We start from the raw sequence: 1,097,964 nt of genomic DNA, 5'->3' as shown, positions 1-1,097,964 counted from the left end.
TTCAGAATGTTCCATGCAGGTACTTCCTTCAATTCATTTTCCAGGTTGCAGAAGTGATCTTCGATGATTTCATGAGATAATTCTTATCGTGATCTCTTGATATTATGAAATATCTTCAGCAACAGCTCAGCTTCATATCGTTCTGAAAATGAATTAACAAAGTATGCGACTAAGAACTCATTCTTGAATTTCTCAACAGTCTTTCCCTTGCGATTGAGAAAAACTTTCACCAACAGTCTTATACGGTATCAATTAGGTTACCCCATTCAGTGCAAATTTAGAAGAATTGCATTATAAATATCTTTTTTTTTTTTTCTCGTTTCATTTATTGAATCATTGTATTGTTTGCATTGCATTTTAATTTCAGCACCTTGCAGCATTGGGTACACTGAAACACTTTTTTCTAAAGCTGGCAGGAAAATGCAAACTTGGTTGATAAAATTCGCGTCCAGAACAATATTACATTTCTGATGTTTGGGAAAAGTGCTCGTTTTGTATTTAATTTACGCCAAATGTTCCAGTTTTACCGTTTATCAAATGTTCTGATTACAGATATAACTGTTACATGGTTTCGCAACCTGAATATATTCGTTGAATACAATTTCCAACTATAGTACAATTTCATAATAGTAGGCACTGAATTCTCAGGAATACTATTGCATAGAAACGAAACATTGTTGTCAAAGTTGTGATTCTATATATTTCATCATAATTTTTTCTCATATGTTTAGTATAATTTCCGTACGCCTTTGCAAGAGACTGATTGAGAATAGAAATTTATTTATACTGAACAACAAACAGAATGGTCTCCAATTACATGATGCACGGTTTTTTTTAAAGTTTTTTACATATAGTATTCATTGAGTACCATTGATACAGTTAAAATCGATATAAAATATAACAATATAAAACAATAAATAATAAAAGTATCGTAAAAAAAATTCAGACACATTTGATCATTCGAAGGAGTTGTCCCTTTAAAATACTGAAACTGGATATTTCAGTATAACAGAGGGACAACTCCTTCGAAAGCTCAAATGTGTCTGATTTTTTTTTACAATACTTTTGTTATTCCACCATTCCTCACCATTTTGTTAACGGTTTCGAGACATTGTTGAAGAGGTGACAAATTGTTGAGGCAGTCTTACGTCAGGTACAATGAAATAAATAGTATAGAGAATTTCAGGTACTTCCAGTTTCCTAAGAATGTAAGAAACAAAAATTACTTCCGAGGACTCACGGCGGCCTTTCGAAGGTTCCTCATTAAATGCTTGTAATTGGCGATATATAATACGATATAAATAAAAGCCAGACATTGTTTTCTGAAAAAGAGTGTTCCTAATAATCGTTTCTGGACTTTTTCTATAGAATCACAATATATAAAGTTCTTTGGATCCCAAATGACACAACCATATTCCAGCTCATAACAAACAATGGAGTTGAAGAGTAACAAACAAGTATCGTGATTGAATTCACGACTAGATCTTAAGAAAAAGCTCATTTTTCTATAATATTCAGATACTAAGTATTCAATGTGCCTAGAGAAACTAAACACACCAGTAAAAATGATCCCGAGATCTTTCATCTCATTGATTCTCTTTGAATTGGTGTGATTGATAAAATAGTCCTTGATAGTGGGTAACTTATTATTTTGCATTATTTTGCATTTAGCTTCGTTGAGAGAAAGGTCAGATACTGAAAGTCAGATACATCATTGAGATCATCTTGAAGCATATCAGAATCTTTTTCGTTTTCGATTCTTCTAAAAAGCTTGAGAACATCAGCATATAGTAGAAATTGAGAATGCCCGATATACCGAGAAACGTCATAACACAAACAATAACACGAAAAGGAGAGGTCCCAAAATCGAGCCCTGCGGAACTCCCGAAGTAGCGGTGAATTCGAACGAAGATACGTTGTTGAACTGTACGAACTGTATACTGTTGGATAGATAGCACTGGGAGAAATCAAGTGTTTAAGGCATAAACGTCATTCATTTATGAGAATTCAGTGCCTACTATTTTGGGACCATAGTATAACTGTTTCGCGTATATCGAATGGAAAAATATTTCGTTATCCAGTACGAAATTTATTATATTTCTACTGATGCACTTTTATGAATCTAGATTTGCTTTCCCGGTGGGGAGTCCCCCCCCTGGAAGCGACAACAAATTTCCCATTCAACTCAACAAAGAATATGTATTTCAAATGAAATGAAATACGGTAGGATATAACTGGTACCCCAGAGAAGTGGTCATTATTTTTATTGAAGTGCTGGATTCTAAAAACTCCTCCTCAAATTTCAAATTAGAGAAAAGTCCTCGCGACAAACGCGCGTATACGCCATCTGCTGCTTATATTTCTTGAGGAGTGATTATGGTCCCGGCTTTCTGCGAGTAGGAATACGTGTGGAAAGGACATCAATAACAGGGTCTTTCTGAATTGACCCGGGTTGATAAAATGATATCACGGCATTGCTGCTCTGATGGATTTCCGATGACAAATAATATTTCTCGAGAGATGAAAAATGAACGGAAGCTCTATGTTGTCTGTAAGGCCCTTTGAAATAATTGAAAATCGAAATCTCTCGAACGATAATGGAGAAAATATGGAGAACTGTGATGCACCTTATATTTTTTATGGGTGGTGACAGTTCATTAGATGTATTAGGAGTGTCTCCCAATAGGAAGATTTTCCTTTGTAATAAGTTCTGTTCCTGTGTGATATTGAATATGTAAGGAAAAAAAATTCTGGAACTAAAAATCTTTTATTTGTACCTATGTCACAAAAATAAATAAAAAACAATCATAAAATCTTTCAAATGAACAATGCGGAAGATTATTTTTTTTGGGAAAGAAAGTTTTTGGCTTTCTACTACTCCATCTGATACAAAAAAATGGATGAGAGAATCTTCCAAAGAAAGGAAGGAAGTAATCATTTTACTTATTGTGGAACCATCTTGTACTTACTAAACCAAAATGAAATTGGAAGACTTCAGAAACTTCAAAATAGAGGAATGAGAGTAATATTATCTTGTGATAGAAGAACACATATAACATTAATGTTGAATACATTAAAATGGTTATCAGTAAAAAATTACTTTCGTTATTTAGCATTAATATTTATTTTTAAAATTAAAACTGGTGATGTTCCTGTATATCTACGTGACAAATTAAAGTATAACTTTGAATATCATGAATACAATACAAGAAGTCGCAATAACTTTCATATACGTCAGACTAGTAATGTCAATTCAAATAATACAGTTTTCATTAAAGGAGTTCAAGCATTCAACGAACTACCGGAGGATATTAAGAATGCTACCTCTCTAAATATATTTAGAAGAAAATTAAAAGTGCACCTTTTAGACCTACAAAGTGTTTAGTATAGGAACCTGCTAATACAGTTTTTTTTCCTTTTTATTTTATTTATTGTGCTGTTTTTATTTATTTATTTCAATGTACATGATTTTAAATTTTAAATTTCAATTGTGACATTTAAATTTTTAACCTAGATTAACTAATATTGTAACTGCATTAGCTTGTGCTAAATAAACGATACATATATCAATTTAAAAATAAGTAACTCTATACATGGATGTGTAGATCATGCAAAGAAGTAACTTTCAGACACAAACTGAAAGAAAGTCCTACTGAAACAGCTACTTTCATATAAACATTGAATTACACGAAAAAAAAAAAAAATTCTTTCGAAACAAATACTTCTATATGAACACTGAATTATACAGAAGATACTTTTCTCTATTCAGTTTGTATATCGAACATTTGTTGAGGAATAAGAATCAGATATCATTTACATGAGTTCTACTTTGAATGAATGGTAATAAATTGTACTCACATGGAACACTGTCACCCTAACTGGTATACACCTTTCTTTGAAAGATTCTCTCATCCATTTTTTTGTATCAGATGTGGTAGTAGAAAGCCAAAAACTATCTTTCCCAAAAAATTAATCACTCCTAAAAATTTAACCCTTTCAAATCAGCGGAAGATTATGTTCTGACAAAAACATACCTACATAACTTCAGTTCACTTTCTTGCACAGATGTAGCCAGCTTTGTTGAAGGTTTTCCATTACAACTTGAATATTCTGGGATCTTTTCAAAAAACTCATCTTGGCTATATGCTTTCCAGTCTTGCTGTGATGAACAATGTGACTCTTACTCACATCATCCCATTTAAAATTATACTTATACGTTCTTTCATACTCCTTTTTATGGATTGAATCATCACCTCTATCCCCAGAACTATTTTTCAGATCTGGGTCTGATCTTTGATTTCCAAACTCAAGAATTGGAATATTTCTATTTTCGTCTTTCGAATTTGGATACATATTTTAAGTTCATTTTTAGTCAATTTTATTTTTACCTGTCCATATTCCTATTTATTTTGACAAAACAATAAAACCAATTTCTCAAAGGTGAGGTTGAAAGTTAAAACTGTTCTTCTGCTGACAGACTGACAGATGACAGAATCACAGTTCACAGACACAATACAGAACATAGGATTAAATAATGCAGAGTTGTGATGACAGCTCGCAATTTTGACACAAGTACGGCATTTGCTGATCTGGAACTTGAAACACGGAATTGCATTGTTGCCACACATATTGTTGTTATTTTTCATTGTACTCGATGGGAGTCAACGTGAAAATGTAAAAAATTAAGATTATAGTAAATAGTACCGAATAGTCTACATTTTGATCCGGGTATTACCTTCGTATCAAAATCATGGAATAGTACCGAATGCGGTACAATAGTACCTTAATGGCAGCACTGTTTGTGAACAAGATAACTTGTTATTTTCATATGAAGTTATTCGTATGAGACGAAAAGTTCCTCCTGTTTCAATCAGAACAAAATAAACCCCTTTTCAGGAAAAGAAAAAGGTTTTTGGTATGTCACAAAGGAAGCGAAACCGGTTTTGTCCCCGACGCCTTTTCAGAATCGGTTTGGGAACATAGTTCCAAAACTAGAGAAGGATTGTGTATTTGTTTCAAATAACGCTTCATATCAATCCAGAAAATATGAAAAAAATTCTAGTACAGACAAAAAAAGGTATAATTCAAGACAGGATGCGTATGAATAGTATATCATTTGAGAATAACATAGTGAATGCAGAACATCCAGAGATTATGAATGAACATAAAACTCAATATAATAAATACATTGTTGACGAAATTGCTAAAGCTACAAAATGAAGTATTGAGTCTTTTTCCTTACCACTGCGAGCTCAACCCAAAAGAGCTTATTTGAGCGGTCATAAAAAACTATGTTGCCAACAAAAAACTACTTTTAAATTTTGTGATTTTAGAAATATGAAGGATATATATTTGGGAGTGATATTCGACTCCATACTTACCTTCAGGTAAAATTTAGAAACTATGAACAGAAAGGCACAACAACAAAGGAATTATACTTGTTTTTGACTGAGGTGTTTTCATAATTGATGGTTTTTGGGGTTTTGATTGAATAGAATAGAATAGTAATTTATTAATACCGAACAACAAACATAATGGTTTCCACTTACATGATGCACAGTTTTTTTAAAAGTTCCTTACATATAGTATTCATTGAGTACCATTAATACAGTTGAAACCGATATGAAATATAACAATATAAAACAATAAATAATAAAATGACCGCAAAAAAATTCACACACATCAGAGCATTCAACGGAGTTGTTCCTCTGTAATACTGAATATATCCAGTCCACAGTTCCTCACCATTTTGTTAACGGTTTCGAATTATTGTTGAAGAGAAGATAAATTGTTTGAGTCACGAAATAGACTGTCTCTTCTTCTCAGTCTTAAGTCAGGTACAATAAAATCAATAGTATAGAGATTTTCAGGTACTTTCAGTTTTCTAAGAATGTTGAAAACAAAAAACACTTACGAGGACTCACGGCGGTCTTTCAATGGTTGCATGTAAAATTCTCGTATTTGGCTAGAATACGATATAAATAAAGGCCAGACATTGTGTTTTCTAGACTTTTATATAGTGTCAGAATATAAAAAAGTCTTTGGATTCCAAATGACACAACCATATTCCAGCTTAGAATGAACAATGGACTTGAAGAGTAACAAACACGTAACAAACTAGATCTTAAAACAAAGCTCATTCTTCTAAAACATTCAAATACTAAGTATTCAATGTGCCGAGAGAAACTGAACACACCAAGTAAAATGATCTCGAGATCTGTCATCTCTGTACATTGATGTGACTAATGAAATAGTCCTTGATAGTGGGTGACTACCTTCGTGTCACACTCATTGTTTTGCATTTAGCTTCGTTGAGAGACAGGTCAGATACTGAAAGGTAAGTAGATAGATTATTGAGATCATCATAGGAGAAATTGAAAATGCCCGATATACCGAGAAACGTCATCAACAAATAACAGGAAAAAGAGAGGTCCCAAAATCGAGCACTGTGGAACTCCCGAGGTAGCGGTAAATTCGAACGAAGATACGTTGTTGAATTGTACGAACCATATTCTGTTGGATGGATAGCAGTGAAAGAAATCAAGAGTGTTGTTTGTGAAACCGAATGCTTTCAATTTCAGAAACGAAACCCCGTGGTTAACTCTGTCGAATGCTTTGGCCAAGTCAGTGTATTTAACGTCTATTTGATAACCATTTTCATTCCATACGTAACACAGTTACTGAATGCGCATAAATTGGTAATGGTAGATTAATTACAAATGAAGGCATGCTGTTGGTCTCGATACAGCATAAGACACCTCCACCGCGATTCACACTGGAGATACTGTAGTTTTTTGTCATTCCGAAATACCAATATAAAAAAGTATCATTCAGCCATATTTCTGATATACATATCACGTCCCAATTGTTAGAAAGTGTGCTGTGAAAAAATTCCATATGCTTCGTGCGGAGACCTCTCACGATCTGGTAGTAAACTGAAATATTTTCAGTTTTCAGTTCTCGACATCTAAAAAATCACTCTCTTCGTTGCTGGTGGCAGGTTTCACGTTCCCTTCTTTGGTCGATTTTCTCCTTGGCCGAAAATTGAACCGTCTGATTTCAACTCTAGGTGGCCAATATAATTATCATTCATTTTTTCCAGTAAATGGAAGGGGGCACTAATTCTGAACGCTGCGTAACGCCCTAGTGTGTTCAATTTTTCTACTTGAAAATTGATCATAGGTTCTGCTTTCTTTAAATTGTCTAGCATATTGTGAACCGTGGCATCTTCATTCTTTATTTTGCCTATAAAGTACCTGACCTGTTTTGGCTTGGCATCTCCCAGTAGCAGTCCATTGGATAGATCTTCTTTCGCTGTACTGACCTTAACCTCTCTTTTCTTATTTACTTCCCGTTCAACAAGAACAGAAAGTAAATACTTTGTGGAACCTTATCCTTCCAAAGAAAGCTCACTATATGAATTTCATTTCTTCCATAGATTATTGGATTAGTAAAATATAATTTGTGGATACGATGTGTCATTGACTTTATTATTTATTTGAATTGTGGAGGGTTGAAAACTCAAAAAGACAGTTCCAACAATGATGTATATAAGCTTATTAGACGATATTTTATACACTCAAGTATTATTTCTAACTTTTCTCAGCTGCAAATTACCATCACCTGAGTATTTATCACACACATATTCACAAAGCTTAATCTCACCAGTGACTGGTGAAAAGCATTATGACAATGATCCAATTCTGAGATATCAATACCGAAAAATTATTCAATAATTCTCTGTCATTTTCCTGTCTGGAAATCAAACCCTCGGTTCATTTTTCTACCAAAGCTCCCCACAAATCATATCGAGAGTCTTTCATTCGAACAAAGAGAAAGGACTGGATCACATATCTGCAATTGAAACATTCTGCATCTTGGAAATGAATCGCCTGTCACAGTCAGCGGTGTTACCGGCGTTTCAGATTGTTTTTGGGAGCAACTTCTATTCGAATGGAGAGTAATAAGAATATGAAATTGAGGGTAGAAAACGCGATCTCTCTGGTTCCAATTGTTTCTGTTCGATGGGAAATTTCAAGGAATACTTTTCGTGTTGGATTTCGATCAATGTATACGTTTGGTATGATGAACAAGACACCATTGTTGTTATGAAAGAATAAGTAGTGTTTCATTTTATTGTGAAAGCGGAATTGTGGGTTGAAACACTATAATCAACAGAATAAAATTCTTCAACAAGAAATTATTAATTATATCAAGACGTACTCTAGCTACTGGCTTATTTTATTGAAAATATAGTAGTGGAACCAAGTGACTGGGGCTCGACAAGGGGATCCGAGGTATGAGGCGGAGTCCTACGCTCTTTGAATATCTACGATACTCATTCCATCCTGCATCGTTTACGTCACACGTTTTTCTCTCCCACTCTTCGAAACACACTCTCCTCGAGTTGGGTGTTCCACAAGGTTCCGCTCAGATGTCATGAAAATGACAAAAAGTTCAGCTCCATTCGAATATACATGGGATTTTGCGCTCGTTGTCTCTATGTTCATCTACTGGTGGTTTGAAGTTCTCGCTATACGCGCGGTAGTTGATTGGTTGACTAATCGACGGAAAAGTGAAGGAGTGGGCTCTCGATGTCAAAGGCCCAATTCACACAGAATGGACGTCTGGCAGAGACAAGGCGCCAAACTTTCTCCCTTCCCTGTGTACTGGGCCTGAGGTCCAGTACACACTGTCTAATATAATATAAATTGATTTGAGATACCTGAAAAAATTACAAAGATTATTCGAAAATAACAATTGTATTGAACAAAAAAATAGAAATACAAAAAAAAAACATACAAGCAACAACCAAAAAAAAAAAAATTTGAATATTAAAAAAACTGAAAATAAAAAATGAAAGATTCCAATCCAAGTTACCTCACGACGTTTCGATTGTTACTATCCACAATCATCTTCGGGTGATAACTGGACTTATTTCTCCGAGATCTGACTATTTATAGATCATTCGAGTGCTTTCGCATATCCCCTCTTCCCTCTCACCGCTTCATTGGTTTTAGCAGGAGATGACCGTTTGGCGGGAGTTGATCGTATTTCGCTTGATTAGAGGTTTCCATATGTTACGTATCTCTACACTAGCTTGACTATATACGTTATTGGACAACATATACGCAGCTTCTTTGAATTTTCTCCTAATCCAGTGTTCCTGTTTGTGGATGTTTCAACTTGAGCCCACTTCATGTTAAATTGATGGGACCAAACATGCTCTGCTATCTCAGATCTGCTGGTTTTCTCCTCACTGTGTGTGTTTCTTTTGCTATCCGCAAATGGAGACCTGAAAGATAGAACAAACTCACCGATACAAGTAATCATGGAATTACTGGGATGCTGTGTACGAAACTGCTACTTCCAACTGAAGGACGAATTCTTTACGCAAGATGAGGGACTGCCAATGGGATCGCCACTTTCACCGGTAATAGCTTATACATATATGAAATAGTTTGAAACTCTGGCCATTGAAGAAGCACACAAAAAGCCCCGAGGTTGGTTGAGATACGTAGACGACACCTTCATAATATGGAACCATGGGAATGCAAAACTAGACACATTTCTGAAGCACATCAACAACGTAAGTCTTTCCATCACTTTCACAATGGAGAAGGAAGTCCACAACGAATTGCCTTTCTTAGACGTATTAGTGAAGAGGACCGACACTAAATGGGAAACATCTGTATACTGGAAACCCACTCATACAGGACAGTATCTGAATCAGAAATTCAACCACCATTAATAGACTGAGAGAGGATTCATCAAGACTCTACTACACCGTGATTTCGGGCTCTGTAATACAAAGGAAGGTCTCGAAAAGGAACTAGGCATCATCAAAAATGACCTTCAACAGAATGGTTATTCCAGAGTGATAGTGGAACAGACTTCAGCTAGAAAACAGCAAGAGCTCCACAAGGAAGAGAAGCCGCCACAACCAGTACTTGTACTTCCCTACATCAGAGGATTATCGGAAAGGATAAGAAGGATTGGGTCCAAGTATAACATCAGGACTTGCTTCAGATCTGGGAACACTATCCGTAGCAGCCTCACAAAAACCAGGCCACCAAACGCGGACTACGATTCCAAGAATTGCATTTACCGGATACCCTGCGAGTGCGGAGTATCATACATCGGTGAAACTAAGAAGTCATTGAAAGTTCGCATTGTTGAGCACAAGAAACACACACAGCGAGGAGAAACCAGCAAATCCGGATTAGCAGAGCATGTTTGGACCCATTAACATAATATCAAGTGGGCTCAAGCTGAAATAATCCACAAAGAGGAACACTGGTTTGGGGGAAAATTCAAAGAAGCCGCGTATGTTGTCCAACAATGGATTTAGTCAAGCTAGCGTAGAGATACGTAACATATGGAAACCTCCAATCAAGTAAAAAACGACCAATTCCCGCCAAACGGTCATCACTCGCTAAAAACAATGAAGCGGTGAGAGGGAAGAGGTGAAAGCACTCGAATGACCTATAAATAGTCAGATCTCGAAGTAATAAATCCAGTTATCACCCGAAGACGATTGTGGATACTAACAATCGAAACGTCTTGACGTAACTTGGTTTGGAATCTTCCAGTTTTTATTTTTAAATTTTTTGTTAATAATATTTTCAAATTTTCAGCTCTTTCAATATTTAAAATTTTTATTTCTTTTTGGTTGTTGCTTGTATGTTACTTCTTTGTAATTTCAGTATTTGTTCAATAAAATTGTTATTTTCGGATAATTTCTTTAATTTTTTTCAGTTATTTCAAATCAATTTATATTATATTAGACAGTGGAAATCCAAGCTGATGAAATTCTCCTGGCTGTATTACTGTCATTCACATTTTCTCGACCTTTTGTGAAAACATTCTTCTGACTCAGAGTACAATCAATATATGCCACTGTGAACATTCCGAAGTTTTTTAGACACTCAATTCCATTTTTCATTCAAAATTTGATGAAAATTCTTTGATAATTTATTTTCGATAGCAGAAAATCGTCGAACACGCAAAACACTTCTAATTTTAATGCCTCTCACTCTATTGTGGTACATTTCAGTTCTACGCTTTTGTTCGTTAGATATAGACCATTTTCAGTTTTGGCATTTTTGTTATAGAATTTGTGTGCGATTCAAGTAAAGGTAAGTATTACATTTCTATTTCAAAGTTGGTCTTTTTTTTTCATGAATGAACTGGCCCCTACTGCAATATCGTCTAATAATTTGTTCAAATAACTCATAAGGCAAATAGCGTGAATCAAGTAATGATTCGCTGTTGCGTGTGATTATCCTCATTGGCGTACCATTACCCTCATAATACCGAAACCATCAGTACATGTGTTTCAGCTGTCCATATTGTTGTTTCAGATGCTTAACAAGTACGTAAGAAAAACAAATATCGCTGGTTGGACCGAGGAGACCTTACAGACTCTTGTGGCAATAGATTCTAGTAGAATAATTCGAGCGGTTTCCAGATCATTCAACATTCACGAGGCAACACTGAGAGCGTGCAGAAAGAACAACAACAGATCTGGTCCAAGACTAGGAAAACTCTTTATCTTCTCAGCTGGGAATGAAACCCAAATGGCAAGTCACGTTCTTGAACTAGCTAAATTGTTTCATGGATTGACTCCGGTAGAGTTACGAAAACTGGCGTTTCAATATGCAGAAGCCAATGGCATACGACACGATTTTACTAAAACCCGCCAAGATGCAGGCAAGGATTGGCTGCGAATATTTCTTGAGAGAAACCCCCAAATTAGCATAAAAAAACCTGAAGGAACACGTGTCAATAGAATTACTGCTTTCAATAAAGAATTCGGTAAAACTTTTTTTTCCAATTTGGCATCTTTGATAGGAAAATTCAAATTTGGTTCAAGCAGAATCTTCAATGTTGACGAGACTAGGATTTCAACTGTTCAAAAGCCAACTAAGCAACTGGGACCAAAAGGTGTAAAACAATTTGGATCAAAAATATCTTGGGAACGTGGAGAAAATGTAACTGCCATATGCGCAATGAGTGCTTCTGGGAACTTCATTCCACCCCTCCTTCGGAAACGAATGTCTCCTACATTGACGAAAAATGGACCACTAGAGCGAATTAATGCAGTTACCGATAATGGCTGCAGCGACGAAAAATGTTTTCTTCAGTGGTTCCCTATTCTCCTGGTGTTCGACAACCATTATAGCCATATATCCATTCCGATTTATAACTATTGCAAAGATAATGGAATTGACATGATGTCAATACCGCCACATACCTCTCACCGCTTACAACCTCTCGATTGCTCCAGATTTAGCAGAAATATTCAAAAAGGCCTACGTTGAAATTGTGACAATGGAAAAAGCTACATCAGGTTCCAACTCATCTGGAATCCACCCATTCAATCCAGATAAATTTACCAAAGAGGATGTTGAAGCTGATTGTCAATATTTGCCTACTGTATCTGATGATTTGGACTCCACAAATCAGCGTGATCCCGGCCCGTCAACTTCCAACGTTCCAATTATACCCCAATCCTGTCCTAAACGAAATGCAAAAGTGATAAGTGCTTTAGCAAAAGTCAGCATTGTAGAACTTACACCATTGCCGTCATATTCTGAAAAAAAAAACTGGAAAATGTACCAAGGGAAAGTCAGATATATTAACAGCTACACCAATGGAATCAATTCTCGAGGAGAAGCAACAAAGAAGGAATAAAAAATATTTCGCTCTGGAAGGAAAGGGTAAAAATATCAAAGCAAAAGTGCCATTACGCAAAAAAACAAGAAATATGGAACTAGATTTTGATACTTCCAAGGACAACGAAATTGACGACAAAAATCTTGTTGATGATGATGCAAACAATAAAGAAATATCATGGGAAATAGACAAAAGTGTGTTTTTGTAGTGTAGCCTTAATGAACATGGATTTCCAAAAAATAAACAAGTCGTCAATCAAAAAAGTGATGATGATGAAGTGGATGACATGTAGGTGGATTCAGACGAGAAGGATCAATGCTTGTTATGTGAAGATTTTAGAAAAGATGGGGAAATTTGGTATAGATGTGTTACCTGCAGGACGTGGGTACATGCTGAATGTAGTGGGCAGGACTCTGCTACTGACTATGAATGCGAATTTTGCAGTAAAAAATCCTTCACAAAAAGGGACCTTGTTGTTGAATTTTAATTTAGTTTCTGAATTGAGTTTAATGTTTTTGTTTAATATCTAAAATGTGTTTTAAGTTTTCGTTTTTATCAAGTTTTAATTACGAATAAGTTTACTTTTTTTAAATTTATTATATTTTCTAACAATTTTCAATAAACACGATTTTTTCAAACAGTTTTTATTTGTGTATAATTGCCCGACAAAATGCGTATCATTAACGAAGGGTAATGGTACGCAAACCACAAAACTCGGGTTTATCTGTTTTATACCTACCCCTTTTATTTTGTATAAAATTTAATATGGCTCTGTTGAAGGAAACATGAACGACTATAGTAAATCTACATTTGATTTACAACAGATATTGCTTAGATGCATACAATTACCCTCTTCTCCCCTACCAACATACGAAAATGACAAATTGATGGTCGGAAGTATGTAGCTCGTAGCCTTATTTATTGAACAGGCCTTGTAATAGATTCCTTGCGAGAATGACTTCATTGCTTTAACTGCCCCAATTCCTCTTCCGCTTACTTCCTGCATTTTCATCATCCTGACATACGAGTAGACAGTCGCTAATGTGTCCTAATTCGGAGATACCCGCATCTGTCTCGTGAAAGTCATACCGTTCAAAGCCAACTACCGAAATGTTTCATGCACGGTGTGGATTGGAGGAGACCGATGCCAGACGCCGCATAAAACATGAGCCGTCATAAGTATACGAAAGCAGAGCTAGTTTCAGGGAGAAATCGTCTTCAATTTGGCAGCAAAATCGGGAATATACTAGAGAATAACACCGCTTCGTCGACATCGAGGCATAAATCTTCCCTGCCCCAGCTTATTACCGGAGCCGTCCCTAAATCATGACTGCTTCGAAAATATACGCCGGAAAAAGTTGCGGCGGGAGAGAATGCAGCCGTAATGGACCATTGCACTTATTATAGCACCCCATTGGCTCCGGGTGGCTCCGTTACAAATTATCCGGTTAATAAGAACGTTTGCAGTTCGGATGGGGCTTTAACTTCTTCGGAAAGGAAACTGTTGCTGATTCTTGATTTACGGATACGACCTTTTCCGTTGATGATTTACGGTCCTGATGATCCGAGTGGGGAAAATCCGGTTTGGGGTGTATCGGGAGCAGACTCGAGGAAGGAAGTTCTGGATTCTCTTTATTCGATGATATGAATTTAGGAGTTTGTTTCTGAAAGTTCGATAAGTTCGTCAGAATTTTCAACAAACTCAAATACACATGAGCTGTGGACGGAAAACTATATGATCGAAAATATTTGAAATACAAATATCAACAGAGAGGCGATCTATCAAAAACAACACTGATTTATTGAATCATGCAAAAACACATGAATCAAGCAATCTTTTTTCTCTGGAACATTCTGGAGTCAAGCTGAAACCTCAACAGTGAAATCTATATTCGAAGGTATATCGATCTATGTGAAAATATAGTTTGAAAAACTAAAAAACACGCTTTTAAAAAACATCAAACTAAAAACTCAAATTTTTTTTTTCAATAAGCTTAAAACAATAACGAACGAAAAATACTAGTATTATTGTGAAAAAATCGACGAGCGCTTGATATACAAAAGATATGGCACAGAGCGCCCACGCTTTTTTCACAATAATAATAGTATTTTTCGTTCGTTATTGTTTTAAGCTTATTTAAAAAAAACAACTTTTTAGTTCGATGTTCTTTCAAAGCGTGTTTTTTAGTTTCTCGAACTATTTTTTTTCATCTTTCAAATTTTGAATGTGTAAAGTGAGTTTGAATTATATCAAGGAGGTTACGTACAACGCCATCTGCCCGTGAATAGATCAAGCAATAATGTCGATAATTCTGTCAAATACAGAACTCGAGCATTCAAACGGGAAAAATATGAAATGGAAAGGAAAGGTACAAACAAACAAACAAACATACAAACATACAGGTGAAGCTAATAAAAGCGTGTTGAAAATGAATATCAATAATGATAATAATAATGTTCATTCACCAACAAAAAATATATTTCAATTAGTTGCCTTATCATTTATTATTCGACTTTCAATCCACTTTTAAATATTTATTTAGGCATATACAATATTTTCAGTTTGGCATAAGAGTTTACATGTGTAGTGACTTTGAATTTCAATGAGATGATGTTCCATCTTGCTAAAATGTCACATCAGTTGAAAGCTGATATGAATTTGCCTGGAAAATTTCATCATAGATCTGATATCCAGATACGGAGGTTCGCTAAAATTTTCTTCCGAAGTTATTGGTCCCACTATGTGATTGACAGCGCGGTCCAACAATACGTTAAATTTTTCTCAGGAATTATCCTATTTATTCCTTGACCATTACAATTACTGACCATTGATCCAAAAACACTACTCGTGATTTGATCCAAATAACAATCAACTTAAATCGAACAAGTTACTCTAGAAACATTCCAGAATATATGAAATGAATTGTTGAATAGATTCCATTATCGTCGGGATTTGGACATTTTGAACATTTATTTGGATGAACTTAGATTCTCAAGAAGACTGAAAAACTGCTTATTACTCATTATTGCCTGGTTCAATTTTCAAAACTATTTGTAAAAAACTTTTTACTTAAAATTATGCTTCTGTATTCTGTTGAAACTTCTATGTAGGTATTTATTTTTGACAAAGTATTCATTCACCGATATTTTATAGACCCATATTTTATCTTCAACAAATCTCGGGGCTAATTTTCATTGTAATATCTTCATCTTCAAAAACGCTTATATATTATCTGGTATCGAAGAAGATGAAGTTGTTTTCAACTTGGATTCAATAAATCGATAGATATTGGTGTAGGACTAATAACAGAGATGAAAATATCAGAAGCTAAAAAAAAAACTAGAAGGCAAGATGGACTCAGGTCCAGATTAAATTGCTTCGTTTCTAGTGGAAAAATGTTTATCGCCTACAAATTCTTTTTAACCTCATTTTCAGAACGTCTGTCTTTCCTGAAGTTTGGAAGACTACAAAAGTTTCATCATCGATCTTCACCTTCGGGTAAAGGTGAAGATCGAAATGAAATGACTATTCACAGACCTTTCTCAATCCTCAACAACTTTGCCAAACGGAAAACAATCTTGTACAGCGGTATCTATCGGTCCTCTCGACATATTTATAATATCTGATCATCAAAACGGTTTAATGAATTCTAGATCCACAATTACGAATCTAGCTGTTTTTGATCGACATTTTTGTGGATCTTCAGACCGTAGAGGGCAAGTCGATGTGGTGTACACAGACTTCATAAGTTACTCATTCGTAAACTTTCTTGCATGGGTTTTAATAAAATTTACTATCAACTTTTGGAATCTCATCTCTCCGGAAGCCATCAATATGTATACTATCATGACTTTTCATCAAATATGTACTTAGCAACTAACGGAGTCCCGCAAAGATCTAATCTTGGTTCCTTAGTTTTTTTATTATGTATTAATGATCTGTGTAACTCGTTAACCTGCAATACAATTATGTTTGCCGATGATTCGAAACTTCACACATCTACACAGTAAAAATAAAAATCTCAAAGTGAAGAACATTAGCTCGATTTGAAGAAATCTTGCTCTCATGAAGGAATATTTTCTTCAACTGAGAAACATATTCTCTCAAGTTGAATTTGAATAAACGCTTCTTTTAAATAAAAAAAAAATATTTCACCAAGATTGTCCATACAATCACAATCACATCACATTAGCTCTAGAGAAGAAAGTATGCATTCTTTAGTCTGAGCTAAATTGATCTAGAAGCAGAACTGTTTTGGGTTCTGAAAGAATGATATGTTTACTTGGAACATTATTTAAATGTCTCCGTATGAGAAATTAATTGTTTTCTTTTGAAGAGGAGCATTTTTCATTGAAACCCTTCTATTTATATAAATCAAATAAATTCATCTATTTCATCAAAGATAAACTTATGCTCCTGTTCATAAACTGTCCCTCTCATTTGGATGTATTTAGTTACTCAAATCCAAAGTATATCATCTGTAATATGAACAGCTATAAGTGGTAAGGAAAGAAACTAAATAATACATTACATATTATGATTGGTTTATTTGCAGCAATTGCAAATCATAAATATTAACCTGAAAAAGCATGTGATTGAAAACAAAACGTAATAGAGAACTGAATTTTCTGTGCTAATCTTTGCATAAATATCATATTCCAACCACACAGTTTTGAGAGATCATACAGTTATACAAATGACAAAAATAAATATTCAATAAGAAAACATATATAAAAAGGGACATTTTCTTGACAAATTGCAAATTAACAAATGAAATGAAATCGAAGCCTATAAAGAACATTACAACTCAGACAAGAAAATGAATTGATTTATTAGTAATTTTACACAAATGAAGTTTTTGAAACTAGATGCCATTCTGGTAAATAACATTAAAAAAATCACTATCGTCGATCAAGTACTGCATTCTGCTTTTGTTTATCCACAATTGCCGGAACATCACTTGGATTCTGAAACGAAAGAAGAAATCAGCACATCATCCTAAGCCACTATTTCAAATATATAGAAAGTTAAAAATATGATAACAGCAGCCACTTGATGAAAAAAAAATGTTTTTCAATAAAACACTGTTCAAGTGGATTCATTCCACTTGCAAGTTGAAAGGTGCTTAAACATTATTTGATCAGAAATGAATAATCAATTCAAAAGACGTACCTCAAATCCCTTTGAAGTGGACAGAAGTCAATACAGAAAAATTGCCTTTCAGAATAATAATTTTGGAACCGTTATAGGAATTCAAAGTGTCTTGTGAGTATTATTAGAGAATCAATGGAAAATATAAAATGTTTTATTGAAAAAATGTAACGCATGATCATACAAACTTAAAGGAATATGATTAGCTATTTAAATAACGGCATTCACTGTTTTCACGTTTTTGGAAATCCATATTTCATCTCTAGTGAGTTTGGTAATATTTCTACCTATTTCTTACATTCCTAAAGAAAATCTACCAATAAATTTCAAGCTGAGTAAGGTATATTCAATTTGTTCCCAATGAATAACATAAAATCATTTCTGAAGTGATTACAGAAAGCAAAGACGTTTCGGAATTCAACAAATATTCACCTGTTGAAATCAGAAAGTCGCTGTCACATATAGAAGCTTTTCATACCTACTGGTGCCGATTTTGGTATTTTTTGTATTATAATTTATTGCCGAAACTATGAGTACCTCTATCTTTCAATATAAAATGAATTCGGTCTAAGAGAAAATCAAATTATATTTAGAGAAAATGCTCTTATTTGAAACAAGATAAAATGTATGTTCAAAACAAGAGATTGGCGAATATGAATCAACGTGGAGGATTTTTCAGTTTGAATTGATATACACTTGCAGAGCTCGGCAAATGTAATAATTCATGTGTGAAAAATTACGAAGCATTGGTATAATTTTAGCAAAATGAAGGCAAAATCAAGTGTTGCCGTCAAAGTTTACCACTTTCTCTTCGGTACTACGTATACAACGCGGTACTTACTGATATAGCGGAGTTTTATCCAATTATAATACTTACCCATGAAAATATCTTCCAACTGTGCAAGACCCCAATCTTGTAAAATCTGTTCCATTATGGTAGATACAAAATAATCGGAAAGAAATTGCATTGCCTACAGACACATAAAACACCTCCTCCTCAAAATCGCAACACACCCACATCACTTCCCAACACATACTGGCGCGTACGCGATGCTTACCACGGTATTTCCTGCTCTCCTCTCCCTTAAGAGGGCCATAGAAAAACCAAAGCACCACAGGTTTTTTCAAACTGAAATGAATGAAACACATCTTTGAAAGAAACCCTGTTCATTCCATACAAAATTCATGTTATTTTCAGTCGATCATAATATAGTTTTGCATGTTGATTCAAAAAACTCTTATTAAAAACGAATTGAGTTATTTGAAGGGATACACTATCAAATTCAAACAAACACTATGTGTTCAGATCAAGTTGATATTGCTCTCCATTTGAAACAGTTTATTTTTCCCTTCAAATAGGTGGTGGATTTTGAGATGGTATTATATTTTCTTGATTCAAAATAGTTCATCTTCGCAAAGATATATTCAAACGAATGATGTCGTTGAAAGGCCAAGAAATTTGATTTCTTCGTTAAGAAAAGTGTGATTCTCTTGTGGAACGTGGCGATGTTGGCATGAAGTAATAGTTTTTCCAATAGAGATAAATATTTCAAAGTAACCTATGATCTTCTTCCAAAGAAATACTTTTTACTGTGTACAAACATTTCAGATGACTGCACCATTTACCGCACCTACCGTTTTATTATGAAGAAGTGTGAGAATTTCCATAATATATCAACGGTAACAACCCTGTATTTCAGTATGGTGGAGTCAAAACTAGAATATGGATTCATAATATGGAATATCATATCAGTTCCAGAATTATTGGCACGTATCTGCCCCTTGCTGAAAATATGTGCTTAATCAATAATACATCTAAGTCAAAAATATTGATATTTGGTCCAAAAAATCACAGAGATATTGTAAAACAACAACTCAATATTAGTTTAGGCTCTAATGGATTGGAAATTGTGAAGGAGTGACTATAGACAGTGATCTCCGGTTTGATTATTATGTGAATAAACTAATCCAGAAAGCTTACCTCTTACCCAAACTGATTTATGGGAATCGAAAATTCCTCCCTAAAACACAATAATTACTCTATGTGACAGTTTCTTTTTTTAATTTTTGAAATCTGCAGATGTACTCTGTGGACCAAGCCTCACAATAAATTAAGAACGAGAAAAGACTCCAAAAGATTCAAAACTCCTGCCTTCGCCTTATTCATGGGGTACGTAGAAGGAGCAGAGTCTCATCAAAGCTGTCAGAAACTTGTTGGCTAAATATGGAAAACCGAAGGTCGCTACACTCAGCGTGTACCTATCATAAGGTTATCTACAATAAAATTCCGACTTACCTGTGTGATAAAATGTACGGCAAAAAGGGTTATACACTCCTCCGATACACACTCATGAATTTTTAAGCGATCTTTTACGTATCAGATATGCAACGTTTACAACAAACTTCCCATTCAAAACATTTTGAAATAGATACTTTTAGGCAAAAATTGAAAATTGAACTACTAGGTAAACAAACTTGACTACTCAATAATTTATTCATATGTATATTTCTCTTTTGTCATTCGAATTCTGATCGATATCAGGTTTATAATGTATTTCTTTTTCTATTTTTTTGTTTCTTCGTTTAATTTTTGTTGCCAGTTCTCGTAGCTGGCTGTGAATGTTAAGTGATAGAACAAACCTGTAGTGTTCTACACTGCAGTTTTCAATTTCGCCTCCTAGTTTTTATATTCTATTCCACCCAATAAAGACCATTATTATTATTATTTTTTTTCACCGTAGTATGCGCTAGTCAGGCCCTATCCCCCGAAGCCCCGATAGATTCTGGAGGGCGCGCCAGCATTATCCCCCGGAGCGTAGGGCAACACCTGTGTCTCGTCAAATCCGTAAGAGTGCCGTAGATGGTAATATAGCACTCTTAGTGCCGTGTTATGTCGATGGATAAAGGCTGAGATCGCAACCTGGCAAGCCATGATGAACCCCTTAGTTTCCGACTTCAGCTCACTCGACCTGAGGAAACACAAAATGTCAGGTGCTTTGATAAGCCAAGGTGGTCTTCAATAGTATTGAAGAATATCTCATGCATTGGCTTATCCTTGACTTATCCTTTTCGCAGAAGTGAGGTGATCTCTGCGCCTTTTATATGAGCTCTTTGCTGAACCGGTTCCAACTGGATGAGAGAGTTGTGATCACCTCGTTCAGTATCGAAATCTAAACCGAGTTCATCAGCTGCTCGGGCAGCTGTCCTTATAGAGAAATGCTCCAATTCCTGATCTCTCATGGTCGCAACAATGCAGAGAAGGGGATTCGAACTCCTGACGACTTCACAGGCTACATCCAGTACCACTTTGTCATGTAGACACTCCAAACTCGAAAGTCCACGGCCACCCAATTATTATTATCATTAATTACTCTGATCTGCTTTATGAATTTGAATTTTTATCATTAAAGAAACAAAGAAATCAGACATCTATTTTATTGTTATTGAATGGCAAAATAGACTGTTCTGCTTTACTATCAGAAATTGAAATATTTGTTACGAGACTAGTATCCAGGCACAATAATAGTTTTTTATGCAAAAGCGCACAAACAACCTTGATGTTGAAGTCACCAATTAACTATATGTGTCGTAATGCAAACAAGGTCTCTGATACCCACATTTTTTATTGCAGTTTATGTAATATTTATATTATGCCCAACTCATTGACTCCATAGTCAATGAGTTGAGCAATAAACACTAATATATTATTATCATTAACTATAGAAACATTGTTCTTTCAATAATGGAGTGTATTTTGATTGATTCTGTGAGTAATAGTGGTTACTGTTTGAGTATCAAAAATAAAATCATCACTATTTATCACAAAATTTCCACAAGCTGATTCACTCTGAGTTTCTGAGACCACCTTGTTTTGAACAGTGCGCTCTGCGAAATTGGTTGTTTCTTCTGCAATCCAATTCAGCCGACGCCTTTGCAAACTCGTGTACCTACACATGCAAGCAACCTCCGTGAACACAGAAATCTCAGGAGATATAAAAGGTAAATCCTGATTTTACGACAGAGGCACAGCAGATTAATGTTCTAAAAGTGCTAACCGCCGCAAAGTTGGAAATGGCGTAAGGAAGTTTGGAATTAGGGCTTGAAAACCAATAGAAGTGCCCCAACGCCGCATGTTTAATGAGTGGACTCGTCTTCGCTTACGGAATGGATGTTCCTCCCAACTTTGTTCGATGGAAATACAGTTTTGGATGACAACCATGAAAGCTTCAGTCGTGTTTTTTTGACGATTTGGGAATTTTCATATTCCACAATTTGAAAAACTTTGATGGAGAACTTCATGCGGGTATAGAAAAAAGGTAAGTATATTCAGAGTGTTTTCCACAAAAAAAAATCAGCTACTTAGGAGTAACTTGTCATATTTCATAATTTTGTTCAACATAAAAAGAGCTGGGAAATTGTACATATACTCATCTTGCTAAAATTTCCCATTGCCTTCAGAATTGAAAAAAATATAATGTATCTTATTTTGATTGGTTTCCGGGTTTTGCCATGGTCTTGTTTGTTTATGATATTCAAACGTTTCAACTGCAACTGCGGCAATCATCTTCAGTGGCGTGGTTGAAGTACTATTATTGTCGTGTCAACTAAAACTGGAGCTGTCGTATCATTTATATTGCTGATTTTTCACGAACTAACACTTATGGCGGGTTCGTCGCATACTTTACGTGAGATTTGGATGACTTGGCTTCGTTTTGGCGCATTTTAATGCTATGTGCCAGATCTTTGGTCGATATATTCTCTCTTCCTTTCTGTTGGAGTTCTCTTGGTGTTTCTCTATTTCTATGGCTTATAAATACATTCTTGTTGGATAAAAATAATCAGTATCAATCAATGATGATTCGAGGGTGCTAGCCTTTCGGAATTTTCGAACAGGATTTATTGTTCCCCGTCGGACAGTGAATCTCAAGCGACTGCAGACTTCTCGGTCTGTCCCAATCGGTAACTCTGCTTATGCTCGATTAGGCGGGTACATGCAAGTAGCTTCATCGGAGCAGAACCTATCATTAGCATTGCTTCAGGTTTTGCCAAACAAACGTTGAATACCTGGATGGCAAGAAGATTTGAAGAAAGACAGTTTATGCTTGAAGAAGCTATTGTATAGCGAAACACGTGTCGCGGTTTTTGTAAAACCCTTATAGTGAAAATCATATAATGAACTGTATTGATTAGTTTTTTTTTAAAGACTTCTGGCAGAATCTTCCAGGATTGGCTCACTCCAAAGCGTTTATTCACCCTTCGAAGCTTGAAACCAAACAGTTGTTGGACTACAGTAGGGATGACAGTGTGTGTCGCCTCTGTTTGGAAAATGATGGAACAGCAGAACACATACTTTGTGCCTGCCCCGCTGCGGACTGAATCAGGTTTTCAGTGTTGGGAGAATCACACTTCTACCATCTGACCTGAAAGATCACTCACTATATAAACTAATTGGCTATGTTGAAAAGCTGAGTATATTTGGTCGAGATTGAATAAGTGTGAGTCACAATAAACCCTTGCGGGTTGCGGTGCGGGGACGAATAGGCCCATCCACTCTCGACCTAACCTAACCTAACTTAGGCAAGTACCAATGCTTCTTTTCGTCTGATCAATATTGACTTTACCACAGTTAGGTACATGAAATCTTGTAAACTTCCGCTTCCGATAGAAATGACTGATTTTTGGTATAGTTGTTCCCTGGAAACTTTGAGCCATAGTTAAGGAAATTATTTTGTAACCTTACAAACTTTCTCTCGTTCATTGGTGTTAATTCAGGATACATTTGGTTGAATTTTTCACACGTTCTGACAATGAATTGATCACTTTGTTCATGTGTATAATAAATAATTCCATAAGAACTTCGTTTGAATATTCGATATTTGCATTCATTTTGGAAGATGATTCAAAACACCGTCGATATCTCTTTGTAAATTACTTATAAAAGTAACCGAACTGCTATAAGCTTGATAATTCCACTGCTACCTAAATCCAAATTCTAAAAAAAAATAATGTTTCTAGAAGAAGCGACTTTATTGAGAAAACTTGACGATTTAGGTATAGGGACATGATATATCATCTCGAAGCATTTTGCACCATCTTTCAATTTACCGGTAATATACAGGGGGTTTTATTTGAAAAAATGAACTTTTGACCACTTTTATGCACAATAGAAATAATAGTAATTTTAGCACGCCCTATATGATATGGGGTCGATTTCTTGGTGTTATTTGAATATTCTGAGATTGTCCAAACTATCATCAAACTATCAACTTTTCATGAACTGGGAGTACTGATGTACTTAATTACAATTAAGGCTATGTTTTGGACCATATTTAGCACAATTTATTTTTTATCTCGAAAACAGATAGAGATAGGCATAGGACATTTCCAACAAAAAAGTATCAAAATACCAGAGCGATTCCAAAAATGTATTAATATATGGGGTGTTCCATTTAAAAAAATAAAGTTGCTAGGACTTTTTGATGGAAGTGGCAACGCCGCAATGCTGAAAATATTTTAGATCTATAGAAAAGGTAAGGAAATGTAAGAGGAGAAATTTTCAGAAAAATCATGCTTTGCGTTTTCCAAAAACGTTTAACCTACCATCGACCGTGAGTCACGCTGTATAAGTGAGTATTTGGGACACACAGATTTTGTCTGTATAACTGAGTATTTGGGAAACACCGATTTTATATTTTATGTATGCATGCATATTTTCATATTTTATATTTTATCAAACTATTTGTTTTTTATTGATTTTAGACGTTCCTATATATGACCTGTAATCCGTAATCTGTTTATAATTTGAGTCACTTACTTGTATTATCGAAAACTCGCGTTGGCAAACTATTCCTGACACCTGACTTGTTCTGTATGAGAAAAAGTAAGTAAGGAATCGTAATAAAAACCAATAACAAATAACTAACCACCATTACAATTATATTGAGTTCTTTTACATGCTTTCATGCACTTAGATATGTCAATTACTATATTAATTATATAATTTCTGGGAAATATTTATTTGATATTAATTCATTTTATAAATATTATTTTTTATGATAGTTACTATACTATATTGACTTGTTCTATATTATGCTAGACATAAACTAAAGAATTAATGAACTATTATCATCATTATTATTATTACGGATATTTCAGGTATTTATTTTGATTTTATTTATTCAATCTTTCCTAGATTTTAAAGCATATTATAATATAATAATATTAGACAATGGAAGACCGAACCAGTGAAATTCACCAGGAAGCATTGTCAACCATTTTCAAACAAATATTTGTTAATCAAAAGTTCATATTGTAGTGATTTTCTCTATCCCTTACCTTTCAACTTTCTGACATATTTTGTTCCATGATGGATACGTCGATAACAAATTTATTACAAAAAACTAATTTCTTCCTTTCCAGTTTGAATCAATTCGTGAATGTTCATACTTTTTTTTTAAATTGAACTCAAAAATAGTCGCTATGAATATCAACATATTATCAAGAAACTAACTTCGTCTCTTGACAAAATAGTAACTCCCCCAATTCCTACACAGACTAATAAATAATCAGCCTAATAAGATGACCTAACGCTACGCACGATGCAATCGATCCATCAACAAGTATTCGCATGTCGTAGCAGGATAAATCCTGCAAAAACTATAACTCGGACTAGTCCGCTCGTTGTTCTTTCTCCGGCCTATATTTATTTCTTTCAGGCGATAAATCTTCCAGAAACAAAAGTTTCGTCGCATTAAAATGAGATCGAATGAAAAAGGGATGAGACGGAATCCATATCATTCCAAAGACGAGCCGCTCCAATCCTTTTTAAGTAGGACTAGGAAATGATATTCTTATTCCGAGTTAGTGCCCCGGATCTGGGATTTTCGCAGATCCTCTAGTTAACATTTGATCGCATATTTATCTTTTCTCCTTTGAGCACGACAAAAACTTGAATAATGACTTCAGCAGACGTGATTTATGGCATTGCCTAGAATATTCCGAAATATCGTCATAGTTCATATGAGGCGCCCAGATGCAGCTGTTTAAAGGTGAGGATATTGAATTGATCGATAATTTTTTTTGTCGGTTGATGTTCTAGTTTCAGGAAATGTCTCTAACGTTCATGTGCCTCTGCAGAAATGAGCAATTGACACTTTCGTGAAGTAGAAAAAGGAACATAAATTGTTATTGCCCTAGTTTCAAGCTCATGTGTCGGAAAAACTTAAAGAGGACCAATGTAACTCATCGCTTTCCATCTGAAAGGTTTGTTTGAATGATTTTTAGAGCTTTAGATTGAAAGTTGAGGAAGTTGTAGATTCATTTCCAAAAGAGATACAACATCCTTCAGATTGGCATTTTCAACACTCATTAGAGCACAGGGTATTGATTTATTTGTTGACATCTCTCCTATTTAGTGAGAGTGTAACTGAATGTTTGTCTGTTTATTTATTTTTTTGTCTGTGCATATGTGATGTGATGCATACAAAGGCTGGCGTACCTAAGTGTCGCGGGAGCCATGAGAACGATCTCAACTACAGCACTTGAGGTCCTACTCGGACTTTCACCATTGCACATCCTCATACAAAAAGAAGATCGACTGGTGACACACAGGCTAATGCAGGGGCAAACCTCAATCAGCCAGTCTCACGGTGCAGAATACTTCAGAGTGTACAATGAACTGAAGGCAGATCCAATACTAGGAATACCCTTGGATAACACAGTTCCACAGTACAACTTTCAAAAAGATTTCAAAATCAACATACCTAGTAGAGAGGACTGGCAAAACGGCCCACCGGTGAAAGCAGAAGAAACTTGGTATACAGATGGCTTAAAGACCCAAGAAGGAGTGGAAACCGGTATATACACAGTAAGAAGTATTTCTTTAAGAGAAGATCATAGGTTGCTTTGAAATTTTCATCTCTATTGTAAGAACTATTACTTCATGCCAACACCGCCATGTTCCCCCAGAAAATCACCCTTTTTTTAACAAAGAAATTAAATTTCTTGGCCTTTCAACGACATCATTCATTTCAGTTTGAAAAAACCTGTGGTGCTCTGGTCTTTCTATGACCCTCTTAAGTGAGAGGGGAGCGGGGAATTCCGTTGTAAGCATAGCGTACGCGCCTGTATGTGTTGGAAAGTGATGTTGGTGTGTTGCGATTTTGAGGAGGAAGTGTTTTATGTGTCTGTAGGCAGTGAAATTTCTTTCCGATTATTTTGTATCTACCATAATGAAACAGATTTTACAAGACTGGGGTCTTGCACAGTTGAAAGATATTTTCATGGGTAAATATTATAATTGGATAAAACTCCGCTATATCAGTAAGTACCGCGTTGTGTACGTAGTACGGAAGAGAAAGTGGTAAACTTTGACGGCAACTCTTAATTATGCCTTCATTTCGCGAAAATTATATCAATGCTCCGTAATTTTTCACACATGCATTATTACATTTGCCGAGCTCTGCAAGTGTGTATTAAATTAAACTGAAAAATCCTAGACGTTGATTCAAATTTGCCAATCTCTTGTTCTGAACATACAATTTATCTTGTTTCAAATAAGAGCATTTTCTCTAAATGAATTTTGATTTTCTCTTAGACCGAATTCATTTTTTATTAAAAGATAGAGGAACTTATAGCTTCGACAATGAATTATAATACAAAAATTACCAAAATAGGCACTAGTAGATATAAAAAGCTTTTATACGTGACAGCCACTTTTTGATTTCAACAAGTAAATATATGTTGAATTCCGAAATTCTTTGCTTTCTGTAATCACTTCAGAAATGATTTTATGTTATTCATTGGGAACAAATTGAATATACCCTACTCAGCTTGAAATTTATTGATAGATTTTCTTTAGGAATGTAAGAAATAGGTAGAAATAGTACCAAACTCACTAGAGATGAAATATGAATTTCCAAAAACGTGAAAACAGTGAATGCTGTTATTTAAATAGCGATTCATATTGCTTTAAGTATGTTTATATGATCATGAGTTACATTTTTTAATGAAATATTTTATATTTTTCATTGATCCTCTGATAATACTTACACGACACTTTGAATTCCTATATAACGGTTTCAAAATTATTATTTTGAAAGGCAATTTTTCTATATAGACTTCTGTCCACTTCAAAGGGATTTGAGGTTCGTCTTTTGAATTGATTATTCATTTCTGATCAAATAATGTTCAACAACCTTTCAAGTACCTCAGACATGTTTGAAATTTTGAGGGTTGTCATTCGCATGCGAACAACAATTGGGTTGGTAAACGGAATAAACCCACTTGAACAGTGTTTTATTGAAAACATAATTTTTTTTTATCAAGTGGCTGCTGTTTTCATATTTTTACCTTCCTATATATTTGAAATAGTGGCTAAAAATGATGTGCTGATTTCTTCTTTCGGATAGTGATTTTTTCAATGTTATTTACCAGAATGGCATCTAGTTTTAAAAACTTCATTTGTGTAAAATTATCAATGAATTAATTAACGTTGTTTATAGGCTTCAATTGTATTCTATTTGTTAATTAGCAATTTGTCAAGAATATGTCCCGTTTTTATAAATGTTTCCTTATTGAATATTTATTTCTGTTATTTTCAAACTCATACAATATATACGGACATTCAAATGTATACAATAAAAAAGTTTGAAAATGTCCGTATAGGACGAAACTGCAGTGATGTTAGTTACAAATAGAAGTGGTAACAAACATAGAAAGTTTTATTTTTTCTTCATTGATTATTCAATTGATTATAAAAAATTAAATTTTTGTATCATTTAAAAAAAAGTTTTTTCCTATAAATACAAGTATTGTACTTAAAAAACATACACTTATTTATTTGCATGCTATTTCCTGACCTTTTCAATTAATTAAGTTCAATGAATTAAAAAAAAATAGAAAAAAATATTGTTTTTGTCAGATTAAGCGAATCCCTCTAGATAATCGTCAGATTATGAGACGGCACGTCTAAAACATAAAGATGAACCATATAAATCTTGATCTGACGCGCTTGAGTATTTCAAAATGACGAATTTTTTTGCACATTATAATAATGGCCGCGAGTTTGCCTTAGATCGAAATTGTCAGATTATTGAATGAGAGCTTTCTTTATGTTGCACTTAACACCCCCTTAGAAAATCTGACGCGCTCGATTACTTTTTTTTATTTTCACTTTAAACACTTACGTACAACCACCCACATCATGCAAACGATCAGATTGACATACAATCATTATCAAAATTACGTAGGACATTGATGCTATCAATATCTGACGCGCTCGAGTATGTCCATGCAACAGTATATTTTTACATATTTGAAAATCTATAGCCGCTTCCCCCATCGATGAAAAGGTATATATTATGAATACATTTTTTTATTCTTATCATCTAAGCTTTGCAACCTAATATGTCTCAACGACGCTCGAGTGAATCCCCATTTTGCATCGTGGGCTCCCCTGCGACAATTATATATATTAGAGTGTTTCAACTATTTATTGTGGCTATCGACAGTTTTTACTGTGAATTATGAATTTAAAATGATCAGAAGACAATGTGAATTCATATAATTTTTCACATATCATCCTCAATAAGTCTCATCTCTGTCACGGAGTTTATAAGAGACAAATTTCCATTTCAGAGTACCACTTCCATCTTCCGTAACATTTTCAAAAGCACAGAACCGTAATTTCCAATTGGCCAATGAAAATATTTTTTACTTTCATCACTTCGTCGAAAAATTTGTTTTCACCTTATCAGATTTTTCTGAATAGAAGGAGACATACTGTTGACAGATAACAACGCAAGGAGATGTATGAAACACACCTGGGAGAACCACAGTTGTCTTGATACTCTTAATAATTGAAAATGAGCCCAATTTTTGATGTATCGCCCTGTTCATCAGCAGACAGACAGAAACCAAGAGATGGAACCAAGTGATTGAACTGTTCCTTAATTGATGAAAATCCATACCGAATTCAAGTAACATGTCTGAGGAAGCTATTGTATAGTAAAACAGGGGTTGCGGTAGTGTTTCGTTTTACGTGAAGAAATCTTTCTCAACAGAACTTCGTTCTGAGTTGCAGATCTTCGTCGTCAAATAGTTCATCTGGATGATCTGAAGAGGAAATCCGGTGTATGGACTTTTAACGATGAAACAGATAAGTTGATCTTTTTCTGTTACTTCTTAGACTAACGCCACGAAATGTTTCGAGTTTTTCCCGAAGGAGAAGGTTTTTCCTTGCAGCAGCTGGGTTATTGAATGAAGGAATCTATACAAGTTGTGGATGTCTCTATCTTTGGAACTGATGAAAGTTTCAAAAGAAGCATTTCTCTTGTCAATCTTGTTGAAGCAGGGGAGCTTGAACAGGTGAGATATCAGTCATAATCTCACTAAATATGAAGATATGTTGACGTTTCTCCAAGGTACGGTATACCTGCCTGTGTATATTGATCTATGTATATCGCTCCTCTTGCCCATTTCCTACCACTGCTCATAGATTTATTTAGCGTATCGATTATTCACATCACAAAAGTAAGCATAACAAACATAATTGTATAAAAGCATGAAAAGGCACACAAAATTAAGTTCACAAACAAACATCCAAGTCACATATTCAATTGCATTCTTAGTCGCTGTCCGGAAGTCAGAAGGGTCACCAGTGTAGCCTCTCACTGGCAGTCTTAAACGATGTGTCTGATTGTTTGCATATCATCTCCATAGTCGCACCTGAGGGAGAGGTTTTTAGCCCATTTGGGGGTAAAAACCTTTCTATTCTATTTAGGGTTGACAATGTTTTGCGGGGTAGGTCGAATCCATGTTGTTTGCTGGATATGCAAGGCATGTTGTGGTAGGCTAGTGGAGCATTGACCCTCCATTCTTCTCGCCAGCGGACATTTATGTCAAAACCCTCTCTAGTTCTGAGAGGGATATGCCTGGAGCGAAGTCGGTTTCCAGGGTATCGGAGGGTATCGGAGTTTATCGGTAGTTGAGGATTGTGAATGATCTTCTTGAATTCCCTGACAAGAGCGTGCTCTCTACGGAGGTGAGGAGGGACTATGTGGCTATTCGTGGGGAGCCAGAAAGAAGATTTTGGTTAGATCGTACTTATAATAAGTCGTTGGACATCATCCAGGCCAACGTGAGCGTTAATGAGCCACACCGGGCGCAGTATTCAGCTGCTGAATATATCAAGCCCATGGCTGAAGATCTCAGTGTGGAGGCTATGCCCTAAGTGGTGCCGCATAGTGTCTGTAGGATGTTATTACGCATTTTGAACTCAGCTGCTGTTTTCGACAGATGTTCTGTAAAACTCAACGTTCTGTCTAGTGTAACCCCTAGGAGTTTAAGATGTTTATTATGTTTGAGTAGCATGCTTTCAGAGTAGATTTGCAGTTCTTAGGTTTCAGTCTCCACTTGCGAACTCCACTTGCGAAAGTATTGCCCGATAGAATGTACAAACACGGTAAGGGAATTATTTTGTGTTTAATAAAGAGAGGTTGGCAGTGTTCCAGATAGCTGACACAGGACAAGATCCTGACAGCTTTTTTCTGTAAACGAGAAATTGAGGGAGAATCCGATGAACCACCAGAAAAAATAGTAGCATAACTAGTGTGTGAATGAAAAAATGAAAAATATGTTGTTCTGAGTGCATTCAAATTGGTTATACTTTGAACAGAGCACTGCATAGTTCACTTCTCAATTTGGTAATATGAGGTTTCCACGATAGATCACTATCCAGAGTTACTCCTAGTAAATTTACAGAATGAGTTTCTATGGCATTCATAGACGGAAGATAAAGATACTCTGATTTATCGTTATTAAGTTCGAGTTTATTGGCTGCAAACTAGTTGTCGGATTTATTATCTAAGTCTTCTTGAATTCTGTGCAGATCTGATCTCAGTTTGCCAGAATATATGAACGTCGTATCATCATCAAACGAATAGCCAGCAGGTCGTTTGTTAGGATATCCTTGGTGTCTTCAATATCTTCGTCTCTAGCAGCTAGTGTCCGAACTATCCGTATCCGAACTTTCTCGAACTCGTTTCATGCATGTCAGCAATATATAAACTGAACAGTAGAAAGCAAGTACTGATCCCTGTGGTTAAGTCATTCTTAAGCTTCTTCTGAACACTGATGTTATTATCCAAGGGTACTCGGAATTTTCTATTGGAGAGCATATCATCCATCAGGTCTACTGTATTCTTACATGGTATTACATGCATGAGCTTGAAAATGATGTCTGATCTCTATACAGTACGTATCCGTCAGATCTATAAAGACGTCTGTTATCTTTAGCTGATTCTGAAAGCCTGCTTCTATGAATGAGATTAGAGATAGGACTTGATTTGTGCATTTTCTGTGGGCTGTGAAGCTAGTTCGCGTCCGTAGTAGAATACTACACGTGCACCCTGGGTAAATCTAAATGAACTAGCGAAATTGGCAGCTACACAATACGCTGGATCTCCTGGCATCACAATCACTATGACTTTTCATAGAGATCGATACCTACCAAACAACGGTAGAATTCTCATAGTCTGAACAGAAATGTATCGCTGGGATTTTGAACAAGTTATATTCCACTTTCAACGTACACCGAGACATTTCTGGAATCTATTACTGCACCATTTCCGATTATTATTCCCAGTTCTGCAATCCCAAACTTTGCTGATGGATGAGTTCAGAAATCGAGTCAACTTCTTGTGTCGTATTGCCACAAACAACTCGCTACACAATATCATCAGAAACATGCCAGGTACAGCATCCATCTCCGGAATGTTCTCCAGAATATCCAAGCTGCCGTTTTCGCGGAAAAATAGTCCGCGTTGCCATGGCGAATCCCTTTTTATTGCCGAAGTTATGCCAAAGAGCAAGTCGGCATCCTTTCGCGTAACAAAGTGATATGATGATTAGGTTAAATGGTGGAGAATAATACTCGTTAGACATTCATTGAAAAGTTTCGACTCATTCCGTTTTGTTGGGTGAAACGATTCGAGCTTTTCTAATTTAATGTTCTTCTTGGAAGTTGGGAGCCCTCGCGTGGTTCAAGGCACTTTTCTGTAATTAACTTTTGTGTTTGTAACTTCATTCTTCTTGGGTCGAACACGGGGTGGTCGCTTTGAACTTTTTTCGAGAACGAGGTACGAATTTTATTGGTAACCTTTTGATAAATGTTGAAAGGAATAGTGACATGATATATCTCATACTCGTTCATAGCTCCAGTGGAGAGTTCATATGAAGTGACTGAAGTATCTATTGTATAGGTTAGTCATCCAGGGATATCACTTGCAACGATCCACACTCTGTCCAAAATAAGTAGGGCACTACAAATATTGTGCTCTCATTCTGATCTGACTGAAATTGGAAATTTCCAAAACAAGTAGACTGATGATTTCATTTTGATGTTTTTTGGAATGGTAATTGGTAATATTCAATAGCATGAATAGTGAAACATCACGTAAGGTGTTATTGAACTATTCATGTATATTGATTTATGAATTCGAAAACACATAAAAAAAGGAGGAGGAAACAACAAAGTATAATATTCAATTATGAAGAGAATTCATTACGAATATTGTATTTCTCAACATTTACTTCCCACAGAATGAATTTGTTTGATGCGATTGGGAATGTGTAAATGAAAAAAATGCTACTTCTGATTTTTTCGCAGTACTCCAATGAAGGTAGATATTTCATCATTTGATGTATTTAAAGTATATTATTCGATCGGTATGTTCAATCTGCTCATCCTTATTATGGGATCTAATGTAATATTTCGCTTATTCCTCTGATGGAAAATAACAAATCCTCTTTCTTTTGAATAAACAGAAAGAAAATTGGATCGAAAGCATCATTTGCGAATGAAAGCACTCTATCGTTCGCATATATCGTATACATACGATATGAAATTGGACCCAAACATGATCCTTGAGGAACCCCCTCAATCATCAAACAACTGTCAGACATCATTCCATTCATTTGTTCATTCATCATTGCCGGAGCAGGTGACATGATCGACTCTGGAGTAAATGACACTCAGCATGTCTTCGGATTTTGTCAAAAAACCTATATTTTTCAATATCCAGGAATACTTCGCTGATTTGATTTAAAAAATATATCACACTGGATTGAATTGTCCTCAATTTTTCTTCTATGTTCCAGGTTGTTGAAGTTTCTGTATGAAAACTAGTAGCCTACTATCTCAGAGTATGTTCGAAAGCAGAACTTCGTGAATTTGAAAAATATTTTTAAGAGGCTCTAATATGAGCCGAAAAGAGCACTTGAAGTTGCGAAGATGAATACAATTTTCTATTCAGAAATAACTTTCAGAGATTGTGAATAACCTGTTTTTGCTATTTTTACACCATTCACACCAATATATCCAATTCAGAACCTATCCAATAGATCATTCAACGTAGCAGCAAAATTGTATACCATAACATTACATAGTACTAATAGTGCTTCGATTATCCTTACCTCGTAAATTTCCTAACGAAATTTGTTTGTAGGTGGTTGACAATGCTTCGTGATGTATTTTATCAGTTTGGACATATACGCGGCTTCTTTGATTTCTCTCCTAAACCAGTGTTCTTCCTTGTGAATGATTTCAGCTTGAGCCCACTTGATGTTATGTTGATAAGTTCTAACATACTCTGCTATTCCGGATTTGCTGGTTTCTCCTCGCTATGTGTGTTTCTTGTGCTCAGCAATGCGAACTTTCAAGGGCCTCTTAGTTTCACCGATGTATGATTCTCCGCACTCGCAGGGTATCCGGTAAATGCAATTCTTGAAATCGCAGTCCGCGTTTGGTGGCCTGGTTTTCGTGAGGCTGCTACGGATAGTGTTTCCAGATCTGAAGCAGGTCCTGATGTTATACTTGGACCCAATCCTTTTTATCCTTTCCAATGATCCTCTGATGTAGGGAAGTACAAGTAGATGCTGGTTGTGGCGGCTCCTCTTCCTTGTGGAGCTCTTGCTGTCTTCTAGCTGAAGCCTGTTCTACCATCACTCTGGAGTAACCATTCCGATGAAGGTCATTTTTGATGATACCTAGTTCTTTTTCGAGACCTTCCTTGGTATTACAGAGCCCAAAAGTACGGTCCAGTTGAATCTTGATGATTCTCCTTTCAGTCGATTCATGGTGGTTGGATTTCTGGTTCAGATAATGTCTCGTGTGAGTGGGTTTTCGATATACAGATGTTTCCCATTCAGTGTCGGTCCTCTTCACCAATACGTCTAAGAAAGGCAATTTGTTGTGGACTTCCTCCTCCATTGTAAAAGTGATGGAAGGACTTACGTTGTCGATGTGCTTCAGGAAAGTGTCTAGCTCTGCATTCCCATGGTTCCATATTATGAAGGTGTCGTCTACGTATATCAACCAGACTCAGGGCATCTTGTGGGCTTCTTCAATGGCCGGAGTTTCAAACCAGTGCATATATATATTGGCTTTAATCGGTGGAAGTGGCGATACCATTGGCAGTCCCTCATCTTGCGTAAAGAATTTGTCTTTCAGTTGGAATTCAAAGAAGCCGCGTATATGTTGTCCAACAATGCATTTAGCCAAGCCAGCGTAGAGATACGTAACATATGGAAACCTCTAATCAAGCGGAAAAAGACCAACTCCCGCCAAACGATCGTCTCCTGCTGAAACCAATGAAGCGGGGAGAGGGAGGAGAGGATAGGTGAAAGCACTCGAATGACCTATAAATATTCGGATCGAAGGAATAAGTCCAGTTATCACCCGAAGACGATTGTGGATACTAACAATCAAAACGTCGTGACGTAACTTTGTTTGGAATCCTTTAATTTTAAATTTTCATTTCTTTTTAATAAATTTTTTTTTAATTTTCAGCTCGTATTGATATTTAAATTTTTACATTTTTTGATTATTGCTTGTATGTTATTTCTTTGTAATTTCAGTTTTTTGTTCAATAAAATTGTTATTTTTTCCGTTATTTTTGAGTTTTGAAATATTCTTTCTGGGTTTTCAAATCATTTCATATTATATCAGACAATGGAAATTCGAACTGATGAAATATTTCCTAACGAAGGTTATCACCCATAAAAATAATAAAAATGTTTCTTAAATCCTTCAGTATCACAAAATCATATAGGATACAAACACATATTCACATATATATGATATTCAAACATATAGATAGAACATTTCACAAATCAAATTTCATTAGCAACAGTCCCCTTATCGATTCAAATATTCTGTTACAGCTACCACAGAAGCAACCGTTAATGAAAAACTATGAAAATATTTTTTTTTTTATTTCTTATATTTATAGGAAGAATATTGAAACATTTTGCACCTGCAAGAGATAAATAGTGTTAGAAAAACAATTTATAATGTTTTTGAAGCCTTATCAAACTATCATGTCTCGTTGGATACGAATGAATTTCGGATTTTCGATGGTGATCGTGTGAATATTTTTTGAATACTGGAATGCACTTGTAAATATATATAAATGGTACACACATAATTCCATTTTCAATAAAATGTTTTGTGCAAGAATCCCTAATTTGAATCAATCGCATGTCCCTTTTCTGGGACATGAAAATTCTATAGAGATGTGACAGTATATAATAGGTAAGAAACAGTTGGTTCATAAAAAAAATACAACTCCAATTCGATCCAACACACACCCTGTTTTATTTTGAGCCAATAAAGCCAGATTCAAACCTGTTAGATATATGATAGAGATGGTGACCATAAGTATATGATAATATTAAGGGAATTGGTGATGAATCGAACAAATTGGAATTCAGGTGACAATCATCCCCTTAGCAGATAGAAGGACACAGATATCCGCTGATATCTGTGCGTTGTAGATTCTGTTTGGCAGACACATGCCCTTAGATATCATTAGGTACCTAGTAAGTTATTTCATGGCCATCACATTTTCTAGATTTTATTGTAAGGTTTCACAAAACACACGAAACCTGTTCATAAGACTGAAGTGGAATTCTGAAAATCAATCCAGGATGTCATTAAAAACATCAATTGTTGATTCTTCAGCAAGAATTCACTAGTCACCCCTACATGAAATCCTATCTGAGAGAGTTCATTTTGAAGACATGTCTCCTTCTTGAATAGATTTTCAGAAAACCGTTTTCTGTATTCATTGTAATCTATAGTGATTTTGATTGAATGGTCATTATTACTATGCAACACAACCACGAGCAAAATGGATCAATGATTTTCTGAAGTATTATGTGGTTATGTACCATGAAAAATAAAACAGTATTCTATTCAAAATATGCTAGTTGACACCTTCTTTCAGTATGTGTAAATCTTATTGTCTTTTAAGTATTTTGGTACATAGTCACATCCTCAGAATTTATAGTATATGTGTATGTATAAATTGTATGGTTTTCAGTGCAATCATCGATTGAACCAAAACTACAGACAAAAAAAAGAAATATACGAAAGGAGTATTCGGTCAGAATAATAAGTAAACAACTTCAAAATTATATGAAATGGGAAAGTTACTCCGACAATTTCAGCAAGGGTGCCTCAAAAAACTGATGAATAGCATATTCACAATGTGGCTTATTTTGGTGTAGAGAAAAATTAATTCCAGCAATCATTCACTCTATTCCATATCTGGCTCAATCAAATACTATTGTGCTCCGAGGGATATATTTTACTACATTATTACACAAAATATATTATTCTTCTTGTGACGACCTGGCTTTTCTGCGTATGGTGCATATCTGACAAGTAAATTGTAATTCTTCCTTCAGAACATCCGTGAAATACATCTGAAATGAAAGAAAATATTGTTCCCACTTTGTTCATGAGTATACTCAACTGAAAATCAAATAACATCTGAAAGTTTGAAAATGGGGTGCATTTCTCCTCAATGAGAACTGTTGAGAAACTCATAAACAACTCACATCTTTGTTGTTGGCTATTTTTCTCACGTTCCAGAGGAATTCTATCAAAGCTAGGAGCAGCGAAACGATGACACCAATTCCAAGTAACATAAACAGACCCTTGGTATCTTCGAAGGTCAATTTATTTACGTTCGAACTATCTCCGTTCTCGAACTGAAATAATAAAAAATTATGAAATGTGCATAAAAAGACCTAATATATGATCTATCAATAATTGAAAACATTGGAATTTTGGAAAAAAAAAACAATTTTTTCAACCAATATGATTGTGGAAATTGGTGCAGAACTCAATGGGTGTACATTTGATGAAACGTTTTCGAAAACAACATGACGGAAATCAATTGTTTCTATGAAATTATAACATCCTGGTAAAAAAGGACAGAAAAATTGTTTCGAAAAATCAGCTGGCAAATATTATACTGTATCAGAAAAAACGTATTCATGTGAGGTGAGGAAGACTGTCAAATTAAAGAAGAATGACGTCAGATGAAATGACAGAAAATATGGAAAAATGAATTCAGGAGGAACGGAGGTGAAATATCTTGGCATTATCCTTGATGAAAAACTCACTTGGAACGTTGACTTGAAAGAAGTTTTATACAAAACCAGACTGTCCCTATGGACATGTCGAAAGATTTGTGGTAAAACTTGAGGTTTAGGTTCCAAACAAATCCATTGCATTTATGCGATGATTGCTAGACCAATGATCACTTATGGTGCTATTGCCTGGTGGCCGAAGGCTTTACAGAAAACGACCCAGGCGAAGCTCTCTGTCTTACAGAGACAGGCTTGTCTGGTCATCAGTACCACACCATCAGCGGTCATAGAGAAATGCTAGATGGAATGCATATAGACTTATGCATATTGCGAACTGCACAAATCAATTCAATGCAGAGTGCAACAGACTGTTGGTTGACACTGAAAGTCACAGCATTTTGGAAATCACCTCTGACTTCACGCCTCCAACTGTCAACTACGAATTGAATCCTCCGGGAGAAGGAAATATTAAGAGCAGATAGTTGTTGGTTCACAGATGGATCAAAAACAACTTTCGGTTCTGGTGCGAGTGTTTTCAGTCGCAGACCTAGGACAGAGATATCTACCTGCCTAGGAACCTATGCGGAAATTTACGCTTTTGAATTATGTGCGGAGAGATCAAAAGAATCCAACCTCATACACAAGTCAATCAAAATATTCCCGGATAGTCAAGCGGCGTTGAAAGCTCTTGGATTCTACCAAGCAACGTGGAAATTGGTAGCAAATTGTCAAAAACGACTTTTCTCGATAAGAGGACTTAACAGATTATCTCTGGTCTGAATTTCTGTTCTGGAAGGCAATGAGGCTGCTGACTTCCTTGTGAAGGAGGATGCTACAAGCAGCTTCATCAGACCACAACCTATCATTGGCATCGCTCCAGGCTTTGCCAAACAAAAACTGAACACCTGAATGGCAAGAAGATTTATGGACTTCTGGCAGACTCTTCCAGGATTGGCTTTCCCCCAGGCGTTTATTCACCCTTCAAAGCTTGATACCAAACAGTTGTTGGACTACAGTAGGGATGAACTACTATGTCTTACAGGCGTTCTCACATGTCACTGTCATTTGAATCATCATATGCAGAGACTCGAACTGTCGGTAGACAGTGTGTGTCGCCTTTGTTTGGAAAATGATGAAACAGCAGAGCACATACTTTGTGCCTGCCCCGCTGGGGACCGAATCAGGTTTTGAGAGTTGGACAGAGCCGTACTCTTACCACCCACCATACAAACTTATCGGCTTCGTTAAGAAGCTGGATTCATTTGGTCGAGTGTGAATAGGTGTGAGCCACAATAAACCCCTGCGGGTTGTACCTTACCTAACCTAATTGAATGTACGCAACCCGCGAAATTTGAATATTCAGCTTATTTTTTGAACAGCTCACTACATTGAAACAATGTTGAAATACATTTTTTCTCACAGAATCAATATTATTTTATGATATCCCTAGGTTCATCACAGATTTGTTTGAATTTTTTCCGCACTTTCTCGAAGGATATTTTTCCTTCAATTACAATTATTATAATTTTTTCAAACAATCATTATATTTTCTTGGACAACTGATCAACATACTCACTTCACATAATGGTTCATCACTATCAACTTTCCACCACTTCTTTTTCAGCTCAGTTAGTTGTCCCGATTCTTGCATTTTCAAAATAGCCTTATTGATAGCACTCTTATAAGGTGAATCTGCAAAAAGTCAAGAAATAAATCTGTCATATTAGTTCCTCAGTCGTATTATTGAATATGCCTTTTTGCCTTATATAAAGACAGAAACAGTATACTTTGAAATTTTTGGGAAAGAAAGTTTTTGGCTTTCTACTACGTCATCTTGATACAAAAAAAGATGAGGGAATCTTCCAAAGAAAAGAAGGAAGTAATCAATTTGAAAATAATAACTCTATACATGAATGTGTAGAGCATGCAAAGAAGTAACATTCAGACACAAACTGAAAGAGAGTCCTTCTGAAACAGCTACTTTCATTTAAACATTGAATTACACGAAAGAAAAAACCTTTCGAAACAAATACTTCTACATGAACACTGAATTATACAAAAGATACTTTTCTCTACTCAGTTTGTATTTCAAACATTCGTTGTGGAATAAAAATCAGATATCATTTACAAGTTCTACTTTAAATGAATGGTAACAAATTGCACTTACATGGAACACTGTCATTTTCACTATACATCGATACGGCGAAACATCGATACATCGATGTTTCGCCGTAAGACACTTGCCCTAATGCTCTTCAGTGTCAAATTGGATAACATTATAGAAAAGACACACAATTAAATCATGAATTACGATTTTTTTTTTATCAATATGGAGTAGTAGGAAGCCAAAAACTATCTTTCCCAAAAATTAATCACTCCTTAAAATATAACCCCTTCAATTCAAATAAGATTTCTCATGGCTGAGATTAAATCAAATAGGTGAATGAATGTCATTACGATGTCATCGATGACATAAGCAGATCAAGCTTATTACGACATTAAAAAATCGTAATTCATGAATTAATTGTGTGTATTTTCTATAATGTTATCCAATTTGGTACTGAAGAGCCTTAGGGCAAATGTCTTACGGCGAAACATCGATGTATACCAGTGAGGATGACAGTGTTCCATGTGAGTGCAATTTGTTACCATTTATTTAGAGTAGAACTCATGTGAATGATACCTGATTTTTTTTCCACAACGAATGTTTGAAATATAAACTGAGTAGAGAGAAGTTTCTCCTGTATAATTCAGTGTTCATATAGAAGTATTTGTTTCGAAAGATTTTTTTCTTTTCTGATATTCACTGTTTATATGAAAGTAGCTGTTTCAAGAGGACGTTCTTTCAGTTTGTGTCTGAAAGTTACTTCTTTGCATGATCTACATATACATGTATAGAGTTACTTATTTTCAAATTGATTACTTCCTTCCTTTCTTTGGAAGATTCCTTATCTTTTTTTGTATCAAGATGGAGTAGTAGAAAGCCAAAAACTTTCTTTTCCAAAAATTATTCATTCCTAAAAATATAACCCCTTCAATTCAAACTTTGAAATTGATTTTCTCATTGATTCAATTTACAACTCAGTTCTTTCCGAGACGACATATATGTGACTGCATCTTTCGAAATTCAATTTGAAATAAAATCAGATCAATGAATTGGAAAGTAACGGAATTTTTACCTCAAAAACTGAAAAAACAATGGAAAGAACAGTTTTTGATTGCGATTCTGTGTAAATAAGTACTAACATAATAGACCAAATTCATATCAACTTACATATTTGTGAAAACAAACATAGATGAAAATATCACTATCTCATGTTACCTTCGATATTCCTCAAGGTTTTCATTGGGGACCACTACAGATATAATAGATATAGTGAAAATATACAATATGATTCAAAAAGTTTGAAGCTTTATGCCAAACAGTACATAAAATATTTGTCAATTCTGAAAACCAAACATATTCTCATGTTCAAAATGGATCATTACATCGAGCATGAAAATACTATTCATTTAAAATTCCGTTGAGATCTGATAGTGAGCTAATGGGGAATATAGTATTGTAGACAGAATTATGGTCCAATGATCATGTCACCAAACTACAGTATCGAGTAATATCGTTACTGAATCATATTCTCAAACAATGAAAATCAATCGAACAGAAAATTTCAATTATTAATGCTGTTTTCGTGAAAATAAACATAGAAGGAAACAAACTGTATATGAACTTTTCATGTATAGTTATTTGAATATATTATTTGTTACAGGTCTTAAATGGAGATTCTCACCACTACCTCGGTCCTAAATTACCACAAGGTGATTTGGTACTGTAACATTTGGAAATCAATCACATAAGCGGTTTTTCAGGCACAGAAATGACCTATATATACCCTAGGACCGACATATGGATCGTTAAGGAAATAATGATATTACTGTAACAACATCTGTAGAAGATCTGGGAGTAATATTGGCAATTATTTTGGCGGAAAATTAAGTGAGAGATAATTCAAATCACTATGTTCTTATTTGTAGTAGACTGAATCAAAATTCAGTAATTCAATAAGAGGTGAAATAGAAATCCCTTGGCGTAAAATCCAAGCAATTTTTTCATAAACACCGGAACTGCTTTACACTTCTGAAAAGAAAGAGAGAGAGAGAGAGAGAGGAGACTATTAGGCCAGGCGTACTATGTTGAAAAATACTGATTTTTCAGAAAAATTCCTTACAGGGTAAACTCAACGGGAATGGGTTGGGAAGGTAGTCAGTTATGTTGGGGCAAAAATTCAACAGCTGAATGTTTGCAGGGGCGGAGGAGTGGATGTGAAAATGGGTGAAAAACGGTTTTTCGTGGTTTGCGGACAAAATAATTGATTTAAAGAAAAAAGTTAAATGAAAAAGTTGTAGAAAATGTCTATAAAAGACATTATTCAGAAACTAAAGCAAATTTAGTGAATCTCTTCGAGTTCAACACCATTCCAATATTTTTTCATTCAAAAATGAACATAGAAATGATTTCCTGCTCTTCAAACATAAATTATCAGTATTTGAGAAGGCCCTAAAATATGTTCACCATGTTTACAGTACTAGTAGTGATCTGTAATTTTGGACAATACCAGATTTGCTACTTGATATGTAATATCAGTTGCCAATAAGGGTATATTCTATCCTACTTTTCCAGATCTAGAAGGTTTCCTCTTACGAAATTAGATTGCCATTCAGCCTCAGATCTTGAATTCATGTTTCACCACTGCATATCTTTTAAAAAATGAAACTCACTGGGTATCACGACCATCGAATCAAAATAATATCGATCAAATATTTTCTGTAACATATTTTGCGATATCCCCTATATTTTACCTCTTCTACGAACTCTAAATAGAAAAATGTGGTAACATTGTATACTCACTCATAGGCATAGTTATACCATAGCTTTTGGAGTCCAGTAAATCCCCAACTTGCTTTAGATCACAATTTCTCTCCAACTCGTACTCTATTTGCGTTGACTCCATGAGGAACGCATACTTAGCGTTCTTGGAACTAGCAACTCTCGAAACACCTTCCGAATTAGTCAGTCCAAACACCGAAGGGTCCTGTTCCATTACAGACCACATTCTCTGGTATGTAGTGAAGTTGGAGTTTCGGAAAAAATATTCAGTAGAACCTCCTTTCACAAGGCCGTATTTGACTTTGTTTTGTTTTGCAAGATCTTCTACATTATTGATAGAGGAAAAGTCGCTGTTAGCTTGGGAAATGAATACTGATAAGTTGGAGATGTAAATGCTTGAAACCGTCAGACAGAAAAACCACCAGGTAACAGTTGCTATCCTCGCTGAGAAACCTCTGAAAATGATCAGAATTTGATTCAGAAAAAAAATTCACTGAGTAGATTGAGTAGATGAAGGAATTCAGAAGACATCTTGGGCTATATCATCTCCATGTTTTATGATGCAAATTCGAGTAATCTTCTGTATCAATGAAGACACATTTATTGATAGGAGAGATAGCAGAGTTGATATCAGGTAGCATATTGGAGAATTCCTCTTGGCATGAAATTTCCTCAGTTAAGCTTCATTTCTCAGAAGAAGTAGCTATGTTCGATCGAAATCGATAGAAAATGCCATATTATTATTTCCATGCAGAATTATACAAATTGTATCCACCATGAGTGAATATAGCATTCAATAACACCTGCAAATGATGGAATTGATTTATCAAAATGGATGTTCTGCTAACGAAGTGTTGGAAGTGACAGTTCTACCAACCCTTGGCATGGCTGGAGAGGAGCCTCGCATCATACCACCAAAGGAGACGACAATCAGAACACGCAGGGTGCTCCACATGATTAAGCCCCCTGAAGCCACAAGAACTGGCTCGTTTGGATGCGGAGGTTCACAGTGTTCTAAGAGAAGAGGCTGACATCTGGCAAATCAACACCGCCGTGTATAACGTCGTCCAATCGCAAGGCCGGGATTTCGGCCTTCCGATTCGGAAGATTGAACGGCGTGTACACAAGATGGAGGCTAAGATCACGTCGGCGAGACAACACGCGTCTCGTATCCAATGTGTGATGGATTACAGGGCGACCAGTAGGCCTTTCACGCCCGCAGTGCGGCGAATAGCCGCCAATCTACGACGTATCCATCACACTTTAAGCCAAGGCGTGCTGCTGATCACCAAACAGCACTGCCTTGATAGGATACGAATGCTAGTGGCTGCTAAGAAGTCACTAGTGAGGCAAGCGAGAAGTATCACGGAAAACCTTAGGTTCCGCGAGAAACCTTCTCGCTCATTCCAAGAGCTTCCACGTGCTGTGGAAAATCCGTCGACCGCTGATCAGGTGGAATCCTTCTGGAAGGATATCTATGAACACCCGCAGCCACTCAACTTAGACACTCCAGCCCTAGCGCAGTTCGAAGCTTTCAACAGAGAGCTTCGACAGCCTGAGCTCAATGAACTGCGCAACCCGATAACCCCAGATGACGTTCGAAGGGCCCTTGTTGGTTCCAAGAACTTTGCTGCTCCAGGCCCAGATGGGCTGAACACTTATTGGTGGAAAAAACTAACAACTACCCACCGCCATCTGGCCAGAGTTTTCAACTCATGGCTGGATGGAGAGCAGCCGATTCCGGATTGGTTTGTCGAGGGGTGGACCGTTATTATCCCTAAAAGCGGAGATTTGTCGATTCTAAAAAATTACAGACCGATAACATGCTTGAATTCGTGTTATGAGTTGTTTACAAGCATCTTATACACACACATACTCACCGCAGTTGACCGAGTGTTCGAACGGATATATGAGCAGAGAGGGTCGAAAAGAGGAATCGCTGGATGTAAAGAGAATCTGCTCATCGATAGATGTGTAACGCAGGACTCGATACGATATAAGCGTAACCTCTCTATGGCCTGGATCAATTACCATAAGGCATTTAATACAGTTTCGCATGAGCTCATCTTGCATTTGCTCAGATGCCTTGCGGTACCCGACAACATAGTGAGATGCATTGAACAACTGATACCACTTTCGCGAACTCGCTTCACCTTAACATCTGGTCAAGCAAGAGTCCAAACAGGGTGGGTCACTTCCAGAAGGGGTGTATTTCAAGGTGATTCCCTCAGTCCCCTTCTATTCTGCATTGCCATTATCCGTTGCGCTCAGAAATACTCGAGGGTGTTACTGTGGCACCCCCGGAAACCGGAGGCACAAGGTCACCCATCTGTTTTATATGGATGATCTTAAACTTCATGCCTCTGGAGAGAAGGATCTCCGTCAGTCCTTGAGGGTGGTGGAAGAGTACACGCATGCTATTGGTATGAAATTCGGGATAGATAAATGTGCAATGGTTCATCTCAAAAGAGGACGATGTGGGGACTACGGAGAGGATGTGCAGCTCGTAGATGGAAGCATCCTACACCATCTGGATGCCGGAGAGACGTATACTTACCTCGGGGTGGAACAACGCCACTCACGACAGAAACTGAAACAAAACTCTCAACTGAACAGAAATTGAGTTTAATGCAGAATATATTTCAAATTGAAATTTTCAATCATTATTATTTTCCTTCTCAAACTCATTTTCGAAGTCCAAGATCTGGAATTTGATTGCGTTTTTTTCAAATACTTGAAATTAACTGTTTCTGAAGTTTGATGATTGCTGAGAATTGTTTTCATCATTAAAACTTTTGCGATTCTGTCTTTCGCAACTATCTGACCACATCATCAGCGTTTTTGAGTTTGGACTGAGATGATTTTCAATGAACTTCTTCAGTACAGATCCAACTTTCAGGGCCCCTTGCCTATCTGTCCCCTCTTTCCATATGATGCAGTATCAATTTTTTCCACAATAGACACCTTCATTGTACAGCCATAGTTGCCTTTTATAGAAAACCAAGTTTGTGAACGATGAACGATTATGTACGAAACTAACCAACAGTGTAACTAGAAAGTAAACAATGATTAGAAGAGAACCAAGTCACAAAGAGGAGTCCAAGCGACATTGCTAAACGTTTTGTTGAATATCTAATCGGAACCAGGCGTAGGTCCTTTCTGATTTATTCTGTATCTGTAATGATCACCTAGTTCCCAGTGTAGGGTCATTTTTCAATCGTTAATACCCGAGAGTACTTATGTGTCGTATAGTGCCATAAACTTATTTCCACAAAAATGTCGCTTGGTTCCTTTCTGATGAGCAGTACCCATTTGATATTCTGCACGAGCGATTTGAGAGCATAATCATAATGAGCATAATGTAAACTGGCTACCGAGATCGTGAGATTTGACCCTGTTGACTTTTTTGTGTGGTTTTCTTGAGTCGCAAGTGAATACGCCACAAACCACAGAGGTCCTCAAAGCTAACACATCCCGAGCCATCGGTAAAATTCAGCCTTATTCATGCGCCAGAGTCATAGAAAATTGGACGTTTCGGATGCGCTCCACCCAAAGAAGTCGTGGCGGACATTTGAACGATGTTTTATCCCACATGTGAAATTGGCCGCGGTGGTAGTGCGCCAGACTCACGATTGGAAGATCGTAGGTTCGATTCCTGCTTCGACCAGATATTTTTCTCGAGAGAATTTATCTGGTTGAAGCTGAGACGATTCTGCAATCGTGTTAGGAATCACACGTTAAAAGGTAAGAACTCGTTGGTCCTTAACTCGCACAAGTTTCTCAACTTCTGAGAGTTGTCGTTCGTATGGGGGCGACAGCTGATTAACGAAAAAACTGATTTTTTTTCACACATAATGGCATCAATAGGTATTTCAAATCAATTAAATTTTTATTATTTCAAAACACTTCGTTCTGTTCAAATTTATCGATAAAAAGCGCTTAATGAAATACTTTAAGGACTAGATGATGGGAATCAAGATAGTTATCGAAACGTTATTCAAAAGAAGTAGTGATGAGTTGAATGAATCAGTATCTGATTTTTTCATTCAAGCGAAGTTACATTTCAGGATCAATTTACTATTCATTTTCTTCTCCTTTGCATAATTCTTTCATTCCAGAAAAATGGGAACACAGGAATGTTCTAGCTGTTTCATCAAAATCAATAATAAAATCTTTTTGATAGTTAGTTTCATACTCCACTTGAAACCCAGTAGTTTTTTCAATGGTTCGACTTTTTGGATATAAATTGATGTAACTGTTTTAATTAAGTCCTCCCTGTATCCTATAAAGTAGAATACTGAGAAGTTCTGAACCATGTCCTCAACCATTCTAGAGGCCATACGCTCATTTGAAATAACTCACAATGGGTTTTTCTCTGATGAACTTGACCTCCATCGATCAAACATGCACTTTCCTTGAAAAGCCACCGGAACGCAATATTTCACTTTCGTGAAAACATTTCTCTGTTGATGAGGTAACGAAGGCACTCAGATCAATTTCAACGTCAAGATAAAAACGTATTGATGACGGTACAATCCATTTCGGCCAGTTATTATTTCATCCACGTTCCGAACACATCTGTAATGCTGTATTCAGTGAGATCTTTCTCGAGAGCAATATCTTCTCGTACACGAGTTTTTAACGTTGTTGATTCTAATTCAAGATACTTTTCGTGAATCTCATTTTGAGAAGGCTTTCTTGCGGAAAGAACCATTTCTTTCGTAATTAGGTTGGAAAACATCTTGTCTCATCTACACAGAGGTAATTTGAAATTACCTTTTCCTCTCCAGTACAGCAAGCTGAGTTACTTACCGTGACTCAAGAAAACTCGTCCGGTTTGTCGTCAAATTATACGCTTGGTCTTAGAGACGTTTGTTTCATAAAATAATAGACGAATTATATTATGAACAAGAGGCGAGGTTTTGAAATTGGTGTACAAGGTGTAACATAAGTACATTAAAACATTCAAGTGACGTATTCCTGAGACAATTTTAAGAAAAAAGTCTATGTGAACTTGTGTCCGAAAATGCTGCGTTTCGGAGATAGGGGGTGTTGAAATTGATTTTTTTTTTCATTTTGAAAATTCGGTACCCGGGATTTTTCTTGACGTGGGAAATCATAATTTCATGTTAATTTTCATGTAACATCCAGAGGGCGCTGCGTACGCTGTCATTATTTTTTTCAAATTGCCCTAACTTTTTTGACAGTAAACAATTGGTACTTTTCATGAAAGAACCTAATTTCCACACTGTTTCCAAGTAAAAAAGGTACATTTTCTCAACAACGCTAGAGGTGATCGTTTTCAAGATATTTACAATTTTCTATATCGATGCATATTACTTAGCTCCTAGGGCGCTAAGTGAAGTTGTTGACAACATTACAAAAGCTAAGTATGTGGTGAATGTCGTCAAAATAAACAACCTTTTCTTATAAAATGTTAGGTTTTTCTCATAAGTTTTTTGCAATTTTGGTTATTCTCATCAAACTTTATACGCAGTATACCCCTACAGACTTCTTAATAACTGCTCATTCAATCCAAATTGAAAAAAATTGTCAGGTTTAATTATTAAATTAGAAAGTGCTATGTTACGGAGTTTGTAAAAAAACAATTCAAAGAAGTACTACTATGTTATTTATTAAGAAAACAAACATATAAAAATTGAACGAAACAACTATTACAACTGTTCAAAGTGACGACCCCCAACAGTAATACAACCTTCTGTTCTCCTCATCAAAGAATTCCGCACCCGTTGAAAAATGCCCGGAGTGTTTCTTATCGTTTCGCAACAAGCTATGATGCGATCCCTCAACAGTTTCTCGTTTTCATTGGGGCTAGCATAAACAAGAGGTTTAAGGTGTACCCAGAAGAAAAAATCGACGAAAATAAGGTCCGGTGACTTCGGGGGCCAAAGCTCAGTGCATTATCTTCCTCTCCATCGTTGGGGATAAGCTACGTCTGAAAAATGTCTAGCTTTCTGGCAGGAGCTCCATCGTGCATGCACCAAGAGTGATTATGGAGATCAATGGGAGCATCTTCCATAAGTTGGGGAAGCTCGTGTTCCAAAAAATGTAGGTAAGCATCTCCATTCAAATGTAAGGGGAGAAATAGGTCCAATTAAATAATCCCCAATTTTGCCTACCCATACATTGAAAGAGAATCTGTCTTGGAAATGAGTTTGCGTTTTTGCATGTGGGTTATCTTCCGCCCAAATGTGGTTGTTATAGAAGTTCATGATACCATTTCTTGAAAAATTAGCCTGTGAAGAGGATTTTCGATAAAATTTGCGGATGTTGTTCGACTTTTCTTTGAAACCTTCTAGCAAATTCGATAAGTGGTTGGAAATTACGTAGCGTAAGTGCCTGGACACGCTGAATATGATAGGGATTCAATTGCTGTTCCTTTAAAATTCTGTACACTGTCATGTGACCCACACTTGAAGTTTAACTAATTTTTCTTTTACTTGTCTCTGGATGTTCACTGATTTCTTCGAGAACCGCCTCCTTCAATTCTACAGTTCTTGTAGTCCGTGGCCGTCCTACTGCAGAATTTGTTTCAAAGCTTCCAGATTCGGAAAGTCGCCGGAAAAGATTCGCAAATGTCGCTGCACAAGGAGTCACGCGTTGGGGATACCTTTCCTGATAGATACATCTGGCCTCGCTTGAATTTCCGTGAGCCAAGCCGTATGCAAAAACCATATCAGCCATTTCAGCATCCGTAAAGTCAGGCATGGTACCAAAAAATCACTTTATACATTCCGAACTGTGAATTTGTCAATTAATAGTTAACAATGTAACAGCGAACTTCTATTTTCATGAACAAACTTTCATAGCCTACTCGATTCAATCAACTCAATTTGTAAGCGGAGAGTGACGAAAATTATTGAAATCAAATTTGGCTATAAAGTAATATGCATCGATATAGAAAATTGTAAATATCTCAAAAACGATCACCTCCAGCGTTGTTGAGGAGATGTACCTTCTTTACTTGGAAAAGGTGTGGAAATAAGGTTTCTTCATGAAAAGTACCAAAAGTTTACTGTCAAAAAAATTAGGGCAATTTGAAATAAATAATGACAGCGTACGCAGCACCCTCTAGATGATACATGAAAATTGATACGAAATTATGATTTCCCACGTCAAAAAAACACCGGGTACCGGATTTCGTGCAAATAACTTAATTTTTGCAAGAGTTATTTTCAGAAAGCGAAAACAAAAATTCAATTCCAACACCCCGTATCTCCGAAACGAAGCTATTTCGGACACTAGTTTATATAGACTTTCTTTCTCAAAATTGTCTCATGAATACGTCACTTGAATATTTAATCGTACTTATGTTACACCCTGTATAGTCATTGAAACACAACAAATCCAAAAAGAACGTATTCTAGTATGACAAAGTTATTAAACATGAAAAAACAGAAATTATGAAAGTTACAAAGTCGGTAGAATTGGGAGAAATTTGCCCATTATAAAGGTTATCCCCAAGAATTTTCAAAATTCAGAAAATTTTCATCAATCCTGAGAATATTTGAAAAAAACAGAGTTTGGCAACTTTGTTTTAATTCTTTCTGTCGTTATTTGAAATGATATGGAAAACTAAGAAGTACTTTCTAATTGGCACACTCCAAGCTATACAAGATGAAGTTAACCTACATATTTTTATTCCAACGTTTCGTCTCATTAGCAGTTAAAATTTTTTATATGTATAAAAAAAAATTAACCCGATATGACTTAGGCTTCTTGCCGACAACGTTTCTGGTGTATGGAGACATTAATTTTCTTAAATTTTGGGATTTCTTCGAAATATGCTCTTGAATGAGCAATATTCCTTATTTATTCGACTTTGTATTTTTACGATTTTAAATTTTCCCAAGCTGATCCTCTTATAACATTGCAATGAAATTATTAATCAATGAAATTATCATATTTTGAAAATACTGAAGCAGATATTATAACGGATGAATTTTGGTGGCTTTGATAATACTTTTGCTTATAGCAATTTGGGCCGACCGTTTTCGAATTACTAATTCAGTAAAATTTACGAAAAGCATGGAAAAGATTATATAAACAAAGTAAATCTATACAAATAAATTCACAATTTCAATTTACAATATAAAAAATCAAGAATAATATACCCAGGGTGTGAGATATATTTCGGTCTTTGCAAAGAACTGGCAACACTGATGTCAATGTGTAAAATGTGGCAACATCATAATGAAGTTTTACATTTTTCAGCATAAACGTACTGACAATGTTTTGATGTACAAGTGCTATTTGTTTTGTTAACAGTGAGTTGAGAAAATCAATTTGACCACTACATGAAAATTTCAAGAGAAGGTTTTCATTGGATTTTTCTCACAACTCCTGACGTGGATTATCGCAACAAAAATGAGTCGATGGACTCTGTTCTTTATATTACGATAGAGCACCATCAAAAACCACAGTATATCGCTAAAATAGTGAATTCCATGGTGGTCGTAGTTTGATCGCAGACAAATTTCGTGAAGGTCGTCCAAAATCGATGCAGTTCTTGAACTGATAATTCAGATCGTAATGTGATATATCATGAGATAGAGACGAGCTGAATCCAACAAAAGTTGTTCGTGGAAGAAACACAGCGAAGCAAATGATTGCCTGTTTTTTCTTCTGAATGGATCATGGGTCACTGTTTTGCATGAGCAACGTTGAACGTTCAATTCTGAGTGATACACGATCATTCGTTGGCTGGAAGTCTTCGGAAAAATTCGTAAAACTGACCACCGACGACGAATCATCATGAAAATGCGATCTCTCACTCATCTCTTCAAACAGGTGAATTCTTGAGCAGTCAAAAATTTGAATGGATGACTTATCCTCCGTACTGTCCTCATTTGGCACCCAGTGACTTCCTCGTATGGGACTTAATAATTGTACGATTGAGAAATTTTGAAACGAACCTCGACATGATTTTTTGAAATATTCTATTATCAATGGTTAATCACGAGAATTGAATGACATATTATACTCGCATAGTGGTGTTGTTTGTTACAGAACATCCATGCAGTATTTGACATCACGCATATAATTACGCATAATTATTACTCAGAAATAATTTCATATTCATTAACATTAACTATTGAAAGTTTTCATTATACAAACTGTCCCAATTCATCTTTCGATATTGTCCATTTCCAAAAAAATTGTTGGTGAAAAATCACAAAAAATATTTTTTATACTACTTACTTTGGAGCCTTGTCACAGCTTTGGGTTGCCATCGATCTGAATACATTCCAAACTGTATTTTTGAAACTCCATATACTGTCTTGTACATCATTACATTCTTCATCAAGATAGGCATCGTCCCAATCCTCTGCAGATATTCTTTCAGAAAAACAATCTATGTGAGACTTGCAAAGTATAGTAGAAAGTCAAAAAAAAATTGAGGGTGGTTTATGAGAATACCCCTCATACCTATATTGGAAGTCGGAAAAACTGAAATCGATGGTGTGTATGTTGTTGCTCAGGAGAAAGTTGAAGTAATCAAGTGGCTCACTATTGTACCTATGATACAGTTGTTGTTCATGAAGTGATATGGTAAAATGATTCCATACCTCGTGCATATAGTTCTAATTCATCAATTGAGAATGAAATAACAGCTGTAGTTTTGAATATTGAAATCATAACTTTATTTGTAACGATAAATTTGTTTCGCCAAATGAATATGAGATACTCATAGTCTACAACTATCATTGACGTTCTATTCTATTTATGTAAGTGATTCTAAGATTCACGAAGGAATAGCATAGAAGTAGTTAGACGAAAATTTTAAGTTTCTAAAACTTTAGACGTGTCCAAAATCTTCATTACCTATATCAGAGGGTCAAGTTATCTAAGAATATTGGGACAACTGGAAGTGAAAAATCAAAGTCTTCAGATGAAAATTTGAAGCCAATTCTTATTAGAAACAGAATTGAGATTCTCAACTTCTGTTGAGAAGTTTCTCAACTTCTGAGAGTTGTCGTTCGTATGGGAGCGACAGCTGATTAACGAAAAAAACATATTTCAAACAGATTTTAAACAGTATGATATTTGAATTTACTCCTACAAGTATAATTAAATTTATCACTAGAAAGTTCTGTCTTCAATGAGGCACCACACGATGTCGATTATCTGAAGAAACAGCTTTCAGAAGGATGCTGACCTATTGCTTTGCAAGATTGGATAATTTTGCTTTCGTGGTTATTTACATATTTCACAATCACGAAATAGTGTCGCGAACTCCAATAACGCTGCAGGAGTTCTGTTGTAGTGCAATAACGAATTCTTAGGATATTTTGGATGGAATTTGGAAAAGTGATTGTGGTTCAGTGATCAGTCATCACAACAGTCATCAAAATAGACTGTAGAAAGTTAGAAAAACATCAATTTTGGAAAAAGAAGAAGAGTATTACAGACAAATTGAAATTATTGAGTTAACAGGTTCACTAATGCCTTTAGGGTGGATATAAAATTGTGCAAGTCTGCAACAAAAAACTGTCTGGTCTGATTTCTTTGTATTTAGGTGTTCTGAAAACTTAGATACTTAAAACATTCTAAAATGTGGTGGAAAAAACGTCCTGCATGAAACTTTGCTGCCTCCTTATAAATTTCTTTCACCACCGCCTCACAGAGAGCTTGGATTCATGAAGCAATTCGTGAAGTCACTTCTAAGATATGGGATGTGCTCCAAATATTTATTATTAAAATTTCCAGGTTGCCTCAGAGGCAAAGTTGGAGAAAGGTGTTTTCGTTAGACCAGATATCAGACGGCTCATGGCTGATTGACAAATCAGAACATGATGGCAGACTACTATCGCAGACTTCAGATAGATCTTGCAGATGCTTCCTACAAACAAGAATGTTCCAAAAGGAGTCTCACTTGAAAACAATTGTTTAATGCTTCCTAGTACTGAATTTATTTTAAGTGAAATAATAAGTTTTGTTACGCAATTATAAATATTTATTTTGTTGTCTTTTGATGTCAGCTTGTTCAGTATAGATTTCTTCAAGTCATTTTCGAATGCAGCACATCAGAAACATAAAAATTACGCAGAAAATATAAAACAACTCTCAATATTTTATTGTAGACTAGTGTTACTTGTAGAAATGGAAAAAGTGTTTCACGTTATTCGTTTTGGACGTTTCATTCAGACACTCACTCACCTGAGGATAACATAATGTATAACCGAAACCAGTAAAAACATGTAGCCCAAATAATACCATACTTCTTCCGAAAACGGTTTAAGAAAGGCAAACCTATTTGGATCCGCTATATTCTGCTTTTTGTGCAAAATACTGATTCCTGAAAAGCATGCTTCAGTCATTGTATTTTCATTCTATAACCATTGATGAGTTACCCAAATTCATGAATGGAAGGCTGAAATCAACTACTTCTTGACGTTCAGGGGTTATTGTGAGATCTCCGACACCCAAGTGGGCTCTCTGGAATAAAACATTTAGATGGCTACATTATCATATTGGCGATAAACTGGGCTCACCTTCTCTAGAATATCTCCAATCAATCCAGTCCATCTTTCGTTGACCTCATCCCAATGTCCATATTGGTTCGACTCAGTCAGTTGTATCTCGAATTCGAATCCTATGATTTTGGCGATATTAGCAATGAGATCCAAGGAGTAGCCTTCATATCTTGCGTTTCCTTCCAGTTCTTCCTCATCAGCGTTAGCTTTCAGTATCAAATAGGGATTTCCAAGCCTGAAGTCATTCAGTTATTTGAATGGTGACGAGAAATGAAATAGTTGATGAGAATTTTTGTAGTTAAATTTTGACAAAGAGTGAGAAACAAAATGACTGAATCTATCTCCTTCAGAGTCTTTTAGATTCACCAGCATTTTTGTCAAAATTCAAATAATTTTCATGAACACATGATGTTCAATAATACATTCGGATTTTTTGAAAAAAAATTATGAAAAAGGCAAGTTGCCTCCACTCAACTTCGAGGATGGACTACTTTCTCAATGGAAATGTCCACTCTATTTCTGTAAACAAAGCATTGACTTCTTACTGATATAAATAGATGGGGTTGTTTCTGAGACTATCGTACATGACAGCATTTAGAAAGATTATAGTCTTCTCTTGGTATTCTTTCTTGTTTATGGCTATGACCGTTTTGCCTTCATCAACTCGCGTGAAACCAATGTTATTTGCTGCCGATTTCTCTTTTATGGATTTAACTAGTTTTAATTCCAGATTGAACCAACCTTCATGCATATTTTAAATTTTGATATTTTTCTGCAGCAATTTGTTTATTAGAGCAACATGATTCCATCAACGAGAAATCTGTATCATTTCCCAAAACTTCTAAATTTGTCGAATTATTTTTGGGTATTTAACTATACAGAACTGTTTCGACCTGCCAAATTCTCACAAATGCAGACAACGTGTTACCTCAGGGCTAGTACTAGAGTGCCACCAAGATTCAGACAAAACCTCAGTAGGTAGGTAATAACATTATCCAGATGTGGGTTAAAGGGCACGACAGGAGTAAAGGTAATCGCATTGCCGACTCTTTAGCCAAAGAAGCGGCTGGACTAAGAATTTTAGGACCCAGTGGCACCTACGGTCTGACGACTTTGACAATTGCGGAACTAGCCAAATGTTACACCCATGCAGTTGTGAATAAGTAGTATTTGATTTGATTTATGTATTGATACCACTTTATAATGAATATATGAGTTCTCTTTATGATCTTTTTAATTGACATCTATTTGACAACTTAATAATAATTTACACTAATGATATCACGGGTGTCCCAATATATAAATATATGTAATACACAACAATCTCCCACGCTTATTGAATTTTTTTTTTCAACTATGTAATCGCCTTTTTATTTGATGGTGCTGATTTTTCATGATGAACGGGTTTCAAAGCATCCAGCCATAGCAGCAAGTCTGTGTTTAAGGGTTTGATCGTTACGTAGCTAGGTGTCCTGGTGCGATAAATTTTTGAAAAATACCTGCTGATTGGCAAAACTTTTTGAAATTTTCACTGGTGAATATAGTTGCATTATCGGAAACCATAACATCGGGAAATCCATTACGAGCAAATATATCTTGGAGTATCTCTATTGAAGATGAAGAAGTTGGAGCTGACGTACACGGAACAATCTCAGCCCATTTTGATTTTGCGTCGATAACGACAAGAAAATGATGATTCTGAAACGGTCCTGAATAGTCGATATGAATTTGCTGCCAATTATTTTCCAAGGGTGCAATGGTGCTCTTGAAGGGTTTGGCTGAACACCTTCACGTAACTTGAGAACAACATTGAAACCTGGAACACATCCAATTTTCTCTTCGAAATCATTTGGATATTTTGCGCTTAGTTCGTCTACACTCCACAGGTTAAATCTTTCAGAGGGTACTGAAGTGTTTTGTTGATTTAGTTGATTCAAACGTATCTTGAGGCGTCGGATCCAAACTCTACCAAGAATAGCAGCGTAATTATCTGGCACAATATAAACATCTTCTTTTATTTTGATGTTACCATAAGAAACGTTAACTACAATCTTCCCATCGGGTATGAAAACATCTTATGAGCGGAATCCGATGGTTGCTGGTTCAAGTGGAATATTCAGATTCAAATCTTGTAATTGTTGACGTTGAAGAAACGTATGAGCTGATCCCGAATCTACTTTTTTGATTGGTTTTTCTTCTATCTTGACGTGGGCGTAATAACGACTCACATCAGTGTCAGAACTATTATGATTTTGATGAATATCGACAATATGTTGCACACCAAATTGTAGTGCGATTTCATATGAATCGTCACTTTGAATTTGATTAGTCGATTCAGATTTTGTCTTTTTTGCAACTAATGAAGTAATGCAGACCTTAGAAACGTGACCAGTCTTGTTGCATAAGGTACATTTGAGTGAGATTTGTTCAGTGTGACAATCTTTTGTGATATGATTGGATTTCCCACACCTAAGACAAATATTCTGCAGTCCTAGTGATTCGAGGTTATATTTACGACTGAGTGGCCTATTGTACCTCGATTTTCTATTTCTTGAAGGGATATATGAACGTGAATGATTTCTGTGCATTTTATGAACATGTTGGTGTGAAAAGTTGACTTTATTGATATCAACTGTTTAAAATAACGTTGAAATTGTTTTCTGCGCATTTGCTCTCGTAGAAATGTCTTTGAAAGTTTTACTATCAGATTGAAGTAATTGTTCACGAATGCTATTATCGTATAAGCCACGAATGAATTGAGCTGTCAGGAAGATTTCTGCTACTGATTTCTTGCACTCGCATGTGATTTCACAGTCACTTATATTACTCTTAAGTGTACCTACAAATTCTGGAATTGATTGTTGTTCATTTTGATAGATTGACAAAAAGTGATGTTGAGCAACTAAAACGTTCTTCTTTGGTGCAAGATGTTCTTCCAATAACTTTATCAATTCATCATATGTCAACTGATCAGGAGTTTTAGGAGCAGCCAAAGCTGTAATCATGTTGAAATTTTGAGCTCCAATAGAATTTAGTAGTAATTGAGCACAATAAGGCTTATTGGTATTGATCTGCTTCATTTGAAGGTAATTGTAGAACCTGCTTTTGTAATTTGAAAACGATTCTTTCTTGCTGTCAAAATTTTCGAAGTTAGCTAAAAGTGCTGTATTCATCACAATTTCTCCCTTGCTTTGTAATTGAGAAAAGAGAGTAGATATCATTGCAGTTAGAAATTCCATAAATTTTCTGAATTGTTGGGCGTCCATTTTGGAATGTTTTTTTTCGGTCATTTTTGATTTTTATAATATTTCTAATTCACCTCGTCGCCAAAACTGTTGTGAATAAGTAGTATTTGATTTGATTTATGTATTAATACCACTTTATAATGAATATGTGAGTTCTCTTTATGATCTTTTTAATTGACATCTATTTGACAACTAATAATAATTTACACTAATGATATCACGGGTGTCCCAATATACAGTACGATGCAAATGTATGGAATAAATTCGATATTCACAAAATGAGCGTCTTTCGGAAGAAATCCAAAAACAGGTCAACTTTAATTTTTGACGGCCCATCTCATGATATTCATATGAAACATGTTTCGTCACTGGTGTTGGCGTGATGACGTAATCGACAATTTTTTTAAATGCAAACAGGGGTCATGTGGCACCTCATTCAGAAGGTCTACTAATCATCTATTCAACGGTATAACCATGCCAATATTCATTTATACAAGATGAACCAAAACATGTTATTTATTGAAGTACAATAAAATTATAATGAATGTTCAAATTGATGACCTTCAGCTATGATGCAATGTGAAAGCCAGGCACTGAATTCATTTCTAACGTTTCCGAGAACTTCGGGGTCTATTTGTGCAATCTCCGCTCTGATGCGTTCCTTCACCTCTTCTAAATCATTTGGTCGATTTTGGTAAACTTTACTCTTCAAGTATCCCCATAAAAAAAGTCTAACGGGGTCAAATCCGGAGACCTTGGTGGCCATTCGATCGGCCCTCTTCTTCCCATCCACTTTCCTCGGAAAATAGTATCCAGGTAGGTTCGTACATCAACGGCGTAGTGTGGGGGCGCCCCATCCTGCTGGAACCACAAATCATTTCTATTTGGAAATAGCTGATTCAGTTGTGGCATCAGATAATCTTGAAGAAAGTGTAGATACCGAGCAGCAGTTACGCTTTCCTCAAAAAAGTATGGTCCTATTATCTGGTTGTTCAAAATTCCGGCCCAAACATTCACTTTTTGTGGATTTTGTGTGCTGTGCTCCTCCATCCAATGTGGATTTTCTCTTGCCCAGTATCGATAAGTCTGACGGTTTACGTGACCGTTGAGCATAAAAGTAGCTTCATCTGAAAATATTATATTTTGTATGAAACTCCTATCTCTGTGCGAGCGCTCCATCATGATTTCGCAAAATTCGACTCTTCTGTCAAAGTCATCTTCTAACAGTTCTTGGACCAGCTGAATTTTTCTTTTTTCAACACTCTAACAACAGTCGATTGGTGTAAATTATTATCCAGTGCGACTTGCCTCGTGCTGGTATGGGGGTTTTCTTGGAACGCAAGTACCACATCAAGTTTTTGGACTTCTGAAATTGATTTTCTACCACTTTTAGGGAGATCTTCAACATGGCCCGTTTCTCGAAACTTTTTCTCAATTTTACTTATTGTTGATTGAGAAACGGGTTCTCGGTTGGGGTATTTCGCATTGAATAAATCACGAACTTCTGCCTGAGTCCTTGCTTTATCTCCACAGCCAATCATAATTAAAATTTCGATTCTTTGGGTTTGTGTTACTTTCATTGCCAGATTATAAGTGATTTAAATATTTTTCTAGTAATAATGTCAACCGCTTCAATGATACTTCACTTCAATGACATTGACTAATCTCAAGTAGAGTGTAGGACTTTTATTACCATTTCTTTTTTCTAATCAACAAAAACAATAGAAGACAGTACGATACTTTATCCTCAGTGGCGGTGCATAGCATTATTTGGTTCAACGAATTACTATTATTTGTAATTCCAGTCTTCTGAATACATAATTTCGGTTGACCCTGTATTAATACATATTGAAACCATTATACCGTTGAATAGACGACTAGTAGACCTTTTGAATGGGGTGCCACATGACCCCTGTTTGCATTTAAAAAAATTGTCGATTACGTCATCACGCCAACACTGGTGACGAAACGTCTTTCATATGAATATCATGAGATGGGCCGTCAAAAATTAAAGTTGACCTGTTTTTGGATTTCTTCCGAAAGACGCTCCTTTTGTGAATATCAAATTTATTCCATACATTTGCATCGTACTGTATAAATATATGTAATACACAACACATGCTCAATCCCAAAAAAGATGGGATGAAATCAAAGAAAGCAATCTTGCCAGGATCACCCTGGGCGATCCTGTTAAGCTGGCGCGAAAGAAATATCTGGCGATGACCAGGAAAAATCTACGCTCAACAGTAGGATTTCTGACTGGCCACTGTCAACTAAGGAAACAACTTCATAATATGGGGCTAGTAGACACACCTCTATGCAGGATGTGTGAACAGGATGATGAGACTGTCATGCATGTCCTGTGCGAGTGCCCGGAGTTATAGTCAATAAGAGAGTGTGTGTTCGGCGAGTCTTGGCCTACACTTGCCGATATAAAGGACATGTCTCCCAGTGACCTGTCCACCTTCCTGGTAAGGACAGGATGGACGATGACCTAAGAGGACAACTCCTCGGGAGTTTACGAGATAACAAAGGATGGAGTCGAAAGTATATATAGTTGATAACGTCAGAGAATAACCAGTCAAATTTCTAAGGACACTGGTTGTATAAAAACGGTTCTCAAAACATTAATGAGTTGGCAGTTCTATGCAAGAGAAAATAATCAACAGCACACTCGCATTCAGTCCTCCGGTTTTAACACATGAAACAAAACCCACGTCGTTCACTCACTTGGAAACAACAATAACTTTTGTTCCCTGCAAATTGGAAACCGCCGTCAAAGTTTCGTCGAAGTCCCGGTTGACGTTCAAACTTTGGTTGAAGGCGTACCACGTGGCTATTTTCTTATCGTGCAGGATATCCACCACGTGAATGTTGAAGAGGTTGCGATTTCCGAAAACGTCAAATGTCAGTGGGCCCGTCAGAGTTGGAGTGGTTGGAGGTCGCTGGAAACAAAAAAATTATATAAAATGATGAAATTTCATAGGTACAATTGGAAACGCTGGCGAATAAATAACTTTTTTCACACCGGAATAGAAATACTTTCCGACGTGGAATACTGAAAAAGTTAGCATAATCAGGAAATGATGGATACATTGAAAAGGTTATATTTTGAAGAATATTTTAATGAAAACCATATATTGGCTTTCCACTAGCCCAAAAATATTTCCTAAACTACATATCCATATGGAAGGAACTGTTTCTAAAAAAATATTACATTGTTCATGTGAGAGTAATTGTTCCGAATGGTTTTTTTTCACAGTTTTCATCTGAAAGAAACTTCTGTGTTTTTACTTCGTTCTGAATTTGACTCACAATTACATTATTTTACTGGAGATGAAAATAATATGTTTTGCAATCTGAACCGTTTACCAATCTCGACTTTTCTGAGCAGTAAACGTTCGCTTAGTCGACAAACCTTTTATAAATTGCAACTTATCAATTTGCGGACGTATAGGTCTGAAAGTAGCGATTCACATTTGGAAAAACATTCTTAGGAAGTTTATTGAACATGCAGTTCTTCAAATGAAATAATTCCTAAACAGTGAAGTTCAAGGTGTACTGAGTTGAACCTCAAAATGTTGAGCTGCCACAGTCCGTCGCGTATTTCTGATAAATACAGCTCTTGGAGGAATCAAATGTGCCAAGTGACTTGAACACTTCTAGTGAAAATATCTGTAGATTGCGAATGATGTATCCAATCAGGCAGATGGCTCTTTTCTGGATAGAATCTAGCAGCATCACGGTATGCTTAGGGGCGAAGCTCCATACATGAGAACATCATTCCAAAGAAGATTTGATATGAGCTTTATAAAGCATCAAAAGTTGCTGAGGTGTGTACAGTTTTCTGGTTCGGAACAGTGTACCAAACTTTTTGAGAAACAGCCTTCGCAATTCCAGCGACATGATAGTGCCATGACATAGTCGTGTTCATTTCAACCCCCAACGAATTATCGAAGCAGAAAGCGGAATTGTCTGTCCTGACATTATTATATTCGGTTTGGAAACATTCGTGTCTGGGCATTTGTTGAATTGAATTGTACCTGATTACTTTCACCCCAAGTCGAAATCACTTCTAGATAGCTATTGAGATATGCAAGGTATTGAAGTCCTGAAGGTGCTGGATTCTATCCAGAAAAGAGTCAGCCACCTGATTGGAGACGCGAACATCACGTGCAACTTCGATAGCCTGGTGGGACATCGAAGAAAGCTTGGAGATTTGTTTCTCATCTATAGATACTTTCACGGAAGGTGATCCAGTGACTTGGCACATTCGAGTCCACCAAGAGCGGTACACATATTAGAAATACGCGACGGACAGTGGCTGCTCATCGTTTTGAGTCAGCAGCAGCAACACCCCAGTCACCAGAAATTAAAATGAATTATTTTGTTGTGGTCAAAGACGATAATGCAGCATTCATTTGCCATGCATGTATAATGAAAGTACAATACATACAAATCAGATACAAAATTCTACATGATCCAGCCCAATAAACTGGAATGTTCTCCATAATAACTTATATCGTGACTGAAAATCTACTTATTGAAGGGAGTATAAAAATTCCCTTCAATCGTACTTTGAGGACGGATTCAATATCATTCACACTTTTAGTGATATGGATGCAGTAGCGACGCAATTTCACGAAGCAGTGATCTCATCCTATCATGAGAACTGTCCACTGAGGGTCAGAAGAGATAACCGCAACTCTTTTTGGTGGAAAAAAAGTCTTGGAAATAAAAGAAAAGAAGTTCGACGACTATTCAATCGAGCTGAAGAATCAGGTAACTGGGAGCTTTATAAAACCACTCTAACGACATACAACAAGGAAATTAGAAAGGCAAAACGGGAGTCTTGGAGGAAGTTCTGTGACAGTATCACTAATTTACCTCGCAGCACAAGAAATTACAACATTCTCTCTAGAGAGCCGACAGCTGAAATTGGGTCGCTTAAATGACCCGATGGAACATTTACGATCTCTAGTGAAGAAACGTTAGAGCTTTCGACAGAAAACCACTTTCCTGGAAATCTGACTCTTGATAACAACAGACCGCCTATCTTCGAGGGTGCTAAACGCCCAAAAAAGAACGAATGGGACGTCGCAAAAAAGGTTATCACAGAACCGGTAGTTGAATGAGCTATCATGTCTTTTCAGCCCTTCAAATCTCCCGGTGAGAAGCTTTTCTTCAAAAGGGGCTGGAAATAATTTTACTCATTCTCACAAAATTGTATAGAACTAGTCTGGCGTAACTATATACCACCCACTTGGTTGGCAGCAAGGGTGGTATATATACCTAAAGTGGGCCAGAGAGACCCACACCCCCAATTGGTACAACCAATCAGCCTTACATCCTTCCTGTTGAAAGGGCTTGAGAGGATACTGGACGGTCATATCAGGAGGGTAGCATTATATGCATCCCCCCTGAATAACGACCAGTATGCTTATCAAACCGGCAAATCGACAGATGCAGCATTGAAAAACCTCGTTGAGAAAATCTCAATAACAAGAAGATTGCGGTTGCTGTTTTTCTTGATAATGAAGGAGCATTTAACAATACACTACCTAAATCTATAGGATTGTCTCTGGCTAGGGAGGGTATAGAATCGACCATAACTGGCTGGATATATGCCATGCTAGTAAACAGAACTGCAACTACGACTCTTCAAGGTGAGGTTATCAGGTTCAAGGTCACCAGGAGCTACCCCCAAGGTAGGGTACTATCTTTCCTTTTTTGGTCGCTCCTGGTATATATTCTGCTTGATGCCCCCGAAAGAAAGATATGCAAACTTATGCAGATAACCTTGTCATCCTGGCAAGGTTCACGTCGGGAAGAGTAGCTTGTAATATCCTCCAAAGTACGATGGACGTTGTTCACACTTGGTGCCTGAGGGAGCAGATGTCTGTCAACTCCAGCAAAACTGTGTCAATCCCCTTCACCAAGAGAAGAACATTGGACGATTCAACAACACCTTCCTCAATTATGTGGTCATTCCATTTGGAACGGAGGTGAAATATCTTGACATTTTCCTTGATAAAAGACTCACCTAGACTGCCTCTATGAAGGATTTGTGATAAAATTGGGGTACAGGTCCCAAACAAATACATTGGATTTATGTGATGATTTTCAGACCAATGATCACTTATGATGCAATAGCTCCAAGCGAAGCTCTCTGGCTTACAGAGACAGGCTTGCCTGGCTACCAGTGCTGCCATCAGTACCACACCGTCAGTGGCCTAGGAGCTCCTCCTAGATCTACGTCCTCTCCACATTTTTCTAGAAAGAGAGGCTGGATGGACTGCATCACGGACTTGTGTACATTGCCAATTGCACAAATCAATTCAATGCAGACTGCAACAGACTATTGGCTCACAGTGGAAGTCGCAGCATTCTGGAAATGACCTCTGACTTTATCCCTCCAACTGTCAACCACGAACTGCCTCATAAAGTACTATTCCCGAGTAGAGAGGACTGAATCCTCCAAGAGAAGGAAATATTAAGAGCAGATAGTTGTTGGTTCACAGATGGATCAAAAACACCCTCCGGTCCTGATGCAGGTGTTTTCAGTCGCAGACCCAGGACAGAGTTTCCTACCTGCCTAGGAACTTAGGCGGCGGTTACATTGGATACGAATTCGTACGGAAATGTAGTCGTACGAATTCGTAAGAAAACGTCGGAAGTAAACAAATGCGTTCATTGACATGGTTGTGGTTATATTATATACGACCATTTGTCACGAATTCGTACGTGATTTCCATACGACCAAAATATTTTGTTTCTTTCATAGGTGTTCGTACGACTAGCTTGCATTTTTCAGTGTTTTCAGAGAGACAATATGGATTGCGAATTATTGATAACGTTAGTGCACGAAAGAAGATCCCAGTGGAAACAAAAAAGCAAACACTATCACAACAGAGAGTTAAGTAGGTATGTATTTCCGTTATCTATTTATATTTATTCAAGAATAATTTTTGTTTCAACACTACATAACTGTCTTATTTTCCAAATTGTGTTCAAGGAGTATTGAAATATTTTAAAAATTTGTTCCTAATGTCATAGGCAGTACGAGTAGCTCTGTAAAAATGTGTGTTCCAACGGTTCGATCACGTGTTTGTTGAGGGGCATTATTTTGAATGACATCTGAGCTTCCCTCCAAATCAATAATTATATTATGCAAAGATTTTCCTCTTTTTTTTTCAGTAACAAATATTTCACTAATGGTGATGATTCAAACTGATAAAACTTTGACAGCGAATCCATAATCACTACTGTTGAACTGATATCATCCAATGTAACCACACACGCCTATTAAATTCGTAATAATTGATTCGTACGAATTCGTAAGACAAAATTTTCGTACGAATTCGTATCCAATGTAACCGTCGCCTTATGCTTTTAGCTCTTACAGAGCAACGTCTAAATTGGTAGTAAACTGCCAAAAACGTCTCTCCTCGATAGGGAGACTTAACAGATTGTCTCTGGTCTGGATTCCTGGCCATACTGGCCTGGAAGGCAATGAAGCTGCTGACTCTCTTGCAAAGGAGGGTGCTGCAAGCGGCTTCATTGGACCAGAACCTGTCATTGGCATCGCTTTGGGCTTTGCCAAACAAACACTGAACACATGGATGGCAGGAAGATTTATGGACTTCTGGCAGAATTTTCCAAGATTGTTGGACTACAGTAGGGATGAACTACGATGTCTAACACGCCTTCTTACAGGTCACTGTCATTAGAATCATCATATGCAGAGACTTGGACTGTTGGAAGACAGTGTGTGTTGCATCTGTCTGGAAAATGATGAAACAGCAGAGCATATACTTTGTACCTGCCCCGCTGGGGACCGAATCAGGTTCTTTGAGTTCGGCAGATCCGTACTCTCATCATCTGACCTGAAAGACCACTCACCATACAAACTAATCGACTTCGTTGAGAAACTGGGTTCATTTGGCCGAGTGTGAATAGGTGTGAGCCACAATAAACCCTTGTGGGTTGCTGAGGAGGGTCGAATGGACTCACTCACTTTTGACCTACCTACCTAACATACTAACTTAATACAACAAATATTATTTAGAATTCGAAAGATTATAAAACACAGACTGATAGATGAACAGCCAGCGATCAGCTATAATATATAACACTCTTCTATACAGAAGCTACGTGAAATGTTGACAAAAATTTGCACATATTACGAACGGAAAAAAGGGTACATTACCTAAAAAAAAGGTTTTTGCTTCATCGTGCAAAACGACTTGTTTCTCAAAAACTAGAAATATTCTAAAATATTTTCAGTTCATCATTCATTTCTCGCTAAAAAGAAGTCAATTCAAAAATATTAGAACGGAATGAAACATTTTCAGAACATCGCACTCCTTGTCACATCAGTTTTGGGACAATTGACTAAAAATAATCTAATTTGATGTGTTCAATGTGTATTTTTTACCATCCAGAAAAGAAATACATTTCCGTATGAAGTGTTGTTCGAAAGATGGGATGATTATTATAAATCGATCACTTCTCGAAGAAGAACGAGGTTTTGGCCTTAGGTATACAATCACTGTTAATGTTTCATTATATTCAGACATACCTACCGTTTTCATGAAGTTGATCAAATTTCGTCCCTCAACAGATTTCTCTTCGCCACTACAGTCAATACGGTTCGTCATCATTGAAGGTCCCAGCTCTGATAAAGTATCATTCATGAACCAGAAAGCGTCATAGAAAAGAGCCAATTCTGTCTGAAAAAACATTGATCTCCTTTGTCAAAATTTATAACAGCAGACTTCAGTGACATTTTCAGATTATAATTCATTATTGAAAATTGATTTTCATTCGATACTGTAAAGAAATATGATTGATTTACCGTTAATTTCTTATGATGTACAAGTTCTCCTATTCCCATTGTACGAACATAGTTCTTGAGGAATTCATTATTTTCATCAAAAATTTTAATGGTCGTTATGTTTGCTGTTGTGTCCAAATTTGAATAATCCAAAGTATGTGCATCCTAAAAATGAAATAAAATTACGGTTTGATCTGATCTTCAAGAGGAAGATCAAAAAGTTTGATCATCCTCTTGAACTGTTTGGAACCTTTGGTGTAGTAATGAATATTACTGGAGTTTTTTCCCAACACCAAATCGTTATTTTTCAACACCTCGACACGTGTTTCGATCACTAAGTGATCATCTTCAAAGAGGAAGATTAAAACTAGAAACTAATGCGAGCTAACCTATTTATGCTATTTACGTATTCCATACAGGTAAACCATCCAGGCGTACCACCCATACGGGTATACCAACCTAAATTAATTTTTCAATTTTACCTTATCTATTATTTTACAATATATGTTCATATAAAACAATTTTCAGCTATAAAAATTAATTTCACGATATTGCCTATCCAAATTTATTTTTGCAATGTGTCCTTATGTAGTAATCAGTAAACCCAACAACATTATTTTATTTTAACAAGCTATTTAGTATGCTCTTTGGTATAGGTCCATCATCGTTATTCATAATATTATTGTGTTTACTTATTTCTACATTCTCATAGGCATCTAGTTGCCTGTTGTTGTTAACTTGTCTAATTAATCTTAATGAACTGAAGTCTATGGAATGGTTTTGTTGCAAAATATGATGGGCGACTGCTGATTTTTCAGGTCTTTCATATTTTAAGTGTGCTATGTGTTCCTTATATCTTACTTAAATAGATCTCTTTGTCTGTCCATAATATTTTGCATCACAGTCCTTACATTTAATTTCGGAAATTCCAAACTTTTCCGAATTCTCGACTTCGTCTTTTGGACTTCCCAAAAAGCTCTGTAGTGTATGACTTGTTTTAAAAACCACCTTCATACCTAGTTCCTTGAAAATCTTCCCAAAGTTCCTTCTATATTGGTGGTATGGAACTCAGATGTATTTATCTTGTTTTTTGTCCTTTCTGAAGGTCGAGATTTCGTTCATTTTCAATCTAAACATTTCCTTCCTTATTATGTCATCTACAATACCCCTTGAGAGGTGTTGGGAAAAAACTCCAGTAATATTCTTCCTCTCGAAGATTTACGGTTTGTGCATCACAAAGTTCAATTCATTGTTGTATCTGTTTCTCTATTATAATAATGAAGTTGATAACAATGTATGATCAAGATATGTCTATGAATTTGAGATTCATATAATTATGTGCGAGTTAAGTCAAAACCATTCAGTATGTTTTCTTGATCATTCAAGACATTCCTAACTTTCGAAGACCAATGCATTATTTTTTCGAAATATTCAACACTGTCAATTTGAATCTGAGAAACTGAATCAAAATGTGTTCGTCAGTAAGAAATTCGGAAATTCCCGAAGATTTCAACTATGAAACCTACAGGAGACTGAAACCACTAATATCAAAGATAAACGAGACTTCCAAAAGTACCGCCTTTGGGAGTCTCGTTTGAAATTGACATTTACGGTTCGTAGTCTTTGTCGACTCCACAGATAATATTTTCATTATATGTTGAGTTCAACAATGCATTTCTGATTCGGCTTTGGACCACATATGCGACTCATGCTTACGTATATTTTGGATTCTTTAAAACAATAATGATACTTTTACATGGGTCTCTTCAGATAACCTTATTGTTACTTTTGATTCAATTTTTTTTTATCTATCGTATGTATGAATCCATTTGCCTCCTAATTTTTTTGTTCTTCTTCAGACCATTTACTGCTTCCACTCGTTCGTTTGTATTCAGGTTCACCGTTGGTGTAATATTTTTTTAAACATTCTTCATTATTCTCATATGTTTTATGCTTGAAATGAGTTGGAATATCGTATTTTTGCAGGTATATCCTTCATATAAAACACAAAAAACACAATCTGTTTTATTGTACAAAGTTAACAGGTTAGAAATAACGTTTCAAAACAATAAAAGAAAAATAATGTCGGGTATCTGAAAGGTGCGAACTAGTTTACTGCTTTTCATAAAAGAAGAAGTATGCTTCTCACTTCAGGCGATTTTGGTGGAATTGATACGTGTGAATCATTGTTTTCATGCCACGTGTAGGAATATAGGGATACACTATGATGTGTAATGTCAGTTGTAAGTAGACCCATTGTGTGAAAAAGTTTATATAGATTATAACTACAAAGAGTCATATTGTCTGCTGCATAACTGTTTATATCTCATTGATCTAGAGGGAGTTCGATGGCAACATACATGCCTCTAAATTTTTTCCTCAGAGAAAATCTTTCTTCCACATTATACGTCTTTCTAATCGGGAACATGAAGCAAAACTACTCTTGTGAAAAGCACCTTTGATGAAAACTTTCATATTTTCCTTGAAAGACGTCTAAAAAATAAAAAATGAAATTTTTGGGTTCCAAAAACTGAAAGCGATCATTTTCGGAAACGTTAGCCGTTTTCAAATTGTATTTTTTCAATCAATGGAAATTCGTCACTACGACAAGTGTCAAATTGATTGGACTTTTCAGAGGTTTATGATAAGTAGTGAATTTCCGTGGTGAACTTTAGTTCATCCTTCATCACCCTTGAATAGATTCTCTATCGATTTAGCTTCATAAATGTCAGTACTACATTTTTTATACTTCTTTTCAATATTCTGCAAACAAGAATTGGGGCAGTTCCTTAGAAAAAAAAATAGTGAATATTCCACAAGTAGGTATCGTTAATTCGTAGCATCATACTCGATTGCTATAATTGATAGCATAATATAATCGGTAGTGTAGTATATAGTTCAAGGAAGGTGAAAAAACTCACCAGATTTGTAAGGAAATAGTTGTTGTAAACATTGAGCATGTTCATACTCTTCGCTTGATACAGTATTGACATAATATGTTGGGTTCCACAATCGAGTATAACATTAGTGAGAGTTGATCTTTCAATTTTTGCTAAGGTTGATCTGAAAAATTCACAGTATGTATTCAAGAAATTCAAAGTCGTGCAATAAAGACACTCACCTGAAGTCTGGCCCATGTCCGAGTTTTTCCAAGACAATTCTATTAGTTTTATCATTTTCCTTGAACTTCTGCATATTGAAGATCTCTTGCAATTTCAGCAGAGCATCATCATGTTCATAAATTATTACAAAACTCTTCCAACCAAAGCTCTTCACTATTTCTGCCAAGCCATGTCCAAAACGATTCGCTTCTGGAAAGAAATTCAGGAAAGATCTGGATGGCTTGAGATTGGGAGATCTCCACGATGTTACTATGTAGGGTACTTGAAATTTTGTGGAAATCGATTCCAGAATTGTGGTAGATGTGGATGATTCTGGACCAAATATTGCAGCTACTCCACTTTCGTTATTCATCATATTACACACTGAAATGTCAGAGCAACATTATCCAGTTTTATCCAATGAATTGGATGGAATCGTGTTTCAATATAAACTAATTCCAATATCGTAAAAAGTTTCATTTGAAAAATACTTCACCTAATAGTATTCTGCTATCACTCATTGAACTGACTTTGAATTGAAAATCACAAAATTTCTTTCCCGATGAACAAATGAAAAACTGCAGCTTGGAAGAAGGATCTATCCATAATAATTGTTCGTAGAAGATACGACCAGTTTTATTGTGAAAACAGAGTTTGATAGAATTCAGGGTTTCATGTTATGAAAAAGAAATTGAAAAATAATATATCTCAATTTCTTCCAAGCTCGACGAGCTCAGTAGAAAATTGAATCGAGAATCAACTGGCGAATAAGAGACTGTCTGGTTCACAGCAAGAGAAAAAACGTCTTGAAGGATTTTATTTTCTCACTCGTTGACTCCGAATTATTGTCATGGCCTGAAATCCAATTATTTGTGGAAATTGACTAGCATACTGATTACGAGGGAAACTTTGTAGAACAAAATGATAAGGGAAAAAATTTTGTGATAATTTTTATTTCCACTCTCAAGAATGCATTCATAATTGATGTGAAAACTAACACACATCTCATCATTAGCCAAACCTCAGCCTCCAAAGTTATCATTAATCACATAACTAACTCAGTGGAAAAAGGACAAAACAGTCTAGTTCCAATTTCAATAACAACTTCGAAAACATAGTGGATAAACTAACTCTATTTCATCAGTTCGGATTCCATTGTCTAATATAATGTAAATTGATTTGAAAACCCTGAAAAAACAATTGAAAAATTAATGAGATTAACCAAAAATAACAATTTTATTAAACGAAAAACTGAAATTACAAAGAAATAACATACCAGCAACAACCGAACAAATAAAAATTGAAATATTAATGAGAGCTGAAAGAATAAAAATTGAAAATTATTATTAACAAAAATGAAAAATAAAAATTAAAAAATTTCAAACCAAGTTATGTCACGACGTTTCGATTGTTAGTATCCATAATCGTCTTCGGGTGATAACTGGACTTATTCCTCCGAGATCTGACTATTCACAGGTCGCTCGAGTGCTTTCACCTATCCCCTCTTCACTTTTTTCGCTTCATTGGTTTTTAGCAGGAGATGACCGTTTGGTGGGAATTGGTCGTTTTTCGCTTGATTAGAGGTTTCCATATGTTAGGTATCTCTACGCTAGCTTGACTAAATGCGTTGTTGGACAAAATATACTCGGCTTCTTTGAATTTTCTCCTGAACCAGTGTTCCTCTTTGTGGATGATTTCAGCTTGAGCCCACTTGATGTTGTGTTGATGAGTCCAAACATGCTCTGCTATTCCGGATTTGCTGGTTTCTCCTCGCTGTGTGTGTTTCTTGTACTCAGCAATGCGAACTTTCAATGGCCTCTTAGTTTCACCGATGTATGATTCTCCGCACTCGCAATGTACTCGGTAAATGCAATTCTTGGAATCACAGTCCGCGTTTGGTGGCCTGGTTTTTGTAAGACTGCTATGGATAGTATTCCCAGATCTGAAGCAGGTCCTGATGTTGTACTTGGACCCAATCCTTCTTATCCTTTCCGATAATCCTATGATGTAGGGAAGTACAAGTACTGGTTGTGGCGGCTTCTCTTCCTTGTGGAGTTCTTGTTGTCTTCTAGCTAAGGCCTGTTCTACCATCACTCTGGAGTAATCATTCCGTTTTATGATGCATATTTATTTTTCTAGACCTTCCTTTGTATTACGGTCTAGTAGAGTCTTGATGATTCCTCTCTTAGTTGATCGATGGTGGTTGGATTTCTGGTTCTGATACTGTCCTGTGTGAGTTGGTTTTCGGTATACAGATGTTTCCCATTTAATATCGGTCCTCTTCACCAATACGTCTCAGAAAGGCAATTCATTGTGGACTTCCTTCTCCATTGTGAAAGTGATGGAAGAACTTACGTTGTTGATGTGCTTCAGGTTCCATATAATGAATCGATTTAATCCAGTCACTAATTATTCTGTTATATATTACATATATATATATATATATATATACATATATATATATATATATATATATATATATATATATATATATATATATATATATACATATATATATATATATATATATATATATATATATATATATATATATATATATATATATATATATATATATATATATATATTGGCTATAACAGGTGAAAGTGACGATCCCATTGGTAGTCCCTCATCTTGCGTAAAGAATTCGTCCTCCAGTGGAAAGTAGCATCCTGGTAATTCCATGATTACTTGTATCGGTAAGTTTGTTCTATCTTTCAGGTCCCCATCTTCGGATAGCTTCTTCCGTATGATTTGAAGTGCTTTTTCGACAGGAATATTGGTGTAGAGGCTTTCCACGTCGAGACTGATCAGTTGATCTTTCTCTTTGACTTTCACTTTCCTGAAGCACATCAACAACGTGAGTCCTTCCATCACGTTCACAATGGAGAAGAAAATCCACAACGAATTGTCTTTCTTAGACGTATTGGTGAAGAGGACCGACACTAAATGGGAAACATCTGTATATCGAAAACAGATGGGAAACATCAGGAAACAGATGTTTCCCATCTGTTTCAGATGGGAACCCATCTGAACCCATTCTGGTTCAGATACTGTCCTGGGTGGGACAATATCTGAACCAGAAATCCAACCACCATCGATCGATTGAGTGAGGAATCATCAAGACTCTACTAGACCGTGCTTTTGGGCTCTGTAATACAAAAGAAGGTCTCGAAAAGGAACTAGGCATCATTAAAAATGACCTACAATGGAATGGTTACTCCAGGGTGATGGTAGAACAGGCCTCAGCTAGGAGACAAAAAGAACTCCACAAGGAAGAGAAGCCGCCACAACTAGTACTTGTACTTTCCTACATCAGAGGATTATCGAAGAGAATAAGAAGGATTGGGTCCAAGTACAACATCAGGACCTGCTTCAGATCCGGGAACACTATCCGTAGCAGTCTTACAAAAACCAGGCCACCAAACGTGGACTGCGATTCCAAGAATTGCATTTACCGAGTACCCTGCGAGTGCGGAGAATCACACATCGGTGAAACTAAGAGGTCATTGAAAGTTCGCATTGCTGAGCACAAGAAACACACACAGCGAAGAGAAACCAGCAAATCCGGAATAGCATTGCATGTTTGGACTCATCAACATAACATCAAGTGAGCACAAAGGAACACTGGTTTAGGAGAAAATTCAAAGGAGCCGCGTATATTTGGTCCAACAACGCATTCAGTCAAGCTAGCGTAGAGATACGTAACATATGGAAACCTCTTATCAAGCGAATAACGACCAATTCCCACCAAACGGTCATCTCCCGCTAAAAACCAATGAAGCGGAAAAAGTGAAGAGGGGATAGGTGAAAGCACTCGAGCGACCTATAAATAGTCAGATCTTGGAGGAGTCCAGTTATCACCCGAAGACGAAGACTAACAATCGAAACTTCGTGGCATAACTTGGTTTGAAATCTTTTAATTTTCATTTTTCATTTTTGTTAATAATAATTTTTAATTTTTATTTTTCTCAGCTTCCATTAATATTTCAATTTCCATTTGTTCTGTTGTTGCTTGTATGTTATTTTTTTGTAATTTCAGTTTTTTGTTTAATAAAATTGTTATTTTCGGTTAATCTTATTAATTTTTCAATTGTTTTTTCAGGGTATTCAAATCATTTCGTATTATATTAGACAATGGAAGTTCGAACTAATGAAATACACCACGAAACATTGTCAACCACCTTGAAATAAACTAACTCTATTGAAAAGTATCATTAGTTCGGACTTCCATTGTCTGATATTATATAAAATGATTTGAAATACCTAAAGAATCTGATAAATGAAGAATTGAAAAAGAATAGCTGAAAATAATAGCTATATCGAGCAAAAATGAAATGAAATAACAGCTTCAACAGGTATTTCTTTGAAGATTATTGAAAAGTGGACTGGATCAGAAATCCTTTTTCGGGAACTTCGCCAAATGAATTGAAACTAAAAGAAAGTTTCATCAACCTTACAGAAGATAGTTCCATGAAAGATTATTTTAAAGAGAAATCTTCAACTAATTTCTGGATCGGATGTAAAACCGAGTACCCTTTGCTTTTCCAGCAAGCTCTGCTATTTTTGATGCCATTTGTTACGAGTTACTTGTGTGAGAGTGGATTTTTTGAACTCTTTATCACTTGAAAAAGCTACTGTGATTCATCACTTGGAAAAGCTACTGTGCTAGCAAAACATGTTGTGATATATTTTTCAAATAAAGTTTGTGAAGATCATATCGTGAGGTGTAGTTTTCAAAATTACTATGGATCTTCAACAAGTAACGGCCGAATCAATCAGAAAATCAAACAAATAAATTGTACAAATCCTAACTACGGTCAGTCGTAGAAAAAGTATAGTATGCACCTTGAGGACGAGGCCAATTATGTCTACTTCTCTCGTGGGTAGTTGGCTTCTCTTCCTACTTGGTACTTAATATACTATCACTGAAGATATCGATAACAGTTACTTACTTGTAACACTGGTTTCATAGCTGTCGTAATTGGAAGCTAACTGGATATTTGTCGTGAATATGATTTCTCTACTATCCGATTTTTTATCAATTGTCACGTTTATCAAGGCTTGTTCTTGGGTCGGATTTCCACCAAAAAGAATTCCTAGAAAATGTACATATTTAATTTTTTGGAGTAAAATGTGTTCATTTTTTCCATTCGAAGTGCTCTCCGAAAAGTTTGCACTTCAAGAAAAACAATTTTATTATTAATTTCTGAAAAAGGCATACCTCATGAAAGTTGGTGCATTTTGATAACTTATATTTCAATAATCAAATTTTACATTTTTGTTATCGCAAGCGAAGTAGTCTGTTTTCTAGACGATCAAAAATTTCCACTGCTGCTTAGTTCTATCGAAATTATTTGCATTTTTTTTAGTTGCCTCTGCTTTTTCGAAATCAAAGGTTTGTTTGAGAAAATAGCCAAGTGATTGAAACTTTGCACCAGTCATGTTGAAATTTTTATAGCACATTTTTAATTTATCTCTAAAAATGTCCGTATGAGTAAAAATTTATCAGAAATGTTAAACTCCATGATGAGTTTGTTATGTATACATGAATTGATGATAATTAACCGTTTTGTTGTTCTTTAAAATAAAGGGGATATCTGTCAAAAATAAGCAAAACATTAACTTCATCCTAGTTGCATAACATTTGGTATATGGATATAAAATTGCCGTAGACAAAACTTTTTCAAGTAACTTTTTGTTAAATTCGATCTATAAATGCACTTTTTAAATTTTTTTCAAAAAAAAAGTTCAATTTGACAAACACTGAACATCAGTGGGTCACAGTTGGCCGCATCATTTTGAGTTAAATTCAAAGCACAAACAACTGCCGGAGTTGAACTTCATTGAAACTTTTCGAAAAAAAAAGTTTCCCATATGGTGCGCACTTTAATGGTGACACTGTAGGTGTATTTCTACAATATCGGGAGATTTCTTCGTATTACTTTGCGCGAGCGATGCATAACTTCAAGATTTGACTCCTCGTTGGCCGTACGATCATGAAGCAGAAACTCCTGATGCACTACGCTACGGTAATCGAAAAAAAGAGTGAGCGAACCTTGATATTTGATCGAACTTGGCGTGCTATCTTTGGTCTTGGATCTTTTGGGCTCTTCCATTGGGACGATTGGACTTTGGTTTTGATGTCATAATCAAATACTCATGATTCGTCATCAGTTATGAGACTTTCGAGCAAATCTGGGCACCGTTGACGTCATCCAAAAATTCTTGAGCAAAGCTCATGCGACGGTTTTTTTATCGAAATTCAATAATTCTGGAACAAACATAGCTGCAACACGCTTCTTGCGATATTCAACCGATATATTGACCCCCCAGCAACTTCTAATAGAGATTCTATGTGTCTCCACAACATTATTTTTGTCTCAACATTTTCAGTAGCTGTTGATATGCTGGGTCGTCCACGGCTAGCGTCGTCATCCACATTTTCTCGACCTTCTGTGAAATACTTGTATCACTTGAATATACTTTTTCCACTCAGAATACAATCGTCGTATCATAATGTCAACATCTGAAGTATTTCTGACCACTAAATTTCATTTTTTACACAACAAATGTTCTAGACGTCTAGAACAAATGTTCTAGACATCTAGAACAAATGTTCCAGACGAGTATACCAACATAAAAAATGAAAAAATCGCGAAATTTGAATATTTACCTGACTTTACTGATTTTTTTCGGAAAGGGAAACCTTCCAAGTCACTGTATCTTTGATTATAACTGTGTATACAGAAAATGGTTACAGAGTGGAATTATCCACGAGTATATGCGAAAAGTTGTTTTTCCTTAAACGAGAAATTGGGCAAATTTCGAAAATGTGGTTGGTTACCTCGTTCACAGGCAGATGGGGCGATGGCAAATCTGTTGTTTGTTGTCAGCTTCAGCCTAGTTCGAGAAATGATACTCTGATGAAATTCGATTTTCACTTATCGGAAATCATCGACTTTATGTTGATGATAGACACTACCTGCACTGACGAGTGGCCAAACAGCCCGAAATCGGTCTGCAAGTGTGTTTACATAATTGAAAATCTATTGAGGCAGCTGTATCGTCAGCAGCATATGCAGGCATAACTTCAGTGAAGAATGCTGCACGGACACCTTTCGGATAAATCCAACGCCCTTCGTGGTATTAGCCATGGGAGTAGTGGTTTTCTGATAGATGTCAGTTCATTAACCTACAGTGAAGGTAGTTCAGACTGGCTTGAACGAATTGTTATTTCAGATGATTTGAGAAAAGTACTATCATAATATTATCACACACAATTTACATATATTAGTTTTGATTTTTGAGTTTTTTTTAGGTTATGTGCATTTTTCCCTGAGAAAATGATAATGGATTCGGATGAGCTATTCAATTTGTATAGAAATGAGAAGAAAATGAAGGAAGTTCAGATTTGAAATTAAAAAAGACGAAATAATTTTTTCAGTGTAGACGGCACTTACAGATATAATTTGTGATCACGAACACTTTTAAATTTCTGATATTTTAAAAATAATCGCCCCTACTCTTGGCTGAAATCTGAATTTCAGCATTTTGGGTAAAAGGAAATGAGAAATCATCATTCAATGATGACAATGAATTCAAACAGTTTTTTTTCTGAATGAAAATCTCATTCATTTATATAGGTATCAAAGAAATTAATAGAAGTGAAATATCAACCCCTACCTACTGTTAACCCTTCAGTGACGGGACACACATTTATAAATAGCCATACAAGGCACCACAACACTTTTTTCAAACCAACAGAGACCATTTTCAATGTTATAATGAACTGAAAAAAGTTCTCTATACGTTGATAATGGAAGCCGAAGACTAATTCTTCCAAATTCGAGTGGTTGATAATTCCCAATTTGCGTAACGAGGATGTTGAATATATTAATTATTTCAACAACCAGCACTCGAAACTCGATGCATAAATTGAGTGCGATTCTCATGTTAGTCATTAGGTTATTATTAAATTCAGTGTTGATACTGCATATGTTATTCCAGTTCCAATTCCGAATAAATGTTAACAAGGTTATCATAAATGTGCCTCAGAATTCAAAAACAGTAATACAGTAGTTATTTTTTCATTGACAAAATATTATTATACATGTTCGATGGCTGTGGCATTGTTATTTCCGAGATGGATGACGAGACAAATGTCAGTGTTGTATTTTCAACAACTGTGCTTGATATGTATATAATAATAATAATAATAATAATAATAATCAGTCCTTGAGGGTGGTGGAAGAGTACACGCATACTATCGGTATGAAATTCGGGATAGACAAATGTGCAATAGTCCATCTCAAAAGAGGACGATGCGGCGACTACGGAGAGGATGTGTAGCTCGTAGATGGAAGCATCTTACACCATCTGGATGCCGAAGAGACGTATACTTACCTCGGGTTGGAACAACGCCACTCACAAGAGATAACAGCAGTGAAAAACTCTCTCCGCGGCAAGTATCAGTACAAACTTCGACAGATCTGGTCATCGGAACTGTCGAGGAAGAACAAAGTTGCTGCAACAAATATGCTTGCCGTTCCAATCTTACTCTACTCGTTTGGAGTAGTGAAGTGGACTCAGGAGGAGCTGTATCAACTCGACGTAAAGACCGAAAAATGATGCATCTCTATAGAAGTTTGCATCCCAAATCGTCCGTTCCACGGTTGTACTTCCCTCGACAACAAGGAGGCCGTGGACTTTCGAGTTTAGAGTGTCTGCATGACAGAATGGTGCTGGATACAGCCTGTAAAGTCGTCAGGAGTTCGGATCCCCTTCTCTGCATGGTCTGTGACCATGAGAGAGCAGGAATTGGAGCATTTCTCTTTAGGGCAGCTGCCCGAGCAGCTGATGAACTCGGTATAGTTTTCGAGACTGAACGAGGTGACCACAACTATGTCACCGAGTTGGAACCTGTTCAGCAAAAAGCTCAGATAAAATCCACAGAGATCACCCTACTTCTGCGAAAACACAAGGATAAGCCAATGCATGGGGTCTACTCAAATAACATTGGAGACTTTGGTTTATCAAAGTGCCTGACCTTCGCTTTTCTCAGGTCGAGTGGGCTGAAGTCGAAAACTGAGGGGTTCATCATGGCTTGCCAGGATGGTGTCTTCAATACCTTAGTCTACCGCAGTCGCGTGATGGGTATAGATGTTCCTGTGGGAATATATAGCTCGTAGATGGAAGCATCCTACACCATCTGGATGCCGGACAGACGTATACTTTCCTTTGGGTGGAACAACGCCACTCACAAGAGGAAACAGCAGTGAAGAACTCTCTCCGCGGCAAGTATCAGCACAAACTTTGACAGATCTGGTCATCGGAGCTGTCGGAGCTGCAACATATTTGCTTGTCGTTCCAATCTGACTCTACTCGTTTGGAGTAGTGAAGTGGACTATGGTGGAGCTGTATCTCCATAGGAGTTTGCATTCCAAATCGTCCGTTTCACAGTTGAACTTATCCCGATAACAGGAAGGCCGTGGACTTTTGAGTTTGGAGTCTACATGACAGACTGGATGGAGCATGCGAAGTCGTCAGGATTTCGAATCCCCTTCTCTACATGGTCTGCGACCATGAGAGAGCGGGAATTGGAGCATTCCTCTTCAGGGCAGATGCCCGAGCAGCTGATGAAATCGGTTTAGTTTTCCATACTGAACGAGGTGATCACAACTGTGTCACCGAGTTGAAACCCGTACTTTGAAAGGCCCAGAGATCGCCTCACTTCTGTGGCAACACATGGATGAGCCAATGCATGAGGTCTGTTAAAAAAACCTGTTCAAAATCTGTTTTTTCGTTAACCCTACGAACGACAACCCTCAGAAGTAGAAACTTGTGCGAGCTGAGGATTAACGAGGTCTTACCTTTTAACGTGTGATTTCTAGCACGCGTTGGACGATAGCAAGTGAAAATCGATCGTTCAGACTAGGGCTTGAACCACCGACCAACAAGGCAGTCAATTCGAGTGAGTGAACAAAGCACTCACGCCGAACCGCTTGGCTACCGACCGACCAAACATTGAACACCTTGGCTGAACAAAGTGCCCGATTTTGACTTTCCTCAGGTCGAGTAGGCTGATGTGGGAAACTGGGGGGTTCATCATGGCCTGCCAGGATGATGTCTTCAATATCTTAGTCTATCGCAGTCGCGTAATGGGTATAGAGGTTCCTGACACAAGGTGTAGGGCCTGTTGCAAGGCATTTGCTGTCAGCATGTCCACAATATGCGGTGTCGGGGGTATCTATCGACATAAAGAGTGCTTTATCAGTGTCTACAAAACTGTCACAGTATTGACGAGACACCGGTGTTGCCCTACACTCTGAAGGATATTGAATCCGTTATGCAGTCCTTCCTCACCACCAGAGCAAGACGATATTTGTTGTGGAATCCCTGAAATAATTTTCCAGGAATTTGAAATCATTTTATATAATATCAGACAGTGCAAATCCGAACTGATGAAATTCGCCATGAAACATTGTCAACCACCTCCAAACAAATGGATATACACCTGTTTGTGATAAAGTGCTATACAGGGTGTAACCAAATGAGTGTAAAACATTCAAGGAGGTGATTCCTTATCGAAAAAAAGATAGGATCTTTGGTATAAAGAAATTTCATTGGAGCATCCCTTGTTGAGATACATCCCCTTAAAGGGGTACATACAATTTGTATAACAATTTTTTCACAAGCACCAAAAAAGTTACAATATTGAAATTGACCTGACGTTTTGTACTACCAAGAAGACACTTAGCCAGAAATTTATTTGGTTCACCCCATTGTTGTAAAGGGTGGAAAACGCAACCCCTTAAATTTATTTTCTATGTAAATTTTTGTCTTATTATTTATTTACCATTTGAAAATGTATTTCTGATAGCCTGTGTCATTCTGAACAAAATTATCTCCAGGGTTTTTTGCCCAAAATGAACCAGCTAGCAGCAAAAAAATATTTTAGGAACAATACACAGATACATCGTCATAAATGCGAAAATACGAAACTAATCTATCTAGTAGGTCGCTATTAGCGATAGTGACAAATAAATTGCTATGACACTGTCAGTTTGTGAATTTTCGAAATTTTATTGATACTAATTGTGTGTTGTTGTTCTGTTCTCAATGTGTTACTTTAATAATTCACTTGCTATTAAAATGGCATACACAAATGAGGAAATGGCTGATATGCATTACGTTTACGGTCTGTCGCAGGGAAATGGGTTAGAGGCTTCTAGATATGCTGCAATGTATCCTCAACGGCGGCATCCTTCACATAGAATATTTGCTCGACATTACATTGGGATTGAACTTTAGGGGTTGTGTTTTCCACCCCTTACAACCATGGGGTAAACCAAATAAATTACTGACTGAGTGTCTTTTTGATAGTACAAAACGACAGGTTGATTTCAATATTGTAACTTTTTCAGTGCTCGTGAAAAAAATTATTATACACATTTTATGTACCCCCTTCAAGGGGCTGTATCTTAACAAGGGATGCTCCAATGAAATTTCTTTATATGAAAGATCCTATCTTTTTTTCGATGAGGAATCACCTCCTCAAATGTTTTACACTTATTCAGTTACACCCTGTATATATATATCTATCATTATAATAGCGATCATGTATACATGATTTATAATCATTTCTATAATCATCTCATTATAAACATTGTTCGGAAGCATCATGATATTCCAATAGACGTCTAATGAAACCCATCATATGATCAATATTCTGCAAATGATTACCGGAACACAACCATCACTAACGCTATTCTGCGTCACATATCAAAGTAACAGCTAATTATAAACTGTCCCCGCGCTCGTCTTTCTGCAACATGAAACCTTCAACCGTCATTAACGCTGCTGCGACTGCCACAAAATGGTTCCAATCCAATTAACGTAATAGAGTGTTAATGGCAACACAGTTCCATCAATGGTCCAGATCCCGATGTTTATGACAGCCCCGTCGGAAAAGTTGGTCAAGCGGGACCCTCAGACCGCTGCAGTTTGCGATAAAAATCCTAGCAAGCAACATTGCCAACTGATTTGTGAAACAATACGCAGCCAGTTGCCATTAGCAACAGAAGAGATCAGCTTTCCGGAGAACTTGATGATCCTGATAATTCTCTCGGTGGCACTGGGGGAGTCAATGAGCCGGAGTTGATTATGAGTTTGTCAAAGAATTTAGGACGCTTCTGTAAACCGGAAAACTAGTGGTGGCACACAGGGTCGACCTAGCCCCATACAATGATGTAAAGGGAGCCCCATATTAGTTTTTGCTTTTCAAATGTAATTTTATTGAGTTTCATTCCGATTTTTTTTTGTGGATTTTTCTTTTACCAAACTCCCAATCATTAATAAGTTATTCTAGGGGTCATATTCATTTATTCATTCACTTATTTATTCATTTATTTACACACTGTTCTACAGGTTACTTTCAACTACGGAACAGGGATATAAGCCATATCACAATACAATAATAATAATAATAATAATAATAATAATAATAATAATAATAATAATAATAATTCTTTATTGGTGTGATGACGAGACACCGGTGTTGCCCTACGCTCCGGGGGATATTGAATCCGCTGTGGGGAACGAGAAGTGCCGAATTTATTGGAACTATTCGTTCCCCACCCTCAGGCTCATACAAGCTAATAAGCCTGATGTAGTCCTTCTCGACCACCAGACCAAAACGATATTTGTCGTGGAGTTTTCAGCTCCTGGCGAGACGAATATCGTCAGAAAAGAGGAGGAAAAACGGATGAAATATCGAGATTTTCTCTTCGAACTCCGCAGACTCTATCCAGATCACTCTGTCAAGATGGTCGTTCTGATTATTGGAGTCCTTGGTGGAATGATGTCTTCTCTACTCTCGAATCTCAAAATCATACCGGCTTGCCGCACTAAGGCAGAAATCTTAGCCGCACAGATGCAGAAGGCTGTCATTCTTGGCTCACTGCGTTTGCTCAGGGCACATGATTCTCGGACCCAATGATCACTTACCCTACGGTGTGGGGAGTGGTCATTGGTTGATTATGCTGGCGCGCCCTCCCGAATGTATCGGGGCTTCGGGGGATAGGGCCTGACCAGCGCACACTACGGTGAAAAAAAAAAAAAAATTCTTTATTGGTGTGATGACATTAAAAATGTTTACACAAGTCAGGAAAGGATAAAGACATAAAAATGGTAATATATATATAGTAATAAAAAGTACAAAAAAAAACTTATTGTAAATACTACAGTTCACAAATCTTTGTAAAATCAGCATTTAAAAATTCGTTAAAATCGTAAAAGGCACCCCTGAGTAACAGTTGCTTAATTTGGACCTTAAATGTGTTCAAATGTGCATTCTTAATCGATTCGGGTAGAGCATTGAAAAATTTTGGAGCATAGTAGTTGATTCCACTGCGACTTTTTGAAACTCTCTGATAGTCTAGGTATATGTTTTTGGAACTTCTGGTGTGGTGATTATGTATGTCAGAGTGACTTGTGTATTTATGTAAGTTGGTTTTAATATATATGAGGCACTGGAAAATGTAAGAGCTGGGAACTGTAAGTATTTGTAGAACTTTGAAGGAGTCCTTGCAGTCATCTCTGTACTTCAAGCCTGACAGTACCCTTATAGCTTTTCTTTGCATACCGAAGACTTCTGCAGCGTGTGGGGAGTGTCCCCATGAAATGATTGCGTATGATAAAGAGGAATGTATAAATGCATGATAAGCGGAGAGAAGTGTGGCGTTGTTCACTGTTTGAGATAGGGTGCGTATTAGATGGATGTGAGAAGATAGTTTTTTGCAGATGTTTTCTGTGTGATGCTGCCATGACAATTGTGTATCTATATAGACTCCTAGGAATTTCACCCACTCTGAGCAAGAGAAATTTTCGGTGTTTCGTAAAGAGAGTATGATATTTTCAGTTTTGCTGTCGTTTACCTTTAGTTTGTTTGCTAGAAACCACTCATGTATGATAGAATTAGACTCATCAACTGTTTGCTTAGGTCTGTTTGGATTTCTGTCAGAATGGATCACAGTCGTGTCATCTGCGTAGAGTACACATACAATACAATACAATACAATAACAATAAGTTATAAAATGAAAACAGTACCTATAGAATCAGCGGAAGTAAAAAGACTTAATCTCAGAGATGGAACAGTAAAAAATGTTGAGCTGACAACTTGCAGAATTGCATTTGACAAACAGGTGAACGTTTCAGAATATCTGTACGTGGTGTTGGCAGATAAAAAGGATCAACCACTCTGGAGGTTGGTCTACGTACATTGAAACTAAGTTTTTGCAGAATATGTGGGTCAATTATTAAATTATTCATCAGTCCAAAAAGAAAAATTGTGGAGTGACAATCACGACGGCAACTCAAGCTATTCAAAGCATGTCTAGCTAACAATGCCTCATGAGGAAATCCAATTGGTTCATAGATATTGTCTGATCTATAGGAGAAAAGTTTTAGGAAACGACGTTGTACTGAATCAACTTTCTCTGTACACAACTGATGAGATAGACTCCAGATTATGGATGAATATTCTAATTTTGATCATAGGAAAGCATAGTATAAGGTTTTCGATGTAGATGGATTCGCGAAATATCTGGAGATTCGTGCCATAAATCTATACATTCTGTTGCAGCAGACAAAATGGCTTCAATGTGTGGTACGAAGGAAAGTTTTGTGTCGAAGGTAACACCTAGATCGGTGAATGGCCGTTGAAGTGGAATACCGTTTATTAAATATTGATATGAAAATGAAAGATTTTTTAGTGTGTACGTCATTACATTACATTTACTCGCGTTTGAAGGAAGATTATTGCGAAAACACCATTGCTCAACACGTTTCAGATTGAGGGAGAGTTGAAGACAGTCCTCAATGCCATTGATCACACAATATAATTTCAGGTCATCCGCGTATATCGAATAGTTGATGTCAATGATCTCAACTATGTCGTTTATGAAGGCGTTAAAGAGGAGTGGATCTACGTTGTTTCCTTGTGGAACACCCGAAGTAGCTGCATATTCCACGGAATTGAAGCCATTGAATATAACATACTGACGCCTGTCAGTGGAGTATGATATAAAAAGTTGGATCAGGGTCAGAGAAAAGCCGTGCCTGTACAATTTCAGTAGCAGTAATCCGTGATCAAGTCTGTCAACCGCCTTAGAGAAGTCCGTATATAGGACAACAGCTTGGGATCGCCTTTCAATGGTTTCAGAGATATATTGGGTAACATTGAAAAGGTTGGTGATTGTCGAGCGATTTTTTATAAAACCATGTTGCAGCGGTGTAATTTGATTGCTCAAATGAGGATATAACCTGCTATAGATGAGGATTCCAAACACTTTGGCGAAGTTGCTAAGTATTGATATGAGTCTATAATTACTGACATTAAACTTGTCCCCTTTTTATAAGTTGGCCGAACTTTAGATAATTTCCATAGATCTGGATATTTATTAATATTGTCGAAGGACGAGCCAAAACATATGCACAATCTCTGAGAATCAGTGCAGGGATGCTGTCGGGACTCGTTGTCATTTTCGGTTTCATCTGTTTCAAAGCAGCCAACACTTCATTTTCTTCGAACTAATGAATGTTCAAGACTTGTGAATATGAATGGTCATCACTCAATTCAATATGTTGGTCATAATTCGTGTTAGGAATCACACGTTAAAAGGTAAGACCTCGTTAGTCCTTAGCTCGCACAAGTTTCTCAACTTCTGAGAGTTGTCGTTCGTATGGGGGCGACAGCTGATTAACGGAAAAACAGATTTTGAGCAGATTGTTTTTAATCGGAATTTTCCATATTTTTGCAAAGAACTCTTTTCTGAATGAATAATAAAGGAATTCTATCTCATTGACAAACATCTACATGCTCCCTACATCTTTTCTGTTACAGATGAAAATTTTGATAACTATTAGATTTTTTGGTCTCAGTAGGTATTGCAGTGAACTGGAGTGGGACATCTTATTTGTTTTCCCGAAAAAAACCGAGTTTTCCCAATTCGGGTAACATAGGAGGCTAGTGATTTCACTGCGTCGTTCTATTTATTGACCCCGACACCAGTAATTTAAATAATTGGGCTCATTTTATGAGATGTAAAGAAATACTCTTTCGTTGGAATGATGAATCATTCTCTAATAATGAAATCAGGATTGTAAGTTTTTAGTGGAGACAATGAATCCAGGTACATATCATCTGCCGAATTGCCAGGAAAAAAAGGAGGATTCAGAAGATAATCTTCAGAAATATCAGCTCATACTTTCAATATCTGAGGGTTTCAGGTGTATACTGTTCGTGAATATTTTGAAATTTCTTTTGGTACACCACAGTACAATAATGTCAAAGTCGGGGTCAATCTACGAACTCTTACTGATTTTTTTCAGGTTTGACTGAAAAGTAGAGATGAAAAAAATTGCTGTTGTATATTGTTGATTGATGATGGTTGGATTCTATGATGGTTGGAAAATTGGGACCCTCAACATAAAAAATTGACAAATTGATGAAATTTTCGAAAATTCCATATAATCTGCAATCTAGGTAACGTAATGACCTGATTCTGTATATAATGTGCCATTAGGCCTTAAAGTTATTAAACGCACCCCGTATACTTGGTTGTATTCTCACCAGTCGGTATTAACGTCCGAGTTTTTCTTGAAGATAACACGACATATAACTTGACATAAAATCCAGTTTTAACTTGACACATCTCTGTATGAATTCGTGAATGATTTTATATTGTTTTTGCCGTTTCTCCATTCGAATCTTTTGCCAAATCACTACTTTGAAACTCTCTTCTAGGTGACCATTTCCCCCGTACATAAATTTAATGGAAGGAAATATACCAAATAGTTCGATTCCGCTACAGCGAACAAAGTTAAATGGTATAAACATGTAACACCCTACAAAACACACTTTTACCATTAAATCGGAGTGGTTCTTCCGGTTTCTCTCGGTCGGAAATTACGCCGTTATCAAAATCCACTGTTAAACGTTTTGAATGTCGACTGCCAAATGCTAGGCTGTTGATACAATATTTAGAATACGAGGACATTACTTTCTATCTCCCCCTAATTTCCTGGACCTAATCTGAAATAACATCTCGGACTATTAATGTTCCGATGTTGAATGAAAGCTTACATGGAGGTCACGTTCACAAAGTGGAACATATTTTCTCACTGTTTCGTTTTCCGTTCACATGGTGAATCATGAGAATTAGTGGTTTTGGATAGGCGATTTTGAAAAAAACTGAAGAAACTTTCATATTTTGATTTTTGGATTACGAATCCAAGAGAAAAAATCAGCCCTCTTTCTTATTTCTGACCCTCCAAAATCTCGAAAATGTTATTTCTCCAGCCTTTTTTGTGTAATACAACCTATGAAGGAACACATTTACCATTTAACCTTTTTTGGCACTTTTCTGTTTAATAATTTCAGTTTTAGAAAACTTTATTCAACATAGGATTAGTTGTGATGCACTGTTTGGAACCTTTGTTGTAGTAATGCATATTACTGTAGTTTTTTTTTCCCAACACCAAATCGTTATTTTCAACACCTCGACACGTGTTTCGATCACCCAGTGATCATCTTCAAAGAGGATGATTAAACTAGTAAATAACGCGAAGCTAACGCTATTTATGCTATATAGATATCCCATCCAGGGTAAACCATCCAGGTGTACCACCCATACAGGAATACCAACCCAAATGAATTTTGCCTTATCTATTATTTTACAATATACGTTCGACTGTTATAGCTGTATATAAAACAATTTCCAGCTATATAAAAATTAATTTCACAATATTGCCTATCTAAATTTATTTTTGCAATGTGTCCTTATGTAGTAATCAGTAAACCCAACAACATTATTTCAGCAGGCTAATTCTCTTTGGTATAGGTCCGTCATCGTTATTCATAATATTATTGTGTTTACTCATTTCTACACTCTCATAGGCATCTAGTTGCCTGTGGTTGTTAACTTGTCTAACTAATCTCAATGAACTGAAGTCTATGGAATGGTTTTGTTGCAAAATATGATGGGCGACTGCTGATTTTTCAAGTCTTCCATATTTTAAGTGTGCTATGATGTATTCTTTATATCTCACTTTGATAGATCTTTTTGTCTGTCCATAATATTTTGCATCGCAGTCCTTACATTCAATTTCGTAAATTCCTGACTTTTCCGAATTCTCGACTTTATCTTTTGGACTTCCAAAAAGGCTCTGTAGTGTATAACTTGTTTCAAAAACCACCTTTATACCTAGTTCCTTGAAAATCTTTCCAAAGTTCTTCGTATATTGGTGGTATGGAATTGAGATGTATTTATCATGGTGTTTGTCATTTCTGAAATTTGTTCTTAACCTGAACTTCTTCTTCCTTTTTATCTACAATACCCCTCGAGAAACCGTTAGTGGCTGCTATTTCCTGTATTGTACGTCTTTCTTTTGTGAACCTATCATGTGTTAGAGAGAAAGTCAAAAGACGATGCACTTAAAAATTTAACACAGCACGTTTGTGCTGTCCACAGTGATGTGAACTGTCAGGAATATACCTGTACGTGCTTGTTTCTTTTCTAAATATATCGTATTCTAACCCTCCATATTGACTCCTCATTACCAAAACGTCAAGAAATGGTAGTTGTCCCTTATTTTCTAACTCATACGTGAATTTTATTGGTGGACATCTATTATTTAAAATGAAAACAAAGTCCTCAATATTCGATTTTTGGTATCAAATATCGCGAAAATATCATCCACATACCTTAGTCAAATCCTAGGAAAATACTTCGACTTTTCTTTGGTTTCCAGTTCGAATCTGCTCATGAACAGGTCTGCCAGGTAAGGGGAGCATGGCTACTACTGATTACTACATGAGGACATGTTGCAAAAATAAATTTATATAGGTAATATTGTGAAATTAATGTTTATATAGCTGAAAATTGTTTTATATACAGCTATAAACATATATTGTAAAATAATAGTCAAGTCAAAATTGTAAAATCAATTCAGGTTGGTATACCTGTATGGGTAGTACACCCGGATGGTTTACCTGTATGGGAAAGCATAAATAGCGTTAGCTTCGCGTTAGTTACTAGTTTAATCTTCCTCTTTGAAGATGGAAAAAACTCCATTAATATTCATAGGATTAGTTTTCATGTGGAATAAAGTTTAATTCAAACGTGAAAAATACTCGACACTCACCCTCCCTACTCGACAGATACAGATCATATTCATCTGCTCGAATCAGTTAAACGAAAATACTTAAAGTAGGTATATTGAATACAGAATTGATGGAATTCGTCCCGAATGAAGTTTAGATAATAGCTCATTATGTACTACACAAGTTTTCCTTATTATCGTAGATCGTAGAACCTACCACATCTGAATTTTCATACAGTGAGGACTTGAGAAGTCCTCTCCACTTAATTTTTGAACGGAACAAGCTATCGAGGTCGAACTGAACCAATTATTATTGAAAGTATTTCGTGAAGAGAAAAATGAAAAGCATAACACAACCATATTTCTTCGAACGGCTCAAATGACCCAACTATTGAAAATGTATCTTCTTTTTGAACCGAAATATACTGAAACTGAAGGATGCAGTTCAAAACTACGATGGAAGATAGTTACACTGAAAAATGTTAATTTCAAAAGAAACAAATTGTTGATGAGTTGTATTTTTTGAACGTATTCACAGTCTGGTAATTTCTATGAGGAACCTATCGCTCCTATGATTTTTTTAAATTATTGATTCTCATGTTGGAGAAAAAAATCAACAAATCTTCCAAAACCTCAGGTTACAATTCACATAATTCCCTTTTTCTCTCTCAATGACTCACATTGAGATTGTCGTGTCAATGAAATACAAGTTTATTAATAGTATCGATTTTTGAAGTATTTTTTTTTAAAGGTTTCTTCACTGTAATATCCTGGATCCTAACCCTAGAAAGTATTGATGACTTTTGACGACATTTTTGACTTTCTTAAACCTTGAGATTTTGTTACGGTACTATGTGATTATCAATCAATATATTGGGTTGAGCTCTTTTGAAGAAAAGGTGTTATTTTTTCTAGATATTCATTTTAGTACAAGAAAATCTATTGCAGGAAGTTATTTCGGAAAATCAGTTCTACGATTCAAAAACATACGCATAAAAACACATGCTTCTTTAAACGTTTTAAATGTTGGCAATAGTTCGATATAATCTCAATTTCTTCAAGGATATATACTGATTATAAATGGAATTTCGTATCAAGGACTCATATTCTAACTTTGACCTCACTTTGATGAAATAAAGGAAATTAAGGAATGAAATATTATTGAAATTTCCACATGTTCGGACAATAAACCCGTAGAAGCCATAGGCAGAGTTAACAATGAAATTATTATGATTATCAAAAGTGAGTTGATAGTCAAGAAAGATACTCAGATCTTTGATAGTTTTAGTTCTATCTAAGATAGTTTCATGATACTGTATGCAAAATGAATTGTGTTGAGTTTTATGGTGAATGATACAATTTTGTATTTGGGAATATTCAAATCACTCACCAGTTTCCACATATTCAGAAAAAGAAAAGAATATGAGCATTCCAAAAGATTGAGTTACAATCATTTTCTTTCCAAATGTATCACTTCATAGTCTCCGTTGAACTTATGCTCATCTATCAGAAGATGGTTTGCAAATGTGGGACTGATCTTCACCTCCAGAAACAAAGCACAAGCCCTACAGAAAAATCCTTGAGGCGCTCTCAGAGCGGTGCCTGTGCGTAAGTAGCGATTCACATCGGATTTCACCGCTCTTGGCGGAATCAAATGTGCTAAGTCACTTAAAAGTATCTATAGAAGAGGGACACATCTCCAATCTCTTCGAGGTTCCAGGCTATCAAGGTTGCAAGTGATGTTAGCGTCTCCAATTAGGCGGATGGCTCTTTTCTGGATGGAATGCAGCAACTTCAGGTTATGTTTGGGGGCAGAGCTCCATACTTGAGAATAATACTCCAAAGAAGGTGTGCTCTGAGCTTTATAAAGCATCAAAAGTTGAGGTGTGTACAGTTTGCTGGTTCGAAACAGTGTTCCAAGCTTTCGAGAAGCAGCCTTTACGATTCCAGCGATATGATTGTGCCAAGACATACTGGTGTCCATTTTAATCCCCAATGAACTTTTTGAAGAAGAGAAGCGAGAGAAGGTTCTTCCCGTCTGACCAATATTAGGTTTTGGCGGAAAAACCGCGAGTCAACTTGATCTTCCCGATACTGAAGCTTTGTCGTTACTTTATTCTGAAAATTCACTCAAATTATAATTTGTCCGGTAAGACACGTCGTTTTCGAAAAACCAGCGATGTTATTTGTGCGTTCACCAAAGTGAGCCAATATCCTAAGTCGCTTATTATTGTTTCTAGAAATATGGTATAGACCTGGTCAATGGCTAGTTATGGTCACGCTCAGAACATTCATTAAATCATCCACCTTCATTTCAATGGTGAATTTGATCTATGTTGAAATTAGCCCAGCTGTCTACCTGTACCATGAAGTAGACTTAGATATCATCTACGTATCTGTACCAGTATAAGAAACTATTTCTCTTTGTTTTCTATATAGCTGCTTGTGATTTATTATAAATTGAATGGGCAATTGATCTCCTGGGAGTGAGTATTTTTTCAGATTAGGATGTCTGCTAATTTTGGATCTGTCGTAAATTACTCCACAAAATGGGCCACTCTCGTCTGCAGTAAATGACCGAGAAAATGGAAACTGATATAATAAATCTAACATCCCTCTCACTTTCTCCGAGACAATCAAATGTTTCTATTGCAAAACATGGTAGCTAACCTCAATTCAGCAGCGGTTCGCCATTATTCCGGCAATCGCCAGTCACACTGGCAACTTGGAACATTTATTGTTCCAGTAAAACAGGCTGAACCCTTGAAAACTTTATAATAAGCAATCTAGCAAGCCACGAAAACTACGGTAGTTATTTACCAAGTCTCTTGTGCCTCCGGAGCCATGTTTTTAATCTCTTTTATATCTGACACTGCACAGTTTGCTAATTTAAATTCATTCAGATTTATGGCTTTCAGTTTTTATATCTCTCACTGATATTAGAGTTTTTTATGACAGTGTATACGCTTCCAATAAACAAGTTGGAATGCTCGAAAACATTATCAATTTCGAGAGTAACTCCTATATAGATTTCCCTGGATTTGTACTATAAAACGAATTTCCACTAAATTTCATTATAGTTGCAAGTTACATTTCAGAATATTTTCTTTCTATCGTTTGGGGTACAACAAAATTTCCTCAATGATTAATTACTGTGTATAAAGTGTGGACGTACACATAGCCTCCCCCCCTCCATTTTGACATTCGAACTGGACGGAAAATGATAGTCGAACAACAAAATTTATGAGAAAAGAAATCATTTTTGATAAGAAGCCTAAGGTGCATGAATGGTGCTATCAATTTTTTTTTTATAAGATAGTGATTATTATAGCTTTTTGCTTGAAATGTATTCCAATTTTCTGTACAATAATCTTTACTATTTCGAATTTTGATCAACGTTTGCGGAGTCATTTCATCTATGATTTGGTCACCAGGAAAAATGATGAATCGTCACTTTGAGACTGAAAGAAAATTGAGATTTGTTAAAACTGCATACACGTGACTGATGAATCAGGTAAGGAATCGTATTTCGTATAAAAAATTTTATTTGTGAATTGCAAAGCGCTTTCGGCTGTTACGCCATCATCAGTGCGATACCTGCAAGTAAGTACTATTCAATTATATTCATTTCAATTTTAGATTGAACTTTAAATTCTTTTAATATTGTAGAATTACTTACTCGTCTAGTATATACAAGTAGATCCTGCTGTCTTGAGGTACAACGACTTTAGTAAAAACCACTTCGAGTGTACATGAACATGAACATCACAATAAGCAAACATTTGCACAAAATGTGAATATTTTTGTTTGAATATTTTTCGAAAGCATCTTTAAAGAAAACCATCTCCAACGTGCCGAGTACGAGAAAGAAAAGGAAGTGAGAATTTGACATTGACACAAAGTCTTCAACTATTACAGAACATATTTGGTTTGACAAATAATATATTTAGTGACCACAGTACGTGAAGTTTTCCAAAGTGAGCGAAGAAACATTCAATTGGGATTTTGAGAAATGTTGATTTTTGGAATGATTAATTTAATCATTTATGTAAAGAAATATATGATCTATTTAATTGTACTTGCTTATTCAGGCAAAGGAGGTTGATGTGTAATTCTTTGTCTATTTGCAAATCTTCTAGAAAATACTACCTATTGAAATTTTTTTGAATTGACTTTTTTTAGAATTTGTGAATTACAATTGGGGCTGAAATTGTGTTTATTGAATTTGACATATTGACCAAAAGCTGATTTGTCCAGTTTTTTCAGGTGTTCATTTATTAGAACTTCCAAAGGTCTACAAGTCCTTCCAATGTATGAGGCCTCACAATTATTGCAATTGAGTTTGTAGATTGCACATTTTGACAACTTATTGATTTTATCTTTTGAGTTAACTAAATATTCACTGAAATTATTTGAACTTTTGAAGGAAATTTTAGCAACTTTCAATTTATTGCTAATTAGACTAGAGACTTTCTGGGAAATGTTTTAATTTTAAAAAGGTAATGAAATATATGTAGAAGGTTCTTCAATAATGGGATATTTTGTTCTCTTTTGTTCTTGACCTCATGAATCAAATTTGTGATTATATTAGGGTTATAGCCATTGTTGTAAACAATCTGTTTGAGGATATTTAGCTCAATATTATAATTTCTATGTGTACGCACATAGACTTTGAGCAGTCTATGAATGTAGCAATAGAAGGCTGCCATTTTATGTTGGTGAAGGTGATTAGAAAAATAAGGTATGACATGGTCAGTTTTTGTGGGCTTCCTGTAGATACTATATTCCAATCTATCTGAGGTTATGGTTTTCAATTTTGACTTTAATTTCGTGTAATACTGAGTAGAAATGTTTTTCTTTATCATTGGACTTCATTGATTTGTCTTTTTTAACTCTATAAAGGAAATTTTGAACATCATAACGAATTATCTTTTTGACATTGTTTGGCATTGACACAGGAGTAAGGAACTCAAACAACAAAAAATTGTTGATGGAAATGAATAAATGTAGAATGAAACTGAACAGTTGAATATCCGAAATTTCTGTTTTTATTCAGATTCAAGATTTGGACTAGATAATTCAGGAAACACTTGCTACATGACAGCATTATACAAGTGTTGCTCTTGACGAAAAATTTCAAGAACGAAGTTTTAACGATGAACGAGAACAAGAATGTTTCCTACTTATTCGTAAGAATGTATCATTTTTCCCACCAAGCGATTTCCTGGAGTCTTTGAAGTTCACTAGATACTCGTTAGGAAAACAAGAGGATTACTTCGAATTCTTAGGTTGCTTGTTGAATACTCTTCGTGAACATGAAAATAGCAGAATCAATACTCGTGACCGCTCTGGATTGAATTATTCCATACAGTCTATCTCTTTTTGTGTACTTTGTAGTGGATGTTCAAGAAGTAGAAAATACGTATGTTATTTTCTGGAACTTCAACTATCGTTTCCTAATATCACTGATAACCAGTCCGTGCAAAGCTCATTGTTAAATCATATGAAAATGGAACTTTCAACGGATGATGATCAATTGTATTGGCAAACATGCACCAAACTGACTGACTATTATAATAAAACAAGTATATCTGAGGCACCAGTCAACCTGATAATAATGATAATAATAATAGTATTGATTATTGGAGTCCTTGGTGGAATGATGTCTTCTCTACTCTCGAATCTCAAAATCATACCGGCTTGCCGCACTAAGGCAGAAATCTTAGCCGCACAGATGCAGAAGGCTGTCATTCTTGGCTCACTGCGTTTGCTCAGGGCACATGATTCTCGGACCCAATGATCTCTTACCCCACGGTGTAGGGAGTGGTCATTGGTTGATTATGCTGGCGCGCCCTCCCGAATGTATCGGGGCTTCGGGGGATAGGGCCTGACCAGCGCACACTACGGTGAAAAAATAATAATAATAATAATACAAGGAGTCCTTGGTGGAATGATGTTCTCTCTACTCTCGAATCTTAAAATCATACTGGCGTGCAGCACTAAGGCAGACATCTTAGCCCCACAAATGCAGAAGGCTGTCATTCTTGGCTCACTGCGCTTGCTCAGGGCACATGATTCTCGGAACCAATGATCACTTACCCCACGGTGTGGGGAGTGGTCATTGGTTGATAATGCTGGCGCGCCCTTCCGAATGTATCGGAGCTAGTAACTAGTAACAGATCTAGTAGAATCGTGTATTATATGGTACAGAATGAAGTTGTAGCAATATTTCACTATCAGAAAGTAATTTTTAGGAATTATTGCATTTTGACAGCAACAAATTGCTGTCAACAATGGTTATAAAGTTGATATCATCGATTCCATCTTTTGGAAAAACAACGAATAACGGACCTTACTTATATCAGGTCTATACCACTTAAAAAATGAAACGATAGTGAGCTTCATAAGATATTGACATACTTTGATGAACGCACTAATGACATCGCTCGTTGTTTGAAAAAAATGACTCAGAGGTGGCGACGAATCATCAGTTAAACTGATTCAATAAAATCAATGAAGACGAAACTCCAGTTTTGGATAGAACAGGAGTATATAAGTTGACGTGTGCTTTCTGATCAAAAGTTTCATATTGGCCAAACCGAAAAAAACTTGTCACTCAGAATGAAAGAGCATATGGATATATTTTTTTGTGAAGGCTTTTATCTCATTTGTGAATTGCGAACCATCTTCTAACGAAGGGACATGAGTGAAACCACGACTATGATATTCAGGGATCCAGAATGACCGAATAGAAGAGAATATTTTCCTTTCATCCAATATTTTTTCCAATGTGAAAGTTGCAATTTATCGCATATCAGCTCGTTACCAATTTTAATATAATAGAAAGCACTACTTAGGCATGATTCAGCTACTAAATCACGCCTATCATATAATGAAACACGTGTTGCAGTTCCGGAAACTATTCAGCGGATATCTCACAACAAAAAAATCACTTGAATTGATTGAGATCTCTGCAAAATGACGTCAACATTACTGAAATCGCCAAATAGAGCGTGATTGCTGCATCAACCAATTGGACTAACACTAGCAGTTTTTCTACCGCAATCCTGCGCTAATATAGGCGACGAACCGTTCTGGATTAGATTGCTGCTCGTCGGACAGGGTTCGTTAAGCAGAACCGAATGGACAAAGGCGCAGCCACATCAGAGAGCTCTGGCCGCTTTCAAATCCCGAAAACGATTGCCATAAATCCAGCGGTCGACTGCGAGCTCAATATTTCACGGCTTTGGAATATTCCTGTTGCTGAAAGTTGAGTCTCCAAGTTTTGCCCACAATGACGAAGGAAACAATTAGCTGGTGGTTGGAGCTTTCCATCCAGCAGCCCTTGAAAGGCGTAGGGGTGATCTGTATGTATTTATGACGGAGGGACAAGTTTTGGGTAGAGCTCTTTTGTGAGGAATTGCTTTCATGTATAATGCAACTGAATGGAGTATTATTTTCGCCGAGTCTCTTCAAAATGTGCAATGCAGTTACTTGCAGGCCAGAATGGTTAACGAGGGATATAAAAAATGATTTTATTTTTCAATTTTCCAAGTTATTGAAACAATAGAAAGCAACATAGTTTGATATCCCAAAGAGTGCCCTGAACTGATTATTTCACGGTTCTGAAAAAATTCTGGAATGAATCGAGAGGGGTTTTCAACTATGTGTTAACTATTTGTTGGTCTAACACTTGTCAGAAAACCTATAGCTGATTGAGGATAACCTAACTTTGTACGATACAAGTATTAGTGAATTAGTAGAGATTTTGAGCAATAAATAGAATAAAAATGCAACTGGTTATGATGGAATCTCTATAAAAATCATTCAAAATCGTTTAATTGAGGCACTGCAAATATTGGTATCACTAGTAGTAGTATTTTCTGAAAACATCCGTTATCCTTACATTATATGAAGCTGGAAATTCAGATGATCCTGCAAATCTTCGCCCGATCTCTCTCATTCCAACTATAGCTAACGTTATCAAAAACTTGTGAAAATACGATTTTTCTACAACACCACAATATCTTAAGTGAAAGCCAGTTTGGTTTTCAAAGCAATAAAAATACACCCGATGCGTATTTTCAAACGCAATACGCAATAAAAATACGCATTTCTTTATGATATTTATTCAAAGTTTAATTCTGGTAATGTAGCAGTTGCGGTCTTTTGTTATCTTCCTAAGGCGTTTGCTTACGTTGATCATAAGATCTTGCTAAGAAAAATTCACCAACACAGCTGCAGAGAAATGATGCTCAAATGGTTTGAAACTTACTTTCCAGGAAGGAATCAAATGGTGAGAACAACAGGACTTTAAAAAAAAATTGTCTGGTGTTCCACAAGGATCAGTTTTAGGACCCATCTTATTCGTAGTATATGTCAATGACATTGCAAATTTGAGCATTTCTGGAAATTTCACTCTTTTCGCTGATGACACGACGATATTGTGGAAAAACAAAAACTCAAATGACTTACACAATGCAATATCTACTGATATGAAAAAAATCAAGGAGTGGTATGATGCTAATTTGAACACTGAAACAGACATTTCATCTTTCAGATGTGCTTTTGATGACCTGTCATTTGGTGATAACTTAGTGATCAAGAACGAGACCCAATCTAAATTTCTAGGTATTCACATTGACAATGAGCTCAAATTCATTGAACATATCAATGTTATACAGTGAGAGTAACTTCAATAGATTTGGGAATCAAAACTGCCAGAACGCTGTATTACGCTTTCGTTGAATCCCACCTACGTTATGGAATATCATTTTGGGGAGTATGCAAGACATCAGCACTTCTGTCTGTATTAGTACTGCAGAAACGGGCTATCATATATATGTGTAAGATTAAACCTCGTGATTCGTGCAGACACAAATTGGTTGAGCAAAAGATTCCAACAGTGATTGCTTTGTTCATTTTGAAGTCGGTTTGTCTCATTTACAAAAATATCTCTCTAGTTGAGGCTTCATGTCATTCTCATAGCACCCGTTCCACTGCGTTGAAATTGCCAATTCCTTCAACAAAGTTGGGAATTCTACTTATTACAATGAGATCAAGATGTTGAATCACTTGCCCTCAGAAATTTGACAGGCGAATTTGACCAACAAAATGTTTAGAATAACAGTAAAAACATTTTTGGCTGATAGACTCTATTATAATTTGCAATAGTTCAGGAATGTTGAATTAACGTGACAAAATGCGCATATTTGAATTTAGTTTATATAAGTCTTTTGTTTATATTCTTGTTTGGATATAAATGTTAATTTATGTAATATTATATATAAGTATATATGTTTATATGTCTATCATATAAGTGTTGATAATATGTTTAAACAAGTCTGTACACAACCATGTTGATACAAAATTTCAGCGTTGAATTATAGTGTATGTTCTAACTTTACTTTTTTTGTAGGTGTTTTTATATTCACATTTTGTATTTCTATATTTACATAAGTATTTATTTTTCACAAGCTTTGTCCACAAGATTTATTCTTATTGAAAATAAAGTATATTATTGTACAACTCGTTGCAACAACTTGCTTGGCTTGATCATTTTTAGCAGACCGTATATCTTCGGTACTCGCCAATTTGTGTCCAATGTCAAGGTCATTAATTTTTCACATATCTTGATTGAAGTTTCAATTTGGAAACCATCTTAGGCAGTGTGTTTTTCGGTATTTCATTATAAGAACAGTTTTCAATCAGATTACATGATCATCCCGCAGGCGAGACAAAGATTGTAGCAGTCATATTATATTTCGATACCATTTTTATAGTACGATTTTTCTTTTTCCAAAATAGTGATAACATAACCTTGCCAGTTGACTGTTGTGTCTGTTCACGCTTTGGAATCGGTTCAGCATATTCAGTCCACTCAGATGACGATAGTTTTCACTCTGGTTTTTACTCGGCGCATAAATACAGATTTTTAGTGTGGAACAGCTGCAAACACTGCTCAGAATCATCAATTCGTTGTTGATTTTGGTCGATTTTGTGGCACTCACTTCGAACAAAGCTTTCACATACCCAAATATTCAAACACGATATGTTCAACACGTTCCTTTGATATATTGAGAACCTCAGCTATCTTGATCAACTTCACTTTACAAACAACCAGAAAAAATAATGGATTTTTATGATATTCTTATCGGTAACAGCCGTGCAATGTTCTTGGTGTTCATTTCATCTCATTTCAACTAATCAAACCACTACTTAAAATTTTGTTCTTCTGGTGCTAAGTCCGAATAATGTTTATCAAGTCAAACCTTGGCTTCTACACGATTTTTTTTCGTAAAAAGCAATGCTTTGTCAACAACAAAATTACTTTTCATCAAGTATCTTCAAACTAACAAAAGTTGTTTCGCTCAAAATGTTCTATCCCGCAAAATAATAATCCGTCAGCTGTGAAATTTATACATGAAGGCTAGGGTCAAGTAATAATCATATAAATTTGATACTACTAGCGTTATCTGTGTGTTAGCCTACGAACTTTTTTAACATATCTAGTTGTCACGTTCGGTCGAACGCTGCCGATGGACCTGTCTCTTGGTTAGCCACACTAAGTAGATGTAAGGAAGCAATTCCGGGTTCGGTGAGCGGGAGGAAGCCCTGCGGTATCCTGTTGGTGTGGGGTGAGGGGCGTTACCCGCAAGGATTTCTCGAAAATCCACCCCTCCACACCCGATCGCATCCAACACCAGGGTGCGTCTGGGGGGCCTAACCGGCCCCTCAGGCCCCCGGTGCGGTCGTAACTATGACTCTCTTAATGGTATTTTTATAATTATTTTCTTACACTCACTGTATACTTTTTGGAACTAGTGGAAGATAGCCTTTGGCTTACCCTTTCCCTTTTATGTATAAATGTATTTTTTATGCATAATAAACGATATTATTATTATTTTTTTATACCGAAGTATAGGCTGGTCATGCCCTATCTCCCGAAGCCCCGTTACATTCGGAAGGGCGCGCCAGCATTATCAACCAACGACCATTCCCCACGCCGTGGGGTAAGTGATCACTGGACAGTTACTACTTTTAAGGTAAAAAATTATTCATTTTGTAACGATGGCTGACAAAGTGGTAAATGATTCAACGATAGTAGGTTAATTTTTTTATCATGATGAATGCTTCAGTTACCTACATATGAATTGAGAAAGTGAGTAAGAAAAATGTATTCAAAACTAGAAAAGAAACCGACACTGAATTTGCCAGCAACGTTTTTGCATAAAAAAGGATAATAATTGCCAGAGTTAGTAAACGAATTTTGTTTCATTATCATTGAATCATTCATCTTCTATTACACTGACTAAATCAGAGGCGGCATTATCAATGGGCTAATCGGCTTCTTATTCAGCGGGATTCTTACTTCGTTCTTAATACTGCTGTTTTGCAAGAAATTCAAGGTAGTAGTCTAATCAACTAGTTCAAAAATATGAAAAAAAGAGATAAAGGTTCTGAAAATATGAGCGACAGCTCATTCGATTTGGAATCACCTCTAGAAGGATTTTGATGCAAGTAAAAAATTGCAATTATTATTATCTAAATGAGATTTGAAAAAATGGTATTTAGTTTTCCGTTAAGAACTCCTCAGAAAATATTATTATTTAAGCAATTTTGAAAAAAACTCGTTAAAGAGGAGGAAATTTCCGCGAAACTCTATCTTCATTATTTATAATTTTGATTTGACGTTGAAAATAGGGTTCCGCGCGGCTGTTACGGCTTGCCCGTTGGGATAAATAATGGAATAAAAGGTATAAATAATTGGCCTATGAATTTTAAACTCCATGGAGCCCTTTTGATATATGTACTCCATACGATCCTGCGATAAAAGTTCATAAACATTTATTAATTTGTTAATTATGATTTTTTATAACTATTGCAAAATGAAATATTTAAAAATTGTTAATAATTTTTTTTCAATCGATATTCAGCTATGTTTGTTTTTACATTAAACAATGGCAAAACATAGGACATGAATTATGGACATAATTATGATTTGAAAAAAAATTCTGAATTTTTATTTTCAATTGTTCAAAATCGTTTTTTTTATATTTTCATTGTTTAAATAATCAGATGAGGAATAATTTCGCTTTCAATAATCATAATTTACACATTTAAATAGTTTGGCAGAAAAAAAATTAATTCATATATTATTTAATATCCTAATTAAAATTAGGAAAAATTTTTTTTCAATGTTACGGCTTGCCCGTTGGCATAAATAATGGGATAAAAGGTATAAATAATTGGCCTATGAATTTTAAACTCCATGGAGCCCTTTTGATATATGTACTCCATACGATCCTGCGATAAAAGTTCATAAACATTTATTAATTTGTTGATTATGATTTTTTATAACTATTGCAAAATGAAATATTTAAAAATTGTTAATAATTTTTTTTTCAATCGATATTCAGCTATGTTTGTTTTTACATTAAACAATGGCAAAACATAGGACATGAATTATGGACATAATTATGATTTGAAAAAAAAATCTGAATTTTCATTTTCAATTGTTCAAAATCGGTTTTTTTTATATTTTGATTGTTTAAATAATCAGATGAGGAATAATTTCGCTTTTAATGATCATAATTTACACATTTAAATAGTTTGGCAGAAAAAAAAATCAATTGAAAAAAAATGTTTATCAACAATTCTTAGATGTTTCATTTTGCAATAGTTAAAAAAAATTATAATTAACAAATTAATGAATTTTTATGAACTTCTATCGCAGGATCGTATGGAGTATATATATATATCAAAAGGACTCCACGAAGTTTGAAATCTATAGGCCAATTATTTATATCTTCTATCCCATTATTCATTCCAACGGAGACTGGGAAAAAATTTGTTAGTTAACAATTGAATAACTTTTTGAAAAATGGTGATAAAACGTTTTTTCTTCGGGACTCGATTCATTCAAATGTTAAGGAGATACTAGATTCTCTTCAAATTTTCAAAATGACATTTTATGCTATAAAAAAATTATTTCTTTTGATAAACTCTCTTTAGCGGCAGCGCGCGCATGCCATAACAGTCGCGCGGAACCCTATTTTCAACGTCAAATTAACGGGACTCGAGACTTTTTTATCGAAAATTTCCTCCTCTTTAACGAGCCTTTTTCAAAATTGCGAAAATATGAATATTTTTTGAGTTATTAATTAAAAACTAAATAGGTACCATTTTTTTTAATCTAAAGAAATAATGACGCGTTAAAACGTTAACTTTTTTGTTATTTGCTTTTCCTACTGCATTTTCGAAGTCTTCGAAATCATATACTTTTGAGTATCGTTGCATATAATGTGTTAACTTGATGAGAGAAGTTGCCCTGATGCGAAATCTTTCAAACAAATTCCTTTTGTAATGGTCTCTGATAAATTTATCACTTGAAGTAAGAAGGAAAAAAGTCTAAAGTTTTTATTTTGGAAAGAACAATTGTCCTCCCATAATTATTGTCATAGCAATGGCTTAGTCGTCATAATCGTGGAAAAAACAGTTTTATACCACAATGTTATCTTGTCAAAGCTACTGAATGTAGTATTTGATATATTTTCCAAAACATTTTCATTCATGATTCTAAAATGACTATGGGATAAAGTGAAATGAAGAAAATGTTCAATAACATCATTAATTCTACCGTGATTCATCATCCTCTACTCCATTTATTCAGTTCACTTTCGACTAATAAGCGGACCCTGTTTAGTCTTTCTGAATGGTGATCTCCCAATTGGAATTTGACAAGCCGAGAAGAGGATTAATAACGAATATCCAACAATATGCCTGCCAGTAACTTCGCATTTACCTGTCACACAATGAACATTTCTGCTAATTAAAATCGTGGATATTCCAATGGTGTATACGGAAAGCATTTTATTAACTCCGTCTCTTGTCTCCAATCAAAAGATGAACGAATTATGATATCTAATTAGCTTGGCAAGAATTTCTCGAGTTCAGTCATCGGGAAAACAGTAGGCGTGAAGTAGGAACTCAATTTCCGAATGATGTCATATTCTCAATTTGAATTAGATCCATTCGATGAGCAATTCACGGCAGTCTGTGAAGATGTTGAGAGGTTTTGAATATCAAGTTCACGTTTCATGCCTTCGAATCAGAGTTAAACGTATTGTTACCAACTTGGAATCTTAATGTTAACCCGGTATACATTGTATTTGCAAAATATCACTCATATGAGGGTTGTCGTGACTTTCTAGCATATACATAAAAATAGTTCTGAATAATTGCATTCGTAATAAGATGATCAAAAAACGTTTTTTTAATGAAGTATATTTAATCGTCATCTCATGAAGTTTGTTTTCTGATAACATAAAATAATTTATTTCACGTTTGATATATTTGGTAAATAATTGAATATATTACAACTAGGTGAATTTTTCAACCTGATGGACATACGAATTTTTTTCAACCATGAAAATCCGTATTTCTGTTGTTAAATTGAAATATTCGATGAAATATTCGATTTCCGTATTATGATACTGATAATAATGAAGTTCATTTGTCATTCAATAAATGTTCCAAATCCTAGAGTCTTGATATTCAACATTCCGGAGTATTCTAAAGGATCTCAGAACATTCCAGAAATATTTCGGGAGAAGTTGTGGTATGTTCTTTGCTATATTTTCATAAAAAAAGTTCCGGCTTTTGCCTGAAGGAGGTGATACCGTTCCAGAATAGTCTAGAATATTCAAGAAACAACAACATTTCGGAACATTTCGGAATATTCTGTGATGCAGTGAAATGTTTGAGAATAATCGGAAACATTCAGGAACATACTGAAGCATTCCGGATCTTTGTAGACAATTGAAGAAGATAGAAGTTGTGATAGCCCTCAATCCTCCATTCATGGAGGAGTTTTCGGGTTTTATCTGAAAGGCATACCTATTGTACATTCCACAAACAGTTGAGATCATTGAAGAGTACTCTGGAGCATTCCACAGAATTCCGGAATATTCCCCGAAGTATTTGGCAATAGTCTGATACGTTCTGGAACATTTCTGATAGAATAGTGCAGAACATCCAGAGTATTCTTTAACATCTCTCAACAAACTGGAAATATTCTGGACTGTCCGAAAATAGTCTAGAACGGCTGGAAACATCTCAACTCATTTTGGAATATTCCAGAACAAATCATCTGAAGGAACAATTCGTTCAGGCCAGTCTCAAATCCCTGCACTCTAGGTTAATGGACTGAAACCTATCAGAAAACAACTACACCCCTGGCTAATACCACGGAGGGCGTTGGATTATATCCGACAGCTGTCAGTGCAGGATTCTTCACTGAAGAATTTCCTGCATATGTTGTTGGCGATACAACTGCCGCAATAGATTTCAATTTATTGAGACACACTTGAAGACCAGTTTTGGCTTGTTTGGCCACTCGTCGGTGCAAGGTGGTGTCAATCATCAACATGAAGTTGATAATCTACGATAATTGATGATGGAATTTTTTCCAGAGTGTCATTTCTCGAACTAGGCTGAAACGGACATCAAACGGCAGATTTGTCATCACCCTATCTGCCTGTGGAGGAGCTAACCAACTGCATATCCAAAATTTGCTCAATTCCACATGTAAGGAAGGGAAGTTCTTCACATATAGTCAGTGGGCATACTTGAAGACTGGCTATAAATCAAATCATCTGAAGGAACAAGTATGCTCACTGACTATATGTAAAAAGCTTTCTTTCTTCATACGAGAAATTGGGCATATTTCGGATACGTGGTTGGTTACCTCCTTCACAGACAGATGGGGCGATGATGAATCTGTGGTTTGTGGACAGCTTCAGCCTAGTTCAGAGAATGATACTGTGAAGAAATTCAGTTATCGGAAATCAGTATATCAAGGCCGCAAAGGCCAAGAAAGCTCTGGGGGCCGATTCAATAACCAATATGTTATTGAAGAGGCTTCCAGACAACTGCGTCGATAACCTTCTGAACGTAATAAACAGTTCGTTGGCTCTCTAATACTTCCCCAGAAGGTGAAAGCAGGCGGTCGTCATTATGCTCCCGAAACAGGGTCAGAACCGGCTGTTCGCACATAATTACCGCCCAATTAGTCTCCTTTCGTCGGCGGCGGCTAAGTTGGCTGAAAGAGTCGTTCTGCAAAGGCTCAACGAGAAGTTGAAGACCGAAATGTTCTGCCTAACAAACAATTTGGATTCACGAGAGACCACTTCACCGAGTTACAGGCTCTGAGACTGGTTGAAAATACCATCCAAGCATAATAGAAAAGTTCACGTAGTCCTTTTGAACATTTCGAAGGCCTTTGACTGTGTTTGGCTTGAAGACGTTCTACACAAATTTGACACATTCGACCTGCTTCGGTTACTGATCCGGTGGATCGGGTCCTTCCTGAAAGACAGAACTTTTCAGGTCAGAATAGAGGGCTCCCTGTCTGACAACAGTGTCTGACAACTCCCTTTGTGGTGCCACAAGAAGCTGTGCTCTCTCCCACGTTATACTCACCCTACACCAGCGAACTCTCGAGTTCCGATCGTGTGAAGGTGTCTCTCTACGCCGATGATACGGCTCTCCTTTCATTTTCCATGGGTCGAGAGCTGGGATCATTTACATGCAACGTGCATTGGACGACCTCAAGCGCTGGTACCTTGAGTGGTAGATCCGAGTGAAATCAGCAAAAATTCAGGCGATAAACAAGGGGAAAACAATATCTTCTCCGGCTAGGAAAGTGAGGGTCTCTGGAAGGGAGATCAACTGGCAAGCGTGTGTAAAGTACCTTGGCCTTCTAATGACCGCAAGCTCACTTTGAACCCACACATTATATCAGCTAAAACAAGGATCGCGGGCCGGATAGCCCGTCTGTACTCTCTGATCGAAAGAAGATCCAAAATGAGTCTCAAGAATAAAATAACCATCAATAACACGATGTTCCAGCTTGTCATCATGTATGCTTCAGGCGTCTGGTGACAAGCGTCTCAGTTCAATATCTCCATTCTGGAGAGATTGCAAAATGAGTTAATGAGAATGCTCCTTGATTCGTGCGGAATAAAGCCATCTGCAGAGATTTGCAGCTACCTTCCATTCGGCAGTCCACTCAGTTGAGGAATCAGCGAGTTTTTGATTGCGCAGAAACTCATAATATTCCGTTAGTTAGGGAAGCTATGGATTATGCTGTAGGCGACCCCTCCCGATATAGAAGGCCACGACACTCTGTCGAATGGGGACCTTATGTCCTCCGTTGAAAAATGAACAATTTTTTCATCTATTCCACCCAAGCCATGTAGGGGTACACCGTGAAGGTCGGCACTGATGTTCTGAGAGCATTCATGTTGCCATCTTACCATCAGTCATGACCCATTTGTTTCTCTGACAAACATCAGTTGAAAGGATAAGGGACCCAGGCTCCAACCTGAAGGAAACGAGCACGACTTATCAGAAAACAACGATTATATGTTGATGATAGACACAACCTTGCATTGACGAGTGGCCAAACAGCCTGAAACCGGTCTGCAAGTGTGTTCCAATAATCGAAAATCTATTACATCAATTGTATCGCCAAAAACATATGCGGGAATAACTTTAGTGGAGGATTCTGCACTGATTTCTGTCGGCTATAATCCAGCACCGTTCGTGGTAATAGCCAGGGGAGTAGTTGTTTTCTGATATTTGTCAGTCCATTAACCTACAGTGTAGGAACTTGAGACTGGCCTGAACCAATTGTTCCTTGAGATGATTTGATTCATAACCAGTCTTCAAGTATACTCACTGACTATATGTAAAAAAAATACAGGACAGTCTCGAATGTTTTGGAATATGATAGAACATTGAGAATCATCATAGGTGGAGCTTCTTACTTATTGGTAGTAGTATATGATGGTAGTGGTATCCACACAATCTCACATCCACTCCTCGGGCGAAACTGTTATTCCGGCTGGTAACTATCAATAATGACCTTCGATTTAATTCACACAAACAAAAGTTTGTTTCTAGATATACGTTTCAATTTTGAACATGAATGAATGAACATGAATACTACAAAAACCATAAATATGATCTTCGTCTTCAAAATCATTCACCTATGGAACACAACTAACACAATTGCATACTTTGTTCGTCAGGCATGTCGCATCAGTTCATCAGGCCGCCCAATATCATTTTGTCGCATTACAGTTTTGAACTTGGGATGAGTCCTAAGATACCTTTTCAAAACGCTTTTATCAGCTTCATGTTTATGTATGTATGTTTGTTTGTTTGTAACTCTCAAGCACGGTATCTGTGTTTGACAGAATTATCGACATTATTGCTTGATCTATTCACGAGCAGATGGCGTGAACCTCCATGATATAATTCCAGATCACTTTACATGTATTTCTTCATTTGAAAAAAGTGTTTTTTTATTAACACGCGCGCCTGCTGCCTTATTTTTAACCCTCCTTTGCGCGCCTGCTGCCTTCCTTTAGCTTGGTAGCTGATTTTCAGGTTCCCTCTCCGGAATCGGAAAATTCAATGGTCATTTATCTAAACAATATATGGTTGATTGATCCAAAAGTTCAGATGAAATAAGTATCGTTCAAAAAGACTAAAAAACAAGCTTTTATAGCATACGAAACTAAAAAATGAAAAATAAATGTAGTTTGAAAAACTAAAAAACACGCTTTTGAAGAACATCGTGGCGTGCCTCATATTATTATATCTGGATCAAATATATATAAAAATATGAATTAATGTTTTCATTGTAAAAAAGATGTGGAGGAAGATAAAACTTCATTTACATGTGACGGATGTAAAAGGCTTTTACATCTATCCTGTGCCAATGTCACCTCCACGTAATTAAGATGTCTTCAACTGGCTACTGAAACCAGAAAATTGAAATTCTTTTGTAATGAATGTGAAAAAGATTTCTCACTTATCCCCATATTGAAGAATATGGTAGAGGACCTACGAGTAGAAGTTGATAAACTGAAGGAGACAAACAAGCAAAATTTAAAAGAAAGAGATAAACAAATTGAAATTTTGAATGAAGAGATAGAACAGTTGAAACAAGCGAAAGATCCAAATTATTCGTGGAAGAAAATGCTGGATGAAATGAATGAGAGGATGAATAAGGTGAAAAATGTAATGGTTTACAATGTTCCTGAGTCTACATCAGCGAGTTTAACTGGATTGAAAATGATAAAACTGAAATCCAAAAGGTTTTCACCATCGTAGTTCGTACACTTCGACTTATTAATTAAAGAAAATTGGAAGTAACTGGTATATCTCTCAGCAAATTCAAAAACTATCTCTTAACTGCATGGTAGTATTATGATATGTATTTTATGATAACTTAAGTTAATGTAATGTAGTATATTACTTTATTATATAATTGTTAATTTTATTCTCAAATGGGGGTGATCCCGTAAAATAAATAAATGAATAAACATCGAATTGAAAAGTTGAAAATATATTTTGGAATAAGCTTAAAATAATAACGAACGAAAAATACTAGTATTATAGTAAAAAAATGTGTATTATATTTTTTGTATCAAGTATTTTTCATTCGTTATTGTTTTGAGCTTATTTAAAAAAAATATTTTCAACTTTGCAGATATTTGTTATTTTTTCAGTTTTTTAAACTATATTCATTGAATTGAAGAATATGAGGTCAATTATAATGTAAAATGAAGTATTTTTTTTATAATGCTTATTGTATCCAGGTAAATAACGTTTCAGTTACCGCATTATACGTACGCAACCATTATTTTGAACCTTGTAATGGGCGAAGTGAGTTATCCTTGAAAAATAGATATATGCCTTTGCAGATGTGGTTGGTCATATCCAAAAAAGATCGACGAAGATTGGGGAAAATCGTGAAAAAACCCGTTCGGTAGATTTTGAGCTCATCGAGTTCAAACAGACAGCGGAGGACTTCAATTCATGATATGTATTGATAACACTTCACTTTTTGAAAAACGGAATTCGAAATAAAAAATCCCTTTCTACAACTCACAATTTGTTGAAGCGTACAGATTGAGTCCTCGAAGATATGATGAATAAATGATGAAAGTTTGTTTAGAGAGTTGGCGAAATATAAATCAGGGAGTTTGAGATGAGGACACAGATAAAACTTGGTTGAGTTACGCACTTGATGAAAGTTTCGTTAAATTTCATCTTTCACGCATATCTTGATCTGAAAATATTACCAGGGTTTCACAAACAGTCACAATGAATGAGCTAGGGTGAAATTACTGAGGAGTGGCATCTTGAATATATTGGTGTTCACAAATCAGACTCATTAGGAACTGAAAATGTTTCTCATAATACAACAAATATTTTTTTGTGTCGATGTGTGTACAGTTTTGATAAAAACTCAAAATATGGCAAATGGAACACAGTAGAAAAGTAAAATCCATGGAACTTTCACAATGTATATCAAAATTGTAGATTATACCTACAGGGTGTGTTTCTCCAACACGATGAGAGTGCGAATATAATACTTTGGAACACTTTGTATATTTTGGCATTCCAACATTCATTATTATGTAATATGAACGATATATTTGTATATATTCATATATTGTTTTATCTATTATTATTGAATATACCGACCGTTTTCAGTGTGGTGAATGCTCATTTCCAATTCATTTATTTTCTGAAATCAACTTGGCAGCCGCTGTTTGCACATGCAGATTTCTCCACATCAAAATTTGAATATCAAGGCAGGTCCGAAAAAGCTGTAAGGTTTGTGCCGATCGCACCGCACGAAGACCGGTCTTTTTGAAACCTAACTACACCGTGTACCTTCCTGAGATGGTTTTCCTTCTAAGTTCCGCTCAGGAACGAGGCAAGAGACTAATACTTACGGCTAATGGCCTTTCAATTATCCTGAAATGATGCGGGACTCACTCGAGTAATGAGCCATTGAAAACAACAAGAAGCTTCAGATAAGGCTTATATTCCAAAACAAATGAAAAAGAATAAACAGGTATGCTTATAGACCATAACAAATCACTGTGTAAAAATATAACATGAGCGTAAAACAAAAGCAATAAGCAAAAATGTTCGAAAGGTAAGATCAAAGTTTAACAAGAAAGCACGTCTAAAATAGCTGATTCTCAAACAAAAATTATCTCTTTTTCAACTTGTGAAATGTTATATATTCTCCCTCTCATGAGGTAGAATTCCAACTCACACGAAAAACTAAATCACCTTATTCGAACTTGGCGGACATTTTAAAGTGAGTTTTTGAACCTGCCTAGCCGCCATACTATTTTTTCTTCAAACCCCTGCGTAATAATTGCTATGATATTTATACATATGAAAAGGGGTGTGGTGTAATTTATTGCCTTTCTTATATCGTCCCCAAGATGCATCAACAATAAGACAATTAGTAGAAAATTAAAATGACATCCTCTCTCTCTAAACCGACATGGGGGTTAGTGAAAATCGAAATTGACTCACGATGAAATGCTGGGTTCTGGTCTCCCTCTCTGGTATGGTACCCTTGTGAAATACTGATCCCTTTTAAGTGTAACCAAACAAAACAACAAATAACTCACTAACCACAATTTACCTTGATAACACTATCGCAATATCCCTTTTCGGAAAGTCCCTTGTCGCAACTCTCCTAATTAACTCTCGATCGTAATGGAATCTTTTCGCAACTGACTTTTCAACGTACTTTCGCAACTTCTCCATCGCAATTGACTTCCGCGACCCACTTTCCCCAATTAAGTGCCTGATCAGTATTCCCAAGTCCCGAATTTTTCAGTTCTGGTCAGTTTTTATTTTAAATAAATCTTCGGGCCCACCTGTCCACGAACCTGAAATGCAAACCCGTAGCTCGCATTTTCGCGTTCCCAGTATTATAAGTTATCAACAGGATACGTTTGTTTAGTCTAGCCTTAAACATAATCTTTATGATGCCGCAAAGGTTCAACCATCATTGAATAAATTCAACTCTTTTGGAAAATTATTGATATCGAAGGACCGATTGACCGACCCCGATCTTTATGAATGAAATGATATTTTTCGCAATGGCAGTTATTACAATTCCATTCGAAATTTTCGAAACATCCCTATACAACCACAGTTTTCAAGATTCATCGAATTTTTTTTGTTTTCCATTTTGATGAATCTTCGTTTTTCATTCGTATAATTCTGTAAAATATGTTTTAGTAATAAGAGGACACACAAATTTGAATTTTTGCCTATTTTCAGCTCATAACTATACTTATGATGTCCTTAAGCGATTTTTGGCCAATTTTTTTCTACGAAATTGAATTGAACCAAAGCGCTGCCAAAAGAATCTCGAAAAATTAACCAGAAATTTGGCAATGATAGTGTTAACGAACGCCACTGAAAAGTTGAAAAGTTCAAAAAGTTGGTGTCCCATAATTTGAACGATCAACAGAAATTATCACATTTCGAGGTCTGTTCCCCTTTGCTTTTGCACAACTGAAACGGATTTTTTTTCTGTTGGATCGTCCCGTGTGATATAAAGTGAATCCTCTACAACTGAAGAATACGTTCAGGACAGTGATCTGACAGAGATGAGCCACCCAGGCACTTCCCAAAGGCAAAAACCCACCAAAAACACCGAGGTTACCATCGACGAAATTTACCAGAAATTGTGACAGTAGCAACAGACGAGGTCCGAGTCTGCTCATTTTCACCGATAGAACCTCCGCCAATCAGGAACAGTCAGAAAGGATCTCCGTCGACTTCATCGAATCCCGAGTACACAATGTCTGAAGTAGATTCATAGGAATGAACAAAACTTCTGAAACAACCTCATAGATCACCAAGCTGACATTATGAGGATTACTTCATGGATACTTATTGTCATCAGTCACTGTCTCTCTATTTCCTCTTGGTATATTTTGATCCTCCTCATCATTTCGTGACAATGTACATTGATTTTTTTTAAGAATTGTCTGTGTTCAGAGCGAAATCACCAAGAGAAACAGATCGACCTTAACTCGGTCCGAACGCACTTCAATGTCGAAACGAATGAATAAAATTATTTTTCAGCCGCATCTCCAGAGATACTTCAATAGCAGTCCGGGAATTGGAACGGAGATCAAAGAGATTTATACAAGAATGACAAACATTGGAGAGAAACACATAAACAAGCCAAATACCAAGATAATTACGTGTTCCAGGACTTCGTTCGATTGTTAAATTCCATCCAATTAGGGCGTGCTTCGGAGTCATTTCACCGTGAACTAATTAAATGTACGTCATGTGCCAATTATTATTTTCTGCATGACGGAATTGATTGTAACTTCTCTATGTTTATTCCATTGGCATTATGAACTGCAGTTTTCCACGCGAATAGCTTTCTGGAAAACATGTAGCTGCTTTGTTCGTGGTTCGATCACTTTCGGGGTTTTTGGATAGAGAGACTCCTGAAATGTAAATCATCCAATATCATATGAATGAAAAAATGATCATGGGTAGTTGAAAATTCAATTCCAAACGGTTGTAATGAATTATCGAGGAACCTAGATAGACCCTAGATACTCGCGATGCACTATTTGGAACCTTTAGTGAGTAATCAATATTACTGGAGGTTTTTCTCGAAACCAAATCCGTATTTTAACAACTCGACACGTGTTCCGATCACCAAGTGATAATTTTTTTGATTGTTTTGGTGTAGGGAAAACACTCCAGTAATATTCAGATCCTAGATAGTTTCGAAAGTGGAAAACAGACTCAGGACACACGAACAGGCATCTGAATTGAAACTCTAACCACCAGACAAGTACGAATGGAACCTCAGAACCTCCCCTACGAATCCATTCATCTGAAAATATTTTCCGGAGGAATGGGTATAGCGAAGTCAAATTCTGGAAAAAGACCAGGAAAGAGAACGACAAAGCATGAAATCGGAATTCTATCAAATAAAAATCATCAGAGATTACCAGCTGAGGATCCAGGAGGTCCAACATTGAGGTATATCGAATCCCTTGAATTGTGTATCTATGTACATTGAAACCACGAAGAGAGTTGTGACAAATGAGTAGTAAGAACATGCACTTGGAGAAGGCACCCGAAAATGACCCAAGTGTGATAGAAACCATTACTATTATCCAAGGGTTATATGGTATAATAACTCCGTCACAGCGATTTAGTTAGCAGGTCTATAATACTGACTCATGTCTATGCGACTCATGACCTCCTTAATACGTTTTTTCACTTATTGATGGTCAATTAGTTGACAAAGTAGTTCGAAACTACTTGTATTCCACAAAAAGTATGAAAGTAGTCAATTTAGAGAAATTCGTAGAAAAAAATTGACGATATCAGGATGCAAGATGTAAATAATTTAATATGAAATTGATAAAACAGAACAGCAACTTCATCAAAACCTGTTTTACGAAGTCAGAATTATAAGAAAGAGAAGTAAAATTAGAGGTTGATCCCAGAAGTATCAGGTCCAACAAATAAAACACAAAAATTTTCGAAAAAAAAAATATTTATTTCCCAACATATTCTCTCTGTAGCCCTATACACTCTATAAGTTGCTTGAGAAAGCTATTGTATATCGAAACACGTGTCGCGGTTTTTTCAAAACCCTTCAAACTGAAAATCATAAAATAAACTGTATTGATTAGTTTTTCAATATAGATTTTCATCAAGTATCGGTCAGTACTATTCAACTCTCATTTAACCACATTTACTTTTTACTTGTGATGTGAATATAGGTAGTAGTTTGTTTTTAGTGAATTCAGATATATTCCGCCGAAATTTGTGGGAATATTAGAAAAATGTTGGATCAAATATGATAGTTCACGTTATAACAATTTTATCAAAAAATACAAGTCTGTAGGTATTTGACACTATAAAGTTTGAAATACCTGAAGTTTGTCAGCCTGCAGAAAAGTTTTATTACCATATTCTGATAGTCTATGAAAGAGAAAGACATTGATGGGGAATTATGAACAAAATTCCCAATTATTAGCTCATGCAGAATATGCAACTTTTTTTTTAATTTCTGAGTTTTGCCATATATATTTCTAGTTACAAAAAGGTATGGTCAATTTGTTGCTTTCACTCATTATACTCTAAAGTGAGCAATCTTGACTCTGATTTATTCGACTATCAATATTTTTTTCATAAGTCTCCAGGGCAGATACTTTGATTTGAATAGTTCTCTGTATATTTCAAATACGTTTTAAAAAATTCAGGTCACATTTTAATGAAAACTGGAATCAATGAAAGTGAAATCACTCAGTCACATTTTTTTTGAAATAGTGTATTCTCTAGAATTCACATAACATTCAGAATTCGACCCTTGATTTTGTTCGATTGTCCTGAATATTGATGGAAAATAAATTTCATCCAACCATATATCTATAACGCTCACTCCTCTCTATCTGATCGTAGCTACATACCGAAATCGTATGTGATGAATCCGAAAACTGATAACTATTCAAACATTATTCAGCTGCACATCCTTTTTGATATATCGTCCCTTCACATGAGTCAGACATCCTTCTTTTGTCTCGTTATCCCCAGGATTTGGCCATTTCTTTACGGTTGACCTCTGGCTCCTCTATTCTTTCAAATCTCCTTCATTTATTTCCCTTTTAGACTATTATCGCCTATTTTCTTTCGCACTAGAAAGATGTTACTAATATCTTAGTTTTATTGAGGCTTGAACTGTCGTTTATCCAGGAACCCTTTCTCCGGGAATATATTGGAAAGAGACGTAAGCATATGTCATCCATTTTATGGAACTATTTCTGGTGTGAATGATATGTTCTGCGTTACTTTCATTACCATATTTTGATTACTTGGCAGAAATTTTGAACGGCAAATAACACATATAGAATCAGAATCGGAACGAGTTCGTATGGAATAGCATCCATATAGTTTGTTGACTAGAAGAAAGATAGAAACAGATGAATATACAGGAGGTCAATTCAAAAAATTCATATATTTTTCCAAGAAAAGAATATGTAGGAAAAATTTATGAATACGAACAATTGAACTCTTCACTAATTTATATCATGAGGTGAATTATTCAGTTTTCTATCACACCTCTATTGATTCAGTTTCTTTCATTTTCTGAATTGTAGAAGGTTGAAAATGGAAAAATGAGAAACCTCCATTTTGTTTCCAAATTTGTAACGTGCCTTTTTAGTTACGGGCTTATGCAGTCACGATTTTTATGACAAGCATCTATCGGTTCACCACAGTGGAGACGGGGTGGGTTCAAAGTATGTTGATAGCAATATTTGGGCGCCAGGTAAATTTAATTGCCGATATAGAATGCCTGAGTATTAAACTATTCCTCCAATTTACCAAGTGGAATAAAAAAATAAATTACAACGTACCAGTACCAAACTTGTATTACAAGATCTCTTATTATGGCTTTGTACAACGGTGTGACCGATTGGTAACAGTTGGAAACAAAATGAATACATTCACCGGAAAATTATTTATATAAAAAAAAATAACAAATGAACAAACAAAAAAAATATCGCGATTTTTGCACATCAACTCTCGAAAGAGTTCTCTCAAAATAAATAAACTCCCGTTGACAAAAGAACTAACTCAATATATCTATATACATACATATATACACAAGGACATGAAAATATAGGATTCAATACCGTACAACCTATATAGGTTTACACGATAATATTGTGCATTAATTCGTCAGAAGCTTTGGGCCCAGAGCGCAGACGCCGCGAAAATATTTATACACATATGTATATATACAACTATTTATATAGGTTGAACGCAAAAGGTTAAATTCGATATTCCTCTTAAAATGAATAAGTAACAATAATCTATAGGTGTCTAGCTTTCCTCACTACTTGCGTGTCTTGATGCCTCCCTGGTCGTTGAATGAACTATCGTGAAGGCTGGTACGTTCCCAGATTCCCTTTCTGTCTTCTAAGAATCAGGTGTCTAGCTTTCCTCACTACTTGCGTGTCTTGATGCCTCCCTGGTCGTTGAATGAACTATCGTGAAGGCTGGTACGTTCCCAGATTCCCTTTCTGTCTTCCAAGAATCAGTGTCATCCAAAATCTAGCCGTACCAAACAACCCTTATGAAGAACCAAAAACAATGTATCAGATAAGTATCGAACGTTTGCAAAACAAACTGAAAACTACTGGAGGTCAAATCTCTCCAGAATTATTAATTACCAATTTTGAACCATTAAGATTTATTGAGATGGTCTGATCTTCCTGAATTTATTAAATTTTAACGTTAACGGAATATAATAAGAACAGCCAAAAGTGATTGAATGTTTATACTGCCCCCCGTATATAAAAATGAGACATTGTGATCTATACAGGCTGATTCACGGTGGATGGCACATTAGACGTTTTTGGTGAACCAGACAACGGATCACTTTGAAAATTTAATGGAGGGCATATTCGGACATTCTCTAACTGTATTTTTTTACCACCCTGTATTGAAGTAACGGAGATTAGGCTGACGTGTGGGAAGTGTCCAAGTATCACCTAACTACAAACCAAATTTCGATATCATAGTACTTCTGAACTAAAAGATATCGGCATTTTTAGAAGTCATGATTTTCGAAGAAAAAAATTGAAATTAATTTTTATTTCGAAAACGGTAACAGATAGGTATAGGGAAATATCAAGAAAAGTTGTCGGGCAATTATTGGAAATTCCAAAAATAATATTATATACAGAGTGTTCCATTTGAAAAATCAAAGTTGCTACTGCTTTCTAATAGAAGCGGCAACACCGCATTGTCGAAAATATTTTAGTTGGCTAGAAAATGTCCGAATATGCCCTCCATTGAATTTTCAAAGTGATCCGTTGTCTGGTTCACCAGAAACGTCTAATGTGCCATCCACCGTGAATCAGCCTGTAGGTTATAGTCTCAATTATAGATTAGAGTTACAGATAGGACACTTATGTACGAACAAAATATTTACCACCTGTTGGTGGTGGATACAATTCGGCTCCTACTAGCTATCTGAAGACCGGTGAACGATTTTAATTTGCCTATTTCGGAATTTTCAGCATTTCTGTTACTTTTGCGACTGTTTCACCTCTATAATTAGTTTTGTTCAGTACTGGTTGATCCGCTGCTTCTGTATCTGTGTTACTTTCAAAACATTCTCCGCACGACTGACTTTCAAAGCCAGAAAAAAATCCCCAGATTTTTGGCCTGTGGCCCCAACTTAGTGAGATGGTCGCCAATTTTTATGCCGTACTCATCAAAATTGGACAACGTGTGACGCTGATTCAACAGAAAAGCCCTAGTTTGCTTGGCTTGCAATCTATAGATTCCAAGGTTCGGAAACTGATGTTTGGTTACTCGTTTGTTTGGATTCCAATAAGTAAGTATTTTCCATGACAACGAGTCTGGCCGAGCGGATGATTTTTTTATAAACACTCTCACGGTCTGGCTGAAATGTTACAGTGTATGAGGCACAGGACCGTCGTTTCATTTCTGAATTGAGAATGAATGTCTATTCCCGAAGCTAGAAAATACTATCATTCCCAGTTTTTTCTTGCTAGGTATTGCAATAGTTGGGTTTTAGGTTCTACCCTGATTTTCTGATATTTGTATTGACTTTTCATGTCTAGAATCATAAAAATAAATATTAGATTCATGTATTCCCTTGAACCACTTTCTGCGTTTTTGAAATTCATCACCTGACAATAATCATTTCTCCTGATGGATGTCTCAACACCCATAAAGCTTCTGAACTGAGTTACCTTCCAGAATGACACGTAGAAAATAACTAGACTGATCCCACAATCATTTAGTCTCCCTTCAACAATTCATCCAGACCAACATATTATTCCGCAACCACCGCAACACAAGGACCATCCAATTGCTAACTGAATACCTTTTCCATTAAGGGTAAATTAAGGATATGAAAGATTAATTTAATAATCTTTGTTCATGCTAGTCCCGAATGGCATTTAATTTATCTAAAACTAGTCGGTATCTCCAGGCTATCTGTTCGGACAGGTACAAAGGAACCCGAACAAACTTATCTTGTTTCCCATCTATTTGCCAGAGGAAGTCGGAAATTAATAATTTGCGGAGCTGAATACAGTCAAGGAAATATTATTCTGTGTGCAGAGTACATTCTGATTTACATTCTAATATCGTAAATGTTCCGTGGAGCTACGTGGCTCCGGACTACCTGATATTGAACTTACGATGGTCATTATGGATGGAGGTGCTTGTCTACGGGTGTGTACGCTCGGAATAGGATATTCGCAGCCTCGATATGAATCGGGTGTTGTCAGCCATTGTTATAATGATTATAATCCATTTCCTTGAGTAGCGGAGTCATGAATTATTTTCAAGTCTGTTCCAAAAGTGAAAAACGTAGTATTTATTGCAAACATTCAATTTTGCTGTAAATTTGATATAACAAATCCTAGAAAATGTTACATAGTTGTATGCATACGATAATCATCAGTTTTTTCCTGAATAACACCCAAAATTGTTCTTGTACGAAACAGTTCATGGTAAGATATATAGCTGAAATGAGTTATATATTGCCAAAACGATATTATTTCTTGATCCGAAAACTTTTGTCCCCCTGCTGAACCTTTCCTGATGTTTATTTTGAATTCTGAAGGTTTAAATTCGTTCGAACTTTGGTATCCGCCAAAATACACACGGAGAAGATTTCTGATAATCTCATTTCTTTCTGTTTTTATGTAATTCCAGGTATTTGTAGCCAATAGTCATTTCAAACCTGGGTATGACATCGAATAATTTAATAATAATAATTTATGATGCACTGTTTGGAACCTTTGGTGTAGTAATGAATATTACTGGAGTTTATTCCCAACACCAAATAGTTATTTCTAACACCTCGACACGTGTTTCGATCACCAAGTGATCATCTTCAAAGAGGAAAATTAAAACTAGAAACTAGTGCGAGCTAACCCTATTTATGCTATATAGGTAACCCATACAGGTAAACCATACAGGCGTACCAACCATACAGGTATACTAACCTAAATTAATTTTACAATTTTGTATTATCTATTATTTTACAATATATGTTTACATAAAACAATTTTCAGCTATATAAAAATTAATTTCACAATATTGCCTATCCAAATCTATTTTTGCAATGTGTTCTTATGTAGTAAATAGTAAACCCAACAACATTATTTTATTTTATTTTAACAAGCTATATAGTATGCTCTTTGGTATAGGTCCGTCATCGTTATTCATAATATTATTGTGTTTACTTATTTCTACACTCTCACAGGCCTCTTGTTGCCTGTTGTTGTTAACTTGTCTAACTAATCTTAATGAACTGAAGTCTATGGAATGGTTTTGTTGCAAAATATGATGGGCGACTGCTGATTTTTCAGGTCTTCCATATTTTAAGTGTGCTTTGTGTTCCTTATATCTTACTTTGATAGATCTTTTTGTCTGTCCATAATATTTTGCATCGCAGTTCTTACATTCAATTTCGTAAATTCCAGAGTTTTCCGAATTCTCGACTCTGTCTTTTGGACTTCCCAAAAGGCTCTGTAGTGTATGACTTGTTTTAAAAACCACTTTCATACCTAGTTCCTTGAAAATCTTAACCTAAACTTCTTCTTCCTTATTATGTCATCTACAATACCCCTCGAGAAACCGTTAGTGGCTGCTGTTTCCTGTATTGTACGTCTGTACAAAAAAAAGTCGAAGTATATATATAAATAAATTAATTTTTATATAGCTAAAAATTGTTTTATATAAACATATATTGGTAATCGAAACACATGTCGAGGTATTGAAAAGAAAATGACGATTTGGTGTTGGTAAAAAAGTACAGTAATATAATAATAATAATAATAATAATAATGAATTGTTTATTGTTTGCCGGTAAAAACCATTATTGAAAATCTACCTAGTTATAATAAAGTGTATATACCACTGGTTAAACAAATATAAACTAAATTAATTGATGCTTATAATATACCACTGATTAAAAAAATATATACTAAAAAGATACATTTTATTCACTAGGTTATATCATTGGTGAGTCAACAAAATATTATTTTGTTTTTTTTAAGGAATTCAGAGACATAGCAATATGATAAGAAAAGGAGGATTTAAATATTTTTTTATTATGCATTGGTATATCAATAAGATTCTTTCTCCTCAAGTTGATATTATGAACATCTGTATTGTATGTGATATTCAGGTGTATCAGTTATGAGGATTTTATAAAAAAACAACGTGTGTGTAGCCAGCCCATTTCCTTAAGCTTATGTGAAGTCCTATTTCTTCTTTTGAGATTATAAATTGAACGTAGACATACATTTTGTACCTTTAGGATACGAAAGGCATCAGATTTCCGAAGACAAGGACCATAAACTGTGTCACAATGGTTGAAATGTGATAAAACCATCGAGTCAGAGAACATTTTTTTGTTTTTAAATTAATTTCATTTCGATGAGGATATAACAATTTCAGAGCTGCGTATGTCGTTTGTAGTTTGGAAGTAACATGTTTGTCGAATCGCAATTTTGAATCCAGATGTGAACCAAGATTTTTTATATGATCGCTGAAATTGATAACATCATCATTGATACAGATTCATAATCTATTCGTAACTTCAATTTTTTGAATTTCATTTCCGAATAAAATGACGAAAGATTTCGATGAGTTGATTTTTAAAAATTGTTTTTCCGATAATGTTACGAGTCGCGATTAATTATAACATTAACTTTCTCAATTTCTTCCATATTGAAAAAAAAATACACTTGAGTATCATCAGAATTTAGAAAAATGACGATGAAAGTTTGAAGTATATAATGTATATGAAGGAGAACCAAGAATACTACCTTGTGGTACACACCGTTGAATGGTTAGACAATCTGAAATGTCATAATCAATCGTCACATGTTGTTGACGATCTGCTAAATACGATTTGAAGAGTTCCACGTCCTGCTGAATCCAAGGTGATGTATAATTGATAATAGTATCCCATGGTTGATCGTATCAAAGGCACGGGAATAATCTATCATAATGAGTACACACATTTTGTTGTCGTTTATTGACTTTACTATATCATCAGTAACAGCACTCAAGACCGAAGAACAAGGGTATCGGCTCCTAAAGCCAGACTGATGTTCAGGAAGTAGTTTTCCATTTGAAACATATGTACGGATTTGTTTTTCTAAAATTTTTTCTGAAATTTTAGAGTTGGAAGAATACTTATACTTCTCAACTGGCCAAAATCGATTGCATTAGGACATGGATCAAAACTGAGTTTATCATAGTCATGGATTCAAAATCAATATATATATTTGTTCAAAGTTCGCCATCATCTCTCAAACTACAGCCAAATGATCTAGCGATAAACTTTCAGTTCGTAGAGCAAATTTCCAACCCTACAAATCTCTTCGGCAAAGTGAAAAATATATTTAATTTTCCGGCAGAGCATGCCCGCTGAGGTCTCCGGTAATAGTTTCGCTGCGGTTGCCCTAACACATATTTATGTGAACCGTTCTCAAATTCAAACTCCTGCTGTTTGTATAAAGTTTAGTATCACCTGCAGGGCTCAGCCCCTAGTCAGGTATTCGCTAATTACGCTCAGTTAATGCCGGGAGTTTCAAACATGGCGGTTATTGCGAAATGATGCCTGACGGTTGATTTATACGGCCGACAGAATTGATTTTTCATGTGAATAGATACCAGAGTTACGCCTGCTTCAAATCGGGCGTAAATCTGCCTGGCTGGATGAGTTTGAGCTGCTTTGATAAGTCTGCAAAAATTTTTTTCATTTCGTCATCGAACGTCCCGTTTTCTATGTTGAAGGAATTATTATCTTGGAATAAAAGATGAAAGAATAATTATTTTTTCAAATTTATAATTGCGTAACAACTTATTTCTCATCCAAAATACATTCAGAAGTGAACACTAAACACATTTTTTCCCAGTGAGACTCCCTTTGGTACATTTTTGTTTATATAGGAAGTATCTGGAAGGTTCATCATTCAACACTAGTCGGCCGTAATTGAAATGCTGCATTTTCCCTGGTATCCACATCTCTCAAATTTTCTGGAAATAAGTCTAGGTGGGAATGAAAAAAATGTACTTCCAAACTTATTAGGCAATCTCAAGTTTGAAATGCTTTCAACATTCTTTTGACGATTTGTTTCTAGATAGAGTCTTTGTAATTGCTTATAAATTTCTCTATGACCTCTTTAAAGGCAATCCAATCTTTTCTTCGAGGATCCGTCATGGTTATGATAGATTGTGGATCAGTCATAAGCCAACTAATATCTGGTCCAACGAGAACAACTTCCTCCAACTATACCTCTAAGAGGCCTGGAGAATTCGATATAGGGCATTTGAAGCAATTTTTTTGTCTTGGATATGGCTTCATGAATTGCTTCATCAATCCCAGCTTCATGTCAGGTGGTGGTAGAAGGAGTTTATGAGAAAGCACCAAAGATTCATGCCTGAGGAAAGTAATGATACCCTGAAAATACACAAACCACATGTAACTGTTCGTCAAGAGATGAAGAATCTTCGATTAAGTAAGTAAGAGAGTCATTATCGACCAAGACATCAGATGGGATGACCACGTTGCAAATGTCATGAAAAGACTGAGGCTTCTCATGTTTCTCAAGGTTCATGTGCTAAGAGATATTCTGTCATAGAAAAACCTGTTCCTGGTATACCTCACTAGCAGAAAGTATATGAAGATAGTCAATAACTGTTTGGGAGGAAATTTGGAATACTTCGATTAACTCTTTACAAGTCATACAGAATTCATAATTGAAAAAATATTGGAAAAAGATAGACCATTAACGATTCAGAAACTATATCAAGTGGCCGTCGATGGATATCTCTCGAATACTTTCATCATCAACGTTGGTGCTCCCCAGGAATCCATATTGTCTCCAACCTTTTTTTTATTGTATATCAACGACCTATTGTAAAATCCAAAGATTCAATATATTGCTTTGCTGACGACAGCACACTTACCTTGCCATCCCATTTTGATTCCAGGATATCGGCTGAGGGGACGCATCTTCACCGGCAGCTTGCATATCTTAATGAAGAATTAGAAGCGAATTCGAATTGGGGTGAAAGTACCCAGATTCAATTTAATGCCACAAAAACCCAAGCATCGGTTTTCTTCAAGAAGATGAATGTCTCTGAACCGGATATAATAATGCCAGGTTAGACAGATCCGCTTTCTGCTTCGATAAGTTTGTTAGCGGTTAAAATGGACACCGATATGTCTTGGCAGGATCATGTCGCTGGAATTGCAAAGGCTGCTCTTCAAAAATTCGAAAAACTGTTGCGAACCAGAAAACTGTACACACCTCAGCAACTTTTGGTGCTTTATGAAGCTCAGATCAGACCTCCTTTGGAGTATTGTTCTCATGTACGGAGCTCTGCTCCCAAACATAACCTGAATTTACTGGATTCTATCCAGAAAAGATTGGAGACGTGAGCATTACTTGCAACCTTGATAGTCTGAAACATAAAAGAAAGGTTAGAGATTTGTCTCTCTTTTCTTCTCTTCGCTATCCAAGAACTGTCTCATTGGAAAAACTGCGTTTATCTTGAATGAACTTTCTGAGAAAGTTTTTCCAAATGAATTGTATCTCCAGCGATTAAAATCCAATGTGGACATGTCGAAAGATTCGTGGTGAAACTTGGGGTTTAGGTCCCAAACAAATCCATTGGACTGTCAGACCAATGATTACTTATGGAGCAATTGCTTGGTGGCCGAACGCTTTACAGAAAACGGCTCAGGCAAAGCTCTCTCGATTACAGAGACAGACTTATCTGGCTATCTGTGACGCATCAGTTCTATACCGTCAGCAGCCATGGAGATCCTCCTAAAACTAATTTTCGTCTATATTTTTTCTGGGGAGAGAGAGACTAGATGGACTGCATCTGTATCTGTAGGGTAGGGAGGGTGACCATGAGCCCACAGCACTTAGGCCACATGTGACTCATTGTACATTCTCCCGAAGAGTTGTCCTCCTAGGTCATCGTCCATCCTGTCCTTTCTAGGAAGGTAGACAGGTCACTGGGAGACATCTACTTTATATCGGCGGGTGTAGGCCAAGACTCGCCGAACACACACTCTCTTGACGCTAACTCCGGGCACTCGCATAGGACATGCCTGACAGTCTCATCTTCCTGTTCACACATCCTGCATAGAGGTGTGTCCACTAGCCCCATATTATGGAGGTGTTTCCTCAGTTGACAGTGGCCAGTTAGAAATACTCAGGTTGAGCGTAGATTTTTCCTGGTCATCGATATTTCTTTGGCACCAGCTTCCCCTTCAGGGATTGAGCATGGGTGTGAAATTTGGTTAGTTCCGTGATTGTCGTAGTCATCAGGCCGTAGGTGCCACTGGGTCCTAAAATTCTTAGTCCAGCCGCTTCCTCAGCTAAAGTGTCGGCAATGCGATCACCTTTACTCATGTCGTGGCCTTTAACTCACCTCAGGATAACCTCATTATCTACTTGGTGGCACTTTAGTACTAGCCTTGAGGTAACACGTTGTCTGTTCAAGGCTAATAAGGCTTGTCTGCTATCAGTGCAAATTGTTATGTTTTTGCCAGGAATTACTTTCCTGGTTATTTCTTTAATGGCGATTGAGATACCAGCCAGTTCTCTTTGGACAACGATATTATTTTTTCCCATTCCCCACTGAAGCCTTAGGTTTAGTGATCTAGAGTACACTCCACATCCCTAGCCTTCTTTGGTTTTTGAGCCGTCTGTATCTATGCGTATTGCATTTGTAGAATCTAACTCTGTGTTCTCTTTTGTTTGTATTCTGTAGGGTTTATTAAATACATACCTGGGTTGAATTGCATCACTGGCTGCCTGCAGCAGAGGTTGCGCAATGAGCGCTTCTCGCCATAGGACCATACTCAATTGGCCCATTTCTACTTCGAGGTTTACACCAGCCGTGCGCAATCGTATCATGGCCATTAACACAACCTCCTTAACGTACAGGTCAGGAGGGGTCAGACCGTAGATGGACTGCATATAGACTTGTGCACATTCCCAATTGCAAAAAGCAATCTAATGCAGAGTACACTAGACTGCTGGCTAACACTGGAAATCACAGCATTCTGAGAATAACCTCTAACTGTCAAATATAAACTGCCTTTTACAGTACTTTACCAGAATAAAGAGGACTTGGTCCTCCGGAGAAGGAAATATTAGGAGCAGATAGTTGTTGGTTCGCATATGGATCAAAAACACCTCCAGACTCTGGTGCAGGTGTTTTCAGTTGCAGACCCAGAACAGAGACATCAACCTGCTTGAGAATCCATGCAACAATATTTCAAGCGGAAATATATGCTATTGAATTGTGTGCGGAGAGATTGGTAAAATCCAACATCACACACAAGTCAATTAAAATTCTCATTGACAGTCAAGCGACGTTGAAAGCTCTTGGCTCCTATCAAACAGCGTCTAAATTGGTAACATTTCGCCGAAAATGACTCTCCTCAATAGGAAGACTCAACAAATTGTCTCTGTTCTGGATTCCTGGCCATATTGGCCTGAAAGGCAATGAGGCTGCTGACTCCCTTGCAAAGGAGGGTGCTGCAAACAGCTTCATCGGACCAGAACCTGTCATAGGCATGCCGTCAAGTTTTGCCAAACAAACATTGAATATCTGAATGCAAGAAGATTTGAAGACTTCTGGCGAAATCTTCCACGATTGGTTCACTTCAAGGCATTCATTCGCCCTTCAAAGCTTGAAACCAAACAGCTGTTGAACTACAGTAGGAATGAACCATGATGTCTAACAGGCCTCCTTACAAGTCACTAACGCCTGAATCATCATATGCAGAGACTCGGACTGTCGGACGACGGTATGTATCGCTTCTGTTTGGAAAATGATGAAACAGCAGAGCATATATTCTGTACCTGCCCCACTGCCGATTGAATCAGATTTTCAGACTTTGGTAGAACCAAACTCTTACCTGAAATATAACTCACCATGTGATCTAATCGGCTCCATCATGAAGCTGGGTCTATTTGGTCGAGTTTGAATAGGTGTGAGCCACAATAAATCCTTGCGAGTTGTGGTGGATGATCGAATAGAACCACTCACTTTGACCCAACTCAACCTAACTTAGTAAAGACACCCATGAAGACGCTATTTCAAAGCAAAACACGATTTGCGTTTTTGTGTGAAAATCTCACAATAAAGTGTTCCTTGAATCAGTCATCCAAATTATACGAACTATGTTTATTTTTCAAATAGTTTCCAAATGAGGGCTATTCGAAAATACAGTTCAACAACAGTATATCACACTACAAAAACTTGCAATCTAGCAGTCAGTTTAAAGACAAAACGAAATAATTACAAATTAATTTCATCAATTATTCCTCTCCTACTGAAACTGTATATCATCCATCATTAGGTACATCGACTCCATTAGTTACATTACAGTTCCTAGAGGCGATACAGCTCTTCATGTAACGCGATATTTTTTCTTAAAAGCTCTATTGTCTAGATATTAGTTACAAACACTTTTATGGAAGGACGTGTGTCAGTTTGAAAACAAGTGGCACTCGGTAGGGTTGACGTGAAAGTCAAACGGTTTATCCAACGATCTGAAACTATGCCCCTTCTTCATTTTGTTTGCGTAGAGGTTATAATGGAAATGAAGTGGAAAGATATGATCTGAATTGCCGTCGTCAGACTGCGTAATCTTTTATAATGTACAGGTCACACACCCAGTTCAAATCGTTTATATTCAACGGTGTCACATCAATAAACCCTCAAAAACTCAGGGAGGTGAATACACAGGTTGTAACAAAAAGGAAGGTTATGAATTGAACCACATATTCTGGAGTGAAATAACTCGATTGGATTTAACTTACCTCAATGCAAATGTGCACACAAAAAAGTCACAGTCTTTGGGAAGTACGGAATGAAATTTGATTTTTTCCAATATTTCATGAACTGTTCAATATTTCTTTCTTGTTGTAGGAGCATTTTTATCGTATAAAATCACGAAATCTGTTTAGCCAATAACAAATTTTAGGGAGGAATTGAACCGCTACAAATCCCAAATCATCTTTATTATGCTTGACAATTGAATTAGTATTATGACACCAGCAGCTGCTGCATTTCGTTAGGCACGTTTGTAGGTAAACTCACTATCACTGCTGCTGATAATTACGAACCAAAACCATGCAGTTTTTCAAAAATCGAAATGTTAACTATTTTCACATCGAACAGATGTCAGTTGTCATTTCGCTGATTTGGTTATGCATTTATCAAGACAATACCCTATAAGATGTTCATTTTTACAACAAGGATGTGATTCTTCCCTTCCTGGTTCGAGAAGTACGTGATACCCGGACTAGACCGGAAAAATACTTTCTCCATGAAAGAGCGTCCGGAAAGTGAGTTTTTCTCATACACAAGTCAACAAAAACATTTTCCGATAGTCAAACGGCGTTGAAAGCTCTTGGCTTTTACCGAGCAATGTATAAGTTGGTATCAAATTGCCTAAGACTATTCCCGATAGAAAAACTGGTCTGGACTCCTGGCCTTACTGGCTTGGAAGTCAATGAGGCTGCCTACTCCCTTGCAAGGGAGCTACAAGCAGCTTCATCGGACCAGAACTCGTCATTGACGTCGCTGTGGGAACAATACATTTTGCTAATTACAACTTTCCTTTAGAGAAATTGTTGTCTCAGCTTGAAACTTCAGTTAGCCGAAATGATATTGATAAACTGAAATTGAAAACTAAGGATCCTATATTTACAATATGTACAATAAACGATTTCATAGAAAAGAGTATGAATACGTTTAAATATAACACAATATGATGAACCCACAATCTTCAAAAATCGAAGCAAAGAAGAAAGAATTATAACTTAGTACCACGATCATGCACTTTTTGGTGGTCACTATGGACAGAAGCGGCTCCTAAAAAAAATCAGGACCAAGTTCCGTTGGAGAAATTTGTCTAAGGACGTAGCCAACTATGTAAAATCTTATCGAAAATGTCAAATAAATAAAGGTAAAATTGGTCATAGGGAACCATTGGTGATTACACCAACGCCTCAACGGCCATTTGATATTATGTGTATGTATATACATCATAGGTCCATTTCCTAAAACACCAGACGGTAATTGTTATGCGGTTACAGCTCAGTGCAAATTGACAAAATACGTTGTTATAGAGCATACATCCAATAAAGACGCTTTAACTGTCGCAAGGGCCATAGTTGATAACTTCATTTTGATTTACGGTCCTACGCGCGAAATACTTACTGATATGGGAACTGAATATAAAAACAAAGTATTAGAACAACTGTGTGAACTACTAGATATCCAACAAACATTCTCCACTGCCTACCATCACCAGAGTATAGGTGGCTGTGAGAGAAATCATCGGGTACGTATCTAGTATACGTTACCGATACACATACAGACTGGGACAAATGGATACAATTTTATAGTTTTTGTTACAATACGACCCTCAGTATATATCATAACTATACACCCTTCGAACTAGTTTTTTGGAAAAAGACCCGAACTGACAAACGCACTGACTGACAAAATAGAGCCAGTATATAACCCTGACGCATATTATCTAGAGCTCAAACATTGTTTACAAATTTACCACCAAAGAGTTAGAGATTTTTCAATTGAGGAAAAGGAGAAACGTAAAATTGAATATGATCATAATTCAAAATCCCTTAATTTAAATATTGGAGATCTGGTTATGATAACAAACGAAAATAGATCAAAGTTTGATAATTGGCATAAAGGTCATATGATCAACATTTAGCTGGAAAGCAATATTTCTAGTAGAGTAGAGAGAAGAGAAGTAGAAGTACCGCTTCCTTAAGCTGTGGTGTTCGTACTTCTCGATGGCGACCACAGTCCTGTGTTCTTTTGTCGAATGAACCATATTCTCATAATCGTTGATGAAATCGAGCAATTATTCTATTGGAAGGATGCTGCCGTTGAGAATACATTTCAGCATATCTTCTAGAAGCTTCTAACCCATTCCCCTGCGACAGACCGTAAACGTAATGCATATCAGCCATTTCCTCATTTGTGTATGCCATTTTAATATCAAGTGAATTATTAAAGTAACAAATCAAGAACAGAACAACAACAACACAATTAGTATTAATTCAATTTCGAAAATTTACAAACTGACAGCGTCATACCAATTTAATTGTCACTATCGCTAAAAGCGACCTACTAGATCGATTAGTGCCGTATTTTCGCATTTATGACGATGTATCTCTGTAATTGTTCGTAAAATAATTTTTTGCTGCGAACTGGTTTATTTTGGACATTTCCACCCCTTACAATCATGGGTTAAACCAAATAAATTTCTGGCTAAGTATCTTTTTGGTAGTACAAAACGTCAGGTCAAGTTCAATATTGTAACTTCTTTAGTGCTTGTGAAAAAAATTATTATACAAATTTTATGTACCCCATTTAAGGGGCTGTATCTTAACAAGGGATGCTCCAATTAAATTTCTTTATATGAAAGATCCTATTTTTTTTCGATGAGGAATCAATGAATGTTTCCTTGAATGTTTTACACTCATCTAGTTACACCCTGTATTTATGAATGATTTGTAAACTATATCATCATTCGACGAGTTGTGAATTGATAATCTGAATTAGAACAGAAAGGTCAATTGACTAAAGTGAACACTCCATCAGTCTTTAATTTCAACCATTCCATTATGAAAGAACCTTTACAAGGCTTTGCCAAACAAACATTGGACACATGGTCGGCTAGAAGATTTATGGACTCCTTGCAGAACCTTCCAGGATTGGCTCACTCCAAAGCTTTCATTCACCCTTCGGAGCTTGATACCAAACATTTGTTGGACCACAATAGAGATGAACTACGATGTCTAACAGGCCTTCTCATAGGTCACTGTCCCGCTGGTGACCGAGTTAGGTTTTCAGAGTTAGGCAGAGCTGTACTCTTACCATTTGACCTGAAAGACCACGCACCATACAAACTAATCGGCGTCGTAAGAAACTGGGTTTATTTGGTCGAGTGAGAATAGTAGTGAGCCACAATGCCCATTCAAATTTGACCTAACCTAACCTTACCTGAACTAGGCCGGAAAAATGCTTTCTCAAAGAAAGAGCATCCGGGAAGTGAGTATTATTTCTTGGGTCGTTATCGAAAAAAGTTCTTTCATACTTTGTAATGAGCTGAAAATTTCCGGGCCTGAGAAAGGAAACGCCTTTTATTTCGTTCAAAATTGGCTTTATCCATCAACTCAATCCCCACCAAGAGCCACACAATCATTCTAGCGCCGCTTCAATATTTCAATACACTTTTGTAGAATGATTTATTCTTTGTCCTAAAATAGGCAACAGTTTCAGCAATAACCTCTCCATTCGGGAAAATTTCTTACTTGTGAGCATTTTTTGAGGTCTGCTAACAGCCATTAGTCACTGGGAGCCAAATCTGGTGAATACGGTGGACGTGGGAAAGAATTCTGAGTCCAACTCATGTAGTTTTGCTATTGTTTCGATTGACTTGTGACTTTGTGTGTTGTCTTGATGTCATAGTTGAATTTTCATTCAATATATAGTCAACACGTTTTTCAATATCCTCACAATATCAGCTAACTCACACAACTTTACATTTCGATCATTCAAGACGATTTTGGGGATTCTGTTGATATTTTCTGTATTACTGCCTCATCTGGACGTCCATTGCGTTCTGCACCATCGGTATCTCTACGACTACGTTTGCAATCAGTAAACCAACGTTTAATTGTTGTTTCTGATGGAACAGAGTTTTTATACCACTTTTCAAACCTTTGCTTTGCTTGAACGGTGTTTTTCTCCATCAAGAAGCATTGTAAAATCAAAACACGAAATTGATTGTGATCCATTGTTTCGAAAATAATAAAAGTAGTGTTACTCTCAGCATAATATCTCACAAACTTATGAGTTGAATATCAAGGAATTGCTACAGACTTCTTTCAAAGGTTAGTGATAACTGAAAAAGCGGCTAATGCAACAAAACTAGCGACATCTATGTGTTAGACCCGAAACTTTCCAGCCCAAGTAGAAATATAGACCGCCGCAACCTTGACTCGAGTTTTTGACCGATCTCTATGGATTGATTATATCTTGATGATTTTTCTATGAGGTGATACAAGTTTTGTTCCATAATAAAGAGGTTGGGACTAGACTTTCAGATATGTTTTTTTTTATCAAATTCCATTTGTTTGTTGATAAGTGCGCCTCACAATTCTGGTATTGTTTGACAGATCTGAAACTCTTGAAATATAATGAAATTGAGTTATTGAACAAATCAACCGGCTCATTTTCAGAAATAATGCAATTCCCCCTGCCAATTACCCGGAAACTCGGAAACTGCAGCCGTTTTCCCATAAACAATAGGTAACGGCTCAATTCAAGTTCATCATCATATTTGTGTGTATTTTGGGGTCGGATTAATCTCCTTCCATAGGCGCATTCGTAATCCTTTATTACCGCAGGTGATTGAAATGCGGTACGGTCGCATATTGATTATAATCAAAATGTTGAATAGCGGCCACGGCAAGAACGCAAATAGCTTGTTATGTTGCATTCTCTCTCGCCTATTCCGGCCTATACGCTACGATCATTTCGAAGTTGGTACTGTTCGGCTTTTCGAAGTTTGAAGTCAACTTATATATTGTCAACATTGTATTTTGAAAATATCGGTCATATGATGATTCTCATGAGATGACAATGATAATAATAATGGTTTTTATCGGGTGAAATAGAATATGACAACCAAGAGGCGAAGTTCAAAACTGCAGTGTAGAACACTACAGGTTTGTTTCACCACTTAAGCTCCATAGCTGGAGAAATGGCAACAAAAATATAATAAATTGAAAAAAAAATAGATCAAGAAATACATTATAAACCTGATATCAATCAGCATTCGAATAACAACAGAAAAGAAATTTTACATATGGATAAAATCAAAAAAATCTAAATGAAAACAATTTATTCGCACCCGCTACATAGCAGCCATCCTAAGGATATATGTGTACACGTCAATTACTGTTACATTGAACAAAATATAATAAAATATCACAAACACCAATAGTACTGAAGAACAGACAAACATGCGTAACTCTCAGACAACAAGTAAATCAAAAATCATCATTCAGTGATTCACTGATGGAGTAATAAGCTTTTGCATACAGAAATGTTTTTAATTCTTCTTTGAATTTTTTATAGTCCAGTTTTTTGAGATGTCGTAAAAGTTTATTAAATATCCTTATACCTGCGTAGTCTGGAGATCTTTGTAACAGAAAGTGCATTCGCGGGTATGGATGGTAACCCAAGTTTTTTGTGAATTTATCAACATGTTGCTTCACATATATCGATAATTTATATAGATAAATACAGGGAAATGTTAGAATATTGTACTTTGAAAAAGCGGCTTTACAGCTGTTTCTATTTATATATTAAATATTATATTAAATTATATTAAAAATGAGACGGAAAATTTGCTTTTGACATATGAACGCTTTTCCAGAATCTACACAATCCCCCATGAAATAACATTATATGCCAAATGGGATCAAATCAATACATAGTAAGTATCAAGGAGAGCCATCTGATTCATCGTAGACTTCAGTTTAAAAATTGCATAGAATCCTGAGCTTAATTCCTTGCAAACATGCTGCAGTTGGTCAATCCATATTGAACACTGATCTAGATAGGCTCCTAGAAATTTTGTATTGGTACTAGTGGAAACAACATCAATAGTTATGCAATTGTGAATTTCTTGGCATTTGAAATTGATACATACGGTTTTATTCGAGTTTGAGAGAAGATTATTTCTATCACACTAATTTTCAAATGAATATATAATATGTGTAATATCATTTTGAAGTGCCTCTGGTGTCTGCGCTGCAACCACTACTGAGGAGTCGTCTGCAAACATCGTGACAGATCCTGTTGATAAGAACTCAGGCATATCATTTATAAATATGATGAACATTAGTGGCCCCAGTACGGACCCCTGATGTACCCCAATATCATTCGTCACATACTCAGAACAACATTTTTCAACTTTAACATAGGATTCGCTACCAACTAGGTATGACTGCATAAGTTCAAGCATATTTCCTGTAATTCCATTTGTGCACAGTTTTTGTAAAATAAAATCTAATTGTAGACTAGCGAAGGTGCATGAAAGATCGAAGAAGATACCGGATACATGTTGTTTACTTAGTAGTTCAATTTTCAATTTGTGCCTAAAAATACCTGTCTTAGGATGTTTTGAATGAGACGGAAGTTTATTATAAACGTTGCATATCTGAAACGTAAATGATTGCTTGAAAAATTCATGAGTGTGTATCGGAGGAGTTCATAACCCTTAGTGCCGTACATTCAAGTTGTGTACGTCAGTCTGAAATGTAATTTTATTGTATAGATAAGTCAGAATTTCATCACAGATAACCTTATGATAGATACACGCTGAGTGTAGCGACCTTCGGTTTTTCATATTGAGCCAACAAGTTTCTCACAGGCGGATGGGACGATGACATGCATGTTGTTCGTTTTTTGCTTCTGTCTAGTTCAAGGAATGATGGTCTGAAAGGAATTCGATTTTCAATTATGAAAAATAATTGACTTCATGTTGATGATAGACACTGCCTTGCACTGACGAGTGGTCAAACAGCCTAAAACCGGTCTGCAAGTGTGTTCCAATAATCGAAAATCGATATCTTCAGTGAAGAATCCTGCACTAACAACTGTAGGATATAATATAATGCCTTTGTTGGTATTAGCCAGGAGGTAGTTGGTTGTTTTCTTATACATGTCAGTTCATTAGCCTATAGTGTAGGTAATTAATTAGAGACTGGTCTAATAGATAATTCAAGCAATAGATTATGTCATCTTATTTGTTGTTGAATGTCATATGTTATGGAAATATTCAATGGAGTATTGAAAGTTGATGGAAATACGTATGTTCTCACTCGATGTCTTTTATTTCCGACTATGTACTGAAAAGCTTAGGAATATAACATTTCATTTCCTCATGATAACAAACTGAAAATCAACAGCTATTCGAAACTGTCAGTTACTTTCAAGTATGACGTTTTTTCAAATTTACTTCAAAGACATAATTCCAGAAAAATATTATTTTGATCTCTCATGATCTATGACATCTTATAAATTATATAGTCAGGGCGATGTTTGTTTTATGGTATTACATATACCTACATTTTTTTCAGGACCAGAACAATTAGTGATCTCCTATGATCTGTTTTGAGCTGATAAAAATGCGTATTTTTGTAGTCAATGGGAAATTGTGTTTGTCTATTTCAGGAAGACCCAATATCTTAGCGAATATCTTCAAAAATTCATTTTGAAATGTCATACAAACATCATTTCCATGCTTCAAATATATTCTAATACATACTCGTATTGTACAGTGTCATCCCCAAAGTATGCACCATATGGGAAACTTTTTAATAAGGCTTTTTCGACAAAATGTTACTAGAGATAAAAGTTTGTGCATCCCCTAAAACTAAACATGCACTAATAAAATACAGTGAAACACACGTAATAAACGAGGGGCCTTCAAATATTTGATTTTGAGACAGGAGTAAAGTACCCTTATTATGAAAAGTTTAAAAAAATGTTATTCAAAAAAGTTATTCAGCGGTAAAAAATACATATATATTTGAAGTCATGGACATCCAAGCCGAGTTTAATTTTTTACCCATTTTTTTCAAATATGAAATTTTTTTTTGCTAAAACGATGAATAGACAGTATCCTGTATACGATGGTTTATTTCAAAAGCCCGTAATATTACGAATTATAAAACTATGATGTTAACCACGGTCAATTCTTTTAAGAGTAAAATAATTTTCTAACACCGAAAATAACTCAAAATTATACTGTATTGTAACAATAATTTATTATTCAATAATATCAAATCACGAAACTTCAAAATAAAATGAATATTTCGGAACAAATTCGTTGATTTTCTGGAGATTTTCTTGTCCAAAATAATTCTCCAAAATAATCTCCAGAAAATCAATGATTTTGATCCAAAATACCTATTTTATTTTGATGTCCTGTGATTTCATATTATTGAATATCGAGTTCTTGTTACAATATTGTATGATTTTTGGTGTTAAAAAACAATTAAAATAACTGCACCAAAAATTTTGAAAAATGTTTTACTCTTCAAAAAAATTGACCGTGGTTAACACCATAGTTGTGTAATTTGTTATATTGCACGCTCTTAACCCATTAGTGCATATGGTCCTTTTAAAAGGATGTCGATATTTTAATTGTCAATGCTATACCTCCAGCTTTGCTCGACCGCAAAACATGGCCAATGCCTTCCAGTTGCTCACTGTTATTGCACAAGTTCCGTCCATAGAGCGCTCTATTATGGATCCAAGTTTATATTCGAATAAAAATGGAGGGTGAGTACTCAATATTTTCATCTAATAATCAATTCCATTATCATGAAAACCAGGATATTCTATAAAATAACCTCTTTTCTAACACCCAATGACGTTTCTTTCGCATTCGCATGTTATACCTAATGAATATAGTAGTATTTTTGACAGATCCCATAAAAAGGACTCCATGCATGATGTACAATTTTTCCTGTTATTTTCAGATTATCACTTCACGAGTTACTTCAATATTTAGAAGAGAATGATGAACAAGAAACAAAAGTTTCTAATAGCGCTAGCATATATATCCAACCATCTGAAAATACTAGGGCAGAAACAGATGAAGATAGTGACTTATCTGACCAAGAAGAAGGTAATATAAATCACTTACCTCGTGGTATCCTCAATCAACCATGTGAAATAGGTCATGGAAATAATGACATCGAAAGTGATGATGATGATGAATCAAATATTCCATTATCCCTTCTAAAAGAACAATTATTATCACAAATGCCCTCTACATCTCAACGACCAACCTCTATACTACAAAGTCAATCGAGCAAGAAAAGGAACAAGTCACATAATTGGTCCACGAATACCCCAGATTACGATATGAATATCCACTGCGAACCTAAGCTACCATCAAATAAGGCCTGAATGGCAGAGACACCAGAAGATTTTTTCAAACTATTTTCTGATGACAATATTCTGGAGAATATTGTGGATCAAACTGAAATATATGGACAGCATAAGAATACAACTCTCAACTTTTCCAAAAAGGAGTTATATGTTCTTCTAGGGGCTATTTTACTTTCTAGGTATGCTAAGTATCCCAAGAAGAGAATGTTCTGGAATAGTGGAGAAGATACTCCTAAAATACTTCTGAATTCCATGAGATTGAATCGTTTTGAACAACTCATTAAACACATGCATTTCAATGATAATCTCCGAAATGACTCCACTGACAAACTCTATAAACTGCGTCCCCTTATTGATGATTTGAAGAAAAATTTCAGAGAACATGGAGGTCTAGATGAATACCTTTCTATTGACGAAAGCATGATACCTTACTATGGGAAGCATCATGCGAAGCAGTATATAAAGGGAAAACCAATCATATTCGGCTATAAAAACTAGGCCCTCTGTAGTAATACGGGCTATATGGTTAGTTTCGATATTTATACCACCAATGAGAAACAATTTGGCTTAGGAGGAGATGTTGTGATATCGCTGGTGAACTCAGCAGGAATACCTTCGAATAAGGGTTTCAAATCATACTTTGATAATTACTTCACCAGCATTACTTTATTGACTCATTTAGCAGGAAATAATATATGTGCAACAGGTACCATTAGAGCTAATAGGATGGAGGGTTGTCCATTTCCTGATAAGGGATTCTGGAACAAATCAGAGAGAGGTAGGTACCTATAAATTTTTATCAAACGGTAAACTTTCACTAACACAATGGAAAGATAACAAAGTGGTTACCATGGCTACCAATTTCGAAGACACAAGTGTTACATCTGCGAAAAGATGGTGCAGGGAAACAAAATCTAAAAAGAATATTTCCCAACCGAAAGTTATTCACAACTATAATCAGAGGATGGGTGGTGTCGATAAAATGGATGGGCTCGTGGCGGCATATCGATCTAGAATTAGACAAAGGAAGTGGTATTGGCCAATTTTTCAATACTTGTTAGATGTGAGCATAGTGAATGCCTGGTTGCTTATGAAAAAATTGAAACCGCATGATCCCAATTGTGTCAATCTGCTCACTTTTCGGCGGTACATTGCAAACAGTTTTTTGCAAACTCATGGTGAAAAACCTTCAAAATACAAGGCATCTGTTCCTATTCAGAATGTAAGGTTCGATGGCATGAATCATCTTATTCAGTATCATGAGAATGACAAAAAATGTAAGATATGTGGAAAAAATACAAAATTCATCTGTGTGAAATGTAATGTAGTGCTTCACCCAAAACACTGTTTCATAACATATCATAGGAAACAATAAATACCTAAGAAATTGATGTTGTTTTCAGTCTTCAACATTTTATGGTAAACATGAAATTATGCATGAGGTCCTTTTAAAAGGATGTGCTATAATTTCTCATCTGACGATAAAATTGAAGAAGTAATTATCAAAACATGTTGAACACAACACATTTGAAGTATTTCTATGGGGAAATTTGATAAATTCTAATAAAAAATTTTCTATGCACTAATGGGTTAAAATAAACCATCATATACAGGATGCTGTCTATTTAACGTTTTATAAATTTTGTTTTTCGTAGTCGCCACTTAAAAAAAATGGGTAAAAAAATAAAACACGACTTAGATGGACATGACATCAAATCTAGATGTAATTTTTGATGCTGAACAACTTTTCTAAATGACATATCTCGAAATTTTTCAAAATGAGAGTACTTTTCTCGTATCTCAAAATCAAATATTTGATTTCAAGATACGTATATCACGTGTGTTTCACTGTATTTCGTTGGTGTATGTTCACTTATAGGGGATGCACAAACTTTTATCAGAAATAACTTTTTGTCGAAAAACCCTCAATGAATAAGTTTCCCATATGATGCATACTTTGGGGATGACACTGTATACGTGCACCAAGAATTTTGATGCAATTTTGGTTTTTGGGAGCTATGCTTTTTTCAGATGCATTTTTCACAGTTGTTATTTCAATCCGTCTTTTTTCATTATTGACTGAACCAGTGAATTTCTATATCATATGAAATTATTATTTTCTCATTTATTGATTCATGACAGTTATGTAAAAAAAAACAATGATGGAATATTGTGTGATATTATACATACCAAACTCTTTCGATGTATCACAGTCATTTAAGTTTATCGTACAATTTTCACATATTTCACAAATATATTCCCCAACAATGAAGTGCATAATCAACAACGAACAGCATCCGTTGCTCTGCCACCATTTATGGTCTTGTGTACTTTGAAAACAACGCAAATATGTGTACCCAAATCCGAACCCTTTCCGGGAATGTCACGTACAGATTATCACGAGGATGCAGCTCCAGCAAATATCACGCGTTGGGTCATACAGTTGATTCAGTTAGCGTAATCGATAGAGAATCTGTGCTGCTGCGGGCGTGAAATCATTTTCAAGGCCCACTGCATCGAGTGTGGGTCCTTGGAGGGTGATTGAAGGCCCCTCATTAGTGATCCAATTGAAGTCCTTGGAATAGAAAAGGATATAGTTGATCGGTGTTTTCGAAATTTGATTCAAGGTTAGAAATTGGCAAATGGCACTGATATTTTTAGATACACAATTAATTCGATTGGGCAGAAATTACTGGACCATTATGAGTATTATGGTTTTTCAGAAAGAAAATTACATTCACGGCGCGTTTCATCACCAGTTGAACTGGTACATCAAGCTATTCTACATTGACTTCTAAATAACAGTAGATATGAAAAATGAAATTTTTCACGTTTTCAACACTTTTATTTATGACTAATGATGTTACTGCTGTTTCGTCCTGTGAGGACATTTTCAAGCAATTACAATAAACTGAAAATTATTCATAATGCTAGCTCTTATACAGTGTGTTCGCAAAGTATGAAATAAATTCTAAATTTCCACCACCAAAAGTTGTTTTACAAAAACCTGAAACACGTCCATTTTCAATTTTAATATTCTACATTTTACAACAAAATTTTATCCTACAGGGTGATCTATATTAATGTGATGACGTTATCGGTAATTTTTTTAAATGCAACACCCTGAATTCGATATCAGTTTTAGATAACCTGTAACGAGCTGATTCCAAAAATGTATAATACTTGGGGTCTAACGGACAGAATTTGAAAGATGTGCGCTTAGAAAATAAATTTTATTGATATCTAATAAAAGTAGAAATTAATTAATTATTTTATATTTTTTCTAATGCTCAATTTGACAATGAGAAAGTAATCCAGTAATAAATACATGACTTCATTTTAAATGTTCGAACTGTAGTCCTCGCTGTATTTGGCAGTAACCTAAACGTTGAATAAATTCTTGTTGAACCTTGTTTATGGTTTTTCGAGAAATATTGTTTATTTCTGTTCGAATTCTCTCTTTCAATTCTTGAATATTTGCTGGTTTCGTTTTATAAACAACATTCTTCAGATGGCCCCACATAAAGTAATCCAACGGATTTAGGTCTTGTGACCTCGCTGACCCTTCAATATGTCCACGTCTACCAATCAATCGGTTCGTGAACATTTGGTCGAGATACCTTCGAACATCTGCAGCATAATGTGGAGGCGCAACATCCTGTTGAAACCATAAACTTTCATCAAAACTTCCAGGATCAATTCTACTGGGAAATAAATTGATTAAAGTAGGTACAAGATATATCCTCAAAAACTGTAGGTATGTTGGCCCGTCTAAAGTACCATGGAAAAAGTAGGGTCCAATGATCCTGTTTCTTACAATGCCATCCCATACATTTACCTTTTGCGGGTATTGTGTATGATGCCCACGCATCCAGTAGGGTTTTTTTTGGCCCAGTACCTACAATTCTGACGGTTGACCCCACCATTTAATGCAAAAGTGGCTCCATCAGAAAAAATTATATTCCTTACGAGGAGACGATCTCGGTGACAGTTTTCCATCATGGCTTCACAAAATTATATTCTTCTCTCTGGATCATCCTAGTTTAATTCCTGTAGAAGTTCGATTTTGAATGGATGTCATTTTTCCAATTTTAATACTTTGTGTAAAGTTGTTTCACTGACATCGAAATCATGACTGATCTTACAACAGAAGTGCGCACATCTTCTTCAAAAGCGAGTAGAACATCCAGTTTTGTATCATTATCTACAGAAGGACGGGACGACCTGATTTTTGTGCATCTCACTTACTGCTGCATTCAATCTCACTTACTGCTGGCTGCGTTATGCGTCTTTCTGGATATTTTTCATTAAATAAGTTACACACTTCCATGTGAGTTCGCGATCTGTCTCCATAGCCAATCTTCACAATTCATTACTACTTTAAATTAATTCGAAGCAACACTACAGAAAATTCACGAATTGATACAACAACTATTGTCCTATTTAACAGTTACTACAGTTCTAAAATATAAAATGAAGTCATGTATTCATTACTGGATTACTTTTCCCATTGGTAAATTAATCATTAGAACGAAATCTAAAATAATTAATTACTTTCTACTTTTATTAGATATCAACAAAACTCATTTTCCAAGTGCAAATCTTTTGAATTCTGCCCGTTAGACCCCAATCGGAATCAGCTCGTTAAGGACTATCTTAAACTGACACCAAATACGGGATCACCCTGTATAATGGAATTTTGTTGCGAAATGTAGAATATTAAAATTAAAAATCGACGTGTTTCAGGTTTTATTAAAACGACCTTTGCTTCGGATTTATTCCATACTTTGCAGACATACGGTATATCTCATGTAGGATATCATAGAGGTCCTTAACTCAATTAAATACTTCATCCATCTTTGACAATGTGGATACGCTAATCTGAAAATTGGTGAGTGAAGTACATCGATTTGATCGTTCAGCACATGACATAGGCACTGAGGATACACTGTAAAAACATATTTTCATCTATTTTCCACAATAGTTTTATATTTGTTGAATAGTTTCGGTCATTACATCATTTTCAAAAAAGACCAAATGACCAAAACTAGTCAACAAATATAAAACTATCACGGAAATTAGACAAAAGTGTATTTTACAGTGTATCCTCAGTGATCACGAATATTCACAAAATAAACAAGTCGTTAGTTAGGGAACTAACAATACATAGGCAATGCTTATGCTAAGGAATTTCTGAAGATTCCAAATGATTGAGTTTACGACCTTTGCATGCATATCGCAAAATTTCCGTATCGTTTAGATTCGGAAACTTGTGGCTCCATTTTGAGGAATGGTTTGAAAACGTCAAATCGTTTTTACCTAGTCTGAAGGACCTTTCATGTTCAGCATAACGTTTTGAGAAATTTTGACCACATTGTCCCACATACTCCATAAACTTCACTTCACGAGTTAATACATTTAAAGATTTAGGAGATACTTTTGACTCCAAACTTATTTTCGATAAACATATAGATTATGTAATAAATAAGAGCAGTAGAGCTCTGGGATATGTCAAGAGAAAATGTAAATTCTTCAATCAAACAAAATCAATACAAAATCTCTATAATGCTTTTGTATTGAGTAAGTTAATGTTTGCATCAACCATCCGGAGTCCACAGTATAATATATACATCGATCGATTAGAACGTATTCAAAATCGATTTTTAAAACAAACTCGTTGCTTACAAACAAGGTATTCGAATTACTGAAAACAATGATACTTTGCGAATTAGACGAGACCTCCAGTTAGTATCGTTGGAACATAGGCGTAACATATCAGATATTTTATTTTTACAAAAAATAATAACAAACAAAATAAATTGTCCATCGTTATTATTAATCATTTACTTAAATGTTCCAAATAGAACAATGAGAGCACATGAATTATTTAATTTACCTTTCAAGAGAACAAACTGTTCGCAGAACTCTCCTTTATGTCGATGCGTTAAATGAGATAATTCTCTCGCAAACTACTTCGATATTTTCAATACTTCTTTGCTTACTGCCAAAAAAATATTGAAAGATTATTTTCATAAATTATAATTAACACATTTCGTCAATAACCATTAATCAGTTTTTATTGTTATTGTATTTGATTTTGATTCATCCCTTACTTTAGACACTGTGTACATGTGTAGTATAGATATTACTCTAATTTAATATTAATTTAATTATGTGGATACTGTAGTGGATTTTTTCTGTTTGTATCCCGAATATATAAATGAATAAATTAGATACTTCTTCAGCATTGGACAGGAAATTAGATAACCTGGCATGTGATCTGAATGCCACTCCCACAATTGTCTCTGTTCTACCCAAATATATTAGAGTTAAAAATGTCTTGATATATGGTTGTTCTATCTGGGAATATCTGGTAATAAATTGAAGGCTTTGTTTTCAGACTAACTTCTGGATTGTGTTTGCGTTAAAACCATCATGTCCTATCTGTATATTTATTTTAATTGTAATTGAATTGTAGGCTGCTCATTTATGACTATGTGGATGAAAAGAATCACTTGGAAACGTATTCAAAAACCACCTCATTGTGAGATTTTACTGAACAATTTCACAAAAAAGCAACACGTGTTTCGCCATACAATGGCTTCTTCGGGCGTGTCTTTACTGACTATATTCTACATATTCAATGCTTGATATACCTAATATTACAATTTGGAGTTCCTGAGTTTTACCTAAGTGTGTGATGAATTAAATTACCTGAGCTTCTGTCCAAGTTTCCACATTTGAAAAATTATTTAGTAACAGGGAGTTATTCAATTCTAATTGATCATTCAGTGAATTACCCACATTCCTGAATCTATTGATTCCTCAATATTCCAAATGTAACACGTCGTATTCATGATTTTTTTTATTAATATCAACGTGTCTCGGCATCTAATGGTTACTGACACAAGATCTGTGATATATTTACATAATAATATAGAACATAAAAATCAGATTAAACTAAACAGTCGACGGTCCTTGATGAACTATAACACGACACTGAGCTGGTTAGGTAGGCCGAGAATGTCATTGAGAGTTCCACTGAGTTTGTGTTTGCTGCGAGTTGGCCTGTAGTGCATGCAATTTAAAAGTATCAGGTAACCATGGGTGAGTCGGGAGTGGCCTATTGTGAGTTTTCTTATAACACTTTTGTCCTTTCTCGTCGTTGGGGGTAGGTCCAGCGCAGAAACTCTGGTTTGAATTGTAAGTAGTTTGGTGGTACATGCGTTCCAATGTGTTTTTCACATTTGTAGCATCATTTGTTGAGCTGCTGATTTCAAGTCTTGTTGGAGTTGAATTTGCTCCTCTGGAAAGTCGGAGGAACAAGGTTGTTTCGCTGCTTGGTCTGCCCATATTCATGATTGAAGGCATGTACTTCTTCTAAAAGGTGGTTTGCAAATATGGAATTGGCCCTTTCATTTACAAAACTACTTTTACGCTCTTCAATTCTTTGGGAAAATGTTCTCGCTGTTTCGCCAATATACAGTTTTGGGCAAGAGCCTTAAGTCATATTCATCACGAATCAATCATCATCACTTGGTATTGAAATGTTTGTATAGCTTGGTTTTCTATATACATTGAACTCTGATTATAGATAAGTATATAGAAAACCGAGTTATACAGACATTACAATCCCAAGTGATTCTTTCCATCCCGACAGTCATGAATCAGCAGACTACAATTCAATTTTGCACAGAGCATTATCGTTATCTTTGTCTGCTAATAATATGGATAGGGAAGTTGAAATAATTATACAGATGGGACATAATAATGGTTTCAAAGCAGATACAGTCCAGAAGTAGGTGAACCTCAAATTGACTAACAAATTATTTTACTACCAGATTCAACAACCAGAAATCAATGAATTTGTAACTCTAACATATTTTGGTAAAAGAACAGAGACAATGATTTGTTTTTTCAGAAAACAATGTGTAAGTGGCATTCAGACAACATGCCAGGTCATCTAATTTCCTTTTCAATGCCAAAGATGAAGTGGACAAGATAGAAAAACCTGGAGTTCATAAGCTTATGTGTCCGGAGTGTAAAAATGTTTATGTGGGACAATGTGGTCGAAATTTCACGAAACGGTATGCTGAACATGAAAGGTCCTTCAGACTTAGTAAAAATTATTCGACGTTTTCAAACCATTACTTAAAATGCAACCATAAGTTCCCGAGTCTAAATGAAAGGGAAATTTTGCACTACACAAACAAAGGTTGGAAACTCAGTTATTTGAAATCCTCAAAAATTCGTTAGCATGAGCATTTCGGATGTAACCTGCTAAATGATTAAATTGATCTAGTTTATCCACATTGTAACAGGTAAACAAATCACAGGTACTCAATTGAATTAAGAATTATTATCATTACCTATAGTAAATATTTAAGGGCTGATATGATTTTTTCACTACTTAGTTTTCATGATGTACCACATAGTAACGGCTTCATCCATCAATTTATTCAATAGTAGATTGTCAAGAAACTCAAATGAATACATTATCAAGTCTTGTTAAGCAGTTAGATTTCGAAGAAAAAACAATTATAATGCAATAATATCCCTAGGAAAACAGGTAATTTATGAATGAGTTGATTCTTGGTGTTTGATGTAAAGAAGTTTAACAATGGTCCATTCCACACCTCAGAAACACTATTATAGATGATATCAAACTCTAATTGCCAGCTACTCGTATTTGGATAGCAATCTTTTCTGATGGCTGATTGCTATCATTCGAAAGTTTTCTGATTGAACCTAACCTCATTGTCTGCCCTTTCCACTAGTAGAAGAAGAAGAAACAATAAAACAGTATGTGTTTAATCTAGTATTTTACTGATGATGAATGTGTAATGACGTCTGAACATCGACTGCAATATATGCTTATCTCAGTTGAACTTCTCGATATCCATTTTTTGTTCACACCAAATATTTGTTATTTCTGAATTTTAATCTCACGGTGAAGTTAGCATGAGGTTATTTCAAGAGTTTTGTCCGTTTTTGAAGCTCCACATTCCAATGAATATTTATTCTACTGAGTCGTGATATACAAATACTGATCGATAAAGAATTTTATCGTGCTGTTGATTTTTTCCACATTTTTATTTCTCATTTCTCATTTCAACTCAATACTGTGTGATTTAGTTGTGCGATTTTTGGCCAATTTTTATCTATTTTTTTTAATTGAACCAAGGTGCTGCCAACACAGCTCAAAAAATCGACCAGGCATTTGGCAATGAGAGCGTTAATGAACGTACTTTTCGATGTCAGTTTGCGAAATTTCATTTCGGAGATTTCACTGTCGTAGTTGAGCCCCGAAGTAGTTGTCCTACAGTATACCAGGACAAGAATTTGTAGACTGTGAGGAGATTGACCAATCAAAAACGATGCCTGGGATATGAAAAATTTGGGCGCCAGTTTCATACAGTTTTTGATGGTTGAAAACGTAATGAAAAGTCACGAAACTCAAGAAGTGGATGTCCCTCGATTTGAACGATCGACAAAAAAATCTACGTTTCAAGGTCTGTTCTTCTTTGCTTTTGCGCAACCGAAACAACGATGGTTGGACACTATTGAACCACCCACGCACATCTCAAAGGCGGTGTCATACCAAAAAACCATGGTTGATGTATGGCTGGTGTGGTGTGGTTCACTATAACTTTCTGCAACCGGGTAAAACCATAACAGCAGAGTCCTATCGTGTGGAAATCGACGAAATGTACAGTTGTGTCAGCATCAGCCAGCACTGGTCAACAGTGCATCACAAAAATGTTCGTCCGAAGTTCTGTCTCACTCACTATACTCTCATCTTCTTAAGTAGTGTGATAACCTTCTCAGAGGTGAAACTTTTGCCATACAGGACCATGCAAAAACGGCCTTCAACGGAACACCCAACTTTCATGATGACGAAAATAATCGACTAATTTTATGTTGGCAGAAGTGCATTGATTCGAATGCGGCTTATTTCAGTTGAATTGTATGAGTATTCATTCAGATATTACAGTTCAAAGTAGACTAAAAGAAAACAGGCGAAATTTTCGAAACAACCTAATAATTCGGATTTCATTACTAGAACGACATCGAATCCCGTTTCCACAGTGTTCTGCCAGATCTTTGATTTGTTGCTCTCACAATTCATTTCGGTAGGGATCGTATTTCTGTAGCATTTTCAATTTCCTTGTGTCTTTCGATGCCATCTGTCGCGACTATTTGTTAGCATCATTCGCGCATTAAAAGTTTCGGACAAGAAAGAAACAAGCTCTTTAATGTCGCACATCTGCTGCGTAGTAGCCAACGGTAACTTCGGCAATAACTTTTCCTCTTGATGTTCTAGAAATGATAAATGGCTTTAATTTCGAACATGTTTCTGTGGATCTGTTTTTTCTCCCAATTAAAGCATAGACATATGTGTATTCCGCTGTCTTTGACATATCTAGTGAACTAAAGATTGACGTATAATGACAGAATGGATACGGAGTTTCCTCATATGGGGAATGTTCCTCAATTTGGGTTATTACAGCAAATCCAAGTTTGAACAAAATAAAGTTGAGTTCTATTCATGAGTTTTTAAAATTCACTTCGACAAGTATTCAAATTGATGTTTCCAATGTTGGGTTTTAATTTTCGAAGGGATTTGTTTCTTATTCACATATTGGCAACGGCGCCTATATCAAGTTGAAATAATATATACGTACCTAGGTATTCTACTTCAAAAAAGGAAAATTATCTTTATAAGTCAACAATTGAAAAAAAATATAAATTATAGTTCAATACCACCTCCACAAGCCACATAAACAACAGTTGTTTTGTTATTTATTTATATAGAGGAAGATAGGTTAGGTGCACAAAATGTCATATGTCACAGAATGTCTCGGAACTTGGAACATGAGTTAACAGAACAGAACGCCTCTGAAATATGTCATCTTTGTTTGCCTCATACAGGTAACAGATTCATTGTCCTTTATCAGCTATAACCGATGTTGCCAAATGGTGAAATAGAAACGAATTCCTTCAAATGTTGAATGCTTCATTTCATTCCTCTTTTTTAAGTATTTAAATAATTTTTTTAAGAAAAAATTTGGAATGATAAGTTTAAAATGCGTTGTTTTAGAGATATTTTATCAAAACTACTTGATTTTCGTCAGGAGGAACATTCCCCATCTTTGCTTTTGTATGAGTTCGAGCGTAAATCACTCTTTATATTATTGCTGTCATACCAGACTTGTTTGAGTTGATCACAACTATATTTCTTTTGAATATTTGTAGGACTGCATTTCAATCAACTACTTATTGAAAACAATAATGCAATATATTGCTTTGCTAACGACAGCACTCAAGTCTCGTCATTTAATTTGGATTCCAGGACATCGGCTGCGGATGCACATCTTCTCCGGCAGCAGGAGGCTGCATATGATGAGGATCTAGATGTGATTTTGAATTGGGATGAAAGTAGCTACGTTCAATTTAATGCCACGAAAACTCAGGCAACAGTTTCTCGAAAATGAAAAATGTCTCCTAATTGGATATGATAATATCAGCACAGACAATTCCGCTTCTTGCTTCTATAGGTTTGTTGGAGGTTCAAATGGACACCAAAATGTCTTGGCACAATCATGTTGCTGGGAATGCAGAGGAAACTCCTCAAAAGCTTTGAACAATGTTCCGAACTAGTATACTGTACACACCTCAGCAACTTTTCATGCTTAATTAAGCTCAGATCAGACCTTTGGATTATTGTTCTCATGTATGGAGCTCCACCCCTGAGCATACTCTAAAACTGCCGGATTCCATCCAGAAAAAACCATACGCCTGATTGGAGTCACAAACATGATTTGCAATCTTAATGGTCTGAAACGTCTGGAACAGTGAATCGATATGAAAAACAAGCTTTGTAAATAATTCTATGATGAATATTACTGTCTTGGCTTCTGTCATGATATAAGAATTATTCATGCCATAACCTCAATTGTGTTTACGCGCATGATAAAAAGTGTCATAACCTAACGAACCTAATGTTGTTAATGAGTTTAGTTCATGAAAAGTGATCAGCAATTTTTGAGATTAAAATAGATCAACACGATTTGGAGACTTTTTTAACTTAATGTTATAGAATATAACAAAAAAATGATTCATCACGTACCCTTTTGACAATAAAATTATACTAATCTGTTGAAATTTTCATAGAGATGTCCTTTGGTGCTCAATTTTATTGTAATAAACATAGAGACGTCAGTTTTTTGAGTGTTTTGGAATATTCTCAAAAACTATATTGGAAATAAATATAGTTTTGAAAACTGAAAAAGAGCAGAAAACTCGAGATACACCGGTCATAATAACCACACTACCATATATTTCAGGAACAAGAGACAAAATCAGCAGAAATCTCGGCCAATCAAACATATACATCTGAATAGATTTCTATTATTCTGTCAACTTCATGGAAAGCAAGTGCCTTGCAATTATCCTAAATTATTTGTTCACTCCATGTATTTGCATTTCACTGTATTTTTTTGTACTGTTGATGAAGTAGTAGGATAAAAACCCAAACAAATTCACAACCAGGTAGGTCCACTGTATTCAATCATCTTGAAATAATTCCAGCCTCTCCAGTTACTATTTTCCGGTAACATTATTCGCATTCAACCCTGGTATTTTTATAAAATGGAAATATATTTAATGTTCAGCATTCAGGTTCTGAGCTAAATAGCATTTTAAGCACATCTCATTAATAGTCTATGGAATTACGAACTCCGTAGAAACAATGCAATAATAGAACGAAATAATATTGCTGTAGAACAAATTATTAAATTCCATCAGCATAATGGGTATTTATTTTCATTAAATATTTCTCAAAGCATTCATTTATCTCAGCGGTAGTGGATAGAGACGCAAATGGCCATTGTGTTCAATAGATTCAAGACAAGTAGAAATTTTTTCTCCTGTTTCTTTTCTTCTGGGAAATATATCCGTGAATCGTAATTGATATTTGTTTCAATCGTTCTGTAATGATTAGTTTTGGTTCTCATAATGTAAACATAATGAACCAGTTGATATCATAGCCAATTCCAATGATTGCAATTACATATTCCATGTAGAAAAAATTGTAGGTGATAAAAAGATCTACAACTTTTGTATTCACAATTTCCTCACAGAACCTCAAAATGTATATGGAAAATTCAAATAATCATGTTTTTGATTTTTTATTTTTATCTTCTTAAAAAAAATTATTTTTTTACGATAATTGGCGGAAATTCACCTTCCTATGTCCCAAATACACTGTAAATTATTTGATTCCAAATATTTATTTTTTCACCTTATTTTGACCTAATATCAAAAAGCACCCTATTTTTCAATCAAAAAGTTTTGCGTCAAAATTTCAGCTTTTTCGTAAAAGTTGGTAAGCTCTTTGTTCATTGAAATCTTTACTTTTTGACGGTTTTGAAAAATTGTACCTCACTATGGTAAATGTTTTCAGAAAATGCCAATCGAATTCTAATTGAATTCCTGTCATGAAAAATCTCATAAAATATAAATATACATGTAAATCGTACTATTGAATTCAGATATTGAATTCATATTGAATAGATACGTTATTGATTATAATATTTTTGAAAACGTTAATCTTGTTATTTATAAATACCTCATCTTGAATTTTATCAGTTATCCATCAGTTGTGTCTCCTTGATGGCATCTCTTCATCGTTAGATTCGACAAATCTTTCCAATTCTAGTTGATCTTCGAAATCTTCAAGACCATCACCTTCTTCGACTCCAATATTATTTCTGCATTGGTACTTCATCCACAATTCCATCTGAATCATTAACTTCTTCCTAGGTTTCTCCTTTCATATTGGAGCAATTCTCAGAACCTTGACAATTAAAAACTGTTACATCTAGTTTCACAGCTGCAGCAAATAGTTTTGAGCAATACTTCCGGAATTGGACCTTTTCTAAAAATTTGGGCATAATGCAACGTTGATGTTGCTTCCAGCCCCAATATGTTGCTGTCAGTTCGTTATCCAACCAAGTTTGAAGCTGATAATATTCCCTGTAATAATCTTGTTCTGCTGCTCCCTCTGTGTGTGGTAGGTTTGCCAAAATGATGGATGATTTAATATTTGCCATATGATATTTCTGAAATTTCAATTGATTCAGTGTTATTTTTTCATTTTTACATTTATAAATAGATTTGATTATTTTCAATAAAATTTTTTCATATATCCTTTACTTGCAGACCCTCCTAGCTCCTTCCCCACTTCCCTATGGAATACCTTTCAATTGGCTAAAATTTTCCGTAAATCACTCAAGTATAAAAATTATATTTCAAAACAGTCATAAATGGGCATCTACAAATATAATTTTGAGAAGATTCTACAACCTTCTCAAAATATTGTTGATGTCGTATTATAATATATTGTATATATATGTAATATATTTCGATTTGCAATTTTTTCGTTTATCAATGTACCATGGAATCTTATGTTTTTTGAGTAATTGAAGTGTGAATTCCAATGAATAACTCTAAATTGTACATACTGATTTTTTTATCACCTACAACTTTGCCATTCAAATTTTTCAATTTTTTTCAACCCTAAAAACACACCCACTCACTTCCCGAATTCAGATCACCTTTAATTCACTTTTTCCTTCCATTTCCATCATATTCTTCTCATTTTCTAAAGGGTTTCATGCTACTATTATTATTTTTTCACCTTTTACCATTTTTGAATGCTTCAGCTCTGGTTTAACATGCGCAGACCCATGTAGGTATTTTCGTTCATCACTTTTGTTCACTGGATGAAAACAATAAATTATTATTATTATTATTATTTCCACCGTAGTGTGCGCTGGTCAGGCCCTATCTTCGAAGCCCCGATACATTCGGGAGGGCGCGCCAGCATTATCAACCATTGACCACTCCCCACACCGAGGGGTGAGTGAACATTGGGTCCAAGAATCATGTGTCCTGAGCAAGCTCAGTAAACCAAGAATGACAGCCTTCTGCGGCAAGCCGGTATGATTTTAAGATTCGAGAGTAGAGAGGATATCATTCCACCAAGGACTTCAGTAATCAGAACAACCATCTTGACAGAGTGATATGGATAGAGTCTGCGGAGTTCGAAGAGAAAATCTCGATATTTTATCCGTCTTCCCCCCTCTTTTCTGACGATATTCGTCTCGCCAGGAGCTGAAAACTCTACGACAAATATCGTTTAGCTCTTGTGGTCGAGAAGGATTACATCGGACTTAATAACTTGTATGAGCCTGAGGGTGGGGAACGTATAGTTCCAATTAATTCGGCACCTCTCGATCCCCACAACGGATTCAATGTCCCCCGGAGCGTAGGGCAACATCGGTGTCTCGTCAATACTGTAAGAGTGCCGTAGATGGTAATATAGCACTCTCAGGGTCGCATTATGTCGATGGATATAGGCCGAGACCGCATATGCTTGGACATGATGATATCAAGTGCATTAGGGTCTCGGGCGCCTCGCGGCAGGCCCTGCACCTTGTATCAGGAAGCTCTATACCCATTACGCGAGGTGTTGAAGACTCCATCCTGGCAAGCCATGATGAACCCCTCAATTATCGACTGCAGCCCACTCGACCTGAGAAAAGCGAACGTCAGGCGCCAGGGTCTATGATGTTATTGAAGAAGACCCCATGCATTGGCTTGTCTTTGTGTCTCCGCAGAAGTAAGGTGATATCTGCGGCTTTTATCTGAGCTTTTTGCTGAACGGGTTCCAACTCAGTGACAGAGTTGTGGTCACCTCGTTAAGAGTCGAAAATTATACCGAGTTTATCAGCTGCTCGGGCAGCTGCCCTGAAGAGAAATGCTCCAATTGCTGCTCTCTCATGGTCACGGACCATGCAGAGAAGGGAATCCGAACTCCTGATGACTTTACAGGATGTATCCAGTATCATTCTGTCATGTATATACTCCAAACTCAAAAGACCACGGCCTCCCTGTTGTCGGAGGAAGTACAACCGTGAAACTGACGATTTGGGATGCAAACTCCTTTAGAGATGCATCATTTTTCGGGTCTTTACGTCGAGTTGATACAGCTCCTCCCGAGTCCACTTCACTACTCCAAACGAGTAGAGTAAGATTGGAACTGCAAGCATATTTGTTGCAGCAACTTTGTTCTTCCCCGACAGTTCCGATAACAGATCTGTCGAAGTTTGTGCTGATACTTGCCGCGGAGAGAGTATTCTCTTGTGAGTGGCGTTGTTCCACCCCGAGATGAATATACGGCATCCAGATAGTGTAGAATGCTTCCATCAACGAGCTGCACATCCTCTCCGTAGTCCTCCCCGCATGGTCCATTGAGATGGACCATTGCACATTCGTCTATCCCGAATTTCATACCAATAGCATGCGCGTACTCTTCCACCACCCTCAAGGACTGATGTAGATCCTTCTCTCCAGAGGCATAAAGTTCAAGATCATACATATAAAACAAATGGGTGACCTTGTGCCTCCGGTTTCCGGGGGTGCCACAGTTATACCCTCGAGTATTTCTGAGCACAACGGATAATGGCAATAGAGAGATTATTATTAAAATCAGCATTATTATTATCATTATTAATAATATTATCCTGAAAGCTAATTTAGGAAATCAGTCAACTTGCTGAATCAATCTGAAACATCAACTCGTATCGGACGAGAAATCATGGTTCCACTTCACATACCGCCATTGGAATTATTTTTACATCACGATTCCTTCCAGCACCCGCTTATCCTAACCAAATCAAGTATACGGCCGCAGAACGTGATATTTGGCAGAGGCAAATTCTCCTGGCATTCGCTACGTGACGTTTGGCGAAGGTGCCGGGAATCAGGTACATGTGTACTTTTCGAAATCGACGGGAAACCACCAGCGACAAGATAACTAAGAATCGTGAAATGAATCAAAATGGGAACTATTTTTGTCGCGATATCCACGGATCCGTTCCATGGCTAGAACGTGTTGAATGCGATGAGGGTGTCGGATATTACGGATATCGGTTGGGGTGAAATGCCAAGGGTTGTAAGTTGAACAGGTGTACGTTCATTGACAGAACAAAACGAGAAAGTCAGAAGTGTAATGAAATTTTCATTTCACAGGGTTGTCGGTGGTTCGAATATATCGAAGATACTATCAGTCAATCATGGGGGTTTGAGAACGGACTTTTCAACTTCTTAAGCTGTTTTATTGTGCAGAAATTTTTGTTACAGACTTTTCTACCCAATCAAATTCAATTTTCGGGAAGGTAAGGTTAGTTTAGACTCAAAGTAAGTGGGTTTATCCAAACCTTCGCTTTATCCCGCGATAATCTATTGGGGCTCACACCAATTCAATATCGCCTGCTTGTTAATGAAGGTGAATATAATTAATTTGGAGGATGCTTTTGCGGAGCAGGTAGTGAGAGTGAATTTACTTCAATCAAACACCGAGAACTCAATAATAATAAAAAATGAATTTATTGACAGCAGAAATAACATGATACACTATAGACAAAAAAAAATTGTTAATAGAATGCGAGATTGAACAGAGTTCATTCTTCGTCTAGCACCCTACAAAAAAAAGTTGGAAAGGATAAAGAATGAAGAAACAGAGGGCCTGAATGTTAATTGTGATTTTGATAGCCGGTACAACATTTCATTCAAATGAAGAGGGGAGATGAGGCGGTTATCGATACAAACATAAGAATACTACAATTATTTCAGCTATAGCCTACAAGAGCCAATGTGACGTAGAAGATCTTCGGGTATTATTGTTTTTTCAGAAGGTATTCTTTCAGGCAGTGCCTGAAACTGGAAACAGATCTCGATCGAAATGAAGGTGGTATGTTATTATAGAATTCAGCTGTTGAATATGTAAATAACCTTTTGAAGAGTTTAATGGAGTGTTTAACAGCATGGATCATTTTACGCCACATTATGTTAAGATAAGTTATTTTTTCACAGAGGTAGAGAGGTGTTCTATTGACAATAACTTCATAAAATAATCTCGAAGAATGAAGATTCTGCTCGTCGTACATTTTCAATCACCTGGCTTTTTTAAGTGTATGAGAAATTGGTTCTCTTTTCTTGATACCTACCGTACGAAAATTTCAAACAAGAGTTTTGAACTCTCTGAATTTGGTGTTGCTCATTTTCATTCAAAAAATATAGATACAGTACGTTAAAATGGTTGAAAATAGATAGTATTAACAAATGACAAGATAGTAATTTGGTTTTTAGGCTCAAGACTTGCCTGTTAGGGTATGATACTTTTATTTTTCCAAATTCTTTTTAAATCAATGTTGAAGTATGTTTTTAACATTTAGATTCATCATAAAAACTCCCAGATTTTTAAACTGATTCAAAACCGATGAAACAGTGTCATCAGTTTTTATGATCAGATCGCCAAGTTTCAACCTTGTGACTTCCTTTCCAAATACAATTACAGAGCATTTTGAATTAATAACTTCCAGGGTATGTGTCTTCGCAAGATTAACGGATTGATTCAAATCCGCATAATGTTCGATACTTGGCAGTACAGACATAAAGGAACAAACAGGTCAAACAGAAACGGTACAAGTGAAAACCAAGTGTTTTCATATGATGAATCAGACGACAGTAAGTCAACCCTATCGTGACCTTACATGCTTTGAGAGATGTATAAATGCCTTGAAATGGGACAATTTCGGTAGATTATGTGCCAGAAGTTTGAAAATCTCCTTACAGTTCATTATTCAGAGTTTGTTCAGCAAAATAGTACAGAATTTTCTGGTCCAATGCAGTAGAGCTTCCACAATTTCCAGGATTCTAAACAAATATAAGAGGCTACTTGACAAATATAAAAATGAATCTTTTTTGGCAGGTCGCTAACCACCTGGATCGGTGAGAGTGAAACTCTTGTACAGTGGTCGCCAACCTGTCGATCGCGAGCTACCGGTAGCTCACGGAGGCAATTCTGGTAGCTCTCACAACGATTTTAATTTAAAAAATACAAACTGCAAAAATCAGAGAAGCTTCCGAAAATTCCACAAAAAAATGTAATTGTCATAATATTGAACATAAACAGCGGCAACGTTGCGATGAGCGATCTGCCGCTGACGCCATCAAGCTAGAATCGGCTAGAACCGACCAGCCGGACCAGCTCGTTAGTGTTCGAGAACGATCTGGATTGCTTTGAACGGGATAAATACGCACGGCGCGGCGACATTGCGCTTAGTTTAAAACTGAATGCGTAATCAACGTCCAGCGGTTGGGTTAGTAGAGAACAACAAAAATAATATTATGGCAAGCAGTTGTAAGAAGGTGAAGACATACAACTTTCATTCGGAATGGGAAGAACAATACTTTTTCACAGAAGTTAAAGATAAAAATGTGTGTTTGTTATGTAATACTTCGGTCTCCGTTGCTAAAAAAGGAAATATTGAGAGACATCATAAAACTGTACATTCTAATTTTGAAAAATCATTCTCACTACATTCTGCCGCCAAAAACGAGAAACTGGAACAGTCAAAAAAGCAGTTAATTGGACAACAATCAACTGTTTAAGAACTGTTTAAGAACAGTCGACAAAAATAAGGCTCCAACTGAAGCATGGTACCGTGTGTCCCAGATAATTGCACAAAAAAAGAAACCTTATGAAGACGGGGAAATGATGAAACAGGCGTTTTTAGAAGCTGCTGATTCGTTATTTGCCAACTTTAAAAATGAAGACGAGATAGTTTCAGCTATAAAATCTATGCAACTTTCTGCTAATACAGTGATGAGACGTGTAGAAGTAATGAGCAATGATATTTTTTTACAATTGAGAACTGACTTAGATAAAACTGTGTTTATTTTTCACTTCAACTGGATGAATCAACAGATGTCGTTGACACTGCCCAGATGGCCGTGTTCGTCAGGATGGTTTTTAGTGATTTTACGATTAAAGAAGATCTTTTGAAGTTCATTCCACTGAAAGGACACACTACTGGACATGAGTTGTTTTCTCATTTAAAAAATATTATTCCTTTCGAGAAAATTCCAATATCGAAAATGGTAGGCTTGACAACCAATGGGGCTCCAGCTATGGTGGGTTGTGATAAGGGTCTGGTGGCATTATGTCGTAAAGATGAAACTCTTCCGCAATTTCTCTGTTACCACTGCATTATCCATCAGCAAGCATTATGTGGAAATCTCCTGAAACTAAACAACGTTATGAAACGGGTGGTGAAAATTGTGAACAAGATTAGAGCTCAAACGTTACAAAGAAGATTATTCAGAACCTTGGCCGATAAAGTTGACTGTCAATACGGGGACCTACTCCTTCACTCTGAAGTCCGATGGTTAAGTAGAGGACTGGTGCTGAAACGTGTTAATGATGTCCTATCTGGCATAGTTCAATTTTTCAAACAACGCGATGAACCGACTCCGGAACTACAAAATTCAATCTGGCTTAGAGATTTTGGTTTTCTCGTGGACATTACAGAGAAATTAAACGAACTTAATTTGCAGCTTCAGGGGAGAGACAAAAAACTAGCGGAAATGATTTCTGATATGAAAGCATTTATCAAAAAGCTGGAGTTTTGGGAACAAAACCAAATTAACAGCGATGCCAAGCATTTTCCTATTCTTTCAGAAAAAATATCTCAAAATCCATTAGAACCCTATGACAACAAATATCATGTAGAAATAATTTCTACCCTGAAGAATAACTTCAAAAATCGTTTCAAGGATTTCAATGAAATGGCTTTAGTAGCGCAGTTTGTTGTTTCACCCTTTATGAAAATTGATATCCAACTTGTGTTATGCAGAACTTTGGCGAAGACATCGCTGCAACAGAAATGGAAGTCATTGAGTTTCAAAATGATTAAGCCTTAAAATCGTTAGTCTCAAGTACAGAATGTATCTGGCCTATTGTAAGTAAAGACAAATATTCAGTTCTATGTCGTGTTGCCTTGAAAGTGAAAGCATCATTCAGTTCAACCTATTTGTGTGAATTTCCTTTTTCCAATATGAAGTTTATTAAGAACAAATATCGCAATCGACTTACAGATGAACATTTAGATAATTGTATTCGAATGGCTGCATCAAATTATACTGCAAACATTAAAAAAATTATCGATGAATCTGAGTGTCAGCCTTCACGTTGGTAGTGCTTTTTCATTTTTCAATGTATATGTTCATGATAGTGCGTTGCTATTTTGTTGTTATTATTTACTATTTTTGAATCATACGTGACATGCTGTGGCTGGATAAAAGTTTGTGTTTATTTTTCAAACACCTTCGTTTGATAGGTAGGAATGTAGCTATGAACAATTACGTATTAGTAATATCAGTTATTTTGTTATTTGTTTATTATTAGTACCTATGTATTATGTATTACCAGTTAAATAGTGAAATAAATACATATAGTGATAAATTAACTGTGAATTATTTCATTTACGTTGCGTTACGTGGCTTCCGTGTGGGTAACTCGCTGTTTATTCCAAAATTAACAAAGTACTCAACACATTGAAGAGGTTGGCGACCACTGCTCTTGTAGAACCATTCAGCTTTCTGAAATAAGCTGTATCAATTTGTGTGTAAGAACTGTTTCCACTAGTCTTTCTACACAAAAATCAAAAGCGTGAATTTATGGGTTATGTCCTGGAAATTCCCCTCTTCACACTCGCACCAGAACCCGAAAGTGTGTTTGAAGTATCAATAAGTCTTCATTTCCTCCACTTGGAGAATCTAATCTTTTCTAGTGGGGCAGATCGTAGTTGGTTGTTGAAGGTAATCAATAGGTTAGGTTAGGTCCAAAGTGAGTGGGTCTATTGGATCCTCCACCGCAACTCGTAAGAATTTATTGTGGTTCACACCTATTCACACTCGGCCAAATAAATCCAGCTTCTTAACGAAGCCGATTGGTTTGTTTGGTGAGTGGTCTTTCACCTCAGATGGTGAGAGTTTGGCTCTGCCGAACCTGACCTGATTCGGTCCCCAGCGGGGCAGGCACAAAGTAATGTTAATGAGGTAGTCGGATAGTCAAGTTGCAAGAATCCCATCTTGATACCCACGACAGCCTTCCCATATGAAGGTTTTTGCACATCAATAAGAGGTCATATCCGGAATGTTATGATTTTCAATGTTGACCAGAAGTCTGCTACGTTCCGCACAAGCATGTTTTGTGTGATTGGTAATATGCACAATTCGTTATGTTGTCTCAATCTAACCCTATCTTCAGGAAGAGAAATAAGGCTAGAAGAATATGCATAGCCAGACAAGTCTGTCTCTGACTTTAAAAAGCTTCACCAGGGAAGTTTTCAGTATAAAAAAAAAATGTTATGTACGTGATCGAGATTTTCTTCAGATTTTTGAACACGTCTCCAGGGATAGTCTGGCTTTGTACGAAACTTCTCACAAATTATCGTTTCTGGTAAGTTTTCAACCATAATAATACCCAGATATTCATAGATGAATATAAAAATCAATATAGGTCTATGAAACCGAATCATTAAATATGTGCAAAATGCTTTGGAAGGTTTCTCGTTCAACTAGTAGCGGAAGAAGTGCTTGTATCTGCTACATCAGTCAACGAAAATGCTCCTTTGAAAACCATTTCCCTGAAATGTCCTATTGCATGATATCAAATGTGTTTGTTGCCTGTTAGAGTCCTCGGGACCTTTCTTGGAGATGAGCTTTTTATGAATGTGATAGTTCCACGTTCGAGATCCAGTGTTTTCATTCCTCATTAATATAAATTTGATCTAAAATCCACCATAGGATTGCTGTTGCAGATTTAGTGAACGCCTTCTTTCCTTATCGAACAAACTTTGAATTCTGAAATTGTACAACTTATCTGATCTTTCACAAAGTTGAAATACCTATTGTTCAAGCTTTTTTTCTCAATCACACTGCTATTTCTTATGCCCTATTTTGTTTCAATGTCTGTTTGATAAAAATTTCGAATGTCTGAATAGTCTCTGCGGAAAATGTATAGTGTCCTCGAATCTTCGTATTCAATTTGTTAGTTTTCTTCACCAAAATCTGCAGGTAATTTTGGGAATTTCTAAGTTCTGCTTCAACACAAATTCACGCTGGAAATTTGCAGTCATTGAATCAAAAATGTACCTTTCAAACAGCTCCAACAAGTACATCCTTTTGGTGGCTGATTTTTTCAGAAAAATTCTCCTTATCAATTATATTCCAAGTAACAATGAATCACTGACTCGAACATGTCCAGAAAACTGACAATTCTGTTCCGAGATCGCAACAAACAAAATCGTTCAATTTTATTATCTAAACTCTTCGGGTTGCCAACAGTTCATTTTATTCAGCTCATTTAGTTTTTGTCACCAGATCTGAATTTCAGAAAAACATGAAGATACAGAAACAAAAATGATATAAAAAGAATAGCGGCTTGTATTGGCAGAGTTGGACTTTTTTTTTCTGGGGTACCATAATTATGGAAAATCATGTCTCTGCATCAACTATGAGCTCATGATGAGTTGATAATAACCAGTAACAATTGCATGTTGTAAAGTGTGCCTGCCTAAGGAGTGTTTTCAATGAAAATACCAAATTGATATGCTCTCCGAAATATAGTTTATTTATTCAAAGAATCCAAATCAATTATGAATGAAATTATATTCAAACAAGCTTTCTATTCTGGTTCAGTAAACTTAGCATGACATTTTAGAAAAATTATTTGACTCAAACTCAATTCTATAACGCAATGGGTTTATTTTGATTTCACTCGAATTCCATTCGGTCATTATGATTTCAGAAAAGTTGTGATGCAGTTGATTCAGCTGGAGGTAAATGGCAACGATGACCATAGAAAAAAAGCTGAAATCGATTGCTTACTCGACAACTTTCGATCAAAAATGGAAATCAGTGTTGGGAATACAATTTGAACAACAAAATAGTACAAATGTGATGGAAAACTGCAATTTGTAGGGTTACTTCGATTACTGATACGTAAGTTGATTTTTGTTGATCATGCAGCTTCCAGGTTTGGAAGTGCATATGGTGCATATGGTATTTCCTCAAAAATACAAAATCCATCAAGATCTATTCGAACCATTGTAGTCTATATGGTGAGTATGAAGGTAGAAAGTCGCATGCATTTTTGGCACAGTCGGGGGTTCTCTAAGGATCTAATTTGAGGCCGCTGTTATTTTTACTTTTCATAGATGACATGTGTGTCTTTGATACAATCAACGAAGAGACGTACCTCAAATCCCTTTGAAGTGGACAGAAGTCTTTACAGAAAAATTGCCTTTCAAAATAATCATTTTGGAACCGTTATAGAAATTCAATGTGGTGTGTGAGTATTATTAGAGGATCAATGAAAAATATTAAATGTTTCATTTAAAAAATGCAACTCATGATAATACAAACACACTTAAACGTATGTGATTCGCTATATGAATAAAAACATTAACTGTTTTCACGTGTTTGGAAATGTTGATTTCTCCTCTAGTGAATTTGGTAATATTTCTACCTATTTCTTACATTCCTGAAGTAAATATATCAAATAATTTCAAACTGAGTAGGGTATATTTAATTCGTTCCCAATGAATTAAAATTTTTCTGGAGTAATTACAGAAAGTAAAGACATTTCGGAATTCATCAAACATTTACATGTTGAAATCAGAGAGTGGTTGTCATATTTGAGTGCTTTTTATACCTACTGGTGCCTATTTTGGTATTTTTTATATAAAAAATCAATTTGATCTAAGAGAAAATCAAATTTCATTCAGAGAAAATGCACTTATTCAAAACAAGATAAAAGATATGTTCAAAACAAGAGATTGGCGAATATGAATCAACGTGGATGATTTTTCAGTTCAAATTAATAAACACTTGCAGAGCTCGGCAAATGTAATTATACATGTGTGAAGCATTGATATAATTTTCGCAAAATGAGGGCAAAATCAAGAGTTGCAGTCAAAGTTTACAACTTTCTCTTCGGTATTAGGTATACAACGTAGTACTACTTACTGACATAGCGGAGTTTCTTTCTTAGGTAATCCAAACACCTCAATTTTATCCAATTATGATACTTACCCATGAAAATATCCAACTGTGTAAGACCCTAGTCGTGTAACATCTGTTCCATTATGGTAGATACAAAATAATCGGAAAAGAATTGCACTATCTAGAGACACATAAAATACTTCCTCCTTAAAATCACAACACACCAACGTCACTTTCCAAACCATACTGGCGCGTACGCAAACACTGTTCTACATTGTTAGTTTCTCATAATACTAAATTTAAATTCTTTTCAATAATATCTATGTTCAAATAAAACTGAAATGGATGAAATACTTCTTTGAAAGAAATCCTGTTTATGTTCATTCTATACAAAATTCTATACAAAATGTTCATTCGATCATTATATAGTTTTGTATCTAGATAAACAAAACTCTTGTTATAAACGAATTGACGAATTATTTGAAGGGATACAGTTTTGAATTCAAACAAACAATATGTTTTCAGATCAAATTGATATTGCCCTCCATTTGAAACAGTTCATTTTTCTCTTTAAATACGCGGTAGATTTTGAGATGATATTATATTTTCTTGATTTGAAATAGTTCATCTTCGCAATAATATTATAATCAAAAATCAAGCGAATGATGTTGAAATTCGATTTCCCGTTAAAAAAATTTTGTTACTCTTGTGGAACATGGCGCTGTTGCCATGAAGTAATAATTTCTCCAATAGAGATAAAAATTTCAAAGCAACCTATGTTCTACTTTGAAAGAAATACTCTACACTGTGTACTTGATGGAGATCCATAGTAATTTCAAAGACTACACCTCACGAATTGATCTCCACAAAGTTTTCCATATTTCCCAATTGAAAATCAAATTCTTTCAGAGTATCATACCCCGATCTATAGGCCAGGACAGGTAAGTCTTCTCTTACCTACACAGTAGGCTTCAACCACGAAGGGCATCGAATTATATCCGATAGGTGTCAATGCAGGATTCTTCACAGTGAAGACCAGCCTGAACGAGTTGTTCCTTCAGATGATTTGCTCTTAGTATTTCCTTTTCAAGGAAGACGTAGTTCTTCATATGTGGGAGCTTTTTCTATTAAGGTGTCAAAATGACACAATTCTGTTTTTATTCATCATCAAAATCATTTATTTCAATGTGAAATTCACAACATTATGGGATCACAAGCATTTTGAGAGATTGGGCTTCCTTAGTGTATGACAACTATGTAGATTATTTCTAGGAAAAAAAAGCATAATACAGTTTTGAAAAACTCAGATTCAAAATGTTAAATTTAAGATAATATGAAATAGAGAAATTGGTTAATGTTCATTTCGATTGGTTGAACATGTTCAGTAGATACATGTATTTGCTATAAAACTATAAACGCTTTCTGGCCTTCAACACTTTCATCGTTTTCATGTATTGGAAAAAATAGTCAGGGATAATATCTATATAATCATTTTCTTCAATTCATCAAGTTTACAATTCAGTGATATTAAAGAACTCACACATAAACGTTGACATTTGTCATTAATGAAAGCTTTCGATTGTTTTCTTTTGTATTGCCAAGTGGAAGTCTTCAAAGTAATAAGATAAGAAACAATATTTAATAAAAAAACAACCGCAGAGTTCTAATGCAGAAGACTGGGTCCATCAAAACGACTTTGTCAGAACAATCCTTCAAATAGAGTCTCAGAAGGATACTCCAGATGAATATCATTCTTTCTTCACAGTACTTGAAATGATTCACAAACAAAACATAATGCGGAAGTCTATTCCCCCTTCAATCTGATTTTCAGATATATATTGCTTTGGCAGATTTTTACTATTTCGTTCGAGGAAAACGCTGTACCAAGGTGAACGCCGGAGTTGGGTTATTTGACATGATGAAAATAGTCCCGCAAATGTTTGATGACAGTAACAAAACTTGAGTACTGAAATAAATTCAATATTTTCGTACCTATCGAAATTCAACGTCAATACTTCCCAGTGTAATATTTCGATACGGTCCTGCTCCAATCCCGCGTGTCCACTCGCGATAAGACCAATAAACGGCCAAGTTCGGCAATTCGCAGAGATATTCCGAGGACATTTCCAGATAAAACAAAAAGCTTGACAAGTGCACCACTCATTCGGTCGGTCGGAGCGCCGGCAAGTCACCGATTACAGACCAGAAAACTTGTTAAAGACTGATAAGGAAACATATTGTTTGGATGTCGGTCCATCTCGTATATCGTAGAGATTTTCATTTGAGATTTGGCGGAGCCTCGTCCGCGGAAAGGGCATTTAATGCTGATTCGGAACTATGAATTTGATGAGTTTTATTTATCTGATCTTTTTAATACGCGGGGCAAGGTCGCTTCCAGGCTGGCGAGGATATTACGAGGAGCGGAGGAATCCCACAGGGGGAGTGAAAGAAGGGGGGAAAGTGCTGGAGAGCCAAACATCGGAATATGGTAGGGGGAATGATGTTCAATCATAGTAAAGAAAATGAGCAATAAATAAAGACGATTTGTAGCAAACATCAGTTCTGTTCCACTAAAAATTTACAAACAAAATAGTGAAAACGTGAATAATTGAATTCAGCATGAATGCAGAGTAGCATTCATGCTGAATACAATTATTTATAAGAGACGTTTTCTGTCATGAATACAAAAGATGCACCTGAAGTTATAAATTGCACGTGAAAAAGACAAAAATGGGGTTCAGGACGCGACAACTTGCTACCTCTGATCTGAAAGAATATTAGAGAATTTTTTTTTTCAAGTCATGGAAATGATTTCCAACATCTTCATCAAAGAACAGAAAATGTGGAAAACTGCCAAAGAAAGGAAATAATTACCAATATTTGTAAAAAAATGCACGGAAAATGCTAACAAATACAAACTGGAAGGAAGAAACACACATAAACTTTCATTTATACAAAAACACTCTATATTCCAAACATTTATCACGGAATTGAAACATATATCATTCATGAAAACGCTACACAACGTAATAAATAGAAGAGTACTTCAAAGTTTTGGGACCTTGTAATTCAATGTTCAATGTTCATTGGAAAGTAGTTGTTTTTAACGGGCTTATCATATTATATCTGAAATTAATTTCTGTGCATAATTTTCACAGATATTTTCCACTCTATCTTTTATTTTTTGAGTAGTTTTAGTTCATTACTGATTAAATAGAAAGTCATAAAGCTTTCCTTGCTTTCTCTATTCCCGTTGGGCTGATTCTCAAATGGAGTTATTGTGTATAATTGAAGCAGATGAATACTGTGCTGAATAACTTTTCAATGAATGTTTCAACTGTGAAAACTCTGACAATTTTGTGTGAAAAATTTTCTTGATGAATTATAACGGCTTTTGGAATATATTCGTTTTTAACTGTAAAAACTCTGTCAATTTTGTGTGAAAAATGTTCTTGGTGAATTATAACGGTGTTTGGAATATAATTGTTATTAGGTTCCTTCAGATGTATCTGATATCGTCAGAGTTATAGAGCACACATCTAGAAAATCCTTATCAACATTGTTATCAAAGCACATTGGAATACATCAGTGGAGTACTTGTTTAATCTATCAACTTTTTCAACTGAATGAGTGAGGGGTAATGGATTAATTCTCAGCTATTATTCCGATTGATATCAAGTTATTTTTTCCATGGGACAAACAGGTACTTTTCCAGATAAAGCACAGTAATTCAGACAATTTTCACGTAACCGGTTTAGAAAAAAATTGTTAGGAACTAGTGAATGCATACAAATCAAAGTCAGATACGTTTTCTTCCTCGATTCTAGAAGTGCAATTGATTTTTCTTAAAAATTCGGAAAATACACCCGAAAAAAGGACCTATATCTGGTTAGGTAACTAGCAAATATTCTTCGTGGCATCTAGTGAACTCATATTAAACTCATAACTGTATGGTAATGAACAGTTCAGACATTGTGTTTATTTTTATGAAAAATCGAATAATCATTTGTGAGCATTGGACAATAATTCGTATCACACCTGCTGCAATGTAGCATAGCTAATATTCAGCTGAAACCATAAAAAATTTTCAGCTTGCCATAAATTACTATTTTCTCACTCAACTCTGGCATATTTCTGCACTCAATTCTTCCAATAGCATATCTACTTAGGTTAGATTGGGTCCAAAGTGTGTGGGTCTATTCGACCCTCCACCGCAACCCGCAAGGGTTTATTGTGGCTCACACATATTCACACACGACCAAATGAACCCAGCTTCTCAAGGAAGCCGATTAGTTTGTATGGTGAGTGATCTTTCAAGTCAAATGGTAGAAGTACAGCTCTGCCGAACTTTAAAAACCTGATTAAGTCCCCAGCAGGGCAGGCACAAAGTATGTGCTCTGTTGTTTCAACATTTTCCAAACAGAGACGACGAACACTGTCTTCCGATAGTCCGAGCCTCTGCATACGATGATTCAAATGACATTGACCTGTGAGAAGGCCTGTTAGACATCTTAGTTCATCCCTAATGTAGTTCAACAACTGTTTGCTATCAAGCTTCGGGGTCCATAAATTTTTTTGCCATCCAGGTGTTCAATGTTGTTTTGATTCTGGTCCGATGAAGCTGCTGACAACACTGTCCTTTGCTGCTGACTCCCTCAGTCAGCAGCCTCATTGCCTTCCAGGCCAGTATGGCCAGGAATCCAGACCAGAGACAATCTGTTGAGTCTTCCTATCGAGGAGAGTCGTTTTTGGCAATTTGCCACCAATTTAGAAGTTGCTCGGTAGAAGCCAAGAGCTTCTAACGCCGCTTTACTTTCCGACAATATTTTCATTGACTTGTGTATGAGGTTGAATTCATCCAATCTCTCCGCACACAATTCAATAGCGTGAATTTCCGCTTGTGATACAGTCGCATAGGTTCCTAGGCAGGTTGATATCCCTCTACTGGGTCTGCGACTGAAAACATCTGCACCTGAACCGGTTTTTGATCCATCTCGGAACCAACAACTATCTGCTCTCAATATTTCCTTCTCCCGCAGCCCTCCCTACTCGGGAACAATAATTTATACGACAGTTCGTTGGAGACACAAAGAGCATATCTACTCAATGTTTCATTCTCTAATCACCTGTGAACATTCAAGATCCATAATTTATTTTTCTTGTGAATACTTTTTCTGACCAATTTTTATCAGGTCTTTCTGAAGTGAAGTCAATTTTCATAGTGAGTTGTACATTTTGGTCCAAATATATGTTCATGTATTAAACAGTTTATAATCTATTTAGTTATCGATTGTAACGAAAATGCTGCATGTTCCCACTTCGGTTCAACTTCTTATATATATATATATATATATATATATATATATATATATATATATATATATATATATATATATATATATATATATATATAAATCATCGATCGTGAAAGAAAAACGATACCGATACCGATACCGAGACAATTATCTGCCTTCATTTGAAGTAGGTGGAATGATACTGAATCAGAAAACCTGAATCTCCTGATTCGTGAACCAACCAGGTGGCCAAGTAATCCTATCAACCATATTTCCGATATCGCACTATAATCCAGATTGGAACAAATCCACGAGTGAGAGTGGTCGAACTCAACTCACTTGTTAAGGAGAAGCGTGAGTAGACATCAATTCATCCATAATCAATAGACCATCAGGAAACAAAGAACGTATCGTGAAACTTAGATCATGACAATAACGATCTCCATGAATGAGGTGATCTGTGTGAATAATTTTGTTTGATGAGGCAGTTGGTACATTCCTAATTTCAATACCTTCCGTGGCCAGGAGATATTTTTCAGTGACAATAGTTTTGGTGTTTTCGAAGCTTATTGTATGACCTGTTTCATGATGATGTTTGAAGAGGATTGAGGATGTACGGGTGGTTCGCCTGTTCATTAGTCTGTTTGAGACGTGGTGTGCGGGTTTACTGAGGTTGGATTTGGGATACGCGAAAGACAGATGTGAGTTCGTCTAGACCCTTGATTCAATTGTGGCTGTCAATGAGTCTTCACAAATAGAACCTCATATGAATTATCCAGTGATCAGACAATTTGATGAAATAGATATCTCTCATATAGAATTACTTTCTTTAAGTCGATGGAAATACATATTTCTTCAACCAATGGAAGTCTGTATTTCTGCTGATGAACTCAAATCCTTCGAGAGAGTATATTTGTGAATGAAAGTTATATTCAATTCAAATTGGCATTATTGTTAGCATATATTGCACAGATCGGGCAGTTCATTTCAAATTCTGGAAAGCTTCACCAAAAAACTTCAATGAACCAAAATATACATGTTTCTATAACAAACATCATTGATACCCGATAAAGACCACAGAGTCTTCTCTTATGGAACTGATATCAAATACCGCACCACCACGTGCTTCAATAACTTGATATACGCCATTAGGGTAAACAAAACGGAGAATACATCAGAAACGTTATATTGTTTGAACCATATTCGTTTCGGTGAGAGTGAATATGGATATCAAATTCTACCCAAGAGATACAATCGTTCAATAGATTTCATTTCACAACGAAATATACCTGCGTTTACGATAATGGTCGGAAAACCCAATGGATTTCAGATCATAAACAGGTTTCATTGATGTTAACAAAGTGTAAAAAACTAGATTCAGTGAAGTATTCATGACCATCATGAAAACGGGGATTTGTAGTTTGACGCTGTTGGAAATATATGCAGGTGATATTGTGAGTTGCTATCAGTGTATAAAAAAACTTGTTGATTGAAAATCGATTTCAGTGAGAGTGGGAAAACGAGTTGATTGAAACGAATACAAAAATTGAATAGAGGAGGTGGCAAATGAAAACTGAGCTGAAAGTTGAAGATGAAAGAAATATCAATATGTCACATTTCAAGAGACGATTTCGATTATTTCAGAATGGATTTTCTTCTTCTTTAATCTTCTCAATTCTGATAGTGAATATATTATACAGATTCATGGACTAAATCCCATGCTTTTCCTTATGGTGCTTCATTTCAGTTGTTACGGTTTTATTTTACTTTTCTAGATATTAAGAATTTTAGACTTAAAAGGAAGGAAAGAAGGAGAAAATAAATAGAGGAATCGGATTGTCAACAAATCCATATTATATGTGGCCATGCCCTTACAGATAATCATTATTATTAAATATCATTTTTTTATTTCAATTCTTCTTAAACTTTCCTACTCTCACTATCTCTGGCAGTATACTTGGTCTCTTCAGTCACTTAGATCATTAGAAATGTAGCAGTTATTACAAAATAAATAAAATTTCAAAACATAACCTATACTGGTCATCCATTCATATTGATTTATGTCTGTATTGAAATTCTTCTCTGTGATTGAAATTTCGTCCACATTTGGTACCATTGATTTGGGAAAAAGGTAACTAGAACTTGTACAGATGTGAAGGAAAAAAAAACTGGACAAAAATTGAAGTCCTCCATTTTGATGGTGATATTCAATTTACGCATTTTGCGGATTTATTCTGGAAATCTCGTTCAAAAACACCAGATTATTGATAAGTTGGGTAATCTTAACCACCTTCACTCAATTGTGGATATATTTTCTGGAGTACTGAACATTCCAACCTTCTTCGACTTAAGTTCTACGTAATCACGTTCGAGGCCAAACAACATCTAGGGTATGTTACTTTCCTCATTTGAACATTCACTATAATGGAATATCATCAGTACTGAATGTATTTATTGTTTTCAGGCCTGTTTCCTTCTTTTATTATCCTTGATTTGTTCTGCTTTATATATCAAGAAGTAGAGTAGTGGAGTATAGTGCTAAACCTGGCTTCTCATTTCTTCCTGCCTAATAATAGGGATTTGGAAGCTGTCATAAGGCTTCACTGGTTGAGGGATTTGCTTCTGCTTTAATTGATCCAATGCATGAGTGATATTTAAACACCCCAACTCTTAGGATACTCTCATGAAGTGGATCAGGACTTGAAGGAGACACCGACGAAACAGATAAGCTTTTTTTTAACTGTGCTTTATTTCTATCATTTTATTGCTCAGCATGGTCGCTTTTACTGATTGTGCATGAATTACTACACAAATTGTTTTGTTTTCTTTCTTTATAGTTGTATTATAGTATTATTATTATTATTACAGTTATCAAGTTGTGCTAGACCATTAGTTCAGTCACATCCTCATTTTGTGTAAAAAAAAACATATAAATAACAACTTTTAAAGAACCTAATAGTGGGTCAAAATTAAACAACTTACCTCTAGCGTTAACAGTGTACACTTTCAGTATATATACTAAAAAGTTAAGGAATTTAGCGCATGTAACTAGTACATTTATGACGAATAATTGCCTCAAGAACATAATATTACCATACAATTTACAAGATTGCATTTTTGCATCTATTGCAATATTTACATGAAGATCGACCTTTGACTCCTGTTTACACCGTAGCCCCTCTTTTTCTTTCTTTTCCTGTCACTCCTCTCACTCTTTTCCCTACTGAAATCAGGCTAGCCATCCTTTATAACTGCGATTTCCCCAACTGTCAAACGTCTTTCATCGACGGACTCTTGTTTTGAGATATTTATCCAGCTCCGGTTCCACTACATTGTCACCCTGTCAATTGTCAAAGACAAGCAATTAAGATTTATTTGGTTTTATTGAGGATTATCAAACTTAATAGGTTGTTTAATTTAATATTATAGTTGGTATAACGATTCGAGTTTTATTTATTTATTTATTTTTCTGTTCGATGAAGAACCCCACCCGTCTTCACTGAGCAAGGGTATGTTCAGAAAGGATTAAATATTTTGCTGCTAACGGCCAACCAAGCATCACAAAGCGTTGTATTCCTTTGTTCCGTAGGTCGGCAGTAGCACAGTTGATTTTGAATTATTTCAAGGTCATTCGAACTGGTCAATGAGAAAAGTCCGCGACCATTGAAGTAAGTAAATATCGTTGAGGTGATGGTACTAGATGAAATTGAATTCTGAGATGAGAGTTGAATAATAATAATTCTGAAACATTACAAAAAAGTTAACAGTTAGACATGAAACGATATTTACTCAGTTCATCCTGATGGTCGAAGACCTTTCTCACCGACCAGTTCCAATGACCACTAAATAATTCAAAATGACTTAAATGAAGCACCAAGCATGAGACTTGGTCCCAAAATCTGTATAGTACCTTTCCTTCTGATTCGAAACCATCTCCTCAAAAGTGACAAATCAATGTTCTTCTTCATTTATATTCAACCTGTGGTTTCTTTTTTCATTCTCCTCCTTTTCCTAAACAATCATTTTCAGAATATACAGTGTTTCGCCAACTGAAAGGAGGTGGTGCTCCGAGTGATACGTTTCTGGATCTCAGGCTTTGTATTTAAAATATCACATAACCTATGCCAATTTTTAATATTGTATTTGGAAGCTGTTTTTTGGACATTGATTGGTTTTTGTAACTTTCTATATATTGATACATGTCACGTTAGAGTAAGAGTAAGAGTATATATTTGTACTGATATACTGTTTATGAAGTCATCATTTATGGGATAATTGGAGTACTCAAACCTATTTTATACTTTAGGGTGTTTCAAAAGTTTTATCTGTTTTTTGAGTCTACTTCAAACTCTAATATCGAAGTGGATACTCATTGAATTACATCAAGGTGAGGAGAAATGGCGCTTACTTTGTGCTGATGTAATTTATGTTCCTTCATGTGGGTTCTGAACGTTCTTCCAGTTCGACCTATATAGCCAAAAATAGGCCCAAATACTTCCCAGAATGGAAAAATTAACTTCACACCCGCCATTCATTTGATCACAGAGGGTCATGAGTTCAACCATGGATTCAAGCACCTCCATTTACAGAAGAAAGGATTAAAACTTACCTCTCAATATTTTATGAACTGAGTTATTCGCCATTATTGAATCTGTTCATTTCCAGGAAAAAAATTCAATTTATTCATATAGTAAATGAATTCATACCTGACGTTTTCAGGTCGATTCATTCATAAGAAAGTAGGAATTCAAGTAAGTAATATTTTAGAATGTAAAATAGTTGTAATTTGGAAGTAACTTTCATTTCACGCTGGAGCTATTGTATATCGAAACACTTTATAGTGAAAATTATACAATATACTGTAATAAGTTGTGATATGGATTCCGTTCGAGTATCGGCCAGTTCGATTTGAATATTGAGGAATCAAATATGCCAAGTCACTTGAACACCATACCATACCATACCATGAGATTATCTATAGAAGATAGACATCTCCAACCTTTCTTATTCGATGTTCTAGAGTATCAAGGTTGCAAGTGATCATTCAAATCGTGTAGCACTCATATTTCGATCTTATTGACTTCTCCAATTTGTTAAAAACCACCAAAAAACATACATCCTAGGCATCGTTCGATTTCCATCAGGGTCTTCGTATCCTTATGCTGAATTACTGTCACTTCGGGAATCATCTTCGAAGCTGAAATCTCCGTAACGAAAGTTTGCAAACCAACGTCAAATAGTGCGTTCAATGATACCACCATTGCCAAATGCCTGCCTGATTTTTTGGGATGTTTCAGCAGCGCTTCGGTTCGATGCGAATTCGAAGAGAAAAATTGGCCGAAAATCGCTCAACTACATCATTTAGCAAGAAGCTAAAAAAAGCGGAACATTAACATCAAGATAAAAATGAACAGCATCAACGTATAGAGTATAAAATTCTGTCGAACAGTATACACCATGATAAAGTAGAATCAATATTTTTTGAGATATGGAGCTACAAAAACACATGACAATGAAACGAACAAAACTTTCGAAACCATCCAATTCCATAACCTAGATTCACCACTGCAGTCTGTTGCAAACAAGGGTTTTTCAGGTTTCGTTTCATCTAATTGCCTTGCAGTGGAAGCTACACAAAACAGCATAAAACAATTTCTCATTCTGCTATCGCAATCGACTATGGTGGTGGCGACTCTTGTTCATTTTAGATGAACAAAGTAGGAGTTCATAGATGGTATACACATGATACTCATCAAGGACTGCGATTCAGTCTAGTAATGATTACAAGATCTATGACAAATTGAAACAGCGAGATTCGGTGTAAGAGCACGAATGCTTTGTTTTTCTGGTTCGAATTGTATCTTGATATAGATACCTCCTGAACAACACAAAATAAGGAATTTTTTTGGCCAGTCAATTCATAAAACAATTTTTAGTCAAGAGAGCAAAACAAGTGAAGCTTTGACATCGACCCCCGGCGTTATTCGTTCTTGGTCTTTCACCGCAGTTTTCACTGCAAGACAACTTGTTGAAAACCAGATTCCAAACACAATGCATTTATGATCTATCATAAGACAGCGCTGTTAAGACCCACCGCAACTGCTCGCCTTGGGGAGACTCGTTTACCTTTGATATTCAAAGATTGAGTTCTGTGTCGATTCTATAGATGGCGTCTCCATAAGAAGAGATGTCATCGCCTTGATCATGCTTGTTCCTCAAGAACAGTTGAGTCCGGCTCTGAGATGAGACCTACGGCGGGTCGAAACATTGCTAACTGGTATTGGATCATAAATGCGTCATGTTTGAGCTCTGGTTTCCGCTTGGTTGCCTTGCCATCAAAAACAGAGGATGAAACTCGTTGGCTATCGATGTTGAAGCTTGGTTACGCAACAGGCCGCCTTGGGGAGCCTCGTTCATCTTTATTATTCGAGGATTGAGTCCTCTGTAGATCCTTCTAGATCTACCTCCTCTTCACATTTTTCTGAAGAGAGAGCCTAGATGGACTGCATGTAGACTTGTGCACATTGCCAATTGCACAAATCAATTCAATGCAGAGTGCAACAGACTGTTGGTTGATACTGAAAGTCACAGAATTCTGGAGATGACCTCTAACTTCATGCATCCAACTGTCAACTACGAACTGCCGTATAAATTACTGTTCCCGAGGAGAGAGGATTGGATCTCCAGAAGAAGGAATTATCGAGAGCATATAGTTGTTGGTACACAGATGTATCAAAAACACCTTCCGGTTGGTGGAGGTGTTTTTAGTCGCAGACTCCGGACAGTGCTATCATCCTGCCTAGGAACCTATGCGATTGCATTTCAAGCAAAAATTTACGCTATTAAATTGTGTGCGGGGAGATTGAAAGAATCCAACCTCATACACGGATCAATAAAAATATTCTTGAACAGTCAAGCGGCATTGGAAGCTATTGGCTCTTACCGAGCAACATTTAAATTGGTATCAAACTGCCAAAAACAACCCTCCCTCCCCTCTGATTTGGATTCCTGGCCATACTGGCCTAATAGGCAATGAGGCTGCTGATTCCCTTGCAAAGGAGGGTGCTGCAAGCAGCTGCATCGGACCAGAACCTGTTGGCTCACTCCAAGGCGTTTATTCACCCTTGGAAGCTTGATACCAATCAGTTATTGGACTACAGTAGGGATGAACTACGATGTCTAACAGGACTTCTCACATGTCAATGTCATTTGAATCATCATATGCAGGGACTCGGATTGTCGAAAGACAGTGAGTGTCGCTTATGTTTGGAAAATGATGAAACAGCAGAGCATATACTTTGTGCCTGCCCCGCTGGGGACCGAATTAGGTTTTTAGAGTTCGGCAGAGCCGTACTCTTACCATATGACCTGAAAGACCACTCACCATACAAACTAATCGGCTTCGTTAAGAAGCTGGGTTTATTTGAACGAGTGTAGGTGTGAGCCACAATGAACCCTTGCGGGTTGCGGTGGAGGATCGAATAGACCCACTCACTTTGGACCAAACCTAACCTAACCTCTGTAGGTCTTTTGGATGGCGTTCTCGTCAAAGGAAATGTCATCGCCTCTACTCAGGTTGAGTCAAGCATTGCATTTGTGGTTTGGTCTAGCACCACTGATGTAACCTATGGCGGGTCGAAACAGTGCTATCCGGTGTTTGTTCATGAATGCGTTGTGTTCGGCTCTAGTTTTCAATTATCATATATTCTGTTTGAACAAAATGAATATTTCTGTTTTCTGATTCGAAATGATACGAACAAAATGAAATTTGGAAAAATCATCAAAATCGGAGTAGTCTCTGAAAACTTCCGAGAAAAACCTTCCTTGATTCGACTATGGAGTAGTTTCTTTCTCCTGAATATCTGTCAATATTATAGAGTTTCAGTGTGATTTATTCCAGCGAAAATTCAACTATATAGTTAGATAACGAAAACAAATTTCGAAACACGACACCTATTTGATTTTTATCGTCGTAAGCGGATTTTCACAAACAACGCGAATAAATCGGTGGACGAGGAATAAATGGTCTGTGAAATCCAGAAATTATTTTTGAAAGATTTATTGCTAATGTAGATGGAACTGTTGTTCCGGCAAACTCGTGAACGAGAAAAAGAATGAGGGACTTGATTACTTTTTGTTCTGATAGTTATTTGGTATATGTGATGGAAAATATGAAATATCGTGTGACCTGTAACGGTGGGGCTTTTGGCTGTCGAGTGAGGAGAATTTTTATCGTCTGGTGATTAAAATCTGGTGGAGTTGTTGAATGATAGATTAAAAATGAGATGATTGTTCAGTTATATAGGGGATCAATTATACAAATGATCAAAAATAGGAAAACGATGGAAATATCAGTTTGAAGCCTCAACAAAATGAATGGATGAATATTTTGGCAGACAGCAATACTACATTCGAGACATCGAAAAACTCTAAAGTGACATGGACACTGGCCTGAAACTGTCATGAAAAACTGAAGAAAGTGCAGACTGAAAAAGATTGAGTGTGTGCTTCATGAACTGCATGAACCTAAGTCAATTTTGGGGTTATAAAAATTCATGATACGGAACCACTCATTGGAAATTAAAAATGAGAAGGTGGAGTAATAAAAAAAAGTTGCATGTGAAAAATTTTGGAGTATTGGGATTTTTTAAATATTTTTTAAAATTCGTGTTATCTAGTGAGAACACGTCATATTGAAATTAGGTTTTCAATGAGATGCATAATCTTTATGGATTTATGAAAAGCCGCTCAGAAATTTCAAATTATTTCATTCGCCTGAATGGAATATCATACAATAAATGCCCGTTGAGAGTTACTATATTCAGTACATATATCATTCATTTGCGAATACATATACCTAACTATCATTGTATTCTTTCTATCAGTAAGAATACAAAGTAAGAATTGAATGCTTGTGTTTTGCATTTCTTAACGATCAACCATTAAATATGCTTAGAGTTCATGCAGTTTGATAATAATAATAAAAATAATAATATACTTTATTGTCATTAAGAATAAATCTTGTGGACAAAGCTTGTGAAAAATAAATGCAAATCTTGTCTGATCCTGTTGGATCACAGCAAGGCATTTGATACCATGGATCATGAGGTTTTCATTAGTAAATTGAAATTATTTGGATTCCACCCTGATTCAGTGAAACTATTGGAATGTTACCTGAAGGGAAGAACACAGAGAGTGGTTCATGACCTTGAATCCTCAGAGACCCTTGCTTTGAGCCATGGCGTTCCGCAAGGATTAATATTGGGCTCACTGTTATTTTCTTTGTACATCTCAGATTTTCATTCATTCGTCAAATTCTGCCGCTTACACCATGACGCGGACGATACCCAGCTGTACTTATCTTTCAATGAAGTGAAACCCGATGTTACCGCTGCTTTAAATTCGGATCTGGATTCTTTGATGAATGTATCTGCAGCACATAATCTGAAGTTGAACGCAAGTAAGTCCAGTCCATTGTTTTTCGGACCGAAGCTCAAACGTAATCTAGCCAGTACCTCAATCGACATCATTTTGGGTTGGGAAAAAATTCCCATAAAAAGTGAAACAAAAAATCTCGAACTCTGGTTAGACAATGAATTGAGGTTCACAAAACATGTCAATCAACTTTGCCGAGGTTCATATAATACACTTAAAAACTTTATCCAAGTAGACAATTCATGAGTTCCACTCTGAAAATTCGTGTATGTGAATTCCTCATATTATCGAAACTGGCTTACTGTGACTACATTTATGGACCCGCTCTTCTGAGTGTTGATAGTAGTCGACTTCAAAAAATACAGAACTCTTGTATTAGACTTTCCTTCGGAATACGTAAATATGAGCACATATGTCATAAATATCAGGAAATAATAATAATAATAATAATAATAATAATAATAATAATAAATGTTTTTATTGCTACACAAAAAGCAGTTACAAAGAACAAGGTTGATTGATGTTATGTAGCAAATGGCATCGTTCGCTCTTCTATCTTCTGAGAAAGATAGAATAGCGCTCTTCCACGCAACCACGTGGAAGAGCGCTATTCTGGAACGGTTAGATATGAGAAAATTACATTTTTTGAATATGACTCATGAAGTACTGAAATATAGAACACCAACATATCTATATGACAAACTAATTAAAATAGGGAATCTGAGTGATTATAACACTCGTAACTCGGGGTAACTGGCAATGTACAAACATAAAACTTCCATTTTTCAGTGATCTTCCACGAATAACGCCTGTGAGTTCTATAATCAACTTCCCCATGATTACAGTACATATACTCTGATGAACTTCAAAAAAAAGTTGAAATCCCCATTATCAGCTCAATATGATTAACAAATGTCGAACGCTGTATCTACAGAATGTATAATGACCAATCACTTTATGAATTTAAGATACTAATTAATTTGATAGATCTCAGACAGCAAAATTATTCTACAATGTAATATAATTATACTCATCGTAGATATTATAGCTAAGATAATTAAGAAAATTGTAAATTAATATTGTATTTCCATGGTTAAGTTGAAAAACACCCACGGATGACACTTCGTCACTTTATCTTTGTCGAAAACCTATTATTGTTATCTCAAAGAAAGGAAGAAAGTAATCAATTCGAAAATGAGTAACTCTATACATGGATGTGTAGATCATGCAAAGAAGTAACTTTCAGACACAAACTGAAAGAAAGTCCTCCTGAAACAGCTACTTTCATATAAACATTGAATTACACGACTAACAAGAACCAATCTGTACCCTTGCCCACACAAATCATGATCTACTCATTCCAACTGGGCTTTGGTACCGCTTTTCCACTCTAGATCAAGAAACGAGTAATGAAACGGTACATAATCGATTGATCTCTCCATAGCCAAACATAAGTTGAAGTTTTTTGAATAGTAGACAATTCATGAGAATGTTGTCATAGCCATTGTTGATTGCAAACGTTTTGACACACAAGCTTTCATCAATTTTCTGCCGCTATATTCAATTCTCAAAAGTTTGCTTTCAAGCTAGAAGTTCTATTGGAAAATATAGGTATAATATCATCCAAAGGAACAATTCGTTCAGGCCAGTCTCAACTCCCTACACTGTAGATTGATGGACTGACACCTATCAGAAAACAACTACTCCCCTGGCTAATACCACAAAAGGCGTTGGATTATATCCGACAGGTGTCAGTGCAGGATTCTTCACTGAAGTTATTCCTGCATATACTTTTGGCGATACAACTGCCGCAATAGATTTTCAATTATTGGAACACACTTGCAGACCGGTTTCGGGCTGTTTGCCCACTCGTCAGTACAAGGTAGTGTCTGGTATCAACATGAAGTCGATGGTTTCCGATAATGTAAAAAATATATGTATGTATATTACATGTGTACAAATTACTTTATGTGATATGATATATAAATATCGTTTTCCGACTTCACTAACTATTAGTATATTGTACGGACCTCAATTATTTTGAGTACGCTGCAGGAATCATGAAATCCATCCACTGGAAATTCCCTCAAGAACTTTCCCGAAGGAGAGCCTTTTTTTCCAAAATCAACAGAAAAGCAATTAACGGGATTTGTTTGGTCGTAGAATTATTAGTTAACCCTCATGAACAAGAATTGACCTCGAGTGGCAATAAATTATGCTAACAAATGGCTCGCAGTGCTTGCAGGAGCTTCCACCTTATCGTAGGAATCGCCCTGCTTGGCACTCAAGAGCTCATTCTGGAATTTTTCGAGGAAAAGCTCCTGTCTTTCTTAGGATTTTATTTTATCGAGGTAATTTCGTTCGTAGTAATGATTCTCACATTCGAAAGGTCGGTTGAGGATGGCGAAATTTCAATTTTCTTTCGTTTCGAAGATTTCGTTGACGGAGAAAGTTCAAGTAGCTGCTTATTATTGTATGTTTGCCAATAATTCATTTTCTCCAAATATCACTTGAAGATTTTCACTGGACAGATTACAGAACCGCAATCGATATACAATAGCTTTATCAAGCGTGTTTATACTCGTGAGTATGCATACGCTTGATAAAGCTATTATACAGTGCAATTTTTTAATGTGTCCCCTCAACGGGTGAACTCAAAAAATTGAAATTTGGGATAATGAAATTGATGTATGAATACTTCATTTCAAAGTAAAATTGACAGATGAAACTCTCAAGATAGCGGCTGGGCGTCATCCGGGAAAAAATTACATGTGAAGGGTGGTCTTTTCACTCATCATTTTGAAGCTCCTGATGAATACTTCACAAATCTAGAATATAAAGTCAATATATTTACCTTCTACAAAATGGCGGAACATTCAATAATCTCCTGAAGACAAACACAGTAATATCGATATTTTTGAAAATATTCTTTTAATCTGTCATATGGCGATTCCAACAACTTTATAAGGTTTGTTAAGTTTTTTTTTGTTTCCCGTTATTGGAGTGACACTAACCCTCACGTTTTCTGGGAAACACATACTCAATATCCAGGAAAAATTAACGTTTGGGCAGGAATATCGGGACACCATATTGTAGGAACTTTATTCATTGATCAAAATTTAACAGTGCATTTGCATTTGAATATGCTGTGAACTACCTTTTGCGCCTCTCTATTACCTCTATGGAATTTTTGAAATTGGTTTGTCCGTTGTCGAAGAATTCGGTGATACTGTTGTCCCTCTCATCACTGAAATCGTCGAAGCGGATCCTAACGAATTCGATATGGATATTCTATTTCAACAAGATGGAGCACCACCACATTACTTCAAACAAGTGAAAAACTATTTGGATACTGTTTTTCCCGGTCGTTAGCCGTCGAGGCCCTACAGAATGGCCAGCCCGCTCGCCTGATTTGACACATTTGGATTTTTTATGGGGCTATTTGGAGCAAAAGGTGTACGAAACTGAACCGGCTCCAATATTGGATATATGGCAGAGAATAATAAATATTGAAGTTACTGTGTTCGAAAATGTTCGGCGTGAAATATCGGATAAACTGTTCGTATGTCAAGAGGTTCAAGGCAACCATTTCGACCATCTTCTGAGGTGACCTCAAGCTCATTACCTCATATCAGGTAATTAAATATCAATGTATTCAGGCAATTATTAAAAGTTCCGCTATTTTGTAGTAGTTGACGATATTGACATGTTATAGGGTTGTGAAGCATGTGTCAGGTGCTTCAAAAAGATGTGTCACAAGACCTCCCTTTCTATTTATTTTTTTCCCAGATGGCGCCTAGTCGCCATCTTGAAAATTTCATCTGTCAATTTAACTTCAAAATAAAGTATTCATGCAATAATTTCATTATTCCAAGTTTAAATTTTTTGCCTCATTTGTGTCATCTATATATTATTAGGTCATTCAACGAAAGTCATTTTTTGTGGAGGAAAAAAAAGGTTCGGCGTGAAATATCGGATAGACTGTTCGTATGTCAAGAGGTTCGTATGCATAGATCAGGTCAAACAGGGAGAACTCTTTTAAAAAGAATGAAAGGCCACTATTCTGTTAATTCGTTCGTTTTCCCCATAAAATATTAATTTACTCATCAATTTCGATTTTGTCCCCTCCAAAGTAGTCCTCCTCAGATATGAAACACTTATGCCAGCGTTTTTCCAATCCCCGAAGCAATTCTGATATAAACTTTTCGGTATGACCCTGAGCTCTCTCAGATATTCGGTTTTTACCTCCTCAATCGTCTTAGAATTAAGTTTTTTTTTAAAGTCTTTTCAATCTTGAGTGAAGGAAGGAGTCGCAGAAGGCCGAATCTGGTTAATACGATGGCTGAGGCATGATTACGGTGTTGTTTTTGGTCAAAAAATCATGAACAAGCAATGATGAGTGAGCAGGAAACAAGTCAAGAGGTTTATAAATGAGGCGCTAGATAAAAAATATTTGATGATGAAAGTTGCTATTTTCGGAATATATGGAGCCTGCCGGCGTGAAGAGCTGTGCCATTTATTAATAAAGGACATTAAATTGATGGATAAAAGATTGATTGTTCAAACTACAAATACAAAAACGAAAATACGATAATAGTTCATTATTTTTGCATTGTTGGAAAAAACATTGACTACACCCTTCTGTTAACAATCATCAAAGTTTTTCTCAAAATTCTCAAATTATAAATGCAGTGCCAACACAGTTGTATCAAACACGTTTGGGGAAATGCTCTATAACTGAGTTTCTGAACCTCCCGGAACCAAAGGAATATACAGGTCATTGTCACAGAAAGTCTTCTGCTTCTTTGCTAGCAGAATCAGGAGCAAATATTAAGAAGCACGGAGGATGGAAGTATACAATAGTAGCTGAGGGTTACATCGATCAATCGTTTTCTTATAAAAAAGCTATTACTGAAAGAATAATGCCAACAGCTAGCTCCAGCGTTATAGCATCATCCTCTTCACTTCAAGAATTGAATGTTAATGCCCATGAAATTGTCAACTCAGCTAGTTTAAATACATTACTTGTACTTTTCATATTAATGTCCATAAATAACAATAATAATGTGTTTAATGTATATAATACATTTGTAACAGAATTCAATTGTATCTATATCTATTGTTCATGATAAAATTTTCTTGAAAATCGAAAAATTATTTTTTCAGAAAGAAAGTTTTTGGCTTTCTACTACTCCATCTCGATACAAAAAAGATGGGGGAATCTTTCAAAGAAAGGAAGGAAGTAATCAATTTGAAAATGAGTCACTCTATACATGGATGTGAAGATCATGCAAAGAAGTAACTTTCAGACACAAACTGAAAGAAAGTCCTCCCTAAATAGCTACTTCCATATAAACATTGAATTACACGAAAGAAAAATAATTCTTTCGAAACAAATACTTCTATATGAACACTGAATTATACAGAAGATACTTTTCTATACTCATTTTGTATTTCAAACATTCGTTGTGGAATAAAATCAGATATCATTCACATGAGTTCTACTTTAAATGAATGGTAACAAATTGCACTTACATGGAACACTGTCACCCTCACTGGTATACATCGATGTTTCGCCTCAAGACACTTGCTCTAGGGCTCTTCAGTACCAAATTGGATAACATTATAGAAAATACACACAATGTATTCATGAATTACGATTTTTAATGTCACGGAATAAGCTTGATCTGCTTATGTCATTCAGGGGGACTTTCTTTCAGTTCGTGTCTGAAAGTTACGTCTTTGCATGATCTACACATCCATGTACAGAGATACTTATTTTCTAATTGATTACTTACTTTCTTTCTTTGGAAGATTCCCTCATCTTTTCTTGTATCGAGATGGAGTAGTAGAAAGCCGAAAACTTTGTTTCCCAAAAATTATTCACTCCTAAAACTATAACACCTTCAATTCGAATAATTATGTTTTGTTTATTGCTATTTGGTCGAAAAAAATCACTACCATATTTTCAACACTGGTGTTGAAAATATTTTCATCACGCTACTTTGTAAACACCATCTTTTAATATTCTTCTCAATCAAGAACGCAACAAATTGAATTATGAACGTGATCTGTACAAAAATAGGACAAGTTACTGATTTGGAGATGAGATATAACAGCGAAATTTCGTATCTAGTGAAAAACTTGAAGCCGCTACAAGAAGAGGCAAATGATTGGTATACAGTTTATTTTAGTACCTCACAAAAAGCAATTCCAAATTGAATGAATATAAAAGAAATGTAAACGGATTGAGCTGAGACATATTTTTTTTACTATGATTTTTCTACGGTGTGGTCGCCCTGTACAATGTCGGAAACTGACCCATTTTCAACGGGCCCTCTAGCAATTAACTTGAAAAAATTACTCTAAATGCTGGAATTTCATATTATAATGAACTCCTGTTGAATGTTGAGGTAAAAAAATTATTACAATGGTTGAAGTCTCTACTGCAGAAAATAAATAATCATCCACATATATGAAAAACCTTCTGGACGTATAATTTCTTCGCTAAGGCTTGTTCAATACTCAAAAACATATAAAATAAAATTGATTTAAAATATCATACAATGAAAAAATACCAAAGAAGTTTAAAGTATTCAAATGCAGTATACCATACTTTGTTTATTAAAAAATACAGTTGACAAAATAAATTAGAGAAGCTGTCCTCAAAGAACTGTTCTAAACTATAGAACGGTGTACTACATAATAAGTCTTTTAATAATTTTCGAAATACACAGTTATCCTCTGAAATTTTAATATGGTCAGGTAAATGATTACATCTTGAGACCATTATAATATATAGAGTCTTTGACTAGAGTAGAGGCTGGTATGGGTAATCTTATGTCGTTACGTTGACGAAGATAATAATTGGAGTAACCGCTAAATATCAATTCATGTTTGTTAATTGAACATACTGTTCCCAAAATGAAGATTCCAAAAACTGTCAAGATTTTATGTAATTCAAATAGGAGTTTGCAGGAGTCTCGACTTTTGGCATTTCTCATGAAACGAATAGCCCTTTTCTGAATAATGGAATTTCATATCTTAAATGCGACTCAACAAGTGAGTAATAAGCCGATTTAGCGGCAGACAAACCAAGATCCTTATAAGTTATTCTCACTGCAAAACACCCTGAAGCTATCTTTTTATTGAGGGTTACAATGTGATCGGCAAATTTGAGTTTATTGTCAATTATTACCCCCAAAAATTTAGTACTAGGTCTGTTTCCAATTATCCTGTCTGCGTCCTGTGTTGGTGAAAAAATGCTGTCATTTTAGCAGCGGAATGATATTGAATTTGTTTCGAAAACATTGAAAGACAGCAGATTAGAGTCGCACCACTTTTTTATTTTTTTTATATCTGCACTTATAATCTCGTGGAGATTACATAAAGTTTTATCACGCCATAATATTGTGGTGTCATCAGCGCATAGAGTAAATTTTCCTTCTATATCGATAGATGCTAAATCGTTTATATATAGCAGGAAAAGTGTCGGTCCCAGTATCGAACCTTGTGGTACGCCATTTTTTATTTCGCCTTCTGATGAGGATGATGAGGTTTTCACAATCTGACTTCTTCCTGTGATAATTCTGAACTACTTAAATTTCACGGCTGCCATAGTGATATAGTTTTTTTAGCAGAATTCCATGATCTACACACTCAAAGGCTTTAGCAAAGTCACAAAACACTGCTGCTGATGACTCTGTTTCATTAATATTTCCATAAACGTCATATAAAAAAAAAAAGATAGCATCATGGGTGTTCTGTTTTGATTAGAAGCCGAACTGGTTATTGCTTATGACATTATTATTTCAAACCCAATTCAACCAGTTTATCTATTAGCTTGCCTAGAGTGGGAATGAGACATATAGGACGAAAGTTTGAGGGATCACTGAGATCACCACCTTTGTGCAATGGGATAACTATTGATTTTTTCAGGCAAGAAGGGAATGTTCCGGTCTTGAAGGATGAGTTTATTACGAACGCTAGAATATTTAATGTGGTATCAGGAAGGTTAGCAAAAATGATAGTTAAAATTTCGTCTATTCCCGCGGCCTTTTTATTTCTAAAACATTGAATTATTTCTTCAAGCTCATTTGCATCAGTAGGTTGTAAAATGATCAGTCCATATGTTCTCCAAATGAGTCGGTGTATTAGGAGAAGTTGGTATGGTTTTTGTTGATTTTTCTACTATAGAGCAATAGTAATTGTTCAGTATCTTTGCGTTTATAGGTATATCAACTTGCTCTTTCCTCTATTTTCCTAAAATCATTCACTAAAATCATCAATCATGGACCACATCTCTATTGATTTATTGCTTGCTTGCAAAATTCCCGCTTTGATAATAGATCTTTTTCGAGCATTCTTTTCTTGTAATTGTTAATTATATGTGTGTGTATGTGAGTAGACCTATAGGTAGGTAGATAGGTCTGAAGTGAGTGGGTCTATTCGACCCTCTACCGTAACCCATAAGGGTTTATTGTGGCTTACACCTATTCACACCAGGCCAAATAAACCCAGCTTGACGGAGCCAATTAGTTTGTATGGTGAGTGGTCTTTCAGGTCAGATGGTGAGAGTACGGATCTGCCGAACTCAAAGAACCTGATTCGGTCTCCATTTCCATTTCTCATCATTTTCCAGACAGAGGCGACACACACTGTCTTCCGACAGTCCAAGTCTCTGCATGTGATGATTCAAATGACAGTGACCTGTAAGAAGGCCTGTTAGACATCGTATTTCATTCCTACTGTAGTCCAACAACTGTTTGGAATCAAGCTTTGAAGGGGGGATGAACGCCTTGGAGTAAGCCAATCCTGGAAGATTCTGCCAGAAGTCCATAACTCTTCTTCCCATCCAGGTGTTAAGTGTTAGTTTGGCAAAGCCCAAAGCGATGCTAATGACAGGTTCTGGTCCAATGAAGCCGCTTGCAGCACCCTCCTTTGCAAGAGAGTCAGCAACTTCATTGCCTTCCACACCAGTATGGCCAGGAATCTAGACCAGAGAAAATCTGTTTAGTCTTCCTATCGAGGAGAGTCTTTTTTGGCAGTTTGCTACCAATTTAGACGTTGCTTGGTGGGAGCCAAGAGCTTCAAACGCCGCATGACTGTCCGATAATATTTTCATTGACTTGTGAGTGAGGTTGGATTTATCCAATATCTCCGCACACAATTCAATAGCGTAAATTTCCGCTTGAAAGTTCTTAGGCAGGTAGATAACTCTGTCCTGGGTCTGCGACTGAACAGAACTGCAACAGAACTGGAAGGTGTTTTTGATCCATCTGTGAACCAACAACTATCTGCTTTCAATATATCCTTCTCCCGCAGGATCCAGTCTTCTCTACTCGGAAATAGTACTTTATAAGGCAGTTCGTAGTTGACAGTTGGAGGCATAAAGTCAGAGGTCATTTCCAGAATGCTGTGACTTCCAATGTCAACCAACAGTCTGTTGCACTCTGCATTGAATTGATTTGTGCAATTGACAATGTACACAAGTCTGTATGCAGTCCATCTAGCCTCTCTTTTCAGAAAAATTTGGATAGGAGGTAGATCCAGAAGGATCTCCATGGCCGCTGATGGTGTAGTACTGATGGCACTACTGATAGCCAGCAAGCCTATCTCTGTAAGCCAGAGAGCTTCGCTTGTGCCGTTTTCTGTAAAGCCTTCGGCCACCAAGCAATTGCACCATACGTGATCATTGGTCTGACAATCATCACATAAATCAAATGGACTTGTTTGGGACCTTAACCCCAAGTTTTATCACAAATCCATCGACATGTCCATAGAGACAGTCTGGCTTTGTGTAAAACTTTTTCCAAGTGAGCGTTCCAGGTGAGTCTTTTATCAAGGACAATGCCAAAATATTCCACCTCCGTTCCAAATTGAATGACCACACCATTGAGGGAAAGTGGCGTTAGATCATCCAATTTTCTTCTCTTGGTGAAGGGGATTAACACAGTTTTGCTGGGGTTGACAGACATCTGCTCCCTCAGGCACCAACTGTGAACAACGTCCAACGCGCTTTGGAGGATATTACAAGATACCCTTTCCGACGTGGACCTTGCCAGGATGACAAGGTCATCTGCAGAGTAGACCTATGCGCATATTACCAAATCAGATATTTATATTTGGAGTTATTTTATCTATTGGGAAAGGAAGTTTTTGACTTTCTACGACTTCATCTTGATACAAAAAAAAGGATGAGGGAAATAAGTAACTCTATACATGGATGTGTAGATCATGCAAAGAAGTAACTTTCATGCACAAACTGAAAGAAAGTCCTCCTGAAACAGCTACTTCCATATAAATATTGAATTATACGGAAAGAAAAGAAAAAAAAAACAATTTGAAACTTTTTTTTCAGACATTTCAATATATTATAAATTTTATTTACAAAAATGAGAAGTTGAAAAAAAAAATACAAAATTGAAGAAACTAAAAGTTAAACTTTCCCTAGGTTATCTTAAGGGCGCGATTTTATTCCATCCTTTACATAAAAGAGGACGTATGCTTCTCCACTCACAAGCGACTTTGGTGAAATTGGTGACACGTGTGAATCGTTGTATTTGTGCCACGCGCTAGTATACGGGTGTCTGCAGTATGCTGTATAATGTCCTCTGTTAGTAGTCCCACTGTGATTTAAAAGTGAATATAGATTATAACAAGTAGCCACATTTTCTCCTGCAAAATTGTCCATATCCAATCCTTCTAGAGGAAATTCGATGACATCATTCAATTTGCCTCTACTTTCCGTTGGAGAGAATCTTTTTAAATGTATTACTAAAATATAGGGAAACTTGTGGATTGATAGGGACTTTATGCATTTTCTCCTTTCCTTGCATTTCGAACACGTCGGTTTATCAATTCCATCCAAAGTTTCTTCTCTTGTAAAATAATCTAACCATTGCCACAAACTCAATTGGTCGGTTCTTTGTGGTATGGAGAGAGACAAATCCCAGAAAGGATCAAATGTTACTGAAGAGTATCCACAGTGTGTGCATTTCATCGTGGATTTCAATTGGCCAACGAAATTATCTACAATCTTAGAGTTATGCATCCTCAAATATGTGAGCCATGACTCTTGTGCATTTCCGCTGTCGCTCAATTTTTCGTCAATCTCCGTTAAGATTGGTTTAGGTTTCTCATTAATTATATTAACTTCTTCATTAATCCTTCTAAAAGATAACGGAGAAACTCCTGGGCGTCTTGATGGGAATTACCCATGAATCAAGGAGCAAAACTTTGAATCTGAGTTTTTAAGGAGGCTGTATTTACTACTTTATCAAATGAATCTTCTGACCACAACTCCTTGATGACTTCTGCAAACGATTTTATTAAAGCACCCTTCATACTAGAAATACTAGTATGAAGGGTTGAAACTATTATTTTATCTACTTATATCACCTTAATCACTATTGATTGATACACTATTTTGAACTTTTTTCTTAGTGAATAAACATGATTATTATTATATTGTAGGTTCAGAATGAATTGGTTCAAAACAAATTGCAGAAAAATCTATGGAAGTCCTCAGATGAGAAAAAAGGTGAAAAGCATAGGAAATAAATTCGCGTTTTTTACACGCTGAACCGCGATATGCCCCCAAAAACTGCCGCAGAGAAGCTCCCACGGCACAGGTTCATGTAGCCACCGCAACGTAATTCAACGTTGGGACCCTGATGAGTGCCTCCCCAGCGAACCCTACGATTGCATCATGTAGTAAATTACGAGGGTGATTACAGTGTGCTCGATGATCCCCAGGTGCATATAAGGAAAAATTTATATTATTGCACCTTACTGACGATCGGTTGTTTGGGCGGAGTTAAGAGAAAATAATGTGGGCAGCAGAGACACAAGGAAAAGAAGAAAGATATTTAGTGTCACTCATTCGTTCGTTCATTTGAATATAGTCATTTGTGAGTGAAAAAACTATGTGAAAGACAATGAATCTCGCATATAGAAAGACAAAGAGATATATTTTGCAAGATACTGAATAGGATTTTGAATAAATGCCAACCAATATTTACTCCACATAGGATGGAAACCTGAATGGGTTACTCGATCCAAACCAAGCACTTTAACAAACACGAGAAGTGCAATTCTCTTTCGAAGTCCTAGATACAGAGATAGTCGAAAAGTCTTGAAACACGTCAACTTGTTCGTAAACAGCTATATTCCATTTGAAACACGTCAAAAAATGAATTTTCCAGGTATCATATTGATAGTTTACATGAATACACATACAGTATGTTTTCTGGAAAATTTATTATAGGTTTCTATCATCGTTTCAACAATGGAAACCAGGTAGGATCCATTTCCACAATGCTACCTTCTGGAAGGACATATGCGGATTCTTTGAGTTTTCTCTCTTCGTTTTGAGTTAGTTGGTGATAAACAGCTATATTCCATTTGACATACGTCAAAAAATGAATTTTCCAGATATTATATTGATAGTCTACATGAATAGACATACAGGATGTTTTCAGGTGAATTTATTATAGAATTTCACTAGTTCGGACTTCCATTGTCAACTATATAAAATGATTTGAAATCCCTGAAACAACTAAAAAAGAAGAATTGAAATAGCTGAGAATAACAATTATATTAACCAAAATAAACCTGAAATGAAATAATAGTGAAATAAAATACAGGTAAAAATAGAACAATTGAATGAATAAAAATAAAGAAATGAAAAAGAAAATAAAAAGGAAAAGTGGAGAGATTCCAAGTCACGTTAGTTCACGACGTTTCGATTGTTAGTATCTGCAATCGTCTTCGGGTGATGACTGGACTGATTCCTCCGAAAGATGACTATTTATAGGTCGTTCGAGTACATTCACTTATCTTCGCTTTCCATTTTCCGCTTCACTGGTTCCGTGGGAAATGACCGTTTTGGCGGGAGTTGGCCATTTTTCGCTTGATGATGGGTTTCCATATGTTGCGTATTTCTACACTGACTTGGCTGAATACGTTGTTGGACAACATGTATGCGGCTTCCTTGAATTTTCTCCTAAACCAATGTTTCTCTCTGTGCAAGATCTCAGCTTGGGACCACTCGATGTTGTGTTGATGGCTCCAAACATGGTCTGATATTCCTGATTTGCTGGTTTCCCCTCGCTATGTGTGTTTCTTGTGCTCGGCAATGCGAACATTCAATGGCCTCTTAGTTTCACCAATATAGGATTTTCCACACTCACAGGGTATTCGATAAATGCAATTCTTGGAATCGCAGTCCGCGTTTGGTGGCCTGGTTTTCGTGAGGCTGCTACGGATAATGTTACCGGATCTGAAGCAGGTTCTGAAACCAATTCTTCTTATCCTCTCCGATAATCCTCTGATGTAGGGAAGTGCAAGCACTGGTTGTGACGGCTTCTCTTCCTTGCGAGGCTCCTGCTGTCTTATAGCCAAAGTCTTTTCTACCATCGCTTTGGAGTAGCCATTCCGTTGAAGATCATTTTTGATGATGTCTAGTTCCTTCTCGAGACCTTCCTTCGTATTACAAAGCCCAAAAGCACGGTCTATGAAGAAAAGAGTGTAGCCAGTCATACCCAGCTACACCTTTTTCTTTATTAAATGGGTGTTTTATTTTCATGAAATCAGCTAATCTGAAAGCCATCTCTCTAACAGTCTGCCTTGTTCTGCTTTTTGCAATTTCAAAATGTGGAATTTAATTTTTACTTCGTTTTCATACCCAAGTAAACAAGAAGGTCCTAAACCATGTTTATTAAAATCTCCTCGTCGAATTCTTCTTCGTAAAGTTGGTTGCAGGATACCAAAGTGCCTGGCAGCTTCTTTAACTGCCATTTCATTATTTAAAACTGCATTTCCTGCTGCTATCAGCTGATCTTCGGTCCACTGACTCCTATTGCACTTTAGCTGTCTGTTATACTTTGTAGGCATGTCTAAAAATAAATAAATTTGGTTAGAAAATTGTATTCATATCACCCCTAATTTTTGAGTCATCATTCCCAAAATTCAGGGTTAGATGACTCATTTATTTTTACAATCATAGGAAAATTAAATATCAACGTTAACGCTGTACAGATGATGCATAACCTATACGCAAAGTGGTTAGTATCTAAAACTCCATGAAAGACGTTTTATTTTAACTAAATTTTTAAGAAACTTTTTTCTCCTTGCAAATTTTCATAAGCAATTAAAAATAATTTTTGATCTTACTCACCTATTTATTTGTAAAACTCACAAAAAATACATAAGAAATAACTACGTGACCTATGTATAACGATTCGTTGTACTGAACTAGCCGCTGTTGCCACATTTCTGAAATTATTAAAGTGAGTCATCTGTACCGACGAGCCATCTCACCCCGAATTACCCTATTTATTTATTCCATGAACCTGAATAAAATAACTTCAGATGAGGTCTATGCTTTTTTGGATGAACTTCCTTCAGATATTGACTCGTTTAGTTCAGAAGCTCCATCCGTAGATGATCTGGAAGAAATCGATATTGACGACCTGGAGGACCAAGGCACCAATGATTTTATTGAAAATATTGAGCCCACAGAAAATATTATCGATAATGAACCTATCCAGCATACAGTTATTGCAAGCAGTAAAATAAATTATGAATTTGATAGCGAAGATGAACTTCCTCTAATAAACTTTGCTACAAGACCTTTCGAATGGACTGAAGATGGAAATTGTGCTAATGAAGCACATCCGTTCAGGCAAGATGTGGGCCCAAGTGCTTCTGTTGATGCTGAGAGTCCCACCGATATTTTCCTTCAATTGTTCACCCCGGACCTCACTGATATTCTGATATTTCAAACAAAATTGTATGGAACTCAGCGGTACGGCGAACGGTTTCTTCCAACAGACGCAGAAGAAATGAGATGTTTCCTGGGTATAAATCTTATGATGGGTCTTACGAAGAAATCGAGTTATAGAGATTATTGATCCTCTTCAATACAGATGAGGGATCCATATATTTCTTCGAGCATGTCTCGTGATCTATTTGACTGGCTCTTGAGCAATATACACTTGAACGACAACACAGTTCAACCTGAAAAGGGTGAGGCTGGTTTTGATAAATTATATAAACTCAGACCGTTGATTGATATCCTTTCAAAAACTTATTTGGAGATTTATAAACCCAACGAATACCAAAGTATAGATGAGTCAATGGTGAAATTCAAAGGCCGAATTGGGTTCCGGCAGTATATGCCTATGAAACCGGTCAAAAGAGGATATAAAATCTGCATACTGGCAGATCAGTCGGGATTCGTATCGCAATTTCAAGTCTATACAGGGAAATATGATGGAGTTCAAGAGAGCTTAAGCTCAAGAGTGGTGAAAGATTTGACCCGTCCGCTTATGGGCAAGTACCATAAGGTATATTTTGACAACTTCTTCACAACTATCCCTTTGTTAGGTAACTTGTTGAAGGAAAATATTTATGATTGTGGTACAATCAGGAAAAATCGAAAAGAAGAACCCAAAGACATAATAAAAATAAAATGCTCAGAGGTACTAGTGTCTGGAAGATAAGTAAGGAAGAAATATTTTATCTGGAGGGATAATAAACCTGTATTATTTTCAAGTTATTTTCATGCTCCTGATGATGTCCAAACTGTTTCTAGAAAACAAAAAGTTGGTTCGTCTCAAAATATTGCATGTCTTCAGCTCGTGCACGATTATAATGCTCATATGGGGCACGTGGATCAATCTGATATGTTCTTATCTTTATATAAAGTGAATAGGAAACCGAGAAAATGGTGGCACCGATTGTTTTGGCACTTTTTAGACTTGAGCATCGTCAATAGCTTCATTATATTCAGAGACCGGACACCCACAAAAAGTCTAAATTTGAAAGATTTCAGGCTAGCTGTAGCCGCAGGACTTATTGGCGCTGATCCAGCAATACCTGAAAAAGGCAGAAAAAGTTTGGAGGATGTTCCAAACCACTATAAGAGATCAGTTCCACCTGAAATAAAGTATGACAAATGTGCACATATGACTATTCATGGTACAAAAGTCAGATGCGCACATTGTAGTTCACGTTCGGAGCCCCACCGAACAAGATGGCACTGCTCCAGTTGTAATGTCGGACTTTGTTTGACAGAAAAGTCTAACTGTTTTTTCAAATTCCACAAAAAATTTTGATTTTTTCAAGTTTTGTGTTCGATTTTCCTTGTGGTCCTGATTTGGAACCACATTTTTTGTTAAATTTTGCAAAAACAAAACAATAATTTTTTTTTTAACATTTCTTGTTTGTTTTTCATAACACAAACAACAATTCAATTGGTACAATAATGTGTATTTTAGAAAAAAAATGTCGGCTTGAAAGGGTTAAGTGCTTCGTTTCTTTAAATTTAAATGAAACTAAGTGTATGTGAGATGTATTTGAAATTTTTATTAATTTGAAAGATCTTTTGATGCCATTATGAGGAATATAATATCGCTCAAATGTCCGACACGACTTCTCTGGGAGCAGCGCATCCGAAACGTCCATTTTTCCATGACTGTGTCGCATGAATCCAAGCCGAGTTTGACATGGGTTTTGTTGGCTTTGGTGACCTCTGTTGTTTGTGTGGCTGATCAGCATACACCTGCGACTCAAAAAACTCCACAAGTCTAACGGGGTCAAATGCACGATTTCGGTGGCCAGTACACATCACCACCACGTGAGATGACCATGCCCTCAAATCATAGAATAGAATATTCAATGTGGCATGAGCTGTGTGGCACGTAGCGAAGTTCTATTGGAAACACATGACATCTAATTCAGGCCGAAAGAAGTTGGTAATCCTCAACCAATAGTGCTCACCAGTAATATAGCTGTGAGAGTTCTGGCTCACTCCTGATGGAAAAACACGTGCAAATTTGAGCAGGTCCATTCTGGCGTTTTTTGGATCTCAGGCCCAGTTCACACGGAAGGAACAAAGGTTCGCGCCTCGTCTCTGTCTGACGTGCATTTTGTGTGAATTGGGCCTTAGACTTTCATAGCTCACTCCTTCACTGTTGCCGTCATCCAGTCAACCTCTCAGCTACCGCGCGTACAGCGGAAAATTCAAACCACCAGTAGATGAACAAGGCGGAGTCCCACGCTCTTTGAATCTCTACTATACTTATTCCATCCCACTCTCCGAAACACACCTACCTTAAGTTGGGTGTTTCACAAGGTTCCGCTTGGATGTCATGAAAATTGCAGAAAGTTTTGCTCCATAAGAAAATACATGGAATTTTGCGCTTGAACCCGCCTTCAGGCCAAATTTCAGACCAAACACTGACTTTTTCTGGATGCATTGGTCGCTTATCGATCTCGTGTGAATTGGTATCATCCCAAATTCGGCAATTCTGTCTGTTCACCTAACCATTCATCCGAAGCTGGGCCTCATCGCTGAAGATGATTTTTCTATGAAAGTTAAACCCATTCGGCGAACAAACGTCGCTGTCTATGTTCGTTAACTTTCAGTTCCTGAGTCACTTGAATTGTGTTTGGGTGCAGGCCTGTATACAAGGCCAAGTTCTTGTTGGCGACGCGAAGTATACTGTCTTGGATTCTCCTGCACACAGATAGCGGCGATGTTTTAGGCAGATCTGGCGTTTTGTCAACTTACGGGCGTTGGTCGATCATTAACTGCACCAGTGGACTCAGATTCATCCAACATATTGCGATTAGTCCGTGAAATGGACTGTGTTCGGTACGTTGCCCGAACAACCAAACAAAACACCTTTAGTGATTTGCTAAAAGGTAAAAGAGGCTGTATGAATGACAACTAACTTCACAGATGTAGCTTCAACAATATAGCCGTCATCAATTGTCAAAGTCCGGAAGTTCCTATTGGAAGACCCTATATATTGAAGTCAGTGTCTGTGGAAATTCCATACGGAGTTCATGAAGGAATTTGACCAATAACCAAGAGCAAAAAACGAGTTTCAAACAACTTTTTCCAGTACAGTTATTGTTATTCTGAGAATGGCGAGCTTACTTGTTTATTTATGTCACAATATTCAATACGATCCACAGAACTCAACGTTTCCTATTCCAACTTCCTTATCTTCCCTCCCTAGAGAGCTTTGAAGTGCAAGACGCAAAGAGATGAAGCGTCGCAATATTTAACTCTGCCACCCAAGTTGGAGACACGACAACCCTCTATGTGTCTGCTACCTTTCAGTGACCACAATACAGTATGAATTTCAGTTGTGCTCGCCAACAAAGCCCTCAAAGGGAATCTAACTTTGTACCGCAAGACGTTTGTATTGCATAGCAGGAACTCGGATGAATAATATCTTTCTTGTCATTAATATTTACATGCCGGAATTTGTGAAGTGGTTGTGCGGGAGAATGTTTTGTCTGTCAGTAGCATCAATATGCAATTATTCGCTCGAGAAAGGCTCCCGGCCCTTGTGTTGCTATGAACTGAGCGATTGCAGTTCTGCGTTGGTGTTGTGTTACATTGTTCATGTAACAGAGACTAGGTGTTTCGGTTTTGCTCCTCAATGCAAAGTAAACGTTGACTTTCGTGTTTACTGTATGGAATTAACTCCAATTATTATAATGAGTGGATTCTTTTCAATTCTCTTGAGAGAAATGACATGACTGGTTTTTTTCAAACTATTCCTCCACAACCGTATTTTTTTTCCATTGACAAGGAGGTTCAAAACCATATTCTGGACCCCAACGAGAATAGCTATTTGTATAACAAGGGAGGAAAGTGTTACTTTTCCCCCCGAGAATGAAGTTTACTTCATCATTCAAGGGAGGGAAATTCACTTTACCCCCATGTTATACATATGATTTTTCCGCCTCCCTCAAATTTTTAAATAATTAATTTATGAAATTACCAAAAAATAATTTATTTATGAAACTTACAAAAAAAATTTACTAAAGAACTAAAACTGAGAAGTAGGTACAGTATAACTCATAGGGACGGTATTTTCATACTTGCATCCTACATATTTTTAATTTCTGCTAGAGTAATTATTTATAGTGATGTTGAACGTGCAGTTTTGAGCAGTGGTTATTTGAATACCACTAGAACTGAGAGCTGGATCCAACGCAGTTTTCGTGATATTTTCACTAACTATATTATTATACAGCTGGTATCCCTCGGAAATACTCGTACTTGGCTGATTACAATCAGTTTCATTAACTTTAGTGACTCCCATAATTAGGTTCGAAATTTTTTGCTTTTTTGCAAGAGATTGATGCACATATCCTTCAGCGATATTTGTAGACTTCCAACCTCCGTGTTGCTTTAAAGTAAGAATGTCTCCTCCAGAATTTGCAAGTAAAAGTTATGGTTCCAACATGATGGATGTCCTGCCCATCCTACTAGAAATGTTTCTCAGTGGCTGAATAGGACATTTCGTAATAAATGGTTAGGACGGAATACCGATCCTCGTTCTCCAGACCTTACACCTCTAGATTATTTCTTATGGGGATACTTGAAACAAAATGTCTACAGAAATTGCCCCTTTAATAATGTTGATGAGAATTTCACTATTCCATTGTCTACTATATAAAATGATTTGAAATCCCTGAAATAAGCAAAAAAGAATAAATAAAAAAGAATAGCTGAAGATAACAATTATATTAAGCAACAATAAACCTGAAATGAAATGATAGTGAAATAACCTACAAGTAAAAATATAATAATTGAATAAATAAAAATTAAAGGAATGAAAAAAGAAAATAATAAAAAAGTGTAGAGATTTCAAGTCACGTTAGTTCACGACGTTTCGATTGTTGGTATCTACAATCGTCTTCGGGTGATGACTGGACTATTTATAGGTCGTTGAAATACTTTCACTTTCTCTGCTTTCCATTTTCCGCTTCACTGATTCCGTGAGAGATGACCGTTTTGGCGGGAGTTGGCCATTTTTCGTTTGATGATGGGTTTCCATATGTTTCGTATTTCTACGCTGGCCTGGCTGAATACGTTGTTGGACAACATGTATGCGGCTTCCTTAAATTTTCTCCTGAACCAATGTTCCTCTCTGTGCAAGATCTCAACTTGGGACCACTCGATGTTATGTTGATGGGTCCAAACATGGTCTGCTATTCCTGATTTGCTGGTTTCTCCTCGCTGTGTGTGCTTCTTGTGCTCGGCAATGCGAACATTCAATGGCCTCTTAGTTTCACCAATATAGGATTTTCCGCACTCACAGGGTATCCGGTAAATGCAATTCTTGGAATCGCAGTCCACGTTTGGGGGCCTGGTTTTCGTGAGGCTGCTACGGATAGTGTTACCAAGAAGCACACACAGCGAGGAGAAACCAGCAAATCAGGAATAGCAGACCATGTTTGGACCCATCAACACAACATCGAGTGGTCCCAAGTTGAGATCTTGCACTGAGAGGAACATTGGTTTAGGAGAAAATTTAAGGAAGCCGCATACATGTTGTCCAACAACGTATTCAGCCAGGCCAGCGTAGAAATACGAAACATATGGAAACCCATCATCAAACGAAAAATGGCCAACTCCCGCCAAAACGGTCATCTCTCACGGAATCAGTGAAGCGGAAAATGGAAAGCAGAGAAAGTGAAAGTATTTCAACGACCTATAAATAGTCATCTCTCGGAGGAATCAGTCCAGTCATCACCCGAAGACGATTGTAGATACCAACAATAGAAACGTCGTGAACTAACGTGACTTGGAATCTCTACACTTTTTTATTATTTTCTTTTTTCATTCCTTTAATTTTTATTTATTCAATTATTATAATTTTACTTGTAGGTTATTCCACTATCATTTCATTTCAGGTTTATTGTTGCTTAATATAATTGTTATCTTCAGCTATTCTTTTTTAATTATTCTTTTTTTCTTGTTTCAGGGATTTCAAATCATTTTATATAGTAAACAATGGAAGTCCGAACTAGTGACATTCATCACGAAACATTGTCAATCACCTTCAAACAAATGTTGATGAGCTTGAAACTTCAACACGAGATCATTACAGAATTTCCCGCTAATGTGTTGCGATCTACATTAAACGAATTCCATGAGCGAACAATTAGATGCTTCGAGAGAGAAGGTGGACATACAGAGACGCTTCGATATTTTTATTGCTAGCACCTGTTAAGTTGTTAAGTTACCTACTGTATTTTTCTGTACTATCGCTTATTGCTTCTTTTTTGTTCATGGCTCTCCGCGATAGATTTTGACAGTTTATTCGTATGAACATTATACTTAGTAAAATATTTGCCTCGTTGAAAAGAGTATTTGTTTTATTCTAGAGTTCTGTTGAATATTGTTGCAACAAACATGAAGTTGACGGTCACCTAAAAAAATACAAATCCAAGTAAATTTTACAAATATACTTCAATTTGATAATTCTACGAACTGATTTGATTGTGGCTACTTCAAATACATATTAAATCAAAATAGTAAAAATTTGTATCATACGGAGGTAATTCAAAATTTTCCAAAAGAAAAAAAAAATTGAATAGCAGGCCATGACTTCGTATCTGAACATAACTTTCAATTCTAAGCAACTCTTCTCTTCAACATATTTCTTTATTTTTTGAAATAAGGGTACTTTACTCTCTACTGATTTGAACATACTTTATATTTTTTGGCCTATCCTGGTACACTTGGTATAGTTTTGGAGAATGCACCAACTTTTGTCAAGAATAGAATTTTCTGAGAAATCAATAATAAAAAAGTTTCCCATTTGTTGCACACTTAGTGGACCACACTGTATAGCTTTGCTGACGACAGCACATTTGTCTCGTCATTCCATTTGGATTTCAGGAAATCGGCTGCGGATCTAGAGGTGATTTCAAACTAAGGTGAAAGTTATCAGGTTCAATTCAAAAACCGAGGTATCGGTTTTCTCCAAGGAGATCAATGTCTCCGAACTGGATATAATAATTTCAGATTAAACAATATCGCTTTCTGCTTCGACAAGTTTGTTGGGGGTTAAAATGGATACCAATATGTTTTGGCACAATCATGTAGCTGGAATTGCAGAAGCTGCTCCCAGAAACTTGGAACACTGGAACACTATACACACCTCAGCAACTTTTGATGCTTCATAAAGCTTCATTAACCTTTTTTGGAGTATTGTTCTCATGTATGAAGCTCTGCCCTCAAACATACACTAAAGTTGCTGGATTCCATCCAGAAGAGAGGCATCCGCCTGATTGGAGGCGCGAACATCGCATGCAACCTTGATAGGTGGATGTAGAAATGATTCAAAATTGGGGTCAAAGTAACCAGGTTCAATTCAGTGCCACGAAAACCCTTGCATCGATTTCCTCCAAAAAAAGCAATCGAACACAATGAACAACTTTCTTTGCATGACCTTACAAAAATTTCATAAATGTGAATCACAGCAGGAATACAGAGCTGTCAGAAAAATATATGTGAAATTACTAATATTCAAATTATTCGAATCAATGTTTTTGTGTTCATGGAATTTGTTAATTGAAAAAAAAACAGATATTTTGATAATCTTCCGAGAAAAATACTTTTCTGGATTTTCAATCCACTGTCGATATATAAAAAGTAGAGGAATACAAAACAATTTAGTTTATTTTGTGTTAGGTTGTTTCAGAAGTTTTGTTTTCCACTTCAAATTTTAATATCTCAGTGCTTATTCAGTTTGATCGAAATGAGAGTCATTTGAATCAGGGCACTTTATATAACGTATCACAAGTTGATTAATTTCATCAGCATACAAATTGCGTACTCGAGATTCGATGAAGTCGACGAAGGCCGTTTTTATCTGGTCTAGATTGGCGAAGGTTCTACCGGGTAAAGAAGTTATCAAAGTGCTTAAAAATATGGTAGTCTGTTGGGGTGAGTTCTATGGAGTATGGTGAGTGAATCAGAGCTTCGATGCTCAATTCGTTTAATTTTCAGACAGTGATTTGTGAAACGTAAGTAGGGACGTTGTCGTGGAGCATGATCGGACCTCTTCTGTTGACCATTGTCGGCTGCTGCTGACGCAATTTTCGATATATTTCGTCGATTTCCTCACGATACGACTCTGCTGTGTTGGTTTAGCACGGTTGCGACCAACATATAGTAACCATAGTTTTTTGTTAGTGGGTTTTCGCCTTCAGAAAGTGCCTGGATGGCTCATAGCTGTCCACTGTACTGAATGCCTTCTGTTGTCGCAGATGATGCACTTTCCATCACACGTGACGATCCGATCCAAAAAATGATTGTTTTGATTGGGCAAAAAAAAAGAAGAAACGTGACTTTTTCTGTCAAACTTTCAAATTGTGGGGGGAAATCACTTGACCTTTCTAATGTGTTTCAAATCATCAAAGATCGCATGGGTCAGTCTCCATCAGGGTCTTCAAATCCTTGTCTTGGATTACAGTATGTCGACCACTTCGCGGCTCATCTTCGGAGCTAAAATCTCCGGACTGAAATTTTGCAAACAAACTTCGTATTCGTTCATTACCACTATTAATGTCAAATGTCTGTTTGAGTTTTCGGATTGTTCCGACAGCGCTTCAGTTCGCTTTGAATTCGTAGAAGAATTGGTCAGCATAGCAATGAGATGTAATGAGACAAATAATCAAATTTTGGAAAAAAATCAAGACATCAATGTATAGACTACAAAATCAATCAGTATACACCACGACACAGGGAAATGAATATTTAAAGAGATATGGATCTACATAAATACATGGCATAAAACGGATAAATCTTCTGAAACAACTCAATGTCATATCCAGTCTGCTCTACTCGTTTCCATGACGAAAATTTGAACTCGACCGATGAATGTTGGGGAACAATCTAAGCCGCGCAAAGTTTGGCATCACTGATCAGCTGAATGGGAGGATCTTCAAGACTATTTCCGAAATTTCCCCTGGCTAGATGTTTGTTTCAGCTCTAAAATTCCATCCACTTATGCTTCTGAAGTCACAGAAGATATTCTATCATCCATGGATGCATATATTCCTTTTTCAATGAAACGACCTTGTAACGGCAAACCTTGGTTCAACAAAAATTGTTAGCTAGCTGTCGCCTCCAAAAATCTCGCCTACCGACAGGGGCGCAAAAATTCCATTGCCAAAAACCAAACTAGGTTTTTAAACGCTCGCAACAGCTGCATGTTACCCATTGTATGTTTCCTGCAAGTGACTGTCGATATATATCTCTTGAATACTTTCAGCATCAACGCTAGTGTTCCCCAGGAATCCATATTGTTTTTAACCCTCTTTTTATTGTAAGTCAACGACTTATTGAAAAAAGCCAAGAATCCATTATATTGTTTTGCTTATGACGACAGCACATTCGTCTCATTATTCCATTTTGATTACAGGACATCGGCTACGGCGGCACATCTTCACCGGCAGCAGGAGGTTGCATACCATCTTTTAGGATCTAGAAGTGATTTAGAATTGGGGTAAAAGTAACCAGGTTCAATTCAATGCCACAAAAACCCAGGCATCGGTTTTCTCCAAGAAGATAAATGTCCCCGAACCGGATATAATAATGTCAGTTCAGTGGAACACTGTTCCGAACCTTACACACTGAAACCTTACACACCTCAGCAAGTTTTGATGCTGAGGTGCGCTACTGTTTACACAGGCACCGCTCTGAGAGCGAACGCCTTGAAGATTTTTCTGTAGGGCTTGTGTTTTGGCTTTTAAAAAAAGCATTTGCAAATTCCTAAACTTCTTATTTGTTTTGATGAATGTGATTGCTGAGGAACAGAGTGAGTATTTCCAAAATAAGGTCGATAAGTGAACCCGAGGTTCAAAGAATTTGTTTGGAAAATGAGCTATTAAGTATCTGCCCAGGAAAACAACCAACTCATACAAAATGAAAATGTCATTTCACATTCCATGAAAAATGAATGAAAATTAGTTCAATCAACTGTTTGTGAAAAAAAAAATAACATTAACCTTCGCCCTTCTTTACTTTGACTGCAAATTCTGATACTTCCTATCTTCCGCGAAAACGAATATTTGAAACTGATAGTGACAATTGAAATAAAACTACTTTTCTGAAAAATTGTTTCAAGCCTAAGCTATGCTGTGGGTTTTGAAGTTCACTTTAGGCACATGTAGAAAATTATGGTTCAAGGTACATTGCCGTGATCAATTCTCAATTATATCAATGTAACATTTCCACTCTGTACATCTGCAATCCAAGTCAACAGCATCACAAGAAGCAATAACTCCGGAAGATCCGATTGCCAACAAATCAAACCGAATGCGAACAGCACTATGAAACAGAAAGCCCACCTTTGTCTGTGATTTTCAATACGTCGGCCGAGTCGATTTGTGCGGCCGTTTTCGTTTGACGATCTATTGTGCTCCTCTTGAGAGTCCAATCCAATATTTTACACGCTCCCATTCTATTTTCCGGAAGAAATTCTATCAACCCCAATCCCATCTCGTCAGGGAGCGGGGACCGCATTATTTGAAATGAATTATTTTTTATGTTCTTGTCTGAAGGTGGCATTCTTACGAGATTGTTCCCGAGGATGGATCTCCCATTGCCGAGAAATTGGATTCGGTCGATCACACGGAAACTGGGAGACAAGAAATTTAGGATTTCATCAGAAAACTTTTCGAGATACGAATTGTTCAATACATGAATTATCATTACCAAAGTGAAAATTCTATTTGATTATCCTGAGATGTGAAGATTCAACAGATTTAAAAATTTGATAAAGAAAATTCAGGAATGAATTGCTATAGAACATTACTGGAACACCATTTGAAAAAATTGAATTCGAAGTTGAAGAATACTTATAGAGATCATATGATTTATATTGATATAGAGCACTAATCAAGTACAATCTAATCAGTATAAATATGCCCAAGGAATCTATTCCATAGTGAAACATGTGTTGATTTCGTGAACTGTTCAGGGAAAATCCTACAATGGAGTGTTATTTGAATATGTCATAGATTTTCATCAAGTAGCAGCCAATTTCATCACATACGATCAATATCATCAGTGAGAAACATTGTCACTTTTTTATTAGTTTGAAATTGAAGTTACATTGGGTTAGGTTAGGTTAGGTCCGAAGTGAGTGGGTCTATTCGACTGTCCACTACACCCAGTTTCCTAACGAAACCGATTAGTTTGTATGGTTCTTCCAGGTCACATGGTGAAAATACGGCTCTGCCGAACTCTAAAACCCTGATTCGGTTCCCAGCGGGATAGGCACAAAGTATGTGCTCTGCTGTTTCATAATTTTTCAAACAGAGACGAAACACCCTATCTTCCGATAGTCCGAGTCTCTGCATATGATGATTCAAATGACAGTGACCTGTAACAAGGCCTATTAGATATCGTAGCTCATCCCTACTGTATTTCAACAACTGTTTGGTATCAAGCTTCGAAGGATGAATAAACGCCTTGCAGTGAGTCAATCCTAGAAGATTCTGCCTGAAGTTCAATAATCTTTTTGGCATCTAGGTGTTCAATCTTTGTTTGGCAAAGCCCAAGGTGGTCCCAATGACAGGTTCTGGTCCGATATAACCGCTTGCAGTGTTGTAAATGTGATGGATTCTTATAATTTTATCGGTTTCAAAATAGACTTTGACTTTTCTCGTAATGACTTTTATTAATATTTTAACAACTTAACTCTACTCTATACAATAGTTACCAAAAACATAAAACAAAATAATTCCTATAGGGAGATATAGTTATTTATGTATAGTTATTTATGAGGCCCGAGGGCCTCTGGCCCGAGGGACAGCAATTGCCTGAGGTTATTAAGGCTCATTAATTCCCGTGGTACATAGATAATTTTATTTCTGACCGATTTCAATAAAATTTTGTTCATTTTTGAAACGGAAAAATGTACCAATTCATTACCTTCCCGGTATATTTGAATCAGGTACCGTTGATTATAGTAGAGTTTTCTTGTTGCTAGGTTGTTGCTATGTTACTTGTTTATAAACAGAACTTTGTTATCAAGCTGTGTTTGCGGTGAAAACGTGTTTTCTACCCCAAATATAATGGAGGATATTTTGAAAAAAGCTGAACAAGCAAGAGAATCATTAATTCCATCGAAAAGTGAAGCCGTATACCAAAAAGAATACAAGATATATCTGGACTGGCTGACACGGAAAAATGTTATGCCAAAAGATGTCACTGAAACTGTATTTCTGGCATATTTTCAAGAACTGGTAAGGAATTTTCTATGGTACCTCGACTGTAGTGAACAGAAGCTCCAGCCATACAAAAGAAGAAATTGTTTCCAGTGGCGGAAGTAATTTTCAGGGAACATTCCAAAATTGTACATTTATTATTTGTAATGACGTGAATAAATAAAATATGGTTCAGTTTTCATTTCTATTTATTTTTACTTGTGAAAGGTAGAGGAAATTATAAAATCTATAATGTCCCAAGGGAGTTATGACCCTCTTTATTGATAGCGTAACTATGACGATATAAGCTTATAATATCCCGGTCAGAAATAAAAATATTAACATCGATATATTATAATAAACAATTCCAACATTCTCCCCCCATTTTGCAATAAAATTGCAAAATCATTCCAACCCAAAACGCTTCGGTATCTTCACTCTTCTTCCAGATCTTGTTATTACTTGTGATGAAGCCGTCGCATCTTGGTGTCTTCTTTCGTATCTATTTCTCCCTCTTCATCTTCTCCTTGCTGTGTTACCTTTCCATTGAAAATGCTATTGTTTTCTACGTTTCGATTTTCTGGTATCTCGTTAGTATCCCCTTCTCTAGTCTCTTTTAATTGGTTCGCCGTGTCTGCCTCAATTTCTAATGGAAACAATCGCTGCAGAGGACGAATTAATTCCCCTCGTTCTGTTTTAACACGTGCTACCCTTTCTATTCCATCTCTTCCTGGAAATAGTTGTAAAATTTTCCCCAATGGCCAGTTTACTCGTTTTTTGTTGTCACTTCCAATGAGTACAATATCTCCAATTTTGAGTGAAGTTACCCTTTTTTGACCAGTATGGACTAATTCTGACAGATATTCCTTCCTAAATCGACTACGAAGGGCCTCTCGAAGTTTTTGCAGATATTTGTACCTTTTCAGTAGATGACCTCTATCAACCATATCCAACTCTGGAGTATCGGTGCTTGAGTTTGAACTGATAAACATCAAAGGCGTAAATGGAATCAGATCCTCTTCGCTACAAGTCAGCAGTATCATTGCTGCTGACTACATAAGGACACATTGCAAAAATAAATTTGTACAGGCAATATTGGATTCTTCCAATCTTTCCGCACACGATTCAATAGCTTAAATTTCAGCTCGAAATACAGTCGCATAGGTTTCTATGCAGGTTTATATCTCTGTCCTGGGTCTGCGACTGAAAACAACTGCACCAGAATCGGAAGGTGTTTTTGATCCATCTGTAAACCAACAATTATATGCTCTCTATATTTTACTTTATAAGGCAGTTCGTAGTTGACAGTTGGAGGCATATAGTCAGAGGTCATTGCCAGTGTCAACCAACAGTCTGTTGCACTCTGCATTAAATTGATTAGTGCAATTGGCAATGTGCACGAGTCTAACTGTAGTATCTCCCCAGAAAAATGTGAAGAGGAGGTAAACCTAGTAGAATCTCCATGGCCGCTGATAGTATGGTACTGATGACACCACTGATGGCCAGATAAGCCTGTCTCTGTCAGCCAGAGAGCTTCGTCTGATTTGGAGGATATTACAAATACTCAAAGTCAATTTTCAGAGTACTTTACCTCCAAAAATCCTCCAATTTTTTGCTGTATCCATTATAACAAAATCACACAATTCCTACAAAACTTGTAATTTCTATATGTATTTTGCTAACACCATAGCTTTTGTGAAAATTGTGTGACTATTATTATGGATAGTGTTATTAATTTTCATCAATTTTTTTTTCATAATAATTTTTAATAAATCTTATAAATAAATACAACAATAAAAATTAATTGGCGCTCCGGGGCGACTTCATTGATTCCAGTGGCGCATTTGCTTTTTCAGCTGCAGGAAAACCCGGAAAAACCTGCAGCACCACATCATCTGAAGATCTTGATCCAACAATGTCCTCTCTCTCATAAAACAAAATGTAGGGTGTCTCCAGAGGCTCCAATAAATTCAATGCATCGCCAGAACACTTCGTGACACGACTATCGTCAAACTTAAACCAGTCCGTTTCTTCTTTGACCAAGGCGGAATAATGACCACATTCAACGCCAGAACCACAGTGAACAATGACTGCATGAATATTATAACAGTGGTCTGCTAGGTTGAAATGTTCATCTATTTCGAACCTTCCAAAGAGTTTCTTGCTTCCGTTAGAGGTTGAGTCTTGTTTGAAAATCATCAGTGTTATTATTAGATTGACTGGTGCCTCAGCTATACTTGTTTCCTTATAACAACAGTCAGTTAGTTTGGCGCATGTTTGACAATACAGTCGATCATCACCTGTTAAAAATTCCATTTTCAGATGATTTAACAATAAGCTTTGCACGGACTGGTAATTAGTCGTATTAGGAAAAGCTAGATGAAGTTCCAGAAATTCACATAAGTTTTCAGTACTTCTTGAACATTTACCACAAAGTAAACAAGTGAGGATTTTTCCAGCAAAAGATTTACAAACACAAGACGAGATGGGTTGTACGGAATCATTCAGTCCAGAGCGGCTGGGAGTATTGATTTTGCTATTGTTTTGCTCACGAAGATTATTCAACAAGAACCCCAATAATTCGGAACAATCCTCTTGTTGCCCTAACGAGTATTTAGTGGACTTCAAAGACTCCAGGAAATCGGTTGGAGGGAAAGATGATACCTTCTTACGAAACTGCAGCTGCATGAACAGTTGTTTGAGTTTGATGAATAAGCAGGAAACATTCCCGTTCTCGTTCATCATTAAAACTTCGTTCTTGAAATTCTTCGTCATGAACAACACTTGTGAAATGCTATTCATGTAACAAGTGTTTCCTAAATTATCCAATCCAATTTTCTTCTCTAGATTTTTAGGACAACTCTCTACTGATTCGTTTCACAGAATCTCCATAAGAACCATTTCTCAAGCTGCGATCGATCCTTCCAAGTGAAAAAGGGTTTCGTAGAGGGATCGATTCATCTCTTGCTTCAAGAAGCGCTTCCACTGAAATGGTACCAGTTCTACGAGGAATGCAACTCATTTTTTGGGGCCAAGAATGACCTGAGTCCACTGACCGCACTGAAAAAGAAGAAGGTGGATCAATCACTTGTGAATTAACCTTAATAGGAGACTGATAAATATCCACATAATATCATCAATTAATGAGTTAGTCAATTCATGATTTTTGCTGTGTAGTTCAATTCCCAGTTGAGTTAGTTCTCAAAAAGAACTGAGAAAAAAACTGAAACTGATTTAAAGTCTATTTCAATTCCCAGTTCTATCACCTCTTTGGAGAACCAGTTTCTTTCATCAACTCTTCCTGAATAATCAATGCTCCACTTCTTGAATCTAACGCGCTCTACTACCCCACATACAGAAGAGACATACCAGCAAGTTACTTCATCGTCTCAATCTCCTCTTCACACCATCGAAGTGTCATTTGCCAATGTTCAACAAAAGAATCACGGCGAAACACAGTCAATATTATCGCCACTCGTTATTTTCGATACCTCAGAAGCATCCTAGAGCGCTGTGAAAGAGCGTGGGGTTGGAAACGAGCCTGAGGCAGCAGGAATCTTTGTTTTACGACGCGTCCACTCATAGCCCTCTTCGAATGCACTCTAGTTGAGTCATAACTATCTGGGGAATGATTACCGAGATTTTACTGCCGGAGGCCGTTCGAATGAACTACAGATGAAATAAATTGGGAATGGTTTCTGTGGGATATTTATGGAATTGTGATTAATGAGAGCGAGGAAGAAGTAATTTTATGATTGTTTCATCAACCTACCATAAAATGTTTGAGATGATTTTTTTATTGTAGAGAACATGAGATGAAAATAACATCAATTCGATAATAACTTGAAGAAAAAACGTGAATTGTTTGCCTGAAATGACTGTTTTCTCTCTTCTGGTCGTCACGACACAAGACATTCTCGGAAGTTTACATAAAAAAATCATTTGATTAAATATGACGCAAAATATTTGAAAGTAACTGCGATCGTACATGGAAATAACAATAGATTGAAATCAATGGTGATGACTAGTTATTTGTTCAACTAAATAAAAACGTAACATATTTACTGCCACGACTAGCATTTCATCGACGAGGAAATGAAATCAGCTAAGGCAGTGAATTCGTTTCTCTGACGCGTGAAATGGAAATTTGATGAAAAAATAAAGTTGAGGATTTCAACTCCTCCATCTTTATAAAAGAATGTTGAGATCTTCCAAGTTGAACAAGATTCCTGAGGCTGGTATTAAGTCAAATGGGCGAATTAATGTCATGACATACTGTCATCGATAGAATGAACAGATTTAACTCATTCGTGACACAAAGTCGTGGATTCATGAATAAATTATGTTGCTTAATTTTAGAATATTCTACAAATTGGTGCTGGAGTGGCGATTAGGCAGGTGTCCGTCATTGAGAATGATAGTGTTCCATGTGAGTCTCAGCCTCAAAGGCTGAAGAATGACCCCTTCAAACTCGTCTCGACGGGCTCGCGTGACCGATTCCCCGTGGCTCTCGCAACAGCTGCCCACACCACTCGTTTAACGGAAACCCCATATTTTGCAATATACATATTTCAAGGTTTGGACTGTTTGTCTGTCCGTTTATTCGAATTTCGATAAGTAGGTACTCCTCATGACATGATGACTGAACATTGAAAAAAGGTTTGGTGGTGCAGCCAGGAAACAACTGAGTCCTCACCTCAAGAGCGGGGTACCTTATAAAACCGCCTTGCTCCAAATTCTTGAGCGGCGTACGCAGAATCTGGTGGGGGAACAAACCCTCCAGGAGCAGGTTAGCAAACGTTTGCGCTCAAGTGATTATTCACCAAAACCAAGGCGGAAAAGCCCTGCACGGCTGAATCTAAGGCATCAGGTGTAGCTGAGGTGTGAAAACCCTTATATTGGAAGGTTGCTGTGGGTATCAAGGTGGAAATCTTGCAATTTGACCATCCGTCTACCTCATTAACAAAGAGCCTGCCCCGCTGGGGACCGAATCAGGTCTTTAGAGTTCGGCAAAGCCGTACTCTTACCATCTGACCTGAAAGACCACTACCATACAAACTAATCGGCTTCGTTAAGGAGCTGGGTTTATTTGGCCAAGTGTGAATAGGTGTAAGCCACAATGAACCCTTTCGGGTTGCAGTGGAGGGTCAAATAGACCCTCTCACTTTGGACCTAACCTAACTTCTCATGACGATGCGTCTTGTCAAGAACACCCAGATCATTTTTTTTATAAACACGCACACGGTCTGGCCGAAATGTTACATTGTATGAGGCACAGAACCGTCGTTGAGATTTCGATTTCGAAAGAAATCTATCTATTCCTGAAGATAGAATATATATTTACATACATAGCTGTCACCAGGTATTACGCATGATGTCAGATTTTTGCAGTGGCAAAAATGAAAACAGTATATTATTTGCAGCTATGTGCTTGTATTTAATGGTTTTTTACATTATAAAAATCCTGCACCCATTTTTTGAGCCTGGGCATATAGAAATGGGATGCGATTCTATACACTCCTAGATCGAAAAAACAATCAAAATACATGCTGGTTTACGTGCCAGAAGGATGGCCTCAAATCATCAAGATGGCTGGAAACAACTCATTTCCGTTTGTTGTGAAGAAAATGACTCACGTAGAGTTTCTCCATTTTCAATTATTTCCTTCCTAGCTAAAAATAATATCATGGAGAACAAGTTTGTCTTGATTACAGAAAAACTAACCCGTATTCGGTGTTTTTGTAAAAAGAATTTGACCAGAAATTCACCGAGGCTACTCTCAAAACTAAAAAAAGAACACGTGAACCTGTGATGCCTAAAGACAATAGTAAGCCAATATCCATTGCCCCAGCAAAGTTTGTGTTAAAATTATACCATTCCCAAGGAAAACCACAGTTTCTCCAATGATCTAAAATCATATTTGAATAAAAAGAATAAATTACTCGAACCAGATTATGACGAATTTAGTGATTATGAATCATCATAATCATGAAAATGGGCAAAAACTGTTTCACTTTTTTTTTCAATATGAAAATTGTTAGCAACATTCAACATATCGCTAATATTCTTGTGGGTTGAGCTACCTATCGGGCGCGTCCGCAGGTGGCGGATAGAGGAACGGCCAGGGGACTCCCCAGAAGCCTTTGCCAAACATGCCACCGTGGACCAGCCTACCCAAGCTAAGGTGTAAGGAATCGTGCCGATAGTTGAATGGCCGCAGGGTGATATGCGGTCACGAACGATCCTCTTGGGGACTTGGACGAAGCCTCATTGTAATCAGCCTACTTCTGATAATGCGGGGCTCTGACAGGTGTGACCAACAGCACAAAAACAGAAACAACAAAAACCAATCCTGAGGCTGGACAGAAGTGCTCACCTCAATCTGAGGCGGTGGCTGGGGATGAACAGAAATGTCCACCCCAATCTACCGCTTGGAAAGAAGGGCACTTCCTGCGGCGGGTGCCAAGAGCTCCGCCTTGAATAAAGGCAAGAAACCGGCTGCCCCTGCAGGAAAGCTCCCTCACTTGTGCACCTCCACGGAGGGAACCCCAAGAAGGTTGAAAAAGCCGTGCAACGACAGTAATATCGCTGCACCTTCCCAAAACCTTTGAGGAGGCGACCGTGAGGCACCTTAACATTCTCTAAGAAAGTGTGTGTTCGGCGAGTGTTGGCGTATACCTGCCAATATAAAGGAGATGTCTTCTAGTGAAGTGTTCACCTTCCTGGAAAGGATGTGAAATGGGTCACATGAGGACTAAGTGCTGTGAGTCTACACTCACCCTCCTACTCTACAGATACCAGAGATCCCTAATATTAGGGAAGAGGATGGAGGGAAGAGTTCAAATGCATCAATGTCATTGATGAGCGAAGATAGTCATGACTTTGAAAAGGTAAGTATGCAAACTGATTTTTGAAAGCCAATAGAAATTTCTGACCTCGTTTAGTCGAAATGAGGAATCTACACATTCGTGGTTTTGCTTTAGGACCGATGATATACTATATGAAGCAATCCTGTAAATGATATCTGATTCAATTCTATAACGAATGTTTGAGGTACAACCTGAATAGGGAGAAGACTTTTCGTATATTTCCTTTCATGTAAGTCAATGTATATATTGAAGTTGTTGTTCAAAAAAGATTCTTCTTCCAGTTTCTGTCTGAAAGTTATTTCTTTGCATGATCTTCACAACTTTTTGGGGTTATCATTTTAAAATTGATTGCTTTCTTCCTATCTTTGAAAGTTTCCCACATTTTTCTATGAATATGCAGAAGTAGGTAGCTCAAATCTTTTTTTTTTACCAAAAAATGTCTCTCCCTTTCTTCTCAAATAAGATTCTTATGGCTGGCATCAAATAAAATAAGCGAATGGATGTCACTACGTATTGTCATCGATGACATGAGTATATTCAACTCATTCGTGACATATAGTTTCATGAATTAATTGTCGTAATGGTCGTAATTTATACCCGTTTCAATTTAAATAAGATTCCTATGGCAAGGATCAAATCAAATAAGCTAATGAATGTCATTACGTACTGTCATCGATAACAAGAGCAGATTTAACTCATTCGTGACATAAGGTCGTAATTTTATGAATTAATTGAGCGCTTTATTTTGGAATGTTGTACACCATCGTGCTGAAGTAGCAATGAGACAAGTGTCTTATTTTGAAATATCGTATGTTCGCCATTGAGGATGGCAGTGTTCCATGTGGATGAAATGTTATCTCATTCTTATACTATATTGTGTAGCAATCCTGTGAATGACATCTGAATGGATTCCATTATGGATGTTTGGAGTACAAACTGTATAGTAGAAGGTATTTTTCGTATAATTGAATGTTCGTATGAAAGTAGTTGTTTCGAAAGTATTTTTTCTTTCGTGTCATTCGATGTCAGTATGGAAGTAGTTGTTTTCAAAGGGGTCGGTTGGTAGCCAGGCGGTTCGACGTGGGTGCTTTGTTCACTCACTCGAATTGACTGTCGTGTTGGTTGGTAGTTCAAGCCCCAGTATGAACGATCGATTTTCACTTGCTATCTTCCAACCCGTATTAAGAATACATATTAAAAGGTAAGACCTCGTTAATCCTTAGCTCGTACAAGTTTCGAATTTTGAGGGTTGTCGTTCGTAGAGGTGCGACAGCTGGTTACCGGAAAAACAAGTTTTTTTTTCTTTTCTTTCTTTCTTTCTTTTTCTGTGTCTGAAAGTCACTTCTTTGCATGATCTTCATATTTATGTTTATGAAGATTCCATTTTGGAATTGCTGTCTTCCTTCCTTTGGAAAACTTTTAAAATATTTTTGTACATAGACAAAAAAGTAACAAGCTAAAATCAATCTTCTTCTTTGATTCAAAAAATTGATCATATGAATATTTCATTTCAGAAAAAAGATCCCAAGATACTTTACAGATGTTGTGAGTTCAATATCGTGACTTTCGAACAAATCAAACATATGATTCGTAAGATGCGAATGATAATATAGGTTTTCTGACAACTTCTGGATTATGTCTGCGTTAAAATCATTATGATGTCTCATCTGTATAATTATTGTTACGTTTTCCCGGTGAGTTGACTACACTGAATAATCAAACTTAACTTTATTTCACTTTGAATACAACAAACTCCAACTGAACCTTCAAAACGCGGCTAGCGTTTTTATATCGTAATCGAATACGCTAGAAATCTTCGCCAAAATTCCGTCTAATCGGTAGCATTATTCTCGCTGCTTCTAGAGCGGCAGGAAACATTGTGCATTCGCGCTCTCTTAGCTACGTCACGTTTAGTTTATGGTTACCAGTGGCGGCCGGAGTTATTTTCTTTCGGGCATGATTTATAACATTATTTTGATTTTCCTATCTAGATTGTCAGCAGATAAAGATAACGAGAATGCTCTATGTAACATTAAATTTGGGGCTGCTAATTTATGACTGTCGGGATGGAGAGAATCCCTTGGGATTGTAATGTCTGTTTAGCTCAGTTTTCTATATACATTGAACTCGTATTCATTCTAATCATGTGTAACGGTCAGGTCTAAGAAACTGATCTGTATCTCTATCTCCGTTTCGATAGTGAACTGTATGTTTCTATTGAGACTATGCATAAATGTCATGAACTGGTTCAGCCGTCATGTAATACCTCTGAAACAGGCGAGAATATCGTCTACATATCTGTACCAGATATAAATATGTTTTTTACTCAGGTCGGAATTTGCTATTGTGGTCTCCAAGCTGCTCATAAATATGTCTGCTAGAAGTGAGCCCATTGGTAAACCCGAATCCTGTTTATGAAATTTGTTGTTGAACTGTGAGTAACTCTGATTCAGACATACATCAAAAGCTGCCGAAATTTCAAAATAAATGATATGGTCTCTTTTGGCTTGATCTCATACATCTCAAATGAGAGGCTTACATTCGTTGTATGGTATGTTGGAGAATATACTCTTCAAATTGAATGAAACTTGAATTGAATTATGTGGCATGGTTTGGTTAGTAATTGTTTCCACTGAAGTTAGCGAATTTTCAATGCTGTGACCTGGGACGAAATTGATGATATTTTTTACCGCTCAAGCTATTGTACATTCAACAATGTGTTAATCATTAGAAAATCGAGACAATGGAAATTCGTACTCCTAACATTCAACAAGAATATTGAAAATGAATCGATCAAAATATTCCCTATCTACTTCCACTTGTGAATTTCATGAAAGCAGCTTTGACTTCATAGTAGAATTATGACTTCGACCCTGCCTCAGGCACCCCCGAATGTTTCAATATTGTATTAAACCATTAAAAGTCGCTAACGACGCAGGAATAATTCACTATCGAGTAAATTGCCTCTCACGATATCTCTCCATTGTATAGTTTGGAACAAACCCATGCTGACATGGTCCCGCTAACGCGCTGCGAAATTGTTAATTTCAACGTCCTGATTTAAGATGCTTAATAGGAATTTGCCCGATACCCTCCAAGACTACACACAAAACTAATTATCCTTATCGCCCCCTAAGTACATAATAACGTCGACAGGCGCGCATAATAGGACAGGCCGTGTGTCTTTGTCTTTCTAATATCCTGTCGCTGTGTCGCAGCCATTCCAGACCCTGTTCCTACCAGGTTGGGTTATCGTATTACTTAATTCCAGGTGATTAGAGATTAGAGACATGCCTGAAATCTCACAAGTGTCTCAGGCAGCCTTCGAGATCGATGGGATGATTATTCGGTGTTGACGCATACAGAGTATTTTATTTGGGCTTGAGTTAGAACGGTGGGAGTGAACTTCATTCACAGCAGCGTATACCGGGTGGCAGCGATATCATTATACAATCGTTTCTATAAAGAACACACAAATGAAACAAATCATTCAAATGAAGTACCCCTTGGTGTTTATATTGACAATGAATTGAAATGGGATAAACATATTTACAAATTTATTGAAAAGCTTCTGCAATTGTTGGAGCATTACGCAGATGTCCTAAATTGAAACCAAAAATAGCAAAAAAGCGGCTTCCAAGACCACACGGAAACAGCAGAAAAATCGAGATACACCGGTCATAACAACCATACTACCATATGTTGCAGGAAACACAGACAAAATCAGCAGAATTCGTTGCCAACACAACATATCAACTTCATCCGTACCAGAACGGACAATAAGGTCCAACTTTCGTAATCCTAAGGATTAGATACCACTGGAGTCCCAAATAGTGTATGAAGTACCATGCCACGATTGTGACAAGACTTACATCGGCAGACCAACAGGTGAATCAACATAATCGTACGCAAAGATAAACACAAACTAGCAGTGAAGGGAAAAGTCACCACGTCTTCTCTCTTCCAACACGTATTGCAGACAGGACACAACATCCATTTCGATAACACAAAAATACTAGCAAGCAATGAAAACTTCTACTCTCGAACAATCAGAGAGGCTATCGAAATTGAAAAACGACCTAGTAATATGAACAAGAGGGATGATGTGCAAAGATTACAACAACATGGGGATCCGTTTTATCGCTTCACAAAAGCAAATAGACCGCTCAACCCCAAAAGCAAAACTCAGCACATGACAATCAAGGTAGAATAACAGGAGAGGCAGCTCAGGTGATAGGGCCAAAATAAGTAGTCGAGCGAACACAGGTAGTTGCAGCAACGCAGGTGAATGGGAACATCCATCCCTAAAAATTGGGACACAGAGTTCGAACTAATCAGTCTAGTTGAAAAACTCCAGACATCACCAGAAGACGGCAAATGAGACTGTTCAGTATAGTTGTTTCGTGGTTCTTGGGTTTTGGATTCTCTTGGAAAATGGAAAAGTTTCCTTGTATTTATGTATCAAGATGTTTCGCCCCTGGTTAAGGGCGAAACATCTTGATTAAGGTTAAGGGAAAGTGGTCAACACATTAGATATTTGACATGGTTTTCTGAAATAGAATACAATTTTATTTCTATTGAGTTTCCTTCAAAATATTACATTTGTTGAATGCTTATAATATTTTGTTTTGTACGTACCTTGCTTAAAATTATTGATAACTTCAGAATGTAAATAGTGTTGATGTGTTATTGTTCTGGTTATTTGAATCTGCACTTATAATGATTGATAGTAAAAGTTCTGGTCACACAGAAAATCCCTCCACCTGCGATTTTCAAGAAAACAACGCTCATTTCATTTTCTCAAAAAAAAGAAAACATATAAAAACATGTTTTTATCATTATTTATTTTTATTATTTTCCATTATTATATTTTAGTAGTTGTAATTATGTGATAAAGTTGAATTCATTGAATTCACATTCAATGTGAACGAAAACAAATTAAGAAATTATGGAAATGATGGTTTTTCAACACCCTCTCTCATCGAATGATTCGTTCAATCCCATTGTTTGTCGTAAAATATTCAATCTTGGCTTGAACAGCGGTTTGGTAAGTGCATCTGCCACTTGATGTTCTAATGCTATTTTTTGAATTGAAATAGCACCATTTGAGCCCAGTTCCCTTACAAAGAAATGTCTTTTATGAATATGTTTGGTACGCTGGATTTTGGGACCATCAATACTGGATTACATTCCATGTCCAAAAATTCTTCTACGAAAACAGCGAAACACTTCATTGTTTTCAAAGATAAAATAACACGCAAAAGGAACATCTGAAGAGAATAACCCAATTGCTTATGGGTTGAAAAATAACCAGGAAATTCACAAGAACGAACGTTGTCAGAGCTCAATTCTCTACTAAGATCTAACCTTCTGAAATCAGATATGAACACCATTTGAGACGAAACCTTCTTACTTCACGTTCTATTCGACCACCATCTACAATTATAAATTTTATTCTCTTTGATAATACACTATAATTTCGCTTTAATCACTTCAGTTGGGAAAATGTTGGTTGAAAGTTAGAGAAACCTAATATTTCATTCCAAAAGTAGAAAATGCCCAAAACTTCTATAAACTCAGTTCCGAAGACTCCAAAAAGTTCTGAAGGAAATGACTTCGTGCATTTTATCATGGAGTTTGAAAAATTGAACAACTCACTTGGATTATTTCCTCAACTGGTAAGCATGGTCCTAGTAGAAAACAGCCAAAAACGACTCTCCTCGATAGGAAGACTTAAAAGATTGTCTCTGGTCTGGATTCCTGGCCATACTGGCCTGGAAGGCCAGTATGGCCAGAAGGTGCTGCAAACAGCTTCATCGGACCAGAACCTGTCATTGGCATTGCTTTAGGCTTTGTCAAACAAAGATTGAATACCTGGATGGTAAGAAGATTTATGGACTTCTGGCAGCTCACTCCAAGGCGCTCATTCACCCTTCGGAGATTGATACCAAACAATTGTTAGATTACTGTAGGGATGAACTACGATATCTAACAGGCCTTCTTACAGGTCACTGTCATTTGAATCATCATTCGCAGATGCTGGAACTAGCGAACGACATACAAATCGGCTTCGTTGAGGAGCTGGGTTTATTTGGTCGAGTGTGAATGGGTGTGAGCCACGGTAAACCCTTGCGGGTTGCAGTGGAGGGTTGAATAGATATAATCACTCTGGACCTAACCTAACCCAACCTATTCACGTTATTAGTACCCAATTATAGTTGAGAGAAGCAAAAGTAGGATTCATTGAGACTACTATTTCTGGCCTGGGTTTGATTCGGGAAAGAATTAGTTGCTACTGCCGACCTTCGGAACTAAGGAATACAACGCTTTGTGATGCTTGGTTGGCCGTTAGCAGCAAAATATTTAATCCTTTCTGAACATACCCTTGCTCAGTGGAGACGGGTGGGGTTCTTTATCGAACAGAAAAATAAATAAATGAATAAAACTCGAATAGTTATACCAACTATATTATTAAATTAAACAACCTATCAAGTTCGATAATCCTCAACAAAATCAAATGAATCTTAATTGCTTGTCGTTGACAATTGACAGGGTGACAATGTTGTGGAACCGGAGCTGGATAAATATCTCAAAACAAGAGTCCGTCGATGAAAAACGTTTGACAGTTGGGGAAATCGCAATAATGAATGATGGCTAGCCTGATTTCAGTAAGGAAAAGAGTGAGAGGAGTGACAGGAAAAGAAAGAAAAAGAGGGGATATGGCGTAAACAGGGGTCAAAGGTCGATCTTCATGTAAATATTGCAAAAGATGCAAAAATACAATCTTGTAAATTGTATGGTAATATTATGTTCTTGAGGCAATTATTCGTCATAAATGTACTAGTTACATGCGCTAAATTCCTTAACCTTTTAGTATATATACTGAAAGTGTACACTGTTAACGCTAGAGGTAAGTTGTTTAATTTTGACCCACTATAGGTTCTTTTAAAGTTGTTATTTATATGCTTTTTCTTTACAGGAAATGAGGATGTGACTGAACTAATGGTCTAGCACCACTTGATAACTGTACAACTATGAAGAAAGAAAACAAAACAATTTGTGTAGTAATTCATGCACAATCAGTGAAAGCGACCATGCTGAGCAATAAAATGATAGAATTAAAGCACAGTTATGAAAAAAGCTTATCTGTTTCGTCGGTGTCTCCTTCAAGTCCTTATCCACTTCATGAGAGTATCCTAAGAGTTGGGGTGTTTGAATATCACTCGTGCATTGGATCAATTGAAGCAGAAGCAAATCCCTCAACCAGTGAAGCCTTGTGACAGATTCCAAATCCCTATTATTGAGCAGGAAGGAATGAGAAGCCAGGTTTAGCACTATACTCCACTACTCTACTTCTTGATATATAAAGCAGAACAAATCAAGGATAATAAAAGAAGGAAACAGGCCTGAAAAATCTGTTTTGAAAAAAATCTGTTTAAAATCTGTTTTTCCGTTAACCAGCTGTCGCACCCCTACGGACAACAACCCTCAGAAGTCGAAACGTGTGCGAGCTAAGGATTAACGAGGTCTTACCTTTCAACGTGTGATTCCTAACACGGGTGGGACGATAGCAAGTGAAGATCGATCGTTCAGACTAGGGCTTGAACCACCGACCAACACGGCAGTCAATTCGAGTGAGTGAACAAATCACCCACGCCGAACCGCTTGGCTACCGACCAATACATTCAGTATTAATGACATTCTATTGTAGTGAACGTTCAAATGAAGAAGGTAACATACCCTAGATGTTGTGTGGCCTCGAAAGTGATTACGTAGAACTTACGTCGAAGAAGGTTGGAATGTTCAGTACTTCAGAAAATATATCCACAAATGAGTGAAGGTGGTTAAGATTACCCAACTTATCAATAATCTGGTGTTTTTGAACGAGATTTCCAGAATAAATCCGCAAAATGCGTAAATTGAATATCACCATCAAAAATGGAGGACTTCAATTTTTTTTCCAGTTTTTTTCTTTCCTTCACATCTGTGCCAGTTCTAGTTACCTTTTTCCCAAATCAATGGTACCAAATGTGGACGAAATTTCAATAATAGAGAAGAATTTCAATACAGACATAAATCAATCTGAATGGATGATGTTGACAAGTATAGGTTATGTTTTGAAATTTTATTCATTTTGTAATAACTGCTATATTTCTAATGATCTAAGTGACTGAAGAGACCAAGTTTACTGCCAGAGATAGTGAGAGTAGGAAAATTTGAGAAGAATTGAAATAAAAAAAAAATATTTGATAATAATGATTATCTGTAAGGGCATGACCACATATAATATGGATTTGTTGACGATCCGATTCCTCTATTTATCTTCTCCTTCTTCCCTTCCTTTTTAGTCTAAAATTCTTAATATCTAGAAAGGGAAAATAAAACCGTTACATAGTCTTAAACCTTGGTTTAAGCCCAAGGTTCAAGACTTCTAAAACTTTTAAGAAAAAGTTCATAGTACATCAATTCTTTGAAAACTCAGTATCTCGCGAAAATATTTGATTATGAGTTTCTCAACACTCCAGGGCATCGCATCCTAATTTTCTTATATTCACCAGACGCAAATAATTACTCAACTTCGAAGTAAGCAACAGCTTACACACAGAATTTCAAACAGGTCAGACATGACGAAAATTCTTACTTGATTAAATTGGAAGGCAACAACGGCACGTACTGAAAGTTAATATTTTCCCTCAAAGCGTTCGCGAAAGAAAATAAATTAGATATTGATTGACAGCAATCAAATTAGATCATGATCATGAAATTTCACGGGAGTATTTGGTAGGGGTTAGGCTGGAAAATATAATGTGTGAAGCAATAGAAGCAAAACAAATTCTGAAAGTAATTGGAAACTCGCGTCAGGGTATTATGTGTTGTTTGTGAATTAAAATCTGCCACAGTATAGGAAAAATTATTCAATTATCAAGCTTCAAAAAATATGGTATGTCGAATGATAGATTTGAGCGTTTTATAGAATTCAACCAATAATCAGGAATCAAGCATGAACCTCTCATCTTCGATGATTCGAGGGTATATTCGACGGAATCTATTGGAAACACTTCCATCTCATAAGAACAAAAATGGTCTCCTGTAACAATTATGATAAAATAAATTAAAATCATGTGGTTACCGAAATTCGATAAAATACACTCGGAACTCATTTCAATATACTCGAAACTTATTTCATGTTGAGGTATTGATGAGAAAGTAAGCAAAAATCATAGCAATGTCCTATTTAGATGGTATTCTTTGAGAAACTCTAAATAATTTCCGTGGCAATGTTAGTTTAAAACGCCTTGTCAACTTCTTTGTATGTTACAACATCAGTTGTCAGTATTTTAATTTGAGTTTAAAGTTCGTTAACTTCCAGTCTGACAAATTGTTATATTAACGGAAATGCATAAAATGACAGGTTTACAAATGATGGGTTACGGAAATGAACTCGAACACAACAGGAAGTAGCTCGCCTATTCCATGGGAAATTTCCTAATTTACGGCCCATATCTCAAGGAACAATAAGCAAAATAAAGAAGCAGTTTCGCGAGCTTGGTCCTGTGGGGCAGGTAAAAAAGCAGCTGTCAATGCAACGAGTGATGAACTTGAATTAGTTGTGATGCTTGAGTTTGAGGAAAATCCACATACATCGAGTAGACAGGCATCTACTATAGCAGGGGAGCCCACGATGCAAAATGATGATTTACTCGAGCGTCATTGAGACATATTAGGTTGCAAAGCATAGATGATGAGAAGAAAAAAGTGTCATATAATATATACCTTTTCATCGGTGGGGGAAGCGGCTATAGATTTTTGAATATGTAAAAAAATACTGTAGCATGGACATACTCGAGCGCGTCAGATATTGATAGCATCAATGTCCTACGTATTTTTAATAATGTTGGTATGTTAATCTGATCGTTTGCATGATGTGGGTGGTTGTACGTAAGGGTTAGAAGTGAAAAGAAAAAAAATTTAATCGAGCGCGTCACATTTTCTAAGGGGGTGTTAAGTGCAACAAAAAAAAGCTCTCATTCAATAATCTGACGATCTCGATCTGACGCAAACTCGCGGCCATTATTATAATGTGCAGAAAAAGTTCGCCAGTTTGAAATACTCAAGCGCGTCAGATTGAATATATATGGTTCATCTTAATGTTTTAAACGTGCTGTCTCATAATCTGACGATTATCTAGAGGGATTCGCTTAATCTGACAAAAAACAATTTTTTTAAATTTTTTTCCAATTCTTTGAACTCAATTAATTGAAAAGCTCAGGAAATAGTATGCAAATAAATAAGTGTATGTTTTTTATGTAGAATACTTGTATTTATAAGAAAATAATTTTTTTTAAATGCTCAAAAAAATTTAATTTTTTATAATCAATTGATTAATTGATGAAGAAAAGAGAAATGAAACTTTCTATGTTTTCACCACTTTCATTTGTAACTAACGTTACAATATATAAGGATATTTTCAAACTTATACAATATATGAGTTTGAAAATGTCCTTATAGGACGAAACTGCAGTAACGTTAGTTACAAATAAAAGTGGTGAAAAGTTTAATTTCTCGTTTCTTCATTATGATTTCTTACCACGTAGTAACGGCTACATCAATCGATTAATTAATTAATTAATCATCATCGTCATCTTCATCACAAACAAGTCTCTGTGATCAGCTGTGATGGCGTCATGGCAACAGAATTCAGAGTGGGGACGGAGTGAAAGAGTGATAGATAGAGCAAAAGTGAATAGAAAATAGAGGAATAGAAACTCGTAGAGGGAAATATAGGTATCGCACAGCTGCATGCATTAAACTTCATCGACGAATTTTTGTTATTTCGGCTTGCGGAAATTGTCAAATTATATAATTTTCGTTATCCTTGAATTATTTCCTTCAAAATAAAAAAAATTAGCTAAAAATTTATCTGAAAACCAACTTTTGTTTTCATTATTTTCGATATTCATGCTCGGGTTATTATTTTTTTCATACGATTAAGCCGTGTCAACGTATGCATATTGAAACAGATAGACCAGAAGTTTATGGAATCTCATTTCGATCATATTCGACAATTTTATAGGTCATTTTGATAGAACACCCGAAAAACGGAGAATGAAGAAATCATTTCACTCATGCTACTAATCTTTTTACGGAGCGACTTGAGTCCAGTCATGAATTCAAAACTGCATTTCCAAAATGAAACTTCAAAATCTATATTTCTGAAGATACAGACATCAAATGATACAAAATTTACTAATATTTTATAAACGATCAAATTGATTTGGATAATACGCCTCAGATAAATCTGCTCTTACCAGGAAATTATACCTGGGATAAATTACTTTGCAATAATTAATTGTTCTCACCAGATTATTTCTAATTATTCTCAATCTGATGAAAAACATGACTAATTCATGACCATTTGAAGTGAAAATTTCAAAATCAGTTTTATTACTGTTTCTGTTGAACAGGATTTTCATCTAGTCTCTATCGAATCAGTAATATTTCATGTAGAGAACTGCCACTAACCAGAATCCTATTCTCCAGTTCATAGCACATATTTTCACAACCAAGTTTAGATATGGATCTTGAGAGTTTTTCCGCCTTTTGTTTCGAGTAGAATATTGAATTAATGGCAGCAGATTTGATTTTAAAGTTAGAAATTATTCATGATTTTTGGTTCTGACACTCATTCGTAGTTCTATGTTGTCCATTTATTTTATATCTTTTCCAACTCCACTACTCACATTATTTGCAGTATTATATGAATACATATGAATACTAACAGGATCCGCAGTACGAAAATGAGATCGAAAATGAGGACTTATATCATATATGAGGGCATATAGTATGTAATCATTATATAAACAACAAAAATATTCATTGTGAGTATGTGAGATGTACAGTACAAGCTTTGAATGAACTAGCTTTCTACCTGACAGAACTATCCACTTCACTGACAGCTACTGTTCCTACATATATAGGGTTTTCAATAGGGACTTCCGAATTTTGACAAATGATAACGGTCATCTTGTTGGACTACATCTGTTAAATTAGTTGTCATTTATTAGCCTATTTTGACAAATCACCATGGACGGTTATATCATTCAACAACACGTGCAAATAATGAAAATGTTTCATCAAAATGGGTGGTCTGTTCCGGCAACGTACCGCGCGCTGCGCCTATTTTACTCGCCATAATCGTCCTACCGAGAGGACTATTCGCAATGTGGTGGATGAATTTGAGTCCACTAGTTCAGTAAATGATTGACCTACACCCGTACATCGATAAAACGCAAGATCTGCCGAAAATATCACCGCTGTCTGTGAAAGTGGGCAGAAGAATCCGAGGCAGTCGATTTCACGTCGCTCACAAGAACTCGACATTTCGTAGACCACAACTTGGTGAATTTTGCGTTGTGACTTGGGTCTGCACACGTCCAAAATTTAACTGACCAAAAAAATGAAGGAAAACGACCATATACAACGACGTGATGAGGGCCATTACTGATTGGTAAGGATTTTGGGCTGGCGACCTCATCGGTCGTTGGCCAGGCCTTTACTGAAAACGGTGAGTACGATGATCATCCACTTTTTTAGCCTGAATTGGATGATCTGCTACGTGCCACACAGCACATGCCACATGAGATATTCTACAAGAACGATGTGAGAACATGGTTATCTCACGCGGAAGTGATGTAAACTGGCCACCGAGATCGTGCAATTTCACCACATCAGCCTCTTCTTTGTGGGGTTTTCCCATCTTAAAAAAAATAAAAAATAAAATGAAAAAATTTAAAAAAGTGTTCAATGTCTAAACAGGAATAAATACCAATAACACGACATTAATATTATTAACAAGCATGTTACAGTTTTATATCTGCCTATATAGACACAATACACATACATATATACATACATACATACACATATACATGAATACAATACTAATTTATCAACTAGAAACACCTGAAGCGAGTAAACAAAAAACAAAATAAAGTAAACATTCAGGAGAGTTAAGCAAAAAATTAGGTGGAAAACTTGTGTGCAGTCAGATATAGAGCTAACAAGTAAAAACATTGTTCAAGTGTATTACAAAAAAAACATAATTCAGCAGTAATACAGTAGTAGTAATAAGCTCTCATGATAGAATAACTCTCAATTTGGGCTCATGTATTTTGACTAGAGTGTAAAAGTTTCTCAACGTGGTTCTTAACTTGACTAATAGGTTCATAATAAATGTCGAGATTTTCACAGAGTAGACTGTAAAGTTTGCTCATTGCAACAACTGGTGACTTGAGTAATATGTTTGTTCTAGAATTTGGTAGATAGAAAGTCAATTCATTTCTAGAATTGATTCGTGGAACATGAAAGTTGAAGTGGGAGAGTAGTTCGGGACAGTCAATCAGATTATTCACTAGTTTATAAATGAAAATTATAGAGTGGTAGGTTCTTTGATTTTGAAGGGATGATAGATTGAATTTATTCAGTGGTATTCTGTTGTCGATGCCTTGTTCAGGGTAAACTCCTTCTAGCTTGTAAGTAATATATTTCATGAAGCCTCTTTGTATAGACTCGATTTTGTTTATGTTGACATCGTTTATGGGTGACCATATAAGGGAGGCATATTCCAGCCGAGATTAGACGTATGCATTGAAAAGAGTAAAAAAACTGTATCTGCTACGAAAGTTCTTACAGTTACGATAAATGAGTCACAGCATCCGTTTGGCTGAGCGTGTTATTGTGTCATAGTGTATGGAGAAACTCGGTTTGAGGTCAAATGTGACACCAAGATCCCTTTGATGAGTGCTTATTTGAAGAGGTATGTTATTTATGCAGTAATCATGAGAAATAACATTATGTTTAAGGGTGTATTTTGAATATTTACATTTGTTTGTAATGAGGGGAAGATTATTTTCGGTACACCAAATATACAAAAAGTCAAGGTCTTTTTGTAAGACTAAGCAGTCCTCCTGTGATGTAATGGGCCGAAAGATTTTCAAATCATCTGCAAAGAGTAAGAAATTGCTAGAGAGATTATTTCCTATGTCGTTAATGAAGAGTGAGAATAAAAGAGGTGCTAAATTGCTTCCTTGAGGAGCACCACTGTTTGCAATGAATTGGAATGACTTGTGACCCCTATAATCCACGAATAGGATACGTTCAGTTAAGTATGAGCGGAAAAGGTTGAAGAGTTGGGAGTCGAATCCATATTGGTGAAGTTTATTGATAGGAATGTTATGATCCAACATGTCAAACGCCTTCGAGAAATCTGTGTAGACAGTACTTGTAGTTATTATTAAGTGCATTACTTACTGATTGTGTGAAGCACATTAAGTCAGTTTTAGTTGATCTTCTGATAAAGAAACCGTGTTGATTGTTTGGAATTAAATTATCAACACCAGGAAAGATTCTGTTGTTCAAGCACATCTCAAAAGCCTTTGCAAAGTTTGATAAAAAGGTTATAGGTCGGTAGTTTTGGATATTGTTCATGGCACCAGCTTCGAAAATTGACCAAATTTTCTATATTTTCTATTACCACCACAATCTAACACTGAGTACAGGAAAGCATCCTGTACTCAGTGCTAGATTGAAGATTGAGTGTAATGGTATGGCTAGGAAGTGTGCACAATCTTCAACGAAAAATCTAGGTATGTTATCATCCCCGCTTGTGAGTTTTGGTTTTAGTTTGTTGAGAGAATTGCAGATTTCACAGGTCACGGTTCACAGGTGTATGCGAATGAGCCACAAACCACAGCGGTCCTCAAATCCAACATCGCCAGAGTCGGAAGTTTCGGATACGCTCCACCTAGAGAAGACATGGCGCTCACTGAGAGATCCTATGTAATGTATGAAACGAGATGCATTCACGTTCCTCCACCTCAACAAAATCGATTCGTCATTTCGCCAATTGGTCTGGATAACCCAAGTATCCAGACCGATTGGTGGATTCATACTGAATCATAATTTTCACATACTATGTAATTGTAGCTGAATGGCCAGAGATGGCCGGAAGTTGTGTACAAGAATATTGTATTTAGAAAATTCTAGTTGAAGTCACAATGTAGCCTGCTATATCTGCCTATAGAAAATATGTTGACAGCAATAAAACCTCGATGAAATTTTTGGCTTTCTTCTCCAATAGATGTATCACCTCCACTGTCAGGCTTGTTCTACTCAGGACAGTTGAGTGATTCAGCCTGGCACTACTGGTGAGTTATTGGCGTGTTGACACGGCGCTTTCTGCATCACGAGTTCATCAAAATGCCTTGCAGTGAATGATAGGGAAATAGTCTCATTCTGCAGTCGATGTTGAAGCTTTTATTTACAACTGAGCCTCTTTAATCTTTGATATTCAGGAATTGAATTTTCTGTCGATCACAGTGGATCTAGTCTGAAACACAAACCATACAGATCAAATTCGGATTGGTTTGATCTCCTTTATTTGATCTAACTGACTGTACGTTAATGCTAGCCTCAACTCAATATTGCTTCATTTGCACTCTCATCACGCCTGAACGGTTGAAATTTGAACAGATGGATGATGATGGCTTCAACAACACTACTTTCAGCTTTGCCACCATTTCTGATGACTTCAGTGCAAAAAATGATGAAATAGTAAAGGTGGATGATCAGGCATCTTCACCGATTGAATTTATTAGATCTGTTCAACTGGCTGACTGAAACAGAAATTGTTGCTCACGATGAGCGTTGTGTAGAACAATACTTTTGACGGGCAACTATGATATTCCTTTTTCTTGATTTTCAGGACAACTGACACCTCATTCAATTTTGAGTATTCCAAGTACTCATCATTGAACAGAATAATTTTGGCCTGGTTCCATTGTGAAAGCTATAATTTTTCACCGAAGGTGATAATCACAACAACAATACAAGCATAAGAGTTTGTTCGTTTGGAAGTATCATTGATCTGTTATAAAATCTGAACAGGTTGATATCATTACATTGAAGTTCGTGCACAACTGCGAATGCTGGAAATTATTTCAGAAACGAGATGGCCGATCTTAAGATTCATATGTAGAAATGAGAGAAAGAGAGCTCATTATGGTATCCATGATGTGTAAAAGACTTTTCCAGGGTGATTTACTTGCTTCTGAGTCCCTCCAAAATGTTTTAAAGATATTCAATATACTTGGCCCATTTCCAAATTGTCCACAGGTAATCTATATGTTACCGATATATAAGGGTAACAAAGCAGCATTGTGAGCAGGTATCAGCCTGCAAGACTGATAGTATTCACGAACAATGAGGTGTTATATTACTTCATCCTATTATCGTACATCAACATTTATCTTTACCTCACCTCTACAGTTCAGATTTTATCTACAAGAGCCCACGAAAAAATTTCCAGTTCGAGAATATGAATGGCTTGCAAAAGTATCGCAGTATAGCGAATTATAGCTAGATCCAAACGACTTCATAGGGGGTAGAAATGGGTTGGGAGTAAATGAATTGCAGGATTATCATATTCAGATTTTGAAATTATTTTCAAATTTGATTCATTTATAACATTATTTTACATTCAGTAGGTCAGCTGAAATACAGGATGCATCGTTTTTCCTGATTAGAAATCATGCAAAGTTATTTGTTTCTAGTTCGAAAGAGCAATCCAATTTTTTGAGATGCTGCCTGTGCACAAATTGTAATTGAGCCTTCATTGCCATTCTGAGAAACTTGAGTTTTACGGAATACGCGGAACAGCTTACGAATTTTTCTCCTTCTACCTTACCAACAGATTCCAGACAGTGCAATACCAGGATTCTCAATCAGAGTTCCGAATCATCAAACATGGGGTACCCCAAGGGTCTGTATTAGGTCCTCTCCTATTCATTTTATATATTAATGACCTACCGCAAAACTTGTCACCGTCATCATACACGCTGTTTGCAGATGATGTAACTATATACGAATCACATGTTGATGAGCAAATATTGTCAAATTCAATGAAATTGGAGGATAGAAAAGAAGAATGGTTTCTAACAAACAAATTGAAACAAAACCACAATAAATGCCAGAGAATTTCCATTTCAATTAACTGTCGTGAGAACTCAGCAAACAAAGTTAAACTTTTGGGTATAACCTTGGATCACTCGTTGAAATGAAACTCTCATTGAGAATATCTTACTTTGCCCTATTCCATTCATACATTACTTATGGTATCTTATGGTTTTTCCTTTAACCAGCTGTCGCACCCCTACGAACGACAACCCTCAAAAGTCGATACTTGTGCGAGCTGAGGATTAACGAGGTCTTACCTCCTCAAGTGTGATTCCTTACACGGAATACGACTATGGGGAAACTCTAGCCTCTCATTTAAAGTTCTCCAGATACAGAAAAAGACCATAAGGATATTAGCTAGTGTGAGATATGAGGAATCTCACTCCGATACGAATTATTATAATACAAGAAATAATAATCAGTTGATTGAAGTTGTTGCGGATAACTGATAATGACAATACTGTTGAAGTTGCAATTGTGTAACTATATTGATGCCAGTAATATTATTTTCCAAAGACCATTGTTCCAAATGGAGCGAAAATGACAGACAGTCTGTATTGTCTCACAGTTTTCACAGTCTCACAGTATGAATTGAATCATTATTTGAATCAACAAGACCATATTCTGGTACACTACTATTAGAGTCACCACCACAAGATACATCTTCGTTCCTGATTAGAAATCATGCGATGTTACCTGTTTCCAGTTCGAAAGAGTAATCCAATTTTTTGAGATGTATTGTCATTCTCAGAAACTTGAATATTACGGAATACGCGGAACAGCTTACGAATTTTTCTCCTCCTACTTCACCAACAGATTTCAGACAGTGCAATACCAGGATTCTCAATCAGAGTTTCTAATCATCAAACATGGGGTTCCCAAGGGTCTCTATTAGGTCCTCTTCTATTCATTTTATATACTAATGACCTACCGCAAAACTTGTCACCGTCATCATGCATGCTATTTGCAGATGACGTAAGCATATACGAATCACGTGTTGATAAGCAAATATTGTCAAATTCAATGAAATTGGAGGATAGAAAAGAAGAATGGTTTCTAACAAACAAATTGAAACAAAACCTCAATAAATGCCAGAGGATTTCCATTTCAATTAACTGTCGTGAGAAATCAGCAAGTTAAACTTTTGGGTATAACCTTGGATCACTCTTTGAAATATAACTCTCATGTTGACTTACTGTGAAACTTTCTAATAAACTATATCTCTCAAGACAACTGAAAATCGTAAGCAGTTTCGAAGCATTGAAAATATCTTACTTTGCCCTATTCCATTCATACATGACTTATAATATCTGTTTGAAATCTGTTTTTCCGTTAACCAGCTAAGGATTAACGAGGTCTTACCTTTTGACGTGTGATTCCTAACACGGAATACGACTATGGGGGAACTCTAGCCTCTTACTCAAAGTCCTCTAAGGATATTGGCTAGTGTGAAACATGAGGAATCTCACTCTGATACGAATTATTATAATACAACAAACAATAATCAGTTGATTGAAGTTGTTGCGAATAACTGATAATGACAATACTGTTGAAGTTGCAATTGTGTAACTATATGGTAATATTATTTTCCAAAGACCATTGTTCCAAATGGAGCGAAAATGACAGTCATTCTGTATTGTCTCACAGTTTTCTTGGTATGAACTGAATCATTATTTGAATCATCACGACCATATTTTGGTACACTAATATTAGAGTAACCACCTCTAGAATCCCTTGCTTTACCATAAGGCGTTTTGAGGATTCCAATTTTTAGATTATAATTTTTCTATATTGAATACGAAACCTCAACTAGTCCTGAACAAACATCGACCATACCATACAATTCTGACCATACCAGTAACGTCAGTTGAAGCATTTCAAAATGTTCTGCTTCAAACAACACCAAAAAACATGCAGCACTCAGCAAATAAAGTACCAATCACATAAGATGAGAAACGACAAATGTTGAAATGAACAGTTGTTCCAATAGTCGATATGATGACGATACTAATGGATTGTACCAATATAATGAAAACAAATTTATGAAGCAAGTGGATAACTATTATACCTAATGGGCAATCTGGTATAATGGAGTTCTTTTTTTTATAAATATCGAATAACATAGAGCCGTTCTATTGATTTAAGTCATCAAAACGAGCAAAGGCATATTCGATTTCCCTTTCTCGTATTTTTTGTTTGAAAAATTTAATTTTGAGTGGAATTTTCATTCAAATGATATTGCATATACTCCTCGAATATTCTATGGATATTCATGAGATATAATTTGAAGAATATTCATAGAATTTCCCTATTAATGCTGGAATATCCTTGACTTGATATAGACATAAAACGGATATCCAAAGGATATCCTTTGGGAAGTGGATTGTGACCCACTCAAATATAACACTCTATAGAAAGATTTTGAATCACTAGATCAGAAAACCGTGACATATGTTTCAATAAATAATGTCTTCTTCAGACTGTTCAGTACTGAACACTCCTGGAGTAGAGATTTCGAGAAATCTCATAATGAAATGTCATTCGAAAACATTCAAAGATATGTCGATCCGAAGCTTTCTTTATGATTTCCGATATCGCTGATATCAACTAGACTATAGTTCGATGAAAGACTCATCTTACATCGATAGGTTGAATTCCAGTGACCTTCTGACAAAAAGACGGTTGAAAATCATAGAAAAAGATGCTACAAGTTGATTGACGCAGGGTTGAGTACAACGTATTTTGTCAAAACCAGAAGCTTTGTTGGCGTTGAGCTATTTCGAAGTATGAGATTGTGAATTGTGCACTAGAAATAGTTGGTGGTGATTTATCTTGATAATCAACTATGGGGCAACATATTCAGCAAGTGAATTTGTTTTTTTCTTGTTGCTTCCACTTTGTGAAATTTTGAATAACGACTCTAATTGTGATCTGCAGAACTGGTATTTTCCGATAAGAGTTCTAGGCTAGTGCCATTTTGGGATAGCACTAATCAAATAGCAGGTTCAGACTGCTATCATTGTGATGTCACCCTCAACCTGCTCACCTCCATCTAAAATCGGCCATGTTCAAAACAGAATTGTTATTACTAATTTTCTCATAATTTTTGTTATTGATTGATCCATTTTTGTTTAGGATTCACTTTTATATCAGAATGTTTCCTTAGACCGCTTTTCTTAGACCGATCATCAGCTCCAGAGATTCGGCTACTCAAAACTTGTCTAGATTTTTACTTTCCATAATACAACCATTACAAGGAAAAACATCGCCTTTTGTGAAGAATTCAAGGCAATTTGTCGAACTACTAGGGTCAATTGAAGTCACACAGGAAGATCAACTAATTAGTTTCCACGTGGAAAGCCTTTTCATCAACGTTCCGGTCGAAGAAGCACTCCAAATCATACAGAGAAAGCTATCCGAAGACGGGAACCTGAAAGAGAGAATCTACCTATAGAAGTAATTATGGAATTACTAGGATGCTGAGTTAGAAACTGTTATTTCCAACTGAAGGACGAATTTTTCACACAAGATGAGGGACTGCCAATGGGATCGCCACTTCCACCAGTCATAGCCAACATATATATGGAGTGGTTTGGAACTCTGGCCATTAGAGAAGCCCACAAGAAACCTCGAGTCTGGTTGAGATATGTTGACGACACCTTCATAATATGGAACCATGGGAATACTGAACTGGACGCCTTCCTGAAACATATAAACAGCGTGAGACCTTCCATCACTTCTACAATGGAGAAGAAAATCCACAACGAATTGCCATTCTTAGACGTTTTGTTGAAGAGGACCGACACTAAGTGGGAAACATCTGTATACCGAAAACCCACTCACACGGGACAGTATCTGAACCACGAATTCAACCACATTCAATCAACTGAAAGAGGAATCATCAAGACTCTATAAGACCGTGCTTTCGGGCTCTGTAACATGAAGGAAGGTGTCAAGAAGGAACTAGACTTCATCAAAAAATTATTTTCAACGGTATGGCTACTCCAAATGATGATAGAAAAGATTTTGGCTAAAAGACAGCAGGAGCCTAGCAAGAAAAAGAAGCCGTGCTTGCACTTCCCTACATCAGAGGATTATCGGAGAGGATAAGAAGAATTGGTTCCGAGTACAACATCGGAACCTGCTTCAGATCCGGTAACACTATCCGTAGCAGCCTCACGAAAACCAGGCCACCAAACGCAGATTGCGATTCCTAGAATCGCATTTACTGGATACCCTGTGAGTGCGGAAGATCCTATATTGGTGAAACCAAGACACCTCTGAATGTTCGCATTGCCCAGCACAAGAAACACACACAGCGAGGAGAAACCAGCAAATCAGGAATAGCAGACCATGTTTGGATCCATCAACACAACTTCGAGTGGTCCCAAGCTGAGATCTTACACAGAGAAGAACATTGGTTCAGGAGAAAATTCAAGGAAGCCGCATACATGTTGTCCAACAACGTATTCAGCCAAGCCGTAGAAATACGCAACATATGGAAACCCATCATCAAGTGAAAAATGGCCAACTCCCGCCAAACGGTCATCTCCCACTAAACCAGTGAAGCGGAAAAAATGGAAAGCGGGGACAAGTGAAAGTACTCAAACGACCCATAAATAGTCATCTGTCGGAGGAATCAGTCCAGTCATCACCCGAAGACGATTGTGGATACTAACAATTGAAACGTCGTGAACTAACTTGGCTTGAAATCTCTTACCTTTTTTTATTTTCATTTTGTACTTCTTTATTTTTATATTTTGTTCAATTGTTTTATTTTTACTTGTATTTTATTTCACTTTCATTTCATTTCAGGTATTTTTGCGTAATATAATTGTTATTTACAGCTATTTATTTTTAATTCTTCTTTTTTAGTTGTTTCAGGGATTTCAAATCATTTTATATATTGGACAATGGAAATCCGAACTAGTGGAATTCATCATGAAACATTGTCAATCGCCTCCAAACAGAATGTTTCCTACTGATTTTGCTTTATGTATAACATTAGTCAAATGACATATAATCTCCATTATGCAAAAATGAATTGAAATTTTGTGAACTTTTCGAAGGTCATAGTTGACTATATCAAAATTTATTCTTGACGTTTCACTACTACGAATGGCTAGACTTTCCTGATGTGCTTCCATTATGTCAATGTTGAAAACGGACATCACCAAGCCAAGTTCGCCTCTCTATTATATTCACATGTATACTCTTTTCAATTACTCTTTTCAACACTACAACATTGTTTTTCAAGCTGTCGAGAAACTTGCCAAATCCTGGAAACTGGACTCATGCTCGTTCTAGATATCCACCCGCCCTTCACCCAAATCAAATGGCCTAGAGACAAATAATGATTATCGATTCCAGTGTATCCGAATGAGGACGTCACCGACCATTAGCCGCGTCTGTAGAGTATTAAGTTCTCGTCTGGAACGGGAATGTTTTGAGTTCGAACGTTTAATTTCAGTTGTGCGGGTTGATGGTTGCAGGAGACAGCATAGCATCTCGAAAGTCTGGCTATTCCAGACGAACGAACCTTATGCCACAATTTTCAAAACACATCGAACACATAGCGCTTGAAATAGCCCGGAGAAACTTTCTGAATCCCCATTCAGCAGGGTTAGTACCGTGGTAGAGTATTTGAACAAGTCCAACTTCAGAGTTGATTGACGAGGAGCAGTTTGAGAGGAGATTGCCCGAATACAGAATGGGTGAAGTCGGCTGGAATAAGAAACAAGGGGTGAAATACTCATCTCGCATTCAATATTTCTCAAAAGGTATTTGAATACATATGTATTGTTTCTCGATGTGTAGCAAAGAAGACGTACTTAGAATGCGGATGCACATCTTCACCGGTGGCAGGAGGTTGCGTATCTGTAGAGTAGTGAGGGTGAGTGTGAGCCCACAGCACTCAGGCCACATATTATCCATTGTACTTCCTCCCGAGGAATTGTCCTCCTAGGTCATCGTCCATCCTGTCCTTTCCAGGAAGATGGACAGGTCACTAGGAGACATCTCCTTTATATCGGCAGGTGTAGGCCAACATTCGCCGGGCACTCGCATAGGACATGCCTGACAGTCTTATCTTTCTGTTCACACACCCTGCATAGAGGTGTATGCACCAGCCCCATATTATGGAGGTGTTTCCTTAGTTAACAATGGCCAGTCAGAAATCCTACTGTTAAGCGTATCCATTGGAAATCAACACATCATTGATAAAAACTATGTTCAGGAAATTTTACCTGGATGTACATGGCAAAATCATCTGGAACATAATTGATAGAAAATAAAACACGCACATTTCCTTCCTCTGCACATTAAAATATTACCTGAATGCTGTTTCTTCTCTCGTTGTCATTAGTATTTTTTCAGGAGCACAGTTCTGTATATACATACACTGAATCATTGGATTTCCTTGAAGTTTGAATTTGTTTTTATGTTTTGTATCCATATGCAGAATATAATCGTACCTTCTGTGGTGAATTGGAGGGGTCAAAGCAGTCGTGAGAGAAAAAAGTTTCAAACGTTATCAATGTTATCCTCAGGGTTCTACTAAAATTATTTCTGATATCGTAACAGTTGATACTAACTTGTGTATATGTAAGGATGAATGAATATTTCGAAATAAAGGTGACTAAGATATTCTTATTTCGAAAAAGACGAAAACCAGTACTCACGAAGACACTACAAGTGGAGAGTCTGTAAAGATATAAGTGGCATCCCATTCACTTCATTGGGATGAAGTAGGCAGTTTTCGATTCTTCCATATCCTTTATTGTATCAATTTTCGAATTCGGAAATATTAACTTAGTCACTTAGTCAACGCAATAGATTGGACAAGAGCTGGATGGGAGCATTGAACTTTTCAGCTGTATTGCAAATTTTGTTATCTCTGATGTAAACATAATCTATTATATGGTTTTGAACAAGCACATGTTTTCATGGGAGGTGATAGTGCCCCAAAAAAAGTTTATAAAAACAGTATTTTTGCTCTGTTCTAGAAAGTGGAAAAAATTGTAACAAATTCAATCTACGATTCTGTGATTCACACAGTCCAATGCTCTAGAAAAATCAATGAGCAAACCAAAAATTTGTAGTTTATTATCCAAGGCTGTTACTACGTGTTCTATCAAATCATATAAAGCTGTTTCCGTGCTTTTATTTTGCATGAAACCATGCTGGTTTGTCGAAAGTAATTCATTTTTGAGGAGAAACGATATTAACTGATTTTTAATATTAATTTCGTATACCTTGGATATACTATAGAGAAGACTTACCCCTCTATAGTTCTCATAGCTATTTGAGTCTCCTTTTTTAAAGATCGGAGTACCGATTGCAACTTTTAATTTCTCAGGCAACATTCCCCGTTCCGTGGAAAGATTGATCAGATAGGTCAAGGGGTAGACTATTTCTTCCATGCATTTTTTCAGAAGATTGTTTGAGACCTAATTATATCCACTAGCATTAAAATTCTTTATTTCATTTATCAAATCGAAAATCCCATATTCCTTGATTGGGTGGAGAAATATGGAGTTTGGACAGAGTGCGACTGTATTTTCCATAAAATTGAGATCATATTCTCTTTGTTCTTCTGCTTTCGTGAAATGAGCATTAAAATTGTTAGCCATGTCAACACATGTACCTTATGTTCTTCACTAAAAATGAAAATATCTTTGGGCTTATAGTTTTTTTTCTGGATATTATTAATAGTTTGCCACATGGTTTTTGATTTATTGTGAGAACTATTTATCTTATGCTCAATGCATCTTGGATTATTCTGCTTTAGTTCATCCCTGTATGTTATAGTTACTTTGCGACATATATCCTTGAAATTTTCATTCACTCTCGCGCATTCTGAATATAGAGAAACCATGTTCTTGAGGTTTCAGAGTTCGGGGGTAAGGGGGTTAGAGTTGACTTTCTTTGTTTTTTTGTCTGTTTCAGTGGAAAAGATACCTCAATGTAATATGGAAGGATTTCAAGAAATCTATTATATGCTTCGTTAGGACATGTTTCCTTGTAAACATTCTGCCAGTTCTCGTTTCCCAGTAGTATTTTAAAATCTGAGATATTTTTCTCTGAGAAACTCAAATAATAAGAACTTGGAACATTGGAGTTATTGGTGGTATTTTTTGTTGGGAATTCAATTATTTGTCCATAGTGATCTGATAAATGGAGATCCTTGATCTTTACCTCGTAATCTACCATTTTGGTTATGAGAAAATTATCAATGTACGTACTCGAGGAGGCTGTCACTCTGGTTAGTTCATATATTGTTCATTATGTTGTACGCGGCTATTACATTTCCTAGCTGGTTCCTATTTGTGCCACTTGTCAAAAAATTAATATCAAAATCCCCTTCTATAATAACTTTCTCATTATCCCTACAAATTAGTGTCAATAATCCTTCAAGTAAGTCTAAGAACAACTGGAAATCTCCCATTGGTGGTCTATACATACAGATGAAGGTAGTTTTATTTTGTTGTGATCTGATGCCGCAGCATTCAAGAACACCCTCGAGACATACGTTTTTCAGGTTTAGGACAGCAAATTTCAAGCCAGTTGCATCATTTTTGAAAATTGCTACACCGCTATTTCTGGTCAAAATGGTTTTGTCTCTTCAAAACAAAATAGCACAAGATATTCTTAAAGTGAGAAAGTGGTGCAACTCCAATCTGCTATCCTTCAATATAGAAAAAACCAATCTTATATCATTCAATTGCAACTTGTCAGGCATTCCGATAGCTAATGATATTATATCAAACAAAAAACTAAATAAATTTCTTGGAATCAATCTGGACAGCAACCTCAATTTCAATAACCATATTAATTTGCTGAGCAAAAAAATAACTTCGGGATGTTATGCTTTACGAACGCTATCGTTTTCCCTTCTAGATAAACTAATACATGAACTGAAATATTTCAGCTAACTATACAACCAGTTGGTCATTATTTTGCCAATGTTCAGAAAAGAATAACAAGTCACAAAGTAATTCTCGTTCTGTTATCACATCTAGCTGGACAATCTTATTACCCAGACACTGAATATTCTGATGGTAGACTACAAATCTATTATTTCTATCGGATACATGTTATTCACTACTTTTTGAGTTGATACAGAACTCGTCACACTTAGGTTTATTTAGTTCCTCAGAGATAACTGGGAAAGTCGCGGGTATAAAAAATTGCTATTTTTCCTACTAACTTCTTTCAACACATCAGGAAATTTACAAGTGAAAAACGAAAAAAGAAAGGTATGATATATTGGTTTCACCAATAATCCATTCCATTCAATCCAGGAGATAAAAATGAAATATTCAAGAAATATGTTCTTGTTTTATATGTTCAGGAATATCATAAATATTTTCAGATTGATATTCTGCTCATTATATATCATTGCTTTCATTTCTGTTTGGATCAAGTGCATGCTATTCAGTCCATTACAATACGTAGTTTTATTTGATGAGAAATTGTGGGGTTTTTTAATAGAAAGAGTACGTTATAGAGAACGTTTATGTCGGATTATGTTCAATTCGATTACATCATTCACACTAGTTTGACAATGACTAGTAATTAAAAGTTTGTGGTGTCGTTAAAATAATTAAAATGAATTTTCACAATTTTGACGCTACAACCGACCTCCAAAAAAACTTTTCCGCTATATTACCTTTTTCTTCACTGAATCTCGTCACGCCTCTGGCGGTCGCCGAACTATCGGAAAGTGAGGCACCAATAAATCCGCGGAGGAAGTTGAGGAAGCGGAGCTCACCACGATTGATAGCACATGACACCGTGGGTGTTAAGTGGTCCAGAAAACCCGAAGTAGGCCTTTGGGCTAGCGGACTTCAATCTGGGACCCGATGAACCGTTAGTTCCCAATCACCAATCTTTTTTCGAAGTGTTGCTGTTGCTTTGCCGCACTATTTTGCTTTCGGGAAATAATTTTACAGGAGATATAACGTCATTTTGCTCGGGGCTCATTCTGTTACTTGGCGGATTATTGTAGGACCCTTTCACGATTGACGTGGTTGTTGAGATGATAGATTGAAAATTGAGTGGAAGCGAATGCTCTAATGCCAGTCAATCTCTGATGTGAATTTCTTCTTCGGAAAAGTTTTATCTAGAATCGTAGTGAATGAATATTTTGTATACCTACCAAAATTATCAGTTGATGCTGAATGTGACAAATTTGTCACGTGATATGTATAAAAAAGTATTATTTTGCCTGAATCATAGTCTCAGAATAGATATTACAATCTCTGATACTACAGTTTCTCTAATGTAACGAATTCTGGTTCTTGAAGCAGATCGAAGTAATTACAATTTCTTGGGGAATACGTTCAATGATTCTGAAACTGAGAAGTTTCAGAAATTTCATTTGTACTCAATGTACTCTGTCGTGTATTTCTAATATGTTTCGCGTCTCTATACAGGTGAATGGCTCTTTTCTGAATGGAATCCAGAAGGTTCATGGTATGCTTATGGGCGGAGCTCCATACATGAGAACAATACTCTAAAGAAGGACTGAATTGAGCTTAATAAAGCATCAAAAGTTGCAAAGTTGCTGAGGTAGGTACAGTTATCTGTTTCGGCTTATGAGAAGCGGCTTTTGCAATTCCAGCGATATGAGTGTGCCAAGACATATTGGTGTCCATCTTAACCCCCAAGAAACTCATCGAAGCAGAAAGTGGAATTGTCTGACCTGACATTATTATATCCGGTTCGGAGACATTCATTTTTTTGAAGAAAACTGTGCCTGGTTTTGCAAAATTGTGCAGTCATCTGAACTGTTTATAGATGTGAAAAGTTTCAAATCATCAGTTAACATTAAACTATTGCAGTTGAACCGGTTGCACAGATAACAAATAATAAGGAGCCAATATTAGATCCTTGCAGGACTCCGCTAATGGATAAGTACATATCTGAGAAAGAGACATGATGATCAACATATTAATAACATTCCAAAAGTTGACAGTAAATTTTATTGAAACCCATGCAAAACGAGTAGCTTATGGCTGATCCTGTCGAATGCTTTTAGAGAAGTCCGTGAACACCTCATCGACTAGCCCTTTGCGGTCTGACGATTCGCCCAGATATTGATCAAAAACAGCAAGATTCGTGCTGGTGGATGTAGAATTCATCAAACCATGTTGATGATCAGATATTATATGTCGAGAGGACCGATAGATACGAATATACAAGATTGTTTCTAGAGGTTTGGCAAAATTATTGAGGATTGAGATAGGTATGTGATTAGGGAAGTAGAAAGCCAAAAAATTTCTTTCCCAAAAAATACTCCTTTTGATTTAAACCATTGTTGTTCAGTAGTTTTCAACAATTTTTTTTCACACGAATTTTTTTCTTTATCTCGATTTTGTATACCGAGAAGGGTATAAAAAAATATACAGAAGTTGATGTTTATATATTTCCAAGTGATTATTGCAGTGAAGTTCATTTTTAATTTTTTCAGAAATGATAAATTTTTATACACCTGAAGGATGGCGGTTGGTGGATTTTTTGTTGGTATTGATCATAGATTATGACACGCTCAGTCTACAAGAAATTCTACCAATCTGCAATGTCTATTTGATATTTCACAAAATTGTGATATTTTCTTGTGGGCAAAAGTATTGAGTTGAGTTTCATCAGAAATTTGAAATTTCCCTGAATCCAAAAGGGTGAAGTCAGTGACACGTGGATTTTGTTTTCCATTTTATGTAAATAAATTTAAAATTTATCTTGTACGTATGTATGTGTATATGCATGTATGTACATACGAAGCTACGTATATATGTAGGTTTATTCGGGGCCATTCTGAAATTTACCGCATTTATCCTCAACCAAATGGGCTGAAATTTTGCATGAATATTAGGAACTTTGTAACAGTACTAAATGAATATTAGATCGGTCATCTCATGATCAGTTATTATTCTTGTGAATCCGTAATTTGAATATCTGTGAGGAGTGTTATACTCACCCAAGGAACATCTGGAATAGAGATAATAAAAAATAAATATAGTTTAAAGAAGTAAAAAACACGCTTTCAATGAACATCGAACTGAAAAGTTGAAAATAATTTTAAAAAAATGAGCTTAAAACAATGACGAACGGAAAATACTGGTATTATTATGAAAGAAGCGACTTGATATACAGAAAAAATGGCACAAAGCGTCCACGCTTTTTTCACAATAATACTATTTTCGATCTTTATTGTTTTAAGCTTATTTGAAAAAATATTTTTAACTTTTTAGTTCGATGTTCTTTGAAAGCGTGTTTTTTAGTTTCAAAAAATATATTTATTTTTCATTTTTCAGTTTCGTGTGCTATAAAAGCTAAAAGCGTATTTTTTATTCTTTTTGAACTATTTTTATTTTGTCTAAACTTTGGAATCAATCAGCCGTATATTGTTTAGAAAAATGACCATTGATATTTTCCGATTCGGAGAGGGAGCCTCAAAAACAGCTACCAAGCTCAACAAAGGAAGATTACAAATAAGGCAGCAGACGCGCGTGTTATTAAAAAAAATACTTTTTTCAAATGAAGAAATACGTGTAAAGTAAGTTACAAATATATGAAGGACGTTCCGTACAGCGCCATCTGCCCGCGAATGTCGATAATTCTGTCAAATACAGATCTCCAGCTTGAGTGTTACAAGCAAACAAACAAACAAACATACATACATACAGGTGAAACTAGTAAAAGCGTGTTAATAAAATACTGAAATATCAAAAATGACAATAAAATTGAAATAGCACAACTTTTGTGAGAAAGGTCGAAATGGGTTCACATTTTGAAAGAATTTCTCTCAGATAATTTTCCAAATCTCTTCATTCATTCGCAACCACAACTACACAATATCGATGGCCATCCACATCGATCATCCTCCACTCGACCATAAAATTCTGGTGATAGAAACGTGTTTGAAGATCCCAACAGAGTCTAATTTGCATTTGAATTGGCCACTTCGAATCTCTGTACACCGGCATCCCGTGTTTGAAATGAAATCGTTGCGTATGGAATTATCGCGTCCTGATGAACATGAACAGCGTTTGAATGAGTTGCGGACCAAACACCGGCTGCATAATATGGATAAGCATGCATGTGATAGATTCGGTTGACCGCAGTCGCGTATTTCATGCCTCTCCGACTGTGCTCTGATAAGTTTGGCGTGAAGCTGCATGATTTCCGGTTTTCGAGTACGATCCAAGTACAGGGAGGATCCAGAGCCAGAATGGCTGCTGATATTGAATTTATTTGCTTCTATACTCAGTTTCCTGATAGTAGAAAGTGATGAATGCTCATTTTGAAGGCGAAACGCTAACAGTGTTACGTTTCAATTTAGCACTAGATCAATACTGCTCCTATGTGACCTTTCAAAACACTACCTTACCTTTTAAGATTTTTATTCAAAGGATATTAACAATGTAATTCAGTTACAAGTTGATTTTATTCATTTAACATCATAGTAATGGGAATCTTCCGTTCCATAGAAAACCATACCTGAAATGTACAAGAATAAATGTATGCTCCCTGACTAACTGCTTTGACCAGTACTTACGCATTCTCCTATTGCCAATCGATGTTGGAGATCCGAAATTCCTCGCTAGGTTGAAATAGTTGTTATTGTTTGTTTCTCAGCCGTTGCCTGCCTTATTCTCTATACCTTTCCAAGAATATTTCTTGCATAGATTGTTATTCATCACTTCCAGAAGGTTTACTGACATATTAGAGCCATATCGCCTGAAAAACAATATTAGTTAGCTCTGGTTTCTGAATACTGTTTGATATTTTCGGTAAATATTCTGCATAATATGAATGCTCTAATATTTGTACTGAAAGGGAAGGATGTGGCGACTTACCTTATATGTTTCTATTCCATCGCATGAATAAGGATTGGTAAATAGTTGAAAATAGGTTCGAACAATATTTTGTGAACATTCTAATATAAGGTTAAGAGACAGCTGTTGGTTGACATCCGCCGAACTTTCGTAGTGTCGTTCCGACGAACTACACCGAACTAGTTCTACAGTTGTTCACGGGTGGAGGATTGATCGGTTACTCAAGTTGTCAAGGGTTGTTTTAGGGTTGCATTGCTTTGAGAAGGAGTTTTGATGGGTCATGGACTTGTTGATATTGTCTCAAGTGGCTGTGGAGGAATTGATAGATATATGATGTTGTGCACAGCGCCCCCATGGTGCTTGTAGGGTAGGTTGGACGCACTGTGGCCATAACTGGTTAGCTGTCAGATGTGGCAGTCTCTTAGTATTCGGAAGTTGGCCTTCGATTGAGCTTGGTTCGGAGTTCAAAGGTACCATCAGACTGATTGTAGGATATATATGGTTGTATTTGTGCCATCCTTCACGGGGATTATTTTTACAAGTCAGGATTGTATAGTGGAAGACTGATTGATCATTTTGGTGTGGATATTTGCAGTCTGAAACTTAAGCTCTTTTGAGGATTTGTGATGGTTACCGAACTCGTGCTAGGTGGAAGGATTTCCGAAATTAGGTATGTCTGAATCACTGTCGCATCTCTCATGTGGTCTTAGCTATGATATCACCTCTTCAATTCTACAACCTTCGTTTCTCGTCTCTAGATTCATAAGAAACAGAAGGCCCTTAGTCACTCATCAAGTCCCAGTAGGACTTCCGTGCAGAGCACCGCACACGAAGAAACGTATAGAAAACCCCTTGGCCAGGGTAAGAATTTTACCATTAAATGTGTTTTAAATGATTTTAGTAATATTTGCTCCCAGCGTTGTCATTCAAGTGAATATTAGTTTTGAAGAGAGGTTTCAACACTCATTCAATTGTCTTGATTTTTACGGGTCATATGGTTATACAGGGCACCCAAAAATATACTCTTGTTATCTTGCTACTTTGCTTAATGAAAATATACCAGGGGTATTGATTAGTCAAATAGTCCCTATTGAATGGGGGTTGAATCTCACCTTGTTTTCATCTGATTCTGATTGAGAATTTTCTTCCGTAGAGTTTTTTTTCTTCTTCTTTCCTTTTTTTTTCCTGTTTTCCGGTTTTCTTTTTTTTCCTTTTTTCCTGTTTCCCTTTATTTTTCTTCTTTCCTTTTTTTATTTATCTTTCTGGATCTTATTTGGTGATCCATTACTGGTCCAGCTTGTCGTGCCCTACAGGGTGATCTATCTTGGTGGTGCTACAGGGTGATCCATCTCCGCCGTACTACAGGGTGATCCACTTCCGTCGAATCGCGGAGTAGCCTAACACCATATACCGGGTGGCCCAAAAGGAGCACGCAAGTTATAATTGATTTAATTGAATATTTGTGATATTCTGAGATATTTGAATAATTGTTGCCCTTCTGTTTATTGATACCTGTTTGATATAGTGTTTGTTTATTTATACCTGATTGATATAGTGATGTATTTGTGAAACGGAAATTGAGGTATTTTCTTCCTTTCACGATGACTGATTGACACCGATGCGCCTACGCCTGAGCTCACGCGACGCAACGAGTTTGTCTTACCATCCGATACTAGTATTTACGATTTCACCTACTCAATTTTCGTGGTAGTTTTACTCGACGTATTGTAGTTTTTTTTTTTTGAGCGTCGTTACTACCGTAATTTATGGCTGATTGAATTCGTGGTTATATACACCGCGCTCTTGTATTAACATTTGAACATCGCGTAGTAGTGTGAGTATCGCATTGTTGTCTTAGAAGCGTTGTTGGTTAATCCATGTAAGTTAGGATTACTGAATAAATCATATTGGGGATCTTTATCTTTCATTTCCAATATTAATTGGTAAGTTATTGATATTGTGAGTTACTTAGGGTATCTGGAGGATTAAATTTACCTGGCGCCCATTAAGATCTATTTGAAATTTGCTAAGTTGTTTAACCCACTCCCGTCTCCACTGTTTAGCTTAGCCGCGGATACCCATCTGTCTTATTTGTTACCGACAGATGATTTAGTCTCCTCTTGTGGTTTGTGAGGTCACAAATCAGTCTTCCACTATACAATCCTGACTTGTAGAAATAATACCCGTGAAGGATGGCACAAATACAACCATATATATCCTACAATCAGTCTGATGGTACCTTTGAACTCCGAACCAAGCTCAATCGAAGGCCAACTTCCGAATACTAAGAGACTGCCACATCTGACAGCTAACCAGTTGTTGCCACAGTGCGTCCAACCTACCCTACAAGCACCATGGGGGCGCTGTGCACAACATCATATATCTATCAATTCCTCCACAGCCACTTGAGACAATATCAATAAGTTCATGACCCATCAAAACTCCTTCTCAAAGCAATGCAACCCTAAAACAACCCTTGACAACTTGAGTAACCGATCAATCCTCCACCCGTGAACAACTGTAGAACTAGTTCGGTGTAGTTCGTCGGAACGACACTACGAAAGTTCGGCGGTTGTCAACCAACAGCTGTCTCTTAACCTCATATTAGAATGTTCACAAAATATTGTTCCAACCCATTTTCTCAACTATTTACCAATCCTTATTCATGCGATGGAATAGAAACATATAAGGTAAGTCGCCACATCCTTCCCTTTCAGTACAAATATTAGAGCATTCATATTATGCAGAATATTTACCGAAAATATCAAACAGTATTCAGAAACCAGAGCTAACTAATATTGTTTTTCAGGCGATATGGCTCTAATATGTCAGTAAACCTTCTGGAAGTGATGAATAACAATCTATGCAAGAAATATTCTTGGAAAGGTATAGAGAATAAGGCAGGCAACGGCTGAGAAACAAACAATAACAACTATTTCAACCTAGCGAGGAATTTCGGATCTCCAACGTCGATTGGCAATAGGAGAATGCGTAAGTACTGGTCAAAGCAGTTAGTCAGAGAGCATACATATATTCTTGTACATTTCAGGTATAGTTTTCTATGGAACGGAAGATTCCCATTACTATGATGTTAAATGAATAAAATCAACTTGTAACTGAATTACATTGTTAATATCCTTTGAATAAAAATCTTAAAAGGTAAGGTAGTGTTTTGAAAGGTCACACAGGAGCAGTATTGATCTAGTGCTAAATTGAAAAGTAACAACAGAGTGTTCCAACAAAATTTTGTGATTTATGTATGATTTGCTCTATAGTCCGGTTAAATCAGACTGAAAAATAAGAATAAAGCTACCTAAATTCCCACCAAGCTTAAAATCAACTAGATTGTTTGAAATATGATTAAAAATAAAATTTGAAAGTTTCCCATCTTTCCCTCGTATGGAAAAACAATTATTGAAAGTCAAAGGTCAAAAAAATGAGTTTTTGACAAAATTGTCAATGAATCCCAGGGTATCTATAAAATTCCATGCTTCCATTACAATGGTTTTCTTATTCGAAGTTCATTGTAGAAAACGCTCACAGCAATGGAAAAAAATATGAATAGGTATCTAAAAATGAAAAAAACTCGCGAAAAACTCTACGATACATAGGGAGACGTGAAAGTTGCTATTATGTTTTTATTCAACTCAGTCAACCAATTTCCAGTGCCGTAATTTAAAAGGGAATAATTCACACAATCATAATCGAATATTACCGAAACATCCCGAAATATATAATTGAATTGAACTTCTCAGTATGAAGTGAATGTCTAGGGTCCAAAAACTACAACAAAAAATACAGATCCGTATTTAAAAATTCAAAGATAGGGATGGCCCAAGTCAGATGACACCCTGTATAAAAGATTCATGGATATATTCTGAGAGCCCACATCAAGTGCCAATAGCAAAATGTGGACTGATTTTCAATACGTCTGCGAATAACGAAGATATAGGCAAAAAAATAATTTGGGATTTTTTGGTTTTTCCTGTATATCTTCAGAACCAAAAGACCTATATTCGATTTCTTCACATCATTGAATAGGTCTCTGAAATACACAACTTTGCTATAATTCAACCGACACTCTATCTCTTATCGTTTACGAGATCCCCATGTACAGAAACAAATTTGAATAGCCCTTTATATGTGAGTATGTATGTGGTATGCATGCGTATACCACTGAATTAGATTTTCATATTTGAAGTTATTTTATCTACTTACGTCACCTCAATTATATACACTATTTTGTATTTTTTTTCTTAGTGAATGAATATTATTATTATTATTATTATCATACCAATTTCTAAACGCTAAACGCTCAACGGCTGAATGTTAATTTTTTGCCTTTCTTCTCATGTCAGAAGATTTCACAATTCCACAAATTCCTGCAGGAAGATATATGAAAGAAAGAAAGTTCAGTTTCATCTCTGGACCGTTCCCGGATCATTTCTTTGCTAAATAAAGAACCAAACCACATTTCGTCTACTGCCTGCGGAACTCTCAAGAGATATTAACAGTGTAATTAGTGAACGCCCACAGCATCGCCGGACCAGAATGAGTAATGTTAAGCTTCTGCGAAAAGTGGATGATGAAAGTTTCCGGAAAAATTAAAATTTCTTGTCGGGAACTTGGTAGGCGGTAAAAAGTGCAATCTTGTAGAGTTGGTCGCTGGGAATTTGGTGGTGTACGTTGTTGCCGGCTCTCGGTTGTGAAATAGCTGAATGAAAAATATTTCAATTGACAATATTTGATGGAGTAGTATAGAGAACCAGTATGCCCTCATCAATTATCGGAAATTTTCTCAGCTCCACAAGAAATATATATCTATACTATAGATTCAAAATAGAAATTAAAAAATTATTTCTAGAAAACTTGACAAAGTTTACAATCTTTAACACATAACATCCACTTTACTCCATCTCTAGTACTTTCATTATTGTTGCTATTGCTAGAAATTCCTATAATTATATTCTTTTTTCTGTTATTATTTCTGTATTTACTTTTTTTCTCTCCTTTCTCACCACTGTAATTGCTAAAATTGCTATAAGTATTATTTCAATTATTATTTCTTATTTTCTATTTATTCTTTATTTTTTTATGTATTAATGCATTTTTGGTTTATTAGAAGGGGGTGGTCGACAAAACAGGCACTAGTACCTAGGTCACCCGCCCCATGAAGCCTATAGTTATTTGAATGATTGACATTTTACCTAATTTTACATTTAAAATTTTTAGATTCATGTTTAATAATGCATGCTGTCGTTCCAATTACTTGTTTACTCGTGAACTTGTACCAATTATTGTATTATTATTTTATTGAATTTTAAAAATCAATATTTTGTAATTTATTCCCTTTGAATACTCATAACTTGCTTATTTTTTCTGATGTGTTATAATTAATTTCATCAACTCAACATTACGATTTGATCTCCAAAAACTTTATTTGAGCAATGCAGTAGCTTCTTCAACAGTGATTTGAATACTACAAATTGCTTCTTACACTAATATTTATATGCCACAGGTAACTAAAATTGAGACTACCTCCATCAAATAACCTAAACCTCTACAATTTTTATATACCTGGGGTACCTTTTCAATTATGATTACCTGAAGCATATTACCTCAGTTCAACATCAATAATAATACTTTCTCGGTTTTTTAAAGAAAAAAAGTGCAATAATGGTGATCTATTCAAATCCAGTTGGTCATTCATTAGAATGTTTGAACTTTTGAGTTCATTAATTTCAATTGCTTTCAAATTATTCAGTTTCAAACCTTTATTTCCTATGTGTAAAATTTCAAACTCTTCGTCAAAGATATGATTTTCTTCTAAAAGATGATTTGGAAATGTTGAACTTATTAACTCATTTACATAGCTCATATGATGTTCCTGGATTCGATTCCTAAATGTTCTCACCCCCACCCCACGAAAGGTCCTGTCAACTGTTGACAGGAGAAACTCGGCCAAATGTGCCCGGGTGGGAAGCAACTGAGAAACACGTATGAAAAGATTAGATCATGATAAAATGACAGACAATATATAAACAAAGATGCATAAAAAAAGAGACTTCAGAATAAACTGAACAACATTGAAGAATGCTAGTGTAAAGTAGGAATATTCACGAGAAAATTTACTGCAACGATCTAAAAATGGTGTAATCTCTCAAAATAAGCGAACGAAAATGATTAAATTTTCTACAAACGATCACTTATATTCTTGATGAAATAACAAGAATCAATCGTCATTATCCACTCATTGTTAAAAATTCACCTGTTAACCTAAAATTGATATTGTACTTTCTTCTATCTGTTACTATCCTGGTACCTCTTATTTTTCTGAAGCAACTTCTTTATAAAATGCACTGCAAATTAGTTTGAAGCACCAGTTCAACAGAGAAAAAGCTACTGAATAGGACAACGCAATGCATCTTCAGTGAAGACGCATTTAACATTTCTGAACATTTTTGTATTATTACGTCAAGGGATGATAATTATCAAGTACCGCGTCAGTTCATTCATATTCATCAGAGTATAATAAGCATCAATTTTTTCATAAAAACAGTTGTTTTTTTGCCGACGTTTTGAATTGAATTATATTATTTTCGAATAACTCAATTGAATTCGAAACGTCGGCAAGAAACAATTGTTTTTTTTAAGACAAAATTGATTCTGTTGCCCAACCGTCTTTTCTTCAGTATAACAAAATGTTCATTTCCCTCTTATGGGTATGTATGTTCAAGTATCTGAGTTAACTGTTTGAGATATCGAACAACTTCCAATACTCGGTCCCTCGGTTCTGAGTCAAAAACTGTTTATGGCCATTTTTGATTCGTAACAATGCACTGACCGATTTTCATGCGAAGTATGATTGTGGTATGGGATGATATGACGAACAAACTGAATAACATTTCGAAAATTTATTGAGGTTTAGGGAAAATACTGACGACTTGGCACCTCCGCACTGGTGTAACCCTTCCTCGGGCGCAGTAATATAGAAGCGTCGAGCGATAGGCGGCGGCGAAACGTCGAGTAATGAGAATGAATACGTCACGTCAGGATGCGAACCCGAAGCAGTAAATAGCGGGCTCCAACTTACCAACTGAGTTGCCAGCTCGCAGGTCTACAAAATGGGGAAATATATTACTACAGATTGCTGCCGACTAAATTACGTTGCACCTTATAGAGGAAAATCGTCAATTGACTCGGTTGGCTTTCATTTCGTGGGCGAGGGTTGAAAATAATATCGCGCGAGATGTAAATCCCGGTTATGTTGATGATGAAAAGTAGTCAGGTTAGGGTGACGAAATGAGGAATGTCAAACATTGTGTAAATCAAAATTAGCTTCTTAATATTCGCGAAACGAACATAATACAAGGAAGAAATAGTGCATTTCAGTGATATAATTCATTTTTATTTCATGTCATGGAGTAATGTAACTCATCAATTGAGTAAAATACTCATAACTTAGCGTGAAAACAATTATTGCTTCTGTTTTCATAGTATGCCAGGCCTCCGCTGTTTATATTTTTCAAGTAACATAAACATACCAATATGTACCAGCAAACGTGTAATGTATCTGAAATTTTTTAAAAGAGTTCGTATGAAAAGTTATATTTTGCGTCAACTGATATTCTAACACATTTTTGGGGACAAATACAAATGAAAACACCTAATCCTTGCTATTCATGTGAAACTACAATTTTGCAGGTACGTGTGGCAGATATTCGACGGAAAAACAACAAGGCAAGGGTGAGACATATTTATGCTCAATATATTTGAAAGATATGCTCAACAGAAGTGGGGAATCGAGATAAATATCAAGCAGTTTGATCCGTGAAATATTAACCTTCATTTTCTCACGATGCCATTTTAGAAGATATTCTTATCCGCAGAAAACACAACGTTCGAATTTTTATCGAAAAATAAATCATTCACATATATGACAAATGACATGGGCTCCAAAACGTAACCTTGTGGAACCCCTAATTTATTTTTTTTTTCTTCTGGCACGACTCTATTCAACACATTTTCTCCATGGAAATTATTTCAATTTCATGATAGTGTATATCTTTTCCAAGACTCACAGCGTCGAAAACATTCGACAAATCATGGGATTTCGCAAAACAACACTATTTACAGTCAAATGCATAGCAAATATTTCAAACTTTTTGAAATTTCCGAGAAAGATTGGATAAAGGACTATTTATGCAAAGATTAGTAGGTTAGCCAATTAGTTTGTATGATGAGTGGTCTTTCAGGTCAGATGATACGGCTCTGCCGAACTCTAAAAACCTGATTCGGTGTTCAGCGGGGCAGGCACAAAGTATATGCTCTGCTGATTCATCGTTAATGAGGTAGTCGGATAGTCAAGGTGTAAGATTCCCACCATGATACCCGCGACAACCTTCTCATATGAGAGTTTTTGCAGGTCAGCTACGCCTAACGATGTCTTAGATTCAACCGTGTAGGGCTTTTCGCCTCTGGCTGCACCACCAAACCTTATTTTTAGGTTTAGTTATTGGATCAGGAGTTGGAGAGTTGAGAAGCTCTCGCTTTTGTTCTAAATTTACAGGTAGGTTAGTTGGAGTCGTGAACTCGACATCCATCTCCTCTGTAGACTCACTCCTGATCGACTACTACAGTTTATAGGAAAAGTCAGGACATGAATAACGCCTTTGCCTTTGATGCCCTAGCCCTTAGGCCTTACATCAGGCATCTTCCCATTATCTATCGCCAGCACTGTCAAGGGAACCCCTACTCCTCCGAACTCACCCCCTCCCCGTACTACCGTTGCAAGTCAACGGTCATACGGAGAGACGAATCAGCGGGGTAGAAGACCCTTCTTTTTTTATTATTTCCCAACAAACTGATACATATACCATCAATCATAAACTCAAAACATTATAGCTCCTTAAACAATAATCATACTTCAATAGCAAAAACATAAATAAAAGTCAGAACAGTGAAAATCGTCCAACATCGTAGACGACGAAATTTTTTCCGAAAACGCAAAGACGAAGTGGGTTGGAGCATTTAGAACGATATACTTCATTGTGAAAATGACAAATCAGCTATTGATTAGTATAAAATATTTTCATTGAGATGTATTTTTCTTCAGGTAAAAAAGCTTCCTGGGTTCTGGTCCCAAATGTGTGGGATATCGAATATGTTGGACCGTAATAACTGACAGTAGCTAAGAATGGTTGTTTATTTTCAACATGAAACCCAACATTTTCATTGTGTCAAATAATTTTCGGGTGAATCGCAAATTTTTTTTCAAACAGCCTACCATTCACTTCGATTTGTTGATACAATTATAACCGACAAACACTTGTTTTAGATAGTCCTGTTGTGGAATGTCGAGTGGGGCTGAATTAGGAAATCGAAGAGGCAAGAATCCAATTCTGAATGTACAAAGGAAAATAATGTCAACTGTTTTTCTAGTAACATTGAATTGTGAGGAAGTGCTTAATCTTGATCCTGTTGACGAATCTAGGAGGCTAGGAGATGCTACTAGAAAGTTACCCACTACCTTCCATCAGATTGTTGTGGAATTGGCCGCGGTGGTAGTGCGCCCGACTCACGATCGGAAGGCCGTGGGTTCGATTCCCGTCTCGACCAGATATTTTTCTCAAGATAATTCATCTGGTTGAAGCTGGTGTGATTCTGCGGCCGTGTTAGGAATCACAAGTTAAAAGATAAGACCTCGTTAGTCTTTAGCTCGCACAAGTTTCTCAATTTCTGAGAGTTGTTCATATGGGGGCGACAGCTGATTAACGAAAACACAGTTTTTAAATAGACAGATTTAAACAGTAGGATAATATGCATCACCTGAAAACACAAATTTCCGCTGCGGAGGTAACCAAATACTTTCGCAAGAATGATGATTAACCAAGCAAATGAGAGCTGCATAGCTGGATCTGATGTTTTGTCATTCAGAGCAGATTTAAGATGTCCTCACAAAAAATATTGACGCGGTCATAGGAATTTTGTATCTTGAACACCCTTATATCTCAATATAAACCAATCACCTAGACCCTACTCAGTAAACCATTGTTACTGTCGGGAAAAATCAATCAGAATATGGTTCTCAGGTATGATTGCATGACTGTACAATCCGGTGTCAATAGCTACAGGTCACTTGAAAGATCAGAAGAGCGTCACCTGGCTGGTGCACACCACAATTTGTATTTTTTTTGTGTTTTATTCGATGATCTGAGTGAACTTAGTTCATGTCGATAGGTCTTAGCAATAAGTAATTATCCACGGAGTTGCTTCATATAGACTTTTCACCTACCAAAAGAATATATGTGTTCGTTAGGACTTTCCGTTAGGATGTTTGGTTGATTTGGTCTTCATTGATGATTGGAATGAATAGGATAAGTTACTGACTGAAGTGGTTTTTCATTGTTGTATATCACATTATTTCAGGGTGGATTTCTCAGTTTGTTTCTCATTGCACTGAAATAAATACATTATTGTTTTATTTACATTTATTTTCAGGATTTTGGTAATTGAATAGAATATAATAGAAATTCATTCACCATTGAGAATTTTATACATGTGTTTTTTATTTATTTTCAAAATAGGAAATCCTTATATAAATACAAGTCCAAAAAAGTAAAAATGGTATATAAAAAATAATAAAATAGTATAAAAATTCTTCTAACAATAAAATACGTTCAAATAATATATAAATACAAGAAGCTCAAAAGCTAAAAATAGAAATGTGTTCCTGAGAATATTGTCCCATAACACAGAACAAATCAGGAGTATTCAGAATAGATAGTTCCATATTACAATTATACTAAGGCATAAAAACAATTATTTGAGTGGGTATGAATTATTTAACATATCAAAATGTGGCAACGACGTAACATCATGTATACAGAACACATAAAAGCTCGAACCAATAAAACAATTCGATGATGTGAAACATAAGAAAAAAAAAATCAGGAAATTCATAGAGTACGTGATGTACTATATATTTTCAACTGAACCTTGAATGAATATAAAGTAACAGAATCTTTAATGCAGTATGGTAATTGGTTGAAATCATTCAATCCTCTGAAAAACATAGATTTCATAGATTGCTTTGTACTTGTCCTGGAAATGTGGAATTGATTGGTGGTTCTTGTGTTGTAGTCTTGAATTTGATTATTGTACGTACTGAAGGAATCAAAATATTTTGGTAATAAATTTCTGGTTATTTTATAAATAAATATCATACTTGAGTAATACAGTCTATCTGCCACATCATACCACTTTAAGGCACTCATGCATTGAATAGGATTGTATCTATTACATTTTAAGATAATTCCTAAACCTCGATTTTGCAATTTCTGTAACTTCTGTATATTGTTTTTATCTAAAAGATGAAGCAGAGTGGAAATAATCAAAATGGGGCTGTATAATGGTTCTGTATATTGTTATTTTTGAAAACATGGAAACTTCCGATGAAATCCTGCAGAAAAAAAAAATTTTTTTGATATTTTTTTACAAATATAGTCACACTGTGCATTGAGAGTTAGTGATTCATTCAACACGAAGCCTAAATACTTGAATTCTGACACATATTCGATTTTGTCTCCCTCCACTTCGAGTTGAAGCTTTTCATAGTCAATTGATTTCAGTTTATGTTTCTTACTGATTATCATTGATTTGGTTTGATTCGTATCAATTTTTAGTTTGTTTTCGTTTAAATATATTTCAATTTTTTCAAGAGTCGATTCATGCGCTCAACTGTTTCTACAGCGTCATTTCCATAGCATGCAAGTAACGTGTCATCTGCAAATAAATTCAAAAAATCATAACCTTGTATATAATTCACATCATTTGGGTAAATTATAAACAGCAGTGGTCCCAGGACACTCCCTTGCGGTACGCCTATATTGTTCGAAATTTTAATTGAGAAACATTTCCCCACTCTTTATCAGACTAGTCAGAACTTGAACATAAAGCAACTGAGCTTATCGATAGTTACAGTATCTATATACATGTAAGCAGTTGAGTAGACATCTTCAAAAGATGCAAGAACGGTGATCAGCTCAAATTAGTTAAAATTGTAAAATCTATATTTATTCATACATGTAAAATAAATTAATTATTGAATGATACCTAGAGCTGTAGAAATTCTTCAGTAGAATAAAGTGCATTTTTTGTGAGGTAGTCAAGTAAACCACTTTGGAATTCGGTGAAACTACATATGTTTCCGAATAGCTGAAGTACTCTATTATAGCAGATGATACCCTGATAACTTTAGGATCCCTGACCGAAAGCCAGTAGGGAGAAGGGTGATCGCAGTTCATTACCATTCCGAGTGTGATGTTTATGTATCATGTTATTTGTAATATAACTTGATTCATTTTTCTTGATATTCACTGCTATGATGAAGATACACAGTGAAGGCAATGAGTGCTAATCAACTACTCATTCAAAACTGGGATAGTTCCCCCATTTATTAAAAATGCAGTTATCATTCCTATACATAAGGGCGGAAATATAAACGACCCTTCAAACTATAGACCAATATCGCTCATAAACAGTTTAGCGAAGTTAATAGAAAAACTAGTGAAATATCGACTTCAAAACTTTTTACTATCAAAAAATATAATAACAGAAGAACAATTCGGATTCCAACCAAATAAGGGAACCAACGATGCCCTCTTCTCATTCTTATCGAACATGTATGATAACATAAATAAAGGTGAGTGCGCCGCTGCAGTATTTTGAGATTTCTCGAAGGCGTTTGATTGTGTGAACCACGGTACTCTGCTGCAAAAACTGGAATTCTATGGAGTCAGAAATGGGAGTTTGCAATGGATAAAAGCTTATTTAGAACAGCGCAAACAAATTGTTCGACATGGTACGGAGTCTGAAGTAGGACACATACAATACGGCGTCCCTCAGGGCTCGGTTATTGGCCCATTACTTTTCTTACTGTATATTAACGACACCACTAAATTGAACATCTCAGCAAAAATTACCCTCTTTGCGGATGACACCACTGTACTGTGGCACAGTAGAACACCGCAGCAACTGTTTAATAAAATAGAAAAGGATATGTGCAAAATGAAACAATGGTGTGACTCAAACTTCCTAGCTCTGAACTTAAATAAAACTAGCATAGTCAATTTCCGCTGCAGTGTTCCTGATATACCAATGTCAAATGAACTAATAACTAATAAATCACAAACAAAATTTCTTGGGTTCGAAATTGACAATAAATTGAAATTTGAATGTCACATAAAATCTTTGTGTGAAAAACTCGCATCAGGTTGTTACGCAGTTCGTATAATCTCCAATGACTTGGGTAGTTCCACGGCCAGAACTGCTTATTTCGCTCTGATTGAATCCCACATGAGATATGGAATCGCCTTCTGGGGTGTTTGTAGTACCTACTTATTTGATAGTGTGTTTATTCTGCAAAAAAGAGCATTTTGATATATATATATATATACATATATATATATATATATATATATATATATATATATATATATATATATATATATATATATATATATATATATATAAAGTGGATAACAGTAACATCACTTTATATACTTGAGACGGTGACGGTGACGTAGACCTGCCATACATCTTATTATCCTTTTTTGCACAGTGACTGATTTACAAACAATATCCATGGATGTTCATCAAATCTGGACCACGTCCATTGAGAATCTAAGGTATGACTTCCGAAGAAGAAGCACATGAATTATTGCCTCTGAAATCCTGTTTATCCAGTTTTCCATTGAAAGGACAATTTACCCCCGATCCGTCTTCTGTTCCTTCATCAGTTCAGGGTATTATTCATATTGTCACACTAATGCATACAATCCATTACTGCGGATCGCCCCCGGTGACAAAGCGAAACTATTGAAATCATGACAAATCGTCCACAACGTCTCGCAAAGGTAAACGCTCAAATACCACTTTATCTTAACGAATATATGGTCTGGAGCGAGGCTAGGAAATCAACTGACAGTTTCTCTGGTCCATCACCTGCTCACGTCCCAAGAGAGTTCTGCTATTCGAATTAGAGTTGACAAAAATTAATCAAGTTTTGGTGACGCAGACAAATCGGAAGTTTTCCATCTTCTGCAACAAGTCAACATGTCTGCTTGTCCATTACTCTTGTTGATGAAGGCTGGAAATTGTTCTGGAGGGCGGAGAGTTAGACGCAATTCGTATGTTTTGTTGTATGAAGATTCAGAGGTGGAGCCTCTTTCAAAAACTCTGAAATATAACAGTGTGTAACCATATGGTGGTTCTTAATATAGGGTCTTTCATTAGGTGCTTCCTATTTTCAACCTATTGTTTGTTCAAAAATGAAAGAGACTACAGCAGTATATCTATAAATGTATTTCAGTGCCATAGGCGTACTGCATTCAAATTATTCACTCTCAACGGATTGAATGAGTGAATTTATAAACGAAAATACAATATTTATTCTTAAAAAATATTCATAACAAACAAAATAACAAATCTACTATGATAAATGTTAAAATATGTCCAGTAGTAACCGAGACATTCTCCAACAAATAGGTATTTATAATCCAGTCATTTAGGTAAGCTTAAATTAGGTAAGAATCTCGGAATTCGAGATCCCAGCTGTAAGTCTGTAAATATTTGTATATTGACACCCTAAAAGTTGTCTCAAAACCTACATATGGTAGGGTGTAAGCAACTATTAAATTTGAAGGTCAAAGGTCACAAAAATCGGTTTTTGCGCTTTTTTTTGGAAATATCTCATTTCCTATGGGTTTTTTGCTATTTGTATTTATTATCAATATTGTAGAATACAAAATTCTCTACAAATTTTGTTTCAAAAATTTTTTATACGGTGAACCGTTTTCGAGATAGAGGGCGGAGAGCGCGCGGTCACAGCATGACTTCAGGTCAACCGGTGCCTCCGGTCGAAAACGCGCCATATGTAGTTGATGAACTATCGATAAATCAATGATTATAAATATTTGTCAATTTTTATTAACTATTATATTATATTTTATCATTTTCTTCATGCATTAAATCTATATCTATTCAATAATACTGATAACCGTTTACTAAAATTAAAAAATAATCAAGAGAAAAACTTAAATCATAATATAATTACATTCCCATTTACACTAATGACATTTTAAATAGAAAATAATTTAGTGCCTCTTTAAAATCTGTAAATTTTAAACTCCATGATCCTTTTCCAAATACTACGCAGCTAATATCGATAGCTTCTGGAATTGTTGGAAATGAGCAAATTAACTGCCACAGAGCTTACGAAATTGGATTGGAGTCTATGAAGAAGATCACCGACTTATCATTTGATGAAATAAAGTTTGAACGCTCCGAAAAAGTAATGCCGCTTTCCAGTGTTAACAAATCTGTAAAAATAAATGATTGTAAAGTTGCAGTGGTTCCATTATTACTCTTCCAAAGAATTACTGTCAGCAAACAATTTGAAAGTAATCTTGAAGAATATTTTCAATATGAATTGAGTCCGTATCCAACAGCTCTATTTGATAATGATGGCATGAGAAAAACAACAAAATCGTCATTGTATGACAACATCAGCCCAATTGATTTTGTTCTCAATGAAAATAATGTGACGTTCATTATTGATGGCGGATTTCTTCTTCATCATGTTGTATGGAGCAGAGAAGATACTTTTTCTATTATTTTTGATAAATACATGAATTATTTACAAAGGCATTACAGTTCCAAAATAATTGTTGTATTTGACGGATATTCAGACTACAGTAAGAACGTAAAAGCTATGGAGCAGCAGTGAAGACCTGCTGCACTTTCAAAAACGTATGAAGTTTGTTTCGATGAGACAATGGTTGTACCAGTTACTCAAGAAAAAATCTTATCAAATCGAAATAACAAAGATGAGTTCATTAATATGTTAATTGAAAAATTACAAGCTGCAAATATTACTACTAAACAAGCCAGAGATGATGCGGATGTTCTTATTGTTGAAACTGCAATTGAAGAATAAAAATCTAAAAAAACTGCAGTTATAATAGGACAAGATACTGATTTACTTGTCATTTTAATTGGGCGTACACTGTCTTACGAACAAGAAATTTTCTTTAAAAAAGTTGGGAAAGGTAATGTAAAAACGGAGATATACTCGACTGAAAGTTTTGATAATTATCCTCATTCTAAAAAACATATTTTATTTCTGCACGCATTAAGTGGCTGTGACACAACTTCTGCGCTTTTTAAAAAGGGAAAAAAATCATTTTTAAAAGTTGTTGAGAAACTGACAAATTTGGAAGAACTAGCTGCAGCATTTGAGGAAGAATATTGTTCGGCTCAGAGATTATTAGAGAGTGGAACTCAAACCTTATTGGCAGTCTATAATGCTTCGGAATCTGTGAAAAGTCTCGATCATCTTCGTTATATGCATTACGTCAAGTGCAGCTTTCAAATATTCAAATGACATTCACCTGTAAGAAGGCCTGTTAGACATCGTAGCTTATCCCTACTATAGTACAACTGTTTGGTATCAAGCTCCGAAGAGGGAATGAGCACTTTGGTGTGACCCAATCCTGAAAGATTCTGCCAGAAGTCCATGAATCTTCTTGCCATCCGGGTCTTCAATATTTGTTTGGCAAAGCCTAAAGCGATTCCAATGACAGGTTCTGGTCCGATCAAGCTGCTTGCAGCACCCTAGCACCCACGAATCCAGACCAGAGATAATCTGTTAGGTCTTCCTATGAAGGAGGGTCGTTTTTGGCAATTTGCTACCAATTTAGACGTTGCTTCGTAGGAGCCAAGAGCTTCCAATGCCGCTTGACTGTACGAAAATATTTTTATTGATTGGATTCTCCCAATCTGTCCGCACATCATTCAATGGCGTAAATTTCCGCTTGAAATATAGTCGCATAGGTTCCTAGGAAGGTTGATATCTCTGTCCTGGGTCTGCGACTGAAAACATCTCCATGGTCGCTGTCGGTGTGGTACTGATGACTCCACTGATGGCCAGACAAGCCTGTCCCTGTAAGTCAGAGAGCTGTGCTCGGGCAATTTTCAGTAAAGCCTTCGGCCACCAGGCCAGGCCGATCACCATAAGTGATCATTGGTCTGACAATCATCACATGAAACCAATGGATTCGTTTCACCACAAATCTTTCGACATGTCGATAGGGACAGTCTGGCTTTGTGTTAAACTTTTCCTAAGTGTGCGTTCCAGGTGAGTTTTTTATCAAAGACAATGTTATAATAGTTCACCTCCGTTCCAAATGGAATGACTTCACCATTACGGGAAAGTGTCGTTAGATCATTCAACCTTCCCCTTCTGAATAAGGGGATTATCACAGTTCTGCTGGGGTTGACAGAAATCTGCTCCCTCAGGCACCAACTGTGAATAACGTTCATGTTGTTTTGAAAGATACTACAAGCTTCATGACTTGGACCTTATCAAGATGACAAGGTCATCTGCATAAGCATGCAAATCTACTTTTCTCTTGTCAAGGGCATCGATCAGACTATCCATCACGAGCGACCACAGACGGAGAAATAGTATCTCACCCTGAGGGCAGCCTCTGGTGACTGAACCTAAAGGTCTCACCTCGAAGAGTCGTAGTCGCAGTTTGTTCACCAGCATGGCATATATCCAGCCAGTTATGGTCGATTCTATATCTTTCCTAGCCATAGATGATCCTATAGATTCAGGAAGTGTATTGTCAAATGCTCCTTCAATATCGAGAAATACAGCAACCGCAATCTCCTTGTTGTCAAGGGATTGGGAAATTTTCTCTAAAAGGTTATTCAATGCTAAATGTGTCGATTTGCCGGTTTGGTAAGCATACTGGTGGTTATTCAGAGGATGCATGTTAAAATGTCACCCGCTCAAGTTCTTTCAACAGAAAGGATTTAAGGCTAATTTGTCGTACCAATTTAGGGAGTTGATCTTTCTGACCCACTTTTGTTATATATACCACCTTGGCTGCAAACCAACTGGGTGGTGTATAGTTATAGAGCTGGAAATGTACCATCTTCTCCAGGAGATTTGAAGGGCTGAAACCACTTTATAGCCCATTCAACTGCCGGTGCTCTAATTACCTGCTTGCCGACCTCTCAATCGTTTTTCTTTTGGGCGTATACCGCTCTCGAAGATGGGACATAGGTTGTTATCAAGAGTCAGATTTACAGGATTGTGGTATTCTATCAAAGGCTCTAACGTTTCTTTACTAGAGGTCGTGAATTTTACATCGGGTCGTTTAGGCAACCCAATTTCAGCAGTCGGCTCTCTAGAGAGAATCTTGTGAATTCTTGTGCTGCGAGGTACATCAAAGATACTCCCACAGAACTTTCTCCAAGACCCCCGTTTTGCCTTTTCATTGGGGGGACTGGACTTTGATTTTGATGTCATAACCACATACCCATGATTTGTCACCCTTTTGAGCAAATCTGGATCTCTGCTGAGAGTTGCTCATGCGACAGGTTTTTTGCTGAGAATTCAGCAATTAGGATTCATATTTGCTACCACACGCTTCATGCCGAAAATTTTCGAAGAAATTGCATGACATGAGCCAACCGATATACCGACATCCTCAGCAATGTCTCTGATAGTGACTCGAAGATTCTCCATAACAACATTCTTCATTTCTTCAACATTTTCATCGATTGCTGATGTGCTGGGGCGTCTAGGGCGAGCGTCGTCATTCACATCTTCTCGAGCTTCTGTGAAAAGCTCATACCACGGTAGTGGCACGGTAGCCTGGTGAGTTGACGTGGGTCGTTTGCTCCACTCACTCAATCAACCTCTCTGTGAACCGGTGAATCGAACCGCAAGGCCGGACGATCGATTTTCAATTTCTATCATCCAGCCCGTGTTAGGAATTACACGTTGATAGGTGAGATTTCGTTAGTCCCAAGCTCGCACAAGTTCCGACTTTTGAGTGTTATCGTTCGTATGGGAGCGACACCTGATTGACGAAAAAACAGATTTTTTCAATTTGTAAACATTTTTTCGACTCGGTACAATCAGCGTATGCCACTGTCAACATTTCAAGTGTGTTTGGTCTCTCGAATCCCTTTTTTTCTAAAAATTTGACTCAAATTCTCTGATCTATTTTTCTCGATAGTAGAAAATCGGCGAGCACGCAAAATATTGTTTCTCCTCTCAGCAATGAAATAAACATGCTACACAGTTGAAACTGTAAACATATGTTCGAGACGATTGTAGCAACTTGAAAAAACCGCTAATCGAATGTACGTAGTCAAAGAAATTTGAACATTCATCACATTTTTTAACAAACTTCGTATTCTTTTTTCAGAAATGGATATTTGGAATATAATCACTGCGTCCGTACACCTATCTATATTTTATGTGATTTGCTGTGGATGATATATAGCACAATTACTGGAATATTCTGAAAACCGACCCAAGTCGTTATTGATATGTAATACCCACTCATTGAATACAATATGCCAATGGAGTTCCGTTTCCATCCATATTCAGTCGCCAATGAAAACGAGCGGCCAGCGTTTCAAATTTCAAGCAACCAGACATACAAACAGGCTATTTACCAACTTCATATAGCACAATTTTGCCTCGCGCATACGTATATAATATTACCAAAGCGTAATATAACCATTTGGTTCTAAAAAGCCCTGGGCTTCGCTGGAAACCCCTGCCAGTATTACTCTCGAACACGATGAAGCTAATTAACTCAGCCTGTCTCTCTTCAAACAAAAACGTATCCAGCTATGAAATTATTATTTTCAAACGGTCGAATACTTGGGAAGTTTCCCTAGGGATTGGAATAATAATACGTCTAGCTCCGATACTAACTGCAATAGTTGCATGTTTTTGCAACCTAGGAAAATGTGTACATTGCAGTTGGGAAGTCAATAACTGGCACGTTTCGAAAGAATTTGGGAGTGCAACAAGGTATATGAATAAATAATATTCATAAGTACAAAAACCATTCAAAACAACGTATTCAAAAATCATTATATAACCTGGAGTCGAATGCACAGGGATCAGATAGAATTGATTTGAAAGGCATGCTTATTTGTTGTGCATATATACTTTATGTATTTCATCAGTTCGGACTTTCATTGTCTGATATAATATAAATTGATTTGATAACCCTGAAAAAACCAAAAAGATTAACCGAACACAACCAGTACTTGTACTTCCCTACATCAGTGGATTATCGGAAAGGATAAGACGGATTGGGTCCAAGTATAACATCAGGACCTGCTTCAGATCTGGGAATGCTATCCGTAGTAGCCTCATGAAAACCAGGCCACCAAACGCGGACTGCGATTCCAAGAATTGAATTTACCGGATACCCTGTGAGTGCGGAGAATCATATATCGGTGAAACTAAGAGGCCATTGGAAGTTCGCATTGCTGAGCACAAGAAATACACACAGCGAGGAGGAACCAGCAAATCCGGAATAGCAGAGCATGTTTGGACTCATCAACACTACATCAAGTGGGCTCAAGCTGAAATCATCCACAAATAGGAAGACTGGTTTAGGAGAAAATTCAAAGAAGCCGCGTATATGTTGTCTAACAACGCATTCAGTCAAGCTAGCGTAGAGATACGTAACATATAGAAACCTCTAATCAAGCGAAAAACGACCCAACTCCCGCCAAACGGTCATTTCCCGCCAAAACCAATGAAGTGGAAAGAGGAAAGAGGTGAAAGCACTCAAATGACCTATAAATAGTCAGATCTTGAAGGAATAAGTCCAGTTATCAGCCGAAGACGATTGTGGATACTAACAATCCAAACGTTGTGACATTACTTAGTTTGAAATCTTCCAATTTTCATTTTTTCATTTTTTGTTGATAATATTTTCAATTTTTTATTTTTTTCAGCTTTTATTAATATTTCAATTTTCATTTGTTTGGTTGTTGTATGTTATTTCTTTGTAATCTCAGATTTTTTTTATAAAATTGTTATTTTCGGTTAATCTTTATTGATTTTCTCAGGGTCATCAAATCAATTCATATTATATTAGACAATGGAAGTCCGAACTGATGATAGATATAATTTTGTAGTTAACAAACTGACAGTATTGAAAGGTAATAATGATAATGGTTTATTTGTAGAGAATCAGAGTAGTGGAGAAAGAATAATGAAACCTAACTCAACCCCATGATATATTGAAAAATGTAAATATAGAAAGGTATGTATGTATATATGTATACAGTAGGGAGGGTGAGTGTATACCCGCATCACTTACGACACATGTGACCCATTGTACAACATCCCAAGAAGGTATCCTCACAGGTCATTTTCCATCCTATCCTTTCCAGGAAGGTGGACAGGCCACTAGAAAACATCTCCTTTATATCGGCAGGTGTAGTCCAAGAACACACACTCTCTTTGGCAACCTTGAAGTATCTCACGGCGGCCTCCACGAAGGTTTTGAAAGGTGTAGCGACATTATTGTCAGTGCGCGGCTTCTCCAACTTTCCTGGGGTTCCCCTACTGGAGGTGTTCAAGTGAGGGCGCTTTCCTGCAGAAGATGTCGATTCAAGGCGGAGATCTTGGTGCCCGCCGCAGGAAGTGCCCTTGCTGTTGGAGGTGGAGTGGGAGAGGAAGAGGGTGCACTTATTGTTGCTGCCTCTCCTACCTCTTCCGCTCTCTTTTTCCTTTTGGCCTCGGCACCTCGTGATGTAATACAAAGGCTGCTATGTCCAGCCTCATTCCGAGCGATAGATTGGGGTGGACATTTCTGATCATCTCCAGCCACCGTCTTAGATTGAGGTGGGCATTTCTGTCCAGCCTCAGGATTGGTTTTTGTTGTGTCTGTTCGTTTGTTTTATATATGTGTGTTTCCACGAGTAGCAAGGGAAGAGTTGGTCTACTCTGGCAGAGCCAGAGGAAGAGCATTACCAGGGGAAGGCTGATTACAATGAAGTTTCGTCCAGCTCCCCAAGGGGATCGTTCGTAACCGCATATCATCCTGCGGCCATTCAGCTGTCGGCACGATTCCTTACAGCTTAGCTTGGGTATGCTGGTCCACGGTGGCATGTTTCGCAAAGAATTTTGGGAAGTTTTAATTTTCCTCACCCTACTTATTTCTGCCACTGACCAGGAATCCGGCGATCCCGATCGTAAGGCCACATATTGGCTTCCCGGACAGGCCCTATCCATCACCTGGGGACGCGCCCGATAGGTAGCCCAACCCACGGGATAAAGAAGAGAGGTATTTCAGTATTTTGTGTTAGGCAAAACAAAAATTATTTTAGTTTAGTTTCAGTTTCACAATAGTATATGTTAATTTGTTGTAAATTAATAATGGTGTATAATTCTAAAAAATGGGAAGATGTATCAACTTCAATTGTCCTAGAGAGAATAGAGAACCTGTTGAAGTGTAGTAGAGGACAAATTGTTAAGTTTGCCTCAAAGAAACACTACGAAATATAAACTACTAAAAAGTCCAATTTTCCATTGTTGAATTTAATTTTTTTCTGATTGTGGAAGGTTATAAACCCCCAAAAACATGAAATATCAAGTCATTCACAAACAATGTCGATTGATGAATATTGACAGAAATAATTCGAATTATATTACGATCAAACAATCTTTCAGGTACTCAATAAAGCACTGGCTTTGCTTCTCTATTTGATTATTTCAAAAAGCGAACTTTCATATCATGTGATGGTCGAAACCATCCATATAATGCCCTACTGAATATACCTCCGCGTTTTTGTCACGGAACTCTGAAACACACCCTCCCAATAAAATTTCGAAACTTTCTTCCACAACCTTCCATTCTATTCCTCGTTCGTATTCGTTATTCCGCGGAATAATGATCGATTCTCCAACAAAGAGCATGACATACAATATGAAAGTAACACAACCTGTTTCGAAGGTATCAAAGGAGCTGACACCGTCATTTGTATAACAAGCGACCCCAACAATGGATGAATATTTTTCGCTTCACCTTAGCCCTATTATTTCCTCCCCGAACATAATTCTGTCGACTCACTAGACATACATAAATTAAACTTTGTTATAAGATTCCCCGATGGATTCCCCGTCCCATCGATGAGGAATGTATTAAGTTTGCCAAAGCCCTATGTGCAGTAGCAATTCATCACGAAGTTCTGTGAGTGGTGTATAAACACCGAAATGAACCGAAAGGCATTATCTAGTGTCCGCAGGCAGAGCAATAGCGAATGGAACGTATATCAAGGGATGTCAATTGTATCGTTTCGATTTGACATGGCCACATTGATATTTGTCCCGGTGGATTTCGAAACACATCTGATTGAGTCTGGTCCGGGTAATGCAGTGTATTATTGGCTACTACCATTTCATGTTCTGGGACAAACGTCAGTGCCATGTTAGTTCTGATGTGAACAATTTTTCTCATATTACTTGCTCCTTTGGAATATACTATACCCAGTCAATTTGCGAAAACTATGAGAGACTGAATAGTTTGAATGTTTTTGAAGGTCCTGGTCCGCATGGTATTCCTTCATTATTGTTGAAGCAAGACATTTACACATATATAATGATTCTATTGAACAGGACATTTTGCCAGACTTCTGGAAATACACCTCTGTAACCCCTTTCTACAAATCTGGTAATCAGTCTGATTGTACAAACAACAGAGCAATCTGTATCCTAAACTGCATTCCCAAAGTTTTCGATTTCCACAATACTAACAATCTAACACTATTGTTTGACCCATTACTTCATTACTAAATGGTGCTCAGCAGGAAAGTCTGCTGAGCACCATATTTATATCTATGTAGGTTATCTGTCCAAAGTCCTAGACGAAGGTGGCCAAGTTCATTCCATTTACACAGATCCAAGGCATTTGATGAAGTCAACCACCCTCTTCTATATATTCAGGAAATAACTTACAAGAAATAATAATGGATATTTTAGATACAAAAGGTCAGAACCGAGAATTTTAAATGGAACATGGATACAAACGAGAAATTCAAGATTTTGAACCTGCTGAAAGAAGTAGAAAATGTTCCCCATACTGTAAGGCCCTTATATCAGAGAATGAATAGTTGTAAAGCTCTAATCAACGAGAATGATAATGGTCTAGAAATCATCTGCTACCTTCCTGAAACATATTTTCGAGGATTACGAAGTAGAACAGTATTAAGGTATAAAAAACTTGTAGCAAATGTTCTTGTTTCACAAAACATCACCCACCTGCAGAAGAGTCGAGATAATCTGGCCTTCCAATGCTCTTCATATACAAAAAATGGGAGAATTAGAATAACGTTACAACAAATGCAAGAAATACCAAAAGAATAGACGATTGTACTGTTGACACCTCAAAACAATTCGAAAGACTTTTAAAATGAAGATAACAAGACACAAACCCCGTTCATATATTTTTTTTCTTATGTGGGACTGAAATGGAACTGAAACGTTTTTAATAAATGTTGGCACACAAAAGATTCAGTAACTGAAAATGATATACAGCTTGCTCAGGAAAGGAACTCAATAGTCAAAGGAAATATTGAAGTACTGACAAGTAATCAGAAAAAAATGTTGAGAAATCAATAGAAGAGAATAGCGTATATAGAAATAAGATAAGTAATTGAGAACAATTTGAGAAATCTTGTCAAAGAAATGCAGGATATGTGACTGAAAGAGTGTAGAGGTTCATTGACGGAAAAATATGGTCAAATTATCTGAAAGAACAATTCCTTCAGACCAGTCTCAACTTCCTATACTGTGGGGTGATGGAGTAATACCTATCAGAAAACAACTACTCTCCTGGCTAATACCAAGAAGGGCGTTGGATTATATCCGACCGGTGTCTTCATTGAAGTTGTACCTGCATATGCTGTTGGGGATACAACTGCCACGATAGATTTTCAGTTATTCGAACACACTTGCAGACCGGCCACTGACGAATGGCCAAACATCCCGAAACCGGCCTGCAAGTGTGTTCCAGTAATTGAAAATCTATTGCGGCAGTTTTATCGCCAACATCATATGCAGGAATAACTTAAGTGAATGATCCTGCACTGACACCTGTCGAATATAATCCAACGCCCTTCGTGGTATAAGCCAGGGGAGAAGTTATTTTCTGATAGGTGTCAGCCCATCAACGTACAGTGTAGGGAGTTGAGACTGGCTTGAACGAATTGTTCTTTTAGATGGTTTGATTTATAGCCAGTCTTCAGGTATGCCCACTGAGTATATGTGAAAAGTTTTCTTTCCTTATACGAGGAATTGGGCAAATTTTAGATATGCCGTTGGTTACCTCGTTCACAGGCAGATGGGGTGATGATGAACCTGTTGTTTGTTGTCCGCTTCAGTCAAGTTCGAGGAATGATACTCTGAATGAATTCGATTTTCAATTTTCGGAAATCATCGACTTTAAATTGATGATAGTCACTGCAAGTGTGTTTCAATAATTGAAAATTTATTGCGGCAGCTGTATCGTCAACAGCATATGCAGGAATAACTTCAGTGAAGAATCCTGTGCTGACACCTGTCAGATATAATCCAACACCCTTCGTGATATTAGCCATGGAAGTATTTGTCAGTCCATTAACCTACAGTGCAGTAGAAGATTTATATCTAGAGGAAATTTTGACCAACGCCAACGGTGACAGTAATTAAAGAGTGTTAAGCCAGAAAAATAAACCAGGTATTTGGCAATGATAGTGTTAATGAAAGCACTGTTTGAATTTGGTTTGAGAAATTTCGTTCCGAAAATGTTAACCGCGAAAATGAGCCCCAAATTGGTTGTTCTAAAGGGATCCAGGATGAGAATTTGAGGACCTTGGTGGAGACTGACCCATCACAAACGGTGCGTGGGATGGCGAAAGAAATGGGCATCAGCGGTTCTTGATGGTTCAATACCTACTGGAAAGGTCAAGTTCGAAAAGTGGGTACCTCACGATTTGAGCGATTGAAAGTAATTGTCGCTTTCTGAAGTCTGTTTATTGCTTTCTCACAACCAAAACGATCTTTTTTGGATCGTATCGTCCCATGTGATGGAATGTGCATTCTCTACGACAACAGGAGACGTTCAGGTCAATCAATAATAGTTTAATTCCAAAATGATCATATTCAAGTATTCTGGTTTGAATTTTTCAGACTCCAGATAAATTTCACATGCATATCATGGTGCCTCATCAGAATATGAATTACCGCTCAACGAAGAAAATGTTCAGATATTGTTTTCAACGTTTATTCATATACAGAAAGACTGTGCCGAATTTTCCGGTTTGAGTAGTTCATGAACATTCACTGATGATACACTCAAAACAAAAATGAGGTTTCTGTCCCACATATTCAGTTATCGAATTCACTGAACTTATTTTTTTTTGTCATTTTTCTCTTCAACTTCATAATTTCTTTAGAAAGTTTTTATAGCGATTTTCACTTCACAAACAAAGTGGCACGGAAATGACCACAGTTAATTGTCTCAATCCAAGAAAAAATTACCTGTTCTTGGGAAAATTAAACATTCATTAGCTGTTTGAACACGATACATAAAACACTGTATTCAGTGACGTTTTACGTGCGTGTCAGACCGTTAATTATCATAAAGTGAAATAAAGTGCGCAAGCATATCGAAAGAATGAGTAGTTCATACTTTTTACTTCTGTAATATATTCCTCACCGATATGAATTCATTCGTATGTTTTTCATTATTACGCTGAGAAAAGTTTTTTTCAAAGCTATTCTAATGACAATCTGCTGTTGTAACACTACTCATTAACATTTTATACAATTCTCATAAACGAATGTTTCTGTCAAGGTATATTTCATACTGCTGTTACATTATCTAAAGTGGTGCCTATTTTTAAAAAAGGTGATAATACAAACTCTCAAAATTACAGACCCATCCCTATAATCTGTACTCATGGCAAAGTTATCGAAGTAATTTTAAAAACCGTTTAAGTGCCTATTTTGAAAAATTTTATATCTCCACCAATACCAATTTGGTTTTCGTGCAGATAGATCAACAGTGAATGTGCCTGTCAAGTTGTCGCCCTGATCATAAAAGGGTTTGAAGAAGATAAACAAACTGTTTCAATTTTGTGTGACCTCATGAAAGCTTTCGATTGTGTCTCTCATGATCTCTTCCTCAAAAAACTGGAATTTTATGGGATGAGAGGTCTTGCACTTTTTTTTATTCGTTCATATTTGACCGATAGAAAACAATATGTATATATATATATATATATATATATATATATATATATATATATATATATATATATATATATATATATATATATATATTATTGTATATTGGAAATACATAAAAATAACCAAAATTATGAAACACTCTCTCACAACCATGAATATAACACCAGATCTGGCGAATTATTGAAAATGCCCAAATTTCGTTGGACAATATCCAGAATGAATTCTTTTAACTTGAATTTATATAATAAAATTCCGTCAAAATTGAGAAGTCTTAATTTCAATCAGTTCAAAATCAGAATGGAACAATATTTGAAATCTGAATGTTTTTACAGTGCGGCAGAATATTTACAAAATGATTTTTGACATCATTATAGTTGTATATAATAATAATATATAAGAAAGGAAAGTTTGTTGTTGATCCTGGTATAGAATTCTTGTTGTATATTTTCGATATTGTTAGCCTTTTTTGAAATTGTATGTGTATGCTTAATTTATTATTGATTTATATTTTTATATTTTTGTTTTTTCAATATCTAAGAATGTGTGACTATGTGTTCACAACCTAGTGTGAGAATTGGACTGTGATGATGAAACAATTAGTGGACACAACACTCCAAAAGTGGGGCAAACCACGGACACGTGTTTCTGGCTATTGGCCTCATCAGCGCGGTGTAGCCAAGTGTAAAGATGGGCAACACTTGTTTGCCGAAAGCAGGAAACAACACATATGCATGGAGTCAACAACAGGTGCCAACCGCACATTTGTGGTCCCAGTAAGAAGACCTAGAATTCCCAGGCTTTGGTCATATTAGATGTAGCCTGTGAATTCTAGGTCTTCTAACTGGAAACACAAATGTGCGGTTGGCTCCTGTTGTTGACTCCGTGCATATGTCTTGTTTCCTGCTTTTGGCAAGCAAGTGTTGCCCATCTTTACACTTGGCTGCACCGCGCTGATGAGGCCAATAGCCAGAAACACGTGTCCGCGGTTTGTCCCACTTTTGGAGTGTTGTGTCCACTAATTGTTTCATATATATATATATATATATATATATATATATATATATATATATATATATATATATATATATATATATATATATATATATATATATATATATGAATGAATGAATCTATCTATCTAACTATCTATTTTATCATACTTTGTAATCGACCTTTAAAGATTTTCAGCTTCCACAATCTGAAGAAAGTGAGAATTTCTGGGAAAGGAAGGTTTTGGCATTCTATTTCTCAATCTTCATACATAAAAATGTCAGAATCTTTCAAAAGAAGGAAGAAAACAATTGATTACATAATTAACTCTTTTCAAAGATGTTACTTTCAGATACAAACTTTTGAAACTACTACTTACTTCCATAATTATTGAATTACACGAAAAAAAAAATTCTCACAAATCAACTAGTTTTACATAAACATTGAATTATACAAGAAACACTTTTTTCTATTCAGTTTATAGAATCATTTGTAATAGAATCAAACACCACTCAATGATTTTATGGAAGTCTCTCGGCTTTCTAAGAAAGTAGTTGTCATTGTTGTCAAGGTTGTGATTCTACTTAGATGAAACACAACCTTGACAATAACGTTTACGTTTCAATGCAATCATATTTATAATATAGGGATAAATGAAGGTTTTTAGATTACAACGGCCTATCACAATCTGTAAAGTGAATGCAGTAAAACAACTTTTATTCGTGCCAGCAACGATTTAACAAGCAAATAATGCGCGATACATGTATGCTGTTATCAGATCCATATAAATTCGATACGATTATACGTAACGTTATTCCAAATTGTGAAGTTGTTGCTTTTCACGTGACTTTCTATTGTGTTATGAAAATGAACTTGCAGCAATAATAGAGTAGTTTTCAGGTTTTTATCTATTTTATCGTTTTCCTGTTGTTACTTTTCACATATCAAACAATTCAGTGCGAGAATATATAACGCCACAGAAGCAGTCCCCTTGATAGTTAACTAAAAAGAGAGATAATATGTGTGTATTTCACAAAATCCTGATACGATAAATTTCTACAAGTATCATTACATTAACTTGATGATTACTCATGGTCATCCCTAAAAGATACAGTCTCAGGTGTACCACAGGGAAGTATTTTAGGACCCTTAATGTTTTCAGTGTTCATTTTTGATTACCCCACTTTCTTATCACATTGTCAAGTATATCTATACGCAGATGATATACAGCTATATTTGTTCTCTCATAACACCGATACAGAAAGTTGCGTGGCCAATATTAACACAGATTTGCACAAAACATTCCTATACTCGGAGAATCATGGACTGAAAATCAATCCAAATAAAACTTTGTCCTTATGCATAGGGTCTCAAAGACAAAAAGTAGAAACTCAGTGTAACTTAAGGCTCACTCTCGATAACGCAGATATTGACTGGGTAGACAGTACTAAAGATCTTGGCGTAACCATAGCTCTTTGTCTTTCCACGAACATGTGACAAACATTTTCAAAGTATCATTCTTCAAACTCAAATCGTTATATAAATTCAAGTATCAGTTATCAGAAGAAATGAAACTCAGGTTAATTGAAACTCTTATTTACCCCCATATCGAGTATTTTTGTTCGGTGTATTACAATTTTTTGCCGCAATATAACAAACAGAAGTTACAACGTATACAAAATGCTTGCATGCGACTCGTATGCTCTATACCATATGATGAACATGTCACCCCATTTTTGTTAAAAATGAAGGAGCTAAATATGAGGTACAGAGTCCAATATTTGATAAAAATGTTTTTGTTTAAGTTGCTTCAAACTAAAACACCTAGTTATTTATATAGTTCACTAAGCAGGCATTCTGACATACATATGGTCAGTTTGAGAATCAACTCATTCAATATACCTAGACATCGTACTTCTAAATTTCAAGGATGTTTTTCTTATATAGCCCCTTTCTATCTGAATGAAATTTTATCCCTTTTGAATCATAATATTCATCAATTAAAGAAAGATATAAAATCACAGATGCTTACTGCTCAGTGCTAATTTAAAAGATTCAAAATTCAATGTACGGTAGTTCAATGAAATTGTTAAATTGACCAAAATAATGTTGAGAAAATTAAGAGTTTTTAGCAACTAGATGATGAATTATTTTTCATCTTCTCTATCATTGTTATGATACTGAATAAGTATGTTTATAATTATTTTCTAATACTTACTGTGTAATTTTTGGGAAGGGTGGAAGATAGCATTTGGCTAATCCTCTTCCTTTTATGTATAAATGTATTTTTATGCATAATAAACGATATTATTATCATTATTATTCGAGAAATACATTTGCTCACCGTATATTGTACAAGCATTAATTATTTATAGAATCTTTGTTTGGGAATGGGTGATGAATAATTACCTAACCAACCTAGAAATAATTCAAAAATGGATAATGAAAATTAGTTTTGATAAAAAACGTACCTTCCCAAGTAATAACCTTCATGAGATATCTTGACATCAGAGAGCTCTATCGTTGAAACAAATGGATTCAATTTTGGAAAGGATATAACCATCTGTAACCTCACCAGGAACCAACGCAATAATATCTTCACAATTATCTGACAAAAGTTATTTACTCCATCCTATATTCAATATGAATTTCCACAATAAATCCCCAAAGAATCCCCACGAAAAAGTTATCCACACAATTACATTTGGATTCAGGTGATTTTCCACCAATACTATTTGAATTTTGCACAGAGGTAAGGAATATTTTACTATCACAATTCTTATCATGGAAAAAAAAAGTTCTATGAAGAAACTTTAAAAATGAAACGGTTAAGATATTGGGTTATGGATTCTGAATAAATCTGATTGAAATTAACCGATATAGAAGTTTTTTCAATTCCATCTCTATGCGTAGTAAAGTTCTTGGAAGAATTCATCACAGCAACGAAATAGATGAATGTAAAATTCACAAATTTAACCAAATCAAATGCAATTGAATGAATATCATCATCATTCAGCTTCACTTTCGAGCCATAGATCCTAGAAAAGGTTCCTAGCCTGAGAACGGGGAAAACAGTGTTTCATACCCAAACAAGTCCTTTACCCAAACACCAGAACTGCAGTACTCTTCTCGACGCCTGTTTCACCAATCAACGTGGTTTGGGAAACAATGTTCCAGTTCTGATAACTGGAAACAGTATTTGTTTTGATATTTTTAAACGCCAAAGGTTCGAGTTATTTATTTTATTCTATCTATTTCATACACTATTCTTCAGGATGATCCAATCATAGAATAGAGAGAATCAGTGGCATTTACAAATATGTACTTACATAATGGCGTTGAATTTGGTCATTATTACGCCTTGGTCAAAGACGAAACGGACTGGTTTAAGTTTGACGATAGTCGTGTCACAAAGTGTTCTGGCGATGCATTGAATTTATTGGAGCCTCTGGAGACACCCTACATTTTCTTTCATAAGAGAGAGGACATTGTTAGATCAAGATCTAGATGATGTGGTGCTGCAGGTTTTTCCGGGTTTTCCTGCAGCTGAAAAAGCAAATGCGCCACTGGAATCAATGAAGTCGCCCCGGAGCGCCAATTAATTTTTATTGTTGTTCTTATTTTATTTTTATCGTTGTTCATGATGTAGTTGTGTGCTGTCAGATTCGTTTTCAGTAAGTAAGACATTACATTACATTTGGATATGTTGATACATAGATTATTCTTCTGACATCATATAGCAACACGATTCAAATTCAGGGTGAGACATTCGCAATCATTAGAACATGTTATATTGTTATTGAGTTTCAAGTCATCTGCGTATACAAGTGAATTGACATCAATCTCAGCTCCGACATCATTGAAGAACATAGTGTACAGTAGGGGTCGTAGGTTTGCCTTTGTGGTACACCAGATGTGGCTACATATTCGACACACTTGAGGCCATCGAGTTGGACATACTGTTTACGGTTGTAAAAATACGATTCGAAGAGGATATTTGTCATTGGATAACAAAAAATTCGAAAGCTTGTTGAGCAGGATACTATGGTCAAGTCTGTCGAACTATTTAGAAAAATCAGTGTGGTGATGGTTGAACGTTCTTTCATGAAACCGTGTTGATTTGGACTGATAATGTTGCTGACACTACAGTAGATTTTCTTCTCAAGAAGCATGTCAAACACTTTACAAAAGTTGTATATGATAGAAATTGGTCTGTAATTTTTTATCTCTCCATTCTCTCGTTTTTTGAAAATTGATCAGACTTTCGACATTTTCTTTTACACTTTCGAATATCCGAAGGAACGGCACTTCCACTTGGAATTTTTGTATATTATATATTGTGATCCAAAACACTTCTCAATGAAGCTTGTGGAGTTTCAATGCATACATTAAAAGCCGTATATTCATTTCCATTATATTTGGTGACAACTGCGAACACAAGAATATCATTCTGGTTTTAATGAGACTGACAAGAAGGAATGGCAAATCCAGACTTAATAGAGAAGGAGAGCATTGTTCCGAGATTAAGGAACAGAACAGGCAACTAATAATCCCTGCCAATGTCGGATTTGAGTCCAAGGCAACCGTTCAGTGCATTTCTCTGCCGCTCCGGAGATAAGCGGCTTACTGTTTTCCAGCAAAGCCGAGAAGAACACAAAATTATTGGGATGTCGAAGAATCGCTGTTAGTTTCTATATCGTTCGCTGAATACGCAAATCCGAATTTTCAATTATTCGAGTTCCAGTACAATAAAGATCTGAAGTGAATGATATGAAAAAAAAAATGACAAAACGCAAGCACAACAGGAAAATCCTCGAGGCGCTCTTAAAGCGGTGTCTATGCAAAAGAAGTGATTCACATTGGATTTGAATCGCTGGAGGTGTGCTTCCGCAGCAGATGTCCTGGGATCCAAATATGACGAGATGAGTGTGCTGTCGTCAGCAAAGCAATCTATCGAATTCTTGTTTTTTTTTTCTATAAGATAAGTCGTTGATATACAATGGAAAGAGGGTTGGAGACGATATGGATCCATGGGGAACACCAGCGTTGATGTGGAAAGTATTCGAGAGATATCCATCGACCGCCACTTGCAGGGAACGTTCTTTAAGGAAGCTGAAGAGACTTACCCAGAAATGATTCGACAAGCCATAGCATCGAAGTTTGGCCAGCAAACCCTCATGCCACAAACGGTCAATAGCCTTAGAAATATAAAGCACAACAGCTCTTGATTCTCCATGTTCCTTGATTGCTTTATTCCAAATATTGGTGATATACGATAGAAGGTTGCCTGTTGATCTTTGTTTCCGAAAACCATATTGATGATCGCTCAAAATATTAAAGCCTTCCAAGTATTGGACGATATTCTGGTTGACGGTTTCTACATGATTTATGAATCATTCATAGCAAAGCGAAAGTTAACTCAGTCATCAGTAGATTCAATGGCAGGAGATTTACTGCAGAAACAGTGAACCTGGCAGCACTGGACATGAGCTCCACTGAAGGACATTTTTCGCACTCGTAAGTTCCAGATAGTCTAGAGATAGAAAAGAGTTGCACGAAGAATCTACTTGACTGCACCATTACAGATTGGAATCTATTTTGGTATCTGATCCGTTATTCAAATAACTCTTCTGTCTGAGTTGTTGAGGTATACATTATTTGGGGCTTTGCTTCTGTTGTGGTTTTCAGAGTCACTATTTTTTGGATTTGAAGGCCGGTCGATTTTTAGAATGTTTTCCTGACGTTTCGCTGGCGCTAGTTGCTCGTTTCTCCAGAGGCTAAGACATCCTGAGCTATCTTCGATGACTGAATATTACGGCTGTGTAACGCTTATTTATATTGACTCAGGTAGTTTGGCGTGCTAATACCAGAATCTGGATTAAGTAAATTGTCAACAACATTCTTAGACCCTTTTCTACCTGCCGTCATGCTGTTTGCTATTCCTGAACTCCTTAAAATGGGATTCCATATTAGGTTGAAGTTCACAGCTTCTTCTTTTCTGTTGAAATTATCCGTGTGTGAATCTCTATTGCTTCCCGTACCTGTCAGCTATGGTATCCCTGGTTGGGGACAAGTCAAGTCAAAAATGTTTATTCAAAATTTTGGTTGAATTACATAATGTTTGTGGTAGTGTGTTTTGAGAGGGGCCCTGCTATAGGCTTATGCTTCTTCAGGGTTAGAGTTGGAGAAAATGAGTTTCGTGTTTTCAAAACAGAAATCTGTAGTTTCCTTCATTGAATAAGGGTTTCACCAAATCCGACTTCCAGGTTTGGCCTAGTCAATAGTTTCTTTCATGCTTTTTTGGCCTTTTCCGTGGATCCTCTGGTGGTCCGTTTGGCCTAGTCTGCAGTTTTTCTCATGTTTCTTCAACCTTGTTCCCATTGATCTTCTGGTGGTTCCGATGTATACCTTTCCACAAGTGCACGGTATGAGATATACTCCCACTGCTGATAGTGAGTCTTTTTTGTCTTTAGCCTACCTGATACTTTGTTGTATCTTCTTGGTGGATTTGTAAACCGTTTCAATGTTTTCCATAGAGTTGTTGAAATATCCCTAGCCTCCTTTCTGTTACGCCAGCAAAATATCAGGAAGAAATTCTAAAAACCAAAAGTCTTCAAACCCGAAAATAGTGACACTGAAAACCTCGGTCACGAAAGCCTCAACCATTTCATTGTGTTTCCATTTTGAAGCCAGTGAATTAGATTTCATTTCTTTTCAAAATCAATTCAATACTTCTGAATCATTTTTGCGAAGCCCTCTCTTGCCAGAGCACTTATATTTTGTCGTTTGAAAAAATATTCATATCACAGGCATAGTTTTGAATATTATTCATTATCTTCAGACAAATCACTGATTAACATTTGCGACCGGGTCAAGAACTCTACCTTGAGGAGTAACTAACTTCAATTCAGCAGCTTCCTATATAAAAAGAGACTTTACTCATAACAACTTAACAATTAGACGACATCTTTTTTCCAGATATGACTCCACCCCCAAATGAGAATTTCAAGTAACTTCACGTTTAGTTGAGTTTTCATACAGCAGAGAGTGTTTGAAGCAGTGAAATTCATTGAATGTTTCGTAATGAGATAGATAATTGCATGATCAATTGTTGAATGTTCCCTATAAAATTAGTGGAATAAAGATAATGAAACTAATGTTCTATAATTGAAAGGATATTCAGATACCTCTTTTTGCGGAGACAAAGAAGTAAATGGGTTTGATTCTCAATGCTCAATGATTCATAACTAACACTTTCTATGAGAAAGAAACATTTCAATTGATTGTTTCTGAATATATTTGTTATTACATTACATGTCAAGTACTTGAGAAAGAGTATTTTCCTTGAATACCAAGTACTCTAGAAAGTGTATTTTCCTTGAATACCATCACCGCAATAAATCATCCTTCAACTCCAAAGAAAATCGTTGAACACACGTCATAACTTTCCAAAAAAGAGAGGCAGAGACACGGTATAGTTCTTAACTGAATTACCCACATTATAGCACTCTGCCACTTCGACTGGTAACATCTAACTGAATTAACTCTTTGAAGATTGTTGACATGCAGAGATGAGAGGTTACTTTCTGTAATTAAGTAGGAAAATTCCCCGGGAAGTAATTCAATTCAAATCTGTATCACTTGACTTTCATTTTGTTATCGTTCAACAAGTCGAAAGTTTGTGTAGAGGTTATTAAAAGTTTTTGACGTTACCATGAATATAAATGTGAATACGAAGAGAACTCTTTCTGTTCTGATTAGAGCCAAAAAGAGGGTTGCTAGAATGCTGATGGATGTTTTACAGGTTGTTGGAGTTATTTTGTTATGAAAGTTTTGAACGTGGGAGGAGGTTCTGGCATCGTTAATTTTCAAATCTAGGTCATTTGATACTAACAACAAAGACAGATATAACAGAACTATACATACCAGATACGTACACAATCTCAGCATATACGTTAATAATAGTTTGAACAATAGTTGGTTATACAAATCAATGATGGAAGCAGATCTAGAATACACACTTCTAAACCCAAATGGAATACAAAGGAATTAAAATATCCAAACGGCTCAAATGATACAAAGGGTAAGAAACCACTTTATGAATGCCACTAAAAAAATGTACTCATCAACAAACAACTCAAGGACAACTTCACTACAAGACAGAAGGTTTTGTACTAGCCATACAAGACCAAGTCATTGCCACTGTAAACTACAAAAACACGATAAATGACTCAACCATTACATGAGATAACTGGAAATTGAAAAAGTTAAAGCAGAAAGTTTCATTTCTCATTTTTCATGAATGACTGAAAAACTGTTAGAGTTAGAGTCAATAGTATATTAACGACTGTTGGATTATTTCAGTAAAAAAACATACTATTCAGAAACCATTCTTATTTTAGATCCAGATATTCATGCGAATCCGCACTTCATCTCACTTTTACTGAATGGAAAGATAAAATGAGTAAAGGCATGTACACTGAAGCAGTATTTTTAAATCTTATACGTGCGTTTGGAATGGTTTATCATAAAATAGTAATTAAAAAATAAAAGAAATATAGCAATGAAGAGAAAGTACTCAATTGTATCAGTGATTACCTTAGGAAGGAAGCAGGTGACAAAAATTATTGAGTTTGTCTCAAGAGCGATAAGCGTAGACCACGGGAAAATATTTTAGGGGGGCCATTGCTATTCTAAACTTACATTAATGATATCAGCAAATGTAATGATTGTGATTATGAACATTATTTTGCTCATTACTGAATTCAAATATCTAGGATTCATGTTGGACAAGCATCTATCAATGAATAACCATTTCACTCACATACAGAAACATTTTTTGAAGAAATTATATTTTTCATTAGAGTGTCCCAACACTTAACTATGTAATCACGGATAACTGTATATAAAACCATTATACAACAACATTTCGAATATTGTCCCACTCTTATATACACAAGTGATTTAAATAAAATGAGAACACTACAAAAACTACAGAATCGCGCAATGAGGATTATTTTGAGATGTGACAGGAGTACCCGTATATCTTCAATGTTGAATACTCCTAACATGGTTATCTATAGAAAGTAGGCTTACTTATTTAATGATGATTCATATATACAGAATGTTGCATAACCTTCTACCTTCATATTTTGACTAATTTGTGATTTTTAATAATCAACTCCATCGGTATAATACTAGAATAAGAAATAATTTGTATGTAAATAATCAAACTAAATCGTTCAACACTGAAACAATAATTTTTAAGGGATTTATTGAGTACCTATAACAGTCTACCTGAAAATGTGAAATCTTCCAACCGTCTGTATTATTTTTTATTTTGTATTTTCAATTATCGAATCGTACTTGTTAACAAATATCAGTAGATCTTTTTGTCTATTATTGTGTTTATATGTATACTAATGTTAACATTATTATCATTGTTGTATATTAGGATGTATTCTAGTTGAATGAAGCATTTCATTTCATTTCGAATCTAACGTTGGTCAATCTAGATTACTTTTGATTTGATTTCATTAAAAACGAAGTCAGATTTTGCAATTTGCCACAAAAATGACAACAAAACTCCAGTGGATTGACAATATTCGCTTTCAGTTGAACTGGAAGTTTTTATTTTCGCAGCAGCGAATATGAAAAAAGTGTCTTTTTTCAAAGTTCCACTACCGTGCTTTTTTCGAAGTTTCACTACCAAAATTCAATGCCAAAAATAGTTAAGTTTCGACTTTTTACTGGTCGTATCTGTGAGTATAGTATAGAGCTTTACTTTCCTTTTTTGATTCATGGTTAGCTGACAAATATACGTCAGACTCAAAGTTTCCAAAAATTAGCGGGACTTCAAGAACCAAGATTCACCCTCCAGTCATTTTTCACATCAGTTAGATTATTTTCCTAATTATGAAATGAGGAACACACTTTTAACTTTCATAACCTCAAACTATCCCCATCTACACTGGATGCCTAAATTGGAACTGTTGCTATGGACAGACACAAGTTAGTCTACGATAATTGAAATCATTAAGCAAGTTTTCCCACTAGTGATTTTAATGGGAATATTCGATGTATAATCGGAATCGATTTCATCTGGTTATTGTTTACCAAGTTGAATCTTGTGCTCCTCATTAAAAGTTTGAAAGCGAATATTTTAACTGAGAATGTACATGCATCTGAAAGTGGGTTAAATACCTGAGTTAGAACTTGGGTATCATAATATATTTTGTAGCTGATAGTAAAGAAAATAATTGAGGTTGGAGACAAAATTCGATGTGAGCTCATCAATATGTTTCAGGTATTTGCATATGTAATATTTAGGAAAGAAACTGAAACATTCGGAGGTATTTGAGTATTTATAGAGAATGTTCGGTGATTTCAAATTGTATTTTGCTAATCATGGTCATTCATAATTGCAGAGATTTAAATTTTCGACGATGTTCATTTATTCATTTCCATTGACTTTTCTGTTATTTCTCTGCATCATTTACAATGCAGAAAATGTACCTAACAGTTAGTAAGGAGCATTACAATTCTGGATGAACATGGTATTTTCTTTGGACACGTTTCAAAATTTGAGAGAAGCTCCTAAATGATAATTTGAAAAATGAATAATAGGATTATTCATGACAATAAATATGTAATTTTCGCAATGAATTTTATTTAAAACCCATTTCGCTACATGTAGCTCCGTTGGTAACTAATACTTCGAACTATTTTTCAATATCTTTCATATTGCTTCAATTGCTAATAATATATTTCATCAGTACACAGTATTGAAGATTTTCATGTATGTTCTTGATGTAAATTATGTTAAGCTTTTAGTCTTATTTCAATGTATAATAACTATATCATCAACTGATGATATCATGAGTAGTTTATTTATAGTTATTTAAAAAAAGAACAAAAAATATTTAAATATATTTTCGTTAAAAGAGGTCTGACTTAATACAAGCCTACATAGAACCACTAAAATATTTGATAAAAAAATAACAACAGGTACTATACCTACCTAATGCATTCTGTTTATTCAATAATCTCGATTTCGCAGTAGCTAAAAACAAGGAGACAGATTTTTTTATTGATTTGTCAGTCTCATTATTATGCCTTCTTCTAACTGCAGCTTAAAAAGAAAAAAAAAACAATTATTTTCATATCAAATATTTATTCTTTTTGTTAAAACTGAACAAATCATACTACAGACAACAGCTTCATAAATATTCATAGAGCAAAAAGGGGTTTTCTTCTTTTTGCCTTGTCCACTGTAGAATATAGCTGAATTTTTGGCAAATATCTTTTGAATTGCCAAATATACACTTTTGTGTGAGTTGCCAGCAAGATATAGAAAAATCATCTGCAAATAAAACCATAATATTTTACCATATGAAGAGGTCAGGAGAAGAATGTACTTTGTCTAGTCTTACCACATTACAAATAAGAGACGTTTGTTTGAAGGTGATTGACAATGTTTCGTGATGAATTTCACTAGTTCGGACTTCCATTGTCTATTAGATAAAATGATTTGAAATCCCTGAAACAAGTAAAAAAGAATAATTAAAAAAAGAGAATAGTTGAAAATAACAATTATATTAAGCAACAATAAACCTGAAATGAAATGATAGTAAAATAACCTACAAGTAAAAATATAATAATTGAATAAATAAAAATTAAAGGAATGCAAAAAGAAAATAATAAAAATAAAGAAGTGTACAGATTCCAAGTCACGTTAGTTCACGACGTTTCGATTGTTGGTATCTACAATCGTCTTCGGGTGATGACTGGGTCATCACCCGAAGCGTAAGGCCGACAAAGCAGATCTTCTTTCAGCAAGTTCACCGCAGAACAAATCGACCGCGATTCTAGAATCCTTAGACTCACTGAGAAACGCCCGACATTAATAACGATAGCCGCCGGTTAGTTTTTGGGGGCCCCCATGCAAAAATTCAGTTAGGAATAGTCATGACAAAACAATTTTCACCGATCGCGAAAGAATAGCACCTAAAGGCTGACCAAAAGAGGTCAGATGTCAATCTTGCTGAAGTGCCCATCAGTAAGTTGAGGACCGCTCGGAGAGAGGGGATGGATGGAGTGGGGTAGTAGGTTCTCCTCGCTAAATAAATAGGGGGGGAAGCTCCTACTTCAGGGCACTCAACCCGGGAGGGGGCATGGGGGGACACAGACCTTTTGGAATAACACATAGGGTAGTTTTCCACAGAAACGCATGTAAAACAGCGGGAAATAGCTAGTATTGTATAAGTATTTATTGATTGACTGTCAGTCTTACATTAACGTACAGCCGAAGCTACCGAACCTAGAATCTTGAAATATCCAGGTAGGTTCTTTGTATAGCGTAAATGAGCATCAAGAAAAGGAATCAGAAATTTCCACCCCCAATTTATGCAATAAAATCAGTAATAATGTTTCCATGAATTCTAACTCGAAAGTATCGATTCAATTCAACCTCGAAATAACTACTACAATTCTGAAATTTCAACTTTGAAATCAGAATTTTGTTTTCAATCTTGGAAGTAGGAGTTTGAAGTCGGACTTTATAGTAAATAGTCAAAACTTCTAAATCGAAGTCAACATTTTGACATACATACATTTCCATACTGAACGAAATGGAAAATTTAAAATCCTCCACCCTGTATGACATTAGCAAAGAATAATTCCCACACTAATAATTTTCTTCAGAACATTAAGCCCGCCCTTATCCCCATTACCACCCCATAAAAGTTAATATACCGCCAGCGCTGATACTCAAAATGTATTTGGACTACCAATTAAATAGGAAACTAACCCGCACGGCCATTACACACACACATGTCATTCTCCATGTCGCCATCTGTATCATATTGAATTCTATCCCGGCCCCAACAATATCGCCTTGTTCCAGATGAAAAGTAATTATTTGTCACGAGATACCGGGAAACTAGGGGGCGTTGATTATAATTAAGGTGGAATGAGAACATTGGCGGTACTGAAGAGGCTAGGAACTCTTGAAGGGTTAGAAATCTGAATTGTGTCTGTCAATGATCGATTTTATCTAATCAGAGCAAACGAAAAATCCATGAAACCAATAATCAGTACAAGAGAAGATATTTTTATCGAGTAATACTTTGAGAAATGAATACAAAATATTAATAATAGCTTAAAAAGCTAAAAAAAAACATGCTTTGATATCAAGACAAACTGAAAAATAAAAAATAATTCGAAACTAATTTAAGACTGTGTTCAACATCGATAATAAGTCTTATGGCTCAATGTAACTAATGACTTTCAATAAGTCTGAAATCATAATAAATCAGAAACAATCTCAGGTGTACCGCAGGAAAATATTTTAGGACTCTTGATGTTTTCAGTGTTAATTTTCAAATACCCCACTTTTTTATCACATTGTGAAGTACATGTATACGCAGATGATATACGGTTATATTTGTCTTCTCATAATACTGATACAGAAAGTTGCGTGGCCAATATATATACAGATTCGCACAAAACATTCCTATACTCGGAGAATCATGGACTGAAAATCAATCCAAATAAAACTTTGGCCTCATGCATAGGGTTTCAAAGACAAATAGTAGAAAATCAGTGTAACTTTAGGCTCACTCTCGATAATGCAGACATTGACTGGGTAGACAGTGCTAAAAATTTTTGCGTAACCATAGATAACTCTTTGTCTTTTCATGAACATGTGTAAAACAGTTTCAAAGTATCATTTTTCAAACTCAAATCGCCGTACAAATCCAAGTATCAGTTATCAGAAGAAATAAAACTCAGGTTAGGTTAGGTTAGTTGAAACTCTTATTTACCCCCATATCGAGTATTGTTGTTCGGTGTATTACAATAACAAACAGAAGTTACACCGTATACAAAATGCTTGCATGCGATTTGTATGCTGTATACCATATGGTGAACATGTCACGCAATTTTGGTTAAAAATGAAAGAGCTGAATGTGAGGTACAGAGTCCAATATTTGATAAACATTTCTTTGTTTGAATTGCTTCAAACTGAAACACCTAGTTATTTATATAGTTGATTAAACAGGCATTCTGACATACATATGGTCAATTTGAGAATTAACTCATTCAACATACCTAGGCACCGTACTTCCAAATTTCAAGGATGTTTTTCTCATATGGCTTGTTATTATTTGAATGAAATTTCACCTCTTTCAAATCATAATATTCATCAATTTAAGACAGAAATAAAATGCTTACTGCTCAGTGCTGAATTAAAAAATTCAAAATTCAATGTACGGTAGTGCAATGAAATTGTTAAATTGACCAAAATAATGTTAAGAATATTAAGAGTTATCAGCAACTATATGATTTATTATTTTTTTCTCTTCTCTATCATTGTTATGATAGTACATGAAAGTACTTTTTTAATTACTTTTCAACACCCACAATATAAAAAATATCACTGGAGTTTTTCCCCAACACCAAATCGTTATTTTTACACCTCTACACGTGTTTCGATCACCAAGTGATCATCTTCAAGAGGAAGATAAAACCGTTTTATCTTCCTCTTGAAGATGATCACTTGGTGATCGAAACACGTGTCGAGGTGTAAAAATAACGATTTGGTGTTGGGGAAAAAACTCCAGTAATATTCATTACTACACCAAAGGTTCCAAACCGTATATCACAAACCTACAATATAATTTTTGGGAGGGGTGGAAGATAGCCTTTGACTAACTCTTTTCCTTAGAGAAAGCTATTGATAAAATGAATGACGCATTAAAGAATGTAATTGAGTACCTCATGGCAAATAAATTGAAACTGAATAAAATGAAAACTAAAGAATTGATTACTACAACAAAATATCAATGGAACAACCTTGATTTTAATGAAATGAATCTACAAATCAATAATGAAAACATTGAAATTGTGTCATGTATCAAATATGTTGGATTCCAGTTAGATAATCTATTACTTTTTGGCAATCATCTCGATTATATAAAATATGTAAAGAAATATCTAAATAACTATATTTCTTTGCAAGAATTTCTGGTAATTTATCCACTCAGTCTAAAATTACTGTGTACAATGCGATTATCCAACCACATTTTGATTACTGTGCTTCTATTATTTTCTTGTTTAATCTAAATCAAACATGTCAATTACAAAAACTTCAAAATCGCGGTATGCGAATTGTTCTAGAAGTGAATAGATTCACTGAAATCGGTATTATGTTGAATATTTTGCGGTGGCTACCAGTTTCTTTACGGATGAATTACTTAAACTATGACATTTATATATAAAATTCTAAATAACTTATCACCTTCATATTTTTCTGAATTTGTTAGTTTAAATTCAGAAGTGCACAAATATGCCACAAAAAATCATACTAATTTGCATTTATGCAATACAAATAGGAGAAGTGCCATGAATTTTCTATTTTTCAAAGGGTTTGATACATACAATTAATTACCAAATGAAATTAAATCTAGTCCATCATTAAGTATTTTTAAAAAACAGTTATTGAAATCCATCCATAATACTAGATACAATAATACATGGTAAGATAATATTAATAAATATAGTATTTGTATATTGTCTGCTTTTTATCATTGTATTGGAGCTGCACCTATATTGCAATGTATTTTTAATATTATATGTCATTATTTTTCAAACTAAAAATTGTTATTTTCAATATCTACATTTTAAGTTTTTTTCATATAATTATTCCCAATTTCTATGTTAGTAATATGTTTTATATAATATTGTGTATTAAGATTACCTATTTCAATAAATATATTCTTCTTCTTATGTATTAATGTATTTTTACTCATAATAAACGATATTATTATCATTACTGAAGTTTTTCGCAACACCAAACCGTTCTTTTCAACACCTCGACACGTGTTTCCATCTTGAAGAGGAAGATCAAACTGACTGTCCTATGGAAGATGACTCTTCATAAACGTACAAAGTTTAAAATAGATCTGTCCGTTTAATGTTAGTCAAAATCAAATCCAAAGGAGTCGGTTACAAACAAACATACAAGTGATGCTGATAAAAGTGTATCAATAAAAATTGTACGAAACTTGACGGAAAGTACTCAAATTTCAACTGAGAGAAAACGTAGAGCAATGTTCCGATAAATCTCCACATAAGTACGAAACGGAAAGCCAATGTTTATATGAACTACTGAAAAGAATTCATTCTGTTTTGAAAATTTTTTTATGTTTTCAACACGCTTTTATTAGCCGACACATTCGGACTCGATTTTGACTAATTTCAAACGGACAGATTTATTTTCAACTATGTACACTTATCAAGAGTCGGTGAAACTACAATGATTTCATGAGTTCATCCCATTATCCTGATTAGGATAACCAGAATTAAATAATTTCCTTACACAATCTTTGTGTTTCGACCATCAAGTGATCATCTTCAAGAGGAAGATTAATCTTCCTTTTGAAGATGATCACTGAGTGATTGAAACACGTGTCGAGGCAATAAAAAAACGATTTGGTGTTGGGATAAATCTCCAGTAATATTCATTACTACACCAAAGGTTCCAAACGGTCCATCACAAGTGAATTGAAAAATAGTTATTTAATCAACTAGACAGCGAAGTAAATCTGTTTCTCTGCCGTGTGAAACATATAATTTTTCTCCGATGGTTTGTCACAAAGAGGAAAACGGATTATCAAGCCAGTGAAGAAATATAGGAAAATATTTTGCATATCACCATAAATATCCATAGCTATCGTTAATATTACAAAATTTCTACTTACATTTTTGTTATGTTCCGTGTTTGGAGTAAATTTTCAATTTTATAGTTGAAATTATGATAAAATTAAAAAAGTTGTCTTTCTTTCCATAAGTATCTGTTACAGTAAATTTGTTTTGTAGTTATGCAAAGCAAGATTTTTAAAAAAAGTCATTTTTTACTACCTACGCATCAATTAATAATTTTAAATGTCTAGACATCAAAAATGTCACTTCGATGATCAACAAATGTACTGAAATTAGCATTAAATGCAAATCAGAGAAAAAATACTTCATGAAATAATGATTGATATTTTCATTGACCTACTCAACAACCCCGATACTCTATATTTCACGGACCGCTTGTGCTCCATTTTACCTGGATCGCCGATAAGAATTTCAGTACCCTTTCGCAACATGGAACGAGAAAAAGCGATAATGTTGGGGTCGGAAAACAGGTGAAAGACTGATTGTCACAAAGCTAGAAGGCTACTTTGAATCACGTATTTTATGATTGGCATTTGCATTTTTACGACTTCCACGAATAATTTCTAATTAGTTTGTTTCTCTTATCGTGTCAACGCCTTGACACTTCACCCTTCTTTATGTTACGATAAAAAAACTACTCAGTTCACACGCCTAGGATTCGTGTGATTTGAGTGAATTAGTCGATTTTATGTTTTTGTTTGAAAGCTTTCTCATCAACGATTCACCGAAGAATACTCTCCGAAACTCAACAAAAATGGTTCCAGATGTCACACTTTTTTTAGTAGATGGAAACAATATAATGAATCAATAGATAAAATGAACCATACACTAGTGGCTTAAAATAAATATTATCAGTAGATCTTGTGTAATTGATGACTTGTTCATTTTGTGGAAATTAATGACCACTTAAATGGAATTAATGAAAACACTTTTGTGTAATTTTTTGCTTGCCAAACTTTGATGCTAGGGCTTGTCAGATCATTTCTGTGTATGGCTCTCCAGCTTCCTGAAAGATCGTTTCCTGCAAGTGGCCGTCAATGGATGTCTTTTGAATACTTTCATCATCAACGCTGGTGTTCCCCATGGATCCATATTGCCTCCAACACTTCTTTTATTGTATATCAACGACTTGTTGGAAAAAACAAGAATCCAATATACTGATTTGCCTAAAGTTGCTTGATTCCATCCAGAAAAGAGCCATCCGCCTGATTGGAGACGCGAACATCACCTGCAACCTTGATAGCCTGAAACATCGAAAAAAGGTTGGAGATAGATACTTTCTATAGAAAGTACAGAAGGTATTCAAGAAGGTATACAGAATACAGAAGGTATTCAAGTGACTTGACACATTTGATTCCACCAAGAGCGGTAGGTACATATCAGATATACGCGACGGACTGTGGCTCCCAACCAGCAGAGTTGTTCTATAATTCCATGGTGTTGCAACAGTTTTATTTTATTAGTATTTTATAATTACTTCCAAAATGCTAATTGATTGTATTAGATGATCGGTGAACACAATACAGTTGTAGGCAATAAAAGTGTTTTATAAATTTGTCATAGAAACGTTTATGAAATAAAATTTAAAAACCATTATAAAATAGTCAGGACATTATTACAGAAACGTTTCCACAACTAACTTATAAAACTTATTTTCCTATAAAAGTGAATTGTTATGTAGCAGTTTTATAACACTTTTCTGCGAGATTTTTATGATAGTTATAAAACTATTTCAAGCTTATTTCATTTATTTTCATTACCATATTGTCACTTCAATGATAATTTCCCAACTATTTTATAGTATGGTATATTTACTACAATTCCAAAACACTAACATAACTGTTATAAAATCGAATTGCTTTTGCTAATATATATTTGTTGCCACCAAGAATAAAATGCAGCATTTGAAAACAACCAGCTGACATCGATTCCTAATCACAGCTTTGGAAAATTCTTCAAAATTTCAGTTGTATTTAGTAAGAATATTTTTGTTAGTTCTTCAGCGACTTCTAAATATTTGATTTTTATTGAATATAGGTACCCCATAAGTAAATTCAATATTTTCAATGCATTGGGTTTAGTAACTCAAACTCATTATTCACAATTTGGAAGACTGTAAAATACAAAGGGTTTGCACTTTCAAGTTTCAGTGATTAGTTATCTATTTAGGAAACCTGGATATTTTGTTATGAGTGAAGCAGTTTCGTGTTACAACTCTTTAAATGATGACAAATTCATCTACAGCAAGGTATGCTTCACAGACAGTATTCAGAAGTAACTCCTCGAACTAGTAATAACTACTGTCAGCTTTTTCACACTTTTTGTGAATGAAAATAACCCTGCTTGCTTTTTGGGTTGCATAGAATTGATAATTTTTTCTTGTTCTGTATCGTCATTCTTCAGCATTCGTTCTAATAATTCTTCTTCAGCAATTTGGTAGTTCATCAAATGACTTTGTTTTAGTTTATACATCATTGTAAACCAACTGGCTTCGGGCATAGAATTGTGGTTTCGTATTAGCTTATCAGCATCAATTTTTGGCCATGAGGGTTGGTTAGTATTGTACCCATGACGACGGAACTATGGTGAACATATATACCTAAAACTTAGATAAAATGAGTCAAATCAAGCTTCAAAAAGACAAAACTATCCACTGAAAATATAGGCCTGAATTATCAAATATCTGATCAATTAGTGAAGCTAATTAAAAGATATATTCTGACATCAAAAACTTACCCGTTATTTCCACTAAACGCACGACAAATTAAATATCAACAATATTTAATCCGCGTTCATATAGGTTATGTCTAATATAACATGTATTTAGCATTAGACAACGAATATTTATCATAAAAAAGGTAATATGTGATGAATATAAGTAATTTATATTATAAGAGTCACCAAAGTGTCATTTATTAGCAAAAATGTTGCCAACTAATTCATAAACAATCACAATAGTTATGTACCGACAGCAGAGCCACAGCGGAGCAGAAAGGCAAACAAATATTAATAGGGCCGTATTCTTAGTATTCTGTGTAAAAAAACCATGCGGGATGCTTAGTTGTGTTTCGAAAAGATATTTCATATAGAAATGAGTTGTTAGGGTTGAATGAGAGTTCAGTTTTAGCAGCTAAACCATACAAGGTGATTCACGGAATTCAATTCATTTGGGAGTATCTAGGTTTCCGATAATTTTGTGATTTGAGCGTATGCGTTCGCGTTCAAATTCAATTGTAGAGGTTCGCTACCCGCTTTCTATAATTAATTCGTGACAGTGTTCGTATTCATAGGTATTCGTTAGTGTAAATGACTTTGATGTTGGGATGTTGACCAATTGACGTATGATTAATTTTTGTGGTGGGTTCGAATACTCTATTTGTAAGAAAAATTTTTTAATAATTTTTTGTTTAGTGAAAGAAGGGATAATGGTTGGTTTGGGTTAGTTTGGTTTTGTTTCAGTTATTTCAGAAAATCCATCTATTAAAAAATATACGGTCGGAAATCTTAATAGTGGGTCTAAAACGGTTTGGTGTTGGGAAAAAACTCCAGTAATATGAGGTAATACTCTTGCAAAATACATTGATACATTTTGTCAATAAATAAAAATCAGTTTCTATTGTTACTGTATTCCACTCAAATTCATCCTTAATTTCAGACACTATGATATGCATATATTAGTGTATTAATTTATACTTTCAATTTGATAAGAATTCCATTGTGTGGATACTGTAGTGGATTTTTCTGTTTGTATCCCGAAAATATAATTTAAAATAAATAATAACTCAATGGCGGCCATTTCGAACATTTAGTAGGGGGTATATAATAGTTTTAGATTCAGTTCAAGGTGCTTCAAACAGACGAAGAAATGACTTGGTGTTCCATAAAAAAACTTTCTGGAAGTTTTTGAGTCACCCTGTATATTAGAATTACTAAAAAAACACTTTAAATTATCCCACCTAACCTAGTGCTTCAATTTTTTCTTGCGAACATCAGGAAAAGGTTATGATAATGGTTAAAACCCGTCGTTTAGCCTTTATAATCGATGAAAGAAACTTTTCTAGTGTCCAATACAAAATTACTTCTTGCGTATTCAAGAAAATATCTTTAACACTTTTTTATTTTATTGTTATCGTTTTCGGCTGTATTATATTTTATAACGCCTACTTGGAACTACTAAAAAACTCTTATAAAATTGTCTTCTGATTATTTTATAAGTATTGCCTAAATATGTTGCAAAAGTGCAGTAAGTGAAGTCTTCACAAAACTACTTTTTAAGAGCGTTAGACAAATTTTATAGTAACTGCCAAAATGTTTATAAAACTGTTTTGTAGTGTTTATAAAAAGGCCTTACAAAATATTGATAACGACTATAATGTTTTATAAAACGGTGCCAATTTCCTATTTATAGCAGTTTTATACACATTGAAAACATTTCTGGGAGAAATGCAGTTTTATAATTTGTTTCTCCGAAACGTTTCCGCAACTATTATGAAATACGAAATTGCTAGTTGGGCTGTTCGTCGTTTTGAGTTTCAACTCAGTACACCTCGAATTTCACTGTTTAAGAAGTCTTTCATCTGAAGAACTGTGTTTATGTGGAATAAACTTCTTGATAACGTTTTTCCAAATGGATTTAAATTCATTGTGAATCGCTACTTTCGCACAGGCACCGCTCTGAGAGCGCCTTATGGATTTTCCTGTAGTGTTTGTGTTTTGTCTTCAAATGAAAAAATACAAATTCCACTAGCTTTTTTATTTTAATGACAGGTTTCGAGTTTTATCCCATCAAGAATAAAAACTAAATAATACATTTGAAATCAAGAAACGTGGGTATATAGAGATTATAATTATCATGTATACCAATGTGTCTCTCAGCATGCTTGTCCTGTTGGCTCCTTTTTTTCCTTGACGTTCAGATTACTGATTTCACTGACTTACTTCGAAGTGTTATCGAGAATGGGCCTGTTTAATGATTTTTGGTTCATAGTTCACTTGATAGAAATTTTAAATTGAAAAACAGTTTCATCTCTATAAATACCGTAGTTTCCCCGTAATTTATTGTTAACAATCGAATGTGGTGGGGTGGTGACGTCACGACCCTATTCCCGCTGCTTGTTCGATTGACCAATAGAAACAATAGAAATAATCAACATTGCTAAATCGTAAAATTTACGGAGCCCATAATTGTCAATTCAATTATGGAAGTGTATATGAACCCGTTAACGTTTCAATTAATGAAAAATTCTCCACATGGAATAAAATATACACGATAAATCATGTTTGGAAATAAAATCTACATCTAAAAACAGTACTCAAAGTCGATGATTTTATGCATTATTTAATAATATACAGTTATGAAAATCTAAAAATGAAGCAAACTGGATGAAAGAATAATTTCAAATATTCAATTTATTCTACAATCCTCAATCTGTACAGCTGCAATTTATTACAAAAAAAACGATTCCTAAATACATACCTCTTTTAAATATAGCTACCAAATTCAGGCGTTATAGGCTCGCTTGGGTAATCTGTTGAATCTTTCAAAACTTAAGAGGAAGCAACCTTCCTCTTAAGTTTTGAAAGATATAGACAGACTTGATTGTACTCGAACTGATCCAACAAAAGCTTCTGCCATTGATCATATGATAAAATTTATTGAAGTAAAGTGTATCATACTTTCAGCAATTGTATTAACTCCAGATAATACTTTCTGTGGAGAATACTTGAAGTCGAAATAGAAAACTGTGTCATTAAATTCAGTATTTTCGTCTCCTTTTCATTTGTAGTCACTTTTTTAATGATTTGTATGAAATCTTGGAAGAGTAGACGGATTGTTGTTCTTTCTTTTCAATACTTTCTTCCATTTTTTTCCCATCATTTCATTCTTTGGGAATCTAAACTCATTATATGAAATAACTCATCTATAAACCAATGTTCTTCCTGTTTTATTGTGCCTTTCCGCACAATTAAGCGCAGCACAAGAATGCACCATATCAATATTCAAATATTCCTCTGAAACACTTTTAAAACACACAAACTGAACTCGATGAAAAAACGAATTGTTCCTACGCGAGCTGTCAGCTAAGATAAAGTTGAAACTCAATGTTGCAAAAATAAGCAGAATGGATCCGATGTGACATATATTTTCAATGTCGAATAAACCAATAAATTGTGATATGGGTACTCCATTTTCCTGAGAAAATGAACGATCAATTGGAATTTTCTGTAATTATCCATTCTTTTCTTTCCAAGAATGAAGCCAGCAAACAAATAAATACACAGTAATAAGATCGCTCGATTCCACGAATTAAGCATAAAAATAGACAATAATATTTACCTTGTACAAGTTATATTTAAATATGATTCTAAATAGAATTAAAAGAGCTGTATTTTCAAATGGTGTTCGAATGCTCATGAACTCTAATAAAATAAATCAACTATGCAATCATGCTACCCACCAAAAATACAAATTCAACGTTACTGGTATATTAGCCATATTGTCATCCAGTCAGCCAGCGCCTTCTGAAGTGAATGCGACAATGTGCTCTTTCTAATGTCAACGGTTTCCACAAACTTCGTATTTTTGTTGAAATAATTTCAAAATGAATGTTGAGACTAGTTTTGTTAAAGCTAACTCCCGACAACTAACCAAGAGTCGATTTTGAAATGATCCATGAATTTTATTTGAAAAATTGGTATTTAGTACCGAAATGAAGAATGAAAAATTGAAACGGTAGGTGGTATTTAGTAGGTTCCTTTTATTTATATGACATTAATTTCAGACTTTGTCTTTTATCGAAGGATAGAGTGTTTTGATTTAAATTTTATTTAATCTCGGCCAAGGAGCGGTATGGTGACTGAAAAGAGAAGCAAAAATATATACAGTGAAATGCAGCAGAATAGTCACCCGCCGAGACCTACCTTTCACAAAAAAACGTTCTTTAATCAGATAATTGTAACAGTTGTTTTCAATAAAAATGGCGTCTGTCAAATTGGATAATCAGATCTGTGATTGGATATTAAAAACCAATACACTTGGCAACTCCGCTCTAGACACGATCAATTATATTGGTCAACAGACACGCGGCCAGTTCAAATTCTTGCTTTTCGAATTATTCTTTTTTCTGCAAATATGAAGAGTCTATAAGCAAACCAGTATCATTTTCCATAGCATGAAACAAGCCCATTGTTCAAGAAGTCCAACTATCTGGTTTTCCAGTGAAGTTCGGAAAATTTTCACCGATAAATTAATTTTGTTTTCATGATTTCAAACGTTAACTTCTTCAATTTTCAGTCAAAGTATTCAAGTCTACCATTGTTTGTAAGGGTATTTCCATTTTCTATTAATTAAAATTAACAAATGTTTCAGCAACACAAATCATAAGTTATGAAATGGTTGAGGCTTATACACAAATTTATTATATTAAAGCTCATTTTTCATTACCGCTGGGGCCATAAAGGGTCGAATGAATTCGTATCGATCACTGCCCGTACTTTTATAGTCGATTTATGGGCGATAATTATATAAAAACGAATGCTAGACATGATATTGCCGCCTGGCTGTCGATCTACGTGTCATTGCATGTTTTATAATTAATTAATTTTATATCTGCATGAAAATATCTTTGGCATATCAATTAACAGTTTTCAAAGGCGTTACAGTGGCGTTGAGGGGTGGTTATTCCATTTAATTTCATTTATTTTGCTCATGACTGTTATAGTTTATGCACACATCAGAATTTTGCTATTTCAACTTATTCGAAATATTGAGGTAGATACCCATTTCGAAAGTGCAGAACTATACCGTGATAATATGAATTATTAAAAGCCCTCTCCACTGAAGAAAAAGACAATAAAGTTGCTTTACTAGTATCTTAGAGGTTGCTAGGAATTTTTTTTGTGGATGAAGGATGGGTCTCGTGCAACCTCGTTTAAACCTATATATAATAGTCATTCAAATTTGGAAATCGAATCAGCCGTTTCTGAATGATTGGCAGGCCGCTTGCTTTGAAGGTCTGTGAACAAAAAATACAAATGATGAAAAGAGAATTGAATCTTTCTATGCTTTTCACCACTTATTTTTAACTAACGTTACTGCAGTTTCGTCCTATAAGGACATTATCAGACTAATACATTGAACTAAAAGTGAATGATTACATTAGCCCTTACATAACACTTAGCTTAGTACTTAGCTTAATTAAGTATCTGAATTTTGTTAACCTGTGTCAATGTGGATACGCTAATTTGAAAACCAGTGAGTAAACTAGATCTATTTGATCTAGTGTCCGACCGAAACTGGTTTTTACGACCAAAACCGAAACCGAAAACGAATTTCGGCAACGGTTTCAGTTTCGGCCGAAACCGAAACTTCCTTACAAGGATTTTGTTTTGAGGGAAAAATGAAGAAAACGTAATTGTAATCAGTCAGTCTTCATTTTTCTATATTCAAATCACAAAGTTATACAATCTTACAATACATTTTTAGTGATTGATAATCAACATAAAAAGCCCTTATTTGAGAAAAAATATTAATTGCCCCTTAAAAATACTCAAATTGAATATATTGATGGGTTTTCAAAAATATTAAACATAAAATCAGTTTTTTGAGTTGTTACCTAATATCACTTGTATGAAATTTAACTAGCCGAACAAGACCGATCACAGCACGGGAACCCCCGAATGCAGTTTCGGTTTCGGTCGTAGTTTCGGCAGGTTTGCCGCCGAAACCGAAACTAAACCGAAACCCGTTTTTTTGCCGAAACTCGACCGAAACCGAAACCAAAACCAAATTTTCGGTCGGACACTAATTTGATCATTTAACAGGTTGCACCCGAAATGTTTATGCTCATAAATTTTACAAGGAAATGGGTCTACAACTGTCTTCAGAATTTTTTTTATATACATATCATGAAAAAGATATATAGATAGCTCTTTATTTCCAACAGGTGTACACCCAATCACAGAAAATGTTGATAATATACTGAAAAAAATAACATTCAATTCAATTAAATTCACATATCACATATTCAATTGACAAATTACAAATAAAATAAATAATATAAATGAAATAATATAATTAGATTCAATTGACATATTATAAATGAATTAGCCTTCACAAGGTTGACAAAAAAAAATAGAAAACAATAAATGAAAGACTCTATGTAAGATACAATCCTTGATGAAGTTCAAAGAGATTCCATTGGTATCACACATATCATACTATAAATACTAAATTACATAAATACTAAATTGAAATTATGACACATTATATTTACTGGTGCTCTGAGATTCACATTTGTTCTACTACTCTGACAATGAAATATTTTCTCGTATCTTGAGTTGAGGCGTGGTACATAAAAATTAATTTTTTGTTGAAACGGAGCACATGTTATTATTTATTAAATATATGAAAATGTGACCGTAATGGGGAGTCTACGTGTATTCAGTGATATAATATTGAATTGGTTCAAAAGGATGGAATAGTCAATTCCCCTTCGTTGATAAATAATACCTGTAGTGCCAAAGGACAATAATTTTCAGAACTTTCTTTGGAAAATTTCAATGTGCTGAATGTGAGAATTATGAATGTGATACCAGATCATCTCCCAATATTCCAGTTTGGACCTCACATAAGCATAGAATAGCGTGATTATCACCTTTATATCTCTGAATTCTCTGGTGTTCCTCTTTATGAAGCCCAACATTCGACTAGCGGACGAAACAGCTTGGTCTGTATGTGAAACGAAAGTGAACTTCTTATCAAAATAGATGCCAAGGTCTTTCATTTCATTAACTCGACTCATGGTATTGTTTTCAATTCTATAAGTGATTTGTGTTGGACTTTCCTTTTTGAAAAAATGCAATACATGACATTTACCAATATTAAGATTCAAACGATCATTGAAATACCAATCATATATCAGATCTAGTTCATACTGTACGTCTAAGCAGTATCCATTATTTTCTATCACTTTGAATATTCCAAGATCATCGGCGTAGGTCAGTTTTGAATTGTTTATTATTTCAGCTAAATCATTAATGAAAATCAAGAACGAAATAGGTCCTAAATTCGAGCCTTGGGGCACTCCAGATCTGGAAGTGTATAAAGCAGATTTAAAACCTCTATACTTCACACACTGTTTTCTATCGAGTAGGTAATTCAACATGAGTTTCACCCAATTTGCTCTAAAATCAAATTGTGATAGAAGCTTGAGAAGAATGAAGGAATCTATTTGATCAAAAGCTTTTTGCATGTCTGTATAAATGACGTCAACCTGCAGTTTCCTATCCAAGGCTTCAGAAACACATTGTGAAAGACATGCAAGATTGGTTATGCACGACTTGTTTTCTACAAACCCATGCTGATCATCTGATATGGAAAAATGTTGTGAATAGTTTTGGAAAGGATTTTCACATATTAGGACTTCACATGTTGGTAATGAATTGAAAAGTGCGAAATATATTGTATATTGATCTGATTGATCCTGAAAGTTGGAGAAAATTTTCGAATCACTCGTAATATAAAGTTTGGCACATACTGAGTTCATGTAATCGTCCATTGCATTTGATGATATTAGTAAATTTTATCTCTTTAATAGAATTTACAGGTTCACATCAGATGATGGTATTAGTAGTACCTGTTTCTACAGTAGGTACATACATAGCTATAATTTTGAAGACCATAATTGTGAACCTTGTAAATGTTTGGGTATGAAATCATACTTACTCACTAAACATTAATTTGAATTCTCGTAACTAACACAATTTTCACAAGTATAAAATCCATAATCAATAAGTCCGTGGAAATCTGAGTTTTTGTTAACTTGCTATCGCCCCCCAATGAATTGAAACCCTCAAAAGTCGAAACTTGTAGGAGTTAAGAAATAACGAGCTATTTCCTTTCGAAGTGTGATGCCTAACAGGGTGAAAATTGAAAAAAAATATATTCGTTTAAGTAAAATGAGTCTGATAATTCAATAATTTTTTACGATGTTCCATCTCCGTTCAGACTACTGATGGAAACAGAATAATAGTCTCTCAAGATGAGTAGGTCGATAGTTTCATTTCTATACACAATCGGGCGACACAACATATCACAGTTCAACATCTCATTCAAATACACGCTTCCATAGTTGATTTGTAGTAGATGTTTGCATGCAGATAGAGCCGAAATTAATTATGAATATCATCACGGGAAGCGGAGTTTCCATGCGACGGAGAGACAGTTACAGAGTTCGTCAGACAGACTCGTCGGCAATTCCTTTTAAGACATTGTCTGACACAATATACCAATTGAGCACAATTGGAGGATAACTAGTTTCATTAGAGTTATTAGCTTACAGATCCACAGCGGAGCCGAATGATGAGATGAGGTCCCCCACGTATGATGCCGCAATCAAGCTCTGGAAACATCTGTCGCCGGAATTGGGAATACCGCGGGAGAAGAGACTTTGAAAAACCCAATTAGGTTTTCTAATGAAGCGCTCAATCAACCCGACACGTGTGGCAGTACTCTTCTCATCCCTCAAATTATTTTCTGAGGGTATTTCTATAAATTAAAAGTTGCTCTTCCAAGGAGCTCCCAGATATTGTTTTTCTAGGATCGGTATGAAAACGCTAGTTACACATTTTTAATAATATTTTGTCAAATAAAAATTAGTGTATTTTCAAAGATCATTATGTATAAAAAAGAACGGTAATCTGGAGTACACTTCTTCATAAATTAATGAAAAAACCAAAAATTTGTCGCCAAAATCATCCATATGGATGTAAGGCAATATACGAGAAGTTTTAGCAGTGACGAAATTGAAATGGCACTGAAAAATCCCCCTGAATTATGGTATTGAATTTCTTAAGGAAATTATCCAACAAATAAAAGGCATCTACCTTCTGGTCATTATTTTCGATGCCTGAATCTATTCTAAATATCAAACACAACATTAAAATTGTCAAGTAAGTGGAACTCAAATCTTCCTTGAAACAAAAATCAGAAAATTAAAGGCCAAATACATCAAAGTTTCAACCGACTAAGATTTTTCAAATCCGATACTGGCCAAGAAATTCCGAAACGTAGTGTCGATGGGGAAAAAACCATTATCAGTTACAAAATAATACTCAACTATTTTCAGAACTTTACTTCGGGAAATATTTTTTTAATTCATCAATAATCCTTTCCCTTATTTATTATAAGATATATGCTTGGTTGATAGTCTACTTAATCTCCTAAAGACGCCAACTCGATCAATGAAACGCACGTTGATCAGTGTGTTTTACCTTGCATATCAAAAACTTTTGAAACAAGCCTTTTTTTAAGTGCCCTAAAAAGATCAAAATAAAATTTTAAATCACATTAACCACATTCATTTATGACTTTACAGAATTGACATTATAATAGAAGCATGTCGCGATGAAATTTGAATTAAGAAACATTCTGACAGATCAACTAGGTACTGCAATAAATTTCAAACGCGATAAATCATATGTGTGCAAAAAAGCTATTCAAGGTTGAAGTTTCACATTTTAAGCATTCACGGCACTTTTATTCAATCACAAACATTATGAATTGCTCACAAGTTCAGTAGGTGCCTACCTAATTACAAAATTTCAATTACAAATTGAAATTATCGCGACAAGCTTTTATTATAATTTCAATTCTGTAAAGTCATTAATGAATGTGGTTAATGTGATTTGAAATTTTATTTTGATCTTTCAAGGGCACTTTAATATAAGCTTGTTTTGAAAGTTTTTTTATCGTTATTTCATTTTATATTTTTTGTTTCAATCGATAGTTATCGATCGATACGAAAATCCATCTATTAAACGGAGAGTCCTTCTACAGGAAAACTTGAGGAACGGGGAAAACTGTTGTAAGGATAAAGTATTTTCTATAGAAATAGATAGGTACCTACTCCTCCGGCATACTTAATAGAAGAATTAGCTTGTTATATTTCTTAGTCGATTCATTTCATTGATGGCGTCATCATTACATGGCCAAGTCTCAGTTAATTTCGAATAGTCTAATTCTTCTATCAGGAGGCCTTTGGCGTTTCGAATTAACGCTTTCATTGACAAGTTTTTCATTTCGTTTCAATTTCTCTTTCTATAACCTTCTTCTCTTTTGTGTTAATGTTTCTTTATTTCCCATAGTCTCCCCACGAGTACCGAAGAAATATTTGTCAAAAAGTTGTTCAAAGAAAGAAAGGAAGCAATAGATTTCAAAAAAAGTAACTCTGTACATGTGTAGATCTTGCAAAGAAGTAACTTTCAGATACAATCTAGAAGGAAAGCTCTCGAAACAACTACTTTGATATAAACATTAAAAGACTTTCTAAACAAATACTGAACACTGAATCATACGAAAAGTATTTTTCTTGTATTCGAAACATTCGTTATGGAATTGAATCAGATATCATTCATGGGACTGCTACACAACTTAGTTAATGAAAGAGGTGAAATTTCACCTACATGAAACAATGTCATCTTCACTGAAAGACATCCGATATTCCGCCGTGAAATATTTGCCTTATCGACTCTTCAGCACCAAATCTGAATAACATGTTATCCAAATTTGGTGTTGAAGCGAATTGTCAATGGCAAAGACGTATATTGTAATTGATTCTAAATTTATCGAGAAGATAGTGTTGTAAATCGCCTCTGAAAAAAATAACGCCGGCCGCCGCTGGTGTTCATGAATCAATTGTGACGTAACTAAGACCGCGACCGCGACCAACTCGCGACCAACTCGATGAGCGCTCGCGACCGTTCTACCGGCTTCGATGGGCTTCTGAGGAATTCTTTACCGCTGTTTGAGCGCGATCCACACCTAAATCGTGGAAGTCAAGTTCAACGAACAGTGTGGTACAGAACAATCTAATAAGGTGATAGATATTTGAATAATAGTTGAAGTTTCACTCAGTGTGTTTGGTTGTATCAAAAGTGAAATAAAGTTGAGGTTGATTATTGTACAGGATAGTCAATTATGGGTAAACCCAAGGGGGAATGTAACGTATATAAAAAACTTCAAGTCATAGGAGCAAAAAAAGAGTCGAAAGACATGATTGAAGTTGTTGAAATCTAGTTTGAGTTTTTCGAAGTCTTTGTGGATGTTGTCACTATGTAAAGTTCTATTTAGCACTCACTAAAGACATACTGTCGCAACTCAGTAGTTGCTTGGCTCATTAACGAGAGGATTTTATTCGCTGTTTCACCCATTCATCATTCATCCAAATAATGAAAGAACTCATTTGAAAACTTAATTGAATATTTATTGTAACGAAACGGGGAAAATACTTCAGGAATAAACTCACATCAAAATGTTGATCAAAAATACAATAAATAACCAAAAACATACATTATACTGGCACCCAGCAGGATCGAAAAAAAGGAGATGTGCTGCATTGCTGGAAACTTTTCTGAAGATCAATAAATACTGAATGAGTTTCTCAATACTGTCTGTTCATGATCTTGACCTCCCTCAATATCAATGAAGATTTATACGTTGACATTGCAACTTTGATCTGGTCACTGTACCAAGGTAAAATGTCCAGTATGCAATTTGTGCAGAGATTGCGTATTTGGAAATAGTTTTATATTTCTATATCCTGTGATCGTATCAATTTCGATGAATCGTATCAATGAACTTGGAATTAAAAAAAAAAATCTGAATACGGAGTGTTTTTGTTTTAGAATATTGAAGTTAAGGTTGAAACATCTTTCAATTCATGTATTCACTTAAACGACTTTGAATTAATTCATGATTATTTTCCATATTTGACAGATTCAAGAAATTTCTGAGAAATGTTAGTTGATTATCAGTCAAGGAACGCTAAAAATACTTCTCAAAGAAAAAAATAATCAGAACGAAGACAAAGACAATAATATACATCACTCAAGGAGACTTTTTGAGTAACAGATTCACAGAAAATTCACAAGTCTGGCAAGTCGATGTGACTACCAAGTGTTTGAGCATCAAGTTTCTTTGGTTGGATTCGATTTTCATCAAGCATCTGCCAAGTACGTCACATGTCTGTTGTTGCCTGATCATTTAGTTGAGTAGCGAAAAATATTCTGTCGGTTTTGAAGAAAATTCTCGTAAAGAATTTTCGTGGCGAAACAATTTAGAAACCAACCAACATATCATTCATCTCCTTCAAAATTTTATAATATTTCTTTTAATCACTGCTGGAATCCAACTGAATTTTGTTCAGTGCTTATTGAAAGTGATGCATCTCGCATCTGAACCATTTCAGTAGTAAACGTCTTTCCGTTTCGAGTCGAATCCGAAGTAGATTGCACCACATTCTGGCTGGAAGCTGAAACTTTTAATAGACTTGTGAAGTAGAATGAATCGAAACTGCCTGCACGGAAAGTCACTTTTTAAGCTGGAAGAAGACGCATGTTTCAGTCCCGCGATAAATTTTCCGCTCCTAGTCAATATATCAACATATCAGCGTCAGTTTCAGTAGTATCACATACAACAAAACATCTGCTGCCTCTGGAAGGCACGGCCGACTCGAATTGCATGCTGAAAGACAACTTCGATCAGACATGTTTGATCACAGTTCAGACAAAATGAGCAAAAAAAAACAGTGTTAGGATCAAAATATTGACATAGAGCTAGAAATTAGAATAAGTCTCCGATGAAATTATTTAATGGAATATCAAAAGTTGTCACCGATTCCATGTATGATAAAAAAAATATTGAAGGTCAAAAATATCGATTTTTACATTTTTATCGGTAATTGTGTGTGTGTTATCGAAAAATAGTTTGGAAATGAGTTGTAGATCATACAATTGTCCAAAAAAATATTTCTATACTTTTACGAATTTTCATGCCTGTGTAAGGAGTGATTTTCTTTATGGTATCTTTTTGGCAATACTGTTTTTGACGCGTGAATCGTGTCTTGTGTCATTGTCAAACTTGTTTAGTTCGGTCTATAATTTAATCATGAATCGATTTAGGAATGAACAACGCTTGCACATTATTGAATTTTATTATCAAAATTATGCTCGGTGAAGAAGGTGCATTGTGCACTTCTTCCAATTTATGGGCAGTTTCGTCGGCCTACTGAGGAAGCTATTAGGAAGCTTGTGAGTAAATTTCGAACCCAGTTCACATTATTGGTCATTGAATCACCAACACGCATACCTAGAGTGAGGACCAAAGAAAATATTGCGGCTGTATCCGCCAGTGTTCGTGATGACCGTGAAATGTCGATTCGCCGCCGTTCGCAGCAATTGGGCCTCTGTTACTCCACTACCTGGAAAATTTTGCGGAAGGATTTGGATGTAAAACCTTATAAGATACAGCTGATGCAAGAATTGAAGCCACACTGCCTCCCACAACGTCTAACATTTGGTGAATTGGCTCTGGCAAAGTTGGTGGAAGATCCACATTTTCAACGGAAAAACAGATTTTAAAACAGAATTGTGTTCAGCGACGAGACTCATTTCTGGTTGAATGGATACGTTAACAGCAAAATTGCCGCATCTGGAATGGAGACCAGCCACAAGCATTACAAGAGCTACCGATACATCCCGAAAAAGTCACTGTTTGGTGTACATTATGGGTCGATGGCATCATCGGCCGTACTTCTTCAAAGACGACAATGACCGGAACGTTACTGTGAATGACAAGCGCTACTGTGTGATGACTGACGACTTTTTGTTGCCCAAAATGAAAGAATTGAACATGCCTGTAATGTGGTTTCAACAAGACAATATGGCACTCGAAACAATGGCCCAATTAAGAGCCGCCTTCGGTGAACAGTTTATCTCATGTTTGAACGCCTGTAATGCCTTTGATTTAACGCCTTTGTATTATTTCTTGTAAGGTCATGTTAAAGCTCATGTTTACAGGGATAAACCAGCAACGACTAACGCTCTAGAAGCCAATATTGAACCATTTATACGTGAAATACCGGTCGATATGTTAGAGAGAGTGTGCCAAAATTGAACCAGTGCAAAGGCCCTGAGGCCTTTGACCGTGTGTGGCATGAGAGTTTGCTGGCCAAAATCGTTACCATGGAGAGAATTGCCAGAATCGAAGAAGAAATCAATCTACAGCGTGTTCAACAACCCGCAATGGAGCCATCTGTCTGAAGAAGAACTATGCAAGGCCACCCGCTTCGTAGAGGAAGAGAACGATATATTTTTGGAGGGCAAAATCATTGGTCGAATAGATTTATTTCAACATCGGATCGATACTGGTGATGCTAAGCCCATACTCAACCACGGAGACGACTTCTCTTCGCAAAGCAAAACGAAGCTGCATCCATTGTTGAAGATTTGTTGAAGGAGGGAGTAATCGAGGAATCGAAGAGCTCCTGGTCGTCACATGTTGTTTTGGTTACTGAGAAAGATGGATCGACGAGATTTTGCGTAGACTCTCCCCAGAATAGATGACACTCTAAACATCTTGGCTGAATGCAGCGGTTATTGGCAAGTAGACGTTCACCTCGAAGATAAAGAGGAAACTGCCTTTTCCACCAGCAATGAACTATACCAGTTTGAGTTTATGCTGTTCGGATTGTGCAATGCACCCACAACATTAGAACGCTTGATGGAGTAAGTGTTGAGAGGACTCACCTGGAACACTTGCTTAGTCCATCTTGATGACATTATAGTCACCGGAAATAGTTTAACCAAACATCTGTCAAACTTGTGCAGTGTTTCCACGAGGCTGCGGAATGCTAATTCACAAGAATGCTGCCCCAAGTGTTGCTTGTTCCAGAAAAAGGTGATTTTTTTTGGGACACGTTGTGTCTTCACAAGAACATGAAACAAATCCAGAGAAAATCAAGGCAGTGCAAGAGTGACCAACACTTAAGAGCAAGCACGATGTAGAAAGTTTTCTTGGACTCTGTAGCTGTTACCGGCGTTTTGTGAAAGACTTTGGGAAAGTTGCCAGACCACTGAATAGCTTAACTGGAAAGAGATCATCCTTAATTTGGTGCCAAGACTGCCAGCAAGAATTTGCTACTCTGAAGCGATATTTGAACAGCGCACCGATCCTGGCAAACCTAAAGGAGGTGGGCTTGTTAATGCTGGACACGGATGCATCTCAACATGGAGAAATATACAGGAAGAAGAAGTCGTCATTAGTTATTCTCTGGGAACATCAGAAAGAAATCATTCCGTCACTGGAAAAGAATTACTCGCAGTAGTCAACGTAGTGGATCACTACCACTCCAACATATATGACCGTAAATGTTTGATCAGGTCAGACCACTCAGCATTTTCGTGGCTTTTCAACTTCAAAACTCCAGAAGAATAAATATCCAGGCAGATAGAAGAACAAGAAGACCATGCCTGATATCCGGATGTAAATTTTGCCAACGTCAGGAGGACAAGGATACCCAGCTACCAGAAGAAGTACTTTACAACAGATGTGATGAAGTAGCGGGCAGAAACTCCTTTATGGACAGCTCTGATAGGGAAATAAGCTCCCCTGCCTCCCGCCGCTTCGGAATCCCTCCGACTCGAAGGGTAGCAACAGTAAAGGTCCCTTGTCCATGGATGCGGACGAACAATTTGAGAAATCAACTAATGGTGACGAGGCGAGACACCATGGTAGCGTAGAAGAAGGATCCGGTCTTGAAAACTGGACAAGAATGGATTGACAAAGGAGTGAGGCTGGAATAGCAAGATATCTCAAAGTACGGCCAGCAGAAGAATGGTAACTGGCTCCAATGAGACTTCATGTGCATTCTAGATGTCCTACTCACTCGGAAATGGAAAAGCCCGTATGGAAAAACCAGCAAATTCCAGATAATTCTTCCAAAGACCTGTATTTCGAATATGCTTGAACAGCTCCACGATGGTGGCACTGGAGGGCATTTTGGAGTAAATAGAACTCTAGCGAGAGTGTGTGAGAGGTATTATTGGGTCAATTACTGTCGGGACGTGAAAGCGTGGTGTAAGCGCCGTTACCTGTGCTTTTCGAGAATCCTAAGACAAGGCAAAAAGGGAGGTTGAAGCAATACGGGATAAAAAGTAACAGTATACATATCCTACCTGTCCACTGCTCAAGAAAGCATTGCAAACCTGGTAGAATGTTTCCATTACCAAAATTTGGCGAATTTTGAAACATTTCTTGATTTTTTCGTCAGTTTTATTCTGCGGGCGTATGGGGTTTCTTGAATGACTGATGGTTGACAAAATGGTTGAGGCTTTCGCGGTCAAGGTTTTTAACGTCACTATTTTTCGGGTTTGAAAGCCGTGGATATTTTGGATTTATTCCTGTCGCTGTCAAGAGCGGCTAGCTCTCTCAGGGGTTTATTCGTCCTGAGTTAATATCTCGGATGTCATCAACTTTTGATATCATAATTATAAAAGCATATTTGAGACGTACACCAATTTTCAGCTCCATATTGATTTTTGTCACCAGAAATTTCTATCGTAACTGGACTATGACTCACTCTACATGCGAGCAAAACAGGAAGTGCAATGAAAGTTTTTAAACTCCGAACAGTTTTGTTGCAAAAAACAAGATGGCTTTCCGTGTTTTTGCAGTCTGTTGCTATTTTTCACAATTTGTGACGGTTTTCTCGATTATACTATGGAAATGTACCTATCGACGGAACGTGTTTCGTATTGGTCAATTTTATTATTATGCAAAATAGAAGGGAAACAAAAACAAACGACGTATTATTGCGATGGGAATTCCGTTGGAATATTCATTGCTTATTAGATTCCGAATTTCTCCAGGGTTGGATTTTTCCTTTTCAACCGATTCTGAGATCAAAATGAAATCTTCGTTAGTGAGGAAATTGATCTTGATTATATTCGCAGTCTTATGAACAATTCAGAAAATTCCTTTCGTATATCACAGAGATATCTAAAACAGAAATACGTTTCAAGACGTAACCTGTGATAAGGGTTTCCTTTATTTCCTGAAAGATATCCTGAAGTCGTTTCGAAGACATTATTCAAGACGCATTATTCCTTGTGGAATCAATGTTCCATGATGTTTTTTATACAATCTGAAAACTCAAAGAATACAGATCAACAGATCAAATCTGATGAAGGCAAACTGAAGGGTCTGATTAGTCAGTATATTGTCGTATTTATGCATTTCATCTATGCATAAAATGGATGATTAGAAAAATAGAATTTCAATACTTGTCTCTTTACAAAATATGTTATTGTTTTGAGAGATAGTGTTCTTTCGTTCTCAAATCCTGAAAAAATTGTTATTGAAAACTTTTTCTCAGTAAATATGTTTATTCCTTTCAACAAAAGTCGAAAGAAAAAAATATTGAGAGTTTTCAAACATTGTCACATAACCACTTTAATTTTTTGGGTTATCTCCAATTTTCATTTGGGAACCGTTCCTTTGTGAATATATATATTTAATAATTTTGCAGACTACGAAAAGTTATAAACCTGAAAAACATCGAAGATAACCTTGAGAAAATCTTTCGTCAGAAATAATATTTCTAGGATATCTTTGAAAGATATTTGTATGATATTTTCCAAATATATCTTGGAGATATCGTTATGAATAATCTTTCGAAAATTTCAGTAACTAACCTATTTAAAATGTCTCTTCTACAGGAAAAACTATTTGTAAAATTGTAAATTCATTTTGGTACCATTCAGAAGATTCTTCCGCATTATGCTTTTGTAAGTGAAAAGCTCTCCATATCCACGTTGATTCGTAAATGAGTTCTCTTTATAGAACTTAGAAAAGATCAGAAATCTCAGAGAGGTTTTTATTATTTTTCAAAACATGATTATTTTTCAAAACAAAATAGGTTGATAGCCAAATTGGGCCGGAAAATCGTGTGCCTTGAGTTTTTTGCATTTGTTTTTCATTATATTTCTGCCATTTCAAGAATAATATGTTCTTCAGATTCGTGGGTATCATTCCATCAAGTAATCTTGCCACCTTTCGAGAAACTCACGAGTGCTTTGGACGCATTTATAGATGGATGCCGGGTACTGTATCTCTGGAATGTACTTACCAACATGCAAAGTTGATCGCAAACGGACTTCAAGATCGTGAAAATAGTAAATATTATTGGAGTTTTATCCCAACACCAAACGGTTATTTTCAACACCTCCTCGACACGTGTTTCAATTACACAAGTCTGCAAAAAAAAAAATTCAAATGGTTTTGATTTCGTTAACTGATCTTTATGTAGTTTTTTGCACTGATTTCAAAAATAACATTTGTTTTTATCCATCACGTGAGGTTTGCCTACAAAATGAGGATGAAATAATTGAAAAAGTACAAAAAAACGAGGAATTGTGTATTTATTTTTATTATTTTTACATGAAGTAAAAGCAAAAAAACAATGCTACATAGCTAAACTAAACATAATAGTGATACAAAAGTGTTTGCACTTTTTTTATAAGTCTTATTAAAAACGTTTTATTTTTCAGTGAAAGCTTTTTTTGTACTTTTTTGGCTGTGTTCTTGTGAGTTTTCTTTTTTAACATCCAACAGTAATCTGCCATCAGGTTAACATTCCACCGACCTTGGTATCTGCGTTCCATTTCTTTCATGACTTGATGGAACGGTTCTCCTTGTTCCTCACTTACAGCCCCTAGATTTTCGGGAAAGCAGTCCAGATGTGAGTGAAGGGAATGGACTTTGACACTCATATTGCAGCCCAACATTTTGTAGTTTTGTATCAATTCAGCAAAAAAATATTTGTAGTTTGGGTCTGTTTTGTTTCCAAGGAAGCCTGTTTAAATGAATTCCAGGCAATTTTTCCCTCATTTTCATTTTAAGCATTACAAAGCTTTCATCTTTTAAAAGTTTTCTCATGTCAGGCCCAACGAAGACTCTTTTAGTTTAGCATCGGATAGACCAGAAAACTTTTCAGAAAGATACTTGAAACAATCTCCTTCTTTGTCTAATGCTTTCACAAACTGTTTCATTAGCCTCAAGTTGATATGGAGTGGTGGAAGTAAGATTTTTTCAGGATTCGCCAAACTTTGTTTTTCAACATTTTTAACTCCAGGAATTAGACCCTTTTTTATTAGCTAAACCTGCTTGACATAGTGTTGTTTCGTGTCACGGCTATCCCATTCACTTAGGAAAAATGAAAACTCCATAAATGGTCCACTTATGATCAGAGTAGTTGAGCTTATTGAGAACAAACTCACGATTTTCGTAGCATTCTTTCAAATGGACTGAGTGTCCAACAGACACAGAAGCATATTGGTTCCCATTGTGAAGAAGTACAGCTCTCAAACTTCTTTTTGATGAATCGATGAGGTCCTCATTTCTCTGGTTAATACGTTATGTTGAACATTTCCATGATGCCGTGTACATTGTTGCAGAAAACTAGATCACCCTCTTGTGTAAAAAAAGGACAAATTCCCTTTCTCTAAATCGGTACCATAAAAATGAAGGCTAACATATGTCTCTCTTTAAGTCTAGACCCTAAAACGTTTGGTAAGTCCTTTAGGAGGCCCAGATCTCGTGATAAATTATTCAAGTCTGATTGAGAGAAAAGTTCAAGGTCATTGGTACCTGGATCATAGCTGTCATCACTGTCGCTACTGCTACTATGTGTTTTCGCGTCTAAATCGTTCAAAATGTTGTCCAAGGTATCCGGAGGTGAAAGAATAGGCAAGTTAGATCCCATGACGAATAGGGCGAACAGCTGAACGTATGTTGGTGGAGTATGAAATATCCTTTCTGTTTTTTAATTCGAAACCTTGCACTGAACAAGAACAAATATAACAGTACCATTGGTACTCCAAAACGAAATGATTTTTTATTACCTTGAAACCATTGTCTAAGTTCTTCAACACACACAAAACACACTATATGGGGAGCCCAAGATTTATCTTGGTTCCCTAATTCAATACCAAAGTATGCAAAGTACACCTTCAAAACATGATAGGCGACTGCTGATTTTTCTGGTCTTCCATATTTTGCTAAGTGTGCCTCATACCTTATTTTGATAGATCTTTCAGTCTATCCATAATATTTCGCATCCCAGTCCCCACAAAGGACTTTGTCCTTTAGATTTATGGTCGAAATAAGTTGGGCTGAAAAATTTGTGGACTAACATAAAAAAAAATCGTTTGACTGTCATTACGTTAACATCAATGACATGAATAAATCACGTTAATTCCGTGACATAATGTCGTATTTTATTGATGAATTTTGTGTTTTTTCCATGATGTTCTCCAGATTGGTAATGAAGCAAGTGTCTTTCGGCGATGTCTACCAGTGGGGATGACAGTAAATGAATTTTTTTACATTTAATCCAGTATATTGTGTAAGAATCATGTGAATAATATTCGATTCATTTCCATAAATAATGTTTGGAATACGAACTGAGTGGAAAAAAGTGTGTTTTTGTATAATTCAGTGTTTACATAAAATTATTTGTTTCGAAAAGATTTTTTCCTGTAATTCAATGCTTCAGGAAGTCAATTTCTTCCAGTTTGTATCTGAAAGTTACTTCTTTGTATGGTCTACATATCTTTGTATAGAGTTAATTCTTTCTTTCTTTGAAACATTTTGGTATCAAGATGGAATGGTAGAAAGCCAAAAACTTTCTTTTCCAAAAATTAATCACTCCTAAAAATAAAACCTTATCAATTTTTCCGCTCGGTTCGAATTCTATGTTCATATTATGGCAGAGCTCTTCTTCAAATCGGCATCAATTATTCAGGGCACCTCACTAAGGTTGACCAAGGACATCATTGTTATGATCATTTGTCTGTTTGAGATTCAAATTTTACTCAGGCAGCTACGGATAATATCTTCAAAATGAATAAAACTTACGTGAAATTGATGAAAATTGAGAGGGGGATCTTAAAAATGTGATAAAAAAGAGATAGGCACACTTTAATAAAGTGCAATGGAGAAAAATAAATATCCGAACAGAAAATGAAAGCAGAAACTTTAAATTATGAATCAGAATTGATTCGTGAGCTTGTAGACAAAATGGGGAGTGGACATAAGCATTCATTATTTAACTATATAATCAGTATGATTTATACATTCTTCGTTTCATTATCCATCCAACCCCTTTTTTTCGACTTGATCGATAACATTTCATGCTTACTACGATATCCCTGACATTTTCTAACTAGTGATACGTTCACATCAGACTCAAATACGCAAACAATCTCAGGTGTTCTTCGATGCGCTTTGCCAGTTCAATCATAGTTTGCAGAGCTGAATGATCGTCGAATAGTTCCTTTGGCGGACGATTTTATTATGGGAAATTGGACTCGGTCTGGAATCTGATGTTGGCAGGAAATTGATGACTACACTCAGATATTCAGTAGTGATTTAGCTCAATAGAACGAGTTCGTTGGTTTCATGGGTTTCGAAATGCTTACTGGTTACAGGGAGTTATTTTAGAGTGGAATGTTTTGGAAGTTGATTCTGAAAGTGATGAAATTATCAATAGAATTTCGACTGAGTCTCATGGCTATATTGCAAAAAGATACAAGCTTACAAGTAACAGGAATATTTTCAGCCCCTTCAATGTGTCCGTACTGTAGATCATCATGGGAATTTATCATTGTGGTAACCCTACATACTCTTTCTTGGTTTGTTATTCTGAGTGCCATATCTCCTGAACTTTGATTCAATTTGAAAGTGGCATACAATTTTTCGAATCATTTCAAAAAAAACCTTACTCGTTTCTTAAAAGCTTTACATGTGCCCGATTGAAATGACAAGCTCTCAAATTGTGGAGGTGAGAGCACAGGTCGGTTCTTGAATTTTTTATAGAAACTCAATTATAAGTGTCTGAAAAGGGTTACAATATCAAAAGCTTCCATTTGTACGCCATCTATATAAGTTTCTAGAAATTCTGTACCTCTATTTCCAGAAACCATCAAGGAAACTCAAAGCTCTCTTATCCTTGAGATCTGGGATTCCGGCAGCATACATGTCCAAACCCCACAAAATCAAAGGCTATCTTATATGGACCCAATAATAAGCGAGTTGATGTTCTAAACTCAGTAGATATCAAAATTAATAGAGAAAATATCGAAATTGTAGACGAAACCAAGGTTCTAGGAGTATTATTGGATTTCAACCTGAGGTTTCAATAACACAACACAACAAAAAAATATTTTTTGAATGTTTCCTACACTAAATTAGTCAATTTCTACTGATTTTGGGGTGATAAAAACGAAAATAACAATGAAAAATTTTTATTAGCTCTGGTTTTTGAGATACACAGTACTTAATCTTAAAGAGTAGTTATACTATACGTGAAAAGTGAAAGTACATAAAACAATAGTGTTATGTTTCTTTTAGAATATTTTAAGTACAAAATTAATAAAAAAAAATTATTCTTAGTGTTTTGACAAATAAAAGAAGTTTGTACCACCAAATTTCAATTAAGTCCATCCGATTCATTGTAAGATCGCTGTCGTTTAGCTTGTCTTTTATAAAACACTTCTGGAGCATCCCTACACACAGACCAGCAGTAGTCTGCAAGCATTGCTTCATTCCAACGGCCCTGATATCTCTGTTCCATTAAGGCAATGTCTTGATGGAAGCTTTCTCCATGTTCGTCACTCACAGCTCCACAGTTTTGTGGGAAGAAATTAAGATGAGAGTGAAGAAAATGAATTTTTAAGGACATGTTGCATCCAAGTTGGTGGTAAGCTTGAAGAAGCTCTTTAACCAATGCTGTGAAGTTATCATCTCTTTTGTTACCTAAAAACCCATGTACAACCCCCTTAAAGGCTTCCCAGGCTCTTTTTTCATTTCCTGTTAATTTCATGTCAAAAGTAGGGTCATTTACGATTTCACGGATTTGAGGCCCAATAAAGATGCCTTCCTTGACTTCAGCATCACTCAACCTGGGAAACTTTGCTCTCAAGTACTTAAAAGCTTGTCCTTCCTGGTCCATGGCCTTCACAAAGTTTTTCATTAGTCCCAACTTAATATGTAATGAGGGAAGGAGAACATCCTTAGGATCTACAAGAGGCTCGTAAACTACATTTTTCTCATTAGGGTTTAGGTCTCGTGTAGGCCAGTTCATTTTTTTAAAGTGAGATTTTCTATCCCGACTGTCCCACAGACACAAAAAACAACAGTACTTCGTGAACCCTAATTGCATTCCTAGGAGTATAGCAATGACTTTCAGATCACCACAGATGTGCCACTTGTGTTGTTCATATTTGATTGATTGGAGAAGTGTTTTCATATTTATATACGTTTCCTTCATGTGAACTGCATGACCTATAGGAATAGAGGGTAGCTGATTTCCATTATGCAGAAGTACAGCTTTCAAGCTTAGTTTTGAAGAGTCTATAAACAGTCTCCATTCAGATGGAGTGTGATCCAAATTCAAGCAGCCCATCAAACCATTAACATCAGAACAAACTACGAGGTTTTCTTTTTTCTCAAAAAAAGGAAGCAAATCTTTTTGACGCTGTCTGTACTGAGATATTTTCACATCATGTTTTAGAAGATTCCACTGTTGTAGTTTTGACCCTAACAGCTCAGCCTTTTCCTTAGACAAGCGAAGATCTCTTATAAGGTCACTCAACTCTGCTTGACTAATTCTGTGCGGATCACTAGACCTATCGCTTACCTCAAAATCAGGGTCATAGGATGTAGAAGGATGGGTTGCTCCTTCTAAACAGTCTTCATCACCTTCCTCTAAAATTTCATAGTTTTGGGGTGGAGAAGGGACTGGCAAATTGTCTGAGTGTGGTACAGGCCGAAGAGCAGATGGGAGATTACGGTATTTAACCGTTCCTCTTCTCTTCATAGATAAACCTTGCTCAATGGGAGGAGTTAAGCAGAAATAACAGTCGTCTGTATGATTGGTAGGCTCACGCCAAACCATAGGTACTGCAAAAGCCATTGCCCGGTTTTTATTTTTCAGCCACTCTCGCAATATGACGGAATAAGAATTACAACATATATGAGGAGCCCATGATTTATCTTGGTCCCCAACTTTCACACCAAAAAAATGTTCATAGACTGTCTTAACGATAGGTGTCATTTTACGTTTCTGAGCCTTAAATGTTATTTCACCACATATATAGCAAAAGCTATCGACAGAATTCACACACTTTCGAGGCATTTCAGATCAGCACTTAAATTAATTTAAAAATCAACTTCACACGATAATTTCAATAGCAACCACGTGCGTACAATTGACAAACTCACATAGGTTATGTTTACTACTTAAGAACAGCTGATGAGAGGGGTGTTATGTAAACAAACATGTGTACCAACTGTTGGTGATGAAATATTTCATTTGTTGAAAACTCAATATACATATATATAATATAATGATACTATATCTTGAAAACAAGAGCTAATATATAATTTTCATGGTCACTTTCGGTTTTAACACGTGGAAATACATTAAAATCATCTAATTTCAACCCCGAAACAAAAACTTTGTTGTGTTGTTTAACATGTAAATGCGTTAGCGCAAAGAACCCTCGAATGGTTCAGCTCTTTTCCCTCTGACAGAAATCAAATTGTCAAGGTAGGAAATAAAACATCCAGTCTCTCCAAAATATGCCGTGGAGTTCCTCAAGGATCTGTTCTAGGTCCTATCTTATTTCTCCTATATGTGAATGATCTTCCTAACATCAATATTGATGGTAAAATTACACTATTTGCAGATGACACCACTTTATTGTGGCGTGGAAAGGATTTGGTTTCCTTGAAGAGTACCATTAAAGCTGATTTAGAAAAAATTAAGTCATCCAGTCTCTCCAAAATATGCCATGGAGTTCCTCAAGGATCTGTTCTAGGTCCTATCTTATTTCTCCTATATGTGAATGATCTTCCTAACATCAATATTGATGGTAAAATTAAACTATTTGCAGATGACACCACTTTATTGTGGCGTGGAAAGGATTTGGTTTCCTTGAAGAGTACCATTAAATCTGATTTAGAAAAAATTAAGTCATCTAGTCTCTCCAAAATATGCCGTGGAGTTCCTCAAGGATCTGTTCTAGGTCCTATCTTATTTCTCCTATATGTGAATGATCTTCCTAACATCAATATTGATGGTAAAATTACACTATTTGCAGATGACATCACTTTATTGTGACGTGGAAAGGATTTGGTTTCCTTGAAGAGTACCATTAAAGCTGATTTAGAAAAAATTAAGTATTGGTGTGACTCAAACTCACTATGTTTTAACTTCAGCAAAACTAACATTCTATCATTTGAATTTGTGCATGGAAATTTCTGCCTTCAAACTCATATGATAGAAAATAAACAATCTGCTAAATTCTTGAGAATTTGGATTGATAACTTTCTGAAATTTGAAGATCATATAAAATATCTGAACAATAAACCTTCATCTAGCTGTTATGCAATTAGAGTTATCACTAAAGAACTGGGAGCAACTGCTGGTAAAACTGCGTACTACGCTTTAATCGAATCTCACTTGAGATATGATGTCGCCTTCTGGGGGTTTTGTAGCAAACAGTTACTACAGTCTGTTTTCATTTTGCAAAAAAGAGCAGTGAAATTCATCTACAAAGCCAATATTAGGGACCATTGCAAACCCCTATTTATCAATAATAAATTACTGACTGTACACTGCATTTTTAACTTGGAAACAGTAAGTCTCATATTTAAAAGAAGAGAATGCTATAGATCAGAAAATACCTACTTTACCCGTCAAATTCAGGACATACCTCTGCCTATTCCAATAACAACGTTAACAAAATATTCTGTTTTGTTTGAGAGTCGGAAGATTTTCAACCATTTACCTACCGAAATGAAAAGTATAGTGAACTACAAGGTATTCCGTAACCGTGTAAAATAACTTTTGCTCTTGAAAGCGTATTACAGCTTTGTCGAATATTTCGAAGACAGGCTTTGAGACCAGCTTCTGATTTAGGTTTTATTTTTTGAACTTTTTAAAGTTCTGGGAATTTTACATAATTTCGACTATTATATTTTATTATATTTTAATTTTGTCTGCACCTGTTATTTTTATTTTTCTTTATAATTACTTGATAACTTGTATTTCATATATATATATATGTGTGTGTGTATATATGTGCATATATGTGTTATATATGTGTATGTATATATATATATATATATATATATATATATATGTGTGTATGTTATTTTGTGTAATAGTATTGTTTTCATATGCTTTGTCAATAAGATTTTTTTCGTAGACAATAAAGTACAGTAATTGATTGATTGATTGATTGAGCATACTCATCTTTACGAGTTATATATGGTGTACGTCAATGTCTTCCTATTAGGTTGAAATCCTTACTCTGCGAGATCTTGGTTTTATCTAATTTCAATCATGCGAACTCCGTATATGGACCAAATTTAACCAGCCAATATAAACAAAAAATTCAGAAGGTACAGAATTCTTGCCTTCGGTTAATATATGGAATAAGGAAGCGAGAAAGAATTTCCAACAAGATATGTGAAACGGGTTGGTTGAATATGGAAAACAGAAGATTTCTACATTCTGGAAATCTCTTTCATAAAATCATCCTTACCGGAAGACCTTCCTATCTTCATCAGAAAATAACATTTCGCACTGATGTTCATAATGTCAATATTAGACATCGAGGAATTTTGTCCCCTCCCCCATTCAGAACTGAACTGTTCAGGAGATCGTTTAGTTACCAGATTTGCAAGATATATAATCTCATCCCACCAAATTTCAAAACAGGAAGTATCCAAACTTTCAAAACCCAACTTAAAAATCTTTTGTTCAGGACTTATCAGTAGGTTTTATTTATTATTTTCACATAACAAGGTTGAAAACTGCCGCTTTCACCAAAAACTGTATAGACATTTTTTAATATTTTTTATATATTGTTCTTTTGTATCATTCAATAAGTACGCATAGGTATTTTTCAGGGTTAAGTGGAAGAACAACACAGTAGCACTCTCCGCTGCCGAGTTGAACTTCGCCCTTTATTTTCTTAAATATATTATGAAGGATTTTTTTTTATGTATTGAAAGAGGAAATAATAAAGACGTTATTATTATTATTATCATCATTATATCCTATTTATACGCTATTAGTTGTTCTTATGCTCTTTATGATCGTATGCTTTTTTATTTTAATTATTTCATCATGTTATGTACCAAATACAAATATGAGAAGTCCAATGGTTTATAGTTCTTAGTAAAATACAAAATAATAATGGAATGTCAGCTCTAGATGTGTGTGTAAGAAGATGTATTTATAAAATATGTAAAGATTAAAAGATAATATATAGATGCAATGTATAATGATAAAAGCTTAAAAGTGGTAACAATGTATTATATGAAATATCTAGAAGAAACTTCATGAAGTTAATTGGGAAGAATATCGAACGCTCGTCGGAGAGTGAAGATATAAATAATTTTAATTTATTTTTGGTAAGAAACTACGTACTTATCAATTTGAAATTGCATAGCCTAAGTACTCTTCTACTGAATAAAAATTGAAATTTACCAATAATTGTTCCATCTTCGTTTCAAAAGGGATGAGATCGAGATTTCTCCATTCACGTGGTAGCTTATTGTACAGATGCAAGTTCAGGGAATTGCGTCATCACCTGAAGACGATTGTGGATACTTACAATAGAAACGTCGGGAGTTAACTTGGCTTGGAATCTCTTAACTTTTTTATTTTATATTTGTTCAATTTGTTTAATTTTAGTTGTATTTTATTTCACTATCATTTCATTTCAGGTTTTTTGCTTCATATAATTGTTTTTTTTTACTATTCATTTTTAATCTTCTCCTTCAATTTTTATTTCTCCTTTTTTTTTGTTATTTAAGGGATTTCAAATCATTTTATATAATATCAGACAATGGAAGTCCGAACAAGTGAAATTCATCATAGAACATTGTCAATCACCTTCAAATAGAATCCTAAGCTTCTTGAAAAGTTCTCGTTATGAGGCATTATAAGGGGGCATCAGTCATCATGATCCTATGATTATTTATGATCACATCATCTTTATAATTTCGATAATTTTACGATTATGCCTGGCAGAACTATAATATAAAATAACCTGATGACCCTACGATTAGTTATAATTAACAAATTTAAAAGATTCAAATTCAAATTCAAATTATTCATTTCCTTAAAATGACAAAAAATGTATAGGATATAATCATTATACATGAAAGGACAAAACAAAATATTAACAGAAGAATGATAAAAAAAATATACCCAGTGGCAAATCACATTTTTGTATTTTAAGCAAGAGTTGCTGAGTGTTTTTAACATGAATATCACTATTGAGAATAAAGTAATTTCTATTAGTTGTAATGAACTGACAACTCATAAATGTATAATCCAACCAGAGTTAAAATTTCGTGTGTAATGAGAATAACGATTCAGAATATCTAATAGCTTGGAATGATTAACACAGTCGAAAGCCCGGTTCAAGTCACATAGAATTACAGCAGGACACTCGCCTGAGTGGTTGCGGGTGTGCTATCCATTTTTGAAGTGATATCTAGAAATACCTCAAAAGTTGAAAATTACTCTGATGGATGCTTCTCAAAATTGTATCAAGTCACCACTATTTGTTATCTGAAAGAAAACAGGCACAGAAAAAAGCCTTTCAAAACTTACTTCATCTTCAACACATGGAATCGGTATTGGTTCAAAGTTCAAGCAATCCTCTCACCTGTTACAATAGATATATGTATTCACGAAGCCCACAGATTGTAAGTATAACTGTTACGGGCAACGTGATTAACTGGGCATTATCAATAAGGGCCGACCATTATTAATAATGCCCAAGAGCGATGGGCAAAGTCATTAATTTATCACTTTGACCGGCCATTATCAATAATACCCGTCGACCCGTGGTCCATGTAATAAGTCAGTGTTTGAGATACCTTGGATTTATCACTTGGACCGGGCAGTTGATTGATTTTCTACTTACCACTCCGGCATCGATGGCAGTCCTTACGAAGCTACGTTTGGCAAATCCAAAGTAGGTTTGAAATCAGTTTTGCCATCATTTGACGGGTTAACGGAGATAGCAAGTGAAGATGAACTTGAGGCAATGTTAAAATTGTGGACAGAGCGGATGATGCCGTAAACGAAGACAGCAATAACATAGATCAACAGCCTTCTGAACTGGAACAACATTTTGCCAATAGTCTACCAGAAAATCAGCAACCCACTGTGAGTGAGGACATAATGAATAAAAACCTGCGAGCAGCCGATCAACAGCTTTCTGCCAATATGCGAGCAATGAAAAGGAAAATTCTGATAATGAAAACGTTGCATCTTTAGTTAACGCAAAATCAAACGAAATTCGGAAGGCTCGTAACGCAATTAAAGATTAACTTGATAAGCAAGCCGAAAAAATGTTGGCGCGTTCAAATGCAGAAATAGGACAAAGCGTTCGAGTAAGGATACCAGATTTATATCGAGTCAAGACGGACAGTCGTAATATAATTGCTATTATTATATCTGTTAAAAAAGAAAAACTTTACAAACTTGGAACTGAACACGGTATTTCAAACCAACTGTACTCCAGAAATGAGTTTACTGTGTATGAAGACAAGTTCATTTCGATCGATGATGTTCCAAAATTTGATTTTACTCTTCGAGAATGTCCTCGAAGAGACTCTCATTTTGATTGACAAGGTTTCCAGCATTGTAACTGTAGTGGGGACTGCAATTCATAACATTGTGAATACAAGAAATCAAACATTCTTTGCAATTCCAAATGTCACAAAAGTTCATCTTGCAAGAATAGGTAAATAATTATAAACTTGATAACTTTCTTGCGCAGTCCTTAATTATTAGATATTTCTGTTGATTTTTCTCAGTTTACTTATTTCAAAACTATTGTTCTTAAGTAATATTACTGATGATATTACATTTTTAACTATTTATTTTCCAACTACTATGTTCAACAGTTAATTTTTTGTTAATTTTTCATGATTTTTTTTCATGTAATAAACAAAAACACTACAGTTCACTTATTTTATTACTTTGCCCAAGATAGGGTAGGCATTATTCATAATGGCCGGTAAAAGTGATTAATCATTGCCCAATTGAATCGGGCATTATGAATACAGACCGGCCATTATTAATAGTGCCCGAACTTATCAAAATACCCGTAACATAACTTTACTAGAAGTAGATATATCTCTCTCTCTCTCGGTACCTTACTTCTCACTCTACGTTACAGTACAGTACACACTAGAAGGAGAGAACTAGTTGACGTCTATTTGTATGCCTCATCGTAATAAGAATGAAAACAATCAAAATGAACAGTATGGACTTTGAATAGGTATCGGCATTCTGATTATGATTTATTTGGAGTACTACTGTAGATTGCTCAGAAGAATTCAAGATCTATGAAAATATAAAATTTTTAACAAATGATATGTTTACAATCTACAAGTTGAAAGTGCCAAATACGGTTTATATGTGTTCAGATTGTGTCGCAGACAATATAAAATGAAAAGGGTAGTATGGAATGTTACAATAATATTTAATAATAATAAGGTTTGCAGGTTAGACCCACGAAGTGGAGAATTCCACTTGTCCCAGAGAGAAATAATACAAAACTACAAATAACAATGAAATACTAGTAACAATACAAATAAAAGTACACATATCAACAATGAAATTGTGTTTGCAGGTGGTTGACAATGTTTCAGTTCGGACTTCCATTGTCTAATATAATATAAACTGATTTGAAATTCCTGAAAAAAGAATTAAAAGATTAACCAAAAATAACAATTTTATTTGAACAAGAAAACTTGGTTTGAAATCTTTCAATTTTTATTTTTATATTCCATTTTTTTGCTAAAAATACTTTTTAATTTCCAGCTTTTATCAATATTTCAATTTTTTATTTTTTGTTTGTTGTTTAGTTTTATGTTATTTCTTTGTAATTTCAGTTTTTTGTACAAATAAAATTGTTATTTTCGGTTATTTTTTTTAATATTTTTTTAGGAATTTCAAATCAGTTTATATTATGGCCAGTTATCACCCGAAGACGATTGTGGATACTAACAATCGAAACGTCGTGACATGACTTGATTTGAAATCTTTTAATTTTTATTTTTCATTTCTTTCAATGATAATTTTTAATTTTCAGCTTTTATTATTATTTCAATTTTTATGTTTTGTTTGTTGTTTGGTTTTATGTTATTTCTTTGTTATTTCAGTTTTTTGTTCAAATAAAATTGTTATTTTTGATTAATCATTTTAATATTTTTTCAGGAATTTCAAATCATTTTATATTATATTAGACAATGGAAGTCCGAACTGATGAAATGAAATTGTGTATGAACAAGTCATACAAAGTGATATAAATACATTGATTAGTATATGTGAACATACTTTTGAATCTATCAGATGCTTTACTGGATAAAATCATTAGATGAACTCATAGAATAAAATTATTAAAGTGAATATGAAAGTTACAAAAAATACTCCAACACTTTGAAAAGTTTCGACAGCTGAAAATTAAAATGATGAGCAATTGTGACCTATATGTTTCAATTATGTTTATGATTTCTTCCCTTGGTGTTTTTTTCAAAAAGATTTTTAGTTGTTTTCTGAAATTATGAAAATTTGTTTCATTTTGCATTCTTCTGGCAGAGATTTTAATAATTTGAGTTCTAAGTAACAAGAGTTCTTCCGTCTTATTGACTTTTTTGCACAAGGCAATAAAATCGCCTGTTTGTTTCGTGTGAAATAGTTATGACAGGAGTATTTCAGACTAGATTTGTTCTTATATTCATAAAGTACAACTCTCTAGGATCAGATATTTCTGACTCGGCATATAAAAGGTCACTAGGGTAGTCAAAGATTTGATCATAACACACATCTGAATTTCTCTCTCAAACACATGTGTGGAAGCGTTCTTGAGATACTTCTAGAGCATTGAGGTAAGTTTTGAAAACTCCACCTTAACCAATTATTCAATAATTTATAGTGGATTCTACCAAACTCTCATAGAGTGTGATCCTTTGCTGTGTGTCGGAGATGTTGGTAACTTTTTTGAATTCACAAAGACAAAAACGAAGTTTTTAATTTTTTATTATTATGTATTGAAGTGTTAATTTAAAGCAACCAGTTATTTTTGGGAAAACTTCTACCTTCTTTCGGCTCGAAAGAAGGTAGAAGAAAATATCTTATAGATAGGTAGTTTTTGTGATTCACGGAACAGTTGTGTAGCCCAAAATTAGATGGAAATATAAGTTGATAACCAAATCAGTATAGTTGCTATTTATTTATTTCCTCAATATTCTAAGAATATTTTTGGCAGTTGGAGTTTTTTTCTTAGTTACACATTCCATTTTCAGTTGAAACTTTCTGAAGAGCTCATATCCGCCATCTGAGTCTATGAAATTCTTCAGAACGTTCAACAGAATCCCATGTTCTATTATTTCGATAAAGACTGTTCTAGTTCACCATAAAATCAAATGGTGAAGGGTTAATAGAAATAATAGAGAAGAATCTATTTGAGAAATCGAATTATTATCTGAATGGCCTACTGACGTGTTTCGCAGACTATTTCCAACGATTGGAAACATTCGGTCGAGCACCACCTGTGGTAAAACGTAGGAATTGAAATGAACGAAACTGCGTGGGTATGTGTGAAAATGCGAACATCAGAGAGATTTCAATTTGGATAAATACTATATTACCGTCTCTTTTCCAAATCGCGCTATAAAATCGGATACTGGTTTCGATCTAAACTCAGAGTTTGGCCGTAAACTTCGCGATCAAGGCTGTGAAGATATAATTTCGTATCAGGTTATACATGCCAAACATGTTGAGAGAATGTTCAGAATTTTGGAATATTTTCAGAAGAAAGTTCAATGGTAGGTAATGAAATGTTTTTATGGAGATTGTCATTTTTTGTTGATTCCAACATGAGCCAGAAGACGGATAAGAAAGGGTTGATTATTATAAAACTGAGTGTGTGTTCAGTTGAAAAAAAGCATATAATAATAATAATAGCTTTATTGTGCATGAATTACACACAAAAGGTAGGGGTTAGCCAATGGTTATCTTCCACCCCTCCTGCTAATTAATACAAATAACATTTATGAGCAATAAGGTAATTACCTAATATAATTCATATTTCTTCAGCGGCAAAATTAAAAGAAAGAATATGATAAATACATCTCAGTTTGCAGAAAAGTAAAGGAAAACACTACACTACAATATATTACTCCATGCTGGCCAACAAAGTTGATTTCAAATGATGTTTCACTTCATATAAAGATGAATTCAGGAGAGGAATTATCCTGTTCAAAAATAACGGTGCCAGATAGGAAATGCATCCTTCGTATTTAGATGTAACATGGCTTGGAATGTTGTAATTATTGAACCTGGTATTGATGCTACGGATATTAGAACGACGTACCATAAGCTCTAATAAATATTGGGGTATTTTGTTTTTGATGAGTTTAAAAAGAAATATTGTGATCAGATATTCCATTCTACACTTTATGTTTAATTCTCTAAATCCTATCAGAAAAGGAGTAATGTGCTATCTATAAGGTACACAGCAAACAAAACGCATACAAGAATTTTGAATGCGTTGCAACTTTTGTCGATTATATTTCGGTAGAAAATGTGGATAGATGTGGGATTTGACTAGTTTAAGTTTCATTTGGGTTGATAGTTGATATTTAAATTTTTGAAGTAATTTCAGTTTGAAGAACGCTATTTTAAATATATTTTGGACATGGTCATTGAAGTTCAAGTTTTGATCGATAATCAATCCGAGATTTTTCGTTGAGTCAACCCATTCAACGTCCGTTTGATTCATTCTGAGACTATGTTGTTTGATCTGATAAGTCTATCTCTGAGGGCCTAAGCAGATTGCAACAGTTTTGTCTGGGTTGATACGCAAGCCATGTTTTTCAGAATAAACTTGAGTGTTTTGAAGATCTTCGTTGATAATGCTCACATGGTTTTCTATATCAGTCAAATCGCAAGGTGAATATAATTGAAAATCGTCGGCATATAGGTGAACTTGACAAAAGTTTGAACATGATGAAAAATCAAGAATGAAAATTACAAATAATAAGGGCCCAAGAATACTACCTTGGGGTACTCCAGAAATAGTCTCTTTGCGGGTATATTCGGGGATCGGTATATTCGGGGATATTAAAAAATATTATTTACCTTTTATGTTAAATACGCTTAATATATTTCGCATTTCAAAGCATTGAAATTGCATTAGACTCTGCTTGTATTAATCTGTATCTGTAGAGTAGGGAGGGTGAGTGTAGACCCAAAGCACTTAGGCCACATGTGACCCATTGTACATCCTACCGAGGAGTTGTCCTCCTAGGTCATTGTCCATCCTGTCTTTTCCAAGGAGATGGACGGGTCACTAGGAGACATCTCCTTTATATTAGCAGGTGTAGGTCAAGACTCGCTGAACTCACACTCTCTTTGGAATGTGCAGTGACATTACTGTCGTTGTGCGGCTTCTTCAACCTTCTTTTGGTACCCTCCGTGGAGGTGCACAAGTGAAGGAGCTTTCCTGCAGGGGCAGCCGGTTTCTTGCCTTTATTCAAGGCGGAGCTCTTGGCACACCACGCAGGAAGTGCTCTTGCTTTTGGAGGTGGAGTGGGGGAGGAGAAGGTGCACCTATAGTTGCTCTTTCGCTCTGTTTCTCCATTTGGCCTCGGCGCCGCAAATGCGATCACGCCTTGGCCTTTGTTTTGTGTTTTTTTTGCGGCATCAACTGCAAGGTTATTAGCTGCGGACTTGTTGTTTGTTTTTCAAATTTTATCTATTACATTTGCGGCTTTCAAAAATGCCATCAAGTTGCTCAACGTTGGTCTATCATCACATAGAATCTCTTCCACTGCCCCTGTTATATTATGTTGTCTCCTGCTTTCTTCATATTCTGGACATTTTACAAGTATATGATGTACCGTTAGTACTGTTTGGCATGTAGCATATAGAGGTTGTTGTTCTCCTAGGAGCAAGTAAAGGTGTGTTATTTTTGTATGGCCGATTCGCAGACGCGTGAGAACCACTTGTTCTTTCCTGGTCAATTTCAGTGGTGAGATTAGCTTATTCACACTTGGTTTCGAGTAATTCAGTTTTGCATCAGTTTCATTCCAAAGAGTCTGCCAGTCAGATAGATCTTTGGTTTTAATAAAATTCTTCAGATCTTCTGAGTGGAGTGGTACATCTTCATACTCGTTAGAGTTAGCAATCATTCTAGCTGCCTTATCCACATCCTCGTTGTTATTTATGCCACAATAACTAGGCCCCCACATGAGGCTGACAGTTCTACCGCTTTCCTTCATATTGGCCTTTGTATTACATCACGGGGTGATCTGCTATGTCCAGCCTCATTCCAAGCGCTAGATTGGGGTGGACATTCATCTTCATGCCACCGCTTCAGATTGAGTTGAGTACCTATGTCCAGCCTCGGGATTAGTTTTGGTTTTTGTTGTTCCTGTTTAGTATTTGTTTCAGTCATGTGTGTTCTCACGAGTAGCAAGTGTTGGTCACCTCTGGCAGAGCCCCGCATCACCAGAGGTAGGCTGATTACAATGAGGTTTCGCCCAGTTTCCTCGGGGGTTTGTTCGTAACCGCATATCACACTGCGGCCATTCAGCTGTCAGTACGATTCTTTATACCTTAGCTTGGGTAGGCTAGTCCACGGTGGCATGTTTTGCAAAGACTTTTGGGGAGTTTTAGTTCCCCTCACCCTACTTATTTCTGCCACTGTTCAGGAGCCACATTGGCTTTCTGGACAGGGCCTCCAGTCCCCTGGCCGTTCCCCTATCCGCCACCTGGAGACGCGCCCAATAGGTAGGCCAACCCACTGGGACTCTACTTGTATTGAAAATTTCATAAACTTGGAACTACCAACCTGCTTTGAATTTTTTCCTATGGAAATTTCTGTAGTTCAAAATTCTTGGTCAAGTTTTGACCAATATGTTGGCTATTTGAGGACCCTGTTCCTCATTTAGACTTTCATGAGTACGAGTGTTTTATCTCCAAATGGATGAATAGTGATAAAATATGGGTTGTTTAAAATGAACAACTTTTTCACTAACTGCAGATAATGTAGTTGCTTTCTGAGGTATTGCTGGAAGATATTCAGTTCTATACTTTTTTGAAGTTTCCATCGAGAATTCTAGTTGGACTGGTATCTACAGGAATGAAGCCATGGATAGTTTATAATCCAATTATCAATAATTCACTATTTGGTTAGAACATACGGTGAGTCTATAATACAAAACCAAGAATTCAAGAGGCTATTGACCCTAGCACAAAGTCCAACACATAAAATACAAAATCAACTCGAACCTATCTATTTCACCCTCACGATGAAACGGATAAGACAACAGGTATTTGATCTGAGTTAAGATAAGGTCAATACCAGCATCACAAAAACCACAGAGAGCTAAAAATATTCCTAGGATCAGTGTTGATATATCATGTGAATTCGGCAGATCGTACATGCTGAATCAGAATGATTGTTGAAGAGGAACAATCATCTAGGAGGAACCTGAAAGTCAGAATAGGTGAAGCATATCTAGATTTACCAATACAACATCCGGTGGCCAGGAATTGAAGTCATACCTAGGAGAGGTACTGGTTGAAACTGACGTTCTAAGAATTTTCTGGTGCGTTGGATAATCTCATACTCAATCAAGTCAATGTGGAGAATTGATAAGTATGGAATCTTCGAGGTTTCATTGATGAATTTGTCGGACCGTCATAGTATGGATACTTAAAGAATTAGAACTATACCCCTTACTGAAAACCTTGAACATCATGATACATTACATAAAATTCACGCTTTTTGAGCAACTAAGTTCCATTCCACGTTTCAAGACTTGAAGTGAATCAACAACTACTGGAAAACATATGTTTTCAGAAAATGAGGTCACAGAGAACAGTTATCAAAAATTCCACTATCATCAATACAACAATAGGTATTGCAACACCAAATGATTCTGTAGCAACCAGAATAGCCCACAACGAATAGAATAATTGAAGAAACAGAAGCAACAAGAGCCCTGAGATAACTGATATAATAGTTAACCAGAATAAAACAAGAGCCCAGATGCTACCTAACAGAGAGAATATCAAAACCTCACTGTCAATGTACCAATCCAACTGTTGGAAAGTGTATGATAACTTCAGTACAGAATCAAATTCTGTATCATATTCGCACATATAGTTTGTACCAACCTCAAGAAAATTCAGCTAATGAAAGTTAACACCACTCTGAGAGCTGCATTCATGGAGTTTTATTTGGGTGCAGCAAGTCGTAGGTGGATGAAGTTAACAGGATGTTGTAACTCTAGATTGTCTAGCACTAGAACAATCATCTATTAGTCAGCAGAAATTCAAGAATAGTTGAGCAACACATCAGGTTGTCCGAAGTTGAAATTACTCTGATAGAAAAACTGGTTTGCGAGAGAAGTCCACAGAAACTTCTTGGATATAGAATAAGCATATATTCGATCGGCATAGAAATCCAAGATAAATGGACACCCGTATTTGAACAAAGAAAGACTTTTGAGTCTGTGTATAATCAGCTGAACACGATTGTGGATCATAGAAAAATCAAGTCAAATTTTTCAACAATACATAATAATCAAAAGTCATCACATGTTATAAACCTGAAAGCTTCAATACAAGCTCATATCCTCTTATTTACTATTGAACAAGGGAACAAGAGAACAAGGAAACCTGTTAACCCCCGTATCACCCTATCGAGCCGTATCCCCGGAAGTCAGCAGATAGCGTTGACGGATCGCTTCTTGACATGTTGTGTCCAGAAAATACTAAATGGTGTGTATGAAAGACTTTCCTCAATGGTCGCTCGGAAGCATTGTGACTTGCACCACCTGTAGTAAGGGTAGAAACGCGAAACCCTGCGCGCGCTGATGCGGGGCGTGTGGAAAGCCGAAGGGTCGATCGGAGAGTCAGTTTAGTTGTCGCGCAATGCTTCTATCGAGTATATAACCGCGAAGATGCGGTCCGCGATCGCATAGTATCGCTTATCGTACTCTATATCGGGTGATAGAGGCTCTACAGGTATCGCTCACGCTATTCGTTCGTCGAGTAACGCGGGACTGGGACCATCAATCACGACAGGAATTAATAAAGTTGAATTAATGGATCGACTGAGGAGTGCGAACATTCGTCGCGTAAAATCGTTAAAAACAATAAAGGAAATTACGGTTTTAATTGACTTACGTCAGCGCTCGCGGTATCTACCTTGTCATTAAGTAAATCCGGAGGAAACGCTTTGATAGCAAAAACGATTCTTTTTTTTTCTCTCCGGCGTAATGTAGCACACAATCGTACGGGTAGCATCACACACTCTGACACTTTTTTGAGGCGCAACAAGTCAGTGCAGTGCGTCTTTTATTTTGAGAGAACATGTATTAGAAGGCAGTAACGATGGATTATGCTAGCTCTGTCTGCTGCAGCTTGGCCTTTCTGCTCTATTATAACACGCTGGACGCCGGATTCGTCTATGATGACCGGTGAGTGGGTTGGATTGCGATAAACTGTTCAAACTTTTACAGAGATCTTTAATGAAAAAAAATTATACATACTTCTTCAACTCCATCATGGGTTGAATTATTCAACAACATAATAATGCTAAACTATTCAAATTGAAAAAGGGACCTATGTTGGTTTGCTTCACCATCAGATGAACTGCAAATCATCTGCAGAATGTTTTTCTATGAAAAACCCATCAATGAACTGATTTTGAAAAATGATAAATTTCAAATTATGGTATTCGACGAGCTCTATCAGAATATGTTGACAGATATGAATTATTATCATTTTCGAAGCTTACTATGACCTGAAAAATGGGTCGAAATTTCGAGAAGGACCATAAGGCCCTTTTATCGGAAAAGCGGATACCCCATTCAATTTGGGCATATTTCGAACATCTGGATTCCAAGTTCCAGCCCAATATCTCAGACAGGATGTTGGTTATATGATGACAAATTTCCAAATCCATGATTTTTTACTGACCCTGTATGAGAATCTATGAACTTTCCAGAAAAGATGAAGTGATCATTCAATGAAATAATACTTTGCATTGTCATCTACGAAGTTACATAGGTTGAAATCATTTCATGAAGTTGTCTTTAGTTTAATTAAAATCAACAAATCAAAAGTTGAAACGTGTTTTTAATTTTTGAACAACAAATTACCGACAACAGACATAAATTAAATGATGAATGGAAGAGTTTTCTCATATATTCAAGTTTTCAATATAGTCTCCTTCAAGCTCTATACATTTTTCATAACGTCTTCTCAAATTCTGACGGGTCTGCCTTAATTGGTCTGGTGTTATTTCACCACACTTTTGCCTTATCCTTACCTTCAATTCGTTCAAGTTTCGTAGTCTATTTCTATAAACACTTTTTTTCAAATATCCCCACAGGAAAAAATCTAATGGAGTCTGGTCTGGTGATCGAGGGGGCCAACAAATAAAACGGTTGTGTCTTCCAACCCATCTTCCTTGAATTTTTTCATCAAGATATTGCCGCACATTCGGTGCCTCCATTCCACATTGTGGAATGGAGGCACCGTCAGCTGAAATATAAAATTTTCTGCTTTTTTCAATGCTTAGTTTTTTCATAAAATACACGAATTTTGTTGTCAAAAATTATAAAATCCTCCACCGTTTAGTGGGTTTTCCTACCCATACATTGATTTTTTATGAATATCGTCTCTTTCAGTGTGGATTCTCCCTTGCTCAGTATCTGGAATTTTGAGTGTACACTATACCGTTGGTGGTAAATGTCGCCTCATCGATGAAGAGAATATTGACCAGAAAGTTATTATTATTCAACTATTCACCTTGGCAGAATAAACAGAATTCCAACCTTCGTTCCTCATCGCATCTTTCAGTGTGCATGATTTTCGATTTGAAGCAAATAACTTTATTTTTTGTCGAACATATACGTTGTTATATATAATAACGTGTAAATCTCGTAAAATCTGCCGCAAGCTATTTTTTGGGTTTTATTGAACATACTCTGAAAATTGTTCGTCTATCTCTTTATTCCATCTTTTCTCGGTGCATGTGTTTTATTTACTCTCCCAGCTCTATTGAATAACGTATTGATTCTGGAGACGCACAATCTCAATTCTTTCGACTAAGTTGAAATTTACCATTTTGAAAACTCGCGAAACCCTAATATAACTCTATTCACCAAATACTCGTGGAAAGCTTTTGAGGATACCTGACTCAAAATTATAAAGCCTGCTGTGAAAACAGTGCCTGACTTATTGATCTAATCATATATTCATATGAAACGAAATGAAATCATGAGAAATTTGCCAAAATCTGTCACCGGGTCGAGACAAATGTTTGAAAAAAGCATATAGAGGGGTATTGTCACAATCGTTGACATGTTCAAGTTTGTTATGTTTGAAAAAAGCATATAGGGGGGTATTGTCACAATTGTTGATATGTTCCGTTTGTTATACAGGGTCAGTCAAAAAATCATGAATTTGGAATTTGTTATCATAACTAACACACTGTTGCGGTTTGAAAATTGTTTTAAATAAATACCCTGAAAAAATTAAGGCCAGTAAGACTTGCGCTATGATTATTCAGAAAAACCACTCTGCCTCTGGCAGTGTACTGAGTATCTTGATTTACAAACCGTTGAATAGTCTAGTGACTCATTTCTAGAATCGTTTGTTGACTAACAAATTGTCTTGGCAAAACATTTGTTTCTTGCCATAGTTCCTGATGAAATGAAATTCTTCTTCAAGGCTTTAAATGGAGTTTTTCCGTTGTAAAAATATAAATGAATGTTTATTAAAACAACGATAAAAATAAAATAAAAACAGCAATAAAAATCAATTGGCGCTCCGGGGCGACTTCATGGATTCCAATGGCGCATTTGCTTTTTTAGCTGCAGGAAAACCCGGAAAACCCTGCTGCACCACATCGTCTGAATATCTTGATCTAACAGTGTCCTGTCTCTTATAAAACAAAATGTAGGGTGTCTCCAGAGGCTCCAATAAATTCAAGACATCGCCAGAACAGTTAGTGACACGACTATCGTCAAACTTAAACCAGTCCGTTTCGTCTTTGACCAAGGCGTAATACTGACCAAATTCAACGCCAGAACCACAGTCAACAATGACTGCATGAATATTATGATAGTGGTCTGCTAGGTTGAAATGTTCATCTATTTCGAACCTTCCAAAGAGTTTCTTGCTTCCGTTAGAGGTTGAGTCTTGTTTGAAAATCATCAGTGTTATTATTAGATTGACTGGTGCCTCAGCTATACTTGTTTCCTCATAACAGTCAGTTAGTTTGGCGCATGTTTGACAATACAGTCGATCATCACCTGTTAAAAATTCCATTTTCAGATGATTTAACAAAATTATAACAACAAAAATGGAGACAACTCAATTTTGAAGCCTGCTGTGAAAAACAGTGCCTGACTTATTGATCTAATCATATGAATATGCCGTATGAAATGAAATCATTAGAATTTTGCCAAAATCTGTCACCGGGTTGAGACAAATGTTTGAAAAAAGCATATAGAGGGGTATTGTCACAATTGTTGATATGTTCAGTTTGTTATGAATTCAAAAATCATCAGACGTGATGGATAAGAAAACAATATTGCAAACAAAATATTCAAGCCTCACGCAACATAATCACATAAAACACACGAATGTTTCGCTTGTGTTGTGTTGGTCTTGAATATTTTGTTTGCTACAGTTTTTTCATGTATCTTACCCGTATGATGATTTTCAAATTTGGTTATTATTTTCACATGAAAAAACTCATTTTTAAGCCCTGACGAAGATTTTCATTAAATTCTAAACTTTGACGTGAAGCAATTGTTTTTTTAAGATAATTTGATCCTGTTAGCTCACAAACCATTCTAGAAATTCATTTATGTTGTTCATACCCCAAAATAAATCAGATGAATTTGATTTGCAAAAACTTATGGAAGATACAAATGAGCGCATAAATGTTCTTTAGTTCGTTGTTGTTGTCACAAATATCTTGTCTAGTAATTTCAACAATACCATCAGCGGGTTTTTTGGTGGTCTGCTTCAAGAGCAGTTATAGTTCTAGTCGTGCTCAATGTATATATATGACATAGAAACGAATACAATGTGGTACGAATGATTGTTTCTCGATAAAAATTGAGTTGCTTTGAATTTCTGAAGATAAATGTAAATTAACGCATCAGAGTGTGTAAATTCTCCACGAACAATTACAAGAAAGACAAATTTTTTCCCAATGGATGGTGGAATTTTAAAATATTTCGAGCAAATACGATGATTATCTGCTAAAAACTGTGTGAATGGAATGTAGCCTATTTGAGGCAAAATTTATTTGCACTTTTCGAAAAACAAACTCTCACGTTGGATTATACTAGCTCGGTCCACTGCAGTTTGACATTCCTCCTCTATTATAAAAGTATGGATGCCGGTTTTGTTCATGTTAACAGACTGCGGAGTTTTACGTGAGACAATTGGTCTGAAACAAAATGATTCAGATAACTCACTGACAAACCTCACGTTACCAAAGAGATCTTGAATGGAAAATCTCATCATTATGTTTGAATGATGACACAAGAAGTTCGGTTTTGGGAGCAATTCAAACACGATACAAGCGATATTAGTTTCAATTGTAACATATATCTGTGACTTGGATATATCGAAAACTTTTCTGCAACTATAATTAGTTTAATATGTGTGATTGATAACTTGTTGACTTTATGGTAATTCATGATCACTTGAATGAATTGATCACTTCAAGAATCAAACCACAAGATAAATGAACAGTTGAGGTTCTGTTCATTTATCTTGTGGTTTGATTCTTGAAGTGATCAATTCATTCAAGTGATCATGAATTATCATGAAGTAAACAAGTTATCAATCACACATATTAAACTAATTATAGTCCTACACATATGTAATGAAGGAAGAAAAATGAATTTGTTGGAGGCCATCAAAATTGATAAATCAAATAAAAACCAGAAACATATACCCCTAAATGAACTACTCGATTTATGTAGGTCTCCTCTCTTGAATTTATGAGTTTAACAACTCCTAGAATTTTCAGCGTGGAATTTTAAAAGTTTGCATCTTGGTTCGCCCAACTACGTGTCTCTCAAATACCTGTTCTTGCAGCATACCTGAAAAGTCTAATATAACCGGTATCTCAAACTTCAGATTTCAGTTTTATACTTGATAATGGGGTCAAACCCGAAAGCGATCGTATAAATAAAATCTACCAGTGGTATTTAGACAAAAGTGTTTCTTATTAATTTCATTTAAGTGATTAGGAATCACACGTTGATAGGTAGGACGTCGTTAATTCTTAGCTCGTTTCGAATTGTGAGGTTTGTAGTTCGTAGGGATGCGACAGCTGGTTAACGGAAACACAGATTTTTTTAAACAGATTTGGCAAATAGGCAAATTGTTGGAATTAATAGGTGCCAATTCCACATATGGAGGATAAAATTGAAATCTTGTCAACATTGTTTTTGCATACGTTGATAGCATAGCAGTAATGATTTCATATTATGAACACGCCTGGACAAGAGTTTTGTAAACTGTTCAGTGGAAATATTATAATATAAAGTGATAACACTTTGGAATCGTCTTCAATCTAACTCAAAAATACATTTACTTCTTCTGCAAATTTGGCTGAATTGCTTTCTTTCTATTTCAAATATCAACATACATATAACACTTTAACAGTACGGATGTATGGAAGTATATAAACCAGTGTATCTGTCTTGTGATGGACAAAGAAAAAAATTGAGACATTCGATTCACAGATTTTATAGTATCAGATATATTCAAAAAAATAGTCACCATTTCAAATAATTATTCGGCTGAAATAGTGACTGAATTGAATTTCACTGCATGCAATCTGTGAAAAAATCAAATGCTATTCCACCAATCAGCTTTACGAAAAAATTGAAATATTGAATATAAGAAGTCTTCAGATCTATCAGTGATTGACCTTGAATATTATACAACAAAGTTGACCACATCACTACCAGTTATCTCAAAAACTATCTAAAATTTGACATTATTTTGTTCACTGTTTGTACATATATCTAGATTACCAAAATTCTTGAGGTGTAGAAAGTCACTTAGTATTTCCATCAAGAGAAGTCGTTTCATCTTGGTTTCTTGACGTGTTTTGACAAGACGAAACATTGGGTCACGTTGGTCGAGATTGACAAGACAATACAATCCTCTTGCGGCAAATGAGGACAAGAGAAGTTGAGAGACAATATCATGAAAAAGCACATTCATTATGCCCAGCTCGTAAAAAGCAATTTTTCTCGATATCGAATAAAAAATAATGATTATATTTTGACTGGTTACTACGAATTATGAAAATCATGGTCGTTCTCTCGTCAAGAGTAGTCGAAACAAGAGAATGCCTTCTCTCATTGGAAGAGATACTATTCTTGCCAAGTCAAGAGACACATTTTGTCTTAGGTATCCTTGCCAACTCAAGAGAGAAAGTTCCCTTCAGTCAGTAAAGACGAGTCGGAATGAGGTATTTTCTTGTCTCATTTGTGACAAAATGCCAGTTGCACAGTTTTTCTTGAGGAAAACATACATTTCTCGATGGCTCTCTCGATGAATTATGCTTGATAACTTGGCCCACTGCAGCTTGGCCTTCCTGCTCTATTATAACACGTTGGATGCCGGATTTGTCCATGATGACCGCTGAGTGGGTTGGATTGCGACAAATTGGCTTGATTTGAATAATTTCCGTCCTGCTGTCGAGCGAACGATGATCTGTAGTCTAGGCTGACAAACAGGTCAGTATCCTTATGAATATATAGCGGAGATGATCGCATCAGAGAGGGATTGATTTGTAACAAGTGAGTAAACGGTCTGGATTCTACTTATTCCCGTAAAACTCTGATGATTGCCTATAATATACAACCCATGAAGCAAATGCATTTTATCCTCTTCAGAGTTGGAACTTCAGACAGGTCAGAAACTCATTCAGGTTTGATAATAATATAAGATGCATTGACAATGGCTTTAAGTCAAACAGCAAACAAATATTATGAAAGAGAAATGAACGTATCTTGAATGAAGTACCTTCATTTCGAAAAATAAAAAATTGTACCCAGAAAATCTGTTCATGATTGAAAGTTATATTCAAATACATAAATAACACCCTGAGAAAAGTCTTAGAATATTTTGGAAACTTAAGCTTCTCACGTACGACCGTATTAAATATATTTTCAGTGAAAGTTTAGATTTTTCTCGTCCCAAAAGGCCGTCAGTAGTTTCGTTAACTGTTGTTCTGTTTCACAGAACTGTGAAGGAAGAGATAAGGAAGCAATTATTGAAAATAAAGAGTGGGAAGAATATAGAAGAGAGAAAAAAGAATATTGGAGATGAAGAAGGTGTGTAAAATATGGAAGGGCGGAAATGATAGGAAAGAGAAAGGGGACGAGAGATGCGGATGTGAAAGGTGGGAGAAGAAAGAGCAGAAGAATGGAGAATCAGTAGAGGATCCTTCAGAAGGTCCAATATTGGAGACCAATTGAAAGTCAAACTGATGCACCGAATACATATTCATAATGATATTTTTTTCAAGTACACAACACAAGCACTACAAAAAAATCTTTGAAGTGATCTAAGAATGATTACTGAGCGAAAGTAGCAATTCACGTTGGATTTGAATCGTTGGAGATTGAATTCATTTGGAAAAACGTTTCCATTTAGTTTTCTCCACATGAACGCAGTTCCCCAAATGGAGAAGTTCTTGAACAATGGAGTTCGAGGTGTACTTAGTTGAACCTGGAAACGGCGAGCAGCCACAGTCTGTCGCGTATTTCTGATTTGTACCGCTCTTGGTGGAATCAAATATGCCAAGTCACTTGAACACCTCCTGTGGAAGCATCTCTAAAACAGAGACAAATCTCTAAGCTTCCTACGATGTTTCAGACCATCAAGGTCACGAGTGATGTTCGTGTCTCCAATCAGACGTGTCTTTTCTGGATGGAATCCAGCAGCTTCCATACCATACTATTCCACAATATCCAGGTGTTCAATCTTTATTTGGCAAAGCCTAAAGCTACGCCAATGACAGGTTCTGATCCGATGAAGCTGCTTGCAGCACCGTTTTTTTGCTGGTGACTCCCTTAGTCAGCAGCACACTCCTTTACAAGGGTCAGCAGTCACATTGCCTTCCAGGCCTGTATGGCCAGGAATCCAGGCCAGAGAAAATCTGTTAAGTGTTGCTATTGAGGAGAATCGTTTTTTGGCAATTTACTACCAATTTATACGTGGCTCGGTAGGAGCCAAGAGCTTCCAACGCCGCTTTTGCCTGTCCAAGAATATTTTTATTGACTTGTGTGTGAGGTTATAAATACTGAATTCGCAATGAAATATCAAATATTGTACCAGTTATCCAAAATCCTTCTCAACTTGATTTTGAATTGATACCAATTCAATAAACGAAAATCATATTTTAGTTCAACATAAACTTCCGGTATTATCATTACTAAAATTGGTTGACCACGTCGATAATCATCAACAACAGCCCGTAAATAATTCGAATCATTAAAACTGAAGTAACATAAACTCTCCAACAGGTAGTTACGTAAATCACTCATGGCAACAACTACATGATGTGCATTGTAGAAAATATCGAATTTACCAACAATATTTCCAATGAAATTCCAATTATCCAGATTATTATTCCACAGTTCAATTTTATGTGACGAGATTTTGATGACGCCTATATGCATTATATATTTATTTGTTTGCAATTGCAGGAATGAGGCCAACTCTTCATTTAGCTCATAATCTATATTATTATGAGTTATATAATCATCTGGTCAATATAGTTTTCACGGAGAATTTCTCCTCTGTTATAGATTTATGCTGAGGAATTTCAAAAATATTCGAAATATTTTGAAAAATTAGAGAGAGAAAGAAAAAGAACTCAAAATTCTTGGAATAGTTTTGTCTCTCATACTTGAAAAATGTTTTCAAAACATTATATTCGCTATTGTCGTATGCCTGAGATAGTCAAGGAGTTATTCAAATTGGACAAGGAGCAAAGAACTATTCAATAAGGTGATAAGGACCCTAAAATCACAGTAAGTGCACAATTTTCAAAATCAGATCCGATTTGGTTTTGGTGGTCAGGTAAAACTCTTTCAACATGTGTATCTAAAGAAGTCATCCAAATATGATGATTTTCTCTATAAGGGTTTTACGAAAACCGCGACACGTGTTTCGCTATACAATAGCTTCTTCACCTTACACCTTATATACTATAACCTAGTAACTATTCGTCTACCTAAGTGATAAATCTACCTGAAAAAATATAGCTGAAAAAGTCAGGTATCAATACATTTTTCGAAAGTCTACCTGTAAATATACCTTACTATTATTACTTGCGTGTGAACAAATTCAATAAAGGCGAATTATTCAATTCAGTTTGATCGTTCATAAGATGGTGATAGTTTTTGAATTTGTTTATTTCCAAACTCTCCAACAGGTTAAGTTTCAAACCTTTCTTCTGGAAATGGAGGGGTTTGTATTCATGGTCGAACTCATGTCCCTCTGAGATTAGATGACTGGCATATGTGGAATTTATTTTTCCGTTCTGAAAACTATGTGGATGATATTCTGGTATGTTTCACGGAAACGAACAGACAGTTGACAAACTTCATAAATTCTCTTCACCCATCTATCACATTCACAGTGGAGATGGAATAGGACGAATCTATACATTTTTTGGATTTGACAATAGCGAAAGTTAACAACAAACATGATTTTTCAATTTATCGTAAACCGGCACATACAGATATTATCATTCATAATTCCTCCACACACCCATATCAGCATAAGGTAGCAGCTTTCAACAGTATGATCCACAGACTGATAAATGTACCCTTGTCAGAAGCGAATTTCAATGAAGAACTGAATATAAAAAACAAATAGCCGTCAACAATGATTATGATAGTGGCCTGATACATTCTTTATTATCAAAGAAGTTATACAGTCCAGCTTTGAAAGAAGTTTACCCAATTCGAAGAGAGGATGATAAGAGTTATGGAACCTTAACCTACTTAGGCCAACCCACTACAAATATTTCAGATTTTCTGCACAGCAAAGGTGTAAATACTGCTTTCAAATCCAACAACAACTTGGGTATGTATATTAAAAATAACAAAGATAAAAGTTCAGTTTCAGAAAAATCAGGAGTGTATAAATTATCGTGTGGGTCATGTCCGATGTTTTATATAGGTCAAACTCGAAGAACGTTTAAAACCCGCATAAAGGAAGACAAATATAGTTTTCAGAACGGAAAAATAAATTCCACATATGCCAGTCATCTAATCTCAGAGTTCGAGTTCGACCATGAATACAAACCCCTCCATTTCCAGAAGAAAGGTTAGAAACTTAACCTGTTGGAGAGTATGAAAATAAACAAATTCAAAAACTCTCATCTTATGAACGATCAAACTGAATTGAATAATTCTTTATTACTTAGGTAGACGAATAGTTACTAGGTTATAGTATATAAGGTGTAATTTAGAAGTAACTTCAGTTATGCTTGAAGAAGCTATTGTATAGCGAAACACGTGTCGCGGTTTTTGTAAAACCCGTATAGTGAAAATCATAGAATAAACTCTATTTATTAGTTTTTTTTTCAATCTAGAGGTTTTTGAAAAGCAACACGCCTACGCAAATCAAAGATGAGTTGGGGACTCTGCACCATAATTCAGCACGGTGAAATTTTGGGCAAATGAATTCAAATGTAGCCATAAGAGCTTGGGAGGTGATGAACGTTCAGGTCGTTCAAAAACTGCAACTACCGACAAAAACATAGCGAAAGTTCACCAAATGGTGCTAGACGACCGCCAAAATGAAGTGATAGAGACAGCAGAGCTTATAAATATGTCAAAAGGATATGTTTGTAACATATCAAATCAATATTTAGGCATGAGAAAGCTGCCCGTGGGTTGGGTGCCGCGTTTGCTCACGTTAAACCAAAAACGTGTTCGGATGAACATTTCTAACACTCTGTTAGCACAATTTAGGTGCAATGGAACTGAGTTTTGGCACCGATTAATTACTGTAGATGTAGATGAAACTTGGATTCACCATTATATGCCAGAAACAAAAGTAAAATCCTAACAGTGGACTGCAGAAATTGTTTTTTTTTGCCAACTGAGATATTCTCAGAGTTATTTCGATCGATTTTTTTCAAAAAGGAAAAACCAGTACATCAGCACACTACGCACCATTGTTTGACAAGATAAAGGCACAAATGTGAAAAAAAGGCCATATTTGCAGAACAAAAAAGATGTTTCACCAAGACAATGTAGCGTCTCACACTTCAATGGTTGTCATGAAGAAAATCTACGAATTACTGTTTGAACTGCTTGACCATCTACCTTACTCACCAGATCTAGTCCCATGCGACTTATTTTTGTTCCCTAATTTGAAAATTGTGCGCGGAGGTTAGAGATTTTCGTCAAATGAAGAGACAATCACCTTCGTGAACAATTATTTTGCAGAGAAAAACGCCGAGTTATATTTGGACAGGTTACAGAGATGACAGCATCGCTGGGAGGAGTGTGTCGAGTTGAAACATGGAAAAAATCTGAAAATATGTGTTGTTTCTATTGTCAGGTCGGAAACTTTTCAAATCACATTTGTATACTCCTGATTTATCCGACAGTGAAGTTTGAATCTTCATCAAGTATCGGCCATTCCCATCACATTACTTGAAAACCATGCACCAAGAAATGACAACAATACACTTCCAATTGCCACCAGTAACAACATTGTAATCCCATTCTTCAGAGAAATCACTGAAATAAATCATTTCCTCTAGTCTGACCCAGTTTCCGTCTTACCATACGAAAGAGATCATATACTTTCCATGAAAACTCATTTCAATATCGATGTATACATTCCTCCACGTCAGTCGCATGCTTCCATCTCACGAAAATCACTCATCTGTTGGAAGGAGAGTACAGCAATAAATATTGGCGACCCTCGTCAATATAATATGCTTCTCAGAATTTTTATCGATACTTCCGAAGTGAAAACGGTTCCCTGAAACAGATAAGGGCGTCTCCAATTGGACGTAACATATTTTATTGCCCTCAACATTTTTATTATTGAATTAGCAACTTCTCATTTCGAAGAATTACGACCTCGTAAAGTTTTATATGATGGTATTAAAAAGTATAGAAATATCTTTATGGTTGAGATTCATAGTGGCGAATCAGTGAATGATACAGTTGAGTTCTTCAGTCGATAATTGGAACATGAAATGCAGGATTTGAGTGGTCTGTATATGATTTGCTTTCGAGCATCTAACGCGATTGATGAGTTTTTGAAATTACGCTGATTGATAAATTAATCATATTCAATGATACAGGTATTTCTTTGGGGGTATCTTTAATCCGTTGTTTATAGAACACAACCTTCTGATATTGAAGAACTGAAAAGACGACATACAGCAGCATGCCAGTCAATTCCAAGTGAAGTTTTCAGTAATGTCAGACGGGAGTTCGAAAACAGAGTCTTTAGAGCAAAATGAACGATATTTTGAACAGTTCATAAGATAAATATGAGTAGATTTTGTTCGAAATATTTTTCTCGAAAATAAAATTTTATTTTGTGAATGGCCAATAACCAACGAATTAAAAGTCCCCAGCCTAATACATTTATTTCTGTCATTGATGAGTTGGAACGGTGCCACCTACTCTTCTAACCATTTTTTTAATACAATATTGTCGATACATTATTGCATCTCAGAACAGGTAAATTCTAATTACTCATGTAAGTTTAGAATGCCATTTTTCGGAAACTGCTCATCAAAAAATACAACATTGAATACCAATCAAAATGATGTGCCACTTGACACCCCTTCCCATTCAAGATTCTAAGGGTAACATCTACCCCTTCTTGGGGAATAAACCGCGAGGGCTATAAATATTTCTTGAAAGTGTCCCTCTTGATCATTAAATGTACTTGTTTTCCCAATTCCTCATATTATTTACTGAAAGGAAGATATTAAGGGTGAGAAGTTTTCAAATTGACACCGTGTATGAAAGAGGTGAAATTTCACTTCTTGGAACACTCAATATTACTGGAGTTTTTTCCCAACAACAATCCGTTATTTTAACACCTCGATACGTGTTTCGATCACAAGTGATCATCTTCAAGAGGACGATCTTACTCTTGACGATGATCACTGAGTGTTTTTGGAAAAATATTCGGTAATTTTGATATGTTATAGAAGTTGAATAATTATTGTTCTGGTATGTCAGATAAGGTTATGATCATTCAGTCACATAAGACAGTTATTACGAAAATAATTAATTGATTCCTGTCGGAAACTACTACGGAAACGATTCGATTTTTATAAACATCATTTTCGAAAATATTACTTGTTTTGCTATCACACCAGCAGTAGTGATGTACATACCGAAAACTAATTCTTCACTCTAACTTTCACATACCCGACGTAATCGCTAATGTGATGATTACTTCCATTGACGTCCTTTTGTACATTATATGACAAAAAAACTAAATGTGCAGAATAATATTTCATTCAAATATATCGGCAACATATTTTACAGTGCTTCCACAGATAGAGAAATCCCCGGCCAAACTGAAATATTTTCCTCCGCATGCCGAACACTTCAAAATAAACAATGATAGCAAACCCAAGCGTAGGTTTTCTGTAACCCTTTGCCTATATTTGCCTCGCCCTCCGTATCTTCATAATATTTCAGCCGTATTTCACGTAGCTAATAGATAGTCGAATGAAATGTGTTTATCTTGGGCAATATATCATTGTTGACGCTCCTGGAAAATTTGAATGGAATAACCAGAATCGCGTTTCAAAAGTTTGTCAATTTTATTGGGTATCTGTCAAGTCGTACAAATGATTGATTTTTGCAAGTGAGCGCTTGTGTTGTCTGATTTGAGGTTGTTTTGCCTGAGGAGATCAATTGAAGTAATCAATATGCCCGGCGAGTGCTGAGGAAGGACGTAGAAAACGATTATTGATAATGACCAGTTCGTTAGAGGAATTGAACACTTCCATAGGTGGTGAGAATGTTTGCTGAGGATTGCAGACATCGAAAATACAGGCTAGACTATCGACGATGATGTTTTGTCCAGAGAAATTACACAGTTTGTGGCTGCTGTCACTTTCATAACTCTTCAAAACTAGTTTTTAGGATTGTTTCAAAAACATAATTTTTTCAAAACTATTAGAACCTTCTTTTCAATTCCTCATTAGCTTATTGTTAGTGTTGTGTTCACCTGGGAAGTGCTTTTTTTGAAAAATCTCGAAAATCAAATTACTGTGTGACACCAAACACAAATACCACATCTCTCCCTCACATCCAATCTTTTCTTGAAATAACAGTTTTCTATTCCATTTCTAAATGATTGGCTTATTAACAAGAGGATTTTATTCGCTGTTTCACCCATTCATCATTCATCCAAATAATGAAAGAACTTATTTAGAAACTTACACTAAAATGTTAAATGTTAATCAAAAATACAATGAATCACGAAAAATCTACATTATAATGCCACCCAGTAATGTTGCAGCATTGCTGGAACCTCGTCTGAAAATCAGTAGAAAATGAATGAATTTCTCAATACTGTCTATTGATGATCTTGACCTCCCTCAATATTTACGCTGACATTGAAACTTTGATCCGGTCACTATACTAAGGTAAAAGTTTGGGTGAAAGTTTGCGTATTTGGAGATTGTTTCATATTTCTATATCCTGTGATCGTATCAATTTTGATGTCTATAAACGTGGAATATCAAAAGAAGGAATTCTGAATGCTGAGTGTTTTTGATTTAGAATAATGAAGTTGAGGTTGGAACATCTTTCAATTTGTGTATTCGCTTCAATGAATTTGAAGGGAGGGAGGCCGTGGACTCAAAAGTCCACGGCCTCCTTGTTGTCGGGAAACAACCGTGGAACGGACGATTTGGGATCCAAACTCCTATAGAGATGCATCATTTTTCGGGTCTTTACGTCGAGTTGATACAGCTCCTCCCGAGTCCACTTCACTACTCCAAACGAGTAGAGTAAGATTGGAACGGCAAGCATATTTGTTGCAGCAACTTTGTTCTTCCAACCAGAACTGTCTAAGTTCGTGCTGATACTAGAAGCCATAGAAAAAATTTTACACCATTTGAACAAAGATGATTGTACTGTAAATTTGTGTATTGACCTGTCAAAAGCATTTGACAGTGTCAGCCATGAAATTTTATGCAACAAACTTGATAAATATGGAATCAAAGGCACATCTTTGGACTTAATCAAATCCTATTTGACAAACAGAATCCAACATTTGATTGAAAATGACATCTTGGGGATAATTAAATCAGAATCAAATGTGATAAAAAAAAGTGTGCCACAGGGATCCATCCTAGGTCCATTAATATATATATATATATATATATATATATATTGTACACAAATGAAATACCAAATGTAGTTAATGAAGATATTGTATTATATGCTGATGATATATCGGTCATCGTAAAAGTTGGTCATGACAGTTGGTCATGACAAAGATAACAAATGTGCTAGATGTATTGAACAATTTCCTCACAGCAAATGACTTACTACTCAATATTGACAGAACTCAAATAATTCATTTCGCAAATAGATCCTCGCCAGAGTTGAATACCTTTGAATATAATAATCAAAATATAAACATATGCAATCAGGTAAAATTTTTGGGACTCTTGATAGATAGGAGACTGGACTGGAAAAATCACATAGACTACTTATCAAAAAATATTGCAAAATATTGCTATGCATTGAGAATACTGTCGGAACATGTCTCAACTGAAGCTGCCCTCATTTACAATAAATTTCCACTCACTCTAAGAAATCTTCCAATTTCAACAATGAAATGTCGTTTGAAGAGCTATCTCGTAGAGAAACCTTATTATAGCTAGCAGGAATTCTTAAATGATAGTATGCTAACTATATGAATGTTATTAACGTATGCCTGATTTTTGTATATATATATTTTTTGTGTCTTAAAACTACTCGTGAGATAATATTGATTATGAATGTAAAACTTTGATTTTGTTATTTAGTTGTTATTTACTACTGACATGTTTATATATGTACATTATATGTAACTGGAGCAAATTGAGATCTATGACTATGACTATGACTACTTGCCGCGGAGAGAGTTTTTCACTGCTGTTACCTCTTTTGAGTGGCGTTGTTTCACCTCGAGGTAAGTATACGTCTCTTCGGCATCCATATGGTGAAGTATGCTTCCATTTACGAGCTGCACATCCTCTCCGTAGTCCCCGCATTGTCCTCTATTGAGATGGACCATTGCACATTTGCCTATCCAGAATTTCATACCGATAGCATGCGTGTACTCTTACACCACCCTCAAGGACTGATGTAGATCCTTCTCTCCAGAGACATATAGTTTAAGATCATCCATATAAAACAAATGGGTGACCTTGTGCCTTCGGTTTCCGGGGGTGCCACAGTTATACCCTCTAGTATTTCTGAAGTCAACGGATAATGGCAATAGTGAGATGCAGAAGAGAAGGGGACTGAGGGAATCATCCTGAAATAAACCCTTTCTGAAAGTTACCCAACCCTGTTTGGACTCTTGCTTGACCAGATGTTATAGTGAAGCGAGTTCGCCAAAGTGGTATCAGTTGTTCAATGCATCTCACTATTTTGTCTGGTACCGCAAGGCATCAGAGCAAATGCAAGATGAGCTCATGCGAAATTGTATCAAATGCCTTACGGTAATTGATCCAGGCCATAGAGAGGTTACGCTTATATTGTATCGAGTCCTGCGTTATACATCTATCGATGAGCAGGTTCTCTTCACATCCAGCGACTTCTCTCTTCGACCCTCTCTGCTCATATATCCGTTCGAACACTCGGTCAACTACGGTGAGTATTCGTGTGTATAAGATTCCTGTAAACAACTTATAACAGGAATTCAAGTATGTTATCGGTCTGTAATTCTTAGGGATCGACAAATTATTATTATTTTCTCCGAAAATTGATGAAAGTGAACAATCAATTTCCCTATCGAACGACCATCGAGAAGTTGACTTGTCACCAATGTTGAATTTATTTTCATGGAAAATGTCCTAGAGTTAGTCGAATCATTAGTAACAATGAGTTTTCACCTATTTTCAAAATAACTTTTTTGCAGATTAGTTATCTCGATGAATTGAGGTCGGTCATTTGTATGAGTTGATTTCTTGATTGAAAAATTTTACGGAATATGACATTTTCTGTTTTGATCGTGGGAAAACAAATTTTTCGGGTAATATCGTATATCAAATAAAAATTATTCATTCGATTATATTATTTTTCATCAAAAGTACACCCTTTCAATGTTGACTGAGATTATTTTCCGAAGGGAACATTGTTTGATTTTAACTGAAACTGCTAACACTTCCGTATGTTATTGTTTACCTCGATTCGTTTACATTCTCACTGAACAAACCATCGTATATCTCATTTGCTTATTTATCGTTCTCCATACGAATGAAATCGTACGTTTATAGGGCCATCGCTCATTTAGAATCCATCAGAAAATAATAAACATTCAAAATGTATCTTGTGTATAACGATACATAAACGTTTTCGCCGTCATATATCTGAGAAATCTTCAATAGCAAATATGCGAAATTGTAACCTAATCATGCACTTAGCAACCCAGCCTGGATTCACTGAATATATATGCCTACATTTATTTTCAGCCGTAGTTTCATATCAGCTTGTAACTGATAATAGTAACCTTCAATGAAATGCAATCAAATTATTAATGAAAAATTAAAGTATTTTGTAATCTTACAAACTTCCTCTTCTTCATTGGTGTTTAGGATACATTTGGTTGAATTTTTTACACGTTCCGACAATGACTTGATCACTTTGTTCATGTGTATAATAAATAATTTCATAAGAACTTCGTTTGAATAATCGATATTTGCATTCATTTTGGAAGATGATTCGAAACACCGTCGATAACTCTTTGTAAATTACTTATAAAAGTAACCGAACTGCTATAGGTATAGGGACATGATATATCATCTTGAAGCATTTTTCATTATCTTTCCATTTACCGAGTAATATACAGGGGGTTTTATTTGAAAAAATGAACTTTCGACTACTTTTATGCACAATGGAAATAATAGTAATTTTTGCACGACCTGTATGATATGAAGTCGATTTCTTGATGTTATTTGAATGTTTCGAGTTTATCCAAACTATCATCAAAATATCAACTCTTCATGAATTGGGAGTACTGATGTACTTAATTTCAATTAAGGCTATGTTTTGGACCATATTTAGCACAATAGTATAATTACACCATGTTGTAATGGCTACATCAATCAATTTATTGAAAGTTCAGCAAATAGTCTGTATCTAAATATGAATGAAACTTTATCAATCAGATTTCATTATCACCAACGAAGCTGTTATCTAATCAGTTGTAGAACAAACGATAACTCTGATTTTGTACTAGCAGAATCGAAAGAAACATACTGATGAATGTCTGAGTTGGCAGAATCACTGCAGAATTCTGGTGAAAAAATCAGTTATATTTAATACCAACTTCGGAACACTGAACGAGGATTGAATGTTGATCAGTTGTTGACATTGTACGAGTGCTATGCTCAGATTCGAGACTGAGTTACGGAATTGGATTGTTCATTTCACAGAAAAAAGTAAGACGCCTAATTGGCGTATTGAGTATAAAATCCGTATTGAATGAAACAAAATATAATCTCGATACTCGACAAAAAAAAGGTTCACATGCCATTTGTAGAACGATTTATTTTTTTGCCACATAAAGGTGTCAATTTCAGCAATAACCTCTTCATACGTACGGAATTTCTTACCGATGAGTATTTTTAAAGGTCTGCGGACAGTCAGTAGTCGCTCGCTGGTCGCTAGGAGCCAAATCTGGCGGATACGGTGAATGTAGTAGCAATTCAAAGTTCAATTCATGAAGTTTTGCTATTGTTTTAATTGACTTGTGACACGGTGTATGGATAGAACAAATTTTTTCTTTGTCATATTTTGTCATTTCTTTGATTTTTTGGTCTTCAAATGCTCCAATAACGCTATATCTATATCTAAACTATCAAGGCTAAAACCTTCACAGTCGATTGTGGTGCTTTTGGGCGCTTGGGATGAGGTTCACCAGTTGCTCTCCACTTCTCACACTGACCCAAAATTACGATTTGTTATGTTTGAACATGGCCATCCATTGCTCAAAACCACCAAGACGTTTTTGGTCAACAATGAACTCACCCACTTTGACCTCTCATAGTCGAATGCACATGCAATATAAAGCCAACAAGTTCTTTTGATACCTTTACATCATCAGCTAATTCACGCAATTTTACTTTTCGATCATTCAAACCAATTTTTTCAAGTTTTCTGGTGCTACTGCCTTATTTAAACGTTCATTGCGTTCTGCATCATCGGCGTCTCTACAACCACGTTTGAAGTCAGCAAAACAACATTTGACTGTTTTTTCTGATGAAATGGAGACCTTATAACACACTTTTAAGGCCATTGCTTCGCTTGAACGGTATTTTCTTCCATAAAGAAGCAGTGTTGAATTAACACATTTTTTTTTGTTTCATTGTATTGAAAATAACTCACAAACTTATGAGTAGTATATCATGAAATTTCAACAGCTTTCTTTTGGAGGTTAGTTTCAACGGAAAAAGCGGTGAATGCAATCTATAGACCAGGACAAAATCTCTTCGGATCCTTCACCGTAATTGTTTTATTATACAATTGATACGGTTTCTGAAAAATCTGCTCATATATATGAAAAACATAACCTAAAATTCATTCATTCGATGATATACTTTTTCATCAAACAATAAACATTCACTGCGTATCTTGCATAGCGAAATTTCGGCACGCAAGAGTGCCTTTTATGAAATACTTCGAACATCTTTCGTCGTCAAATATCTGAGAAATCTGCAAGAGCAAACATGCGAAATTGCAACCGAACCACACTTTCTTATTTATTTAGTATAATTTCGCTCTTTACATAATGAAATTCGGCTGGTCGTTTTATTTGTCAAGAAAGCGAGCGAGCAGAGACGCCAGAAACAGTATGGTGCGATGAGGAAGGGCGTTATATTGGAAATTTGGAAAGCGTCGTTAGACGGGGTGGATTGGAAATGGGCCGACATGGTGTGTAATGAAAAGTTAGAATTGTTTCTGACTTAGACTTGATGGCATGTGGGGAGTCATCTACTTTTTCGGAAGTGTATGGTCGTTAGGTTAGGTCCAAAGCGAGTGGTTCTATTCGACCCTCCACCGCAACTCGCAAGGATTTATTGGGGCTCACATCTATTTACACTCGGCCAAATAAACCCAGCTTCTTAACGAAGACGACTGGTTTGTATGGTGAGTGGTCTGTTAGGTCAGATGGTAAGGGTACGGCTCTGCCGAACTCTAAAAATCTAATTAGGTCCCCAGCGGTACAGGCACAAAGTATTTGCTCTGCTGTTCCATCATTTTCCAAACAGAGGCGACACACACAGTCTATGCATGTGATGATTCAAATGACAGTGACCTGTAAGAAGGCCTGTTAGACAACGTAGTTCATCCTTACTGTAGTCCAACAACTGTTTGGTATCAATCATCGAAGGGAGAATAAACACCTTGGAGTGAGCCAGAATTAGAAGATTCTGCCAGAAGTCCATAAATCTTCTTGCCATCCAGGTGTTCAATGTTTGTTTGGCAAAGCCTAAAGCGATGCCAATGACAGGTTCTGGACCAATGAAGCTGCTTGCAGCAAGGGAGTCAGCAGCCTTTTTGTGTATAGCCGCAGTTCAGTGTCTGCATTTTCAGGTTATGATGTCAGTTGAGGACTCATTGAATATACTATATTTCATATTTGTAGCTATATTTTGAATTTCATTATTATCTGAAGGAACAAGAGTTCATCTCATTGATGACTATTATAATACTGCATGAATATATATATATATATATATATATATATATATATATATATATATATATATAACAAGGTCTCTCAGTCGAAAAATCAAAACTCTGCTTTACTTTGCCAAGCTTCCGCTTCTAGTGGAAAGCTTCTTCAGGGCCTATAATTTATTTAATTGTGGGTTTTTTGCCAATAAATACAATTACAAATCGTACTTACAGTAAAAATTAGTAGAAAACCATGAATTGAACATATGAATCGACGAAAGAAAGTTAAACATTTATGAATTTTTTTGGTTTGACAAATGTCATACCTTCGAATGACAAAATAGAAAATAATCAGATCCTTTCTCTTCTTGATATCACTGATTGATATGTGAAACCTACTGATTCAGGAAGATATATAATTACTATTGTTTTCATGAGAAATCAGTTAAAATCAATTTTATACTCTGTTTAAAAAAGAGAATAGAAAAATTTGTACACCCTTCTCTCAAGCAAAAAAATCTCAAACTTCTCAGAGATATATTGATCGAAAATTTCTATCCCAAAAAACTTCTTTATGAAATAATTTTCAATACTGAAAGTAATACAAATTCCGATGTAATCAATATGTGATAATAATAGTTCACCAATCAATTTTTCTTATAAATCTTTACCCAATGTGGGAAATTCATCTTCAAATATGATAAAACTTTTTCAACATGAACAAAATATCAAAATATGCTAAAAAAATATTTAAACTATAAAGAATAATTTGACTACCAAATTGAAAGATAAAACGGATGCTACCAAAAAGTCAAATGTGATTCATAACATTCCCTGTAACAATTGTAATTTGGATTATATTTGAACAACATCTAGAATTCTTAAAGGAAGAATAACTTCACATAAAAGTGATATAAAGCTTAATAAGAAATTATGTGCATTAGCACAACATTCTATAGAAACAGGACATAAACCAAATTACTCTAATATCAAAGTTTTACATACAGAAAAAAATATTCTCGAACGCATTTTTCTTGAAATGTTTTAAATTAATGAGTCTTCTGTTTGTATGAATAAGAAAACTGACATTGATAATCTCAGCAGCATATACAGTAACTTACTGGAACTACACCAAAAACAATAATGATAATAATGAAAATTCTATCAATAAACTTTCCCTTTAGAGTCAAAGATTATCAAATCATCATGCCTATTGAAAAATTACATTTATGTGAAGATATGACATTCCTCAAACCAAAAAAATGTAATAATGTTTAACTTTCTTTCGTCGATTTATAAGTTCAATTCATTTTTTTTACTCATTTTTACTGTAAGTATGATTTGTAATTTTATTCATTGGCAAAATAACCCACAATTCAATAAATCATAGGCCCTGAGCTCCGACCTCTTCAGTTGGTCAAAATTGCTAAATTTCGACCAGAAAATAACCGTCGCATGAGCATCGTTCAGGAATTGTTGAATGACGTCAATGCGATCCAGATATTATTATGATATTGTCATATCTCATACAATGTATTGCTTTGCGGAAATGCAGTCGATGCTACTAGAGTATTTATATTGTAAAAAAATATACGACTCATATACAATCTTCCACATAATGAAACATGTAAAAATCACTTCAGAAAGAGTAGAATTCTCACACTTCCATCGATTTATATATATAAAATACTATTTTCTACACCCGTACTCTAAAGATACACTTATATGACCATAATCCGTTTCATAATGATATCCATTATGATACAGATTTTTCATAACGATACAGATTATCAACCAATAGAAACCCATAATTTTTTAATTGAGAATCCTGTTCCTTTGTTTGTCCTAGATTCTAACCTAAGTAACTAATTGCTTTATTTGTCAAAATCAGTTTTCATATTACCTGCCTATATTATCAAAATGTCTGAAAACAGCGATATAGAAGGAATACCATCGACTCCAATATTTTTAAAAGATCAGATGAATTATAGTTGTTATATTCAATATAAATTTAATTAGAGTCGTTATAGTTTTCATATATCCATGATAATACCATTAAGTTTGTGTTTTTTTAAAAAAATATGAGTTAATTACTGTAAATGTGTTCAATACAAATATAATATTTATAGTTTTTCATTATTTATCAGGTTTAGAAAAAATAGCGTATGCAACTCTCATGTAATGGTTATTAATACACTCGCATATACCATACAAAACTCGCCTTCGGCTCGTTTCGTATCCCGGTTAATGCTCGTGTCTTAATAACCATCATTACATGATCTTTGAATAATATATTATTATATGTTAAACAAAATATTGACATATTCAAATTGAATTCAGACATGCACCAGTACCATACTAGAAACGGTAACCTACTCAGGATTCCAAAACATACCAGCTCGTTGTACGAGAAATCTTCAAATTTTACTGGCAATAAATTTTATAATTGTCTTATAATTGTCTATCAGCATTGAGGGTGAACAAAATTTCAGGAAATTAAAGGCCAAATTGAAATCACACTTAGTAGAGTCATGTTTTTACAATGTATCAGATTATTGCCCTACAATGAAATGAATAAAGTACTTATTTATTGTTTTCACTGTTTCCTGTGTTGTATTTTATGACATGTATTTTATATCATGTGAATGATCTTTTAAGGATGAATAAATTTATTATTATCATTATTATTAGTATCAAAGTCCAATCATCCCAATGGAAGAGCTAAGGGGAGTCATGAGCGAAAAAATCACGCCAAGTTCGATCAAATATCAAAGTTTTGCTCTCTGCTTTCTTCGATTACTGTGGCATAGTCTATCAGGAAATTTTGCCACATGTTGATACCATCAAATTATTCGCGGCTTGCGAGAAGCATTAATCATGCATCAGCCACCGTATTCATCAGATTTGCCCTCTTATGACTCTTTACTGTTCCCAAAATTGAAGAGATCCAGCGTTTTGCGAAGATTGAGGAAATAAAAACCGAATCTCAGTTTTCAGTACTATGAAAATCATTCACTTCATCCAAACAAAAACAGATCATTCAATATTTAATAAATCTTTTGAATGATAATATGTTCCTATTTGGGAACGTTTAATTCAAAGGAACAAGTTTATGAAATCTTTCCTCAAGATGAGGGATAAAAGAAAAAGGGTACAAATTTTTGTTTTTTTCTCATTGGTAGATAATATGCTCATCATAGATCGCATACCAAATTTTGTATTTTTGTGACTTAAAGAAGTACCACGAGTAAGTATAATATCGATACATGAGAAGTTTGACTCTCTAACATTATCTAGACTGGAATTAATAATGAGGGTTGAAGAATTAATGATAGTGAATGGATTTCAGCGATGAATTGTCGAACAATCGACTAGAAATTTTCTCGAGATAATGTATCTTTCTTGAGTTGTTATGATTCGAATAGTCATGAATAGCCATGATACTTCCAAGGTGGCTCGGAGGGTTATTGACGTTGCTTACCCCAAAACACGAAGGCTATGACCAGGGAAGTCGATCCCATTGACCAAAAAAAAATATATTTTTTATCTTCGGGGAATTTAGCTTACGTTTTCCTTCCACTCAAACTTCACAAAAGCATAACAGCAGAATATCCATTACAAGTACTTCAGTTGGCTCTCCATTCGAGATACATAATAAGCACCCGCCTTCCGCTGTCGTCATTTATCACCGAAATGATTTGCTTATGCCTGAGAGCTTCCTATATTCAACGCAATATTCATAACGCTTTCAAATCGCCTGCATTTTCCGACACGAATTCATATCGTGGAAGATATTGCACAAATTCCAATACAAATATTTGTGCAGTTGCGATGAACACCATCGCTCCTCGCAAAAAGATCATCCGGGCGAAACACATCCCTCCAAAGGATAAATCTTCCGAAAAGGATATTCTCATTCTCTGCATTTCAGACGGTCTCTAATCTATTCCGCTCACGAAGCGTCCTTGAGAAAACGCAAAAAGTTAGATTACATTCACTGACGAAATGAGGTACAGCAAACTCGGGAGGTTGAGATTATCATTATACAAAGGATTTGAGTCTTGGGACCGCTCGTCTCCTTTGGCTTATCAAAGACGAATACTCGGTATGAAGGGATATTATGAAAGGATGTTCTGGATCTAATAAGGTTTGCATGAACGATTATCGTTCAGAAGAATTGGAAAAGGAACTCTCAGCCAATTCTGTAGAGATGTTTGTTTTTTCTTTTCTAAAAATGTCATCTTTATATGGAGTTTTCCATACCATTTGGATTATTGAATTATTATGTGTATTGCCTGAAAGTTACTACGAAAATAGATTTTTCATCGTGGAAAACAATGGAAATATCTCTGGAAAGTTTCATACGAATTCCGGAGTTCTGCAGTCATATGCTGAAAATATTTTAGCATATACAGATTGTACCAGAATGTCTGGTGCTACAAAAGCCTATCAGTATAGAATATATTAGGTAACATTGAAAAGGTCGACAATCACCAACCTTTTCAATGCTACACAATATATTTCTGAAAGCATTGATAAGAGATCCCAAATTGATGTCATATATACGGACTTTGCTAAAGCGTTCGATTGACACTTGATTACGGATTACTGCTATCGAAATTGTACAGGTACGGCTTTTTTCTGACCCTGATTCAACTTTTTGTATCATACTTCACGTCAGTATGTTCTATTCAATGACTTTAAGTCTGTGGAATATGCAGCTACCTTGGGTGTTCCACAAGGAAGCAACCTAGGTCCACGTCTCTTTAATGCCTTCATGAACGACATAATTGAGGTTATTGACATCAAAAGTTTGATATACGCCGATGACCTGAAATTATATTGTGAGATCAATCAAGACCTGTCTTCAACTCTCCCTAAATCTGAAACGTGTTCAGCAATGGTGTTTTCGCAACAATCTTCCTTTAGACGTGAGTGAATGTAATGTAGTGAGGTACATACTAAGAAATCGTCCATTTCCATATCAATATTATTGAATGATATTCCACTTCAACGGTCTCTCACATTCACCGATCTAGGTGTTACCTTCGACACAAAACTTTACTTCGTACCACATATTGAAACCACTCTGTCTGCTGTAAACAGAATGTATTGTACGAATCTCCAGAGATCTACATCGAAAACCTTATACTATGCTTTTATCAGATAAAAATTAGAATATGCATTCATAATCTGGAATCTATCTCATCAGTTGTATACAGAGAAAGTTGAATCAGTACAACGTTGTTTCCTAAAACTTCTCTCCTATTGATCAGACAACACTATCCAGCAATTGGATCTCCCCATGACGCATTGTTAGCTAGACCTGCTACGAATAGCTTGAGTTGCCGTCGTGATTGTCACTTCACAATTTTTCTTTTTAAACTGATTAATAGTTTGATTATTGACCAACATATTCCTCAAAAACTTAATTTCAATATACCTAGACCAACCTCTGAAGTGGTTAATCCTTTCTATCTGCCAACACCACGTACAAATATTCGGAAACATTCACCTCTGCATAACACGTGTGTCAAATGCAATTCTGCAAGTTGTCAGCTCGACATTTTTTACTGTTCCATCTCTGAGATTAACTCTCTTTACTTCAGCTGATTCCATATGTATTTTTTTACATTATAACTTATTGTAATTTTATTGTAATGTGATTTGACTTATATCCCTGTTCTGTAGTTGGGTGTAACCTATAGAACAGTCTATAAATAAACAAATAAATGAATAACTCAATAAATAAATACAATCAATTCGACTTCAATATAACCTTAACTCGTTCCGTGTCTGAATACTGTATCGAGGAGAGATCCATTCGTACTAGAAAATTAATATTTCGAAATTTTCATCGCGCCTAACTTTCTACGCCGTAGGTTCTGGAAAATGCCTGCCAGAAAGCAATTACTTTCTGATACAACGCTGGATATCAAATTATATTCGACAGACATTCATGTAAGATATTTGAAAGATGTTATTTTCGCAGATGTTTCTCGTTCATCCATCAGCAAGACCATGCTGAAATTATTTGCTTCCCTGCATCAGTGCAGGGAAGCTCCGACCCAAACAGCAAAATGCCTAGGGTATAGGGTATAGTGTATAGTGTATAGGGTATAGAGTATAGGGTATAGGGTATGTGGTATATGGTATAGGGTATATGGTATAGGGTGAAGGGTATAGGGTATGGTGTATATGGTATGGGGCATGGTGTATGGTATATGGTATAGGGTATAGGGGATAGGGTATAGGGTATAGGGTATAGGGTATATGGTATATGGTATATGGTATATGGTATATGGTATATGGTATATGGTATGAGGTATATGCCATAGGGTATATGGTATAGGGTATAGGGTATAGGTTATAAGGTATAGGGTATAGGGTATAGGGTATAGGGTATAGGGTATAGGGTATAGGGTATAGGGTATAGGGTATAGGGTATATGGTATATGGTATAGGGTCTAGGGTATAGGGTATAGTGTATAGGGTATAGGGTATAGGGTATAGGGTATAGGGTATAGGGTATAGGGTATAGGGTATGGGTTACAGGGTGCATAGTGTTAAAGGGTCTCCCAACAGGAACTTCCAATCTTTGACAATTGTTTGACAATTGATAACGCGTATCTTGTTGTAGCTAATTCCGTCAAATGAGTGTTCATTCATTCAGTCTGTTTTGCTAAATCAACATAGACGGATATAGCATTCAACAACACCAGCAAATAATGAAATTTTTTCATCAAAATGAGTTTCATCCTATTCGGGCAATGCACCGCGCGCTCCGTCCATTTTTCGGTCGCTATAATCGTTCTACTGAGACGACTATTCGCAATGTGACGGATAAATTTGAGTCCACGGATTCAGTAAATGACAGACCAATACCCGTTTGTAGACGAAACGCAAAATCTGTCTTGCATGAGAATCCGTGGCAGTAGGGTTTGCGTCGCTTACAAGAACTTGTTCTTCCACAGACCACAAATTGGCGAATTTTGCGAAGTGAATGGGTCTTACATCCGTAAAAAATTCAACTGACCTAGGATCTGAAAGTAAACGACCATAAACAACGACGTGTGTTCCATGAAAGGGCTCTGAGCACTTGGAAACTCTCCCTAATTTTCATCTAAAAAATGAGGCCCGTTTCTTGATTAATGGGTACCTAAGCGAACAAAAAAATGTCAAATTTGGAGCGATACCATTCCACATGAGATCTAAAAGCGTCTAATGCACACCGATATGCATTGCATCATCGCTTCATAATTTTTCGAGGAAAACGTTTGCCAGGCCATTACTGTCAACGGCGAGCACTGAAGGTTGATGATTACCAACTTTTTTTTGGCCTGAATTAGATGATCCGGTCACCAACAACATGTGATTTCGACAGGACGGCGCTGTGTGCCACACAGCTCATGTCATATTGGATATTCTGCACGATCGATTTGAGGACATGTTTCTCATTCGTAGAGGTGATGTAGACTGGTGATCAAGATCATGCGTTTTGCTCCCGTTAGACTATTTATTGTAGAGTTTTCTTGAGTCGCAGGTGTATGCAAATAAACCACAATCCGCAGCGGTTCTCGAAGCCAACATAACCCGTGCCATTGGTCAAATTCAGCCTAATTTATGCGTCAGAGTAATGGAAAATTGGACGTTTTGGATGCAGTCCACCTAGAGAAGTTGAAGTGAACATTTCCACACATAATGGCATTGATAGGTTTTTCAAACGAATGAAAATTTTTGAATATATCTCACTAACACTTTGTTTTATTGATGAAATACACGATATAGAACCTTCATCGGGTAACAGCTCTATCTCGTGAACAATGCCCCATGCGGAAAAGAAACAACTTATGTATCAATACTTTAAAAGAGATCAACTCGTGTCAAAGAAAATAACTTCATCAAGGAGAAATACATACGTAGGTATATTAAAAAAAATGGAAATAAAATTTCGAAATAATAATCTGCCCCAAGTACCTACAGTAATACAGTTGGAAATGCATATCTTAGATTAGAATTTTCGAACAGGCAAAAGCTTATAGTTTCAATAATGGTTCATCTCGTTGAACTCCCTGTACCCTATATTATCGTTTGAATGTTAGGTTGCAGAGCTGTACTAGCATATATTTTTCGACTAGCCAAAAATTTTGAGGAAGTGTTGAACTTGGATTGGACAATGACTCAATCTACTTTTTATAGGTTGATCCTCAACTCAAATAATAATATCTCAAAATGAGTGCTGATGCTTTCGTATGTGGCTAGGTTGCTAGGTTGTCGAACTGTTCGCGATTGGCTCCCGTCGAGTGTGAGTGTTCCCGCTTCAGTACTTGGGTAGTAAGGCTTTCTTTCCTCTTCCACTTCCACTCGTTTCCGATGAAAAAATGATACAGATCAAAATGTTCAACTCAGCATTCAGCTTTTCTCAATTTTCATTTCCACTGATAATATGAATTGGAAAGTGAGTTTGTTTGAAGGTAGTTGACAATGTTTCGTGGTTTATTTGATCATTTCGGACTTCCATTGTCTAACATAATATAAAATGATTTGAAATTCCTGAAAAATATCAATAACATCAACAAACTTACCGATATAAGTAATCTAGAATTACTAGGATGATGTGTACGAAACTACTACTTGCAATTGAAGGAAGAATTCTTTACGCAAGATGAGGGACTGCCAAAGGGATCGCCACTTTCACCGGTTATAGCTAATTTATATATATGAAGTAGTTTGAAACTCTGGCCATTGAAGAAGCCCACAAGAAGCCCCGAGTCTGGTTGAGATACGTAGACGACACCTGCATAATATGGAACCATAGGAATGCAGAACTAGACACTTTCCTGAAGCACATCAACAACGAACTGCCTTCCTTAGACGTATCGGTGAAAAGGATCGACACTGAATGGGAAACATCTGTATATCAAAAACCCACTCACACAGGACAGTATCTGAATCAGAAATCCAACCACCATCAATCGACTAAGAGAGGAATCATCAAGACTCTACTAGACTGTGCCTTCGTGCTCTGCAATACAAAGACCTTCAACGGAATGGTTACTCCAGAGTGATGGTAGAACAGGCTTTAGCTAGAAGACAGCAAGAGCTCTACAAGGAAGAAAAGCCTCCACAACCAGTACTTGTACTTCCCAAAATCAAAGGATTATCGGAAAGGATCCAGAGGATTGGGTCCAAGTATAACATCAGGACCTGTTTCAGATCTGGGAACACTATCCGTAGCAGCCTCACGAAAACCAGGCCACCAAACGCGGACTGTGATTCCAAAAATTGCATTTACCGAATACCCTGCGAGTGCGGAGAATTATACATCGGTGAAACTAAGAGGCCATTGAAAGTTCGCATTGCTGAGCACAAGAAACACACACACAGTGAGGAAAAACCAGCAAATCCGGAATAGCAGAGCATGTTTGGACTCATCAACATAATATCAAGTGGGCTCAAGCTGAAATCATCCACAAAGAGGAACACTGGTTTAAGAGAAAATTCAAAGAAGCCGCGTATATGTTGTCCAACAATGCATTTAGTCAAGCTAACGTAGAGATACGTAACATATGGAAACCTCTAATCAAACGAAAAACGAACAGCTCCCGCCAAACGGCCATCTCCCGCTAAAAACCATTGAAGCGGAAAGAGAGAAGAGGGGATAGGTGAAAGCACTCGAATGGCCTATAAATAGTTGGATCTCGGAGATATGAGTCCAGTTATCACCCGAAGACGATTGTGGATACTTGCAATCGTAACGTCGTGACATAACTTGGTTTGAAATCTTTTAATTTTCACTTTTATTATTTTTCATTTTTTGTTAATAATAATTTTTAATTTTCAGCTTTTATTAATATTTCAATTTTTATTTTTTGGCAGTTGTTTGTTGTTGTAATTCCAGTTTTTTTGTTCAAATAAAATTGTTATTTGTGGTTAATCTTTTTGATATTTTTCAGGAATCTCAAATCATTTTATATTATATTAGACAATGGAAGTCCGAACTGATGAAATGGAAAGTGAGTATCTGACGTATCTACTACTGAATCAACTTCAATTTCTCAACGGTAACCATTTACAGTTTTGGTTGTGATAGATCAAAAAGCTGTTATTAATAAATTTGCCTATTTGTCATATTTGTGTTTGTAAATATTGATTCAAGTGAATATGTCAAAAGGTTTGATTGAAAAAAATTCTTGTAAACGAAAGTCACACAATGTTTCATTATCCGAATTATACTGTCATATCGAAACAGAAACAGGACTAGTAAAAGTTTGGTGATAAATCGAAGTACTGATACAAGAAACGATGTAAATATTTTTTTCGCAAACCTATATTGAAAGCTGAAATCAAAAATCCGAAAAGCCCTGTGTTTTTGTTCTAGAATACTGAAGTACAGGTTTAAACATATTTCAATTCATCTATTCACATGAATCGATTTAGATTAGTTTATAACAATTTTCCATATTTGACAATTCGAACTGAAACTGATATTGCAAGATTTCAACAAAACATTCACTTCGATCACCAAACTTTGCATAATAAAGACTACATATTTTACTTCCTTTGATCGCTTCATTTGAAACTGTCCCCAAACGAATACTATATATGAAATACTCGTATAGCCTTGACAATAAAAACTTCCAACCTCATCCTCCTTCAGCAGACAGGTTAATTACGTTCTCCACCCTTCCGATACTCCTTTGTTCTGCCTGGATGAAATTGCACGGATGAATCGTTTTGAAAATCATAACACGTATACTTCGTATTCGTCTTGAGGGAGGCTTTTATTGTCCTATCAACTTTTTGTTATGAACATCGGAACAATTGTCGTCGGAATGCCTCCTTTGTCTCAACTTCTGTTCTCCGGGTTGCCCAACGAATGTTTCCCTCGAGCTTTATCGATTGCGTGCCGTAAATGAATGTTCTGCATAAGTACTCCAGTAAACGAGAAAACGTCAACAATTTTCCTTATACGTTTCCGGGTGATTTTCATGGGAATCAAGATGTTCCCAGAATTTCCGAAGGGGATTCTTTGTTGGAATTCTGGAGTTGTGTACGAGTTGTTTCACCCAGACGAAATTCATATTATTCTTGAGTTGAAAGTGGAAGAACAACTTGTTAGTTAGCACTTGTGCTAACTAAGTTGAACTTCGCCTTTTGTTATGTCAGCAACTAGCTCTTTGATTTATTTGAATATTTGTATGTAACTACAGCTGGGTTACAATAAAGACGATTATTATTATTATTATTATTATTATCATCATTATTGGAGAGATACAAATTGGAAGGTTGTTTGATTTAGAAAGATGTGTGTCTGTTTCATATGTTCAGAATAGTAGAAGCAATAGCAATGGAAAATACCCAGGAAAAGAATAAACTCCTCAGGAATATACAGGGTGTTAATTAAGTATGTAACATCAATTCAACAGACGATTCTTTAGGTAATTTCAAGATGAAATGTTCATATAAATATGGGTCCGCAAATCCTTGGTTCTCAAGATACAGGGTGAATATCCTTTACCTAATTTTGTTGTGATTTGGCAATGATATTTATAACATTGAGAGGCTGATTTAGCCAGAATGTGATTCAATTCATTAGGTCCAGAGGCGTCTCGAGCTGGATTTGAACGAATATTTTTGACTGAAACATGTACGCCACTGACTCTTGTGCAATTTCCATTATTCATTTGGATTGAGCAATTAGAAATACAACTTTTTTGTTTCCTGAATTTTTTTCGTATCTTGCTTAGTTTTTAAGAAGAAAAAAGTCTACCTAATTGCATATCCCTGGACCTCACAAGGTTTCTTTTAGAAATTATCATTTTTACAATTTTTCATTATTAATTATGTTACAATGACAACAAATATTAAATAACATTAACATCTAGACTAACGAATTGCACTAAATTAAGTGTTGGAAATGGCCTCCTTCGGCTTCAATACAACCGTCTAGCCGCCTCATCATTGAATTTTGCACTCTTCTGAAAATACCTGACGTATTTTTTATTATGTCACATGAATTATAATGATTTTATTCCGTAAATCCTCTTCACTTTGAATAGCAGTTTTGTATACCAACACTTCAAGGTGTCCCCAGAGAAAATAATCTAAGGGATTCTTTTAGGGCGAGCGAGGTGGCAGGCCTACACACAGGCCAAAACAAAACAAAAACAGGAAAACCCTCAAAGCCCTCTAGGATCGGTGTCTGTGCGAAAGTGGCGATTCACATTGGAAAGAAGTTCATTCCACATAAAGGCAGTTCTCCACAGGAAAGAGTTTTTCAACAGTGAAGTTCGAAGTGTACTGAGTTGAACCTCCAAATGATGAATAGCCACAGTCCGTCGTGTATTTCTGCTGTGTACCGCTCTTCAACCTTTCTTCGATGTTCCAGACTATCAAAGTTGCAAGTGATGTTCGCGCCTCCAATCAGGAGGATGGCTTTTTTCTGAATGAAATCCAGCAGTTTCCAGAGAACAATATTTCAAAGTAGGTCATATCTGAGCTTTATAAAGCATCAAAAGTTGCTGAAGTGTATAATGTTTTCTGATTCGGAACGTTTAAATATCTGAATTAGAAGAATCAGTCGAGCCGCCCTGTAGGTTAGTTATTTTATCAGAATATTGTTGGTATGGTGGGTTATCTATTAAGTAGGAGTAAATGAAACCGAGGATATTTTTATCGTCAGTATTTAGAAACAATTCAGAATAGTATCTATCGTGAAGCCGACACGAAAGCAAGGCTCTAGTTAGGGACTGTCCGAAATCTAAAAACATCTAAGGTCAGTCAAATTAGTCAATTCAATATTTTCATTTTCTATTCTTGAAATATTGGTAAGAATTCCATAATACATGCTTCCCGATTTTTTGGACAAGAATAATAAGATCACCTGTGAAAGATTCACGTCGAGCACTGTCTGACCTTTCGATAATCCTCGTTCTTTGAGATACGAGGAGTCATTCTAGAAAGTACCAACAGAGAACCGTAGCAAGTATAAAAAAAATATCAAAAATGATGATACCTCGTGTGTAGGCCTGCTCTCCCAATCCAGCGATTATGGTAATTTTCATTCAAAAATTGCCGTGCCACTACACTAAAGTGTGCACAATCGTGCATGTACCACATACGGAATCTTTCTATGACTGGAATTTCTTCTAAAAGTCCAGGTAAAACAAATTCTAAAAACCTTCGGTATTCTTCTCCATCAAGTCTAGGTGGAAGGAAGTGAGACCCAATGAGATGGTCACCGACAATTCCAACCCAAATATTAAAAGAAAACTGTTCTTGAAAATTATTTTCTATCAAGGCGTGTGAATTGTTTTCGGCCCAAATGTGATTATTGTGGAAGTTGATAATTGAATTGCGAGAAAAACAAGCTTCATCTGTAAACAATATTCGACTCAGGAAACCTGGATTCCTTCTCATTTTACCGCGTAACCAATTAGAAAAATCTATTATTACAGGCAAATATCTGGGCATTAAAGCTTGCACAAGTTGCATGTGATAGGGATATAGCTGCTGGGCTCTTAAAATCTGCCACACTGTAACATGGGTAATATTCAGTTCTTCAGCTATTTTCCGAGTACCCAATGACAACCGTCAACCTTTTAAAGCTGCCTGTTTCAGAAAGTCGTGCATGGAGACGTATAAAAGTTCTTCTATTCTTCTACATGCTGAGGAAATCTTTCATGGTAAATGCGTCTTGCAGCATGCGAGTTTCCGTGAGCCATTCCATAACATAAATGCATATCTGCCATTTCACTGTTAGTAAATTGAACCATGTTTTACAAATATGGTTCGAAAAATAACCACTAAACACACTTTTTAAAACAATTATAAATAAAAAGCTTATAAACTTGACAACTGTCAAGTTGTTTATTAAATGCTGCAATCGTTTTCCAAGGCAACCATTGATTATTATTCATGGTATTTCCAGAAGAGTGCGAAATTCAATGATGCGGCGGCTATCTATTGAAGCCGAAGGAGGCCATTTAATTTAGTGCAATTCGTTAGTCTAGATGTTAATGATATTCAATATTTGTTGTCATTGTTACATAATCAGTAATGAAATATTGTAAAAATAATAATTTCCAAAAGAAACATTTAATTCCCCACATTATTCCTTGTGAGGTCCAGGGATATGCAATTAGGTCGACTTTATTTTCTTAAAAACTAAGCAAGATACGAAAAAAATTCAGGAGACGAGAAAGTTATATTTCTAATTGGATAATCCAAAGAAATAATAGAAATTGCACCAAAGTCAGTGGTGTACATTTTTAAGAAAAAAATTTTCGTTCAAATCCCGCTAGAGACGGCACTGGACTTGATAATTTGAATCACATCCGGGCTAAATCAGCTCCTCAGTGTTATAAATACCATTGCCAAATTACAATAAAATTAGGTGAAGGATATTCAAGATATTCACGAATAACTTTTTTTAATTTTTATTCAACAGACGATTGCCTGAAGAATCGTCTGTTGAATTTATGGTACATACTCAATTAACACCCTGTATATTATGGAATTGAACAATATTTGAATAACACTTTGTTGTGAGATTTTCCCCGAACAGTTCGCACCATGTGTACTATGAAATAGCTTCCTGCGGCGTTTATACAGTATGAACACTGAACCAATTGTCCGATGTTTCCGGTTTGATAAGCCGTGTCCTGCAGTTTTCCATACCTGCTACTACGGCAGACATTTTCTAATGTGATGCGGCAACGATCAAAGTGATCTACCTTGCACCAACTGAAAATGGTTCCGGTATGTTGGTATTCATAATGGTACTAGGTCTTGGATGACCGACTGCTTGTGTACCTGATTGATCCGACCGTTCTTCAATTAGAGGGAAAATGTTTGTGTTATAAAGTACATTTATCCATGTCTAGATGATGTTCAAGCTCTCTTCCTCACGGTTGAAATTATTTGGATGTTTATGTATTTCTATGATCTCTCTGAGTAGCCTCGGATAGTAGCACCTGGTTTCAAGGGCTTGCGTGCTTTCGAAGCCAATGCTATGGATGTCTTCGGAGAGAGCCTATTCTGCAACTGCGAATTCATCTGTTTAGCCATAGCGGCCACTCATTTCGTGCTCTGTCAGGCGCTTTTTGACGCTTCTTCTCGTGGTTCCAATGTACAACGAACCATAACTATACGGTATTGTGTGTACTCCTAGTGTAATCAATGGATCCCTGAGCTCTTTTCCTGACCTGAGACTATTTTCTATGGTTCCTGTAGGCTTGAGAATGACCCTAACTCCATGTTTTCCAAGGATGCTTTCTACTTGGTTCGTCACACCGTTTATGTAGGGCAGAACAGTTCTTCCATTGGCCGTTCGCTACAATGGCACCGTAGAGTGTTTCTGTATGGGTCGTAGAGCTCGTTTAATCCTGGCTTTGTTATATCCGTTACCAAGAAACGCATTCTTCAGATGACATTTTTTTTTGCGGCAAGGCTATTGAGAGAGACCATAGAAGTACATAAACATAGGAATATGGGTATGGCTCTTCAGCTTCCTGGAAGAACTTTACCTGCAAGGAGCTGTTGATGGATAACTCTCGAATACTTTCACCATCAACGCTGGTGTTCTCCAGGGATCCATATTGTCCACAACCCTCTTTTTATTGTATATCAACGACTTATTGGAATAAATTAGGAATCCAATATACTACTTTGCTGACGACAGCACATTTGTCACGTCATTCCATTTAGATTCCAGGACATCAGCAACGGAGGCACATGTTCACCGGCAGCAGGAGGTGGCATATTCTAATGATGATCTAGAAGTGACTTCGAATTGTAGTGAAAGTAACCAGGTTTAATTCAAGTTTGTTGGGGGTTAAAATGGACACCAATATGTCTTGGCGTCACGTCGCTGGAATTGCAAAGGCTGTCTCTCAAAGGCTTGGAACACTGTTCCGAACCAGAAAACTGTACACAACTTAGCAACTTTTGATGCTTTATAAAGCCTAGATCAAACCTTCTTTGGAGTAATGTTCTTATGTATGGAGGGATCTCATTTCTTTATCCAGTTTGTATTCCGTTAGGGATTGAAACAGGTACCACACACAATATTGTGAATGACAGAGAAAACTTTCACTTACTTGAAACAGTGTCATCCCCATTGGTGGACATCTGATGTATCGACATGAGACACTTGTCTTACTGCTTTTTCAACAACAATCTGGATAAAATTATGAGATGAAGCATTTGATTCATTCGTAAAATTACGACCTCATGTCACGAATGAGTTGAATCTACTCATGTCCCGATGACAAGACGTGAAGACATTTTTTGTTCGAGGGTGGAGAAGTAGAAAGCCAAAAACCACTCTTTTCAAAAAGAAATAGTTACCTGGGAGAATATCATAATCAATATTCTTTGAAGTTAATTCGATATTCAATAAATGGGGGTTTCCTTTTGAAAAAGTTGAGATTTTTGATTTTTCTCATTTACTTATTAGTTACTTTTTAGTTCAATGTTCTTTAAAACCGTGTTCTTTAGTTTTTTTGAACTATATTTATTTTTTACTTTTCAGTTTCATATGATATAAAAGTGTGTTTTTTCAACTATATTCATTATTTTGATTTTCTTTTGAACAACCTATCAAAGAGGTAACATAAAGCGCCATCTGCCGCGAATAGATCAAGAAATATCAAGGAAGTCACGTACGGCGCCATCTGCCCGCGAATAGATCAAGCAATAATATCGATAATTCTGTCGATACAGATCCCGAGTTTGAGAGTTATAAACAAACAAACATACATACATACATAAATACATGCATACATACAGGTGACGCTAATATAAAGCGTGTAAAAAAAATCAACGGTATAGTTTCATCATAACATTAATATCTTCACTCAGTTACGAATTATTTCGTTCGAAAGCCAATTGACATTGCTTGAGTAATCAAGTATCTGCAGCATTTTTTTTTATGTTTTAAACTGACCAGATCAAGCGACAGGCACTGCAAAATAATACTTCAGACCGACAACAACACTTGATCCATTTGCCACTCCATAGCGCTTTGGAATATCACGAGCGACTTTTCTTTGTAGACTATCAAATTATTACATCACATCAAACGCCTTCATGAATTCACCTACCTCGCTGCTGTTACTCAGTCCGAACTGAAAAATGTATGAAGTGAATATCATCCAGGCTCCTTGTTTTTGATTATTCCATTCCAATCCCCGCAGGGTCTGGCCCACTTTTTCCCTCCCTCAATTTTGAAAGAATACCAGAAACGTTCCAAACGTGACTGTGAGGCAAATGTAACGATCCGCAGCGAAGTGAAATTAATCTGCGTGGATGTTTCGGAAGATGGATGATTGAAAATTGTTTTTGTTTCATACTATTTCTGCACTTTGAAATCATTGACGGAACTGAATTGAAACACTACAATGTCATCTCAGGATGAGTGAGTTTAGTTCTTGAGCAGGTATAGTCGAAGTAATCTTTATTGTGAATAGTTGAAGGTATCGGCATCTCAAAGGCCAAAAATACCAATACAGAGAAATAATGCCGCTACGAACTAGTCCACGTGGACTGAAGAATTGGCGGTTCGTATTGGATAATTTTTACCAACCGAGTTTTATGATTGGCTGAAGAGTCGTAAAACTGAATTTGAAGTAATGTTAAGGTGACGAATAGAATGTGGGAATGTGTATCACCGTTGCGTCGTCAATGTTCAGTTAAGGAGCTAATCGCAATTAGAGTGTTGAAATCTGATATTGGTGCAGTTATAATTACCGAAAATGTTTATAATGTTTGAAATGTACCGTCCTTGGACGAGTACTAATAGTAATAACGAGTGTGATAACAACGCAGACTTTTTCCTCTGTAGTGATTCCAATAGCGCTGGTGAACAATGCGAAAAAGAGATACCAGTGAATAAGATTCGGATGCATTTGAATATTGAAACACAGAGAGTATGTTTCAATGTATATAAGAATCTACATCTCAAGTTTGGTTTCGAATAAAACAAACTATTACAAGCAACATCCATATTTGACCGAAATTCCTTTCTCAACTGTACGTAAAATAGTCAAAAACAAACATTATGAACGCAAGACGCGATGTGATAAAATAAAATAAATAAGAATAAAATAAAATATTTATTATTCCTTTCAACTATTGTTAACAATAGATAGGATAAGTCAAAAACAGTGTCATTGAGTTTTAATTGACAAACAGGACGAAACAAGCACAATGATGACTAACATAGACTATGTAAAATACACTTCGATATCATTTCAAAATTGAAAAGTATAATTCAAATTCCTCAACAGTATAGAAACATTCTCTGATAAGGAGTTCCCTAAGTCTATACTTAAAAACCGCCAGGGATCCCGCATATTTTATTTCTTTCGGAAGACAGTTAAAAAAACGGCAGTCTGCATTGATGGGAGATTTTTTGTAATAGGAGTGTTTGGGCTTGTTCAATTTGATATCATTTTTATTTCTGGTGTTGTGAGAATGTGAATCACTATTAATGGGAAATGAATGTTTGTTATTGAAAATATATGATAATAGTTTCATTAAATAAATTGATGTAACCGTGAGGATCCGTTTAGTTTTGAAAACCTGTCTGCATGATTGGCGACTACTATGTTAAAGATAAGCCTTATGATTCTTTTGTGAGCAACAAAAATTCTTGTTATGTCTGTTGTCTGTTATGCCTGACCCCATACTATAATATTGTAGGAAATTGTGGAATACACAAATGTATAGTAAACCTGTAATAATGAATCTGTGTTCAAAATATTTCTTAGTGTTGCCAAAATATAAAAGCTTTTGTTGATTTTTTTACATACTATTTGTATTTGATCTTCCCATGTTAGGTTACAATCTATGAGCGTTCCTAAGAATTTAGATGAAGTGGAGGTTTCAACAATATTATTATTGACTTCCAAGGTGAAATTAGAAGGTATTCCATGTTTTGTGTGAAACTCAATTATTACAGTCTTACTTTGATTCATTATTAGTGTATTCTGCATACAGTAATCCGCAAAATCTTCCAAAACTGAGTCAGTTTTTTTCTGTAGTCTTCGGCGATCAGTGTCAGACACCACAATAGAGGTGTCTGACACTGACAGCCTTTCTGTTGTTCAAGTGATTCCATTTTAAACCTATGAAATTCATTCTTGATTTTCTTTACTTCATCGGAATATAAATCATCTTCCTTTGTCAAAACTTCGATAGAAGTCAACATATTTTTCCGCATTTCGGTTAGTTCTTTTATGTCCTATTCAAGTTTCCTCACTTTTGATTCGTTTTCCTCATTTATTACTTGTAGAAAATATGTGTTTTCTCTCATTTTGCTTATTTCTTCATTGAGTTCACTTATTGTTTGTTGGAATTTTTGGGACTTGAGTACAAAACTCTCTTCTGCTTCACAGACTTCGTCTTCAAAATCTTTTCTTCTTCTCTTGAGTTCTTTAATATACTTCTCTTTCTCTTCATTATCTCTTTTGAGAATTTGTATTTCTTTTTAGTAGTGTTCTATCCTATCAGAATCTTCCCTATCCTTCAATTCCAGTGCCATCCGCAAATGCTTTATTTCCTTATTCAGTTTGAGAAATGCATCTTCGTCACTCGGTATACGGCTTGTATTCACTACACATTTTTTTGTTTGTGAGCTAGTTTTCGGAACCTTCACTGCATTTTGAGAAGCGTTTTGGGATATATTCTGAGACCTTGTCAACCTTAGCGACATTGCTTCGAATATATTCTGTCACTTAATTTTTCATCTGTTGTTGTCTATGTTTTTCGAATATTATATAATATCGTCTGTCTACTATTCAAAATACTAGCAGGGATGTCACAAAATTGTTATGTTACAGATATTCCAGACAATGCAAATCCCCCATTGGTGGTAAGGAGCTCCGGTCTTCTGATTCAAGGTTGAATTGATAAAATATCTGTTGTTATTTGGTTCTTTTATGTGAACATGCAGAAAACAGACTCATTGAGATGACTTACTATTTGTTAACAGCTGTGAGTATCCACGTTGAACTAGACTTTCACCTATGTCACTTCAAAAAATTTTTATGGTCTTTATTCACTATTTTATACTGAATACTATGGTACCCAATGTTGGATATTGTTTACCATTCCACCATATGGAATAACCAAAACTTTTAGATGTTCATCTCATAAAATCATTGAGAAAAATAATATACGACTGTTACAAAAGTAATGAAATTCCTACAACTGAAATCATAAGGAAGAAATTGAATACTTCCGGCCATAACGATGTTGTGACAAAACTCTTCAGAATTGGATGAAGAAACTAGGATTTAGATTTAAAATAATAAACATATGTCAAGCAGTTATGGAAAGCAGAAGGATAGTGGAATTGCGTAACAAATAACTAAATAGAGACAAGAACAACGGCAAATTTTCTATTTGGACGAAACTTGGTATGACATTCACGAAACAGTTACGAAAGAGTGGACTGGTGGTTCGAGATAGTGTAGGCCTAACATGTCTGCAAACAAAGGATCGCTCCTAATCTTTGTGTATTTTTTGAAAATATGTGGAAAAAACTTGAGGACTGCAATGTTGACTATCATAAGAACATGGAAGCTTATATTTTTGAGGAATGGTGTGAAAACACATCGATCCCAAATATGGATACGAATAGTGTAATAGTTCTTGACAACGCTTCCTATCATTCGCGACAGCCCATCAAAGTACCAAATAAAAATTCGAAGAAAGATGAAATACAAAGTTTTTCAATGGATAACAAATTGTATTATGAAGATAACTATACCAAAAACTAACCACTTGTAGTTTTACAGACAAAAACATTTGAAAAAGTGTATGCCCTTGTGAGTATTGCTGAAAAGTATGGACACACCATACTGAGACTTCCCCTCTATTTTTATATTTTCAATCCCATCGAGTTGATTTGGGTAAAATTGAAACAAAGCATCAGGCGTAAAACTAATTTTGCAAAATTTGATAAGAAAGTAATAGAGCTAGTTGAAGGAGAAGTATTTAATATTGCCGAAGAAGACTGGCAGAAAAGGATCAAGAAAGTAATTTTAATTGAAAAAGACTTCATGGAGATTGGCCACTTCAATATTAATGATGTAAATAAATTCATCATTGATTAAACAAGGACAGTGACAGTAAAACACAGATTATTGAAGAAAAATTATCAGAAGCTTTCAAAGAAAGTTAGTGAATAGTTTTTAAAGCGATCGATTATGTAAATATGTGAGCAGAAGTATTTTCAATCATCACTGTTATTTGAATTCCTACTTTTCAACTCATCTATATAAACGAAATATTCATTATATATATATATATATATATATATATATATATATATATAATGAAAACTCTGTTTTCCCAACAAATAACTACCTCTTTTCTTGAGCAACAAGTAAGTTATTTATCATGCAATGAAAATGTTGAATCTTGTGCGAGTTTTCTGATAGTTTTTCATTCATATACGAGTTTGTATATTTTGAATGCAATAACACAATAGCAAAAATATACAGGGCTCTTCATGATGAGCATTAATTAGCCGTTTCTGACAAACTATTTAACGGATCAACCTGAAAATTTCACAGTATGCATAAATCAATTAGACCTACAAGCCTCTCTTGCACTAAAACGATCGAATTTGAAATGGAGTGGAGTGATACTATGAGGATCTTCACTCCGAGTCATATTTTCATTTGCCTCATACAGGGTTTTCAAAAAATGCAGATACTTTGATCTCATGAAAAAAATAGTGAAACTCAATTTTTTCAAATGGAACACCCTGTATATTTCAACATTTTTCAGCTTTACATCCAATTTCAGATTACCTTTGTTCAGATAATACTATTTCTATTCTGAACCGTTTTCGAGATAAACTGTTTCAAACGGAAACTGACGTGGTTTTCTTGTTCGTTTTTTTGAATTCATCACTTATTTTGGATATTCAACTTTTTTTTTATACTTAGTAATATTTCTTATTGATCCAGTTTTTTAACTGTCTCAGATCAGTCAATTCGAAATTGGTATGTACCTACCTTAGAAAAAGTTACAATTTGTATACATTGAGGTATTGGTCTCTAACGTACAACAGTACACATTAATATTTTTTAATAGTGTGCTTTGGAAAAATAAATAAACCAATTATTTAACGTCAGACTTTCGATGGTGGTTTTGACTGATTGTGATAGCTACCAATTATGATAGAATAATGTCAAGATTAGGTTACAGTAATGAATATTTCTTGAATTTATTAATAGTTTATGGTGAGTGCAATAGAATTGCAAGTAGAACATGCCGAGTATTTCATGAAAGATATCCACAACTTCCGAAGCCGAATAATAATGTGATGAATCGACTACTAAAAAACTGTAGGTTGAATGGAACCCTCCGTCCAAAAATTATTCGTAAGAAGAATAAAGTGGATAATGATGACAATCGTATAACAGTTTAGGGATACTTTCATGCATTTCCAAATGCTTTTCTGCACGAGGCTGAAAGGGAGATAGGTATACCCTACGTGACGATTTGTCGAATTCTTAATAAGCATAAATGGCATCCCTGTAAGTTCTACTGTGTCCAACATTCGCAAGAGACTGATTTACCTCGTAGAGTGGAATTCTTTGAATGGTTACTTGTCAAGATTCAAGAGGATGAACATTTCCTTGACAATATCAAATGGGCAGATGAGGCCAAGTTCACAAAAAATGGAGTTTTCAATAGACACAACAGTCATTATTGGGCGCCAGAAAATCCCCATGTTGTCCGCCAAAGGGGTTTTCAAGAAAGATGGCAATTCAATGTATTTTGTGCCATAAAGAATGAGTCAATTTTTTATATCGAGTTTTATGATGATAATTTGAATGCATCAAAATATGAAGATTTACTGAGGAATGGAATTCAAATGATTTTAAATAATAGACCAGGAAGAGAACGTGTATGGTACCAAATGGATGGTGCTCCACCACATAATTCTCATTCAGTCAGCGAAGCTTTAACCGAAATCTTCGAATAATAATAAAACTATTGTTTGAAGAGAAGTTCCATTCGATGGTTGAGGAGTATTTTAATAATTATCTTTTCATTGTATTATCTGTGACTAATTGAGAAACATCAAACGAAATCTGTTCTACAAAAATGAGTGATGAACAAGGAAACCATGTCAATTTCCGTTTGAAACAGTTTATCTCGAAAACAGTTCAAAATAGAAATAGTATTATCCGAACGAACTTAATCTAAAATTGGATGTAGAGCTCAAAAATGTTGAAATATACAGGGTGTTCTATTTGAAAAAATTGAGTTCCACTCATTTATTCATGAGATCAAAGTATCTGCATTTTTTGAAGATTCTGTATGAGGCAAATGAAAATATGACTTGGAGTGAAGATCCTCATAGTATCACTCCACTCCATTCCAAATTTGATCGTTTTAGTGCAAGAGAGTTCAGGATTATCAGCATTTATAAAAGTTCATGTTTGGTAAAAAAAATATCGAAATTAATTTATATCTACCAAACGGTAATAGATAGTTATAGAGAAATAGTATTCGAATTTGTTGACAAAGTGATAATGAATCATAATATAATATTATATACGGGGTGTTCCATTTGAAAAATCAAAGACGCCGCTACTTTATAGTAGAAGCGACAACGCCGCTTCATCTAAAATATTTTAGGCGTGTAGGTCATATTGACTTATGCATACTGTGGAATTTTCAGGTTGATCCGTTAATCAGTTTGCCAGAAACGGGTAATTAACGCTCAACATGAAAAGCCCTGTATGTCTAATGATAAAAAATCACAAGAGTAACATAAAAACGTGACACCATGGGTATTATATCAATAAACCGGGAAAACTTCATTGCCAGAATCGAAATCCCCGTTCACCTGGAAGTTCATACTTACACTTTGCACGAATACTTAAAACGTCCCAGATGTTCAGAGAAGCTGATATATATGTTGGCGTTGATATATTTCCGCGACCTGATTTCGAAGGGATGAACTCTATCCTAGCGAGAGACTCTGAAACGTGTGACTCTGTCTGGTTTCCGACATTGATAATGTTTGTGGATACCACACTCTATTTGCTGAACCTTAGCTACGGAAAGACGGCAATGGAGAGCAATAAGGATGGAAAATTGATATTTCATCAGAATCGTAACTCTTGGAATACTGTTGGATCATATTTCTATAAAGAGGAGAACTAATCGATAAAAAAAAAAAACAGGAACTGAAGGGGAAAATGCTAAAGATTTCTGAGGTGACTCAATATTAAAAAAAAATATTTAATTTTCAGTAACAACTTGTGATGGTCACAAAACTACCAACTATTCAGCATGAACTGAGAAATAGCCATAATGTTCTAGTTGACATTGTGAAAGTTTTTGGCGAATCATTTCTGTGTAAGAGTCCCCAGCCTTCAGAAAGAACTTTTCTTTCAAGTGGTCGTCGATAGATATCGCTCGAATACTTTTACTATACATACACTTTCACATACAGTATACTTGTCTAGTCATTCCACTTGGATTCAAGGAAATCGTCTACGTAGGCATATGTTCACCGGCAGCACGAGGTTGCATATCTTCATGACTAGAAGTGACTTCGAATTGGAGTGAAAGTAATCAGGTTCAATTCAATGCCTCAAAAAGTAAGACATCGGTTTTCTCCAAGAAGATAAATGTCTCCGAACCGGATATAATAATGTCAGGACACAAAAGTCCGCTTTCTGCTTCGATAAGTTTGTTGGGGCTTGAAATGGACACCAATATGTCTTGGTACAATCATATCGCGTGAATTGCAAAGGCAGCTCCTCAGAACCTTAGAACACTGTTCCGAAATAGAAGACTATACACATCTCAGCAACTTTTGATGCTTTAGAAAGCTCAGATCAGACCTTCTTTGGAGTACTGTTCTCATTTATGGAGCTCTGACCCCAAACCTATCCTGAAGTAGCTGGATTCCATCCAGAAAAGAGCCATACGTCTGATTGAAGACGCAAACATCACTTGCAACTTCGATATTCTGTAACATCGGAGAAATGTTGGAGATTTGTCTCTCTTCCATAGATGCTTTCACGAGAGTTGTTCAAGTGACTTGTATTGGTTCAACTCAGTACACTTCGAACTTCACTGTATAAGAACTCTTTCATCTGGAGAGCTATATTTATGTGAAATGAACTTCCTGAGAAAGTTTTACCAAATGGATTCAATTTCCAGCGGTTCAAATTCACTGTGAATCGCTAATTTTGCACAGCCACCGCTCTGAGAGCACTCGGAATGGATTCAAGTTCACCATCGATTTTGATATATTATAAATCTATCTTCTCATGCTAATGAACGAACAACTGTAAGATAATGAAATTTACGTTTGATAGTCACCCAAAATTTCAAATATACTGAAATTATGATGAAATTTTTCCTTTTTCGATTCATTTCTTGAACATTTTTTAAGTTGACAAATTGTGGTTCAAAACACTTTACTATGAATACTTTTGGTTTCCCTTTCATCAATATGAATATCTCGATATTATTATTATGAATTACTTCATTTCAAAATAGTATTCCGAAGTTTTCGTTTCTCGCTAAATTGCATGAATTGATATTCAATATTGAAAAATGAGAAATTATATTTTCTATGTTTATTAACAACATATATTTGACATTAATGTAACGGCAGTTTCTTTCTATAAGGACAATTTCAAACGAATACAATACAATACAGTATTCGTTTGAAATGTCCTTATAGGACGTCAGTTACAAATACAAATAGTAAAAAAAACATAGAAAGTTCAATTTCTTATTTTTCTTGATGATCTCCTACTAAGTAAGAACGGCTACATCCATCAATTTATTGGAATTTTATACGTTGAAAATCTCAATGAATATCCAATGTTTCTCTTGACGAAACTAAAAAATACAGAAATTTGATTCTTCTACAGAAAAGTGAAAACTAAACCAAAACAATGAACAAAAATAATAAATATTCAAACAATAAAGTATATTCGAATTGTCAAAGCTATCAACTTTTGTTTTATCTTCGACTTCCACAAACAAAATTATCGATTTTGAGGAATTCCATACATTCCATTATAATTCACCCGTTTCACGTCACCACAAGGTTGTTTGCCAAGACTTCGTTATTCACAATATCATTAAGAAAACCATTTTCTACTTGTTTCCATTTTGTCTAGATAATAATTCTCAATCATCACTAAATCACTAATTCTATTCATTTTGTAATGAACAATATTCATGTCACGTTAGTCAAAGCTACGATTTTCAGTCGTAGAGAAGGAAGATGAATAATGAAGTTTTGAATGTTTTCAAGTGAATAATTGTCATAGCCTACTGGAATATTATGAAAAAACGAGAAGAGGTACCTGAATTTTGTCCATTCAAGTAATCATCTAGTTTTGGTGAACTCATTATTATTCTATGTTAATATAAGTGTAGTGGTGTCGAAAGTATTTTCATTTCGTGTAATTCAATATTTATATAAAAGTAGTTATTTCGAGTTTGTGTCTCGAAATTACTTCTTTGCATGGTCAACACATTTTTGTAAGAATTTCATTCTCAAAGCAATTGCTATATTTCTTCTTTTGGAAGATTCCCACATTTTTTTGTACAAAGAAAACAAACTCTCTCAAAAATATGCCTCTCTCAATAACAATTTTTTCTATCTTCTGTGATAAAACGAAAACCTACATACGTTAGTCATTAAATTGCGGTTGCTGTATTTCTTGATATTCAAGGAGCATTTGACAATGCACTACCTGAATCTATAGGATTGTCTCTGGCTAGGAAGGGTATAGAATCGACCATAACTGGCTAGATCTATGCCATGCTAGTGAAGAAAACTGCAACAAACACTCTTCAAGGCGAGGCTATCAGGTTCAGAATCACCAGGGGCTGCCCTCAAGGTGGGGTACTATCTCCCCTTCTGTGGTCGCTCCTGGTGGATAGTATGCTTGATGCCCTCGACGTAAGAAAAGTTGATCTGCAAGCTTATGCAGATGACCTTTTCATCCTGGCAAGGTCCACGTCGGGATGGGTAGCTTGTAATATCCTCCAAAGCGCATTGGACGTTGATCACAGTTGGTGCCTGATGGAGCAGATGTCTGTCAAACCCAGCAAAACTGTGTTGATCCACTCCACCAAGAGAAAAAAAATGGACGATTTAACGCCAATTTCTCTCAGTGGTATGGTCATTCCATTTGGAACGGAGGTGAAATATCTTGTCATTGTCCTTGATGAAAGACTCACCTGTAACGCTCACCCGGGAGTTTTACACAAAGCCAGGCTGTCTCTATGGGCATGTCCATGAGAGAGGCTAGATGGACTGCATACCGACTTGTGCACATTGCTAATTGCACAAATCAATTCAATACAGAATGACTGTTGGTTAACATTGGATGTCACAGCATTCTGGAAATGTCCTCTGACTTCATGCCTCCAACTGTCAACTACGAACTTCCTTGTAAAGTACTGTTCCCGACTAGAGAGGACTGGATCCTCCGGGAGAAGAAAATATTAAGAGCAGATAGTTATTGGTTCACAGATGAATAAAAAACACTTTCCGGTTCTGGTGCTGGTGTTTTCAGTTGCAGACCTAGGACAGGGTTATCTACCTGCCTAGGAACTTATGCGACTGCATTTCAAGCGGAAATTTACGCTATTGAATTGTGTGCGGAGAGATTGGATGAATCCAACCTCACACACAAGTCAATCAAAATATTCTCGAACAGTCAAGCGGCGTTGGAAGCTCTTGGCTCCTACCGAGCAATGTCTAAATTGGTAGCGAACTGCCAAAAACGACTCCAATCGATAGGAAGACTCATCGGCTTGTCTCTGGTCTGGATTCCTGGCCATACTGGCCTGGAAGGCAATGAAGCTGCTGACTCTCTTGCTGCAAGCGGCTTCATTGGACCAAAACCTGTTATTGGCATCGCTTTGGGCTTTGCCAAACAAACACTGAACACCTGGATGGCAAGAAGATTTATGGACTTCTGGCAGACTCTTCCAGAATTGGCTCACTACAAGGCGTTTATTCATCCTTCGAAGATTGATTCCAAACAGTTGTTGGACTACAGAAGGGATAAACTACGATGTTAACAGGCCTTCTTACAGGTCACTGTCATTTGAATCATCACATGCAAAGACTTGGACTGTCGAAAGACAGTGTATGTCGCCTCTGTCTGGAAAATGATGAAACAGCAGAGCATATACTTTGTGCCTGCCCCGCTGGGGACCGAATCAGGTTCTTTGCGTTCGGCAGATCCGTACTCTCACCATCTGACCTTGGAGATCACTCACCGTAAAAACTAATCGGCATATTGAGAAGCAGGGTTTATTTGGCCAAGTGTGAATAGGTGTGAGCCACAATAAACCCTTGTGGGTTGCGGTGGAGGGTCGAATAGACATTAAATAACTGACCTACTCAGATGTAAGTATTTCACACATTGTCTCAATGGTAATAATATTCTATCGTCTACTCGTAAAATCAATTCCGAATCCAGTATATCTACATGATTAGAAATTAAAAAACAAGGAAACACATATTTTCCGTGCTTCCAAAATATTCATTCTCTACTGACGACTTACAAAATCTTTTCAAAAAATACAGGTCTGTATTTGAAAATCAAAAGTTGAAGAATAGAACAACACCCTGGAAAATAATTTCTTTGGGATATTTCTACAATGGATTGAAAATTGCAATATAAGGGTGCCACATCATTTTCATTCAATCTTATCAGACGTAACTGACCAGAACGAAATCCAAATATTTTAAAATTTTCCTTCAATGTATCTCTATATCTATATATCTACCTTCCTGAGATCTTCAACATCTCGATAATGAGTTATAAAAGGAGCAAATCTGTTCCAAATGAATATTTTTTCAATACTATTATTTTCATGCATGAATTGAGAATGAACATTTCACACATTTTCCTGTATGAACTGAAATTTACTGATTTACTCGTGAGAAAATATTCCAAATGCAGAATATTTATATTATTTATTACAATGAAAAAGACCTCAAAACACATATTTTCTGAATTTTCAAGATATAAAATCTTCACTGATGGAATATCTGTTTGAAAATCTGTTTAAAATCTGTTTTTCCGTCAACCAGCTATCGCACTCCTACGAACCACAACCGTCAGAAGTCGAAACTTGTGCGAGCTAAGGATTAACGAGGTCTTACGTGTGATATCTAATACGGGTTGGACGATAGCAAGTGAAATTTGATCATTCAGATTAGGGCTTGAACCACCGACCATCACGGCAGTCAATTCGAGAGAGTGAACAAAGCACCCACGTCGATCCGCCTGGCTACCGACCGACCATCATCATCGGAGAAACTGAAAGCTCAAAAGGTTTTCGAAGATATCATTTTTAAAAATCACAGACCTGCATTCGAAAATTCAAAGAAGAAAAATAGATTACCTTGAAAAATACTTCCTTTAGAATCTATAGACCACTGAAAATTGCAATGTGAAAGTGCGAGATTTCGAAAAAGATTTCCCAAATCTCGATACTTAATGAATTCTATCTACGACAAATTTGCCTCTATTCGATTTTTTCTTCAACTATTACTTTTTTTCATGTATCAACTCATTTTATAGTTACTTGGTATACTCTATTCATGAAGCTGATCGATTTTTTTGTGACAAAAATCTTGTTGAAGATTATATTGTTACTTTCATAGCTTTCGAGATATAATGTAATTAAGTTCCAGTGAAAAACTCTATCAGCTTCAATTTCACAAAAATCAACTCTGTTCTCCATAAGAAATGAAAAATTCGCAATTTTTTAATACTATGTACTTTCGATATCCATATCTATGAGTAAGAATGTAATTTGCTGGCAAATACTCAGTTTTTCCTGAGGTTGAATGTAAAACTTGCGAACCGATAGAGATAAAGGATAAATATGGAGGGATTATCAAGTAGTTACGAATGTTGATAATGTTCGGGTTAGAACGGAATTTATCGTATTGGATAAGACTTTGGGCATAATTTCCAATAATCGTGAATTTTACTCGAGAAGCTGCTAGCCTAAAGATAAGATAAAATTGACACGGATACCCCATTGTGGGAAGGAGTTACATAGCGAATGCAATTATTTGGGTTGATAAAAGATCATAATTGAAGATTTAACAAAGAACTCCAATTAAAAGAAAAAGTAATATCTCATGGATAAGAGTAGTAATGAAGACGAGATGGTTAGGGTCATTATTTTTTCCAGATTGGAGGGACAAGTAGATGTTACGTGTGTTTGCTGTTAACTCGGGAGTGACCCAATTCATCGTTTCCGTTCAAAAAAAGTTATTTCAAATAACCTTATCGATCACGCAGAACAATTTTATGTCTGTTAAAATCTATTTTTCCGTTAAACAGCTGTCGCCCTCCTACGACCGACAACTCTCAAAAGTCGAAACTTGTGCGAACTATGGACTAACGATGTCTTACATTATAACGTGTGATTTCTGACACAGGTTGAATGATAGGAAGTGAAAATCTATTGTTCGGCTTCGCGGTTTGAACTACCGGTTCACACAGCGGTTGATTGAGTGAGTGGACGAAACTACCCACGAAAACCCACCAGGCTACCGTCCTTCTGTCAGTAATAATTACTCTTCTATGGAATATATCATAAAACGATTCGTTACTTGGATATGAACAAAAAACTGTGATGTTGAGGTTCCATTTTATGTTATTTTTCTTGTGAGAAACATAACATTCTAGGTGTGAATCATTTGAAGGGATATGTGTGATTGGTGAATTGATTATTTTGTGGAAATTCATAATCACTTCAATGAAATGGATAAAAACACTTTTGTGTAAATTCCAGTAGTTATTTTATTTTAACGACCGGTTTCGGGTTTTACCCCATTATCAAGTACGAAACTAAGATGTGAAAACTAGATTATATATGGAGTTTTTATGAAAGCTAGAAGGCATGGTAGTTTAATGAACAAGAGTGCCAACTATGTAATTCAATAGGTACTGAAGATTATAAGGGTTGTCAAACTTGCTCTAGCCAATGTCCCGTTTTTTTCACCTTCTGAAAATGTTCATTTTTGGTCCTTACCATCATCAGCAACTTCAGTCGCAAAATATATTATAACCAGTCCTTGTTTCTATTGTCTAACGTCTTACGATCCAAGAGAAAAATAATCTGGATTATAGTCTGAACTTTCAACGTTAAACACACGTAATAACTTGCCTTCAGTGATCTTCATCTTCCCCAAGCTATTTCTCATATTATTCAAAGCCCACCCAGATCGAAAAAGTGACACTCTCGAATTTGTATGTAAATTTAAAACACTTCGTTCAGGAGAACCAAAGAAAACCGTTTAGGGTGTTTGAGGTATCGAGCATAACACTTTCTGCGTTACTACGCCCTTATATAATCTGCTGCAACCCTATTGAGATAGCCTCATTGAATATCAAACAAGCAATCAATACTAACGGCTATAAGTTCGGTTTATGGGAAGAACATTATCTCGAATCACATCAGATATTGGTTGCTGGATTATCACTAATGCGCTTCAAAGTAGAAATGCGGTGATATAATGTTTCCCTTATTGAATACAGTTTTATTGTCGAATGGAATGTGTTCGGGCAAGTGGAATTAGCGATCAGTATCTCTCACCAGTTTCTTTGAATATATTTCACATGATTTCTCGTTCTATTTCATTATTGTAATATTGTTTTATGGTTTTTCTTCTGGCAAATATTTCACAATCGAGTTTAAATATAAAAATATAAAGGATGAATAATAATGGGGACAGTGATAATCACAGATTTATTAATTTTTAAAAGTGAGCCTAATGAAATCATATAATAATTGCTTGAATAGAGCCAAAAATTCAAAATAGGGTTTAATTGTATAATTTTTTCAAGGACAAAATACCAGCACTATAGTAAAATCTTCAAGGCTCTCTCAGAGCAGTGCCTGTGTAAAAGTAGCTATTCACATTGGATTTAAATCGATGGAGATTAAATCCATTTGGAAAAAAATTATCAGGAAGTTTATTCCACTCAAACGCAGTTCTCCAGATGAAAGAGTTCTCAAACATTGAAGTTCGAGGTGTACTGAGTTGAACCTCAAAACGATGAACAGCCACAGTACGTTACGTATTTCTGGTGAAAACAAATGTGCCATGTCATTTGAACACCTCCCGTAAAAGTATCTATAAAAGGGAGACAAACTTCCAACCTTTCATCGATGTTCTAGGCAATACAAAATTACCGTGTTAGGAATCACACGTTAGAAGGTAAGACCTCGTTAGTCCTTAGCTCGCACAAGTTTCTCAACTTCTGAGAGTTGTCGTTCGAATGGGGGCGGCAGCTGATTAACGGAAAAACAAAAAACAGACAGACAGATAAGTTTGATTGAGATTTGGAGCCACAGAAACTCATGACATTAAAACAGACAAAACTTTCGAAACAACTCAATATCATGAAATCTTCATGATACAACCACTTCAAATACACTGGTTAACAAAAAAGCAGGTTTTCAATAGATTTTTGTTTAATTATCAAGACGTTTCTCATCTCCAACACCATAATCACTTCGGAAATTTCATGTGTTTTCATTTTTTTTTCAATCGAGATGTTTTATTGTTATGTTTATTGTTGAATGGTATTTTTCTCTTCTATTTTGTATATATTGCTTACATTTGGTTTCAAAGCTTTTTGACTTGCCATAAATAGACTTATAACAGGGTGTAACATAAATACGTTAAAATAATATTCAAGTGACGTATTCCTGAGACAGTTTTAAGGAAAAAAGTCTATATGAACTTGTGTCCGAAAATGCTTCGTTTCGGAGATACGGGGTGTTGAAATTGAATTTTTTTGTTCACTTTTTGAAAATAACTCTTGCAAAAAATAAGTTATTTGCACGAAATTCGGCACCCGGGGTTTTTTGGCGTGGGACATGCAGGCTGCGTACGCTGTTATTATTTATTTCAAATTGCCCTAACTTTTTTGACAGTGAACTTTTGGTACTTTTCATGGAAAAACTAATCCCCACACCTTTTCCAAGTAAAAAAGGTACACCTCCTCAACAACGCTGTAGGTGATCGTTTTCGAGATATTTACAATTTTCTATATCGATGCATATTACTTAGCTCCTAGGGCGCTAAATGAAGTTGCTGAGAACATTACAAAAACTAAGTATGTGGTGGATCTCGTCAAAATAAACAACTTTTTTCTATAAAATGTTTAACGGAGAATGATTCGTTTTCGAAATGTAGATTGCTGAAATTTTTCAAAACATGGTAGGTTTTTGTCATAAGTTCTTTGCAATTTTAGTTATTTTCATCAAACTTACGCAGTATACCCGTACAGACTTCTTCTAAATTGAGCATTATCGAACTGCTTATTCAATCCAAATTAAAAAAATTTGTCAGGTTTAATTTTTCAATTAGAAAGTGCTACATCCGGAGAAGTATACTATGTTATTTATTAGGAAAATAAACATATAAAAATTGAACGAAACAACTGTTACAACAATTGTTCAAAGTGACGACCCCCAACAGTAATACAAGCTTCTGCTCTCTTCATCAAAGAATTCCGCACCCGTTGAAAAATGCCCGGAGTGTTTCTTATCGTTTCGCAGCAAGCTATGATGCGATCCCTCAACATTTCCTCGTTTTCAATGGGGCTAACATAAATTAGTGATATCAGGTGTCCCCAAAAGAATAAATCGACGGGATCGTGGTCTGGTGACCTCGGGGGCCAATGCTCATTGCCTCCTCTTCCTATCAATGGGAACATGCCACGTCTGAAAAAATATCTTGCTATCACACTAAAATGGGCAGGAGCTACATCGTGCATAAACGAAGAGTGATTTCGGACACCAATGGAAACATCTTCCAAAGCTTCCAGATTCGGAAAGTCGCCGGAAAATATTCGCAAATGTCGCTACACAAGGAGTCACGCGTTGGGTATACCTTTCCTGATAGAGGCGTCTGGCCTCGCTTGTATTTCCGTCTGCCAAGCCGTATGAAAAAACCATATCAGCCATTTCAGCATTCGTAAAATTGGGCATGGTACCAAAAAATAGATTTATAAACTCTGAATTCTGAATTTGTCAATGGATAGTTGAAAATGTGACAACGAACTTCTATTTTTATTAAAAAACTTTCATAGCCTACTCGATTTAATCAACTTAATTTGCAAGCGGAGAGTGATAAAAATTACTGAAATCGTATTTGGCTATGAAGTAATATGCATCGATATAGAAAATTGTAAATATCTCGAAAACGATCACCTCTAGCGTTGTTGAAGAGATGTACCTTTTTTACTTGGAAAAGTTCACTGTCAAAAAAATTAGGCAATTTGAAATAAATAATGACAGCGTACGCACCGCCCTCTAGATGTTACATGAAAATTAATACGAAATTATGATTTTCCTCTTCAAAAAAACCCGGGTACCGAATTTCACCAATAACACCAAACCGTTATTTTTAACACCTTGACACGTATTTCAATCACCAAGTGATCATCTTCAAGAGGAGGATCAAAAAGTTTAATTTTCCTCTTGAAGATGATCACTTGGTGATTGAAACAAAACACGTGTTGAGGTGTTAAAAATAACGGTTAAGTGTTGGAATAACATTCCAGTAATATTCATTCAATGAAAATGTTGTCAAATATTGGTGACTACATGAAGAAACAGCTTGTCGATCCAGATTTATCTGTTTAGGTCATCACTGATTGATACAGGTTAACCTTGCATGAAGAAACAGGTTAATCTTCCTTATTGGCAAGTTCGTGGAATGAAGATTTTCCACTCCTTGAAAGTATTTGATTCAACTGTACGACACTAGTTGTTCTCTCAAACAGACAGAAAATGAAAATAAATTAGGCTAATATCGCCATATATCACATAGAACTGATGAATTCAAGTTAATGGTTTATCAGTTACCATAGAAACCAAAACTATGTTATCTACTACCATTTTAGCTTTTCTGTGAATTCACCCTTAACAGGCAAATGTCTAGATCTATATGGTTTGCTCTATTTGGTGAATAGAAACACTTTTGACTAATTACCACTAGTTAGTTTTATTAATGAATATGTATTTATAAATAATATTTTATATTTATAAATACAATAAACTAGTGGTAATTAGACAGAAGTGTTTTTATTCATTTCATTAAAGTACTGGTTTATCATTTATCATAGAAAACAATAGTTCGTTGACCACAAACAGTTTTTTTTTTTGTAAATACAACTTGATTTGGCGATTGCTTAGACCCGTATGACTCAGTATATTCAGTGGGTACCGACAAGTTTAAACGTGTTCTCTTATAAGTGAGGGTAGCATGAGACTATTTCACCTAGACCGACCCGTATCTATCCGTAAATACCCGTACCAATATGAAAAAATGAAATTTATCCATTTATTCATTTATTCAATACATCCAGCAGACCCAAAAGCCCATTTACAGAAGTACACAATTAGAATTACAATAAATTATACATGTAGTAAAATCAGTTTCGAATGAAACGAAGAATCTCTTTTTTGAATTGTTTGAACGTTAGAATAAATATATCTGCACTAGGAACATTATTAACACTTCAAGATATAGTAGTTATGGGAGAATGAAAATGATGCAGTGTATTGGAAACCGGGATATTTGCTACAGAATCTAGATGGAATTCGACTCGAAACACCACAGCCCTTCAGCAACAAACCCATTCTCATTGCCGATGTGACAAATTAAAAGCCGTTTTCCTTCACCTGAAATTATGAAGAGGGATGTAAGTAAATAAAAAATACGAGGGTTACTTTTTATGTATTGAGAATGAGGCAGGTCTTGATATAAATATAAGTTCACCTGATGGATTTGTTAATCTGGTGGATAGTCCATCTAGAAAGGCCCTCCTAGATGAGGTCACAGTTTCATCGACCCATACTTAAGGGGTAGTATGACCAGCATTACTTAACCCAGGTTTCATCCATATAATAAATTCTCTGTTGTTCTCTATAATATTTAATTTTGGTCAAATACTCTCTCCTCCATAACACAATTTCCTCTCTACCCAATAATAAACTAATGTGCCCTCGTTTTTTCCATACAAAATTCAAATGTTTCAATAATTTATGGAATGTTGACCGCTTGAAACTTGGCAGTAAAACATCTTCATTTATTTCTGTGAGTACTTTTTCTATCATGGGTATTTCATTTCTGAAAAAGTGCTCATGCACTTTCCTCCTGATTGCATGTTTATCAGCATCATCTTCTGATTTTATAATGGTTTGACGATTCTGATTTGTATTCGGTTTGGAAAATGTATGATTTTGTTTATATTCCCGTAAAACATTGTAAATCGAAGCGCAACACACTCCAATTTAATCGAAAACTTTCGATACGACTTCGTCGGCAGTCGATGTCTCAATTTCTTTCATCTCTTTCTTGAAGACATTTAAAGTCACTTCTTTCATCTCAACACTCAAATGTCTTTTTTTGGATCGTTTCCTGGCTGGACTCAGAGGATAGCTCACAGTGTCACCAGCAGTGTACTGGACATCTTTGAAAACAATTTTGAACAATATACTATAACGCACGCCACACAAACACGTAAACGACTCATTACAACCCTGTGCTGGTACTGAACTCGTACCAAGAAGGCGAATTCACCAATGAACGCTGCCCATTCTATCTGACACAGGGCGATCACGTGAACATCACGCTTCGGTTTTGTTTTGTTTTACTCTATCTTGGATTTGAATAGACTTTACCTTTCTTCGATTATAATTTTTCTATTACCAGAAATGCCGTGAACATTTCAGTTTCTATAGCTGATGACTGTCAGTTTCTTGTTCTGTTTTCTGCATACAGAAGAAGAAGTAAAGAAAAAAACAATAATTTCAAAATCAATAACTATAAACTTATGGAAAAGAACATATAATAAAATTCATGAACCTAACACAATTTTATTCCTTCTTTCTATTGCTTGTTTTCTTGTCAGCAATATTTTTGAGATTTATGAATTGTCACGAATGAATTCATAATGCTTTGAAGATTATAACGATGATGTTTCTTTCACACATATATTATTAATCAACAAGCCAATCAGTTTTTGGCTTCATTGTTAGCTCTAGCGAGACATTAATATTCGTGATATATGTCATGACGAAAAATAATGTCAAATGAATCATTACGTTTGTATCCGAACAACATATTTGCGGTTTCAGTTTCAATTTCCAATAAATTATTTTTCGCATATTTATGAACCGAATATTCATATTCGCAATCAAAACCGACCACGGACGTTGGATATCGTTGATTGAAGTTTCTTTATCAGACAGAATTTGCGTCAGTGGAATGGAAATTAATGAAACTGCCAATTAATGTTAGTTTCAATAGTTGCTATATGCGGAAAGTCGGAATTGAAACCAGATTTTCAATCTGATGAGTTCAATATGTTGCCTACTTTCTGCTAGCTACCGATACATTTTTCCGATAAATTTTAATGAACATAGAATGAAATATATCTACTTCGATCCTGACAACGTCGGAAAAATACTACTTTCTAGCCCGGGAAGTGGAACTTACAGTCGATTACAGAAGAAATTGATTTTCCTATATACAGGGTGTTATAACTAAGGTACAAATCTTTACAGGACCATTCGTATGGTCGTTTTAAAAAAAAATTGATGAACATATGTCCGGAGTTGCTTCATTTCTGAGATACAGAGCGTTGAAGTTAAAAAAAAGGTTTTTATAAAATATCATAAATATCCTTGCATTGATCTGCTTGCAATCTACTATAGTTATTTGAAGTAATAAGGCGCATATTTAGCCCACACTATGTTAAATTATTAGGTCCAGTGGCGTCAGTGGGTACCATAGCCAACAATTGAGAAAAAGAATGCCACTGACTTTTTTAGTAGTAAAAACACAACTTTTTTGTTGCTTGCCTTTTCTTCATATCGAGCTTCGTTGTTTTTAAGAAAAAAAAAAATCATTTAATAATTCTTGAACAACATAAAACGAAAATCAAAAGTGAATAATGAAAAATGAGTAAATGAGCAAAATTTCCATCGTCAAACGATCCACAACTGAAAAACAATCTGTTATTGATTTTCTGATACGTAAAAAATATCTGCAATTTTTCTTGTCAATAATTCAATTCCTCAAGCTATTCACATCTATTACGGGATAACAAGAGGTTTCAGATGTCCCCATGAATAAAAATCTAGAGGATAAATATCAAGACTACGAGCTGGCCAGAATTGAGGTCCAGCATGTACAATCCAGCGATTAGAGTAGGTGATGTCGAGATGTTGACGAGCAAGAACACTAAAATGAGCTGGATTCCTGTCGTTCATGAATGACATGTTTTCCCTTACAAGAATCGGCTTATCTTCTATATAACAAAATGGGTAAATGATTTCGAAATACTCTGTGTGGGATTCACCTGTTGATCTTGCTGGTAGTAAAAACAGGCCAATCAGGTAGTCATCAATCATTCCTACCCTAACGTTCAGCGAAAATTTTTGCTAAAAATCACGTACGGAGTTTTGTGGGTAGTTTTGTCGGCCCAAAAATGTTAATTGTGAAAGTTCGTATCAAATAGTATCTCGTGAAAAATTTGATTGGATGGTCCGTAAATGAAATATTTGCTTGGTTGGTCCGTAAATAAAATATTTGCTAAAAAATAGTATTTATTCATTAGCTGATAATAAAAAAATATTGAAGAAGGAAATAGTACACATTATGAAATTAGGAAACAACAAAAATTAATTGGCGCTCCGGGGCGACTTCATTGATTCCAGTGGCACATTTTCTTTTTCAGCTGCAGGAAAACACGGAGAAACCTGCAGCACCACATCATCTGGAGATATTCATTTACCAATGTCCTCTCTTTCGTAAAACAAAATGTAGGGTATCTCTAGAGGCTCCAAAAAATTCAAGACATCACCATCGCCAGCAAAGATCTACAATGAAGACGAGATAAACTGTATGAAATCATTTAATCCAGAGTGGTCAGGGGTATTGATTCTGCTATTTTTTGCTCACAAAGAGTATTTAACAAGAACCCCAAGAATTCGGAGCAATCCTCTTGTTGTCCTAAAGAGTATTTACTTGACTTCAAAGGAAATCGCTTGGTGGGAAAGATGATACATTCTTACGAAACTGTAACTGCATGAAAAAATGTTTGAAACTAGTCGTAGCTTCCTTTAATTTTCTGATTAATCATCAAGTAACGGCCGAATCAATCAGAAAATTGTTTGACTTTGGTGAATATAAGTTGGAAACATTATCGTTCTCGTTCATGGTTAAAGCCTCTTTCTTGAAATTCTTCATTATGAACACTTGTAAAATGTTATTCATGTAGCAAGTGTTTCTTACAATAACAAATCCAATTTTCTATGCAAGATTTTCAGAACAACTGTCAACTGATTTGTAAAGAAGAACATGTTTCACAGAATTTGTATCAGAACCATTTTTCAAGTTGCAATCGATCCTTCCAAGTGATGAAGGGTTTCGCAGAGGAATCAATTCTCTCTTGCTTCAGGAAGCTTTTCCAAAGAAAGATAACCAGAACCACGAGCACTGCAGCTCAAATTTGGGGGGCAAGAATGACCTAAGTCCATTGACCGCACTGAAAAGAATAAGGTGGGAAAATCACTTGCGAATTAACCTTGATCGGAGACTGATGAATATACACATATCTCGGCTTGTTTCTAAGAGATTTTAGTTCCAAATTGAAATGAGGGCAATGCATGATCTCATCAAAATTATGTATGAGAGGAATAGTTCCAAGGACCGAAGCAGCAATATCAGCTAAAAAATTATTAATGTGTGCCATCGTATGCAAAACATTAATCTTGGATGGAAATCCCGAGGCAATAGAGTTTGGACCCGCTGTATGTGATATAAGTATATACGATTCATTTTTAGAAGTGTCTATACGGTTTTTGGGCTGACTTTCAGCTGCTGTACAATCTATCCGAAGGATTTTTTTCTATCGCATCAAGAATAGCTTCTTCTAGTTCAGGCATTGTTACAGATTGTGGTATTTCATCACTTATATTTTTGTTGAAACTCCCAGATCCACATAATCTTGAATATAGCGTTCCAAATGTTTTAGCACATGGAGTTACCCTGTTAAATTATATCTGGTGAATTATACGTGCTTCTTGGGCATTTTCATTTGCTAATCCATAAATAAAATGCATGTCAGTCATTTCAACGTTAGTGAAATCATTCATGATGGGATCACTGCTAATTGACAACTTTCATTACTAATTGACTTTTACTGATATGACGCTATCACTGACAGCTTGTCTCCAAAGAAGGTGTTCAATGCAAAATAGTTTAATTTTTTTTTCTCTAAAGCGAAGCTATATATGAAGCAAACATAGGCGAAGAAAAAGTTCTATTTTCAATTGTTTAATCTAAAAAAATTGTAAACTACAAAAACAAGTCAGGGGCGTACGTATTCTTTCCCCAATATTGTTGGCTGCGGTGCCCACTGCGACTCCACTGGACATAATAGTTTCAATCTAGTTAGAGCTGAGTAAGCGCTTCATTACTTCAAATAAGTGAAGGGAATTCCAAACAAATTGGTGTGAGGATATTTGATAAATACAGTTTTTTTCAAACTTCAACGCCCTGTATCTCAGAAACGAAGCAACTGCGGACATATGTTCACGAAAACTTTTTTTGAAACGATCTAACGAATCACCCTCCAAAGTTTCGTGCCGTAGTTAGGAAAGACCCTGTGAAAGAACAGTTCAGTTGTTGAATTTATTCAGGAACTGAACTGAATGTCGCCCTTCATTCAAAAAAAATCTTGTGGCATATTTCCTCAATCTTGTTTTTTTTTTATAAATTTTATGAAAATAATAGAGACAAGTATTATTATTATCATTATAATTACCACCAAACTGAAAACTTTGACAATCAAATCTATAGAAACCAAACAATAATGAAAAATACTTCCAATCAGTACTTGTTACTCATGAATTGAGAAAGACAATTTCATTTCTGGTCTATTTAGATATTCATACTCCATCCATTGAACTTTCAGTCAAAAGGGATGCAATACACAATTTTCAGCAAGTAATATCAATCTATTATCTTTCACTTCCAGAGATGCTTTACTGCTAATCATTTTTGAAATTAGTTTTCCGCTTGAACTAATTCTGGTATTCGAGTGCAATAGCTTTCATATCATTAAAATGTAAATTGGAATTCAAATATCGCTTCATTTCTCGATTTAAGGCGTCTTGATTTGACTGGAGTGATGGATGGTTTTCACAGAATTCCAATCAGAAAATATTTTTTGTTCGACTGTAAGATTAATTTCTTTCAACGAAAAAAACAATGAAGGAGTTGATATAGCGCTGTACAGCGGTTGAATGCAAAGCATTTTTCAATTAGCTGAAATACAACAAAAAGCGTTGTTAGCATCAATAATTTCAGGTTTGACTGGTAATAATCGAAATGTATATTTTCCCTTCAACAAGATCAATTTTTTAGCTTCCAACGCCGCTTGACTGTCCAAAGATATTTTTATTAACTTGTCTTTGAGGTTGGATTCTTCCAATCTCTCCGCACACAATTCAATAGCGTAAATTTTCGCTTGGAATACAGTGGCATAGGTTTCTAGGCAGGTTGATATCTCTGTCCTGGGTCTGCAACTGAAAACCTATCTGAACCTAACTGAATACTGTTTTCCGAGGTAAGTGGATAGGAAGAAGAGGATTGATTGAATGGCCACTAAGGTCTCCGGATTTGACTTCGTTAGACTGTTTTATGGGAAAATTTCAAGAACAAAGTTCACCATAATCGACCAAATGATTCAGAAGAGTTGAACGAACGCATCAGAAGAGAGATTGCGCAAATAACCCCCGAAGTTCTCGAAAACGTTAGAAAGGAATTCACTGCCCGGCTTCTACATTGCATCATTGCTGAAGGTCATCAATTAAAACATTTATCAAAGATTTTATTGTATTTTAATGAATGAAAACTTTTGGTTCACCCTGTATAGATAAATATTGGAATAATCATACCATTGAATAGACAACTAGTAGACCTTCTGGATGAGGTGCCACATGACCCCCGTTTGCATTTAAAAAAATGTCGATTACGTCATTACGCTAACATCGGTGACGAAACGTCTGTCATTTGTATAACACGAGACTGGCTGTCAAAAATTAAAGTTAACGTGGATCTCTTTCAAAAGACGCCGGCTTTTTAATATCGATTTCATTCCATACACTTGCATCGTATTGTATAAGAATTAACATTGTTAATTATTTCAGTTCATTTTATTTGTTTGTTAATGTCGAAACGAAACTTCAGTATTGTTAGTTACAACTACAAGTGGTATAAAACATAGAACTGACATTTGTTATTGGAATAATTCTCGAAATATCAATTTGAAAAGAAAAAGTATATCGTTGAACTGATTTTATTTGAACTCAAAACATATTTTTTTAGTTCACAATTTCATTGCAAGCCCACCTTTTTCTTATCATGCAATTGTGAAAATTCACCAACGGAAGTAATCGATACTTCCTAGTTTGCTAGATGCGATAGCGTGCCGATACAATGACATTACATATTTCATTGCGTGCCACTGTGTGTTATAACAAATAACAAATGTCATTTCAATTAAACGACCAGACTGCACACAATGTTTGATCTACCGTTATTAATTATGATCCGTCACAAAATATAATAGGCATTTTCGAGAAGGCTACGAATTAGTCAAAGGTGAACTTGAGGAGGTAGGGAAAAACTATTTGATATGAACTGTAATTATGTTGTTTATTACCTGAAAGGTTATTGATAACAAACTACACAGTAATAACTCATTTTGTAGAGTAACCACATAAGCTGAGAACAGTACGAAATAATATTTGTTTCCTGATATTTTTTTTGTCGACATTGTTTCTAAAATATATATCATGAAGCAGAAAGGCTTACAAATTTAATAATTTTTATCGGAAAGTGGTTTTCAATGATTCTTGGTGGATATTGAGAATTGAGACTTCCATTCTTTAAAACAGTGTTGAACGACACGGACTCTATGGAAGAACAAATAAAAAAATTAATGAAATATAAAAGTTATTGAAAGTACTGAAAAATCGGTTGGTTTAGTTGAAACAAAAGTAATGCCTGAAAAGAATGAAATTTAGCAAATATTGATGAATGTAATTCGTAAGAACCATAATTTGTGAGAAAAGCAATTATTGAGACCTGAGAAATAAATTGACAAAGCGTGAAACATAAGTGGAGTATCAATTATTTACAATGGCATAGTTCAAAATTGCAACGAAATGAAATGATCAAGGTGAACTTTGAAAAAAACGAAGAAAAACAGTCAATTATTTTAGACAACAGACGTAGCAACTTGTTACGCTAGTTGCACACACACCGATTTTGGACGGCCAGTATAAAATCGGCCGATATTTTATTGGTAGCGGGTGCTTGCACACACACCGGATTTTTATCGGTCAAACAATCAGTTGCTTTGTTGTCGTAATCAGCACGCACTACCAAAACGAAGTTAATGCGTAGTAACTACAATTTCACCGAGCATTCGGTGAGTATGCAAGAGTGTATTTAGTCATGTACGCCACTACTTCCCGGTACTGCCGGCGGCGGCGATACAGTGGCAGTGGACGGCTGCTCACCGGTATTTTACCGGCGACGATCACCGGTCGGCGTGTGTGCCAGGTCCCGATCCCACATGTGGTTCACTATTTTTGGACGACCGGTACAAAGTCGGCCGTCCAAAATCGGTGTGTGTGCAACTAGCGTTACAGATTCAGATATGTTGCCGGGCAAAATAATAAGAGCACAAAATTATTGAAAGCGTATAAGCATGAAAATAATACAATCACAAAAATATCAAAGTGAAATAACCACTAATATGAAAATAAAAATAAATTGGACACAACGGGAAATTATTTTGAACGTGTCTGAGGTTGTTACTGCGGGAGATTTCCGAAATTCCGGATCTCAAGAATCAGTGGCATCTATTTGAAGGAGTGTAAAAGAGAAGCCTTGAGGTTCCTTGATGTTTTCTGGAAATAGGATTTCGATCAGATGTTGTAAGGTTTACTTATTTTTTCAAGAGAAAGATACAAATCCTCAGGGCATTCTGAGATCGGTGCCTGTGCTAAAGTAGCGATTCAGATTAGATTCTAATCGCTGGAGATTGAATCCATTCAGAAAAACTATATCAGGAAGTTCATTCCACATGAACGCAGTTCTTCAAATGAAAGAGATATACTGAGTTGAACCTCAAAACGATGAGCAGCCACAGTCCGTCGCGTATTTTTGATATGTACCTCTTTTGGAGGAATAAAATGTGCCAAGTCGCTTATACACTTTCCATGAAAGTATCTATACCAGAAAGACAAATCTCCAAATCCCTCCGATGTTCCAGACTATCAAGGTTGGAAGCGATGTTCGCATCTCCAATCGGATGGATGGCTTTCCACTGGATGGAATCCAACAGCTTCAGGATACGCTTAGGGCGGAGCTCCATACATGAGAACAATAATTCTTCTTTGGATTATTGTTCTCATGACCGGAGTTTTATACAGTTTCAGAAGTTGCTGAGGTGTGTACAGTTTCCTCGTTCGAAACAGTGTTCCAAGATTCTGAGAAATAACCTGCAATTCCAGTAAATGATTGTGCCAAGACATACGGTTCGGAGACATTTATTTCCTTGATGGAAACCGATGCTTAGCTTTTTGTGGTATTGAATTGAACGTGGTTACTTTGACCTCAATTCGAAATTACTTCTAGATCCTTATTAAGAAATGCAAACTCCTGCCGCCGTTGAAGAAATGAATCATCAGCCGATGTACTGGAATGCAAATGGAATGACGGGACAAGTGTGTGCTGTCGTCAGCAAAGCAATATATTGTATTTTTTTTTCAATAAGTCGTTGATATACGATGGCGACAATATGAACCCTTGGGGAACACCAGCGTTGCTAGAAACATTCTTTCAGGAAGCTGCATTGAAGCCTAGGGTAAGACACTGTACCTTGTTATATTTCCAGTTGAAGCAATCATTGGACAGAGTGAGAAATTTCAGAACTTCGACACTTTGTATTTTCACTCATTCATTTCAAGCATAGGGATGCAAAAGCCTATCAAAATTCTCGAGTTGATCATATTCTTTGCTTTATTGATATTTTCGAAGTGTTTTCTATCTCGGTGTAGCTGAATTGATTTACATCGACGAGTAATAAATTGGTTGAGGTGAATCATCAAGATAAATGAATCTCTGAAGAAGCTAGTTTTGTGCCCATGAATACAATTAAATTGGATACTTTTTTACAATGCACATTTTAGAATATCTGTCAAATTCTTATAAAAATTGATAGAATTGTCGTTTTGAGAATTTAATATTGTATTGTCTTCCACATTATAGATGAGCCCAAGCGGGGATTTCGGGATTTACTAAAGCGCGGCAGATTAATATACAAGGGGATACCTTGTACCCGGTTAAGTACCTCCACCAAATATGAGCCCCATATATAAGGCCGCCTGTGAGGGATAAAGGATCAGATTAGTAAAAAAAAAATGACCATCAGAAATCCTCGAGCACATCAGATTAAGGTAGGCTGAGTCAATTACCTGCTAAAAAGTGTATATTCCAGTAATCTGACAATTTGAGAGTGACGTAATTTTTTTTATTTTGAAGGAGATAATTCGAAGATAACGAAAAATATATAATCTGACGATTTCCGCAAGATGCAATAACAAAAATTCGTTGAAGTTTGATGCGTGCAGCTGTGTGATACCTATATTTCTCTCTCAGAGTTTCTATTCCTCTATTCTCTATTCACTTTTTCTCTATCTATTACTCTCTCACTCCGACTCCACTCTGAATTCTGTTGCCATGACGCCATCACAGCTGATCACAGAGACTCGTTGGTGATGAAGATGAAGATGATGATGATTAATTATTCAATTAATTGATGGATGTAGGAAATTATTATGAAGAAAAAAGAAATTAAACTTTCTATGTTATTTACCACTTTTATTTGTAACTGACGTTACTGCAGTTTCGTCCTATAAGGACATTTTCAGTCCTCATAGGACTAACTTATATATTGTTTAAGTTTGAAAATGTTCTTATATATTGTATACGTTTGAAAATGTCCTTATAGAACGAAACTGCAGTAACGTTAGTTACAAATAAAAGTGGTAAAAAACATACAAAATTTCATTTCTTTTTTCTTCATCAATTGATCAATTTATTATAAAAAATTGAATTTTTTCGAGCATTTTTTTAAATTATTCTCTCATAAATAGGTACATATGTTTTACTTAAAAAACATACACTTATTTATTTGCATGCTATTTCGTGAGCTTTTCAATTAATTAAGTTCAATGAATTGGAAAAAAAAATATTGTTTTTGTCAGATAAAGCGAATCCCTCTAGATAATCGTCAGATTATGAGACAGCACGACTAAAACATGAAGTTGAACCATATGTATCTCAATCTGACGCGCTTGAGTATTTCAAAATGGCGATTATTTTTTGCACATTATAATAATGGCCGCGAGTTTGCGTCAGATGGAAATCGTCAGACTATTGAATGAGAGCTTTTGTTTTGTTGCACTCAACACCCCCTTAGAAAATCTGACGCTCTCGATTAAATTTTTTTCTTTTCACTTTCAACCCTTACGTACAACCACCCACATCATGCAAACGATCAGATTAACATACCAACATTATTGAAAATACGTAGGACATTGATGCTCTCAATATCTGACGCTCTCGAGTATGTCCATGCAACAGTATTTTTTTACATATTTAAAAATCTATAGCCGCTTCCGCCACTGATGAAAAGGTTTATATTATATAACATTTTTTCTTCTTATCATCTAAGCTTTGCAACCTAATATGTCTCAATGACGCTCGAGTAAATCCCCATTTTGCATTGTGGGTTCCCCTGCTTACACCTAGTAATTTGAACGAATCATTCAAAAGTTATCGATAGGATTATTTCGGCGCAACGCAGTAAGCCATCACGCTTCGCGTCTACTGTAGGACGACAGGGGAAGATGTGCGGGGGTAGAGGTTCGGTCTAAGCGATGAAGCCGAGAATGCGACAAGAACGCGGGCAGACTCGTGAGGACAGACGTTGTTGACGGTTGTGTTAGTTTTGCCAATTTATTTATGGTAACATAGTTCGATTCTCTAAGTCATTCATCACTTAGTGCAGTTGTCATATTTTTTCAGTTACTGTATTCTTGTGTAAAAATATGATTTACTAGCGGTTTCCCGCTCTTAAATTAACATACTGAACCTAGAATCTTGAAATATGCAGGTAGGTTTTTTGTATAGCGTAAATGAGCATCCAGAGAAGGAATCAGAAATCCCCCCCCCAAGAGAGAAAATAGGAGTTCAAAAATTATACTGAATTCCGTCAGTTTTGAAGTTGGAAACTGAAATTTTGGGTTGATGAAAAATACTGTAACTATTTGTTCAAAATGATCTGTCACAGAAATTCATGTAACAATCCAAACTAGTCTTGAATATTTCACAAATTGTCTTTACCTTATATAACATTACATTAACATCTCACTTTTGGAACACTGATACTAAAAACAATATCGCCTCATTTCACTCAGTACCCAATAATATATTCAAGTAGCGAGCAACAGAACGATTCTATTGATTGATTACCAAACATAGTTTGCCGATAATTATCACAACAAAAAATAAACTGATTCGTTTTTTGCGATAATGTCAATTGGATTACTGAACCTAGAATCTTGAAATATGCAGGTGGGTTCTTTGTATAGCGTGAATGAGCATCAAGAAAGAGAATCAGAAATTTCCCCCCGAGGGGGAAAATAGGACTTCAAAAATTATACTGAATTTCGTCAGTTTCAAAGTTGGAAACTGTTTTGGGTTGATGAAAAATATTGCAACTATTTGTTTAAAATTTGCAGAAAATTATCACAACAAAAAATAAACTGATTCGCTTTTTTGCGATAATGTCAGTTGGATGGAGAAAAATAATGAAGGTAACTAACATCATTTATCAAGGATCAATTGTTGGCAAAATGAATAAAAAAATTGACTATTGGCACCATAATATTGCGGCAACATCAGAACTACTCCACGCATCTCTTACTTCAACACAAACATATCTACTGTTGTAGAAAAGTGAAAGTTGCCTATAAAACAAGTGGGACTCATTGGATTCAGATTCCCAACGACCGCGTTCAGTTACATACCCCGATTAAAACCAACCCAGTATATTCCTGCGAAAATTCAACTACCCGTTGATCCAATATAAGCTTCCTGTTGCCCTTTTATGAACGTTACTTATGACCGGCAGCGGCCTTGCGTGTCCCCATTCGGAGAAGCCGTTACAGGAATTAGAACGTCCAGAACCCAAGTGAAGCAACATTACAATTACTGCCTAATTTTCTTGGCAATTTGTGGGTCGATGAAATTTGTTCCATTCATCAGTTTAAATTAATTATGGCGCTGGGATGGTTCGACGACCCCTGCCTCATGAAAAGGAATTTAATTTAATAACAGTCTGAGAAACCAGTTAATTGTTTGTTCAATTAAGGCGCAAATGAAAGTTATTATGAGAAGGGCTATTTCGTTCGATATAATTAGTTGTATAACAAAGGGTACAGAAAGAAGAAAAACAAGGCTTCGTTATTTTCCTATTATTTTTAGATGTCTCTCTGTTTATATGTTTTTATAGGACGTAATTTTTTGTCAAGACAACTCAACATTTGTGTAGAAATATAGATTGTTTGAAGGTGGTTGACAATGTTTCGTGGTGTACCTATTTCATTAGTTCGGACTTTCATTGTCTAATATAATATAAATTGATTTGAAATCACTGAAAAAAAAAATTTTAAAAATTTAACTGAAAATAACAATTTACATAAACAAAAAATTGAAATAACAAAAGAAATAACATACAAGCAACAACCACAAAATGAAAAATTGAAATATTAATGAAAGCGTCACGACGTTTCGAAACACGTCGTGACGCAACTTGGTTTGAAATCTTTTATTTTCAATTTTTTGTTAATGATACTTTTTATTTTTTAGTTTTCAGCTTTTATTAATATTTAAATTTTTTATTTTTTGGGTTGTTGTTTGTAGGTATGTTATTTTTTTGTTTAATGGAATTGTTATTTTCGATTGATTTTTTTTTTAATTTTCAGGGATTTCAAATCAATTTATATTACATTAGACAATGAAAGTCCGAACTGATGAAAAGAAATATAGATATTTTTCTTAAGGACAAAACACAAGCACTACAGAAAAATCTTTGAGGCGCTCTAAAAGCGCCTTGCAGTTCTAGATGTACTGAGTTGAACCACGCGGAATTCCTAACACGGAACACCAACGTTGATGGTGAAAGTATTGATAGATATCCGTCTTAGAAATATCAAGCTATACAGCACTTGACTCTCCATGTTTCTTGATTGCGTTATTCCAAATATGGGTGACAAACCCCGTGTGGTCTCCTGGATCTACACTGCAATAATAAGACCTATCGTAACGTACGGAGCCAATGCATGGGGACCAAAAGTTCTACAATCAACGGCCATCCAAAAATTATATCAAATACAGCGACTGGGTCTAAATATCACAGGAGCCATGAGAACAAAACCAACCACGGCAATGGAATTGATTATGGGTATGACCCCTCTGGACCTATACGTCAAGGAGGTTGCCTTGGTACGATTGCGCACGGCTGGTGTAAACCTCGAAGTAGAAATGTATCAATTGAGGCTGAGCCTATGGCGGAAAGCGTTTACTGCGCAACGTCTGTTGCAGGCAACCAGTGATACAATTGAACCAAGGTTTGTGTTCAATAAACCCTACAAAATACAAATTGAACAGAACACAGATTCAGATGCTACAAATGCAATACGCATATATACAGACGGCTCAAAAACTAAAGAAGGCTCAGGATGTGGAGTGAACTCCAGATCACTAAGCCTAAAGATCAAGTGGGGAATGTGAAGAAATACCAGCGTGGTCCAAACAGAATTGGCTGGTATCTCAATCGCCACAAAAAGAATAACCAGGAAAGGAATTTCTGGCAAAAACATAACAAACCGCACTGACAGCAGATAAGCCCTATTAGCCTTGAACAGACAACGTATAACCTCAGGGTTAGTACTAGAGTGTCACCAAGATTTAGCCAAAGCTTCGGTAGATAATAACATTATCCTGAGGTGGATTCAAGAGGCACGACAGGAGTAAAGATAATCGCATTGCCGACTCTTTAGCCAAGGAAGCTGCTGGGCTAAGAATTTCAGGACCCAGTGGCACCTACGGTCTGATGACTTCGACAAATGCGGAAGTAGACAAATGTCACACCTACGCTCAATTCTCAGAGAGATGGGAAGCTGGCGCCAAAGGAATATCTGGCAATGACCAGGAAAAATCTACGCTTAACAGTAGGATTTATGACTGACCACTGTCAACTGAAGAAACACTTGCATAATATGGGAGTAGTGGACACACCCTTATGCAGGATGCGTGAACAGGAAGATGAGACCGTCAGACACGTCCTATGCGAGTGCTTGGAGTTATCGTCAATAAGAGAGTGTGTGTTCGGCGAGTCTTGGCTTACACCTGCCGATATAGAGGATATGTCTCCCAGTGACCTGTCCACCTTCCTGGAAAGGACAGGATGGACGATGACCTTGAAGAACAACTCCTCGGGAGAATGTGCAAAGGGTCACTTGTAGTCTAAGTGCTGTGGGCCTACACTCACCCTCCCTACTCTACAGATACAGATGGGTGACATACGAAAGGAGGTCGTCAGTTGATCTTTGTTATCAAAAGCCATACTGATGATCGCTCAAGATATTGAAGCCTTTCAAATATTCTAGAATATGGTGCTTCACGGCTTTTTCAATGAGCTGAACACGAGCAATCTCCCAACAAGAATGAAAAACCCCAGGTTGAAAAGTCAGCGAAAAACTGGTGCGAATTCATTTGCGCACTTTTTAAGTACGATGACGGGCACTTCATCAGCACCAGACGCCTTGTTGATATTGAGCTGTTTCAGAATTGGCTTGCCTAGAAGTTGTCGAAGAGTAATTTCTGGCATTGTGGATTCCAGTGTGGAAATAGTGGCTGATGCCTTTCCCAAAAAATCTAATGTGAAGTGGGACAAAAATTGTTCAGCTAGTAGATCTGCTTTCCATGGCTGCTGTTGCAATTGAACTATACGCTTGTGTTAGTGGTACAGCAGATCTGTGATGTCAAACTTTGCGCGGCTCAGATTGTTCCTCAACATCTATCAGCAATTCAATCAACACTGAAATCAATTTGTGATCAGAAGAGTCCTAACGGTGACTGTGTGAATTTCTGGATTAGTTGCTAGATATAGATCCAGAAGACTAGCACAATCTCCATCACGGTCAGGAATCCTGGTTGGCTCATGTTTAATCCGATAAAGTCCGCTGCTTATTGCAAAAGCCTCAGCTTCATGACCTTGTTCGTCGTTGAAATTTCCTTGAAGGAAGTTTGTTATGAAATAACAATTTTTAAAAAAATCCTCATTATCTATATTATTATGTATATACCAACATTTTCAAAGTATTGAATTCGTCACTGAAATCCCTTAATTTCTATTTGTTTTCAATCCATACTTTTTCTGGCAACTTTTCTCGAATAAGTTTGTATTTTAAGGAATGTTGAGCCCAGCAGTCCGTACGTGTATAGTCCCCCCATTTTTCTAACGGGTAAGATATCTGACTCGGACAAAATATTTGTGAAAGTTATTAATTTTCAGTACTTTTATGAAAAGAAGCTAATAGTGTGACATCACTTTCCGCTGAGAGGCACTATAAATTTTTTTCAAATGAAAATGGTGGTTATTAACATTTTTTGCAATAGATAAGTGTTACTTTCAAGGGCATAAGACGAGATTATTTCATTTTAACTGATGAAGATTGCTTTTCACACATTTTTTTTCCGACCCTGACCATGCTGACTTTGCTGTATATTCATCAGCCACTGAATATGAAACATATATGAAACTGAGCTTTGTAGAAGTGCTAAGAGCAACAAAGGTGTTTCACCAATGAAATTTGCAGAGATGAATGATGCTGATCTAGAATTAAATACAGTTCCCATTGGTTATGCTGAAACCAATCAATTACACAAGAATTTTATAAGAGAAGCAGACAAAGTAATTTCTGTTTTTCTAGTAATGTAAAACCAAAAAAAAAGAGTCATTTTTTTTTCGGAGCTGAACTTGAAACTGAAACTCATTCAGCAGCAGTAAGAATCAGATGAGCAAGAAACACTAGAAAAATTGAAAGCTATCGAAAAAAGAAAAATGATGTTCTTACAGAAATTGAAACCAAACAGAATATAATCGAGAAAAGTACAACATGGAATTTGACCAAGTCTATATCATCTCAGGATTTGAACCAAGATACAGTTTTCATGAAGGATTGGTTTGAAGAAGAATTGAATTGCTTTATTGCTATTGTCAATCATCATAAAAAAATCATCATTTTTAGCTTGTTTTAACATGTTTTCAGCAGTTAACTTTTCTCTCAATATTGAAATGAACCGAGATTTGTTCCGAGTATGTGCAAGAAATTTCTGTTGACTGATAGAAACTGTCATAGATTGATCAAATAAAATACGTGGAGAGGCGTGCATTTTCCATTGATAATTAACTGATGTACATTTTTGTCTGAACTGATTTCATAATAAAACTCGACGTTTCCTTGAAAATTGCGACCTTTGACCCCTAGTAATTTTTTCCAGGTATTTATGAGGGTGTTTTGAACAATCCTGCCAACTTTGAGTTGCGTTCAAATTTTGTACCCTCAGATGTACTACTGATGTGAAGACTTGAATTGCTCATGGGGTGGACAGACTAGTCACTTTTTTAAAACAATTCTTCATTGAAAATGTGAAAGTCAAGTTGGATGAAAGTCACATTTGAAACGGTATAAAATAGATTTATCCCAACAGGAAGTTTCAACACTTGCCCTGTTCGAAAGTTGAAAGGAAAATACAATTCATGTCCGCTCTGTATATATTTTGCATATAGCAATATTTATATGGTCTGACAAACAATTATCATGCTACATATCATTCAAAGAAATATTTTTGATATACGGGGCTATTCAAAATCGTTTCTGTACATGGGGATCTCGTAAACGATACGAGATAGAGTGTTGGTTGGATTATGGCAAAGTTGTGTATTTAAGAGACCTATTCAATGATGTAAAAAAATCGAATATTGTTCTTTTGGTTCTGGAGATATACAGGAAAAATCAAAAATTTCCTAATGATTTTTTGCCTATATCTTTTTTATTCGCAGACATATTGAAAATCTCTTCACATTTTGCTATTGGCACTTGATGTGGGCTATCAGAATATGCCAATGAATCTTTTATATAGGGTGTCATCTGACTTGGGCCACCCCCATCGTTGAATTTCTAAATACGGACTTGTATTGTTTGTTGTAGTTTTCAGATCGTAGACGTTTACTTCATATTGGGAAATTGAATTTTATTTTATATTTGTGGATGTTTCGGTAATATTTGATTATAGTTGGGTAAATTATTCCCTTTTGAATTACAGCCTTGGAAATTTGTTAACTCAGTTAAACAAAAACATATTAGCAACTTTCACGTCTCCCTATGTACCATAGAGTTTTTAGAGAGTTTTTTTTTTATATTTAGGCACCCATTCATATTTTTTCATATTTCCATTGCTCTGAGCGTTTTCTACAATGAACTTTGAATAAGAAAACCTTTTATGACTATCTGAAGCATATCTACAACAAAAATATATTATAATCTGTTTTGATGAGCAGAAAAAGAAATGATAGCAATAATAACATCCAAAACCAACACTATAATTGTAATGAAAATTGAAATGAAGTAATTCATTCACACAAAAAAATTAATGGCGCAATAATTGTTCGGATTGGAGTCCTTCCATTTCGAGACAAATATTGGGCCAATATAATGGCCTGCAAGATCACCAGATCTTACTATTTTGATAAATTGTTGCATGTAGCCCTTACTACGTGGTAGGATATCATAATGAGAAGAGAAATGAAAAATGTCTATATTTTTTACCACTTCTAATTGTAACTAACTTTACTGCAGTTTCGTCCTATATGGACATTCTCAAACTTATACAATAAACAAGTAACGTTGGTTACAATTAAAAGTGGAAAAAAAATAGAAATTTTTCATTTCTCTTTTCCTTTCTATTTTGGACTATTTTCTATGGCGGACATTGAAAAATAGGATTTACGCTGGCAGAGAGATGGAAAATGTGGAAGACTCGAGATTGAGGATTTTGAATGATTTCGCAACAATGCAGCAAATAAGTGTGTTGATAAATAATTTGAAAAACAGAGTTCAAAAATGTCTTGAAATGGAAGGACTCCAATACCAGCATTCATTGCGCCAATAATTTTTTGTGTAGGTATATAAATTACTTCATTTCAATTTTCATTACAATTACCTATAGTGTTCGTTTTGGATGTTATTATTGCTATAATTTTTGTTTCTGCTTATTAAAACACATATAATATATTTTTGATGTAGATATGTTTTAGATAACCATGAAAGGTTTTCAGCAATAAAAAAAATGAATAGGTACCTAAAAATGAAAAAAAATCTCGAAAAACTCTACGGTACATAGGGAGACGTGAAAGTTGGTTTTGGGTTTTTATTCAACTCAGTCAAACAATTTCCAGGCCCGTAATTCAAAAGGGAATAATTCACAAGATCATAATCAAATATTACCCAAACACCACGAAATATATAACTCAATTTGATTTCTCAATAAGAGAAAATACAACAAAAATTACAACACAAAATACAGGTCAGTATTTAAAAATTCAAAGATGGGGGTGGCCCAATTCAGATGATACCCTTTATAAAAAATTCATGGTCATATTCTGATAGCCCGTATCAAGTGCCAATAGCAAAATGTGGACAGATTTTCAACATGTTTGCGAATAGAGAAGATATAGGCAAAAATATAATTTCGAATTTTTTGGTTTTTCCTGTATATCTCCAGAACTAAAAGAGCTATATTCGATTTTTCCACATCATTAAATAGGTCTCTGAAATACGAAACTTTGCTATAATTTATCGGCCCTCTACCTCTTATAGTTTACGAGATCTCCGTGTACAGAAACGAATTTGAATAGCCCTGTATAAAATTTCAAGATCATCATATTACTGACTTTTCCATATTTGTTCCAGGCGTGCAATCTTGAGTAACCCCGACCTGCTTCCCAAAACCCCATGGACTCGAATGTTGGAAAACGACTTCTGGGGTACTCCTTTGAGCAACAGTGGATCCCATGGATCGTACCGCCCGTTATGTGTCCTGACTTTCCGCCTGAACTATCTACTGGGCGGTTTCCAACCGTGGGGCTACCACCTGGTGAACGTGCTACTCCACTGCACAGCTACAGCTCTACTCATACGACTAGCAAAACTGATCCTACCGAAGGCAAAATCGAAAGTTGGAGCTACTATTACCGGGCTAGTTTTCGCCACTCACCCTATACACACCGAGACAGTGGCTGGAGTGGTGGGTAGGGCAGATTTGGCAGCTTGCAACTTCTATTTTCTGTCACTGTTAGCTTATATCGCGCATGTCAAATATAGAGACGTGTTGTGCTGCCCAGTTTATCGTAAAAAACACGTAGCTCCAAGAGCTGACACGAAGCGGTATCACAGGTTCGTGTATGCACTGCAGAAAAACGTGACTAGCTGTAACTGGCCCAAAAGGCACTTGAGAGACTTTGAACATTCGGATAGAAACGTTTCTATAACTAGTGTTTTAGTGAAGACTTCGGAAAAGGGACAAGAGACATGTGTGTGTTGTTGGAAGAACAACATGAAGCTGTGGATATATTTTGCTTTGTGTTTATTACTTGCTGTCGCTGCAATGTTGAGCAAAGAAACTGGAATCACCGTGTTGGGGATTTGCTTCGTTTATGATTTAGTGTATTCATCTCCAGGTCAGAAGGTAAGAAGGAGTTTATTTCTCTTATATTTGATCGAGCTTTTTTGTGTTGTACATACTTTCCACTAAATACACTTTGGATAATATGATCTTAAGAACCTAAGATCTGTCCCCTAGTTTATAATAATGCAAGGTAAGGTAAGGTAAGGTAATGCAGAGAGGTAATAATAATAATAATAATAATAGCCTTCATTGTCCAACAGTTTCCCATTTACAGGACAATATCAAAGAATAACAAAACATAAAATGGTGTGTATGAGTAAATTAATAATAATATTCAGTAGATTAAACAATAATTAAAATAACATATCAAAAATTAACGAAATATTGATATAACAATGCTGTTTAATTTTTCATCACCGAGATGAGTTCCTTGATGGAACACGAATGAATGTCAATTCGATTGCTAATTTTATTGAATTCACTACACATTATATAAAGTGGAGATTTCAATTGCATATTTGTTCTTTGTTCTTATTCTTGGAAGTCTGAAAGTTGCATGATTTCGAGAAAAATATGAAGGAACATTGATATTAATCAGGCTGAGCAGACTGGGAGAGTCAATAAGGCCATTCAAGATTTTATACAAAAATATAACAAATGCACAATTTCTTCTGCACTCTAAGCTGTCAATATTGACCCTCATGCATAATTCCTCATTGTTTGTTCCCCTTTCAGGATGTGTACCATCTATTTTGAAGCTGAGAAATTTCAAAAATCTTTTTTGAACGCCTCCAATGGCTGCTTTATGACACTCGTAAAAAGGGGACCAGACAATACTAGCATATTCAAGTTTTGATCGTACATTAGAAAAATACAGTAGTTTCAATGCTTTGATGTTGGTGAAATTTCTACAATTTCTCATTATGAAACCGTATGTCTTCAGTGCTTGAGAGACTTTTAAGGTTATGTTTTCTATGAAATTCAACTCTTTGTCAAAAATAACACGTAAAATCCTTGATTTTGGTACATCGTTCCAGTTGAGAATTCTCAACCTTGTAACAATAGTGTATTGATGTAATTTTGCTAGTATAACTCAGAACTTTGCATTTTCTAACGTTAAGACATAACTTGTTAATATTGCACCAATTTTGAATATAATCCATTTGTTTCTGCAGATTTAAGCAGTCATTCGTATCATTCACAATAGAAAAAATCTTCAAATCATCAGCAAAGTACAACCTTTCACATATTAAATTGTTACATAGATCATTCACAAATATTAAAAATAGAAGTGGTCCCAAATTTGATCCTTGAGGAACGCCAGATGATGCTAGGTAAATGTCGGAATTGAAACATACTGTTTTCTGTTTGATAAATAAGATTCTATAAAATCTCTTGCATTTTCACTAAAGCCAATTGCACTCAATTTATTTAATAGAATGGTGTGATCCACTCTGTCGAATGCTTTTGCAAAATCTGTATAGATGACATCTACTTGACTATGGTCATCTAGCGCCTCTGCGATATATTGGGTGATAAATATCAGATTTGACACTGTTGAGCGATTATTGACAAATCCATGCTGATTTTGAGATATCATATTTCGGATACAGGAATATATACGATTATACAAAATGATTTCAAAAACTTTTGCAAAGTTACAGAGCAATGAAATACCTCTATAGTTTTCGATTTTATCTTTATCGCCATTCTTGAATATCGGGCAAACTCTAGCCTCTTTCCACCTTTCAGGAAATGTTCTCGTTTTTAAACATAAATTAAAGATCTTAGTTAAAACAACAGTGAGACAACCAGAACAGTCCCTGATGAAGAAAGAAGGTATGTTATCTGGACCAGATGTCCTTCATTTTCTTCAGAGCACTTACATCCTCACCTTCTTCAATTGGATAGAAATTAATACAAACGTGATTCTGGTCATTATATTTGGCAATTGTATTCCGTTCTGGAGGTGAGGTAAAGTAGAAAGTATATTATAGGTTTTGGTAATTTTTGGGTTGGCAGGAATGCATAAACAAATATTGACATTCCATTTCCATAATCTTGACAGCAGCAATCACTCGTATGAAATAAATAACTTCATTTCTATATATTTTCAATTTCAACAATTCACTTTACTGGAGTGTTATAGCCAATTTCTCTTCTGGAGATATCGATCCATATTTTTTTTTTTTTAACAATGAAGGCGCTAACAATTTCATTAAATGTTCAAAACATATTTTGTTCATTCTTGTGTACAAAAATTGATCATCATTTTTCATTCTTTTAAATAACTGAAATTGCCCCTGAGTCTTTCTGCTTCTCAGAGTGGGTCTGACATTAAACCTCCTCCATTTTCGATTCTTTCTCTTGAGTAAAAGATAGACACTTACTATTGACACGATCGCGGCAATTTTTGTATTTATATCCTTCAAAAGAAAAATCAAAATTAACTTTATCTGGTGACATTACTTCTACACCATTCGGATATATCCATCAAAGTTCGTAGTATGGCGCTTTCAGATTGGTCGGAAGTAAGAACGCAACGCAGAAAGTTGAAATCAGCCAACTTTTTACCTTGCGTTACCGACGTTACCTTACCTTACTTTTTATTTAGAACGCAAGTGTGTTTTCTCAATACTCCAACTTTCTTACCTTACCATACCTCATTACCTTGCGTTTTTATAAACTAGGGGTGTCAGTGCTCATGGCAGTTCAACTCATAGTTCTTCGCGGAATATATGCTTTTGTGGAATTTACGTATAATACGCCATAAGTCTTGTACAACATTACCCAAACGGGCTATCCAAAAAGTAAAACATGTTGACCGAAAGATTTGATTTATTGGGTTCGTTAGATGAAATATGCATAAAAACCATGGCGTTTGAACCGACTCGCTTCCGTTTTGTCAAAAACTCTCGACGCGAGAACTGGGATTGACCCAACTTTGTACACATGTGATAGATTGAGCAAAAAAAAAACTAATCAATATAGTTTATTGTATGATTTTCACTATATTCACTATATTTCACTTCATAGTGAAAATCATACAATAAACTATATTGATTAGTTTTTTTTAATTTGGATTTTCATCAAGTATCGGTCAGTTCTATTCAATGATTGTGCAAGATTTGAAATCTATTGCGTGTTTTGTATAGGTCTTTAAGTCATGTACCATTATGTAATAAACATCTTCAGCCATTTTTTTACAAAATGTAAAAACATTGGAAATTGTAGTGGCAGCATCTCTGTGAATGAATTGCTAAAATTCATCGGATATATTTATTATTTCTTTATCAAAAGTGCCGTAGATTGAGGGATTTTTACAAAATTTTACATAGGGAAGGGGTCCAGATAAAATCGATACGAATGACGTGTCGAAATAATTTTCATTTCAAATACTGCCAACATTGCTGAAACGAGAAAAACATGCTGGCATATAACTATAATGTATAATGTATAAATTCAGATTGGGTACAGTGCAATTATATAGTACAATATTTGTGAACAATAAATTTCCATTTCGAGTGGGGCGACATTACCTAAGCATGTGATATGCTTGTGCTGCTTTGTCAACCCACCTCGAAGTGGACTACACTACACACAGGTAAGTGATCTTACTGATACTGTTAATATATACAAGGAAAAGTAATGGACCTAATACTGTTCCCTGAGGAACTCCTATTGTGACTTCTCTAGAGCTGCTCAAATGGTTGTCAATTTTTACTTTTTGCATTCTGTGTGAGAGATAGTCTTTTATTAAAAGTAACGTTGGACCACAAATCCCGTAGTTATATAATTTGTCTAAGAGCTTGGCATGAGATACAGTGTCGAAGGCCTTGGCTTATTCACCCCACACAATACCTTTTTTATGATGAATTTTGCGGGTTTTGAATATAAATCAGCCAAAATATTGGCCAGATATGAGTAATCTTGAATGCAATTCATTCGAATATACTAAAAATATCACAATTGTGCTCTGTTAACGGAATGTTTCAAGTAAGAAACACTGAATAAATTATTTCAGTAACCAGTGCAAAGGATTTCGTCGTTCAAAATGAGACAAGAAAACTCTCTTCATAATGTCCGTAATAATTACCTTGATCTGATGAATACAAGTATATTTAGAGACTCATCTAAGCAGTCCTGATATCTTCAAAGGGAAACGTTACTTTACACAAATTAACTGCTAACTTGGCAATCTTGGCATGTTGAGCAAAATTTTATGATAACGGTTCAGTTCTCTGAATTAAGAAAAGTATCTTTGTAATTTTCCTCTGTTTAGTTACTGAATGGCTGATACTCTTTCATCAAAATTGTAAGACAAAAGGTATTTCTTTGATGACGAATTCAGAATAACGTCTCACTTATCATAATAGTGGAAATAATGAACTCCGTTTCGGAACGTTACTTCTGAAATTGAAAGATGTTTGTTCTCTGAGGAAGGATGATTCAGAATGGAGCTGATGAACCTGCATATATTGTTTTAGGACAAAGATGCATACTGTTTTGAAATATATCGTAAAGCGGGATCTCTTTTGGAATTAAACTGTTTATAAGCTCAAGGTTCGTTCACGAAAAAACAACCGAATCAACTGTGTATTCAATATATATATCTATCTATAGATATGTATTGAATTGTTATCAAATGGATGATACATCAGGAATACAAACATTTTGGACATCATCATGACAACTTCTGCACCATCAATACAAAATAAATGTCATTGTCGCTTATTTCGTAGGTATTTGAGACAGTACACGTATTTTCAGGGTATATTTCATATTGTTTTCTGCATTTTCTGAATCTCTTCAAAAAGTTTATTCTCAGGAGGCTCAAAGTGCAGCGCATAATGCGTTGAAGTCGACCTACCATTACACTTTTCCTCATTACTGAAACTCCATTGATTTTAGGTCTAGTTCACTTATTAAAGAAAATCACATTCAACTTTTCTCGGACTTTTTCGCAAAAATTCGCTGAAGCCTCATTTAACTGAAAGCATATTTCATTATAGATGTGACTGCGATTCTGAAAGTAATCGATCAACCTAGGAAAGTTTTTTATGAGGAATCGAAAGAACTTTCTATTCAACTTTCGTTCTGATGTGATGATTATCCACAATACCACCTCATATATGAGGAATTACATTCATGTTGATTTTCAACTCGGAGTTTTCAGCATATGAGTAAATCAACAGAAGACAAAAAGTTTGTATTGAATATCAAGCAGAAATTTTTCACTTTGACATAGCTGAAACTAATAAACGAGTCCCACAAGGAAGTGTGCTCGGTCCTTTGTTGTTCATCATTGATTTTGATGATTTTCCTGGAATTTTTTTAAATACCAACACCAGATTTCCAGTCATGCCGATGATTTAATTCTCGTTTCACCTCATAACTGAAACATGAATTTGAAAAGTAATATATTGAATGTTGTGTCTGCATCCTCAACATATTTTATTCAAAATAAATTTTCTTGAATAGAGCCAGAATTAATTGTGTAGTTTTCAGAATAGTTGATAACTCCAACTACAGAGTTTGTGAAGATGAACCCTGAGAAGTTATATTTTTCATAATGAACAAAAGTGTTAAGGGTCTATCTAGATAACAAATTGAATGTCGATGAGCACATTGATCATCTTTCAGAAAAACTTGCTAGAAAATGTTGATTTTTGGGACTTCAAATAACAAAAACGTTTCTTTCGAAGGTGCTCCAGTTGGTGAACATGATGGTCCTCAAAAGTTTGTCATTCTTCGAACAGCTAACAGACTAACAGTTTAGTGGTTTCCAACAGACAAATCTGTTTTAGCGCAATTTTTTTTTCGGACGCGTTCTATATCATTGTTAAGCTACATTTTAAAAACAGGGTTAGTCAGTGGATATCGAAGGTGATTGTTGGAAAAACGTTTTGATGGTTACTTGTAGACGCAGGAATATTCTGCTGACTTTTTGGTAGGAGTTATGATGAGCACGTGAAGAAAGGTGATATCTTTGAAAAGGTTCAAGATATCGTGGGTTGATTGATCTGGAAATGCACACATCGCATCGACAAAATATTTCGTATCGATTTTAGATGGAATCAAGAATTTGTACAGGCAGTTGAAGATTCCAATATACTGAATGGACTTCACAGTCTTCAGTATCATAGAAAACATTGGACATAGATTATTCCATGAAAATAATTTGACTCTCTCAGCTTCCTTGTTTTCATCGAATTTGATTCTCAGGAATTCAACACAATATATCAGGAGTAGGTTAAGAATCACACGTTGGAAGGTGATACCTCGTTAGTCCTTACCTCGCACAAGTTTTGACTTCTGAGGGCTATCGTTCATAGGGGTGCGGTAGCTGGTTGAAGGAAAAAACATATTTGAAACCACACATTATCAGTTTGAAAATATGATGTGGTGTTTCACACATCTCATTCTATGTTGAAACAATTTTTATGAATTGAAAGAGTTCGCTATAAAAATATTGAAGCTGGTGATAACATACTCTATTCCACTCTAGGACTTTCATTTTTAACGAATGTTACAGTGAATGGGGCTATATTCATAATGAAAATCCACCCCAGTGCGTCCAATTCTATTCGACGAAACCAGTTCATAGTGAACTCGGAATCCGTATTGATTTTCAATTTGGGTATTTCAAATAATAGATATAATATATTTGGGCAAGACCTTCGCAATAATTGATGTGAAGCTTTTTCATCTACATGGATTTCATATCCAAATGATATCGGATCGATATGAATATCATACTTTCATAAAAATTAATGAGAGCATGTACGAGTAGTATGACTGCTGTGAAAATTAGATGGTTTTCTTCAATGTTCTTTTCATTTCCGATTATTTCACACAGTGTAAAATATTTGTTTATATCGAAACTAACTGTCATTTCAATCAATATATTCATCAATGTTTTCAATTCATCACAACTACATGATACTCAGAAAAAAAAAATATTTTCATTCACATTATTCATGTTGGAATTAGGTTAGGTAGGGTACAAAGTGATTGAGTCTATTTGACTCTCCACCGCAACCCGCAAGGGTTCATTGTGGCTCACCCTATTGACATTCGACCAAATAAACCTAGCTTCTCCACAAATCCGATTAGTTTATACGGTGATTGGTTTTTCAGGTCAGATGGTAAGAATGCGGCTCTGCCGAACTCTGAAAACCTGATTCGGTCCTCAGTGGGGCAAGCACAAAGTATGTACTCTGCTGTTCCATCATTTTCCAAACAAAGGAAACACACACTATCTTTCGACAGTCCGAGTCAAATGACAGTGACCTGTAAGAAGGCCAGTTAGACATTGTAGTTGATCCCTACTGTAGTTCAAAAACTGTTTGGTTTCAAGCTTCGAAGGGTGAATAAACGCCTTGGAATCACTCAATCCTGGAAAATTCTGTCAGAAGTTCAATAATCTTCTTGCCATCCAGGTGTTCAATTTTTGTTTGGCAAACCCTGAAGCGAAGCCAATAGGCTCTGGTCCGATGAAGCTGCTTACGCACACTCCTTTGCAAGGCAGTCAGCAGCCTCATTGCCTTCCAGGCCAGTATGGCCAGGTATCCAGACCAGAGACAATCTATTGAGTCTTCCTATCAAAGATAGTCGTTTTTGGCAATTTGCTACCAATTCAGACGTAGCTCTGTAGGATCCAAGAGCTTCAAAGGCCACTATATCTCCGAGGATATTTTCATTGACTTGTGTATGGGGTTGGATTCTTTCAATCTCTCCGCACACAATTTAATTGCGCAAATTTCCACTTGAAATACAGTCGCAGAGGTTCCTAGGCAGGTGTATATGTCTATCCTGGGTCTGCGACTGAAAACACCTGCACCAGACCCGGAAGGTGTTTTTGATCCATCTGTGAATCAGCAACTATCTACTCTTAATATTTCTCCCGAAGGATCCAGTCCTCTCTACTCGGGAACAGTACTTTATAAGGCAGTTCCTAGTTGAAAGTTGGAGGCATAAATTCAGAGGTCATTTCCAGTGCGTAAAATTTTTTCCAAGTGAGCGTTTCAGGTGAGCTCTTCATTAAGGAAAATGCCAAGATATTTCACCTCCGTTCCAAATGGAATGACCTCACCACTGAGGGAAAGTGGCGTTAGATGGTCCAATTTTCTCCTCATGTTGAAGGGGATTATCATAGTTTTGCTGGGGTTGACAGACATCTGCTTCCTCAGGCACCAACGTTGAACAACTTCCATCGTTCTTTGGAGGATATAACAAGCTACCCTTTGACCTTGCGAAGATAACAATGTCATCTGCATAAACTTGCAGATCTACTTTTCTCCTGTTGAGGACATCAAGCAGACTATCCATCAGGGCGACCACAAACGGGAAGATAGTACCTCAACTTGATTGAAGCCTCTGTTGACCCTGAACCTTATGCCTCGCCTTGAAAAGTCGTAGTTGCAGTTTCTTGTTAGATTTTCAAATTTTGCTTGTAAGTATTTATTTCATAGTAATTTCACTTCAGGATTTTTTGCCTAACAAAATAGTTATTTTCAGCTAACCTCCTCAATTTTATTGATTATTTCGGTATTTCAAATCATATCATATCATATAAGACAAAGGAAGTCCGAACTAATGGAATGTTGAGTGAAAATCTCAGAAAGAGTATGTATTGAATAAATAATATATCGAAAGAAAATTTGATCTAGAGAGATATAACAAGCAGATAGATATTCGATAGGAAATAAAGAGAATTATTAGCTTTTTTCTTCATGAATTTCTTCACGAAATGTGATGAGTCATAGAAAGCAGTAGTAGAAAGAGTCTAAAAATGTTTTTGTTTCATTTTCAAAATGGATATAACATTCATTTTAATTCAATTTTTGGTAACTCATCTGAAATCTGTAGAAAGAGGACCGGCAATAAAATAGTGAAGTTTGTCATGCCCAAATGCTCGATATATCAAAAGTGTGGAAGTAGGTTTGGCAAAACTCACTAGAATGAGAACGAAACTGACTGGAATCCTGGGTCAACACAGAATTCTGGAATATTCCAGAGATAATTTTGACCAAGTCTGTCAGATTGAGAGAGGGTAAGAGAAAGTTGGGAAATTCTTTCATTTCTGAAGAATGACAAACCGTAAATGTCAAGAATGTATGTCTCATCAATTCATCCACCGTACCAGCTCCATTTTCATCCTCGACTATTATTCAAAACATGAAATTCCTTTCGGACACACATCACATACAAAACATTACACTGTCTGTATGATATGCTAATCAATTCAATCGCATACCCCAAAACTCGTCCGAGCTCCGACATTTCACAAACCCTTCTGTAACGATATACCATATTTCCTTTAAATGACGCTCCGCAGGAAAGAATAAATTGTGTAAATCTAAACTGCCATCGCAGAGGCTCGAATTGAAAAAAGCGAACTCTCGAAGTGAAAAAGGTTCACCGGAATTCCAAGTCTATGTTCAGGCTGGTTATATTGAGTTAGGTCATCAATAAATATGATGAGACAAGAAAACCGTTTCTGTGTTACAGTTACGAAGTGATCTTTCATGTTCTTTTTTTATCTTGAGATCAAAGCCTATGTTGTATGCATGGATAATGGATGAGAGTTATACTAAGAATAGATATGACAGCTGTATGAAAGGTTTGAGGAAAAAAACTGCGAACTTGTGTTTTGAAATTGTAGACATTCACAAAAATATATCCACATTTGAACAAGGTTCCATTTCAGCAGGTAACTTCAGTTTTCAAGAAATTGATAATAATAATAATAAATCGTCTTTATTCATCTTTGGACACATACGTAAAGAGATAACAGTGATAGGTATTCAACAAAAATAAAGTGGCGAAGTGTCGCCCGTGGGTGTTTTTCAACTCAACCATGGAAATACAATTTTATTTTACAATTTTCTCAATTATCTTAGCTATAATATATATGATGAGTATAATTCTATTACATTGTAGAATAATTTTGCTATCTGAGATCTATCAAAGTAGTAAGTAATTCAGAAAGTGATTGACTGGTCATTATCCGTTCTGTAGATGCAGAGTTCGACATTTGTTAATCATATTGAGCTGATAATAGGGATTTCAACTTTTTTTGAAGTTCATCAGAGTATATATGTACTGTAATCATGCGGAAGTTGATTATAGAACTTACAGGCGTTGTACGTGAAAGATCGCTGAAAAATGAAGGTTTTATGTTTGTACATTGCCAGTAACCCCGAGTTACGAGTGTTATAATCACTCAGATTCCCTATTTCAATTAGTTTGTCATATAGATATGTTGGTGTTCCATATTTCAGTACTTTATGGGTCATATTTAATAGATGTAATTTTCTCATATCTAACAATTTCAGTTTTCCCATTTCCCGATATTTATGACTTATGTGCTCATATTTACGTATTCCGAAGGAAAGTCTAATACAAGAGTTCTGTATTTCTTGAAGTCGACTACTGTCAACACTCAGAAGAGCGGGTCCATAAATGTAGTCACAATAGGCCAGTTTCGATAATATGGGGGATTCACATACACGAATTTTCAGAGCGGAACTCATGAATTGTCTACTTGGATAAAGTTGTTTGAGTGTATTATATGAACCTCGGCAAAGTTGATTGACATGTTTTGTGAACCTCAATTCATTGTCTGACCAGAGTCCGAGATTTTTTATGGGAATTTTTCCCCATCCGCACCTTGGTTGACGTACAACATCCGTCAGATGATATCTTCAAGGGACCGCGCATTTAAAAAATATAAGCAAACTAAAACTAGCTATAAAGAACTGAGGAACTATACGACATCTGCTATTCGTCGGGAGAAAAAAGCGTATCTTCAATTTATTCTTTTGAAGAAAGATGCCAAGGCAACGTGGAGCACATTACGTAATTTAGACATCTTGCGTCAGAAGTCAAACCCTGAACTACCACCTAACCTGAAAAATCTAAATGAAATCAATCAGTTCTTTTGCAATATTATCCTCCCTGACAAAACACAATTTCAATCATCGCTTCTAGAAAAGTACCAAACTAAGAACACTGCAAATTCTTTCAGATTATCTCCCGTTGACGAACATACTGTACAGAAGTTTTTAAATAAAATCAGAAGCAACGCTGTAGGTTCGGACAGCATCTCACTTCGAATGATTCGTTTGGTGGAAACACATCTCTTGGAATACATCACCTTTATACTGAATTCGTGTATCATTTCCTCGTGTTTTCCTTCCCCTTGGAAACATGCACTTGTGATTCCTTTGGCTAAGTGTAACTTACCGACACATTACTCTGATCTTAGGCCCATTAGTATTTTACCCTCCCTATCTAAAACGCTTGAGCTGATTCTCAAAGATCAGATGATTGAATTCATCACTTCTTACAATATCATAACTAGCGTTCAGTCTGGGTTTCGTTCTCAACATAGCACGACTTCCGCACTCCTCTGCATAAAGGATGATATTTTCAAAGCAACCGATAAAAATTATGTTACATGTCTAGTTTTATTGGACTTTAGTGGAGCTTTTGATACCTTTGACCGCAGTCTTTTATGTAATAAACTTAGTCACTTTCGTTTGGATAAATGTGCCGTAGATCTTATTGAAAGCTTTCTGGAACACCGAACTCAGTGTATCAGCCTTGATCACTTAAAATCTGCAGTTCTGAACACCAAATTTGGAGTTCCACAAGGTTCCATTCTTGGACCTCTCTTATTTAACATCTATATCTCAGATTTCTACAAATGTATTAAATTTTGCAATATCCATCACTACGCTGATGACACTCAAATTTACTTATCTTTTCCGGAAGGCAACCTGGAAGCACAAGAACTGATAAATAGAGATCTCAATTCACTGTATAACGTCTCGTGCGCAAATAACTTGAAATTGAATGCTAAAAAATCATCATATATGTTATTTGGACCCAAATCTAAAAGGAGCCTTATTTCCAACCTCATCAAGATCCACATAAATGATGTTGCCTTGCCTTTCACTTCTGAATGCAAAAACTTGGGTTTGTGGATTGACTTCGATTTGAGATTTTCTAAACATATCAGTCATCTTTGTAAATCGTCTTATAACATTCTCAGACAAATTTTTCCCAACAGAGACATTCTTTCTACACAACTCAAACTTAAGCTTTGCGAAACTTTAATTTTCTCTAAATTATCTTATTGCGATTGCATATATGGACCTGCACTTACTCAATACGACTCTCTTCGCCTCCAAAGAATTCAAACTCTTGTGTGAGATTTTCCTTCGGTATACGTAAATTTGATCACATCAGTAGTAGGTTTGATGACTCCGGATGGTTAAGACTTGAAAAACTACGCACTCTACACATCCTCACAAATACACATAGATTACTATTAACAAATAAACCTGATTATTTATATAATAGACTTGTTAGTTTTTCCCAGACTAACAACTATTATACTCGAAATGGATCTGTCTTGGTCATTCCCAAACACAACTCGGCACTTTTTACTCGAAGTTTCTCCTATATTTCCGCTAAGCTGTATAATAAGTTGCCCAGTGACTTCAGACTTTACACGATAATGACATTTAAAAAACGCTTAAAACTTCTGCTTAAATCCTGATAATTGGTGCTCTGTATGTCGATTTTTGCAAAACCCTTATTTTTAATAATTTCAATCAAGCTTTTATTATTGTGTTTATTGTTGTATTGGTTGATTTATCTTCTATTCTATACTTGTTATTATTATAGTTTTTATTGTATATTTTTGTAAGGTTGATTTGGAAAACAGCTTATGCTGATAATCCGCCTGTTCATCTAATTTATTTTTGATGAATAAAGTCGACTTATTACTATTATTCTTATTATTAAAATGATGTCGATTGAGGTACTGGCTAGACTACGTTTGAGCTTCGGCGCGAAAAACAATACACTGGACTTACTCGCGTTCAACTTCAGATTATGTGCTGCAGATACATTCATCAAAGAATCCAGATCCGAATTTAAAGCAGCGGTAACATCGGGTTTCACTTCATTGAAAGATAAATACAGCTGGGTATCGTCCGCGTAATGGTGTATGCGGCAGAATTTGACGAATGAATGAAAATCTGAGATGTTCAAAGAAAATAACAGTGGACCCAATATTGGAATTCTCATCAGATTTCAACACAGATTCCAACACAATATCAAACATTTCACATGAGGAAGAGTCGAAGAAATTCGTTGCATCTGACACAGATAGAGAGACGTTTTCTTACTCGTTTCCTAATCTAGAGCAAGAAAGCGGTACATGTGCCCAGTTGGAATGAAAGGGGCTGAAAGGGGTTACCAAATTAGAATCTCCCCATTTGGACGCAATCTATAGAAGTGTCTGAAACACTGTATCCCTTTTGAACACTCGTGATTGTAGACCAACTTAGTCACACTGGAATGGGAGACACTGCAAGCTTATCGATGAAACAAGGAATACCTACGGTTCACATAGGGTTCTGTTCTGTTGCATCCGCAACTTTAGAGTGAAGCAATAAATGAAAATTATGATGAGTCAACATTGCATATGAATGGTCAATGTATGAAGAAATCATAGTATCACTGAACTGAAATTGTCTGCCCTTTCCAATGATTGCCTTCATAGGAAATATAACTACAAGGTCTTACCGTAGGGTCTAGTGTACTGAACCTCATAACTCCTTGTCGGAATTCTTTTTCCAGAAACATTAAGAAAACTCAAAGCGGTTGTTTTACACTCCTTTGAATAGGCTCCTCCAATTTTTTTTCGGCAAAATCTTTCAGGATTGGCTCACTCCAAGGCGTTTATTCACCCTTCGAAGCTTGATACCAAACAGTTGTTCGACTAACAGGCCTTCTTACAGGTCATTGTCATTTGAATCATCATATGCAGAGACTTGGACTGTCGGAAGCGTCGCCTTGTTCGGAAAATGATGAAACAGCAGAGCACATAGTTTGTGCCTGCCCCGCTGTGACCGAATAAGGTTTTTAGAGTTCGGCAGAGCCGTACTCTTACCATCTGCCCTGAAAGACCACTCAATATGCAAACTAATCGGCTTCGTTAAGAAGCATATTACAATTGGTTAGATGCCTCGTGGTATTTGACAAAAATGAAATATTTCGAACAACTGAGACCACTCTGGAGAGATTCGAAAAGAGTGGGACAATTCCACAAAGGACCTATTTCAGTTTTCCTTTTTTTATATCTGTTTTCTTCAATACAGATTCATTCAGTTGTTTCTTCTGTACAGTTTCTTGTATTTTTTGTAACGATTTTTTCATTTCTGTCTAGTTATGTTCATGTACTCTTTCATTCTATATCTGTCTATCACTATTCACACCAAATAAGGTGGGCAATTTCCATTAATTGTTTTTTTTATTTTCTTATTTTTTTTATATATCTGTCACCATTTTTTTTCAGCGAGTCTTTTATTCTGTACCTTGTTTATATATCTTTCTGTATTTTTTCTTCACTCAATCTTCTTTCTGTATCTGCTTCTGTTTCCTTTTTTTCTGTATCTTTTTTTTTTCTTTAACTATTTTCTTTTTTTCTGTTACCTATCATCACCACCATTCTATATATGTCTATCACCACGTATCCGTTGCACCCAGCAAAATTGTCACACCTCTGGAGACTGAATGTTCTGAATTGTTTCGTATTTCTAGAGAGCGAAATTTTCAGCACTAACATTTTCAATATGCATATCTCTCAGGTTCAATTGGAAACTTTTTCTTTCCTCTCAATTTTTGACTCTCAATTTTTGACTCATTCCACAGTGATATGGAGGTGATGTCTAATGTTCCAGATCATTTCCAAACATTTCATTGGAATCCAGAATATTTCGGGGTGTTCCAGAAGTTTTTAGAGTTTCAGCTTGCTTCAAAAACACGCTCTTCAGCTGGAAATAAGTTTTGTTCTGGTTCGTTTTTAATTGTTCTGCAGAACATTGTTGAGTTTCAACCAATGGGGGATGTTCCTCCTGATGAAAATCAAGTAATTATCATTTCAACCTTTTTCTTTAAAAAATCAGTTGAATACTTAAAAAAGAGAAATGAAATAATGCATTCAACATTTAAAGGGATACGTTTCTATTTCACCATTTGGCAACATCGGTTATAGCTAATAAAGGACAATGAATATGTTACCTGTATGAGACAAACAAAGATGACATATTTCAGAGGCGTGCTGTTCTGTTTACTTATGTTTCGAGTTCCGAGACATTCTGTGACATATGACATTTTGTGCACCTAAGCTATCTTCCTCTATATAAATAAATAACAAAGCAACTGTTGTTTATGTGGCTTGTGGAGGTTGTATTGAACTATAATTTATATTTTGCCCTAATTGTTGATTTATAGAGATAATTTTTCTTTTTAAAAGTAAAATATCTAGTAACGTATAAATTATTTCAACTGGATATAGGTGATGTTGCCAATATGTGAATTAGAAACAAATCCCTTTGAAAATTGAAACCCAACATTAGAAACATCAATTTGAAAACTTTGCGAAGGGAATTTGAAAAACTCGTGAATTAAGCTGAACTTTATTTTGTTTAAACTTGCATTTGCTGTAATAACGAAAATTGAGGAACATTCCCCATTATATATTCAATATTATTATTTGAAATTCAAAATTCTTCATTCAAAAAACAACTATTGATGAGTTAATAACGTCATATCCAACATATATGTTTATATTTCAAATAGTGTGCATTCCAGTTTTCGTTTCTGTACCACCGCAAAACCCGATTCAGTGTACATATATATAGTAATAACCCGAAAGTTTCTGGAAACCCATAAAAATACGAATCTGCTGTACTCAAAAACACCATTCCTTTGGCGTGTCCGCACACGAGCTGTTTATAGCCGAGTTATATTGAAGAAAAAAATCGTGTCTCCATTTCCGGGACACCCCACTTGGCATGTTAAAGGGTTATTAAATTATGTTTCTGCTGAAAACGCAACCGCCTCCTATAAAAAACACTCAAATCCTTGTTAAAACTTATGAGCATGCAATAGCTGTCAACATAAATTAGGTAAAACCCAATTTCGGAAAGAACCGCTCCAAGAAATCAAAATATCGACTGGAAAATTTCCTTCTTTTGCTTTCGAGGTTATTGTTTGAGAAACGTGAAATTGAATTTCCACTTGCGTTTTATCAAGAAATTGATTATATATTTTTAGAAATGACTTTGGGAATTGAATGAATAAATGAAACTTAAAATATGCACCTCTAAGTTTTTCAAAAGGCAGAATTTAATAAACACCTGTCAAAAAACACTACTCCTCTGCCCAGTCTCTGGGCTGATATCAAATTAGTGATCGCCTACAGATCAGTTCAGAAATAGTACTTTTCATCAGAGACAAGTTGGTTGTCTCTGTTTTCATTAATGTAGGTCGGTCTAATCAAGAAAGCACACTTTTGTGAAACTGATAGGTTTTCATTCCCAAAACGGACTGAATACTGTTCAAAAATAGATATTTCAAAAAATTAAACGAAAGTTGTTCTTCAACAACCACTCTTCTGTTTTTTTTGTTCGTTTTTTTCTATTCAACATTAGCTTTATTCATCAACGTAATCTCAACAACACCCTGTATCCTGAAAACCATGCGTTTATATGACTTTTTTACAAAAAATAAGATACTGAACACGCTCTCATATTGTTTCGATGTCTGTTATTCATCCTGTATATGGGTGAATAAAAAATTTAACTCAATATTTTTTTCTTTGGTTTATCTATATTGCCACTTCAATGCCGTCTTTGAAACAGTTGGCAATTGTAGGACAAACCAAATTCCGAAAACTTTCCAATAAACTATACATAAATCAGAGAAGTTGGAAGTTTTTCCAGGAAATTCCGCCTTTCGAGTCATACAATTGCAAACTCATAGACTCAAGACATCAATCAATCCCTAGAAGACTCAAAAGTATCTAAAGCCCCCTCAATCATACCTCAGAAGTGAATTCTTCAGTATTCTTCAAAGTATAAATTGAAATTTCATGCCACAAGCGCGATTTAATCATCTTTTGAACTTGACTTCGAAGTAAACACTTTGTTTCCAACTTTCAAGAAAGTTTGTTGAAGTTTTCAAAGATGAGCAATATGAATCGATTTTGATAATCACTCACAAATACGTTATCGTAAACTGTGTTCTGACGGATAATGGTATAATATAGAGTGAGCCAGAAATGAAACAGATGTAATAATTAGCAACCAAAATCACATATTTGCTTCATTTATGGAAGGTAATAACAAAGGTAATAATGATTATAATAGGCAAGTAAGTCGATGCCATATTTCCTTATGAAAACACCATCTAAGGGATCAACAGAAAACTCATTTATCGAATATCGAAGGATAATGAGGCTCCTCAAAGCGGCTAAGCTTTGACATCGACCGCCGATGAAGTTCGTCCTTTGTCTACCAATTCAAGGCGACTAGTCAAAACCAAAGCCCAATTACAACCCATTCTTGCTTCAACACCAGACAGCGCTGTTTCGATTCATCATAGTTTCATAAGTGATACTAGGCTGAACCATAAATGCATTGCTAGACTCAACAGACCTCAGAAGACAAGCCTGAGTCAGTGATAGCGATGACAGCGCTTTCTGGTATTGAATGAGAAATGTGTATTTGGACTCTGGTTTCCAATCATGAAAGTATCTCAGAGAATGCTATACATTGAGAAAAAGTATAAAACAAAGAAGCAAGGTTATATAAATTTTGTCTAATAGTATGAAAACCTTCTAGATATTCCTGAACCGATAAAATTATAACTTGCTCGAGAGGCTTTTGACGTCTTCTCCGAAACATTTCAAAACCTCTGACATTTGTGCCTGACTGTAGTGATTTATTGAAAAACTTTATAGTTGTATAGAATCTTCCTGTCTCCGTCATTGCTACATTAGCTTCTTAGAAACTAATATCTTGGTCGACAGTCCAAAATAAAAAAACTGACTCGTCACAAAATTCCTTTAAACGACTTTGAAAATTACTCTGGATACTTTTGTTTGAAGGTGGTTGAACCATCTTCAAAACAGAACTTGTCCAGATTTTCACTATCAATAGTTAAACCACTGCAAAGAAAAACATCATCCTTTGTGAAAAATTTAAGGCATTTTGTTGATAGGGGCAATCGAAGTCAGAGAGCAGGATCAACCGATCAGTTTCGACGTGGAAAGTCTCTACATCAACGTTCCTGGAAGCTATTCGAAGATGGGGACCTGAAAGGTAGAACAAACTCACCGATACAAGTAATCATGGAACTACTAGGATGCTGTGTACGAAACTGCTACTTCCAACTGAAAGACTGCCAATGGGATCGCCACTTTCACCGGTTATAGCCAATATATATATATATATATATATATATATATATATATATATATATATATATATATATATATATATATATATATATATATATATATATATATATGATGAGCTGTTTTCTCGGGTTTCGCTCCGTGTTCTGTGTATTTTCTCCCCATAAGGATTATTTTCACAACGTTTCGGCAAAGTCTCATTTGCCATCTTCTGGTGATGTCTGGTTTTTTCAACCAGACATCACCAGAAGATGGCAAATGAGATTTTGCCGAAACGTTGTGAAAATAATCCTTATGGGGAGAAAATACACAGAACACGAAGCGAAACCCGAGAAAACAGCTCATCATACTTTATCCGTGAGAATCTTCGAGTTAACATATATATATATATATATATATATATATATATATATATATATATATATATATATATATATATATATATATATATATATATATATATATATATATATATATATATATATAGGCCGTTGAAGAAGCCCAAAAGAAGCACCAAGTCTGGTTGAGATACGTGAACGATACCTTCATAATATAGAACCATGGGAATGCATAATTAGACACCTTCCTGAAGCACATCAACAACGTAAATCCTTCCATCAATTTCACAATGGAAAAAAAGTCCACAACGAATTACTATTCGTACACCTATTGGTGAAGAGAACCGACACTCAATGGGAAACATCTGTATATTGAAAACCTACTCACACAGGATCTGAACTAGGAATCCAACCACCATCAATCGACTAAGAGAGGAATCATCAAGACTCTACTAGACCGTGCTTTCGTGCTCTGTAATAAAAAAAAGGTTTCAAAAAAAAAACTAGGCATCATCAAATGAAACGGAATGGTTACTCCAAAGAGATGGTGGAAGAGGCTTTAGCTAGAAGACAGCAAGAGCTCCATAAGGAATAGAAGCCGCCACAACCAGTAAATGTACTTCACCACAGAGGATTATTGGAAAGGACACGAAGGATTGAGTCCAAGTATAATAGCAGAACCTGTTTCAGATCTGTGAACACTATTCGTAGCAAACTCACGAAAACCAGGCCACCTAACGCGGACTGTGATTCCAAGAATTGCATTTACCGGATACTCTGCGACTAAGAGGCCATTGAAAGTTCGCATTGACGAACACAAGAAACACACCCAGCGAGGAAAAACCAGCAAATCAGGAATACCAGAGCATGTTTGGACAAATCAACATAACAAAAGGAGGAACACTGGTTTACGAGAAAATTCAAAGAAGCCCTATAAATATTATCCAAAAACGCATTCATCCAAGCTAGCGTAGAGATACGCAACATATGGAAACCTCTATTCAAGCGGAACACGACCATCTCCCGCCAAACGGTCAGTTTCCGCTAAAACCGATGAAGCGTAAAGAGGGGAAAGGGGATAGGTGACAGCTCTCGAATTACCTATAAATAGTCAGATCTCGGAGGAATAAGTCCAGTTATCAGCCGAAGACGATTGTGGATACTGAAAATCCAAATGTCTTGAAGTAATTTGGTTTAGAATCTTTAATTTTCAATTTTGATCTCTTGTTAATAATTTTTTTTAATTTTCATCTCGTGCTAAAAGTTCATTAATTTTTGTTGTTGCTTGTATTTGATTTTATTGCAATTTCAGTTTTTTTTGCTTGATATAATTGTTATTTTTCAGATAATATTTTTTATATTTTCACAGATTCTTTCAGAGATTTCAAATCCATTTATATCAAAGTAGATAATGGAAGTCCGAACTAATGGAATGCACTCTAATTATCTTTTTTCTGATAATGAACATATCATTCCTATCGCTGCTGCTCCACTTAAATAAGATATTAGGTGGTAAGAAGATTATTATTGTCTCTCTTTTTTCATAATGTACTCTCTTCCACGAGTCTTACACGTGTCCATGTTCCATAGTCTTCATTGCTTTTTCCTCGTCAGCTTACACTATATCAAAGCTGATTCCTTTTGATGCTTCATTCAGTGTCGTGAGTTCAGTCACACGGATCTTAATTTAGTGAATATAGTGCATGTTCCAACACAGGTATTCCATGCTTGGTCAAAAATGACTAAACAATTGCTTGAGAAGCATCCACTACCTGTTCTTCTACAACTCAGATGGCTTCCATCTCACTTGCTCACGGAGAGTGGCTCAAACTAATGGCTTGATGATATTTTTTATTCACTGTTCATCCTGCAGGAAGCCATTTCACATGTATAATTCTGTGATTGTCGAAAAAACCAATCATCATGGCCTTTTCTAGTGCATTGATTGGTGATTAGTTTCTGTGTCGTTAGTGAGAAACCACGATTCATCACAGAATTGCATTTGACACACATGTTATGCAGAGGTGAACGTTGGTCAGAGGTTGGTCTAGGTACATTGAAATTAAGTTTTTGCAGAATATGTGGGTCAATAATTAAATTATTAATCAGTTCAAAAAGAAAAATTTTGGAGTGACAATCACGACGGCAACTCAAGCTTTCCATAGCATGTCTAGCTAAAAATGCATCATGGGGAAATCCAATTGGAGGATACATATTGTCTGATCTATAGGAAATAAGTTTTAGGAAATGACGTTGTACAGATTCAGCTTTCTCTGTATACAACTGATGAGATGGATACCAGATTATATAAGCATATTTTAAATTTGATCTGACGAAAGCATAGTATAATGTTTTCGATGTAGATGTATCCAAAACATCTCTGAAGATTCGTGCAATAAATCCATACATTCTGTTTGCAGCAGACAGAATGGATTCAATGTGTGGTACGAAGGAAAGTTTTGTGTCGAAGGTAACACCTAGACCGGTGAATGTGAAAGGCCGTTGAAGTGGAATATCGTTTATTAAATATTAATATGAGAATGGACGAATTTTCAGTGTGTACGTCATTACATTACATTTACTCGCGTTCAAAGGAAGATTATTGCGAAAACACCATTGCTTAACACGTTTCATATTGAGGGAGAGTTGCAGACAGTCCTCGATGCCATTGATCTCACAATATAATTTCAGGTCATACGCGTATATCAAACAGTTGATGTCAATGACCTCAACTATGTCGTTTATGAAGGAGTTAAAGATGAATGGACCTAGGTTGCTTCCTTGTGGAACACCCGAGGTAGCTGCATATTCCACAGACTTGAAGCCATTGAATATAACATACTGACGCCTGTCAGTAAAGTATGACATGAAAAGTTCAGATCAGGGTCAGAGAAAAGCCGTACCTGTACAATTTTGATAGCAGTAATCCGTGATCGAGTCTGTCAAACGCCTTTCTTTGAAACGTTTATTACACCCAAAACTCGTGTTCATGATATACATCAATCCTCATACCTCATGATATTCGATAGAATAATATACTGCACTTCCAAATATAATTGGAGGCAATTTCAGAGAAATAGTACTTTGAAAAATTCACCTTCATGTGTTTCAATATTTCTCTCCAAAGATTATCAAACATCGATTATTCCAATTCAACAGTCATGTTTCAAAAATTCAGGAATAATAAACAACACTCCATGTCGTTTCAATAATACGGACTTTGGCCTAACTTGAGGCTAGCATCTGGTTATTAATATAGATTTCTGCTTAAAATGTTATTTCAGGGTATATGAATGTTTTCTTTAAATATTTCGATGTGCATATGAATTGGTTCACTGATCTTAGACCCAGTGAAATATGAAATCACGGACTCTTGTGTCTGAGAAGGTACACAAATCTCTCTTAGTAAGCTGCTAGGATGAATTTCCCCTCCGTTTTCTAGTTTCAGTTTCAATTTTAGTATAGACTATCAATATGCATTAGTCCAGAAATTATAAAATATAAAAAGTTACCCCGACAGCCCATCAAATCTTTGGAACATATTCCCAAGTGAAACGGCGCTGAAAACGACTCAGAAAAGACGAGTGTTTCCTTCAACACAAAGTGTGACATTTCAAATTTTGTAGGTAGTCATAAGTACTTCCATGTTCCTTGATTATACTATGAGTAACGTATAAATTTAATCCGAACTAATTATAATTTTCAAGTCAATTTTGATCAATTGTTTTCAAAATAATGATTGAATATACATGGTTATCTATAATTGAGTAATAGTTCAGTTTTCAATTCATGATGTTAGAATCCTCCTGCCGGGTGAATTGAGTAATAGTTCAGTTTTCAATCTATGGCGTTAGAACCGTCCTGCCGAAGTCTCAGGAGACAAAAAAAGATACTCTTCCACTCAAACGACGATTTACCCGACCAGAGGATCAATCTACCTGGATGGTTGAATCTGATGTATGGTCAGGTACGGCTGACTTACAGATTTTTCACTTCAAACATCCGGTAATATGAATACCAACAAATCAACTGAAATCTCTCCAGAAGGCCTTTATAGCTGCCGATGAGGATATTCCAGAAGATGGTCCAAGATCACAGAGCTGCACTTCCCAGCCTGGAACACTACAGATTAATATATGAATGTTTGTGAGAAACAGAACTATTGGTAGGAAGAAATTAATTCCCGTTTCGATATCATAACTAATATTCAGAAAATAACTGCATATCTCACCATTTTCTTTAGAGATCTTCACCCTTTGACTTCATTGGAAATATTGTTGTTAATCTTTCCCTGGCAAAATAACGTCGGCCGCCGCTGGTCGGCGTAAATCGATTGTGACCTGGCCAACTCGACTTGCGTTTGCGATTATTCTAGATGCCGCGTCACTACGATAGACTTCTAGCGACTTCCCTATCGGCTTCGAGAGATTTCGATTACCATATACTGTTGTTCAGAGTATGTATGACGAATGATATTGGGGTGACTCAGGGGTCCGTACTGGGGCCACTAATGTTCATCATATTTATAAACGAAATGCCTGAGTTCTTATCAACAGGATCTGTCACGATGTTTGCAGACGACTCCTCAATAGGGGTTAGAGCGCAGACACCAGAGGCACTTCAAAATGCATTTACACACATTATATATTCATTTGAAAATTGTTGAAATAGAAATAATCTCATCTTAAACTTGAATAAAATCGTATGTATCAATTTCAAATGCCGAGAAATTCATAATAACATATCTACTGATGTTGTATCAACTAGTACCAATACAAAATTTCTAGATCAATGTTCAACATGGAGTGACAAACTGCAACATGTTTGCAAGAAATCAAGCTCAAGATTCTATGCAATTTAAAAACTGCAGTCTACGGTGAATCAGATGGTTCTCATTGATACGTAGTATGCATTAATTTACTCCCATTTGGCATGTAATGTTATTTTATGGGGGGATTGTGTAAATTCTGGGAGAGCGTTCATATGTCAAAAGCGAATTATCCGTCTCACTTTTAAAATACAAAATAGAAACAGGTGTAAAGCCGTTTTTCCAAAGTACAATATTCTAACATATCCTTGTATTATTCTATATAAATTATCAATATATGTAAAGCAACATATTATTAAATTCACAAAAAATATGAATTACCATTCATATCCTTGCAGAAACGCGAATACACTTTCAGTTACCAAGCATTTGGAAGATCTCCAGACTACGCAGGTATAAGGATATTTAATAAACTTCCACATCATCTCAAAAAATGGACGATGAAAAATTTAAAAAAGGATTAGAAACATTTCTGTGTGCAAAAGCCTATTACTCCATCAGTGAATTCCTGAAAGATGATTTTCGGTTTACTTGTTGTCTAAGAGTTACACCTGCTTGTTTGTCTGTTCTTTAGTACTATTAGTGTTCGTGACATTTTATTATATTTTGTTCAATGTAACAGAATTTGACGTGTTCATCTATCCTAAAGATGGATCCTAGGTAGCGGCTGCGAATAAATTATTTTGATTTTGATATTTGATTTTTATATAAAAACTAGCAACATGCATATCGGTAAAGTCTAGTTGACAATGCGGTACGAAGTTATCTAATGAAGCACAACAATTCGCTTCCCTTTCACAAGATTTTCATCGGTTGTTGATTTGCTGGAGCGTCCAGGGCGTCGTCATTCACATTTCTTCGACATTCTATGAAAAGCTTGTACCACTTGTGAACATTTTTCTGACTCGAAGTACCACCACTGTATGCCACTGTCAACGTTTCAAGTGAGCACCTGAATCCATTTTCTACACAAAGTTTGATGCAAATTCTTCGATCAATTTTTTTCGATAGCAGAAAATAGCCGAACACAGAAAACTCTTTCGTCCCTCTCACCAACAAACAGAACATGCTCAACAGCTGTGAACATTTGTTCGAATCGAGTTCACCATCATGAAAAAATCACTAATCGTGTACGTCGCCTACGGAATTTGAATATTCACCTTATATTTTGAACACACCTCGTATACTTTTATACTGTTTTTCTATCTCATGATATATCAGTGTGAATATCCACATAAAAATATCATTCTTCATGGTCTTTTGTTTCATTCATCTCATCTACAGAGTGTTTTAGATTGGATCCTCACCATTGGGATATCGGAAACTATGAGAGATACGAAGATGGGTAAATCGAGGCAAAGTTGCACATTTACCTGACTAACAATATGCCGTTGAGAAAGTTCTGAAATTCCGGGTATATCCGGAGATATCCGGAAAAACCGAAATGGTTTTTATTTTTTTCTGGTTTTATTTTTCGAAGGATTCGGAAATAAATTGCACTTTTACATTGCCACTTTTTCCTGCTACATAATGTTTCCAGATTTGCTATCCGTTTCATCTTCCGGCCACCATCATCAACTTTATTTTTTCTTATAGGCGCTACATTGGATTCTTTCTGTTTTGAATAGAAACAGATTTTACCTCTTCAATGATGTACCTATCAGAAGTTATCATTCTTTTTCGAAAAACTGGAGATATTGAAAACATTTCTTATCATAGTAGGCTTTGACTTTGAAGTTTCAAAATTTTACTTTCAATTTGTTTCACTCTATAACATTTTGTAATTGTGATAGTTGAATTTTTGGTAAAAACTGGCTCTCACGAATGAAGAATAAAGAGATATGATACAAATTTAACACAAATTCGATAGAAACAGTGTTAGGACATCAGAAATGTATTTAAACTTGTATTCCGAAAGACGACAACCACATCGAGCTATGTTCAAGTTATTGGATCAAAATCTAACCGGCTCTGGTTCATTTGAAAAGCCGAGGAAAACCTACGGTGACAGAATGGATCAGGAAACTAAAGAAAATTTGATATGAGGTGATGTATGAGGTAAGTTAGACATTGTGTCCTTTTCAATAAAAATCAATAATTTGCAGATGAACATGAAACCGGGGAAATTTACACGTCAAAATTCCTCCGAAATGAATATTCGTCATACAAGTGCTTGAAGCGGTTTGAAATGCTACAAAATACACATAGGTATTGCATCTAGGTGATTCCGAAAGGCGAATAGGATTTTGTAATTGACCAATAAGGAGATCTGATTTTCCTGTTTTCCTGGAACATGTAATTTGGATATATGAAATCACTTTTATCCATCTCCGTAAATTCCTACCCACACGTTAGTACTAAATCTCACTTGAGGTCGAATTTTTCTGAACTGCCTGGGGTTGTTTATGCTCCAAATGAGTTCGTTATTTCGGTTGAATATCCCACAATTCGTAAAAGTGCTTTCATCTGTCCAAATTTCATTTTCCAGGAAAATCAGGTTTCCTTATTAGCTAATTACATAATTTCAATCGCCTTTCGGGATCACCTGGATGCAATTTTTGAGACATGTGTATTATGTAGCATTTTAATCCGCTTTTTTTGAGATGCCTCCCAGCACTTCTATGACAAATATTCATTTTCGAGAAAATTTGACGTGTGGATTTCTCCAAGTTCGTGTTTATCTGCAAATTATTAATTTTTTTTTGAAAAGGACACAATGTCTAACTCACCTTATAGATACCTCATTTGTCAAATTTTCTTTAGTTTCCTGGTCCATTCTGTCTCCGTATTTTTTTATCGGCTTTTCAAATGAACCAAAATTGGTGAGACTTTGATCCAATAACTTGAACATAGTTTGATGTGGTTGTCATCTTTCGGGATACGAGTTTAAATACTTTTTCCTAACACTGTTTCTATCGTATTTGTAATAAATTTGTATCATATATCTTTTTTCTTCTTTCGTGAAAGCCATTTTTCGCCAAAAATTCAAAACTCAAAACTCAATAACAAAATGTCATTGAGTGTAACAAATTGAAAGTCGAATTCAGAAACATCAAAATCAAAGCCTATTATGATAAGAATTTTTTTTAATATCTCCAATATGTCGAAAACGAATGATTACTTATGATAGGTTAAATTTGTTTCTATTCAAAACAAGAAGAATCCAATGTAGCGCCCGTAAGAAAAAATTTGTTGATGGTGGCCGGAAGATGAAACGTCGGATAGCAAATCTGAAAACACCATTATGTAGCAGGAAAAAAGTGGCAATATAGAAGAGCAATTTATTTCCGAATACTTCAAAAAATTAAGCCGGAAAAAAATTAAAACCATTTTCCGAAGTTTCTGTTTTTATCGGATATCTCCGGGTATACTCGAAATTTCTGAACTTTCTCAACGGCATATTGTTGGTCAGGTAAGTGCGCAACTTTATCCCAATTCAACCATATTCGTGTCTCTCATAGTTTCCGAAATCCCAATGGTGAGAATCGAATTTGAATCATCCTGTTTGTCATTTTCTATAATTTATTTCATCTTGTATCCATAAATGGAATCATTATTGTTGAAGAAGTATGCAGTAAATTTAATGAATATAAAGCTGTCTGTCCAAAAAATTCATCTCTGCATTGGATGATCAATCGAATAACTTACAAATTACTTTCATTCATCGAAGATCCAACATCAACCACGAGAGTAGGAATTTCGATGAAAACCCTTTTTGAAATATTACCCGGCATATCTAATTGAACCCAGTCATGAACGAAAACATTCGAGATTTTTCATCAGACCCGGACGCAAAGGAAAATAGCTTTCGGTCGAATATGAATGGTATTGCAATATACGACGATGAGAATCGGAGAAAAATCGAGAAAAACCTCTATATTACTCGAATAAAATTTATGAAATGGGACAATAAAACTCTTCCGTATCTGGCGATATGAGTTTCCAATCAAATTCGCCCGGGCCAGCTAGAATGACATCCGTTGGCCGCTGGAAAGGAAATAATAAGAGATTCTGGAAAGATGTTTTATTTCCTGAATACACATGGTTAAATCTAGAACTTAATTGAAAATGTCGGGGTCTTATGAAAGATCGCAATATCGTGAAAAATATAATGGTATAGAAATCGTTAAGTACGAGGGAAAGATAAAATATTCTGGATGGTCTCTGAGAAACTTGTTCGATGATGTAAATGGAGAAAAATAGATGAATGAATAAAAAAAAGAGAGAAATTATTCTGAAAAAGGCTCCAAAACGTTATTATTTGAAAACTGTTATTATTTTTCATTTTGTTTCTTTCCATATTTTTCATCATTTATTCTGAATGTATGGATGAAATAAAAAAAAATTGCATTTGTCAAACGAATCGATTCCAAATGAGACGAAAAATTATAAATAGGTATCGGAAATGTTTCTTCACTATAGTGTTTTCAATGAACGTCCAGGTACTGGGTTGATGTATGATAAGGAAAACCATTGAAACTTCTAGCTCTTTTTGTTAGATTCTTGGATCCATTAGATACAAGATACTGATCAGTAACAAATTTTCCTTTATGAAAATAAATGGATTCATGCAGAACTCCAGTTGGACTAGAAGTGTGCTTTTTTCATAATTTTGTGAAGGAAATTGGGTTTTTTTCTGGGTTTGCCTCATCTACTAGACTTGAATTAATAAAGACACATTGTGAAATTAATTCTGTATAGCTTATAATATTCCAGTTATTAGATTCACTTGACAGTTACATAAGGACACATTATAAAATTAATTCAAGAGTAGTGGGTTATGACAATATTGTAAAATAAGTTCAAGACACTTAAGACACAGGTACCTAGAAACGGAATCTATGGTATAAATGAGGATAGCTCTGTAAGTAGGATTAGTTTGATCTTCCTCTTGAAGATGATCCTTTGGTAATCGAAACACGTGTCGAGGTGTTGAAATAATGGTTTAGTGTTGGAAAAAAACTCCAGTAATACTGAGAACAAAAAATGTGTTGATTCACGACATCACTTCAGAAACCTCTAGAATTATCAGTGCTTTCCTATTGTACTCTGCATGTTATATACATATAAACCTTCCTTTTGAATCACTCTATCTATTGGAGAAGAAAATGACTTTGTTTTATACTATGAAATGATTGAAAACTCATTGAATCATGTCGTTATGTTCCGAAGGATATGTGGATTAAAAAAGAACCAAAAAGGAGATGACTTCATTTGTAAGAGGTAGTGATTTTCTGGAACTTCAACCAGCGTTTTCTGATATGATTGATAACCAGTCCGTGCAGAGCTTATTGTTAAATCATCTGAAAATGGAATTTTCAACAGGTGATGATCAACTGTATTGCCAAACATACGCCAGGCTAATTAACTATTATGAGAAAACAAGCTATAGCTGAGGCGCCAGTCAATGTAATAATAATACTGATGATTTTCAAACATGACTCAACCCCTGACGGAAGCATCAAACTCTTACGAAGGTTCGAAATAGATGAACACTTCAGTCTAGCAGACCACTATTATAATCTTCATTCAGTCATTGTTTACTGTGGGTCTGGTTTTGAGTTTGATGATAGTCGTGTCACCAAGTGTTCTGGCGATGTCTTGAATTTATTGAAGCTTCTGCAGACACCCTACATTTTGTTTTATGAATGAGGGGACATTGGCGGATCAAGATCTTCAGAAAATGTGGTGCTGCCGGCTTCTTCGGGTTTTCCTGCAGCTGAAAAAGCAAATATGTCACTGGAATTAATGAAGTCGCCTCGTAGCGCTAATTAATTTATGTTGTTTCATAATTTCATGATTTGTATTACTTTCTACTTCAATTTGTGAACTGTTCTTCAAAGTCTCATTGCCAAATGTCACAAACATAATCATATATATTTGATCGTAAAAATTTCAGAAACGTTTGAAAAAGGAAATGGACATATAAAGGAACTTGCAATGATAATCTTGATCAATTCAGATTATGAGTTCAATTTTCGGTACCACCGCATAAACTGTGTTATTTTTATTCATTCAGAAGTATAGTTATAACAATATCATTCTAATTTTTGGTCCTTCCGGCTTTTTGGAAGTAATATTCGTTTTATTTTCCCGTTAAAATTGTACTCTCGTAATGGAACTCTTTTTCTGAACTACTTAATGTGTTTTTTGTTTGATTTTATTACCTGTTTGACTTAATGACCAGTTTGCACCTAGAGGACGTGTTGTGACTATATGAAGGCATTCCACAACATTTCAGAACATTCTGTGGTGCTGTAAAAAATCCAGGAATGTTCTGAAAAGTGATTTCTGTTTTAACCAAACAGGTGTAGTTTTGGGCTATGATTCTTTTTAGAAATTTCTGAAGCAGTTCAGAACACTCAAGAGTATTCAAGGGCACGACATTTCAGAACATTCCAGAATAACATGGGATGTTTGGGATCAGTCTGGAATTTTGAAAATCATCCTGAAATATTCCAGATCATTGAGGAACTATCAAGGAATTCATTCACTATGTTGACTCTCTATTTGCAATCTGTGGAGAAATTTGTCTTCTCATTTAAAAGGCGTGCTTTCGAACATATGAGGGATGGAAGTTACGTCAGCAAGAGAGTTCTGGAATGAAATATGAATAAAAGGTGGAATTGAAACCCGACTTAAAATTATTTTGAAAACAAGCACTTTTCCCATTCACCAGAAAGCCAATACTCTTCTTTGCATGCGTCCCAAAGTCTCAACCATATTCCATTGTCAGCTATGTACTACTCTTTTACGAAGTAACTTGCTAGGAATCGCACGATGAAAGGTGAATCCTCGTTCATTCTTCTCAATTTCCAAGGGATTCCGTACAAAAGTTTGAAAGCAATTTTTCAATGAAGAAAAATTATTAGCTTTTCTCATTTGGAAATCATAAGGATTCTGCAGTGTCTATCACATTGGAAAAATCCATTATCAAATAATCAATAATGATGATAATAATAATAATAATAATAGGTCTTTATTCCCATAATAATACAATAAATGAACGGGAAAGGCTGAAGATCAGTTGGTTGCACCAAAAGATGCAACCTCTTTTGACCTGTGTTAACTCTGTTAACCTCTGTTTACTTCGAAATATTCAGTTCCACAGATAAATCGTGAAAAAATCGCTTAGAATTCACCGCAAAATATGTTAAACACTAGATGTGAAAATATACCTACACCAACTCCGGTCAGGTCTGAATTCTATGATTTCATTTGGGATCGAAAAATGTGTGTGTTCAAGAAATTTTATCGACAAACTTGTTTATCTTCGATACATCAGCTCACCCCTCTTATCCCATGATTTGTATCGTCTATATTGAATTTCGTATAATATTGGGGATTTGGTGATGCTTACGTTGCATTTAATTTCATTTTCCTGAATGGATGAATGGATTTCTTCAACAGGATTAGGATTCAGGAGATGCGATTCTGATGAATATTCGTAATAGATTGTGATGTTTATGAAATCAGACTTCGTAGAGTCAGCAGGTTTATCCATCAGTCAACCTACATTTTCTTTAGTTTTATCGCTTATTAAAGGAAACATTTTTATGGAATGGAGAGCATGATTGATTCATCAACATAAAACATTCCAAGAAGGTGTATGCATAATATTTAGACACAAAGTATAGCGAGATGACTGTTGATTATCCGTATTTTGGAAACTGGTAGGATTCATAACCAGAAAAGCCTGAAAGTTTGCAAATAATTTTTTTTTAATATGATTCATCGAATGAGAAAAATTGCGTTTTTTTAACTCTGCCTATCATATCGGAAGCTGGTACCAATCTCCACGATTCGAATGAAATACCCTCTATAATTTCCGATTTTTGAATAACTAATATAAGCATAATAAGCATAATAAAATATTTGTAGAATTATAAGCGCCTGGAGTTGATAGTGTGAGAGCAGAAACTATAAAAATAGTGGCAGAATTTATTGCCCAACCTATTGCATTTATATTCAATAGGATGGTAGAAGTTGAACATTATCCATCTTGTCTCAAATCATCTTTAGTCATTCCAATATATTTATAAGAAAGGTGAGCGAACTGAAGCAGTAAACTACCGACCCATATCCTCAAATACTAATTTCAGTAAAATCTTCAAAAAACTTCTGAAAATTTGGTTGAACTCCTTCTTCAAGAAGAATAATACGCTATCGAGTTCAGAGTTTGGATTTTAGGATGGGTTCAGTTAACTAAATACATCTACAAGGCCATGGATAACAGCACACCTTGTATCCGAAAACAACCTTTTTGATGTATTTTTTTCAATTGCTAAGATTTTAGTGAAATTGTATGTACAACTTGGAATGACTTGTGTTAGTACTGCTGTGTCCTAGCACCAATAAAGAATTTGATTTGATTTGATTTGTTACAGTTAATAACCAAAGAGTATTGCAGCTCGGTTAATTTTTCCATTTTGGCAGTTAGTAGCTCCATTTTTGTAGAGATGCTACAATTTGTGTCACAGATTCTGGAGAATGTTCTGAATATCCCTCTCGATTTTTTCTCTGGTGCTACATAGACTGATAGTATCGTCAATTTAAATCTTGAAGATGATGGGCCTCCTCACATTCATGTTGATTTTAAAAGTCAATATCCATTGTAAATTTTGTGAAAGATGGCTTGAGTTCTTTCAGTTATTGGAAGGAACTAAAAATGAGCTACTTCATTTTACATATATCTTATACATGATTTCATCGGAATCTAGGGTATTGGAAGAGACTGTCATTTATATAAGTGTATTTCATGAATTCGGTAGTGAAATTTTCCGTTTAGTTTATACGACCGAATATTTTCCAAATTTTATTATGATCTATGGTTAATGTAATCGACCGGACAGGCAGGTTATTTGCCAAAACGTACTCGAAAAAACTTAAACCAAATTACAATACGGTGAAACGGCTGTTAAGAATTGTTTGTATTATAGATAATTCATTCCAAGAATAATCAAACCTTAGCCTCAGATGGATAATGAAGATCTGGAAATAGATATTTATGGATATTTAGCTGCTCATTGGGATGCATTTTTGAAAAAATGTGGGAAAAACCTACTTGTAAACCCAGAATCGCTCACCGTATCAACTCAAATGCCAAGCCAAATAGTTCAAAAATGGACTATTTGGCCTGATGAAAATCCACAAGGAAGAAAGTTGAAGTTTTACCCTTAATTGTGCAGTGAAGCACAATAGCATTCTGTGTTTTGTACATTTTTTATTAATACTGGACTGGTAGAAAATACTGTTACAAACTACAAAATATCGTGAAAGTTACAGTGGATAATTAATCAATTCACGATACGAAAAATATTCGGTAGCAACAAGATGGAGCACCGCTTCATGATTGCATGGACGTAGGCGATTTACCCGATCAATTGTTGTATGATAAGTGGATTGCCAATAATGGCCAGCACGTTTCCCTGATCTTTTTTCTATGGAAAAAAAAATAAGACTCTGCAACAAGTGAAATATTTGGCTGATCCATACAGGTGCACTATTTATAGAAACCTGTATGATCTTTTTTCGTTTTCTGCAGCTCTTCTTCCAGATTTTCTGAATGAATATTTTTCACTGCGTACTTGAAAATCGAAGCTTGACGGTATTTCCGGGTAACCAGGAGCATGATTTTCAATAGTCAGTTCATCATTATTTATATAATGTGACTAGTGAAGTTCGAGTTGAATAGGAACTCAATAAGTAGCTTCTCTCTGTCATAGCTTCTCTCTGTAGCTTGTCTCTGTTTTAGCTCTGATTCAAAAATATATTTGTCACCATATCCTATGAATTTATATCACACACGACGGAACCAAAAAACATCAAAATTGGACTTGCTCTTCAAAACTTCAGAAGTTTGCCTCTCTGTGGTATTCATTGCCACGACTATCATAGGACAATTTGCTGAAAATTCGATGCAGGCCATATCTGCGAAATAAATTTCCTCCAGCTAGTATTTACATGCGATTTCCACCTTAATATCGCTGGAATTGTTATACGAATTCTGTATCTAATGAAACTAGTGGAATGTTTTGTTGCTATGCTGATTTATGACCACTGACGTGTTTTCCTTATTATGTTTTGGGAGTTTGTTCAGGAATATAAGGAACGTGCGCTCGTTACAAATTCAGTCAAGAAGAAGAATATGTCTGCAAGTCGTCAAGTCTATATCGCCTGATAAATTACCTAATTACTGCAGTTTCCCTTCAATTACAAAGTAATGTAGAATGCTAGAGTCTATGAACTCATTCTTGATTATTGCAGACATGTCTGGATTTGCTCGATAATTCAACAGTTGATAGTTGATTTCTGTTATACTCTCTTATTCATGAAATGCTGATCTGAATCAAAACGCATAGATTCAGTAGTGGATAGAATTTTTCAATAAATTTTTTCTACGAAAACATTTTCTTCGATGACAGAATGTAAAAGAGATAAGTCTATTTTAGAAGTATATCATCGGAGAGTTCTGGACGTGGCTACAAATCATCTGTGGAATATGCAGAAGGCAAGGAGAAAGTTTAAGGTAGCGCTTGTTTTGAATATCAAACTGCAGAGTATCACAGTATATTCAAAGTGAACTATATTGTGCACTCTTAAAATTTGCGGCACTCTTGAAGGCCAAAAAAACAATACATAGAAATGAACCGGCAGCGAACTATTCCACGTAGGCTGTAGACTTGGCGGTTCATATTGGATGATTTTTACTAACCGAATTTTATGATTGGGTGAAAAGTTATGAAATTAAATTTAAAGTCACGTTACGGTGACCAATAGAAATCGAAAATGCGGGGATGGTTATCGCCGTCATGTTCAGTTCAGGAACAAGCACTAATATTAATAACGAGTGTGATAACAACGCAGACTTTTTCCATTCTAGTGATTCCAATAGCGATGGTGAACAATGCGAAAAAAAGAGACCAGTGAATAAGATTCGGATGCATTCGAATATTGAAATACAGATAGTATGTTCTCGCTTGGCTGTTAACGAGAGGATTTTTATTTGCTGTTTCACCCATTCATTCATTCATCCAAATAATAAAAGAACTCATTTAAAACTTAATTAAATGTTTATTGTAAAAGAAACGAAAAAAATACTTTAAATAAACTCAAACTCAAATGTTAATAAGAAAAATACATTAAAATAATCAAAAAACTCACATTATACTGCCACCCAGCAGGATTGAAGAGAAGGAGATGTGCTGCATTTTCTGATGACTCAATCGATACGTAAATGAATACTGTCTGTTGACTGTTAACTGTTAATTGTTAACTATGATCCATGATCTTGACCTCCCTCAATATTTGGAATATCTTTCAATTCATGTATTTACTTAAATGAATCTGAATCATTTCATGATTATTTTCTATATTTGACAGTATACAAGAATCTAGATCTTGAGTTTTGTTTCGTGGGAAACAAACTTGCAACGTCAGATTTGACTGACATTCCTTTCTCAATTCTACGTAAGATAGTCGAAAGCAAACCGCTATGTGATACAGGACTACCACTAGCTTCCACTACAGAAGTGTTGAAAAATGGAATGTTCTGAATTCAGGAGTCATACATAGTGAAATGTTTACAGAACTCATTCTAATCCATAGTAAATACTTAGTACATTCTAGTCCAAACGAATCACCCTAAAAAGTTCATTTGATACTAAGATTGTGAACAATAATGGGAACACTCAACCTCAGTTTCCAGAGGGACACATTTCCATGGAAAAATCAACTCCTTGTCTGCCACCCCCCCTCATTACAACCCAGATGTCAAATAATGCAAATGGGAATAATGTCCTGTGACACCCTATTTGAAATGTCTATCAATTCCGTATGTTACATATTGGATACACATTTATCTACTCTCCGGAGAACAAGTAGTGTCTATGTGTTATACATGTGATACTAAATTGCCTGTCGATAATATTCTAACCGAGTGCCCACTATACACAAACTAGAGACTTCGGCATAATCTGGGAGATGACTTGAAGACTATACTGAGTGGACATCAATTTATTTCTACATTTTATTATGAAGATACTGATCTTTCTGAGGATTATGAGTGGATTGCTTGGTATTGGTGTACATTTTTATATACACACCACGCTGCACATCAAAAAGAAATACGACTGCGGAAGTTTGGGAAAATTGGTCTGCCGCAATGGTTATTATCATTGCGAATTATAGTAATGTCTTGTGAGAACAGTTTTTGAGCGTTAGTTCTTCAAATGTCAGCATGGAGAGGCTTGGATGGAGGTGCTGAAATGTCGTCGAAAGCTTTCCTCTCCAAGCTGTTACTCAAGTTTCACCTTTTTAGAAGTTATTCGTTGTTTTTTGGGAAAGAAAGTTTTTGGCTTTCTACTACTCCATCTGATACAAAAAAAGGGATGAGAGAATATTCCAAAGAAAGGAAGGAAGTAATCAATTGGAAACTCTATACGTGAATATGTAGATCATGCAAAGAAGTAACTTTCAGCCACAAACTGAAAGAAAGTCCTCCTGAAACATCTACTTTCATATAAACATTGAATTACACGAAAGAAAATAATTCTTTCGAAATAATTTCAAAGACTACTTGTTGTATGATCAGTGACGTTGTGTTTTGGACTGGCCATTGAAGGGAGAGCATGCACTCCAAGAAATGAAAAAAGATGAAAAGATTAACGTTTTGGCATTTACGTCACTTATACACTTGATTTTAAATGTTTTAAGTGTTGCATATTTCCATTGTCGGTCGGTAGCCAAGCGATTCAGCGTGGGTGCTTTGTTCACTTACTCGAATTGACTGCCGTGCTGGTCGGTGGTTTAAACCCTAGTCTGAACGATCGATCTTCACTTGCTATCGTCCAACCCGTGTTAGGAATCACACGTTGAAAGGTAAGACCTCGTTGATCCTTAGCTCGCACAAGTTTCGACTTCTGAGGGTTGTCGTTCGTAGGGGTGCGACAGCTGGTTAACGGAGAAACAGATTTTCTAAACAGATTGTGAAAGTTCTAGGATATGATTCATCACATGGGACGCAGTAGCCGGAAAGTTGTGTGAACCTAAGATGGAATATATGTAATAATGAATAGCACCAAGAGTGCTATATTACCATCTACGGCACTTTTACGGTATTGACAAGACACCGGTGTTGCCCTACGCTCCGGGGGATATTGAAGTGCCGAATTTATTGAAACTATTCGTTCCCCACCCTCAGGCTCATACAAGCTAATAAGCCTGATGTAATCCTTCTCGACCACCAGACCAAAACGATATTTGTCGTGGAGTTTTCAGCTCCTGGCGAGACGAATATCGTCAGAAAAGAGGAGGAAAAACGGATAAAATATCGAGATTTTCTCTTCGAATTCCGCAGACTCTATCCAGATCACTCTGTCAAGATGGTTATTCTGATTATTGGAGTCCTTGGTGGAATGATATCCTCTCTACTCTCGAATCATACCGGCTTGCCGCACTAAGGCAGAAATCTTAGCCACAGAAGGCTGTCATTCTTGGTTTACTGCGCTTGCTCAGGGCACGTGATTATCGGACCCAATGATCACTTACCCCACGGTGTGGAGAGTGGTTATTGGTTGATAATGCTGGCGCGCCCTCTCGAATGTATCGGGGCTTCGGGGGATAGGGCCTGACCAGCGCACACTACGGTGGAGAAAGAAATAAATAAATAATAGTAAATAGTGATGTCATGACCACTCCATATTATATCAAGTCCCTATGTCGAGTCAACTTGAGACTTAAATCAAAAGGTGTTTCAAGAAGTGGTTTCCATAATACCAATTCTAATCTTTGCAGAAATATATTCACTTCTCTAAAAGTTCATACAAAATATGATGGAAATTTTGAGTACGGTGAAAAGAGTCACAAAGGAGGCATGAAAATGATCGATATATTTACTGTGCTTGGAACCTTCTCATCATGAAAGAAAGCTGTAACGACCTGATTAACAAACCTTCATATCAAATGAAAAAATTCTTACTCTCTGCGGAATGGGGAAGGCATGTACTCAACTTCAAGAACATAGCTATATTAAATGATAATTTAACAGTTGATACTTGATTTCTATTATACTCATTCATTCATGTGGAGCTGATTTGAATCGCATAGATTCAGTTCTGGACAGAATTTTTCAATTAGTTTTTTCTCCGAAGGCATTTGATTCAACGACAGAATGTAAACGGGATAAGTATATTATTGTAGAGTTCTGGATGTGACTACAAATTATCTGTGGAATATGTAGAGGGCAAATGTTATCAAGGAGAAATTTTGAGGTAGCACTTGCCTCGAATATCAAACTGCAAAGTATCAAGTAACTTATAAGTGGCAGTACCTACCAGAAGATTTCGAATTCTAGTATCTAAGGCATGAAATATTATATAGGAAAATGTATTAACAAACTGAAACTGATGTAGCTGCAGTTTCGTAAGAACCAACTAATTTCCTGGAGTCTTTGAAGTATACTAGATACTCGTTAGAACAACAAGAGGATTGTTCCGAATTCTTGGGATTCTTGTTGAATACTCCTCTTGAGCAAAACAATAGCAAAATAAATACTACTGACTGCTCTGGATTGAATGATTCCGTACAGTCCATCTCGTCTTGTGTTTGTAAATCTTTTGAGGAAAAATCCTCACTTGTTCACTCTATAGTAAATGTTCAAGAGGTAGCGAAAACTTATGTGAATTTCTGGAACTTCATCTAGCGTTTCCTAATATGACTAATAAAACCAGTCTACCAGTAACAGGTAATCATCGACTGTATTGCCAAACATGCGCCAAACTTTCTGACTGATATAAGGAAATAAGTATAGCTGAGGCACCAGTCTATCTAATAATGACACTGATGCTCTTCAAACAAGACTCAAACTCTGACGGAAGCAAGAAACTCTTTCGAAGGTGTGAAATAGATGAACAGTCCAATCTAGCAGACCACTGTTATAGTATTCATGCAGTCATAGGTTACTGTGGTTCTGGCGTTGGTTTAAGTTTTATGATAGTCGTGTCACAAAGTGTTCTGGCGATGTATTGAATTGGAGCCTCTGGAGACACCCTACATTTTGTTTTATAAGAAAGAGGACATTGGCAGATCAAGATCTTCAGTGCTGCAGGTTTTTCCGGGTTTTCCTGCAGCTAAAAAAGCAAATGCGACACTGGAATCAATGAAGTCGCCCCGGAGCGCCATTGATTTTTATTGTTGTTTTTATTTTTATCGTTATTTTGAAGTACTTCCTATATTTAAAATTAAATGAAGTGTTTATTGATAAAATATATATAACATGGTGAGTTAATATCGATATGTAATTAAGTCTTTTAGTTTTTTCAAATGTTGGTTTCTAATATGAATTCCAATGGAAGTGATATATGATATGCATATTATTCTGATTTTCAAATATTTGGCAATGTTTTCTGAAATTGCAACTCATGAACGACGAAAGATACGTTTTACGAATGACTGTAAACAGAACAAATTTTGAATTAGGTACAAAACGTTTCTGAAGGGTTATTGGAAAATAATAATAATGTTATTTGGCATCATTCATTGTTGCCAGGTTTTGAAAAATTAGCGCTGTCCTTTGTACAATTGTTCTGAAAGCTTTCCAAAAGGCTCTTATTCTATCTTTTCCCATTTTGCTTGCAACATTATGATAGAGAAGAGGTTTATTTCAATTGTTTTCGCACAAGAAAATTACCTTTTCAATGAACAAAATTTCAACTACTGTGATGATGAAATAACTAGTTGTCGCAAAGTTAGTATGTAGGAAGATTTACGAAATAGAGATTCGATTTTGGGGAAATTGATTTGACCATACTGAGATGATTGGCAGTGTCGGAAAGTCATTCTGGGAAAATGTCATCTGGATTACGAATAGTTCATTATTTGAATATTTCCTTCAGTGTTCGTTAGGAATCAGCTTATAATATAATAACAATGACTGAATATGAAAAATTTTTGACCAAGAAATCAGAAGAATACTCTGTGCTCCTCCTGATTGTGATTGTTTCGAAACAAATTTCAGGCTACAACTATTAGGCCCAAAAAAAGGTTTTCAGAAATTATCTACAAGGCTAACTTGTGGAGGAGATATTCCAATTTTTTTCTGCGGCTAATCTGATGAAATCAGAATGCTGCTTAATATGTGACTTTTCTCTAATTCATGGTGATTAGCGAGTCCAAAGAACGTCGTATCATGCAACTATTTTTCTGAAATAAGGATGTTTCAGTGCTAATATTGATAAACCTGATTTTTTCTGGGTTCTTGAATTTTAACATTCTGAGAAATGAATTTGGATCCATAGTTGACATATAAGTTCAAAAAATTGTCAGTTTGACGTTTAAAATTTCAGTGCAAAAAATTTATCGAATTTTGAAGTAGAATCTATTCAATCAATGGATACTTCGAGAAATCCTATATTTGTAAGAGGTCGCTGCATCAAAGATCTTGAAAGAAGCAGGAGCAGATGGAGTTAACAGGTGTTAACTTCATCTGCTCCAATCATAAACATGTAATGTTTCTTGAGAATAAAGCGTCACTATCAGTGAATATAGATATATGATTTTGATAAATGAGTCTTTTATATTTTTCAAAAGTTTATAATTCTACTGCTAATTATATAGATCGTGATGATGTATAATGATACATGAGGTAGGTGAACACATACTACCTGCCCATTATAACGGAAATCAATTCCACTAATACGAGTAAATTGATGTATGTAGCCGTAACAACGTAGTAGAAGATCATCAGTTTCCACTATTTCACTAACTATATGCTTTTCATACTCGTAAACATTAAATGTAATCGGCCTGACCACTTGTGCTGATCTGAGAGCCTAATCACAACACACCCAATAAAATTCCAGTCTACGGAATACTTTCCATGAATTGTTTGATAAAATACGGGATAGCCTACACTCGATATGAATTTGTCCCGAACTTTTCCAATCTTAGCTGAGAAGACGATTGTGCGACAAGGCTGAACAGAGCCGGGTGGACGTGACACATTAACACGTTCCAAGGGGTGAGCCAAAAATAGGGGTGTCATTGTAGGACTCAGTGACGAACGTGATAATACGAGTAGGTGAGGGTGGAAGTTTTTATAAGCAAGGGGTTGTTGTACATCTAATTGGATATTTCACAAAGATAACAGCGTTTTATAAATTATTTTTGAGATTTTCATAAACCGCAATTTGTAAAAATCATAGATTTGAATCGATAAAGAGTTGATGTTTGATTGTAATGCGAAGCTGAGTCATAATATTCGCCAGATGTAGAAGTATGTCACTTTCAGGCACAGCTGCCAGTTTTCCAGTTTTTGATGGAAACATATTAATTCATTTCGCAATTTCCTTCTTTTATGTCGATTAAATTGCAGAGAGCTCTTGGAAAATATTTGTAAAACACCAGCAACAGTGATGAATGAATATATACATGAAACTGTATACGAATAAAAAGTGTTATCATCGCATTATTGGAAATTTCAATAGCATGCTCTTGATTAGGCTTTCAAAATTATTTCGGTATGAAAACACGATGAAATTGTTTAATTTACATTGTTCAATTTGATTATCAACGTAATACATTATTTCAACTGTTTATTGTCGACCAATGCGAAATAAAAACAATTTTATTGAATGCGTGAAATTAATTCAAATAGTTTTTTTTTACTATACGGTTTGATGAAAATATTTTTATCATTTCCAGACAGAAAAGAAATGTACATTGAAATGAATAACAATAATCATCTCTGTTCAAAAAATAATGTGAAATTTTTCACGAAAAATATGTATCTATTTATCAATTTCTGTTTTGTCGCCTCCACAGTGGTTTCCCTCAGATATGGAACACTCTGAAAGTTAAATTTCCCAACAGCTACTCATCATTTAAAGTGAATATCCACGAGAAAAATTTTCAAAAGACGATGAATCTGGAGCTCGTATTAGTAGGTTTTTTTCACCCCAGGACCCGGAAGGAGGCGGAAACATAATAAACTCAAATAATTCTCTGAGTGAGTGTGTCAGCATAGAGGTAGGTATCTTTCAATTGAACATACAATGCTTATCTAATAAAATCGATTCTGTTTCTCACTTTCTATATGAAAACGAATTCAATATTCTTTGTTTGAGCGAACATTGGCTCACTAGTATTTACTGGTAAGTTTGCTATCTAACATCGTGTGGCTAAAATGTTTGAAAGTGAATTGTCATGTTTGCGTTATAGTAGCACTCTTTCCATCATAGTCTTACAATTTCAATCATTGATTTATTGAAGAAATGCTACACGTCAATAGTTTCATTATTATGAACATCTGAAACAATCAGTTCACAGTAAAATACTTGTTATAGTTTTGTTAACTGTTTTTATAAAACTTTTATAAACATGAATATTGACAAAACGTTTGTCATAGAGCTTCAGTAGCTCCTTTCCCTTTTATTTTTTGCTCAAACTCAATTCATCAATTCAAGAATTCAACAATGAATTTTCTATTCAATCGATATGAAGAGTCATCCAAATATTTTTTGATACAAAACCGTTATATACATCGGTTGGCTTTTTCCCTAAGAGCAATCCCCGACATACGAGTATAGAAGGTTACCAAATACCAAACACAAACTTACAGACTATGGCTAGAAAATGGCAGAATTTCTGAATGAAGAAAAGAGAATTGAAACTTTCTATGTTTTTTTTTTACCATTTTTATTTGTAACCAACGTTAGGGCAGTTTCGTCCTATAAGGACATTTTCAAACTTATACATTAAACATTGAACAAACATTAAAGTTTAATGTATACGTTTGAAAATGTCTTTATAGGACAAAACTGCAGTAACGTTAGTTACAAATAAAAGTGGTAGTAACGTCTAAATCCATCAGTTTATTGAAAGAATTTCTGAAGTTTCTCTTCAAACTTCTTTCTCCTCACAACTTCCATCTCATCCTCCTTGATATATTTATCTGCACAATAGTGCAGCTTTTCCCTCCACAGCTTCAACTGTATCAAATCTTGTTTTTGTCAATGATTCTTCAACTGTCAGGGACACAAAGAAGTCACGCGAAGTTAAATCTAGTAAGTCAGGTGAATGTCCCAATACAGAAATCCCATTCTTGGGACCCACTATCAATGAAATTTGAGCTGGAGCATTGTTCAAATGAAGCATCTATGACAAAACTTTTTTTGGATAAATTTTTAATATTTACTTTGAAATTTATAGCCTTTCTTTTTTTATTTTATTTTACAAAGATTCATGAACTACCCGCCTATTAAAGTATACTCAGTAATTATTCTTATACAGGGTGTCCCTGGACTTCCTCTTTTCCTCTCGGGAATGTATAGATGGGGTCAAAATATCACCAGTACTTCATATAACTTTTGTTCCTAAAAGTCTTCGTAACCAAGTTACGGGCCCTCGAAGTTACAAAATGAAAAATGTTTTTCTTCGATCTCTGCTCGAAGTTCAAAAAAGCGCTTAAGGACTTTTCCGCAACTGAGCCAGCGTACGGCAGTATGATAATGGTAAATCATTTTCTCCAATCTGTTGAATAAACTCGCGGAATTGTCGGTGATTCAGCCCAGTGGATCTGATGAAGTTAACAACTGATATGACTGGTTTTAGAACTTCATACATATCCAAACATTTTCCGCATAAGGACTGTTGATGAATGACTAATGTAAGTAAGACTAATGGTTTTGAACCACCATAATTTTCTACTTTCTTTGACACAAGTGCAACCACTCCTTCATTTTTACCATACATATTTTTGCCTCCATCAGTTGTTATAGATTTCAAATTTCTCCATCGAAGGTTCTTTTCATTAATGGCATTTTCAACTCCCTCAAAAATATCTGCCCCAGTTGTCGGGCCGTGAATACTATCAATATCAAGAAGTTCTTCATACACTTCATAGCTTTTATCTACTTCGCGAAAAAAATCAACACCTGAGCAGTATCTGACACATCCGTTGACTCATCCAATGCTAGAGAAAACAACTCATGATGTCAATTTTTGTCAGACAGGTGAGATGATATATTTTCTGCGATGTCTTGCACCCTCCGAGCCACGGTGTTTGCTGACAAACTGACACTTTTAAATAAATTTACCTTTTCGGGGCATATTTCTTCGACTACTGCAATCAAGCATTCTTTTATCATTTCTCCATCGGTGAATGGTTTGCCACGTTTTCCGATTTCAAGAGCCACACGAAAGTTGGCACGAGTTGCAGACTCTTGTTCAGTATTCGCTTTGGTAAACAAAGATTGCTGCGATTTGAGTCCGCGTTTCAAAACTTCAAATTCGTTTAATGTTATAGTCTTTGAGAACAGCTATGGTTTCATTACAAATTAAACATAGAGCTTTATTACTGGACTCAATCTCAAAATACTGAAAGTTCCATTTTTCTTGGAACGTTCTGCATTCACTGTCGATTTTTCGCTTCTTTGCCATACTAACAAATCACACATAAAACAATAAGTCAAATCAAACTACTTTTATTGACGGGTGTTATTTTATTTTACAATAGACAGTTTCACTTTCTTCGTCTTTCCTACGCAGACTATTTCGCAGTTGCGCCGCTTCGGAATATACTAGCTAGAACCAGAACTTTCTCGAACCAACGCGGTAATTCCAAATATTTAATTATGCCTAATGCCACCTAGCGGGTAGCTAGATGGCACTAGATGTCGTTAAGTGTCACAATACACAATAATAATTTAAATGCAGAAAAAGCGTAAGTTTGCTTCACGCACTTTGCGACTATCCTAGTCTAGAAATAGTAGAGGAATACAACTCAGCTATCTTATATATCAAATCAGGAGTACCTCAAGGATACACACTCGGCCCTTTATTGATATCTATATATAGATCAAACTTACTACAGGCTCATACTTGTCAGGTACATTTATATGCTGATAATACTCAAGTATACCATAGCTTTCCGTCTAAAATAGCAGACAATGCTTGTGACATTATCAATGCAGATTTGAATAGATTTTTCAAATTGGCAACGGACCACTGTTCATTGATAAACCCAAGTAAATCAAATGTAATGATCTTCGGTCCAAGATTTCATCGTTCCATAGTGAATAACTCTGCGAATATCTGCAATCTAAATGAGCCACTAGATATTGTCACTGAAGCAAGGAATCTTGGTGTTTTGATGGATGTAGATCTGAGATTTAAGAAATTTATTAATGAACGCTCACAACGTGCTTATTCTGCACTGAAAATCATTAATGGTAACCGACATATTCTGCCTCATTATGTGAAAAAGTCCTTATGTGAATCTTTGGAGCTTTCAGTTGTCAATTATGCGGATTTCCTTTATGGCCCATGTTCAACCAATCAATACAAAAATAAGGGTCAAAAAGTTTAAAACTCGAACCTTAGGTTAATTTTTTCTATTGATCGGCGACACATGATCTCATATAAGCTTCAAGAAATTGAATCGCTGTACATGGAGAAAAGAAGGTTACTTTTCGCTGTCTGTTTTTCCCATAATATAATTGTTACAGAAAAATGAATGAAATGAAATAATAAAATGAATATTCGATAGACAAATATGATTGCAATGCCAGAATTCAAAACTGAAGTGTTCAGGCAGTCTTCCAGGTACCAACTTTGTCAAAAGTATAATTAAGTCCCAAATCCTATGAAAAAATTTAATTTCACAAAGTTCAAAACCTAATATAAATATATAAATCAAATCATTGATATCTAGTAAGGAATAGGTGAAGTAAACTCTTTATGTGAAGTGTTTATTCATATTAATATTTTAATATCATTATATATAACAATCACAATTAATTTTTTCCTTTTCTTTTTTTTTATTTGTTCTCTTTCCAGGGTTAAGTGGAAAAACATTTTCCGTGATGTATTTTATTACGAACGATAAACTTCGCCCTTTATTTCAATTGTGAGTTGAATGTTTAAGTTATGTTGTGTTTTTTGTTTCAGTTTTCAAATTATAAAAGCGATATTTTCATTATCATTATTATCAGAGTAACGAATTTTGGTAGTTTCTCAATTCGCCCTGATACGAATGTCTTCGTTTTCTTGAGAATCGAATTAATTATTGCGAAGAACATTCTCAATAAATCAGTTTATGCATTTGTTAAAACTTCCAGACAACCCGGATTCTGACCTCATCGATCGCTCAAAATGAAAAATGTGATAATGAAATGCGGAACTCCGGAGGCTTTGTATGCAGAGCAGCCTGAACCGTCATACGAGAGATGAAAAGAAAATAACAATGTGTCTTCTCTTTATACTAAAAGGAATACGTTGTTGCAGTAATGTATTATGAATAAGGGGTGTTTTTCCTTGAAATTCGATATGGATGTGCCTGACGTCACGAAATCGGAAGTGGATTCGTGAAGTCATACAAGGAACAGTTCTTAGGGAGTGGGATTGTCTATTCATCAGAATATTTCAGTGATATGGAATAAATGATATAAAGAAAGATCTGTTTTTGAACATGTGAACAGAAACGACACAATTTGCAGAAGTTTTTTAAAATACATATGGTACAGAATACAATGGCAATACAGGCTAAAGAAAAACATCCTGTCGAATAATTAGTGCGATAGTCAATACCAAAACTTTCACTTCATTATTCAAAAGATAGAAAATCACAATCAATTGAACCGAGTTTCACCATAGTTTCAGATGTGAATGAAGAGTTGAATGGTATACTATGTTTTTGTGCTTGTTTGGAACCTTTGGTGTAGTAATTAATGTAACTGGAAATTTTCTTTCCAACACCAAACCGTCATTTTAACACCTCGACACGTGTTTCGATCAGCCATAGTTCATCTTCAACACGAAGATCAAACTGGTATGCTACTGTATACTATGTTGATAGAACATAAGGACGATAAAAGATCATTCAGTTAGTTTTATCTCTAATGAATTTTTTCTGACATCCTAACTAAAATACTGCCTCACGACGCGCGTTTTCCAAACAAAATTAGAATCATCAGGAGAGAATTGAAACTGAATCTTACAGCTTTGCTGTGTTATTATGTGAATTCTGACAAACCGTCGTCTGATATTTTGAAAATCATTATAATCTAGTATGTTATTGTTTCTTATGCTATATTGTTCATTATCACCTGTTATAATACCTAATATTCATCTGGTCTCTACCAGCAGTCATTACGTAAGGAAGTTAACATTATTTGGCATTATTTATAATGAGATTGATCTCAACAATTTCAAGCATTCTCACTCATTCTATGGCCGTTCGTTATGGCATGTTGAGAGATACTTAGACATCTATGATCTATTGAACCGAATATATAAAAATGTTCATTGTAGAGAAATTATATAGTCCGTTTAGTCTGACCAACATAATTTGTATCGCGATACTCAGAGCTCATTGCGTGAATCCCTAACATTCCCCTCTTCTTCAATATTATTAATCAGGTAGCACTTATTGCGTTCAATAAATGTTCAAGTTTTCAAAGCAATTTTCATACTGAATTCTCCGAGACAGGTTACTACTTTCAAATCCACAGCCTTTCATCAGATGAATTTAAAATTTGTTGGATGCAAATGTTCCAATCGCTTTCCAGATAATATTGAGGATTCAATCAATGAGCACATTCCCGAAAGCAATCAAAAAAAGGTTTTCAACAAGTTTTTCCAATAATTGTTATATATTGACATGTCGCTTTCATTGCATTGTATCAATAGTATTTTGACGTATTAAACAACTATGGTTTTTATGCAATTTACTTGTATCTATGCAACTCAATTGGGGTAAAGATAGATATTTTTATTTATTGCACTCTTTATAATTTATATTACGCAGTAACTTTTCGAAATGAACTTTTCAGTTTACCCTCCATCGCACTTCAGTATTTTGTCTGTTAATGAAACTTTGTATACTTCTCAGATTGTTTTGGGTTAGGTTGAATACCCAAAACAACAATGAGAAATAATCGACAGGTGTGATTTCGGAATTGATCACAAACTATAGATCATAAGCTCATGTTGAATTTGTAGAGGTATTTTCATAACTTCAGAAAATGAATCATTTTCATAGTCCTAATAAAAATTTCAGCTTTATTTCGTCGGCAGTAGGTGGATATTTGATGAAGATAGCAATTTCAAGCAGGTTGTACTTTTTCTTCTTCTGCTCATCTTCATAAGAAAGAAACAGCATTGAAATATACTCACAATTTGACCATGTCATATATCAAATGACGTGTTAACAATTGAGAAAAGTTTTTAATACTATCTAGGATAATAAACATGAAATTCACACAATCTTGTAACAGTCACTCAATGTATTGCGAATGGTCTCATCAGTCTCAGACTGATGTCATCTACACTGATTTTTCTAAGCGTCCGACAGAGTTGACCATAGTATCCTGCTCAGCAAGCTTTCGACTTTTATCAGCAAGCTTTCGACTTTTGGGTTATCCAATGACTTCAATACTCTCTTCAAATCATATTTCTACAACTGTAAGCAGTATGTGTAGCATGTGCTCAATTCTGTCGAATATGTAGCCACATCTGGTGTACCACAAGGGTCAAACCTAGGACCCCTACTGTTCAATGATATCAGAGCTGAGATTAACGTCAATTTCTTTTCATATGCATATAAAATATTCTAATGATGGAGAACGTCTCGCCCTGAATTCAAATCATGTTGCTACACGGTGTCAGAAGAATAATCTATCTATCAACATGTCCAAATGTCCAAATGTAATGTAATGTCCTACTCACTGAAAACGAATCCGACATTACACAACTACGTCATGAACAATCAAGTTCTGGAGGTTCTGACACACTCACTGATCTAGGTGTAACTTTTGATTCATTCGTCACTGCCAATAAAAATATTGACACTTTTCTGACAGCTGCTTATCACATGTATGGATTCTTAGTTAGAAATACAAAAGACTTCGAAAAAGCTTCAACATTTAAATTACTCTACTGGAATGTGCATCTGTTGAGTGGAGTCCCTACTATCAGGTTCATATAAATCAACTAAAGCCCTATAGAGGTGCTTCATAAAATATGTGTCTTTTAAACTTGAAGGCACGTATCCTACTGTAAGAATACCCAATTACGAATTGCTTGAAATTCAAGGTGAGGCTTTAATATTCTTGTTTTATTCAACGTCATAAACAATGTCATTACCTGCTCTCAATTGTTACATATGTTGAATTTTTGAGTTCTTAGACGGTCATCTAGGACTAGTGTCACCTTCTATCTCAAAACTTCGCCGCGAACAAATATAATGAAAAAGTCTCCAATTTATACAATGTGCGATACCTCTAATTCTGTTAGTCGTGTCATAGATATATTCAACTGCTAGATTATACAAATTAAAAGACATTTCTTAGCTAACTGACAGTTCTGTTTTCAATATTTTTTTATAAATATTCAGAAATCATATTATGTAAGTACATATTTTAAAATACCATTGTTTCTCCTTATTCTATAATTGGGTTAATCCTGTAAAATAGTGTTTGAAATGAATAAATAAATAATTGAATAAACAATAAATATATTTGTGTCACGTTTTGCTGCATAGTAGCTTCATCAGTAACTGATATATCAGAATATTTTCAATGTCTTCAAGTAATGGGTCAGAGAATTTCTGAAGTTTTTAATGAAAGAAAACTTCAACCCGAACTAGAAGATTCAGTATACTGCCACATTCTTTAACACATCAATCTCCATCGACATCTTGGCCACCCAATAGCTGCTGAAATTGCTGATTATAATTTGATTTGGTTGTTGACTGCTGCGAGCGATTCGTAACTAATAGATTGGAACTAATAATTAAAATCGCATTAATCGATTTGCTCCCGGAAATCGACCCTAATTGAATAAAACATCCATATCGTACGGAAATTGCGATTCCGTAACATGCTCATTCTTTTACTTCAGCTACTGATTGGATTACAAACTTTTGTAGGAAAGTTATTTCGGTTTATCGAGTTCGAGAAATATCAGTTTTTGTTCATAAAATGACGAAATAAAAAGTTGTTTTTGAACAACTTTTTTCTCAAATGAGTTCTTAGGGATTATTCTATACATAAATCAACTGTTCAACTCACCCGCTCCTGCAGAAATGACAAGCTTACGAGATGATTCCGGGCAAGAAATATCTTCCAAATAACTATAGACCCGTCGCTTTGCTGTGGGTGGTACCAAAAATCATGAAGAAAACCGTAAACCACTATAACCTTCAATATTTGTGAGGTTTTGATATCTTGAGCAATTATCGATATGGCTTTTGGAAACAAAGATCAACAGGCGACCTTCTGTCGTATGTCACCCATATTTAGAATAACACCATCGAGAAACATGAAGAGTCGAGAGCTGTTGCCCATGATATTTCTGAGGCTTTGATCGTATGTGGCATGAGGATTTGCTGGCCATACTTCGATGATATGGCTTGTCGATTCTTATTTGTGTACAGCTCTTCAGTTTCTGAAAGAACGTTTCCTGCAAGTGGCCGTCGATGGATACCTCTCGAATATTTTCACCATCAACGCTGGTGTTCTCCAGGGATCCATATTGTCTCCAACCCCTTTTTTATTGTATATCAACGACGTTTTGGAAAAGTCTCCAATATATTATTTTGCTAACGACAGCATACTGGCCTCGTCATTTCATTTGGAATCCAGGACATTGGCTGAGGATGCACATCTTCACCGGCAGCAAGAGGTTGCATATATTAATGAGGATCTAGAAGTGAATTCGAATTGAGGTGAAAGTAACCAAGTTCAATTCAATGCAACAAAAACCCAGGCATCAGTTTTCTCTAAAATGATAAATGTCTCTGAACCTGATATAATAATGTTAGGATAAAAAACTCCGCTTCGCGCTTCGATAAGTTTGTTGAGGGTTGAAATGGACACCGATATGTCTCAGCACAATCAATCAATCGCTGGAATTGAAAAGGCTGCTTCTTGAAAGCTTAGAACACTGTTTTGAATCAGAAAACTGTACATATCTCAGCAATTTCTGATGCTTTATAAAGCTCAAATCGGCCTTCTTCAGAGTATTGTTCTCATGCATTGAGCTCCGCCCTTAATTATCACCTGAAGCAACTGATTTTCATCTAGAAAAGACCCATCCGCCTGATTGGATAGTCTGGAATATCGTATAGATACTTTCACGGGAAGTGTTCAAGTGACTTGACACATTTGATTTCACCAAAAGTGGTACATGTCATAATTACGCGACGAACTGTGGCTGCTCAACGTTTTGAGGTTCAACCCATTGCACCTCGAAATTTACTTTTTACTCCTTCATTTGGAGAACTGCGTTTGTGTGGTGAAGGTCGAATAGACCCACTCACCTAACCTAACATAACCTTACCTAACCTTACCTAACCTAACCTAACCTAACCTAACCTAACCTAACCTAACCTAACCTAACCTAACCTAACCTAACCTAACCAAACCTAACCTAACCTAACCTAACCTACCCTAACCTAACTAAACCTAACCTTACCCAACCTTATGTGGATTTAACTTCCTGAGAACTTTTTCTAAATGTATTCAATCTTGCAATTCTTCACCTATGAAAATAATCTTTTCGTCTACTCTGTGATTGATACTCCAGTGGTAGATATTATTTTGCAGATGAATTCATCCAACGCAATAACATATCTGGGCATTACTGTTGACAATAACTTTGATTGGAATGTGCACATTAGCAACTCGACCAAAAACTCCGAATTTCAGTTTTCAAATTCAAACACTTCAGAAATATTTTCGGAGCACCCAAAAGTGTTCATTGAGCATTAGGACAAACTTGTATGGTGTAATTGCTTGGAGAGACGCTACAGTCTACAACAATAATCACGAAAGAATTTAGGTGGCTCAAAAATGGATTTCCACTTTCTGGGCAAATATATTTGTCGAGAAATCACCTGAACAATTCAGAAATAGGGACAAACAAAATAAAATCACGCACCAACACGACACACGTTATGAAGAGGGGTCTGTCGAAATACCTTCGACCAAAGAGATCATGTTTTACTTGGAGCAAAACTCCATAATATGCTACCGAGCGAGAAACTGTTCAGTTCATTTGAACTTCACAAGTCTTAACTGAAAAAAATGGATATCACATCATTGGAGAACTGAAGTTACGCGAAAGATAAACATTGAAGATAATAATAGTTGATTTGAATGCTTCTTAGCCATCATCTTTTGAAGTATTGTTGAATTGAGAAACAACATTATGATTTCACTGTATGACAAATACCAAATGGTCATTAGAATTGATGTGAAAATCTTGAATTTCCAATTCTAACCAAGCTTTCCAATTGTTATGAAAGTGTTGACATTTTTGTATGAACAAATTTCTATGTTATTAATATTATCGCTACATGGATAATATCCAAAAGGCAAGCTGGTTGGGTTTTGAAGCTCCAACACATTTGAGAAAGCATGCCAGCATTATTACCCAGTGTCCACTCCCCACACCGTGAGGTGAGTGATCATTGGGTCCAAGAATCACGTGCCCTAAGCAGACGCAATGAACCAAGAATGACAGCTTTCTGCATTTATCCGGCCAAGATTTCTGCCTTTGTGCGGCAAGCCGACATTATCTTAAGATTCAAGAGCAGAGGGGACATTCCACCAAGGATTCTAAAAATCAGGACAACTATTTTAACAGAGTGGTCTGGATAAAGTCTGTGGCGTTCCAAGAGAAAATTTCGATAGTGTCTTTCATACTCTTTTAGGATGAACTTCGCCTCATCGGGAGATGAAAACCCCACGACGAATATCGTGTTACTCTGTTGGTCGTAGGGAACTATATCAGCTTGTAGGAGTCTGAGGACAGAAAGTGAATAATTCCAAAAGATTTGACACTTTTCATTTTCCACAACCTGCATAACAGAATGATACTGGCTGCAGCCAGTATCATTCTGTCATGCAGGTACTCCAAACTCGAAGGTCCACGGTCTTTCTATTGTCAGGAGAAGTACGAGCGTGGACCGGACGATTTGGAATGCAAACTCCTATGCAGCAGGTGTATCATTGTATGGGTCTTCAAATCGAGTAGATAAAGCTTTTCTTGCAACAGTTCTACTACTCTGAATAGGTAAAGTGAGATTGAAATAGCAAAACTTTGTTTTTTTCCGACAGTTCTGATGAGTATGAATTTCTGTCTGTAAACGAATCGGAGCAGCGATTTCGTTTTCCTCCGACAGTACCTATGACTATGACTTAGACTGTCTCTAAATGAATTCGACATTTTTTCTTGAAGAATACTCAAGAGGTTCTGCTTTTATTCTACTAACAACCTGACTTTCGACAGAGAAATCACTGAATCATCAATCCATTGAACGCGGAAGGAATCCACTGTTCAATATAACCCTTTGCCTCATCATGCAGGGTCACTAACTCAATAGGACCCAAAAAATCACCTAGCCGTTCCTCTGAACCCAACCATGTAATTACATTCGTTGTCAATTTATCCTGCCGCGACTCCCCAAAATTCTGGCCATCGTGTTAATGCTCGAGATGGTATCCAGGCATCCCCGCCGACCAAGAAATTGATTTCACACGTTGACCCCTTACCAGTTAATATCGCCTCCGCTCGCGATTTAAATAGGGTCGTATTTTACGGACATCTGATAGCGTCACAAATCGAATTTCCTTCGTTCTCAACCTAATGAGTTATAGTAATTTGATGCAGGCGGGAATGTATGCTGGAGGCAGGTCTGGTTGGTGGCTGTCGGAAGAAAAAGGGTGGGGAATGAGGCGAATCAGATGTCGACTCTGGAAATGTTTATCTATCACATCATATATCTGCAAGTCTACAGAGAATGGAAAATGCATGATAACTTGAGAGAACTTCATTTTCGGAAGGGTCTGGTATATACAGTATGGACGTGAATAGTTTCCCCCAACCTCTATTAACTTTCACACGATATTAGAGTCGGACGAATTTTCAGAATAAGAGTCATTTGGGTATTCTTCGATGAAAAAACCTATAGTGTGACATAACTCGCCCACAGGGCGCTATGTGAAGGGAGGTTTTATCACATTTTATATGAAAGGTAAGTCAATTCTCTACAGGGTGTTTCAAATTCGATCCTTGCCATTGGGATCTCGGAAACTATGAAAGATACGAAGATGGTTGAATCAGAGAGAAGTTGCGCATTTACCTGGAGGTATCCGGAAAAAACATAAATTTCGGAAAATGGTTTTTATTTTTTTTGACTTTATTTTTCGAAGGATTCTGCTACATAACGGTGTTTTCAGATTTGCTGTCCGACATTTCGTCTTCCGGCCAATATCATCAACTTTATCTTTTCTCATAAGCGCTACATTGGATTCTTTCTATTTTGAATAGACCCAGATTCAGCCTTTTCAATGATGTATCATAAGTTATCATTTTTTTTTTCGAAAAATTTAAGATATTGAAAAAACTTAATTCTTATCATAATAGGCTTTTATTTCGATGTTTCTAAATTTGACTTCCAATTTGCTACACTCAATGACATTTTGTTATTGTACAAGTCATTGAAATTTTGGCAAAAATTGACTTTCACAAATTAATAAAAAAGGAAAAATGATCCTAATTTATTATGAATACGATAGAAATAGTATTAGGACATTGGAAATGTATTTAAACTAGTATCCCAAAAGACTACAACCAAATCAAACCATGTTCAAGTTATTGGATCAAAATCTCACCGAGTTTGGTTCATTTGAAAAGCGAATCGAAAAATACGGAGACAGAATCAACAATAAAAATTTGATAAACGAGGAATGTATGAGGTAAATTAGACATTGTGTCCTTTTCAATGAAAATAGAACTTTGAACAAATAACAATAATTAACTAAAATGTAGAGACAATAGTAGATCACAGCAAATACTCAAAATTGTGGGCTTGTTCATGGTTACTCAAGTGTACCCTTCTTCGAATATTGATCACTGCACGATTAATTTCCTTCCTCCTCAATTTTTCGACCTCTCTAACTATGCTGTGTTGAAGGATCTCAAAATTTTGATTTTCCCTTTGACCAAAAACTCTATTTTTCAATGTACCCCATAAGAATATATCCATGATACTCAAGTCTGGAGACGGAGGGAAGAATACGGAGACAAAATGAAACAGGAAACTGAAGAAAATTTGATAAACGTGGCATGCATGAGGAAAGTTAGACAATGTATCCTTTTCAATAAAAATAAATAATTTGCAGATAACATGAACCCGGGTAACTCCACACATCAAATTTCCTTCAAAATAGCGGTTACAAAATACACATATCTCAAAAATTGCATCCAGGTGATCCCGAAAGGCGATTATAATTTTGCAATTGGCCAATAAGAAGACCTAATTTTCCTGTTTCCCTGGAAAATGTAATTTGGACAGATGAAAGCACTTTTACGAATTGTGGGATATTCAACCGAAATATCGAACACATTTAAAGCATAAACAACCCCAAGCAGTTCCGAGAAATTCTACTTCAAGTGGGCAGGAATTTACAAATATAGAATTTTGGGTCATTTATTTGACGAAATTCTGAATGAAGAAACCTATCACTGGTTTTTATTGTCGATTTTCGAAGACTATTTGGATGATCAACCTTTGGCTAGCTATAACAACATCTGGTTTCAACATGATGGTGATACACAGTACTAGACGAGTATCTGATTACCTGACTGAAAGATTTGGTGATAAATGGATATGGAGTAATGGACCGTTGAGGTGGCAAGCAAGGTCTTCAAACTCAAATTTTATGGCTACATTCTTATGGGGTACACTGAAAAATAGAGTTTATGGTCAGAGGGAATATCAAAATATTGAGGACCTTCAACACAGCATTGTTACAGAGTTCGGAAGATTGAGGAGAAGGGAAATTGATCGTGCAGTGAATAGTATTTGAAGAAGGGCACAGTTGTGTTATCATGAACAAGGCCAGCATTTTGAGCATTTGCTGTGATGTGCTTTTGTTTTCATATTTCAGTTAATTCAATGACTTGTGCAATAACAAAATTTCATTGAGTGTAGCAAACTGAAAGTCAAATTTGGAGACATCAAAGTCAAAACCTATTATGATGAGAATTGATTTTTTTCAATATCCCCAATTTTTCGAAAAAGAATGATAATTCATGATACATCATTGAAAAGGTGAAATCTGATTCTATTCAAAACAGAAAGAATCCAATGTAGCGCCCATAAGAAAAAATAAAGTTCATGATGGTGGCCGGAAGACGAAACGTCGGATGGCAAATTTGAAAACAATACTATGTAGCAGGGAGGAAGTGGCAACGTGGAAGTGCAATTTATTTACGAATCCTTCGAAAAATGATGCCAGAAAAAATAAAAACCATATTCCGAAATTTCTGTTTTTTCGGATATCTTCGGATATACACGAAATTTCAGAACTTCCTCAACGACATGTTTTCGATCAGGTAAATGCGCAAGTTTGTCCCAAGTCAACCAGCTTCGTATCTGTCATAGTTTCCGAGATCCCAATGGCGAGTATCGAATTTGAAACACCCTGTAGAGAATTGACTTTCACATTTTTTAATTTCGATATCTACTTATCAAGTTATCTCTGCATCGAGTCATGTTATATTACTGGCTTTTTTATTAAAAAGTACCAAAAATAAATCCTTCTCATGAAAATTTTGTCAGAATCTGCCCCGTTCAAAAGTGAAGGAGTAGGTATTATTCACGTCTGCGGTGTATTTAAAATTATTGTATTCTGATAATATAACTGATTCCATATACCACCGACTGTGAAGTAAGAATTTTTAATTTTTTTCACGCATTTAAAACTTTCAATTGTATATATGCATTGTGGTGATTCAATATCTATCCATTTATATCACATTGATTATTATGACAAAAAGTCTTTCATTGTCAATAATCGTTATCCAATTTTTAAAATTTTCAGTATGAGGAATTCTTCATAATTAAGAATCTGACGTGAAACATTTCGGAGCCATTCGAAATGAGCATGGCATAGAAGTAAACATTTCAGATATTTGACAGAAACTTCGTATGAAAACTATTGAGGTGATGTCTATGAAACTTTCATTGGTTTGGTTTTCTATTGTCTAATATGACATAAATTGATTCAAAATCCCTGAAAGAACCTGTAAAAAATTATAGAGATTAGCTGAAAAATAACAATCATATTTGGGAAAAAACTAAAATTAAAATAAAATAAAATACAAGCAACAACCGAAAAATCAAAGATGAAAATTTAAAAAAATCATCAGCAAGAAATGAAAATCAGAAAATGAAAGATTTCAAACCGTGTTACTTCACGACGTTTCGATTGTTAGTATCCACAATCGTCTTCGGGTGATATAACACGCAAATTAATTGAACACCATTCGAGTATTTATTTACCGATCTACACCAGTAACACTGGTGTAGATCACTGGTTCTCTGTCTTTGTCATTATTGGAATTTATTGAATAGCAAAACTCATTCACAAACCAAAATAGTAATTTGAGAAATAGTAGACACCTCAGTATTCATGTTTACCGAAATTTGATATAATGGTGTGTCTTAATTTGACAATATTTCACGTTTGTCAGTTCGTCGAGACTACCAAATCACTATGACCTAATTACACTATGTCTGATGGAAAACACCAGCTTGATGTTCCATTTTGTAGATTATTTCCATGTAGTTTACTGAACAGACGTGTCTCTGTACACCTGCGGCTGACAATCTTTATGAGGTTCCATGTTTTCCATCAGGGTGATTAATATCATATCATCTCCAGTAATTATACATATGAAATATCCACCTTTGCGAAAGAATTACCGAATTGCCGATATTTTCAGTATAATAATATAGTGACCCGATATTTCTCTGAATACGTGAATAACTATTTGATCATTGATTTCGTCATTCATTGAACTCAAAGCAACAGGACTCTCCACCTGGAAGACGCTGATTGAGCAGCACCAATAAAGCACTTGTAAATTATAAAAGTAGTTGTAGAACCATTTTAAGATTTTGTGGTATTTTGAAAGGAATTCAATGAACTTGTTTATTGTATTCGTTTGAAAATGTTCTTACAGGACGAGACTGCAAAATCGTTGTCACACATACGAGTGATGAAAAAACTGAAAGTTTTGTTCCTCATTTTTCCCTATGCATAATAATATTTCCGAGTTGTCAAATTTTTCATTTTTCGAAAATAATACAGTTTGCATTGTCCCATTCGCCGAAATTAGAATTTCATGTTGAACAGATATTGTGGAGTGCTTTTTACGAATTGCTAGAAAGGTAATTATATATAATGAAAAACAGCAAAGCAATGTTGTCAATCAATTTCTGACAGCCAGACTTTACTAACCTTCAGTTTATGCCTGTGTGGACTTTATATTCTGAGAAAAGTTTCCTAATGATTTGATGTGCTTGCATATCCTTCCACATCCATTCATTCAATCAAAAATTGTTATGTATTTTCACAATAAGAATTTCGAATTCGATTGATATTAAAATGTTGGTGAAGTCACCGGGGCAAATTTACTGATATATTTGGTGGATGAGCGTGAATTTTCAGTATGTTGAAAAATCTATTTCAAAATGGGTTTTTCCGTTAACCAGCTGTCGCACCCCTATGAACGACAACCCTCAGATGTCGGAACTTGTGCAAAATAAGGATTAACAAAGCCTTACCTGTTAACTTGTGATTCCTAACACGGGTTGGACGATAGCAAGTGAAAATCGATCATTCAGACGATATTATGAAAACAAACCGATATAAAACACTAAAACAATTTCCGTGAGACATTGAAACAACAGCATTATACCTCCAATTCGTAATGCAAGTACTATGATATTAATATTAATATTTTCACAATAAGAATCTCGAAAAAATTGAATATTTGGTGATTTAATTGTCGTTAAAATTTTGGTGAAGTCACCGGTATGAATTCACTGATATATTTGGTGAAAGAGCTTGAGTTTTTAGTATGTTAAAGACAATTATATTATGAAAACACACCGGCATAAAACACGGAAGTTCCGTAAGACGTTGAAACAACAGCCTTATGACTCCAATTCATGATGCAATAAGTAATACTATATTGATATTCATATTTACACAAGAAAAATCTCGAAAAATTCGAATATTTGGCGATTCAGCTGATGGAAAAATTTTAGTGGAGTCACCGGTGTAAATTCACTGATATATTTGGTGGTTGAATTGAGTTTCAGTATGTTAAAAAATGATATTATGAAAACACACCGACATAAAACACGAAAGTTCCGTAAAACATTGAAACAACAGCATTATGCCTTCAATGTATGACTATCTAAGTACTATGATATTAATATTCCTGCGTTGCTAGTTTTTCCATCTTTTGAATAAAATAGTAATTCTGAAAATAATACCCTACTGAAAAAGGTGAAGGACCATAATGTACTTTCTTTCAATTATTTTGTAGTATATTTCTTATCATGGAGATTTATAATTTTTTTTTACATAAATGACGAAATGGCGAAACACAATATAAATGTTTTTTGTCATAATGTCTGCACTTTTTCATCATCAATACATAATTTGGAATAGGAACTGAAAATTCAGAAATACGGACTGAAGCATTATGCTGATGTTTATTGGATTTTACCACCAATTTTTTTACAAGTTTCAGGTTGTTTCGAAAGTTTTGTCCATTTTGATGTCATGTGTTTAGTGTTCAAGAGTACTTTGATTAAGATATGGATGGAATTCTGAAATAAAATTATTCCCTGTTCGAACACTGCTTATGTTGATTTCAATAGCTCCTGCAATTTTGAAAACACTGTCTGTTTATCTCATTTATTTATATATTTTATCTATTGACTTCCTTATTTACCTGTTAATGCCTGACTATTCGTTTATTTAGGATATATATAAATATGTATGCGTGTGGTATTTATGTGCGTTCATATATGCATATTCATTTATTTATCTATAATTGTTTTAGCTGTGCACTAAAAATCGTAACCATATTTCAGTATGACACATACATTAAACCAGTGTATATGTATAATGTATAGTTATTATAGTGAAATTCATTTATACATGATTAGCTTTGTCAACGAGTTCATACTTTGGACAATAAAGCATATTTGATTTGATTTGAACAACATATCTCATGAATATTCATCCAACTGTGTCGTGGTGTATAACGATCGATAGATAATTTGTTACTCTATACTTTGATGCTGTTCAATTTTTTCCAAATTTTTTTGCTTCTTTTCAATTCATCACTATATGATGTCGTTGGGCGATTATCAAACATTTTTTTTCTACGAATTCAAATTCAACCAAAGCGCTGCCGAAATAGCCCGGGAAATCAGTCAGGTATTTGGCAATGATAGCTGTTCGACGTTAATTTGCGAAATTTCGTTCCGGAGTTCTTCGTTTCGAAATTGAACCCCGATGTGGTCGACCCACAGTAATCCAGAACGGGGATTTGATAACCTTGATGGAGACTGACCAATCCCAAACGGTTCGTGAAATGGCGGGAGAACAGGGCGTCAGCTTGATGGTTTGAAACGTATTGAAAAGGTTGAAAAACTCGAAAAGTGCCCTACGATTTGACAGATCGACAAAAATTGTCACGTTCCGAGTTGTATTTCTGTTCAAAACTAACCTTTTTCCAATCGGGTCGTCATGTACGATGAAAATTGGATCCTCTATGACAACAGAGATTCACTATAACTTTCCAAATCCGAGCCAAACTGTCACAACATACCTGTTGTTGAAGTCCTTTATATCTCAAAGTGAAGTTCCGGAGATTTGCGTAGCATGAAAAATCAAAGTTGTCTTCACAGTTTATCATCACCCTCAGAAGTGAGAATGGTAAAACCATCAATCAGTACATGTTTCGAACCCATATAGGTTCATCATCAGCTAATTATTTGAAAATTATACAATAAAAGAAGAACAACATAACAAAAGTTGAAACAATGAAGTATAAAATACTTGCACGGGAAAGGAAATTGTTGATGTTTGAGAGAGTTAGAGTTCCGCCAGCTGAATAAAGTAAAGTTAACTCACCTGGAATCCTGGACTTCTCTGGCTTCGGTGGTTTCCACCGCTCTTTCACATGTAATGCAAAATGGACTGTATTCTGGGTATGGACTTATCGAAAAGGAATGCACTTTTCCGGGTCACGTTTCTCGGGTTTTTCGAGATTGCGATACGACTTGGAGTTGCTATAGCTAGCGTGAGCTTCTCGGTAAGAACTGACATACCATCTGGCGGCTGGCCAGAAATTATGATACAGCGGGAGCAAAAAGTGAGGGACAAATAATTTGCTAGAGAATCTCAAATATTTCCGTTGAATGACCGGGTAATGGTTTTTGAGAATAGGTAATATAATATATAATAATTAAATGTTTAACCTAAAAGGAAAGAAAAAATTTAACTAAACTAGGAAGGAACGAGGAGTGAACAGAAATATTTTATAATGGATGAAATGTCACATGTTAGCAATGAAAAAATGGTTACACTGGCATGTTGATAGTAATGATTTTTTCTATATTTAGTAAATGACGGAAGTTTATAACATCTCAGCTGTATATGATAGAATTATGGGAGGCTTAAAATTTTTATACGCACATCAAACGCCACATGGAAACGAATTTTAATGAAAAAGATCCGAAGTGAATTGAATGAGAAAGAAGAATCAGCTGTCAAAAATATATGAAGAAATGACATCCAGATGACATGGAACAGTGACAAGAGATCTGCAAACACAAAACCCAGCAGAAGAAGGACCTCCACATACATATCAACTCGTACTCTGAGCAAACAGATCCCATACCATCACTACATGCCATCTTGCTACAAAAATTTGTGAAAGTAATTCTCTCTGAGTTGAATTATGAAATCAATAAAGTTGCAAGAACGATTTTTTCGATCAGCACCACCATACGAGACATCTATTGTCCATAAAAGAAATGAAGAAAAGCTGTCAAACAACTGGATCTGGCCACCAAACAACTGTACAAACATACTAATAAAATTAATAAAATGAGGGTTTATGGAAGACCAAGGCAGGGCAAATTTAGTTGAAATTAGGAGAATTGAAAAACTTTTTGCGATCAAACTATACTTGTTTATTAAGAGAGATTACATTGGCGTTATTAATAGAGTTGATTTCAAAAATTTCAAGCAAAGTGAAGTGCCTTTTGGCAAACATGTAAAATATCTAAATCGAATTCAATATCAAAACTATGGTTGTAATAATGAAGAATGTGATCAGAGAACGAACTTTTTGTGTTATAATCATCGAAGTGTAGATTTCTGAAATTGTCAATTAGTTTGACATGTTCAAGAACTCTTGTTTTAATTTTCTTCCCACCCTGTCCAACATACTGAGCCGAACAAATTTGTTGTGAACAAGAAATTCTATAAACGCCTGATTTATGGGAGATTGGTACTCTTCCTGTAGTATTGACAATTTGGAAACAGGATCCATAGTATCAAATGAAAAATTAATATCATCACAGTACGGTCTGAGAATATTCAAAATACATTGTGAAACTTCACCTAGATAGGGAATAGAACAATATTTATTGGAGGTGTTGGTAGAGAATAAAGATTAAGAAATTCGGTTCTGTATTTGTTATATAGGTGCTATTAATTAGATAAGCAGGGGGACCATTATTATGACCTTTTTGTCTCATACTATTTAACTCGTTATCAAAATTTTCAGGTGCTATTAACATGTCATCGTGAGCATTTATTCATTGGTGATATGTGATAATTTTTTTCTATATTCCATGTTTTAACTATTGTTGTTGTAGAATTTTTAAATAATCAGGTGATGATGAACCTATCAGGTTAAAAACATGTATTAATTGATAGTTTGACCGTTTTAACATCTGAGAGTGATAATAAATTGTGGAGACAACTTTGAGTTCTTATGCTTCGCACATCACACCAGAGTCCTGTTGTGAGTGAATCGACGGAATGTAACGAAAAGTTGTGTCAGCAGCATCCGGCACTGGTCAACAGAAGAGGTTCAATCCTGCTCCACGACATTGCATTTTTGCCCGTTCCGCAAATCATCGTCCGAAAATAAAACGAATTGAGCCTCTCTGCCTCTCCTACCATAGTCCCTAGACCTTTCGACAAGCGACTACCATCTTTTAAGTACTCCAATAACTTTTTCACCGGAAGAATCTTCGCCAATCAGGACCAGGTATGAATGGCCTTCGTCGGTTCCATCGAACCCCGTGCACCCAATTTTCATGCTTACGAAATTATTAGACTTTAGCACTGTACCTAATTGCGCTTATTTTGATTGAACTGCATAAGTATTCCCGAGATATTACAGTTTGAGTACACCCATAATGGGTGGACATGTCGAAGGATGTGGTTCAGGTTCCAAACAAATCCATTAGATTTGTGTGATAATTGTCAGACCAATGAAATTGCTTGATGGCCTAAGGCTTTAAAGAAAACTGCCCAGGCGAAGCTCTCTGGCTTACCGAGCCAGGCTAATCTAGCCATCAGTGGGTTCAGTACCAACCGACAGCGGCCATGAAAATCCTTCAAGATCTACCACCTCTCCAAATTTTTCTGGGGAGAAAGGTTAGGTTGACTGCATATAGACTTGTGTACATTGCCAATTGCACAAATCAATTCAATGCAGAGTGCAATAGACTGTTGGTTGACGCTTAAAGTCACAGCATTCTGGAAATGACTTCTGACTTTATGCCTCCAACTGTCAACTTAATATTATAAAGTAATATTCTCGAGAAGGGGGACTGGATCCTCCGGAAGGAGGGAATGTTAAGAGCAGATACTTGTAGGTTCACAGATGGATCACAAACACTTCCCGGTTCCGGTGCAGGTGTTTTCAGTCGCAGACCCAGGATAGAGATATCAACCTGCCTAGGAACCTATGAGACTGTATTCCAAGTGGAAATTCACGCTATTGAATTGTGTGTGGGGAGATTAGAAGAATCCAACCTCATACACAAGTCAATAATGAAATTTTCGTCAGTCAAGCGGCGTTGGAAGCTCTTGGCTCCTACAGAGCCACTTCTAAATTGGTGTAGCAAATTGCCAAAAACAACTATCTTCAATAGGAAAACTTAACAGATTGTCGCTGGTCTGGATTCCTGGCCAAAATGGCGCCTGGAAGGAAATGAGGCAGCTAACTCCCTTGAAGAGGAGGGCGCTGCAAGTAGCTTCATTGGATCAGAACCTGTCATTGGCATAGCTTTAGGCTTTGCCAAACAAAGATTGAACACCTGGATGGCAAGAAGATCAATGGACTTCTTGCAGGAATTTCCAGGATTGGCTGACTTCGAAGCGTTCATTCACCCTTCGAAACTGGATATGAAACAGTTGTTGGAATACAGTAGGGATGAACTACGATGTACGGCAGAGCCGTATTCTTACCAACTGACCTGAAAGACAACTCATCATACAAACTCATTGGCTTCGTTAAGACAGGGTTTATTTGGTCGAGTGTGAATAGAGTGGGTCGACTTGAGTGGGTCGAGTAGACCCACTCAAGTCGGAACTGAGCTGACCTAACCGTAATACCCATAAAAACGTGCAAGACTTCTGAAACAACCCAATATAAATATCAGATGGTGTTTTTAAAAACCCCAATTTGTCACATCGAACAGAGATAATTTCCACATGGTTGATTTTCGTAAAACAAATTTGTTCAGTTCATTTTCCCCGAATTCCCACACCAAATAGTTGAGATAATCCCGAAGATAGTCCCAAAATTCAGCGCTACGTCACAACGCGTCTCAAATGTAATTTCCTGCGTTCCTCCACCTAATGACTTATCGTAATTCGATACAGGCATAAATATGAAGTGTCTGTGCTCGGCACTCGACACCCGCTCGTGTATTTACATGTTTATCAGACGGGCTGGCGCTCGCTTGAATTTATTGGCTGGTGTTCGTGTAGCGTAATGGTGCGAAGAACCGGAGACGAATACGAGGACGACTACCATACCCGGATCGTTTTCTATGCAGGAAGGCAAATGCTCGAGAGAACAAATTATTTGACGCTGCAGGAAAGAATAATGGCATCGCGGGACGACACTGACGGCGGGCTTTCGATGTTTTCGGCTGCGACAAAAAATCTTGAAGAGGTTTATTGCGTGTTTAATAGGGATATGCGGTACAGGGTGATTGATCAATATGATATTGGCTTTCTTATTCTAGTATTCTATAAATTAAAGGGTACTTTAGGTGGAGTAACTTGAAACTTTATATTTGGTAACTATAAAGCTAATGCGTTGTGGTTGAATTTCAAAAAAAAACGGGATAGATGGAGTCGAGTATCTCAGAATGACCATAGACTTGACGTAGATTCCGGTAGATCGTTAAACCTCAAAAGGAATGACCATAGACTTGACGTAGATTCCGGTAGATCGTTAAACCTCAAAAGCTCGAATTATCTTTTTTCAAAATATTTAGCTATACTCATGCTTTTTGCACTAAATTAGGGTTACTAAAACAATCTGAGTATGTTTCTATTTTTCAATACCCCTAATAGTGAAAAAAAGTGTGTTACATATAAGTAACGGTGGGCTTCAATACTACCTTTTGAGTCATTTAGTATGAAAACCCACATTACATGTTAAACAACGTTCAATATTACATTTGTTGCATATCTTTCTTGCACTTGTGGTACAGAGTTCCATAGCACACCGCCTTCTTTTCTGATCGGGTATATAAACAAGAAGATGATCCTTTGTTTGAAGGTGATTGACAAAGTTTCATGATGAATTTCACTAGTTCGGACTTTCATTGCCTAACATATAAAATGATTTGAAATTCCTGAAGCAACTGAAAGAGAAAAATTAAAAAATAAATAGCTGTAAATGACAATTATATTAAGCGAAAAAACCTGAAATGAATTGATAATGAAATAAAATACAAGTTAAACTAAATAAAACAATTGAAAAAAAAAATAGAATTAAAGAAATACAATATGAAAATAAAGATGAAAATGAAAAAGTTAAGAGATTTTAAGCCAAGTTAGTTCACGACGTTTCGATTGTTGGTATCCACAATAGTCTCCGGGTGATGACTGGACTGATTCCTCCGAGAGATGACTATTTATGGATCGTTCGAGTACTTTCACTTATCCCCACTTTCCATTTTTTCCGCTTCACGCTGATACGTCATTGGACAATATGTATGCGACTTCCTTCAATTTTTTCCTAAACCAATATTCCTCTCTGTGTGAAATCTTAGGTTGTAACCACTCGATGTTGTGTTGATGGATCCAAACATGGTCTGCTATTCCTGATTTGCTGATTTGCCCTCGCTGTGTGTGTTTCTTGTGGTCGGCAATGCGAACATTCACTGGCCTCTTAGTTTCACCAACATAGGATTTTTCGCACTCACAGGGTATCCGGTAAATACAATTCTTGGAATCGCAGTCCGCGTTTGGTGGCCTGGTTTTCGTGAGGCTGCTACGGATAGTGTTACCGAATCTGAAGCAGGTTCTGATGTACTTGAGTACTGCGTTGTACTTGAGTACTGATGTTGTACTGAGTACTGCGTACTCTCCGATAATCCTCTGATGTAGGTAAGTGCAAGCACTGTGTGTTGTGACGGCTTCTCTTCCTTGCTAGGCTTCTGCTGTCTTTCAGCCAACATCTTTTCGACCATCGCTTTGGAGTAACCATTCCATTGAAGATCATTTTTGATGATGTCTAGTTCGTTCTCGAGACTTTCCTTCGTGTTTCAGAGCCCAAAAGCACGGTATAATAGAGTCTTGATGATTCCTCTATTAGTTGATTGATGGTGGTTGGATTCGTGATTCAAATACTGTCCCATGTGAGTGGGTTTTCGGTATACAGATGTTTCCCACTTAGTGTCGGTTCTCTTCACCAAAACTTCTAAGAATGGCATGTCGTTGTGAATTTCCTTCTCCATTGTGAAAGTTATGGAAGGTCTCACGCTATTGATGTGTTTCAGGAAGGCGTCTAGTTCAGTATTCCCATTGTTCCATATTATGAAGGTGTCGTCAACATATTTCAACCAGACTCAAAGTTTCTTGTGGGCTTCTTCAATGGCCAGAGTTTCAAACCACTCCAAATATATGTTGGCTATGACTGGTGAAAGTGGCGATCCCATTGGCAGTCCCTCATCTTGTGTAAAGAATTCGTCCTTCAGTTGGAAATAACAGTTTCGTACACAGCCTTCTAGTAATTCCATGATTACTTCTATATGTAGATTCGTTCTCTATTTCAGATTCTCGTCTTCGGATAACTTTGTCTGTATAATTTGGAGTGTTTCTTCGACCGGAACGTTGATGTAAAGGCTTTCCACGTCGAAACTAATTAGTTGATTTTTCTGTGTGACTTCAATTGACCCTAGTAGTTCGACAACATGCCTTGAATTCTTCACAAAAGACGATGTTTTTCCTTGTTATGGTTGCATTATGGGAAGTAAAAATCTAGACAAGTTTTGAGTAGCCGAATCTCTGGAGTTGATGATCGGTTTAAACTGAACGTCCTTCTTGTGGATTTTGGGTAGTCCATACAAGTGAGCAGGCTTACTATGGTGCGGTGTTAGCGATGATCTTCCCATTTCTGAAAAATAGACTCGGTGGTTTTTCAAAATCTGGTACAAATTCCTTTCAATTGATGCAGTAGGGTCCCGTACGATCTTTGTGTATCGTCCCTTCTGGTTATATACCTGCAAACCATAGATGAGAAAATCTTAACAATAATAAAAATATATGATGAAAAAGGACAATGGTTCAGATTCGTTGACGATGATCTGTACCTATCACAAAACAATGGAATAAGAATAGATCAAATGAAAAAAAAGATAAACGAAATAAATCAAAAACTATGTTTCAGCATTGAGGAAGAACACAACTCAAAGCTTAACTATCTGGACATATCAATAGGATATAACCACAACAAAACACAATTTCAAATGGCAATATACAGGAAACCTAAACAAACGAGCTCCACCATACCCGCAAGTTCAAACCATCCACCATCACATAAAATGGCTGCTTATAACGCATTCATATATAGAATGTTAAGGATACCACTCAGCAATGAAGCCCGAAACAAAGAAAGGAAAGTCATATACCAAATAGCGAACGAAAACGGATACATACAAAAGACAATAGATAAACTAGAAAACAGAATCAAACAAAAAATACAGAACAAGGATCAAGACTCCCCAACAGACAAAACAACACAACGATGGACAGCATTTACGTACGTAGGACACCAAACCAAAAAACTAACAAACGTCTTCAAACCACTGAACATCAACATCACATACAAGCCAAACACGAAGATAACACAAAAAATAAACAACTATGAAAAAGAAGAAGACAAAGACCGAAACGGGATATAGAGTATACAATGCTCGGACTGCAACAAATTCTATATCGGTCAAACCAAGAAAAAACTGATCCAAAGGTACAATGAACACAAAGAAGCATACATTAATCCAATAGTATATAAATCAAACCTCGCAACACACGCCATACAAAATAAACATAATTTCCCCCCACCAGAGAACATAAAACTCATAAAACAAGTCAACAAGGGAAACCACAAGAACATTTGGGAAAACTTGAACATCCATAAATTTAACAGTCATGAATCACTTATCGAGGAATAAGTACAAATCAAAACACAACAAGACCTCACATTCAAGAAATTAAACAAAACCATACACATTCCTAGAGAAGTTCTAATACAAAGAATAGTACCTGATGCAGTACAAATACAAGTAAATTTACCCAAAGTACCTGAAATACCTGAGTTGAGACGTTCGGACCGTATAAAGAGGCAGACGACTGGATAACAAGTTCAGGTTGAGGAGTGCCTAGAAGATGACAGTACGACCATATATATATATATATATATATATATATATATATATATATATATATATATATATATATATATATATATATATATATTGAACGAAAGAGGTTCCAGAACACTACCTCGAGTCACACCATATTCAATAGTTTCTCCCTGAGTGAGGACATCGCCTACCTATACGATCAGCTGTCTATTTGTGATAAAGCTTTCAAATAATGTCAGGTTTTCATTCCTAGTACCAATGTCCTCTAATGTTTGCAGAAGTAGGACGTGGCTCACCGTGTTAAAAGCTTTCGATAGGTCTATGAAAATACATAAAGGACTTGTTCTCATTCAATCCATCATTTAGTTTCGTGGTTAGGGCGAGGATTGCATTTTCTGTTGAGGTGTTTTCTTTAAAATCAAACTGCTTGTCAGATAAAATTTTATGTTTTTAATATACGAAGTCAATTTCTTCTTTATTAATTTCTCGAAATTTTTTGATAGGTGCATTGATTATTCACTTATTTTTCATCTTCCTTTTTATGAAGTGGTATTATATCCCAATATCTACTTATTCTACTGTCATCACTACCCTCGTAAGATAATATGCCCAGACATCTTCCACACAGCCTGACTATCGGTTTATCGTTTACAAGGAAGCCAGTCTGATTTTATTTGCTATTTCGATCTTCCTCTTTCAGCAATCTCGCAATTTCATTCGCATATTCGAGGAAATGGCGGGCATGGAGAGGAATTGAGAGGTGCGAAGCGTATATTGTTTTTTGACACGAGCGGCAGTAAAGTTTCTACATAACATTTGACTTTGAGATTTCCTGCAGAAATGTAGGATATTTTATTTCAGAGTGCTTCACCTCGTACTCCTCGAGGAATATCTGGATTTACATGAATTTATCATATTTCAAGGCACTTTGACGTGTTCTTTCTAAATTATTCGGATGTCGTGACGGGATCTGGAAATATTTCACTTTGTGAATTGACTACGAGAGATTGCGACTCTTTGGGATCTATTTGTCATAATATGATAAAAGTCCATGTCATCTCCAACGAAACGACATTTTTTCTTAAGGGAAATTTTCACAATTTCATCCATTAATGTACGAAACTTCAAAAGAATAATTGAAAAATCTGAAAACGTTTATTTAAAAATGGCTAATAATATTTGAAAATTAAAATTTCGTGCTTACATAGTCTAAGAAGGAATTCAAAATTATTGGAAATATTCGTTTGAGTTAGTTGAATATAATGTCAATGAAAGTGAGTAAAAGTACATTGCAAAAATTTTAAGAATATTAGTTGGTAAAAAAACAGATCGTTATTAAAAGAACACAATCCGGACTGGGAGACCATGTTCGACTGGAATCAAATGATTCATTCTCAGTTGTGGCAGGAATCATTAGTGTTTTTATCAAACAAATTATCCTTACTTGAAAAATAAATTGATTTGTGATGTACAGTTTCGTGGTGTATTTCATCAGTTCGGACTTCCATTGCCTAATATGATATAAATTGATTGGAAATCCCTGAAAGAATCTGTAAAAAATTAAAATGGTCAGCTGAAAAAAAAATTTTATGAAGCAAAAAAATTTAAATTACAATGAAATAACATACAGGCAACAACCAAAAAAAAAACACAAAAAATTGAACTATTAACATGAGCTGAAAAACTGAAAAATTATCAGCAGGAAATTAATATTCGGGTGATAACCCGAAGAGGATTGTGGAATCTAACAATCGAAACGTCGTGAAGTAAAACTTGGTTTTGAAACTTTCAATTTTATATTTTTCATTTTCATTCCTTGTTAATATTTTTTCAATTTATTGAATTTATTGGAGCCTCTGGAGACACCCTACATTTTGTTTTATAAGAGAGAGGACATTGTTAGATCAAGATCTTCAAATGATATGGTGCTGCTGGTTTTTCCGGGTTTTCCTGCAGCTGAAAAAGCAAATGCGCCACTGGAATCAATGAAGTTGCCCCGGAGCGCCAAATAATTTTTATTGTTGTTTTTATTTTATTTTTATCGTTGTTTAAATAAAATAATAATTTATTAAAAAAAAATAAATCAGCTCGTGTTAATAGTTCATTTTTTTTGTTTTTTTTTTTAGTTGTTGCCTGTATGTTATTTCTGTTTTTAGCTTAATAAATTTGGGGTTGGGTTGAATTTTCTAGTGCATCGTCTTTTGACGTTTCCTCTTACACATGAAAGTTTTACGAAAAAAATAGTGACAATTCAGGAAATATCAGTCGGTAACGATTTCTCGAGGGTTATTGTGAATAATATTATATAGAAGAATAAGTTTGAGGTGAGAATCAATTCAAGTCAAAAATGTTCATTCAAGCTTTTGGATGAAATACAAATATTTGTGATAGTGTATTTTGTGTGGGGCCCTGTTATAGGATTATGCCTCTTCGGGGTTAGGGTGAGAATAAACAAAATCTCGACTTTTAGTAACGACGAAAACCAAGATGAATATTTCTCAGTTCCATTCCACCAATACACGAAGAACTTTCGGAAGATTTTCAGAGAAGTAGATATGAAGGTGACATTTAAAACAAGTCATACACTATAGATTCTTTTAGAAAATTCAAAAGACAATAATTCGGAAAAGTCTGGAATTTACGAAATTAATTGTGGGGACTGCGATGCAAAGAAGATCTATTGAAATAAGATATTAGGAACACTTAGTGCACCTAAAATATGGAAGACCTAAAAAATTTGCAGTCGTCCATTATATTTTGCAACAAAATCAATTCCATAGACTTCAGTAAATTGAGATTGGTTATACAAGTTAACAAAAACAGGCATTTAGATGCCTATGAAAGCTTAGAAACAAGTCAACTTAATATTATGAATAACGATGGTGAACCGATACACAATAATGTAGTATAAAGCTTGTTAAAATAATTTTCTGTGCTATTAGATTCACCGGACTAGTAGATGAGGAAACATTGTGAAATTTTGAACCAATCAAGACACAGGTACCTAGCAGAGTTATCTATGGTATTAATAAGAAAAACATTGTATATAATAATAAAATATATATTCTCAACAGGTTTACTTCCCCAAATAGAGAAAATACAAATGATAAGAGAGTATATATGAATGAAAAATATTCAAATTACAAAATGAAATTTGGAAACAATCATTACATTGAATTTTTAATAGTTCTTGAAATAAACTGTTTGCTGTCATAATGTATATTGCACAGGTCGGACATTTTATTAAACAACGTACACATCACAAAAATCGGCGACTTTTTCAATAAATTTGTCCTAGGATTCCTGTTGTGTTGTGTTCTAGGTATAAGAAACTGAATTTGTTTTCAAAAGTCACTACAATCAATTTCGTTATTCAAAAGTTTTACTGAAAACATAATTGTGGTGCAATTTCTTCTTTCTGCTAGAGCTTTTAAGTTGAATGTGTTCAATATAATATTCTGGTCTGTGCCCCTAGCTGGATAGCTGGTTAGAATCCATTACACTCAAAAAACATGAATTTCAAGCTCTTACGCTGAACAGTTTCTAATCGCTGAACGGAATTTTGACATAATGGAGACCAAATTAACGATGCATAGTCCACCTTACTTGTTATGAAACTGGCATACAATAATTTGAGCATGGAAATTTAAAAAGGTATCCCAGAAATATTCCAATGGCTTCAACGCCGTCGATACAATATGACTTATATGAGTATCAAATGTAAGCCTTCGATCAAACACGACCCCTGAATCTTTAAACGTATCGCCGTTTTCGAGTCATATTATTTATGGAATATTCGAGAATTACTGGATGAAGTTTTCTGTAGAAAGACAGTACTTTGCATTTATATAGGTACATTCAGTTGAAATGTGTTTTCACTACACCAGATTTGAACTTCATTGAGCGAGTCCTGTGAAGCAGTCGTCTACGGACTTAATTACAAGTCATCTACGAAAAATATATGAGGCCATGTAATCCTCACCGAAATATCATTTATAACGATTTAAAATAAGAGTGGCCCCAGATCAGAGCTCTGAAGTACCCATAAGGTGGAAATATAATGGTTCGGGTGTACTCTCCTAATTTCGATAAACTGAATGCGATTTGATAGATACGATTTGAGCAATTTTATTAAAGAAGAAAACAATCCGATTCTTTGAAACTTTTTTCAAAAGTAGATGGTGGTCAATCTGATCGATCCCCTTATTTGAATATGTATAGATGACATCAACTAGTTCTGTTGAACCGAGATTACAAGGAATATATTCAGTTATACTCAGTTTCACCTTGCTTTTGAAGATGATGATGGTTTGGTGTTGAGAAAGAACTCCAGTAATATTTAGAAATTAATTGATGAAAGGAATAGGAAATAAGGAATGTCGTTTTCAAAAAATAACGCGACTTTTTATTATTCTCGAAAAATATTCATTTATTTGTCAATTTTTATTTCGTCGTCTTCAAAGTATTTTCCCTCACGCTAACGTTTTTTCCAAACATCGAGGCAGTTATACTATGCACATTTTTGTGTATCCTTGAGCTCTTTTAGCGATTCGGTTTTTATCTTCCCAATCGTCGCAAAACGCCTTCTTTTCGTGGATCTTGAAACCAGACAAAAGTCGCAGGGAAGCAAATCTGCTAAATACAGTGGCTGTTAATTGCTAAAAAATTACGAACAAGCCATGAAGAGTGAGCAGGTGTATTATCGTTATGCAAAAGCCATGAATTGTTTTTCGACAGTGTGGCAAGAAGTCCTGATGCAGTACGACAAGGTAATCTAAAAAGACAGTAAGTGAAGCCTTGACACCTAATCGAGGTAGGCGTGCTTTTTTGTTCTTGGCTCTCCTGGACTCTTCCATTGCGACGATTGGAGGTTGGTACGATTGTAGTTTGGTTCTGGTAATAATAACCATATACCCATGATTCGTCACCAGTCAAGACCCTTCTACGCAAATCTGGATCGCCGTTGACGTCATTCAAAAATATATGAGCAATGCTCATGTAACTGCTTTTTCGCTAAAAATTCAGCAATTTTGAAACGAACATCGCTGTCACACACTTCATTCCCAAAATTTCAGGAAAAATGCATGGTATGAGCCGACCGAAATGCTGACATCCTGCTGACAACAGGAAATGCTGACAACAACTTTTCTAATAGTGATTCGACGATTCTCCATTATGATTGTTCAGTACTCATATCAAGAATTATTTGTTTACCTTCTGTTTCACCCTGTATATAGTAATAACCAGTTTGATGTCCAGATGTTGTAACTAAAACAATTAGAATGAAATAAAACTTTTTTGACTGACATTGTATTTCAATATCTCGTTCTCTGAAGCCGGATCAATTCAGATATTTCAAGTAGAACATAACATCAATTGGTCCTTCGAGCCGGATGGTTTCATGTTTTTCGGCAATTTGGTAGTAGACAAGGTGTTCCGCAAGAGATTTATAATGACAATGGAAGGAATTTCAAAGGAAGTGACAGAGAACTCCGAAATAATAATAATATAATAATAAATAAATTTATTGACAGCAGAAATGACATGATACAATATGGAGAAAAACAAAATGCAAATTTGTTAAAAGGATATTTTGAAATCGTTTGATCAAAATGAAACAAAAGAATTTTGTACGCTGAAAAATGTGACGTGGTTTTTCAACCCGCCATCAGCTCTTTTTACGGGTGGATCATGGGAGAGTTTGATAAAATACATCAAGAAAAATGTGTTGGAAGTTCTTACAAGATATCCCCAGGAATATGTTTCAAGGACAGTATCTGCAGAAGTGGAAAATATTTTGGACTCGAGACCCCCTAGCCATGTACCCAATGATCCAGATGATATGTAAGCTCCTCTCTTGATTGAATCTTATTATTCATCGTTACCTTGTGCTGAAACCGATGAAAAGGATTTGTGTTTAGTGAACAAATGGAAAGCAGCACAAGAGCTCACAAATCCATTCTGAGAAAGGTGAGCTTAGAATATCTACCATCTCTAGCAAAACGACGTAAATGGCATCGGCCGAGAAGAAATGTCAAAATAGTTCAGTATTCATATTCAATATTAGGAGTTCACTCTCTGTTTTACCTTGTACTCTAGTAATATTCAGTTCAATATTCAGTTTTTGTAACTGTAACAATGAAAATAAAATAATACTTTTTTGACTGACATTGAATTTCAGTTTTTCGTTCTTCGAGACCGGAATAAACCTAGATATTTCAGGTCAACCTTAACAATCATTTTGTTCACTTTCTCAACATTTTCATCGGTGGTTGATGATCTAATGGATGCAGGGCAAGTGTCATCATTCATATCTTCCCGACATTCTATGAAAAGATTATACCATTTTTTGGGCAAGTTGTGACTAATTGTCTGGAACTGTTGTTCGATCTAAGTGGAATATTTTGTCTATCTCAAAGTGATAGGTATCATCCATCATCGTTGATGTATCTTGATATAACCTCTGATGTCGAAGTCAAATCTGATTTCACCATTCAATAGATCAGGAGGAACCTATTGGGACTTTTCTCAATTTTTTTTCCCCAAATGGATTTTTGAGTTAGTCCGCTATTTTCATATTTTCCAGACACTTGGTATAATTTATTATCTGACAACATCTGCAATCTGAAATCAGTGAACATTTCTCATTCTTTTAAGAGAACAAATGAGTACAAACAATACAGGCTGATTCACGGTGGATGGCACATTAGACGTTTCTGGTGAACCAGACAACCGATCACTTTGAAAATTTATTGGAGAGCATTTTCGGACATTCTCTAGCCAACTAAAATATTTTCGACAATGCGGTGTTGCCGCTTCTATTAGAAAGCAGTAGCAACTTTGATTTTTCAAATGGAACACTCTGTATATAATATTATTTTTGGAATCTCCAACAATTGCCCGACAACTTTTCTTGATATTTCCCTATACCAATCTGTTACCGTTTTCGAAATAAAAATTAATTTCAATTTTTTTCTTCGAAAATCATGACTTCTAAAAATGCCGATATCTTTTAGTTAAGAAGTACTATGATATCGAAATTTGGTTTGGAGTTAGGAGATACTTAGACACTTCCCACACGTCAGCCTAATCTCCGTTACTTCAATACAGGGTGGTGAAAAAATACAGTTTTTCGTTTGCTTGAAAAAGTTGCTGAAATTTGATTATTTTAAATGGAACACCCTGTATATTATTGAAAATTCGAAAAGCTGCTGAAATTTGCTTTCTTTCTATGTATATCATACCTATACCTAACTAGTCAAGTTTCGGACTTATGAACATTTATTTGTGAAAATGTCCCTTCAGAATGGTATTTCCATTCGGTATTTGGTAAGCAGGCCATGATTACTATCTGACAGTAGCGTTGTGACATTCTCCTAATAATATCAACATTTTCGTCACTTCAGAAGTTGCAAATACCTTCAAAACGATGGAACAAAACTATTCAAACGAAGTTCTTATGAATTTGTTTATTATTTTTGGACAGTGTGACAAAATTATCAGCAGAACATGTAGAAAGTTCAATGAAATGTATCCAAATCTACCGCCAATGAACCTCAAGAAATTTATACGAATTCAGAACAATTCCAATATGTTTGGATAAACTTTGAAAAAGCACCAAGAAACTTGAAATTGGAAATATTGATATGAATAATTATAAAAAAGTAAAACAATCATGTGGAATATTTCAAAATATGTTCGAATCGCTGGCCGTTCACTTCCAAGCACTTTAAAATGCGGGTGTTGACTGCTTTCGTGGTGGCAGATCTGATTTCATTGGAATCCAAATCTTCAAATGTTTGGGCAATCCTTTCTAACAATTCATCTCTCGAACGCACGGGTATTTTGTAAACTTTTTCTTTAAACATTTCCCACAAATAAAAATCTAATGGATTAAGATCGGGTGATCTCGCTGGCCAATTCCATGGTCCCAAGCGCCTCATCCACCGATCGTCAAATAGTCTATCCAGTTCTGCGCTCACTTCTCTTGTGCAATGTGCAGGAGCTCCGTCTAGTTGGTACCAACAGTTTCGATAATCTTCGAGTGGCAGATTATCCACGAAACTGTCTACAGTATTCTCCAAAATATTCAGGTAGCTTCTGGATGTTAATGACTCCTCGTATATCACGTACCTCAATTTGTTGTCCATCGACATGCAGAAGACATTAAAACTAAATTTTTCTTGAAATCCGGCTTCTTTTGTGACGTGAGGATTTTCACTGGACCAATAATGACGATTTTTTCTATTGAAAATCCCTTCTCTCGAAAATTTCAATTCATCAGTCCAAATAATTTTATTTAAAAAAAGTGGATCTTCTTGAAAGCGTGTCAACAACATTTCACAAAATTCTACTCTCTGTTGAGGATCTTGAGGCTTCATTGCTTGAATTTTGGTGAATTTATAATCATGCATTTTAGTCCTTGCAAGATTCTTTGAACCGATGAATATTTTATACCCAAATCTTCTTCAGCACTTCTTATCGATGACTCGGGAAATGCGTGAAAATATGCTAAGACATTAATCTGGTCGTCTTCGAAAGTTACGGGTCGAGGCAAGTTTCTTGGTGCTTTTAAAGTTGATCCAAATGCATTGAAATTGTTCTGAATTCGTATAAATTTCTTGAGGTTCATTGGCGGTAGATTCGGATACATTTCATTGAACTTTCTACATGTTCTGCTGATAATTTTGTCACACTGTCAAAAAATAATGAACAAATTCATAAGAACTTCGTTTGAATAGTTTTGTTCCATCGTTTTGAAGGTATTTGCAACTTCTGAAGTGACGAAAATGTCGATATTATCAGGAGAATGTCACAACGCTACTGTCAAATAGTAATCATGGCCTGCTTACCAAATACCGAATGGAAATACCATTCTGAAGTGACATTTTCACAAATAAATGTTCATAAGTCCGAAACTTGACTAGTTAGGTATAGGTATGATATACATAGAAAGAAAGCAAATTTCAGCAGCTTTCCGAATTTTCAATAATATACAGGGTGTTCCATTTAAAATAATCAAATTTCAGCAACTTTTTCAAGCAAACGAAAAAACTGTATTTTTTTACCACCCTTTATTGAAGTAACGGAGATGAGGCTGACGTGTGGGAAGTGTCCAAGTATCACCTAACTCCAAACCAAATTTCGATATCATAGTACTTCTTAACTAAAAGATATCGGCATTTTTAGAAGTCATGATTTTCGAAGAAAAAAATTGAAATTAATTTTTATTTCGAAAACGGTAACAGATAGGTATAGGGAAATATCAAGAAAAGTTGTCGGGCAATTGTTGGAGATTCCAAAAATAATATTTTATACAGAGAATTCCATTTGAAAAATCAAAGTTGCTACTGCTTTCTAATAGAAGCGGCAACACCGCATTGTCGAAAATATTTTAGTTGGCTAGAGAATGTCTGAATATGCCCTCCATTAAATTTTCAAAGTGATCCGTTGTCTGGTTCACCAGAAACGTCTAATGTGCCATCCACCGTGAATCAGCCTGTATACACCTGAATATTAGACAATGAATATTTCCTTACCAAACACTAGCCATTCTATAAAAGCAACTCAGTATTTACTGTTTACTGAGGATAACAAGTGTGTATATTCACGGCTCGCCTTGACCGACCCTCTGCATTCCCTCAGGCTGAGGCAGGTAAGATCCCAATCCCTTCTATCCTGGAAAATGAGATTCATATCTTCACGCGCAACCCACGAACTGACCAAGTCGACCCTAAACCCGGCAAAGGTCGCTGCATTAACCTTTTTCAACGCGTTTTCATTAGGTGTGCAGGTAAAGGGGGATTGATGACGTTGATATATATTCAAATTTTCGGCATGTTTCTATTTCCGGTTTTTCATATACCGGATTTCAAAAGATGACAAGAATATAATCTATTTCCTTGAGCAGTGTAGTAATAAATTATTTTTGAGTATACAGGGTGAGTCGACAAAATTACAGCAGTCTCGCATACTGGGTGATTCAGCCAAGCGTGGCCAACCAAAGCTATATATTTTAAATGGAATATCCTGTATATGAATACATTATGCGATTCCATATTTTTTTGCTCTCTAAGGAAAACCTATTTTGCGGAAAATATCTTTTAATTCACCACCCCCATGTCTACAGTAATTGAGTGGATTTTTTTAAGAATATCAACTTTGGGAAACAATATATAGGGTGCTTGGTTTCATTCATCTTCCAACAAACCTAATTCAACTTTTTTCATGTATTTTTTCATTTGTATTAAATATTTCAACATTTCACAACATTTTTTATCATAGGTTTACGAAAAACTGATATCTTAAAAAACTGAATTGAACTGAATTAAATTGTTGTAACCACAAAAATGTATTTTCTAGCGTTCACTTACTTGAATTTGTTTCTCGAATATTCAAACTAATTGCTAGTATATTAGCATTTTTCATACCATCTATTGATAGTCATCAGCACTTTCAACGGTAAGAAATGCATTACAAATCTAAAGAATATTTATACTGCCTTTTTCTTTGAAAACCCAGTTATAGTAGGGGAGCTCACGATGCAAAATGGAGATTTACTCGAGCGTCATAGAAACATATAAGTTTGCAAAGCTAAGATGATGATAAGAAAAAAATGTTATATAATATATACCTTTTCATCGTTGTGGGAAGAGGCTATAGATTTTCAAATATGTAAAAATATACTGTTGCATGGACATACTCGAGCACGTCAGATATTGGTAGCATCAATGTCCTACGTATTTTTAATAATGTTCGTATGTTAATCTGATCGTTTACATGATGCGGGTGGTTGTACGTAAGGGTTAAAAGTGAAAAGAAAAAAATTTAATCGAGCGCGTCAGATTTTGTAAGGGGATGTTAAGTGCAACAAAAAAAAAGCTCCCATTCAATAATCTGACGATTTCGATCTGACGCAAACTCGCGGCCATTATTATGTGCAAAAAAACATTCGCCATTTTGAAATACTTTAGCGCGTGAGATTACGATATTTATGGTTCATCTTCATGTTTTACACGTGCTGTCTCGTAATCTGACGATTATCTAGAGGAATTCGCCTGATCTTACAAAAAAAAAAAATTTTTAATTTTTTTTTCAAATCGTTAAAATTAATTAATTGAAAAGCTCAGGAAATAGCATGCAAATAAATAAGTGTATGTTTTTTGAGTAGAATAAGAAAATAATTTTCAAAAAATTCTCAAAAAAAAAATGATTTTTATAATCAATTGAATAATTAATCATCATCTTCATCACGACTGAGTCTCTGTGATCAGCTGTGATGGCGTCATGGCAACAGAATTCAGAGTGGGGACGAAGTGAGAGATTAATACATAGAGAAAAAATGAAAGAGGAAAAGAAACTCGGAGAGGGAATTATAGGTATCACACAGCTGCATGCATTAAACTTTATCGACGAATCTTTGTTATTTCAGCTTGCGGAAATCGTCAGATCATATATTTTTCTTTGTCCTTGAATTATTTTCTTCAAAATAAAAAAAAAATGCTACGTACGAATATCGCAATTTACAACTTTCCTGCTCTCCCCTTTCTTTACGTCAATCTCAAATTGTCAGATTACTGGAATATACACTTTTTAGTATGTAATTAACTCACCTCACCTCAATCTGACGTGCTCGAGAATTTCTGATGATCAATTTCTTTTTTACTAATCTGATCCTTTATCCTTCACGGACGGCTCATTTTTGGTGGAGGTACTTAACCGGGTACAAGGTATCCCCCTGTATATTAATCTGCCGCGCTTTAGTAAATCCCGAAATCCCCGTTTGGCCTCTTTTATTGATATCCATGATATCCAAATGAATCTCGAACTTTGTCATCAACGCTATGTGTTGAAATTAATTTCTCGTATAGATTGAATCATTTTCATTATGAATTATGCATTGGAAGATATGGTACAAATGGTCTATGCTATGGACAAAAGTGACGGAAACTGCCTCCATGCATTTAGGATTTACAAAGAGAAGTTCCCCGAGAGAAGACAACTAGACGGCAGGGCATTTCAGGCTGAATCACTCATTATGCGAAAAAATAATTCTTGAAGATTGTATTTATCGATATGACTGCGAAAAAAATTGAGCAATTTGAAAAATTGTTTCCCTCAAAGCAATGGACCGTGGGAATCTTGTTGACTCACCCTGTATAAACCTGTTTCATAGGCCTTAATAGTTGAGTCGGTTTCATAATGAGATCCATTATGATACAGATTTTCAATCAATAGAAAACCACAATTTTTCAATCAAGCATGTCGTGCATCCGACGTTTGTCCTAGTTTCCTATCAGATTGTTCCATTTATCAAAATCAGTAAGTATTAAATTTTCATAGGACATAGCCAAACTTCGATAATCATATCAACGAAATGTCTGATATCAGCGATATATGAAAATAACCATCGACTCCTTCATACTTATCGGAGAAAGCAAAAAATGCAGTACAGAATATTTTACCCAAGAAATCAAAGAAAGTGTATGGAAAACTATATCGACGGTTCATGAACTGTAGAAGTGAATATTACTGGAGTTTTTTTCCAACAACAAACCGTTATTTCAACACTTCGACATGTGTTTCGACCACCAAGTGATCATCTTCAAGAGGAAGATCAAAACACCAAATGTTCCAAACAGTGTATCACAAGAACTGTAGAAATGCAAATAATATTTTCAAGAATTAATGGAAACTTTGAAATCGTCTAGTATAGTACATGAATACATTTTTGAGAATGAAAATGTTGGTGAAGAAGCTACAAGCTTTATTGAATCAGAAGTCCGAAGGATATATTGAAAGAAATCAAATATATTTTCGGGATGTAGGCTTTCGCGGCTGACGTCAATGTTATGATTGGCTTCCGGGTTTTGCTGTGTCTTCTTTGGTTATAATCTCCAAACGTTTCAACTGCATCTACGGCAGTCATCTTCAGTACTTTTCTTGACATGTCAACTAAAACTCTCTCATTTCTGCCGTGTTATTTATATAGGGTTGGGTATGGTTGAAGAATAACTGTTGTCTATAATTCATTCAAATGAAGCTTATTTCACGAAATATGTAGTATACAAGATGACACAAATATTATTATTCTGCATCTACTCTCTTATCTTCTCAAAATTAATCCAATTGAACTCTTTGATGAGGAAAGTGTTTTCATTCATTCCATTAAAGTGATCATGAATTTCCACAAAATAAACAAGTCATCAATCACAATACCCAATTGGATTTCTTTGGGAAAAGTGAAGAGTCGCGAAAAGGAACACGATATTTGAAATGAAAGATGTCAAACTACTAGATTTCGAAAAATGGCAAAAAACTATTGAACATATCATAAACCAGAAGGTATCATCTGAAAATCAGACCATTCAGTTAAAGAAATTGTAGAACATCGAATTTATATGATAATAACACACCAAATTTTTTGGTTATAACGCACATTTTTTCGATCAGGCGTATCTACTCATCATTATGTGGATATTTTGAATCGAAATGTGATAACAATATTTATTGTATATTGATAAATATAGTTATCAGTTTCAACAAGTATTTTCAATTAGAAAAACGAAAGCACGCTACTGTAGGTATCAAAACGACCCGAAAACTCATGAAATATTTTCTTTGGAAAGGATAGGATGAACGATGACCTAGGAGAACAATTCTCGTACAAAGGGTCACATGTGGCTGAGGGTCAACACTCACTCTCCCTACCCTACAGATACAGATACTCTCAAAAAACTCTCAGGAAACAAAGTATACTATGAATACTTGAGGACACCACTTGAGTTAGGCTCATCAAGTAATAATAAACAGAAGATCACTAAAACTTAGTCCCTACGACTGAATAAAAATTTTCTTTGGTTTTTTTCGTATCTCAATCCCTAATTGTTACGTTAATGACTACTCATTTTATACTTTATATTTCCCTGGGTTCAGAGAATTATTTGGTTAGGTACATTCAATGGATAAAACATTATTGATTTAAAAAGTTCTTAATCTCTTCTACAACTGCTTCACCACAGAGTCTCCCTGTCAGTCAGTAAAAACGTGTTTCTCGTAACAGATATGTCTCCATGGAGCCCTTTCAAATACCCCCTACCTACCTAATGGGGTCCTGGCGACTTCTATTTCGTCGAAAGTCAGCGATCTTCACGTCACGTCAAACGTAAAAGATCCAAGATGGATAACGAGCTTTTTGCGCCACATTTCGCCATTTTACATGGCCCCTAATGCTCTGAGATGAAGCCCTTCCGTGATAAGGCGGCTCTTTGTGCATACGAAAAACATCCGACAAATTATTTATACCTCATTTCTTTGTGGGAATATCAAATCTGAATAATAAGAAACTCGGTTGGGGTGGATGTTGCTTAAATGCTACAAACCGTCGGGGAAATGGAAGGTCTTCTGTAAGTGAATAGGTAATGACTCCAAGGATTTGGTAGCCGACCAAGTTTTGATGAAGGAAAAATAACTCTGTACCGATTAACCCGAATTTGAAAAACTTCTGAAGTATTTCAGCTGCTCATCTGAATGAAATTTTCAATTACAATGGAATATTACTTCTAGGAAAATAGGTAATTCATGAATACATGATTTTTATTGAACATGCGGCAAATATTTAACGGACTCTTCCTTGGACTAAGGATATTTTGTCCATTGATGATTGTTTCGAAGATATGGTGCTAATAAAATTTCGGCAATAACAATTTTGGTCATTTTATAATTATTAATGTAACCGAAATAAAAGTATAGCATATTACACTGGACCTACCAAGTAATAAAAAATCTAACAACATTCCGATTACAGTAGAAGATGTGGAAAATTTGAGAAATCGGATAATTGTTGGATGTAACGCAATTAGAAACGATCATGGGGTTTTTGAAAGAGTTCGGGAGTCGATGAGGACAAGACTGGATTCTTGCATCCGAGCGGGGGTAGTCATTTTCAACAGTTCCTGTAGATTACATTGCATGTGATTTTTGGTAATAAATTGTTATTGTCGAAATTATTTTTCCGGATTTTCGAAACAAAACGCCCTATCAAAAATCATCAATGGACAGAATATCTTCATTCCAAGGAAGAGTCCGTTAAATTTTTGCCGCATATTTGATAAACACCCTGAATATTCATTCTTAGCATTTTAAGAAAACGAATTTCACAATGGTCGTCCAAATGGAAATTTGAATGTTTGCGTTTATGAACTACTGATATTTCGTCTTTATAATTCTTCGAAATATATCTCTTGACGATCAATACACTTTTGCAACCGTTCAAACCATTTGTCAAAACAGTTTTTCAGTCTCCTTGAGACACCTCGAAAACATGATTTTTGAACGCTTCAACTGCTTCTTCGGCGCTCGTGAATCGTTGACCACGAGGTTTTTCTTCGATATTTGGAAAGAAGTCATTGGATGCCAAATCAGGGCTGTACGGAGGATGAGTAATCAACTCGATGTTTCGACTGCTCAAAAGTTCACCTGTTTAACGATATTGTGAGAGCTCGTATTGTCATGACGGAGAATGATTTGTGTTCGACGGTTAGTTTTACGAGTTTCTCTAATGACTTCTGGCAAACAATTCGTTATAGAGCGCGTTTCTGGATTTGAATCATTCAATAAAACGTATTCACGCCCTAATAACGCCTTGTGTGGCGTTGGCAGTCATTCATCGATCTTGTAACAACCATATATGGCATAACCCCAGCATAAATCTGATGTCAGGTGTGGGGTTCGAACCCACGCTCCCTTTCGGGAACCAGATTTATGTTGGGGTTATTCCATCTAGGAACGCCAAACGTTAAACAATTTGAAATAATAGTAGTTTTCCAAGAGAAGTACTCTATTTCAATACTAAAAACAGCTAAGTCGGAGTTACAGAAGTTGTTTGTTACAACACGCAGGGCGTGATTAGTTTTTATGTACACTACCTCACGTGACTCTAAGAGAGATGCAAAACGGAGCATAGTTCAAAGTTATTGTTCCAATTGATTTGATACGAGTCAAGTTAAGTGTCGCATTTGTTCAATTATTAATTATGAGGTTTTATTCAACGTGCCATATGTTTATGGAATAAAATAAATTATATGAATACATTTTATTGAATGATTTATCTCTATAGAAACGCGCTTCACAACAAATTTGTCGTGTACCACTCATAATCGACTGTTCTGCATTGCTCAAGCGGAACTGTGGCCACATGGCCCATTCGACCGAAGAAACATGCGACCAATTGCTTCGCTTTGCTTCTTCCACGACAACTTTGTTACATTTAGCTTGTATTGGAATACCCACTCGGTGCATGATTTGTCACCTATCACGATTTGATACAAGTCTTCTGAAGCACCACGATCAAATTTTTTCTTACACAACTTGACGCGGGCCTTTTCTTGAGCGATTGATGAATCAACGTGAACAAGTTTTTCTTACAACTAAGTGTTCATGCAAAATCAAATATATTGAAGTGGAACTAATGTACGAGGATTCCTCTTTCTCACATTCTAGTTTGGATAATCCACGTCGAAATTTTTGAAAAATAATGCTACGAATACCTTTTCTTGATATTTCAATTTTTTGGTCAAATTGATTATTGTAACTCACTGTAAACAAAAGAAAAATCACTTGTACATCAAAATGTTGAGTACGTTTACACTGAAAATTATCGAACTTCATTATGGCGTTGCCCCATTTTACCTATTCACATTAGTGTAGTCAGTTCCTAAAGATAAATAGTCCCCTATAGTATTGACGAAATATTTGAACGTTTGTGAATTTTCAGTTTAGAACATCGCAGAAATTGTGCATCACTCATATTGTCATTCTAAGTAGTAAACGAAAGAGTAGACTGTTGTAAAATTCTAAAACAAATCAACTTCAACGAACCACGGCCTGTTTCACGACCTCTGTCCATTTTCAGACCTCTCAGAGCAATGACTTATATAATGCTCGAATCCCCAATATATGACATGTTCATGTGTATGAATTTCAATAGTATTTGTTTTCATTATGATATATTCTTCACAAACCTCCATAATCTCATAAAAGTTGAAAACATGTACTTGATTTGGGTAATGACAATTGTTTTCCTTTTAATTCATTTTTCTTTGGCCAAATTCTAGCATCGTGAATATAATTTTTTTGTTGTCCTATAGATGGTTAGCTGTTGAAGAATAAAGCTATTATTATTATCATCATTATGTCCATGTTTGACTAGTTATTTCTTATATGTCTATTTTTCTTCATATGTCAGTATTTTGTAGGTATTAGTATTATTTTTTAGGGCAGAACAAAAGCACTACAGGAAAATCCTTAAGACGCTTTCAGAGCAGTGCCTGTGCGAAAGTAGCGATTCACATTCGATTTGAATCGCTGGTGATTGAATCCATCCGGAAAAACGTTCTCAGGGATTTCATTCCACATGAACGCAGTTCCCCAGAACGAGTTCTTGAACAGTGGAGTTCGAGGTGTACTTAGTTGAACCTCAAAACGATGGGAAGCCAGAGTCTGTCACGTATTTCTGATATGTACCGCTCTTGGTGGAATCAAATATACCAAGTCACTTGAACACCTCATATCAAAGTATCTATAGAAGACAGATAAATCTCAATTCTTCGATATTCCAGGCTATCAAGGTTGCACGTGATGTTCGCGTCTCCAATCAGGCAGATGGCTCTTTTTTGAATGGAATCCAGCAACTTCAAAGTATGTTAGGGGGCAGAGCTCCACACATGAGAACAATAATCCAAAAAAGTTCTGATCTGAGCTTTTCAAAGCACCAAAAGTTGCTGAGGTGTGTACAGTTTTCTGGTTCGAAACAGTGTTCCAGTGAGCTTTTGAGAAGCAGCCCTGCAATTCTAGGGACAAGATTGTGCCAAGACATACTGGTGTCCATTTTAACTCCCAACGAATTATCGAAGTAGAAAGCGGAATTGTCTGATTTGGCATTATTATAACCGGTTCAGAGACATTTATCTTCTAGGAGAAAACCGATGCCTGGGTGTTTGTGGCATGGAATTAAACCTAGTTATTTTCATCCCAATTCGAAATCACTTGTAGATCCTCCTCCTCCTCCTGCAACTTCCTGCTACCGATGAAAAGATGTGCCTCCATAGCCGATGTCCTGGAATCCAAATGAAATGTGCTGTCGTCAGCAAAGCAATCTATTGGATCCTTGGTTTTTTCCAATAAGTCGTTGATATACAATAAAAAGATGGTTGGACACAATATGGATCCCTGAGAAACACCAGCGTTAATGGTGAAAGTATTCGTGATATATCCATCGAAGGTCATTTGCAGGGAACGGTCTTTCAGGAAGCTGATGAGCCATACACAGAAATGATCCGACAAGACATGACATCGAAGTTTGGCCAGCAAACCCTTATGCCACACACGGCCAAAGGTCTTAGGAATATCAAGCGCAACAGCTCTTGGTTCTTCATATTTCTTCCAAATTTCTCCATATTTATTCCAAATATGAGTGACATGCGATAGAAGGTCGCCTGTTGATATTTGTTTCCGAAAGCCATATTAATGATAGCTCAAGATGATTTTTGATATAGAAAATGTGTTCCATGAAAATGTTTGTAGTTTTTTCGTTCCCGACTGAATGTTAGTTATTGTTGAAGTATAACAATTAGTGAAGTTCATTATTATAACTGATGATGATAGAACAATCCATAAGAACAATTAAAAAAATTAAATGAATAAGTATTAAGTAATCTCATGAGCTGGAACCATTAGCAATAGGTTTAAAATTGTTCGTTTGCAAATACATTGAATATAATGTATAGAATTTTCCTCGGATGTCAGTTCACAATAGCATGATACACAAATTCATCAGTATCCCGATATCCACAGAGAATTTCAATTCGAAATTTAATTTGATGAAACAAATCACAGTAAATGATAATTTCAACCCAAGCATGATGACGTAAAACTTTTCTAACAAGTCATTAACCTAAGGCACCCCCCCATCGAAATTTCCAAACGAATTTTGAAACAGCTCAATATCAATAAGGCGTCTGGTCCTGATGAAGTGCCCGTCAGCGTACACTACCATATCCTAGAAATTTCGGAAGGCTTCAAATCGTTGAGCGATTATCACTATGACTTTCAGAAACAAAGATCAACAGACGACTTCCTATAGTATGTCACCCATACTTGGAATAACGCAATTGAGGAACATTAAGAATCAAGAGCTGTTGCATTTATAGTTCTAAAGCCTTTGACGGTGTATGGGTTTGCTGTCCAAACTTTGACGGTATGGCTTGCCGGATTATTTCTGTGTATGGCTCTCCAGCTTTCCGAAAGAACGTTTTCTTCATTTAGCTGTCGATGGATATCTCTCGAATACTTTCACCATCAACGCTGGTGTCCCCAAGGATCCATATTTTCTCTTGTATACTAACGACCTATTGGACATAAATAGGAATACAATATATTGCCTTGCTGACGGATGCACACTCGTCTCATCAATTCATTTATATTCCAGGATATCGGATATCCACCGTCAGCAGGAGTTTGCATATCTTAATGAGGATCAAGAAGTGATTTCGAATTGGTTTCATGTGAGATAAATTTCCCTAGAATGTTTTGCCAAATGGATTCAATCACCAGCGTTTCAACTGCGATGTCAACGACAGAAAGAGAAGCTTTGCTCAGTCAAAGCTTGTAGCATTTGAATTCAAAATAACATAAAAATGAAATGCTATTTGTTTTCTTTTCTTGATATGTGAACTATTCAAAACCATGAGTTGAAATTCAGCAGCATAAAATTTATAGCTTTATTTGTGAATTGATACAGTGTCGCTATGTTTTCCTTGATGAACCTACTTCCCAGTAGTACAGTGTTGTTAAAACCTAAAATAAGACGAAAATTCATTTATCAATTCTTCAATAAAATGATATTCTAGAGCTTACCTTTCGTCTCTTGGAAGTACACATAACTTTTGCTTTCTGTATCTCATTTGTAGAGTCTAAACCATTTTCTGTAATTAAAAGAAATACTTTTATAATTCAATCGTAATTACCTTCATTTGATGAATTTGATGTATTATACCATGTATATAATTGTTTGAGTATTTCTTTGTATGGTTGTGATAATCGTAACATTTGATGTTCATGATCTCACTGAATCTCAAGTAATCTTTCCGGAGTGGTGTTCATTGTTTACATTTGAGTCACAGGTTATTCACCTTCAAGGTTGACCCAATCTAGTTAACATTTCTGTACAGTCCTCTGCTCTTGCGTCAGTATGAAATCATCCAATCCCGATCATCCAATGTTCATGGTGCGACCTTTAATTGTTTATAACCTTGTACTTATTCTGTACTCATTCTGACATGTATTGAAGAGAGATGGATATTACACTTCTGTATGTTGGGCAAAGTTTCAACTGAAGCCGAAGGTTTTAGAGTTCAATTTAGTTTTTGTTCAACAAAAAAAAGTTTTGAAGATTGCCATTTTTATGAGATTGTGGAAAAATGAAAAGTCGTGCAGTATCTGTAATCTGTAATCTGCAGTAATCTGCTCTATTTTTGGTGTTTGATGATATGTTTATCAAGTACAGGCAGTATTCCATCCGTTTATTTGTTTGAAGACCTATCGAGGTTTGAAATCCCTCTGGAGTCAAGAGGTATGTAAAAAAAACTGTTTTAAGAAAAATCGTTCTATATCGGAACGACAATTTCAAATTCCTTCCGTTCATGCAGAATAATAAACATGAAATGGGTAGTAAAATGTACCTATTTCACAGGGTCTTTGTTTTGGGACGTACTTTTGGAGCTTCCTGGTTCCCAATTTTCCATTTTTTTTCAATGCGAAAGGCAGCAGATTTTGATGGATCATCGTTTTGCTGAACACCCCTCAGTCGCTGAGATGCTCTGTTGCTGAGCCCATTTGGTTTTGAGCCCATATGTTGACGAGTCCAGTTCATTTTGATCATTCCTGATTCTAAATTTTCGTCTGAGTTTCCATTCAGATGAACCAAAAACTTTATATCCACTTGAATGTCACCACTACCTTGTGAAGATTATTGAGGTCAGTTTCACCTAGTTTTAAGTACGTTCTAAAGTTATTTTATATATGAGTATCATCTCATATATTTTCATTATATTACATTGATAATATAAGGTGGTATCATTCAAACCTGTTGTAAATCGAACAATTTAAAGACTGATCAATATAAAAAAAATTATAGTTACTTCGTTCATTCATTGTATATGCTCATCTAATTGTATATCATGTATTTGGGTTATTATTTAAATTTAATTGGGTATTTTAAACGTTTACTTCATTACTCTCTGTCAATACTCAAAAGGTTTCTGAGTTCCATAACACCAAAAACTTCAGTGGCGCTCCGTGCCAATTGACCATCAAAAAAATAAAAGGTAACGTAGTAATAATAATAAAACCCTTTTATGTAGTTTGAACCCATGACCCAGTGCCACCAGACGAAGAGCTGCCGTTAGCTTGTGCAGTTGTATAAAAAAATTATATGCTACAAGCTCACTAGGATGTCTCCTGTAACTATATTCATATCTCTCATATTTTTGATGAAATATCCAGAGTCTTTAATGAATGACTTCGTTTTTCTCGCAAGCGGCTGCAGTAAAGTTGTTACGTGTTTGGTCATGACGGTGAATGAATATAGGAATTACGTTTCCAGACACACATCCTAACATACATTTATGAACAAACTTGTAGGTAAATTGTTGAAAAAGTCTGTTCAAAATGAAAATTGACAAAGTGAGAAACTGATACCCAATGTAGCTCACAGGTAGCAGTATTGAAATGACTGGCAATTTGTGATATGTATAATACAAGAGAATTCGTAACTTCGACGAGCATGAGTCAAAGAATGTTTAAAAAATACGTACTGGTATGTTTTGTGATTTACTAAACTATCCATGTGAAAATTCCAAATCTCACTGACTCACTTCCATTTTTCAATTGAAACCCACTCACATATTTCTAATCAATTTAAAGATATTGCTTCAACCTCTTTCGATCCCATCTCGAAATTTGTATCAAACAAATCTGTACAGCTGTATAAAAGTAATTCTCCTGATGTTCGGCTGTCTTCCAACCAAAGAAAGACATATTGAACGACTGAAATAAAGTAAGAAAAGCAATTTGAACGGTCTGGAGCAGTTTGGAATTGATTTCTCGAAACTGGCGTGTCTGCGTAATGGAAGCGGGGACCAGTCTAAATGACCTCGTATATTCAGGGAATGATTTTACACTAACTCGATTGAATAACGCTCCTGCAATAAGAAGCAAAGAAATGCTCCAGGGAAATTAGACAGAGTGAGCGGGCCATTTGGAAATGTCATTATATACGCCTATTTTTCTCTTGGAATTCACTTTCCGGTGGCTGATGGATTGCAGGAGAATGCTTCACGCTTTCTATTGAATGACAACAAAGAAAAGTTTTATTACACATTTCATTAATTTTGAGCCACTGTTTGAATTTGTTTGATTCATTTACAATAGCATGAGGACCACAATGCATTTCTGGTGGAAGTTTCGAAGGAATGATTTCTAGCTCAACTTGAGAGATGAATTTATCGTTTGCATAATGAGTTGAGCGTCTTGTTGAGCATTGGCGATTGAAGACTGATTAAGACCACTTTTTTCTGAAAATTATCGAAAAAATTGTAAAGGTTGGGAAAGGCATTGGAACCAAACGCTCCTTTGGAATTTATTCCAAAGTTACAGGTGAACTACTTGATGGACTGGCCTCAACCATCACCTCTATGGTCATATTGAGGTCAAGATGGCTTCCATCATCAAGGTCGGTACAATTTCCACTTCAAATTAGTGATGAAGATTTTCGTTTGACAAAATGACCTTGACCAAGGAACTTACCAATGTTTTCAACAATATGTACTGAGTAGTTGTCAAAATGAACGATTTCATCTCAGGTGACGGGAAAGTAAAACATGCCAAAGAGCATCTGGTGGTACTTCCATCTCTTATCTTCGATATTGTTATCAGAATCAATCATCAGAGCGTCGAAGAGAAAAAAAATCGCCCCATAATAGCGAAATCATCCTTGCGAGATATTCTCAGGATGGTGATAACAATCATAAAATCTTGTAATCGCTAGACCAAAACAGACATACAAGACCTAGCTGCAGATAACTCATTCATCCCAGTTCAGACGAATACAATATTATCAAACAGATTTTGAACACTGTAATGGGATGGTCAAGAAAGAAAACTTGAGCGTAGGTCAACGTGAGATTTCTAGTAGTAGTTGATGAAATAGCAGCAATGTTGTCAACCCTTCAGTGCACGGGTGCAATTTCAATACATAAAGGAACGGCTCGGGTCTTACAGACCCAGAAGGAAAACTGTAATTAAAAATTTTTATTATGCATAATAACATTACACATCATCTAAATAAACATTTTACTTCGTATTTTTGAAAAAAAAAACAATGTTTTAATTTTGGAAAAGAACTACAATAATAATAAATAACAAATATATGTTCTTTGGTCCATAAATGTTAAATACCCTGTAGAAAATAAACGTTTTAAACTTCGTCAGCACACACATGACATACATATCTGGAATGTTCTAAACAAATATATTTTTTACAAATTTTGCATTGAAAACGCGTTTTGCGATATTTACAGAAGCTACAACGACCTCTTTTATTACCCTCGACAGCTACTGGTTCCGGTTCCTGGACACCGCTAATTTTTGCAGCCTTGTATCGTATTTCTCTCGTCAAATGCGAAGATGTAACTCTTTCTTTCATGTGCTCCATTACCAAATGAATTCCAAGCTGTTTTAGGAATATCCTTACCTGTTTTCCTGACGGTGATGAAGGATCATTACTTCTTTTTATAATAAAAGCGTTAATAGCAGACACGTTCAATAAATTGTAAAAAATAACCATCGGCCATATCTTGGTGTTTCTGGCAACACTATATTTGGCACAAAGTTGATCCACTACATCAACACCACATTTTGTCGTAGTATAAAGTGATAATTTCCGGTTTATTATCTTCACCAGTGTTTGCATCGATGGAGTCGTCATCGTGTATCGTCTACGTGCATCGTAGACAGAATAATAACATGTTTGTTTTTTTTTATTTATAGGAAACAATGGTCATATTTTCAGTAAACCCAAACATACTTGACTTTTCTGGTCTTGCAATAGAGATGAATTCTTTTGGTATTTGCCGCTTATTTTTCCGCATAGTACCAACAACCGTCAATTCATGGGTCACTAGTAAATTTTCAGCACATTCCACCGAAGTGAACCAATTGTCCATGGTAATGTTTCAGTTTGATTTCGTAATCGGTTTAACAATTCTTTCAACTACATCATAGACTGCGTTGCTCACTCTGTACGGACCTTCTGGCTGCTTACCTGCATAAATTTCTAGGTTCAGAGTGTAAAACGTTCGAACGTCAGCTAATGAAAAAATTTCCAACCCATATCGGGCAGGCTTGTTGGGAATGTACATCCTGAAGCTGCAACGACCTCGAAAAGCTAGCAACGTTTCATCGATGGTAAAATATTGCCCGATGGAATAACATTTCTGAAAATTTTTAACAATGGCTTCAAAAACGTATCTAATGGGGGCGAGATTATCTTCTCGTTTACGTTCCTCCCTGGTATGTTTGTTGTCGAATCGTAGGCATCCTATTAAAAATCGAAATCTTCTCAAAGCCATTGTAGCGGGAAAATGTCTATTCCAGTTCCATCAGTTGCCCAGAACTCAAAAATAGATGTCCGACCGCTATGGTATACTCCGATCAGATAGAGTAAACCAAACAAGGCTTTCAGCTCAGTCTTACTGTAATTGGTCTTACATCAGAGCTGTCTTGGTAACGATTGGCAATCGTTTCGATATATATGTTAGTGCACTCTACAATGTTCATGGTTATAGCTGCGTCAAAAAATAAGTCTCCGTAGAAGCATTTTTTGCATCGCCTATCACTCCTGGCAGTTTGGATATAATATTGTGCTGCCTAGTTCTCACGTTTTTTGGAGGACACATTTTATTCCATTCAAACCCATCTTTGGCTTCATAATATAAGTGAGCCCTTTTACCACGTGAAATGCTCTGCGCAGGAATTTCATTTTCGTCTAACGGAGTAATCTCCTGCTCTGAATCGGTTTCGTGATCGCTGTACTCACATGTTCTTTCATCTGCATCGGAATCCTCAGATTCCTCAATAATGTCTTCCTCGTCTGTAGGCACCTCATTATACAACTTCCGCAGCCAATTGATATTTTTTTCATATGGATCTGACATTTTTCAATCTGAAATGATACTATTTCACTTTTTCACCTCTACGTTTTTTTTAAATAAAAACTTACCAGAAGGAAAGGGTTGGGTCTATCAGGACGAAACAAGCGATGACACCTAAACAAATTACTGAACACAACTGATGTATATACTAAGTTCGTTCTGGTTTCAAAAAATTCAGGTTCTAGGACGTCACGATCATGCGCAGTTGATATAGAGTGTTCTGGTTTATCACGGATAATTTCGGACTGATGAATCCTCTGTTCTGGTTTCGACTGCGAAATGATCCTAAACTGTTTTGAACCATCCCGAATCGTTCTTGCTCCAGAGGCTGAACTATTGAGAACTGTTCCCGTTGCTCATGCGCATTCATGTGGAAATTTGTTTGGGCTATTTGCTAGGATGTTTTTTCATTTATTTGATTTGAATTAATTATGATTGAGGTTAGATAACATTTGAAATGACTATAGGAATACGACACATAACAAAATGGACATGATCAATAGTATTTTCTCATCTTCATCTCTTCATATATACGATAGGTGGCACAGTGGTCTCGTCAAAAGCGTTCTGGTTTAAACAAAAGTCCGAGACTATTTCGGAGTGTTTGAGTTTTTTTGTTTGTACGCACCATGTCTTGCGCAGTTTCCAAACAGTTTCGGATGTTAGAACCAGAACAAATCTACTTATTGCTATTGTCCGACACGAGGAAAAGGTACTAAGTCGGGTGAAGTCGGCCGAAGTCGTGTTCGCACGTTCTCGCACCTGGAAAATAGCAATTACACCCTTTCTGCATTAGGTGCATACCTGTGTGGCCCTTTGAATTCAGTTTTTTGTTCAACAGTTTCAATTTTGCGATAGATATAAGATATAAGATAAGTTGAATTGTATAACTTGAAGAGCACTTATGTGTTTAGTGTGGCTCCAGGTTGAAATATTCATCAAGATATAAGAACTGATATGGTATCAGTCTAAATAGCTTTTCATTCACTACATTAGATGTGACAAATGATCTGTTACCGTATAAAAGTTATTTTGATACTTTTTGAGTTCATCGCGTTCAGAAAAACAAACGGATGTATGTGATGATTGCACCGATTGGCTCATTTCGAAGACAAATATTTTGCTAAAAAGCCGTAAGTTGCCTTCACTGAAATCGTCTACAGTAGTGTGTTGATATAAAAATGAATTCTATGTAGTCCAAATAATGGTTTCAAGCAGCATTTCAAAATTAGAAAAAATTGTAGTTCACTGGTTGTGAGATGCTCGACATACAAAATTTCTACCTCAATGACCACAGCAACATAAGCAAGTGAGACCATCTGTAAGTCAGCTTTATATGATGATACATAAGAATAATCCTTGCAGTAGTGACAGTGTTTGCTGACATGCTCAAGAAGAGTTTTTTTCCTCTCCTGGTGCAGATTCTGCTAACTAATGCTGTTCAATTATTTGGCAGATTCATAAAATGTCTTGCTTTTGGGGAGACAATAAGTCTCTTAATAGCTACACTACCTAGCCTCTCAGGTTAGTCAAAAGCAAAATTCCATATTCTAAAACCATTATTATGATCCACGGTACGATCAGCTGAATGATTTTGATCCCGTTGAAACTATCAGAAAGAGGCATATACAGTTATATCAGTTACTAGTGAAAGCAGAGGAAAACGGATAAAGAAAAGTTAAACTCATTCAATACTAAAATTCGAGTGAAAAACGGCACAAAATTATTGAATAATACATAGTTATTATCTAGGAGTAGCGATATATCAAGTAACAGGGAGCTACTCAACTAAATGAAATCATTCATTAGACAATGTGAATTTCTGTACTTTCCAGAAGGTTAAGTTTCAAACCCTCTTTCTGGAAATGAAGAGTTTTGAATTCAAGCTTGAAGTGATTTTCCTGTGAAAGGGGATGAGTAGCATACGTTAAATTCGTTTTCCATCCTGAAAATTGTTCTTTCATGTGTGCTTTGATGGTTCATCTAGGTTGTCCTATGTAAAACACCACACATCAACCACAAAACAATTGAAGAACTCATGATCTATCTGACACCAAACTCTTGATTTTTTTATTTTTAATATGAATATTTATATTTTTATCGGTTTAGAACGTTATATTTGCAGTTATATTTACACTTTCATTTTACAGGAAATGATAAATCATCAAATATGTACCTCTTCTCTTGGAATCAGGTGAATTTTCTTCATGACTCATGTATAGTTTTTTGGATAGTAAGGAATCTTTCAGATAACCATTGTTCATCTGTTTTATTATATTAATTTCTTCACTAAAGTTCACATCCAGCAGAAGAATATCCCCTCCTAGTATGTGGATTAGGCTGTTGAATGCTACAACTTTGTGTTCATTCATGATAATATGACCCTATGAGACGATTACGAGAAATTGAAATGTCAGTTTAATTATGAATAGTAAAAATCATAAGAAATCTATTCAATTAGTAGGTATCTATATGGATTTTAATCAAGTATCGACCCATTCAATGTTATCCGACTAGTCCAAACCGGTCGTTATTCATACATCTATGGAAACTGAAATCCGTTGCATTTATTTCCATTCCCTGATATTTCCATTCAAAACGGTAAGAGATGGCTTACTTCTCTGTACTAAGAAAACATTTAATTGAACTCGCGAAGATCGATAATGTAAAAAACAATACTCAAGATTGGAGAGCGGAAAATAATAAACAGCTATAAATCTTTTGCTGTGTTTCAGAGGAATGTTTCATTCCAGAATGAATTATACATCTGTATTGGATGTAATATAGAGTTGATTCTCGAGATTACACCAATTTGAAATGAAAAACGGGCCGAACCGTGTAATAACAGTATTTCTTCCGAATGGTTTTCTGCGATGAACTCATTACATTTTTCCTTTGGCGTTCAACTAAGGGCGGTTGCCTCTTTTCTTCGTTTATCATTGTACAAGTATGGAATTGACCAATTATTGGATGAACAGTTAATATCCTATTTCACCGTACCCTTCAGAGTTTGATTGAACTTTGAGATTATACAAGGCTGGTTCAAAAAAAGGAATGAAGTACGGTTTTGGAGCAGAACGCTTTTATTCAGATTTCTTTTGGAAACGTGTGATGCCTGTGACACATAACGTATAGGACAATATATAATGGAAATGAATATAGGATGCAATACATATAGGTATATAGGATGTAATACAACGCTTTTTTAAAAAATAGGTTGTATTCTCATTTTTCTCAAAAATATTCATTTATATATCATCTATCACTGTATGTGAAAGCTATTTTTTGTGACATATTGGTTCTGTCATTGTTCAATTATGGTGATTCGTTTTACTGCCCTTGCTTGAAAAGTCAATATCAAACCAAAATTGAAAAGGTACAAAATCCATGTTCAAGACTAACTATTGGAATTATTAAACATCAGAGGATATGAATATTACTGGAGTTTTTTCTCAACACCAAATCGTTATTTTCAACACCTCGATACGTGTTTCGATCACCAAGTGATCGTCTTCAAACAGGAAGATTAAAACAGTCTTAGTGCATCATAAGTCAGAGGATATCATATAAATTACATCAGATGGTAGAAAATGACCAAAAGGAGATATATACATAATGCAATTCTGTTTATAATAAAAATAATAATATTTATTTTTCTTTTGACATCTAGAATGTATAGGAATAGTCATTGATAAAATACAATGAACCAAAGTGGTTACGAAACGAAACAAAATACCGCAAAAACTGGGTGTCATAATGAAAGTGCATGAAAATACATTGAACAAGCACAAGTTGATATCAAGAATTTTTTTAAATACTCATCTAGTGAGTAAAAACATTTCTCCAAAAGGAAGGAGGAATTTATAAGCTTGCTAGAGGTGAAATTTTATAAGAAGGGAAAATATTTCTACATGAATGATCATAGGAAACTCCTGCCATTAAGTAGTCTCAAAATTTTCGTTTGGCTTTTGGTTTCACAGGATTATTACAAAGGAAACCCCGTGACACTTTCATAGAAAACATTACCTTTCGTTCCGAAATCTACAATTTGAGTGTGAAGTTCACAGGTACTTTGACTCTTCCAGCTTTCACAACAGAAAACTTCAAACGATTATTCTCATTTCAAATCATTAAAATAAACAGTGTGTAAAAAGTCAAATGAAATAAATTCATTATTTCGGTTACTTACATATATAAAAAAATCCCAAAACACGTCAAATATAAATTATAATTTGACATTCTCAAAAATTCCACCCCTATCTGCAACCCCCTTCGAATGACAGGTACACAACCCGCAATTTTTTGAATGAGAAGTATAAGTTTGTGATATATCGTTTGAAAGATCTCTAAATTCTCTATTCAAACATTTTATTGCTTTCAAATTTATTGCAACAACTGAGATGTGGTTACCAAAATTCGATAAAATACACTCAAAAACTAAAATGTAATGCAAATAATGAAATGTAATGAAATATAGAATAAGAAAAAGAACTATGGATGGTAACGAAGTAGATGTTCAAATTGTTCATCGCGAACGTCTTGGCAACATCCTAATCTCAAATAAAACTGCCTACAAACGATATATCACAAGTGTATACGTCTCATTCGATGGGGATTGAAGGTAGATATAGCATTTTTCCGAATTTCAAATTAAAATTAAAATTTGACGTGTTTCGGGATTTGCTTAAAATATCTACCGTAACCAAAATAATGAATTTATTCCATTTAGCTTTCACACACTGTATATAGTTGTTCAACATATTGATTTGTTTGTTTTTATCAAATTAGTTTTTTTTTGTAAATGAAATATTTTTTGCAGTGCATTATTGCCAATACAATAACAGATCGCCAATAAACATTCAATTCACAAGCCTGATTTTCTAAATTGAATATAAAACAAATTTAAACATCATTCTTCCATAAGATATTATATTTGAATATTATGTATCTAAATCAACATCAAAAATATTACTTGATGAATACAATTCAGAAATGGTAGTAGAATGACATTTAATCGAAATCGTAAAAAAACATTAAATTGCGTGTTTCCCGAAACAGCTGATTCGTAGTTACCTAGTTGTAGTATTCACTTCACGAATTGAAGTTCTCTGCAGTCAATATATGTCTGAACTTGATAAGCTCAAAAACTACTGAACAGTGACAAAAATCTCATTCCAAACAGTCAATTGTCCACCTCCATATGAGTCGCTCTATTAGAATTATGGAGACATTCCTGAAAAAATATCCTGCAAATTTCTACCCGAAATCATTGATATGTGTTTGGAAGTGAAAGTGAACAACTGTTAGATATAAATAGGTGTCAGGTGGCTTTTTTCACCCTTAATGAGATCAAGCAAAGTTATCAAGTTATAAGCCATTACTTGGAAAATAGACAACGATGAGTTAAAATCCGTGACATGTATTCCAACTGCTGTCAAAATAGCAGTTCAGCAAGTAACGGTACAAGGACTTTTTTACTGTACATCAATTCAATGCTTTCACTTTCAAATGCTGAAATTGTTTCCTATGCTGATGACACTGTAATCATATTCGAGGGTGACACCTGAATTATATGTCCAGAGAGAAATATACATAATAATGAATTGGCTAAATGCTTTTCAGCTATCACCGAAAGTTGGGAAAACACACTATATAGCTCTTCTTACCACTAATGCAAGTAGACCAGAGTTCTAGAATATTAACATTACTAATCTGAATAGAAATATCACATAGGTTAGCAAAATCAAATACTTCAGCATTATAATTGACAAAAATACCAGGAATTTCAAATTCTATGAAATGAGAGAGATACTGTCGATTAAACTATTACTTATAATATAAAAATCACTCGTAGAGTCACTACTACGCTATGGAATACTAGTGTGGGGTGATCTGAATGAATTCACTACAAAATCTCAAATTGATTCGGTAATTATACTTTTCAATAATGTTCATTTCATAAACTACACCTCACGATTTGATCTGCACAAACTTTATTTGAAAAATATATCACGACATGTTTCGCTAACACATTAGCTTCATCAACAGTTATTAGAATATTCAAATAGTTTATGAAATTACTGTGGAATTGGCCGCGATGGTAGTGCGCCCGACTCACGATCGGAAGACCGTGGGTTCGATTCCCGCCTCGACCAGATATTTTTTTTGAGAGAATTCCTCTGGTTGAAGCTGGAATGATTCTGCAGCCGTATTAGGAATCACACGTTAAAAGGTATGACCTCGTTAGTCCTTAGCTCGCCCAAGTTTCTCAACTTCTGAGAGTTGTCGTTCGTATGGGGGCGACAGCTGATTAACGGAAAAACAGATTTTTGTTGAACAGATCTTCATCAAGTAACAGCCGAATCGATCGGAAAAACAATTTTATTTGCCTATAAGAGTAGTCACTCTCAGCAAACTTACATGGTTACAACACACGGTGCGCATTGAACCGTCTACTTGTTATACGACTCAACAACAAGAACATAAGTCGTCAATTCGTGAAATATTTTCAACCTAAAGCTTATAATCTATCACCCCTTGCCATTCCAAAATGTACTAGCATCAAGAAATTCATATCTGTCACTATACTATTAATTTACAAGGTCTTGTTGAAAATTGTGGAATCACAAAATCTATAAAATTATCAGTTAACAACTTACTACCATAGCAACAACACTGTTAAATTTTGACTCGTACAACTTTTTTTTGTCATATGCCTTCACTTTTTATCTTCTCACTCTCTATTTTTTTTATTGTTGTAATAATATGCCAATCTGAAATTTTCTTATTTTTGTCTCATCATCAATAATATTATCATCAATAATTTACTATAATCATATTTGAATAGTATTTTTTCTCTTTTATTTTTTCTTTTGTTTTTTTGTTTATGTATTCACTTTACGCTGTTTTTTCTCACTGCACATGACAAGTGTGTACTCACTCCTAGTGTGGGAGAAAAAATATGCTAATGTGAAATTTTTCAATTCTATCCTATTATTACTATTATATTGTTATATATTGTCACAATATGCTGTAATCATTATCGATGAGAACCCGAAGTTCATAGATAGTGCTTCATTATTGTGGAGTTTATCACTATTGAAGTGCGAAATGGCGACAGCAAGTGTGGCTTTATACACCCCTGCAACTGGACCCTCGAACTGCATCTAACGGTAAATGTCTGAGAATATGGTAGGCGGTCCTATTTTTACAATCACAGACATACTGAACAAGGGACGCCTCCTTCTATCTTGATGGATATATTCATTACGCAAATCGACAAGTTAATGTTGTTGCGACTCGAATTCACACACTACAGAGGGGGCAAGGCAAACTCCATAGACGGAGCGTAATTGTTTTACGTTTGGAGATTAATTAATCGTTTAAATATTTTCAATGGTGAACGATGTTTTATTATTCTATTATTATCATGAGGCTATTGCCAGAATCATTTCATCTTCAACAAAGGTTGTCCTACATTGGTCGTAATAAAATTCCTTCTAGTTTCGAAAATGCACCTATATTATCAAACAGAAAAAAATTCTGAATCGAATGACACTTCAACCATACTTTTAGGAGCCAGCAAAAAGTTTTGACCTAAAAAGTATTTATGAACTAGACTTATCAACAGTATGTTTACTGGCATGGTGGATTGCGAATTTCCAATTTCCTCAGGTATCTAGAATTTATCAATTCGGGCAGGAGGCAACTGTTGTAAAAAATTTCCAACTCTGGTTTCATTTTATTCGTCCAGAATGAATCGTCCTTGATAATCTAAAAAAAATCCTATCAATTTTATAGGGTCATGGAATATAAAACAGAATTAATATATACATAATACATATATAAAATCTAAAATCATATAAAATGATGTAGCTTAAATTTCCCAAAATGGCGAGATGAAACTTATCAATTGAATAGTTAAAAGCACTTACCTCTTAATTAACGATTTCTTCCCGATGTTTCTACGACTACGTCTTTTCTCACTTGGGAACAACCTTTTTCTCTCCGCAGCGCCTAGCCTTTCTTTTATCTCTCCCATGACCACAAAAGCACCTAAGAGTAGATATTTTATGGAACGTAATTCAAACACAATTAAGTACAAACTCACACTAATACAGGAAACGAAAGTGACTTACATATGAAGCTTTCAAAATTTTTGACTAATAATAATCTACGAATCGATGGGTTTCGAATGCCACATGCTCGATGAGACGTTACACATAAACAATACCTCTTAAGTAACCAGGGCTTATATTTGTCGAAAATACATAAGTAATACCTACCTGAGGCGTTTCCTACCTAACTAGTAATACCTACCTGACCATCTATAATGGTCTCAAAATAATACTCTGGGAATAATTGACAAGTAATAAATTGATTTCCGAAAATTTATTAACAAAAGATAGCAATTACAATTGAAAGAAAAAATGGGTAAACAATCATTTTATTACCATTGCATTGAATTATGGATAAACGTAATTATTATTAACAATCCATAATTTTATTATAATTCACTATATCAAAGATACGACTATAAAATCGGACATGAATATTCCTTTTGTCATACAAAAATAAAATTGAATGCGAAGTTGAATTCCAATGAATTTGCTCTAAACATCGTTTTCAGTATGTAACTAACCTTGAGTCATAATGATATCGCTCAAATTTATAAAATAGTGCGATTAAACTAATTGAATAGTTAATGATTTCTTACCGATGTTCCTACGCCTACGTATTTTCTCACTTGTGTACTACCGTTTTCCTTTCGCAGCGTCTAGCCTTCCTTTCCCAAATCGCACCAGAAAGCAAGTTCCGAATTCAAAAACCATGAAGGAGAAATTCATAATGAACGAATTGCAGCCCATAAATAAAAATCCGCACGCCGTTTGCCGTTGCATTTGCATCAGGGAAGAGATTGTCGGGTGATCAGAGGGCGCCACAAACTGGTTGCCGTAAATGCATTTTCTATTTTACTTCTCAAAGTTTTCATTTGAAATGTGATGATTTGAAAATGTACTTAATTTCAAAAAAACTATATTCACTAGAGGGTAACTCTCATTTTCCATGATTTCAAAACAATTTAGTTGGGATATTTTTTTTTCTTTTCAAAAATTCGAAAAACAATAGTCAGGCACTTGAGGAATATTTTTTTGAAGAAATCGGTGCAAGTTGCATGAATATCGGATAACTGGTTAAGAAACTATAAGTAGGTAAAATACATTTCAAGTGGGCATGGATTCCTCTCAACTTGTCCCATAATACACGAATCTCCATTTCTAATATTTATCCAACTTGCATCATCCTATAGAATTCAAATATCCTTCAACCAGAAGAAGGATTCCATCAACGATTAAAAAAAGTCAACTGGATTTATTCACTTAACGACCAGTGATTTAAAATTCCAAACTCTGGGAAACGTCTACGAAACTTTAAGGATCAACTAGAGTATCACGAAAATGAGTGAGGTTTTATGCTGATTGGTGGAGTTGGGATAATAATAGTTATTGATCGGAAATAAAGCTGCCTGGAATATCCACGTTTAAATAGTAATAGACTGACTTGAGTTGATGAATCTCTATTGAAACTAAGTCAAATGATTTCCTCTTCGAGGAAATATATAATTCCGATTAGACTATTTCGAAACAAAGTTGACGACTGGGGTCGAGAGTTCAACCGAATGAGGTTATATCATTCAAACAAATGAAGGCTCATTTTACTATTCAATTGAAATAATGTTTCATTATGCACCATCCAAATAGATGAATACAGCTGAAAGCAGTAATATTCTAAATTTGTTCATGATGATTCTCTTAATGATTCTATTAGTCAAATGGTATCCATAATGATGTAATTATTTATAATGGCAACCTGAATTTCGAACGTATACCCTTTCTTTCGAAATATAAACTAGTCCATCACGATATTACATGAATTTAACAAAATATATGAAGTAATTTTGATCACTTTTTTACTATATTAGCTAGGGTTTTTGTTTATACAATGTGCACAAGACGAGGAAGGAAAGCATGGAACAGTCAAAAACCGTAAAAGAGATGAAAAATTAAAAACAGTTGACTAGCTTTTTAAAAAAAAAATCGAATCAGTGATGGTTTCCTGGAGATAAAACGGATGAAAAAATTGTGTACGCCTTCCTGAGAAATTGCAATCAGGAAGTGTTATTTGTTCTTCAATATATTTCTAAATGACGTCAGATAAAATGGAAAAGAAAACCGACTCTGTATCTCTCACGGTTATCAATTTTCTTATTTTTTATGCTGAATACAGAGCAAGTATACCTGTAACGATTTTCAGATTATTCTTTGCCGAATATCGACTGGGATTCTTCATTTTTGGTCTATCTAGATATCTGAAGGACAATTACTGTTCTGATTAGTTTTCAAATATTCCCATTTCTCTCGGATATTATTTACTATTTTAATAAATTGATGGATGTAGCCGTTACTACGTGGTAGGAAATTATAATAAAGAAAAGCAGATTGAAACTTTCTATCTTTTTTACCACTCTTTTATACATTATACATTAATGTATACTCTTGAAAATGTCTTTGTAGGACGAAACTGCAGTAACGTTAGTTACAAATAAAAGTGGTAGGAAACATAGAAAATTTCAATTTTCTTTTATTCTTTACTATTTTGAGTATTTTTCTCATTAAATACTTGCAAATTTCGAAATCATCGACAAAAATATGAATTTTCATCTGAATAAACCTAATATGTGTACATATAAACGTTGCTATTTATTCACGTTACTTGAAACATCTCTCCTTCATTTTCTCCCTTATCTAACCATGCAAATTAAATCACATCTCTCATTCGTAATTTTCCCGAAGCATCACACTTGAAAAGTAACTGGATCCAAACCTATTACCTCACCGCATCTAGATTGGAGTGGACGCCTGCCCTCTGGATATTAACTGGAGAGCATATGAATTTTGTTTCCTGGAAACTCATCTGACCTGTTCAAATTCCAACAATTTCGTTTCAGAAAAGGACTTGCAGTATGATATTGAAGAAGCTTTTCGATAGTTGAACTTGAGAATAGTGTTTTTGATTCAAAAAACACTTCCAGGAGTGTTGAGAATAAGCACATCAGGACCACTTCTGTTCACAGCGCTGATTGAACCTTCCATAGAAATTATTTTCAATATGTTGACAATAATCAGTTATATTAACCATTTTTCTTGTGATAGATAAAATCAGGAAAAACTAATAATTACTGTTTATTATATGATTTTCATTACAAAGAGTTTTACTTGACTTATACTTTCATTTGAGCGCATGAAATAGTTGTAATTTAGAAGTTACTTTTAGATTACGCTTGAGGAAGTTATTGTATGGCGAAACACGTGTCGCGGATTTTGCAAAACCCCTTATAAAGTATTAATTAGTTTTAAAAAGGAATTTTTATCAAGTATCGGCCAGTTCTATTTAACTAAAATCAATGAAGACTGTCAAATCATCGCCTCAATGTCAAATTAACATAAAATTCCTCTCTTTAATTGTAAAATGGATGTGACGAGTTATAAAGTGATCCTAATTTCAGGATAGTTTTGAATAACTATGAATCTGAATGTCGTAAAACACTTAAAAAATTTCGTTCCACATATTGATTGGACGTTGAAGTTTGAAAAACATTCAATTACCGATTTTTTTCATATTGCGACACTTGTCTCAAACATATGTTCAAAGGATGTTTATTTTGATGGTGAGAGGCATAAAAGTTTGAACTGTTTTGCGTGTTTGGTGACTTTCTTCTATTGAAAAACATGAATCAAAGAATTTGCCCGATTAATTTGTTCATAATTGTTGTAACATACTTTTCATTATTTCTGTTTTCATAGATATGTGTGCGGCGTTGTAATGCACCTCTACTTGAGTGTTGTCTTATATTGACTTGTATATAATATATCTGGCAGATATCTAATACTTTTGCTTCGACAAAAAGTTGATCGGTGGGATACCTATGGTTTTTGTTCAGTGGTAATTTCAAAAATTCATTTTGCAAGGCCTGTATTGCATTACAGTATGTTTCTGAAATACCTCTCCAACCTATGATTCCGTAGCTTAGATGTGATCCTACCAAACTGTGATAAACTATTACTCTCATTCTTTTTTATTCGAAAATTCAATACATTCCTCAAACCTATATAAAATACACCTCAATTTTTTTGTTAACATTTCGGTGGTGACGTGTTGCCGTAGGCCACGAGTGGTGACTTCGGTCTACCACACCGATCAAGTTTCATCGTCTATATAACGTCATAAATTGTATAAACTATAGGATTTTAATGAAGTTAAACTTTTATTGACTTTTTCTTCAAGTAAGTATGAAAAAAAAAACATGAAGGAGTGAATAATTATAAATAACAAAAAGGAACATTCTAAAGCCTACGTATTATAATTGCGATGCACCCATTCGAATGTTGAACTCAGTCGTTGGCTTCTTCTTGACTGGAACATTCCATACAGAAGATAGTCACGTGTTCCAAACATAGAAATTTATTGCAGTCTTGACAGCGGTATTTGGTCTTTCTGTTCTTCTTTGAACTACACGGAAAATATTTTCCGTGTTGCAATTTTCCTCTGCTACTTCTAATTTACAAATCTGACATATTCGAACTCTAAGAGGTCTTGGTAAATTTTGAGACATTGCACGGATTTTCAAATGTGGTTCAATCAGACACAACGCAAGATTTTCGAGTAATTGGCGTCTAACTACTCTGCTCTGGGGTTCATTTGCATAAAAGATAACTTGCGAATTGATTCCAGATAAATTTAGCAAAATGTAAAAATTTACCATTTGCCATCTTTGAGTAGCTCTTGCAGTGTTATAAGATACACATAATTTGTCCACTACGTCAACTCCCCCTTTAGTACGATTATAGTCAATAACTATATCTGGTTTTGAACTATGTCCATCGATTTTATCGTCACTGTAGCAAGTGGAGATCAAAAGGACATTTTTCTTCTTTTTTGGTACATAGGAAACGAGAGTACAATCTTTTCTATAACCGAACATACTGGAACCAATTGGACGATATTTTTCTTGAACAAATTCAGGCGGTATCTCCTTTTTGTTTTTTCGTATAGTTCCAATTGTTGTTAGGTTCCGATGTATAAGTTTTTTAGCTAGAGAAATACTTGTGAACCAATTATCGGTTGTAATATTCCGACCAGACCCGTAAATTGGTCCACACAACCTATCGACTAAAGAAAGTGTCGATGTATTTTGAGCAAATGGACCATCTGGTTGAGTACCAACATATACTTCTAAATTAGAGGTATAAAATGTTTCTGAATCGCAAAGTGCAAAAATTTTAATCCCATATTTATTGGGTTTATTTGGCATGTACTGCCGAAAAGAACAGCGTCCACGGAAGCCTCAAGTTTTTCATCAATTGTAACTTCTTCTGACAGATTATAATTTCGTTTGTTGATGAAACTCCTTATTGGGGCTGATTTGTCAAGAGCTTGTCTCTCTGCCTTCGTTTCTAAATCATCAAGTCTGATATAGCACAAAAGAATACGAAATCGTTGAAGTGACATAGTCAATCGATATATTTCAGCAGAGGTACCATCAGTTTTGAATAAGTCTTCTGTGTTCAAATTATTATTCTTCTTTACTCCACTGAATAAGAGCAGTCCTGAAAGTGCCTCTATCTCTTCTCTGGTGGTAGGTCTTGTATATGTTGCTCGGTTATATTTATGTGATACGCTTTCTAAATAAGAATTGGTAATAGTAACTATAATGTTTATCATATCATTGTCAAAAAAATTTCTCCAAATATCTAATGGATCTGTTATTTGTTTCAGAGGGCCCCTCACACACGGGAGTTTCATTCTTATTATATTCTTAGAGGAAGTTTTCACATTTTGGTTCGGCATGTGCTTGTTCCATTTAGTAACTTTATCTTCACCAGTAAACGTTGCTTCTTGGACTATCTTCTTTTTGAAGAGGCTGTTCTTCTTCCTCTTCTGGCTGTTCTTCTTCCTCTTCTTCACTCTCTAGCTCTTCTTCTGTGTCGCTGTTATTCTTCTCTTCTTCCAAACGATCTTCCATATATCTTCTTCCTCGACATCGTACTGCTCTTCAACAATATCCTCAACAGTTAATTCCATAAGGGCTATCAGCTGTTCTTGTTCACGCTCATAATCACCCATTTTCTTCAAATAATTAAAATATATTGAGTTATGAACTATAATTTTCATTATCTTCTATCATACTTACAGAAGTTTGGTAATTAATATATTTTTCTTCAATTACAATTCCCTAACCGCAACAGTGACTTCGGTTTACGACACCGAAACTTGACATAACCTGTTCATAAATTATTTTGACAACACACCACTTCGTCTTAGGGCCGGTTTATCAATCGCCAGCTAACCTCATTTGACTAATGGTTTTGTCTTAGCTCCTAGTCAAACTGTTTTTCGTTATCATGTTACCATCAACTGGTAGCTGAAGTCTCAGTGACCGTAACAGTCGCTAGAAAGTGATAGTTTTTTTATTTAAGCTGACAGTTATGTCACAGAATATCAGTTCCGATATTCTGTGGTTATGTGGTCGCGTATGCGAAATTAGGTTATTTATGTTTTTTGTGATAATTTGAGAAATACTTTTTGCAAGTAAAGGGTTAATTACTATAATTGTTTGTTTAAAGAAGTTTTCCATTTGTTGAATGACGAAGATGAGGATATATTGGAGTTCAAAGAAGACCTTACAGTGTTAATGAATGTAATGATGCTTTCAAAGAATTAGATGAGGTAGAGACTTACAGGTCCTGATGTAGAGAAAATAAAATTAAATTCAACTCTTTTCCAGGCCTCTTCTTTCTTCTTCCATGTGATGGCATCAGTTTTTTTTGTTCTCAATGATAAATTTATAGGAATTGGCAATTTTTATTAGGAGTGATCTGTCTGTTTCGGTAAAATTGGATGTTCTTTCATTGCTCATTTTCGTTTTTCATATGCCGTCTCAACTCATATAGGTTATTATGTACTCATGAACTTTTTGTTAGCAGTTGTCATTTTTGAAAATAAATCCTCCAATAAAAACAAGCCCCTGAAATAGTCACTTATGCCAACCTTAGTTAACTAACAGTTATTAAACATTAGCATCAGTCAGGGTATGATAAACGATTTGAATAGTAACTGCAACATTGACTATCAGCTAAGCTCAGCTTCGAGGTAGCTAACAGGAGCATTCAACTACATATTGATAAACCGGCCCTTAGTATCTAACGGAACGTAACTGAGAGATACATGGAGGGAATTGTAAATATTATCCCCCACTCAAAAATTATAGAAGGGGATGTGACGCATCGGTGTGAGAAACCGTACGTCACCACTGGAAGATTGAGTAGTCTACATGAGTTTTCCATCTGAAAAAACAATCCAACATCATTCCCAAATATTGAATTTGATTTGCTGGTCTTATTGCGAATGAATTTTGTAAGGTTAAGTTTGGAAGAGCTGTCTCAACGCTGTCTCACTGACCGTTTGAAAAATAAAACGATTCAAACGAACCAGTCACCTCGCCACATTTATATAGAAGTGGGCGTCTGTTCTCTCAATCTGGATAACTAACAGAAGCTCATGTAAATCTTGTTTCCAGGAAACGTAATATAGCTAAGTTAATCAAATCATCCGACCTGTTCAAACTGCTCTAACAATTTCATACCAGTTTTAGGAACTGGATAAAGTATATTTGATTACCAATGCAGTACATCAAATGCTGAAGGCATGAATCATGTGAGACTCAGAAATCTTGTGGAGTAATTACATCAACACTACAATGCGCCAACTTGGCATTAATTTTGCATTCGCTTTCAGCTTGTAATAAATTAGCGGGCACGATTATAGAATAGAATAGAATATTTATTTACCAATATTTGATACAATAGTGTATATTTGGCACGTCACTTGAATATCACACACAAATAATATCACAAATGTCACAAATAAATGTAGAGTCATGTAACAAAATGAATAAAAACTGAATCATCACATTTTCACACATGAACATATTTACAAATATGATTGTATAATATAACTTATACTTGTCAATTTCACAAAATAACAGGTATATGAGACAAGTATATGAGACAAAACAAAATATTTGTCAGGTGTATATGGGATAAAACAAAATACTTACACTACACAAAAAGTTTACACAATGAGGAAATAATTTAGATTCCTCATTCCTCCTATTTTCCCTTTGACAGGTCATTTATTTCTATTTATAAACTCATCTGTACTATAAAAAGCATTCATCATCAAATATTTTTTTATTTCATTTTTAAATGAAGATAACGTCATTTCTTTCATAGGCTGAGGAACACAGTTATACAAAATAATACAGTTATAGTATAGAGAGTTTTTGAATGCAGCTGTTTTATACCCAGGTATCGACAATAATTTTTTATGTCGTGTATCGTACATGTGCCTTTCCGCAGAGGTATTGAAAGAAAGTATATTAGTTTTCGCGTACACCAGACATTTATAGATGTAAATGCTAGGTACCGTAAAAATAATATTATTTATGAAAGTTTCTTTACAGCTATCTAAGCGATTTATATTGAAAATCAGTCTCAGTAATCTTTTCTGAGCAACAAAGACGCACTGTAAATGACTCGATCGTCCCCAGGTTAATATATTCAATGAAATATGTGAATAAGCTAATGCATAGTACACACTTACAAGACTCTGTTTGGCAATTGTGTCTTTAAGCTGTAAAATGGCAAAATAAGCTTCATTAAGCAGCTTGCAGACGTGGTCAATGTGTGGTTCCCATGTTAACTTGCTGTCTATAAAGGTGCCAAGGAACTTAGTTGTTTCAGATAGAGCAAAATTACAGCCAGGTGTTAATGGCCTCCTAAGGTTAAAGTTCATAAAAACCGTTTTCCCATGGTTTGAAATAAGTTTATTTCTTTGACACCACGCATACACTTCGTCAAGAGTTACCTGATTTTTGTGGTAAAGTTCCTCCTCAGTAACACCCGACACAGTAACAGTGGTATCGTCAGTATACAAAGTGGTGGCACCATATTTAATATGATTTGGTAAATCATTAACATAAATTGAAAAGAGTAGTGGGCCTAAAATAGAGCCTTGTGGAACACCGAGAGTTACGTCATGCATGTCTGATTGGCATTCATTACATTTTACAATTAGTTTTCTATTTTCCATGTAGGAATTGATATAGCTTAGGAGACATCCTCTTATTCCGATATTATATAATTTTTTAGACAGTATGTTCCTGTCCACTGAATCAAAAGCTTTCGATAGGTCAAAAAATAGAGTTAAAACATATTTGCCATCATCTAGCTCTTTATATACATTTTTGAAAAAATGTGCGGATGATCTCTCTCCTTTTTTTGATGGCCTAAATCCATGTTGACAATCTGTAAAAATTTTGTTTACACTTTTGCAAAGAGGAGTTTCACCAATTTTTTGTCGTTGAATGAAGCGATGATTCTTGAGGGCAAAAAATGTTGCAGTGTGAAGCTATTGATCCAATCTACTTGCGAGAAATAACAGACACGCTGACACTAATTCAAATTAGGACTATGAACAAAATGTGATCTGTTCTACCATAGCGATTGCTTTTTGATATTTCACAATTTCACTATAATCTTGGAGAGCAAATATGAAAAATTATCAATACAGGTCGATATTTTGTTTTCAAAAATAATAATTGAATTAAGAATGATCTAACCTTGATTCATGACGTCATCACCCTTTTTTTTAAATTTTGGTTGGTTGAGCTTGTTGCAGATATGTATTAATAGTTACTTATAATTGATAGAGGGTAGAAAACTAAACCAATGCTAAACCAAAACTAAACGAATGCTTCGAATGATAATTGAGAATTGAGTAAGCTTAATTTATTCTTAAGAGCGCTACATTGGATTCTTTCTGTTATGTATAGATCATGTATCATAAGTTATCATTCTTTTTCGAAAAATTGGAGATATTGAAAAAAATCAATTCTTATATACGACTTTATTGTCCGAAGAAAAAAAAAACTTGTTGAGGAAGCTAGTAAGTAAGTATAAAATAAAATACATAAATGTCCCATGAATATAAAAATATAAACAAAATATAGTGTACACTAAACTGAAGTATAGAAAATACACATATTCAAGAATGTACAAGGAAAATACACAGAGTAGCATCTTTCTAACAGAAATAATTTAAATTTTTTCTAAACAACGAAAGGCTGTATAATAACTTAAATTTATTTGGTAAACTGTTGTAAATTTTGGATCCTATACGCTCTGGTGCACTTTGAGTTATCTTATACTTAGCCGATCTAACAGTGTTTTTATCATGAATACCGCTATTGAGATTAGAGTCATTCCTGTGAGTAAAAACATAAACTGACAACTCATAAATATATAATCCCACCAGAGTTAAAATGTCGTGTATAGAGGAATTGGTTCTGCATGAATACTGTCGAGGAACACTGAACAAACAGCTTAGGATAGATTTTTGTTGGATAAATACATTTTTACTCTTTGCAGAGTTGCCCCACAAACATACATCATAGCGCAACCTGGATTCGACCTGGGCATAATAAACAGCCATAAGTTGGTTTATGCTGAGAACATTTCTCAAGTTAATGAAAATATAGGTTATAGAGCTCAATTTTGAGACTAGTTGGTCACAGTGCTCATTCCAAGGAAGACTTTCATCCATTTGCATGCCTAGGAATTTAACAGCATCATGGGTGTTTCTCAAAATAGAGTCATTACCATTCACCTGAATATCATCGGTTTCATGTTAATAGTTGTGAAAACGGAATAACTAAGTTTTTTTTAACGTCACATTTTCGTGTTAATTCATTCGTCACTTTGGCATGTATCACCAAACTAATATCATCTGCATAAGCAGTTACTGCAGAATATAGTTTTTTTCTGTCTATATTATTGATATATAATAGGAAAGGAAGAATAGAAAAGTGGCCCAAGAATAGATCCCTGGGGTACTCCCAGCTGGATCGACCTCATTTCTGATGTTGAAGATGAATAAACACATCACCTTTGTCAAATTTGAGCGAGACACACTGCATTCTGTTGCTGAGAAAAGATGAAACTCATGAATGTGAATTTCCTCTTATTGCATAACGATCCAAAATATCTAATAGCTTGGTAGGATTAACACAGTCAAAAGCCCTGCTCAAGTCACATAGAACTACAGCGAGACACTCCCTGAGTCAATAAATTCAATCAAGTCCTCGTAGAAAGATAATAGGGCACTTTGAGTTGATTTTCCACACCGGAAACCATGCTGAATGGGAGTCAGAATATTGTGTACCCGATAAAATCGTTCAGGCGTTCTAAAAATGCATACTCAATAATCTTCGAGAAAGTTGAAGGAATAGTAACTGGTCTGAAAATTTACGATATTGACAATTTTTTATTCATTTGAATGGGAGTTACTTTACCCACCTTCAGCTTTGATGGAAAGATGCCGTTTGAAAATGGTAGATCCACCAAAAAGGTTAATGGTTCAATGATCGTACTCAATATTTTTTTTTTACCAAGAAGGCAGGTACCTCGTCGATTCCCGAAGTCCTCTTGTTTCTCATTTTACGACTGACGAGATCGAACAGTTCGCTTTCAATGAATGGTTTCAAGAATAAAATGTGTGGATAGAAATCTATGGAATTAGTTGGATTGTCTAGATGCAATGCCTTCGGAATTTTACTCATCAGTGCTTGGGGAGCCTCGATGAAAAAAATGTTTAATTCAGTCACAAGCTTTGCAGGATCTTCTATCAATTCACCATCCTTTCGAATAATACGTTTTGACTTTTATGTTTCTAAATTTGACTTACAATTTGTGACACTCAATGACATTTTGTTATTGAACAAGTCATTGAATTTTTGGCAAAAAATGGCTTTCACGAATGAAGAAAAAAAAGATATGATACAAATTCATTACAAATATGATAGAAACAGTGTGAGGACAACGGAAATGTATCTAAACTTGTTTTCCGAAAGACGACAACCACATCGAACTATGTTCGAGTTATTGGATCAAAATCTCACCCAGTTTGATTCGTTCGAAAAGCCAACAATCAAAGTTTGATAAATGAGGTGTGTATGAGGTAACTTAGACATTGTATTATTTTCAACGAAAATTAATAATTTGCAGACAAACATCAACCCGAGGAAATCTACACGTCAAGTTTCCTCCGAAATGAATATTTGTCGAACAAGTGCTTGGAGAAATCTTTAAAAAAAGCGGTTTAAAATGTTACAAAATACACATATCTCAAAAATTGCATCCAGTTGATACCGAAAGGTGATTATAGAATTTTGTAAGTGGATAAGAAGACCTGATTTTCTCGTTTTCCTGGAAAATGTAATTTGCACAGATGAAAGCACTTTTACGAACTGTGGGATATTCAACTATAAATAACGAACACATTTGGAACACCTCACGTACGATTCAGTATGAACGTTTGGGCAGGAATTTACAAAGATAGAATTTTGAGTCCTCATTTATTTGACGGAAAGCTGGATGGAGGAACCTATCACTAGTTTTTTATGTCGATTTTCGAAGACTATTTGGATGATATACTTTTGGCTGTCTATAACAACATCTGGTTTCCACATGACGGTGCTCCACCGCACACTACAAGACGAGTATCTAATTACCTGTCTGAAAGTTTGGTGATGAATGGATAGCGAATAATGGGTCGGTGGGGTGGCCAGCAACGTCTCCAGACTCAAGTGTTATGGATATATTCTCATGGGGTGCACTGAAAAATTGAGTTTATGGCAGAGAAAATATCAAAATATTGAAGACCTTCAACACAGCATTGTTACAGAGTTTGGCAGATTGAGGAGGAGGAAAATTAATTGTGCTGTGAATAATATTCCTATCGTATTTGTTATAAATTTGTATCATATCTCTTTTTTCTTCATTCGCAAAATGTCATTGAGTGTAACAAACTGAAAGTCAAATTTAGAAACATCAAAGTTATGTTATCATAAGAATTAGTTTTTTTCAATTTCTCCAATTTTTAGAAAAAGATTGATAAGTGTTGATACATCATTGAAAAGATGAAATCTGGTCCTATTTAAAACAGACTGAATTCAATGTAGCGCCCATAACAAAAAATAATGTGGATGATGGTGACCGGAAGACGAAACGTCGGATAGCAAATCTGATGACACCGTTATGAATCAGGGAAAAAGTGACAACGTGGAAGTGCAATTTATTTTCGAATCTTTCGAAAAATAAAGCCAGACAAAGATAAAAACCATTTTCCGAAATTTCGTTTTTTTCCGGATATCTCCGGATATACTTGGAATTTCAGAACTTTCTCAACGGCATATTGTTAGACAGGCAAATGCGCATTTTTGCTCCTATTCAATCATCTTAGTATCTCTCCTAGTTTCCGAGATCTCAATGGTGAGGATCGAATTTGAAATACCCTGTATTACATATAGGTAGAACGCAGATATTTTTACCCTTTCGTTCTTCATTCGACTTCAAAAACTAACACAAGCATGAAAGTTCAATTCTCCATAATTAACGATTTCACTTTGACGTGAAATCATACCGAAAGTTGTCGAAATGAAGTTTTCTGAAAATGCCTCATCCTGCGGTCCCTGTTCCGGTGCCAACTCAGTATTTGCCGCTCTTAGGACTGTTCAAAAAATGGAATGGATATTCAAATTTCGCGGGCTACACTTATTCGAGTAGCGACTTTTTCATGTTGCTACGTATGTTCACAGTTCCAGCTGCTGAGCAGGATTTATTCGTTGGTGACAGGAATAAAAGTTTGAAGTGTTTCACTTGTTAAGCGATTTGCATCAACTTTCATATAGAAGATAAATATAGTACTCAAAAAAACAATTGGAATGTTGACAGTGATATACAGTGATTGTACCATGAGTGAGGAAAATGTTCAAAAGTGGTACAAGCTTCAGGCAGAAGCTTGAGAAAAAGTGAATGACGACGCTCGCCCTGGACGTCCCAACATATCAATGTAAAATTAGATTTTTTTTTGGACTCTGTGAAGTACTAACTTCACATAAAATTTTTTGGATTAGTAGGCTATGTTCGAAAGAAAACATGAATTCGGCCTTTTGTACGAAGGAAAGGTCATAAGTAGGTTCATCTTAGAATTTTGACAGTTCGCAGCTTTTTTTTCTTTTCTAGGAGGTTACGAAGTTGGAGAAAACTCGACTTTGTAAATGAAATATTATATTGAATAATGAAAAAATAAAAAAACTGAGGAACAACAAAACAAAAAAAAAGTAATAATAAAAAACGGTGGATGATAAACAAAACAAAGGAAAACAAACTGAATTCCCTTTATAGTTTTTTGGAAAATGCTGGCATCTCTAACAGAATTTAATTTACCTACTGTAACCGCTAATAACCCTAGTGGTTGATGCGGTGTTTTTCCTTTTAAATAAAAAAAAACTGAATTCCTGGTATACAAGACACTAAACAATTGAGAAAAACTAAACAGTGTACTGAAGGTACTACGAGTTTTTACTTCCCAACGTCAACATCTATTTTTGCGTGCCTTCGCCGACTATGCTATCGTATAAGGAGAGTGATTGTAATACTCAGCTCGACCAGCCTATAACATTTTAATACTGGCTTGAAACTTTAAAAGAATAAAACACACGAAAAACATTTGCGCCACTCTGTATACTACTTTTGGCTAACTCCTTCCCAAAATTCATACAAATGTTATTCAGACAAGTACATAAATCTCACCACCGACTATTTTCCAAATTTTTCCTCGGCAAATCCAAAGGTTTCGATCTCGAGTGGACGTAGTAATCCGTTATTCAATGTCGTGGAAAAACCTAACTTCACGGAGAGAATTCACTCGCTTTTCCGGCCACGGTAGACAAAATTATTATTCCGTAATTTCACTATAAATCCGCCGCTCATACGCTCAAATTAACACTTCTTTATTTTCCTAATAAACCCATGTAAATCGCGGTATTTCTCCAATATTTAAAACATTACTTAATATCGCTCAAATAAGACGCTCGACCGCGCATTGTTTCCGCTCTATTCCCTAGATACGCGGCGTCGCGACTTTTTTTTTTTCAAAAAATTGTAACTCGCTCCCCTGCGCTCCGGTCCCTGCGTGGACCTCCGTCCACGACGTTTCTTTTCCCACCCCTCTCGCCGGCCACTTTTCCAAGATCCGTTTTCCTGTTCCAAAATCTTCGTCACCTTCCTCGACCAATTCCGGGAGGCTCTCTTTCTTTTGGGGTCAACAATTGGTCGAGATCATGATTAATTAACCCATAACCCATGGTCGCTAAGCTCGGTTTCAAGTCTCAGAATTCCGACTTCCCACGAAATTGTTCACTCAGCAAAACTTCGAAAGCCTTTTGTTTAGATTACTGTCGCCAATCTACAAGTCTTCATGACCTTGGCTGTTTATCTTATCCAAGATTTCCGTCCAGCGGTCCCGTATTTGAAATAATAATATATGACCCACAAGTGTTCTTACATAAATATTCTCTCCTTCTCGCTAGTTAGTCGATAAATGTTAAACTGTTATTTCCTTCATGACTGAATATTTTTCAAGAAAAATTGAAATTCACCATATTTTTTGTAGGAATTGATTTTTGAACCTAATCTACCCAGAATAGAACAGACATACTAATAATTCCGACAAGTGAAAGAGACTCAACAAGACTCACAGCTAGTATAAATAGCCTTCTGTAGTAGGTAGGGCATTATTCCACCAAGAACTCCAATAAACAAACAATACTTTTGGCGGATTAGTCTGGATAGAGTCCATCCGGACATCTCAATACGGACAATACTCACCGAAAATTGAAAACTCTACGACATATATCATCTTACTCTGTAAGTCGGAGAAAACTACCATTATTCTTCTTCAAACCTGAGTTTGCACTGGTCAGGTCCTATCGCCCGAAGACTCGATACATTTAGGAGGGCGCACCAGCATTATCCACCAACGACCACTCCCCACAGCGTGGGGTGAGTGATCAATGTGTCCAGAACTCATGTGTCCTCAGTTATCGCAGTGATCGAAGAATGACAGCCTTCTGAATTTGTTTGGCTGAGATGTTTGGCATAGTGCGGCAAGCTGGCATGATTTTTAGATAGGAGACTGAAGAGTGGTCGCCAGAAGCTGAAAATTTCACAACAAATATCATCTTACTTTAGTGCTTGGTGGTTAGGCTTATTAGCTTGTGTGAGCCTGAGGGTGAGGAACGAATAGTTCCAATAAATTTGGCATTTCTCGTTCCCCACAACGAATTCAATATCTTCCGGGGCGTAGGTCAACACTGGTGTCTCTCCAATACCGTAAAAGTGCCGCAGGTGGTAATAAAGCATTCTCAGGGCCAAGCTATGTCCATGGATATAGGCCGAGATTGCATATGCTGGACATGCTGAGAGCAAATGCATTATGGTTTCGGACGCCTCGCGGTAGGCCCTGCACCTTGTGTCAGGAACATCTATACCCATCACACGACTGAGGTGATCTCTGCGGCTTTTATATGAGCCACTGCTGAACGGGCTCCAACTCGGTGACAGAGTTGTGATCACCTTGTTCAGTGTCGAAAACTAGACCGATTTCATCAGCTGCTCGTGCTGCTACCCTGAAGAGAAATGCTCCAACTCCTGTTCTCTCAAGGTTGCTGACCATATTATCATTATTATCATTGTCCTGACTGATTCGTTATGCTAATATAATGAGAATTGCAATACTTTGACTGAAATTTAATTTTTATTGAAAAATTGTAATGAAATCTTTATACCGAGTAAAATCATAACAAATCCATCCTTCAAATTCCCAGACCTGTCACTACATCAGCTCTCAATGAAATAACTAATCGAAGTCTTTTGTTTCAGAAACAGGCCCGCAGTTTATTGATCCTCATCGTCGCCTTGTCAGTCATCCTCGCAGTGCGACTCCAAACACGAACGCCGCAATTCTCAACAGCGGATAATCCCACAGCGAGAGAAACGGATTTCTTGACGAGGTTTCTCACCTTCTCCTATCTGCCTGTCTTCAACTTCTGGTTGCTGCTGTTTCCCAACACACTGAGCTTCGATTGGGGCATGGAGGCCATCCCCAGGATAACCAGCCTTCGGGATGGAAGAAATCTGGTGACGGTGGCTTTCTACTTGGGGCTAGCACAAGTGCTCAGGAGATGTGTCAGGAGTGTCATCCTGCAGGAAAGGGCTGAAGTGGGGAAGTATCACTCTTGTACGATTTGCATGTCCAGCAGTTTCGACATGCACTCCAACTCCTGTCGCACTACGAACAATAACAACTCAACGAACTTTCACCCTTCTTCGTGCGTGTGCTATACCTCCTCCAAGCTATCCTCAGGGCGAAGGACTCTGAACTACAGCAGCGCGTTGCTTCTCTCACTTGCCTTCCTAGCGCTTCCTTTCCTCCCTGCTACGAACTTTCTATTCTACGTGGGGTTTGTAGTGGCTGAGAGGGTGCTGTATCTTCCTAGCGCGGGGTTGTGTTTGTTGCTAGGTTTGGCAGGAGCTTTGCTCTGGGAGAGGTACAGACGATTCAGACCAGTGTTTTTGTTTTGTTTGGTGCTCGTATTGGTGGCTTTTAGTGCAAAGACTGTTTTTCGGAATAGAGACTGGCGGGATGAAGAGGCGCTCTATAGGTCGGCTATTCCAGTTAACCCGCCAAAAGGTAAGAAATGTCCATTTTCTGATGCAGCCAGTACAAGTGTAAGGTTCAAAGTTCAGAGGCAACTAGAATTACTTATGTTTGTCTGAAGGTTTACTAAAATGAGCCCGTCGAATTTTTGTTAGGATATTATTTGAGCTCATGAATTTTCTGTTCAACTGAACTTGTTGGATCATCTTTCAGTTTTTTAACGGTTTTTGCTATATTATGTGTTTGTTATGTTGTATTCGAAATCAACATTGATACTTTATTCTCATAAACGATTGTATCCATTATCACTGTACCAATTTCTTCATAATTTGATAATATTTCATTAGTATTTCAATATTCAGACGAAGTAATGTTATTGCAAGTTTCTTATAGTTATTCAAGTTACTTCTAGTATGATGGGGTAGTGACAAAACATTTTTACATTCAGATTGTAATTAGGATGTTACATTTGGGATGTTTTCTCTATTAAAGTGACTAGTTGAAAGACTGGTAGTTTCTTGGGAGAAACTGCGGAATTTCGTCCTTTCCTGAGAGATGATTTTCTATGAAATGAAGATTTCCAGATAATAGGGTATTTTGTTTATTACCATTAGTATAATTCAGTTTGTTTTTGCAATAGTTCTTCAAACTAATTGATGTGCGCTCTATTTCTACGGTTATTGAACAATTTAAAAGATTCTTGAATGCACTTATGTGAATATTATAATTTTTATTTTTGCATAAGGTGAATATCCAATCGTAATTTCTTCATATTTCGACCCATCCAGGAGTCTTCAGTACTAAACTAGATCTTCTCCACAACATTGTTAGAGAATATCCGATAATACAAATGGGGGTGATTTCCATATTTCACTGATTTCACTAAGATTCAGTATAAATAATAGCTATCAATTATTAACCAACATAAAAAGTTATACTTAACTTGGAACAGCCGATTAGGTCTGATTGAGCAACAAACAATTTAACAGAAAAACAACAAATTCTAGATATTTCCACAATGTTACTCTGAAAATAGGTATAATTTCAACATCGTATTGGAAAAACTTTCAAGCTCGCTGTTGACAGAAGCTTCAATAAATATCGTAGAGACTGAAAGTCATGATTATCAGTATTTCCAATAAAATGAACAGATACATTAAATAAAGCAATAACAAATTTCCACAAAAATTTCAAATATTTCATATTTCTTCAATAATTTCTCAAAGCAATACAACATTTTGAGACAGTGACTCAAAATCAATTTTTATTTTCAGCCCACTAAGGAGTACTATTTATATTTCGGAAATAGCAAATAATAACAAACACATTTTGATAAACAGGGCTTCATTATTTTTGAAACATTTTCCTTGATGATCAATACATTCCTGCATTCATTCAAACCATTTTTCAAAGCAGTTAAGCCATTTCCCTTGAGACACCTCCAAAACATGTTTTTCGAATGCCCCAACTGCTTCTTCGGCGCTCGTAAATCGTTGACCACTCAGTTTACCTTTGATATTCGGGAACAAGAAGTAGTCATTGGGTGTCAAATCAGGACTGCACGGACTTTGACTCATCAATTCGATGTTTTGACCGCTCAAAAATTCATCTGTTTGACAAGATGTGTCAGAGCTCGCATTGTCATAACGGAGAATCATTCGTCTTTTGCGGTTAGTTTTACCAATTTCTCCGAACACCGAAGAAACAGGGGACCAGTTCATTCTCTGTGCTTCTTTCACGAACAACTTTTGTCTTGGAATATCCACACAATCGATTGATGTTTTGTTTCCGGCTCGTACGCATATATTCACGGCCGAATTTTTCAATCATTTCCTTATACCATATTTGACGCGAGCTTTTTTTTGACGATTGGTAAATTATAGGGTATCCAACGAGAACAATTTTTTTACAATTAAGTGATCATGCAAAATCGAATGTATTGAAATGGAACTGATGTACAAAGATGCCTCTATCCCATAATACAGGGTGTAACTAAATAAGTATAAAACATTTAAGGAGGTGATTTCTCATCGAAAAAAAGATAGGAACTTTCATATAAAGAAATTTCATTGAAGCATCCCTTGTTAAGATACAGCCACTTAAAGGAGGTACATAAAATTTGTATAACAATTTTTTTCACAAGAACTGAAAAAGTTACAATGATGAAATTACCCTGACGTTTTTTACTACCAAAAAGACACTTAACCAGACATTTATTTGATTTACCCCATGGTTGTAAGGGGTGGAAAACGCAACCCCCAAAATTCATTTCCAATTTATATTTTTGTCTTATTATTTGTTTACCATTCAAAAATTTATTTTCGATAGCCGGTTTCATTCTTAACAAAAAATGTCTTTTAGGTTTTCTGCCCAAAACAAACCAGTACTCAGCAAAAAATTATTTTAGGAACAACTACAGAGATACATCGTCATAAGAAAATACGAAACTGATCTATCAAGTAGGTCACTATTAGCGATAGTGACAATTAAATTGGCATGATGCTGTCAGTTTGTGAATTATCGAAATTGAATTAATACTAATTGTGTGTTGTTGTTCTGTTCTTAATTTGTTACTTTAATAATTCATTGTGGAATTGTGGAATTGGCCGCGGTGGTAGGGCGCCCGACTCACGATCGGAAGACCGTGGGTTCGATTCCCGCCTCGACCAGATATTTTTCTCGAGAGAATTTATCTGGTTGAAGCTGGAATGATTCTGCAACCGTGTTAGGAATCACACGTTAAAAGGTAAGACCTCGTTATTCCTTAGCTCGCACAAGTTTCTCAACTTCTGAGAGTTGTTGTTCGTTTGGGAGCGACAGCTGATTAACGGAAAAACAGATTTTAAAACAGACAGATTTTTTTTTATATTCAATGGCTGATATGCATTACTTTTACGGTCTATCGCAGGGGAATGGGTTAGAAGCTTCTGGAAGATATGCTGAAATGTATCCTCAATGGCAGCATCCTTCACATAGAATATTTGCTCGACTTCATCAACGATTACGAGAATATGGTTCATTCGACAAAAGAACGGTCGCAAAAGATTGTGGTCGCCATCGAGAAGTACGAACACCACAGCTTGAGGAACCAGTACCTAATTTGATTGAAGAACAACCTACTACCAGTACTAGAAAGATTGCTTTACAGCTGAATGTTGATCATATGACGGTATTTCGAATTTTAAAAGAACATCTCTTATACTCTTACCATCTGCAACGAGTACAGGCACTGTTACCGCAAGAATTTTGCAATTGGATGCTGGAAATTATTAGAAGAAATTGTGACTTTCTGAAGACGATAGAATTCACAGACGAATGTAGTTTTTCTCGGGACAAGATTATTAATTTTCATAATTACCACTTATGGGCGGATGGAAACCCTCACTGTATTGTCGAAACTAACCATCAAGAACAAGTTTTCTCTCAACGTGTGGCTCGGAGTTATTGGGTATGATTTAATTGGGCCTAATTTCCTACCTCCTCGATTATATGGTGAGGCATACGTTCAATTTTTGAGAGAAGTGCATCCATTACTGCTAAAGGAAGTTTCTTTGGGCGTCAAAAGGGATATGTTTTTTATCTATGATGGGGCTCCCGCCCATTTTAGTCAAGAAACACGTCAGCATTCAACTGAAACATATGCAAATCAGTGGATAGGTCGAGGAGGATCACAAAACTAGCCCGCTCGATCCCCGGATCTCAATCCTCTCGATTTCTCTATTTGGGGCCATTTACAGCATTTGGTTTATCGTACTCCTGTTCACGATGTAGAGGACTTAAGAAATCGCATCATCGATGCGTGCCAGGTAATTAGAGAGACTACAGGAATATTTGAGCGAATACGTGGCTCAATGCGCCGACGTCTAGACGCATGCGTAATGTCTGAAGGTAGACATATTACTATGATTTCTACATGTTGTGTGTTTTGTTATTTATAAATTAGTTTTGTTCATTACCCTTTAATCGTTTAAAGTTTAAATCCAGTTCGCATTTATGACGATGTATCTCTGTAGTTGTTTGTAAAATAATTTTTTGCTGCGAACTGGTTTATTTTGGGTAGAAAACCCAAGAGATATTTTGTTTAGAATGAAACATGCTATCGGAAATAAATTTTCAAATGGTAAACAAATGATAAGACAGAATGTAACATTGGAAATAAATTTTAGGGGTTTCGTTTTCCACCCCTTACAACCATGGGGTAAACCAAATAAATCACTGGCTAAGTGTCTTTTTGGTAGTACTAAACGTCAGGTTAATTTCAATATTGTAACTTTTTCAGTACTTGTGAAAAAAAATGTTATACAAATTTTATGTACCCCCTTTAAGGGGCAGTATTTTAACAAGGGATGCTCCAATGAAGTTTCTGTATATGAAAGATCCTATCTCTTTTTCGATGAGGAATCACCTCCTCAAATGTTTTACACTTATTCAGTTACACCCTACCCTGTATGTCACATGATGATCTTGCATTATCAGTTGACGTACTGCATCGATGTTTTCTGGCACAACAACCGATTTTGGACATCGTTCACAGAATTCGTCGGCGATCGAACTACGACCACGAAAGAATTCATTAAACCAGCGATATACTGTAGTTTTTGATGGTGCTTTATCGTCATACAAAAAACTGAGTCAGCGACACATTCTTGTCGAGATAATCCACTTTGGGAGTTTTGAAAAATAATCCAACAAAAACCTACTCTTGAAATTTCTATTTTTCGATCGAATTGATTTTCTTATATCACTGTAAACAAAACAAATTGCACTTGTACATCAAAATGTTGTGAGTACGTTTATGTTAAAAAACGTCAAACTGTATTATGGTGTTGCTACTACATTTCACCTATTAACATATGTGTTGCCAGTTCCCGAAATATAAATAGTCCCCCATGGTAATAATAATTTCTGATAGTACAAACATATTTGAAAATACTTTTAATAGATTGAAAGTTCAAATGAAAAATGAATGAACGCCAATAGACGAACCATTCAGGAAGTTTTCCACAGCAGTGGCAGTATTGAGAATATCAACAAAAAATTATGTTTTAGGTTAAATTTTTCATCAGCGAAAAATCATTGAATAATTAATCTTCATCAGTCATTCTTTTTCTTTGGAAGATCTAAAGGCCCAAAAAATAATCATAATGTAGTTCTCATCCAGTAGATAACATTTTTAATGAATTGATAACAGCAGCTCGTATCGTTTCAGCTTATGGAAATCTGGGCAGCGTCCTCAGCAGCCAGGGCCGTGTAGTCGAGGCGGAATTAGCATTTCGAGAAGCTCTCCACTACAGACCCAACATGGCAGACGTCCATTACAATCTGTGAGTAACATTTCGTTGTTTAGCAAAGCTAATTTTATTATAATCGCGGCTGGCGCTCCGCGTTCGTTCCGAAGAGATTAATGAAGACAATTAAAAATATATTACAAGGCCGAGCTGACTAGACTGCAGGGGGGAGTCGGGAAGATTTATCACTGGGTTTGAGGGTGAGAAAAATGGCGGTCGAGATGATACAACTCTGCGGCAATTTTCCAACTTCAGTAGAGTGGGTGAATAGATGAGAATCTGAAAATAATTTCCACCTAAGAAACGTTTTTTCATATAGACAGGAGGAACCTGCGTTTTTTTCTCGAAATGCTGGAAAAACATGATAATGAACATTATTATGATGCTTTACATCATTTTCAGATTACGATTTTTGCTACGGCCAACTGAGAGTATAATTGAAACAATCATAAAACCATTCAACACATTATACATTTTCAAAATAGAAGACACTAATTGAAGAATCCTAATTGAAGAAAAATCTGTCTGTTTATGATATATTGATGTTTCGGGTGAATCATTCCAAATATGACTGTGTTATTCGTGAGAAATCGGTATGGTGGTCCTCTTCTGCGTTTTATCATCAAAAATACTGCCTAATCCCTTAAAAAAAAAAACAAAACAATTAACGTCATATTGTTCTTCTCTTAAAGATCTAGAAAACATTCGCAATGGTATATACCGGGTGTCCTACATTTTATGTGACAGGCAATATCTGGTTTGTTGAAGGAGATACACAAAAATGTTTCATACAAAAGTTTTAGGAGTTCATGAGAGCTATATTTTGATATAATTTTTAAATATACAGGGTGTTTGGTGTAGGTGCTACAGACCAAAATTCCATTTTTTTAAATAAAACGCCCTGTATATCATTACATATTCAGATGCTACGTTAAATTCTGATATCATTTCATGTTTGGTTTTTGAAATTCGGTTACGGCGTTGTTGAGTTATTGCTTAAAATGTAAAGTCTTGAGAACGACTATTATTTTTAAAAATATCTCATACAATTATTCTCTATGCATCAGATCACATGAAAATTAGTCAAAATTTTGGGTGTTCGAAGTAATGGTTTCAATTTTGAGTTGTGGAATTCAGTCAGGAATCATTTTGAATATGAAACAATTGAGAAATTGAAAGAGGTGTATTCGAAAACAAGTCTTTAATTAATAACAATGTAAATAATATAACTTGATAAATCATTTCATAAGAATGGTAGATACCTAGAAATAAGTCATGAAAATTGTTCAAAGTGATGCCCATTAGATATTATACAGGCTTCGAAACGTCGAATCACTTCTCTCGTACAAGTCGCTCTTATAATATCAGGCGTAATATCACTGCACGCTAGTCGAATTTTCATTTTCAGATCATCCACATTCAAAGGGGGAGTAGTGAAAAAAATATCTTTTAAATAACCCCATAGGAAAAAATCAAGCGGTGATAAATCTGGGAACGAGCCGGCCACCGAATTGGTCCCTTATTACCAATCCATCTATTTGGGTACGTTCTATCCAAATATTCAGTAACAACCTGTGAATTGTGAGGGAGAGCACCATCTTGTTGCCACCAAATTCCTTGTCGTTCTGCTATGGGAATATCTTCCATCAACTGGATCAAATCATTTTCTAGAAAATGTAAATATCGCAATCCATTGAGATTTTCATTGAAAAAGTAAGGTCCTATGATGCGGCCATTGAACAATCCACACCATACATTAATACCCCAAGTAGTTTGAAAATTACTTTCGCGGACCCAGTGGGGATTTTCTTGAGACCAATAGTGACTGTTATGTCGATTCACAACTCCATTATTGTGGAATCGCGATTCATCACTCCACAAAATTTGACTGAATATGTTAGGACTTTCATGAAATATTACCTGAATACAAGCAATGAATTCAAGTCGTCGTTCAAAGTCCGTGGGTTTCAAACCTTGTACCAACTGAATTTTGAATAGGTGGTATTTATTTTCTTTCAGAATTCTCTGTACATTAGATTTACTCACACCGGCTTCTTCTGCAAGAGTACAGATAGAAACATGTGGATGAATAATAATATAAGCCAACACATTGATCTCTAAATCTTCAGTTCTAACAGATCTCGTATGATGACGATGCTTTATAGTAGAAGGAAATGACCCAGTTAGCAATTTCTCTACAACTCTCGAAAAAGTCATTCGTGACGGAATGGGTCTGTCTGGAAAACGTTCTTGGTATAGACGTTGTGCTTGATGGCAGTTTTTCTGACATTCCTCAAAAATTAATAACATATCAATGCAATCACTTGGACTGAACGCGAAAGGCATACTGGAGTTTTCGCACAAAGAACACAGTTACTGTTTTGCAAAGAATCACTGAATCGAACTGACAAGTTGATACAATTCAACATTTGTTACTATGGCATCAACAAGCATAAGCTACTTGATGAAATTGTGCAATATAAAGCAATTCACCCTCAAGTTAGTCACATTCTCAAAAATTTCAATATTATATTCAACTGATATGGATATCGTATCGTAGAGGTGAGAATAATGGTTTGTATTCAGTAGTAGTCTAGTTCAATTTAATAAAAAATATAGACTGGATTCGTGTACGAGTAAATAAGTTTTTTTGAAACTTTATATTTAAGGAAAAGTGCAATAACTCAACAACGCCGTAACCGAATTTCAAAAACCAAACATGAAATGATATCAGAATTTAACGTAGCATCTGAATATGTAATGATATACAGGACGTTCTATTTTAAAAAATGGAATTTTGCTCTCTAGCACCTACACCAAACACCCTGTATATTCAAAAATTATATCAAAATATAGCTCTCATGAACTCCTAAAACTTTTGTATGAAATATTTTTGTGTATCTCCTTCAACAAACCAGATATTGCCTGTCCCATAAAATATGGGACACCCGGTATATATATCTTTCAAATATAGCTCAATGTAAGAGGTCTCTTCAGAAAATAGTGTTAATTTTCAGTTTTTTCAAAAACTGAATATGTTTTCAACAGTTCCTATTTTGTCTCCGTCAGAGAGCTTTTCCTCAGATATAATACACTTATGCTGAAGCTCTTTCCAATCCTTGAAGGAGTTCTGATGTGCATTTTTTGGTATGTTCTTGAGCTCTCTCAGCCATTCGATTTTGTCCTCAATCATCGCAAAATATCGTCCTGTCATGGGTCTTTCCAAACTTGGGAACAGATAAATATGGCAAGGGGACAAATATGGTGCATATAGTGGCTGGGGCAAGTTTACTATGTTTTTTAGTCAAAAAATCACGAACAAGCCATGACGTGTGAGTAGGTGCTTTATCGTCATGAATTTTTCACAATACCAAACGTTTTCTTTATATTGCTTCTTGAAAGCAGCGCATAACGTCAAGAAAATACTCTTTATTGACCGTATGACCATGTGGAAAGAACTACTGACATTTGATCGAACTTGGCGTGCCTTCTTTGGTCTTGGCTTTCCTGGGCTGGGCTATTGGGGCGATTGAACTTTGGTTTCGATGTCACAACCATTTCTGTATTTGTATCTGTAGAGTAGAAAGGATGAATGCAAACCCATTGTAGATCCTCCCGAGGAGTTTTCCTAGGTCATCGTCCATTATGTCCTTTCCAGGAGGGCGGACAGCTCACTAGGCGACATCTCCTTCATATCGGCAGGTAAATGCCGAACACACACTCTCTTTGGTAACCTTGAGGTGTCTCACGGTGGCATTCGCGAAGGTTTTGGAAGGTGCAGCGATATTACTGTCGTTGCGTGACTTCTTCAACCTTCTTGGGGTTCCCTCCATGGAAGTACCCAAGTTAGGGCTCTTTCCTGCAGGGGCAGCCGGTTCCTTGCCTTTATTCAAGGCGGAGCTCTTGGCGCACACTGCAGGAAGTGCCCTTACTGTTGGAGGTGGAGTGGGAGAGGAGGAGGGTGCACTTTTAGTTGCTGCCACTCCTGCCTCTATCGCTTTTTTTCTCCTTTTGGCGTCGGCGTCGCAAATTGACTTACGCCTTGGACTTTGTATTATATCACGAATTGATCTGTCATTTTCAGCCTCATTCCGAGCGGTAGATTGTGCGGACATTTCTGTTCATCCCCAGCTACCGCTATAGATTTGGGTGAGCATTTTTGTTTAGCCTCGGGATTGGTTTTTGTTTTTTTTGTGTCTGTTTTTGTATTTGTTTATTTCATGTGTGTCGTCATTCACATTTTTCCGATCTTCTGTGAAGAGCTTGTACCTCTTGTGAACATTTTTCTGACTCAGAGTACAATCACCGTATGTCACTATCAACACTTCCAGTATTTCTGAGGATTCAATTTTTTCAAACACAAAATTTGATGGGAATTCTCTGATACATTTTTTTTTAAAGCAGAAAATCACCAAACATGCAAAATACTGTCAACTTTTATGCCTCTAACCGAAAAACTAAACATGCCAAACAGCTGAAATTGTGAACATATGTTCGAGACAAGTGTAACAACTCAAACAAATGCTAATCGAAAGTACGTGACCCGCGAAATTTGAAAACTCACCTTATTTTTCGAACAAACCGAGTATAAAATAATGGCCAATAAAAATGTATCAATTGGGAAGCCATTTATATAGATACGATATCAATCTCATATTTCGAATGAATCCGTTAGTGACATGCACATTTTAATTGTTCTTTATTTACACCGTACAATAAATATCTTACGAAAACTCACCTTTCAAATGAAAACAAAAATCTGGGATGTTTCGTGTTTCCCTCTAACAGTCCATGCTATTTCCAGAATTTTTCGAAATTTTCTATAATGTTGTAGAATGCTTTCGAATACTGTATAATATTCCAAAATCTTCTATAATTCTACACAGGGCGGGTCACTAGTAAAATTGTTAGTCAAAACTGAAAACTGTTTTCAGAACAACTTCTTTTAAGGATGAAACACAAGCACTACAGAAAAATCCTCAAGACGCTCCAAGAGCGGTACCTGTGCGAAAGTGGCGATTCACATTGGATTTGAATCGCTGGAGATTGAATTCATTTGGAGAAGCATTTCAATAAATTGATGGATATAGCCGTTATTACTACTTGGTAGGAGATTAGATTAATATACACTCAGGTCAAACAATCAGAAATCAAGAAATGGGTAACTCTAACATATTTTGGAAAAAAAACAGAGATAATTGCGGGTTTCATCAGAAAAAACAGTGTGGGAGTGGCATTCAAACCACATGCCAGGTTATCTGATTTTCTTTTCAATGCCAAAGATAAGGTGGACGAGTTGGAGAAATCTGGAGTTTATAAGCTCAAGTGTCCGGAGTGTAATAGTGTTTATGTGGGACAATGTGGTCGAAATTTACAAAAACGGTAAACTGAACATGAAAGGTTCTTCAGACTGAGAAAAAATGATTCGACGTTTATGAATCATTTCTTGGCATGCAACCACAAGCTCTGGAATCTAAACGATACGGAAATTCTGCACTAATCAAGGAAGGGTTGCAAACTCAATTATTTACAACCCTTGGAAATTCACAAGCATTTACATTGTGGATGCAACCTGTTAAATGATCAAATCGATGAAGTTTACTCACCGGTTTTCAAATTAGCGATCCGCATTGTAACTAGTGAATAAAATTCAGGTACTCAATCGAGCCAAGAACCTCTATTATCACCTACAGGGGTATTATATAAGGGCGAATGTATTCATCAATTGTTTGTTCAATGTATAAGCTTGAAAAGGTTTATAGGACGAAGCTGCAGTAACGTTAGTTACAAATCAAAGTGGTAAAAAACAAAGAAAGTTTCAATTCTCGTTTCCTTGTTGTCAGAAAGTTTATTTCACGTAAACGCAAATGAAAGAGTTCTTGAACAGCGAAGTCCGTGGTGTACTGAGTTGAACCTCGAAACGATAAGCAGCCAGAGCCTGTCGCATACTCCTGATATGTACCGCTCTAGTCACTTGAACACTTCCCACGATAGTAACTACAGAAGAGAAACAAATCTGCAACCTTTTTTCGATGTTCCAGACTATCAAGGTAATCAGGTATCAGAGTAATCAAGTAAGCATGATATGACTTTCAGTTCACAAGTATCATTTTCACCAGATACTCTATAATTTTCTAATATAAATGAAAATATAAAATATCCTATCCATTTGGAATCAAACCGTATGGCAACTCCATTTCAGAATTTGCAATATTCATGATTTATTGATGCGATTCTCCAATTTATTATTCTGAAACACACAGGGTTATTTCCGCTGTTTTTTAGTTTCATTTTTGAGATATAAACAAATATTTGTATACATATTTGTTGTGAACGAATACAAAAATTGAAAGAATTGAATGGGTGAATCCTATATAACCTGATCAATAAAGAAATATGGATGTAAAACAATGTAATTGGATATAAATAATAGATATTGCTTTGTGTTATTTCTCCGGTACTATGTATTGAGTGATTATAAAATTATCTATCGAAATTGAAGAGCAATTTCTATAGATAATACATAAAGATAGGTAAAAGCAGATGAGAAATAACGGTCTGAATGGAGTTGTTTATGCTTCCAAATTTGACTCAGTCATTGAGTTTGTGATGGAGACACCACTTCTACTCAGTAAGCAGCCACAACATCGAAAGGGTTCATAAAACACAGAAAATGCAACCGCAGAATTGGTATCAACTCAAGAGTTCATGGAAGAGGACTTCGACCAGAAAACCTAATGTTGTGAATAAATATTGAGTGTTACCCAAATTGAGTGCATTTTAATACTCAATCGCAATGATCTATCAAAATAGTCATTACTGGTATAAGGAAAATTCTTTTTAGAGGTGGATGATTCGTATATTGAACCATGAAAAAGTATTTTCACTGGTGACAATTCAAATAGAAAATTTTGTTCAGCATTGCTTGACAAATAACTTATACCTAGTTCAAGGAAATCCAAAAATATTGGCCGGACGGGTGGAGCACCATTATATTATTACTGCACCAATATCAGCAACACTTCACCTTGGTATTTCAAAATAGGTAGATTTGGCTATTGATAGAATAGCCAACAAGATCACCTGATTTCAAGAAATCATTCTCTCAAAAATATATGTATAGTGTATAGAATGCATAATGTACTGCTTAAAGAATTGGCTCACACAACATGGTTTTACACTTTCCGCCGAAAAATCATGCATCACATTTTTCTCAAGACTTCGCCTCTCTACTCCAAATACGATAAGATTATGTGGTATCAATATACCAGGAAAGCACGAGCATAAGTATCTAGGTATGGTTTTGGACAGAAAACTTACCTGGACGTCTCATATTAAGCATGTGCAAAAAAAATGTGAAAAAGGCATGAACATGTTAAGATGTGTAGCAAACACTAAGCAAGGTTCAGATCCAAAAATAGCATTGATGTTTTATAGACCCTATATACGCTCTATCGTCGACTATGGATGTGTGTTGTATGGTTCATCATCTTCCACGAATTTAACCTCAATAGATAGAATTCAATATAGAGCAATTAGAATAAGTATAGGAGCAATTAGATCTTCTCCATGTCCTGCAATTCAGGCGGAGGCACAAGAGCCACCTCTATATATAAGAAGACAATTCTTGGCATGCAAGATGTTAGTGAAAAAATTGAGATTCTCATCAGATGGGTTCACAGACAAGATCTGTAGTCTATCTGTAGATAATTTAACAAATCACTACTGGAGAATAAAAAATAGTCCACCTCTTGCAGAGGCCTTTATAGAGATGAAGTCAATCGGAGCCTTGCCAACAACCGATAAGTTTCCTATTTATCATCTTAACTTACAAGAAATAGTGCTCAAGCCCATTGTCTTAATTCCCCAATATTCGGAAACTCCTAGTGTAAATAATAACCTCATCAAAACTTTGCTGAGTGGCTATAAGCCTAATGTAGAAATTATATATACTGATGGCTCCAAGACTGAGCTAGGTACTGGATGTGCTTTTTACGTTTCATCCACCAAAATGGCTCACAAAGTCCGAATATCTAATGAAGCATCTATTTATACAGCTGAAATTTACGCGATAGAGAGGGCATTACTATGGATAACGAGCAACAGGGTGAGCGAATCAATTATCTTGTCAGATTCCAAATCGGCACTAGATTCTATCAGTCATCCAATCATGAAAAAATATCAGAAGACACATACATACTATCATTTCTTCTTCAGGTAGAGTTAGATTCATTTGGGTGAAAGGTCATGCGGGAATACTGGGCAATGAGTTGGTCGATCGCGCAGCTAAAGAAGCTACCCAATTAAGTGAAAAAGAAAATATATATACCTCTCTAGACCTAATACCTAAGTTAAAAAAAATTCATAAGGACAAATGGCGAGATAATTGGCATAACTATACTATCAAATCTAATAATCCTTATACTCTGATTCACCCCATTCTTCCCATGTCAATTCCACATATTGAATTATATACAGTACCAAGGTTTTATGCCGTCACAATAACATGGCCTAAACTCAATCACGGAAGTTTTCCAGCACATTTATTTAGAATAGGCGCACACAACACTAGGTTATGTACATGTGACGATAACTCTGTAGCGGATTTGAACCATTTTTTTTTTGCATGTAAAAACCATGTTCAAGAAACACAAAACCTACTGTCCACACTTACATCTCTCAATATCCAACTCCCGGTAAACATTACAAGCCTTTTAGCAAGGGAAAACAAGTTGATCTGTGATGCATTGATTAGGTTTATGATAAAAAGTAAAATAATTATATGACTGACTACATATATCCAACACTCTGTGGCAAAAGGATAATTCCAATGCCAATCCTCCCATACACACACACACACACACATATGTATAGTTTTCAAATCGAATCATGTAAGCAAACTGAAAAAATAAAATTATTCATGCGATTGGGTCTGCTAATCGACAAAATTTGAAATTTTTTGAATTGAGAAAACCTAACACTTCTAGTTATCAATTTTAATGAAGTGTTTTATTTTCAACTTTTTTTGACAGGTTTGACAATCATTGTATTGTGTAGGTAGTGTAGTGGAGACCTACATAAATCGAGTTGCTCGTTCAAGGGTATACATTTCTTGTTTTTATTCGATTTCTTAATTTCCATGGCTTTCAACAAATTCATTCTTTTCTTTTTATTACACATGTGTAGGATATTAAAGTTACCTTTACTTATCTTGTGTTTAGAGTCTTGAAGATGTTCGTATATTGTAGATTTTTTTTCCAAACAGATGTGTTCACGCAACCTTACGTCAAAATTTTTACCGGTTTGGCCTGTATATACTGCAGAGTATTTGCCACACTATATTCTATACACACCTGATTTTTTCATTTTCGTGTTTTCCCTCGTTTGGGTTTTGCGTTAAACAGAGTTCTGTCTGAATTATTATTAGTTATGAAAGCTGTTGATATTTTGTATTTGAATTTTGAATATTTTTTGAAAGTTCACCTGAGTAGTTGATGCTACTATTCTTAAATATATTGTGTTTTTAGCAGTTTGGTATAATTTACTCCCAAGTGTTTTGTGAGTTTTACCTGATTTTATCTTTTTTATTGTAGAAATTTGAACCTGATTGTTTACTACAATTTGCTTGATTATTTTTAGTTCGTCTTGGAAATTCTTTTCGGGTGGAGGGATTGCGAAAGCTCTGTGTACTATCGACCCAAACGCGTATAACTTATGTGAGAGTGGACTGAAAGAGTCAAAAGGAATCGTACACTCTGTGAACGTGTTTTTCCGGTAGATATTAAATCGTAATCAAATAATAACTCTTGAAATATTCAAATCTATGAAGTTAAGCTCCTTGTTCTGTTCGATTTCTACTGTGAATTTAATTTTGTTATGCAGAATATTGGGAAAGTTCAAAAATTGAATAATTTGTCTGTTTGAATCATTTATTTATTTATTTTCTGGTGTGTCCATGAAAAGTCTACCAAAATGGGACACTGTTTGTTGGAATGAATGCAATTAATTCGGTATTTTTGAAATTGACAATTGATAAATTAGAACTTAACCAGTTCAGAATAATTTTGATGCCCATTTCAGCCTGAGAGTATACTTCTTACCACGTTTTTTCAACAAAAGTGATAGCTGTGTCATCAGCAAATGAAGTTATTACACCGTTGAAATTAGAAATTAGAAGAAGATATTAGATGGGTCCCAATACAGTTCCTTGGAACTTTCTCTGATGCTACTGCAAATAAATTAAAAGACGATATTGGTTGAAGATTTGGCTTCAGTGGCGCATTTGATCTTTCAGCTGCTGGAAAACCCGGAAAAACCTGCAGCACTACATCATCTGAATATCTGGATCTGCCAATGTCCTCTCTCTCATTAAACAAAATGTAGGGTGTCTCCAGAGGCTCCAATAAATTCAATACATCGCCAGGCACGACTATCGCCAAAATTAAACCAGTCCGTTTCGTCTTTGACCAAGGCGTAATAATGACCAGATTCAACGCCAGAATTACGAACAATGACTGCATGGATATTATGGAAGATTTGGAAGTAGATTGACTCAATCACTTTTGAGGAATGGACACTGCCTCTTTTGAAGAGATCCTTGCAGTGATCAGTTACAACCAACTGATTGAGGATGATCTCGCATCCCTGCTGCCCTGCCGCAGGGCCAATTTAGGAAATAGCCTTTGCTTGCTTACACACATTGAAAATTGAAGGCCATCCCTACTTTCACACTGTAGAGTGTCATTGCGGCAAGTGTGTATGTAGCCCGTTTCAATCAAAACATTATCTCAAACAAATGTAAAAACTCGACAACGCAGCTCATAGTCAAAGTAGTGTCGAAAGAAACCAGTTTCTATGAACTGAAAGAGACAGGCTGCTAGAGGACTGACACATGAATAGATAAGCTCCAGGAAAAGAAAAACAACACATGCAAAACTCGCATGTGGAGTTGAAGTGAATTCCACATTATGTTCGTCTTTTAATCCCTTTGACAAAGCCCGGGGTTCTTCCGCTTATTCATTATTCATTCCTTTAATGCGTTTTCGTCTGCTTCGCCAGATTCTGTGTCAGTGGAATACTTTGCTTGAATGGAAATGATAGGGGGTTGTTTCAACTACGTAAGGTGAGGTAAGGGTAAGAAGCTTTCTTTTATGATGGATGGGGTTTTCAAATCGATCGTTATTACACAATTCTCACAATTTTCCTCTCACAATTTTATTCTGGAAAAGGATCCAGAAAAGGAAAGAATAGGTAAGTCCAAAGTAAAAGAAGTTATAATGGTTCATTTAGCAGATAGTTATTGCAATACTCCATTTTTATAGAATTCATTGATCATATCATATCACGTGAAATATTTAAAAAGTTCGCCATATAACAAAATTATATATAAAAATATTTGAAACACTGAATACAGGTGTTGGAATAAAGAGTTTGTTATGGGAATATGGTTAACGTGATTGTTTTGTATGAAAATCATTTTATTTTGTTTGAATACGATAAATATACCGCTATGATTTAGTAACTGAGGAGTAAAAACAACTAAACTTGAATATATAGAACTATGACATCACTATCTGACCACTAACAGAATTTACAGAAATTTTATCGGGTTTACAGCTAAGTTAAAATCCACTTTTTTATATTGCAAATTAGAAAAAACAGAGTTTTCCGGAAGGAAGCTTCACACAGAAGAAATAATGACAACAGTATAATATAAGCTGTATAGATCATGAAGAGAAGTTTTCTTTCAGGCACAAAATGGACTAGGAAACCCTTCTGAAACAACTACCTCCACATGAAAATTGATTTACAGAAAATGAATTCTTTTTTTCAAAAACAATTACTTCCATATGAACTTCAAATTATAACAATTTTTTCATGTTTTATGAGAGTATTCGATTCATGTGGATCAGTTTCTCCCATGTAATTTATTATTTATGTGTAAGACGTTATTTCATGAGGGTTTTATTTCCGGTTTGTATCTGGAAGAAATTCCTGTTCATGATCTACAAATTTTTGTGTGGTATTTTATTTTTTTGTAAATTATGAAAGGAAGTGGTCCGAGGGCAAGACCCTGGAGTACACCACAAGTAACCAATTTCAATTCAGGAGTTTGTTCATTGACAGTAACGCCTAGTTGTCTATTACATAGATTAGATTCAATATCCTAACGTTACTAACGTTGAAAAAAATTAAAATGAGCGATGGAACAATAATGGTTTGAAAATATAATTTCATTCACCTTTGTATGTCCTAGAGGAAATTACGGTATTACATTCTACTATTCCTTGCACCTGAGATACCGTTGATGAAAATTTCAGCTTTCAGTTTAGAATATATATTTTCCCAGCACGTACCATCCATTAGTATTTCATACCAGAGAGGCCATTGTTTTAACTGTAAAAAGACTTCAAACAAATATTTTCGCCAAATAAAACCAGATATTACAAAGTCTGTTTGAATGATAACGAACAGAAAACATTTTTCCTTTGAAAGTTCCACTTTTTAATACGTTCTCGAATAGAATAACCTTAATTACGTTGTCCGCGCGTTATTCTGAAAAATATTCATAAGCTGTCAGTAACAAAAGCATACACTAGGTTTTTCTGAAGCATTCCTTTTTTTTAATTCCGGTAGCAGGATGTATATAGCAATTAGTTCCTGTCCGATTTGAATGAGAAGATGTTGGTTTTTCTTTAATACACTTACAAAATGGCAATTATATGATGGTTTTGGTGAAATGTCTGCAAAAACATCTGGGCTGAAAAGTCCAGTTAGTTAAAAACTAAACAATGTAATCTTCATCAAGAGCCATGCAGCGTTGCTCTAACATTTCAATATCACTTTTGGAGCGATTTATCTTCAGCCCCAAAATAGGCCTCACTTTCAGCAACAATCTTCTTGGTTGAAGATGGTTGACAATGTTTCGTGGTGTATTTCATTGTCTAATATGATATGAATTGACTTGATATTCCTGAAAGAATCTGTGAAACATTAGCTGAAAATAACAATTTCATTGAGCAAAAACTGAAATTACAATGAAATAACGTGCAAGCAACAACAAAAAAATGAAAGGAATTGAACTATTAACACGAGCTGAAAAAATTAACAAATTATTAACGAGACATGAAAATTGAAAAATAATAATTTAAAGATTTTAAACCAAGTTACTGTTAGTTACGTTTCGATTGTTAGTATCCACAGTTATCACCCGAAGACGATTGTGGATACTAACAATCGAAACGTCGTGAAGGCATATGCATATGGTATATGCCAGCATATAGCATATTTTGATTGACTGATTGATTGATTGATAATTGATATAAATATTGAATGTTTGTAATAGTCCTTCGTGGTTAAGTGCCTAATATTCACATGAAAAGTGACGAATTTTCTCTGACCCCTTGTAGCATCGCCTGCAGCTGTGGTACTCATTACAAAGCCCTGTTGTTCAGATGTTTTTCTCATATGCAGGAATCTTTCTCAAATTTTTTAGTGTAAATATGAAATGAACTTTATTTGAGAAAATCCATAATGACATGTCGACGTATTCAATTAGAGGAGAGTTGCCAAAATCGTACCGTCTCCTAAATCGTACCACATTAATTTTAATACGAAATAGAGTGACTACAGCGTTCGTGCGGTGCTACCAGCAAGTACTGCTTAATTGTAGTGTCGAGACTGAGTTTGAGGCGTGTGCGGTTACTCTTTAAGTTGTTGTGAAAGATTTCCTGTTTTGGAGCTAGTGTTTTGGAAACTTTTTCGTAATAACGTAGTGACTGCCAAGGTACGTACTGATATTATTCATTAATAATTTGTAAAACTAACACTAATATCGAGTGTTTTATCCAGCCGTTTTATGCTTCCACGAGTGTGTGATGTTAGAAATAAGGTAATGTTTCCGGAGAGTCCCAGTTGCCTCAATCGTACCTCTAATGGTTTCTCAAATTGTACCGGTACGATTTTGGAGCCCATTAAATACCATGATAGATATTCGTCATTTTTTGTGTATGAATACTGATATATTGCTGGGATTAGTTTGTTTTTTGAATAAATAAAGTAGCGTACTTGATTCTAACACCATTTTTCTGTTTCAGAATGTCAAAACGAAAGTATGGAACGTGGAATGAAGATGATATGAAAAAAGCTCTAGCTGCTTATAGGAACAGATATATGGGTTTTAATCAGTTCTGTAGACAGTACGGAATTCCAACTTAAGCGTCATTAGACAGTAAAAATATAAAGGCCAATGAAGGTACCAAAGCTATGGGACGTCACCCTACATTACCACTAGATGTAGAGCAACAGCAAGAGTTTGGGCTTACAATAACGGACGTGCGTAGACTCGCATTTCAAATTTTTGTTAGAAATGGTATCCCTCACGCATTTAATGAGGAGAAACAGATCGCTGGTAAAAAAATTGTATCACAACTTCATGAAACGTCACAAGGACATCTCCCTTTGTGAGCCCCAGGCTACATCCTTGGCAAGGGCACAAGGATTTTCTAAAGACAATGTCAAAGAATTCTTTGACATTTTGAAAAATACTATTGACGAGACAGGCGTGAGCACCGTACAAAACAAATGTCAGAAGGTGATAGCTGAAAAGGGGAAACGTGCTGTAGGGTCGATATCTAGTGGAGAAAGAGGTGCCAATACACCCGTTGTGTGCTGTTCAAGTGCAGCAGGCATGTATATTTCGCCCCTGATTATTGGACCTCCACCTCCACCTGTGTCAGAGAGCGGATGGATAAATTCAGATCTGTTCGTAAAGTGGCTTCGTCACTTCATTGATATTGTAAAGCAAAACAAAGAATGAAAAGTTCTTCTCCTTCTTGATGACCATTCTACTCATTCTAAAAACTTAGAAGCATTGGTAATCGCTCGAGATGCTGGAGTAATTATGCTGCAATTACCAGGACACACAACGCACCGATTGCAGCCATTAGCCATGTCATTTTTCACGCCTTTCAAAAGTTACTTTGCCTAAGCGGTATAAAAATGGCTGCGAACAAATCCTGACTTGGGAGTCACTCAATACCAGATTTCACAAATAGTAACTGAAGCATATGGTGAGGCTGCGACGATTGAGAATTCGTGTAACGGATTCGAATGTAGTGATGTGTGGCCCGTTGACTCCTCCATCTTTGAAGAGTCAGACTTTTTGCCAGCAGAATATCTCAACACAACTTTAGATCAGAATTGAGAAGACAGTGAATGTTTAGATCAAGAGAAAACTTGCTTGGGTGAAAATCAGTCTCTTGATATTGAAGTAACCTCACCTAGCAGGCCAGCAAGTTTAACTTCAAAACTGAATGTTTCGATTGAAGAAATGTCACCACTTCCAAAACCACCCAAAAAGAGAAATGGACCTAAACTCAGATCTAATTCAAAAGTGCAAAAAGCAGTTATATTAACCAGTAGCCCCTACAAACATGAAATTGAAGTAGGTCACGAGCTGAAATTGGCTAAAGAGAAGGTCAAAGAGCTTCAGATGAAAATACGCCCTTTATCTGAAGAGATGAAAGTGACCGAGCCACCGATAAGAAAAAAACAAAAGAAGGCTGTCGTTTCAAAAACAGATCCAAATCTAGTAATCTTAAACCAAGCTGGAACTTTTGTCCAGAGTGACATCCTCATTGAAATCAAACCTGAAGATTGGTTTTGCTTGGTTTGTGAGGAAAATTCAATCGATGACATGGTACAGTGCATGCTTTGTGACAAATGAGTTCACGAAAGTTGTGTCGGCTCAAAAGGCAAACATCAAAAAATTTGTTTGCTCAAATTGTATCTAGCTCTTAATGAAACACAGACCAAGAGAAACACTTCGTATCTGAAAAGTATAAGAAAATACTGCATTCAATAAAAGTTTTTCCAACCATTCTTGCCATTTCATTGTTTCATTCACTTTATTTTCAACTTCATCCAAGGTGGTACGATTTAGAAAGTTGGAGGTACAATTTGGGCAACTGGTTTCCTAAATCGTACCGATTGCAACGCTTTTCAAAAAGTGATTCACCTTAATCTAATATCACCATATCAGATACTAAAATTTAGATTTACCTAAATAACCAATACTTCTTAGGGTTACGGTACTTTTGCACAGGTTCTTCCTATAAGATGTAAAAAAATAAAATGTAAAAAGAGGTAAGATTTAGGTAACCTTTCTCTAGAAATTTTCTATTCCTCAACTCAGTTCTCTTTCAACAATATTGATAATGTTGAGCAAGAAGCTGAATTGGAATATCACAAAAGGTTCCCTACCGATCCTGGAGAATTCCTCTTGCCAGTTTCATTTCCGCAGGATTTCCAATTACTATATTCTTCACTCAATCAAGCCGGTGGACCCAACAAGCAACACAATCCCAAACAATTTAATTCAATTATGGTCCCAATTCAGTTATATTGTGTGGATAATGAACCCCACAAGGGTTCGACAGGACGAAACGGCCGACAAACTTTCCGTGGTTGTGGAGAAGCTGCAGTATCAAATTTTCATTTAAAATTCCTTCTAATCCGACGGACGAGATTTACCCAAACGACAATGGGAAATGTAAAATTTATTCTGATCTCTATTCATTTCCATTAAGAGCACATTCATATGCGCACGGCTCCGGCTTTATAGTCGGATCGGAACGAGCCAAGTTTTTTAGAGAAGCGCGCCATCTGGTTCTTTATTCATTAAAATATAGACAGGCGGAACGATATCGAAGTTATGATACAACTACTTCAGTCTGCATGGCTTGTATTTGACAATATTGGCTTGATGTGATAGTGGGGCGTGGTAAGATATAGCAAAATTATACAATTGGCAACGGTTGTATGACTTAGCATGGATTGCTGGGACATGGCTCGTTTGTGGTTACAAAATTGGCTCAATCTATCATCTTCTTTTCTCTGGCATAATGTAGAAGTAGCTCAATTTAGCGTACAAGTTGATTTTTCGAATCAAGGTGTTTTTCTTCCATTTCAATAAAAAATAAGTTAATGTGACCAACAGCTTGCGCTTATGCATGCTTTCAGTTCCCGAGCAGCGCCAAAGATTTGAATGAAAATATATTTTTGAATAGAAAAACACTCAAAAACGTACCTAACGTTACCAAATACACTTTCTTGTACAATAAAATTTGGAGTACTATCCGAAATGAATCAATTGTTTCCTTCTATCACATGGATGATTTGGTACTAGAAGAAACAAGCTTCTATGGAAATGATGAATGTGACAGTAGGAATATTTGTTGAGACGAGGGACACTTGAAGTACTCAACATGATTCCTGCTGTCAGGCTCTGTGTTATGAAGGAAAATCTCGAGAAAGAGCTAGGCATCATCTTGGAAGATCTTCAACGGCATGGTTACCGATGGTGAAACATTCTTCGGCTAAAAGACAGCACGAGCCTCACAAGGAAGAGAAGTCGTTAGAACCACTACTTGCCCTTCTCTACGTAGAATACTGTCGAGAAGGATGAAAAGAATACGGTCCAAGTACAACATCAGAATCTGCTTCAGATCCGGAAATACCATCCGTAGCAGCCCCACGAAAAGCAGGCCACCAAACGGGGACTGCGTCCGCATTTGGTGAAATAATCCATCGAGAATATGGTCCCATTTAAAAGTACAATGTTTGAATGTGTGTCAATTTTAAAACTTACAATGGGCTATATCTCATGAACGAAAGCTGATATCTAAAAATGCTTGAAACCGTTTTTAGGATCGTAAGGGGGAACTAAAGTAACATGAAAGAGAACTTACACCCCCTAGGCCCCTCCCACCAAAACATAAAAAGTTTAAAATGCAAACCCCTACTTGTAATATATCACTGAAAAGACTATGAAAATGCTATCCAATGGTATAAATAATAATTGTACAGGGTGAAGCAATAATTGTGAAACTTTGGCTTAAATGGAATATTTAATGAGGTTTTTGTTCAACTGCAAATTTATTAAAAATGTCAATGAAGTAAAAGTTCAAAGTGGGTTCCGTTGCTTTCTAAACAATAATACAACCTGTTTTCAAATTCTGCACGAACTTTGCCAAATGTTGTTCTAGTAATGGCGCGACATGCTTGCGTAATTCTTTCTCGCAATTCCCCAAGTGACGCAGGTTGAGTTTCATGAACAACTGACTTGAGGTGACCCCAGAGAAAAAAGCCAAGTGGCGCCAAGTATGGTGACCTCGATGGCCACTCAATGCGATCTCTCCTTCCAATCCATTTGTTCGGATAATTTGTATTCAACCAATGCCTAACTGGAGCTGAATAGTGAGGTGGTGCTCCATCTTGTTGGAAGTGTAGCAACTTCTTGTCTACAGCTAGGTTGCCTTGGTCTTACCTTTGGTTCTCTAATTCATGCACAATTGAAGGTTCGATGGTGTTTTCCAGCATATCGAGACAATTGTTGCCACTTAAATTGCCTGGTATGAACAAGGGACCAATTATAGCATCGCCTAATATTCCTGCCCAAACATTAAGTTTTTCAGGATATTGAATGTCACCTTCTCTGAATCGATGCGGTTTCGCATTACTCCAGTACCGACAGTTTTGTTTATTTACATTACCATTCAGTATAAAAGTAAATTCATCACTGAAATAAATATTTTTAAACATTCTCGGTTCAACGCGAATTCTTTCAGTCATGAGTTCACAAGACTCAATTCCTCGGTCTGGATCATCATCGACTAGTTCTTGAAGAATTTGTGTTTTGTACGGGTTACGTAATTCCAAAACTTTTCTAACCGACTCATGTGAAAGTTTTGTCACTGCAGATGTTTCATTGCAATGATGAAAACTAATGACAAAAAAATGACAAAAAATTATTGACTCTGACAGAACCCAAAAAACAGATCTTTTCAACTTGTTTTGCAAAAACGGCAAATTAGGTTCTTATTCACCAAAAAAATATCTACGGACACTTATCATTTGAAATAATAGTCCGGGAGGTAACATTACAAATAAAAAAAGTCATTGTAAGCCGGCTGATATTGAAGTTCGTGCAGACTTTGACAGTAGGCTGTATTATTGTTTAATAAATAACGGAACCCACTTAGAACATTTACTTAATCGATAAATAAAGGAAACATTTTCAATAAATTTGTAGTTCAACAAAATTCTCATCAAATATTCCATTCAAGCCAAAGTTTATTGCCAAAGATTATTGCTTCACCCTGTACAATTGTTATTTATACCATTGGATAGCATTTTTTATAGTCTTTTCAATGAGGTATCACATATAGGGGTTTGCAATTTGAACTTATTGAGTTTTGGTGGGTTGGGTCTAGGAGGTCTTTAGTTCCCCCTTACCATCCTAGAAACGGTTTCAAGCATTTTTCGATATCAGCTTTTGTTCGTGAGATATAGCCCATTGTATGATTTGAAATTGACACACTGTATGAACAGCTCACTTAAATAACTGAACTCGTATTAAAAAACAAATCTGTTCAAAATTTGTTTTTCCGTTAATCAGCTGTCGCCCCCATACGAACGACAACTCTCAGAAGTTGAGAAACTTGTGCGAGCTAAGGACTAACAAGGTCTTTCCTTTTAACGTGTGATTCCTAACACGGTTGCAGAATCATCCCAGCTTCAACCAGATGAATTATCTCTAGAAAAATATCTAGTCGAGGCAGGATTCGAACCCACGGTCTTCCGATCGTGAGTCGGGTGCACTACCACCGCGACCAAATCCACAACTGTCGACACACACAATAAGATTCTTAAACTATCTAAACAACTTTCAACTGGCCTATCACTCTCACTGACTATTCTGATACTTGACTCATTTATCTGGATCTAGGTTGATTTTTCGCTCCCATTTCAGGGTACAAAGCCATGTTTCTGAGGCTGGGGGTATTTCACTCTACCTGACGAACTGTACAGAAATACAGAAGTCACCATTTGTGAATGTTATTTCATTCCAAATGAGTATCTCTTGAACACGATAAACAAACTTCTCATGTCGTAAATACCCGCTTGATGGTGTCACATTTTTAATATTATTTAATACATGTTCCACAGCTACCGCAATATCCCATATGTGTCCACGGCCATTTGAACTGATAGAAATTGGTTTTGTGGTTCGGAATTTGGACGATCGATGAACACATATGTGTTTTCAGCGTGAAAGCATGAAAATGAGCATTATATTGCATGTATCCTGAAGCACGTACCGTGTAACCTATTTGGTGACGGTACAGAACACACGTATTCAGCTGGTTACAGTTTGAGAGGATTTGAAATGAAAATTTCGATAAAATCATGGAAAACATGTTCACTGTCATCTATAACACAACACAACAAAAAAATATTTTTTGAATGTTTCCTACACTAAATTAGTCAATTTCTACTAATTTTGGGGTGATAAAAACGAAAATAACAATGAAAAATTTTTATTAGCTCTGGTTTTTGAGATACACAGTACTTAATCTTAAAGAGTAGTTATACTATACGTGAAAAGTGAAAGTACATAAAACAATATTGTTATGTTTCTTTTAGAATATTTTAAGTACAAAATTAATAAAAAAAAAAATTCTTAGTGTTTTGACAAATAAAAGAAGTTTGTATCACCAAATTTCAATTAAGTCCATCCGATTCATTGTAAGATCGCTGTCGTTTAGCTTGTCGTTTATAAAACACTTCTGGAGCATCCCTACACACAGACCAGCAGTAGTCTGCAAGCATTGCTTCATTCCAACGGCCCTGATATCTCTGTTCCATTAAGGCAATGTCTTGATGGAATCTTTCTCCATGTTCGTCACTCACAGTTCCACAGTTTTGTGGGAAGAAATTAAAATGAGAGTGAAGAAAATGAATTTTTAAGGACATGTTGCATCCAAGTTGGTGGTAAGCTTGAAGAAGCTCTTTAACCAATGCTGTGAAGTTATCATTTTTTTTGTTACCTAAAAACCCATGTACAACCCCCTTAAAGGCTTCCCAGGCTCTTTTTTCATTTCCTGTTAAAATCGTGTCAAAAGCAGGATCATTTACGATTTCACGGATTTGAGGCCCAATAAAGATGCCTTCCTTGACTTTAGCATCACTCAACCTGGGAAACTTTGCTCTCAAGTACTTAAAAGCTTGTCCTTCCTGGTCCATGGCCTTCACAAAGTTTTTCATTAGTCCCAACTTAATATGTAATGGGGGAAGGAGAACATCCTTAGGATCTACAAGAGGCTCGTAAACTACATTTTTCTCATTAGGGTTTAGGTCTCGTGTAGGCCAGTTCATTTTTTTATAGTGAGATTTTCTATCCCGACTGTCCCACAGACACAAAAAACAACAGTACTTGGTGAACCCTAATTGCATTCCTAGGAGTGTAGCAATGACTTTCAGATCACCACAGATGTGTCACTTGTGTTGTTCATATTTGATTGATTGGAGAAGTGTTCATATTTATATACGTTTCCTTCATGTGAACTGCATGACCTATAGGAATAGAGGGTAGCTGATTTCCATTATGCAGAAGTACAGCTTTTAAGCTTAGTTTTGAAGAGTCTATAAACAGTCTCCATTCAGATGGAGTGTGATCCAAATTCAAGCAGTCCATCAAACCATTAACATCAGAACAAACTACGAGGTTTTCTTTTTTCTCAAAAAAAAGAAGCAAATCTTTTTGACGCTGTCTGTACTGAGATATTTTCACATCATGTTTTAGAAGATTCCACTGTTGAAGTCTTGACCTCAATATACATATATATAATATAATGATACTATATCTTGAAAACAAGAGCTAATATATAATTTTTATGGTCACTTTCGGTTTTAACACGTGGAAATACATTAAAATCATCTAATTTCAACCCCGAAACAAAAACTTTGTTGTGTTGTGTAATCAGTAATATTTAAAAATGAGAGTATCTGTTTCAATTATCAGAAAAAATCTATATGTACCAAATCAAAGTACAATTCAAAAGTATATCAACTATCTCTGGATGGAGATGATGGCGGAAAAGTGGAGTATCAACCAAGATGGTTCTTTAACTCAACCTATGCTTGCTTGGAAAGATTCCTACCGACAATTAATTTCTCCTAAAAATATACCCCCTCCAATTCAAACAAGATTGCTATAGCTGCGATGGAATTGAATAAGCGAATGAATGTCATTACGTACTGTCATCAATGGCATGAGTAGATTCAACTGATTCGTGACATATGAGTAAATCAAGTGCTTCATCCTGTTATTTTCTTAGGATTGGAGCTGAAGAGGTAATTAGGCAACGTTTTATTCCGAAACATTGAATGTCCATCATTGAGGATGACAGTATTTCGTGTAAGTGAACTGACATATGCTATATTGTGTAGAAATCCTGTGAATGATATATAATTCAATTTCAAAATGAATGTGAAATATGAACTGAATCGGAAAAAGTATTTTTATATAATTCGAAGTTTCCATTAGAGTATTCATTCCGTATGGAAATAGTTGTTTCGAGAGGCCTTTTTTCCAGTTATTGTCTAAAAGTTACTTGATCTACACACCTTTGTGAAGAGTTCTACTAGCTGAACGATTTGCGTCCTATTCCATAGTCGATTTTCTGGGAAAGCCATCATTCACTATTTCCACACTAGAATCCACAATGCCGAAAATCACTTCACGTCAGCGTCTAGTCAGGCGAATTTTGAAAAAGCTCAATATCAACAAGGTGTCTGGCCCTGATGAAGTGCCGTCATCGTACTCAAAAAGTGCCAATGAACTCGCACCAGTATTTTGCAGACTTCTCAATCTGTCTTACAAGAAAGGGGTTTTTCCTTTTCGTTGGAAGATTGCTCGCGTTCAGCCTATTCCCAATAAGGGCAAGAAAAATCTTCAACATCTTGAGCGACCATCGATATGGCTTTCGGAAACAAAGATCAACAGGCGACCTTCTGTCGTATGTCACCCATATTTGGAATAACGCAATCGGGAAACGTGGAGAATCAAGAGCTAGTGCGCTTGCTATTTCTAAGGCCTTTGATCGCATGTAGCATGAAGGGTTGCTGGTCAAACTTCGATGCCATGGCTCTTCAGCTTCCTAAAAGAATGTTCCCTGCAAGTGGCCGTCGATTGATATCTCTCGAATAGTGTCCATATTGTCTCCAACCCTCTTTTTATTATACATCAATGACTCATTGAAAAAAAATTATGAATCCAATATATTGCTTTGCTGATGACAGCACACTTGTCTCATCATTCCATTTGGATTCCTGGACACCGGCTACGGAGGCACATCTTCACTGGCAGCAGGAGGTTGCAAATCTCAATAAGGAAATAGTAGTGATTTCTTATTGGGATGAAACTAACCAGGTTCAATTCAAAGCCAAAAAAACCCAGGCTTTGGTTTTGTCCAAGAAGGTGAATGTCTCCGAACAGGATATAAAAATGTCAGGTCAGACAATTACGCTTCCTGCTTCGATAAGTTTGTTGGGGGTTAAAATGGACACCAATATGTCTGGGAACAATCATGTCGCTGGAATTGCGAAGACTGCTTCTCAAAAGTTTGGAACACTCTTCCAAACCAGAAAACTATACACACCTCAGCAACTTTTGATGCTTTATAAAACTCAGATCAGACCTTCTTCTGAGTATTGTTCTCATGTATGGAGCTCTACCCCCAAACATACCCTGAAGTTGCTGGATTCCCTCCAGAAAAGAGCCATCCGCGTGAATGGAGACGCTAACATCACGTGCAAACTTGATAGCCTAGAACATTGAAAAAAGGTTGCAGATTTGTTTCTCTTCTATAGATACTTTCACGGGAAGTGTTCAAGTGAATTGGAACATTTGATTCCACCAAGAGCGGTACGCATCAGAAATACGCGACGAGTAGTATAGCTAACGTGGTTCTAGATACGATGGTAACCCATGCCATCGACTTCTCCATCAAGTTCGTTAGAGGTGTCGGTGTTTGAGGTGAAGAAGTGTGTCAAAAAGGCCTTGTTTGCGAAGAACAAGGGTAGGTAGTGTTGACAATGTGACACTTCTTGACCAACCTTTGTTCTTGTAAATCGTCAATGATCAGAGGGTGTGGTAAGAGGCACCCCTCAGCATCAATGACCGAAGGGTGTAGGCTAACCCTGTTGAAGCGGTTATGTTCGTGTGTAGAAGAGACCTTTTGGCTCAGTGAACCCTCTTTCGCCAACCCTCTTCGGCCAACCCTTTTTGGGCACCTTTTTTCGGGCACCCCTTTTTGGACACCCCTTTTCGGGCACCCCTTTTCGGGCTCCCCTTTTCGGTCAACCCCCTTCTGGCAACCACTGATAATAAACCAGATTAGCTGACCTTAAGGGTCATATGTATGATTAAACGTGATTATTTGTTTTAAATGAAAAAGGACATACGTAATTTATCAACGTATATTTTAGATGACAATAAGTATACATAACAAATTTCTCGTGAAGCTATATAATTTTGAGATTAATATTTGCATTTTCATCAAAATATTCTACAGTTTTCCATCAGAAACTTCTGCAAGTTATAGATGGTTTATGAAATCATTCAAAGATATGATGTCCGTACATCAATCGAAAAGGAGTGCCCGAAAAGGGGTAGGCCGAAGAGGGTTTTCACTGAGCCAAAAGGTCTCTTCTACACACATAACATTCTAATCTAACCTAACCGCTTCAACAGGGTTAGCCTACACCCTTCGGTCATTGACGCTGAGGGGTGCCTCTCACAACATCTTCTAGTATTTGACGATCTACAAGAACGAGATTTGATCAAGAAGTGTCACATTGTCAACACTACCTACCATTGATCTTCGCAAACAAGGTCTTTTTGACACACTTCTTCACCCCAAACAACGACACCCCTAGCGACCTCGATGGAGAACTCGATGGCATGGGTTACCATCGTATCTAGAAGCACGCTAGCTATACTACTGCGACGGACTGTGGCTGCTCATCGTTCTGAGGTTCAACTTAGTATAACTTGAACTCCATTGTTTGAGGACTCTTCCATCTGGAGAACTGCGTTTACGTGGAATAAACTTCCTGAAAATGTTCTTTTAATTGGATCTAATCTTCAGCGATTCAAATACAACGTTAATCGCTACTTTCGAACAGGTACCGCTCTAAGAGCGTCTTGAGGATTTTCCTGTAGTGCTTGTGTTTTGTCCTTGTACTTCGTTACTCGAAAACGAAGCAAGTTAGGGCACACGTTCATGTAACCTTTTCTTCATAAAATTTGGTACGGAATCACCATCTGAAATTGTGATATCAAAAAAAATCTGTTTAAAATCTGTTTTTCCGTTAACCAGCTGTCGCACCCCTACGAACAACAATCCTCAGAAGTCGAAACTTGTGCGAGCTAAGGATTAACGAGGTCTTACTTTTCAACGTGTGATTCCTAACACGGGTTGGACGATAGCAAGTGAAGATCGATCGTTCAGACTAGGGCTTGAACCACCGACCAACACGGCAGTCAATTCAAATGAGTGTACAAATCACCCACGCCGAACCGCTTGGCTACCGACCGACCAACCATTCAAGATACACCCTCTATATTCCCACATTTCCAACCCAAGAACATAATAGGAAAATACGTTTCTAATCATACCTGAATGATTTCCACATTTACGATATAGAATATACAAGTTTTGGAAAATCCACAACTTTCGCCTACAAGCTGTCGTTTTCTAACCTTCAAGTTTCCAGCCACTACTGTGCTCCCTCGAAACTCCCCTATTACAAATTTCCCTTATTGACTGATAAAACAAAAACTTGTAAACGATCCTATCGCAACCGTTTTATGCTCCCCAGCTCAAGAAAGGTGAACACTGATAATCTTGTGTACACATTGCCGTTCACGCGAGTTTTATCAGGGAACAAACTAATCAGATATTTCGAATTTGAATAATCGTCTAACTAGGTAGAAAACTAAGGAATTGTATACACTTATGTATATAGCTGAAGGCTGCAGGCATGAAAAGTTCTTGGGGGAGATCTGCATACATATGAGTTCAGAAAAGTGCTCGGGAGTTCCGACAATGGAATTCCCGAAACTTGTATACACATGTGGGCTTTGTGCCTTTGGATGGAAGTAATTTCTATCGAGTGTTGTTACAGAAAATTGAAAGCTGGTCTTCCCTTGTTCTCTTTCACTTTGATGCGAGGTAACTAGAGAGGATATCGTCTGATTATTCATAAAGTTTCTGCTTATTGATGATGAGGGTTCAAAGGAAAGCAGTTCACCTTTCTGTATGGATTACATTTAGTTGAGGCAAAACTGGAATGCCTCTTCAGTACATTATTGTTATCAGTCATCACAAAAACGTTTGTGTTCTTTGATGTTATTGAACACACTATAGTTTTTACGATGGCTAACGTGTCCGTTTTCAAATTTTGACATTTCAGGTGAAATTATTCAAAAACTATGTAATATATTTCATTGTATGATATCCACTATAAAAGATTTTACGAAAACCTCGACACGTGTTTCGCTACACAATAGCTTTTTCTAGTTCACGCTTGAGGAAACTATTGTATAACTAAATACTTGTCGCGGTTTTTGTAAAAACCTTTTATAGTGAAAATCATAAGATAAACTGTAATAAATAGTTTTAGATATTCATAATGTTATCCTAAGTGCACTTAGAACCTGTATATTGGCATATTCGAGTATATTGAAATCCTAAAAGTTCATATTCATTTTCTTCATCTCGATATTTATCATTCAACATTTTACCAGACATCCTGCAAGAAATATTCATCAGTCAACAGTTAGTAGGATAATAGCTAAGTTTAAATCTAGTGGCTCGGTTGAGAGTAATTTTAGATAAGCACATCAACCTTCTAGACATACTGAAGAAGTGGAATTTGAAATATGTTTGGATGTCGTAGAACATAAAAAAACAAGTATTCAAGATATTGCTGATAGAACAGATGTTAACCGAGAGAGTGTACGACGTATTTTACACAAAAATAAATTTACGCCTTATAAACCGAAATTTATCAATACATTGAAAGAAAGGAAGTTCGATATGCGCTCGTATTTTTCTTTTTGGTTTCAAGGGGAAAAAGAAGAAAATTATCATTTTCCTTATCAAATTTTATGGGCAGATGAAGCGACCTTCTCTTCAAATGGCGTTGTGAGCTCGCAAAACTGCAGGTGGTGGGCAAAAGAAAACCCACATTTCGTAAGCGAATGTCGAGATCAATATTCGTTCAAGACGAATGTATGGTGTGGCATATTAAACGATCAAATTATAGGACCATACTTTTTTAGACATAATTTAAATTCTGCGGACTACCTACACTTTGTGAATACCGAACTATCTGAAGTTTTGGATAATATTCCCCTTCAAGTAAGAACTGTTGTGTGGTATCAGTGTGATGGTGCACCTATTCATATCACAAGGGTGGTTAAAGAGCGTCTTTTGGAAATATTTAGGGGCAAAGTAATCAGTCGCAATATGGAACACTTTTGGCCGCCTAGATCTCCTGATATAACCCCACTAGATTTCTTCTTGTGGGGTTACTTAAAACAAAAGGTGTATAAGCAAAGATCTTTTCAAGATATAAATCATTTAGAGGCAGTTATTCGAAAATGTGTTGTAAGCACGAAACCCCGTAGTATAAAGAATGCAGTTAAAGATGTTTTGAAAAGGACAATTGATTGCACTGAACGTGGTGGAAGGCACACCGAAATGTGACTTTTTATTTTGTATTTCTGTTGGTATTTAGTGTTCTTAATTTAAATTATAACTTTATTTTAACAGATGTTTGTTAGAATTTTTCACGGTTTAGTTTTCTAGGCAACAAAATCTAAATTGATTTCTGAAGTAATTTTGTTCATTCATACCCCATGAAAGATACTTAGTAAATGTGAAATTACTTTCGTATAATTCCTTCCCTTAGTTTAATTGCGTTGTAATTTTTCATAATTGGTGAATCAAAGTTTAACTGTTTGAAAAGTGCAGTAAAGAATAAATTATTGACTTTTCATTGATATTGTTTTTTAATTATGCTTATGTATCAAGCTATTTCGCAAAAAAGAGAAATAAAGTGAAATATTCATCTGTTTTTAAAAACTGTATCAACTTTGCATCATTTTTGGCATAATTTTTTGTGGTGTTTTAAATTTTTGCGAAGTAAGTTGTATTTAGAATTGCAATTGGTAATGAAAATGCGTTGGAAAGATAAGTTAGGCATAAATCACTAACTTTGTTGAGGTTTGGCTGAATTTGAGAAATCGGCAAAAGTCAAATTTTCGAAAAACTGTAAAAAAACTAAATTTGTACTAGAGAGCTAAAAATTGGTATATAAGTGAAAAATGATAAAACAATCATCTTTTCTATTTACCGATTTTCGAAATTTCGAGCAATAACTGCTTTTCTGAACATTTTTTGGAAAAAATGTCAAATTGGACAGGGAAGAAAAATCACTTGATCGGTCATATGCATGTCATCTGGCATCATTTTTAAAGCACAACCTAATGGAGATATCAAAATTTGCTTGAAGAGATGAACAAAAAAAATCCAATTTGATGCGGACTTTATGTGTGACACTGTATATATTAAAACACATTTCAAAGTCTTTTGCATTATTATTACTTTCAACCTTTACCAGAGGTGAAAGTCTATAGGCTTTAGGTCTGGTACCTGGCAGGCCGATGGTTGGGTCCTTGGTTGGCTATCCAAATATCACCAAAATTTTCAGCCAAGAAATCGGTGACAATTGCAGTGTTGTGGGGCGGAGCCCTGTCTTGTTGAAAATATATTTTTCTGAGCTCCATTAGTGGCAATTCTTCAACAAGACGTTCAATATTTCACCTTGAAATTCCAAAATTCCTTTGAGATATGAGAGTGCCATAAATCAACAGGCCCATAATTCCACCCCTAAAAATATCTGCCCTTACACTACACTACTCACATAATTTCCGTCTATCCAAATACAATTTAACGAAAAATCACGCACCTGGTTACAACTTTCCAGGAACCACTGGCAAAAAGCCATGCGGCGTTCAAAATCTCCTGGTCTGAGTTCAACTCTTCCGGAACTGTATGGCTTGAATTTGTGTTTTTTCAAAATACTTTTTAGTAGCTTGGTAGCTTGGTATGCATATTGATATTTCCAAATTTCTTGTTGACGTTCTGGGATCATTTTAAACAGCTCCTAAAACGACTTTGTTCTCACTTCTTATCCGTATTTGATTCATATAATTTTGGACTTTTCTTTCTAAATTGATCACCATCAATTAGATTGTGTCGCATTCTTGCGAAAATGTCTGTAAAAGATTGTCTTCTTTCTGGATACCTCTCGTGATACAAATTGCTTGCTGCTTCTGCATTTTCCCAGGTTTGTATAATACAGATTATCATATCCCATTTTTCATAATTCTCATACTTCATTGTTGGAAAATTGAAAAACATCACTAATTGTGAAGCGTTTTTACTGCTCAAATCAACATTTGACAGCTACCAGTAAAGATTTGCATTCTGTTTTATCGCCGTATCTTCCAAAGCTTACTGGATCAAAATGTGCGTTTTAAACCCTACATTAATAAACCCAAAAGTTCTGTGTTTCAAATATGACTCTAGCAAAACATCAAGTCTGCTACGTTTTTGGAAATATAATTTCAATCTCTATTGCACAATGTTTATGAACTACGTGACATACTGTCGAAAAAAATCTCATAATACTCTATACCTCTCTTGTCGAATCAATAATAAAATATTGTATTCCTGCTTGGGGTGTAACTTTCAAAAATGCTATTAGCCCATTACAAACCACTCAAAACATTTTATTAAAAATTATCTTAAAAAAAATAGACTATTCTCAACAAGAGAGTTATATCAAGAAACTAACATGTTAAATATTCAATCACTATATATTTATCATTGCCTAATAAGAATGTTCCATCAAAGAGCAGATTTCGCGCAGAATCTAGATACTAGAGATACTAGATCAAAAATGAACCAGGACGTAAAAATTGAATTCTTTAATAAAACGGTTACCCAGAATTCTTTTTTCTTTCATGGTCAAAAATATTCAACGTATTACCTGAAAATTTAAAAGATATAACATCCTTCAAACTATTCAAAAAAGAGGCGAAAAAGTATGTACCTAATCACCCAGAAAAATTTCCAACTTCATACTGAAATAAATACTTACTCATGTTTTGTATATATTGTGTATATGAGCACTACACATACACTACCGAATTTTAACAATAATACCACAATAAGTGGTTATACCCCAATCGGAATGACTCAAATTATCCAATCTCATTTGAACCCCAATTTTCAATTCTCTCTTTTATCGTCTTTCTATAAAAAATGTAAGAAAGCTTCACTTACCATATTAATACAATTATACATAAGACATACAATTGTATAAATGCCACGCTGATTTAGACATCACAAAAACAGGTTTAATTTGCCTAGCGTGAGTCTACTTCAGTGAGTCTTTAAGAAAAACTAGTTATTATCCATTATTTTATTTATATTATTTATTTTCACATTACTGATTGTGTTGATATTAATGACTGTATGTAAAATGGTTCTGAAAATGAAATTGAAAATTGAATTGAATTGAAATATGCAGAAATATACAGGATGTCTCAATAAAAACACAATTCTTCTTCAATAACTATTGATATCTCATTAAAAAAAAAGGTTTTTCACACCATTAACTACGTAAATATTTCGAAAATTTCTTCATAGAAACAAGAAATTTTTTATTGTAAAGAGTTGCAGCAACTTTTTTTCGGAAATGAAAATTTTCGAAAAACATGCTGTATCGATATGCGGTTTTCAGCATTGACATTGTCATAAAATTCGACCCTTAGGCACAGTCATCACTTTCCATCTATCTAGTTTGAAAACAGGAGTTTATGAACAACTTTCAATTTTTCTCACGTGCTTAGATTGAAAAATATCAGTACATTTTTTGTGGTACTTGTACAATGAGGTTTCGAGCAATTATCAGTAATTCGCAAAAAATGACGCAAATAAAAATATACATTTACACTCTCACTTTGAAATTTTCACAACATAATCCTTCTCAGCACATTTCGTCATGAGAACACAGTATAGAAGTTGCGTATCACATTCGAAAAACAATCAAATCAGTCTTTATCGCAGGCAAGCTTCATCCCAATTCCAACTCAGAAAGGTTTTTTATCACTTTCTTTCCGGCACTTCCACTGAGTGCGAAAATCTAAACAATTACCCAGGACTCCCAATATCCAGCGTCATTGGATTCCTGCGATGCGGACTTCGCAGTAATAGAGCCGCACCGTATCTAATGGGACAGAGCAGGCAGGATTGCTGACCCGTTATCACCACACTAGGGCTTAATAGGGTTCGGGCGGCTCCTGGCTTCATTTAAACTACTGCAAACTGCGATTTGGTACTGGCGGGAATCCCACAAAAGCGAGTTTTCACTCAGAAATCCTGTTTCTAATCCTTCAACGGTCGACAGAAAGGCGAGTGACAATAGGAGATGGAAAATTCATTTCCATCTCTGTATATTTCCATTAAGAGCACATTAACATGCATACGCATAGACCATTGTTACACGCAGAGCTCGCTATCTTTGTGTCAAATTTCCAACAATAGTGGTGATTTTGATTTAGAAAAATAACAATGTGTTTTATGGTTTTTTGGCTGTATTCCATCAGCAAAGTTCTTATTGCGAATGGACTGGCCCGTTATTTGGTGAAACTTAATAAGCCAATCCATGATTATCATCCACCATTTACTTTTTTCTCCATTACTAATGCATTTCGCTAACACTAGAGTCTCTGGAAATCAATGAGGGTGAACACGCAATCACTCTATCGAACGACCAACAAGAGGCTAACCTCTCACCATTGTTGAACTGTTTTCAGTAATGGCAATACTTATTCTTATTCAGAATTTACCTGCTGTCTAAGAACTGAGATTGTCATTGTTTTTTGAATTATATCTCATTTATCATTACCATTTACCATTACAATCAACCATTACCATTCACCAGTACAATTTACTACTACGATTCACCATTACCATTCACCATTACCACTTACCATTACCATTTACCATTACAAATTATATTACCATTTTTCATTAGCTTTGCTATTTACTATTCGCCGTTACAATTTTCCATTACCATTACCATTTCCTATTACCATTCACCATTACCATTTACCATTACCAATTACATCACCATTACCAATTACATTACCATATAGCATTACCATTATACCATTTACATCACCATTGGTCATTATCATTTACCATTATCCTTTACATTAACATTTACCATTACCATTACCATTCACCATCACTAAATTTTATCTCATTCAACATTAACCAATACTGATGAAGCTGCATTGTTAGCAAAACGAGAGTAGAATAAAAAAAATTGTGAAACTTTTCAATTATCAATATGGACAAGAAAGTTCTGTCACAAATAACTTCTCGATCCAGAATGAGTATCTTTAAAGCGTGGATTATTTGCAACAAGGCAAAGTTTATTGATGATAACAGTATTTTAGAATGAAAACCAGTGGAAAAAATGGAATTCAGTTTTGTAAAAAAAATTATTTGGGAGCATTTTCAATCTTCACATCAGTTGGGTGCCATTGGATACAATTCTCAAACCTTATCATTAAGTGTGACTTTGGAGTTTGATGGAGTAGAGTACGAAACAAATTTTATGAAAAAATTCTGACAAAAAACGAATCCTACTTTTTCTACTTTCAAGACTAATTTTGCTCATTATGTACCTATCACGATTTCTATCTAGAATGTATACACGTTCTTGTTGATAACTCAAAGTACTCAAAGTTTGATGACTCTGATGAAAAAAATCGTGTGATTACATCCCCTTCATTTGAATTTATCATTTTATTTTGGTGTCAATTTCGAAACGAGTGTGTATGATTGAATTTCATTATGGCAATGTTAGGTACGCTTATATTACAGCACAGAATATTGTTTCAGCTATCGTAGCCACATTCTGAAAGACAGATGGCAGAGAATGAAAAATGGATCACGTCGATAGTGATCCTGCCATAAATTTGCAATTTCCAACGTAAACCATTAGAGCAATCAAAGAATTTTGGACAACATGAACCCCGCCCATATAAAATCAATAACGAGCACGAATCGGATGAAGATTAATCTGACAGTCATTTTGAATTTCAAGAGTTTTCTGTTGATGACAGATAACCGTTACTTGTTGTTATTGAATCATTTCAATTTCGTTTCGCAATTTGTGAACTGGTTGAATGTTTGTTTAGTTTCAGGAATTTGAAGAAAAACTAGTTCGTCATATCGGTAACTTCATACTGTCTTATCAGCTTCATCTAGCATGGATTGATTGAGTTAAAAGGTACCCCGCCTTAATCTTTCTTAAAATCAATCATTTTTATATCCCACAGCCATTTATCCTCCAGATCCACTGGAGCAAGACTCATCTCCATGCTGTATCAACTTTGGCGCAATAATTTTGCTCCATACTTTCCAGCAACTAACTTCACACCACCAACTTTCCAACGCCAACTTCAATCAGTATAGAAGCTAATAAGTAATGTCGCGGTGAATTATATAAAAGTTAGGACAAGTTTCGAAATAGATTTCTCAAAATGTTAGAAGGTTTCTTTGATATATGCGAGCAGTACAGCGGTGAAGTTTCCAGCAAGTATAACAGAAAATGTAAAGCATGACGGAAGTTTTATAGCGAACGTCGGTTGGCCTTTTCAATAACGCTGGATTTAGGATTCCCAGTTAGGTCGTGTTTTGAAGTTGAGAGGAATAGCGGTTTATCAGGTAGTGATGTGAAAAAATTTAATGGGGTCTTCGAATAGATTTACAGAGCCATACTGGGACGGAGATACTAAGATCTTTCCTCTAAATGATATATGTTGGGATCTAGGCGTAGAAAAATGTCATGATCATTTCATATGCATCTTTTCTGAAAGATATCTGACCTATTCAACCTAATCAAGCGTGCAAGTTTTTGTGCATTATATTTCCACAAAAATCAATGACGTATTCAATATTCACAAAATTCGTCATTCGTGAATTTCCACTTGGCATATATTTTCACAATCAAATATGTATATTGAATTCATTCAAAGACGTATCTATATAAGAGTGAATAATTTCTCAAGACAGAAATATTTTGGTTTCCTACTTCGCAGGAAGTTTATTCCACATAAACACAGTTCTACAGATGGAAGAGTCCTCAAACAGTGAAGTTCGAGATGTACTGAGTTGAACCTCAAAAAGATGAGCAGCTACAGTCCGTCGCGTAATTCTGATATGTACCTGCCACTCTTCGTGGAATCAAATGTGCCAAGTGACTTGAATACTTTCCGTGGAAGTATCTATAGAAGAGAGACAAATCTGCAACCTTTACTTGATGTTTCAGGCTATCAACGTTGCACGTGATGTTCGCGTCTCCAATCAGGCGGATGGCTCTGTTCTGCATGAAATCCAGGGTTTGTTTGGGGGCAGAGCTCCATACATGAGAACAATAAAGTCAGATCTGAGCTTTATAAAGCAACAAAAGTTGCTGAGGTGTGTACCGTTTTCTGGTTCGGAACATTGCTCCGAGCTTTTGAGAAGCAGCCTTTGCAATTCCAGCGATATGATGGTGCCAAGACATATTGGTGTCCACTTCAATCCCCAAATAAGTAATCGTATCAGAAAGCGGAATTGTCTGTCCTGACATCATCATACCCAGTTCGAAGACATGTATCTTCTTGGAGAAAACCGATGCCTGAGTTTTTGTGGCATTCAATTGAACCTGGTTACTTTCTAGATCATCATCAAGATATGCAACCTCCTGCTGCCGGTGAAGATGTGCCTCCGTAGCCGATGTCTAGAAATCTGAATGGAATGACGAGAGTGTGTTGTCGTCAGCATTACATCGAATTCGTTGATGTACAATAAAAAAAAAAGGTTGAGAAAATATGGATTCCTGGGAGACACTAGCGTTGACGATGAAAGTATTCGAGAGATATCCATCAACAGCCACTTGCAGGAAACATTCTTTCAGGAAGCTGATGAGCCATACACAAAAATGATCACACAAGCCATAGCATCGAAGTTTGCCCAGCAAACCCTCATGCCACAAACGGTCAAAGGCCTTGGAAATATCATGCGCAACAGCTCTTGATTCTCCTTGTTTCTCGATTGCGTTGTTTCAAATATGGGTGACATACTATAGAATGTCGCCTGTTAATCTTTGTTTCCTGAAGCCCTTTCGATGATCGCTCAAGATGTTGAAGCCTTACAAATATTTGAGGATATCATTGATAGCAGAGCGACTGGTCTATACTCATTTGGAGATTCTTCTTGTCCTATTTGGGAATGAGCTAAACGCGAGGAATCTTCCAACTAGAAGTCAAAATCATTTTCTTATAAGACAGGCTGAAAAGTCTGCAAAATACTGGTGCGAGTTCATTGGCGCACTTTCCAAGTTCGATGTCGGGAACTTCATCAGGGTCAGACGCCTTGTTGATATTGAACTTTCTCACAATTCGCCTGAGTAGACGCTGTCGGAAAGTAATTCTAACGTATTTTGGAAACACTTGTAAGATTTTCACTAAACAATTTTGCAAAAACGCAACACGTTTTTCGCCATATAATGGCTTCTGCGGTCATATCTTTACTCGATTCAATTCGATTGGATTGCTTAAATGACACAACTCAATTTGGAATTTGGTTATTATATTCAAATATAATCTTCCTACTTTTGGTAAACGTTTAACCTGTGCTAGGAATCACACATTAAAAGGTAAGACCTCGCTAATCCTCAGTTCGCACAAGTTTCGACTTCTGAGGGTTGTCGTTCGTAGGGGAGCGACAGCTGGTTAACGGCAAAACAGTTTTTTTTGAATCTCCAGAAAATTGATCGAAATAGATGGATTCGAATGATCATCCTCTGAAGCTAGGAAAATTCATAATTTTGATGCAATATCTTCGATTCCTAATCGATATTTTTATCGAGATTATTTGAGCATGTACCAGTTTGATGTGATACATGACGGTGAAATATTCAGTATAGCTGGTAAAGAAACTCGATAATATATATTTCAATTATGGAATATCATCGACTTTAGGTCGATGATGGTCACACCTTGCACTGACTAAGGAGCCCGAAACCGGTCTGTAAGTGTTCTCGTTCCAAAATTGAGGGACAACCCTCTCAGTTGTATTGCCAATTGCATATGCAGGAAATTTTCTGTGAAGATTCCTGCAATGACGCTTGTTGGATATAATTTGTGGTATTAGCCAGTGGAGTAATTGTTTTCTGATAGGCGTCAGTCCATTCAACCTACTGTGTAGTATATCCGAGACTGGCTTGAACGTTTAAGAGCGTCAGTCCATTCAACCTACTGTGTAGGTATATCCGAGACTGGCTTGAACAGTTAGAGTTAAATGAATCGAAGAGGTTTTTGTATTAATGTGTATAATTTTTAAAATTCTTGCGAAGCTCTTCTTCATATGATACTTTGACTGAACCACATGGCCTCAATCCAAAAATGTATTTTCTTGGCTATAAGCCTATTTTGTTTTATATAAGTCAAATATTACAAATGTGCAATTTACTTGATTTGATACTTCCTGTTGCCTGACAAGTGAGCACTGATGATGATGAAAGTCGAAAGCGCTTTGCAAGAATTTTAAAAATTATACACTTTAATACAAAAACCTCTTCGATTCATTTAAATAAGTGTATTCAGCTTTTCCAAATCTTTTTTAGTTCAGATTTGTCTACTGTATGTCTTCAAGCATAGCCCACTTACTAATAAGAAAGATAATTCATTTGAATTCTATAGTATATCTTATGTGATCCTCAATAACCTTCAACTTCATATTTGATCATAAGACAATCAGATGTGTGTGGATATTGTGGATCTGCTAATGTTCAAATACAAGTTCATTCACAGTTGGTTCACATGAGTTTTAGTTACATTGATTGTGGAGGGGGCTATAGGCTCATGCTTTTTGATTGCTGCTGATGTAACTTTGAACCTACAAGTTAACATGGCCTTGAATAAGTGAAACTCTATTTTTCGAATATTTTTCTGATAGAATACGAGTGATTCGTTTCAGTCTAATTCGACAGATTAGGACTTATTTTCTAGATCCTCCTATTTCATTGATATTTGCACTAGTATCGACTTGACTCATTTCTACTTATTAATAATAATAATGATGTCTTTATTTTCAATGAAAAATGAAATGTTACATGATATTCGTCTTGTTACTCAGAAATCCCAAAGGGGAGTTCACCCGAAGGTGCTCTACCACTCAACCCTTGCTCTTTTGAATATTCATAATATAACTTAAAGACTAACCTAACTAATCCTGAAACCTAAATTTATATAGCACAGTTTTTGGCATTTGTTTTTGGTATTTGTTGGCATTTGTTGGGTCACCTGACTATTCAACACCAACAACAAAATAATAAAAAAAAAGTAAAATAACGAAAAATTACTACTTGTCGAACACAGATTTTAAAAAAAGGGGTATACGAGAGAGAAATGCATCAGGATGTGTTGACTTGCAGAAAACTTTCAACCCTTTTTTGAATTTATAAATATTACTATGGTGTTTTAGCGAATCGGGAATAGAATTATAAAGATGAAAAATCGAATACGAAAAACTTCTCTGGAAAACTGAGGTCTTGTGTTGTGGACATGTAATTATTGTTGTTGTTGTGTACGTCTATCCTGAATGTTATTTCACGATATAAATAAGGCGGATTTCCTAATGATATAATTTTATGAAATAAACAAATTGAATGAAATTTGAACCTATCTTTCATATTGAACCAATTCAATTTCGCAAGCTTGTGGAATACATGTTCATACTTCCTTATTCCATATATATAACGAATACAAGAGTTTTGAACACGTTGTACTCTGGACCAAGTATCGTAGTCAAGACAAGGCCCATAGACCGGAGAACAATAATTGAATTGTGATGAAACTAGAGACTCGCATAATATTTTCGTTATAGGTAAATTGAGGTTCATTTTGTGAGGATATAGTAATCTTAGTGCACCATAGGCTCATTGAATATTTCGATTGATATGTTCTCTAAATCTTAACGACTTATCTGAAATCAAACCAAGATTTTTGCATTACTTTCAATTCTAATTACTTCATTATTCAGGTGCAGTTTCAAGTTATTTTTACTAATGATGCATCAGCATTGCTTCCAAATACTAGCGCTACTGATTTTTTCGGATTGAGCACAATGGAATGCTATTCGGCAACGTTTGATATAGTTTTTAAGTCATAGTTCAATTTTCTAGTAGCATTGTCCAGGTCATCAACTTCGAAAGGGAGGTATAGCTGAATGTCATCAGCATTCATGTTCAACATTTTATGAATTTGGCTAGTATAAAGTGTGAAAAAAGTGGTCCCATAACTGAGCCCTGAGGTACTCTCAAGATGACATTTCTAGCTGCAGATAATGGATTTACCAATTCAACGCTTTGTGTACGATTGTTGATGACTGTTACTTGACTTCTGATGGCTCTGTTACCTCTGTCGTGAATGTAGAATTATTCCTTGGTAATAAGGGTACTATTTGTGTAAAAGGTATTTTTGTTTGGTTTTTGGCCGTGGTCTGCAGGTTTTATGCATGTAACTACTGTTACTGAAGATTATTTTTACTATTTCATCCGAAGAAAACTCAATAACTTTTCAATTTCGGGACTATCAATGCAATTTGAATGGTTGAAAGAATAAAACCAACTGAGTCCCACTGTGGATGGACATACTCTTAGTTAATTGTTCTTCTGTAAGTATGCGAATGTGAAAATGTGAAATGTTTGGATTGGCACTGCAACAACGCTCGTCTAGCAGATTTTCCATTTAGATTCTTCAGTCATTATCGACGTACTTTTTTAATTCTGTTTGCAGACAGGCTTTACAATTCCAATCGGATTTATATCGTTCTGGAATCAATTCAGACGGCCGAATTGTGCAGTGAGTTTGGAATCGATCAGTTTTTCTCCATTTTCCGCATTTTCGCCTGAGACTGCCTTTTCAATCTGGTAAATTCAATTTGACGCAGGCTGATGATGGTTGGATTTGATTTCAAGACAAACGCAAATCAATTCGAAACCAGGGAATATGGCCTCCATAAGGACATTTCAATACACGATTAAGAAACCTGAAAAGCTTTTGTTATGTTTCAGATGAAAATTGAAGTGATAATTCCATTCGTGAAAGCAACTTTCTTCTCCTCACGAACGAAAATTGTTCTAGCTCAAAATTACCGAGGTCGTCCCAAAAATTATTTACGTCTAAATTATTACTTCTCTATAATGGAACTCTCAATTCAACTTTAATATTTCGTTTCAAAATTAATGGAAGCCAGTCACAATAGTGTTTCCATTTTCCCAAGTTTTTCCACAGTGAACTGAGTTAAATGTGTTGTTATTCTGAAAAGTTATTTATTTAATTTTCACATAAAAATTCAGCACATGTTGTCTTAATTTTCTCTATCATAGCTTTCACAGAATGAACCTTATCGTGCACTTCAAGTTCAGGTTCTCTTTAATTAATAGTTACTTCAACAGTCACTTGAAATATAACTAGTGCTTGAACTATTTCCGAAATGTTTTTCAAGGTCACGAATTTTGAAAAAGAATTTCAAAACTACGTGTCAGAAATCGCACGTTGAAAGTTGAGAACACGTTAATCCTGAACCCACACAATGTTCAGCTTCTGAGGGTCGTCGTTCGTGGAGGGCAACAGATGATTCGTGAAAAAAAATAGATCGAAAAAAATTATTCACATTCAACAATTAGGGCTCAAAATATTTTTTTTAAATCATTCGAATTGTGTGAATATTTTTTTTCGACTAGTTATACTTTATTTTCGTTCAGTTGATTGAAAGGGAACTTATCCAGTAATAAATTATTTCGTTTACAAAATGATAGCTTTGAAAATTAAAAAATGAGCTTTGCATAACATATGAGGAGATTCATGAAATCTTTGGTGGACTTCTTACATTGAAGGGTTTTTCAATGTATTATCGGTTCTATACATGAAAAAAGCATACTTAGAGTACATTCTGAGAAATAAAAACATAAATTATTTTTGATATTTCAAGGTCATTGGATACTTTGCAAAAAAAATTCAGACCTACCATCTGATTTGAAAAATTTGAAACAGATTAATTTTTATTTTTTGAATATCAATCACCATTCTGAAACAGATCAAGAGTTGGGATTTTCTTGACAAATACCAGAACCACAACGAATTTCGACTATATTTCAACATCATTTTAGAAATGAACCATATTCCATGGTTGTGAAAACAAGCCATTGCCGAATTGTGATACCTAACTTCTTTGAAGGAGCAGATCAATCATTTTGTTAACAAATTCCTCGTCATTATCGAAATCCAATCTGAATTTCAAATATCTCACAGAACTACTACAGCACTCATTAACATTACTCGAAATGTATCAACATATTTTTTTCATTCCTGTAATTTGTTTCATCACTGCCCATTTTAAACAAGCTCATATTAGCTTCCGTTGTATGTGTGTTCGATTAATTGTTTGTAACCAACTCCTTTGGACTCAATTTGGACTAACTTTAAACGGACAGATGGATTTTAAACTCTGTACACTTATCAACAATCGATGAAAATACAATGAGTTGATGAGTTTATTTCGTTATCCTGGTCAGGATCACCAGGATTGAATAATTTCCTCACACAGTCTCTGTGTGAGAGCAAATGAGACAACCACACTGTCTGCGCATGCGTAAATATTTTAAATTGAAACAAAGGGGCTTGAAATAGCAAGCCAAACTGAAAAGTGAAAAAAAAATGTAACAAATTGAAAAATTAACTGTCTTGAAAAAATTTGTTTATAACAATATTACACTAATTACAAACTAATTTATTAACAACACTCAGCAACTAACGCCTAATTTAGTTCACTATTTGAATTTCTTGTTTGGCCGCTCCATTCACTTTCTGAACTGTCCTCTTGGGTCGGGTAGCCGTGCTTATATCGGTAACGGTCCTTTCTAGAAATCTGTAGTCGGTTCGATTCTAGAGTTTTACCGTTGTTTTCCGACTGCATTATTTTGCGGTGATGTCATGTGTTTGTTCGTTACAATAAATAATGGTTCAAAAACTGAAAAACCTCATTTCAACAGCAACACAAATAAAAAAATAAAAAATAATTCTAAACCAATGTCAGATTATGTTGAACATCGATAATAAGTCCTTGATGTAACTAATGACTTTCAATGAGTCTGAAATCAAAATAAATCTATTTACAGAAAAATTATTTTGTTGTTTGAAAACGTAAGGTGCTGACAAACAGGTCCCAACCAATTATTTATAACAATGGATATTTAGCACTCCACGCTTTTTCACAAAAAATTAATTTATCTGTAAGATTTTATATAGAAAATTATTCTGACCGGATTGATGGACAGAATATCACGAATTTCATAGTGTTTCATTGTAAAATAATTATCACGAATCACTATCAGAAAAGTTGTTGAGAATGTCGGCAAATCGGTTAGCTCATGTCATGCAATTTTTTGGGAAATTTTGGGCTTGAAACGTGTGTCAAAAAAGTTCGTTCCAAAATTGCTGACTTCTGACCAAAAGAACCGTCACATGAGTATCACTCAGGAATTGTTGAATGACTTCGTCGGCGATGCAGATTTGCTCAAAAGCATCATAACTAGTGAAGAATCATGGGTATATGGTTATGGCATCGAAACCAAGTCCCAATGGAAGACCAGATTAAAGCACCCAAAGTTTGATTAAATGTCAAGGTGTTGCTCTCTGTTTCTTCTTCAATTATCGTGGTTCAGTGAATCAGGAGTTCTTGAGACATGGTCGTACGGTCAATAAGGAGTATTGACTGAAAGTCATGCGCTTCTTGTAAGAACCAATACAAAGGAAACGTCCGGTATTTTGGAAAAACAAATGATGCTGCTCACTCGTCAATGTTTGTTCCTAATTTTTTGGCCAGAAACAACACCGTAGTCATATTTCAGTCACTGTATTGACCAGATTTGCCTCTCTGCGGCTAATTCCTATTCCCAAAATTTAAAAGACCCATAGAAGGACGCCGTTTTGCGACGATTGAGAGGACAAAATTCGAATTGCTGGGAAAGCTCCAGGACAAATCAAAAAGTGCGTATCAGAAGTGCTTAGAGGATTGGAAAAATCTGGTACAAGTGTATTGTAACTGAGTGGGGCTACTTCGAAGAGGACAAAATAGAAATTGATGAAGGAATGAATATTTTTTGGGAAAAATGAAAATTCACCTAATTTTTACAGTATACGTATTTTATTTTTTCATGTTGTGGATATATCTCAAAAAAGGTTCACATACAATTTTTTTTTGTGAACAATCGTGGAAATATATAACTGGAAGCTCAATTGGGTCAATCAGAATAATTATTGATTCAAATAGGCTGTATCATTGACAAGTAATATTAGTGAAGTGTTCGAAAAATATATGAAAAAAGTAGTTACCTTTCTTGCAAAGGAACAATTTCTGTCAAAATATCAACAGAAGTTGCTATTGTCAGTGTGACTCTAAATATATACAGGGCGGGCACCGAAAATAAAACAGATCGAATATCTTCAAAAACATGTTTTCTGAAAAAATTCAAAAACACGTCGATTTGTAATCCACGGGGGACATCTTCCTATAATAACCTCAACTGTCATACCTGTCCCCTCACCTCTTGGTCACTATCACCCAAACAATTTGTATAGGAGAAGTAATAAGTGTAATACATCAATTAGAAGGTAATTTCATAGGGAATTAGGCCATGTCAATCTTCGCTACCTAACTTTCTATTTTGGCCCCCTTTTGCGAGAAAAAAACTTTTTCGTATTCCAAATTATAAATAATACTTCACTGTAAAGCTAATCTGGAATAAATTCGGGAACAATGCATTATGGAATTTTTCTAAGGCAAAAAACAAAATGGCGGCTCCTCAATGTCGGACATGATTTGTAATTATGGTCCGAATTGATTCCAAATTGACAAGTGGTGGTTCTCAGGGTCGTCAATTGAAAAAAAACAATGAAGTGGCTTCAAGATGGCGGACGAAATTTGTAATTATGGTCCGATTCGAATCAAAGTTGATATGTGGGGATTTTCAGGTTAAGATTTTATGATTGTTTAATCGATAAAAAAAACAAGATGGCGGACGACGGATGATATTTGTAATTGTGGTTGAATTCGATTCAAAATTGGCATACATGGGTTTCACAAGTTCCAGTAAGACTAACAATTGAATTAATTGAAGAAATAGCTTTTATATGGATGCGCTAAAAAGAATATTATATTTTTTTGATGTGCGACTAGGTTATTCTGTGCGTAACAGAATCACACTTTTACCGCGCAAGAATACCTATTTTGTACTCGTGGCAAGTTTTTTCTTTTCCTTCCATCGCATTTGAAAGCTTTTTATTCACTTTATTCAATTCGTTTTAGTCATGCTGAAAATCTGTACAAATTTTGTTATATTTATAGACATTTTTTTGATATTGTACATTTGTTTCTATGAAAAAAATTACTGAATTTTGTCACAATTGAATGGGGTTCTCATCACGTTGTAAATCTCTCATGGTAAATGAGGCTGTTTCCTTGTGGAGCATTTTACTCCAAAACTTGCACTCATCTATCATGGAAGTGAATTTTTGGAGGCAATTGAAACTGCTGAACATTTTGCTATCAATATTCGCAGTATCTCTACACATGATAAACCATAATTCCATATCATTCGTGTTTCCATTAGTCGACCAGCAACTAAGAAATCTTTGTGTATCCAACTTTCAGAGAGCGAACGATGGTATGACAGCAAACATCTGAGACATATCATTACCTCTGAACTATGTAAAGCCTCTTGTATCAAAATCTTCCACAAATCTATATCACTTCCACCAACAATGTTCCAGAATTTCCGAAAAACCAAACTTAATTTGCTGACGATGGAAAGGGCAAATAATCTTCCGCTACCTACCACCCGTCAGTCAATTTAAAATTCAAGTCATATTCCCAGTTTCCTTTTCAGCTTCAGATTCTCCTACTGAAGATACTCTCATCCATTCTCACACATTATAATAAATTCCCTCTGTAAATTTGATTTGAATGTATTTCGGATCGGTTTCTCTCTAGTAAATTTATCCCGTCTTGGACTCCCTCGAAATATCCACCGACATCTCTTTCTTTCCTAAACTCTATCGGATTTGCATGAGAAGGATCTTAGAGGACCTCCATTAGGTGCCTGCACTGCCGTGATGCTGAAGTGTTGTTGAATATCTTCCGAACTAAGAGTAATGGGAGAAAATGTTTACTGAATATAAAACAGGGAATTTTCGATGAAAACAAACAGAGTACCCACTAACAATACTTTGTTCGATTATGCTCATTATTTTTATGGGTTTATTCAATAGAATATTATTGTAAGTGATACTAGAAGATGTCAGAATGTTATCAATGCATTTCCATTTTTAACAAAAACCTCATTATTTAGCAATAACATGAGAGCAGCATGATAAAATCACGAGTCTGTAGGAAAGGAAGGGTACCTTGTGATATCCTCCAAAGTACGATGGACGTTGATCACAGTTGGTGGCAGAGGGAGCAGATGTTTTTTAACCCCAGGAAAACTGTGATCACTTACACCGGGAGGAGAAAATTGGACGCTTCAAGGCCACTTCACTCCAATGATGAGGTCTTTCCATTTGGAACAGAGGTAATATATTTTGGCATTGTTCTTACTAAGAAACTCACCGGAAACGCTCACTTAGAAAAAATTTCACATGAAGCCAGACCATAAAGCGATAGAGATTCTTCTAGATCTACCTACTTTCCATATTTTTCTAGAGACAGAGGCAACATTACCTGCATATAGACTCATTCATATCGCCAATTGCACAAATCGATTCAATGCAGAATACAATAGACTGATGATTGACACTGAAAGCATTTTGGAAATGACCTCTGACATTATGCCTTCAGTCGTCAACTACGAACTGCCTCATACAGTACTGTTCCTGAGTATAGACAACTAGATCCTTCGGGAGAAAGAAATATTAAGAGCAGATAGTTGTTGGTTTACTGATGGATCAAAAACACCTTCAGGTTCTAGTGCAGGTGTTTTCAGTCGCAGATAGAGGACAGAGATATCAACCTGCGTATGCCATTGAATTTTGTGCGGAGAAATTGGTAGAAAATATTCCCGTACAGTCAAACGGTGTTGAAAGCTCTTGGCTCCTACCAAACAACGTCTAAACGACGTTGCCAAAAACGACTTCTGTCAATAGGAAGATTCAACAAGTTGTCTCTGGTCTGGATTCCTATCCATACTGGCTTGGAAGGTGATGAGGCTGCTGACTCTTTTGCGAAGAAGGGTGATGCAAGAAGCTTCATTGGGCCAGAACCTTTCATTAGCATCGCTTCAGGCTTTGCCAAACAAACATTGAACACCTTGATGGCAAGGAGATTCATGGACTTCTGGCAAAATGTTCCAGAATTTGCTCACTCCAAGGCGTTCATTCACCCTTCAAAGATTGAAGCCAAATGAATGTTGGATTACAGTAGGGATGAACCACGATGTCTAATAGACGTTCTCACAAGTTACTGTCGACAGAATCATCATATTATGCAGAGACTCAGACTATCCAAGGCAGAGTATATCGCTTCTGTTTGGAAAATGAAGAAAATGGCCGATACCTGATGAAGATCTATTTTGAAAAATCATACAATGAACTGGATTAATGAGTTTTATTCTATGTGGCTCCAAAATCTGTGGGTTCAACGATTCAATGTATGAAACAGTTTTTTAAATAAAATTTGTAGGAAATGTAATCCTCTACATTACTGATGATGAACAAAAATAGTATAAAACCCATTTGAAACCCAAAAAAAAATAAAAATAAAATATATATTTTTGACCATTGACCTGTTTTCAGTAGTCGCGTACACCCTACCAAATGTAGGTTTCGAAACAACTTTGAGGATGTTGAAATGCAAGTTTATACGAGTTCACAACTGAGTATTTCAAATTCCGAAGTGAGCTCACTAAGATAATTAGACTATAAATACAAATTTTCGTGATATATCCAACTGCAAGGAACAAGGATGTGCTTCAAAAAAATCGACTTGCTTCGATTAACCGAACAATAATATCGCTGTTTATTTAAAAAGGGCAGATTAGGAACCAGTTTATAGAACGAATAATCACTATTTGATCACATTTTTTCAACAGTAGAGCGAAAGGTGATAGGTCAGCAGTAAATGAGCTAACTCGTAGCTCTTGCCCCAAATTCAATATGGGTCAAACGGAAAGAACTTTCTCCGGAAGGATGAAGGAGATCAGAAGTAGTTTCGATTGAGAAAATCAATGATACATTTGTGCTCTATATTTGACTTGAATCATTATCTTCCTGGAAATTTCTTTTCCCATGATGGTAACAAAAGTATTTATTATAAGTTGATGAAATGGTCGAAATCATTAGTCATCGAACAGTTGGAAAACGTCATTTCTGTTTGAATTGAATCGTTGACTACTAGCAAAACAATACGGCTTTTCAGGGGTAGCATATATGCCTACATTGTTTGTGTCCTAGCGACACATCAGTTTTTCAGCGAGAAAAGTTGCTGTTTTCATTTGATGAAAGCGATTTTTAAGATACAACTCTGGAAGTTTCACGCTCTAGAAAGTTCTACAACAGAACACAACATTCAGGACTATTCGCAAGCATCCTACAATATTCCGAACATCCCGAAATGTTGTGAAACATGCTGGAATGTGGATAAATGTGTGGAATCATTTTGAAACAGTTTAGAATAATCCTGGAATATTTCAGATTATTGTAGAAACGTCAAGGCTTTGATAGCTCTCTTCTGTCACATCTGTTTTCATTCGAAAGATTTTTTTTGAATATATAGGTGGTGGAAGTTCCACCCTTCAGAAAGTTTCAGAACACACCGAAACATTCTAAAATGTTGTGGAGTTTTCAGGGAAAGTCTGGAACGTTTGGAAATATTCAAGAACATAACAGGTAATTGTGTAACATTTCAGAGTAGTATCAAACATTGTAAAACATACAAAGCCCATTTTGTATGGGTGGGGCTATCTTTTGATAAGGACATTTTGAGCAAGATTTGTTGACCTGGAGTTCAATTCTATTCCAACTTCCACACAATCTCGTAACACCTTCTTCAACGGAGCCCTGTTACTCCAACTAGTTACTGATAATAATGACCTTGCATGAAATTTACCCAAACCTAAGTACATTCACAACTATTTATGATGTGATTGACAGTTAGAGTGTACAAAATGTTCAAGGTAACTGGAAGAATATTATATTTGAGTGAGTAGCTCTTTTCAGAACATTAATGAAATCATTATTTTGAATATTGATTTGAATGAAGCAGTCATGGGAGACTCCTGCTAGACCTTTAGAAGGAGAAATAAAGAGAAGTGGATTATTTTGTTGGGGCGTTTCTGACGAAAACTCTTAGGGTAGCAATACACAACTCCGACTTCTCATGAATCACATCATCTGATTTCAACCAATTCCCAGAAAAACCCCATTGAGATTCACACACAAACCTTACTTTTGAATCACTCCTTACATTGATGAAAACCGCATGAAGAGACGTTTGGTACAATAATGCCAAAACTGATAGAACTAGAATTACTTTCACGTTGAAATATTATGTACTAATTTGGGTTTAACTCTAAGCAACCAAATAACGTGAGAATGTATTAATTAATATTAATCCAATGAAATGGAGTCGGAAAATATTGATCATTTGACCAAACCTCAAAAGTAGATATATGAAAATGACCCACATGTCATTCAAGTATCTGCAGCTGCTTTTGTTGTTATATCAGTTGTCTTTCTGGAGACATAAGATCTTTCGGTTGAAGCCATATACAGCTTGTCAAATATAGGAAGAGGTTTGAGAATTTTCCCCCTTTCTCTCTCTGTCTCTCTCGCTCTCATAGTCTTCTAACGAACGCACATCAGGTGGGTGGGAACATAACCGAATTCAGAAACCTTCTCCTACATTTGACAAGCTGTATGTGTGATCGTCTCCGCATGTTTGAGCTTGTCTCTGAAAATAATTGTCTACCCTTCACTGATGAAGCCCTGAAGTTTGTGAATGCAGTTTGTCAACCTTCTTTCTTGATTGAATATCTGTTATCTTCCTCTTTTTTTCTATGAGTCACTCCTTCAACATCTCTATGTATATCTATATCAGAATCATTATTGACAATTTACGTTATTATCGAATACGCCTACAGAATCTATTGTACAGTGAAACAAGTCTTGTGGTTTCGAAAACGGTTTCGATAAAATATATTCATAGCCTTGTATATTATTAAGAGTAAACTCTTTTTCGTTTCATTCTCACGACCCGAGCGAAAAGGCGGAAATAGAGGTGAGAAATGATCTTTCGTTGTATGTTCCATTCCCAAGGCACTTCGACAAAATAGCTGCACATAAAACGAGTAATATGCTTTTTAACACATGCAATCTAGGAAATAACCGGCAATTTTTGTGTTTACGAGCCGCGAACTGCTCGGATTCCAGTTGATATCCACCAATCCTGACCATTCCATCCAGAATCGCGTCAGCCCGATCAATACGGAATTGTATGGCGCAACTCGAACGTTCACAATACATGCACAACTTCCGAAATGCTGGATTAATTCACTCGGATTTGCTGGTATTGTTGTTCCGAGGCCTCTTTCATAGATCAAAATCCTAGCGTTGTTTCCTGATTCCCATAGTCCGGTCGTTCATTACCACCCGAAAACTTATAAAAATTTCATTCCGTTTGATGGATTTGAATAAAAATCTGGAATGGAATAGATGTGATGCCTGTACCCGATATTTTATATTCAAGGCTATTTCCGTCAGCATGACAAATAAATTATTTCTAATCGATCAATCTTGTATTAATAACTTTCCATAGAATAAAAACCAATGCAACCTAGTATATTGATGCTTTGCCTTGATATGCAGCAATATTTCTCTATTTTGCTCATATTACCAATAATTATTTTCTTGCCGACAATAGTTTCTCAAAAATTCAGGAAAGTTTGCTGAAATTACTGAAAACTACTGATCCCGAATATTTAAATAATCTATGTGTCAAAATCATTTTACGCACAAAGTCAAAATCATTGGAAAATATAGTTTCTTGTCAGATAAATCAAACATCGCTCGACTCCTATGAAGATGGTTCAGCACAGCTTTGACATATGCTCTTGATGCAACTAACTAGAGCACTTCTGCTGCTTCGTCAGAGTTCTTCTTTTGAATAAGTTGAACTCAGTAAACCTTGGCAGCACCACCTTTCATGCTGGGAGAAATTCTGCGAATGAGGTTGAATCCCTTCTTTCAGCTAGCATGAAACCAACTTCAAATCATCAATATCCTCCCGGACCTGTACGTTGAGGAGGTTGCGTAATGGCCATGTTATGATTGCAAACGACTGGTGTACACCTCGAAGTAGGAATGCAGTAATACAATTGAACCCAGGTTTGTGTTTAATAAACCCTACAAAATGCCAATAAAACAGAACACAGAGTCAGATGCTACAAGTGAAATATAAATATATACAGACGGCTCAAAAACCAAAGGATCAGGATGTGGAGTGTACTCCAGATAACTAAGCCTAAGCATCGAGTGGAGAATGGAAAAAGTACCAATGTGGTTCAACCAGAACTGGCTAGTATCTCAATCATCACAAACGAAATAACCAGGAAAGCAATTTCTGGCGAAAACATAACAATCTGCACTGATAGTAGACAAGCCATATTAGCCTTGAACAGACATAGTGTTAGCTCAGGGCCACCAAGATTTAGCAGCCAAAGCCTCGGTGGATAATAACATTATCTTGAGGTGGATTAAAGGACACGACAGGAGTGAAGGTTATCGCATTGCCGACTCTTCAGCCAAGGAAGCGGCTGGACTAAGAATTTTAGGACCCAGTGGCACCTACGGCCTCATGTCTGAGACAATTGCTGAACTAGCCAAAACATCACACCCATGCTCAATCCCTAAAGAGATGGGATGAAATCAAAGGATGCAATCTTGCCAGGATCATCCTTGGCGACTCTGGGAAGCTGGCGCTGACCAGCAAAAATATACGCCTGACAGCAGGATATCTGACTGGACACTGTCAACTAAGGGAACACCTCCACAATATGGGGCTAGTGGAAACACCTCTATGCAGGATATGTGGACAGGAAGACGAAACTGTCAGGCATGTCCTATGCGAATGTCCGGAGTTATCGTGAATAAGAGAGTGTGTGTTCGGCGAGTCTTGACCTACACCTGCCGATATAAAGGAGATGTCTCTCAGAGACCTGTCCACCTTCCTGGAAAGGACAGGATGGACGATGACCTAGGACGACAACTCCTTGGGAGGATGTACAATGGGTCACATGCGGCCTAACTGCTGTGGGCCTACACTCACCCTCCTTACTCTACAGATACATATCCTTCTTGCTTTCTCCCATTTCATCTATGGTTCGCTGACTGGTTCCAGTGAATTGAATCTCACTATCTCGTAAGGTACCAGTTACCAAATTTTGCTTCTTTCAGAATCGAAGAATCTGTAGCTTTTTCCATTACCAAGATCCGTTTCATACCTCACCATAGTAGGCATACCTCTTGCTGTTGATTTTTTCTTGAACGACTTCGTTTTCTATTCGGTATTGCTAATCTGTGCCTTATTTTCGCTGTTGACAACTAGTTTCTACTTTGGGATTCTGATCTTTTCCAATCTCCTTTCGAATTTGAATAATTTCTACTGCTTCGTTTCAATCTAGAAGCGACCCGTTCCTGTGTCAAAGTTATTTTTTGGGTTCTAGGCCGTGATCTGCAGATATTTATTTTCAAAGGTTCGTCTACTACTGCGGGGAACATGTAGCCATTATCATAAGTCACGAGTTGTGCTCGAGTTCGTCTCCGGTTTCATATTATCATAGGTGGGCGTGGCTTTGTTTCTCTTGATTGAATTACCTGAGTTCGGTTGTGTACAGTTGGGGACTGGTAGCCAGATTTCAATAATTGATTGCGTCTTCATCTCTATTGAAATTATTCCTGTGTTTCAGAGGGCCGGACACCTATACTTCTTTTCGTTGTTTCAATGTGGGCTGACCCGTAGCTACAAGGAATCTGATATAACTTGGGTGTTGGTAAAAACTTGTTGGGGTCCTCAGCCGACCTTTTATTTCACTTCGTGATTTTTAGAGATTGTATTGGGAGGATTTCAGAAAAACACGACGTCAAACCAATATATAGGCCATCGAAAACTATTAGAGAGGATCCTCAGGTCAGCCAAGGACCCCAGAGAGCCTTTAGCATCACCCGGGGTATATCGAATGTAACTGCGAATCGGTCTACATTTGAACCACAAAAAAAGTGTATGTATCCGTTTCTATGAACACAAGAGACATTGTTGCCCTAGAAAAAACGACAAATCAGCTGTAGCTGAACATACTCTCAAAGGAGGCACCAACATCATCATGTTCGAAGATACAGAAATACTCTATGAAACTCAGAATCACTATCCGAGAATATATAGTGAATGAAAATTTGAAAGCATACCGATAATTTCAAAAAGAAGGAAGATGCAACGAAAATTGAAGGAATCCAGCTACCTGTCCTCAATTGAACATGAACTAGTTCAGGTAAGTCAATTTAAAGAAACAAAGCCACGCCCACCTATAACACCGCAGACAAATTCCTGCAGTGTAGTTTCCGTATTGAGAACAACTCGAGCACTTCAACGGTTACCTCATCCATTCCCATATGGTCTACGGCTGTAGTAAATGAAACATTCTAGTGCAGGTGTTTACAGTCGCAGACCCAGGACAGAGATATCAACCTGCCTAGGAACCTATGCGACTGTATTTCAAGCGGAAATTTACGCTGTTGAATTGTGTGCGGAGAGATTGGAAGAATCCAACCTCATACACAATTCAATAAAATCATTCTCGGACAGTCAAACGGCGTTAGAAGCTCTTGGCTTCTACCGAGTAAAGTCTAAATTGATAGCAGATTGCCAAAAATGACCCTCCTTGATTGGAAGACTCAACAGACTGTCTTTAGTCTGGATTCCTGGCGATACTGGCCTGGAAGGCAATGAGGCTGCTGACTCCCTTGCACAGGATGGTGCTGCAAGCAGCTTCATCGGACCAGAACCTGTCATTGGCGTCGCTTTAGGCTTTGCCAAACAAACATCAAATACCTGAATGGCGAAAAGATGTATGGATTTCTGGCAAAATCTTCCAGGATGGGTTCACTCCAAGGCATTTACTCACCCTTCGGAGGTTGATACCAAACAGTTGTTGTACTGAAGTAGGGATGAACTACGATGTCTAACAAGTCTTCTCACAGGTCACTGTCATCTGAATCATCATACGTAGAGACGCGAACTGTCGGAAGACAGTGTGTGTCGTCTCTGCTTGGAAAATGATGGAACAGTAGAGCTTATTCTTTGTACCTGTCCCACTGGGGGCTTAATCAAGTTTTCAGAATTTGGTAGAGTCGTTTTCCTACCATCTGACCTGAAAGATCACTCACCAAACAAACTAATCGGCATAATAAACCTTTACGAGTTGCGGTGGAGAGTTGGAATGGATCCACTTACTTTTGACCTAACCTAACCCATTCTGAATGAAACGTCTGCTGATATCATTGCCAAAATATTTGAAAAATAGCTTTGACACAGTTATCTGCGGTCGTGAAAGTTTACATTCTTTGATCAACTCGTTTTTATGTTCATTTATCTGATACCTACTTCTAATAGCATGATACCTTATGTCATTTTCAAGAATATTTCATCACAAAATAGCAGTATCCGAACAGAACCAGAATTAGAGAAACAATCAAGGCTGGTTGTAAGGCGCGGTTCCTACTGGAGCGATACGATAAGCGATGCAACAGGTGATTCAATAAGCAACCTGATCCTGACTTGACACCGATCATTCATAATCGTGCATATAAAATGAAAGCAACCAATTTAGTGCACACTGGAGCGATCGCGATACTACATTAATAATTACCGGAGTCGCGTCGGTGAGGGGGAGTCGCTTGAGCGAAAGAAAGGCGCAATATCGTTCGACACGTTCATGTTAGATCAGCAAGATGACGTGCAATCCTCTATTTCCTTCGTAGAATTGATGAAGCAGAACCCGTGCTTCTTCACTTCCCTTTGACACCAATCTCAATAAATCTCAATGAAAAAGGTAACTATTTGAGTTCATTCTATAAAACTCTCTAACTTTCTGTTCATGTTCAGAGAGCTCACGAGAAACCATTACCGAACTTAGGCGATAACCATAGAAAGAACGATCGTCTCCGGCTAGGAAAGTGAGAGTCTCAGGAAGGAAGATCAACTGGCAAGCGCGGGAACAGTACATCGGCCTTTTAATAGACCACAGGCTCACTTGGAACCCACACATTATGTCAGTTAAAACAAGGATCGAAGGGCCGGATAGCCAGTCTGTACCCTCTGATCAACAGAAGTTCCAAAATGAGCCTCAAGAATGAAATTACCATCTACAACACGATGTTCAAGCCTGTCATCGTGTATGCTTCAGGCGTCTGGGGACAAACGGCTCCGTCTAATATCTCCATTCTGGAGAGAGTGCGAGAGGATGATTGTGAATGCTCCTTGGTTCATGCGGTATGAAGCCATTCGCAGAGATTTGCAGCTACCTTTCATTCGGTAGTCTATTCAGTAGAGGAATCAGCGAGTTTTTGATTGCGCATAAACTCATGATAATCCGTTAGTTAGGGAAGCTATGGATTATGCTATAGACGACTCCTCCCGATATAGAAGGCTCCAACACTCTGAGGCCCCTATTTCCTCCGTTAAAAGATGAAAAATCATTCCATCTATCTCCCATCAGTCATATAGGGGTACACCGTGAAGGGCGGCACTGATGTCTGAGAACATCATGAACATCAGTCATGACCCGTTTGTCCTTCTGACAAACATCAGTTGAAAGGGCAAGAGAGCCAGGCTCCAACCTGAACGACACGAGGACGACTTTCCACCACTACCGAACTGTGTTTAATATTGAACATTATATGGTTGTACCCAGTATTTTCTAGATTCCCGTTTTCTCTTTTTCAAGTACTGGTAAGCAAAAACAACGTCCTTCTCTGAAGCTCTCATAACGACTGATGAAAACAACTGCTTCGTTACTCATTCTATAGGCTATCGAATTGCTCCAGTGTACAATGGAGTGTTGCGAGGATGAAAGTTGCAACGGGCGATAAAAGATTGCCCATGTTGCATCCCTTATCTTATCCCTCCAGTGGAACGGCACCTAAATGTATCTGACTGGGGACAAACGGCTCCGTCTAATATCTCCATTCTGGAGAGATTGCGAAATAAGTCAATAAGGATAATTGTGAATGCTCCTTGGTTCGTGCGGTATGAAGCCATTCGCAGTGATTTGCAGCTACCTTTCATTCGGTAGTCTATTCAGTCGAGGAATCAGCGAGTTTTTGATTCCTTCCAGCGCCTATATGGCATGATTTTTCATATGGAAAAAACGTCGAAATATAATTGGGGTCTTTCTAAACCATGTTTGAATATATCAACTGCAGAATTATAAAAACGGTTGCAAAAATTGGTATGTATGCAATGAAATAGTTGATTAAAAAATGAGCTTATTTATTTCGATACAAACATAATACATACAACATAAAAGTTGTTGGGGACATGAAAGCTGAAATTAATCAACTGAAATATTCAAAACTTTGGGACAGCATATAAAACTTAATGTCATCATCAAGTTACACAACAACGCGAATCTATCTTCAATAAGGACTGCCTGTGACCATAATTCCTACAAGCCAGAGTAAAATTTTTATATCGTCGTTATAAGTTATAATTTCGGCATCCTCGACCCAATAACGAAAACGGCTATTATTATTTAACACACCTCATTCAATTAGTGTGCTTGGATAATGGGTCGAGAACGAGGGAAGTAGAGGAGATTATCGGAAGTTCTGAATTTCACGAGACATTCCTCTTATTTTGAAGGGGGCGCCACCATCGCAGACGATTACCCAGCAATGCCTCTAAGCTTCTGTCATAATCGTGAAATGAGTGAATCGGAATTACGGCACTGCTTCCTATTATATTCAATTCATATTCTGTTCTCATGTATTGTATAATCCAGAAGGCTTTGCCTTGAGCAGACTGTCTTGATAGGCGAGCGGCACGCGGTAGTTTTTTGTACTAACCAGTCAGGATTGGAACAGTTTACTATCTGGACCTAATCCGTTTTTGGAACAAATGCCAGAATGAAGATGCTCATAAAAACCCCGGATGGGACCAGCTGAATCACTTCTTCTCATTTGTAAAATCATTTCCTAAAAACACTGGACCTACAGCATTCTTCATAGAGAGATCTGATGAATATCTGAATTATAATTTGTTTGAGATCTGTCACAGATACTAATCAACTACGATAGCCATATTTATGGAAAATTGTAAGCAAACTTATATAATTTTTTTTCTCGGGTCAAAAGGCGACAAAATATCAATTGCCTTGATTGTTGCCTATCAATCTTCTTTGATTGAAAACACCTTCTGTAACATCACAAAAGTTTGTGAATGATTCCTTGAGTCCTTAGAGTCAATCTACTTTATGAATATTATTATGTTTCCCGTTGAGGCTTCATGTGATACTACTACTAAGGAGCAAACAATTAAGAATATCCTTCTTTTTCGAGACGCTGCCTCATGAGAATAAAAATTGCTCATTCATGTAATTATTTTTCAGAATATCTTTCTGAATCAATCGTTTCCTGAATTACAGAAAACGATTCAATATTTTTACAACTTGCGTTCATTGGTGATTTTTTCATCAAATGTATACTCTCTAATGAAGCAATTGTTAAATGATTAAATATCATTAGGTCTCATTGAGAAGTACGAGGTATGTACAAAAAATAAGGTGAATTCTAATTTTTCTCAAAAAATATTTAACAATTTCTGCTCCCCAAATTTCAAATTATGTTCCCTCAATAATAAATGATGATGACCGCGGTTTTTTCATTCCTGAAAGTAGTTCTGACATACACTTTTTGGTATGTTCTTGATCTCTCACAGCAATTTGGTTTTTATAGTCTCATTCGTCGCAAAACGCCGTCTTTCCATTGGTCTCTTCAATTTCAGGTACAGAAAAGTCGGATAGGGCAAAATCTGGTATATATGGTGGCTGAGGCATGATAACGGTGTTGTTTCTGGTCAAAAAATCGCGAACAATTGAATAACGTGTAAGCACGTATATACCTGCATTACGATAATATCATCGTGATGAAAAAGCCATGAATCCATTTTCCACAATATCGAACGTTCTCTTTTCAGAAGTGAAACATAACTTCAAGATAATACTCCTTTTCGACCGTATGACCATGTGTCACGAACTTCTGACGCACTTTGAGACGGTAGGTTACGTTAGATTAGGTCCAAATCGCAACCCACAAGAGTTTTTTGTGACTCACACCTATACACACTCGACCAAATAAACCCAGCTTCTTAACGAAGCCGATTACTTTGTATGGTGAGTGGTTTTTCAGGACACATGGTAGGAGTACGGCTCTGTCAAACTCTAAAATCCTGATTCGACCCCAGCGGGGCTCGCACAAAGTATATGTTCTGCTGTTCCATCGTTGATGAGGTAGTCGGATAGTCCCACCTTGATACCCGCGACAACCTTGCCATATGATGGTTTTTGCACGTCAGCTACACCTGACGAAGCCTTAGATTCAACCGTGCAGGGCTTTTTCACCTCTGGTTTTGGTGAATCATCACTTGAGCGCAAACCTTTGCTAACCTGCTCATGGGAGGTTTGCTTCTCCACCTGGGACAGATTCTGCATACGCCGCTCAAGAATTTGGTGCAGAGTGGTTTCATAAGGTACCCCGCTCTCAAGGAGACGACTCAGTCGTTTCCTGGCTACACCAAAAAATCTTTTTTTTCAGATTCAGTTATTGAACCAGGAGTCAGAGAGTTGAGAAGCTCTCGCTTCTGATCTGAATTTACAGGGATGTCAGTTGGAGTCATAAGCTCGACATCCACCTCCTCTGTAGACTCAGCGTCAGAAATAATTTTTAAGTTTACTCCGTCCATAGAAGTCGCACGAGGAGCTAGGAAAAGAGGGTCAATCACGGCCGAGCCCCGCATTACCGTGACAAGGCGATGATGCTGCGACGAGAACCACAAGTAATTCTGTCATGCCCGTATCCAGCGGGGCTACGTGAAAGCCGGTATCCGATAGTTGGTTTTCTCAACCCACACATCCCAAGCCAATGCACTCGCCAAAAACAGCATGCACAATGGTTCAGGCAGTGAAAGATGAACAAGGACTGCCAACTTGTCTTGACATGGTAAACAAAGGAAACCACGAGCACAACCTTGAAATTTTATCGAATTTGGCATAATTTGTTGGGTCTTGACCCATCTAGGCTCTTCCCTTAGGACGATTGGACTTTGGTTTCAATCCCATAACCATATACCAATGATTGTTCACTATTTATAACCCTCTTGAACCAATTTGGATCGACGTCCAAGTCATTCAACAAGCCCTGAGCGATGCCCATATGACGGTTTTTTTCTTTCAAAATTCAATATTTCTGCAACAAACTTTGCTGCCACGCGCTTGCCCAGAATTTCCGAAAAAATTGCTTGGCATGAGCCAACTTCTATTAGTGAGTCTATAAGTTTGCAGAACAATTTTTTTGTCTAAACATTTCCATTGGCTGTTAATATGCTGGGTCATCCACGGCGAGTGTCATCATTCACATCTTCTCGGACTTCTTTGAAAAGCTTGTACCATATCTGAACATTTTTTCGACTCAGAGTACAATCCCTGTATGCCACTGTCAACATTTCAAGTATTTTTAAGCACTTTATACCATTTTGTCCACGAAATTTGATGCAAATTATCTAATCCGTTTTTTTTTGAAAGCAGAAAATCGCCGAACACGCGAAACACTTTTAACTTTTTTTCTTCCCATCAACGAACAAGCTTCACATCTGAAACTGTGAAGATATGTTGTAGATGAGTGTACCAATATGAGGAAAAATCGCTGATCGAATGTACGTAGTTTGCGATATTTGAATATTCGCCTCATTTTTTTAACAGAACAACTCGTATAACTAAATCAGTATTGAATATTGAGATACACACCAAGGAGTGTATTTTCCATTTTTTGTAATACAAACTAATACTTTGATCATATCATATTATCACTAAGATATATACCTGGTCTCTGTTTCTCTTGAGAGGATATTCTCATATGAAAAATGTAATATTATTTTTGAAGTGGATCAGGGATCACAGAATTATGAACTAACAACTTTGAATTCGATACGAACGTAATAAACTTTCTGGGAAAACAATTTTGATCATAACTATTTATCTTGACTGATAGTTTCTTCCACCTTCGCTACATTTTGTTTTCAGGACTTAACCACCTCCGCCTCCATTATTCTTCGTTTTCACTGAAACCAATCTTTAGACTTTCGATACGTGGCCTTCCTAGATCACTGCTCTCAAGCATCGGAAAGGAGTGTTCTTTGCTAGTTTTCCATGATGTATCTCTGTTGCCCCTTCTTCCCATACCTGACACCATTTGCTGTCCTCATTCGCTCACTGTCTCGGATGATCACCACTGCACTTTCCGGTTCCTACTGGATTCGGCGCCACGCTGCCTGCCTATTCGCCTCAAGCAGACTGCCTTAATCCTTCGCAGCCTCATCAGTTTCCCATCTCCGCTGGCATTATCACTACCCAATCCCAGCCGCTAATTACTCAGAACTTCTCAGCTATCTGGGCCGCCGACACGAGCGCAGCCGGAGGTGTAATTCGGGGACGCGCCAATTAACGGGCTACTTACGTCAAAGGTGGGGAAGGAACTTTCTTTTGTTCGCGGCCTTGCGGGAGAAGGCTCGCAAGAAAAACGGACTTCGAATCAGATTTTCGTGCCTATTAGCGGCGGCTTATTAGCGAGAAGAGCGGCTGACGTGATACCGGGGTGGAACTGAAATTTTCATAAGTGAAGAATCTAGAAAGAAGAACTGAAATATAAGGTGGCCCATTTTGTGGGTGGAAGTGAAAAAATCCTAGGACCCATGAACTTTTGTTTCAGTTCGTGACTGTAACTGCAAACTCCTCTAACCGTTCTTCCAGAAATGATGTTGTATTTGTTACAAAATGTCGTTTCATTTTATAATTTTCAGTTCCTGAGTATTTCAGTTTCATTCATTATCGTTTGATTTCCTGCTGCTGAGAAAACAAGAACCATCTTACATGATTTACACAGTTGGCCTCAAATGTTCGTAGGCTAACATAGAACAATTTCTTTTCGATGAACTTTCATTTTATTATTCAATATATTTGCCTCCGTCATCTCTCAGTCATACCATTTTTATAGTATGATTTGTCTTTAGCCTCAACATAGGCTTCAGTTTCGACCATTAACCCTATCGGCGCTGAATTGCTTTCCACCGAACATTCTTTTCATATTTGGGAACGAAAAATAAAGGTTTGCTTCCAGATCTGGAGAATGAGGTAGATACCAAAGCGATTCTAAGCACATTCCATATAATTTTGCCATCGTTTTCATTGATTTGTGACAGGATGCATTTTCTTGATGAAACAGCACTTTCTTTTTCTTCGATGAGGCCATTTTATCGTGATTTCGTCCAACAAACGCTTCAATGAAGCTATATTATAGTTGCTATTGATGGTTTTTTCCTTGACAAGATAGTCGATGGATAAGATACCATGCTCATTCCAAAATACTGACACCATAACCTTTTCCAACCGGCTGTACAGTCTTTGCACGCTTTGGAGTCGGTTCACCATTTGCGGTCTACTCAGGTGACGATCGTTTCGATTCTGGTCGATTCTGATGTGAAATTATGAAGCCACGTTTCTTCCATTGTCACATATCGACGCATAAATTCTAATTTTTCAGGATCGATTGTGAGCCTGCGCGGCACCCACTTTGAACAAAACTCTCGCATAACCAAATATTCATGCACGATATGTCCAACATATTCCTTTGATATTTCCAGAGCTTCTGCTATCTCGATCAACTTCATTTTGGAAACATCAAAAATTATTTCGAGGACTTTTTCAATGTATTCGTCGGTAACAACCTCTTTGGGGCATCAACTGTGTGCATCGTCCTCAGTTCTCTTTTCACCTTGATTGAACTTAGCAAACCACTTCTCAATGGCTTTAGCCATGGCTTTAAAAGAATTGTTTTCGCCAAGAAGCAATACGTTATCATCACATGAAATTTTTTTCATCCATTTTCTCCAAACTAACAAACGTTGCTCCACAGAAAATTTTATATTGCATCAACTCATAATCCAACAGCTGTGGAATTTGTACATGTGTCGTTTGAAGATTGGGGTTAACTAAAAACCATATGTATTTGATAATAATAGCGCCAACTATTTGTTAGCCTGAAAACTTTTCAGCCCATATAAGGCATTTTCCATATCCTTCTGTGTATGGTGTCACGACAGGTGGCATTTTGGAACTGTACTCAAAAGATTATCTTCCATCATATGAACTGTAGAAATAACTCTCTAAACTTCCTTATCATTTTATTATTCGCACATGGACAACATTGATGGTTTCGATAAGCGAAATGATGTTGGATTCAGTTTCCTTTTTTGTTTCGATACATTCCTTCTTCTTTCCAGTTGGTATAGCAATTCACTTTCAAATACCATATTGAACCTAATTTTGAATTCAATAACGGACTCAATCACAACCTTGTTTATTACCAGAAACTTTGTAGATACGAAGAAATCATTCTTTATTCTATATTCGGGTGAAAATGAATCTGAATCAACTGGTTCAATTGCACAAATTAATTTAATGCGGAGTGCAACAGGCTGTTAGTTGACACAGAAAACCATAGCATTCTAGAAATGACCCCTGACTTTATGTCTCTGTCAACTGTCAACTAGGAACTGTCGTATAAAGTACTGTTCCCGAGTAGAAAAGACTGGATCCTCCGGGAGAAGGAAATACCAAGAGCAGATAATTGTTGGTTCACAGATGGATCAACAACACCTTCCGGCTCTGGTGCAGGTGTTTTCAGTCGCAGACCCAGGACAGAGATATCAACCTGCCTAGGAACCTATGCGACGAAATTGGTATCAAATTGCCAAAAAACTCTCCTCGATAGGAGACTCAACAGATTTTCTCTGGTCTGGATTCCTGGCCAAACTGGCCTGAAAGGCAATAAGGCTGCTATCTCTTTCGCAAAGGAGGGTGCAAGCAGCTTCATCGGACCAGAACCTATCATTTGCATCGCTTTAGGCTTTGCCAAACAAAGACTGAAAACCTGGATGGCAAGAAGAGTTATGGACTTCTGACAGAATCTTCTAGGATTGGCTCACTCTAAAGTGTTTCTTCACCCTTCGAAACATGATACCAAACAGTTGTTGGACTACAGTATGAGTCAACTACGATGTCTAACAGGCCTTCTTACAGGTCACTGTCAGTTGAATCATCATATGCAGAGCCTTGGACTGTAGGACAACACTGTGTATGTTTGGAAAATGATGAAACAGCAGAGCACATACTTTGTGCCTGCTCCGCTGGAGACCCAATCAAATTTTTAGAGTAGAGCAGAGCCGTACCCTCCCCATCTGACCTGAAAGACCACCCACCGTACAAACTAATTGGCTTCGTTGAGAAGCTGGGTTTATTTGGTCGAGTGTGAATAGTTGTGAGCCACAATAAACCCTTACGGGTTGCGGTGGAGGGTCGAATAGACCCACTCACTTTGGACTAAACCCAATGTAACCTAACTTTCCATAAGTGATGAAGTGGTTAGTTATATTTCCTTTTACGAACGTCAAAGAGAATAACACCGAACCGTTATTTTAACACTTCGACACGTGTTTCGATCACCAAGTGATCTTCTTCAAAGGTTCCAAACAGTGCATAACAACTACATAGGTGACATGTCTCAAGAATCTGAAGAAAATTAATATTTTCCATTGTTTATTCGATTTGTGGTCGAAATTCATGAACACTACAAATTACTGACTATTGGACTTGCCAGTGGTTTATTATCAGTGAAATTGTCAAGCTGTGCTTCAGCAGATTCTCTATCGATTCATCTTCGTTTATTTTCCAGATTGCTGAAAGTTGCTTATCGAAATACAGTGAGAAACAGTGAAAGCATTTTGTGATATGAAACAACAAATGAATCATGGTAAATTGATGGAAAAAAACAGTTCACTAAAAATACTTAAAGTGAAAAATTTCTTCTAGCATTCAAACGATAACTACTGAAAAAAAGTTTCACTACAAACATCATGTAAATGTTGTATGTTTTCAGTTATCCAGTAAGTGTATTGGAACAACAGACTCACTCCATGGATTAACCAGCTGAAACAAAAATAAAATATTTCAAGGTGATTCATATTTGTCTATGTGAAAGGCCCATTTTAGTAACTCTTACTTTCAGTTCAAACTGTCGATTCAATACAGTGAATCAGTTGATTGGAAGTTGAACATTCTCAAATCAAAAACTAGATCTTTCACAGGCTCCAATGCCGGAATCCACCTCAAAACTTCAAATCTCTCCAGCGCTACCTCGATCGTAGTTTGTCGTTTGTTGTGCTGTTTGCCTGCTCGCCGAAATCCTTCCTTTGTCCTAAGTATCTCGACTTCCTTGAAGATACCCCAACAAATCAAACAGTGAGACGTATTTAATCTGAGGCATTTCACCAAGTGATAAACATTACGGGTCACCACACAATCTACTTTGGCAGAGTTTCTGTCAGGAATCAACAAACATCCACCTTTTTTGAGTTCGCTATGAACTTTCTGATGAAACTTGTTTCTAGCTTCGAGATAATGAAGTTGAGAGTTTATTGAATAATGAACAGCTCCCAATTAGATCGAGGTTATCAACGCTTCAATGATTTCTGTACTCCAAACTCGAGAGCGAAACTAAATCATAGGTAATTCAGTTTTTAACTTGTCACACGCCTGTTTTGGATTGTGTGCAATTTAGTGTTGTTATTTTATCATGATTCACATGCGTAGATGTTGATCCCATTGGTGTATCTAGATAAATGATTGCCTATGTTACTTCTCGATGATGTAGCTTTTCAATAGTGGAAAAATTATCAAAAATCAACAGTTTCACTTTTTGTCGATTACAATGACACCTCCAGGTTTTATTAAGGGTACGTACCTAGAAATAAAAAATTGATGATTTATTTCAACAAGTACAACATAACAATAATGATGATGATAAAAACTCACCAGTGGCTCTGTAGCTGACCAGGTGATGTAAGGTTGTTTAATCACTTCACTTGAACGACAGATATGTTTTATTGACTCTTACATTATTATAAAAATACATCATCTTGATTTATATAGGAGGATTTCGAATATCTCCACGTAATCGGAATCTACGCGGTTATTGGTTATAATCTATAGTTCAAGTGGATAGAGTCGCGCCCAGAACTGAGAATATTCGAGGAAATATGTGATGATTTCCTGGAATGATTTCCCCTCGCTCTAAATCGATATGGGGGGTTAGTAAAAAATCCAAATTGGTACACGATACTATACTGGGTTCTGGTCTTCCGTGTGAAATACTGATCGATGTTCCAAACGAAACAAAAATTAACTAACTCACCGCAATTGACCGTAATTCCACTATCGCAAAATCACTTTTCGGAAAGTCCCTTGTCGCAACTCTGCCAATCAACTCTTGATCGCAAAGGAATCTTTTTGCAACTGACTTTCCAACTGACCTTCGCAACTTCTTTATCGCAATTCACTTCCGCGACCCGACTTCCCGCCACTATTCCCCCAAATACCTTTCGCAACTCTCTTCCGACAAGGACTCTTTTCGCAACTCCGTCGCAAAATCCCCTTTCGCAAATTCAATTTTCGCAACCCTCTTCTGCAACTGATTTTCGCGACCGTTTCGCGACCCTCTTCCGCAACTGTCCGATCGCCACTCTCCCAATTAACTACGATTAGTATTCCCAAGTCCAAATAACTGTCCCTAACACTCCTCTCTTGTACCGTATCCTGATTGGTTTGATCTATGTTTTATATTCCAGAATTTTTCCATAACCCTTTCTACTCAAGACCTTTATCTTCTTTTCATAAAAGTCATTGGTTAGCTTTTATTTTAAAAAAACATTTAAATAAACAGATATGGCTGAACTTCCCGTCCACGAAGCTGAAATGCAAACTCGTAGCTTTCATTTTCGCGTTTACAGTATTATAACTTATCAACAGGATACGTTTGTTTAGTCTAGCCTGAACGAAACATAACTTCTATGATGCCGCCATGGTTCAACAATTATAAATTGAATTCAACGCTTACTCTGTTAGAAAAGTATCGATAACGAAAAACCTATTGACCGACCCCGATCTTTGTGAATGAAATTATATTTTTCGTTAACTATCGCAATGGCAGTCATTACAATTACAGCGTATTTTCGACATATAGATGTGGAAAGAATGGTCGTAAGTGTAGGGAACATAGTAGTAGTATTTAGTCATAATTGTAGAAAACCTGATTTTAATGAAAGTGTATGTCCTTCATGCCATCCGAAAAACGACTAATGAGGACTCAAGCTTCAAACCGTCAGGATGTCTTTATATATTAATTCTCAAAGACATAGATTAAGAAAATAAAATGACCTCCATGCAGAATCAAGTGTAGTTAACCCTTCAAGTTATGGAGTTGGATAAGTTGTGAATATTGATATGTACCCCTTTATTCATTTCGAAAACTATTGACAAGAGACCTCTATTATTCACTCTTTACATAAACAGTCTCATAACATATCGACCTACAGGTAAAAATCATCAGTTTTGCTGATGATATGACAATACTTTATGAAGACAAAACTTGGACAGATATAAAAAATAAAGCCGAACAAGACTTACATGGTATATGTGACTGGTTCAAATTCAACAGTTTAACAATGAATGATAAAAAAGTATACAATATACCATTCACTTCATATTCCAACTATTTACCAGAATTAGGTTCTTTGGTGGTGAGCAATATAACACACATTCTAGAAAAAGATAGGTTGAAGTACTTAGGAATAATTATAGACAGGTACTTAAGATGGGACCTTCACGTTAATCATGTTAAAAATAATCTAAAGGAATTGCCCATCAAATTTAGATATCTCGCTGACTTTTTGAGTACAGAGAACTTGAAAACATTATATCTCGCATTAATACACTCCCAATTATCATATGGAATATTAGGATGGGGTGGCGTAGCTCCATGTAATCTGCATAATTTAAACGTTAGGCAAAAGTGGATTGTGATGATAATTTACAGGAAAAATATTACTTATTCCAGTAATTTATTATTTCTGGAAATAAGACAAATCTTCACTTATCAGATTCTAATCAATATCCACAAAAACAAAATAAAATTACAAGCAATTGAACATCATCACAACACGAGAACAAAAAGTAGATACATCAATGGAACGACATGTGGAAAAACTATCGGTCAAAGGTCAGTATACATCCTACAAACTCCATGTGAAAAAGTGGTTGAAGTGTACAGATATAAAAGTTTTCAACGATCTCGTAGATCGTTGAAAACTGTGCTTGTTATATGTTCATCTCTCATCTTTCATTTTTGGAAATGAAGGTTATTATTATTATTATTATCATTATTATATTGCAATAAAATTATATAATGAACAACTTGTTGCAATATTAGATAATGGTGTAATTCGTAACTATTTAGGTGAAAATTCTCTGCATTTGATAAACTTATATAAAACAAAACTAGATAAAAGTCAAGAAAGTTTGGTGACCACAGCTGATGGTAAGAAGCAAATCCTTTCGTTGAAAATGTAATTTATGTACGCTATTCATTTATTTGAAAATTGTGGCTTCAATAATTGTACTTTAAAACAAATATTCGTGTTGGGAATTTTCGTTATACAGTGATGAAAATGATTCAGTTTGAGAAATTATATTTGGATATTTTCGGACTTTTGATTTTATCATGTTGGTGGCTCACGGTATTGTTAAATAACAAAGTTTTCGTAAAATATTGAAATTCTTTCGATGAAATTTTGAGATCATTCGAACAAAAATATTCGACTAGAATAAACAGGTTACAACTCAAACAACTTTGGCAGAGTTTATTTCAGAAAATTAACAAATAACCACCTTATTCGAGTTTCTTACAACTTTTCTGATGAAACTTGTTCCTAATTTCTAAATAAGCGAGTTGAGAGTTTATTGAATAATGAATAGCTATCAATTCATTCGAAGTTGAAGTGGTGTTTGGTTTTCATCCAAAAACACTTCAATAATTTCGTTTGTATCGAAACTTCCGATGCTCTTCTCGAAAAAAAGCTAAACAAAGATGAGTTCGCTTTCGTTCTCAACGACCAATAAAACCTTGTTGAAAAACTCCAATACCTCTTTTATGTACAAATAATAGATGAGCAATCAAAGTAAAACTTTATAAGGAATGTTACTAGTCTATATACATGATTGTATTCTGGTTAGAATCTTCATGTTAATGCATGATGCAGAACCTTAATTGACCCAATATCAGTAGATGTACTACATCATTGGGGAGGACTGAATCTGGACTGGTAGGTCGTGATCCACTAGAATTTATAGTAGCGAACGTTTCGTCTTCTTCTGTGAAAAACATCTTCAATAATTCAGAAATAACTATACACTACATTGGCTTGTCATTTGGTGCAGTTCTTTTTTGTCGAAACTATCTACGCAACAGACGCCATGAAGTTGTTCTTGATGGAGTCTATTTCACACATTTGAATTTGAAAACGGGCGTTCCACAGGGATCAATTCTTGGCCCTCTCCTATTTCTAATGTACACCAGTCAATTAGTGAAACGCCTTCAGTATTGCAGTGTACATCTCTATGCCGATGACACCCGAATCTATTATTCTTTTGAACCACACAAAGTGAATGATGTTAATAGGCGTTCGACAAATTTTCATCCCTTACTGAAAATATGTGTCTAATGAATACTATATATAAGTCGAAAATACTAATATTTGGTTCAGAAAATTACAGAGATATTGTAAAACAACGACTCCATATTAGTATGAGATCTAATGGATTGTAAATTGTGAAGGAAGGGGTGACTATAGACAATGATCTCCGATTTGATTCCCATGTGAATAAACTAATCTCATCAAAGCTTTCAGAATCTTATTGGCTCAATATGGAGCACCGAAGGTCGTTACACCCAGCATGTATCTATCATTAAGGTTATCTGCAATGAAATTCCGACTTATCTATATAATAAAATCACACTTCGGACTGACGTACACAACTTGAATGTACGGCACAAAGGGTTATCAACTCCTCCGATACACACTCATGAATGTTTCAAGCGATCATTTACGTATCAATTATGCAACGTTCACAATAAACTTCCCCCTCATTTGAAACATTTTAAAATAGGTGTTTTTAGGCAAAAATTAAAAATTGAACTACAAACAAACTTGAGTACTCAATAAATTATCCATATGTATATTTTTTCTGTTGTTATTCCAATGATGTTTGATATTAGGTGTATAATGTATTACTTTTTCTATATTTTTTTTGGTTTTTTGTATTTGTTACATTTTTGTTGCCAGTTCTCGTAGCGGCTGTGGAAGTTAAGTGGTAAAACAAACCTGTAGTGCTCTACACTGCAGTTTTGAACTTCGCCTCTTGGATGTTAGATTGTATTTCACCTAATAAAAACCATTATTTTTATTATCATTATAATATTCCTTTGTTTCGAAACTTTCAGTACACACCTCTGAAGCGAAACTGAGCAAAATTCAGGTTTAATTTACAAAAATCAATAATAGGCTGTTGGAAACGTGAACACATATTTTATCTAATATACAGGGTGTCCCTGGACTTCCTCTTTTCCTCTCGGAAATGTATAGATGGGGTCAAAATATCACCAGTACTTCATATAACTTTTTTTCCTAAAAGTCTTCGTAACCAAGTTACGGGCCCTCGAAGTTACAAAATGAAAAATGTTTTTCTTTGATAACTTTTCAAGTGAATATTCAAAATCATCTAAATTTCGATAATTGACTAAACAAATGAATTCCATCGATGAGCTTTCATGCAGGAGTCAGTTGTTTTGCTACAAAGTCAGGAACGGACTACCCACGATGGTCCACACACCAAAACTTTGAAATGACAGATATATTTCAATATTTTTCAACAAAATAAGGTTACTTGGACAATTTTATGAATAAAAGTACTCGTGTGGAAAGTCGATCGGAGCAACGAGTCTTGATAAAAATGTAGTTCTACTCGCCGACATCAAACCCGCTCGTCCACCATTATTTGAAATGAATAATTATCAAAGCAGAAATAATAATGATAACGTTAATTCAACAACATTTATAACAGGAATAATACAAAGTATGCTAAAATGAAGTCGTAAACAAAAAGTACAGTACCTATATGGAAGTTTAAGTCACAATTGTGATAGCAGATATTTTTTCAAAAGAAATATCAAGTTCTGTAGATTCGTGGTGTTTTTAAACTAACAAGCTACTCTACTATGAAATATCGAATTCATTCCATATTTTGTATGTACATAATACGTGTGGAATAATCACGTTTCGTGTTGATCAGTTATCTGAATCTCATGAAACTCAACATTCGAATGTTTCAAATTCTTCTTCACAGCTAAACTGTTGAGGAGTTTCACTGATAATTATAATTTTATGGGAGAAATTCTTCAACACGAATCTAAATTTAGCTGAAAAAATGCACATCGGAAAAAATATTTACTATACTAATAAAAAGCAAACGAATGAACTACAAAAACGGCTGCACATGATCAGGTGAAAAATATCCAGGGAATAATTATGTTCAATTTCTTTCACTGGAATGCGATTTTGTTTTGTTGAATGGTGCGTTGTCATATGACTATCATTGTATTGTCAATATTCTATAGAATATTTTGAATTTTTTTTGATATGGCCGAACAGTTTACATTCAATGAATATGCAGATATGCATGTATTTTATGGACGAGCATTTTGTAATGCTGCAGAAGCTCGTCGTCTGTATTCCGAGCATTTTCCCAATCGAACGGTACCGTCAAGAGAAACATTCGAGCGTGTCGATCGCAGCTTGAGGGAGACAGGTATGTAATAATTGATAATTAATTTGAGCACGTTGGTTTATTTCGATATTATTGTAGGTACAGTTTTGCCAAAACGAGGTGGTGAGGGCGCTCCTAGGACTGTACGTACCGTTATATTGGAGGAAAATATTTTGGAAGCCGTCGCTGATGATCCTTCAATGAGCATCAGAAATCTATCAGAACAGTTCCATACATCCAAGTCCACTATTCATAGAATAATTAGGGAACAACTGCTCCACCCATTTCACATCCAGAAGGTACATGCCATGACACCTCAAGATTTTCCAGCACGACTGGAATATGCCAGTTGGTTCATGGATAGGCAAAGAGAGGATATGACTTTTAATAATCGAGTTTTATTCACTGATGAAGCAGGTTTCAGTAGAGATGGAGTTATCAATCCTCATAATCTCCATATATGGGTCGAAGAAAATCCCCATGGGATATTGCAAACCAAACACCAACGGAAATTCAACGTGAATGTTTGAGCTGGTATCATAGGAAACCATCTTATAGAACCATTCGTTCTACAGGACCGATTGAATGGAGAACGTTATTTGGAGTTCATTCAGAACGATTTGAATGGACTTTTGGAACATGTTCCATTGCAAACCCGAAGAGATATGTGGTTTATGCATGATGGCGCTCCTCCTCATTTCAGTTTGATTGTGCGTGACCATCTGAACCATATTTTCCACAATAGATGGATTGGTAGAGGTGGGCCATATTCATGGCCATCGCGGTCTCCGGATTTAAATCCATTGGATTTCTTTCTGTGGGGGCATCTAAAAAGCCTTGTTTACGCTACACCTACTCACACAAGAGATGCATTGTTGAATAGAATAACATTACATTGTGAAGCCATACGAAATGACCCTGGAATGCTATTTCAAGTACAGAGAGGGTGTCTTCGCAGACTAAGAAAATGTATAGAGACAGAAGGTGGTCATATCGAGCAGTTTCTGTAGCGGATTTTTCATTTCTGTTTGCTCTTGAGGCTTTTGAGTTTCGTTAGTTAAACGTGTTTGCATTATAAAAATTCGTTATGAACATTTTACCTATCATTTCCATTTTCCTTAAAAACTAATATTTTCGAATAATGGTAGACATCTCAGGATGAATGTTGTTGAATTAACGTTATCATTATTATTTCTGCTTTGATAATTATTCATTTCAAATAATGGTGGACGAGCGGGTTTGATGTCGTCGAGTGAAACTACATTTTTATCAAGACTCGTTGCTTCGATCGACTTTCCACACGAGTACTTTTATTCATAAAATTGTCCAAGTAACCTTATTTTGTTGAAAAATATTGAAAAATATCTGTCATTTCAAAGTTTTGGGGTGTGGACCATCGGGGGTAGTCCGTTCCTGACTTTGTAGCAAAACAACTGACTCCTGCATGAAAGTTCATCGACGGAATTCATTTGTTTAGTCAATTACCAAAATTTGGATGATTTTGAATATTGACTTGAAAAGTTATCAAAGAAAAACATTTTTCATTTTGTAACTTCGAGGGCCCGTAACTTGGTTACGAAGACTTTTAGGAAAAAAAGTTATATGAAGTACTGGTGATATTTTGACCCCATCTATACATTCCCGAGAGGAAAAAAGGAAGTCCAGGGACACCCTGTATAAAAATGGATGTTTGTTGGTTGGTTGGTTGGTTGATTGGTTGGTTAGTTAGTTGCTTGGTTGATTGATTGGTTGGTTGGTGAGTGACAAACTTCTACATCGCTAGACCGATCGTGATGAAACTTGACATGTATTTGTAACTTTTCATAGAGAAGATTTTTAGGCTATCCATTTTTCTGTAACTTGCCGCTAAATGGTGCTGTAGAACATTTTTTCGAAAGCACTGTTCTATAACGCTGCGCACGCCTAAGTTCGTTGATTCTGATTCTGTCAAAATATTGAAACAGCAACGATACAGCAACATAGTACTAGTGCAAAAATGAAAAAAAAAACAATAAGTAACGAAAATGAAACTTTGTGGGAGATTTTAGGGTCGGAGCACACGATGACGTCAGTTGCTCAGTCACTTGTAGAAGAACTACAAAAACGAAGCTAACTGACGGCAGCAAGGCTACAAAATTTTTTTCGTTCGACGAATAACCTGAATTGTGCAGTCATCCTGGTGATGTGGAATACTGATGTGGAGTACTGATGTGAAATACTGTTGTGGAGTACTGAAATTGAATAATTAGTGTAATCAGGAGATGTATAAAACTGTTGCTTTGGGTTTGTACCAGGCCAGATAGTCCAGTTTTTTAAGAAACCAACATCTCTATTGATAGATATTCAAATTCAGTTTCAACATGAAGAAACTTCATGGGCTTGTTTCATGCTATTGAAAATGATACTGGTTTGCTTATAGACTGATCGAGTTAGGGGTATTATACTTATCAAGCCTAATCGGTCCCAAAATCTCTTTATATTTGCAGAAAAAAAATAATTCAAGAAGCAAGAGTTTAAATTGGCCGCGTGTCTGTTGACCAATAAAATTGATCGTGTCTACAGCGGTGTTGCCAAGTGTCAATTATTTTAACAAAGATACGACGTTATGAAACATTAGAAAGAGTATATTGTCTCATACATATGGTGGCAATATGGCTAATTCACAACGTTGAATTTCTTATTTTCGGTGGGTGGCATGGATGTATAATTGATTTATTTTATTAGGGTTCATGAACCATTTAAAAATCAAGCCATTTAGAATCATGGTTTTCGAGTATATTTCATTTCATATAGACGATTTTTTCATAAATTTGAACGTTAACGGGTTCATAAACCCTTCCATTATTGAAATTTTTGTAATATCAACATGAAAATGTCTACTGCCGGATATATTTCAAAAATAACGTTTTTATTGCGTTTCGTGTTGTTTGGATCTCATGTATAATTAATTCCCCCTTCCAATGTATTTCTTACACTTCATTCTTAGATTTAGTTGTCGAAAGTGAGTGTGATTTCAATTTGAATCACGAATAAATCAGAAACTGTTCATACGCTCCGTGAATTTTACATTTTGGCTATGTTCATTATTTGTATTGTACCTATTGGTCAATGAACAAGAAGCGGGACTAGGCCCGTGACGACATGAGCCTAGAGAATCCGACTTTTAATAATTAATTACAGGAAAACAATGCTATTTCGAGAGTTGAAACAAAGTACACTATTTTTCAATTTGAAATTACTACCAAATGAACTGTAAACCAAAAATCATGAAACAAGCCCATTAGAGCCCTGAGAAATTATTTTCTTGGATTCAAAACCTTGCCAAGAAAACAATTGTTTTTGTAAGATAAACGTGTTAGGTATTACCCTCTCTCTACGACGTAAATTCGTGCACCGTCGTGTCACATAACCGGAAATTCAAGCAGAATTCTCGGACAAGGCCCTGATGTGTGTGGCCCAGGTAAACTATGTTTCCGGAACTCAGAACATTTGAAGCAGACAGGAACATAAGAAGCAACTCCCATTTCAAAGCCTTTGTTCACGAGATACTCCATTGTATGTCCACAGACAACGCCATTAGGGGTGATCACGAATAAGACAAGAAGCTATCTGATATAGGGCAAAGGGCTATTGTGTCTCAAGGAAGGAGACGATGATTGACGTGGATCGAAGTGTTTTGGGTGCATGGATATGTTAGTCGGTTGAAGAAGAGAGTTAATTTGTAGTTTTTGATATAAATATTTTCTAAAAGCGTCACGTAGGTGGGAAGCATGTGCATTTTTTAATTTTTATTTGATGAATATTGATTTGAGGTTTTATAATATTCCTGAAATTTCGCTTCAAAAAATGATTTTTTTATATTGATGTTTGGTGTGAAATTTTTATCTGTCTGCGAATCTAGGAAATGAAAAAATCATCATAATTTTTTTGAATTCAATAAAAAAACTTCATGCTTCAAAAGAAATTTACACAACTTCTGCAGTATTGATCCAGCCGGAATGTATATTACCTTTCCTATCAAGCTAGAATTTTGAGGAAATTACATCTGTATAATGGCTTTATCATATTGTACCAGACATAACAAAGGCCCAGATTGTTTATTTTGTGCTATGCATTGCGCTTTTCCTGTAATAATCTCCAGCTCAATTGAATCGTTTCATACAGCGAATGTAGGTATGTATTCCCGTGTTAGGAATCACACGTTGGAAGGTAAGACCTCGTTAGTCCTCAGCTCGCACAAGTTTCAACTTCTGAGGGTTTTCGTTTGTAGCGGTGCGACAGCTGGTTAACGGAAAAACATATTTGAAACATATGAGCGTTTGAATTATTTGATTCTTTTTTTGTGAAGTTATCATTCATGAACCTTCATGAAAGGAAGGTTCAGTGTGGGAGACCCATGGAAAAGTAGAAGGCTCGTTTATTTTACTGCCTTTGGAAATTCATTCTTATTCATTCAACCATATTCAACTGGGATGAAACATTCAGTGTGCGGAAAAATTTTTGTAAATGAATATGTTGAAAGAAAATGCATTTATTAAACGTTCAATGAGTATAGAATTAGGTGAAAAGCAGAAGCCATCATTGAATTGATTCATTTTCAAAAATTTTCGCTTTTTTTTCTTCAATATGGTGAAGTGAAGTAGTCATTTTATGGAATCGCAAATTGCTTTGAACTACAATAGTCTACTTTATTATATACGCTTTATCATTTTGAGGCTTATTAAGCTGCTCATTTATGAATGTCATCATGAAAATCAGGTTTTCAATTAAAAAAGAAAATTATGATAAAATACTTTTACCGGGTGACACAGACTCATAGTACACCCCACTTTTCCACTTCATTTTTTGAGTTATTTTCGAAAAAATTTTATAACTTCTGGTTCTTCCAGAAATCACATCGAAGTTTGATTTTTGAATGAAACACATTTTTGAAATCTACATAACTTTATAGATTCGATGATATCCCATAGTTCATATTTGACTTGACCCTTTTCGACCTCTTTTGGTCCCTCGCGGGAAAGTTGCTACGAAACAATAAAATAATTTTTGGTTTTTCGATTAACTGTTATTGTTAGTTAGTTACTGAATGCACTGTTGGAGATCGAAAATGCTTTTCCATGAGTACATTCATTGCGCCAAATTCCGGAAAAATAACTGAATCATTGAAAAATTACGTACATATCAATCTGTATGAGAATTCTGCACGTATATATATATATATATATATATATATATATATATATATATATAAAATCTAGAAAGGTTAATGCAGTCAAGCTGCTGGAAAATAATTCCATGAAAATCAAAAAATTAATAGATTTTGATTTTGATTAATATTGATTTCAATTTAAGAGCCACCGGTATACAGCTGTTTCAGCCTATTGGCTGAAACAGCTGTATATATACTATATATTGGCAGCCTATATATATATATATATATATATATATATATATATATATATATATACAGATCAAATAATCAAAAAAATGTGTAAATCTAACATATTTCAGTAGAAGAACAGATACAATTACGAGATTTTTCAGAAAAAATAATGTGGAAGTGGCATTCAGACGACATGCCAAATATAGAGTGGACAAGATGAAGGAGAAATCTGGAGTTCATAAGCTTGAGTGTTCGGAGTGTAATAGTGTTTATGTGGGACAATGCGACAACATTTCCAAAAACGGTATGCTGAACATGAAAGATCTTTCAAATGATTCCTTGGAATGCAACCACAAGTTCCCAAATCTAAACGATACGGAATTTCTGCACTATGCAAGCAAGGGTTGGAAACTCAAAAACTTGGTATCCTTAGAAATTCATGAGCATTAGCATTGCGGATGTAAGCTGCTGAGTGATCAAATCAATCAGTTTACTCACCAGTTTTCAAATCAGCTTACCCACATTGTCACAGGTGTTTAGATATACAGTGTATAAAAGCCAAATAGAATGAATTCATTATTTCGGTTACTGTACATATTAAAAAAATCCTGAAAAACGTCAAACGTGAAATATAATTAGAACTATGGATGTTAACAAAATAGATGTTCAAAATGTTCACCGCGAACGTTTTGGCAACATCCTAATCTCACATAAAACTGTATTCTAACATTATTTAACATATCAGGCGTGACCAACCTAATCGCAAGCGTTATTCGTTCTTGTAAGTCATTCGCTTTTGGAGGTTCAGTTTTGTACACATTGTTTTTCACATATCCCCAAGAAACGAAATCTGATGATGAAAGATCAGGTGATCGCGCTGGCCATTCAATCGATCCTTGCCTCCCTATCCACCGATTGGGAAATGTATCGAGATATTGCCGGACATTAACTTGGTATTGTAATGATGCTTCATTCTGCTGAAACCATATCGTATTCACTGAAACTTGAGAGTTTTCTGGATCAGGATATACATTTACTAAACTTGGACTGATATAATTTGAACTAGTGCCAAATAACTATCGCAATTCAAGTCGCACCCAATGAATCAGGGAGCAATGATAAAGTTTCCTACAATCCTTGCCCAAACATTAACCATCTGAGGATATTGCGAGTGTTCTTCTTTCATCCAGTGAGGATTTTTTCGTTGACCAGCAGCGGCAATTTTGCCGATTAGCATGACCGTTGAAGACAAAAGTACCCTCATCAGAAAATAAAGTCTTCTAATTGGATGATATTGCTATCCAACATGCTCACAAAAATGAGTTCATCTATCAAAATCGTCTTTCAGGAGCTCCTGAAAGACGATTTTGATAGATGTTTTTTAAAGGATATCATCTGATAAGAACATTGCCATGGTTTTTGCTTACTTTCTCATTATGAAAACCTCAATATGAAATAAGTTTTGAGTATATTGCTATAAGTTCTGAGTGTATTTTATCGAATATCGGTAATCACATGATTTTAATTCATTTCATCTCAATTGTTGCAAAAAATATGAGAGCGACAACAGTTTTAAATAGAGAATGAAGTTAACTTTCAAACGATATATCACAAGCCTATACTTCCTATTTAAAAAAATTGGGGGTTGTACCTGTCATTCGACGGAGGTTGAAGGTAGGGTTAGCGTTTTTCCGTTGAAGTTTGTCAAATTATGATCTGAATTTGACGTGTTTCAATATTTTGTTAACATATGTACCATTTTTCACTCAGTTCAATGTATTCGTTTGAATTTCTTTTCATGGGATGAAACTGCAGTAACGTTAGTTACAAATATAAGTTTCAAGACTGATTAGTAGGATTTTTGTTTTTTCATATATAGTAATAATTTCGTGAAATACTGTTTCTTTTTTCCGAATATGATTTTTATGATGGAATTTTGTATGATATGTAGAGGACGTAAGTTGTTAACGAAGACTTCTCCCCATATTATAATATTGTATCTTAGAACGGATTCTATTAGGGAAGTATAAAGCATTAGTAGGTTTTTGCGTGAGATGATATCTCTTAGAATGTAAAATCTGAGCAGTAATGCTGCAGTAAAGAAAAACGTTCAAAAATCATTGCAGTATTTAATAACTTCGAAAACATGAAACAGAAATAAGTGATTATTTCTGTGCTTTGAAGCGTTTTCTGTACTTCAATATCCTTTCAACAAAATTCAATTCGCAACAGTCGTACAATCACGATCTGCGAACACGAAACGCCGGTTTTAATTGTTTTCACACATTGAAGCTGATCGGTTGTCTGTTCCTAATTGAATCGGCAGCATGTGGCAATTGTTCCTATTGCGTTATTTCCACAGTTTGAATGACGTCAAACTTTCCCTCTCAAAGCCAGAGGCGTGAAATGTTTTCATGGAATTCGATTAGGGGGTGATTAGGTGTTGAGCTCCATCAATATTTTCCTTGAATTAACGTAATAACAAATTAAAATACCTGGAATTACAATGGAATAAAATACAAGCAACACCAAGAAATCAAAAAAATTGAACTCTTAACACGAGATGAAAATAAAAAAAATGAAATGAAATTTAAAAAAAAAGATTTGAAACCAAGTTACTTCACGACGTTTCGATTGTTGGTATCCACAATCGTCTTCGGGTGATAACTGGACTTATTTCTCCGATATTCGACTATAGGTCATTCCAGTGCTTTCACCTATCCCCTCCTCCCTCTCTCCGCTTCGTTGGTTTCAGCGGAAGCTGACCGTTTGGAGGGAGTTGCTCATGTTCCGCTTGATTAGAGGTTCCCATATGTTGCGTATCTCTACGCTAGATTGGCTAAATGCGTTGTTGGACAAAATATATTTTCTCCCAAACCAGTGTTCTTCCTTGTGGATTTTTTCAGCTTGAGCACACTTGATGTTATGTTGATGAGCTCCTATTCCTGATTTGCTGGTTTCTTCTCGCTGTGTATGTTTCTTATGCTCGGCAATGCGAACTTTCAATGGCCTCTTAGTTTCACCGATATATGTTTCTCCGCACTCACAGTGTATCCGGTGAATGCAATTCTTAAAATCGGAGTCCGCATGTGGTGGCGTGTTTTTTGTTAGGGTGTTACGGATACTGATCCCAGATCTGTAGCAGGTTCTGATGTCATACTTGGACCCAATCCTTTCCGACAAGCCTCTGATGTAGGGAAGTGCAAGTACTGGTTGTGGCAGCTTCTTTTCCTTGTAGAGCTTTTGCTATCTTCCAGCTCAAGCCTGTTACACCATCACTTTGGAGTAATTATTTCGTTAAAGGTCAATTTTGATGATGCCTAGTTCCTTTTCGAAACCTTCTTTTGTATTACAAGCCTAAGAGTACGGACTAGTAGAGTCTTGATTATTTCTCTCTTAGTCGATTGACGTTGGTTGGATTCCTGGTTCAGATTGTGTCCTATTTGCGTGGGTTTTTGACACACAGATGTTTGCCATTTCGTATCGGTCTGATACGTCTAAAATGGCAATCTGTGAAAGTGATGAAAGGACTACGTTGTTGATGTGCTTCAGGAAGGTGCCTAGTTCTGCATTCCCATGGTTCATTATTATGAAGGGATCGTCCACGTATCCCAATCAAATTTGGAGCCTTTTGTGGGCTTCTTCAATGGCCAGAGTTCCAAGCTATTCTATGTATATATTGGCTATGACCGGTGAAAGTGGAAATCTCATTGGTAGTCCCTCATCTTGCGTGAAGAATTCGTTCTTCAGTTGGAAGTAGCAGTTTCGTATACAGCATCCTAGTAATTCCATGATCACTTGTATCGGTGAGTTTGTTCTATCTTTCAAGTCCCAATCTTAGGATAACTTCCTCTGTATGATTTGAAGTGCTTTTTCGTCAGGGACGTTAGTGTAGAGGGTCTACACATCTATACTGATCAGTTGATCCTGCTCTTTGACTTCGATTGTCCTTAGTAATTCAACAAAATGCCTTGAATTTTTCACAAAGGATGATGTTTTTCCTTGCAGTGATTTAATTATTGGTATTTGAAATCTGGACAAGTTCTGAGTGGCTGAATCTCTGGAACTGATGATTGTTCTGAGCGGAACATCCTTTTTGAGGATTTTGGGTAGTCAATAAAAGTGAGGGGGCTTACTGTGGTGCGGTGTTAGCAATGATCTCTTTTTTCCGAAAACACCAAGTCTTTTTGAATCTTTCAAAAAAATGTTCATATCATATTAGACAATGGAAGTTCGAACTAATGAAATAACTACGAAATATTGTCAATTACCTTAAAATATTTTTTTTCCAAAATCTTTGAACACAATATCACTAGATTACCTCTCCTTTCAAATTCTGCTCAAACAATTTCACACTCGTTTTTTCCCAACACCAAAATCGTTATTTTTAACACCTCGACAAGTGATTCGATCACCAAGTGATCATCTTCAAGAGAAAGATTAAACTCAGTCCAATATTCCTCTTGACTCTTAACTCCAGTAATATCCATTACTACACCAAAGGTTCCAAACAGTGCATCATAAGAAAAATAACTGAAAACAATCACCTCCGAGTGGATTTTTTTCAAACGCTATCCTCAATACACTTTTTTGCGTGAAAACATATAAGTTCTCCTTTAAGGAATTTAATTTGCGTTGAACCCGTATCAATTCCAACTTTCTAATCTAGAGGCCTGAAGAACAAATCACTTAATTGATTGTGTTCTAATGTTACCGAATAGGGTAAAGAATCCCAACAAATTTTAAGGAGAAACCCTCCACAAATCCTTCCAGCAGAGAAAAGCAAACAGGAGGAGAGAAAGCGCGATTGAATCACCCACTCAGAGTGTTATTCAGGCATACGTTGATATTGAATGGAAAGTTGAGTCATACAAAAAAATTATATCCAAGATCAGTCATATTATAATCATATGATCAAAAAGAAAATGTTATAAGAGTTCCAATTCTTTGTTTGCCTCATCTTCTCAGGGAGTGACCGTGGGTCAATGAGGCTGACATTCCCTCCGAATATATATCCATATAAAATATAGAAAAGTAGTTATAGTACGGAGTTTCTATAAAAATACAGTGAATGTTCAAATTTCGCGGGCAACGTACTTTCAGTCACCTATTTTGTATTTTTTTAACACGATTTTATTTGCTTCACCTGTATGTATGTATGTATGTTTGTGTGTTTGTAACTCCCAAGTTCGGGATCTGTATTTGACAAAGTTATCGACATTATTGCTTGATCTATTTGCGGACAGATGGCGCTGTACTTAACCTCCTTGATATATCAACATTTTCGCTTGATCTATTCGTGGACAGAATGCGCCGTACGTAACCTACTTGATATACCGACAGTATTGCTTGATCTATTCGCGGGCAGATGGCGCATGGGTATATGCTTATGATATCCAAAACAGAGTTCAGTCATCCCAATGCAAGAGCTTAGGAGACCCACGGTCTCTCCATCCCAATGCAAGAGCTTAGGAGACCCACGGTCTCCTAAGCTCTTGCATTGGGATGACTCCTTATAATAAAAAAACCGTCAAATACGGTTTTTTTATTATAGAATCATGAATGCATCAGAAGAAACGTCCAGTACTGTGCAAAAATTATTCTTCTGTATCACGATGATACTTCTGCTCACTAGTCCTTTCTTGTTTTTTTGAACAAAAACAATCCAGTAATAATTGCTCAGCTACCAGATTCACCAGATTTAGCTCTCTGCGACTTTTTTCTGTTGCCAAGATTCAAGAAACTTATGCAAATGGTGGCACAAATGTATTACATTTCATTAGTTCAAACTTCCTTTGTCTAATATGATATAAATTGAATGGAATTCCCTGAAAAAAAACTATAAAAAATAAAAATATTAATTGAAAAATAACAAATATATTGAGCAACTATATTGAGCAAAAAAATAAAAAAATTCTTTCATCAACACGGGATGAAATTTATTAAGAAGTAAAACATCTGTGCATGATCTGTATATCTGTATAAATATTTTTCATTGCAGTTATTCTCTTTCTTTCCGTATAATGTGATTTTTTGTATTAAATTAGTAGTATGTTCAGTGACATACATATATTAGAATAGAATAGAATAGACATATACTTTATTGTCCAAGAAAATACAATCTTATTGACAAAGCTTTATAAAAATACTGGTATAGCACTTCAAAGAATGAGAGAAAAAAAAACAATTCAAAAACACAAATACACAGAAACACAATTTGAGCTAAACTAAATTCACATATCTAATAGATAAAAATAACAATAGAAAATAAAATTTACCAATTGCAAATAAAATAGTTTGTATAGTCCCTTTCAAAAGATGTAAATAACAAATATATACAATTTGAACATAAGTTCACGTGCCATGGCAATAAAATAATATATATCCCAGTATAAAATATTATTTGAAGTATAGGTGTCAATATAAACAACAAAAAAAAACACCTATATTAAATCACAGCAAAGTTCCATTGTAATATTCATCAAGATTGTAGTACGCTTTAATTGCAAGGTCACCTTTAACAAGATTTCTGAACTTTTTATAGCTTTTTTCCTTCCTAATTTCGTAAGGTATGTGAATATACAGCTTTTTATTGGAGAAGAAAGTTTTTGGCTTTCTACTACTCCATCTGATACAAAAAAAAGGATGAGAGAATCTTCCAAAGAAAGGAAGGAAGTAATCAATTTGAAACTCTATACATGAATGTGTAGATCATGCAAAGAAGTAACTTTCAGACACAAACTGAAAGAAAGTCCTCCTGAAACAGCTACTTCCATATGAACATTGAATTACACGAAAGAAAATAATTCTTTCGAAAAAAATACTTCTATACGAACACTGAATTATACAGAAGATACTTTTCTCTACTCAGTTTGTATTTCAAACATTTGTTATGGAATAAGAATCAGATATCATTCACATGAGTTCTACTTTGAATGAATGGTAATAAATTGTACTCACATAGAACACTGTCACCCTCACTGGTATACACCGATGTTTCGCCTTAAGACACTTGCCCTAAGGCTCTTCAGTACCAAATTGGATAACATTATAGAAAATACACACACTTCATTCATGAATTACGATTTTGAATGTCACGGAATAAGCTTGATCTGCTTATGTCATCGATGACATAAGCAGATACATACATTCATGTATAGAGTTTCAAATTGATTACTTCCTTCCTTTCTTTGGAAGATTCTCTCATCCCTTTTTTTTGTATCAGATGGAGTAGTAGAAAGCCAAAAACTTTCTTTCCCAAAAAATTAATCACTCCTAAAAATATAACCCCTTCAACTCACAGCTTTTTACTTTCATAAATTAAAGAATACTTTATCTGGCTTGTTATTGGAACAGGAAGTTGTATTTTATTTTCAGTTACTTGCCGGGTTATGTAATTTGTAGGTTCCGAAGTTCCAACCATGTTATGTTTTTTGTGAATCAGGCAAACAGTTTCAAGTATGAAAATACAAGTGACAGTGAGAATTTTTTCTCTCAAAAATAATGGTCTTCATGACTCACGTACTCCCACCTTGCATAAGTATCTAACCGCTCGCTTTTACAAAACACTGAATGAAAAAGTTGTTGACTGCAAAAAACCCAGAAGGCAACACCATATCTCAGGTGGGACTCAATCAGGGGATGATATACCATTTTTGATGTGAATGAACTCAGTTCGTTTGAAACTATTCGAAGTGCATAACATCCTGATGCGATTTTTTTCTATTCAAAGCTGAAATATGTTGATCAAATTTCAATTTCTTATCCATTAAGATTCCCAGGAATTTGGATTGCTTTTTATTCTCAAGAATTTGTCCATTCAAGTATACATTGTTAATATTACAGCTGAAGGTGAGCAGGTTTGTTTTTTTGAAATTAAAGCACAAGTAGTTTGCGTCACACCATTTTTTCACAACTACTAAATCACTAGATATAGTTTCTTTCATATTAGAAGTATTTTTTCCATGCCAAAGGAGCGTGATGTCATCCGCAAAGATGGTAAAACTTCCTTGAATTGAAGGAGTCACCAGGTCATTTACATAAATAAGGGAAAGAATCGGGCCTAGTACTGATCCTTGTGGTACGCCCCATAAGATATACATCGTGTGTGATAGTTTTTCGTTTGATCTCACTAACTGTTTTCTATCACTTGAGTAGGACCTGAACCAGTCATTACACACTCCTCTAAAGCCATAGTAGTTCAACTTTTGCAAAAGAAGTTCATGATTTACACAATCAAAAGCTTTGGAGAAATCGCAGCTTTTGATTGTGTGAATCATGAACTTCTTTTGCGAAAGTTGAACTAGAATGAATGATGATCATGTGTAAATGAGTTTTAATTTCAATAAATAATCATAATCGCTAGAAGTTGGGTTTATTTGGAAAACTCCTCATAAAATACTTTTTTGGATGTTTTCCACAGTATTTTGTGCAAATGAAGGGAAGAAGAAAGCCAAAAAGCTTTTCGCTGGAATTGCTCATCAATAGGATGCGATTTAGTGTATTATAAGATTCTTAGTTTCAGTGTTTCAATTCGGTTTCATTAAATAATTGAAGAATCAAAGTACTTTTCCATCAATCCATCATTCTGAGTTAATAAAAGAAACTTTTTAATTTGCTATACAGAAAACATAAAAGAAATAAATGTAGCAATTGGTGTATATCTCCAATAACTGCGGTAATATAATAAAAGTTGTCAAGCTCTGGGACATCCTGTATATGACGAATGAACACCCGATAGAAGCGGAAACCCTAAATCATCGCTACCACCATCGGCAACCCCCGCCGTAATAGTTAAACGATATTGACTTCTCGATACGGGGGTGATTTGTACGTTCGCCAAATAATGGCCGTTCGCTACCTTCTAGATTTTCATCAACTTTAAGGAACAATGGGGGGTGAATAATCGGGCCATCAAGAAGCAGCCAGCGACCCCTGTCGGCAGGTGAGTCATCTTATCGCCCTCCGTTCGATTCGTTTAATCCGGGGATTTGTAGTAGGTTGTTTGGGTTCTTTATTCTATTCAAATTCTATTAGGAAGCAATTAGTTGAGTGTGTTGTCGATTCGAGTGGTAGGGCTTTGGCTTTTATAATAATAGTAGTAGTATATCGATTTCGTTCAGGATATCCTAATAGAGTGTGTATCAATCAAATGGAGTAAATAAATTAGGACAAGTTAGGAAAATTCTGAGACACATAAATTGGTATTTTAAATACCTCTTTTTCGACAGATTGAAGTGAATCGAATTTTCAATATTGAGTGTTGATGTTCCTTTATAATGTATAAACGTAATATACATGTAAGGATTTGTATGTTATCCGTCTTCTTGAGTTCGCTGAGTCACGAATCCAATTTCATATATAATACTATTGACATGAGAAAAACTCTTATGACGTCAGATCAGGGGGTTGTGTTGACCATTCCATTGATTTTCGCCTGCCTCTCGACCAATTGGAAAATTTTTGGTTTAGGAATTGTCATTGTGTCATTGTGGGTTTGCTGAATGAGGATATAAATTTGTCAAAGTTAGAATGTGATGTTATTCAAATTACCACTAATGGTAATTAGTTTTTTGACCATTTTTGACCAAACAATAACAATTTCAAGACAAGATGACGAAAATTAGTGTTGATGCATGTCTTTATCATTTTCACTCTCAATATACAGGGCTATTCAAATTCGTTTCTGTACATGGGGATCTCGTAAATAATTGGAGATAGAGTGTCGGTTAAATTATGGCAAAGTTGCGTATTTTAGAGACCTATTCAATGATGTGAAGAAATCCGATATATCTCTTTTTGTTCTGGAGATATACAAGAGAAACCAAAAAATCCCAAATTATTTTTTTGGCTATATTTTCTTTATTCGCAGACATATTGAAAATCTGTCCACATTTTGCTGTTGAAACTTGATGTGGGCTCTCAGAATATATTCATGAATCTTTTATACAGGGTGTCATCTGATTTGAGCCACCCCCATCTTTGAATTTTTAAATACGGACCTGTATTTTTTGTTGTAGTTTTTGGATCGTAGACGTTCAATTCATAATGAGAAATCAAATTCGATTTTATATTTCGGGATTTTTCGGTAATATCCGATTATAATTGTGTGAATTATTCCCTTTTAAATTACGGCCCTAGAAATTTCTTGACTGAGTTGAATAAAAACACAATAGCAACTTTCACGTCTCCCTATGTACCATAGAGTTTTTTGAGAGTATTTTTTTCATTTTTAGGTACCTACTTATTCACATTTTTTCCGTTGCTTCGTTTCGGATGTTATTATTGCTACTATTTTTTTTCTGCTCATCAAAACACATATAATATATTTTTGTTATAGATATGTTTCAGATAATCATAAAAGGTTTTTTTATTCAAAGTTCATTGTAGAAAACGCTCAGAGCAATGGTCTCAAACGTTATGATATCAAATACGACTAAATTGGATGATACTGAGGAAAGAATACTCTTCTGAATCAAAAAAACATTATTTAATAATCCACCCGACTATCCCTAAAAGTATCCTCCACATAGACAACTTCAACTTCTCAAGATTTCACGCCACTACCATCACACGAATGAAAATGAATCATGGTAAATTCCCTGCACATCTGGCAAAAATAGGCATTGATGTGAATCCATTATGTTCTTGTGACAATTTTTTTTCAGCGGATATAGAAGGGTTTCTTCTTGTTCAGATTGTGTCATCAAGAATATAAAATGAGAAGTAGACAAATGGAATGTTACATGTTTTTGAATCTACGTTCAGATTGTGGACGTCAGAATTGAAAGTTATCTCTCTATGTAGGTAGTTACGCTTATCAACAACTTTTTTCTTACCATAATCGCCAATTTTGAAGATTTATATAAGGGTGAAATGTAAAGTTGCGGTCAGTGGAAAATTAAACTTATTCTGATCACATGCTATTGTTATCTTACATTGCCATTATTCGTTCACATAAAGTAATTCTTTTCTCAAAAATATTTTCCATGAGCCCGGAGTTCAACCTCCTTTTATTGATAGAGTGATCTATGTATAACTAAAAAATCGAACATTAGGGTTGTTTTTCGACTGTTAGTATGAAGAGTTTTCTCAAACTGAAGCATGTCTGGTATCGTCACTTTTTATATTGTCAGCTCGTAAACCCACTTTCCAATCTGGTTCCGTACCAAAGACTTCAATATTCCACAGCTGGTTTAGGGTATATATATATATATATATATATATATATATATATATATATATATATATATACAATATATATACAGAGTCCTGCAACAGTGGCGCGGTATTCCATATCTCTATATAGGAAGCAGATAGGAATCTAATTTTCTATAATATTACCTTATTGCTCGAGCTCGACAAAATAAAAATATTGGCGGTCACACAGGGTGTTCGATTTTTTCTGGGCGGATCCCAACTGTGTCTTTTTAAATGGCAACCTATATTTTTTATCGCTTTTTCGGTTTCTTCATAGAAAATAAAATAAACTTTATGTATATCTGCACTTCGAAAATATTGATGGTTTTCGAGATATCTAGCATGACAGGTTTTTTTTTCCAATATTCGTCACTCAGAATATTTGAAATTATAAAGTGGTGCCAAGTCCAGTTGAAATTTTTTTTTGGTCGAATATTCTACATTGGTAACTCTCTCAAACGATATATCTGAAATCGACCTGTGATATACAGGGTATGAAAAACCGCTTGCCAAATATTGTAAATGAAAATTTGCAAAATCTTCCTTATATTAAATGGAACACCCTGTATATTATTGATCCATAAGAAGCGCCAACGAAACCTCTACAAATTTCATTAAGTATACCCTATGGCTGAGTTCAATAGTTTTTCTTAAATGAGCATTTCTTTCGAAAAATGGTAATTTTTTCAAAGCGAAATCCATTTGACGACTGATAAGAATATACAAAAAATACCCTTTCCTTAAAATATCGCCCATTCCTAAAATTACCTGTTGCTAGATAAACAAGTTGCGAATTACACCACAAAATGGACGTTCTTGAATAGTTACAATAATTTCAAAAATCTCGGAATTTGTGCCATATTCTTTCGGTCTAAAACAACCTTTCAGCGAATGAAATATTTATTGGAAATCAAGTAGTCTGGCAAATGACAGAACAAAATATTTGGCTGCAAATGAATATTGAAATTTTTAGTCAATCGTGAAGTTGAACTGTCGGTATAATTCCATCAGAATGTTGTTATCAAAAAGTGATTTGATTGATATGATTTTCATATTAGGTGAATCAGACAGGAATTGTTTATTGGCAAGTAGAATTTATTCTCAACGGTATCCAGATAGAAGGCATGCAGATGAAAGATCTTTCCGAAAGGTCCTGGGACGATTCGTTGAAACTGGATCTATTAATTATTCCAAACATGAGCGCATCAAGCCAGCTACTAATGAAGATAATGAATTGCAAGTTCTTCTTGTTGTTGAAGAAGATCCTAGTAGGAGTCAACGACAAATTGGGGAAATAGTGGATATAAGTGAGAGATCAGTGCAACGAGTATTGAAGAAACATCGCTTGCATCCATACCACGTTCAGTTACATCAAGAACTACTGTATGCTGATTTCGAGAAAAGAGTGAGATTTTGCAATTGGGCCATGAACAAAATTCGTCGAAACGAATATTTTTTCAATAATATTTTATGGTCGGATGAATCGACATTCCATAAAAATGGATTTGTAAATCGACATAATTACCATTATTATGCGACAGAAAATCCTCACTTATTGAGACAGGTGGATTATCAACATAGGTGGTCGATAAATGTCTGGGGAGGCATCATTGGAGAATATGTAATTGGTCCATACTTTTTTGAGGGACATATGAATGGTGCAATGTATCTCAATTTCTTACGAAATGATTTACCAGGTTTGTTAGATGATATTCCTCTTGACCTCCGCAATAGAATGTGGTTACAACATGATGGTGCACCTGCTCACTATTCGGCAGAAGTGAGAGATCATCTAAATGAAGTATTTCCCAATAAATGGATAGGACGGAATGGGCCTGTACGGTGGCCCGCTAGATCACCAGATTTGACGAAAATTGATTTTTTCTTATGGGGATACATAAAAAATATGGTTTACGTTGAGCCACCAACTTCTCCCGAAAATATGCGACTTAGAATAACGAATGCTTTTCGCAGCATTACACCAGCTGTCTTGCGCAGGGTAGAACAGTCTTTCAAACATAGACTTCAGCTCTGCATTCAAGAAAATGGAAGACATGTTGAACATATTTTATAAAAGTTTCATTATCAACCTTAATTAAACTCTCCCTTTTGTAGTTTTGTAATTTGCCAGTTGACAAATTTGAATATCTAGAACTCAAGCTCTGAATGAATATAATAACATGAAAAAAATAGTTATTTATAATGTTTCTTTCTTTTAACTTGTTTGGTTTGATATTGCACGATTTATGAGTGAAATTCTGCATCCAATGAAAAAATAATTTTCCATTTAGCAAAAAGTGATAGGTACATACATTTATTTCGTTAAAAAATATTTGTTTGGACACCTTCTAATGTACAAAATTGAAACAAGATATCTTTCGTATATTTTTATCAGTCGTCAAATGGATTTCGCTTTAAAAAAATGACCATTTTTCGAAAGAAATGCTCATTTAAGAAAAACTATTGAACTTAGCCATAGGGAATACTTAATGAAATTCGTAGAGGTTTTGTTGGCGCTTCTTATGGATCAATAATATACAGGGTGTTCCATTTAATATAAGGAAGATTTTGCAAATTTTCATTTACAATATTTGGCAAGCGGTTTTTCATACCCTGTATATCACAGGTCGATTTCAGATATATCGTTTGAGAGAGTTACCAATGTAGAATATTCGACCAAAAAAAATTTCAACTGGACTTGGCACCACTTTATAATTTCAAATAATCTGAGTGACGAATATTGGAAAAAAAAACCTGTCATGCTAGATATCTCGAAAACCGTCAATATTTTCGAAGTGCAGATATACATAAAGTTTATTTTATTTTCTATGAAGAAACCGAAAAAGCGATAAAAAATATAGGTTGCCATTTAAAAAGACACAGTTGGGATCCGCCCAGAAAAAATCGAACACCCTGTGTGACCGCCAATATTCTTATTTTGTCGAGCTCGAGCAATAAGGTAATATTATAGAAAATTAGATTCCTATCTGCTTCCTATATAGAGATATGGAACACCGCGCCACTGTTGCAGGACCCTGTATATATATATATATATATATATATATATATATATATATATATATATATATATATATATATATATATATATATATATATATAGGCCTTAAACCGAATTCCGATGTAATCAACAGAAATGTATGTAATACTAATAGTTCACCTATCAATTTTTATCATAAGTCTGTTATAACTCACATATCATATAACAAGTCTATACCTAATCTTGGAAATTCATCTTCAAATATCATAACTTTTTCATATTGAACAAAATATCAAAATATGCCAAAAAAATATAGGTAATGAATTTGAATACCAAATTGAAAAATAAAACGGATGCTACCAAAAAGTCAAATGTGATTTATAACATTCCCTGTAACAATTGTAATTTGGATTATATTGGAACAACATCTAGAATTCTTAAAGATAAAATAACTTCACATGAAAGTGATATGAAACTTAATAAGGAACATTTGCATAGAAACAGGACATAAACCAAATTACTCTAATATCAAAGTTTCACATACAGAAAAAAAAATTCCAAACGCCTTATTCTTGAAATGGTTGAAATTGATAAGTCTTCTAATTTTACGAATAAGAGAACTGACATTGATAATCTCAGCACTATATACAGTAACTCACTGGAACTACACCAAAAATCATAATGATAACAATGAAAATTGTATCAATCAACTTTCCCTTTAGAGTCAAAGAGTATCAAATCATCATGCCCATTTAAAAATGGCATATATATGAAGGTATGACATTTGTCAAAACAAAAAATCCTTTAATGTTTAACTTTCTTTCGTCGATTTATATGTTCAATTCATTGTTTTTTATCCATTTTTACAGGTAAGTATGAATTGTAATTTTATTCATTGGCAAAAAAATCCACAATTCAATAAATTATAGGCCCTGAAGAAGCTCTGAATAAATATCGGCAACACTAGTTTGCCGAAAGCAGGAAACAAGTGTTGCCAATCTTTGCACTTGGCTACACCGCGCTGATGAGGCCAATAGCCGAAAGAACCTGTCCGCGGTTTGCCCCACTTTTGGAGTGTCCACTATAGTGTCTACCATATAGTCTATTCCTGTGCGCTCGTTTTCTCAGTTCTTCACGGCATTCACATATCCGTTTCGATATCAATTTCGGGATTGTCAATAATCCAAGTGCAGCCTGGATGTCTGTGAGAATATTGATCCGCTTATTTTGTAGAGATCTCAAATTATTGTTCCTACTGGGTTTGTTGAAAATGTTCGTTTGTTTCATCTTTGGCCATCACAGATGCATGTATTGTTCTGAGTTCAAACATTATGTTGGTGAACCAATACATAAAACGAGGCTTGAGCCCCATGTCTTTCAGTTGGTGTGTCTATTCAACATCAGTGGTGCATTCACTCCTACCAACTTTTTCTACATGTTGACATGTTGGTTCCAGATCAGCCTGGGATGAATATCTCTTTTAGATATTTCACTTTCTTGGTAGACCTCGAAGTTTCAGAGTTCCCAGGCTTTCTGTTTTGGGTCTATTGGTAAATGGTAGATTTTGTTGGGCTCATGTATAGCCCGTCTTTTTCGGACCATCTTCCTATAACATCCAGAGCCTGCTACATGAATCAGGTATGTTGCATACCTGCTGCAGGGCCTGTCTCTAACTCGTTAGACTACCGCCCATATATTTTTCCAGGACTGGGATGACTGAGTCGTCTGCTAAGCCCAGTACTTAGCAGACGGCCTTTCATCGGCCTTGCATATCCAAGCTCTTGAAACTACTTTCATATTTTACTCATTATTCTTCCCCCGGAATATAGGTTGCATATGCGCAGTTATTGGAGTAGTTGAGCACCATTTTTGTTATCTTTATAGAACTGGTACACATACAGCATACCACTGATGACATCTACCACAGTAGCGGACGATACACCAGCCCGGATTTTGTTTTTGTCTGACCGTAAAATGAAATATCTGCAGTCTTTAACAAATGAAATATATGATGGCTCGTATAAACCCTCACTGAATCACCAATAGTATCATATCAAATTCCATGAATTTTATATATCGTATGTGAATGAAATTTCCGATACTTTTTCGTGGTTCTTGTTTCAATAATGACCCATCACAATTCAATTTTTCCATTTCCGTATCCAAATGATCAACTTTTGATGAATATTTGTTTTCCGGTCATATCACATATGCATTTCGGAGTGATTTCCATATACAAGTTATTTCAACGTGAATACAACTCCGCAGGCCGTTTTTCAGTTGAGATTCTGTTTTATTGAACTCATAATTATTTATGAAAGCTAAACTCCTGAATATAAAAATTAATTTCCGCGGCAGATGATTCTGCTACAAAATTTATTTCACAAATGTGAATTGGTAAGTTTATGAGTGAATTTCAAAATATACGAGTACATCATTTTGACTTTATCGGTGACAACTTTTGACCTTGATGATACATGTTTAATTTCATGATTCTTGACATTATTCTGAGCCAGTAAAGTTTCATGAAGTATAGGTTTTGGAAATCGCAATTATGGTTGTTTATTGAATCTACATCGAGGAAAAGTTTTAGTAGCTAATCAAAATTATGTACTACGCCAAAAAATATCTGCATAAAATTGACGATAAATCAGTTCTCTTGATTGTAGTTATACTACACTATACTATACTATACTTATACTGAATCTACTTACTTGTCATTCGAACATGAAGCGATATTCACTAATATGAATAAAACTCAGAAAAAGGGTTACTTTATGTTTCAGGTTATTAGCTGTTCAATATATATGATCCATTTATAATTAACGTAGATATAAAATAGTGAGATTTTCTGACAATCGTAATTTTCAGGATGAAATTTTGACAAACAGATTCATTGACATCCTAAATACTTGTCAGACTACAGAACATCTACATCGTGGGGAATATCGAAACAATGCAAATAAAATGTTAGGGTTTATTATCAAGAAAACTAGAAATTTCAGCAATATACATTCGATCAAACTACTGTACTACACATTGGTTAGAAGTAAATTGGAATTTGGATCAAATATATGGTTCGGCGAATATAACTCCACATTATATGAATTGGAAAAAATTCAGAATAAATTTTTAAGATATGTTTACTTCGAAAAGTATCATGCATGGCCAGACTACTGTTCAGTGAGAACATCAAGCTTAGGAAAAATAATCTGCTTGAAAATGGCGTAACTCGGTAATGACGAATGCTATCGATTCATAATTGTTGGCATTATATTCTGCATAACATGTGCTACCAAAATATATAAAATATGACACACAACGTGATATATGAAGCGTATCGATGAAAAAAATATTGCTCAAATGGAAAACCATCCCATTCCCAAAATAAACTCATGTGCATTATCTACACATCTTTGTATGAGTTGTATAATGGTAGAAATATAAAAACTTCTTCAAACAAAATTGTCTCTGATTTGTTGTGGATTTGGCCGCGGTGGTAGTGCGCCCCACTCGCGATCGGAAGGTCGTGGGTTCGATTTCTGCCTCGACTAGATATTTTTCTCGATAGAATTTATCTGGTTGAAGCTGGGATGATTCTGCAACCGTGCTAGGAATCAAACGTTGAAAGGTAAGACCTCGTTAGTCCTTAGCTCGCACAAGTTTCTCAACTTCTGAGAGTTGCTGTTTGTATGGGGGCGACAACTGATTAACGGAAAAACAGATTTTTTTTAAACAGATGTCAATGAATTTTGTAAAAGGGGAATGTCCTACTCCTATTCGAAAGTGATAAACAATGTTTGATTGAAAATTTGATTTGTTCAGACTTTTATTGTCTAATATGATTTGAAATCTACGATAGAATAAATCTCAGTCAAAATATCAATTACATAGTACCAATAGAACGAGAAATTGAAACACAATGAAAAGGATGAATTGATCAATGTGAAAGATGAAAATGGTCACAGGATAAAACGAGATAGAAACAATTGAAAATGAGCAGAAAATCAAAAGGAAAAATGAAACAAATGAAGAGATCTCAAACCAAGTCAATTCCTTTTCCATCTCCTTCCATTACCTTCACAATGAAAAAGAAAGTCCACAACGAATTGACATTTTCAGACGTATACGTGAAGAGAACCGACACTATGTGAGAAATATATGAATACCGAAAACCCACTCAAACAAGACAGTATCTGAATCACAAATCCAACCACCATCAATCTACCAAAAAAGGTATCATCAAGACTCATCATCATCAAGTAGGTCGTTCTTTTAGGCTTTGCATTACGAAGAAAAATCTCGAGAAGAAACTAGACATCATCAAAAAAAAATTCAAGGGAATAGCTACTCCAAAGCGATGGTGGAACAGACTTTGAAAAAAAGACAGCAAGAGCCTCGCAAGGAAAAGAAGCCGCCACAAACAGTGTTTGCCCATTTCTACGTCAGATGGAGTATAAAGTAAAGAACTGGATTCAGGCACAACATCAGAACCTGCTTCAGATCCGGAAACACCATCCGAAGCAGCGTCAGGGAAACCAGGCACCAAACGCGGACTGCGATTGCAAGAATTGCATTTACCGGATACCCTGTGAGTGCGGAAAATCATGTATTGGTGAAACTAAGAGGCCATTGAAAGTTTGCATTGTCGAGCACAAGAGAAATACACAGCGAGGAGAAACTAGCAAATTGGGATTAGCTGAGCATATTTGGACTCATCAACATAACATAAGTGGTACCAAGGTGAAATTATGTATAGGGATAAATACTGGTTTGAAACAAAGTTCAAAGAAGCTGCATATATTTGTCCAATGACGGATTCAGCCAAGCCAGCGTGGAGATATGCAACATGTGAAAACCTGTAATCAAGCGAGAAAACAGTCAACTCCTGCTTAACTCGGAAAAATTGTCCATTCATCACCCGAAGACGATTGTGGATACTAACAATCGAAACTTCGTGAAGTAAATAGGTTCGGATTTTTTAATTTTCTCAATTTCTTTTCCTGATTTTTTCATTATCATTATTTGTATCCTCTTTTTCAATTATTTTTACTCTGTGGTCGTTTTCATTTTTAATGTTGATAATTTTATTCGTTTCGTTATATTTTTATTCAACGTTTTATTGCTTACATTTCACGCTATTGCTCACCTTCAATCACTCATTTCAATTTTATATGTTCTTTTATAGATTTTGAATCATATATTCGAGAGAAAACATTCCTCTTCGAACATTTCAAGTGAGACCAAAAAATTACATCTCACTTTCAAAGTTCTGTATTGCATTCTAACGAGAATTCAACCTCTAAGTAACTCAGAAAAGGACGAGTGAATTTCAATCATTACCGAAATTCTAGATGTTGAACGTTATATTTGAAAACGAAAATAACAAATATGCTTTCGATCTTTCCATTTCCATATTAAAGTGGAACTGATAGACTACCAAGAATTTTAGTCCTGATATTCAATATTTCTAAAGTTTATGAACGTAGCAATGAACAGTATGTAACTATCCAAAAAGACTACATTCCAAACGACACACTGACTGAAAGAACATAGTCTTTCACTGACGAAGTAACGATTGACAGAGCCGTGGTCGAATGGAATCCCGTCCTCGCAGTAAAAGGAACATGCTACTGATGATGTCTTCCGCAGTAGCAGACGGAACTTTTGGTACTCCAGATTCCGTTCGACAGCACGGATTTTGTTGTCTTCAATACACTCATTATACCGTTAATCAGCTTTATCTGCTCTACATCAACTCCAGAAATGAGATTCGTTCAATTACAATTCGATATATGAAAGCTTATGAATTATACTATCCAGTCAGTTGACTTTATGTCTAATTTTGGAAAATATTCCTTTCGACAACCTTCATTGAACTTCTCCATCTCCAAACTCCCCGATATCTTCTTATCCAAATCCTATAAAGTCCAAAAATGAATATATCACGGTTTATACACTGATTTTCTCACAAGTCATCCCAAATCAATATTCCTGCCCTCGTAAAATCCGCAAAGTCTGATATTAGTATCATCTTTTCGCACTCTCCACCCACATTTATCAGCTGCTGGGGGCGAAGACGTATGAATTTACCACTCCCATGAGACGTACGAACCTCATAAATAATCAATAGAAGATCCCGAATGACTGTGGTGGTAGCAGACCTGACTAAATCATCATTATGAACTTCGGATACAGGGTGTCCCCAGAGGTGTTTTATAGGAAAATATTGTGAGGTGCAAGGTAATGGAAAATTGTTGTTGCCGTGAAGCAAGGCGATGTTTGCGGAAGGAAATTATTTCATTGGAGCGAATCAAGCCAAATGAGAGAACAAACAAAGTTGGTTTTCATTTTCACTGGAACCTGCAAATGGTCTTTTCATCAGAGATAGAAATCTGGATGATTTCGGGTGACTTCATTCGCAGTGGAAGTTATTATATGTTTTCTCTAATGAAAACTTTTCTGGAATGATCAATTGAAGAAGATTTCAGATTTTCCACAAGGATTTGTTAAAAAACCTTGAGGATTGTAAAGTTAGTGGTTTTATTACCCTATATCTATCTGTTCAATAATTGTATGTTCTGAGTATGTGAATCATACTTTCAATGACTGATTGATTGGTGAATGGCTCAGGAACAGTTCTTCAGAACATAGAGATTAGTTTGCCGTTCCTTCTTCAACACATCATCAGCAGCCATGACAATTCTTCGAGGTCACGTCCTACCCACATTTTTCTGAAAAAATGAGTTGTACGGATGAAATTCAGAACTGCCCATGAAACCAATCGCATAAAATAGGCTTACGGGAAGCGTAGCAGTTTACTGACTGAAACTAAAGTTATAGCATTCTGCAAATGATTTTCATCTCAATGCCTCCAATATCCTGACTTATCTAATGTATACAGATATAATTACAATGGAAGAGGACTAGATACAGGGGATAGTCAGAAAAGTTTTCGATCTAACAATGATACAAAACATTTCTTCAGTTTTTATTTTCATTTCTTAACATAGTCTCCTTTCAACTATACACACTTCTTCCATCTCTGTAAACCGTCCAATTAGTATACGGCGTTTTTTTCTGCAAAAGAATTGTTCACGAAGGTTATTGCCTCTCCATTTGACGAGAATCTATATCCTCCGAGCACAATTTTCAGATGAGGGAACGAAAAGAAGTCGCTTGGGGCTAGATCTGATGGTCAAACAGTTCAAACCGTAAATTCCTGGATTTCTGCAATAGCAAATGCTGAAGTGTGAAACAGGATTTTCTTTTTCTGCAAATGTGGCCGTTTTTCCGCAAGTTTTTCCTACAGCCTATCAAGTGATGATGTGTAGTACGCTCCTGTAACGATTGTTTCTTTTTGAAGATAATCGATTCGAATAACTATCCCAGAAAACAGTGGCCAAAGAAACAGTTTTTGCTTTTTTGAAGCCGGTTCCCTCTCGCAGTCCACTGGTTGGACTGTATTTTCGTTTCGAGCGTATAATGGTTTATACAAGTTTCATCTACAAATTAATCGGCGCCAAAATCCGGTTTTATTGCGCCTAAACTGCGCCAACAGAGCGTTGAAAATGTTCCTACGAGCACGTTTTTGATCTAACGTGAGCAAACGCGGCACTTAAGGGGTGGTCAGCTTTCTCATGCCTGAATGTTTATCTAATGTGTAACAAACACGTTGTTTTGACATGTTCATAACCTCTGCTATCTCTCTCACTATAATTTGGCGGTCGTCTAGCACCATTTGGTGAACTTTGGCGATGTTTTCATCCGTAGTCGCAGTTTTTGGACTTACCGAACGTTTATCGTCTCTCAAGCTCTCGCGGCCACGTTAAAATTCAGCTGCTCAAAATTTCACTGTGGTGAATGATGGTGCAGAGTCTCCACATATAGAATCCAACTTACTTTTGATTTGCGTAGTCGTATTGCCTCTTGAAAACAAATATTTGATAACAGGTCTATACAAGATTCGGTCCATTTTCGTAAAAACAGTCACATTAACTCACTGAAATGACTGTTACATAACAACGGCGCGTACAAAATGGCTGGAACTTTGATGAGTAACTGTCAACGGATGAACAACAAAATTCAATAGCTCCTAATTACGAATGCTGCTAACTTCATGTTGAGGTCGGAAACTTTCTACACCCCCTTTGTACTTTGAAAAAAAAGGAATATTGAAAACAGTCAGCTGTTGGTTCACAGATGCATGGAAAGCTGCTTGAGTTTCTGCTGCAGGTGAATACAGTCGTTGGCACAGGCATCGTCAAATGAGCAACAGAACTCCCAATAATATTCTCGGATGAAATTTTCAGTGCTTTCGAATCCTCGTCCCGCTGGCCTGATAGATGATGACAAAGGTGACTTTTCTACAAGGGATTGCGCTGCAAGTGGTTTTGTTGGACCAGAACCTGTAATTTGTATCGCTATAGTCCCTTCCAAACAAATACGAAATACTTGAAACACAAAAGAAAATTCAGGATTTTCCTTCATCAGACAGGAATCTCATGTCTGAGTTATCATATGGAGGAAGTTGGATAATAATCTATGCATCGTAAATAGATATATGCTGTTCATCTCTGAATTTCCAGATTTTTTCCAGAATGAGTCTTTCGAAAGGAGTTTACCCAGGTTATTCATAACAAATGTTTCGCTTCAGAAAAAAAATATTTTTTTATCATCTTCGAATATGAATGCAACAAAGTGTGTGTATCATCGAAATTTTTCATTAGTTTGAAAGACCAGTTAATGTTGATGATGATGATGAATTTGACCGATGGTATGTGTTATCTTGGCTTTGAGGACTGTTGTAGTTTGTGACTTATTTGCATACACTTCCGATTTAGGAAAACTCTGCAAAAAAGTCTAACAGGGTTGAATCTCATGATTTCCGTAGTTGGTTCACATCATCTTCATTTGAGATGACCATGCCCTCAAATTGCTCGTGCAGAATATCCAATGTGGCATGAGCTGTTTGGCATGTAACGCCGTCCTATTGAAATCACATGTCGAGGATTCAGTCCATAATAAGTTGGTAATCATCGACCTGTAGTGCTCGCTGTAGATAGTGATGGCCTGGCCATCATCGCCCTCAAAGAAATATGGACCGATGACGTCACCAGCTAAATATCCACACCGAACAGTGACTTTCTCGGGATGTATCGGACGCTTTTAGATCTCTTGTCGATCAATATCGTCCCAAATTCGACAGTTTCGTTTGTTCACGTACCTATTCATCCAGAAATGAGCCTCATCGCTGAAAATGAAGCAGTTGCTGAATTACAAATACCGTTATCAATTGTCAAAGTTCGAAAGTTTCTGTTGTAAGATCCTATGTATTTATTGCACCCAATGGCGGACTGTAGGCAGGCGGTTCGACGTGGATGCTTTGTTCACTCACTCGAATTGACTGCCGTGTTGGTCGGTCGTTGAAGCCCTAGTATGAACGGTCAATTTCCACTTGCAATCGTCCAACCCGTGTTAGGAATCACACGTTAAAAGGTAAGACCTCGTTAAAGCTCGTAAAGGTTTCGACTTCTGAGTGTTGTCGTTTGTAGGGGTGCGACAGCTGGTTAAGGGAAATACAGATTCAGATTTTTCAATCCATTTCATATTGAGCTACTGAAGTTCACTTCCTGAACGATTTTTTTATGATCAATACCATGTTCCATGCCCACCTGATTCTTCTTATAACATACTTCCTTGGAGAAATTCCTGAGCTGTATCACGTAGACAAAATAATGAAGACCGTCTTGTCCGTCGAGGTGGAATATATTTCGTAGATATGGACCTCTGCTGGAATTCCAGTAGGAAATTGTCTTCATGCATCTTATTTCCCGTCTGAGAACAAATTGCACCTCTAACTCTATCAAAGTGTATGGGTTCGTTTAAAGTCATCAGAGCAGAGTTTACATGTACAGTAAGAACAAACTATCTCTGCTGAAAGTTCCAGAGTTTGTGACAACTCAAAGTTGCTCTTAATGGTTTCGTTGTGTTAATTTAAGTTGTACATGAGTTGCATTTCCTAGAACCGTGTAATCAACGAATAGCGACAGATTTAATTGAGTTTTGAAATTTCATTGAAACAGTTATAACAATTCTATATTGTGGTGGAATGAATTGATACAATCAGAAAATGAGTCGGAAAGATAATTATCGCTGATATCAAACCAAGATATTATAGAATAATTGAAATTTCGGTTGATACTTCAATTTTTCTCAGGACGACAACATTAACGGAGTGATAGTGAAGCAACTTTTTCGACTGATCTACTGGTATATTGCAGTACATCAGTAGATGCTGCTGAATAAGAATCATCTGAAATATCTGAGGAGAACAACAAATAACAACTCATTTACTCATTATTGAGTAATTTGATTTCCATATGAAACCATTTAATCATACTTCATCATGTGCTCTTTTTTGTTTGTATGATTGTTTCCATCTCCCTACTACATTCAACTGTGACCTGACTGTTTAATAAATCACTTTGAATTCAATGATTCCTGAATATATCATTCAATTAACCATGTTTCTTCTCGTTTCTCTCTTCAAAAATTGGGAAATTTCTTGTAATCATAAAATTTTAGAGTGTTGACCACATGCTCCCTGTTGACAAATAACTGAAAAAAAAATTTTCTATAGAAAAATCGATAAATCAATTTTTGTATCAGTATAATACTGATTTCAACAGTTGCCAGAAACTTCATCTACCTCAATACAAGTCGAAAAGCGATCGTCATGTTTATTTTTCGAGGTTTTTATTGCCACAAATATGAATATTTTCTCAATTTGTAATAACAATTAGTTCTACCGAAGGATGGTGTTCAGCAAGTAACCCTGTAATTGTTCAGAGCTAATCAATGCTTCGTTGAAAAGATTTTTCATTTTTTTTCCTCAGTAGTCCCTTAATGAAGGTTTTCCCGTGTGTGTTTCCTGGTGTTTCCACATTACTCACACATAGATAACAACTTTTCAAAAGCTACACCTCACGATTTGATCCCCACAAACTTTATAAGGCAAGTATCATTTTGGTTTCCTTAGTTGCTCACAGCATACTCAAACCAGTCTCGATATAACTTTTGTAGGTTCGGCCCCTAAGTTGGCCTGGCTCTCTGTGGATATTTTCATATGTTCATTTCGTTGAGGCTTAGAAATAATGTTCATTTCACATTGTGAGATTCAACAGCTAAAATGAAAGTTTTTCCCCCACTCCCGTTTCATGGGCGATTTTCGACCCATCTGTATACCAACTATTTCTGCCGAGCATGCTCTGGGGATGACTATTCGGGATACAAAACTTCAATTGTGATGAAGCAAGAGTCAAGAGTATCTCCAATGCAGCTGTTGCGGTGGTTTTCATTACTCTCGTTGTTCCCAAACTTGCAAGTCTTCACACCCTTATCAATTTATTGATGGCGATCGTATGTTTCATCTGTGGCCATCAGGTCATTGATACATATGTTATCATGGATTCAATCACTGTGGTGTAGAGTCGAAATATGTCTGGTTCCAACCCTCATGGCTTATCATCTCTCTAGATGTTGGTTCCAGTTCAGCATAGAAACTGGTATAATTCCCAGGTATCTGACCTGTCTATCCTTGTCCATTCTATTATAACATTGAAAGATGCTGCATGCATTCCATTGTTGCATTTACCTTTGACTACGATGACTGAGTCTGCATACTACTTGCATACTGGAATGCTCACTTGGAAAAAGTTTTACACAAAGACTGTCTCTATGGATATGTAAAAGGATTTGTGGTAAAATTTGGGATTTAGGTCCGAAACAAATCCATTGGATTTATGTGATGATTGTCAGACAAATAATCAGGTATGGTGCAATTGCTTGGTGGCCGAAGGCTTTACAGAAAACTGCCCAAGTGAAGCTGTCTGGCTTACAGAGACAGGCTTGTCTGGCTATCAGTGGTGCTATCAGTACCACACCATCAGCGGTCATAGAGATCCATCTAGATCTACCTACTCTCCACATTTTTCTGGAAAAAAAAGCTAGATGAACTGCATACAGACTTGTGCACATTGCCAATTGCACAAATCAATTCAATGCAGGGTGCAACAGACTGTTGGTTGACATTGGAAGTCACAGCATTCTGGAAATGACCTCTGACTTTATGTCTCCAACTATCAACTACGAACTGCCTCATAAAGTACTATTCCCGAGTAGAGAGGACTGGATTCTGCGGGAGAATGAAATATTAAGAGCAGATAGTTATTGGTTCACAGATGGATCAAAAACACCTTCCGGTTCTGGTGCAGTCGCAGACACAGGACAGAGTTGTCTACCTGCCTAAGAACTTATGCGACTGTATTTCAAGCGGAAATTTACGCTATTGAATTGTGTGTGGAGAGATTGTATGAATCCAACCTCACTCACAAGTCAATAAAAATATTCTCGGAAAGTCAAGCGGCGTTGGAAGCTCTTGGCTCCCACCGAGCAACGTCTAAATTGGTAGCAAACTGCCAAAAAAGACTCTCCTCGATAGGAACACTAAACAGATTTTCTCTGGCCTGGATTCAAGGCCATACTGGCCTGGAAGGCAATGAAGCTGATGACTCTCTTGCAAAGGAGGGTGCTGCAAGTGGCTTCATTGGTCCAGAACCTGTCATTTGCATCGTTTTGGGCTTTGCCAAACAAACACTTAACGACTGGATGGCAAGGAGAGTTATGGACTTCTGGCAGAATCTTCCAGGATTGGCTCACTCCAAGGCAATTATTCACCCTTCGAAGCTTGATTCCAAACCGTTGTTGGACTACAGTAGGGATTAACTATGATGTCTAACAGGCCTTCTTATAGGTCACTGTCATTTGAATTATCACATGCAGAGACTTGGACTGTCGGAAGACAGTGTGTGTCGCCTCTGTCTGGAAAACTGCAGAGCATATACTTTGTGCCTGCCCCGCTGGGGACCGAATCTGGTTCTTTGAGTTCGGCAGATCCGTACTCTCACCATCTGACCTGAAAGACCACTCACCATACAAACTAATCGGCTTGGTTGAGAAGCTGGGTTCATTTGGCCGAGTGTAAATAGGTGTGAGCCACAATAAACCCTTATGGATTGCGGTGGAGGGTCGAATAGACCCACTCACTTTAGACCTAACTACCTACCTATCTGCATACTACTTTGTTTTAGAAATTGTAGTACCTCGTCCATTTCAAGGTTCCATAACAGTGGAGACAGAACCCTGAGACAGTTCCTTGCAATCCAAACCACAGATATTTCTCCCATAAAGATCGTGTATACAAATTTTTCTCCAAGCATGCAGTCAATTCATCTGGAGCTTGTGATGTTAATTCCTAGGTACATCATCGCTCCTGGCCTTTGCTTTCTTCAGGTAGAGTAGGTTGAAGTTAGAATCTGAAGGGTTCATCATGGTCCGGCAGAATGGTATTTCACCGTAGTAAGGTTACCTGCCGCAAGGCAGTCCAGCATATGCTGCCTCAACATATTTCCATCGTTATAACGCGGCCCTGAATGTGATTTATTATCACTCATGGCACTTTCATGATATTGACAACATAGGAGATTTTGAATCCGTTGTGGGAAGTGATGAATGTCAAATTCATTGTTACTATCTCTTCGCCATGATCCTGATGTAGTTCTCCACCATCAGAGGAAGATGATACTCATCGTGGAGCTTGCAGCTCCAAGGTCTTGCTGGCAAAAGGTTGTCATTCTTGACTGAATCGTGTCTACTTGGGGCAAATGATTTTCGGGCCCAATGATCACTTACCGCACAGTATGGGAAATGATAATTGGTTGAGATGCCGGCACGCCCTTCCCAATGTATTGGGCCTTTGGGGATAAGGCTCGACCTTATATACGAGTACAAAGATCATTACAGAAATTTGTTTATGTATTTGTTGATACTGTGAAAATATCCGTCAGTTAGGTACTCTTTCTAACCAGCTTTGAATACTTCTACCTTGATGCATTCAGTTGCAAGTTTGTTATGTCTTGTAGGATATGTAAAAAAATCTGAATTTCGAAAATATGTATCTTATCAGAAACGAACGAAAGAGGTTAATGACATTGTGTATCAAATTCAGTCATGAATAAATATATAGATAGATAGACTCCTTGATATTTGAATTTACTGAGATATTACAGTGTATACTAGTTTCACTAAAACGAAAAATTTGTTTGTAACAACCTGATAATTCAGAGGATACCAAAATAATCTCATTGAGGCTGTAAGTGAACTTTTCCAAAAAGTTTTCAATCATTCTCCTTCTTTATATCGATTTATTCTGACATACGTGACTCATTCACTCCCTAATAGACCCTGTAAACTCATACGTCTTGTTAAGTATCCTGCAAGTGAAGCTCCATTCGTAACACGAGCTCCTCGAAACTCCCACATAACATATTTTCCACTCCTACTCATAATTAAATCCAAAAATGTTTCCATACATCAAACGCCATGGCCACAACATGAAAAATAAGCAAACTTCCTTCTTCTCCACTGGAAACTTTCATAATTTCCTCTGCCGAAGCACGCAGCGAAATAAGAATTTGCAAACAGAAATTATACTCAGTCGAAGTTCCCAACTTTTCAACGACCTCTAATTGAAACTCCTTTAATATGTCTCTACCGCAACAGTTGAGAACTTATTATTGAGCAAGTAGGTAACTGCCGAAAGTTTTGCATATAAATGTGAACGAGAGGGGCGAGGAAGAATGGCAGCTGATTCGAGGTGTATAATGAACTATTGTTGAAACTCTAGTTAGGAGGGTTACATCTGATGTTTGACTAATTGGCAAATCAGGACCTGAACAGTGGGGTAGTTTTGTTGCACACAAATCTACTCACTCCATTCATTTATCCAATTCAATTTAATAAAAATCTTTTTTCGCTTTCCACATGTTCCTCTCAAGTAGGCACCATATTTTATTTTTTGAATACTTTCATAGCCAACTCTGTTAATCAAATCACTGATGATGTCTGTCGTAGTGGTGCTTCGAGTTCCATTTGATCACAGCTCGGATTTTGTTTTCTTAATTTGAGGTTATTAAAATTTTGTCACTGCAATTCAGTCCAATGATTGGACGGCAGTGAAAGTATTCAAAAAATGGTGTCCACTTGAGAGAAACAACTTTTGGGAAGGAGTTCCGTTTCCGATGTGGTGGTGGACGGACGTGCTGATAGCGACCGTCCACAAAGAAGGTACGCGGACGCCATTTTTGGAGACGGAATTCAGTTTGTGTTGTGATGTCCGCTGTTTTATAACGAGCCAGCAATCGTAAAAATAATAGTGTTGATAAAAATTGTTTGTGTTTGTGTAAAATATTTATAATACCTGCTCCCATTCACGCCGGTTGGAGGCCGGGGTGGACCGGATGTCCACGTGGGAGTGGGATCGCAACAAAACTAGTTTATGAAGAAGACAATAGTTTTATTTCCAAGAACAGTAGACTTCATTTCGAACACAGACTTGCAAACTGCAAGACAGTCTTTGTCCCCCGACGAAGCTTTTGTTATGTAACAGCCAGTTACGTAACAAGAGGAGCATTGGTCAAATGCGCCTGAAGATAGGAAGCAACGACCATCCAAAATAGAGAGAGAGAGAGAGAGAGAGAACTTTTGGGAAATTTGAAAAATAGAATAAAAGTTTGATGTAATATAAAATCAAGTTCTCTCCAGTAAGCCCTTTGGGCAAACCTATTAGAGTGTTTTTCTATGTGCGATTGCCGATTATTTTTTCTTCCAAATATCCGAAAACTGTCGAACAATGATTGATTTCCTGGGTTTTTTTCATCCTTCCGAAACATCCATCCAATAAGTTAATTCTTTGTACTACTACGTACAAGTGCTTCACTAGCCAGTTTTTTCAGACTATTTCTTTCAAAACAAAAAATACACTGAGATCTATACTCATACATACAAAACCCAACAACACTGAAGAAAAAAGGAAAAAAAAAATTGTATTCATGAAATACCTACCTTGTTTTTGTGGTAAAAGTTACATTGGTGAAACCTCGAGACCATTTAAAGTGCGTGAGAATGAACATCAAGATTACATGAAAAATAGACAATTGACAGGATCTAAATTGTCAGATCACATTTTGAATTCAGACAGTGAAAATCGAGTGGAATGGAATGGGACAATAATGATTACCAATGAGCCTCACTCTAAGAGACTCAAGCTAAAAGAATCAGCGTTTATTCTCATATCTGGAGAGAATTGTATTTTGAACAGCTCCTTAGAAATAGACCGTACTTGGCTACCCATCTAGAAGAAAAATTTGGATAGTGGAGAAATGGCAGCAGACTGATATCGGAGATCACCTTGTATTTAAATCTCTCTGTTTAAAATCTGTTTTTCCGTTAATCAGCTGTCGCCCCCATACGAACGACAACTCTCAGAAGTTGAGAAACTTGTGCGAGCTAAGGACTAACGAGGTCTTACCTTTTAACGTGTGATTCCTAACATCGAATGTTTCAGTTGTCAATCAACAACATTGACATAATTTCCTATTTCAAAACTCCTTCGACATCTGTCGAAGAAGTAAAGAAATAAATAATCAAAAAAGGAATAACTGCCAATATCTTAGAATTTTTTTGTCCATTACTAAAGACGGAGGCAGAATTTTGCCTCCGAAACGTTATGATGAGTATTATTTCTTAGCAATTTTTTTTCTTTGTGAAAAATACTTTGATTTCACGCAGTAACTCATCGGGGTAAACTGAAAAGTTTGCCCTTCTACACTTGTATAAAATTCTCCATTATAATTTTTATATTTTTCAGATTGTCGAAGGTAACAAATACCCAAGAAAGGTCGATAAAAAACTGATTCTCCTTCACAAAAAATGACTTTCGTTGAATATTCTCCATTTACTTATTTATTAATAGGTAGGTTTTCCCAGTTTTCTTGGATTCTCATTCACTTTTGATGTAACCTGATTCCTATCAATAATTATGGTACTTTTAGAGCAGTTTCCCTCTCCCCCTTCGATATGATATACATAATACATATAATAATGTGATAGCATTGTGATAGAGTATATATTTTTATATATGACGATATATTCATAACTTTTTTGCTACAAATATTTGTTCAAGTATTATATTATATTATATCATATTATATTATACTATATTATAATATATTATATTATATTACATTATATTATATTATATTATATTATATTATATTATATTATATTATATTATATTATATTATATTATATTATATTATATTATATTATATTATATTATATTATATTATATTATATTATATTATATTATATTATATTATATTATATTATATTATATTATATTATATTATATTATATTATATTATATTATATTATATTATATTATATTATATTATATTATATTATATTATATTATATTATATTATATTATATTATATTATATTATATTATATTATTATATTATATTATATTATATCATATCATATCATATCATATCATATCATATCATATTCTACTCTATTCTATTCTATGCTATCCTATCCTATCTTATCATATCCTATCCTATCCTATCCTATCCTATCCTATCCTATCCTATCCTATCCTATCCTATCCTATCCTATCCTATCCTATCCTATCCTATCCTATACTATCCTATCCTATCCTATCCTATCCTATCCTATCCTATTCTATTCTATTCTACGCTATTCCATTCCCTTCCCTTTCATTGTCTCATTTTTCATAGAAACTCTTTCATCAAGAAAACCAAATGCAATAACTCTAGACACATTTCTTTTGTTTCATCATTCTAGAAATGAGTAATATCCAAGAAGAGATGATTTTTGTAACTTTCAATGAAGGTATTGGAACATGAATAATACTCGTATTGCTATGCACCCACCTGTCTCCATTATTTCAAATACTACTGTTACTGATCTGCTTCCATTTTGCAGACTCATAACAATTTACCAAAAGGAAGGACGAACTCCTGTTCCACAGATAAATCTACAAAACCCAGATGCCACTTTATTGTCAAATTTTTCGTATCAATGACGGATAATTCGACCGATGAACTGGAAACTTTGATTCTATCTTCTCTTCTAGTAGTCAGAAAAAAAACATTACTTTATAGCTCGTTGTGTTGTGTATTCCACAGCAATTATCATGTGAGCACAGCGAATTGTATTAACGTGAATAGCCGCCACAGTCAATATATCAATCGAAGCAATCCTGTCAAAAACAATAACCTATTCACCAGAATGAAAACAAAACACCCAGTGATTGAAAGCTGCTGATGAAACTTTCCAATGCAAACAGTCTCGCTCATATATATTAAACCGTACACAAAAGCAAATTTGATTAACTTTTGTTCCGGCGCGGGGAGAATTCTCTGAAAGCATATTTGTCACAAAGCTTGGCCAAACTGGGTTTCCCCGTATTGAAAGTGAACTGAGAGAGATTAAACTTCCTTTTCAGCGTGATTTTAAGCCGATTATGAATTGATTCTGAATTTCCATCTAGAAATACCGTCACTTCGAATTGATTTAGTTTCCTGCATTGAACGCCAAAGGAAATAGCTTTCAACTGGATTCCTACAGGAGATGAATCCAATACCTGTCGCCATCGTCGGTATGAAAAAAGATCCAGGAATAGAACATCCGCTGAAAACAGAGGTAGCTGAAAATGATTATTTCTGATGTACAGAACACCGAAACAAGTTAAAAACAATTCTGAACTCGTTTGGGTATTTTTGTCATGCACATGGAATACACATGGAGGTTATTTTACTCAATAGATTCATTGTAGATTTGATTCCGCAATGTATTTGTGCTTGAGGAATGAATTGAAAACAGCTTTTTCCATTATTTTCCACCATAATCCTGTCAAATGACATTTTTTGAATAATCCTCTCAGCGCCAGTTTTTTTGGAAAGTTTCAGAATGCCAAAGAAAAAAGGTAACTTTCATTCCATATCTTTTTTCTCAACTGTCACTTCGACTTTCTTCCAATATTTCAATCTTTGGAATCTTTCACGCTACCCATTCGAACAGATCATGAATTAGTTTTGGGTTAGTTTTAGGTTCTTTTCATAATTGAACCCTGCTTTCTGGTCCAATTGAGTTTTCAAAGATTTCAATCAACATTTAAATGTTTCTACACTGTTTGTCTGCCTGAGATGACCGATAAGCTTTGATTGTTATGAAGCAACTAGCTTTTTCCAAACAAAATCAAAAGTATCTGACTCTGGGTACAGTGCTGCTAAATACTCACAACTGAAGTGAATGGTTTTTTTGACGGACTCAGCACTGTGCCTAAACCAAACACTATTTGTTGCTTGGGGAACTTGGAGGAATTAGTTCCAATTTTAAGATGTAATTATCAATATTGCTGAGGTTGCTGAGTTCAGTCTTTTTGTTCATGTTATTGGAATTCCTTTTGATAGAGAACATTTCTTCAAACAACCGTTTTACTTTCACTTTTTCACTCTTACTTCTAGTCAAACACGTTCAAAAAACAAACTTACTCTATTCCTGAGTCTTTTGCTCACGAAGAGTATTCAACAAGAACGCCAAGAATTCGGAACAATCCTCTTGTTGTCCTAACGAGTATCTAGTGGACTTCAAAGACTCCAGGAAATCGGTTGGAGGGAAAGACTATACATTTTTACGAAACTGCAGCTGCATGAAAAAGTGTTTGAGTTTGATGAATAAGTGTTTCCTAAATTATCCAATAAAATTTTCTCCTCTAGATTTTCTAAACAACTCTCTACTGATTCGTAAGGAAAAACACGTTTCACAGAATCTCCATAAGAACCATTCCTCAAGCGGCGATCGACCTTTCCAAGCGAAACAATTGTATCTAACAAAGTATGAGAAATTTTCCCCAGAGTGACCTTTTTGATTATTGTTCTCTATAAAATTTCCTAAGAAAGTAATTTCAAAGTTTAATTTTGATTTCATGATAGTTTTTAATGGCCAGCAGTTGAGAAGGATCACATTATGGAACGATTTTATTCATGAATTTGAAATGAGAAACGAAATTATTACCACGGAACTTTCATAACATTCTCTACCAAGTGTCCTCATGAGAATAAAAGAAAAGTGGAAATTAGTTCAAAACAATTGTTGAATTCTCTGAGGTGTATCATGGAGTTTTTCATAATGCAACTTGAGAACTATATTTACATTTCATAGTATTATTACAATACGGCTTTCGAACCCATAAATGAGATGATGTTTGAATCATTATTTGGAAAATACAAGTAAGGTCTTTGTTAGCGTCAATGAATGTTTGGAAAATACTTATACTTGAATGTAATCATTGAGAGTGAATGAAAATAACGTCATTAGAAATTATTCTCTTGGAAATTCTTTCTTTTTGTACATCTACAATATAAAAGGAAATAACATACAAAATTTCAGCTTTCAAAAGTATAATGGTACAGAGAAACAGTGATGAAAAAGTAATTTTCAAATGTGAACGATCCTCTTTCACCCTCACAGAGAGTTTTCTAGTTGGAATATGTGAAAATCATTTTTTAATCTGAGTTTTGGGATCTTATGGTATTACTCACGATGAATTTCCTTTTCCCTCTCATCCTTCGTCTACATTTCCACCTCTACTTCATTTCCCAGAAAGTGAATATTGTCCAATACCCACCCTCAATCTGAACACATTCCGTAGAAAATCCCACACAATGCCAGACCCGATTATCATTCAATACCCATTAAGTCCCTTGTAGCAATAACTCCCATCGATGTCCCGGATGCGGGACCCGTCGTTCGACTAATCTCTCCAGATAAACCCGACAAGATTATGTGAGAAAGAGTCAATGGTTAGTAGCGTTTCACCGATGTCAACGATTTCCCGAAGGCAGAGAAAACTAATAAAAACGACGAAGTATCAATAAAACTTCGTTTTTTCTGCGAAGTATGATCCGCGTATAAAACACTTAGCTTGGAAATTTAATGTTCGAGATAAAAGTTTATCGAGCTGCGACGTCGGAATACAAACAAATATCTTCAGCTCTGCGTAATTTACATTTAGGTGCGAGAAGACAGAGACAATAGATGAATGGAAAGTAGGCTCAATGCCAAGAGAAATTTGGAAGACCTTCAGTGACGGGAATTAACATTAATTGAGTTGAGTGAATTTGTGTTTATTTTCGGTCATAATATAACGATAAATATATTTTCGTCTATTTATCCATTGTATTCCATCCACATAATATTCTTTGAAAACATAAGAGGTTCGATTTTTTTAAAAGCTTTTATTTAACTTGACTTGTATGTATGTTAACAAATCTTGCAAGTTCAATTTGACCCACTTCCCGGTATCCGATTGACCTGAAATTTTGCATGCTGGTTCAGAACCGATGACAATGCATGGTAATCATAAACATGACCTGATGCTGCTGCCAGGATCGGCTCCGTACGACAGATCTCCGCAGCGGTAAATAGCAGGGACACAAAATTTTGTATACGCATTCGTTTATGATAGGCAGTTGGAAGGCCCACCATGAAGTAGATGCCATATCCGGGTTGGCTTATATATTAGCTCTTACCCTGCTAAACTAAGCTCTAGGAGGGTTGACATATTTCTTCGGTACTCGTGGGAACGCTATGGGAAATAAAGAAACATCAACATAAAGGAAAAGAAGGTTAGAGAAAGAGAAATTCAAAAGAAATGAAAAACTTGTCAATGAAAGCTTCAATTTAAAACGCCAAAGACTTGACAAGGTTAAAATATGCATGCAACGAATAAGAGCAGCCGAATCCGACGATTAACGTGAGGCCCGCCTGAGTGCGTCAAGAGAACATAACTCTCAAATTAGAGCAGCCGAGTCCACCAAACAGCGTGAGGCTCGCTTAAGTGCGTTAAGAGTACATAACTCTCAAGTACGGACACAAGATAACTATCGATTGAAGCTAAAAGATATAAAATAAAATAAAGATAAAAAAACTTTCAAAGTAAGCTTTCATTTCAGTGCCCTAAAAAGATCAAAATAAAATTTTAAATCAACTCAACCGCATTCATTTATGACTTTACAGAATTGAAATTATAATAAAAGCTTGTCGCGATGCCTAGAAGAAACATTCTGACAGATCAACTGGGTACAGCAATAAATTTCAAACCCGATAAATCCTATGTGTGCAAAAAAGTTATTCAAGGTTAAAATTCCACATTTTAAGCATTTCAATTACAAATTGAAATTATAACAACAAGCTTTCATTATAATTTCAATTCTGTAAAGTCATAAAGAATGTGGTTAATGTGATTTAAAATTTTATCTTGATCTTTTTAGGATACTTAAATAAAAGCTTCTTTTGAAAGTTTTTTTATCATTATTTTATTTCAATTCAATTCAATTTTATTCACATATCATAATTTACAGAGTTCTCATGTTAGAAGAATCATAAAATACAAATGAATTAACAGACCTAATTTTATAAAAAAAGAAGGAGAAAAAACACCATGAAATTGCTGCTTCATCCCCTCCCTCAATTTCACCAATATCGCTCACAAGCGATAGTGGTGAAATTGAGGACACGTGTGGATCGTTGTATTTATTCCACGTGCCACTATAAGGGTGTCTGCGATGTGCTGTGTTATTCCTGTTGTAAGTAGTTCCAGTGTGACTCGAAAGTTTATATAGATTATAACGACAAGAAGCCACATTGTCTGCTACATGAACGCTCATATCTAATCCTTCTGAAGGAAAGTCAATGACAACATTCAATTTACCTCTGAATCTTTCCGTTGAAGACAATTTTTTTAAATGAATTACCTACTCAAATACGGGGAAACTTATGGATTGATAGGGACTTTGTGCATTTTCTTCTTTCCTTGCACCTCGAACATATTGGTTTTTCATCTCCATACAGAATTTTATCTCTTGTGACAAACTCAATTGGCCAGTTCTTTGTGGTATGGGGAGAGACAAATTCAATAGAATCTTTGAAGCTCTATTTCCCCTCCCTGGGGGGTGTAAATTCCTGATTCCCTTTCTTGATGCTCATTTACGCCATACAAAGAACCTACCCGCATATTTCAATATTCTAGGTTCACTAGCTTTAGCTGTACGTTAATATTAGAGTCTCAGTCAATCAATAAGTATACACTAATACCATATTAGCTGTTTCCCGCTGTTTTACCCGCGTTACAGTGGAAATCTACCTTAGGTGTTATTCCAGGTCATGATCTATATATGTACCAACTTACTTTTGAATCCGTATATTACATCCATACATTCTCACAAAATTTTACGCATTTATAATATTAATAGGAGTAGGATTGGTAGGATTACCAATGTATTTCATTCTTATCCTTTTAGTCTTTTTATACTGATGCTGTTCAAACTTGTATGGGGAGTTATCGAACCTAGAATTTTGAAATATGCAGGCAGGAGGTTCTTCGTATAGCGTAAACGAATATCAAGAAAGGGAATCAGGAATTTCCACCTCCCAGGGGGAATAGTAGGGGTTTCAAAATTGTATTGAGTTTTGCCAGTTTTGAAGTTGAAAACCTCAAGTTTTGAATCAATAAAGAATTGTTCAAAATAGTCTGTCACGAAACTCAATGTGACAAAATTAGGAACACATTTTCAACAGTAATTGGGTGGGTGAAATCCAGGTACTTGAAATTCAGGTACTTCATATTTTAAAAATATATATGGAGGATAAAATATGAAGATTTCACTTAGAATATATATGCCTGAAGATGCTATTGTATAGCGAAACACGTGTTGGGTTTTCGAAAAACTTCAACTATAATATCACAATAAAATGCCTTTTGAATACTGTTTCAATCAGCTGTCGCTCTATACGAAAAATAACTCTCTGAAGTCGAAACTTGCAAGAGCTGAAGATTAACGAGGCTTTTACTTGTGGACTTGCGATTTCTAACAAGAAACTTCATAGAAATTTACGAAACACTAGAGAGTGATATAAAGTCGATAGATGGAAAACGTGGTAATTTTTTTCAGCAATGATAGGAAGAGTGTACTGTATTTTCCTGTGGTTTTGTGTAAAAACACACCTATCATATTTTTAATGAATGAAATAGATTGATAGGAAGAGAATCGTGATAGATATTGTATATTCAAACTTGTTACAAGCTAATGACTGGTACGAAGCTGAAATAGATCATGGATTGCTTATTTCAGAATTTCAAAAACACCAACAAAATATGAAAACATTCCAAACAGATATTGAAATTCTTACAGTAAACCCAATTTATCAAGAATGTGTTGTTCATTATACTCTCGCCAATTTTGCTTGTAGAATAATATATTCTCCGATATTATCACATACTTGAAACATCTCCAAATATTATCGCAATGAAACAGAAAATGCAACCAAGCTCGACTAATATTCGATGCATCTTCATGTAATGAAATTCCAAACATTAGAGCAATAGGTTATTAAATTGAAATTGAGGAGTAAATAGGAGTTTCCGAATAAACTCCGTGCAGCAGCTTCATCGACCAAAATAATTATTTTTGGAATAAATAACAGTTTGATAACATGCAAATACTTGAGAAATACTTCAGATGGATTGCATGACTCTCAATGAGTGGAATGAATAATGAATAACTAACTGTATTTATTCACTCGAAAGTAAAATTGAGAACATTTATATTGATATAAGAATCATTTTGGAATGTTTTTAGATATTTCACTAGTCTATTATCGCCTGCTAACGCTGTCGTGGCTTGAACTGACTGAATTCAATCATCTACGTCTCCGTCTCCAAACTTTAAAGCCTTCGGGCCATAATGATTTTTTCAATTTGTTCCAAGGGCCAATTTCTGCCCTTAACTATATTTCTAGACTAGGATAGTCGCAAAGTGCGTACCCTAAGCAAACTTACGCTTTTTTTCCATTTCAATTATTATTGTGTATTGTGATACTTAACGACATCTAGTGGCGAGTAGTGGTACTATGTACTATCTTTTTCAGCTACCCGCTAGGTGGCAATAAGCGTAATTAAATATTTGGAATTACCGCGTTGGTTCGAGAAAGTTCTGGTTCTAGTTAGTGTATTCCGATCACCTCGAGATGGCAGTAATAATTGCATAAAAAAAAGCTAGCTGTGCAACTGCGAGTTGGTCTGCGTAGGAAAGGCGAAGGACGCGAAACTGTATATTGTGAAATAAAGTAACACCCGTCAATGAAAGTATTTTGATTTGACTTATTGTGTTTATGTGTGATTTGTTAGTATGGAAAAGAAGCGAAAAATCGACAGTGAATGCAGAACGTTCCAAGAAAAATGGAACGTTCAGTATTTTGTGATTGAGCCCAGTAATAAGGCGCTATGTTTAATTTGTAATAAAACCATAGCTGTTCTCAAAGACTTTAACATTAAACGACACTATGAATCGAAACATCTTCAAAGTTACTCCAAGTATACAGGAAGTTTGCGACAGGAAACATTTGAAGCTTTGAAACGCAGACTCAAATCGCAGCAATCTTTGTTTACCAAAGCAAATACTGAACAAGAGTCTGCAACTCGCGCAAGTTTTCTTGTGGCTCTTGAAATTGGAAAACGTGGCGAATTTACCGATGGAGAAATGGTAAAAGAATGCTTGATTGCAGTAGCCGAAGAAATATGCCCCGAAAAGGTAAATTTATTTAAAAGTGTCAGTTTGTCAGCAAACACAGTGGCTTGGAGGGTGCAAGACTACGCAGAAAATGTATCATCTCAACTGTCTGACAAAAATGGACATCATGAGTGGTTGGTTTTCTCTAGCATTGGATGAGTCAACGGATGTGTCAGATACTGCTCAGATGTTGATTTTTATTCACGGAGTAGATAAAAGCTATGAAGTGTATGAAAAACTTCTTGATATTGATAGTATTCACGGCACGACAACTGTGGCAGATATTTTCAAGGGAGTTGGAAATGCCATTAATAAAAAGAACCTTTGATGGAGAAATTTGAAATCTATAACAACTGATGGAGGCAAAAATATGTATGGTAAAATTAAAGGAGTGGTTGCACTTGTGTCAAAGGCTGTAGAAAATGATGGTGGTTCAAAACGATTATTCTTACATTGTATCATTCATCAACAGTCCTTGTGCTGATATATCTGAAGTTCTAAAACCAGTCATATCAGTTGTTAACTTCATCAGATCCACTGGGCTGAATCACCGACAATTCCGAGAGTTTATTCAACAGATTGGAGAAAGTGATTTACCATATCATACTGCCGTACGCTGGCTCAGTTGCGGAAAAGTCCTTAAGCGCTTTTTTGAACTTAGAGAAGCAGCGCCCTCTTGCTGATTCAGAAAATAGTGAATGGATGTGGAAGTTAGCCTTCTATGTCGATTTCACAAATCATATGATCGAACTGAATTTGAGATTGCAAGGAGAAAATCAGCTGCTCCCTGATTTATTCAACAATATCAAATCCTTCAGGCAGAAAATAATACTATTTCAATCGCAATTACGTGAAAAATGTTTCACACATTTTGAAACATGTGAAATATTCAGCCACACTACAGAGACTGAATTTCCCGTCGATTTTGAAATCGAAACTTTGAGTGCTTTGAAGATAAATTTTGATACTCGTTTTTCAGATTTTGATGTCATTGCGAATGAAATTGAGCTTTTTCAAAATCCTTCGATTCTGACATTGAAACCCTGGCTCCGAAAGTTCAAATCGAAATTATTGATTCATGGTGCAGTGATATTCTCAAGAACAAATATCAAAATCCATCTTTGTTGGAATTTTATAAGAGTCTTCCACTGGAACAATTTGATAATTTGCATAAATTTGCTCGTGGGTTGTTTTCTGTTTTTGGTACTACTTACTTGTGTGAGAAAACGTTTTCCAAGATGAAGTACATAAAGAATGTTTACAGATCTCAATTAACCGATTAAATCTCGTTTGATAATTGGTACAAGTAAAATTGATCCACAACTACAAAGTATTGTCGGTGGAAAATCACAATTACATAAATCTCATTAGTGTTTTTGTTTTACTGTGCTTCATTTCAATTATTTGTTAGTTATTAATATGCTTAAACTTCGTTACTTCAGTTTAGTTTTTTTGGCATCATTTCTGTCGTTAAGTTTTACCTTGCAAGTAAGTAAAACCGAGTAATTATCATTCTGTGTTTTCTTCTTCAACTTTTCACAGCAATAGTAACAACAATTAGAACAATTAGGTAATCATTGGCTGTCGCGGGCCAGATTGATGACAGTAAATCATTGGCTGTCGCGGGCCGGATTGATAACATTGGCGGGCCGGATTTGGCCCGCGGGCCGTAGTTTGGAGACCCCTGATCTACGCAATCGAACCGTAATCTAACTAGTCATCCAAGGCTCACAATAATAAATAGAAATCAGTGTATTCTGAATATGGATATTCATTATAATTTGAAATTATTTGAAACAAAAAGTCTTGAAATTAAATAATACCAGAAAATTCTTCTGATGGATAATATTATTGAGAAAAAATTATATAAAAGCATTCTAAAGCTGAATGTAATCTCTGATATATAATTAATCTAGTTCAAATATCACTTCCACACACCAGAACTGCGACACTTTTCTTGAAGCGTGTTTCGCCAACCAACTAGATCTCATGATATATTTTTTTTGATATATTTCCGTGCGTGAGCAAGACATCTTTGTGAATAAATTTTATTAATTTTCTTTCTTTCTTCAGGAGCCGACAAAAAACATATTGGTCATATCGAAGGCTATTGATTATTCTCAAAATTCTCAGAATCCTACTTTCTAGAGTTCAAAAGTTTTTTCTTGAAAGTAAAATTTTATATAAATTATTTCTCGTTTCTATGAGAGGTGATACTGGAAAATATAGTTTTCAGAAAAGATATTTTATAATTTCTCTTTGCCTGATTTCCAATTTATCTCGCTACAGATGGATAATAGGTATTGATTTACTTTTTCAATCCTTCATAATTGTTAGTTATCGGAAAAATACATCCAATTCCATCTGTCAATAACATATTCATCAAAATTCAATATATAAAATGAGTGAATCAAAAACTAATCGTGTGAAAAACTTCGCTTTGATATAAATATCATGAATATGAATTTCAATTGGTTATCTAAACACGAATATACATTTTCCAAATAGCTTCGATGACAAAAAAATTGTTTAAATTGAATACATGCTTCTGATTGAATAACTCAATTCATTTCAGAATAATAATATTCCAAAAGCAAACATTCATAAATGGAAGTGATGAGATTTCAATTGAAGTTCAAGTTTTTTAAAAATAATTACTTTTTGTGAGTGGTTTTGGAGGAAAGATGGTTGTCACTTCAAATAGTTTTTCAGAAACGAATCAACAAAGAAGGAGAATACGTGAGGTATGTTAAAAAATTAAGGTGAATTTACATTCTTCTCAAAAAATTTCATTTAGTCATCAATTCCTATTTTGTTCTCTACATCCTCATTTCTAATCTACATTCCTAATCCCCTTCAGATATAATACACTTGTGCCAACGGTTTTTACCAAGTCACAAGGGGTCAAATCTGGTGAATATGGTGGGCGAGTCATGATGACTGTGTTGTTTTTGGCAAATGAGCAAAAAAAAGTAAACAAGTGCAATCCAGAATTGCTTTTCCACAATGGGTGTCGTTTTCTTCGTAATGTTTTTCGCATGATGATAATACTTATTGACCGTGACCATGTGGCAAGAACCGCTGATCGAACTTGGCGTTCTTTTTTTTTTTGATCTGGACTCTCTTGACTCTCCTGGGCTCTTCCGTTGGGACGATTGGAATTTGCTTTAGAAGTCATAACGATATACAATTGATTCGTCAACAATTATGATCCTCTCAAGCAAATCTGGAAGGCCGTTGACGTCATTCAATAATTTTTGAACTATGATCATATGGTTTTTTGTTCAAAATTCAGTAGTTTTGGAACGAATTTCGCTGCCTCACGCTTCGTGTCCAGAATTTCCAAAAAAATTGCATAATATAAGCAAACCGAAATGCCGACATCCTCAGCAACTTATCTAATAGTAATTCGACGATATATATATATATACATATATATATATATATATATATATATATATATATATATATATATATATATATATATATATATATATATATATATATATATATATATATAACTTTTTTTCACTATTGGGTTGCAGCAATTGATAAGTGAACTCTATATAACTATTCTCAAGCTTTCGAGTAACTTAAACTCATCGTCAGGGGAACTAGAAAATACACATTACAAATTTTTGATAATAGAATATAATATAAATGTAAATGTACAAATTTTCGTCTAATCTTCAACCTCAGATTTGTCACTGTTGCTACCGCTATCATCAAAGTGAATTATGATTGGTTCAATATTGTGTTCAATACGGTTGTCTACGTCCCACTTTTTTTGCTCCTCTTTTGAAACATGCTCTATGCATTTCTTTCAGTCTTCTGCAAAAACAGTTCGAATAGCTTCTTGTAGGTGATGTTGCACGTCCACTAATTTAAATGTTCTGTTTTCTCGTGCCACATATCCTTTTACTTGCGCCCAGATTAATTCTATTGGGTTTAATTCGCAGTGGTATGGTGGTAACCTTAGAACTGTAATTCCACGACTTAACGCCATTTCATCCACTGCGAATTTTTTTTATTTGTCTGTGTGTAATTTTGTCAGCTGAAGTAGTTCTGCCTTTAAACTATCTTTGTTATATTGGATGTTCTTATGAATTAACCATTCTTGAATTGCTGCTTTTTTTCATGATTGTTTCGGTAATGGTTCTAAATGACGACTATGGTATGGGGCATTGTCCATGATGATGACAGACCCAGGTTCCACAAGTTGAATGATGCCTTCAAACCATTTTCCAAACACCTCCGCATTCATCTCTTCATGATAGTCGCCTGTTTTCTTAAATTTAAATATTAATTCACCATTTGGTAAAAATCCACTGTCGCTTCCTATATGCCTAACTATCAGACGACTACCTTTTCCAGATGGCTGTTTTAACCCAACTGACGAACCTTCAATAAAGACTTGTCGTGCACTTGTTATATTACCATCCTGCCATACTTTTTTGACCGTATGTCCTTGGTTAACCCATGTCTCGTCCATGAAGTACAATTTTTTTTTGAGCTTCCGAAATTCGTCAATTTTTCTTAGATAGTTTCTTCTCCATGCTATTATTTCTTGAGGTTCAATGAGAATGCTTTTCCTGTCAACTTTTCCGTACGTAAATTTCATTTCGTGTACAAGTTTCCTAAAAGTTTCTTTACCCATTTTTGGGACCAATTCATGATCGCTAAGTGCCTCCAGAACTGTTTGTAGTGTGGGCAGCTCATTTCTGAAAAAAAAACTGTGAATAGTTCTGCGTATACTGGTTTCGGCTTCTTCATCAACTGTGATTTTTTTTCGTCCGCTACTAGTTTTTGGTGTTTGTACGTCCCCATGAATTTCTGCTTCTCTTAGTATTTTGTAAATCGATGATTTTGGTACACCGGTATAATCAGAGCACATATCAACTAATTTATCTTTTGTATTTGTGGAACTTTATGATGTAGAAATGCCCGGTTGGTAATTCGGAGGTACACACGTAGAATTACAGCACATATGCAAAAAGTCATCTTTTGGTGGCTGATGATCTCTTTGAAGACAGTGAAATACTCGCAGTACAATTTGTTTTACTCTTACTGTCCGAGACACCGACCGTTTTACCTTTTTCGACGTGGAAGGCCCGACCATGTCTCCCATTTTTTGAGTAGTTTGAGAACGGTGTAGAAATATAATTATGTAACGCTTAAACACTTATTAGCACTATTATTTTCACCAATTGTTATCACAATACGTCGATTGCTGACTAACTTAACTGTAAAACGTACAATTCACACTCTATAATTCACAAACCAATGATACGCTCATAGCTGCAAGTACATTAGTGAGGACTGCAACGATGAGATGGAAGTTACGGTAAAGTGACAAAGACAGAAATATCGTTGCGTACAGCGTTGCCACTAGTTGTAATAAATATCTAACACTATACAGAAAATAATGAATTTTAACTGATCAGTAATAAGGAAATGTATAAGTATTACTCATTACAAGCTCATTACTGATTTTTGTCATAAATAATACCTTTCAATCGTACTAGTATTGTGTATTATCTATAATTTGCCACAACCTACAACTCTACTGATTACTATCTTTTGATTCTGCTATAAACTGGTAACGTAAAATTTAGATATGACAACGCGCTTTACTCTCAATCATTATTGGTTTTACTATAGGCAAAGACTCAGCTTCAAATTACCGCTGCTTTCTTCGACCCTAGTCAAAGGTTCCATTATTTACAACGGTCTCAAAATGTTCAATCAAACTATAAATACTATAAATGACTTAGTGCTCTTAAGAAAGACTTGCTTCCTGTGAGATCTTATTATAGCTAGCAGAATGATAATTTTAATCGATAATGACTAACTGTAATATCCACGGTGATAAAGTATAATTTGGATTTGAATTTAAATAGAATGGTGCAAAACAGAGCTCCAAAAGTTAGGTATGATTCAAGACTAATTACACTTAGATGTTGAATACCTGACTGTCAGGTTTACCGCTGTTGAGAAAACCCGTTTTATCGCTGTAAAATTATTGTTGTTGGAATGGCTTTCAATGATTTCTACACTTTATCGGTTTGAGGAGAATAATATCTGTAAAACTATAGTTTAGTAACCTAATCTTTAATTTGGACATTATTTCATGAAGCAATTGTTGAAAAATGGATTGTAATATCAAATTCGCTCGTCCTTTGAACATTCAGGAGCAACTTAATATTTTATAAAATATGCCAATTTTTCATTGTGCTTTTTGTTTGAACTACCATATGCCTGAATCTTTGATGAACTGTATCTGCAAACATTCGATTTTTTTCCCTTGCTTTCATCGACCGCCGTCGGTAAACAAACCACATTCTCCAAGAGGATTCGAAGCAATATGAATGATGCATGCCATTCATAATTTAAAACGCTTCAAGGCATCTGCTTCGGAGCTGTTTTATTTTCACATTTGCCAGCACATGCAAAATGAACGAAGAATTTAGCATATTGTTAGCGTTCATTTGAGGGGACTTCAAAGCACGTGTACAACTTTCATCAACGCGAAATCGTTACAAATAATTAAAAAATTCCATTGCATTGTGCTGGAATTCTGAGAGGCAGAAATGGCGGTTTCATATCAATGTTTGTTTTATCAAGGTCTAACACACCTTTTGGGGGATGAAGTGAGTGATGGGATGGCTTGACAGGTATCACTTCATGCGTGAGATCATTTGAACGTAGAGCGGAATTGAAATGAATTCCAGGGGGAATACTCAAAGATAACTGGGTATGAGCGATGGGGTAGCTTGAAAACAACAATTCTTGGTGTCGGTTATCAAATTTTTCCAATGATATGAATCCAGAATTAGAATACCCACATCATTTTGAAGGGCTTTCAATTTTGTTTCCCATGGAAGCCTAATTTATTACTTTTGCGAACAGAAGTTTGGTGAAAACATAAGGAAAAGTTATTCAGAGTTATTGTGAAAAGGGTATCCATTTAGTTTTTTTTTCAGTAATCAGAAGTGCGAAATTGCTCTTCAATCATTTACGAGAAAAAAGAAATGTTACGATGCACAATAAATTTCAGATTTTTATCTTCAAAAAGGATTTACATTAAATGCTTATCAGAAACATAGGATGTCTTGAGGAGCTGTTCCATATAAGTGAAATAATCTTTTTATATACTATACTGTGCAGCAATCCTATGAATGATATCTGATTCAATTCCATATTCCATATGGAGTACAAACTGAATAGAAAAAGGTATTTTTGTATAACGCAATGTTCGTCAAGTAGTTATATCGTTTAATTCAATATTTATATTGAAGTAGTCAATTCAAGTGGGCGTTTCTTCCAGTTTATGTCTGAAAGTTACTTCTTTGCATGATCTTCATATCCTTTTAAAGAGTTTATTTTGAAGTTAATTGCTTTCCTTTCTGTGGTAGATTCCCACATTTTGTCTGTATAAAGATGGAAAACTAGAAAGCCACTATCCTTCTTTTCCAATATTCACATGAACAAAAGGACGAAACTCACTTTTACAAAAAAAAATATCAATCGAGATAAATAATTTGATTGCGAAGTGGTTCGATGAATGAATGGAAAGTATCGAAAATCATACCAATAGATCCTAAAATTTCAACGATAAATTTCCAATGGAGAATCCCCAATATAGCAATACCATTAGGACAACCAATCACAAATCAAACAACGAATCCATAGGACAAGTGGTTACTCTAATAATACTGCTAAAAAATAAATTTCAAGGTTAAATTTTCAGTTCAAATGTTATTCTTGAAATATCATCATCTGGATGCATTGAAATAAAAATCATACTGAATCTATTCCGTTGATGTTATATATATGTTAACTTCATAACTGCTTTTATCACTTTCAATTTTAACGACGTTGGAAAGAAGCATTTCATCACATCATTACATCGCTATGATGTTGAAGAATTTCGTAAATGAATTTTACTATTTTTATTAGAGAAGTAACAAGAATTTCCATCGATTCAATTATATCATGATGATCATTATCTGAATCATTCTCACAAAAAGCAATGGCAATACCTATATGTTTAAAACTCATCACAAAATTACAAAATCTATTTTCTCTTCTTCATTTGTTCTATTTCAACGACTCTTCTACTTTTCGATTAGTCTTGTTCAATATTGAAGTCCCCCAATTATCTTCACTTCCATCTTATTATTTCAGTTGTCATAGTATCATATTTTGGTATGTTTACTTGCACGACTTCATTGTACCTCTCACACATATCGATTTTTCTCCCAATACCACTATTCAATCCTATCACTATCATCACTGTAACAAACTATCACGCCTATTCATAGATCCTCAATAATCAATAAATCGTGCCCTCATTCTTCACAATCTCAATTTCCCAGTTCCAAGTAACAACTGAACAGTATTTTTCAATTACACCCTATGATTATCGAAACGATTACATTCTTTTACTATCGCTAATAACCTCGTCATGTTTCCAAACTGATTCCCATTCTGAACTGATACCTTCTGCTTCTGCAATTTACTTTAATCGAATGCTTCCTTATATTTTTGGAATTCTTCATTGGAGACAATTGACGTCATAATTCAGAAATATACTCGCTATCTTCTGTATTGATACATTGGGGATTGCAGCAGTGTGAAAATATGTGAACTTTCTAGAGATGAACTGATTTTACCTGGAAATAATATCTTTTTATTCCAGAAGAAAAATACGCATTAAATACATTGCTTTTTCTGGATACATGTTATAAACAAGAATCCTTCACCGTGATTATCTGTCTGTGTATCAGGATTATTGTGACATGATGTAAAATATTGCCGATTGTTCTGATCTGTATAGAATTGTGAGAAAAGGCGTAAATTCTAGCCCTCATATCTACGAAAGTACGCTTTGAGGATGAAAACAGAAACATTTTTCATAAATGGAAGAAGGAGAACTACCGCACCATGTGGCTCCCTTGATTATTCCACAATGATCTGGGATATTCCAGCATACTTCTCCTAGTATAGAACGGTCAAGTATAGAGAATGAGTCAATTTCGGTCCCTACAAAACAACCGCTATAAATATCAACAATTCACAATCATCTCCAATATCTTACATTGGTGGCGAGGCTAAGGACAATGTCTACCACGCCGACGTGCTGGTTACAAATCTCATCGATATTTTTTTTTTCAATTTCACTCAGCTACGGATGATCACTAGGACCACGAGACTGGAACGTGACAAGGGGGCCCGAGCGGTGAGGTGGAGTCTCAAGGGGGCCCATCCTGCATCAATTACGTCACACGTTTACCCCACTGACGTTTGACTTAAAAATTGCAAAAAGTTTGACTTCGAAAGAAAATACATGGGATTTTGCGCTCGGACCAAGCTTGCTCATCTACTGGTTTGAATTTCTCGCTGTAGCTTCTGATTGGTCTACTTGATAATGACAAAAAGTGGAGAAGTGGGGGTGGACTGGAGACTGGCCATCCCTACTATCTAGGCTATCTCCAAATATTATAAAATATCTCTGGATGTTCTGAAATGTTAAAGGTTGTTCTGGAATACTCTCACATCTTCTTGACCATTCTAGAAGTTTCTATCCAGCCTGTACTATCGCTGTTTATATTGAAATCCTTACGTGAACAATCCTAACCTCAATACCAACATTCTTTTCATACTATTCGTTACTGGAAGGCAAGTTCATCTTCGGCAATGTTCATCTTGGAACCAGCATTCTATACGTCTACATGAATAGCATATTATTCTATCAAACTGGTTTTCATGGAAGACAATATCCACGAAATGAATGAAATGAACTCTATGAAATACTATCCAATCTAGTTGATATTCCAATAGAGATTTCGAAAACTCATCTCAAACAGATCTTCATTTTCCGATAGCTCTGATTGCGTTCTAGAAAATATTTCCTAGGAGTCACATAAACTCCGGGACAACATCCAACAGGAATAATATTCCGAAAGCTTGAAATATGTGTTTTCCATCGATTTACTCGAGTGGAGTTATGTTTATTGATGCTGAATCTCTTCCGAAACAAAAAACCAGAAAACAATCTACGTAACCGACCTGACTGGATATATTTTATTGGATATGGGCGGAGTACGAAGATTCATCTGAGTATCCGGAACAAACAGTTGTTTTTTGGTACTAATGCAATTTGAAACATGGCTGAATCGAAGTAGTAGTGTAAAAGACTGTATCGTGGAGAAAAAATGCAGTGAAAATGAAATTACCGCATAAGGAAAAAATATCTTTCTCTACCCAGAATATACTTCTATAAGTACAGGAATAAGTTACAATTGAAATTTTTTATGGTGTTTCGGAGGTTTTGGAGTGAAAAAGTCCAGTTGAAATTGTATACCTCATTTTTTATTTTACGTAACCAAAATGAATATTGTACAAATCACCAGTCACTACTTAATGAACCAATTATTTGACTTTTGACAGTGTAACACTGGTCTGTATTCAGAATCTCTCACTTTATTTTCTTATTAAATAATTAACACGCTTTTATTAGTTTCACCTGTATGTACGTATGTTTGTTTGTTTGTAACTCTTTTCTCTTTTCTCTGTATTTGACAGAATTATCGACATTATTGCTTCATCTATTCGCGGGCAGATGGCGCTGAACGTAACCTCCTTGATATATTTCGAACTCACTTTATACAGTGTCACCTTTAAAGTGCGCACCATATGGGAAATTTTTTTTTCGAAAAGTGCCAATGAAGTTTAACTTCGGCACTTGTTTGTGCTTTGAATTTAACTTGAAACGATGCGTCCAACTGCGACCCACTGACGTTCAGTGTTTGTCAAATTCAACTTTTTTTTAAATTGAAAAAGTGCATTTCTAGATCGAATTTAACAAAAAGTTACTTGAAAAAGTTGTGTCTACGGCAATTTAATATCCATATGCCAAATTTCATGCAACTAGGATAACGTTAACGTTTTACTTATTTTTGACAGATATCCCCTTTATTTTAAAAAACAAGTTCGGTTAATTGTCATCAATTCATATATACATAACAAACTCATCATGGAGTTTAACTTTCCTGATAAATTTTTACTCATACGGACATTTTTATAGCGAAATTAAAAATGTGCTGAACATTTTTTAACATGGCTGGTGCAAAGTTTCAATCACTTGGCTATTTTCTCAAACAAACGTCAGTACCTTCAATTTTGAAAAAGCAGACACAACTCAAAAACTGCAATAAGTATTAATAAAATTACTAGAGTTGAAATTACACTAAAATTTCAATATTCAGTATTTACAGATTATTTATGAACACTAACTAGGGCGGTACGGATGCATAATCACGTTGAATAAAATGCAAGTGTCTAGTTGTTGATTGACTTGTCAAATTTTTAACAGTTATTGTTGCAATAATGTTGTCTCTTCAGGAAAGAATATAAATAGTTTTAATATGTGGTGAGAATCCCCCATACCGGCAAGTAGCTAACATTTTTAATGAACGGCATCCAGGAAAAAATCTTCAACATACTACTGTGTCAAGGATAATGTCGAAATTCAGAGAAACAGGATCCGTAGCAAATCAATTTAGGAAAAAGCACACTACAAGTAAATATGATGAGGAGGCCCAACTTAACATTTGTTTGAAAGTTATTGAACACGGGCAAACGAGCATAACCGATATTATAAAAAATACCGATTACAAGAGAGGAAGTGTTAGAAAATTCTTATTAAAGAATAAATTTTGGCCTTACAAGCCACAATTTATTAACACATTGAAAGAACGAGATTTCGATGTTCGTTTGGGGTTTCTATTCTGGTTTCAAGGAGAGAGAGAAAAGAAAATGTAAAGTTTCCGTATAAAATTTTATTGACAGATGAGGCAACGTTCTCTTCAAATGGAACGGTAAGTTCTCAAAATTGCCGAAGGTGAGCCCAAGAAAATCCCAATTTCACATTTGAATGTGGTGATCAGTATTCCTTTAAAGTTAATGTATGGTGTGGGATACTTAACTACCAAATAATTGGGCCATTTTTCTTTAGGAAAAATTTATCATCCGTCGGTTATCTCCACCCTTCAAATTATGAGATTAATGATGAAGTTAATAATGGTTAATAATGAAGTTTTAGATAATATGCCTTTAAATATTAAAGACGGCCTATGATACCAGCTAGATGGCGCACCAATACATCAAACAGTTGCTGTAAAAAAGTCCCTCCAACAAATGTTCAGAGGCAAAGTTATTGGACGTAACTGGGAACATTACTGGCCACCTAGATCACCCGACTTGACGCCTTTAGACTTCTTCTTGTGGGGTTACCTGAAACAAAAATTGTACTGAAGTAGACCATTTACTGACATACAACATCTGGAAAATACCATTCGCGAGTGCTCTGCAAATATAAATCCCCGATTTATTAAAAATGCAGTTACAGATGTCAGTAGAAGGACCATAATTTGTATTGAACGTGGAGGACGACATACTGAAATGTAGGCTATAAGTGTGTGACAACCTCATTTAGATCAATAAGTAATTTTTTGTACCCATTTGTATTTTCTATAATATTATTGTTGTTTGAAATTCATATTAATAATAATAGTTCTATCGAAATTATTGGTATCATTATGTTCTTGAATAATATGTGACTCTCAGAAAATGGTGCATATTTCACACAATTTTATTCACTGTCATTGTCCTAATCAAATTTAACCAATGGAATCAAATATTTGGACATGATTGTGACTAAATATTCAAACTGCAAAAATGCTTCTAAAGAAATTCACAGGTTTAATTTGATATTACCTGTATGACAGTGATCACTACGAGAGTTCAAATAACTATGTAAATTTAAACAAATTCATCAATACAATGAACAGACACGGAAGACCGAGATGAGAAGAGAATTGCCTCGCTTCACAAATTCACATAACCTCACGAATATAAGACAACAATTCTCTGAATCGAACTCCACCTTGAATACCAATAATTTATATATGATATCCATGTATCCCAAGATCGCAGTCGAAACGTGTAATGAGACTGAATCTGCGGCATCATGTCAAGACACGATGGAATCCAACAATGAAATCCTGAATGTTAAATTATACGAGTTTAGTCATTTACTAAATGGGCTGAAAAGTTCGTAGACTAACATATGACTATTAGGTAACCCTAACTTCCAAATGACAAGTGTACAAATTTCACAGCTATCGGACTATTGGTTTGTGAGATAGAACATTTTTACTGAAGCAACTTTTGTTAGTTTGAAGAAAATGGATGGAAAGGACTTTAATGTGATGATAAAGCATTTCTTTTTGGCATAACAAAATGCTTCTGCACACAAAACCTTGATTGTTGAACATTATTCGGACTTTGCACCAGAAAAAACAAATGTTGAAAAGTGTTTTGCTGAGTTTGAAAGGGGTGAAGTGAGCACCAAGGGTGATGCATGCAGTGAACGCCACAGAGGCCGTCATCGACGAAAACATCAAAGAAATCCACAAAATAATTTTGGATGACCGCAATGTGACGTTGATCGAGATAGCTGAGGCTTTGAAAATATCAAAGGAATATTTGGTTATTCGAAAGCTTTGTTCAAAGTGGGTGCCACGCTCTATAAATTTATACCTACCAGAACAATTGTATCAAATGTGCATTGTGAAAAATGTATTCAATTTATTTGTATTTATGACTCAGTGTTTTGCATATAGTGGCTACCGCATAAGAGGTAGATAAATACTATCGCGGTCTTCTCTTCAGAACTATTAGCAATATACAAAACTAAGGTACATTATCTTCATGTAACTTCAACGGTGTAGGCAGCGCACGCCAAGAAAGCTCTCAGGGAGCAAGAATGTTTTCGACTTGCTTGATACTAATCGTTTTATTATGACTAATATTACACAAAACCTTTGTAAATTGTAGCCTATATATTATTATGATGTATAAGCTATATTTATGTAGAGTTTCATCGAAATCCGTTTAGTCGTTTAGGCGTGAAAAAGCCTCAAATATTCATACATACATACATCATCCTCATAAACCCATAATACAAACTTATATTGGTATAGAAGATAGATGGCGCTTTTGAAACTACTGTAATATCTGTCAAGAAATTATCATTTTAACAACGTAGGCGTCCCCTGCCCTCCGAAGGCAGTCCCCAAGATCAAACTCTTTCCTCCTAATAATAATCCTAGGTCCGGCCCTATTCGTGGTATTGCTAAATAATAAAGTTTTCGTTGACAAATGGAGAATGGTTTATGAAATGTTGAATTCTTTGAATTGAAGAGGTTATATTTTTAGGAGTGATTAATTTTTGGGAAAGAAAGTTTTCTACTACTCCATCTTGATACAAAAAAATGTGGGAATCTTCCAAAGAAAGGAAAGAAGTAATCAATTCAAAAATAAGTAACTCTATACATGGATGTGTAGATCATGCAAAGAACTTTCAGACAGAAACTGGAAGAAAGCCTTCCTGAAACAACTACTTTCAAATAAACATTGAATTACACGAAAGAAAAAAATTCTTTCGAAACAGATACTTTTACATGAACACTGAATTATACAGAAGATACTTTTCTCTGCTCAGTTTGTTCTCCAAACATTCTTTATGGAATACAATTCAGATATCATTCACAGGAGTTCTACTTTAAATGAATGGTAACAAATTGCACTTACATGGAACACTGTCATCCTCACTGGTAGACATCGATGTTTCGTCATAAGACACTTGCTTTAGCTCTTCAATACCAAATTGGATAACATTATAGAAAATACACACAATTTATTCATGAATTACGATTTTTATTGTCACGGAATAAGTTTGTTCTACTTATGTCATCGATAATATCGTAATGACATTCATTCACCTATTTGATTGAATCCCAGTCAAGAGGAATTTTATTTGAATTGATGGTCATATTTTTAGGGGTGATTTATTTTTGGGAAAGAATTCTTGTTAACTCACATCATTTTGCTCTGTTTCCTGTAACCTCAGAGTGATAATAAGACATAGAGTTGCCAAGCCTATGCCAATACAATACATCGAACTATCCTTTTCTGTACAACTTATGGGCGAGGGGGGTGGCGGGTAATGAAAGGTTACCCACACAGCACTAGTTATTCATGGAATATTCCCTGTATATCATAAAACGAACGTATATATTCCAAATATTCATAGAATATTCTTGGAATATATATATATGCCTTTAGAATATTCATAGAATATGCTTGAATGAATATGGCAGGATTATTCCCGAAAGAATGTGCATAGAATGTCTATATATGGATTATTATCCCTTGAATATTCAAAGAATATTGTCGATCGAATATACCATATGGTATATTCTTAGAATATATCCCCACGGTATATTTTGGAATATTCTATACAATGGAATTTTGAATTATCTTATAATAACGTATATCGAATGCATAACCTAATGTATATAACCCTGATAGTGTTAACCAGTTTTTGAACTCAACGCGAAGATTCTGGATGAATTGCTCCAACAGCACTGTTGGAAACGACAAAAAAATTTGAGTGGGCCAATAAATGAACCAATTGCATCAATAAATTGGTTAATTCTCATCCTATTTGTCTTTTTGTATTTGAAATTATTTAATTACAAAGCGAAAAATCCCGGAAACAGAGAAATGGGGAAGTGAAGAATTGGAGTAAACGTTTCTCATTGGTCAATTGAAGTGTAGCACGTGACAGTCGAATAAGCTCTGTGAAAGCGGCTGTCCCTTAATGCATGGTATATTTGCGTTAAATTCGACATTTGATTCAACATGGCGGTTGACGTGGCAGGTTCGCGTGTGTAATGCATGGTGTGTTGGTGTTATTATCAAAGTATAATTCTGTCACGTTCAGTGTACCATTTATAATTTGGGGTTGTCCATTTTGCAGTACAGCGAATAGTTTGATTTTGGATCTTCAAACAGGAGAGTTGCATATATTCAGTCTTCAAGAAAAGTAAGTAAAATGCAATAGTATCGTTAGTAAAGTCATGGTGATTAACCTACTATACCTCATTATAGGTTCGAGGAGAGTTGGTGTGTGGGATTTGTTGGTTTGACTAAGTACATGTTGGAACTAGAGTGATTTCAGTTGTGTATCTTCAATAGAGAAAAGTGAGTAAATGACACATTCTTTTGTATCATTTTTTGTTTTCATAATTTTCATCACTCGTTTTCAAGATAGTATCAATTTGCCCAAAAGGAACTAAAAACGAAATGAGTACTTTTCAACAAGACAATGCAAGTTGCTCTCTAAGTCATAAAATGTTGTAAATGTTCATGAGTAACCTATGCGAAAAATATCTATTTGATTTTTATTTCAGTTTTATTGTGCCACTTTCAAATAGTGATAATGAACGTTAATGTACATTTTGTTCCAGGTATTACTATTGAAACACTGGCTGATGCATTGTTGGACAAATATAAGGAAAACTATTCTGGTGAGCAAAGTTTGGATAACTTTAAGTAAGTGAAATTCATTGAAGAACCCATCGCAACACTCATTTTAAATACTTCATTTGTGGGTTTATTTTTTCAAGTGAGAAGCCTAACCTAACCCATTTCTGGATGTAATACACTTTTTCTTTTTCAATGAAGTGATATATTTATTATTTTTTAATTAGTGCTGATGAATTCACAGAGTTGTTATTTTAGTATATCTTTCAGTATACATTTGTTTGAGGGTAAGAACATCCTAATTTGAATACATTTCTAATATTTGTAATATGACAGTATTCAGGAATATTTTATTCAGTGAATAAATATTTTGAATTAGATTTTTTATTTTTAATATAGGTTGAAACGTCAAATATTTCAGTGTATATTGTTTTTAAAATATATTTGTTTATGAATATTATGTGTTTTATTACTTGTGTGAATCTTGTATCAAAAAGCAATATATACATGCCTAATAGCGGTTACTCGTCATATTCTTGAAATATTCCAAATATTCCTAGAATATTCATAAAATATATCTAAAGAATATTCTATGGTGTTTCTCTATTGTATATTCCTACAATAAACTAAGAATATCCTGAATATTTTATGAATAGTCCTCGGGTTCTATTCCTGGAATATTCTTAATAGAATAAACCTTAGATATTCTAAGAATGTTATAAGATATTCCAAGAATATTCCCAAGGAATATTCTTAAAATATATCAAAGGTTCACCAGGAGCACTTCCAGGAAATATTCTCCAGAAGATATACATATCCATGACATATTCATAGCATAATAAATGCTATGAATATGTCATGTATATTGAAATGTATATTCATGAAATATACCTGGAATATCTATTGCTATGGGGGTATGGAGAGTTTGTATACATTTGAAGTGAGTTGGACCATAAAATAGTGACGGTTGGTCCAGTTGATAATCGGAGGGATATTATATATTTATAAAATAAATCATTTCAGGTGAAAATGGATTCTGTTTAAAAAGCTCCTACAGGAAATCTGATTTATTATTAATGATTATGGAAATGGGGCCAGTTTTTCTACCACCAATTGTATGAATATATAATATCCCTCCGATTTCCAACTGAACCAACCGCCACTGTTTTATGATTCAACTTACTTCCCGTAAACAAACAAAGTTATGCTGCCTTCAATGTAAGGATGGAAAAGGCCTCTCTATTGTCTTTTGTTACTCTGAGCCTGAAACGCAGGTTTTATCACTACCTTTGTTGTACTGATTCGCGTTCATTTCTTAGTCCGGACCTGATCCATCCGATCGCCCAATAATCGATAGGCTTTCGGTGGCACGTCTTCCGATCTTTGCATCCTGCTGTGTCATTACAGATGGGCTGTTAATCCTATCAAGTTGGCGAGCACGTGTCGGGAACGCTTTGTTGGACGCCTTCTGAATAACCAACCGATTCCGGAAAATACCTCCGGAAGAATACGGCCGGAATAGTTCGGGGTTCGCTCTAATTGCGCTTGTGTATTTAATCTGTCCCGCTATTTCGACGGAGCTCATTGCCGTTCGCATGACAGTCGGGCTAATTGAAATTGCTGAGACTGTTCGGCTTCGTTTGAGGGGAGGAGTTGAAGACAATTCGAGTCATGTGGATGTTTTTAATTCGAGTCTCGAGTCCCTTTTATTATAAGCGTGCCAATGATGCTTTTTTCAAGTGAGACTTAGCCAGAAAACATCAGAGTAATGAATGAGAAACGTGACAGAAAGTAAAACATTTGACTTGGTAAATGACTATTTATTATTCATTTCGATAATTAAAAATTGAAACTTTCGTTGTTTTCATACCACTAGAAACTGCAGTAACTAACGTTCTACAAGGACATTTTCAAACAAATAAATCAACTGAAATAGTCAACAATGTACACCCTTATATTCCTGTACAACCACAGTAGATAATGATATACGGTCCTTCTGTGTCTGTATCTATAGAGTAGGTAGGGTTAGTGTGATTTCACAGCACAGGCCACATGTGACCCATTGTACATCCTTCTGAGGAATTGTCCTCCTAGGTCATCGCCCATCTTGTTCTTTCCAGGAAGGTGAACAGGTCACTGGGAGACATCTCCATTATATCGGCAGGTGTAGGACAAGACTCGCCGAACACACACTCTCTTATTGACGATTACTCCGGGCACTCGCATAGGACACGCCTGACAGTCTCATCTTCCTGTTGACACATCCTGCATAGAGGTGTGTCCACCAGCCCCATATTGTGAAGGTGTGAAGGTGTTTCCTTAATTGACAGAGGACAGTCAGAAATCCTACTGTTGAGCGTAGATTTTTCCTGGCCATCGCCGGATATTTCTTCGGCGCCAGCTTCCTAAGGTCGCCCAGGGTGACCCTGGCAATATTGCAACCTTTCATTCCATCCCATCTCCTTAGGGATTGAGCATAGGTGTAACATTTGGCTATTTCTGCAATTGTCGAATTCATCAAGCCGTAGGTGTCACTGGGTCCTAAAATTCTTAGTCCAGCCGCTTCCTTGGCTAAAGAGTTGGCGGCAATGCGGTTACCTTCACTTTTGTCGTGCCCTTCAACCCACCTCAGGATAATGTTATTATCTACCAAGGCTTTGGCTGAATCTTGGTGGTACTCTTGTAGTAGCCCTGAGGTAACACGGTGTCTGTTCAAGGCAGATTGTTATGTTTTTGCCAGAAATTCCTTTTCTGGTTATTTCTTTTGTGGTGACTGAGATACCAATTCTGTTTGGATCACGCTGGTATTTCTTCCCATTCCCCACTTAACCCTTAGGCTTAGTGATCTGGAGTACACTCCACATCCTGAGCCTTCTTTGGATTATGAGCCGTCTGTATATATGCGTATTGCATTTGTTCTGAATGATATAAGATGTTATCAGCCTATAGTTTATGAAAATCCATAACGTATTCAAAAACCACTTCACTGTTAGATTTTCACTAAACCATACAAAGGTTTCTCCCGGAGTGTCTTTACTGGAATAAGAAGCCATTGTATGGCGAAACACGTGTTTTTGTGAAATTTTTGAGTGGAAATTTCACAATGAACTGTTTTTGACTAGGTTCTTAATGACTTTATCACCTAAAATTTGTTTACCTGGGTACGATAATATCAGAAATAATAAAAAGTCGTCAGGGAATGACGTTCCGGCATTCATGCTCAAAAATACGCTGGACATATCAGTAAAACCTCTTATTTTTCTTATCAATTTAAGTTTTTGTTCTGGTGTATTCCCTGAAAGATTGAAAATAGGCAAAGTCGTACCTATTCACAAAAAAAATAATAAACAGTTGATGAATAACTACAGACCCGTAACAGTAACATCAGTTTTTTCAAAATTTTTTGAGCACTGTTTTCTAAATAGATTTTTAAGGTATCTTGACAGAAATGACATTACTTCGGATACGCAGCATGGGTTTCGAAGTGGAAAATCCACTAATACCGCGATTCAATCCATATATGACAATTTAGCTGATAGCATAGATGCTGGCGAGTGCCCTGTTGGGATTTTTTGCGATCTCAGCAGGGCATTTGACTGCGTCAATCCTCAGGTACTATCAAGAAAGTTACATGAGCTGGGTTTTGGAGAAATTTGGAATAATTGGATCGATTCATTTATGTTTGGCAGAAGCCAATATGTAACCATCACCAATGTAATTAATGGTAAAAAAAGAATAATGAACTCTCAACGGATACCTCTATCACTCAGAGTACCACAAGGTTCAGTCTTGGGACCTGTACTATTCCGAGTATATATAGATAAAATTGACGAATCTGTTCCTGATGCAAAGTGTGTGAAATTTGCTGATGACGTTGCCACGATTGTAACAGGCTCCGACCGAACAAGTATACAACGAAAATGCGAGCAAACAATGAGATCATTGAACTGGTGGTTTTCCAGTAATTCGCTTGTTTCTAATCCAAATAAAACAGTAATTATTCAATATTGTAATTATCAAAAAATTCTTGACCCACTATATATTGATGTGAATAATCAGCTGCTTCCATTGTCAAAAAGTACTAAGTTTTTGGGTGTTGAAATTGACAAAAATCTTAATTTCAAAGTACATTGTGAAGGCCTTATACCAAAATTGCATTCTTTAGCATTCAAGCTACGAAATCTTAGCTATATTCTCAGTCTAGATCAACTAAAAATTATATACTATGCTGAAGTGGAGTCGAGATTGCCCAACGTGTACGTTTCTGGGGTTGGTCAACCAACGCAGGTAAAGTTTTTTCGGCTCAAAAAAACATCATCAGAAGTATCACTGGTATAAGTTACATGGAGTCCTGTGAACCTTTTTTCAAGAAATTACAAATACTGACTTTACCCTGCTTGTACATAATGGAAATGTGTGTCTACGTTTTTCAAAATAAAAGTCAATTTCCTTTAATAGGCTCTACTCATACAATTAACACTAGGCCAAAAAAAATATATCAAGTTCCTCTAGCTCGAGGGCGGATTGCTCTTAAAGGTCCTTATGTTGCAGGTCCTCGTTTGTTCAATATTTTACCAACTGAAATAAAAGAAAGCAAAACATTAGAGATGTTCAAAACAAAGATTAAAAATTTTTTAGTTCTGAATGCGTATTACAGTGTTGATGATTATTTAACGTAAGTGTATGTGTGGTGTGTGCATGCGTTTTCGTGTGTGCTTCTAGTTTTAGTGTAGTAGTTTATAGTTTATAATTTTAGCTTTACTGATTATTCCTAATACAATTACTTATGAAATTATCGAACAGGAAAATAAAGGATTTGATTTGATTTGATTTGAGTAGCCCAAGTCACTTTGGTCATTTAGTAGGCTATCCGCAATGCTCATGTTTGTTAGTTTCCAAGGATTCAAAATGATTTGAGTTTCCAACCTTTGCAACTCGTGGTTGCATTCTAAGAGTTGTTTTGAAAACTTTGGATCATTATTACCCAATCTGAAGGATCTTTCATGTTCAGCATACCGTTTTGAGAAATTCAGGCTACATTGTCCAACATCAATACTATTACACTCTGGATACTCAAGCTTATAGACTCCAGATTTCTTCATTTTTTCCACTTCATGTTTGGCATTAGAAAAGAAATTAGATAACCAGGCATGTGGCCTGAATGCCACTTCCACATTGTATTTTTTGTCGAAGTTACAAATTGATTGCTTTTTTGATCTGGGGCATACTAATATATGTAAATTTGAAGTGTTTTTTTCTGGCTTACTTCTGAATTTTGTCTGCGTTGAAACCATGATTTTGTATAATCTGTATAATGAATATTACTGGAGTTTTTCTCCAACACCAGACCGTTATTCTAACACCTTCCTCTTGAAGATGATCACTTTGTTATCGAAACACGTGTCAAGGTTTGAAAATAATGGTTTGGTGTTGGGATAAAACTCCAGTAATATTCATTACCACACCAAAGTTTCCAAATAGTGCATCACAAGTATTCCCATCAGTATTCCCATATCTATTATTAGAGGTGTCTTTCAGAGCGCATCACAGACAGATCTTTCTCTCTCTCTCTTTCTCGTCCTCTATCTTCTTCTTACTATCTCTTCCTTTCTACACTCTGTTCACTATGTTTGGTTATTCAGGAAAAGATAATATACTATTTACTTTGCTTAGGTAGCCGTAACTTCCATCAGAATTGTATAATCTCTATATTTCATGTATCTTCATTCATTCATTTCATTTTATTTTTCATCCTTTTTCCATAGACGACTATGTATTTTGTCTTATTATTGAATTAAATAAAATTTACTTACTTCACTTATTTACTTAGTTCACGAAATAGCATGATACATGTGATGTACGTATGATGTTTAATGTGTTAACCTTTTTTTTTTCGAAAAAAAATCATATGTAACATCCCGAAACGAATACTTTTCAGAAGACCATTAGAATTTATTGATAATTTCATAATCCAAAATGGATATTGAATATTGTCATTTTGGAATACTATCAACTTATCTTGGAATATGTGTTGATTTTCAGTTTGGTATGATACTGTTATGTTTTTCCCGTGAGTTTACCAAATAATCAACTACACCGAACAATAGTCAAACTTAATTCTATTCCAACAAAACACTGAAACTGAACTGAAACTTCAAAAGTCTATCGCCTTATTACGTCGCTCTGCACCGCACTGTAACTTCAACTTGAAGTTCGAATTTAACATTAAAACGATGAGCAGCCACAGTTCGTCGCGTATTTCTGATATGTACTGCTCTTGGTGAAATCAAGTGTGCCAAGTCACTTGGGCACCTCTTGTGAAAGTATCTATAAAAGAGAGACAAATATCCACCCTTTCTTCGATGTTCCAGATTATCAAGGTGGCAAGTGATGTTCGTATCTCCAATCAAGCGAATGGCTCTTTTCTGGATGGAATCCAACAGGATATGCTTAGGGGCAGAAGGCTATGCATGTGAACCATACTCCAGAGAATGTCTGATATGAGATTTATAGCGCATCAAAAGTTGCTGAGGTTTGTACAGTTTTTTCGTTCGGAACAGTGTTACCACCTTCTGAGAAGCAGTCTCTGCAATTCCAGCGACACCATTGTGCCAAGACATATTGGTGTCCATTTTAACCCACAACAAACTTATCGAGGCAGAAAACGGAATTGTCTGTTCTGACATTTTTATATCCAGTTTGGAGACATTCATCTTTTTGGAGGAAACCAATTCTTGTGTTTTCGTAGCATTGTACTTTCATTGTTACTTCCACAACAATTCGAGACCACCTCTAGATCCTCATAAAGATATGCAACTTCTTGCTGCCGGTGAAGATGTGCATCCGCAGCCGATGTCCTGGAGTCCAAATGGAATGACGAGACAAGTGTGCTGTCGTTAGCAAATGGATCATTGATGTACAATAAAAAAAGGGTTGGAGACAATATGCGTCTCTGGAAAATTCCAGCGGTGAAGGTGAAAGTTTTCTAGAGATATCTACTGACGGCCAGTTGCAGAAAATAATCTTTCAGGAAACTGAAGAGCCATACACAAAAATGATTCGACAAGCCATAAGTTCGAAGTTTGGCCAACAAAACCTCATGCCACATATGGTCAAAGGCCTGAGAATTAACAAGCGCAACAGCTCTTGATTCTCCATGTTCCTCGATTCCGTTATTCCAAATATGGTTGACATACGATAGAAGATCGCCTGTTGATCTTTGTTTTCTTAAACCATATTAATGATCGCTCAAGATGTTAGAGCCTTCCAAATATTGTAGGATATGGTGTTCACGGATAATAGGACTATTATCAGTTGTAATGAAGATGAATGAGCTAGAAATAAAAGACGTACATGTATGGTTAATGGAGACTTATAGATGCATGTTCATTTCGCTATCTTATATTATGACTGAATCTGTTTAAAATCCATTTTTCCGTTAATCAGCTGTCGCCCCCATACGAACGACAACTCTCAGAAGTTGAGAAACGTGTGCGGTCTAAGGACTAACGAGGTCTTACCTTTTAACGTGAGACAGAGATTCAATTATTAGTATCCATATGACAACCATGAGAAGTTCAAAAATTCTGCAGAAAAATATACAATGGAAACTGTGGTTTTCCGAGCTAGGTAGGCGTAGTTCGATGGACGGATCTGCTAAAAACAATTAGTCCATGACTCGAAGATTCAATCAACTTTTATTTCACACTAACACAGAAGTAAATGGTGAGATATAGATAATAAGATAAGTTTTCCAATCACGAAGTATAAATAGTCACCAATTCATTGAATATTCACTATATGAAAATAAGGTACTCAATAGAACACTTCTGATGTTAAAATAGCCATTACGTTACAGTTTTTCAATGTAAAATAGGTCAACCGCTCCTGCATGATAGTGAATTGTGCCAATGCAACCAGTGTTTCTACTTGTCTTCTTCAAACCCAACCCAAACTATCATCGAATAATGCGAATATTGTTTTTGTCACTATTACTGACATCAAGATTGTCCGGTTCACATATCTTGTCCATTGTGGTGCAGAAAAACACTGGATATCTTGTTTCAATTTTTAATTTCGAAAACCTCTGAATGTTCTACAAATATTGACTACTATTCGTAAACCCCTCGTACTATTGAAACCAATTCTCCGACAGTCCGGCTCTGAAACACATGGCGATGATCCCTTCGATGGATGACTGGAAATAGACGATAATGGCAGATCGTTTGGCGGTATTAAAACGCTACAGCTGAAAAGGTGATGGAGTTAGCGAGAGATAAAAAAGCCTGCATTCTAATTTCCCTGCGGCAATTAGGGGTCAAACGAAGTTGGGTTTTATATTTATCGAATTTGATGTTTTCCAGTTCGTGAGCGTTAACAGCATCGTGTGATTCTGAAAGGCAAAATAATTTTGAAAAACACACACTATTGCCAGTTTGGATTTCGCTCAACAATTCAGGGCAAAATTGAGGGGACGGAAAGGTTTACCGAGGGATTTGAGTCTTGTGAGTTGACAGACATTCAACGTGACTTCAATAGTTCAGACTACAATATTTTCTTCAGATTTGTTTCAGATGCCCAGAAAGAAAACAGGCAACAGTTTGAATATTTATTTTTTTCATTTATTTATAACACGAATAGGGATACAAACAGAATAAATCCAGAAAATATCCTTACTTTACATATGAAAGATAGTGAAAAAACAAATTATAAATGCTAAGTACGTTACACTATATAGTAATGAATATTAACAAAAAATTAAAAAAAAGTATATGAAGAACCGATAACTAATAAAAAAAAAAAGATTTTGAAGGTAACCTCAGTTTTTCGATATCATTGCAATGAGTATTGAAAGATCTGACACGTCCGCATAAAGGAGAGTGTTTTTCTGAATTTATTTTTCTAAATGGGGTTGCACCGAGATCATGGTTTTGCAAGTCTCTGCAAGATGTATTCAATGAAATTTTTGTTATCAACGTAGGACAATCGACACGTTTATTGAATAATTTCTATAGCATTAATATATCTGACATTTTTTTTCTATCTGTAAGAGACAACAAAGAATAGTTTTTGAAAAATGGACGGAAATTTCCATTGATTACAGAAATGTCACATTTGAGCGCCAATTGTTTGGCGCTGTTGATGAATCGAATATTGTGGACTCCAAACGACAGATGCAAAGTTCAAACGACTATATACGTAAGAGTAATATAGATTAAGAAGAGTTTTTGCATTTCTGAAATGTCTCGTATTTCGTATAATGAAACCCAATAAACGATTACACATATGTAACGGTCTTCTCAATGTGGGATTTAAAAATAATTTTGGAATTCATTATCACTCCCAAATTACGTACTTCATCAACTGTTTTGATTGTGTGATTTCCTGTTTGATATTGAAAATCAATGGGATTTCTATTTCTGGTGAAAGTTATTTTGTGACATTTATCGAGATTTAAGCATATAACGAAAAGAAGGAATGTTGAAATACTTCAACAATAACAATAACGTCCACCTTACGCACGATAATGATCGTCCACATGTCGCGCGTCCAATGACTGACTGGCTCACCAACGAAGGAGTTGATGTATTGCCATGGCCAGTACAATCACCGGACCTGAATCACATCGAGCATGTGTGGGACATGCTTCAACGAAGAATTACTCCGCATATGGGGAACATTCACACAACGTTTCAATTGAGAGAACTTTTAATCGCTGAATGGGCAAATGTACCTCAACAAGACATTGACAATCTCATTTTGTCGATGCACGATAGATGTAGGGCCGTTATAAACCAGCGTGGATTCGAATTTTTTTTGTATTATGATTTTTTTTCGGGGTGCCAAAGAAGAGCCATATTTTTTTTTTTAGTTTTGCTTATATGCGCACTCAGTATTTTTGACCATTTAATAAATTTTGTTGTAAGTTACATTCGTTTAATAATCACCCGTCAACTTTTTTTTCCCTAAAGCGATCTAAAAAAAAATTATTGCCATTTTAAAAAATATCCCTAGACTTTTCTGATGTGTATATTTTGTCAACATTAATTTTAACGTTAGATATGTTTCATTACTTGCTTCCCTAATGAAATTGTTGTTCTGTTTGCCGTTGGGGACTTCTGATTTCTTTATTCTACAACCAATATTCTTCCTTTCAAGAAATGAGTAAGTCTTTGAGAAAGAAATACTTTCGAACATACTCTACAAGTATGAGCCGAATGAACCAAAATTACATCCTCTATGACAGTTTTGTAGTTTTTCATATCCAGAAAGTACTTTTCTGATCAGACCAAAAAATTCTACTCTCTCGAAGAAAAAGCGTGTACTTACCGGATAGATAACGTTTGTATTTGTGGATTGAATGGTCATGATCCAATACTATTTATTAGACTTCTGCTGTTGATGAAATAACGTTCTTTACCTTATCCTGAAAAACAGAGAATTCAGACGCAATCAAAATTTGAATTCAATATATTCGCTAAATATATAATAATTAAAACATTTCGAAATTGCCTCCACTACAATACATATTTTTGACTAATTACTTTGTCATGTAATTATCTACAGAAGATGAATGTCATTTTGATAAAAGTAACTGTTTTTGAAGAAATCCTACTCTCAATAAAAACCTCACCCATTTGTTCATAACGTAGCTGTGATCATTTCCAGTTGCAAAGGATATTTGTCCAATCTTCCTAATAGAAGAGCCCAGTAGAACCAAGACCAAAAATAAGAGAATTACCTTGAAGTTAGGCGCCGCTTGCGAGAAGCAATACGAAGAAAACGTCCGGTAATGTGGAAAAAGAATTCATGACATTTGTTTCACGATAATGCGCCTGCTCACTCGTTATTGCTTGTTCGTATTTTTTGGCCGAAAACAACACCATTGTCATAACTTCAGCCACCGTACTCACCAGATTTGGCTTCCTGCGACTTTTTCCTATTCCAAGATTGAAGAGACCCAGGAAAGGGCGGCGTTTTGCGACGTTTGAGAAGATAGAACCCGAATCGCTGGAAGAGCATATCAGAACTGCTTGAAGGTTTGAAAGAAACGCTAGTACAAGTGTATTTTATCTAAGGGGAACTACTTTGAAGGGGATAACATTAATGTATGAATGAATATTTTTGAGAAAAATTTAAATTCACCTTACTTTTCAAACAGACAGCGTACATTGTGTAAATGATATAATGATCACGTGTACACGGAAGATTCCAGAAGGATTTCCAATAACCTATGTTATTGAAACTAATGTTAATGTTTGTGTGAAAACAAATCTTGTCTAAAGTTATCAAACCGGTTCAAATGGCACATAACCTCTTAAAAAGCAGATTGGATATGTGAAGAAATACAGAGAAGAAACCTAACCTAACCTGTCCCAACACAACTCAAATGACTAGTCTAGAAAACATTCCATGAAATCATTTTATCTGTTGAAATGAAAATCTGAATTGGTCATTGTCCTTGCCTGAAATATCGTTCACATAGTTCACTGAAATTTTTAATACCAAGGATTATGAAGTTAATTCAACTACTACATGGGCTGAATTCACCGCTTTTTCAGTTAGTACTAACCTTCAAGAGGAAGCTGTTGAAATTCTATGACACTTCTTTTGTTATTTTCAAAACAATGTACCGAAAACAATTTCGTGTTTTAATTTCAACTGCTTCTTGGAGGGTAAAAATATCGTTCAAACAATGGCTTTAAGAGTGTTATAAGGACTCCGCTCTATCATAACAACAATCAAACGTTGGTTTGCTGATTTCAAACATGGTCGTAGAGACACCGATGATGCAAAACGCAGTGGTTGTCCAAATGAGGCAGTAACACCAGAAAACATAAAAAATCCAGAAAATCGTTTTGAATGATTGAAAAGTGAAGTTGCGTGAGTTAGCTGACATTATGGACATATAACATCCAAAAGAAAGGATACCAAAATTGCTCCATGGCTAACAAAGAGTTTGGTGAAACAAATAGAGATAAAAAACAAATTCTTCAAAAAAGTACGAATGTAGCCTACCAATTTAGAACTAAACAAGGAGCTCAGAATATTCCAAAATAAGCTCACAAACATAATAAGCAGAACAAAATTTGAATACTATCAAAAATAAATCAATTCAAACTCCGCAGATAACACCCAGTTATGGAAAGTAATTCAAGAAATAACTAATACGAAAAGAAGTAAAAGATGAATCATATCAATAAAAAATGAAGCAGGTGTTAACCTTAACACAAAACTAGAAATAGCAAACGAATTCAATTCAATATATTCTAACATAGGAAAGAAAATGGCTGAAAAATACAGAGAAATCCCAATTACTCATACTATTACGACTACTAGCTGTTCGCTGGTAAAACCTTTTGCTCGAATAATAATGATAATAATAATAATAATAGTCCGTCCCCACAACGGATATTGAATCCGTTGTGGGGAACGAGAAGTGCCGAATTTATTGGAACTATTCGTTCCCCACCCTCAGGCTCATACAAGCTAATAAGCCTGATGTAGTCCTTCTCGACCACCAGAGCAAAACGATATTTGTCGTGGAGTTTTCAGCTCCTGGCGAGACGAATATCATCAGAAAAGAGGAGGAAAAACGAATAAAATATCGAGATTTTCTCTTCGAACTCCGCAGACTCTATCCAGATCACTCTGTCAAGATGGTCGTTCTAATTGTTGGAGTCCTTGGTGGAATGATGTCTTCTCTACTCTCGAATCTAAAAATCATACCGGCTTGCCGCATTAAGGCAGAAATCTTAGCCGCACAGATGCAGAAGGCTGTCATTCTTGGCTCACTGCGTTTGCACAGGGCACATGATTCTCGGACTCAATGATCACTTACCCCACGGTGTGGGGAGTGGTCATTGGTTAATTATGCTGGCGCGCCCTCCCGAATGTATCGGGGCTTCGGGGGATAGGGCCTGACCAGCGCACACTACGATAATAATAATAATAATAATAATAATAATAATAATAATAATAATAAGCCAAGGTCTTCAATAACATTGAAGACCTTGGCTTATCAAAGCGCCTGACGTTCGCTTTTCTCAGGTCGAGTGGGCTGAAGTCGGAAACTGAGAGGTTCATCATGGATTGCCAGGATGGTGTCTTCAACACCTTAGTCTACCGCAGTTGCGTGATGGGTATAGAGGTTCCTGACACAAGGTGCAGGGCCTGCCACGAGGCGCCCGAGACCCTAATTCACTTGCTATCAGCTTGTCCAGCATATGCGGTCTCGGCCTATATACATCGACATAAAGCGGCCCTAAGAGTGCTTTATTACCATCTACGGCACTCTTACGGTATTGACGAGACACTGGTGTTGCCCAACGCTCCGGGGGATATTGAATCCGTTGTGGGGAACGAGAAGTGCCGAATTTATTGGAACTATTCGTTCCCCACCCTCAGGCTCATACAAGCTGATAAGACTAATGTAGTCCTTCTCGATCACCAGACCAAAACGATATTTGTTGTGGAGTTTTCAGCTCCTGGCGAGACGAATATCGTCAGAAAAGAGGAGGAAAAACGGATAAAATATCGAGATTTTCTCTTCGAACTCCGCAGACTCTTTCCAGATCACTCTGTCAAGATGGTCGTTCTGATTATTGGAGTCCTTGGTGGAATGATGTCTTGTCTACTCTCGAATCTCAAAATCATACCGGCTTCCGCACTAAGGCAGAAATCTTAGCCGCACAGATGCAGAAGGCTGTCATTCTTGGCTCACTGCGTTTGCTCAGGGCACATGATTCTCGGACCCAATGATCACTTACCCCACGGTGTGGGGAGTGGTCATTGGTTGATTATGCTGGCGCGCCCTCCCGAATGTATCGGGGCTTCGGGGGATAGGGCCTGACCAGCGCACACTACGGTGAAAAAAAAATAATAATAATAATGTTTATTCGCAGAAGAAAAGAAAAGAAAAGTTTTACATAATAAAGTACAAATGTGAATAAACAGCATGTGTTATGGCCATGCTGAAGCTAATAATGATAAAAAACAAAACAGAAAAATATTCGATAAAAAAACAAAACAGAAAAATACATGAAGCAGCAATTATAATATACAATCATTAACAAATATTAGCATGGATATGTTCTGACATTTCGATAATTCATTTAATAGTTCATTTTTATATACATACATATACACCTACACATACACATGTACATATACATATATAAATACACACATATACGTATTTACATACACAAGTATATTATAAAATTGTGTCACAATCGGGTTTACTAAAGTCAATATATGGTAGAAGTCTTAATCGGGTGCAATATTTTAAGTCTCTTCAGGTAACAAATTCCAGTTCTAGTACATATATAACAACATTACAAACACTCATATACATATGCACACGAATATTCATATAAACATATAGGTGTAGAAACAAATTCGAGATATATTTAAACTTATAGACATTTATACATATACACACACAAATAAACGGGTATGCATGCGTACGCACACGTGTACACACACACATTGTGCCTGCAGATTATAATGTTATTACATACTATCTGGGAATATTTTGATTCACAAAATCTTTAAAAAAATTTCTTCCTCTGTCAAATATCCAACCTTTAATTTTTTTCTTTGACATTTTTAAGCTGTTAATATTCTTTATTGTTTCTGGTATGATTTGGTAAAGGTGCGGTCCCAGATAAGAAGCATTTTTTTGTCCTATAGTTTTTTCACATCTAAATGTAATTATGCGCATATTTTTATTTCTAATATGATGAGAATGAATCACTACTTCTAATGATTTTTTTTTCTTATATTATCAAATATACTCGAACAAAATAGTTGACGTGCATCAAGTACGCCAGATTCCTTGTAGAGTCCATCGCTTGGGTGAGTTCTATTTTTATGTAGCATAATTTTGATTATCCATTTCTGTATTGTCTCAAGGTTGTTCAAGTAGCAGTCATTCACCCCTCCCCACCCTATTATCCCATATGATATTTGTGATTCTACAAAAGCATGGTAGATAATTTTCAGATATTTGGTGTCTAAGATGTTCCTCAAGTATTTGAATTTGGCCAGTGTACCTCTCAATTTTCTGACAATGTTTTCAACGTGAATGTCCCATCGTAGATGTCTATCAACAACAATTCCTGAATATTTTATCGATTCTGTATTTTGTATCACATAGTTTTGTCCGATGTGCAAAGGACCTATGTTTGGTAGACGTAAAGGGTAGGTATTTAGTTTTTTCGAAATTTATTGTCAGTTTGTTGTGTTTGTTGAAGAGGTTATCACTGGAAATGAGGCCTATTTTGAGACAAGGGATAAATCGTTATAAAAAAGGGGTACTGGAATGTTATAGGATTCCTCACAAATTTCCTCAGTATCATCAGAAATGTAACGTTTCATTCAGACACTGATGATATCTCGAAAGCTGTGAATTGGATCCAAAATCGAAACGTTCAAATCAAACATTTCTTGAGCTCTATTGGAGTTTTGCTGCGATTATTGAAAATACCCCAAATATATGATACTGTTTTCTGTCTTTCATTTTATGGAAACCCTGGCAAACATGCCAACTCTTTTAATTGAACAAACAATATATCTACCGAATGTAATTCCAAACTTCCGAATGGGGCGCTATAACTCTCTTCCGCTAGAGCTTCGAAAATCGAATCCAGTCTGAGGAATGTTCTCCCGAACCAATATACATAAATAATAAGGAGAATCCAGAATGTAAACAAAATCTCTTTCAATAAGGTGACTGTCACACCCCAACATATTTTTCAATTTTCCCATTGTTTTCCTTTCCTCTTATCCCTCTGCATGGATTCTTGTGTGCTGAAAGAAACTATGATATGCAAAGTAAACAGGATTTGATGAAATCTTTCCCATTGTTAATATTTGTTTTATATTTATGGTGTGATACATTCACCGCAGCACTCTGGAAGAGAGAAGTATTGACTCTAGGTTCATCATTGCGATGATATAGATCTCTTGGTGGTATAGGAAAGAGAGATAACGATTAGGTGAAATAACTAAAAATTTCGATAACGCTGTATGTTTAGAAAAGGAGGAGAATTTTATCAAAATGAATTCATTCATTCATCAATTTCCATTTTGTCCCTTTCAAAATATATCTCCTCAGATTTGATTCACAAATTTTTTTCCAGTCTTCGAAGCAGTTCTGATATTAACTTTTTCGTATATCTTCGAGCTTTTTCAGCGATTCGGGTTTTATTTTCTCAAACATCGCAGAACGCCGTACCATGGGTCTGTTCAATTTTAGATCGCACGGAGCTGAATCTACTGAATAAAATGGCTGAGGCATGATAACGGTATTGTTTTTGAACAAAAAAAACACGAACAAGCAATGACGGGTGAGCAGGTGCATTATCGTGATGCAAAAGACAAGAATTTTTTTCTGTTCTATTTAAAGAAAGTTGCATCAACCGCTAGAGTTATTAGCAACGGCATAATACAAATGACTCAATTAGTATATGATATTTAAAATTGATTCATATATGTCGTAAAATGTGTATATCTTTGAGGAGAGCTATCAATTGTTCAGTGTTACAATTTTCACCAAGTATGTCTTTCATTGTTTGTAGGATGAGATGAGTAAGTCTGTCGATGTGATATAGCACGCATTCTGTTAGAATGTGGTTTACACTCAGGTCTGTTCCACACACTTCACATCTTAGTTTGTCACCACCTGTTATGAGGTATTCATGTGTTAAGCGGGTATGTCCCAGTCTCAAACGAGTCAGGATAACTTGGTGTCTTCTGTTTTTGGGAATATTTTTCCATGGGAGTACTGATGTTTTTACTTCTGCTAGCTTAGAAGTGGAATTTTACCACTGATGTTGCCAATTGTTGATGATTTCTTGTTTGTAGAAAGATTTCAGGTCAATGTGATTCATTTTGAGTTCAGTATAAGTCAATGGATTTGAGATGGATGCTTTCGCCAGTTGATCTGCTCTTTCATTGCCTGGGATGCCCACATGAGATGGGACCCACATGAATCTGATTACTGCTTGCCTTTGTTTGAGTACATAAAGCTCTTGTTTTATGGGTGTTTGATTGATTCATTGCCAGCTGAGCACTCATGGAATCTGTTATAATGAGGCATTTTCCAATTTTTTTAATATTTATGTACTTCAAGGCTTTCCATATAGCGTATGTTTCTCCAGCGAATACCGTGCTCTCTCTTGGTGGTTTGTACGAAGCTTGAAAACCTGCGATAGTGAAAGCTGATCCGACGACTCCGTCTATAGTTTTGGATGCATCTGTGTAGAGAAAGTTGAAGTCTGCATATTGTTCTAGAAGACGATGAAATTCTGCATTGATTATTCCGTGGTTCATCTGACTTTTATCATATTGTGAGAGAGTATGGTCAATTATGATTTCGGGGATCCTCCAGGGTGGAAGGGTTGGAATATTTGAGGAAATGAAGGTTTTTGGTCTCTGGAGGTGTAAACTAGATAAATACCGGTTCAGTCTCTCATTAAAGGAAATGTGGGCCCTCTTCTTCTTTTCAAAGACAATTCGAAATCTATTCGCAATTACGTTATGGTGAACAAATGTTTGCGAAAATGATAATATAGAGGAGGCGTATGTTAGAGTTAACAATTGCCTCCTTGAGGATAATGATGGCTCACTTGCTTTGCAGTGGATGCTGGTAGTTGGACTTGTGCAATAAACTCCGAGTGCAATTCTAATGGCGTTGTTGTGATTACATCGAGATCTTTCAGAACCGATTTCTTGGCAGAGTTATACACTATAGATCCATAATCCAATTTTGAAAGTATCAAAGATTTATAGATGAGCATGAGTGTAGCGGAGTCCGATCCCCAGTTTCTTGAGGCGATTGTTTTCATAAGGTTCAGACCGTTCTGACAGGATTTTTTTAAATGTTGGATGTGAAATTTCCAGTCGACTATTTGGTCGAATATCAGTCCCAAAAAATTTAATGCTTTCAAGACAAGAATTGTTTCCACACAATACCAGACCTTCTCATCTGTATCTGTAGACCTAGGAGGACAACTCCTCCCGAGGAGTTGTCCTCCTAGGTCCATTCTGTCCTTTCCAGGAAGGTGGACAGGTCACTAGGAGACATCTCCTCTATATCGGCAGGTGAAGGCCAAGACTCGTCGAACACACACTCTCTTTGGCAACCTTGAGGTGTCTCACGGCGGCCTCCGTGAGGGTTTTGGAAGGTACAGCGACATTACTGTCATTGCGCGGCTTCTTCAACCTTCTTGGAGTTCCCTCCGTGGAGATGCTCAAGTGAGGGTGCTTTCCTGCAGGGGCGGCCAGTTTCTTGCCTTTATTCAAGGCGGAGCTCTTGGCGCCCGCCGCAGGAAGTGCCCTTGCTGTTGGAGGTGGAAGGGGGGAGGAGGAGGGTGCACTTATAGTTGCTGCCACTTCTCCTCTCTCCTCTGCCATTTTTCGCAAGCGGTGCATAACAAGGTGAAACTCCTTATTGACACTACGACCATATGGCAAGAACTCTCGGTGCACTACGCCACGATAATAAAAAAAACAGCGAGAAAAACCTTCACATTTGAGCGAATTTGACGTCTCATGGGCCCTTCAATTGGGCCGATTGGACTTTGGTATATGTTTTGTCACCAGTCATGACCGTTTCAAGCAAATCTGTATTGCCGCCGTCATTCAACAAATCTAGAGCGGTGCTCATGAGACGGTTTTTTTCAGTAAAAATTTTGCATTTCTGAAACGAATTTTGCTGCCACACGCTTCATGCCCAAAATCTTCGAAAAAGGTGCATGGCATTAGCCAACCGATTTGCCGACATTATCAGCAACTTCTCTAATGATGACTCGTCGATTCCTTATAACAATTTTTAGAAATCTCAACATTTTTGTCGATTGTTGGTGAGACGAAGCGCCTAGGGAGAAGTCGTTCACATCTCCTTCTGAGAAAAACTCGTACCACTTTTAAAAACTTTTCTAACTCAGCTACAATTACCGTATGCCACTGTCAACATTTCAAGTGTTTTTGAGCACTCAAATTCATTTTCACCCAAAATTTGATGCAAATTCTTTGATCTATTTTTTCTGTAGCAGAAAATCTTAAAACACGCTAAACACTTCTAATTTTTATTCCTAAACATGCTAAATAGCTTAAACTGTGAACATTTGTTTGAAATGAGTGTATGGTCAAAGTAAACGGTATTGTGCATAGTTGAAGCTGTCGGCAATCTTACAGGTCAAAAAACCAATACAGAGAAATAATGCCGCTGCGAACTAGTCCACGTGGACTGTAGACTTGGCGGATCGTATTAGATGATTTTTACTGACCGAGTTTTATGATTGGCTGAAGAGTCATCAAATTAAATTTGAAATCTTGTTACGGTGACGAATAGAATGCGAGGATGGTTATAAGAGTCGTGTTGTCAGTGTTCAGTTTAGGAATTCATCGCGATTCGAGTGTTGAAATTCGATATTAGTGCAGTTATAATTACTCAAAATTTTTGTTATCTGTTTGAAATGTGGCGTATTTGGACAAATACTAATAGTAATAACGAGTGTAATAACAACGCAGACTTTTTCCTGGGTAGTGATTCCAATTGCGATGGTGAATATGGCGAAAAAAACTACCAGTGAATAAGATTCGGATGCATTTGAATATTGAAACACAGCGAGTATGTTTCTATGTATATAAGAATCTACATCTCAAATTTGGTTTCGAGGAAAACAAACTATTACAAGCAACATCAGATTTGACCGAAATTTCTCTCTCAACTGTACCTAAAATAGTCAAAAACAAACCTTATGAACGCAAGACGCGATGTGATACAGGATTACCAAAACCTTCAGATGTTTATCTAATACAATCATTGAAAAAAAACAATTTACGGCTGTTACGAAAGCAATGAAATAGCTACAATTGAAATCATAAGGAAGAAATTGAATACATCCGGCCATAACGTGAGCTGCTTTGATAACACTCTTCAGAATTGGATAAAGAAACTAGGATTCAGATTTAAAATAATAAACGAACGTCAAGCAGTTATGGAAAGCAGAAGAATAGTGGAATTGCGTAACAAATACTCAGAACAAATAACTAACTATAGACAAGAACAACGGCAAATTTTCTATTCACAGTTACGAACGGATGGACTGTTGGTTCTAGAATGTGTACGCCTAACATGCCTGCAAACAAAGGATCGCGTCTAATAATTGTGCATTGCGTAGAAAGTAAAGGATGGGTTCCGAATTCTTTGAAATTATGTGGAAAAAAACTTGAGGATTACAATGTTGACTGTCATAAGAACATAGAATCTGATATTTTTGAGAAATGGTTTGAAAACAAATTGATCCCAAATTTGGATGCGAATAGTGTAGTAGTTCTTGAAAATACTTCCTTTCATTCGCGACAGCTCATCAAAGTACCGAATAAAAATTCTGTGACAGAATGAGTTCCAAGTACCATTGATGGGAATTTTTGTTATATTGCTATCTGAACGGATAGAAGTGAATTTTAGGTGTTCCGGTACCATATGGTTGTCTACTAGAAGTGGAAACTGGTGGAAGATACAGAACAGCAATATTAACAATACAAGTACGATTCTCTACCTCTAACAATATGGTACAGAAATGTCTCTATAATAGCATACATGGTCCTCATCTTGTTCACATTTGTCCATACTGTAACTACTGTACCCGAAAGGGAAAATATAGTGAAGCAGAGTAATACTTACGTGGTCTTTCTATGTTATTTACAGTTCGCCGTGAAGGAATCTGTGGTTTGTGAAAATCATAAAAAAAGCATTACTAAAAATGTTAAATTATTCAAATTTCAATAATGGTTCTTCAGGATATGACGAAAACTGAAAATGCCAATTCGAGTGGTGAAAGGCGCGTCGAGTAGAGTGCCGATTTTCTTCTGATTCGGAAAATTGCTTGTTTTGGATAAATTTCCATGCTAGTGCAAACAATCTATTCGTCAAACGAAATCGAAGACCATTCCTAGTGAGAATACATTCAACTGATATTTTGACCTCATATTTTGTGAGATTTGAGTCTTCATTCTTCGTTGTGGAATTGGCCGCGGTGGTAGTGTGCCCGACTCACGATCGATAGGCCGTGGGTTCGATGCCCGCCTCGTCAAGATATTTTTCTCGAGAGAATTTATCTGGTTGAAGTTGGGATGATTCCGCAACCGTGTTAAGAATCACACGTTGAAAGGTAAGACCTCGTTAGTCCTTAGCTCGCACAAGTTTCTCAACTTCTGAGAGTTGTCGTTCGTATGAGGGTGATTAACGGAAAAACAGATTTTAAACAGACATATTTTTTTAAACAGATTCATTACAATAGAAAACTTGAAAACCACAATATCTGGTATCACAAGAAATTCATCAAACTTTCATTACGTTGAAAGCAAAAAAGGAAGAAACCACGTCATCCACCGAGCGAAACCCCAAACTCAATACATCATTTGCGCTTGCCGAAACCACCAATTAAGAGACCAAATTTTCTCTTCCGAGAAAAACCGCACTCAATCATCTACTTTCACGCTCCAGGTTTATCGGCGATATATTTATTTTATTATGCTTTTATGTAATTTTTACGAAGATGTCAGCCGCGATACAACTCAAAGTAATGGATAGGTATTAGATGGTTGCTCCAATGACTGATTGATGAGGAGTTATTTTATGTTGGGATAGTTGGTTGACGTTGCACGCGATTTCTGGTAATGTTCGATTCAGCCGCTGATTCTTCGGAATGAGAAAACCATTGGAGTATTCAATGAACGAATAACTCAATCAACTTTCATTCATCTCCTAGATATGTATTGTTCAGAAAACAAAAAACAAGCCAATCACACAATCTTCAAACAGTATTCAAAATAACTCAGTATTCAAAACATCTCCATGCCTATTTTCGCAAATTATTTTTGAATAAGGTTGGTTCACATGCTCGTCAAATTTTAAGTCTTTATCAAAATGAACATTCACGTTTTCACATTCTCTTGTCATTCACGGTTATAGAAATGTTCAAATACATATCTTCCATAATGTCTGCATTTGCCGCTATTTTGATGAATCAAGGATATTGTCAAATATAGAAAATAATCATGAAATAATTCAAATTATTTAAAGTAAATATACGAATTGAAAGATGTTCCAACCTCACTTCAATATTTTAACACAAAAACACTCAGTATTCAGAATTCCATCTTTTAATATTTCAATATTCATAGACATCGAAATTGGTCCTATCACAGGACATAGAATATAAAACAATCTCCAAATACGCAAACTTGGCACAGATAGCATGCTGAGCATTTTTCCTTAGTACAGTGACCGGATCGAAGTTGCTGCTGGGTGGCAGTATAATGTAAGTTTTTGGTGTTTCAATGTATTTCTTTTTATTAAAATTTTGAGTGTGAGTTTATTTTTTCCGTTTCTTTACAATAAATATTCAATTCAGTTTTTAAATAGTTCTTTCATTATTTGGATGGATGAATGAATGGATGAAGCAAATGAAAATCCTCTTGTTAATAGCCGAGCGAGTACTGAGTTGCGACACGATACTCAAATGAGTACTGTCTCCTCCTGATCTTGAGGTCCCTCAATATTTATGAAGAATTATACGCTGACTTTGCAACTTTGATCCGGTCACTGTACTAAGGTGAAATGCTCAGTATGCAATCTGTGCCAAGTTTGCGTATTTGGAGATTGTTTTATATTCTATATCCTGTGATCGGATCAATTTCGATGTCTATGAACTTGAAATATTGAAAGATGGAATTCTGAATACTGAGTGTTTTTGTGTTGAAATATTGAAGGTTGGAACATCTTTCAATTCATATATTTAGTTAAATTAATTTGAATTATTTCATGATTATTTTCTATATTTGACAATATACTCTTAATCAGAACTGAGCTGAGAAATAAACTTCCAATAACAGAAAAAACTATAACTTAAACTTAACATAATATGTTATGGAAGAAATTAGTAGGTCGTCTTGTGATTTATTCAAAGCAGTGCTGATAAGGTGATAAGATAAGTGTCCGGTCCCGAAACTTCGAACTACACCATTGAGTATATTCTTGTATACAGGATGTTCCTTAAACACATGCTAATATTTAAGGAGGTAATTCTTAGACCCATTTTAAGGAAAAAAAGTTCAATGAACGTATGTCATAAACGCCTTAACTTTTGAGATACAGGGTGGCAAAGTTTTCAAAAATAATCAGTTTTTTAATAATAACTGAGATAATTTCGTAGACATCTTTGGCATATTTGGTACATATGTTCCATGCCTCAAGGCGCATTTTCTGATGTACAATTTTCTTAATTTTCTCTGCCAGTGGCGTACGTACGAGTTTTGAAATGTATATTTTTGGCGAAAAAAAAACTACGCCACTGCTTTATCTTGAATTGAAAATTATTTTTAAAATCTCCATACATTTTTGAGCACATTTGATTAATAGGGTTTTCTTTGTCCGACGCATGGTTTTCGATCAAAAAATTAAAAATCGCTTTACTTATGGATAAATTCCTTAAAAATCTGATGCGGTATCGTGCATCGACTGAAAGCAAACTAAGAGATCAGATTTGTTGCAAAATAATTGAGAATCTAAAAGGTATTTGTTTGTTGTCAAATGCACTGGGATCAATTAAAATTACGTCATAAAGCAGCACCGCTTAATAATTTTTGAAAACATAAATTTAGTTATCCTGGAATAAATGACGTGTAGCAGAATTTATTTACTGCACCTCTTGGAATTATGGAGTTTGTCGATATGTGATTTCTTTTAAAGATTAAAAGCAGAAAAAACAGCGTACCCACCATAGCAATAAAAAACGAATTCTCTGTATGTACAAACGTCAGTAGCTAATATTGATGTTGGTTTAAAGTAAGGTGTTGGTGTTAAAAACTGTCACAAAGCGTTTTGATTGGTTTTGAAGTGTTATTGAAGTTATTTTGGTAGTCCGCTGTTTTTCTGAATATCAGCAAATATGGTAAATTATACGAATGCGGAAATGGCGCAAATGCATTACGTATATGGCCTTGCCGATGGTAATGCAACAGAAGCCAGGCGCATTTATCAGGAAAGATATCCTAATCGTGCCTTACCAGATAGCCGAACCTTTTCAAAAATTCATCGTCGACTTGGGGAAACTGGTAGTTTCGAGAAAGGGACTCCGGAAGGTAGACCTCGTGTAGTAAGAACTCCTGAAATTGAGGAAGCGGTGCTGCAAGAAACTGAGGAACATCCTGAGAAGAGTACGAGGAAGATCGCTAGAACTCTGGATATTTGTCATCAAATTGTTTGGCGTATTTTGGTTGTTTTTTTGTTATACTCATACCATATTTCAAGAGTGCAGGCATTACTCCCCAGAGATTTTCCACAGCGTGTGAACTTCAGTCAGTGGTATCTACAAAGTATTGCACTAAATCCGCAGTTTGAGACACAAATTTTGTTCACAGACGAAGCAAATTTTTCTCGGAATGCCATTCAAAATTTCCATAACAATCATGTGTGGGCTGAAGAAAATCCCCATGCAATAACCGAAACCCATTTCCAACACCAATTTTCGGTTAATGTATGGACAGGAATTATAGGTTATCATCTAATAGGCCCATTTTTTCTACCAGGACGCCTTGATGGTCGTTCTTATTTACACTTTCTCGAAGAAGACTTACCTGGGTTATTAGAAGATGTACCACTTGCGTTAAGGATCGAATATGGTACATGCACGATGGCGCCCCTGCTCTTTTCAGTGTAATTGTCCGAAACCATTTAAATACGGTTTATCCTAATCGTTGGATAGGTCGCGGAGAACCTCAGCAATGGCCAGCAAGATCTCCCGATCTCAACAATTTAGATATTTTTTATGGGGTCACCTTAAAACTCTTGTGTATAAAACTCCCGTTAATATTTTAGAAGATTTAAGAGAGCGAATAGTTGCCTCGTGTGAAACTATACGAAATACGCCGGGAATATTTGAACGGGTGCGTAATTCCATGCGTAGAAGGGCGGAAGCATGCATACTAAGTGCAGGTGGCCACTTCCATCAATTTTTATAATCAGTTTTGGTATTATTACTAATTAACAAATTTGTGCTATCCGTTTAGACTTACTGTCACAAAATAAAATAAAACTCGGTTTTGTGAAAAATTTATTTTTTTGCAGATTATGTTTTCAAATATTATTAGGGAAATGGTAAGGCGTTATGAAGCAATTTTCAGATTCTCATTCATTTCAGAATTGATCTAATTTCTTAATTTGCTTTCTGTCGATTTTTATTTTTTTGAGTGAAAATCATGCGTCGGACAAAGAAATACCAGGAGATCAAATTTTCTCAAAAATATATGAGGATTTTAAAAATGATTTTATTTTGAAAAGAAAGCATTAGCGTAGTACTTTCTCCCCAAATGGATGCCACTGTTTGAAAAAAAACAAATTTGTGTACATCAGAAAATGCGCCTTGAGGCATGGAACATAGGTACCAAATATGCCAAAGATGTCTACAAAATTATCTCAGTTATTATTAAAAAACTGATAATTTTTGAAAACTTTGCCACCCTGTATCTCAAAAGTTAAGGCGTTCAGGACATACGTCCATAGAAAGTTTTTTTCTTAAAATGGGTCTAAGAATTACCTCCCTAAATATCAGCATGTATTTAAGGAACACCCTGTATATCAAAACGTATAGCGTTCCTATGAATTTTATCTGTTTCAAGTTCATAACCAATATTTTTAGTACACATTGAATAGTCTTTTCGTGTAATTGAGAGTTATTTAGAAAGGACGTTTTTCTTTCGTGTATTTCAATTTTCATGTGAAATCAGTTATTTTCGAATTCGTGTTATCGTGTATTCGTGTATTTTGATGTATTTCATTGTTCATGTGATAGCAGATATTTCCAAATTATTTTTTTTTCCACTTTTTATGTGGAGGAATCATCTTTGTATTAGAACTTCACAATCAAAGAATTAGGAATGAACTGCTTGCCAATCCCAAAGGGTGTAGATCCTTTTGGTCGGTAGCTGAAGCTGTTGATCAAAACTTTACAAAACCCACACTTCCAAAACTATCACAAGCGGTTGGTTCAATTCCAAAACTAGAACCCATAATGCCGGAAATTACTTAGAATATTTGAAAGGCTTCCACATCTAGAGCGATCATCAATATGGCATTCGGAAACGAAGATCAGCTGGCGACATTATATCGTATGTCACCCATATTTGGAATAATGCAATCGAAAAACATGAAGATTCAAGAGCTGTAGCACTTGATAGTTCCTAAGACCTTTGACCGTGTATGGCGTAAGGGTTTGATAGTCAAATTCCGAAGTTATGGCTTGTCCGATCATTTTTGTGTATGACTCTTTAGCTTCCTGAAAGAATGTTCCCTGCAAGTGGCCGTCGACTGATAACTCTAGAATACAACGCTGGTGTTTCTTAGGGATCTAAATTGTCTCCAACCCTCTTCGTTTGTATATCAACGACCCATTGGAAAAACCAAGAATCCAATATATTGTTTGGTGACGACAGCTCACTTGTTTCGTCATTTCATTTGGATTCCACGACATTTGCGGCTGATGCACATCTTCACCGGTAGCAGGAGGTTGCATATCTCAATAAGGATCTAGAAGTAATTTCGAATTGGAGTGAAAGTTTTCACTATATTTATCAAAACAAATCATGAAATTAGAAAACAACAACAAACATTAATTGGCGCTCCGGGGGCGACTTCTTTGATTCCAGTGGAGCATTGGCTTTTTCAGCGGCGGGAAAACCCGGAAAAACCTGCAGCACCACATCATCTGAAGATCTTGGTCTGCCAATGTCCCCTCTTTCATGAAACAAAATGTAGGGTGTCTTCAGTAACCACGTTGAATTCAATAACACAAAAATCCAAGCATCGATTTTCTCCAAAAAATTGAAAGTCTCCGAACCGGATGTAATATATAATATAATATCCACTTTTTGCTTCGATAAGTTTGTTGGGGGTAAAAATGGACACCAAGATGTATTGGCACCATCATGCCACTTAAATTGCAAATGCCACGTCTCAAAAGCTTGCAACACTGTTCCGAACCAGAAAACAGTACACACCTCAACAACTTTTGATGCTTTATAATACTCAGATCAGACCTTTCTTAGAGTATTCTCGAAGGCTTTCGACTGTGTAGATCACGAAATACTGCTGAGGAACCTTCCTCATTACGGTTTCAAAGGAGTGATACTGAGCTGGTTCTGCTCATATTTGTCAGGTCGTAGCCAGATGGTGAAAACAAACCACCGCTCAGAAATTGGAAAAATACATAAGGGTGTACCTCAGGTTTCAATACTAGGGCCAACATCGTTCCTCATCTACGTCAACGATTTGATAAATATAAATATTTCTGGGAAATTCGCACTATTTGCAGACGATACTACCATTTTTTGGCAATCGGACAATGCAAACGATTGCATATCCAACGATATGATGACAGTGAAAAATTGGTGTGATTCCTAGTCGTCTTTCTCTAAATATTTCGAAAACTAATATAGTAACTTTCAGATGCGAACTTGACAATATACCCATTGGGAGTAACATCATTGAGAACAAAAGTAGCCTAAAATTTTTAGGAGTACATATCGATAGTAAACTAAAATTTGAAGAATATATTTATGCCTTGTATAACAAAATGTCCTCTGGATGTTATGCAGTCAGAGTAGTTGCAAATGAACTTGGTTTAACAGCAGCTAAGACTGTTTATTTTTCTTTGGTGGAATCTCACTTGAGATATGGAATTCCATTTTGGGGAGTCTGTAGTGGTTATCTACTTCAAAATATTTTAGTTTTACAAAAATGAGCTATGAGATATATGTGCAAATCAAAACGTACATACTCTTGTAGTTTACTCTCCAACACTCATGGAATTCTAACAGTGATTTCTTTCTTTATAATGGAAACAGTTTGTTTAATTAAAAAATATTCGAACACATTTCAATCTTTACCAACCCATTATGTGACAAGGCAATCCAACAACATTAAGTTGCCAATACCTAGAACATCACTTATAAGAGATTCCATTATCTATAATGGTTGCAAAATGTTCAATCATTTGCCAAAGAATATAACAGAAATAAAATCTTTACAATGCTTCAGGAAAGCTATATATATATATATATATATATATATATATATATATATATATATATACAAACTGATTTTATATATGAGTGAAAATAAATGCACTTTGTTTTTACATATGATTGCATTATAGATTAAGTGAGACTTTGTCCACGAGATCAATCTTATGACAATAAAGTATATTCTCTCTCTCTCTCTCTCTCATGTATGGAGTTCCACCCTTGAGCATATCCTGAAGCTGATTCCATCCGCCTGATTGGAAACGCAAACATTATTTGCAACCTTGATTGTCTGGAACATCGAAGAAAGTTTGGGGATTTATCACTTTTCTATAAATACTTTCACAGTAAGTGTTCAAGTGATTTGGTACATTCGATTCCACCAAGAGCGTTACATATCAAAATTACGCTATGGACTATGACTGCTCATCGTTTCAAGGTTCAACTCAGTACACCTCGAAATTTACTGTTCAAGAACTCTTTCATGTCAGAGAACGTTTTTCCAAATGTATTTAATCTCCAGCGATTCAAATCCAATGCGAATCACTAGTTTCGCACAGGCACCGCTCTCAGAGCTCCTTGAAGATTTTCCTGTAGTGATTGTGTTTTGTCCTCAGGAAAATTCTTTTCATGATCTATATATCGTTATAAAAAGTTTTCAGAGAATTTATTTCAGTTCTTTCTTTCTATGGAAGTTTTCCACATTTTTTTCATGATGGAGAAGTAGAATGCCAAAAAACTAGTCTCTCCTGAAAATACTCCTTTTTCAGTTCAAGCGACAGTATATTCTAAGAACAGATTGTCGCCATGATTAGATTTCATCCACCGACCTTGAATGTTTCCTGCAATATACCGGATTGATTAGGAGTGATTTCATGTTCAGTTGGCAGATCACGCGATGAAAGGAAGACACCCATTACTCAAGTGCATAATGCAAGTATAGACACCAAACCAGAACTGACTTGATTGATTTCTCCCGCAACATGTTATTTCAGTAATCTGGGGCTTGCCTTAAAGAGCCTCCCACTCCGGGATTCTCTTGCAGAAATGATTTATTACCTTAACAAGCGTGTGGTTTCTAGTTCTTTCATGCGGGAAGGTAATTCGTTTTTGATTGTGAGCTGCATGACTGACGTACTTTCCTTCTTTCATTGTGTGATGGCACTCCATGAGGAATGGAAACCAGGTGAACAACCTTTGTTTGTTTGGTTGAATCAATATTCATGTGGGTTGGAAAGGATTAGGATCTGAAAACGAATTTAGAGCATTCATTCTATTCCATAATGATAACAACATGGTAGTGGATTTCATGGTACACATCAGAAAATGACGCTATTGAAAAAAAATCATTCAAAGAGACGAAGTCAATTCAATCCATTCGACTCCAATGCGTTCGCTGTAAAATGACTCAAGCCTAGTCAAGTATGGAAAAATTATCTCTGAATTTGATTGAGGTATCCAAATAATTAATTTGAAAGTTATTGAACACTGATTCATTTATTCATTGCATCCTTATCAACATTATTATTTCCTGTAATTTTCGAGTTCATTGTTTGTCACAGAATCAGGTTTCATTTCAGGTCAATGCAATAATATTAAATCTTTGTCGAGAATTCTCGATAATACAGTATTTATCTATAACAAGATAATCGTTTTTCTTATCAATTGGACTATTCTTTTTCAATGGAAGTTTTTTGTTACCAGCTTTTGTTACTTTAGTCCTCAGTTCTGACTGATCTCCAACGATGGCTTTTCAATGATTTCAATTTCTGATCGAAAAATCGGTCCCATTTGAAGAAGAAGGAAGTGATGTTTCATCAAGATTAAACACCGTGTCGCAAATCAATGAAACCAATAGTAACATTACTTAGATTGGGCATGGAATTGCTTTTGCATCCACCATTTCTTCCTGATCTGGTCCCCAGCGACTATTTCTTGTTTTTATACCTCAAGAGAATGCTCGCTAGGAAGAAATTCAACGCCAATGAGGGAGTAATCGAAAGTGAGGCCTATTTTGAGGCTAAATGTAGCCCATTCCATAAAATTTACTAGAATCGTATGATTTTTCACTGACTTAATAACTTGAAATTTCACCACAGTTCAGGCATAAACTCATCAGAAGAAATGCCAGCAACTCAATATGTTGACATGTTATAAACTAGTCACCATTTTGACATCAGAAAACAGATTCATTTCCTACTGAATCTGTTGATTTATAACCATTCCAAAAGATTAGGTTTCAACCTTTATTTTCAAATGTAATACACCATAATCGTGGTTTAACTTATGCCTCACATGATACTTTGAAAATGTGGAATTGGTTCTTACATTCAAGAAACCACTCCTATGGTATTTTTTTCTTCAGGGAAAGATTCTCACCGATTGGCCAATATGAACTTTTGGGCAACAACTCTAAATAAACTTATGTACCTACTCCTTATATATCCAACAGTGAAGTTTTGTTTCTATCACTCTCAATAGATATGCTTGAACGGTATTTTTTTCTCTAAGCTCGAAATCATGTAACTTTTGCCTCTGTAAGTGCTTCTAGAAATTTAAACGGGCAAAATGATTTTGTTAACAATGAAAACCTAGCAGGAGCCAATCTACCTCGTCAACATCCGTTATCGTGCCTTCAGCCACATGCCTCAGTAGGGTATGCAAATTTTATTTTAATAAGCGCAGATATTTTGTCAATTTTTGATACGGAAGAAATACATCCAGTTATGTGTATCAATAAACTAAAACAAGCTGTTGTACATTTGAACGTACCTCCTGCACAAATTCCCTTTTGTTGTAATGATGTCTTCCAAAAACAGAGCCGAATTAGATTTGTTTGATAATTTTTCCGATTAAGAAACAAGTCGCTATTGCGAGAAAAATGGGTCATACGTATATTATTTTCTATCACTGTTTTCTCAAGAAAAATATTCAGAACCACCTCATCCGGAGCAGATGCTTATTTCCTTGATTGGAAGATACTTTCCACCTCAGATAGCGTCGGCTATGATAGGTACGTAAATCTTACAGGACGCAATTGCACGATTGCACCAGGCAGATTTTATAACACGTCCCCTTCAGCAGTTAGAGCCACGCTATAAAGGAGACACCTTTAGGACTTTTCTCGGGAATTTCGTAATAATAGTAGTAATGGTAAATTCCGAAATAACCCTCTGAAGCGGAATGAAAGCGTGTGCACATTTGATCCTCACAACTTAGACGTTATCAATTCGAAAAACTTATGAAAAGTCATCGATGTGGTCCGGCGTTGACTATTTTGGGACGGACCAAAGAAAAAGATGGAAATCCTACTCAAAGAGGAATGTGATTTTCCACATCAAAAACTGAAATTCAGATCCCCATTAATTAAAATATGCCCCCACCGGAGGAAACGTTATCACAATTTCTTCTAGAGTCTCTTCAAGAGACAACCCTGAATGGAAATATAAATTTAGCATACCCATCAGTACCCAGCCACCAACCAAGTAGCCAAACTAATAATAATTGTTTAATACATATCTGCAGGCAACGAGTAGCAAATATCTGCTTTTGTTATCACCAAAAAGCCTGGGTGTCACATCGAGTTTACCGACAACTCCAAATGAGAGACGTGTCTCCCAAATAACCACGAATACCTCTCTCTCTCGCAGCTGCGCTATGCACGACTACTTCGATGAGGACAGCAGTGCTGTGCCTCAACCAAAGGTACCGGTACCCAAGGCATATTGTCACAGTCCCCATTTTTCAAGAAACGAGCGACATCATTGGTGGATTCACTAAACTATGTCAATGTCGTATGACGCTCATTGTCGTTCCTCAAAGTTGGATAGATCTGAAAAATGGCTTATTTTCATAAATGTTCATAAATAATGAAGCTGATATTATATATCTACCTTGTAACCGTTTCTGACAGCAACTTGGTTAACAAAACTCTACTGTCTAAAAATCATTTTCTGACTCTGGAATATTCAATCATATATATATAAAAATGGATGTTTGTTGGTTGGTTGGTTGGTTGGTAAGTGATAAACTTCTACATCGCTCAACCAATCGTTATGAAACTTGACATGAATGAGTAATTTTTCATAGAGAAGGTTTTTAGGCTATCAATTTTTCTGTTACTTGCCACTAGATGGCGCTGTAGAACAATTTTTTGCAAGCAATGTTCTATAACGCTCCGCACGCCTTCGTTGATTCGGATTCTATCAAAACATTGGAACAGCAACGATACAGCAACATAGTACTAGTAGTCTATAAAGCATACCATTGAAAGGTGCTAAAATCGCGTATGTTAAATTTCATCTATTTTCACTTTGAATTTGCTTTGGCTAAGATTTATAAGACAGTGTGGAAGTCCAATCCATAAAATACTGAAATTGATATTTTCCCATATTCTAATCTCTAGCTAGTTTCTACATACCCCCACAATAGATTCTGAATTGGGTTCAAAATCTGGGTACATTTCATGAAATAATACTTCTTCCTTCAGAAACTATACTTAAATGATGATGATATTTTTGTTTCGTATTGAATTTGAAACGAATGACAATGCATGTGTTTTATACTTTCCACTGCACCAAAAAATCCTCTTTTCGTGTTGACTTTCAAATATATATTCATATAACTTTGAGGAAATGTTATTATAAAGGACGAATCCCTCACTTCCCGCTATATTTGCAGATATAATCAAATTTCAAACCCTCATTGAATCTATCGAATCAACTTGGATCCATAATGGGTTATTAAATTAACAAAGCATTACCGAAATCAATCAATCACGTTGAGAACTTCGTGGTGAATACTTTCTAAGTGATCAAACTCTGTAATAGGTCAGAGTGAAGGGTGGATAGCTTTAATGTTTAAAATTGATTAGTATTCAGAAGTGAATGGTTTGGTTCATTTATTTCAGGAAACTTTGGCATTACCTAACTTTTATGATTTCAATATGAATAAAAAATATGTTATCGTATCACAAATTCGGAATAAATATTGATTATGTTGTAATCAATGCAAAAAAACTGTTACTAAAAGGGTCGAATGACACTAAATCTTGTTCCCGCCATTACTTCTCCGTGGTTTTTTGACGAAAAACAACACCACAATCATGTCTCAGTCACCGTATTTACCAGATTTGATCCCCTTAGTTATTTTCCTATTCCCAAGATTGAAAGTGTATCATAACTAGGGCGGATTAATTTGAAGGGGTCGAAATAGAAACTGATGAATTAATAAGTATTCTTTGAAAAAAATGAAAATTCCTTTGATTTTCATAACAGATTTTCTTATAATTCAATCAGCAGTCTTGTTGATCAAACTTTTCAACCATAACCGCTGAACTACAATCAGCTGAAAGTACAAGCGTTTTGAAAATATTAAAATTCCGCTCCTGAGACGGAGGCCATTTACTTCAAAACTCATTCCAATTACTTCGAGTCGAAAGTGTTCCTGAGCATCTTACCTTTGATCTAATTAAAGAGAAAACTTTAAAGTTCAACTTGGGAATACTAACAAATTATCGTTTGATTACGGAGACCATTAACTTAATGGTGTTATTGTCTGCGTCTACTTGTTAGGGAAGGGGTGAAACTCCGATACGAAACGTGAGTAAACAAAAAACATCTTTCTTAGTAATTAATTATAGTCAGCATAACTTCCCGTCCCTATCTTTCCAGACAGTTCCTTGTTAACAGTCCCAGTAATGGTAAAACGCGATTACAAAACAGCTTCTACCGAGGCAAAAGCTCAAAAGCTTATGGAAACTGCTAACAAGGTATAATATTTCTAAAACTAGCTAACTATATTCCAGCCCTATAGGATTCCTTCCTAATAGCTCATAATCGTATAACTGTTAACATTGCGTAAGACGTTCGTCTTTGAAAGGAATTATAGAACGGGAAGATTCATTGAAAATTCGATTAGAGACTGAGAGGTACTGATTTGAGTTACTTTCATTCAATTTCATTTATCAAAAATAAGAAAACTAATTTGTTCATTTCTTCTATATCTCTCAAAAGTACTGTCATCTCATGGGCTAACTGCATTTCCACTCACGTCTAAAATAAATCAGTTACCTGGTTTGTATATCTTTATCTTCTTCATTTTTCTTCTAGACACCATACCAACGATTTTAGCAACTTTATATAACAGCTTCAGGGCTGTTATATGAAAATCATGATTTATGTCATCTTTTGAATGTCTGCATTCTGAGCATCCTGACAACGGGTATGAGGACAATTTGTTTCTCTCCGTTGGTTTTTCTTTCTGTTATCTCATCGAAGACCAGAGTGTCACTGATAGTCTACAAAATCAAGTTTTGTTATTATGGTATCAGAAGTTGAACAATAAGATATCCAAAATTATTTATATTTTCACGGTAATTATCAGGATATATCAGGTTCTTCCCTTTCCTGATTCACATGGATCATATCCCACCAGTTCGAACCGCTGGACCAGAACAGACTGGAGCAGATTAGACAAGACTATACCAGATTAGACTAGACAGATCAGATCAGAGCAGAACTCAAGTTCTAAACTGGATCAAAGTTACTGAACATTCTATCAAAGTCGCACATCAATAGTTCTTTTGTATCGCAAGACTAAGATACATTTCCATCTCTCTAGCTCATTGGATTTGAGCTACATAAGGCTGGTCCTACATTGGAAACGGAGTTGATCCGGCCATCACATTCGACTCGGCCTGACCAAACCAGCCCAGACTCGGCGTTCCTACATTGCAGCTAGTTTTCATACAGGAGTGAAAGAACCATTACTGTGTCCACTCTTGATGAGAAGAGTTGTCCACTACAGTTGAAAAATGGACAAGAAACTAATTGATTTTATGTTTTCAGTACCTACAAAGAATCTTGAAATGTTCGTTAAATGGTGACAGCTAGTCAACGGAAAAACACGATATAAGATCACGATGTAATAGCTGGATCAGAAAAAAAATCAAGATCGGATGGTTAATTAATCAGCTCATATGTTAGTACTGAAAAAACTTTTTGGGAAAGACATTTTTTGACTTTCTACTACTCCATCTTGATACAAAAAAATGTAAGGATGACAGTGTTCCATGTAAGTGCATTTTGTTACCATCCATTTAAAGTTGAACTTCTGTGAATGATATCTGATTTTATTCCATAACGAATGTTTGGAATACAAACTGAGTACGAAAGGTATCTTCTGTATAATTCAGTGTTCATATAAAAGTATTTGTTTCGAAAGAATTTTTTTCATTCGTGTAATTCAATGTTTATACGAAAATACCTGTTTCAGGAGGGCTTCCTTCCAGTTTGTGTCTGAAAGTTACTTCTTTGCATGATCTACACATCCATGTATAGACTTACATATTTTCAAATTGATCACTTCCTTCCTTTCTTTGTAAAATTCCCACATTTTTTGTATCGAGATGAAGTGGTATAAAGCCAAAAACGTTCTTTTCCAAAAAAGCAATCACTTCTAAAAATACAACCCCTTCAATTGAAAAAACATATTTTTGTGTTGGATCAAGAAGTTCCTAGGCTAAAATGAAAACCATTAAGTCTATAAGAAAATCAAAACCAAATAATCAGCTTGTATTCTCAATTCGTCCACAGAGAAAGGGTGTCGCAAATTCAACTGAAAACTTCCAGAACAGATCCCAGAAGCACAATATTTTTTCAGAAAAGAGAACAAAATAAACTCCAATTTCGGTATGACACTCTGAGTTCCGTACTCAGAAATCAATTATAACCACATTTTTGTTGAATTCGAGGCTTGAGAAAACTTAGATAACTTTTGCAAGTAACCATGAAATGCTCCAGTAAGGATGAATATTTTCTCTCACGAAGGTGTTATCCACCACATACCACCTAATGAAAAATCACTCTCATCTATCGTCTTCAACAATCCAAATTTCACTGTACTATACCACATTTGTACTCGGATCAGATTTGCATGTTTTCGAGTGCTCTGTACCTATACATGAATTTCAAAAGTATACCTACTACATTGGCTTGGTGAGTACACACTTTGAGGTCTTCTTGGAGCAGCGACGTCAATCCCAACAAGTAGCGCGATAGTGAGAAATGCTTCATTTGAATTAATTGGTAAACAATGCGTTTATAAGCGAGCCTCGCTGTTATACTAATTACGTTCTGAGTTGTGAGGGATAAGAGAACTCCGGGAATGAATATGGAATCAGGATTCGTAATATCCTTGAGAAATATCTGAACAGGACATGTTCAATTACAGCAATCTCTTGTATGAGTATGTCGCAGTTCTGTGACGAGCATCAGACAAAGATAATATGAAACGAGTTCGCAGCAATTTATTGATGATCTCCATAAGTAGTGTTTATTTCATGATGGAGAAAAAAATATCATGTTTGCTCAATAGTAGGGGAGCCCACGATGCAAAATGGGGATTTACTCGAGCGTCATAAAAACATATATTAGGTTGCAAAGCTTGGATGATAAGAAGAAAAAATTGTTAAATAATATATACCTTTTCATCGGTGGGGCAAGCAGCTATAGATTTTTAAATATGTTAAAAAAATACTCACACAAATACCCACACATTTTTGTATCAAGATGAAAAAGTGAAAAGCCAACACCACACTCAAAAAAGAAGAAGTTGTGGAAGTAGGAGAGAATATTTTAATGAAACAATAATGAATATTCATGCATCTCAAAACCTTTTCAAAAAACCACTGTAGATAGAAGAAACTACTTCCGACTGAATAGTGAACAACATGCCTGTTAACTTGCGACCTTGTCCAATCAAGGGAATCATTCAACCTTGTGATTAGATCATCTGACAATTGTTGTGGAAGACCTAATTAATCCGTCCCAGTTATTATGCTGTCGATGCAAATTAACTGCAGTAGACAGTCCATGAATGCAATAAGATACAGGGTATTACAGAATCAAGGCAACTGTAGTTACTATAACGCGAATACTAGTAGAAAATTTTCGAAATTGTCTGTGAAACTGGAAAATGAATAATGTATTGAAAGTGTGGATGCATCATCCAAATATAGCGTTTTTGTCCAAGTTTTTTTGACAGAACTTGTGAAAAGTGATTTTGAAAAAATGAGTAGTTTGTGAGAAGTGGAATGGATACCTATTTAGAGCAGAAAGTTCTAGGGATTTCACTATTAGATCAAATATTGGAAGAGAAAGTGTAAGCGAAAATGGTATTGTACGGTTTCGTTACTAGTTTCTTGATCTAGAGCAAGAAAGCGATACCTGGGACCTGCTGGAATGACTAGTTGTTGATTTGCGAAAGCAAGGGCGTGGGTCGGATCTTGCTTTATTGAAGAGATTCAATTATAAGTGCTGAAAAGGGTCACCAAATTGAAATCTCCTATTCGTGCAATATCTACAGAATTTTCTGAAAATACGGGATCCCTTAACAATATTCCTCACTCTATACCAACTTTGTTACACAAGGATATGAAACACATTTATTTCAAGGTTGGGGTTTCAAAACCCCAACCTTGATTGATTTTACAAAAACACGAAATATTCAATATTGCATATAGATGGTCACTGTGTAAAGACATCACAGTGCTAATGTTCTGAAATGTAACACTCTTTCCGATGGTTGCTTTAATAGAAAAAGTAACAAAATGCAGGGTGTAATGGGTTCAATGCATTGAACCTAAAAACTTCTGGTCGAAATCCCAATCACAAAAACCACTAAGGAAACCCAAGACCTTCATTTCACACCCCTCTACCTAAACTCCTCAGATTCTTGAGATCCGAGCCTCCAGCAGTAGTCATCTCAGACCTATGTTTTGCCGAACAGCCAGACACGTCCAAGGCGATCACCTCGTCGTGTCGAATTCATTCCTGTTTTCATGCATTTCCTTATTCCAATGCTTTGAGTGGTTCTCATACCTTCATGCTTGTTAGATTTGTAAGATTTTGTAATTTTACCTGAATTTTGTAATTTTTAATGAAATCACCACTGCGTGTTCTTTATGTGAAGCCAGGCATAGAAAAGACCTTTTCGCAGGCAATGTTGCCACTTGTTTCATCAGTCTCTTCAAACAAATACACGGAGCCCACCGATTCTGAGTATGACTTTCCTAAAAATTGATACTCTATATGTACCTCACTTTTCACTTTAATCACTATGAAAAAGACATCTCTGATGGAATAAAAGAAGAAGAGTACTCGTTTGAGCTGATTTGTGTATGGATTATGGATTATGAATAGGAGTACTACTATACTGCCTTCATAAGGATGAACGCAGTATGTTGCAAATTTTTTAAATTTGAGTTTAGGGCATGATATAGTTTATCACACATATGTTTAATCGTGTAATAACGAATATTGCCGTATCTTTGATATTTCCTTGTAAAAGCGATATTACTTTTTGCCGTATGTACCAAAGCACCCATGCTCGCTAAGGATAAACGCAGTATATTTTCAATGCTAAGAATGAACGCGGTATAAAGACAATTTGCGCCTTGGAATACCGCGATCTTTTTAAGTATGCAATAGATACCGCGCTTTTCCTTAGTAGTACCTGGAGTTTCGATGGCAACACATTCATGAGTTTGTTATTGTTTTCAATAATTACGAAACGAAAGAGCTGTGCTAGTGCAATTGTTTTATTTTTGCAGTTGTGTTATTATTTTGAATGGTAAGTTGTAATGTAATTCTGTATTTTACTCTTTTCATGTATTTTCACCCGTCTTCAAGGTTATGTTAGTTATAACATCAGTGTAAAATGGTTGAGTGAAATAATGTTTTCCTACGATCCTATGACACACGCATTTTGAAAAGTACTTTTCAAAAGTAATAAATGCTTACGCCTAGATGGATTTTACACTTTTCAATCCTAGTGCTATTATGTACTTTTTTCTAGTGTTGTTATATTCTTCTCAAGTCTCCAATGTTAGTATGTGTTTAGGTACTAATTTTGAAAGACGATACCTGCTTTTTTATTGATCGTAAGAAACATATTGTATACAACTCGTGTTGAAAGTGACTTTTCTTTCATACACTCGTGACTTTTCATATATTCGTGTATGTGAAAAGTGCCTCTTTCAACTCTTGTTGTGTAAGATACCATAACAGCTTACAATATCAGGTTTTTCTTTCAGAAATATGAGTCCTGGTAGAAGCATACTGTCGAGATATCATCATCATATTGCATGTCGACTAGCAACAGAATTATATGCTCTTTCACTCCATTACCAGAAAATTTATTTGACGAGTCAACTTCTTCAACTAACCTGTTACCTGTCGTAGAACCAGAACTTCCTTCAGAAGAATGTGAAGAGATGGCTTTGCTTACTACGCTGATGACTGTTGTTACAGAACAGCAACTACTACTACCTGAATTATTATTGGCAGAAAATATACTTGAGAGACCGGCTTCGCTAACTACCTTGTTACCAGTTGTAGAATCAGCACCCGACTTTGGTGGATTCAAGCAAATAGAAGCATCTTGTACTATTTCAAATAATAGTATCGTAGTAGTTAGTCAAATTAATACTGAGGAAATGAAAATTGAAAAAGGTGACCAAAACGATACTGACGAAATAGAAATTGAAGTAGGTGGCCAAAAAGGTACTGAAGAAATGGAAATTGAAATAAGCGGTCTATAATAGACTGCTCCAGAAAAATCCCATATCTGTGAAAATAGAAAATAGACATTTCAAATAATTGGATTGTTACAATCTACAATTCAAAATTGTGAAACTAGTGTTTTGTATTCAAATTGTCTCGCAAACAATATATAATGAAAAGTGGAAAATGGATTGTAACACAACACAAAAGAAATATTTTCACTTCCCGCACGTTATTGACTTTTTGTATTAGAACCAACTCCGGACAGTTGATTTCCGTAAACAAAAATAAAAAATATCCAGAAACGTCGAAGAAGTGTTGATTTCAAAACATCGTTCTGATGAATTTCATAAAGGGAATGTGATTTTCTACCAAAAAAAACACATACAAGGATAAGGATTTATAATGAACTGAAATTTTTTATTTTACGTTTTTCTATAGGTACCACTTATCCCACTGCTGACACCAAATTTCAAATTCCTGAGTTGAATAAACTCCACATGAAACCACTCAATATTTTCAATACCAAACTACCGCCCAACATATATTTCCAGGAAAAGGCCGTTCATAGAGCGCAATTATATCGAAAAATGACGTCAATCGCATTAAGCAAAGCTGCAATAACATAAATTCCAACATTAAAAAAGGTCCAGAAATTTCATTTATTCGCTAATTTGATCATACATTCAATAATTGAATGAATTTTACTGGTAACTCATATCAGAAGGTATAACAACTCAAATTCCTGTTTTTGTTTTTCTGTGCCATTTATTCCACCGTTGACACCGTTCTGAGTTCATAGAACCTACACATGAAACCACTGAATATTTTCAATACGAAATTCACGCGCAACATATTTCCAGAAAGGGTCTCTTCCACCTAGCGAAGTAACGCCAATTTTACCATATTTTCACTAATGAAATAACGTTTACGGGTTACTGCGATCAGTATGTATGGAAACCTCGAATTTCTATTTTTTATTCTTATGCACCATTCATCCCACTGCTGACACCAAATTTCAAATCACACAAAGAGCCGTCAAATGAAACCACTAAATATTTTCAATGAGGTATTCACAAGCAACATATTTCCAGGAAGGGTGTCGTTCATCTAGCAGAGTAACATAGATATATCGAAAAATTATAATGTTTGCATTACGCAAACCTGCAATAACATAAATTTCAGTTTTGCACGCGCATAAATCTGAGCCAGGCATAAATGATTCGATGGCCGGGCATTTGTAAATGTCGTACAGGGGATCACGTTAATTATCATTGTTGTATCGGCATTACCGGTAGGGCGTATGATTATGTTTACTAGTACCATTAACCGCAAACGGGGCGTCGTTTCATGAACCGCTGGGATTTACGACTCAAATTGGCAGAACGCAAAACGAATTGAATCTATGTTATGCTTCGATGCGTCTTCCGAATCAGATATATTTTGAATTATATTATCCCATGGAGAGGTCTGGTCCCGATTCCATTTACGGGGTTTGCAATCCCACTGGGCGGTTTTTCGACCAAAATTGATTTCACTAAAATTAAATTGCCAATGTGATCGATTGGATATTAGGGTCAAATGGCCTGCTTGACATTCTATAACTGTTTACTGATTTTAGGGAGACATCGAGCATTAGGCTACATTTGCATTCGTCCGTATGTCGCAAATACCTTATTTCTGTCTTTTCTCGTAGATTCTACCAGTGGCCTCACTATTTCAGTAACGCCGTGTACAGACAACTATGAGTTTCTATAAAAGTTGAAGCAACTATATAATCTCAGAACTGCAGAATACTTCGCAACACGCGTTTCACCAACTAAGTTGGCGTCTTCAAGGGATGAAGTGCACTAATTTTCATCTCCAAACCTGGATTCGGCTTATATATTACTAGTTGTTGTCTGTGGCTTCACCCGCGTAGAATTTGGGTTGATGCTTATTTATGCCATACCTACATATTTCAAGATTCTAGGTTCAATAGCTTTGGTCAGTCAATCAATAAGTACCAACTTATGCAATATTGAATGGCGTCAGCAAAAAAACCGTAAGGATTAGAATGAAATATATTGGTAATCCTACTAATCCTACTCCTACTAATATTATAAATGTGTACAGTTTGTGAGAATGAATGAATTTAATGTATGTATATAGGTTTTTTACTTTTTCACGCCTGAACAGCTCAATGGATTCAAATTTGAGTTGGTATATAGATAGACCATGACCTGGAATAACACATAGACTAGGTTCCCACGGTAACGCGCGAACAGCTAGTATTGTATAAGTAGGTACCTATTGATTAACTGACATCCTTACAGCTGAAGCTACTGAACCTAAAATCTTGGAATATGCAGGTAGGTTCTTTGTATAGCTTATATAAGCATCATAAAGGGAATCAGGAATTTCCAGGAATAGAGGTCCAAATATTGTATTGAATTTCGTTAGTTTTGGAGTTGGAAACCTGAGTTTTGGGTTGATAAAAACTTCTGTAACTATTTATTTAAGATGGTCTGTCACAGAACTCAATGTGACAAACCAAATTCTACGCGAGTGAAGCCGCGGGCAACAACTAGTAATTTATATTTTTACTTGGAAAATAGAGTCACTGGAAAAAAATGCCAACTGCTCTAAGTAATGAGTAGCTTCTAAAATTGAATTATGTTACCCATAAAGAAATTTCGCAAAACTGACACAACCGTCAACGACGTCCGCCCTCACGCCTGCACGCGTTCGTGTCGCGTTCTCAGCGATGGGGCTCCATTGCTTAGACCGCCCCTGTAACCCCTAGCATCGTCCCCCGTCGTGTTACAGTAGACGCAAGGCGTAATGGCTCACTGCGTTGCCTCAAGTTGAAATTATCGTAATTTTATCTATATTGATTACTCAAAACAACAATTGTTTAAATTTTTTTAAGAATTTGAAAGATTTTCTGAAATTTGCATTGTAAAAATATTATCCAATTTGATTGTATTTATGGCTCAGTATTTTGTATACAGTGGCTACTATATAGGAGGTAGATATATACTATCGCGGAGAACTATTCAGGATAAACAATCTTACTGTTCATTATTTGCATGTAACTCTAACGGTATGAGCAGCGCACGCCTAGTAGTAAAGGAGCCCACGATGCGAAATGGGTATTTAATCGAGCGTCATTGAGACATATTAGGTTGCAAAGCTTAGATGATGAGAAGAAAAAAATGTTATATAATACATACCTTTTCATCGGCGGAGGAAGCGGCTATAGATTTTCAAATATGTAAAAAAATACTGTAGCATGGACATACTCGAGCGCGTCAGATACTGATAGCATCAATGTCCTACGTATTTTTAATAATGTTGGTATGTTAATCTGATCGTTTGCATGATGTGGATGGTTGTACGTAAGGGTTGAAAGTGAAAAGAAAAAAAATCAATCGAGCGCGTCAGATTTTCTAAGAAGGTGTTAAATGCAACAAGAAAAAAAAAGCTTTCATTCAATAATCTGACGATTTCGATCTGACGCAAACTCGCGGCCATTATTATAATGTGACAATAAAAATTAGTCATTTTGAAATACTCAAGCGCATTAGATTAGTAAATATATGGTTCATCCTTATGTTTTAGAAGTGCTGTGTCATAATCTGACGATTATCTAGAGGGATTCGCTTAATCTGACAAAAACAATTTTTTTTTTCAATTTTCATTTCAAATCATTGAACTTAATTAATTGAAAGCCCAGGAAATAGCATGCAAATAAATAAGTGTATGTTTTTTAAGTAGAATACTTGCATTTATAAGAAAAAAAATTTGAAAAAATGCTCAAAAAAAATAAACTTTTTATAATCAATTGATGAATGAAGAAAAGAGAAATGAAACTTTCTATGTTTTTTACCATTTTTATTTGTAAGTAACGTTACTGCAGTTTCGTCCTATAAGGACATTTTCAAACTTATATATTGTATACGTTTGAAAACTACAGTAACGTTAGTTACAAATAAAAGCGGTGAAAAACATAGAAAGTTCAATTTCCTTTTTCTTCATTATGATTTCCTACCACGTAGTAACGGCTACATCCATACATTTACTTTACAATAATATTGAAACTAGAGAACAGTAAACTACACCACTAGGAAAAATATATTTCTCACCTGCTTTCTATTTTTCTTATGGAAAAAATAATTTCTTAATTCCGTTGAAAACTTCGACAGAATCATTTAAGTTTCATTCGAAAAATTAATGTTTTGGAATAACAGAATGAATTAAAAACCTGCATTCATAGGAAAAACAGAGTGAACACAAAGAGAAGAGAAAATGAGAGGGATAGAAAACAATAGAAATGATAGAATACATGGAAATGATTCAAAGAGGGATAAAAAGATCAAACACAAAGAAACTGAAAGGAGAGAAAAAAGGAAGGAGAAAATAGAGAGAATAAAGAAAAAATATGAACGGAAGAATAGAGAAGAAGAATGCCATTGAATTAGGGAAAGGAATAGGAAAAATGTAAGAGAGGAAAACAGAAGGAAAGAAAACAAAGAAGAAGAAGGAGAAAAAAGAAGAAGAATTAATGAAAGAGAAAAATAAAGGGGAGTGAGAGGAGAAGGAAAACAAACAGAAGAGAGAAAAGAATAAAAAGAATGAAAAGAATAAAAAGAGCAGAGACGAAAATGAAAGAAACAGGGAGAATAGAAAATATAATGAAAATAAAATGAGTAGGAAAAATGAAAACATCAGAAAGAATGGAAGGAACTAATAACAATAGCGACAACGGCACGATTCAGGTGAAAAAAAATACAATTTTTTCGAATATATCCATCGAAAACCAAATATTGAAATAAAAACTAAATATTATCAAACACAACCCTTTTTACTTTCAATTCAATTTTTGTTCTGGAATTCGACAAGAAGACACTCGGAACCAATTACTACAAAATACCTCAGCCAGTGGAAATGATAATGTCCTTTGCGTAGGACTCGCGTGTTTGCTGAGTATTCAATTAATTAGAACCGTAATAATTCACTGTAGTCCTCGGAAATGTCAAATGTCTTAATTCTATAGTCCTATTTCGTTCCCTAATAATTAACTTGTCTTCTTCAGACAAGTTTGTTTCCAGGGAATCAAATTGAATTCGGGAATGACATGTCGTGGAATGAAATTGTGAGTTGTTCGGTATAAATTATTGCCTTCCCAATGGGAATTTAGGATATTGAAGGTATTCGACGTAGTCACTTTCTCATCGATTTTTTCATTTGGAATAATTCAGTAGTGGTACTGTTGATTGAATTGATATTATTCATGTTCTAAATAAATGGTTGAAATTTGAAATCTTGCTGAGATTTTTTGAAGGAACATTGAAGAGCACAAAAAAACATCAGAATATTTTACTTTGATCTATAGATAATAAAGACAACTTGATCTAATATTTATGAATAGCTACATGGCTTTGAACAGTTATAATCTCCTCAAGCGTTGCAAGATATTTTGTTGCCATAATATTCAGATTTTGACTTCCGCAGTTTTTTTGTATCATGGTATTTTTGACGAGTGCCTGGAAAGGGTCTGGTGTCCAACCATTGTCCTGAACCTCTCCTTTTGTCGTAGAGGTTTCACTTTTCACCATACATGATGATTCGATCCAAAAGAGATTGTTTCGGTTTCGCAAAAACGCAGAAAACAGACTTGGAGAGCTGACTATTTCTGTCGATGGTTCAAATCGTAAGGCACCCACTTTTCGAATTTTTCAACCTTCACAAAACGTTACTAACAATCAAAAACCGCATGGGAGCTATCGCCCAGTTTTTCCGCCATCACACACAAAAAAAACAACATCAATGTATGAGGTACAAAATTCTCTACCGATTAGTTCATATCACACCACAGTAGAATGAATATTCATTATAATATGGAGCTACAAAACCCATGACATTAAAAAGGACAAAACATTGTGACAACCTATGACTGTCCTATCAACGAAAAACAAAAGAGAATAATTTTCCATTCGACTGTACATGTAGAGAATTGAGAATATGATTAGCTGTTGTAGGCTTCAATACATCAATACATAGTTGAATTTTTCCAGTGACTCATCATGAGTATAGAAAAATGTCAGTCACTTGGATTGTATTTCCAAAGTTTTTTTCAAGTGAATTGACATACCTGTGAAAGTTATTGAAAACAGTATATTCATTTTCCCTCGAAACTTCAAATCATCCTAGTGGAGTTTTCCTTTTCGAATGAGTCATAAGTAATAATATAGAAAAATAAATAATCATTTACAGAAAAATATCTGTTTCCGCAACATCATATGCCTGGCATTTCTGCGTTTTTCCAGATTCCTCAACAGTTGAAAAATTTGTTTCCACCATTTGAATTTCTTGTTTAGCCGCTCGATTCACTTTCTGAACTGTCCTCTTGGGTCGGGAATTTTACCGGCGATTCCCGTTGAGGTCATGTGTTTGTTCGATGAGTCGGTTGGCCTATCGGTCAGGGACGGCTTCAGATTCGTTAAATTACACTTCTTCAACAAACCTTTACGTGACTTTTCGAATTGAAATGACTTTTGATTTGCGGACCGAATATGATGAATCGAACAGAATTACTCAAATGAAACTCATCACAATCAATCTGTGACAACCACACCAGAGTCAGTTGAGCTGTTTTTGAGAGTATTACACACAAAGTCAAAGACAATAATTCTGAAAAATATTACTTTCCATTCCATTGCATCAGTAAAGACATCGGTCGTTAGCCGGGCGGTTCGACGTTAGTGCATGGTTTACTCTCTCAATCGACTAATGTGTGAGTCGGTGGTTCAAGCCGCAGGCTGAATGATCGATTTTCACTTGCGGTCGTCCAACCCGTGTTAAAAATCACACGTTAAAAGGTAAGACCACGTTAGTTCTTAGCTCGTACAAGTTTCGACTTCTGAGGGTTGTCGTTCGTAGCCGTGAGACAGCTGGTTAACGGTTAACTGTTTGGGGTTAGTAAGAGAGAATTGAAACCCGCGTGGTGATGTCTATAACAAATTGAGTACCTTCACTATATTAGAAAGATCTTAAGAATCGAATTTGTGTTGCATGTCATACCATACCACTAGCTATGACCACATTTGTCTGCACTAGGTGGATCATGAGACGATACGAAGCTCGTCAGCTTCAGGCTCGAACATATTTTGTTGAATTTAAAAACAAATCCGGCATTTCATGTAGATCAATTGGATTTTTTGAGATATTCGGTTGAAAATAAATATTCAGAGTATTTCAAGTATGAAAATATACATTTATGTATGTACAATGACAGGGACACTGAAGCGAAGTGAGCAATTGTTTGAAGTGTCATTTGAAAAAAAAGTTGAGCGAAATTTCTTAGCAATTATAACAACGATTTCAAAGTTGAATTCAGAAAGTCATTATGACATCTTTCAAGAACGGCTCGAATTCATTTCTTCAGCTTTACAAATAACGAAAATTAAACTTATTAACAAAAGTCTGGGACACCCTGTAAAAGCTTTCGTTGCCTCAACTGTATTTTGCAAATCGCGGTAGGTATTGAACTCAAAACAATTGAAATACTTTGACTCCTTCATGTTCTCAATAAACTGAAAGAGTTGTGGCGATAACAAAGGAAAACATAAAGTCATTAAGCCAGTTTGAATTATTATGTTGCTTGCTGGCAGTCAAAATATTATTGCCATCATATAAATAATTTCGCTGTATTGAAATTGCGGCGTTGGATTATTTCGATCAGAATTGAGATGAAAGGGTGGTAATGAATTCTCATTTTCGTTTCAAATTGATTGTTAATCCAATCCTTTTGTAGAATAATTATTCATTTCATCCTATTTTCATTCGCTTTTTTCAGTTCGGCATAAACCAATCAGTTAATTCGATCTGACTCTTGTACATACAGATAACTCCATTGGATTCCAACAACGCGGAATTTCAATAACAAATGAAATATTCATAGCGCAATACGGATGAGAACAATGAGTTTAATTTGGGAAATATAATGCTGTATTTTGGCTAAATTGAAGAATTAATCTCTTGTCGTTTCGAATTCGTCCTTGCCGATTTCAAAAGGAGTAGGCATGCGAACAAAAATTAAATTTCCAGCCTGAGGTTTACAAAATTACATCTATTCATCGAGGCGTGAAGCGGTTTTGTCCTTTAAGGAGATGAAAAATCTACACAATCAATAACTTTTGTTGTCGAATAAAGAAGCGGAATTAAACGGAATAATCGCGGATGAGTTGGAATATTTTTCCGCTGAATTCCGACCAGTATTTCAATTGTTGAGTGGGAAGTTCGGACAATGTGAGTTGATGAAGAAATTCGTAATGAAATGGTACATTATGTGTATTTCACTTGAAGAAGTTGGAAAATATTGAATGGAATCATATTTGATTTAACATTCGAAAAACTTCATGTTCATCAATGATGTCAGGGCAAATGTTTCTGATTCGAATAGAAAAACATGATCTTTATTTTCTACTTCCTCTTTCTTCGTTTCCCAACAAATACTATCTTTCAGATGTAGGAATTGAAACAACAAAAGAAATTAACTGTAAAATGCTGCCAATTTTCTGACATCAGATGCATATATTTGAGTTTGATATTGCTGATAATACTTATATATTCTTCTGCCTGAATTGTAGGGTCGACTTGAAAGAAAGGACTTTATATTTTCCTTTCTTGCTGTTGAAATGTTCAAATTTCGCGCACTACGTTCAATCGATTAGAGATTTTTGTTAATTCTTTTATGTTGGTACACACGTTTCGAACATATTTTCACAGTTTCAGCTATGTAGCATATTTATTTCTCTACTGGAAGGTATAAAAGTTAGAAGCATTTCGCGTGTTCGTTGATTTTCTGCTAACGAATTGACGAATTTTTATCAAATTTTGGCAAATGGAAGCAAGTGCTCAAAAAAACACTTGAAATATTGACAGTGGTATAGAGTGATTGTACTCTGATTCAAGGTCATTAGAGGCTGCCCTCAAAATGTGCTACTATCTCTCCTGTGGTCGCTCCTGATGGATAGTCTGCTTGATGCCTTCGACAGAAGAAAATTATATCTGCAAACTTATGCAGATGACCTTGTCTACGTTGGGACAAGACAACTACAAAGCACAATGGACGGTTTTCACAGTTGGTGCCTGAGGAAGTTGATGTCTGTCAACCCCAGCAATAATAATCTCCTTCATCAGAAGGAGAAAATTGGATAATTTAATGTCACTCCTCCTCAATGATGAGGTCATTTTATATGGAACGGATGTGAACTATCTTGGCATTGTCCTTGATAAAAAACTTACCTGGAAAGCTCACTTGAAAAAGGTTCTACACAAAACCAGACTGTCTCTATAGACATATATGAGGATTTGTGATAAATAGATTGCTTGGTGGCTGAAGGCTTCACAGAAAACGGCTCTGGCGAAACTCTCTGGCTTACAGAGACTTCCTCTCCACATTCTTCTGGAGATAGGCTAGATGGACTGCATATAGACTTGTGCACATCGTCAATTGCACAAATCAATTTAATGCATAGTACAACAAACTGTTGGTTGACACTGGAAGTCACAGCATTTTGGAAATTGCCTCCAACTGTCAACTACGAACTGCCCTAAAAAGTACTGTTTCTGAGTAGAGAGGGTTCCTCCGGGAGACAAAATATTATGAGCAAATAGTTTTTGGTTTACAGAGGGATAAAAAACTCCTTCAGTTCTAGTGCAAGTGTTTTCACTTGCAGACCCAGAACACAGACATCAACCCGCCTAAGAGGCTATGCGTCTGTATTTCATGCGAACATTTACGCTATTGAATTGTGTGCGGAGATATTGGAAGAATCCAACCTCATACACAATTCAATGAAAATATTCGTTCAACGCCGTGAAACGGCGTTGAAAGTCCTTGCCTCATACTGAAAAACATCTGAATCGGTAACAAATTGTCAAAAACAACTCTCCTCGACAGAAAGACTTAACAGATTGTCTCTATTCTGGATTCCTGGCAATACTGGCCTGGAAGGCAATGAGGCTGCTGACTCCCTTGCAAAATAGGGTGCTGCAAGCAGCCTCATCGAGCCAGAATCTGTCATTGGCATCGCTTTGGGCTCTGCCAATTTAAGCTTGAATATCTGGAAGGCAAGAAGATTTATGGACTTCTGGCAGATTCTTTCAGGATTGGCTCACTACAAGGCTTTTATTCACCCTTCGAAGTTTGATACCAAACAGTGTTGGTCTACAGTAGAGATGAACTGAGATGTCTAGCAGGCCTTCTCACAGTTCACTGTCAGTTGAATCATAATATGCAGAGACGTGGACTGTCGAAAGACAGTGTGTGTCGCCTATGTTTGGAAATTGATGGAACAGCAGAGCATATACTATGTGATTGCCCCTCTGGGGACCGAATCAAACTTTCAAAGTTTGGGAGAGCCGTACTCCCACCATCTGTACTGAAAGACTACTCTCCATACAAACTCATCGACTTCGTTAAGAATCTGGGTTTATTTGGTCGAGTGTAAATAGGTATGAGCCACAATAAACCCTTGCGAGTTGCGGTGGAGGGTCGAATAGACCTACTCACTTTGAACCTAACCTAACCTAACTTTGATTCAGAAAAATGTTCACAAGTTGTATAAGCTTTACCCAGAAGGTCGGGGAGATGTGAATGACGACGCTTGCTCTGGATGCCCCGGCAAATAAACAATGGAAGGAATTTTTGAGAAAGTGAAGAAAATTTTTATGGAGGATCGTCGAATCAAAATTGCTGAATTATGTCTTGAAAAAACCGTCGCATGAGCATCACTCAAAAGAGGTTAAATAACGTCAACGATTCAGAGATATACTTAAAAGAATCATAACTGGTGACGAATCATGGGTATACGGTTAGGACATCGAAACCATAGTTCAATCGTCGCAAAGGAAGACCAAAAAAGCACATCAAGTTTGATCGAATGGTAAGATTTTGCTCACTGTTTTCTTCGGTTAGCGTGGCATAGTGCATCAAGAATGCTTGCCACATGGTCGTACGGTCAATAAGGAATATTATTTCGAAGTTATGTGCCGCTTGCAAGAATCAATACGAAGAAAACTTCTGATATTGTAAAAAAACAATTCATGAATTCAGCATCATGATAACGCACCTGCTCAATCGTCATTACTCGTTCGTAATCTTCTCTCCAAACACAATACCGTTATCATACATCAACCACCGTATTCACGACGATTGAGGAGGTAAAAACCGAATCGCTGACAGACCTCAAGGAAATACTAAAAAATTCTGGCACAAGTGTTTAACATCTGAAGAGGACTACTTTGGAGGGGAGAAATGGAAATCAATGATTGGATATATCTGTTTATGTAGAGTAGAGAGGGTGTCCGGTGTCTTCCTAGGTCATCGTTCATCCTGTCTTTTCCAGTAAGGTGGACAGGTCACTAGGACACATCTCCTCGGCAGATGTACGCCAAGACTCTCCGAACACACTCTCTTATTGACGAAAATAAGACACATAAGACATACCTGACAGTTTCATCTTCCTGTTCACACATCCTGCATAGAGGTGTGTTCACTAGCCCCATAATATGGAGGTGTTTCCTCAGTTGACAGTGGCTAGTCAGAAATCCTACTGTTGAGCATAGGTTTTTTCCGATCATCGCCAGATATTTCTTCGGCCCCAGCTTCCCAAAGTCGCTCAGGGTGATCCAGGCAAGACTGCATCCTTTGATTCCATCACATCTCTTCAAGGACTCGGCATGTGTGTGACGTTTGGCTACTTTCGCAACTGTCGAAGTCATCAGGCCGTTGGTGTCACTGGGTCCTAAAATTCTTAGTCCAGCCGCTTCCTTGGCTGAAGAGTCGGCAATGCGATTACTTTCACTCCTGTCGTGCCCTTTAACCCACCTCAGGATGATGTTATTATCTACCAAGGCTTTGACCAAAACTCGTTGGCACTCTAGTACTAGCCCTGAGGTAACACGCTGGTTGTTGAAGGCTAATAGGGTTTGTCTATTGTCAGTGCAGATTGCTATGTGTTCGACAGAATTTTTTCTCCTAGTAACTTCTTTTGTGGCGATTGAGATACTAGCCAGTTCTTTTTGATCCACGCTGGTATTTTTTTCCATTCCCCAATTAATTAAATATATATCCTATGATAAAACTAAAATTCATCCAATTTTTTGAACAGACAGCTCACAATAAAATTCACTTTAGTTTTTGCTCCTGCTTGTGCAGAGATCTTGTGTATCAAACTGATTGGCGAACTAGATACCTTCCGCAGGAGACACATTTATGAAATTTCATTTGTATTTATTGAATAAACTTTTGAACTCAACAGAGTGAAGTTATATAAAGGTGAGTTCATCAAACTAGACACAATTGTATTGAACATTAATCTATTTGGATCCACGGGTTCATTGAATCAGCCTTGTTATTTTTCTGAAAAACACACATGTATATAATCTAAACTCGTAAAGAACATATAGTCTCACAAACAGCAAATAATGGTTCCATAGAAATAAAGGAGCTTGACTATGCAAATTCGCAACCCAGATATTTTATTATTTTCAAGTTACTCATGCTCATACCCAATATACTGCAATATTTGTAATTGAATAGAACTGGAAGATCCTTGATGAGAATCCATATCAACCCTGCGTCACATACGTGGATATTTTCTTTATTAGCACATACGTGGGGTGTGACAAACCCCAATTTTTTATAAAAATTGTAAATTTTTTCTAATATAATTTTTTCATTTTTTCATTTCTTTTCCTCAAGTGATTATTTAGGGACCATATAAATACAAAATTAATGTTCAAAATATCTGTATTGAAGATAAACTAAGAATAAATTGAGTGTAGGTATTTCTCCAAGAACGAAAAAACATATTTCACCTGAAAAATCCTTCCAAAAAAATTAAAGATATTTTTTTTTATTTCAAAATAACCGCATCAAGCTCGAGGGTTATTAGCGGAAGTACAACTGATTACAATACTGATGAAATTGAGAAAAAAAATCAAAACAATTAAATTTTGTCAAGAACATAGATGTCTTTAAAAAATGAATAAGATTTTCAATATTCTTCAGCTCTAATGCTCGACCGAAATCACCGGATAACTTTGACTGACGTCTGTTCTCTCCATAAGCCGGGCACTCGTTGACGATGTGTTCAACACTATTTATCTGATCACCATATATGCATTTTTCAGGATCTTCTCTTTTCATCAGGTGTTGGTGCGTTAATCTGGTGTGTCCGATTCTTACACGGGAGAGAACAACTTAATATCTTCTCGAGATTGAGTAGTAATTCTGAGGAGACAAGCCAGGAATAATCTCTTTCAACTTATTATTTTCTAAGGAGGTCCATCTTTCTTCCCACTTATTTATCATGTGTTGCTTGATTACGAAGTGGTAGTCTTGATGAGGAATTTTTTGGGTACGGTTGGCTAGAGGGTTGGGGCATGCTTGTCTAGCTAGTTCGTCTGCTTCATCGTTGCCACAATTCCTGTATGGTAGGGAATCCAGATTATTTCAAAACATTTATTGTTGCTCTGAGATAATTCCCATAGTTCTTTTTTGATGATGTGAAGGATGGAATTCCGGGGGTAGAGTTGCTTGATACTTTGGACAGCACTGAAAGAGTCAGTAAGAATAACAGAGTTTCCTTCTGGTTCTCTACAGTGGATTAAGGCTTTGGCTATTGCAAATAATTCTCTTGAGTAAACACTACAAGTTGACGGCAGATGATAAGAAAAGTGTGTGTTTACCATAATCACTGCAGCTCCTACTCCATCTGGTGTTTTAGACGCGTCGGTGTAGATGTGATTGTAGTCCTTGTTGTTGGATATCAGTGCAGAGAATGCTCTTTGGATTATGGCTGGAGTAGTTTGATTTTTCGGATAGTTAATCAGCATGGTGTTGCACTGCGGGAGATTAATTGTCCAGGAAGGTGGAATATTCGAATTTAAGGGGAGGATGTTAACAGGATTATTTGGGTTGTTAGGTAGTTTGGATAATCTAGAATAGAGGGGTAACGGGATTTTGTCATTTTGTTCAAAGAGGTGGATGAATCTATCAGCGAAGATGAAATGGTGAGCAGGGTTGTTCCTATTGGATGATATTCTTGCTTCGTATGCTAGGATCATGCTTTCTCGGCGGAGGTCTAGGGGTGGTTCATTGGCTTCTACAAGAAGGCTCTCCTAGGGGCTGATGCGGAATGCACCCAGGGCGATTCTGATAGCAGAGTGTTGTATCACACTAACAGTTTAAAGAAGTGAGGGTTTGGCAGTAGAGTATACAATGCATCCATATAATCTAAAATACAGTCATAAACGAAAGTTTAATATTTAGATAATATAAAGAAAAAATTAACAGGTTGTACACTGAAGGCAAAAAAAATTAGTCGGTGTCTGAATTCAAGCAAGTTTGACAACTTATAACTGCATATTCCAGGCATACTAATGATTTACAATTTACACAAGAATATTTAGTCTTTCGATCTCGGCTCCTTGGACAAACCGAACACTTTCCAATAAGTTTTGAAACTTTGGCAGGTGGCACTGAAGAAGTATTTGGCCTAAGATGTTCAAGATTTTGGCGAATACTTCTTGGTATTCTTTGATTGTTCTTTCTTTCAGAAATATGGTCCTGGATAAGTTCCATGCCTAGCAATTTGACAAACAATCTTCTGCCAAGTTTGAAATCTCGATTGTTTTCTCTGTATATTACCAAGGAATTTATGGCTGCAGCATTCAAGAGGGAAAAGAAGATCACAAGAGGCCATCTTCGTGAATTTCTAGACACATCCACCACATCCACACCGCTTTCAGTAAAGGTGTAGAAGCTTATTATTTCGGGTAAATTCTTCTCTCCAGTTGCTTCATCGATAGATCCATCATGGTGCATAGTGGACATCAGCAAGACATTTTAATTTTTTTTGGGAATACGATAAAAGGGTGATATCCTTTTGAAAGCCAAACAAAGATGTATTTGGTTCCCTGTGTCGAACTGTTGAGAATTCTGCTGGAATGTAGCGTTTGTTCTTTCTCATCGTGCCTACTGAAGTGAGGTTATGCCAAGTCAGTAGGTTCATTATTATTTCAAAACTAGTGTACCAATTGTCAAAAGTCACATTTCGGTTCGAACCAGAAATATGTTGTCCAAGCCTCTCTATAATATCTATTGGGGAGTTGCTAAGATTGTAGGGCCCTTCTGGTTGTTTTCCTGGATATACCTCCAAATTTAAAACATAGCTCCGGGCGTCAACTAGGGCTTGCACTTTGATCCCGTACTTGGCGGGCTTATTGGGAATATACTATTCGAAACCACATCTTCCACGAAAGGATTCCAGCTTTTCATCGATCGTCAGATATTGTGAAGGAGTGTAGGCTTGCTTACAATTTTCAACAAATTTGTCTAGAATTCCACGAACAGCAGCTAATTTGTCAATCGCCACTCTGTCCTTGCGATTCTCAATATTATCGAATCGAAGACAGACCGTCAAGAATTGGAAACGATTTATAGACATCGTAATGCGGAATATATCAACACCAGTCCCATCTGTTTGCCATAAGTCTCTCAAGTTCTGACGATTAGAACGGAACATACCTGCTAAATGAAGAAGTCCAATGAATGCTTTGACTTCACCTTCATTGGTTGCTTTCACCATGCATTTATTTTTGTATGCAACAGATTTTTGTTGAATCTTGACAATTGTCCAACTCACTATGTCTTCGATCATTTGTCGATCAGAGAATAACTGCCAACAATCTAAAGCAATCTTTCAATTTTTTGCATACTGCTTGACACCTAGCAGATGAGTGATGAAATTGTCTGCTCTTGTTCGAACGCTTTGATTTGATGACAGTTTGTTCCATTTTGTTCCATCTTTTCCGAGAAATAGTTCCTTGTTTTGTGGAGGTCCGTCGATATTTTCATTTTCTGTCTCATTTTGGAATCCCGTTTCTGAGTTCTCATTGTCTGAGTTTCCAGCAAAAACTTCATCTTCTATTGTTATGTCCTGCTCTGAGTCGGTATTGTGGTTGCTTTCAGATATATGATCAATATCGTCTTCGCTTCCCGATTCGATGGTGTCTTTTTCACATTTAGCCCATAAAGCTTCAAGCTTTTTTTGTTCGTCTTCGTACGACATGAAATTTCATCTAAAAAATCAGGTGATTGATTTTCCTAATTCAAATAAGTCAAAAATAATCACTTACATAAAATAATAAAATCACAAACGTGAGTACATAGATGGGGTTTGACACACCCCAGAGCGTTTTACTTGCGTATATTCTCACTCACTGCCTACGGAATACTGCAATAACATTTGAAATCAATGGTGGGGATATAGATCAGAAGCTACTGGGATGGGCGTGCGCATAAATCTGACATTTAGTTTATTTTGAAAGTGATATTTCCCAGCTGGGGTTTATGTACTGCCTGGGGTTTATGTACTGCCTGGGGTTTATGTACTGCCGAGTTAAAACTGATTACTACAGTTCATTCTGTGAGTTTACGCCTGAGGAAGCTATTGTGTAGCGAAACACCTGTCGCGTTATTTGTAAAACCCTTCATAGTAAAAATCACACGATTAACTGTATCAATTAGTTGCAATATTTGTGCCTCCCTATAATTAGATCATTCTTGCCGATTTCCATGAATCACCATAAACTGTATATTAATTTCATAATAACTCCAAAGCAATTTTGGTACACCAACAAATTCCCCTATAAAATCGTCCGTAATATTTTCGCTATCATCCACCAAACCATAATCCCCTGATGTGATGAATCCACGTTTCATGTAACGAGTAGTTACTGCCGAACCAGACTAATTTCAAAAATTCCATCCAATGAGAGCATGGAAGGGGCAATAACATGGACATAACTTTAACGATGTTATATTAAATTACTGGAAGTTTAAACCAGAAGTTCGCCTCGTTCACGTTATTAAAAAGTTTTTGTTTGTTGCGTCAGTCGTGATACTTCTCATGTTATATGAACTTCATTCGCTTGTTATCTGCGCACTTCGTGGCAACTTTTTAATCACGATCGTGTTGGAATGGGATAGTTGAATGCATACTGATGACTGGATTGTCGGATTCACGTTCCTACATCAAAATCCAACTTATGTTATCTCTGCAGATTTTCTAGGAGACTGATATGGAATTTAGTCTCTCTGGGAATCGTGGTGTATTTTTAATGTGCTCATACACCAGATCTCACTGTGTAGGAATGTTTGGAGATATTTCATCTCTATATATTTGTTTCTTTCGTTCCCGTTATCAGAAAGTTGTTATCTGTGAATGATATGATAATGATGTTATGATCATGATGAAATGAAATAGTTGAAAATGGTTGAGGAAATCATATCAAAATCCAACGTTTGTTTTCTGTGCAGTTTTTCTAGGAGACAAGAATGTCCTTTCATCCCAACACCGAACCATTATTTTTAACACCTCGACACGTATTTCTATCAACAAGTGATTATCTTCAAGAGGAAGAATGAACAGTTCAATCCTTCTTTTGAAAATAATCATTTGCTTATTGAAACAAGACGGATTGGCTGTACTTTTTCATCTGAACTACTGTGCATGCTGTTTTTGGTGGATGCATTGGCTTGGGATGTGGGGGTTGAGCAAACCAGACATCGAATGCCTGCTTCTACGTAGCCCCGCACAGTAAAAATAAAAATCTCAAAGTGAAAAACATTATTTCGATTCGAAGAAATCTTGCTCTCCCGTATTCATGAAATATTTTTTTAAACTGAGAAACATATTCTCTCAAGTTGAATTTGTATCATTATTTCAAATGGATAAAATAAATGCTTCTTGTAGGGATGAAAAATTATTCCACCAAGATTGTCCATGCATTTCAATAGAAATAATCACATTAGCTCAAGAGAAGTAAGTATGCATTCTTTAGTCTGAGCAAAATTAATCTTGAAGCAAAACTATTTTGTGTTTTTAAAGAATGATATATTAACTTAGAACACCATTTAAATATCTTCGTAAGAGAAATTCATTGTTTTCCTTTGAAGAGAAGCATTTTTCACTCAAACGCTTCAATTTGTATAAATCAAATAAACTGATTTACTTCATCAAAGATGAACTTATGCTTCTGTTTATAAACTGTCCCTCTCATTTGGATGTATTTAGTTACTTGAATCCAAAGTATCTCTTCTGTGATATGAACAGTTATAAGTGATAAGGAAAGAAACTCAATAATACATTACATATTATGATTGGTTTATTTGAAGCAATTGTAAATCATAAATATTATCCTGAAAAATCATGTGATAAAAAACAAAACGTAATAGAGAACTGGATTTTTTTTGCTAATCTTTGCTTAAATATCATATTCCAACTGCTCACTTTTGAGAGATCATACAGTTATACAGATAATATGAATAAATATTCAATAAGAAAACATATATAAGAAAGGGACATATTCTTAACAAACTGCAAATTAACAAATAAAATGAAATCGAAGCCTATAAACAACATTACAACTCACACTAGAAAATGAATTGATTTATTAGTAATTTTACAAAAATGAAGTTTTTAAAACTAGATGCCATTCTGGTAAATCACATTAAAAAAATCACTATCGTCGATCAAGTTCTGCATTGTGCTTTTGTTTATTGCCGTAACATCACTTGGATTCTGAAACGAAAGAATCAGCACGTCATCCTTAGCCACTATTTCAAATATATAGAAAGGTAAAAATATGAAAACAGCAGCCACATAATCAAAAAAAAAATATTTTTTTTTAAAACACTGTTTAAGTGGGTCTATTCCGTTAACCAAGCCAATTGTTGTTCGCATACGGATGACAACCCTCAAAATTTCAAACTTGTCTGAGGTCTTATTATTTAACATACGATTCTTAGCAAGTTAAAAGGTGCCTAAACATTATTTGATCAGAAATACATAATCAATTCAAAAGACCTACCTCAAATCCCTTTGAATTGGACAGAAATCTATACAGAATAAAATGAATAATAATAAAATAATAATTTTGGAAACGTTATAGGAATTCAAAGTGTCGTGTGAATATTATTAGAGGATCAATGAAAACTATAAAATGTTTCATTGAAAAAATGTACTTCATGATCATACAAACATACTTAAAGGAATATGATTTGCTATTTAAATAACAGCATTAACTGTTTTCACGTTTTTGGAAATTCATATTTCATCTCTAGTGAATTTGGTAATATTTCTACCTATTTCTTACATTCCTAAAGGAAATCTATCAAATAATTTCAATTTCACTAGTTCGGACTTCCATAGTCTACTATATAAAATGATTCAAAATCTCTGAAACAACTAAAAATGAAGAATTGAAAATGAATAGCTGAAAATAACAATTATATTAACCAAAATAAACCTGAAATGAAATAATAGTGAAATAAAATACAAGTGAAAATAGAACAATTCAATGAATAAAAATGAAGAAATGAAAAAAATAAATAAAAATAGAAAGTGGAGATATTCCAAGAGACGTTAGTTCACAACGTTTCGATTGTTAGTATCTACAATCATCTTCGGTTGATGACTGGACTGATTCCTCCGAGAGATGACTATTTATAGGTCGTTCGAGTACTTTCACTCATCCCTGATTTCCATTTTCCGCTTCACTGGTTCCGTGGGAGATGACCGTTTTGGCGGGAGTTGGTCATTTTTCGCTTGATGATGGGTTTCTACGCTGGCTTGGCTGCATACGTTGTTGGACAACATGTATGCGGTTTCCTTGAATTTTCTCCTAAACCAATGTTCCTCTCTGAGCAAGATCTCAGCTTGGGACCACTCAATGTTGTGTTGATGGGTCCAAACATGGTCTGCTATTCCTAATTTGATGGGTATATATATATATATATATATATATATATATATATATATATATATATATACATCAAGTTTGAAGAACCAATACTTGATACAAAAAAACGTTCACAGTAAAGATATCAATACGCCGCTTTAGGCCGTTTTGATCACGATATTACTACTGGAGAACTCTTACTTCGGAACAATATCGAATCAAAAGATTCGAGTATTGAACTGACAGAGATAGACCATTACGTAAATTGAAAATGAGAGAACAAATTAGCATTTGAAATTGACTGCCTGAATCTTAATTTATTCAGAATCTACTTTTCGATTAACTTTAATCAAACTCGATAATTATTACCCCCGTCAACAGCTGTCTTAGGTACACAGAGAAAAGGAGAATGCTTAAAACCATCCTCTAATTTTAGGAATGAACTGTAGATTTCAGTACTCAGACCGCTCCAAAATATATCAACATTATCAGGGCTCATTGAGTTCAACTTGGAGTTCCTCCGGGCTTTCAGCATGTGCAGCAAGTGTTGTGTCGCCTGCAAATAAAATTATTTGGTTTGTCTTCACATGTTTTGGCATATCATTGATGAAAAGTTGGAATATCAGAGGACCCAAAATGGATCCCTGAGGGACTCAATATTCATTATATATGATTGTGATTGGCAGTCATCATATTTCACGCACATCTTTCTGAGAGTCAAATATGACTCCAGCCATGAAATTACATTTCCGCCAAATCCTAGCGAGATAAGGCAATTTGTAGTTGACAGTTGGAGGCATAAAGACAGAGGTCATTTCCAGAATGCTGTGGCTTCCAGTGTCAACCAGCAGTCTGTTATACTCTGCATTGAATTGATTTGTGCATTTGGCAATATGCACAAGTCTATATGTAATCCATCCAGCCTCCCAACAGAAAAATGTAAACAGGAGATCTAGGAGAATTTCCATGGCCGCTGAAGGTGTGGTACTGATGGAACCACTGATAGCCAGACAAGCTTGTCTCTGTAAGCCAGGGAGCATCGCCTGAGCCGTTTTCTGTACTATCTATGGGGTTGAATATCAGAAATTAACGAAGCTCCCTGAGGTGTCATTTTTCACTACCAAAATGACCAAACGAAATCAGTTCTATCTAGATAATTATTCGGAACCAGAGCTGTATTACTGGATAAACTGTCCTCAAGACAAAGGCCTGAGTTGGAAACAATAAAAATTATTTCTCGATATGCTTTTCGCTAACCAAGTTCGCATTATCAGGAAACTGGTCATTGTACTGAAAACTACTCAGAAAAGTTACTGGGCTCATTGGGTATAATTTTACACAATGCCAATGAACAGTCTTTCATTCCGTTCGCCAAATTCTCTTGTCGAATGAAAAATTTAATATTTTGAACAGAATTGAATCATATAATATGATGATTCAGAGCTGGGGAATTTTTTGAGTATTTTTTTGTCATCAATGTGTCTATAAAAACTGCCTTTGTTTTATTTGTCCTAATGATAGTTAAGCTGACTCTCAACACTGGACTACGTGAAATAATAGTGATTGGCGAAAAAAAAAGCAGCTCTCAGTTCCGGGGAAAATAAATATGTTTCGGGTTGATGAAATATACTTGTGATGCACTGTTTAGAACCTTTGGTGTAGTAATGAATATACTGGAGTTTTTTCCCAACACCAAGTGATCATCTTCAAGTAGAAGATCAAACTTGATCACTTGGTAATCGAAATACGTATCAAAGTAATAAAATAAGAGTTTGGTGTTGGGAAAAAACTCCAGTAATATCGAGGAAATATCTTTATAGAACTGAAAAATGTTCTCAGTTTATTTGTCAAAAATTTCCTATAGTAAGTATTAAGATATCTGGAAGTTTTTATTTAAATAAGTCTTATAAGTCAGCTCACACGGTTGGTACCGCCATCTATGACTCAGGTTGAAAAGTTGTCCTTTGTGATATTCAAAAATTTAGGTTGTAATGTGAGCCCTATATACCACATTCACAACCTGATGGATTATTTTCGATATAATTTGAAAGAGTTGAGCAGAGAGCGCGGAAAGCGCTTTCATCAAGATATAGAAACGATGGATAGTTGAATCCAGGAAGATGATAGGCTCATATAAAGATAGACCATAACTGGAGAAAGCAATTTTTTTATGAAAGTTCCCGAGTTCCTTTTATCTGTGAATTTTTCTGTTTATTCCACGAAAAAGAGCTGATCCGGAAACACTAACATCTGTTTTGTGAATATCCTGAAAGTCATATTTTATCCGGTTTTAGATACCTTGCATTAAATATCATATTATGTTTTTGAACCCCTATGTTATAAATGGTACAAGAAGTAGAAATACAGAAAGCTATCGTTCATTCAACAAAAAAAAACTCAGTCATTCAAGAATTTATTCTTTTCGAAAACAATACAGCGGATCGTTTTTCAGTTGGCACCACCATGTCTTTCTTTGCCCATACATAAGAACAAAAAATTCTATCAATTGTTATTCCTGGAATAGAACTGAATAATTTTCCAAAAATAATTAATACCTGTCATACATATTTATCCGTTCCCATATTTGAAATTCACATTCAGCGAATGAATCGTTCCAAATATGCTCCCTTGATACATTATTGATGAGTGTGTTCTTGCTTTATTCATACAAAAACAAAATTATGAGTGGTATTTTTATGTAAGCTTTCACGAATGAGGGCAACCATTTGCAAATATTCATCTGAAATGAAAATGATCACTCCTATGTTTTAAGAAAAGGATTGGGTTCTTGTTGGAAGTAGGATTTCTTTTCGATAATAATGTGAAGTAGAATTGTGGTGGTATCACTGTGATTGACATACATCCCCATTATTTTATACTGGTTCATTAACTATTATTACATCAATTGGTTATTTGTAACGAAATTATGTTTGCATCGATACATTTTTCTTTCATTTGTTCTTTATGACTGATGAGAATTCACGAATTTATATAAATTCAGTTAAGTTGAAGAAACTTTTTTTTATATTTGTTTAAACATTTTTCTTTTGCTGGTTGAAATGAAATGTTTGAGTTTTTCTTGAAGTGGATTTGAAAAAATCAATGAAGAGTCATTTGGGAGACGAATAGTTCTCGGTCATCTTTTTTTATTTTAATATGCATGAAAAATACATGGGGCGAATTCAAGGGACTACTCCTTGGACTTTTCCGAGGATTATATCCTTTGATGATTTTTGATAAAGCTCTTTGCTTCGAAGATGCGGAGCGAAAAAGAATTTCAACAAGAATAATTTATTACCAGAAATCATATGTAATGTTTCTTAGTATACAAGAACTGTTGAAAATGACTACCTTCGCTCGGATGCAAGAATATAGTCATCTCCTCATCGACTCCCGAACTCTTTTAAAAGCACCAGGATCGTTTCTGATTGCTTTACACCCAGCAACTATCCGATTTCTCATATCTTCCACATCTTCCACTGGAGTAGTACAAACTGATGATTTTAGGTAGCCCCATAGGATATAATCCAGACAGTTTAGGTCCGGTGATCAAATAGGCCCTAAGTGAGGTCCACCTCGACCAATCCAGCGATCTCCGTATGTTACTGTTGAAAACTCGCGTGACAATATTCTGAAATGCGCTGGTGCACCATCGGCATAAACCACATTGCATTTCTTGTAAGCATTGGTACACCCTCCAGAAACCGAGGTAGCGTTTGTTCCAAAAATTTGCAGTATACTTCGCGGATAAATCTTTCTGGTAGAAATACCGGTCCAATTAGGAAGTCACTTACAAATCTCACCCAAACCTTTAACGATTACTGATCTTGAAAACGATCTTCAAGCACCTCATGTGGATTCTCGTCAGCCCAAACATGGATATTGTGGAAATTTCTTATGGCATTTCTTGCGAAAGTGGCTTCATCGGTAAAAAGAATGAGCATCAGTGGTTGAGGGATTTGAACCAATGCGCACAAAAGCCATCGACAAAATGCAAAAGGTGGAAGAATATATGCAGAAAAACGTGCCTGAACTTGTTGTATGTAGTATGAGTACAACAGATAGTCTCTGAGAATGTTCCAAATCGTACCGTTACTCACATTCAAAGTATTTGCAATTTTTCAAGTAGAAGTACCTGGATTTTTATATCATGGCCAGCACATTCTCTTCTACTTATGGTCCAGGAAAATTGAACTTTCTCTTGAAGATGAGCACTTGGTAATCGAAACACGTGTCTAGGTGTTGAAATAACGATTTGGTGTTGGGAAAAACTTCAGTGATATTAACTAAACAATTGCCTAGATTAAATTGCTGTTTGGAGTAATTTGATTAATAAAGTCAGAAAAAAAAGCTCTTTAGGTATTCAGAATGAATTTATTTTATTCTCTTTTGAACATGTGAGAGCTGTTGATATTTTTCGATTTTCCTGGTAATATTAAGTATGACGTGGTCCGAGATAAGTTGCTTTTTTTGTCCTGTAGTTTTGCGACATCGTGGTGTATGCAAAGAGTTTTCCTATTTTTTAGTTTTGTAAAAGTGAATGTTCTATTTTGTTGTGTATTTTTGCATTACTTAGTATGCTCATACAAAAAAGTTGTCGAATATCACATACACTCGCTTCTTCAAATAAGGCCTTAGTTGGATGAGTTGGGATTGTCCAAGTGCAAAGTAGAACGTTTTCAAATGCTGATTGTCAAGAGAGTTTTTCAGGTTATTGAATGTAGAAAGTGTACCTCTCAACTTTCTGATCATTTCTTCCACCTGGAGGTGCCATCCAAAATGCCTATCTAAATAGATACCTAAATATTTTATTGACTCTTCTTCAGATATGTTATTATTTTTTCTTATATTCAAATTTCCCATATTGGAATATATTGCAATATGTTCTGGAGGGTAAATATTCAGTTTTTTCAAAATTGATCGTGAGTTTATCGTGACATTTTTCAATCTTAAAAAAATATTTTTTCTGTAGACGTTTTATAGTTGGTTCCATGAACAGTCGGTAAACGAAAAAGCCGTAAAATTTCACTTTTTGTTGGTATCTGTAGCAGCTCATTCGAATATATTGTGAACAAGATTGGTCCTAGAACCGTTCCTTGCGGAACACCATCAGTAACAATTTTTGGATAACTCATAATTCAATCGATACTGACTCTCTGTTTTCAGTCACATAAATAGCTTTCGGAAACGTCGTAAACTTTCCCGCGTATTTCACAGTTCTCTGATTTTCTTAGAAGCTCTGTATGATTAGCGGTATCAGAGGTTTTGGAAAGATCAACGAAGATGCACATCGCTGGAATTTTTTGTCAAGAGCTTCGTACATGAAAGTTGTTAGATTTTGTATTGTATATTTCATTGATCTTTCCCTTCTGACGATATTCATTTGAATTCTCTAGTGAAATTCATTAATCTGACTTTCAGAATTTTCTCCATTACTTCGACTATGTTTGATATAGATGACACACTAACACGCTGAATTACTTCTATTGTTTTGCCTCTACTTTCGAAAAGAGGTTTTATCATTACAATTTTAAATATTTTGTTGAAGTATTTTGATTTTTCGTTCAACGAGCCTTAAACAAAAAAGAAATTTCACTTGGTTTTATTCTCACTTAACTCTAAAAGATTCGAAGCAGCGTGATATATATCTGATATGGCATGTCTTTGTCACAAGACGTGTGAAATACCACCCCTTAATGATGGCACTACACGCTTTGCTCATGAATCTCAAATCAGTATTATTTTAATTCACCCCGTTGATTACATCACCTCGACTAACGCGGAGTATAACTAACTTTGCTTATATTAACATGGTCCATTACCTCTATGAGTGAACCCAAAACGACTATCGTCGCTTCTACTCCAGGAAAATTAACACAGAATATGAGTAATTTTGTTGATGGTATGATTCTTGAATATAAGATCCTCTTAATTGCTCATGTTCAAAAAAATTGAATATCAACCTGTGGGGGGAGTTATCCAAAAAGTGTCAGATTTTTACAATAATCAATAAAACCCCATTTTCAAGTATGGGGTTAAACCCGACACCGGTGGTATAAATAAAATTAACTAGTGGTAATGAGACAAAAATGTTTTTATTCATTTTAATAAAGTGATCATGAATTACCAAAAAATAAACAAGTCATCAATCACATCAATCACCTACGGAGTCCGATAGATAAAATCTTTACCAATATTGATGATTTATTTCTTTAAAACAACGATAAAAATAAAATAAATACAACAATAAAAATTAATTGGCGCTCCGGGGCGACTTCATTGATTCCATATTGATGATTATAAATACTAGTAAAACATTTTCTGGTATAGCGAAAATAGCGATTTTCAATGATATCACGACTTCTTTACTTGACCTTACCAAAATTTTGATGTTTGTAGAACTTTTTGAGACAGACATCTTGTGAGGTTTCGAATCTCAGTCTGACCAAAACTTGACAAGGTATTATTCAATTTTACTGGAGTTTTTTCCCAACACCCAACGTTATTTCAACACCTCGACACGTGTTTCGATCACCAAGTGATCATCTTCAAGAGATCTTCAACTGATCTGAGGAAGATCTAACTGGTCTTCCTCAGATTGATCTTTCTCTTGAAGATGATCACTTGGTGATCAAAACACGTGTCGAGGTGTTAAAATAACGGTTTGGTGTTGGGAAAAAAACTCCAGTAATATTCATTACTAAATCAAAAGTTTCAAACAGTGCATCACGAAATATCAATCAGCAATTGAAACTGGTAGAAATTTCAAATATACTTCATTTTCCCAAATTGCGACTTTGGGGCTGAGTATGTTGAAAAGTGCTTTTTACTCACACAAAATATTCATGAGAAAATAAAATATTTCGGAATATTCATCTCTCCCAACTATAACCTGCTCAGTAGGTTCCGGTAAATGTCTGCCGAAAAACAACTAATTTCCCGGATAACACCACGCTGGACATTCAATTATATCTGACAGAAACTTTGTAACACTCTTCAATTTTGGAAATGCAGATTTGATAATTTAAATTCAAAATTATTGGTTTCAGCAACAAGTTAAGACTTGTTGCTGAAAAGCTGTTCAGATTGATTCGGTGGAGGTGTATGTAATTTCAACGAATGATCGATCAATAGTTATTTCATATTAATGAACTATTAATTAAATAAACCATGAAATTACTCGACTAATTCTGATAGTTGGGCATCAGGTTGCAAAAGACCTTAAATTGTATCTGGCTTGGGTGGTTCGTCAAAATAAATATAGGAGAACAATTGACAACTTCATTTCCTAATATCTGAACAATAAGGCTGAGGGCCAAAAATATATTTATATCTACAAATAAAACAATAGAAATAATATAATTTGAACATTCAGAAAATTAACAAAATCTGGTATCTGATTCAATTTTATAGTTTGTTGTTTGTGACTACCTAGAGTGGCTGATTTTCCGTCTATGGTCCTTACGAAGGGCTACAGACTGTAGACGGTTTTATCGATAGCGTGCTAAACAAAGGAAGGAATCAGAAAAGGTTATAATAATGAGGAGAAACAAAAAATATCCTTCAAACCTGAATAATATATTTTGGATTTTAATAAACAGAAATTTCACCAGATATTCAATTTTATGAAGAGTTGGAATGTTGAAAAAAAAAATTCACAACAAATTCCTGTTACCTAGAAAAAAGTATCTTATATCACTGATTCCAGACGATGACTTGATATTACAATAATGAAAGAGAATTTTATCGTGTAACATAAAACCAGGTAGGGTGCAGAATTTTCTCCTAAAACAAGTATATCCAAAAATATTTGATTCGATTTAGTGAATTGGCAATCATTACATGGCAGTAAAATTCATCAATGACTGAATGAATGAAAGCCAGCATAAGAAAAATCGAAATTTCTAACCTCTCATCACATGCAGCGAGAATGGTTGATTATTACAAAGAAAATAATTTAACGGATTTCTTTCACAGAATAACAAAATTCTGAAAGGAGCAAAAGATATACTCAAACTGATCTTGTCTAGTCCACCATGAATAGCGATACTATATAAACAAAAGGTTAGTACATACCAGACATCAAACGATCTCGCCAAACTCTGGAAAGCAAGATAGTTTCTGTCCTTCCTTCGAAATCGATTCTTTTCCGTTTCTTTTCAGATACGGCCGGCAGTGGCTACTATCCCGTATCATGGAGTTTGCAGATGATCGGAATTGTGGTGATTGATCTATTTGTATTATGAATATATGAATGGAAGGAAATATTCATCACAATTTATTTAAAATACCTCATAGAGGTTTGCCTCGCAGATATTTCCCATTCATTCTGAAATTATTCGAGTGTATCATCTACAGCCCTACAGATTCGTACAGACTTGTACGAACATTTTTTTTCGATATATTGTAAATGATCGCAAAAATGTGCAAAATTTGCTGTTATTATTGACGTCCTGGACGAACTTCAGGAGAGGCTTGAATTTGTGCATCTAATTTTCGGAGTGTCTTTCTTACACATACCTTTACGAATTTATGGGATATCGATTTTATAGCGACATATTTTCATAGCTAGCAACAAAACCCTCAATAATAAGAGTATCTAGCTCAATCAGAGTTATTTTTCCAAAATTTCGCAATCTATTCATTTATGAATACTGAGGGCTTGAATGTTCACGAAACCTAGTGCAATACTTGAATTCGCCCATAAAAATTGCGATTCGAATCCTAGATTGGCTATATAGGAATAGTAGCTCTGAGCTAGGGCGCAAATTGAAAAATAACTTCATTATCGTGGCGCCTAGAAAACAATTCCCATATCTTCGTCAATTCTGAATAATTTTCTTTTTTTTTTCCTAAAACTACACCTCACGATTTTATCTCTACTGTGCTAGCAAAACATGTTGTGTGTTTTTCTGTTCATTTGTTGACTGACAAATTCTGAAATTTTCCAAGAAATTCTAGATTTGCTATAGAAAAAGTCTCTTCTATATCGACACTCTATTTCACGTCTTCAAAATCCGCTTCAGCATGTTCAAACTTGACTTTTGAGAACGCTCAGCTTTTTTTGAAGTTTCCAGAAACGTCTAAGTGTCGAATTTTCAATTAATAATCTCACAAATGTACGTTGTAATATAAAATGAAATATAATCTACAAATGTTCAACAATCTTGATTTTTGAAATGAATGAAAAAAGTATAGTTTGAATTATTCAAAATATTATGTTTTGGTTTTCAAATTGGCAAAAATGCTGTTCAAATTATCAGTGCTGATATTCCTGGATATTATTGAGGTTGCATTTCTATTATTGTCACTTCCAATAATTCTTTTCTATATGGTACTTTCTCAAACCTGTAGCCACGACTACCGATTTCCATCCTGCTTGCCTTTGGATTTGATGTATTCTCGTGCCACTGATCATAATCATAATGCATGTCCCGTGTATTCTTCATATACTCAAAATAGAGATGACGTGTAATTACAAACAATATATTCTAAAAGTATTAACGTCAATCACTTGCACATACCTCAATGCATCACTGTTGGCAACAGTTCATAACATCAATCATTCACTGTCTTGAATGGTCGATTAGTCATATACAATACGGTTCTTTTCTTCTTGATGACATGTAAGCGTGAATCGCACAATTCACATCTTCTATTATAGCCAACGACACCACGAATGACTACCACATTTTCAAATGAATACATAGTGTCTGGTGTATCTGTGAAAAGTTTCCAGAAATCATCATCCTTGCATACGTATGCCTTCTTCATGGTTACGCCATTTCTGTTAATTGCCTTCATGAATGCATTGTTGAAGCCTTGTACAGCTTCTTCATTTCCTGCAGATAAGCAGGATGATGAGAGATGAGTTTGTTCTATTCTTTGTCCATCGACTGCAATTCTTCTCCACTTTTCAAGTGATTATTGTTAAAACCCATTTTCAAACAATACACAGCCATCAATAATAAGATTTCAAATTATTTTTCAAGCCGTTTGAAAATAAATTTTTGTTCTTCTTTTTTTTGATAATGAAAGATATACTGATGTCACGTGACAATTTCAACCAATTCAGATCATTTTTATCCTTATTCAAAGTAGTGATAATAATCCATAAAGATTTCAATGCTCACCAGTGAAAAAATAGATTGAATTATCCTGGGATAACTGTTCTTTCAGTCATTTGATCTATTTCGGCTGATCGACAAATTGCATGTTATCCTAAGGTCTCCTCACATTTTCATACTCAGCTATAAAATATGTGATATTCAGATGTAAAAATCCCAAATTTTCCTGGATTATTTTCAATATAGGAGTAATTTCCTTTCCAGAAGAGCTGTTCTTTTCGACGAGGTTCGAAACATGTAGATTTATCAGAATGATTGATACGCTTGTATTGACTACCGATCAAAATTATAAGGTGGCTGGGGTTGTTTGAATGATATTAGCCTGAATAGACCCTCACAATGTATTAATAGAAGCCTGTATTTTGTTTGAAATGAATTTGGATTCAAATGACAGGCAGAAATGAAATAGGAATAATGTAGACATATTCGGGCACACATTGATGGTTTTATAATTGATGAGCTGTTTCGTGATAATTTCTACCATGTTTTCTCGATTTTACTCCAGTGACTATATGTATATGATGAAATTGGCCGATACTTGATGAAAAGCCATAAATAACTCTTTAAAAATACTATATTGTGTTTTTGAATACGTCAGTTACTACAGTTGCATATAACTTTCAAATATTTCGCAATGAGTCAATATTTGAAACTATCTGCAAAGGATTAGCCGTGCTGATACGTACGTAGTTATATAAACGTTCTGATATATGTAGTAAGGATATTAAAAATATTGGTGATACAATACGTGCTGTAATAAAAAAGATAACGAATAACTTTTTCAGTGGCCACTCTCTCTCTCTTTCTATGATTTGGGTCTACGCAGATCTTTGTCAATAGCTTTGCCATCTTTTCATCGTTTTGTGAGCAGATAAAAAACATTCTGGGACCTTTATTATTCATCATTTATACTACTGAAATTATCTCGTCCATCAAGAAATGTAAAATACAGGCGTATGCTGATGACATACAATAATACATGCATTTTAAAATCGATGAGTATTCTGAGGCACAAAATTTCTTCAACACTGATCTTGATTCTATCAAGTGAACATGATTTGAATGTTTATTCTGATGAAACAATGATGATGCATTTTGGATCGCAGAGGAATCGTAAATTTGCAGAAAACAATTTCCATTTAGAACTAGGTCATACTATCTCAACTCCTGTCATTACAGCTAAAAACTTAGGAGTGATGTTTGACACTGATCTTAGATTCACTAGTCATGTTGAAAATTCAATGAAAAAAGCTTGAATGTCAGTGAAACTGTTATACTTTGCTCTGTGATAGTTTGGTGCTAAGCCATTTCAACTACTGTGACTTTATATATGGGCCACACAAAAAGTGCAAAATTTTTGTTTGCCGCCTAATTTATGGACTTCGTGAGTATGATTCAATGTCTGAATCATTTGAAATCTCCAGCTGGCTCAATATAAAACAGTATGATTCATCATTTGAGTCGTTTTGTTCATAAATTGATTACTCTTCCCTATTCTCCTCGTTTAACACAAAAACTAATTCTTCGTGAATATATTTACTCAAGAAATATTAGACATAAAAAAATTAACTGTTCTTTAACATCGCCCTGCACAGTTTCAGAGATCTTTTCTTTTTGGTGCTGTAAAACTCCATAATTCATTGGTCGAGTAATTGAAGATATTAAATATCAGGAAAGTCAAATACAAATATTAAAATCTTATCTATGATAGTCAGTAATGTCAACTTTTGCTTATTGGATAAATTGATGAACAACAGACAAATTGAATTTAATTATTATCAATTATTATTTTTATTTATGTTTCTTATTTCCTGGTACCATCACTGTCAGTTGTTTTTTCATTTCTGCATGTTCGCGTGCATTATAGAGTGGTGCTTGATGATTGAGTTAGAGTAGCTTTGAGCTAAACTTCGCCAATGAGTACCAGAATCTCCTGTAACTTATTTTCATTTTCAAATGTATCTTTGTATTGTTTTTTTTGTATCATCAATAAAGCCGATTCATTATTATTATTATATTATTCCATCTTCTTTCGGTCATCCGAAAGATAACCTTTGATTGGTTTGTGGTAAAATTATTGAATTCGTGGTGTCGAAGTTGATAAAGTTGTGAAAAAGGTGCTGTTCAATTCAGTAGATTACAGTCACGTTAATGATATTATCAAATATGCCATGGTTTTTGCCGCCATTTTTTCTACACATTCATCTCAATATCAGCATGGATGATCTCGACCGTCCTGAAAAAATGTGTTTGATTTCATTGCAGTGTGACACAGAGAAGAAAATAGGAAAATATTTTCTGATCTGATGAACGATGATGTCTATCATTGATTTTTCAAATGGAAGTGGGCGAAACCTTTCATAGAGTTTTCCAACAGATAATTTCAAACAATTGAAAAAGGTCATCTTGTTGAAGCTACGTCTATCATAATAGTTGTAATTTTATTCATTCTGTTTTGTCAAATCACCTTGGATTGTTATGGTATTCAACAATACGTGCAGATAATGAATTTGTTATATTAGAATGGGTGTTCTGGTCAAGCAACGTAGCGCACTCTTCACCCATTCTATAGTCACTATAATCGTCCTACCAAGAGGACTATTCGCAATGTGGTGGATACATTTTTGTCCATTGATTCCGGAAACGATCAACCAAGATCAGTTGGTCGTCCACGAAACGCCAAACACATGACCTCTGTGTGAGGAGTAAGTAGGAGAATCTCAGGCAGTCGATTTCGCGTCGCTTACAAGAATTTGGACTTTCGCAGACAACAGTTCGTCAAATTTTACTCCGTGACTTGTGCCTGTACCCCCACAAAATTCAACTGATTCAGGAACTCAAGATTAACGACCATAGACATCGACGTGTGTTCGCTGATGGGCTCTGGACCGGTTGCAACTGACCCTAATTTTCAGCGAAGACGCCCAATTCTGAATGAAGATGAACGAACAAAAAATCGAATTTTGGAGGATACCAAAACGCATCCACGAGCGTCCAATGCATCTAGAAAAAGTCACTGTTTGATGTAGATTCTGGGCTGCGGCGTCATCGGTCCCATATTCGTTTGGGAACGACGTTGGCCCAACTGCGTTGAAAGCCTACTACAGATTATAAACAGTTCGTTTGTCCTCAGATACTTCCCGAGGAGGTGGAAACATGCGATCGTCGTCATGATCCCAAAACAGGGTCAGAACCTGCTGTTCCAGCAGAACTATCGCTCGATCAGTAGTCGGCGGCTAAGCTGCCTGAAAGAGTCGTTCTGCAAAGACTCAAAGAAGAAGTTGAGGAACGAAATGTTATGCCGGACGGACAAATCGGCTCCAGGAGAGAACACTCCACTGAGTTCATGTCGTTCTTTTAGACATCTTGAAGGTCTTCGACCGTGTATGGCACGAAGACCTTCTGCATAAGCTAGTAGCGTTAGACCTGCCTTGGGGTCGGATCCGGTGGATTGGGTTTTTCCTGAAAGACAGATCATTTCAGGTTAGAGTAGAGGGCTCTCTGTCTGACAACAGAGAGATCTTCGCCACAGGGGGTCGTGCTTTCTCCCACGTTGTACTCTCTTTAAACCAGTGACCTTCCGAGGTCAGAGCATCTGAAGATATCTCTATATGCCGACGACACGGCTCTCCTCTCGTCTTCCATGGGTCTACATGCAACGTGCATTGGACGATCTCGAGCGCTGGTACCTCGGATGGAAGATTCGTGTGAACCCGGAAAAGACTCAGGCAATAACCATAGGAAGAACGATATCTTCTCTGGCCAGAAAAGTGAGGATCTCTGGAAAGGAGATCGACTGGCAAGCACGGTAAAATACCTCGGTCTTCTAATAGACTGTAGGCTCACCTGGAACCCGCACAATATGTACGTTTCATCAAGGATCGAGGGCCGGATAGCTAGGCTGTATTCTCTGATCAACAGAAAATGAAAAATGAGCCCTAAAAACAAAATTACCATCTACAACACGATGTTCAAGCCTGTCATCGTATGCTCTAGGCGTCTGGGGACAAGCGCCTCCATCTAACATCTCCATCCTGTAGAGATAACAAAATAAGCTGATACTGATAGTTATGAATGTTCCGTAGTTCGTGCAGAATGAAGCCACCCGCAGAGATTTGCAGCTGCCTTCCATCAAGCAGTCCATTCAGTCGTGGAATTGGCGAGTTTTTGATTGCGCAGAAACCCACGGAAAGCCGTTAGTTAGGGAAGCTATTGATTATACTGTAGACGACCCCTCCAGATATGGAAGATTTTTTCTTAGTGTTTTCTTGAGTCGTAAGTTCATGTTAATAATCCACCAACCACAGCGGTCCTCAAAGCCAACATATCGTATCCCATCAGCCATTTTTAGCCTGATTTATGTGTCAGAGTAATGGAAAATTGGTCATTTTGGATGTGCTCCACCTAGAGGTGGATATTATATTTCACAAATAATGGCATCAATAGGTCGTTCAAAGAGAAAAAAATCGATATCTTGCACACTTCGTTTCATTCAAATTCAAAGATGAAGCGCACTTTATGAAAGATCCTTCATCTGTCTGAAAGAATCCAGCAACTTAAATTCAAGTTTTGACCAAGTGAAAAATGGATTAGGTTTTTTTATACTATGAGTATTCGAACTCAAAAATATCAATTATTATGACTTCAATGAAAGTTTCTCTTGTTTCAGGGGTATTCTACTACAAGGAAAAAACCAGCTTGATGAAGCTATTCTGAGCTACCAGCGAGCTATCCATTTTAGGCCCTCATTAGCACGTAAGTTCAACGTTGGAAACATTAAATTTGACGACTGAACTTTTCGGTAATGCATTTTGTTGGATTCGGGCCGATTCACGTTGGGTAATAGGCCTAAATCGATTTTTAATGTCAAGTCATTTCGTGGGCTTATGTTATCTAGATTTTTCATTGGCGTCTGTGGAAGTTTCGAACGTAATTTATAGTTCAATTCAGGTCAGCGGAACTGGAATTATTGCGCGATTGATCAATGTTTGATTTTTTAACGTGAACGGTATTTTTTCGTTACAGTTCAAATATTTATATCGATATTACACGTGAATACTGGGTATGATACGATTTGATACCAATAATTTATATTGAATATTTTATGATAATGGAAATACACTCGATACAAACATTCATTTTCTACGAAGTAATAGATAAATAATAAGCTCATATAGAAATTCGAAATTATAGAGCAACTTTGCAAATTAGAATGTATATACAGCAGGTTATTGTTACGTATTTATAAATATTGAACTATTTACATAATGATTTTCAAAGACTTTGAAGTGAACCGAAGAAATTACGGCAGCAGGTTGAAGCAATAAGCTTCAACTACACTCACACTCTCGAAAATGTGCTGTATCATTGTCATTTTGGAATTCAAATATGTCTTCTGAATGAACTGAAACGATACATAAAAGTATCTGTCCGTGAGAAATAATGGTTGTTAAATTATTGGTCAATGTTTGTGCTACGATACACATATCTTCTGTTACAGAACGTTTTTTCATCTGTGCATAAACATTACAAACTAGATTCTTGTTCCAGCATTACACGCATTATCTATAATTGATGTAGCTTACTTCTGTGAAACCGTCGATAGATTCGTGGAACTTCGACTTTATCAAAGTTTTTTTCCTGAAGATGAAGCACAGGACTATCAGGAATATTTTTAAGGTGCTCTAAGAGTGGTGCTCGTGCGAAAGTAACGATTCAAGTGGGATTTGAATCGCTAGAGATTGAATTCATCAGAAAAAAATCTCAGAAAGTTCATTCAACATAAATGTAGTCCTTCAAATGGAACAGTTCTTGAAGAGTGAAACTCAAATGTACTCATTAGAACCTCCAAACGATGAGCAGCCACACTTCAGAGCGTATGTCTAATATGTACTGCTCTTGGTGGAATCAAATGTGCCAAGTCACTTGAACACCTTCCATGAAAGAATCTAAAGAATAGACAAATATCCAACCATTCTTCGATGTTCCAAACTATCAAGGTTGCAAATGTTGTTTGTATTTTCAATCAGGTAGATGGTTCTGTTCTGGATAGAATCCAGCAGCTACAAGATATATTTAGGGTCAGAACTCCATACATGAGAACAATTCCCCAAAGGAGATCCGATATGGGCTTCATAAAGCATCAAAAGTTGCTGAGGTGTATAGTTCTCTAGTTCAGAACAGAACAGATCAAAGCAGAAAACGGAATTGTCTTTCCTGACATCATTTCATCTGGTTTTTGTGACAACGAGTTGAACTTGGTTACTTTCACCCCAATTTGAATCATCTCTAGATCCTCATTCAGGTATGCAATCTCCAGCTGCCGAAACAAGCGTGCTGTCGTCAGCAAACCAATAGATTGGTTTAGTGGTTCTCTCTTGAATATCATAAGTATCAACGATTGAGATCTCCAGGGATTCATATTAGCTTCTAACATTTTTGTATTGCAGAAAAACGATCAAATACAATGCAGAAAATCAAAACCGTGCTCATCACTACATACATATAATAAAAGTCACCCTCCATGATTGCCTGTCTGTCTGAACTCGATACCTGGAAAACAACGAAGAAGATTTTCACCTATGGACGGAATTATTTCAGATAAAGATACATTTGTATTTGTCCCAAGATTGATTGTAATGTTTGAATATTGATCACATGCAATCTTATTGATTCTCATCATCAATCAACATTATAATTATTGCCCTTAGGAGTTATACTGAAACCAAAATTATCGCGCAAAAAAATAATCCAAGCAGTCCGACAAACCAAAGCAATACGGATGATTGAAAAATTGTGATATTATTCATAGATGATGAATCATTTTGAAAGTTAACGTCACATTTTGCTTTGTCTTCAGGTAGATCTACTATTTGCTACTCTCAAGGGGTCTAGATCCTTCTGGTCGAACGCTAATCAAAACAAGCGGGTGGTTCAATTGCAACAACAGCCATAGATAAAGTAAATCTACTAGCTGAAGGATTCGCGTCCCACTCCACAGTCGATTTTCTAGGCTAGGCACTACTCACTATTTCCATAGTAAAATCCACAATGCCGGAAATTGCTTTTTGACAACGTCTAGTCAGCCGAATTTTGAAACAGCTCAATATCAAAAAGGCGTCTGGTCCTGATGAAGTGCCCATCATCGTACTTAAAAAGTGCGCAAATGAACTCAAACCAGTATTTTGCAGACTCTTCAACAACGCAATGAGTTCGTCTTTATCACCAATTTTGAACCTAACATTTCCATGAAAAATTTTGAAAAAATTTGACGATGAATTCGCTGTATGGAATCATAATCCAGACAACATCAACTTTTCTCTGGATAAAGAATTTGATCTTTTTGATCATTCAGTTTATTTTAAGACAACATTCATAAATACGATGAGTTACTGACTAATTGGACTTTTCAAAGTTTTATATCACGAACTTTCATCACACTTCAAGATATTTCCTGTCGAATCATATTTATTCAGTTTCCAGATTGTGTGTGGTAAGAAACCCGTAATAACACCCAGCAACATCAATTCTCCCATAAAAAAAAATTTTCGAAAAGGAAAATATTTATAACATTCGAAAACAAGCGATTCTCAGATGATGATTTGAAAAATGTTTCATAAAGTGTCAAAAATTTGTTTTCCCGAAATAACACCATATAATTGAAATTGATAACTTTCTGGTCAAGGATTTCGCGGCCATCCTAAGGAGTTCAAGAATAGCAAACAGCATGACGGCGGGTAGAAAAGGGTCAAAGAATATTATTGACAATTCACCCAATCCAGAGTACTTGAATCAACAGAAACACGCTTTATGAAATTTACCAAAGCCAGGTATAGTAGTCAGGGCTTGTTTTGCGAAAAGTCAATTCCTAGAAGCAATTTATGTAACAATTGATTGTATGAATAACATTTACCCCCTATTTTTACCCCGCTGAATCTGAAAATACCGTTTATCAAGTTGAAATTCGAACCGGAAGTGGGATATTCAAGATGGCATCCAAAATACCCCTAAAATCGTAACATTTTCTACTTTTGGGCACCTCTACAACTAAGGTGTCGGTGTACATGTTTTCGAGGGTTCGAAACACGCTAAGACACTTGAAAATTGATCTGGAGCATTAAAATTTCATTATCGAATTAAATTCTGACGAAATGAGCCAAAATTTCATGAAACTTGTGAAATCGTGTTGTATATGCTTGCATACGTTTTCGAGGGCGCTTGATACGTTTATGAGCTCAAAAAGCATTCAAACATTGTCCAAGCCTTCATTTCTTACATTTTGAAAAAGAATAATTTACTATTTGTAGTCTTCTTCATCTACTCCCACTCCATTCATGCTATTTGCCTTGCAAATATTGGTGCAGCCACAAGCTCCAAATTCGGGACAAGACTTGGAAATAGGTGGCAAAGTCATCAAGATTGGGACATACCGTCCATTAACAATTTTCCAGCTTCATTTAATCATGTCTGGTAAATCAGGATACTGACCATTGGCATTAATCCACACTAGTACCTAACAAGAAAACAGAATAAAATTGAAATTCCTCAATTTTTTCTATTTTCTTGTTTTTTTCTTCTTAATTTTACCTGGAAGTGGCACCGACGAATGTGTTGACGGAGGGCATAAGTGGTAAGTGACAAAAACTCTGCCGTTGTAATGTCCGGTCCAACTTAAAATAAAAATGGTAATACTATTGAAACAGATAACAGTTTTCATTCACCATGTGTCTTAGAAAAGGGACGCAACAAACCTGGTATGAAGCTTGCACCACAAACTGCTCAACCAAACGGAGATTCTCGGCGGCCAGATCAGAAGTCTTTCGAATCTGACTGAGGATTTTGAATTCCACCCTTCTGTTTTTGTTACTGACGCTTACTTAAATGTAGTATCACAACCAGTGATTATGTGGAAAGTCTTCAGGTTTTTGATCTGTTGTGGTGTGAGCTTCTTATATAGTTCGTGAATTGGGGAAGTACCACACATCACCCAACATTCCTTGCATTTCATTTGTTCAAAGTGATAGTTGAATATTAAAATCACATTGGTGTCTCTAACAGAAACAACAACAGCCTCTCTTTCAATTTTTACCGCATGGAGCACCATTCTGGTATCAGCTTCTTCATGGTTTGAAAATAAGTGTGCCAGGCCTATTTCTTTGTTTGACTCGGTATGCGTCTCATCCACAAAACCACCAGCCACAATGACTTCCAGGCTGCCAAAGTCATACTTCATGGATTCTTCGCTCAGGAAGCGCGGGGTCTCCATGTTTTCTGACAGGGCAAAAAAGCTGCTCCAAGCCTTAGGTAAGGGAACTCCTTCAATCTTGATTACTCTTCGTACAGAAACAAAACCCTTTCCTCTGTATTTTCTTGTGTATATGCCTTCACAGAAAGATCGCAGTATCGCGATCACTTTTTGTACATACCTTGGAGCAGAAAGTATACATATAGAAATACTGTATGTTTATATGTATATATATCTATATATATGATGTGTTGTTTTTCCGGGTGTTCATCCGTTGTGTACTATTCGATAGTCGACGTTTCCCCATCATCTCAGATGGCATTATCAAGACGAGTTACTGCTTCGCTTCGAGAGGTGTAACTGATGTTAGGTTCTTCTTGTGGTGTTTTATATGGTTTCGCTTGCGTGAGTTGTATGGATTTGTTACCTATTTTTCCACCTGAGGGTTGTTGATGGCTGTTTTTCCACCTGAGGGCAACAACCCTCAGGTGGAAAAAAAGGTAACAAATCCATACAACTTACGCAAGCGAAACCATATTAAAACACCACAAGAAGAACCTAACATCAGTTACACCTCTCGAAGCGAAGCAGTAACTCGTCTTGATAATGCCATCTGAGACGATGGCATTATCATTATATATATATATATATATATATATATATATATATATATATATATAATACCGAAATATCCCAATATAAAATGAAAATCAATTTCTCAGTTTGAAGTGAACGTCTACGATCCAAAAACTACAACGAAAAATACAGGTCCGTATTTAAAAATTCCAGAACTCCAGAACCAAAAGAGCTATATTCGATTCTTTCATATCATTGAATAGGTCTCTAAAATACGCAACTTTGCCACAATTTAACTGACACTATATCTCTTATCGTTTACGAGATCCCCATGTACAGAAACGAATTTGTATAGCCCTGTATATTATGTTCAATGCTTTACCAAATAAGTCATTGATGACAAAATTGTTTATATGATTTTCCTAATGTTTCATGAATAACTTCGAATCATTAAAATATTGATTCTTTGGAACTAGTTTGGTCTATCTAAGCAGTTAAGTTTTTCTGAAAAGGTGATATTGAAAGTAGGAAACTTCTACGTCAACTCTCGTAGTATTATAGAAGTCTTATGAAGTAATTTTCCTTTGGTGCGGATCGTAGCACTGAATGTCATCTTCAACTAAGACCGCAACGTCCCCCAAGGCACTGATTTAATATTTTTCAAGGGATAATAATGGATTAAGTGAAAAACGTTGATGGTCTTTGAAAGTTTGAGCCCCGGACTAGGCAAAAGTTCGTCCAAACTTCAATTCCAGTAAATCTCCCGTTTCTCGAAATAAAATATAAAATACTGAATGAAGATTAGTATTATTCCGGGAATACATTTTCCAGTTGAGGCCCCCGCCTAATTTAACGGGATTTCCATAAGAAGTGTTAATTACAAGAAGTTTCCTACCCGCCACGAGATTAGGTATTCATGAGGAGCCGCACTCTCGGCAAATACACGGCGGCAACGTTAATAACTAAAAAGTCACTACGAACAGCCGACATTTAATTTCGCGTAAAGTACCTGCTAACTTCTTGAGTTATTATCGAACGCTTTGGGAAGGTTGTTCACGAACAGTTCGTGGTTTGTTATTAGGTAGCACACTGTTTTCGTCAATATCTTTCAGTTTTTCATTTTCTCTGACAGGAATTCAATTATTATTTCTCGTTCATGAAAACAATTATCATAGGAAGTGGAAAACTTCCTTTGAATAGACTCTCTTTATAAAAATATGTAGCGTACTGTGAAAAAAATTAGGTATATGTTCAATAACATTTCAAAATGTTGACAGTAGCATACGGTGAGTGTACTCTGAATCAAAAAAATATTTACAAGCGGTGCAAGCTTTTCACAGAAGGTCGAGAAGATGAGAATGACGACTATCCTCCTGGACGCCACAGCACATCAACTACCGATTAAAATGTTGAGGAAGTGGAAAAAATCGTTTTGAAGAATCGTCGAAGGTGAAGGTGAATGCTGAAGGTGACGGCGTATCGGTTGGCTCATGCCATGCAATTTTCTGGAAAATTTTGTGTATGAAGCGTGTTGCAGCAAAGTTTGTTCCAAAACTGCTGAACTATTGGTGACAAATGATGAGTATATGGTTATCACATGGAAACCAACGTCCAGTCGTCCCAATGGAAGAGCCCAGGATAGCCAATACCAAAAAAGCACGCCGAAGTAGATCGACAGTCATGGTTTTTCTTACGGTTTTTTTCGATTACCATGACGTGATGCCGCTTGCGAGAAGCAATACAAAGAAATTTTCAACTATTGTGGAAAAACAATTCATGGCTTCTGCATCATGATATTGGACCTGTCCAGTCGTCATTTTTTGTTCGTCATTTGTTTGGCCAAAGGCAACACCGTAATCATGCTTCAGTCACGAGATTTGGCCCCTTATGACTTTTTGCGACGATTGAGGAAATAGAAACTGAATCCAAGGGAAAGCTCAAGGACATACCAACATACATGCATATCAGAACGTCTTCGAAGTGGTCCCCCCTTTGAAGGGGACAAAATAGAAATTGATAACTGAATATTTTCTGAAAAAATTAAAATTCATATTATTTTTTGAACAGAGTACCTAGTATGCAAATGGTAGGGAAAAAACATCCGAAATAACCATTCAAATACACAGAGCTACAGAAGCGTAACAGAGCCACGTATTTTCATTGTTTGTTTCTTGGAAATATCAACTCCAATTTCGAAATTTTAATTTTAATCTAGGAAATTTGGACTTCAAACTCGAAATTCCGAGATATAAGTTGAAATTCCAACATAAAAGTTGAAACTTCGAGATAAAAGTCGGAATTTTTGAAAAACAAATAATATAAAATATGTGGACCTTCTTCGTTTTCCATAATTGATGAAAAATAGAGAGTCGGATGTATTGATGTTGCAGATATTTGGGTGTAATTTCATTGTAGTATCATATAATAATCATGAAATTTCCTTAAAGGTGACGTCAACTTTGGAATTTCGGAAACGAACCTGCACCTTTTTCCCAATTCTTTGATTTTATAATGTTCATCGATATATTGAAGTTTTTTCGATATATACCGGAATTTCCTAAATTTGGTTCTTTTCAAATGAATTCATAAATTTCCATGATTACAGCCTGGATGATGAGTCCAAAGGGTGTAATTCCTACTCTTTCTATACCGGGTGTTCCTTCATTAAATACGAATACTCAAGGGTGTGAATCTGAATGGAAAGCAGTGATCAAAAGATGTTCCGTTACGGGAATACAAGGTGTTGAAACTTAAAAAAAAATTAAATTTTCAAAATTCCAATTTTCGAGATATTCCAGTGATATTTGAAAGGCAGTAAGTAGGTTCATATTTTCCAATAAAAAATCATTTTCAACTTCGATATCTGTATCGAAAATTGGTTCATACCACATGAAAACAATTTTGTTTTGATGATTCTTTATCTCATTTTCATATTATTTGAAATGGAGGCGGCAAATTCCACAAAATCCGTAAATCTTATATTTTTTTAAATATCTTAAAAACGGACATCAATGTGGTAGTGATTTAAAGAAATATTGTTACCCACTCCAAATGAATTCTATTTGTTAAACTCAATCAACTCCACCATTTTCGGATAGCCAAGATAGGATCAGCTGAAAAAACTATCTGTTAACATCAGCTCACTGAAAACGTAACATTCATTTCCAAAAGAGCAAAATATAGCACAAGGAGTAACAAAATTCAAAATATAGGGTACTTCGTAACTACGGTACGAACTTCAGAGAGTGAATCGTAAGGTTGTTTTGAAAAAAGTTCCTATGGACATATTTCCGGAGTTGCTTCGTTTCCGAGATTCAGGGCATTAAACTTCAGAAAAAAAAAACAGTATTTATAAAATATCATGTATATACTCACACTGATTCGGTTAAAATTTGCTAGATTGTTCGAAGTAAGGTCCAGTGGAGTCTCAGTTGGCACCACAGTCAACAGTAGGTATTGGGAAAAAAAGTACGACACTGACTTGTTGTTGTAGTTTTTCTATTTTTTTAAGATCAATCAACCGAAAATACAACTTTTTTGTCCCCTGTGTTCTTTTCATATATAGCTTCGTTTTCGAGAAAAAAAATTGAAGCCATCATGAACCCATGCTTTGGAGACCAGCTGACAGTGATATTGTTGTCATATTATCAGTAAAAGTCGGATTTGGCAATTAACAGTCATTCCATCATGAATAATTTTACTAACGCTGAAATGTCTGACATACACTTCATTTATAAATTAGCATGCGGAAGAAGCACCGATAATTTACCAGGACAGATATCTTAACAAAGTAATTCCATGTGTTGAAACAGCAAGTAATTCTCATATAGAAATCTTAGAACAGATTCAAAAATTAACTCTGAAAATAATCACAAATGAAAAAATAACGTACCCCACATAAGCGGTATATAAGAAAATATTGACTTTAGACATAAGGCAACTTTACTTCTTCAGAACTGTTATAAGGCAACACAAAAATAAACATGAAATCAGAAAAATGGAACACCATTATGCAACTCGCCACAAAATGAATTCAACCTATGTACCAAAATCAGAGAAAAATACTTCACAAAAGTGTTATACTTACTCAGCTCCTCGGCTGTATAATCTTATTCCGGCAAATATAAAAACTATCTTTGGCATTAATATGTTCAAAAATAACCTTAGAGCTTGGATCTCAGGTCTGCCTAGAGGACAGATACACTAATATGTTGATTTGAAAAATACATGTTTACTATAATGTATAAATGTCTGTAGAAGATGTATGTGATTAGAGTTATGTAATCTGTAGGTCAACTTCTCCATGGTTTGTTGGTTTTATTCTTCATTTTTAAAAAGTAGGGTATTTGTTTGAATGATGTGTGAGTGATGTTCGATGTAATTTACCTATTGCGATTGTTTCATTATAGGTATAACCTAAATGTTTTATTTATATTAACTATATGTAATTTTGATGTGATATCTGTATATAATTTTTCTTGTGCTTTTTCTGTTCATGCTAAATGTTTCTATTTATATTGACTATATATGATTTTGATGAAATATACAATTTTTCTAGTACTTTTTTTGTTCATACCGAAAGAAACTTTATTTTTTATATTTCATTCATTATAATCTATTGTATATTGAAATGATATAGCCCACGCACAGGTTTATCCTTGTGTGGGAACTATATTTATTTGTTGTTAACTATTTCAAACTGAATGGCAAATAAATATTATTATTATTATTATATTTACATTGAAATTATAAAGCCCGCACACAGGTTTATTCTTCTGTGGGAACTATATTTATTTGTAGTCAGCTAAGATCATTGTGTATTCCAAATTGAATGGCAAATGAATATTATTATCATTATTATTATTATTTAGAATGCTACATGCAAGATTGAATGAGTTTTGATGAAAATGCAGGTGATGGTAGACCAGAAACTATCACAACAATATGCTTTTATGAACTTTCACAATGACCATTTTTGGGCCGACGCAAATCCATCCCCATGTTATTAGAGAAAGTCATTTTCAGCAACAAATTTTGCTGAACGTTTTGGTAGGAATGATTGGTGACTACCTACTGGTCTTATTTTTTCTACCAGCAGGTTGATGAATCCTACACGTGCGAGATCATTTACCCATTTTGTTGGAAAAAGTGCGGGTACTTGTGAATGGCAACATGTGGTTTATGCACGACGGGGCTCCGGATCTAGTTCATTTCAGTGTTCTTGCTCTTCAGCATCTCGACCTACTCTAATCGCTGGATTGGACGTGCAGGACCTCAAAATTGGCCAGCTCGCAGCCCTGATATGAATCTTCTGGATTTCTATTTATGGGGTCATTTGGGGGCTCTTGTTTATAAAACTCCTGTACTAGATGTGAATAACTTGAGAAATCGAATAATTGACAATTGGAATGTTATAAGGAATACTCCAGGTCTTTTTGAAGGTGTCAGTGAATCAATGACAAATCGATTGCAGTCGTATATTCTATCGTAAGGTGAACATTTTGCTCATTCACTTTAAGGACGCAATCGTTCATTTTTCACTTTTGATTTTCATTTTATGTTGTGCATGGGTAATTTTTGAAAGTTATTTTTTTATCGAGAACGGTGCCTGATATGAAGAAAACATAAACGACGAAAAAATTTTATTTTCAGTTGCATAATCTGAAAAAATTAATATTGAAGAAGTTAGGAGAGTTTCATCATGAATGTTGAAAATATGTATACTTTCCAGTGAGTTAAAATATATGTTGTGTTCATGTTTCGGAGTAGAGGAGCTGCAATCCGATACAGTCCGTTTCACTATTTCTTGATGATTCAATAATCAGTACTACACTTACAAACTCTTGATCTAAAACTGCATAACAGAATTGAAACATTATATTTCCAAATGTATTCAGAGAATATCATTAGGTTTCAGATGGAGGTATCTTCCGAAATATATTCCCGGCTGAGACTGATCCGCATTCGGTATTTTATATTTTCTAGAAGATATCCCGGAATTAAAGTTTGTGTCGTGCCAAACTTTCGCCAAGAGTAATCTCTGCGCGGACCCGGAACTTTCCAACTCTCCCAACTTTTTTCACGTAATCTATTATTAATTCTCTGAAAATATCAATTCTCGCCCTCGCTTCTTTTGGCGCAGCATCCCAAGAATGTTTCATTAGATTATATTTCAATAAATTACATTCTTCGAATTCTTCGTTTCTCAATATCCCTCGAACGGGAAATGGCGCTGCATTTGAATAGAAATGCGTCAAGCACTTGACAGGAGCTGTGTCTTGCTAGAAGCGTATTGGAACTTTTTGGATTATACCGCTTTGAATGTGTTGGTAGTTATCGATGGAATGATCGTCTTTGACTTTTTTAATTTTGATGCAGGCAAATTCCGTTTCATATGAATCGTCAGAAGTTTTAGCGTCGCGATATCCTGAAAGTTTTACTTTTCAGATCACCAAACTACTTTTCATATCGTTGTGTATTATTATATTTTTTAAGGACAAAACACAAGAACTTCAGGAGAATTCTTGAACGGTCGAATTGGTCATTCGACCTGATATAAAGAAGTTCTATACATTTTAGAAAAGATTATTGATTAAAAAATGATCCTTGGCTGCTAACAAAACTAATCTTTGGTTATGTCGGAAAAACTTTTTTAACGACGTAGTCAACGGTTCAGGAAAAAGTCTGAAAGTCAGAAATTAGCTTCTCGAATCAAGTCTCGTCCGGTGCTACTGAAATCTCATATTTCCATGACTGAAAGAATTAAAACCAGACTGCCGAAGACGATGAACAGAAACGTAGCAGAAGTCAGAATATGTCAAAAACAAAGCAGAACTTTAATTTGCCCTTGAAAAGAAGAAGTGGAAACAAGACCTGCTTCAGATAAAAAAGAGATGCTTGGCATTGAGTTAGTTGAGACAGTGAGTAGACCTGGTAATAATAATTTGGGCCTCGAGGGGTACTGCAGATGATATTTCAAGGAAGAAAAAGTTTAGGTTAGGAATGAACGAAATCTCGACTTTCAGAAACGACGAAAACCAAGATAAATATATCTCATTCCAATACCACCAATATATGAAGAACTTTGGAAAGATTTCCAAGAAACTAGGTATGAAGGTGGTATTCAAAACAGATCATAAACTACATAAAATCCAAAGGACAAAGTCGAAAATTCGGAAGGGTCTGAAATTTACGAAATCAAATGTAAGGACTGCGATATAAAATATTATGGACAGACTGAAAGATCTATTGAAATAAGATATGAGGAACAGTTAGCACACCTAAAATATGGAAGACCAGAAAAATCAGCAGTCGCCCATCATGTTTTGCAACAAAACCATCCATATACTTCACTTCATTGAGTGTAAAAACACTTTCTCTATTGAAATGTTTCTGTTATTTTCAGTCTTTCTCCATTTGAAACCCTTCTCTTTAAAATTCTACGAAGAGATGTTTCAGAAGCCACAATTCCCAAAACGTCATTGATTTTGTATTGAAACTTTTTTTACCGTAATACGACAGTCTTCCGTCTTTTCAAAGTCGTAAATAACTCGTCTTATATTGGAATACTCATACTCGGGAGTATGGAAAATTTTACTTCTCCGTTATTTACAGGAATTGATTGCTCCCATTCTTTAACCACTCTCTCAATGGTTCTTAATGAAATACCTGATACATAATAAAGATTTGTGTTGAAATAGTTATTTTTTCAATTTATTCAATGTTAGCTGTAGCTAGAGATGTTTTATTTTTCACATTCATTTGTTTATTTATTTATTTATTCATTTATTCATTTATTTGTTTATTCATTTATTCATTAGTCATTCGTTCATCCATATATTTATTTTTGTTTATTTATTTATTGTTTCATTCATTTATTCATTTATTTATTTATTCATTTATTTACATATTGATTTTATTCATTCATTCATTCATTGATTCATTCATTCATTCATTGATTCATTCATTCATTCATTCATTCATTCATTCATTCATTCATTCATTCATTCATTCATTCATTCATTTATTAATTTATATATTTCATACACTATTCTACAGGATGAACCCAGTTACAGAATACTGAGTAACAGTGGCATTTAAAAATATGTACTGACATAATTTAATTTGTGAATTTATATAAAAAAAATTAAAAACAGATCTGTCAGATAGCTAAGAAATGTCTTTTGATTTGTATAATCTGGCACTTGAATATATCTAGGACATGACTAACAGAATTAGAGCGTTTCCCAGTCACATTTAACCCTTTGAAAATAATTGAACATTCTTAAAATTATTTCACGTGCCTGACTCTTGGTGACAGGTTTTTCGTCAGGAACAACATTTTTTCAGGAACAACACAAATTATTCAGACAATGCCAAACGCCAACAGCACTGGAGGAGGAGTTTGTGCCCAAAGGGGCGGGTCGCCATCACGTTTGGCGCTAGATGTAGCTTGTTGGAATAATATTTCAATTATCAGATTCATAGGACTATTAAATAAGGCCACATTGTGAAATTCATTCAAGAGTAGTGGATACGGCAACATTGTGAAATAATTTGAGATATTTAAGGTGGTATCTAGCAGAGGTATCTATGGTATAAATAAGGACAACATTGTATGTATATTCAGTTCGAAATTCTTCACTCCTGGTGCAGGAAGATTGAACTGTCCTTGAAGATGATCACTTGGTGACCGAACACAATACGAAGTGTTGAAAATAACTGATTGGTGTTAGGATAAAACTCCGGTAATACTCATCACTACACCATAGGTACGAAATAGTGCATCACAAATGGGTCAATGGAGAACATCCATGGCAGAAGATACTAGATAACGGATCCTCTTCAAGTGTGAAAATAAAAAATAAGCTGGAGAATCAATATTTTAGATCAACTGTTACAGAAAGTGATCATCAAATACCTAATCCGGAATTATAAACATTTTCAGCGCGACAGTCAATGCCAAAGGATTTGCCAGTATTCAGTGGCAGTCCTACCGAATAGCCAAATTTCATTCACCAGTATTGCAATTCTTGCAGAGTGTTTGGTGCTTCTCAGGAAGGAAATTACTGTAAATTGCAAAAGTGTCTGATAGGCAGTGCCTTGAAAATCGTTCAAAGTCTACTAATTGAGCCTAAGGATGTTGAAAAAATGATTACCATTCTAAAAAATGGATTTGGACAACCTCTACAGATAAATACTTTGGTACTCGGAAGAGTGACAGAGAAAAGACTAGAATTACTAAAACAAACTATCGACTCACTAATTGGGAAGCAGCCCAAAAACTAGCAGATATGTTTCCGAAGAGGTGAAAACATGAATGAATACCTTGCATGTTTGACAAAACGAAGCAAATGGCAACAAGAAACACCATTGATTCGAAAGAACGATGTTGTTCACATAGTTGAGCTTAATGGCCCAAGAAATCATTGGTTCAAAGGTAGAGTTTTGAATTTGTATCCTTCGAAAGGTAACCAAATTAGAATAGTTGTCGTTCAATTAGACAACGAAGTCATTTCAAGAAGACCCGTTTCACCAGTGATTTTATTGGATGTGAAAAGAAGACATGAAAAATCTGTTTAAAATCTGTTTTTCCGTTAATCAGCTGTCGGCCCCATACGAACGACAACTCTCAGAAGTTAAGAAACTTGTGCAAGTTAAGGACTAACGAGGTCTTACTTTTTAACGTGTCATTTCTAACACATGAAGATTGGGTAATTATTATTTTCTGTTCCAGAACAATTATCGGGGAAAGAATGTCACTGTTTCAATTCCTGGACTAATTTGTATTGACGTTAATTTGTATTAGTTGCTGATGTAATAAAGAAGTAGTAATTGTTTTGACTTTCTAAAAACATAATTTCAAAAATTATCCAAAATCGGTCATTTTGATCAACAATGAGTTTCAACTTTTTTTTGTCTATGTTCAATTTTGACAGTGGATATTTTTTCTTTTTATATAATTTGAATAATTTGAATGGTCAGGAAAATACATTTATTCAGTGATAGCTAGGTTGAATTGACCTATTGAATGAATTTGATAGTACAATAGAACGTTTCTGAGTTGCCATGAATTACCCACCATCAGTAACAGTATCCCTAAACATAAAACACATCAACATAATAATATCACTGTGGTGATGTAATTTATCACCTTTCCGAAAATTGAACAGAGCTTTTCAATGAAAAATTCATTAATCCATTCCACAAATTTTTTCGTAAAAGATCACGAAATGCGACGATTCAATTTAATTTAGGAAAACACATTAACTCTACAGACAGACTTTCCCTTCACGTGAATCAAGATTGATGGGAACAAATGAATAACAGAGAATACGTGACGAACTGAAGAAGGCATTCATTTTTAATTCATCTAAGTCCGTCACATTATTTGAACGTTTCGCATTAGGTTCGGTATGAATGGGAATATCTCAGAGGATCTGTTGCGGTTGACGGGTTCGGGTCTGACCGTTTCTTTGACTTATGTTTGTGGATAAATCACAGTCCTACATTTAATGGACTTGCGAATGAATGATGAAAAATGACCGGAACGTGTGAAGGTTATGCTATACTGTAGTTCATAAGGTGCACAAAATTCCAAAATTCCAATGATTTTTTTCAATTTCAGAAAAATCACGGTGAATACGTTTTTCTATACAAACATAAATAGGAAAAAACAAAACCAAGTCAGTTATGAACCTGTCTTGTTGAACAGTTGAGGTACCTGAAATATAAGGTTGATTCTAAAGTTTTGTCCATTTCATTGTGATGTCGGTTCACCTTTTTAATTTTTTACAGATTCTTTCAGGTATTCCAAATCAATTTATATTATATTAGACAATGGAAGTCCGAACTGATGAAATACACCACGAAACATTGTCAACCACCTTCAAACAAATCAGGACTGGTTCATGAAACACTGAATATGTGTAAAACTCCAAATATTTGAACTTGATTATATACATTTTCATTATATTATATGAATCTTCGAAAGTTCAGACTGAAATATTGAGTTATAATATTCAATTGTCTGTTTATCTATTTTTATGTGCATATAACATTCAGAATTCACTCGAAATATCTATTCATATTTTTCCAGGAGCACAAACACAGAGGAATTGAACGAATCAAAGTTTCAACTAGAAGCTATACTTCTTATTCGTTGCATTTATAGTATTTACATGTACCTGAAGTTAACTCGTTTCATTCAGGATATATAGTAGGTCATAACGCAAACAGGTGCAATCATGTAGCATACATAATATATATGTAAAAATCTCTTTCAAAGTAGAGCCTGATATTCAATTCCGGGAATGGAAAAGTGAATTATCATTCATTAAAAAAATATATGTTTGAACTGCATACCAAAGTTCATGAAGATGTGGACGATGTATACGGGTTTTATTACAAATGAATAGTTTTAATCTTGTTCCCACACTATTTCTGAATAAAATATTCCATTTAGTAATTTCTTATTTCGAAAGTTGTGATATAAGTAGGTATTGAAAGGGGTGTATTTTTTGGAGGGATACATTTTTGTGAGAGAAAAATTGTGGAGATCTTTCAAACAAAGGAAAAAAGCAATTAATTTCAAAAAATTACAAAGATGTGTATATCGTGCAAAGAAGTAACTTTCAGACAAAAACTGGATGAAAGAGCCCTATCGAAACAAATACTTTCATGTAAATATTGAATTACACGAAAAGAATACTTTTATATGAACGCTGAAATATAATTTGAATGGATTTCATCAATAATAATAATAATAAATGGTTTCATTGAAAGGTTACTCAGTACAAGAGATACTAACCTAACCTCACAAATGCCAGAAATTAACGTCTTCGCATGATGAATGAAGGCAGAAAGGCAAAAATCCAACTATTTTATTGAACAAAAAGCTGAAATTACGATGAAATAAATTACGATTAAAAATCATCAACAAGAAATGAAAATTAAAAGATTTCAAATCAAGTTACTTCACGACGTTTCGATTGTTAGTATCCATAATCGTCTTCGGTTGATGAATAGACCTCCGAGATCTGACTATTTATAGGTCATTCGAGTGCTTTCACCTATCCCATCTTCCCTCTCACCGCTTCATTGGTTTTAGCGGGAACTGACCGTTAAGCGGGAGTTGGTTGTGTTCCGCTTGATTATAGGTTTCCATAAGTTGCGTATCTCTACGCTAGCGTGGGTAAATGCGTTGTTGGACAACATATATGCGGCTTCTTCGAATTTTCTCCTGAACCAGTGTTCCTTCTTGTGGATTATGTCAGCTTGAGGCCACTTGATGTTATGTTGATCAGTCCAAACATGCTCTGCTATTCCTGATTTGCTGGTTTCTCCTCGCTGTGTGTGTTTCTTATGCTCGGCAATGCGAAATTTGAATGGCCTCTTAGTTTCACCAATGTATGATTTTATGCACTCGCAGGGTATCCGGCGAATGCAATTCTTAGAAATGCAGCCCGCGTTTGGTGGCCTGGTTTTTGTGAGGCTGCTACGAATAGTGTTCCGAGATCTGAAGCAGGTTATGATGTTATACTTTGAACCAATCCTTCTTATCCTTTCCGACAATACTCTGATGTAGGGAAGTACAAGAACTAGTTGTGGCGGCTTCTCTTCCTTGTGGAGCTCTTGCTATCTTCTAGCTAAAGCCTGTTCTACCATCACTTTGGAGTAACCATTTCCTTGAAGATCATTTTCGATGATGCTTAGTTCCTTTTCGAGACCTTCCTTTGTATTACAGAGCTCAAAAGCACGGTCTTGTAGAGTCTTAATGGTTCCTTGGTATACAAATGTTTCCCATTCAGTATCGGTTCTCTTCATTAATACGTCTAAGAATGACAATTCGTTGTGGACTTCCTCTTCCATTGTGAAAATGATGGAAGGACTCACGTTGTGATTCACGTTGTTGACGTGTTTCAAAAATATAGTTCTGCATTCCTGTGGTTTCATATTATGAAGGTGTTTTTAACGTATCCCAACCAGACTCGGGGCTTCTTGTGGGTTTCTTCAATGGCCAGAGTTTCAAACCACCCCATATATATGTTGACTATAACCTGTGAAAGTGGCAATCCTATTGGCAGTCATCTTGCGTAAAGAATTCGTCCTTCAGTTGGAAATAGCAGTTTCGTACACAGCATCCTAGTGATTCCATGATTACTTGTATTGGTAAGTTTGTTCTATCTTTCAGGTCCCCATCTTCGGATAGCTTTCTCTGTATGATTTGAAGTGCTTCTCCGACAGGAACGTTGGTGTAGAGGTTTTGCATGATCTACACATCTTTGTATAGAATCATTTCTCCAAAGTCAATTGTTTTCTTCCTTCGTTTTGAAGATTCTCAAATTTTTGGAGGAGTAGAAATCCAAAACCGTTCTTTCAAATATGTACGTATCTTTTGAAGATTCAGTCTTCGATTTCAACATTACATTTAAAACTTAAAAGTCCACAACCTCCCAGTTATTCGTGAATGCATACTCGAGGAATTGACCAAACATAATACACTCATGAATGGGCATTATTTTTGTGTCGTCCCTACGTAGAATTCATATAAGTCCTTCCTAGTCTACTTTACTACCTCAAAATGATATAGTAGGATCTCAACAGCAAGCGTACTTGTAGCAGTTACTTTGTTCTCCATCAGTTTCGATGATAAAAGCTATCTGAGAGGACCAGATCTATCTGAACTTCATACCGTTAGCAATTGCGATTTAAATTCTGCAATCATCAAAGGACTGATGGTAGTTGTTTACTTTGGAGACATAGACTTTGAATAAATAAATGACTTTATGCCTCCGGTCTCCATAAGTATAGCAGCTCCGTCTATGTGCCTTTCTCAAAGCAACAGATAATTGGGAAAGTGAGATATGTAGAAAGAAAGGTCGGAGATTCATTATGAAGGAGACTTGGTATGTTTGAACTCTTTGTTAACTAGATATCTGAGCATCTGAGCACGCATATTGGAACTGAATGTGTTGGTGTCAGGTGTGTTTCGAAAGAGCAATGGCGAGTTTGTATTTAGAAGTGAGCTCAGAGTTTGGAGAAGAGTGATTTCTTTGGAAATTCAGGAGAACTACGGAAATATCATCTCTTCTTATTAGGTTTCAATTCCAGTCTCCAGTAAACAGAAAGTATAAAAAAAGCTTCGATGAGATTGAAAGAATAGAAGTTACGCCGTATCTATGTTGTTACACGTAAGTACCACTCGAGCTAGTATCTAGTAACAACCTCCTGGTCATTCGCCTTCCTAACCTCAATTTCCATTCTGTCAGTTAATTAAGCGCGTTCGCAAATGTATTTCGGGGCGCCTACCGACCTGTTCATTATCATTCAACTAAAAACAGTTTCCATTTATCAAGTAGTGTACGCCGACCGCCGCAGTGATTGTTGTGGGAATTTCCCCGGTCCTAATCGAATTAGGTTTGGTTAAGATGGCAGCATTTGAATTAATTTGACGTTTCGACCGTCGCCCTCTCCAACTGAAGGCTTTCATGTCGAGATGGACTTTTGAAGGTTTTTGTTCGCTCGGGTCGAGGGCAGTCGTGTGAGTTATTCCCAGTGAAATTGCCCGCGATAAACGGAATGAGTTCGAGTCGGGATTGTCGAGATCTGTTGTCGACCCGGCGAATGAGCGGAAGAAAGTTTGATTGGTTCGATCAGGGTTGGTGTAATGGGTTGTGGTCAGTGACGGATGTGAAGATTTATAGCTAGGGTGGTATCGCCTTCATATTTTTACACAATGAAACCCATAAGACACGTTTCATCTGTAGGAATGACTCAGAAATTGTCATTTATTTCGGTATTCTGACATACAATTAGCATTTTGAAAACATCCGCCAGACTATGTTTCAAATTACAAGGGTGAAACCCAAATACTACAATATTCCATTTGTAGAAAATTTATCTGATAAACTTGGAATGCTAATCAGTACCGAACAAATTGAAGTAACCTTTTCAAATGAAAATACAGTTGAAAAGCATTTTCTCTTGAAACAAAGACCAAAAACACCACAATGAATACAATCCAATTTACAAATGTGCAGTGTACAGTGTACAAATTGAACTGTGGAAGCTGTCACGAATGCAATGTTGGTCAAACCGGACAGTATCTTAAAACACGTGTTTCAGAACATATAAGGTACTCTAAGAAAATTAATATAAAAAACCCCACAGCTCTCGCTGTACATGAAAAAAAATATAGACACATTTTTGTTTTCGATCATCCAACTATTAAAGATGTTCAACCATATTTATCCAAAAGACTTTTGAGCGCAATGATACATATTCTCAAATGCGATAGTGTAAACACAAAAAAAGACGTCGATGGCCTCAATACTGCATATTTCAATTTGATAAATAAAATACCGAAATAATTTACCCCCTCTTTATTCTTTTTCTTTCTGCCATTGATTAAAAAAACAGACACCAATTTATCAGGATCACAGATAAAGTCATTTGTTTGTTTCATGTAATTTTGTGTTGGTGTTGTCTGGAAAATTTCAGTTGATTGCAATGTTTTTTATTTTTTTAAATATATATGTATCTAATGAGTCTAATGGTTTTTAAAATAATGATATTATCAACATGAAAAAATTAATTTTCGGTGAGTGATTTAATTAAAACTCATTATCTTTTGTGAAATTGAAACAAAAATAATCGAATAAGTTTTGTGAAAGGTATGTTTATGAAAATTCATTGTTACAGAGCCTTGAAGAATAATTCATTTCAATTCGAAATTTCGGCACAAAAAAATTTGTTTTTTTGAAAAAGAATTGATCCTGTTACTTTACCAACCTTTTTTCAGAAACATTATTGGAGCACTGTTTAAGAAAAATCCAGTTTAAAATCTGTTTTTCCGTTAATCAGCTGTCGCCCCCATACGAACGACAACTCTCAGAAGTTGAAAAACTTGTGCGAGCTAAGGACTAACAAAGTCTTGCCTTCAAACGTGTGACTCCTAACACTAAACTAGTTAACTGGATAAATCCAAATTTGGCTTTCTATTTTCTTCCTTCATACGGAAAATTGTGAAAATCTTCCGAAGAAAACAAGGTATCAAGCAATTTCAACTAGGTAACTCTATACAAAGATTTGTAGATCATGCAAAGAGTTAACTTTCAGACACAAATTGGATGGAAAAGCCCTCACAAAACCGCTATTGTCATATAAATATAGAATTACACGAAAAAAAAAACTTTCGAAACGAATACCTTCATATGAACGCTGAATTATAACAAATTTTTTCTATTTCGTTTGTATTACGAACATTCGTGATGGAATCGAAACCAATATCATTCACAGGTTTCCTACACAATGTAATCGATGAAAGAAGAAGCTGCGGAGCACGTTCATCATCTACTACGACTAAGGAGGGTTCAAGTGGAAGTTCAGAATAGAATGAGTATATGTTGATCACGGAAGCATTGAACCAAGTCAGTGTGGATATTTGTAACACTAATTAATCTAAAAAACAGTTAACGTTGCACTGAACCAGAAACCAAGAGAAAATAGAGAAAAGAGTTTAAAGCGGTAAAGTGGCATATGAATAGGAAATAGTGCAGTTATCACCAGAAGAATACTAATGATGAAACATCGTGAAATAACTTGGTTTGAAATATTCCTACTTTTTACATTTTTTCATTTAACCATCGTCATATCTGATTATTTTATTTTTATTCCTCTTTTATTGTTTGTGTCTCATTAACATTCCATTCACTCACTTCGTGACATCATTTTCATTTTAACAAACTCTTTCGAATATTTCATCCTGGAAATTTTGAGTATTTTCAATAAAATCAATATCTCACTCATTTTCCTTCTATCAGTTCTTCCGTAGATTTCCAATCTGTCAATTTTTTTTCATAAGAGTCCGAACTTGTGAATGAGTAAGAATCACCCCAGAATATTTAAAAGTCAAAATTTCATCTGATGGTCTTGTGAAAAATGATTCAAGGTGATTTCACTATTCAATACATTGAATTTCCAAACATATTACCGATCAACATCCCAATCTACCACTTTAGATCAGGGCTATGGAATAAAGCTATTCCATAGCCCTATTCCTTCTTCGTATCATATCCAACCTCTATCAAAAACGTGAATAATTTATCAAAGATCAAATTTAAAAACTGCATTGGAGATTAAAATGTTTAAGAACTACTACAAATCATGTCGATCATAAAAAGAATAATTTCGTGTTGAAACCATCATCCCCCATACAGAATATTTTCTACCCCGCTGTGTGGAAAACCTGCAAATAAAATAACCGCTCGATACTGCGGAAATTTGCATTTTTTAATGAACAGGAAACTCCAATTCTACTTGTTGGATTTATTACGAAATATACATATTTTATAGTCAGAGAGCTCTCTTTCACTTCCTTTAAAAAAATACCTTTCCTGTGCAAAACATCGCATGTTTTAAATTTGTTTCGCGAAGCACATCTTCCAGATCAGTTTATCTAAAGTTGAATCATACAGCACATACAAATTTTTCGTTCAGAATATATTCTATATTCTATATTGACGAACATAAATAACTCTAAACCCTGACAGTTATTAGTGTAAATGCCCCTAGAACATGATATTACATAATAAAGAAAGAAAGTTTTTGGCTTTCTACTACTCCATCTGATACAAAAAAAAAGGATGTATCAGATGGAGTAGTAGAAAGCCAAAAACTTTCTCTCTCAAAAAATTAATCACTCCTAAAAATATAACCCCTTCAATTCAAGAATAGAAAATTGAACAATTAACAAGAAATATATATATATGTACATATATATATATATATATATATATATATATATATATATATATATATATATATATATATATATATATATATATATATATATATATATATAGAATATAAAAATTAAACAATTTGTGGACACAACACTCAAAAAAGGGGGGCAAACCGCGGACACGTGTTTCTGGCTATTGGCCTCATCAGCGCGGTGCAGCCAGGTGTAAAGATGGGAAACACTTGTTTGCCGAAATCAGGAAACAACACAAACGCACGGAGTCAACAACAGGATGATGAGGCAAATAGCCAGAAACACGTGTCCGCGGTTTGCCCCCCTTTTTTGAGTGTTGCGTCCACAAATTTTAATTTTTAATTTTTGAATTATATCATGCACACTCGATAAAATCTCTATTTGTATATATATATATATATATATATATATATATATATATATATATATATATATATATATATATATATATATATATATATATATAGAAATGTACCAATCTGGAAAAAAATTTTGAAAAAATACCAAAGTTGCACCATGGTTAACAAACTCTTTACCGAAAATGATCAACGAAAAAAATTGTTTATTCAAATCAAATCTCAAATACCCTGACAGTGTTACAAAAGTTTGAGAAACAGAGTCACCAATTTGATAAAAACCACTAAGCAAAATTACTATGAGAACAAAATAGAAAACAAAAAACAAGATACCGAACAACTATGGAATATTGTGAAACAAATCACCGGCACTAAACCTGAATTAACCACCAAAAAAAAATTATCAGGGAGTACTCCTAACAAACAACAGAGACATAGCCAATGAATTCAACGATATTTTCGTAAATATTGGAAAGAAATTGGCAAATAAAATAGTCAAAAATAATAACCTCGTTTTTCATCCAAACATTTTACCAAACTCTTTCGTCTTAAGCCTAACTGATAAAAATGAAGTAAACCCTCCAATCTGCGACCTTAAAAACAAAAAGGCGGTAGGAAAGGACGAAATTGAAGCAGGACTGCTGAAATCAATATCACATTATATACTAGATCCTTTAGTTTTCATTATTATTAAATGTATATTACTTGGTGTGTGGCCCGACTCATTCAAAAATGCAGTAGTAACTCCTATCCATAAAAAAGGAGATAAAACTGAAACCCCAAATCGCTTTCCATACTGTCGATCAACTACACCTACAAACGTTAGAAAATAATGGTATCAGAGGGAACTACCAAACGCTTCTTGATAGCTATCTTCGAAACAGAATGGAAGTTGTGCGAATTGCAGATACAATTATCAATCAAAAATAAATAGAATGTGGAGTCCCACAACGTACGGGGTCCTCTGCTTTTCAATTTATATCTGAATCAATTATTCAATTCAGACAGCGTTGGGAAAATAATTGGATACGCAGACGATACTGCGATATTCTATGAGCAGACACTTGGCTTGATTTGAAAAAGAAAGTAGAAACAGATTTCCACTTGCTCAAAAAATGGTTTGATCAAAGGCTCCTGAAAGTGAATCTGGAAAAAACTATTTGTTTTCCTTTTAGCTGCAATCTATCCAATAATTGTCCATTTGAAACGCTTGATGTCGGCGAACAAGGAAAAACAATTCCCGGAGAGAAATCAAATACTTGGGTTTCTACATAGATAGAAACTCAAGGTGGGACTCTCATATAAAATATACAATAAAAAAAACTGCTTCACAACTTCTCTTACTTACCTCACAAAGAACTTATTCAATTATATAGTTCCCTAGTAGAGAGCCATTTGAGTTATGGTATAATAGCTTGGGGATCAGCTCTGCGTGTACACCTCAATCCGTTAGAGGTATTACATAGGAGATTCATGAAGTTTATCGTGTCTAGAAATTCACGTTTCTCGTCAGATCTCCGGTATAAAAAGTGTGAAGTTATGGATATGAGACAATTATATTACTATTGTACAAACGTGAAGTATCATTCCAGCAAAAATAAAGCATCATCACGAAACCACGACTATAACAAACGACATCGCGATCAACTAACCTATCCTACTGTTTGAAAGTCAATTTCACAAAGAACATATTATTTCATGGCAACTAAATTATATAACACCGTACCTCACAGAATAAAAAATTCTTATTCCAAACCAATATTCAAAAAACAAATAAGAAAACACATTCTCGAAACACATTATCCCAAATTTGTATTATACTGTATTGTAAGAATCATAATCTTATACATATTGCCTAAGATTTTATCTATTTGTAGATTGATATTTTATTCTTTCAGAACGTGAAATATTTGTCTGAGGTTTTATCTATTTTTCTTACTGCTGGAAAATAATTTCATGAAAATCAAAATATAAATGGAGAAGTACTATTTTGATCATTCCCATATTGATTTCAATTCAAGAGACACCAGTAGACAGCTGTCTCAGCCTATTGGGTATCGTCAGTACCGGGCAGGCGGTCCTCGATTGAAGACAAGATGTGAATAACCAAGAAAAGTACTTGCGTAAACGCAAGCGAGACATAAGTGGAACCACCTATTGGTATGACACCCAAGTCAACTTGCCAAGCTTTTATGTCAGTATTGGTGGTTTCACCAATCAACCGACAATTGCGGTAGCAAAAATTTAGGAATTTAACCTATAATGCGATCGGAAAATATTTCCGTGTTTTAATATTAACACTTGTTCAATAACTTCTAATTATCATATGCGAGCGCTTTCGATAGCAGACTGTGCTATCATCTTCATGGCTCTACTCTAACTGAACGTTTTATCTTCTTGTTTGTTCTTTTATATGGTTGGATCGCCTTTATGAGTTCATCATTGTTGTTGATGGTGCATTAATTAGGACTCAGGCAGGTATTTGTCCTCTCCATTCACCCGGATGTCTCATTAAATTTGCCTGTACTTGGGTACAGCAGGTAATATCCTTTGTGTTGGTGTTTCTAGAAATGTGTATTGTTTTGTGAAGTATTTTGAATGTGAATGTGACTTTCGAATTTATGGATGTTTAAGTTTTCTCAGATCTTCATACGGTTTCCTTTATCAACTTGTTTTATGAGTTTGATGTTTTCTGGTCAGGAAAAGTTATGTTTGTTCTGTATGGCGTGTGTTGCGAGGTTTGATTTATATGTTATAGGTACAGGACCAAAAACAAATAAACTTCACATCATATTTTACCAAATTTCAATACTTTTATTTACTTTTTGTAAAAAAACACACATTCATTATGGTGCCACTCCAGAGAAAAAGTGTCTCAAATGAGAGATTATCAAAACGCAGGAGATATATATAGGTTGTATTTATTTTTCATTAGAAATTCGAAATGGAATGAAAATTGCATCGAAAAAATTCATTTGATGCGGAGTGAAAGTGTTTTCACTGCAAAATGTGTAATTGCTCCATTGCGAAGAACTTGCATAAAGTTAGTCAAAAAGTCCAATAAACACATCATCAGCTCCCAGACTACTATCAACACTGTGTTCGGAGGCCGAACTGCTCAAAAAAGGCACATCGCCGAGAAGAATATTGATGAACGGCATCAGAAACGTCGAATTATATTGCAATCAAAATCCTTTTGGAAATCTTTTCATATTTCCGTAGAAGACGCACCAGTAAGCCGTCCCTATATTCGTAGGGAGGGTCCTCCCCAGAGGATCGCGTCTTCATTTTGCTCTCCCAGCAATAAAACTCCACCACCGGAACGCGTTTAGCATAAAAATATGTCTCGGATGGAGGAGAAAGAGATTCAGTCCAAAGATATGAATTGCGGTTATTAAGGAATCCGAATGTTAAATGGCTTCTCGAATATTTTCTTGGCAACTTTATGAATTTAACGGTTTTATTGACGGTTTCCTTTGTCCTCATTCACTTCGAAAAGAAACATTTTTTTTCAATTGAATTTTAAAGTAAACGAATTTACGAAGAGACCATTAGTGGTGAAAAAGAAACTGATGATCAAGGAAACGGAAAACGTCCCTCTCGTGTCCAAATCTTTCAACTCCTTTTGGGCATATCAGTAGGCTTATCAAAGTCGGAGATGATTAGCAATAACAATTTCATGAACTACACCTCACGATTTTATCTTCAAAAACTTTATTTGAATAATATCACATGTTCTGCTAACACAGTAGCTTTATCAAGTGATTTGAATACTTCGAATTGCTTCTTACACTAATACTTATATACAGGTATTATATACAGGTAAACATAATTGAGATTACCTCCAAAAATTACCTAAACCTCTGCCTAAAGTACCTCTCCATTTAGGATCACCTTCACATCTACATCAATAATAAATGTTTCTAAGAAAACAAGTTCAATAATGGTGATCTATTCAAATCCAGTTGGTCATTCATTAGAATGTTCGAATTTTTAAGTTCAATAATTTCCATTGCTTACAAATGATTCAGTTTCAAACTTTTATTTTCTATGAGCAACATTTTGAACTCTTCGTTGAAGATATGATTTTCTTCTAGACGATGATTAGAATATGTTAAATTTGTTTTCTTATTTACATTGCTTATATAATGTTCCTGAATTCGATTCCTAAATGTTCTGCCAGTTTGACCAATATATACCTCAGGCCACTTTTCTCACTTTGATTTATGTACTCTTGATTTCTCGAATTTGGATGTTTTGTCTTTATTATTTTCAACTAACTTTCCCAACGTAATACTTGTTCTATATGCAATTTCAATATCTCGTTTCCTCAAGAATGAAGCCACGTTTTCCGTTCTTTATCCCAAATACGTTAAAGCTATATGAATTTGAGGATCTACCTTAACAGGAGGTATATATTCTCAATTACGGTTACCTGTAGTATATAGGAATCACACGTTTTAGGAATCACTCGTTAAAAGGTGAGACCTCGTTAGTTCTTGGCTCGTACAAAGTTCTCAACTTCTGAGAGTTGTCGTTCGTATGGGGGCGACAGCTGAATAACGGATAAACAGATTTTAAACAGATAAACAGATTAGTGTAAGAAGCAATTCAAATCACTGTGTTAGCGAAACATGTTGTAATATATATATTTTTCAAATAAAGTTTCTGGAGATCCAATCATGAGGTGTAGTTTATGAAATGACTATGGATCTTCTTCAAGTAACGACTGAATCAATAAAAAAATTCGCAATAATATTATTACACTGAACAAGTCAATGTTAAAATCCTTCAAGACGGCTTCATCAGTAGCAAAATTCTACAGTTCTGTTCAAAAAAAAGCAGAGTTGGTTTCGAATATGAATCTCTAGTTTACTTTCGAAATCATCCAGGAGGTTTTCAAATCAAAATGACCATGATATGATTTCTCAAAACAAACCACAGTGAGTCAAGTTTCTTCGAACAGAAGCTGTATAATTTTTTGTGCGCAGTTTACGAAGCACATTTTACTTCTGAAAAATAACCTCCCATTTTCTGTTATCATGCCTAAAACTTGAAATGATGAACTTGCATTAGTATTCTGCAGCCTTTTCAAATTATCTAATAGAAAAGGCATTCTACCTTCTTGTTGAAAGGCTGTTTAAGTGAAACCCAATAACCAAGAAGACAGGAAAAACTTCCAAGTTATACTGAAGCAGTTGTTTTACTATCAGTGATATCAAAAATTATGTAAAAATTTGTTGATCAATATATTCTTGAATATTTGGACAGCTTTGATATCTACAGCGATATTTATTACATTTCCTAGAAGTTATAATTATTACTCACCCTTTTCACAAATATGTATCACTTACTTTGGCAAAAATGCAGTGTTATGGTCATCGAAGTGGCTATTTTATTTTCTCAAAGGGTTTTTTTCATATGAGTAGTTTTTTCTAGGGTGACTATATCATGAAAATCGATATATTCTAGGGATCTATATTATCTCTCTCCCAATTTCTCATATAGATTAATGATATATTCCGAAGTACCCTCTTTGGAGAATTACGCTCTCATTTTGCTATTCCTTCAATGAGGTGCTGCTGCCGGACAAACGACAAGAAGTGGCTATACAAATTTCTTATGTAAGGAAGAATAAACCAATATCCATCGTGATATTAGCCAGGAGAATCATATAAACAATGAAATGGAAATAATTTTCAGATGTGTGTTGAATTCACTGGAGTTTGCAATATTTTCAATAGGTTGCCGGTAACTTGTTTAAGAGAGCTTTACTCATTACTGATGGTGAGTCAGTTTTTTTTTGAAATTCAACCATTATTTTCAATATATATTTTTAAGACATCATTTGATACACACAAATACGTATATATGTCGTTATTCACTCTGAAAACAATTTGGGCATGATAATGAATGTTGCAGATCTGTTAAAATATTTTCTAGGCTCCTTAAAATATGATTTTGTTACGGTTTCGCGTATTGAATCAGAACACTATTGTTTTCAAGTCAAACATCCTTCAATTCATTTTTTTCTTTTTCAATTTCAAAAATGATTTTGACGATTGTAGAATCTCACTAATTGTGTTTTACTAGCATGCAGATGAAGAGACAGTTTTACACGAGAGCATTTATCAACAAGTGTCAAAGAAATATTCCACACATATGCTCTCCAACTCATCAGAATATAAAAGTAGTAGTACTGGCCCAGAGCCAGATCCTTGAGTGATTCCCAGAGGAAACAAATCTGTGTTGTATTTGACAAAATTACTCTTATTGGTGTTATCAGTTATCACATGAATATCATCATTATTATAAATACATTTATCATGAAAAAACGTTGTTCACGTAAAAAATGAAATTTATGTTATCTCCCTAACAGAAACATTCACGATCAAATATTCCAATTTTTGGATCCTACGTTATGATATCTTTTGGTTTCACAATGACCATTTGAAATATTCAAGGATCATTTTGAAGATACGCTTTCTGAATTTCCAGATTGTATTTGAATGTTCCATACACTTCGTTTGCTTCAAATGTGGTCATTATTTCTTCCTCAGATAGAACGGCAATCTCGATTCATCCATACAGGTAACATCCAGCCATTAAAAGTCCCATAAAGGAAACCATTCTCAGCTTGTTTCGTCTTATTTCCGGTCCAGTAACTGCGCTACCTTAACCTCTCAAACTTCGAACGACTGTTCATAACATTTCTTACTTTCCCAAATTGCTTAACTTTCGAATAAAAAAAGATATATAGGAAAATTACCGCACTCGGTATTTCTAATGGTCATTAAAAGTAGAGTAAAAACTTCTTATTGCCGTGGAAGTTTCCTCTATAAAATATTCTCCGGAAGTGAAAACATTTCGTCGCTGACTTTTCCTGATTGCTTTTCGAAAGCAAGTTCGATTGGCAGGTATGGATTTGTACCGGAAATATTACAATTTTGTGTGTTTCGTTACAGCTATGAACTAGATGCCAATTTCCTGTCCTCATCATTGAAATTTTCAATAAGAAACTAACAAACTAGCTCTTCCCATGAAGTTCAACTTTTTCCATTTACATAACAACTCTCCATGTGCTTTTTCGAAAACAATCTGCAGGTCGGAACACTGAAGTTCATATTTGGTGGAATGTAGAAATGATGTAGAAGTTGAGAAGAAAGAGTCCATAACCTAAGAAAAATTTTTTTTTTTAAATTTGCTTCATTCATCGACGTTATCTTCATCAAAAGCCACTCAATCATTTCAGCGCCGCTCTTACATTTCAATACCGCATGAGCAATTTGAAACCCATTTCGCTACGGGCCCATACTGACCATGGCGTGCCACAGGGATCCGTACTTGGATCATTGTTGTTCACCATTCATGTCAATGATATATTTCATTACTTGTTTCCGGATATGTGTATTGCATTTGCTGACGACACTTCATTAATAAATTCGCATTATAGTCGACTTGTACTCAATGAAATTATGGCCACTACTGCCTCTAGAACGACGAATAAACTCAAAATGACAATGATAAGACCCAGCACATCATATTCTCCTCTAATGAAAACATTTTGAATGCATCCACTGCTAAACTTCTGGGGATAACTGTCGATGATGAATTGAAGTGGAATAGCAACATAAACCATCTATGCAATAAACTATCTAGTCAACTATTTCTGCTGCGTAAACTGAAAAATATTGTGAACAAAGATGTGCTATTGACTACATACCACTCCCTCTTTCATTTGCATATAAGCTATGAGAAGAGAAGAGCATTGAGGCCACTTTTCATCAAAAATCGAATAATGCCACTTCCTTGCATCTATATATCAAACCCTTATTGAATTGCACATAAATAGGGGAAATCTAAAGTTGTACTCAGACTTCCACAACTATCTCACTCGAAATAATAGTCAGGTGAGACCAAACAGGTTCAGACTAAAAATGTCTTCTCCTTGAAGACTTGAATTTGTACAATAAACTCAATGAAGGCCTAACAAAGCTCAGCATGTATCTTTTTAAGAAAAAAATTTGAAAAACATTGAGTAAACATTGCTTTTATTCAGTAGAAGAATACATGAACTCCACAATTAATAAGTCCATTGCTATACATTCACCTTCTTTTTTTATATATATTTTTACATTCATATGTGTACTGTTACTGACCTGCTACTCGTGTAAGTTATTCACAGTGTAGTCAATAGTGTTTACTTTACTTTACTTCACTTTACATGCAATTTGGCCATCTTTTTCATTGATTTGTTACACTGTGCATTATCCTAATGAAGCAGCACTTTTTTTTTCCAAATGGGGTCGTTTTTTTCACAATTTCGGCCTTCAAACGCTCCAATAACGCTATATAATATTTACTGTTGATAGTATTTCCCTTCTCAAGATAGTCGATGAAAAATACAGCACGCATATCCTAAAATACCGAGACCATAACCTTTCCAGACAGTTTTTGTGCTTTCGGGCGCTTTGGATAAGGATCACCAGTTGTTCTCCACTCAGATGACGATCATTTTGATTCCGGGATGAAATTATGAATCCATGTTTCATCCATTGTCACATTTCGACGCAAAAATTCCAGTTTTTTATGTATAAACAAGCCAAAGACTACTCAGAATCATCCAGACGTCCTTGTTTCAGGTCAGCAGTGAGCTCGCGCAGCACCCACTTCGAACAGAGCTTTCTCATAGTCGAATTCTCATCCAATATAAAGCCAACACGTTCTTTTCTTCAACTTCACTTTTCGATTCAAAGCGATCAGATATTTTCTGATGTTTCTGCCTCATTTGGACGTCTACTGCGTTCTACTTCAACGGTGTCTCACATTTGAATCCAGCAAAATCAACATCCAATTGTGGTTTCTGATAAAGCGGAGTCCTTATAACAATTTTTGAACCATTGCCCCGCTTGAACGGTATATTTTCCCATTAAAAAGCAGTGTAAAATAAGGACACGAAATTGTTTTTGATACATTGTTTTGAAAATAACAAAAGTAGTGTTAGTCTCAGCCCAATAAGTCACAAACTCATGACTAGAATTTAATGAAATTTCAACAGCTTCCTCTTGGAGGTTAGTACCAATTGAAAAAACGATAAATTCAATTAGACTCGCACCAGTCATGTTGAAGGCCCGAGAAACTTTAGCCCATATAGTAAAAATTCAGAAGATATAAAATCATCTTCATTTCAAATTCAACGTTATGAAATTGAACAATTATTTCGGTACTTTGTTCGACTCAAGAAAAACTCTAAAATTACTGGCAACATGAAATACGAGTACAATTACAAAACAATTGGTGACTACCAAGACATAGTAACTGAAATCTACGCAATATTTCTATGGTGTTTATATGATTTCGATAACCGTCCGGCCGGTGGTATCAATAACTATTTAATTAACGAACAATATGATATCACTGAGACAGTAAAGGAACTCAAAAGTATGATAATAACTGGGGTTGACGATATAGCTAGTTTTCATTCTGCAAGAATGTTCTTCCGAAACTGCTTACACACATCTTCTCAGCTTTCAACCTTTTTTTTTGGATTTTCAACAGACTTCATTCGGATAGTCAATAGCAAAATGATAAACTTAGTAACTAAAACACAAGCACTACAACCAAGAAAAATTAAAAATGAGGGATTTTTCATACAAGTTACATAATAGAGCATATAGTCGTTTTGAAAATACCAATTCCCAGTACAAAAATCCTCACTGAGAACTTCTCTTGGATTTCATCAAATGTGAAGTTTATTTGGTAGATTTGAAATGGGTTTTTTCAAGTTTTTTCAAAGTACCTTAGCAAGATAAACTATTTAAGCAAATTTGGCACTGAAACGGTCTTTCTTCTGTATGAATCCTTCCATGGCTTTTCAAATTGCTAATCTGGGAGAAAGATTTTGAACATATTCTGCAACTGAAAGGGTTCTGTCCTGAAGGAGTCTTCTCATGATCATTCAAATAACTTTTACATCGAAAATCCTTCTGACATATCTTGCGATAAAATGGCTTCACTGCTGTATGGATCTTTTAATGGTCTTTCAAATCGTTTTTGGATCGAAAATGTTTTATGCAGATCCGACACTGAAAAGGCTTCTCTCCTGTGTGGATTGTTATATGATTTTTTAAATTCCCCAACTGTTTAAACGACCTTGAACAGACTTGACATTGCAGTAATTTTGGAGCTTTACATTGAAATGATTTCGAATGCTTCTTCTCGTGGGTTTTCAAATCAACTTTCGAACAGAAACCTTTCGATTAGATCTTGCATCTAAAAGGTTTTTCACCCGTATGAATCAATTGGTGCCTTTTAAAATTACCCTTCTGATTGAATGAATCAAGTTATGATCTTTCAAGTGTGGTACCCGGCCAAAAGATTTTGATCAGAATTTACAATGGATTGGTTTTTCACCTGTATGAATTTTCATGTGGATCAACAGATCACTTTGGTGCCAACATTCTTTTAGGCAAATTTTGCAGCAAAATGGTCTTTTTTCTGTATGAATAGTTTCAGTGTTCAACTTCAACTTCTTTCCAGAAGTCTTGCCTTCGTCAGTATGATTGATCTCAACAAAAGGTTTCGAGATTTTGTCACTTCTTAAAGATAAGGCACACTCTGCGAATTCATCTGTATAAATTTCTTTTTTTATTTCAGGAAGCAGAAATTTTGAATCCTTAATACAAGTCAAAGTTGAATCGATTTTCTCTTAACAGTCCCAATCCTGTTCCTCACTTTTCCACTTGTGAATATATTCATTGACTTCTCGAAATGGTTCAAAATTTTCGGTTTGTTGCTCAATGTCAGTCCTCAGTCTTTACTTTTTCTGTAAGATCATTTGCAGTAAATTTATCTTCGTTTTGCTCCAGACAGATGTGAGTTAAAGTTATGAGATCTTTGATACATGTTTTACATTTTTCAACATCATTATCATTAGGCTCGCTTTCAACCGACTCTTTTAGAAATTATTCTTGGGATATATTGTAGCTGACCTCCTTTTTCACCTATCATACACATGAAGGAACAGTGGTTTGGAAAGAAATTCACAGAAGCAGCATACATGCTGTCCAACAATGTAATCATCCAAGTTAGCGTAGAGATACGCAACATATAGAAAACCATAATCAAGCGAAAAATGGTAAACTCCCCCAAACGGTCATCTCCCGCTGGACCGTTGAAGCGAAAAGAGAAGATAAGTGAGAAAACTCGAATGACCCATACATAGTCATCTCTCTGAGGAATTATTCCAGTGATCACCCGAAGGCGATTGTGGATACTAACCATCGAAAGGTCGTGAAGTAACTTGGCTTGTTTAATTGTTTTATTTTTCACTTGTATTTTATTCCACTGTAATTTCATTTTGAGGTTTTTTTTGCTTGTTATTTTGTTCAGTTTGTTATTTTCATGCAGCTCATCGTACAAGATGAAACATTAAATTAAGTTTCAGTAAATAATTTTTCAATTTACAGTTATGCACTTCCAAAATTGATTTCAATGATTTTGACAAGTCACTAACAATTCATGGAATAATTTTGTTGAAGCTATAATACATCATAGTTGATTCTATTGCAAGAAGATGGACTTGAAAATCTGGTAGAACAGACACGTACATTTTCACGTCCCGGCTAGCAGAACACTTTTCGTGAAACATGCAAAGTTTCCACCATGATGAAAATCAAAATGAAACAGTTCCCACACACCCCATCATCAAATCATCAAGAGACAATCGGTTATATTCACGCCCGCCTAAAAATTCATGATCATCACTGTCGCATATTCGACACGAATGGGGTAGCGGATCTTTTCCGCGAATGAATAATGGTTATTGAATCGGACGGCAGTGTATAATTTCATATCCAATATCCTATCGTGGATGTGAAACCGATGGATTCTCCGAATGATAACATTCATTAGCATGAAAATTGAATGGCGATAAAAAACCCGCAATCAGGCCAAAAAAATGCAAATCTACGTATTCAAATGCGCCAGTCGGGCATTGAAGGACAGCCCGGTATGAATACGATTCTTTTTTTTGCGAAGCGAAGTTTTATATTATACGAAATGAAGAACGTTTATCGGCCAAAGCGTCCAGTAGCGGTTCTGTGGGAATAACTGGAATAGGTCTAATATTTCAAAGTTTTCAATTTAGTTCGTTGCTTTTGCTAGATGGATCCTTCATTCTATTCCATCAGAAAATATACAGTACGTTCCATTCACTGATTTCCTTTGTGATTCCGAAAGGAGCATGTGTTCAAAAAAGAAAAAAAGAAGCTCCCAATATTATTGCTATCAGTCAGGAAAGTGTTTTTCTATCGTCATATCAGAGGATAAGTGTCAAACTGAATTTTGCATGGGGCGTATATTGAATTTTTAACGTGTAGGCAGGCCGGAATAAAAAAAATGTACTGAATTATTATTACATTTTATTCGTTCAATTATACATTATACAGGGTTTTCCTTAAACACATGCTAATATTTGAGGAGGTAATTCTTAGACCCATTTTAAGAAAAAAACGTCCTATGGACGTATGTCCTAAACGCCTTAACTTTTGAGATACAGGGTGGCAAAGTTTTCAAAAATAATCAGTTTTTCAATAATAACTGAGATAATTTTGTAGACATCTTTGGCATATTTGGTACATATGTTCCATGCCTCAAGGCTTATTTTCTGATGTACAATTTTCTTAATTTTCTCTGCCACGAAGCAAATTTTTCTCGGAATGCCATTCAAAATTGCCATAACAATCATGTGTGGGCTGAAGAAAATCCCCATGCAATAACCGAAACCCATTTCCAACACCAATTTTCGGTTAATGTATGGGCAGAAATTATAGGTGATCATCTAATAGGCCCATTTTTTCTACCAGGACGCCTTAATGGTCGTTCTTATTTACTCTTTCTCGAAGAAGACTTACCTGGGTTATTGGAAGATGTGCCACTTGCGTTTAGGAATCGAATATGGTACATGCACGATGGCGCCCCTCCCTGCTTATTTCAGTGTAATTGTCCGAAACCATTTAAATACAGTTTATCCTAATCGTTGGATAGGTCGCGAAACTATACGAAATATTTGAACGGGTGCGTAATTCCATGCGTAGAAGGGCGGAAGCATGCATACTAAGTGCAGGTGGCCACTTCCAACAATTTTTATAATCAGTTTTGGTATTATTACTAATTAACAAATTTGTGCTATTCGTTTAGACTTACTGTCACAAAATAAAATAAAACTCGTTTTTGTGAAAAATTTATTTTTTTGCATATTATGTTTTCAAATATTATTAGGGAATTGGTAATGCGTTATGAAGCAATTTTCAGATTCTCATTCATTTTAGAATTGATCTAATTTCTTAATTTGCTTTCTGTCGATTTTTATTTTTTTGAGTGAAAATCATGCGTCGGACAAAGAAATACCAGGAGATCAAATTTTCTCAAAAATAAATGAGGATTTTAAAAATGATTTTATTTTGAAAAGAAAGCATTGGCGTAGTACTTTTTCCTCAAAAATATTCAATGCGAAACCCGTAGGGATGCTACTGTTTGAAAAAATACAAATTTGTGTACATCAGAAAATGCACCTTGAGGCATGGAACATATGTACCAAATATGCCAAAGATGTCTACAAAATTATCTCAGTTATTATTGAAAAACTGATTATTTTTGAAAACTTTGCCACCCTGTATCTCAAAAGTTAAGGCGTTTAGGACATACGTCCATAGGAAGTTTTTTTTCTTAAAATGGGTCAAAGAATTACCTCCTTAAATATTAGCATGTGTTTAAGGAACACCCTGTATAGTATACGGTTGTTGAAAATCACATCAAAGTTGTGAAAGGGGTAATTATTTTGAGCTCGAGAATCCAGATACTCGACTTCTCTTATGCAAAGTTTGTTCTCATTCATGTGCCCCTGAGTTTATTAATGTCAGGTTGATATTCTGCTATCAAATGCTCACTTTCTGTTGTAGTACCTGTCAATAGAACGCACTTCAATAGTTCTTCAGTTTTTTCAGAGTTACTGTTGATAACTCGCATAAAAAGAGCAAGTTGAGCTGTATCAACAATATCAGTGCTCTCTTTAACAGCCAATGTAAAGTTTGTGAATTCCTTTATTTTTTTCTTCAGATGAAGAACCAAATTCTGAGATAAATCAGTTATTCTTGGAGAAACAGTGTTTCTTGAAAGCGATATATTTTGAATTATTGACTTTCGAAACGGAAATGGAATATTGGTAACTTTCAACATAGTCTTCAATAATATCACCATCAGTGAAAGATTATGATATCTTTGCGATTTCTCATACAATGATAAAACTTGATTGTAGGGCAAATATTGCTGACTACTCCGCTAAAACACTTTTGCAGATTCAAAAACTCAAAAATTGTTCATAGCAGATACCACTTCTTCGATTTATGTCTTTGGTTATATTTCATTGGTGATGTCTATAAGGTCATCCCCACTAGTTTTCTACTTAATTGTATTGATTCGAGTGGAAAACCAAATTTAGTGCAGAGAGCTAGACTTCATCAGTTCCATTTATTGTTTCATTTGTGATGTGATGTTTTTTCTGTTTGTAGATTCATATCGTCTCCTCATATAGTCTTAGATAGTAACACAGCCTGCTATCGAGTATTTGCGGGTCTTTTCAAATGCGATAACGTGGGTACATTCTCTAAGTTCTGTTTCTGCTAGTTTATACCCCAAGTGACCTTAGTGTCAACTCTCCAGAGAACCAGATACTCAAACTTCTCTCCGTGGCTTCAATGAAGACTGATCCACAGCCTTCAATCATCCCTTATACCCTCGGTGTTGTCTGAGGCTCTCTGGGGTACTCAACTGATTCGAGATTCTTAGAGTCTCAATTAGACAGCACTGTTGCATCATCGCCGTCTGATATGTTTACCGCAGTTATAGACGGAATTTCAGACATGAACCCAGCAGAATACCGACATTCTGAAACCCCCGTATGATGAAATTCAAGTACTAAAAATAATCTGCACAAAAAAATTCCGTAGAAGATCTGAGGCATTTGGAGCAACTCATTTTGGGTTTGTTAAAGACCTGTGAATGATTCATGTCTCATCCGATCCCAATCAGATCGGATATGAAGCCGCAGCCTCCAGACATTCGCGCCAAGAAACATTTATGAGCCCGTCAATTCAATAAATAATTCCCATTTGTTTTCGTCAGTCGCGGTTTATTGCGAGTGTAGAGTTGACGTGGCGAGAAAAACAACCGATTCCAGGGATATAAAGCTTATTTGCGACGGAAGCTTGATAGTCGCGTTGAAGAAAACTTTGAGAAAGAATCTTTGAGAGGTAAAAGAAAACTTCAAAATGTTTTTTTTGTTGAACAGTTGTCGCCTTTTACGGCCTGAGGTGCTTGCTTAGTAGTGAGGCTTCAAACAAATCTTTCTTTGAGAAAGAGAGGTTTTGGCCTTCTACTTTTCTATCTTTATACAATAAAAGTCTTCAAACTCCAAAAAAAGGTGATTCGAACTATTACGTTTGCAGGTTACAAACACCACTGTAGGCCACTATTCCAAAAATACGGTATTATGACATTATATATATATATATATATATATATATATATATATATATATATTAATATATATATATATATATATATATATATATATATATATATATATATATATATATATATATATATATATATGTATATGTATGAATATCCATTTTTATATATCCATTTTTAATGGAAACACCCCCCTAAAATTTGAAGTTGTGAACCGATTTAAATAATTTTTTTTTTAAATGTCGAGTACTAAAAGGTCTACCTTGGGACAAAATTTGAAATGTTTATTAAAGTTTCATGGCATACTACAATATTTTTTTTTAGTCGAAAATCGGGATTTTTCATTAGCAATTTTTTTATTGAAAAAATCACTACGCCACTGGATTCAGAGTGTCTCTAAACAGGTGTGACCAAAATTTCATGAAAAAATATTCATTATTAACAAAGTTATGGCAACTCAAAAATTCGAAAACTCACACAGCTAACAGTTACAAAAAACACCCTATATCAACAGATATAGCCATGAGGATATTTTTTTTATGATTTCAACAATAAAGTGCCGCCAGATGAAAAAAAAAAAATAGCGTAAAAATTTTTAATGAAAATGGCTGCAAGATTGAGCGTAAGAGAGAAAATTGAAATTGTACGCCTTTCGGGAGATGACGTTAGAAGTGCTAGAGAGGTTTGTAGAGTATTTAAGAGAGACATCCAGATCGTCTTCGTATTAGCTGCGGTTAATGAAATAAATAAAATATTCAATGAAACTGGTGCAGTATCAAAAATGATGTTAAAAAGTAATCCTGTACAATGACGAAACAGGAATGACAGAAATGATCAAATCATTTTAGATTATTTCGGAAATAATGCTAATGCCAATATAAGGAATGCCACTTTAGAGTTGAATATTCCACGAGAATATTCGGAGATGTGCAAGGCGAAGAATATTAAACTTTTCAAGCCAAAATTTTTACCCACACTTCAAGAACGGGACGAAGCAAGACGCCAGGAATATCGTTTATGGACCCAAAGGAAATATTTAAACAATAGAAATTTCCTAAAAAATATTTTATATACCGACGAAGCCACTTTCACTACAAATGGAGTAGTGTCATCACAAAATTATCGCTATTGGGCAGCGGATAATCCTAACTGGGTAATAATAAACTGTAAAAGCCATTATTCCCAAAAAATCAACGTCTGGTGTGGGATATTGAACGAACGAATTATTGGTCCTTTTTTTTTCGAGGAGAACATTAATACGCAGAGGTTTCTAGAATTTTTAAACACAGAGTTTCAGGATGCTATTTATAGAGTTTATAGAGTGGCCACCCAGATCTCCAGACCTCACAGTTTTGGACTTTTTTCTCTGGAGACTTCTCACACAAAAGGTTAACAAAAACCGCTCAAGAGATAGAAATGAACTCTGTGCAAGAATTCGACTGATATGTGCAGATATTAGCCCTCAAGAACTGAGGGCTAAACATTCGTAAGCGTTACGACACATGTATCGAAATACGTGGTGGATTAGTAGAGGCTACTAGAATATGAGTTATAATTAATTGTTGCACTGAATTGAAACATTTCAATAATTAGTTATTAGCTACGTTTATTAAATTGTTTTGCTTCATTGTTAGTTGAATTGTGTGAATGTAATTCCTTTATTTTCATTAAAAATATTTACGCTATTTGTTTTTTTTTTTTTCATCTGGCGGCACTTCATTGTTGAAATCATGAAAAAAATGATATATTGTGACTGTTAGCTGTGTGAGTTTTCGAATTTTTGAGTTGTCATAACTTTGTTAATAATGAATATTTTTTCATGAAATTTTGGTCACACCTATTTAGAGGCACTCTGAATCCAGTGGAGTAGTGATTTTGTCAATAAAAAAATCGCTAATAAAAAATCCCGATTTTCGACTAAGAAAAAACATCGTACTATGCCCTGAAACTTCAATAAACATTTCAAATTTTGTTCCAAGGTAGACCTTTCAGTACTTGACATTTGAAAAAAAATTATTAAAATCGATTCACAACTTTAAATTTTACCCATTACAGTGTGACCCATTGAATAAAGGTATGACCAACTCTCCCAATATAATTATTTATAGTAATTTTCTTAGGGAAGTTAAATCTTTGTTCCCCAATTGTTTCAATCAAGAGGTGAAACAGTTCCTCATCAGCACAAGTTTCTACAGTATTGCAGAATATTTAGACCTCCCTCCTCCTCCCATTCGCATGAGAATGTTCAGATATTTTGTTTTCTTAATATCTTCAATCGTATCTGAGTTATTAATATTTTGTTGAGTTTGATTGTTCATGCTGTATATTCAGTGTTTCTGACTGAGTCCATGATTTTTTTTCTTCTTGGAAATACAAATGCAATTTATTTTCGAATACAATATTTGTAATATGACTTGCTACAAATGTAAATAACATGAACGTAGTCAAAAACTGCGCAAATAAACTCACACCAGTATTTTGCAAGCTTTTCAACCTGTCTTACAAGGAATTGCTATTTTTTCTTGTTAGAAAATTGCCCGCGTGCAGCCTATTCTCAAAAAGGGCTAGAAAAATCTTCCAAGTAACTATGGACCGATCTATTCATTATCACTAATATCAAAAATCATGGAGAACGCCATGAACTACCATATACTTGAATATTGGGAAAGCTTCAACATCTTGAGCGATCATCAATATGGCTATCGGAAACAAAGACCACCAGGCGACCTTCTATCATATACTTTCCATATTTGAAATGAGGTATTCGAGAAAAGTGGAGAGTCAACAGCTTTTGCGCTAGATAAGTTTGAGGCCTTCAACAGTGTGTGACATGAGGGTTTGCTGGGCAAACTTCGATGCTATGGTTTTGCCAGATCATTTTTGTACATGACTCTCCAGCTTTCTGAAAAAAATGTTCCCTGCAAGTGGCAGTCAATGAATATTTCTCGAATACTTTCATCACCGACGCTGGTGTTCCCCAGGGATGCATATTGTCTCCGACTCTCTTTTTATTGCATATCAACGACTTATTGGAAAAAAAAAAGATTCCAATATATTGCTTTGCTGACGACAGTACACTTGTCTCGTCATGACATAATGAGGACTTAGAGGTGTTTTCGAATTGGGGTGAAAGTAACCATGTTCAATTCAATCTGTCTATTTTTCCATTAATCAGCTGTCGCTCCCATCCGAACGACAATTCTCAGAAGTTGAGAAACTTGTGCGAGCTAAGGACTAACGAGATCTTACCTTTCAACATGTGATTCCTGACACGGTTGCAGAATCATCCCAGCTTCATCCAGATAATTTCTCTCGAGAAAAATATCTGGTCGAGGAGGGAATCGAACCCACGGCCTTCCGATCGTGAGTCGAGCGCACTACCACCGCGGCCAATTCCACAATGAAACGAAAACCCGGGCATTGGCTTTCTCCAAAATGACAAATGTCTCCAAACCGGATATGAAAATGTTAGAACAGACAAATCCGCTTTCTGCTTCGATAAATTTCTTGGGGGTTGAAGTAGACACCAATATGTCTTAGCGTATTAGGAATATACGTTGAAGGTTAAAACCTCTTTAGTCCTTAGCCCGCACAAGTTTCGACTTCAAAGGGTTGTCGTTCGTAGGGATGTGTTAGCTGGTTGATGGAAAAAGCAAATTTCAACATATTTCAACACTAATATCGCTGAAATTGCAAAGGCTGCTTCCCAAAAGTTCGGAACATTGTTCCGAATCAGACAACTGTAAATACCTCAGCAACTTTTGATGCTTCATGAAGCTCAGATCACACATATTTTGGAGTATTGTTCCCAAGTTGGAACTCTGCTCCAAAGCATACCCTGACGCTGCTGGATCCCATTCAGAAAAGAGCCACCCCCCTGATTGAAGAAGCCAACCTTACTTGCAACCTTGACATATTCAAATCATATTTTTAACGAAGATTTTGAAATTTTGCACATAGAAAATGAAGGTTTGAAACTGAATCATTTGGAAGTAATGGAATTAATGAACTTGAAAATTCAAATATTCTAATGAATGGCCAACTGGATTTGAATAGATCACCATTATTGAACTTTTTTTATTAAAAACCAAGAATGAATTATTATTGATGTAGATGTGAGGTGATATACTTCAGGTCATCATAATTGAACAGGTACCTTAGGTAGAGGTTTGGGTAATTTTTTGGAGGTAGTCTCAATTATGGTTACCTGTAGTATATAAATATTAGTGTAAGAAACAACTTGAAGTATTCAAATCACTTGATAAAGCTACTGTGCTAACAAAACATGTTGTGATATATTTTTCAAATTAAGTTTGTGGACATCAAATTGTGAGGTGTACTTTTCGAAATTGTGTCTGGAAATCACTATTTTGAAATTGAATTCATCCGTCTTTTCTTTGGAAGATTCCCACATTCATTGTTTCCTCTTGAATAGATCTCAATCCCTCCTAAAAACATACCCTTTCAACTTTTAATCTTTCTTGAAATGTGGGCGATGTTTGAATTTGAATATTTTTCGATCAAAGCTTTGTTCCAAAGTTTTTTGTGGAATGAATATTTTATTTGAAGCACTTCAAAAATATATAAATCAATTGTTTTATTTATGTCACTGATTTAATTTCGTTCATTCAACTTTGATCAAAATTGGAGCTGCTTTCGAGGACTTCTGAAGAAGAGACTTCATTGACGCCACTATAAAGCTTATCTGCGACGGAAGCTTAATGCAGAAAGACGATTCGGAGGTGACAAAACCGGCAAGAAAACGATATGGAATATTAAGCGCGGTGACGAGAATATACAGTCCCAGAGACAGAACAGGAAGGAGCCGTACATAAATAATGCGAAAGTTTTGCATTGGAGTTCCTTTTGCCCGCCCAAGGGAAGTTGGGATAACAATAAAACATTCATGACGAAAATTTGTATCAGAGACCGAGTCACGCTTTCTTTTAGAATGCGAAAGAAATAACCAGCTGAGTGCTGCTCTCATTCATATTCAAATTTTTGCCGGGTAAGAGGTGAATGAACAATTTGTTTCGGGAGTTTTTGGTGCCTTTTTTATTCATATTCAGAGGGTTTGCGTGTGCGGAGAGATATAATCTCGCGTTGCGGTTCAGGGATCGTGAACAATTACAAACTGTAATGAGGAAATCTGATCTAACGAATAAAAAATTATTCGTGTTACACTTCATTGTGAGATATTCACTGAACAGTTTACAAAACAAGGGAAAGTGTTTCGCTATGTAATGAATTCCTCAGACGTGTTAATACTAACGTAATTGGTATTTTATATAATATAACAATTCGAATAATATGATTTTACATCTACTACTTCCTATGTTTTTATACCACCTGTATCTATAACTAACGTTACTTTCAGTTTCTTTCTATACTGACATTTTCAAACAAACACAATGAACTGGAATGATTATTGTGTTAGGTTAGGTCCGAAATGGGTGGGTCTATTTGACCTTATATCGCAACCCGCAAGAGTTCATTGTGGCTCACACCTATTCACACTCGATAATAATCCCACCTTTTCACTGAGAGGTTGATAGGTGACAGGTGCTGTAGTGAGAAGTATTCGACAAGAAATGATCCTTATCAAATTTCACAGGTGAATCAGTCCAAACAGCGAAATAACCAGGCGTTGAATTGATATTCTCACACACTTTGGGTGGAAGAACATAACCTCATACCAGTACTTCATTGATCCTGCAATGGAAAATCAACAAAAAGAACATCAGAGATCACGAGATACGAAAATCGAGATTCCGGAACAGATGCAAAAATTGCTACAAAATACTTCAGCTCGCATAAAGATTCATACTTTGAAGAAATAAGACGATCGACACCACTGTCAGTTCATACCTTACTGCAGTTTCTTCCTATACTGACATTTTCAAACGAATACAGTGAACTGGAATGAGATATATGTTAGCCCTCATACATCCAAACACCACTGTAGGTGATAACAGAGGTACTTTTAACTCGATTGAGCACCTGAATTTTATTTACCTGTGACAATGTGGGTTAGGTTAGGTAAGGTTAGGTCCAAAGTGAGTGAGTCTATTCGACTTTCCACCGCAACTCGCAAGGGTTTATTGTGGCTCACACTTATTCACACTCGACCAAATAAACCCAGCTTCCTATAACCCAGAAGCCTATTATGGTATGGTGAGTGGTCTTTCAGGTCAAATGGTGAAAGTACGGCTCTGTCAAACTCTAAAAACCTAAGTCCGAGTCTCTACATAAGACGATTCAAATGACAGTGTCCTGTTAGAAGGACGGTTAGACATCGTAGCTCATCCCTACTGTAGTCCAACAACTGTTTGCTATCAAGCTTCGAAGGGTGAATAATCGCTTTGAAGTGAGCCAATGCTGGAAGATTCTGCCAGAAGTCCATAAATCTTCTTGCCATCCAGGTGTTCAATCTTTGTTTGGCAAAGCCTACAGCGATGCCAATGACAGGTTCTGGTCCTATGGAGCTACTTGCAGCACCCTCTTTTGCAAATAAGTTAGCAGCCTCATTGCCTTCCAGGCCAGTATGGCTGGAAATCCAGACCAGAGACAATCTGTTGAGTCTTCCTATCGAGGAGAGTCGTATTTGGCAATTTGCTACCAATTAGGATATCACAAGTACCAATTAGGACGTTACTTGGTAGGAGCCAAGAGCTTTTAATGCTGCTTGATCGCCCAAGAATATTTCCATTGAACTGTGTGTGAGGTTAGTTTTTTCCAGTCTCTCCACACACAATTCAATAGCGTAAATTTTCGCTTGGAATACAGTCGCATAGGATCCTAGGCAGGTTGATATCTCTGTCCTGAGTCTGGGTCCTGGGAGGCATAAAGTCAAAGGTCATTTCTAGAATGCTGCGACTTCCAGTGTCAAACAACGGTCTGTTGCACTCTGCATTAAGTTGATTTGTACAATTGTTAATATGCACAAATCTATATGCAGTCCATCTAGCATGTCTTTCCAGAAAAATGTGGAGAGAAGGTAGATCTAGAAGGACCTCCATGGCAGTTGACGGTGTGGTACTGATGGCACCAATGATGGCCAGACAAACTTGTCTCTGTGAGCCAGAAAGCTTGGCCTGGGACGTTTTCTGTAAAGCCTCCGGCCACCAGGCAATTGCCACATAAGTGATCATTGGTCTGACAATCATCACATAAATTAAGTGGATTCGTTTGGGACCTGAACCCCAAGTTTTTTTACAAATCCTTCTACATGCCCATAGGGACAGTCTGGCTTTGTGTAAAACTTTTTCCAAGTGGGCGTTCCGAGTGAGTATTTTTTATCAAAGACAATGCCAAGATATTTCACCTCCGTTCCAAATGGAATGACGTCGTCATTGAGGGAGAGCGACTTCAGATCGTCCAATTTTCTCATCCTGGTGAAGGGGATTATCATAGTGGGTAGGCTAATCTCAAAACTGGCAATTTGGTTATTTAGTAGGTTACATACAAAGTGAGCAATGAAAAAAAATCTTGAATCTATAGAAGTAGTAATTTTTTGTTGATTGTTCTGATGTGACTGCAGATAATTGAATTGTATTTTCCGTTCTCGATTTTGAAATAACGTCTTTTTTTTTTTCAATAATCCCAAGTTCAAGTTCAATCGAACGAAATGCGTGCTGTTCCACAATTTTTAAAAATTTGCATCTAAGTCACTCAAGTGGTTTGCTTGGAAAAATTTCAGAAATTGTACACATTTGAATCAATCAAATTTTGTGCACTCGCGATATGATCTTCGAAAAGTTTTACAATTCATTAAATAGACATGTTATGAAATAGTTACCAATTTCCCAATTAGAAACAAGATTCGACACAGGACAAGAATTCTTTGAACAGCTATGGGTCTCTCATGGCGTTCAGCTTGCTGTCTGGAAACTGATTTTGTATACAAAAGTGTTTCGCAGCAAAAATATATCAACAGGAAATATATGACAGTTCAAAAAGTACAGGAACCGAAATGGCAGAGCAAGAGAACTACAGGAATAAATCAAGAAGGCTGAAATACTGGCTAGAAGCTCATTTGTTTAACTGGGGAAAGTCACCCTAAAGAAAGTACACGTTGGAAAATTAACTCCATGGGAGCAATATAGTTGTTACATGCGTTTACGAACCACAAGTATGAATGGGGGTGTTTTCACTAGAAGGTAGATGATCGATGGGTTCTGTAGGGTAAAGTTTCCCACAAAAAATGATCCTTATAAAATGTTAAAGGAAAATCAGTCCAAACAATACAATAACCAGGATTTGAAATGAGCATAATGCATGCAGACACTTTTTGTGTGGAAAAAAATAACCTCATACCAGTACTTCATGAACCCTATAATGGGAAATCTCCAAAAATAACATCAAAAATTACGAGGCACGAAAATCGAGGTTCCGGGACATATGCAAAAATTGCTACAAAGATACTTCAGGTAAAATAAAGATTTATTCTTTGAAAAAATATGATGATTAACATCAATATCTCTTCAAAGGGCACAGATGGATGACAGGTCGAATAAACTTCCAGAGGCGATACTTCACATTTGCAGTTGGCACAATAGTTTATCCTGAAAACCAGAAAAGAGAGAAGACATGGGTCTTTCATACATATATTCACTTCATACTGAACTATGAATACCAGGTTTAACTAGAATGAAATCTTCTGGAGATACACTTCAAATTGAATCAACAACTAGTGCAAAACTAGCCTTCAACTTCAACACTCATGTATATCATGATTAATTTTTTTGTTCACTACCCATCCCAACAGCTAATTGTAATTCGTCAAGGTTCTCATTTCACATTTGGAGTAATGACAATTCTAATCCTTTAACAGGAGTATTTCTCTTTTTTGCGATACTGCTCGAACAAATCCTGCAACGAGCATCGCATGTCCTTCCTTCACCATTATGTCAGCAATTCGTGTTCCAATTCTGCGCACATGGCAAACATCCGAATCTGTGCATTCGGATACATTGTTGGAATGTAAAAATTGATAATTTCCACCCACGACAGCAGCTACCGCTTCGAATGGTCACATTAGGAATTTGCACAGTTAGTTTAGTCCCCGATAGAGAGCGTACTCATATGATAATTATTACAAAAGTCCTAGAAATTCTTTCAAGGGATTCATTTTCACTAGAATACATTTTTTTACGATATCTGTTGAAAAACTAAGGTAAATATTCAAATTTCGCCGGCTAAATACATACGATTGAATTTTTTTTTTATTTTTTCATGTTGGTACACTTGTTTTGGACATATGTTCACACTTTCAGCTATTCAGCATGTTTACTTTGTTGATGATGAACGTTAGAAGTGTTTTGCATGTTCGGCGATTTTTTGCTATCGAAAACAATGAATCAAACAATCTGTAAGGAATTGTGTGTGAACAATTAAATTAGATATTCAGAATCCTTTTAAATATTGACAGTGACATAATTGTATAATTATATTACATAATTATATTACTTGTCATAAAAATGTTCAAAACTGGTACAAGATTTTCACAGAAGGTCGAGAAGATGTGAATGACGCCGCTCGCCCTGGACATCCTAGCACATTAACAACCGATGAAAATGTTGAGAACCTGAAGACAATCATTACGTAGAATCGTCGACTCACTATCAGAGAAGTTGCTGACCATAGAGTAGAATAGAATATTTATTTACCAATATTTGATACTATAGAGTCATGTTACTATAGAGTCATGTAGAACTGGTACCATTTCAGTGGAAGCGCTTCTTGAAGCAAGAGCCGAATCGATCCCTCTACGAAACCCTTTTTCACTTGGAAGGATCGATCGCAACTTGAGAAATGGTTCTTATGGAGATTCTGTGAAACGTGTTCTTCCTTACGAATCAGTATAGAGTTGTCCTAAAAATCTAGAGAAGAAAATTGGATTGGATAATTTAGGAAACACTTGTTACATGAATAGCATTTTACAAGTGTTGTTCATGACGAAGAATTTCAAGAACGAAGTTTTAATGATGAACGAGAACGGGAATGTTTCTTATTCATCAAACTCAAACAACTGTTCATGCAGCTGCAGTTTCGTAAGAAGGTATCACCTTTCCCTCCAACCGATTTCCTGGAGTCTTTGAAGTCCACTAGATACTCGTTAGGACAACAAGAGGATTGTTCCGAATTCTTGGGGTTCTTGTTGAATACTCTTCATGAGCAAAACAATAGCAAAATCAATACTCCCAGCCGCTCTGGACTGAATGATTCCGTACAACCCATCTCGTCTTGTGTTTGTAAATCTTTTGCTGGAAAAATCCTCACTTGTTTACTTTGTGGTAAATGTTCAAGAAGTACTGAAAACTTATGTGAATTTCTGGAACTTCATCTAGCTTTTCCTAATACGACTGATTATTTACCAGTCCGTGCAAAGCTTATTGTTAAATCATCTGAAAATGGAATTTTTAACAGGTGATGATCGACTGTATTGTCAAACATGCGCCAAACTAACTGACTGTTATAAGGAAACAAGTATAGCTGAGGCACCAGTCAATCTAATAATAACACTGATGATTTTCAAACAAGACTCAACCTCTAACGGAAGCAAGAAACTCTTTGGAAGGTTCGAAATAGATGAACATTCCAACCTAGCAGACCACTGTTATAATATTCATGCAGTCATTGTTCACTGTGGTTCTGACGTTGAATGTGGTCATTATTACGCCTTGGTCAAAGAAGAAACGAACTGGTTTAAGTTTGACGATAGTCGTGTCACGAAGTGTTCTGGCGATGCATTGAATTTATTGGAGCCTCTGGAGACACCCTACATTTTGTTTTATGAGAGAGAGGACATTGTTGGATCAAGATCTTCAGATGATGTGGTGCTGCAGGTTTTCCCGGGTTTTCCTGCAGCTGAAAAAGCAAATGCGCCACTGGAATCAATGAAGTCGCCCCGGAGCGCCAATTAATTTTTATTGTTGTATTTATTTTATTTTTATCGTTGTCTTAAAATTGTGTATGTTGTAAATCAATCTTGAGATATTGAGATCACCAATTAAAATAAAGACGAATTAAAAACTGATTCATCACATTTTTACACATAAACATATTTTGAAAATATGATTGTATAATATAACTCATACTTGTCAAATTCACAAAAAACAGTTGTATATGGGACAAAACAAAATATTTACACTGCATAAAAAGTTTACACAATGAGGAAATTATTTAAATTCGTTATTCCTCCTAATTTCACTTTGACAGGTCATTTATTTCTATTTATAAACTGGTCTATAATATAAAAAGCATTCAGCATTAAATATTTTTTATTTCCTTTTCAAATGAAGATAACTTCATTTCTCTGATAGGCAAAGGAACACAGTTGAATAAAATGATACATTTATAGTATAGAGAACTTTTAAATGCAGCTGTTTTATGCCCAGGTATCGACAATAATTTTATATGTCGTGTATCGTACATGTACCTTTCCGCAGAGGTATTAAGAGAAAGTATATTAGTTTTCTCGTACACTAGACATTTATAGATGTGAATACTAGGTACTGTAAAAATATTATTATTTATGAAAATTTTTTTACAGATATCTAAGCGATTTATATTGAAAATTACTCTCAGTAATATTTTCTGAGCAGCAAAGACGCGCTTTAAATGACTCGATCGTCCTCAGGTTAATATATTTAGTGAAATATGTGAATAAGCTAAAGCATAGTACACACTTAAAAGACCCTGTTTGGCAATTATGTCTTTAAGCTGTAGAATGGCTGTCTATAAAGGTGCCAAGGAACTTAGTTGTTTCAGATAAAACATAATTACAGCCGGGTGTTAATGGTCTCCTAAGGTTAAAATTCATAAAAACCGTTTTCCCATGGTTTAAAATAAGTTTATTTCTTTGACATCACGCATATACTTCATCAAGCGTTACCTGAGTTTTGTGGTAAAGTTCCTCCTCAGTAACACCCGACACAGTATCAGTGATATCGTCAGCTTACGAAGTGGTGGCACCATATTGAATATGATTTGGTAAATCATCAACATAAATTAAAAATAGTAGTGGGCCTGAAATAGAGCCTTGTGGAACACCGAGAGTTACGTCATGTATGTCCGATTGGATTTCGTTACATTTTACAATTAGTTTTCTATTTTCTATGTAGGAATTGATATAGCTTAGGAGACATCCTCTTATACCGATATTATATAATTATTTAGAAAGTATGTTCCTGTCCACCGAATAAAAAGCTTTAGATAGGTCAAAAAATAGAGTTGAAATATTTGCCATCATTTAGCTCTTTACATACATTTTTTTTTATGAAAATAGAGAAAGCGGATGCTTTCTATTTTGATTTTAATGGCCTAAATCCATGTTGACAATCTAAAAAAAAATTTCACTTCAGTATATGCTAAAATGCGGCAGTAGAGAAATGCACTTAGTAAGGATATTTGTCTATAATTTTCTACTACACTCATGCAGCCCTCTTTATAAATAGGGATTATACAAGCTATTTTAAAAAGATCAGGAAACTCTCCGCTAAGAAATGACTGATTTATGAGGTGCAGCAGTGGATCTATGATGTTATTGCAAATATTTTTATGATGTGAGTGGTGAAACCATCCAAACCAGATGACTTTTTATTTTTAAGATTACTTATAACAGTTGCTTATTCATTTTTACTCACTGGATTGAAAAATATGGAATTTATCCTATGTTCGGACAGAGTACAGGGCAAAGATAATTATATCCGAAATTTTCGGCGATATGATTAGGCACAACGCTAGAAAAATAGGATGCAAAGCAATTTGACACTTCTTTCCCATCAGCAGTTATATTGTTTTGAATATTTAGAGTAATATTCAATGTCTCTTTGGATTTATTTCCAGCATTTATTATTTTATTATTGTAATGATTCAATTTGGCAGATTTTATGTTCTTTCTATATATTTTTTTCCTTCCCATGTAAAGTAATTTATTTTCAGAACAGTTTTTTATTTCATTGTATATTTTACGAATCTATTTGCTTTCTACGATTAATGCGTTTAACACCCGACCTTTGGCATTTTTGCAAGACTGTGGTTTTTTTTTTTTTAGTTAATATTAACGGACATGAAACATCGAAACACCAAGTGATTTTTTTAATGAACACATTAAAACCACCATTTACATTTAAATTTGATATGACCTCCCAATTTTTGCCAAGGTTCAAACTTGGGGCCCTTGTTCTTTTTGTTATTTAATAATGACTTGCCAGATTATATCGAGCACTACAAATGTCTGTTTTTTGCCGATGATGTGAAAATTTTCAAACAGGTGAGATCAGTCTGAGATTGCCTTACAAAAAAGTTTGAATAGTTTATTGGATTGGAGTTTTCGATATAAGTCAGATTTGAACCTAAAAATATGACAAGTTATGGCAATTACCCGCCAAAAGGATTCCATTTCTTTTGAATACCGTTTAGGATTCATTCTGAGACATACTTCTATTTTTACTAACATAGATTCCATAAAAGTACTATATTACACGCTAGTGAGATCTAAACTTGAATACGGTTCTGTGATTTGGAATAAAAAATACCAAACAACCTCACAGGAACTAGAAAAAATACAAAATTTTGTTTTAAGTTATCTATATTATAAGAAATATCGTAGTAAACCCGATTACAACAGCATCAGAACGTCACAATTGAGAACTCAATTTGATATATCCTCCTTACACTCTAGGAAAAAAATCTTTACACTAATTTTTATCTATAAAATCATCAATAACAATATGAATTCCGCAGAATTATTGTCACTATCACCAATTAAAGTACCTCCCAGACCTACGCGTACTATCCTTGAGTTCAAGACTCCCTTCATGACTGTTACTTCCACATCCCCCCTATTAATCATGCTCCGTCTGGCAAACGACATCAATTGCTCGTAAAATATTGTAACAAATTAACGAATTAACTGTCTGAAACAAATTCATTTCTAATAATATTTCACTATCACAAACTAATTTATATTCAACACTGAGCAACTAACGCTCAATTCATTTCCACTATTTGAATTCCTTTTAACCGCTCGATTCGCTTTCTAAACTCAACTGCCCTCTCTGGACGAGAAACCGGCCTGTTATATCGGTAAAGGTCCATCGTAGAATTCTGTAGTCTGTTCGGTACTCGCCTAGACTTTTCGCGGCGGTTTCAGACTGTATTCTTTCGCAGTGAGTCATGTATTTATTCGATGAATTGGCTGGCGTATGATTCAGGGGCTGCTTCAGATTCATTACAATATTTAGATCTTTAGTCCGTAGACATTTTGGAAATTTATCAGTTTAGCAATTAGTTTTTCTGGTTTTTCTTATTTTATTTTTGTTGTTGCGAGACGAAATAAGTACTGCTCGTTGTTAGATAATAATACATCCCCATATTATATTTTCCTATATTATATTTCCCCATATTTCGAGTGCTTCCGAATTTCGACCGAAAAAACCGTCGTATGAACATCGCTCAGGAATTGTTGAATAATGTCAATTGCGATCCAGATTTGCTATAAAGGGTCATAACTGGTGACAAATCATGGGTAAATGGGTGACAAATCATGGGTAAATGGGTGACAAATCATAGGTAAATGGGTGAAAAACCAAAGTCTAATCGTCCCAATGCATGAGCCCTGAAGAGACAAAACCAAAAAAAGCACGCCCAGTTCGATCAAATTTTAAAGTTTTGCTCACTGTTTCCTCCGTTTACCGTAGCGTAGTGTATCAGGAGTCACTGCCACATAGTCGTACAGTGAATGAGAAATATTATCTTGAAGTTATGCGCCGTTTGCGAGAAGCAATACGAAGAAAATATTCGATATTGTGGAGAACAATTCATTGCTTTTGCATGACCATAATGCACCTGCTCACTCACCATTGCTTTTTTGTAATTTTTTTACAGAAAAAATCACAGTAATAACGCCTCAACCACCGTATTTACCAGATTCGACCCCCAGATACTTTTTTTCGTTCCCAAGGTTGAAGATGCCTATGAAAAATGGAAATTCACCTCATTTTTTCAAAAGACCTTTTATAATTTTGACAGTACTGGATGAACGTCTTTTTTTGAAGCGGTTACATTTTTTTTAGAAAGCTTTGATATCTTATTTACATTGAAAGAAATGTAAAAAAAGTTATGTCTGAAAAAACTACAACTTTGAAGTTGGAAACTGAAATGACTCATGTTTCGCCGTGAATTGATTTGAAAAATTCAAATCATTTATTCCTTCTGGAGTATCTGGAGGAAGAAAATCAAGAAATTGGCCTCGGAAGTGAATTAATGTCATTTCAAATATGTGAGTTCGTTAATTCTCATTCAACTGAATGATCAACAATCTGATCAACTTTGCCAAATAACATTTTTCTATATTTAAGAATATAAGGGTAGATTACTCCCACGAAAATTGTTATTTCTTGATTGTTTTTGTATGATGAAGACTTGCTTTTGAGTTTGAAGCATATTATCTAGATTCTAGAAGAACTATATTCGAAGAGTAGAATTTTTCATCAATTATCCATCATCCAGAAAACATTCAAGTTTGAAATTTACATGTTACCATATAATTAACGGATTCATCATTTCGACTCATATTGCTCTGTGCTAAACACCAGAAACCTAAATTCAGCGATATCTGCCGATTTTCTGGTGACATAGAGATGTTCTCATGTAAATCCCATGTAATTCGTCGATCGTTCAGTTAATCCAATCAACCATACACGATTTACGCAGCGGGATCATAGATTCAGAAGATTTGTGATAATACGTGGAAATGGCATTGATCCATTCATTACCGAGGATTATATTCAGTAAACCGCATCTGCAAACTCAGTAAATGTGATTGTAATCTGTCCTTTGGCTACTGCAGTGCGGGATACCGGTAGAGACTTCGTAGAAGTCTATATACTCACAATCAAAAAATTCACTACACCAGCAATGAGCCTGTCTGAAATAATTCATTTTTTTCTGCTATTTGAGGGACATCTGACTTCTCCATTTCTCCCAAGTCTCCTCAAGCTTGCTATGAAACGAAATTTTCTCTCAGGGTTTTCGAGGGTGATTAGGACGAAATAAACTGCTGCTCTTACAGTATGGAACGTAACTGACACACAGTGAAATAAATGGATAATACAGGGCGTCGATAATGTATGGTTTCTCGCGAATACACAGCTGAAATAAGAATAATTTTATTATCACAGTAGATTACTACTGCCTCGACCATTGCCTACCTAAAATAAGATGCAGGCTCGGGTCACCTCAATAAAAAATATTATTCAACATTCCAGGCTCAAGACAAAATATATTGAATTGAATAATGCGTGGGTAACAATAAAACCACGGACTTCACTTCGTTTCAACGAATCTCTCTCTCAATTCAATGCAATAACACAGTTTTCTATATGGAAACGGTGGCGATTTTTCTGTGCATTCCGAAGGTGCGGGGTTTTTAGACACACCAAGGATCACTGTGGCAGGCAACCTATTATACAAATATATGAAGGATGTATCAAAAATATACATTAAACAAGTGAACATGAAATAAGTTGAGCCTCATGAGCTTGTTCCACATTGAACTTTTTTTTATATTAGCTCCTCCTGTATATATGTATGTATGTATGTTTGTTTGTCAGTTTGTTTGTAACTCTCAAGCTCGGGATCTGTGTTTGACAGAGTTATCGACGTTATTGCTTGATCTATTCGCGGACTCACTCCACATGTATTTCTTCATTTGAAAAAATTATTTTTTTTTTCATTAACACGCGCGCCTGCTGCCTTATTTATATCCCTCCTTCGCGCGCCTGCTGCCTTGGGTTTGGTAGCTGATTTTCAGGAATCGGAAAATATCAATGATCATTTTTTTGAACAATATACGGCTGATTGATCTCAAAATCAATAAAAAATAAAATAAATATAGTTTAAAAAGACTAAAAAACACGATTTTATGACATTCAAAACTGAAAAATGAAAAATAAATATAGTTTAAAAAACTGAAAAACACGCTTTCAAAGAACATCGAACTAAAAAATTGAAAATATTTTTTTTAATGAGCCTAAAACAATAACGAAAGAAAAATACTAGTTTTTTTGTGAAAAAAGCGCTTTCTGCCATATTTTTTACACGATTTATATCAGCTTCACCTGTATGTATGCATGTTTGTCTGTATGTTTGTCTGTATGCTTATTTTTTTGTAACTCTGAAGCTCAGGATCTGTGTTAGCTAAACGCTAAAAATCTAGAAATTGAAATTTTTGTGAAATTTGTGTAACAATTATCATGAATAGCGTTAATAATTTTCGTCAAGTAAGGGGTCATTCCATTTATAAATTTCAGAAATACCAGCATATTTGTGGATACTGCCTGCGATAGAGAATTGCTCAGGAATGCTGGTTGCTGACTCCGGACATCTTGAATGATATACGGAATGCTTTCGAGAGTAGACTGCGGCCATGGAGATCCTCCTGGATCTACCTACTCTCCACATTTTTCTGGAAAGAGAGGTTAGATGGACTGCATACAGACTTGTGCACATTGCCAGTTGCACAAATCAATTCAATACAGAGTGCAACAGACTGTTGGTTGACATTGGAAGTCACAGCATTCTGGAAATGACCATTGACTTCATGCCTCCAACTGTCAACTACGAACTGCCTTATAAAGTACTATTCCCGAGTAGAGATGACTGGATCCTGGAGAAGGGAATATTAAGAGCAGATAGTTGTTGGTTCACAGATGAATCAAAAACACCTTCCAGTTCTGGTGCAGGTGTTTTCAGTCGCAGACCCAAGATAGAGTTATTTACCTGCCTAGGAACTTATGCGACTGTATTTCAAGCGGAAATTCACGCTATTGAAGTGTGTGCGGAGAGATTGGACAAATCCAACCTCACTCACAAGTCAATAAAAATATTCTCCGACAGTCAAGCAACGTTGGAAGCTCTTGGCTCCTACCAAGGAACGTCTTAATTGGTAGCAAATTGCCAAAAAATACTCTTCTCGATAGGAAGACTAAACAGATTGTCTCTGGCGTGGATACCTGGCCAAACTGGTCTGAAAGGCAATGAAGCTGCTGACTCTCTTGCAAAGGAGGGTGCTGTAAGCGGCTTCATTGGACCAGAACCTGTCATTGGCATTGCTTTGGGTTTTGCCAAACAAATACTGAACACCTGGATGGCAAAAAGAGTTATGGACTTCTGGCGGAATCTTCCAGGATTGGCTCACTTCGAATCGTTTATTCACCCTCCGAAGCTTGATTCCAAACAGTTCTTGGACTACAGTAGGGATGAACTACGATGTCTAACAGGCCTTCTTACAGGTCACTGTCATTTGAATCACCACATGCAGAGACTTGGACTGTCAGAAGACAGTGTGTGTCGCCTCTGTCTGGAAAATGATGAAACTGCAGAGCATATACTTTGTGCCTGCCCCGCTGAGGATCGAATCAAGTTCTTTGAGTTCGATAGATCCGTACTCTCACCATCTGACCTGAAAGACCACCCACTATACAAACTGATCGGCTTCGTTAAGAAGCTGTGTTTATTTTGCCGAGTGTGAATAGGTGTGAGCCACAATAAACCGTTATGGGTTGCGGTGGAGGGTCGAATAGACCCACTCACTTTAGACCTACCTACTTACCCCCTTTAAAGGATGAACAGATCTTTCATCCATCCCACCCCAGCCAGGTAGGGGTACCCCGTGAAGGGCGGCACTGATGTCTGAGAACTTCATGCCGCCAACATCCCCTCAGTCATGAACCCATTTGTCCTTCTTCGACAATAATCAGCTAAAAGAGTAAGGGAGCTGGACTCCAACCTGTGTGAACTCAAGATGGCTATCGTGTAGACTGTATTATTGTATGGAACTAAGTGGAGGTCATTTTGAACAATTTATTCGTGGATTTTGTTTCCACTGATATTATTTGTTGTTGATTTCCCCATTGAACGACAGCAAATTTACCCCCATGCCATTGAAAAAAATAGGGGGTAGTAGCTGACCGCAGGGGGGTGAAGTTTCAGGTATGATTTTTATATCTGAATTAGTCCCCCTAGAAATAAAATGTGATGTGTTCTTTGAAATTTTTGATGACACGTTCGTTTCTGACTTAAGGGGGGGCGGCAAGTTTTTGTTGGAACGCCCTATGTACAATGACAGTCGTCCCTCTAAAAATCAACAATTGTATTTTTACAAATCTGTCATTCGTGAAGTCAGTCGTAAAAAATAACTATGTCAATAAACAATGCTGCTATATTGTTACCCGCTATGAAGTGATTCTTTCATACCCTCAAACTTCGTTGAGCAAAAAACTTCCACAAAAATTCTCCAACTGTACTACGAAATCAAGTTATGAGCTCTCCTGAAAATACCTAAGGTCCAAATATAAAAAAACGTATTGAAAACCCAAGAACTTCACAAACACGATTATGCCCCTAAGGGACAGTTGTGTAACTTCCGTTATTCAAAAAGTTGGGAACACACTTACTCCGTGAGTTTCCATACCAGATAAAACTTTATAGCCATCGTAACATAATTTTCAAAGCACATCCACTAGTTTTTCTTGTTGCGCTCTTATCAAAGTGTGAATTTCTTTACTGCGACATCGGAAAACTTCATGCAATGCTATTGTAAATCGATATGCTCCAAATGATCAGAATGTACGGAAATTGTATAGTATTTCGTTTTATGGCTCTAGGTGAGTATCGAATTTCCCGAAAATGAATTCAACAACAGCTATTTAACGTATATACATAGATACGAGGGTCGATCTGAATTCGATCGACTACATCGATGGATAATATGCCTTTCTGAATAGATTTCATCATTTTTCGAATACAATTCCTTCGCTTCTTTATGGCGAAACACGTGTTGCGGTTTTGTAAACCTGCATCGGCCGATTACATTGAAAATGTGTCAAGTATAAACGTCGTCGGGTATAAAATGGATCAGTGATGATTCCTCATTTATAGAAATTTCTGAAAGTTCCTTTTACCGAATCAAATCAATGCAACATTTATATATATATATATATATATATATATATATATATGCATATGCGTTGAAAACTAGAAATAATCTCTTAAATCGTAAACATGGATGAGATGATGTGAATACATTTCATTAGTTCAAACTTCCATTATCTAGTATGATATAAATTGATTTAAAATCCCGGAAAGAATCTGTAAAAAAGTAAAAAATGAAAAGGTTTGCTGAACAAATAACGATTATATTAGACAATGAAAATAAAAAAAAGTATTAACAAGAAATGAAAACTACAAATTAAAAGATTCCAAACCAAAATAATTCATGACGTTTCGATTGTTAGTATTCACAGTCTTTGGATGATAACCGGATTTATTCCTCATAGATTTGACTATTTATAGATGACTCGAGTGCTTTCACCTATCCCCTCTACCCTCTCTTCGCTTCATCGGTTTTAACGGAAGCTGACCGTTTGGCGGGAAATGTTTTTGTTCCGCTTGATTAGAGGTTTCCATATGTTGCGTATCTCTACGCTAGCTTGGCTGAATACATTGTTGGGCAACATATATGCGGCTTCTTTGAATTTTCTCCTAAACCAGTGTTCCTTCTTGTGGATGATTTCACCTTGATCCCTCTTGATGTTGTGTTGATGAGTCCACACATGCTTTGCTGATTAGTTAGTTTCTTTTCGTTATTTGTGTTTTTTGTGCTCGACAATGCAAACTTTCAATGGCCTCCCAGTTTCACCGATGTATGATTCTCTCGCAGGTTATCCGGTAAATGCAATTTTTGGAATAGCAGTCCGTGTTTGGTGATCTGGTTTTCGTGAGGCTGCTACGGATAGTGTTCCCAGATCTGAAACAGCTTCTGATGTTATACTTGGACCCAATTCTTATCCTTTCCAACAATCCTCTGATGTAGGAAAGTATAAGTACTGGTTGTGGCGGCTTCTGTTCCTTGTGGACTTGCTGTCTTCTAGCTAAAGCCTGTTTCACTATCCCTTTGGAGTTACCATTCCGTTGAAAGTCATTGTTGATGATGCCTAGTTCTTTTTCGAGACCTTCCTTTGTATAACAGAGCTCGAAAGCACGGTCTAGACTCATCATCAATACTCAACTAGACCGCGTGCTTCCGGGCTTTGTAATACGAAAGAAGGTCTCGAGAAAGAACTAGGCATCATCAAAATAATCTTCAACGGAATGGTTACTCCAAAGGGATGGTGGAACAGGCTTTAGCTAGAAGACAGCAAGAGCTTCACAAGGAAGAGAAGCCGCCACAGCCAGTACTTGTACTTCCCTACATCAGAGGATTGTCGGAAAGGATAAGAAGGGTTGGCTCCGACTATAATATCAGAACATAACATCAAGTAGGCTCAAGCTGAAATCGTCCACAAGGAGGAACACTGGTTTAGGAAAAAATTCAAAGAAGTCGTATATAGCCAAACTAGCGTAGAGATACGCAATATATGGAAACCTCTAATCAAGCAAAACATGACGTAGAGAGGGAAAAGGAGATAGATGAAAGCACTCGAGTGACCTATAAATAGTCAAATCTCTGAGGAATAAGTCCAGTATCATTTGTCCTTTTTTGATAAAATTCAGCCAAAAGGGTAAGGGAGCTGGGCTCCAACCTGCAAAACGACGTGCAGAATAAGTCGAGTTATCAACCGAAGACGATTGTGAATATTAACAATCGAAACGTCGTGAAATAACTTGCTTTGGAATCTTTCAATTTGTAATTTTCATTTCTTGTTGATATATTTTCAAATTTTCATTTCGTGTTAATATTTCATTTTTTGTTTTTTTTGGTAGATACTTGTATTTTATTTCAATTGATATCCTATCAGACAATGGAAGTCCAAACTAATGAAATGCAACATGAAACTTTGTCAACCACCCTTGAACAAAGGAAGACAATCATTCCATGAGGAATTTTCAATATTTTTTCTTCCTTATGAAAAACCGAACTTGACATTTTGATATAGTACTTAAACCGTAGTCAAAACCATTTCCAGGGATTTCATGATTTCACTAGAGAAAGTAAACCGCTTACTATCAAAGACGAAATTGAACAGTTTTATGCAAAGCCTGAACCACTATTTCTTGAGTTATGGGAAAGGAAGCAGGCAAAGTCGGTGATAATGTTCCGCTTATATCCATTCATCAGAATAACCGTTTAAAATCGAGTTTGTGGCCCGCCGAAACGATATTCAGCCAATGTACTCGATATTTCTATTTGGGGATACGTCAAAATAAGAGGCTCTATAGAATAAAACCGAATGCAAATCTCCATATTCAAATGCGATTGGCTGGGAGTGAAGCCCAATGTACCGGAATATTTTTTGTCAAATAAGCAATGCATGAAGGATATTTCCATATATCCCGTACAACTTTCCGCTTGAAATATTCGGTTTCACGGTTAACTGAAAATTTTCAAAATCAAATGGCATTTTTATGTATTTTTTCGAAACAGTAATGACATATGGCATATTGACCGAACTCTATCTGTACTGATACACTCTTCATGAAAAAACCAACCGTTCGCTGAAACTATATAGGAACTTATGAAATTTTGAATATATTCATCCACAGAGACGGCTCAAGCCCAAGCAGTGCCCGTGGTCAAACAATATCTCGGCGCACTACACAGGGCGTCACACCTAAACAGGGGTTATACAGCTTGAAAGTCTCGAAACAGGTGATTCTTCACATGTGAATACCACGAACAAACTTAAACTGAATAGGAGTGTTTTGAGTTGTGAACTCCGAAACTATCTATTGCCTGAGATTGCATATATGATGAAAATTTCAAGTTAATCTCAGGCTTCACATTAAGGCTGACAAAATTCATTTTTTGACAATGTTGGATAGTTTCATATGTTTCGGAATTAATCGAGGGAAAATAATGGTGTATTATCAATATATTGAAAAATCGTTATGAATTGATGAATATAACCTTCATGCGTGATAGGAGATCATCAGGAAAATGAGAAATATAACTTTCTGTGTTTTTTACCTCTCGTATTGGTAACTAACGTTACTGAAATGATATGCAGTAACTAACGTTACTGTAGTTTCAACCTAGAAAAGGACATCTTGAAACTGCAGTAACTGACGTTACTGAAATGTAATACAGTAACTAACGTTCCTGCAGTCTCGTCCTGTATATGTACATTTTCAAACTGTACATGCATGTACAAACATGTACATTTTCAAACTAACGTTACAAAAATGTAATACAGTGATGAAATGTTAATTGTATCCGTCACAGTAATTTCCTTCTATATTAGGACATTTACAAACTGCAGTAATTTACGTTACTGAAATGTAGCGCAGTAGCTAACGTTACTGCAGTTTCTTCCTATGAGGACATCTTCAAACGAATACAATAAACTGTTCATTGTAGTTGTTACTGCCTTATCCTCCTATATGAGAAACTAACGTTACTTCATGAGGACATTTCTAAACTGCAGTAACTGAACTTTTTTTTTTCCTGAGGGAAACGCTCCTGCTCGAAGTGTGGGACTCCATGATTCTGTCACAGCCTACCCACTAAAACCCCTCTTCAGCATTCAAGTGGCTCTTTCTGGAACTGCTTTGGGGCATTACTTCAGAAAGAGGATGCTTATTGTTCTTAGTTTTTTTTTTCCTCATCGCTGTCTATTTTCTCTCACCCTGATATCTATCTCCTTCGTGTCAATTATGTATTTGGCCAGGAAGCTTATCTTAGTCCAAATTTCTGCATCCAGCAGCATCTTGTTTATTATATTGTCTGGAGTTAGTGAGTTAGTTGACCTGTGACCGTTTCCACTTCTTGTCTTTTTTTTTTTGATGCCATCTCATACAGGTGAAGAATGTATGTTCGACGGTGTCTTCCTCGCAGTATATGCATGAGTCGCTATTGCTTACATGGAAGCGTTTGCGGTAAGTCTGGAAGCACCCGTGCCCTGTTAGTAGTTGTGTCAGGTGGTACGTGGTATCACCATGCTTCCGGAATAAGTCTGCGCGTCCACAGTCCTGTGTCTGCTTCTCCTTGCCAACATTTCTGCCATCTTTCGAGCATAGTCGTGTTAGCGTTGGTCTTCTCAGTTGACCTCTCTTCCATTCTTTGTCTAGCCCATATGTGGATGAGGGGAATCCGTGCTACTACTAAAAGTGCCCTAGTGGATGCGGTTCTGTATGCTCCAGTTATATAGATAGCCGTCCGGCGTTGAGTGCTTAGCAAGACTTTTCGGTTGACCTCTCTCTGTAGAGCCTTGTGCCAGATTGGTGCTGCATAGAGCATAATTGAATGCACCTCTGAGCACAGGATTTTTCTTGTGGCCTCTCTCGGGCCTCTAGCTTTGGGCATCAGCCTTCCTATCGCCGCTAGGGCTTTGTTAGCTTTTTCCGCTGTTCTCCTTATATGAGCCCCCATTGTCATGTTTTTATCCAACAGCATACCTAGATATCTCACCTTTTCCTGGCTCTCCACCACGGTATCCTCAATTTCTAGGCTGATGGTCTTGATTTTTCTTTCTGCTACCAATAGAACTGCTTCCGTTTTCTTTGGGCTAGTCTTAATCGCTTGTGATAGAGCCATTCTGCAATATTTTGTAGAGTCTGATTTGCTATCATTTGCAGGTTTTCCTTCGTTTTGGCTGTAACTACAATCCCCACGACATCGGCAAAACCTACTAGCCTAACTCCATCCGGGGTTTGGATACTGAAGATGCTGTCATAGTAGAGGTTCCAAAGAGTAGGTCCTAATACGTATCCCTGAGGAACTCCACAGGTTACTTTCATTTTTATTTCCACTCCTATCGTTAGCCATCTCTCTTCGAAGTAGCTGATTGACATTTTGAGGAGGTACGGGGTGATCTTTCTCCTGTGCAGAACGTTACAGAACTGTAATGCAGTAACTAAAGTTACTGCAGTTTCGTTCTATGACGACATTTCCACACAAATACAATGAACTGTTCATTGTATTCGTTACCGCAGTTTCCTTCTATATAAAGACATTTTCAAACTGCAGTAACTAGCGTTACTGAAATGTGATGTAGTGATAAACGATTTATTGTATCCTCATATATGAGGACATTTTCAAAGTGCAGTAACTAACGTTACCAAAATGTAATGCAGTAACTTACGTTTCTGCAGTTTCGTCCTATACATGGACATCTTCAAACTAACATTAATCAAATGTAATGCAGTAACTAACGTTACTACTGCAGTTTCGTGCTATAAGGACATTTTAGAACGAATACAATAAACTGTTTGTGATATTCGTTACTGCAGTTTCCTCGTATATAAGGACATTTTCAAAGTGGAGTAACTAACGTTAGTGGAATTCAATGCAGTAATTAACGTTACTGCATTAAACGTAACTATCTTTACTGCATTATTGCACGTTACTGCAGTAACTAACGTTAGCGCATTTTCATCCTATATAAAGACATTTTCAAACTGCAGTAACTAGCGTTATTGAAATCTAATGCAGTGATAAACTGTTTGGAGTATCTCTTACTGCAATATTTCTCTATATAAGGACATTTTCAAAGTGCAGTAACCAACGTTACTGCACTTTCGTCCTACACACGGAAATCTTCAAACTGCAGTTTCTAACGAATACAGTAAACTGTTTATTTTATCCGTTATTGCAGTTTCCTCGTATATAAGGACATTTTCGAAGTACAGTGACTAACGTTAGTGGAATGTAATGCAGTTACTAACGTTACTGCATTTTCGTCCGATATGAAGACATTTTCACTGCAGTAACTAGTGTTACTAAAATAATGCAGTAATAAACTGTTTGGAGTATTCGTTTGGAAATATCGTCATAGGATGGAACTGCAGTAACGTTAGTTACAATTACAAGAAGAAAAAATATAGAAAGTTAATTTCTCATCTTTTATAAAAGTCGTTTTGATTAGATTAGAAAATAGCAGGATCTCAATTATTCAAAAATCATTTACTGAATGAAAAATCGAATAATTGATGATGATTTAAATTTTTCAAGATACTATCAGCTTCTGACGGTACCAATACACCAAACGCATCAAACACAAGCTTTGTGTTTCTCAGTTAGCCAGGAAGAGTTCCTAACGACAAATCATATCAAGTAAGTCTGTTTCATTTTTCCATGGACCATGGAAACGAACTTCCGTCACATTGTATGACAAAAATTTCTTTTCTGTTGAATGTTACAGCATTTAATACATTATTGAAGTACCTTTCAACCATTGTGTCAAACGTTACTTCCGTCAAGAATATACAATATGAGGATTGTGGGGAAGGGGGTTGAACTTTCTCTCCCTGAAAACTGAAGTTGGCGTATTTCACGACTTTTATTAATTTTCGTTTCAATTGGCCAGCTGATATTCAAATCATGTAAAATATTATAAGGACTCTACAGTCGATGGCACTTGGTAACGGTATGTTCAAAATTGTACCTATTTACCGAATATAGACCACATAGAGCATATAGACTACTTCTGAACAAAACAATAATTGAACACTTCATCAATTCAACAAATAATATTCAAAACAAAAAATATTCTGTTTCGTAGACCTGAATTATGTAGATCTAGCAAACAGCCTCAGTGCTTCTTTCTAAAGTCTTCGCCTCTTTTCAGCAAAGAAGAATCAGATGAACATGACATCAATTAGATGCTGAGATTCGATATTTTCAAATCCAGTGAATCAGTGAAGAAAGAATTATCCAGGCAAGCAAAAAACTCAAAAATAAACTGAGAAGCAGTACTCATAATTTTCCCCCTGAATTACTGAAAAGTGTTCTCATTCACTTTATAGAGTACCTTGTCACATTTTTGATATTTTTGTCAGGAATATTCTCAGATCAAATGTTGCTGGCAATGGTGTTACCACTTCATAAAAGTGAGAACTAAACTTAATAATTTTTTTAATTACCATAATTTGTTCAATAATTTTCATTATTTCGAAGACTCCAGTGCTTGTGGTGTTTTTCTCTGGATATGAGTAAAGCCTTTGACTCTGTGGACCGTTCAGTTTTAGTACAAAAGCTGTCTCAGCATGGAATAAGAGGTGAAGCCTCACATTTCATTACATCATATCTTAGCAATAGAAAAAAAATTGATAAACATCAAGCAGAAGTTTTTCACTCTAAAAAAGCCGAATTTCATTCAGGTGTTCCACAAGGGAGTGTGCTAGGTCCTTCGTTGTTCATTATCAATATTATCGATTTTCCTGGCATTTTTTGAAACACCAACATCAATCTTGTCTTTCTTGCTGATAATTCCAATCTCGTTTCACCTCTTGACTGCAATATGCATTCGGCATTGAATGTTGTTTCTACATCCTCAACATATTTCATTCGAAATGAACCTCTTTTGAATACAGACAAAACCAACTGTATAGTTTTCTGATTGATTCGGCCGTTACTTGATGAAGATCCACAGTAATTTCAAAAACTACACCTCACGATATAATCTCCATAAACTTTATTTGAAAAATATATCACAATATGTTTCGGCAGTACCTTTCTCAAGTGATCTGAATTCAAATCATTCACCATTAACAGTCAGAGAAGAAGGCAGACGGCATACTTTCATGAATATAGTTTTTGATTTGTTGTGTAACATGGTACCATATCCGATGCAAGAATTTTTCTTGGCAATTTCATGAAGATTTCAGAAAACACTAGAAAGATGAATACTTTCATCAGTTATTAACATTTCCATCATCTTGACAACTATAAACATGATATATGAAAAAGTAAGTTTCATTGTATTTTAATATTTATATCTCTCAGACAAATGAGTTCATATCTGTCTCACACCTTTTCATTTTCATATGTTACTGACCTCATTCACATGTTCAATTCAAAAACTTCAATGAATTCATCAATCTGTTTATCTTTTCTCAACATCACTGAAGCTGATGGTTGATTCATATCTTTCCGGTTCAAAATGAACATATTTCCACCATTCCCAAACAATCTCCCATATTGATACCGACTCCTATTCAACCAAAGATACTTTTCTGTTCTTCCTTTGGTATTCCTTAGGGAAAGCTATTCACACTGTAGAATTAATAGCCCATTCGAGGACGAAAGCTCCCGCAAATGAAATCCAAGGCGAATTGCAAGCTCATATCGCAACAGCAACATGGACGACTTTCGTAAACACCAGATCAAATACCGCCATAAATAAGTTGATATGAGCTGGAAAATACAACGTTGTAGACAGTTTAAGTTGTTTATGAGTATAGTTACACTCTATACCCGAGCAACACAATGTGGACCGCGATGCGAATGGCTGACTTCTTCGTGATAATATGTATCTCGGGGAGGAATAGACCAAGCCCCCATTGAGAAATTAAATGTAGGAGTAGTGGGAGAATCAGCCTCCTTGCGGACATTTCATACAAAATCAACTTGTAAGTAAGTGATGATATGAAATCAGAGAATATTCATACCGTACATTGTGTGCGACTTCAAACCGCAACACCCTGGCACACTGCCAGAAACGACTCTCCTCCTGACAGATTGACTATCGTCTGGATTCTTGGCCATACTGGCCTGGAAGGCAATGAGGCTACTGATTCCCTTGCAAAGGAGGGTGGTGCAAGGAGCTTCATCGATCCAGAACCTGTCATTGGGATCGCTTTAGGCTTTGCCAAACAAAGATTGAACACCTGGATGACAAGCAGATTTATAGACTTTTGGCGGAATCTTCCAGGATTGGCTCCCTCCATGGCGTTTATTTATCCACCCTTCGAAACTCGATACCAAACAGTTGTAGGACTACAGTAGGACGATGTCAAACATGCCTTCTCACATGTCACTGTCATTTGAATAATCATTTGCAGAGACACGGACTATCGGAAAACAGTGCCTCTGTTTGGAAAATGATGGAACAGCAGAGCACATACTTTGTGCCTGCCCCGCTGGGGACCAAATCAGGTTTTTAGAGTTCGACAGAGCCGTACTGTCATCATCTGACCTGAAAGACCACTCACCATACAAACTAATCGGCTTCGTTAAGAAGCTGAGTTTATTTGGTCGAGTGTGGATAGATGTGAGCCACAATAAACTCTTGTGGGTTGCGGTCGAATAGACCCACTCACTTTGGACCCAACCTAACCTAATCCTGTTATTTTGGAACCCATGAACCGGTTCTGAAAAATATAAATTTTAAATTACAGTACTCGACAAGCGCTATCCAAAAATGTTGATTGATATGGATTTTTATCATTTCCAAGGCCTACTATGACCTGCTCAATGGGTCGATATTTCGGGAAGGGTCATTAGGCATTTTTTATCGGAGAAGTGGATAGCCCATTCGAATCGGGCATATTCCAAAGCCCTTTATACAAGTTTCAGCTTAATATCTCATACAGTGCGTTAGTGATATGATGACATATTCCCAAATCAATGTTTTTTGACTGACCCTGTATAATAAACTGGACACTTCACAGAAAAGGTGTAGTAGCCATTGGGAAGAAAAACACATGAAATATTCAAATACGAAGTTTCGTCATCGTTAAAGGTACCTACAGATAGATGTCCCTAGTTGAAAGTTGAAAATGTTTTATCCATTTCGTTTGATTTTTTGTTATAATGAGTAGTCAATCAACGATTGTGAAAATACCCTTTCATACGCTTTTTAAAACATTTGTCTCAATCCGGATTAGAAGGAACAGCCAGTGTGGTGAAATAGTTCCAGGTCAATTGAGAAAGACCCTCCAAAATTTGAGACGACGTTATGAAAAATGTATAGAGCTTGTAGAAGAATATATTGAGAACTCCAATATCTAAAATAGCTGTTCTATTTTCCATTTGATTTATTTCACTTGTTGGTAATTTTTTTAAATTGAAAACACGTTTTCAACTTTTGATTTGTTGATTTTGATTAAACTACAGACAACTCCATGAAACGATAACAACCTGAGTAACTTCGTAGCTGAGTATACAAAAATTTATTCAATTGTAATTTATTCTGTAAAATTCATAGATTTTCATACAGGGCCAGTCAAAAAATCATGGATTTGGAAATTTTTCATCATATAACTAACACCCTGTATAATATTATGAGCTGAAACTTGGAATCTAGAACTTCGAAATATGCCCAAATCGAATGTGGTATCCACTGAAGAGAATTGATACATAAATCCTTGGAGAAAGGAAAACCTTCTTCATGTGTATTTATTGACCTAACGAAGGCTTTCGATACTGTCGATCATCAACTACTCCTACAAACTTCAGAAAATAATGGTATCAGAGGGAACTGCCAAACGCTTTCTGAAAGCTTTCTTCGGAATAGAATACAAGTTGTGCGAATTGCAGATACAATTAGCAATCAAAAACAAATAGAATGTGTAGTCCCACAAGGACGGTACTGGGTACTCAGCTTTTCAATTTATATCTTAATGAATTATTCAATTCGGACAGCGTTGGGAAAATAATTGGATACGCAGACGATACTGCGATATTTTATGAGGGAGACACTTGGCTTGATTTGGAAAACAACGTAGAAACAAATTTTCACTTGCTCAAAAAATGGTTTGACCAAAGGCTCCTGACAGTGAATCTGGAAAAAACTAATTTTCCTTCCAGCTGCAATCTATCCAATGATTGTCCATTTGACACTCTTGATGTCGACGAACAAGGAAAAACAATAAAAATAGATTTCCTGAGAGAATACTTGGGCCTCTATATAGATAGAAACTTAAGGTGGGACTCTCATATGAAATATACAATGAAAAAACTCCCAACAATGCTTCACAACTTCCGTTCCTTGAAAAACTACTTATCTCACAAGGAACTTAATCAATTATATAGTTTCCTAGTAGAGATCCATTTGAGATATAGTATAACAGCATGGGGATCAGCTCTGCGTGTACACCTCAATCCGTTAGACGTATTATTCATGCGATTCATGCAGTTGAACATGTCTAGAAATTCACGTTTCTCGTCAGATCTCCTGTATAAAAAGTGTGAAGTTATGGATATGAGACAATTATATTGCTATTGTACAAACGTGAAGTATCATTTCAGAAAAATTAAGCATCATCACGAAACCACGACTATAACACACGACATCGCAACCAACTAACCTTTCCTACTGTTAAAAAGTCAATTTCAAAAAGAGCATATTCTTCCATGGCAACTAAATTATATAACACCGTACCTCACAAAATAAAAAACTCTTATTCCAAACCAATATTCAAAAAACAAATAAGGAAACACATTCTCCAAAAAGATAGAGAATTTAAAAAAAACTGATGGATTCATCCCAAAGTTGTATCTGCCTGTATTGTAAGTAGCATAATCTTATCCATATTGCCTAAGATTTTATCTATTTGTACATTGATATTTTATTTTTATAGAACATGTAATATTTGTCTAAGGTTTTATCTATTTTCCTTACTCTTTGTTTGTCTAGTATTTAATCGGCCTATTTTACCTCAAGCCGAAATATAATTTGCTTAACTATAAGACCAAATTCACAAAATTCAATGAAATATTTTGTAGTTTCTACTCCGTAAAGGCCATACTTATTTTTATACAAATATTTATGTACTTACATATCCTTTACAACTTCTTGCGAAACAAGACCTCTGCTCTTATCGCCAAACCACTTGTGTTCACATATTTTGTTTTGATTGAACTCTAATCTGTATAAGTTGTGAATAGAGTTATTATTATTATTTTTTTTTTTTTTTTTTTTTTTTTTTTTTTTTTTTTTTTTTTTTTTTTTTCACCGTAGTGTGCGCTGGTCAGGCCCTATCCCCCGAAGCCCCGATACATTCGGGAGGGCGCGCCAGCATAATCAACCAATGACCACTCCCCACACCGTGGGGTAAGTGATCATTGGGTCCGAGAATCATGTGCCCTGAGCAAACGCAGTGAGCCAAGAATGACAGCCTTCTGCATCTGTGCGGCTAAGATTTCTGCCTTAATGCGGCAAGCCGGTATGATTTTGAGATTCGAGAGTAGAGAAGACATCATTCCACCAAGGACTCCAACAATCAGAACGACCATCTTGACAGAGTGATCTGGATAGAGTCTGCGGAGTTCGAAGAGAAAATCTCGATATTTTATCCGTTTTTCCTCCTCTTTTCTGACGATATTCGTCTCGCCAGGAGCTGAAAACTCCACGACAAATATCGTCTTGATCTGGTGGTCGAGAAGAACTACATCAGGCTTATTAGCTTGTATGAGCCTGAGGGTGGGGAACGAATAGTTCCAATAAATTCGGCACTTCTCGTTCCCCACAACGGATTCAATATCCCCCGGAGCGTAGGGCAACACCGGTGTCTCGTCAATACCGTAGGAGTGCCGTAGATGATAATATAGCACCCTTAGGGCCGCGTTATGTCTATGGATATAGGCCGAGACCGCATATGCTGGACATGCTGATAGCAAGTGCATTAGGGTCTCGGGCGCCTCGCGGCAGGCCCTGCACCTTGTGTCAGGAACCTCTATACCCATCACGCGACTGCGGTAGACTAAGGTGTTAAAGACACCATCCTGGCAAGCCATGATGAACCCCTCAGTTTCCGACTTCAGCCCACTCGACCTGAGAAAAGCGAACGTCAGGCGCTTTGATATTATTATTATTATTATTATTATTATTATTATTATTATTATCAAGAGATCTTTCAAATGAATAAAAAATGTTGATTATACCTCACACACAATCTGTATTATTTTCATTTGAAGATAGGAAGCCCTTTATGAAAAACATATTTTCAATTGATGTGTTGAAATATATTTTGCCGTCAAATCATTTTGCTAGTGGTAACATGAATGTTTCTTGAATATTTCAGTTCTGAACACTGGGAGTTTCTCTCAACCCCAATGAAGCTGAATAACTGTGCCTCTATAGCGAATTTTAGGAAATGAAGGATCCATAAATATTTATTGACGTCTTCCACAGTCACTCAATTATCAAAACCATCATCATTTCTGTTTGATATATCGCAGTGCCTATTTTAGTTTCGCTAATTAAGCTTTATCAAACATCTAAACCAAACAACCAGACAAAGCTGATATTATACAGTGGAATTGCGATCTCAGCGTAAACACACTATATGAGAGATGAATTGGGGTTACGTGTAATTTATACCTACAACCCCTCATGCGAGAAATTTTTGTGGTTAGTGGAATTATAGGATCAGTTACGATTTTGGAGGATAGATCTCACTGTTATATAAGAGAGTTGAAGAGAGAGATCGTTGTACCTTCAATGAGGTATCGCATTTTGTAGATTATAAGGAACAGGAGCAACGTGCTAACTGAAACCATTTTTTCTGATATTCGTACCAGCGGCGGCTCGTCAGAGGAGGCAAGGGAGGCTTAGCCACCCCATAAAGTTTGAGGCTATTCATCGCAATAAATTAAAAGATATTGATAAATAATTATGATTATTTTCTTCTAAAAATCCTTGGGTATCATTACTTTACCATTAATTTTTAATATAAAAACATAATTTGCCCGAAAAAACACTATCACTCACTACGTAGTACGTACCACACTATATCCTGCATCAAAAAAACTCAAACGCACCGCCCATGAACGAATAACGAATAAACTATCAACCCTAAATAATAAATGCCATACGTTGCAAGGGAGCCAAGCGTCCGACCACTTAAAAAAAAGGCTCCACGAGACCGATCCAACCGATACATCCTGATGTGTAACTCCAGTTGCAAAAATTATAGCGTCACAGCATCAGAGGAGGCTTGCCTCCAGTTGGTCTCCGTTAGTGTACGAATGCGTGCGTTTTTTATTTAATTATTCGGACGGGTTACCGTGACGGACCGGGAGTAAAAAATATTCCGGTAAATCGTTTTAGTGTTTCTTGATGATATTTGTTATTTGTGTATAAAACAGGCAGTATTATATTATAGCTGTGCTTTTTGGTAAAATTTTTAATGTGTTTTTAAAGCGTTTTCTTTCAATTTCAAAGTGTTTTCAGGTTTTCACTTTTCGGTAAGCTTTTTTTTCATTTATTATGGATAAGTTGGACGAAATTAAAAAATCTGACGATATAGTCGATTGGTTACTGACAAATAATTTTAAGTCTTTATCTTATAATAATAAATTTTACATTATTAAAACTCTGGAAAGGCCTCAACCAAATTTGATTTCAATTAAATTGTCAGATAATCGACCAAAGCGTGGATTTATTATTAGTTGGTACGATAAATGCGATTGGTTAACCGGTTCCTATAAACGGGAAAAACTTTTTTGTTGGCCCTGTGTTTTATTTTCCGTACAAACCGAATACCAAACGTGGTCTAAAATAGGATACTCCGATATAAAAAATTTACCTCGTGTTATGGGACAAATATGATTCACAATTTGGCAATTTTTTAAACGGTAGCGTTTTTTCGGGCACGTCAAAAACCATCCAAAATGAGCTTATTATAGACAGTGTGGCATACATCATTAAGGAAAATATAAGCAAGGAGATTGAAAATGTTTCTTTTTTTGCATGGGAAATTGATGAAAATACCGATATTACCTGTACATCACAACTTTCAATCGTTTTTAGATATGATAAAGATGGTAATGTGGTAGAACGTTTTATGGGTTTTCATGATGTTTCATCAGCTGACGATTTGTTTAATTTTTCAATTCGTACGTGTGACACCTATAATTTTAGGCAAAAGTTAATTGCGCAAACCTATGATGTGGCTGCGGTCATGGCCGGCCATTTGAATGGTTTACAAACTAAAAAAATACCCATAGCTCCTCATGCACTTTTTACGCATTTTCATGCCCATGCCCTAACTTTAGTATTAAGAAAAGCGTTCAACAACATAAAAATTTTCGCGCCTCCGGCGGGCTTGTCTGTGTGTATATAGTCCATATGACTTAAGCCTCCCCTGTTCTCCAATGTACGAGCCGGCACTGATCCGTACGTGCAATGTGAATGAATAACTTTTCAGGTATTTTAATTATAGTTTATGCATATTGGGCAACGCATAATACTTTGAAACTCGAATTTCAACTTTCTTTGGTGAAGTCACCAAAAACTGTTCACCATCTCTTTTGAAATTCCTTCGTGTTTACTCATATGTTTCTTTTAAAACCGTTCTGAGAAATCTTGTTCAAATTTTATTTTTTCACGAGAGATTTCTTTCCCAAAACTAAACTTTGCTAAAATATATTCGAAGAGAATGGCTGAGAATGAATCAAATGAGCTTGTGAGTGTATTTCATCAGTACGGATTTCCATTGTCTGATACAATATGAATTGATTTGAAATCCCAAGTTACGTCACGACGTTTCGATTGTTAGTATCCACAATCGTCTTCGGGTGATAACTGTTATCACCCAGTTATCACTAACAATCGAAACGTCGTGACGTAACTTGGGATTTCAAATCAATTCATTTTATATTAGACAATGGAAGTCCGAACCACGAAACATTGTCCAACCACCTTCAAACAAGCTTGTGAGTGTCATCATATACTGTCATTGTAACAGTAGTTTTTAAGAGAGGGCTTTTCCTCCAGTTCGTTCCTGAGAGTAACTTCTTTACATGATTTACACATCTATGTGAAGATTTGGTTTTGAAAATGATTGCTTTCTTTTTTTGGAAATAATGCGAAGTCACAGTGATTGCGTTTTGAAAAAAAAAATTGAAACAGAAATCAAATACAATAAATTTTCTTATGATACTAGTTGTATTGAAAAATTGTTTCAAATTTTAGTCAAGAATAGTCAAGAATAGTCAAGAAAAAAATGTTATTCAGGCAATATATATAGAGTACTGGTGAATTATTTCGGATTTTATGGAGTAGATTAAAAAACGTGGAAACATCACAATTATTAGTCAATAAGGATCAGTTATGGATGAGCAGAAAGATTTTATGGATATTAATGATGATAATGAAGTCTATTAAAATCTGGCTGAAAACACAGTTATCTTATATTGCAACTATGAGAAAATAATAAATGGTAGATCCTTCATGCTTCAAGAGATATTTTCAGGCATATTTGGCTTCAGAGGAAAAATTTGTGTTATAATAACAAGAAGACAACAGAAAAAGTTGTTGAAGATCACCTAACAATTCACCAGTTTTCCTTTGAACATAATTAAGGTATCGAAAACCACCACTGAAGAACGAAACACTGATGAAGAAAGAAACGCCTCTTACTGAAAACATTAACCACAAAAAGAATAATTCCTTGCAAAAGATGCAAATCTTGCCAAGGTGAGAAGACACCGCTAACAAGATAATACTACGAATATCGATGAATAGAATCATTTTTGTTACCATTATTCTATATTGATATGATCCAAGAGATGTGATGAATAGAAAGACAACAAACAATTTTTCAAGAAATGAAAAATGGAATACATAGTTCCTTGTGAAAATGTTTTTTTTTTGTATTTTGCACCACTTGAAACATCCGAATATACTATAAATCGCTCACAGATACATTTCTACACTTCTGTACTGAGAAAATTTGGCTTCTGGATTACTTTGAAGAATAAGTGACCTGTATCTCAGAGATAATTTGGCGATCAAACTTATCTGAATGGAAATGCAACTGTAGAAGTTTTGAGGTTGAATTTTTGGGGCTAACTCTATATTTCAATACATACATCTATGTACGAGGGTGGTTTGAAAAGTTTTCGACCTCAAAATGAAGATAGCAGCACTCGTTGATGACAGCTACTCAATTTCATCTGTTGACAGTTACTCACTAAAGTTTAAGCTATTTTGCACGTGCATGGTATGAGTGTGTTAATGTGAGTGTTTTTATGAAAATGGACAAAATCGAGTATCGAGCTGTCAATTTTTTGAAAGGCAATACGTCTACGCAAATCAAAGATGAATTGGAGTACCACAGTGAAATTTTGGGCAGCTGAATTTGAACGTTTGGAGAACAATGAACGTTTGGGAAGTCCAAAAACTGCAACTACCGACGGAAACATCGCCACAGTTCACCAACTATTGCTAGACGGTCACCGATTTAGGCATGAAAAACATATTCGTGCGTTGGATGCCGCGTTTGCTCACGTAAGATCAAAAGCGTGTTCGAATGAACATTTTCAACGCTTTGTTTCCGCAGTTTATGCGAAATAAATTCGAGTTCAGTTGTGAATCAATTACTGTAGATAAAACTTTTATACACCATTAAACGCCCGAAACGAAAATAAAATCCAAACAGTGAACTGCAAAGGGGAAACTGGCTCCAAAAAAGCAAAAACCGGTTTTACGGCCGAGAAAGTGATGGCGATTGTCTTTTGGGATAGTCATGGAGGTATTCTAATCGATTATCTTTAAAAAGGAAGAACCATTACAGGAACATACTATGCATCACTACTTGATGAGTTAAAGGCAGAATTCGCGGATAAACGGCCATATTTGCAGAAAAAAAAACTGTTTCACCACTGTGTCACTGCGGTTGCCATGACGAAAATTTACGAATTACGTATTTAATATAAATTGATTTGATAACCCTGAAGAAATCAAAAAAGATTAAACGAAAATAACAATATTATTAAACAGAAAACTGAGATTACAAAGAAATAACATACAACAATAACCAAACAAATAAAAATTGAAATATTAATGAAAGCTTGAAAAAAAATGAAAAATGAAAAATATTATTACCAAAAAATGAAAAAATAAAAAATTAAAAGATTTGAAACCATGTTATGTCACAACGTTCGATTGTTAGTATCCACAATCATCTTCGGATGATAACTGGACTTATTCCTCCGAGATCTGACTATTTATAGGTCATCTATATATAGGACTATATATAGATGACCGTTTGGCGGGAGTTGGTTGTTTTTCGCTTGATTTATGATTCTCCGCACACGCAGGGTATCCGGTTTTCGTGAGGCTGCTACGGATGTTGTTCCCAGATCTGAAGCAGGTCCTGATGTTATACTTGGACCCAATCCATCTCATTCATTCCGATAATCCTCTGATGTAGGGAAGTACAAATACTGGTTGTGGCGGCTCCTCTTCCTTGTGGAGTCATTGCTGTCTTCTAGCTAAGGCCTGTTCTACTAACACTTTAGAGTAACCATTCCGTTGAAGGTCATTTTTGATGATGCCTAGTTCCTTTTCGAGACCTTCCTTTGTATTCCAGAGCCCAAAAGCATGGTCCAGTAGAGTCATGATGATTCCTCTCTTAGTCGATTGATGATGGTTGGATTTCTGGTTCAGATACTGTCCTGTGTGAGTGAGTGGGTTTTCGATATACAGATGTTTCCCATTGAGTATCGGTCCTCTTCACCAATACGTCTAAGAAAGGCAATTCGTTGTGGATTTCCTTCTCCATTGTGAAAGTGATGGAAGGCCTTACGTTGTTGATGTGCTTCAGGAAAGTGTCTAGCTCTGCATTTCCATGGTTCCATATTATGAAGGTGTCGTCTGCGTATATCAACCAGACTCGGGGCTTCTTGTGGGCTTCTTCCATTGGCAGTCCTTTATCTTGCGTAAAGAATTCGTCCTTCAGTTGAAAGTAGCAGTTTTGTATGCAGCATCCTAGTAATTTCATGATCACTTGTATCGGTAAGTTTGTTCTATCTTTCAGGTTCCCATCTTTGGATAGCTTCTTCTGTATGATTTGAAGTGCTTCTTCGACCGGAACGTTGGTGTAGAGGCTTTTAACGTCGAAACTGATCAGTTGATCCTGCTCTTTGAGTTCGATTTCCCCTAGTAGTTCAACGAAATGCCTTGAATTTTTCACAAAAGATGATGTTTTGCCTTGCAGTGGTTTAATTATTGGTAATGAAAATCTAGACAAGTTCTGAGAGGCTAAATCTATGGAGCTAATGATCTGCCTGAGCGAAACATCCTTTTTATAGATTTTGGGTAGTCCATACAAGTGGGGGTGCTTAGTGTGGTGCGGTGTTAGCGATGATCTCTCTCTTTCCGTAAAATAGACTTGGTTTTCCAAAGTCTGATAAAACTTCATATAAATTAATGCAATAAGGTCTCTTACGACCTTCGTGTTTTTTCCTTTCTGAAGCACCTCTTCGATCTTCTGTTCGTAGAGATCAGTATCCATCACAACAGTAGCGTTTCCCTTGTCTGCAGGTGAGATCTTGATGGTGTTGTCTCTACGTAGCCCGTTCAGAGCTCTTCGTTCTTCATTGCTGATGTTAGAAATTGGAACTGTTTCTCGATCTAGCTGTTCTCTGATTTTCCATCTGAATTCTTCTGCCTGGATCTGATCAATGAGGGAACTGGTGGATTCTACTGCAGTTATTATTTCCAAAGTGGGCACAGATGTTGGTGCAATGGCGAAGTTTAGACCTTTCTCCAACAAAGATTCCTCTATTTCCGTGAGGGGACGGGAGCTCATGTTGATGACGTTGGCGGCTTAATAGTTGTCCTGTTTTTGTTCTGCATTTGGGCATTGTTTCCTCACCAACTTTCCCCACTTCCTGTTGTGGGTATTCTCCATGTCTTGTCGAATCTTCAAGCACGTGCTTTCAATCTTGGCAAAGATTGGTCCATGATCCTCTTCCAAGGTCTCTCTTCTCATTTCTTTGAATCGTTCTGTGGCATCGTGCATCGGAGTTGACCACTTTCAACGGTGATAATTAATTTGAGACCTTATTAATGCTCGGTTACGACTTACGGTTTGAGCTGCTTCACTATTTGCCTTACTCACCTACCTGACCTAGCATCAAGCGACCTCTTTTTGTTTTCTCATCTGCAAACTGCGCTCGATGGACAGATAATTTCATCAAATGAAGAGGCAAGCACCTTCTTGAATATTTATTTTGCAGAGAAAAATGCTGAGTACTATTTGGACGGGTTCACAGAGATAGGAGCAGGAGAAGTGTGTAGAGTTCAAAAGAAAAATTTAAAAAAAAAATGAGAAAATGTCACCCTCGTATTTTCCTCTGATTTGTACTGATTCTGAAACTATCTATCACTGGCAGCGGTTATTATTATGGTATATAATAATGAAATAATTCATCTCATCTGTGAAGAATGAAGATATTTTTCCAGCTTTCAATGGTTCAAACACGTTTCGTCAAGGACGACGCTTTTCCAATTCATCTAACACATTCTAGTTGAGTTTTCCTTCGAAGTTTTGACGTGTCGTTAATCATCTAATTTAATCAAATGTAGTTTTGAGCAGTATTATCGATCACTTTACGGGTTTCTCTCGATTACTACCGCCTCATATGACGGTTAACATCGAGCTTATCAAATGGTGGGTTTAATTCAACGTTTTCACCTTCCCTAACTCCATTACCTTCCCAAAGGTTTCTCTATTATACCGCGGTTGAACGCTTTCTCGCATGAATTTTTTATTTTATGGTCGGTTTCGTACCGCAGGACTCTGGGAAATATGTGTGCAGGCCCTTTTTTATATCTCTCACCCCGTGTAATCTGATCCACAATCTTTATATGGGATGGTGTTATGCGATCATCAGTAAACTGCGTAAAGTATAATTTATCTACTAGGTTAGACGTATATATGTTCTGAAATTCATTTTTTGGGAGACGTCAACAAGAATTTAAATTTTTAGCTGTCATTTCCATACGAACGACAGCTTCCCAGAGCCAGAAAATATACGACTTAGGCTTTATCGAGGTCTCATCTCCTAACATACGATTCATAACAGGGATTGGAAGGACGTATTGAAACCCATTCATTCCAGAATTATTATTATAAAACAATCTTTCACAAATGCGGGGATTTCATGGGCAGAACTCTATGAAGAAACGAATAATACTTATATAATTGTTGAAATCATGATGTCCAAAACAAGCACTTTCCCAATCACCAGAAATGCAATACTCTTCTCGACGGGCGTTCCACAAACCCAGATGGCGTCTTCATGAGATGAAATTTTTTTTATTCATTCCACGCTGAATATATGCTATGAGGGAGGTTCCATTTTTAGCTTTCATCAGGAAATATGATGATATTTCCAATATTCAGCGAAAGAATTCAAAATATGTTCACGTGTATCCTTCCAAAAATATCAGTAATAATCGCAAGAAAGCAGTTGAATACAATTATAAACAGGACCGTATTACCTACAATCGCAATAACCTACAATTATGACAATGCGTTTGAAAATTAATGTCTTGAATGAAACTGAGAACATAGTCAACAATGAGTTCATTGGAATGAGAACAAAAAACAAACTTTCATTTCTTCGGCTTATCATCTTATAGTCCTGTCACACTACTAAAATCAAACACCCAAGGTTATTTGTTGTTCACTTGTTGGGCCTGTTCATTTTCTTCACAGAGTATATGCAGTCCTACATGAAAACAATGGCAGAATACAGTTTCTTCAAAAGTACGTCACAAAATACAAAATCTTGAATCTACATACATTTCAGGAATATAGATCGTATAAGTTGAAAATCAGCACAAGGAATTTTTAAAAATAAATAGATGAAAGAACATGTTAAAAATCAAAATACGTCACATTTCTTAGATACATCACACACTGACTGAGATTTTCAAATAAAAATATTTGATTTGAATACACACCTTGAAATCCCCAATACTTCAAAGCTCCAGATCGAGTGAGAATCATCTCAAAGAATTCAGAAAGTTGCTTAAAACCTCAATGAGGTGTATTTTCTGAGGGACTCTTTTATATATCGCTTAGTAGATGGTGCTACGCTCATACAGAGCCTTTGTGTGGATGGGATGAGCAAAATCATTTTTATATCTTGTTTCATCAAAGTAGATTTTACGGTGTTTCTCTAAAAGATTTGAGTGAGCGATTAGAGATTTTATTGTTTCAAAGATATATACTGTTGGTACAGTAAATAACTCATTTGATCTGGAGATTCTCCTACAGAAATCCCTAGAACGTTTATTGAAAAGTACTCGTGTTCCATTTTTTTGGCCCAGAAAAACTCCTCATAATCCATTACTTGAACTCCAAACTGTTATTCCTATCCTCATGATAAAGTAGAAATTACATAATAAACTGTGAATAACACTTCGAGATCAACATATTTTTCAAATACTCTCATCCCATATATTACTCAAAACAATCTACTGCATATATTGTCTATCTGAATTGTCCAATTCAAAGTATCATCATTGTTGATGCCCAGAAATTTCATTGTGGTATTGCCAATATTTTTTCACAATCAAATGTTGCAGGATGTGGCGTTTTTGAACTGTTGAGGCAGTCAGTGTTCCTTTCATTCAGAAATAACTTGTTCTCGAGATAACATCTGTTCTTGATCACATCGAGTGAAGTGGCACCAATCAGCAAGAGATTGGTGTTATCAGTTTAGTTGATCAGATGAACAGAATTTAGATTTTTTGTAGCGTCGCCGATGTTATTGATGAAAATAATGAATAGTATTCGGCCCAGAATACTACCCTGTAGGACTCCTATTGATGTTGCCAAGGCTTTTGATCTGACTGTTTTGTTATTAGTCAGTGGGCTATGAAGGAATTGTTCTGTGTTTCTGGTTGAGTTCTACTATCTCATGTCTCTTTTTGAAATGGAAACACTCTCCCCAAAAGAACGATTGATTGAATGGGTTGAAACTATTTCATGTGCACATTCTTCCATTTTATGAATTGGTATTTCATGAATACTCGTGCTTTTCTTGTATTTGTTGAAGGGATTTGTAACATCTTGCAGATCATAGGATGCAAATTGTCCATTTTGAGATAACTCTGTAACTTCTTTGATAACTTGTCACATTGCTTGGGATTCATTTGTCTGACTCAGATACTCTGTTCGTCTAGTTATCTTTTTCAAAAAGTTATTGTAATTCTTTTTTTGCTCGTTGTATATTGCCTCATAGTTTGGGTCAATTTAAGAGATGGATTGAAGAAAAATCAATCCATTTTTTCTTTGTGTTATTTCTGGGAAGTTGGAAAGTCTTTCAAGTTGGGAAGTTTTTCAGGAGATTTTATTTGTTTTTTTAATTTTTGCAAATCAGAATAAAAACCAAAAGTTAAACTGAAGTGTGAAAAATCATCATTTTAATTTCCCGTAGTGTGAACAGCTAACCAGGTTTCACACCCAAGTTGTATACAAAAATCACTCACTCATTCAGAATCATAATGACTTCTCATTATTTCTTTTGTTGATTGTTTTTTTTCCACTTAACAAGTAACTTTTGACCTTAGTGGTCCGATATACCTGTTCCAACACCTTTCCCTTTCATAGGAGAACCCTTTGTTGATAAATTATGGAAAAATTGATTGCAAAATGTGTTTTTGTATATAGTTATCGTGGATCAAGAGTGTGCAAATACTATTTCCTCGAAGCATCCTACCCTTGTTCACGAAATTAATTGAATGAAAACAAAACATCAGTACCTACTATATCAGAAGCCACAATTTCAATCGAGAAAGCTAAAATTAAACTTGTAAGCATCATTTGTGCAGATGTCTAGCATTAAATGTGCATGGGAATATTCCTCAATGTTTGAAAAATTGAAAAACTTATTATTCACAATAAAAATTAGTGAGTACAAGTTTTTTATTGAACAATTCCTTTCATATAAACAAAAATATAGTTTGTTTTTTTTTGTATCATCCAATTCCTGCCAAAAATTTTGTTTGTAGCCCAATCTCTGCTTTATCTTTATATCTTCATACTTGTTACCTCATCCAAGAAACAATGAACCCAGCACAACTTTCAGACAACGCACGATTCATTTCAGAAAAAGTTGAATGCAAATCAAAGATACACAAGGCTACCCAAGACGATCAGTTGCAAATCTAAGCTTTAACTACAAGTTTTATTACAGAACAACTAGCTATTACAGCCTTTACTGTCCTTTAAGACAGTTCAAAAATACTAATGAAATCTACAGTGGGTACAAACATCGCTTTCTGATGTTTCATCACGAATGTCTTGTGATTGAATCTCGCTAGACTCCTTCAGCCTGAATGTTGCAAAAGACACTATGATAGTTGGCCAAAAGATATCAGTCCAAATTTTGAACTTTATGCAAATTGTTAATGAAACATAAACCTCATTTTCACTACTTTGCATATATCAAAAAACTTTCAAATATGTTTTGGTACCAAACCTGATACCTGTGGGTAATATTTCACTTACGCGGGTTAATTTAGGTTGAAGCCCAATCCTGTATCTCGCAAAGATTCATTATTGCTTGCACCAATTCAAACTCCACCAAATAGGTCCAGATTCTAAACAGAGCAATGCGACTCATTTGGTGGACGATCGTTCATTTTCGATGACACGAGTGAAACTCTGTCAAATATAGAATACCTGATCCGGACCTTGTTAGGGCAGGCACGAAGTATGTACTATTCAATCATCTTCCAAACAGTCCGATCTCTCGACAGTGGTGATGTTTTCCGAAGGATATATGGATGATTCGGAATGAGAAAATATTCGCAGATTTTTAAGGAATCTGAATCTTCTTTGTAATCCAGGAATTCAGTGTTTGTTTGGCTGAAGCCTGGAAAGAAACTAGTGAAAAGGTCTGGTCCAATGAAACCTTTTGCAGTGCTCTCTCAAGGGAGTCAGTAGCTTGATTACCATTCAAACAAGTATGTGCAGGAACACATACCAAAGGCAATGCGTTAGTCTTCATATTGAGGGATTTTAAGTAGAAAGATAGGTACGTACAAAGGTATGTAGATAGCTTCAAAGTAAGTGGGTCCATTCGAATCTGCAATACATTCCACGAGGGCTCATTGTGGGTCACACACATCCAATTCCGACAAAACAAATCTTACATTTCGAGGAAAACAAGTAGTTCATTTGATGAGGTAATCTTTGGGATCAGATAGCAAAAGTACAACTTTGCCAAATATTGAAAACCTAACTTGGTGTACCAGAGCCTGCATTTTTCGTAGATAATATCCAGCTCCAAGATTGACAGGCAATGGTACATTTTCTTCAGTTTAGTAGAATCCTCATCGGTGGCGGTGGCGGTGGCGACTAACTACGTTAGGTTGTTCAGCAACACAAATGTATGGCTTGAGAAATAAGCTTCCTATGCCGCATCCAAAGAGACGCTCTATCATAGCTGCAAGATACTTACTCTACCCACCAGCTAGAAAACTCTCTTTCATCCCTCCCAGGCAACTTGTAGACATACGAGTCGAATTTTACCTGTGGACCATCTTCAGGAATGCTTTTTTTTCATAGCCTTAATGATGACTGATGATATTTCATCTGATTGGTCGATTTTGAGGTTGTTGAATGTTGAAAATATGAGATCATCACGCAAGTATCCGTAACAAACTTCTCCTAACTCTACTAACTCTATACCTGACGATACATTTGTTTCAGCACTCTGAGCATTTTTCTTCCCTGATTTGGATGAAACATCGCTCTGAAGTGAGCATTGGCTAACTTACTGGGATGAAATTTGTTTTCTTTTCTGATGCAGATTCGCTTTTCATACCCAACAATTTGTGGCAGGGTAGATTCATAACATCTGGTTTTAAGGAGACTGCATCGATCAGCCTCTTGGGATTTTTACCAGTTCCAAAAGCAATCTGAAATCGCAGAAATCATCCATGATTATCTGAAAAATATTGGCAATGTAGCACAATCGATTTGCTCACTACAATAGCATTACAAAATCGTGGCACTAGAATTTGTACTTGTTCGTCGATATTTCCTGTAAAGGTGGTTAGTTATGCCAACCTAAAACAAAACTTTGAAGTACTTCTTCTTTCATTTCCAAAGTTTTTGATGTGAAACTAATACTCACGAATTACTTCAAAATTTGTAAATCAGAATAAAATATTCAGAACATTATTACTGCAAAAATTGTAAGTTCTTCAGAAAATTATACCTGGAAATGACTCTTTCCTTCCAAAAGTGTTACATTCGTCCTGAAAATAATTGAAATCTTTTGTTGCAGTCGCATACGTGAACCTCGGCACGGCACTAATCGCCGCAGGTCGGTGTCAAGAGGCCGTTTCGGTCCTCCGGCAGGGCTCTCGACTCGACGGCGTCGGCCTCAAGGACCGCAAGGAGCACGACTCGGCCAAAGTGTCAGCACTTCTTCAGCTGGGGGCCCTCTACTCGGACCAAGGGCGGCTGCAGAGGGCGCTCGCGGCGTACAGGGAGGCGGCGCACTCGCTGCCCGAGCACTACCCCCCGCAGGTGAGTTCAGGGTGTAATTGGGGATTGTGGTTAGCGTGATTGTTGAAATGGTCGTTTTATCCACTTTCTCGGAATGTTATTCAATTCCAACTTCGAATTGAGAGTTTTGTTCATTTCCAGACACTGTACTCAGACTTTTGTTGAACTTCAAATGCAAATGACTTATAACTGACAATACTGGTTACACTGAATTAATCATCGAAGGTTATGATGGAAGAAAATTCGATAACGAAATTTCAGACAAATTAGAGATAGGGCCAGATTTTCAAGTGACGAACTCTAGGACAACAGTTTGTTCAAGAGGAAATAACGATTGTTTTTGAATGAAAAAAGTTCATTGAAATTCTCTATAGAGGAATAATCTACGAATGAGTTATCTACTAGGTTCTTATGGAACTGATAGCCCCGCTATAGCCAGCTATAAAATCAAAACCTGAAATTTATTTAATCAAATAATGTTTCAATGAAAAGATGAATGAGAAAAATATTGTTCAAAAACTTCGAATATTTCAGTATTCCAGTCTAATTACAGTCGAACAATGGAAAAACAAATTCATCCCGAATGAAATAAAATTTTGAATAGAACTGTTAACGGAATTCTTTCTGTTTGTTATTACTCGAAATATTGGATACTCATGAAACTCCGTATTTTCTAAATGAGCTCTACACTGAGAAATCAAATGTGAAAAGAAATAAACGGTGTTCCAATATCAGTCAAAAGTTCATGGACAAATTGTTACTTGATAAAGAAAATATACAAATGTCGTCGAAATAACCTAGTGGTGTTTGGCATCCAACTCGAGGATAAACTAGAGGCACTTGCCCTACTAAGTTGCCTGCTGGAAATACAAATTGAACTGCGTGACTTGAACAACTTATTCGTAATCACAAACAAAGATAATAGGAAGATATTGAAAATTGAATTGCTGTCCTATTGGAGAAAAATACTTCGAAATACCCATAAACTGAATAACAAAAACATTCTTGTAGCTAATGACTTGAGCCCTGAAGACCAGCTTGTCCATAGGTCACTGAGGAAACATCTCAATACCGCCAAAGAAAACGGAATAAAAGCGACTATACGGAATAATCTACTGGTCATCAATAAAAATACCTATTCTTCAACAGACTTGGAAACGAAACCTGAGGTTTCGTGTAGCGTAAAGCACTCAGAGGATAAAGACGGAAGAGCAAATATAAGAAAAGATCGTTCTTCCCCCGAGGAGACATCTGCCAAAAGAAATATCAGACATAGAGTCCATTCCACCCGAACTAATTCCACTAAACAAGATAAATAAGCGGTTGATAGTGCTTTTTCGCCTTTTTTTGTAACACTTGTATCGATTCATTTATTGTATCTCTTTTTCTCACTTGTGAATTAGATTGATTTCATCGCATTATTATTATTTTGTTCACTGCTGAATCAAAGTTCAATGTCTAAATCTTTCAGTTTTGCTAAATTCAATGTGAGATCTCTGTTCACTGGGTTCAATCAACTAAATTATTATATTTATAGAGAAGACTTGGATACTTTTGGAGTTACAGAGACGTGGCTAAATCCATCTTCAAGCTCGGACGCAGTTAAAATCAACTCCTATCAGTTAGTATGTGCTGACAGAGATGGTTGAGGTGGAGGAGTTGCCATTTTTATCAGTAATAAAATCAGTTCCAAAACAATCTACTCTCATATTAGCTCGCATCTAGAGCAACTATGGATCTCTACTTCTTTTTGTTGTAAGACTTATATTTTTGGAGTAGTTCATCGTCCTCCTTCCGGTGATGTAAATCAATGCTTAAGCGAGCTTGAAGATAGTGTATCCAATTTGTTACCTTCCTTCGGTGATCTTATTATAGACATACTCACAAATGACCAACGATGCCACCTCCTACTAGATTTATTCAATTCTTTCAGTCTTTATCAAATTATTGATGTGCCTACTCGCATAACTTCTAATTCCCAAACACTGATAGATATCATCCCTGTTTCGGACAAAGATAAAGTGTCGTGTATCGAAGTCTCTGATGTAGGTGGAATATCCGACCATTTGGCTGTTTCTTGCAAGATCACCACCATCCATATACCTTTGAAAGTCAAATTTATTTCCTATCGTGATTTTCGCAGCCTCAATCACGAACTATTTCGTGATGATATCCAGAATATTAATTGGGGTGACTTTTATCAGCTTGATGATGTTGATGAAATAGCTATGCTCCTGAACTATTTGACTATTATCCAACTATTCGACAGAAACACCCCCATCCTCACCAAAAAAAATCAGTAAACCACCAGCCCCTTGGCTGACTTACACCATTAAGAAAATGATTGCTCTTAGAGACCGTGCCTTTAAAAAATTTCAGAGAACTCCTCCTCCTACTGCTTGGAATAGTTATAAAGATCTCAGGAATTACACAACCGGAGCAATTCGATTTTATTCTTGCGAAGAAAAATTTTGAAGCAACATGAAACACATTGAGATCACTAGAAATTTTGAGAAAAAGTAACAATACAGAAATCCCGAATAACTTGAAGGACGCGAACTTCATCAACACAAACTTCAGTACAATTCCCAACCTGAGCGTTCAAACTACCAAACTCGTTTGCAGTTATACAGAAATGCCTGAATCGTCTCAAAAGTAAAGCAGTTGGCTCAGACAATATCTCACTCCTAATGATCCATCTCTTAGATAGTCATCTATTGGATCCGTTAACTTTCCTCGCTAATGCCATTTCAACTAAGGGTGTTTTTCCAAGTTGTTGGAAGAACGGTGTGATTATTCCATCAGCCAAGTGCAACTCCCCTTCGAATTTCTCTGACCTGAGACCTATCACCATCCTACCTTGTCTTTCAAAAGTTGTTGAGATGATCATGAAGGACCAAATTTGCAGCTTCATGAATGATCGCCAAATCATCACACCCGTGCAGTCCGGTTTCAGACCTCAACACAGCATAACCACAGCTTTACTTTCCATCACCGACGACCTCTCCAAAGCGGTTGATGAAAGTTAATTAACATGTTCAATACTTCTGGACTACAGTTAAGCCTTCCACACTCTTGACTATGACATTCTGTGCGATAAACTCAGCTTCTTCGGTTGTTCTGTGAATGCGCTGTCTCTGGTTAGAAATTACTTATCGAACCGAACTCAAAGGGTTATGGTGGACAGTATCAGCTCAGAGACACTGAAGGTGTTCCTTAAGGATCAAATCTTGGTCCTTTACTATTCAGCCTGTATATTTGTGACTTCCATCAGTCGGTAGAAAAATGCAAAATTCATCATTACGCAGATGATACTCAACTGTACTTCTCCTTTCAGTTCCCTGACATTGGTTCCGCTCAAAACATCATTAATCGTGATCTACAGACCATCTTTGATATTTCATCAGCTCATAAATTGAAGTTGAACTCCAAAAAGTCAGCAGTAATGATCTTTGAACCGAAAAGATTGCGAGATATTGCTGAAAATAATCTTCATATGCATATAAATGGTGACGTTCTGCCTTTTGTAACTGAAGCAAAGAACCTAGGCCTGTGACTCGATTCTGAACTGCGCTTTACAAAACACGTTAGTCATTTGATTCAAACGTCTTTCAACATCTTGAGGCAACTGTTTCCAAATCGGGACTTACTCATAAAACAACTCAAACTTAAATTATGTGAGGCGCAAATCATTTCGAAAGTTTCATATTGCAATAGCACTAACGGTCCTGCATTACTTCAATCTGATTCCCTCCGTCTTCCACTAGAAACAGGTCGGTTCTGGTCATTCCTGAACACAGGTCTTCTGTTTTCAGTTTCTCATACAACGCAGCTAAATTCTACAATCTCCTGTCCAGTGAATTCAGATCCTACACGTTGAAAAACTTTTAAGAAAGACTCAAAGAGCATTTATTTGATTAGTTCACTTTCCTCATGCTGAGGCTCATGCGTTCACACAAAAGATTTGGTGACTGGATAATCCTTTTTTTTATTGTTTGTATGTACTGTGATTTTCATTTATTCATCTCAAATTTCAGTTTTAAAACAGCATTACTGACACTCCGCCCATTCACCTCAATATTTTTTTTGTATATTCTGTATGTTCTTACAGCAGGTGAATAAAGACGTTTTATTATTACTATTATTATTATAAATGTTCTACAGTTTCAATACAAAACAGAAATCTCAATTTGAAGTGGAAACAGATAAGTAGAGTCATACTTCAGAGTAATTTCTGCAATGATTTCGGAACCCCTCAGTATATACCCAAACTATTTGGCATTTATTTTGAATCATTTGTACGAAGAAATCCGCCATTTCTTCAAAAACCTTTGCTACCAAACATACCCTGGGAAAGTTGATTACAAAAAAAATCCTCAAAAGTCTATCTGATTCAATATAATGTCTTAGTATGTAGTATGAGTCGGAGAAGAAGTCGCTTAGGACAGGAATTGACATTTGCATCTACCAAAAAGGAACAATAGAAGACGTGGATTCAAAATGGAATGAAAATCAGCATCCACTAAGATTTTCAGTCCGCTGTCACGAACAAAGTTTCAAACTCAGATAAAATTGATGTATCTTACTGAAATAACAGACTTACAAACTTTCTATTACAATATTCAATGCAAAGTATTTCCACAATTCCTGCATTTTCAGAACCATTTCGACAGTGGAATATCTCTCCAGACTAGATCATCATCCCGCTAATACGTTCAGAACGTCTCTTCAAATATAAAACCCAATCAATACGGTGCTATCTCCAGCCATAATCGAATCAGACGGCCCGGAGTTGAAACGAACTTTCGAATCAAAAATAAGTAGGTGATTCAAGCGCGGTCAAACCCCATTTCCAGAATCGATAAAATGCAAAATGATAACTTCCGAGTCGCGATTTTCGAGAAATCCGTATTAAAGAGATATAGCAGTTTCTTGAACTTTTCCTAATGTCACGGCGGGGATTTAACCTCGGTTGGTAGATATATCACCTGAAACTGAACATGGGGCGGGAGCTGGAATTTACATCCGGGACGAAAATCACATTACAGCTTTCCGCTTGGTCAATACACATTCATCTTTCAAGCAATCTTGTAGTGCGCTTGTAATATCAATTAGAATCAAAATTTTCTTAGACAGCCAGGCTGCACCCATGGCATCGATAAACTCAAGAGTGACTTCATGACAAGTCTGGGAAGGCTTCTCTTCATGTTATTCGTCATGAATCTGCAACAAACGATAATATTACCATATTGGTGCACGATATCGATTTCCTAATGTCAATGATACATTTTTCCACATTATACCTTATAAAGGATTCAATATCATATCATCAAGCATAATGCAGTAAACAACGGTTTCAAAGCTGAATTAATAGAAATAAAACATTCCAAAAAAGTCTACGTAAAAGCCAGTCGTAACGCTTTTCCTATTGATGAGTTAGATAGTACCAATCAAAATATAGAGCTTCAAACATATTTTGAAGGAACATCAACAAAAATAGCTTCATTTTTCAATAAACAAGATATTCAAATTGCATGTAGAACAGAAAATACGTTAGGAAATTTAATCAGAAATAATAAAGACAAAACATCTAAATTCGAGGAATCAGTAGTATATAAATTGAATTGTTATATATTGATGTATATATTGAACCTCCACATATGTATATATTGAGCTAAACCTCTTTCAATCTATTCATAATTTCAAAACAAAATATTTTCCAGTTTATTGTTAATACAAATCAAAAAATTATAAAACAACTATAAAAATTGAAAATTAATTGGCGCTCCGGGGCAACTCCATTGATTCCAGTGACACATTTGCTTTTTCAGCTGCAGGAAAACCCGGTAAAACCTGCAATACCACATCATTCGAAGATCTTGATCTGCCAATGTCCTCTCTCTCATGAAACAATATGTAACATGTTTCCAAAAGCTCCAATAAATTCAAAATATCGCCAGAACACTTTGATCAAGGCGTGATAACGACCAAATTCATCGCCAGAATCACAGTGAATAATAACTGCATAAATATTATAATAGCGGGGTGCTAGATTGAAGTGTTCATCTATTTGGAACCTTCTTGAGTGTTTGGTGCTTACGTCAGAGGTTGAGTCATGTTTGTAGGTCATCAGTGTTATTATTAGATTGACTGGTGCCTCAGCTATACTTGTTTCTCCATATAAGTTATTGATTTTGGCACATGTTTGACAATACAGTCGATCATCACCTGTTGAAAGTTTAATTTTCAGATGATTTGACAATAAGCTTTGCATGGACTGATTATTAGTCATATTAGGAAACGCTAGTTGAAGTTCCAGAAATTCACATACATTTTTGCTACCTCTTGAACATTTACTACAAAGTAAAAAAGTGGGGATTTTCCAGCGAAAGATTTACAAACACAATGTTCATTGTATGTTCAACAAAGAGCATTCATTATCATTATCATTGGCATGCTATAAATAATCCGTTTTCACTTCGAAGGGTTTCTGAAAATGATCCCAAAACACGAATATCGAAAAAGTCATCAAAACTGAAGGACTTCCGAAGGTTGCATCCCTTACTTATTCACACAACTGCATTCGAAAATGAAGATAAAGGAGTTTCTTGAACTGCTATTGACGTCATGGCGGGGAATTCACCTCGGTTGGTAAATACACCGTTTATATTCGGTCATCGCCTAAGGTAAGTCTGAAATATAGCTCGGTTCGAATAATGGCTGCCAGTTGTCCCTCAATCAGTATTGCGGCCTGAATGTGTGATCGGGTTCGTCCTCAATTTGTCATATCCATCGCCTTCTAGTTATGGACGTCAATCCTTGGAAAAAACCACGTGACAATCCTCCATGAATTCGATTGCGTTCAATGATACAGTACAGGGTCGTACTAGAATGTCTAATTTTTGTGTTTCATTTCGAAGAGCTGATCATTCACTGATCGCACTGAACAATGTTCAGAATCGAAATATCAAATGATCTGTCTGTTCATCTATCTGCACATTTAGTAGAACTATATGGAACTAGAAATCATTTCGGTAAAATTAATTCGGTCTGCACTTTTCAGTTATTTTTTTCTGTAAAGTCGAGAGTTCATCAAAATTCGAATGAAAAAAGTAAGTGGCACTGTTACGTTTCAATTTAGCACTAGATCAAACTGCTCTTATGTGACCTTTCAAAACACTACCTTACCTTTTAAGATCTTTATTCAACGAATATTAACAATGTAATTAAGTTACAAGTATATTTTATTCATTTAACATCATAGTAATGGGAATCTTCCGTTCCATAGAAAACCATACCTGAAATGTATAAGAATAAATGTATGCTCCCTGACTAACTGCTTTGACCAGTACTTACGCATTCTCCTATTGCCAATCGACGTTGGAGATCCGAAATTCCTCGCCAGGCTGAAATAGTTGTTATTGTTTGTTTCTCAGTTTTCTTCACCTATCATTTTTTTTGCCGTTGTCTGCCTTATTCCCTATACCTTTCCAAGAATATTTCTTGCATAGATCGTTATTCATTACTTCCAGAAGGATTACTGACATATTAGAGCCATATCGCCTGAAAAACAATATTAGTTAGCTCTGGTTTCTGAATACTGTTTGATATTTTCGGTAAATATTCTGCATAAGATGAATGTTCAAATATTCGTACTGAAAGGGAAGGTTATGGCGACTTACCTTATATGTTTCTATTCCATCGCATGAATAAGGATTGGTAAATAGTTGAAAATTGGTTGGAACAATATTTTTGGAAACATTTGTAAACAAGGTTAAGAGACAGCTGTTGGTTGACATCTGCCGAACTTTCGTAGTGTCGTTCCGTCGACTTACACCGAACTAGTTCTACAGTTGTTCACGGGTGAGGATTGATCGGTTACTCAAGTTGTCAAGGGTTGTTTTAGGGTTGCATTGCTTTGAGAAGGAGTTTTGATGGGTCATGGACTTGTTGATGATGTCTCAAGTGGCTGTGGAGGAATTGATAGATTTAGGATGTTGTGCACAGCGCCCCCTTGGTGCTTGTAGTGTAGGTTGGACGCACCGTGGCAACAACTGGTTAGCTGTCAGATGTGGCAGTCTTTTAGTATTCGGAAGTTAGCCTTCGATGAGCTTGGTTCGGAGTTCAAAGAGTACCATCAGACTGATTGTAGGATATATTTGGTTGTATTTGTGCCATCCTTCACGGGGATTATTTCTACAAGTCAGGATTGTATAGTGGAAGACTGATTGGTCATTTTGGTGTGGATATTTGCAGTCTGAAACTTAAGCTCTTTTGAGGATTTGTGGTGGTTACCGAACTCGTGCCAGGTGGAAGGATTTCCGAAATTAGGTATGTCTAAATCACTGTCGCATCTCTCATGTGGTCTTAGCTATGATATCACCTCTTCAATTCTACAACCTTCGTTTCTCGTCTCTAGATTCATAAGAAACAGAAGGCTCTCAGTCACTCATCAAGTCCCAGTAGGACTTCCGTGCAGAGCACCGCACACGAAGAAACGTATAGAAAACCCCTTGGCCAGGGTAAGAATTTTACCATTAAATGTGTTTTAAATGATTTTAGTAATTTCTGATTCCATCGTTGTCATTCAAGTGAATATTAGTTTTGAAGAGAGGTTTCAACACTCATTCAATTGTCTTGATTTTTACGGGTCATATGGTTATACAGGGCACCCAAAAATATACTCTTGTTATCTTGCTACTTTGCTTAATGAAAATATACCAGGGGTATTGATTAGTCAAATAGTCCCTATTGAATGGGGGTTGAATCTCACCTTGTTTTTATCTGATTCTGATTGAGAATTTTCTTCCGTAGGGTTTTTTTTTCTTCTTTCCTTTTTTTATTTATCTTTCTGGATCTTATTTGGTGATCCACTACTGGTCCAGCTTGTCGTGCCCTACAGGGTGATCTATCTTGGTGGTGCTACAGGGTGATCCATCTCCGCCGTACTACAGGGTGATCCACCGGTGCTACAGGGTGATCCATCTCCGTCGAACTACGGGGTAGCCTAACACCATATACCGGGTGGCCCAAAAGGAGCACGCAAGTTATAATTAATTTATTTGAAAATTTGTGCTATACTGAGATATTTAAATAATTGTTTGCCCTTATGGTTATTGATACCTGTTGATATAGTGTTGTTTATCGTTTATTGATTAAGAGTTGTTTATTGATACCTGATTGATATAGATATTTGTGAAACGGAAATTGAGGTACATTCTTCCTTTCACGATTGCTGATTGACACCGATGCGCCTACGCCTGAGCTCACGCGACGCAAACGAGTTTGTCTTACCATCCGATACTAGTATTTACGATTTCACCTACTCAATTTTCGTGGTAGTTTTACTCGACGTATTGTAGTTTTTTGAGCGTCGTTACTACCGTAATTTATGGCTGATTGAATTCGTGGTTATATACACCGCGCTCGTGTATTGACATTTGAACATCGCGTAGTAGTGTGAATATTACATTGTTGTCTTAGAAGCGTTGTTGGTTAATCCATGTAAGTTAGGATTACTGAATAAATCATATTGGGGATCTTTATCTTTTATTTCCAATATTAATTGGTAAGTTATTGATATTGTGAGTTACTTAGGGTATCTGGAGGATTAAATTTACCTGGCGCCCATTAAGATCTATTTGAAATTTGCTAAGTTGTTTAACCCACTCCCGTCTCCACTGTTTAGCTTAGCCGCGGATACCCATCTGTCTTATTTGTTACCGACAGATGATTTAGTCTCCTCTTGTGGTTTGTGAGGTGACAGCACCTTGAACTGACTTGACATATATTGTCATCTAAGTCATCTATCCACTTTAGAAAACAAACTTCATTTGTAAAATTATAATATAACAATAACAATTAATTGGCGCTTCGGGGCGACTTCATTGATTTCAGTGGTGCATTTGTTATTTCAGCTGCAGGAAAAAACTGCAGCACCACATCATCTGCAGATCTTGATCTGTCAATGTCCTCTCTCTCATAAAACAGAATGTTAGGTGCCTCCAAAGGATCCAATAAATTCAATATATATCTCCAGAACACTTCGTGACACGACTATCCAGTCCGTTTCGTATTTGACCAAGGCGGAATAATGACCAAATTCAACGCCAGAACCATAGTAAACAATGACTCCATGAATATTATAATAGTGGTCTGCTAGATTCAAGTATTCATCTATTCCAACCCTTCGAAAGAGTTTGGTGCTTCCGTCAGAGGTTGAGTCTTGTTTGAAGATCATCAGTGTTATTATTAGATTGTTTGGTGCCTCAGCTATAGTTGTTTCCTTATAACAGTCAGTTAGAAATTCCATTTTCAGATGATTTACCAATAAGCTCTGCACGGACTGGTTATTAGTCATATTAGGTAACGCTAAATGAAGTTCCAGAAATTCATATACGTTTTTGCTCCCTCTTGAACATCTACTACACTTAGAATTTGATAATCATTTTTCGATATATAGAATCGAGTTGAAACGCTTTAACCTACCTGTAGTCTTATTCACTGCATCTGTTTGTCTTCTTGGTCACCCAAAAAGGCACTTGTTTTTCTCTTCTGTAATTTCATGCAGTATGCTTTATTCCTTTGGAGTTGGCGTGCTCATATTTGGCTTCATCTTTTGTAATAGATCACTGCGGAGGCATAGGAAATTCCACTCAGCCCAGTGAGTCTTCGCAACAAAACCATATTTGGAGACTCGCCGCGAGTCTGGTCGAACTGTTCCCTCAAGAGCTTCGAACTAGCTTTCTCATCTATTGTTTGAGAGTCAGGTCTTCTGAATACGGTCTCTCGGGGTTTGAAAATATCGGTTGGCCATTTTTTTCCTCTGTTATTATTTTCTTGCTGTCCATTCGAAATTTAACGACTTCATCTCCTTTTCGAGATCAATGATAGGTGTTTTCTCTCTAATATTGTTTCCTTGAGTATTAACAACCTATCTTGTCTCACTTAAATGAATATGTCTTTTGTTGTTTTCCAATAGTAGTAATAACCCTTTTTATTCTATTTGTTGTCTACTTCCATTTTTTTTATTTTCATGTTGCTCGAATCACTAAAGCAATTTCTTCTGGTCTTCTTCATGATTATTCTGTCATTCGTCCAGGAACTTGATACTCCATTACTACTCCTTATCGAACCGACTTTACCATCATCAATAACATCAACCAATGACCAACCACTACCCATATCGTGAGGTAAGTGATCATTGAGTTTGAGAATCATGTGACTTAAGCAGATGCAATGAATCAAGAATAACAGCCTTCTGCATTCGCCGGCCAAGCGGTATTCGAAGAGAAACTCTTGATACTCTATCTGGTTTTCTTTTTTCTGTCGTCCCATCGGGAGCTGCAAACTCCATCCCTCTCTGTTGGTCAAAGAGAACCAGGTACATTCGACTCATTAACTTGTATGAGCCTTCTCATTTCCCATAACGGATTCAATATCCCCCCTAACGTAGGGCAACACCAGGGTTTCATCGATACCGTTGAAGTGCCGTAGATGGTAATGAGACAATATCAGGGCCACGTTCCATCGATGTATGAAGGCTGAGACCGTATATGCTGACAACAAGTACAGTAGGGTCTCAGACACCTCGTGACAGACTCTGAATACTGTGTGCAGGCGACTACGGTAGACTGTGCTCTATTCAAGCACAGCCATAATGAACCCCTCAGTGAACAAAGTGAAGGTCAGAAACTTTGATAAGCCAAGGTCCTCAATGTTTTAACAAGAGACTCCAAGCATAGGCTCATTTTTGTGTTGCCGTAGAAGTAAAGTAGTATCTGCTCTTTTGATGTGGTACCTTCGCTGAATGGGTTTCAACTTGGTTACAGAGTTGTAATCACCTCGTTAATTGTTTAAATCTGAATTGACTTCATCAGCCGCTTGGGCAGCTGTCCTGAAAAGATTCGATACAAGTCTTGCATGATCCCGGACCATGCAGAAAAATAGATTCAAACTTCTGATGACTTCACATGCTCCATTCAGTACCATCTTGTCATGTAGATACTCCAAACTCAGAAGTACACGATGTTCCCATCGTGTGAATTAGTGCAACCATGAAACGGACGATCTGGAATGCAAACTTCTATGGAGATTCATCATTTTTCGGGTCTTTACGTCGAGTTGATACAGCTCCTCCTAAGTCCACTTCACTACTCCAAAGGAGTAGTATGAAATCAAAACGGCAAGCATACTTATAGCAGCAACTTTGTTCTTCCTGAACAGTTCCAATAACCAGATCTGTCGGAGTTTGTGCTGAAACTTTCCGCGTAGAAAGTTCTCTACTGCTGTTACCTTCTGTTAATGGCATTGTTCTACTCCAAAGTAGGTATAGGACTCGTTGGCATCCATATAGTGCACGATGCTTTCATCTACTAAATGCATATTATCTCCGTAATCCCTGCAGCGTCCTCATTTGAGATGGACCAATGCCCATTTTTGTGTCTCGAATTTCGTAACGATAGCATGCGTGTATCTTTCCATCAGGCTCAAGGATTGGTGAAGATCCTTCTCTTCAAAAACATGGAGTTCAAGATCATTCATATGGAACAGTTGCACTCTTGATTTTTTCTGAGCGCAACGGTTAATGGCAACAGTGAGATGTAACAATTCGGGAAGTCCCTCTGAAATTCATTCCTCTGTTTTGACTTTTCAGTTTTTATGATAAATATTATCATCATTATGAAGGGTCCATTCATATTGGTGAGTGATTTCAAAGGGAGGATTGCATCGATAATTTTAAAATGGAATATTTCTTCCACCTCAAACTTCTACTGAGAATGCGATGTGACACACAATGTTTCATTCCTGAATACTGCCCTGTTATAGGGAATGGGTCAATAGACATTACCGGTGAATATCGGCAACTCGTTGGAATAAAAAAAAAGAAGTGCAATATGTTCGTCAATCAGTTTTTTCATTCGACAAGTAAGTGACTCGGATTGATAGCGAAATTACCCGTTGATGCCGATTAAAATTGAGAGCGAAAATTAATGATGGAATGGAACGTATCGCGAAAAACGGAATATGGTAGATGAATGGTTTTGATGAATTTTCCGATGATTCAATCACTTTTGATAATTCTGATGCTTTTATAAATCTGCTGGACTGTTTTTTCAAACGAAATATTGCTTCATTCAACAACATGAAGAGATCAGATCTCAGAGCCTAAAATCCAATATAAATTTTAACTGCATTTCTCGATTCACTCTGGGAAACTCAATTTTCAGTTGATCTGTGGTGATTTAATACCTCAAGACTTCAACATTCTCTTTATCGTCACTGCTGAGACAATCATTGATAAATTGCCATTCAATGATAATGTTACATCACTGTCTCTCGTTCCTTGTCTTGTTGTGGGACCATTTTTCGAGAGAAAACTCTCATTTTCTTTTGTTCGAAGCAAAAGACAAAAGACGATAATTTTTTGTGTTGATGGCAATACTGAACTTTAATCCTGGCGCTTCAAGCTTATCGACTTGTACTTATATTAACAAATTGATTCAACACCCCATTTTCCAGTCAACGCAGTTTCAATTGTTTCAATTCCTAATGAATATGAATAATATCAGTTTCAATAATGGATATGGATGAATCTCTAGTTATTCTCTGAATGGATGAAACGTGGAAAAGATTTGAAAAATTGATCTTCTTTCGGATTTCACTGATAAAGTGTGATATCAAATACAATCTCTCCTTTTGAAATGAAATAAATTATGAATGATTCCAGGGATTTTCAGAACGATATTCATTAGTTATATAGATTATATTTTTTTCAGCAATTTCAGCATGAGTTTAGATTTGACATGAATTTATCTTTTTGAATCAGTTTTACAGAATTTATATAATCCATATAAATTGTAGTTGAGCACCAAAATAAACGTTAAATTTCTCAGAAGTGAATTCACTGTGAAATAAAAATGATAATATAATAATAATAATTCATCTATAGTATCTCCAATATTAGCAGAGTTCAGATTATTTTCATCTGAGAGCGATAAAAATAAACTGTTCTTTCACTTTTTAGCTGATCCTACTGCTATCTCGGAAACGGCGAGCCTTCAGGATTGGTTGTAGTAGACAAAAATTTCCTATTTTGGAAAACTAGAAAAATCACTTTTCTGATCAAGAATATAAGTGGTTGTTTTTGAAATATACGCCACAAACTAGAATTTTTCAATTTTTTGGGTCTTTCGCCTCTACTTTATTATTTTGAATACGGACCTCTTGTCTTTTCATCAATTTTTGTAGCCACTGTGAAAACAAATTCAGCTATATATGACAATACAAATCTCATCAGTCTCATCACAAATTGGTTAAAGTTATCAAAAAAAAAGTTGTTCAGAGTTTTCTGTCTATATGTTCGACATTTTGGTGTAGTATCTGCATTATTCACAAGAATTTGTTCAATAATTTTTCAGCGTTTTATACCTTTCTACTATGCTCAGGCTGAGAATTAGATGAGAGAATTCTTAACCTGAATGTTTTTGTTGAACTTAAAAATATATTCTGTCGGAAGACATAACTGTGTTTGTCCATTTTTACGTCTATATCTTTATGTCTCTATGTACCTGTCTCTGTAACTGTGCCCGTATATGTATCTGTGTCCTTCTCTGTGTCTGTCTCTGTGTCTTTCTCTGTGTCGGCGTATCTGTATCTGTCTCTGTGTCTGCATCCTTTTCTGTGTCTGTCTCTGAACCTGTCTTTGTGTCTGTGTTTATGAATGTGCATGTATTCATGTCTGTGAAAGTATTTATGTCGATGTATCTCTCTGAATTCGTGCTTTTTTACATTCCTGTATATATTTCTATATCTTATTATTCGATGTTCTTGATTCTTAAGATGGTGAGTAGAAACTTTGGCAATTGATGTTTTGTGATCGAATTAGATATACACAGCTCGTTCTCAAATATTCGCGTTCTCAAATATCAGAATCATATTCCAGAAACAAATTTATTTGGGAGCGTTTCCGGCCAACAAGCTTTCCTACTTCTACGATGGCGAATAAATTGAATCAAACGAATATAGAGAATAACGAGAGGCGCAATAATGGTTATTGCGTTTCGTTGAGAAATGAGAGCATTTAAAGTTGGGAGTAAACTCAGTGCACTTAGCGTGATTATCAGTAAGCGGTCCATTTTTCAGAGACTCATCCGTTGAAAAGGCGAACCAGATGGTCATTTGAACAGTTTGTACCGAAATTGTTTTTATAACCGCTCGGAGTATGTAGTCCAACTGATGTTTTTGTGAATGAAAATATTTCGGGATGGTTTGGCTTGTTCGAATTGAAGTTTCATTCAGTTTTTTATGGGCTGTTCGAAATTATAAGAGTTACTTCAAAAAAGTTTCTAAATAAATGTATATGAAATAGAATTTTACAGAAAAGTTTATTCTGTATAACGATATTTTGTTTTGCTTGTGAAAGAGATAATTCATTCATAACCAATTTGTGACACGATTATCAAAAATAATTCTTTTTTTTTATTATTTATTTTTATTTTTAATATTATTTATATGTCGTCGTTAATAATGAAGTGAATCGCATGTTATGAATGAATATCTCTGAAGAATCGAAAGAAATATCTACCACTCAATTGAAAATAATGGGACATAAATAACAGAGATATGGAAGAGGGGAAAAAGTTGAAACAAAACAAAAAGTCCAATCTTTCAACGTGCGATTTCCAGCAACAGAACAGCACATTCCATAACAACAAATTTTTCCCATTCAGAATACATCCCTGGCAATCAAATATCGAAATGTCGAGTTATGATTCAGATTTGTTCATTTCTAAAATGAGATTAGAGATCATGAAATTTATCAATTGATGGCTTTGGTTCGGTACTTTGTACCGAACTAATTTCTAAGAGATGAAAAACACGTACCAAAAAGTCATAAATTGAACGCGACGGAGATGAATATCAACGTTAATATCGATGAACACCTGAAATGAATAATTAAATACCAAATATGTCCAAACATAATATCCTTCGGAATGGAGAAAATAATGATGATAATAGTGTTGAAATACAGAGTTTTGAATCCAACATTCATTTTTGGTTGATGCTGCAAAGTTTGGCCATCTTCCAACCTAGACCTAACAGTTTCGAAAGTTTCATCAATAGATACGTTCATTAAAAGGTTTTCAACATCATAAGTTACCAGAACTATGCAATGAAGTAGTTTTAAATTTTTTTTTTCTATGAAGTATCCATGATAGTTGAACACTTTTCACATTTTTTTTATTCTAGACGCGTTCAGCTAACATCAGCTTCCTAGATAGTAATAGTGCACATGGAACTTCTTATACAGGGTGTTTCAAATTCGAGCCTCACCATTGGGGTCTCGGAAACTATGAGAGATACGAAGATGGTTGAATGGGGGCAAAGTTGCGCATTTACCTGACTAACAACATTCCGTTGAAAAAGTACTGAAATTCCGAGTATATCCGGAAATATCCGGAAGAAATTTCAGAAAATGGTTTTAATTTTTTTCGGGCTTCATTTTTCGAAGCATTCGAGAATAAATTGCACTTTCACGTTGCCACTTTTTTCCTGCTATTTAATGGTATTTTCAGATCTGCTATCCGACGTCTCGTCAACCGGCCACCATCATCAACTTTATTTTTTGTAAAGGGCGCTACATTGAATTATTTATGTTTTGAATAGAACCAAATTTAATCTTTCCAATGATGTATCATAAGTTATCATTATTCTTCGAAAAATAGAAGCTATTGAGAAAAAATTATTCTTATCATAATAGACTTTGATGTTTCTAAATTTGATTTACAGTTTGTTACACTCAATGACATTTTGTTATTGCGCAAGTTATTGAAGTTTTGGCAAAAAATGGCTTTCACGAGGTATGTACAGTTTTCTGCTTCGGAACAGTGTTCCAAGCTTTTGAGAAACAGCCTTTCCAATTCCAGCGACATGATTGTGGCCAGACATATTTTCGTCCAACAGACATATTTTCGTCCCCAACAAACTTATCAAAGCAGAAAGCGAAAGTGTCTGCTTCAATGACTTCTTTTAATATATTTGTTATAAAACTATTCTGATACTCGTCCTTCTTGCTTTGTCTTTGCTAAAATGTTGATACTTTCAGTAATCGATTGCCTGTTCACTACGTTTGTTGCCTGTGTTTTACCTATCGATCCAAATAGTTTCACCGTCTTTACCTCTATAAAATCGGTATTCGTCTCTGATCTGCAGATTTGTTTCATCCTCATAATATATTTCATCTTCTCCGGATTGCTCTGAGTCACTGTTGTGATCATCTTCTTCAAAAATCTCCTCGTCTGGTTCCGAATCACTATCACTAGGGTTTTCATTGTTCTCTAGTTTCCTTTCTTTCGATAACTCTCTCAAAACATCGTGAAGAGCTTTCTCTAACTCTTCTTCATTCAAAATATTCCGAGACCTGAGAAAACGAGAAGTAGGAATAAAGCAACATGTCTTCTAATTATTAGGGGTATTTTGGATGAAACATGAAAAACATAATTTTGACATTTCCACTCCGGAACTTCACGAACTGAAACACCAAATAAACCTCTATTCAGAATGTGCTAAAGTTGATAATAATTATACGGAGATATATAAGAGAGTGACCCAAACGTATAGGGAAAAACTAAAAGCCAGTTATAAGCAGTGCGTAAATGACAAAATGTCTATTTCCAGCAACAATGTCAAATCAATGTGGTATATGGTACATACTATTAAAAAAAAAGAATACGTGGTAAATGAAATAAAAATTCAATAAGATGGTATTGAAGTATCAAACATAGACATGGCCAACAACTTCAATAATGAGTTCTCAAATTTCATACAGCCGCGAAATGTAGACTTCGATTACATGAATAGCAATATCTCAATATGCGAAAAATCAATGTTTTTGCGTCCCCTAACGGAACCCGAAATTATAGAATTGATAAAGAGCTTAAAGCATTCTAACGCAAGTAGTTACGATGAGATATCAAACAATTTATTGAAAAAATGTTCTTATGAACTTTGCAGCCCAATGACGTATATCATAACCTTGTCTACTGAAAATGAAATTTTTTCGGATAGTCTAAAACTAGCAAAAGTAACACCAATTTATAAAAAAGGGAATAGAAACCTCTATGAAAACTACAGGAGAATTAGCTTACTCTAAAGTATTTCCAAGATTTTTGAACTAAATTAAAAAAATCAATTAATGTCTTTCTTCAAAACAAATAACATTTTTTCAGAAAACCAACACGGTTTCACAAAGAACAAAAGTACAGAAACAGCACTTTATGAGTTCAACGAGCATGTGGTTAATGCTCTTGATGGTAAATTCCATATTTGCGGATTGTTCATAGACTTCTCCAGAGCTTTCGATTGCGTCAATCATGACCTGCTATTAGGGAAATTGGAAAGATATGGTGTAAGAGGAGTTGCCCTAGATTTAATGAAATCCTACCTGGAAAATAGAGGGCAACGTGTTAGTGTTGGAAACACTCTCAGTCAGTTGGCAACCATTAGGCAGGGTGTCCCACAGGGATCAATCCTTGAACCTATACTATTTTTGATATATGCAAATGACCTGATGAAATATTTTCAAGAATTGTCAACTATTCACACAGTAGCGTATGCAGATGACACAAATTTCATAGTGAAGGTAATTGATGTAACGACCCTACAGGAAAGAACCCAGGATGTACATAAACAAGTAAACATATGGGCAGAAAAAAATCACTTAACACTCAATACATCTAAAACTGTGATGATGAAGTTCACAACTGGCCCGAACATTTTGTTATCCATGATAATGGGGATCTGCCAATTGAATCTTGTACTTCTACGAAAATGTTAGGCGTCACCTTGGACTACAAACTCACATGGATTCCTCATATTGAGACCCTCTGTATTGAATTGAGAAAAAACTGCTATGCTCTGAGATTCATGGCTAATTTTTGTAGTAAAGAGATTCTACTGAGCTTATACTATGCGACCATAAACTGCCACTTGAGATATGGAATTTTGAATTGGGGTACCGGATCTGCTGCTGAAAGAATATTTATTTTGCAAAAAAATGCAATAAGAATCATTGCCGGTATTGGTTGAAGAGAATCATGTAGAGATGCTTTTAAAAATCTCAAGATGCTAACTGTTGCTGGTCTCTATATTTATGAATTGTGTATATACGTTTATAGAAACAAGCATAATACACCTTTCCAGCAACATAATTATCCAACTCGTTCTAGAGACAAACTGATGCCCAATATTTATAGAACAACTCTTTATCAGAAAAGTTTTCTTTATCTTGGACCAAAAATGTTCAATAAATCAGAAGAATCAATTAAAATATCACCAAATCTTAACATATTTGAATCAAAACTGAAAAAGTCACTTATTGAAAAAAATTGCTACACACTTGACGAATTTTAAACTGTTTTTTTATATTTTAATGACAAAATATCACAACTATGTGTTAAAATTGACTTTCATTTATTTATAGTTATTTTTTTACATAATCTAAGCCAAACAAATAATTATATGTATATACCTATATGTATCATATTTTTAGATTATTGATTACTAGTAACATTATACTCTGTAACGTGTCCTACCCTTAGACGTTTTTCTTGTCGCTGTACGTATAACAATGTACCTTTTAACAAGGAAATAATAAAAAATTATTATTATTATTATTTTGTGACTGAAATATTATAGATAAAGTGTTACTCACATGGTGATGCTTGTTTTTGGAGAATAGATAATGAGAAACGTGAGAGGGCGCGTTGCGGCAGATAGCCGCAAATAATACTTTTTTTCACTAAAGGTATATCAGCAACTGAACCATTGTCGCCTGGAACGTGGTGTGGGACATGTAAATAAGGAATACATGCGTATATACAGTACGACAGGTTGAGCGGCAGCTCTGATACAAGGTCGAATGTAAAATTTTCGGAAGATTGCCGCAGGCGCGACCACCGAAGGGCTAGTAGGATCAAATATAGTCTGAAACAAATTCAAATTCAGTAACATAGTCAAAAAGTCTTCAGACACTTTGTTTTCCTTCATGAGACTTATATTGAAGTCACGGTAAAGAGCAATGGAAAAATATTTGTTTATACATTTGTTTGAGATGTCCGCTGAAATCTCCAAAAATAAATTTACATTACCATTCACCAAAAAAAAATTTAATGATGAAATTTTCTGAAAAATGTAATACATCAGGACTATTTTCAACAATTTTTCTCTCCTGCTAACTACATACGGAGTTTACCGGAATTTTAACTCCGGTTCACATTTGATAAAATAATGTTTCAATTAAACCTATCAAACCTATCAAGTTCAAATTATTTATTACGTCTCTGCAGTATTTAATAGCTTCAGCGATATCCTCTTTCCGGGTGAGGCTCAAATCATTTCATTACCCTATTATTTCCAGCGCACGGTACAGCAATTAATTTTCAATTCCTGGGAATATTCATGAGACTTCTGATCTATATTTTCAATATGCAAATTAAGTTTTGTTCGGATGAAAAATATCTCCAAGAAAACACTTAATACCTTCAGCCAATTACAATTTGATTGAGTGAGTTTTAAGCTCGATGCCAGAAGAATTTCGTTCAATAATCCCTAATTGGAACATCTTCAATAAAACTTTGTGATAGCGTGTTCTAGTCAAAGTCGAGAGTTCTTCAAGTGCCTGCTCTGACAATTCATTAAACCAAACTAGATCCCGGTATTGCGTTGAGAAACTTCAAGATATAACTTTGAACTCATTGGAAAAATTAGATTGAGTTTTTTTTGTTGTTTTCGTCAATTTTATCAGTTGAATCTTGAGTTCATCCGAAGTATAACGATTCCAAACTCCACGTTTTCAATGCAAACATCACATACATCAATATTTGTCATATATTTCTGACAAACTGTAATATGTTTTTTAAACAATGAATGGTTGCCAATAATGGGAATAGAAGAAAATAGTAGAATAGAAAGTATTATATTTTGAAGTTTTGAGGTGACTTCCCATCATTCAGATTTTTTCCAATAATCCATAGCGTTGGGGACTTCTTTTCACCAAACTCTTTCATATGATACCAATATCATTGGGATGCATAACAAAACTAGTCCTTCGTCTAGGACGGTTCGCAATATTTTATTTAGATTCATTCCTTGTTATTTTTCAATAATTTTCAGCATATCTTCCATTCGATATCCATATCATGTGGTTGCAAAAAACAAAACTAGTTCGCCATTCTGAGAAGTCCGCCATATTGGATGAATGACGTCACTTGACTAAGCAAGCATCCAATCGAAATGTGTATGGAGAATGTCAACTCAAATTGAAATGGAGAGTGATTTGTCAGTCTAGTAACGATTGACATCTGAATATAAATTACAATCAACAAAAAATATCAAACTCTGAAAATATATTACTCCGTAGTATACTCGACCTTATTATTCAACATAATCAGTTCTGGCCTTGCAACTGAATGGTCTAGAGTCTTCGTTCTCCAAAAACACATAATAAGAATTATATATAATATAAAAACTTTTGACTCATGCTGACTTATACATAATAGTAAAGATTTCCGTGATGAAAATGGTGACAAACATAGGTATGAAACAAGAAACGAAGATAACTTTCGCATCGAAAAATTCAACCACACATATTTTACAAAATCGCCACAACATAATAGACCCACATTATTCAATTATAAATCGAACAATGTAAAAGAATTATCGTACGCTCTCTTCGAAAAAAAAATGTCTATCGCCCAGATATTTTTCTCGGGAGAATTTATCTGGTTGAAGCTGGGATGATTCTGCAACCGTGTTAGGAATCACACGTTAAAAGGTGAAACCTCGTTGGTCCTTAGCTCGCACAAGTTTCTCAACTTCTGAGAGTTGTTCGTATGGGGGCGACAGGTGGTTAACAGATTTCAAACAGATTTTTGTTTATTAGATCGCTTTGAACCCCACTTTCATTTGAACTTGACTATATGGATAGGCGAGTGGGTCGCGTTAATATTTGGCGATCGAAAGCCGTAGAAAATTCGCTAAAATTCTACCGAAGCTGGTGATAGCTACAGAGTTCAAGGAAGCTTCTAACGCCGTGCTTGCTGTTCGGTGTTGGCCATTCTTGCACTTCCTTGATTTTATCTGGGTCTGTTCCAACTCCCTTTGATGGCACAACTTGTCCCATTCACCTTTTCCTGAAAGAGGCAGCACTTTTTAGGGTTGATTTGCAAATGAGCATTACGCAGCCTCGTGAAAACACTCCTCAAATTTGACAGATGTTTGTCAAAACTTTTTCTGGTGACTATAATGTCATCAAGATAGACCAAGCATGGTTTCCAGATGATACTTTTCAACACCAACTCCACCAAGCGTTCAAATGTTGCGGGTATATTGCATAATCCGAATGGCATAAACTATTATAATCCATTGCCGGTGGAAAAGTCAGTCTTCCCTTCATCCTTGAGGTGAACTGCCACCAAGACGTTGAGGGTATCCTCTATTTTAGGGAGAGGGTAACTGTCCTGTTTGGTTACATCATCGAGTTTTCCGTAGAATCTCGTCGATCCATCTTTCTCAGTGACCAACACAACAGGTAACGACCAGGGGCTGTTCGATTCCTTGATTACTCTTTCCTCCAACATGTCCTTGGACATGAGTTCTTTTGCGAGTTGTTTAGCACGCTGTAGATGGACTTTTTCCTTGATTCTCATAATCGGTTTTACAGGTGCCTATTACTTGCCCTATATAATAATGCATCGGTTTTAACCAAAAATATAAATATCTTTGAACTGGATATAATAATGTCTTGACAGACAATTCGGCTTTCTGCTTCAATGAGTTTGTTGGGGATTAATATGTCCCGGCATAATCATGTCGCTAGAATCAACAAAAGCAGAAAACTGTACACACCTCAGCAAATTTTGATGCTCATATCATGTATGGAGCTTCCCCCCTAAACATACCCTGAAATTGCTAGATTCCATCCAGTAAAAAGCCATCCGCCTGATTGGAGACGCGAACATCACTTGCAATTGATAGTCTGGAACATGGAAGAACGGTTGGAGATTTGTCTTTCTTCTTCAGATACTTTCACGGGAAGTGTTCAAGTGACTTGGCACATTTGATTCCACCAAGAGCGGTTCATATCAGAAATACGCGACAGGCTGTGGCTGGTTCAACTCAGTACACCTCAAACTTTACTGTTCAAGAACTGTTTCATTGGGAGAACCGCGTTTATGTAAAATAAACTGGCTGATAATATTTTTCCAAATGGATTTGATCTCCAGCGATTCAAATCCAACGTTAATTGCTACTTTTGCACAGGCAACGATCTCAGAGCACCTTGAGGATTTTCCTATAGTGCTTGTGTTTTGTCTTTCAAAAAAAAGTAGGCACATGGGAGCCTCCAAGAGAAACAAAATAATTTTAAGTTCAGCAAATGAAATAGAATTTAAAAAATTTGACTGAAAAACAAGAATATTCAGAGGATGAGTGGGGGAAGTAGAAACATATTGGAAAATGAGGAATTTATCGAAGTAAAATGAATGTTGAAACCGAACAGCATACTGAGAAAACTTTGAAAAAACTGATAATTTTATAATTAATATCAGTTCGATTGACACTACGAAGAACTTTTCAAAAGCACGCGAATGAAATTAATTTTCTGGAAAGGACGCGTAACGTTAATTTCAGCAATGTATTTGTTGAACTCTCAGAACGAATACGTTTCTGATTCCATCAAAGGGAGACAGCGATATTCCATTTTATCATATTCTTGCAATGCAATTCAAAGTATTCGAGTTCGGTTCACTGAATTCTATTCACATGTTCAAACAAAGAGAATGCTACTGTTTCTGTGCTGTAATATCGGCTTTTCCTTTAATTTAACGACTTTTGCTGTTCTGCAGAGCAGAAAATGTAGAATTGCATCTCCAATTTGAAGTTGTGCGATACGAGAAGAACAGGATAACGAGAGCTTGCCAATAAGTTTCATAGTTTTTCTTTCTGCTGTATTGACATGAATATTCCAAAATGAGATTTGGTGTATAATTTTGGGAACTCATCTCCAATCTTCCAATGCTGAAAGATTTATACACTTCCGAAAATTAGAGCAAACTATTGTTTTGTTTCTCAGTTTGAAGCCATACAGAATACAATTTTTATACATTGATCATCACACTCAAAGGTAACAGTTCACAATTTTGAACAATACTATAAAAATATTTAGAAAAATACTAGGTGTTTCTCTAAGTCCTGTTAGAAGAGGTGGACCCTTATATAGGGGAAGATTGGCACCATTCGTACACGGGGAAGCTTCATACAGTCATTACAATTGCCCTTTGAAAAGACATATCTATTACCGTTTTGCGTCTCTGAGTAGGCTCGAGCGGCCGTCAATTGTCAACGAAGTTAGCTGCCAGTGCGGCCATTGCGAGCAATGCGACAGGTTGTAATGCGTTTTTGCACACTTAAAGTAAATATTTTGTTGATGTTCTAGTGTGTTTCTTGGTTATGTGAATCAACAAGTTTTATTGGATTATTGATAATTGGTAAGTAACTACCATCACGATAATAATAATGTATCTTTTTTGTATTTTGTAATGTATTTTTGTACATGATTAATCTGTGGGAAAAATTCTTTCATTTTTGACCTTCGGGGCAGATTCGTATGCCTACTTGAGGGGCACATTCATACGCATACGAATGTGCCCCTAACTGTACGAATATACCCACACGTATATGTATAAACAGTTTTTTTTTTATTCCAGAAAATACGCAATAATGGTGCGGAATTACAAGAAGAAAGAGACTAGGTCTACATTAATAAATGAAGAAAATATGTCCTTGGCAATAAAAGATGTTTTGGAAAGAAAATTGTCTTATAGAAAAGCAGCGGATAAATATAACATTAGGGCCTCAACTTTGGAGAGTCGGATAAAAAAAATAAAAGGTAAACATGATGATGCTGGCACGAGCCGCACGTATCAGTCTAAATTCACCAGTTATCAAGTATTTTCTAAAGAACAAGAGTCCCAATTAAACGAATATATAGAAAAAAGTTGAAAAATGCATTACGGACTCACAATATTACAAGTCAGAAAGCTGGCATATGATTATGCTAAAGCTCTGAAATGTACGTATCCGCCAAAATGGGATGAAACTAAATTGGCTGGTATAGATTGGATCCATGGATTTCGGAAGAGAAATAGTAGTTTGAGTTTAAGAAAACCAGAAAACACGAGTGCTGCTAGATCTTTTGCTTTCAACAAAACAGTTGTTTATGAGTTTTACGATAATTTGAAAACCGTGTATGAAAGATATAAGTTTACTGCAGATCGTATATTGAATTTCGATGAGTCTGGTATATCGACAGTTTTAGACACTCCAAAAGTGTTAGCTGCAAAGACTCAAAAACAAGTTGGGCAAATAGTATCATCAGAAAGAGGTGAATTAGTCACATTTGGCGGTATTATCTCAGCAAGCGGAAATTCAATACCTCCACTTTTTGTATTTCCCCGAGTACATTATAAAGACCACTTCATGGAAGGAGCTCCTGAAGGTAGTATTGGGGCTACGAATAAAACTGGCTGGATCAACTCTGAAATATTTCTAGACGTTTTGAAACACATAAAAAAACATACACTGAGTTCTAAGGAAAATCCAATTTTATTACTATGTGACAATCATGAAAGTCACATTAGTTTGACAGCAATTAACTACGCACGAGATAATGGCATAATTTATTTGTCTTTCCCACCACACACATCTCACAGGCTTCAACCTCTAGATGTTGGTGTGTTTGGGCCATTCAAATCAAAATTGAAAACAGCGTTCAATGATTGGCACGTGACAAATCCAGGAAAATCGATCAGTATTTACAATATCCCAAAATTAGCTAAGATAGCATACTTTGAAGCGTTCACTGCTAAGAACATCACAAGTTCATTCAGTTCACCAGGCATATGGCCATTCAATCAATTGGCTTTCAGTGATGAAGATTTTGCACCAATTGAGGTATATACGTCTAGCAACACAAACAATACAACTAATGGTCAACCAATGCAAGAACCCCATAATAGTGCTAATGAACATCTGGAACTTTTAGCTTGTAGTGAAGAGTTACTCCGAAATGATGCTGCATCTTCTCCTCAAGCACATCCAGTCGTAAACGTTGAAACACCTGATCTAGATTCTGCATCCGGAATTGAGGCTACACAAAAAACTCCTCCTCGAGTACTTGAAGGTCATTATCAGACTTCAGAGCCGCAAGAAAAATCAAGTTCTATTACACCAGCAATGATTCGGCCCTATCCTATAGCTGATAAAAAGAAAAAAATGAAAAAAGGAAGGCAACCGGGAAAGTCTAGAATTTACACGGATACGCCGGAAAAAAATAGGTTGGAAGATTTGCAGAATGCGAAACTATTTAAAAAAATAGAACTAGAAAAAAAAGTGAAAGCGAGAGAGTTGAAACGCACTTTGAAAATGGTTGCGCAATCTAAGCCAAAAAAATCAAAAAAGAAAAAAGAAAGCAGTGATTCGGAATCTGAAAACTCTGACGTTAGTTTTCAGGAAAGTTCGACATCAGTAGTAAATTATTCTGATGACAATGAAGATGAATATGAATATGTCGATGCTACCGTGAGGCCCGAAATGATTAACGACAACAGTTTTGTTTTAATCAAATTTGAAAAAAAAATCGATTGTCTACTACGTAGCTAAAATTATAGGCCATTATTCTCAAACAGGTCTCGTATTTGAGAAAAAAAACGGAAAAATCTCACTCCTTTCTGTTTCCTATAATTGAGGAAACACATAGCGTTGACATTTCTGATGTCGCATTGGTTCTTCCTAACCCGAAATCCCCAGGAGCTTCTACGGCTAGGACCTCTGAATTATTTACATTTCCTTTTGATTTCACACAGTATAATGTGCAATAATTAGTTATTAAGATCTGGTTTATTTTCTGTTTGTGACTGATGCACCAAATAACTAGAATATTGAACTCTTATTTACTGATTCGGGTTGAAAATTAGTGTAGTCTACGCCATGTTGTGTTTTTTATACTCATGATTTATTTTCTAAAGAAAATATTATGTTTTGTTAATAAAATGTTTTATCATTCAGTTTATTACATCGCTGCTGTTTCTGATGCCAATTAATACAAGTATTGATAATCACTTTGCTACTTTATTCAACCCTTACCTACCGTCCGAATGTTCCCCTACCTATGTACGAATGTACCCCTATAATGGGGTAGATTCGGACATTTGACAGCTTTTACTGAAATGCATTTCATTCATTTATTTCCTGAAATAATGTCTCCATATATTTTAATCAGGAAGCTTGATGTATGTAATTTACTATAATAACCGAATAAGCAATTTATCTTTAATATCAGAATTTAAAAAAATCAAAGTCTAAAAAGTGTACGAATGGTGCCAATCTTCCTAATGGTTTGATGTATGTCAAGCGTATTTGTATTTATTTTCTTCCGCTAAACAATATGATCTGTTGACTTTTCAACCATAAATTCGAGAAAACTAAATGGACAACATTGTTGAATAACTTTTGTGAACTTTATTGTTGGTTCACCTTCATTAAGATTATCAATAGAAACAGGTCATCATTAAATTCATACCAAACAGCAGAAATATTATCGTCTTATTCTCATCATATTTTTGTACCTCTCTGGTGAATTTTGACAACATATTTCTCAAAATGTTCCATTTGAAAATCACTAGAGATTGAAGGAAAAAATTAATTCTTGTTAATGAAAGTCAACTGAAATTTTCGACGGGAGATGATGCGCGAGGGTACAGGAGCGGACTAAGCAATGAAGCACAATTGCCGAGACGTCGTTAACGGTTGTGTTGGTTTGGCGGAATTTATTTTTTTAGTTACTGTATTCTCAAAGTGAAAATATAAATTACTAGCTGCTGCCCGCGGCTTCGCGGCGTAGAATTTGGTTGTCACATTTTGTTTGGCGACAGACCATTTCAAAGAAATAGTTACAATATTTTTTCATTGAGAGTGTCAGTCAATCAGTTGGTACACATCTACACAATATTAAATGTTTCCCGCTGTTTTACCCGCGTTGAATCTACCCTATGTGTGATTCCAGGTCATGATCTATCTATATACCAATTTAAATTTGAATCCGTTGAGCTGTTTAGACTTGAAATAATAAAGAACGTAAATACATACATAGTCATCCATCCTCACAAACTTTACGCATTCATAATATTAGTAGGAGTGATGAATTACGAATGTATTTCATTCTGATCCTTTCAGATGCTATTCAATATTTTAAAAGTGGGTTCCCATCAATTGAATAACACTTTTATATAACCGTGCAGCCGAAGCTACTAAACCTATGATCCTATGAATGTGCAGGCAGGTTCTTTGTATAGCGTAAATAAGCATCAAGAAAGGAAATAAGGAATCTTCACCCCAAGGGGGAAAATAGGGTTTCAGAGATTTGTATTGAATTTCGTAAGTTTTGAAGTTGGAAAACTGAAGTTTTGGGTTGATAAGAAAGTACTGTAACTATTTTTTCAAAATAGTCTGTCACGAAAGTTAATGTGACAAATCAAGTTCTACGCGGGCGAAGCCACAAGCAACAACTAGTCTAACATAAGGTGAAGGAGCTATACGATTCCTAGTCACAAAATGAAACAATAAAAACTCCGCAACCGGTTATCAAAAGGGAAAAAAGTGGAAATCATTGTATAGTGAAGTTGAATACTAATGATACCTGATATCGCAATATTCCTTTCTCCATTCTGAAAAAATATTCAAACTCTCTCTCCGCGGCATTGGCAATATTGACATTTTTATTAAAAAGTGCTAAAAACGATTCATCTCCACCAAAAAGTTTTCATACTCTGATATCTAGCCTGTTCGAAAATTGAAAGAGGAAAGTTATTCACACCCGCACTATATGTATTCATCATCAAGATGACACCAAGTCACCAATATGTTTCTTAAAAAAATTATTGAATGTTTATAATTCCATATTGCGGTATTTACATATGAAAATATTGTTTCTCGAATCGAACACAAATCAAATTACAAACATTTCCACACCGAAGGCAAATCAAACACGCAAATCAACTCAGTCACACACACGTTCAACAAATGAGCATCGCACCGAAACGGCACTGAATTAGCTGCTTTGAAAAAAACCTTCGGGGTCAAAAGAATAATGACAAGTTATAAAGTAAATAGCTCTCTGCCTCTCGCTTCTACCCTCTATTTGCTTTTCATTAAAAATTAACTAGAGGGAACCAAACCAAGTTAAACGATAACAAAGTTCAAAGGAATCGCGACAGTCGTTAGCACCAGTTTGTCATGTATCCCGATAGATGTCTTCAGCGATGAGCAGTCTTCAATCAGATCAAATATTTGTTTATTGAGAAAAATATGCTTTGACTGGGTAATTGGCAAACTGTTTCGAAAAGTTTTCGCGTTTGTCGAGTAAATAAAAATTGAAAATTGGACTCGTTTCAGAAAGGTTGAAAATTATCATTTGATTTGGTGATATTTCTTCTAGAGGAGCAACGACTTGGTTCGGCTCCACACGAATAGCAGAAAACATGAACTCACAGTTTTTTTGTTCGAAGGTGATTGACAATGTTTTGTGGTAAATTTCGCTAGTTCGGACTTCCATTGTCTAATATTATATAAAATGATTTGAAATCCCTGAAAAAACGAATAAAAAAATGTGAAGAATTCAAGGTATTTTGTCGAACCACTAGAGGCAATTGATGTCACACAGGAAAATCAAATAATCAGTTTCGACGTGGAAAGCCTTCACATCAACGTTCTGGTCGAAGAAGTACTCCAAATCATACAGAGGAAGTTATCTGAAGACATGGACCTGGAAAATAGAACGCATTTACCTATATAAGTAATTATGGAACTACTGAGATGCTTTGTACAAAACTGTTATTTCCAACTGAAGGACGAATCTCTCAAGCCCCAGGCTGTATGCTCGATTTTCACTTGCTATCGTCCAACCTATGTTAGGAATCACATGTTAACAGGTAAGACCTCGTTAGTCCTTAGCTAGCACAAGTTTCCATCACTTTCAAACTGGAAAAGGAAGTCCACAAAAATTGCCATTCATAGACGTATTAGTGTAGAGAACCAACACTGAGTGGGAAACTTCTGTATACTGAAAACCCTCCCACATGGGACACTATCCGAACCACGATTCCTACCACCATCAATCGACTGAAAGAGGAATCATCAAGAATCTATTAGACCTTGCTTTCGAGCTCTGCGATACGAAGGAAGGTTTCAAGAAGGAAATAGACATCGTCAAAAATGTTCTTCAACGAAATGGCTACTCCAAAGCGATGGTGGAACAGATTTTTACTGAAAGACAGCAGAAGCCTCGTAAGAAAGGAAAGCTGTCACAACCAGTGCTTGTACTTCCCTACTACATAGGATTATCGGAAAGGATAAGAATAATTGGGTCCAAGTACAACATCAGAACCTATCCGTAGCACTACACTATCCGTAGCAGCCTTACGAAAACCAGGCCACCAAACGATGACTGCGATTCCAAGAATTGCATTTATCGGATACCCGGTGAGTGCGGAGAATCCCATATCGGTGAAAGTAAGAGGCCTTCGGAAGTTCGCATTGTCGAGCACAGCGAGAGGAAACCATCAAATTAGGAATAGCAGAGCATGTTTGGACCCATCAACATAACATCGAGTGGTCCCAAGCTGAGATCATAAACAGGGAGGAACATTAGTTTAGGAAGAAATTCAAAGAAGCCGCATACATATTGTCCAATAATGTATTCAACCAAGCTAGCGTAGAGATACGCAACATATGGAAACCCATAATCAAGCGAAAAATGACCAACTCCCGCCAAACGGTCATCTTCCACTGAATCTGTATAGCGGAAAAATAGGAAAGCGGAGGTAAGTAAAAGTACTCGAATGACCCATAAATAGTCATCTCTCGGAGGAATCAGTCCAGCCATCACCCGAATACGATTGTGGATACTAACAATTGAAACGTCGTGAAGTAAATTGGCTTGGAATCTCTTAACTGTTTTTATTTTCAACTTTTGTTCAATTTTACTTGTATTTTATTTCACTGTTATTTCATTTTAGGTTTTTTGCTTAATATAATTGTTATTTTCAGCCCTTTTTTTTTTATTCTTCTTTTTTATTAGTTCTTTCAGGAATTTCAAATCATTCTATATAATATCAGACAATGTAAGTCAGAACTAATGAAATTAAATTTTTTCTGTCATTGTGTTGCACCAGTTTGTAATTAATGATGATGACTCATACTCATGATAAAACTTACTGAGAAAAAATATGTTCACAACAATCAATTTTAATAGATAAGACAACACAGAAAATTCAGACCCCAATCCCAAAAGTGAGTCACTATCTGAAAAAAAAATTATCGAAAAGTTGGTTTATTTGGAAGAATAAATCGCAAAATAGCAATTTTGTGTTCATTTCGATAAACAATGAAATCGTAACTGTAATATATTTCCAATTCCGCATTACTAGTGTACTTCATTGTTAACATCGAACCGATCCTCAAAAGATAGAGATATGTCATCGATAATTATTTTGTAGACCTTCAAATTAAGAAAGATTAGTTATTAGTGGGGTATACACACAAATCTCACTTTAGAAATAAATCATCCATTGCTAAAAATATATGAAAATCCGTTTTCCAAGTTCAGACGGAGCTATAGCCTAGATAGACAAATAAAATAACTACATGAAATATAATATTTTGATTCATCATTGATCTGGGGGTATTTCGATAACAGTATCTGTAGTATCTGTAGAGTAGGGAAGGTTGTTCTCCTAGGTCATCGTCCATCCTGTCCTTTCCAGGAAGGTGGACAGGGCACTATGAGACATCTCCTTTATATTGGCAGGTATAGGCAAGACTCGCCGAACACACACTCTCTTTTGCAACCTTGAGGTGTATCACGATGGCCTGTGAAGGTTTTGGAAGGTGCAGCGACATTACTGTGATTGCGCGGCTTCTTCAACCTTCTTGGGGTTCCCTCCGTGGAGGTGCACAAGTGAGGGAGTTTTCTTGCAGGGGCACCCGGTTCCTTGCCTTTAGGCGGTCGGTAGCCAGGCAGTTCGAACTGGGTGCTTTGTTCATTCACTCGAATTGACTGCCTTGTTGGTCGGTGGTTCAAGCCCTAGTCTAAACGATCGATTTTCACTTGCTATCGTCCAACCGGTGATAGGAATCACACGTGATCTGCTATGTCCAGCCTCATTCCAAGCAGTAGATTAGGGTGGACATTTCTGTTTATCCTCAGCCACCGCCTTAGATTGAAGTGAGCTCTTCTGTCTAGACTCGCGATTGTGTTTGTTTCATTCATGTGTATTCCCACGAGTAACAAGGAAAGAGTTGGTCACCTCTGGCAGGGCCCCGTATTACTAGAGGTAGGCTGATTACAATGAGGTTTCGCTCAGTTTCTCAAGGAGATCATTCGTAACCGCATATCACCCTGCGGCCATTCAGCTGTCGGCACGATTCCTTACAACTTAACTTGGCTAGTCCACGTTGGCATATTTTGCAAAGGCTTTTGGGAAGTTTTAGTTCCCCTCATTCTATTTATTTCTGCCACTGACCAGGAGTCCAGCGACCCCATCCGTGAGGCCACATTGGCTTCCCGGACAGGGCCTCCAGGTCCCTGGCCGTTCCCCTATCCGCCACCTGAGGACGCGCCCGAAAGGTAGCCCAACCCACGGGTTCGATAACAGTAAGCGATCACTCGAAAAATTTCTCACATGGAGTTCCGTGAGGATAGGTATTGGGCCTTTCTTTACTTCCTCGATATGCCAATATGTCAACTAATGAATCTACAACTTTTTTTCTCACTGCAATATGAAACAACATGAAGATAAAAATATAACTTGAATAAATGAACACTATTATAATACGTGCAATAATATCAAAGATACCTACATGCCTGCTTTCATGACTGAATTCATCGGCTTCATATACCTGACATTCCGATTCAATATTCCTGTAATAACTGTGATGAAAACATATTTTTTTTATGTTTTAAAAAAGGACCTGGAAAAATTCATAATGTTGCAATTGAAACCAGTTTCAAAAGTTGTTCCCGTTTCATTAACGTGCTTTTATTAGCTTCGCCTGTATGTATGTATGTTTGTAACTCTCATTTTCATTTCATACCTATTTTATTCGTGAATGCTTGGGATATGTATTTAACAGAATTATTGACATTATTGCTTGATCTATCCGCGAGCAGATGGCGCTGTACGTAACCTCCTTGATATAATTCGAACTAACTTCACATGTATTTCTTCATTTGAAATAAGTATTTTTTTTCATCAACACGCGTGCCTGCTGCCTTATTTGTAACCCTTTTTTGCGCGCCTGCTACCTTGGGCTTGGTAGCTGATTTTTAGGCTCCCTCTCCGGAGTCGGAAAATATCAATGATCATTTTTCTAAACAATATACGGGTAATGGATCCCAAAGTTTAGTTAAGAAGACTGAAAAACACGCTTTTATAGCATACAAAACTAAAAAATTGAAAATATACAAAAAGTATTGCACAAAGCGCCCACGCTTTTTCCACAATAATACAAATATTTTTCGTTCGTTATTGTTTAAAGCTCATTTAAAAAAAATATTTCCAACTTTTTAGTTCGCTGTTCTTCCAGAGCGTGTTCATTAATTTTTTAAACTATACTTATTTTTCATTTTGTTGTTTCATATGCTATGAAAGCGTGTTTTTAAGTCTTTTTATTAAATTATATTCATTTTATTGTCATATATTTCTGTATCTTACCATCTTAATGAACATTTATCATACTGTGTCGTTGTATACGGGGTGTAACATAAGTACGTTGAAATATTCAAGTGACGCATTCCTGAGACAATTCCCCATGAGACAAAATCTATGTAAACTTGTGTCCAGGACAGGGTGTTGAAATTGAATTTTTTTGTTTGTTTTTGAAAATAACTTGTGCAAAAAATAAGTTTTTGCACGAAATTCGGTAGTCGGGTTTTTTGACGTGGGAAATCATAATTTTGTATTATTTTTCATATGACATGTAGAGGGCGTTGCGTACGCTGTCATTATTCATTCCAAATTGCCCTAACTTTTTTCACAGTGAACTTTTGGTACTTCTCATGAAATAACCCCAAGTAAAAAAGGTGTACTTCCACAACAACGCTGAAGGTGAACTTCTTCGAAATGCTTACAATTTTCTATATCGATGCATATTACTCAGCTCCTAGGGCGCTAAGTGAAGTTGATGAGAACATTACAAAACTCAGTATGTGGTGGATCTCGTCAGAATAAAAACTTCTTCCTATAAAATGTTTATCGTAAAATCATTTGTTTCCGAGATACGAATTGTTGAAGTTTTTTTGTCATAAGTTTTTTGCAATTTCAGTTATTTGTATCACGAAAACAAATGATTTTCCGATACACATTTCATAGACAAAAAATTGTTTATTTTGACGAGATCCACCACATACTAAGTTATTGTAATGTTCTCAGCAACTTCAATTAGCACCATAGGAGCTAAGTAATATGCATCAATATGAAAAATTGTAAGTATCTCGTTAGCCGTTACTACGTGGTAGTAAATAATAATGAAAAAATAAATGAAAATTTCTATGTTTTTTACCAATTTTATTTGTAACTAACGTTACTGCAGTTTCGTCCTATGCGGACATTTTCAAACTTATATAATGAACTGCAGTAACGTTAGTTACGAACTTATGCAATAAACTTATTGTTAACGTTTGAAAAGGTCCGTATAGGATGAAACTGCATTGTTTCGTTGTTGAGGTACCTTTTTCACTTGGAAAAGATGTGAGACTGAGGTTTTCTCATGAATAGTATCAACAATTTACTGTCATAAAAGTTAGAGCAATTTGAAATAAATAATGACAGTGTACTAAGCGCCCTCTGGATGTTACATGAAAATTATTGAAAAATTATGATTCCCACGTCAAAAAAACCGGATACCAAATTTCGTGCTAATAACTGGTTTTTTGCAAAAGTTATTTTTAGAAAACGAACAAAAAAAATCAACACCCTGTATTTCCTAAACAAATCATTTCCGAACACAAGTTTATGTAGACTTTTTGCTTAAAATTGTCCCAGGAATACGTCACTTGAATATTTTAACATACTTATGTTACACCCTGTATATTGATCGATAGAAAAATTTGTACTCTATATAATAATGCTGTTGATATTTTCCCATTCATGATTTTTTGCTGCATTTCAGCATTTATGTCATTGAGCCAATTTTTCTCTGCAAATTTAAATTAGACCAATGCGTTGCCGAAACACCCCGAAAAATCAATCAGGCATGTGACAGTAACAGTGTTGATGACAGTACTATACGGCGGTCGTAAGCGAAATTTCGTTCCAGAGATTTCAGCCTCAAAGATGAGCCCTGAAGGGGTCTAGTAAACCAGGACGCGTATTTGAGGACGCTGGTGGGGACTGGCCCATCACAACTGGTGCGTGGGATTGCGGAAGCACTGGGCGTCAGCTCACATGCAGTTTTTGATGACTTAAAACGCATTGGAAAGATCAAACAGCTGGAAAAGTGGTTGCCTCACGATTTGAGCGATCGACAGAAATTGGCACGTTTCGAAGTCTGTTCTTCTTTGCTTTTCAGCAACCAAAACGATCCCTTTTCAAATCTAATCGTCGCGTTTGATGAGAAGTGGATCCTCTACGACAACAGAATATGATCACGATAGCGGTTGGACACCAACGAGCCACCCAGGCACTCCTCGAACCCACTTAAGAAAGACCATAGTTACTATATGGTGTTCAGTGGCTGGTGTGATCCGCTATAATTTTCCGCAATTGGGCCTAACTATCATAGCAGAGTACTATTGTGAGAAAATAGACAAAATGTACAAAAAATTGCATCTGCAGCAGCCGGTACTGGTCAACAGAAGGAGTCCGATCCTGCTCCACGACGATGCCCGTCCGCACGTTTCACAAATCACGTTTCAAAAATTGAAAGAATTGGGCGTAAAAGTTCTGCTTCACTCACCATATACTCACAGCACTCCGATAACTTTCCCACCAGAGTATAACGATCATTATTACTATATCTTTCCTCATGACATGTATATTAATGAACCACACATAAATCTTGTAACTGAGGTTGTTCGGTCTCAAAATCTAGCTATCAAAATTATTATGTTTTTTCAAGTGAATTCTACTTTTTTAGTATTTAGCCTAGAGTTGCCAGCTCTAAATGTTGTACAACAAAACAGATTGTTTTATGGCATTATTTTTATTTTATGTATTCCATTATTCCTAATCGGGGTTTTCCAGTTAGTTTTCTAATGTACTTGTCCTTTCTAATCCACTTATTCTCATGAAATTGAATATTCTCGAATATTTTTTCCTAAACAACCCGAATATTCAAGGCTATTTCCATGTAAATATTGTAAACTACAAAGCTATTTTTAATTCCTTAATTGTTTCTTGTATCCCTTATCTTGGGAATCACCCGCTAGTATGATTTCTCCTACCTATGTTAATCCAAACCTCTGTCTTTCCCCACAATAACGAAATCTGAAACTCCTTCTCTAACTACCGATGTGAAACACTGCATTTTGTAAAATCATTCATTACGTTTCAAACCTTGTAAGAGTACAGTTAGAATTAATTCTTGTCTTGTCTACAGCACATCTAGCTAGTTATTTTTCTTATCCTATCTTTTCACAAGAGTTATTGTAATTCTTGTGTGCATTGAGCATTCATACTCACGATAAAATAGTCGTGGGTCAATAGAGAGGTGAATTAGTTTTTTTATAATCCCTGAATAATATGAACTCCTGTATTATTTTCACATAGATTCAAATTGTTAGCTTGAATTAACCCATATGATATGGAACACCTATATAGTCATCTATCATATGTTGACTCTATATGTATTATGTATACTTGTTTCCCTCAAGCATAGGAATTTATGGTGTGACCTCTCTTTCGCCTGTAATCATGAATATTGTAATGATTCATATTGTTTTTCGGTGAGTAAATATTTTAACTATCATTATTATTATAAGTGCTATTTTGTAACGACCGCTTTGGAGATCCTCTATTATCTTTGGTATTTTTGTATCAAATGCTTTTTCGAACTCACAAATATCGTCTTCGTAAGCGGAAAGCTACATTTGCCTCACTTCCAGCAAATTGATAAGAACTTCGCTTTCTCATTCCAAATTTAATATTCTCCTGAAACCTTTCATGATACCACATGACTTAATTTTGATCATTCATCATGGTCCTTGGGAAAGGATTCTATTAAATATTCAAAGCCCTTCAAAGGTTGTTTTCATGTCGTGAATCTTCGTAATGTTCCTAAACTTCGCTAATTAGGTCGCAGAGGATTTTACATCAACGCAACGCCAATAATCGCATCATTTCGTATAAATTACACGATTATAGTAATAATTGATATTCAGCACGACCATCCTGATGCCACTTTGACATTGTTACCGATAATCGCAAAAGTGTGAAGGGAAGGTGGAATTAGGAAAGGGTTTGATGCCCCGAAGTCACAAATTAGGGTCTTCCAATTTGAATTTCATAGTGGGATCTAGTTTAGTAGCCCTTTCGTGGCAGCTGTAGAGTGAAGGCAGGAGTGGTCTCTTTCGAACCGAAACACATTAGAAGATTCGATGACACTGATTCTTGTAATTAACTGAATCGATAAAATACTGACCTGTTTCTTGATGGAAAATAATATTACTATCCATAATAATAAAACCATTTCCACACCAATATTTTCAATAAATAAATACTAGTTTTGCTAAACAATTGCTTTGTCGTTCGAACTGGTGACTGATGAAGTTACTGTGAAGCGAAACGCATTTATAATAAAACTATCAGTGTGAAAATTGTTTCATTGTCACTATGATGAATTGGAAAATACAGATTTGAAATAATGCACAACACTGAAGATCATATTCATTGGGAGAAACGGTGCCAGAAATTCCATTCCACAAGAATTCTGTTCTCAAAATGGAATTTCAAAGCGAAGGGCGGTTATAGTTTCCCACCCTGTTGGTGGAATCAAGCGAGTATTCGATTGTGTTAACCACACACAACTATTGCTGAAGCAAAAATATAGAGGGTGCTACACTGGGTGAGTTGAGCAAATATTTGATGCCGTGAAAACGATATATGAGTATATCAGATCCGCAATCAACTCAAACGAAGTAGAATGTGGTTCAAGAGTTCCACAAGGTTCCAGTATAGGACCCACCTCATATTCAATAAACGTAAATGAATTCAGTGTGACTCTTGAGAGTTCAACTATCTGCTCAGTTTATGCTGACGATGCGTTAGTTTCAGTTGAGAACAAAAATGAAAATGGAAAAAAAAAATGAAAAAAAAAGAAATGAAGCTGAATGCTTAACATATAAAAAACTCAGAAACTATACACTTTCAGTAACCTGAATGATAATAAACCGTATGTTGATCATATGTTGGAAGACAGTGATTCGAACTTCTTGGAGAACTCTTAGGAAATTAAGTGTTTGTTCTTCTCCAAAAACTGCAATTCCTGACAATTTGGCCAACTCTGATACATTGAATAATTATTTCTTTACTTACGTGCGGACTGTTTCTAATGATTGTGATGAGAAATAACATATTTACAGTAACTCAGTTCATAGCGAAGAAGTAACATTTTCTTTTCACTAGATAACAATAGAATAAGTTCATGATATTCTACATTTTATTGAAACTAATGCATTTGAAGTATATAATATGAACTCAAGAATGTTACTTTTTTGTAGCCCGTTCATTGACAAATATGAAGCTCACACTTTGGAAAAACTCCGTTGGTATACGAATTCAAAGAAAAACAGTCCCAAAGGATTTTCAAATTTGAGGAATTCAAGTTTGCTACCCACCATCTTCAAAATATTCGAAAGTTTCTTCAAGCAAATCTAGAAGTACTTCACATCGAATATTTCACTTCATGAGTGTCAATTTGGCTTCAAACCTGGTAGAAGTACTGAAACCGCTAATGATATCTCATCTGCAAGTAATGCAAATTCATCAACTGCATAGGTATTACTCGATTTCTTCAAAGCATTTGACCCGATTAGCCAGAAATTAATCAGTGCCAAATTACGGTATCACAGGTTCAATATGCAAACAACAATTTTGATCTGGAGGATCTGAGGGACTCAGATAGAAATTAGGGACTTATAATAATAATATCGCCTTTATTACTTCATAACCAAAACAAAAAACACAACATAACTTGTATATTCACCTTACAATTGAAATAAAGGGCGAAGTTCATCGTCCGTAATGAAATACATCACAGAAAATGTTCTTCCACTTAACCTGGAAAGGAAACAAATAAAGTTTTTACGATAAAAAAAATGATATCAACACTTCTGTTCTGAATTTTGGCATTGCAATCATATTTTTATATCGAATATTCAGGTTATGGATATCCGTACGATATGTGATTTTCCTATGAAGATATGAAGGTTTTTTTTTTGTTTAAATTATTTTATGGAAAAAACAGACAGCGTGAAGGAACCTTCTTTTCTCCATGTTCAGCCATCCAATTCCTTGAAGCTTATATGAGATGCTGTGTCGCCGACCAATATCAAAAATTAACCTAAGGCACACGAGTTTTTGACTTTTTGAATCTTATATTTGTATTGCTTGCTTGAACATGGGCCATAAAGAACATCCGCATGATTGAAAACTGAAAGCATCAAAGATTCACATAAGGACTTTTTCACATAATAAGGCAGAATATTTCGGTTACCATAAATGATTTTCAGTTTATCATTTTGCGTTTCCCCCACTACATCAAAACTCAGGTTGCAGAGCTTTTGGATCTCTTAAGCTCATTTGGAGTAATCGCCATAATTTCAATTTCAAATGAAAACTTACACTATGTGAGTCACTTGCGGTCCATTATTAACGATAGTTGGTAAAATGCGTGTTAAAAAGGCACAAATGAGTTGTTGAAGACTCATTTTTGAGATAAGGAAATATGAACCCATCTCTCATAACCTCACTGAATGTAAATGTCTCAACATGGGAAATAGGAAAGAACTCTGCTTAGGCACCTTCGTTCAAAAAGATTCAATAACCCTGACCCACAATGCCTAATACGTTGCTCCACTTCTGAATCTCTAGTCCTTTCAAAGAATGTCAGAAACGAGTCTACCTTCACCATGCCTCAGCATAGAACAACCATTTTTCAAAGGTCATTTGTATGTACAATATGTCTTTGGAAGAGTTCAAAATGTATAACATTATTGAATTCAAATATAGAATGAAAACTTTTCCACTTTCCAAACAATGAAACTCAACAGGAGAAACTCTTCAACTACTTCACACATTACATATTATAAAATTCACTCCTTTTCAAACTCGTCTCATAAATATGCACTCTGATGTTCGGGAATAGTGATTTTTTGAGTTTATTCTACACCAGAGTTTTTAGTTCTTCTTTCTAATATTTTACTTTTATCAGTTTTGGAAGAACTAATATTTTCTCCTCCTCTATCTAATTATCTATTTCATTGTCAGGATTTGGGTTTATTTGTATCTATACTTTCCGCATATTGCATATTGTCGACGATGTAATTAGAGCAACAGATCAGGAAAATTGTATTTATTTGATTTCATTGGATTCCAATCGAACTTTCGATACATTCAGTCATAAACTATTATTAGGTCTCTCCGATACTGCTGGTTTGCTCTTTGAATCATTTTTGGAAAACTTCAGCAGAAGGTCAATATAGTCGAAGTTGAATCCCGGTATATCTCATTGAAACGTATCGTCCCGCAAGGGTCTATTTTGGGTCCACTGCTATTTGCCATATATACGTCGAATTCAGAAAAGATTCTCACGTAGGGTAGAATGGCGGAATGGCGGTCACTTAAGCAGGAATCGAAATAACTCATTTCTTATATGAGCAAAGGCCAAAGTGATTTACTTACTGAATAGCTAATTCACTTCACTTCCTGTATATAAAATACAAATACAAAGCTTTGTATAGTTTTTTTATATTTTTATGCCTTTTAGTAAAGCTTTCATTGACCGCCATTACCCGGACTTTCGGGTAATGGCGGTCAGCAGGGGGGGTAATGCCAGTCAGTCAAAAAATATAAGGTTTATTCTAAGGTCTGCTTTTAAATTAAAATGAAACAATAAAATATTGAGTACTAATGTATTATAAAGTAAGTAGGCAATTCAAAGTTTGCAAAACTAATTTAAGTTATTACAGTTCATATTATAAGAAATTACAAATCAAGACGCTTGATAACCTTCCATTTTTCATCACAATAATCACATGCATATTCATCAGGGGAACCACAACCGGAACAATTTTTGTGAGCCCACTGCCCACAACTGCGGCATCTACACCAAACCTCATTCTTTCCGAACTCTTTACAGATGCAACATATCTCTTCTTCATTTCCTGAAGAAATATCGTCAACATTATTGTCGTAACAAACATTTTCAAAACGCCTTTTCTTTTTTGAAGCCAAAAGTTCCTCATCCGAAGAAGAAAATTCTTCTTGTCGTTTTTTTCCCTTCATTTCTAATTCTTCTTTTACAGGTGTTGCTGTCGATATGGCGGAGTGTTGTTTGGTTTTCACACGTTTTGTAGCTTTTGTTGCTGTTGGAAGTGGCAAGGGAAATAGTATAATTTTACTTGGCGTCAAAATATTACTAGGACCTGGAAGAGAATCATCCATTTCTGGCAGAGGTATGATATTCTGCAGCTGGTTGCTGGTTTCTGGTTCAGAAGTATCTTCACCTGCTTCTCGATTTTGATTAGAGGTGTTAGGTATGGAATCATTTAAAAAAAATCTGTTTTTTCGTTAACCAGCTGTCGTACCCCTACGAACGACAACCCTCAGAAGTCGAAACTTGTGCGAGCTAAGGATTAACGAGGTCTTACCTTTTAACGTGTGATTCCTAACACGGGTTGGACGGTAGTAAGTGAAGATCGATCGTTCAGACTAGGGCTTGAACCACCGACCAACACGGCAGTCAATTCGAGTGAGTGAACAAAGCACCCACGCCGAACCGATTGGCTACCCACTGACCTGATCGGTGTTGTTAGCTAATAAATAGTCTGAAGCGAAAAAGTCTTCTTCTCCAAAAATTGAAGGGTTAATTGGCACTATTCCTGATGCTTTGAAACCAGAAACCCCTTTCTTAATCGTAGCTGTGTCACAGTAGGCTTTGTTAAATAGAGATGCCACATCATACGGGGTAATTTTCTGTAATGCATTGCTTTTCATAAACAAATCACATCCCTTCCGAAAAGCAGCTTTTAGAGGGCCATAAAATGCAACATCTAACGGTTGCATTCTATGAGATGTGTGGGGCGGAATAGAAAGAATGACGATATTGTTTTCTCGGCAAATCTTGTATGCTTCTAAAGACACGTGGCTATAATGGTTATCCAAAACTATAAGGATTGGCTCGTCTGCAGATGGCTTTGCAAACTTGGCAAAGTGTATTAGCCATGTCACAAACAACTCTTGGTTTGTCCAACCATTTTTGGAGCAGTGATAAATAGCTTCAATTGGACCATCTTTCGATAGCTGTGGTGACATTCGCTGTCTTGGGTAAATAAACATAGGTGGTATGTAGGACCCTGCAGCGGACACTGCACAAATGACAGTTATATTTTTTCCTCTTTCATAACTTGTGACAGACCCTACTCTCTTCTGTCCTTTTTCCGCAATAACTGTGCCAGGGTCTTGCACGGTAGTGACCCCGGTTTCATCCATGTTATATATTTTGGAAGCAGGAAAGTGATATTTTTCCATAATATCTTTCAAATTTTTAAAGAATAAGCTAACCTCTTCCTTGTTGAATGCTGTCACGCGATTTATGCTGGTTGCTTCAGGTTGGCGGATAGATATCGAAGGATTTCTTTTTAAAAATCCATAGAGCCAATCTTTTCCAGCAAGTCCTGCCGCTCTATTGAACCGATGCTTTATATTATTTGTCTCAGCATAAACGTAGGCTGCACGACGAACTTGGCGTGGAGTCAAACCATAAAATAGTTTAGCTAGAATTTTTATATTCTCAGCCATAGATTTTTCTACCTCTAATGAGAAAGTGGAATGTCTTCCTAAACGTGGTTCAGTAGCAGGAAGATTCTTCTTGATCCGTTCTTGCAAGGTACTGAACGGTATCTTGTAGGTTTTGGAAGCTTTTCTAATAGACAGTCCACCACCTACTGCTTCGATAGCTTTTTCTAAGATCGCTTTACTCCACGACGCCTTTGTTGTTGTTCTACGTCTCTTCCTGGGCTGTTGTTCTAGGTCTCTTCCTGGGCATCTGCGCACAAAAAGCAATTAGGAGATACTATTTTTACATTATTATATGCGATAAAGATATATGAAAGTTTGTCAAAAACTTGTCCTATATTTTCGTATAGGGTAATACCGGTCACTGACCGCCATTACCCGCTTCGAATGATTGGCATAACCCCAAAACTACAAAAGTTTGTTTCAGTTGACAATACAAATGATAAAATACGCTTTCAAAATCAAAACCGAGATATTGTATTAATAAATACGCATGCAATAGTTGGTGGTTAACGCTGTTTTATTGAAATAATATATTTAATGACTTACCTTTGGTTAAAAATTTCGAATTATAACAAGAATACACCTCTACACACAGTAATGGCTGGCACGCTCACTATAGGTGCGCCAGCACGATTGCGCCATATATATAAGGTTACTTGCAGGTATACTAGATGGAAGCACTGGTATTTTCAATGAGATGTTTCGGGAAGAAGGATATCTTAAACTGACCGGCATTTCCCACTGACCGCCATTCCCCCATTCTACCCTACTGCAAAATTCACCTATATGCGAATGAATGAAGATCTCAAAACTGTCTGATCATTAATAATAGTTATTCTAATGTTGTTTTCTGCTCCAAAATCAATTGCTGTACACTAATTCATACTCTTGATGTAAGGATAAATGGAACTTTTCTTGAAACCATTCAAGAAGCAGAAAGTCTTGGAGTTCTTCTAGATGTCAATCTCAGATTTGAAAAACAGGTTAATAACTTTTTTTTTACCATAGTATGCGCTGGTCCCCACACCGTGAGATTATTATTATTATTATCATTATTATTATATAACTTGCATTTTTTGGTTCATTCAGTCATGTAGATGAATGAATTTATGATTATATTTGGATCAAAAATCAAATGCATAAGGTCAAGTTCATGCGCATATTTTCTGTATGTTTCCGAAAAATGGATTATCTCGAAAATTAATAAGGCCGCTGTAAGTAGTTCTTATAACGATTCAATTCAGGTAAAAAAACAAAATGGTTCCTACGTTCCAGTTAGGATTACCTGAAACTGAAATAGAAATAAATAATAATATAGAATAAAGTAGATCCAACATGTTGAATCATTTGCTATTCATATGCCCGAACTATAATTCAAATTCAAAAACTGACAGTCATGATTCAGAAAAGTAGGTCTCTTCCTAGATTCCACAGAGATAAAAGAGTGTAGGTCTCTTTATTACATATTGAAATCCAAAATGAAATTCCAGAATGGGAAACAGTGTGGAATGACAGTGGACGAGTTGGACAAATCACTATTTCAAAATGAAATTTCCAACTCTTTACGTTCCTTCCTGCCTGACAGATAACAACTACTTCTTACCGACTGGTCTGTAAGTGATCTACTAGATAAATTTCAAGTGATCCCGCTGATGGATAAGCAAAAAGCATCTGCAAGACTATACTCTACGAGGTAACCAATGAATTAGGTTATTTTGAGAGTTTTGTCCGTTTCGATATTTAGTGTTTCTGTAGCGGATTCTCTACGAAAATTGGATCCTTTACAACAACAGGAGACGTTCAAGATAATTGTTGAACACTGATGAGTCACCCAAGCACTTTCAAAGTGCGAAAAACCACCAATATAGATCTTCATACGAACATCAGCATTATTTTTTTCTACATTTCATCCACTCATAATTTGTGCCGAATCGTTAATGAACTGTACCCAGGTGATTTCTAAAAACTCCTTCCTGAATTCTGATGAATAATACCCCAAGGAATCTCAGCTATAACTTCACATAGTGTAAGTATTCCCGACTTTTGACCGAAAGATCCTGAGTTTGCTGTTATCCATTTAGTTGTCAGTAACCATGGTTACTTATCACCAGAGATCTTTGTTTTTTGGAATCGTGAGTCTTCATCAACACAGATAGTTGAGAATGTTAGTATTATTTGACATCAATGGAGCCTGGCATAGGTTCCAAAATTCCATTTTTCAATCCCATTTCCGAATAGGAAAACAGAAGTTCCTATACATATATATTCATCAACAACGAATCGATTCTATTTCTCTTTTTCGAACTAACACTCTAAATAATTGAATCACTGTAAACATCAAAGAGACTATCCAAAACTTTTGTGTATCGTTGCGTATCATTCGTGTATTGTAAATATTTCCAATAGGATCCGTAGAATAGTTTTCAAACAATACCTTGTTTACTTTATCAACTACCAATAGCCATTGTTTCTGTACTGAATTTGTGAGGCTTGAATTGATTGTGTGATCAACAGTTTCGAGGGAAAAAGCAATTTAATATTTACGTTGAGCTGGGCCTAACCAACAACAGGTGGCGTAAAGGAAGTTAAACATAAATCACGCCAACCATAATTTTCCTCACATATCTGCGATGAAAATTGTTGACATTAATTGTATAGAACCGGCCGATATTTGATGAAAATCCATATTTAAACTAATTAATACAGTTTATTGTATGATTTTCACTATAAAGGGTTTTACGAATACCGCGACACGTGTTTCGCTATACAATAGCTTCAAGTGTAAACTAAGAGTTTCTTCTAAATTTCAACTTTTTCATACTCTGCCATATTAGGTTTGAATTCATTAACTATGTTAATAGGTTTCAATTAAATATTTCGAAAGTACCGTAAATATATCTGGAAATGAACAGATTCAATGACAGCGAATTATTCAGTTCAGTTTGATCGTTCATGAGCTATTAAGAGTTTTTGAATTTGTTTATTTCCATACTCTCCAACAGGTTGTAAGGTCCAAGTTGCAAACCTTTCTACTGGAAATGGAGGGGCATGAATTCATGGTTGAACTCATGTCACTCTGTGATTAAATGAGTGGCATTTGTGGAAACTATTCTGGAAACTATTGTTGTGTTCCTTTATGCTGGCTTTAAAAGTTCTTCCAGTTTGACCTATATAAAACATCAGATATGACCCGCATAATAATTTATACACTCTCCATTTTTCTGAAATCAAACTTTTATCTTTATTCTTGATGTGCATGTTGTTGTTAGCTCTGAAAGCAATATTTACACCTTTTGTTGTGCAGAAAATCTGAAATATTTGTAGCGAGTTGACTTTATCCTCATCCTTTCGAATTGCGTAAACTTCCTTTAAAGCTTGGCTGCATAACTTTTTCGATAATAGAGAATATATTAGACTACTATCGTAATCATTGTTGACGGCTATTTGTTTCATTATTTTCATTCTGACAGAGATTTTCATAGAGAATTTGGAGACAATAATACGTGAGAAGTTTCATGTATTGGTATAGAATATCATGTGAATAACTTTATTCACAACGTATACAGATTAGAGTACAATTAAAACAAAATATGTGAACAAAGTGGTTTGGCGATAAGAGCAGAGCTCTTGTTTTGCAAGAAGTTATAAAGAATATGTAAGTACTTACATAAATATTTGTAAAAAATATGTATAGCCGTCATGGAGTAGAAACTACAAAACATTTCATTAAATTTTGTGAATTTTTTGTTATAGTTAAGAAAAGTATATTTCGGCTTGAAGTAAAATAGGCCGATTAAATACTAGACAAACAAAAAGTAAGAAAAATAGATAAAACCTTTGACAAATATAACACGTTCTATAAGAATGGAATATTAATGTAAAAATAGATGAAATATTAGGCAATATGGATAAAATTATGCTACTTACAATACAGTATGATACAACTTTGGGATAAATTTGACTAAGACTAACTTATTTCACTCTAACAGATTTTTTTAAATTGTCTTTTTCGAGAATGTGTTTTCTTATTTGTTTTTTGAATATTGGTTCGGAATGAGAATTTTTTATTTTGTGAGGTACGGTGTTATATAATTTAGTTGCCATGAAATAATCTGCTCTTTGTGAAATTGACTTTTTAACAGTAGGATAGGTTAGTTGGTCGCGATGTCGTGAGTTATAGTCGTGGTTTCGTGATGATGCTTCATTTTTGCTGAAATGATACTACACGTTTGTACAATAGTAATATAATTGTCTCATATCCATAACTTCCCACTCTTTATACAGAATATCTGACGAGAAACGTGAGTTTCTAGACATGATCAACTTCATGAATCTCCTTTGTAATACCTCTAACGGATTGAGGTGTACACGCAGACCTGATCCCCATGCTGTTATACCATATCTCAAATGGCTCTCTACTAGGAAACTATATAATTGATTGAGTTCTTTGTGAGGTAAGTAATTTTTTAAGGAACGGAAGTTGTGAAGCATTGTTTGCAGTTTTATTATTGTATATTTTATATGAGAGTCCCACCTTAAGTTTCTATGTATGTAGACGCCCAAGTATTTGATTTCTTTCAGGGAATCTATTTTTATTGTTTTTCCTTGTTCGCCGACATCAAGAGTTTCAGATCAAGAGTTGGACAATCATTGGATAGATTGCAACTAAAAGGAAGAAAATTAGTTTTTTACAGATTCACTGTCTGGAGCCTTCGGTCAAACCATTTTTTGAGCAAGTGGGAATCTGTTTCTACGTTCTTTTTCAAATCAAGCCAAGTGTCTGCCTCATAGAATATCGCAGTATCGTGTGCGTATCCAATTATTTTCCCAACGCTGAGCAAATTGAATAATTCATTTAGATATAAATTGAAAAGCAGAGGACCCAGTACCGTACCTTTTGGGACTACTCCACATCTGTTTTTGATTGCTAATTATATCTGCAATTCGCACAACTTGCCTTGCATTATATTTCGAAGATATAGCTTTCAAAAAGCTTTTGGCAGTTTCCTCTGATACCATTATTTTCTAAAGTTTGTAGGAGTAGTTGATGATCAACAGTATCGAAAGCCTTCGTTAGGTCTATGAATAGTCATAAAGAAGGTTTTCCTTTCTCCAAGGATTTATGTATCAATTCTGTTAGTTCAAGAATCGCGTCTTCAGTTGAGGTTTTTTCTTTGATTCCAAATTGTCTATCTGAAATCAATTCGTATTTGGTTATAAATGAGTTTATTCTTTTCTTTAGCAATTTTTGACAGATGGGTGATAAGCGAGATTGGTCTATAATTCGTGATTTCAGTTCATGGATAGGAGTCACTACCGCAGTTTTGAATGAGTTGAATGAGATATGTGGATGTATGTTTCACAGGAACGAACAGACAATTGACTAAGTTATTGAATTTCATCAATTATCTCCACCCTTCTATCACATTCATCATGGAGATGGAAAATGACGACTGTACAAATTTTTTTGACTTGACAATAATGAAAGTTAACAACAAACAATTTATCATAAACCAGCACATACATACCATATCATTCATAATTCGTCCACCCAACCGTATCAGCACAAAGTAGCAGCATTCAACAGTATGATCCACAGACTGATAAATGTTCCCTTGTCAGAGGCGAATTTCAATGAAGAAAAGAGCAAAATAAAACAAATAGCCGTCAGATATGATAACGATAGAAGTCTAATACATTCTCTATTATTCAGAGCCAAGCTTTGAATGAAGATTTCCCAAGTCGAAGAGATGAGGATAAACGTTGTAGAACCTTAACCTACTCAGGCCAATCCACTACAAATATTTCAGATTTTCTGCACAACAAAGGTGTAAATATTGCTTTCAAAACCAACAATAACGTAGGCACATTAAAAATAACAAAAATGAAAATTCAGTTTCAGAAAAATCGGGAGTGTATAAATTATAATGCTTCTCATGTTCGATGTTTTATGTAGGTCAAATTGGAAGAACGTTCGAAGCCCGCATAAGGGAACGCAGAAATAGTTTCCAGAATGGAAAAATAAATTCCACATATACTACTCATTTAATCACATAGGGACACGAGTTCAACCATAAATGCAAGCCCCTCCGTTTCCAGAAGCAAGGTTTGAAACTTGAGCCCCTTCAGTTCCAGTAGAAAGTTTTGAAACTTAACCTGTTGGAGAGTATCAAACTGAAGAAATTTAAAAACCCTCAATATTTTATGTACTATCCAACTGAACTGTATAATTCGCCATTACTGAAATTGTTTATTTCCAGGTAAGAACAGTTGAGTATATTTACGGTACTTTCGAAAAAATTTAAATTTTTCACATATTTTCAGGTAGATTCATTTATTAGAAAAAAGGCATAAAAGTGGGTGATATGTTAGAGTATAAAATAGTTTTAATTTAGAAGTAACTTTTAGTTTACGTACTTGTGATGCACTGTTCGAAACCTTTGGTGTAGTAATGAACATTACTGGAGTTTTTACCAACACCAAATCGTTATTTCAACACCTCGACAAGTGTTTTGATCACAAAGCGATCATCTTCAAAAGAAATATCAAACAGTTTAATCTTCCTCTTGAAAATGATCACTTGGTGATCAAACTGTTTGATATTCCTCTTGAAGATGATCACTTGGTGATCGAAACACGTGTCGAAGTGTGAAAATAACGGGTTGGTGTTGGGAAAAAACTCCAGTAATATTAATTTTTCAGTTTACGCTTGATGAAGCTATTGTATAGCGATACACGTGTCGCGGTTTTTGTAAAACCCTTTACAGTGACAATCATACAATAAACTGTATTAGTTTTTTTTATTGGTGACACTAGTTTACCAGTATATTTGAGTGGTCGATGAACCATAATTGTGTGTGTGGCATTGGATTTATCCTTTTGCCACAGAGTGTATAAACTATGATCACTTTCCACGTAATCGAATGCTCTTTTCGTGGCCATTATCATCACTACATCGTATGAAACAAAAAGTAAGGTTCATGTGTGAATGTGGCTTCCGACACGTTGATATGAGTATATTTAAAATATATTGGCTTTATGGATAGGAAAAATTGGTAAATACGATAAGTACCTGATGAATGGCACAATTTTTGAAGAAAAATACTTTGAATTTGGAGAGTAACTCATCAAGGGGAACTGAAAAATTTGCTTTTTGTACACTTGTCATGAGTTTCTCAATTTTATAAAGTAAAAATTCCCATAAGGTTAACAAAACACGAAATCATTTCGATTTCCGTTCTGTTTCCAAACCGACTACACGTCATGTGAATTGTTCATTTGTATTTCAATGGTTTATTTAGCAGATTTGCACCATCATTATTTACCTAACAAGGTAATTCTGTGCATTAAATCAACTAATTATGATCAATATAACCATTGTTACGATAATTACGGTATTTTTGGATGTATTACGTGCGGTAATTTTCGCATCCAAAACTGTTTAGAACTAAATGAACGTTGCAAATCTGGATGCCAATAAGTGATAAACGATTTAGCAGTCATATATGGATAATGTATAATGCTATTCTGCGGATGAGATCAATTTTGTTCATCATTTTTAAAATTGTGATTATGTAACTATTGACAAAATTTCACAACAAAACTTATGAATTCGTTTCTGAGTTTAGTGAGTATTCAGTTTCTATTCAGTCATATAAATAAAATATTCGTCTCATTTCATCATAAAATCTGTATATTGTAGAATACTGACGAGATAATTCATTCATGGATTGCCATTCAACTTAGTATATCTCTGAAAACACTCTACAACTCTGTTATCTCTGATAAAGGACGCAGCAAAATGATATCAACAACAACGATATCGATAACAACGTGTGTCATGTGAGTCGCTTGAATAATATTCTCGGGCGAATATCAGTTTTGCGACAACTCCTAAGATATTAATTTGAACTGTATGGCGTCTGAAAGACAAACGATTCAGCAAGAGAAAACTGCGTTTTATACTGAATTTTTTTCAATTCGGAAGACAGATTTTTGCAGATGAGATATCATAGCGGCTACTGATATAAGTTATAAGTTATATTGGATTTTACTGAAGAAAAAGAAGTTTTTCTTTTGGAAAAATATATTGAATTCATACAGCTACTTATCGGGATTGAACTAAGAGTTTTGCCTTTCTAAACGAATATGAAGTTATCCATTGAATTATTTTCAAATTGTGGAATATACAATAACTTTCTTTTACTACCAGTTATTTTTTGCATTTCGGTTAAAGTGATGATTAATTTAATATTCCCTTCAACCAAAACTACAGTGGTGTGCCTTCCTAATCGAACACAAGTTAAAATCAATGACACCCTCTGTAGTAAGGATAAAAATAACCAATTGGATTATAATATAATCGCATATAATACTGGAATAACCCATTAGATTATAATGGGGTCAATGAGGCCATATAATACTGGAATGGATTATAATGAGGTCAAAAAGAGATATCGGATATAATACTGGAATAACCCACTGGAGTATAATGAGGTCAATAAGAGATATCTGGAATAACCCTTTGGATTATAATGAGGTCAAAAAGAGATATCGCATATAATACTGGAATCACCCTTTGGATTATAATGGGGTCAAAAAGTGATATCGCATATAATACTGAAATAACCCACTGAAGTATAATTTGGTCAATAAGAGATATCTGGAATAACCCTTTGGATTATAATGAGGTCAAGAAGAGATATCGCATATAATACTGGAATAACCTATTGGATTATAATGAGGTCAATAAGAGATATTGCATATAATACTGAAATAACCCTTTAGATTATTATGAGATCAAAAAATGATTCGTATATTATACTGATAGTTTCATCGCATTTAATCGCATATAATACCCATTGGATTATAATGAGGTCAATAAGAGATATCGCATATAATACTGGAATAACCTATTGGATTATAATGAGGTCAATAAGAGATATCGCATATAATACTGGAATAACCCATTGGATTATAATGAGGCCAATAAAAGATATCGCATATAATACTGGTATAACCTATTGGATTATAATGAGGTCAATAAAGTCATTTAATAATGGAATAACCCATTGGATTATAATGAGGTCAATAAGGTCATTCAATAATGGAATAACCCATTGGATTATAATGATGTCAATAAGATGATTCAATTGATTACGTTAAGTGAGGTTATGTTTGCCTGAAGTACGAAGTCTCTTCAAAAAATAAGTTGAATATTCAAATCTCGCGGGCTACGTACATTCGATTCGCGATTTTTTTATATTGGTACCTTCGTCTCGAACGTATGTTCACAATTTCAGTTGTTTAGCATGAATAATTTGCTGGTGAGAAACATGAAAGTTAGAAGTATTTTGTTCAGCGAGTTTCTGCTATAGAAAAAAATGAATCAAAGAATTTGAGTCAAATTTTATGTAGAAAATGAAAGATTCCCCAATGGATTCAATCTCCAGCGGTTCAAATCCAATATGAATCGCTCCTTTTGCACAGGCACCGCTCTGAGAGCACCTTGAAGATTTTCCTATAGTGGGTGTGTTTTGTCTTTGAAAAAATACTCCATACATAATGGAATCAAACGAATTGAAATTTTCGATGCTATCTCACACATAATTTTTTGACTCAAATTCAAATTCAATGGAGGATCCTACATTGACATCGATTACCGACAATATTCGTTCTCTGTTTTTTACTATAGCTTCCACTGCAAGTCAGCTAGTTGTGAAGTAGTAGATATAGTATATATATGTCAGTTCTTACGATATTTTGTACTGTTTATTTATTATTGAGCGCAGCTTCGTACAAGTTCAAATTAAAATCACATCAAATTTATTATTAATCTGAAGACCACAATTGGTATGAGACATGTCAAAAATTGCAAAAATTACATAGTAGAAAGTTAAATGTTGAAATGATAAGTACAAGTACATACAGAGTATCCTACAATTTGAATATCAAGGTAAAATATGCTCACAGAGTACGACAGAATATACTTTTCGTGATTTATGTACTAAAAAAGTCTTCCAAAGTATAGAATGCATCCGCAATCAATACTTTTTTCAGTGACTTCCTGAATCTGGAATAGGTAGGTTCATCTTTGACGTTTTGGGGAATTTTATCAAAAATTTGAATTCCGATGCTTAGGAGACCGTTTTGCGCTAGGTTCAATCTATGTTTGTAAATTTCTATGTTTGTAAATGTAACAAGCAGTTTCCAATATATTTGGATAATGGGAAGAATTGAACACAATCAGTTGAATTCAAGTAATAAAGTCACCAACATATTTTTTAAAACCCAAACCTATGATTACGGTTTCAACAAGATTTCATGAAAACTGTTATATATGCCTTCAAAGTCATCAATACAATTGTATTGACAATTGAAAGGCCTTCAAAATGAAATTTTATTCAACCTCCTTCTCCTTCAACGGAAAACATAGGTATATCTGAAATATGTATATCCTTATCGACTATAAAGTCTAGGGCTCACCTCTTAGTCCACTTTCAGCAGACATATTCAAGAACAACTTGGAGACCACTATAGTAAATTCTGACCTGGGAAAAACATATTCATTTTTGGTACAGATATGTAGACGATATTCTCGGCTGTTTCAGAGGTACTACACGACAGCTGAACCAATTTAGGACATTCATGAATAATCTCAATAGCAACATTCGGTTCACACTCGAAACAGAGATAGAGAAACAGATAAATTTCTTAGGCCTGGCCATTACACACAATCAGAATAAATTAGAGTTCAATGTTTTCAGAAAACCTAGCTATACAGACATCACCATCCCAAGCGATTCTTTCTATCCAGACAGTCATAAAAGCAGCCTACAATTCAATGTTGCACAGAGCATTCTCACTGCCTTTGTCTGCTAACAATCTAGCTAGGGAAAGTGATATCATTATACAGATGGGTTATAATAATGATTTCAACGCAGATACTATCCAGAAGTTAGTCAGGAAACAAAGCCGGATATTCACTTATAGATTAATATACCCTCAGATCAAACAACCAGAAATCAAGAAATGGTTAACTCTAACATATTTTGAAAAAAGAACAGAGATAATTGCAGGTTTTTTCAAAAAAAATAATGTGGAAGTGGCATTCAGGCCACATGCCAGGTTATCTCATTTCCTTTTCAATGCCAAAGATAAGGTGGACAAGTTGGAGAAATCTGGAGTTTATGAGCTTAAGTGTCCGGAGTGCGATAGTGTTTATGTACAACTTTGCATAGTACAAAGTTTCCGTATCTAAACGATACGGATACTTTCCGTATCTAAACGATACGGAAACTTTGTACTATGCAAAGTTACAAACTCAATTATTTAGAATCCCTGGAAATTCACAATCATAAACATTGCGGGTGCAACCTGTTAAATGATCAAATTGATTCATTTTACTCATCGGTTTTTAAATTGGCACATCCGCATTGTAAACTGTAAATTCAGGTACTCAATCAAGCCAAGTACCTCTAATAGTACCTACAGGGGTGGTATATATGGGCTAATGTAATGAACCATTGTTAGTTTATTGTATAAGTTTAAAAATGTCCGTATAGGATGAAACTGCAGTAACGTTAGTTACTGTGGTGAAAAACATAAATAGTTTCATTTCTCTTTTCTTTATTATGATTTCCTACCACGTAGTAACGGCTACATCCATTAATTCAATTTCAGAATATTTCTCCACTCAGGGTTGATTATTTCCCCCTGTATATCATGAAATAAGTTGAAATCGACTTCGCCTGGAGCCGTCATTGCTTTTTTGCGCCTGTAGCCATAATTATGCTCCTGCATGTGCAGCTGTGCACCTATGATTAAATTTACACGATTTATTCCAAACTGCATTATAGGCGTAGCTTTTTTATGCTGTTTCAGTCGGTTGATTAGAGCAGGGAATTGGATTTGAATACTTCGGGGTATTTTGAATATCCAAGGGTTTTCAGTGTGCTCCAAATTCGAACATTTATTTGCGAATGAACAAAACTCATTTCGGTATATCTGTAGGGTATAAAAGAACGGGGATTTTGCTAGATGGAGTTTCAAGCAAAGCCGTACACCACTTGTCTTATGGAGTTACCCGTCGTTTTGGATTTGAAATTCTTGAAACTGAATGATGCCAGAGGTAGACTTGGAATTGAAATTGTGATAAGCGACAGACTCAGACTTCGCTCAAGATTGCTGTATAACCCTAAAACAAATAGTTTTCCCATTGCTTTTTCATGTGACCTTCATATCTGTGATGTATTTTTCGATATATTGTTTGGAAGGAAAGAGAAAGAAGAACACGGTTGTGTTGATACGACAGTTGTGTTGAATTTTGTGAAGGAAAAATGAGAAAAAATACTCGATTCTCAATCCAAAAATTATCAAATTAGGGATCCATACTGACTCTCAACTTTTAACGAAAAGACAGATCATATCTCAGTGAAGATTCTTGAGAAAATTTCAGTTTGGAATTACGGTAATAGCGTAGAATTCAATACTACGAAAGATGAGCATGACAGAATCGCACATCATAATGTGCGCACATCATAGGTATCTTCAATCTTGGAAACAGAAAAAAGTGTCAAGGGGCCAAATCTGGTAAATAGGGTGGCGGAGGCATGATTGCGGTGTTGTTTTTTGGCCAAAAAGTCATGAACAAGAAATGATGAGTGAGCAAGTGAATTATCGTGAGCCCTGAATTTCGGACGTTCTCTTTGTAGGGAGGGTGGGACAAGTGAGTCACAAGAGGCAAGTGCGTCTTTCGGAACAATACGTACAACCGGCATCATATTCGGCAACAAACAGTGCAGTTTACTTATCTAGCAACAAGTGCATCATGTGAATAGAAAACGTACTGAAAACTACCAGAAGTGAGGTGGATACCAGGTATTGCTATGTTATAATTGAGGTGAATTACTTAAGGATTTTTCGTAATTTATAGGCGTCATCGAAATTTTACTCAATAAGCTGCACCATTACGGTATACGTGGTCTGTCGGCTGACCTTATGACTGATTACCTAACAAGTAGAGTACAACAGGTAGAAGTTGGACAAGAAATAAGTAACGTTTCATAAGTAAAAATCGGTGTACCATAGGGGACAGTATTAGGACCGATACTGTTCCTTGTGTACATGAATGATATTACAAGAATTAATGGATTTAAAGGACACTATTTTTGTTATGCAGATGATACAGCTCTGATCTTCACAGGAGAAACTTGGGAGGAAGTAAAAAAAACTACTGAGACTGACTTGCAAAAAATACATGACTGGCTAAACTTAAACAAACTCACCCTGAATATTGAAAAAACAAAATTTCTCACATTTACGCCAACAGTCACTACCCAACCAAAAAATATTCTGATACAATTACACATCACAACCTGTCATAAGATCGATTGCACATGTTCCATAGTAAAAAAAGTGGAAAAAATCAAATATTTAGGAGTAGTCTTAGATCAATGCACGCGCTGGTCAGATCACATCACAAATGTTAATAACCGTTTAAGAGTCTTGATGCACAGTTTTTATATCCTGAGAGACGTACTTACCAGAAGAAATCTCCTTTTACTTTACAATTCCCTAGCTGAATCTGTAATGACCTACTGTATTACAGCATGGGGTGGGGCCTTCAATACTACACTTGATTCTCTACAAAAAACATAAAATATTCTTCTAAGGATATTCTGAAAAAAAACGCTATTCCACTGACATGCTATACCAAGAATCACAGGTCTTGAATATAAAACTGTTATTTACTCACCAGTGTTTGAAAAGAATGTATATCAGACACGAAACATCTAACTAGAGAAAAACTGGAATAACCAGATCCACTAGTAATTTGAATCTCAGTATACAACTTTTAAGAAAATCTTTAACGCAAAGATCTTTCTTTTTCTTCGGCCCTAAATTCTTCAACTGCATTCCGATTGAATTGAAATGTATTCGAAAACTAGAACAATTCAAAAAAGAAACAAAGAAACATATTCTACAATTTTCAAACAAATTTTATGATATAATGAATAATAATTTAAGATGAACTTTACCTTTAAAAACTATCTGTTCTCCTCTGTAACTGACCCTGCTTGACACGGTTTGGAATCCTCACCATTTGCAACTTATATTATATAATTATTTGTTATTTTTAAAAAAAAGAAAAAAATTTATTAAATCTATCATGTTAATTTTTCTACTAAATTTTTTCTCTACTCACTGCTTAGTTATAATTATAAAATGTACACTTTTTTAGAAAGTCTATAGATCTAGTACATGGCAGAACAGATAAACATATCTAGGCCAAGTTACTGGATCTGAGACTTTTGAAAAACACGATATGTTACATGTAAATATATAAACTGTACTTCAATATATCAATATCAATAAATATCAATCAATCAATCAATCAATCTAGATATTCCATGAGTAATACCGTTATAGGTGTTACGTTACCAAATGTACCGTTTCCGCTTTGATTTATTTTCAAAGATATCGATATCACGTTAGGGCAAGTGAGTCATAGTTCAATAGTCATGACTCACTTGCCCCACAATGATATATATAAATGAGTAGTTATTGAGTTATTTGTCTTCAAGCAGGTTGAAAATGGTCCGAAAATACGTGCGTAAGACCCAAAAAGGATCATACTCAGAAGATGCTATGCAATGTGCCTTAGAAACTGTTCAGAATGAAGAGATGTCGATCAAATTCCGAAATCTAAATTCCGAGAACTAGCATACACTCATGGTTAAGGCGTCAGGGTCGCAATCCGTGTAGAAACCTAGGGAGGTTCAAACCTGTGTTTACTGAAAAAGTGGAAATGGAATTGTGTTAACATATTATACACTTAGAAGAACTATTTTTTGGACTCTCTGGACTCTCAACTACAGATCTTCGATGAATTGCATTTCAGTCTGCTGAAGCTGACCGAATCAATAATCCATTTAATGAAGATCGAAAGCTGGCGGAAAAAGACTTGCTGATATCATTTTTGGAACGTCAACAAAACCTCCTCTAGCAGAAGACCTGAAGCAACAAGCATAGCTGGATTGACAGGATTTTCCAAGCACAGAGTTAGTAGGTTTTCTGAAAATTTAAAAGGGATATTCTAAATGAGTACAATTTTCCCCCGTATAAAATATTCAAAAATCTTAGCCGAAAAGGAAGGAAGCAAGTAGGAATTTTTGACATTTTATAGACTGCACTAAAACGAAGAAGGAGTCTCCGAGTCTACTGATAGTAGACGGTCATTCAAGCCACAAGCCAATCTAGTCAATAAATCTGGCTAGGAATTCTGGAGTTATCATTTTGATTTCACATCCTCATACGTCGAATGGAGTACAGCCGCTTGATAAAAGCGTATTTGGACCATTCAAAACCTATCTGGCAAAAGGAATGGAAAACTAGCTCACATATCACCCTGGCTCTAGAATCACTGAATATTACATGGCTCCTATTATCAAAAACACCCTAATGAAAGCATTAACACCAATAAATAACACCAAGAATTTAAAAAAAAAACGGGAATCTGTACGTATGATCCGGATGTGTTTCAAGAGAGCGACTTTGAGGAAGCCGAAAATATTCTTCAAACAGAATCCAACCCAGAAAATGTCACTCCCTCGGTTAATTCCGTAATCTTGGCAAATTCACTTAATCCAGAGTGGCCTGAAGATGACATCCAGAGCGATCCTGACGTCCTACCAGTTTTTTCAATGCCAACATAACAACCGTCCTGCAGTTCTCTTTCCGTTTTAGATTCAAATCCAATCCCAACCACCTCACAGCAAAAATAACATCAAAACATTCCTAGAGCCAGATCAATTGTGGTGCAGTGATATTGATATTTCAAATTTAAGTCCAATCGCTTGACCACCTCAAAAGCAAAAGGACACCAAATCGAGTTTTGAGCCAGAACAACCTTCATGCAGTTATATCCCTATTTCAAAATTAAGTACAATCTCAAAAGCATCTCAAAAAAACAAACTTCAAAAGAAAATCCAGAACCACAGAAGGACCTGAAATGATCACCAGTTCACATTACAAAGACCAAGTAGAAGAGAATTTGAAAGAGAAATTGAAAACAGCTAAATCAGCCAAGAAGAGTTTTTGGCAAGCAGGGCCCAAGTTCATGTGTTGAAAAAGTAAAAAGGAGGGGGAAATTTAGAGAAAAAGAAAGAAGGTGCATCAGGAAAGGCAGCAACAATGACAGAGGAAGAAAAAACCACAATATGCGTTCACTGTCATGAGACATATGGAGGACACTTGTTACGAAGAATGGATCATGTGCGTAGAATGTGGTCCCTGGATGCACAAGGAGTGTTTAGATAACGAACCGAGGGGCTAAAAATTATGTTTGTGACAACTGTCGTTGTCTCACTTGCAACATATGGGTGATTCACTTACCCCTCACCTTGGGGCAAGTGAGTCATTTGTCAATTATTTTTAAACTCTGACGTTTCGCTGGAAGTTAATGTTTTGTTACTTCTTCAATATCAGGTTATTACTTGAATGATCAAGTTTGATTTTTATTCAATTCACGTTGCTTAATTTCTGAAAGTGAAGAAGTTATAGATCGTTGAACCTTGAGGTATCTCACTTGCCCCACCCTCCCCTATTGCTTCTCGCAAGTGGCACACTACATTGAAATAATGCTTCTTAGTGACCTTACGACCATGTGGCAAGCATCCTGGTGCTCTACGCTGAAATGATTCAAGAAAAGAATGAGCAAAACCTTGACATTTCATCGAACTTTGCCACGAAAAAAAGGTTTGTTACTTCAAAGAAATTTATTTAGTCTAAATTATTTCATCATTTTGATCAAATACCATTCATTTTAAACGACGTGTGTATTGTATCGATTAGATGATAATTTTGCGGAGACAAAATGAAATTCTCATTTTAATTTCTCTAATATTTCAATTCAAGAGGTCTTTTACTTAGTCAAATGAATTGTGGATTATTTCAAGAATAACATTTATTGTGTTCTCAAAATAATTCGGTTGAGTCAAACAATATAATTTCATCAAATCAAAAGTACGTCTGTTGAATGAAAACTTTCCAATTCAGTTTAACAGTATGGGGTGCAGTTTTGACACTAATATATAATTGAATCAGCTGAATATGTATTTTCACTTCAACAATATATTTCAATTCATTTTACTAATCCTGGAAATAATTTCAAGCCTATGGATAATTTCATTTCAATATTTTTATTTTTTGTTGGTTTGAAAAATTAAATTATTTCCTTCCACCATTTCGTTTGCGCAAGAACCGTAAACTAATAGCGAATGGAATAAGAAATAAAAAAGTGTTTTGTGTTTTGCAAGGAATTGACGAAGAGGATCACAGTTTCTTTTTGATTATACGTGGTTTGAAGTTTTTCAGTGTTTTCAAAGGTATGTTGATATTTATATACTTTCGTTCATTCCATATTTTGAAATAATTATGAATAGCATGCATTGGATAAACGAACATCTTTTTTTTTTCAAGCACGTGCCTACATACATTTTTCTCGACAGCTATCCTCTATAAAAGTGGCTTGAAGTTCTTGTTGTTTAATACAATGACTGAAGGAAAGCTCAGATGTTTTCAGTTCTGTTTTTAAGAATGTAGAAGTTGTCGAGTGAAATGAATATCATTGATTGGTAGGTAGGTAGATTTGCATACACTGGGTACCTAGTTGACCTTTGATCTTTGGATATGGAGGAATTGGACATTTTCAGAGTAAATACAATTAAGGTGTTTGCCACAGAAATAGATGTAGGTATACAATGACAGCGAAGAACTGTACCTTCATTTCGAATTGTAAATTTCTTACATCATAAATAATTGAATGGCGCCGTATGATTTCATTTTCATCCGGTATAATAGTTGATTCTGAAAACATGATAGTACCTATATACTGAAACCTTGTAGGAACCTCTTTTTAAGATTTTTCTTTCAAAGAACATTATGAAATAATCACAGTTTTCTCTTGTATTACTTTATTAAAATCAGTAAGACCGAAAAAGGAAAGTTATTCATAACATATTTACAACAATGATGACATCCAACAAAACTGCACGAACTCAAAACATGCAATATAATCTCTTTTATTTTTAGACATGGAGGAATTTCTTACTAACTCGGGATAAAATGACCTGATTGGCATTTTTAAAGGTGAAAAATACATATATTATTCACCTCCCACTAATATACTTGAAACACATACTTTTCAAACAGAACACGATGTAACCTTATACATAGCTAAAAGGCTCACTGATGAAGAAATCAAAGAAACAATTCCTTCGATTGGCAAAAGAAAAATATTCAACCAAGGAAGCAATTGATAGAATAAATTAAGAATCATATATAACAGAGGTATGTCTTTCATTCGTAACTTTTATAATAAATATATATAACATTACAATCGAAAACATATTCAGTTTTCTCAAATAACTATATATTTTTGCAATTTGCTGTAGATATTTATTATTATTATTCAGGTCTGTACCTGTATAATTAAATGTTAGAATTCTCAAATTTGGTAGATTTGAAGGCCTGAAAGTTATGGTTAAACGCTAAGTGAATTTTGTCATCATAGTCATATTTCTAATCAAATTTTTCTGTGATGAAGTACGTCATTGTTTTTTTTCTATTATCACAAAATAAGGATACCTCAGTTTGTTAAATTGGATTTGTACAAAAAAAATATATTTTTATATTTGGATAATATCCAAGCTAGTTAGTAGAAATTGATCCAATAGTATTATTGTGGAAATGTAGATAATCACTAATCTCTGTTCTCTTTCATTTTAGAACATTACTTCAGTGAAAGGTTTCGAAATCGACTCTAATTTTTTTTTGGTAGATATCATCAATTATAATAATAAACTTAACCATTACGAAAAATAACAATAAACATGAGTTTGCAATTTTCCACAAACCGGACATTATCACGGACATTATCATACATAATTCCTCCACACACTCGTACCAGCATAAAGTGGCTGCATTCAATAGTATGCTTCACAGATTATTGAATATTTCACTGTCTGATAGGGATTTCCAGAAAGAACTGAATTTGATCAAACAAATCGCGATTAATAACGGTTATAAGGTAGATATTGTAAGCTCCATTCTTTCCAAAAAACGACAAAAGCAAGCCATGGATCTGGTCTACCCATATTCAAGATGCGATAACGTTAGTTATAAGACATTGACATATGTGGGGGAACCAAACAGGAATATTGCCCGTTTTTTGAAGAAAGAAGGCGTAAACGTAGCTTATAGAACGAATAATAACCTAAGTAAATTTATTAAAAACAATAAGGACAAAACTTTGGTGTCGGATAGATCAGGAGTATATAAGCTGACTTGTGGCTCTTGTCCAAAACTGTATATTGGCCAAACAGGAAGAACATTTTTCCAACGAATTAAAGAACATAGGAGTAGTTTTGTAAATAGAAAGACCAATTCCACATTTGCAAACCATCTTTTAGCAGAAGGACATGAGTTCAATCATGAGTACGAGGTGTTACATTTAGAAGAGAAGAGTTTGAAACTCAATCATCTAGAATGTTTAGAAATCAATAGATTCAGGAATTCGGGTAATTTACTGAATGATCAATTAGAACTCAATAACTCTCCGTTACTGAATATATTTTTTCAAATGTGAAAATGGAACATAAGTGCAGGTAATTTAATTTGTTAGAAACTCAGGTAAAATATCAGCTACTTAAAATTCAGGTACTTCGTTTACAGGTACTTTGATTTCAGGTACTCCATAAACTATATATATATATATTTAGTATTGAATGTGTAGAATTAGTTGAAAGACACGCCAGATGAAGCCATTGTATGGCGAAACAGGTGTTGCGTTTTTGTAAAACAATCTAGTGAAAATCTCACAATAAAGTGTTTTTGTAATACGTTAAATAATAAAATATGTTAATGTTTTAGATCAGGATTAACAATTTGTTAAGAATTTATATTTTTATTTAAATATTTGTAGAAATCTGTTATAATTTATTAATTGTTTGAATAAATTTGTTACTAGAGTTTCTCGATTTTTATTTATATTTGGCTCATTCTCTCATCAGCCGCTGATTAAAAAATCGTGATACGTAAGTAGATCAATAATCCAGTTGAAAAAATGAAACAGATTGTATTCATGTATTAAGAAATTGGGTTGTTGAACAAACTATAATATATTATCACAATTATTCAATAACTTGATCTATTTCGATTGGAGATTCATGTAAATTCAATCACGGACTCTCTGTATTTCTGATTCTGCCGAAAAGTACTTTTCTCAATACTATAACTACGTAATGCTTTTTATCTACAAACTTCATGTACTAATCGAATCAGCATCAGCAAGAGATGACAACAATCGATGGTCTAATGATTTTTTTCATCATTATTTGATGGTAAAAAGCATATTGAAGTTTTAGAGAAGAGGAAAGTAATTTTCTGAATTCTGAAGCTTCATTACTACCAACGAGATGCTGGTACTCAAATTAGTATATTTGGTTGAATCCAATAACCAAATTCGAACAAGACGGAAGGATTTTGATTTGTTACTTTATTTCATTTGGTTCATCATTATTCATACTCATTTTGAACTCTTGAAATGCTTTAATGTGAAGGCAAGAAACTCACAATGAGTTATAAACATTGTTCGTTCAACTACTATTGATTATTTGTTCAACAAAATCATTACTTCAGTGGAAATTTTCCCATTATCAAAACAAGCAAAGTTCTCCATCATCCTGCAGATATGTTATGTTTCTTCAACATAATTTCTGCCCTCAACTATATTTCTAGACGAGAATAGTCGCAAAGTGCGTGACCTAAGCAAACTTATGCTTTTTTTGCATTTCAATTATTATTGTGTATTGTGACACTTTACGACATCTAGTGGCGAGTAGTGGTACTATGTACTATCTTTTTCAGCTACCCGCTAGGTGGCATTAGGCGTAATTAAATATTTGGAAATACCGCGTTGGTTCGAGAAAGTTCTGGTTCTAGCTAGTGTAAAAGGCTAGCGGCGCAACTGCGAGTTAGTCTGCGTAGGAAAGGCGAAGGAAGCGAAACTGTCTATTGTGAAATAAAGTAACACCTGTCAATAAAAGTATTTTGATTTGACTTTTTTATGTGTGATTTGTTAGAATGGAAAAGAAGCGAAAAATCGACAGTGAATGCAGAACGTTCCAAAAAAATGGAACTTTCAGTATTTTGTGATTGAGTCCAGTAATAAGGCGCTATGTTTAATTTGTAATGAAGCCATAGCTGTTCTCAAAGACTATAAAATTAAACGACACTATGAATCGAAACATCTTCAAAGTTACCCCAAGTATACAGGAAGTTTGCGGAAGGAAAAATTTGAAGCTTTGAAACGCGGACTCAAATCGCAGCAATCTATGTTTACCAAAGCGAATACTGAACAAGAATCTGCAACTCGCGCCAGCTTCCGTGTGGCTCTTGAAATCGGAAAACGTGGCAAACCATTCACCGACAGAGAAATGATAAAAGAATCCTTGATTGCAGTAGCCGAAGAAATATGCCCCGAAAAGGTAAATTTATTTAAAAGTGTCAGTTTGTCAGCAAACACCGTGGCTCGGAGGGTGCAAGACATCACAGGAAATATATCATCTCAACTGTCTGACAAAAATGGACATCATGAGTAGTTTTCTCTAGCATTGGATGAGTCAACGGATGTGTCATATACTGCTCAGGTGTTGATTTTTATTTGCGGAGTAGATAAAAGCTATGAAGTGTATGAAGAACTTCTTGATATTGATAGTATTCACGGCACGACAACTGGGGCAGATATTTTTAAGGGAGTTGAAAATGCCATTAATAAAAAGAACTTTCGATGGAAGAATTTGAAATCTATAACAACTGATGGAGGCAAAAATATGTATTGTGTCAAAGGCTGTAGAAGATGATGGTGATTCAAAACCATCAATATTACATTGTATTATTCATCAACAGTCCTTGTGCGGAAAATGTTTGGATATGTATGAAGTTCTAAAACCAGTCATATCAGTTGTTAACTTCATCAGATCCACTGGGCTGAATCACCGACAATGCCGCGAGTTTATTCAACAGATTGGAGAAAATGATTTACCATATCATACTGCCGTACGCTGGCTCAGTTGCGGAAAAGTCCTTAAGCACTTTTTTTAACTTCGAGCAGAGATCGAAATTTTTTTAAAAGAGAAGCAGCGCCCTTTTGCCGATTTAGAAAATAGTGAATGGATGTGGAAGTTAGCCTTCTATGTCGATTTGACAAATCATATCAACGAACTGAATTTGAGATTGCGAGGAGAAAATCAGCTTCTCCCTGATTTATATACCAATATCAAATCCTTCAGGCAGAAAATAATACTATTTCAATCGCAATTACGTAGAAAATGTTTCATACATTTTGAAACATGTGAAATATTCAGCCACACTACAGAGACTGAATTTCCCGTCATTTTGCAATAGAAACTTTGGGTGCTTTGAAGATCAATTTTGATACTCGTTTTTCATATTTTGATGCCATTGCGAATGAAATTAAGCTTTTTCAAAATCCTTTTGATTCTGACATCGAAACCCTGGCTCCGGAAGTCCAAATGGAAATTAATGATTTACAGTGCAGTGATATGCACAGATCTCAATTAACCGATGAGCATCTTAAATCTCTTTCGATAATTGGTACATGTAAAATTGATCCACAACTACAAAGAATTGTCGGTGGAAAATCACAATTACATGAATCTCATTAGTGTTTTTGTTTTACTGTGATGCATTTCAATTATTTGTTAGTTATTAATATACTTAAACTTAGATACTTGAGTTAAGTATTACTTTGCAAGTAAATAAAACCGAGTATTTATCATTCTGTGTTTTCTTCTTCAACTTATCACAGCAATAGTAACAACAATTAGGTAATCATTGGCTGTCGCAGGCCAGATTGATGACAGTAAATCATTGGCTGTCGCGGGCCGGATTGATGACACTGGCGGGCCGGATTTGGCCCGCGGGCCGTAGTTTGGAGACCCCTGCTCTAAATCATTCTCGCTACCAATTAGACAAAATATTATTTGAATTCAATTCTTCTTTGAATTGAAATAACTGACCGATGTGATTGTTTCAATCAAAGATTTGTTTGATACAATGAAAATATGCTTGAAGAAATAGTTGGAAGTCAAGAATACTTTTTTCTTGGATTAACAAAATATTTTGTCGTGCATAAATGACACTTATTTCTTTGGATGAAGTGAATTTTCTTTCATTCAAAAAATTTTTTTTTTCGTGATGCTCTTGGCTCATCTGGGCTTTTCCATTGATACGATTAAACTTTGGTTTCGATGTCATAACTATATACCTACAATTCTTCACCAGTTAAGACCCTCTTGAGCAAATCTGCATCACCGTTGACATAATTTAACAATTCGTGAGCGATGCTCATGCAACGGCTCTTTCGGTCAAAATTCAGCAATTTCGAAACGAACTTTGCTGTCAAAGGCTGTATGCCCAAAATTCACAGAAAAATTGTATGACATGAGCCAACCGATGTGCCGACATACTCAACAACTTTTCTAATAGCGATTCGATGATTCTCAATAACAGTGTTCTTCACTTTCTCAACATTTTCATCGGTTGTTGTTGTGCTAGGGCCGCCAGGGTAAGTGTCGTCATTCACATATTCTCGACCTTCGATGAAAAGCTTGTACCACTAGAAACATTTGTTCGTATGTTCGTATAACAGAGTACAATCACCGTATGTCACTGTCAACATTTCAAGTGTTTTTGAACACTTGATTCAATTTTTCACACATACATTGACGCAAACTTTTCAATCAATTCAAAACAAAACACTTATGAATAGTTCACGTCCAACCCTCGACCCATCATTGTTCCCAAACCCCTAAAATCGAACAATTAGTAAGCAATATCAATAGTAAGAGCCGATTACCACGAGAAAGTGAAAACAAGAGATAAGCGTGCCTCCGAACCCACTACGAGATCCTCAGGGGAGGCTGAGGCGGAAGATAGATGAGTTATAGATAGCCCGATGGCATTGAAACTCACTCCACGAGATTAACAAAGCAATATAGAGTCTGCGATAATGTGATTTGATTAATTGATCGTGTAACGGGAATTGCTGCTCCCATCTGACGAAACGATATTGCGTAATCAAATTATGAACTCCATATTTCCTTCCGGGAGTACTTAATTTTCGTTAATCGCCGCTTGGTTTGGAACTCTTGATCGTTACGACTACTTTATGTCTGTTAGCACATTCTTAGCCATGAGAAATGGAGATTGCGAAGCTCCGTCACCGGGAAAATGAGAAGATTCAATCTAAAACAAAAACAGTAGGTACTGAAATATTCAGAGGAGTAAGTTGAAGTGAAGAATGAAATGGAATAATTGGGCGGACATGAACAATAAGTATTGACCTGATACTACAGAGGAGAAGGTCGTCGACTCAAAGATCCCAACTAACTTCCAAATAACATAATAAATCTCTCGATCCAAACAAACTCTTTCAGTTATGAAAAACGATTAATGAGACTTTCTATGCTTTTTACCACTTGTATTTGTAACCAACGCTACTGCAGTTTTGGTTCAACAAAATCGAATGCCACGAAGCCTTACATGGAGACGCGAGCATCACTTGCAGCCTCGATAATCTGGAACATCGAAGAAAGGTTTGAGAACATAAGAATGAGAAGAGTTTGAGTTTTTGAAAATACAAAAATATATGAATTCATCAGAGTTGTTTTGGTGTTGGACACCCAGCTATGCAAACTCTTTAATGGTTTGGATTTTTTCGTCAAACTATCGATATAAGCAGACCACTTCGTTCAACATGGGGTCCTGAAATTTCACATGATTTCCGTGTTGCATTCTAGTATTTGAAGAAATTAATATCTATACTCGAGCTGAGTTATCATTCAATTTGAGCCAATTGACAATTGATCAAGTGTCTGATGGCATTATTTTGTATTCTGTTCCATGAAATAGGCTGTTGTGAGAATTACTTGAGCGTTCTAGAGTAGTGCTATAGACAATTTATACACATTTTGTTTATACTACGAAACTTCCAAAGGGTTCATGTGAATTATAAAAAGTGAAGGGCCTGTAATGAAACCCTGCGGAACAACTTGATAAATCCCCTTCAATCCTGATTCTCCATTATCGACATTATGTCACTGATATCAATTTTCCTGAAAGAATGTTTCCTGCAAGTGGCTGTCTATGGATCTCTTGAATCATTTCACCATCAACGTTGGTGTTCCCCAGGGATCCATATTGTCTCCAACCCACTTTTTATTGTATATCAACGATTTATTGGGAAAAAAACCAGAATCCAATATATTGTAATGAAGAAAAGAGTATTGAAAATTTCTATGTTCTTACCACTTTTATTTGTAACTAACGTTACTGCAGTTTCTGAACTTTTTTTCCATTTAATCGTCTTCGTGTCTGTTACGATTTGAAATATAGCAATGTTACCACATGATAAAAGAAACGGCCTGTATATACACAGTTTTTGGGATTATTTCTCCTAATTGAAGTTCGATACTTCATTCTCTATAGCCATATGCACACACACTACGAAAGATGGTGTGATATTATTTTTATCACTTGTAGAACCAACTACTTTTCTAGTTCATTTGATTCAATTTACACAAAAAATTTAAAAAAATTGATGAAATCTTCATTGGAATCGATAAAGCATCAATATTATTTGATATTTGAAGATGATTTCATGTAAATGTTTTCCGCGGCTCCGCTTTAGATGGCCCATGCGCAAAGTCTAGTTTTGGTACACTCTCTCTAACATATCGACCGGTATTTCACGTATAAATGCTTCAATATTTGCTTTCAGAGCGTCAGTAGTTGCTGGTTTATCACTGTGAATATGAGCATTAACATGACCCCACAATTAATAATCCAAAGGCATTAAATCACACGATCTAGGCGGCCAATTGACGGGCCTCAAACGTGAGATAAACTGTTCACCAAAGGAGCATCTTAATTGGGCCATTGTTTCGCTTGCTGTGTGGCATGTGGCACCATCTTGTTGAAACCACATGTCAGGCGTGTCCAATTCTCCCATTTTGGGCAACAAAAAGTCGTCAATCATCACACGGTAGCGCTCGCCATCACAGTAACGTTCCAGCCATTGTCATCTTTGAAGAAGTACGGCCCGATGATGCCACCGACCCATAATCCTCACCAAACAGTGACTTCTTCGAAATGCATCGGTAGCTCTTGCAATGCTTGTGACTGGTCTTCACTCCAGATGCGGAAATTTTGCTTGTTAACGTATCCATTGAACCAGAAATGAGGCTCGTCGCTAAACACAATTTTCCGATGGAAATGAGGATTTTCCTTCAACTTTGCCAATGCCCATTCATCAAATGTTAGACGTTGTGGGAGGCCGTGTGGCTTCAATTCTTGCACCAGCTGTATCTTATAAGGTCTTACATCCAAATCCTTTTACAAAATTTTCCACGTAGTAACAGAGGTAACAGAGGCCCAATCGCTGCGAACGACGGCGAATCGACATTTCACGGTTATCATGAACACTGGCGGATACAGCCGCAATATTTTCTTCGGTCCTCACTCTACGTATGCGTGTTGGTGGTTTAATGTCCAATAATGTAAACTGGGTTCAAAATTCAGTCACAAGCTTTCGAATAGCTCCCTCAGTAGGCCGACGAAACTGCCCATAAATTGGAAGAAGTGCACGATGCACTTTCTTCACCGAGCATGAATTTTGATAATAAAATTCAATAATTTGCAAGCGTTGTTCATTCGTAAGTCGATTCATGTTTAAATTATACCGGGTGTCCCAGAGATTTTAGACCAGCAGATATCTCAGATACCTGCAGAACAAAAATTGAAACAAAAATATGTATCATAGGAGCACTTTCATGCAGCATAGCAAAATCCACCCCCTGGTAAACAACCCCCAAGAAACCACCCCTAACTTTTGTTTTTCAAATGGCACGCCCATGTTTGTTTTGGTTCAACTTACAGTCTTTTTCATTTCTCGGTCAATGATGTATCATGGTAGGTAGAATGACATGCAGAGTCATAGAAAATAAAAACACAAATGAAATACAAATGTTTAAGGTCATCTGTATTTTGATACATGATACTACAGAAAATGTTCAAAATGTTGGCCAGCACTTGCCACACATGCTTTAAGTCGCCGAATCAGCGCGCGAGTACAGGAAGCCCTAATCATTTCCGGAGTAACGGTATGACAAGCCTCTAAAATTTTTTGGGTTAAATCGTCAATATTCATTGTTTGTGTTTCGAAGACAACTCGTTTCAGATATCCCCACAGGAAAAAGTCCAGTGGCGTGAGATCTGGAGAACGTGCAGGCCATCGCACAGGTCCACTATTTCCAATCCAACGGTCTCGGAAAGTATCATTGAGGAATGTAGTAACTACATTATGATTATGTGCAGGAGCACCATCTTGTTGCCACCACATTTGTTGTCGTTCTTCAAGTGGAATATCTTCCAGGAGGGCAGGTAAACAATTTTCCAAGAAATGTAAATATCGGTGGCCCGTCAAAGTGTCTTGGAAAAAATGGGGCCCGATGAGTCGTCCATTATGTAAACCACACCACACGTTCACACCCCACATTGTTTGGAAATTGGTTTCTCTAATCCAGTGAGGGTTGTCCTGTGACCAATAGTGCATGTTATGTCGATTAACAGTACCATTATTATGGAAGCGGGATTCGTCACTCCACAAGATTTGATTGAGGATGTTTGGATTGTCATGGACTAAAACTTGAATGTGAGCAATGAATGCCGTTCGTCTTTCGAAATCGGTAGGTCTAAGTCCTTGGTGTGAATGAATTTTGAAGGGATGCTACTTGTACTGTTTGAAAATTCTTTGCACAGATGACTTACTGATCCCAATCTCTACCGCCAATGCACGAACCGAAATATGAGGATGTGCTTCGGCGTAGGCCAACACATTTATGCAATTTTCCTCAGTTCGCACGGGAGTAGGATGTACTTGATCTGTTTTTCCTGGAAATGATCTCGTTTGCATGGTATTTTCTACATACGAAAACGTATTACGACCTGGTTGTCGACGATCAGGAAAGCGCTGCCCATACAGCCTCTCCGCAGCACGTTTATTCTTTTGGTATTCACCAAAAATTAAAAGCATATCAACGTATTCGTTGGGAGTGAAGGTAAAAGGCATTTTGATATACAACAACAATATCACGACTGATGGCAATGTGTCATCCAGATATCAGAGGAATGAAAGGAAGCACAAAAAGTTCTAACATTTTATCGCCTCTTTTTCTGCGTAGCGTCCACTTTTTCTGGTGTCTACAATGCAGAACAATTCGATCAGTCCAGTTAATAGTACCCACTAACGTATTCAATTTTCCAGAACAATTATGATATATCGTTGGTTGAGAAATAACAAGAGCTGTCAGTTGAACGACAAACAACATGGGGTTGCCATTTGAAAAACAAAAGTTAGGGGTGGTTTCGCAGGGGTTGCTCGCGAGGGGGTGGATTTTGCTCTGCTACATGAAAGTGCTGGTGGTCTTCTATGATATACATATTTTTTTTCAATTTTTTTCTGCAGGTGACTGAGATATCTGCTGGCCTAAAAGCTCTGGGACACCCGGTAGACCAAACTGAACAAGTGTGACAATGACACAAGACACGATTCACGCGTGATATGTCAAAAACAGTGTTGTCAAAAAGATACTTGCAAAAAGTCACTCATTATATCCATAGTATAATTTTTTTTTCGTGTCACACAAAGTGAAATAACACAGAGATCCCTCAGTGCTCTTGTAAAAACCAGTGGAAATATTTTCTGCTGTGACAGTCGTTACATACAATTACGAGATTATTAAAATTCCTCCCAGAAATGAGCGGAAAGTACTGCGACGACCTAATTTGGAATGCGCCATCCTTCAGGGCTTGACATCAGAAAATATCTTTTATATTTCATTGTTCGTGCATTTCTGTAATTTAGAAATGAAAACGGAGTAATTTAAAAATGCATTTACAGAGGGAGTTCGGCGCTACAAGCAAAAAAAGTCTTATTTTCGTGAATTCCGCATACAGAACGAAACAGCGGAATGGACTGCAGCATCAATAATATCATTTCAACTCTGGAGTTGTTAATTTTTTCTCATTAGTCAGATTCCACATTGTATTATCGTCAGTCGGGTCAGAACGAAATTGGAATAAAGAAATAGTTCATTATACTGGTGAACCTACTGGTGAGTACCTATTTTCTTTCCAAAACTTCAGCTAGTAGAGACGCAGCTTTCAATATCACCTCAACTTGAAATTACAGTTTAATGAAACTTTCAAATTCCATTTTCGAAAAAAGTACATCAATATGTAAAGGTGATGAATTCCTGTGTAGCTTTCATGAAATTATAGTGAGGTGAGTAAAACAAAAATACAGAACATTCGTATGAATAATTGTACATTTCAATTGATTACTCAAAATTACTTTCACTTCTGAATTTCGAAAAGAATTTCCAATAACTCTTATGAAAATTACTTTTCAATGTATCACATTCCCGCACAGTTCACCTAATCAAATCAGGCTTACTTGAAATAGTTTCAATTTTCGCTGGAGGAAGGATGACTAGTTTCGATCCGATCTCATAGTGCTTCAATTGAACTATATTCATCCAACAAACGAAGTAACCCAAAAAAAGATAGATGGGTGATCAAAGCATGATCACCACACACATTTGCAACTACTGGGTAGAATAAGCGAACATTCTTACGCTGGCCAATCAGATTCAACTGCAGTCAGCTGCAGTAATTCATTATTGAAGTGTCGGAGTGGTCATCGCCTGTGGTGTGTACATATACAGTATTATATCCATAGAATCCACTCGATTCCTCTACGGAAGTTTTGAAATGCGCACACTACATTTTTTAGTAATTTCAAGTTCAGCGCGTGCTGACCGTTCTAGTCAACAACTTGTATGAACTACTTAGAGTTCATACAACATATAAAAAACATCGTTCTGCAGGAAGGATTACAGGACATCGGATACGGGGGCACATCTTCACCGGCAGCAGGAAGTTGCATATCTTAATGAGGATCTAGTAGTAATTTCGAATCGAAGTGAAAGTAACCAGGTTCAATTCAATGCCACAAAAACCCTGGCATCGGTTTTCTCCAAGAAGATAAATGTCTCTGAATCGAATATAATAATGTCACGTCAGACAATTCCGCTTTCTGCTTCGATAAGTTTATTGGGGGTTAAAATGGACACCAATATGTTTTGGCAAAATCATGTCGCTGTAATTCCAAAGGCTGCTTCTCAAAAGCTCGGAAAACTGTTCCGAACCAGAAAACTGTACACACCTCAGCAACTTTTGATGCTTTATAAAACTCAGATCAGACCTTCTTCTGGAGTATTATTCTCATACATGGAGATCTCCCCCCAAACATATCTAAAACATGCTGGATTCCATCCAGAAAAGAGCCATGCGCCTAATTGAAGACGTGAACATCATGTGCAACCTTGATAGCCTGGAACATCGAAGGAAGGTTGGAGCTTTGTCTCTCTTCTATCTTCTCAGTACTCTCAATGTGAAAGTGACCTCAGTAGTGAACCAATTCTATGAATGGTGTACAAAAAACCATCTTGTGGTGAACCTACAAAAAACAATGTTCATTCAATTCAATAGTGCACGCAGTAATGAACCAAACCTTGTCAATCTGAATATAAACAACAATCAACATGAATTATCAAGCTCAACAAAATTCTTAGGCATACATCTCGATAACACCGTAGTCATCTCTCGGAGGAATCAGTCCAGTCATCACCCGAAGACGATTGTAGATAGTAACAATCGAAACGTCGTGAACTAACGTGACTTGGAATCTCTACACTTTTTATTATTTTCTTTTTTCATTCCTTTATTTTTATTTATTCAATTGTTATATTTTTACTTGTAGTTTATTTCACTATTATTTCATTTCAGGTTTATTTTGCTTAATATAATTGTTGTTTTCAGCTATTCATCTTTGATTATTCTTTTTTAGTTGTTTCAGGGATTTCAAATCATTTTATATAGTAGACAATGGAAGTCCGAACTAGTGAAATTCAAGGATTTTCCTGTTGTGCTTGTGTTTTGCCCTTGAAAAAAACCTGATATCAAATATTTCAAAACAAGAAGTCGACTTTCACGTATCTCATTTAAAAGGTGACAGAAATCGCATTATTCTACTTTGTAGGAAATACTAATTCATTACCATGCCTAATTTTTTCCCTTATTGGAACTGTTCAAAACAAAAATATTATTTCTCTGAACCTCCCCTTGGCAATTGCCTTTCTATGATAATTCCTGGATGATTTCTTCACGTGACAACTTGTGCTGTCTCTTATTCGGATTCTGTATATTCTCTCCAATGCCATTAACCCTTAGCATCTTCCAGCATTGAATCGAGCCAAGAGAAAATAGCCGTTTCTCACGAATTTGCATGATTATGGAAATATAGAGTAAGCATATTTCTTCAACGACGGTAATTTAATAAAGCTGATGGGTGAATTAGACTTCGGGGTGTTTTCTCGAACACCTGTTCTGTTTCCTCTGTAGTCGGCTCTGATTTATTCGAGATTGTGTCTCGGTACATTACCTGCACCTGAGATGAACGGGATGAACATTGATGATGACATTTCACGCCATGTAAGTTACTTTATTTCACTTGTTCGTGCATTTCTGTACGAGTGTTCAAGTTACTGACTTGAATGTTAAGCCAGTTTCAGCACAAATCATGAAATTCAACTTGAATATTATTGCTGAGATCAAATGAGGTGAAATGGGTATCAAGTTCGTCAAACGCAATGGAAGGCTGAAAGAAGTTGTTACCGATGAAAACATCAAAAAGTTCACAAAATGATTTTGAATTACCGCAAAGTGAAGTTGATATAGCTGGGGCTATAAAGATATCGTGCATGAATCTGGCGATGACAAAAAAAGCCTACGCTTAACGGCTTGACCACTTTAATCCGCGGCGCGAACGACGAAGCGGGGAGCGAGGCGACCATTCGCGCGACACCGTTTGCAGGCCACGGGCAGTCACGTTCGCCGCCGCGACCAATAGTCCGAAAGCTAAATGTCTTTATTGAATTTATCTCGATATTGCTTGGAAAGTAATAGTTTTTCGGTTCAAGAAAGGAAGAGATTGTGGAGTACATGGTTTAAATAAGACGGGGTATAGATGAAGAATTCCACAAGAAGTACGAGAAATACAGTTTATATCCAGAAAATTTTTTTGAGTACACCAGAATTATTATTGAAAGTTTCGAATATATTCTAATGAATATTCAACCACAATTGGAGTAAAAAGTTAATGCAAATAGAATTTTAGGTGCCGCTGAAAAATTGTTTTTGACATTAAGGTATGTACTTATCTATCTATACACATCCATCTATATTAATCTAAATCACGTTTTTATTTATATACCTATGTATACAGGAAATATCCAATTAGCTGATCATATTTTGGAGAATTACCTATAGTATCATGGAAAGAGAAATGACAATTTCTATTTTTTTTACCACTTTTATTTGTAACTAACGTTACTGCAGTTTCGTCCTATATGGACCTTCTCAAACTAATACAATAAACTAACAATGATTCCTTACATTGGCCTATATATACCATTCAGGTACTTGATTGAGTACCTGAATTCACAGTTCACAATGCGGATGTGCCAATTTAAAAACCGAAGAGTGAATTAAATCGATTTGATCATTCAACAGGTTGCACACGCAATGTTTATGCTTGTAAATTTCAAAGGATTCTAAATAATTGAGTTTGCAACCCTTCCTTGCATAGTGCGGAACCTGACCTAACCTATAGTATCCATCAGAATGAACAACTTTTCCCAAGAAAGTAATGATAGCAAACGGATTTTTTTATAACTAAATTCATTTGGAATTATTTCTGCCCAAAATATTATTAGCTAATTAAATGTTACCCTGTATACTATTATTCCATGAAATAAAAACACTATCAGATATTGCAAAAATCTGAATTATATGACAGTAATTTTTCATACAACTAAAACAAAAAACAACTTCTAACTTGTAATTGACGGTAGAATGAATAATGAATTTCTGAACTTTCAATCAGTCTTTTATTCAGCAATAAAAGTCTGGGTGTTCATTTTTCGCGGCGAAAACAACTATACTCGTTTGATCACTGCACTATTCGCCGCGACTACCGCTCAACTCCGTGGCTCGCGCTGTACAGATTCATGCATTTGTTTTGCTCGCCGGCCGCGCAGCAAGTCGCCCACGCGATTCGCTCGGTACATTTCGCCGGTCACTTCGCCGGTCGCCGTTGCGCGTGGCTTCATAAGTACATTCCTATGCGTTTGTTTCAGTCGCTAGACACTTCGCCGTTCGCACCGCGCGAATATTCGCATCGGCGAGTATCCCGTGGCCATGCTGTAAGAGTAGGATTTCTGACTGACCAGTGTCAAGTAAGGAAACAACTCCATAATATGGGACACACCTCTATGCAGGATGTGTGAACAGGCATGCCCTATGCGAGTGTCCGGAGTTATCGTCAACAAGAGAGAGTGTTTGGCGAGTCTTGGCCTACACCTGCCGATATAAAGGAGATGTCTTCTAGTGAACTATCCAGCTTCCTGGAAAGGACAGAATGAACGATGACCTAGGAGGACAACTCCTCGGGAGGATGTTCAATGGGTCAAATGTGACCTGAGTGCTGTGGGTCTATACATACCTTCCCTACAGATACAGATCGTGCATTAATATTTAATCAATGTGGGTGCCGCGCGTACTCACAATCAACCAAAAATAACCATTTGATGATTCTGATCAGTGTTTGAAGCTATTACACCACAAAAACTCGAATGTATGCATCGATATGTGGCACTGGATGAAACATGGTTCCATAATTTCACACCAGAATCAAAAAGATCGTCATCTGAGTAGACTACACGTGGTGAACCGACTCCAAAACATGCATAGACGCAATAGTCGGCTGGCAGTGTTACGGTATTAGTATTTTGGAATGCCCATGATTTTCACTAATTAATACGATTTTCACTATAAAGAGTATTACAATAACGGCGAAACGTGTTTCATTAGTTTATGCTTGAGAAAGCCATTGTATAGCGAAACACGTGTCGCAGTTTTTGTAAAACCCTTCATAGTGAAAATCTGTTTAAAATCTGTTTTTCAGTTACCCAACTGTCGCACTACTACGAACGATAAACCTCAGAAGTCTAAACGTACTAGATAAGGATTAACGAGGTCTTATCTTTCAATGTGTGATGCCTAACACGAGTTGGACGATGGCAAGTGAAAATCGATCGTCCAGCCTGGGGCTCGACCATCACGGCGGTCATTTCGAGTGAGTGAACAAAGCACCCATGTCGAACCGATCGGCTACCGTCCTAAAATAAACTGTATTCATCAGATATAATATTTATCGATTGTCTTGAAGAGGAAAAACAATCAACAGCAACTGTTACATAGCGTAATTGGAGGGATGCGATCGCGGAAAAACGGCTCCATTTGAAGATGAAAAACGTGCTGTTCCATCAAGACAATGAACCGTGTCACAAATCAATAAAAACTATAGCAAAATTGCACAAAGTAGGCTTTGAATCGCTTTCGCAACCACCGTATTCTCCGGATCCGACCCCCAGCGACTTACTCCTGTTTTCAGACCACGAGAGAATGCTCGCTGGAAAAAAATTTTGCGCAGATGAAGAGGTAATTGTCGAAACTGAGGCCGATTTTGAGGCTAAAGGCAAATTGTACTATACAAAATTGTGAGCGTCACGAAACGCCTGTCAGATGTAAAACATCAATAATAATATTTTGTGATTTCTGTGATGATCGTTGGCTGCTGAAATATTTATAAAAAATATGTAATTTATAATATACATTGAAAAAAATGTGGGTTTAATATACCATAGTACAATTCCATAATAGTAAGCACCAAATTATTAGTAATATTGCATTTCGGCTTGCGGAAATCGTCAGATTATATATTTTTCGATATCCTTGAATTTTCTTCAAAATAAAAAAAAAGTTAGCTATGCTCGAAAAAGTCGAGATGACGTTTTTTTTACAACTTCGCCGCCCTCCCCTTTCTTTACGTCAGTCTCAAATTGTCAGATTACTGGAATATACACTTTTCAGCATGTAATTAACTCACCCTACCTTAATCTGACACGCTCGAGAAGTTCTGATGATCAATTTTTGTTTACTGATCTGATCCTTTACCCTTCACGGGCGGCCTTATATATGGGGCTCATATTTGATGGAGGTACTTAACCGGGTACAAGGTATCTCCCTGTATATTAATCTGCCGCGCTTCAGTAAATCCCGAAATCCCCGCTTGGGCTCCCCTATTACGAGGAATGATACTCTGAAGGAATTCGATTTTCAATTATGGAAAAGCATTGACTTTATGTTGATAATATACACTACATTGAACTGATAGAGTGGCCAAACAGCCCGAAACCGGTCTGCAAGTGTGTTCCAATAATTGAAAATCTATTGCGGCAGTTGTATTGCCAACAGCATATGCAGGAATATATTTTGTGAAGAATCCTGCACTGACAACTGTCAGATATAATCCAACGCCCTTCGAGGTATTAGCCAGGGAAGTAGTTGTTTTCTGATAGGTGTCAGTCCAACTCCCTACAGTGTAGGGAGTTGAGGCTGGCCTGAACGGATTGTTCTTTTAGATGATTTGATTTTCATGTGCATCACTTCCAACTGACGGCATTCGGCTCAAACTCTTTTTTTCCAGGTTTACTTTAGAATCATATATTGCGATGTAAAATCAAAGAAAGTCCATGCTGACAATTAGGTTTGGACTAGGTTTCTAATAGGCGGTCTATTCAAAGTGATGGAAATCAACTAAACCTTCCAGAGCATTAGTCTAAAATATTATCGTCAGTAAAAATAATTGATCGTTTCAGAGCTTCCGGCAATCCCTGAGTATTGGATTGTTTTCCAGAATATTGGAATTTCACTTTCCAGGCTTCCTATCTCATATAACAAAACGTGAAGCGACATATGTGACGAGTGTCAAATATTGAATCCTTTCTCAATATCCATACACACGAAAGTTTTATATATAGCTTCTTTCAAGTTTTCCGTGAAATATTACACAGGAAAATTTTTAATCGCAAGAAAGCGAATATCTTCGATAAACGCTCGTTCGAACGAAGCACGCCGTAGAGGCATATAATATTAATGTTTTAATCCAATTACATCCCATCCATGACAATATATTGCCGCCGACATAACTTGATTTCCCCGAGGAAATTCGAAAGTAATTAGTTCACTCTCATGCATACGTGAACGTGGAGTGAGAAAAAAAGGTTAACTCGACACTTTTTCAGGCCGTTCCCGCGGTGTTATGATGTCGATGTGGGATATAAACGGGTTAAAAGAACCCATTCCAGTTTTACTGAGCTTATGCATAGATAATTCGCCATATTTCATGGCGATACCCGACGGAAAGGGATCTACAAAAATGGGTTGGAAATATGTACCGCCATACTTGTTTCATAAAACTTGTGATGAATATTAGTGAAAGGTGATTTTCTCCGACAAAACTAAATTAGTCCTTTTTCACTGGAACATAATCTCTCTGAGGTCATTTGGAACCCAGTACATTTTTACATTTTGATTAACATTTTTTTTTTACATTTTGTTCAATATGATTCCTCCAGTGATAGTTTCAGTTAGGCAACTTAATGCCTGTCTTATGAAAGTTATCTTTAAAGGATCATATTCCTATTCTAACAATATATCGTGGAGCAGAGATAAGATTAGTTATACATAGATATGTTCGATTTACTTGTTTCATACACATCTTAGGCTTTCATAATGCTTGGGTATGAGAGTAGTGGAACAATTGATAGAATAATTTTCCTGTGTAAAACAGGCGTATAGTTTATAACCTATGGGTTTTTTTGTGAGGGTTAGCAAATGGGAGATTATTGTTAACTCAAAATAAATTGAGAATATTGTAATTTTCCATTAAAAAATGTTTTACTTCTTTTTTGAATCTCAAGGCACTTTTTAGTTATTTTATATTATTCGGGAGAAGGTTATATAATATGGGTCCATGAAAATAAACTGATTTTTGAGTCGAAGTTTTATGCACTATGGGAACTGTAAATTGTGTATTTGTAACACCTCTTGTTGTTCGGGAATTGTGTGGTACACATTTTTGACAAGTTGTTTGGGACCACATTAAGCAACGATGAATGTAAAGAGATCTTACATTGAATATTTTTGTTTCCTTATACAAAAGTTTGGTAGAGTAGTTTCTGTTGTTCTCCAGCACTATTTTTAAAATTGTGTTTTGTGAACTTTGTAAACAACTTTGTTGTTGAATTAAAAATGCCTCCCCAAAAGAGAATGCAGTATCTTATAACCGATTCTACCATGGAAGTATAAAGGGTTATTAATTTTTTTTTGTTTAATATATCTCGAAGGGTGTAAAATCTATTCATGAGTGATCTTACCCTTTTTGTGACGTAAGTAATATGTTCTTTCCATCTAAGGTGTTTGTCAACAATGACTCCAAGGTATTTAATAGATTCAGTTCTCTCTAGAGATGGGCATGTGCAAACTAGTGGTTCCATACATACGTGGTTATGTAACTTCAGAACCCCTGTAGTTGGTTGACCAAAGTCGGTTGGAGAGAATGCCATATATTTAGTTTTCTTCATGTTTAGGCTTGAGAGATGATAGTTCATCCACTTTTTAACTTTTTTGATGCCGTTTTCAGCAGTAAGGTAAGCTTGGTCCCAAGATTTCTCTGTAAAAACTATAACCGTATCATCAACATTGCAAACAAGATGTCCTTGAAAATCTTGAATTCTAGCTAAGTTGTTGATGTACACTAGGAACCGTATTGGACCCAGTACTGTCCCCTGTGGAACACCAACAGTGATATCAAGTGAATCACTTACTGCATCTCCTACTTCAACTTTCTGCGATCTGTTGGAGAGATAGTTCACTATTAGGTCCAGTGCCTGTCCTCTTATACCGTAGTTCTGGAGTCTCTCTATTAGTACATTTTGTGATATTGTGTCAAAGGCCTTCGCTATGTCTAGAAATATTGCCAGACATTTGGAAGATCTGTCCATGTCGGTAATAATTTTGAAGGAGGTCATTCATAGCAATTTCAGTATTAATTTTTAATTAATCCAAATTGTCTATCGTCAATAATGTTATTTTTCTCAAAAAATGAGATGAATCTTTTTTGAGAGATTGTTCAAATAGTTTTGCAAAATCTTTAATTCGAGATATTGGTCTGTAATTATGTAGTAAACTAGGGTTACCTGATTTGAAAATAGGTGTAACTATAGACTCTTTCCATTGCTGTGGAATATTACCTGTTGAGTAGCATAAATTTATAATATGTACTAAAGGTTCCAAAATGTGGTTTGTTATGGCCTTTATGGTTTCAGAAAATATTTGGTCTGGACCGGAAGAACACTTATTTTTCAGTTGTGAGATTAAACGAATTATTTCATTCACAGTCACGGGCTCTAGAAACAAAGTGGATTGCACTGCAATATCATTTAAAAATTCCCTAGGTAAAGTACTTTCTACAAATTTTTTTGACATTTTTTCACCCACATTAGTGAAGAAATTGTAGAAAAGAGCTGCTTTTGTATAATTTTCTGTGATGATTATGTTATTCTAGTCAGTAAATATATTATTTTCAATTTGGTTTTTCTTAGGTTTATTTCGAGTTATTTGATTTATTACTTCCCATATTTTTTTATAGTTTCCTTTTGCTTCATGAATTTTGTTTTTATAAAAGTAGTTTTTGGTTTTTCCCAGTAGGTCATTTATTCCTATAAGATTTATACTCATTTTCCAACTCAAATGAATAGTGTGATAATAATCTTCTTTTCAACATATCCCTATGCTATATGGAGTTGATTAATGCTATAGTTATCCATGGTTTCAGTTTCTTTTTACTTTTCAATGTATTAGGAGTAATTTTTGTTGAAGAGCTTATATGGTTTTTCAATTTAATAATGAAAGAATTATAAGCTTGTTGTGTTTTGTTCATAGCAAGAGTGTCGTCCCAATGTTCCCTTGACAGGTATGAATTTACTTTTTATAATTTATTTTTGCAATTACCTGAGAGGTTGTATTTTTAGTGTTGTCATATTCAAGAACTTTGATTTGAACGAAAGATGTAAAATGGTCTATTATATGTGTTCTAAAAAGAATGGGTTCAATAATATTTTCAGACATTTTTTTTTGTCTAATAAATATATGATCAATAGCTGACTCAGTAGTTGAACTAATTCTTCTAGGTTCGTTGATATATGAAATAAACCCGTTTGCATTCAAAATATTCAGATAGTCATTTGTATCGGTTGAACTCTCATCTAGCAGGTTTATATTTATATCTCCTAAGTGTATTTCTATATTTTGTACAATTATCATTGACAGCTGTTTCTAAATCTGTGATGTAATCCTGTGTTTGTGTTGCCGGGGATCGGTAAGATCCTGTTATTCCTACTATGTGATTTCCCTTCGGAGTAAATATGGAACGTTAATCTTAAAAATTTATTGTCATATATGGAAATTATATTTACGTTTGCTGAGAGTGTATTTTTACGTAGGCTACAATTCCATCACATTTATCAACCTTAGATTCATTATAATACATTCTGTAATTTGGTATATGAAACTCACTTACTGATTGTATTTCTCTAGATTCCGAAAGAAAAATTGTGTCCACTGCATCTTTCAGCATTGCTATGTGGACCATAAGTTCATCAAAATGTTTACGTAGGCCTCTTATATTGAAATGTATGACGCCTAATCCACTGTTGCACTTCTCTCCCCCATACTTTGAGTATTCCACTAGATCGTCAACAACTTTTGTACGTATTTTTCCGTGTTCGTTTGTATCTATCAAATCTAACAATTGTAACATTTTCGCTATGAATGTAGCGCTGAGTAAAAATTACGAGAAAAGCCCTTGCTTCACTATATACAGTGAAAAATTATAAAAATGTATGTATCAAAAAAAATCTTGTACAATACTATACTAGTTCAATGATTTCAAATGTCGCGAAAAAGTTTGTTGAGATCTTCGAACGATTCTAATAATACATTTTTATTTTTTATTTCAGCATAAATCTTCCCTTCATTTGTCCATGATTTTATCAGACCCACTTTCTTGATAGTTTTATTAAGTAGAGCTACTCTATGTTGTGTCAGGTCTTCCCTAATGACTATCCCTGTTCCCCTTAGCAATTTTTTTCATCATATATTTTCTGCTTCATTTCATGTGACTTCAACTTCAGAAAAATACATCTATTTCTTTTTTCTCTCTTTCCAATTCTATAGCAAGATTCGATGTCCTCTGTTTTGATTTTGCAATTCATTTTTGTTTTACATTATTTTAACACTTTTTCTCTAGTGTTCTCATTTTCAACAACGTTAAATAGATTTTGTTTTCGAATTTCTTGATCAAAATGATCAAGTTTGATTTCGAGTTTGTTTTTTCTTCTAATATTTTGGACACTGAATTCTCAAGATGGTGCATCTGTTGTTCATATCTTGTTTGTACCTCGCTAAATTTAAAATTCATATCGTTTATTTCTTTTTCTATATTGGTCAGTTTCTTTTCCAGGGTTTTTTCTACGGCATTCGACACGTTATTCACTTTGATAAATGAATCACTCTTTAGACAATCATTTACTGCGGAATTTACTGCTGACTGAACTTCATCTCTGATTTCACGTGTGAGAACCATTTTTTTGTTGTCTATGAGTAATATAAATTGTATCAATATTTGTTCACTTAGTTGTTTATGTTTTTTCTTTGCAATTTTACACTTTTTGTTTGTATATTAGGGAGCTCGGCAAAACACGTCTACTCTGCTCTGAACATTTAACTGAACTTTACATATACTGAACTCTAATATAAAACAAAGTGTGTGTGTGATACCATCAAAATTTATTATTCGTTTGAAAGACTGATTGATGCCATCATACGTGGAATATAACATCTTTCAAATGTCTGCTACGGCTTCTTTGGGTGGATCGCATCCGAAATGTACACTTTCGATGACTCTGGCTCATAAATTTCACTGATGACATGGGTAATGTTAGCATTGAGATCCGCTGTGGTTTGTGGCTTATTCGCATATACCTGCGACTTGAGTTAACCCCACAAAAAATAGTCTAACGGGGTCTCGGTGGACAGTTCTCATCACCATGACCACGGCGACTAGAAGACCATGCCATCAAATCGCTCGTGGAGAATATTCAATATGGCATGAGCTGTGTGGCACATAGCGGCGTCCTTTTGAAACCAGTCGTTGGTGTCCAGATCATCTAATCCAGGCCAGAGTTGATGATCATCAACCTATAGTGCTTGCCGTTGACAGTGATGGCCTGGCCAATGTCGTTCCCAAACGATTTTATCATTTGCACGTGTTGTTGAATGCTATATCCTTCCATGGTGACTTGGCAAAACAGAGTTAATTAATTTCAACTAATTTCACAGACTAGGCTTCAACAAGATGGTTGTTATCAATTGTCAAAGTTTGGAACTACCTGGTGGATGATCTTATACTGCTGTAACTGATATTACACGCACCCATTAGAAACTTTGAAATCGATTTCTGCTACATCAGAGGACTCGACTTGAATCACAGATGGCCTGGCCAACGTCGTTCCCAAAGAAATATGGTCCGATTACGCCGCCGGCTTAAAATCTAAATCAAAGGTTCATTATCATTTGGCGTTTTGTAAGAGCTCAAGACTACTTCTTGCTGTAGTGGAGAAAAAAAAATAATCAACAACTGTATTTACGGAATGTGCTAGAGGTAGCTTTTCATCCACTGAATCATCTAATGCTTTCATATCTACTTGTCGAGTCTTATGGTTTCTTTTATCTTAAACAGATCTCTCCGAATCATTTTCATCTGTATCATTTAGTGATTCACTAGCTGTTTGTCGAATTTGTCTTTTTTTTTCATCTGAAACAGATCTAAAATTTTTTTTTTGTAGATGATTGTCCTTCTTCAATGTTTAAGCTGCGGCATATTCTGAATCTCCAAAAATGAAGGGAAAGGTTCAATCCCGCACTTTCTGAAACCGTTAACCACATTTCCAACCAATGCAGCCTTCAGATATGAGTTCCTGGAAATTCTACAAATATTTTTATCAGTGATTATTGTATCAGAATTACTGACAACAAAATAATTGTGATCCCGAGAAGAATATGTTTTCAAGGGCCCAAAAAAGACACATCTAAAGGCTGTAATCGGTGTGTAGTGTGTGACGGAAATTCTATCATTACTATTCCGTTTTCTCGAAAATAGTTGATACCTTGCAAGGAAATGTGAAAAAAATTATTGTCAACAATGAGCACAAAAAGGCATACATAAATCCAACAATATATAAATCAAACCTTGCAACACACGCCATTCAAAACAAACATAATTTCCCCCCACCAGAGAACATAAAACTCATAAAACAAGTCAACAAGGGAAACCGCATGGACATTTGGGAAAACTTGAACATCCATAAATTCAACAGTCATAAATCACTCACTGAGGAACAAGTACAAATCAAAACACAACAAGACCTCACATTCAATATATTAAACAAAACCATACACATTCGTAGAGAACATCTAACACAAAGGAGAGTACCTGATGCAGAACAAATACAGGCAAATTTACCTAAAGTACCTGAAATACCTGAGTTAAGACGCTCTGACCGTATAAAGAGGCAGACAACAGGATGACCAGTTCAGTTTGAAGGGTGCCTAGAAGATGACAGCACTACCAACTGTCGAAAGCGCTCGCAGATAATTTATAGAAGATATAAAGCTTCAAATCCTTCAAATCCTATAACACAATAACATGCTCAGCCAAACGGATGCTAGGACTCGTCTATCGTAACTGGAGAACTTTTGTAGCAGAGACAGTTTTTCAACTCTTTTCAATACATACGTCAAATCTCTCAATAATTGAAATAAAAAATCTGATTCGAGATATTTATTCACTGAATGAAATATTCCTGAATATCGTCATGTTACAAATATTCGAAATGTATTTAAATTAGGATGTTCCTACTCTCAAAAAAATTTATACTGAAAAAAATATACTAAAATAACAACTCTGTGAATTCATCAGAACTATTTAAAAAATAATAAATATATCATCTCATTGAAAGAGAAAAAATGTATTACCTACATCAAAATATAGGTTAGGTTAGGTTTCTCACTGCAAAAAATAAAACTCACAAAAAAAGTATTTCAAATGAGTGGTATGATGGGTTCTTCAATGAATTTCACTTACTTAAATTATCCAAACTTTGCTCATCAGAAGAGTTTTCCTGATATTTGTCCAACAATGCATCAGCCAGTATTTCAATATTAATACCTGGAACAAAATGAACATTAACGTTCATCATCACTATTTGAAAGTGGCATAATAAATTTGGAATATAAATCAATTAGATATTTTTCTCATAGGTTCCTCATGAACATTCACAACTTTTTATGACTTTGAGAGCAACTTGCATTCCCTTGTTGAAAAGTACTCATTATGTTTTCAGTCTATTGGCGCACCTGCCTGTACCAGGTACCACTCCGTTTCCTTTTGGGCATATTGGTACTTCTCGACAAAGAGTGATGAAAATTATCGAAACAAATGATGCAAAAGAATGTGTCATTCACTTTTCTCTACTGAAGATACACAACTGAAATCACTCTAGTTTAAACATGTACTTAGTCAAACCAACAAATCCCATACACCAACTCTCCTTGAGCCTAAAATGAGGTATGATAGGTTAATCACCATGACTTCAATATAGAAACTATTGCCTTTCACTTACTTTTCTCTAAAACTGAATATGCAACTCTACTGTTTGAAGATGCAAAAGCAAACTATTCGCTGTACTGCAAATTGGACAACCACAAACTATAAATGGTACACTAAACATGAGAAAATTATACTTTGATTATAGCGCCAATGCCAACCGCCATGTTGAACCAATTGTCGATTTCAAAGCAAAGCTGTCAAGCGTTAAGGGGCAGCCGCTTTCACAGAGCTTCGACTGTAGCGCGATACACTTCAATTGACCAATGAGAAACGTTCACTCTAATACTTCACTTCCCCATTTCTCTGTTGGCAGGATATGTCGCTTTGTAGTTGAATAATTTCAAATACAAAAAGAAAAATAGGATGAGAATAAACCGATTTATTAATGGAATTGATTCATTTCTTGGACCATTCCATATGGTGTATTCCATCGACAATATTCTTAGAATATTCACGGGAGAATAATCCATTCATAGACATTCTATGCACATTCTTTCGGGAATAATCCTGCCATACTCATTCAAGAATATCCTATGAATATTCTAATGGCATGTATATATTCCAAGAATATTCTATGAATATTTGGAATATATACGTTCGTTTTATGATATAGAGGGAATATTCCATGAATATCTGGTGCTGTGTGGGATATAGTTAGCAAGATACTGACTTTGATCTAAACTGAAAGTATTGCTTGTGGACCCATTGTTAAAGGTATGTTGACATTTGATTGTACTCAATTACTAGTAATGACTGTATTTCATGACATGTCACTACAATTATTATCGATATCATGTTTGTTGTGGAAATATGCTCTCTGGCTTCAAACATAACCTCAACGGGTAAAATTGTGCGGGTAAGATTGCGAAGTTTGTCATCTTACCCGTACGGAAGATTATTCAACACAATGGTTATGTTAGGGCAGATACGCGAGGTCTCTTATGCGTGGCAGGGTTGCGTTCCTAACTTAACTCCCCTACTGTTGGCGAGATGGCGGCATCATGCAGAACACCTACATTGTTACGTTTGAAAAAATTACTAGCCGTTCGTCATCTTACCAACTTCGTCAACTCACTCGACTTTTCCCAAAAGTCGTTTGTCAGATTCCCCTTGATATTTCAGAATATATCAGATGACGCGATGATGAACATGAAATCTGATCAAGAATGACTAGTTATGATGGAAAAATACACAGCTAATTTGTGACCTCGATAACCCCAGAAGAAGAGATTTCTTTGGGTGAAAACTGGATTATTCCTTCGAAAGATGACTATTTATAGGCAATTGAATGCTTCAGATCATCTCCTCTTCACTTTCTCCGCTTCACCAGTTTGGTGGGAGTTGACCGTTTTTTAGTTTGACTGGAGGTTTCCAGATGTTGCATATCTCTACGCTAGCTTAACTGAATATGTCGACAACATATATCGAGTGGTCCATATCGAGTGGTAACTTAACGCAAAAATGATCGGACAGGTCAATTTTGCTTTTGAGGGGGACACATTTTAGATGTATTTTTCTACCTGTGCCTTCAACCCCCTATCGAGGATGTGTAACAACTCTAAAATTTCAAATGGAAAGTGGGGTCAAGTGATATATCATTTGAAAGGGCACAACATTCTCTTTTCAGTGATACCGAACTTGTTGTATTTACTTGAGAAGTTATAAAAAAATCAAGAACATTCACTCGATATTTTTGGTGTTAATGAAAATGCGGAAAAAACGGCATTTTCATCACTACTACATTCCTCAATTTCTCTCGTGAAATTTTTGGTTCAAATAACAACAGCAGATAAGTGAAGAATTTAGGCAAACGTCCATTGATTCAGTTCGGTTGCTTTTGAAATTATTTCAAATTTACTGTAAAAATGGTTTATTCCATTCCTGAACGAGTTGAAATTGTTAAACTTTATTATAAACATAATAGTTGTGCTAGACTTACTGCTCGCCTCTTTAATAACAGTCATCCGGGAAAAATGTGAATGATTCGTACGTTGCCAAGTTAGTCCAAAAATTTGTCGATACCGGATCTGTCTGTAATGTGAAACACCAGCCACGGAAACCGATCAGAAATGAAGCAGTGGAAGTCGCTGTTTTGGGACATGTTGAATTGGATCATACTCAAAGTACCCGTCAGCTTGCTGCAGCCTCAGGTGTCTTCCGTTCGTCCATAATACGAATAATAAAAGCCTATAAATTTCATCCGTACAAAATTGAATTAGTACAGGAACTCAATGAAGATGATCCTGATAGAAGGCTGCAATTTTGTGAACTGAGCCAGCTACTAATTGATGATCCGCACCTATCGTTCAACACGTGCTTTTCCGATGAGAGTACATTTTTTTTAATGGAGCTGTGAATAGGCATAATTGCCGTTACTGGGATGACAGTAACCCACACTTATTCCGAGAGGTCCATACCCAGTACCCTCAAAAATTCAATGTCTGATGTGGCATATTAGGTAGTAATATCGTAGGGCCACTTTTTATTCCTGGAAATTCAACTGGTGAGGTCTACCTGAACATGCTTGAAGATACAATTGATTCTCTCATAACAGAAATAATTGAAAATTACCAAAATCATAATGATGATCGGCTTCATTTCCAGCAAGATGAAGCACCTCCTCACTATGTTGCTCTGGTAAGAGAGTTTTTAGATGACTGGGTTCCTGGACGGTGGATTGGAAGGAGAGGCCCCATCAAATGGCCTGCCAGGTCACCTGATTTATCGCCTTCAGACTTTTTCCTTTGGGGACACCTGAAAAATAAATGTTTTGCTACGCAGCCCGAGTCCATAGAAGATCTTCGCCAACGAATTACAGCAGAGTGCAGAAGTATAACACCTGATATGCTACATAATGTTAGGAATAGATTCGAACAAAATCTGTATCATTGTATGGAAGCAAATGGGTCACATTTTCAGCACTTGCTGAAGTAGGATTCTACTGAGTCAATTACACATTTCATGTAGTTATTTTTCTTCATAATACCTACATGTTTGAGTGAAATACAACAAATTAAGTATCATTGGAAAAATAATTTTGTGCCCTTTCAAATGATATATCACTCGACACCACTTTCCATTTAAAATTTTAGGGTTGTTACTCACCCTCGCTTGGGGGTTGAAGACACAGGTAGAAAAAAATACATCTAAAATGTGTCCCCCTCAAAAGCAAAATTGACCTGTCCGAGCATTTTTGCGTTGAGTTACAAAAAAATGAGAAAAGCAAGGTGCATACTTTTCGTTGGACCACTCTGTATGCATTTTCATCTTCCTCTCAAACGAATGTTTTTCCCTGTGGATGATTTCAGCTTGGGATCACTTGCTGTTATATTGATGGGTCCAAAGAAGCTCTACTATTCCTGATTTCCTGGTTTCTCCTCTCTGAGTGTTTCTTTTGTCCTCGGCAATGCAGACTTTCAATAGCCTCTTAGATTCACTGATATAGGATTTGCCGCACTCACATGGTATCGGATAAATGCAAATCTTGGAATCGCAGTTCGCGTTTGGGCCTGGTTTTCATAAGGCTGCCACGGAAGATGTTTCTGGATCTGACGTAGAAAAGGGCAAGCACTGGTTGTGGCGGTTTTTCTTCCTTTCTTCTCTTGCTGTCTCCTAACCAAAATCTGTTTCACCATTACTTTGAAGTTAGTATTCCACTGAAGTTTTTTTTATGATGATGCCTAGTTTCTTCCCGAGACCTTCCTTCATACTACAGAGCTGGAATGCACGATCCATTGCAAGTCACAATGAGCCATGTGTGAAGTGCCGACTAGACTCAAGCACTCTAACTATAAAACGTTCTTCTGAAGTTTTTTACATTTCTATTCATAATCAGAGATGAATAGCTGGATATATAAAAAAAATAGAAAGAGACACTGAAAACGCAATTTCGTACATTATACCATCTACACGATTTTACACAGTTCTAGATCTCTGTATATCATTTAAGTATTTTCATTCGTATTCCAATTTGCTCTGTTCTGTAATTCTCTCCTATAAAGAATGCAACGTTTCACATTTACGAATGTCGAGATTTACGAAACTGCTGCAATACGAGTCCTGAAATTGAAACAATAAAAACGAAAAGGCGGCAACACAATCTCTTCCGGGCGATATAAATATGGGCCAAATGATAAATGGGAAATCTGTCCGAATATTGAAGAAGAACCGGAAGGATGTAAAGCAGAGATTTGACAAAGAAACAATTGGGTCGATGTGAATATGATGGATGTGGCGGTGTGGATTTTGGATGAGAAAAATATAAGAAACGGTGATTCTCTCCTATTTGTTTTCCTTCAACTCACTTCATCAAAATGAAATTCGTGTTTTGTAACCCACTTTGTAGCTCACACGTCTGACGTGGTAGGTGAAAAGGAAAAGCTGGTATGAAATATTGTTTTCCTCTTCGAGGATTCTGTTGGATTACTTGATTTTTTTATGCGTAGCTTTTATAAATCATTCAATTATTCATTTGAAAAAAACCGCATCAAACAATTCTAGAGAGAATTTAACTCTTTTGAATGTTACAAATTTGGACTTTTATTATCTGAGAAAGGTATTGACAGATTTGAAATCTATGAAATATTATAAACATTAATTGGATTATAATAATAACAAAAATAATAATTTTCATTTCAGATAATGAAATATATATACGCAAAAACAAGATAATATGTGCTTATAAAAGCTAATCAATTAGCACTCACTCATTTGTCACTGTTTCTCCGTACTGGTAAGTCCTAGCAAGCTGAAATTTGGTATATACATGGATATTCAAATTCGTTTCTGCACATGAGGATCTCGTAAACGATAAGAGATAGAGTGTCGGTTGAATTGTGGCAGAGTTGTGTATTTTAGAGACCCATTTAATAATGTGAAGAAATCGAATATAACTCTTTTGGTTCTGGAGATATACAGGAAAAACCAAAAAAATCCCAAATTATTTTTTTGCCTATTTCTCCTTTATTCGCAGATATATTGAAAATCTGTCCGCATATTGCTATTGGCCCTTGATGTGGGCTTTCAGAATATATCCATAAATCTTTTATACAGGGTGTCATCTGACTTGGGCCACCCCCATCTTTGAATTTTTAAATACGGACCTGTATTTTCTGTTGTAGTTTTTGGATCGAAGACGTTCACTACCGTAGACGGTATGGGGACTACGGAGAGGATGTGCAGCTCGTAGATGGAAGCATCCTACACCATTTGGATGGCAGAGGGACGTATACTTACCTAGGGGTGGAACAACACCACTCACAAAAGGTAACAGCAGTGGAGAACTTTCTCCGTGGCAAGTATCAGTACAGACTTTGTCAGATCTGGTCATCGGAACTGTCAGAGAAGAACAAAGTTGCTGCAACAAATATGCTTGCTGTTCCAATATCACTCTACATGTTTGGAGTAGTGAAGTGGACTCGATCGGAGCTGTATCAACTCGACGTAAAGACCCGGAAAATGATGCATCTCTATAGGAGGTTGCATCCCAAATTGTCCGTTTCCCGGTTATACTTCTTTCGACAACAGGAAAGCCAAGGACTTTTGAGTTTGGAGTATCTACATGACAGAATGGTATTGGATGTAGCCTGTAAAGTCGTCGAGAGTTCGAATTCCCTTCTCTGCATGGTCCGCGAGAGATCAGGAATTGGAGCATTTCTCCTTAGGTTAGCTAACCTAGCGGCTGATGACCTCGGTTTAGTTTTCGACACTGACGAGGTGATCACAACTCTGTCACCAAGTTGAAACGCGTTCAGCAAAAGGCTCACATAAAGCTGCAGAGATCACCTCACTTCTGCGGCAATACAAGGATAATCCATTGCATGGGGTCTTCTTCAATAATATTGGAGACCTTGGTTTATCAAAGCGCCTGACGTTCGCTTTTCTCAGGTCGAGTGGGCGGAAAGCGGTAACTAAGGAGTTCATCATGGTGTCTTCAACACCTTTGTCTTAGTCGCGTAATAGGTATTGAGGTTCCTGACACAAGGAGCAGGGCCTGTCGCGAGGCGTCCGAGACGCTAATGCACCTGCTATCAGCATGTCTGGCATGTGTACCATTGCTGCATTATGAGTAATATATCAATATCTACGGCACTAATACTGTATTGACAAGACACTGGTGTTGCGTTACACTCCGGGGATATCAAATCCGTTGTGGAGAATGAGAAGTGCTGAATTTGTTGGAACTATTCGTTCCCCACCCTCAGGCTCATGCAAACTTATAAGCCTGATGTAGTCCTTCTCGACCACGATATATGTCGTGAGGTTTCCAGCAACTGACGAGACGAATATCGTCCGAAAAGAGTAGGAAAAAACAGATAAAATATCGAGATTTTCTCTTCGAATTCCGCTATATAGACGCTATATAGACCATTCTGTCAAGATGGTTGTTCTTATTATTGGAGTTCTTGGTGAAATGATGCCCTTTCTACTCTCGAATCTTAAAATCATACCGGCTCGCCGCACTAGCCGGACAGATGCAGAAGTCTGTCATTACTGGTTGGCTCACTGCATTTGCTCAGGGCACATGATTCGTGGATGCAATGATCACTTACCTCACGGTGTAGGAAGTGTATGTATTGGGGCTTCGGGGAATAGGCCTGACCAGCGCATACTACGTTAAGAATAATAATAATAATAACAATAATGTATTCAATGCACCACAAAAGGCGTAGAACGAGTCAGATATATTACAAACATGAATTAGGAATACAGATACACACAGAAATACAGATATCTGATCAATTGAACTCATCATCAATTTTGTCGTTATAACACACGTAGTGAATATCAAATAAATCAAAATCAAATATCATTTCTGTCTACCAAGAGACAGAGGTATGTGATAAAAAAAATGTCATTAGTTTATAAACTCAACTTTGATTTGAGAGGTTCGAATACATTTTTTGACGTGTATTATTATGCTGATGAGTTTGTTCATATTCACTTAACAAGTTATTTTCAACATATGATAAAACCCCCAATTTTTGAAATGGACGTTGGGGTTAATTTTTTTTTTCAAATATGATTCTACAGGTTCCTCACAATAATATGCCGTAACGAATTTTTATTTCTGGTCACAATGAATTTTTTGCTTCACAATTGAGCGTTTTTAAATTTTTTCAATATGTTCATACTTGTTGCTCACTACTCGATTTTTTCCCTTTCAACTCATTCATTCAAATATTTCGGTCCTGTAATTTTTAGTATTTTCAATTCTTTCATATTTCATTCATTTTTATGTTATTTGTTCTCATGTAGATTTCAAATCTGTCAACATATTTCATGGATATCCGAACTTGTAACATCCACCCAGAAACACTGTCAACTACTTTCAAACAAACGCTGAACTCTTTTGTCATTTATCATATACAATAATTTCTAACTTCACATCAACAACATATCCAAAAATGGTTGAATATCTGACGATTTTTGTATCACTGTTTACGATGTCGACATTTTTATCTAGGACAAACTGTATACAATTACAGGAAATCCATCCATGGCTTAGTTGGCTCAGAATACATAAAGTGCGTTGTTTCTATTCGAAGATAAGTTTTATGTTTGCAGAAAGAACAAGGGTAGAACATGGAAAGAGTGTTGTAAACATTGTAAATTCTCTAAACCTCTAGCATGGAATTATAATCAGAACGGGAAATGGAATTATTTGCTTCACCTCAGAAATGCAAATATGAGAGAAAAATATATTCAATACCCTTTTTACTCTGGCTTCTGAAATCTGCACTGGTATTCGGGAAAAAGGGAAATATTCAATAACTTCTGTTATACTGGCCGTTTTTCTATTTAATCTACAAAAATTCTACACATCCATGGGATGCTTTGAAGTTCCATGAGGTTTTATAATTTATGTTTCCCTTTTTATGCCAGAAGGTTTTTATTTCGAATAGAAAACAATAAAATCGTTTTACAAGTATATAAGTAAAAAGATAACTATATTATAAGAAAGAATAAATTCAAAAATATAACACATTAGCTCATGATCGATACTTAATATGTAATTTTTCAAACCAGTGAAAAATTTTTTAGTGGGTTGGACAAAGCTGAGTTCGGACAATAATAATATATTATTTGTACATAACATCGTTATGATTGGGGTACCTTGAGTCGAGGTGATTAGTGGAAATTTGAAAAAAGGGGTTAATCTTGTAATTGTAATAGGATTTCTCCTTTTCATTCAACTACGTAACAGTCGAGATAGTTATCATAAAATGTATACCATATTGCGATTATTATATAACCATCTATTCTCTAAACTCAAAATTTCAAATCCTTTCCTGAGATTATTAGTTCTCTCACAATAATAATCTGGAAATACTCCATATTTCCTAGAATATGAATGTCGTAGTATTTTATTTTGAAATTTTTTCAAATCATTTTTATATATAAATCTATACGGGTGCCAAATGGCTGCCCAATATTCAAGTTTGGTTCTCGCCAGTGCGTTATATATCCTAATGTCTGTTTGTTTCTGAAATATACACTTCGCCTCAAAACAAAACCCAAACTCCGTAAATTCTGTGAGACTACTATTTCAATGTGTTTTTTTAACGTCAGGGTTGAGTCATATCGTACCTCCAAATCATTAACAATACTTACTAACGTTTCATTTTCCATTTCATATGCATAGTCTTTTTTTCTCTCATTCTTGTGCAAGCCATTACAACACATTTTGACGTATTAAATGGTTACTTATTCCTCACACTTCATTGGTAAACGTTTTCGATATCGTTCTGCAACTTACTGCAAACTTGAACACAATCTATTCTTCTATCAAATTCAAGGTCATCTGCAAAGAGTAAACAATTTGAATATTTGATTCCTGCTGGTGATCATTGATAAAAATAAGAAACAGTAGAGGCCTGAGATTTGATCCTTGGGTCACTCCTGATTTTGATTGGTACTCATCTGAATAGTTAGTACAAAGTTTTACTCTGAATGTTTTCTCGTCTGCTGAAAATTTCATAGTTCCTTCAGTAGCTCCACATAGAGAAAGTTTAAATAACCATACATCATGAACTTTGTTGAACGCTTTTTGGAAACCAGTGTATATCACGTCGATCTAAGTAAAATTTTCCAAACTTCTAAGTACGTTATGACTGATAGATAATAGATTTGTAGAAGTTGACTTCTTTGACACACAGCCATGCCCGTATTCATTTATTAAATTATTTACTTTGTGCCACACTTTTGCATTTATTATTTGTTCAAACATTTTACCAGGAACAGGTAGCACCAGCATATAGTAGTTTCAAGGTTTGAAGCTGGCTTTTATTCCGAAATCTAACAGGGTGAACTTCTAGAAAGAAAGTCTGCATATTCTGAAGATCTTTCTAACTGCAACTTAAGACCCGCTCTTCGAGCAGGGGGCCGAATTCAAGCTCATTCGGAATTGCCTGACATCCGAAATTTGATGTGGAGAAATCAGCATCTTGTGACAGCATCTGCCAAATTTAATTTGACGAAACAAATCACGACATTAGCGACCGGGGTTCAATGTGACGATTAGCTAAATGATGTTTTTTTCACAAGTGTTGATAGAGAATTGAATGACATATTATTACAGTGGTGACGATAGGTTGGATCATCACGAGGGGGACAGGTAAATAAAGACAGTACCGAATTATTTCACTGATGAGCTCAGCTCTCCAAAGTCGTAGATATTACAGTGGTGACTACGGCGAAGTTATATAGGGGAGACTGGGGTAAGATGAGATAGCTAAGACAAAACTTGTTATACAAGAAAAATTAAACTCTTTAATAACATTCTTCAACAAAAGAGGTAACCATTATACATTTCTCTCTCATAATTAAACGTTGTAGCATGCAAAATCACAGAACTTTTTTTGGCAAATAATGAAAAAATAAACTCGGCAAATTTCCCGTTTTGCCCCATAACTGCGGTAAGATGGGAAACGCTGTGGGGCAAAACGAGTACGTTTTTTAATCGGGTAGACTGCGTTCACAAATGTGTGCCTCTTCATCTTCCTCATCTTCCTGCACATGAATTATGCGCCCAACCGTGGCACACGCCGCAGATGACCCAACCTTCGGTTGAATCTGAGTATAAGTACTCACAATAGATGCAAGCACAGTCATCATCCTCTTCTTGTGATGAACTATCTTCCGATTCAGTTTTGTTTTGCACCTTTAGGTTTGACGCTTTTTCTGCAGGTTTTCCTTGTCAGTTGTCTTTTTAATCTTCTTTGCAGTCTTTTTTCCAGGTTTCTTTATTTGTTTTTTACCTTTTTCAGTCACTTGATTATCAGTACATAGAAAATGTTATTTAAATCACAAGGGCGGGGCAAAACGGGATAGTATCCTATTATGCCCCGATCATCTTACCCCGATCCACACATAGGTAAAAAAGATGACGCAATTCTAACCTCAAACTTTACCGGCGAAAAAATCTGGTTTGAATTTAATGTTTTGGACTGCAACGCAAAAATGAGTTCTAACCTGTTCGCTCTGCTTGGACACACTAGCGGAGAGTGAAGTTCGTGCAAATGGCGCTGTCGCCGCTCCGAACACGATTACTATTCACGCACACAAGCTTACTTCCAGTGCTGCCACGAACTTCATTTTGCCCCGGTCTCCCCTACAGTGTAAGTCCCGCATTTACAAAATTTAGTAAGCGAAGGATCATTTTTTACACACTCATTTTGAAATACATTCGAATGAAATCAATAAATTGTTAAATGCGCATTTATGTTCACAACAATCAATTTCCATTTTTCTTGGAATATTTTTTCCATTTCGACATTTAGAAAAACTATTCGGCTTTGATAAAAGCTCAAAATATTTTTTTTCCTTCATATTACTTCCTGAAAGAGAGATATCAAAATGTGAAAAGTTTTCTGTCACCAATAAAATAACATAATTTCACTGAGTTCCCTAAGGTACTTGTAGCACGTATTCAAAACTTATTGTGTCATATTTTCTCCTAGAATAATGGAGAGCAGCAATGTTTATTTGCCTTGAATAAACAAGGAACTCTATTATTGAAGGGCACAATGCAACAACTTGACTGCAGTGAACATATATCATGGAAATGAAACAATAAAAATATTAGTGTATGAAGCAGCAATATCTACTCGACTCCATTTATGTGGGAGAGAATGCGGCTTTTAGTAGAAGCGTCAGGGAGCATACGAAACAACACGAAACGTAACTGTAATATTTTTTTTGTGAAATGTCATTCAGAAACTTGGCGTCGTTGTGTGTTTCCTACTATTGATGCGTCTCGTGATTTTCAATGCACAAAGGACTATAGAACAGGCAAGTCGCAGTTCCAACCAGAGATTCGAGGAGCTTTTGAGAAGTTACAGATTGAATAAACAAGATTTCTACCACGTCAAATTCCAGAAATTTCACACATTCAACCAAAAAGACTGAAATTAATTATATCAAAATCTATCGAAATCAAAAAACATATTGCTGATATAAACAACATTGTTCTGAATGAACAGATAGATATAAGCCTCCAATCATCAATAATATTATAAGTGATTTCGCAAAAGACTCTTGATATCTCTCTCTACATACCACTTTCAGTATTCAAGGAGATAATGTCATATACCTAAGTTAGTTTATCACGTGCTCAGAAGATGGCACAGTGTGTCGAAACAGCTGTTGGCCTGAATCGTGAAGTATCATGTTCACTCTATTCATTTTATTAGTTGCACAGTGAAAACGACATTGAAAAGCACAAGCTGAATCCAGTTGTGATATTATCAGATCGAAACGAAGCCGCCTCTGACCAGTACGTCGGCCGAATCATGGAACAAACACATGAAATCACCGCGAAAGAATGCAATCGCGAATCGCCGGTAAAATTCTTCTACCGAACCGACTACAGATTTCTATAAAGGACCGTCACCAATATAAGCATGTCTTCCTGACCCAAGAGGGCAGTTCAGGAAGTGAATTGAGCGAATAAACAAGAAATTTAAATAGTGGAAATGAATTAATCGTTTATTTTGTGAATGAATTAGTTTGTGATAAGTGAAATATTGTTGAAAATAAATTTGTTCCAGACAGTTAATTCATTAATTTGTCACAAGACGTTCAAATAGAACAAAATCTATCAATGTATTTATTGTTTATAACCTAAGATGTTTTCGGAACACACGAAAACTTGTTGTTTTTGGCTAGTGTTTCAATCTACACCGATATCAATTCAACACTTTTACCATTCGAAAGTAAATAAGTCAATATCTTGCATAGATGATTTCATCAAGATCTGAATTAGGCAACATCCATCATTCTGGAAGCAGACTCATTTGAAAAAAGTGGAATTCTTCATCGATATTTTCTGTAAAATAGATATGATAGTATAACTATTTATACCAAGCTCTTCAGATCTATGAGATGAAGTAGTTTTTACTCACTCTGGTTTGCCTCGTCGAAATAAACTAATGGCTACCTCCTGTGACCAGTCGTATAAGAAACTGAAACAAGCAGAACGAGGTGGAAATTTTTAATATATTCGGTCACGAGCTCAAAACTCTTTTCGCTCAACTTCACACCAGAATGAGAACACCATGATTGAACTTGATTCCTTACAACTGAGTTACATTTTCAATTGTGCTAATGAACATGCTAGTAGTTTACTTATTGCTACTCGTCATTACTACGGAGTCTTCTAAAATGGTACCGTTGTAGCTGTCTATAGATCTCATTCTTTATATTTGATTTATATACCTACACTCAAAGGCTTCTGAATAAGTCTGTTGTCATATACTCGTCTCAACAATTTCGAATAATTCTCATTTCTTTCGTGACCTTTATCTCAAGTCTGTTGAGCTACACTAGACTCCGATGGTCTACTATACTTATCTCGTCTACGGAACCTTTCCTTCATATCGTATCTTTCTTCACTCAAAGAGAACCCAAGCTCATCAACAAAATAATGAAGCACTGCTCTTTTTTGTTGAATATGAAATTGGTAGTTCAAATTGCTAATATTCCTTCAAAATACAGCAATCCGAGCATGTGAAGATATCTCTCTACGCCGATAATACGGCTCTCCTCTCATCTTCCATAGGTCGGGAGCTCGGGGTCGTCTACATGAAACGTATCATCATGTATGCTTCAAGCGTCTGGGGACAAGCGGCTCCATCTCCATTCTGGAGAGATTACGAAATAAGCTAATACGGATGATTCTGAATGATCCATGGTTCATGTGGAATGAAGCCATTCGCAGAGATTTGCAGCTGCCTTCCATCAAGCAGTCCATTCAGTCGAGGAATCGGCTAGTTTTTGATTGTGCGGGAACTCACGATAATCCGTTAGATAGGGAAGCTATAGAGTATGCTGTAGACGACCCCTCCTGATATGGAAGGCCCCGAGACTCGGTCGAATGAGGCCCACACGGCTCCCTTTAATGGATGAACAATTTTTTCATCCATTCCACCCCAGCCACGTAGGGACACACCGTGAAAGGCGATACTGCTGTCTGAGGAATTCAATACCGCCACCACCTCAGTCAGGAATCCATTTGTCCTTCTAAAAAAACCAGCGGCAAGGGTAAGGCAGCTAGGCTTCAACTTGTCTGAACTGAAAATACAACAAGTTCTTAATCCTTATTGTTTCTAATGTCAAACGTAAACTTTGAATCCGGGAATCTGTTGTCGACAATAAACAGAAGTTTTGTATCCCACTTTCATTTGTTTCAAAAATTTCAAATAGGTGCATCATCCACGAATCATATACTGGAAATTAATTCAACTATTTTCATGCTTCCACTTCAAATCTGCTTATAAACAGAGTGGCAAAGTTTCCCATCACCGTATTCTCGCACTGTTTGTTGAAACATTTATTCAGCTGGAAATAATTCTGCTTAATGCAATTTTCTGCAATTCCACTGCATTGCTCAATAATCCCAAAAAAGTGGAATATATTATCGATTTGGTTATGAAAACCCTTGGAAATCAGGAAGATATGTTCAAAGACACTAAAAAAATTCATCTCGCAACCAACCACTTGCGAGTTTTTTGTGTTACTATGTTACAAAATCGAAAGAACTCCGTAATATTTTATTGATTTTTCGTATGAGATCCTCTCATTGAGACAATTGGTTGTTTACTCTCTTGAGTAATCATCAGCAATCAGGCAAATACTAGGTATTTTAACAAACCCAGAAAAATAGCTTCACTATAATCATGATGCTCACACCAAATGTGTTGGCTAGTTCAGATTCATATAAAAGGCAATAAGTCAGTTTGAATCATTTACTGATGAGTATTGACGATGTGAATAAATGGTTTGGGAAGAATGACACAGGCAGCTCTTCCAAAGTTCCCCAGCCACATCGCTAAATCCAAACACGCCAGCTCATTACACAGATTATGATGAACAATGTTATCAAACGCCTTGCCGTAATTCGAGAGCACCATGTGTTAAATAAGTTTTATCAGTGGCCATAAATGAATCCTAAGTGATGTTAGTAAGGTATGTCTGTAGTAGTGCCTTTAGATATTCAGAATCCAGATTGGACCCCAGTAATTATATGGAATTCATTGAGGAAGTGATCGATTCAATCTTTCAGAATCAGCTCAAAGACCTTGGACAATACTGGCAATTTACTGATAGGCTTTGAGAGTGACAGTATCTTTGAAGTATCATAATCCAGTAAGAGTTGTGGAGTGACTTGTTTTCAAATTGATAAAACACGATTTGTTCCTAAATTGGTGTTGAAAATATGAGTAACGTGGTTGATGAGATAATCCTCAAGATATCTTAGCATAAAAATAGTGGTGTATTGAGTAATTTTTTATACTATTTAGACATTGTATGGCTTGCATAGGTGCGATAACAATATTTAAAATACAGGCTGGTCTTTAATGTCCCCCGTTTTCTTTTTTTGAACGGGTCAACTCTAAAAATTGAAATTTGGAATAATGAAATTAATGCATGAAGCTTCATTTTGCAGTAAAAGTGACAGATGAAACTCTCAAAATGGCGACTTGGCGCCATCTGGGAACAAAAAATTGAACAGAAAGGGAGGTCTTGTGACACACAAATGACAAATGCTTCACAACCATAGAATAAAATGTCAAAATATCTTTAACTAATAATTACAGAACTTTCAATAATTGCCTGAATACATTGACATTTAACTACATAATATCAGGTAATAAGCTTGAAGTCAGTTCAGAGGATGCTCGAAATGGTTGCCTTGAAGTTCTTGACAATGAACAGCCTATCCGATATTTCACGCCGAACATTTTCAAACACAGTAACGTCAATATCTCTACAAATATTTATTATTCTCTGCCGTATATTCAATATTGAAGCAGGTTCAGTTTCGTACACCTTTTGCTTCAAATAGTCCTATGAAAAAGTCCAAAGGTCTCAAATCTGGCGAGCGGGGTGGCCATTCTGTAGGACCTCGACGTCCAATCCAACGACCAGGAAAAGTAGTATTCAAATAGTTTTTAAATACCTGGAGTAATGTGTTGTTGCTCCATCTTGTTGGAATACAATATCCATATCGAATTCATGAGGATTCGCTACGACGATTTCAGTGATGAGAGGGTCAACAGTAGTTTCCAGCATATTCAAATGCAATTTCTCTGTTGAATCAATCAATAAATAGACGTCCTACAATAAGGTTTCTCAATATTCCTACCCAAACGTTTTTTCTGGATATTGGGTATGTGTTTCCCGGAAAACATGAGAATTGGTGTCACTCCAATAACGGCAATTTTGTCTGTGAACATTGCCGTTTAAAACAATGTACATTCATCACTTAAACAAATATTATGGAGATAGGTAGAATGCCTGGCAATGGTTTGTCATGATTTCACTGAATTCTGGTCTTCGATCAGGGTCATCTTCAGTTAATTGGTGTACCATTTTAATTTTGTATGGAGGATACCTGATTCTCTTCAAAAGTCTCCACACAGTAGAAGGAGACACCTCACAAACATTCGCGATGGAATAAGTAGACTGTTCAGGATTCTTATCAATTATTTGCACTTGCTGTTCTTCCGGAATGGACGGATGACCTGGGGGCTTTTTGTTGTGTACACCACCGATACTTGTGAGTTTGGATACAAATTCCCTCAAATATTTTCTACAGATAGGACGATTCGGAAAACGTTCATTGAAAATCCTTTCAGTCTCGTGAAAGTTACGCGTCGCACCGTAAATGAAAATTGCTCCAATTTTTTTTCCAATGGACGAGAATTGACCATTTTGGAGATTGTTGACGTGGTACCTTTCTACTAGTAAAACTGAAAATTAAATGAGAATATTCCAACTGAAAATGATGTTCATTGTCGTATCGATAGTTCTTGTTGTTTTCATAAACAAAAAATAACTTAACAAAACTTATTGGGTTGTTGGAATTGCCATATGGCAGATAAATAGGAATATTTCTAGAAATATCGACATCAATGTGTTTGTCTTCAGGAAATCATCAAATGTTTCGCCATTTTGTTGATATTGACTTCATAATTTAGGGTTGTGAAGTATTCGTCAGAAGCTTCAAAATGATGTGTCACAAAACCCTCTTTCTTTTTAATTTTTTTTCACAGATGGCGTTCAGTCGCCATCTTGAAAGTTTCATCTGTCAATTCCACTTCAAAATAACGTATTCATGCATCAATTTCATTTCCCAAAATTTAAATTTTTTGAATTGACCCGTTCAAAAAATAAAAGGGGGGGACATTAAAGAAATGCAAAGAATATCTTCAAGTTATTTGCTGATTCCTAGACCTATTATTCTAGTTCAAGTTGCAAAAATATCTCACTTACCATTGAAACTTTGGACGGAAAGTGTTTTCTTAGATGCATTTTTCCTAGATAACAAATTGACGAAAACACCTCTCACATACTACATTGAAATAGAGAAGATAATAATCCCCTGGCCCCCGTACTATATTAGGTTTGTCTGTTCTAGTGACCGGGTGATTTACGATCGTGCACCCTTTGTTTCAGAGCGTGTTCAACGTGTTGGGGGAGACCCTGGCAAGGTTGCAGCAGGACGAGGAAGCGGAGAGATGGTACATGGCCGCCCTGCATGCTCAACCTGACCATGTTCCAGCTCACATCACATACGGGAAGCTGCTCGCAAAAAATGTAAGCACGATTCATGGTGTATTTTTATTTATTAGGTGTGTTGCGCCCCGCGGGGCATCGTTTATCATCCACAATGGGCCGAGGGGTGGTTGGCTTCCGTATAAAATGGGAGTTTTCAGCCGGTTTTATTGAAAGAAATGATCGGGATGAGTTTTGAAAAAGGAGGTATCTTGCAGCAAATTGTGACTGATGGATGTTGTGTGGGTATTAGTTTCTTGGAACTTCTTTGGGTGTCTAAACAGGATGATCATTTATCTTGCGATTCATGATAAAAAATGAATTATTTTGAAATTTACGAGTGCAATAGATGTTTTCATTCAGTAATACACCACTCAGAAAAGTTATTCAAAGTTTTTCCATCCCATTTAATCTCTGAAAAAAATCGGATATAGAGGTGGAGGTGGAACTGAAATGAATTTCTAATTCAACGATCTAACCATTCAATGAATCTGCTGCACTTTCCGAATTGTAAATATGGTATCAGAAGTATAGCGTTGAACAAACTTTGTCAGATGACCTCATAGGAAGAAATTTGAAGGCGATATGTCGGGTGATCGTGGTGGCCATTCTGTTGCTCCTCTAAATAATCGATCTACCAGGAATTCTGTAGTGAGGGGGCATACTTGAAGACTGGCGATGAATCAAATTATCTAAAAGAACAATTCGTTCAGGACAGTCTCAACTCACAGACACTGGGGGTAAATAATAATAATGATAATGTATTCTTCTCTTGTTTTACATCATTGACACAATGCAGCAGAAAATCGGAGAAGGAGAATAAATGGGGAAACCTACAGAAGATCAAGTCTGTGCGTAGGGAATAAGACGGAGAGGTACAATTGAATCTAAAGTTAATAAAGATATCATAGTACATACAAAGAATATAAAATATTCAAATAAACAATACCTCAGTCTATAGTTGATAAAAGTAATATATCTATGATATAACATTAATTATTTATAAGAAATGTGGGAATACAAATATGCTCCACCATGTTATAGTCCGTTCATAATTTGTTGATAGCTCACTGCAAGTTTGACCCTCATTAGAGAACTGAAATACAGAGAGGACAGCTAATATGATATAATAACAGAAACCAAATTAAAACTGCCAGTTTAAGATGTTTTCGACTAACCCACCTGGTATCTGAAGAAATACAATACAGCTATAAAACTTTTAATCCGATTATGTAGGTATTTTGAGTGGAAATGAGTGACCAGTGTCGTAGAGTATATGATTAAAACATTAGTTACTTTAAATAAATAAATATATTAATATTCTTAAACTGTAGGTACTGTAAACTGTATTTTTATTTTAAAAAAATTTCTTTATTTTATTCAAAAATAATAAGTTACTTGCAATTTGTAAAAGATACATTTATTTAATTAATACCTATTTTTAAATGATATAAACTACGATTACTTACAAAACTATTCAAATTCAAAATAAACAGGATCATCTTCGGAATCCGAGTCGTCTTGCAGGTTAATAATTAGCGGTTGTGTCTCTACAGTCGCATCAATTATATTGTCAAGATCCCACATTTTTTGTTCTTCTTCTATTGCATGTCTTACTGCATCTCGCCAATTTTGTTCTGTAATATGTTGTAAAGACTCATATAACAATTCACGTACAGCTTGTATTTTATATGACGTATTTTTTCTAGCCACATAGCTTTTCATTTGTGCCCAAATGAGTTCAATTGGATTTAATTCGCATTGGTAGGGTGGAAGTCTAAGGACTGTAATGTTTCGTCTTTCCGCCATTTTGTCAACTACGTATTTCTTGAACTTAGATTTGTGTTGCCGGGCAATTTTTAAAAGTTCTGCTTTAACCATTCCATCTTCGTAAGGCAGGGACTTATTCCGCAGCCAGTCAATGATATCCTGTTTCTTCCACGCAGTCGTTGGAAGTCTTTCAACTAGTCGTGAATGATGAGGTGCATTATCTAATACTATAATTGAGTTTGGTGGTATATGTTCAATCATCTGCTCAAAATACTCTTCGAAAACATCAGCTGTCATCTCCTCGTGATAGTCTTTTGTGCTTTTGGATTCAAATTCCAACAAACCATGCTTAGCAAATCCTTTTTCACTGCCAATGTGAGAAACTATTAATCTACTGCCTTTACCAGAGGGTGGGGAAATACCAGTAGACCAACCTTCCATAAAGGCTTGCCTGGAGCTTGATATATTTTTATCTGTCCAAATTTTTGTGAGAGTATGACCTGCGTTTACCCACGTTTCGTCCTGATAGTAAATTGGCCTTCCTTCAGCCCGAAATTTTCGTATAGATCTTAGATACTTTCTTCTCCAACATATTATCTCTTCCCGGTCAATCAAAAGTGATTTTCGGTCTGATTTCTCCCACCGGAAATTTAATTCTTTTAAAACTTGCCACAATTTGGTTCGTCCGACATGAGGCAAATCCGGGTCGTCTCTAACTTCTTGTAAAATTTTGTTTAAGTTGGGTATTTCTTTTTTCCTTCGAATACCATTTTTGGCAAATTCATCAATTTCAATAGGTTTTTTCCCCCTCTTTAAGTATTCGTTTGTATTTGGGTTAGCTATACCTTTTTTTTTTCTTTCTGATAGGAACCTATATATTGTTGACTCCCCTACGCCCATCATGTTGGCACAACTCTTGATTATGTTCTGAACAGTGTTTGTGGGATTCTGAGAAACCAGAGCATCGTGAACGTTCAAAACAATAGTCTTCTCTCTTGGTGAATAGACAGACTTACTGACTGTACGCAACAGTACCGGTGTAAAACTTGATGATGTTGATAATGACGAAGCCATCGCAAGCAATCAAACAAAACAAGCAGGAACGAAAGGTACGTATATGTTTGTAGGAATATGAAAAAAAGTTACTCACGCACTGCACAAAATTCGCAAAATAAATATTAGAGACGTTAATTACTGCCGTAGATGCCGAAACACCAACGAGCCGTAAATTAAATGCGATTAAAAAATGTACTAAACCAAAAATTATTTTCGTTCGTAACAACTTCACCCTTCCAACGCAAGTCACGAATATAAACTGAAGCTTTATATTTAATGAATAAACACATCAGGAACCTCCGCCTATGATTTTACGAGTTTTACGACCGTTTTATGACTTGGGCCCTCATTTTGTGCTATCGACAAATTATGAACGGACTATAGGTGTTTACACATATGTATAGATGTATATGTATGTATATACATACACACATATACACACTCACATATACGCACATATATATAAGGAAGATTTAAACGGGTAACTAAATGGGCCACCCTACAGAGATTAGGTCTGTGTTAAGGGAGGGGATGCTGTGAATATCAAGTTGATAATGATAACATAACATAACATAGTACATACAAGGGATATAAAAATATCTAATATAAATAATAAGTCTATAGTTGATGAAATAATATGTATATGACATAAAATTAATTACTTATATTTCAAAAATACAAATAAGCCTAACCACGTTATGTGAATATTTAAAAAATAGTCAACATTCAAGCGTATGAATGTATAAATGAATACATGGATCGATGAGCAATATGGGTTTTCTATAAAATATTTTCTACATTTCTGTGGATTTCAATTCTTGGGAATTTTTATTTAGTTTTTCAGTTCTCATTCGAACGTGATCTTTGGCGTTATTTCCTTTAGTTTTTGTGGAAGGGAGTTGAAACATTTCGGTTCAAGTTACAGGTACGCTCTCTGCATGATATTCCTCTCAGGTTTGATGATGAAATAATTATTTGCGTTTCTATACCTGGTGTTGTGGTGGTGTTCTATCGGTAGGAGCTCATATTTTCTAGATTGTTGATGAATGGTAACCTTTAGTAAATAAAGTTGACGTATATCTAACATTTTGAAAATTTCGAAAAGTTCTTCTGTTGGGTATGTTTTGGGTTTTCGGTAGATGGCTTTCAATATATATTTTTGTTTTGGGTTTTCGGCAGATGGTTTTCAATATATATTTTGGACTGACACATCAAAAAACAACTACTCTGGCTACTATCATTGATGGCCTTGGATTATATACGACAGGTGTCAGTGCAGAATTTTTCACAGTAATATTTCCTGCATATGTTGTTGGCGATTCAACAGACGGAATCGTTTTTCAATTATTGCATTGGGCACACTTGCAGACCGGTTTCGAGCTATTTGTCCTCCCGTTAGTGCAAAGTAGTGTCCATATTCCATCTGGGGCGATGACGAATATGCTTCATTCACCTGTTTTTTTCATTTCAATTTATCAAAATAATATTGCAAAGTGTTCGTTGACAGGATCCATAGTTGGGCAAATGAAAAGCTTTTTTTCTTGATCCGATATCACATCAGAGATCGTTATGTCAACCTCCATTTCCTCTGTAGACCTATGCTCAGATTCGTTGGTCACTTCATGGTCCATAAATAACTCCAAGTGTTGATAAACAAATGTATGGAATATATTTCTAAGATTCTTCTACTTTTTCAAATAAAATGTGCTTTGCCGTTTCTGTTCACTGAGGGTTCAGCAATCAGTATTTTTTCCAAGAAAATACTCATGACTCATGACCAAGAAATGAAAGGGTCGTCAGTTCGTCATATCGGTTATTGACATTTGGACACAATTGATTTGTATAATTTAAATGTATCGACCACCTTTGAGTTTTTCGGTGTCATATCTTTTTACTGCGATATAATTATCTGAAGTTCTACTTGAGTCATTCGTTCCAGTTTGTATATATTGGGAAATGACCAATAAAAGTGAAATTATTGGTTGTTTTTCTAGTAGGAAAACTGTCATTTACTACAAATTGGTATGAAATTGAAAATGAAATTTCGTTTACAGGTCAGCAGAATCACTGAAGCAGAGCAATGGTTCCGTAAAGCTCAAAGACTGGCTCCAGATGATCCCAGTGTGTATCATCATTACGGTAAGTTCATTCAATACTATACTCTGTTTATCTAAGGAACACAATGTCCTAAACCATTATTATGCATAGTGCATGTGATCTACTAAACAAGGCTGCTTGTACAGAGTCGTACTGAGAAACGACCAAAATTTAATTTTTTTAATAAATTGCGGCTGTATATAGGAATATATTTTAGGTGGAGTATAGGGAGTATATTTGATCACGCATCTATCCTTGTTTGGGTTACTCTGTTTGTTGTATGGATATAGTTCATAGCAGTAACTTTTGTCTAATTGTAGCCGAGTTCGAAAATGAATTTGATAATTTACATTCTATTATAGCACTAACTATGAAGATATTTTGAAGATGTTCACTTCAGAGTGAGTTTTGAGTATTTCTAGTCAACATATCTTCTTCGAAATGTTTCGGGTTATATTTCATACCATCTGTTCCTCAATGCCTACTTATTCACATGTACGAACACTTGAAATCACATACACATTATGGAAGTTCAATTTCTAAAACAAATGCTACTCATTATATGTTTAGAAATCTGAAAACAAGATGAATCTGAGTTGCGCTATAGTATCTGCTTGTGACTCTATTATCACCAAATACATTAACTATAGCTCAAACATCTATTTTAAGATGCATCCTCATTATTCTTGAGAGTGCATTTGGAATGTCAACATTTCCAATTACGAATTATCCATTGTATACATTTTTGTGGGAGAGTCAGTGTTTCTTGTTGCTTTCCTGATTTTTTCACCATCTACAATCAGAAAACTATCGAAAATACGAAGGTAACATGAAACAATGTGATTGCTGCCCATTATTTCAGAGGAAAACCAATAATGCTGTTTTTCGTTTTTTCGACTGGAATTGTTATTTCGGAGAATATCGAAAAATGGAAATGGAAAATGGAAAAAAATTGTATTCAAAGTGTACTATGACGATGTGAAAATGAATATTCGATAAAACGTTTCGTGTCAACATGGCCAACATCAACTTTTTTTTAATACGGACCTGTCTTTTTTATAACAGATATTGATGAAGCAATAAATTCACTATCGAAAAGTATAACACATTTGGTATTTTCATAGCGTTTCATTAGAAATAACTACCATCATCAGCGACAACAATTTCAAATTACGGTCCTGTCGTTACTTCTTTTGTAGATTGTTTCGATTTCTTCAAAATATAATACAGACAACCCAATAATTTAGACAGGTGGGTTCTCTAACACAATGAAAATTCGTACTTTTTCGTTTTGGAAATTTTTGTATTGCCATAATCCTTCTTTTAAGGCTTATTTTTCCCTAATCAATTATAATTCCTAAAATTTTTATTATTCTCAATCCTAAAAGGAAAGAAAATATCAGTTTTTGGTCAAAATTTGATTCTTGTATAATTTGGTAAGATCAAATGGCATCTCAATTCATTTACCATCTTAAACGCGAAATTTGAGGGACTATGGTGCATTTGACAGAAAGAAAACAAAAAAATATATGGTTACTGGTGTTGTGAGGAATTAAATAAAAGTTATGGGTAAGCAAATATAACCACATAAAAATGTTCACGGTGAAAATATCTTTTTTTAAATTTAGGATTAGCCAGTTACAAAAATTATGCTAATCAAAATTGTTCTTTACAAGACATTGTCAACGAAATGGGGACTTCTGTAAAATCCACCAGAACTATTCAAAAATAAACAAATATAAATTCTACAGGATACGCAAAGTTCATCACCTTAATGAACGGGATTGCGAAAGGAGAGTGCGAATTGCGAAGTGGTTAAGACGTAGAAACAGGAAACTTAGAAATATTGGTAAAAAATAATATGGACGGACGAATCAACATTCACCAACAATGGTTGGTTAACAAAAATATTCATTATAGGTGGAATGATACAAATGAAAATTCACATAGGAAAACCAATTTCCAAGAAAGGTTCGGGATAAATGTTTGGTTGGGAATTGTGAGAACAAACTTTTTGTTTTTTTTTACGGTGCTCATTTGAATGATGAAATATATAATAATAACAATAATGAATCGTCTTTATTCACCTGAAGTAAGAACATACAGAATATACAAAAAAATAAGAGGTGAATGGGCGGAGTGTCAGCAAAGCTGTTTTTAAACTCAACCTTCGAAAAAAAATGAAATTTGAAATGATAAAAGAAAATTATAGTGTATACAGACAATTTCAAAAAAAGGTTATTATTCAGTCACCAAATCTTTTGTGTAAACGCAGGAGATTGTAGGGCAGGAGATTGTAGAATTTAGCTGGGTTGTATGAGAAGCTGCGAATAAAAACAGAAGACCTGTGTTCAGGAATGACCAGCACAGCCCTGTTTCTAGTGAAAAAGCTATTAATATTTGAGAGAGAATTCAATTTTTTTCATTAAATAATGGGGCATTTCGGTCTTCACGACTTTGTGGGTGTTTGTGAGTAGGTGCAGTGTCCTGAGTTTCTCCAGTTGCAGGCAACCTGATTCCTTCATGACATGACCGTTGATATGTGGTCGTATTTTCGAATGCCAAAAGAAAAACGAAGGCAACTGTTTTGGATTCGTTGAAGACGGAGGGAATCATATTGAAGTAATGCAGGGTCATAAATGCTACCGCAATATGAAACTTTCGAAATGATCATCGCCTCACATAATTTTAGTTTGAGTTGTTTGGTGAGTAAGTCCCGCTTTGAAAACATTTTCTATTCAATGAATTCGATGGCTACTTAGACGAATTGCCACTGAATATCCGTCATGAAATGTAATATTTCCAATTGGACGGCGCTCCTCCCCGTAATGCAGCAATGGTGAGGAAACATTTAGATGCAATATTCCCAATAAAATGGATTGGAAACAATGGATCAATTAATTGGCCAGCTCGATCTCCAGATCTTACTCCTTCAGATTTTTTGTCTGTAGGTACATAAAAAATAAAATATTTTCAACACAGTACAGATATCGACCATATCAAATAAAAAATAAGAGATGCATGTAATAGTATTACACCTAATATTCTAGAAAACTCTCACAGAAATTGTCTGGACCGGCAACTTATGTGAATTCAACAAAGATGTCGTCAATTCAAGCATTTAATATAGTTCGCCATGTAGCTTTAATTTTCCGTATTGGTTCCATTTTTCCCAAAATTTCATGATAAAATAATTTTTTTTCTGTTTGATTGTTGTCATTGATGATGTTGGTTATTTCAAATGAAACGTTATAAAAATATCAAATGTGATAAACCCTTGGATTGAGACTTTATCGCTTCATCAAGATCTGTGATAAAAAAGACAGGTCCGTATTTAAAAAAAAATTGATGGTGGCCATGTTGACACGAAACGTTTTACCGAATATTCATTATTACTCCGTCATAGTACACTTCGAATACAATAACATTTTCTCTTTCCATTTCTTGATATTCTTCGAAATAACAATTCCACTCGAAAAAAAAAAAAGAAAACAGCATTTTTTGTTTTCCCCGTATAACTTGAGAAGGGCGAAAGTCCCCGTGAAGTTTCTTCGATTGTCCCCGATGACAGTTACTTTTTTTTTATTGTCTTCGTATCTGTTACGGTTTAGAATATAGCAATGTTGCCACATGATAAAAAAAACGGCCTGCATATTTTGCCTTTATCTTTAGAAAAAAAGCTATGAATTTCAAAAAAAAAATACTTTCTTTCGAGACGTTCAGGAAACAATTTGTTTCACATTTCAGAATCCTAGAAACCGTACATCATTGTATAAATGTCAAATTCAAAAACTTTTTAAATTGCTTCCTGAATGTCCATCATTTGGACAGTGAAGACATGCCTGAAGAAGCTATAGTTAAGCTATAGTTTAGTGAGAATTTCACAAAGTGTTTTTTGAAAATGTTATGAATTTTCATCAAGTATCGGCCAATTCTGTCACATATAGTTGTAATAATATTGACAAATTTTGGCATGATGAAATTTTACCTCATTATCAGTTCAGAAACAATCTTGAAAGAAGTATTCAGTGTGGAAATATATTCAATATTTTTACAAAATTTTGCTAAATCTAGTTTTGGTTTATCCCTCAATCTGAGTGGTATCTGCATAAAATATTCATTCAAAATATGTTTAACAAACAAACACGAATAGTCTATCTACTAATAAAATAATAAAACGTGGAAGTTTGCCTCTACCTAAGTTTTTGAAAAGTTTGAGATCAATATTGATGTTGGTTGATAATTTTTCAATAAACCATGAACGAGATGAATATAATGGAATCTGTTTGGGAATCTTCTTCGCGAATAATGAAAAGAAGAGAGACATCAAACATTTTGTTGTTGTGTTTGATTTTCATGTAATCTATATCGGTAGATCGAATGGCAATGAGGGATGGAATATATACTTTATTTCGCGAAATTTTGAAGATAATAAAAAGTTAGAACAATGAGGTTTTCACTGTAGTCGCTGTAAATAGTGGACAAATGAAACTAATACTCTTTATGTGAGGTTAAAAAATTGCTCCAAGATACATTGATGTTGTGCCCACAACAATCATCCACTCGAAAATATAGAACCATGTTACCAAAAAATTCTGAAACAAACTTGTTTGTGATATGTCTAAGAACGATATGAAAAACTATGGCAGCATTTTGTACCTCAAAATAAGTGTCCGTGTCCATCTGATACAACAAATGCGGTTTTGGATGAAGAAGTCTTCTCCACAGATATTGCCTACACCAGATGCCCAATAAAATTTTAAAAGCTTTTTTACCCAGCTTATCAATCCTTTATTCTTATTGACCGAATGTCTTTTTTATGTGAAGGAAAATCAGTTCTTTATCGACCTTTGGAAGGTAGAAATAACTACATGATGTCGTTTTCCTTGTTATGAGAAATAGATATTTGTCGTTAATTATATCTGTCGATATCTTTTAGGCCCTAATGATTATCTTGTCGCATTTCTTTAGTTCGGACTTCCATTGTCTATAATATGAAATCTCTGAAATAGCAAATAAAAATAAAAATAAAAATGAAAATGAAAAGAATAGCTGAAATTAACAAATATTTCACGCAAAAAAAAACCCTGGAACTCAGGCAGAAACTAAACAATTAAAAAACACCTGAAGACGATTGTGGATATGAACAATCGAAACGTCGTGAAGTAACTTGGCTTAATCTTCAAATTTTTAATTTTTTCATTGTTCAATTTTTGCTTGATTTCTATTTTATTGTAATTTCTTTTCAGTTTTTTTTGCTTGATATAGTTATTATTTTCTGCTATTCTTTTTAATTAAATTTTCATTTGTTCTTTCAGAGATTTCAAATTATATAATACCATATTAGACAATGGAAGTTCAAACTAATGAAATGTACCACGAAATATTGTTAACCAGTTTCAAACATATCTTCTCGCAGTTGGAACAAAAAGTTCATTCAAATAAAAATCCTCACTCAAAGTACTCAGCACTTCATTCTACTAGACTAGACACTCTACTCATAATATCACCAATCCATATCATAAACTTCATTTTCATTCGAGTTTCTTTTCTTAATCTCGCGTTTCTCGATATGCAACATGTTTCTAGAAACTACCACAAAATTTTGTCAAATCCATTCAGATTTAATATCCCACCGGTGAACATGAGAAAAAGCTCAATGAATAATTAAAACATATAAATATGGCATCAAAAAATATTTCTTCATTATTGTCACTATAAATCTCTAATAATGTATAATGAGCTATTGAAAGAAGTCACAGCTGAGCTTAGAGGGCACTGTATCATCAGCTCTTCAACCAACAAATATAGTTATTAGTGTGAATATGGTATCTCGTATTCCACAGTATTGAAAATAATTTACAGGGCTCAGCGCGATGACTGTCCTTCAGCCGTATTTTAGGAAATGATAGTACTCATATCCTGAAAATCAGCAAACATAGTTTTTTGAATATTCTTCATCGAATGGAAATAACAGCGTTTTCCAACACTATCAGTTATACATTTCTGAATACCTGGCTTAATTCGAATGTGAGTTCATGTAACACAACCTATACTGAACATGGAAACTTTCAAATATGTCCGAAGACATTTCCGGTAACTTTCATGCATTTATTAACTCTCTCCGACAAATTGTTACCTACACCACAACTGATTTCATCGGCATCTAGAACATTGAATGCTTGTGAAACTGTTCTTACCAAATCCTCCTCACTTGTTGTAGAATCGGCGTATACAATACATCTAATACGTCGCCGTACATAATATATGTAGGAGACAGATCGAGAGAACGTGCTGGGCTGAAGAACGTCCCATTATTGGTAATCCACCAATCATAAAATAATTGATCCAGTAATACGCCTACGGCTCCATAATTAAAAGACGGTGCTCCATCCTGTTGGCACCAAATATTTTCCACATCTTCCACAGATGAAATTTTTCACTGCGACGTTCAAAACATTTTGTAGTATATTACAATATATATTACATCCACTATTGAAATTTTCATCATAGATATACATGCACAGAAATCGATTGTGCTCCAATTTTTTTGGTCACGCGTGAGATGGCGATTTTAATCGGCGTAAAGAAGAAGTTCATGACGTTAAATGATCAATTTTTGGTAAACTCAGCTTCATTACTCCATATATATTTATTTTTTTAAGAAAATGTGAATCTTCCCGACCTTTTATCAGCAACCATTATCAAAACTCAATTCGAATATGCAAATCCGTGTCTTTCAGATGATATACCAGATGATATTTGAACGGTTTCCATTGATGCTCTTTTAAAATGCGGTGGGCAATTCGGGGTTTAACTGATAGGTTTTTCTCGCCATCTTTCAAAAACACATTCGGCTGAGCAGCAAAATATCCAGCAACATATCTTGATTATCGTTGAGCGGCTTTCGTTTGATTTTTATCGACAGAAATGGAAGATAGTTTTTCCAGGTACCTTTCGGCAAATAACCTGCATGCATCGACCAGGCAGGTCGATGATTTGATTCAATTCACCATAGTTCATAATCAAATTTGAAACAATAACAAATCAACAATTTTGAATGCAGCAATAAGTCCACTCGATTTTTTGTCAGCAACTTTTGATGAAGTTGAAATTGAGGATATCGACGATGAATGAATATAAAAGAAAATTATATACAAACATTTTTTTCCTATTTTTCAATGTAGAAGTAATGAATTATTGAGCATAAAATTAAAAAAATCTTTTATTACAGTTCATGGATCATGCCTACGGGGGAAACCATGTAAAAAAAACGCGCCTTGCATTCTACCTCAAAGGTGGTGCAGAAACGAGTGCATCATCATAATGTAGTCGCATTCTCAGCGCTCTAGTCCGAAAACAGTGGACTTTACAGAAAAATGCAGACAACATTTTTTGTAGATAATCGTATGGGAAATAATTTTTATACCAACCTTCATTGACCACCGAGCCATAGGTCGCGAGATATTCGCGAAAAACTGATTTTCGTCACCTTTTGACCCTTATAACATTTTTAACCGGCACGATATCAATGTCGATTTTACACCTCTTCATTGAAACACCATAATGAAGGTGTATATCAAAATTCAGCACAATAGGAATTTTTCCGCAGATAAAACCTTAAATGACTGGACTATAATAAATACCTGAAATTTTTTTGAGAAAGTTTATAAATATTGTGTGAAAAGACAATGCAATATTTTTGCATTCTTGCTCTTTTATGAAACATTCAGAATGAACATTCGCAATTCATTATTCATTCGTCTAAAATCATGTTTTTAATTGAGATGAAGATTGCGTAGTCCGTAAACTTATAGTGGGCATTTGCATTTTTTATTTTCTCACGAAATACTGAAATACCTCGTGAATGGTTGATTTTTGAGTGTTTCACGTAAATCGTTTCGAAATTTCAAAAGAATCCTGAGAAAACTGAGTTTGTACCCATTTTTGAACTTCTAGAATTAGTTATCGATTTTGAACACCTTGTATAACATTTTGGATATGTTACTTCTACTAGACGATGAAATGAAGTATTTAAAGAACCTATGATTGCTCATTTATGTATAAAATCACATGTGAATTATACCAGGTATTGAAAATGTAAAAATATGCAGGGTTTCACAATGTTGGAAAAACAATATTATTTTCATTCGATGGAGCATATTATAAAATGTATATCTGCCTGTTTTCCGGATATGAATCATATCCCAAAATACGGCTAAGCGCGCGCTGTTCCCTGTCTAAATGGATGTTAATATCAATGGAGGAATTGATATTTTATATAATTACTTCAATTTTATCAGCAAAATTCGCAATCAATTCACTATCTCTAACCATAGTCGAAAGAAAAAAACTACTTTCCCATTAGCTAATAATACTAGCTAGCAATTTATCACTTCACCATTCGGCAGTTTTTGCCACAATTCAAACAACATGACAGAATTCCCATTATGCCGATGAAGTCCTCTTATCTCATAATGATGAACGACTGGATGCATTTCCAGCCTCAATCCAGGATAACGAAGCTCATAACAGCTTCATTTCACTAAAACAAAATCTACATAACTGGCGAAATGATTTATAACTGTCAGATCGTACTCTCGGTCGACACAAATGCTTTACTCTGTATCGGTTCCTGGTAACAATGGAATAGCCTCTCGAATGTTATCCAAAGCAGTAAAAACTTCGCGCTCAAATGGAAAAGTGTTGTTCCATTGTTATTCACACTGAAATATTATACAGTGTATCCATTCGCCCCTGCAGATTTACATTCCAATCTGGATTATAGGAAACGTCTGAGGAAATTATAATACCAATTTCCTCACTGGAGCTGACGCTTTGATGTCGAGAGGGAGGCCATAAAAAATCTACATTTTCTGCTCATAAAACGTTTGAAATTAGGTAGTTCGAACAGTTACTATCAGCTTCTTCAATTTTTCCTTCTAACATCAGTTTCCAAGGATTTGGTTACTACACAAAATTAAAGTACCATATGAGTTGACACGACCAAAAACAATCAGTTTTGTCGTACTCTAAAGAAATGAACTTTAAACGTTCAAGCCAGTCTCGAATATACCTACACAGTAGGTTTTCTGATTGGCGTCAGCCAATCAGAAAACAACTACTTCTCTGTCTAATCCCACGAAGGGCGTTGGATTATATCCACAGGTGTCAGTGCAGGTATCTCCACTGAAAATTTCCTGCAATTGGCAATACAACTGAAAGTCACTCCATCTAGTGGACGAGGTACTAACCAACTGCATATCCGTAATTTGCCCGATTCCTCTGAATAAGGAAGAAACACTTTCTTATTGGTCAGTGGGCTGTTTGAAGACTGGCAGGAAACAAATCTATTCTAAACCTACCGTGTAGGTATATTCGAGACTGGCTTGAACGTTTAAGTTGATTTCTTTAGATTTGTTAACTGCCAGTCCTCAAGCATAGCCACTGACTAATAAGAAAGTTTTTATTCCTTATTCAGAGGAATCGGGCAAATTACGGATATGCAGTTGGTTAGTACCTCGTCCACTAGATGGAGTGACATTTTGTTGTTCGCTCCAACTTAGGAAGAGGAATGAAATACTCTGAAAAAATTCCGATTTTCAATTATGAAATATGAACGTTTAAAATTAATTTCTTTAGATTTTTTCACTGTAGTAGTTTGTATCAACATTTGTTCACTTAGCCAAACATGAGTCCAACTGGCCCAATAATATAAATTACTCTAGAGATCAGAAAGTGAGAATGAAAACGAAATTTATTGAACATATTGAAAATATAAATATGAATAAGTACACATGAAAACTTATTCACTAATATAGTATTTCTGTAAACACTTGAATGACCACCTGTTTCTTCGGAGATCCGTTAGTAGTTTGAGCTTCATTCCAAACATCCGGATAGTGAAAATAATTAATTTTTTCAGTTTTTCCATGTCTCAGAAAATCTATCGAAATGAGATCAGTCTGGTTACTGAAAATTTCCATAATTATGCGAAGATGATATTCATCCTTATTTTTGGAGTACCTATAATCAACCAGGACGAAATCATCTAACTTCAAATTATGAATTCGATGATGCACCTGTCGTGGCAACACTTTTGTCGTCTTCCTCGTTCTCCCATTGGATAAAAGAATCATGTGGCTGTTTCAATTCATCTTTGGAAGAAAAATTTTCAGCTGAATTATTTTCAACTGGACGATTCATGTCACGTGTTGTTATATTTTCGCCTGGTGCAACATCAATCTCTTTTTCTCTTCTCACTGCTTGTTCGTTTTGTAGAGCTCTTGATTGAATCTGTTTAAAATCTGTTTTTCCGTTAACCAGCTGTCGCACCCCTACGAACGACAACCCTCAGAAGTCGAAACTTGTGCGAGCTAAGGATTAACGAGGTCTTACCTTTTAACGTGTGATTCCTAACACGGTCAACCATCACTGATCAATATCAATCTGCCTTTCCAGTTTCGCTATTTGTTCTGCAGTAGGTTTAGGTATTTTCTTCAGAACACTATTTCGATTTCATGGAACTATTCCACAGGTTCTGAATACTGATATTATATTGTTTGCACCATTATTTCCAATCTCATCAAGAAGTCTCTTCAGCAATTACGGAAACTCTGATTTTGGCAGCACCCCACTTATCACTTCGTCAAAATTTTCCGCGAAATTTTTCCGAACGGAGCAGAAAAGGCAACATCTAATGGTTGGAGTGAATGTGTTGCATTAGTTGGTAAAAGGAGAAACTCAATATTATTCTGCTCGCACTATTCTATTACTCAAATAGGAAGATGACTGGATAAATTATCTCCAATATGTCAAAATTTGATGATGAATGATTGATTATGGCAAAACAGGTAGATTCAGAAAGCACAAATTGATACAATATTATTTCTAGAGAAGCAGTTGATATGTAAATATTCATGTTGACTAGTGACATTTCATGAAAACAAGTTCGAAAATGGTGAATGAATAACTTCCTGTTGGTCGTTTGAAAGAAAATTCGAATATTTGCGTTCAATTATTTCCATTGATTCCATTTATTCCCAGAGATGAAACTTTCTAGAACCTCTGGAAATCGATAAACGCATATATTCAAATTTCATTTTAAACGACCAGCATTCAACATTATTGTTCTCATAAAACGTCAATAATTGACATATTTGCATTGCAACTGTTTTGTGTTTTCAATAATTGTACTTTCGAACAAATGCCCTTGTTTTTCTTATAATAAAAATGGTTTACTTCAATATAATTGATATTTTGTTCCTATATTTTTCGCTATATTCCTCATGTACTCGTATAACATCTTGTCTAGGCGAATTTCCTAACCTCTCTGACCTCTCTTGGGTTTTGTTGTGGTACGCCAAGCCGCAGTATATCTGATATATTCAGCGTGTGTCGGATATTCTCCTTTGAATTGTTTATAATATGGTACAGATATCTCCAAAGGCAACAATGGACGTTTCCCTTGGTGTTGTTATACTTTTCTCATAAGCTTATTATCCACCGCCCGAATGCGTCACTGAACAGAGTTTTATGCTGTCTTCAACAATAGACTGACCCAAATGTTTCCAACTAGGACAATGGAGAAAGCACGCGTTCTGTATTGAACAAAAATGATGAATACGGTTTTCGAATAGGGGCGAATTATCTTTTCCTATGGATATTTCAGGCAGGGGAATTTCCATATTTATATAGGTTTGTATACATTATTTCAAGTGATATATCTATCGTTTAAAGTTGAATTTTTTTATATTTTCAAAACCAGGAGTCTTAGATGCAATGTAAAATATTATTTAATGTCCAAAGAGGAATAAATCCCAATAACAAGATATATTAATATCATTAACAAGCATGTTACAGTTTTATATCTGCCTACATATAAACACATATACATAAACATATACATATATATGTATATATATATATATATATATATATATATATATATATATATATATATATATATATATATATATATATATATATATATGTACAGTAGAATGGAATAACGGGGTCTCTCAGTCAAAAAATCAAAAATCAAAAACTCTGCTTTACTTTGCCAAGCTTTCACTTCTAGTGGGAAGTATAATAATAATAGTTCACCTATCAATTTTTCTTACAAATCTATACCTAATCTTGGAAATTTATCTTCAAATATCATAAAACTTTTTCATAATGAACAAAATATCAAAATATGCCAAAAAAATATTAAAACTATAAAGAATTTGGATACCAAATTAAAAGATATATATATATATATATATATATATATATATATATATATATATATATATATATATATATATATATATATATATATATATATATATGAAATCTAGAAAGGTTAATGCAGTCAAGCTGCTGAAAAATAATTCCATGAAAATCAAAAAAATAAATAGAAAAGTTTTTTTTGATCATTCCAATATGGATTTCAATTTAAGAGCCACCGGTAGACAGCTGTTTCAGCCTATTGGGCATCGTCAGTACCAGACAGGAGGTCCTACTCGGTACTGACGATGCCTTATCCGGAAAATACAACTGAGAGAACAGATATACCTAATTCAGAAAATACTTTTGCGTCTGCAATTTTACTTCCCATAATACAACCATTACAAGGAAAAACATCGTCTTTTGAGAAGAATTCAAGGCATTTTGTGACTAGGGTCACACAGAAAGATCAACTAATTAGCTTCGACGTGGAAAGCCTTCACACCAACATTCTGGTCGAAGAAACACTCCAAATCATACAGAGAAAGCTATCCGAAGACGGGAACCTGAAAGAGAGAACTAATCTACCTTCAGAGGTAATTATGGAATTACTAGGATGCTGTTTACGAAACTGTTATTCCTAAGTGAAGGACAAATTCTTCACACAGGATGAGGGACTGCCAATGGGTTCGCCACTTTCACCAGTCATAGCCAACATATGTATGGAGTGGTTTGAAACTCTGTTTGAAGAAGCCCACAAGAAACCTCGAGTCTGATTGAGATATGTTGACGACACCTTCATAATATGGAACCATGGGAATTCTGAACTAGACGCCTTCCTGAAACACATCAACAGCATGAGACCTTCCTTCAGTTTCACAATGGATAAGGAAATCCACAACGAATTGCCATTCTTAGACGTTTTGGTGAAGAGGACCGACACTAAGTGGGAAACATATGTATACCGAAAACCCACTCACACGGGACAGTATCTGAAACACGAATCTAAACACCATCAATCGACTGAGAGGGTAATCATCAAGACTCTCTATCAGACCGTGCTTTCAGGCTCTGTAATACGACGGAAGGTCTCGAGAAGGAACTAGCATTATCAAAAATGATCTTCAACGGAATGACTACTCCAAAGCGATGAAAAATTTGGCTAAAAGACAGCAGGAGCCTCGCAAGGAAGAGATGCAGTCACAACCAGTGCTTGCACTTCCCTACATCAGAGGATTATCGGAGAGGATAAGAAGAATTGGTTCCAAGTACAACATCAGAACCTACTTCAGATACGGTAACACTATCCGTAGCAGCAGTACAACATCAGAACCTACTTCAGATACGGTAACACTATCCGTAGCAGTCTCACGAAAACCATGCCACCAAACGCGGACTGCGATTCCAAGAATTGCATTTACCGGATACCCTGTGAGTGCGGAAAATCCTATATTGGTGAACTAAGAGGCCATTGAATGTTCGCATTGCCGAGCACAAGAAACACACACAAGCGAGGAGAAACCAGCAAATCAGGAATAGCAGACCATGTTTGGACCCATCAACACAACATCGAGTGGTCACAAGCTGAGATAATACACAGAGAGGAACACTGGATTAGGAGAAAATTCAAGGAAGCCGCATATATGCTGTCCAACAACGTATATAGAAACCCATCATTAAGCGAAAAATGGCCACCTCCCGCCAAACGGTCATCTCCCACTGAACCAGTGAAGAGGAAAAAATGGAAAGCGGGGATAAGTGAAAGTACTCGAACGACCCATAAATAGTCATCTCTCGAAGGAATCAGTTCAGTCATCACGTGAAGACGATTGTGGATACTAACAATCGAAACATCGTGAACTAACGTGGCTTGGAACTTTTCATTTTTATTTCTTTATTTTTCGTTCAATCGTTTTATTTTTACTTGTATTTTATTCCACTTTTATTTAATTTCAGTTCATTTTTGCTTGATATAATTGTTATTTCCAGCTATTTATTTTTCAATTCTTCTTTTTTAGTTGTTTCAAGGATTTCAAGTGATTTTATATATTAGACAATGGAAGTCCGAATTAGTGAAATTAACCAGAAATCAAGAAATGGGTAACGCTAACATATTTTGAAAAAAGAACAGAGATAACAGAAAAACAAAGTGAAAATGGCATTCAGACCACATGCCAGGTAATCTGATTTCCTTTTCAATGCCAAAGATAAAGTTGACAAGTTGGAGAAATCTGGAGTTCATAAGCTTAAGTGTCCGGAGTGTTTATGTGGGACAATGTGGCCGAAATTTACAAAAACGGTATGCTGAAAATGAAAGGTCCTTTGGACTAGGAAAAAATGATTCGACGTTTTCAAATCATTCCTTTGCATGCAACCACAAGTTTCCGAATCTAAACGATACAAAAATTCTGCACTATTCCAGGAAGGGTTGCAAACTCAATCATTTAGAATCCTTGAAAATCCACAAGCATAAACATCGGGGTGTGCAACCTGTTAAATCATCAAATCGATTCAGTTTATTCACCGGATTTTAAATTGGCACTTCCGCATTGTGAACTGTAAATTCAGGTACTCAATCAAGTCAAGTACCTCTGAACACCAAATCGTTATTTTTAACACCTCGACACGTGTTTCGATCACCAAGTGATCATCTTCAAAGAGGAAGATTAAAGTTCAGAAGATTGAAGAAGTTCAGAAAATTAAAGATCAGTTTAATCTTCCTCTTTGAAGATGATCAATTGGTGATCAAAACACGTGTCGAGGTGTTAAAAATAACGATTTGGTTTTGGAAAAAAACTCCAGTAATATTCATTACTACCCCAAAGGTTCCAAACAGTGCATCATAAGTCAAGTACCTCTATTTCTATTAGTACCTACAGGGGTGGTATATAATGGCGAATGTAATGAATCATTGTTAGTTCATTGTATGAGTTTGAAAATGTCCGTATAGGACGAAACTGCAGTAACGTTAGTTACAAATAAAAGTGGTAAAAACATAGAGAGTTCAATTTCTCTTTCATTCCATATTTTACCTTTCGTGACTTGACTCATGGCTCATCCTGTATAATTCTATGAGATTTCTCAGAACACACTGTTTTCTCATTCGTATATTTTCTGAAACTCGACAAGTGTTCCTCTCGCGCAATAATCGCCAAATCGATATCGTACAACCCACGCGAAGTGTTCCAACAACAACAATAAAACAAATCACACCGAAACAAATTCCCGTGACTTCAAGAAGTATCCGACTAATGCGTCGTAACGATTCCCCGACTCCGACTGGGGATTCTCCCGCTAACGGGGCGACATTCCCGCAGAGACCTTATAACATCTCCGAAGAGGTACTGCAACGTTCGAGAAGATTCCTCACGTGCTACACTTGCAAATTCATGCAAATTGGTCGCTTTCATTCTCGTAAAAAACGACTGCGTCAACACTCCGCCGCGCGAATTTGAAGGACGGTGCCCGATCCTGGCGTATCCTGAATTTTCTCCGTTGACACTAATAGGCGGGGCCGGCTGAGAGGCGATGTGGGGATTTGTATCAGAATCGGTGCTTATGTAGTGTAATGGAGGTTCCACTCAAAACTGTCAATTTGAAAAGTAAAGCAACAGGTACCGACGGCTTCAGTAGGTTAAAAACGTTTCAGAAACCGCTACACAGGCGTAATTCATTCAAGTCATTTTAGACCTCTGTGCTCGACTCATCAAAATCAAGAGCAATGTGCAAATGAGCAATGAGCAAACCCAATTTTAGGTTACATTCAACCTAAAGAAAACCCCAGAACAGAAACATCGCGTCTTGACGAGTGTTTCGCTAGTCAAGTTATCATCAGGATATGATAAAGATAGAGTTTCTACATCTGAGGTATATCTATTCATATACTCTATAATTTTAATGAAAACTTTCTATGTACTTATTTGTAACAAAAGTTACTGAAGTTTCGTCCTATAAGGATATTTTCAAACGTATCAGGTAGCTGAAGGTAATATGGCCATGTAGTGCGATGGCCATATTACTTACTATATTCCTGCAGAAAACTTCGTAAATGCGGCAATCTGATATTCAAAGAAGGTATCAGGTATGGGCAACGCACACTAGATGTCGATAATAGCTACACGGCAGTTTACGACGTGGTATTTACTAGTGAGTCGCCATTCCGTTGACTTCGTTGTTGAGAGTGAAGTGAAATGATATATTTTATATTGAATCAGGTGAGTTTCTCCATATTTTGAAAACTGATACTCCTCACATAGGCCTTACTTGATGTAACTTTATTATTAGTTTTGAGTGTTGTTTGAGTTCAATATCTGATTTTTGCGTAAAAAATTTGATTCTTTGTGTCGAGCAATATGGCCAAGAGGCGTGCATAGTAATATGGCCATGGCCATATACCTCTACACTGGCCATATTGCTTTTTCTTTACAGTGAATTAGAAATGCCGCGTCATCAAAACAGAGGTTTGCGGGGTTCTTGGAGTGAGAATGATTTAGCTGAGGCTTTAAGGGCAGTAGCAGATGGTATGTCAGTCAATGGTGCAAGTAAAAGGTTCCAGATTCCACGCAGAACACTTAGAATATATTTATTAGAAGGTAAGCAAGAAAAAAGTGCTTTAGGACGTGAAACGGTTCTTACAAAAAACCAGGAAGCAGAATTATTCCAAAGAATTATACGACTTTCGTAAATTGGATATCCACTTACTGCAAGAGTAGTTAGAAGATGCGTATATCAATAAACAGGAGCGGATACTTTTCTAATACATTTTTGGAAACAAAGGAAATGGCTGGTCGGTATTGGCTGCGCGGGTTTATGAAGCGCAATCCACAAATCAGCCCCAGAAAAGCATAAAACTTAAACCCAGCAAGGGCTCAAATAGTTAATAAATTCATAGTAAAGGACCATTTCACTAAGTTAGAGTCAATACTAAGGCATATGGACATAATTCATGAACCAGAGAGGATTTATAATGTTGATGAGAAGGGGTGTCGGTTGAGCCTTCACCGTCAGCAGAAAGTCTTGGCAAAAAAAGGAGCAAGAAGAGTTCATATTATTGCACATGAGCATGGAGACAGCTTAACAATTGTTTCTTGTGGTAAGCTCTCGGTTCGGCAATACCTCCCATGATATTATTTACGGGAAAGCGTATGAAACCCGAATGGACAGACGCTTTGCCCCCAGGTGCGGTTGCTCGCGCTAAAGGTAGCATGAATAGTCGGTCGCCGGTCCTTGTTTAATAATATTTGATGGAGCCAAATGTCATTTAGATCATAGTGTTGTGACAACAGCTGAACAACATGAGATAACGCTATATTGCCTTCCCAGTAATACAACTCATGAGCGCCAGCCGATGTACAAAGCAGTATTACGAGCTTTTGAGTATTACTGGGATGACGAGGTGATGAAATATTTCGTCAACCACACAGACCGAGCAATCACGAAACAACGCTTTGGGGCTATATTTTCAACTGTCTGGGACAAGACAATGACTCCATCGAATATTAAGGCAGGATTTTCTTCGACAGGTATTTACCCGTTCAACCCGGACGCAATCCCTGAAATAGCTCCTAGTACATCGTCACATTTGGATCAGCCTGAAGATGAGGACAATACGCTGTTACCTCAACAAGAAAATGGAATAATTTCATTACCTTCCACTTCGGGTACTCAACGGATAAAAAAAAGGCGGCGGTCACCTACCCCCGATGAAGCTGCCAGTTCCAGTTCGTCAGAATTTACTGTTCATGATTCAAGTGATGATGAAATTATAGAGTCGGAAAAGGAAAATCGCAGTGATTGTCCAGAAATTAACGTTTCATCCACAGAAATGCTTGATACTCCAGATGCAGCAACAATGAAAGCTAAAACACCTAGGAAACCTGCTATCAACAGCCTAGCTCAAGTTGTCACAAGAGATCTATTTGCTTCCTCAAAAACATCCCATGACAATTTTAAAAAAGCGTCCAGGGGCATCCAGTCTCAGGAGTTGGTTAGTGAGAAAAGAAAAACACAAACATCCAAAAAGCTAAAAAATGAAGAATCCTGATTCTGTAAGCTATGTGCTGAAGACCGACAGGCTGGCATGAGGTTGTGCACTTCCTGCAACGTGTACGTGCACGAAGAGGGCGTTGGTCTGACATCACAAGACGAGCTAACAATTTTTTTGTGTCCAGATGGCGAGGAGAATGAATAAATGTATTATTATAATGTTCAGAGGTTGAATACTCTCAAGTCAATAAATATATGTTTTTGTGATTTTTTTTTATTTCAGTCATAAAACAGCACTACCCTTACCCTAATATACAGGTAGGTGGCCATATTGCCAACCATAGGTTGCCATACTTTGGAAAATATTTGCAATTTTTCTATAGTTAAAGAAAATTACCTTGGCCAGAAAATTCATCAGTGAAGCTTCCAGCTTACAGTACAAAATTCCTTAGCATGGCCATATTACCTGCAGGTACCTTACATTAAACTAACAATGGTTGATTACATTAGCCCTTTTATAGCAGGTAATAATAGGTACTTGGCTTGATTGAGTACCTGAATTTTGTTACTAGTTACAATGCGGATATGCTGATTAGAAAACCGGTGAGTGAACTGAATCGATTTGATCATTTAACAGGTTGCATCCGCAATGTTTATGATTGTGAATTTCCAAGGATTTGAAATAACTGAGTTTGCAACCCTTCCTTGCATAGTGCAAAATTTCCCTATTGTTCAGATTCGGTAACTTGTGGTTGCAAGCCAAGGAATGTTTTGAAAACGTCGAATCATTTTTTCTCAGTCTGAAGGATCTTTCATGTTCAGCATACCGTTTTTGGGAATGTCGATCACACTGTCCCACATAAACACTACTACAGTCCGTATACATAAGCTTATAAAGTGGTGAAAAACATATAAAGTTTCGATTCTCTTTTCTTCATTATGATCCTACCACGTAGTAACGGATGCCATCCATCAATTTATTTTATCATTTTAGGTAACGAGGGTGATAAAATGAGGTTCCATAAAAGATCCTTGTTATGCGTCATTCTCACTATTTCAATCACTATCACTGATCTAATAGGATTAAACCAATGATATCAAAAAATCAAATACGGTTGTGACTGAATATAAAACTTTGCATACATGCTTCTACAGAAATTCCCAAGATCAACTTGTCGCTTCTAAGACAACTCCTATCGAGGATAGATAATATAAAATGAAATAAAATTCCGAAACATTCATCTCTCAATTGAGTATACAGTATGTTCTGGTGAATGCCTGCCGACAACTACTTCCCAGCTAATACCACGCCGAATATTGAATTGAATCCGACAGACATTCAAGCAAGATAGCTCATAGAGATTAGTATCACAGATATTTCTCGTTAATCCAGCAGGACGACCATGCTGAAATTATTCGAGTAGATCACCCACATTCTCATACCTCTCCAAACATCATCTTGAAATAGGCCACAGAATGAGCTTCGAGAATATCTAAACGGATACTTCAGAAAAATCTCGAACCTATTGAAATGAAAAACTTGCCAACTGTTTCAACAAACGAGATGACCCACAAAGATTATCTCATCCATAGATATCATTGCTGTCACCTTGCTTCAGCAAGCTACAACCCTGTTTTTATTATCAACCCTACCATTGCCTCCACTACCGGTACCTTCTTCACTCATCCAGGGACATAAATACCAGACCAGAACCCATGAACCAACAGTGCCGCAAGGGTGAGAGAGCTAGGCTCCATCCTGTCTGAACTGAAGATGGCTGTCATAAACCCTAACAGCGTACACTACCTGAGGAAAAAGCAGATTGAGACCTCACTGTAGTGATGGCTTCTTGAAAATGGCTTCAAAGTTGAAGCCGATACGTCAAAGTAACAAAAACACGGTTTTTATGTCAATTAACAACTGAGCAAGAGCAGTTGAAATGTAATATCGCCCGCGGTACATCCTGACATCACACCAAGCAATGAGCTTCAAGCGGTGGCAACCGGGCCTGTAGTTGGAGATTATGAATCGCTGCCATCGTCGGATTTTGTTTCATTGGCTGACTGGTTTGAAAACACCACGTGTTACATATTCACGCAGCTGATACACTTGCTGCTGATACACACAACTTGCTCTATACGGCTTCAGTACACGTATGTATTTCGCTTATCCGCCAGCACTGGCGGCTGATGTGACGTCAAGTTTGACCACGCCCCGTTTCGGTGAACGCGACATTCAACTAATAATTTGAAGGGGAAGATGAAGAGTGAAAATTCAGATATTTTACAGATGTACTATTTTCGAAAAGGAACTAGGCATCATCAAAAATTACCTTCAATGGAATAGTTGCTCAAAAGTGATTGTGGAACAGGCTTTAGCCAGAAGATAACAAGAGCTCCACAAGGAAGAGAAGCCGCCACAACCAGTACTTGTACTTCCCTACATCAGAGGATTGTCAGAAAGGATGAGAAGGATTGGGTCCAAGTAAAACATCAGAACCTGTTTCAGATCTGGGAACACTATCCGTAGCAGCCTCACGGAAACCAGGCCACCAAACGCGGACTGCGATTCCAAGAACTGCATTTACTGAATACCCTACGAGTGCTGAGGATCGTACATCGGTGAAAGTTCGCATTGCCGAGCACAAGAAACACACACAGCGAGAAAAAACTAGCAAATCAGGAGTAGCAGAGTATGTTGTCCGTAGTACAAAGGAATGAAGGTACTGATTAGTTCAGCAGGATGTTTAAAAAAAGTTATTGTATTTCTTGTGAATCTAGGAGACTCTAAAAATGTGAACCTGGATAGCAATGAGGAACAGTGAACAAAATTCCAATAATAATATTGAATGATATCTTCAAGTCTCCATCGTCCCTGTTGTCACGTAATGTTTGGAGATCGGTGAGAGAATTTAGCTGTGAATAATTGCATATGTAGTTCTAAGAGATGATTCTGGATTCGCATGCAACCAATCTTAAGAATTGTCTCTGAACTTGTGGTTTATATTTGATGAGTTCCAAATAAAGATGAAGTATTCAAGGTGAGTTTTCATTAGAGAACAATAAGGAACTTTTAGGCACTTGATATCAGTAAAGCTTGAGGTACATGTTAGAAAGCCAAGCATTTTGAGAGACTTACCAACAGTGACTGATGCGTGGGGCTGTAATGGAAGTGAATTGTCTACAATTGAACCGTACAATTGAGTGGAACTTGATTTATAGAATATAAAAATGTTAAGAGATATGTTCGCGGTTGAAGATCATGAAATGGCATTTACTTGTACCATTGACCAAGTAGAAAGTTGGTTCAGTTCGCTTTAAAGTTCAAGACATTCGTCTCTTGAATTGCATCTGCGAAGCGTAGAACTTCTACATTAGAGAGGCAGTACTGAATGTCATCCATAAAAACATTGAACGGAAATGGCCCCAAATAGGATCCTTGGGACACAGCGAACATTACTGAACTTCCAGAAGATTCACAATGGGTGACTCGAGTAATCTGTTTCCGATCAGACAGAACTTTGTATTTAATTTAGGTAGTTGTCGCAAATTCCGATGAATGATGATGAATGTCCATGAATGATTGCTATCATTACATGCTCATTCAATAATATACTATTACTTTCAAAACCGAGTATTTTCCGTAATATCAAAAACCCTGTACGCTATCATGTTATACTCCATTAACTTGATTTTCTTCAACGATATATGAATACGGGCATTAAAAAGAACTCAGACACACGGCTGTTAAATTTTCAAGCGCGGGTAATATTTGCCTAAGTGGGCTATTCTCCAAGTAATCTCCTTATTGTGAGATATGTATTTCGTATGTGATATCGCTGAGGTTCCCTTTTTCTCCGCCGTTCTCTAGCTTTGGCTCAATTTCTTCTGCTATAAAAGAGATTTGCTGTCATTTGCTGTACTTATGAGAAAAATGGAGCTGTGCTTGTCTGGAATGAGTTCGTATTAGTTTTGAATCCTTGTCGTAACAAAGCACGAATATCATCCAAATAGAAAATCGTATGGGGTATTATCCTATCAGAGGACTGACAAAAGCGTACCAGTTTTATAAAAACGATTGAGATGGTTTGATGGAATTTCAAATCTTACAAATAACAGCGAAAAACTGGTATTGCTCCCTTTCCTTCGTTTAAGTATATCATTTTCTTCAAACCGATCGATTAAAATGAACTAAAAGTTAGGTCACCAAAGCAGAGTTTTACGGCGAGTTGTGTCATTACTGTGAATTATACATGACTCTCATCATTCTCACAATTTCATTTCATCATTGTTCCAATCGAATTGAAACAATAGGATCAAATATTCCAGTGTGATTGTGACGGAATATAAAAACATTGCATAAATGCTTTTACAGATATTCATAGCTCTAATATATTATTATTATCATGGCAGAAACTAGACCTCAACTCAACTGAGACAATTGAATATGTAAATCAAATAAAACTTACCTAAATGGACTGATGGGTTAGGTTAGGTCACGAGTGGGTGGGTCCATTTTACCCTCCACTGCAACACACTACTGTTTTATCATTTTCTAAAAAGAGACGACACATACTTCCGACAGTTCGAGTCTCTGCATATGATGATTCAAATGACAGTAACCTGTAAGAAGGCCTGTTAGACGTCGAAGTTCATTCCTACTGTAGTCCAACAACTGTTCGGTTTCAAACTTCAAAGGGTGAATGAACGCTTTGGAGTGAACGAATACTGGAAGCCCATAAATCTTTTTGCCATTCAGGTGTTCAATATTTCTTTGGCAAAGCTTAAAGCGATATCAATGACAGATTCTGGTCCGATGGAGCTGCTTGCAGCATCCTCCTTTACAAGGAATCTTCTGCAGCAGCCTTATTGCTTTTCAGGTCAGTTGAGAATCCAGACCAGAGACAATTTGTTTGTCTATGAACCAACAACTATCTGCTGTCAATATATTCTTCTTCCAGAGAATCTAATTCTCTTTACTCGGGGACAGTACTATATAAGGCAGTTCGCTGTGACTTCCAGTGTCAACCAGCAGTCTTTTGTACTCTGCATTAGATTGATTTGTGCTTTTGGAGATGTGCACAAGTCTATATGCAGTCCATTCAGCCTCTGTCTCCAGAAAAATGTGAAGAGGAGGTAGGTCTAGAAGGATCTGCATCGCCGCTGACGGCGCGGTACTGACGGCAACACGAATAGCCAGAGAGCATGTCTTTGTGAGCCAGAGAGCTTCGCATGAACCGTTTTCTGTGAAGCTTTCGGCCGCCAGGCAATTGCTCCACAAGTGATCATTGGTGCTGACAATCATCAAATAATTCCAATGGTCTTGCTTGGGACCCAAACCCCAAGTTTTACCAGAAATCCTTCAACATGTACATACTTCAGAGGAGGGTAGACTCTGAACATAATGGCCTCGTCTTAAAGAGTCGTAGTTGCAGTTCTGGTTACCAACATCGTAGATCCAGCCAGTTATGGTCGATTCTATGCCTTTTTCAGCCAGGGACGATCCTATAGATTCAAGTAGTGCATTGTCAATTGCTCCTTCAATATCGAGAAATAGAGCAACCGCAATCTCCTTGTTACGGGATATGGAAATTTTCTCCGGAAGTTTGTTTAATGATTTGCCGGTTTGTTATGCATACTGGTGATTATTCAGGGAGACTACATGTAAAACCACCTTTCTGATGTGTCTGTTCAGTATCAGCTCAATTCCTTTCAACGGAAAGAATATAAGGCTGATTGGCCTCACCAACTTAGGGTGTGGGTCTTTCCGACTGAATGGACAGATACAAGAGACCGAATTGAAAAAAAAACCTCAGTTCAAGAAGGAGGAATGCCATCTCTGCGGTCTCATGTCAGGGCACGATAGATTTCAACAATGAAGTCCTACCGTTAAAAAATACGAGTTCAGTCATTTACGAATTTTCGAATAGAACTGGCCGACATTTGATGGAAATCCATATTGAAACTTGTTATTACAGTTTATTGTATGTTTTTTACTATAAAGGGTTTTACAAAAACCGCGATACACTACACTAAAACGTACGCTACCTTGAATTTTGAAGTTTTTCATAATTACCCATGGTGGAAAAATTCAGTTGAGATATCTTTTTCATGAGGTGATCAATTGCTATGATTGTGAGAATAAGTAGCTGAAAAATTACCACTGAAAAATAATATGCCGACGCCTATGTCGAGACGGGAATTTCTTCTCTGTGCTGTTTCAATTGGTATTGGAAATACTATACGTTGAAGTTGATTTGTTCTAGTAACGAGGGTGGAACAATGTAAAATTTTGTATAACGTAACAATACTTAATGAAATTCTGCGTTGTTTCAAGGAAGGCAGACCGAATCATTGAAGTAGTGTAAATTGCTCAGTTCCTCTAGCAGGGTACACGCCATCAGTTCTAAATGCAAAAACTTCAGAAAACGCTTTTGCACATTTTCTAAGGTTTCCTTATGTACATTATAGAGAGGATACCAAATCAATGTAATATACTCTAACTTGGAGAGAACGAGAGATGTATAGAGTATGGTTAAGGCGAAAATATTGGTGAATGATTTACAGTTGCCCAGAACAAAGCCAAACATTTTTCTAGTCGATGTCACGAAAGTATTGGTATGACCAACAAATGTTAACCAGCTGTCCAATTTCACCTCTAGATTTTTGACAGCCTCTTCGCGAAGGACTGTTTCATCCTCGAAAGTATGAAAATACCCAATAATATTGGCATTACGTGTGAAGGAGCAAACTTTGAATTTTCTACCATTCATTGCCAATTCATTGATTTGACACCAGTTATCTATCAGGTCTAATTGAGACTGGAGATAAGAGCAGCTCTCTAAACTTGTGATAGTTGAAAATATTTTCAAGTCGTCTGCAAAAAGTAAGTTGCCACACGAAGTAAGTTGCCACACGAAAGCTCGGAGGTGAGATTATATATGAAGATAAGGAAAAACAGTGGTCCCAGATTGAAGCCTTGTGGCACACTGGATGGTAATGAGTATGGTTCAGACACAAATCCATTATAAAAAACAACGTTGGTTCTCTGATGCAAATAAGAGCGTAGAAGTTGAGTTAGTGAGAGATTTGAACCCATTTGAGCTTTTTTCTCTAATAACATGGAGTGACCTTTGCAAAATCTGTGTATATAACGTCAACTTGTCCTTTTTTATCCATTACTTCTATCAAAAACTGCTTGATACTGCAGAGATTCGATACAGTGGACTTATTTGCTAGAAATTCATACTGGTTTGCTGAGATCAGGGGTTTGACTTGTGGCATTAGTTGGTCATACACAGATATCTCAAAGGCCTTCGCGAAGTTACACAGAATAGATATTGATTTATAGTTCTCTATATCCTCTGGGTTTCCTGATTTGAGAATTGGGCAGATTTTTTATTGTTTCCATCGTTCAGGAAAATGAGATTTACTTAGGATTGTGTTGAATATTTTTAACAATGGATGACCAGAAACCTGAGCACAGTCCCTCACTAGGAAGCTGGAAATAAGATCATATCCAGAAGTCATTTTATTGGGACATGGAACACTGTCATCGTCGATGGCAAACATCTGATGTTTAGGAATAAGGCACCTTATTGACTAAATCAAATGAGCTCGCACAAGTTTCGACTTCTGAGGGTTGTCATTCGTGGGGAAAGAGTGACATCTGGGTAATGGAAAAACAGATTTCGGAAGATTTTAATGTCATTAATTATGTACTATCATCGATGAGATGAGTAGATTCGTGACATAAAGTCATAACATTATGAATGAATTGAGTGTTTAATCTTGTGATGTTATCCCAAAGAGGCAATAAGGCAAATGTTTCAATTTGAAACTTCGGAAATCCGCCATTGAGGATGACAGTGTTTCATGTAAATGAAATTTTCGCTCCTTCAGCAATCCTATGAATGATTCCGTAACTAATGTTTGGAGTAAACACTGAATAGGGAAAATTGGTTTATCCTGCTGTGGGAACTATATTCATTTGAGGTCAACTAAGATTATTGTATGTTTTAAATCGAATGGCAAATAAATGTCATTATTATTCATATTAAGTAGGAAGGAAAAACCTTATTTTGCCAAAAACTATTAGTTCTACAAAAAAAACTTCGCATATTCAATAGAACCGTGTCTTTCGTTATGTCTCTCAGAAAATATGATTTCTAAGGAACGGAACGTCACAAAGAAATTTTATAAATCGAAGAATCTCTCCCAAATATGCGACCCAAAAACCTTTTCTCCGTAAGCACCCCCGCCATTACCGAAACATCCAGCCTCGACGGATTTTATATTACTGGAGTCATTTTTATTGCAGGAGAGTTCTTGGCATCTCGGCGAAGATACAAAGAGGCGGCGAATCTCTATGAAAGAGCGGCAGAATTGCGACCGGAAGACCACGAGTTGGCTGTGGCCGCGGCAACTGCGATGCGACAAGCTGTCAGATATCAGGATGCTGAGACTTGGTACAGAAAAGCTGTCTCCATCAAGCCGGCGGTAAGTAAGGCGATTATCTTTTACTCGGGCGGGGTGATTCGAACCGTTCGATCGTGGAAAATGTCGGGAAAATCGGAAAAGGCTCGCCGCATGAGCGGAGTGAGCTAATTGGGAGATTTCAGGAAGAGAATTTCATTCTATCCTTTCTGAAATAAGACGATTATGATTGAGATGTACTCGGAATATAGCATGGGCGTACCCAGCGAGGGACAGAAAGGCAGCTGCCCCCCTGGAAGCAAAACTATAATCAACTAGCAGACATTCAATGAATGCTTTTTAAACTGATACAAAATTATTAAGTATGAAAAAATGAATGGTATTGGCTTCTGATAAAATAAATGAGAATTGGTAGAAAAAGTGCATTCTTCAGTGAAGCACCCTGTGATATACGACATTTTGCGTTCTGTTATCAGGTGCAAAAATGAATAAACTAGATGGTTTTCCGGCTCGTGAACTTGCCACGTACAATTGACTATGTGAATAACATGCATTTTTTATATTATCTATTTCGTCTAACCAAATGAGAATGTGTGCGTGCGGCAGCCCTCGTTTTTGCCATTCTATTGAATATATTCAGCATCGAATTTCCCCAGAGAGGCGTTGTTCATCACTGTAGTTCATCAGTGGGGACCCTAGGGAGAGTGGGGTCAGTTGTAACGCGGGTCAATTGTAACACAGCTCAAAATGAATGCTTAAATAGATTCAAACATCCCGCCAACGCCACTGACCGATCCGTCAGTATGCTTCTACCTGATACCGAGTTTACATCGTTGTTGCATCAGCCACTTATAAGTTATTTTATTTCGACAGAAATTGGATATTGAAAGTAAATTTGTGACTTCAAAAGTGGACAAAACATTCAATCGGCGGTATTCGTAAAAGATTTTCAAGGAGTTGCGGGACGTAAGTATAGAGCACAGGTATGTTGAAACAAATTGAGGTTATGTTTGAAGAAAATTATGTTATTTCGAGATTTTTACAATAATTGTGTTTGGGGACAATTGTAGCAAGGTAAACGGAGACAATTGTAACGTGTTACAATTGTCCCCACACAGACGGTACATACATATTTATATATGTATGTATATATGTATATATTTTGGTTTAACTCCTAGAGATATTCGATCACTTCTATACCGACGGTCGACTATTGCAGGGAAAACGGGATAGTGTTATTATTTTTCCCCCGCATACTTCCCATAAACTTCAGCCATTAGATAGGAGCGTTTATGGGCCATTTAAGAGTTACCTAAATTCTGCTATGGATGCGTGGTTGAAAAATCATCCTGGACAAACGATGACCATATACGATCTGTCAGGAATTGTAGAAGAATCACTGCCATTAGCCACAATACCTAACAATATTCAAAGCGGATTTAGAGTATGTGGTATATATCCATTCAACAGAAATGTTTTTGACGAATCCGAATTTGCTCCTTGTTCAGTAACTGATCGGCCTCTAAATAGTAACGTTTCAACCCAAGAAATGGAAGCAGTAGCTTCAACTTCAACAGCTGATATGGTTCTCACAAAAAACAATTCAAAATCTGAACTGTGTAATATAGAATTAGCCATTTCCCAAGCAGGTGATAATCAGATCCTTGATAAACGAAACCTTGACGCGCACGTGGAAGCGTCCACTTCGAGGAATAGTCTGGCTCTTGATATGTCAGAAGTCGATGATAAACCCCTAGCTTCCACTTCAAAAGAAATTCAGGTGCTTAATACATCCAAGGATATATTGTTGGAAATTCGACCATATCCTAAAGATAATTTTACCAAAAAAATCATTAAAGGTAGAAAAAAACGCAAATCAGCTATTTCAACAGAAATGCCAGAAAAACAAGCTCTAGAAGAAGGATTGGCTAAAAGGAATGAATCTAAGGCACGTAAAGTGAAGAGAAACTCATCCGGAAAAGGAAACAAAGACAAAGCAAACAAAAAGCAAATAGAAATTCATCCGAGGACGAAGATGACGCGTTTTCTCTCTACTGTCTGAAAGCATACAGTCATGACAATAACGGAGAAGTTTGGATTAAATGCATAGATTGTACATCATGGTGTCATGAAGAGGGTGCAGACAATGTAGATGATTTATATTTTTATATACAGTTGTACAACAAATAATTTTTAAAGAATTTGATTTCTAGGTAGCCGTGGAAATATCAAGCTTATGACGTTTGGTGACTTTTTTAAGTAATTGATAAATGGTTATTGACGGCGTTTCAAAAAATCGCCAAAAATGAATGCAAATATTGATTATTCAAATGAAGTTCTTATGAAATTATTCATTATACAAGGACAGTGTGATCAAATCATTGCCAGAACGTGTAGAAAATTCAACGAAATGTATCCTGAATTAACACCAATGAACGAGAGGAAGTTTGTAAGATTACAAAATAATTTCCTTAACTATGACTCCATATTAAAAGCGCCTTCAACATTACCAAAACCTGTTACTTCAAATGAGGACAATACTGTTAACGTTTTGGTATATTTTTATGCATATCCAGAAGCTTCCATTCGCAGTGCAGAAAAAGATATAGTGGTATCACATGCTTCAGTACAACGAATTTTGAAAAATCACAGAATGCATCCGTAAAAATTCACCAAAGTTCAAGGAAGTTTCCAGGAAACTTGACGAACTCTTCGACGATCGTTGGTTTAGGCGTTTAGGGCCGTGGGATTGGCCACCGAGATCACCCGATCCCACGTCACTTGACTTTTTTTCATGAGGTGTTTTAAAAGAAAAGATATACAGTACTCCAGTGCCTACCAAAGAAGAATTGCGACGACGAATAGTGCGGAGTATTGAAGATCTGGATCCCCAGGAAATTGAAAAAGCAACCACAAGTCGCATACAAAAAACATTTTTTAAAGTGTTTAGAATGTGTTTTCAGCATTTATTGTGAAAATGTGATATTTTGTTTATAATTTTGTTATTTTGAATCATCCTATTCTGTTATTGTCTGTACTTTCACATGTTTTAGCCCACAAAATCTCACTTTTTACCTAGAAATGACTGATTTTTGGTACAGTTGTTCCCTGGAAACTTTGAGCCATAGTTAAGGAAATTATTTTGTAACCTTACAAACTTCCTCTCGGTCATTGGTGTTAATTCAGGATACATTTGGTTGAATTTTTCACACGTTCTGACAATGATTGGATCACTTTGTTCATGTGTATAATAAATAATTTCATAAGAACTTCGTTTGAATAATCGATATTTGCATTCATTTTGGAAGATGATTCGAAACACCGTCGATAACTATTTGTAAATTACTTATAAAAGTAACCGAACTACTATAAGCTTGATAATTTCACTGCTACCTAAATCCAAATTCTAAAAAAAATAATGTTTCTAGAAGAAGCGACTTTATTGAGAAAACTTGACGATTTAGGTATAGTTACATGATATATCATCTTGAAGCATTTTTTACCATCTTTCAATTTACCGAGTAATATACACTATCATCAAAGTATCAACTTTTCATGAATTGAGAGTACTGATGTTCCTAATTTCAATTTAGGCTATGTTTTGGACCATATTTAGCACAATTTATTTTTTATCTCGAAAACAGATAGTGATAGGTATAGGACATTATTAACAAAAAAGTAATAAAATTCCAGAGCGATTCCAAAAATGTATTATTATACGGGGTATTCTATTTAAAAAAATTAAGTTGCTAGGACTTTTTTTTGGAAGTAGCAACGCCGTAATGCTGAAAATATTTCAGATCGATAGAATAGGTAAGGAAATGTGAGAGGTGAAATTTTCAGAAAAATCATGGTTTGCGTTTTCCAGAAACGTCTAACCTACCATCGACCGTGAGTCACGCTGTATAATAAATAGAAGTTATAAAGCTTCAAATTCATTTTGAGACATATGTTGATATCAATATTTTATGTCAGTGTTGATGGTTTGACCTATCAACCGACAACTGCGGCAGCAAAAATTTGGGAAGCTATCCTGGAATGTTACGGAAGAACGAATTCACATGTTCCTAAAAATAATATGAAATAGAGAAAGGTTATTGCAGTTAAGCTGCTGATAAATAATTCCACGAAAATCAAAAGATAAATAGAAATGTACTATTCTGATCATCACCATATTGATTTCAATTCAAGAACCACTGGTGGACAGCTGTTTCAGCCTGTTAGGCATCGTCAGTACCGGACAGGAGGTCCTGCCCGGTACTGACGATGCCTTATCCGGAAAATACAACTGAGAGATATACCTAATTCAGAAAATGCAACTGAAGATGAAACACCACTATTATCGCCTTCTCTTTCAACTGAAATAGTATAGTTTTCTCTCCAGACAACAGTTGAACAACAAGCTCTCTGTGACTCAGCAGTTCCAATAGTCCAGCAAGTAAAGTTCATGAACCTGAAGAGACAATAAATACATCACCTTGACTCGCAGCATCGGTATCTATCAAGAAATTTCACCAAGGCCGTTTATAAGTGCAGAAGCTACTAATGATTGTATCGTCTTCACTTCATAGGCAGTAAGGTCATCACTCAAAGCACCCCTAAATAAATCTAATAAAGGAAAAAAAAACTAGAAAATCAACTATTATTCTGATACACCAGAAAAAAAGAGATAAGAAATTGAAACGCACCAAAGCTAAGCAAATTGATTAAAGAGTAGATGGAAGAAAAGGTGAAAGAAAAATTTCAGAATGAATGAATACAAAAAATACTCAGCAGGAATTGTCATCGAAAAATCGAAAGAGGAAGAATGCTACTGTATTGTTTACTAAGCGCCATATTCATAGAGTAGATCCGGAGAAAAGTGTAAACAGTTGGCTCACGAGGAATGCACACAAGGTGACCTTAGCTACATTTGCCATATTTGAATCTCTGAATACTCTATTAGTCTAAGAGTTGAATGGTTTCTTTTTTTCTGCTCATGTGATTTAAAAAAACGTTTTTTTCACTTCATTCAGACTAATTAATATCGGCATGTAGTGCTTCAATTATTCGTGTAACTAGTATTAATGATGAATAAATCATGTTTCATTAGTATTTATTGTATTATTTGTATGTGTGTCAACTGATCCCACTTGCTGTTTCAACCTTCCCTGGCATGGGGATGGTTCAAACAAATATATATTTTTTAATTTTATATATTTCTGAAAATTGTAACCTGAGAACTATAATAATATAGCTGTACCGTAGATTGAACTTCGAATTTTACGTTCGTCGCATCCGTTTGATTATTTGATACACGTATCATAATCGTCACTTGGTTTATAAACAACAAATCATAAACGATAAAAGCTTAATTGTTTCAACCGTACCCAGTCTATATCCTAACTCTGACCCCTATGAAATCAACTTGAGTGTCCCACAGTAATCAAACTTGGGGCCTTTGCTGTTTGTTTAATTTATTATTGATCTAACATCATGATTATATTTTTCTAAAAGGCTTCTTTTTGCAGATGATTTCAAATGCTTTAAAGAAATTCATATCGTCAGAGATTGTTTTGCACTACAAAAAGACATTGATAGAATATATAATTGGACCAAGGAAAATAAATTATACTTTGATATCTTTAAATGTGGTATTCTTACCTTTTTTTGCGAAAAACCCCATTGAATTTGATTACAAAATTGGAGATACGTTCCTTGACAAAAAATATGAAGTTAAAGATTTTGGGATCATTTAAGATCAGATTTTGTCATTCTCCAAACATATTGATGAAATTTGTAAAAGGGCTAACAAAATGTGGGGATTTATTATAAGATCTAGCTATTCGTTTGTGAACGTATTCACGATAAAACATCTTTATATCACACTTGTGAGACCAATATTAGATTTTGGTTCGCTCGTTAGGAAATGCCAACCACAGATGTATTCAAACAGAATCGATAAAATTCAAAATAGGTTACTGAGATATCTATAGTATAACGAAAAACATTGCTGACCGGATTACACAAAAGTCAGATCAATGAATTTGAGGCAGCATTCCAAAATATTATCTCTTTATATTAGACGGGATGTAACACTAATAATGTTTTTATACAAGGTGATAAACAACAATATCAATATCAATTCTCAGTATTCAGTAAGTCCAATCCTTTTTAAACCACCCAAGGCAAGTAAAAAAATAACTGTTCTGAGTCCTCTCTCAATCATGCTTCGTTAAGCAAATGCAATTAATGTTTTAAAAAATTCAGATTTCAGTAATTCCTTCTCTGGTTTCCGATATGATGTTATCAATTATTTATCAGAAATATAACTGTGATCGTAGAGAATAAGTTTGAAAATAAACCTTTCAGTGTTAATGTATAGAAGTAAGCTCACACAATTATTTTGTGATAAAAATTTCCATGTAATTAGGCTGTTAAGTCTGTATGGAAAATAAAATAAACTACTATATTTTTTTCCGCTTTCAAACCAGTTTCATCTGCAACATCCATTATTGATTCCCAAATCTACTTCTTCAAATTAGTGGATCAGAAAATAGCACGTAAACTCAGTTTCCTCGTATTGAATTAGTTTATTTAGCAACAGTAACCTTTTGTAATTCCTAAACCTACACTTCTTCGCTAATACTCACCTTCCCGCCTTAGCAAATCCTCAGGACTACAGGAAAAATTTCCTAATCCTTCCACGCGCGCTGTCTTGATCCTCAAATCCCCCGTATACACTCTGTAGACTAAATAATGCAGCTGACTCCCGCCTTCAGTGATGAAGGAATGAATCGGTTTCGATTTAAGTAAATTTCCTCAGTCGGAACCAACTTTTTCAATTTCCGTCGGAACTCTTTAACCTCGACGTAAATAGCCGTTAAGTTGTTACCACTTGATAATTCTACGAAATTATTTCGAAGCGATTCAACTCTTTCTGAATTCTGATCGAATTGTCCTATTTCAGCTTTATTGATTCAGTGAATTAGGTAATTCTTTGCTCGGCTTATGACTTTCGATTTCAAGGAGTCAATAATATAATATTCACCTCACACAATTCAATGGAACTCAGTTATTTATGAAAATCACCTCATGATAGTGAAATATTGAGTGCTGCTACTTTTATGCTGATGTGTATTACAGAGAAATTATGTATGTTGTTGGAATATATAACATACATGACAATAACAATGTGAAATATTCCATGGAAGATTCAAAAATCAAATTTATCATTAATTTTGGGGGCAGATATTGAGCTATTCATCTACATTTCTGTGATGTGTTCGATCGTCTCGACGGTTAATGGTACTGAAATCAAAACTCTGTCTAATAATGCTAAATTGATATCATTTAATACCCGAAATATATTTCCTAGTATTTTTCCTTTTTTTCATAAACTACACCTTACGATTTTATATTTACAAACTTTATTTTCGAAAATATGATCATATCATGACATGTTTCGCTACCACTCTAGCTTTTTTATAATAAATGATATACAGAAAGGTAATTCAATTATACAGTGAATTTCTTCAACACACCCGCCTTTAATTTTTAGACCGGTCAACTCAAAAAATAGATATTTGGGATAATGAAATTAATGCATGAATACTTTATTTTGAAGTGAAATTAACAGATGAAACTTCCAAGATGGCGACACATCATTTTGAAGATCCTGAAGAGTACTTCACAACCCTAGAATATGAAGTCAATATCTTCACCTAGTACAAAATGGCGATACATTTAATAATTTCCTAAAGACAAATACATCAATATCGATATTTCTAGAAATATCCCTTTTCAAATGTCATATGGCAATTCCAACAACACGATAAGGTTTGATGCGTTATTTTTTGATTATAAAAAATTCAACAGGGGAACTGTATTTGAATATGCTGGAAACTACTGTTGACCCTCTCATCACTGAAATCGTCGAAGCGAATCCTAATGAATTCGATATGGATATTGTATTCCAACAAGATGAAGCACCACTACATTACTCCAGACAAGTGAGCAACTATTCGAATACTACTTTTTCCGGTCGTTTGATTGGCGGTCGAGGTCCTACAGAATGGCCAGCCCGCTCGGCAGATTCGACACCTTCGGACTTTGTTTCATTGGTCTATTTGAGGCCAAACGTGTACGAAACTTAACCTATTTCAATATTGGATATACGGCAGATAATAATAAATATTTATAGAGATATTGACGTCACTGTGTTCGAAAATGTTTGGCGTGAAATATCGGATAGACTGTTCATATGTCAAGAAGTTCAAGGCAACCATTTCAAGCATCTTCTGAACTGACCTCAAGCTCATTACCTCATATTATTTAGTCAAATGTCCATGTATTCAGGCAACTATTAAAAGTTCCGCCATTTTGTAGTAGTTGAAGGTATTGAAATCATATTCTATGGTTGTGAAACATTTGTCAGGAGCTTCAAAAAGATGTGTCTTAAGACCCCCCTTTCTATTTAATTTTTTTCCAAGATGGGGCCCAGTCGCCATCTTGAAAGTTTCATGTGTCAAGTTCACTTCAAAATAAAGTATTCATGCATTAAGTTCATTGTCTCAAATTTCATTTTTTCGAGTTGGCTCGGTCAAAAAATTAAAACGGGGGGACATTAAATAAATGCACTGTATACTCTAATTTTTATCTACCCCACGTAATCATGAGTGAAAGTTACTTTCTCAGGTACTTCTTCGATAATTTTTTTAAGGGCGAAACAAAAGCACTGCATTAAAATCCTTAAGGCGCTCTTAGAGCGGTGCCTGTGCGATCATAATCACCTAGAGCAACTTCTCAACTTTTTTATACATAAAGTACTTTCTCAAATGATACAATGTAAGACTAATGGTTTTGAAACACCATCATTTTTTACAGCCTTTGACACAAATGCAACCACTCCTTTATTTTTACCATAAATATTTTTGCCTCCATCAGTTGTTATAGATTTCAAATTTCTCCATCGAAGGTTCTTTTTATTAATGACATCTTCAACTCCCTTAAAAATATCTGCCCCAGTTGTCGTGCCGTGAATACTATCAATATCAAGAAGTTCTTCATACACTTCATAGCTTTTATCTACTCCGCAAATAAAAATCAACACCTGAGCAGTATCTGACACATCCGTTGACTCATCCAATGCTAGAGAAAACTACTCATGATGTCCATTTTTGTCAGACAGTTGAGATGATATATTTCCTGTGATGTCTTGCACCCTCCGAGCCACGGTGTTTGCTGACAAACTGACACTTTTAAATAAATTTACCTTTTCAGGGCATATTTCTTCGGTTACTGCAATCAAGCATTCTTTTATCATTTCTCCATCGGTGAATGGTTTGCCACGTTTTCCGATTTCAAGAGCCACACGAGAGCTGGCGCGAGTTGCAGACTCTTGTTCAGCATTCGCTTTGGTAAACAAAGATTGCTGCGATTTGAGTCCGCGTTTCAAAGCTTCAAATTGTTCCTTCCGCAAACTTCCTGTATACTTGGAGTAACTTTGAAGATGTTTCGATTCATAGTGTCGTTTAATGTTATAGTCTTTGAGAACAGCTATAGTTTCATTACAAATTGAACATAGCGCTTTATTACTGGACTTAATCACAAAAAACTGAAAGTTCCATTTTTCTTGGAACGTTCTGCATTCACTGTCTATTTTTCGCTTCTTTTCCATACTAACAAATCACACATAAAAACAATAAGTCAAATCAAAATACTTTTATTGACGGGTGTTACTTTATTTCACAATAGACAGTTTCGCTTCCTTCGCCTTTCCTACGCAGACTAACTCGCAGTTGCGTCGCTAGCCTTTTTATATGCAATTATTACTGCCATCTTGAGGTGATCGGAGTACACTAGCTAGAACCAGAACTTTCTCGAACCAACGCGGTAATTCCAAATATTTAATTGCGCCTAATGTCACCCAGCGGGTAGCTGAAAAAGATAGTACATAGTACCACTACTCGCCACTAGATGTCGTTAAGTGTCACAATACACAATAATAATTGAAATGCAAAAAAAGCGTAAATTTGCTTAGGTCACGCACTTTGCGACTATCCTAGTCTAGAAATATAGTTAAGGGCCGAAATTGGCCCTTGGAACAAAATGAAAAAATCATTATGGCCCGAAAGCTTCAAAGTTTGAAGACCCCTGCATTAGACCATCATTTTGAAAGTTGAACTGGGTATGGTAAGTTTTCCTTGAAAGATAGATATACAGGGTCCTGCAACAGTGGCGCGGTGTTCCATATCTCTATTTAGGAAACAGATAGGAATCTAAATTTCTATAATATTACCTCATTACTCGAGCTCGACAAAATAAAAATATTGGCGGTCACACAGGGTGTTCAATTTTTTTGGGCGGATCCCAACTGTGGCAACCAAATGGCAACCTATATTTTTTATCACAATGAAATTGGTAGAGGTTACGTTGGCGCTCCTTATGGATCGATAATAAACAGGGTGTGTTCCATTTAAAATAAGGAAGATTCTGCAAATTTTTATTTACAATGTGTGGCAAGCGATTTTTACACCCTGTGTATCACAGGTAGATTTCAGATATATCATTTGAGATAGTTACCAATGTAGAATATTTGACCAAAAAAAATTCAATTGGGCTTGGCACAACTTTATAATTTCAAATATTCTGAGTGACCAATATTGGAAAAAAAACCTGGCATGCTAGATATCTCGAAAACCGTCAATATTTCCGAAGTGAAGATATACATAAAGTGTCTTTTATTTTCTATGCAGAAACCGAAAAAGCAATAAAAAATATAGGTTGCTATAAACATTAAAACACAGTTGGGATCCGCCCAGAAAAAACTGAACACCCTGTGTGACCGCCAATATTTTTATTTTATCGAGCTCGTGCAATGAGGTGATATTATAGAAATTTAGATTCCTATCTGTTTCCTGAATTGAGATGTGGAACACCGCGCCACTGTTGCAGGACCCTGTATATCATCGCGCGGACTTATTTGTTGACCTATAAAAAAACAATGTGTAGTTAATGGTTTTGTTATATCTCATAGGGATTGAACCGCATTTTAGATATAAGCTCGCAGATTAGCACCACTACCCCGACTTTTCATGGATAACGTGGTCATATTTCAAGCAATTGACACAAAACAATGATGAATCATATAAATAAATCTTTATCTTGGTTTACCCCTCGTGAAAATCCTTCCGGTTATTTTTAGATCCTGGCGTTCGACAGATAAACAGACAGACACATCGAGGAACTTTAATTTTTGATATGTCGTGATACTATTATTATCATCCAGCGCTTCAAATAACAGTTTCATATTAATTCCCGTCACTTAAAACTCATATTTGCACAGATTTATCCATTAGAAGATCCTTCAGCCATCCGTGAATTCCGTAGTTTCTCTATATCTCCAGTCAGGTGTGAAATAGCCTCACGATTGGAAGAGGAGAGATGTCATCGATACCAGGCAACAGATTGTATGGAAGTTGACGGCAAACATTTCCTTTATTTGCCGAATATGTCTTTTGGGGTAATTCTGTTGATTGAAGTCAGATCGATAGAAGCATCGACATAAAACGAGAAAAGCAAACAGTACAGAAAGTGAATGAACTTTTATGATGAATTTCGCGGTGTCCTTTCATCTCCAACATATTTGGGGAAAGTAGTTTATACTAGTCGAAGTACCCATAAAATCCACTGACCCTGAGTTGGGGAATAATTTTCAATCAATAATCAAGAGAAAATGTAGTAAATTCAGATAATGAAAAAAAGAAATATAAACATAAGAATCGAAATGGATGCAGAAGTAGAAAATAATAACACGAATCCAATCATTATGGCACTACAAAGAAATCAATAGATAATGTAGATGAGAAAGTCGGTAATAACGAATGCATCAGAATAATGAAAAAGATGAAAAATCAATGCATAGGTTATCGAGAGTTATTAAGTTTTCTATAAGAATAATAGCTAATTATTATATGAGTGTTGAAAGTAAGGTTTTATTTTGCGAGTGAAAAAGTTTGCGCAACGAGAGTAGCGAGCTGAGCAATTTCACGAACAAAATAACTTACTTCTAACACAAATATCATACGAAGTTTTTTGTACAACCGTCCTGTTTTCATAATAAAATAAATAATAATAATAATAATATTCATTTGCCAAAAACAACTACAGTAACCAATGCCAATATCACAAATAAATTAAGAGTAAGCCACATAAAGCATTGCTTTGTATATTGGTTGAGAGAAAAGAGAAAAAAAGAGAAAGGATTAGGAAAAAAAAGAATGAAAGTTATCACTTTATATACATCAATGATATTTATATACTAAGAGTGTTTAGTCAATATCAATGCATGTTAGTCGTTTACTCATGTGATCATAACTAAAATGTTTATGTACCGACAATTATAGAACGGGTTTTGAAAAAATCTCAGATTTGAACATAAATCGGTGTCTATCATTCAGCAGTACTCCACAATTGTGATATGTTTGATGATCATTCGATGAGTCATAGTTAGTTTTAATAAAAAGATGTGGTTGCAGATGAAATAAAGGTAAATAAGAAAAACAGTGATGGAAGAAAGGAAAGAAAGGATGAACGAGGTCTAGATAAATTTAATATTTCTATCAAAACACATTTTGGCATATCTTGTTATTCAACTATTTTCATGTAATCGCATTTACTGTGAAGTGGCCGTGTCAGGTGACGCTGAATCACCTGGTTAGCAACAAACAGTATTGTTTACAGCTCAGGCGTTTTGTCCGTTTCACAATATTTCTTTATCAGTGCCGTGTGTTCGTGGGGTTAGGTGAGGTAGTGAGTGGTTTCGCAAACCGATTTTTCTGGAGATCAATTACCCCAACACCAAACTGATATTTTTGCACTCGACGCGCGTTTCGCTAACAAGGTTAGCATCTTCAGTTTTTTGGTCCGATGTGAACTTCGTTTGTTAAACGATGGTTATCCTAATTGATTTTTTGGTAATTAACTAGTGGAACCACTACCTGCAATTAAATTTGTCAACAATAGCTTAGTAAGCGGACAAATTAATTTGCAGGTAGTGGTCCCACTAGTTGATTACCGAAAAATCAATTAGGATATTCATCATTTAACAAACAAAGTCCACATCGGACCAAAAAATTTTAGGTATATAAATAGCCAACACTTTTCTTTAGATTCAGTATCAATTTGCTTCTCCTGGAGATGCTAACCTTGTTAGCGAAACGCGCGTCGAGTGCAAAAATATCAGTTTGGTGTTAGGGTAATTGATCTCTAGAAAAAGTTTTCAACTCTCACACCAAAGGTTGCAATCTCATCGTTCAAACCGATTTCTGTGAAAATCTTAGTGTTTTTGGGTACTTTCATCAATATGGCTTTCTGGAGACCTGTTGAAACAAATGATAACATTACATGTGAGGAATCTGTGTCAATCGACAGGGATCCGAAATTTGAAAAGAAGGACTTACATGTTCAAGTTCAGCAAATGATTTTAAATATTCATGAATGCTTAAAAAAGGAAAACTGTCACACTTCACAGAATGCTATTGTGAATAGAATATGCGAGTTAACAAAACTATCTCGTTCGACAGTTCTTCGAGTCATTAAAATAGGGGATGTCATTGTCCATGCAATGAAACGAAAACAAAAGAATAAAAAATTCGCAAACGTTGATGGTGCTTCAAAAGATGTGATTCGGCGAACAATTTATGGTATATACCGAAAAAATGAAGTACCAACTTTGGAAATGATTTGGTATAAATTACTCGACTATCCCGATTACAATTACAAATCTTTAGAATCTCGAAGAGGTGTCTTATTGTCTTGTGGTTTCAAATATAAAAAATTGAACAATCGGATGGTCATAATGGAATCGACACGCATTGTTCAACTCCGACAAAAATATTTGAGGCGAACGAAAAGCTACTGAGAATCCAGCAGAGATATAATCTACCTCGACGAAACTTGGTTTGACACCCATGATGTTGTCAAATATGGCTTGGTAGAAGAAACCAAGTATTGTGCTTTGAACACACCTTCTTCAAGGGGAAAACGTGTTATAATTTTGCATGCCGGGAATGAAAGTGGTTTCGTACCTAACGCTTTGCTTCTGTCGGCCAAAAATATAAAAGATTCGTCTGCTGATTACCACGAAGATATGACTGCGGCTTTATTCGAAACCTGGTTCAGTGAGCAGCTTCTCCCAAATATTTCTCCAAACTCGCTTATTGTTATGGATAACGCTTCGTATCATTCTCGGTTATTGACTACAATACCAAACAATAACACAAAAAAAGCAGATATTGTTGATTTCATGCGAAACCATGACATGGAAATACCTGAAAATATTCCAACGAAAGAAGGTATTACTGCATGGCGACCATAAAACAACGTAGTTTTTCTTCCTTATTCAGAGGAATCGAGCAAATTACGGATGTGCAGTTGGTTAGTACCTCGTCCACTAGATGGAGTGACATTTTGTTTTTTGCTCTAACCCACTGACTAATGAGAAATATTTCAAGGTAATAGTATTCCTCTAATGCAGAAAAAGGAAAGTAATAGCCCCAAAAAATCAAAAACTCTTACGTTTGAACAAGTCCAGAGGTTTATAAATGAAGCGCCAGATGGAATATATTTGATGATAAAAGTTGCTACTATTTCCGGGATATATGGAGTCTGCCCGCGTGAAGAGCTGTGCCATTTATGATAGAAGATATTATACTAAGGGATAAATCATTGATTGTTCAAATTCCAAATACAAAAATGAAAATAGATCGTTATTTTTGCACTGTTGAAAGAAATATTGACCATTTCAATAAAAACGTTGCATTACGCCCTTCTTTATCGATCATCAACTTTTTATTTTCGAAATACTCAAATTATAAATGCAGTGCCAACCCAGTTGGTCTAAACACATTTGAGAAAATGCCCTCTACCATTGCTGAGTTTCTGAACCTCCCGTAACCAAAGAAATATATAGGTCACTGTTTCACAAGGTCTTCTGCATCTTTGGTAGCAGAATCAGGAGCAAATATAACGGATATTAAGAAGCTCGGAGGTTGGAAGTCTACAACAGTAGCTGAGGGTTACATCGATCGATCTATTTCTTATAAAAAGGCTATTGCTGAAAGAAAAATCAACAACTAGCTCCAGCGTTACAGCATCGCCCTCTTCACTTCAAGAATTAAATGCTAAATGCCCATGAAATTGTCAACTCATATAGTTGAAAAACATTACAATTCTCTTCAATACAGCGAGGTATCAGTATCAGCAGTTGTTCTGATTGTACTCTTCAAATTAATGTTCATAAATAATAATAATGTAATTAATGTATATAATACATTCGAAACAGAATTTAATGGCCTCTATATCCATTGTTCATAATAAAACTTCTTCGAAAATTGAATATTTATGTTTTGTTCATTTGGTCGAAAAAAATCGTGTGTTAAAAATATTTGAAACACGCTAGTTTGTAAACATCATCTTTTAATACTCTTGACAACCATTAAAAATGTCACTTTCAATGACAGTCATACAAAAACGGATTTTTGACACATACGTTTTGTTGAAATTTCCCAATGAAATCACAATATTGGTGGAAATATTCCATACGAAATATCATTTTTTGTAAATAACGAATAAATAACACCTAAACAATATTAAAATATTCCTATGTTGAGAACTTTTATGATCAGTTGTTCTTTAGAATCCTTCGGTATAACGATATGTTATGAAGAGTGGTTTCATAACTGGATTCGTTCTTTTTCGAACAGTAATTCAATATACAGGGTGACCAATTTTCGACTACCGTTCAATTACAATATATCGAACGTTCGGACCAATTTATTGGTGAATTTCGATTCAAATAACAACGACACTTCTGTAATTTTCATTTCGTAATCAACCTATCCACTGTGTTTGAAGTATTTTTTTCCTTCATAATTTTTTCAAGATATAACTTTCTTTGCTCAACGGAAATGTGACCACTCTATGGACAAGACAATATAGTCCCGTCATTTTGGCTGTGGACCATGACAATACCAGTTTCTCAATTTCTGTCCGGGATTATGATCCGCCCCTCCTCCAAAAACTACCTCTCCCGTCCCAGATTACCTAAATTCTCAACATGCAATTCAACATTTCAAATTTCAAATTATCAGGCGTGCAACAATACAGAAAACCTGGCAATATCATTCGTTATGCATGATGATCCACAAAAGGGCGCAAAATCGCCTGACATACCACCATAATTACCCATTCTTTGGAAATTTGCATGTCTGTCGAAACAAATTTCATTAAAGGTAATTCAAAACAACTCGATCGTGACTCGATGAAAGGGGAAGTAATTATTTCCAAGTACTTGTTTCGAGTTTCAATTCGAAATGGAACAATTCGTTATGAATTCGGTGGAAGCGTTCAAGCATACTAAATATTGAGGAAATTTTTGGCAACTGTGCGATTTTCTGGGCAGATGAATCTAAACTGTTTTGCATAATAATGACTTTTTGAGAAATTGAGAGATGGTAATTTAGCAAGCAGTTTTTTTCAACAATTTGATTCACAGGTTTAGACGCCTATAATATCTGAAGATTTTACTGAAAGAACTCTAAAATGAATAAATCAAATAAACTATTCAAATCAGTTTGAATGCATTCATTGATCGAAATTTTGTACATATTCTTGCATCAAATAATTATTTCATAGTTTGATGAATTTGGTGTCTGGTGATCGATATATTGGACTGTATAAACTGAAGATCCGTAGGTGGAAAATAGGTTTAATGCCTTTTCATGAATTGTACATTTTTCATGAACTATGAAAACCAACAGAATTATTGCGTAACTGAGCACAAAACTATAAGTAATTTTTTGAAAGACTGATAAATTTGAATGATATTCTGTGTTGGCGAATTGTGATGAGTACGAGGTCTGTTCAGATATAATACCCTTATGTCAACATTCTTTTCAATGCTCGATGCAGTTCTGATTTGCTCTTTTTGATATGTCCTTGAGCTCTCTCAGAAATTCAGTTTTTATCCCCTCGATCGTCGCAAACCGCTGTCCTTTCATAGATTCCTTCATTCTTGAGAACAAGAAAAAGTCACAGGGGCCAAATCTGGTGGCTAAGGCATGATCACGGTGTTGTTTTCGTCCAAAAAACTACGAACAAGCGATAATGAGTGATCAGTTGCATTATTGTGATGCAAAAGTAATTAATTTTTCCACATTGTGGAAGTTTTCTCCGTATTGCTTCTGGCAAGCGGCGCATAACTTCAAGATAATACTTCTTATTGACCGTACGACCATGTGGCATGAACTATATCAGAAGCAATTTGTTTGAAGACAGAGTATTTTATCATCATTAAGAACGAGTTAGCAGCTGAGATCAAGTCAGCTAACCGCATGGATATTTTTACGGATTGTCACCGTAACAAGAGCAGAATTGAATATAACCGGAGTTTTTTCCAACATCAAACCGTCATTTTTACACCTCGACACATGTTTCCATCACCAAGTGATCATCTTCAAGAGGAAGAGGAAGTTTGATCTTCCTCTTGAAAAAAAGTAGTTGTTAATGTTGGACTTTTTCTCCAGTTTGTATCTAAAAGAAACGTTCATGCATGATCTACACATCTTTGTTGGGAGTTTTTATTGAACTTGAAAACTATTCATCTCTCTTGAAAGTTTTTCCTATAATTTTAGCAAAGGAGGACAAAGATCTTCGAGCAGATTTTGTCATTACCCAACATAAAACAAACCAAAATAATCAATTTCGACAAACCCCAATTCATTCTGCTCGTTTCAATTAAGTTTACTCTTTTTTTTCAGGACGCAAGAAGCCACACGAATCTGGGAGCGATTCTACACCTGAACGGCAAATACAGAGAAGCTGCAGAGAGTTACAGAGAAGCTCTGCGACTACAACCCAACGATGTCACGACGCTCACAAATCTCCATAAACTACATACTGTAATGACTTGACATTAAGGGTAATTCCATAAATTCGATCGGATTCAGATTGAACACAAGTGTTTCAGACCGATAACTGATAAAGATGGCGTGCCTTCGATTGGCTGAATTGATGATAGGGTTAAGGGCAAAGGGAATCGAACGGAAACGAATGCTGTATACACTGTGTCTAAGATAAGGGGGGTGGCTGTAGGGATTTTGGTTAAAGTCGATGATGAAGCAAAGGTTAGATTCATGAAAATTGATGCTATCTAGTGAATCATTTGAGAAATTAAAACTTTAGAGAATATTCGAAAAAAGTAAAAGCATATTCTTGAGTAGAATAAATTGAGATTACTATTTGTTTAGTGCATTCGGATTCTCTTCAAGTTCAAACCCAAATATCTGTTCTTCCCAAAAACTTTTCTACTTGGCAAAATGATTAATTCTCGGAGAAAAATCAGTTGTTCTGGTCCATCTTTGTTTCGCGAAATTCGTTTAGGTACTCAATATACTGAATGGACCAATGGCCATTCGAAATATTCGAAATCATTCCAAATTTAACAATTATAAGTAATAAAAATTAAAGTGCTAGTTACTAGTACCTACGTTAGAAGATTAGTTTCTGTATGTCTATGAAATTCCATAATCATTACGACTTTGGTGTCACAATATTTCTTTTCCAATAACAAAACTGGATTGAAATCAAGGTATTTTGGAGATGCCTGTCTTTGTAATGACTCTGTTCAATTTTCTGATTAGATGTCGCCATAGTTAGGTAAGGTTAGGTTAGGTTCAAACCCGCAAGGGTTTATTGTGGCTCACACCTATTCACACTCGACCAAATAAACCCAGCTTCTTAACGAAGCTGTTTGTATGTGGAGTTGTCTTTCAGGTCAGATGGTAAGAGCTCTGCCAAACCTGATTTGGTTCCCTGCGGGGCAGGCACAAATTTGGATAGTCAAGATTTCCACCTTGATACCCGTGACAACCTTAACCATATGAAGGTTTATGCACGTCGGCTACACCTGAAGATGCCTTTGGTTTAACCGCACAGGGCTTTTTTGCCTTTGGTTTTGGTGAATCATCACTTGAGCGCAAACGTTTGCTAACCTGCTCATGGGGGGTTTGTTCCTCCACCTGGGACAGATTCTGCGTACGCCGCTCAAAAATTTGGTGCAAGGCGGTTTCATAAGGTACCCCGCTCTTGAGCAGACGACTCAGTCGTTTCCTGACTGCACCAACAAACCTTATTTTTTTAGGTTCAGTTATTGGATCAGGCGTTGGAGAGTTGAAAAGCTTTCGCTCCTGATCTGAATTTACAGGGAAGTCAGTTGGAGTCGTAAGCTCGACATCCATTTCCTCTGTAGACTCAGCGTCAGGAAGAATTTTTAAGTTGACTTTATCCATAAAAGTTCCACGAGTAGCTAGGGAGAGAAGGTCAATCATGGCAGCGCTCCGCATTACCGTGACAAGGCGATGCTACGACGAGAGGCCGCTCAGTATCTCGAAGGTTCCGTAGAGACAGTTGATAGGCTCAGTGTCATTCATCCTCTCGGCACGTAAACACACACCTTAGGATCAAACCATCGTCGAGATGCTATTCAATTAGGGAATAACTGAACCACAAGTGATTTTGTCATTCCCGTAGCCAGCGGGTCGACGTGGAAGCAGGCACCCGATGGCCAGTTTACTCAACCCCCACATCCCAAGCCGAAGCATTCACCAAAAACAGCATGCACAGTGGTTCAGGCAGTGAAAGATAAACAAGGACAGTCAACCCGCCTGTCGCCATAGTATAAAGATTGTTATTGTCATCATACTTGATATTGATATCCCCCATTTCTTTCGTTATATGTCCTTCATATAAAGGTCGGGCTGAAAATGTCGTAGGGTGACATTAAAAAAAATGTATAAAAGATGATTTCATTTCTCAATATAGTCGCCTTCGAGGGTGATACAATGTTTATAGGGGTCATACAATTTCTCTATACCATTTCTATAGTATTCTATGCCTTCAGCCTCAAAATAGACCTCAGTTTCGACAATTACCTTACCATCGGCGCTATTTTTTTCCAACGAGTATTCTCTTCGGGTCTGAGAACTGCAAAAAGTCGCTGGGGGGCGGATCTGGAGAAAACGATGGATGAAGAAGAAAGTCGAAACCCAATTTATGCAATTGCTCCATCAAGAAATGGCAGAATCAATCAGAAAAAAACAGGAGTTGACTTTTAGTTTCTGAATTATGGCGTCGGAGCATTTTTTTTCGATTTAGGGGGGCCCCATGACGTTTTCTATGGAAATATTTTCTAACTTAAAGTTAGATACAAAATTTACTTAGATTTTTCATGAAATTACAGAAATTTGAATTTTTCATCAATTCACGTACTTTTCGTTAATTTTGTAATGAAATGCTTTTTCTATTCATCTCAAAAATGTTAATAGGATATTTCATTTTCGAAGTTCAACGTTGAAAAGTACTTCTTGCAATGAAAGCAAATGTCACAAATACTATGTTGTTAATTTTTTTCTTCCTCAAAAGAAAGTGCTTCTTCATAAGCCAGTCATTTTATTTATTCATTTCAATAATTATCAAGTATATTCAAGATGTTCTTTACCATATAATATGTCTCAAACTAATTATCAATAAATAACGATAAAAATAAAATAAAAACCACAATAAAAATTAATTGGCGCTCCGGGGCGACTTCATTGATTCCAGTGGCGCATTTGCTTTTTCAGCTGCAGGAAAACCCGGAAAAACCTGCAGAACCACACCATCAGAAGAATTTGATCTAACAATGTCCTCTCTCTTATAAAACAAAATGTAGGGTGTCTCCAGAGGCTCCAATAGATTCAATGTATCGCCAGAACACTTCGTGACACGACTATCGTCAAACTTAAATCAGTCCAGTCCGTTTCTTCTTTGACCAAGGCGTAATAATGATCAAATTCAACGCCAGAACCACAGTGAACAATGACTGCATGAATATTATAATAGTGGTCTGCTAGGTTGAAATGTTCATCTATTTCGAACCTTCCAAAGAGTTTCTTGCTTCCGTTAGAGGTTGAGTCTTGTTTGAGAATCATCAGTGTTATTATCAGATTGACTGAAGCCTCAGCTATACTTGTTTCCTTATAACAGTCAGTTAGTTTGGCGCATGTTTGACAATACAGTCGATCATCACCTGTTAAATATTCCATTTTCAGATGATTTAACAATAAGCTTTGCACGGACTGGTTATTAGTCGTATTAGGAAAAGCTAGATGAAGTTCCAGAAATTCACATAAGTTTTCAGTACTTCTTGAACATTTACCACAAAGTAAACAAGTGAGGATTATTCCAGCAAAATATTTACAAACACAAGACGAGATGGGTTGTACGGAATCATTCAGTACAGAGCGGTCAGGATTATTGATTTTGCTATTGCTTTGCTCACGAAGAGTATTCAACAAGAACCCCAAGAATTCGGAACAATCCTCTTGTTGTCCTAACGAGTATCTAGTTGGACTTCAAAGACTCCAGGAAATCGGTTGGAGGGAAAGATGATACCTTCTTACGAAACTGCAGCTGCATGAACAGTTGTTTGAGTTTGATGAATGAGTAGGAAACATTCCCGTTCTCGTTCAACACTTGTAAAATGCTATTCATGTAGCAAGTGTTTCCTAAATTATCCAATCCAATTTTCTTCTCTAGATTTTCAGGACAACTATCTACTGATTCGTAAGGAAAAACATGTTTCACAGAATCTCCATAAGAACCATTTCTCAAGCTGCGATCGATCCTTCCAAGTGAAGAAGGGTTTCGTAGAGGGATCGATTCGGCTCTTGCTTCAAGAAGCTCTTCCACTGAAAGGGTACCAGTTCTACGAGGAATGCAAGAATGACCTGAGTCCACTGACCGCACTGAAAAAGAAGAAAGTGGATCAATCACTTGTGAATTAACCTTGATAGGAGACTGATGAATATCCACATATCTCGGCTTGTTTCGAAGAGGTTTCAGTTCCGTACTGAATTTAGGGCAATGCATGATCTCATCAAAATTATGTGAAGGAGGAATAGTTCTAAGAACTGAAGCAGCATTGCCACGTTGAATAGCAATACTAATTCTTTCTATCAAAAAAGAAGTGGAACGGTGATCTTTCGTTGCTTGGCCTATTCTCCTTCCGAGTTCATGAACGAATAACAGAGACTCCGGGCCATAAACACCAAAAGTTCCAACCTCTACTGGATGAAACAGATAGTTGTTTCCAAGATTTTGGTATTTTTTTTTTTTTCAATTTCTCGCCAGACAATGCTGCAGTTCTAGCAGACTTGGAACTTTCGGCTAGATGGGAAGCCGCGACCGTGTCAACGCAAGTAAAGTCCCATACCACAGGTTTACCGTATTTCCATGGTATGAGAGACATGCCATCTGGTCGTTTACCATCATCTCGACTGGTACCTAAGGGTTCCCGAATTGCAGGAACATCCGCTGACAACATACCTCCGAAAATTTTGATGGATATGTTCTTTCTTGAGTATTTTTTGGTGAATTATATTTGTTTGGACTCCCATTGTCTAATAGTATTCAAGTATGATTCGAAATATATGAAAAAACAAATAAAATTTAATTTCAAATCATAGTAGAATGGAAGTCCGAACTGATAAAATTCACCATGAAACATTGTGAAGCCACTTTCTTTTGATATTTTAATTTTCCTAATAGTGTCGTACTAATTACACAATTAGTGGCACTTTATTATCCAACCTCTATTTTCTCGGTTCCCGAGAACAGTGAAATAGCTCTACTTTGTCTTGAACACAGTGTATACACAATGTTATCATACCCCTTCGAATAAAATCAATTTATGAATATATTTCAGTTAATTATCTACAAGTTGACATATGGGTGATAACAAAATCTTCATAGTAAACGGAGTATGCTTGAGTTGAAGGCATATGAAGTTCTCAAAAAAATAGCTCGGAAGTTCGTTGTAATTGAATCAAAATTCATTGAGAAAATGACTTGATTAAACTAAAAACCTGAAGAAACGAAAAAAGTTATCAACGTTCTCGAAACTCTTCCGAGTCAGTCTTTTGAACTCTTGAATGAGAATTAGAAATTTGGTTTTAGTCCCTCGAATGTAGTTTTGGAAGATGTTGTGATCAGTATTGAAAGGGCAATTCAGTATTCATCTAATAACTTGTCAAGAAGACTTATAATGATTACTCTAACTGAATAGATGATTCTATTGAGAACGGTCTTTTTAATAAATTACCAAACCACCATTGCTTTGTGATGGCTTCTGAAGTAGAAAGAATATTCAGTGTCAAAATTCGACCTCATCGGCTTTAGATATGAGTACAAAACCGATAATAAAACCCTGTGGGATACCGACAGATTCATCAAATCATAGATAATTCATATTTTGTCTGTTCTCATCAATATTGATGGGATACATAAACTATTTTTTGTTCATTTGGAGAAATATTAGGAATGCTATATGTTTCTATCTCATCATTGAAGATTACATTAACTGAAATACATCACGTCATCACATTTTTGGAATCAGAAACTTGTTTGCGGTGGTTTGTTTGATGAAACGATTATTTTAAGTATTTTTTCAATTCAAGTACATCTTTCTCAATGTGATAAAGTGACAATTCATTGCAAAAACCAATTCAGCCTCTGACATCGGCGGCCTCCTTTTTATCAGTGAAATGAGTGTGAAAACAAACGCGAATAAGGCTATAGCATCAACGATTTTCTAATCAAAATGCCGATAAACTGGGACCACCGTGTTGAATAGATATCGGCATAAACACAAGGTTATGACAATATTGAGACATGAAGGGAAATAGCAATATTTTCCTCAATTCTGATAGTTAGATTTGTAATTATTTCTACAAATAGTCACGAGAAAAATCTGGAAACAAAGAAATGGGTATTCTCTTTCAGTTTGAAAAAGATGAGTTAGATTGTGTGCCAAAGTGAAAAGCTGTGAAACTTTGCCTGACTCTATAATATGTGTTCTTCTCTTCAAATATCCCTAGTATATTGCGTGTTCAAGAGGAGGAGCGACAGAACGGGAAAATCGGAAACTGTGACAGATACAAAACCCATGGAACTATGGAAATTTCCCCCGTTTTGAAGTTCATCTAAATGACGTTTCAAAGTTGAGTAAATTCCGATTATATTGGGAGACATGCGGAAAAACTGATATTCGACAACTCGTCTGAATTTTCTGAAGTTGCTCAAAAGTATATCAACAAATAAAAAACACTTCCTCGTTGCCAATACATGAGGATGTCTTCAACAGGTTATCAATTTGACATTTGGTTTACTATTACTATCGCTAATCACAAATTTTCATCCGGACCGAAAAAAAAATCGATCATTGAATAAAAAAAATAACTTTTGTTCAATTTCTACTGAGTTTATCAATTGTCACGACCGGCAGTAGAAATCAGACAGAAGTTATTTTTTCATTCTATATTCAATATGAATTGGAATTTTCGACATTTTGAAATGACAGTTCAATGAACTTTGAAATGGCAACTTTTTTTTAATTCAACCGATTTTGTTTCCGATTTTTCCATGCTACCCCCTTTCATCTTGGACACATTGTATACTACTGTATAAAATGAAAAGAGTTTGTGCGATGAATGTATATGAAAATATTATATAACTGATCGATAATTATTGAAAATCCATTATAACGTATTAAAAAAAAAATATGTGAGATATCTGCTCAAAAGTTTACAAAACAGCGACTTGTGTTTGGCTATAGAATAGCATCTTCAGGCGTAACAATACTGACTAAACACATTTTTTGTCATGCTTTAGCATTAATTTGAATCCTAATGACGGTTACTACCTGTTCAATTTCTATCTGATGAAATCATTTCATAAAATATTAACTTTTCTAGGAAAAACTCTATTTGGTCATTGAGCAATTATCCCGAATTCTCAAATCTATTGATCTCTAAGAATACGAAAAGGTTAAGTTTTGAACCATTCTCTTTTGAATACAATACATCATAATCGAGCTACTCAAATGATGGTTTGCAAATGTTGAACTGGTGTTCTCATTGAAAAAAAAATACTTCTATGTCTTTTTATTCTCTTTGAGAAAATGATTACCAATATGAACAGGACGAGAACTCAAATCTGAAACAATGCAGAAACAAGCTCTGAACCAGGTCTATTTAGTTTCAAAGAATGATAGTCAACAGTACCTGACTCTAACTTACTTCGCTAAGTAAGAGTCAGTGTGTTTTTTGAACAGAGAACTGGACGTAGCTTACAAAACAAATAGTTATTTGAGTAAATTCATCAAAAACAATGAAGACAAAACTCCAGTGCCGGTTAGATCGAGAGGATATTTGTTGACTTATGGTTCTTCTCCTGAATTTTATATTGGTCAAATCTTTCTTCAAAATAATAAAAGAGCATGAAAGTAGTTTCTGAATGAGAATACCAATTCAACATTTGCAAACCGTCTTCTGACAGAGATGTACGAGTTCAATCACGATTGTGGCCTATTACATTTGGAAGAAAAAGGTTTAAAACTGAATATTTTGGAATGCTTAGAAATCAGTAAGCTTCAGCAATTCAGGATTATTGGTCATTCAAATATATTTGAATTCTTTTCCCTTCAATGAATTTAGATCGCAATGAGGAAATTATTGAGTAGGATCAATCTTGAGAGTGGGTAAAATGAGGTCCCAGGTAAAACTTGTATTCATTATTCTTCAATTGGTTGAATTTTTTTTTAGGAAAGTAAATAGTTTATGTAATGAATTCATTATGTAGAAATTTGTCAAGTAATGATCGCAAGTCATTAGGATTCAAATTATTATGAAAGAATGACAGAAAAATTGTTTTGTCTGCATTGTGATCCCTGAAGATGCTACTGTGAAGCGAAACATGTGTCGCGGTTTTGTGAATTGTAAGGTAGAAATCTCACTTTGGAGTGCTTTTTGAATAGGAATTTGTACAACAGTTTTTCACTAATTTTCGGGAACTACAACGTATGTTGCAAATATTCCTTTACTTTTTGTCAAGTTGTATCGAAACCTTTCTCTTGGGGACTTTCAAGAGCCTTTCTTATGGAAATATCGCTTCTTCAAACTGAATACCCATCTATCAAAACAAGTGCATTTTCAGATTTTCCCTGAAATAGTTATCCTAGAATTGAAATTGTAAATAATATTTTGTTAATTATCCCTATAAATATGTATAAAGTAAAATGTTACATACATATCTTTTGAGCAGTGTATTATAATATTTGAATCGATAACGGCTTTTTACCATTGTTCAATTTGTGAGCTTTCGAACTGTAATGTTGAAAAAATATACTTGCTTCTCATAAGTCGTCTGCTCTACTTACATAATGTATTGAATGAATCTGTGAAATAAAGCTTGACTTATTTTGTGTAATGATTTGTTTATTTTTTCCCCTGATATTCAAAGCCCCAGCGCTACACTTTCAAACTAGATTCATAGTTAAGTGATGGCAATAATGATGAAAATCAATAACGCATTCATTGAACGTTTTCATATACTAGATAGATAGATAGATAATTTATTCAACTACGATACATAATGTTTGTAGCAGGTCATATAAAAAAACATTCTTATTTCCAATGATTGTCAAAATGTCAAATTGGAAATCTTTACTGTGATAAAATAGACGGTGGTGAATTCAGATATACGATACACCTGACCGATACTGGATGATAATCCATTATAACGTATTCAAAAAACATACTTCAGTGTGAGATTTCCATACTGTTTTTTGAATACGAATTCAGAGATGGAAAAAGGAGAAGGTGCCAGAGGAAAGTTGGGTTAAGGAAAAGTATAGGGTGTGAGATAGAAAACAAACTAGTATTAGCAAACTGAGATGTGGCAAAAAAAAGTAATAGTACATGAGACACAAATGAAATGTCAGAAAATGGAGAAAAGGCAGAGTACCAGGAGTAAAAAAATAAGAATGAAAAATAATGAATCTAAAGCAAATGAACTTTCCAGCCAGTCTCGATATACCTACACAGTAGGTTTAATGGACTGACGCCTATCAGAAAACAACTATTCTGGCTAATACCACGAAGGGCGTTGGATTATATCCGACAGGCGTCAGTGCAGGAATCTTCACAGAAAATTTCCTGCATATGCAATTGGCAATACAACTGAAAGAGTCGATTTTCAATTATGGAATATCACTGACTTTAGGTCGATTATGGTCACTATCTTGCACTGACGAGTGGCTAATGACCCGAAACCGGTCTGCAAGTGTGCCCGATCCAAAATTGAAGGTCGACTCTTTCAGTTGTATTGCCTGTGTCTCGATATACCTACACCCACTGTGTAGGTATATTGAGACTGGCTTGAACGTTTCAAGTTCATATGCTTTAGATTCGTTTACTTCCTAGCATAGCCTACTGACTAATAAGTAAAAAATAATAAATGAGGAGAGAAGAGAAAGAAGGTTGAGATACTGAAAATTATTCAGCTGGAGTCGTTTTTCCACCCTCCATAATTTTCACTCGCAATGTAGTTTTTGATTGTAGTTCCAAAAAAATGTAGTAGCCTTCTATATAAGGCTACTTGTACAGAGTCGTTTAAAGGAACGACCAACATTCAATTTTTTTCAATACTATGCGGCTGGGTATAGGAAATTTCATTAGCTGGAGAGCAGGGACACAGATTAGTAGTTTCTTCAGCCGTATCAATACTTGATATCAACTTTAAATACGGGATATGTACACACCATAGGCGTTTGAACGGAAATGGCACCTCCTACACTATAAAAGTAATGATGATAATGATAATGGTGTGTCAAATTCAAATTGAATAATATTACCTACACAGAAATGATGAAAAGTCGGAGTTCAGCTATGAGAGCTGCTTTCAAACACAACCTCGATTAAAAGGTTTTATATTTTCCATATTGTTCAGATATCAAAAAGTAAAGGTCAGTAGCCAACTGCCCCAGAACACATTCAGCGAACACACGTCGTTGTTTATGGTCGTTTCTGTTTAAAATCTGTTTTTCCGTTAATCAGTTTATCTTCAGTTCCTGAGTCAGTTGAAATTTGTACGGGAGTAGGCCTGAATAATGACGTGAAATTTACCAAGTTGTGGTCTGCGAAAGGCTGAGTTCTCGAGAGCAACGCGAAATCGACTGCCTGGGAGACTTCCGCACACTCTCAGAGACAGTGGCGATGTTTTTGGTATATCGTGCGTTTCCCTGACATATGGGTATTGGTGCATCATTCACTGAACCAGTGAACTCAAATTTATTCTCCACATTGCGAATAGTTCCCTCGGTAGGACGATTATGACGACCATATGGCGATACGTTGCTCGAACAGAACACCCATTTTGATAAAACAATTTAATTATTTGCACCTGTTATTTTCAACACCTCGGCACGTATTAATCACCAAAGTGATTATCTTCAAGAGGAAAATCAAACTGGAAAAACTTGCAAAGCTAACCCTATTTATACTATACCATACAGGTGTACAATACATACAGGTATACCATACCATTGGTGTCTTGAATTAATTTTTCAATTTGCCTCATCTATTGATTTTACAGTACTTCTAATATTATTATTCATAATATTATTATGTTCACTTATTTCTACACTCTCATAGGCATCTATTTGCCTGTTGTTAACTTTTCTAACTAATCTTAATGATGAACTGAAGTCTATGGAATGGTTTTGTTGCAAAATATCATGGTCGACTGCTGATTTTTCAGTCTTCCATATTTTAAGTGTGCTAAGTGTTCCTTATATCTTACTTTGATAGATCTTTTTGTCTGTCCATTACATTTTGCATCGCAGTCCTTATATTCAATTTCGTAAATTCCAGACTTTTTCGAATCCTTGACTTTGTCTTTTTGACTTTCCAAAAGGCTCTGTAATGTTTGACTCGTTTTAAAAACCACCTTCATAACTAGTTCCTTGAAAATCTTTCCAAAGTTCTTCGTGTATTGGTGGTATGGAACTGAGATATATTTATCTGGGTTTTTGTCTTTTCTGAAAGTCGAGATTTCGTTCATTCACAACCTAAACTTCTTCTTCCTTATTATGTCATCTACAATACTCCTCGAGAAACCGTTAGTGGCTGCTATTTTCTGTATTGTACGTTTTTCTTTTGTGAACCTCTCACGTGTTAAAAGGAAAGTCAAAAGACGATGCACTAAAAAATTCAACCCAGCACGTTTGTGCTGTACACAGTGATGTGAACTGTTAAGAATATACCTGTACATGCTTGTTATTTTTTTAAACATATCGTATTCTAACCCTCCATATTGGTTCCTCATTACCAAAACGTCAAGAAATGTTAATTGTCCTCTTTATTTTCTAACTCATTCGTGAATTTTATTGATGGACATCTTTTATTTGAAAAGAAAACAAAGTCCTCAATATTTGATATTTTGGTATCAAATATCGCGAAAATATCTTCTACATACCTCACCCAAATCCTAGAAAAATACTTTGACTTTTCTTTGGTTTCGAATCTGCGCATGAACAGGTGTGCCAGGAAGGGGGACAAGGGGTTACCCATGGCCATTCCTTCCTGACCTTCTACCTGGAACCGATTTTGTTCCGTACACAACGAATTCATCGATTTCGTTATTATTGAAATTATTTTTCTCTAGTAATTCCCTGAGGTATTGCAAAGTCTGTGGAATTGGGACGCTAGGTAATAAATAACTAACATCAAAAGAAACCAAAATCTCACCCTCTTGCAGAACGATGTTTTCTGTATGTTCTCTATGTTCACAGTATGAACTCTAAAGAGTTTTTTATACTAAAACCTGATTCCGCAATAGACAAGCTATCAAATTCCTCGGTGAGGCACTTTGCTATTTGGTAGGTAGGAGCTCCAATAGCTGACATGATGGGGCGCATTGATTTTCCCGGTTTGTGGATTTTTAGGAGGCAATATAGTTTCGACACCGTTGGGTTCCAAACTTGTAAGTTTCTTTTCAGTTGAGGGGTAAGTATGACGTCTTTTATTTCGGCAATCATCTTTGGTAACGGGTTCTGGGACCTGTATGGTATACCCGTATAGTATAAATAGGGTTAGCTTTGCAAGTTTTTCCAGTTTAATCTTCGTCTTGTAGATGGATCACTTGGTGATCGAAACACGTGTCAAGGTGTTAAAAATAACGATTTGTTGTTGGGAAAAAACTCCAGTAATATTCATTACTACACCAAAGGTTCCGAACAGTGCATCACAAATTTGCACGTGCTGTTGAATGCTATATCTCTTCATGGTGATTTGGCAAAACAGAGTGAATGAATGACAACTAATTTGACAGATGTAGCTTCAACAAGATGAGTGTTATCAACTGTCAAAGCTCTGAAGTCCCTGTTGGAAAACCATATATAAAAATATCCGGTGAAGGATGCTTTAAAGAAAGAAGTATGGGAACATATGATGTTATGTAAAAAAATTCTCTTCGAAAACTCTCAAATCTGAAAACATATATCACTACTGATGATAATATCACATGTCACCCAATTCATATCAATTCCAGATTTTTATGAAAAAGAATTATGTGCTGCCTATAATAGTTATATTTTTCCCCGATCGCCATTAATACCCTTTAAGTTCCTGTATATCTATTCTGTTTCTGTTTATTTTTATATCATTAAATACATGGTTTTCTGTATAATGAGTTGCCAGAAATTCAAAGAAACATATTAAAAATCACTAATAAGATTTATTATGATATTTACTATAAAAGGTTAACAAAACCTTGACACGTGTTCAGCGATACGAGAGCTTTATCAAGCAGAATTGCGTTAACTACTTTCAGATTGAAACATTTTATATTCCAAAAACATCCCTTTACAATAGCTTGGGAAAGCTATTGTATAGTGAAACACGTGTCGAGGTTTCGTTAACCTCTCATAGTGGGAATTCAAAATAATTCTACCAATAAGTTAATGAAATTCTTATCAAAATAAAATTCTACGAAGTCATATGTTCTTCCATGAAGTCAGTTCACGAATATTTTGTTGTAGATCTAAACCAGATTTCCAAATTTTATTCGCCCTGGTAAAGTGCGATAGCAAAGTTAAATGGCATTTCAGTGTCGGAAACGAAAATCCGTTGAAATTCGTTGAATGTCTTGAAGTATGAGATCTGGACGATTTTATCGCAATTATTTGTTAGACACCAAGACAGAGTGCTGGAAGCACAAGTTGGAATTTAGTGAATTGTAATTTTTCCAGAATCAGACTCCGGCCGCCTGTTTCTGAAGTTATTGGGGTCGCGAGATTGCATTGTGGGTCTGGAAATTTGCCCAAACAATGCCATAAGGCTTCCAGTATTCAGAATCGAAATGTGACAAAAACATAAAGTTTTAAAGGTCATTCAATATACTTGTGATACACTATTTGGAACCTTTTGTGTAGAAATGAATATCAATGTAGTTTTTTCCAACAACAAAACGTTATTTGAACACCTCGACACGTGTTTCGATCACCAAGTGATCATCTTCAAGAGGAAAATCACTTTAATCTTTCTTCGAAAATGAAAATCATTGTTTATGTCTCTTCATTGACCTTAACTAGGCCTTTGATACTGTGAGCCACCCTATATTCATATAAACATTAGAAAGGAAAGGAATTTGGGAAAAATATCTCAATATTCTAAGTTGTTATTCAGAAAGAGAAAAATGAGTAGTAAAAATAGCTGATGACCTGAGTGAACCGCAATATATCAGATGTGGTGTACTTCAAGGTACTGTTCTTGGTCCTGTTCTTTTCAACCTTAATGTCAACGATGTGTTTGGAAAAAATGTACTTCCATAAATGACTGGTATTGCTAAATATTCTCAACTGTCAATCCGGAGAAAAATGCAATGAATCCGGAGATGAACCATTCCATCAAATTTTAGTCAACTTACCTGAATAAACATTATATTTCGAATCTGTAAGAAGCATTAAATATCTAGGTGTTATATCGATAATAATTTGAAATGGAAGTCTCCTATCAACTTCATTATTGAAAAACTGTGTAAAATTATTCATCAATTCAAAATTCTTCAAAAATGTTTGCCCACCACCAAATTGAAAAAACTGTATTGTTCTCTTGTTGAAAGTCATTTGAAATACACTATTACGGTTTGGCGAAACGCATTTAGAATACATTTGAATTCTTTGAAAATAATCGAAAAAAGATTCATCCTGCTGGTTCCTAACTAACCTCTGATATTTTCCTTCGATAGCCTGTATGAAGATTCAAAATTGTTTGGAACTGGACTATGTGTAAACGTCAGATTTCATTTCTGTAACTCAAAACCAGCTAAGTCAGAACACAAATATATTACATGAAATGGAAATGTACTCACCCATCCCTAGCTAAAAAAATAAATGTTTGAAAAAAAATTAATGAATTTTATAATTTTGTACCTGAAACAATAAAATGAATAAATAATAAGCATCTGTTCAAAAAAAGCTGGGGATATATATACTAGAACATGGCAGATATTTTGTACAATTGCTGAACTGAAACTTTATTTATTTTTATTTTCATTATAACTTTCATATACGTACCTGTTATTTTATTTCATTATATTACTTTATTGAAAAATCATTATAATTTTTGAAGACCTATTTAAACTTCATGTATAGCAAGCGCCAAACATGATGGCGAGCGATCGCGCAAACTACAACTACATAAATTCCTATTGGATTACGATGAGCGAGCCCCATGCCGGCCAATGTCGTACCTATAATCAGTTTTGATTAGGGTGGCAAATGGAACATGACTTCTTTGTATTTTTTTTATATTTCATTCAGTATTATAAATAGGTACAGTTCGCTGGAATGTTATGTAATGATACACTCTTGATGACTGTTTTTTTTGTTAGGCGATGACCTTTTTTTAGAAACAACACAAATTATTCAGACAATGCCAAACGTCAGCCGCATTGGAAGATAAGTAATGATACGCCCCTGTATGTCAAAAACTGTAGCGGGCTCGCCAACACGTTTGGCGCTTGCTGTATGTTTATTGTTATAACGAAACAAGTACTTGGGTACTTACTGTTTACTGTTTCATTCATTCACTGATTATTTCAAAATGTATTTATAATTTGCATTCTGTACTGTTGACTGAATAAAGTTATTATTATATTCATGAGCAAGAAAATCCTTCTGATTTCAAAATGGAGATGAATCAATTATGATATTGATTCAATGGTTTTCTGCGATCTGTAGGCAACAAACTGGTTTTTGATTCCAGTGGGGTGATGCTAATTGTAATCTAATAATCATGATGACGGACCTCTGAAAATCGCCAGTTGTAAAATAAAGGTACACCGACCGTTTAGTTATTGACGTTATGGAATCGCATCACTCTGGTCTGGAAGTTTGCCCAAACCTTACTTGATCAGAAATTTATTTACTTCGGAAACCAACATAAATCCCATCAATTTTCAATTGCAGAGTCCGCGCATAAAACTCTTTAACGTTCAACAAATTTACAGCGCAATTTCAGCATAACCGCTGTTCGGAGTAATATTTAAAAGGAAGTTAAATTCTGTAACGGCATCAATTCCCCCATACATGAGACTCGTATAAATAGACAAGTGGTGGAGATTTCGCAGTATCGGGTTATTGCGATGCCGGTGCTGAGATTGATCGAATGAAATATCGCAACTCTTTATAATGGCGTTGCGGTTTGATTTGGTTTCGTGTTGGTGGTTTCACGCTTCTTTTGGTAATGGAACGGCTTCACGGAAGAATAAAATTGAGTTTGGATACTTACAAAAAAAACAACGTACACACTAATTGATTAATTACTATACGGAGTTCTGTATTCAGGAAAAGAGCATATAGTGCAAATAATTACACTCTCACAGGGCCGTCGCCATGGGGGATGGCGACGGCCCTGCTTTTTCGACTTGGGAAAAAGTTGGGAAATTTTGGGCCGTGAAGATAGAAAAAAATAATAGTGAAAAAATGAATGAAAATTAAAAAAATAAAAGTGAGAGAAAATAAAGGGGGAGGTATTAAGAAAAGGGAAACCGGAAGAAGGTTGGGATTTCCCAACATGCATAACTTGGAGATCCCATACTTTGAAATTCTGAGATGTTTGAAAACTTCAGAAGAGTTTAATTTCTCCCAAGTTAGAGAACAGTCCCAAACAGTCGACAAATTTTGAAGTGACAATTTTACAAAATTCCCAACTTTTCGCAGTTTTTTCGACTAGAAAAAGTTGGGAAATTTCGGGCCGTGAAGATAAAAAAATAATAGTAGAAAACAATAAGCACAATATTATTTAAGTGTTGTTTCTTTTCATTCATATTGAATATTCCTATACAGGGTAGATATGGTGGAAGACCAAGGACCTTGGTCCAAAGTAGGATAATTCCCATTATTATTTTTATACTTACCAAAATTTATTTTTGTTTCTGCATACCCTAACGGGCATAAGCATTCAGCCAATCTTTGGATAGCTAAGTAAGAAAATTAATATATTATAGTAGTAACTAATCCCTCGGCTTTCATTTTTTCGAAAGTTGGGAAATTTTGCTGGTGAGTTTGGGAAAATTTGGATTCCCTCCTCCCCTGGTATTCATTTTCATTACGGTCCTGCACCCTCACATTTGGTTACCCATTGAATTGTGTCGATATGGATATATGAAAATACACATAATTTTTGTAGGTACAGTTCTCAAAATCTGAGAATTGTACCTATGAAATATAAAGCATAAATTTCGAAGTGGATTTATTACTTTTTTGACTTCTATTTACTGTCCAGAGAGCGATTATTATAGTTTTTATATTCGCCTTGTATGATCATATAAAATAATATAAATGAGTATGTAATACACCAAAGAACTGAGACATTAAAAAAAACACTTTCCAATATTATTATTATTCAAGAAACGAAGTATTTTTTTGTGGAAAAAATCAGAGCTTCCGCCGACCTTTTTTTGGATACTTCCCCTTCCACAATTACGAAAAATATAAAAATTGTTATGGATTTCGAAAGTTCAAAATACACAAAGGAAGGTCGAATTGCAATTGCAATATTTTTATTTTGCAAGCACACCCGGACTGAAAAGTCCTTTACCTACGAAAGAAAATGTGCTGCTCTAATGTTTCAATATCACTTTTGTGGAACGTTTTGTGTTGGCCTCATTCTTTAAATGGAGTCATTTTTCCACAATTTTGGTCTCCAAACTCTCCAACAACGCTATATAATATTCACTGTTGATGGTATTTCCCTTCTCAAGATAGTCGATGAATATTACATCACGCACATGTTTGATCGAAGGTAGTTGAAAATGTTTCTTGGTGCATCTCATTAGTTCGGTCTTCCATTATCTAATATGGTATATAAAAATGGATGTTGGTTGGTTGGTTGGTTGGTTGGTTGGTTCGTTAGTTGGTAAGTGATAAACTTCTACATCGCTCAACCGATCGTGATGATACTTGACATGTATAAGTGATTTTTCATAGAGAATCGAGATATGAGATATTGAAATGGCATATAGAACAAGTAATACGTTGGGAAAGTTAGTTGAAAATAATTAAGACAAAACATCCAAATTCGAGAAATCAGGAGTATACAAATTGAATTGTGGAACGTGTCTTAGGATATATATTGGTCAAACTGTCAGAACATTCAGGAATCGAATCCAGGAACATCATGCGAGCTATGTAAATAAGAAAACAAATTCAAATCATCTTCTAGAGGAAAATCATACATAGAAAATAAATGTTTGAAACTATATCATTTGGAAGCAATGGAAATTCAACTTGAAAATTCAAACATTGCAATAAATGACCAACTGGATTTGGATAGATCACCATTATTGAACTTGTTTTCTTAAAAACCGAAAAAAAAATTATTATTGATGTACATGTGAGGTAATATGCTTCAGATGATCATAATTGAACAGGTACAGGTAGAGGTTGAGGTAATTTTTTAGAGGAAGTCCCAATTATGGTTACCTGTAGTATATCAATAGTAGTGTAAGAAACAACTTGAAGTGTTCAAATCACTTGACAAAGCTACTGTGCTAGGGAAACATGTTGTGATATATTTTTCAAATAAAGTTTGTGAAGATCAAATCGTGAGGTGAAGTTTTTGAAATCACTGTATATGATTTTGAGAATTGATTCCTTCTTCAACCGTGACAGCGTAGCGTTATCACTCAACATTTCAAATACTATTTACTGTAAGTGTTATATTGATTTGTACATCCTTTTATTAGTTTGCTTTTATTTATTGAAAATACGACCCTGTAGATAAAAAACAAAATGTTTCAGATAGTTACTGATAATTTGTCAAAGGAAAAGTCATTAAAAGTTTATCCCAACTAAAAGTAGGATTTATTTGGCATTTCCGAGTTTGATAGTTATCAAGGAAACAACAGTAAGAATTAATCTTTTTACATTTCTGTGTTTGAAATTTCATGATTATGTAAATTATGATTCTATGTAATATTCTGTGAAATAAGAAAGCACTCATCGACGAAAATTAATTCATGAGTGTTGTCATAATCACTTAATCCATAAAACAGTTATTCTACCTGTCAAGAAATAACTGAGTGGAACATTTTTTACTCTCCATATATATTTACCCAAGTCAGCTATGCTAATTCTAGTTATATTCGTGAACGTGGGCGAACAAACATTTATTTAAACAGCAATTTCCCATTTCAACATCGCCTCGGGCAAAATAACAGATCCAGTCCCCTGGGCCTTGTTCACCTTAATTATAATACGTTCCTACATTTATATTCGGTGCATATGAAGGGCATTGAGGGATCGATATCTCAAGGAGTTTGTTACTCGAAGTAATTGACTGCATCAATTTTTTATACTTATATTACACTAGCGACCCTCTCCGGCTTTGCACGGGTGGCAAAGCAAATATGCCTACATTCTGTGAAGAGCAGTGATGATGGACAAATAGTTGAAACTTATGTTATTGACATCTAAGATTGTTTTTGAATAATTGAAGCAATCCAGGGGATGTGAAGTACCCTCATTATTAATCAACAGGATTTCAGAGCCCTAAAATTATCTTCTCTGGCCATTTTGTTCATTTGATTAATGCTGACAAAATTATTTCAACCTGTCAAAGACAAAATTATGGCTAAAAGTCACTCATTGATTCCCTATATATGTATTAAAAATGAACATTAACGGGGTATCTGAACATAAAATAAGTCCAGGAAAAATACTACATACCTGAAGTCTTTATGGCAACTAACGTATTTGATTTGAAAAGGATTAATATCGTATACATTTCAGATTTTGAGAAAATTGATAATGAAAGCTATCTTCGAAAGATATGCATATGCCATCGCGGACTTTTTTGTAAACCGGTAGAAAAACGATTATTAGTGAGTAGGCTCATTTACATTTTAAATCTTAAAATGAAAAAAAACATATCCAAGTAAATCCAATGCTTCACAAGAGAGCCTCAAAGAAGCAGTTCAGCAAAAGGCGGCGTGACGTCACTAGATATATGACATGCGAAGCTGGCTGCATCCAATAACATGCATAATGTCAATCCATTTTCCAAGAATGTATAAGCTGTCGATATGAACAGCTCTAATAACAGCTCTAATAACAAAATAAACGAAACAAAAGTTTGTTCGAAGGTGGTTAACAATATTTCGTAGTGCATTTAATTAGTTCGGACTTCCATTGTCTAATATGATATAAATTAATTCGAAATCCCTGAAAGAATCTGTAAAACATTAAAAGAGATTAGCTGCAAAATAACAATTTTATCAAGCAAAAAACTGATATCACAATAAAATAAAACACAAGCAACAACCAAAAAATCAAAAAAATTTAACTATTAACACGAGATGAAAATTAAAACTTTATTACCAAGAAATAAAAATTAAAAATAAAGATTCCAAATCAAGTTACTTCACAACGTTTTGATTGTTAGTATCCAAAATCATATTCGGGTGATAACAGGACTTATTCCTCCGAGATCTAACTATCTATATGTCATTCGAGTGATTTCTCCTATCTCCTATTCCCTCTCTTCGCTTCATAGGTTTTAGCGGAAGCTAACTGTTTGGCGGGAGATGGTCGTGTTCCGCTTGATTAGAGGTTTCTATATACTTTCTATATTCTTTTGTTTCGAAAGAATTTTTTTTGTGTAATTCAATGTTTACATGAAAGTAGCTGTTTCAGGAGGGCTTTCTTCCAGTTTGTGTCTGAAAGTTACTTCTTTGCATGATCTACACATCCATGTATAGAGTTACTTATTATGAAAGTGATTACTTCCTTCCTTTCTTTGGAAGATTCCCACATTTTTTTGTATCAAGATGGAGTAGTAGATAGCCATACACTTTCTTTCCCTCCCAAAAATATAACTCCTTCAATTCAGGTTTCTATATGTTACGTATCTCTATGCTAGCTTTGCTAAATACTTTGTTGGACATCGTATATGCCCCTACTTTGGATTTTCTCCTGAACCAGTGTTCCTCCTTGTGGATGACTTCAGCTTGAGGCCACTTGATTTGATGTTGATGAGTCCAAACATGCTTTGATATTCCTGATTTGCTAATTTCTCCTCGCTGTGTGTGTTTCTTGTGCTCGGCAATGCGAACTTTCAATGGCCTCTTAGTTTCACCGATGTATGATTCTCTGCACTCGCAGAGAATCATACATCTTGGAATTCTTGGAATCGCAGTCTGCGTTCGGTGGCCTGGTTTTCATGAGGCTGCTACGGAGAGTGTTCCCAGATCTGAAACAGGTTCTGATGTTATACATGGACCTAATCCTTCTCATCCTTTCCGATAATCCTCTGATGTGAGAAAGTACAAGTACTGGTTGTGGCGGCTTCTCTTCCTAGTGGAGCTGTCCTTGCTGTCCTGTTCCACGATCATTTTGGAGTGGCCATTCCGTTGAAGATCATTTTTGATGATGCATAGTTCCTTTTCGAGACCTTCCTTTGTATTACAGAGGTCAAAAGCACGGTTTAGTAGAGTCTTGATGATTCCCCTCCTAGTCGATTGATGGTTGTTTGATTTCTGGTGCAGATACTGTCCTGTGTGAGTGGGTTTTCGATATTCAGATGTTTCCCATTAAGTGTCGGTCCTTTTTACCAATACGTCTAAGAATGGCAATTCGTTGTGGACTTCCTTTTCCATTGTGAAAGTGATGGAAGGATTCACGTTGTTAATGTGCTTCAGGAAGGTGTCTAGTTCTGCATTACCATGGTTCCATATTATGAAGTTGTCGTCCATGTATCTCTACCAGACCGGTGAAAGTGACGATCCCATTGGCAGTCCCTCATCTTGAGTAAAGAATCCGTCCTTCAGTTGGAAGTTGCAGTTTCGTACACAGCATCCTTCCATGATTACTTGTATAGATAAGTTTGTTCTATCTTTCAGGTCCCTATCTTCGGATAGCTTCCTCCGTATGATTTAAAGTGCTTCTTCGATAGGGATGTTGGTGTAGAGGCTTTCCACGTCGAAACCGATCAGTTGATCCTGCTCTTTGACTTCGATTACCCATAGTGGTTCAACAAAATGTCGTGAATTTTTCACAAAAGATGATGTTTTTTCTTGCAGTGGTAGTAAAAATCTGGACAAGTTCTGGATGACTGAATTTCTGGAGATAATGATCGGTCTGAGCGAAACATCCTTCTTGTGGATTTTGGGTTTAAAAAATCTGTTTAAAATCTGTTTTTCCGTTAACTGGCTGTCGCACTTCTGCGAACGACAACCCTCAGAAGTCAAAACTCGTGCGAGCTAAGGATTAACGAGCTCTTACCTTTTAACGTGGTTGGACGATAGCAAGTGAATATCGATCGTTCAAACTAGGGCTTGAACCACCAACCAACACGGCAGTCAATTCGAGTGAGTGAACAAATCACCCACGCCGAACCGCTTGGCTACCGACCGACCATTCATTAGGTAGTTCATTATATCATATTAGACAATGAAAGTCCGAACTAATAAAAAAACCAAAGTTGACTATTTTCTCGAAAATATATGACACCAAGTCAATCAATATGTACTTCCTCAAAGAGGAAATTCTAATGAATGAGTCTCTCTGTAGATACGGTAAAGAGTCGATGAATAGAAAATAACAAGGACTTCGTTAAATTTGAACAGCTTAGATGTTGAAGCGTGCAGAAGTCTCAAAACAGGTGATTTTCCTTGTACTCGTATTAGCACTGTTTATTACCAACTTTATTCTTGAAACTCATTTAAAACCATCACTGGAAACCAATAATGTGACTACTACAACTACTCTAAAACAATTTCATTAGTTCGGACTTCCATTGTCTGATATGATGTGATTTGAAATCTCTGAAATAACGAATAAAAATTGAAATGTAAAAAATAAAAGGAATAGCTGAAGTTTCAGTAAGCAATTTCTGGCGTTTATACCAATCATCATTTTTTAACGTTTATTCAGTACATACTGGAAATGTTCTATACAGGGTGTAATATAAGTACGTTAAAATACTCAAGTGACGTATTCCTGAGACAAATAAAAAAAAAGTCTTTATAAAATTGTATTCGGAAATGTATCGTTTCGGAGATACAAGGTGTTGAAACTGATTTTTTTTGTTCGATTTCAAAAATAACTTTTGTAAAAAATAAGTTATTTGCACGAAATTTAATTTGACGTGGAAAATCATAATTTCGTATTAATTTCCATGTCACATGTAGAGGGAGCTGCGTACGCTGTTATCATTTATTCCAAATGGCCCTAACTTTTTTGACAGTAAATTTTTAGTACTTCTCATTGAAAAACTCAATTTGCATCTATATCGATGCATATTACACCACTTACCTGGGTTTTGTCATGTTCACAGCAACTTGATTTAGCGCCCTAGAAGCTAAAGGATACGCATGAATATATGAAATTTTAAATATCAGCGTTGTTGAGAAAGAGTATCATTTTTATTTGGAAAAGTTGTGGGCATTGAGTTTTTCCACGAAAAATACCAAAAGTTCACTGTCAAAAAAGTTAGAGCAATTTCAGATGAATAATGACTGCGTACGTAGCGGCCTCTAGATGTTACATGGAAATCAATAAATCAAGATAGGTACCAAATTTTGCGCAAATGACTTATTTTTTGTGGAAGTTATTTTATAAAACAAACAAAAAAAATCAATTTCAACACCCTGTATCTCCAAAAGAAAGCATTTTCGGACACAAGTTTATGGAGACTTTTCATCTTAAAATTATCACAGGAATACGTCACTTGAATATTTTAAGGTACTTATTTTATACTCCGTATATAATTTCATTATTTCCAGTCCTTGGAAAAATTATCAAAAAGTTGTCAGAAAAGATAGCTCTTGAATCTTACAACTCTGACATTTCTCAATTGTTATGATCTGCATATCAAATTGACTGTCTGTTGAAAATTGCAACTTCGCGAAATAGTCGATCCTAAAGAATTTTCAGGTCCGTCAATAACTGTAGTATTAAATCAAGTTCTCACAAAAATTTTAAATTGATGTTATTGTGATGTTCAGGAAACTGGAGTGATAGGAGTAGAGAAAGTCGGAAAAAATCTGACAAAGAATTGCAAAAGTGGAATTATCTCTATCCGTCTAGTACATTTGTGGAAAATGTATAGACGCTTTCTAATGCAATAGAGTTGAGTCTTCTGAGTAGGTGGTATTGAATTTTCCGATATATTCAAAGAATACTCTATTGTCAGATTTTCACTAAAAAGTTTTACAAAAACGCAACACATGTTTCGAACGTGTGAAGAAGCCATTGTATGACGAAACACGTGTTGCTTTTTTGTAAAACTGTTTAGTGAAAATCTCACATTGAAGTGTTTTCGATTACGTTTCAGATTCCCATCAAGTATCGGTAGATGAAATATTTCGTTTTTCATCAGAGAAGATGGAAATTTTTTGTAAAAACAACTATAAACCATTAAATGAATGCAAAACTAGTACCAGTTATAATGAAAATAGAAACGAAGACAGACAAACCTGTTTCGTTCAGGCCATATAGGCTATTACAGCTTGATGAAAACATTATGGAAAAACATATTGAAGAGTTACTTGCTGCGAATATTATACGAAAAAGTAATTCCCAGTATGCGAGTTCAACTAGTTTTTTAATAAATACTTCCTAAACTATAGCAATTACAGCGTAACGAATCATCTTGTTTGTATTCATATGATAAACGTGAAATAAGTTTTTTTCATCAGTTTTCATCCTTTCGAAATTTTCGGTCATAAAAATCTACAATTTTCCAATTATTTACAGAAGTATCAAATCGGTTCTGTGAGACATTTGAAAATTTGCTGAAGGTGACAAAAGAATTACAAGCAACTATGAGATGAACATTTTTTTCCTCGATTTTTCTGAAAAAATTTCTGGAAGAAGTCAAAGATTTGGGTACAGAGCCGAATCAGCACACCCCCTTTTGAGTAAGTTGAAAAGTATGCTGCGTTAAAAATTTTTTTAGTCAAAAGTAAATTCAAGAATTTCATGAGAAGAATTCATTGGTCTTATTTACTGTTATGATTCAATTAACCAAAAAATTTCACAAGGGGTTCGAATACTTCAGAATAATCCATTAAAATCCTCCTGTTTCAAAATGATTAAACAGCTCGCCCGTTGTATAACGATCAAAATTTAATATAGGAAACATAAAGACGCATAATCCACCTGAACTCATTTTGAGCTCGAACGTCAACTGTTCCTCGCCATATTACTTCCCCGAACGACTTAATGGAAGTTTTTCCTAGAGGAAGACATGGAGTTACTGTTATTATCCATTTCCTCAGGGCTAACCAAGATGCAGCAATTCAGTTAATAAAAAGCGTTGACTCCGGCAAGCTTATATAAATTTATTGTCATTTCGATGCAGGAAGAAAATTCTCGTTGAGGAAAGTAGTTTTGGAAAGTCATAAAGGGAAGGTTGAAGACTCAGAGGACATCAAGAAACATTGACTTTTCCATAAAAATATCATTTCAAGAATGATTTCCCAGTTTCAAAATTCAAATTCTCGGCTTTTTGTGATATATCTGAAAATAAATCCATTGAGAGAATAATACTTACCTGCCAAAACATTTAAAAAAATAGCACTTGTCATGAGCACCCATTTATGTTTATTAGTAGGCGAGCCGAAAGGTTTATAGGAAAACACACAGATGGTGCCACTAGTATTGAATCCATTAGATTGTCAGTTGAACCTAACCTACAACAGACACGTGAACAAATTTCACATCTTTTGGATAACCAGTTTTTGAGAACATTTTGAGTGAAGCTTCTTCTGTTAGTTCAAAGAAGATAGAAAAAATTGATTTTTGGTGGAAAGAAATACTGTTAAAGCCATGGCTTGGTTTGAACATTATTCGGATTTTGCACCATTGAGTAGTGGTTTGCTAAATTTGAACGAGATGAAATGAGCACCGAGGACGAAGCTCCAGAGGGAATATTACCAACGAGAACATAAAAAAATCCAAGAAATAAATTTGGGTGACCGCAAAGTGAAGTTGATTGAGATAGCTGAGGCTCTAAAGATATCAAAGAAATGTCTTCGACACTGGAAGCCATCCCTTACTCTTGAATTCTTTAGAAGACATTGGCGTCCAGGGAAATTCACTGAAATTATCCGAAAGTTATCTCTCAAAGAGGAAGCAAGTAGTAAGAATTGACAACATACTGAATACCGAAGAAGATACCGAGTATGGTGTACCACAAGGAATCGTTCTAGGTCCTATCCTTTTTAGTATATATATGAATGGCTTATTTGCGCTAGAGAGTGGTGGGGATATTATAGGATTTGCTGATGACACAGCCATATTATATGAAGGCGAGAGCTGGATTTCTCTTAAGGAAAAAGCAGAAAAAGGCTTTGGTCGTATTAAAACCTGGTTAGAACACAAACTCCTTACAGTAAATTTAGAAAAAACCAATTACATGACATTCACGTGCAACAAATCAAAACAATTTAGAGGTCTACATTCAAGGTATACCCAACAAAATTCAACCAGTAGAAAAAATCAAATATTTGGGCGTCTTCTTTAATTGTCATTCACGTGTATTATTAAAAAACTACAGACAATACTATACAGATTCAAATATTTGAAAAAAATACTGAAATATGACCAGCTGAAAACCCTGTACCACGCCTTAGTAGAAAGTTATGTGAGATATGGTATTTTGGGATGGAGCGACGCATTGAGAACGTACCTTAAGCCTCTGGAAACCATTCAAAAAAGATTTCTGAGAATAATGCTGTTAAAAACAACAGATAACCTTCAGACCAGCTTTTTAGTGAAAGTTATATCCTTGATCCAAGGCAATTGTACTATCTGAAAACTGGTTTGAAATATCATACTTCACGGAATCAGGTACAGCTACCTACTCACCATTACGAAACTCGCTAGAAAAATCAACAGAGTACTTCACATGGCTAAATCGTTTGGTCGAAGGTCATGTAGATACATTGCACCCAAAGTATATAATTCTATTTCCAAATTAATAACCGACATCAAAAATATTTTTACTTTCAAGAAAGAATTAAAAAAATACATTCTGAAAACGCCTAGAATTGTAGTCACTGAAATAATCGAAGGAAAATGAAAATTGAAAAATGTTTAAATACCGATGTATCACTGTTAGCAAAAAGGTATACATATTATTTATATATTGTATTGAACTGAACTGTTTAAAAGTCGCTAAGTTGAAAATTGTGGTAATGTATTATACTATTTGTTTTCATAATTTGATTTCAAATAATATGAAAATTGAACACATCTGTGTTTCACACTTATCAAACAGGTATACAAACGATTAATATGTTATATTGAACAGAACTAGTTGAAAGCTAAATAATCCTTGACTGTGTCCTTGTATTGTATTATAGTGTTTGTATTTTTATTTTATCTTATTTCAAGTATAATGACAAATTATAATAGTTGTACATGTTTAATTACATTCACGATTGAATATGTTCGTAGTCGAATACCTTTATATGTTCTTCATTCTATGTTTTTGTTTAACTCCTTCAATGTATGTATATATGTACCCTCACACCAAATTTATATCTCGAAACAAGTATTCACTTTCCTATCGAGCATCTCGTTATTTATTTGAGCTTTCAATTTGTACAGACACCCCCCTCTACAAACAGAAGATCTCTTCGAAGTGGGTGCCGCGCGAGTTCACAATCCACCAAAAACAATAACGATTTGATGATTCTGTTTCACAAAAAAAACTAATTTATGCGTCGATATGGATGAAATATGGCCCCATTATCTCACACCAGAATCAAAACAACTGTCTCCTGAGGGAACTGCACATGGTGAACCTACTCCAAAGCGTGCAAAGACGCAATAGTCAGCTGGCAAATTTAAAGTATCAGTATTTCGGGATGCGCCTGGTATAATATCCATCGACTATTTCGAAAAGGGAAATCTATCAATAGCGACTATAACATAGCGTTCTTGGAGCGTTGGAAGGACAAAATCGCGGAAAAAGGCACCATTTGAAGAGAATGCATTGTGCCATAAATCAATGAAAACGATGGCAAAATTGCATGATTTTGACTCCGAATTTTTTCCGCATCCACCGTATTCTCCAGATCTGGCCCCAGCAACTTTTTTCTGCTCTCAGATCTTGAGAGACTGCTTGCTGGAAAGACATTCAGTGCCGATGTAGAGGTAATTTTCGAAACTGAGGCCTATTTTGTGGCTAAAGACAAATCATATTATGAAAATGGTATGGAGAAATTTTTTATTTCTTATCAGCCTACGAATTTTTCAGTTCAAATATTCAGTTCCAGTTCCAGTGCATGCAATTGCTGTGAAACCAAAAAAAACCGCCTAGCCTTAAACTTTTTCGTTCATAAGAATTGTGGAATATAATCTCTACTAAAGTTACTCCTTATTCGCTTCCTTACTTCTTTCTTAAAAAAATGGAGAAACCCGAAAAACCATCCATCACGACACATGCCATAATGAACATCGAAAAGCATTTCCTATTTTCGAGGCGATACAAACAAGAAGTCAGCGAGTAACGCAACATTCATCAGGCGAGGAGCTTTTCACAGATCCAGCGGTACATTCCATCACCTGTTCCCGCAAAGTGTATTCAAACACGAGCACAATGAACGGTTTCTTATTAAAATATCCCAACAAAAGGCTCCCCACAATGGGGTAATCCCCAACAGACACCTGTCACGGCCCTATCAGCTTCCGGCTGCTGACGTTTCCGTTTTTAATCTAGCAAATATTGTTTGCCATCGAGTTAGCTGTTGCAGCGTCCTTGGGCGCCTCGAGCGTCGTGACGACGTGATCTATCCGTGTACGTGTGCGTCGGGGAGATGCCACCCCCTTCGAGGGTGGGTTTCCAGCAAATTGTTTGATTTATTACTCTTCGAGCCCCGTACTTCTTTCATTGGTTCGTGATTAGAGACTGAAATATGGCCGTATTTTTGACAGCGCTTGTTGAAGGCCTAAGTCGGAAAACATCGTTATATGAATGTGTTCTGCTCAATAAAAACCTAAATATTACAAGACGGTGGGGAAACTGAGGGGTATTTTAGGTTAGTGTTTAGGTGAATAAAATGTTGTACTGTGCTATTCAAATTGGAGTACATGCATGAAGAATTGTTTGGTAGCTGCTTCGAAGATTTTTCATAAAACACGTGTTTGTAGAAGAAATAACTGTAAAAACACTTATCCGATCATTTTAAGTCACTCAAAATATATTGTTGAAGAGTTCAATACAAGCTTCACAAAATGAAATAAAAGGTCTGACAGTGCTCGACGTGAATCTTTCATAGGTGATCTTATTATTGTTGTCCAAAAAACCTGAAAACATGTGTTATGGAATCCTCTACCGATATTTCAAGAATAGGAAATGAAAATATTGAATTGATCAATTTGACTGACCTTAGATGTTTTTAGGTTTCGGACAGTCCCTTGCTAGAACCTTGCTTTTGTGTTGGCCTTACGATAGATACTAATCTGAATCGTTTTTAAATCCTGACCGTGCAAATCTCCTCGGTTTACTGCTTACTAAACAACCCACCATCCCAGCAATAAGCTGATAAAATAACGAACCTACAGGGCGGCTCTACTGATTCTTCTGAATTCAGAAATTTAAACCGTTACAGACGGATGAATCGAAATTCAACAACAGTGGTTGGTTTACCAGAGATATCCATTATATGCGGAATAGTACAAAGGAACATTTACATAGGGAAACCAATTTCCAAGAAAGGTTGGGAATAAATGTTTGGTTGGGAATGGTAGGATCAAATATCCTTGGCCCTTTAAGATGATCATTTGAATAGTGAAATGTATCTTGCCACTGAATATCCGCCATGAAATACAGTATTTCCAACAGGACGGCGCAGCAATAGTAAGGGAACTTTTAGATGAAATATTCCCAATAAAATGGATTGGAAACAATGGACCAATTAACTGGGCAGCTCTATCCCCAGATCTTACTCCTTCAGATTTATTGTCTGGGGAAACATAAAGAATAAAGTTTTTTCGAAACAAAGTAAAGATATCGACCATCTCAAACAATTTTATCACCTCTTATGCTTGAAAATTGCCACAGAAATTGTGCATTCAAGAAAGAGGTCGTCAATTTGAGCATTAAATGTAGATTGCCATGATTTGCCGTATTGGTTACATTTTTACCAAATGTTCATGATAAAATGAATTATTTTTCTCTTTTGATTATTGTCAATGATGATATTGGTTATTTCAAATGAAACGCTATAAAAATATCAAATGTGATATACCCTTAAATTGTGAATTTATCGCTTTATCAGTATATGTGATGAAAAATACATGTCCGTATTCAAAAGAAAAGTTAATGGTGGCCATGTTGACACGAAACGTTTTATCGAATATTAAATACATCGTCATTGTATACTTCAAATACAATAACATTTCCTTTTTCCATTTTTTGATATTTTTCGAAATGATAATTCCATTCGAAAAAAACGAAAAATTGCATTTTTAGTTTCCCCGTATAACTCGGTAAGAGCGAAAGCTTTCGTAAATTCTATATTGTGCCCGATGACAGTTACCTTTCTTCCCATTTAATCGTGTTCGTGATGAAATGTCTTCGTTTCTGTTACGGTTTAGAATATGTTACCACATGATCAAGAAACGGCCTGTATATTGTCCAAATTTCAGTAAAAAAATCAAATTAGTGGAATATTTATAATACAATTGACGGATTGTTCCTGATTAACAACTTTGTGGGACTATGAAAACGATTAATATGATCAAATTAATTTTCCATCAATGAAGGAAATTCCCATTACCTCCGGTACCTCTTTGTTTAAAGTCCTTTCTTTATCATAACCTCTTTAATATACTAACCCTGAGATTTCTTATCAGTTGTTTTTGCAAAATGGCAAATCGGACAAAAAACGGGAATGCATCACAGGCATTTCAGTTTTAAACATATCAAACTATCACATTACATTGAATTTTCCTTCCAATTGAAAAAGTCGTTAAACGAGAGTCAAAATTTGTAAAACATTGTGAAAAAGAAACATAAATCCACCGTTTCATACTCTGTTTCATTTTATAGCGCCTCTGCAAATGAAACGTTCCGCAGAAATACCTCAAAATCCCCACTCGCGAGTTATTTTCAACATCATTTTTCACTCCAGTAGAAGTATATAGTGCACGTCAAACTAATATCTCCGGGGTATAAAGTTCCAGGATTCTGATTGAAGTAAATGAAGAGCAAATGGGTTTAACGTCTTGAGGGAATACGGTGCATGTGAATGCCATTCCGGCGACACCACACACCGTATAAAGCACAGAAGAAGCTCCGGAAAAATGTCAGGAAAGGTATATTGGAGGTGACAGCGAACAGAGGTCAACCTCAGTCTTCGAAGAAATCGCAGTGGATGCCCATAGGGAATAAAAATGCTTATCGGTGCCAAGACGTCTCTGATTCAACGTCGGCAAATTGACAGGAAACATTTCGAAATGTTCGATGCGGAGAAAGGAATTTCAAAGAGGGCACGATGGTATGGAAAAAAGAGTGAGATGTTCTGCATCGAATACAAATGCAGGCAAGTGATAAATACAAGTTCATCACGTGACAAATGTTATTTTCGCAACTGAATGTGACAATAAGATACACTGGTATGAAGGAATACACAAACCTGGTGCAGTTCTATAGCATAACTTATATTTTGTAGTTGAGTCAGGCTCATATTTATAGTCATTTGGTCAATTGATCGCACACGAACTGATAAACTCATCAACTGGTCAGGCTCATTGGTATAGTCATAGGCAACTGATCAATCGGTCAGGGTTATAGTTATAGTCATAATCACAATCATGGTCATAGTCAAATGGTTCAGTTCTATAACATAACTCATATTTTGTAGTTTAGTCAGACTCATAGTTATAGTCATCTGGTCAATAGATTGAACACGAACTGATCAACTCGTCAGCTAGTCAGGCTCATTGTCATAGTAATGATCACAGTCATGGTCATAGTTAACTAGTTCAGTTCTATAACACAACTTATATTTTGTAGTTGAGACAGGCTCATAGGTACAAAAGAAAAATGAAGAAGGATGCCAAAGATATAATCGATCAATTGAATAATGAAAGAATTCAGTGTCACTATTTTCCGGGTTTGAAGACAATCCTGGAAAATAGTGACACTAAAACCTCGGTTGTGAAAACCTTGATCATATAGTTGATGAAAGAATTGAATCAGGTTTTTCGATAATTATTGAATTGGAATTCTGTTTTGAATTATTATTTACTGGGATGGTGGAGATACCCGTAAAAATAATAAGAATGCTGTCGCTAGTTAACAAAGCTTTTTTTTTGAAGTCAGTCGAGTTCCATACATACTGCTGTTTGGTTCTGATTTTTCTTGCATCGATTAGAGATGGTACATCGGAACCAATCTATAAGTGATTCGATTGACTTCAGCGTGGTCCTCCTGCTGAACAAACAAGAAACATCTGCAAGAATATTGTTCTGTGTAACTGTCTGTTCCAGACATACTTCTGTTTGGGTCTGATATTTCCTGCACTAATGATAGATGGTACCTCGAAACCGATACATAGGTGATTCCATTGACTGCAGCGTGGTCCTCCTGTTGGATGAGCAAGAAATATCTGCAAGAATATTTGTTCGGTGTAACTATTTGTTTCAAACATACTGCTGTTTAGGTCTGATGTTTCCTGCACTGATGAGAGATGGTACCTGGAAACCGATCCATAGGTGATTTGATTTACTCAGCGTGGTGCTCCTGCTGCATGAACAAGAAACATCTGCAAGATCGTTGTTCTGTGTAACTATCTGTTCCAGATATATTGTTGTTTGGGTTTGATATTTCCTGCACTGATGAGATGTACATCGAAACCGAGCTATAGGGGATTCGACTGACTCTCTGCAACACTATTTGTTCTGGGAAATTATCTGTTCCAGACATAATGCTGATTGGGTTAGATGCACTGATGCACTGCACTCATCCTTAAGCGTGGTCCTCCGGCTGAATAAACAAGAATCATCTGCATGTGTCAGTGCTACCCGAATAATAGGACGACCTTATGTAAACTACAAGGCAGGCAAATGATGGTCAACTTGGACTGAGAATGGGCCATCAGGTACCCGATATAATAAGATGGAATAAGGTTGGTTTGATATATATTCAATGGTTTGTACTTACGATGCACTGTTTAGAACCTTTGGTGTAGTAATGAATATTACAACATCAAATCGTTATTTTCAACCCTCGACATGTGTTTCGATCACCAAGTGATCATCTTTAGGAAGATTAAAACTGGTTTTAATCTTTCTCTTTGAAAATGATCACTTGGTGATCGAAACACGTGTCGAGGTGTTGAAAATAACGATTTGGTGTTGGAAAAAAACTCCAGTATTATTCAATGGTTTGTGTCAAATATGCCACCAATCCTCAAGAAGCAGGAAGGGCCGAAGGCATCTATTGGTGACAACCTCAGCTATCATATAAATATGGAAACAATCAAACAATGTGAGCTGAATAACATCAAGTTTATTGCGTTGCCGCCAAGTGCCACCAAGATGCCACTAATAATTTCAATATTATTCATAATAGTATTCAGGAATCTACAAAACATCATCTCACATATTGGTGAAGATACATTAGGCCACGCAGAAGCAAGTTTAAAATTGTATGTCCACAAGAGTTTGGATCCATCTTGCTTCAATAATTGATAATTCTCTAATTCATCACTATCCTTTCCCTCGCCTCATATATCCTGATCCCCAGAATCCCTTTCATCAACTCGCGAAAGAATAATACATCAAAGTGTTCCGAAAATTGAATTGACCCAAATCCGCAGGCCCCAAGCCGCAAATCTTCATATAATCAAATTCATTTGGCCGGCATCTATGCTCAAACGGCGACTTCTCAAAGGCAGAAAGAATTAGTCGAGGCTTTGCACGCACAAGATACGACGAAAATGGAAGCGAAGGATAATGAGCGAGTATCATCCGTATAGAACAAAGATTAACAAAGGATTAGGATATATGGCTCGAGGCGGATGCGTATGGAATCGCCAGGAATTTGAAATGTTTCCGAATTATTAATATGAGTCTGTAAAACATAGGGCCCCGATGTTTTTAGAATTGATAATAATCTATTCATGTCAAACCTACTTGCCGAGGTTTTTGCTACTGGTTTACAGCTTTCTATTCCTGACATTTCGTCTACGATTGGGGTATATGTTGTAGCAAACCATTGACGATTGAATAATCCTTTTACATGTTCAAGCGGTAGTTCAAATATGTGAAAGAGTTCAATGATAAACATGTATTTTGTCGAGTTTTGTCGGTCTGTGTACTAGAGGGGCAGAAAAGTTCGCATGCTAACACACAGATGGCGCTACTGGTATCGAGTGTATATGATTATTAGTTGAATCCAACCTTCAAAAGACGTGTACAAATTTCACAGCTATCGGACTACTTGTTTGTGGAATAGAACATTTTGAGTGAAGCATCTTCTGTTAGTTTGAAGAGAATGAATAAAAAGTAATTTCGTGTGATAATGAAGCATTGCTTTTTAGCGAAAATAATAGTGTTGAAGCCAAGGCTTCGCTTGATGGACATTATTCGGACTTTGCATCAGGTAAGTCAACCGTTGAAAAGTGGTTTGCTGAATTTCACTAGTTCGGACTTCCATTGTCTACTATATAAAATGATTTAAAATCCCTGAAACAACTGAAAAAGAAGAATTATAAATGACAAGCTGAAAATAACAATTATATTGAGCAAAATATACCTGAAATGAGATAATGGTGAAATAAACTACAAGTAAAAATATAACAATTGAATAAATAAAAATAAAGAAATGGAAAAAGAAAATAAAGATAAAAAGTGGAGAGATTCCAAGTCACGTTAGTTCACGACGTTTCGATTATTAGTATCTACAATCGTCTTCGGGTGATGACTGGACTGATTCCTCCGAGAGAAGACTATTTGTAGGTCGTTCGAGTACTTTCAAATCAAAGCAAATCAGGAATAGCAGACCATGTTTGGACCCATCAACACAACATCGAGTGGTCCCAAGCTGAGATCTTGCACAGAGAGAAACATTGGTTTAGAAGAAAATTCAAGGAAGCCACATACATGTTGTTCAACAACGTATTCAGCCAAACCAGCGTAGAAATACGCAACATATGGAAATCCATCATCAAGCGAAAAATGGCCAACTCCCGCCAAAACGGTCATCTCCCACGGAACCAGTGAAGCGGAAAATGGAAATCAGGGATGAGTGAAAGTACTCGAACGACCTATAAATAGTCATCTCTCGGAGGAATCAGTCCAGTCATGACTCGAAGACGATTGTAGATACTAACAATCGAACCGTCGTGAACAAACGTGACTTGGAATCTCTCCACTTTTTATTTTTATTTCCTTTTTTCCTTTCTATATTTTCATTTATTCAATTGTTCTATTTTTACTTGTATTTTATTTCACTATTACTATTTTGAAATCTATGGGATCGACCGAACTAGTGAAATCCATCATGAAACATTGTCAATCACCTTCAAACAAACGATTTACTGAATTGAAACGAGGAGAAATGAGCACCGAGGGTTATGGTATCAGTATTTTGGGATGCGCATTTTCACCAACTATCCTGAGCTACATTGCGTTATTGGAGCGGTTGGAAGACAAAATTGTGAAAACTCGGCCACATTTGAAGAAAAAAAAAATCTGTTTCATCAACGCAATGCACCATATCACAAATCGATGAAAACGGTGGCAAGAAATGCATGAACTGAATTTCTTCCGCATTCACCATATTTTCCAGATCTAACCCCCGGCGACTTTTTTCCGTTCTCAGACTTCAAAAAAATGCTCACTGAAACGAAATTTGGGGCCAATCTTTGTATCGCCCCCGAAGGCAACTATAATGAAAAATAAAATCAAATTTCAGAAAAAAAATGTTTTTTTCTATGTCAGCCTACAAAATTTTCGTCCCGACGTTATATTTAATCTGGGCAAAATTAAAGGTTTGAATGTTCTGAGGAAACTGAGCTAAATCCTAGCACTGAGCATCGGCTGACAAAATTTGTGTGTATTGAACTTTAAAATATTTCAGGAACTTTATATAATGAATTTCACTGATAAGTTATTCACCAAAGTTTGAGAGCAAAATATGATATACGAAAGTTATGATTGTGAGACGAAATCACATAATTTATAAGTTCTGGTCTGAATTTTATCAGAGTGCAGAAGGGCCACATATTTTGGACTCGAATTTTGAAATTTTGACTTAATTTTCAAAATTTCGACTCAAGTCTTGAAATTTTGACCTTATTTTCAAAATTACGAATTTAATCTCGAAATTACTTCATTGAATTCAACTTCAATCTTGGAACTCCAACTTTGAACTCGAAATTTCGAGATTAATAGAAATATCTTGATCACAAAGACGTAATTTTGAAATTGAAATCGAAATTTCAAGTTGAGAGTTGTAATTTTGAAATCTATGGGATCGACCGAAAACTGGCTTCCCAAGACGGTCAATCGCAAAGTCAAGCTTCTAGATCAATCGACGATGAGATTTGTTATTCCACTGTATGCCCAAACACAATGCATTAGTGATTCCACCAGACATCACCAAGCGCCATCTATGGGATCTAATTCCGTAGATGACGTTTTCGTAAGGGGAGATGTCATCGCCCCCACTCACTCAAGCTTGTGCTTCAAGAACAGTTGAGTTCAACAAAGCATTTGTGGTTCAGATTAGCACTTTTGATGATGCCTGTGGCGGGTACTGTCTGATGATGAATTATAAAAGCATTGTGTTTGGGCTTTAGTTCGCAACTAGTTGCCTTACAGTGAAAGTTTCAGTAAGAGACGGAGTACGAATCTCGCCGGCGATCGATTTCGAAGCTTGTCTTTGCAATCGACCGCCTTGGGGAGCCTCGCCCATCTTTTATAATCAAAGATTTAGTTCTCTGTCAATCCCACAGATGACGCCTCTCTGAGGGATGATGAATGAAATGAGATGAGATAATGAATAGGAGAGGACCTCATACAGACCCTTGGGGTACCCCTTGTTCGATGATTCGGAACTCTGATTAAGAATCCTGGTATTGCACTGTCTGGAATCTGTTGGTAAGGTAGGAGGAGAAAAATGCATGAGCTGTTTCGCGTACTCCTTATTATGCAAGTTTCTGAAGAAGTATTGTATGAGAAACACAGTCGGAAGCCTTTCTGAGGTCGCAATGTGTCATGGCAATTACTTTACCTTCTGCAAGGCTCTCAACTATATCGCCCACCAGCTCCTCCACGGCTTGAACCGTGGATTTACAACTTCTGAAACCGAACTGTCTATTATTTAAAATTTTATATTTTTGCAAGTACAGTTTTAGTCTGTTTTTCACAAGCTTTTCCATTAACTTGGTGTCTAGATCATCAAATTTGAGCTGAAAGAAGTTGTTAATCATCGATCTATAGTGCTCACCGTTGACAGTGATGGCCTGGCTAACGTTGTTCTCAAAGAAATATGAACCAATGATGCCGCCAGCCCAAAATACACACGAAACAGTGACTTTTTCAAGATACATTGGACGCTCTTGGATCTCATGTGAATTGGTATCGTCCCAAACTCGACAATTTTGTTTGTTTACGTGCACATTCATCCAGAAATGGGGCTCATCGCTGAAGATGATTTTTCGATGAAAATTAGGGTCAGTTGCCAATTGCTCCAAAGCCTATTCAGCGAACACACGTCGCTGATTATTGTCGTTTACCTTCAGCTCCTGGGTCAGATGAATTTTGTACGGATGCGGGCCCAAGTCACGATGCAAAATTCGAAAAAAACTGCGAAAAACATAATGCATAATGAGCGACGCAAAATAGAAACCGAATACTATAAAGTCTCCTGCACACTCTCACAGACAGCGGCAATATTAAGGCAGATCTTGCGTTTCATCGACGTACGGGTATTGGTCGTGCGTGAACTCAAAATCCTCCATCACATTGTAATTAGACCTCTTCGGTAGGACGATTACGGCAAGCGTAAAATGGGCGAAGCGCGCGGTACGTTGCCCGAACAGAACACGCATTTTGAAAAATCAGTTTCATCATTTGAACGTTTTGTTGAATGCTATATCCATCCATCGTCATTTGACAAAAACAGAGTGAATGAATAACAACTAATTTGACAGATGTAGCTTTATCAAGATGGCCCTTATCCATTGTCAAAGTTTGGAAGTCCCTGTTGGAAGACAAATATATTCTCAGAATATCAATGATAAACTTTCGTCATTATATTGATTTCGAAGAAATTTGCTCTTTATGAAACATGCATCACCCACAACACTTCCATTGTCTAATATAATATAAGTTGATTTGAAATTTCTGAGAGAAATTGAAAAGAATAACCGAGAAATGATAATTTCAATAAAGAAAAACTGAAATTACAAAGAAATAACATACAAGCAACAGACAAATAAATTAAAAAATTGAAAAATTGATATTGCTGAATAATTAAAAACATTATCAACAAGAAATGAAACTAGAAATTGAAAGATTCCAAAACAAGTTACGTCACGACGTTTCGATTGTTAGTATCAACAACCGTCTTCGGGTGATAAGTGGACTTATTTCTCCGAGATCTGACTATTTATAGATCATTCGAGTGCTTTCACCTCTTCCCTTTTTCTTCCTCACGCTTCATTGGTTTTAGTGGGAGATGACCATTTGGCGGTAGTTGTTCGTTTTCCATTTGATAAGTGGTTTCCATATGTTACGTATCTCTACGCTAGCTTGACTCAATGCGTTGTTGGACAACATATATGCGGCTTCTTTGAATTTTCTCCTAACCCAGTGTTCCTACTTGTGGATAATTTCAGCTTGAGCCCACTTGATGTTATGTTGACCAAACGTGCTCTGCTATTCCTAATTTGCTGGTTTCTCATCGCTGTGTGTATTTCTCATGCTCGGCAATGAGAACTTTCAATGGCCTCTCAGTTTCACCGATGTATAATTCTCCACACTCGCAGGGTATCCGGTAAATGCAATTCTTGGAATCGCAGTCCACATTTGGTGGCCTGGTTTTCGTGAGGATGCTATGGATAGTGTTCCCATATCTGAAGCAGGTCCTTATGTTATACTTGGACCCAATCCTTCTTATCCTTTCCGATAATCCTCTGATGAACTAAAGTACAAGTACTGATTGTGGAGGCTTCTTTTCTTTGTGGAGCTCTTGCTGTCTTCTAGCTAAAGCCTGTTCAACCATCACTCTGGAGTAACCATTCCGTTGAAGATCGTAAGGTTCCTTTGTATTACAGAGCCCAAAAGCACGGAGAGTCTTGATGATTTCTCTCTTAGTCGATAGATGGTGGTTGGATTTCTGGTTCGGATACTGTCCTGTGTGGGAGGGTTTTCGATATACAGATATTTCCCATTAAGTGTCGGTCCTCTTCACCAATACGTCTAAGAAAGGCAATTCGTTGTGGACTTTCTTCTCCTTTTATTCTTTCTTAATTTTCAGCTTGTGTTAACTTCTCAATTTATTTATTTTTCTGGTTGTTGCTTGAATGTTATTTCTTTGTGATCTCAGTTTTTTGTCGAATAAAATTGATATTTTTCGGTTAATCTTTTCAATTTCTTCCAGGGGTTTCGAATCAATTTATATAATATTAGACAATGGAAGTCCCAACTGATGAATTACACCACGAAACATTGTCAACCACTTTCAAACTCAATGTCAGACCCTTAGTACCATGCCTAGATGATTTTGAATTTTCTGTAGAAAGTGTCAGTCTCGAGAACAATTATCATTTTATTTTCATCATTATCATCATATAATCCGCTTCAACTCTCATTCGGATATCAACTATGCCAAATGATAATGGATAATGACGCCAAGGCAATCATTAATCAAACCCTCCAATTATCTGATAAGAACTCTGAATCTGGTATGACTGACTGTTCTGTGAACTTTTTTTATCATTTCAAAGATCTATCGAAAAACGTGTGTATCTGGAAAAAATCTCATTCAAATAAATTAATTAGTTGCCAGATGATAGCGGACGAAAGTTCCTAATGATCATTCGTTAGGTTTTTCTCGCTAAGTGAAGCGATTGCTATATTAACTTTTAATTGATATCGAGTTACTCATAGAATTTTTAAAATTAATGAACTCTCACAAGTAACTTTCCGACTGCCACGGCAATATCGAATTACTTCGATATTTTGTTACGAAGGCAATTTCTTTAAGGAAATATTACCCCTCAGTGAATTGTGGCTGCCATTAAATGCAAGATTGTTCCTTGGAGATAAAAAGAAAATAATACTGGGGCTTCTATTCAATAGTTCTGGAGAATGAGGTGAATATACAGGGTGTAACTAAATAAGTGTAAAACATTTAGGGAGGTGATTCCTCATCGAAAAAAAGATAGGATCTTTCATATATAGAAATATAAAGAAATTTTATCGGAGCATCCCTTGTTGAAATACAGCCCCTTAAAGGGGGTATATAAAATTTGTATAACAATTTTTTTCATAAGCACTAAAAAAGTTACAATATTGAAATTACCCTGACGTTTTGTACTACCGAAAAAATACTTAGCCAGTAATTTATTTGGTTTACCCCCTGGTTGTAAGGGGTGGAAAACGCAACCCCTAAAATGTATTTCCAATGTAACTTTTTGTCTTATCATTTGTTGACCATTCAAAAATTCATTTCCGATAGCCTGTTTCATTATAAATAAAAAATGTCCCCTCGGTTTTTTACCCAAAATTAACCAGTTCGCAGCAAAAAACTATTTTACGAACAACTACAGAGATACATCTTATAAATGCGAAACTAATCTAACTAGTAAGTATTCAACAGGAACCCCAAGAATTCGGAACAATCCTCTTGTTGTCCTAACGAGTATCTAGTGGACTTCAAAGACTCCAGGATATCGGTTGGTGGGAGAAATGATATATTCTTACGAAACTGCAGCTGCATGAACAGGTGTTTGAGTTTGGTGAATAAGTAGGAAACATTCTCGTTCTCGTTCATCATTAAAACCTCGTTCTTGAAAGTTTTCATCATCATCAACACTTGTGAAATGCTATTCATGTATCAAGTGTTTCCTGAATCATCTAATCCCGTTTTCTTCTCAAAATTCTCAGGACAACTTTCTACTGATTCGTAAGGAAGAACATGTTTCACATAATCTGCATAAGAACCATTTCTCAAGCTGCAATCGATCCTTCCAAGTACAGAAGGGTTTCGTAGAGGGTTTGATTCTGCTCTTGCTTCATGAAGCTCTTCCACTGAAAGAAAACCAGAACTCATATTTGAGGGATAAAAATGGCTTAAGTCCATTAACTGCACTGAAAAAGAAGGTGGATTAATCACTTGTGAATTAACCTTGATAGGAGACTGATGAATATCCATATATTTTGGCTTGTTTCGAAGAGATTTCAGTTCCGTACTGAAATTAGGGCAATGCATGATCTCATCAGAATCAATACTCCTGATCGCTCTGGATTGAATGATTCCTTACAGTCTATCTCGTCTTGTGTTTGTAAATATGTTGCTGGAAAAATCCTCACTTGTTAACTTTGTAGTAAATGTGTTCAAAACTTAGCAAAAACATATGTGAATTTCTGGAACTGGAACCAGTCCGTGCAAAGCTCATTGTTTAATCATCTGATGAGAATGGAATTTTCAACAGGTGATGAACAAGTATGGCTGATGCACCAGTAAATCTACTATTAACACTGATGATCTTCAAACAAGACTCAATCTCTGACGGAAGCAGCAAACTTTTTCGAAGGTTCGGAATAGATGAACACTTCAATCTTGCAGACCACTATTATAATATTCATGCAGTCATTATTCACTGTGGTTCTGTCGTTGAATTTGGTTATTATCACGCCTTGATCAAAGACGAGACACCCTACATTTTGTTTCATGAGGAAGAGGACATTGGCAAATCAAGATCTTCAGATGATGTGATGCTAGCGGTTTTTCGGGGTTTTTCTGCATCTGAAAAAGCAAATGCGCCACTGGAATCAATGAAGTCGCCACGGAGCGCCAATTAATTTTTATTGTTATTTTTATATTATACCACATTGAAATCTTTTTTTGTACGATTTAATTTTTAGTTTTTTCCTTTTTTTATCATAAATGAATTACAACTCTGCTCAGCACATAAAATGTAATTAAACAGTCTCGAGACTGTCTGGAACGAACTCGAAAGTTTTATGATTAATCGGTTATTTATCGATTCCCTTTCCTTGAGTTACTCTTAATAATATCAATATATATCACCGTTGATATCTCCGAGATTTGTTTGGAATGCGATCAGTCATTTCTCCGAATGGAGAGATATAAATCGTATTATCTCTTTCCCTCAACTCTTGGAAGTGAATTTGATAACTTCTGTCGTTTATTTTGCTCTCTATATAGCCAGGAGTTGAATCCCAAAGGAAAAAGCCCAACTTCGGACGGTAACTTCTTCACTCTGTTGTTAATGAAGTTTTCCCAACGTAGAGATGGACGTCAAGCTGACCTCGGAACTTCGGAAATTTCACCGGCCAAATTCTAGAAAATTTATTATTCAGTAGAAAAACATAAAGTCGTAATCTTTTTCTTTCCTTCCTTCTTTTTGGACACTAATTGAATGGAGGGCTGGATATTAGCGTCAATGTCTGTTATATTCTAGACAAGAAAATTCTCTTCGGGGGCTTTTGCTTTCAGTTATTCGAATGCTATTGACAGCAAATGTAGGTTCGTTTCTAGGCTGAAACGGTTTGAAGATGTTAAATTATCTCTGTTCAATACAAATAAAATCTGGTCAATCAATTCAAATACGAAACCAAATTGAGAAGCGACCTTTTGATATATCGGAGTTCAAGGTTCAGTTAATATGATTCTGAGATAAAATAAGGCAGTATGATAAGATAGATCTACGTTCTACTCATAACCAATCAAAGATCTAAATTTATAGGATATTCTCTGTCTTTGACTGATACCATGTATGATTTCAAAACATGAGTTCTGAACCTTCTGTAATTTTTCTGTTCAGCCTGCCGAAGTTTGATATATAACAAGTATCAGCATAATTGAGGTTTAAGAGAACCAAACTCTCATACGAAACAATTTTTGCGTGCTTTGAAGAATTTTCTATTTCCGTTTTTCCTTCTTGCTTGCGTTCAGTCTGTTCCCAAGAAGGGCAGAAAAATCTTCTGAATAACTATAGATCGGTTGAGCTCTTCTATCAGTTTTATCAAAAATGATGAAGAAAGCTGTGAATATTGTTTTCTCGAAGCCCTTATGAATACATTTCCAATCAAAACCTTCCTGTTATTCTCTGTTGTCCCCCAACGAAACCTCAGTTTTTGAAGAACTCTTCGTAGTGACGTTTCGAATGCGGAAATATTGAAACGAAACCTCAGTTTTTGAAGAACTCTTCGTAGTGACGTTTCGAATGCGGAAATATTGAAATCCTCTTCAATGTTTTGCTCACCGAACATTTTCTGTCTTATGAAAATCATGAATCATACGGAAAAAATGCATTATGTATAAAGAGGTAAATATGTAACAGGTGACTTTGACCTACATTTTTTCATTGAAAAACTCATTTGACCATTATTTTTTAGCGGCCGTAGAGCGATTCTTGTACAATTCTAACACTGTGCTAATAGAAACTCCTATAACAAAATATTCTACTTTGTCGAATAATAAACTTGTGTATATATCTGATAATTTCTTCAAACAAAAAATGTGGGAAAGCAAACCACTCAAAACATACCATTTTAAAAAGTATCCGATATTTATTAATACAAAAATCCTCAAACTGTCATTGATTTGAGGATATTGAGAACAGCAACATAACTTTTTATTGAAATTCCCGCTTCCCTCATTAATTTCAACAAATTATTAAACGTTATCAGCTATTCATTAAAAAAAATTATCCAATGAATATTATTGGAATGTAATTCAAAGTTATTCACCTGTTGCTTGCGATATTAAACGTTTTTTCTCATCTATTTCAAAGTTATTGAATTGGCTTATTAATTTAACGTTTAATTTAACGTTTCTACGCTGACTTATTCTAGTTGGCGTCGATTATACGTGTTTTCGTCTCAAAGTTCATCAATCAGTGATTCATCAGATCACATCGAGGAACTAGGTATAAAGGTGGTTTTCAAAATAAGTCATACACTACAAATACATTTAGGAAGTCCAAGAGACAAAGTCGCGAATTCGGAAAAGTCTGGAATTTACGAAATTGAATGTGAGGACTGCGATGCAAAATATTATGAACAGAAAAAAAGACCTATTGAAATAAGATATGAGGAACACTTAGCACGCATGAGATTTGAAAGATTTAAAAAATCTGCAGTCGCCCATCATATTTTGCAACAAAACTATTCGATAGACTTCAGTTGTTAGGATTAGGCAGACAAGTTAACAACAACAGGCATCTAGATGCCTATGAGAGTATAGGAATAAGTAAACATATTAATATATTGAATAATAATGGTGGACCAATAGCTATTAGTAAACTTTATAGCTTGTTAAAATAATATTTCATTTATTAGATTTACCTGACTATTACATAAGGACACATTGTGAAATTAATTTAAGACAAGTAGATAGAGCAATATTGCGAAATTAATTTTATACAGCTCCTAGTTTTTCAATTATTGGATTTACCTAACTATTACATAAAGACACATTGTAAAATTAATAAGACTAGTAGATAAGTCAATTTGTGAAATTAATTTCATAAAGCTCAAAATATTTCAACTATTAGATTTACCTGACTATTACATAAGGACAAATTGTAAGGTAAAATTTATTTAAGATAAGTAGATAATGCAAATTGTAAAATTAATTTAAGACACTCAAAGGTACCTAAAACATGTATCTATGGTATGAATAAGGTTAGCTTTGTAAGTACGATTAGTTTGATCTTCCTCCTGAAGGTGATCACTTGGTGATCGAAACACGTGTCGAGGTGTTAAAATAACGGTTTGGTGTTGGGAAAAAAACTCCAGTGATATTTAGATCACATCATACCCATTTCTACTGAAATTATTCAGACGATCCTGTTTGCATGAAATTCCAGAAATAAATATAAAACCATCGTATGTATGAACCTAGAATTCACACTGTATGGAACAAGCCAACTAGCAGTTTCGGAGGCCTTGAAATTCACCTTCACCTAGGGAACTTCAAAGGGCTAATTCGGTCCCTTCTCCACATCCGCGAAAACTCATTTTCCTGCTGTTAGCACAACGCCTAGGTACTTTCATTCCGTAACATAACTTATCCGAAATTAGAGAGTGGAAAGCTCTCAAACAAACACGATCCATTTGCGTTCCTGATTATAGCACCAACGACTTTTCCAGCAAATAAACCATAATACCAAGACCAGATATCATCTCAGTCTGCGATGTAAACCCGAAACCTGTTATAAATTTTCGCAATAGCGTATAATTATTTGAACATAACGTACAATTTCGCCAGATAAAATAAATCAAGACGGAGCCACATCGCAACTCCCACCCTGACAAGTGTTATTAAACAAAAGGAACACTGCCCCACCCCCTTAGAAAAATAACGAACTACCTTTCATCAGGCGCGGTATACACACGTACTTCCGGGACGGCAATAAAGTAGGTGGGCGTCGGTTCCGGTTGACAGATATCACGTCTTATCAGCACAAGTGGATATCCAGAGCCTGGCAGTCATATGCTAATGTATCGACACTGGCTGCTGATTTATTTATAAGGTGAACCTTGTTTGCGTTGCTTCTGATCTTTGATCTCGGGAGGAGCGCACGGAAGCAATAAGGAGGTCGATAGATTGTAAGGATACTTGATAACGCCAGCGACGAAGGATATTGTGACTTCAGTTCGTGCATACCGATGTAATGCCATCAGGATTATACATCTGAAGATCCGCATTTACAGAAACCTTCAACACTTCACTGGGAAGATACGTGACTTGAATCACAAAATTTGTATACAGGGTATCCGAAAATTCAATAGTGACTTGCATTTGTGAATAAATCGAAGAGTTTTTGTATAAAAGTGTATAATCATAAATTCTTATTGCAAAGCGCCTTCGACATTCGTCATCATCAGTGCTCACCGGACAGTAAGTGATCTAAATGATCACTTTTTGAGGTTATGAGTTTAGGAAAAATCATTGTTGATTACTTACTTGTCAGGCAACAGGAAGTATCGAAAACGAGGCCATAGTACATTTGTAAGATTTGATTTATATAAAACCATTTAGCCTAATAACCAACGTAATACATGTTAGAGATTGAGGCTATGTGGTTTGGTCAAAGTATGATATGAATGAAGGGCAACTTGCGACAGAATGTGACAAGTCGAGTGTCATGTTAAAATAGTGGTACCAACTTGAGGAGTGATCCACTATTGTTTTTTTTTGTTATGGGTCACTCCTCAAGTTGGTAACACTATTTTAACATGACACTTGACTTGACACACACACACCCACATCCCTAAAGTGATGGGCTTTTTTTAACTGCTTCAAATACACACTTTAAAATAGTGAGTACTCATTCAATAGTTGGTGAAACAAGAAAATATAAGGGCAAGTGTTTGAATTTCTTGCCACCATACAATCTTGCAGGAATGAATCACAAATTGGGGTACCCGTGTTGGGAATCACACGTTAAAATTTATGACCTCGTTATTCCTTAGCTCGCATAAAATTCGACTTTTGAGGGTTTTCGTTCGTAGGGGTGCGGTAGCTGGTTGACAACAAAACAGATTTTTTAACTGATTTAAACTTAGTCGTCTGCACCAATCAAAATTTCATATGGAGAAAAGATCCTTCGAATGAAGAGAAAGAGCAGGATGCTTTCAAATATAAATAAATCATATCGATTTGAGTTGAAAACGAGTTATGAGAAAGCAACGAACAAGTCATAAAATGTGAAAAAGACGAACAAGTAATTAAACAAAGATTCGTCGAACCGCTAGTAAATGCCACAGTAGGAAACTTTCACTTTCATCCAATGACAATGAAAAGTGGACAATTGATTCCAACTAATTATATAGGCTTCAAGAAGGCTTTCATTTCCTGAATAAAAGAATATCAGCTAATATTGATAATATAATTTAGGGTATCATTTGATACAGAAGGTGAAATACAATAATTTTTTCACGCTAGTCGATTCAAAATGATTTTTTTCACTAAACTTGAAAAATTGTTATCCCTTAATAAATGTTAATCTCGACGGTAAAGAAAAGACTGTATTTTTACTGAAAGTGGACAGTATCAGTTGAAAAAATTTACATTTGGACTATGCAATGCTCCAGCTACTCTCAAAGGATTATGAGAACTAGTTCTGAAAGGTTCATCATGGAAAATTCTTCTTTCTTGTCCAAATCTGGTAATCGTAATGATAAACATTTTTTATGAACACCTTCATATATTTTTTATGTCAATAATTTGGTTAACTAGAAATTCACTATATTCCTCAAACACTGCTGTTATTTCATTTGGATTCCAAAACATCGGCTACGGCAGCGTGAGGTTGCATATCTTGATGAAAAAGGTTGGAGATTTGTCTCTCTTCTATAGGTACTTTCACAGGAGGTGTTCAAGTGACTTGCACATTTGATTCCACCAAGATCGCTACATATCAGAAATACGCGACGTACTGTGACTGCTCATCATTTTGAGGTTCAACTGTATACACCTCGAACTTCACCGTTTAAGAACTCTTCCATCTGGAGAGCTGCGTTTTCGTAGAGTAAACTTCTTGAGAAAGTGTTTTCAAGTGGATTCAATCTCCAACGATTCAAATCCAATGTGAATCGCTACTTTCGAACAGGCACCGCTCCAAGAGTGCCTTAAAGATTATCCTGTAGTGCTTGTGTTTTGTCATTACGGAAAAAAATTGAGAATAATTAACTTTTCAGCAACTCCCAATATGGATTCAGAAAGTCGCGTTCAACAATAAATGCAGGGTTAGACGTCGTGTCTGGTGTGATTCAGGAACTTGAACAGGGCAATCATACTGCGTTGCTGCTTTGTGACCTGTCAAAAGCACTCGACTGCATCTCAAGTTATGTTGGAAACATTGAACTATTACGGAGTCAGAGGTATTCCGCTTCACTTAACGAGAACCTATCTTACTAATCGTCAACAAGCAGTAATGCTCAAACTATCAAGCATGGCGTTCCGCAAGGTTCTGTTTTGGGCCCGCTCTTATTTGTTATATTTATGTGAATGACTTGTGCAAATATATGGTGCCGTTCAAATCGGTTCTCTTTGCGGACAACACCACTTTCATTCTGTCAGATAATAATAATGATATGTCATAGTCTCATCTCGACGAGGTATCCAATAGTGCTAATCGGTGATTTCTATCTAGGAAGCTGAAACTAAATGGTCGGAAAGTCGGAAGACACAATACGTCCAGATTTCTGCTAATAAACATTATCTCTAATTGTGCTACTAATGAAGTTAAATTACTGGACATTACATATTTGTAACTGGTCTGCAAATATTTCTCAACTGAAGTGCACTAGTACAAACATATTAAAAACGTAATATTTTCTACTGATCCGTTCTCATATTAGTTATTAGTGCCGGCTAATATTGGATACAGGGATTACTGTCAAGAGAATTTCAAAAAACTCAGAATTATGCCATTGTTAAAAGACGAAACTTCTTACGTGAGATTCAATGTTATATTAGGAGTCGAAGAAATCTTATGAAGATTGTGTTGTATAAGCAACTGAACTTCAAATTAACATTTGTTTCCAATCCTCAAATCAAAACGATATGTATTACTTCAATTGAATCAAAATTTGTTTCAAATTCAACTTCATCACTTTTCAAAACCTCAATTAAATCCACATTTCTTTTTGAAACTCATATCAACATTTATTGTTAAGCCTCAAATCCATATTTGAATCGAATAATTTGGCTGAATATCAGTTTCGGTATAGGTTAAACCGAATAGTATTCGGTATTCGGTTATTCTGTGAAACCACTATTCAGCGCATCTCTACAAACTAATATCAATCGGAATTTCCAACCTAAACATACAAAGCAATGGGGATATTGACGTCAAGCCAATTATACAGCGTTCTTTAGATTCAAAAGACTGCTGAGAATTCTATTTGAGTTTTTTATAGAAAGGAATTTTTATTCATCTGGTAATGTGTGCATCCATTGTTAGGATCATTCTTCACAGTTAAAACAGAATTTCAAAATTTGTGAAGATTTCTACTATTTCATCATGTTTCTATACGACGTTCCCAATGGTAAACCTTCGTACGTAACTATCGCGATGATACTGACAAAATCTACAGATGCATTTTTGTTATTTGTGAAAAAATAGCAAACAAAATTATCGAATAACAAAATATATTTTTACACGCTTTATATTAGCTTTACCTGTGTATATGTATGTTTGTTTGTAACTCTTCTCTCCCGTTTGAATGCTCGGGATCTGTATTTGACAGAATTATCGACATTATTGCTTCATTTATTCGCGGGCAGATGGCGCCGTACGTAACCTCCTTAATATAATTCGAACTTACTTTACATATACTTTTCCAGCTTGGTAGCTGATTTTCAGGCCACCTCCGGAATCGGAAAATTTCAATGGTTATTTTTTTTAAATTATTTTTAACTTCATAGTTCGATGTTCGTGCTTTTTCGTTTTTTGGACTATTATTCATTTCATATATTTTGGCGAATGAACCCTAGATATATTTTTATATTTTGGTGGAGGCGACGGTTGTTGTTTCAGTTTCGTAAATAATTGGGGTCTAGAATAGAATAGAAATTTATTTATACTGAACAACAAACAGAATGGTTTCCACTTACATGATGTACAGTTTTATCGAAAGTTCCTTACATATAGTATTCATTGAATACCATTGATACAGTTAAAATCTATATAAAATATTACAATATAAAACAGTAAATAATAAAATGGCGGTAAAAATATTCAGACACATTTGAGCATTCGGAGGAGTTGTCCCTCTTTAATACTGAATATATCCAGTTCACAGTTACTCGCCATTTTGTTAACTGTTTCGAGACATTATTAAAGAGGAGACAAATTGTTTGAGATACGAAATAGATTATTTCTTCTTCTCAGTCTTACGTCAGGTACAATAAAATAAATATTATAGAGAATTTCAGGTACTTTCGGTTTTCTAAGAATGTTAAAAACAAAAATTACTTCCGAGGACTCACGGCGGTCTTTCAATGATTGCATGTTAAATTCTTGTAATTGGCTAGAATATGACATGAATAAAGGCCAAACATTATGTTTTCTGAAAATGGGGGTTTTAATTAATCGTTTCTGGACTTTTTCTATAGTTTCAGAATATAAAAAGGTCTTTGGATTACAAATGACACAACCATATTCCAGCTTAGAACGAACAATGGAGTTGAAGAGTAACAAACAAGTATCGTGATTGAATTCACTGCTGGATCTTAAGATAAAGCTCATTTTTCTATAACATTCAGATACTAAGTATTCAATGTGCCCAGAGAAACTGAACACACCAGTGAAAATGATCCCGAGATCTTTCATCTCATTTATTCTCTGTAAATTGGTATGATTAATGAAATAGTCCTTGATAGTGGGTGACTTCTTTCGTGTGAAACTCATTATTTTGCATTTAGCTTCGTTGAGAGATAGGTCAGATACTGAAAAGTAAGTAGATAGATTATTGAGATCATCTTGAAGCATATCAGAATCGTTTTCGCTTTCAATTCTTCTAAACAGCTTGAGATCATCGGCATATAGGAGAAATTGAGAATGCCCAATATACCGAGAAATGTCATTAACAAATAACACTAAAAGGAGAGGTCCCAAAATCGAGCCCTGCGGAACTCCCGAAGTAGCGGTGAATTTGAAGGAAGATATGTTGTTAAACTGTACGAAGTGTATTCTGATGGATAGATAGCAGTGAAAGAAATCAAGTTTGTTGTTTGTGAAACCGAATGCTTTTAATTTCAGGATCAAAACCTCGTGGTTAACTCTGTCGAATGCTTTGGCCAGGTCAGTGTATATAACATCTATTTGATAGCCATTTTTCATTCCATCCGTAACAAAGTTACTAAATGCGCATAAATTGGTAATGGTAGATTTATTACGAATAAAGCCGTGCTGTTGGTCGATTATTACCGAGTCCACGTGATTGTATACTCGATAATATATTACTCGTTCAAATATCTTCGACAAAGCTGGTAAGACTGTTATAGGTCTGTAGTTTCTTACATTGTTCTTATTGTCGTGTTTGTGTTTGGGGGTAACTATGCCAATTTTGAGAAAGCTTGGAAAACGATTTTCTTTCAGAGTAAGATTGAATATCAATGTCAGTGGTTGCTTCAACAAGTCACAGTAAGCCTTGAAAAAGTAGTCTGGAATGCCATCGATTCCAATGGCTGCTTTAGGTTTCAGTGTTTTAATAGCATTTTTAACCTTTTATTCCTCAATATCATCAATTTCAATGATGTCTACGTCGTACTCAGGAACTAGTGTGGGGTTTACCGGCACATCGCTATTCGTGAAAGTTGATTTGAAGAAATTAGCAAAACCGTCTGCAATATCCTTATCATTGAATAATTCATCATTATCATAAATGAATCTGTTAGCAACAGCACAGTTTCTTCGACGTTCCTTGATATATGCCCAGAATTGTTTCGGATCGCTCTGTGAGTCTCTCTCTATTTCTTAATATAATATTCATAACACAAATTATGCGAACGTTTCACATCCATTCTGAATTCTTTGTATTTTTCTTTATGATAATAATATTTTTTTGATTTTTTTTTCATCATTTTGAAAAAGTGTTCTTTTAATTTAATTTTGTGCATAAGTTCTATTGAGAACCATGCTGGAAATCGATTCTGGATGGAAGTATATTTTTTTTTCCAAGCATTTCCCAAAAACGGTCTTCAGGTAATCATAGAAACTATCTACACATCCGTCGACATCATCCATATATAGAATATCTATCCACGAAAGTTGAGATATCATTCTATAGAACTCCACAAAGTTTCCCTTCCTGAAGTCAAATGCAGTAACATACTCACCTTCGGACAATTCGGTTACTTGTTGAAAATTGACAATGAACATTATTTCGAGAGCTGGATGGTAGTTATCCAACCGCACTAAGGGCGTTTCACATTCGCTCATAGTCGCTCCCGTTATATTTGTTAATATTAAGTCAAAAGTATTGGAGCCATTAGATATATCATTTATGGAATATATATATATCATAGTCACACATGATGGAATTGATTAATCTCGCTTCTGATGATCCGTTTCTCTAGTTATATTCCGAATTAGTTATTTCAGAGACATTAAAGTCACTCACTAACAACAATTTTTTGGTGGCGTTGTGCTCATTACAATTTTCCAGGGATTCAGAAAACTGTTCATATACCGTTGAATTCGCTGCCGATGTTATGTACACACAACATATCGTGACATCGAGATCTTTTATAGAGATTTTGAGAGACAACCACTGAAAATCGGTATTCATACTCTTAGCGATAAGTACTGGTTTGAATTTAGCTTTAATACAGCATAAGACACCTCCACCGCGTTTCACACTGGAAATACTGTAATTTTTGTCATTTCGAAATACCAGGTAGCGTGAATCACTTAGTTCGTTATCAAAAAAACTATCATTCAGCCATGTTTCTGATATACATCACATCCCAGTTATTAGTAAGTATGCTGTGGAAAAATTTCTTATGCTTCGTGCGGAGGCCTGTCACGTCCATGTAGTAAACTGATATATTTTCAGTTTTCAGTTCTCGGCATCTAAAAAATCTCTTCTCGTTGCTGGTGGCGGGTTTCACGTTCCCTTCTGTGGTCGAATTTCTCCTTGGCCGAAAATTTAACCGTTTGATTTCGACTCTAGGTGGCCAATATGATTCATCATTCATTTTTTCCAATAAGTGTAAGGGGGCACCCACTTTGAAAGCTGCGTAACGCCCTAGTGTGTTCAATTTTTCTACTTGAAAATTGATCATAGGTTCTTTTTTCTTCAAACAGTCTAGCATATTGTCAACCGTTCCATCTTTAATCTTTATTTTTGCTATATACTACCAGACCTGTTTTGGCTTGGCATCTCCCAGTAACAGTCCATTAGAGATCTTCTGTCGCTGCACTGACCTTCTCCGCTCTCTTCCTATTACGACGTTTGTTCTTTCGTTCCACGAAATCGCCGCTCGCTTTCTCTTTGGTTGGAACTTGTTCGCTTACCCCCGTAGAATGGTCAACATCTGTTATCGTCTGACTCGATGCAACATCTGTTTTCTTTTTGGTCATCATTTAGGTTGCTCACTTCAGATTTCAATAGTTCTTTTACTGTGTTTTTCAATACGTTCACTTCTGACTGCATATCGAAAACCATTTGATTTGTTTCACCAACAATTCTTGAGAAGTCTTTAATTTGTTTCTTGAGACATTCCATTACAATTTTCATCACGTAGTCCGTGATAAATGTTTGGTCTTCTTTTCGATCGAAAATATTAATTAAGATAGCTTCAATGTCGCTGGAACTTCTAGTTTTTGATCCCATGATGGCACTAATTCACTATACACACTTTCTTTGATATACCGACAGATGCAAACACGTCCGTTCGCTAGGACGGTCACTACACGTTCCATTCATAACATCTTCGTGTCATCGCTATTACTCAGTATATAGTTCATCTATATTATTATCCATGAAATTTCGTTTCAAATTGAGTGAATCTCTTGGTTGCGTTTCGTTCAGATCGCATACTTCAGTTCATACTTGTATTATCATCTCCAATCAACGGCATCAACAAAAGAATGAATCATCAGACCAGAAATATATCATTCCGAACAGAAATTCTCGAGAAAACTACAATATCAAAATATTCAGATGCTTTTGTGCAGTGGTAAAATTATGAAAATTATATTGAGAACACTGGTCGACAAAATTTTAACTGCTTTTTGTCACATGAAAACCTATATCAAACTTTGAATCTACTAGGATTACTAACCAAAAGGTTTTTGTCTTCACATCAAAGCATATATTTTGGTGAAAATCACAAAAATCAACTATACTCAGACTTATGATGCACTGTTTGGAACCGTTGGTGTAGTAATGAATGTTACTGGAGTTTTTTCCCAACACCAAATCTTCCTCTTTCAAGGAAGTTTTAATCTTCCTCTTTGAAGATGATCACTTGGTGATCGAAACACGTTGTCGAGGTGTTAAAAATAACGATTTGGTGTTGGGATCAAACTCCAGTAATATTTATACTCAGATTTATTATTTATTTATTTATACTTATGATTTTCGTGAATATGTGTCTTCTGGTAGGTCCCTCCCGAGTTTCCAACAATAATCTGCTAAGATTCCTGGGCTCTATTTCCATTGATAACGCTTCTCTATTAAGTTAATGTCCTGATGGAATATCTTCCCTTGTTCGTCACTGACATATCTAGATGGGAGTCAAACATACGTATGTTTTAGGACACATTACACCCCAAAGCTTTTTCTGACATTATTAGTTCCTCTATTAAGTCTTTGTGTTTTCCGCTTTATGATTTCCTAGGAAATTTTGGACAACACTCACAAAACATTTCCAGGCGATTTGTTCCTGATCATTTAGTTCTCCTTCAGAGCTCTTATCCTTCATAAGTTGTCGTATTTGTTAGCCTACAAATATTCTCCCTTCAATTTTCGCGTCGCTGAGTTTGGGGAATTTTTCTTTCAGATATAAAAAGCCACTGACATCTTTGCGCATAGCTTTTACAAAGTTTTTCATCAGATTGAGTACCACGGTGGTAAAAGTATGTCATCAGGGTTCACTAAAGGCTTATTTTTAACTTTTTCAGGGCCTGGAGTGAGTCACGCTTGAGCTATATTTTATTCTAATAGTGACTTTTTCTGTCTCTGCTGTCCCATTAGCAAATAAAACAGCAAAATTTTGTGTAATCAACATGTAGTCCAAGCAAATAATAAATAACTTTTAAATCGCCACAAATTTTCCGAGCGTGCTCACTGTATGTAAATTTTTCCAGAAAAAACATTTTCTTCTTGAAAAGTCTTTTCCATAGCAGAACCATGAGCAACCGGCACTGAAGGGTTTTCGTTTCTGTTATGCAGCAACACTGCTTTCAAACTAGTTTTTGAGAAGTCAATGAACAATCGCCAGTGACTTGGATCATATTCAAAATTCAATAAATTTATCTCAACATAAATATTATGACCATGGACTAAATCATTTACTTTAGAAAAGTAAGCTTATATTTCATCGTCACAATGTCGAAAATAAACTTTTGAAAGTAAATGTCAGTCCTTCAATCTAGACCCCAAAAGCTCAGCCTGTTTTTTAGAAAAATTCAAATAACGTACTAAATCGTTCAAATCACTTTGTATTTGCGGTTCATAACTATTCACTATCTTCATATTTCTCATGCGCACAAGTTCTTCCGGACTGAAATCCTGACTTTCTGGTTGATTTGAAGGCTTCGGCACAAGAAGTTCGGGACTATGCAGGATGGGTCTGTTGGCCGAAAACAAGTTTGGATACTGAATAGTATGTTTGGACTTCGTTGTAATGCCTTTCATTTTTGTTTGACTCAAATGATAGGAGTCTTACACAACATTTATCTGGAACCCAGAATTTACCTTGATACTGCACCGTTAATCCAAAATATTCCTAAAAGCACTGTTCCATTATTGGAGTGAAATTTCGACGCTGGGATGTGAAAGCTAATTCTTCACACACATAACAAAACTGTCAAGGTTAGTAGAACACTTTCGTTACATATTTGCGATGTACCTAACGAATATGAAATATATGTTAGCTGATGCAATAGTTATACAGCTGCCTAAATGACGTATATTAGGTCAGAAATGAATATATAGCTGTCACAAAAAAACTGAATGTGATTGAAACAAAATTATTATATATTTATAATGTGATAAAAACACTGTTGACCTCTTCAATTGATGAATTGTATATACATGAAAAATGCAGTGAGAAATTGAATGAAGCAATTTGAAAATATGTTACAAACTAATGTGAAAATTTACCTTATCAACAAACCTTATAAATTGCTCGAAAAAATGTATACCTATTCAAGTAACACTTCTTTGCGATATTTTCACTTTCAAAATTGACAGATCAATTTTCATTAATTAGGAGAAAGTAGCAAATGAAATTATGGAATATAACCATTTCCCTATATACTTTGGCGAAAGAACTTGTGATTGAACTTTGCTATTATGGCGAATGCGAGGGTTTAATTTCTCAATTTCTTAAATTATTGGAATGAAAACTCCCACTGACTTCCATTTCCGGTGGAAATATCACAGTGAAGTGTCACTTAAATAAGTTATGGATTTTCATTATGTATCCAATTCCATCACAAAAAAGTATACATTTATAGAAATTCAGAACCACAAATGAAAGTAGAAAGATCCGTTGCTCAGCAGATTGAATACTCATGCGATATTCCTTACAACAAAATAGGGGGAATTAACATAAGAATTTTTCTATGTATTGGAATTTGAAAGTTCGGTTAAATTGGACAAAAGTTTCCTATTTTCGGAAACTATCAAAATCTCTTTCCAGATCGAGAATATCAAATTTTGTTTTTGAAATATTCGCCAAAAACTAGAATTGTTGATTTTTTTTTCATTCTACCACATCCATCGAGAACTTTCAGTACTGTTTCATATTTTTTAGAATATGTTCGAACAAGTTTGCAATGCAACGTTTCGGTCATTAGATTTCATCGACAACTATTTTATTCTTGGTGAATGATATTTCAGGATTTCAGAGAAGTGACTCGTATTTATGAAGTGCAATTACTTTTCAGTATATTATTTATCAACATATCCGTTTAGTGGTGACTGAATTTTATTTCGAATTATGTGGATTTTGAAAAGTGCTTTCACGTTCTTAGAGGGAAGGTGCAAGATCTCCCGACTTATTGAAACTAGTTTGAATTCTTGAAACTTGGTTTTCGATGTTTTACGTTGATTTGTATTATTATTTCTATACTTATATACTAGTGTAACTAAGTTGGTCTAGAGCGACAAGTATTTGAAAAGAGTACAGTATTAGATTTGAATATTCCACGAGAAACTATTCGGAGGCGAAGAATATTAAACCTTTCAAGCCAAAATTTTTACACATACTTCAAGAAGGCGACGAAGCAAGACGCCTGGAATATTGTTTATGGGCCCAAGGGGAATATTTAAACAATAGAAATTTCCTAAAAAATATTTTATATACCGACGAAGCCACTTTCACTACAAATGGACTAGTGTCATCACAGAATTGTCGCTATTGGGCAGCGGATAATCCTAACTGGGTAATAAACTGTAAAAGCCAGTATTCCCAAAAAATCAACGTCTGGTGTGGGATATTGAACGAACGAATTATTGGTCCTTTCTTTTTTGAAGAAAACATTATTGCGCAGAGGTTTCTAGAATTTTCAAACACAGAGTTTTGGGATGCTATTCACGAACTGCCAATCAATGAACGATCAAATTTAATTGTCCAGTTAGATGGGTGTTCAGTTCATTATGCCAGAGCTGTGAGGCAATGGCTTAACGAACATTTTCCAAATCGATGGATAGGCCGTGGTAGTCCGTTTATAGAGTGGCCACCGAGATCTCCAGACCTCACAGTTTTGGACTTTTTTCTCTGGGGACTTCTCACACGAAAGGTTTACAAAAACCGCTTAAGAGATAGAAATGAACTTTGTGCAAGAATTGACAGGTATGTGCAGATATTAACTCTCAAGAACTAAGGAACGTAATCAGAAACATTCGTAAGCGCTACGACACATGTATCGAAATACGTGGTGGATTAGTAGAGGCTACTAGAATATGAGTTAGAATTAATTGTTGCACTGAATCGAAAGATTTCAATAATTAGTTATTAGTTACGTTTATTAAAATTTTTGCTTCATTGTTAGTTGAATTGTGTGAATGTAATTCCGTTATTTTCATTAAAAATATTTACGCTATATGTTTTTTTTTCCATCTGGCGGCACTTTATTGTTGAAATAATAAAAAAAATGTTATATTGTGACTGTTAGCTGTGTGAGTTTTCGAATTTTTTAGTTGGCATAACTTTGTTAATAATGGATATTTTTTCATGAAATTTTGGTCACACCTATTTAGAGGCACTCTGAATCCAGTGGCTTAATGATTTTTTCAATAAAAATTCGCTAATAAGAAATCCCGATTTTCGACCAAGAAAAAGTATCGTAGTATGCCCTGAAACTTCAATAAACATTTCAAATGTTGTCCCAAAGTAGACCTTTCAGTACTTGACATTTTAATATATTATCAAATGGAAATAAAGTTGTTAATTGTTTTTTATTTTTATTTTGCCTCCCAATCCAAGCTAGGTACAAGTTATATCGTTCTCTTTGGTTTTGCCTTTTGCGACCTGGCGCCTAAATAACAGAATTAGTCAAGTAAACTCATGGTTTAATTGATTGATAGTAAAAGAATCAGTGATAGCTATTAATCAGATCTGTGTTGAACTTACTCACACCCTCCCGTATCAAACTGAGCAGCCTATCAGCAAAAGGTGTCGGCATCCCAAATTTTGAAATATTCAATTTACCTTTTTAAAATTTGAGGGGTTATAAGATCATGAAACAGGTAAGGAAATAGCACAGTATTGATAGTTTCAACACGATTCAGGATCGCCTTTATTTACAATCGACAACCTTCACCAATACAATGATATAACAGAACAGAACTGAACACTCATTAATGGATACTAAGATAATGTATTCGTCTCTAGTTCACAACATCGACACCAGGGGAAGTTTCTCTGTTTTTGAATTCCCTTCCTCTGTAGCCTTTCATATCATTTTGTTACAAACCCAGCAGCTCTCGTAGTTACATAATAACAATAAGCGAAGTACTTCAACGCTGCAGACAAACCACAATCCCCCTGAAAGACTCACCAATCCATTCCGACAGTCATCGATTATTCAGACACAATTTCGCTGCATACCAAGTGTATATGTTTCCCCCGGGATCGAAACGTGCGTCCCCGGAAAGTCAATCCTCACATCCATCATTATTTATTAGTCCACGCCCCGCACACCTGATCCCGCCGTCTGCAAACACAATAGTAATAAAACCCGCACGTCCCTGCACAACCATTACGGTACATGTGCTCTTTGTGGAATGTCGTATTTGTTTTAAAAATGTATAACAACTACGAGATATTTCACAGGTGGGGCCGCGGTTCACTTGCTGAATTGCAGACGCTCTCATAAATATGTTGTGAACGACGTGGAGTGATGAGCACTACCGGCGCTGCAATTTTTAATAGTTGGAGTTTATGTACGGAAGCACAAAAAGGTCACATGTCTTTTTATTATTCTTTTCATGGAAATTACAATTCTGAAACTCGAAATTTCGACTACAATCTTGAAATTTCGACTTCAATCTCGAATTTTCGACTTCGAACTCGAAATTACGACTACTTAACTCGAAATTTCGACTTCAATATCAAAATTTTGACTTTGGATGCGGAACTTCGACTTCAAACTCGAAATTACGACTTTCTCAGTCGGATTACGACTTCAAACTCGAAATTTCGACTTCAATATCGAAATCCCGACTCCAATCTGAAAACTACAACTTCAATTTCGAATTCATTCTCAAAATTTTGACTTCAGTCTGGAAACAACGACTGTAATCTCGAAATTTCGACTTTAATCGAGTTAAAAGTCGTAATTTCGAGTTGAATATCGAAATTACGACTTTTAATTCGAAATTAAGACTTTGAACTCAAAGTTTCGGCAATAATCTCGAAATTTCAACTTCCGTCTTGAAATTTCGACTTCATTCTAGAAATTATTACTTTCGAAATTACGACTTTCCAACCCGGATTTATGACTTCAAACTCGAAATTTTGACTTCAATTTCGAAATCTCGACTCCAATATGAAAACTACGACTTCAATCTCGAAATTTTGAATTCATTCTCAAAATTCTGACTTCAATCTGGAAACAACGACTGTAATCTAAAAATTTCTACTTTAATCTCGAAATTTCTAGTTATATATCGAAATTACGACTTTTAACTCGAAATAAAGATTTTGACCACGAAATTTCGGCAATAATCTCGAAATTTCAACTTCAGTCTCGAAATTCCGACTTCATTCTAGAAATTACGACTTTAATCTCGAAATTACGACTTTTTTACTCGGATTCACGACTTCAAACTCGAAATTTCGACTTCAGTCTCGAAATTTCGAATTCATTTAAAAAAAATTGACTTCAATCCGGAAACAATCTGTAATCTCGAAATTTCGAGTAGAATTTTGAAATTACGACTTTCAATTCGAAATTAAGACTTTGAACTCGAAATTTCGGCAATAATATTTAAATTTCAACTTCAGTCTCGAAATTCCGACTTCATTCTAGAAAGTACGACTTTAAACTCGAAATTACAACTTTAAAATTCAAGATTACTACTTCACTCTCAAAATATTCCGCCTTATTTAAATTTCAATTTGAATTTCGAAATTTCGACTAGAATGTCAAAATTACAAATTTCCAACTCGCAATCAAGACTTCAAATTCTAAATTTTGGCTTTATCGCTTTATTATTGAAATTTCGAAATTATTATTGAAACTTTGACTTTAGTTTTGAAATTATTACTTCAATCTAGAATTTTTGGCATTATTTCACATTTTTCGACTTTTAACTTGAAATTACGACTTTTGCGCTCGAAATCACGGCTTCAAATTCAAAATTCTGACTTCAATCTCAAAATCTCATCTATTATCTTGATATTGACTTCAATTCGGAAATTTCGACTCTGAACTCTAAATTGCAACTTTTCAACTCAAAATTACGATCTTCAACTCGAAATCTCGACCTTAATTCCGAAATTTCAACTTCAATAACAAAATTTCGAGTTCAAACTGTAAATTTCAACCTCAAACTTGAAATTACGACTTTTCAACTCGAAATTACGATTCTGATCTCGAAATTCCGACTTTAATTTCAAAATCTCGTAATTTTGAAATTACGATATCAAGTCGAAATTTGGAATTTGAAGTCATAATTTCGAGTTGAAAATGGATATTTCGAAATTTCGACTTCAATATCGACAATTGGGTGGCCACTGGCCGCTGGCCACCCAGTTGACCTTACTAGGACTATCTTGAAATGAATTCGTTTTTCTACGGCGTATTTGTTTATCCAAAATCCAAATACCTACATCTGGAGGTACGCTGGAGGCCTCAAACGTTCATGTGCCTCCGGACGCAGTTCGCACCATCAGGCTAAGTGGTTAGGTAGGTCGAGTCGCGAAAAAGTGTATCAAGTAGGTTAGGAACTCGTAGAGAATCTTCTGGTCCGACCTTGTGCCATCGTCGTAGCCAGTGGTACCTCCACAACTCACTTAGCTTAGTTAGTGGCTAGGGAATTCTCTTCCTCAATCGAACCTTGTTTTCACTGCTGTTTCCACGAGAAAGAGAGAGATGCTGAACTTCCCGGATCGTCAAATGTTGCGATCCCAGTGGTTCCTGGAGGATCTCGCGAGTTTAGGACCCTCTAGTGAACTAGCACTCGTCCGCTCTGGTAAAGGAGTGGCACAACTCACTTAGCTTAGTTAGTGGCTAGGGAATTCCCTTCCTCAATCGAACCTTGCTTTCACTGCGGATTTCACGAGAAAGAGAGAGATGCTGAACTTCTCGGATCGTCGAATGTTGCGATCCCAGCAGGTCCTGGAGGATCTCGCGAGCTTAGGACCCTCTAGCGAACTAGCACTCGTCCGCTCTGGTGAAGGAGTGGCACAACTCACTTAGCTTAGTTAGTGACTAGGGAATTCCCTTCCTCAATCGAACCTTGCTTTCACTGCGGTTTCCACGAGAAAGAGAGAGATGCTGAACTTCCCGGATCGTCGAATGTTGCGATCCCAGAAGGTCCTGGAGGATCTCGCGAGTTTAGGACCCTCTAGCGAACTAGCACTCGTCCGCTCTGGTAAAGGAGTGGCAAGCAGCCTTGGGACCGTATGTCTATCGTAAGTCCCCGGCCAGCCGAGTACTTCATAAGAAAGACGCTCTGAAAACGATGGCTGGACCAGACGTTTCCCTGAACTACTTGACACAACTGAGTTAGTTGATACTTTGAAGTTCAGTGTTCAAAGCAAATACTTTCACAATCTTTGTTTTTGAAGGCGTTCCTCCTCCGGGCTTGGAATGAGGGTCCCAAGTTGTGAGTTTGGTAATGTAGTTTTCGTTCATGATAAATAGGGTAGGAATGAAAAATGAGAAGAGCTCTTCGGTATAGTTTCAATGGTACTCATCCCAACACGAATTTCAAATATGACAACTACGAATTTTCAGTATAACAAGTGCGAATTCGAATTATATATAGTCTTTCAAGAATGACAAATATTTTAGAAATAGACCCTCAAGTCGATATTATCAAAATTCCAAAGTTCGAGGAGTTAGAGTAGTACTCCAAGTGCAGAACTAATAACGGGTGATGGAAAAGGACCTGTCAGCTGTTCATGATTTGTTATTATTCAGGATATTGATGATTCTGATTTTTCCTTTGATATAGTTACGGAATACCGGGCTTTTGATTCAATTTTTGTTTTTTCGTTTGTTAAGTGAACTGACATGAAATGGCTAAGCATTTCGAAATTGTTGTGGTGATAAAAAAAAGTGTGCATAGCTTACCTGTAATTCAATATTTGATGGATTTTTTTTAGATAACTTTCTGGCCAACTCTCAGGAACAGACGCCAAATTTTTATTGGGAATTAGCGACTCTTAGATATTTCATAGTACAAGAATTTGGCGCCCCAGGTTGGTCGCCAACTTTTTTCACCGTTACCTTACTTGTTTCTCGAAAAAGCAAGAAAGCAGCACCTGAGCTCATTCGAAACGACTAAAACTATTGATTTGCGTAAGCAAGGGTGCAAGTCTTGTTTCTTTTAATCATCTATGAGTGCTGAAAAAGGTTACCGAATTGAAAGCTCTTATTCGAACGCCATCTATAAAAGTTTTTATCAATACTCCAACACTTTTCACTGTAGACCAACTTAGATACACTGGGACAGTATACACTTCAAGCAATCCAATGGAGCAAGAGGAGTTTTTGAAAGGTTTTTCATCCCCAACCTCAAAATTAATCAATTAACTGAAATACTAAATAATCACTATTGAACCTAAATAGCCACTGTGTAAATAATACAGAATCTCAATGTTCTGATATCTTCTATTCTTTTCAATCTTACTTCAATAGAAAAAATAACAAAATACAGAAACTTACCTTAGGGTTTGATGTGAATAGTGTGAATAGCGCGCGGTAATTCCCCTACTCGGTACTAAGCGAGTACCTAAACGTTAACATTATTTGTGGGAATTCCCAAAAATGTGTTTCGTTTTCAAACATAGACAATGTGTGGGTTGCCATATGTGTAAAAAAGTAAATAACTACTGCTTAATCACCATCTAGACACCCCGCCCCCATGTCATCAAAAATAAGCAAAGCCCCTCTATAGTGTTTTCGTAATACTTGAACGGCCTGTATCTCAAAAAGTTGTAATTTATTTCGATGGATGATTCTCAAAAATTTTAATTGAATTACTACTACGTACTCTATATGTGAAGCTAGGCAAAGGAAAGACCCTTTCGAAATTTCATCCTTCACACATTGAATCGGTATTGGTTTGAAGTTCAGGCAATGTTACTACCTAGTACACCCGTTTCTTCATATATATATATATATATATATATATATATATATATATATATATATATATATATATATATATCTGTTTGTACCTCACTCTACTTTTAACAAACGTCAATATGTACCTAACCGTGACATGAATGAAAATAACCAAAATAAACAAAATCGACTTTGAATTGGTGTCAGAATTCTGATGATTTATATATAGTACTACTGTGGACCGCCGTTTAGAATTATCCCAGACCTGTGAAAATAAACAGAAGATAGAAATTTTGAATAATTGGTATGTCACAATACACAATTCAAATTGATAAAAAGATTGTCTCGCAAACTGTATATGATGAAAAGTGGAATAATGAAATGTTATAGTGAACCCAGAGTATTTGATTTCCAATTTTTTTCAATCATTTCAGATAGAGTTAGTAGAATTATCATAGATCTGATATCATTGACATTTTTGGCATTTCTCTTTGGGAAGATGGAATATCAATTTTTCGTGAGTTGAACATTCTGCCTTGGATATATTTAAAGAGTGACTGTTTCCAAATGATGAACTTCACGAAGTTTGTACACTTTGTCGACTGTACATTATTCTAAGCCAAAGCTAAATTGAATAAATTGAACAACCTGTTTCATTTTCCGTTATCCTTTTCCGACACTTTTCTCAATAAACACGAAATGAACATCAATCTTGGTTACCAGAAAAATTTCCTTCGAAAAGAGTCAATTTTTCATCTGCCAGCTAATATTCCCGAAGCGTTTTTTCCATGTTGAATCATTTACAAAAAATAATCAACCCCACAAAAGTTTCGACCGCTTTTCCAATTTAGCTTTCATTGTTTAACTTGAAAGTTCGGTCAACATTCCATCAAGATACTTTAAGAAAATGTCACTCGCCACAAAGTTTTTTAATTACGGCGTCTAGTTCGGCGCACTACGAAAGTGGGGAAATTATATTGTTTGTTCAGTGTTGCGAACAAATAGAAGCGCGGAGTGTTGGATGATCAAAAGTCAGACTATAGTTCAGTGGTAATGCCTCCTTCAATAATAACTTTATGTAAACACTGAGTTCTAGCAGGCAATAAGAAAATGGGAGAAAGTTATAATTATGAAACGTTGAGGAACGTTTTAGTCAAAATCCACTAGCTGGACTGTAATGTGAATTCCAATTCAATCATTAAAGAGGTTTCTGTCGTCCCATTCTACTGATAGAAAAAAAATTGAATAGTTCAATGCCTTTAGAAAATTCATCAAGTTTCTGGGGTTAGAATCAAACCTTTTCTATTCGAGATTTCATCTTTTCGTAAAATCCTACTAACACATTATTTGCTTTCCAATGGATTCATCCAAACGAAAACTCATGTAATACTCAATGTTACCAATAATTTTCTAGATGTATTGCCCACTCACATCACATTTGAATTGTTATTAGTTGGTATGTCGATTTCTGAGAGTTGTCATTCTTAGGGGCTAGGTTAGATTAGATCCAAAGTGAGTGGGTCTGTTCGACACTCCACCGCAACCCGCAAGGGTTTTTTGTGGCTCACACCTGTTCATCAAATAAACCCAGCTTCTCAATGAAGCCGATTCGTTTGTATGGTGAGTGGTCTTTCAGGTCAGATGGTAAGAGTACGGCTTTGCCGAACTCTAAAGACCTGATTCGGTCCCCGGCGAAGCAGGCACAAAGCATATGCTCTGCTGTTTCATCGTTAATGAGGTAGTCAGATAGTCAAGGTGCACAACCTTTCCACATGAGGGTTTTTGCATGTCAGCTACACCTGACGATGTCTTAGATTCACCCGTGAAGGGCTTTTTCGCCTCTGGTTTTGGTGAATCATCACTTGACCGCAAACGCTTGCTAACCTCCTCCTGAGACAGATTCTGCGTACGCCGCTCAAGAATTTTGTGCAAGGCGGTTTCATAAGGTATCCCGTACTTGAGGAGACGACTCAGTCGTTTTCTGGCTGCACCACCAACTCTATTTTCTCAGGTTCAGTTATTGGATCAGGAGTTGGAGAGTTGAGAAGCTCTCGCTCCTGATCTAAATTTACAGGGAGGTCAGTTGGAGTCGTAAGCTCAACATCCATCTATTCTGTAGACTCAGCGTCAGAAAGAATTGTTATGTTTACTCTGTCCAGAAAAGTAACTAGAGAAAGGAGGTCACTCACGGCAGAGCCCTGCATTACCATGACAAGGCGATGCTACGACGAGAGGGCACCCAGTATTTCGAAGGTTCCGTAGTGACAGCTGATAGGCTCAGTGTCATTCATCCTCTTGGCACGGACACACACACCTTAAGATTAGGCCATCGTTGGGATTCCATTCAGTTAGGGAATAACACAACCATAAGTGATTCTATCATTTCCGTATCCAGCGGGGCTACGTGGAAGCAGGCATTCGATGGCCGGTTTGCTCAACCCCCACATCCCAAGCCAATGCACTTGCCAAAAACAGCATGCACAGTGGTTCAGGCAGTGAAAGATGAACAAGGACGGCCAATCCGCCATTTGTAGGGGAGCGACAGCTAGTTAACGGAAAAACAGAAACAGACAGACAGATTGAGAAAACTGATCATCATGTTATTACATCAACTAGAAAAAGTAGGACACTAATAACTCATAATGATATATTCCTTGAAAGTACTGATCAAAACTTGCTCTCATTTGTTACAGAATTATCCCACATTTCATCTACATGGTCACCGTAAATGAGCCAAGTGGTTACTGGGACATCGAGATGATACTTTCTTCCTCGTAGTCAAAGCAGATAGCACTGAAGTGTCTACCGCAATGGCAGATGAAACGTTTAGTACTGAAATATTCCTTCGGTCCTTATTCTCTCCGTTTATGACTCTGGTCAGGAAGCCTATGTTCCTATATGTACAAGTGATTTTTGTCAATGATGTCAATAATATCACTTGGTGATCTAAACACGTGTCGAGGTGTTAAAATAACAGTTTGCTGTTGGTAAAAAACTCCAGTAATATTCAATTTTTATTGTATTGTGATTTCTTCAGGGGTTTTTCGCTTAATTGAATTGTTATTTACAGCTATTCTTTTCAATTTTCATTTCCATCTGTCATTTCAGATATTTCAAGTCATATCATATTAGGCAATGGAAGTTCAAACTAATTAAACTCATTCAATTAGTATCTTGTCTTGTTTTGAGAGATATCCCGTGAATGGGGGGATAATTTATATGAAAAAAATGTTGAGATCATCATTTACTCGCATCACCGATAAGAATACAATTGGCGACATCAGCATTCGTCTCTCGGAAAAGGGTGTTATTTTAACCAAACGAGATTTACGAGAAGTTGAATGGTCAGTGGAAAACCGAGCGGGCCTGCCTTAGTAAATCATCTTTTAGTAGACGCGTTAAATCCCCATGGATCTTCATTAGGAGTCGGTTTGGTGTTATCTTTCTGCACGTTGCTGATACGTTGTTATTTTTTGCGGAGAGCTTAATTAAGTAATAACCCAGGCAGCGGTGAAACGCTATAAATTTACATTTTCATTAAGTTCGAAATTTCTCTTTATTAAGCATTGTATGAGATTAATTGCGGTAGATGAGGTTCGCGCTGACATTTGTGGATGGTGCAGCTATTTGTTCCAAGGATTAACAAGGCTTATGGCGAGGCGAATTTGACGGGCAGCAGAAGATTTTCGAAATGATGAAGAAGCCTGCGGTCAAGACGAATGCAGAGAGTGGTGGCGACTGTGTTATGGGTGAAACTGAGTGGTTTACTCCGGAAAATGATCAGAAATGATCAGAAAAGTTAAACTCCATGATGAGTTTGTTATGTGTACATGAATTGATGACAATTAACCGAACTTGTTTTTTAAAATAAAAGGGATTTCTGTCAAAAATAAGCAAAACGTTAACTTCATCCTAGTTGCATAAAATTTGACATATGGATATAAAATTGCCGTTAACACAACTTTTTCAAGTAACTTTTTGTTAAATTCGATCTAGAAATGTACTTTTTCAATTTTTTTCAAAAAAAAATTTGAATTTGACAAACACTGAACGTCAGTGGGTCGCAGTTGGCCGCATCATTTTAAGTTAAATTTAAAGTACAAACAATTGCCAAAGTTAAACTTCATTGAAACTCTTCGAAAAAAAAGTTTCCCAAATGGTGCGCACTTTAATGGTGACACTGTATATTTTGAGGCATAAAGGGCAGAAAATTATTTTCATTGGCCGTCGGTTCAGAAGTAAATTTGAATATTTGCGTTTGTATTATGTCGCAGTCCATGTTGAAGTCGTGATAGTTCTCTAAAAGGTGGGAATCAAAAGTGAGAGGTATAGGTTCTCTTTAGTTCAAAACTTCTAGTTCAGAAATACTCGTGAAACTTTTCGAAGTTGATCCTTCTGGGCTTGATCCAAATGTTAGTTTAGAGACCATTGATTTGTTAACTTTGTCCAAGCTTAACTTGTTATTTGTCATATGTCTATCCAAAATGTTTCCAGTTTCGAATGCTATGTTTATGTCTTTTCCGTTGAAAAGTAGTCTTCCTCAGATATTTCATCTGAGGAAGACTACTTTGGAGGGGACAAAATAGAAAATGATGAATGAATCAATAGTTTTTGGTAAAAATGAAATTCACCTCATTTTTGAATAGATATCTCAAATAGAGACCCATTCAGGGTCTCTATTTGAGATATCTGACACCGACCTGGTTGGTGGAACGATCGTGGAGAAGAGTATTGCAGTTCTAGTGATTGCAGTCTCAGAAAAAGTGATTGTTTTGGATTTATTCCACGCCAGAGGTTTCAATTTTACTTTTCATCAAGTAACGATACTGCGTATTTATAAATTAACATTGTTTGCTCATCTCATTTCATGAACGTCCTGTATATCGTGTACTCCTCACTTCATAACCCTGCGTTCATACTCCATCATCTTCATCTCACACGGACAACTTAAAGTTCTCATTCCAACATACGCTTCCTCGCAGTAACACGAATAAAACGAGAATAAGAGGAATTGTCTGATTGTGAATCAGGAAGAGTATAAAGATGGTCGTGTAGTCACAAGGGAAATTTTCGCTAATGTACGCCCCGCCGAGATCCCAGAAGAGTTCGTCGTGACGCAAACCAGCAAGAGGAGTAAAAATCGTTGACACAACCCCATTCGCGCGGTGCGTACTTTATCAATTATCTCGCCATTTCGACGGCATTATTTAGATTACTTCATTCAGTGACACTTTGTACTTGTTAGAACACACAATTTGGGAGATGGGTCTATTAGGGTCAGTCGCAGTCCGAGGGTAGCAGGGATCATGAGTCCTCAAAATCGTACCCGCCAAATTGACAAAATTATTGAGCTACGAAAATGTTTCTAATTTGAGTAGTATGGTCCTCCAAGAGGATATCCATTTTTTTTTATTCGACGAAATAAATCTATAGTTACTTTGGACGAAATGCTAGTCTTGAAAAATAAAATGTTCTCGTCATGTCGGTCAACGGTTTGTTTGTATGTATATATGTATTTATTCATGTATATGTCACGATTTTGATTGAAACGAGAAATCGATTCGAAATTTGGCATAGATGTAATGTACTATTGAATAGGATACGCAACTGTTTTTGTTTGATATATTTTATATTTTCTTTTTATGTAGTTTCTTTTCGGGTAACTGAATGGTCATTATAATATATTATTCCAAGTGTGTATGTATATCAGTAATGTTCATTGAGGAATAAACCTAATTCGGGAAATGAATAGTTTTCTTTTTCCTCGAACGTACATATCAATAGATATAAAGTTTGACGTGGAAATTCGTATCGACAAAAACATGAAAATTTGAAATGATTCTCCAGGAATATATAACTCGTTTTTTCCAGTATTTTCATAACGTATTTTAAACAAATTATACTTTCAGGCTCATCCTTTCAACTAAGTGCAACTGATCACCTTGAAGAGCCTCTTTTGTCAGGTCTCCAAATGAGAGAGTTCTTGAACAGTGAAGTTCGAAGTGTACTGAGTTGAAACTCAAAACGATGAGCAGCCACATTCCGTCGCGTAATTATGGTATGTACCACTTTTGGTGAAATCAAATGTGCCAAGTCACTTGAATACTTCCCGTGAAAGTATCTATAGAAGAGAGAAAAATCTTCAACATTTCTTCGATGTTTCAGATTATCAAGGTTGCAAGTGATGTTCCTGTTTCCAATAAGATGAATGGATCTTCTTTTTCCATTTTCTTTTTCCAGAAAATCGACTGTGGAGTGGGACGCAAGTTGTTCAGCTAGTATATTTACTTTTATTATGGCTGCTGTTGCAATTGAAGCATCTGCTTGTGTCAGTGGTGGATTTGTGTTTTGATTAACAGCTCTAGCTGCCAACCGGAAGGATCTAGACCTGTTGGGATCAGCAAGCAGATTATCCTTTGATATTCGAGTAATCATCCTTCTGTTATCCCATAGATGGCGTTTTCGTAAAAGAAGATGACGTCACCTTCACATACTTTTCCTTTCAGGACGGCTGAGTAGTTCACTAGCATCATTGATGAGACCTTAATAGGTCGAAACAGCTCTTCGGGTGTTGGATCAGAAGTACATTTATCTACGATACAGTTTCAAGCTGCAAAATTGCTTTCTTGTTCAAAATAGCAAGGTTTGAAGCGAAAGGTGACAAGTCATCTCTCAATTCAGTAACATCGCTATATAACATAACGTTACATGAATTTTCCAGGAAGAGAAACTCCTACAACTGTGGAAAGGTACTTCTCTGCTGATAGACCTTTGAGAAACAAACAAGGTTTCACCGAATTCGAATAAGGGGTTAACTGAATGAAGAGGAGGAACAGAATGCTCCCAGAGAAAGCAAGACAGGAGATACGTGAAACGGAAGAATTGTCAATATCCAAGTGAAATCTCAGGTCGTCAACACTTTCGTGTTGACGACCTGAGACGTCTGACGTCAACACGAAAGTGTTGACGTCAACACTTTCGTGTTGACGACCTGAAAAAAAGATAAACCCCCTCTATGACAAATGCCGAAGTTTGTATTTTGTACTCGATAAACTCAAAAACGGATCCTGTCATCTGAAGAAGGAGTGCAGATTTTTCAACTCTGAAGGATTAAGACATACAGCAAAAGATACGTACCTCCACAGATAAGATCGAATTCAGAGAGACCAAATCCATTGATATTTAATGAGATGAAATGAGACGAAAGACGACGAACTGAAGCTGATTCAAGGCTAGCTCAACGAAGGGGCATCGCATCACAAGTAAGAGAGCCCAGACAAAATAATGGAAGTGCACCAGCTAGTCGTAGCTAAAGCAACTGTCAGGAATGAGCTAGTCCAATTTCACAAGAAGTGGTGCAAATAATGCGAACCTTTACCCACGAACGAATGAGTTTATCCAGGAAGTGAAGGGAGGAATCCATGAGTTTTACGGAAAACCCTTACAGAACACCAGTAGCTGGAAGAAGAAAAAGCTGGACTGGAAAGATAAGAACATAGATTCCAAATGGAAAAACGCATGATAATTCGGTGTATATCATAATGTTAATGATCTTCTTTTACAGTTCAGTAGAAATGAAGCATATGAATTACCTGGAAGGAAGTAAGAAAGTATCAGGCATCACAATCCAATGAGCCATCTTTCAAAAAGTTTGAAGCAAAAAAGATGGGAATTCTTCCAGAAAGTGCAGGATTATGTAAGTAAATGTGATAAAGCGACGACCTGCAAGTTTGACTCGTTTGAAGTAGAGCACACTGAATAATTCGAAAGTAAAAGAAGCGAAAAATATTACTAAATATCATTAGATTATACAGAGTGACTGAATTGTAATGTAACTCGTATTGTTGAATGGAGATGTTGAATAAAAATAAGCTACTATTCATTTATCAAGAAGCCACGTGAATACAGAACATTACTGACATAATAATTTATTCAAATATATTTTTGATTGTACAAGTACATTACCGTCCCTCCACTGTTCTGTGGTCATCACATTATTTGGATTAGTCCATTCAGTTTCGCTTCACACTCCCTTGTACCGATCAGAAATTTAAAATAGGTTGGATGAGCACATTCGAGAATTTTGTTATTTCAGTCATCCAATTGATCATATAAACACCCATTCAACTGATGTCAGTCCTCAAAATCCGACGGGATTGTTTATTTTTCGTTACGACGGGAAAATTGTCGGTGAATAATTCGTTTAGCACATTCAGGTTTGCTAAGTCTGCTGAAATAGTGTGAAAAAAATCTGGAATAGGCAGTTTTTTTAAATTATTTATCGGGTGGAAATGTATAATGAACTGAGAAGTTTTAAATCTCAACTTTCCAAATATAATTCTGATATGTCGAGTAAATAATGAGAAAATGAAATAGTTCAACAAAAAATCAAGCTGTGAATTTAATAAAAAGTGGTATTGAAAGTGTTATCAATTGTGCCTTTTGTAATATACAGTGTGTCTCAATTCTCATGGAAACACCCCCATATCTTCCGTAATATTCGAGGTAGAACGATGAAACTCTCAGGACTGATGGAAATACTCAAAATGCACCTACCACCTGAATGGCGTTTGCCGAAGTGATATACACTGTCCGCCACTTGCGATGGAACAACCCTTTTTTACGGTAAACATATTAGGGGGCAAAATAGGCTCAAAATTCCTTCAGATTCGTAATTAGGACTACCAACTTACTACGAATACATTTTTTTCCTGAAAAAATTTCAGTCCTGAAAAATCCGAATTTGTCTCACTTCTTATGGAAACACCCCTGTATCTTCCGAAATATTCGAGGTAGAACGATGAAACTCTCAGAACTGATCGAAATGCTCAAAATGCCACCTGAATGGGGTTGACCAAAGTGATAGATACTGTCCGTCACTCGCGATGGAACACCCCATTTTTACGGTAAAACATATTAGGGGGCAAAATAGGCTCAAAATTCCTTCAGATTCGTGATCGGGACTACCAACTCACTACGAATACACTTTTTTCCTGAAAAAATTTCAGTCATGAAAAATCCGAATTTATCTCACTTCTTATGGAAACACCCCCGTATCTTCCGTAATATTCGAGGTGGAACGATGAAACTCTCAAGACTGATGGAAATACCCAAATGCACCTACCACCTGAATGGGGTTGGCCAAAGTGATATACACTGTCCGTCACTCGCGATGGAACACCCCTTTTTTACGGTAAACATATTAGGGGGCAAAATAGGCTCAAAATTCCTTCAGATTCGTAATTAGGACTACCAACTTACTACGAATACATTTTTTTCCTGAAAAAATTTCAGTCCTGAAAAATCCGAATTTGTCTCACTTCTTATGGAAACACCCCTGTATCTTCCGAAATATTCGAGGTAGAACGATGAAACTCTCAGAACTGATCGAAATGCTCAAAATGCCACCTGAATGGGGTTGACCAAAGTGATAGACACTGTCCGTCACTCGCGATGGAACACCCCATTTTTACGGTAAAACATATTAGGGGGCGAAATAGGCTCAAAAGTCCTTCAGATTCGTGATCAGGACTACCAACTCACTACGAATACACTTTTTTCCTGAAAAAATTTCAGTCCTGAAAAATCCGAATTTGTCTCACTTCTTATGGAAACACCCCCGTATCTTCCGTAATATTCGAGGTGGAACGATGAAACTCTCAGGACTGATGGAAATGCCCAAATGCACCTACCACCTGAATGGGGTTGGCCAAAGTGATATACTCTGTCCGCCACTCGCGATGGAACACCCCATTATTACGGTAAAACATATTGGAGGGCAAAATAGGCTCAAAATTCCTTCATATTCGTGATCAGGACTACCAACTTACTACGATTACACTTTTTTCTTGAAAAAATTTCAGTCCTGAAAAATCCGAATTTGTTTCACTTCTCATGGAAACACCCCCGTATCATCCGTAATAATCGAAGTAGATTTTTTTTTGGTTTTGACATCAAAACATGAACGAAATTGTTTAAGAGAAACTCGACTTTTGTTTTCACATAAATAATTTATTTTTCATTTTGTTGTCAGGAAAGTTATTCCTTCTCAATAAGAGAGAAAATGGTAATTTTGAAAGAGGAACGGAAACATGTAATCAGTGAGGTTTTAGGATGGTTAATGTTAGTTCATATTCCCAATTTCGCATTATTTTAAAAAAATCAAGGATATTTTGTGGCGAAAAATGTTATGTAGTTCAAAATTCTTTCGAAGTACTACTTTCAAAATCACATTTTCAATTGAAAAATATTTGATTTTGTTAAGGAACGAACTGAGGAACATAAAAAAATAGCTGAACTTGGAATTAAAAACGAAATATATGTATATTGTGTCTCATACCATAACCCTATTGTCTCGGTTTCACAATCGAGCATGGTAATTACTGGTATATCCGATAATAACGTATTGAAAAAACACACTATTGTGAGATTTTTACCAAACAGTTTTTAAATAAAAGCAGCACGTGTTTCGCCATACAATGTCCATTGTATAGCGTGGCGAAACACGTGTTGCGTTTTTGAAAAACTGTTTAGTGAAAATCTCACAATTAAGTGTGTTTTGGCAGTGCAGGATTCTTCACTGAAGTTATTCCTGCATATGCTGTTGGCGAAATAATTCGACTTACTAGTGAATAGGATAAGAACAAAAAAAATTGGTTTGTCTGGTCACTCGAGGAATTGATAACAAAACTGAATCAACTTGTTACTTGTTACACTTGATTTTCGCTGCTCTTAAGAAGAGAATGCTCTGCTCGTTAGCACAATTGAAAACGTAAATGAACAAAACACCACAGTAACCAAAAAATCGTTGACTCTCGACATTTCATTCGTCATCTCGGTTTTTATATAGCTCGGTCCCGGTGTTTTAGTGCGTTCATCGGCTCCTGCTTTATTAGTTATTATTCTGCACTCCCGCATGTATAAAAACTGAGACAAATTGAATGGGAGCAAAAGCTCAGTGCTTTGTTGAAACCCTCATAAAAAAGCTCATAATGCGTCAGCGAAAACAACATAAAACTGATAAATTCGTTTTTGTTCCATTAGTCCGCCGTTTTCAGTGCTGATGTATTGAATAGTTGCCATGGTTATGAATATGGAAGTGATGAAAATGTGTTCCCCGTATTATTAATAATTATAAAAGTCGCCGCTGGCAGTGTGATAGAACGTTTGACCTTCGTTCAGAACTAATGGAAAGCAAATAAGAGGAGTTAATAACTGAAATTTGATAGGAAGTGGGTGAACAGTAAATTTGATAGAAACTATAGGGCTGCATTAATATGATAGTAAACCCGTCGTTTACATATCTCCCACACTCATATGAACAAAAATATCACGATTCATCACTATATAACATGGAAAACAAATTCTAGCTCGACATTTCTTCTAGATGTAATTTCAGATGAAACCAAGCTTTTTTCAATATAATCAAAATACTCAACTTCGACTTCGGTTCAATTTCGCGTGTAAAGAAATTTGTTGAGATTTAGTTAATCTGCTCCATCTGCTCCAAACTCCCTCATCAGGACACTTCTTCAACGAATGTCCAAGAATTGGACAGGAATATTTTGTCAATTCACATCTATAGAAAAGTCCAGAATATTTATTTACGTTCATGGTATTTTTTTTTCAAGTTGTCATATGAGAATTTGGTGTCATCAACCATTCACATTCACTTACTCATTCATCTCTGTTTCTCCGTATTGGTGGGTCCTAGGAAGCTAAAATTTGGTGTATAGGTGCTTCTTAGGCCTTTGGTGCGCAATAAGAAAGGATTTTCAAATATTCTAAATGGAAAGCCCCCCGTGGGGGTTGAAGAGGCGCGTTTACATATGAAAATAATTTTTTTATCACTGTATCTCCGTACAGGCTTCTTAATAGGAGGACACAAGTTTGGTGTGAAAGGAAGTTGAAATTCTCTCCAAACCAATATGGTTTTAGAGGAAGAATGGATGCTATAACGGCCGTTGAAAAAATAATGAAAAGGATAAAAGAGAGCAAGCAAGGAAGGAGGCAAAGCTTGGTTGTGGCGTTAGACCTGTCCAACACCTTTAATACCGCGTAGGTACCGACGATTGAGAAATGCATGACACGAATGGGTATGCCGGAAAATGTGGGGAAGATGTCATGAGCTTCATAGAGAAGAGAACAGCTACCTGTGGGACAATCTCTAAAACAGTGAACAGAGGGTATCCACAGGGTTCTAGTCTGGGGCCGACGCTATGGTTGATTGTGATGGAAGCTTGGTTGGAACGAATGAGAGATATGAAAGTCAGACAAGGCATAGGAACGTACGGAGTGCAAGTGCAGGCCTACGCGGATGACCAGCTGGTCATCATTGAGGGTAGCTCTGTGGACAGTATACAGTGAAAATGGAATCTGGTCTGGAATGAATGCAAAGCATGGGAGGAAGAGATGTGGTTAGAATATAATGAAAGAAAAACGGAATGCATGTTCATACAGGCCAGACGACCCTCGGTCATAAGAATGAACGAGAGAGTGAATGAAGTGAGAATGAACGTGAAATACCTGGGAATTGTGGTCGACTCTGGATTACTATTCATAGACCACCACAAAGATGTAAGAAAAAAGATTAATACACTAGCGGGAAAGATGAGGAAATGGACCGGGCGGAATATTGGACTAAAGAGAAAATGTATTAAAATCATATTTGATCATATTTTCAACTATGTATGGAGTGTAAGTGTAGGGATGTAGAATGCATAATGGAGGCCTTTTCTGATTGCCTCATGTGGGGCGAATAGAATGGCGCCAACAGCCGCGCTCCACTTCATATAGAAGTCGGGGTCAGATACCATGAGTGGAGAATGCATGGAGAAAGGAAGATCGAATCTATAATGAAAGTTACTCCCTTGGATGCAAGGGATTTTGCTGGATGAGACGCAGGACGACGGAATGACTGAAGTATATGTGGACGCCGGAGCGAAAATGGAAAATGCAAGAATGGGCATAGGCTGGGCGTATGAAAGGAATGAGAGCGAGTGGGTTTTAGGGAACGAGAGAATTCCGGAACAGAACAGTGCGAACGTAGCTGAACTGATTGCGATAGAGAGAGTGGTCAGCATATGAAGTATCAATGAAATGGGAGAATAATCAGCTATTCCGCCATAGTGGTAGAAAGAATGAAAGCAGTACGAGTAAGGAACAAAATAGTAGCGAGGATTCAAAGAATGATTGAACAGAGGAATTGAAGGGGAGCATGGACTGAAATAGTATGGCGGAAAGGACACCAAAGAGATAATCCTGGAAATAAAAAGGCACATGAGTGGGCCACCAAAGGGATTGATAAGGACCGCGTTACATAGGAGGTAAGAAGAATGAGCGATAAGAATGAAGAGAGAAAAAGGATGAAATAGCGAATCAAGGAAGAATGGCAGCAAGAACGGGATAACGGATTGACAGGACGACTGCTATACAGATTTTGTAGAGCAGTCGGGTATGAAGCACTGAATCTGTCGAGAAAGGCTGTTCAACTATACATGGTGCATAGTAACTTTCCCGGTTACCTGGCTAGATTCAACCTGGGACCGGAGGTGCCTTGCCCATGTGGGTGAGGAGCGCCTAAAACGGCAGATCATGTGCTTGAGAGATGCATACATGGTGATAAAGTTGGGTGGAGAGAATGGAAAGAAACACTGGAACTAGTATGGGGTACAATGCAACTGAGATATAGAAATGGGAGAAATATCGATTGGATTCGCATCGCGAATGAATGGGCAGAGAGTGTTGTGTGAGATGAATAGGATATATGAGAAGCAAGCTATCAGCTTACCGACATACCGGTAAGGCGATGATCTTCCCATTCCGAGCTGATCGGTATGGAATACAAAGGATCTGACTTGAGGACCTATAATGTTTGTTTTTTGGTGTAAATATTATAAATAAAATGATGAACAATCCATATTATTATGGATAAAATGTATTTCAATTATCAGAATTATTATACTTGAGTTCAATGTAAATGTAATGCAATGTTATTTAAATGTAAAAGATTTGTTTTAATAAAGTTGGGTCTTCTACCCCGTTAATTTGAAGAGAGGGTTTCTTTGGCACGGATTGAGCTGGATAGAGGAAAGTACCCAGTTGAAAGGCTTTTGAGCAGGGACAACAAAGGGCGACGACATTATTCATGTATTTTCGTACTGCTATATTTTCGGAGGCTGAAGTTTTGTATGTAGGTTTGTTTATGTTCAAAATGTGAATTAGGAAATGATTTTTGAATATTCCAACTCCGGGGGGGAAAAGGTGCATTCGTTGAATAATGTTACCTCTTCATCACTGTCTTTCCGTGCCGGTATTTAATCGGAGGCTGAAATTTTGTATGTAGGCTTGCTTTATATTGTAGATATGCAATAAGAAAGAATTTTCGAATATTACAACTAGGGCGCCAGTCGCGGGGAAAAAAGGCACGTCCATAAAACAAAATTATTTATTCATTACTGTTTCTCCATACTGTTAGGGTTTCGCAGTCTGAAATTTTGTTTCATAATGAAGATTTGCAATAAAAAATTATTTTCAAATATTTCATGTAAGCCGCCATCCGTGGGGAAAATGCGCGTTTAGAAAATTATCTTTAATTTATCCTTCATGTCATTTATCCATAATGTGATCAATATGACCTTCACAACGTGTAATTTGGAGATATTTGAGATTCAAAATTTATTCATTTATTCATTTATTCATTTATTACCCACACAGGCTGTTTCAGCCTAATTGCTTGAATAAATAAGGTGAATTAACATTGTATATATAAAATATTGTCTATATTATACGTACTACCCAGAATTGTAGGAGATGTGGAAAATCAGTCTCAAATACTTGTATTCAATATGTCTCAATCAGTCTCAAATACTTGTAAGCAATATGCAGTCTAAAACATTCTTGCGATAGAGCGCTGGAAGTGAGGCCCAGTCTAAATCAATCAAAGTGTTGAAATTATTAGCTAATTTGAGAATAAAAATCAGTGGTGATATATTGAACATCAGGGTAGAACGTGTACGACAAAAAGAAACGTTAAATGGAATGCAGGAACATAGCGTGAAAGCCTCATTCACATCATGAACTATCGCATAATACTTGTTAAAATAATTTTATCCATTGACGCATTTGAGGAGATGAGTTCCAGAGGTGAGTTTAACTTTTAAACTGTTTTGTAAAGAACTCAAGTCATTTTATCGAAATAGTAGGGGCAATTGAAGTCACACAGGAAGATCAACTAATCAGTTTCAACGTGAAAAGCCTTTACGCCAACGTTCCTGACTCTCCAACTCATACAGAGGAAGCTATCGGAAGATGGGGACCTGAAAGATAGACCAAATTCGCCTATAGAAGTGATTATGGAATTACTAGGATGCTGTTTACGAAACTGTTATTTCCAACTGAAAGACGAATTCTTTACACAAGATGAAGGACTGTCAATGGGATCGCCACTTTCACCAGTCATAGCCAACATATATATGGATTGGTTTGAAACTCTGGCCATTGAAGAAGCCCATAAGAAACCTTGTGTCTGGTTGAAATACGTTGACGATACCTTCATGATATGGAACCATGGAAATACTGAACTAGGCGACTTCCTTAAACACATCAACAGCGTAAGACCTTCCATTACTTTCTCAATGGAGAAGGAAGTCCACAACGAATTTCCATTCTTAGACGTATTGGTGAAGAGAACCGACGCTAAGTGGGGAATATCTGTATACCGAAAACCCACTCACACGGGACAGTATCTGAACCACGAATCCAACCATCATCGATCGACAAAAAAAGAATCATCAAGACTTTATTAGACCGTGCTTTCGGGCTCTGTAACACAAAGGAAGGTATCGTCTCGAGAAGGAACTAGATATTATCAAAAATGATCTTCAACGGAATAGCAACTCGAAAGCGATGGTGAAATAGACTTTGGCTAAGAGACAGCAGGCGCCTCACAAGGAAGAGAAGCGGTCACAACCAGTGCTTGCACTTCCCTACATCAGAGGATTATCGGAAAGGATAAGAAGAATTGGATCCAAATACAACATCAGAACCTGATCCGTAACAGCATCACGAAAACCAGGCCACCAAACGCGGACTGCGATTCGAAGAATTGCATTTACCGGATACCCTGTGAGCGCGGAAAATCTTATATCGAAGAAATTAAGAGGCCATTGAAAGTTAGCATTGCTGAGCACAAGAAACACACACAGCGAGGAGAAACCAGCAAATCAGGAATATCAGAGCATGTTTGGACTCATCAACATAACATCGAGTAGTCCCAAGCTGAGGTCATTCACAGAGGGGAACATTGGTTCAGGAGTAAATTTAAAGAAGCCGCATACATATTGTCCAACAATGTATTCAGTCAAGTAAGCGTTGGGAGACACAATGTATGGAAACCCATAATCAAGCGAAAAATTGTCAACTCCCGCGAAATGGTTTTCTCCCACTAAACCGGTGAAGCGAAAAAAAGGAAAGCGGATATAATGAAAATACTGGACCCATAAATAGTCATCTCTCGAAGGAATTAGTCCAGTCATCACCCGATGATGATTGTGGATAACAATCGAAATGTCGTGAAGTAACTTGGCTTGGAATCTCTTATCTTTCTATTTTCATTTTTTGTTCAATTGTTCCAAATTTACTTGTATTTAATTTCACTATTATTTTATTTCAGGTTTTTTGTTTAATATAATCGTTATTTTCAGCTATTAATTTTTAATACTCCTTTTTTTAGTTTTTTCAGGGATCTTCAATAATTTCATATAATATCAGACAATGAAAGTCTGAACTAATGAAATTCTTCATGAAACATTGTCAATCACCTTCAAAAATGAGTTGAACTCATTCAGATCACTAAGTATATAGTTATGTTAGAATGAATTAATGAAAACATGCAAGCATCATCAGAGTGAAAATCTAAGGAAAAAACGTACGTTATTTTATAAAAGTTATTCAGCACGTGATGTTCACAAAAACACATCAACATTTTTGGTGTTTTGTAAAAGCTGGTTTTTTCGTCATCGAATGGGTCGCATTCCAATTCGTGTCTTTCGGCATTACAAAAACTGGTCACGTAAAACTTAAAGCAATTTATTGCTTTTCGACGCCTGAAATGTCATTAATAACTATATCGATGGGTTTACCAGGCTGAAAGAGTAATTGGACTGAAACCAGAGATTTATGAGTTTCTGGAATGTGGTTTCAAACCAGACCTTCGAATACACAGCGTACTAGAAAAATTATTACTGAATTTACTGTGTGTTTCCAGAATGAGTTTTCCGTAATACCGTTAATAATTGGGAAATATTCCACTTTTTTTTTCTGATATACCCAGACAATAACAATGCTTGCTGGCTCCTCATAAGGGCGTCATTAGGACATTTGTCAATATACGGGGCTATTGAAATTTATTTCCCCCCCAACGGTCCGATCGCCCCAGTCCCAATTAACCGACTCCCTAGTATTCCCAAGTCCGAAAAACTCCTCCCCTGTGCCGTCCCCTGATTGGTTCGATCTCTAGTTAATATTTCCAAATTTTTTCCATAACCCTTCCTACTCAAGACCTATATCTTCTTTTCTTCGAAGTCATTAATCAGTTTTTATTTTAAATGAATTTTCGGACCCACCTATTCAGATATGGCCGAACTTTCTGTCCGCGAAGCTGAAATGCAAACTCATAGCTGGCATCAACAGTATACGTTTGTTCAGTCTACTTCGAACGGAACATAAACCATTCATGATACCGCCAAAGATCAACGCTTACTCTGTTGAACAAGTATTGATAGAAAAAAACCGGGTGACCGACCCCGATCTTTATGAATAAAATTATATTTTCCGTTAACTATCACAATGGCAGAAACGATTTGAGGGCATAGTCAGCTAACGTGGAGGTATTGTGAACTGGCCATCGAGATCGTGTGATTTCACCCCGTTAGACTTTTCCTTGTGGGGTTTCCTTGAGTCGCGGGTGTATGCGAATGAGCCATAAACCACAGTGGTCCTCAAAGCCAACATTAGCCATGCCATCGGTCAAATTCAGCCTGATTTATGTGCCATAGTCATGAAAAATTGGACTTTTCGGATGCGCACCACCCAGAGAAGCCGTGGCGGACATTTGAACAATGTTATTTGCTACACATAATGGCATCAATATCTCTCTCAAAAGAATAAAAAATTTCGATGATATCTCACAACACTTTGTTTAATTTCAATTCAAAGATAGGAAGAGCTTAATGAATGACCCTATACCTACTATAAATATACAGTGTGACCCATTTTTAATGGAAAAACCCCCCTAAAATTTGAAGTTGTGAATCGATTTTATTTTTTTTTTCTAATGTCAAGTACTAAAAGGTTTACCTTGGGACAAAATTTGAAATGTTTATTAAAGTTTCAGGTCGAAAATCGGGATTTTTTATTAGCGATTTTTTTTTATTGAAAAAATCACTACGCCACTGGATTCAGAGTGCCTCTAAACAGGTGTGACCGAAATTTCTTGAGAAAATATTCATTTTTAACAAAGTTATGACAACTCAAAAATTCGAAAACTCACACAGCTAACAGTCACAATATATCATTTTTTTATGATTTCAAAGTGCCGCCAGATAAAAAAAACAAATAGCGTAAATATTTTTAATGAAAATAATGGAATAACATTCACACAATTCAACTAACAATGAAGCAAAAATTTTTAATAAACGTAACTAATAACTAATTATTGAAATGTTTCGATTCAGTGCAACAATTAATTCTAACTCATATTCTAGTAGCCTCTACTAATCCACCACGTATTTCGATTCATGTATCGTAGCGTTTACGAATGTTTTTGATTACGTTCCTTAGTTCTTGAGGGCTAATATCTGCACATACCTATCGAATTCTTGCACAAAGTTCATTTCTATCTCTTGAGCGGTTTTTGTAAACCTTTCGTGTGAGAAGTTCCCACAGAAAAAATTCCAAAACTGTGAGATCTGGAGATCTGGGTGGCCACTCTATAAACGGACTACCACGGCCTATCCATCGGTTTGGAAAATGTTCGTTAAGCCATTGCCTCACAGCTCTGGCATAATAAACTGAACACCCATCTAACTGGACGTTTAAATTTGATCGTTCATTGATTGGCAGCTCGTGAATAGCATCCAAAACTCTGTATTTAAAAATTCTAGAAACCTCTGCGCATTAATGTTTTCCTCAAAAAAGAAAGGACCAATAATTCGTTCGTTCAATATCCCACACCAGACGTTGATTTTTTGGGAATACTGGCTTTTACAGTTTATAACCCAGTTAGGATTATCCGCTGCCCAATAGCGACAATTCTGTGATGACACTACTCCATTTGTAGTGAAAGTGGCTTCGTCGGTATATAAAATATTTTTTAGAAAATTTCTATTGTTTAAATATTCCCCTTGGGGTCATAAACAATATTCCAGGCGTCTTGCTTCGTCTCCTTCTTGGAGTGTGTGTAAAAATTTTGGCTTGAAAGGTTTAATATTCTTCGCCTTGAGACATCTCCGAATAGTTCCTCGTGGAATATTCAAATCTGAAGTGACATTCCTTTTACTGGCATTAGGATTATTTCCGAAATAATCTAAACTGATTTGATCATTTCTGTCATTCCTGTTTCGCCTTTGTACAGGATTACTTTTTAACATCATTTTTGATACTGCACCAATTTCTTTGAATATTTTATTTATTTTATTTACCGTACCGCAGCTAATACGAGGACGATCTGGATGTCACTCATTGAATTACAAACCTCTCTAGCACTTCTAACGACATCTCCCGAAAGGCGTACAATTTCAATTTTCTCTCTTACGCTCAATCTTGCAGCCATGACACAAAATAATTCGAAGAACTGTAAGGTGAATATTGTTGACAATAGTACACTTAAATCTTTCAAGTGTCAAACTGTAATATCATTTCCATGGCAACTAAGATTTAAATTGAAATATTAGGTCTTAGTTTCAGTTAATTTGCGTGAAAACTTGAATTTAATTCCGTTATTTTCATTAAAAATATTTACGCTATTTGTTTTTTTTTTTTCTATCTGGCAGCACTTTATTGTTGAAATCATAAAAAAAATATTCTCATGGCTATATCTGTTGATATAGGGTGTTTTTTGTGACTGTTAGCTGTGTGAGTTTTCGAATTTTTTAGTTGTCATAACTTTGTTAATGATTAATATTTTTCCATGAAATTTTGGTCACACCTGTTTAGAGGCACTCTGAATCCAGTGGCGTAGTGATTTTTTCAATGAAAAAATCGCTAATAAAAAATCCCGATTTTCGACTGAGAAAAAATATCGTTGTATGCCCTGAAACTTTAATAAACATTTCAAATTTTTTCCCAAGGTAGACCTTTTAGTACTTGACATTTAAAAAAATAATAATAAAATCGGTTTACAACTTCAAATTTTAGGGGGGTGTTTCCATTAAAAATGGGTTACACTGTATTAGGATGAATGGAGTCTTTTGATGAGTGGAATACCAGGTTGTCACGAGAAGTTTTCTTTAAAACAGATTTCAGTGCTTATTGCTTATTTTCCTACAACTATCAAATCATTGGGATGAATGAAACCTCTAGATGAGTGAAATACCAGATTGTAAAAAGAAGTTGTTTTCTGAAATATAAATTTCAGTATCAATAATTTCTTCTGGAAATATTTCAATCGGATTGGGAAGATGACACTTCCAGAGTGTAATCTGATGACTGAAGTCTTCCGATAATACCGATAATACCAGGTTGTCACGAAAAGTTGTTTCCTGGAAATATATTTCAATCAGAAGTCTACGTGGATGAAATGGCGAGCATCAGCTGGCATAGAATATATTCCGAATTCAACATGCTTGAACTGTTGTATAGTGTTGAGGTTTTTTAATGGTCAAGTGAAAATTATATAGAGAAGAGGCCAAGTATTGGCCTATTTCAGGACAAATCTTTCGGCTAATACCAATAACCATTACCCATTAAATGCCAACTGAGAAATCTTTCCTCGTCACAGTCATCGACTGTGGCGGGCGACCTACCATCCACTACCTACCATCAACTTTTAGCTTTGTAAACGTGTGGTAGTTTATCATACTGAAATTTTAACATTAGATTCTGAGAATTATAATTTATATTATTGTTCATGTCAGAAACAGGTAACTGAATGCTCAACATTCTTCCAAAACATTTGTTCTACTTTTATTGTCATTATCCATGATAATGATAACACAATTCCCACAAACTTTTCAATTTCTAGACGCGTTCCGTTTACACTGTAGTATAATTGATTATCATCAAGTAACGGATCAATCCATTCATAATTTTCTTATCATCTCATGTTTTTGTCACTATACAAAGCCATATTTTTCAGTGTGAATGAATAAAACATAACAGTCGCTATTTACAATTCCAAAGAGTAGGTACCATCTCTCCTGACTGACACAAGCTCCCACGCGGAAAAATTCCAAACATCCACTCCGAACAAAATACCGGAATGAATGTGTTTGCGAACAGAAAAATTGGACCATTAACCTCCTGACGTCTAGGTATGCCATGTATATCCAATAATCTTAATGGGCAAGACGCAGTTGTCTGTTATTCCCGGGCGAAACTTGGCAAGTCATTTATTCAACAAAACTGAACTACCAAACAAGAAACAAGGTCTGCTCCTTTTTCCATGTACCTGGCTGTCTACAATGCTTCTTTGCTCCATGGAGCAGCTTTCTCACTAATGAGATACCCAATTACATTATCTGGTGATGTTTTTGTAACGAGCGACGGTATTTCGGTATTAGATCCACTTTGCAATGCATTAACGAAATCATTTTCTCTTTCTCGTTCCTTTTTGCCCCCGAACGTCAGACATGTTGGGAACAATGATTGATAGAGTGTCTGCCGAGTTCGATATGAGGTGTGGGCGAATTGTTTTGCCGTGGAGACCGTGGCAGCTTTTAATTTTGAGAATTATAGTCAGGGGTTTACATCCACGGTATGAGGGATGACATTATTTTTTAAATATTTACATATATCACAAAATTTTCGTGAATGCTACTGAAAACTTGCGTTATCGGTAATCCTCAAATCGCATCATTTTCGACTTTTGAAGGTTATCGTTCATAGAAGACTACCTAGTTATTGGATATTTCGCCTGCATATTCCAAAAAAAGTCCAGTGTTGAGGATCTGTTTGTCATTCGAACTGCAAGAAGGGAAAACAACAGATCATCTATACTGATTAAAATATGAAAGTTTGTGAGGATGGATGTATGTATGTATATATTTGTTCCTCTTTCACGCTAATCGTCTGAACGGATTCATGAAAAACATATTTGAATGTTTTTGAATATATCAGTTTGACTAGGCTAGGGGTCGGCAAGTAGTTTTACTTAGGTGAGGTCCGGATACTGTGAGAAAAGTTTAACGGGGTCCAGAAAAAAAACAAATATCAATAAAGTGCTACATATCATTCTGGTTTCAAATCATATTCTGAATTATAAAAGGAATACAAGACCTCTTATTAATGTAAGAAACTACATCGATGGTCTTGAGCCATTTTTTTATAGTTTGGTTCTCGACAGGAACAGGTCTTCTAGGTGAGCGTCTGTTAATTTCGAAAGATATATCTTTTTTAAAAAATTCAACTTTGAGAAAAATGTTTCACATATGTATGTCGAACCAAACATAGTGGCCAAATTGATTGTCTTTTACAATTTTCATATTTTTCTGGGACATGTTGTTACGTTTCAATTTAGCACTAGATCAAAACTGCTCCTATGTGACCTTTCAAAACACTACCTTACCTTTTAAGATCTTTATTGAAAGGATATTAACAATGTAATTCAGTTACAAGTTGATTTTATTCATTTAACATCATAATGGGAATCTTCCGTTCCATAGAAAACTATACCTGAAATGTACAAGAATATATGTATGCTTCCTGACTAACTGCTTCGACCAGTACTTACACATTCTCCTATTGCCAATCGACGTTGGAGATCCAAAAATTCCTCGCTAGGTTAAAATAGTTATTGTTTGTTTCTCAGTTTACTTCGCCTATCACTTTTCAGCCGTTGTCTGCCTTATTCTCTATACCTTTCCAAGAATATTTCTTTCATAGATTGTTATTCATCACTTCCAGATGGTTTACTTTCATATTAGAGCCATATCGCCTGAAAAACAATATTAGTTAGCTCTGGGTTTCTGAATACTGTTTGATATTTTCGGTTAATATTCTGCATAATATGAATATTCAAATATTCGTATTGAATGGGAAAGTGGTGGCGACTTACCTTATGTGTTTCTATTCCATGGCATGAATAACGATCGGTAAATAGTTGAAAATAGGTTGGAGTCAATATTTTTGTAAACATTCAATTTCAAGGTTAAGAGACAGCTGTTGGTTGACATCCGCCGAACTTTCGTAGTGTCGTTCCGACGAACTACACCGAACTAGTTCTACAGTTGTTCACGGGTGGAGGATTGATCGGTTACTCAAATTGTCAAGGGTTGTTTAGGGTTGCATTGCTTTGAGAAGGAGTTTTGATGGGTCATGGACTTGTTGATGATGTCTCGAGTGGCTGTGGAGGAATTGATAGATTTATGATGTTGTGCACAGCGCCCCCTTGGTGCTTGTAGTGTAGGTTGGACGCACTGTGGCAACAACTGGTTAGCTGTCAGATGTGGCAGTCTCTTGGAATTCGGAAGTTGGCCTTCGATGAGCTTGGTTCGGAGTTCAAGCGTACCATCAGACTGATTGTAGGATATATATGGTTGTATTTGTGTCATCCTTCACGGGGATTATTTCTACAAGTCAGGATTGTATAGTGGAAGAGTGGTTGGTCATTTTGGTGTGGATATTTGCAGTCTGAAACTTAATCTCTTTTGAGGATTTGTGGTGGTTACCGAACTCGTGCCAGGTGGAAGGATTTCCGAAATTAGATCCATAAGAAACAGAAGGCCCTTAGTCACTCATCAAGTGACGTATAGAAACGTATAGAAAACCCTTCGGCCAGGGTAAGAATTTTACCATTAAATGTGTTTTAAATGATTTTAGTAATATTTGATCCCAGCGTTGTCATTCAAGTGAATATTAGTTTTGAAGAGAGGTTTCAACACTCATTCAATTGTCTTGATTTTTTTTACGGGTTATATGGTTATACAGGGCACCCAAAAATATACTCTTGTTATCTTGCTACTTTGCTCAATGAAAATATATCAGGGGTATCGATTAGTCAACTAGTCCCTATTGAATGGGGGTTGAATCTCACCTTGTTTTTATCTGATTCTGATTGAAAATTTTCTTTCGTGGGGTTTTAGGGTTTTTTTTATTTATCTTTCTGGATCTTATTTGGTGATCCATTACTGGTCCAGCTTGTTGTGCCCTACAGGTTGATCTATCTTGGTGGTGCTACAGGGTGATCTATCTTGGTTTTGCTACAGGGTGATCCATCTCCGCCGTACTACAGGGTGATCCACTTCCGTCGGACCACGGGGTAGCCTAACACCATATACCGGGTGGCCCAAAAGGAGCACGCAAGTTATAATTGATTCATTTGAATATTGGTGACATACTGAGTTATTTAAATAATTGTTTGCTCTTATGTTTATTGATACCTGTTTGATATAGTGTTTTTATACCTGATTGATATAGTGACGCATTTGTGAAACGGAAATTGAGGTATTTTCTTCCTTTCACGATTGCTTGTTGACACCGATGCGCCTACGCCTGAGCTCACGCGACGCAAACAAGTTTGTCTTAACCTACCGATACTAGTATTTACGATTTCACCTACTCAATTTTCGTAGTAGTTTTACTCGACGTATTGTAGTTTCCTTTTGAGCGTCGTTACTACCGTAATTTATGGCCGATTGAATTCGTGGTTATATACACCGCGCTTTTGTATTGTTATTTGAACATCGCATAGTAGTGTGAATATCGCATTGTTGTCTTAGAAACGTTGTTGGTTAATCCATGTAAGTTAGGATTACTGAATAAATCATATTGGGGATCTTTATCTTTTATTTCCAATATCAATTGGTAAGTTATTGATATTGTGAGTTACTTAGGGTATCTGGAGGAATAAATTTACCTTGCGCCCATTAAGATCTATTTGAAATTCGCTAAGTTGTTTAACCCACTCCCGTCTCCACTGTTTAGCTTAGCCGCGGATACCCATCTGTCTTATTTGTTACCGACAGATGATTTAGTTTCCTCTTGTGGTTTGTGAGGTGACAATGTTTGGCCCAAAATTCTTCAGTGGATACCGTTCTATACATCTACACATCTTCGTGCAAATCAATTATCTCCATTTGAATTGATGGCTTTGACAGATTAAACAAGTTGGCAGCCACATCTGTCCATTTTGCCGCTTCATCAATTTCAAATGAAGATTTAAGAAACGGAGATAGTTTGCCTATCTCTGCAATGACTTGGAATATTGTGGCAAAATCGTTCTTGAGATCGGTCATAAATTTCACAAACTCTGCAATGTCATCTTCAGAGGTCTCCTTTTTAAATTCAAGAATTGTCGGAAAATTAATAAATTCTTGTTTAACGATATCTTTTTCGAAGCTATCCAGCTTACGACGAAAATCAGACAAGCTTTGTACCAGATCACATATTGATTTTCCATTTCCTTGTAACTCTGTATTGAACGCATTAAAATATTTCAAAATATCTTCCAGAAAAGCCACAACTATCATATTGCGCTCGTTTTTTATAAACTCAAAGTGCTTTCTGGCTCCCTGCGTATCCAAGTTTTGCAAGAAGGAGGATACCTGTTCTTTCATTAGCCAGAAACATTAAATAACTTGACCTTTACTTAGCCAACGAACATTGTTGTGTTGTAGTAAGTCAGAAAACGCAGAGTCATATTCAGAAAGGAACTCTTTGAAATGTCGGTGCTGAAGAGCAGAATCATATCTCATAAAATTAATCAACTTGACCAAGTTGTCCATCACTTCTTTCAGTGTAGCACTCAGTTTTCCTCAAAAGGCTGCCTGGTGAAATATGCACTGATACGATATTAGACCTTTTTTTACACCTTTACTTCACCTTTTCCTTTGCCAATCGTTGCTGGGGCCCCGTCAGTTGAAGGCGAAACCATTTTATCATAACTGATGTTATATGTCGAAATAAAATCATCAATGGCCTTGAATAAGTCATCTCCTCGATTGTTACCTTTCAACGGCAATATTGCTTGCAACTCTTCCCTAAAAATCTGTCATTCAATGTCAAAAAATCTTACAAAAATTGGCATTTGTTCATCACCAACAATGTCACATGATTCATCAAGTTTTTCGTGTATTACTTCTCGCAGACAATGGAATAATTTGAATTGCAGAGACATCTTTATTCTTCAAAAAGTGACGTAACTACTATCAACATACTTTCCTTTACTATCTTAGAATCTGAAAATGGTTTCTGGTGTTTATTAACCCTTTTCGTAAGAGTTTTTCTTTATGAGCCTGACTGACTACCAAGTGGAAAGTTTTTATGGAATTGCTAATGAGTTGTTTCGTATTGTCGCTTCAAATTTCCAATTTTGATAATTATGATGCACTGTTTGGAACCTTTGGTGTAGTAATGAATATTACTGGAGTTTTTTCCCAACACCAAATCGTTATATTCAACACCTCGACACGTGTTTCGATCACAAAGTAATCATCTTCAAAGAGGAAGATTAAAACTAAGGACTAGTGCGAGCTAATCCTATTTATGCTATAAAGGTAACACATACAGGTAAACCATCCAGGCATACCAACCTACATTAATTTTACATTTTTGCCTTATCTATTATTTTACAATACATGTTTATATAAAACAATTTTCAGCTAAATAAAAATTAATTTCACAATATTGCCTATCCAAATTTATTTTTACAATGTGTCCTTATTTAGTAATCAGTAAACCCAACAACATTATTTTATTTTATTTTAACAAGCTATATAGTATACTCTTTGGTATAGGTCCATCATCGTTATTCATAATATTATTGTGTTTACTTATTTCAACACTCTTATAGGCATCTAGTTGCCTGTTGTTGTTAACTAGTCTAACTAATCTTAATGAACTGAAGTCTATGGAATGATTTTGTTGCAAAATATGATGGGCGACTGCTGATTTTTCAGGTCTTCCATATTTTCAGTATGCTATGTGTTCCTTATATCTTACTTTAATAGATCTTTTTGTCTGTCCATAATATTTCGCATCGCAGTCCTTACATTCAATTTCGTAAATTCCAGACTTTTCCGAATTCTCGACTTTGTCTTTTGGACTTCCCAAAAGGCTCTTTAGTGTATGGCTTTTTCTAAAAACCACCTTCATACCCTATTTCTTGGAAATCATTCCAAAGTTCCTCGTATATTGGTGGTATGGAAGTGAGATGTATTTATCTTGGTTTTTGTCTTTTCTGAAAGTCGAGATTTCGTTCATCCTTAACCTAAACTTCCTTTTCCTTATTATGTCATCTACAATACCCTGCTGCTATTTCCTGTATTGTACGTCTTTCTTTTTTGAACCTATTATGTGTTAGAGGGAAAGTCAAAAGACGATGCACTAAAAAATTCAACCCATCACGTTTATGCTATCCACAGTGATGTGAACTGTCAGGAATATACCTGTATGTGCTTGTTTCTTTTCTAAATATATCGTATTCCAACCCTCCATATTGGCTCCTCATTACCAAAACGTCAAAAAATGGTAGTTGTCCCTTATTTTCTAACTCATATGTGAATTTTATTGATGGACATCTATTATTTAAAATGGAAACAAAGCCGTCAATATTCGATTTTTTGGTATCGAATATCGCGAAAATATCATCCACATACCTTAGCCAAATCCTAGGAAAATACTTCGACTTTTCTTTGGTTTCCATTTCGAATCTGCTTATGAACAGGTCTGCCAGGTAGGGGGACAAGGGGTTTCCCATGGCCGTTCCTTCATGTTGTTCATAAAAGCAACCTCCTACCTGGAACCGATTTTGTTTCATACACAAATTGGTAAGAGAAACGAATTCATCGATTTCGTTATTATTGAAATTATTTTTCTCTAGTAATTCCCTGAGGTATTGCAAGGACTGTGGAATTGGGACGCTAAGAAATAAGGAACTAACATCAAAAGAAACCAAAAAATCTCATCTTCTTGCAGAACCACGTTTTTTGTATGTTGTATGAACCCTTAAGAGTTTTTTTATACTAAAACCTGGTTCCGCAATAGACAAGGTTTCGAATTCTTTAGTGAGCCACTTTGCTATTTGTTAGGTAGGAGCTCCAATAGCTGACACGATGGGGCGCATTGACTTTCCCGGTTTGTGGATTTTTGGGAGGCAATATAGTTTCGACACCGTTGGGTTGGAAACTTGTAACTTCCGTTTCAGTTGAGGAGTAAGTATGTTGTCGCATTTCTTAAGGACGTCTTTTACTTCGGCAATCATCTTTGCTTACGGGTTCCTGGACAATTTCGCATACAGTCCGTCCAGGAACGATTTGGTGTTGGGAAAAAACTCCTGTAATATTCAATTTTGATAATAGCGACAATTTTATTGCATATAAGGCAGACTGGAACCGCTTGAAACCTATCAGGCAGAGTTAAACAATATTGTTCAATCAATTCTGCCAAAAACCTTCGATTTATACTGTAGACTTTTCGTTTTTAGGATCCATATCAACGTAGGTACAGAAAGATTTTTTATCAAATGAACGAAAACGACAGAAATCATAAAACAAATGTCCGATTACTCCGTTGTTTGTGCTGCGACTGATGACTGGCAGTCTGCTTCCAGTGCTTCCCCACTCCCCCACTATCGATTTCGATACGCGTTCGTGCTTGTTTCAACAAAACAAAACAGGAGCAAGCACGCTGAAGTAAGGTTAGTATGCGGTGCGCTGTGGAATGCTCCAGCACATAATTCAGAAAAAATGGTACGAAGTTCAATCTATGGATGTTTCGTGTACATAACAGAGAATTGGAAATTCTAATTCGCACACACACAGTCTAATTCGCACACACACAAGCTAGATAGGAAACTTATTTATCAGTAGTGGGTAAAAGAGATTAACCAGAAAACTTGAAATAGAATACGTCCTAAGTTAGATTTTATTTGTGTTACTTTAATTTATAAAGGTATGGTATACCTCATCTATGAATTTTTATATGTACTCGATAATATATAATACAATATTTGGGCAGATCCGCGGGTCAACCTGTCGCGGTCCGTAAACGGACCGCGGTCCGCCTGTTGCTGACTGCATGACTACGCAATAAATGACGTCATATTAGAACAATTCACAGAAACTAAAGATCTGAGTTTCATATTCGATAAGAAACTCAGCTTCACGTCAGAAATCCATCAAATCATATCTTCTGCAAAAAGAATGCTTGCACGTATCTTCAGGACGTGTAGAGACTTTCAAAACCAAGAATGTTTTATAACTCTTTCCAATGCATATTATGTCCGATCTCGTCTGGAATATGGCTCCCGAATCAGGTCACATGTATACAATGTGCATATATGTACATCAACTCAAATCTTGTTAGAGACTGTTTAAGATGTACATGACTTAGAAACTATATGGAGCTTACCCATCTCAAAGAATGAATAATAGGGTGTTGCTAAATGAATTTGCCCTCTTCCGTAAAAGAGTTTGTGTGCATCTCCACTCACAAGCGATTTTGGTGAAATTGGTGACACGTGTGAATCATTGTATTCGTGCCACGTGTCAGTATAAAGATGTCTGCAGTATGCTGTATAATGTCCCGTTGTAAATATATACACTGTGAATAGAAAGTGCATATAGATTATAACGACAAGGAGTCACATTGTCTGATGCATAATTGTTCAAATCTAATCCATCTAGAGAAAATCAGGTGGCAACAATCAACTTGCCTCTAAATCTTTCTCTTGAAGATTATATTAAAATGAATGACTAAAATATTGGAAAACCTAATGATCGATATAGACTATGTGCATTTCCTTCTTTCCTTTCAACTCGAACACGTCGGTTTTTCATGTCCATCCAAAGTTTTCTTTTCTGTGAAGGAATCCAACCGTTGTGATGAACTCAATTGGCCAGTTCTTTGTGGTATAAGAAGTGGCAAATCCCAGAAAGGATCGAAGGTTACTGAGTGTCTACAGTGTGTGCACCTCGTCGTGGATTTTAATTTACCAACGGAAATATCTACAATCTTAGAGTTACGTGTACTCAAATGAATCGGTCATGACTCTTGTGCTTTCAGTCTGTTGCTCGGTTTTTCGTCAATCTCCGTTAAGATCGGTTTAGGCTTCTCATTGATTCTATTAACGTCATCATGTAAACCTTCTGAAAGATAACGAAGGATTTTCTGGGCGTCTTGAAGTGCAAGACCTATGAGTCGGAGGGCAAAACTCTGAATATAATAATAATAATAAAAGGTCTTTATTCCCAGAATGATACAATAAATAAGTGTAAATATTTACCGAAACAAGAAAGTCTGAAGATCAATTGGTTGCATCAAAATATGCAACCTCTGTGACCTCTTAAGGAGAATATGTTCAATATTCTATCAGATGAATCTTCTAACCACAATTCGTCGATAACTTCTGCGAAAGCTTCAATTAAAGCACCCTCCATACTAGAATTGTTATATTTCAGAGTAAACGGAAGAGTACACAATATCGATGTGTTAGTAGCCCTTTGAATGGCGATTCTGATTCTTGGAATTGAAAATGAATAGGCTCAGTTTTCATCGGTAGAGTTCGTATTCCTTCTACCAATTTCTTTCAACAATTCAGAAGCATGATCTTCAAAAGCACCGAAGGTTTCAATTGTAACAAGAAAGAAACAGTAAGAACTAAGCAAAGTTATTCTTGATGATGAAGTAATAGACTTTTTACGATTTTTTTCATGTTGTGGAAGACAAAAGCATATGTAAGCAAAACAAAGCAAATATTCCCAGTGATCTAACGAATTGCTCTGAATGCATTCATCAATAGCTTTGTTCGGAGCATATGCGGCACACATTCTTGCTCCTTTGGGAGTTCTCTTCAATATGTGAGAATGAAGTTTGTATAGAGAAAGTCTATCATGATAGCTCTGGTAGAACTTTCTGGTAGAACAGTCTGACCCAGTGCACAGCTGTGAATGGAAGAAGAAAACGTTGTCGACTCAGGTTTATGAATTTCTGAAAAGTGGGCAAGAAGTATATTTTATACTTGCATCATGTTGAGTTGTAGAAGATAGTTCCTCTGTGGAGGGTTCTTTAGTTTGGCGTGGTTTCTTGATCTGTACATCATGACTGCTAGATGAAAGATACTTTACGTCTCTGAGATTTCTATTCTGAAAATTTCTCTCTACAGCAGGCCTTAGAGTTTCAGCTGTAGTACATTGCATTTTTATGGCTCCTCCTTCCTCTATCCAATGTTCAACACATTTCTTCAACAGTTTTTACAGCATCAGTGAATCTCTCATAAAAGATGTGTGCTGTTTGGTAGTAGTGATTTGCATTTCCAACTATCAATAAAAAAATGGAGAAACATGGACTCAGGAATCGGAGCAAAATTGGTTTTTAAGGGAGTGCAAAAAACTTGGTAGACTATCCAGATTTGTTATCTCAACAAGATTTCCAAGTACCGAGACGAAGCAGTAGAAACGAAATCTTCTCCGATTTGTCTGAACCAAAAATCAATTTGTTAATAAAATCTCCAATTAATAACATCTGTAAAATTCTGTTATACAATAAACCCCTTTTTTGTTTACCTATTCGTGCTTTCGTGTACATTTACTGAATTACTGAACCTCCGATTGTGATATAGTACCCTTTGGATAGCAATATATCTCAATAGCTACATGCTTATACTGAATATCGTCACAACGAATTCAGTATTTTTCATTGGAACGAAATAAAATGAAAATTGAATGTAAAGAAAGCATCGACCCTCCTTTGTGAATAAATAGAAATTCTCAAAAGAATCGCTGACCTTTCTTCCATTTATATTTATAAAATGAAGGAGATTGATCAAAGTAGTAAAGAAGTTGCAGGGACGGCGTTTGCTGGACATTCTGGAATAGTCAGATCGTCAAAATTATACCACTATAAAATATCCACCTCCATTATAGCAAAGACAATGTAGTTCAATATTTATAAGGAAGTAGTTGTTTCAAGATAACTTTTTCTTCAAGTTTGTCTCTGAAAGTTACTTCTTTGTATGACCTACACATATTTAATAGAGTTGTTTGGAAGATTCCTACATTTTTTTGTTTACAGATGGAGATGAAAGCCAAAACCTTCCTTTTTCAAAAAGTCAAATAGATTATGGTAAATTTTAGCATGCACACGTCAGCTGCATACATATCCAAGATGTATCAACTAATAGTTATATTACTAATAGTCTGATAAATTCTGATAAAAGAAACGAATACTTCTTATATCTGCTGAAATTATGTTTGATTATTATTAACTGATTTGCATTTGTAGTGAAATATTCATTCTGAAGTAGATTTTTTGAAAAAAAAATTATATTTTGCAACATGAATATATACCTAAGTGTTTTATACATGGATCTTCATGAAGAGTAAGCATTATGTGTTCTGAAAAATTTGTTTACAGACTCTAAGTCTGGTTGTATTTTTCTCTTCGTTAAGTTATGGAAGCACAGTCTATGGGCCATGCATTGATTATGAAGATAAACGTAGAATTCAGGTTGTTCAAAATAATTGTCTATGTCTAATACACGGCATCAAACGTGGCCAACATATATCTCATAAACTCAAAGATACCAACTGGCTCAATATGGCAAAACGGCAATCATTACATGCTGCTTGTCTATATCATAAAATTATCACTGAAAAAGCTCCCAAATATTTATACATGAAATTGTCATACCGTTCAGATGTCCACAATATCAACATTCGTTACAGGGAAAGACTAACACCCCCCATACACCATACAGAATTATTCAAAAAATCTTTTTCATACCAGATCGCACGAGTGTACAACTCAATCTCTGATGAATTCAAACTGATGTCTTTGAAAAAATTCAAAAGAGCATTGAAACGGAAATATTTGAACGAAATCTAATGTACACCCATTGTCAATAAGAATGGTGGTTCGTAACATTACTACCTTCTTTTTTCTAACCGTTTATAATTATGTCTTATATACTATTGTGTCAATTATATATTTAGTACTTTCACTCAACAATTTGTAAATAGTTTTGAATATTTTTCTCTGTTATTTGTTCTAACGATTTTTTTTTCGTTTTTTTGCATTACATATGTGTATGTGTGTATATGGGTACATATATGTGTATATGTATTGTGTATACATGTATATATGGTTCTTTTTTTTTGCCTAAGATGAAAAACAGAGGTTGCATCTTTTGGTGCAACCAACTGATCGTCAGCCTTTCCCGTTTATTTATTGTATCATTATGGGAATAAAGACCTATTATTATTATCATTAGAACAGCCTGATGATGTATTTTCTATGTTCACATCAAATTCATTCATTCCAAAGACTGCTGAGTGTTAATATTCGCTGGATTTTTCGGAATTCCCAATTCCAATCTGGAGACTAATGTTCTCTTCCTCACTATTTTTTTCATTTGAATCAATACCGTCTCCTGATGGAAAGTCGCTTGTTTGCTTCTCGTCACTTAACAATCCTCCCTTAGCAGGTAATATACTGTCAAAAAGCAGATACCAAAAGGTCTCTTGGATAGTCTTTGTAAACCTGTAGAGAATACACAGCACAAAGGCAGGTGGAATGCCTATCTCATACGTTTTCCGTCATTATGTATGTCCCTATCTTTCACCAAGGAAGTTTCATACACAGTCATTACAATTTGTGATAATTATCATTCTGAAAAAACATTATCGACAGTATATGTTGCATATTTACAACTACTTCGATAGACTTCGTTGATAGAACAGTAAACTTCATATTTAAACCTTGAACTTGATCGTGAGAACGACTTACCGATCGTAATATCATCTGAAAATCTGAAATTTTGAGGGCCTCAGGAACGAAATTATCCTTGCATTTATTATTGGCACAAACTTCACTTTCAAAGAAACAATTTCATATTCAAACACCAAACTTATGAAATAACGAACGGTCATGTCAATGTGCGATAAATTTCAAAAACATACAAAACCCTCTCGTCTGCCAATAATATACCATTCTCTTTTGAAAAACGCCTAAAAAAATGATTCCTAATGAAACTGACATAAATACAGCAGATAAATTAATTTAACTGAATATACAACAGTATATTCCCCTATGAAAACTCCATTAACATTCATCAACACTAACAGATTTCAACCATTTTTTCAACTGTCAAGTGAACGAAGAATTATTACAGGACTAAATTCATAATGTTTATTCCAATGTCATATTCCGTACTATTTTTTGAACAAGAAAGTTGTAAATTCCATACACATGCACTAAACTGTGTGGAATATCATTCCACCTCGTTATAGACTTGTCATATCTTGATAATAAATGAATATATAACATTTTCATAAATTTTTGGACACAGTTATTTCAAATACCGCAGTAATTGTTTCAAGAAGAAATCGCTTGAATGAATTATACGTCTTCATCTCTTCATATATACGATAGGTGGCTCAGTGGTCTCCTTAAAAGCGTTCTGGTTTAAACAAGTGTCCGAGACTATTTCGGACTGTTTACAGATTCGGATGTTAGAACCAGAACAAACCTGCTCAAACCCCATTGCTGAATAAGAAAAACCACTTCTCAGCCGTATCGTCAAGCTTATAGCGTCACTGTATACGTGCCCTAATGTTCCAGTTTCTTCGCAATACTTTGATACCACTCACTACTCTGCAAACACAGAAATACGAAAATATGGTGAGTCACACGAAGGGCATTTTCAAAATACAATAAACTTTATTTCATTTAATTGGTTTGTTACTGCAGTTTCGTCATAGAACTCATACAATAAACTCTTTTGTATTCAATTGTATTGTATTCAATGAAATTCATTGCTCTCCGCGATGGAAGCAGAAAGGTTGTAGTAGTTTAACAGTGACAGTACGAATGAAAAGGTGCTAGCCGGTGATGCTAACGAGTATCAAGAAACTAAAGGTACCGATTTACGTGCGCTCCCTGAAACACACAAAGCAATCAAACCCTCACAGTCCACTATTAACTGCTGGTTACATAATTTGGGGATGCATGACACTCAATGAATTCCGCAAAATTTTGGTCCTTCGAGCCGGATGCAATTTTGTCATATTTCCCCAGAACACTTCGTAGAAAATGTTGTTTTGGTTGACTGGCCAAATTTTTCAACACCCCCCCTGTCTGCGAAACGCACAAGTCTGTCCTGTTTGCCACGAAATAGAGATTGTTCGAGCACGAGTCTCTTTGATGATAAACTATGGAAGGAATAACATAACGCACGGAGCAATATAGAAAGTGTAGTCGAATGGAATAAGAATGGAATATTGAATGAGGCCTGCCGCGGTGTATATCCAGAAGAACAATGGCTTGCATCAGCTTGCTCGATCAAGTGTAGTCGATCGCGTTTGCAATATGTGTAATATTGAAAAGATGATGCGGCAGGTTGGTTTCATTTCAGGAACTGTGCACGTTTACTTGTCTGGAATGGCGGTGGAAATTTCAGCTTCGACAAAATAGGCAAGGAAAAAATTCAAACCTAAGTCTTCAAATATTGAAGTTATGGTAAAATATTGGTAAAAATTTGTATAATATTGGTAAATTATTGGTAGAATATGGTAAAATATTTAGGTTGTGGTAAAAAGATAATACGGCAGGTTGGTTTAATTTCAGAAAACCTAAGTCTTCGAATATTGAAGTTATAGTAAAATATTGGTGAAATATTGGTAAAAAATTTAGATTGTGGTAAAAAGATAATGTAGCAGGTTGGTTTCATTTTGGGAAGTGTGTAAACTATGGACGTTTACTTATCTGGAATGGCACTGGGAATTTCAACTCCCACAAAATAGGCAAGGAAAAAAATTTAAACACTAGTCTTCGAATATTGAGGTTATGATGGAATATTGGTAAAATATTGCTGAAAATTGGTAAAAATTGGTAAAATATTTAGGTTGTGATAAAAAGATAATGCGGCAGGTTGGTTTCATTTCAGGAAGTGTGTAAACTATGCACGTTCACTTGTCTGGAATGACACTGGAAATTTCAGCTTCGACAAAATAGGTAAGGAAAAAAATTCACACTTGAGTCTTCGAAAATTGAAGTTATGGTGAAATATTGGTGAAATATAGGTAAAAATTGGTAGAAAGTGGTAAAAATATTGGTAAAGTATGGTAAAATACTAAGGCTATGGTGAAAAGATGATGCGGCAGGTTGGTTTCATTCCATGTGTAAACTGTGCACGTTCACTTGTCTGGGATGGCACTGGAAATTTCAACTCCGACAAAAAAGGCAAGGAAAAATGTAAACCTAAGTCTTCGAATATTGAGGTCATGATAATAATAAGTGAGCCAGTTAATCAATTTTTTCAGTAGGTATAATGTCATGACACACCAACAACATCGTCTGTTCACATTTGCTCAGCCAACGTATTCATACAAGAGAACGCACAATTGACATTTGAATTTCTGTTTGAATATTTCGAAATCATTAGGTAATATTGTTTCGAAAGATTTGTTCGTTTTTATCAGTCTACTTCGAACTATAATATCTCAATGGAGACTTATTCAACTCAATCGAAATAAGTGGGATTTGAATCACTGCACTTTGCTTACGTGAAGCAAGTCGAATAATTCCGTCAGCATGAGAATTGCGTGTACGGGAATAAATGAAGTCGAGAAAGACCGTTTTTACCAGGTCCTGATTGGCGAAGGTTCTACCGTTTAGGAAGTTATTGAAGTGCTTCGTCGCTGAATTCGTCTAATTTTCGGAGGATGATTTGTGAAGCTTCCCACACAGCACCAGATATTCATGGAATATTTTCTCTATGTAATCGAACGAATGTATATATTCTAAATATTCATAGAATATTCTTGGAATATATACATGCCTTCATAATATTCATAGAATATGCTTGAATGAATATGGCAGGATTATTCCCGAAAGAAAGTGTATAAAATGTTTATAAATGGATTATTCTTCCGTTAATATTCTAAGAATATTGTCGATCGAATATACCATATTCGATGGTATATTTTGAATATGGTATATTTTGAAATATTCTATACGGTGTATTACAGGAATATTGAATTATATTTTGATAACGTATTCACATAGTTCGATATTATCAAAAACAAAAATATTTGAAGATTTTAATTGATTGCATAACCCAATGTATATAACACTAATAGTATCAACCAGTTTTTGAACTCATCGCGAAGATTCTGATGAATTGCTCCAAATGTTGAACGACAGAAAAATTCGAATGAACCAATAAATGAATCAACTGCATTAATGAATCGGTTTATTCTCATCCTATCTGTCTTTTTGTATATGAAATTATTCAATTACAAAACGACAAATCCTGGCAACAGAGAAATGAGGAAGTGAAGTATTGAAGTAAACGTTTCTCATTGGTTAATTGAAGTGTAGTGCGCGACAGTCGCGTAGCTCTGTGAAAGCGGCTGCTCCTTAAAGCTTGGCAGTTTGCGAAGTTTGCCTTGAAATCGACATTTGATTCAACATGGCGGTTGGCATGGAAGGTTCGCGTGCGTAATGCATGGTGTTATTATCAAAGTATCATTCTCTAATGTTTAGTCTACCATTTATAGTTTGAGGATGTCCAATTTGCAGTACAGCGAATAGTTTGCTTTTGCATCGTCAAACAGTAGAGTTACATATTCATTCTTTAAGAAATGTAATCAAAAGACAATAGAATCGATGGTGCTTAACCTACTATACCTCATTTTAGGCCCAAGGAGAGTTGATGTGCGGGATTTGTTGGTTTGAGTAAGTACATGTTTGAACCCATCATACCACTCATTTAAAATACTTCATTTGTGGGTTCATTTTTTGAAGTGAGAAACCTATATCTCGCTCACTTCTGCATGTAATACATTTTTTTTTTTTCAGTGAAATGATATATTTATTTTTTTTAATTAGTGCTGATGAATTCACAGAGTTCATATTTCAGTATGTTTTTCAGTATACATTTTTTTGAGAGTAGGAACATCCTAATTTGAATACATTTCTGATATTCGTAACAAAAAAATATTCAGGGATATTTCATTCAGTAAATAAATATTTCGAATTAGAGTTTTTATTTTCAATATTGGTAGTGTTTCTAGTCAAATATTTCAATGTGTATTGTTTTTGGAATATTTTTGTTCATGAATATTATGTGTTTCATTACTTGTGTGGATCTCGCATTCAAATGCAACTATTTTAAGACATCCAATATGTCATTGAATAATTTCAGTTGCAGCTACTCGTCACTATCTTGGAATATTCCAAATATTAATAGAATATTCATAAAATATATTTGAATAATATTCTATGATGATCCCTCTTTTCATATTCCTACAATAAACTCAGGATATCCAGAATATTTTATGAATATTTCTCGGGTTCTATTCCTGGAATATTTTTAATAGAATATACATTACATATTCTAAGAACATTCCAAGTTATTCCAAGAATATTCCCAAGGAATATTCTTAGAATACCTATATCAAAAGTTCGCCATGAGCACTTCCAGGGAATACAAAGAATGATACAAAATTTCGATATATAATGAAATGAATGTGGTTGAACCCCACGAGGGTTTCCCCTGTATGTGGAGGAGGTGAGAATAATTTAATAGGTATAAGCATATCAGCAAATTATTGCATATATACACACTTACACAGTCTAGACAGTCACACACACACATACTCACGCTATTTATAGTCACTTATATAAAAACTGAAAACATTTTATTAAAACAACGATAAAAATAAAATAAAAACAACAATAAAAATTAATTGGCGCTCCGGGGCGACTTCATTGATTCCAGTGGCTCATTTCCTTTTTCAGCTGCAGGAAAACCCGGAAAAACCTGTAGCACCACATCATCTGAAGATCTTGATCTAACAATATCCTCTCTCTTATAAAACAAAATGTAGGGTGTCTCCAGAGGCTCCAATAAATTCAATGCATCACCAGAACACTTCGTGACAAGACTATCGTCAAACTTAAACCAGTCCATTTCTTCTTTGACCAAGGCGTAATAATGACCAAATTCAACGCCAGAACCACAGTGAACAATGACTGCATGAATATTATAATAGTGGTCTGCTAGGTTGGAATGTTCATCTATTTCGAACCTTCCAAAGAGTTTCTTGCTTCCGTTAGAGGTTGAGTCTTGTTTGAAAATCATCAGTGTTATTATCAGATTGACTGGAGCCTCAGCTATACTTGTTTCCTTATAACAGTCAGTTAGTTTGGCGCATGTTTGACAATACAGTGGATCATCGATCATTGATAAAAACTATTCACAATACAACAATGATAAAATTCGAGGGGGATTACATTTAAATTTATTATGATATTTAATTCATTAGCTTTTTGAGTACAGTTTAACACTTAAAGGGACAGTCTATTTAGTAATAAACATTTTTCAGGTCAATGGACTGATGGATTTTTTTTCCTTGGTTGGCCGTTTATCCAGGTAATTAATTGCTTGCAGAATGAATATATAGGGTTCATTGTTCATTGTTCATTGTTCATTGGGTAACATATTGTAGCACCGAGGAGCCAGATAGGTGTAATTTCTCATTAAGGTGTTTTTGTCAGATGTACTTGTCACCGTTTCTTTGTTTTTGTGTAGACTAAGAACATTTTTTAAGAAGAAAAACTATCTGACATCCATTACTTTGGTTGTGTTATAGTATAACATTTACATTGGCTAGTCTTGTGGGTTACGGAAAATAACTTTAAGAATTCTCTTTTGTATAATTTCCAGCGGAGACAGATGATTGGAATATGCTGCTCCCCATGCAATTATACCGTAATTGATGAGGCTTTGCACAAGGGCATAGTACAGTGTTCTCATTTGTTGGATTTTGAGAATGTTATTGTAATACTTCATTCTATAAAGCACATACCGGAGTCTCTTCACAGTGGCATTTATATGGTCACGTGTGGATCTACAATAATACCTAAGTATTTAATATTATCTATAATACTATATTATAGTACCTTAACATCATGGCCTCATGAGCCAAAGATCAATTAATAAAAATGAATTACTATTCAGTAGTGAATCTTTCAACACTATACAAAATAAATCATTTGATCAGGTTCATCATAATATACTCTTGGAAAATGTGAGCAGATATGGATCATCAAGCAACGCCTTAGAATCAATAAAGAATCATTTACAAGATCGACAATTCATTGTCAAATACGATGGAAATGGCCAAATTGGGTATTCCACAAGTTTCGAACTTAAGACGTCTTCTGTTCTTACTTTTCATAACCGATTTACCCTCTCATCTTCAATTATCAGATTGCTTACTTTTTGCTGACGGTTTGAAGCTATTTTAACAAGTAAAAACAGTTCGAGGTTGTATGTGGCTTTAGAAGGATATTGATTATATTATGGAATGGACAGAAGTATAAATTATTCTGCAATTTGAAAAAATATTCGGTGCTCTCAATAACTCGTCTGAAAGAACCAATTAGTTTTGCATATCAAATGAATGTAGAGATCCTAGAAAGAAAAACAGAAGTAAAACATCTTCGAGTAACTTATAATTCACAATTCTCACTTTCTGGTCATATAAAAAAAATGTAAAATCTGCCAATATAATTCTGGGTTTTATGATAAGGCGGGCATCATGCTTTTTGAGTATTCATACGATTACGCTATTATATTATTCTTCAGTAAGGCCTAGATTAGAATTTGTTTCTATTATTTGGTCCGGGAAGTATCAAACGTATCTATATGAATCGGAAAAGGTTTAGAAAAAATTACTAAATTATTAATACTTGAAACAGCATCATTTGTGGCCTGACTATAATGCCATAAAAACATTATTATCTTTGGAATAATGACGGAGCTTGAACTGTATGATATTTCTTCACAAAATAATAAATGATAAAATTAACCCTTAACGCGATTCTATTTATCGTTCTTCCTTGCCATGAACGTTTTACTCTCATGTTCAATATATCAAGAATAGGAAATCCAGTAAGGGCACCACTGGTTTTTATTCTGAAATTAGCTAAATACTTTGATTGATTTAGACTGGGTTACCCCCAGCGCTCTATCGCAAGAATGTTTTACTCTCATGTTCAATATATCAAGAATAGGAAATCCAGTAAGGGCACCACTGGTTTTTATTCTCAAATTAGCTAATAATTTAAATACTTTGATTGATTTAGACTGGGTTACCCCCAGCGCTCTATCGCAAGAATGTTTTAGACTACATATTGAATACAAGTATTTGAGACCGATTTTTCACATTTTCACCATTTTGGACTCAGTTCATTCTGGGCATTGATTAGTAGGTATAATATGGACAATATTTAATGTACAAAATTGTAATTCACGTTAGTTATTCGAGTAATGGCTGAAACAGCCTGTTTTGGAGATGTATAAATGAATAAATATCTTTTTGGTCCATTTTCATTTTATGAACCGCCCTCGTATATAGTTTCGAAAAACCTGTGGTTTGGTTGCAACTGAGTAGTAAAAACGTTATAGTCGATAACCTTTTGTTTCTATTCACACTTTGGCACAGTGTATTTTATTCGGATTTATCATCAATTCACGGTTATTATGCGACTGCATGAAACATTCAATATGTCATAAAATTTTCACTTTTCATATTAAATTTTTCTTCATTGAAATAAGTCACTAACTGCCAGCCAAATCGTTTCAATTCTTGACGTATAGAAAGCACATTTTAATAACTCAACACAATATTTAAAAATTCTAAAGTGGTACGGAGTTCACCGGGTCAGCCATTGGATCATAAAATATATATTCTGCGTGGATTTGTCTATATACATGATCTCATTGGTGGCCACCTCCGAAAGCAACACGTTTTAATATTTCCAGATAATTCCAGCAAAGTTTATACGTATTTAATTGAGTTACCGCCAGATATACTCGTTGGTTATAAATTATAAAAGCGTTGACAAGCTCCTCGCTGCGTGTTCAACTACAGGCCACTTCGGTATTCATTGTTCCCGTTTCCACAAAATACATGTTCGGAACTTGTCGGCGGTAGTTCAAAACTTTTTGGTCATTTCTAATTATCACGACAAATAAACACAATGGGCTCCGAAATAATAACTAGAGTCTGCACTATTAATGTATCCGCTAGGTCTGAAAATCCCGAGGCGGAGAGTTGGGAAATAAGCCTTTATCTATTTCCCAATTTTTTTTCACCTTATTCTGAACTGCAATTTCTCTGAAACGAAGCCCTCTGATATTTATGGATGGAGTCTTCTGTTGTTTTGATGTCTTTGAAAAACGAGATTTTGTAAGCTATATTTACTCGAGCTTGTTTTTTGAACACAAGTCCAAGCAATGCAACCACTGGTGCATTGCTTGGACCAGCTTGCTTCGAATTTGTTTGAAAGGAAACATCGTGAATTCATTTGGCTTCTTCCATCCTTTCAAAACAAAACATTCAATTAGTCTTTATTTTTTCCACTCGACAGACATAGAATATACAACATATCATCTGTTGACACAATAGAAGCTATCTTATAGTGAAACACGAGTACGCTTTACCTTATTTCTTTTTCCTTCTGGTTTTTCACTATTGAAAATGAAGACGATCGGAACATGGGCTAGTATTGCAGTAGGTCAAGAGCTATCTCACAGGAAGAACGCAAACCATCAGGGTTGATTATTACTATTCTCATACCATCGCCGTTATATTGGGTGTTCCACAAGGATTACGTTTGGGACCACTGTCTTATACCATTTTCATCAACAATCCAATTCGCTGCTTCCATGAAAGTGAAGCTTTGCTATTTGCTGACGATTCAAACGTTTCAAAATAATCTAAAGTTTGGTCGATACACTGATTCTACAAAAGGAAGATCAAACTAGTTTGATCATGAGTTTCATCAAACTAGTTTGATATTTCTTTTGTTTGATCATGAGGAAGATCAAACTAGTTTGAACTAAACATGTGTTGAGGTATCAAAATAACGATTTGGTGTTAGGAAAAAACTCCAGTAATATTCATTACTACACCAAAGGTTCCAAAGTTCATTACAAGTCTTAAATCATATTTCGCATTGCCAGTAGCGCAACAGCCAGAAGTGAATAGTTTTGAGTCAGGGAATAAGTTATAAGTTGAGTCGTGAGTGAACTTACAACTTGATAAGCCCATTTCATAACTTCAAAATGAGAGAAAAAAACGTGTAATATCAAATGTGTATAATTACTTCAGAAGTAGAAAGGGTGAATTGGACACTTTGTCAATGGTGAAAAAAAAAACATCTCAAGCAACAGGTAAATAACTTTAAATTACATTCCAATAATATTTATTGATTTTAGGGTAACCAATTCTTTGCTTCTTCAATTCTTAATAAATAAATATTTGATAAACATAGACCATTAGATGAACATATTTTTAAATAAATATCCAATCACCGTTAAATAATTTGTGAAAATTGATAGGGGAAACGGGAATTTCAATAAAAATGTTATGGTGCTGTTCGCAATTAATATTATCAAATCTATGATAGTTTAATGATTTTTGGATAAATAGATATCGGATACCTAGTTTATCAATGGTAAGACTTTCCATATTTTTCATTTAAAGAAATTATTAGAGGTACGCAAGTTTCTTATTGGATTTCTTAACTCAAATAACGTAAGTTCAGTTAGCTCTAAAATGAAATACTTTGTTACAGGAGATCCTATTAATTGAATTGAATCTCAGCGGTCTTTGAAAAATAACGGCCAAATAAGTTTTTCAAGAAAAAAACGTGAGAGAAAGTCATCTGTTACCGATGCATCTCTTCATAAAGTAATGGATATTTGTCGTGTAGTTCATTATTTTCATAAAACAGAAAATTGCCGAGTGAGTGTGAAAAAATTACAGCGAAAGATTAAAGAGGATTTGGATATTTCTGCATCCGAAATGTCACTACAAAGAATTCTTCGGCAAATGGGGTTTCGTTGGAGAAGAACAGTAAATAATAGAAGGGGTTTGATTGAAAAGATGAACATTAAAGCTTTGAGAATTCAATATTCACGAAGACTGAAACATTACAGATAGCAAAATAGAGCTATTGTTTACCTCGATGACATACATCTTCAAAAAGTTGGACAGATGATTCAACCAAAGGTTTGTTAATGTATATATCGAAAGGTAAACGGCTAATAATTGTTCATGCAGGTGGTGAAATGCGATTTATTAAAGACGCCCTATTAATTTTTGAATCTGGTACCAAATCAGGAGATTATTATTCTGAAATGAATTCCACGAATTATGGCAAATGGTTACGGAAAAAACTGATTGCAAATTAACCTGGAAATTCTATAATTGTCGGCGATAATACATCCCATCATTATGTACAAGTTGCACCTTATAGCAAATCAAGGAAAAATTATATGATTGAATGACTAATTCAAATGAATATTCACTTTGATCCTGCTAGTTTGAAACCTGAAATATATCAGTTAATTAAGTCAACAAAGAACGCTTTTTAACTCACCAGTTCTATGGACTCTTACGAGAACACCGTTTTACGCTTACCTCCATACCATCCAGATTTAAACCACATAGAACTGATGTAGGCAACTGTAAAAACCACGTGAGATGAGAAAATGTCACAATCACACAAGAAGATGTAAAAAAAATAGTAGAGGCAGAATTTTGTAAAATCAACTCTGGCGATTGGAGATAACGGATAATGAATATTCAGAAAATAAAGTTCAGTTTGATGCTTTTGAAGATGTTTACCCTGTCATAATATCGTTAGGAGATTATTCAAGCGACGATAGTGACTTTTCTTCTTCTGAGGAAAAAATTCAAACTTTTGAAATAACACCCATTATTAGTTTATTTTATATACATTATAAATTGTTATTTTGGTCGAGCTAACTGTCAATGCCACAGTACAATTGACATCAGTTTGTGTGTCCAATAGCCAAGGCCGTAGGGGGATCAAAGGCAATTGATCCCCCCCGAACAATGTTAGGATTTTATGGGGAATACCAAATAAGAGCGCGACAATGTGAGGATTATGGCAGCTGAAAATAAGTAATTTTGACATCTCACATTGGCAACAACGCTTGTGCGCGTCTGCGGAGCACAGACAGGCAGTTCTGTCTTGTGATCCAATGCGACTAAGGCGATATAAGCGAAGCAATAGTGCAGTGTGTGAAATTATAGTGCTGCGAATTAGTGAAGTGAAAGTGAGTAATGAAATGATTTTTTAATTTGATTTAAAAGGATTTGATTCCTAATAGTAGACTACCCGTATCAATTCTCTTTTGAATCTTTATCGTAATAAATATTTGTGTACAAATGGAATTATTACTTGGCTGCTTTTTATAATTGTTAATTTGTTACAGGTCCATCAACAATTGGAATGGCAAAAAGGACGCAAGAAAATACATTATTCAAATATATAATTGAAAAATCTTAACGTGATGCTGATAGTGAAGCCTGTGAAGGTTCTACTGAAAATCAGTATTCGAGTACCTAATTTCGACAGCGATACTGCTACAAGTAGTTCTAGTACTTCTGGTGCCGTCCCTGAAACTGTGAATTATGTTTCTCGGCATATTTTAGATGTGGGATACTATACGGGATCAAACATTGAAATTGATGATGATTTGAAATACAGATTGTTGAAATATCCTTGGATGCCAGAAAAGATTTGCTAAACTTTTCCAGAAAGCACATAATTTGCACTGTACTGTAAACAAAGAAATTGAAATTTTGCTAATAACGTCAGACCAAGAAGGGCAAACTACAACACAAAATAACCTGAAACTCATTTTAGAAATACTATAATGATTACACTTTTTGATTATTTCATTGATCAACTTCAGTCGAGATTTCAAAATCATAAAACCACATTATCATTTCTCAACTTTTTAATTCTTTCTGTGTGTTGCGAAGAACAAATCAATAGTGAATATCAAGAAAATTCCTTTGAGCTCAATACAAATATTTAGAATGGGACTTTGTGAAGCCGAATTAGACATGTGGCGAATAAAATGGCTAAAAGAATCTGAACTAGATCGACCAACATGTGCTATAGAAGCTCTCGGAGAATGCAGCCAGTCCTCATTTCCAAACATTCACAAACTTGATAAATTGTCATTCAAGAAAAAGTTTGTAAACAAGGAAGCCACTCCAGGAAATAGCAGGCTAAATCAAAGAAAGGAATTGCCTTGTCATCCTGGCAAGGTCCACGTCGGAAAGGGTAGCTTGTAATATCCTCCAAAGCACGTTGGACGTTGATCACTGTTGGTACCTGATGGACCAGATGTCTGTCAAACCCAGCAAAACTGTGTTAATTCCCTCCACCAAGAGGCGAAAATTGGAAGATCTAACGCCAATTTCCCTCAATGGTGAAGTCATTCCATTTGGAACGGAGGTGAAATATCTTAGCATTGTCCTTGATAAAAGACTAACCTGGAACGCTCACTTGGAAACAGTTTTACACAAAGCCAGACTGTCTCTATGAACATGTCGAAGGATTTGTGGTGAAACTTGGGGCTTAGATCCCAAACAAATCCATTGGATTTATGTGATGATTGTCAGACCAATGATCACTTATGGTGCAGTTGCTTGGTGGCCGAAGACTTTACATAAATGGCTACAGCGAAGCTCTCTGATAGGCTTGTCTGGCTATAACTGGGGCCATCAGTACCACACCGTCAGTGGCCATTGAAATCCTTCTAGATCTACCTCGTCTCTACATATGTGCACACATACATACGTGTGCACATTGCCAATTGCACAAATCAATTAAAGATCTCGGCGACACGCCTCAAAACTTATTTAAGAAACTCCACAAGCCACGAAAAACTAAACAGTTTGGCGTTAATGTCAATCCACCAAGGAGGTAATTGATTTGTTCGCTGCAAAAAAAGCTAGAAAACTAAATTTGATTTTGTAAAAAGATGTTACTATATGCGTAATGGTTTTCCAATAAATATATGTGATCATATAACACCATTTTCTTTCTTTCGTTATTTTTATATTTCATATTTTTCTACTGTTCCACCAAAACAAACCTTCCCCCGAAATTGTTTTCTGGCTACGGCCTTGCCAATATCTACCTACTGGGGCTGGTACAATTTGGTTTTAAATGCCCATAAAAATCTTATGTTAGTTGGGACGTACTATAGCATTGTGATATTTATTATTTGAATTAGGTCATGTGAGATCAACATAAACCATTTTTATGAAAAATTATTCCTACTGGAACTCAGCTGAGAAGTTCACTTTTCGAAATTTCATCACAACATAATCCACACTGGCATAATTGAAAATATTAGGAAACGGTAAAAAAAATCATCATTCAAAACTCGACATTATCTCCCAAACTCAGGCCTATCGATTGGCGGCGACTGTTTGAACCATCAAATTTTCATTAGAACTTCGTTCGCACATTCCCCTTTATCTGCACCACACCGGATGCGAATACGGTCCTGGGGATATCAAAAAGTAGCAACAGCTGGCACATCAGAAAACATACCGTGGGACTGCCACTATTCCCAAACTCGCCAACATTAGACGCCAACATACGCGACCCGGTAAATTAGAACAGGGAATACGCAGAAGAAACAGGAACACACCGTTCGCTCGTCCAATAGAGGCGGCAGTGCCGGCCGTAAGGTAACATTCCACGTGCCGCCTCCATAAATTGAAAGGGGACTTTGAGACGGCACGATACTTTTTTCGAGAATTAGATTCATTGGGATTCTGACCTGTATTTCCTAGAGGAAAAGTCGAATAGTCGAATTCCGAGTTACTCCATGATGTCAGCAAAAAATCAACTACGGTACCCCCATGAATTTTATTTATAAACAAGTAGTGTATCATCACGGGAACTCTCTAATTCAGAACAAAATTTTCAGAACTTTTTTTGGAATCATCCCACTTCATTATTTTTCAAAATATGTTTTAAACAGAGTTTTTGGCGCCCAACGTGGGACACTTTAGTTTCCGCTTATTTTCTGAAGAAATGGAATGAAATATTTTGCTTCACATATTTGCGGTCAATGGACTAAGGTCATTCTTGCCCCCCAAATATGAGTTGCAGTCCTCGTAATTCTGGTTCCCTTTCAGTAGGAGAGCTTCATGAAGCAAGAGCCGAATCGATCCCTCTACGAAACCCTTCTTCACTTGGAAGGATCGATCGCAGCTTGAGAAATGGTTCTCATGGAGATTATGTGAAACATGTTCTTCCTCACGAATCAGTAGAGAGTTGTCCTGAAAATCTAAAGAAGAAAATTGGATTGGATAACACTTGCAACATGAATAGCATTTTACACGTGTTGTTCATGACAAAGAATTTCAAGAACGAGGTTTTTATGATGAACGAGAACGGGAATGTTCCTCACTTATTTATGAAACTCAAACACCTGTTCATGCAGCTGCAGTTTCGTAAGAATGTATTATCTTTCCCTCCAACCGATTTCCTAGTCTTTGAAGTCCACTAGATACTCGTTAGGATAACAAGAGGATTGCTCCGAATTCTTGGGGTTCTTGTTGAATACTCTTCGTGAGCACAACAATAGCAAAATCAATACTCCTGACCGCTCTGTATTGAATGATTCCGTACAGTCCATCTCGTCTTGTGTTTGTAAATCTTTTGCTGGAAAAATCCTCACTTGTTTACTTTGCAGTAAATGTTCAAGAGGTAGTGAAAACTTATGTGAATTTCTGGAACTTCATCTAGCGTTTCCTAATAAGACTAATAACCAGTACGTGCAAAGTTTATTGTTAAATCATCTGGAAATGAAATTTTTAACAGGTGATGATCGACTGTATTACCAAACATGTGCCAAACTAACTGACTTTTATAAGGAAACAGGTATAGCTGGGGCACCAGTCTATCTAATAATAACACTGATGAATTTCAAACAAGACTCAACCTCTGACAAAAGCAATAAACTCTTTCGAAGGTTCAAAATAGATGAACATTTCAATCTAGCAGACCACTATCACAATATTCATGCAGCCATTGTTCACTGTGGTTCTGGTGTTGAATTTGGTCATTATTACGCCTTGGTCAAAGACGAAACGGACTGGTTTAAGTTTGACGATAGTCATGTCACGAAGTGTTCTGGCGATGTATTGAATCTATTGGAGCCTTTGGAGACATCCTACATTTTATTTTATGAGAGAGAGGACATTGGCAGATCAAGATCTTCGGACGATGTGGTTCTACAGGTTTTTCCCTCTTTTCCTGCATCTGAAAGAGCAAATGTGCCACTAGAATCAATGGAGTCGCCCCGGAGCGACAATTAATTTTTATTGTAGTTTTCATTTGTATCGTTGTTTTACAATAAAATTTTGCTTTCCACCAAAGAAGTATTCAAAAAAATATTGTATTGTGTGGTATATATAGAGTGGTTTCTGACTACGGTACGAAACTTCAGTGGGCGACTGTGTCTAAAAAAAAAATTACAAACATATGTCCGGAGTTGCTTCGTTTCTGAGATACAGGGCGTTGGAGTTAAAAACATTATTCATAAAAGATCATAAATATGCTGACACCGATTTGGTTGAAATTTGCTACAATTATTTGAAGTATTAAGGTGCTTATTGAGCCTGAACTAGATTGAAATTATTGACTCCAGTGGCGTCTCAATGGATAACCCAGCCAACAGTATTGAGAAGAAAAACGCCAAACAACGCCAAAAACGATGAAATAACTGAAAATAAAACTTTTTCGTCGCATGTGTTTTTTCCATATCAAGCTTCGTTTTCGAGAAAAAAAATAACTTTCGAAAACTATTAATCGACAATGTGAAATGAAACCAACTTCGGAGTAAATGATTGAATATACGACTGCAAACGATTCGTCATTGATTATCTGACACGTTCAAAAATGTCATTGCGATTGTCAATTATTCGATTCTTCAAGTGATTCACATCTGATGCATGAGTTTCTTAAACAAGAGCCTTCAGATGACCCCATGAACAGAAATCTAGACGGTTCATATCATGACTCCGAGCTGGTTCATTTTGAGTTCCTGCAAGTCCAATCCAGCCATGATTGTAGGTGGTGTCGAGATGCTGAAGAGCAAGAGCACTAAAATGAGCTGGAGCTCCGTCGTGCATAAGCCTCTTACAAGTACTGGCACATCTAAGAAAATGAATAAATTTTCTCACAAACAGTCCGAGTAGGATATTCGGAGAAATGTTCATAGGAACTTTTTTGAACGACCTAAGCACCCTGTATACGTATATATCGATCAGTTCAAAAGTTATTACAAAAATAACACCAAAAAATTATTCTATCCATCGAATTACCAATGAAAATTCATTTGGAGTGTATATTTTTCAATGAATATGTTTTGAGCATGTAGTTTGTCAAATAATAATGTAATATTAGGTGAACCGAAATTGGAAATTAATGTTTCTTTTTGTTTCAAATAAAACAATCTTCATTTTATTTCTAAGTTGAAGTTTCTCGTAGAGATAGATCACTTTCTAAAAATATGAAGTTGCATGAGTATATACTAAGAGGTTCAAATGATTTATACCCTTTATACCATAAAATCGAAAAAACACATTTCGAACACAATTTTTATTTAAATGATGTTTTTTTTCGTTGTTGAAAAGCAATTTGACTGAAATACTGGAGAGTTCAATATTAAAAAAAATTTTCTTTTTTTTTTAAAAAAATTTTGTTTTATAAATACAACGTTATAATTTTTTAAGAAACTTGGGCCCGAATTTTTTCGGAACTCCCGATTACCAATTGAGCAAGTGAACGATGTTGATTATAGAATATATAGATCAGTTTTCTATGATCAATATTGTTTTGATACTGTTATCAAAAATGAGTCTCCTGAAACTGTCATTACAAAACCTCATGTTTTTATATTCCCGGAAGGGTTGAACATCTATCAATTTGTTTCGAATTCATTTCACTCTGAAATAACGCGATAAAAACGCAGATAAAAATATTATGTTCAATTATTTAATAATGAAAAAATCTGCAATATTCTAATATATTAATCACAAATCGAACTCTCCAAATACGTTTTCATTGAAAAAATAGACACGTTTAGTAGATAAATCATATATAAGATGACTTTTATTTACTCATTCATTCGTCGATTTCTATTTTTTGTCTCCTTCGAACTTGTATTTCTAAGCCCTTTGGCCGTGTGTGGCATGACCGTTTGCTAGCCAAACTTCGACGCTATGGCTTGTCGGATCATTTCTGTATATGGCCGTCGATGCATATCTCTCGAATACTTTTACCATCAACGCTGGTAATCCCCAGGGATCCATATTGTCTTCAACCTTATTTTTATTGTATATCAACGACTTATTGGAAAACACCAAGAATCCAATATGTATCTTTGCTGACGACAGCACACTTGGAAAAACTAGACGCACATCTACGCACATCATCTACAGACGCACATCTTCACCGGCAGCAGGAGGTTGCATACCTTGGTAAGGATCTAGTAGTGGCACAGATTAAACAGTAGTAGTGAATTGGGGTGGAAGTGACTAGGTTCAATTCAATGCTACAAAAATCAAGATATCAGTTTTCTTCAGAGGATACTTCACAAATAGAAAACAGACAACAAAAACTTATGATGTGATGTCGTCAGCTATTACTGTGAATCATGGAGTTCCTCAGGGTAGTATTTTGGGTCCTCTATTGTTTCTAATGTATATTAATGATATGGAAAAATATGTTGAATGTGACTACATTCATATATTCGCAGATGATACTCTGATATCAGTAAGTGATGTGAATATCGATAGAGCAGTGATCAAAATAAATGTGCTGAAAAATATGGATAAATATTTGAAAATGAATAAATTGAAGTTGAATGAAAGTAAAAGTAAGGCAATGATAATTACGGCACCTCATAAATATAAACAAATAAATAGTAGTAACATTAACATAGAAATAAATAATGAAAAAATTGAAATTGTAAAGAAATTTAAATATCTGGGATTTATGTTGGATAATCATTTATTATTTAGTAGCCACTTCGAATATATCAAAGAGTATCCCAAAACTCAAGTCTGAATTCCAAAATAACTGTGTATAAGACTATAATTCAACCACATTTTGAATATTGCCCTACATTACTATACTGCTTTGATCCGAATAAAATATCCAGATTACAAAAGTTACAAAATCGAGCAATGAGAATAGTATTGCGATGTAGTAGGTCAACTCCTACATCATCGATGGTGGATACTTTACACTTATTTACTGATGAGCGAAGACTGACTTACATAACTATGATCTATATCTATGAAATGATACATGAACTGACTCCAACATACTTGGGTGAGTTTATTATAACTGTAAACCAAATCCACACATACAATACTAGAGGCCAGAATCATTTATATGTTGCGCTCAGAAATAGTTGAGGGTATGAATGTGGCACTCCTGGAAACCGGAGGCACAAAGTCACCCATTTGTTTTATATGGATGATCTTAAAATTTATGCCTCTGGAGAAGAATCTTCATCAGTCCTTGAGGGTGATGGAAGAGTACACGCATGCTATCGGTATGAAATTCGGTATAGAGAAATGTGCAATGGTCTATCTCAAAAGAGGACGATGCAGGGACTACGGAGAGGATGTGCAGCTCGTAGATGGAAGCATCCTACACCATCTGGATGCCAGAGAGACGCATATTTACCTCGGGATGGAACATCGCCACTCACAAGAGGTAACAGCAGGGAAAATCTTTCTCCGCGGCAAGTATCAGCACAAACTTCGACAGATCTGGTCAACGGAACTGTCGGGGAAGACCAAAGTGGATGCAATAAATATGCTTGCCGTTCCAATATTACTCTACTCTTTTGGAGTAGTGAAGTGGACTCGGGAGGAGCTGTATCAACTCGACGTAAAGACCCGAAAAATGATGCATCTCCACGGTTGTAAGTCCCCCGACAACAAGGAGGCCGTGGACTTTTGAGTTTGGAGTGTCTACATGACAGAATGGTACTGGATACGACCTGTAAAGTCGTCAGGAGTTCGTATGAGAGAGCAGGAAATGGAACATTTCTCTTTGGGGCAGCTGCCCGAGCAGCTGATAAACTCTGAATAGTTTTCGACACTGAACAAGGTGACCACAACTCTGTCACCGAGTTGGAACCTGTTCAGCAAAAAGCTCAGATAAAAGCCGCAGAGATCACCTTACTTCTGCGGAAACACAAGGATAAGCCAATGCATGGGGTCTTCTTCAATAACATTGGAGACCTTGGCTTATCAAAGCGCCTGACCTTCGCTTTTCTCAGGTCGAGTAAGCTGAAGTCGGAAACTGAGGGGTTCATCATGACTTGCCAGGATGGTATCTTCAACACCTTAGTCTACCGCAGTCGCGTGATGGGTAGAGAGGTTCCTGACACAAGGTACAGGGCCTACCGCGAGGCGACCGAGACCCTAATGCACTTGCTATCAGCATGTCCAGCATATGCGGTCTCGGCCTATATCCATCGACAGTGGATATAGGCCGAGTTTTCAGTGCCTGGAGAGACGAATATCGTCAGAAAAGAGTAGGAGAAACGGATAAAATATCGAGATCCAAATATCGACCCAATGATCACTTACCCCACGATGTGGGGTGTGGTCATTGATTGATAATGCTGCCGCGCCCCCTCCCAAATGTATCGGGGCTTCGGGGGATAGGGCCTGACCAGTGCACACTACGGTGAAAACAAATCTCCATTGAACTAGCAAACCTAATATATACATATCTATGAGTGTAATAATAACACTAGGACGATGAAATATAAAAAAAAATTATGTAAAAATATTCAAATTTAAACAATTTGAGATTTAAACTAGCATGTCGCCAATGTGAATTGCTACTACCGCACAGACACCGCTCTTAGAGCGCCTCAAAGATTTTCCTGTAGTGCTTTTGTTTTGTCCTCAAAAAAAATCTCCTCGTTTTATTTCTTTAGCAAATGTGTTCGGACTGGATAATAACTTTTTCTTAAAAAAAAGTTTGGTGCTTGAACGTTTCAATAGGTCTTTTTTGTTCTAAAATTCTACACTGCGCTCTACTGAATATTCATTATAGCATAGAAATTTGTGCTCTTCATGTGGGTACCAGTTTCATCCTCTTTTTTTTCACATTTATAGTGAGAACATTATTTTCATAAACAAAGATTTGAGTATCATCTCAAACCCTTCCAGAATATTCTGGATATTCAAAAAGACATCTGTACGTGAAATCGCTCGGAACAATTCTCAAATAATGTATTCATTCGACTTATTCAATCTAGCGGAATTCACTTGTTTCGCGAACATAAAACGAAGTTGTTAGGAAATTGACTGTCAATACATGTCTTGGCGAATGACGGCAAAGCAATCCCACGTATTTCCGTCAAATTTACCTGAAACTGCAGATATATACTCACATTCAGAAAATAGATTCCTGAAGACGTTACGATGTGAGATTGGATAGTAAATGTGTTCCCTTTCGTGTCTGGGGAACCAAACGAATAGTTTATTCCAAACGACATCAATGATACTTTGAGAGTCTTCTTCGTACGAGTTGGAATTGAATTTACATCCTCCTGAGTATCTGTCGGTGACATGCAATTATAACTTGCTCTGGATTCCTCATTTTCAATTACCCAGCGGTAAGTTTTAATAACGTTTTCTTTTCCTCCTCAGGTGCATTGCTTTGCAAGCCTGGATCGCAGGAAAAGACAGTTTCATAGTTAATTGCAACAATAGTACCAGAAAACGACGAAAATCGAGTACTATCGTGAAAATTGTGTTTGTCATAATGGAACCTTTCAATTTTCGAAACGAAGAATCATTAGCAATTTGGATATGGATATGAATAATGCATTCAAGTATCTGATACCAAAAAAGTCATCAGGTCCTCTCTCTCTCTCTTTCTCTCATTTTGTTGGACGTTGCTCCCCACTCGGGCGCATTTGTCCAGGCTCCTCCTATCAAAGATGACAGGAGCTTCGTCTGGGGGGGGGCACTCCGTTTTTATCGAACTTTTTCACGATGAAAACAATTCAACTTTTTTATTGTCGCCTTCTGCTCGGATGATCTTTTAATTTTTTTCCATATATATTTTTTGAGTCGCCCTCTCTTTGTGAGACCTTCAAGTTTTTAAATTTAAATAAATGGCCCTTTTTACGTGGATATCCGAACCACCCCGGGCGTGAATAAAGGGGACCCTCACTTCACATTTTTGTCTAAAGTTTCACATAAACTTGCACAATAGACAATCACAACATAATTAGGAGCCTCGCGATAGCACGCGTGGCATCCGCATACCTTCTTTGTGGACGGACGTTATCGGCACGTCCGTCCACTGCCACGGCTACCACGAAACCATTCATCTGGACCTGATTGTATACCGATTCATGTCAGTAAGGCACTCAAAAATTACAAAATGTATCCGCGTATGTTGATATTGTTAAATTCATTAAGAAAGGAAGTTTTTCCAGAATCAATCGCGAAACGAAGTTCCTTTGAATATACATGAAATACATAAAAATATATACCTAAAAAAACGAATAAATTTTGTATCTAATTATAGACCGATCCCGATCAACTACAGGCCTATCTCGCTGATTACTACTCTAACAAAAATTTTCGAGAAAGTTATAAAACTGAGACTAGAAATATATTTAAATAAATTTAAACTATTATCTGAAAAGCAATTTGGGTTTAGGGAAGGAAAATCAACAAATGACGCCATCAGTAATCTTCTAAAGAGAGTCTATGAAGCTGTCGATGATGGATACCCAGCCCTGTGCATCTTCCTAGATCTCTCCAAAGCCTTCGACACAGTGGATTATACCTTACTACTTGAAGCTTTGGAGAGAATAGGTATACGGGGAACCCCCCACAGGCTCTTCTCAAGCTATCTATCAGGGAGAAAACAAATGGTAAAAATAAATGAAACCTATAGCAATGAGAAAGAGATTTTGTGTGGAGTACCCCAAGGCACAATACTTGGACCAGTTCTGTTCATAATATACCTCAACGAGTTAATGGCGCTGGATAAAACTGGTTAAGTAATCAGTTTCGCTGATGATACCGTGATATTTTACACAGACACCAGCTAGATGAACCTCAAATCCAAATCTGAAGGTGATATGGAAAAAATCCTGAACTGGTTCAGTTCACGAAAATTGACTATCAACTACGAAAAAACGAAATACATGTCTTACACCTGCTATAAAAATCGACACCCATAATTCAACTGTTTATCCATTAAATATAAAAACGAGTCCATAAATATACATGCAAATTATGATAAATACCTGGGTATAACGATTGATCAACATCTTAGATGGGATAGGCACGTACGAAATGTTGTAAACACTCTCAGGAGCATGCTCTACAGATTCAAATATTTTTCAAATATATTAGATACTAACCATATGAGAATATTGTACTATGCCCTTATTGAGTCGAGACTGCAGTATGGGATCCTGGTTTGGGGAAGTGCCTTAGAAATACACCTGAAACAGTTAATAATTTTGCAAAAATACTTTCTAAAAATTATCCATAAAAAAGTGAGGAATTACCCATCTGAAAGACTATTTACTGAAACAAAGATTTATGACTTGAGGCAACTCCACTTTTTCAACATTATGTTACATACCTACAAAAACAGAAATAACATAATACAAAAATTAGACCACACTTACCAAACTAGACAAAAATCAAATTTGTATACGAAAACAACTACAACTAAAAGGAATCTTGGCCAGAGAAATCACTATTACTTATGCCAAAGGGTATTCAACCATGTTCCTAAAAACTTGAAAAAAGAAATAATCATGACGAATTCTATCAGTGTCATCAAAAAAAGGATAAAACAATATATATTCAGTTTGCAGAGAAATAATGTACATGATTTCCTGAATTGTAAATGAGAAATATACATTAGATTCAAATTCGTGTTATCAAATAAATTCATCAAAAAAGGTATACATATGTAAAAGGAATGATTATTTAGTTGCCAACTGACATGGAAATTGCATTTTATGGCTATGATACATGTGTACTCAACGGATTCCCATGTACAACCTCGAGTTTCTGTGGGATTCATGTTTGTTTACTGTAGGTTTATTCTGTAAACTTCACCATATCCATGCACTTAGTAACTAAACATTATTACTAATTCTATAGTACTCTTTCAATTTAATGATCTATAATATGCTTTTAGTATTGTAATGATTTATATTTACTATTGTTATATTTTTATCTTGTTTTACAAATTTTACTGCATCAATTTTATCTATGTTAAAAATTTGCAACCTACATTGTATTTCATAATTTTAATTTAAAATACTTAAGGAATAAAATAACTATTAATAAACCACCCTCACCGCGGACAGCCAATGGCTTTGCGGTTTCTCTCCTTGTTTATTTGTTCTACATAGTTTATAAGATATAATGTTGAATTTTATCCAAATAAACCTTATTATTATTATAGACGTATAGCTATCCTAAAATGTATTGCAAATCATTAGTTCGAACTTCCATTGTCTAATATGACTATCAATGAAAAGCTTCAGTTTCCCAATTCTGCCATTGAAGCATTCGTTGAATTATCATTCATGTGGAAAACAAGTTTCATTGCATTCATTTTATATTTAGCGGAAACTAGACCATCAATATTCAATTCAGGTAGAAAATAATCCATCATATTGTTTTTCTTTCTGGCAACGATTTTCACAAAGACCGAATAAGCTGTTTCTGAACGGTTTAATAGTTTATTAGACCTATTCAATAGTAGCCAATCATTCTGTTTATTAGAAAACGAATACAGTTATCCATAGCCAATATCGTATTGGCGATAAAGCTAAAACTAATTTATTCGATCGTAAAACAGAATTGGATATTTTCCTACACAACATTGAGCCTCTAACATGTTGTTGTTTTCCGGTATGAGAACGAAAGTAATAAAAAACCGTGAAACTATGGAACATAAAAACATAACCGCAAGTTCTATCGGATACGAAGAGACCCTTATGGTTGCGTTCCGCCTACAAAAAGTTGAATCCAATTTTCCAGTTGGGATCCCACGAAACTTTCATATTTCCCCGATGAAAATAAAACAATTCGAGAATATTGTCCTTCAAGGTAGTCAATATTGAAAGGTTGAAGACTAAACGTTATTTTACAAATCTTATGAGCGAAAAATGATTTACTCAGTTCGATATACCTGTCGATTATATCAGTTTAAAGAAATCTTTGAGCACAGTATTAAAAGAAGGCTTATCAACTTTTTCGATGCAAATGATGTATTAACCGATAGTCAATACGGATTCATAAAAAAATCAAATACGGAAAATGCTGTTCTAGACTTCGTGAGGAACGGCGTGGAGGCACTGGACAGATCGGACAGATGCATAGCCATTTTTCTTGACCTTGCCAAAGCCTTTGACACCGTTTCCCACGAAATTCTCTTGCATAAGCTATATAGGTATGGAGTTCGAGGTTTGACACTTGATTTACTTCGAGACTATCTATCAGAGAGAATACAAAGAGTGAAGATGAACGAAGAACTTAGTGATTTCTCAACAATTACCGCCGGTGTACCACAGGGTACTGTATTAGGGCCTATTCTATTCTTGGTATATATAAATAGTATTAGTAAAATTAAAAACTTTCAGGGACATATTATATCCTACGCTGACGATACGGTCATTATCTTCTCAGGGGACTCATGGCAAGGAGTTTACAGAAAAGCGGAAAATCAAATGAAAAAGATGAAAGCATGTCTCGATTATAATCTCCTTAGCCTAAACGTTGGAAAAACAAAATTTATGACAATGACTTTAACAAAAAGCGACCAACCAAATGAAAAGTTTTTGAAGATACATAAAATAAATTGCGCTCAAAATATCTGCCAATGTCCTACGATCGAAAAATCGATCAAACTTAAATATTTAGGAGTCATAATTGACCAGCATTTACGATGGGATGAGCATACGCAGTATATGATCAAGAGACTAAGGCAACTCATTCACAAATTTTACTCCCTGAGAGATATCCTAATCCGTAAGAACATGCTTACCTTATATTATACACTGGCAGAGTCTGTTCTTGAGTATTGCATTACAGCATGGGGAGGAACGTTTGAAAAAATTTAGGAGGTTTACAAATAATGCAAAACACATTACTGAAAATTATTTGTAAGAAGGACCGTTTATTTTTCCCAAAAAAGCTGTATGAAGAAATCAACTTATTCAACATCAGAAGTCTCTACTCTTACTCTTGTTTAATATGGATATTTCATAACAAAGTAAATTACCAAAGTTCAACTATTGAAAAAGAGACCAGATCTGTTATAAAAAGGTCTATCCATCTACCTTCATTCAAAAAAAGTCATTCACAGAAATCTGTATATTACTTTGGCCCAAAACTTTTCAATTTACTACCACCCGAGTGCAGGAATATTATAGACATAAAGAAATACAAAATTGCTATAAAATCATTTCTACGCTACAATCAACTTATTATTGAAAAATTATATTGAACACATATACTTGAAAGCTCAATTCTCCAGAAATATCAAATGTATATAAAATGTCTGACAGAATAAAAAATCTCCTTTTTAAAAAAGGGATACCTATCACAACACAAGCGCCTTTGCGCTTAGGTGAAAGGTCCCAATATATAAAAGGGGATAAGAAATATTCATATATTATTATTAATTTTGTATTATTATTAATTTGTAATTATTATTTGTAATATTATTTGTAATATTATTTGTTTGTTTACAATACGTAGGTACAATTCAAATTTCATTGATCAATCGTCCACGATTTGGACGGATCAAAATTATTTTGTCTTTGAAATTGAATATTTTGAGAGACAATTCGAAACATTTACCTCAACCTTCCAGTAGAATCTGGCCAATGCCTGTTGAAACATTTAACAGACGTTCGTGAAAATTATCGCACAGAGGAAGTTTTTGAAAATGCTTGCCGTTCGATTAGCAACAAAATTGTTTCGAAGTATTACTACTCATCAGTGCAGGACGACTAATTTGCATATTTATCTGCTTATATAAAACCTTAATCTGTTACTGGAGCTGATACATGAACTAATGAAATCCCTATCCCGTCAACCAAACCCCAAACAGGTGAGAGCGGTCCGGGATAGTACATTCAATTGCTTCCAGAGAGTTCTGCTGCTAGACAAACAGAAAGCGTTTCCATGATTGTTTTTATCCGTCAGGATATCAGTCAGAAAAGTAGTTATTTTTCGGCAATAAATTGAAAAATCGTACTGTAAGAGGACAGGAAAATATTCGTAATTTTCATTCGGAATACTCATATTACAATTAACAAACTAAGTGATCTGGGTTTCCGTGGCAAATTTCTTCCGTGGCTGGCTTCATATCTTGAGGTCGGCAAAATCATTGTGAGAATTGACAATCAGAGATCTCTCCCACATGATGTGGAGGCTGGTGTACCTCAAGGATCGATTCTTGGTCCGCTAATTATTCTACCTTATTTGAATGATCTTCCCAAATACGTCAGCACCAAACGCTGATTCTATATGCTGATGATACCACTTTAGCAACGGAAGCAGAAACGTCTGAAGAGCTCATTGCAAAAATAAATATACTGGCAAATAGCAGAATCTCATTAAGTGATAGTGAAGTCCTTTTCGCTAAATCCACCAAATTTTTTTGAGTATTTGTGGACACTAATATGGGATGGAATAGCAATGTCAATCACTTTGCTATATTGCAACTGAAAAATATTTTTGTGACGAGTCAATTGCTCAGTATTTACTATGCTATTGTTCATTCCCACATTTCTTATAATATTACTCAACGGTATGGTGCAGTGGGAACATTCAGAGTCTTCGTTTCTCAAAAGAGGATTATACGATTAATTTTCGGCCTAGACTATAGAGAAACATGTAATCATTTCAAAGAACATGGAATTCTTATATGTTATCCTATTTACATCTACAAAAGCATTATATATGCAAAAAGTTATTACCATAACTTTTCTCTCAACTCTGTTTATCAGAACTTCCCAACTCGATCCTCGAAACTTATTAGGCCTCCCAAACATGGAACTAGTCTAAATCATCTGCCTGCCTGTATAAGATTGAAAGACCAACGTCAATATTTTCTATGTAATGAATGTTACTATGACATATCAGAATTCATGAGCACTCGGATGCCCTGGTTATTGTTATAACCTTCATATATATATATATATATATATATATATATATATATATATATATATATATATATATATATATATATATATATATATATATATATATATATATATATATATATATCTATATATATATATATATATATATATATATATATATATATATATATATATATATATCTGTATACATTATGTCTGTGACTGTTCCAATATCATGTGAATATGATCTGAATGGAGTACAAATTATTATTATTATTATACACTACCTTTCCTATTTGAGGCTCTGTTCACGCATGTTTCTCATGTTCTGTGTTCCTCTATAGCTTTCACTGCAAAACGGCTAGATGAAACCAGAATCCAACACCAAGATGAAAGACCAACCAATACAACCCCCATAAATTTCAGCCAACACATATAGGTTTTCGACAAACGGATACCGACTGTTTGACATTCTTTTCAGAAAAAATTAACACGGACACGTTCATAACAAATTGTAAAACAATTAAATAATGAATAAAAATTTTTTTTCCTGCTGAACCATTTTAAAAGTGTACATTATGAGTTTGGAAGGCAAAATTATTTCTAAACTAATTATTTAAACAATGGAAATATAAAAAAATCGATTTTGAAACATTGAAAATTAAAATTGGGATTTTTTTTTTTAATTATCATCATCTCTAGACAACAAAATAGCAAAAAAATTTTTTCCGAAAATATGGAATTTCTCTATTTGTTTGAAACAATTTTATGAACAAATTACGTAAAAAATTCATATCCTATGTTAATAACTGCCATTGTTTACTGTGAAAACAGACATAGCTGAATATCAATTGAAAAGAAAAATTTTATCATTAATTTTTAGATATTTCATTTTGCAATAGTTATAAAAAAATCATAATTAACAAATTAATAAATTTTTAAGAACTCATCATAGCAGAACATCATCGCAGGATCATATGAAGTATATATATAAACGAAGTTTGAAATTTATAGGCCAATTATTTATACCTTTCATCCCATTACTTCAATGGAGATTGGGAAAAAATTTGTTAGTTAACAATTGAATAACTTTTTGAAAAATGGTGATTAAACTTTTTTTTCTACGGGACTCGATTCATTCAAGTGTTAAGAAGATACTAGATTTTTTAAAACCTTCAAAATGACATTTCATGTTATAAAAAAAATATTTCTTTTGATAAACTCTCTTTAGCGGCAGGGAGCGCATGCCGTAACAGCGGCGCGGAACCCTATTTTCAAAGTCAAATTGAAATTATAAATAATGGAGATAGAGTTTCGGGAGTCGTGACTTCTTTATCGGAAATTTCTTCCTCTTTAACGAGCTTTTTTCAAAATTGCTCAAATATTAATATTTTTTGAGTTATTAACGGAAAACTAAATACCATTTTTCTCAACTCATTTTGTCAATAACAATTGCAATTTTTTACCTGCACCAAAATCCTTCACAAACATTTTTCTAGAGCTGATTTCGAATCGAATGAGCTATCGCTCATATTTTTGGAACCTTTATCTCTATTTTTCATGTTTTTAAACTTGTTGATTAGACTATATGTGAAATTTTATAGACGTTTCCTTTGTTCATTATAAAATCCACTGGGGGTTTACTAAAAATTGAGGTAGTTATTTTGAAACCGTAACATGTCTCTTCTCGATATTCACTGCATCAAATTTGGGGACGTAGAAAGCTTCAAAAAACAAAATCAGTGATCTTCCATGCGATGATTGTTTATATTCAAGATTTAAGGCGTTTTTTTTAACGTGAACTATGAAAAATCGAGATTGTTTCATTTTCATTGGCCTACCAGCTGTTAAGCTTTCTCCTATAAATTCATTTCATGGATCCCTCAGGCAATGATACCCGTTGAACTGCAATCCAACCCTTCTCTGTGAAACTAATTCAAATTCACCCCGCGAGAGATAAAATACTCGGCTGATCCTAGCAAAATATCCCAATTTTCTTATTGTCTGCAGCGAATGAGGAGTTATGAATCCTTGAGACAAAGACAACTCCCGAAACCATCTGGTGAGTGATGATCCCCAAACTAATTTACATTCTCCTCGTAAATAACAACATATTTGGCTGAACGCTTAGCGCCGGCATTGGTGGCAACCCCTCTTCAAAATATTGTGAAAGACACTCACCCCGTTCTCATCCATTTTATGACACACACCGGGTGAAATATTATACACCTTTGTGTCGCGTTAATGTGAAACTCAGAAATGGCGTATACATAAAACTTGCTGAGACCTACTACAAAAGTTTTAGGTGGCGATGACGGAGAAATATATCATATACAGTGCCTTTTTGTACTCGAGATTGAACGTAAAAAGCATATTTCTGGTGGAGCGCTGCCTCTGTTCATTTTTTATTTTTCGGTGGCAGGCTCACTTTCGTGTTTGGTGGAAATTCCAGACAAAACTGGAACAGTGTATCGTGAAGAAAATAATGAAAATGATTGTCAGTTGGAAGAAGTTTATGACCGGCGTCTAATGGTTAACAAGAAATGAAGTGAAAACTTTATTATTATAAATACTCACTT

General features: G+C 35.8%; 2 protein-coding genes and 1 long non-coding RNA gene across 3 annotated transcripts; 2 read left to right on the top strand and 1 right to left on the bottom strand.

The window, feature by feature from the left end:
• Positions 1–37,458: 37,458 nt before the first annotated feature.
• LOC111514157 (glutamate receptor ionotropic, kainate 2) lies at positions 37,459–77,680 on the bottom strand. The gene is made up of 15 exons (XM_074181414.1): positions 77,521–77,680; positions 74,790–74,933; positions 69,855–70,218; positions 69,655–69,796; positions 66,755–66,898; positions 66,483–66,629; positions 60,628–60,842; positions 54,671–54,887; positions 54,530–54,614; positions 54,336–54,474; positions 52,377–52,514; positions 43,176–43,609; positions 39,846–39,961; positions 37,733–37,885; positions 37,459–37,597 (listed from the first exon to the last, which is right to left on the bottom strand). Exons 1-15 carry the CDS (start codon positions 77,606–77,608, stop codon positions 37,505–37,507), a joined length of 2,619 nt encoding a protein of 872 aa, XP_074037515.1. The 5' UTR covers positions 77,609–77,680; the 3' UTR covers positions 37,459–37,504.
• Positions 77,681–326,145: 248,465 nt separating this feature from the next.
• On the top strand, positions 326,146–979,341 carry LOC111502825 (protein O-mannosyl-transferase Tmtc2). The gene is made up of 10 exons (XM_074181669.1): positions 326,146–326,679; positions 402,433–403,207; positions 521,552–522,362; positions 527,539–527,653; positions 732,544–732,629; positions 817,127–817,371; positions 921,343–921,483; positions 926,322–926,406; positions 952,880–953,058; positions 970,797–979,341. Exons 1-10 carry the CDS (start codon positions 326,594–326,596, stop codon positions 970,947–970,949), a joined length of 2,676 nt encoding a protein of 891 aa, XP_074037770.1. The 5' UTR covers positions 326,146–326,593; the 3' UTR covers positions 970,950–979,341.
• On the top strand, positions 657,683–658,396 carry LOC141485276 (uncharacterized). The gene is made up of 3 exons (XR_012467132.1): positions 657,683–657,848; positions 657,914–658,006; positions 658,273–658,396. It is a non-coding gene; the product is annotated as an uncharacterized lncRNA (long non-coding RNA).
• Positions 979,342–1,097,964: the final 118,623 nt, after the last annotated feature.

Source organism: Leptinotarsa decemlineata, unplaced genomic scaffold (assembly GCF_025532065.1).
Source record: "Leptinotarsa decemlineata unplaced genomic scaffold, Ldec_3_MD MMD2_tig00026314_RagTag_RagTag, whole genome shotgun sequence".
Classification (NCBI taxonomy): Eukaryota; Metazoa; Arthropoda; class Insecta; order Coleoptera; family Chrysomelidae; genus Leptinotarsa; species Leptinotarsa decemlineata.
The sequence above is the reverse complement of the archived record's forward strand: the minus strand, read 5'-3'. Positions and strand labels throughout refer to the sequence as shown.

Coding starts and splice junctions, on each gene's coding strand:
- LOC111514157 (XM_074181414.1), bottom strand. CDS start 77,608: ATGGTCTCTGTTGGTTTGAAAAAAGTGTTGTGGTGCCTTGTATGGCTA. Junction 54,888..60,627: donor AAAGTTATTGTTGTTTCCAA/GTGAGTGAACGA, acceptor GAATGACTTCAG/GCTTGGAAATCCCTATTTGA. Junction 43,610..52,376: donor AGCTGTGACAAGGCTCCAAA/GTAAGTAGTATA, acceptor GATCATTTTCAG/AGGTTTCTCAGCGAGGATAG.
- LOC111502825 (XM_074181669.1), top strand. CDS start 326,594: ATGGATTATGCTAGCTCTGTCTGCTGCAGCTTGGCCTTTCTGCTCTAT. Junction 326,680..402,432: donor GGATTCGTCTATGATGACCG/GTGAGTGGGTTG, acceptor TATTTGTTCCAG/GCGTGCAATCTTGAGTAACC. Junction 403,208..521,551: donor ATTCATCTCCAGGTCAGAAG/GTAAGAAGGAGT, acceptor CTTTTGTTTCAG/AAACAGGCCCGCAGTTTATT.